Source organism: Pongo pygmaeus, chromosome 5, assembly GCF_028885625.2.
Source record: "Pongo pygmaeus isolate AG05252 chromosome 5, NHGRI_mPonPyg2-v2.0_pri, whole genome shotgun sequence".
NCBI lineage: Eukaryota > Metazoa > Chordata > Mammalia > Primates > Hominidae > Pongo > Pongo pygmaeus.
Genome location: NC_072378.2, coordinates 152,177,251 through 153,139,909, shown reverse-complemented (window position 1 = coordinate 153,139,909; position 962,659 = coordinate 152,177,251). Strand labels below are relative to the sequence as shown.

General features: G+C 38.9%; 2 protein-coding genes, 1 long non-coding RNA gene and 1 pseudogene across 9 annotated transcripts; 2 read left to right on the top strand and 2 right to left on the bottom strand.

Moving 5' to 3' along the window:
- Positions 1 to 2,380: 2,380 nt before the first annotated feature.
- On the top strand, positions 2,381 to 527,397 carry SYNE1 (spectrin repeat containing nuclear envelope protein 1). 3 transcript variants are annotated; one of them, XM_054490748.2, is made up of 147 exons: positions 2,870 to 3,105; positions 10,869 to 11,158; positions 98,736 to 98,797; positions 113,908 to 114,003; positions 123,186 to 123,269; positions 136,334 to 136,354; positions 136,821 to 136,913; positions 137,552 to 137,730; positions 142,517 to 142,713; positions 145,185 to 145,294; positions 149,126 to 149,176; positions 159,374 to 159,481; positions 162,905 to 163,042; positions 164,608 to 164,772; positions 175,434 to 175,546; positions 176,083 to 176,251; positions 181,850 to 181,946; positions 182,486 to 182,688; positions 184,425 to 184,589; positions 185,052 to 185,204; positions 186,191 to 186,334; positions 189,020 to 189,193; positions 191,938 to 192,096; positions 192,392 to 192,556; positions 194,219 to 194,353; positions 196,745 to 196,903; positions 197,117 to 197,325; positions 198,310 to 198,418; positions 200,316 to 200,480; positions 203,381 to 203,548; positions 205,716 to 205,886; positions 206,692 to 206,832; positions 211,824 to 211,984; positions 213,985 to 214,135; positions 217,240 to 217,467; positions 217,737 to 217,835; positions 219,542 to 219,729; positions 220,118 to 220,241; positions 222,403 to 222,569; positions 228,235 to 228,388; positions 230,930 to 231,558; positions 234,385 to 234,564; positions 238,195 to 238,345; positions 238,672 to 238,830; positions 240,675 to 240,857; positions 243,557 to 243,658; positions 246,487 to 246,690; positions 248,009 to 248,216; positions 249,113 to 249,225; positions 250,856 to 251,061; positions 252,165 to 252,320; positions 256,287 to 256,578; positions 257,402 to 257,574; positions 260,505 to 260,814; positions 262,047 to 262,211; positions 266,548 to 266,904; positions 271,013 to 271,149; positions 271,367 to 271,544; positions 274,636 to 274,818; positions 278,915 to 279,058; positions 279,403 to 279,558; positions 281,121 to 281,285; positions 283,490 to 283,662; positions 286,146 to 286,299; positions 289,015 to 289,158; positions 289,939 to 290,103; positions 293,491 to 293,808; positions 294,720 to 294,875; positions 295,031 to 295,201; positions 296,106 to 296,432; positions 297,689 to 297,841; positions 298,134 to 298,301; positions 301,260 to 301,436; positions 304,294 to 304,440; positions 309,143 to 309,268; positions 311,490 to 311,666; positions 314,233 to 314,498; positions 316,634 to 318,794; positions 321,864 to 322,201; positions 322,398 to 322,542; positions 323,219 to 323,437; positions 324,779 to 325,038; positions 326,674 to 326,839; positions 327,175 to 327,327; positions 329,551 to 329,703; positions 330,303 to 330,485; positions 331,564 to 331,701; positions 337,707 to 337,892; positions 338,061 to 338,183; positions 338,565 to 338,747; positions 339,946 to 340,089; positions 346,505 to 346,699; positions 347,786 to 347,926; positions 354,382 to 354,549; positions 354,760 to 354,921; positions 364,347 to 364,541; positions 366,522 to 366,695; positions 370,230 to 370,421; positions 379,202 to 379,333; positions 380,348 to 380,457; positions 386,370 to 386,526; positions 391,809 to 391,940; positions 392,807 to 392,962; positions 393,459 to 393,668; positions 398,962 to 399,063; positions 403,545 to 403,664; positions 405,768 to 405,968; positions 408,512 to 408,685; positions 411,265 to 411,396; positions 411,913 to 412,109; positions 413,417 to 413,549; positions 414,256 to 414,438; positions 415,950 to 416,099; positions 416,664 to 416,840; positions 417,546 to 417,701; positions 422,369 to 422,524; positions 423,522 to 423,692; positions 426,687 to 426,820; positions 427,198 to 427,402; positions 429,052 to 429,234; positions 429,840 to 429,986; positions 433,251 to 433,405; positions 434,530 to 434,677; positions 436,687 to 436,781; positions 440,076 to 440,310; positions 441,921 to 442,115; positions 446,322 to 446,447; positions 458,934 to 459,089; positions 467,934 to 468,092; positions 471,687 to 471,853; positions 484,783 to 484,945; positions 493,041 to 493,228; positions 494,096 to 494,246; positions 497,001 to 497,183; positions 497,446 to 497,583; positions 499,471 to 499,662; positions 500,755 to 501,088; positions 503,580 to 503,648; positions 505,366 to 505,508; positions 507,786 to 507,912; positions 508,958 to 509,169; positions 512,307 to 512,507; positions 513,889 to 514,017; positions 515,616 to 515,828; positions 516,891 to 516,983; positions 518,323 to 518,381; positions 526,418 to 527,397. In XM_054490748.2, the coding sequence occupies exons 2-147, from the start codon at positions 11,092 to 11,094 to the stop codon at positions 526,656 to 526,658; spliced, it is 26,484 nt and encodes an 8,827-aa protein (XP_054346723.2). In that variant the 5' UTR covers positions 2,870 to 3,105; positions 10,869 to 11,091; the 3' UTR covers positions 526,659 to 527,397. The 3 variants fall into 3 exon arrangements, with proteins under 3 accessions (XP_054346724.2, XP_054346723.2, XP_054346725.2); XM_054490749.2 differs by lacking the exons at positions 136,334 to 136,354; positions 503,580 to 503,648 and adding an exon at positions 2,381 to 2,554 and having other exon boundaries at positions 2,938 to 3,105; XM_054490750.2 differs by lacking the exons at positions 2,870 to 3,105; positions 10,869 to 11,158; positions 98,736 to 98,797; ... (125 more) ...; positions 467,934 to 468,092; positions 471,687 to 471,853 and adding an exon at positions 480,796 to 480,994.
- On the bottom strand, positions 237,541 to 237,660 carry LOC129039820 (5S ribosomal RNA; annotated as a pseudogene).
- Positions 527,398 to 545,172: 17,775 nt separating the features above from the next.
- ESR1 (estrogen receptor 1) lies at positions 545,173 to 961,606 on the bottom strand. Of its 5 annotated transcripts, XM_063667120.1 has the most exons (11): positions 961,438 to 961,604; positions 950,116 to 950,246; positions 894,363 to 894,490; positions 843,900 to 844,421; positions 809,285 to 809,475; positions 772,767 to 772,883; positions 704,390 to 704,725; positions 636,903 to 637,041; positions 587,655 to 587,788; positions 553,831 to 554,014; positions 545,173 to 549,714 (listed from the first exon to the last, which is right to left on the bottom strand). In XM_063667120.1, exons 4-11 carry the CDS (start codon positions 844,349 to 844,351, stop codon positions 549,480 to 549,482), a joined length of 1,788 nt encoding a protein of 595 aa, XP_063523190.1. In that variant the 5' UTR covers positions 844,352 to 844,421; positions 894,363 to 894,490; positions 950,116 to 950,246; positions 961,438 to 961,604; the 3' UTR covers positions 545,173 to 549,479. The 5 variants fall into 5 exon arrangements, with proteins under 5 accessions (XP_063523190.1, XP_054346726.1, XP_054346729.1 ...); XM_054490751.2 differs by lacking the exon at positions 894,363 to 894,490 and having other exon boundaries at positions 961,438 to 961,606; XM_054490754.2 differs by lacking the exons at positions 553,831 to 554,014; positions 894,363 to 894,490 and having other exon boundaries at positions 961,438 to 961,584.
- On the top strand, positions 887,930 to 902,704 carry LOC129038138 (uncharacterized). Its single transcript, XR_008503087.2, has 3 exons — positions 887,930 to 888,220; positions 897,968 to 898,099; positions 900,255 to 902,704. It is a non-coding gene; the product is annotated as an uncharacterized LOC129038138 (long non-coding RNA).
- Positions 961,607 to 962,659: the final 1,053 nt, after the last annotated feature.

Sequence of the window (962,659 nt, the reverse complement as noted above, 5' to 3'; positions counted from 1 at the left end):
CAACCTCCGCCTCCCAGCTTCAAGTGTTTCTCCTGCCTCAGCCTCCTGAGTAGCTGGGACTACAGGTGTGTGCCAACCACGCCCAACTAATTTTTTGTATTTTTAGTAGAGACGGGGGTTTCACCATGTTGGCAAGGCTGGTCTCGATCTCTTGACCTTGTGATCCGCCTGCCTCGGCCTCCCAAAGTGCTGGGATTACATGCACGAGCCACCGTGCCTGGACAATTTTTTTTTTTTAGTAGAGATGGGGTTTCACCATGTTGGCCAGGCGGGTCTCAAACTCCTGTCCTCAAGTGATCTGCCTGCCTTGGCCTCCCAAAATGCTGGAATTACAGGTGTGAGCCACCGTGTAATGAAAGCTCTCATAGCAATATTTGCCTTTGCTTGGAGAATGGGTTTTATAAGTATTTGTGTGGTTCTCTGATGAATGTCTGCTCTCCCCCATCATACTGTAAGCTCCATGAAGGTAAGAACCTGGTCAGAGTTTGCTTACCACGGTAGCCCCAGCGCTTAGGACAATATTTGTTATATGGTAAGCGTTCAAGCAATAGCTATTGAATAAATGGAGCTACAATACCCTTCCCTGGGGTGTATGAAACTGACAAGCCCTTTGCAAAAGTCTAAAATGTGCTTAGTCCTTCTACAGAGGATAAAGTTTAGCTGAGAACGGGAGTTCAGCTGTATAGGGAATCAATGCCAGCAAGACAGCTCTATGCTTCTGTCTGTCTCAGCCTGCGAAAACACAGATTAGGCCTAGTAGAGGAGTTTTAGTTGGTGGAAGCAATGTTTCAGGCTTGTGTTTTAAGTGGCTCACTTCTCAAGTAAGTAAAACCAAGAAAGTAGTTGCTTAACGTGTAGAATAGCAAGCTGGTGGCCAGGCACAGTGGCTCACACCTGTAATCCCAGCACTTTGGGAAGCCGAGCTGGACGGGTCACCTGAGGTCGGAAGTTCGAGACCAGCCTGACCAACATGAAGGAACCCTGTCTCTACTAAAAATAAAAATTAGCCAGGTGTGGTGAGGCATCCCTGTAATCTCAGCTACTCAGGAGGCTAAGGCAGGATAATTGCTTGAACCGAGGAGGCGGAGGTTGCAGTGAGCTGAGATCGCACCATTGCACCCCAGCCTGGGGAACAAGAGTGAAACTCCATCTCAAACAAACAAACAAGCAAACAAAAAGAATAGCAAAGTTGGCACAATAACTTTCTACCCATCTTCAAAAGCCAGCAGGGTGGATTGGTTCTATGAAGGTAGGGATTGAGAGGGTGAGCTGAGCCATTCTGATCTGTTTTTTCTGAGTGGCAAGCCTGGAAGTCTGAACCCCATTTTGTGGCCACTGGGCACAGAGTGCTGACCTGGAATAATTATGCTCTGGCGGTTGTCTCCACAAGCAGCTCTGGGGGTGGCCCAGGATTGCTGCCCTCAGGCAGAGGCAGGGCATGCATTGAGAGTGATCCCAAACACTCCTCCTCCAGGCCCAACTTCTGGATGTAGCAAGTTCTGCAATTAGAGATCCATTGTTTGGTTTCTCTCTCTAAAAAAAAAAAAGTCAGCACAAAGAAGAGGAAAACATCAGATTGGTTTACCAGATTTGTTTCAGATATTATTATTTTGACACGATCCAGAAGAAGGAGAATTTGAAGAAAATAGAAAGCTAGGCAGTGGGAATGTTGGCAGCAGGTAAGGGAAAGGCAGGCAGCAAAGAAAAACTTCATCTGCTTTATAAACTGTTCCTTCCATTCAGCAAATTTAGAGGATAAAACACTGTTTTGTTCAGATTGGAGATTCAAGGGGGGAATTATTACTTTTAAGATTATTGCAACATGGCTTCGATTATTTTAGCTGCAATCATCCTGTTGGACTTGGACTTCACTGTTGGTGAAGAGAGAATGTGTTTGACTTTGCTTGGATACCGTAAAACCACAACAAAATAAATTCTCCTGAATGCTACCAGGCAACACCAAGATCTCTTACACCACGAGAAGGACTTGTGGCCAAAGATGCAAATGGCTCTGCAATGTACAGGGTGCATATAGTGCACCTGAAGCACCTAAAAGTGGTTTTTAGAATTATCTTAATAAACAGTCAAGAATTAAAGATGTCAAGCGCTTTCTCAAGAAGTCTAAACTTTATAAATAACATTTTAAAAAATCTATAAAGCCTGACCAGTCTCCCTCAAATTAAGTTATTTGCTACCGACTTGGCAGCCAAAACGGTTTAGGATCTTTTGGAAGTTGATGAAAAAGGAGCCGGCGGATTTTGCTCTTTGCTCTTCATCACGCCCTTCCTGGGACCATCAGGGAACCTCCCAGCCTTTCAGGATAGGTTCCGCTCAGAAAGGTCACCCGGGCAGTGGAAACCGTGGGCAAAAGTTAGCTGGCAGGACAGCGCAGCTCCTCCAGGCAGCGGAGGCAGCGCGTCCCGGCTTTCAGGGACATTTCCTTCCCACCTCGACCCCCGGGAGGTGGTCCCGGTATAAAGGCTCGCTGAGCGGGTGGGTCACAGCACAGCTTTGCAGCTGCGGAGAAACGCCCAAGGCCGTGCATCTCTAGGAGGTAGGGAAGCCTGCGAGCCTCCGGGTCCCCGCCCCCAGCTCTTCCAGGCACCGGCGCATCCCGGAGCCGGGCGCGGGGCGCGGGGCACGGAGACGGGGAGGGGGTGTGGCGGGCCAGGGCGGTGCAGGGACCCTGCCCAGAGGCTGAACCGGCCTGGGCGACCTTCCTTCCCGACAGGAGCAGTAGATGCGGGGGGGGGGGCGAACGGGGAGGCCTCACCCCCCAGCGTGCAGCCGGGAGGAGGAACCGGTCGCGGAGGGCGGGGAGCGCGGCTGAGCAGCCCGGCGCGGGAGTGAGTGTGGGCGAGCCAGCCAGGGTGAGCGCGGGCGCCGGGCCGCGGCCGCCGGCCGCAGCGGGCTGAGATTGTTGTCCTCTGTCACCAGGGCGGCTGGGCTCCCGCAGTCCTGCAGACCGCGCCCGATCCCGGCGACAGGGCAGGCGGACAGCCGCGCATCCCCGGGGTCCCGCCGAGCCTGGGCTCAGCGAGCCGGGAGGAGACGTTCGCTCGCTTCGCCTTGCTGCTGGGAAACTGAACGAGGCCGAGAGAGAAGGTAAAAGGAAAGACAGAGACTGGGAGACAGGGAGAGACAGATAGGGAGAGGAGAGAGAGGTGCAAGACGAACACATTGCAGACAAATTGTCAGCAAGTTTGTGCCTGCACGCTGGGGCTCTGCGTGCTTGATGGGAGGGGGTGGTGGCAGTGATGTGTGTACGTGTGCGATACTCATACATAAGCAGACTAGGAGGTTAGGGAGCCTCTTTGCATCTCGTACGTAGATGTCCCTATTAATATCCCCCTCTCTGAGTTGTCATTTCCGCTTGTGGCACATCCCCTGGGCTCCAATGGTGCAGAAGAAAAAGGCAGCCAGCCTCTTATTGTGATGGTCGGTACTGTTGCTACTATCAGATGGGAGAGGTAGGGCGTTGAACAGATTCTAGGAGCCTCCCTTCCTCCACCCCCTGACTATTTTAGGAAGGGCTGGGGGAGGGAAATGGCTTGAAGGCTGCGCGGAGGCCCTGGCGCGTCAGACTCCAGTGGCGCTGTCATGGTGCAGTTGCTTCCCGGCAGAGCCTGCACTAGAGGGCAAGAGAACTTTCGTCTCCTTTTTGGAAAGATACGTTTCACATAGAGAGATCTTGCATTGCTGGCGGAGGAGTTCTGGGAAATGGTGGTGCACAGGCGGCCAGGTGCGTCCCAGTGGGCAGGCATCCGTGCAAAACGAAGCAGCCATCAGCCGTACAGGAAGGAAAGCCCCTTGGGAAGGCAGGCTGGGTGTGCTGACTGGGATCCCAGACTTTGGATGCTGGAAGTTCTGCCGCCTTCCGTAAATAGAGTCAGGTCCAGCCCAGAGGGAAATATCAGCAGTGAAGCCTTAGCATCCCAGAATGTTCATTTCTGAGCTTTTCGTTTTGGGGTGGAAAACTTGTATCTGAAATGTTCCTGTGAATGTTAAGAAAGTTAAAAATTAATTATTTTTCTCTTCTTTAATGCCCATCCATTTTTTGTCTTGATCTGAGAATGACTTTCCTAAAGACAACATTTGTATACAGAAGCCAGACCTATGCAAGAGAAAGTATAATAATTTTCAATGAGGCAAAGGTCATTAATATGACCTACATCTTCATAAAATGCGAATTTAATCACGAGTCATGACGATTGTTCTTTGAGAGGCTTTTTATTCCCCATGGTGAAAAAAGATTTGTAGTATGGATAAAAAGTTCCTGACATCACCGGAACAGTGTGACAAAATACATATCTATTTTTTCTTTTCTGTTCATTACTTTGTGGCAGATTTAGAACAAAATGTGAGAGATCTATACTAACTTAATATGTTTCATGTTGAAGATTAAGAAACAGCTTCAGACTGACCCAGATAATAATGTTTGCTAGGCTTTGGAAATATTTGCCTAGCTCTTATTTTATAGTCTCACTTTCATCTTTCTGAACTAATGATTTTCACAAACTGGTTTTCTTCTGTCCTCATTGACCTCATTTAAGAACTCTTTTTTACTTGAGTCCTTCCTGCCAGGGAGTGGGGATTGGAAAAAGCTAGTTTGCCATTTAAAAATGTTCAAGAATTGTTTGGTGCTGCACTGGGCCTACTTTCTGATAACTATGCTGCACACACAGCATCTTGGAAATGAAAGGAGGTGTGACTGTCACAGGATGCAGGAAGCCCATAACTGGGCAAGGTTGGTGGCATTTTCACAACTCCAGCTCTAGCTACTGCAGCCACACCCTGTGGTCTGAATGTGACAGGCATGCAGGGCCCAAACGCCTCTGTGGGGTCCTCTGTGTGTGTCCTCTTAAATGTATACTTCCTTGTGGTCTAATCTAAGGAGAACTAATGTTTGGCAAGGCATGCAACATATACTCTAGCAAGGGATAAAAAGAAGGTTGCAGATGTCTTTGGTCGTAATTTATACTTTAGGCTTACAATAAACAAAATTTAATTATGACACTGAATATCTTTCATGCTGATCTGCTATACACTTTGTCTTTTGCTTACTTGTTCATGTTCTTCTAGGGAAAATATCATTTCTTATTGTTACTCTGTATAATTCATACTAGTGAATAAGAAACAGCATTGTTCCCTGATAACCTGCACACATATATTAGTAATATACTTATATTAATTCAAAGATATCCCTGTTCTTCTCTACCTCTTAGCCATCTTAGTGTTCATTAATTAGTACCATTATTAATGGGTGAATAGAGAAAAAAATAATTAAATTTAAAACTAAACAGTATGTGAACTCTCTTCAGCAAAAGACTTGAATAGAAGGGAAACTGAAATTTATTCATGACTTTAAAAATTTTGTTCAATAGTGGGTTTCAATATTGGTGCTATTCTTATACATGTTTAGACATTTAATTAAGTAATATCTGTACTTCCTGCTGTTGTGAATCTGTTTATGTATTTATGTTCTCAGTTCATTTTCTTTTTGGTTAGAAATGAGCCACGTTGTCTCTGGTCATTGCAGGGTTTGAAATTTTCTGCAATAGTTTCCTAATACCTAGAAATTCAGTTGCATTGCTTATATATATTCTTGTGGCTCAGTAGTATTTCCTCAGTGCTTTTCTTAGTGTATTCCTTTTTAGTCACACAAACAAGAAACTGCTTTAAGAGCCAATGTCCATTCTGCCAAGAGACAGAAAAAATTGAGTTGTGCTATTTCACAACTGTGCTTTTTCACAGGGAGTGATGTTAAGAAGAGTATGTCTTTCAACTGGGAGCATCCCAAATAGCAGATAGTCCAAATTTCCTCTGTGTCCTGAACAAAAAAAAAAAATGCAGCAGATGGTTATTGATTGGGTGGGTGTTTTGTTTGCTTCCATAGTAGCCTGGACTTTTCCATTACACTACTTGCCCTCCTTTGTTATAACATTGTTTATATCATCTTCCTTTACTGGCACATAAGCTGTAAGAGGGGCTTGTCTCTCTTGTTGACTGCTGTTTACTCAGTACCATGGTCCCTTACAAATAGCTACTCAATACATATTTATTGTGAAATAATAAATACAGGAATCTTACCTTTCTGCTAATTATGAGGTGGATGTATTTAGCTGCATCATAATCTTAGTTCCTTCCCCTGGAAAAATTTGGAGATGGTGCAGGGACTATTTATTGGTATACAGCCTATCAATGTCCACCAAATTCTCCCATTCCATCCCAGTGCCTAGCTTCACTCTTCATTCCCTCTCCTTCGTGCTCCCGCAGTATCCTGCACCTATTAAAAACTGTTTTAATAATCTTGGGAATAGTGAGTTTATTGATGTTCTCGATCTGCCTCTGGTGTTCTGGTTCTGTCATGTCCGTAGCAAGAACACTGCTAGGTAAACAGTCTGTTGGAGGATCTCATGACCTTGCACCAGTCGTTGTTTTAGTTGTGCCTTGTGCTGCCATTGGTTTTGGAACTGAAGAGCACACTTGGGAGTACCTCTGCATTTTAGGGCCATCTCTCATATTGCAGCTGGAGAAACTGAGAACAGGGAAAGGAAAATGGAAACTAGTATTTGCTGAAACTCTGCTACATGCCAATCAATCTGCTGGAAACATGACATATTTATCTTTTAAAAAAATTAATTCAAGCAGGATAAAATTAAACCTAATTTGGCATAAGTATACCTCATTTTACAGATGAAGAAAGAAGGGCTCAGAAAAGTTCACTTTTCTGAAGCCTGCGTGCACAGTAAGAGATAGAATGAGGATTCAGCTCCAGGTCTTTCTTAGTCCAAAGTCTGTGCATTTCCTGGTACCAGACTCTCCTCCAATAGGTAGTTGTTGAGGACCTTCATACACAGAACCAGCTCAAAATCACCCAACTAGCTGTGATAATGTTTAGCCTAGAACTGATATTTCCTAATTCCCAGTCTCCTTTTATTACCTTCTTTTTATTAACATCATTTAAATTTCTTATTAAATCATGTAATTAAATAAAGTATCAGTAAAAAGCAAGAAAATCATGATTTCACAAAATAGGAAATATGTGTACATGTGAATGATGAAAGCAAAATGTTTAATGTCTGAAAAAGGAAGGATATTGCATCCACTTTTTTTTGCATTGAAGAGGAAGAGGTTTTCTGGGGATTTTCTCATAAATGTAAAGTATTATGAACTTGATTCAATGAAACAAAAAATATATATCAGGGGCCTAGGATGTGGTCAGGGATATACTTGGTGTCAATGAATGAGATTTTGCAATGTTATAGCCTCTATACCAGTGAAATGTTCACCGTTTCTTTAGAGTGAGGTAAGACTAGCAGTAGTGAAGGATAGAAGCCAAATTGTACCTATGATAGTATGGATCATTGATGTTAGAGGCCTCAGTGGAAAATAATGGTGAATGTTGGTTGGTGTGTTTAGGAAAAGCTTCAAGTGGTATGTGGATCCTGGGTTAGGTATTTCGATTTGTTCAGCTGAAAGTGTTCTTCAGAGGGGTGATGTGAAGGGGTTATGAAATTGCTCCTGAGTTGTTCCAAAGATATGAAGCATGAAGGGGAGAGTATTTGGATGTTAAACCTATACAGCCCCTCTTCTGCTGAGCTCAGTTAATGGCACCCCAAATCCTGAGAGTCATCTGAGACTCCTCAGATATACACTCTGGAAACCCCACCTCCTTCTACCTATACCCACCTCCACCCCTGGGTGACCAGTCACCAAGTCTTACAAATTTTGCTCCCTAAAGCTGTGTTATATTTGATTCTCCACCCACTCTGCTCCCTCTGTCTGATTTCCATCTTTCATTATCTTCCACCTGGGTTCCTGAGATACCTTCCTAACTGATCTTTCTGGATCTTCCAGTTTTGTCCTTCTCAAATACATCCTTTAAAACCATAGCTAGAATAATCCCAATCATACCTTCTCACTTCCAGCTTAAGATCTCTCAGTGGCTTCCTGTTGCCTGCTAGAGAACCAGAACCAAACTTCTGAGCATAGCACTCAGGGCCCTCCGCCATCTGGACACCATCTCACTCTCTGCCCTCTTTTCCACAATGTCACCTTGTAGAGTTTCTCAGTGTCTGAATGGTGATAGTTCCATGTCCCAGTCATGCTGTTTCTCATGCCGAGGCCTTTGCTCAAGCTCTTCGCCCTGCCCAGGATACGTCTTTCATATGTTTCACCTGAGTGACTAACCCATTTACCAAGACTCAGCTCGGGTGTCTGCTCCTTGCCAAGAAGGACACCTTTCCAGAACACCCACACTGGCGTAGCCACCATCCTCTGTATCCTCGCATCTTTGTATTTGCACTTAGCCCTGGTATTTTTATATTATCTTTTCTATGTTTTATCTCCCACTGTGTCCTAAGCTCCTCAAAAATAGTCTCTGTGTCATATCCACCTTAGTAATCCCAGCATTGAGCTCTGGCACTCTGAATGTGTTAGTTATGCTGTGAAAGTAAGACTGGATGAATACTGGGCACATGCAGGGAAATTCTGAGTTTAATGTAACGAGACAGACAGAGAGAGAGAGGGCGTGCACAGTGTTTCAGATTAATCCACCAAGCTATGTGAATGTGAATTAGAAGAGGATAGAGGCAGAGTGATTTCTGTTGCAATGATTTACTGAAATCCCTTTTAATTCCATAATTCGTGATTGAAGGTGGGGACTGTGTGTTAATCATCTGTGAGCTCCAGTGCTGCGCCCAGCTTGGAGTGGGGTATCTGAAATGAAGTGAATGTCTTTAATATACATGCAGATAAATGATATAGATAATAGGTAGATTGGTTGATTGATTGATTTCAGAAAGTTGTATTTTTGCATTTGAAAACCTAACTTCCTAATAGCTTAGGGGATCCACTTATAAGGTCCTTCAGGCACTTTTCACTATCTATTATTCTCCCAAATTAAGATAGCTTTTGTATGTGGGCAGGTGGAGTATTTTTCCCCAGGAGATACAGGCTGCTAATGGGCACACAATTCCAGCAGGGCTATAGGTATGTATGTGACAGCCCAGCCACAAGTAATTATTTCTCCATGAAGAATCCCTTGGAGAGTCACCCACTGAGAAGTACCTCTCTAGTCTATAAGACACCATGTATTGGGTCCTACTTCTAATAAATACTCCTTTCAAGTAGCCAAGAGAAGTTTGCCTCTATCTTCCTACCAATGACTGCTGTTCACTGCATCGCTGCCCCGTGTCTTGCTAAGTTAGTAATGCTTTCTTGCTCCAGTACATCCTTCTGATGCATTGCACATGGGGAAGCAGCAGTGTGCAAAGGTTTGCATCCTTTTTTTTCTTTTTTAGATAATAGGCTAAAAAGCATGTTACTAGCTTTGCATTCATACATTCTGACTAGATACCAATATATAATAGTATTAGTAATGCCATTTTAAAATAAATTGTAATTCATAATTGCACTCTATTACTTAACCAATCCTTCATGAGCAATGTTCTTTTATGGACTATAATCCAAGTTATAATATAATTTTTACAGCATTCACAGACTCCTCTCATTTTCTTTTTTCCTTCAGGAAGGTGCACCATCTCACATGTATGAGCTTTCTTTAGGAGTTTTGCTTTTGCCATTCTCCCCTTCTTCCTCTCTTCCCCCATTCCTTTTTTTAACCTTCATCATCATAACCTAGAAATGCAATGGGAACTGTAATCAAAGAGGCCCTCCTGTGGGCCTCTTCGGAGGCTGTTTCTTTCTCTTGGTGCATTATTCACCCCCCTCTTCTTTCTGTTTAATTATTTCGTTTATGGCAATACCTTCTCTTCAGCTAACCCTAGGGTTAGGAAATTCTTATTTTAAGTACATTTTGCAATATCAAGATTTCAGCAACTACTCTCCTACCTCTTCCCAAAGCCCCCCGCACCCCCGCCCTCACCCCCCTGCTACCGTCAACGAAACTTAACCAGCCAGGCGCGGTGGCTCACACCTGTAATCCCAAGTTTGGGAGGCCGAGGCGGGCAGATCACTTGAGGTCAGGAGTTTGAGACGAGTCTGGCTAACATGGTGAAACCACATCTCTACTAAAAAACACAAAAATTAGCCAGGTGTGGTGGTATACACCTGTAATCCCAGCTACTTAGGAGGCTGAGGCATGAGAATTGCTTGAACCCGGGAAGTGGAGGTTGCTGAGATCACACCACTGTACCCCAGCCTGGATGACAGAGTGAGACTCTCCCAAAACAAAAACAAAAACATAAAAACTTAACCAATGCAAAGAATTTAGAAGGAAAATGTCCACTCTGCTTAGCCCACCCCACCCTAGCCTTAAAACTTTCAAGTCTTTATACATAGGGAGGAAAAAAACTAAATCATACCCATTTGGTTTCTAAAATTGGAGTACTTGAAACTCAAATTTTTAGAATGAAATGGTTTTTACATTTATACTGCTTTAATTCATCAAATTGGTATGAGAAACAAGGATTTGGTCCCATTCCTGGAAAGAGTACAACACAACAGAGCAAAACGTGTGCAAAGCAGGCTAAATTAGCAGATAAGAGAACCCGTGCCTACTGAAAACTAGAATTGAGTGTTTTTAGTATAAGGGAAACCACTTGCATAGATCAATGGAAAAAGTTTATAGTTTAAAAAGAAAACATGGAATGAAAGTGAACATTTCTTCTTTTAGCAACCCAATTTTATTTTATATGTCTCATTTATGTATTTATTTTATTAAATATCATGGGAATTCCTAACATTTGCATGGTACTTTGTAGTTTATAAGTGCTTTTCACTAAGTTGTTTCACTTGATAATGGACCAGGCATTCAAATTAAATAGAAATATTTCTCCTTTTAGCACTGTGGTGACCTTCACAGATTTTTTTTTATGTTGTACCTTTTCTTTTCTGTTTTTCAGGTTCTTGAGTTCATGTAAGAGGACAGTCTTAAAACGGAAGAAGAAAAAGAAGCAGTACAGTCTTTGGGAGAGCTGCCTCCTTGTTGAGTGCTGCAAAGGCCTGGAATTCATTTATGACAGGATAGATCTAGAAAAGTCCAAGCATGTTTTCTAGAGTGGTGTAGCCCTGTGCTGCCTCCAGTGAAGAGTCTCTTGGTGTTGGCTTCGTGCTTCCGGAGGGACCATGGCAACCTCCAGAGGGGCCTCCCGGTGTCCTCGGGATATCGCCAATGTGATGCAGAGGCTGCAAGGTAAGGGGAAGAAATTTCAGGTTTTAAAAAAATTCAAATACCATCTTAACCCACAATCAGTTAAATTTGTTTGGGGTTTTACTCAATTTCATGGAATTATAGCCCAGAATGGGATGGATGTCTTTTATTCCAGTGTTTTCAAGCAGGGCCATGCTGTCTTCAGATGCTGTCTTCATTACATAGAAGGAAAAGATAAAAATACAGCTTTTTTTTTTTTTTGGTAATTTTTTGTCTACATTAGCATGTCTTATATGGTTCTTCATTGTCCAGTTGGGAATTAAGAGTTATTGCCAAATGTACTGCTGCTGTCGTTCAATAATACCAGTGACAATAGATCCTCAGTTGTTTTGATAGATTATGGACAAGTTGTGGACATATAACTATATGCTGTTGTCAAACAGGTGAACCAGTGGCATTTTCCAACTAGAAGACCCTTAGATATTTAGAATCTTTTTAAGAAAAGTGAGGCAAAAGAGGCCCAAAGAGATGAAACGATGTGATGAGATGAATTGTTCGTGGCAGGGTACAGACTAGTCCTGCATCCCTCAGTGATGCTCTTCTCCAACAACAAACAACAGTGGTTCTCTTCTCTGCTTTCGATTTTTTTTAAGATGGAATCTTGCTCTGTCTTCCAGGCTGGAGGGCAGTGGCGCTATCTCGGCTCATTCCAACCTCCACCTCCCTGTTCAAGCGATTCTCCTGCCTCAGCCTCATGAGTAGCTGGGATTACAGGCATGCGCCACCATGCCCAGCTAATTTTTTTTTTTTTTTTTTTTTTTTTTTTAGTAGAGATAGGGTTTCACCATGTTGGCCAGGCTGGCCTCAAACTCCTGACCTCAGGTGATCCGCCTGCCTCGGCCTCCCAAAGTCCTGGGATTACAGGCATGAGCCACCATGCCCGGCTGCTCTTCTCTGCTTTCTAGAAGAGAACTAACAGGGAAATACTATAGAAATTCATAGATGAACAGATTCTAATTGTCAATTTTCTTTACATTTATGTTTCAATATTCCTTGAAACGAATATAATTATCATCTGTAGTTATCTAAAAATATGGCTTCTTTGTCATAATCCCAATGATATATTCATTGCTTCATTGTCAGAATCCTAATGGTGTATTCAATGTCATAAGCCCAGCCTTCAAATGCATGGTTTTAAGGTATAAAAATACCCCAGTTTAGAAGAGTTTTGCACTAGTCTTTGCTAAGAGAGCTTAAAAATAATGTTATAGCTTGACTTTTAGGTTTTCTAGTATCTCCAACAAATGATCATTGTGGTTTTGCACAGTATCAATGATATTAATTTGTCACAGACCCACTTTCTTTGCTTATAATGTATTTGCTGTGTATAGCAGTAATTTCCAGTTAAGCATTCTTGACCTTCAAATACATACCAAGCTCTTAAATCTGGATATTCATGACCCAGAACACGGTCACAGCTATAGAAAATCAGGATATTGGTGGAACTAGGAGTTTCTCCACATCTGTCCAGAGATCACCAACTTGATTGAGAGCTTCTGTGTTCAAGTGACCCCCCACTCATGTTTATCTGCCTGGACTGGTTTGTGATGCCTCAGTGTGAGTGGTGTGTGTTTCTTATTTCTTGTTGACCAATCCCACATGTCATGCCAGAAAGAGCCTTGTTAGATAAAAGATCCTTGCTGAATATATAGATGGGTCTAGACCTTTTTCATGGGCTAAAAATTTCTCTGCTTGGGTCTGCCCAGCACCAAGGATCTCAGATTTAAGTTGTACATCTTCACCTGGGTAGATGCAATGCTGAATTTGAGTTCCATTCCACTGTCTATGTTTGTCTTGGCTGTTTGTCTGAGGGTAAATTGTTGAACCATTTTGTGCCTCAATGACATCATCTATGAAGTGATGGAAAGGAAGCCTGTGAGTCCCTTACAAAAGTGTGGGGAAGATAATAAGGTAATAAAGCAGATTTTCCTTTGAGTATATTAGATGTGAATACTTTCTGGATGACGTATGTGTTGACCATAAGTGAAAGCTGCAAACGGCAAATTTGAATAAACTCAATCAGAATCAGACTGTGTTCCTACAAATACTCTACTCTTCATTCTGATATTAGTTTGAGTGGAAGTCCTTTTATTAAGATAATTGGGTTAGCGGTGAGAGGAAAGTGAAGAGTATGGATGATTTAATGTTGTGTTTTATTATGTTTTTATAGTAGATTTAGTTTTGCTTGAGAAATCTGTGGCATGGAGGAAAGAGCTGGGACCTCTCACCCTATCACACACTAGGCCTGTGACAGTGGATGCCCTATTTAACATCTACGTGTCTAGGTGCCCCATTTGCAAAATGTGGATTGCGCCCATCTGCTTAGCCCCTCTCAGAACTGTTGTGAAGCTCAATGAGATAATTTACTAAAGGAGCTTTAAAAATTATAAATGCTGTGATATGGTGAGCCATTCAAACAGTCATGGAAGAAAACTGGATGAGAAGGCACGGCCTGATAATTTGTTGCAATTTTTTCCTGCAAATTTTTCTAACTATCCAGATTTTTGGAGGAATGTTAATAGTTTTGTACACTCTGTGCTGTATAAAACTCATAATTTTATTACATGATAAAGTAACTATACTTATTGCATTAATTAGCTTTTCTTTCTATAAAAGAGAGAGTTATAAAGTGGCATAAGAGTACCTGACAAAGTTAGAAGAGTAAGCCTTAAAATTCAGAAGACAAAACTCCTGAGCACTAGATACTTATCACTAGCCTTTGATATCAATTACTTCGTGTCTATAGGTTATGTTGGCTACAAAATGTAAAGTCTATACTGCTACAAAATGTAAAACATCTAGCCTGCATCCAAGGAAACTGGGTGAAATGGCAGGAAGTGAAAGTGATCTGGCAAGTGTGTCTTAACAAATTGATCAGCTGGATTAATTCTGCTGATTCAGTTGGTGACTTGCAGGTCTCTTGCTCTCAGTTGTCACTGTGCATATTTACTAATGCTTTAAGTCCAAAGAGGGGCCAATCTCCACAGAAAGAGGAGATCTGTCCCCAGTCAAGGGTATTTAGTAACCCTGCTTACCTGCTGGAACCTCCAAACAAGCGCCCAAGATCCTAATAAATGGAGGGCTGGTGTTATTGCCCAGATAATTAAGACAAATTTGAGGAAAAGTAAATTTCCATTAATGTAAACAGAATCAGAGTTGCTAATTTTCAAAGTTCAAATTCATAAGAACATTCTCCTAGGATCCTTTTTCTTTGTCTAGATATATATAATGAGTAACTAATGTGTTTGGGGTTTTTTATCCCATTTTTGGGTTTCATTGTCATTTCAGACCTGTGCATAACTAATAAAGAGCATGCAGCTTTGAATAGTTGCAACTTGGCACTACTCCCTTGCTTATTTAGCTTACACCCATAATTGCTGACTATTTTTCCTGCTTTTAATTTTTATTTCTAGGGCTAGGAAATTAAAGCACACACAGAGACTGCTACCTAATTTAGCTGCAACAGTAGCCGTTCAATATTTCACCTTTGCCAATATTTGTGCTTGTTTGAGCATAATGTTTTAGGCTGGGATACTGAATTATGGATGAGCAGTCAGACTGCAATGCAGAGTTTCGTTTGCTTTTAAGAATAATGAATGTTTCTGGAACTTTAATCAATTTAAATATAACCTTAAAAGCAAATACAGGACAATAGTATAATAAAGGAGTATTAAAACTTTAAATGCACATAATTAGTACATACATTTTCTGCTATTCAAGACTAACTAAAGGGGATCCATTTAACAGGTGGCTTATGGAGTCACTTAGTTTAGTCACAACTAAGAAAATAAATGGCTGAACTCTTCAGATTATAAACTTCTTTTAGATAGTGACAACATTTTAAGGCTTTTTTGTAATTTTTCGTAGTTACTTAAAAAGAACTTGTTGACTGACTTTTATTAACTACATTTTAAATGTGAACATACTATATTAAGCTTTACGTTTCTAAAATGAACATATCAGTGTTGGTTATTGTAGGATGGGGTGACATCAATGCAATCTTACAGAACAATTGGTAAATGCCAGAAAACATTAAAATGTACATGCTTAGGTGTTGTATATACAAAAAAATTAATAGGAGAGTAGGATTATTCACTGCAAGGACAAATTTTGATTTTTAAACCTTGTGAATAGATTGAAAGAGAAACAAACAAACAAGGATAAGCATTTACCCTTGGAGATATAGCTATGAAATTTGCTAATTGTTCAGTATAAAGTAATCACAATCTCCCCTTGAAAATTTTTTATGAGTAATAAAAACCTTAAACCTTTTTTGTTTTAAGTATAATATTTCCTATAAGTTCATTACACAAAAGAAAACTTCAGACTAACAGAAGTATACTGAAAAGTTGAATGAAATAATAATAAATAATTGATGAAAATGTAACTTTCTTTTAATTTAGCATCATTGGCTATGATCATAGCTTGGGAAAGAAAAAGCTTGGCATCTTGTGAAGATTGAAATGTTTTTATAATGCCTTGATTAATTTTTATACTAATGATTGTTGGCCGCATGTATATCTTCTTCTTTTGCAAAGTGTCTGTTCATGTTTTTTGCCCACTTTTTAAGGCATTGTGATTTTTTCTTGTAAATTTAAGTTCCTTATAGATGCTGGATATTAGACCTTTGTCAGTTGCATAGTTTGCAAAAATTTTCTCCCATTCTGTAGGTTGTCTGTTCACTGTGATGAGTTTCTTTTGCTGTGTAGAAGCTCTTTAGTTTAATTATATCCCATTTGTCAATTTTTGCTTTTGTTGCAGTTGCTTTTGGCGTCTTCATCATGTAATCTTTGTCTGTGCCTGTGTCCTGAATGGTATTGCCCAGGTTGTCTTCTGGGGTTTTTATAGTTTTGTGTTTTACATTTCAGTCTTTAATACATCTTGAGTTAATTTTTGTATATGGTGTAAGGAAGAGGTCCAGTTTCAGTCTTCTGCATGTGGCTAGCCAGTTATTCCAGCACCATTTATTGAATAGTAAAGCCTTTCCCCATTGCTTGTTTTTGTCAGGTTTGTCAAAGATCAGATGTTTGTGGCTATGTGGCTTTATTTCTGGGTTCTCTGTTCTGTTCTATTGATTTATGTGTCTGTTTTTGTACCAGTACTATGCTGTTTTGGTTACTGTAGCCCTGTAGTATAGTTTGAAGTCGGGTAGCATGATGCCTCCAGCTTTGTTATTTTTGCTTAGGACGCCTTGGCTTTCATATGAAGAAAATCTCAACATCACTGATTGATTAGAGACATGCCATTCAAAGCCAAAACCATCTCACAACAGTCAGAATGGCTCTTACTAGAAAGTAAAAAAAGTAACTGACATTGGCGAGCTTGTGGAGAAAAAGGAATGCTTACATGCTGTTGCTGGGAGTGTAAACTAGTTCAACTTTTGTGGAAGACAGTGAGGTGATTCCCCAAAGACCTAAAGACAAAAATACCATTCAACCCAGCAATCCCATTACTGGGTATGTACCCAAAGGAATATAAATCATTCTATTATAAAGAAACATGCACTCATATGTTCATTGCAGCACTACTCACAATAGTAAAGACATTGCATCAATCTAAATGCCCATCAATGGTAGACTGCACAAAAAAAATGTGGTACATGTATGCCATGGAATACTATGCAGCCATAAAAAAGATCATGTTTTTTGCAGGGACATGGATGGAGCTAGAGGTCGTTATCCTTAGCGAACTGATAGAGGAACAGAAAACCAAATACTGTATGTTCTCACTTATAAGTGGGAGCTACATGATGAGAACACATGGACACATAGAGGGGAACAACAGACACTGTGGCCCATTGGAGGGTGGAGGCTAGGAGGAGGGAGAGGATCAGAAAAATAACTAATAAGTACTATGCCTGATATCTGGATGATGAAATAATCTGTACAACAAACCTCCATGACACAAACTTACCTATGTAACATACCTGCACATGTACCCCTAAACTTAAAATAAAAGTTAAAAAAACTTTATACTTTATTACTCTAACTTAATGACTCTTCTTATTAAAACACAAAACAGTGTCAAAAACTCATTTATTATATTTAGGCTGAAATCCCTTTGGGTTTAATCTCTCTTTTCCCACATAAATGTTGTGTAAAATTATCTCAAATTTAAGTATGATACAAAGCAGTGATCATTTCTTTACATTTTGGAACATCATAGTTAAATACATTTTTGATAAATAAATGAATACATCATCATGCCTAACTTAATGAATTGAAGATAAAATTGGTCAAGGCAATTAACCAATTAAACCAATTAAATTGGGTCCTACTTTACCTGCCATCATTTTGAAGAATGTATATCTGAATTTTGGTTTTAATCAAGAGTGGTTTTTTACTATAAAATCAGTTTAAAGATACACATCTTGCCTGAATGAGTTATGTGTTTGTTGTTTTTGTAGATACAGTGTTTTAAGCACATTTTCCTTTTAAATGGTATATTACTTGTTCACATTACTTTTATTAATAAATTTATGAAAGTGTTTACATTTGTGTAGTGCTTGGTCCTCTAAGCCTCTCTGTTTGCCAACCTATTTCATCCATTGCACTTCATGGAGAAAGTGCTTCAGGCCTTCAGGGTCTTCAGTGACCTATAAAATATCAGCTCTCAAATAGAAAAAGAAAACAGTTAAATAAAAAAAAAAAGCAAAGGTTTACAAATACTAAATTATGGCAAGCAGTCAAATGTAAATCAAATCAATTCAAAAATTATATATGTGTCAATATATTTTATATGGCATGTAAGTACACTTTATTGCACCTTTGATATAGTGTGTGGCAGGCTTCTAAAAGTAAGAGTGTCTAAGGTCTACAAATAAAACATAAAGTATCCCTCTATTTCATATTACCTCCACATGAATTTTTTTAAACATATTATCTTAATTTTGTTACTCTTATGATGTAACATTAAACACAAGTAACAAAATTACTTCTTTGACCTCCCTGTTAAAGTCCCGACTTCTTTGGCTGGGATTCCGTATTCTAAGCCCATTTTAACTGTAACAGCTCTTTTTCCTCTAGCTCCCCTGTATACCCACCTACGTCAGCCAAATGTCACTACTTTCCATGCTCAGATGTCCTGACTCTTTCGTCTCCTTCTGGGGCACCTTCTGGAATGAGCTCAAGTCACTGTTCCTAACACCTGACTTATCTTCAAGGCCTAAATTCAATGCAACCTTCTCAGCAAAGGCTTTATTGCCAATACGATCAGTAATTTCCTCTCCTTCCTCTAAACCCCTCTAGCTCTTTATAGCACAATATGACAATTACCTCGTGTTGCTTTGTATTGGGTTGCATGTATGTGTCTAACCTATTCACCCAGAATATAAAAACCTTGAGGACAGGAATTGGGTCAAACTCACATCAGTGCCCTACACATTATCTAGCATAGTGCATTTCATAATATGGACACTTCATAAGTATTTGTTAAGTGCATATAAATTGTTAATATTATATTGATTTTCAATGGGGGAAGCTGGGAGGTCAGAATACAGGTTATTTTTGACAAGTCAAGAGACAGATGATGGGTTGAAGGGTGGATGGGGAGAGAGGTGGTAACATTCTAGATATATTTTGAAGGTAAGACTAAAACAATGTATTGATGAATTAGGTTTGGTGTATAAGAGAAAAAATTAAAGTTGGTCCTCTCACTTTTAGTTTTGAAATAAAGAAAAACCATTATGGGGAACAGCATTGAGGAGGAAAACTGAGACCTTATTTTGGACATGTTACATTTTAGATGCCTGGTAGATTTCCAGGAAAGGAGTTGAGTATATGTATGTAACTGTAGAGATCAATGGAGGAGACACAGCAGGAGAAAACATTTGGACGTTACCAGCACAGAGATTGTGTTTAAAGCTGTGAGGTTGGTTGGCACCACCCAGGGAGCCAGGACAGATAAGAAGAAAAGAGGTTTGTGAAATGGGGCACTCAACACTGAGAGAAGTGGGGAATGAGGAGAGTCCCACATATGAGACTAAGAAGCTTCAGCCTGTGTGGTAGGAAGAAAAAAGACAAAAGGAAGGTCTGAAAGCCAAACAAAGAATGAGTTCAAGGAGGGAGTGATCAACTGTGTTAATGTTGTTAATTTTATTTACATGTACATGTTTCTACATGTTCATAATATATGAAAAGATTATGTGTATTTTATATATAAATATCAGGTCTGAGCAGGTGCACGTGTGCCTGCCTATCATTTAAAATCATTTCTGGAAAAATAAAGAATGGCTTTGTGCGTTGCCCATAAGGAGGTTCAAGATGCTCAGAAATTCACTGGTTAAGAGCAATTCTTTAAGAACACGTTAAATATAATTCTATACCTTATGTAGAGCCCATTTAGAAATCAGTCCTAAGAGTAAGACGTCTCTTCTTTCAGGCCCTCCCTCTCTTGTGGAGTTGGGGACCGTGCTATGAGCTGACAATGACCCTGTGAAATTCTCCTGTCGGTACCATCTTGGACACTCGTGTGTGACTGCCCCACCTCTCAGTGCCTTCTTTCCTTGGGCACCCCTCCCCTTAGACGTCTCCACTTGCACCCCTTGACATTATTTCTCTAGATCTTTGCTATGTAACTAAACTAGTATTATTCCTGCTTGTGTTTTGGGGAAGACCTTTATGGAGTCAGAAATGTCTATTTTCCTTGCTTTGGTCATTGTTTAATTAGCTCTGCCAGGGCTCAGATTCACGAAAAGAAAAGAGAAAGTATGGCACTACAGGTGACTGGATTGTCTGGAACATTGTAAAGTCTGGGATTTCCTCTCCATCAAAACCTGGATGGAACCGTCCCCAAAAGTAAGGCAATTGAATTGGGGAAATTGCATCTGCATCTGGAAAAACTCTATTAACCACTGTGCTGGTGGCTATGTGACCCTGTCTATGTTGGATCAGACCTGAGGCCTCGGCGTGGCCTCTGTAAGAGGAGTCAAGACCATGCCAGTGCCCATGAAGTTTAGAGTTCCATGAATGTATAATTTAAGCTAATATGTACTTACAAAGGGGGGAACCAGACTTTCAGTTTCATGTGACAAATCCCTCATGTACCTTAAGAAACTTAGAAAAACAGTTCACGTCCCAGGTTATTATTATTCTCTTTTATATTCTTTCAGATTGGGGCTAATGAGGATATTACACTTTGTATGTGTGTGTGTGTGTGTGTGTGATTCTCACACCTAAATACCTAGTTTCTGATCTTTGTATGACAGTCTGTAGTTTAATTAAGCAATTGTTAATCATAAGTATTCAGTGTTAATCATAAGTATTCAGTTAATCATAAGTAGTAATTTATTTTAAATAGTTGACAATTTACTGTATAAGAATATATGCAGCCTTCCCATAATGCTGAGGATAGACAGTGATAATTTTCTATTTGTTTCTTCTCAAATAAATACATGGAAATATCTCAAAGAAGTTGGTGACTGCCCCAGACAGATACAGTTTCAAATTATCCATGTACAATTTTGAATTATTTTGATGTCGTGAAGTTTGTTAAGTATTCAACAAATGGTTTCTGTGGTAACTTATGTTCTTTTTTGTTTTTTACCGTTCACAATGACCTCTTGGATTAAAAACAAACAATTCCTTCCTCTGCTGATATTAATCTTTCATATTTAGTAAACAGTGGTCTCCACCCACATTAAAAAAGTTATTTACCTAGAATTATGCAACTGCCTTCCATTCATTTGCTTCCTTTCTCCTCACATGTGTCACTGGCACTTTGAATTCCTTTCATCTGCCTATTCTTTATTCTACTGTTGACTTGTTTACTGACTTGGGAAGAATTTTAAGATTCTCAGGACCTATCTTGGTGTTCTTTGTTGTTGTCGTTGTTATTTGTTGATGTTGTATTTGTTATATGTTGTTGTTGTTATAAGTTATGAGCCACTGCGTTCATCTTGCCAAGAATTACACTGATTCTGTATTCATGGCCTGCTTTTTCAGCTCCTTTACTTTTCGGGGGCTTCTCACAGATTATTTTCATTTTATCCAATTTTGGCTGATATGAGCATTCCTTGCTTTACTATTCAACAGAAAAAAGTGGAATTCTTACAATACATCCAAAAACCTAGCAATTCAACTAGACCACATCCCAATATTGTAATAAGACAGATCTTTCAAAACGCAACTCCAGTGACATCCATTGTCTTCTTCCCTGTTTAGAAGCTTGCAAGGACTCACTATAACCTTCCAGATAAACTCATTATGGTTGGAAGGGTGTTCATTGCCTGACTTCGATTAACCTTCCTTTCTTCATTTCTACTCAGCCTCTATAAACTATGGTGTTGCAATCCCCTGAACAATTTCTAGATTCCTTCAAGCCAATCTCAATCTCATTTCCCTGCCTTACATGTTCTTTTTACCTTTTGCCTTTCTCAAGCTTCAAGACTCAGCTCAAATCCTGCCTCCTCTGTGAAGCCTTTCCTAATACCACCAGCCAGAGTGAGAGGATTCCTCGTTTGTACTCTACTTTGAACATGTTTCTATTAAGGTGTTGATTGCATTAGTCTGTAAGGGTTTATGTAAGTAGCTCTGTGCCCCATTAGAGTATTAGAACCTTGAAAGTAAGCATCTTGTCTTATTCAACTTTGGATATCCACTACTAAGCACAAGTAGGTACTCATATTTTTTTCAGCTGACATTTAGTAGGTACTTAGTTTATTCAATCATACATTCATGCATTTAACAAATATTTGTTGGGCATCTACTGTGCTCAAGTCTTCTGAAAACAAATGTAAACGTAACTTACAGACTTTGTTTCCTCATGGAGCTGTGGTCTATGAGAGTGACATAATAATTGCAGAAATTGAAAAACTGAGTGGTAGGTACTATGGGTAAGTATTTATTTAATGAATAGTTGAAAAACTAACACTTCTACAAAAACAAATACATATAATTAAGGAAATTAACCAGGGTAGCACACTACTGGATGGTCTAAATTATTTTCGTGTCATCTTTTACTCTGCAAAAACACCTTCCCTTTAAAAAGCACAAGTCCCTATAGGCTGGTGTGGTTGTTTAGATGGGAAGGAACTTATAGTTCATAATTTGCTGTTCTTATTTTGCAGATGAAATAACAGAGTTCTAGAGTGGTTAAGTGGCAAACTGAGTTCCCAAGTAGATATTTGAGGGACTTTAGTCTCTGAGAGAATTGAGGGGTAACTCAGTATTCACATATTCATGCATGTTCTTTCAAGATTGTTCTTTTGCATAGCTGTTAATGACCACATGATCATTATGGATAGGCGGCAAGACTGGCTACCTTATTTTCAGGATCCAGCACAAAATAAACAGTTATTAGGAGTAATTAATACACAACAGGGCATAAAACTGTGTGTAGGGCCCATCAGAGTGCAGGACCCTGTGCAACCACTGAGGTCACAGACCATGAAGCTAGTCCTGGGAGGAGGTCAGAATTTGGAGGACTTGGGACCCTCAAGACTTTAGGGTCATTGCAGAAGAGGAATTAAGAGGTGGAAAAGTATGAAGAAGAACAGAAGTAAAACATCAAAGAGAGCCATTAGCTGTTTCAAATTGTATCTGGAATCAATCTTGTAAAAGGGAGACTCTCTCATCCTCATCTCAATGCTCTCTTGACCAGAATCAATACTAGCTTTGTTGTTGTTGTTGTTGTTGTTGTTGTTTTGATTTGAGACAGAGTCTCACTCTGTCATCCAGGCTGGAGTGCAGTGGTGCAATCACAGCTCACTGCAGCCTCAACCTCCTGGGCTCAAGCAATCCTCCCACCTCAGCCTCCCAAGTAGCTGGGATGACAGGCATATGCCACCATGCCTGGCTAATTTTTAAAAAAATTTTTGTAGAGTGGAGGTCTCACTATGTTGTGTAGGGTGGTCTTGAACTCCTGGCATCAAGCGATGCTCCTGCCCCATCTCCCAGAGTGTTGGGATTACAGGCATGAGTGACCGTGCCCGGCCCAACACTAGCTCCTGAGCACTGTCAGGCAACCTGTCTACGGCTTACTTATACAGAGGACCTGGGAGCCCACCCATCACTTACAACTTTATCTGTCCGGGTTCAAAATAACTTATTATAAAGGTGATTTCATGGTTATTTAATGAAGTGAAGCTTGCATATACATTTCTTTACAAGGAAAGATCATTTTGAATATTAATTATTTCAATATCAAGTTTCCCATGAAAAACATTTAGGTCATACTGAATAATCATGATGACAAACTAGTAATTACTTTGCTTATTTCTGGATATATTCATGGTAATTATATGTCTTTAATTTCTCTGTTCCAACAATTAGTAGGAAATGTGATCCATGGCATACAAAAACACTGGTGAAAATTTCTGTCTCTGGACTTTGTCTTATTCAGTGAAGATGTAAAAAATTCCTAAAGAGTGCTTTGCTCTTGTGTCTGTAAAAGTCAAAAGGTGTGAAAACACTTTGTTGAGAAAGAATTGCCAAACTCTTGAGTAAGAGTCAGATATTCTGAGATCATTCCGTGTTCTAATGGTATGATACATCTTTGAGTATATAATTATTGTAGGTAAACACCTATGAATAATTAATGAATTTAATAACAAATTAATATAAAAGATGTTTTAATCAGACTGGAAATGCATGTGTACAAATAATACTCTAACAACTTTTATTTGATTTTATGTTTTTGTTTCTTATGAAATATGTCTCCACTGTGTGATAAAATGGCTCCTTTTCAAAATAATAATTCTTAGTACCATAATAATAATCAAAGAAGGAATGTTATTTCTGATATATTTGAAAGTTTTGTATATTTTGTTCTCATGTTACTTTGTGCTTTTAAAAAAAATAGTTTCAAGACAACATTCAGTCTTGGAGTCATCTTTATGCATTTAATATGATGATAACAATAGTTGTACAAACCCCATTAAATATTTATAAATATTTGGAAGATGGCTAATAATATTAAACATCCTACTTTGGCTAGTTAACATTACCTATACAATGATCTGCATTTTTTAAAAAGCAAACTTCACTAGCAGGAATAGATATGCATTTTAAAATAGCTTCCTAGGTCACACTTAATGGTTGAAATGTTGTGATCTTGAAAGAGTTATAAAATTGCATAATTTTTGATGGAAAAAATCTTTCTTTTTTTATTATACTTTAATAAAGGGTACATGTGCAGGTTTATACGTAGGTATACATGTGCCATGTTGGTTTGCTGCACCCATCAACTTGTCATTTACGTTAGGTATTTCTCCTAATGCTATCCCTCCTCCAGCCCCCACAGACAGGCCTCAGTATGTGATGTTCCCCCCTGCCCCCCATCTCCAAGTGTTCTCATTGTTCAGTTCCCACCTATGAGTGAGAACATTCGGTATTTGGTTTTCTGTCTTTGTGATAGTTTGCTGAGAATGATGGTTTCCAGCTTCATCCATGCCCCTGCAAAGGACATGAACTCATCTTTTTTTATGACTACATAGTATTCCATGGTGTATATGTGCCACATTTTCTTAATTCAGTCTAACATTGATGGACATCTGGGTTTGTTCCAAGTCTTTGCTATTGTGAATAGTGCCGCAATAAACATACGTGTGCATGTGCTCTTATAGTAGCATGATTTATAACCCTTTGGGTATATACCCAGTAATGGGATTGCTAGGTCAAATGGTATTTCTAGTTCTAGATCCTTGAGGAATCGCCACATTGTCTTCCACAATGGTTGAATTAATTTACACTCCCACCAACAGTGTAAAAGCGTTCCTGTTTCTCCATATCCTCTCCAGCATCTGTTGTTTTCTGACTTTTTAATAATCGCCATTCTAACTGGTGTGAGATGGTATCTCCTTGTGGTTTTTATTTGCATTTTTCTGATGACAAGTGATGATAAGCATTTTTTCATGTGTCTGTTGGCTGCATAAATGTCTTCTTTTGAAAAGTGTCTGTTTATATCCTTTGCCCACTTTTTGATGGGGTTGTTTGTTTTTTTCTTGTAAATTTGTTTGAGTTCATTGTAGATTCTGGATGTTAGCCCTTTGTCAGATGGGTAGATTGCAAAAATTTTCTCCCATTCTGTAGGTTGCCTGTTCACTCTGCTGGTAGTTTCTTTTGCCTGCAGAAGCTCTTTAGTTTAATTAGATCCCATTTGTCAATTTTGGCTTTTGTTGCCATTGCTTTTGGTGTTTTAGTCATGAAGTCCTTGCCCATGCCTATGTCCTGAATGGTATTGCCTAGGCTTTCTTCTAGGGTTTCTGTGGTTTTAAGTCTAACATTTAAGTCTATAATCCATCTTGAATTAATTTTTGTATAAGGTGTAAGGAAGGGATCCAGTTTCAGCTTTATACATATGGCTAGCCAGTTTTCCCAGCACCACTTGTTAAATAGGAAATCCTTTCCCCATTTCTTGTTTCTGTCAGGTTTGTCAAAGATCAGATGGTTGTAGATGTTTGGTGTTATTTCTGAGGCCTCTATTCTGTTCCATTGCTCTATATATCTGTTTTGGTACCAGTACTATGCTGTTTTGGTTACTGTAGCCTTGTAATATAGTTTGAAGTCAGGTAGCATGATGCCTCCAGCTTTGTTCTTTTGGCTTAGGATTGACTTGGCAATGCGGGCTCTTTTTTGGTTCCATATGAACTTTAAAGTAGTTTTTTTCAATTCTGTGGAGAAAGTCATTGGTAGCATTGAATCTATTAATTACCTTGGGCAGTATGGCCATTTTCACAATATTGATTCTACCTATCCATGAGCATGAAATGTTCTTCCATTTGTTTGTGTCCTCTTTTATATTGTTGAGCAGTGGTTTGTAGTTCTCCATGAAGATGTCCTTCACATCCCTTGTAAGTTGGATTCCTAGGTATTTTATTCTCTTTGTAGCAATTGGGAATGGGAGTTCACTTATGATTTGAGCTCTCTGTTTGTCTGTTGTTGGTTTATAGGAATGCTTGTGACTTTTGCACATTGATTTTGTATCCTGAGATTCTGCTGAAGTTGATTATCAGCTTAAGGAGATTTGGGGCTGAGACGATGGGGTTTTCTAAATATACAATAACGTCATCTGCAAACAGGGACAATTTGACTTCCTCTTTTCCTAATTGAATATCCTTTATTTCTTTCTCTTCAGTGAGTGCCCTGGCCAGAACTTCCAACACTATGTTGAATAGGAGTGGTGAGAGAGGGCATCCTTGTCTTGTGCCGGTTTTCAAAGGGAATGCTTCCAGTTTTTGCCCATTCAGTATGATATTGGCTGTGGGTTTGTCATACATAGCTCTTATTATTTTGAGATATGTTCCCTCAATACCTAGTTTATTGAGAGTTTTTAGCATGAAGGGCTGTTGAATTTTGTCGAAGGCCTTTTCTGCATCTATTGAGATAATCATGTGGTTTTTGTCGTTGGTTCTGTTTACGTAATGGATTATGTTTACTGATTTGCATATGTTCAATCAGCCTTGCATCCCGGGGTGAAGCCAACTTGATCATGGTGGATAAGCTTTTTGATGGGATGCTGGATTCTGTTTGCCAGTATTTTACTGAGGATTTTCACATCGATGTTCATCAGGGATATTGGTCTAAAATTCTTTTTTCTGTGTGTCTCTGCCAGGCTTTAGTATCAGGATGATCCCAGACTCATAAAATGAGTTAGGGAGGATTCACCCTTTTTCTATTGATTGGAATAGTTTCAAAAGGAATGGTACCAGCTCCTCTTTGTACTTCTGGAAGAATTCCACTGCGAATCCATTTCTGTTCCTGGACATTTTTGGTTGGTAGGCCGCTAATTATTGCCTCAATTTCAGAGCCTGTTATTGGTCTATTCAGGGATTCAACTTCTTCCTGATTTAGTCTTGGGAGGATGTATGTATCCAGGAATTTATCCATTTCTTCTAGATTTTCTAGTTTATTTGCATAGAGGTGTTTATAGTATTCTCTGATTATAGTTTGTATTTCTGTGGGATCTGTGGTGATATCCCCTTTATCATTTTTTATTGCATCTACTTGATTCTTATCTCTTTTCTTCTTTATTAGTCTTGCTAGCAGTCTTTCAATTTTGTTGATCCTTTCAAACAACCAGCTGTTAGATTCATTGATTTTTTAAAAGGCTTTTTGTTTCCCTACCTCTTTCAGTTCTGCTCTGATCTTAGTTATTTCTTGCCTTCTGCTTGCTTTTGAATTTATTTGCTCTTGTTTCTCTAGTTTCTCTATTTCTTTTAATTGTGATGTTAGGGTGTCCATTTTAGATCTTTCCTGCTTTCTCTTGTGGGCATTTAGTGCTAAAAATTTCCCTCTACACACTGCTTTAAATGTGTCCCAGAGATTCTGGTATGCTGTGTCTTTGTTCTCATTGGTTTCAAAGAACATCTTTATTTCTGCCGTCATTTTGTTATTTACCCAGCAGTCATTCAGGAGCAGGTTGTTCAGTTTCCATGTAGTTGTGCGGTTTTGAGTGAGTTTCTTAATCCTGAGTTCTAATTTGATTGCACTGTGATCTGAGAGACAGTTTGTTGTGATTTCTGTTCTTTTACATTTGCCAAGGAGTGCTTTACTTCCAATTATGTGGTTAATTTTAGAATAAGTGCTATGTAGTGCTGAGAAGAATGTATACTCTGTTGATTTGGGGTGGAGAGTTCTGTAGGTGTCTATTAGGTTTCCTTGGTGCAGAGCTGAGTTCAATTCCTGGATATCCTTGTTAACCTTCTGTCTCATTGATCTGTCTAATGTTGACAGTGGGGTGTTAAAATCTCCCATTATTATTCTGTGGGAGTCTAAGTCTCTTTGTAGGTCTCTAAGGACTTGCTTTATGAATCTGGGTGCTCCTGTATTGGGTGCATATATATTTAGGATAGTTAGCTCTTCTTGTTGAATTGATCCCTTTACCATTATGTAGTGGCCTTCTTTGTCTCCTTTGATCTTTGTTGGTTTAAAATCTGTTTTATCAGGAACTAGGATTGCAACTCCTGCTTTTTTTTGCTTTCCATTTGCTTGGTAGATCTTCCTCCATCCCTTTATTTTGAGCCTATGTTTGTCTCTGCATGTGAGATGGGTCTCCTGAATACAGCACACTGATGGGTCTTGACTCTTTATCCAATTTGTGAGTCTGTGTCTTTTAATTGAGGCATTTAGCCCATTTACATTTAAGGTTAATATTGTTATGTGTGAATTTGATCATGTCATTATGATGTTAGTTGGTTATTTTGCCTGCTAACTGATGCAGTTTCTTCATAGTATCGATGGTCTTTACAATTTGGCATGTTTTTACAGTGGCTGGTAGTGATTGTTTCTTTCCATGTTTAGTGCATCCTTCATGAGCTCTTGTAAGGCAGGCCTGATGGTGACAAAAATCTCTCAGCATTTGCTTGTCTGTGAAGGATTTTATTTCTCCTTCACTTATGAAGATTAGTTTGGCTGGATATGAAATTCTGGGTTGAAAATTCTTTTCTTTAAGAATGTTGAATATTGGCCCCCACTCTCGTCTGGCTGGTAGGGTTTCTGCTGAGAGATCCACTGTTAGTCTGATGGGCTTCCCTTTATGGGTAACCCGACCTTTCTCTCTGGCTGCCTTTACCATTTTTACTTCATTTCAACCTTGCTGAATCTGACAATTATGTGTCTTGGGGTTGCTCTTCTCGAGGAGTATCTTTGTGGTGTTCTATGAACTTCCTGTATTTGAATGTTGGCCTGCCTTGCTAGGTTGGGGAAGTTCTCCTGGATAATATCCTGAAGAGTGTTTTCCAACTTGGTTCCATTCTCCTCATCACTTTCAGGTATACCAATCAAACGTAGATTTGGTCTTATCACATAGTCCCCTATTTTTGTAGGCTTTGCTCATTTATTTTTACTCTTTTTTCTCTAACCTTGTCTTCTCACTTAATTTCATTAATTTGATCTTCAATCACTGATACCCTTTCTTCCACTTGATCAAATCGGCTATTGAAGCTTGTGCATGCATCTTGAAGTTCTCATGCCATGGTTTTCAGCTCCTTCAGGTCATTTAAGGTTGTCTCTACAGTGTTTATTCTAGTTAGCCATTTATCTAACCTTTTTTCAAGGTTTTTAGCTTCCTTGCAATGGGTTTGAACATGCTCCTTTAGCTTGGAGAAGTTTGTTATTACCAACCTTCTGAAGCCTACTCTGTCAACTTGCCAAAGTCATTCTCTGTCCAGCTTTGTTCCATTGCTGACAAGGAGCTGTGATCCTTTGGAGAAGAGGCGCTCTGGTGTTTAGAATTTTCAGCTTTTCTGCTCTGGTTTCTCCCCATCTTTGTGGTTTTATCTACCTTTGTCTTTGATGTTGGTGACCTACAGATGGGATTTTGGTGTAGATGTCCTTTTTGTTAATGCTGGTGCTGTTCCTTTCTGTTTGTTAGTTTTCCTTCCAACAATCAGGTTCCTCAGCTGCAGGTCTGTTGGAGTTTGCTGGAGGTCCACTCCAGACCCTGTTTGCTTGGGTTTTACCAGCAGAGGCTGGAGAACAGCAAATATTGCAGAAGAGCAAATATTGCTGCCTGATCGTTCCCCTGAAAGCTTCATCCCCATATAGACCCGCCTATATGAGGTGTCTGTTGGCCCCTACTGGGAGGTGTCTCCCAGTTAGGCTACGTGGGGGTCAGGGACCCACTTGAGGAGACAGTCTGTCCTTTCTCAGAGCTCAAATGCCGTGCTGGGAGAACCACTGCTGTCTTCAGTGCTGTCAGACAGGGACATTTAAGTCTGCAGAAGCTGTCTGCTGCCTTTTGTTCAGCTATGCCCTGCCCACAGAGGTGGAGTCTACAGAGGCAGTAGGTCTTGCTGACCTGTGTGGGCTCCACCCAGTTTGAACTTCCCAGTCACTTTGTTTACCTACTCAAGCCTCAGCAATGGTGGATGCTCCTCCTCCAGCCAGGCTGCTGCCTCACAGTTCAATCTCAGACTGTTGCAGTAGCAGTGAGCAAGGCTTTGTGAGTGTGGGACCTACTGAGCCAGCCTCAGGAGAGAATCTCCTTGTCTTCTGGTTGCTAAGACCTTGGGAAAAGTGCAGTATTTGGGCGAGAGGGTCCTGTTTTTCCAGGTACAGTCTATCATGGCTTCCCTTGGCTAAGAAAGGGAAATCCCCCAACCTCTTGCACTTCCAAGGTGAGGCGGTGCCCCGCCCTGCTTTGTCAGCTCGCCCTCCGTGGGCTGCACCTGCTGTCCAACCAGTCCCAATGAGATGAACCAGGTACCTCAGTTGGAAATGCAGAAATCACCCATCTTCTGTGTCGATCACTCTGGGAGCTGCAGACTTGAGCTCTTCCTATTCGGCCATCTTGGAATGGGTCTGGAAAAATCTTTCAAAATCAGCTTGTCTAACTCTGATTTTTTAAATTTTTTTATTTTTTGTGACAGAGTCTTGCTCTTTCACCATGCTGGAGTGCAGTGGCGTGATCTTGGCTCACTGCAATCTCTGCCTTCTGGGTTCAAGTGATTCTCCTGCCTCAGCTTCTGAGAAACTGGGACTACAGGTGTGTGCCACCACAGACAGCTAATTTTTGTATTTTTAGTAGAGATGAGGTTTGACCGTGTTGGCCAGGATGGTCTCCATCTCCTGACCTCATGATCTGCCAGCCTTGGCTTCCCAAAGTGGTGGCATTATAGGCGTGAGCCATTGTGCCCTGCCCTAATTCCAATTTTTAAAGACAAGTAACTGAGGTTCCTAAAGATTGACAGGTACAAAGTCAAGCATTTAGTTAAGGCAAAATAGGACTGGATTCTAGAGTGTCTGACCCTCTCCAGAGTTATGAAATTGTAAGCATTTTCCCTTGTGATAAAATTATATACTTCATTAAGAAACATGGCCTTTTTAGCTCTCTTCTGAGTTGAAAAGCATAACTAATATTTAGTGTGTGCTTAATTTATATAAAATTATGAACACTACATTTACCTGTAATTAGAGCACTTATTATAAATAGTTAGAGCTATTGAGGCCATAGCCAGTATCTTTTTCAACTTTGCAAAATGAGGTGAATAGTCACTAAATATTTACTGAATGGATATTAGTGAATTCACCTTGTCCATTGTGTGCCTTTGAAGAGAGAGAGCGAGCAAGCAAGAGAGTGCACATGCTTTAGTTCATCACTTCACTGTTTTTTATTATTTATTTTTATTTTTTATTTATTTTAAGTTCCAGTATACATGTGCCAAATGTGCAGGTTTTTTACGTAGGTATACATGTGCCATGGTGGTCTTCTGTACCTATTAACCCATCATCTAGGTTCCCTCCCCTTGCCCCTCACCCCTCAACAGGCCCCAGTGTGTGTTGTTCCTCTCCCTGTGTCCGTGTGTTTTCATTGTTCAGCTCCCACTTATGAGTGACAACAGGCAGTGTTTGGTTTTCTGTTCCTGAGTTAGTTTGCTGAGGATGATGGCTTCCAGCTTCATTCATATCCCTGCAAAGGACATGATCTCATTCCTTTTTATGGCTATATAGCATTCCATGGTGTATATGTACCACATATTCTTTATCCAGTCTATCACTGGTGGGCATCTGGGTTGGTTCTATGTCTTTGCTATTGTAAATAGTGCTGCAATAAATATATGTGTGCATGTATCTTGATAATGGAACGATTTAGTTTCCTTTGGGTATATACCCAGTAATGGGATTGTTGGGTCAAATGGTATTTCTGGTTCTACATCCTTGAGGAATCACCACACTGTCTTCCACGTACTGAACTAATTTACACTCCCACCAACAATGTGAAAGCATTCCTATTTCTCCACAGCCTTGCCAGCATCTGTTGTTTCTTGACTTTTTAATAATCACCATTCTGACTGGCATGAGATGGTATCTCATTGTGGTTTTGATTTGCATTTCTCTAATGATCCGTGATGTTGGCCAACAAACACATGAAAAAAAAAAATCTCGACATCAGTTTTTTTCTGCTGCTTCAGAAGGGCTGTTGCAAACACTTTTCTATAGGACTTCCTTACTGTAGTCACGTGAACTAGTAAATTTTAACTATCAGGCTATAGGTTAAAAAAATAAGGACATTCGGCTGGGCGTGGTGGCTCACGCCTGTAATCCCAGCACTTTGGGAGGCTGAGGCAGGCAGATCAAAAAGTCAGGAGATTGAAACCATCCTGGCTAATATGGTGAAACCCTGTCTCTAGTAAAAATACAAAAAATTAGCCAGGCATGGTGGCGGGCGCCTGTAGTCCCAGCTACTTGGGAGGCTGAGGCAGGAGAATGGCGTGAACCCGGGAGGCGGAGCTTGCAGTGAGCCGAGATTATGCCACTGCACTCCAGCCTGGGCGACAGAACCAGGCTCCGTCTCAAAAAACAAACAAACAAACAAAAAAACAGAAAAACCAGGACACTCTCTTTTGAAAACTTTGCCATATGATTGATTCACTTCTTTGCATTTATGTGCTCTTTTATTGGTAAAATGCAGTCAGAGTGGCAATTTAGCAGATACTTTATTCCTACGACACATATAAACTGAGCATCTCCTGTGATCCAGATACTGTTAAAGGTAAGATTCTAACTCTGCAACTGACAGCCATGTCCTGGGCCTTCAGGAACTGTAAAGTTATGACCAGGTTGTAACCACAATTTTGCCCTTGAAGAATTTTGCAGCGAGTTGCTCTGGACAGGGGGCAGTGGACTCTTTGGAAGCTGGTTTAGGTCCTTCCTGAGCTAATGCCGCGTAGCCCCCAGAGTCTCCCTGTGTACTGCTACGCTTCGTCTCCGGCTTGGACCCTGGCCCTTCATCACTTTAATCCTCATGCCAGGTTTTAGGAACTAGGCCACATTATGACAGAAATGCCAATGAGATCCCCTTCTTGCCACACTACAGATGGCCACTGGGTCACAGACAACAAACTGTGGCTTTTTCTCTCCAAGCACTGCCAAGCCACAGACTGTGAACATGGAGGGTATTTAAACCACAGATTTGTGATGTTAACATACTCTACATTATCCTAGGAGAAATTGGCTCTGGTTTCATGTCCAAGACATTTAGGAAGAATAGTTATTAATTATTACTTTCCTAACTTAATATTTTAACTTTGGCTTTGGGAAGGTATGAACTACTTGAATAACATACTCCGCCTATTTTATTTAAAACCAAGCAATACTCTAATGAACACATACACATCCAAGAAAAAGAAAAAAAATACCTTTTTAAATTAGCAAAAACACCAAGCCTTAATCACAACTAAATGTGCATTTAGAAAAGTAAAATTGTTTCTATAAAAAGAGCCTTTCTGCCCAGAAAGCTATGTGTGGAGTTTTAACCCGGAATTGGTTTTAATTGGCTCAGTTATTGAAGCCTCAAAGATGAAGTTGTATCATGGAAGTGTTGACTCAGCCTTAAGTACAGGCCACCAGACTGAAATGCTCTGATGCATTTCTTCTTGGCAGGGTCGCTTTACAATCAGCCACATATTAATGTGAACTTTTATATGTTTGATAAAGATAACTATTTCCTGTTATCCAAAATAGCTTCTGATGTGGGTCAGATTATTGATGTGGAACATTAGACACTCCCTTTACATCTCAAGGACAATCAGTACTTTGAAGTACCAAGTAGCTTTTGTTTCTGATTTAAGAGAGGAAACATGATTCCATTTTTTATTTCTTCATTCCTAGTTAGCTATTTAATAATTTAACATAGAAAATGTGATGCCTAGAAGATACAAGATTTCATCATTGCTTCTTTAGATGAGAAATAAGTTCAAGTGGAAAACTAGTAAGGTTTCCATATTTTAAGCAGAGATATTCTTTATAAAATATAGTTGTTATTTTTTAGAATTCTATTAATGACATTAACCAAAAAATTTTTTCCTTTCTTCTTTCTTTCTTTCTTTCTTTCTTTCTTTCTTTCTTTCCTTCCTTCCTTCCTTCCTTCCTTCCTTCCTTCCTTCCTTCCTTCCTTCCTTCTTTCTTTCTTTCCTTCCTTCCTTCTTTCTTTCTTTGTGAGATAGGGTCTCACTGTTTGAGTGCAGTGGCATGATCTCCAGTCGCTGCAGACTTGACCTCCTGGGCTCAAGTTATCCTCCTACTTCAGCCTCCCGAGTAGCTGGGACTACAGGCACACACCACCACACCCAGCTATATTTTTAAAAATTTTTTGTAGGGACAGTGGGAAGGGGGCCTCACTATGTTTCCAAGGCTGGTCTCAAACTTCTGGGCTCAAGTGATCCGCCTGCCTTGACTTCCCAAAGTACTGGGACTATAGGCATGAGCCACTGTGCCCTGCCCCCAAAAATTATTAGATTGGTTTCTATAACTTTTTTCCAAAATTAAAATAGCTGGGATAGGCACAGTGGCTCATGCCTGTAATTGTAGCACTTTGGGAGGCCAGAGTGGGTGGACTGTTTGAGTCTAGAAATTCAAGACCAGCCTGGGCAACATGGCAAAACCTTATCGCTACAAAAAATAGAAAAATTAGCCAGGTGAGGTGGTCCACATCCTGTAATCCCAGCTACCTGGGAGGCTGAGGTGGGAGGATGACCTGAGCCCAGGAGGTCAAGGCTGCGGTGAGCTGTGATCACACTACTGCACTCCAGCCTGGGTGAGAGTGAGACCCTGTCTCAAAAATAAATAAATAAATAAAGCTTAATTTCCTCAGATTATATGGTAATGCAAATTCCTTAAAATTCAACCAACATAGAACAGTATAAAGAATAAAGTGATAATCCCTTCCCAATATCACTACATACACACACACACACACACACACACAAATATATATATAAAAGGTTGGAGACTTTATCTGAAAATATTCCATAGTAATGGAAAATTTATGCAAACTCATCACTCTTTTATATCTAGAACATATATACATATATGAACATACATACATATATGTCCTAGATATAGATATACATATCTATATATACAGATATAGATACAGATATAGAGATATACATATTTATATATACATATAAGTATATATAGATAGTATATCTATATATATACTCTCTCTATATATGTATATAAAATAAATAGAGAGATGAGTTTATATAACCCTTGAATTCCTGGGCTTAAATAATCCACATATATATGTATGTATAGATATACGTATCTATATATTCTAGAACATATATACATATGTATTCTAGATATAGAATAGATAGATGAATTTGCATAACTTTTCCATTACTACGGAATATTTTCAGATAAAGTCTCCAACCGTTTTCTTCAAATACAGCCAAACTACCTAACCCAGAAACAGAATAACTCCTGTCATATCCACATCCGCCAACTTGCATGGGAAGTTCTGAAAGGAAACTTATGTCAGGAGATGTGGCTTCATTTCCTTTGATCAGACTTACTATCCTGGGACTAAGGACAGAACAGTCCGTAGAATTTTCATTTAAAATCGTGTAAACTCATTTTTGCAAAGTAACAACCACCTGTGATATGTTAAAGCCAAATTTAGTCATTATGTTGAAGAATATGGCATGGAAATCAGGGAGGCAGGCCAAAAAAGTCTCCCTCAACTCCGATGTAATATATAGGCATACATGAGTTAATTTTCCTGTGCCTTGAATCACCCAGGCAACTGCCTCTGTGCTCAGCCTCATCAACTTGTGCTGTGAGTGAGAGTGAGAAGTTGGGAGAAATCTTCAAAGAAATGGGCCCCAAGAAGCTAAAGTCCTGTCTCATGTTCCTGGCAATGATTATTTCACCTGTAGGCTAGTGATCTGAGTCTGAAATTCACAGATCCTCTGCCCTGGTTGACCCCTGGTGCTGCTTCTCCACCCTGGCCTGGCTCATATTTGCTCTTCCTGTTCTTTTCTTCATTTTATGGGTATGGGCTGTTTGTCTTTCCTTGAAATGCCACAAAAGGGGCACCTCTCCATTTAAGCCAGCTCTTACAGGAGAACTTCTCTTTCCTGCTGCCTCAGAAGGGCACACACACACCTTCATCAGTTTTTGTTACATCTCTCCCTCCTTTTCCTCTCCCTCTCCCTTTTTTCTTTCTTTTTTCCTTCTTTCTATGAATAGTAGCTACTTAAAACTCAACAGGAATGAATAAAAAGAGGAAGCAACTGTGGGTCTAGTTTCAGATCACAAGAAATCTGTATTTATACCCTACTTGCTCCAGAAAGGATTGAAAATAACAAAAACACATACAATCAGAGGCATTTTGTTTAAATGAGGAATTGAGTAACATGGGCCTGTGGAAAGTACTAATTAACCTCACCTTCATTCTTCACTTTGTGCAAATGTACCTGTATTACCTTGCTAGGATGGTCATATTAAAGTACCATAACTGGGTGACTTGAACAATGGAAATGCATTGTCTCTTGGTTCTGGAAGCTAGAAGTCCAAAATCAAGATTTCAGTAGGGTGACTTCTTCTGAGGGTTGGGAGGGAAGGATCTGTTCCAAGCCTCTCTCCTTGGTTTGTAGATGGCTGTCTTCCCCCTATGTCTTCTTCATATTGTCTTCCTATGGGTATTTCTGTGTCCAAATTTCCCCTTTTTCTAAGGACACCAGTTATCGTAGATTAGGGCCCACCCTAATGAGCTTACTTTAACTTGAAGGAATTTTATCTCCAAATAAGGTCACATTCTGAAGTTCTGGAGGTTAGAACTTCAACAGATGAATTTGGTGGTGGCAGTGGGTGGAGGTGGCACAACTTAACCCATATCAATATCCAAGTCTTTCTCAAGCTGAGGGTTGAGGAAATTGGGATGGAGGCAGAGAGGAGAGTACAGAAGATGCATTAGGTAACTTATCTCCAAGCTCCTGACTTTGGCATCAAAGGAGCACAGGCACTGGATCAAAATGAGTGGAGACCCAGGGGCAAGACCATCCAGGACAAGGAGTATGTGGGTAGGCAAGATGAGAATGGCCAGGTGAACCCCGGGGATGAATTTCAAAGGCAGGTGTCACTTTTTACACACAGCCTACTTCTGAGTATAAGGGGGTCAGTATGGAATCAGTAATGAGTGGACATTCCCCTCACTCCTGTTTAGATATTCTCATTTCATCTACTGCTGGGATCTCATCATAGGAACCAGTCCTCTCAATGACACTTAACTTCCATTCAAACTGCAACTCCGGTTAGATTCCCGGAACTATTGCTAAGTCTAGTGATTCCACAAGCGTTTCAATGATGGTTTGTCATGTTTTCTGTGAGTATTTAAGGGCTCCTCCTGCCTATGGCCTGAACTTCATTTTTACCCATACCTGTTCAGCAGGATAGCAGCCTGCCTGGATTCTTTGTATATTGGGAAAGTTAGGCATCCACATTCTAATCGTGCTGCAAAGTTTCCTCACCTTGTGTAGGCGACACTGGGCTGTCTTGTATTTGCCTTTTTTGCCCTACCAGATATCTCAATGGCATTGCCAATTAAATGTCAACCTCAACCTATTGTTCCTTCTTCTTTGGTTTTCCTAAAATATATTTATTAACCCATGGATTAGGTGAACCTCAATTTCTTCAATTAAATTAACCCTGTGCCGAGCCAGGTCTACTATTGATCATGGCCTTGACAATGATCACATCATACATAAATCTTGTCTCCCAATAATTATCAAATGCTTTGCTTCCTATTTTTAGGCATTTGACTTGACTCACTGTTGAACTCTACCAATGTTTCTGCTTTTGATTTGAATGGCTGCTCCCTAGCTTGGTGTAAACCATTTCACATATATCCCATATCCATTTGAATGAGCAAAGCTTCCTCACTTCTCAGAGGGAGAAGTTTCTTTTGCTGTTTTGTTAGATTTGGAAAGTGATCTTCCCAAATTGTCTGATTTTAAGCTTGCAACTTTAAGACATTGTAGATACATGGGAAGAATCACAGCATGTTTCCCATCTAGAAAAGATGAAACTGTTTGTTCAGACCTTCACTGGACATTTAGTTCTTTATTAAAATATCATTTTTACTGTAGCTTCATTTAAGTAAGAGTTTTTAATTTCACAGTGCATACATTCATATTCTGAATTGCTGAAAACTTATATCTGACTATATCTCTTTTTTTCTTTATAAAATAAAGAGCCATCTAGAGGAAAACTTTCCTCCTGTGACCCCAATTCCTTCCCATCTCTTTGTTTCTCTGAACATCAAGGAACATTTAGACCTGAAGCAAAGCCAAGAAGAAAGGGAAATGTGAACATGAAGATTGGAGCTAAATGATTGTCATCAGTTAAGAGAGAAATACAGAAGTAGATTTTCAGCAGATTCATTTGTTTCTTTTTTGCATTATTTGCCAGCAAACAGATACTTCAACCCCAAGGGAAAAAAGTTGCCATAGCTTCTACTCATCCATAATCAGTCTTAAAATTCTGCACTTAAGTTTCTATGTAAGACAAAGGAGAAGATGCCAAAAAGACAGGTTTCTGTTTGCTTTTTAAAAAAATAGGAACAATTTTAAAATTGTGAGTTTTTTTTTTTAAATTATCACCCTTTACCAGCCATTTGAATAAAAAGTATTGTTTGGATTATACATTTTATACCCCAGTGTCTAAAAGAAAGCCTTGCATAGGTGAGATCTGTTTGAACTCTCCGTTCCTTCTCACCTGGGTCATGGCAACTGTTCCTTAGCCTCTCGCCATCTGTTGTTTTGTTTTGTCACCTTTTCTGAGGTTTGTGCCACATCAGAGCTATCCTCTTGTTAAACTGTTCGCTTTTGTTACTTACTATATGTGAAGTCATAGGGCTTGTCAACTGCTACTGCATTTAATGGAGTCGTCAGTCCTGATGAGTATTACTGGACTTTGCTGGCTCTTGTTGGCTCTAAAGGGGAGACATTTTATAGAATTTACTGAATCTCTTCAGGTCTCACATTATATTTTGGTTCAACCCAAGTTGTACCTTTTATCTTCCAGGTAATTCTTGTGTCTCCAGTTGTCTCATCTTCTACGTTTCACCTACCAGATATCATTTCATGTATTTCATCTTCATCTGTTGACTTGTAGCACCTTGTTAGAGTGTTTGTGTCTGACTTTCTATGCTATAGGATACATATATGATTTCATAATGCCATTGCTTTTGTAGGATAAGTAAACAATAGAAGACGTAGCAATGTAAATAAAATAATATCCTTGAATACACTTGACTCAAATGAATCTGGCAGCAGAATTTTAGTTACATAATAAGCAGTTTTATAATCAGCAGTTTGGGATTCTTACCAAAGGAATTGACCAAGCCTCTTTCAACTTTTCACAATTTATTCATGTTTATCTAAAAATTAGGCAAAAAACCCTGATGTATCTGGCTCTGGTAGACAGAGTGTCCAGAGCACTAATTCCAAGCATTTATTATTCTTTTGTCGTTACTCCTTTGGGAACCAAAGACATTTTTAGTTCTTTGATCTGATAGTGTCACCAATGTAGGATTGCTCAGCATGTCAAGGGTGGGAAGTGGGAGGAGTTCTGGAAAGCCCTGTGGGTGTGTGATAACCTAATGCCATCAGATAAGTAGATCCAAATAGTACTGCACAAAGAGCATTCTTCCTCTCTATTCCAAGCACTTACTAGAGCAGCCTACAGTGATGTTTTCCTTGGCAGGCTTGTGTAGTCATTATTAGCCAGTGGCTTGTCCATTTTAAAACTGGTGATAATTTGAGGACTCAAGGGGCTGGATTTAGTGTTTTTAATACATTCAGAATGAGAATTTTTCTCTCCTATGAATTTGTAGTATTGAAATTATTAAAGAAGCAGTAAATTTCCTTGGACTGTGCTGTGTATTATCTTACGAGAAGGGTGAAAATTAAATCCAGATGTTTGTTCTCTGTTTGATTATGGTGTAAGACTCAGAAGAGGCCTCTGATCTATTAAGAAAGACAATAACATCACTTGAATTTGTTATTATTAGGCTTCTCTCTGTGACAAAGATGAACAGCAGCAAAACATCTGGATTAACATGGAAGCACAGCTAGATGAAAAATAACACTGTTAATTATATCATAAAATACTCTTGTTGGCTATTGTATTATCTGTCAGATAGATCACATATTGAATATATATTTGTATGTTACCTGCTTCTGTTTCGGCATACAAAAACCAGACTTACCCAGATTCAAGAATTTTGAATTCTTCAGATTCATCAACTGTGATGACTAATTGCCACATTGTCCCTTCTTCTTGCACTCTACAAATGGTAGACTTTCTTTTAACTTTGCAAATGAAGAGGATACCACATTCCCATGATGCTATTTTGAAACTCTTGAAGCTGATTCATTATGGGAAGTATTGCTAAGAGACCATCGAGTTTATGAAAAACTGGCAAATGTGACTAAATTAAATTACTTAAAGAAGAATTGTTTTAATATTTTAATGTGTATATTCAGTTTCTGTATTAGTCAGTTTTCACACTGCTGATAAAGACATACCCTAGACAGGGCAATTTACAAAAGAAAGAGGTTTAATGGACTCACAGTTCCATGTGGCTGGGGAGGCCTCACAATAATGGTGAAAGGTGGAAGACATGTCTCACATGGCAGCAGGCAAGATAAGAGAGCTTGTGCAGGGAAACTCCCCTTTATAAAACCATCAGATCTTGTGAGACTTATTCACTATCATGAGAATAGCACAGGAAAGGCCCGCCCCCATGATTCAATTACCTCCCACCAGGTCCCTCATACAACACATGGGAATCATGGGAGCTATAATTCAAGATGAGATTTGGGTGGGGACACAGCCAAACCATATCAGTTTCTGAATCTGAATATCTGAGCCTGAGCTTTTTTCTCCCTAAGGCCCAGGAAATATTTCCTTTTTCTTACCTTGTTTAAATGTAATAAAGGAATGGTGCTTTTGTTAGCACTTCATCAAAGCAGTGATACTGCTATTAAATTAGATGGAGCTTGTGGATCAATTCCTAGTCTTAGAAAAATGAAAATATGTATGTATTTATAAAAATCATCATGATATAAAAAGTAAATAATACTCACTACCATAATTGCTATAGCAAAAGAAAAAGGGAGATTTTCTAGAGGAGAAAAACTTCACTTGACTATAATATATACTACATATTTAAGCATGTATTTTAGGGATTTTTCCTTATAAATATATTCATAATAGCTACAACAAAAGAAGGAATTCATTACAAGTAGCTGTTTCTTCAGTGGACATGCAGTCTATAATTGTATAATAGTCACATGGTCTCTGGAGTTTGTGCTCACTCATTCTGAACACAGCAGATATCTGGCTGCTGAATTAAATCCAATTCAACAGCCATTTATCTTGTACTTGCCAAACTATAGGAGGCCAAGGCAGGAGGATCACTTGAGGCCAATAGTTTGAGACCAGCCTGGGGAACATAGCAAGATGCCGTTTCCACAAAAAATAAAAATTAAAAAATTAATCAGACATGGTGGTGCACATCTGTAGTCCCAGCTACTCAGGAGGCTGAGGTGGTAGAAGGATCACTTGAGCCCACAAGGTCGAGGCTGCAGTGAGCCCTGATCATGTCACTGCCCTCCAGCCTCGGAAACCAGAGCGAGACACTGTCTCTAAGAAAAAAGAAAGTTTGAGGCAAACAGGAAAGTGCTTTAGGTAGTTTTAGTTACTGTAAGATGCACGTCTATTTAATGTTTAAAAATAAATTTCTCTCCATATGCTCAATGGGAAAACATGTTGCTCAAAAATCAAATGTCTGCTGGTTTACTAAAATATCTAGAGCCTCCCAGAGCAAGTGCATGTAAATGAAATCTACCACTTCATATCAATTTAACAAAAATTTTTTATGCTATTAGAGAAATACCTATGATTGGAGAAGAGGGTAAGAGTGATCTTATTGAATTTAATTTTGTCTACCAATTTGGTGCCCACATTTTCCCCAGACATATGGAGGCCCTCATGTTCCTGGCACAGAGGATGAGCAGTTTTTGCTTGTGCCTTTGTCTGTGCCTTTAGAGAGAATAAGTCCTTTGTGAAATAAACCAACTGCTCTGGTAAGTTGGAAAGTCTGTAATGCCAAATGTATTTGACTGTCAAATTCAACAGGAAGGGAAGATGATAAGAAGAAAGATCTCTTTTCAATTAATTTTTAAACATGTTGTTTTGTGAATACCATAGTTAACAAGATGTAAATCCTTTACATATCATGCTTCCCATACCTTTTCCTTTCATTCTGCTTACGTACAATACTTACCTTGAAAGTAACTAAGCAGTGAACACTCTCAGTCACCATGCATAGTGGAAAGCTTCAAGAAATAATAATAATAAAAAAGTTAAAACTATAATGATAACTTGGCCGGGCGCACTGGCTCACTCCTGTAATCCCAGCACTTTGGGAGGCCAAGGCGGGTGGATCACTCGAGGTCAAGAGTTCAAGACCAGCATGGCCAACACGGTGAAACCCTGTCTGTACTAAAACTACAAAAATTAGCTGGGCGTGGCGGCACACCCCTGTAATCCCAGCTACTCAGGATGCTCAGGCATGAGCATCTCTTGAACCCCCTTGGGAGGTGAAAGTTGCAGTGAGCTGAGATCTCCTGGGCAACACAGTGAGATGCCATCTCAAAAAAAAAAACAAACAAAAGACTGTAATCATAACTTTTTAAAACAAGAAAATAGTCAAAAAATACCTCGTAATGTAAAATTGGCCTTAAAGTAAATACTGACAATTGTTCTTCTCTAAGTTCCACCCAGGGACACAGATCACAGGAGGCTTTTTTTTTTTTTTTTTTTAGATTGCCATTTTTGCCAGGCACACTCTTTTGGGACAGAAGTGCAGGGAATCAGAAAGAAATCTGTAGAATCAACCCCTCGGTTGGAGCCCTCAGTTCTCCACTGTGATGGCCTGATCAGGGCAGCTAGCTCCATCTCTTTTCTCATTCTATGTACAAGCAGATGTAAGGACAAGGTCCCCATTTAGCTATTCAGGATATAGAATATTTGAAACATAATAGCATAGAATTTCAGAGTGGGACTAGACCTTAGAGAATATGGACCCAACAGCCACATCGTACAGGTGAGGCAGCTGTGACCTTGAAGTTTACTGCTTTGTCAGAGCGTAAACTCTAGGTTGGCTGCTGCTGTAAAGTTTCCAGAGTTCCCACTAGGGGCAGATGTAAAGCCAATTGCATTTTCCCACAACAGCTCTGTTAACAGATTTCTGTTTCAGTGTTTCCAAATTCGGGAAAGAATATATAGTTTCTGGCAAGGCAGTTTGGAATAGCTAGTGGCAACATTTTTAAGTATTACGATTAAAAAAACAGATTGCTCATTTATTCATTCGCCTACTATTTAATAAACTTCTACAATCCTACTTGAGATAGGGGTGTCAGCAAAAGCATGCTAAAGAGTTGATGTTGCATCTGAGACCTGCATGAGAAGGACAGAGACTTGAAAGAGGGGAAGGCATTCCAGGCTGAGTAAATAACAAACATAAAGGTTCTTGCAATAAATTTAACCAATGTATCTGGAGCTTAGATGATGATGCATGAAATCAAGCAGTTGTGCTTTAAAAAGTTTGCATCCAGTGGAGATGTTGAGAAATCAGTTTTATTGAACAGGCTGGGGCTCAGAAGAGAGTCCAAGGGTGAGGATATGTGTTTATGATTCGGGAGCATAAAGATGACATTTATCCAGATGAGATTTACTGAAAGAAGAATGTAGAAGTGATCATTGTTCACTTGGTCCTCCCCAGTATTTTTAGTTCAGAACAAAAGACAGGAGACCGCAAAGGAACCTGAAAAGGAGCAGCAGTACGGTAAATAACAATCCAAAAACAGGAGAAGAGGATGGCTGGGCATCCAGGTTATCGGAGTTTTAAGAATGAGGGTGTAAACTAGCAGTGGTAATGTGCTGAAAGGTCATGTCATATGAGAACCGAAAATTAAGCTTGGAATGTGGTACGGTGAAGGTGTGGCATTGATAAGAATGTTTTCATTAAAATAGTGAAGATGAAAGCCTGATTGGCCTAGGCTAAGGAGAGACTGGGAATTGATAAGAATGTTTTCATTAAAATAGTGAAGATGAAAGTCTGATTGGCTTAGGCTCAGGAGAGACTGAGAGTTGAGGAGCTGGAGACTGATTCAGTAGAAATTCCTCAGAAGAGTTTTTTAGTACAAGAGAGTTGGGAAATTGATGGTAGCTGGAGGGAGATGTGACATCAAGGGAGGTATTTATTTTAATGAATTGTTTTTAGATAGTTTACAATAAATATGTGACACAATTCTGTAATTTAAAATAATTCACCCTGTTTCCTATAAGCTGGGTCTTGTGTAGCATCAAAACAAAGTTTGCTGAAGATTTCATAGATTCTTTGGATATTAAGTTTAGAATAACTGCTAAAGGTAATATAATCTGACCTTTTAGAACCACTTCCATGTCCATCTTTGGATAGAGCAAACATCCAAAACCCAGTTCTTTATGTATACTGAACAGAAATATATCTCTTTGTAACTTCATTCATGTGTCCTAGTTTTATCCCATTGGGTCTCAGGGGACCTTGTCTGGCTGTTCCTGCACACGAGGTGACGCTGGTCTCCTCAGCATTCCTCTCTTACAGGTCAACACTCTCATGTCCCCTGTCCATTCTTCGTATGATTTGGTTTCAAACTAAAAAATCAGTCTTATGACTATTCCTTACAGTGATCCCTGTCCCACACAGAATGGCAAGACCAGTAGACTTTATGGGACTTCACCTCTTCCCTTGACTTTGTGCACCTGACAATGACTCCTCCCTCCAGCTACTGAAGCCTCTGCAGAAACAAAGAAAATGAAAATTGAGCAGAATGGGACGGGGCGGGGTCAGGGGGCAGGGGAATAATGTTGTCCTCATCTAAAACATTGGTAAAAAGAAGTTAATGAGAAGGTGGGTGGGTTCTGCTCACTATGGTTTTTTCCAGACCTTAGGGATTAAAGAGCTCTTGTTTGTGGAGCCCCAATGTTACTCACGTGCTGCGAACATATCTAGGTGCTCTACTTAATGATCTCATATGATTTTCACAACCCTGTAAGTAGGCATTTCTATCTCTGTTTAATAAATGAGAAAATAAAGGCCCCAAATTCTAAATATAATAAATTGGTCAAGGCCACATGGTTTACAAATGGCACCATCAACATTAAAAATCACAGTCTGTCTGACCTGAAAGTCTCTCTTAGACTCAACCTGGCATTTCTCAATGTGCTGAGATCACAACTATAGAGTCCTTGAATGTTTTCTGCCCTCTATGTCTTCAAGCTAGCTATGCCATTTCTTTTTCTTTTCTTTTCTTTTTTTTTTTTTTTGAGACAGAGTCTCGCTCTGTCACCCAGGCTGGAGTGCAGTAGTGTGATCTCGGCTCACTGTAAGCTCTGCCTCCCGGGTTCACCCCATTCTCCTGCCTCAGCCTTCCTGAGTAGCTGGGACTGCAGGTGCCCGTCACCACGCCCAGGCTAATTTTTTTGTAGTTTTAGTTGAGACGGGGTTTCAGCATGTTAGTCAGGATGGTCTCGATCTCCTGACCTTGTGATCCGCCCACCTTGGCCTCCCAAAGTGCTGGGATTACAGGCGTGAGCCACCATGCCCGGCCCAAGCTATGTCATTTCTTAACACATTTCATTATAGTATAATTTTCTTTATGGTACATTAAGTCCTCATTGAATGCTATCAATAGGTTCTTGGAAACTGCAAACTGTGACTTCAAGTGAGATGACTTATAAGGAAACCCATTTGACCACAAGTTAATTGATATAAACAGGAGTCAAGCTCCTGTGGCATATTTCTGGTTGCAAAAGTTTCACCAAACTTCTAAATAAAGACCAAAACACTTCTCATATGAAACATTGAAATAAATGAGTTGTACATACATTTAAGAAAGATAAATACCTACATATTCTAGTTCAGGGTTGCGGGTGGCCAGAGCCCACCCCAGGAGCTCAGGTGGGAACTGCCCCAGCCAGGCTGCTGTTGCATTGCAGGGCACACTCACACCCACACCCACACCCACACTCGCTCACACTGGGGCCGTGAAGACATGCCAGTTCACTTAATAAATACATAGATTATTATATAAGGTGTGATATGATGGATAATCCAGAAGAGAGGCACTAATCTCTGCCCTCTCATCTGTGAGTGAAGGTGGAGAGGATATTATCAAGTGAAGGACTCTGATTTTCTTTTCTACTTTTATTTTAGATACAGAGGGTACCGTGCAGATTTGTTACATGGCAATATTGCGTGATGCTGAGGTTTGGAGTACAGATCCCATCACCCTGGCAGTGAACATAGTACCCCATGGACAGTTTTTTAACTCACTTCCTCCCTCCACCTTCTAGTAGTCTATAGTGTCTATTGTTCCCAAATTTATGTCCATATGTTTTCAATGCTTAGTTCCTACTTATAAATGAAAACATGCAGTATTTGGTTTTCTATTCCTGTGTTAATTTGCTTAGGGATTATGTCCTCCAGCACTATCCATGTTCTTGCAAAGGACATGATTTCATTGTTTTTATGGCTGCATAGAATTCCATGGTGTATATGTACTACATTTTCCTTATCCAGTCTACCACTGATGGACACCAGAGTTGATTCCATGTCTCTGTTATTGTGAATGGCACAGCAATGAACCTATGAGGGCATGTGTCTTTTTGGTAGAGTGATATATTTATTTATTTTTTGCAGGAGGGTAGTATATACCCAGTAATAAGATTGCTGGGTTGAATGGTAGATTTGTTTTAAGTTCTTTGAGAAATCTCCAAACTGCTTTCCAAAGTGGCTGGACTAATTTACATTCCTACCAGCAGTGTATAAGCATTCCCTTTTCTCTGGAGCCCAGCCGACATCTGTTGTTTTTGAGTTTTTAATAAGAGCCATTCTGACTAGTGTGAGATAGTATCTCATTATGCTTTTGATTTACATTTTTCTGATGATTAATGATGTTGAGCATTTCTCATATACTTGTTGGCTACATGTGCATCTTCTTTACAGAAGTGTCTGTTCATGATTTTTGCCCATTTTTTAATGCTGTTTTTTGTTTATTTTATTTTATTTTTTTGCTGTTGATTTAAGTTCCCTGTAGATTCTGGATATTAGGCATTTCTCAGATGCACAGTTTGTGAATGTCTGCTCTTATTCTGTAGATTGCCTGTTTGCTCTGTTGATAGATTCTTTTGCTGTGCAGAAACTCTTTAGTTTAATTAGTTCCCACCTGTCAATTTTTGGTTTTGTTGCAATTGCTTTTGGGAACTGAGCCAAAAATTCTTTTCCAACACCAATGTTGAAAAGAGTATTTCCTAGGTTGTCTTCCAGGACTTTTACATTTTGAGGTCTTACATTTAAATCTTTAATATATTTTGAGTTAATTCTTGTATATGGTGAAAGGTAGGGGTCCTGTTTCAATCTTCAGCCTAGGGCTAGCCAGTTATCCCAGCACCATTTATTGAATAGGAAGTCCTTTTCCCATTGCTTGTTTTTGTTATCCTCATTGAAGATCAGATGGTTGTAGGTGTGTGGCTTTATTTCTAAATTTTCTATTCTGTTCCATTGATCTATGTGTCTGTTTTTGTACCAATACCACGCTGTTTTGGTTACTGTGGCTTTATAGTATAGTTTAAAGATGGGTAGCGTGATAACTCCAGCTTTGTTCTTCAGTAGCACTTCTGTACACCAACAACATCCGGGCTGAGAGTGAAATAAACAACACAATCCCACCACAATAGCCACAAAGAAAATGAAATACCTAGGAATGTACCTACCCAAAGAGGTTAAAGATCTCTAAAAGGAAAATTACAAAATACTGCTGAAAGAAATCAGAGACAACATAAATAAATGGAAAAACATTCCATACTCATAGATTGAAAGAATCAACATCGTAAAAATGGCCATATTGCCCAAAGCAATTGAGAGATTCATTGCTATTCTTACCAGACTACCAATGACATTTTTCACAGAATTAGAAAAAAACTATTCTAAAATTCCCGTGGAACCAAAAAAGAGCCCAAATAGCCAAAGCAATCTTAAGCAAAAAGAACAAAGCCAGAACTTGATATTTTTAATGAATTAGTATGTGAGATGAGTTTCAAAGGATAAGTGAATTAGATTGTCCATTGGCAGGCAGAGAACTAGCATAAGCAATGGAGTGGAGGTGGGAAACCTTAAGGTAGATTGGGACACGTACTATAATTCAGTTTAGATGGGACAAAGGATGTTTATTAGTGATCAGTGACAGACAAGTTAGGAAAGCCAGAACCACACCCACAAAGATAAGACTATTATTTTGCACTTGGCAACAAGAAACCATACAGGACTTTTTTTTAAAGTAATAATTGTAGAAACTATGGGAAGCTTGTAGTTTTTTGGTAAATATAAATTAAATTTGTAATTATTATAAGAATAATATAATAATAATAGTTTTTGTCTTTTTGACATGGTAAAATAAAACATTTGACATAAAAAATTAGTTAATATGCTATGACCTATGTGGAATGTTCCAGAAAAAATAAATGGATTTTCTCTTATACATGTCTTAATTTAAATGTGTTGCTATAATCTAAGATTGTATTTTGTTATGCCTCAGGTGACTATTTCATTCAGATGAACACAGTTTACAAAGTTATAGTAATAAGACATAATTTTTTTTAGCTGGGCACAGTGGCTCACACCTGTGATCCCAGCCCTTTTGGAAGGCCAAGGTGGGAGTATTGCTTGAGGCCTGGCAACAGAGTGAGATCCCATCTCTACAAAATAATAATAATAATAATAATAATTAGCCGGGTGTGGTGGCATGCACCTGTAGTCCCAGCTACTCCTGAGACTGAGGCAAGAGGGTTGCTTGAGCCTAGGGTTCAAGGTTACAGTGAGCTATGGTGGCACCAGTAGGTGCCCTAGCCTGGGTGATAGAATGAGACCCTGTCTTTAAACAAAAAAAAAAAGAAATCTTTAGGGGCAAATTGGTTCTGGTTCCTCCGTTGAGTGAAGTATGCTTTTATATATTGAGACAGTAGGTTCAAACAGCAAACTGGTGGAATATGAAAGAATGTGTATTGAAAAAATGGATCCAGCTAAGGTTTGCTAAAGTGGTAGTTTCATTCTGCATTAATGTTTCAAGTGGGTAACTGCAATTCATATTAATTAAGAGAGCCATGCTAGATGGTTATGCCAGGCCTTTGCTGCCTCTCTAAAGGGGAGTCCCTTACGGCTGGTCACATGCACATGTGATTCTTGCTTGACTCAAAGCTTCCAAATATTAGTGGTGATATGAATTGATGGATGAAATGTTGACTGCAGACTTTTTAGAAAAAAGTTCCCATATGGTTCTATTTTTGTACCTTTAACATTGTAACTTCTGACCTGCACTTCTACCGGTTTAGATCCATGTATTACCAAAACTCATTTTTATGATCCATTTTCTGATGAGAAGATGAAGAGTTTTCACACTAACAGGTTTTTACTTAAAGCCACTATAAAAAATAAGACTTTAAAATAAACAATATTTACGTTAAATTTCATAGTAGAAAATTGTTTTCTGAGATTACTAGTAGCCGTTCTCAGATAATCAAAACTAGTAATAATATATTTCGTGATTACATATTTCTTCCATAATCCCATGAAATGGCTAACAAATACCCATGATCTGTACTAAAAGAAGGGATTAGAATACAGCATTTGGCCAGGCATGGTGGCTCACTCCTGTAATCCCAGCACTTTGGGAGCCCGAAATGAGTGGATCCCCTGAGGTCAGGAGTTTGACACCAGCCTGGCCAACGTGGTAAAATCCCGTCTCTACTAAAAATACAAAAATGATCCGGGCGTGGTGGGGTTGCTTGAACCAGGGAGGTAGAGGTTGCAGTGAGCCAAGATCATGCCTCTGCACTCCAGCCTAGACAACAGAACAAGTCTCTGTTGAAAAAAAAAGAGAAAAAGAATACAAGCATTTAAAACTCTTGGCTTTCCTGATTTCTTGCTTGCTATGTGGCTGTAGAGGGTTAAGCCTGGCTTATTTTTCAAAAGGTGCCCTTAGTGCTGGGTGCCCTCCCAGGGACCCACCTGGATGGACCTTTGCAGGGTGTCCCTACCAGCCTCTTTTGGATGCTGGGTGAAGAGGAAAGAAAGTTAATTACCTAGAAGACTTCAAAATGTGCCTGCCTTTCCTTCTCCCTTCTAATATTCACCAGAACTGCAAAGCGAGGAAGCCTGGACATATGAGTTTCAAAAGAGCTCCTCTGGCAAGTCTGACATCCCACACATCCCTCCTCTCCAACCCTTCCTATCCATAATGTAGGGGCAGCTTGACCTGCTGAGAGGATTCTTTTTTCTTCTGCAAGTCTAATCTTGACGTTGCTTGTCCTAGAACCTAGTTAGCTACTGATCAGGACTCTCATTGGCTGTCCATCTACTCAGGGAGTAAAAGCACACACACAAAAAATCCAGACCAAAGAACTTTTAATAGAATAGTTCTTGCCTTTCTGTGTGACATTGTGTCACTGATCATTTCAATCTTGAAAATTGTCATCTCTATTTAGCCCAGCACGGTGTAAGCTTCTTCAAGGCACAGATTATATAAGATACTTTTTTATCCTTAGTGCCCAGTACAGACCCTCAACAAGACAGTTATTTTAAATTTTCTTGTGGGTTTTGTTGTTGACATTTATGTTTTATTCACTGCTGCCCACCTTAGTGCTAAGTCTGATTTGAGACATCTGTATCTGATGAAGCAGCTGGAGGTGAGAAGTTAAAGAACTTGAATGTCAGCTAGGCTGTGTAAATCTCTAGGTTCTTCAGACAGACAAGTGATAAAGGTGAAGCAGTCTTAAAATTTTACTGCATCTATGTCTAAGATAAGTGTCCAGTTAAATCCTGCTATTATTATTCTTAAACAGAAAAACATTTACAAGCCCAATGTAAGAGTTGGTTCTTTGATTCAGGGTGACTGTCCCTCTTACTTAAATCAATGTACTATTCCCAAAATCATAACTTATAGCAGTTGAGTTCCACGTGGCAGAAAAGGAATTTCTTCCAGACAATGGTTTTAAAACCATTTCTGTGATTACTGATGGCTATCCTAGATTTTCCAGTAAGTGAGAACTCAAGAGAATGGAAACACATAAGGCTGCCTGCCACCATGCCCTAGCTTGCACCTTACACATCAGAGAGAGGTGTCCTAATCTCACACAGCAATATTGCCACAGCAGACCCTCTACGAGAGAGGACGTGGGAAGGGGAAAGAGAAGAGATTAAATAAGAGGAACTTGCTAAAGAGATTTAGTTCCCTTTCTGTTCCTTTCTGCCTGAGCAACTCACCCCACAAAAGCAGCTCCTTTTCATTAGTTTTTTCATTATTCTACAGGCATCCTTTGCTTTTCTACTAGTCACTATTTTGTGTGAATTTGATTTTCTCTAATATTGGTCTTTTAAAATGTTCTTTCTTTTCAGTGATATGAATCACAGTGAAAATTTGGCATAACCTAAATATCTAAAAATGGGATATTGGTTAGATAATTTAAGTACAGTCATTCAAAGGAGCAGCAGCTAGCCCTTGGAGTAATGGTGTAGGAGTTCCGGTAAAAGATGATAAGGAAGGATATTTTTATTTTTCCCTGAGACTTATCAAAAGCAACAAAAAGGTATGCAAAAATTGTGGAAAAAAATCAACATTGGTAAACTTGAAAATAATCATACTCCTACCCAAATCTTCAGGATAGGAGTATCACTATCTGCCAAATAATAATGATAATTGGATCAGATCAAGTGAAAGACATCAAAGACTGACACATACCACTCTGAAGCTCAGTTAGGGTATGGACTTCTCTAAAGATAAGCGAAATGGTCCCAAAATAACCCTTTACAAAGATACGACTTGGCCCATGGGAAGCCATTGTAGATGTGGAGAACGTTCTAATACAGACCCATTTTCTTTCTGAAGAACATCAGAGAATCAGGGCTGAAGAAGATAACATAGAGCTGCAGTTATTTTCTGTGACCTAGAATAGACTTAGCAGTTTGTTAATACAGTAATGTGCTACCAAATGGGGGAGTCTTCTAGGAATGTAGGGATAATTCAATATTATGAATTATATTAATATAATTTATCTTAGTAATAACCCAAAGAAGAAACTCTATACCCATCCAAATGCAAAATAAGTTCTATGAAATTTGCACTTAATTCTGATTTGTATAAAATCTTCATAGTGTGGTGTGTGTGTGTGTGTGTGTGTGTGTGTGTGTATGAGAGTATGTTTGTATATAGCCAGCATCAGTGCTAAGTTTTAAGAACATTCCCACCAAAGTCAGTAGTCACATACCAGCCAATATAATTGGGTACAAATAAATAACAAAAATAATTGGAAGTGGTATGGCAAACCTATCATTAGTTACATATATTATCAATGTATGACTGGAAAACATAAAGGAATTAACTGAAAAGCTGTTAATAAAAAACAGCAAGAGAATTTAAGAAGGTGGAAGATGTCAAATGTGGAGAAATTATATGAAGAAAAATCTGACACAGTCTTTTGAAGAATATATAGAAGAGGACTTGGACGAAATTGGAAGACATAACTTGTTCCTGGACAAGAAAAGTCACAATAAAGATGTCAGATAACAAATTAAGCTAAAATTGCACTCTTGAGCAAGACTTTTAAAAAATTTGAATTGTTAGAAATAATTATATTAATTCGAAAAAATAAACATTATATGGTATACAGAAAAAAGTCTACAAAAGAAGAGTTATGAGGGCAACCTAATTCTATTAGATATTGGAATATACTTGCCAGCCATAGTAATTTAGACATATATATACTCAGGGTGGAATATGTAGTTCAAAATAGGCCCAAATATGTAAGAGATGAGAATATTCATGACATCATTTGGAGACACTTGGATAGGGAAGCAGAGGAAAGGAGCTGACTTATTACCTCATGTCTTTATATTTCACACAGCACACACATACACCCCAAACACACACACATACACACACAAACACATGCAATTTCAAGCAGACCAAAGGTTTAAATACATTTGTCTGCAACTGACATTTTGTAGGCTAAAATCACTTATTTTTACTGATTTCATATGGCTTAACCTAAATTTTAAAAGATGAAACCATAGAACTATTTTAAAAATCATGGCGGTGTTTTTCTTTTTCTTCTATAATCTAGTAATGGGGAAATCCTTTCTTAGCTTGTCAGAAACCCAGAACCAAAAAGAAACTGATTTGTACATTTCAGTGCCTAAAAATATCTGCACAACAAAATGTATAAATAAAAAGCAAATGAGAAAGTTGGAGAAAAATGTGTCACAAATATGACAGAAGTTATATAATTTTGTAATAGACAAAGGTCTTTATAAATCAATACAAAAAGGAAAACCAGTCAGTAGAAAATAGGCAAAAGACAAAAACATCTGGACTTAGGCAATATTCCTCCAATTAGAGATGTGCATAAACATTGAGTCAGTAATTTTGTTTCTATGATTTTATCCCATGGATCTATTTGCATTTGCGTGCAAAACTAGACCACAAAGTTGTTAATTGCAACATTTTTGATAATGCTAGTGTATTAGTCTGTTCTCACGCTGCTAATAAAGACATACCCTACCCGAGACTGGGTAATTTATAAAGGAAAGAAGTTTAATTGACTCACAGTTCGGCATGGTTGGGGAGGCCTCAGGAAACTCACAGTCATGGCAGAAAGAGAAGCAAACACGTTCTTCTTCACGTGGCGGCAGCAAGGAAAGAAGTGCCGAGCAATAGGGGGAAAAACCCCTTATAAAACCCTCAACTCTCATGAGAACTCACTCACTCTTAGTAGAATAGCATGAGGATAACCACCCCATGATTAAATTACCTCCCACCAGGTCCCTCTCATGACACGTAGGGATTACGGGAACTACAATTCAAGGTAAGATTTGGATGGAGAGATAGCCAAGCCATATCAGCTAAAAACATCTTAAGTTTCCCTATAAGGAACTCTTTACAAATAGAAAAATGCATTCATACCATGCAACATTATGCAGCTATTAAAATATGATGAAGATTTAAATGTAATGTAATGTGAAGATGCAGAAGCATGTGTACATTTTTATTCCAGAAATATTTTCTGCATATTTTCTACACAAGAGTGTAGGGGTACATATAAATATTGTGTTAAATTGATGTATTAAATACTATATGAAAAATATAAGGCCGGGTGCAGTGGCTCATGCCTGTAACCCCAGCACTTTGAGAGGGCGAGGAGGGAGGATCACTTGAGACCAGAAGTGTAGAGCAGCCTGGGCAACGTAGTGAGACCTCGTCTCTACTAAATATCAAAAAAATTAGTTGGGCATGGCGGTGCACACCTGTGGTCCCAGCTACTGTGGTCCCAATGAGGTTTGACAGCGCCATTGCACTCCGGCCTGGGTGACAGAGCAAGGCCCTGTCTCAAAAAATAAAATAAATAAATAAAATAAGTAGGGATACAGAGAAGCAGATGTTATTTTGCACCAAGGGGAATACATTAAATATGTATTTTGGGTTATCTCTACTTAGATTATAAATTATAAATCACAATAAATTAAGTATAAAAAGTTAAAGTATAGTATGATCCGATTTTGTGATCTTTCTTTCTCTCTATCTCTCTCTTTCTCCATATTTGTTGAAACTTTGTGGCCAGGCACTACTGCAAGTGTATATGACATGTGTCATCTTATTTAAATCTCACCAGAACCCTAAGGAAAACTTTTAATTATTGTGCTCCCCAATTTAGCAGATGAGGATATTGAGGCACAAGTGTCGTAATTGGCCAAAGATCACAGAGCTAGTGAGTGCCAGTGCCAGGATTTGAAAGCAGGCAGTCTGGTACCAGAGTTTCTGTTCATAACCCTCAGGCAATAAGGCCTTCCTATACATTGCCTCTAAATCCGTCACAAAGATGCACACAGAAGAGATATTTTTCTCCTTCCTTGTGTGGCTATATCTAGTTTTTAGGCAATGTTGAGTAGGATAAACATGTTTGTTAGGACTCCCCACCTCCAGTCTATCCCTGCCTTTTTACTCTCTGCCACAGGCCCATCCGGGTGTAATTCACCCACGTTTGCTCTCAGGAAAAGAGCTGATAAATTCAGTCAAATGACCAACGGGCATAGTGCTCTCTTCCAATGTCCCTTTTACAACAGAAATGAACCATTGATTCCAGACTGACAGGCTCATCTGAGTCACTGCCAGCTTTCAGGGGATTGGAGGCTGATAGGGGGATTTGAGGTAGGAGAATTTCTGGAACCTGTAAAAACAGACACAGCCTATTTACCAGTCTCTGGAAGTAAGGCGTCTTCTGTTTCTCTAAGTTTTCTGATAAAGGTCCCATACATTGGAATTGTTGTAATGAAACAGGCAACATTTATAGATTTCCTGTTATTCTGCACAATCCTCGCAGTAACCTTAGAAAGCTGGTGACACTATTTTTATCCTCATAATAAGGGAATGGGGCTCAGGACAGTGAGGTAATGATGCCCAACTAGTAATGATAGAGATGTCACTGCAAAGCCTGTCCTTCCAGGGAGACAGATATGGGTTGGGGGTGTGAGAAAGGGAAAGTTGTGATGGTCCTAAAGGCCCCTCCACCCTGAGTGATCTTCATTTTAGGATGTGATGCATGAAGCCGGGGCACACTAGAAGTCCCAACACACAGTGGTTCCTTAATGAGGGTCACTGATTTAGGATCTGAGTAAAGGTAACTCAAAATATATATTTAATGTATTCCCTTTGGTGCAAAGTAACTTTTATATTACTAAGTAGCAGCTTATTTATTGGTCTTTGTCAATAAAATAATTATAAAATGTATAAGATTTCTAACACTTCAGAATCTCTCCACTCTAACTAAAGTGCCAACTTGATTCTAATAGCACTTCATGATTTTGTCTGTATTCATAGCAAAACAATTACTAAATATAATACTCTGATGAAAAATTTGAAATATGATTGCAACCTTCTACAAAGTATTTAGAAATTATGAAATAAATTTATATTGTAGAATTATAGATTTCAGCAAATTTTGAAAAGGCCATAATATATATAAGTGGTCAGTATTCTCTTTGACAAAGATGAAGTAATTTTAAAAAAAAGATGGAAGTAATAGACACTGAAAACTCCAAAAAAGGGAAGGATGGAAGGGGGCTGATGATTGAAAAATAACCTATCAGATAGTTTTCACTGTTTGGGTAATGGGTACACTAGAAGCCCAGTCTCCACCAGTACCCGATATTCTCTTGTGACAAACATGCACATGTACCCATGGATCTAAAATAAAATAAAGTTACATATATATATATATATATATATATAAAGTTTCGAGCACTGGTAACCCATTTTAAGCTGGCAATATGTGTATGTAATATGTAATATATGTGTGTGTGTGTGTATATATATATATAAATTTGACTTAAAATTTAACTCAGTGTGTGTACACACTCATGCGCACACATGTATATATACACATATTTGAATACTTTTAGGGGGTCAGTGGGACTAGGTAAGTATTGATATTGTTATTACAAGGAGAGATGTGAGAGATACTATGAGAATGTTTAAGACAAGGTGCTACAGAGAAGGGAAAGAGAACTTCCAGATATTATGATATTATGGAAGATCTTACCTTTGAACTAGGTACTAAGGAGAATTTTTACCAGCTGCCACAGAAGAGCTGAAGGTATTCAGAGTGGCAGGCTAACTTGCAAAACTTCCCTTCAGGCAGGCAGCTGGTGGGAAGTCCTGGCTATGTTTGGGAAGTAGGGGGTGGGGGGGTACGATTTGGCAGAAGCAAGCTGTATGTCATACAACTAGCTCTATGTGGGTTATGGGTGACATGACTAGGAAGTAGGTTGAGGCCAGATTGGAAAAAGTTTTGAATACTGGGATATAGAGCAAAAAGCCTGCTAGGCACTGGTAACCCATTTTAAGGTGGCAAGGGAGTGATATTATCAGAGTCAAGCTCTGAAAAATTAATCTAGTGTTCACAAGAAGAGTGAATCGGATAGCAGAGACTAGAGTGGGGAAGACAAGAATAGATGCATAAGAATCAGCAGGGGACATTTACAAAAATTCAAACCCTGGATCCCACCACTGGTGATTTTGACTCAGTGAGTCTGGAGTGAGCCAGGGGTCTGCAATATTAACAAAACCCCCAAGGGATTCTTGGGCTGGTGGACCACTAGGTTCCCTTTAAGAAACATCAAGGGAAAGTGATGAGGCGTTTGCACTAAAACTGGAAAGGGAGGTCTGAGGACAGGACAAGGAATGAAAGCAAAGGTGACGGATGAGACATTGGTGTAGTGAGAGGGGCCATGAGCAGTGGGAAGTTGGTATGCTTATGTCTGCTATAGTACTCACCACACAGTAACTGCATGTTTACATGGTTATTTTCCTACTCTGAGTCCCTACATCATCCTTTTAGGATGCAGTGGCTACTCAGTAAATATTTGTGGAATGACATTATTCTTTGCACCCTCAGAGACTCCTGTGTACTTACTGGTGAGACTTCTGGTCTCTCTCCAGGTAACTGGGAGGTCATTTGATTTGAGGTACAGGCCACAGGTTGTGGCTGATGGAGAAGCCTTCTCACAATATTCCAGTCCCTGGCTCACCAGGGCATCCCCTCTTACCTGTGCACATAAAAGTCCTAGTTGATTCAGGCCCATACATGGTTTAGCCTGCTGCACTTGGCCGGGAATTCAGAGAGCTGTCAGTGCTATGTGGAGGGCATTCTCAGGGAAGCAGGTCTTTGCACACATCAGTGGTTCCTGAGGCCTCCCTGGAAGATGTATTGTTCATTTTAACTAGGTAGGTTTTGCTAAAGTTTACAAAGTAGAGACTAACTGATCAATGAAGAATGGAACACATTGTATAAGAAGCCAAGAGAAGAGCAACATTACAGGAATTAACAGATGTAGCCCAATGAGTGCCAAATACTCTTCCTGCAAATGTTTATATCTAAGTGTACATGTGTTCTGGTCATCTGTGGCTCTGTAACAAATTAGAAAACTCAGTAGCAAAAAACAATCACTTTTATTCTCACACATTTTGAGGATCAGGAATTTTGGATAGGGCTCAGTGGGAATGGCTTATCTCTGCTCCACAATGCCTGGATCCTCAGCTAGAAGACTTAAATACTGGTGGCTAATATGCAGAAGAGTGAAACTAGACCCCTTCCTTTCACCATATACAAAAATCAACTCAAGGTGGACCAAAGATGTAAAGGTAAAATCTAAAACTATTAAACTGTAGAAGAAAACCTAAGAAATACTATTCTAGACATAGGCCCTGGCAAAATTTCATGATGAAGACTCCAAAAGCAATTGCAACAAAAAAAACATTGACAAGCAGGGCCTAATTAAACTAAAGAGCTTCTGCATAGCAAAAGACACCATCAACTGAGTAAACAGACAACCTACAGAATGGGAGAATATATTTGCAAACTATGCATCCGACAAAGATCTAATATCCAGAATCCATAAGGAACTTAAACAAATCAACAAGCAAAAACTGAACAACCCCACTGAAAAATGGGCAAAGGACATGAACAGACGTTTCTGTAAGAAGACACACATGTGGACAAGTATATGAAAAAATGTTCGACGTCACTCATCGTCAGAAAAATGCAAATCAAAACCATGATGAGATGCCATCTCACACCAGTTATAAGGGCTATTACTAAAAAGTCAAGAAATGACAGATGCTGGTAAGGTTGTGGAGAAAAAGGGAACACCTATACATTGCTGGTGGGAATGTAAATCAGTTCAGCCACTGTGGAAAGCAGTTTGGCGATTTCTCCAAGAACTTAAAACAGAATTACCATTTGACACAGCAATCCCATTACTGGGTATATACCCAAATGAATATAAATTGTTCTACCATAAAGACACATTCATGCAGATGTTCATTGCAGCACTCTTCACAATAGCAAAGACATGGAATCAGCCCATTGATGATGGACTGGGCAAAGAAAATGTGGTACATACACACCATGGAATAATACACAGCCATAACAAGAATGAAATCATGTTCTTTACAGCAACATGGATGGAGCTGGAGGCCATTACCCTAAGCAAATTAACACAGGAAAAGAAAACCAAATACCACATGTTCTTACCTGTAAGTGGGAGCTAAACATCAAGTGCATATGGACACAAAGAAGGGAATAATTTAGACACCGGGGTCTACTTGAGGGTAGAGGATGGGAGGAGGGTGAGGATTGAAAAACTACCTATTGAGTACTACGCTCATAACCTGGGTGACAAAATAATCTGTATACTAAACCCCCAACACATGCAATTTACCCATGTAACAAACCTGTACATGGACCCCCTGAACCTAAAATGAAGGTTGGAAAGAAAAAAAAAAGTGACACAGTAAGAAAGGAAAAGAAAATGCTGGTGGCTGGAATCTTCTGAAAGCTCTTACTACATCTGGCAGTTGATTCTGGCCTGTGGCTGAGACTTTAGCTGGAACATCTGCCACGGGGCCTCTGCCTGTGGCCTGGGTATCCTCACAACATAGTAGCTGAGCTCCAAAGGCAGGTGACTCAAGAGAAAGAGCTAGACAGAACTTTTTGCCTTAAAGACTTAGTCTCAGAAGTCACACAGCCTCACTTCTTACATATCCTACTTGTCACAGCAGTCCCAATAGCTCACCCAACTTCAAGGGGAAGGAAAAAAGTTTCTACCTCTTAATGGGGTAGTAACAAGGTTCTGGAAGAGCATGTAAGACCAGAAATATTATTGTTGTCATCTTTGGAAAATGCAATCTTCTACAATATGACTCAAAAAAAGAAATACTCTTAGTTACTAAATTTAAACCAACGGAGACTATTTTGTGAGAAGTAGCAAGTAAAATATCATTATCTTTACTATAGATTTGCATTTCTTGGTTATAGGCATATGAAGTCAAATCTCTTCTGAAATAAATTAGAATATTAAATTAATATCTGTTTCCAAAGACTTGATGGATTTTTAAATAAATAACCTGGAAACAAAAGATGGCTCTTACCGTTAAAAAAATAAAAAGTTAATGAAATAAACAGAGAAGTGACAGTCATATAAAATGTTATTAGATAAATTCATAAAAGAGATGTATGCATAGTAATTAGAGGTCAAATTCTTAATTATGAAAGTTAACAGGAAAACAGGGTTATAGACTTCATAGGGTTAATAAGCCTTAAAAATTTCAAAGAGAATCTTGAAATCAAAGTTAGATACTGGAATTAAAGAATATGAAGGGTTTTGTTTTTGTTTTTGTTTTTTTATTTTGTTTTTTGAGATGGAGTCTCACTCTGCTGCCCAGGCCATAGTGCAGTGGCACAATCTCTGCTCACTGCAACCTCCGCCTCCCATGTTCGAGTGATTCTCCTGCCTCAGCCTCCAAGTAGCTGGGATTACAGGCACATGCCACCACACCCAGCCAGTTTTTGTATTTTTTGTGGAAACGGCGTTTCACCATGTTGGCCAGGCTGGTCTTGAATTCCTGACCTCATGTGATCTGCCCACCTCAGCTTCCCAAAATGTTAGGATTGCAGGCGTGAGCTACCACGCCAGGCCGAGGATATGAAGTTTTGATGTTATGTTGTGGTAATGAAAGATGTTAACATTGGGGGAGACCGGGTGAAGGTGTACATGGGATCTTCCTGTGTATTTCCATGTAACTTCCTGTGAATCTGTAAATATTTCATAATTTAAAAACTTTTTAAAAAGTGAAAAAAATATGACGTTTCAGATTTCAAGAATTTAACAAAAGAAAAATAGTTTGCAATTGTTTCACTGCCTATTGTAGCAAAAAAACTATTTTTGCTATCTAGATTTATATATTTAGCAAAAAGAAAGACACTTTACACATATACTCCCACACTCACAAAAACACTGCATCAAATCACAGAATATACAGGGAAAAATGCAGGATGTAGAGAAGATGTGGAGTTTGTTATTCCAAGAAACATTTGCTTCCGGTTGTTACTTTCTAAGTAAGGCCTGTTGGATACTATAAGCACTTTGCAAGTAGGCAAGGCACAGTATAACAAATAAGTAAATTATTTTATTGGCATATTGCTTACAAATCTAAATAAAAAAAACCCAGAAATCTCAAGCTTGTAATAATGGGGAGTTGTGATACAGTCTAAGTGAATGTAGACCTTCACTCCAACTCCCGTCTGGAAAATCACCAGAGTTTAGAAGCATTTTCATAGTTAGAGAATTTTTCTTTTTCTTTTTTTTGTTGTTGAGATGGACTCTCCCTCTGTCGCCCAGGCTGGAGTGCAGTGGCATGATCTTGGCTCACTGCAAGCTCCGCCTCCAGGGTTCTAGCCATTCTCCTGCCTCAGCCTCCCGAGTAGCTGGGACTACAGGTGCCCAACACCATGCCCGGCTAATTTTTTTGTGTTTTTAGTAGAGACGGGGTTTCACTGTGTTAGCCAGAACGGCGTCGATCTCCTGACCTTGTGATCCGCCTGCCTCGGCCTCCCAAAGTGCTGGAATTACAGGCGTGAGCCACCGCGCCGAGCCGAGAATATTTTTATGATTTAAAATGCAGTAACGATGTCATTTTTTAGACTCAATTGTTTTCATGGATCTTGGTGAGTTCTTGCAAAGTGGCAATTGTGTTCATATTTCTGCCTAAAACCATGCACCCTAGGTTAGCAATGTGACTTCTTTAAAGCCCTGCATTAATTATACTTCTAATAAGATTCTTTCTATCGTTGAGCCACTTGCAACAGCAAGTTTTATTCTTTGTCAAGAACAAAAACACTTTATTAGCTCCAGTGATTATAGCCTTCCTATCTGAAGCTCAAATTAATTTAAAGAAATGACAAAAAAAAATGCCCTCTTAACATATGAACAATTTTGATTGTCTGACAATAAAAGCTGGCATTTTATATGTGTATGTGTCCCTCAAGTTATTTTTAAATTACTAAAAATGCTATTTGCTTTAGACCCCAATCTATTTTCCATATATCTTTTGTTAGTGCTCAATCATGAAGCCAAATTGTGTCTCCCTTTCCTATTTGCTTTGAGGGTGATCTACTCTTCTTTAATCTAATCGGACTAAATGTGATTACACTCAGGGAAGCACAAATTCAAAGTTGGATTTTTCCACTAATTCTTGACAGCCAGATTTAGAGGAGTGTAAAATAATTTTCCCACTTCCTGTAGCTAATTTTAATAGGAAGGTCAAGAATCTGGCTATCTGTCCTTATACCTGCTGTGACTCAAAATATGACAAGGTTTTGAAAGCCTTTGTTCTGTGTGCCCCTGTGTCACTTGGAAAATACCTGTGTCTTTTTGGGGTAGCCTGCATCCCATAGTAGTTAATTCTTTAGTTACTTACCTCTGACAGATCTAACAAGGTAGGCCTTAGAAGTTAATCTGGTGGCAAAAGGAGTAGGTTTAGAGAGGAACACACACCAAATTGCATAGGATTTGTCATCAAGAAATTTGAGTATGATGTACTCTTGGAAACTGAGTGACTGGAAGAAAAACCTAACATTGTCTAAATACATGGGAGTGTTGTAAACTGCATAGCAGGACTCGAAAACCAAGACTGTGCTATGTGCTAGTATTTCTGCTGTAAATGCCTACTAATTCCTTATTCCCAATCTTAGTTGGACCTTGAACACTGGCTCACGCAAAGCAAGTTCTATTGATTTTATTTATATCCTATAGATACAGAATGTGAATGCATACCAGTAGCTGCAAAAGCAAGCAGCTAATGTGGATTAGATTTAACATTAGCAAAGAAAGATGGGTTGGTACTTATTTTTTTGAAAAACCACAGCAGGAACAACTTAATAGCTGACTGAATTGCCACCAGAAAGACATGCACGGGCATGTTTGCTGATTAGCCGAGGTCCACTTTGTTCTTATTTGGCAGATTATGCAATAGCCGTTTCCCAGAACATTACTAATAATGCTGCAAGAATTATAAGAGAAAGTTTGTTTACACTGAATATTTTAAAAGAGATTACAGTCACCTCAAGTTGCTAAGATAGAAAGTAATAATAATAATAACATGTAGCATGCATTAAACGCCTATTACATTCCAGGCACTGTGCTATGTGTTTTGCATATACATTGTTCATTTAGCTTTCAAGCAACGCTGTGAGGTAGCTGTTAATAGTTTCCTCATTACAGAGATGATGAAACCGATGTTCTGACAGGCTGAGAAACTTGTTCAAGGTTGCACAGCTAGTAAGTTGTGGCAAATCTAGGCTGTTCTGACTCCAAAGATCATGTTTATTTATGTTGACACCACAATCTTAAAATGGAACAACATCCTATTGGATTACTGAACTGTAGTGAAATGCAATATAACTTCTCTTTTTCATGTTATCAGTAGTTTGCATAATTAAATTATCGAACAAATATTTTAAGATTCTAAAGCTGTGGTTTTTGAACTCCAGTTCGGATAAGAATGACATGAGGAGTGTGTTCCAATGCAGACCTCTAAGCCTCGTCTCAGAGAGTCTCGGGCATCTGATGCAGAACCCAGGAAGCTCCATCTCTAGTGAGCATTGCATTTTGATGTTATTCGTCCATGAAACACATTTTGACAGATACAAATCTAGAGGCATGTAATTCAGCCCAGACCACTAAATAAAAGCTTCATTCAGAATTGTTCTGTTCAATGCAGTATGACATTAGGAAAAACTTTATCAGGTGTTGCTCCTTGAAATAGTCCTTTAGGACATTTATTACATTCCCAGATTGAAGACCACCATCCTATACCACAGGAGTTAGAGAAAACCTCATCAACTGTACACACCACCATCATGTGTCATTCAGGGATGGGATTATAGCTTAGATGGAAGAGTTCTTACATTTCATGTTTTGATACATTCATTCACATTTATTTTTCTTAAGAAAGCATAATTCCAATGGTTATTCTCTTAAAATAAGTACTTCCATGGTGACTTAAAGAACCTAAAGCCACAGAAATGAAAAGCAAAACAAAATTAAAACAAACAAACAAACAGAACAAAAAACAAACCAAAAACAGCTAAGAGTGAACTGACGTTTCAAGAGTCCTGTTCTATAAGGATTTGACTGAATGGTGCCAAGGATCTGAAAGTGTTAGTGTGCCTGAAAAAAACAGAAGTTAGGTTATACTTTAGGGCAAATTACTTTGATTACCTTAGTTACTTCAAATACCTTAATACTTTCACACTAACATATAAAGTGTATATCCTTCAAGTGGGGTTTTCCATGGTTGAGAAACAACTACGGTATTTACTTAGCACCTATTATGCTCATCTCCTTTCCTTCCCTCAAAGATTCATTTAGTCCAATTAATGAGATAAGATTTGGATTGATTACCAGACTGCTTAAGCTTAATCAAGCAACAAAGACTGAAGAGAGTCATGAAAGAAGTGAGAGCAAGAGGAGGAAGGGCAACCCAGTCCTTGTTCAATTACAGCAATTAACTGTCAGGTGCAGAAAGGAAAGGCAAGAACAAGAGCAAAGAGGAGGTAACTATGCAGGGTTGAGCTTGGGGATGCCTTTGTAGAGGTGCAGACACGTTTCTGAGGCAACTCTCCAGATCTCATCTATGAAAACAACAAATATATATAAATATATATATATTTATATATATTGTATATATTTCCTCTCTAAACCTACTCCTTTTGCCACCAAACTAACTTCTAAGGCCTACCTTGTTATATCTGTCATATATATATACATATATGACATATATACATATATGTCATATATACGTATATACATATATATACGTATATATACGTATACGTATATATATCCCATTATATATTCCATGACTGTAGATTTGGCCCATTTTCTCCATTCTCACCCCGTTATGAGGCTCAAATCATAGTTACAGCTGGGGACTTCATGTAATTTGTTTTTGAGAATCTGTAACTCATAAAGAGATGACTCAGAGCTTGGTTGAACATCTCTAATGTTTTTGCTTCCCCCAGCTCCCACAGCCCGTAAAGTTAAAGTATATTCTGTGGTTCCAACAGGTGAAACAGAGCTTTGATGCTATTATGCTGTATCTAACAATGAACCTGTTTTGTTTCTTAGTCATAGAAGTTTGCTATATATGATACATACTCTTTTAGGATAGGTAGATGCTATTGTTACTGTTAGTCTGATCATTTTCTTCAAAGTTTTAAAAAATAATTAACCTAATTCTTGAGCATATGAATTAGAGTGTCAAGGTAACAGACTTTTATAGGGAAATCTTCAGAAAACGTAGGCAGAAAAGTTATGATTTATGAGAGTCCCCATATTACATTCTTGACATTTCTTGAAGATAGGCTCTAAATCTTCTTGAACATTTTTTCCTGTTTTCAAAATCAGAGAATGGTAAGTTGGGGTCATCTGAGGGAAGAAGAGTTGTGAGCAATGGAATCCAACCTGCTTTTTCATCACTTCTCTTCAGTTTCAGTTAAAAATATCAGCCTTGGAAACCATCATTCTCAGCAAACTACCGCAAGGACAAAAAACCAAACACCTCATGTTCTCACTCATAGGTGGGAATTAAACAATGAGAACACATGGACACAGGAAGGGGACCATCACACACCAGGGCCTGTTGTGGGGTGGGGGGAGTGGGGAGGGATAGCATTAGGAGATAGACCTAATGCTAAATGACGAGTTAATGGGTGCAGCACATCAACGTGGCACATGTATACATATGTAACAAACCTGCACGTTGTGCACATGTACCCTAAAACTTAAAGTATAATAATAGTAAAATTAAAAAAAAAGTCAGCCTCCTCTATAGAGACCTCAAGTAGGTACTGCCCAGAGGGGAGTCTCCACCTCTAAGTGCCTCGCCCTTAGAAAAGTTTTCCTTTCTCTTTCCTTACCCTTAATTTTTCATTGCCTGAGGATATTCAACAAGGTGTTATCTAATTCGAGCAGTTGACAATGAGGTGTGAATGTCAAGTATCCTTCCCAGAAGGTGTTTACATTCCTAAAATGTTTATTAGACCAAAGGCAACTCCCTCTTTCAGAATTTGTGGTTGATTTGTTTTTGTATGCTCTGTGGGCTTTTCTTGCCTTCCCTCATAAACTAAATGACCCGGAAAACACCAACACACATCATTCACACACAACACCCATGAACAAATACCATGGAATAACTTTTATTCCATAGCTTTTGGCATTACACCAATTCATTCCCCTTACCTCCGCTCTCTCTCCTTTTTAAGTTACTCTTCATCCCTAGCGAAAGTGAGTTGCCCTTCAGGAAAAACTTTTTCTGTAACTAATCTTTCCAACTGCAGAGGAAGGAGCTTTTGAGTATCTGGCAATGATGAGTAGTATTACTGACATTCTGGTTTTGTGACATTGGGCGGGTCATAGACTCTGGAGCTGTTTCCTAATCCATAAAAAGTGCTCTTATTCTAGAAATCTATTATTCTGGGAGTCCCCTTATTCTGTTTATTGGCTTTGAAGCTCTTCCAATCCAAACAATTTCTCCCATAAGGCATAGGAAATGAGCACTTTTACAAAAAGCAAGACATTTAGGACTGAAGTGTTATTCTAACAGCTAATTAGATTGTTGTGCATTTTGGATACATGTAATTAATGAACCCCTCCTTTAAGAATAGTGAGAAGAAATGAATTGGCAAAATGGACAAAAATAGAACATACTTTGGTTTGTAAAAGTTTGAATTTATGCAAGATGGTAGTAACATTACCTCAATTGATATACTTCATTACAGTAAAATGCTAAGTATTATATTATGCAATGACAATAGAAATATCACTCAGACACCTCAGAAGTGTCATTAAAGATGTAGGCATTACACAAAAATATATTTGATTTCTACTTGCCTTTTCAAATGCTTCAGGCAAAAGGCCAGTCCAAGATTGCGGTGATGAAGCTGACCCCACCCCAACCCCTTCCTTAATTCAGGAAGTGACTAGAGTTTTGTTATTGTAATTACAAATGTGATAATTTCCTGGCAAGGAAATTTTTAAAAACTGTGATAATGCGCAAACTAGCATTGAAAAATTAAAAAAAAAATGCATTGAAAATAACAAGTTAGTTGCATATAGCAAGTAAGTAGAAAATGATTAAAAACTAAATTTAGTTACATGTTACTCTTTCCTTTTTAAATTATTTAAGAAAATACACTAACTTGTTAATCTTTTCTCTGCCAGGGAAAATGCCTCTTTTGCCACAGTAATTGACCCAATACAAATACAGCCATAATAAACGATTTTGTTTCCTGAGACCCATTTTCTTTCTCTCTTTGTGGGTACTTTACAGTCACGGATTTTGGGTTAAATCACACCGTTTTATTAGTGACAAGAAGATAATTTGCATGCTTTCTTCCTTCCTTTTTTTTAGGGTAAAAAGTATACACATATAGAAATTAAATATAAATCCTCCCCCTTCATCATGCAGCTGTCATGAAATGCCTCTGAAGGATTGTAGGTGTGTAGCTCTAAATTTCATGGTGCTATAGGATTCATATACACATGTATTCTCCATTCCTTCAGAAATTGCTGGTATTTTTTGTTTATTTCTGCACATTGAATTTTTCTTTCTTCCCTCGATTTTCCTTTTCTGGAGACCTAGATTCAACACAAGTGCCAGTTCTCAGCTAGAGGTCATTGCCAAGGCTGTTATTTAAAAAGCAAGCCTAGTAATCAGTACTTTGTTTCCTGGTCTTAAGCAATCTCAGAAGACAAACCCAGTAGGGGTCATTTCTATTCCATTGGGTTAAAAGACACCTCAGAATGGAACACATTGTAAGGTAATGTTTACTGGTTAAATTTATTGAAACTAAGTAACTCAGAAAGTTGTCAATTGAAAAATATCTCTATATTACTGTGTAGGTCAAAAAAGACCAGAGTAAACATCAAATTAAATAAGCAACTTGATTTCTGAGCAAAGTCCCTTCCCTTCTTGCTTTCTGAGTAATGGGATGAATCTCCCTTTGTGCATCCCTTTCTGAGACTGGGCAGAGCGGTCTCATGTGAATTCCTCCGCATCTGTGTGCCTTTAGGAGAGAGCTCCTAGATAGATGCTTACCTTACTTATTGCTGTGAGTAGGAGTTTTTTTGTTTGCTTGTTTGTCTTTCTCTTTAGTGAGGTACACTACAAAAGAAAGACTTCTTACCGTGATAGTAAGGACTGAACCTTCCTAGATAGCTCCCTTTATTAATTTGTAGAAGGAAGGGGATACCATTGTTTCGATTGCCCCTGATTAAGGGAACAGCTGTTAGTAATCTGCAAGACCCGCTTCCTGGTGGGAATAGGTGCAGCACACCACCCATCCCGAAGTTTGTTGGGATGAAGGACTAAAATAACCCAGCGCTGAGAGACTGGAGATCCAAGGTGGCCTCAGCAAGTCCGGCCTCTAGTGCTGGCAAGGCTGCACCTCCCCAAAAGGGTCAAGTTGACCACGTTGGCCTTTAACTAGCAACCTTTTTGTTTTTTGGAGATCTCGCTGACTACCCCATCTACCTGACCCAAAAGGTATGTTAATTCCCTGGCTATCCTGTTCACAAGAGAGAAGCTAAATATTATACACAGAGAAGGAAGAGTATGAGTTTTATATATGATATAGTAATGGTTTTATAGGCAGAGACTCAAAATATTTTTCTGAAAGCATAATATTTTGATGTGTTCGGGACAATCAAATACCTACATAATATAGAGGAAATACACTATTTTAACTTTTATATAGCTTGGTGCTGAGAAAGAAAATAGGAGCAACAGAAAATGGAAGATTGTGTTTTTTATTTTGCCGTGACTTCATAATGATCTATTTAGTTATTATTAACATGGAAATAATTGAAGAATTCAGCAGAGTTGTCACACAGGGTCTAGACAACACGAAATAATTGCTAGACTTATGCTTTTTGTTTTTAAATTATTTCAGAAACTAAATTGTAAACTAAATTGCAGGTCAGTCTATTCAGTAGACTGAAATAACTAAGAACACATCTTAATGACAGGCTAAGATCATATTCATATCACCTGTAATTTAATAAAGGTGTATTTATTTTATGAAAGTATGGCCTCAAGACTTGTTTCTACAAGTATTTTAGTAGCATCAAAAATCAAACAAACATATCTTTACCATCAAAGAGAGATGGTTTATATACCCATATTGTTTTAGGCAGAGTGCAAGAATTCACACTTCTAGGGCCATCTCCAAGAAGATCTCTGAATTAATTATATGTGTGGCTCTCCACTGGCAGAGTATTTGAGAGTATTTTGGATGCAGCTTGTGTATATTCTTTTTTCTTCCTCCATTTCTTCTCATCATTCCTAAAGCTGCTTATGATCCACTTTTTCTATTCTACTACAGATATGCAAATCTAGTTCTCATTTCTCACAGTGTAATTATTGATTATCTTTACTTTTAAATCTTTAAAATATGGTCTTTTCCCTTCTTTATTAAACTTACTCAAAAAAATTTAAATTTAACAATGGGTTAAGCTATAGAAGCACTGATATATGTGCTTTTCAAACATAAACTTCTGTTATCCTACCAACAACCTTATGAGGCAAGTGCCATCATTACCTCCATTTCACAGATGAGGGAACTGAAAGAAGGAGAATCTAGATAACTTGCCCACAAGGGGACGATGAAACTAAACCCAGGAAATTGGATGCATGCTGTGAACCACTGCACCACAAAATTTTCTACAGCTTATGATTCATACAGTGATCCCCAAATTTGATTGTGCATAAGAATCACCTGGGTATCTTGTTAAAGCCGATTGCTGATCTGCTTCTGTAGGTCAGGATTGGAGCCAGGAATTTACATTTATAACAAGTTCCCAGGTGGTGCTGATGCTGCTGCTCCGGGCACTTTAGGGACCACTGGTGTATGATAACACTGAGACCAGGAGCCATAAAGAACTAATTCATTAATGTTACTTAATCTTCATTATAAGAGTTAAAAATGCTGGCTTTCAAAAATGGCAACTTATTACAGCTCAAAATCTCTTTCTTTTTGTTTAAAAGTTACCCCTGGATATTATGCTTATCTCATTGTTTTTTAAATGGAATAATGTAAAACTTTATTTCACATGTTTTAAAGACCATTTTGTGAATTGCTGGTCCATATCTTTGCTTACAAATGTAATGGAACTGAAAGTTTTTCTCATTGATTTTATTTAAAATTCTAAGCCAGGTGCAGTGGCAAGAGCCTGTAGTTCTAGCTAGTCAGGAGTCTGAGACAGGAGGATCCCTGAGACGAGGACTTGGAGGCTGCAGTGTGCTGATTGCACCCGTGAATAGCCACTGCACTCTGTCTTGGGTACGTAGAGAGACCCTGTCTCTAAATGTAAATAAATAGGCCAGGTTCAGTGGCTCAGGCCTGTAATCCCAGCACTTTGGGAGGACAAGGCAGGTGGATCAACTGAGGTCAGGAGTGCAAGACCACTCTAACTAAGATGGTGAAACCCCATCTCTACTAAAAATACAAAAATTAGCTGAGTGTGGTGGTACACATTTGTAGTCCCAGCTACTTGGGAGGCTGAGGCACAAGAATTACTTGGACCCAGGAGGTAGAGGTTGCAGTGAGCCGAGATCTCGCCACTGCACTTCAGCCAGCTTGAGCAAAAGAGCGAGAGATGCTATCTCAAAAAAAAAAAAAAAAAAAAAGAATAAAATAAAGTAAAAATTTAACTCATATTTTTAGCACATATTTTCCCACTATACTCTTTGCCTTTATGTTTATAATATGTTGGATATGTATTTTTAATTTTTATGCAATGAAACCTATTCTCTTTAGTTATTTTTAGGCCTAAAATGTCTGTCTTCATTATTAAGCATATTTACTATATTTTCAGGTAGTTGTTATAGTTTATTTTAATTCCCTAAGCCATTTGGAATTTATTTTGGTGTAAAGAGAGGTTCTCAATGATTTTTTTTTTCTACTTTCGTTTGCCCTCTAGTTTTCCCTAAACTATTTATCAAATGGTCTTTCTCATTTTGTCTAGATAGACACAAGTCTCTTTCTGGACTGTATATTTCATTGCATTCTATGGTGTGTTCTTTCTCTGTTACCACATTGCTTTAATTAATGTACCTTTTACATTTTATTTTTAATATTTGATAGGACAAGCAATGTGTTCCCTTCCCTTGTTACTTTTCTTTTTCATATCTGAGATTTTCTACATGAGGAAGTCAGACCGCCCACCTTTTCTCCAGGAAGCTATTTTTTGACAATAAAGATCATTTTTTTTCTTGGATTTTGCACAGAAATCTGTAAGTGCAAAGTTACTGCTGTAATAACTAGTTAGCATTGGAATAGCAGGAGAGTTTCAGGCTGCGGACATCATGGCAGATGAAAAAATACTCTGTTCTTCTTTTATTCTCTGTTGCCTTTGCTTCAGCAGATGGTAGAAGGACTCAGTGGTAGTAATGGAGACAAAAAAATCAATAGAAGCATCCAAATTATCTGTTATATATACTTCAATATAGGCTAATTACGATCTTTACTATTAAAGAAAAATGTAAGCACTGTGTAGGTTAGGAAAACAAAATAATGTACAGTTTTATATTATAACGGGAAAAGAAAATCTTTTTCATTGGCTGAGTTATTAATAGAATGATTAAAATAGTTATGCTTAGCATTCATCCATCTACAAATGAATGGATAAAGAAATTGTGGCATATATATAATGGAATATTATTCAGCTTTTAAAAAGAAGGAGGTCCTGTGACTTTTGACAACATAGATGAACCTAGAAGACTTGCGCTAAGTGAAAAATACTGCATGACACTTACACAATAAATCTAAAAAAAGTCAAATGCATAGAAACAGACAGTGGAACAGCAGTTAACCGTGCAGAGGGATGGGGCAGGTTAGGGAGTTGCGGGTCAAAGGGTACACAGTTGCCACACACACACACACACACGTATGTGCAGAGATGGATATGTTAGTTTTCTTGATTGTAGTAATTATTTCACTATGTGTATCAAAACATCATATAATACACCTTAAATATATACAATAACAAGTTAATGTTTAAAATAATATGTAGAAAAACAAAAGATGCTTGGCAGTACCACAGAAAAAGTGTTTGTGGATTGTTATTCTACCAGAGATTAGGCCCTTAAATAATGGAAGTCACTCTTACAACTGCAGTTGTTTGTGAAATTAATATTTGAGTCAGGCCAAGCTCTGGGTGGAGTAATCCTATAAAGACACCTTGCTGAAAATGCATCTGTGATTTCTCTTCCTGCCTGATGTCCATTTGGCATCCACACTCTGTTGGTAATCCCACTAAGCCTTATCCTACAGCACCGTGAATTTAAGATTTCGTGCCAAAAATGCTCTTTTAACCATGCTTTTAATTTAATTTGAAAGGTGGTGGATTGGACTCAAATTGTCTCTGAACCTGTATTTTGCTGCTCTTGAATCTTCCTGTGTCCCCTCTGCACCTCCTTCCTCTCACACTTCTTAATTGCTGCTATTTTTTTTAATGTGGATATTTTTTTCTCAAAGCTGGTATTGTTTCTTCCTGAAAAGAAACAACATTGCCCTTGACAGTGCAAAACGAAAATACAAAGAAAGGTCATGCTAGTTGCTCGCTTCAGCTTGAGAAGCGAGAACATGTTTTTCTCAAACCTGCCAGCATCTCTGTGTTACCTTGCGTCATCCCTTGTTCCTTCACTCTTATCTCAGTGGGCTGGGATGCTTGGTTTTCACACACACCCCAGGTCCAACACTGGAGGGGTAAGGAGCTAGAAGCTGCTACATTTGCTTGGTGCTTCTTCCCCTATTTTTCCCTATACACAGCTGTAGTGCTGTGGAAGAAAAAAAATAATTTTTCAAAGATGTAAAGGAACTAAGTTTACAAGGACATTAGGTTTAGGTTTTGTATCTTCTTTTTCTCCTTGCGCCTGTGCCCTCTGCTCCCATCACCCATGTATGTAGTCAGTGCTTTGCACATAATTTGTGTGCAGTAAATGTTTCTTGAGTCATTTAAGAAGACTGGTCCTCATGTAAGGCTACAAACCATGTTTATTCTAACTTTTAAACCCCACAGTTCCTCCCCCTTAGTCGGCACTGAGTAGCTGGATTTCCAAATGGAAATAAGGCTTAAGTGAGAAATTGAAAAGGACAAGAAATCCTATTTGTAAAACAACTGAAAACCATCTCCCTCTTATTTTTTCAGTTTTTTAGAAATATGCCCTTCCTTAGAGCCTCTTTTTTTTTTTTTTTTAATTTCAGCATAGAACTTGTCTCAATAAGGGAAGATTTTAAAGCGAAGTAAAGTTTAGCAACCTTTGACCCTTTTCTGAGTCTTGAGTGAATACCAAATGAGAATTTCAAGAATTATAAGGTTGAAGATTTAATGTTGAATATATGGGTATTGGGTGGGCAGACACTTAGCACATAATAGAGGGTAAATAGCAGTGCCAGTAAATGCCAAAGAGTATTAATAAGTCCGTACTTTTCCCTGACTTTAAATTGCTGTGTATGCCATACTGGAGGACAAATCTGCTAACCCTTAGGAATGAATACTAGGTGGTGGGCCCAGCTTTTAAGGATTCAGGATTACTTTATGCCCAGTAATTAATTAACTTAATTGGCCTGAACATGTCAAGATAAATTAAAACCAATGATTTGGATTTGCTCAGTAAATATACCCTTGAATGTCTAAATTCCACAAGAGGCCCTCTTTCTTAGTTTTGAAGCTGGTGGAGGCAAAAGGAACCATATAAATTAACAATCAGCTTTCTCCTGGCTTCTAGAAACTTCTTCACTTCCCTGTCTTTATTAAATACATATTCTAATAATAAAAGAAAGCAATGGTCTGTTCTATTCCCTTAAGAGACATTAATTGCTGCTATCATGTTTAAATCAATAAGAGTAAAAACAAGTATAACAAGTAACTAACATTTATTGATGAATGAATACTATGTGATAAGTTTTGGACACAGCATTTATGTAAAATATCTAATTTAATATTTACAGTGATTCTAGGAGGTTTTCATTATTATTTTTGTCTCTAGTTTACATATGGCTAAATGAAGCTATAAAGTGGCTAAGTCACCTTTTGAAATTCTCGCAGTAAATGATGATGCTGGGATCCCAAGTTGGATCTGTTGCACTCCTAGACCCCAAAATCTGTTGAGGAAATTCATATATCTTTTGGCCTCTACTGAAGAGTGAGTTTGATTTTTTCCCTAGAAATCATGAGAATAGTTAACATTTTTTATAAGCAAACTTTTGGGGGTTAACAAATTTGATGTTATAATAAACATTCCTGTCCAGGAACCGTGGCTCACACCTGTAATCCTAGCATTTTTGGAGGCCAAGGTGGGCAGATCACTTAGTTCAGGAGCTCAAGACCAGTCTAGGCAACATGGCAAAACCCCATCTTTACAAAAAATACAAAAACTAGCCAGGCTTGGTGGCATGCCCCTGTAGTCCCAGCTACTTGGGAGGCTGAGGCAGAAGGATTGCTGGAGCCCAGGAGGTTGAGACTATAGTGAGTCGAGATTGTGCCACTGCACTCTTGTCTGGGTGACAGAGTGAGACCCTGTCTCAAACCAAAACCAAACCAAAACAAACAAACAAAAAAACATTTCTAAATGACTCTAAATGAGTCAGAAAAATGAAAACATTTTCACCAGTGATTTTGTTTGTGGTGTTGTTTTAATAGGCATAAGTAGGCTACAACTGATACGTGTTTTTCCTTGAAATCCCAGGCCAAGAAATTATTTGATTCTAGACCTGGAGAGTCTCACACATCTGTAAACATTTCTTGCTTACAAATCTAGTCTTTGATTGTCTTAGGCAGTATAAAATGGAATTCAAAAAATATTCTTTGTACATTCTTGCACCTATATTTGTTTGTCTTTTGTAAGGCTCTTTCTTTAACTGATATTTTATGTGCTTAAGTAATGTCAAACCTCTCCAATATTGTTTGCAAGTTTCAAAACAATGGTGTGATTCTCTTGGCAACTTGCTATGTGTATTTCTAGTATGGCAATTATAATTTGTAATGAGTGTTTTGCAATATTAGATATTTGGGAAAAATTCCAGAAAGTTCAAAGAAAAATCAGAAATAAACAAGATTATATCTTGTGTAAATATAAATACTAGAAATTAAATGCCCATGTCATAGTGATCTAAAAAATGCCCATTTAATTTCTTCTCCCAAATTCTAGAATTAAATTTCTAAAGTAAAAATTCTGGAAGTTTTTATAAGTTGGATTATTTTTTTTCCAACAAAAATCCCTTAAAAGTTATTAAGATTTTTAAAATTTTTTCCAGCTTTATTGAGATGACATAAAAATTGTGTCAGTATATCTTTTCAAGGTGTGCAATGTGATGATTTGATATATTTCTCATTGTGAAACGATTACCACAATCAACACTAGGATTTTAATAAGATAAAATGCCTAATTTTCTAAATATCAAATGAAAAAATGTCTCTTTTTTTTCACCAAAAGTGCATCTGAAGCACTTTTTATAAATCGATATGAACACTGTCTTTGTAGACATGCTGGCACTGGGGAGTGGTGCATTTGGCTAGTAAGCAGGGGGTAAGGACGAAGAATGAGGGAAGAATAGTATGCTTTTATAGAGATGTTGCTATAGTGATAATATCAGGAGAATGCTGCTAGGAGAGTTGGAAGTTCCCTTGGTGAAGGCTGTGTTTGATTTAGATACGACTGAATTAGGATAATTTCCCGAAGTCAGTAAAATAGGTGAGATATGATAAAAACAATCTACAAGACTCCGGGTATGATAAAAGGTACTATTTTGTTATTGTTGTCTCTATGCGTGTTTCTCCGTCTCTTTCTCTTTCTCTGTGTGTGTGTGTGTGTTTCTGTGTGTGTGTGTGTGTGTGTGTGTGTATGTACTCTTTTTCCTCTATTATAATTTCAGTTGAAATACTTGGTACCAAAAGATGAATGTGTGGAGTAGACTTTAAAAGAACTCTAAAAGTTTAAAATCTTTTCTTCTTATTGTATTGGAACCTAAAACTAGTGGAAGTGAAATGAATAATACTGATTTACATTCATCATTTTGGAAAACCTAAAACCAGTATTTATAGTGAAAGCCTGAATAGTGAAAATTTAGATGATTGATATTTAGAGTTTTTTTTTTTAAATATATACTTTAAGTTCTGGGATACAAGTGCAGAACATGCAGGTTTGTTACATAGGTATACATGTACCATGGTGGTTTGCTGCACCCATCAACCCATCATCTACATTAGGTATTTCTCCTAATGCTATCCCTCTTATCCATTTGTCTGTCAATAGACAGGTTGATTCCACATCTTAGCTGTTGTGAATAGTGTGCAGTGCATATGGTGGTGCAGATGTCTCTGTGATATACTGATTTCATTTCCTTTGGATATATATTCAGTAGTGGGACTACTGGATCATATGGTGCTTCTATTTTTAATTTTTTTGAGAAAACTTCATACTGTTTTCCATAATGTCTGTAATAATTTACATTCTTACCAACAATGTCCAAGGGTTCCCTTTTCTTCACATCCTCACCAACACTTGTTATCTTTTGCTATTTTGATAATATACACCTAATGCATGAGGTGATGTCTCATGGTGGTTTTAACTTGCTTTCCCTGATGTTTTGTGATGTTGAGCATTTTTTCTTGTAATTGGCCATTCGTATGTATTCTTTTGAGAAACGTCTAGTCAGGTCCTTTGCCCATTTTTTTTGTCGTTGTTTTTCTGCTATTAAGTTTTTGAGTTTCTAACATATTTTGCATATTAATCCCTTATCAATTGTGTGGTTTGCAAATATTTTCTCCACTCCCTAGGTTGTCTCTTCCCTCTGTTGATGTTCCCTTTGCTGTGCAGAAGCTTTTTAGTTTGGTGCAATTCTATTTGCCTATTTTTGCCTTGTTGGCTGTGCTTGTAAGGTCATATCCAGAAAATCATTGTCTAGTCCAATATCGAGAAGCTATTTTGCCCATGTTTTCTTCTAGTACATTTATGATTTCAGGACTTACATTTAAATTTTTAATCCATCTTGAGTTGATTTTTGTGTATGTTGTAAAATAAGGATCCAGTTTCACTTATTTGCATGTGGATAGCCAGTTTTCCTAACACCATTTCCTGAAGGGACAGTCTTTCTCCGTTGTGTATTCTTGATGCCTTTTTCAAAGATTAATTGACTGAATATTATATATGGGTTTATTTCTGTGCTTTCTGTTCCAATCCATGTATTGTTTTTTTATGCCAGTACCATGCAGTTTTGATCACTATAGCTATATAATATAATTTAAAATCAGGAAGTATGCCTCCAGCTTTGTTCTTTTTCCTTAAAATTGCTTCATGGTCTTTGATGGTTCCATACAATTTTTAAGACTTTTTTTTTCTATTTCTATTAAAAATGCCATTGGAATTTTGATAGGAATTACATTGAATATGTAGATCATTTAAGGTAATATGAACATTTTGACAATATTGATTCTTCTGATCCATAAAAGGAAATATCTTTCCATGTATTTGCGTTGTCAGTTTTTTGCATCAATGCTTTATTGTTTCATTATACAGATCTTTTATCTCCTTGGTTAAATTTACTCCTAAGTATTTTATTCTTTTTTATGCTATTGTGAATAGAATATTTTTAAAATTTATTTTTTGAAAAAAGTGTCTTTTTGGATAGTTCATTGTTTATGTATAGACATGCAACTGAATTTTCTATGTTAATTTTGTACCTTATAACTTAACTAAATTTATCAGTTATAACAATTTTTTTGGTGGAGTCTAGGGTTTACTCTATTTGAGATAATGTCATCTGCAAACAAAAGTTTACTTACTCCTTTCTGATTTTGATGCCTTTAATTGCTTTTGCTTGCTTAATTGATTTGGGTGGGAATTTCAGTGTTATGTTGAATAGAACATAGCACTCTGCGAGAGTGGGCAGCCTTGTCTTTTTCCTGATCTTGGAGGAAAAATTTTCAACATCCTACCATTCACTGTACTGTTAGTTGTAGGCTTATGTGGTCTTTATTGTGTTGAGATACATTCCTCCTTTACCAATTTTTTGAGTTTTTAATCATAAAAGTATGTTGAGTTTTGTTAGATGCTTTTCATGCATCTTTTGAGATGATCATACGACTTTTATCTTTCATTCTGTTATTATGGTATATCACATTGATTAATTTGCATATATTGAACCATTCTGGAATCCCAGGTATAAATCCCATTGACCATGGTCATGTTGAATTTGGTTTGCTAGTGTTTCATTGAGAATTTTCATGTCTATGTTTATCAGGGATATTGGCTCGTAATTATCTTTTCTTGTATTCTTATCTGGCTTTAGTATCAGAGTAATGCTGGCCTTATAAAATGAGTGTGGAAGTGGTTCATTCTCATTAATTTTTTAAACAGTTTGAGAAAGATTGGTATTAGTTTTTCTTTAAATGTTTGGTGGAATTCATCCATAAAACCATCAGGTCCTGGGATTTTCTTTGTTGAAAGATTTTTTCTTACTACTTCAATCTCCTTCCTCATTATTGGTCTGTTCAGATTTTCTATTTCTTCTTCTTCTTCTTTTATTTTTCTTTTTGAGATAGAGTCTCGCTCTGTCACCCAGGCGGGAGTGCAATGGCACCATCTCAGCTCACTGCAACTTCTGCCTCCCAGGTTTAAGCAATTCTCCCACCTCAGCCTCCCAAGTAGCTGGGACTATAGGTGCATGCCACCACACCCAGCTAATTTATTTATTTATTTTTTGTATTTTTGATAGAGATGGGGTTTCACCATGTTGTTCAGGCTGGTCTTGAACTCCTGACCTCAAGTGATCTGCCCACCTCGGCCTCCCACAGTGCTGGGATTTCGAGTGTGAGCCACCACGCCCAGCCTTCTATTTCTTCTTGATTCAGTTTTGGTAGGTTGTACGTGTCTGGAATTTATCCATTTCTTCTAGATTATCCAATTTGTTGATAGATAATTGTCCATATATTCTCTTATGATCCCTTATATTTCTGTAGTATCAGTTGTAATATCTCTTATTTTATTTATTTGAACCGCCTCTCTTTTCTTTAGTCTAGCTAAAAGTTTGTAATTGTGTTTATCTTTTCGAAAACCAACTCTTAGTTTATTGATTGTTTTCTCTTGTTTTCTAGTCTCAATTCCATTTATTTCTGCTCTGATCTTTGTTATTTCCTTCCTTCTCCTAAGTTTGGGCTTAGTCTTTCTCCTTTTGCTAGCTCCTTGAGGTATCAAATTAGGTTGCTTAAAATCTTTCTTTTTTAAAAAAGTAGGCATTTATTACTATAAACTGTCCTCTTAGAACTTATTTTGTTGCATCTCCTAAGTTTTTGTAGGTAGTATTTCCATTTTCATTCATCTCAAGATATTTTTTGGTTTCCCTTTTAATTTCCACATATTTGAGAATTTTCAAATTTTCTTCATATTACTGATCTCTTGTTTTATGTTTTTTTGTGGTCAGAAAAGAGAAGACATGATTTTAACTTTCTTAAATATGATGAGGCCAGACAGCAATAGCTCATGCCTATAATCACAGCATTTTAGGAGGCCGAGGTGGGAGGATTGCTTGAGGTAAGGAGTTCTAGACCAGCCTGGGCAACACAGTGAGACCCTGTCTCTACAAAAAATTTTTAAAACATTAGCTAGGCATTGTGGCACTCAGCTGTAATCCCAGCAGCTACTCAGGAGGCTGAGGTGGGAGGATTGCTTGAGCCCAGGAGTTCTAGGCTACAGTGAGTGCCACCGCACTCTAGCCTAGGCAACAGTGAGTGCCACCGCACTCTAGCCTAGGCAACAGTGAGTGCCACTGCACTCTAGCCCAGGCAACAGATGCGACCCTCTCTCTAAAAATAAATAAATAAATAAATAAATAAGTAAAAATTAAATATGTTAAGACTTGTTTTGTGGTCTAATATACTAATATATTATCTATCCTGGAGAATTGTCTGTGTGCACTTGAAAATAGTGTGTATTCTGCTGTTGCTGGATGGAATGTTCTATACACATCTGTTACATTGTTTAGGTTTGTAGTGTTCTTCAGATCTATTGTTTCCTTATTGAGTTTCTGTCAGGATGATCTATCCATTGTCAAACTTGAAGGACTAAAATCTGCTACTATTAATCATATTGCTGTTTATTTCTTTCAATTCTGTTAGCATTCATTTTATATATTTAGGTGCTCCAATGTTGGGTAAATGTATACTTACATTGTTATGTACTCGATGAACTGATCCTTTTGTCATTATATAATGATCTTGTCTCTTTTGATAGTGTTTGACTTAAAATCTACATTGTGTGGTATAAGGATAGCCATCCTTGTTCTCCTTTGGTTACCATTTACATGGAATTTCTTAATCCATCACTTTACTTTCAGACTGTGTGCTTCCTTAAAGCTAAAGTGAATCTCTTGTAGGCAGCATATAGTTAGATCTTATACTTTTTAATCCATTTGGCCACTCTTTGTCTTTTGATTAAATAATTTAGTCTATTTACTTTTAAGATAATTATTGGTAGGTAAGGACCCAGTACTGACATACTGTTGTTTTCTATTTTGCAGTTATTTTATTCCATTCTTCCTCTCTTGCCATCCTCTTGTGATTTGATGATTTTTTTGTGGTGGTATGTTTTAATTCCTTTATCTTTATGTATCTACTTACAGATTTTTTCTTTGTGGTAACATGAGGCTTACATGAAACTTCTTATAGTTATAATAGTTTGCTTTAAGCTGGTAACAATTTAACTTTGACTGCAAACAAAAACTACACTTTAACTTCTCCTCTCCCCATGTTTTATGTTATTAATGTCACAATTTACATCTTTTTATATTGTGTATCCATTAACAAATTATTGTAGCTTTAGTTGTCTTTAATACTTTTGTCTTTTAACTTTTATGTTAAAGTGACTTGTATGGCACCATTACAGTATTAGGATATTGTGAATTTGACTATACTGTTAGCTTTACAATGAGATTTTACTTTCATATATTTTCATTTTGTTAGTTAGCTTTATTTTATTTTAACTCAAAGAACTCTAATGTTAATTTTTTGTAAGGTAGTTCTAGTAGGGACTAACATCCACAGTTTTTGTTTATTTAGGAAGGTCTTTATCACTCCTTCATTTCTTAAAGACAGCTTTTCTGGATATACTATTATTGGTTGACCATACTTTTCCCCCACCAGCACTTTGACTATATTATCCCACTTTCTCCTGGCCTGCAAGTCTGTACTGAGACAACTGCTTGTAATCTTACGGAGTTTCCCTTATACGTAACAAATCACTTTTCTCTAGTTGCTTTCAAAATTTTTTGTCTTTGACTTTTGAAAATTTGATTATAATGTATCTTGGTGAAGATCTCTTTATGTTTAATCTTTTTAGGGCTCTTGGTATTCATGGATATTAATGTTTATTTCCCTCTCTAGATTTGGGAAGTTTTCTGACATTATTCTTTTTAAACAAGCTTTCTTCTTCTTTCTCCGTCTCTGCTTCCTCTGAAACTCCCATAATATGTATATTGATTAGCTTCATGGTGTTTCATATGTTCCATAGGCTTTCTTCTCCCCTTTTCATCCTTTTTTTCCCTTCTTGATCCTCTGACTGAGTAATGTCAAGCCTGTCTTCAAGCTTGCTGATTCTTTCTTCTATTTGATTGAGCCTACTGTTGAAGCTGTCTATGCAATTTTTTCAGTTCAGTTATTGTGTTCATCAGCTCCAGAATTTTTGTTTGGTTCTTTTGTATGGTTTCTGTCTCTCTGTTGAACTTCTGATTTTTTTCAGGTGTTGTTTCCTGATCTGGGTTAGTTGCCTTTCTGTGTTCTCCTTTAGCTCACTTAGCTTCTTTGTTAGAAGATTATGTTAAATTATTTCTCAAGCAGTTCATAGATATCCATTTCTTTAAAGTCAGTTACTAGTACTTTATTTGCTCCTTTGGTAGTGTCATATTTCTCTGATATTTGGTTTGTTGTGGCCTTGAGCTGGTGCCTATGCATTTGAAGACATAGGCACATTTGCCAGTCTTCAGACTGGCCTTAGCAGGGAAAGCCCTTCATCAGCCAGCCTGACCAAGGATTCTGAAAAGGTCAGCTGGAAGGGTTCATGGATAGGCATGCTGCTGAAATCCTTGGGAGGGCTGGCCTGATGTTTTCATCAGGGGACAGATGGTCCTCTCATCATCTTAGCTTATAGGGGCTGACTTGATATTTTGGACCATGGGAGTAAAGCTGGAACTATGGTCCATTGGAGTGGGCCTCGTGACTGGGTCTGTGGAGGATGGCCTAAAACCAGAGTCCACAGAAAACAGTCAGGCACTGGGGTGGGCTTTTGGCCTGAGTTCATGGGGGTCATCCTGTACTGGAGTTGGTCTGGCACTTGGGTCTGTGAGGGCAGTCCTGAAATACAGATCTGCATGGGCAGGCCCAAATCCTCGGTCTGAAGGGCCCAACTTGACACTAGAGTTCACTGGGGCAAGTGCTGGAGTCTACTTTGAAGTCAGGTGCTCACTTCACTATGTGAAACTCCCTCATGTGGAAGTTCTCTCTCCATGGTATGCAGTACAGGCTTGGGAAGGGGGTAATATGGGTGGGTAATATAAAACTGTTCTTCATACCCTCTTCAATGTATGTGTTTATTTCTGTGCTCTACTCAGGCACTATATTCCTTAGCTCTTAGGAAGATATTTTTGTTGCATGTGAATGGGTTGTTCAAATTGATGTCTCTGTGAAGAAATGGGCACTGGAAACTGCTATTACGCCATCTTGCTGATATCACTTTGTTTTCAGATCTCTTTTAAAATGTGAGGGTGCCTCAGAATTTTACCTCTTTTTCACTATGTTTACATATAAGATGATAATCAGATGCACTCAAGTTTGCCTCTGGCATCACAGCAGTTTCTCTTCAGTGACAACCTTTAGGACATAGGTAGCTGAACCATTTTCCTTACTAGGAAACAAATGTAGATACAGTAGTAAGTTTTATTCTGGTTTGGCTACATGGAATTTACTGATAACAAGCTTACTGTGGATGTAGATTCTCATATTTTCTAAAGTTTTATATAAAATATATCATGCATTCTTTTATTGAAATTTAGTTATGATGTTTGTTTATATATAAAAATACCAACATGTTATATTGTTATTTATCAAATTACATGAATTCATTCATGTCTTTACATCATTGCAAGTAACTTTTCTTGGGTTCCGATTGTTCTGGGTTTCAGCGAAATAATATACTTGCTTAAATGTATACCAATTTAAAACAATCAGGTATTGCTTAACAATGAAGATACATTCTGAGAAATGGATTATTAGGCAGTTTTGTCATTGTGCGTACATCATGGAGGGTACTTACACAAGCCTAGATGGCATAGCCTACTACACACCTTGGCTATGTGTTAATAGCCTTTTGCTCCTAAGCTATCAACCTGAATAGCATGTTACTGTACTGAACACTGTAGGCAATTGTACTACAATGTTAAATATTTGTGTGTCTAAACATATCTAAACATAAAAAGTACAGTAAAAATACAGTATTATAACTTCATGGGACCACAATTGTATATGTGGTCCATCGTTGGCTGAAATGTTATGTGATGTATGCTTATACTAGGGGAAGGGATTGAGAATGTAAACAGAATATCTTTTCCAATTTCCCCAAAGACACAACGTATCTATGACAAAGATATAATAATTGTAACAAAAAATATGAGTTTATTTTAAAATCAAGAGTCTCTATTTTACTTCTTTGCTCTTCCTAAGATTTCTTATCATGTTGCTTTTTCAAAATCTCACCTCCCATATATGAGTATTTGAAGTATAAGCCTTCCTCTTTTAAGATGTCTTAAACCCCATTACCTCCTGGTGATTTGAGAAGTAACTGGTTAAAGACAAAAGAAAGTTTTGGGTCTGTGTAAAAATTAGAACTTAAGTTGTACCTACAAACATTTAAATTAAAATGTTTTCTTGGAAGGTTGCGGGATGAAGGAAAATACATTTGGGGCCCAGATTCTGCCTACATGCCACTACTTGGCAATCCATGTTTTTTATTTGTGTAGGCTCTTGGGTGATGATGTTTAAGAGCTAGAAAAATGGCATCATATTCAGGAGAAATAGTTATGCAAAGGGTGGATGATGGTATGGAGGTCAGATGGGAGAACTAGATAGTGGCTGCCAAAGTTGTCTGGTTAGAGAAGTAAAATGGTACCTTAAATAGACAGGCTCAGAGGGTAGAAATATACAACCAAGTTTGGTTGGTTAAACTGAGGAAGCATATGAATTAGTAAGAAACTGATAAAAAAAACTAAGGTGTCTAAGATGGTTTCGAGAACTCCATGATTGGCTGCCTCAAGAAAGCTATGGCCCCTTCCCTATCCTTGCACTATCGATCTTTTGATCCAGAAGTCCTCAGACTTTTGATCCAGTCCTCAGAAAAGTGCAAAAGTGGGCCTTGAACACTTTGTTCATTTTGAAATAAATGGAGGAGGCAGCATCTCTTGGTGGTCAAGTGTTTGGCTGTAGTCCCAAATAGAAATAGGAGCAAATCTTGACCTCCTTTGAATGCAGTATATCGAACATAGCATGCAACTAATGAGAACTACTGATCTCATTATTACTGGGACCGTGCTGCTATTCTCATTGTTACTGGGACTGTTTAAATTTTCAGAGCTTAGTAGTTAACATTGTAGCTGGTGCAGCAGATGACTTGGGCACAGTGCAGACCATGCCCCTCAGCTCTGAGGCCCTCATTCCCAGATCTCCAAGTGTTGCCTGCTGAAGACTCACAGCTGAGCCTCTCCCCAGGACTGGTCCTCAGCCCCGGGGATCTGCCTTTCTCAAGTTATACCTCCTCCCAGGGCCACCCCATATCCAGCAACTGGCCAATACCTGGATGCAAAGTCCCAGCCCCTTGCCTTCATTTTGGACATCTCTGAAAGACTCTCCTAGCTTCAGCTACATAATTGCATGAGTCCAGCATCTCCCTGTGTCGTAATTCTGCTTCTCCACACTTGAAGTTTTTAGTTCTTGAGAGCACATGCTAAAAAACCTCCTGCTGATAAAATTCCTTCTAGAATTTGTTTCCCTGTTATCCTGACCTGTGGCACATGATATAATAATAATACCAAGGCAGATGCAAATATAGACATGTGAAAGGAAAATTATTCTGTGGATTCATAGGTGAGCCAATTCCCATAAACATTTCCTGCTCTGTTGAGGAGGCTCGAGCAGTAGTAAGATGGGCTGAGAATGAGGATAGACAAGGTTGAAGAACTGGAGATAGGCGGTCAAGATGTCCCTGGGTAGGAGAACTCTTTATAGTTTGTAGCTCAGGAAGATAACTGAGCATCATGGCCTAGCTTGGAGGTGCTCTATTGACCAGCTGGATTCTCACCATATCGTTTTTAATATAGTACAGGGGGAAAGGGAGTAAGGAGGGTTTCATCTGACTCTGGCACTTGCTTGCTGAGATACCCGTTTCTGACACGGTTTCCTCAACTGTGAGTTGGGAATTGAGTCTACATTGCCTATCTCCAGATAGGTTGTGATATGTAAAGTTATTCTGGAAACCCCAATGGGCAATTTGTACATGAGAATAGAATGAAGTGATTGAAGGTATGGGCTCTTGAGGAAGACAAATATCCATGCTCCGCGTTTAGTGTCTGTGTCACCTCAAGCGAGTTTATGAACCTCGTTTGCTCCAGTCTCTTTAAGTGTAAAATTGGTGAGGGTGGAGGATATTTCCTCATATGGTTATTGCAAAGTTTTAATTAGATAATATTTGTAGTAAATATATGCAACATATGCCTGCCACATACATTCTAAATAGAAGATAGATTTCTATTATTATTAAAAGTAACCTTTAAAATTATTCATTACTATACAAATAAACTTGAGCATGTGAGGTTGGATTGACACTCAGGAAATTTATTTGTGACACCCACCAGCTGCTGTCTCATGTGGAAGCCCCTGCAGCTGCCGCGGTGGCCACAGGTTCTGGAGTCCAGTGGATCTTCTATTATGAGGAAGGTCACTAATACCGCGCTAGATCTGAAGCAGCCGAAAGCAACAGCACCACCTGGTGCTCTGTGCAGGATTAACCACTGAGTGCAGGTCTTCCAAGTGGCTAATTGAATTACATGGTGGGGGTTAAATTTGAGATTGCAATTTCTAACATTGGCTCTTTAAACTCTATGATTTGACCTTATTTCTCAGATTCACTCTTTTAGGTGCTTGCTGTTTTTCATTTCATCTCCATCTAAGATTTATGAGTTTTGTTGTTAAAATTGTAGTTCTCTTTACATCTTCTCAAGGGGACAGGCAGTATAAAATATAGGTGAAATTGTGTCAAATTATTGTATCTGTGCTTGGACATTGACAAAATAATATATAAATATATAATATAAATATGTAAATATATAAATATAAATATTTATATATTATGAGAGAGAGAGAGAGAAGGAACATTTAGATCACAGGGTGAGACTAAGAAATAATATTAGCAGTAATTTGAAATGCAAAATGTGAAAATGTAAAATTGTAAAATCCTGAACCTACTTAAGATAAAGAGCAGTAATTTGATGAAAAGCAACGACCAAACTTTGAAAGCACTCTCTGAGAACAGTCACGTTTGTGTGAGAGAACTGTGGGTTTTTAAAAAGTCTACATTAAATATTGGACATAAAATATACAAACACTGTGACCAGCTTTTCTCCCCACTTTTCCCCATTCCACACAAAACAATGTATTTTGAATTGTTGAAACTCTTAGTATTGGAATACAGTTTCAGGTTAAAATAAAGTGGTTCTATGAAGGTAGTATTTCAGGATATTTTTCAAGACTCCCTTTCTTTCTGTTGCCCTGGTATTGCTAAGAGCTCATAACAGGAAAATATTTCATAGTTTCGGTGGCTTTCTTGCAAAAGCAGGAGACGCCACATTTTACAGGAGGGAGCTGGCCACATGTGGCAAGTTTGTCCAGCCTCAGCTTGAAGTCCTTCTCAAGGCTTCTGTGTGTGCTCTCTGATTGGAAATAACCTTTCATCCAAGAGATCAGTTGTCTTCGTGTTTTCATTAACATGTACCTTTATATGTAATTCAGTAGGAAAACTCTTGGATGTGAAGGCAGCATTTTCTCCTTGGCTTCCATTGTAGCAAACAGTAGGAGGGTAGGCTTTCGTGTTCTCAACAAGAATAATCTTTAATCATGTAGCAATGATATTTTTTAAATCTACCAATATATTTCATGTCGCTGTTCTGGACTTTTCTTTGCATTTACAAAACTTGGACTGTGATGTAATTCTTTTTGATTCCTGTTCTCCCTGCTGCACTCTTAGGGACCAAACCCATCCTCTCAGACTGCATCCACAGCTGGTCAGCAGAATGGCTGGTACACGTGAGGGGCACAGTGGAATTTATTAAATAAGTGAATCAAATAATCAGCAAATCGACCTGGTCAAAATTAGATTAGGGTACGAGTCTGACTACTAAATACTGGTCATTATTCTGTAACTCTTCAGCCTTCATTCCAGTTTCTAGATTTCTGGCATATTTCCTCACCCCCACTATTCTTTAGCTTCCTTGTTCACATCTGAGTTGATGATCTTCTCTGTGTACGTGGCAGGTTATTTGTGAGAACCCAAATGAGAAATGTATACAAAACATGAATAAGTTCAAATGCTGTACAGATACAAGGTAAAAGGTATTTTCATTACTTTACTATCCAATTATTGTCTTCTGCAACATTATATCCACAAATAGAGGAAGAAAAAAGGGTCAGGAAAAAATCCACAAAAGTTCTGCTTGAAACTATTCAAATGTAGTCTTGATTTGGAGCTAAAAGGTTTGAAGTGCCACAGTAAGCTGTGCTGTTTTTCCTCCCATTGTATTGATTGCTTCGTTCTCTCTATTGTGATTATTACTCTCTGAGTGCATGTCTCCATCCGTGCACTTCTGTGTGATTCACACAACCCTTTATCCGAAAGTCTAAGGGCCCCAGCTTTGTTTTCAAACTCAGAATCTTTTGGGTTTTAGAAATATCATACGGTGCACATACTATTTATTATGGTTCACTCTCAATCAGAGTCTGTGGCAGCACCTTGCAATCAAAGACGTTGATATTTCTGCAGAGAAAAGTATGAATTTTCACATTAAGTGGAATAATGAAAGACTATAAATAGCCTTTTCTCAATTCAGGTCAATTTTTTACTACCAAATTATTTACTACAAAGTTACAAAACTGAGGCCCATCCAAGGCTTCAAGGCTGATGCATCAGTCTCCTCCTCTCTCCCACACCCCTGTACATATGATTTGACAAATTCTTCGTGAGATGAAAGCATTTCCACATTGTCGTCGCCCTAGCAGCCAACCCAGTGCCTAGCACATTTTCTAATATATGTGTCCTTATATAACTGCCACCACTGTGACAAATACATTAAAATTTGGTAAATTTTAAGATTTTTAAAATATTTGTTTTTTAAAAAATAGATTTTGCTTTATATAGTTCTAAAATATTTTTTAGAGGTTTAGAATTGTAAGATAAATCGAACACACTATCAGGATCTATACACCCTCTCCCACTTATACCTTCCCACCACATAAGACCAAACTTTCCAGATTTGAATGACATAATTTCAGACATCATAAGATATTTTAATTCATGTTGGAAAAACTGTGTAATTTCTATATAACCTTTCAGCAAAAGTCTTAGATTTACTATATTTTGTCACTTTTCAAATAGATACATCACTAGAGTATAGGGTACTACCAGTATCTAATGTGTAAAGGCCAATGACGTTGCTAGACATCCTATAAGCATAAGACCACCTCCCACGACAAAGAATCATCTTGCCTAAATGTCAATATTGCTGAGGTTAAGCAACTCTAACTTAGGAACTGAGATAATTATATTCCTTTCATCCCATCTGCCTTAGATTTAAAGTGAAATGGTACTACATTTTGCAAATGTAACTTTAACGAAATTGGGCTCTTTCAATCTAGCCACTGGTTTTAAATACAAAAGAAATGCAACTCCAATTCTGAAAGTCTTAAGAGCAATGTAAGTCTTTACTGACATTCACTTGAAAAAAATTTGAAGCAGTTATTAGAGGACTCAACACAGGCAAGACTCCCTACAAATTCTCTTAACTCATCTTTTCCCTCAAGCCCGCAACTGTAGATAGCTATTAATTTTCTCTCCTCTTCTCTTCTGTCCCTTCCCATCAATCCATGTCAGAACTCATGCAGAGTAACTTTGGTTGCCCTTGTTCTTTGCAATTTTTAATCCATTACTTGTCTCCTAGGAAAAGCCTAGGAGACAGGCCCAAACAAGTAAGCCTAGAATCTTTTCATTATGGAAAACAGAGTGAGGGAGGAGAAGGACCCCTCCACCCCCACCGCCCCCACACACATGTAAATGCCTTTATTTCAGTTAGCCTTTGCTGTGTAACAAACTACTCCAAAATTCTGTGGCTTACGCCAATCAGAATTTATCCTTTCTCACAGTATGTGGATTTGCTGGTTAGTGTAGTTAAATATGGATGGTTTCATAAGGACATATACATAAGACAATATACCAGGCAGGAGGCTGATCTTTAGGAATACGATATTGAGAAAAATGCTTTCTTCCCACAAGGAATTTGTATCAAGTATGTATGGATGTGGGAGAGAGGAGGTATCAGACACATCAGCCTTGACGTCTTAGGCATCAGTTTGTTGACTTCACTTGGGTTCACCTGTGGCTGAGTTCATCTGCAGGAGTGACTGAGCTTGAAGATCCAAGGTGACCTCATTCACGTGCCTGGTGGTTAGTTCTAGCTAACAAATGAGACACCTGAATTCTTCCACAGATGGAAACATCTTCTAATATAAACTGCTTTCTTTGCACAGTGGTTTTAGGATGGAGATCCAAGACAGCTGAAACAGAAACTTCACGACCTCTTAAGGCCTAGAATCAGATGACATAAAGTAATTTCTGCTGCATTATTAATTAAAGCAAGTACCATATGAGTTCACATTCAAGGGGAAGGGAAATTGATTCTACTCCTGGATGGGAAGAAGAACAAAGTCACCATACAAAAGAGGTTGCATAGTTGGACCACAGGATTTTGCGGCCATAATTTAAAATCTGTCCTCTGGTCGCTACTGTTTGTTTTCTTCCTGCATGGAAAATATATTCATCCATTCTCAAGGTATCAAAAGTCTCCTCCAGCCTTTGGTTTGGCATCAAGCTCTAAGTCCTGGGTTGCATTGTTTGCATCTTGTCCAGATAGAGATGAGGTTCCTCAGGTGAAATTTCTCTCAATCCATAGACCCGTAAACTAAAAAGAGAAGTTACCTGCTCCCCACTTCTTCAACATGCAGTGATGAGGCAGGATTGGGGTCGCTGCAATAGATGTTTCTGTCCAAGGAGCAAGAGAATTGAACAGAGGGAGCAATTATGGTCCTGCCATTCTGAAATCCAGTGAGCCACACGTGGCCAGTTCCTTTCGTCCAGGGGCAAGGCATGTTCCTTGTTATCTTGGTAACAGATGGCTCAAGATTGCAACTGATAGTTTTCTTAGCCTTCTTCCTAGCCACACAGGAGACTGTGGTTCCAGTCTCCTGTTCATTTGGAATGGTGCTGTCCCTTCAGTGAAAGCTGGCTTCCTAAAAACTTGTCTGTAGTGCATTCTGTGCCCCCAAAATCTCAACTTTGAAACAAACATTGGACACATATGAGGCTGCTGTGGGCAGTACCCTTAAGATGCTTAGAAGTTGGTTTGTCTAGTTGAGAAGGTCAACTAGGCACTACCTTAAATCTTTCCAAATGTTCTCTTTTTTCCCTAGCCTTATTGAGGTATAATTGATGAATACAACTTACATATATTTAAGTTGTACAGTGTGATGATATGATATACATATAAATTGTGAAATGATTACCACAGTCAATTAACACATCCATTATGACAGATAAAGAAAATGTGACACACACATACAATTGAATATTATTCCTCCATAAAAAAATAAGGAAATCCTACCATTTGCAATGACATGGATGAACCTGAAGGACATTATGCTAAATTAAATAAGTGAGATACAGAATGAAAGGTACTGTGTGATATCATTTATATGTGGAGTTTAAACAAGTCAAACTCTTTCTGAGTTTTCAACAATACTCATAGCTTTGATTTGCTGTTACCCTGCCTGAAGCATTTTCTTACTTTGCAAATCTTTTTTTTGGAAAGACTAGGAATAACAAAATATCTTATTTTTCAGTCTATCATATCCTAGGCCTCTGTGTTTCCTCTGCCTTGTGCCTGCAAATGAAACAGTTCATTTCTCTCTCTTCCAGCACCTTATAATGTTCAGCTAAAAGAAGCCAATTGACACTTTCAGCATTCTGCAAGGAAATCTCCCTAGCCAGAATCATGAGTTCAAGTTACTGCAGGTGACAGAATATATAATATACAAAATATGTACGGCTCTTTCTCCAGTTTACAATGGCGGTTCCCTCACTGCCCAACCAGCCTCTGCTAATAGGCTCTTTGTGTCCTTCCAATCTCCTTCCCCTATCTGGTCCCAGGGACAACACCATATGTCTTAGATTTTTGTTAGAGCAACACCACACTCCTGGTAGCAATTTCTGTTTTGGTTAGCTTTTCCTGTGCAACAAACCACCACCAAATCTTAGTGGCGTGGAGCAACAACAGTTTAGGATTTCTCATGTTTCTGTGAGTGGGCTGGGTGTTTCTTCTGCCAGCTGTGCCTGGGCCCATTCACATGGATACATGCAGCTGGGGGATCAGTTGGACTGGCAGGTCCATGGCGGCTCACTCATGTGTCAAGCAGCTGTTGCTGGCTGCCATCTGAGGTGCCTCAGTTCTCCTCCAAGTGGCTTCTTTTTTTTTTTTTTTTTTTAATTTTAAGCTGTATTTTTACTCATTGAAACACTAGGTGAAATCAGGGTAAAGTCAACTAAAGGAAAAATGGTCATTTCATTCATATGTACTTAAACCAGCCAAAATAGTACAAATGTCATTATGATGCAGCAAATACAAGACCTCTTTCTACAAACATTAGCGCAACCAACAAATTAGGTGATATAGTAAAACAGAGCCAAAAAGGGTGAGGAAATCAATGAAGTATGTTACAGCTTAACTCTTTACCTCAATAGAGTTTTTAAAAAAATAAATAAAGCCTCCCAATCCCAAAAAATAGGAATATACCTTCATCACACCAATTTGTACTTTTATTTCTTATTCTTGAGGTTTAGAATCTATCCTCCAAGTGACTTCTTATTCACGAGGATCTCAGACCAGCTTCCTTGTGTAGAGGTCTCAGAGCAGAGTTGAATTCCACTATAGCCAAAGTGGAATCTCAAGTCCCCTTAAGGTCCAGCCTCAGACGTCACTTAAAATCACTTCTGCCATATTATTGATCAGTGCAGATCTCAATGCCAGCCCAGACTCAAGGTCTGGGGAAATAAGACCACCTCCTAAGAGAAGGGGCAATAAAATCACATTGCAAAGGATGTGCTGATCAAGATGGGAAGGATTTATGGTCATATTTGGAAATCTGCCACAGCCTGGTCCTGTAAATGTTTTTCATTTATATATTCAATTTTAAAATCTTAACATTGAGTAGTTATAAGCACCTGTAAATGGTTCATTTTCTTGTGTTGGACTATTCAATATACTTTATTCCCTACCCATATATAATAAAGTTAGTGGTAATTTTAGTAATTGTAGATATGCAATCCGGATAATATAATTCTGTTCCCAAATCAAGTCATTTGATTGTGTTTGGTAATTAATAATCATTACATTGTCACCGTATGCCTTTGCTGTTGTTTTCCCCTTTGTAGTCACATCATGTGGTTGTGGGAAGAAATTCAATCTGCATTTGTCTATTTTTTCAATTTCATTCCAATACTTTATTGAGGTATATTTGCCTGCAACGAAAATGATGAAAAATCTTTATTAGATACTACCAGGAATGATGTGATTTTAAATGTGTGATTTGTTTTAAATGAACATTTACATTTATATTTTTAGATAATTCAAATCCTTAAGACATTTATTTAAGCTATCATCATCATTAAAGAAACCTATCAGGCATAATAATAATCTGCAAAAAAAACCCCAAAAAAGTTTATCATGACCTATTCCAAGTTCCTATAAATGTATCAATGCATGGTACTATTTATTTATTTATTTATTTTTGCCAGAGATTGCAATTTCATGCTTACCTATATATAATTATGTAAACAGCATTTCTTTCTTCTTAGTATTAATTAATTAATTTATTTTTGAGATACAGTTTTACTCTGTCGCCCAGGCTGGAGTGCAGTGGCGTGATCTCTGCTCACTGCAACCTCTGCCTCCCAGGTTCAAGTGATTCTCCTTTCTTAGCCTCCCGAGTAGCTGGGATTACAGGTGCCCACTACCACGTCTGGCTAATTTTTATATTATTCACAGAGATAGGGTTTCACCATGTTGGCCAGGCTAGTCTCAAACTCTTGACCTCAAGTGATCCTCCTGCCTGGGCCTCGCAAAGTGCTGGGATTCCAGGCATGAGCCACAGCACCCGGACTCTTCCTGGTAATATATATATTAAATGTGATATTAATTACAGATGGATACTTCTAGACATTTACTATTTTGCTCTTTATGATATTTTATGATTCTGATGAAAATGCATTATGCATTATTATGTACATACTGATACATGAAATGCTATATCTCTCAGAATTAAATTATTATGGAAGAATGTATTCAATATATTAAAATATACTAATTTCATTTACTGTCTGAATTTTAAACATACCATCTCTTAAGTGGATATTGTCATGTATTTTAATATTTTTGTAATTTAGTAAATCTATTTAAAAGTCAGTGGTCATAGGACCCTGTGACACAGTTTTACATCACATATTAGTTGCTACATTTGTTGTGTATGGTAAAATTAAAAGTATATTTAACATGTTTCTAGACAATATATTATTTGTGATTGATTGCAATGGCTGCACAATAACCCAAGCCACCTTTTATTATGATCTTTGTGCTTACAGGTGCATGTTTAAGTCACCTAGAGTAAATCACAATTGTGCAGCACCCGCGGGTGACTATTAGTATAACTCATCAGGAAGAAAACCATGAACTATCGTCAGTTGTGATAGTTTCCTAATAGTCAAATGGAATCACAGTTGCTAAATTGGGCCTCATTTTTGCATTTGTCGTGTGTCATGATCTTGTCCTGAAATGGCAAAACTCTGAGAAATTATCTAAAAATGGGCAAAGAAATACAGTAATTGAATATCTGAGCCAGAACCCTTTTTTTTTTTTTTTACTAATTTCTACAGAGGGATATTATCTTATAATATTACCCAGAGCTATGTGTTCATGTAGCCTCAGCCGACTCCAATTCCTGAGGTGTGTAGGACCAACTGCTTTTGAAATAGAACAAGCAATGCAAGCCTCAAGGATGGAGGACCCAGAGAGTTTTTGGAACTCATTTGTGGTTGTTACTTTTAATGTTACACAATCTGGCCTTTAGGAACCAATTACGATTTAGGTTATAAGAGAGAAGGAGAGTTTGAACCAATTCTACCCAGTAATAATCACCCACACCAAAAACTGGTCTTAAATCAGGGCTTATCACAGCTGTGCAGCACCCAAATTGTAGTGTGGCTTCCCCAGCCACACCTCTCCTCTACCCTGACGCTGCTGTCATCTCATCCATTTTACGATGCCTTTGCAGTTGATCTGAATTCTCATAACTCTTCTCAAGCAGAAAAGCTGAAGACAGAAACATTGTTAATAAAGTTTTTACTTGTTAAATATATTTAAACTGTTTTCTTAAATATAATGACATATAAAGTCATGTGTAGCTTAATGATGGAGTTATATTCTGAGAAATTTGTCTTCTAGGTGAATTCATTGTTGTGGGAACACTGTAGAGTGTACTTGTGCAAACCTAGAGGGTATAGACTATTACACATCTAGGCTACATGATATAGCCTATTACTCCTAGGTTACAAACTTGTACAGCATGTGAACTGTACTGAATATTGTAAGCAATTGTAGCACACGGTAAGTATTTTGTGTATCTGAACATGTCTAAATATAGAAAAGGCAATGGGTTGCCCTACAATGGCAGGACATCACTAGACAAATGGAATTTTTCCGTTGCGTTTATAATCTTATGGCACTACTGTCATATATGAGGTTCGTCATTGGCCGAAAAATCATTATGCAGTGCATGACTGTACTTAAGAACTTTATAGACCTAGTCATGAAGGTTCATTTTGTTCCGTCAACAGCATTAAAAAGAAATGTTATTGTTCGTTAAACTTTTAACACAAGTTGATAGACATTCATTGCATATTTCTGTTACTTCCACAAATTGAACATTTTGTTGTTGGTATCAGGTTTAACTACCAAATCTTGGGAGTAAGATTTTCAAGTTTTACATAAAAAATGAGGGTTTGCTGAATAATTAGATTAAAAAATTTTTTTTCTTTTAGGAAAATAATAAGTAAAATCAGAAAAATATTTACTTAGAATTCAGCTGACTACGTTTGATAATACAAAAAGTGAATTGTAGGACCTAGTAAAATCTGTTTTTGCAACCATATTAAAAAAGGAAACACGTAAAGAATTTAACATTTAAATATATGCTGTGCTGCAAAAAAAGTTAATTTGAGGATTCTAAAAAAGGCCATTTAGCTGAAGTCTAACTATAAACTCAGAGATTTACCATCAGATGAAATTGTTACAATACTATTATTATTTCATTAAAGGTTATAATAGTGAAAATATAACAATTTATATTAAGAAGTAATATGTCATCAGATTATATATTTAATTTTATGACAGTATACATTAACATATTATGCCAAATTATATTAACATTTTTAAACAGTGGTATTTTGTGATGTTTATAAAAGAATGTATAATCTCAAACTGAGTGTAAATAATTTACATATAATCTAACCGTGTCTATTTTAGGTTTTCAATTGGATTTTATGCATTATAAAGTTCCAAATTCCATCAAACCTACCTTGATTAGTTAAGATCATTTTGCTGCTACCTAACTTTATTTATACAACCTAAAGAATCTCAGGTCAAAAAATTTGAACTATAAATTTATAATTTTCATGAGATTAGTATTTGATAGATGAATGTGGTAATTTTTATGCTACCCTTGAGTGACATAAAATGGCATAGTATACTACTAGATTTCTGAAGTCTACAACAGGGCTCTGCCGCTGGATGACCTTGGTAGTTCAGTGTCTTGACAGTTTTGTATGTAAAAGGGCATTATAATAGTTTGTGCTCATAGATCTTGACAAGAATTAATGGATTAATACATATATAATATATAATGCTAAATAAATGATAATTAAAATATAAAGTAATTGATTTATCTAAATCTCAGTGCCTGGTATATAGGAAGTTCTACTTATTTACTTATTTTTATACCGATTTGTTTTTTGTATACACTTGAAAATTAAAGAGCATGTTAAAATATATTAGAGGTCATGGATTCTGTCAATTTTATAGATAGATACAAAATTTCTCCAAACGGAAAGGTTTTGTATTTATTTTCTTCACTCATTCATTCTTATTGGTCATACTAGTAGGCATTGGGAACCAAATTGCTGTCCTCCTGGACTTTACATTCTAGTAGACAAGCGAATGGTCTGGGCTGAAGCACAGACAAGGTCAGAGACAAAGACAGAGATTTGAGTATCATCCCTCAAAGGGCAAGGGATTGAAATTATTTCTTGTTTATGTCCCCCGCAACATAGTGTTTACTAGTTTGTGAACAGCTGATACTCAGTACATGCTGGTGGGGTGGGTAAAATTCACTTCTTCTTTTGAAGGTGTTAAACTACTTCTCTGTGGCTTTTCTCTTTTTTTTAAACTTTTATTTTAGGTGCATGGGTTACATGTGTAGCTTTATTACATGAGTAAATTGTGTGTCGCTGAGTTTTGTGTATGAATGATCTTGTCACCTGGTTAGTGAGCGTATTACCCAATAGGTAGTTTTTCAACCCACACCCCCCTCCTAGGATAAAAAATCAATGTACAAAATTCTGTGGCATTTCTTTTTCTTTTTTTTTTTTTTTTGAGAAGGAGTCTCACTCTGACGCCCAGGCTGGAGTGCAGTGGCATAATCTCGGCTCACTGCAAGCTCCACCTCCCGGGTTCACACCATTCTCCTGCCTCAGCCTCCTGAGTAGCTGGGACTACAGGCACCCGCCACCACGCCCGGCTAATTTTTTGTATTTTTAGTAGAGACGGGGTTTCACCGTGTTAGCCAGGATCGTCTTGACCTCCTGACCTCGTGAGCTGCCTGCCTTGGCCTCCCAAAATGCTGGGATTACAGGCGTGAGCCACCATGCCCGGCCAATTCGGTGGCATTTCTATACACCAACAACTTGTAACCTGAGAGCGAAATCAAGGATGCAACCCCATTTACAATAGTCACACACACACAATAAAATACCTTGGAATACATCTAACTAAAGAGGTGAAAGATCTTTACCAGAAGAACCATAAAACACTGCTGAAAGAAATCATAGATGATACAAACAAATGGAAAAGCATCCCATGCTTATGGATGAGAAGAATCAATATTGTTAAAATAGCCATACTGCCCAAAGCAATCTACAGATTCAACGCTGTTCCTGTCAAACTACCAACATCATTTTTATCTCTTTATACCTCTAATTAAAGCCTACCCAAACCCTACCTCTTTTCCTTTCTATATTAGTTCCTCTTGTTACATAACAAAGTGCCACAAACTTTGAAGTTTAAAGCAACAATTGTTTATTATCTCCAAATGTTTGCATGTCAGGAGTCCACGCAAAGCTTAGCTGCATTATTTGTTCAGGGTCTTACAAGGCTATAACTAAGGCATCAGCTGGATTTCATTCTTATCTGGAGGCTCAACTATGGAAGAATCCACTTTTGGGGCTCTGTCACAATGTTAGCAGAATTCATTCCCTGTGACTGTTTGACAAGGGCCTGGTGTCTTACTGGCTGTTCACTGAGATTGCACTTCACTCCTGAAGGGAGCCTCTAGTTCCTTGCCATTGACCCTCTCCAAAGGAACTTCACAGCCTGGCTAGTTGCTTCTTCTAGGCCAGCAGGAGAATCTCTCACTTCAGTCAGCTAAGCTGGAGTATCATAAAGTAACATGATCACAAGTGTGGCGTCTCATCACCTTTGTCATATCCTGTTGGCTAGACACAAGTCACAGGTTCTACCCACATTCTGCCAACACAAAAATGGGGAATCCATGTGGTGGGAATTTTTGGTGGTCACTCCAGGGTGTAGTCACCATATTCCCATCTGGGTGAAGTTCCTTTAGTGCTTCATGTATACGGCTCTATCTTATTGCATTACTGTGTAACCCTCTACTATTCATAGCCCTTGCTTGTCCATTTCCACCTCTAGATATTTTATAGCAGGGACCTTGCCCTATTCAGCCCTCTGTATTCCTTTGCACTTAGCATAAAATTCAGCACTTAGTGGTCTTGGTGAATTTTTATTTTTAACAGCGTTGTTGAAGTATAAGTCATCTGTGAATTTTAAGTAAGTGGATGAAGGTAAACATAGGGCTAACATACGGCAAATTTTAAAGCATTTGCAGATAATTTTTTAAAGGAATAGTCTATATGATTATATAGATTGACTTTTGTTGACTTTTCCCTTCAAGACAATAATTGGTAAAATGAATGAGAAAATGATTTCACGATTCCTTCCAGATTTGTGTAACTAGGACTTTTTCTCGTAGAACTTCATGAAATATTACATTATTTAACGAGATTTATTTTTCCTTCTAGATGAGCAAGAGATAGTACAAAAACGAACTTTCACAAAATGGATCAACTCTCATCTGGCCAAGGTAAAGGAAACTACCCAGCCTTACAGGTTTACTTAGGTTGAGCCAGTAAATCGTTAAATGTCCAGTATAACAAAATGCTTCTGTCCCTGTTGTCACTATTGCGAATCAATGATACTGTAATCTTATTGGTTGGTCTAGCTGTTGCCTAAGAGTGGAACTTGCTAACATTGCTTCTGGGAAGAAATGAACATATAGCTAGAGTCAAGAGCTGTTACTTCATGTCAATTCTGTGAATCTTGAGAAACTATTTCATCCAATTATTTTTTCTAATACTAATGTGTGTGTCATATCAAAAGGAGAATTTGTGCTGGATTTCCGTTTGTGTGTATTTGTTCCTGTTTGGAACACAAAGAAGCTATAAGTGATCTATGCTAAGCAAAAGATTTTATCTAAAGAGATTATGATAGTATCTGTGCTCTCATCTCTGGTGCTTTGATTTAAAAAAGTAACCATGGTAATAGGACATGAAAAGACTAAAATCATTCTAGTATTATCCACTCTGTCATTCAGTGATATTAGGTGACTATATGTCTATATATTATAATGTCTTTGAACATAAATACTAACATAAAATAAATCAATCTTGATACAGTATAATGAAATTAATCTCTTGTACTGCTGATGAAAAGATAAGCAAGCCAAGAGACATCATATTTGTAAAAATAAATTCAGATGATGGGACAATTGTGTCTGAATTCAGTTAGAGGATTTGCTGATAATTTTTAAAGGAGTAGTCTATATGATTATATAGTTGAAGTTAAGTTGACTCTCCCTTCAAGACAATAATTGGTTAAATGAATTAGATGATAAAACAATTTTATCTTCAAATTTTTTATTCTCACTTTTGCTGAGAGTGGTGCCTGTAGTAAGTAAAGCACAACCCTATAGGCAGGTTTTGATCAGGTGCTTCCCCAAAGCCATTTTGATAGCGCAGAAGCAAACAAAGCATGACAGTTGATTTTAGTCCCATTCTACAGATTCATTGCTTACTTTGTGTCTGTGCTAGCCTTTGAAGACAGGAAAAAATTAGTAAAACACTTTCCCAGGCCCCGAGAAGCTCACAATCCAGCCATGAAAGAAGCCTAGAGCGACCTGTCTAGATATAGGATAAACCAGGGTCGTCTTTCCTATGCTCTCTTCCCCACAGCCACTTGATGAGAAGGGAATTTGGCCCAGTAGTTGCCCCACAATCTGCTCTGTAAAAAGGCAGTGGATACATCGGATTGATGACTTTGGAGCTTGTTTTTTAAAGCCTCAGTTGGTCCCATCTGGCCGCTATTTGTACTATGGAATTGTCATCGATTGGGGAAAAGGTTTTTTTTTTTTTTTCAAAATGAAGAGTTATTATTTTTTCATAGTGTACAGAGGTTACGTAATTGAAAATAATATTAATAATGAAACTTTTAGAAAGTGTAAAGAAAGTAAAAGTAATCTTAAATCACATAATCCAGATACAGTCATCATTAAGATATTGGACAACACTTTTCTACACACAGTTTCATAGAAGTGGTTTTATAGGATATTGTTCTGGAGCCTCTATTTCACCCAACACATCAATCCATGACAATAGATAGAACTATGTAATTATTGTAATGACTAAATAAACTTTGTCATGTTTATCTGTGATGAGTTAGCCAGTTGCCTGTAGAGGGTTAATTAGGTGGTTTTCAGTTGTTTCATATTATATAAAATACTACAGTGAAAGTCCTGGGTATATGTTGTTTGAACACTTGTATGATATTTTCTTCTTAGGATAAATTTCTAGAAGTAGGTAGTCAACAGCTATGCACAATTATGATTTTAATATATTCTAAGATCTTCTAAGAATCCCCATTTCCTTGCGCTATTAAAACACCCTTCAAAGTTTTTAACAGTTAGAGGTTGGAACTCAACCCTGGAATAATGGCAGTGATGAGCCTGTCTCCCCTTTCATATTTGATGTTTCCTTGCATGGTAATCCAGGTATACATAGCTCTGTGCTTTGGAATGTTTTCAGATAAACTGACAACCAAACCATTTATGAGTTAAATTTACCATTTCCAAATATAGCTTTAATAATAGGTAGTGGCAGGTTTAAGAGCTGGGATGTTTAGTTGAGAAGAAAGGAAGTTGATCCTTCTCTCCTAAAGTTCTTCAATCTTGGGAGCATTGGGAGCTGTTCAGAAGATGCTTAGGCAATCAGGCAGGAGAAAGAAATAAAGGGTATTCAATTAGGAAAAGACGAAGTCAAATTGTTCCTGTTTGCAGATGACATGATTGTATATCTAGGGGCACTTTTTAATAGGAATTTTTATTTTTGTGCTTGACTGCTTTGCTCAGTTGCAAATTAATATACTTTTGACTTTTAATTAAATAAAAAGTCTTTTACTGATGGCATATTATTCTAGTGTAACATTTCTTTATAAATATTATGACAGCAATAAGAAGAGATAGTATGCAAATAAGATTGCAATCTGTTTTTTAAAATATGCTTTTATTATTTTTTCTTTTTTACATTTGTTAATTATTATAAGTAAAAATATGCTTTCCTTAAAACAAAAATCTTATTATAAGTAAGAAAAAAACCTAAGAATTTTCTGTGTTTGTGTTTTTATTCTATTTTTACTACACAAATGTTAGATCATTAAAACTTGTGGGTATAATTATCTGTTCTTTTTTGAAGTTTGTTATCAAATTGAAGTCTTAATGCTTCTCCAATTATGTAAAACATTGCAGATCACAAATTGTTGATATAACATTAACAATTGGCGGATTGTTGTTATTTCATATACCTGATAATTTCTTTCAGGGATGGGGCTCTATTGTTAGACATTGAACCTATAATTTTCTCACTTTTCAAGAAGAAACCAGTATCTTTCTATTCTGTTAGCTCTGTTAATGAAAGAAGGTGGAGTATTTTATTAAATTAGCCCAATATTGATTTTTAGTGATGGTTTTTCAAAGTCAGGTTTCTGATTCGCATCTAGATTATCAGCACTTATTGAGAAAACATGTTCCTAAATTCTTACCACGTGCCAATTACAGTGCCTTAGCAACTTTATCTCTTATTTATTTAACCCTCACACAAGAAAATGCATTATTTTTATTATTTTGTAGATTATGAACCAGAAGCTTAGAGTTAATTAATAAGCTCATAGTCACATAGCAAGTAAAGGACAAAAACAGATTTCAATCCTATGACTCCTAAGCATGGACACTGTCAGTCACCCCGGGATGCTTTAATGAAATACGATAGACCAGATGGCTTAAACAGCAAACATTTGTTTCTCACACTTCTGGAGGCTGGAAGTCCAGGATCAAGGTGCCAGCAGATTCAGTTCTTCGTGAGGGCTGTCTTCCTCGGTTGCAGATGGATGGCTGCCTTCTCTCTGTGTCTTCTTCTTCTTCCTATAAGGACACCGACAAATCTTATTGTGGGGAGCCCAACCTCATGACCTCATCTAAACCTAATTACCTCCCAAAGATCCCACCTCCAAAGACCATTGCACTGAGGGTTAAAGTTTCAACGTATAAATTTTGTGGGGAAAACAAATGTTCAGTCCTTAGCAGGGACTAATCATTGTGTTATCCTCCCATGCTTCATTTGTTTATTTAGTAATTCATTCAGTAAGTATTTATTAAACACCTGTTATGTGCTAGGGATTGTGGATACAGTGATGAACAAAGGCAGACACAGACTGTGCCATCATGGTACTGATCATTTAGCAGAGGAGACAATCACAATGAAGTGTTTGTGATGAGTTTATGACAGGACATGCAGGGTGACAAGTGAACACATGACAAGCACAGCAGCCACACAGGTAATCCGAAGAAGGGCATCAAGAGAGTTTCAGAGGAGGAAACATTTAAGCTGGGCCTGAGAAAGGTCCTGGGGTTGGGTAGGTAAAGGAACGAATGCTTTCAAAAGTGGAGGGTTAGAAAGCATGGTACGGGAAAGGGAAGGAAAGCAGTTCAGAATACCTGAAAGTGTAGATTCCAGGTGTAATAGTCCATCCTCATGCTGCTATAGGAACATACCTGAGACTGGGTGATTTATAAAGGAAAAAGGTTGAATTGACTCACAGTTCCACAGGGCCGAGGAGGCCTCAGGAAACTTACAATCATGGCAGAAGCAGAAGCAAACATGTCCTTCTTCACATGGTGGCAGGAAGGAGAAGTGCCAAGCCAAAGGGGAAAAGCCCCTTATAAAACCATCAGATCTCGTGAGAACTCACTCACTATCGCAAGAACAGCATGAGGGTAACCTCCCTCATGATTCAGTTACCTTCCACCAGGTCCCTCCTGTGAGGATTATGGGAACTACAATTCAAGACGAGATTTGGGTGGGGACACAGCCAAACCGTATCACCAAGAATGGGGTGGCAACAGAGAAAACTGAGAATTGGTCAAAGGCCAGTCATTAAATAGTTTAGACATTTTGTTATGGGCAGTGGAGGACATGAAAGAATCTTAGGCAGGAGAATAAAATGATCATTCTGACCCTGAACATCTCTCTCTCTCTCCTGAATTAGAGCAGGAACAAGAAAGATTGAAGATGGAGTGAACTTGCAGTAAGTCAGATGAGAGGTGAGGGCAGCTTGGACTAAAGTAGTGGTGGAGAAATGGAGAAAAGTGGTAGACTGAAAAGATGTTTAGGAGTGGACTTGATACAACTGAGTAATTAATTGGAATCTTGGAGGGCAAGGAATAAAGAATGACTTCTAGATTTCTGGCTTGAGCAAATGATTAAGATTGTTCACAGATGTAGGGAATACAAGAGGCTTGGGGGGGAAAGCTAGGAAATTCAGTTTAGAAGGAGAAATTAGTTGGTAAAGGTGAACCCATTCGATTTGGCAGTTTGGAAGTCATTGGCCACCATTGGGAGTGGCCATGTTATAGTAGAAACTAGACTCTAGCTAGCTGATGAGTAAATGAGAGGTAAGGATGTTAGTACACTTAATATATATTACCTGTTCATGAGATAGAGTATTAGCTGGTGCAGAACATTGGATTTGGTAAAAGCTGTTTTAATAAACGGTGGTTGTGAGCCTGTATCTGTATAGAAGGGAATGATCAAGAGCTTGTAGAGAGGGAGAGGCTAAAAAAGAAGGCAATGAATGGGATTCTGAAGGAACAAGGCTCCCGAGGAGGCAGAATGAGAGAAGAAATCAAGAGCAGAGGTGGAGGGTGTAGGTTTGTTCCAGAGCAGAGATATCTCCCCTTCTCTGAGACTGGCACTGGGAATAGGAAAGTGGGTATGGCTGTGCCTAACTTTGGGATAGGCAGAGAGATGAAGACAGAGGTGACATGGACTTGAATTTGAAGGAATTCTCACCTAATGACCACAGATGTCTTAGGCCTAACAGCGTAGGCCTTGCATTTTAGGCAAAGAAATTATGTTACAATGAATATATTTAAAATTCGACAGTTAAAAATGGTTCTTTCACATTTTAAAATTTATCTTAAAAAATTCCTACATTTTATATAAAATTCATAGACTGTTGTAGTTATTTAGTACTTCAGCCACCCAAAGGGAACAATCTTTAAAAACCCTTTGTAAAAAGTTAGATGTTTAAAATTAGGCGTGTATAAGCAATCTTAATATTTATATTGATTATTTTCTATTATCAAATGCTTGCAGTTTCATATTTTCTCTCATTTTATCAAATAGAATGGAATATTGTGTTTTTATTTAAACACCCTTGATTCAATCTTATGACATTTGACTGTGAAATAAATAGATTGCTTCTCACTAAGCCCTTTGAGGAAAAATAGGTCTCAAATAGCCATGTTTTAGTGTTTCTATAAATGGAGCTTCTTTTCAATATAGAATGAGCAGTCCTTTATCCTTCTGTCAGCCTTAAATTTATGGAGCCATCAACAAAAGGCACTGAACATTTTAAATACTGTCTTTGGGATGAAGTCAGGCATGATATGAGCATCTTCTCACTTTTCAGAAAAACTGCAGAAAAAAAAACTTATAAAACATTATTTAGGTTCCCTATTATTTGCTGAGATTGCCATAACAAAGTACCACATACTGGGTGGCTTAAAATGAGAAATTTGTTATCTCAGAGTTCTGGAGGCTCGAAGGCCAGGCTCCTTCTAGCCTGCATTATTTCAATGCAGGGTAGCTGCATTATTTCAATCTCTGCCTCTGTGCATGTCTGTGTCCAAATGTCCCCACTGTATGAGGACACTAGTCATATTGGATTAGGACCCATGCTAATGACCTCATTTTAACTTGATTACCTCTCTAAAGACTCTATTTCCAAATAAGGCCACATTCTGCAGCATTTTGGGGGGTTAAGATTTCAGCATATCTCTGATGAGTAGGCACAATTCAGCCTATAACAGATTCCATTAAGAGCACATTTTGTTTTAATACCAAGTTAGATGCATACAGTCTTTTAAAAGGAACATTTTGGATTTTCTATGTTTTTTCTAAAAAAAAAAAAATCCATGCTAATCATGAATTTAAATGACATCTTTATAGTCATAAAATATCACTTCAGTCGTGGCTTTCATCTTCTTTAGTTGTCTTTCCACCAGCAGTGCTGAAAGATAACATGGTAACATGTTCCGAATAGAATTTTACTCCCATCTGTTTCCTTGTACACATTTTGGTGAGACTATTAATGAGTTCAGACAGGAAGACAAAGAGGCAAAGAGGAAAAGGTAAATGCAATAATTTACCCCCCCAAATAATTTTTTAGTTGTTTTTCTCAAGCTACGATAAGTAGGTGAGATGACGGATATGATCATTAGCTTGATTTAATCATTTCACAATGTATGCACATACCAAGAGATCATCTTATATAACAAATATATACAATTTTTATTTGTCAATTATATCTTAATAAAGCCAGGGAAAAAATAAACCCACTTTAATTTGTTAACCCTAAACATTCTAATGAATTAGTTATTTCCAAATATGTAATTAAAACATTACAAAGGAAAATCCCCATTTCAAAATGAATAGTATTTGTTAATTTATTTATAGAATATATTAGTTTATGAATAACAAAGATCTAGATCTCACAAAGTTTATGCAGATTAATAAACATTTTGCTAATATTAATATTTGTCAAAGTTCCTTCTTTAGAAATATATTATTTTATTTATTTATTTATTTATTCATTCATTCATTCATTTATTTATTTTTTTGAGATGGAGTCTTGCTCTGTCGCCCAGGCTGGAGTGCAATGGCATGGCTTGGACCGCTGCAACCTCCTCCTCCCGAGTTCAAGTGATTCTCCTGCCTCAGCCTCCTCAGTAGCTGGGATTATAGGTGCCCACCACCATGCCCAGCTAGTTTTTGTATTTTTAGTTGAGATGAGATTTTACCATGTTGGCCAGGCTGGTCCTGAACTCCTGACCTCAAATAATTCACCCACCTCAGCCTCCCAAAATGCTGGGATTACAGGCGTAAGCAGAAATATATTTTATTTATCATACATTTAGTCAATAAATATTTTAAAATGCTGTTTAATAAGCTAGGGAATATTCTAGGTGCTGAAAATGTAGCAGTGACCAAAACAGAAAAAAAAAACCCATCTCATTATGAAGCTTATATCCTAATGGGAGAGATGGACAGTGAAGAAGATCAAGAAGCTCTTCTGCTGAACGTAGACTGAAGAGAAGCAAGGGCAGAAGGAGGGAGATAAGTTAGAGGTTACTGAAGCTATCTGGTCAAGGTACTGGTGACTTGGACCAAGATAGTAGCAGTGGAGTGATGAGAGGTGGTTGGATACCGGAAGAATTTTGAAAGTGAAGCCAACAAGATTTGTTGATGAATCAGATATTGAGTGTGAGCAAAAGAGACGAGTCGAGGGTAACCCCAACTTGTACCAAATAAATAACTTGGAGAATATGCTTCTTTTATACTATATAGTAAAACAAACTTCATTACATCTGAAAATTGTTAAGAGCTGAGTTTTCCAAGCAGATTTAAAGCTGAGCTGGAGGGCAGTTATTGCCTTTGGAATATTTATTCAGAATTGAATTAAATAATCGAGGAAGTGGAAAGGATTATGCTATCTGTCACAGGAAACAAAAAAGAATGGGAACGACCTTCCCACCTTTGCCAAGCAGAAGTGGAAAATGATCACAATAGTGCTGTTGTAAAGGCAGTGAAAGAGAAGCAGATTACACATACAATTTTTAAATTACTACACCTTGTTTCTGAAGATATTGGAAACATTCAATTAGATTTTCTGAATAAAATGACAAAACCTGTTGGACATTAATTTTATTTGACTACTGTCAGTGGTTATAATCATGATTTACCTGATCTGGTCCAAGGATGCGTTGGCATTTTGATACATATACTGTGGAGGGTTCTTTGACAACCTTTGGGGAGGTCACTTGCTCCATATCTGCTGGTTAACCTCTCTTCCTTCCCACTTCTCTATATTACTGTTGTTTAACTTGCTGCTCCCACCCAGAAGATAATCATCAGAGCATACAAAAACTCCAGACTGGTCCTGGGATGGGAATTTTTCTACATATACAATTTCTTAGCTTGTGAAATAATTCCTACCTGAAACTTATATAAACCAGAAGTAGTGGTTTATCTGGTTCTAGAAATTATGCGTCGTTCTGTGCACAGAGGTTTCAAGGTGCACAGAATGCACATGGAGAGTCAACCCTTGCCTTGAGACCTCCCTACATGCTCCGCAGAAGAAAATTTTGTGACTATCTCAGGTCATGACTCTTCATCCTGTTCAGCAACCCTGACTGTGCTCAATAGTGTGTGTGCCTCAACTGAAGTAAATACTTAACTGTGGCATGCGCTATTCTTCTAAGCATTTTCTGGTTCAGTTTTATTTGTATCACTAGGTACCTAGCAATCACAAATATTAAGCCATAGGATACGTGTTTAGTATTTTAAAGTAAAATATTGTAGCTTTTTTTGATGATAAAATGTTTTGAGAGCTCTTTTCTCAAAAGGAAAAACCATTTACTAGAAGACTAAAAGTGATTATGGATGATGGCAAATGAGGACCTAGATGGTCCTGGTGTGAGACAGGTGATTTTATCATTTTCTTTGTTAAATACTTAATTATTAATAGTGAAAATCTACTTTATAGCTGCATGATATTGGTCAATAGGGATTCTAAGATTGTAGAAGATTTGTAGAAATTTGTACCTCATACAGTGATGATATGCTAGTAATGTTTCAAAGTAGGTTTCTATTCTTCCACAAAGCAGCCACTATGGAAAACAATATGTCAGTTTTTCAAAAAATAAGATAAAAATAGAATTCCACTTCTGGGTATATATCTACAAAAATTGAAAGCAGGGTCTTCAGGAGATATTAATACACTCATGCTCATAGTAGCATTAATCACAATAGCCAGAAAATGGAAACAATGCAGATGCCCATTGATGGATGAATGGATGCAAAATACGTGGTATATTCATACAATGGAATACAATTCAGCCTTTAAAGAGGATGGAATTCTGGCACCTGCTACAATATGGATAAACCTTGAGGACATTATAATAAGTGAAATAGGCCAGTCACAAAATGACAGATACTGTGTGATTCTACTTATAAGAGGTATCCAGAGTAGTCAAAATCATTCAAAAGAAAATAGAATGGTAGAATGGTAGGGGCTGAAGGGCAGAGGGAATGGCTAGTTGTTGTTTAATGGGTACAGAGTTTCAATTTCACAAAATGAAAATGGTGGAGATCAGTTGCACAACAATGTGGAAATATTTAACACTACTGAACTGTATACTTAAGATGATTAATGTGGCAAATTTTATATTATGTGTATTTTAGCACATTTAAAAATTAAAAAGTTAAACTACATTCAAAAGGGACGTGTCTCAATCCCCAGTAGATGCCTGAAGCCACAGATGGTACTGAACCTGATCACTGTCCACTAGAACACATTTCTGTTCATGTCCTCTACCCACCAATGTAACACCTTTTCCATCTTAACTCAGCACTTATCATTTACTCTGGCCGTAACTTTTGTTGAGGTGTGACAGCCAATTTTCCTTTTTCACAGTTTCACAAATAAAAGATTTATTCTTACCATGGATCTTAGCAATCTCAGATTTTTTTTTTCATTTTCTTATTGAGAACTTTCCTCTTTTCACTTAAAGGAAGCACTTTACAGCATCTGGTCGGCATATCCAAATTGACAGCATCACTACACTTGCACTTTGTGGTCATTATTAAGTAAAATAAGGATGACTTGAACACAGGCACTGTGATACCGCAGCAGTTGATCTGATAACCTAGACAACTATGAAGTGACAAGCAGGTGGGTCAGGTTGAGTAGACAGCATGAATACCCTGGGCAAAGGGATGATTCATGTCCCAGGCAGGGACAGCTTAAGATTTCATCACACGGCGGGGCGCGGTGGCTCACGCCTGTAATCCCAGCACTTTGGGAGGCTGAAGCGGGTGGATCACGAGGTCAGGAGATCGAGACCATCCTGGCTAACACGGTGAAACCCCGTGTCTACTAAAAATACAAAAAAAATTAGCCGGGTGTGGTGGTGGGCGCCTGTAGTCCCAGCTACTTGGGAGGCTGAGGCAGGACAATGGCGTGAACCAAGGAGGCAGAGGTTGCAGTGAGCTGAGATTGCACCACTGCACTACAGACTGGGCCACAGAGTGAGACTCCATCTCAAAAAAAAAAAAAAAAAAAAAAAAAAGGAAGATTTCATCACACTATGTAGAACAGTGTGCAATTTAAAACTTATGAATTGTTTCTTTCTGGAATTTTTTGTTTAACATTTTCAGACTACAGTTGACCCTAGGTAATTGAAACTACACATCAAGGGGGACAGTTTTAGTAAAAAAAAAAACATACAATTAGGTTCTTCTGAAGATATGCACTTCTGTTTTATAGAACAAATTTACTTTTGATCACTTATGTGAGTGGGAGTGGGGAGACACTGATATTTAAATTGTTACACTCAGAATAGTGTTTACACACTAAGAAATTAGACACATGTCAGTTGTGCCTCATTTTGTTGCAAGTAAATAAAATTAATTTTAGATGATTTAACCAAGAAGAAAGAGCTGTTGAAAGGCTACTAGTTGTCTCAAAGTATGAGAAGGAAAAGCCAACTGGGCAAGACAGACTTAACTCAGCAGGCCTGCGGTGCTCCGATGCTGTGTTCCAAAGACGGGCCTGTCTTTAAGAATAGACCTTGGCTGGCTTCTGGGAGATAATCTGAGCCCTTGGAATATTCTGCCCCAATAGTGTGGTTTTCTGTGCCTGAGAGCTTGAGCCACACTATATTTATAGTGAACATCAGTTTTGTTTGTCCTCGGGCCTTGGCCATGCTGTACCACCTTGATAGATATTTTTATGTTAACAATGTGATTTGGGGTAACTTTTTTTTGCTGGGGTTGAGGGTGTGGGAGAGAGCTGGAGCTGAGTAGCTGAGGTCAGTCTCATGGATATTGCTTGTCTATGTCATAGACCCCCCAATAAAACCCTGGACACTAAGACTTGGGGGAACTTCCCTGGTTGGAAACACTTCACATGGGTTGTCACATGTCATTGCTGGGAAAAATAAGTACATCCTCATGTGACTCCACTGGGAAGGGAGAGGTCATTCACCTCTGAAAGCCTGTGCATAGTTTCCCCTGGACTTCACTGCATGTATCTTTTTGCTTTGCTGATTATAATCTGTATCTTTTTGCTGTCATAAGCTGTAACCATGAGTTCAGCAGCACTTCTGAGTTCTGAGTCCTAGTGAATCATCAAGCCTCAAAGTGTTCTTGGGAACCCCCAACACACTGACTAACCCAGTTGTGAGAAAGACAGTCAGAATGGCTCTTGGGACCTCAGCAGCATGACCTGATGACACTAGTCCCTAGGTCACTGCCATGGGACAATGTGATCCCAGACATCTTCTGGACCCAAGCAGAGAATATGATGGGCCCAGCTCAGGTCACTCACATACAGTATGAAATGAAAATTTAAGAAGTTCTCACATTTAAGTATTATGTATGAAATAAAAAATGTTCATGCATAAAGGAATTATGACAAAATAGTCCTTCTATAGACTACATACAATATATAAATTCCAATATTTAGTAGGTATATCTATGACTTAGATATTACTCAAATTTAGTGGGTGTTTAATAAGGATGAAAGGAGAAAGATAACAAAATAGGAAGAGAAGAAAAAATGAATAAAATATTGTTAAACATCTAAATGTGCTGAGTGCTATTGGTGGACTCCTACCTGCTATCTTGTTTAATATTCACAGCCACTACCTATGGGAGCACCACCCTGTCTTTAAAAGCAAGGAATCTGAATCTCAGAGACACTAAGTGACTTGGATTAGAGCCCAGGATTTTATACTTTGAGTCACTTTGTTAAACAGGAAGCTTAGTATAAAAATGATGGCATTAACATTAATTTTTCCTGAATAATACACAAATCCATAAATGTAATTCATATTTATTATCAATAGAAAAAGTACTGACTGATCAGCTGAAGTGCCTGCTACTCCACTAGAAACACTAACTTTATTAACTTCTAAATGTGGATTTAAGAAAGACTAAAAACGTAATAATAGAAGCATCATATGTACTAACATATCTAACATATACTGGCATGGACGCAAGCCAGCTCAAGTCACATCTTTATTTTCCATTAAGTCAACATCCGATAAATTATCTGCATCTCTAACTCTCCCTTTTGACCTTCAGCACTTACCAAAGACTTACCAAGTCACCATATTGGTGGTATAAATATTTGTACATGTGACAGGAGAAATATTTTAGCTGAAAGATTTTCTATTAAAATATTGTTCCAAAAATTAAATGTGAGGTAGTCATCATAGTAAAGGTCCCCCTAACTGATTGTTTGGTATATAGAAACAATACCTTATACAAAGTGGATGGCAAAACTTGTCCAGTAATTACTAATTTTTTTTATTCTGGTGTAATAAAGTCTCTTTATTGGTTTCACACAATATTTACATTCATTCATTCAGTCAGTCAGTCAGTCAGTCAGCCAGCAAGCCAGCCAGCAAGCCAGCAATAGATATGAAGTGCCTGCCCCATGTTTGACAAAGTTTAGGGGAGGTCGCTTACCTGGATTTAAGAATCATGTATAAGCAGAAAAAAATTTGTAAAGAACAAAGGACTCAGGATTGAGTGGTGAATGGCCACAGTTAGGAGGAAGAGAGGAGAAAGAAAGAGAAAGGCCTGTGAACTAGGCAGTCTGGTCACAGAGTTTTGGGTAGGAACAGATCAGGGAGAGAATGGTATTGGCAATGTCCCATGCAGAGGGGCCAATAGGCTGCTGAGCTGTTCAGCTGTCGCTGCTGATCGGAAGGCCAATTCCAGGAGCCTTGTGGAGGGAACAGCTGGAGGGAAAAGGAAAGCACCTGCAACATGAATAGCAATAGAGGAGGGAAAGAAGAGAGGCAGAAGTGAGGTGAGAGGACATGTTCCTCAAAGTGGCAGACACCTGTGTATTTTTAAAATCGAAACAGATGAAGACCTGCATTTTATCATTTTTGGGTGTAAAATTTCTTGAAATCTTTATTATTTCATGAGAATTCCCTGCTTTCCTTACTTTTTGCATATTTATAACAATGCATGAAAAATTTTATTTGCATTTGCTCACTGAATGTATCAAACATTTATGAACTTGTTCCTCATTGTTTTGCTTGATTTAAATAATTTGGGTACAAGTGGTTACTTTGAATGATAAATAGACTGCATTTTTAATGACCGTATATGGCTAATACAATAATTTTGATTCTTATTGCACCTAATAGTTTTCTTTGTAATGGCTTCTTTTATTCTGATGAATTCTATTTATATGCTTAGAATATAAAGTCACTATTACATTTTTGCTATGTAAGTAAGAAGCAGCATGAATGGTGGAATTTGAAAGAGAATGATCAAAAATGAAAACTCTGTTATTTTTGAACATGTATTTCACAGCATGAGAACAAAATGTATTCAGCTGTTCATTTTATAATAAATGAGAGAAAAACACATTTTAACTTAGAATTGTACTATTCAGACATTATAATTCATGCAGTTGTAAGAGAAATATAAATGCTCTACATCAGTTGGTAGAGAAAAAAAGTCACATTTCAACCAAACATTTGGTGTTAAATCTCTTACATACAACACATTATTTTTTAAAGAAAGAAAGATCATTGAAAGTCAGGAATTGAGCATTAGGCCTTTAACAAGATTCAGTAAGAATCAGAAAACTATAAAGTTTGAATTCAGATGCTAAATGGAAAACAAATTCTGATTCTGTGATAAATCAGTGAACACCTCCCCTCTATTGACCATCAACATTGGCATAATGTCTTCTTTACTTTCTCCTGAGCCAAGATAGACCCTAATTCAATGTTTGATGAATTCCCGTATATTGAGTATTTTAATAACCTTCATAAAAAAATAAAAGATGATCCATGAATTAAATGTGGTCTTTGGCTTATTTTTCCAGCAGCAGTGATAGATTTGCACTGATTGGTCTGTACTTTTGTGCTTATGATCTTTTGGGTTCAATGCCACACTGAAAGGTTTGCTAGATTCACCAGGCTGTAGAACACAACATAGCAGCTAACTAACCCATAGGAAGATTGAACCTGCAACCTTACCTATGCCAACAGTGCTCCTCTAGCAGGTTACTGAGCTAATGTGGTTGCTGTGGTGAGAATGTCCTATGGAAGGGCTGCACCTTGTTAAGCCCCAGTAATGTGGCTTGCACAGAGTGAAGCTGAGGTTGGTCCATGCAGCTCTTGCTCTGCTTTTACATCCTGCTATAGTCTCTCTCTTATTTTTTAGGTTGATAGTACCCTCTTTTCCTTCCCTTATCCCACACCATCCTGCCCTTGTCAAAAGTCACTTTCTAGAAAGAAGCTGGTACATACATTAAGGCTCAAGCATTAAATCTTCTGAGGTTTTTGAATATCGAGTTTTATCTCCACTGGATTGTTTTTCTTTGCACAGTTATTGAAAGGCAATTGGCAACTCAATCCAAAATAAAGAATTAAAGTATATAGAAGCCTCTCCTACAAATTTCACCACCATAAGTAACAAAGGTGAGAGAGAGAAAGAGAGAAACAGAGAGGGAAGAGATATTTTCTGCACTTACTCCTCTTTGCTTTTACAGCGGAAACCTCCAATGGTGGTGGATGATCTTTTTGAAGACATGAAAGATGGTGTAAAACTGCTTGCCCTTCTGGAGGTCCTGTCTGGGCAGAAACTGGTAAGAATTTTTTCTTGTGATCATACTTGTCAAATTGTTTCCATTTGGAATTTGGGGACTGTGGAGTTGAGAGTGCATATGTGCTGCCCATCTAAAAGAAAGTTATTTGTTGTGGTTGGCAATATACTGGAAACACTGGTCTGCTGGCACTTCTACTTCTAGGTGCAAGAAATGTATTTCCCTTCTTGTTCCTGCAAACCCCTAGTGCATTTAAAACATTATGTTTATAATAACAACCTTACAATTAAGAGTAAAGAACTTCATCGGTAACTTAACATGATTAACCATTGTATCTATATGGTATACAAGAAGATTAGTTGCAAATGACCATCTCCCTCACTTTAAGTGTTTGTCTTCCCTTTAGAAAGAAATGTTGGTCCATATCTGTGTGTTTATGTAGTTGTTTATTGAAAATTAAGCAGGAAACCAGTGTGGCATTTTTCATATTCTTGTTGACATCATCCATCATCCATCATCTGTAGCAAGAACAGCCTGTTCAGAGTTGTTTTTATGTGCTATGGAACCAGCAGAGTGAAAAACAACATTAACAGTGAGCTAGAAAGTACATTTTCTACATTGTCAAATAATAAATTATCTCTTCTTGCTTATCTCTTTTTCATTTCAGAGTAGTAGAGCATTAAGTAGTTTGTAAACATAAATTATTTATAAATAATGTTTGCCATAATTTGGAAAAAGGAATTCAGGAAATAATTTTCAAGATGTTGGATAACACACTAGACACAGAGTCCAAAATTGAAAGTCCCTTTTTTCTTTATCACTTGTATCTTGGCAATAATGACACAATCATTATTACTTGGATAACTGAGTTTTTAAAAGGATTTTTACCTCTTTAAAATTAATTTCTATTCATTTTGTACAGGGAGCCCTCAAACAGCTTTTGTAAGAGTTGTTTGTTGAAAAACATAAACTGGTAATAATATTGCATCAGTCATTTATGTAATTGGATTCCCAGGTAGCAGATGCTTCTGGCACCCAATGTCTCATCTCAGCCACATCAGTGGTAGACATTCCCATGTACTCTGACAGCTTCTTTCTTCAAGCACTCATAGTGTCTGTCTGTCTTTCTGCCTCAGGGCTTTTCTTAAAGGCACAAGTTGCACAGAGCAGCTTTGAAGTGTTGGGGAGTTAGTGGTACCAAGGGACCCTCAACCAATGGATATGGGAGTCTATGAATAAATACTCCACCCTAAAATTCTTAGGGTAATTCTGAGACAGGTGATTCTGAGGCATATTTTACACGTCTTATAGAGTTCCCATAGAGTCACCAGTGGGATTGAGTTCCAGTTGCCAATAGCAGTAACCCTCAATAGCACATCCTTTGTTAGCTTTTCCTCCTTCCCCATCTCGTGCTCCACACATCCTCATTCTTGCCACCTGGTATCACCTCACTAGTAAGCTACATGCACCCAAGTGATTGTCTCAAGCTCTGCTTTGGAAGGAATCAAGTTAGACATATATGAACAGGCAATTTGGAATATATATAGGCATATGCATTAGCTAAAGATACTAGATAAGCATTAGGATATGGGAGTCATTAGATTGAAATACATACTCCCTTGATTACCTGATATAACTGGCCATTTAGATATATCCTCCTGAATTAAGCTATTTTCTTGAAGGTTAAAGGAATCTTTATATGAATATTCATTTGGGTATTCAAGAAGTTTTTGTGTCATTCTAAGTGTCATTATAATTCTGCTGTTATACTTGACAGTACAATACAGTGTACAGAAATCTTGATGGGCATTTAACTGCCAGGCTAAATTATTCTAGAAAAAAGCATATATTTTTGACATGACAATCCTACTACTGGTTTAAGTGCCCTACTCATTCAGATATAGTTAGAATTATGGGATCTTAAAGCTAGCAGGGATTTCAGAAAAAAATCTTAGCTTTCTCATTCAACAGATAGGGAAACTGGTACATAGAACGGCAGTTTCTGATTTAACCTTTATTATTTATTTATATTGAATTATTCAAGAGTCTGAATTAGGTAAAATAAAATCATTCTGAAATCATAAATATGCTGTGACAAAGGTTATTTAAATTTTGTACATGTTTGTATTATTGTTCAGGACCACACTAAGATGAAGCGCATCATTGAAAGGTATGATCATCCTAGGCATTCTTTTAGAGCTTTTCAAAGGGACAATATGGGCAAGAGTGTTTCCCTTAGGAGTGTTAATATTGTTCAGGAATGTAATTATGTGATAGAACCTTACCGAGAACCCTATACTTAATGTCACAGTTCACATAGGTCAGGATTCTGGATCTGATTATGATCATCTGATAAATGTGGACAAATGGCTTAGCATCCTTTCTATTGCCAGCATCTTTGGGTAAGAGTGGAATTTCAATATCCTAGTACCCTATTGTGACTCCCTTGTCTATGATTTTATTTAAGGTATTAGGGAGTTATAAAAAGTTAAAATTCTTATTCTTGGATTTTTCTACATCCCTTGAATATTATTTGTGAAACATTTATTCTTTGAATGGATCAGTAATTACATAGCTGCAATTGCACATAAACATAGGAAAACTAAATTTAACATTGCACTTAAGAGTTTTTTTAAGAATGTGAGGAATTACTACTGAAACATTAGAAACAATAGAAGCAATATGAGTAGAGATTAAGGGCTGCAGAGAAACTTCTTTCTTATCTATGTTGTTAACCTTCTGAAGAATATTTTTGCAAAAGACTCTTGAACACTTTGCCTTTCAAGAGAAGGGTAATAATCCATTTAGAAATAAATGATGGATGCTTAGAAGATCTTGAGTGTCAAACTTCCCTGCATGTTCACCAGGTGACCCTGTTAGTCATTGATCATATATTTAGAGTAGAACTCAATTCTCCATTGGTATTTGTCATTGTTTAATAATCATTCAACTAACATTTCTGGAGTCCCTATTATGGATAAGGCACTATCTTATGCCCTCTAAGAAAAACACAGATGAATGAGATATAGTCAGTGCCCTCAAAGAGATTATAGCCTAATAGGGATAATAATTATATTATAATAGGTTAAGTTGTGTGAAAATAGATGCAAATATATGGTGGAACAATACAATAAATGTTTGTATCTTTCTCACTTAGCCAGGATACATCTGAAGAAGAAAAACAGGGAGAAAGTATTTGCCCTACTAGATATCAGACCTTACAATGAAGCTATATCACTTTGGACAGTGTGGTCTTGGTACAGAGATGAGCATATTGACAAATACCATAGAGTCCAGAAACAAGCCAAGGCGTGAATAGAACTTTAGTATATGTCAAAGGTGGATTTCAGATATGGGTGTGCAGAGTGGGAAACTGTTCAATAAGTGGAACAGCTCAAAAGGAACCTTACAAGCCAGAAGGGATTGGGGTCCTATCTTTAGCCTCCTGAAACAGAATAATTGTCAACCCAGAATTTTGTATCCAGCAAAACTAAATTTCATAAATGAAGGAGAAATTGTCTTCTCAGACAAAGAAATGCTGAGATAATTTGTCACTACCAGACCAGCCTTACAAGAAATGCTAAAAGGAGTTCTAAACCTTGAAACAGAAGGTGGATATGCACATCTTGAAAGCATAAAACTCACAAGGTCTATAAAACAATAACATAAATAATAAAATATCTAGGTTACAATCAACATGATGACTGGACCACAACCTCTTGTCTCAATATTAACATTGAACATAAATGGTCTAAATGCTCCACTTAAAAAATACAGATTGGCAGAATGGATAACAAAATGACAAACCAAAATATTTGGTTTCTTCAAGAGACTCACCTAACACATAAAGAATTTTATAAACTCCAGATAAATGAGTAGAAAAAATATTCCATGCAAATGGAAACCAAAAGTGAACAGGAGTAGCTATTCTTACATCAGATAAAACAGATTTTAAAGAAACAATGTAAAAAATGACAGAGAAGGTCATTAGGTAATGATAAAAGGACAAATTCAACAAGAAGATATTACAATTCTAAATATATATGTGTATAACTCTGGAGCTTCCAGATTCATAAAACAGTTACTATTAGACCTAAGAAATTAGATGGACAGCCACAGAATAATTGTGGGGGACTTCAACACTTCACTGACAGCACTAGACAGATCTTTGAGGTAGAAAGTCAAAAAAGAAACAGTGGTTTTAAACTACACTCAGAACAAATGGACCTAACAGGTATTTATAGAACACTTGAGCAAAGAACTGCAGAATATACATTCTTCTCATTGACACATGGAATATTCTCCAGGATAGACCATATGATAAGTCACAAAGCAAGTCTCAATAAATTTTAAAAAGTCAAAATTATATCAAGTATCATCTCAGACCACAGTGAAATAAAACTAGAAATCAACTTCAAAAGGAACCCCAAAACTATACAAACACATGAAAATTAAGCAGTATGCTCCTGAATGATTTTTGGATTAACAATGAATCCAAGATGGAAATTTAAAAATTATTTGAAATGAATGGTAATAGTGACAGAAGTTATCAAAACCTCTAGGATACAGCAAAAGCAGTACTAAGAGGAAAGTTTATAGTGCTAAATTCCTACATCAAAAAGTCTGAAAAACCACAAATTGACAACCTAACATCATACCTCAAGGAACTAGAGAAACCAAAACAAATCAAATCCAAAGCTAGTAGGAGAAAAGAAATAACAAAGATCAGTGCTGAACTAAGTGAAATGGAAACAAACTAACAGAAAATACAAAAGACCAATAAAACAAAAACTTTGGTCTTTAAAAAGATAATAGACCATTTGCTAGAATGACCAAGAAGAGAGAAGACTCAAATGAGCTCAATTAGAAATGATAATGGAGACATTACAACCAACACCACAGAAATACAAAAGATAACTCAAGACTACTATGAACACCTCTGTGCATACAAGCTAGAAAATCTATAGGAAATGGATAAATTTCTGGAAACACGCAACTCTCCTAGGTTAAATCAGGAAGAAATAGAAACCCTGAACAGGCTAAAAACAACCTGTGAAAATTGAATCAGTAATAGAAAAATTGCCAACAACAACAAAAAAAGCCCAGGGCCAGATGGGTTCACAGCTGAATTCTACCAGACATTCAAAGAAGAATTGGTTTTAATCCTACTGAAATTATTCCAAAAGATTAAGAAAGAGGGAATGCTCCCTAACTCATTCTAAGAAGCCAGTGGCAACCTGATACAAAAACTAGGAAATGATGTAATGAAAAATATCCCTAATGAACATAGATGCAAAGATCCTCAACAAAATACCAGCAAACTGAATCTAACATCATATCAAAAATAATATACCATAATCAAGTGGGTTTCATCCCAGGGATGCAGGGATGGTTTAACATATGCAAGTCAATAAATGTGATACATCATACAAACAGAATTAAAAACAAAATCTATATGGGCATCTCAATAAGTGCAGAAAAAGCATTTGATAAAATCTAGCATTTCTTAATGATAAAAAGCCCAACAAACTAGTCATAGAAGGGACATACCTCAAAATAATAAAAGCCATATATGACAAATCCACAGCTAACATCATACTGAATGGGGAAAAGTTGAAAACATTCCCCTTGAGAACTGGAACAAGACAAGGATGCTCACTTTTGCCACTTCTTTTAAACACATTACTGGAAGTCCTAGCCAGAACAATCAGGCAAGGAAATGAAATAAGGGGCATCCAAATTGGAAAAGAGTAAGTCAAACCATCATTGTTTGCTGATGATGTGATTGGATACCTAGAAAACCCTAAAGACTCCTCTAAATTCTTAGATTTGATAAACAGATTCAATAAAGTCTCAGGTTACAAAATCAATGTGCACAAGTCAGTAGCACTGCCATACAGCAACAGCAACCAAGCCAAGAATAATATCAGTAATTCAATTCCTTTTACAATAGCTGCAAAAAATATCTAGGAACATATTTAATCAAGGAGATGAAAGATCTCTACAAGGAGAACTACAAACCACTGCTGAAAGAAATAATAGATGACACAAACACATGGAAACACATCTCATACTCATAGATTGGAAGAATCAATATTGTGAAAATGACCATACTGCCCAAAGAAATCTACAGATTCAATGCAATTCCTATCAAAATACCAACATCATTTTTCACAGAACTAGAAAAAACAATTCTAAAAATCACATGGAACCAAAAAAGACCCCAAATAGGTAAAGCAATCCTAAGCAGAAAGAACAATTTGAGGCATCACATTATCTGACTTCGAATTATACTACAAGGCTATAGTTACCAACACAGCATGATACTGGTATAAAAGTAGATACCTAGACCAATGGAACAGAATAGAGAACTCAGAAATAAAGCCAAATACTTACAATCAAATGATCTTTGACAAAGCATTCAAAAATGTAGATTGAAGAAATGACATCCTATTTAATAAATGGTGCTGGGAAAACTGGATAGTCACATGTAGAAGAATGAAACTGGACCCCTATCTCTCACCTTATACAAAAATCAACTCAGGATGGTCCAAATACTTAAATCTAAGACCTGAAACCCCATGCAAATTCTAGAAAAAAAAAAAACTAGAAAAAAATCTCTAGACATTGGCCTAGGCAAATAATATTTTACTAAGACCCTAAGAGCAAACGCAACAAAAATAGAAATAGACAAATGGACCTAATTAAACTAAAAAGTTTCTGCAAGCAAAAGAAGTTATCATCATAGTAAACAGACAACCCACAGAATGGGAGAAAATATTTGCAAACTATGCATCTGACAAAGGACTAATATTCAGAATCTACAAGGAACTCAAATAAATCAGCAAGAAAAAAGACAATACCATCAAAAAGTGGGCAAATGACATGAATAGATGTTTCTCAAAACAAGATACAAATAAGTAATGCACATGAAAAATTGTACAACATAACTAGTCATTAGGGAAATGCAAATTAAAACCACAATGAGATATCACCTTACCCCTGCAAGAATTGCCATTATTAAAAAGTCAAAAAACAATAGATTTTGGCATGGAAGTGTTGTAAAGGGAATGCTTATACACTGCTGGTGGGAATGTAAATTAATACAACCTCTATGGAAAAACGGTGTGATTTCTTAAAGAACTAAAAGTAGATCTACCATTTGATACAGCAATCCCACTACTGGGTGTCTACCCAAAGGAAAAGAAGTCATTATTTCAAAGACACCTGCACACGGATATTTATAGCAGCACAGTTCACAATTGCAAAGATATGGACTCAACCTAAGTGGCCACTGACCAATGAGTGGATAAAGAAAACGTGATATACATACAACCATGGAATACTACTCAGTCGTAAAAAAAGAATGAAATAATGTCTTTTGCAGCAATTTGGATGGAGCTGGAGGCCATTATTCTAAGCGAAGTAATTCAGGATTGAAACCTAAATACTATATATTCTAACTTATAAGTGAGAGCTAAGCTATGGGTACACGAAGCCATATAGAATGGTATAATGCACTTTGGAGACTCAGAAGGATGAGGGCAAGAGAGGGGTGAGGGATCAAAAACTAAATGTTGGGTGACAGGTGCACTACAATCTGAGACTTCACCACTATATTATTCCTTCATGTAACCAAAAACCAATTGTACCCTAAAAGTTATTGAAGTTAAAAAAAATGGAACAGGAAATTAAGTTCATTCTAGCAGAAAAAGGTAAAATTGAATTCTTATCTCATGGCCTGTACAAAAGTTATATCTACATGAATTAAGGACCTACTGACAGTAACACTTCAAACTCTTAGTAGAAAACATGGGTGAATATGTTTTAGACACAGGGATAGGAAAACAATTATTCAATAAGACACAAAAATATTGACAATAAAAGATTGCTATATTTAATATATTAAAATAAAGACTATCTTAAAAATTAAAAACCTTTAAAACAACTGGCAGAAGTTACAAACTTGTTGAAGATATTCGCAATTCATTCTGTAAAAGGGTTAAATCAAGAATATATAAAATACATCTTCAAAACAATATGGGTGCAAACAACCCAAAGGAAAGCCTGGGCAACAGATGTGAAAAGGCATTTTACAGAAGAAACACACATCACCAATGAACAGAGGAAGAGAAGTCCACATTGCTGCTGATCATGGAAATGTAAATGGAGACTGCAATGAAAAAGAGTACATAAACATTTTACATATATTCAACTGAAAAAAAGTATGTTTAAGGTATCTGTCAAAATCAAATGTTGGAGAGGATACAGATTAACAGGATTATTTTTGCAATGCTGATCAGAGTAAAAAGTAGTGCAGCCATTTTAGGAGAGTTTGGTATTACTTTACAAACGGAAGTCACATTCCCTTCGACTCAGCAATTCTACTCTTAGGTACATGTCCGAGAGAAACTGTGCTTGTACAAAAGGTGAGAAGTACAAGAATAATCTATCAACGTATCAAAATATCAATAACCTGGAAATAGCACATTCATATCAGAAGGAGAGTATAGAAATAGCACATTATATAGCTTTCGAAATGAATGAAATACAGTGAAAGGCAATGATATGATGAATCTTAGCAATATAATGTGGAAAATTAGGTCTCAAATGATTAATACAGTGATGCTCTTCATATAAAATTAAAAACTAAGCATTCTTTTCAAGAAAGCGTGTGAAAGAAATGAATCTCTATAAAATGGCAAACACTGGACTGGAGTTAGTGTGACGGGTGCCCTCAATGTAGTCAGATAGGAGGATGGGATTAATGGTGGTCATATTTCGGGATATGGCTTTCATACCTAGTTGTGGGTCCTGACTTTGTTTTAGGTTGCAGGTTCTGGGTGTGTTTTACATTTTTAAAAATAATTAACTAATAAACTAAATAAGTGGGCTGTGCACAGACCAATGATGAGACTTTGTCGTGTCTAACAGAGGTCTCAGTAAATAATAATTTCTGCTCTTAGACATACAGAAGACTAAAAGGCAAATGCATTAACAGATAATCTGAGAATGAATGTGCTTATTGAGTGAATTAGTATATCTTCAGAGTGCCTTGGGGAACACCCCTTTATGTATTTGCTAACCTTTATAGAAAGTGAACAATGTTGGTTGCTTTTGAATATTCTTCAAGTATATTTTTTAATCTATTTAAATAGATCTTATAACTAACATTTTAATATGCAGATTTTGTCTTATTCCCTTTTTCCCCTCACTTTTTACAGCCTTGTGAACAAGGACGCCGGATGAAGCGAATCCATGCTGTGGCTAACATTGGCACGGCACTCAAGTTCCTCGAAGGAAGAAAGGTAAGAGAGAAACAAAAACAAAATGCCCAAGGAAGAAGGTATCGGCATACTTATGTTTTCACTATTGGCTGTAGGTCAAAACACTGCATGTAATCTATACAGCATAGACATACAATATTATTGTATGATAAAATATTCTTAGAATTATGGAGAAGTTGCAAAAAAAAATTTTATTTCTACAGTTCATTTCAGCTTCTAGTTTTAAGAGCTTACATAACCATAATACAATTATCAAAGTAAGGACATTAAAATTGGGATGACACTATTAACTAAAACATAGCCATTAGTCCAAGTTCATCAATGTTCCCTCTATTGTCTGTATCTGTTCCAGGATCCACTCTAGTATCACATCTTGCATTTAGTTGTGTCTTCCATTCTATGACAGGTCTTCATTCTTTCCTTGTCTTTCATGACCTTGACACTTTTGATAACTGCTGGTCAGTTATTTTGCATAATGTCTCTCAATTTCAGTTTGTATGATATTTTCTCGTGATTAGGTTGAGTTTATACAATTTTGGAAAAAGTCCCAAGAAAGTGATGTCATATTCTTCCCAGTGCACCATATTAGTAAATATAGGGTGCTGATATGTCTTGTTACTGGTTACATTAACTTTGAATACTTGGTAATGTGGTGTCTGCCATGCTTTCCTATGGTAGAGTCACTGTTTTTCCCTTTATAGTTGGGAAATAACTTAGGAGAGATAATTGAGACTATGCTAAGTTTCTGCTTTTCCTCAAACTTTTGCTCACTGATTTTAGTATCCATTGCCTTCAATAATTATTTCTGTGTTGCTTGCCTAATGATTTTCTATTTTCCTCATTCCCTCTATATTTATTAATTGGAATTGTTCTGCAAGAAAAAGATGTCCTCCCCCACAATTTACTTATTTATTCAATTATTTATTCCAGTAGGGACACATGTATATTCATTTTGTTATGTAGTTAAAATCCATCATTATAATCATTGTTATTATTTTGTCACTCAAATTGTTCTAGCTTTGACCACTAAGAGCTCCTTCAGGCTGGCACCTGTACCTTTTTGATACTGGCTCATAATTTTTCAAGCAGTTTTTTATTTGCTAGAACTACAAAAATATTCCAGGTTTTTCTTATATTTTCCCTGCCCCAGTCCTGGAATCAACCACTTCTCTAAAGAGGCTTCGTTCCTTTTAGTGATGAGTGGCATTTAGAAACCAAGATCTAAATGCTAAGTATTTCATTGCTACTGGGGCATCATTTCTCCTAGGCCCTCTCAGCAAATAGATTAGAAAATGTATATGTTTATTAACTCATATATATACATATATCTGTGCTTCTCTCTCTCTCTTCTCTTTCTCTGTATGTGTGTACATGTATATACACATATACATATGTAGTTTCTTGCACATATGTGTGTGTATGTGTGTAAAACATTAGTTCAGACTAATACCTCTGATTCAAGTTAAACACCGCAAGTTTTACTCTAGCCTTATGTCCTTATTTGTTTCTGCTTTCTCTGATAATGAGAAGGCTTACTCTCATCTACAATATATTTACTTATTTTTTCAACCCTAGTGTGTTAGTCCATTCTCACATTGCTATAAAGAAATACCCAAGACTGAGTAATTTATAAAGAAATGAGGTTTAATTGGCTCATGGTTCTGTAGGCTGCTCAGGAAGCATAGCTCTGGCATCAGTTTCCAGAGAGGCCTCAGGAAGCTTACAATCATGGCGCAAGGTGAAAGGGGAGCAGGGACGTCACACGGCCAGAGCAGGAGCAAGAGAGCAAGGGGAGAGGGGCTGCACACTTTTAAACAACCACGTCTTATGAGAACTCACTCACTATTGTGTGGAGAGTACCCAAGAGGGATAGTGCTAAACTATTCATAAGAACTCGCCCTCATGTTCCAATCGCTTCCCACCAGGGTTCACTTTCAACATTGGGGGTCACATTTCAATATGAAATTTGAGTGGGGACATGTATACAAACTATATCACCTAGTATACACATCTAGTATGTCACTAACCCATGCCCCTGTGAGAAACAGATTTATAAACTAGAGAACAGGATTTGTGTGTAGTTCTTTTTGTCTTTAGCATTACGGTATCCAGTCAAAAAACTATTTTTGAAATGTTCTTAGGTTAGTTCTATTCTTCCCCATCCCCGTCAGTGGGATTATGTCATTATTTGTTATAGAGATAGGTTTATTTGTTGTTGTTTGTGTTCTATTTTGTGCCTCACCCCCATATTGGTCGATTTTATTATTTGTTTTAAAGAGTGGGACATTATTATGGTTCTAAAATAATAAATGTTATTTTTTTTTTTTTTTTAAGTTTATGAAGTATTTATTGATCATTCTTGGGTGTTTCTCGGAGAGGGGGATATGGGAGGGTCATAGGATAATAGTGGAGAGAAGGTCAGGAGATAAACACATGAACAAAGGTCTCTGGTTTTCCTAGGCAGAGGACCCTGCGGCCTTCTGCAGTGTTTCTGCCCCTGGGTACTTGAGATTAGGGAGTGGTGATGACTCTTAAAGAGCATGCTGCCTTCAAGCATCTGTTTAACAAAGCACATCTTGCACCGCCCTTAATCCATTTAACCCTGAGTTGACACAGCATATGTTTCAGAGAGCATGGGGCTGGGGGAAAGGCCATAGATCAACAGCATCCCAAGGCAGAAGAATTTCTCCTAGTCAGAACAAAATGGAGTCTCCTATGCCCACCTCTTTCTACACAGACACAGCAACAATCTGATCTCTCCTTCCTTTCCCCACACTTCCCCCCCTTCTCTTCAACAAAACCGCCATCGTCCTCATGGCCCGCTCCCAATGGTCGCTGTCTCTTCGGAGCTGTTGGGTACACCTCCCAGACAGGGCGGCCGGGCAGAGGTGCTCCTCACCTCCCAGACAGGGCGGCCGGGCAGAGGCGCTCCTCGCTTCCCAGACGGGGCCGCCCGGGCAGAGGCGCTCCTCGCTTCCCAGACGGGGCCGCCCAGGTAGAGGCGCTCCTCACTTCCTCCCAGACCGGGTGGCAGCCAGGCAGAGGCGCTCCTCACCTCCCAGACGGGGCGGCCGGGCAGAGGCGCTCCTCACTTCCCAGACGGGGCGGCCGAGCAGAGGCGCTCCTCACCTCCCAGACGGGGTGGCGGCCAGGCAGAGGCGCTCCTCACCTCCCAGACAGGGCGGCCGGGCAGAGGCGCTCCTCACTTCCCAGACTGGGCGGCCGGGCAGAGGCGCTCCTCACTTCCCAGACTGGGCGGCCGGGCAGAGGCGCTCCTCACCTCCTAGACGGGGTGGCCGGGCAGAGGCGCTCCTCACTTCCCAGACGGTGTGGCGGCTGGGCAGAGGCGCTCCTCCCTTCCCAGATGGGGCAGCCAGGCAGAGGCGCTCCTCACTTCCTCCCAGACGGGGTGGCGGCCAGGCAGAGGCGCTCCTCACTTCCCAGAGGGGGCGGCCGGGCAGAGGTGCTCCTCACTTCCTCCCAGACGGGGTGGCGGCCGGGCAGAGGCACTCCTCACCTCCCAGACGGGGCGGCCGGGCAGAGGCGCTCCTCACCTCCCAGACGGAGTGGCCAGGCAGAGGCGCTCCTCACTTCCCATATGGGGTGGCGGCCGGGCAGAGGCGCTTCTCACTTCCCAGATGGGGCAGCCGGGCAGAGGCCCTCCTCACTTCCTCCCAGACGGGGTGGCGGCCAGGCAGAGGCGCTCCTCACCTCCCAGACGGGGCGGCCGGGCAGAGGTGCTCCTCATCTCCCAGATGGGGCAGCCGGGCAGAGGCGCTCCTCACTTCCTCCCAGACGGGGTGGCGGCCAGGCAGAGGCACTCCTCACCTCCCAGACGGGGCGGCCGGGCAGAGGTGCTCCTCATCTCCCAGATGGGGCAGCCGGGCATAGGTGCTCCTCACTTCCTCCCAGACAGGGTGGCAGCCGGGCAGAGGCGCTCCTCACTTCCCAGACGGGGCGGCCGGGCAGAGGCGCTCCTCACTTCCCATACGGGGTGGCGGCCGGGCAGAGGCGCTCCTCACTTCCTCCCAGACGGGGTGGCGGCCAGGCAGAGGCGCTCCTCACTTCCCAGACGGGGTGGCCGGGCAGAGGCGCTCCTCACTTCCCAGACGGGGTGGCCAGGCAGAGGCACTCCTCACCTCCCAGACGGGGTGGCCGGGCAGAGGCGCTCCTCCCTTCCCAGACGGAGTGGCCAGGCAGAGGCGCTCCTCACCTCCCAGAGTGGGCGGCCAGGCAGAAGCGCTCCTCACTTCCCAGAGTGGGCGGCCGGGCAGAGGCGCTCCTCACTTCCCATAGGGGGTGGCAGCCGGGTAGAGGCGCTCCTCACTTCCCAGATGGGGCAGCTGGGCAGAGGTGCTCCTCACTTCCTCCCAGACGGGGTGGCGGCCAGGCAGAGGCACTCCTCACCTCCCAGACGGGGCGGCCAGGCAGAGGCACTCCTCACCTCCCAGACGAGGCGGCTGGGCAGAGGCGCTCCTCACCTCCCAGAAGGGGCGGCTGGGCAGAGGCGCTCCTCACTTCCCATATGGGGTGGCAGCCGGGCAGAGGCGCTCCTCACTTCCCAGACGGGGTGGCGGCCAGGCAGAGGCGCTCCTCACTTCCCAGATGGGGCAACCGGGCAGAGGTGCTCCTCACTTCCTCCCAGACGGGGTGGCGGCCAGGCAGAGGCGCTCCTCACCTCCCAGACGGGGCGGCCGGGCAGAGGTGCTCCTCATCTCCCAGACGGGGCAGCCGGGCAGAGGCGCTCCTCACTTCCTCCCAGACGGGGTGGCAGCCGGGCGGAGGCGCTCCTCACATCCCAGACGATGGGCGGCCGGGCAGAGGCCCTCCTCACTTCCCAGATAGGGCGGCCGGGCAGAGGGGCTCCTCACATCCCAGACGACGGGCAGCCAGGCAGAGATGCTCCTCACTTCCTAGACGGGGTGGCGGCGGGGCAGAGGCTGTAATCTTAGCACTTTAAGAGGCCAAGGCAGGAGGCTGGTAGGTGGAGTTTGCAGCGAGCCGAGATCACACCACTGCACTCCAGCCTGAGCACCATTGAGCATTGAGTTAGCGAGACTCCATCTGCAATCCCAGCACCTCGGGAGGCCGAGGCAGGCAGATCACTCGAGGCCAGGAGCTGGAGACCAGCCCGGTCAACACGGTGAAACCCCGTCTCCACCAAAAATACAAAAACCATTCAGGCGTGGCGGCGCGCGCCTGCAATCCCAGGCACTCGGCAGGCCGAGGCAGGAGAGTCACAGGAGCCCGAGGCAGGGAGGTTGCAGCGAGCCGAGATCATGGCAGTACAGTCCAGCTTCGATAACAGCGGGAGACCGAAAAAAGAAGGAGAGGGAGACCGAAGAAAGGGGAGGGAGAGGGAGAGGGAGGAGAGGGAGAGGGAGAGGGAGAGGGAGAGGGAGAGGGAGAGGGAGAGGGAGAAGGAGAGATAAATGTTATATTTAAAGAAGTCAAACCCCTTCCTCATCCCTACTACTCCATTCTCATTCCCTGCCTCTAACTGCATTTCCTACCTTTAGTTAACCAGTCTCTCTAGTTTCTGACATACATTTTGCATTTTTTCCACAAATAAGATGTGTTTTCATATATCCCCTTCTTTCTTACATGAAGGATAGCATACCATAGATGCATTTTGCTTTTTTCACTTATCAATAGATCCTGGAAATCACCCCACATCAGTTCATAGTGATTTCTCTACTCATTTTTACAGTTACACAGTGTCCCATTGCCTAGATAGGCCATAGTTTATTCAACCACTCTCTTATGAATGTGAATTGGGTTGTTTCTAGTGTTTTTAAAACACAAACAATGATGTAGTTAATAACTATGTGCATAAGTGCTTCCATATAATTGGAGGTGTATCTTCTAGGTAAATTTCTAGAAGTGTGCTTGCTAAGTCAAAAGGTAAATGCACATGTAATTTTGGTAGATATTACCATATTTCCCTCCAAAAGGGTTGCACCAATCCTCTTACATTTAGCCTTTTCTAATTTGTGGGAATTTAGGAAGCCTGTGCTTGGTAATACCAAAACTAGTTTTATAAATGGAGATCCAGATACTTCTGGAAAATAGACCCATTCAGTTATTTCCTTCTCAGTTTATATGCACTGAATTAATTCGATTACTTTACAAATATATAATTGATGACTTTCTATAAGACAGGAACTCTAGAAAATACAAATTTACAGAAAACTTACATTCTAACCCTCAAATAATTTACATTGTTGATAAGTTGGTAATGCAATGAATCAGTATACATTTTAGTCAACTGTGCAAACTTCATGCCCAAGAGATATTCCAGGCATTAGGATAGTGTGAAAAACAATTTTAGCTTCTTATGCAATATCAGGCAGTGTTTCCAGATCACACTAATCTCATTCTTATTGAAGGGTTTCTCTTCTTTCTGCTCACCCTTCATTAATTTTTCATTGAAAGCTGAATGAAGCCTTGTTAAACAGGATATTTAGAGTTTTTCAGGACCAGGCGCAGTGGCTCACTCCTCTAATCCCAGCACTTTGGGAGGGCAGGGTGGGTGAATGGCTTGAGCCCTGGAGTTTGAGACCAGCCTGGGCAACATGGTGAGAACTTGTCTCTAAACAAACAAACAAACAAATTAGCCAGGTGTGGTGGCATGTGCCTATGGTCCCAGCTACTCGAGAGGCTGAGGTGGGAGGATCTCTTGAGCCTGGGAGTTCGAGGCTACAGTGAGCTGTGATTGCACTCCAGCCTGAGTGACAGAGCGAGACTCTTTCTCTTAAAAAAATTAAAAAAAAAATAAAGATAGAGATTTTCAGGTCATTCATTCTCCCATTTCAGCTGTATGACAATAGTGTCCTACTTCATTCTGAGTTATATTGATTGGCTGAAATACAAAAACAGAATTCCTCTTATTAACTTGGAAGCCTTGGCAAAAACTTTAACAACTTCACCTATGAAAGGCATTGTTTATAAAGAAGACTTGTTTTCACAATATCCATTTTCACGGAACAACCCAAAGTAATAAAAAATAAAGTTTAAATATATTTGCTAAGCACCGAAAGTAATGTCTTGAGAATCAGAACAAATGAATTTCTCTTTTTTCCCCACGAGTCTCTTAATCTTTCTAAAGTCACCCCCTCCCCACATCTCCCTGAAACATTCTTGTTGGCCACTCTCTCTTGCACTTCTGTATCCTACGGCCTCACAAAATGTTTGGCTGTGGGAAGTAATGAGTTTTGGAAGGTTCTTTAGTGCCCTCCCACTTATTATCTTAGCATTGATCTTTACAAGTTAAAACTTATGTCTCAATCTTATTTTTTAGAAATTTGTCTTTGATCTTTGTACCGACTTTGTCTTCCATTTGGAATTTTTTTCTTTTGATAACAGGACATTTGTTTAGTCCTTTTATTCTTATTTAGTTTGACTTAGGGAATAATGAAGGTATTCCTCATTTTACCGGGGAAACCCTAACAGTGTCCTTAGCTTTTCTCTTATTTGTAGGGCTATTGAAAAAACATATGTAAGAATCTGATGGGAAATGTGTAAATGTGACTGGTGAACAGATTCATCACCACTTGCCACAAGTTTCTTTCTCCAACGAGGTGTCAGGTAGATCATTCAAGTAATACAGGGAGCCAACCACTGACCATCATAGTGCAGACAGGACACGTAAATTCAGATTCCTGTGAGGTCCAGAAAGGTGATGTAAAGGAATGAGGTGAGTTCCAGGCTAACTATGGTAACAGGAGAACTGAGTGGTCCTGTGTCCTGTCTGGAAGAGGGGAGCAAATAGTTCCAACTAAAGTAACCTCAGTGAACTGCAAGAACTGTGATCCCTGGTTTTCCAATTTACAAAGAAGAGCCAGTCGTCTGGACTTTTATTAAAATGTAATTAATGTTTAAAATTCCTTTAAATTATGTATTAAATAAGGCAGGCAGTTGACTACTTGCATTATTGTTGAGAATGAGGTACCTGATACCTCATTGTAGAAAGCAACTAGTGGAAAGCAGTAATGGATTTATTCATTAAGGTTTCAAATTTATCAAGAAAAGCTAGTAATATGGATGTTTACTGAGAGTTTTTTGAAATTTATTTCCAAATAATTCAATTTTTTTTCTTTTCTTTTTTTTTTTTTTTTTTTTTTTGAGACAGAGTCTTGCTTTGTCACCCAGACTGGAGTGCAGAGGCACGAACTAGGCTCACTGCAATCTCCACCTCTCAGGTTCAAGCGATTCTCCTGCCTCAGCCTCCCGAGTAGCTGGGACTACAGGCATGCGCCCCCAAGCCTAGCTAATTTTTGTATTTTTAGTAGTGTTGGAGTTTCACCACATTGGCCAGGCGGGTCTCGAACTCCCAACCTCAAGCTATCTGCCTGCCTTGGCTTCCCAAAATGCTGGGATTACAGGCGTGAGCCACCACGCCTGGTCTCAAATATTTTTTTAAACATCTGTGAGCTGTGTGTTAGTCCGCTTTGGCTACCATAACAGAATATCACAGACTGGGTGGCTTAAACTACAGAAATTTATTTTGTCAGAGTTTTGGAGGCAAGAAGTCCAGGATCAAGGTGCCTCAAGGTTGTTTTCTGGGGAAGCTTCTCTTCCTGGCTTGTAGACAGTTCCCTTCTCTTTGCGTCCTTGCATGACATTTTCTTTGCGTGAGTGTGGAGAGGAAGATCAATCTTTGGCGTCTCTTCATCTTTTTTTTTTTGTATTCATTGTTTGTTTTTAATTATTTTTTTAAATTATACTTCAAGTTCTGGGATACATGTGCAGAATGTGCAGGTTTGTTACATAGGTGTACACATGCCATGGTGGTTTGCTGCACCCACCAACCCATCATCTACATTAGGTATTTCCTAATGCTATCCCTCCCCTAGCCCCCTACCCCCTGACAGGCACTGGTGTGTGATGTTCCCCTCCCTGTGCCCATGTGTTCTCATTGTTCAACTCCCATTTATGAGTGAGAACATGCAGAGTTTGGTTTTCTGTTCTTGTGTTAGTTTGCTGAGAATGATGATTTCCAGCTTCATCCATGTCCCTGCAAAGAATATGAACTCATCCTTTTTTATGGCTGCATAGTATTCCATGGTGTATTTGTGCCACATTTTCTTTATCCAGTCTATCACTGTTGGGCATTTGGATCAGTTCCAAGTCTTTGCTATTGTGAATAGTGCCGCAATAAACATACACGTGCATGTGCCCTTATAGAAGAATTATTTATAATCCTTTGGGTATATACCCAGTAATGGGATTGCTGAGTCAAATGGTATTTCTGGTTCTAGATCCTTGAGGAATCACCACACTATCTTCCACAATGGTTGAACTAATTTACACTCCCACCAACAGTGTAAATGTGTTCCTACTTCTCCACATCCTCTCCAGCATCAGTTGTTTCCTGACTTTTTAATAATCGCCATTCTAACTGGTGTGAGATGGTATCTCATTGTGGTTTTTATTTGCATTTCTCTAATGACCAGTGATGATGAGCTTTTTTTCATATGTTTGTTGGCCTCATGAATGTCTTCTTTTGAGAAGTGTCTGTTCATATCCTTTGCCCACTTTTTGATGGGGTTGTTTGTTTTTTTCTTGTAAATTTGTTTAAGTTCCTTGTAGATTCTGGATATTAGCCCTCTGTCAGATGGATATATTGCAAAAATTTTCTCCCATTCTGTAGGTTGCCTGTTCACTCTGATGATAGTTTTTCTTCATCTTTTTTTTTCTTTTTTTTTTTTTTATTAAGTATTTATTGATCATTCTTGGGTGTTTCTCGGAGAGGGGGATATGGGAGGGTCATAGGATAATAGTGGAGAGAAGGTCAGGAGATAAACACATGAACAAAGGTCTCTGGTTTTCCTAGGCAGAGGTCCCTGCGGCCTTCTGCAGTGTTTGTGTCCCTGGGTACTTGAGATTAGGGAGTGGTGATGACTCTTAACGAGCATGCTGCCTTCAAGCATCTGTTTAACAAAGCACATCTTGCACCGCCCTTAATCCATTTAACCCTGAGTTGACACAGCACATGTTTCAGAGAGCAGGGGGCTGGGGGAAAGGCCATAGATCGACAGCATCCCAAGGCAGAAGAATTTCTCCTAGTCAGAACAAAATGGAGTCTCCTATGCCCACCTCTTTCTACACAGACACAGCAACAATCTGATCTCTCCTTCCTTTCCCCACACTTCGCCCCCTTCTTTTCAACAAAACCGCCATCATCCTCATGGCCCGCTCCCGATGGTCGCTGTCTCTTTAGAGCTGTTGGGTACACCTCCCAGACAGGGCGGCTGGGCAGTGGCGCTCCTCACCTCCCAGACAGGGCGGCCGGGCAGAGGCGCTCCTCACATCCCAGACGGGGTGGCCGGGCAAAGGCGCTCCTCACATCCCAGACGATGGGTGGCTGAGTAGAGGCGCTCCTCACCTCCTAGACGGGGCGGCCGGGCAGAGGTGCTCCTCACTTCCCAGACGGGGCGGCCGGGCAGAGACGCTCCTCACTTCCCAGACGGGGCGGCTGGGCAGAGGCGCTCCTCACTTCCTCCCAGACGGGGTGGCAGCCAGGCAGAGGTGCTCCTCACTTCCCAGACGGGGCGGCCAGGCAGGGGTGCTCCTCACCTCCCAGACGGGGCGGCCGGACAGAGGCGCTCCTCACCTCCCAGACGGGGCTGCCGGGCAGAGGTGCTCCTCACCTCCCAGAGGATGGGCGGCCAGGCAGAGACGCTCCTCACTTCCCAGACAGGGCGGCCGGGCAGAGGCGCTCCTCACTTCCTCCCAGACGGGGTGGCAGCCAGGCAGAGGTGCTCCTCACTTCCCAGATGGGGCGGCCAGGCAGGGGTGCTCCTCACCTCCCAGACGGGGCGGCCAGGCAGAGGCGCTCCTCACCTCCCAGACGGGGTGGCTGGGCAGAGGTGCTCCTCACCTCCCAGACGGGGCGGCCGGGCAGAGACGCTCCTCACCTCCCAGACAGGGCAGCCGAGCAGAGGCGCTCCTCTCTTCCCAGACGGGGCGGCCGGGCAGAGACGCTCCTCACTTCCCAGACGGGGCGGCCGGGCAGAGGCCCTCCTCTTTTTTAAGAACACTAATCTCACTGGGCCCGGCATGGTGGCTCACTCCTGTAATACCAGCACTTTGGGAGGCCAAGGTGGCCAGATCGCTTGATGTCAGGAGTTCAAGACCAGCCTGGCCAACAGGGCGAAACCTCATCTCTACTAAAAATGCAAAAATTAGCCGGGCGTGGTGGCGCATGCCTGTAATCCCAGTTGAGGCAGGAGAATCGCTTGAACCTGGGAGGTGGAGGTTGTAGTGAGCCAAGATCATGCCACTACACTCCCTCCTAGGCAACAGAGTGAGACCAGTCTAAAAAAAAAATCTTATTAGATTAGGGCCCCACACTTATGAACTCATTTAACTTCAATTATCTCTTTAAAGACACATTCTCCAAATACAGTCACATTGGGAGTTACATTCAAAACATGAATTTTGGAGGGACACAAATAATAATTCATTCCACTCAAGCCTCTGTCTTATAACTCAGACTTCTCCAGATTACATGGGCCAGGTACAATGGTCTAGTCCAGCATTCTCAAGCATTAATGTGCATCAGAATCACCTGAAGGTTTTAACACACTTTCCAGAGCCTCACTTCGTTAGTTTCTGGTTTAATGGGTCCAAGGTGAAGTCTCAGATTCTACGTCTCTAATAAGTTTCCAGGTGATGTGCTTGCTGCGTCTCTGGGAATCACCCTTTGAGAACGTCTGGCTCAACATCCTTCTGCTCTGGTTTTATCTGTCAATATGGTCCCATCTTCTTTCTGGCTTCTGGAATTTCTTCAATCTCTTTGGATGTGTCTCTATTGCTCATCCTACCCTCCTAGGCTACTAAGAATGTATTGTAAGTTCAGTAGGATTTTGCAAGAGATGGGAGGTTAAATAAACAGACAAACCAACCTGTACTCCCTAAACTCATCCTGAAACACATTTTGGGGCAGATAATCATGAAAAACATTTTTCTTCACAAGTTAGGCAAAAGATCCTTTAGCTTCTGTAATAATTGAATATGTAAACAATGTACAATTTCAAGTACAATTGGAACTGGGTTGAGGTAGGATATTCAAATTATATTCAATAGCACTTTTTAAAAAATGATGCACAAGGAAAAGGAAGAAATTTTCCCCTGTGAAATACATTAATCTTATGGATATTAGCATATATTATAAGTTTTTTGTGTATGTATGCTAAAATGGATGTGGAGAAAATTCTGGAGAAGTTGTAAAATGAAGCTATCAAAATGATCCTAGAGATCGTAGTAGATTCTTTCATAAAAAGTTAATAAAATTGATGTTCTTTATTTTCCATAAAGATCTTAAATGTCTTATACTGATTGATTCAAAGGAAGTAGATATACAAGTTTGTAATCTATACCAGTTCTCAATTTTTATTTTCTGTCATTGAACCTGATGAATGAACTTCACCAGTGAGACAAAAATCCCATAGGTATATCTCAAATCATTTACAATGATTTTTGTGCTAGCTTTTACTCCACCTCTGTGACGTAAAACTAGTAAATTTAAACTTTCAAGAGTAAAGTATTTGTGAAATGATTTTGCATCTGATACAAATTTTTTAAGTAAAAAATGTACAAACATCTGAGCTTTTTATTAACAACACACTTCATGAAATCTTGGCTGAGAATTATTGAGCTAGAGGTCTGAGGGGTACTTTATTATTATTTGTTCTCATTTGTTTAGGAATTATTAAAAGGATGTTTTTGATGGTAGGCTATAGAAATTGAATGAGATAGACTTAACTGTATAAGTCCATTTTGTTGGGACTTAGCAAACAACTTTGTAGTGGATGGAAAACATTAGCATGAATAATTGGGGACAATTGTACACAAATTGACGTCTCTCCTTGATGCTTTATATGTCATCACCCAAAAGTAGGGAACTGAATGCTAATGGGCTCTGTTTTGCTATTTCTTGCCTTTCCTTTGTTTTTCTTTAAAATGTATTACCACAGTCAGGTTCTAAACTGACTACCTACCTCTTTATTCCCTTTGAACAAATAAGGCTGATTTTGAAAGATGATTTATCTATTATCTTCTCCCTTTGTTTTTCATGTCAGTCCATGCACAGAGGATCACCGGTTAGTACAAATTTTAGAATTCTTAACTCCTGATTTTTATAGGTAAAAGGGAACATAAGTTACCTGCTATTTGGTAACAAACTTCAAAGTAAGTGCATCTTCTTAAACTTCTCATTGCAGTTTCTTTTAAGCTCCAGTCAACCTCTAAATATAAATAATAACATTTTTTTTCTGTTTGACATTTTTGTTGGTAATTCCTGCATGTTATATTTTTTCAACTTTAAACAAAAGAAGTTTCTGAAATCCATTTTATAGTTTTTACTTTGTACACCTAACAAATCCCCCTGAAATTTTCACTGAAATCTTGTGCTTGTTTGTTTCGGTGCCTCACTCTACTTACTCCCATGTACTATTACATAGGCATGATCAAATCTTATTTATGTCTGCTAAAGGCCTAACTGTTACATAATTAAATGAGTTATAATATTCTAGTACATTAATAGTACAGTTTCTCTTTTTTAAACAGATTAAATTAGTCAACATTAACTCCACCGATATAGCTGATGGCCGACCCTCAATAGTTCTTGGATTGATGTGGACCATTATTCTATATTTCCAGGTATTGTGCTACAGTTCCTCTTTTAGTTGATGCAATGTCTCAGAGGGAGATCATGGTGGCCATTTTAATAATGCTCTCATTTGCCATATCTTTGGGGTTGATCCTTAACTTAGCAGAAATGTACCTTTCACACATACGTTGTTTCTTGGGTAGCAGAATTTCCTCTTCTCCCTTGCAAAGCTGTTGCACATGGAACCTCACACTCCGAAGAACTCCAGCAGAGGTGCCCAATCTGAAAAGCGAGCACCTCAAGATGGAGATGAAATATTGTTGCAGAAGGAGCTCAGGAAAATTTTCTTTTTTCTTTGGAAGGGAGCACTTCTAAACTCCTTTTAGACATGAAGGGGAGGAATGAACTTGCCATTCTATTCAGAATAATTGTTCTAACCATTAGATTTAGTTGATTAATTCATTCATGTATTCTACAAATATGGATTATTGTGTGTAAGATGCACTAGGGGTACAATGGGAAGTGCAAAGAGGAGTAAGATATCAGTCATGCCCTTTAAGAGCTTGCATTTTGTCAGGAATGTCAAGAGTGTTAACATAACTCATTTGTAGCTGGAAAAGTAAAACATCTGAGGAAATAATGACAAAGATAATGCTTATATTTTTGCTGGCTGTTAACTCACAAACAGATTGAAGAGTTGACCAGCAACCTGCCCCAGCTCCAGTCTTTGTCCAGCAGCGCATCCTCCGTGGACAGCTTAGTTAGCTCTGAGACTCCCAGCCCACCAAGTAAACGGAAGGTGACCACCAAGATCCAAGGAAATGCCAAGAAGGCTTTATTAAAGTGGGTTCAGTACACGGCTGGCAAGTAAGTATCAAGAGTTTGTCTAAATTCGAAACCCTTAAATAATTTGAGTTATGAATGTATTACTAATTGCACCTTCTAATGACTGCAAAACGTGAAGAGACATTTGAATGAATGGCTTTGCTTTAGCACTTGTTTCACTCTTGCCTTGAATTGAGATATAAACACAAATCACCACTAATACTCTAGGAAAATGCTCTTATAAAATTAATGTTTTCTTTATTCATGTGATTGGGCCTAATTAATTAAACTGATTAATCCTAAACTTTGAGTAGCATGAGGGATAATTCTATTTAGGTCATTGTTTAGAGTTTCTGCTCCTATTAAATAATCTTTACATAAATAAATTTGAAGTTTAAACTAGGTTATCTCTTCATGAGACTATTATGTTCTATTTAAGAACAGTGTGAACTAAGGTACACATTCCAAAAACATTTTTTTTTTTATGTTCTGAAACTTTCTAGAAATTTTAGTTTTTAAATTTTTTCCCTTTGGTCTCATTTTTTATCTAGAGTGTAAATTTTTTTGTCAACTCTAGCTTTGTGAGCTGAGAATTTGCATCTAGTTTTCACTTTTCCTCTAGGCATAATAAATTTACATGTGTATACATTTATATGATAATAGTGGATAGAAAATGACTGCTCTCAGCCAGGCACAGTGACTCATGCCTGTAATCCCAGCACTTCGGTACGCTGAGGTGGGCAGATTGCCTGAGGTCAGGAGATCGAGACCAGCCTGGCCAAAATGGTGAAACCCCATCTCTACTAAAAATACAAAAATTAGCTGGGCGTGGTGGCACGTACCTGTAATCCCAGCTACTTGGGAGGCTGAGGCACCAGAATCGCTTGAACCTGGGAGGTGGAGATTGCAGTGAGCTGAGATCAAGATTGCACCATTGCACTCCAGTCTAAGCAACAGAGCTAGACTCCATCTCAGAAAAAAAAAAAAAAAGAAAAGAAAAGAAGAAAGAAAAGAAAAGAAAAAGAGTGCTCTCAATAAGTATTTTCTCATAGCAATTTCAATGGAGTTTTCAGTTGATCATATAAGTATTTGTAGTCTGATGTGGTCAGGGGTAAGTCCTTTCATGTAGAGTATGCTTTTGTTTGATTTTCCTAAACAACATGTAAAATTACTCATTTTTTATCTTGTTTTGCATGCTTTAATCTGAATTTGATTCTCTACTTCTGGAAAATAGTTGTAAACAAGTACTTATTATAAAATATTGAGGTACTAAACATAGGGAGTTCTATTTTTAAGGTGTTTGAAGAGCAAAAATAAAAAAATAAAAAGAGAAACAGAAAGGATGTAATTAGTGTTACTAATTTATGTTGTTTTGTTTAACTTTTAAAGTGTGTTGCTGGTTTTCTAATTTGGGGTATGTTTTCATGATTCAAGTTGTAGTCAAATATATTTCTGAAAACAAAGCTTTGTGGCTCTTTAGAATCTAAAGTAGAAATGAAATAAAAAACCCTTCCCACATTGCTGGAACACTGTTTAATTGCATCCACAGTGGCATTACTAATCTCTCTTACAACTTAACTGGGTAGGGAGAAGACTGGTGACTGCACGCTGATGTGTCACGATGCTATTGCAATTAAACTTTGTAATAATGTCAAAGTGATATTCTGTGGTCCATTGCTTCACACAGCATTAAATTAACCAAAAACAAATTGATTTTCTTTTAATAAAACAGTAGCTTGAAGTAAACTCAAATTTAATGCTGTTGGAGTTATCCAGCATTTAATTTAGTTTCATGCATGCTATGTTGGGTTTCAAAGATGTGCAAGAATATGGTGACAGCTCAAAGTCATTGCTACAACTTACATATTGGTAACATCAGTGGAAGTTTTACTTTCCTTATCTGGGCCAATGTCCAGAATCCTGGACCTAAGGGTTCTCCACCCATGAGCAATCAATAAGATCCATTTCTTTTGTAGCTACATAAATTGTAGAGGTTTGGGGCGATGACTTTTCTCTGCCATAAAAATTCTGTAATGAACACATGATTCCATGATGCTACCAAACTGTTGATAATTTTTTCTAAAAACTGCTTTTTACACTATCCCAGTATGTACTTTTCAAGCAACTTATTATCTAACGTGTGTAAAAGACTTTAGAATCTGTATCCATTTTGAGGTATGAGTGATGTTATTCCTAAAATCGTAATATTCCGTGGGAGTCTAGTTTGGAAGTTCATCACACTCATAAGATTGAAGATGGTGGGAAATGATGAAACATCCAGTAAACACTAGACTAGTTATCAGGATGTAGCCACTGTTTTTGTATAAAGCTTAAAAATATTTGAGAAATAAATTTAAAAATCGTTTCAGTAACATAAGATAGTTAAGCCCTCTAATTTTTAAAACTAATTTCATCCACTATCAATACATATTATTAGAAATAAAAGCTTTAAGTTATAGCATATCTTACATTTGTGTACCTATTGTCACATTTATAAGAAGAACAATTATATTTTCTGACAAAAATTAGTAAGGTAACAAAATAAATAAACATATGCATATCCATAGTTATTCAAAGTAGCTTGAAGTAAATACATATTAGAGGTCAGAAATGCTTATAAATTGGGCACCGTTCATCATTTCTTTAAATGGTGTGTCTTTCTTTTGGTTCATATCTAAAATTCTCAAATAAGAGGTTTGAACTAAAACTAAAACTTTTAAGGAATATTACCTACTACTTTAACTGATACAATAGGAAACAGTGTGTGTGTGTGTGTTTGCACACCTACATATGTTTTTTCAACAAATATAGAAGAAATAAAATGTGCTGAAACATTTTTATTTTATTACAGTAAATATTTAGAAAAGCATATTATGTATTTCTCTTTGAAAATGTCTAAAACAATACATAAGTTCAGGAAAATTAGAAATAGCTAATTACATGGTGAATATTTATTAGCTAATTATTTATTTACACCGCACTTAATTTTGTTAAAAACTAATTTGAGGTGGCTTAACAAGATAAAAAACATTTTTAAATGAGGAAATGTGGACAAAGGAAAATAAAATGAAGTCAGAGATGGATTACAAATGAGTAGATAAAAAGGACATACTGTTTAACCTCTGCGTGATTGTCAGCTGTCTGCTGAAAAAAGTATATCCGTACTACCAGAGACAAGCTTGAAAATAACTAAGAGAAGATTCAAGATTACTTTACAATTTCTGGAGTCTCATAAAATTGTTTTTAGGATATTTATTGATGAAGCCAATCATCAGGCTCAATGATGCATAATATATTTTATGCAAACAGTGTACATTGGTAAAACATGTTTTAAAGTGAATGATAAGTTGTCTCCAATAAAATTTAAGGATAGGCTGTGCACAATGGCTCACACCTGTAATCCCAGCACTTTGGGGGGCCGAGGTGGGTGGATCACTTAAGGCCAGGAATTTGAGACCAGCCTGGCCAACATGATGAAACCCCATCTCTACTGAAAATACAAAAATTAGCCAGCGTTGTGGCACATGCCTGAAATCCCAGCTACTTGGGAGGCTGAGGTGCAAGAATCCCTTGAGCCTGCGGGGTGGAGGTTGCAGTGAGCCAAGATTGTGCCACTGCACTCCAGCCTGGGCAACAGAATAAGTGAGATCCTGTCTCAATAATAATAATAATAATAATAATAATAATAATAATAATAATAATGGACACTTACAAACTGATATTAATCAGCATACCATTGAGGTTGTATTTTCTCATGAAAATTTTGAGATTCTAGTAAAAATTAATTGAGCAATATTTTTGCTTTAGTTAGAGACAACTATAAGGTTAATGAGACTTAACTTTTTGAAAAGAAGCTACTAGATGACTTTATCCATTGAATGTTCGCTAATTAAGTGATCATATTTGCAGGCCCTCCACTTATTCAAGGGGTGCAGCCAATGCTCAAAATCATCTTTACAACTCTGTTTTCAGAACTGCCTTTATAATTGATAAGTTACATGTAGAAAAAAAAAAATCATTCATTGTGAGCTTGCCTCGCTTCTGTTTTCCAAGGGCAAAATATGACTACCAACTTGAATCAGTTTCTTAATAACTGGCTTTGAGTTCATCAAATCCACCACCAAAGAAAAAAGATTTACCACCAGGGCTTTGCCCTCAAGACAATTACAAAAAAGGAGCTTAAAAACAATTTTATTGGTAGAGTAATTGAAATTATTGTTTGCATTTAGGTGGAATACAGGGTCTTTTGTGAACACTTTGAGATATAATTGCAGCGTTTGCATTTGTCTCTTCTATTACATTTGAAAGTATTCAGCCACATTATCTTAGTCTGTGATAACCTGTGTACAACACAGTGCTGCTTCCCATTAGAAACGTGTTAGCTCTTTCTACAAAAAATATACAGTGGTTAATTACTATCACTTTTGGCATCTTTATAATTTGTTTTCTTAAAATTTTTTCAGACATTTTTCTCTAAATTGATTTTTCTTTGTGAAATAAATGTAAACATCCTTCAATAGCTCAGCTGGTAGAGTGGAGGACTGTAGGGGTTTGAGTATAAAATAAACGTAAAAATATGCTTTAAATTAACTATCTTAATTGCTGAAAAATCCAACATAGAAATCTCTAAATACAGAACTGGAATTTCAACATCTTATCTTGTTGCCCCCTAAAAGTTTTGTTTCCCTTAATTTTTCTCAAACACAATGAACTCATACAGCTCTCTGCATACTGTTGGTGAAAAGCACTGGATTTTGCATGAGGCCTTGAAGAAAGTGCTTGTATCTATTCAGAATGTGACATCATTTTATGTTTTTATAACACAAAGGCAGACTGGAATAGAAGTAAAAGATTTTGGGAAGAGTTGGAGAAGCGGAGTTGCCTTTCATTCAGTTATTCATGCCATTCGACCCGAACTGGTGGACTTGGAGAAAGTGAAAGGCAGACCCAACCGAGAAAATCTGGAGGATGCTTTCACTATCGCCGAAACGGAACTGGGGATCCCAAGACTGCTAGATCCTGAAGGTAGGCTGAATATTCATTGACCGTTGTATGCCTTAACACGGAGGGTTTGTATATCTTAAACCCAGAAATACACATGACTTCCAAGATTCTATTGGAGGCCAGAAAGCTGGAGAAAAGTGGGAAGTAATGGTATTTTCCTGCATCAGTTTTCTTCCGGATAAATATCTACCACCATGGTTGGAGTAAAATATGATTCAATTGCTCCAAACAGCACTTTGGCATTGGTATATCAGTCGGGTGTACTGGACTTAATATACTTAAGGGTGGAATGAAAGTTTTAGAAGTGTGTGTATGAGGGGTAGGTGACACGATAATATAATTATTCTATGTAATCTCAGAGGTCTGGAAGATGTAGATTATTCATACTTAGAAATGTTGTTAACCATGCAGTGTTTTGGTGTCAATCAGCAAACTTCACAAATATTTGACTAATATTTGTCATTTCAATTGTTTGGCACATTTTTTGGTAAGGCGGTGAGTGCTAAGACTTTTTGGAAATAGAGTGAACTCTTTCAAGCCTTCAAAAGACAATTTAGATGCCTTTGATAAACTTTTATAAACTAATAAGTTGTTAGTTATGTTGAAACAAAAGTATCAAAGTGAAGTTTCCAAATGTCACAGATAATTTCTTATTTGGGTTGGCAATTATGGACATTTCTACCAGTGAATGCAGAAAAGTAAATATACAGTGAAAGCAAATTATTTTTCCCCTCTCCTCCCTACCCTTCCTGGCCTCTGGTAACCACCAATCTACTCTCTGTCTTCATGGGATCCACCGAAAATTATTTTTAATGATGGAATTTCAGACCGAACTTCCCTAGCTCTAAAACAAAGAGGATAGACTTGTGTTTCCAAGAGTAAGTTACAGAGACCCAGTTAGGTTTCCTCTGAGATGAGGGGCCCCATGGAGATTCCTTGCCATTTTAGGATTCTGTTTTGAGTCCCACTCTGCTTCCACCCCCACTTTCACTAGGATATCAAAGGGCTTTCTGCCTTCTTTCTGCACAAAAATAAATCAAGGGAAAAACACATATTCCAGCCATCGACTTCAGAGGATGTATCAGAGCTGACATTATTCCTACAGTGGGATGAAAGGAGAATATACATGATTCTTTCATACCCACCAGACCAGAAGATCTTAATGTTTTCTTTGATGATAAGAAACTGAGGTTGCCTAAATACAAGGCTATCCTAGATATAAGACATTCCTCTAATTTCTTAAAGAGAACTTCCCCTTCAAAAAGTTATTTAGCCAACTTGGATGTTTAAGCTTTTAGGGATACAGATTAAATAGACCAAAAGCTATTATAATAATTATTTTATGATTTACATATATAGTTAACAGCATATACTATGTTAAATCATGTAGTAAATATTGCTTTTCTTTCTACTTTCATATTTCCTGAAAAAAAAGTTTTACTCAACGCTTTGACTCATCACCTTTGAGTCATTTAACAAATTTCAGAATACATTATCTTTGCTTCCTTTTAAATGGTGTGAGTTGCAGCACTGTTTAAACCCTACATTGCAAGTCTCTAGAAATTATACCTCTAATCAAAAATAACTTTTATGAAAGATTGGATTAGTTTTATACTTTATTGTGGCAATTTGGTTTGCTTTCTGCTCTATAAATTGCTCTGTAAGATATAATCATTTCTATTGCCTTTAAAATTGATATTTTAAAGACTTGTTTACAACATGTTTTACTTATGCATTCTTACCTCCATGTATAATTACTAAATCTGTATAAATTTATTTGCCTGATTTTTACCATTTGTATTAGATAAATATCTATAAGCTTCAAAATCACAGTGATTGAGGGCTTCTCAGGCAGTTTCCCTCGAAGAGTGCTTGATTGCTCAAAGCACTGTAATTTGGAGAGAATGCTCCACAAAGAAGAGGCTGCCCAGGAAACTGAATATAAGGCATCTGCCTTTCTTCTAAAGTGAAATTTGAGGGGGCTTGTCTAAATTTGGCCATATAGTGTGTGTGTGTATATATATATATATATACACACACACATATATATATGTCATTCAGTGTCACACTTGTAAGCATTTTTGTACTTCCTATTTATGCCAGTTCTAAAATTTACATACTATTTGTGTTCTATTCACTAGTATGAATAGAACTAGTATGAGATACTGTATGAGTAATCATACAGTATCTCACCCATTTGTGAGATACTGTCTCATAAGATACTGTATATCTTATTTAAATGACATATATGCTACTTTCTTAAATGCTGTTTGTTAAAATGTGTCATCTTTCTGAGTAATATAATTTCATCATGTAATATCCAGGCTAAATTTGGTTTACCCTCCTCCCCCTCCAAAATTCTAAATAGTACTTCTGTTTTCCTTCTGCGTTTAGTGTTTTTGGTATGGTAGCTAGATACCAAAGCTTGTATTATTAAAATCCAATGAATGCTAATTAATTTATTCACATTTCTTTTTTGTTTTTTTTTTCAGATGTTGATGTGGATAAACCAGATGAGAAGTCTATTATGACCTATGTAGCCCAGTTTCTGAAACATTATCCTGACATCCACAATGCAGGCACTGATGGGCAAGAGGATGATGTAGGTATTTGCTTTCTTCAAGTATCGCTAGTATATGCAATAACAGTGACTCAGCTTTTTGAGTATACAAAAAATTAAATTCGAATGCATTTTAATATGAGACCAACTGATTTTAAAAAGATATCACCAAATGGGGCGATGATTAGAGGAAAGGGTTTTTCTGGTTTGTATGTTGGATATATTAGAGAAAGCATTGCTAATAATAAATGTAAGATATGTGATGCTGATACACTAAGACTGAGAAAAGATAGCAGTGTTGAGAATTCCATCTTAGTGATCTGAGAATTGAAGTAATGGTATTTCTGTCATAGCATTTGCACATCTAGATCTTGAATCCCCTTGCTCTGGTTGATCTGATAAAATCTAATTTTGACTTTTGGATTTTATTATATCTATTGACAACAAACATATGGAAGTAAGGCACAATTTGTAAAAGTTCTAATTATTCACCATCATTAGATTTTTCAGCCTTTAAATAATTTAAATAGTATTAACATTTTTCATGCTGCTCAAATTACATATGTTAATTGTCATAAATTTTTTAAATCAGGAAAAAAAGGAAAAGGAAAAACTTTTCTGTATTTGACCTTCTAGAGAGAACCTATACTAGAGAAAAATTAATATGTTGATTTTAATTCCCAACATTTGCATATGTATATGGCAGATACATACAATATTTTAATAAAAATAGAATTATGATATCCATATAATTTTATAATTTTCTTCGTCCATGAACATTATAAAGAATTCTGCAGGTCATCATATGTATGTACATTAATTTATTACTCAATATTAATTGTTTTAATTTATAATTTTTGTTGTTATAAGCAATGCTTTTATGAACAATCTTGTAATGAAACATTGTTCTAAGATTCTGTCTTTTTTTTTTTTTTTTTTTTTTTTTGTGAGATGGAGTCTTGCTGTTTCCCCCAGGCTGGAGTGCAGTAGCGCAATCTTGGCTCACTGCAACCTCTGCCAGCCGAGTTCAAACAATTCTCCTGCCTCAGCCTCCTGAGTAGCTGTGATTTCAGTTGCACATCACCATGCCCAGCTAATTTTTTCTGTTGCTAGTAGAGATTGGGTTTCACATGTTGGCCAGGCCAGTCTCAGACTCCTGACCTCAAGTGATCTGCCTGCCTCTGCCTCCCAAAGGGCTGGGATCACAGGCATGAGCCACCACGCCTGGCCAAGATTCTTCTTTAGAAGTGGAATTCCTAGGCTAAAGGGCATGCAAAATTTTAATGCTTTTAAAAATGTTTCTCGTGTTGCCTTGTAGAAAGTTTGTCCTATTTCACACTCCAACTAAGACACCAGACTGCCTGTTTTCCTGTTGTTGTTTTTTTTTAACAATGGATATGACCATTCTTTTAATATTTTTGAAGTTGTGTTGTATTCTATTTTTAATTATATACAGAGGTGGATTCACTGCGGAATTTTAAATTAATTAGAAGGTGCTCCTCCTCTTCCTTTCTCCTTTCTTCGTGAAAAAAATAATTATAAGGCAGATGACATCAGGAAAAATAAGAAATGGAATTTTCAAGATGTGTGAAAAACTGTCTGTCTTCACTGTTCAGGTCTCAACTGGAGTTTTCAGAGCAGTTTGAGATGACAATGAAGAGTAATAAGAAAAGTAAAAAACGTAAAATATGTTTTCTTTTCTTTCTTTTTTTTTTTTTTGAGACGGAGTCTCTCTCTGTCGCCCAGGCTTGAGTGCAGTGGCGCGATCTCCGCTCACTGCAAGCTCCACCTCCCGGGTTCACGCCGTTCACCTGCCTCAGCCTCCCGAGTAGCTGGGACTATAGGCGCCCGCCACCACACCTGGCTAATTTTTTTCTATTTTTTAGTGGAGATGGGGTTTCACTGTGTTAGCCAGGATGGTCTCGATCTCCTGACCTCATGATCCTCCCACCTCGGCCTCCCAAAGTGCTGGGATTACAGGTGTGAGCCACCACACCTGGCCAATATGTTTTCTAAATAGACTTAGAAACATATATAAAGAAGAAAAAGGCTAAGGAGCATAACCAAAAGCTTACAAGTAGATGTCACGCCAATAGTTACAAATCAGTGACTTCATAAAAGAATAAGCAAAATAGAAGTAACTGCTGTTTCCTAGGTCTCTTAGATGAAATTAATTTGGCATTTGATATAAATATGTTAGCTTCTTAAAAACAAAAAGTTCAGGGTACCTCTTTTGTTCCTTGCCAGGATTGGGGCACAAACATTGGCCACCAGAGTGACTTATCTATAGTTATTACTAGTAAAGTAATTGTTTCTAAAAAGCACCACAAACGCTAAAGCAAAGACTCCATGTGCAAATGCTGGCAGGGATTGATGCAAATATTTTGGAGTCATCTGGGGCTTGCTGGGTTTTGACAATATTGCTGTGTGAATAAGAAACTCTATAAGAAAACACATTAGACTTACCTCATATAGCACAGAGAAAATCCATCCAAACTTCCATCTGGTTTTTGTATGTGAAGTCCTTATATTACCCAGATAGATTTATATCTAATTTGGTGTCTGAGGTTTTACTGTTTTAGAGTCTCTGACATTAATCATCTCTCCAGATTAGTAAACTTTGTGGCTGGAAGCATCTAAAAAAACAAAAGGAGATGCTTTAGTTAATGCTCATGAGCAGGAGTTTAATGCAAAAATCCTTAGAGATTTGAAACACACAATCTATTGATATAAGCTTTTTAATATACTTTACTAAAGAGGCTTTATTATTTTCAGTGGTTACTTTAATCATCTAGAAAATAAATTCTGGTCGTTAAAAAAATTCCCTCTATCCCTTTCCTAAAAAGAGGATGCATATGATTTATTCAGGCTTATCTCAAAAATTATTTTTGAGGAAAATGTATTGGAAGCTTTGCCCTTTTTTAGTGGCATTTGTCATGTAGTGCATAAGCATCTAAAACTGAATATTTTGAATAATGTATTTTTTGTTACGATGTAGGGCTTATATTTAACACAGTTAATGGTCACCTAATTCTGTCTAGTGAACCTTTAATATTTTGTAAACTATGCATATTAGTTTTAAGCCCTCACCTCAAAGTACTCAGTATTTGTCACTCAGCTCTTACTCTCTTAATTTATTTTTTTAAAAATTCTTGGCATGAACATATCTACCAGGCTTTCATTTTTGTGTGTATTTGATTTATATATCCCCTTTGTGATTTTATTTGAATTAAATATTTTATCGATACCATTTTAAATATGATTTTCTTACTGAAAATCGACATCACCATGGTTTTTTAAATCTCATCCAATAAAACTGATAAACTTTTCCCCTTAAGATATTTCTTGAATAATTAGCACTCAGTCATAAATAAATAAAATAGGTCTATTGGCTTATCTCATTCACCTTCTAAACTTTCATTTATTTTTTCACTCATCCATTCTTCCATTGCAACAAACATTCCTGACTGCCCTAAGAAGCACAATGCAGGCTTAATTCTTATGAGGACAAAGAAACATGTGTGCTGTGTATATTTATAGGGAAAGTAATATGAGTCCATATACCTCTTCTTTACATAGTTCACCTTCTAAAATATTTAATGTTATTTTGAGACATGTTTACAAATATGTAGCTACATATGATTATTTCAAGTTAAAAATGTCATTTTCTAGAAAACGATGTTGCCTTATTGGAGTTAAATATTTTTGTATTTTCAAAAGCTATGAAAATGTCTTAAAGTAATTATACCCTTGAAATGATCACCTGTTTCTCTAAAGGCAGATGCCTTTCCATTGATTTTCTTCTTGTTTTCTAAATACTTTTTGACCCTGATTTATATTGTATTTCTATATATTATCTTTTCATATTGTTAGGAAATACTTCCAGGTTTCCCATCTTTTGCAAATTCTATACAAAATTTTAAGGTAAGATTTAAGTAATCTTGCATTGATGACCCCTTTCAAACATCCTGCATTCTGTAGCGTTTTAGTCATTCCCTTGCATGTTTTTGTCTTTATGTATACGTTTCTCTTAATACTTTAATCACATCATTTGTGTTTCCTTTCTAACAGAACAAATAACATACATATGTGTTATCAAATGTTAGTGATAGTCTAAGCTACTCCCATGGACTTGCCCATTAATCTTTCATTATAAAATGGTATCTATCAATTAATTTCTTCTTTATAATACTTAATAACACTAATAAAAAGAAGGACTTACAGTAACTACGTATGGTGTCTTTAAATGTGACACAGAAAATAAAAACAAAATAAAGGTTTAGTTTTGTATCTTAAAATGTTAGCAGAGAATCAACGAACAAGGTAAGTATTCGATCATCTTGTCGGTCTGAGTTTCCTCACTCTCTTCTGCTCAATATTGGGTCTCATGGTTTAGCAAAGTTCATGACATGTAGTAGGTGCTCAAAAGATATTAGCAGAATGAATGGTTATGAATTCCTGTCCATATCCAAGTTATTGAATGCATGTCCCATGTTTCAGCTTTTCCATTTTTCTTTATGTGCCATCTAGGCCACAGGTTAAGGATATTTGTATTTATATCAACATTGGAATAGAAAAATCAGAAGGAACTAATTTCATATCAAATAGTAAATTTTTTAAATATCATGCTCCATAAAGTATGAGTTTATGTATATGTGAACATGGTACACAAATGTAAATGTGACTGATGTGTGTGTGTGTGTGTGTGTGTATGAGTGACTGAGAGAGAAAGAAAAACAATAAAGTGAAAGAAAAAGTAGAGAGAATGCTGCCAGTAAAGCTGCTTGGAATTTAGATATAAGCAATGGGTTGCCATGTGTGTGAAAGTTATCAGTTGAAGAATGTGTGTGAAAGTTATCAGTTGAAGAAAAGCCCTAGACTAATGGACTATAAATATTGTTTTGTACTTCATTTTTCTCCTAGAAAGGAGAATGCTGAGTATATAAATAGCGACATCCTTCTCACCTTATTGCAATCTGCTAGACACTTTCCAACCATTAGAAAGTCATTTACTAAATAGGCTCTAATAAAGTTATTTTAAGAACATAACCCTTTTCTCTCAGATGACTTTGTGTAACAAATAGCTCCTCTTCAGGGCAGTCAAGTGCTTTTTAAATGCAGAAGTTGATGAGCAGCCTGTCTTCAGGCTCACAATGAAGTCTTGTGCTCACTGTTAGATGGGTCACTTCTGGTGGCCACACTGACCTCTGGTACCTTGGAGACACACCAAGAACAAGTTTTCTCTCTGGGCTCATAAGAATGTGGTATCAATGCTTTTCTGGGCATGACAATCAACTGATAATAAAACACGTACCTTAATTATATTCACCTGTTCATTCAGAAAAGACATCCTGGGAAGAACTGAAACTTTGTAGTCTTGGGCTCCAGTTCCATTTCTTTCTACTTTTAACTATGTTTCTAACTTATCTCTTATTCTGCAATCATATATTGAGTGATTCTGAGTGCCAGACACTGTTAGATGATGGAGATTTAAAAGATACATAAGGAGTGTCAAACGTGTCCATGTGAAGAGCCCACCAAACAGGCTTTGTGTGAGCAATAAAGCTTTTTAATCACCTGTGTACAGGCAGACTGAGTCCGAGAAAAGGAATCAGCAAAGGCAAATAGAGGTGGGGCAGTTTTATAGGATTTGGGTGGGTAGTGGAAAATTACAGTCAAAGGGGGTTTTTCTCTTGTGGACAGGGGCAGGGGTTACAAGGTGCTCAGTGGGGAGCTTCTGAGATTCATCGTCCAGAGAAAGAATTTCACAAGATCAATTGATCAGATAGGGTGGGGCAGGAACAAATCACAATGGTGGAAAGTCATCGGTTAAGGCAGGAACCAGCCATTTTCACTTCTTTTGTGGTTCTTCAGTTGCCTCAGCCATCTGGATGTATACATGCAGGCTTGGGCTCAGAGACCTGACATTCCTGTCTTCTTATATTAATAAGAAAAACAAAACAAAATAGTGGTGAAGTGTTGGAGCAGAAAAATTTTGAAAGGATGTTTCTCAGGGCTGCTTCGAGCAGGATTAGGGGTGGTGTGGGAACCTAGAGTTATAAAATAGAGTTATAAAAGAAATAGCACTCGAATATAACTCGAATAAAACTGAAGAAAGATTTTGGGGTAAGGGGTGATTTTGTGGGGTTGTTAGAAGGAGCATTTGTCATATAGAATGATTGGTGATGGCCTGGATGTGGTTTTATATGAGTTGAGAAACTAAACAGAAGACACAAGGTCTGAATAAGAGAAGGGGAAAAAGAGGTATTAAAGGACTAAGAATTGGGAGGAACCAGGACATCCAGTTAGAGAGTTCCCAAGGCGGTTCAGCATAATTATTTGCTTGGTTGGCAAGTTTTTGGACTCTATCCTTGAGTTTTTTTATGTTGTCATACACCAGGCCAGATTGATTTGGGTAAAAACAACACTCTTCATTTAAAAATATACAGAGTTCTCCTTTTTCAGCAGTAAGTCGAGGCCTATTCCTGTCTTCTTATATTAATACGAAAAATAAAACAAAATAGTCGTGAAGTGTTGGTGTCATGAGGGGAAGAGGAAGCTGTTCTGTCCTATTTGCAAATTGAATTTTGGGAGTAAGGAAAACTAGTGTGCATGTGCCTGTCCAATTAGCAGGTAGACACATGTAGGTAGAGGAGCCACAGTGGAAGATGCAAGGCAAAACTGGAAATGCAAAGTGAAAAAATGAGAAGGAGTACTAAAAGAGGTGTCTTGTACCCAGACTCCTAGTATTATATATAAATTTTCTGTGCCACAAAAGAAATAGCACTCGAATATAAAATTTTCTTTTTAATTCTCAGCAAGGCAAGTTACTTCTATAGAAGGTTGCACCCTTACAGATTGAGCAATGGTGAGCGTACACTCGGACAACGGACTGGAAGGGGTTCTTATCCCTGATGCATGTGGCCCCTGCTGCTGTGTCCTTCCCCTGTTGGCTAGGGTTAGACCGCACAGGCTAAACTAATTTCAATTGGCTAATTTAAAGAGAGTGACAGGGTGAGTGGTTTGGCGGGAAAAATGGTTATGACAGCAGGTAATCGGAACAAGTCAGGGTAGAACAGGTAATCAGAATGAGTCAGGGTGGAGCAGGTAATCGGAATAAGGCAGGGTGGAGCGGGTGATTGAAATGAGTCAGCATGGAGCAGGTAATCGAAAAAGGTCGCCTTATGAGGAAGTTAAGTTTAAAAGTAGAAGGCAAAGAATTGAATCTACTGACATATTGATTCTTTGAAAAGAAATTTAGAACTCATATCTAACACTAGGGATCCAGCTAGGGCAGCAGCCATTAGAGGTTGTAATGGGGATTGATGGGGCAGCTGGGTAGAGGGGGAGGCTAAATCGAGGAATTATGTCGACAGAAGGGAGGAGATGATCGCGGTGGCCTTCTCAGACCCTGAGGGAAAGGCCTGTACCCATCCAGTGAAAGTGTCTACCCAGACCAAGAGGTATTTTAGTTTCCTGACTCGGGGCATGTGGGTAAAGTCAATCTGCCAGTCCTGGGCAGGGGCGAACCCCTGAGCTTGATGTGTAGGGAAGGGAGGGGGCCTGAGAAATCCCTGAGGAGTGGGAGAATAGCAAATGGAACACTGAGAAGTGATTTCCTTGAGGACAGATTTCCATGATGGAAAGGAAATGAGAGGTTCTAAGAGGCAGGCTAGTGGCTTTTAACCTACATGCAAGAGGTTATGAAAAACGATAGAATGGAATGAGCCTGTAAGGCTGGAAGGAGGAATTTTCCTTGGTCCAAGAACTATTTGCCTTGAGTGGGGAGGAATTGATAGGTGGAAACTTCAGTGGGAGAGTAAGTAGGAGTGACTGATGAGAAGGAGAAAAACTGGCCATGAGGGACATAAGTAGGAATACTGGCTGCTTCTTTAGCTGTCTTATCAGCATAATTGTTGCCTTGAGCAATGGGGTCTGAGGCCTTTTGATGGCCTTTGCAGTGAAGGACTCCAGCTTCCTTTGGAAGTAAAGCAGCCTTGAGAAGAGTTTTTATTAAAGAGGCATTAATGATGGAGGACCCTTGTGTAGTGAGGAAACCTCTTTCAGCCCATATAACAGCATGCTGGTGTAGGATATGGAAGGCATATTTAGAATCAGTATAAATATTGACGTGTAGTCCCTTTGCAAGAGTGAGGGCCTGAGTTAAGGCAATGAGTTTGGCTTGCTGAGAGGACGTGGAGGGGGGCAGAGCAGTAGCCTCAATGATAGATGTGGAAGATACTATAGCATAGCCTGCCTTTGCTGGTGAGTCACAATTAGGCCTGGTGGAACTGCCATCAATAAACCAAGTGTGATCAGGGTGAGGAACAGGAAAGAAGGAAATATGGGGAAATGGAGTGAATGCCAGGTGGATCAGAGAGATACAATCAGGGGGGTCAGGTGTGGTGTCAGGAATAATGTGGGAGGCCAGATTGAAGTCCAGGCCAGGAACAATGGTAATTGTGGGAGATTCAACAAATAGTGAGTACAGTTGAAGGAGCTGGGGGGCAGAAAGTATACATGTCAAGTGTGAGGAGGAAAATAGATTTTGAAAGTTATGGGAACTGTAGAGAGTAAATGGAGCATAGCTTGTGATTTTGATGGCATCTAAAAGTATTAAAGCAGTGGCTGTCACTGTATACAGACATGAAGGCCAGCTCAGAACTGTGAGGTCAAGTTGTTCGGACAGAAAGGCTACAGAGTGCAGTCCCGGCTCTTGTGTAAGAATTCCAACTACACAGTCCTGTACTTTGGCTGCGTGAAATGAAAAGGGTTGGGATGAGTTAGGGAGAGCTAGTGTGGGAGCAGCTTTTAGGACAGTTTTTAAGGAGTGGAAAGAGGAGTGGGGAAAGGATTTAGGATCTATGGGGTCAGCTAGATTTCCTTTTGTATAATGGTTTAGTCAGGATGGCAAAAACAGATATCCAAAGGCGAAAGTACCTAACTATGCCTAGGAAGGAAAGGAGTTGTTGCTTTATAGAAGGGGTTGGGGTTTGGGAGGTTAGCCAGACACGATCAGCAGGAAGAGTGTGTATGTTTTTATGAAGAATTATGCTGAGATAGGTAATGGATGAGGAAGAAATTTGGGCTTTGACGGGGGAGTTGCAATATCCTTTTGAGAATAGATGTTGGAGAAGCAGGAGGGTGTCCTGCTGGGAAGATTTGTAGGAGGGGCTATAAAGTAGAAGGTTGTCAAAATACTGAATAAGGTGAGAAGCAGATGGGCAGAAAGAAAGTAAAATATGAGAAAGGGCTTGACTGAAGTAATGGGCGCTGTCCCTGAAGCCTTGCAGCAGTACAGCCCAGGTAAGTTGCTGAGACTGATGGGTGTCAGGGTCAGTCCAAATGAAAGCGAAGAGAGGCTGGGTTGAAGGGTGTAAAGGAATAGTAAAGAAAGCATCTTTGAAATCCAGGACAGAATAAGGGGTTGTGGAGGGAGGTATTGAGGATAGGAGAGTATATGCGTTGGGCACCACGGGGTGGATAGGCAAGACAATTCTGTTGATAAGGTGAAGATCCTGGACAGGCTTTAGACCTCTCAAAGCCTGTTGTGGGATGGGATACTGGTGTTGAGCGGGGTAAGGGTGATTAGATGTTAATGCGATAGTAATGGGCATGTGGTCAGTTGCTAGGGAGGGAGTAGAGTTGTCTCATACTTGTGGGTTAAGGTGCAGGGGATACAAGAGGAAGACACAAAGGAGGTTTTGAATGGGGGAAAGGGTAGCAATGAGATGTGGCTATAGCCCAGGAATAGTCAGAGAAGCAGATAATTTACTTAAAATGTCTTGACCTAATAAGGGAACTGGGCAGATGGGGATAACTAAAAAAGAGGCATTAAAGAATGTTTTCCAAGTTGACACCAGACTGGGAGAGTTTTAAAGGGTCTAGCAGCCTGGCCGCCAATACCCACAACAGTTATGGGGGCAAGGTAAACAGGCCCTTGAAAAAAAGGTAATGTGGAGTGGGTAGCCTCCGTATTGATTAAGAAGGGTATAGACTTACAGTCCACTGTAAGAGTTACCTAAAGCATCTGTGATGGTCCAGGAGGCTACCTAGGTGATTGGGCTGTGTCAGTCTTCAGCTGCTAAGCCGAGAAGATCGGGAAGAAGTCAGTCAGAGAGCCTTGGGCCAGAGTTCCAGGGGCTCTGGGAGTGGCTGCCAGGCAAGTTGAACAGTCCGATTTCCAGTGGGGTCCTGCACAAGTGGGACACGGCTTAGGAGGAATCCCAGGCTGTAGGCATTCCTTGGCCCAGTGGCCAGATTTCCAGCACTTGAAGCAAGATCCTGGGGGAGGAGGTCCTGGAGGAATGCCTGGCCACTGTGGTTTAGGTATTTTGAAGTTCTTGTGTGCTGGAGATGTGGCTGGTGTTTCTCTTACAGTGCGGGCAATTAATTGCAACTCAGAAATACGTTGCCACTTGGCTGCCTCTTCTCTATTATTGTACACCTTGAAGGCGAGGTTGATTAAGTCCTGTTGTGGAGTTTGAGGGCCGGAATCTAATTTTTGGAGCTTTTTCTAATGTCAGGAGTGGGTTGGGTAATAAAATGCATATTGAGCATAGGACGGCCTTCTGGCCCCTCTGGGTCTAGGGCAGTAAAGCATCTAAGGGTTGTTGCCAAACAGGCCATGAACTGGGCTGGGCTTTTATATTTGATGAAAAAGAGCCTAAACACTAACTGGTTTGGGAGAGGTCAGATAAAGAAAAAGGAGGGTTAACCTTGAGTATATCTTGAGCTCCAGCCACCTCTGTAAGAGGAAATTGTTGGGCAGGTGGGGGAGGGCTAGTCGTGGAAAGAAACTGTAAGCCAGACACGGTGTGAGGAGGGGAGGTAATAGAAGGATTATAGGGCTGGGGAACGGAGGCTGAGGAAGAATTGGGACCTGGCTCAGCCTGGTGAGGAGCAGCCTGGGGAAAAGGGGAGAGGTCAGATGGGTCCATAGAAAAGGAGGATTCAAAGGACTCAGAGCTTGGGGTGAAGACTGAAGGAACAGATAGGAGAGAAAGAAGAAAGATTTGGGATGAGTCGCACTGGGAGCAGAGACTAGGGAGGGACTGACATGTAAAAGAATGCCTGGACGTCACGCACCTCAGATCATTTGCCCATTTTTCGACAAAAATCATCCAGGTCTTGTAAGATGGAGAAATCAAAAGCGCTGTTTTCTGGCCATTTAGAACCATTGTTGAGTTTGTACTGGGGCCAAGCGGTGTTGCAGAAGGAAATAAGGCATTTAGGTTTTAGGTCAGGTGTGAAATGAAGAGGTTTTAAGTTCTTGAGAACACAGGCTAAGGGAGAGGAGGGGGGAATGGAGGGTGGAAGCTTGCCCATAGTGAAGGAGGTAAGTTTAAAGAGAAAGGTAGAGACACAGAGAAGGGGGTGGTGAGCAGCCCTGGGTTGTAATGTGGGTGAGCAGCCAAAGCAGGTGTCCCCACAATTGACTTGCCACCAAGGGAATGTGGGTGAATGACCAAGGCAGCCATACCCACAGTGATCAGACACCAGTGGAATGTGGGTGAATGATCAGGGCAGGCGTCCGCGCGGTGATTAAACACCAAGGGAAGACTGTCTTCCCAAGTCCGTGACCCACGCCGGAGTTTTGCATCCACAGATAAAATGTGTCTCCTTTGTCTCTACTAGAGAGGAAAAAGAACTGGAATTGGAAGGACAGGGAGATTGAAAGGTAGCAAGAGAAGCTGGAGAAGAGAGTGAAAAGACGGCTTACCCGATTTGAAATTGGTAAGATGTTCCTTGGGCCGGCCTGAGGACCCAAGGTCATAGGTGGATCTTCTCATGGAGTGAGGGTGAGGACAGGGGACAGGTCTCTCGAAGGAGTCCCCGTCCCAGGTCTTCAGCACCAAATGTCACGTGCGTCCGTGTGAAGAGCCCACCAAACAGGCTTTGTGTGAGCAATAAAGCTTTTTAATCACCCGAGGCAGGCAGACTGAGTCCGAAAAAGCAGTCAGCAAAGGGAGATAGGGGTGGGGCAGTTTTATAGGATTTGGGTGGGTAGTGGAAAATTACAGTCAAAGGGGGTTTTTCTCTTGCAGATAGAGGCGGGGGTTACAAGGTGCTCAGTGGGGAGCTTCCAAGGTTCATTGTCCAGAGAAAGAATTTCACAAGATCAATTGATCAGTTAGGGTGTGGCAGAAACAAATCACAATGGTGGAAAGTCATCAGTTAAGGCAGGAACCAGCCATTTTCACTTCTTTTGTGGTTCTTCAATTGTCTCAGCCATCTGGATGTATATGTGCAGAGCTGGGCTCAGAGGCCTGACAAGGATTTTGTATAGTTGTCCCTAGATATTCACAAGTGATTGGTTCCAGGACCCCCACTAGATAGCAAAATTTATGATGCTCGGGTTCCTGATATAAAATAGCGTAGTATTTGCATATAACCTACACATATCCTCCCATATACTTTAATCTCTAGATTATGTATAATACCTAACACAATGTAAATGCTATTTAAATAGCTGTTATACTGTGTTGTATTTTGTTTGTATTATCTTTATTGCTGTATTGTTATTTTTATTGTTTATTTTCTGAATATTTTCCATCTGCTATTGATTGAATCTAAGAAAACAGAGGGCTGACTTTATATAATGCATTTGGGTGAATATTAGCGCTGAGGTTGTCACAGGATCATAGAGAAGTGTTCTCAATATATGGTTCCTTCACCAGCAGCATCAGATTCACCTGGGAACTTAGACATACGGATTTTTGGCTCTACCCCACATCTACTCAGCCAGGAACTCTGGGGGTGGTGCCCAGCAATTTGTGTTTTAATAAGCCCCTCAGATGATTCTAGTGTGTCCTAAGTGTGAGAACCACTGGCATAGGAGACAGATGCCTTCACTCAGACTTCTGGGTTAGAAGAAGCTTCCTAGAGTAGGTTGTGCCTGAGCCGAGTTCTGAAAAAGGCATTATTCAAGGGAAAATGTGGTAAGTGTTTAGACAGAAGACAACTGCTTTTGCGAGACAAGAAAGTGAGAGAAGGCATGGATCATGAGAATGTGACAACCTCTGTACTAGACATGCTACATAGATTACCTCTAATTCTCACCAAAACCATTGATAGGGTCCCTGATGATTTAACACACCCTTTAGTACATCCTGTAGTACAACAGTAGAGAGGTTAACGAAAAAAAAAAAAGACACACCAAGCTCACAGAGCTAATGCATGGCAAAGCCAGAATTTGAAACCAGTTTAGCCTGCCTCCATAAATGGCATTCTTTCCACTCTGAAACATCACCTGCCAAGGGGGACAGTCATTTTACCTGTGTCACAGCACTGTCAGCAGCAAGTGAGATGCTGGAGTTGAAAGCAGTTTTGTAAATGCCGAAAAATCATGTTCAGTATGATTACGAATACTTGGCATTCTTATGAGACACTACATCTTCATGAAAAGTTAGGATATTTTCACTAAATGAGTGCTATTATAGAATGGCCCTGTCATTGTTTGTGAAAATAAGTATGAAAATCCCAATTTTATTTTTCATTTTTGAGATGAATGGTGACCTGGATACATTTATTCACCGAATAACTTGATAAATCTCTAATAGGTATTATGTTCCCAGGGTCTAGGAATACTGTGTTGAACAAGATAAATGTGTTTTCTGTCTACATGGAGATTGTAATACCTAATATCAGTTTAAATAGTAATATAGACAAGTCACCCAGTGGTATTCTGGGTGTAACTCCTCAAATTCAGTCAAAATGAATCCCATCTAGAACTGTCTTCTGGGTTACCAATGACCTTGGGTAAGAAGCAACCCACAGGACTGTGTTTCTACTCCAGCTATTACTCTTATTATTTGTGTACTTAGGAAATTCCCTCCTGGGCACATTTTCTTTATTGGCGTTACTTGGCAAAAAAAAAAAAAAAAAAAAAAAAATGGAGTTGGTTAATTTCATTATTCAATAAGATAACTAAGATATTTTTCTAGAGTTAACTTTTGCTTCTTACTGTCCTAAAGGGGTGGGGGTGAGGAGAAAGGAAATTTTTCAGAGACAGTTGGGACTTACTAAATATTAAGTCTCTTCTAGAATCAGTCAAGTATTAATCAGCAATTAAATAAATGCACAGATACTAATAAAATTGTAATGTCTCTTCATTTCCAGAGAGAAGACAGGCTAATTTTTAAGGAAATGAAAGTTTGGATAGAACAATTTGAGAGAGATTTGACAAGAGCACAGATGGTGGAATCAAATTTACAGGATAAATATCAGGTAATGTATGGAAAAGCTTTTTGAATTTCCCAAAAGCTATTTTTGACCAATATTTATATATGTCATTTGATCTTTGTTTAATGCTTCAAATTACATTAATGAGAAAAGTCTTTAAAGACATAACATTCACTACCCGAAGTTTGCATATAATTTAATAATTGTATTTCTAACTTATGTAGATAGTCTTAAGTTGCATTGTGTCCACACTCTATATGGAGCACTGAGGCTTCCTCACTTTTCCATAACTCAGTCTTATAGATGACTCGGAAAACAAATGCACAGTCATTGTGTTTATAGAATTCATGATTTTTTTTTTTTTTTTTGAGACGGAGTCTCACTCTGTCGCCCAGGCTGGAGTGCAGTGGCGTGATCTTGGCTCACTGCAAGCTCCGCCTCCTGGTTTCACACCATTCTCCTGCCTCAGCCTCCGAAGTAGCTGGGACTACAGGCGCCCACCACCACACCTGGCTAATTTTTTGTATTTTTAGTAGAGATGGGGTTTCACCATGTTAGCCAGGATGGTCTCGATCTCCTGACCTTGGGATCCACCTGCCTCGGCCTCCCAAAGTGCTGGGATTACAGGTGTGAGCCACCGTGCCCGGCCAGAACTCATGATCTTATAGATGTCACCTAACCCAAAAATCTACCAAGAACAAAGAGTTGAGTCAAATTGAAAATTAGTATAAAATAAGCTGAATTTAACAAAGGATTGCAACATGAGTATTGGAGGGTCCATTAAAGGGATCAGTTTCGACTGCGACCTGCCTAGTCCAACACCATTGCATTCGAGTTGAGCTCAGAGTTAATGTTTTTCCCCAGTCTGACTACAATGTCATTAATTGGACTTCTGCTTCTGATTTTCACTTCCAAGACACAAAACAGAGTTTATTCCCATTTAAAAAGTGTGATTTCAATAGCAAAGACACAGAATCAACCCAAATGTCCATCAATGTAGACTGGAGAAATAATGTGGTACATATACACCATGGAATACTAGGCTGCCATATAAAGGAACAAGATCATGCCCTTTGCAGGGACATGGATGGAACTGGAAGTCATTATCCTCAGCAAACTAATACAGGAACAGAAAACCAAATCCTGCGTGTTCTCACTTATAAGTGGGAGCTGAACAGTGAGAACACATGGACACATGGAGGAACAACACACACTGGGGTCTGTGGGGGAGTGGGAGAAGGAGAGCATCAGGAGGAATAGCTAATGGATGCTGGGCTTAGTACCTAGGTGATGGGTTGATCTGTGCAGCAAACCACCATGGCACATGATTACCTATGTAACAAATCTTCCTGTACATGTACCCTAGAACTTAAAATAAAAGTTGAAGAAAAAATAAAAATTAATAAAAATTGTGATTTATTTGATGCAGGATTATCATTTTTCCCAATGTAAAACATCAGTCCATTTTAGTGGCAAAATTAAATATAGTATATTCTGAATTATATTCTGTAATATATTCTACTCAACATCATATTTCAGTCATTTCTGCTACAGAAAAAGGTCAAATGAAGTGAGAACTTCAACATGGTAGACAAAAGATTTATCTATAGCATTAGTGATTTATATAATCGTATCTTTAAAATATGTGTGAATTTAGGTGGATGATAGCATCAATATTATATTTGTCAAACTTAGCAAAGCAATAAATATGTGGTTAATATGCATGTACTCTTTTGCTTTGAAATTCAATGTAAGCCTTTTTCCCCAAAATAACATTTTCTGGGCTGAGATCCATTAAAAAATGATTAAGCCAGTAAATGGAGAAAAGAATTGCAAGAACAGAGTGAATATACTTATTTAGTCCACTGATGAGGTTTAGGTTTGGCACCAATTATCAAAAAATAAATTCCAAGTTATAAAGCTATCTGTTATACAGATGCTAGTTCATGAGGGAAACAAAGGCTTAGAAAAACAGAAAACAGAAACCCTCCTTTCAGCCCGAAGGTGATCACTAGTCTCTTAAAAATGGGTTGAGTCTATCTGAAATCTGAATTTAGGGAAAATTTCATTTCATCTTTACATTATGTAATCAGCATTTTAAATCTCTTTCAATCTATAGCAAATGCTGCATTTTCCAGTTTTTTCACTCAGAATCCTGTGGAATAAAATTTAAAAGTTGATTTTATGTTTTGTTTTTTTTTAATTTATTTTTATTTTTTATTTTTTTATATATATATTTTTTAGACGGAGTCTTACTCTGTCGCCAAGCTGGAGTGTAGTGGCATGATCGTGATCTCAGCTCACTGCAACCTCCGCCTCCCAGGTTCAAGCGATTCTCCTGCCTCAGCCTCCTGAGTAGCTGGGACTACAGGCGTGCACCACTACGCTCAGCTTATTTTTGTATTTTTAATGGAGACGGGGTTTCACCATGTTGGCCTGGATGGTCTCAATCTCTTGACCTCATGATCCGCCCGCCTCGATCTCCGAAAGTGCTGGGGTTACAGGCGTAAGCCACTGTGCCCAGCCTATGTTTTGGTATTTTTAAAATTCCATTCAGTTAGAGAAAATGGAAGAAAACCTTGTAGGTAAAATTCTAGTTCACTATCTCCCCCCAGTGTTCTTCATGTGAATTTACATGTTTGTTTATAATTTTGAAATTCCTTTATTTGTGTTATCTGCTAACCTTTGTGGGGCCATTCTCCTATAACGTAATTGCACATTTTAATTATATTTTGATTTTATGTTTAGATTTGGAGTCACATTTTAGGATGGGTTAATTTAATTAATGTAAAATATAAAACTTTAAAAATTGTTTTAATGTTAGCATTAAGCTTATAGTTAAGTCTACATATAATACATTGATGTCAACTGTACTGTGATATACTTAATATTTTAATACCATGAAATTAAAGCAAAGGATTATCATGTAAACATAGTCCCCTAAAGTAAACCTCTTTATGCAGGCTTACTTAAACACAAATCTAGACAGCTTTAATTCTGCATTATTTTGATATATGCAATTTCTATTTGTAAATTGTTTGGTACTTGAAATAAAGCAACTACCTTGATTATTAGCTAAGATTTATACTCCTTTTTACTATGATTTCCTGACAAACATATACTGGTACACAAATTACTTTACTAGAAATGAGAAATCCTAGGCTTTAGTCCTACCTCTACTACTTGTCCTTGATAAGTCATTTCTGGGCTTCAGAATAATAATGCATGTGTAGGGTGATGGAGAGAACCAGAGAGGATAATATGCAGAAAGCACTTAGCACAGGGTCAAGCTATGTCAGGGCTTGATGAATGACAACTGCTATTAGTATCATAACTACCATTATTATTATCAACAACATATATTGAGTGTTATCCAAATAGAAAAGATTGTTATTTAGGAAATGTGCTTTCCTTTGCTTTTGCTTTTTTTGACTCATTGCCATACTGTTGCTGTTTTTCCTCTTTTAGTCATTTAAGCACTTCAGAGTTCAATACGAAATGAAGAGGAAACAGATTGAGCATTTAATACAACCATTACATAGAGACGGTAAATTGTCACTTGACCAAGCATTGGTAAAACAATCTTGGGATAGAGTGACCTCCAGGGTAAGTTCTCCCACAATTAGTTGTACTGAGCTTAATAAATTTAGAAAAGAATATTTTTCATCATCTATTTCTACACAGTGATATGGCAACAGGTTCTACTGCCTCTGTCTGAGACTAGAAAGACTTAACTATGGGAGAATCTTTGCCTCCTTGTCTAGTTTTCCTGTAAGTTAATGAAAGTCTTTGGTTTAACAGCTATTTTCTTGCCTTAGTTTCCCTGTTTGTGATATCAGCCATCAACTAGATGATAGATTAAAATCCTGAGACCATCTGGAGCACTTCACACTTTACACAACTTCCTTCTGGGTGGTTTAGAAGAGGTGACTCTCTGGTCTTGTAGCAGATTCTCCAGAACGGAGCCACAGCAACTTCTTGTATTCCAAAATCATGTTTCATCAACAGTTAATGACCTTCCTGTGTTGACATACAGTTTTGCATTCTTTAATTCAAGCATCTTTTTTTAATCTGGTCATGAATCTGAAGGAAATTTGCTCAGTATCTTTCATATTCATATTCTTCATGCTTAAAGACCAAGATTTCAAACCCCTGGAACACTTCTATCACTAATAAGAATATTTGCCTTGAACTTACCATATATTCTTTATTTTATTTTGTTTTTGAGATAGTGTCTTGCTCTGTCACCCAGGCTAAAGTGCAGTGGCACAATCACAGCTCACTGCAGCTTCAACCTCCTTGGCTCAAGCAATCATCCTACCTCAGCCTCCCAAGTAGCTGGGACCACAGGCATGTACCACCATGCTTGGCTAATTTTTTTTTTTGTAGAGATGAGATCTCACTATATTGCCCAGGGTGGTTTTAAACCCCTGGGCTCAAGCATCTCACCCATCTTGGCTTCCCAAATTTCTGGGATTACCGGAGTGAGCCACTGCACCCAGCCTAATTTTCTTTTGATAGTCTCATTTTTTCTAGTGACTCCATGAAATAATAGGCTAGTTCCTAAGCACCTCAACTCATCCCACCTGGCTTTCCAGTAAGCTAGGAAATGTGTCTGAAAATTGGTAAAATGAAAGAGATGGAGAGAAGGGTAGACAATCATAGGATTATAGAAAGAATCCTTTAAACTCATCTTTGTCCAGAGCTGCTTAGATACTCCTCATTTTTCTGAACTTGTTCTGATCATGTGGGAGGTTTTAATGGGATTCTCATTCCGATGACCAAGATGCACATGTGCCAGGTGTATAACTGCTGCATCCTCCAAGCATGTCACCAAACCTGATCCCTTCCCTTTCAGCAAAAGCCACACTGAAAATCAGTGGGTGCTTCATACTACTCCTGTAAGGGAAAATTGCTTACACTTATAATAATATTCTTCCATGTTTAAGATGTATTTTCAGTTTCCTCAAAATTTGCTTTTAACTGTAATTTTCTCCCCATCCCTAAAGTATCAAACTCAGAACACAGACATTTGCTTATTTGATATTTGTTAACTTAGCCTGAAATCATTAACTTAAAGCTTTATGTATTCTTTACTATTACTTGGGTGTAATTTTATAAATTGCCATCTGTATTAAAGATATTTTACTTTTATGCTTTTTAAATTTTAGCTCTTTGACTGGCATATACAGCTTGATAAATCTCTTCCTGCACCTCTGGGCACCATAGGTGCCTGGCTGTACAGAGCAGAGGTGGCCCTGAGAGAGGAAATAACCATTCAACAGGTCCACGAGGAAACAGCAAACACGATACAACGGAAACTTGAGCAACATAAGGTAAAAATTCTGGTTGGAAAACCTTGCAGCATAACAGCCCTAGTGTGGTCTGGAGAGGTAGCCTAGTTACAACCTGCCCTGGCGGGGACGCCCCAAATATTCATTCTACATGATCAGAGATGTCACACCTTCTTAGAGTTCTCTAATTTGATTGTTTCTTTCTTACACTGGTTGATGACGGTTCCAATAGATTGATTTCCATACCTGTGTGGTATTTTTTTCATCTGCAGCTATCTTTGTTATTTCTGTTGTTATATGTTATTTTTCAAAAGATAAGCATAGATGGTATGCATTTACATAATAATGTGGCTGGCCATTGGCTCCAGACCTCATTTCTGCCTCCATTCTCAAAGGAAGGCAGGCAAAAGTTCTTATGTCCTGGTGCTGTGGGGTGGGGGTAGAAGGAATGGAGGATGTAGGAAGTGGTGGGGTTAGGCTTTGATGGTCTCTTAGTCATTTGGGATGTTTTAAACTTAATATATCGTCAGTTGTATACGGTATAATTTCCAATATACTTCCTCTTTGTGTTTTGTGATATTACAGGCCTAACTAAAAATGCTGTTTTTCATTAACATCACATTAATGCAATCTTGCATTTTATGCAATTGAATTTGTATACTTCATTTGCTGTAATGTGGTGGGGTATTCCTGCATATGTGAAAAATAGAGATTTCTACTGCTGACTACACATGGGCAATGTGTAGCCCATGTATATTTTCTGCCAAATTATTGATATTTTTAAAAAATTACCCCAAGGAAATACACTGTCCTGTATTCTAGACAAGATCATAAAGCAAATTTACAACAGATTTTATTGCCTTTTATTATTTTATGCCTCTCTGGGGCTTTACTTTTGGAGCTAGATATACAGAGACACAGAGATGTGATGCCATTGCCGATCTTGGCCATTTCAACTCAACAGACTCAACCTCAGATAAACTCATCAAACCAGATGGCCACGGCAAGATTTGATGGTCTGCAGAGGCTGTCACTCAGGGTCCTGCCTCCATTTCCTCTTGGCCTTTTCTGATACTCAGTGCCTTCAGACACTTTTAAAGTTGCTGATTATCTCTTAGCTCCTCTCCTCCCCCAACCACCAACGCAGACAAACACACGCACTGAACTCTCTGTCATTTGGCTTCTCAGATGCAAGCATGACTTTGGGGTCTTCTTCATCTGTGTAGATACTCACATATAAAAGCCGGGCCTGTTTATCTGTACCTTAGTGCCCTAAAGTGGGGGCAGCTATGCCATAAGGGACCCAGAGTTCAGGCCTCATACGAGATCAAGTCACAAGAATTTTCCTGGGATTGAATCACTTTCCTGGGCCATGTCAATCTTGAGACCACCCCAGTATATTATAAACAGAGGAAAGTGTGAAAACAGTATTACACAAACAGTAACATCTTTAACAAATTAGCAATTAAGCATATATAACACACAATAATTTTTTTCATGTAAAACTTAATTTAAACTTTTTTTTACCTTAACTGGCATTTATTTATTTATTTATTTTTAACTTTTAAATTCAGGGGGTACATGTGCATGTTTGTTACATGAGTATATTACATAATGGTGGGGATTAGGATTCTAGTGTACCTGTTACCTACATATGAAACTGTTTTAATTGATGTAAATATTTGATACTAAAGAAGTCAATTTAGAATTTTAAATGAAATGTAGAATGTATATTTATTGAGAATTAAATACGTTAATTCAGCAAATAGGCATGGTAGCAAATATTCCTACTATGTGCAGGTTTTCAGCTCCAGGGCAACAGGTGAGGGGCACAGACGAGGTCCAGGCGTTTGTGGTGCCTCCAATCTAGAGGTCTGAGAAGCATCTACACAATTGTTCTTTATATAATACCTTTAACTTTGACTTAAATGTCCCACCACAGAGAAAATGCCTGACAATGTAACTGCCATTTACTAGTTAATTATAACAGTTTGTAGAAATATTAATTCAAGGCACACTGTAGACAGTAGTATCTCCTACGGGGGAGTGAGTCCTAAGTGGGCCAATGCACATGCTGTCTGTATGTTTCAATGGCGATATGATTTCAGGCCCTTCATGAGCCCTTCTAGCTCCCTTGAGAGACAGAGAGAGAGAGAGAGACCCTGTGCCAGCCCCCAAGAATACAGCTAGAACAATTTCTCTGCCAAAGTCTGGTGAACAAGGCATAAAAACCAGAAATGAAGTGAATCAGGGAGAGAGAGAGGGGCAGGAGTTGGAGAAAATGGTTATCTGAGGCAAACAAACAAACAAAACCCAGAAAGGACTAGACTAAAGAGAAAGCCAAGGAATGTAATAAAGAGATAAAGGTAAAAAGCAGAGATAGGGGCTCAGGCCAGGTTCAAGGTGAATATTAGAATGTTCTTTTCATTGAGGTAGGAACTTTTACTAGGCCTGGGCATGGGTACTTAAAGTAGCTCATAAAACAATTAAATTGTCAATTTTAAAATCAATTCTCATTGATTGAAAAATATATATTAGGAGCCTATAATAAGCTAAGCTTTGAGGGTGAAAAGTTCGAATTATTATTATTATTGAAATGGAGGCTCGCTTTGTCACTCTCAGGCTGGAATGCAATGGCGCGATCTCGGCTCATTGCAACCTCTACTTCCCAGGTTCAAGCGATTCTCTTGCCTCAGCCTCCCATGTAGCTGGGATTTCAGGCATCTGCCACCATGCCTGGCTAATATTTGTATTTTTAGTAGAGATGTGGTTTCACCATGTTGGCCAGGCTGACCTTGAACTCCTGACCTCAAGTGATCCGCCTGCCTCAGCCTCCCAAAGCGCTGGGATTACAGGCATGAGCCACCACGCCTGGCCAAGTTTCACTTATTAAAACAACTAAAAATTATAAGTTTCCTCAATGGCACTAGCTCAGTCTCTCGATTTGATGTAACACCTGTATGCTGGTATATTGGGCTCACTTGGAGATGCAATAAATTGGGAAAATCACAATTTAGGAATCATTGATGTATAATCAAGAATGTTTGGGAATATTGTCTTCCCATCTTCATCTAAAAAGTAATTCTGATTTTTGTCAAGAAAACTTGAACAGGCTGTCAAAGTTACAATGCTTGTTTTTTTTCATTCTTCACACCTTTTTAAAAAATAACACAATTTCAACACTTAATGCATAGGCAATGTTTGCAAGTTGGATTCAGATCATTTTTTAAATGTGTGTTTCCAAGAGTTCACTTTGTGAATGGTTCTGCCAATGGTTTTGTTTTACTATTTTTTAAAAATTAACATATATATGTATATATGTAAGAACATATTTATTCTGCAAAACATACTATACCTGTATTATCTTTTCTATTTTCCAGTTACCCTAATGTTCAGTTATCTAGAAAAATAACAATAACCACAGCCAACTATTATGGAGGACTTAACCATGTTTCAGTCCTAAGTATTTGATTTTTACCAAACACTTAATATGACGGATGTGAGATAGGTATTATTATCCTCTTTAGCTGATGAGGAAAGTGTAGGCAGAGAGAGGTTAAGTGACTTGCCCAAGGTCACATAGCTGATGAGCCAGGTTGTCTTCAGCACTAGGCTTAAAACGTGACCACAAAGCTATTGCTTATCGTACTTGTAGATTATACTGACTAATTTATTATTCTTAGTATTGATTTGGCAAAGTAAGGCTTTCAGTCATAAGGAATCATGAAAGTAGCCATTAGGCTCTGACACCTGCTACACATCCTTACTGCAGTTACCAACCCTACCTAGGTCACTTGCCCTCCTTTCTTGAAGATTTTATTTCCTGGATGACAATGCATGTCATAATTGTTAATAACTTCAGTAACCTAGAGATGATCCTCCCAATATCGTGACCTCTCAAGTTCTTGACCTCCTCTTCCCCAGGATCCTGTCCTACACCCAACCCTAGCCACTCACTCCACAGTCATAGCCTAGAATGCTCATCACCAGTAAATTAGACCCCTCCACAAGCTCTTTTTCAAGTACCTTCCTCTCCAGTCAGACAAGGCTTCATCTCCTCTGTGCCCTATAATCTGTTACCCTACCACCTTTTCACTGTATCCTGTTCTCTTTACCACCTCCCTTTGTGCTCTGCTTAAATGCAATGTAAAGCCTCACTTTTCCACATCCTTGCTTGCCTTGTCCATATTTCACTTTGTTTTACTGTCCTGGTAAAAATACAATGCCGGTGAAAGCCAGCTCTTTGCCTAGTTCATGCCCACACACATGTAGCTGACTGTGGCTGGAGAAAAACACACCCCCAGGCATGATGACTAACCCAAGTAGGCCCTTAATGGTGCCTGGCAATCAGAAGGCATTTCCCGACTCCATTCCCTCTTCATTTCTGGGACAACTATTTCATATCTTGTCTCTTCAAACCTTCTACACCTCCTCCCCATCCTCACTCTTAGCTGATGACATTACTTCCTTTTTCTTTGAGAAAATAGAAGCAATCAGAAAAGAATTTCCACCAGCTCCCACGGCCACATCAACCCACCTACTTGCATCTGTGCCCGAATACGCGCTCTTCACTTCTGTTACTATGGGTGAACCATCTGTGCTCTGGGCCGAGGCCAACCTCTCCATGTGTATATTAGATCCCACCCTCTCTCCAAAAGGTAATTCCTGTCCTTCCTCCCTTCTCTATTTTTTTCTCTTTCTTTCTTTGTTGGAGTTTACTCATCCACATACAAATATGCTGCCATTAACTCATCTTAAAAAGTTTTTTTCTTAGCCCCACTTCCCCTCCCAGCTACTGTCCAATTTTCTTCCTTCCTTTTAAAGCAAAGCTCTTTGAGAGAATTGGCTCTTTCTTCTTTCTAAATTCTCTTCTCTCATTCTTTCTAAAATCCATTCCAATCAAGCTTTTATCTTGCCATCTACCATGCGAAGTTTACCAGGCTTTGCCTCATTCCTCACCCAACGGCCAGTTCTCAGTCTTCTTATATCACCTGTCACAAACATTTCACATAGTTGTCCCTTTACCCTTGAAAGACTTTCTTTAGGGCATGGTGGCTCATACTTATAATCCCAGCATGTTGAGAAGCCAAGGCAGGAGGAGCACATGAGTCCAGAAGTTTGAGAACAACCTGGCCAACAAAGCGAGACTCTGTCTCTACAAAAAATAAAAATAAAAAATTAGGCATAGTGGTACACGCCTGTAGTCCTAGCTGCTCGGGAGGCTGAGGCAGGAGGATCGCTTGAGCCCAGGAGTTAAAGGCTGCAGTGGGTAAGCTATGATTGTGCCACTTGTAGTTTCCTTCCTAATCCCCTGGCTGTACCTTTCTGGTCTTCCCTATTCTTTCAACCAATATCTGTTGAGCTTTCTCAGTTGCAAAGCAGTGTTTTAGGCATTTGTGATACATCTGCAAGCAAAACAGACAGAAATCCCTCCCCTTAGATAATTTACCTTCTAGTGAGAGGAGGCAGATAAAAGTAATAAATATAAAAAATAAGTAAATTTAGGTTAGAAAGTAAAAGAACATGGGATATTAGGTGTTGTTGCAATTTTAAATAGGGTTGTCAGTGAAGCCTCATTGAAAAGATGACATCAAACAGGCAAGCATATTCCCTACCTTGAGGTCTTTACCCTTGCCATCCTTCTGGAATGTTCTCATCCCTCAGTCTGAAACGTCCTCTTACTGATATTCCCATTATGTTCTTCTTCATCTCTTTAAGGCCTTTACTAAAAGGTCCCCTCTTCGTCCACCCTTTTCTGGCCACCTCTTTTGAAATTACAACTTCCCCCAAACTCCCTTTCCCCTTTCCCATTTGATGTTTCTCTTTAACATTTATCATCATCTCAACTGTTACCTGTTTTAATCATTTATCTTATCTTTTGCTTGATTTTCTGCACTATAATGTCAACTCCATAAAAGTGGGAATTATTGATTTTTTTCACTGTTGTCTCCCCATATTCAGGCTCTCAAAATTGCAATTGGGTCAATATTGATAATGCATACTTTCTAAAAATGTGTGCATTTGACTAAGTCTTCAGAATTATTGGCATAAAATTGTTCAAAATATTGTTTTATATATTTTGTGGTATTTTCTGTGCCTATATATGTTTCCCCAATATTGTTTCTTTGAACCGCCTCACTTTCCTTAATCACACTTTGGCATTCTTGATTTGCTCTACAATGTTCTAACCTTCTTTTTTCATCCATTTTCTTTCTTTCCTTTTTTTTTTTTTTTTTTTAGATAGAGTCTGGCTCTGTTGCCCAGGTGGGAGTGTAGTGGTGTGGTCATGGCTCACTGCAGCCTCCGCCTCCCAGGATCCAGTGATCCTTCCACCTTAGCCTCTCAAGTAGGTAGGACTACAGGCATGGGCCACCACACCTGACTAATTTTTGTATTTTTTGGAGAGATAGGGTTTCACCGTATTGCCCAGGCTGCTCTCAAACTCCTGGGCTCAAGCGATCTGCCCACCCTCTTAAAGTGCTGGAATTATACACATGAGCCACAGCACCCAGCCCCCCTTTTTTTTCCCAAAGGAATGACAGTATTTTCATGATATGGCTGCAGGGTGAGAATAGACTGGGTTAGGAATGGAGACCAGAAGCCAGGGTACCATTTCAATCATCCAGTTTGAGTGCCTTGAACAAGGGAAGTAGCTGTAGAGACGGTGAGAAGTGGACAAATTCTGAATATGTTTTGAGGGCAGAACAATTTTCAGAATTAGATACATACTGTGAAAGAAGAAGAGTCATAAATAACACTATGATTTGGGGGCTGTGCAACTGAAAAAACAGAGTTTCTATCAATTAAGAATAGGTGACAATGAAGTGGCTCTGGGAGGAAAGATCAGGAATTCAGTTTGGGGCATGTTGAGTCTTTTTCTCATCGAACAGGACATGTGGAGTAGGCAATAGATAAGAGAGCTCAGGGAAGAAGTACAGCCTGGAGATAAAAATTCGGAGTCATTGGCATCTAGAGGGATGTTTAAAGCTCTGAGACTGGAGAAATTAAATAAAGAAGTATATACAGAGAAGAGAAAGGGACCAAGGTCTGATCCTGGAGGGAATCCAGTATTAAAAGGTTGAAGAGTAGAAGAACCAATAAAAGTCTGAGAAGGAGCAACCAGTGAAGTTGGAGGAAATCCAGCTACAGTGTTGTCTTAGAAGCCATGGGAAGCAAACGTATGGAGGATAGGGTATTTTCAGAAGAATTGCCACAGTGATCCTTAAAATGCAGCTGAGATAATTTCACCAATCTGCTCAAAATTCCTAGCTGGCTTCCATTATCAAAACACCACAAGTTCTTATAAAGACCATTCCTGCAGCCCTTTCCCTTCTTCACCCAACAAGCTGCTATAACACTTGCTTCCTTTGCTCTATGTCATTTAGAGAGGCAGGTTGATAAACCCCACAGTGATGTTGATAGTTCAGGTTCTCCTTACAGTTCTATCAGTTTTTCCTTTATATATTTTGAAGTTTAATGGGCATGCTCAAGTTCAGGAATAATGTACCTTCTAGTAAGTTGAAAGTTTAATCTTCATGCAATTAATTATAGATGGTGATTAATTATAGCTTATAGTGATTCAACTTACAATTTTTGACTTTACAATAGTGCAAAAGCAATATACATTCAGCAATGACATGTGATATGATATTCTTATATGAGGTATTCAACATTTTATTATAAAATTTGGCTTTATGTTAGATAATTTTGCCAAATTGTAGGCTAATGTGAGTGTTCTGAGCACATTTAATATAGGTGAAGCTAAGCTATAATGTTTGGTTGGTTTAGGTGTATTAAATACATTTTTGACTTACAATATTTTCAACTTACAATGAGTTTTATTGGGACATAACCCCATCATGAGTCAAGGAGTGTCTGTACTTATAATGCTTCTGTTCTGAAATCCATTTTGTCTGATATTAATACATTTATATCAGATTTCTCTTAGTATTTGCCTGACATGTGTTTCATTTTATTAATTTTAACCCATGTTCTTAATGATTAGGTGTGTCTTTTGTAAAAAGAAGATAGTTCTATTTTGTTTGTCCAATCTGATAATCTCTGTCTTTTAACTAGTAAATTTCTACTTTATTCACATTTATTAATTATTATTGATATACTTGAATTTGTTTCTAGCATCTGAGTCTTTGCTTCCTAATTGCTCTACTTTTTCTTCTTTTCTACTTTCTTGCTATTTATAAGTTGATTAAGGAGGTTTTGCTTTTTGTCTCTTTGCTCATTTTTCTTATTCCGTGGTTTTATTTCTACTAGCATGAAAGTTATAAACTCTAGTTGTACTGTATGATTGCCCTCGAAATTTGACCATAGATACTTAACAAAATTGAAAGTTAATCAATATCTTAACCTCCTCTTAATCAATATAAGGAATTACGAATACTTTAACCAAACCACTCTCCTTTTTGTCTTACACATTGTTGTCAAGTATTAAATTATTGACATTTTTCTAGCATGATAAGTTTGTTGTTTCTGCTGGTTCTCACTCATGGTGGCTTGTTTTCTGTGGTTCGTGATCTCTGCTTTCCTCCTATTGTATTTGCATTTGCTAATAACCTGGCCATGTTAGCCCTCGTTGAGGGTTCTGACTAAATGGAGGAGATCTCATTTCAGTGTCCTCATCCTGTTCGCATTCTAAGACTCAATCTCTCTCAGCAGTAGTGTAGATATTTGCCCAGGACAGTCTGGATTTTTCTATTTGTTTTTTGCCTACAGGTCTGTGATCTAGTTTTTGGGTCATGTTTTACTAAGAATGGGGGACCTAAAATATTTAATTTACTTCCTATGAACCCAGCAAGGTGAATTAAAATCATATATTTTGCCCAGCATCTAGCTGCTTTATAGTGAGAAAGCCTTTCAGAGGAATCAGTGACATCATGCCAACTGATGAAGTTCTTTTTTTTTTTTTTTTGAGACAGAGTCTTACCCTGTTGCCCAGGCTGGAGTGCAATGGCGTGATCTTGCCTCACTGCAACCTCCACCTCCTGGGTTCAAGCGATTCTCCTGCCTCAGCCTTCCAAGTAGCTGGGACTACAGGTGCACACCACCGTGCCTGGCTGATTTTTTGTATCTTTAGTAGAGACGGGGTTTCATCATGTTGGCCAGGCTGATCTCGAACTCCTGACCTCGTGATCTACCAGCATCAGCCATCCAAAGTGCTGGGATTACAGACGTGAGCCACCACGCCCGGCCTAAGAAGTTCTTTTATCATATGTGTGAAAATATTTTTGTTTGGGTAGCTTGTAAAGACTTTTTCAATATAGTAGATATTTAAAAACTGTCACAAATCAGAGCTAGCTGGGGTGATAACTCCAAGTGTGCTCTGCAGTCACTTGGGAAAGTTTCAACCCAACCGTGAGCTACAGCAATGTGTCTGTGTGTGATAAAGGAGGTAGAGAGTGGCTAGAATACTCTTCATCAATAGCCGCTCTAAGAACACCTGTTTGTTCTCTGCCCTCCTGTGATGAATTCTTGGCTTCACATAGTACCCTCCCTTGAGGCACACATGACTTGTGAGTGTCTCTGCACTTACCTTCAGAGTCAAAGCAGGTCAAAATGTGATCATAGCAAAATATATCAGGATAGAAATAGTTTGGCCCTAAGGTTTTTCTACCATGTTAAAATGTCATATGTGGACAAGCATACACAAACCTTAACATTTTAATTTATAATAGAAAAGTCTTCACTCGTCCCACCATCAAGTGTGTCTCTTGATTTTAGGCTGGTTTTGCTACTAGTTTCTCTAATTCACTAAATTTTAATATGAGATAAAAATATTAATTTTAATGTATTATTTTGGTGGTCTAATATGTCTTACTTTTTCAATGAGTGACACATTTTTAAGTACTGTATTTATTCTGCAATCAAGACACAAACTAAGCTCTAGAAATTAAGGCATGAATCTCCTTTCACCTAACTTCTTCCTTGCTTCTATGTGAGAAATTGGTGAGGGAGTGTAAAATACATGTACGTCTTTTTAGAAATTAGTTTGTAAATGATGAAAAACACAGCAAACAAATCAAAGATACAAATTAACCTAAATAAATGAATCAAACCTGTGGAGTTCTATACAGTCTATAATTAATATTTATTAACATCACATTTAATCTTCTCACTGTGTTACCTATGGGGTATTCCCTGCCCTTGTTTGGAATTTTCTAATCAAAAGGGTATTTCAAAATATATTGTAATATGATTGACTTACTTTAGATGGCAAGCAAACATCACTTTATAATAGTCTGCATGAATTCAAAATAAAATAACAGTAGAAAGCCTAATCTCTTTTGCCATTAAAGGTTTCAATTTGTCATGCTTAGTTTTAAGCTTTTAAAAACCAACATATCCAAAATCAAGAAAGGCAAAAAATACTAAAATCATTTCATAGCAGTAATTACATTTTCCTTTGGATCATGTGCCTTTAAAACGTCTGAATGCATTGCTGTGCAAGTGTCATGTGTGTTTAAAAGATGCATAATTATTAGATGCAGTTCCAGCATAGTGTTTTAAGTACAAACACCCAGTTCCTGTTCAAGGTAAGAGCCTTTGACAGGCACCAAGCTGTCTCTGAATGTGGCAGCGGAATCAAATTGTTGAATACATTGACTCATCGGAGCAGGCTGGAAATTATGCTTCTTAGCCCTCTGTGAAACATGTTTTTCATTTTTTATTTTTTTTAAACTGTATCTTAGGATCTGCTTCAAAACACAGATGCCCACAAAAGAGCATTCCATGAAATCTACCGGACCAGGTCTGTTAACGGGATTCCAGTGCCACCTGATCAATTAGAGGACATGGCCGAGAGGTAAGAGAATATCTGCATTTAAATGAAGTCTCTTTTTAAAACGCTAGGTGGATGCTTTTTATATTTCTTTTATTTTTTCATGATTTTTTTTTTAACAGAGGCGCCTACCTTTGGTAAATAGAAAGTGGGCTCCCATAAGACATGCTAAGAATGCCACCATTCTAATGTATTATTAACTGAAAAGAGTGAACCTGAATTTATCCACAGCCTGGAAATCACAGAAATGGTTTCTTCAGAGGCTGTATTTTTGTTCAGTACTGTAAGGAACATTATGTAATATTGCAAAAACAGCTTATAAAAGAAACAGACGAGAGATGTGTTGGCAGGGGAAAGAACTAAATCGAAGACTTCAATCATTCATGTTTTGCTTTTAAATCCAGAGCTAGAAAAGGAATCAGATCTCCAGAAAATGATCAGCCAGAGTTAGAAGAGCTTGTGGCTGCATTCTATTTAAGGCTGACATGTAACAGGTTAAGTAAGCATCGGTTCTGTTACTATTAGTTACATTCTATAAATTCTCCCTGTTTTATTTCTAGGTTTCATTTTGTTTCCTCCACATCAGAGCTACACCTAATGAAAATGGAATTTTTAGAATTAAAGTACCGTCTGCTCTCACTGCTGGTTCTTGCAGAGTCAAAGCTGAAGTCTTGGATCATTAAGTACGGGAGGAGAGAGTCAGTGGAGCAGCTTCTACAAAACTACGTGGTGAGTCCCCGGTGCTTTGACAGAGAATTCCGATGAGCCGTGGATTCAGCAACACAGTTCAGTTTCTTTGATGTTGTTATTTTAATTCTTGAATTTAAACATAAAGATAGCGTGTGTTAAATGGGTTAGATATAAGTTTATGAGCTTTTCAGAATTATCTGAAATCTAAACCTGTTTCTTTGGAATTTGATCATTTAAAATCCCCTAGTTCAGTTTAGTTTAATGCTTTGCTGCGTTAATCATATGGGACCATCCTGACTGGCTTTATTGATTTTTTAAAAAAGTTTTTGTGTTGCATACCCACATTTTTTATTGGAGGTCACCATTTCAACTACGTTAAAATACTTAAAGATTACCTTCATGTCTTTTAAAATTCAACTATGACTAGTTTAGAACCATTCTCAAGTGTCCAAATGGGAACTACCTATTTTTTTTAGATTGTGTCCACTGTGTCTTTTTTTTACCGTAATTCCCTGGGCTTCATTGCCCCTTGTGTGCACCCTGGAAGAGTAACATTTTGTCTATGAATCTCTGTACCAACTTAATTTTTAAAGATTATCTCATATTTTGGGCTATCAAATATAGATAATTCTATGTTTACTAGAATCATAGACCTGCATTGATGAAAGAATTTGTTTGCTCTGTAACTAGCAGTTTTCACTTACGTGTAATTAGTGTATTATGGTTAATAAAGACAGGTTATTTCTTAGTTAATTAAACATGCCCGTCCTACAAATTAATTTTTAATGCAAATTTGCTCATAAAATTAATGTTAATAGAGTATCTTAGTCTTGTACTGTTTCATTTATGTTTAAACACAAATACTATGATAAATCAATGAACTTTTAAAATATAAACCCATTTATAACTTGATTAGTCACAGTGACTCTATAACATGTTCTGCTTGAAATATTTATTGAAACCATATTTTCACTGAAGCATCTTAGAACCATAATCTATTTTGCTACATTTTAATTTCATTTTCTGTGATGAGTGAACAACACACAGTTGAGAAAAAATTGATTTAACTGCTTTACAGTAAAATCTTTCCCTAGATTTACTAAAATTGTCTAGGAAACATTTGTTCCAAAATGCAAAATCTGTTATGTTCCTTTATTCATTTTTAGTTATTTTGGAAAGTTATGAAAAACTTGATTTTAAGCTTCAAGCAATTACATTAGTTCTTCAAATATGAAATACAAATATGCATATATATTTTCAGATTTAGTCATGCCAGATGATACCCTCTCAGCCCAGTAGTTATTTATACCAGACACAGTCTTTGTTCTGGATATTTCAGAACAGCCAATCAGATTTAAACAGCTAATAAGACTATTCCACCAGGTTAATGTTCTAACACAATGATGTTAATAATTCTCTTTTTCTCAAATGATATGTGAATAAAGAATTATTAATTATAAAAATGTTAGTACTCCCTGCCTACTTCGTCAAGTTCACTCAACTACTAATTCCAAACTGCCTTGTAACTTTCACAACTATTCATAAAATTGCTGATTATCCTACATACGTAGCATGCTTTAATGAACGTTTCCTAGTACTCTCATCTGCTACTGAAGAATACCTACTTATCACTTGTGTTTCTTTTCCTTGAAGGGTTTTAAGGTAATTTTGTTTAATAGTTTTGATAACCGTGGAGTATGGAGCGTTTCCCACATGCCAAGTGTTTTACATGCATCATTTTTCATCTCAAGATGGCCCTACAGGCTGGGGGTTTCACATTGTTTTAGATACCAAGGAGCCAGTGCAGAAGCACTGAGGCTCCATAGGCTCAAGTCACTTGCTCCTGGCGGCACGTGCTCCAGCTGGTAAGTTGTGGAATCAGAAATTGAATCCATATCTTTCCAAATCAAAAGCCCTTGAGCTTAAGTGCCGAATATCACAATCGAAAAAAAATTGTAAAAAAAAATTTTTAACTTTAAAGACCAAATCATTGATATGATATCTTACATCTTAGTGATCTAAAGAATGTAATTCACATAAATATCAGTTCGATTTAATATTGGTCCATACCTGACAATATTTTACACTTACATACCTGTAAGTGTACCGTCAAAGCCTGATAGTTGCTGTTATTTGTGTATGAGGCAGCGTGGTTGTAGTGGTGGGGAACTGATGAAGTGCGGATACCAGCCACTAGGAATGTGTTTGGTCATGGTTTAGCTACCGAGCACCCATGTGTCTGTGAATAACTTAATTTCTAGAAGGCTTAGTCTTTCCCAAATGTTTAATAATGACAATGATGATGATAATACTACTAATAATAAAATGGTAGGAATTTTTATAGGGAACAAACACTGACATACACTGTTTTTATTCTATGTTAACACCTCATAGAGCCTCTCTTATCCTTTTAGAGTGTTATAAAAAATCATTCATTTTAGAACAGGCTATTTCAAAGAGCCTGAAGACTGTCAAATAAAATCACAAATCACCAAAGTCAGTTTTATAAGTGCAATTCTTTCCTTGGTTTACTCCCCCCACATTTCCCCCCAAAAAGGGCTGGGGGCAGCAGCTCACACACACCTGTAATCCTAGCACTTTGGGAGGCTTAGGTTGAAGAGTCACTTGAGGCCAGGAGTTTGAGACCAGCCCGGGAAACATAGTGAGACTCTGTCTCTACAAAATATTTTAAAAATTTAGCCTGGTGTCATGGTGTGCACCTGTAGTTTCAACCACTCAGGAGGCTGAGGCAGGAGGATGGCTTGAGCCCCGGAGTTCATGGATGCAGTGAGCTATGATCTTGCTGCTGCACTTCAGCCTGAGCTACAGAGTGAGACCCTATTTCAAAAAAATAAAAATAAAAATAAAAAATAAAAATAAATAAAGTATTATAATAAGCCACATGCTTCTACATCATCTAATAACCAAAGTAATATTCAGGCCATAAAGTTTCCATAATTATATTTTCCTTAGTCCTAATTCTCAATTCAGACTTATCCATCCTGCAAAAAGGAAAGAATACTTTTTTTAAGTGTTAGAGAAAGAGAACGTACATCCTAGCTCAGATATGCAGCCTCTGAGTGCTTAAAGAATTCTTGGAAAATACTTCACAAATTCTTTCTGTCATTAATTTAGGCCACATGCCGTTGGTAAGTGATTGCATGCTGTAATGCAAACCAAAAGGTAATTGGTTTAGTCGTTGCTGTCGGAACTGTTGACAATGACCAAAACATGTGCTTCCATTTCACCATGGAAAAAAGAGGCTAATATTTCAATCTTTCACATGAAACAAAAAAAAAAGAGCTCTTGAAATTGTGGACTGTGTGAATGCAACATAATGTGAATATTCATTTTATTATTCGTAATTAATGTAAATAGTCTTGATGTTTTTATATTTTAGTTTTAATGTAAATAGTCTTGATAAACCTCTCCTCAATGTTAATTTTAAATATCTCGAATAATCTGGCATAGTTTCATTCAAGTGAAATTGACGAGCTTCATATTTATTATATTTACACTCATCTTGTGAAAGTAGAAATGCAGTCACTAACACTAAAGTTAAATACCAAAAATAAGTATGCCACTGACTTTTCTTGAAGCACCATCAACTTTAAACGTCCCCTGACTAAAATGGCTTATTTGTTGAACTTGGGATCCAAGTTTCAACCTTATTTTGAAAGAAATAAATGAATCTTTTTATTATTATTTTAAACATGCATTTGTATTTACTTTTGCATTTTTCTGACAGGTGTGTCTAAATAGCTTACAGTAAAATGGAGATTTAGCAGTTCTGTTAAAGTGATTCGATAGATAAAATAATTCATATTGCTAAATGCATTTACTCCATATTCAGAAAAAAAGGACCAAATTAAATGGACCAATACAAATTTAAAATAAAAAATAAGTATCTTTCTTTAAAAATTAATCATCCAGTCTTCCTAATAGCCAAATTCAAAAATACATTAATGAGTGTCTACAGCATTTATAAAACATTCTTTCTGAAAACATTCTCCCCTCTTTCCTGCCTCGTGGACCAGAAATTACATTGGAAATAAGCTTTTCTCACTTGTTCATTTTTAATTATTTTGTAAACTTCTCTAGCAAAAGCACATTTAAGTCTTCCTGTGCACCACATGCACTATTTCCCATTTCTTTGACACTTAGAAAAATTGTTTCGCTATTAGCTTCTTGAAATTTGTACCAATACTAACTGCAGACTCTTTTCTAAACTTTGCCAAATATAATTATTTCTTCAATATCTTATGCAGTATCTTGAACATTAGGTATAATTTTCCATTTTTGATCAAATAATGAATTGCTTGTTTAGTTAAATTATTCAAAATTTAAATTCTAGTAAATTATCCATTTCTCAACTGGGTTGTAATAAGAAGATATAAAGCTAAATAGTGAATTAATCAGAATACAATTGTCTGACTTTATTCTCAAACAAATAGAATAAAGCCAATTAAAGTTATTGAATGTAGTATTCATCATGGAACCTCTCATTCCAGCTCACAGCTTTCTCTATTCATTTTATCCCTGAAGAATAGTTAATTTATAAGTAAATGCTTCGTAAACATAAAATGATATGAAATATGTTATAGATACAATTTTTAAAATGTTATCTCAAAACATGATAAAGTTATCAATAAAAATCCAGAGATTTCTATGAAATTGCTGTATGAATAATGTTTCCTCTGCACACAAGTGTCTTACATCTCTATATTAAGCATTCGTCAGCATGCTATACAAGAATTCAGCTGGTTTTTGAAGGCTAATTTTGTATTTATGACAGTGACATTTATCAAGTATTTTAATAGATTCAAATCATAGGAACTCATTATACTATTGCAAGAAATTAAAGAGCCTTTGGTGATATGTTCTTAACTGTAATTGCATTAATTTTCTACTTTCAAGAAGTAATAATAATCTTTGAAATGCACATTACTTTATATTCCTAAAAGTGAACAATAATAAAATTTACCTAAGGACTTCTTTGTATATTCTCAATTTTATAGTATTCACTTGCCAGTAGTGATTCTATTATATATATATATTACAAATAGATATATAAACATGTCTTACTGCAATTTTTCTATAATAGGTCATTGAAATGTAAGACCATTGATAACATGGATAGAATATGTAATTATTTCCAATTTTTCTACTTACTTTTTATTTTAAGGGAAGCATTTGTTCACTGTGTCATTTATTTATAATCTGGAGTTCCTCAGAGCAGTCATTCACCAGGATTAATATTCAAAGAGCAACAGAATTCCACAGCTGAAACACAGTGGGACACTTTAAAATGTTCTTCTAAATTTAGTGCTTTCTAAATGTTAGACCTAAGTTCTCTGGAGAAATTTCTGTCTCTTCAAAAAGCAAACCCTTGGTTGGTGAAGAAATAGGATATTTTCTCAGTCCCATACGGAGTTAGAATCAAAAACATGGAGTCAATTTATGTGTTCAGAATGATCTTAGGTAATTTGTAGCAGTGGAATTAATTTTATATTTTCAAGAAGAGCAAGATTAACAAATTTGGGTAAACTATGCTTATAGCTATACTGAAGAAAATTGACTTTGGCATCCTACATGAGCCTAATGTTTGCTATCTTCTAACCATTCCTCCTTTTCTAGTCTTTTATAGAAAATAGCAAGTTCTTTGAACAATATGAAGTGACATACCAGATCTTGAAACAGACAGCTGAGATGTATGTCAAAGCAGATGGTTCAGGTAAAACATACTACAGAATTTGTTGCAACGTAGGCTGCAGTAGAATTTAGAGCCTGCAGGTTTCTGTCTGATCAGATCATTCTTTCTGTCCGTGGAATTTTTGTGTGACCTTGCCATTGGCCAGGAGAACACATATTGGATTCAGTTCCTTTGGCTTTGTACAATGCCTAACCTGCATAATCATTCTCTCTCTCTCTCTCTCTCTCTCTCTCTCTCTCTGTGTGTGTGCGTGTGTGTGTTCTTCTAAGAGAGAACAAAATAAACATTCATTTTCTAAATTGCATCTAAGGATTAAAGGCAAAAGCATAGAATAAGTTGAGTATTAACAATAAAGTAAATGAGAAATTAATTAGTGTAAAGACACAATTTGTAAAATACATTTGTTTTCCATTTGTAATTATGTCTGTCATATTTGTTGGAAATGAACTCTGGCATTTGTGACGGATACTATTGCACACCAATGTATAAGACCATAGAAAAAAAGGTGTGGAGGATTTAAAATATAAGATAAGGGTTATAATTGGTTTTATCTGTTTCAGTGGAAGAAGCTGAGAATGTGATGAAATTCATGAATGAAACCACCGCTCAGTGGAGGAATCTCTCAGTAGAAGTTAGGAGTGTGAGGAGCATGCTGGAAGAAGTGATCTCTAACTGGGATCGCTATGGCAATACAGTGGCTAGTCTGCAAGCCTGGCTAGAGGATGCTGAAAAAATGCTCAATCAATCAGAAAATGCCAAAAAGGTAAGATTGGTTCATGCAAAAAGAAAAGACATTTGATGTATGTAAAAATGAGAGACTTTTACAGCGTAGCTCACTAGGGTGTCTCATATATTTACAAGTGTCACTCGAGAATCTTGACTTTGCCTGAAAAGTTGCACTTTCAGGTTAGCAATAGACCAATAAATACACTGCTTAATAGAAGCTGATAGAGGGTTGAGTAAATCCAATGGGCAGCAAAGGGGAGGGCACTATATTACCCTGAAGTCTGTCTATGAAGGGGAGTGTCTAAGGCCCCAGCCTTCATGGATTTCCTGATTTAAGAGAGGATGAAAACAACTTTCGTTTGTTTTCATGTAGTGCTGAAACACATACTACTGAATCTATGTGGTAGCATACACCAGTTGAACAACTGGACCATGACATTTGTATCTCGTTAGATATTCTGTTTTGGATTTTATCAACCCTCAAGCAAGGGTCTCATTCTGGGTAGGAGTGATTTCTTTTTTGGCCAGTTATAAGTGTGTATGTGTGTGTGCCTATGAGAGTTACTGTTCCATGTTATGTCACTTATATGTAAATATCACATGAAATGGACTGATTTCTGCTTATATACTTCCTAATGGGAGCCTGGCATTTTTACATGGAAAATCAATTTATATGTAAGTGATACTAAAAATGCATGCATTAGAATTACCACATGCCATCCAAGATTGGTTCATCTATTATTGTTTGGACAAGTAGATGTATCACTTTTAAATGTTTTACCATTCTATATTTCATGTAGATCAACTATTCTTGCGTAGCTGAGGGAGGCAATAACTATGTACCCATATAGATTTTGGCTTTTCTGATTAGACTGGCAGTGCCCTAGTAGATGTCATATGTGTTAATTTGATCCAAAGAAATATAACCACCAGAAACAGAAGTGTTCTAATCTATTTATATATGTAGGAAGTCCTCCCACACAAAGCTTATGAAATGGATTTTGAATTATCTTTGGTATCCTTGTTTTTCACTGTGATATGTGTTGTGTGTGTGCATGTGCACACATACGCTTTATTTAAAATGAGTTGGAAACTGTTTCATTGCCAAGAGGGAACCCTTAAATAAATAAGAAAGTATGTTATTGTACTAAGTGCTCTTGACTCAGATATTTAATTTAAAATTTTTTTCTTTGATGGTTTATCTCCATGATTGCTAATTATATTAATATACTACACTGAAATTTAAAAATCAAAAGTAACAGGTCAAAAAGAAATTATTAAAGAAAGCTATTCTTTCTTTAAAAAGGAATAAGTCCCCAACTTTACCACCACACGATCTATGCATGTAACAAAATTGTACTCACACCCCATCAATTTATACAAATAAAAAAGGAAGCTATATATTTCCCTAATGTATTATGCCTTTTATATGACTCTGGCACTGGTATTTACTAGCCTGAAGGTTATGCACAGGTCTCTTACACTTACAGAAATTCAGCTTTTTAATCTGTAAAACAGAAGTAACAGAAAGTGGTCATCATGTTTTGTTTTGTCTTCAGCAAATGATATGGCACAATTGTTCTTATAAAAAAGACACTCAGTATCTCTAGCTTACATTTTGAAACTTTTTATCAAAAATGTGCATTTTTAAAGAGATTTATGATTTATTTTAAAATTCACATAAAAAAATATTTTTCCTACTTCAGTCACTTTCATATCAGTCACTGATATTTGGTTTACGGTTTACGATATCGTGCATTATTTATTGTTTAGGATTTTTTTCGAAATTTACCTCATTGGATTCAGCAGCATACTGCCATGAACGATGCTGGCAATTTTCTAATTGAAACCTGTGATGAGATGGTTTCCCGTGACCTGAAGCAGCAATTACTGTTGCTAAATGGGCGGTGGAGGGAGTTGTTTATGGAAGTCAAGCAAGTATGTCTTTCAAATCTATATACACCTCAACGTGTATGTGTTACAAATGTGATAAGTAGTCTGTTTAGAGAGAATTCTATTTTTAGAGCACAGGTTTATTAAGGCAAAAAATAGATATGTTTAAAACCGGTGTGTTTTATGGTTGATTATTCATTCTTTTCCATGTATAATGAAGGACCATTACAGAAATGCATTAGTTTGATTAAGGATTGTGTTGACATATGGAGCCTACTTATATGGAATGATTCTCATTTCAAATCATATTTCTTCATTTTTATGCTAGTTTCTTTTTCTCTTTCAAACTAATTGGACTTACTTCAAATTTATCTAAAAAGAGAATCAAAGATTAGAATCTTTCTTACCGGATAACAATTCCAGAGAATATGTGAAAGTGAAAGTTGTGGTTCCAGTGGTCGCAGCTAAATGGCTTTCACGATGTTCCCTCCTCCGTTTCCTTAACAGTATGCTCAAGCTGATGAGATGGACAGAATGAAGAAGGAATACACAGACTGTGTTGTTACCCTGTCTGCTTTTGCAACGGAAGCCCATAAGAAAATTTCTGAACCCTTAGAAGTCTCTTTTATGAATGTCAAGTTATTAATTCAAGACTTGGAGGTGAGGAGTTTCTGAATCAAAATGAAAAGCCTACTCTGTTGTGAGAGGAAAGATCAGCAAGTTTATTCAGATCATTGCAAAAGCTGTTTCTGTGTCTCCTGGGCATCATTTTGACATGTCTGTATGTCCCAATTTGCACCTGTCAGAAAAAATGTATTGAACGTAAAAAAGACATGTCTTGATCATATAAAGTAACTTCAAATTGTTTTTCAGTTTGGAGATTTTTTTTCTACAACCAAGTTATAAAGTATTAGGAAAAAACAGGAGACATCTATAGATAGCACCTGCACCTAAATACTTTCAATAATAAAGGATTTCTTGCATGAACTGTGGTATTTGCATATTTTGAATAGCCTGCAGCTCTCAGAAATGAAGGAGTGGAAGAATTTTTAATGACGTGGTAAGATTTTGCAGTATATTGTTACATGAGAAAAGCAAACAACAGTATCACTCTTTTGTCTTTTTAAAAATTTTAAAATGGGTGTAAACACAGGATAAAAAAACGATGTATAGATAAGATGTTGCCTTTGGTTTTTACTGTGGGAGAAGACTGTAAGTCATTTAAATTGTCATTATCCTAATATTTCTAATTTATAAGTTTTTATAATGGCAATGAGTTACTTTTTTTTTTAAAGAAAACCAGTCTAATTTTTAAAGTCAGAATTGCCCCACATTTTCAATATACATTTACATTTTATTTTATGTTTCCATACTACATTAACATGGGATTTGTTTTGGAAAGTACAAAGATTATTTCAGCTAATCTTGATGTTTTGGTCACTTTTAAAGGAAAATTTTATTAACTATATAATATTACCAATATTTATTAGTAATGAAGGGAAGCAAAAACTGGAATCGTCGAAAGTTTAGTGTAAGTATTGGATTTTATACAGTGCATATTGATTTTTGTTCTGCCTTCTGTGGAATCCTGAAGTTAAGAGGAAATGTGTCATGTGTGAATCTGGCTGTTTCAATGATTCATGCAGGATATTGAGCAGAGGGTGCCTGTGATGGATGCCCAATACAAGATAATTACCAAGACAGCACACCTCATTACCAAAGAAAGCCCCCAAGAAGAAGGAAAAGAAATGTTTGCAACCATGTCAAAGCTCAAAGAGCAGCTAACCAAGGTGAGAAAATAATTTAATGCACAATAGGCTGTGTGACACCAACAGTGCCTTCAGCTTGCTTGCTACCTCCTTCTCCCCATGGGCAAAGTGTTTACTTGTTAACAATGCTTTTGTTTCTAATTGGGATTCTCAATTTAGTAACCTTGTCATGAATTAAAAAAAAAAAACTATGATACTGATACCATGTATTACCTCTGTTAATTTAGAAGTATTATAGCTATATTTTAATAGAAAGTTAGATACTTTTGGGGAACAGTTACATGTGATAAAACCAAGAGAGGGAAAGAGAGATAAAGAGAAAAAGGAGATGAGGAGGAGGAAGAAGAGGGGATCATAAATTTAAATGAGAATTGATTAAGATTTGTTTGATATATCTCTACTCCAAACTTATTTGTGCAATTTTCTGCAAGCATAGACACAAAGCCGTGGAAATTCTGCCTTCCTCATCTCATGGAGCTCACTTAGGCTTAGAATATATACATTTAGGCCAGGTGCAGTGGCTCACACCTGTAATCCCAGCACTTTGGGAGGCCGAGGCGAGCAGATCACGAGGTCAGGAGTTCAAGACCAGCCTGACCAACATGATGAAACATCATCTGTCTTTAAGAATACAAAAATTAGCCAGGCATGGTGTCATGCACCTATAATCCTAGCTACTCAGGAGCCTGAGGCAGGAGAATCACTTGAACCTGGGAGGCAGAGGTTGCAGTGAGCCCAGATCGTGCCATTTCACTCCAGCCTAGGTGACAGAGCGAGACTCTGTCTCAAAAAAAAAAACAAAACAAAAACAAAACAAAACAAACAAACAAACAAAATATATATATATACACACATATACATTTATACCTTTTCTGTACAGGGAACTAGATGGATGTAAGTGCTAGTCATAAGCATTTTCTATTCTATTCAGTGATTTTTCCTTAAGAGCTTTGGAAGTTCCATTGGGATTTGTTATCTATCCAAATTTGAATTTTAGGAAGATGGTATTGTTTGCAAAATCCACCTAGATTGGGTAATTAATTTCTGGTAAAAGAGAGAAGTGATTATAATAAACGAATGGAAACATTTTAAAATGAAAAATGGGAAAACAAAGTAGAAGACCCTGTTAAATAGGAAAGAAAGGTAGAAAGGAAGAGAATAGCCTTTGTGACATCAGTGGTAGGGAATTAATGAAAAAGAATGCATTCAAAAAGCTAAAATAGGAAAAGTCATGACCATAAAAAAGAGAAAATTTTATCTATCGATCTGGTATGTATGAGAATGTTTATGTTCAGTTCATTTTATTTTAATGTTCAAGTTAGAATTATTTATAATTTAAGGGTCGTGGGCAATAATGATAATATTGGCTACTAGTAAAAGCTGCTAAACAATGAGTACAATTTGAAGTCAACATTTCCAATTTGATAACTTCCCAGCAGCTGTCAGGGCCATAGCTGGGCTTGCACATCTTAGCCTGAGCCATGCTTAGGTGTTCAGGACAACCCCTGAGAAAGCAAATTGTCATTTGCCTTTTTACTGTTTCAGATGCAGCATCTTGATAGGTTTTCTCTTGTACCCAGGAGAGATCAATAAAACACACTGATTTGTATACACATTAGTAGACTCTCTTGGTTTTGTTCAAGGTAATTATATCAGAGTCTTGTTGCAGTAGCAGGATGGTAACTTTCTTTTGATGAGTGTATACTTCAGGCAGTATATCCTAGAACATAAAAACATTTCTTCATAGTAATTCTGTGTTTAACAGTAGAGCAAAATGTTACCCTCTCCCACTTTCTTCAAGGATTATTTTTTGAATATGCCTCATCTGGTTAGAACATTATTGTCTTTATACTATATGAAAAACAAAGAATGGCTTACTAACAAATACTGATTAATTTCCTTTCCCTGGTTATCTGAAAGTATGAGAAGAGGTGGGAAGTTCTTGGAGGATGAAGAGTAGACACCTCCTGGAGCTCTTGATTTCCAGGAGCTAGTGGCCTCATCTTTAAGACAATGCAGGTCTATAAACTAAAACATATTTTACAAGACAAGTGACAGGTAAGGGCTGCATCAGTTCAGACTACAGAGCCCTCCCCTAGCATGGGAAGCTTCATGAGTAAATTGGTGTGACTTTAGTGCTTCGGATGAGTAGGATGTTGATAAGCAGGAAGCAGCAAAGCATGGAGCTGGTGGGAGGCAGGAAAGCACAGGCCTGTCTGGGAAGAGTGAGTCAACAGGTTTCTAAGTTTATCAGCAGTCAAGGGTTCAAGTAGGCAACCTCTTGAAAACAAAGCTGGAAGACACAGGTTGGTCTAGGTAATATAATAATAATTCGTGACTGTCTTAGGTCAGATTTCAAGGCCAAAGTGAAAATGAGTTGCATGGTTTATGAAGTATAATTTGATGCCATCTGGCTCACTAAAAACAATCATTTAGATGAGAAAATGCTATCCAGATGGACGATTTAGATGAATTTTCATGAGAAAACTCAGTAGCCACTTATTTGTCTCAGTGGTACAGCACTATTATTTTTCAAAGCAAAATTTGACAATATAGAGGAAATATCATTAAAGAAATGTCTTTGGATATTTGTAAGCACCAAATGATCATGTCACTAAAGAAAATGTTCCTCAGAGCTATGAACGTTCCCTGAGCTAGTGGCACTTAATGGTCTTTCGTGGAATTTTTGTCTTTATGTTTTTAAAGGTCAAAGAATGTTACTCCCCACTCCTTTATGAGTCTCAGCAGCTGTTGATTCCGTTGGAGGAATTAGAAAAGCAGATGACGTCCTTTTATGACTCACTTGGGAAAATCGATGAAATTATCACAGTTCTTGAGCGTGAGGCACAATCGAGTGCTCTTTTTAAACAAAAACATCAGGTGAGAATAATCCCTTTCAGGAGACAATTATTCTAAAGCATGTGTGACAAGACTAGGGTGTTGCTTATAGGAGTAGAAATTCAGTGAGGACAAGAAACATTTTTCTAGAATGGTACTACTAACTCAAAACAAAAATACATGTCATGTCCAAAGATGAAAATCCATTCACTGTCAGTGGAGGTGGGCTATGTGAGCTGTTTGTTTCCAGGGAACGGTCTAGCTGGACTCAGGTGCAAACCAGGCTCTATTCATCTGAATCAGTAAGTTCACTGAGTTGAGCAAAATTAGAAAAAATGGTTTGTTTTGAGCACCCAGCTCCCCTTTCTATCAATGGAGCAACATTGTGAGCTGGCAATACTCAGCAAGCATTTATAAACATCTGCTGTGTGCACGCGTAAGCCACGCATCCTGAGCCCCAACTACAGAAAGTGCAAAGTTCACAATATCTCTATGAAATAAGGTATGTGTTATAGAGATGGCGCCAAATCCGCTACTCTAACTTCAAACATTAAGGGTACCCATAATCAAAGGACTTTCTGTTATTTATCTGCTTTGTATTTATTTACTTTTCTTATAGTGCCTGTCTACTAGCAATAGGCTACATATAGTCTATCCTTTTAAAAATACAAATGAGAATTTATTTACATTAAACTTTTTATGGGCTTTGTTCATGAAACATGATCCCTAGCTTCGCTAGTAGAAAGACACTATAAGAAAATTAAATAAATATCCTATCTCTACATTAAATAACTAAAAGATAAATATATATAAATTTTATACATATAAAACTTATACAGAGAGGATATTTATATAAAATATATAAATATTTGTATTATATATACAGATATAATATTTTCATTCTTATATTGACTTTCTTTTGGAGAATCATTTACTGTTGCTTCCCACACATAGCTTTAGGCATTACCTGTTGCCTCGCTGATTGACGAAATGGTTCATTTCACTTAAAAAGGCATACGTGCCTTCATTTCTTGATACTTTGAAAACAGATAGATAGATAGATAGATAGATAATTTAGATATATATTTACACATATATAATAAAAACAATTGCTTTCCATTTTCATCCAGTATCTGTAACCTCTGACTTATGAGATCTTTATTTTTCTTCTTGGAATACGACAGTTTAAACAACCTTGAAACTCTGGAAATGTGTTTGATGTGATCATCGTTTTTCTTTCTCTCATTTTTAGTAAACAGATTGTATGCATAGCAGTCTCCTACTGAGTGTTGTAGTTAATTGAGTTATTTAGTTTATTATAAATGAACCTATCCATCAGAGGAGAGAGAAACTAATGTACAAAAGGTTTGCCACTGCATTAATTGAAATAGATTCATGGGAGGAAGGTAGCATCATTAGTAGAAAGAGCCAAGAGTGTCTGAAATGAGTCTGACAGATATTCAGATCTTAGATCTAATATTGCAAATTAGAAAGCTTTGGTTAGCTTTAACTTCCTCACTTTAAGATGAAGGTGACAATACCTGAGTTAAAAGCTTATTGCAGATATTACATTAGATACACCATAATGTCAGTAGCATATAATAAGTGGCACTATATGACTGATAGCATTATTATTATTATTATTATTATCCATAGTGAAGCCACAATGATTATACCACCAAACTGCATTCTCATTGTATTGGATAGAGATTATCTTTCATTTTCAGACATGGTGACATCTCCTACATTTCTAAATTTGTACAAGTTGTTATTATACAATCTTTCCATAATTAAAATAATGTTCATAGCATTGTTAATAATAAAATCTAATAATACATTTTGAACTTATATTACCCTTTTATCTCCTAAGTTTTCAAAAGGAAAAAGTATGTGTTTATTCTGTTTTTCCCAAAACAAACAAACAAAAAAACCCTGCTCTTGATATTTGCATCTGGATATCCAAAAATGGCATCCAAATGAGCAGTTCGAAGTATTTTTTTAATGCAGTTGAGGATACTGAAATGCAAATGGTGTAATTCAAGTCAAAAAATGACTCTCTGCCTTGTGCTGGGCTCAATGATTTCCATGCTGTCTACTGCCAAAATCACAATTGCAGGCTACAAGTCAGAGGTGGAGGTGTCTGTAAGTCACCATTGCATCTTGTCCTGCAGATGTGTGACAGTTGCAAGTCTTCCCCAAGTGCATCGGTCTGCTGCCTTTTTTTATTAGGATCTGAACCCTACCATTTCATTAATAAGGCTGATAGGTTGTACACCTTCAAATATTATAAATTTAGGATATACTATATATATATATATATATATATATATATATATAGTGCATCTCTTTCAGCGAAGTGAATGTGCATTGATGCTTAATTTGTTTAGTCACATTAAAACCTGATATGTATTCATTGATTTCATGATTGTTCTCTCAATAAACCACAGGTCTGTCATCTTACTAGAGGAATGCAGACCTAGACAAATAACTTTTGATGCTCTGTCATTTTCTTAATGACAATAAAATGTACATGAGGTATTTAAAAATCTCAAAAAAAAACCTCTTTGTAACATTTAAATGCCTTATATAAGAAAGCACTGACTTCAGTGATTGTTTAAAACTGAGATCTTTTGAAATATTCCACAGTACTTTTGGTTTTACTTATTGGTGTTAGAAGCCTAAAAGCTATATAATGTTGTTCTTATTATCTGTAATGGTCACTCTCTTTCTTTCTCTCTCACTCTGTCTTGTAAATAACATTGTTGTGGGGTTTCATTTCCTTATAGGAACTGTTAGCTTGTCAAGAAAACTGTAAGAAAACCTTGACACTTATTGAGAAAGGCAGTCAAAGTGTTCAAAAGTTTGTGACCTTGAGCAACGTGTTAAAGCATTTTGATCAGACGAGGCTACAAAGACAGATTGCAGATGTTCATGTTGCTTTTCAGGTAATTTGCTCTCCCTGCTTTAGAGCTGTGAGCCAGGGAAAATGCAGAGTGAGGACAAGAAACCATCACTCATGCTTTTGGTCTTGCTAAAACGCCTTACCTGCTGGTGTTTGGAAGCCAATCATTGTCCTACTTTTTTACCTAATATTAATTAATATTGAAAAGAGTTAATTATTCCCATGATGATGAAATGTCTTTTTTCCAAGTGCTTTTTAAATCAATAATACCCTCTAACAAAATGATCCTTTCAGTAATGAGAAAGCAGCATCACATTATGATTGTTTTTCACATCAAGAGTATGGTAAAGAAAACTGGAGATTGGAAGAAGCATGTGGAAACCAACAGTCGCTTGATGAAGAAGTTTGAGGAGTCTCGAGCAGAGTTGGAGAAGGTACTGCGGATTGCTCAGGAGGGCCTGGAGGAAAAGGGGGATCCGGAGGAGCTCCTGCGGAGACACACTGTGAGTCCACCCTTTAGGGGACACTTGACCTGAATACATGGACAAACAACCTTGGAGGAAAACTTAAAAAAGTCATGCTGATCTGGTACAGAAGGGGAGTGGGCAGTTGAGTCAGGGAAGCAGAGACTTTTTAGGTATGAGACCCAAAGATATGGTAAGTGAAAAGAACTTCAAGAGAGTTGGTGAGCTGACTTGTCATTGGCCATTCCTAAGTCCCAGAATAGTAGAGAGTCATAGAATAATTCAAGTTCTCCAAATTACTAATTCATTATTTAGCTTACAGATTCTTCTATAACTAAAGATTCTTTTAAACAGATAACTCGAGGTGACTAGCTAAGTCCTTTGTGCTCATTTTATATATTCACCATATCATGGTATAGAGACTGTGTCACTTGAAGTCTGGTGGCTGATACACAACTTGTCCTAGTATCTTCATGTTTATCATCTTCATGTTTATCATGAAAAGCCATCTTCATGTTTATCATCTCAGTATCAATATTGAGAACATCAGTCATAATGTTCATGAATGGTATATGGAAATAACCAGCACTCTGAGAACGTGTATTTGGGTTATCTTTTCTGACATTTCAGCGGCTATTTGTATAAACCACACTCTCAAATGATATATGCAATGTATTTGTGATTCTGCAGACTAGATTTAGGGTTAATGTCTGTGACCACAAAACACAAAACATCTCATTCAGTTTATTCACCTCTACAGTATGGTACTTTTTGTTTTGAATCACCGTTTTTACAAAATAATTCTGCGTGTCTACTCCTGAGACTGTGTGAGACTTAGTCATATGTAATATGTACATGTGTATTGTCTTTATCTGTTTGACTGCCATAGCAAAATACCACAGACAGGTGGCTAAAGCAACAGAAACTTATGTTCTCATAGTTCTGGAGAAGGGAAATCTGTGATCAGGTGCTAGTATAGTAGGGTTCTGGGGAGGGCCCTCTTCCTGGCTTGCAGATGGCTACCTTTTCCCTGTGCCCTCACATGGCAGAGTGAGCTAGCAAGCTTTCTGGTGTCCCTCCTCATAAGGGCACTAATCCTATCATGAGGACCCCATCCCCATGACCTCATCTGAACCTAACTACCTTCCAAAGTTCCCATCTCCAAATACCATATGAGTTTGAAGAAGAACACAATTTGGTGCATAGCATGTGTGCCTATGTGTGCACATGTGTGCTTCTCTGTGCACATGTGTGAATGTGACAATGGCTCATGATGAAGCATCAGGCCCTGAAGCACTGTGGTTGGGGAATGTGGAATTATGAGGCTTAGTCCTGGCTTCTGTTCTGTTCTTCTGACTTCACCAAAGGGGAACAAAAGCTCTATCGCTACAGAATCAAGGTTTTGGCATCTCCCCTTGGAAGATGAGCTATTCCTTTTGGAATATTCTACCAAATTTGAAAACCACAAAGAATTTTTCTAAAAAATAAAAAGTACTAGTAGAATTTCAGATATGATGGCTTCTGATTCATAACTATAGGTGTACATAGTTCATCCTTAAAAAACAATAGTGGGTGCCTGGAAATCTCGAAGAGGGCAGCACTGGCTGAGAGGCTTGTTTAGAGGCTGTTTAGAGGCTGATCCTGCCTGATGCTGCCTTTTTGTCTGTCCAACACTCTTACCCACTTTCCCCTCCATGTCAGGAGTTTTTCAGTCAGCTGGATCAGAGGGTGCTCAATGCTTTCCTGAAAGCTTGTGATGAACTCACCGACATCCTTCCAGAGCAGGAGCAGCAGGGGCTGCAGGAAGCTGTTCGAAAGCTCCACAAACAGTGGAAGGTGAGTCAGGACAGGACGGAGACACCATGCAAGCTCAATGAAGGGAGAAGCTTGAGCGTGTTAAGGTCCAAATGTAAGAGAAATTTAGAAATTCCTGGAAAGTCACTGTAACGATTTCCCTCATTTAAAAAATTGAAAAACTGGACTTAAATAAAACCTGATAATACATGATAGAATTGTGTTATTCCTATTTGTTATCAGCATCAATTTTATCCTATTACTCGGGCATTCTTTTTGGTTTCCTGATTTTTTTTTTTAATCCAGGGTGCAAGAACATTTAACTTATTCTAGCAACATTTCGTAAGCTTCTCTCTGCTGAATAAATCTTGTTAGGTATACCTACTGAAATCATAAAACATATATTTATAGTTTCTGCCCCCCCCCAAAGATTTTATCATCTAGTTGAGATAGCTATGATCAAAAAATATAAATGAAAACATTTGTAGTCAAGAATTCAATGATGAACAAAGCATACCCCTCTTCCCCCAAAGAGCTTAAGAGTTCAGTAAAGGAGATAATTAGTTGCAAATAATGCAAGTATAATATATGATAAATCCAAATGTGCATATATTTATGAAAGCTTTGAAAGAGGGAGGTGGACCCACTTGGAAATTGGAAAACAGCGAATCAGGTAACTAGTTTTGAGCCAGAACTTTAAAGAAGAAGCAGAAATGGGAGTAAGCAGGGGGTGACACAGCAGCACAGAAGAGAGAAAGCAGGAGAGCGTGCAGGGGGACGCGGGGGCCCGCGGGCATCCGTCTGACTTGTGTGTCATGGGCTGTGGAAGAACCATGGGAGATGAGCTGGGTCTGTCCCATGGAGGCTGACTTCAGACTGCGTGTCAGATTATGGAAGTAGCTGCAACACAGTGGAGACCCATGGAAGGCTGTCTTCCTTGAGGTAGACAGGAGGAAGACAGCTCTAGCTTTAGGTGAGTGTGTGCTAACTTGAGGTGATATTTCACATGCGCTACATGGAGGAGTTTTGGAGTTCAGAAGATTGGCAGCTGAAACTCTCTCCATCAGGTTGTCTCACTTTGTGTATTTTTAAGATCTCAGTAACATAAACTAAATAATTATCCCTGTGCACAAGAAAAACACAGTTAAAGAAATATCCTTTTTACTTGCTATATTACTAAATTTGAAAATTCAAGTTTTTCATTGAAAAAAGGATTCTTAAAGAAATCCAAGCTTTGTTAGATGTCTTTGAAGCATATCATATTGTAAATGTATTATGGAATAAAGACTATAACTGAAGGTTGTATTTTATTACACACACACACACACGCGCACACACACACACACCTCTAGGATTTAATCTAGGTGGGACTTTCCATAGGCCCACCTCATTTTTCTCATCAGTCATCTTAGTATTCTCTTTCAAAGGTAATCCTTTAAAATGCCATAGGATAGAAGTTAGTTAAAATTAAGGGACTTAAGTTAATGATGAAGCTTATGTTTATCATTTAAAAGAACATGAAATGTTATGTATTGTTTGAGTGCTTGCTTGCTTGTTTCTCAGTGTATGATCTAAGGAAAAGAGGATATGGCAGGTGGTCGGCAGCCTGGGCTACATTTTCTTTTCTTTTTTTCTTTTCTTTTTAAAACTTTTTTTCACTAATAAGCTTTCCTCATGTTCTTCCTTTTTGAAGTGGGTATACTATCTGCCCCTCCTACCTCACAAGGTCATTGACAAAATCAAAAGGGACACATATAGGGGAGAGGGTATGATTTAAATCTGTGGTAAAATCCTAGCTTTTGTACTTACCCCTGAGACTTAATGATGTAATCTGTAAAATAAGAACATTAATACTGTGCAGCACTGGCCAGACTTAGTGGCTCACGCCTATAATCCCAGCACTTTGGGAAGCTGAGGTGGGTGGATCACCTAGGTCGGGAATTCAAGACCAGCCTGACCAACATGGTGAAACCCTGTCTCAATTAAATGTACAAAAAGTGGCTGGGCGTGGTGGTGCTGCCTCTAGTCCCAGCTACTCAGGAGGCTGAGACAGGAGAATCGCTTGAACCCAGGATGCAGAGGTTGCAGTGAGCCAAGATTGCACCACTGTACTCCACCCTGGGCGACAGAGTGAGACTCCATCTCACCAAAAAATAATAATAATAATAAAAAATACCGTGCAGGGCTACTGTGAACATTAAATCAAGTAATCACTGAGGAAACACCTAACCCACAGCAGACTGAAAGGATTTGCTGTGGTCCTGGTACTTGGAAAAATACAAAGTAGAGAGACCAGGTGTGGAAAGTAGTGACCCATTCACACTGGCCCTAAAAGGAATATGTTATGGATTTTTTTTTTTTTGCCACTTCAATTGGGAATGTACATAATCAGGAACATCATCCTAATTTTCTGAATCTTCCTGTGGAATGTAGGATCTTCAAGGAGAAGCCCCTTATCATTTGCTTCATCTGAAGATTGATGTGGAGAAGAATAGGTTCTTAGCCTCTGTAGAAGAATGCAGAACTGAGCTGGATCGAGAGACCAAGCTGATGCCCCAGGAAGGCAGTGAAAAGATAATTAAAGAGCACAGGGTATGTCTCCCACACCACAATGTGGATAGCCATGTCAAGTCACATCGTTCCATAAAGGATATTACTAATATTTTGGTTTGAGTCTGAAAAAAAATAGCTTAATTACCCTACCTTGGTAGTCTGCGTGGGAATCTTCCTTTGGTTTTTCTGTGAAAATGTAAAAGTACTGTGTGGCTTCTCACAGGGATTATAAAAACATTTATTACACATTAGGTTTTCTTCAGTGACAAAGGTCCTCATCATCTCTGTGAGAAAAGGTTACAGCTCATCGAGGAACTCTGCGTGAAACTCCCAGTCCGGGACCCAGTAAGGGACACACCTGGAACCTGTCACACGACACTCAAAGAGCTCAAAGCTGCCATTGACAGCACCTACAGGAAGCTCATGGAAGACCCAGACAAGTGGAAGGACTACACTAGCAGGTAGCCTCAGAATGGCCTCCAGAGAGGGGGGTAATCAAACTCAATTCTGTTAGTTCAGAGATCATGACAAAACAAGAAATAACATATTTCATATTTGTTGCTCATATTCTTGTACAAAAATCCTTCATTTAATAAAAGGAATGGATTTTAGTCAGAATCAGGGTGAGGCACTTTGTTTCCAAGTGACCCAGATGTTATCTCTTTGAGGCAAAGTTGGCCAATCCCTTTCTCCCCAATATCCTTGTGTATTACTCCTTTCTCACACTGCTAATAAAGACATACCTGAGACTGGGTAATTTATACAGAAAAGAGGTTTCATTGACTCTCAGATCAGCATGGCTGGGGAGGCCTCAGGAAACTTACAATCATGCCAGAAGGGGAAGCAAACATGTCCTTCTTCACATGATGGCAGGAAGGGGAATTGCAGAGCAAAAGAGGGAAAAGCCCCTTATGAAACCATCAGATCTTGTGAGCACTCACTCACTATCACCAGAACAGCAGCAGGGGGGTAACTGCCCCCATGATTCAATTACCTCCCCCCAGGTCCCTCTCATGACATGTGGGGATCATGGGGACCACAGTTCAAGATGAGATTTTGGTGGCAACACAGCCAAACTGTATGACCTCATATCCCTAAAGGGTGGCTTCTTCCTCTATAGGTTTGTGTCTCACCCTGGTGGGGACACACGAGGCCAGACCTCAAGTGGTCCCTTCCTTCTTTTCAGGTGCTCATTCCCTAGAATACGTCTTTTTCCTTAGCTGAGCTCCCCCATCTCCCCGCCCCTAGTAACTGAGCATAGAGGGTGGCCACCCCTGCCCTTTAACATGAGCTTCATGTTAAAAGAATAGTTTCCAGAAAAGTTGTTAATCAATTTGGTAATCACTTAATTGTTAAATTTCCGTGAGTGAGTTCAAAATAGAAAACATATTCTAATCATTCTGGTATGTTCTCCCTTTAATAAGAAAGTGCTTATGTTATTTCAGATTCTCTGAGTTCTCATCTTGGATATCTACAAATGAGACACAATTAAAGGGGATCAAGGGTGAGGCCATCGATACTGCCAGCCATGGAGAGGTTAAACGTGCCGTTGAAGTAAGTTCAGGGTCATTATTTGCTAGAGGAAAATTTCTCATAGTGGAAAAATAATGTTAGAGAATCTAACGGTTGTCTCCTTTTTTCTTTCTGGAAAAAAAAATAAGTTCCTGAAAATTGTCTTTAAAATAAGTCTCCTTATATTACTTTGGAGCATTGTAGGGTTTTTTCCTATTGAATCCTTTGTAGCTTTGAGGGTTAGTCATGCTCCGTGGTGCCACAAATGCATCTTTAGCTAATGAGGAGTCCCGAGTGGAAAATTGCATGCATGGGCGTATAACCCAGTAGAAATTTAAGAATCATCATGGAAAACAAGAACACTGTATGCTTTTATACAATACATTTTCAGCCATGCAAAAGGCAGGTCACAGAAAAATCAGGCAGTTGGGCAAGGTCTCTAGGCATCCTTTCTATGTGACATTAAGCTGGTTCATTTCAGCCTCTATGAGTGTGGGTACAGCCTGAGAAACCCCTCCAGGGCCACAGAGCCTCAGGCTCAAACACAGTTTGCATTCTGTAAATGGCACTCTCTCACTCTTAGACACATAATGTTGTAAAAAGTCTTCATCTTTGAACATTTTTAACCCTTGCAAGTCACATAGTTGCCACATAGTTGCTGTTGAGGAGAATATATTTCCTTTCTGTTCCTGTCCTTTGAGCGTTTGTTTTTTGAGACAAGGTCTCTGTCACCCAGGTTTGGAGTGCAGTGGTACCTTCATAGCTCACTTCAGCCTCGACCTCCTGGGCTTAAGCAATCCTCCCACCTCAGCCTCTTGAGTAGCTGGGACTATAGTCACATGCCACTATGCCTGGCTAATGTTTGTATTTTTTGTAGAGGTAGGGTTTTGCCATGTTGCTCAGGCTAGTCTCAAATTCCTGTGCTCAAGTGATCCGCCCCACTCGGCCTCCCAAAGTGCTGGGATTACAGGTGTGAGCCATCGCCCCTGGCCCATTTCTTTTTCAATTAAATTATACAATCCCCTCAAATGCTAGTGGTGCTCAATATCATGGTATGCATATGGAAGGATATCTACATTTGCTACTGGTTGCTTTCATCACACACACACAAAATTCACATCCTAGAATGAGGAGATCACTGGGGTCTGGAACCAACAGTTTCCTGGCTGGTGTGCATTTGCCCTGGCAAAGCCCTGGAGTGGCCCTGGTGGGAGACCCCTGCTCTTGAGCCACCCCAGAACTGCTGTAGGGAGGACAGGCTGCTCCAGTCACCACTCTCTCAGTCAGCAGCCCTTCAAGGTCTGAAGCCCTGGAGTCTTTCTAGCATTTTCTTATCAATAAAGCCTCGCTTCCTAAATTAGAGCTGTGCTCCCACTGATACTTCTTGCTATATGGGATATTGGCTTCTAAAAGCTAATAAAAATTCAGCAGAAAATGTAAGTTAATGAAGTTAAAATAAATCTTTAGAGCATCCATAACAATAGTCAACAAGTAGACTCTTCAATAAAAGAAATCAGCTGACTGAAAAAAAGAACTTTCATTATTTTTTCACAAAATACCATCTTCTTTCCAGCTCACAGGAAGTGCGATAACAAAGTGTATGTATGTTATAGTTGACAATTGTGGCGTCTCATATTTTTCTACAGTATTTTTAGAATTTTTAGAATTCTAAAAATTCTTTTTTACCATCAAGGACATAAGTATCTAACCAATCTAATTATGAAGCTGATTCAAGAATAGACAACAGTATTCTTTCAAGCACTTGTGGACTTTTGTTAAAAGTACGTACAAAAGTAAACTAAGCAGGCACTGTATTGCTGAATGATGTCTGGTTCTATTCTGCTCCACCTGCAAACCTTCTTAGGCTGAGTCCTTTATTGCTGGAAAGTTATGGTTTCACAGTTGCACCGTGTTCATCAAAAGTGTTCTCTCATTTCAGGAGATCAGAAATGGCGTTACCAAAAGGGGCGAGACCCTCAGCTGGCTGAAATCCAGGCTGAAAGTTTTGACAGAAGTTTCTTCTGAAAATGAAGCCCAAAAGCAAGGAGATGAGCTGGCAAAATTATCCAGCTCTTTCAAGGCTCTTGTGACGCTGCTGTCAGAGGTATAGCGTTTACTCACACTCTAAACAGACAGTTCTCGGTGAGGCATCTGGAAGGTTCTTTTTCTTCTGGTTGTAGTTTAGCAAGTAATTTTATAAAGAAACCGTAGTTGAAACAGAATAGTTGTTATGCTTTCTTATATGAAGCTTGTTGGGAAAGATGAAGAGGATGTTTGATGCATGGTCTGTGAAATTATTGGAAATGTTAGTTCAGGTTCATGACCTATATCTGAAATATTAAACTTATCAAATCCACACTTTTTACTTTTATAAAAAGCATTGTTATTTTATGGTCAGCTTAAGATATATCATGGAGGCTAAGAACAAGGCTTAGGGTCAAAGAAATCCAGGATTAGAGTTTAAATGTGATACCCCACCTCCTAGGTAACCTTCAACTTACTTAACATCTAGGTCTTGATTTCCTTATTTATAAAACAGGGTTAAAAATACTCACTCTAAAAAGCAGTGTCATGAATTAAATGCAGTAATGTATGTTAAGCACATAGTGTAGTTCCTGAAACAGAGTAAATGCTCAATAACTGGTTCTTAGTAATAATAAAATATTCAGTGTTAAATCAGCAGGCCAGTAAAATTATCTTCCTAGTGCTTTGATATGCATTTTAATGTTTTTCTATATTCCTTTATAGATTAAAATATACAAACCCATCTACTTCATTTCCAGTAGGGCCACTTCCACCATCAGCAAAAATATTTTTACTGACCAGGTTTTTATATAAATCTAAGTTTGTGCTTTGGAAGATAATGTAAGAACGTAAAGTATATTTACCAGTATTTCTTGAAATCATTTAAGTATAAACTTGCATGGAAAAATGGCCTAATGGATTACAAGAAAATGACCACAAAGCTCAGTTTCTGAAAATCTGAAATTCTCCATAGAGATTTCTCATCTAACAGTTCATCTGTTAACCTTCATGTTTTTAATCCATTTAAATCTGCTTGAGACTCTAATGCTGAATTTACATAAGCCAAGAATACTCTGAACTGCTTATGATTTTAGTTTTATGTGAGAATTTTTATATATAAATTAGAGTTTCCCTATGAGTTTTTGACAAATTGAAAATAGTTCTATGACTAATCAAATTTTGGAACATAATCTATTTCAATCCTTTGATTATCCATCTTTCAAAGCAACAGTCAAATTTAGCCAGTTGCCACAACCATACCTTTAGTGAAAATATGGCAGTTGCTTCTTTTGCTCTTTCCTTCCCTCTTTTGGTGACAGGAAAAGTAAAAACAACATTCTAAAAAGTTAGTGTATATGAAGGTGATCTTTGAGGCAAGATCAAACAAATATTTGTCGTTATTCACAGACAAGCTTGTAATATATTTTGTCCCACCAAAAAAAAAAAAAAAAAATCACTGCCTTTAAAGTTAGAAATTAGTAGTTTCCCTAACATTTACCGAGGCCATTTGCTTTATCTTCCAAGTACTCTCATGATTTTGCCCCAGGACTTGTAGTAAGAATCTCTCTCTAATGAATGTTCACACAGACATTAAGTTTTTACACACTCATCTACCTTAAACTTCTGTATAATTTATATTAATACCCTTTTCCACTACTTGATCACTTACTTAGTGAAAGCAGAAAGAGAGGAATGGAGAAAAACACATTTTGTTTACAGATGGATTTGTATGAAGAGATGGATTTGGCACATTCAGCCCCTTTCTTTGATAATAATTCATTTAGTATTTAAATTAATGTTGAACACAATGTGTTTGCAATTGTCCAGTAGAAGAAAAAAAAAGACTGTGGGTGGATGCACAAGATACAGTGAAGAGTCATTATTTCAACAGATTTGCTCTGATTTATATTGAAATTGGGAGTTTGTGGTTTTCATGAGGTCTCATTGCTGCTTGTTTGGAGAACAGACTGCTCTCCTTGGAAAAACTTAGATTAGAAGAGAGTCAAAGAAAAAAGGATAAAAGAAGAAGAAACTGGAAGGCTTCTGTGGAGAACAAATGACAACATGTAAAAATGAGGATCTTAGCGAAGATAAAGGATAGGCTTTGAAAACAAAGGATTTTGGTAAAACTGAAATAGAGGAAGCAGAAATTAGACAAGAAAATTCAAAATTTAGGGAAATGATAAGGAAGAGAATCCATTAGATGACTACAAAATTGTAAATTATATTTATTTTTATGTAGGATTATTGGAAGTACATTTATAACAAATACTCTTTTATTCTCTTTTTCAACTCTACAAATGTTTTCCTATTTGCTTTAAATAATATGGACTCACTTTCTTGTAAGGCACTTTTATAATTAAGTTTTAGTCATGCAATTATAATTAAAGAGACCTAGAAGGCAATATATGTATGTAATATATGCAGTTTTGTTATCCTTCCTTGATTACCAGGTTGAATGGGTTTTTAATATGCCACAGAGCAACATATCGAATAAAGCCTGCAAGCCCCATAAATGATTATGAAATTTAATAATAATGGAATAAGCCTGAGTAATATGAGAAGGAATAAAAGTTAAAGATCTGTGTTTATATGTCAAGTGGTTGAAGTAGACTTTGTGCACAGTCCTAAAATATGTAAGATTACATGATCTTCAACAGGGGGGTTTTGATCGAAGAGCACAAACATTAAGTTCTAAGATGAAAAAGTTCTGGTGGTGACTGCAGTTAATATTACCTATTGTATACTTGAAACTTGCTAAGAGAGTGGACCTTAAGTGTTCTCACAAAAAAACAAAAGGAGAAATATGTGAGATGATAGGCTAATTAGCCTGATTTGGACAATCATTTCACAGTCATGTAGTACACCTTAAATACATACAATGTTTATTTTTCAATAATACCTTACCAAAAAAATTATATCAACTTCAACAAGTAGCATATGATTTACGTTGTTTTTTTTTTTTTCATGAAAATATAGGTTGAAAAGATGCTAAGCAATTTTGGGGACTGTGTCCAGTACAAAGAAATAGTCAAAAATTCTCTTGAAGAATTAATTTCTGGCTCTAAAGAAGTCCAGGAACAAGCTGAGAAGATCTTGGATACTGAAAATCTGTTTGAAGCACAGCAGTTACTTCTTCATCACCAGGTAAAAATGCCTCTTTCTTCCAACAAGATTATGTAAAGTTGATTTGCTACTGTGAAAGAACTAGGGAGATAAAGAATACAACCACTGGCTTGAGGGAGTGGGTGAGGGGACGTGGGAAGGAAGAGTTGAATGGTTAAAAGAATTTGGCGCTTCTGGGTTTTGCTTTCTCTGTTAGATATTAAACATTTCAGGATATTCTGCAACATAAATTTCCAGACCGAGTGACTTGATGACATCAAAAAGTTCAAGGAGTACTGTGGAGAGAAAATTGGTTTAGCTATGAAAAACTGCACAAAACTTGCTAGATTCTCCTTTTCAAAACAGTTGGAAAGGCATAGATGGACCAATTGCTTCATATTTGAGATCACTGTTCTTTTGTCTTTATATTAAAATCTTTCTCTTCAACTTACAACGTTGAACACACTTTAGTTTGAGAAATGATGACTTACTTAAAGTACTAGACCTTCCTGGAGTGTACACTCTTATAAAGGATTAGAACTAGAAATGAAGAAATTCTGGTATATATATTGATAAGAAACTATTTTAATCAACTTAATTTCTGATAGTCTGGTAGTGCACATTACCAATGTTTGCATAGAAGGAATATATACCTTGTTAAACTCAATATAAATGGAAATTTGATTCAAATAAAATATTTTAATGAAAAAATTCTAGCTAACCTGATACACAGTAGCAAAAGGGTAGCTAATTTATATAATATTTCGTGTGTGTATTATATATGTATATATTCTGTAATATATAAAAATGGAAGTCGCATTAAAAGTATGTTTAAAATCCCAGCCTTCAGGATTTCTAGATTTACTTAATAATTATAAAAAGGCTGAGTATAGGCCGGGCGCGGTGGCTCACGCCTATAATCCCAGCACTTTGGGAGGCCGAGGTGGGCGGATCACGAGGTCAGCAGATCGAGACCATCCTGGCTAACATGGTGAAACCCTGTCTCTACTAAATACACAAAAAATTAGCCGAGCGTGGTGGCGGGTGCCTGTGGTCCCAGCTACTCAGGAGGCTGAGGCAGGAGAATGGCATGAACCCGGGAGGCGGAGCTTGCAATGAGCCGAGATTGCGCCACTGCACTCCAGCCTGGGCACAGAGCGAGACTCCGTCTAAAAAAAAAAAAGGCTGAGTATAAAAAATTAATATTTGGTGTTACATTGTTCTCAATCATTGTGAAATGGTTTTTTGGGTTTCCATTTACTTAGGTCCAATAAATTTAAGATTATAGATATTTATGTTAATATTTTAAAACTCTTAGGCCAGGTACTTTTTATATGGGTGCATTTACTTTGTGAAAATTTATAAGCTGCATATCTGAGATTTATGTACTATTCTATTTGAAGATTATACTTCAATAAAAAGTTTACTTTAAGACAACTTCCCCCCACAAAATCTCAGCAAATTAACCATTCCGAATATACTCAGGAAATAAATATTCATTTATTTTTGGAGACAGTGTCTCACTCTGCCACACAGGCTGGAGTGTAGTGGCACAATCATAGTTCACTGCAGCCTCGAACTCCTGGGTTCAAGTGACCCTCCCACCTCAGCCTTCCGAGTAACTGGGACCACAGACATGTACCACCACACTTGGCTAATTTTTTAATTTTTTTGTAGAAACAGGGTCTTGCTATGTTGCCCAGACTGTTTCAAACTTTTGGCCCCAAACAGTCCTCCAGCTTCGGCCTCCCAAAATGCTAGGATTACAAGTGTGAGCCACTGCACCGCCCCTGGACATAAATCTCTTAATATTTGCATTTTAATAAAATAAATGATTTTTAAAAATTGGAGTTGGGACTTTGTGTTTTTAAGCAGAAAATAATTATTTAAGAAGAATCATGTCAGATGAATTGTTTTGCCAGACTCTTCCTAGAGTATTGCACAAAATGCTAAATGTTCTCCAAATTTGCACACAAAACACGAAAGCCAAATTATTTGTGTTGTTTACCATTAAAAACATACAATATTTACAAATAATGTTCATCTTTGACTAATATAGCATCCGACTACCATTTCAACTGTTAATCTTAGCTTTAAAATACATTTCGGGCCCACCTTTCTGTACTTCTGTTAAGCGTGGGTGTTGATGTCCCTACTTAGCTGTTTAGAGAGCACAATTTATATCCATCTGTTGAATAAATGCTTCCAGCAAAAGACAAAGCGGATCTCAGCAAAGAAGAGAGATGTGCAGCAGCAGATCGCGCAGGCGCAGCAGGGAGAAGGGGGGCTGCCTGACCGAGGCCGTGAGGAGCTGCGGAAGCTGGAGAGCACGCTGGATGGCCTGGAGCGCAGCCGGGAGAGGCAGGAGCGCCGCATCCAGGTAGGAGCCGGAAGTTAGGGGCCATTTAAACAGAGGCTGGGCCAGGGTTCACTTCCGGTTGTGCCTCATAACACCAAGGCAAACCTTTGTTACCGCCTCTGATGTTTCAGCCCTGTGTTAAATTCTGTACATGAACCATCTTTTAATCATCACATCAGCCTTAGAGATGGATATTGGAATTAGCACATTTTGCAAGTGTGGATGCTTAAGAAGAAAGAGTTTGAGGACTTGGTGCTGTATCACACAGCACTGATCAATAATAAAGCCAGGATTTCATCCACACTTTTCTGAATCCAGAAATTTGATCATACCATTTCACTTTTCCAGGAAGCCATGCAGCCACACGTTTATGCCACCTTTATGCTTTATTGGGATGTTGACACATTACCTTTAAAAATGTTTTTGAGTTTTTGCCAACTACTTAATGCTCTTTCTTCATCTCCTCGTCCCTCTTCCTACCTTCTCCTGTGCTTCCTTTCTTGTTTGAGACAGATTGGGAGGCCTTTTTAATTTTTTTGTCACTTATCTACATTTTAAGTAATATCTTTACATTTCTAAGACTTTACAAATTATAAAAAACTCAGAAATCATCTGAGTCCATGTGTCCTCTCTTTTTCTAGATGAAAACATTGACATAGAGAAAAGAAATTCTTACAGAAGATACTAGAATCGTCTCTATTCATTGTGACTGTGTGAAATTTGAAATGAGAATTGGCTGAAAGTTGACAGTTTTGCAAACGAATGAAAATGTGATAGTATTGTGTGACATTTGTAACCCAATTGTTGTTTATTTTTTCAAATTTAGGTCACATTAAGAAAATGGGAGCGATTTGAAACAAACAAAGAAACAGTAGTAAGATACCTTTTTCAAACAGGTTCCAGTCATGAACGCTTCTTGAGTTTTAGCAGTTTGGAAAGTTTATCTTCAGAACTGGAACAAACAAAGGTATATTATGGCTCCTTGGTACCCAATATTCAGAAAAAACAAAGCAAAACAAAACAAAATGATTTCTCCTCCATTATTACTATAAATTGTTATTGTTAATTTAATCGATACTTACTATTTATTGATTCCACATATTGATTCCACATATTGATTCCACATATTGATTCCACATATTGGAGAATGAAAACATAAGTAGGATTAAACATCAAGAAGTAAAACAAAGATTTTTATCAAACTGGAAAATGGTTAGTTCCCTAATAGATGTGTATAGTGTTTTTAAAATCTGGAGGCAGGCCGGGCGCTGTGGCTCAACTCCTGTAATCCCAGCATTTTGGGAGACTGAGGAGGGCAGATCATGAGGTCAAGAGATTGAGACCATCCTGGCCAACATAGTGAAACCCCATCTCTACTAAAAATACAAAAATTAGCTGGCCATGGTGACACACACCTGTAGTCCCAGCTACTTGGGAGGCCGAGGCAGGAGAATCACTTGAACCCGGGAGGCAGAGGTTGCAGTGAGCCGAGATGGCACCACTGCACTCCAGCCTGGCAACAGAGTGAGACTCCATCTCAAAAAAAAAAAAAATCTGGAGGCAATAATATTTTTTAACTGAACCTTAAAGGGCAGTAAAACTTACTAGAGTTTGGAGCGGAATACAGACATTCTTTGGAAGGTGGAATGTCATAGAGCATACAAGTGTTCTGAATAGGAATTCTGTGTTGTAAAATAGAACAATGGGAAATGAATTTGCAAAGGAAATTTGGCCCATATTTCAGAGTCTTGAAGACCTAAAGCATTACTTTCTAGGCAACATGGAGCCAGACTTGTTGAAGGCTTAAAAGGAAAAGCCACACGATCAGAGCTGGGCTTTGGATGAAGTTTTAGGCAGGTGTAGAAAAGTGACTGAAAGTGTGAAAGACTGGGGTCATGGGATCCATTTAAGTTATTGCATATGGGCATATGGGAGTTAATATGGGCATACATAAGGGTGGTGGGGTGGCAGGTGATACACAGAAACAGATACAAAAGATGTGGGGTTCACAGGAAGATAGGGAAACTAACCAGACAGAGTGAGTGACGAAAATGTTGATACCCGAGGTTTTGAGTCTGACGGAGACAATGGAAGTGAGATGGGGAATGTGAACGAGAAACTGTTCATGGGAAAAGATGACCAATTATTTCATTTTGGAGGTAGCGATTTTGAGACTCCAATGGGGCATCAAACAGACCGTATTTAGTAGGTGTACTTGGTGAACCCAACCCTACAAGCTCAAACACCTTGGACACTCTAAGCAGACCAACCAATTTGTACCATGCATTGAAGTTCCTATGGTGCCTCTTTGGGGTTTATAGAAAGACTGAATTAGTAGAGAAATGAGTTAACCGGTGTCTTAGAAAGAAGAGCCTTGTGTCCACCCTTCCCTAGCCTTTAGCAAGAAAACCTTTGTGTTTCTGTTTTCTTACCTGCAAAAGGCTTCACTCTCTCCCATACTGCTAATTTTTTGTTTCTCCTAAAAACTTACTGAGGATTTTGAAGTTTTCTAAGACCACAGACTCTTTCAAGTCTATGCAATATTCATTAGCCATTTAAATAGAACATTATTTTAATTTTTAATTTAAATTATTTGGCCGGGTACGATGGCTCATGCCTGTATTCCTAAAACTTTGGGAGGCTGAGATGGGAGGATTGCTTGAGGCCAGGAGTTGAGATCAGCCTGGTCAGTATAGCAATACCCCATCTCTATTTTAAAAAATAAATAAATTATTTCATGTATTAAAAACATATCAGGTGCCTTTTATAAATACAAAGATATTTATTGGGTTAATTTCCTAAATGTTTCTGACCACGTTCCATCCAGAGTTTCTGACCCCCTGTGATTCCATTTGCACTAATCCCTTTGGATCAGTTTAAGTACCTGTAGATTGAAACAAATGGAATCTTTTGAGTCTTGTTATTCAAATTCTCCTTTGTCCATGATCTTCTATACTTTGGGATTGATGTAATAATATGAGGTAGCATTTATCAAACACATATAATATGTTGATTTAAATATTTGATGTTTATCATTGCCTTTAATCCTCAAAACAGTCCTAAGAAATAGGTATCATTATCAATCATGTTATATGAAGAAGGACACATAAGGCACAAAGTTGGTGATGAACTCACTCAAGATCTGCAGATCACTAAATGGTGAGGTTGGGATTTCAATCCAAAAGGTCCTTTTCCAGAGCCCACATCTTTAGTCACTACGTTATTTTTTCATTCAAAAAACAGAGCCATTTTACTAATTGCCTATGCTCACTGCCAATCTAGAATCATTGCTCTCCTGTAGTTCTTTGCTCACTTTGCTTTGTTATTACAAACCTTTATTCAAGTTGATAGCCCTTGAGTAGTTGTGCTAAGGAATGGTTATGCCAAGGGACTTGAGTGTCCTCTGTGTACTGGTGTGTGTGATAGAGGGTTCATAGCAATATCATGTTTAATCTTGAAAATAAGGTATGGCTTTACTGATGAAGAAAGGAAAATTCAGAGAGATGTGGCCAAAGGTCACTCAGGTAGTGAAGGTCGGAGCCTAGGTTTCATCCCAGATCAATCTAATGTGAGTCAATTTTTACCTGATGCATCCTGCTGCCACTCATATGTTTTCTAAGAAGTTAGAGATAAGGCCTTACAATGTTATTCTGTTTTTGTTTAATTTTGTTTATCACCATCATTCTGCTCTTTCGATTTCTCTGCATTATGCTTTTTCCATACATAGCTCACATAAAAAGCTCTAAAATTGATTGTATATAAGCATTTTCAAACATTACTTTTTCCATGTTTTTCCTGGGTTCTGAGAAACACTAGCAGAAAAAATAAAACACTTTATTTTTCACTTCTGATTATATTCATGGGATTCTAAGAGATCATGTGATGATTTGTAATCTTCACAATTGAATCTACAATGACTGTCACATATAGTAACAGTGGGTGCTTTTATCCAAAGAATTTAATGTTGTGACATTAGCAACTACCATATTTTAGTGTACTATAAATCTCTATGCCATAAGGAAGCTGTACTTATTCATTTTTATTCTCTTAAATTGCAACGTAGTTCTCTGAAGTAACATTGATTTTTTCTTCTTCTTTTTTGAGACAGAGTCTCACTCTGTCACCTAGGCTGGAGTGCAGTGGCACAATCTCGGCCAACACTGAGATTTGTTGGCCGAACTCGTGATATTTCTGTGAGAACATTAAGTCTTTTAAACATGAAGATATAATAGTATTATTTAGTAACTCTATCTTATATGGTACTATGTTCTAGGAGATGCTCTTACTGAAAAGCTGACTTTGGAAAAATACTTATATTTCTACATTATTCATTTAGGAGAAGGGAGTTGATCAAAATTTAAAACTCCTGTGAGATTCTCTTACATGAGAAGAAGTGAGATACCAAGTACATTTTCTTCACTTAGGTTATTACTGGGTTTACCTTTTCTAATTCAGCATTCAATATATTTACTTGACAAAATTCAGGTAACATCTAATATTTACCAGCCACATACATACTAAATTAACTTTTCAATTAAAATAGTTCAGTGCTGTTGAAAATAAGTATATTGGCTTAATAAATCATTTTGTCCTCAAGTTTGTATGAGAGACATAAAAAACGATAATCAGTATCTCCCAGAGTGTTAGGCACTTTAAAAGTAAGATTGCTAATAGAATGCTAACAGTAACCTTCTAAGAAAAGGATTATCATCTGCATTTTACATGAAAGAGCCTGAAAATAATTCACCAAAGTCAAACAACTAGTGATCCTGGATTCTAGCCCAGGCTTGACCGGTTCAAAACTTAAATTCTCTTTCCATCATGTGATACATGTGTATGTAATAAATAAGATTTAACAGCACTAAGATTAGATTATAGCTCTTTTCAGAGAACTAGTTAACAAAATGGCTTGATTACTTCTCTCTCTCTCTCTTTTTGAGACAAAGTCTTGCTCTGTTGCCTGGGCTGGAATGTAGTGGCGCCATTATGCCTCCATCTCCTCTCACCTCAGCCTGCTGAGTAGCCAGGACTACAGGCATGCGCCATCATGCCTGGTCACTTTTTTTTTTTTCCCTAGAGATGGAGGTCTTGCCATTTTGCCAAAGCTAGTCTCAAACTCCTGGCCTCAAGTGATCCTCCTGCCTCAGCCTCCCAAAATGCTGGAGTTAAAGGCATGAGCCATCATGCCTGGCCAAAGATCATTGATAGTCTCTTTTGACTAAGATATTACATTAAATAAATAAACGTTTCTATTCATTGGCCTAGAAATCTATTATGTCTATGATCAATCACTGTTGATTTTGTGAACTGGCCTGTAATAAGTAAACATATTTGTGAATAAATTAATTATTATAATGGATCTAAGAATTCTAAACAATAAGGCAAAACCAGGAAACAAAGGAGAAACAATTTTTGTGAGTATTATTAGAAAACTATGAAGGTAAATAGCTGGTTGTGTATAGAAAGTTAAAAAGTTAGCTGGGCATGGTGGCGCCTGCCTGTGATCCCAGCATTTTGGGAGGTCAAGACTGGAGGATCACTTGAGCCCAGGAGTTCAAGATCAGCCTGGGCAACATAGTGAGACCTCATCTCTACAAAAATCAGAAAATTAGCCAGGTGCAGTAGTGCCTGCCTGTGGTCCCAGCTACTCAGGAGGTTGAGGTAGGAAAATCATATGAGCCCAGGAGTTGGAAGCTGCAGTGAGCCATGATTGCACCACTGCATTCCAGCATGGGCAAAAGAGCAAGACCCTATCTCAAAAAAAATGAAATAAAATAAAAAAGCTGTTAGCGAAGTGTCTATTTTGGCCATATGGAAATAAGTCAGATTTATTGTTAAGACCAATATAAGATCCATACATGTATGACCATCTGTTCTGTATGCAATATGTGCACTTTATTTGAGGGCAGAGATAAATAATGTAAAGTGCCTACCTAATGATCATAATATTTTTTCTAGGAGTTTTCTAAACGGACAGAAAGTATTGCAGTCCAGGCTGAGAACCTTGTAAAGGAAGCTTCAGAGATACCGCTTGGGCCCCAAAATAAGCAGCTGCTTCAACAGCAGGCCAAGTCAATCAAAGAACAAGTCAAAAAATTAGAAGACACGCTTGAAGAAGAGTATGTGATTGACAAGTCCTAAACTTTCTTCTCTGAGATAAAGTTTCATACAATCTTTCCTGTACCTTGTATTCAAAACATTCTTTTAAAATCTCAAAGTGTCTGTGTATTTCAGCATGTTTTGAGGAAACAACTCACAGTTCAAAAGAAAGTATCGCTAATACAGAAATCAATATCTATAACAGAGCCCCAAAAATATAAAGGGTGTGGGTTTTGGATCTTAAACTGATCATGTTCATGAGAAAGCCATATCTATTTTATTCTGTGGCCTTGGTACATTGTAGAGGGAATCTTGAAAAAGAACTAATATTTAAAATAATTTTTTTGCTATATTATTCTGCTGTCACCATTTAGAGCGAAAAGGAGATATTTTGTTAGTGTAGATTGCAGGCCTCAGTACACATCACATAGACCATATAGCTCCAACCTGAAGAAGCTCCTGGAGCTTGTTTACGGTGCCTCGGTATTCAAGTTATCCTGACTAATATGCTCTTTCCAGAAATTAACTTTAAAAATCTATTTTATTTTTAAACTTTTAATGTTTGTTTACCTGAAAAAAAAAATAACTGCTTGGCCTATTGATATCCTGTTATATACCCAATATATACAAAAAAGTTTGGAGGGGAAAAACATATGAGGATACAGCCAATATTATTCAAAACAATATGGCTAAACGTTTCTATTTGTAACGTAATTTAGTGGCAAATCAATGATACATAATAGCATATTATTATTAAGAGACAGGCCATCATTTCTAAGGTGGATTTTAAAATGTAAAATGTGTTTTTAATACTATTAACAGCTTAAAATTAACATTTTACATTTGCCTAAACTTTAAAATTTGATACGTATTTTATTTAAAACAAATTATGACTTGAAATTTTGAGGACTTTATATTACATTAAATATTCTACATCAAGTTATGGAAATAGTAAAACTTAGAGTTTATTAGAGAGGAAGTTACTTCTATTAAGAATAGCCATTTTAACCTTTATTTAATTTAAAAAGTTGCAATATAACACAGCTTGCATTACCTGTACTGCTGACAGCATTAGGCACATCCAGGGTATAAATTTGAGACTGCAATATTATTTAATTTGACAATCAATGATGCCACTATATTTTTCTTGATGTCTTCAAGTGCCTTTTGGTAAACAGGGACATTCTTTCACTTTTTTTTTTTTTTAAGCCAAGGACTTACCAGTTCAATTACATACTTTTAGTTTCTTAGCCTTTTTCTAAACTGAAAGCCATGGTCACCTGGTTGTACATGCATAGCTAATACAAATTAGACGTCTATAGTTGAAATTCTGTTCACTAGATTTGTTATAAATAAAACCTAAGTTGTCTAAAAGTAGTTAGGGTGCTCATGTACAATAATTTATAAATGTCTTTTGGAATCAGGACCATAAGACATTTATGAAAATGGCTGAAGTCACAAAGATTATACATCGCAGGATTAGCTCTAATAATAGAAACAGTTCTTGCCCGGCAGCATGGGATTGAGATCACGAGCTCTGTCTTGATTGATAAGATGCAGTTTATAAAGGTCTTTCCATAGAAAGCATCACTGCAGTGTCTCTCCTTTAAGTGTAAGAAGAACATGTCTTTGGAAATAGGACTATTGAAAAGCTGTGTACACTGAAATCTCTTCTGGCATAGTCTATAAAAACAAGTCCCGGCAACAACTGGTCACATGCAGAGTTTAGATTCTACCTGGATTCAAACCCCTTTGGACCCAGCAATATTTTGTTGAAAGTGCACTTTCACTCAAAGTATAGATACTGCCTCATTAAATGTTCATTCTCAGAGAAGTTAGGAAAACCTGATAAACTACTCAGAACAACTGTGCAATTTTTTTTTTTTTAGCGTGAATAGTTTCAACTTTGAAATGGTCACAAATGTCTTCATTATCTCTTCACCTGGTGATTTCAAGGAAAATGTGTTGTTGTTCTCTATTAAAATACTGAGTTTTATTTACTTAATTTGGTTAATTTTAGTATTAAAACCATGGAAATGGTGAAAACCAAGTGGGATCATTTTGGCAGTAATTTTGAGACTCTGTCCGTCTGGATAACTGAGAAAGAAAAAGAACTCAATGCCTTGGAAACTTCGTCATCTGCCATGGACATGCAAATCAGCCAAATTAAGGTGACCTGCTCACACGTTATATTTATAATCCATGTCTAGCTTTTAAGAACTACTTTCTTACATTTCATCAAATGCTGTTTGGTCCCAGGACAAGACTTTCATTGCAATGTGACTATTAAAATTAAATTCACACAGATTACCAAGCTAAGAGGTCTGGATTAATACTGGGCAACACTTTATAGTTGGAATTATGTATTCACATTGTCTGACTTGTGCATTCAAAGTTAATATTGTGTGAAATATCATTAAAATATTTTTATGGTTACATTAATTCTTTTCCTTGATTTTGAATTAACCTCAATAGAATGCTCTGCCGGTTCATTATACAACATGAAATGTATTCATTCTGTACAACTCTAAAATCCCATTCCCAATGTCTAACTCAAGTATTAGTGGTACTTACCCGCACCAATCACAAGGAGGAGTTTGAAAAGCATCTTTCTTAAATGAAGCAGTTCTACTCCATGGTTATAATGTTTTCATTTACGACCTTGGAGCATGGACAGAGGTCCTCTGATTCCTTAGCTCTCCCAGCTCTAAAATGACCAGGTGGATAGACTATCATTGGCCACTTCATTCAGACAGTTCAAGAAGAAAAATGGGCTTAAGGGGGCTTGGAGTGTTTATTTCTCTTTCTTTTGTACAATTTTATACCATACATTTTCAAAATTCAGCCACTTTTTCTACCTCAGCTTTTTTTTTTTTTTTTTTTTGGAATGGGAAAACCCTCTGCTATTTCATTAAATTAAATATAGTAAAATAAATACCAAGGTGAGGGAACATTTCACACTATGGCTCAGAACAAGTCATTACCATGTGGAGGGTGGGAGGGTGCAATGTTGCTCAGATAAGATTACCCGCTGTGCAGATCATCCTTGCTTCTCACACATCTTTTGCAATTAAGCATACATGGAGTGTCACATACACAGTCTGCTATGTCTTCTTTGGTATACCATGAAAAATAGATGTGAGGCCACGGAATAATATTCATTAAATATTTTTAATTGTTAAAATTGTTTTTAAAAGTTGTCATTTAATCATTTTCACTAAATTCTAAGAAAAAAGAATAACACATTTAAATAGTTTTGTCTCAAAAATGTCCCCTTTTGAAAATTAACACACATTTTTCAACGTATTTATTTTTTCTATAATTCATTTACTATTATTTCCACCCTTATTCCAGAGCTTCTGGAATATATCAACTATCTAATGTCATCTCATTGTTATTCTCCAGAAAAAAAGATTACATGTTTTCTTAAAATATATATTCAATTGTCTTTTTTTATTTTATCAGCCTAGAAATACATTTCAATACATCCAATAAGGCATTTTTAAAACTATCTAAAATATGTAAGTGAATATGAATACCAGGAAAAAGATATTTGCTGGAAATAAGCAAAGTTACAGTGGAATACACTGTCCTGTGGAAATTGGTCTATTAGGTTCACGTTTTATTTCCAAACAGAAGACTACATTATAGGAAATGTTTAAAATATAGTAACACTTGCAATAGTGTTTTTCCTTTAAAACGATCTTAGGATTAAAAGAAGTAATGAAGCATTTGCCTTGCTGGAAGATAAATACACTAAGCCCACTTTTGTTCATTATTACATGCTATTTCAAATGACTGATTTCTTATTCCTAACTTATAATTGATAAATGATAAGAACATATGCTGGGTTCATCTTCCATCTTCTTCTCTTGGATGGATTTATTTTTACCACAATCCAACAATATGATTGAGTGATCTGTATATATGAATTTGTTGATGGCAAGTATTACTCTAATAACTAAGAGCTCTGTTCTTAACTAAGTTTGTTTCACTGATGTGTTACAAGCAACTAGAACAATTATTAGTGCTTTGTAGACAACCTATATTTTTTGAATTTATGATTAATTTTTCTAAAAAATGTAATCTTAAAGAAAGCAAAACAAAGAAAGCCTGTATTAATGCTCAAATAACAAATATTGATGAGATATACCACTTCATTCATTCATATGAAAAATAAAAATAAGTGATGCATATCCGACATTTAATCTTAGGTAAATTATTTCTGATTGTCTCAACTAGGCAGAAATTATTTCTGACTATGGTGTCTCATCTAGACAGAAGTCAAAACTTTAGTTTTTTCCTAGGGTAATAGTATTTTCCATTTAAATAAATGGAGACTTGGCTGAATTTTTGATGTGTTTTGGTTGAATAATTTGGCCCTTTTTCTCAGAGAAATAATTTTCATCTTCTTGTATACAAATAAGCTTCTATGTTTGTGAGAGACACTCCACAGACACACATAAGCACATGTGCACATGCACACACTTCCTTAATAGTTATCAGTATTTTTCAGGTGTTGGCTAACAGGTAAAATGTCCTTTCTTCCCCCAATTGAAATAAATTGAAATGACAGTATGTGGGCTTTTCTCTGTCAAGTACATAGCAATGAGGTCCCTGGATCAGCAGCCTCAGCATCACCTGGAGGTTTGTTAGAAATGAAAATTCTTGAGCCCCATCTTAGACTTAGTAAGTCTGAATCCCAGAGAATAGGGACCAGATGGTCCTAGTGCATTCTAGCTTTGGAAACCACTGGCATCAAGAATAGATGATAAGTTTGAAAAAGGAAAACTGCTTTTAGGTAGGTGTGCAGTTATTATACCTTTTAGTAACATATAAAATACCCAACTGAGTTTTAGAAAAACAAGTGAATGTCAATATTTGGCATTCTAATGAGTTACTGAAACACAATGCTTCCCCAGCTCAGTTAATTAAAATGCCTAATTCATAATGTAAACAGATAATTCTGTGTACCTTCAGAGATACTGTAAGTGTCCTAGGGACATCTCCTTGCTTACTTCACTGCAAGCAAGAATAGCTATTTCTCCATATGCTCTATCTAGCAAGCACCCCCCAACCCATCATTGTATTTTGCAGACATTTTCGGCATATCTCATCTCCCCAAACACATGGTGTTTGCTCACAGCTGCGCTCTAACCATCCAAGTCTTCAAATATCAGTTAAGGAAATATTCCCTCTTTGCAGATAATTGTATCATTTCAGGAAGACAAGCTTGCTCAGCCTACATTGTCATTTTTCTTGTTTTAACTATTAGGTCACAATTCAGGAAATAGAAAGTAAGCTCAGCAGCATTGTAGGATTAGAAGAAGAAGCCCAGTCTTTTGCTCAATTTGTTACCACTGGAGAATCTGCTCGAATTAAAGCCAAGTTGACACAAATAAGAAGATACTGGGAAGAGCTTCAAGAGCATGCACAGTGTCTGGAAGGAACAATCCTGGGACATTTATCTCAGCAGCAAAAGTTTGAGGAGAACCTTAGGAAGGTAAGAATTGGTCCACCTATACTTAAGTTTACATATTTCACATTGTGTTTGTGGGTAAATGCAATAAATACTTTACAAATAGTGGAATAAGAGAGAGACATAATTTGTCAAATAATGGGACACATTGATTTTAGATGTTTAAAGAATGATTTTATAATTACATTAAAAGTTATCCATAAAAGGTAGGTATGCCATTTTCTCAGTAACTTTTTTTTTGTCTTGCTATGTATTTTTCCCACTGTTATTTTTATATTGCACCAATGTTTTAGATCCAGCAATCTGTGTCTGAATTTGAGGATAAACTTGCTGTTCCAATTAAAATATGTTCTTCAGCTACAGAAACATACAAAGTTCTTCAAGAGCATATGGTAAGAGTATGCTTCAACATTTCTACTATTTACCAACTTAAAATTTGATAATTCCCACTTGAAAAGAAAATACAGTAAACCTTTTAAGAGAATTGAAATTGGAAAAATGTTTATAGTAGTTGAGTAATTATATAGATCTAACATATTCACTTTATATAATCCAAGACATGTAAGGATGTGAATAAATTTTCATTAAAGATGTATATTAAAGGAGTATTCATTTCAAATATATTTCTCTCTTTTAATTAGAATGAGTAACATTTTTAGAGCTTAGCTTTAATAAGCCCTGTTACCTCTTGCCAGCATTATAAAAAAGTATATGTGCAAGGAAAAATATATGTGTATAGCTGTCTTCATGTTTTAACCCACTGTACTCAGATGTTTAAGGAATATATCCTCACTGATCTGTTTCCAATGATTGGCTTTTCTCATCATTGCGAATCTTCTGCAAGGCTACAAACAGATGGCTCTGGCGCAATATAGGGGGAGGAAAAAAGGGGGAGCATTATGCACAAAGAAATACTACCATATGTTAATTAACAAACAAAAATACAAATATGATTCCTATTGCACGTTCATGTGTGCACGAATATTTATAAGGTGTATGTAATAGAAAACAAGCCATTGACAAAGGCACATCTGGAAGGAGGAGTGAGATTTCTATTGTTTAAATATTGATAATGAGAATACACTTTTGTGTTACTTATACTTAATTTCTTAATACAAAAAATGAGGAAAAGTAGGAGAATTCAGTGTGATGAAATTATTTTTATAGACAACTAAGTTAATAATGGAGGACCAAAGAGGCTAATATTCTACTTTTCCGATATTTAGATTTCCTAAAGCAAGTCATTTTTCTGTGTCTTGATTTTCTAATCTGTAAAATGAAGGTAATGAAAGAACATACCTCTTAGGGTTCTCAGGAAGATGGAAAGAGTCAATACATGGGAAGCAGGTAATGCAGGGCGTGCCACATTCTGAGGCACTGTGTCATTATTATTATTATTATTATTACTATTGAGATAGACAGCAGCTTCTTCAGCCATAACTCTTTTTATATGTATTTTTTGTTGTGATTATAGCATGTTACATGTGGGTTTTGTAAGTTAAGAATAGGGTTTTTAAATACATATTTAGCATAAAATGACTAATAATCTTCACAAGTTACCTAAATTGTTAAGAGAAAGTTGAAAGTTTTCAGATAAATAGCAGCGCATTCTTATTTGGAGGGGGGTCTCCATTTTCATTTTTGATTTCTGTATTTACGAAGTCACTTTCTTCTCATTTTCACTATGTCTTGCTTCAAATCATGGGCACAGACCTTTTAAAATAGATATAACTCTTATTTGTTTTTGGGGGTGCACATGTGATAATTTAATACGCTCATATAATTTGTAAAAGTAAAATCAGTGGAATTGGGACCTTCATCACCTAAAATATTTGTGTTTTATTTATGCAAGAAACATTCAAACTATTTTCTAGCTATTTTGAAATATGGGATAGATTATCGTAAACTATAGTCCCCCTACTAATCTATTGAACACTGTCTCATTTCTTCTATCAAACTGTATATTTGTACCCATTCTTAGTACTATTCCTGTTTATTATGACTGAGGGAAAATGTTTTGCGATGATGGATGTCAAAGAAAAATGCAGGCCTCGTTGGCTCCTGTGCTTTCATTGCATTCTTCTCACACTCTTCTTAGGATCTCTGCCAGACCCTGGAGTCACTGAGCAGTGCCATCACTGCCTTCTCAGCCAGTGCCAGGAAGGTTGTGAACAGAGACTCCTGTGTTCAGGAGGCTGCGGCTCTACAGCAGCAATATGAGGACATCCTAAGGAGGGTGAAGGAGAGACAGACTGTGCTGGAGAATCTGCTGGCCCACTGGCAGAGGTGAGCAGCACTTTTCCTTGAGTTGCTGCACTACTAAATAGGAAATTCTGGATTAGCAGTTCTTTAAGTGATGGGGAATAATTATCCCAGATGCAAAAGACGTGAACTTGTGAGTCTACTGTAGGAAACTCTTGATCTTTGTTATAAGGCAAAGGTTCCCAAGAGTGGAAAGGATGTATATGGATCTTTACGTATTATTCAATATAAACATGAGTGCAGGGACAGAAATGAAAATAAAAGGAGTGATTTTCGAGCTGGCACATCTAAGACTGAGATAACTGAGATTGTATTTACTATGGTTTGTGTTGGACCCTCCAACTTCAGAAAGGTTTAATCTGCTAACATGATAATTTCCAATAAATTTGTTTCTGCTCTCTGCTTCCTTTAGGCTAGAGAAAGAACTATCATCCTTTTTGACCTGGTTAGAGCGGGGTGAAGCTATAGCCAGTTCCCCAGAAATGGGTATTTCTGCAGACAGAGTCAAAGTGGAAGGTGAACTTCAGTTAATACAGGCAAGTTCAAGGAAGTGTGAGGAATGAAAAATAAAATGCTTTTTGTTACAGTTACATTATTTTAAAAAATAAAATAATAAAATAAATAAACTTGTATCTCCCTTCTTGCTTTGGTTTTGTGATTCCTGAGGCATCATTTGACATCAGGGTGTTCTGAAAAGAAGAAAGCAACCATGACCTGAAAGGGAGAGAAACTAATAATGAGAACTTTGTGATGATCAATTTCCATGATGTGTTAGAAAATCCTGTAATGTAATGTCTGGCATCTGAATAACATGATTTGGCAAAGGAGTTGAGGAAAGGATGGGTAGGAATATAGATGAAAGAGGTTGGCTGTCAGTTCATAATTTCTGAGGCTGGAAATAGGTATAATCTCTCCACTTTTGTAATTATAATTATATGACGTTTGGGCAATAAAGAGTGTTCTTTTAAAGAAATAAGTAATAGGATGTAGAAAGAAGTCACAGTAATGATTATTCTCATGGAAGACAAAAAAAATGAATGAGCACAAACCTAGGTAATAGGTAGAAACGCAAAGTTTATTTCATACTTGAAGAAGCCAATTTTTTAAACTTAAAGAAAGAAAATCTTTGAGTATAATTGAAGCTAAAGGCAATGTTACTGATTTCTAGAGGTTAATAACTTGCCTTAAATGATGCTGTCTATGCTGGAAAATTCAACAGTCAAAATTGCTTCTCAAAAGAGATTTATTGTATTACAGATTTATACTCCAACTTTCTCCCATCAACTTTTATAAGACGTTTAAGAGGAAGCTACGTTCTTTTGCCTTTTGTAATCACGTCTCTGAAAACTGTGTCACCAGTGTCTGTAGCATTGGAATCTGTGGCCCTACCTTTAAATGTTCTCCTTCCTTGACTTGGGGGGTACTCCATTCTTCTGGTTCTCCTGCCTTTCTGGTTTATTAAACACTGGTGTCTGTACTCATCTTCCACAAAGTCCCTTCTCAGAAACCTGTAGTGACTGTTTCCTGCCCTGAGCATAAAGGGCAATCCTGATCTACAATCTGGTTCCTGTCTTCTTGAAAATACACGTGGGGTGTTCCCAGAAGGGAGGGACTTCACAGCTCTTTTCCTTATAAGTGAGGACACTAACTCAAGGCTACATGGGCATGTAAAACTGCTGCTACCCATCTCCACGTGGAAACTAAGTGCCATATGACTGAGAGGACTGCAGACTCTGTTACTCCTGCATCCTGACATTGCATCAGTAAGGCGGCCTTACCTCGTGGGCTGGACCTGACTTGTGCATTCCCACCTCCTCGCTCTGCACCCTGCATTGTTTCTTTCCTTTGTACCCAGCATAAGTCGCAGTTCTGCTTTATGATCTCACCTGTCATCCACAGGCTGTGTACTCCTTCCTCTAATCCCTTTAGCAATCTTGCTTGTATCACATATGTGGCCTCACTAGGAAGGGAAGGAGAGCATTTTGACAAGCATCTACTTACTATCTGCTGTGCCATACCTATCATTTCACTTAACATTTTTTTTATTATTATTACCTATCTATTGGAGTGTTTATATTTTATCTCTTGTTAGGTAGGAGCCACAACTTTTATGCACCTCACAGCACTTAAGAGATTCGTTGCCTGATTACATTTTTTAAATGAAGGAGTTCTGTTGCTTAAAAGTAAAATGAAGAGCCCTTAAGTTCTCCAGTTTGGCCTAATCTAGACTCTAAGTAGAGAGGCAGAACATGTCCCAGGCTAGAATTGCATCTCTCTTATTGTTAGCTGTGCACTGAGTCTCTCCGGCAATAGTTTTTCTTTGATTCTCTTTGCCTACTCAGTCTCTTCATCGTGAAAGAAATTCTACAGCTTCTCGATTTGCCTAACTTAGAACTCAGACTCCAGAAAACTTATTCAGGTTTTAGTCACATTTTATTACTTGATTTAGAAATGGATCCACTTAACCTTTAATGGAATGGAACCAAAGTCCACTAAAGGTTAAGTGGATGAACCAAATTCCATTAAAGGTTAAGTGGGTCCATTTCTAAATCAAGTAATAAAAACTCTCTTCAGCCTGGCCCGAATGACTTGCATTTTGCAAGAATGCAAATCCTTTGGACAACAGCTTCCTGTGTTGCATGGTCCTTATTCTTCAGTCCTGTTAGGATGAGATTAGTAATGTCTTGTATTTTTCAGGCACTGCAAAATGAAGTTGTATCCCAGGCCTCATTCTATAGCAAACTTTTGCAATTGAAGGAATCATTGTTCTCAGTAGCCTCCAAAGATGATGTGAAAATGATGAAACTACATTTGGAGCAGTTGGATGAGAGATGGAGAGATTTACCACAGATCATTAACAAAAGGTTGGTTCTAAAAGATAAATCTTCTAATATTGTTCATTTGTTTTTAAATGATGAGCATATAAATTAAGAAAGCATAGTTTTGTTTACTTTTATTTAACTCAACTACTCAGCTGATAACTACAAAAGGGAAGAAAACTTTTATTTTGAAAATCAAGGTCCACAAAACTGAGCATTTCTGATGAATCCCAATTCACAATTTAGTCTTAAAATAAGGGCAAGTTATTAAACCAGTTGAAATAGATTAAAGAGAGTAGGATTGCTAATGTATGTATTATTTATTGCTTAAGCTGTTTTTGTATAGGAAGAAAATGGTACCTAAAATTTTATCTCACATGACATTTCTCAACCAGAGGCATTCTATACACATATGCTAGTCCATTTCATTTTAATATAGATCTTTTGGAGAGAGCAAGGGAAATTATTGATAAATGGAGGCAAAAATGGATTAAATCTTAATTAACTAGGTGATTAACAATTGGCATCTATACCTTTCCAATATACCAGAAAACAAATTTTCTCTTTAAATTGGTACTGATCACCCATGTGATCTTAGGCATTTAACCTTTCTGACCATTTAAAAAATTCATTCATTTAGCAAATATTTATTGAGTTTCCACAATGAGTAGCATACTCTTCTATGTGCTGGAAATAGCAGCAATAAAGAGTTTCATCCTTTGCTTTCATGGAGCTTATATTTATTCTATTATTTATTTATTACTGTATTCAATCAATCAACAAATATATATCAGGTGCCTGCTGAGTACAAGGTACCATATCAGACACCAAAAGCCATAAAAATAAACAAAACCTAACCCAAATAATTTACAGATTAGTGTGGGAATAATGAGGGGTGAACACGAAGTATTATAGGATCAAAAAAAGGGAAATTTGAATGGGTTCAGAAATTTACAGAAAGATTTGATGCTACCTCTTGAAAGGTGAGAAATTTTCTGTAAAATAAAGCAGTATCTGCCCTCTGCCTATCCCTTAGAGGGAAAGTAAAGGACTTTTGAAGTGATACCAATGTGTGAAGGCATTGAAAATATAATGTATGCATATAAGGATAATGTGTAGAAGATTTTGTAAATATTAAAATGTGAAAGCTGATTTAAAAGTTGAACTTTGGATACAAACCATTTTAATAAATACTAGTTTTGATTAAGGTATTATTTTTAATACGTTTGGATTCTGATCTCCAATCACCTATTATTTATTAACTAATTCATTTATGACACATGCATTGATTGGTCCCTGATGATATCCCAGGCACCTTTTTAGGTGCTGAGGATACAGCAGTAAGCAAGGCAGGTACAGTCCATGGTGTGGGGAGAGGGGAGGAAGGAGCTGGGCGGAAAATAAATATATAACTAAACAAGTGAACAAACAAGACGATTTCAGGCAGTGTTTAGTATTATGAAGACAACAAAACAGGGTAGCATGGCAGGGACTGCAGGATGGCATATCTTTAGAATGGGGGTCAAGCAAGACCTCTCTGGGGAGATGACATCAGATTAAGATCTGTGGGCTGTGCAGGAAGCAGACCCACACAAGCAATGGGAGCAAAAATGGCAAAAGCTCTAAGGCGGTAATGAGTTGGTTTTATTGGGAGACAGAGAGGAGGTCAGTGGGAATATGGGGCACAGCTGTGTCAGATGAGACCAGAGAAGTAGATGATGTGAGGTTTCTTATAGACCACAGTAAGGAGTTTGGGGTTTTGCCTTCTTAAGTGCAATGGGAAACCACCTAGTGTTTAAGCAGGACAGGGAATGCCCTGTTCACTTGAAATCATGTTTACTTATTATCTAGAGAGTATATTGTAAGGAGGCAAAGGTGGGAGGGAAGAAGCCAGTTAGGAGGCTGTTGAAGGTCAGGCAAGCACTGAAGAGGTTTAGACCAGGATGAGAGCAGTGGAAATGGAGAGAAGAGCGCAGAGTCAATGTATACTGTGTGTTGGCAGGGAGGGGGAAGTGGGGGGATTGTAGGGCCGAGGCCCTTGTCCCCCTAGAGGTTAGAAAATCACTGACATGAGGCAGATTAATAGAAAAGGAATATAAATTTATTCAATGTATATACACAGGAGCCTTCAGGATGCAGACCCGAACTCCATTGACATACAGAATATATACCATATTGAGGTTACAGAAAGATTGTGAGTTCAGAAAATGGCCCAAAACAGGTTTTCATGTTAAGACAGGTTATTGGAGGGAGAAAGGAAGAGGCTTGGCTAGCAAAGCTGGTCTTGTTATGTAGATGAAACCTCACAGGTATAACCCTCAAAGAGAATAGATGGTAAAGGTCTTTTTCAGGTCTTTATGATGTTTGACTCTCAGTTCATCTTTCCTAGATCTGGACAAAAGCAAGGCTAGCTGCATTAGTGCAGATTCTCTACAGATCTACAGAAGCAAGTTTATTCCCCAAAAGACAGCTTTGTAGGGCCATTTCAGAATTTGTCAAAGAAATATATTTTGGAGTAAAATATTTTGATTTCCTTCAGTTCCCATTTTGAAACTTAAAAAATGTTTCACGTATTAGAAGCTAAATGGAAAGTTTTGAAGAGATTTGTGTTAAAGTTTGTTTGATAGAGATTAGGTGTGATGACTCATGCCCATAATCCCAGAGTTTGGGGAAGCCAAGGTGAGGGGATTGCTCAAGGCTGGGAGTTCAAGACCAGCCTGGGCAACATAGCAAAACCCCATCTTTACAAGAAATTTTTTTCAAAAAAGTATCCAGGCATGGTGGCATGTACCTGTAGTCTCAGCTGCCCAGAAAGCTGAGGCAGGAGGATTGCTTGAGCCCAGGAGTTTGAAGTTACAAGGAGCTGTGATCACAGCACTGCATTGAAGCCTGGGTAACAGAGTGATACTTTGTCTCAATAAAATAAAAAGAAAAAAAGTTTATTTGATAGAGATAGACAAAGGAGTGGAAAAGCAAATTAAGATAAACAGAAAAAAAGCAAACTAAAATATATTGTTCCATGTCTTCTTTAGTCAGTCTCTCAGTCCTGAGAATAGATCAGTTCAGTTAAATAGCTGTGTCCCATCCCAGAAGGTGGCATTGCAAATGGGCTGGGCCTCTATATATGATGCAGGCAAACAGATCTTTAATAAGAGGCATTTCTAAAGAAACAGAAGAAAAACAAAGTTTAATATCTAGAGTAGTCTATAGACTTGTTTTTCTAGAGTTTGTGAAGCATCTTCAGGTTGCAGTAGCAATCTGAACAGATTTTTCTGGATTGTAGTTCAGTTCAGATGAATGGTCAAGTGAATTTTCTGAGAAGTCAATACATCAGCAGGCACATAGGTTGTTTACTTACAAGTTTCTGTTATTTCTCCCAAAGTTTAGTTGCCTAGCTTCAGTTTGTGGGGCATTAAGAAAAGCAGTTTTGGCTGAGCATGGTGGCTCACACCTGTAATCCCAGCACTTCGGGAGGCTGAGGTGGGCAGATCACCTGAGGTCAGGAGTTTGAGACCAGCCTGGCCAATGTGGTGAAACTCCATCTCTACTAATAATACAAAAATTAGCCAGGTGTGGTGGCAGGTGCCTGTAATCCCAGCTACACAGGAGGCTGAGGCAGGAGAATCTCTTGAATCTGGGAGGCAGAGATTGCAGTGAGCCAAGATCATGCCATTGCACTCCAGCCTGGGCAATAAGAGTGAAACTCCATCTCCAGAAATAAATAAATAATAAATAAATAAAATAAGGAAAATGGAAGGAAGATTTGGAAAACCTTAGTTTGGAAACTTGTAGCCAGGAAAGAATTCAGGATTCAGTCCAAATTGTGGGAAAATAATAAAAACTCAAAAACAATGGACAAAATTAGAATCTAGTAACATGCATACTACAGTTTTTTTTTAAAAACATAATTTTTCTCTCTCCAGCCCCCAATTTCTACCAAAGACAAATCATAGTAGGACCAACTTATTTGCAAGATAAATTTTAGTCTTATTATACTTGGTCTAATTATCCATATAACGTGCAGCAAGATTAGTGATTGGCCATACAGGCTTTTTAAAAATTGGCTTTGCTGGTACGTTTTTCATAAGAAATCTCAGATTAGACTTTCAAAAGTCTCTCAAGGTTAACCAAACCAAAGGTTTATCTGTGCCTGCAGATAATCCGTATGAATTGGGTGAATTCCTTTCTTCTCAAGGTCCCAATATAACTTGAGATTCCTGACCCTGTTAGAAAGTGACATTCTTTACTTATCACAGGTCAGGAACTTTATAAAGGCATCACATAGAAAAGTATGAGGCCAGTCTTCCCAAGGGGCTTTTCATTGGTTCTATAAAGTTGGTCTCAATTCCTCAAAGCAGTCTGATGAGATCTGAAAATACGCCATTCCAGTCAAAGCCTTGGTAAAATAACCAATGTTTCCAATTGTGTCCTGTGACAAAACATATTCTTATTAAACTTATACAAATAACTATATTACCATACATTAAGAATACTCACAAATAGTTTCCAGTTTCTGGAAAAATCAAGTAGAGAGGAAAAATATGCTACAAATTTTGTTTACACAAGTGTAGTTTGCCCAATTTGTTATAAGCTATAGACAATTCAAAGAAAAAAAAAGTTATCTTGACTTTGGAAGGGAAAACATAAAAAGAATCAGCAATGTTTCAAACAAAACACCACTAAAAAAAGTATTTCAGGCCTCTATTAGTTCAGTCCCATGTAATTAAATCTTGTTCTGCTTAATGTTGGGTTAGCAAATCTCACGAATGTATCAGCTTTGTAATTAGAGTCCTGGAAGTTTTTTCTTTTGAGACAGAGTGTCACTCTGTCACCCAGGCTGGAGTGCAGTGGCGTGATCTCAGCTCACTGGAATCTCTTCCTCCTGGGTTCAAGCAATTCTCATGCCTCAGCCTCCTAAGTAGCTGAGATTACAGGTGTGCACCAGCACACCTGGCTAACTTTTGTATTTTTAGTAGAAATGGAGTTTTGCTGTGTTGGCCAGGTTGGTCTCAAACTCCTGACTTCAATTGATCCACCTGCCTTGGCCTCCCAAATTGTTGGGATTACAGGCATGAGCCACTGCACCCAGCCATGGAAGTTTTTTCTTAGTCCAATAGTATAGTCTCCAAAGTTATCAGAAATCTGTATTTTAGAATACTTGTAAGAGTCCTTTCCATGAATTTCCTTAAAGAAAAAGTAAATTTTGGACTGCAGCTGACTATAAACCACTTTTTGAGAAGAATAAAAGTAAAACAATAATTGTCTATGGATGACAAAAGTCTTAGGCTAGCCATGGTTAAAGACACAATTGATTAAAAAATTTGGTTACTTCTGTGGCACGCAACAATTGAACATAACGATAATTATTACTGATAACATATACTAAGGCATCAGAATTACAGGAATTTCATTCAGTTTTGGAACATATGTTATGCTGAGAGGGTATCCATAGATTAGATGTGCTCATAAAGAAAGGAAAAGATAAAGAGTGCCTCATAGGACCATCAGGGTAAATGGTGGCAATGTTCACTGAGACAGGGAAGATTGTGAGTAAAGCAGGGTTTGGGAAGTAAAAAATATCAAGAGGTATAGAGTGTTTGTGTGTGACAACATTGCTTTTGCCCTTGGGTAAGCTTAATTCCCAAAATATATCATTCATCCTTTCTGTTTACTTATGGGACATTTTAACTTTAATACTTTGTCTACATAGGATTAATTTTCTTCAGTCTGTGGTTGCTGAACACCAGCAATTTGATGAGCTGCTGCTTTCCTTTTCTGTCTGGATTAAGCTGTTTCTCAGTGAATTACAAACTACTTCTGAGATTAGCGTAATGGACCATCAAGTAGCTCTTACTCGGCATAAGGTAAAGTGTTGTTTTTTTTTAAGATTGAAGAATTTTTTCATAAAAAAGTTCTTGAATTGAAAAGAGATGCAACATTTTAAAAAAGTTTAAATGGTGGGAATTTAACTTTTTATTTATATGAAAATGTTTTAATAATTAAGCATATGAGTTAAGACAATGAATTATGCAGACAAATTAAGCAGATAAAGCCACTTCAGATAAAATTGGCAACCATCTTAAGAAACTTTCTCTTCATAGTGGAGCAAATGATTTCTAGGATTAAGTGGTAAGAATGTCCATTTTTAAGCTTCCCAGTTTGTTTTATTTCAATACTGAAAACTAATACTGAATTCAAATACATTAAGGATATAGTTTTTCTGAATTACTATTCAGCTTTAAAGTGATTTACAGCTTATTTCCCTTATTTATAAATTGTGCATATGGAGGGGTGAAAAGATCTTTTCTCTGCTCTCTGAATGTTCAATTAATTTGAGTCTATGAAACGAATTGACAATAGACCAATTAACAGGAGAAATGGCAAACACATTTATTATATGCATATTGTATGGGAGTCCCACAAAATATGAGACTCTAAGAATAACCAGATGACTAAAGTTTTTATGTTATACAGAAAGCAATAGAGGCTGGGGCTTCAGGAGGGTAGTAGGGACAAGCCATGGGAGGGTGAGGGGAGGAAATGCACTGTGAACAAAGGCTGTCTTATTATGCAGAAAAAGTTTCTCAGGTAGCACACCTCAGAATTACAGATGGCAGCCTGTGCTAAAAGTCTTTCCGAGTGAGATGTCAGACCTTAAGGGACTTTCCTGTGAGTTATTCCTCCCTGGTTGATGATTATATTTCTTCTGGAGGAACTTTCCTTCGTCAGATAAGGGAGCATCAGGGAAAGCTCTTCTCTGAATTTGCTGCTCCTCAGGTTTTCTCTGTTTAAAGTCCGAAGTGACATACTTTAGGGTATCATTTTCTGAGTCCCCAACACATTATATCTTTCCTGGCACCAGAAAACATTCAAAAATTCCGATATTGATCATAAAGCATTGAAATAATGGAGATGAGCTACATAGTACGCATATAGCAACATTTAACAATAGAACATTTCATATTTATTGAGTGTTCACTCCTTGCTGGGTTCACTAATTGGTTTTGTGGCAGGGAAAAGTAACTTTCTCCTACCTTCAGGACAGGAGATAGTTTTACATCTTGGGGGAAGGTGCCCAGTGAATTTAGTCTCTACCATCCAAAGAGACTGAGAGAGAGCAGCTATCTTCACTGATGATTACATTTCAAAGGGATGGCTCCCAGGTCCTTCAGAAAAATATTCCGGAGGTAGAAAAAACTGGCCAGAGCTTTAAGAAGAGTTACATCTCAAACAGCCAGAGAATGAATTTACAATTACAAGTTTTCTAAAGTAAATGCTCTAAGAAAAAAAAAGGTCAGGGTCTGCAGTCAAGAGGAGGCTATCTAAAGTTTAGCAGTCAAACAGGGGAATCTTAAAGTCATTGTTGTCAAGATTAAGATAGATGATAATTTCTATTTAATGGAAACCCCTGAGAATGTTGCCAGTTTTCTGCTAGATTTTAAACATGATTTATTGTGAGCTAGTCAAATTTCCTATACAGAAGTCTTGCATAAAATACAACTCTGATTTGGAACTAATTTAATGGAAAAAGATTTCTTCATGGATTTTGTGGATAGAAATTGTTAGTTAAAAAACAAATTAAACATTTAGATTTTTAAAGATGTATATGTATACACATATACATCTTTTAAATTTTTAAATTTAAAATTTTTTCACATACATACATCTTTTAAAATTTAAAATTTTTAAAGTTGAAATATTAAAAATATGAGATATCTAAATACAAATATTTGTGTATAAATATATACATATATGCATCTTTAAAATGTAAAATATATATTGGCATCTTTAAGAATCTTCCAATGTTTTTATTTCTTTTAACTAACAATTTCTATCCACAAAGAATTTTTTTTCACAGAATTAATTACATAGTTCCAAAACAGAGTTGTATTTTTTTTTGTTGTTTTTGTTTTTGTTTTTTTGAGACGGAGTCTTGCACTCTTTCCCAGGCTGGAATGCAGTGGTGCAATCTTGGCCCACTGCAAGCTCTGCCTCCTGGGTTCATGCCATTCTCCTGCCTCAGCCTCCCGATTAGCTGGGACTACAGGCACCCTCCACCACGCTCGGCTAATTTTTTGTATTTTTAGTAGAGACGGGGTTGCACCGTGTTAGCCAGGATGTTTTCGATCTCCTGACCTCGTGATCCGCCCGCCTCAGCCTCCCAAAGTGCTGGGATTACAGACGTGAGCTACCGCGCCCGGCCCAGAGTTGTGTTTTATGTGAAAAATGTGGATCAGCAAAACAGAAAATTCTGTGAATTTTTCTAAGATTCACTGTAGATGACCTTTAAGTACTACACTATCCATGGCACTTAAAATAGATCTTCACATCACAAATCCTGTAGAATACCTCTGTCATAAACTGGAGTATATCTGAGGAATCAATAACTCTCTCTTCCCTTCCAGGACCACGCAGCAGCAGTAGAGAGCAAAAAGGGCGAATTGCAGAGTCTGCAGGGTCACTTAGCAAAGTTGGGTTCTCTGGGCCGTGCTGAGGACCTCCACCTCCTGCAGGGCAAGGCTGAGGACTGCTTCCAGCTGTTTGAGGAGGCCAGCCAGGTTGTGGAGAGGCGGCAGCTTGCCCTGTCTCATTTGGCAGAATTCCTCCAGAGCCATGCCTCTCTGTCTGGCATTCTCCACCAGCTGAGGCAAACAGTGGAAGCAACCAACAGTATGAATAAGAATGAGTCTGATTTGATAGAAAAGGACCTCAATGATGCTCTTCAAGATGCTAAAGCATTAGAATCTGCCGCCGTCAGTCTCGATGGCATTCTTTCCAAAGCCCAATACCATCTGAAAATCGGGAGCTCTGAGCAAAGGACTTCCTGCAGAGCCACGGCTGATCAGCTCTGTGGAGAGGTAGAGAGGATCCAGAACCTTCTGGGAACCAAGCAGAGTGAGGCAGATGCCCTGGCAGTGCTGAAAAAAGCATTCCAAGACCAGAAAGAGGAGCTTCTGAAAAGCATTGAGGACATTGAAGAAAGGACTGACAAAGAGCGATTGAAAGAACCTACCCGCCAAGCTCTTCAGCAGAGGTAAACAGGAAACTGTCACAGCCACCTGTCTCTTTTCTTTTGTATTTGTTCTGGAATTAACTTTTATGCAAAACTTTATTAGTACTGTCCAAAGAAAATAAAAACTCAGGACCCCAATTCACTCTGCCAAAAGAAAGAAATTAAGCTGAGAGCTGAGTCATGCAAGCAGCTGCCTTTCCTTTTGTTCCTAAACAGATAGATACAGAGAAAAGGTTAAATATCTCCATAGGTAGCTACTCTATGTTCACCTTATCTTAGGTAAAGTGCTGATTTACTGAGCACGAGATGAATTCGTAATTGACTATTCCCTGCCTGCTTCTTTTCTCTTGCAACACATGAATTAACCTTATCCTCTCTCTTTCCCCTCCAGCCCATTTTTCCCCTTTAAGTGTTGAAGCCCTCAAAATCATCTTTGGAGAAAGGTATAAACCGCAGACTGTTTCTGTGATTTCATATTTATTTCTTCCGGGCATGTCCTTAACCTTGGCAAAATCAACTTCTAAATTGATTGAGACCTGTCTCAGATACTTTTTGGTTTATAGTACCATATTTAGCAATTTCTTCTCCTTTTTTTTTTTTTTTACCACGTTGAAGATAAGATTAATGACTAATTTGACACTTGAGAAGTACTAAAATTTCTTTGGATTTCCCTAAAGTCAGTTTATGAGCAAAGAATATGTAGATCTTATTATCTATTTTTAAACAATTTTTTACTGATGGGAGAAAGCACTCATCTTCTATAACAAGAATGAAGGCAGAAGAGAAAGGGAGTGATCCTAGTAGTTTTGGTGGTAAAAAGTATGAGGGAATTCCTCCCTTGTGGCTGAGAGCCTCTTGGTAGAGACTGGTGCAAGCTCATTAGTTCAGAGGAGAGGGCAGATGTTGGAGGAGAGAAAATGGTGTGAAACAGTTCTCTTCTAGAGGGGAGCTTAGGAAGGTGATGAACTGTCATTTGAGCTCTGTGTTCATTTAAAGTGAAACCAATCAGCTTGGCAGAGTCATTCTCTACAACTACTTTTAACTGTTTGCTTAGTGGTATGGAGAGGCAGAGGAGTGGGTTTAAGTAAGCGAAGCTGAGCTTTTGTCAGTTGAGTTCATTTGAGAAGCAAATGGGTCAAAAATAAGTTCCCTTAGTAAATTTGAAAAGTAACTGTTTTCTTAAAACTGTAGCCTTCTTTTCAATTTTTTTTCTTCTTAATAGAACCTTCTGACTCCTGTTTTCAGGGCCACTTTCTCTTCCATTTTTTTCAGTGGGCAAAGAAAACAGCTGAAATGCATGCATGCCAAGGTATTCATAATTGGTAAAGATTATGTTGTTCCTGACAAGACCATTGCTGGTTGTTTCCTTTTAACCACAATCAAACATTATGTCAAGGATTTAGTCAGATGATAGTGGAGTCAATATTAGGACTGGGCTCCTGAGGTTACACCCTTTATAGGCAATAAATTATCTGATTAGTTTAACAATAAATTTACAAAAGGGAATGATACTTGGGAAGAAAAAATAGCCTCCAGAATAAAGAGAGAACAAGGTGCCTAGTGTCACTCACCCTGGATGCCAGCAGTATCATTGGTGCTGCAGGGTGGCATGGCCTTCTTAGACCAAGCAGACAGGAGATCCTAAAATTGCCAGAGTAGAAAGCCCAGGTTGAGCTCAAGAGACACATCAGTACCCACAACACCGCACTCACCAAAGTCACACATCGGGTGCAGAAAATGTTATATTGAATTAATGGACTTATTTAAATTCCAGCCATACTAATGCTTCACTGTGCCACCTTGGGAAAACCTCTTCTCTTCTTGTAAGGTGGGGATAATAAGAACACCTGCCCCCAGCCACCATCTTTTAGGAATTAAATGGGATAAAGCATGTAGACTCATTGTGTGAACTCTACAGTCCTATACCAAACTGTAGAATGAAGAGTAAATGGCTGCCTCTATGTGGCCACTTTTTTTTTTCTTTGAGACAGGGTCGTACTCTGTCACCCAGGCTAGAGTGCGGTGTTGCAATCATGGCTCACTGCGGCCTCAAACTTTTGGGCTCACATGATCCTCCAGCCTCAGCCTCCCACATAGCTGTGACTATACACATGTACCACCACAGCCAGCTAAATTTTTTTTTAATTTTTTGTATAAATAGGGTCTAGCTCTGTTGCCCAGGTTGGTCTTGAATTCTTGGTCTCAAGCAATTCTCCTACCTTGGCCTCCCAAAATGCTGAGATTATGGGCATGAGCCACTGCGGCTGGTGATATGGCCACTTTTTATAAATGCTCAGATACTAATAGATTAGGGACAAAAATGATCATTTCCTTATGGTAATCTTTTCAACAAGGTAGGTAATTTAAGTTTAAAATATATATATATATATTTTTTGCAGAGCTCAGTAAAGCTAATTTGATATTGATTGAAACAACTGTAATCCTCAAACACTATTATTTACGTAGATTGAACCTCATGGCCCAGAAACATTTCTTACAAATGATTTTACAATAAGTATTTACCTAGTTAGCCTATGAGATCAGCCTTAGTTTTGAAAATCTTATACCATCAAAGCAAAGTAGAAAGAAAATACAAACTTAGTAGAAGATTGATGGTGAGTAGTAAGAACGACTTTCAGTGTTTTCTGAGGTACAGTCTGAGTTATTTTGCAAAATTAACTTTAAAAGTAAATTTATTCATTGATAAACATTAATTTAATTTCTGTGTTAAAAGTTTTTCTAGCTGTCTGAATGAGTGCTTTATGGACTCATCATATACTTATGGAGAAGAAATATTCATTTACTACCTTTAGTAAATTAATAGGAAAATAACATTTTAATTCACAGGTTAAGAGTGTTTAATCAGCTAGAAGATGAATTGAATTCTCATGAGCATGAACTATGTTGGTTGAAAGACAAAGCCAAGCAAATTGCCCAGAAAGACGTAGCTTTTGCACCTGAAGTTGACAGGGAGATAAACCGCTTAGAGGTCACCTGGGATGATACCAAAAGACTAATTCATGAAAAGTAAGTCAAAACCCACCCAGTTCTTGTTTTTAGCTTCCCACTTATTTTGTGACATTGGGACATTGCCTGTTTTGTGCTGATGTGATCAGTAGTTAAATATCTTTTACCATTTTAGGTATTCTGTGTCACTTTCATAACATCGAAAATTTACTAATTTCTACAGAACTTTATTGAGAATGTTGCTCTGAGATAACAATTATAGGCCAGGCACAGTGGCTCAAGCCTGTAATCCCAGCACTTTGGGAGGCCAAGGCGGGTGAATCACCTGAGGTCAGGAGTTCAAGACCGTCCTGGCCAACATAGTGAAATCCCATCTCTACTAAAAATACAAAAATTTGCCGAGTGTGGTAGAGGGTGCCTGTAACGCCAGCTACTTGGGAGCCCGAGGCAGGAGAATCACTTGAACCCTGGAGGTATAGGTTGCAGTGAGCCGAGATCACGCCACGGCATTCCAGGCTAGAAGACAGAGCAAGATTCCTTCTCAAAAAAAAAAAAAAAAAAAAAAAAAAAAATTACGTGTGAAATTCAATGCGTAATGCAGGAGTTGTCAACAGTTATGAAGTGCTACCATGACAGCTTAACTTTTAATTTTCTATTTTTTGGTTTTGTTGTACTTGTTTGTAATTGAGGCATAATTTAAACACACTAAAATTTACTTTTTTTCATATGCAATGCTATCAGTTTTGACAAATTTTTACAGTTGTGTAACTGTTAAATTTCACAATGAAAGTTTTACCACCTAAAAATGGCCTTATCTCTTCCCTTTGCCCTTAGCCCCCTGGCAACCAGGAATCAGTTTTCCACATCTATAGTTTTATCTTTTCTTAGAATCATTTATAAACAAAATCACATAGAATGTGACCTGGCTTCTTTTATTTAGCACAACATATGTCATTGTGTGTGTCAATAGTTCATTCATTTTTTTTTTTTTTTTTTTTTTTGAGATGGAGTCTCACTCTGTCACCCAGGCTGGAGTACAGTAGCGCTATCTCTGGTCACTGCAAGCTCCACCTCCCAGGTTCACGCCATTCTCCTGCCTCAGCCTCCCAAGCAGCTGGGATAACAGGCGCCCGCCACCACACCCGGCTAATTTTTTTGTATTTTTAGTAGAAATGGGGGTTTCACCGTGTTAGCCAGGATGGTCTCGATCTCCTGACCTCGTGATCCACCCGCCTCGGCCTCCCAAAGTGCTGGGATTACAGGCATGAGCCACCGCGCCCGGCCAGTTCATTCATTTTTTATAGCTGAATATTCCACTGAATGGGTGTACTACAGTTTATTCATTTACTAGTTGATGGACAATTGGGTTCTTTCCAGTTTGGACAATTATAAATAAAGTATTTATAAACATTCACATTCAAGTTTTTGCATGTACATTAGTTTTTATTTCATTTGAGTAAATAATCTAAAAGTGAGACTCTGGATTGTATAGCAAAATATATGTTTAACTTTATAAGACCTGCCAGACTATTTTTCAAAGTAGTTGTACCATTTTGCACTCACACCAGTCATGTGTAAGATTTCCAGTTGCTCCACATAATTTCTAACACTTGGTATTGTGACGCTTTTGTTTATTTGCTTGTTTGACATTCTACTAGATGTGTAGAGCCATCTCTGTGTGTGTGTGTGTGTGTATGTGTGTCTTTAACTGCTCTTCGTGGAGCAGGACTAACTAACTCATAGGCATTGTGCTCAGAATTGGCACATTTTGTTTTTAATTTGTATATCCCTGATGACTGACGTTGAGCATATTTTGATAAGTTATTTGCAATCTGTATATCTTTTTAAATATTCAAGTTGGCCAATTTGCGTGTTTTTTTTTGTTATTCAGATCTTTTTTATATCAATACAATCCCAATCAAAATGCCCACAGAATTTTTGTAGAAATTGACAAGATGATTTAAAAATGTATACATAAAAGCACAAGACCTACTAGAATAGCCAGTACAGTTTTCAAAAAGAATTGGAGGACTTTGCTGGCAGCTCTGGTACCTAAAATAAATAAGTAAGTAAGTAAATAAATAAATAACAAATGAAAAAGGATTGGAGGACTTATACTAGCTAGTTTCAGTGTGGTACAGGCTGAAGGATAAACACATAAACGAGTGGAACACAGTCCAGAAATAGACCCAGACATATACAGTCAATTGTTTTGACAAAGATTTAAAGGAAGTTTGGTGGAGAAAGAATAATGTTTTCAATAAATGGTACTAGAACAATTGGACATTCATATGCATTTAAAAAAGTGACCCTCAACATATACTTTACATCAGGTACAAAGGCCTATTAAACAAAATTTGGAGCACATTATATAATGTAGACTATTACTGTAGGCATTTTAAATTGAATCATGTTGTGCAAACTTTATTCCATATTATTAAACATTATCCTACATTGTGATTTCTTAGAGATTGCGCAGTGTCCTATCATAAGAATGTATCCGGATTTATTTAATTATTGACCTGTTTTTAACATTTTGGTTATTTCTATATTTTCTCCTATTACAAATAATGGTGTGAAGAATATCACTTTACCTAAATCTTAGTGCACGTAATTTTATTTCTTTGGAAAATCTCTAGATGTAAACTTGCTTGCTCAAAGGCATTTTATTCTTTTGTTGTTGTTTCTTTTATGAGACAGTCTCCCTCTATCGCCCAGGCTGGAGCACAGTGGTGTAATCTTGGCTCACTGCAACCTCTACCACCTAAGTTCAAGCCTTTCCCATACCTCAGCCTCCTAAGTAGCTGGGATTACAGGCATGCACCACCAAGCCAGGCTGATTTTTGCATTTTTAGTAGAGATGATGTTTTGCCCTGTTGACCAGGCTGGTTTCGAACTCCTGGCCTCCAGTGATCAGCCTGCCTTGGCCTCGCAAAGTGCTAGGATTACAGGTGTGATCCATGGCGCCCAGCCGTTTGTTTGTTTGTGTGTGTGTGTGTGTGTGTGTGTCTGTGTGTGTTAAAAAAAAAAAAAAAAAGCCTACAGCTTCCAATATTCCCAGAGGGTCTCCCATCCAAGTACTAACCAGGCTGGACCCTGCTTACCTTCACAAGATCAAATGAGATCAGGTGCATTCAGGGTGATATGATTGTAGACCACCTTATTTTTATAAACAACAGCTATCTTCTCCTTTTGACAGTCTTCAGGGTAGTCATATCCAATGAGAATTTATTACATTGAGATGGAAGAGATAATCTGATATATACTTTAATTACTGAGTAATCTTTTTATTTGTTAGTTTTGGGCTATGTTTTGTTTTATTGTTGTTCTCTTTCCCACAACATATGCCATTATGAAATAATTAAAACAACATGGAAAAAGACAATTAAAAAATATATATTTGGGTGACTCATCTATGTAAGTTTGAGTTGGCAAGAACATATATTGCTTCTTTGTCATTGAGTTCATAGATTTTGTTTCAATGGTTGTGTGCATACCTCATTCATGGAGAATATTTTGGACATTGGAATAAGTAGGATTAACCAGCAGCACTAGTTTGAGGACAGTATGTAGGAATCTGTCTTTGAGTATTAATACCTTTACGTAGTGAAGCATCAAGTCCAATTGTAGGGAACTCTCCCTTTTCCTGATACATGACACCAAATAATATATTTTCTTTAATCATTACAGTCAGGGTCAGTGCTGTGGACTTATTGACTTAATGAGAGAATATCAGAACCTGAAATCAGCTGTATCTAAAGTCTTAGAAAATGCCAGCAGTGTGATTGTAACCAGAACTACCATAAAAGATCAGGAGGATCTTAAATGGGCTTTTTCCAAGGTAAAATTCAAAATGTGTTTATGTTGGTATTCTGCTTTAGTAGATCTGGTTTTTACTCATAAAGCAGTTATCTGCACAATTCTTATCAGTATACTTAGATGTGGATAATTCATGCTAACGAGCTCAACTTTTTTTCCCCTAGGAATGCTGACATTCTAGGATTCTAGCAATTCAAGAAAATTATGTTATATATATTCATATAGTTAATTAATATCACTAATTTCTGCATAAGGTCAATTATGAATTAAATTTCTTAGAGGCAAATGGTTTTAAACTTATGACTTATCACTGACTATTTTATTAATTAAGAAATCATTTATCCACAGCATGAAACTGCCAAGAACAAAATGAATTACAAACAGAAAGATTTGGATAACTTTACTAGCAAAGGAAAACACTTGTTATCTGAGCTGAAAAAAATTCACAGTAGTGATTTCAGCTTGGTGAAAACAGACATGGAGAGCACCGTGGACAAGTGGCTGGATGTAAGATAATCACCTGGGATTCTGTGAACCATTTAAATATTCACATTCCCCAATCAAATTTTTGGGCAAAGCATTATTCCAGAATGTGAATTTCACTTTTTTTTGTTTGTTTGTTTTTGGAGACGGAGTTTCACTCTTGTTGCCCAGGCTGGAGTGCAATGGCGCAATCTCAACTCACAGCAACCTCTGCCTCAGCCCCCGAGAGTAGCTGGGATTACAGGCATGTGTCACCATGCCCAGCTAATTTTGTATTTTTAGTAGAGATGGGGTTTCTCCATGTTGGTCAGGCTGGTCTCAAACTCCTGACCTCAGGAGATCTGCCTGCCTTGGCCTCCCAAAGTGCTGGGATTACATGTATGAGCCACCGCACCCAACCCAATTTTACTTTTAACATTTAGTACTAAATGCGAAATGAGAGTCTGAGGAAAAACCGTGCTCACATAAAGTTTAGAAATAATAAAATACGTATCTGCTTTGTAAAAACTTATTCTCAGACTTTTGGAAATTTCACTTGATAGCCTTAGTCATAACAAATTATAACTCTGAATGTTTTTCTTTCCCAAACTATGAAATTATAGATAAAAAAGAAGAATTTATAAACATTCTATAAAATATTAAACCATAACACATAATAATTTTAAGTAATAAGGCTGTAATTTTGCATTGGAAAACATTGCACTTGTAATTTACATCTTTGGGTTTTAGTTCTTGTTCTGTCACTTACTAGCTACATGACCACAGAATAAGTCACTTGATTTTTCTGGAACTCTACATATCAAGCCATAAATATTTTACATTACCTTCCAGCTAAAAAATTCAATGATTCTGTTGCCCTCCTTCTATCAAAATCTAGTTTCAGAAGTACAGTGGTTCCCCTACTTAAGCTAAATTTACCAGTTAGACTTTGGTATTTGTGTAATATAATAAAATAATTTGGGGACTGCAGAAAACCCTACATGCTTCCACTTTTAAAAGAACATTCTTTGGCTGGGTGTGGTGGCTCACACCTGTAATCCCAGCACTTTGGGAGACCGAGGTGGGCAGATCACTTCAGGTCAGGAGCTCGAGACCAGCCTGGCTAACATGGTGAAACCCCATCTCTACTAAAAATACAAAAAATTAGCCAGGCGTGGTGGTGAGCGCCTGTAATCCTAGCTACTGTGGAGGCTGAGGTGGGAGAATTGCTGGAACCCGGGAGGCAGAGGTTGCAGTGAGCTGAGATCACACCACTGCACTCCAGCCTAGGAAACAGAGTGAGACTCTGTCTCAAAAAAAAAGAACATTCTTTTATTTTTTTTTAGCATGCTATTTCTTTTTATTTATAGCTTTTGGGATTTTAGTGCATATCATTATAGGAAGAGTGATAAACAATACTATTTTATTTTAATGTGCAAAATTGATTGCTTTCATATGCATTATGTTATAAATATGTTTGAATCTAATTAATGCTAATTATACCTCAGCATTACAAATAAAAATGCTTACTGTTAATACTTCAAAAATAAATACAACACTGTTCTTGATGGACCTTTGTCCTGTAGAATTCAACCTTATAGTGAGTTACAGTAGATTCCAATGGACCTGTTGTTGTTAGTATCCCAATTTACAAATGAAAATGCAATGTCTCAGAAATTCAAACAACTCTCCCAGTGACAGAAGCAATCTATGTATTGGTTAGCATTTACATGAGTTGGGTGCACTTATTAGATTACAGTAATTTTTGTGAAACTCTGTTTGTCAGTCAGAATATACTTTTCTGATAAAAGAAGCATTGGTACTCTGGTTGGGGTATGATCATCTTATGCCTCTGGCAATGAGTGCCACAGCTTCTGTTTCTCTCCTAGGTATCAGAGAAACTTGAAGAAAACATGGATAGGCTGAGAGTAAGCCTGTCCATTTGGGATGATGTACTCTCAAGTAGAGATGAGATTGAGGGATGGTCAAACAACTCTGTTCCACAGATGGCAGAAAACATCAGCAACCTGGATAACCGCCTCAGAGCTGAAGAACTGCTTAAAGAATTTGAGGTAAATTGACTGTGTTGACATATGGGAGCTGGTGGCATATTGTTGACCAGAATATGAAAAAAAAAGAAAAAAAAAGTCTTTCTTAAAAGTTTATTCTTCTTTTAACTTTTATTTTTTATTTTATTATTATATTATTATTATTTGAGGCAAAGTTTTGCTCTGTCGCCCAGATTGGAGTGCAGTGGTGCTCCAGATCTCGGCTCACTGCAACGTCCACCTCCTGGGTTCAAGCGATTCTCCTGCCTCAGCCTCCCGAGTAGCTGGGATTACAGGCATGCGCCACCAGGCCTGGCTCATTTTTACATTTTTAGTAGAGATGGGATTTCACCATGTTGGTCAGGCTGGTCTTGAACTCTTGACCTCAGGTGATCTGCCCACCCCAGCCTCCTGAAGTGCTGAGATTACAGGTGTGAGCCACCGTTCCAGACCTTATTCTTCTTTTTAGAGACATAGAAGAGTGTTAGAGAACTCTTAACTATCTTTTGCTATTTAATTTGAACAGATTATGAATAAAAGGGTTTTTTTTTTTTTGCATTTTTATCTATGTTTATTTAGGGCTCTTTAAAGCATTAGTAGAAAAGTAAAAGTTAATTGTTCCCATTCTTCGGAGGATATGGCATCCTTCTACTTAAAAATCAAATTGGAAGTGTTTGTAATTTAGTAATATTTAGTACCTATTTTTCCTTATTCAAAAAAATCCCAAACTGCTCACTGAGTCCTTACCATGTTTTCTTATTATGCCAGGTAGTGGGTTCTTCCACTTCCTTTTCAAAAATGGAAGAAAATTGAAGATTGGAGGGTCACAGGCTTCCACAAAGAGTCCCTGACCTTTTAAAGTTCTAGTCACCCATTCACTTTAAACTTTTTATTCCTATTTCTTGCAATCATTTGTTAATCATTCTTCAAATTTTTAATAAGCACCTAAGACATGTCAGGCATTGTTTTAGACATTGAAAGTATAATAGAAAAACAGAAAGTCCTACCCTCGTGGAATTTACATTATTTATGTTACAATATATATTATATATAAAATATCAAGTAGTTACTGGGCTATGATAAAAGTGGAGTAGGGTAAAGAGAAATAGAGTAAGGAGATAGTGACTTGGTCCAGAAACATATACATGAATGGATTGTATTACCTAACTTATTTGTCTTTGATCCAAAAAACATTCTAAATGTTTTATTATCTAATTCCAATCTCTGAGGGCAATTAGAAGGAGAAAAAAATTATCCAGACTAAAAGTACAGGCAGGGGTGATGGATACCGCAGTGTCCTCAGCTGTTATCTCTGGTGCTAAACTAACATTACAGCTCCAAAGTGACCTGCGCTGGATCCAGCTTATACCAGCTTGCAAAAGTCAGTTGTCAAATGTTCAGGAATTTTGCGAGCCAGTGTTAAAAACAACCATTATTAAACCTTAAATTGTAAACAAATTTACAAAATAAGTTCCATTGAATACAAAGGTAATGACAACTAAAAACATATCACTTTCCATTACTCTTCTACATATCACTATTGTTACCTAGGCCTTTGAGTTATTGACATCTATTGTATCATGGTTGAAATAATTTAGAACAATGTACTGCTGTGTATGTCTTCAACTCCATGTGCTGTGACGTCATGTTGTAGCTTACCATGGTGGTAAATGCTACAAATCAGGGCTCTTTGTGGGAGGTTGAGAAGGAGTTGTTAAAGTAATCAACTACTATTGACCTCAGAAATCCAATGATTCAATATGCTTCTGAGACACATTAGATATGACCAGGTTCAGTCACTCACAAAGATGGGTTCTTTATGTTACCCACTGTCCGTGTGACACAGTAGCTAATAAAATCAGGGAAGCAGATTCAGCCCAGTGCCCACAGGGCCATTCCCGCTGCAGTATAGCGAGTGTAGATAAGTAGGGAGATTCCTCAGTTGCCTGGCCAGCTTCTGGAGAAAGCCAGGGGGCCTGACAGCTCATCATGTCTTCTAGTAAGGAAATTCCCTTCTGAATTGAAGGCATCAGGAGGTTTGCTAGTGTCCACAAAGCACCAAAATACCATTTTTGAGAGGAATGGTTTATTAAATGCCCCTTTGTGGCTTCAGATAACTAATGAAGTTTACAAGCATCTCATTTGTTTGATAATTCTTTGATCATTCTTTCCTCTTCTTTATGTTACTGTTGGTGCAAAAAAAAGGCAAAATATTATGTATCAATTTCTTAATGAATCTGTTTCTGCTTTAATATCCTTTAAATTTTTATTTGAAATGATTTGTTCATATTACACATAGTCTGTAATAACTAGACACTCCTGGTGTGTACTTGCTTTGAAATGCTTCTTCAAGAGTTTCATGCTGCCATAGTAACCAGTAATATTAAAGTTAATGAATAAATGACAGTTAGCCTATTGAAAATCCCCGCTGACTCAAGACTTTGGGTCAGTGTTTAATTTTTTTCCAGGAGGTTTTTTTTCCTAATATAAAGGAGTGGAGAAAAACAAAGTTCTGCACACTCCTTCACATTCCCAGTGAACATTAATTGTAACATTTTCCACGTTTGTACATCATAACAGCCCTCAGAAAAATGAAACAGATTTTTTTTTACACTGGCTTAAAGTTGGGATATTTTGACAAAGTTAGCTCTCCTTGAAATTATTAAATGCCAAATATAGCATGTCAGTGTTTTTGATTAGCTATGCTTCTTCCCTTTTGGCAGTCTGAAGTTAAAAACAAAGCATTGAGATTGGAAGAACTGCATTCCAAAGTTAATGATCTGAAAGAATTAACTAAAAATCTAGAAACACCACCAGACCTTCAGGTAAGCATTTTGTAATAACTACTAGACTTCCATCCATTTTGTAATAACTACCATATACTAGACTTTCTGTCTCTCTCTGTGTGTGTGTGTGTGTGTGTGTGTATACATCCTTTATATGTGGAGAGATATATATATTCTTTATATGTGGATATATATATATATCTCCTTTATATGTCCTCAATGTTATCATCATCACCATAATTCCAAGCAAACATGTGGATCGTATCAGACATGGGTCAAACTATTAATATATTTTCGCATTCCTTGGGCCAGTATTAATAGCATATTTCCAACTCGAATATTATAATAGGGGTAGTTCTTTTTTTGCCTACTGAATTTTGGAAGCATTATCAGCCAAGTTGCCTTATGGACCATTTCACGTCTAGACAGGAACAGAACCCCCTCTTTTTTTGGTGTTTTTGATGTTGGTTGTTTGTTTATTGAGACAGGGTTTCACTCTGTCACCCAGGCTGGAGTGCAGTGGTGCAATCTCGGCTCACTGCAACCTCTGCCTCCCAAGCTCAAGCAGTCCTCCCACCTCAGCCTCCCTGGTAACTGAGACTACAGGCATGTGCCACCACGGCAAGCTAATTTTTAAATTTTTTTGTAGACAGGAGGTTTTGCCATGTTGCCAAGGCTGGTCTTGTACTCCTGAGCTCATGCAATCTGCCTGCCTTGGCCTCCCAAAGTGCTGGGATTACAGGTGTGAACCACTGCGCCCAGCCTAGAAACCCTTCTTATGAATGTTGATGTTCTTATTGATATTTTCCTAATGCTGTTACTCAATAACTGGGTTTAGAGGGATCACCACTATAAACCTCCCTTCACGGCCCTTCAGATGGCACAGATCCATGGGAACCATGAAGCAGGCCAGGGTAGATCAGCACTGGTCAGGACACCTGGGCTACTTCAGTGCCCAAGCCCTGGAAGCATCCAGCATGGTGGGTCTCTTTTGGCTGCCAGCCCCACCACTGGCTTCAGGCTCAGGATTCTGCTGCATCCCTTTAGCTTCCGTATGTGTTGCTGCTTCTGTTGATTTTCTCTACATTTCCTTTCTTCTTCTTGTGCCTTCTCTTTGATTTGCTGCTTTGGGCCAGGCAATCAATCTAGTTGATCAGTTGTGCTTTTGCTCTGACCTGAGACTGCTTGTTTAGCAGTACCATTGGGGATGATATACATGCACAGGAATGCTAGAAGTTTCATGTGAAATAAGAAGACACAAAGGAGGTGCTATCCATATACAAAAAAGATAAAACAGTCCTTATGCGTGCCACCTGTGTTGGGGATATCAATGGTTAACAGTTGGACTTTTGCAGAGTTGAGGCAGGATCTTCAGAGAGTTATTGGTGTACTCTAGTCTTCTCTTTCTTCCTTTCTCTCTCTCTCTCCTTTTCTCTCTCTCTCTCTGTTTCTCTTTCTCTCTCTCTCACACACACACACGTGTGCACATACATGCACCCCTATGTATACTCAAGGAAGAGATGAGGGGGTGGCTTACCTTACCTCAAGGCAGAAGGGTTCCAGCAGTGTCACCTGGAGACAGGATATTTGTCCCCTGCATTTGGCAGGCATGGGAGTCTCATCTCTATCCCCCCAAGAATCCTAAAAGTGACAGACAGGCTAGCTAACTGCTGCTATATTTGCCAAAGGATAAATGATGGCTTGTGGGCTCCTGCACCTCAAAGTTAGTTGGAGGTAAATGCCAGAGGTCACTCTGGCCCAAATATGAACCAGGAGAGGAAAAGAAAGGAAGAGACCACCATATGAGGATATTATAGGTGGCCTAAGAAGGCTATCTGGAGGATAAACAGACCTTAGCAATGAGAAGTTAAAGAAAGGCCTCCAGGCTGAGGAATGAGAAAGTAAAGAGCCAAAGAACAGTGCACTGTCGTGTCTAGGGAACTCCACTGGGAAGTCCAAGCATGAAAAAAGTCAGAAAAACACAAGACCAAGGCCTATGGGAGGAGGAATGAATGCTAAACCTTGCCTGGCCTAGAGGGCACAGATGCCCATCCAGTGAGTCAGAACGCCTCACCCGCCTCCTGCCAGTCCAAGCCTATAGGAGAAAGAAGCCTTACACAGGGTGGCAGAATAGAAATAAAATGAAGAAAGAGAAAGAAAGACATTTATTCCCTTCCACACTGTGGGTCTCCTGCTCCCAGCAGATCTGAGGTGGGGGTAAGAATAAAAGCCTTCAATTTAAGTTAAGTTCAAAGTTTTCATTACCAAATAGGCCAGGATGTTTGACTTGTGGAATTGAGACTGTTTTTCAATGTATAGTGACTATATGTCCTTTGACTAACTAGGGGGCCATAGTAGTCAACCCTCCTGAGCTATATCATCCGGGGAAAAGAGAATAACTAGCCCCACTCAATATTTTAAAGCAACAGTGGGGACAAAAATAAAATTGGTTTATGATAAAATCCTACAGTGATGTTTGTCCCAGATAGTGTTACATCTGAGCAGACAATGGGTGTTTCCAGGGAGAATCAAGAGCAGATTTTTGGTCACCACCTGGGAATTCTGCGTAGGTCTAGCTCTGCTTTCAGAATGCCCTCTCACATCTTCCCTGGAACCTCAGTTAGAGCTGCCACTCTCCCACCCAGTGTTAACACAATCCTTCCTCTTTCTATTTGCCCATCACTTCATACATTTGGCAACTGTGTCCACTGATTTTCCTTCTTGGAAAGGCGTGTTAACATTGGAGCTGGCTTGCATGATGAGACTTGTGTGGCTTTGACAATTAAGCTGCACATGAACAGAATTTCTACTGAATGAGTATTCTTCTTGTCTTCAGAAATATTGATGAAATCTTGCTTGATATTTAGTTTATAGAAGCAGACTTAAGGCAGAAACTGGAGCATGCCAAAGAAATAACTGAAGTAGCAAAAGGAACCCTGAAGGATTTCACTGCTCAAAGTACGCAAGTGGAGAAGTTTATTAATGACATAACAACATGGCTCACAAAAGTGGAAGAATCGTTGATGAACTGTGCCCAAACTGAGACTTGTGAAGGATTGAAAAAAGTCAAGGTAGGTAATAAACTATCATGAAGTGCTTCCATTCAAATGGTGATAGTAGTTCTGTTTTGTGGTGACTATAATAAAAAATATAACCTCTGCTCTCAGTTACCCATATGAACACCAGACCAACTTATTTATGACATTGAACACAGCAAAGTAAGCAACACGTGAAGAACTGAATGCAGGTGTTCAGAAATAAAAAATGAGTACCTTGAAAATAGAAAGCATGTGTTGCTATAGCGCCTGCTCATAGTCTATGCTTGTTCAAAGATTTTTTTCTTTTTTATAAAAGGGTGGAGCCTGTGGAAGAACTATTTGACTTCCACAAATTTTCCAACTTGAGTATCCAATAGTTTTTCATCACTTAATTATATTTATTGGTCACTGTGACTGCTTTCATCCAGAGAATGTATATTTTTTGAAAAAGAAGAAGTTGAGAAAACATTCTATTTCCATGTTTTCTATTTTTTTATTTTTATTTTTTGAGATGGAGTCTTGCTCTGTCACCCAGGCTGGAATGCAGTGGCACAATCTGGGCTCACTGCAACCTCCCCTCCCAGGTTCAAGTGATTCTCCTACCACAGCCTCCCCAGTAGTTGGGACTACAGGCACCCACCACCATGCCCAGCTAAGTTTTGTATTTTTAGTAGAGATGGGGTTTCATCATGTTGGCCAGGCTGGTCTCGAACTCCTGACCTCAAGTGATCCACCAGCCTCAGCCTCCCAAAGTGTTTGGATTACAGGTGTGAGCAACCACACCTGGCCCATTTTCATGTTTTCTATCCATATTAATAGACAACATTCCTAATTAGCTATCTGTAAAGGACAAGCATTGAGCTGACTTTTCAACAGATGCAATTTGTTCTCTCTTAGCATATTTCCTTACTGCACTAGAAACTGAGGTCTTTTTTTCTTTTTTTTTTTTTTAAATTAACTACTGGTGCCTTTGGTGAGCACGTGACTCTGAAACAAAGTTCAAGTGTCTCATTGAAGCATGTGAACTGTGTTGGTCTCTAATCAACTGACTAAACCCAAGATCATGGACTGGAATCTATAAGGACCTATTCAGTTTGCTTGAAATGCTAGATTATACCTCACCTCCTAACTACTTCCCAACAGCTATTTGTTCCCAAGGAGAACTGGGCAAAATTCTGAAAGAATCAGTACAGATCTAGTACAAGTACTCAAAAACTTGCACCAAAATGTATACACCATGGAGTGGATTCAACAATATCAATTTCAGATTGTAAAAAAGTACCATAGTGAAGTAAATGGAGTATTTCTCTCAAGTTATGAATATCCTTCATAATATACTTTTATTCTGTAGGATATACAAAAAGAACTTCAAAGTCAACAAAGCAACATCAGCTCCACCCAAGAAAATCTCAACAGCTTGTGCCGCAAGTATCACTCAGCTGAGTTGGAGAGCCTGGGCCGTGCAATGACTGGTCTGATAAAGAAACATGAAGCCATGAGCCAGTTGTGCTCCAAAACCCAGGCCAGCCTGCAGGAATCTCTGGAAAAACACTTCAGTGGTGAGTTCTGGGGGGCCTTAGCGTGAGTAGTTTGTTTCCGAGAAAGAATCCAAACCAAATGCTGCCTGGAAACTGCCAGCAAAAGTTTGAGGAAACTTTCCAGAAGGGTGTCATTTCAAATTCATTTGTGCTTTGCGATTTGAGCAATAGAAGTGCTGTGCTGGAGGCTCTCACCCTATGCGGAATTTTTTCTTTCTTTTTCCTCATTTTCCCAGGAAAGCAAGAGTTCACCATCTTGATGATTCTGAATTTCGTCTGCATTTTCTATATATAGCTCATGTGTGTGGAAAATTACTTCCACTGCTCAAGTGGGCAGCAGCCACTGTCCAAACAACTGCTGAAAGTTTTTATGCTGTGATGAAGTGACACAATAAACTTAGATGTTGGTAGAAGCCATGAAACAGGGCCAGCCACAGGGTCCAGGAAATTGGCCATCCTGTGGCCCTGCCTCTGCTTTCCACACAGCTGTACCTGACGTGGATCCATCATGACTCCCCAAAAGAGGAGGTGGTTCCTCCCTGTGCCATCAAAATGGCTTTAATGTCCCTGGAGCATTTCTCTCCTTGCACTTTTACATATTCAGACAATTAATTATCTTTCTTGACCCAAAGAAAAAACACAACAGGATATTAGACATTCCAGGAACATACCTTTCTTTTTAGTCTTTCCTCTGAGATAACTTCTCAGTTCTACCATGAACATGCATGGCTGTAGATCACACTGTATTACTTTATATATGAGTATTTTCTTTCTTGAATATTTTGTAAGGCAAGAGGAGATGAGCTAAAGGCCAGAAATAATTCACTGTGGTAATCCTGGGAGCCCATTCAATGTTTTGGATTTGCTCCTGATTTTTTATTTTTATTTATTTATTTATTTTTTTTTTCTTTCAAAAGAGTCTATGCAGGAATTCCAAGAATGGTTTTTGGGAGCAAAGGCAGCAGCAAAAGAATCATCAGATCGCACTGGTGACAGCAAAGTTCTAGAAGCAAAGCTCCATGATCTTCAGGTACAGAAGCTGACATCCTTTTTCTTCTTCTCCAAAATGTACTCAAGTGCCTGCAGGCAGACCTAAGTTATCTCATTCCCAAATCTTATATGAGCCAATCTTTTCCTGGTTCCTAACAGAATTAGGCTGATTGAGTCAGAAGGAAATAGATAACTTGATAAGTATGTTGAGAAATAAGTCGGAGCTACAGAATTTCCAGATCCCTTTCCTCTCTCTTTTTAGCCTATTGACAATTCTTTGGAATTCATTCTAAACCAAACCTAGTTTTAATTTTTATAACAATAAGAGTATAATAATTGTATCTGTATTATATGACTATTGTGGAGGAGTTTGAAAAAGAAGAAGACATGGTTTGTGTTTTTTAGTAACTTATGGTCTATAGTTAGAAATAGGATATATTCAAACTAAAATAATAGATATTGCAGGTTTTATAGGTTTTACTGACTGAAAATGTATGAGCTCAGGAAGGAGAAGGCCATGTGAAGTAGAGTTAAGAAATGATTTACGGAAGAATAGGCTCAAGTTAGGTTTTGGCAAAGCTTGTCAAGCAGCTAATCCGAGTAAAGCACTATGTTAAGTATTATAAAAAGAAATCTTTTTTTTTTTTTTGAGATGGAGTCTTGCTCTGTCACCCAGGCTGGAATGCAGTGGCGCAATTTCAGCTTACTGCAACCTCCACCTCCTGGGTTCAAGTGATTCTCCTGTCTCAGCCTCCCAAGTAGCTGGGATTACAGGTGTGTGCCACCACGCCCAGCTAATTTTTGTATTTTTAGTAGAGACGAGGTTTCACCATGTAGTCCAGGCTGGTCTCAAACTCCTGAACTCAGGTGACCCACCCGCCTCGGCCTCTCAAAATGCTAGTTACAGGCATGAGCCACCATGCCCGGCCAAAATAAATCATTTTTAAAAGCTAATGAGAACCATGAGGATTTTGTGGCCTAATGGGGGATAAAAATGATGTTGATAATTCATTAGATTAGAAGTTAACGATAGAAAGGTTGTTATAGTAAAGGATGCTGGTTTTGCAGGAGATGTGGAGAATTCAGATGTAGAATTGTCTCCTTTTAAGCTTGAGGTGTAGCAAACTCCACAAGGAAATGCCTGAGTAACAGTTGAGATGCCACTCTAGAGCTTTGGAGAGAGGAAGGGCTAGCCCTGGACTCTGGAATTCTTTTGCTTTGTCAAAGCCCTGCCCAAGCATAGATTTTCCAAGAAAGAGATGCAGACCAGGAAAAGAAAAGGTCTGAGGATTTTGCATACAGGGTGGATCAGGGGAGGGGCTGGAGGCAGCTAACCAGGTAGAGGATCTCACATGAACCCTGAGAGATGGTGGAATCCGGACCATGTTGGGACAGTGAGAATGGGGAGAGACTGAGAACAAGACCTTGGTGAGAACGTCCTCGGTTCCAGCTCGACCTTGTTTACACTTTGTCTTCAGTGGTTCCAGTGGCTGGCTGACACCATTCTCAATGAGGAGCCTTGGTTGTGTCCAATTGTATGCCTCATTTTTACTCCGGCCTTGTTAAGCCTTTTTCCTTTGGACTCTGTTTTTCTTCTCCTGCTTTACTATTTCAGCTCACAATTGTAATGCATAGTCCCATGCACCTATTACCTTTATTTCCTGAAACAGAACATTTTGGACTCAGTCAGTGATGGGCAGAGCAAACTTGATGCGGTGACTCAAGAAGGACAAATTTTGTATGCACATTTGTCTAAACAAATTGTCAGTAGCATTCAGGAACAAATCACAAAGGCCAACGAAGAGTTTCAAGCATTTCTGAAACAATGCCTTAAAGATAAGCAGGCTCTTCAAGACTGTGCTTCAGAACTTGGAAGGTAGGTTATTTTAACAAACATAGATTTCATCATACACCAAGTGTGTTTTTAAAGGCTTAGAGAAAAGAGTCATGTGAATAAACAAATAACGTTTGACACTGTGAGTTTAAATGATAATAAGCTTTGATCATAAATACAGGTTGATACTAGGGCAATAATCAATTTTTCGGACTCTGAAGTTATCACTTGGCTTTTTTTAATATAGAGAAAACAAACTATATTTACTAGTAACTGAAAATTATATAAATGCATATAATTTTTATTTGGTTCACCAATATATAAAGCTTGGACACCTCAATTTTTAGATTATACAAGGTTTTTCCTTGTATCCACTTCATTTGGGATATAGTCATAGCAGAAAACAACGATTGAATTCTGTGGATCTAGATTCCAATAAGTAATATATGGTGAATATACGATTAGAAGGGGAGAAAAAGCCACTTATGACTAGGGTGAGAAAAGATGTCAGTAGAATCAAATTATCTTTCTGATGGCAGAATAATTTGCCAGACTCTTGTCCAGCTTTCTTGGAGCGCTTACATTGTTTCCAAAACTTGGAGCTCTTGAGCTATGTTTGAAAATCCCTTAAGAAACAAAGACACAGAAGCCACTTTCCCTTCTCTTCCCAGGGCTTCCACTGCCCTACTTATTCACTGGCCCCAACTCAAGCGTCTTTGTAGTAAGACACAAAATTAAGTGCTCATTGACATGGGAATGTAATCTTGTTGGCAATTACCAGCTATGAAATCAATTCATATCCATTGGCCCCAATTCAGGGGTCTTCGTAGTAAGACACAAAATTAAGTGCTCATTGACATGGGAATGTGATCTTGTTGGCAATTACCAGCTGTGAAATCAGTTCAGCTAGGTGACATGATTCTTTTCCTGCTTGGATCTCAAAAGAAATCGTCATGATTGTCACTTTGTTATTAAAATAAGTGATAATTTAGATGGGTTAGTTGTTAAGTTTTGTTTTGTTTTTGTAACTTGAACATTCATGCGGTCTTAATTGCCATTTAAAAGACATTGTGACCTCAACTATTAAAACTAATTTATCATAACAAGCATTCAAGAATTTCTCTAAGGCATTTTCTTTTCCTTAGCTTTGAAGATCAGCACAGAAAACTGAACTTATGGATCCATGAAATGGAAGAAAGGTTCAATACAGAAAACTTGGGAGAGAGTAAACAGCACATTCCTGAGAAGAAAAATGAAGTTCATAAAGTTGAAATGTTTTTGGAAGAACTGCTGGCTGCAAGGTATGGTCCAGAAATGGAACAGGTCCTTTACCTCTTACCGTGTTTTAGACTGGTTGGTTGGTTGTTTGGTTTGGTTTTGATTGGTTGGTTAGTTGGTTTGTGGAGAGTGGTTTGTGCTGTCCTTGAACGACTGGAATACAGAGGACTATGCTGCACTCTTTGCAGCAGTGCAGTATTCTGGTAAGAGTGCAGGATGGAAGTAAGAAGCTCATCTGCATTCCAGATCCACCTCCTGTTTGTTCAAGAAATTGGGCAGGTCACTCATCTCCTGTTGCTCTTGATTTTAGCCTTTAAACATTGTGTTAATAATACTGTACTTCCCTCTCTGAGGTTATTTTGAGGATCAATTAACATAATGTGAAGCTGATGTGAAGAAAAGAAAACCACAAATTCACAGTGACTGTAAAGATTAAAAAAAAAAAGAGTGCTAACCAGGTGCGGTGGCTCAGACCTATAATCCCAGCACTTTGGGAGGCCGAGGCGGGAGGATCACCTGAGGTCAGAAGTTCGAGACCAGCCTGGCCAACATGGTGAAACCTTGTCTCTACTAAAAATACAAAAATTAGCTGGGTGTGGTGGAGGGCACCTGTAATTCCAGCTACCCGGGAGGTTGAGGCAGGAGAATTGCTTGAATCTGGGAGGCAAAGGTTGCAGTGAGCCAAGATCATGCCACTGTACTCCAGCCTCCTGGGTGACAGAGTGAGATTCCATCTCAAAAAAAAAAAAAAAAAAGGAAAAAGAAAAAAAAAAGAGTACTGTATATGTCAATTTCCATATGTTATTCACACATTTCAGCTTCCAGTTCCATTTCCCACCCACCCATCCTTGTAGTCTTAATAAAGTAAAAGGTATGGTCAAGTCTGACTTTCTTTGTGGTCCCTGTTCCCAACTACATATTTATCTCTTCATTGCTTCCCACTGAAAGAACATTTCTGGCTCCTTTCCCAGGCAAAGTTCCCTGATCTGTGCTTTTGACCTTACCACATTGAGGGCTTTTCTCCCAAACTTGTGCTCTACTCTACCCCTGGCATTTTCGGTTGCTTGCTCTCCTTTGGAAGATAGGACACTTTCCACAGGGAAGTGCAGCTTGGATTTGGCTCCTTGGGCTCATTACCTGTCCTCTTAAAGAGCCAGTGCATCTACATAAGAAGCAGAAGAGGATAGCACCCACTCTACTTTATCAAATAAGTCAGAAACAATCATATTAGAAATCATTCTACTATAAAGACACACGCACACGTATGTTTACTGCAGCACTGTTCACAATAGCAAAGACTTGGAACCAACCCAAATGCCCATCAATGATAGACTGGATAAAGAAAATATGGCACAAATACACTATGGAATACTATGCAACCACAAAAAGGATGAGTTTCATGCCCTTTGCAGGGACATGGATGAAGCTGGAAACCATCATTCTCAGCAAACTAACACAGGAACAGAAAACCAAACACCGCATGTTCTCACTCATAAGTGGGAGTTAAACAATGAGAACACATGGACACAGGGAGGGGAACATCACACAACGGGACCTGTCAGGGGATGGGGGGTTAGGGGAAGGATAGCATTAAGAGAAATACCTAATGTAGATGACAGGTTGATGGGTGCAGCAAACCACCATGGCACTTGTATACCTATGTAACAAACCTGCACATTCTGCACATGTATCCCAGAACTTAAAGTAAAATAAAAATGAAAAAGAAATTCCAGAATTCAGATCATAGTCATTCTCTGTTTGCACTGAGTCCTCTTTTTAGTCAAACATGCCCAGTATTCCTTGTCTTGAAAAACAAACATACAAACAAATGCACAAAAGAACCCATGCTGATGACTACTTGTTGGTATGCTAGTTTGATGACTGCTATAAATTGTCCCTGAAATACATTGGAACATCTCTATGAGCCCTTACTATAGTGTAAGCTCTTCATTTACTCTATGAACCCCAATTTCCAGCTATGAGTTTCTCAAGATCAGTGACTTAAGATCTATATCATTTCTATTCATTATCTAGTATAGTGCCAGAAAATAGAAAATGTTTGCTGAATTAACAGAATAATAACATCATTGCAACCATATAACTTTCTGAAAACTACATTGCACTTGAATTTTGCTTTTTAAATGTTGACTCGTGTCTAGATACAATACAACACACCCAGACCTACTTCCCTTCTTCCAGATGTTTTAAATGGCTTTCCATAGTCTCAGCTTTTATTTCTTCTCTACAGGCTGCTCATTACCTTCCTCTGTATCTGCTTCTCCTGCCATCATTACACCAAAACTGCATTAGAGAAAGTGGCCCAAATATACTTCAACACCAAATTCAAGGTCTTTTATGTTCCTCATTGTTTTTCTAATAATTGCAACTTTTTCGCATTGATAAGCACGCAATCCTTCTTGCAGTTTCACTCTCTGATATTCCAGGACCAGATGCTAAGAGATTAGGTGTGCTTGTTTCTGAATTCTTTCCCTCCAGCCTGGCCACTTCTGCAGACAATCCTAACACACTGTTCTGCTCACTCAGGTTCTCCACTGGGTCACCTGACTTCTCTCACTGGCTTGCTGCTTGCTCCTCCCAGTCTTCTAGATTTCTTTTCACTGTAATATTTCACTACTTGAAATATTTTAAGGAAATGCCCTGTATAAAAGTACCTCAGCTTAAGACTCATTGACTTTTTATCATGCATTAAGCAATTTATCTCATAGTAAGAATGGAAATCTCTTTTCTTGAATTATTATTTAACTCACATCATTGCTTAAGCCACCTTCTTGTCTCACCAAACAGATAACAAGTATAATAAATGTGTTTTAGAGTAGGAGTTTTTATTTTATTATATTTTATAAGTTCCAGGGTACATGTGCAGGATGTGCAAGTTTGTTATAGAGTAGGTGTCTTGTTGTATAACTCTTAGCAGATCTCAGGGTGGCCCATAGGATATATTTGCATAATAGCCACTCCAAAAATATTTGAAACATTCAGTTTCCACGAGAGATTTGCTTTGTGTTCTTTTTCTAGTAGTCACAACAGTTTATGTTAAGACATCCCATGCTACCCTCTGATATCCTGGGCTTTTTCCTGGTAAATGTGCAGATAAGAATTCAGAACTCTTTAAAATGGGAATAAAACCAACCAAGCCACATAGTGCTTACGTTTTCCCCTTGATCTAATCAACATGGCTCCAAACTAAGATGAGCTCAATACCCAAGATATAACAAGAAAACTCGTAAGTGCTCCTACAACAGCTTTTCGAAAGAACATTTTTTTTTTCCACTTAGTGTCTGCACAATATTGTGTTGGGTCTTGGGAACATAAGATGAATACAATGGCCCTAGCTTTTAGAAAGTGAAAGGCTTTTGGATTGAGATAGTTGGTATACATGGCGATAGAGCAAGAAAAGGAGCAGAGGGCACAAAGAGGTCCCAAACTCCCCACCCACCCTGAGTTGGTGTGGATGCTCCTGGGAATGTGATGCCTGCGCTGAGCTTTCAACAGGCAACTAGGAATGCAACAGTGCTGAGCAGAAGGGTTTTCATAAAGGAGGATTCTCCGTGTAGATACAAGACAGCAGGGGTTTTGAGAATTTCAGGGAGCTTTTCATCATCTGACCGTTAAATAGGAATGCAGAGATGCTACAGAGAAGCCTGGAGAGGCAGCTGAGCCCATTTTCTGAATTAAATTTCTGGAAATAACGGTAAGTAATACAGTAGGCTCCACCACTGCTATTTGGATGCAGACACAGCACAGACTGAATGGTATCCCCCGATAGGTACTGACAACATTAAGAAAGATCGTAAGAGAATGAAAGAGCCAGGTCAGTTCCCAGCGTCTTTATTTAAAAGGCATGTCAGCTATGAGCCTGTGTCTGGTTACTGCTCCAATATCAACAGTCATTTGTCGCTCCCCTGCACTCCAGAATGTCAGAATTAATTTTCTTTTCTTTTTTTTTTTTTTTTTTTCCTTTTTTTCAGAGAGTCTCTTGATAAGCTTTCCCAGAGAGGGCAGCTTCTGAGTGAAGAAGGCCATGGTGCTGGGCAGGAGGGCCGCCTGTGTTCCCAGCTCCTCACAAGCCACCAGAACCTACTTAGAATGACCAAAGAGAAACTCCGGAGCTGCCAGGTGGCCCTTCAGGAGCACGAAGCCCTGGAGGAAGCACTGCAGAGCATGTGGTCCTGGGTGAAGGCCATTCAGGACAGACTGGCCTGTGCAGAGAGCACTCTTGGGAGCAAAGACACCCTGGAGAAACGGCTGTCACAAATACAGGTACATGCGACACCAGCCAGACACTGACAACTGCTGAATGCTAATTTGATTAGATTCACAAGTGCTTGTGTTGTGTCCTAATTGTTCTGTAAGCCTCTAAATGAGGATTGTGTGGGCAAAATGGAGAAATTGGGCAAAAAGGATACAGAGGCATCATTTTTCCCCTTTGTAAGGAAAGCTTATTGTTTTAATAGCTTTAAATAATTTTAAATTTGATTTAGTAAATATTCAGCAAGCATTACTGAATATCTACTCTGCTCCAAGCACTCTGCAAGTTGCTGGGAATATAGAGATAAAAGTTAGGCCCCATTTTCTAGGAGTTCACTGTCTAGGGGAAGACACCAATCTGTAAATTGTTACTTTTAATACAGTGCATATGTAGGGGCCATGATTAAAGCCATCAAGGATATATTGAAAGCTCAGAGGAGATCACCAACCCAGACTATAGCCAATGAAGGTGACCTTGAAAGAGAGAAATTAGCCAGCCAATTAATGTAGGGGACTGCTGGGTTTTAGACAGATATGTCTTCATTTTCAAAAGAACGTATTTTCACTCTTTGAAACTGAAGTCAATAAAATTATACTTTCTAAGCTAGTGGTCCAAGTTTTCTAAGAATTTATATTGGAATTAATCTTTGACTCCTAGACTCCCAGATACCTAATTTTAAGTCAATATTATATCGCAATAGGGCCCAGAGTTTGTTGTTTTCATCTTAAGATAAGTAAAGTATTCCTACCTCAATTCTTATGGAAAACTACCATTTTTTAAAATAGAAGAAGGTTTTTACCTGCCTACTGATGAGTATTCTTTCTTCCTTCCCAGGATATTCTCCTGATGAAAGGTGAAGGGGAAGTTAAGTTGAATATGGCCATCGGCAAGGGGGAACAGGCCTTGAGAAGTAGCAACAAAGAAGGTCAGAGGGTGATTCAGACTCAGTTAGAGACCCTTAAAGAAGTGTGGGCTGACATCATGAGCTCCTCCGTCCACGCTCAAAGGTACAGAATCTATTTTTAGTGTTTGACGAAGTGCAATGCAGTGACTTAGTAAAATGATGGAGCAGTACTGAGGTCTCCTGGGGTGGAATTCCCAAGCATGTTACTGTAGCTTGTTGTAGGCATGCCTGTCTTTGTCTAAGTTGTGTTTTCCATAGGGTGATGACTGGTTTTTGCTTGTTATTGCTTTGTTTCTATGTTCTTGCTTGCATTTTTTAAATATTTAAATCTACCTGTTATCTCTCCTGGAATCTTACGTGACATGGGCTCAGCGAAACATCTCCTTTCAAGCCATCCAAGCAAGAATATATGGTTCTTTAATAACTTGAATACATTTTAGCTTAAGGAGCATATGGAAAATTAAGCTATTGGCAGCTGTTGAGCTTAGTCGTACATCTATTCCTCAACTAGAAGTCATACTACCCCCATTTGCATTATAGGAAATGTGTAGGCTGGTTTTGACTGTCACAGTGACGAGGGAATATCCCTGGCATTTAGTGACTGAGGCACAGAGAGCTCATATCCTACAAAGTGTGGAACATTCTCACACAACCAACAGTCAGCCCATCCAGAATAGAGCCCAGCCGTAGAGCCTCTGTTGAAAGTCACCTGTACCAGATGTTGATGAGGAAGTAGGGAAGCCCTTGATTGTTATGCCAGGTAGTTTTTGTTGTTGTTGTAATTATAAGTGAGAGATTTCTCCCTACCTCCCTCTTCTCAGAGTATCCATAAATAATCTGGCTCATTTGTTGGACAAATGACCATCAGTCTGAATTACAGTAAAAAAGAGCCATATTCTGATGGTTATATATTCTGTTAGATCATTGACACACTGAGTGCCCAATGTGATCATAACAAAATAGATGAATAGAAGATTAAAGTTCATACAAAGAAGGGAAATACAGACACTGGTGCCTCCTTGAGGGTGGAAGGTGGCAGGAGGGAGAGGAGCAGCAAAAATAACTGTCATGTACTAGGCTTGGTACATGGGCAATGAAATAATCTGAGCAGCAAACCCCCATGACACGAGTTTACCTATACAGCAGCTCTGCACACGTACCTTTGAACTTACAATAAAATTTAAAAAATATTTAAAGAAAATTCAAGTTCATTACAAAGCAAAACAAAAATAACACTACAGTTATCCACAGCAATGTGAACAAAAATCCCTGGTTACAACTAACAATTTGGAGGGTTTTTTTGTTGTTGTTATTGTTGTTTTTTCATTTAATATGGAGCATAGGCAGTGACTCTCAAAGTCAGCAGGACTTTGCATCTTAGTAATAACTCACAATGGTCAGCAAAGAAAAAAAATCAGATGCTGTCATTGTCTTACTCTATATCATAGACTGCCGGAGCATGAACTAAGCTTCCAGAGGCTTGGCTTAGGCCAGTTTCCTAAAAGTTCATAGGAATATGGGTAGATATTTTTCAGATGTTAGAATAAGATGTTACATGCAGGAAGCAGACTCTGGTCCTTGACTCCACTATTTCAGCAAGAAATTAAATTTGACAGTGACATATTGAGTGATAGCAATGTTCAAATTATTGCATTAAAATAATGAAATAAAACAGAAAGGTTTTTGCCCTCTAAAAGCTCAGACACCAGCACAGGATGTATTTTGGAATACTCTGACTCAGACTATGTTACTAACCATTTTCAAAATGCATTGTGGAGTTGTAGAAGAATGCAGAGTCTTGGCTCATGCCTGTAATCCCAGCACTTTGGGAGGCCAAGGTAGGCAGATTGCTTAAGCCTAGGAGTTTGAAACTAGTCTGGGCAACAGGGCGAAACTATGCCTCTACAAAATATGCAAAAATTATCTGAAGTCACAGTCAAAATTCAAAGAAAGAGAAAAAAAATACAAAAATTAGCCAGGCGTGGTGGCACACACTTGCAGTCCCAGCTACTCGGGAGGCTGAGGTGGGAGGATCACCTGATCGGAGGAGACGGAGATTGCAATGAGCTATATGATTGCACCACAGCACTACAGGCTTGGTGACAGAGTAAGACCCTGTCAAAAAAAAAAAAAAAAAGGCGGGGGGGCGGGGTGCTTTTTAGAAAATTATTTGAGGAACAGGTAGGACTTTAAAGCCTGCATGATGAGGTTCCAATGGATCAATGGATGCAAAGATGCAAAAGCAACAGTTTGAGCAAATGCTGGAAGTTCATTTACCACAGGATTTTAATTTCGGACTTATAGGCTTGTATGCAAGGGGGGCTGGGGAAATCACTGCAGATGAGTTTAGAATAGTTTGTAATGCTTAATAATGGAGGGATTTTTCCTAAATGCCAGTCTGGAGAGCGTTTTGTTTGACTATGTAGAAAACTATTATATTTGTGACTATTTTTCTTATAAATACTTGAGCATTCATTCACACATTTGACACAAAAGCACTGTATATTGTGTGTGTGTGTGTGTGTGTGTGTGTGTGTGTGTCCCTAAATGAAAATCAACCTAATGATATATCATTTACTCAGGAAGGATACCTTGAATTTTGAATTCCAGTCAACAAATAATCACCATCTGATTTTAATAAGATAAACCATTAATAATTCCAAGAAAATTAAGAACTGATCTATGTGAAATAAAATTTCATTGATGTTCCCATGCTGATTTTTAACAACATAACATATAAATGTGTCTTGTTCATTTAGGATAGTTAGCATTGGGAAGACAAATTCCAGATGCATGTATGACCACAACTTCTTACTTCATGTTTTAATGTAGATTGACTTTGTTCCAAGGACCTGTGGTAAGGATCTTATGGATCAGAGAAGTGGTGTTTCTCCCTGCACTCAAAAGCAACATTTTCATCACTTCCAGTAGCATTCAATAAGACAATTGGCATGGATGTCATGACCTTGCGATTGGTTTTCAGTAGAGATGTCAAGATAATTCATTTTTGTTAATATGTGACATTAATTCTAGCACTTTAGAGTCTGTGATTAGCCAATGGAATGACTATCTAGAGAGGAAGAACCAGTTGGAGCAGTGGATGGAATCAGTGGATCAAAAAGTAGAACATCCCTTACAACCGCAGCCAGGTCTGAAAGAGAAGTTCACCCTGCTTGACCACCTCCAGTCCATCCTGTCTGAGGCAGAAGATCACACAAGAGCCCTTCACCGTCTAATTGCAAAGTCCAGGGAGCTCTACGAAAAGACAGAGGATGAGTCTTTCAAGGACACAGCTCAAGAGGAGCTGAAAACACAGTTTAATGATATAATGACTGTTGCCAAGGTTAGTGCTTTATATTGAAAGTAGATGCTTTATAATACATTAATATAATATATTGATTTATATTAATAATATAATGACTGTTGCCAGGGTCAGGTAAAGAAGAAACTGTGGATTAAATTGTTGGAGAATTGTCTGCTCTAAAACTATTTATACATTCAGTAAATGGGTATGACATAAAGATCATTTCTTACTATGAATGCCTTTTCATTTTTCTCTTTCTACAATCTTGGGATTATTCTCTATTGCTTATTTTTTTTCTTTCTCCACTTTATTAGTTAATATATCTACTTTGCCCATCAAATGTCACTGTTAAAGTTGTTTTTCTTTTGCTACACTTATATTTGTTATATTAAATGCAAGTCTATTTACCGTCAAGATTCAATTGTGTACGAAATATGGTGTTCATCTCTCATCTTAGTAAAAACTTTTCTATTTTCCAAAGTATAAACTCCTTTACATAATATCAAAAATATATTCCCAATTCTCTATATGAATCTTTCATTTCCTTCATGATTATTCTTTGGCATATTTGTAAATATTATAGAAATTAAGGGAGAGAAGTGTTGTTGTTTGCTGCTTTTTCTTTTCCTTGGTTTGCCTTGTTGGGAACTAACTCTTGTCTTCTTGACACTACGATTATTAATAGATGTGCTTGTTTATCTTCATTTTCATCTTGTTAATGATTAAGAGCTATGACTCAAGTCAAAAAGACATAAGTTTGAATTCTGGCTTTGACACTTTTGAATGTGTGACTGGCCACAATTACCCATTACCTAACCTCTCTAAGCTTGAGTGTCTTTTCCTATAAAATGATAATAATAATAGTATCTTCCTCACAGGACTGTTATGAAGATTGAATGAGCAAATGCATTTAAAGTGCTGAACAGAATGCTGTACACCAAGCTAACAAATAATTGCTTTAATAGGAATGGTTATGATAATAATTATTCAGAGGATTGTTAGTGAGGGATGTTAGCCAACATGAATTCAGCATGATTTCCATACTAAGGTAGAAAATAGTAAACTTAGAGGAAAATAGTTGCTTTTCCAAAGCCTTGACATTTAGTTAAATGTGATAGTTTCTTTTTAAGATATTAAACTCAGAGAAAATTCAAGAACAAGAATGAAATTTTCTGAGATGTATTCAGAGACCTCTATCAGGCCTGTTGTCTTATCTGAGTTCATATTCTCAAAAGGACCACTGTTAAGGTAATCTTTCCTTTGTTTACTAGGAAAAAATGAGGAAAGTGGAAGAGATTGTGAAAGATCATCTAATGTATTTAGATGCAGTCCATGAGTTCACAGATTGGCTCCATTCAGCAAAGGAAGAACTTCACCGGTGGTCAGATATGTCTGGAGATTCATCAGCCACCCAGAAAAAGTTATCAAAAATTAAGGTCAGGAAATGAACAGATGCTCTATCTACATTGCTTCATTCCTTCTTGAGTAGAACATACTTTTGATAAAGATTGTGTGGATAAGATTCTGTTATTTAAAATGTTTCCTTCCTGTTTTCTATTTGATGCCTCACTGATTCTAAACATAAACAAGAGTCATGAGAAGAATTCAAAAGACTTTACACTTGTGAACACAATGTAACATTGTCTTTACATTTCTGTATGCAAATGTGCTTATTGCCGTAATATGACAGGCTAGGAAATGGCTAACTTGGTGGGCTGACAAAACCAGATACTACTGTTTAGCACCATGGAAGAAAAGTTTATATAGTAACTTAGTTAAATATATTCTAACAATAACCTGAAAATGTCATTCTGGATGTTTCGTTCTGCTTTCCTAGACGACATCCAACAACATAATAGAAGGGAGTACTTCAAAGGACCTTGAAATTATCATCTCGTTTACTCCGCACAAGGACAATTTCTAAAACAGAAATTTACCTTTCTGGGGAGTTGCAGACTCTAGTATCTTTTAGTAAATTTCTAGTTGCTTAAATATTAAATTGTAATCATTTTCCCCCATGGAAAATAATGGATTTTAACATTAAAATAAAGCAGCAATGAAATTCTCAGTGGTTTAGTTTTAGAGGAGAAAATGTTGGGAATAAATGGTGTAATTGTGGTCAGGAATTTAAAACTCAGATTGTGTTTTGATTCCAAGATCAGAACATAAAAGTCATAAAAATTATAGCTTATGGTTGCAGTTGTAACTACATTTTGCAGATCTACTTGTTTGTTTTCGTTGTTGTTGTTTTTTGAAACAGAGTCTTGCTCTGTCGCCCAGGCTGGAGTGCAGTGGTGCGATCTCGGCTCACTGCAACCTCTGCCTCCTAGGTTCAAGCAATTCTCCTGCCTCAGTCTCCTGAGTAGCTGTGATTACAGGTGCCCACCACCACGTCTGGCAAACTTTTGTATTTTGTTTTAGTAGAGACGAGGTTTCGCCATGTTGGCCAGGCTGGTCTCAAACTCCTGACCGCAGGTGATCCGCCTGCCTTGGCCTCCCAAAGTGCTGGAATTACAGGCATAAGCCACGGTGCCTGGTCCCTGAAGATCTACTTTTAAGTGCTTTAAAAGTATTATGTTATTTAGATCTTATGACTATGTATGTTTTAACTGAGCTAATAACATAAAAACCACTTTTTAAGTCCTTTTTTTCTGTGTGATTCTTTAAAATTTTTCTTTGATACATTTCTTAGTACTATTATAATTTATTCATCCATCCTTCCATCTATCCATCTACCCATCTGTCCATTTACTCAGCCAGGATCGTGCATTCCCTAAGGAACTTGCAGTCTAGTGAGGAACAGTGATCCACAAACTGGTCTTTATAAAATAATACAAAAAATGTAATGAGAGCTTACTGTACTATTAGAGTTCAGGCTCTGGAATCATAGAAACTCAATGCTGCATCTTTCTTCTATTGGCTTTCTGGCTGTGTCTGTCAGCAAGTTACCTGATGTCCTCAAGCCTCCACCTCTCAATTGGTTAAAAAATGCATACATGAAAATAGTACCTGTCTGATAAAGTTGTTTTGACAACCAAATTAGATCACACACATAAAACCTGTAGCATCATGCCTGGCACATAGAACATACCCAATAAGAAAATCCAGTGGATTCGGTAAATGAAAGATTAATTGGCTATAGCATGACAAGGTGGGAAGAGTCAAGGATGATGGTCAAGTCTTTGCCTAGAATCCACAGGACTATTACCAACTGAGGAAAATTATTGCATGCAGAGGAGCCTGGTGATAGAGGCGAAGACATGAGTTGTTCATTGATGATCAGATCCAATTTGAACTGCCAGATAGTAGTAATGTCTTGGGGGCAGTTGCATATTCAAGCCTGAATTTCAGGTTAAGAAGATGGATTGAAGACATGGAGTTGAAAGTGATTAGTGTCTAATTTGTTGTTAAAGCCACTAAAACGGATAAAACCAAGACCTATGTATAGAGCAAATAGAGCAATGGGCACAGGACCAAAAGCTGGGTACTACCAATATTTAATGAGCCATAGGAGAAAATGATTTGAAAGGTATAGAGAAAAAGGAGGGGAGAAACAAGAAGAGGAAGAGTAGCAGGGTGTGATGCCACTGAGGCTCTAAGTAGAGAAGGTGATCACCATCACAGGTACAGCAGGAGGCTGCCATTAGGAGGAATGCTGAAGAATCCCAACTAGGTTTGACAGTGAGGCTGTTGGGCAACCAGTCTGAGAAACATTTGCGCAGCAAGGGAAGGTGAGAAACCAGGTTACATGAATTTAGGAGTAAATGGCAGATGAGGAAGAGGAGATAGCAGACATATACTAATGTTTCCAAAAGTTAATAAATAAGAGAAAGTAAGATAATTCTTTCACAAAGGCTGCTTCCTGGGTTGACAAACACTCTTTTTTATTGGGAAAACCTTTATAAAGTGCTTCCATAAAGACAAGGAATATAGGAGAAGGAACTGGCAGAAAGAAATTGGGATGGAGAAAGTGAAGACTATCAGGAACTGCCTCTCAGAAGTTCAGGTCCAGCCTGAATGTAGGTTAGTGTGTGGGTGGTTTTAAAAACCTTGGAGGAAATACATAAAGCACCTCCTCTGTCCTTCAACACCATACCTATCACATCCACAGGAATAATCACTGAGAAAAGGCAACTCTAAAGCAAAATGTATATGGGTATGAGGGCGTGAATGTACATATGTGTGTATGTGTATATCATATGTTTAAAAATGTAAATACAAGATAAGAAAATATATGCAAAAGCCATTTCAAAACTCTTGACAATGATGATGTCCTTATTCAAATTCTGAATGACTAGATTTCTGATTGCAAATATTGAAGTGTTCCATTTTCATGCTAAGGAAAATTGGGATAAAGCATAAGAGAGTATTTTGGGAAACTTCAAATTTGAAATTGCTCACAAAGGCAAAATAATTACAAATATTAAGGTCTATTAGTTAGACATAGCACTGGTTAAAAGGTTACATTTTTTTTCTTCATCAAATAACTACTATACACACTAATAAACAGTGATGGTTTTTAGAATCCTGCTGCTGAGAAGGTTGAATATGCATATCATGCTGTGTGTAAGGATTTTCATGTCTTTGTAATTTAGACTACTGCACAACTGAATACTAAATACTTTTAAATAATCTATATTAAAATATGGCTCTATTGTATATAATTATGAACATATATTTATTTCAAATTTAATGAGATGCAAACTATATTATATAGACTAGTTAAGACATACTTCGTGCTTAACATAATTTATTAAGCATGCTTCATACTTAACATTCCAATGTTTCTTTACTTGCTAATTGGTCATTGATTTTCTTCTTGAACTTTTTTGTGCCTGATTATCTTTTATTTCTATTTAATCCGGTAGTAAAGTCATAATTTTGTAATAATATTAACCAAATCCTGCCTTTAGCAATAGATATGTAAATATATAAACATCGGATGATTATTTCACCAAGAAAAATTGTAGTAAGAGAATCTATTCTCAGAGAGAAATGCCGCAATTATATCAATTTAACAATGCAATTTAATTTTATCTTGTTGTCCTTTAGAGTATTTGTGTGCTTTAAGACCAAGCTAAATTGTTAACTTGGCTATAGCTAAACTGTTAAATTTCTAGTAACTTTTTTAAGGTAAAAAAAATACTAATAAATGTACTCAGTCTAGAGGTTACTTTAAACTTTTGAGTAAGTCGGTGTATGAATGAATTATTCATTTTATATGCTAAAAAATGTTTACTTAGTATTGAAGTATTTGGAACCGAGTAGGGCTCATTCTTTTGCTGTGATGAGTCTGCTTGATTCCTAGTAGAATGGAAGTGTGATTTAAGCCACCACCCTGTTGAAGAAGATGAATTGAAGATAGAGACCATGAGCAGAACGCAGTTCTGCCACAATCTTTATTTACTTGAGCATCCACTTTGAGGGAAATATGGGTTTAATCATTTACAGGAGCAATCCACCACAGGCAAACACTTGAGTCACTAAACATTTTCACGTGTGCAAATAATGCCTGATTTCAGGGTCTCTGTTTAGTCTGTTTCAGGATATTGAGGATTCTCGGGATTTTTTTTTGCCGTAAGCCTTAAGTGCTCGTGATGACAACTCCCGCTATTATAATTTAAGAGTGGACAGATGAATTGATTCTGGGTCCTTGTGGCACACTTGTTAAAACTTCCTAGCAGGACAGGGTCCCCCTGTGTACACAGTTGAAAACTTGCAGTCCAAGTGACTCACAGGCTCTTTGGTTACCATGGTGATATTCCATTACAGGAGCTGATAGATTCCAGAGAGATTGGTGCAAGCCGTCTCAGCAGAGTGGAGTCGCTGGCTCCCGAAGTGAAACAGAACACAACTGCCAGTGGGTGTGAGCTCATGCACACGGAGATGCAGGCCCTGCGTGCTGACTGGAAGCAGTGGGAAGACAGTGTATTCCAAACGCAGAGCTGTTTGGAGAACCTGGTCAGCCAGATGGCCCTTTCGGAGCAGGAATTCTCAGGCCAAGTGGTTCAACTGGAGCAGGCCTTGGAAGAGTTCAGTGCCCTTCTGAAAACCTGGGCTCAGCAGTTAACCCTCCTGGAAGGCAAGAACACGGATGAGGAGATAGTGGAATGCTGGCACAAAGGACAAGTAAGTTGGCTTCCTGTTTTCTATTGGTGGTTATGCTTTAAAAAATGTTTTGACTGTCATCATTCCTTAAAAAAAAAAAAAAAAATCTTGCTAACTAAAAACACGCAACATGCACACTTGGAAGAAGTATTTATCTCGTTAAATAAGCAAAGTCTGATTTGTTTCCTTTTCTCATATATCAAACTTTTGTAAAAATAAAGATTTGGGTTATTATTTGTGGTAAGAAACATTTGTTGTTAGTGGAGACATTTTACTTTCATTCCTATGGTGTAAGAGTTTGTAATACTGTATTCAGCCATTCAGTCTGAAAAATGGCCTGTGGGCAAGGGCATAAATAGACAGAGAGTCATAGCTGTTTTCTTGCCAGTTAACTATTTCATACAACTAAATGATTGAATTTATAGCCTTCAAAGACTCACTTGGTAATCTCCTACAGCACAGCGAATAGTTATCGCCCCGATTAGCTCTCCTCTGTGTGGTTTTGACAGCTGTTCTTGAATTAGCCTGTTAACAGAAGAACTGTACGTCACACTCCCTGGTTACCTTCCTGAGACTTTTTTTTTTTTTTTTTTTTTTTTTTTTTGAAGCTAATGGCAGCTTCTTTAGAATGTGAGAAAGGGAAGCCTACGAGAGAGACCGAAGAATGAGCAAAAGCTTAACCTCTTCTTCGTTTCTTTCGCTGTTAAACAGTATCTTTGAAAGCCTTTTCAATATTTCCAGTTTTATAATGCCGTGATTCATAGATGTCCTTAAAAGGAAGTTTAGTAAACTTCTCTGCTCCTATTTATATTACAATCATTTCAAAATAGCTCCTGCCAGTAAGAAAGTCATGTAGTATTTCCAGCAGTGTCTGGTTTTAAATCGAGTATTTGAAACAAATGCAGCTTGCCATAAAATAAAGCTTTCTACCTCTTTATGCTACTTTATTTATAATGTTTCTAGGTTTGGGGGTTTGTTTTTGTTATTCTGTTGCATTTCCTGTCCTTTAGATTTATGTACCAGAATAAAGCATAGAAATCAGTTTTGTCACACAGGGACAAAGAAGTTGATAATTGCTCTACATGGTATAATATGAAAAAATCAGTTACACTGTTTTGGTTCCTTTTCTTTCCCTTTCTTTCTATTCCAGTAATATGAGTGAAATTTTTAAAAAGGAAAGATTTGGTTGTGCCTAGATTACATTACTATTCTGTTATCGTTATTTTTTATGTTGATATTATTAGTAAAAATAATAGTTGAGGCCTATAAAAATACACATGAGAATGCAGTAGTAAATATGGGTTTTCAGTTGTATTAAATAGTTCAAATATGACAGCCCTCTGTGTATGTCTGCTTCCAGATTTGACTCCAGGGTCAGTGCTTTCGATGACAATGCTACATTGCTTCTCAATATTCATATTTTCTTTTATTTCTGATAATGGCGTTTTATCTAAAAGTGGAGATATTTCTACCACAATGAATATGTAAGAAAATATTAACAAAATAGTAGATATGCTAGAGTTCTTAGGGCATTGTTTTGCTTTTAGGGAGGACTTGTCATTGTTGATGATCACAATAAGAATTAAAGTATTTATTTTATGCAATTAGATGACAATACTCAAGAAATTCTTTAAAACATAAAAACAGATGATCTATAAACTATATAATATTGCAAAAAGAATTCTATTTACTATGTTTGCAAAACTCATTTATCTTAATATCCATTGGGATATTAACATTGAAAATTTCTTAAGCTGTATAAGGTGAAAAAATGCATTCTAGAACTTAACAGAATCAGAAATATATAAGCTGACATTTATATAATGACTCTACTGACATATTTTAATTTAGGATGAAGTTATAGAAATGTTTTAAATGTAAGGTTTTGGTCAAAAACTTTTCACTTTTAATGTCATCCCATTCATAAGTAACTGACTTGAATCTCCAGTATTTTTATGTTTTTGTTGAATGCTAAGTTTCTTTAGTTCTTACAATGTTCTGTCTTAAGTAAAAGGTTCCATATGGTGTAAAATAGTTGGTCCTAGTTTAGTGTTTGGAATTTCAGAGAGAAATTGTTTAGTTGTTGACGAATTTTTGTAAATAAGAATGTCTTAGACTCCTCCAGCCCAGACACCAAGTTAAATAAAGAATTGACAAACCAAGAGAACCTCATTCCTGCTCTCATAATCACAGCCTAGGTGGGGAGATACACAAGTATGAAGCCAATGTGGATACTCCTTGTGATGAATATCTGCTAGGTCCTGTGTATCCTCAGATGAGAAACCCGAAGAGGTGGGAAGGAGGGCAGGGGGTACTTAAAGGAGTTGTTATTTGAACTGAGTCTTGAGGTATGATTAAAATGTGACCTGGAAGGTGAGGTAGAGGAACAGCATCAAGATGCAGGATCATTGAGGAATCAGAAAACACAAGAGAGGAAGCTAGAGAGGAGGAATCAGATTAGGAGGATGTAGTGCCACCCCCAAAAGAAATAATGAATATGTAAGTGGGTCTGTGAAAGTCAACGTGCAGAGGCAAAGAGGGGAATGATGAAAGGAGCTAAAACACAGAATAAGCTAGCCTGGATATCTCTTGCATAGAGTGAGAAAGGAAACAAAGGGAGAGGCCCGGACGATGCTTAATCTTCTGATTGACATCAGCAGGGGACAGTGGTGCCATTTACCAGGACGAGGAATGAAGCACAGGGATGGTTTGTTGAGGGATGTGGTTTCTCTACAAATCTGGGCCATCTCTTGACAAATATCGGACAATAATGGTCACAGCAACAGCTATTTGAGTAGTTACTCATCTTTTTGCCCCTCCTCTTCAATTTATTTTGTTTTTTTGCTTCAGTGCTATTGTTATCCACACAGTGTTTACATATTTGGGAGTCATTCTCCTTCTGATTTTATGAATTAGACACTTAGTGTGCTAGGAACTGTGCTAAGTATTTGACATTCATGATTTCATTTGCTCCTTGTGACAATCCTATGAGAGGAACACTCTGATTGCAAAACACCTTGTGTAACTCAGTTGACCATGGCCTCGATTTCAGAGGTGTACTTTTCAAGTCCTAAGGCTTTATTTTGGATTGGGTGTACACAGTAATGTAGCTATTCGTGTGTCTCCCTCATCTATTAAATTGTGAGCTCTTCAAGAACAAGAATCTTACCTTTATTCATGGGGGGACTTGGGTCCCAGAATCCAGCAAAATGCTTGGCACACAGTAGACATTTAGCAAATATTTGATGACTTTATGAATGAAACTATGAAATAAATGAATTACTATTTAAACCAGACTCATGGATTATAAGAAATTTTTAATGTAAAAGTTAACTGTGTATACTACATAAAATCAATTGAAACAGGACTCAATTTTGGAGAGAGATATATATATATATATATATATATTTTTTTTTTTTTTTTTTTTTAAGACGGAGTTTTGTTCTGTCCCCCAGGCTGGAGTGCAATGGCACGATCTCGGCTCACTGCAACCTCCACCTCCCGGGTTCTAGGAATTCTCCTGCCTCAGCCTCCCAAGTAGCTGGGATTACAGGCGCCCACCACCACATCTAGCTAATTTTTGTATTTTCAGTAGAGACGGGGTTCACCATGTTGGTCAGGCTGGTCTCGAACTCCTGATGTCAGGTGATCCACCCTCCTCAGCCTCCAAAGTGCTGGAATTACAGGCATGAGCCACCACGCCCGGCCCTTAACGTATATATTTAATCCAAAATAAGTGTTGCTTTTCTTTAAAATGATTTCTTTTCACCTTTAAACAATATACATATCTCCTGATGGCCTAGTGTCTACTATTTGTAGACAATGTAGGCTATTTTCTCTTTTCTTTTTCTTGTTTTATTTTTAAGTCGTTTCATCACTTAATCACTTAACTACTTTGCAATATTCGATGCTAGAGTGTCTATCCATGGCAAGAAAAAAGGGACAAATGAGCCAGGTGCTATTATTTGTCAGAGGAATCCTGAAAATAGGCTTCATTTCTTCATTGAATCTACCGTGTTGGTTCTTCTTTCACTAATAATTTATAATATGATTGATGCGTGTATAGTGTGAAGATATGGAGATCACCCAATGTAAGTGCTCGCTTCTTTGTCTCATTATTTCTGAACAGGAGATACTGGATGCTTTGCAAAAAGCAGAGCCTAGAACAGAGGATCTCAAGTCTCAGCTGAATGAACTTTGTCGATTTTCCAGAGACCTGAGTACCTACAGTGGAAAAGTTTCTGGCTTGATTAAAGAGTATAATTGGTGAGCATGAACCTTATTGGTGTTCAAGATAGTTTTATACAAATTAGAAGCTAGAAGTTTATTTTAAGGTGTAATTTCAAAATAATATTAGTTCAGCATTAAATATATTACCAAGTGAGGTAAGTGCACATTCTAAGAACTGGTGATTCTATCAAACATGATTTTCATCAACTTTATCGCTTTTTCCTGCCATTAAATTTTTGCATCACCTTTTCAGTCTTTGTTTGCAAGCATCCAAGGGCTGCCAGAATAAAGAACAGATTTTACAGCAAAGATTTCGAAAGGCCTTCAGGGATTTCCAGCAGTGGTTGGTTAATGCAAAAATCACTACCGCCAAGTGTTTTGATATACCTCAAAATATAAGTGAAGTTTCAACTAGTCTTCAGAAAATACAGGTAAGGGTGTTATCAATTAATTCTAGTAGCGGTGCTGATGTGAACTAAAGTTACCTCTAAATCAAGGGTCCCCAACTCCTGGGCCAAGGACTGGTACAGGTCCCTGGCCTGTTAGGAACCAGGCCACACAGCAGGAGGTGAGCAGCAGGCCAATGAGCATTACTGCCTGAGCTCCGCCTCCTGTCAGATCAGCGGTAGCATTAGATTCTCATAGGAGCCTGAACCCCATTGTGAACTGTGCACACAGAGGAACTAGGCTGTGTGCTCCTTCTAAGAATCTAACTAATGCCTGATGATCTGAGGTAGAACAATTTCATCCCCAAACCATCCCCCCGCCCCACCCCATCTGTGGAAAAATTCTCTTCCCTGAAACCACTCCCTGGTGCCAAAAAGGTTGGGGACCGCTTCTCTAGATCTTTTCAGAAGGGCATCACATATAAAAGTTTTGTGTAAGAAATTCAAATTTCAAATAAATCCCCACTTAAAACAATTGAATCTGTATATGAAGAGGAACCAGTTCATTTATATAAATGCACACTATTTTTATATATTAATAGTGATCCAGGAAATAATAAAACGTTTTTTCTATGTGACAAGCATTGTTCCTGAGCACTCTAAATGGATTTTTTTATTTAATTTTCACAACAACGACTTCAGGTATGTAAATTTATTACTGTCAGTGTACATTAGGGTAAAAGTGTCAATGAAGTCACAGAGCTGGTGTGTTAAGATAGCCAGAGCTTCGGTTATATTTTATGTTTGCTCATTTGGGTTTATTTTTCTAGTCTTTTTTTTTTTAACCTAATTGTAACTTCATGGTGCCAATTCACATACCACCTTCATTCAATAGCAGCATTTTTTAGGCACAGTTATTGAAATTGCCTTTCGTTCCTGTATGTCCGCTCATTTCACATAGCAGCAGTTCTGAGTGATTGGTTATGAAATCTGAGTTTCTTTCAGAGGGCACAGGTATGTAGAACACTGTGTGTAAGCACTCATGCTTGAAGTGTCTCTAGTAGGAGCAGGCTCTGAAACAGTATTGTTCAAATCTAGTTCACCTTTTTAAATTCTTGGTTAATAACTTAATATAACAGGATAACTCTGCCTGTGAAAATTTGCTCCATTTAAAATTCTTACACACCTGTAATCCCAGCACTTTGGGAGGCCGCGGTGGGCGAATCACTTGAGATCAGGAGTTCGAGACCAGCCTGGCCAACATGGAGAAACCCTGTCTCTACTAATAAAATACAAAAATTAGCCAAGTGTGGTGGCGGCTGCCCGTAATCCTATCCACTTGGGAGGCTGAGACAGGAGAATCACCGAAATCCAGGAGGCAGAGATTGCAGTGAGCCAAGATCGTGCCACAGCACTCCAGCCTGGGCTATAGAGTGAGACTCTGTCTCAAAAAATAAAATAAAATAAAATAGTAAAATTCTTCCCGTTTTGCTTCAGGCTGGTGGGTAGAACGGCAGAAACTCAATCACCTATTTTTCTATATTGGAGAAACACAGTGCTATTTTTCTTTTCTTTTCTTTTCTTTTCTTTCTTTTTTTTTTTTTTTGAGAAAAGTTTTTACTCTGTCACCCAGGCTGGAGTCCAGTAGCCCTATCTTGGTTCACTGCAACCTCTGCCTCCCGTGTTCAAGCAATCCTCCTGCCTCAGCCTCCTGAGTATCTGGGATTACAGACACGCGTCAACATGCCCAGCTAACTTTTGTATTTTTGGTAGAGACAGGGTTTCACCATGTTGCTCAGGCTGGTCTCGAAGTCCTGGGCTCAACTGATCTGCCCACCTCAGCCTCCCAAAGTACTGGGATTACAGGCGTGAGCCACTGCGCATGGCTAGTACTATTTTAGAGGAGAGCCTTTGGCCTTTTCTCTGACCCTCCCACCACAGCATGCCTCCATAGACAGGGATGGCCATCCATTAAGACAAATATCCTGGCAAAGTTTCTTTAATCAAAATCTACAACAGAATATCTGTGCTTCTGTTTCTTGTCAGAATAAATCACTTTGAGCTTGTGCTTTCAATTTCTTCTTTAGCACTTGAAAATATTGAGAATTGACTGTAGAATACAGAACGTACCCATTTTTCTAGAGGAAGACTGTTCTTTGAGATCTAGCCACATGAAGGGAAAAGTATATACTGTAGCTACACTTTATTAAACTACACTTTGGCACGATGTCATTGACTTGTCCTCATAAGGACAACCCTATGAAACACTCTGTTGTTATTTTTTTATATAAGCTGCTACTAATAATGTAATCTGCTCCATTTAATAGCATTTATTTGAATAAGATTCCCCATGAAAATTCATCTCCTATCTTTTCCTAGGGAGAATTGTGCTTCTGCTGAGCAGATGGTGTGTTTTCATCCAGTGGGCTCGGCGAGTCTTGACCCTGGTTGTGTTTACTGTTTTACATTGGCAGCTAGGATCCTCAGAGCCAAAATCATAATCCAGCTCCACCGACTATATGGAACTACAAGGCATTTGTTTTGTAAATGAGTCTTAGTGAGAGTTTATTTTATTTTACAACTCTTATACATTTCTTCTCCTGATTATTTTTATCAAATTTTTAATATTTTATGAGATATCTCACCACCTTTTTGAGACAAGTCAGAATTTAGATTAGTAAATAAAGTAGTTTGCAACTTGACTATTAAAGGATGACCTGGGTCATTTAACGTATACAATAAAAAGAGCATATTTCCTTTTGTTTGAATTTATTAAGAAATAATAGAAGGTGGGTGCGGTGGCTCACGCCTGTAATCCCAGCTCTTTGGGACACCAAGGTAGGCAGATCACGAGGTCAGGAGATCAAGACCATCCTGGCCAACATGGTGAAACCCTGTCTCTACTAAAAATACAAAAAAATTATCTGGGTGTGGCAGCACGCACCTGTAGTCCCAGCAACTCGGGAGGCTGAGGCAGGAGAATTGCTTGAACCCAGATGATGGAGGCTGCAGTGAGCCGAGATCACGCTACTGCACTCCAGCCTGAGTGACAGAGTGAGACTCCATCTCAAAAAAGAAAAAATAGAAACAACACACAATATTTTTATTATGGCTAATTCTATATTTTATTTTATAGGAGTTTTTGTCAGAAAGTGAAAATGGACAGCACAAGCTAAACATGATGCTGTCTAAAGGGGAACTTCTGAGTACCCTGCCGACCAAAGAGAAAGCAAAAGGGATCCAGGCCAAAGTTGCAGCTGCAAAAGAAGATTGGAAACATTTTCATTCAAATCTCCACCAAAAAGAATCTGCTCTAGAGGTATATATAGCCAACCACATGGAAATATTCTGTGTTATTTGTTATTGTTGTTGTTGTTAGTGAAACCACAGTTTCTGTATATCAAAGCCCCTTTGTCAATGATTTTGGTCACCCCTATCTGAACGTAAGTGGGCAATGGGCTAACAGTAAGGAATAGCCCAATGCTAGAAGTGGGAGCCTCCCTGAAGAATTAAGTAGCTTCCTGCCTGTTAGGGTCTATTGTCACTGACTTGGCCTTGCACTCTCCCAGCAGGAACAGTCAGTTTTACATTTCAGCAGAACACTTAGCCTTTCATGTGAACTGCCTCAATTCTAGAAGGTGGTCTAGGAGAATGAACAGGAATATCTATATAAGCCACAAAATGTTGCAGATGAGAGTGTATATTATAACTAATGCAAATACCAGGTAGTAGGTTTTTAGGCATTAAGTATGCAGAAACAATGTTTATATAATTTTATTTTCTCCACACACAATCGAAGATGAATCTATTATAACCATAAAATAATTACTGCCACAATATAATTATTTTTTTCTTCTGAGATTATCTATTTTATGTATTGACTCCTTCAGAGGAAAATTTAGAGGCATAGAGGGTATCTTTTCCTTTTAAAACACTTTTTGGCAGAATAGATTCTTCATTTGCTTGTGATCATTATTAATGAAGGTCGGAAAAAGATAATGATAGAGAAATAATATTCAGTAAGAGAAAATGTGTATTTCGTCAATTCTTTCCTGATCCAAGACCATTGATCTCTCTTTTGTAATGGTGACAGTTTTTTCTTGGCTGGCATCCTCCATTTAACAGAGTGATAACCATTGTGCCGAGAAATGTTTCCTTAATCCTTCAGGGATCGTTAATGCTATGTGGTCTGAGCTCTGAAGTATCAGCTGTTGAGTGTAGCATATTTAGCGTTGATTACAAGGTTATTTAGTTCAAGAAATGCCCAAGAGTAGGTGAGTAGGTCATGAATTGCCTGTTTTCTTAATCTGCTGTTCCCCTCAGAATAGGTATCTATCTGTTTTATTTGATTCTTTCCTTTCCTTTTTCCCTTCCTTTCTCTTCCTTTCCTTTCCTTTCCTTTCCTGTCCTGTCCTGTCCTGTCCTTTCCTGTCCTTTCTTATCCTTTCCTTTCCCTTCCCTGCCTTCCCCTCCCCTCTCCTCTCCTCCCCCTTCCCTTCCCCTCCTTTCCTCTCCCTCTCTCCCTACCCCTCCCTCCCCAACCCCTTCCCCTCTCCTCCCCCTCCCCCTTCCCCTCCCCTCTCTCTCCCCCTTTCTCTCCCCCTTGCCCTCCCCTCCTCTCTCCTCCCCTCCCCTTCCCCTCTCCTCTCCTCCCCTCCCCTCTCCTCCCCTCCCCTCTCCTCTCCTCTCCTCCCCTCCCCTCTCATCTCCTCCCCTCCCCTCCCCTCTCCTCTCCTCCCCTCCCCTCCCCTCCCCTCTCCTCCCCTCCCCTCTCCTCTCCTCTCCTCTCCTCTCCTCCCCTCTCCTCTCCTCCCCTCTCCTCTCCTCCCCTCTCCTCTCCTCCCCTCCCCTCCCCTTCCCCTCTCCTCTCCTCCCCTCCCCTCTCCTCCCCTCCCCTCTCCTCTCCTCCCCTCCCCTCCCCTCTCCTCTCCTCCCCTCCCCTCTCCTCTCCTCCCCTCCCCTCTCCTCTCCTCCCCTCCCCTCTCCTCTCCTCCCCTCCCCTCTCCTCCCCTCCCCTCCCCTCCCCTCCCCTCCCCTCCCCTCCCCTCCCCTCTCCTCTCCTCCCCTCCCCTCTCCTCTCCTCCCCTCCCCTCTCCTCTCCTCCCCTCCCCTCCCCTCTCCTCTCCTCCCCTCCCCTCTCCTCTCCTCCCCTTCCCTCTCCTCCCCTCTCCTCTCCTCCCCTTCCCTCTCCTCTCCTCCCCTCTCCTCCCCTCTCCTCCCCTCCCCTCCCCTCCCCTTCCCCTCTCCTCCCCTCCCCTCCCCTCTCCTCCCCTCCCCTCTCCTCCCCTCCCCTCTCCTCCCCTCCCCTCTCCTCCCCTCCCCTCTCCTCTCCTCCCCTCCCCTCTCCTCTCCTCCCCTCCCCTCTCCTCTCCTCCCCTCCCCTCTCCTCTCCTCTCCTCCCCTCTCCTCTCCTCCCCTCCCCTCTCCTCTCCTCCCCTCCCCTCTCATCTCCTTTCTTTTTAGAACCTAAATTCCTGATCGTGGTCCCCCATTTGCCCTGTTTTGTGGTGTATTAGTTCATCCTCACGATGCTATAAGGACATACCCAAGGCTGGGTAATTTATAAAGGAGAGAGGTTGAATTGACTCACAATTCTGCAGGGCTGGGGGGGCCTCAGGAAATTTACAATCATGGCAGAAGGGGAAGCAAATACATCCTTCTTCATATGGTGGCAGGAGGGAGAAGTATGAGGAAAAGCGGGAAAAGCCCATTATAAAACCATCAGATCTCATGAGAACTCACTATCATGAGAACAGCAGCATGAGGGTAACCACCCCCATGATTCAATTACCTCCCATCTGGTCCCTCCCAAGGCACATGGGGATTATGGGAACTACAATTCAAGATAAGATTGGTGGCGGGGGGGGACACAGCCAAACCATATCAAGTGGCCCCATGAGACTCCAGTAACAGGAAGATGGAAACACCTTGAGTTTATGAATTTAATTATTCAGCAAATATTTGTTGAGCATCTTCTATTTTTGAAGGACTAGTCTAGGCTCTGGGGCTATAGCAGAGAATAAAACAGAACCAAGTCCCTGCCTTCGTGCAACCTAAATTTTGGTAGAATACTCCAGAAGTTATTTTGGTATTTTACATTTGTGAGATACTAACTTTTCAAAGGAGCCTTACAGCTAACCCATGTCCCTCAGAGGTGAGTAAGGCAGATGTGATTTTCCCCATATTGTAGACATCCCAGACCAGATACAGGTGGAACCTTGAGCTATTCTCTCATAAGTTTCATTAGCTCTTGCCACTTAGATTTTTCAGCTAACCTTTATGTACTCCCTCTTGGACAATACTACCTAAAGTACTGGTTGTTTTTACAGCCTTTAGTTGACTCACAGGGTAACATAAATAACAAATTCACATTCACATCCACCTACCACTTTATAAGTAAGAGACAGTAGATGCAGACACCTTTGCTAAAGTTAAACAGTACCATATAAAACTTTATCAAACACATTTTACACCTAGGGTACTACATAGTAACTGTGAAAGTATTATGACATTCTTATGTGATAAGCACATAACATTATTTAGTATTTCTTATCACTTTATAAATCAGAATAAATTATTTATTAACAACATAAGCACATAAACTACATGGATATGCTTCTTCTTGTACCCTCATTAATGAAAATCAACCAAATGTTGACTGACATTTCTTTACATTCCTGTAAGGTACTATGGTGTGTCTTAGGAAGTGTCAGACCCAGGCCCTCCCCCCATGGAGCTTGCAGTCTAGTTTTGGAGACAAGGCACACCTGTGTCAGATGAAAATTCACAATCCAACCTAATCTATGATGAAGTATATAGGCATGGTATAGACAACAAATGCTCTAGAAGTTGAGAAATGGGTGTGATCTCAGAAGTGGGCCGGAGAGTTAGGGGGGGAAAATTCTATTTTCAAAAGGAGAACCCTAAAAAGTTCTTAAAGGATATTCAAAAATTGTATTTGTGCCAAGGTGAAAGATGGAGTGTTTCAGACTTTGGAGTGGGCTTGGTTTTTTTTGTGGATTTTTTTTTTTTTTTTTTTTTTTTTTTGAGACAGAGTCACCCTCTGTCACTCAGGCTGGAGTGCAGTGGCATGATCTCAGTTCACTGTAACCTCTGCCTCCTGGGTTCAAGCAATTCTCCTGCCTCAGCCTCCTGAGTAGCTGAGATTACAGGCACATCCCACCATGGCTGGCTAATTTTTTGTATTTTAGTAGAGACGGGGTCTCATCATGTTGCCCAGGCTGGTCTTGAACTCCTGAGCTCAAGCTATCTGCTCACCTCGGCCACCCAAAGTGCTGGGATTACAGGCGTGAGCCACTGCGCCCAGCCTGGGTGGACTTTGAATGCCAAGTGAAGGACCTTGGACTTGCTATTAAAATATTTTATTGTCCTGGACACTATCTAAAACCTTGCAGAATCTAAAGATCCAAATGAAAGACTTTGAAGTAAGTGCTGAGCCTATCCAGGACTGGCTGAGTAAAACTGAGAAGATGGTGCATGAAAGCAGCAATCGCCTCTATGATCTGCCAGCAAAGAGGAGGGAGCAGCAGAAGCTCCAGGTGATGAGCCCGCCTCCCTGTAGCCCCATCTGACCTAGTCTTTGTCTGTCCTCTGTCCACCTTACAGATGCATGCTCAGCACCCTTGAGTTAGACTGTGCTGCCGTGAGACGTAGTGTGTTCATTCCCCACTTCTGGTGGATTTTATGTTTTCTGACTTTCCTTGGAAGTATGATTTGTTTCCTTCCATGATTTGTGCTCCACGGTGTGTAGACTGGAGATAATAAAGCCTCCAGGGTACACGGACTGCCTTCCAGTGTTGATTTCCATGTTCTCTGGGCCAAAGCTTCGTCCGCGATGTGCTTTTCCCCAGCCTCTGAATAGTAACTTGCTTGTGCTTTTCAGTCTGTCCTTGAGGAAATACACTGCTACGAGCCTCAGCTCAACAGGCTGAAAGAGAAAGCTCAGCAGCTGTGGGAAGGACAAGCTGCCAGCAAGAGCTTTAGGCACAGAGTGTCGCAGCTATCTTCTCAGTATCTAGCGCTAAGCAATTTAACAAAGGTAACGCCTGGCACGTGCTGTGTGTGAGTGTGATACTGATGTCACAAAATTGGAGTTGCAGCAGGTTCTGCAGGGTGTGCATTGCATCCTGACCCGCCCACGATGTGGGTCTCCAGGTCAGCAGTAAGGGGCGTATGTGCTGTTTCCTCAGCCTTGCAATCTGAGTTCATCACTGTTGTTGCATCAGCTTGATGTGGCTCTCTGAAAAGGCCGAAGGAGGTTTCAAAGATTGAAGAGACTTCCAGTCTTCATTATTGCACAAGATATTCCTTTTAATACTGAAATGATATGTTTCCCAGGGCTTTGATTTGGAAGACTCAAATCATAAACATAAAGCAAAGCTCAGAGTTTTTGTTCTAAAGAATCCCAGATTAAATTACTTTAGAAAAACATGGATTCTAAACAGTTTAAATTTTATTAGATTAAATATAACGATATTTTAAAAAAATTCATCTGAATCTTTGCATTCATTATATAGTATTCAAGGATGTGTTGACTAAAAGTTTCAGTTCAGATTCTAGAGCAGAGCTCAAAATTGGCAATGGTTCAGACAACTGATTAAATCTCTTTTCAAATAGCTTAGAGGAAAATAAATGGAATCCTACTACAACCTCATTTACAGCATTCAGCCAGTATAACGTAGACCCATTTTGAACTGTGTGTTGCAGGCCTATCTTGAGCTTTATGTGGCTTATAACCTTTGTTTCCTATATTTTTAACTTTCAGATGTTAGAATATAGGGACCCTGGTATAATTTAGTCTTTAATTTGGCCGCATCTGTTCTGTAAGTGTGGATTTACAGAGGGTCTGCTCATTTGGGTCTTCAATACACATCACTGAGGCAGTCACACTAGCTTAGGTCTGGGAGTAAATAGTCTATGTTTACACCCATTTTTATTCTGATTGTTATTTTGGGTGTCTTTATAAAAACTGGCACATATCTAAGTTAAGATAAGGAATGAATCATCTTAGAATGAATGAAGAGCATCTTTCCATTCCTTTGTATTTACTTAGATACCAAAAGTAATCGATATATGAATGTTTTGAGAGCTGTAGATTATTCTTGTAAAGTCTTCACTGTGTTAGATATGACCTATAATTGATAAACAAAACCACATGTACAGTCCCACGTTTTAAAATTTAGAGATATTACAAAAATCTCAGATTATTATTTTTTTGGAACTCTGGCTACAATGTAGGTCATGTGGGTTGTTGTGTCAGGTGAGCCCAATGTGATACGTGAAAGCTAGAAACTACTTTGACCAGTCTCCCAGACAAAGCATTAGGGAGAAATTTTACTGATTTAAAATAATCATGATAGTCATAAAGAATTGGAGAGGCATAAAATTGTAACTTTTTTTTTTTGCTTTTGACCCAGTTATTCTAATAGTTTTATGATTTAGAAAGATCTTTGACATATCTCATAGATTTAGGCCAGACTTGCCTTGTATCTGTGCAGTGTATGAAGCCATGACTGATTGCCTTTGTTTCAGACAAACCGTTAGTTTTACCATTTGTCTCTGTGGGATGGACAGCTCGAAAACCATTTCTGTCATTTCCAGGAGAAAGTGTCAAGACTGGATAGAATCGTTGCAGAACACAATCAGTTCGCGCTTGGGATTAAAGAATTACAAGACTGGATGACGGATGCGATTCACATGCTGGATTCATACTGCCACCCGACATCTGACAAAAGTGTGCTGGACAGCAGGACGCTCAAGCTCGAGGTGTGCATCTTTACATAGAAATATCTCCAACCTACAGAATTTGTTTTTCTCAAATTTCCCATCTCCATCCACCTAGGGTGATGATGTCACATTCTCTCCATGAGAAATCTCAGATGCTTTGTGAGTGCAACGCTGTCTGCCTTGGGTGGACATGCCAGAGAATTCCTGAATTATCTGATCCCAGATGTTTTCCAAAAAATAAAATAAAATAAAGCCCAAATGTGATTACTTGTGTGATCACTTAAGAGGCTACTTTTAAATGAGATCACAGACATATTCATTATGGGAAAATATTTTGAGGAAACATTTTATAGGGCAAAACATTTTCCATCTTTTTCAACTCACTTGTCTTCCTGTATTTAGCCAATTCTCCTCCCATCCCAAGATATGAGTTCAGTTTTGCATTTGCGATGAAAACAATGAATCTGCATTCATTTGTATACTGGGTGCCTTCTAGGAGACTGGCACTCCGTCTTGACACCAAGGAATCAAAGGTGAATAACATAGTCTTTTTCCTCAAGGATGTTACTGTCTGAGGTTGGAGGTCAAAATACAGAAGGCAATAACCACAGATGCAGATGTACTTATGGTGTTATAGACATACACAGGAGTGCAACCGTGCAGGAAGGATGGGGTTGAAAGTTGGGACAGGTTTCTTAGGAAGTGTGATAGGTAAACTGAGTTGTGTGGGGTTTAAATTTTTTTTTAATAAAATTAAGATAGAGTCTTGCCTTCTTGCCTAGGCTGGTCTTGAACTCCTGAACTCAAGCAATCTTCTTGCCTTGGCCTCCCAAAGTACTGAGATTACACGTGTGAGCCACTGTGCCCTGCTATAAACCAAGTTTTTGTTTTGTTTTTGGTTTTTGTTTTGTTTTGTTTTGTTTTAGACGGAGTTTTGCTCTTGTTGCCCAGGCTGGAGTGCAATGGTGTGATCTCAGCTCACCGCAACCTCTGCCTCCCGGGTTCAAGCGATTCTCTTGCCTCAGCCTCCCAAGTAGCTGGGATTACAAGCATGCACCACCACACCTGGCTAATTTTGTATTTTTAGTAGAGATGGGATTTCTCCATGTTGGTCAGTCTGGTCTCGAGTTCCCGACCTCAGGTGACCTGCCCACTTCGGCATCCCAAAGTGCTGGGATTACAGGGTGAGCCACCGTGCCTGGACAAAACCAAGTTTTTAAGAATGATAGGGAGAATTATTTTGGCAAAGATAACTGGGTGGAAACTTGGGAATGGTGGCGGAGGGGGGAGGAAAGTGTGAGAACAGCCAGAGGAAAGAACAGCGTAGTGTGTGAGAAATTGCTACCAGTTGCTTACTGACACAGCAGAAACTGGTGGCGATGGGTGGCTGAAGCTGAGGCTTTGGAAGTTGGCAAGAACTACATTATAAAGAGAGATGAAGCTTTGTCTTTTAGGCAACATTATCAGTTTTATAACTTGGAATTAAAACTTCCTTCTGGCTGGGCTCAATGTCTTGCACTTATAATCCCAGCACTTTGGGAGGCTGAAGTGGGAGGATTGCTTGAGCCCAGGAGTTCAACACCAGGCTGGGCATCGACCTCACCTTTACAAAAAAAAAAAAAAAAAAAACATTTAAATTAGCTGGCCATGGCAGCATGTGCCTGTAGTCCCAGCTACCAGGGAGGCTGAGCTGGAAGGCTCACTCGATCCCAGGGGTTCGAGGCTGCAGTGAGCTATGATTACACCACTGCACTGAAGCCTGGGAGAGAAAGATAGACTCTGTCTCTGAAAAAACAAAAGAAGGAACTTCCTTCTCACATAGAAAAAGAATAGTACTTATGAAGAACATGAAATATATCATCTATTTCTATGGGTTTTTTTGGTTGCAGAGACCATAACGTTTATAAGCTCTTCATCCTATAGCCTTTGAGAAATCATGAATTCTACTGTACTATATTTTTCCCTTGTTAAAACCAGTAAAGTAAAACTTCATTAGAAGGAAGGGATTATTCAGAGAAGACTGGAGACCTTCAACACCAAGGCCACTTAGTAAAAACCAGCGGGTAGCTGGTGACTGGCATTCACCAGCAAGCCACTTCCCCACTCTCTGTCTCAGCCGACTGGGAGCTCCAGGGCTGGGCACAATTGCATATTATTCTGTGATCTTTAGGAGCTCTGTCATATTTAAAGCCAGAAATGTTAAACATACAAATGACAAAGGACTTCTGTGTTTGTTTTCACAGGCTCTATTATCAGTCAAACAGGAAAAAGAGATTCAGATGAAAATGATAGTGACCAGGGGAGAATCTGTCCTTCAGAATACCTCTCCAGAAGGCATTCCCACTATTCAGCAGCAGCTGCAGAGTGTGAAGGATATGTGGGCATCCCTTTTGTCTGCAGGGATTCGTTGTAAAAGGTGAGGGAAACTACAGCCAAGCACTGGGGAAGCTATTACTAAAAGATCAATATAATACTACTGAACAGACCATTCCTGTGGCCGGCTTCCCTTCCCTTCCCTTTCCTTCCTTCCTTCCTTCCTTCCTTCCTTCCTTCCTCCCTCCCTCCCTCCTTCCCTCCCTCACTTCCTTTCCTTTCTTTCTTCCTTCCCCCCCTTTTCTCGATTCCTCTTTCTTTTTCTTTCTTTTTTCTTATTAGAACAAAAGAAACTGGCAGATGTAATCTCACATTTAGATTGACCTGAGTACTGTGCCAACATGTTAATATAACTTAAAATGCATGTTTCTTTTTGTTGTTGTTGCTAACATAAAAATACAAAAAAAAAAGATTCATAACGTAAAAATATAGGGATTAAAACCAAGTAGTGGACTTGGGAGGTAAACCCAGGAAATACAAATAGAGGAGTGAGAAAGAAATGGCTGGCAGGGGGAGGGCAGTAAGTAAAGGGTGTTGTATTAGCCCGTTCTCATTCTGCTATGAAGACATTCCTGAGATTGGGTAATTTATAAAGGAAAGAGGTTTAACTGACTCCCAATTCCTCATGGCTGGGGAGGCCTCAGGAAACTACAATCGTGGCGGAAGGGGAAGCAAACACATCCTTCTTTGCATGGTAGCAAGAGAGACAAGTGCTGAGCAAAAGGGGAAAAGCCCCTTATAAAATCATCAGATCTCATGAGAACTTACTCACTATCACGAGAACAGCATGGGGGAAACCACCCCCATGATTCAATTACCTCCCATTGGGTCCCTCCCATGACATGTGGGGATTATGGGAACTGCAATTCAAGATGATATTTGGGTGGGGACACAGAGCTTAACTATATCAGGTATGCTATCAAGCAAGTTGCCCACCATTGTGAGCAACTGCAACTTAATCCAGTCAGGCAATGCTGGGAGCTGGTATACAGTGTGAGCCTCAGTTATCCCATGCAAGGGCAGGGGATCTGGGGTATTTGGAAACAAACTCCTATGAATTAGAAGAGCAGTTGAGGGCTGCCCCTCAGGGTGAGCTTCCCCTGCCCTTCTTGCCTACATTGCCCTCAAACTGAGAGTACATCACGGACTAGAGAATGTCTTCAAGCTAATAGATCTAGGAGCAATTAGAAGTCCAACTGGACTGTGCTGCAGTGGTGTGATCTGGGGGTGTGGATGGTTGGAGCACTTATAGTGTCTGCTGCAAAAGGACCCAAAACCTGGTAGTACAATTAGGCAGAAATGATTAATGGAATTTATTTATTTTTATTTTTATTTATTTATTTTGAGACAGAGTCTCGCTCTGTCACCCAGGCTGGAGTGCAGTGGCCAGATGTCTCGGCTCACTGCAAGCTCTGCCTCCCGGGTTCACGCCATTCTCCTGCCTCAGCCTCCCGAGTAGCTGGGACTACAGGTGCCTGCCACCACACCTGGCTAATTTTTTGTATTTTTAGTAGAGAAGGGGTTTCACCGTGTTAGCCAGGATGGTCTTGATCTTCTGACTTCGTGATCCGCCCGCCTTGGCCTCCCAAAGTGCTGGGATTACAGGTGTAAGCCACCATGCCCGGCCTGATTAATGGAATTTAAAATATAGCATGTGTAGGCAGGGCGCAGTGGCTCACGCCTGTAGTCCCAGCACTTTGGGAGGCCGAGGCGGGTGGATCACAAGGTCAGGAGATCGAGACCATCTTGGCTAACACAGTGAAACCCCGTCTCTACCAAAAGTACAAAATAATTAGCCAAGGGTGGTGGCGGGCACCTGTAGTCCCAGCTACTTGGGAGGCTGAGGCAGGAGAATGGCATGAACACAGGAGGCGGAGCTTGCAGTGAGCCGAGATCGGGCCACTGCACTCCAGCTTGGGTGACAGAGGGAGACTCTGTCTCAAAAAAAAAAAAAAAAAAAAAAAAAAAAATAGCATGTGTATGAGACAAGGGAAGTGCTTAACTTATCGATAAGAGAAATAATTAAGTTTTAATATTTAGACCAAGTCAGGAAATATTGTCCTTTTATTTCATTGTGATTTTCTGATTTTTAATCTCACGGAAGGTGGTTACTGTGCTTATTCTTCTCCCCTGCTCTGAATGTCTTGCTCAGTTTGATAAAGTGTTGCTTCCCTCCCTGCCTAGAGCTTTGGCTCCAGAAAAGACACACTCAGGGGATCTCTCTCAGTTTCACCTTTGAGCCTCCCCCAGTGTCTTGTGTCCCCCCAGCCGCTGACTCTTGAGTTGATAGCTATTTCCATGTTTCTGCATATTGGCCTGGGTTTAACTGTCCCTTTGCTTCCTGAGGCTGCCCTTCAGACCTGGACTCAGTGTCGTTAAGCCCTGGGCAGCTTGCTCACTCCCAAGCAAGCTTCTTCCTGATCTCTTGACCCCTTGCTTATTGGAGTGGATGGAGCAGACACAATGACATTTTAGACTCCTAAGGATTCTCAATGTGGATTTATTGTCCTTTCAAATCCCTTTCAGCCAACTCGAAGGAGCTCTCTCCAAATGGACAAGTTATCAGGATGACGTTCGACAGTTCTCCGGTTGGATGGACAGTATGGAAGCCAACCTAAATGAATCGGAAAGGCAGCATGCGGAGCTGCGGGATAAAATAACTATGCTCGGAAAAGCCAAGGTGAGAGCTGGATTTCAGATTCCATTTGTTTTCTCACAGGCTTCTTTAGAATGCCACAGTCAGACAAAAATGGGATTACGTGTATGCTAGAACAGTGCACATAAGCAAATTATGTTTGGGGCTTGTAGTGTAATTTCTAAAGGCTTCTTAAACTGGACTTTCATTTGTGATTATTTTATTAGTGAGTGAAAATTTTCCCTTCCAGGAAAACCATGTAGATCCATGTTTTATGATACAAACCATTTAAAATGTAGCACCATGAAATATCTTTTAATGTCTTCAGCCTGCTCATCATTAAGAAGTCTTTCTTTTTTTATCACATCCTTTTGTGTTATTTTTTGTGCATTCGTCATAATGCTTATATTAGTACAGTACTACATGGAAAGATTTTTTAAGTAAATAATGGCATGTTCTTAAAACTTATTGACAGTAGTAGTCAAACATGAAGTTTTACAGTCCTTTGGTTTACAGCTGCAGCCTCACTCCAGGGCATGAACATTGGGCAGCCTGTTCCATCACCCCCTTCCCATTGTCCTAAACAGCACTTATGATCTTCTACACAGAAATCCTTTAACCTCTCACATTCTCTATTTCTGCTCATTTGTATCACCTCACCCTGAATATATTACATTGGAAACCTCATTATTCTCAGTGCCTTCTTCCTCATTGCCACTTTGCATCTGGCACTAGGTCCTACTGATCCATCCTCTTCACCTGAACTGGAACAGACTCTTAATTTTTCACCTTGTTTCTTGCCTCCATCTATTGTTATCTCCTGTAAAGATGAATGTCTCACTTCCTGCCTGAGGTCCTGTGTTGGCTTCCCATTGTCTATAGTATAAGCTCAATCTCCCTCGCCTGGTTTGTGAGAATGGAAATAAGTTCCTCTGCCATGCTCCTTTCCTTCACGCTCCCAGCCTCCTCCCTTGGGCTCTCCAGCCTTGCTGAATCTCACACTATCTCCTGAACATGCCACAATCTTCACAATTCTGTGTCTTTGCATAATCTCTTCCCTTTTTACAGAAGGTCCTTGCTCTGTCTCTGCCCCTGGCAACCTCCTACTTATCTTTCTGAATGAATTTTGAAGTCATTTTAGCTATGCTACACCACCAGTGCTCAGGCTTGATTCATTGTTCTGTTCTCTCATAGCCCTTGGTTCAAAGCTCTTTATCAATTTCATGTATATTTGCATGTCCCTCTCCTTCAGTGAATAGAGATGCTTAATTTTCTTTATATCCTCAACACTTGGCTCTCTGTCTGACACAGAACACACGCTGAATAAAAGTTATTTAAATGACTAAATGATCTTGCGTGACCTATGCCAAGGTACTTAATGTTTCTGGGTCTCATTTATGCATCCATGAAATAATATAATTATCTGCTTCATAAATACCTGCATGTATTATCTGTTATAATAATTAATTGCTTAATTAATTGGATTGTTCATCTATTCAATCAACATTTATTGAGAAATTGCTACATGTAGGCATTGTGCCCGATTCTAGCAGCAAAAACAGTCAAGCATACGTTAGTGGGGATGCATGCACTCAGTAATAAGTGTACAAATAAATAATTATAACTGCTGAGTACTATGAAGAAAAAAAAAAGTAGTGTGGTGTGAGAGAGAATCATTTTGAAAAGGCTTATACAGCTTGTTTGAGGCCAAGGGAAAGGGACAGGAAAGGTCTCTCTGAAACAGCAGACATATAGTCCATGCACTAAAGAATTTAAGCCAGAGAAATCAGCCTGGGGAGGAGTTGAGGAACCAGCATTCTAGATAGAATAAACAGCAGGTCCTGGGGTTCTGTGGAGGGAAAGATCCTAGTGCAATGGGGAGCTGCGAGGAAACAGGCAGGTGTTGTTGCAGCAGAGAGTAGGCAGGGAGGGGCTGCAAGGGGAGTTTGATGGAGAGACAGAGCCTGATCCTCCATCGCCATGTCAGCTGCTCTGAGGATTTTTCACTTGATCCCAGCAGCATTGGGAAGATAATCCAGGTTTTAAGCTGAGAAGCGACATGATTCAACTTTTAATTACAAGACATTATATCACTTAGACTGCTGTGTGGAACATGAAATAAGGGACAGGGAAAGAACTGGTGGCCAGGAATCTGCCTGGGATACTACTGCAAAGCCCAAGTGAAAGAGGAGGGCAGCCTGGGCTGGGGAGTTTGCAGGAGATGTGGGGACAGATGTCGAAGTATCATAGGAGGTAGAGCTAACTGGATTTCCTAATGGTTAAGAGGACGGAGAGCTAGAGAGGATGCTGGAACAATTCCCATGTTCTGGGTTGACCGTCTGGGTGGGAGGTCATGGCATTTGCTGTTTGAAAAGAGATAGAAAGAGAAGGGGGCTTCATGGGGGGCTGGGGTAGAATAGGGATGGAGTGAACATCAGGGGTCCATTTCTGGACATAATCAGTTTGAAATGTTAAGAGTAGAAATATAAAGTAGTTAATTGGTGATTCATATCTTAGAGAAAGTTCTGGCCCAGACATAAAATACACACACACACACACACACACACACACACACACACACACACACATCCATACATTCACACACATATCTGTGTCAAATAGATAAAATGATGGAGGGATGGACGAATAGATAACTTGAGGTCACTTGTCAACTGTACAATTAAAATATCTTGATTTTAGCAGTATCATTGATGTGATGGTGCATGAGTAACCACTTTATTTTTCTTAAATGCTCTCTAGTTATTAAATGAAGAAGTGCTGAGTTACAGCAGCTTGCTGGAGACCATTGAAGTCAAAGGGGCTGGCATGACAGAACACTATGTCACCCAGCTAGAACTCCAGGATCTACAGGAACGATACAGAGCCATCCAAGAGAGGGCCAAGGTATGGCAATTACTTTCCTTGTAGACTCACCAAAAGGGGAGTGTTTGGAGTTGTGCTCCTTTAAAGACTCATTTATGTTCAAGAATGACAGGCTTGGGAAAACAGAACAAAAGCAAAATGAAATTTTAATATTTTAAAGGAATTACTGGCAAAACCAAAAACCTTCAAATATTGTTAGTATTATGAAAACTATGAAAGTAAGATAATTTTCAACTAAAAATTCCTAGAAATGTACCAACTTAAAAAAAATTCTGGACAGCTTCAATTGAAGACTCATAAATGCCTTATTATGTCTGATGATGAGAGTTTTCTAAGGTGGGAAATAATCACTGATAGTATTAATGATTCTTCATTTAGTCCTCACAAAGAAAATAAATATGCCTTTTCAGAGCGCATTCTACTGTGGAAAATTTAATCCACAGTAAATCCAAATCCTCATTTAAGGCACAATATAAGAATTTCAATTTTCTTCATTAACAAAAGTGAATTTTTATGAAATTAGTAAAGTGAATTCATTTCTTAGCCTGTCTGTTACATTTTATAAGGTGTTCAGAGATCATGTAGTTAATTCAACAAAATAATTAATAACCCTTTTATTCCTGAAATATTAGGTTTTTATATTTTTACATAAATCTTGAAGATTCATGATTCTAGGAAATAACTCATATTCCAATGTCTCAATAATTGTACTTTTCTAAAATTACAAAAGTGAATTACAGCACATTGATGCTTTATAAAGTAATGTGTTCTTGTCTTCATTATTTTAAATGCTAATTATAGGAAGCTGTAACCAAGTCTGAAAAACTTGTCCGCCTGCACCAAGAGTATCAGAGAGACCTAAAGGCATTTGAAGTTTGGTTGGGGCAAGAACAAGAAAAACTCGACCAGTATTCAGTTCTTGAAGGTGATGCCCACACTCATGAGACAACATTGCGTGATCTTCAGGTAAAGCCTCCTTTACCCTAAAACAAAGGAATCTTCATTCTGAATATGGAATTATTATTTTAAGCAATACGAAGTTAATAGAAACCTTGAGTCCAGTGGCTAGCTGACACACATTAAGTGCAATCCCCATAAGGTTTGATCAAGAACATTCTGAGACCTCAGTAGCATGTGCTAGTTGACATCATTTTGTAGGCAATTTAGATAGGACAGGACTAGCACTTGGGGAACTCATAGACCTTCTAGGGTGGCCCTGACAAGAATGGCTGAAGATCTAATTGATGGGATTGTCTGGCTTACCTGCCTGTTTCTCCCTAAGGGATCAAATCAGATGTGGGGGACAGCAGCAGGTGTCATTAGAAGGTGACACAAAGTCAAACTAGTGGCAATATCTTGAGCCATGTAATTTTAAGCAAAACCTGCCACATTGCTGATGGTACAGGTTTGGGCTCAGAGTTCTAGAAGAAGGAATTAGAGAAGTAAAAAAAAGTAAGTGTTGGTGCCCAGGCCAGCAGGCCATAATTCACGGTGAGATGCCAGACATGGTGGAGAAAGTGGTCACAACCTGTATACTTATTTACTCATTCAGTATTTACTGGATACTTAATACAATACAGATACTTTGCTAGCTACTTCAGGTAAAGATGATTAAGATATGATTTCTATCTTCAAGGAACTTGAAATCTGATGAGGAACACAAACCCATAGAAAGATGATTACAAATAATATGGGGAGGACATTAATAGACTAATATAAGGGGTCTTATGGTAGCATCAAAGAAGGGCCCATAATCTTACCTGAAGGAATAGGTAGGAATCAAGGAAGTTCACCAAGAAGGGGCCACCATGTACAAAACAAACAGCAGAAGATGGAGAAAGGCCAATGAGACCACTTTATGTCCCACCAGCGATGTGTTGGAACTTACAAATGAGCCATCAGCCCTGATCAGAATTGGTTCAGGATTGGGTAAGTTTTACCTACAGCTTGGACAAGGTGGAAAAATCAGGGACCATCATGATTATCAGTCACATATAATATTTCTGGCTTTTTCTACTAGGTCTTGGAAATTGTATAATGGCAAGAGAATGGGGTTGGGATTAGGAAGTTGGGATTCTAATCCTTGGTGGGACCCAACACTAGGTGACTTCAGGCAAGAGACAACTTCTCTGACCCAGTTTCATCCACAGAGTTGTAAGGATTAACCGAAATGGAAGAAAATCTTATTTAAATATATGTTCTACTCATGAAATAAGTAAATACTAAAAGTTAGAAGGGTCACAATTTCCTTAGCTTACTTAAGGGTCTCATCCATCCTGCCTCCAAAGAGTAGGATCCACAGGTTTAGCTGTTGTAATTTATTTGACTAGAATTGACTATTTTCTTTAAATAACCCTTCTTAGTTCTACACTACCAACATCACTGGTAAGCAAATGCTGAGCTCCCTGTGCTTTTGTGTAGAACTAAGTCAATAGTTACCCGTCACCAGCAGATGTTGCTGTTGCTCTGGTCAAAAGAAAATATTTCACTTAAGCTGGTATTCATGTGGTACAAACCTAACCTCCCCCTGATTTCACCATGCATTAATTCTTACATTTTCTATCGTGAGCTACCACAAAGGTTAAAAAAGAAGGAAGATGCTAGTGGCAGAAAGCAGTGGTGGAGAATTGTGATGCTGCAACCACAAAGCAGAATTTCTTCAGGATCCTGATGTTCTGTAGCATGTACATGGTATAGGGATTGGCCAGTAGTGTGGAACATATCCAGAAATTATTTTGTATAACCTGACGGCCTAGTTTGGGTCATAGAACATGTATATAGTTTATATATTTTTAATATAATATCTTTAAAATATTAATATATTTTAATATATACACACATTTATATTACTTATAGATTTTATAAATTTAACAATTATATATATATTTATTTAAATATTGAACCATGTTTTTCCTTCAGAATACAGACTTGAAATTTGGGATATATGAGAATTTATTTAATAGAATATTAACTTGGATAATAGATAAAGTGGTTATTTATGAACTATGGAAAAGATGTTGAGAAGATTAATAAATTAGTCAACTACTGTCCAGGGCCACAGTGTCTGTATTTTTAAATAAAATATTATTGGAATGCAGACACACCCATTTATTTATGTATCGTCTGTGTTTTTTTTCATACTACAATGGCAGAGTTAAGTCATTGCAACAGAGACCTATGGCCCACAAGGTCCAAATTATTTACTATCAGGCCTTTCATAGAAAAAGTTTGCCAACCTTGAATTAGGAAAATGATTATAAAAAATTATCTTGAAAAAAAGTCTAAGAATTTTAGAATAAAGTTTATGTATTTGTTGCCAATTTGATTAATATTTTACCATGTATATCTATAGTTCTTCTCTTTCCATGTGCATATGTCTTTACATTATACCATGCTTGAAGTGACATCATATTTGAAGAAAAATTTTCTATTAGTTGAAACCATATGAGAATGTTATTTTTGTAAGAAAAATATTTTAGCAATCTTAAATGGTTTTTAAAATATAGTATTGAGAAATACTATGTTTTAACTACATATACTGATATTTTTAACATTGTTGATGGGATTTGACTTGATTTATTTTACTTTAGGTGATCAGATCAAGTGACAGTATAGATTTATGTTTATCACCAGAAATATAAGTGTGCCATGTTGTTTTACCAACATCTTTAAGGATATAAGATTCTTTTTAACCTATAAAAAATATCATATGCTCTTCAAAACTTGATTTATACTAAATTTGTAGGGTAAATCTTTGGGGCTTAGGCTTTGGTGGAGGAAATTTATTTGCAACTCAGAGCTCCTGGCGGGCAGGTGTGATGAACCAATTTCCCAAGTTTGTGTGCCCTGCACTCTCCAGGTTCAAATTTTCTTGGCCACCACAATGCCTAGAGTACAGCTTTGGCAAAAGATTCCTCCTTAGCAAGCAGAGGTTTCATTGTTTCTTTCTCAGTCACAAATGTAGCACTGAGCTATTCAATGTCAAAGCAAGAAGCTTAAGGCACTTTAAGCAGATTATGAGCTATGATAAGCCTAGGTCATTCTTTTAAACAATAGCCCTTTTTTCACAAGTGTTTTTGCCTGTAAACTAAAAAGTCAAATTTCGGAAACTGTTGATTGAGAAAAATATTGGGGTGGGTGTGTGTGTGTGTTGATTATTTTAATTGAAAAAATTTTAGGAATCCTTCTGACTTTGGAGAAAATATGGTTAGGGACATATTTTTGTATAGGGCATAATAAAATCATTTTTTTCTAATGAGAAGTTCAAGCGGGCACAGTTGGCTTGGGCGAGACGCTAACCCATGCAAGTGTGAAATATGATTGAGAGTGACAGCCATACTTTTTTCTCTGCAGGAGCTACAGGTACACTGTGCAGAGGGGCAGGCCCTGTTGAACTCAGTGCTGCACACCAGAGAGGATGTGATCCCATCAGGTATCCCACAGGCAGAGGACCGGGCTTTAGAGTCTCTCCGGCAAGACTGGCAGGCTTACCAGCACAGGCTGTCCGAGACCCGAACTCAGTTCAATAACGTGGTGAACAAATTGAGGCTAATGGAGCAAAAGTTTCAGCAAGTAGACGAATGGCTCAAAACAGCAGAGGAGAAAGTTAGTCCCAGGACCAGACGTCAGTCTAACAGGGCAACCAAGGAGATACAATTACATCAGATGAAGGTACATCTCATGTAGATTCCTGATCTTTGTCAAAGCTACAGTTACCTTGCATAGTTTGTTTCATTAAAATATTTAGTAACTTTTGTCCAAAGCTTAGGCTTTGCAAAATCTTTTTGATTACCTAGAAAGTTAAAATAAATTACAATGGAGCGTTCCTCTTACAGCAATTATATCATAAATTAGTCTTTGATACAAGGTAGTTTAATGTAACTATTTTATATTTTCTTTCCACCCTATTACCTTGTTTTGTGAAGGTACATGAATGCTTGTATTACAATAATTTAAGTTTATGGTTCTGATATGAAATTGCTCCAATATAGTTTATTGAAATAGTACTTAAGAATTAGTTTTATTCTAAGTTTTATGCAATTTTAGTGCACACATCTAAAATAATGCTCGAGCCTTAGGAATTTATTTTCATTATCCACCCATTTTAAAATTGATCTAAGTACAATAGGAGGTCTAAAAAATCATGCCACTTTGTTTTCATGTTTATTTATTTTATTTAATTTTTTTGGAGACAGAGTCTCGCTCTGTTGCCCAGGCTGGAGTGCAGTGGCGCGGTCTCAGCTCACTGTAACCTCTGTCGCCTGGGTTCAAGCGATTCTCCTGCCTCAGCCTCCCAGGCAGCTGGGACTACAGGCATGAGCCACCGCACCTGGCCTGTTTTCATTTTTAATTTTTGAATTGAAGTGTAATAGATACAGAAAACTATCCAACTCAGTGTACAGTTGACATCACATTGTTGTAATATAATATTTATGAAGATAACATATGGCATTTTCAAAATTATATCTCAAAATAAACATCTTCTAAACATACACTGAAACCATTTCCTATAAGAAGATATACATTTGTCTTATTCGAATGGCTAAGATTGAATCTTTCCCTTCGATACTTTGTCATTTCAGAAGTGGCACGAAGAAGTAACTGCGTACAGAGATGAAGTTGAGGAAGTGGGAGCTAGAGCTCAGGAGATACTGGACGAGAGCCACGTGAACAGCGGAATGGGTTGCCAGGCCACCCAGCTGACTTCCAGATACCAGGCCCTGCTTCTCCAAGTGCTAGTGAGTGGGTCACCAGGCGCTCAGCATAGACCAGCAAACTTCGCCGGCTAAAATAGCCTTCCTTTCACTAACATCCAGTGATGATACATATTCATCAACAAAGGCCCTGGCACAGACCTTTACTTCACCATTCAATTTTCTCTTTTCTTTCACAGGAACAAATAAAATTCCTGGAGGAAGAGATTCAGAGTTTGGAGGAATCAGAATCATCCCTCAGTTCCTATTCTGATTGGTATGGCTCTACGCATAAAAACTTCAAGAACGTGGCTACCAAGATTGACAAAGTAGATACAGCAATGATGGGAAAGAAATTGAAGACGTTGGAGGTAGGCACGCATACTTCAGATTTGTATCCAACCTTTCCGTTCACCGAGCTGCCCCATTCTCCTGCATAGATACTGGAAACACAGGTGATCATCCCAACCATTATGATTGGTGATCCTGAGCTCATCATTTTACTTGAAATACTAAGTTGGCTGTTTAAGGCCAAAAGCTGGCTTTCACTTATTTATGATGTGTTGTTATCAGAATGACTTACACATGGACACCCATGAAAGTCTTCACTGAATTCCAGTGTGACACTTCAACATTAAGAGAAAACTCTCTCTCTCAAATTAACGGCCCAGTGCTTGTACAGAGTTTAAACTCAGGTCTTTAGAAGGAGATTGCTAAGGATGAGAGAAACATCAAGTTCTTTTTCAAGTCTCTGATTTGGAAATGATATATTGATCAAGACTTTTAGAACCTATATTGAAGTAAAGAAGCCAGAGTTCCTGATTCCTGGCAGGTCAAATCTGGTTATGAACGTCAACAACTTATTTTAAAGGGAAATAGGTGGACTTAAAAACAGGCCTTGAGAAACCTTTCTTTAAAAGGAAAAGAAATGGCCAGGCACAGTGGCTCACACCTGTAATCCCAGCACTTTGGGAGGTTGAGGTGGGTGGATTGCTTGAGGTCAGAAGTTCAAGACCAGCCTGACCAACATGGTGAAACCCTGTCTCTACTAAAAAATACAAAAATTAGCTGGGCATGGTGGCACACACCTGTAGTCCCAGCTACTTTGGAGGCTGAGGCAGGAGAATCGCTGGAACCCAGGAGGCGGAAGTTGCAGTGAGCCAAGATCGTGCCACTGCACTCTAGCCTGGGTGACAAAGTGAAACTCCATCTCAAAAAAAAAAAAAAAAAATAGAAATAAGACTACCTTTGCTTCCTACTCACTCTCTTTTTCAGGTTTTGCTCAAAGACATGGAGAAAGGTCACAGTTTGCTGAAATCAGCCCGGGAGAAAGGAGAGAGGGCTGTTAAATACTTGGAGGAAGGCGAGGCAGAGAGGTTAAGAAAGGAGATTCATGATCACATGGAGCAGTTGAAGGAACTGACCAGCACTGTCCGGAAAGAACACATGACGCTGGAAAAAGGTCTTCATTTAGCAAAGGAATTCTCAGATAAATGCAAAGCACTGACACAGTGGATAGCAGAATACCAGGAAGTCCTACATGTTCCTGAAGAACCTAAAATGGAATTATATGAGAAAAAAGCTCAGTTATCTAAATACAAGGTAGTGTGTTTACTCACTGACAGATGCATGCGGAGGTTACGCAGAGACCAAATGGGAGGGAGGGGATTCTTGCGGGGTATCACCCGTAACAGCTGCTGGAATGCATCCCACACATGTCTGTTCTGCAGCTGACCAGTGATGCCATGACCTATGGAGATTTATGGGGTTAAATCCACTACCTCAGAGTTATTTTTCCATTCAGAGATCTGATACTCAAAGATTGTATCAATATATTTATTGATTGTATGTATCTGTCAATCAATGAAGATCTTTTCTGATGTGTGAGCCAGGTATTTGGATGCTCCAGGTAAAATCTTGCTGGCATTAGGATCCCATATCTTTCCCATATTGAGGCTTCCCTTCGTCTTCTGGTACCTAAGGCTAGAAACTGACCTATGGTAAATTGAAAATGACATATCATATTTATAAGAAAATAAGTTCTAGTTAACAAACTCGAGCTAAGTACCTTAGAAACTGATTTTTGAAAGAATAAATAGTGATGTGGCTATAGCTGTACATGACGTAGACACAGGTACTTCACCCACTCAAATTTTTGAAGCAATTATGCAAGCTTATATGTGGAATAATTTGTGTTATAAATTTGATCTGGATGATTGAGTGATACCTTTTAAGAATTACAGTGTGCTGGCTTACCCCAAAGCTTTCCCTGTTGGAAGCTTTTGTGATGGCCTCTTCCAGCCAATGTCTATTTCTATCCTTGGCTTCTCTGCCATGCCCGACAACTTATCTTTGAAGAGGCCACATAAGAATCACAACCTCTTCCTCCTGGCCACTGAGTTCTTGATAGATTTAAATAGTGCTTTTAGCCTGTCTCAGCAAGGTCACAACTGGAATTGTTCTTGCTAACTCCATAAGTAGCTCAAACTGGAACTAACTTCATGAACTCAAAATCAAAAGATAGTGGCCTTTTTATGTTGAGATTTTTTTTCTCTGATGAAAGGAATAAGGTAGAAGCCAGAAATATGAGCTATATTAAATTTAGCCAAATATAACTATTTCCCATCCTTTTATCTCCACATAGGAGGGGCCATTTGATGTGTGACTCTGCTGTTGTATTTAGAAACTGTGTTCCTCTTAATAAATCACTCTCTCTTTAATGTTTTGCACCTATTGATTCATAAATATGAACAATCTTTCTTTGAGGTGGATCATCTCTTGCATGCCACAGGAATATGTGTGTATTCATCTTGTCCACAGAGATGAGCAGGCTCATTTTTTTTTCTTTGTAATTCAAGTCACTTCAACAAACGGTGCTGTCCCATGAACCATCAGTAAAGTCAGTCAGAGAGAAGGGTGAAGCTCTTTTGGAACTGGTGCAGGATGTCACTTTAAAGGACAAAATAGATCAACTTCAAAGTGATTACCAGGACCTGTGCAGCATAGGAAAGGTAAGGAGAGATGAAAGACTCCATAAAAGGGTTTATTTTCCAAAATGTGGGCCCTGACTCCTTTCTCTCTGTCACGTAATTTTAAGGCCTGGTACGGGTTAGTATTTTTTTTTTATTCAGATGGATATTTAATTGGCATAATGACTATGTTTTTTTCCATTCCTGGTAGTTTTCTGATATAAGTGGCTCTAATTACCCTGTGAGTTGCACTGGGTACAAAAAAGTAATACAAAACAGTTTTGAGTAGGTTTTTCACTTGGAAGCCACCTCTGATGGGCACCTGGTTTTGCAGGAGCATGTCTTCAGTCTGGAGGCGAAAGTCAAAGACCATGAAGACTACAACAGTGAGCTCCAAGAGGTCGAAAAGTGGCTGCTGCAGATGTCCGGCAGACTGGTGGCACCTGACCTCCTGGAGACGAGCAGCCTGGAGACAATCACCCAGCAACTGGCCCACCACAAGGTACCCCTGACCTTTAAAGGGCTGCCTTTGGGATGGCTTCACCAGTGTGTGTACACGTGTGTCTGTGCATGTGTGTGCACGTGTGGGGGGGCACACACAGGTGTATCTCTGGTTTATAATGATTGTACTGAGAGAATCAGGTCTGTATTAGTCCGTTTTCACATGGCTGACAAAGACATACCTGAGACTGGGCAATTTACAAAAGAAAGACGTTTGTTGGACTTACAGTTCCTTGTGGCTGGGGAGGCCTCACAATTGTGGTGGAAGGTAAAGGCACGTCTCACATGGCGGCAGACAAGAGAAGAGAGCATTTGCAGGGAAACTCCCCTTTTTAAAAACATCAGATCTCATGAGACTTATTTGCTATCATGAGAACAGCACAGGAAACAGCTGTCCCCATGATTCAGTTATCTCCTATCAGGTCCCTTCTACAACACGTGGGAATTCAAGATGAGATTTGGGTGGGGAGACAGCCAAACCGTATGAAGGTCTGAGTCTCAAGCACTTCTGACAATTGACAACAATTGAACTTGATATTCAAGTGAATCAAGAAGAGTTGAATCCTCGCACCGAGCTTCTGAACACATTGCTGCATTTTCCCCAGCTAATAATTTTTATCTAAGGATTTAGTCTTTATGGAGTCTATTTTAGAAAATGCAACCAAAGGCATCAGAAAGTCTGGATTCTAGGCTGGACTCTTCCCCTTCCTGGAGAGACAACTTAGCCTGTCTGAGTCTGTCCTTTTCTCCTTTAGGATGATAACAATGCCAGCCCATCTCATAATTGTTGTGCTAATCACAGGAGATAATATTTGTGAAGACATTTTGTAAATCACAAAGTACAAAACTGATATGAGGAGTTCTTATCTTTGACATAGGTGATAGGCTAAAAGCACTATTTAAATCTATCAAGATAAGAACTTAATAATATGTATTTTTAGTAATCATGTTTACCAGATGATAGATGTTATGGTCACAATTTTATGGAGCAACTTATTGGTTAATGGAATACAAGTTTACTTAATGGAAAACAAGTTTACTCATGATGTGGTCAGTGTCTGATAGTGTGTCTTAGGAAAGCCAATTAGCCCCTCTGGGCTGCAACATTTCTGTCTATAAGAAAGGATTTTATTTAACAAATATGAATAAAAAAGTAGCTACATAATACCTTCTGGTAGGCACTGAGGAGATGACAATCCAGAAGGTAGTCTACCCCATGAATGGCCTCATGATGGAGTGGTTCTGTTCCAACTCAGAGACAAAGTGGTTCTTTTCAATTGAGCGTATATAATAACTGCTAGCCCAGCACTGTTTGTAGACCCTGGACTGCTGAAGGGCCACCCAGGTTTCCTATAGATATAATGATGGGTTACCCAGGCAACCCTATGTTGGATTGTGTCACTTGTCATTAGCATCATGTAACAGAAAAAAAAAAAACAACAAAACACTAGAACTTGATTTTATTTATTTATTCATTTATTTTTATTTTATTTTATTTTTTTGAGATGGAGTTTTGCTCTTGTTGCCCAGGCTGGAGTGCAATGGTGCAACCTCAGCTCACTGTAACCTCTGCCTCCTGGGTTCAAGCGATTCTTCTGCCTCAGCCTCCCAAGTAGCTGAGATTATAGGTGCCCTCCACCATGCCCGACTAACTTTTGTATTTTTAGTAGAGACAGGGTTACACCATGTTGGCCAGGCTGGTCTGTAACTCCTGACCTCAGGCGATCCACCAGTCTCAGCCTCCCAAAGTGCTGGGATTACAGGCGTGAGCCACCGCGTCTGGCCAGAACGTGATTTTTAAAAAATAAGTTATTCTTCCCTGAGTCATCTATAAGAATGCTCACTAAAGAATGCAAATGGGCATGGTGGTGTGAGGTGAAATCAGGCTGAGCTATGTCTAAAGCCTGGGGGCTGTGCCATACCTTGACTGTGTTGTACAACCTCACTGTGATTCAGTTTCCTCATCTATAAAACAATGATAATACACATCCGTCAGGATTATATGTAATTCCTGGACTATAGCAGGTACTTAATAAATGATAAGTTTAAATGCTATTTTCATTATTATAAACAGTGGTAGATGTAAGTTAGATATTACATGAATTAAAAATTAGATATTAGATTATTACAGAAACTAGAATTAGATTATTATATTTGTACAAAAGTAATTGCAGTTTTTGCCATTAAAAGTAATAACAGGCTGGGCGCGGTGGTTCACACTTGTAATCTAAGCACTTTGGGAGGCCGAGGCCAGCAGATCACTTGAGGTCAGGAGTTCAAGACCAGCTGGCCAACATGGTAAAACCCCATCTCTACTAAAAATACAAAAAAAAAAAATTAGCCAGGTGTGGTGGTGGGCACCTGTAATCCCACCTACTCGGGAGGCTGAGGCAGGAGAATTGCTTGAACCTGGGAGGTGGAGGTTGCAGTAAGCTGAAATTGCGCCACTGCACTCCAGCCTGGGCAGCAGAGTGACACTCTGTCTTAAAAAAAAAAAAAAAAAAAAGAATGACAAAAACTGCAACTACTTTTGCACCAACCTTATAGAAATGAGATATTATATAAAGTTGATGAAATAGTAATTAGATTGTTTTAGATAAAAATTATGCCAGAATTATAACTTATTAACCTGAAAAATATAGGGACATCTTTTTGTCTGGTAATAATACCATGGAGTATTATCTCTCTGAGACCAGCCACGAACACATTCTAGTCTTAAAGGTTACTTCATCATTCCTTATGTAACTAATCTCTTAAACTCATTGACTCTTCCTCTTGGAGTATCCCTGAAAACATACATGTGATTTTGTTTTCATTTAATATATAACTAAGATAAATTGCAAGATTCTTTCAAAAACAATATTAAACAGTGAAATTATCTATCTTAAACTTTGACGGATAAGTTACTTAAAGGTAAAAGTAGAATTCTGAAAACTCTGTATTGGTTTCATTTTTGCAGGCAATGATGGAAGAAATTGCTGGTTTTGAAGACCGTTTGAACAATCTTCAAATGAAAGGTGATACTTTGATTGGCCAATGTGCAGACCACCTGCAAGCGAAACTTAAACAAAATGTGCATGCTCATCTGCAGGGCACAAAGGACAGCTACTCAGCGATCTGCAGCACAGCTCAGAGGGTGAGTGCCCCCAGAACATTCCACAATGACAAGGAATTATGGGGAGAGGCTGTGCAGTGTAGAGACTTTTTACAAATAGAATCGATGCTCAAATCTTTGGATTCGTTTTGGTGTGTTGCCAGACAGGAAATACGAGGATAAATTTCACAGTCGCTATGTGAACACAAAACTAACATATTTTGTAGTTGATTGATGTGACTAAGCAGTGAATTTCAGGTATTTTTTGTTTTGTTTTGTTTTGTTTTGTTTTGAGACGGAGTCTCACTCTGTCGCCCAGGCTGGAGTGCAGTGGCGCGATCTCGGCTCACTGCAAGTTCCGCCTCCCCAGTTCACACCATTCTCCTGCCTCAGCCTTCCGAGTAAGCTGGGACTACAGGCGCCCGCCACCACGCCCAGCTAATTTTTTGTATTTTTAGTAGAGACGGGGTTTCACTGTGTTAGCCAGGATGGTCTCGATCTCCTGACCTCGTGATCCATCCACCTCGGCCTCCCAAAGTGCTGGGATTACAGGCGTGAGCAAATTTCAGATATTGTTTTATCCAATTTGTTTATTCCATGAATTGATTGTGAAAAAGTTTGTTAAAAGTTGATTTGTGCTGGGCATGGTGGCTCAAGCCTGTAATCCCAGCACTTTGGGAGGCCGAAGCAGGTGGGTCACTTGAGGTCAGGAGCTCGAGACCAGCCTGGCCAACATGGTGAAACCCCGTCTCCACTAAAAATACAAAAATTACCCCGGGCATGGTGGCAAGCACCTGTAATCCCTGCTACTCTGGAGGCTGAGGCAGCAGAATCACTTGAACCTGGGAGGTGGAGATTGCAGTGAGCCGAGATCGCGTCACTGCTCTCCAGCCTGGGAGACAAAGTGAGACTCCATATAAAAAAAAAAAAAAAAAAAAAAATTTAAAAAAAAAAAAGTTGATTTGTTTGTCAGTAAAAGGAATTTGAGGAAATTTTAAAAAGAAAAAAATAGTTGATGTGTTTGAATAGAGGATGTGTTTGTTTTTCTTTGCACACGATCAATACTTTCTAATTTCCCATTTATTTTGTAACACAAAAGTAAATTTATTTCATATTTTTCACAATAATTATTTTCTTTTTAACTGTATGCAGCCTGGGTTCTAATCTAAATCAATATCTGTTTGCATTCATATAGAATTTGAGAAACGAGTAACTGACAAATATGACTTACACTTAAGTGGGTGTACTTCCACTAAAACAGAATTCTTAATGTTTTAGAAATAAGTGTAAGAGGGGTAAGAATGGCTATTTTAATGAAAACTTACTAAAATAGGTAAATTGTTTTCTATTATTCTAGAATTTTTAAATGACACTACAACGAGTTTTTATAAGCCTTTAAACTTACTATTCTGTGTATTTTTGTTTACTGGACTAGCCAGTAAGAACTGGTGATACACCAGTGACGTGGTTAGAATGGTCCATGTTCACCATAATAATAAAAAAAATTCCAAGTGACATTAGTAACTTCCTAGAATTAAAAAAAAAAAAAAGTCATCTTCAAAGGTTAACAAAAAGAACTGGTGATACACCAGTGATGTGGTTAGAATGGTCTGTGTTCACCATAATAATAAAAAAAATTCTGGGTGACATTAGTCAACTTCCTAGACTTAAAAAACATCACCTTCAAAGGTTAACAAAAGACGACTACAAGAATCTAATAAATAATTGAAAATGATGACAAGGGGAGAAAAGGGGGAGTGAAGAGAGAAACTGAGGCTACACATAGAACTTTCTGGTGAGTTCATTCATTCACTCATTCAACAGAGATTTCTTGCACACTGTCTTCCTTCACAGTGGACATTTTCTTTGCATTAGGGATACAGTTTAATTTGTTTTAATTGGTGGATGTTGGAAAAGTCAACATAATTTTTAAAATTTAAAAAGCGGATGAAATTCTAAGAACATAATCAGAACTTCATAATTAAAGTTTGCAAAAGTGATAAAGAGAACAAAACACCATTCTTTTAAAAATTCTGCTTGGAATAAGAATAAATAAGGGATAAACCTAATGTCAGACGAAAGTGATGAATTTAAAAGATGACAGAGAAAAGCAGAATTCAATGATTGCTTCTATTGTCTCAATAATGAAAGAAATGCCAGGTTAAACTAATTTCCTTCTTTTTTCCTTTTTCCTATATGGAAACATCACAGATATATTTCCTCTTGATCTCAAATAGACACATAATTTTTCTTAATATGTCTTATGGATAAAATGAAAATTGGTTGGCTTGTTAAAGATTAATTAATTAAACAGACATATCAGAAAATGTATGAATTATTCTGGATTATTTTTTCCCTGGAACATAACTACTGAGATGAAGTGAGGACATCCACCTCTCCACTCCTCATGTTATAATTTAGTTCAAATTTTACCCTACCTCTATTGCAGAAGCATCACAGTTAGGGAAACATTGGTTATCTTTTTTTGAGATCATTTTTGATTTTTACTTTTAGTTGCTAGCTTAAACAAAAAGTGCAATATTTATACCATAGGAAGAGAAGCTGCAAAAACCTCTGACTTATGTTTATGACAATTAACTTCAATGATTTTATGTATTCTAGCGTGCCTCTATGGTTATATTTACCCTGCTCATGTTCTCTTCCCCTAATCCGGATATTACATTGTGATGTGTGGTCCGATAAGTTATCAACTGGGGTATGGGCATTGCATTTTGCAATATCTGGGGAGACATACAACTGCCTTAGATACTAGATGAAATTGCGGAATCTTGGGGGAAAAATCCATTTAGATGTACTGGTCGTGTTTCATTGAATTTCAATGATCTTTATAGAGGTAGAAAGCAGTTCTCATAATCTCAGCATGATTGTGTTGTCTCAGGTGTACCAGAGTTTGGAACATGAACTTCAGAAGCACGTCAGCCGACAAGACACCCTGCAGCAGTGCCAGGCCTGGCTTTCTGCAGTCCAGCCGGATTTAGAGCCAAGTCCTCAGCCACCTCTTAGCAGGGCAGAAGCCGTTAAGCAGGTAGTAAACTCCTGAAATTTTGTGTTATTCTTGTGAATCATTCAGAGAGTCAATGAAAATGTGTGAAGTACCTATGATGTGCCAAACTGTATTGACTCCTGGGAATCTAAAAGTAGGAAGAAGGTCTGAGGTTGGCTCTAGTGGCGTTCATGTGCCAGCCAGAAGATGGACATAATACTAAGGGGCCAACTTGGTAGACTAGAAAGAGAATGCCGCCAGGTGTAGTGGCTCATGCCTGCAATCCCAGCACTTTGAGAGGCCGAAACGGGCAAATCACTTGAGGCCAGGAGTTCGATACCAGCCTGGCCAACATGGTGAAACCCCATCTCTACTAAAAATATAAAAATTAGCTGGGCATGGTGGCGTGCGCCTGTAATCCCAGCTACCCTGGGATTGAGGTAGGAGGGTACCTACCCTCCTGAGGCTGAGGAGGCTGAGGCAGGAGAATCGCTTGAACCTGGGAGGCGGAGGTTGCAGTGAGCCAAGATCATGCCACTGCACTCCAGCCTGGGTGACAGAGCAAGACTCTGTCTCAAAAAATTAAAAAATAAAAATAAAAAATAAAATAAAATAATAAAAAAAATAAACTATTAAAAATAAAAAGAAAGAGAATGGGGCCGGGCACAGTGGCTCATGCCTGTAATCCCAACACTCTGAGAGGCCGAGGCGGGCAGACCACACAGGTTCAAGAGTGCAAGACCATCCTGGCCAACATGGTGAAACCTCATCTCTACTAAAAATACAAAAATTAGCTGGGCATGGTGGCAGGCGCCTGTAATCCTAGCTATTCAGGAAGCTGAAGCACGAGAATTGCTTGAACCTGGGAGGTGGAGGCGGAGGTTGCAGTGAGCCAAGATTGCGCCACTGCATTCCAGCCTGGGCAACAGAGTGAGACTCTGTCTCAAAAAAAAAAAGAAAAGAAAAGAAAAGAAAGAGAATGGGCACTGTAACCAAAGATTAAAATTCTGATATTTATTCTGTTGGGGGACCATGGGTAAGTCACTTAATTTCTCCGAGCCTCCAAGATAGTTTCCTACTATCAAAAGTGACATTTGTAAGTATACTTACTTCTAAAAGTTATAACGAAATGCAAATATCACACTACAGATAAACATGATTTATAAACAGAAAAGTAATACTAGCTTCTTGCATAGTTTTGTGGCATAAACAAGGTGCTTCATAAATAATTATTGAATGGATGATGAATGAAATGTTAGTGTTTATCATGTGAAAGGAATTCTATTCCATATTAATTTGACATCCACATGCTTAAAATGTTATTGCTGAGACTTAATCAGAATATGTGGGAAATATTTTTTTAAACTTTTGTACTAAGCAGCTTTTGTATGCAGTGTTAACTCCGTGGGAAAATATTTTAGAGGAATTTAGTTATAAAAGTTATTGCTGCCAGATATGAATTAACGTATTTAATAATTTAATTTTTTACCACAAATTAGAATAACATAATGTATTTGATCACTGAGTCCACATAAAGAATGTGTCTAGTTAATTTGTCTCCCAGAGTATACTTTCTAAAGGCTAAAATGATTTACATTGTCATTAAATGGTTCACAATAGTGTTCATATTTTACTTTATAAGAATAGGATCAGGACAAATGAAACATAGTTGTCCTTGAATCAAGAAAAATGAATTAAAGACTGCCTATATTCTGCTTTTTTATTAGACTGTGAGTTTTCTTGAATCACAAGCCACCTTGTCTTGTGGCTGTTTCCAATGCACTTTGTTCAGAACGATTCAGATCGACACTTAATTTTTCTCCTTTGTTACCAAAAAAGAAATCAAAGAGATGAAGGGAGAAGAAAGTATTAATGCCAGTGATCTTTTGCTAGAGCAGGAAGAGATTTCCTACACATACCAGAGTAAGCCGTGGTCATAGGAGGATACTGATCCTTCTTCCAGATTATGTGACTGTATGGTTCCCTGTTTCTGCCTCTTTCACATGTCTCTCAAAATGGTCTTTGAAAGTAGCCAGAGAAGGGAGTTCGAGGTGGTGGAGACACTTGGACCTCAGTCACTCTGAGGAGGAAAGGTTTTTTATTTTGTTTCCTTTTTTTAGTTTTTATTTTTGTTTTTCTTTTGTTTTAGTTTTTCCCTTGGCAAGTGCAATAAGTCCTCACTTAATTCCATCAGTAGGTCTTAGAAACCGAAACTGTAAGCAAAACCATGTACAGCAGGTCCTCAGATAATGTCACGTCCTTCAATATGCAGGTTTGTTATAGCGTTGATGAAAACAAAAGTTGTTTAATTATACAACTTCCTGCTTAAAGAAGTCATGGTTTCCAAGAATCTGCTGACGACATTAAATGAGGACTTACTGTGTTCATGTAAAACTGACCAGGCCCTTAGTGGCTGGTGAGCTTGGATATGTGACTGGAGAATCCATTTACAATGGGCATGGTACCAAGATGCAGTGTGTATCCCCAGCACCACCCGTCTAGTAAACCCAATAAACCCTCAATACATATAAGAAGATAAATACACTCCCCGCTACCACAAGGAAATGGCACATGGATTCGATTCCATTCAGAGTGCTATATGTTTTTAGAAGGCGTAAAATGTGAACTTTAGGGAATGGGAAAAAGTACTATAAGATTTTTCTGTAAAGTCGATTTTAGCAAACATCTTTTGCAGCTGTTTGGTCACTGACACTTTATATGCTGCTTCCAGTGCTTTCGGAATCAGACCAACTATATAAATCTCAAAATATACCATCATTCCTTCCAATTAAATATGTTCATAAAATAGAAATTCTGACAATTTATTCTCTTCTCATATCCAAAAGTTGTTTGAGACAAATAACTTTCTCTGGGTCATAGGTGCATGATGTGGTACTTGTGCACAATGGCTGATGACTCACAATACCATAGTTAGCTTGTACATTCAATTGAAAAGGTGCTACTTCTGACTTACTGGGAAATTGATCTGTATTTATTATATCCATAAGAACATAGCGTGTCTAGGTAATCCACACAGTGCAGAGGAAAAATACTCAGACTGGAGTCACAAAATCAGGCGCCATGATTGACTCTATGATTTGGGAAAATCCTGGAAGTCAACTTTATCCCTACAACTTGTAGTCAATACTGCCTTCCTTATTTATCCCTATTTATGTCATAATCAAGAACCACTTCTCACAACCTCAGCCACCACCCCCGGTCAGGCCATCTTCATGGTTCATGTGATCCCTGCAGTAGCCTAACACCTGGGCACCGCTGCTGCCTGCCGCCCCTGTGGCAACCCATTCTCCAGGTGATGTTCGGAGGGAGTCTTTGAAAGCCTGTCTCAGATCATGATGCTCCCAATATTTTCCCATCACACTTGAATTCCAACTTTCTTACCACGGCTTATGAATAGGCTGATTATATAGTTTGTTTTCCCAAATGGAACCTTCTTGATAAGACAGAGTCTGCTTTACATAATCCAATGGGACTAGAGCAGTGGTTCACAACTGGGGCAGAGGAGATGGCGACTTTGCTCCTACAAGGGACATTTGGCACTGTCTGAACACGTTGTTGGTTGTCACAACTGGGAGGGGTGGGGACGCTGCTGGCATTAAGTGGGTAGACGCGAAGGATGCTGCTGATGTTCTGCAAGGTATAAGTCAGCCCCACAACAAAGAATTATTTGGAGTCAACTGTCAATAGTTCTGAGCTGAGAAACTCTAGACTAGAGACAAAACCCAGCAAATTGGGATGTATGGTCAGCTCTCCTTATAAGGGGCTCCATGACTTGCTCCCGCCTGCCCTCAGACCTCTGCTCCCACCCGGTTCACTCTGCTCCAGCCTCAGGGCTTTGCATTTGCTGTCTCTCTATCCACCACATCCACCTGCCTGGAATGTTCTTACCTTATGCCATGCCATGCATTCAGGTCTTTTCCTCAGAGGGGCCTGGGAGATACACTGTCCCTGAAGTGGCAATGCTTCTTCCTCGTACCCTGTCTGCTTAGCACCTTGATTTTTCCACATGATATTTCACACTACTAAACATCCCAGTGCAAGTTTGTTCGTTTATATATTATTTATCTCCTTCCTAAGAATGTAAACTCCATGGGAGCAAGGGTTTTGCTTTATGGGCTGCTCTATGCCCAGTATCTAAAATGGAGCCTGAGTAGAATCTGAGCATCTGCAAAGAAACACATTCCTTTGTTTCTATAAATAGATTAAAGATCCACCTGGAGAAGCCTTTCTTGAGCTTGTGGAAAGAGAATAACACAAGATGAATCTCCTGGAAAGTAAATAAGCCCAGACATCTGTGTTTTAACCTCACTCCAATGAAACCTACCAACTCGCGGACCTTTGCCTTCTGTCTCTAAGATATGCAAAAGCATGTTAAGGAGCAGGCCAGAGTAGGCTACAAATTCTTTCTCTGAAATGGAAAATAAGCTGGCATGTGAGCAAATGATCTGGAAAGATTATAGAAGTTTCTTGTGTTTTCCCCTTTCCCAGACCATACAGAATACTTTACTTACAAGGAGAAGCAAATGGTGGACAAATAAATCCCCATTGGTGATTTGAATTTTTTCCTGTGAGTCACTAATATATGTCACTTGAACACAATGGTGAAAACACTGAGCATAGCAAGACTATTTTTGAAATGTCAACAGAATATTACAAATGATACAAGTATTTGCTATCTAAATAGCTGATGCATCTCTTTCACTCTGATAATTGCCTTTTCCAGGTCAAACACTTCAGAGCTTTGCAAGAGCAGGCAAGGACCTACCTAGATCTCCTTTGTTCCATGTGTGACCTGTCAAATGCTTCGGTCAAAACCACAGCAAAAGACATTCAACAAACAGAGCAAACGGTAATAAAATGAAAAGTCACATTGAATTTGTTCGTTTTATTATATTCTCTTGCTTGAATGTTTCATATGAGATTGAAAGAAAATAGCTCTTGGCTTGTTCTTGCTGTATATAATGGTTCTACAGCCATTATAATAAATAGATATTTGAATTTCTGCTAACTCATAGAAAATTAAGCACATCCTGACATTGATGACATCAGATTGGGACTGAATCACTTAGTCCCATTCATTCGCTGCCCATTAGAACCTTTCTTTTTTCTCCTCCTTTAATGACCATTCTCTCAATTTTCCTATTTTGCCACACCTTTTTTTGTTCTTTTCTCCTTTTCTATCTTTTTCTTTAGGCAATACTTAATATGAAAGGGGCTCTTGACCCTTTCTTTATTATATCAAGGATGTCAAAGAACATGCCATCTGTCACAATCCTCCTAGTTCATTGGTAAAGTGTGGTGTTCAGAAGGATTTTGAAACTGTCTGGGCTGTGATGAGCTAGCAGTACCGGCCCACACAGACAGATGGCAGCACTGGAGGCGTATTTTCCCGGCTGCTGCCACTGCAGCCTTAAACTCTTCCATGAAACACATTTGGGTTTGTTTGTTTGCTCGTTTGTTTGTTTGTTTCTTTATTTTGAGACACTCTGCCAACCAGTCTGGAGTGCAGTGGCGCTATTATCACTGACTGAAGCCTCAACCTCCTGGGCTCAGGTGATCCTCCCACCTCTGCCTCCCAAGTAGCTGGGACTATAGGCACACACCACCACACCCAGCTAATTTTTATACTTTTTGTAGAGACAGGGCTTCGCTGTGTTGCCCAGGCTGGTCTTGAACTCCTGGGCTCAAACAATCCTCCCTCCTTGGCCTACCAAAGTGCTGGGATTACAGGCATGAGCCACCACGCCTGGCCCACATTTGAGTTTAAAAGAAAAATAAGACTTAGTTTTGGTATTTAATTTATTAAATATTCACAGAACAGTAAAATGATTCACAGGAAAAAAAAGTCAAAATAATAAGGTTTTTCTCTTTAATATTATCAAAACAAATCTGTTTTTAAATCCTTACAAAAGATAATGTAACCCATTTATTTTATTTTATTTTATTTTGGAGAAAGAGTCTCACTCTGTTTCCCAGGCTAGAGCACAGTGGCGCAATTTTGGCTCACTGCAACCTCCACCTCCCACATTCAAGCAATTCTTGTGCCTCAGCCTCCTGAGTAGCTGGGACTACAGGCACACACAACCACGCCTGGCTACTTTTTGGTATTTTAGTAGAGAAAGGGTTTCACTATGTTGCCCAGGTGGGTCTCGAATTCCTGAGCTCAGGCAATCCACCTGCCTTGGCCTCCCGAAGTGCTAGGATTACAGACATGAGCCACCGTTCCCAGCCAATATAACCCATTTATCTTTTACAGAAATGATTTATTGAAACAAATTACACAGCTTCAAAAACCAGTGAAGCAGATCCAAAGACATATCCAAAACATTAATAATTCAGCATGTTGTAAGACGGATGAACAAATGTGCAATAGAGAACAGAAGTCTTTTCTAGTTAACCTTAACACCAAATTCATGAGTCATACAGATGAATCTACTGAAATGCCCAATGCGAAGAACCATTAGAGCAGCTTTAGACCTAATACTTTGATAAAACTGAGTTTCGCTGGGCGCAGTGGCTCACTCCTGTAATCCCAGCACTTTGGGAGGCCAAGGCGGGCGTATTACCTGAGGTTGGGAGTTCAAGACCAGCCTGATCGACGTAGAGAAACCCTGTCTCTACTAAAAATACAAAATTAGTTGGGTGTGACGGCGCAAGCCTGTAATCCCAGCTACTCAGGAGGCTGAGGCAGGAGAATCACTTGAACCTGGGAGGCAGAGATTGCAGTGAGCCGAGATCGTGCCATTGCACTCCAGCCTGGGCGACAAGAGCGAAACTCCGTCTCAAAAAAAAAAACTTATTAGAGTTTCACAACACTGATTAAAACCATATAGCATAACTTGTAGACATTTAAAGTCTTTAGGAACCCTAAATTTAAAAAAAATAAATCTGCTTTTCCTGAAGCAAATAAAGAAGTACTTTTTAAGTTTATGTATTTGTGTGTGTGAGTTTGTGTGTGTATGTGTGTGTCAAATGAGTGCACAGGCCAGCTGGAAAGTTCCATCTCTGATTCATTAACTATACATGTTTCCGTGTATGGTTGCTAACTTTTATCTCTGTGTTTTCTCAAGATTGAACAAAGGCTTGTCCAGGCCCAGAACTTAACTCAGGGTTGGGAAGAGATCAAGCACCTGAAGGCTGAGCTCTGGATTTACCTGCAAGATGCTGATCAGCAACTGCAGAACATGAAGAGGAGGCACTCTGAGCTGGAGCTGAATATTGCACAGAACATGGTTTCACAAGTTAAGGTGGGAATTAATTTGCCCCCAAGGGAGAGAAAAGAGGCCAATAGAGTAGAAAACTTGAAATGTGTTCAGTGTATTCACTTCAATATGCCTGAGTGTCTGTCAATCCTTAGACATTAATACAACTCTTTAAGGCAGAGGTCCCCAACCCCCAGGTTATGGACAAGCACCAGTCCATGTCCTGTTAGGAACCTGGCTGCACAGTGGGAGGTGAGCAAGCATTAATGCTTGAACTCCACCTCCTGTCAGATCAGAGGCCGCATCGGATTCTCATAGGAGCACAAACCCTACTGTGAACTACACATGCAGGGATTTAGGTTGCATGCTCCTTATGATAATCTAACGTCTGATGATTCGAGGTGGAACAGCTTCATCCTGAAACCATCCCCCTCCAGCCCCATTCATGGAAAAATTGTCTTCCACAAAACCCATCCCAGGTACCAAAAAGTTTGGGGACCGCTGCTTCAAGGAATAGCAAATCAGAACAAACTTCATTTGGTGCCAGGGAAAACAGATTATAAAGTAAACATTCAAATATATTACTGAAGCTTCAGATGGCCACTTGCATCAGAAGACATTCATTCTCTACATTATTCCTGAAAAAAGCAGGTGTGATTTAGTCTACAGAGTAGACTGCTTAGTCAGAAGACTCTGTGACTAAGCAAACATGGAACATTATTCTTTTTTTAGTTTCTCATCTCCATATTATGCTAAAGCTGTAGGACTATAAGCTTCTCAATTCATTAGTTATATATTTAAGCGGTATGTAATTAATTTAAAGTATAATATAAATGCAGTTTGTATTACATATTTATATATAATTTAAATAATTTAAAATATATAGAAAATTGTGGCCAGGTGTGGTGGCTCATGCCTGTAATCCCAGCACTTTGGGAAGCTGAGGTGGGCAGATCACTTGAGGCCAGGAGTTTGAGACCAGGCTGGCCAACGTGGTGAGACCACATCTCTACTAAAAGTACAAAAATTAGCCTTGCGTGGCACATGCCTACAATCCCAGCTACTTGGGAGGCTGAGGCATGAGAGTCATTTGAACTTGGGAGGCGGAGGTTGCAGTGAGCCATGATCACGCCACTGCACTCCAGCCTGGGCCACAGAGTGAGACTCCGTCTCAAAAAAAAGAGAAAAAAGAAAATTATAAGTATATTAACTGGATTGGAAGTTGGGTCAGATTTTAAATAAACTTTAAGATGTTTTTTCTCTATGATTATGAGTCAATAATAATATATTGTCTACTGGAGTGCTGTTTGCAAGTACAGAAAAAAAAAGAGAATAGGCATCAGGATAATATGATTTATTTTTTCTCAAAAGCATGAACTCTTTTTAAAAAAAATTTGTGAACCATCCTAGAAATTTAATTTTTTAAAATGTATTTTATAAGAACAGTTTTGTTTATTATAAAAGGCTTAGAAAATACAGAAATGTCTTAAGAAGCAAATTTAAATCACAATCACTTATGATACTACCATTCAGGGATAATAAACAATGCTAATATTTTGCTGTATTTGTTTTAGATATACACATACTTAAAACATTCAAGATGATACTGTTGTTTTATTAACATTTTAATTGTGATTGAACCTAGCTTTAAGGACAAAATTTCACATATCAGTCAGGGGATTTAAGAGATTTTTTTTGGGTAGTGGAAGTAAATGGAAATGGGAGTGAGCAGTGGGAAAGTATGGAAGCCCATGAACCAACCCCTTGGAGGAAACACTATCCAAAGAAATAATCTTCTGGCCACATGTTGGGCTGGCAGAGATGGTATCTTAGAGGTTTCTTTTTGCTGTGTATGCAGGGAGTAGATGAATCTAAACCATTGCCTTTCCACTTTGCAAATGTACTCCAGCCTTCCCCAACTTTGTACATAGCACCACTGCCCACCTGGTGACCCAAGCTACTTTGCCTTGTCTCTGACATTTGGAAGGTTTCCGTCAGAGGCGTTCAAACCAGAGTGACTCCATCTTGAATAGGGGCTGGGTAAAATGAGGCTGAGACTTGCTGGGCTGCATTCCCAGAAAGTTAGGCATTCTTAGTCACAGGATATTTAGTTAAGGGAACAGGTTAATAATGTTTACTGAACAGATCCAGAACTTGACAGACCCAGGAATTAGCAGACCTAGGAAATGTCCTAATGTCCCAATGTCTTGAGAATAAAAGCACTCTGTTTAAGAATAAGTTTTGAAAAACATGAACTCCTTAAAAATTCTTAGAAAACTAAGGGTGCACTTCAAGGTAAGATAATGACTTTTTTCATTAATGACTGTAATGTTTCACATGTATTAGTTTTTCTTTATGCCTCTTGGAATAGTACAATAAAAGAATATACCACAGCTACCCTGAATCTTGCACACGTGGGAATTAACGTTCATAAAGAGGTATGGTGATTTTTAGATTTTCTCTTTGTTTCCCATGACTTATTATACATTCTTCAGTTTCTTTCATATTAAGGAACTTAGAGTGTTTAAAGGTCTTATGTCTGTGTCGCTCTCTATATTTATTTGGGGATTTCTTAACACATTACATATTTTTTGTTGCTGTTATCCTTTAGGATTTTATGAAGAAACTACAGAGCAAACAGGCATCCGTGAACACCATAATAGAAAAGGTGAATAAGTTAACAAAGAAGGAGGAATCGCCTGAACACAAGGAAATAAATCATTTAAATGATCAGTGGCTCGATTTGTGCCGTCAGTCTAACAACCTGTGCTTGCAAAGGGAAGAGGATCTTCAGAGAACAAGAGATTACCATGACTGTATGAATGTTGTTGAAGTGTTCCTAGAAAAATTTACTACAGAATGGGATAACTTGGCCAGGTAACAGAAATTCTCCCATGGGTCACCAAAATGCTAAGCCAGACATTTCTTAAAATCTATGAAAATTTAAAATGTGCCCAGGTGCAGTGGCTCATGCTTGTAATCCCAGCATTTTAGGAGGCCGAGGCAGGTGGATTAGTTGAGGTTAGGAGTTCAAGACCAGCCTGGACAACATGATGAAACCTCATCTCTACTAAAAATACAAAAATTAGCTGGGTGTGGTGGTGCATGCCTGTAATCCCAGCTACTTCGGAGGCTGAGGCAGGAGAATCAATTGAACCTGAGAGGAGGAGGCTGCGGTGAGCCAAGATTGCACCACTGTACTCCAGCCTGGGTGACAGAGCAAGACTCTGTCTCAAAAAAATAAATAAAATGTCTTAGGTATAACATCTATTGTTTATTATTGTTAATATTGGTAAGTAGAACATCATTATGAACCTAATGTTTTCACATGGATAGACAGTCATGGTTTTCCTAGCTCAATATTGATTTAACCAGTGGGTAAAAGAGAAATGTTTGAAAATGGTACCATTTTCTCTGTGACCTCAAAGAATATTCTAAAAATATTTCTAATTTTGTTTAATTACAAGTTATGGGATATCATCCATGAATTCATGAAATGAATCCTTCTTGAACCTATATGCTCCCTAGTTTCTTATCAAGTCTATAAGGTAATGAATGCATTCTGTGTAATTCAGTCAGGTTTTTTTCTTATAAGAGTCTAGAAATCAGTGAATAATCCAAATTCAGTTAATTTGTGTCTTTTGTGATTTTGTAGTGATTGAACCCCTCTTAGCTTTCTTCTTTGAAAAATAAGAATACATACACACATACTGGATCATTATATGAATCCATTCCATACTTTTGATCACTGTAATTGTTAAAATCTACACTTCTTCTGCACCGACTTACTAGTTTACAGCAAAGAAAACCGCAAATATTGTTCTAGATATCATGAAATCATAGTGGGGATTTGGGGTTTTTTTGGTATACCATTTTCTGGTTTGTTTTCTTTTCTTTGATACTTAACATTTTACTGGTCTTTGGGATTAGTCCAGTAAATAGTAACAACTCATATTTCTGGCTCACAGTAGGCCCCACAGACACCTGAGACTTAACATGTCCGAAACAGAACTCCTCATACTGCCTCCCAACCCTGCTTTTCATACTTCAGAGCTGATCATTTAGTAAAAAAGACTACAAGATTCCATTTTTTATGTGTGCTTCATAGTCAAAGGGATGAGAATTCTTTACATTTCACACTTATTACTAAAGATTACTAATGATAAGCAAAAAATATCCAAGTACACAATTAAGTAGCCATTAGATCTGTTGGTTATACCTTACAGATTGTACTACCTAGAACTATATTGTTTGTTGGACCCTCTTCACAAAAGAAAGCACATAAATCATGCATCACTTATTAATTTCTTTCAGTATCACTTTCTAGAGTACACTAGATCAGTACTTCTCACTGTTTAACATTACACAAACCATCCAAGGATCCTGTTACCGTATAGATTCTGCTCAGTTGATAAGAGCCAGAGGAAGATAAAAGCATATTCTGATTTGAATGGAAGGCATTATCAGCCAGAAAGAAGTAGGCAACTTGATTTGATTCAACTTCTAGTATTGACTTCTGATGAGACTTGTATTCCATAATTATAGCACTTCTCTTAACAAACCATGAATTGAACTACTCTCAATTATTCTAAGCTCAGAAGATCCACTTAAAGAAAATGGTGAAGTGTCAGCCAGGAGTAGTGGCTCATGCCTGTAATCCTAGCACTTTGGGAGGCTGAGGCAGGTGGGTCACCTGAGGTCAGGAGTTAGAGACCAGTCTGACCAACGTGGTGAAACCCTGTCTCTACTAAAAATACAAAATTAGCTGAGCATGGTGGCACATGCCTGTAATCTCAGCTACTTGGGAGGCTGAGGCAGGAGAATCGCTTGAACCTGGGAGGCGGAGGTTGCCATGAGCCGAGATCACAGCATTCATTGCACTCCAGCCTGGGAAACAAGAGCAAAACTCAGTCTCCAAAAAGAAAATGGTGAAGTGTAATTTAGCATAGTATGAACAAACATTGATATTGACTACAGCTAATTTGCTCTTATACCTTTCCATGTATTTTCAGATCTGATGCAGAGAGTACAGCTGTCCACCTGGAAGCTCTGAAAAAGTTAGCATTGGCATTGCAGGAGAGAAAGTATGCTATTGAAGATCTGAAAGATCAAAAGCAGAAAATGATAGAGCATCTGAATTTAGATGACAAGGAGTTAGTCAAAGAACAGACGAGTCATTTAGAGCAACGTTGGTTTCAGCTTGAGGACCTCATTAAAAGGAAAATCCAAGTGTCAGTCACCAACTTGGAGGAGTTAAATGTGGTGCAGTCCAGATTTCAGGAGCTAATGGAGTGGGCAGAAGAGCAACAACCCAACATCGCCGAGGCCCTTAAGCAGAGCCCTCCTCCAGATATGGCTCAGAACCTTCTCATGGATCACCTGGCCATCTGCAGTGAACTGGAGGCCAAGCAGATGCTCCTAAAATCGCTCATAAAGGACGCAGACAGGGTCATGGCAGATCTTGGTCTCAATGAGCGACAGGTCATCCAGAAGGCTCTCTCTGATGCACAAAGCCACGTGAATTGTCTCAGTGACTTAGTGGGCCAGCGAAGAAAGTACTTAAACAAAGCCTTGTCCGAGAAAACGCAGTTTCTCATGGCAGTGTTCCAGGCCACCAGCCAAATTCAGCAACATGAGCGAAAGATAATGTTCCGTGAACACATCTGTCTGTTACCAGATGATGTGAGCAAACAAGTCAAAACATGTAAGAGTGCACAAGCCAGCCTCAAGACTTACCAAAATGAAGTCACTGGACTTTGGGCCCAGGGTCGCGAACTAATGAAAGAAGTCACAGAGCAGGAAAAGAGTGAAGTGCTGGGGAAGCTTCAGGAATTGCAGAGTGTCTATGACAGTGTTTTACAAAAGTGCAGTCACCGGTTACAAGAACTAGAGAAGAATTTGGTTTCTAGGAAGCATTTTAAGGAAGACTTTGATAAAGCTTGCCACTGGCTAAAACAAGCAGATATTGTTACATTTCCTGAAATCAACCTAATGAATGAGAGTACTGAGCTTCATACACAACTGGCTAAATACCAACACATTCTTGAACAATCTCCAGAATATGAAAATCTTCTACTTACGCTGCAGAGAACTGGGCAGACCATATTACCATCACTGAATGAAGTCGATCATTCCTACCTCAGTGAAAAGCTAAATGCTTTGCCCCAACAATTTAATGTAATTGTTGCCTTGGCTAAAGACAAGTTCTATAAAGTCCAGGAAGCAATTCTTGCTCGGAAGGAATATGCTTCCTTGATTGAGTTGACAACCCAGTCTCTGAGTGAACTTGAAGCCCAATTCTTGAGGATGAGCAAAGTTCCCACCGACCTGGCCGTTGAGGAGGCTCTTTCTCTGCAAGATGGTTGCAGAGCCATTCTGGACGAGGTGGCGGGCCTTGGGGAGGCGGTGGATGAACTGAACCAGAAAAAAGAAGGTTTTCGCAGCACAGGTCAACCTTGGCAGCCAGACAAGATGCTGCACCTTGTCACCTTATATCACAGGATGAAGCGACAAACAGAACAGAGGGTTAGCTTATTAGAAGACACCACCAGTGCTTACCAAGAACACAAGCAGATGTGCCAACAGCTGGAGAGACAACTGAAGTCTGTAAAAGAGGAGCAGTCCAAAGTGAATGAGGAAACGCTGCCTGCAGAGGAGAAGCTCAAAATGTATCACTCCCTGGCAGGAAGTCTCCAGGACTCAGGGATTCTCCTGAAACGAGTAACCATACATCTTGAAGATCTCGCCCCACACCTTGACCCCTTGGCTTACGAGAAAGCCAGGCATCAGATCCAGTCCTGGCAAGAGGAGTTAAAACTGTTGACTTCTGCCATTGGTGAGACGGTGACAGAATGTGAGAGCCGAATGGTGCAGAGTATAGACTTCCAGACTGAGATGAGTCGCTCCCTGGACTGGCTGAGGAGAGTGAAGGCAGAACTCAGTGGGCCGGTGTACCTAGACCTCAACCTGCAGGACATCCAAGAGGAAATCAGAAAAATCCAAATTCATCAGGAAGAGGTCCAGTCCAGCTTGAGAATCATGAATGCGCTGAGTCACAAGGAAAAGGAGAAGTTCACAAAGGCCAAGGAGCTGATTTCTGCAGATTTAGAACACAGCCTCGCTGAGCTCTCAGAGCTGGATGGAGACATTCAGGAAGCCTTACGCACCAGACAGGTGGGTATAATAGGACTTCACTTCTCTTTTTTTCCACTCTGCTTATGTGTAAACAGGTACAAGAAATTCGTTTGCTTCGTTGTAATTGCTCCTTTAAATATTTCTTTCTAAATACTACACAGAAGCATCTTCAGCAGTGACTTAAATGGTTATTTTAATTGTGTTTTTTGTTTTGTTTTTTTTGGTTTTTTTGAGATGAAGTCTCGCTCTGTTGCCCAGGCTGGAGTGCAGTGGTGCAATCTCGGCTCACTGCAACCTCCGCTTCCTGGGTTCAAGTGATTCTTGTGCCTCGACCTCCCGAGTAGCTGGGATTACAGGCACCAGCCACCACGCCCAGCTAATTTTTGTATTTTTAGTAGAGACGGGGTTTCATTATGTTGGCCAAGCTGGTCTCAAACTCCTGACGTCAAGTGATCTGCCCGCCTTGGCCTCCCAAAGTGCTGGGATTATAGGCGGGAGCCACCGTGCCTGGCCAGGTGATTTTAATTGTTTATGTGCATGATATTCATTTTGGGTGGTTTCCATCTTGACTTCACTTTGCTTATAACAGTGATGCCTCAGTGATCTCTCACCTTAAAAGAGATGATAAATGGTATTAGTAACATAATTAATATTATATATTAGTACATGGATGGTACAACTGATTAACAATGAGTAATTAGTGATGCCCTTTGTAAACAATGTGAAGGCTGGTATTTCTAAAATCAGTGCTAGATGAAAAGTCTCAATGGAGAGAGGCAGACAGTGCAGCTCTGACCTTGCTAATAAGCCACATTTTTGTGGGGTATCCCATTAGTTGCCCCATCTCTTCACCCCTTCTGTGGGGATGAGTGCTGTCCTTCTCCTGCTTCCCTGTAGCACAGCAGAAGAAAGCCTAGAATACTCATAATTACTTGACTTGGGGATAACAAAAAGAAATGGGAGCATGTACAAAACTTCCCAGATTGGCCTAATTGTGGCTTGCTCTGGGGCTCGCAAGTTCTGTGCATTCAAAAATAAGAAGAGGGCCGGGCGCGGTGGCTCACGCCTTTAATCCCAGCACTTTGGGAGGCTGAGGCGGGTGGATCACCTGAGGTCAGGAGTTTAAGACCAGCCTGACCAACATGGTGAAACCCTGTCTCTACTAAATACAAAAAAAAAAAAAAATTAGCTGGGTTTGGTGGTGCATGCCTGTAATCCTAACTACTTGGGAGGCTGAGGCAGTAAAATCGCTTAAACCCAGGAGGCAGAGGTTGCAGTGAGCTGAGATCATGCCATTGCACTCCAGCCTAGGCAACAAGAGTGAAACTCTGTCTAAATAAATAAATAAATAAATAAATAAAGTAAAATAAGAAGAGAAAAATAGTGCTTAGAGGATTACTTCCTTCAATTTCTTGGCCCATTTTCTCCATGTCTCTCTTTAGTCCCTGTGATTCTAGGAGATGTCAGCCAACCCTTTAGGTAAAGGATAGCTTTCGTCAGGATAATACAGCAGCTACAGCCTGGGAGGAGGGCACATCTGAGTTTTAATAGCAGCTATTTGATCTCAGGCAAATGACATCCTATAAGGCTCTGTCCCTCTTTGTAGAAGAGAGATATTAATGATTCTTTTATTAGGTTTATCTTCTTAGCATTGGGTCTGACACGAAGTAACCTCAGATGAATCTTAGCTCTCATTTATTTTCTGCAGAGGTTAAGGTTAACACTTTAAATAGTAAAAATTTTAATATTGGATAAAATCATAATAAACTTCTTAAAATTCTGACTTTTTAAACTAAAAACTATTTAGTACACTTTAACCTTTTCATGTTGATTCAAGGCTATTGCTTATAAAAATTTTAAACTATTTTTCTACAGCTATTAGTATAAATAGAGATATAGAATCTAGAATGTAGAGTAAGAACAGAAGTTACCAGAAATTTTCATTCTTGAAAAACATTTGTCAGGTAAGCTTGCTTCTTTTGGTGAGTTTTGAACCAAAATCTTAAATCTACCAAGATGTCTCTGCTTGTGCCATCTTGTCTTATTGATTATCTTGGTCCAAATAACTAAAGGTCATGGTTCCTGGGGCATTTCTTATTTCCTCCGCTGATTCTATGCTTTGCTGTCCTTGTTCTTTCCTTAATTGGTGCTCATCTTATGGGTACTTTCTCTACCTTTTCTATGCATCTTCACTTGCACAGTCGCGGCTTATCTTGTCTAGTCATTGATGGCTGGTTAGAGTGTTTCTTCTGCTTCTGGAATTGAATGGACCAGCCTTCCAGACTTAAACTTTTCAACTTTTCTATTTTAGTCTGTATACAAGACTCACAGGTTACTATTTCGCTTCCAGAAATTACTCTGTGGCTCTGTGGTCTGGTAAATGCCAGTTTGGAAGTTTGATGTTGCTATATTTCTTTTTTTTTTTTTCTTTTCTTTTCCTTTCCATGTTTGTTTGTTTGTTTTTTGAGAGACAGAGTCTGGAGTGCAGTGAAACGATCTCAGCTCACTGCAACCTCTGCCTCTCAGGTTCAAGCAATTCTTGTGCCTCAACCTCCCAAGTAGCTGGGATTACAGGCATGTGCCACCACACTCAGCTAATTTTCGTATTTTTAGTAGAGACAGGGTTTCACCATGTTAGCCAGGCTGGTCTCGAACTCCTGGCCTCAAGTGATCTGCCTCTCTCAGCCTCCCAAAGTGCTGAGATTACAGTCATGAGCCAGCACGCTTGGCCGTGTTGCTATACTTCTAACCAACGGAGACATTACTGCAGTTTGGTAAACATTCAGTCTGCCACATATTACTAAGCATCATATTATTTCTTAGAGAGGGAAGTTTCAGAACTAGTCAAGATACTGACATAAATTTCTCTCCCATTTCTGTCCTTATTATTTAATTTAATGGCAGTAATAAAATTATAACAAGAATAGCAGAAGGAAAAATCAAGGATAATGATGATGGCACCACAAAAATATTCTGCTAACTTATCAATGCACTTACACACATACACCCATGAGACTGAGGACTGGAAAACAAATGAATGAATAAAACTCTTTCCTGCAAACACGTTCCAAAGGAGAGTTGATTATGTTTGCAATTGCTGTTTTTCAGGCTACCTTGACTGAAATATATAGCCAGTGTCAAAGGTATTATCAGGTATTTCAAGCAGCCAATGACTGGCTTGAGGATGCCCAAGAAATGTTACAGCTGGCAGGCAATGGCCTAGATGTGGAGAGCGCAGAGGAAAATCTCAAAAGCCACATGGAATTTTTCAGTACAGAGGATCAGTTCCATAGTAACCTGGAGGAGCTCCACAGCCTGGTAGCCACCCTGGACCCACTCATCAAGCCAACCGGCAAAGAAGACCTAGAACAGAAAATGGCTTCTCTGGAACTCAGGAGCCAGAGGATGAGCCGGGACTCTGCTGCCCAAGTGGATCTCTTGCAGAGGTATTTCAGGATGTTTTGTGTTTTATATTTCAGTGAAATGAATTTCCATACTGAAAGTAGTAATACACGAATGATATACATTAGCACGTAAATTCGTTTTTCTCTCTTAAGTATCATTAGACATACTGACACCAGAGCTTTGTGTAGAAATACGTGATTTTGTGCTGTTTATCAATTTCTGTTGGACTCTTTCAAGATGCACAGCTCAATGGCACGATTACCAGAAAGCAAGGGAAGAGGTTATTGAATTGATGAATGATACAGAAAAGAAATTGTCTGAGTTTTCTTTGTTGAAGACTTCTTCTAGTCATGAAGCGGAAGAAAAGTTGTCAGAACACAAGGTCAGAGTTTTGGGCTATTTAAAAACAAATCCTTTTTCTATAATTGTAATGGGTCTTTGCAACATGATCAATAAATCTTCATTTCTACCTGGACTTTTTCAATATGATAAGGATGCATTTAACAACATTTTATAGAAGTTTTAAGTTTATTAAATGCTGTTACCTTTTAGGATTCCCATTGGAAATGCATAGCTAAGATTTTAAATGCATAGTTAAGATGTTCAGAGCAATTTGCTTCCGATAAGATGTGGCACTTAATAAATGTCAGTAAATACTTTTTGTTGACAACAGATTAAATAAAACTAAAAAATTAATAACTGAGTCTCCCTTTATCAGAGCAATATAAGGAAAAAATGTAACATACTAAAATATTGCATTTGGTTCACTTACATTTGTGCTGCTTTTTAAAAATGAAAAAAAAGTCATCTCAAGTAGCAAAATACACTTTTGTTTTTAATAAATAAATAATATTCACCTTACCCCTTTAAAAAGCTTTAAGACTAACTCTGGTTAAAAAAGAAACATAAAAGTAAGAGTACCTAGAGGAGAATAAATGTATGTAGAAACATTTCCTTTTGCAGGTAATTTTGGGCTTTACCAAGATCCGTAGAACTTTATAAAATTAAATTAATCTCTCTCTTGTCTCCTCTCTTCCGTCCTCCACCCCCAACCCTAGGCTTTAGTGTCAGTGGTTAACTCTTTCCACGAGAAAATTGTGGCCCTTGAGGAAAAAGCTTCACAACTGGAGAAAACCGGAAATGACGCCAGCAAAGCCACCCTGAGCAGGTCAATGACCACCGTCTGGCAGCGCTGGACACGCCTTCGAGCTGTGGCCCAGGACCAGGAGAAGATCCTGGAAGATGCAGTGGATGAGTGGACGGGCTTTAACAACAAGGTAGTTTCCACTGTCCATGGGCTCACCTTTCTTTCCTCACGAATTATAATGTATTTTGAAACACAGTAGTTTGCCCCTTTTTGAAGTCAGCCTTATGAAAGTAATAAAGGCTTTTTAAAATCGCTGTTTCAATGACATAAAAATTAAGTTATGAAACAAAGTACAAAATGCAATGTGCAGTTTAATCCCAAGTCACGGTCAAATTATTTCAATGAGAAAAACCAAGCAATTAAATTTTGAAAGAAGAGCAAGCCCATGTTGCCCCATTTGCTTTCTTTTTTTTTTGACGGAGTCTCGCTGTGTCGCCCAGGCTGGAGTGCAGTGGCGCCATCTCGGCTCACTGCAAGCTCCGCCTCCCGGGTTCACGCCATTCTCCTGCCTCAGCCTCCCGAGTAGCTGGGACTACAGACGCCCGCGACCACGCCCGGCTAATTTTTTGTATTTTTACTAGAGACGAGGTTTCACCATGTTAGCCAGGCTGGTCTCAATCTCCTGACCTCGTGATCCACCTGCCTCGGCCTCCCAAAGTGCTGGGACTACAGGCGTGAGCCACCACGCCTGGCCCGTTTGCCTTCTTAACTGGCCTTGAAAAAGAACGAGATACTTTTTCTTTACCATGAAACCTGAAAATGAGCAGAAATTTAACTCATTACCCAAATTGTACATTCAAAGTTTTCCTTTTTGGAGTCTTGCTCTGTCATCCAGGCTGGAGTGCAGTGGTGTGATCTCAGCTCACTGCAACCTCCGCCGCCTGGGTTCAAGCAATTCTCCTGCCTCACCGTCATGAGTAGCTGGGATTACAGGCACCCGCCACCACACCTGGTTAATTTTTGTATTTTTAGTAGAGACGGGGTTGCTCCATGTTTGTCAGGTTTGTCTCAAACTCCTGACCTCAGGTGATCTGCCTGTCTCGGCCTCCGAAAGTGCTGGGATTACAGGCACGAGCCACCACATGCCTGGCCGCTTTTTCCATCTTTAAAGGTTTAATGTTTTAAGCCATTATCTTCCTTTATGATTTAAAGGCACTCATTTATGTTAACTTAAATATTGGAAAGAGTATTTTGTTCGCTTAGTTTTTTTAAAAAAGCTTTTTCTATATTAAGTATAGTCTCTGATTGTCCTAATATTATTTTGAGATTAAAGCTTTAAACCCAGAGGTATAGAGGTGATATCTCCTTTCATGTTAAGAAGGTTGCTCAGGTTCCAGTTTCCTAACATGTGGAATTTATACCATCATCTTTAATTGGCTTCATACACTAGTGTGTGGCTTTTAATGGGAGTTACCCTATTTTCTTCAGTTTATTTATTATTGAACTTCATAGTATGTACATTTGTCATCAGGTTAAAAAGGCCACTGAAATGATTGATCAGCTGCAAGATAAGTTACCTGGAAGTTCAGCAGAGAAAGCGTCGAAAGCAGAACTCTTAACTCTTCTTGAATACCACGACACGTTCGTTCTGGAGCTGGAGCAGCAACAGTCGGCCTTGGGCATGCTGCAGCAGCAAGCCCTGAGCATGCTCCAGGATGGAGCCACCTCGACCCCTGGGGGAGAGCCTCCGCTCATGCAGGAAATCACCGCCATGCAAGATCGGTGCCTGAAGTAATTAAGCACCTATTTTCATTCTTTTGTTTGTTTGTTTGTTTGTTTTTGAGACGGAGTCTCGCTCTGTCGCCCAGGCTGGAGTGCAATGGCACGATCTCGGCTCACTGCAAGCTCACCTCCCGGGTTCACGCCATTCTCCTGCCTCAGCCTCTCTGAGCAGCTAGGACCACAGGCGCCCACCACCACGTCAGGCTAATTTTTTGTATTTTTAGTATTTTTGTATTTTTAGTAGAGACGGGGTTTCACCGTGGTCTCGATCACCTCGTGATCCGCCCGCCTCGGCCTCCCGAAGTGCTGGGATTACAAGCGTGAGCCACCGTGCCCAGCCCCTACTTCCGTTCTGTTACTAAATTTGGCCTTGACCCAAAGGGATAAGTAGGTTATGAAGTATGAAGGTGCTCCTTCACACCACCTTGAAAATGTGGGGATCCGTTCCCATCACCCTTGCTTTGCGGTTTCCTTAACTCTTCAATCATTTGTCTGACAAAAACGTATCTGATAGTACTTAGAAATACGACGATGAACCATACAGACTCAGTGTCTACGTTCATGCCCTTTACAGTCAAGCAGCAGAGAGATAGGCAACTAAGGCAGCCTTTTTAGTCAAGTGTGAAAAGGGAGCTGAGGGAATCCGAAGCAGAGACAAGCAGCCGAGGAGAGGAGTTGAAGAAGGCATCCCTTCAGAAGGGGATTTGAAGCAGAAGCCTGAGCAGGCTGGAGCTAGGCATTGAGTTTTGCAAACAGGGAAATGACATGTAAGAAAGGAATAAACATGTTACTTTCAAGGAGCTCCTTGGGTGATGCGGGGAGAGGAAGGGTGATTCAAGAGAAATGAAGCATGAGAGGGAAACAACTGAGAGCTATTAAGAACTTAGATTTGATAAAGCTTGAGAGCTCATTGGCTATCTGGGGTGACAGGGATATAGGAGCAAAGATGACACCACAGTCCAGGTAAATAATAGCCATTGACTAGCAGTGAATTTAGTAGAAAAAGCAAGTTAATCTTGATATATAACCAGCCCTGATTCACTTCTTGGGCCAGAGAAACAATATTCATTGATAATTTAATTTCTACATTTACAAATATTACCTCATTCATGTCCTTGCATTTCATCTCTTTCCCTTATAGGTGATGTCAGGGTAACCTAACACTTTTTAAAGTCTTCTTACCAAATTTACATTAATTCAAATAAAGACTTGAAATTTGCACATTATTAACATGATTGATTATGAAATTTCCAAAGCTTGATTTTTTCTTTAAAGACTACTTTCTAATACATAGCCATATATATTCCATTATACATTACTTTTAAATGTACCATTTTAGTAGATTTCCAAAGAGGAAGTAAATAATGAAATAATCTCCAGGCTACTTTAAATAGGAAATTAATTGCAATTTAGTGGCATGTGAGACAGTCAACTCTCCATTTTTCAAGGATAAATTATTCACTTTATAAGACATTTATACATGAACTGAAGTGTTATTTGACAGTGTTGAGGAAGTGTCTTTACTTTCAAAAAAGATACTAGGTTTCCCATTTCTATGTATGTATTGGATAAAATGTTGTCAAGTATTAGGGGGTTCCTTTCACTTCACATAACTTCTGTTTTATCCCTGTAATGTTTCTGAAGTATGCAGGAGAAAGTGAAGACTAATGGAAAGTTGGTGAAGCAAGAGCTGAAGGACCGAGAAATGGTGGAGACTCAGATCAATTCTGTGAAATGTTGGGTTCAGGAAACGAAAGAATACTTAGGGAATCCAACAATAGAAATAGACGCTCAACTTGAAGAACTTCAGGTACAAAAAAATCTCCTCATTCCCTTTACTCATCATTTAAAAAACAATTGCCCTGATTTTAATTGGACATACTTGTTTATATTTATTGAATATTGAATTAAAAAATTTCAGAAGCGTGTTATATAAAAGATATTTAGTATTACTTCATGGGATTGTCCTTTGTTTCTTAAAGTGAACATACTTTATATTCAGAGACAAAAGAAGAGTGTTGTATTATTTTAAGATATTTCTCTAATTCCACACTTAATTATATGTTGATGAAAAATATACAGCCTTGTCTATAACAGTCCCCTTAGAAGGTTCCCAGAAATTTCTTATTTTGATCTTTTCTTCAGATTCTCCTAACAGAAGCCACAAATCACCGACAGAACATTGAAAAAATGGCGGAAGAACAGAAGGATAAGTACTTGGGTCTTTATACCATATTACCTTCTGAACTCTCCCTTCAGTTGGCTGAAGTGGCATTGGACCTAAAGATCCGCGATCAGGTAAACCTATGATTAAGAAAGAGTGTCTTTCCATTTTGTTTATAGGGTCAGTCCTCTTGTGTGAGAGTTCTTGATTTTCACAATCATGTCTTCTTGGAGACAGAGTTAAAAAAAATAGAGTTAAAAAAATATTATAAAACAATAATATTAAATTAGAGGTCTTTTTCATAGGCAAGATGATCATAGATATGACCAATAATGTCATCCAATTAAAGATAATTTTTGTGCTTCCCCTCACCTTTAAAAAAAATGACTTAAAGAAACAAAAAGTAAGATATATTTCATGTGTTCAACAAATATTTAGTGAATGCCCAGAGTGTGCCAGGGGCTTTTCCAGCTGTTATTTTATTTCAGCAGTGCAACAAAATTTCAGTTAAGTAGGTGAAGATGTTGGAGGAAAGGGAAAAATCAAAGTAAGAAAAATAAGATCAATGCAGGGAGGAAGTTATTTCCTAAAATGCATGCAGGTGGGTCCCCTAATGTTGCTAGAGAAGAGCCATCATTTTAACCCTAGCTTCTAAACACCCAAGGAAAGGAGTAAAAAGAAACAATCCTGTCTATAACTCTAAAAAACAAACATTTTTGTTTCTTTAAGAAGAAATGCATGGTCCTTTTTGGTGTTGAGACCAGAGTGAGATTTCTGTCTCTGGTCTCATGAAGAGCACAATTTCATGTAGTGAAAATAGGCTCAAATAACATCGGTATGGAAATATAATAGATTTTTCGGACTCTCTTGGTGGCTTAATGCTAAAGCTATTAAAATTTAATGAAAACCATTCTGTATGAGACAAAGAGAAGACATACTACAATTCTAAACTGCTACATGAAATAGAAAGTAATATCCCATTGTACAAACTGTAAAACTCATACAGTTGTGCTCTACTTTTGGAATCTTCAATGTATGATGCAAAGTGTTTTAAAAATCTCATCAAAATCTGATCCTACTGCATCGTGACTTTGACCTAAACTACTAATATATGCTATTTACTATTTTAAGTATGTAATTGATATATTTGGCTTTTCTTCTTAGACATTGGAAGATCTATTGGGAAGGATGACTTGGCGAGTTCATGGTCTTTTTATGTTTTTGAGACAGAGTCTCGCTCTGTCCCCCAGGCTGGAGTGCAGTGAAACAATCAGCTTACTGCAACCTCCACCTCCTGGGTTCAAGCAGTTCTCGTGCCTCAGCCTCCCAAGTAGCTGGGATTCCAGGCATGCACCACCATACCCAGCTAATTTTTTGTATTTTTAGTAAAAAGATACAAGGTTTTGCCATGTTGGCCAGCCTGGTGTCAAACTCCTGGCCTCAAGTGAGCTGCCTGTCTCAGCCTCCCAAAGTGCTGGAATTACAGGTGTGTGCCTCTGTGCACAGCCATAGTTTTTTGTGTTTTTTTTTGTAAGTTAAAATTTAAGCTTTTCTCTGGATTAATTTTCCTATCATAGACTTATTCATATGTATTTCATTTACTTTGACGCTCAAAATAATGAAGGCCAAAACACACCATTAACACTCTTTTAATGGTGTGTTTTCTCCCTACTAAAGAGGTTTTTTTAAAGACCTTTAACTATATAAAGAAACGTTTCTTCTCTTTAACGTCTTTTCTTCAGCATTTTATTCTAAGCAACAGTGTGAATATTTGTTATCAAATCAAAGCAAAGTCATTGGAACTTTGTAAATGCGAACTGTCTTTTTTCACCTTCCTTTCCATTGGATGTGCTTAATGCTTTGTTGGCATACTATAGAGTTGTAGTTGGAAAGTTACAAAAAGAGTTAACAGATCATTAACAGTAATTTATTAAAAGGTGCTTGGAAACAAATCAGTGTGCCTCCAACTGTTTGGGAGGATTTTCCATCTTATGAAGAAAAAGGCTTAGAGGAGTTTGTGTGCTCAAGGTCGTTATGTTAGTTAATGGAGAAGATAGGATTCAAACTCAGCTGTCTACACAACCATCTATAATGAGTATTCTGTAAATATTTAATAAGTGAATTTCTGTACACACATTGCTTGTATCTTTGTGGAACACAAGGAGTGCAGTAAATACATAAAGATAGTGAAGCCAGGGAAAGCCAGGAGAGCTTGTAACTAACTACACATCGCTGGTGTGACCAAGTGTATCAATGCCAAAGCAGTTAAAATGTGTCTTGTCAACATCTTTTGAGATTTTTAGTATCTATTATCCACTTAACCATGGCTTGTTTTGTTGTTCTCACTGATTTTTTAGATCCAAGACAAAATAAAAGAAGTTGAGCAGAGCAAGGCCACGAGCCAGGAACTCAGCCGGCAAATTCAGAAGATAGCTAAAGACCTCACAACTATTCTAACTAAGCTGAAAGCGAAGACAGATAATTTAGTTCAAGCTAAAACTGACCAAAAGGTAAGAAGCAGAATTTTAAAGGGTGCTACTGAATGAATTAAATAGTTTTTGGAGTCAGTTTTACTTGGGGATATAGGATAAAAACCTTTTAGGAACCTTTTTTAAAACCAAATAGTAACAGCAGGCGGTAAAGAAATTTTATAACTGAAGCAACACAGATCCTCTTCCATAATTGATCATTATAACTGAACAGTATTAATAAATATACATGCATGAGTGTGTAAGAAAGAAGAGTGTCAAAGGACTAAGTGATGATTTAGGAATACAAATATATAAATTCCAAACGGAATTGTGTCTTTGGTAGCTAAATCTGTGTTCTTCCTCTGTTGATGAGTTCAGGGACTCTAATCCTTTTTGGGTGGGGCAGAAGGAAAATGTTAGCCTTCTCACTCAGCCTCATAGGAAATAAACACCAGGATTACAACATATCCTGCTCTGCCTTTCCAACCAAAGAAACAAAAATGACCTGATCATAGTAGAATTATAGTAGAATTATTCATTATAATATTTGGCTTTGACAAAAATCAGTCTGATCTCGGAAAACCTGGAGAAATGTATTTTCTGTACTTGAATATTCTTTCATTTTGATGAACATCAAGGTGCTGGGAGAGGAATTAGATGGCTGTAATTCAAAGTTAATGGAATTAGATGCAGCAGTACAGAAATTCTCGGAACAGAATGGCCAACTGGGTAAGCCACTGGCCAAGAAGATAGGAAAACTGACTGAACTTCACCAGCAGACCATTAGACAAGCTGAGAATCGGCTCTCCAAGCTCAATCAGGTACGTGTTCCGGGCCAGAAATCCAAATCGTCTAAGGCAGAAACTTCCATGTTCTGCTTTTCTCTTTTGAAAATAAACATAAATAAAAAGATAAAATGGACAATGAGAGAGTAGTTTAAGTGTAGCTTATTTCGTGCTACACCTGTGTTCCTAAGACTTAGGTGTAAACCAGCACTTATTTTATATCCAGCCATGTGATAGAGTCACCAACAAAGGTGGTCCTACAAATGGACTTTGGAGTGAATATTTTGTAAAATGGAGAAGTATTTTGTAAAATGAATATTCACCCATTAACATGTTTTATGAAATCAGTTTGGGGTGAATTCAAGTACCTTTAAGTAAGCTACATATATATCAGCTTACATTGACTTAATAGGTTCAGACTGCACGTCTGTAATAATTGTTGCATATAGACTAGACTTTTGAAATTGATTAATATAATCAGGGACCAGTTAAAACCAGGAGTTGGTAACCCATTAATTATAGTTTGAAACTTTGCCTGCTATAGTCCCCACTTGCCACCTCCTTACCCAGGGGAGGGTGAAGGAAGGGATAGAGGAAGGCCTGGCATGGTGGCTCATACCTATAATCCCAGTACTTCGGGAGGCTGAGGCAGAAGGATCACTTGAGCCTAGGAGTTTGAGACCAGCCTGGGCAACATGGTGAAACCTACAAAAGATTCAAAAATTTAGCAGGGCATGGTGGTATGTGCCTGTGGTCCCAGCTACGTGGGAGGCTGAGGTGGGAGGCTGAGCCCATAAGATTGAGGCTGTAATTAACCATGATCCTGCTGCTGCACTCCAGCCTGGGTGACAGTAAGACCTTGGCAAAAAAAAAAAAGAAAAAGAAAGAAAAAGAGGAATAATTCAATCATATTAAGAACTTGAGCTTTATCCTAAGGTCACTGAGAAAGCTTTGACAGATTTTCAATAGGGAAACGATTTTTTGATACCATTGAATATCATAGATATTATAACGATCAGCCCCTAAGACTGTTGTGTCCAAAGAGAGAGAAGACTGATTTATAGCTCAAGAAACTGAGTTTACATTTGTTACCTTAATGTTACTGGTTTTTCAGGCAGCATCACATTTAGAAGAATACAATGAAATGCTTGAATTAATTTTGAAGTGGATTGAAAAAGCTAAAGTCTTGGCTCATGGAACTATTGCATGGAATTCTGCAAGCCAGCTTCGGGAACAATATATTTTGCATCAGGTAACCTTAGGAAAAATAATCTTTAAAAAGTAACCAAGGGCAATTTGATTTAACTGGGTAGACTGACACAACACTTAGAGGACTGCGATGTAAAATTTTTGGAGCTACCAGATAAAAAGAATGCTAAGGTACCCCTAAGTTGTTCAGTAGTTGGACAGAAAGGAGCTTCTCATGAAATTTCATGAAATTGAATAAATAAATATCCTTGATCTTCCCTAAACCTACCTTACACCAAGACCCAAACCAATCAGCCTTGTAGAACTCATTTTCTGTAGCTTCTTTGAAATAATTATCTGCAGGGATCTGGTGGGAAATTCTTTCCCGTGAAGAGATGCAATGAAGTGTGGAAAGATTCTAGACTCCACACTCAGACTGGTGGGAAAACCAAGCTCCGCCATGCAGGGTTGTGTGATTTGGAGCAGAATGCTTTGCCTCTCTGAATTCTGTCTTCTCATGATTTGTATGAAGATGTAAATAATATTCGTATTTCAGACTTATCATGAGATCAAATGGTTTAAGGTACATACGTGCAAACGTCTACCTGGCATAGGCAGGTGCTCAGTGGGAGATCTCCTGCCACCTCCCTCAGCCCTCACCCAGGCCTGTCATCTGGCCTTCCCCAGGAGATTGGGCAGCCCAGAGCAAGCCACGAGTCCACATCACATGCTGGCTATGTTACTTCATTTCCTCTGAAGTTACATGAGAAAAATGTTCCTTTTCTCTCAGTCACGTCATCCAGGAAATTATTTCATCCTTTTGTAACTTAAGCTTAAATTAGACACAGGTAGTTAATAGGCTAGTTATCTTATAATAAAATATAGGGTGACTTTTATAGAAGTTACATGGGTATCCTTGAGTATTCTAGATTTTTGTCTCTTTTATTATTTATGTATCCTTGTGGCCTTAAATGAATCCCCGTTCCATTCTTGTTTACAGGGTTCTAGATCAAAGCCTCATTTTTCCCTTTTTGGAATGCTTTAACAGCTTCTAATTTTTCCCTATATTCACAGTCTTTCTTCTCTGATCAATCTTGTGTATTCTTCCCACAATGTCTTTCTTAAGCTACTCCAATCTTTTGCTTTAAGATATGCTTAGATATGAACAGACAGGACTTAAGTTACTACTGATTTGAAAACAATGAAAAAAAGCCAACATCCTTAGAAGTCTAGAAATGCAAATTTCAGCAAAAAAAGAGAGGAAGAAAGACAAACTTAACTGTCACATTCATACTGTTTCTTTCAAGTTCATATTTAAGGAAGTGAGAGCTCTCAAACATTGCTGGTATCCTGGCAAAATCTCTTTGAAAAATAATTGGCAAAACGTATGGTGATTGTCAAAAATGTTACTACTCTGGGCCAGGTGCGGTGGCTCACACCTGTAATCCCAGCACTTTGGGAGGCCGAGGTGGGTGGATCACAAGGTCAGGAGTTCAAGACCAGCCTGGCCAATATAGTGAAACCCCATCTCTATTAAAAATACAAAAGTTAGCTGGGCGTGATGGTGGGCACCTGTAGTCCCAGCTACTCGGGAACCTGAGGCAGGAGAATCACTTGAACTCGGGAGGTGGAGGTTGCAGTGAGCCAAGATCACGCCACTGCACTCCAGCCTGGGTGACAGAGCGAGACTCCATCTCAAAAAAAAAAAAAAAAGTTACTACTCTGGCCTGTTGGCTCCTTTTAGACACCTTTTTATGGCTATAATCCAAAATATAGAAAATATTTTCCACAGTATTAATAACTGTAGTGAAATTTTAAAGAAAACTTAAATGTGAAATAATTTTTTTCTGAGTAAATATTTGCATATAATAAAATATAATGAAGTCCTTAGGGTGCTCAAGACTTTTTTTTTTTTTTTGAGACAGCATTTCGCTCTATTGCCCAGGCTGTAGCTCAGTGGCCTGATCTCAGCTCACTGCAACCTCGTCATCGTTGCAGTGAGCCGAGATCACGCCACTGAGCTACAGCCTGGGTGGGTTCAAGCGAATCTTGTCCCTCAGCCTCCTGAGCAGCTGGAACTACAGGCACGTGCCATCACACCTGGCTAATGGTTGCATTTTTAGTAGAGATGGGGTTTCACCATGCTGGCCAGACTGGTCTCAAACTCCTGGCCTCAAGCTATCTACTTGCCTTGGCATCACCAAATTCTGGGAATACAAGCGTTTGTTTATTTATTCAACAAACATACAGTCCTTTCCCAAACTAGGACTTTGGTAAGGCATTTAGGGTACAAAGAATATTCCCTGTCCCCACCCCAGGGAGTTGATTATTTAGGGGAGGGGACAGATAGAAGGAGACAGTACAATATAGTGTGATTTGTGCAGAGACAGAGGGCCCAGGTGCTGAAGGAGCCCACAGGAGGGTGCTCAACCCAACCGCCCACCAGGGGTTTAAGAGGAAAGTGCAGAAAGGCTTCTCAGGAAAAGGTGATGCTGGGCTGAGTCCTGAAAAACATGACAGCCTACTTGTGGAATGTGTTTAGATAAAAATGCATGCTGAAATCCTAGCAGTAAATGTGAGGAGTGTTTTCTGGTGCTGGTACAAGGGATAAGAGATAAGAATAGAGAGATAAGAAAACGATCCTAAAAGTCTGTTGGGAATTTGGACTTTATCCTGAAGTCACTCTGAAGCCTCTGAAACTGATATTCTGCCTGCAAAGGACAAGTTCAGACTTGTGTTTTCAGAAAGCAAATTTAGCAGCCTTTGGAAAACACATTGAGGACGGTAAGACAATATAAAAGATGGTTTCAGTATTTCAGTAGAAGATGACAAGGCCTCTCTTTGGAGATTAGGAGGAGAAGACAAAGTCAAGAGATACTAAGCAGCTGGAATTCTCCAATTTGGAGACTTGAATTGGGTGAAAGAGAGGGAGGAGTCAACGATGAAAGAGGGAGGAGTCAAGGATGATTCCCAGGTTTCTGTGACTTGAGCAGTAGGGCGGGGTGACTGCATCATGGGGCACAGTGAAAAAGACACCAGGTCCTGAGATGATCTGGCTCAGAAGCTGAAGAGAGAACACAGACTGTAGACTCTTTGGTGAGTTCTCACATGCCCCCTTTAGGAAGTAAAGCAGACTGTGTTTATTTAAAAAGAGTACACGGTGAGAAAAGCCATTGTGTTCTTTGGGAGGCCGAGCGGGGTGGATCACTTGACGTCACGAGTTCGAGACCAGCCTGGCCAACATTGTGAAACCCCATTCTCTACTAAAAATACAAAAATTAGCTGGACGTGGTTGGGAGTGCCTGTAATTCCAGCTGCTCGGATGGCTGAGGCAGGAGAATCGCTTGAACCTGGGAGGCAGGGGTTGCAGTGAGCTTAGATCGCACCATTGCACTCCAGCCTGGCTACAGAGCAAGACTCCATTTCAAAAAAAAAAAAAAGAAAAGAAAATCCATTGTGTTTTTTCTAATGTCAGAGATGTGAGAACCAGAGTGACTTCATAGGGTCCTGAATAGGGGCTGGGTAAATGAGGATGAGACCTATTGGGTAGCATTCCCAGGTCAGGCATTCTTAGTCACAGAATAATTATGGTTAAAGAGACAGGTTGATAATGTTTACCGAAGATACCCAGGCCTTAATAGATCTGGGAAATAACAGACTCAGGAAATGTCCTGATATCCTGGTATCTTAAGAACAAAAGCATTCTTGGATCTATATTTAAAAAATAATTTTAACATAGATTCTTATAGAAGACAGCAGTTACACAAAGATTAACAATCTTTTGTCACAGGGCCTTGTAGAGCACATCTCCGCCGTGATTTTTTGCTTTGTTGTCTTATATAAGCAGACATTGTACCTAAGGTGGATGCATTTCTCTTCCTGCTTTTGGGAACACCCTGCTTTGTCAATGGAGTAGCCATTCTTTCATCCCTTTACTTTCTTAATAAACTTGCTTTCATTTTACTCTGGATTTGCCCCAAATTCTTTCATGCACAAGATTCAAGAACCCTCTTTTGGGGCCTGGATTGGGACCCTTTTCCGGTAACGCTAAGGTCAGGTGAAAAAGAAAGATGGAAAACTATAGTCATGTTATGACCTCAATTATTAATACCTAAAAATGTGCCCAAATGTATCAGCAGTTAACTCTTAAAGTTATTTCTGGGTTATAAAATGATGAGATATTTTGTTTTCTTCTTTATATTTTCAATATTTTCCAAGTCATATATTTTCTATTTAATATATTTATATACTAAATATATATTTAAATCATTTAAAATAATTAAATTATTTATTAATAAATATACTTAAATTGTACACTTACATTAAATATATATTTAACAGATTATATATATATTCCCTTACTATATATATTTATGTGTTAAAAATAAATATATCTTGTATAGGGGCTGGGCGCGGTGAGTCACATCTGTAATCCCAGCACTTTGGGAGACCGAGGCTGGCAGATCACAAGGTCAGGAATCTGAGATCAGCCTGACCAACATGGAGAAACCCTGTCTCTCCTAAAAATACAAAATTAGCTGGGCGTGGCGGCGCATGCCTGTAATCTCAGCTACTCGGAAAGCTGAGGCAGGAAAATCGCTTGAACCCAGGAGGTGCAGGTTGCAGTGAGCCGAGATGGCGCCATTGCACTCCAGCCTGGGCAACAAGAGCAAAACTCCGTCTCAAAAAAAAAAAAAGATAAATATATCTTGTATAAATACATATCATATATCATATACAGATAAATATTTATCTGTTAAATATATCTTATTATATATCTTGGATATATATTTATCTGTTAAATATATATTTATAAACATTTATTGTGAGAAAAGAAAGTACTTCATTAAAAAAATAGTCTATCGCCAGCCGGGAGCAGTGGCTCACGCCTGTAATCCCAGCACTTTGGGAGGCCGAGGCGGGCGGATCACGAGGTCAGGAGATGGAGACCATCCTGGCTAACACGATGAAACCCCGTCTCTACTAAAAAATACAAAAAATTAGTCGGGCGTGGTGGCGGGCGCCTGGGTGCCTGTAGTCCCAGCTACTCGGGGGGCTGAGGCAGGAGAACGGCGTGAACCCGGGAGGCGGAGCTTGCAGTGAGCTGAGATTGCGCCACTGCTCTCCAGCCTGGGCGACAGAGCGAGACTCCGTCACAAAAAAAAAAGAGTCTATTGCCTAAGAGTAATATCCTATTCCTCATTTCTCCTCTTTACACATTACACACCCCACTAACTGCGTGTTCTAGATTCACCCACCTCTGTACCTATGCATATGCTGTTCTCTCTGTGTGAAATGTCTTTCCTCTTCCCCCTCATCTGTCAGATTCCAAAAGTCCTTCTGACTGGGCTCAGATGTGACTCTTCCCGGAGACCTTCTCCCAGTCTTCCCCAAGTCGCAGTCATCTCTTCACACTGGCTTCTCTTTCGTTCTACTTTTCATAGAATGTACATTGTATGGTTACTTATCCATTGTATTTCTGATAGACCCAATAGATTATACCATTTTGAATGATCAGGGCTGTTTTTGCTTCTCTTGATAGTTATTGCACGTATCCTCTACCCCTTTGTCTCACTTAAAGCAAGTGAGCCAAGCTTTTTGCTTGTAATGCTCTTGTTCTTATTTTCATTTCTTAGACAAATATGAACTTCAGTCTTATAGAATATGAGAGCTGAAAAGTGATTCTTTAGTTTAAATGTGAGAAAATGGAGACCCAGAGATACAAATAAGACACGTAGTATGTTTGAGTTTTTCACTGCTAGAATTCCTATGTCCTGTTCTCACGAGGGGGCAGCTTGGGCTTGACTGAGCAGGAGCTTCATGGTCCCACATGTAGTGTGACATGTGACCTCTGCACATTGTTTACAGTTCCTGAACTGTGATTTCTTTTTCTGTGAAACAGTTGTAATAGTAGGTGGCTACCAAGTAGAAAGTGCTCATGGGGGCCGAAGGTTAAACACAATAACGGACACACAGAACTTACACAGGGCCCTTTATGCCATGCTATATTGAATATCTGTGCCCCTCTACCTACCCGTAAATGTCATGAATATTGACAATTCACTCTAGACCCTGCTAGAAGAATCCAAAGAAATTGACAGTGATCTGGAAGCAATGACTGAGAAATTACAGTACCTCACTAGTGTGTACTGTACAGAAAAAATGTCTCAGCAAGTGGCAGAACTGGGACGGGAGACTGAGGAGTTGCGACAGATGATCAAAATTCGTTTGCAGAACCTCCAAGATGCAGCTAAGGTAAAAAAAAGAAAAAAAAAAAAAAGAAACAGAAAAAAATGTCTATCATTAAAAGAAAATGGCAATGCCACTATGGAAATAGTGCTCACCTGTGATGTGGTTTCTTGACTGTGATGTTCACCTATGACTTTGAAGTTCAAGTACAATATATTGATATTGACTCTCTAGGATATGAAAAAATTTGAAGCAGAGTTGAAAAAGTTACAAGCTGCCTTGGAGCAAGCCCAGGCAACCCTGACTTCTCCCGAAGTTGGACGCCTCAGTCTCAAGGAGCAGCTCTCTCATCGGCAGGTAAGCCAAACTAACTTGGAGTAAATAGGGACAGGGACCTATATTTTTAAAAGAGGATAGCAAGGAAAAATGCCTCCTAAACTCAACACTGTTTTATTTTTTTTTAATTTATTTTTAAATAGAGACAGGGTATCCCTATGTTGGCCAGGCTGGTCTCGAACTCCTGAGCTCATGTGATCCACCCGCCTCAGCCTCTCTCAAAGTGCTGGGGTTACAGACGTGAATCACTGTGTCCAGCCCCTAAACTCAACACTGTTTTAAACATTTTTTTTTGCAAAATGTTTATAACTTGCAACGTAACTATAATTTAGTAAGTGCCTTTTGCTTATGAAATAAATGATTTAAATATTAAATTTTTGAACTATGAAATTGCATTTTCAGCATCTGTTGTCTGAGATGGAGTCACTGAAGCCGAAGGTGCAAGCAGTGCAGCTCTGCCAGAGTGCCCTCCGGATCCCCGAGGATGTGGTTGCCAGCTTACCTCTCTGTCATGCTGCTCTGCGGCTGCAGGAAGAGGCCAGCCGGCTGCAGCACACCGCCATCCAGCAGTGCAACATCATGCAGGCAGGTGCAGGGTACCCACACCAGCAGAGCAATTGCTGATGAATCATGGGCTTCTTTTCTTAGCATTGTGTGGGCTCAGCCATCAAAACACATCCAGGGTGTTGAATCTGACAGGCTGTTGTGGTTTTATAAAATAAGGAGATTAAAATGCTGTCATTTGGATCACCCACAAAAGCCTGGGGAATGCTATATAAAAAATATCCTTGGTGAAAATTATCTTTTAGTGATATTTTTAAATAAATAACTTGTAAAGATTAATTTTCTATGCAGTTAAATGTTTTTATCTCTTATTATTCACCTGAGAATCATCTACAAACTGATAATACAGGTTTACTGTTATCTTCTGTTAGAGTTTTTCTTCATATTTCAGTTTATTAAAGAATTAAATCCATTTTCTTTTGAGTGCATAAAAAATGCACTCAAGTATAATTCTTAGTCTCTTTGCCTAGTAAGAGAAAATCATTTACCAGGAAGAAATGACAGTGTTTACCTTATGTCTCCCTTCAACTAATAATTCTTGCTTTATCCAAAAATTGTATCAATAGCATCTCATTAAAATCACTAGTGGCTCATTTGGTCAACTATCCTTTCCTCCCTGTTATCTTGTAATTTGTTGGACGGAAAATTCCTGAGGCTAAAAGTCATTCATACTTCATATGTATATATACTTTTGGTTGGTAGAGACGGGGGTGTCACCATGTTGCCCAGGCTGTATTGAACTCCTGGGCTCACGTGATCCACCCACCTTGGCCTCCGAAAGTGCTGAGATTACAGGCTTGAGCCACTGCGCCCAGCCCATAATTCGTATTTTTATTCCCTACCGTAGCACTTAGCTAAGTGTCTTACCTATATATTCAGTATTTGTTAGATGGAACAATGAAATAATGTTTCCCACACTGCTTCACCCTTTCTGACCATCATGTTCCATCTTCAGGATGACATCAGTAAGAAAAAGAGAGAGAAAGAATCCTAACTACTTAACTATTTTGATTCCATCAATAATTTTGCTACAATATTTTAGAGAGAAAGCTCTGAAATATCTAAGTAAAGTGAAGAATTCAAACCATCTAGGAATTTTACCCATCATTTCTTTATTCCTTACCTGTACAGGTAAATAGGAGTTAAACTACAGAATCACTTACCTAGTTATTGATAGAGAAAAAAACTGTCTATCTTTCTGTTTTTTTTTTTTTCAAAGGAGGCTGTGGTGCAGTATGAACAATATGAGCAAGAAATGAAACATCTCCAGCAACTGATAGAAGGAGCTCACAGAGAGATTGAGGATAAACCTGTTGCCACCAGTAACATACAGGAGCTGCAGGCTCAGATTTCTCGGCATGAGGTAAGAGGAATGTAGGCAAAATACCGAGGGCAGGAAACTGGTGTGATTAGAGTATATGTTTGGTCTCTAGAGAATGGAAGAGAACAGTTTCCCCTGTCCTGCACTTAATGTGTTCAGCTCTTGAGAGGCCTCTTTGGCTGTCTAAGCATTGTGAGTGCCGTTTTTGCTGATTCAGTAACACGTGCGTTCCCCTTGATTCCACAACCTCTCTACACGTTGTTCGCATTATATCCTTTGGGACCCACTGATTGTCATCTCCTGCACCCAGAGTTTTCACAGTTAATACACTAAAACACAGTTCATACCCTGTTTTTAATGCTTGCTTGCTGCATTGATCGCTGTCTTGGTGGCTCACTCCTGGAATCCCAGCACTTTGGGAGGCCAAGATTGGTGGATCATGAGGTCAGGAGATGGAGACCATCCTGGACAACATGGTGAAACCCCGTCTTTACTAAAAATACAAAAATCAGCTGGGTGTGGTGGCATGTGCCTGTAATCCCAGCTACTTCGGAGGTTGAGGCAGGAGAAGCACTTGAACCCAGGATGCAGAGGTTGCAGTGAGCCGAGATCACGCCACTGCACTCCAACCTGGCGACAGAGTGAGACTCAGTCTCACACAAACAAACAAACAAGACTTAGTATGTTAAACATTTTCTTCTTTGAAATATTAGTCATTTCAGTTCCTCTCCCCAAAATCAGAGGATGGTCCAGGTTGTTTACTTTGCTAATTTTCGGATTGGGCCAGCTAACATGTGCCTCGTTTTCAAATGTTCTTCTTTCCTTGTTCCTTTGGCATCATTATGACCTTAGGACTTGACCACTCCTTGTGCAGTCCCTGTCCCAGACATCATAGTCCTTGAGTGATCGAGCTTAGCAGGGAATTTCCTTTCCTGACCTGTCAATTCCATATAGGTCAAATTCACTCTTTCCCTTGGGGGCTGGTTCATAGCACTGTGAATTTTGGTAAATAACTGGGAGGAGGGTGTCTTATTTTTTATGTACTAAGGATAGAGTATATGGAGTATATCCTTCCATATGCTCTGTTTTAACTTTGTCATGAGAAAAACTAACAATTTTTCCAAACCACTCACACTGAGATTCTCAAAAGATTCAAAGTATTGCTTTGTAAGGACGAAAAATCTCACCCCCTTCTCCAAATGCAATTAATTCTTTAATTTCTTGACATATACAAACATTAATAATTTTCATTTATATATGATTTACAAAATCATTTAAATATCCCATCTACATTTACTCCTACAACTGTAGACATCATCTATGTTAATGATTTTTCTTACGCAATGGTTAAATGAAAATGTTACGTAGATTTTTGAAACCACTGTTTATGTAGGTCTATAGATTAGACTATATATTACATATTTATTTTGAAACTATTTTTAATCCCATCTAGGAAGATTCAAAATTTTATTGTAACAACTCTTCTATCATGGTACAGATATTTTTAAAATCTTTTCTGGGGTAATAATTACTATTACTACTAAACTTTTTGTTGTACGGTTTTTCTTCCCCAAGAAACTTGTGCTTTTTTTTTTTGAGAGTCTTGCTGTATCACCCAAGCTAGAGTGCAGTGGCGAGATCATGGCTCACAGTGGGATCATGGCTCATTGAAGTCTCTACCTCCTGGGCTCAGGCAGTCCTCCCACCTCAGCCTCCAAGTATTTGGGACTATGAGCACATACCACTACCTCAGGCTAGTTTTTGCATTTTTTTTTTTTTTGTAGAGTAGAGACAGGGTTTCGCCATGTTACCCAGGCTGGTCTCAAACTCCTGGGCTCAAGTGATATGCCTGCCTCGGCCTCCCAAAGTGCTAGAATAAAAGATGTGAGTCACCATGCCCAGCCAGCTTTATGTTTTTTAAAGTAACTTACAAAATTTTACATCACTTTTTTATACCAACTCTATGAGGTAAGAATTTATTTATTTATGTATTTATTTTTATTTATTTATTTTTTAGATGGAGTCTCGCTCTGTTGCCCAGGCTGGAGTGCAGTGGTGCAATCTTGGCTCACTGCAACTTCCACCTCCTGGGTTCAGGTGATTCTCCTGCCTCAGCCTCCTGAGTAGCTGGGATTACAGGCGCACACCACCATGCCCTGATAATTTTTGTATTTTTAGTAGAGACGGGGTTTCACCATGTTGGCCAGGCTGGTATTGAACTCCTGACCTCAAGTGATCCGTCTACCTTGGCCTCCCAAACTGTTGGGATTACAGGCGTGAGCCACCACAACTGGCCGGGGTAAGGATTTTTTTTAAATCATCTTTATTTTACTGACAAAAAAACTGAACTTAGAAAAAAGTGACTTTCTGAGCTCCCAAATCTAGTAACTGATTGAAATTGGACTCAATCTCAGTATCTTTGTCTCCAAATTCTGTGATTTTTCTTCCACTGTAACAGAAACTATCTGGGCTACTTAATTAAACAAAAGAGAATAATGAAGTCCCAGGAAAATAAACGAGTCCCCCAAGGTCACAGAGTGACCTCAGCTCAGTCAGCAGTGGACTGTGTCTTCCTGACTCTTGGTCCAGTGAGCTGTTTATTTTGTCACATTTTCGTCCACAATTCTGAACATCCATGTTACGTTTGTTAGTTTTAAACCAACTGTGACTTAGAACACATTTTCATGTAAAAAATGATGCAGTCCTGTGTGAGCTTCATTGTATGTATAAAACAAACACAGGAAGGAAAGTGCTGAGTGGAGAAAGCTTAACTGATGATAACATACAAACTGGGAAGAGGGTTTCTTCCTGTATTTTCTGTCTTGTTTTAATTGAATTTCAATCTTATGGTGAATCTAGTTTTCTTACAAATAACTTTAAAAATAACTGATCAGTTATTTATGCCTAAGGAATTCAAACTTTTAAAAATAATTTTTCAGCCAGGTGTGGTGGCTCACACTTGTAATCCCAGTACTTGTAATCCTGCCGCCAAGGCGAGCGGATCACAAGGTCAGGAGTTTGAGACCAGCCTGGCCAATGTGGTGAAACCCCGTCTCTACTAAAAATACAAAAATTAGCCTGGGTGGTGACGGGTGTCTGTAGTCTCAGCTACTCGGGAGGCTGAGGCAGGAGAATCGCTTGAACCTGGGAGGTGGAGGTTGCAGTGAGCCAAGATTGTGCCACTGCACTCCAGCCTGGGCAACAGAGCGAGACTCTGTCTCAAAAAATAATAATAATAATATTTTTTCAAAAGTTGCATTTAATTTGAAAAAAATCACCCTGCCACTTTTAAATCATAGGAGAGGATACTCACACCTCTTTTTTATTTCCACCTGATGTGGAAAGCCTGCTCATGAATACCAGAGACTGGCCACAGAGGGCTGCTTGTCTTCTAGTGGCCACTCTACCTGAAATTCCTACCTTTATAAACATTTTCAGAAATTTTATAAAGAGAATGGGTAACATTAAACCAAGTGTTCCATTTTATTTTAGTGGATTTGACCACAGCTTGAATAACCAGCCCTCGAAGGTAACGAGATTACAAGAGGTTTACACTTACAGAAGTAAGTCGTAGAGTACTATTTCTCAGTGGAAGTCATGTGCATTGGAGTCACATGGGCTAATTATGAAATGCAGACTCTCATACACCTAGTAAATCAAAACCTTTGGAAGTGGTGACCAGAGTTGCATTTTTTAAAGAAACAATCCAAATGAGTTTTGTACACAATAAGGTTGAGAATTGCAGCTTAAGAAATGGTCGCTTGCTGTCAGTGTGGGCACATCTTTGCAGGATACTGCATCAGGGAGCTGTGCCCAGCCATGTGATTACAAAGGGTGGAAGGCCTAATACTAACTCTGTCTATTTCATAAAGATTCCTCAAATTGCCGGGCACGGTGGCTCACACCTGTAATCCCAGCACTTTGGGAGGCCAAGACAGGCAAATCACTTGAGATCAGGAGTTCGAGACCAGCTTGGCCAACATGGCTCTACTAAAAATACAAAAATTAGCTGGGCATGGTGGCACGTGCCTATAATTCCAGCTACTTGGGAGGCTGAGGCAAGAGAATGGCTTGAACCCAGGATATGGAGGCTGCAGTGAGCCGAGATTGTGCCACTGCCCTCCAGCCTGGGTGACAGAGCGAGACTCTATCTCAAAAATAAAATAAAATAAAATAATAAAAAAGATTGATTAAATTTTTGTATAATGGCAAACCATTGTGTGAAAGCTTGGTGACTTGAAATTCAAGGAGTCCAGTAATCTGCTAGAGCTCTTTTCTAGTATTAACTAGTTACAGTAAATGTCATTTTGAGTACCCACGTGCTAGCCACTAGATGAGATATAGTAAACAGCTATTCAATCACTGTTTTTAAAAATCCCATTAGGTTTAATTAACTGCATCCCCAGAGGTAAAGAAGCAATGATTTCTACTTTTTAAATCCTTGTTTTAAAAATTCCTATACCATTAGGAGTCAAGAAGACTGCCTGATGGCTGAGTTCTGCTGGACGGTTTTTCCTTCCACTCAGCTTCAGTTGGGCAGGAAGAAACAAACAAAACAACAATAATAACAAAATGTGTGTGTGTGTGTGCGCGCATGTGCATGCGTGTGTTTTGCATACAGTCAGCCCTCCATATCCATAGGTTCTGCATCCATGAATTCAACCAAGCATGGATGGAAAATATTTGAGGAGCAAAAAGGATGGTTGCATCTCTGCATGTTGATCTTCTTTTCTTGTCATTATTCCCTAAATTGTACAGTATGACAACTATTTATAATGCATAGCATCTACATTGTATTAGGTATTATTAGTAATCTAGAGATGATTTAAAGTATTTGGGAAGATGTGCATAGGTTATATGCAAATACTATGCCATTTTACATCAGAAACTGGAATATCTGTGAATTTTGTATCTAAGAGGGTTCCTAGAACCAATGCCCCTCAGTTACTGAGGGATGACTATGAGTACATATGTGTTGTGTGTATGTGTATATGTGTGTGTATATATATGAATGTATGGGTATGTATGTACACAATTATTTTAAAGACATTACAATTTAATATTTTTGTCACAAAATATGTCTGTTTTTTTTTTTTTTTTTTTTTTTTTGAGACAGAATCTCACTCTGTTGCCCAGGCTGGAGTACAGTGGCACAATCTTGGCTCACTGCAACCTCCATCTCCCGGGTTCAAGCAATTTCTGGCTAATTTTTGTATTTTTAGTACAGACAGGGTTTCACCATGTTGGCCAGGCTGGTCTTGAACTCCTGACCTCAAGTGATCCCCTCGCCTCAGCCTCACAGAGTGCTAGGATTACAAGCATGAGCCACTGCACCTGGCCCACAAAATGTGTTCTATGCGTACAATAAATGACAGCCTCTGAAACAAAGAAGCCAAATAAAAAAAATAAAAAAGAATAATAGTTTTGCACTTTTAGGAATCATGTTTTGAAATATGTATCGTCATTTTTTTAAAGATGCAATAAAGTATAATTTTAATATTTGATACTTAAAATATTTAAGCAAGAAAGTAAAACTTTAATATTTTAGAATTATCATACTCCTAAAATGAATCTATAGTTATCTTTTTAAGGGCTATGGGCTACCCAGAATATATTTCCAATAAGCTCTTAATAAAACATGTAAAACCTCTATCGCTCATAATATATTTTTTTCATTCTTGTCTGCTCAGAAACAAAAACAAAAAAAATTATTTTTTCAAAAGCAAATGAAATTAAAAGCCATTAAATCCGAATTGCACTTCAAGTTTAAAGTTCTAGTTAAAGCCTCAGCAACATATGAGACATGATGAAGTGTGCAAGAGAAAATTTGATGAATATACAAAATTTTATTTGGGGGTCAATCTGCATTAAAAATTAGGATTTCCATATGCAATATCTAGCCTATCTAAAAAAAAAAAAAATTCTTAGGGACATAGGAACAGACAGGCTATTGACTATGTGACCCTATGTAAAATAAATGACTGTCATCTCTGTTGAATGTACTCAGTAGGGTTAAGAGCTGAGCCTTGCATTTTTTTGGTGTGCTTTTAGCCATCACATGACCTAATTTCCATGGCATGAACCATCTGGTAAATTTCAGATGATTTCTGCTTTTTAAGAAAGTTGTCAGTTCCTAATGTTGCGGAAGTTCATGGTTCCATATGGGGCCTCTCGCGATTAGAAACCACTCATTCGGTCTCATCCCCTCATTTCTCCTTTTGTACCGACGCGGGGACGCGGGCTCGGGCACTTTGGCTGTGCCTGCGCCGCGCCGCGCAGCCTGCGGTCTGGCTCGGTAGCGAGATGCAGGAGGAGGACTCGCCGCCTCCACATCCTGCCTCCCGGGCCCGCGCGGCTCTGCGCGCTCATTGGCCCGCCCTGCAGGAAGATGAACGCTACTACTTCTGTTTCCTTTTGATGCTGCTCTGACACCCCGGTGGGGGAAATGTTTCCTCAGGAGCTGGCGCAGAAAATTAAGGGCTACCAGGAGCAGATCGCTTCTTTGAATTCCAAGTGCAAGATGCTGACGATGAAAGCCAAGCACGCCACCATGCTGCTGACGGTGACCGAGGTCGAGGGGCTGGCGGAAGGGACAGAGGACCTGGATGGGGAGCTCCTCCCCACGCCTTCGGCCCACCCCTCTGTGGTCATGGTAAGGATCCAGTGGGTCCCCGCGGCTTTGCTCTTTGACTGGAGCCTGGGGAGTGGCTCCATGTTCCCTCTCCGTGGCTGATTTCAGGGACCAGCCTTCGATCTTGCAGATTCAGAGGGAGGAACAGTTTCCTTAACTCTCTTTGACTACCGTTGGGCCGGGCCAATCTTTGACACTGTAAACAATGACAGTTAAAATGAAACTATGTGCTCGAGACAGCTGAATTACTTAACACGTCAGAGGTCTGCCCTGTATTTGTTTATAATTTTGCAATAATACTGAGAGGCTCTGAGCTTTAAACAATAATTTACTTGCACAGTGTTTTAGTTGTCTGGGGGATGGGAAATTCATGGCATATATATTTAGTTGTGTTTTCCAGGCTAACTAGCTAACTACATATGTGCATGTACTCTACTGTATAAATGTGTAATACAATTTAGAAGAACAGCTATTGTTAGAAAAATATGAAAACAGACCATCTAAAGCTTGGCTTTGGATTAAAATAAATCAACTTTGTTATTTTCTATTCTGCACCACTATTTTCCTATACACTTGACATCTAAAATGCATTGAGTATTTTGATGACTATAATATTTCCCAATGCTGTGTATTTTCCCTCATATGTGCTGTGCCTCAGGTAATGAGTAACCATACCTGAGCCCATTTAGCAATACAGTACTTTGGGTGCATTTATCTCCCTACCGTATTTGTAACTTGAGATGTCCACGAAAGACCAAGCTTTATTTCACAGACCTTTCCTCATTTGTATGATTTGTGATTTTTGCAGTTATTTATAAAGCCACAAACTCTCCAAAGAAAGGAAAATAATGAAGTATTTAATCAACAACAAAACTTCAATGTCATATGCACCCCCATTCCTGATTGTTTTACAAATGATTACTAACATCATATTCTCTTGAAGACAGAACTTTTAAATACTAACACAGGATTAATATGTGAATTTGGGTCCCAGTAATTTTAACCTTCGTTTTATAATTAACTCTATTTTGGCCTGTGCCTGAACAGGACTTATGTTAACATAGCTAATTGATTTTCATGTCCTTTGGGCTACATTTTACGTGGCAGATGACTGCAGGTCGCTGTCACACTTTGCTGTCACCGGTCACTGAGGAGTCTGGGGAGGAGGGAACCAACAGTGAGATTTCCTCTCCACCTGCCCGTCGCTCCCCTTCACCTGTGGCTAATACAGATGCTTCTGTTAACCAGGTACCTCCCACTTGGCATTCCTCTAGCAATAATCTCTGGGCAGATGCAGGACTCCATTCTCTGTTTCCATTAGATCGTGGGTATGAATCTCAGACTTTGTTGCATTCGGTTCCAGGGACACACTATTAGGTGTTATAGTTGCACAAACTATGATTGTCATGTGTCTGAGTATGTCGTCTCCTCTCCTGGGCTACAGAAAATGGGATGAACAAAAATTAGGTCATGGGAACGATAGCCCAGAAGGCCCTGTTTTAAGACATTGTGGCCTTAGTTTCCAGCAATCATCTGGAATGGGGTTCTGCATCCAACAGAAAATGAAAGATGTGTGTCACCATTGTAAAATAACATGATTCGATGGCTTTATAACATGCATTGAAAATAGTGTTGGCATTTACCAGCTCAGATTTTGAAGACAGGAAACTTCTATTTATTATGTCAGACTTCTTTATTTACAACTTGTGTACCAATGTAAGGAATGTCTGCCATATTTATACTAGAATGCCTAGTAGATTTGAGTGTTTATCTTTCAATAATCTTAAATTTTATTTTATATAAAATGGGGAAAATAAAATAATCATTTTGTTATAAGAAGCCTTTTACCATGTATTAAATGTAGATAATACTAAATTAAATGTCAAAAAGGTTTTATGTCAAATGTTAGATAGAAATCAAAAAGATGCCTTTATAGTAACCAAAAACTTTTAATGCATGTTAAGTAATACTTTATTTTTTAGTGAAGACAACTAAAAAATGTAAACTATTCTATGAAATTATGTTTTTTCAAAGAAGTTGATATGTATTATTAAGGGAGAAACATTAAACAGAGCAAATGTTTTATAACCTGTATTATAATTCAATTATATTACTTTTATTTTAAAGCAGAAGCATTCAGACTGTCATAGGATTTCTGTGATAAAGAGAATCACCCCTCATTTAAAAAAAAAGGAACATCAAGGTGATGAAACCTTTAGTTAATACACTTACACTGTTCTCTTGGTAAAAATCAGGATAGCTCTAGGGAAATTATCAACTCATCCATTTGTCAAATACATTCTGACACCTGCTCAGCATGAAACCTTGTGTTGGTTCCTGAGGATGCAGCTGAGAAGGAGTCAGCATGGCCCTACCTGCAAGAGAATGGCCCTACCTGCAAGGCCCTGACAGTCTAGAGAGAAAGGAAGACATGGGACAGATAATAACAATGTGATCAGAGGAAACTAAAAACAGCAACATAAAAGGAGAAGTTCAGGGAGCCGTGGGGGATTTGGGAAAGTGTTCTTCCAATTCTGATTTTAAAATATGTATTACTCATTCTTTGATGATTTGTCCTTCCCTGTGGTTACAGATGTTATTAGAGAAATTGAGCTATAGTCGGCTGATTATTATATAGAAAAAATTATTCTATTTAATATGGTTTAGGTTCTCAAAATTTTCAAGCTGAATAATAAATACTTATTTGAGACTTTGTGGGAAGAATATACCTTTTCTAAAACTGTAAATCTCCATGCTACTTCTTGCAAAGTGTCAAAGTATATATGAAAGTGCCCTAAAAATGATGAAACATGCAAATATTTCTATTATTATTTCTTGACATTAACCACAAAGCTTCATCAGATCCTAAAACTCAGTGAGATTAGGCTTTGTTTTAATTCTTCCCCTCTCCCCTAGTCACAGGAAAACATCAATTAAGTTGCACTGTTAATCTAAAATACTTACATGTGATGCTGCAAAGTAGGGGAAAATGCCTTTACTTAGATTAAGACAGACAGCTTTATTCTGAGGGAGCTGTTAAAAAGCAAATGTATTATGCTTGGTGTTCATCAAACAAATCAACCCCATCATTATGGCCACATGTTATTTTTGTATAGTAATGTCAGAAGACAATGAAAAAATATGACACCATGACCGGTGATGCACTGGATTTATAAAATTGTCTCTTGAAACTGAGGAGGACATGTAGGATCCCCTTAAGTTTCAGTTTTCAGATTAAAAACCCTGAGTTTTGTGCACAGAATGTGTACAGCTGTTTCAGGGAGCAGCCAAATAGAACTGCTTTATAAAATCACAGTTGTTAAAAAAAAAAAAAAAAAAGGTTTTGTGCCTGCTGTTCCTGCAAGTAGATCTCCGTTATGTAACTACCTGGTCCCACTCACAGTCAGTGTATTCTGTCTCTGACAGTAGCTATTATCTAAAATGTAATAACAGTTTAGCTTACTTGAAGGTAGAAATACCGAGGCATTCCTAGATTTTGCTGCAGGCTTCTTGATTCCCCTTAGAAGCAAGCCAAGGCTTAGACTCTGCAGAAGAGTTGAGAGAGGAATAGATTTGAAAAGAGCGAGCAAGAGTGTAATGGGAAAATCGTTGGCCTTCAAGTTAAAAGCTCACACTGAGTTGCAGCTCTTCCTCCTCTAAGCTGAGTGCACCTGGGAAGTCCCTTGATACCCTCATTTGTAAGTGGGAAGCAATACTACTTAATCCACAACATTGTGAAAATGAAATGTGACATTAATCGTGAAAGTGCTTTTTAAACTACAAAATGCTGATCAAATAGTAGCTACAGTTGTCCAGATTTATTTCCTTAGGAATCTACTCATAACTCATAACTTAGGCACATAAGCAATGAGAAACGTATTTTTAACTGACTCCTCACTGCATCAAGTATTGACTTTAGTAGTTATTGATAGTACTGAGTGATTTATTTTAGTTGAATTTATGCGTGTACCTCAAATAAATAGAAATTATTCATCTATAAAAGGTGACGTATTTTCAAATCCTTTTAAGAAACCAGGAGTTGTCATTCGTATCTGTAGGCATAGCCATGCACACACACACACACACACACACACACACACACACACACACACACACAGAGAGAGAGAGAGAGAGAGAGAGAGTGAGACTGCCAGAAAAAAATTATTTGTATAAATTTATTTTATTCTAGCTCTTTAGGGAGCCTTCTGTATTTATAATAGAGTATCTAATGTAAAACATTTACATCATTTAAAGCCATTCCTGCTTTTCCTTGTGGACAGTAATAGTATTACTTTACATGTATATAAAATAATAGAATTTATAAAAGTGCATTTACAAGCATGATTTATTATGAACATATAGGCCTGCCTGTTATTTGCCAAACACTCCACAATGTGCTCAGGATGAAGACGAAAAGCACTGACCCAGACAGCCCCTAGGGAGCTTACAGTGTGTGTGAGGACAGGCAAATGCTTACAAGAGAAGGTGGCAGGTGGTGTGGCCGAGGGTAGCACAGTGTTGTGGGAGGGCCTAGAGAAAGCACCTAAACTGGCTGGGGTCAGGCAGAGGTCAAAGATGGCCCCCTTTAGTTTTAAGGGAGGAGCGCAGTTAGGCAGTTGAAGTGCAGTTGGGTCGTGTGAGATGAAGATTTTCAGGCAGAAGAAACCACCTGTGGGAAGCTGTGGAGGCGGGAAGCAATATGGCCCATCAAGGCAACTGCAAATAGTTTCAGTGTAATTGGAGAAACATTGGAGGAGGAGGAGAGGGGGAAATGAGACTGACAGGGATATGGGAACCACATCATGGAGGCCCTGAATGCCACAGGAAGGAATTTCAGCTTCCTCCAGAAGCTAATTAACCATTGAGGGAATTTAATGAGAAGCTGTGTACAGAACTGATACTTCTGGATCAATGTGGACAGGAGAATAGAAGTGTGCAAATTCAGAGCCAGGGGAGCTGTTAGAAACAGAAGTTACACAGTCTCATGCTTGGTCCATCCTGGTGATAAAAATGAGAGAAACAGGCCAGGAGGGACTACAGAGGCCTGGACAGCTCCTGCTCCGCATAAATGAGGCAATGTCTCCTCTGTTAGCATTACTTTAACAAAGACACAGGGCCCAGTGTTACCATACCTTGTGGTTTGCAAAACAAGCTGTGAATGTGAATTTTAATGAAATCTCTATCTTCATGAAGAGAGATTTTAAACAATTGAAAACATTGTATAAGCCACACTAAATGTGTGCAGGTCAGAGGCACCCACAGGCTGCCAGTTTGCAGCCTTTGAGTTAGGAAGCTGTTACTGTAATGAGAACTTGAACTAAGGCTGTGGCCAGGACATGCATCGTTAGCACTCCATCCTCCCATAAGCAGTGGATGTTAAGGGGGAGGAGAAATCAGGAATAAATCCCAAGTTTATAGCTTAGGTGAGAAGACATTCCATTTATTGCAAGATGGGTAATACTTCATTGTTTTTTCCTAAATTGGTTCCTTTTGGAAATGTTGACTTTGAAGAGCCTACAGGATATGCACGAACATCTGGATATGTGAGTCTGGAGCTTATCAATTCACCAGTATTGGCGAGTGAGTGGAAAACAAACTATAAAAGAGAAAGAGTGAATGACTAGAAAGCTGGGAGGAGAACAGTGAGATTTTTTAGAAAGTGTTTCCAGAAAGGGTTTGTCAGTGCTATTGAATGCTAGAGGTCTGGCAAGGGAAGGGATGAAAATTCATCATTTTTTGTCAAAGAGAAGAAGCTGGTGAGAGCAAGCTCTGCAGTCATCAGGATCAAAGTCCAAACTGGAATTTAGAAGTGGATCGAGGGTGAGAAAGTCCCATGAAAATCACCCTTTCAGAAGTTGGATTATGAAATGAAAGGGAGAAAACAAAGAAATTAGGATGGAGCCTGTGTGTGCATGTGCATTCACGTGTGATGATCCATCACATTGTGAATTGTGGACTTTTTAGAAAATGTGATATCCTTCAAGAAAACAAATAAAAGAAACAGTATGTGCAGGTGTTTTTGGATGGAAGAGAGAAAGTCAACAAAGCCAGAGAGGATGTTAATAGACCAAGGTCCTTGGAAAAGCAGTTTATGGGATTCTCAGAGTCTGTGGGAGAGTCAGGTTTAAGCAGTGAAGCTGGAAAGCATAAGATAAGGGTGAGTGTGAATATACACAGACTTTTGAAAATTTGAGAAGTTGTAGTATCTCCTTGACAGCTTGGATTGCATGTGTATGTGTGTGTGTGCGTGTTTGTGTGTGTATGTGTGTGTGTGTCAGTAACACACACACATGCATATATGACTCTGGATTGAGTCATGTTTGCAGTTTTTCAAGTGGATGAAGCATGACAAGTTTTCCAAGTGGATGAAGCAATGACAGCATACAAGGGTGTGGAGGACTGAAGTGGGGTGGGAGTGAGTGAGGATCAATGGATCTAAACCTATTAAGGACATGAAGAGTAATCCACTCAAGACAGTGACAGGGTTAGGAATAAAGAGGAAGCAGTCTCCATGTTCCAATATCATCAATAAATGTTGGGGACTCATCTGGAGACCTCAGGAACAACAACAAAATGGGTAGAAGCTGTCATAGTCACTCAAATATTATTTCATATAATCCTCAATCCCACCCAAGGTTGGACCAATGAGTGAACCAGTGTGCAAGATATAAGTTATTTGCTCCAATTATATAGCTACACAAGAGGAGAATTTCGCTAGAGTCTCAGCTGTCCCAGACTGAATTCATTCTACCGCATGACACTGCTACATTTGTTTCTCAGACGGCTGGAGCCTTCTTCAATACTTTTTACCAATACATGATTCTCAATAAGACTCAGGTATTTTAAGCTGACATAATTCCCTTCAACAGTCCAACTGCAAAAACAATGAACTTTATAATAGCAATTACTCCCCCAGTTAAATTTCTACTGAAATACAGATAAATAACCATAGAAACAATTGAAAACCATCTTTACTATATCTCTTGATATATCTTTACTATATCTCTTGATATAGTAAATTTTATCAGTACAAATAAAATATGCAATGTTACTTATAACACAATAGATTTTAAAAATTTGAAAGCATGATATTTCATCATTCACTTTGATTTTTTGTGTGTGTATACTTTGAGGAAATGAATAGAAGAAAACCTTTATATTATTTGTTTCTTAGAGTAGTTGTAACTTCCCCATTACATTTTTCTTATTTAATATCAGAATATTTAAATTAATTCTGCAAATAATGAACCCACAAATAGTGAAGATCTGGCTGCATCTGTAGATTTATTTAAGTCAAGTAGTTTTTTAAGTTATTTAAAACTTTAATGAATACATTTGACAACATTTTAGGAACTAGATCATTAAGATTCTCTTTTTTTGCGATTCTAATCAACCTTTAAATACATGTGTACTGCTTAAATCCTTTGTATTTCCATTTAACAAACATAGAATAAGATTGAGTTTTGGCAACTTGAAATATTGGTAAAGTTGTTTTTTGATATATATAAACCAAAATTCTGAAACAATTATAGTGTGCTTTGATACAGTCTTTAAATTTTTCTTGTCACAAGAGTTTACTAATTTAGTGCCCCATGAAAGGTGTAGATCTGAAACCTTTCCTTGACATGACCAACAGTACCCAGAGCATATTAATCGAGACTTTGTCTTTTTGTTTAATTCAATACTGTGCTTTGCACTCACAGGACATTGCATATTACCAAGCCTTGTCTGCTGAGAGGTTGCAGACAGATGCTGCAAAAATTCACCCCAGCACATCCACATCCCAGGAGTTCTATGAACCGGGATTGGAGCCATCCGCTACTGCCAAACTGGGTGATTTGCAGCGTTCTTGGGAAACCTTAAAGAATGTGGTAAGTCTTCAAGGTGGACTAGTTTATGCCCACCAGACACCAGTAACCTTAGCGATTGTCTTATGAAATACATGCGGAGAGTTTACACATCCAGTCCACAGTTGAGTACCCTATGTTGGGCCACAGAGGTAAAGCACTGAAGAAAGAAATGTTGTAATCTGAAAGATAAGGGGCTGGGAAGCATTTGGTAATATCCCTTTTCTGCTGTAGATCAGTGAGAAGCAGCGCACACTCTATGAAGCTTTGGAACGCCAGCAGAAGTACCAGGACTCCCTCCAGTCCATCTCTACGAAGATGGAGGCCATTGAGCTGAAACTCAGTGAGAGCCCAGAGCCTGGCAGGAGTCCAGAAAGCCAGATGGCTGAACATCAGGTACAAATAGCCATGACTTCAGTTTCCTGCTTGATTAAGTAAGTGCACTCTTGTGACTGGTTGGCCTGTCAGGCATGTGTTTGAGACAGCCAGGTGACTTTTTAAAAAATTTTTTAACCTTATCAGTTCTTCTAGAGTAAACAAGAGTCCTAATGGTGGTCATTTCTACTACTGATTCAGGGAGGGATCTGAGAAAAAGAGAGAGAGATTCAGACCTTGAATCTAATTAAAGAAAGCTACATGCATTGATGTTGCTTTTTAACTTTGATTACACAAAATGTGTTTCCTTAGAGTTGCCAGTTTATTTTGATTTTGTTGTGAGCCATTGTCATAAGAATAAAATATACTCCAAATCTACCTTTTCTGGATATTGTTGTTTTAAGAAACTTAACCAGGGGGTGCCCCTCCATTATCACTTCAGAAAATACATCTGAGACTTCATAAGTTCTAAGTCTCATCTTGTGATTGGCCCTGACTTAAATCATTTTTTTAAAAGGTTAAACTAGGCAAAATATTAGCTTTACATGAGAAACAGAGAACATTACATTAATCTAACGCAGAAAGATAATGTTAAAAATGTGTCCATTTAAAATGCATGCTAAGAAATGTTCAGAAATTAAAATCTGGTTAATACTTCAGCAGTCTAACGAGGTATGCTGTTAAAATTATATTTATTTGGTATAACTGGGGTCTAAGGATACTGAGGCACACATTCTCCTACATATTCATCACCGTGATGTAGGAAAATGCTGCCTGGCTGGGACAAGAACCCAGGAGCGTGTGACAATCCTTCAGAAGGCAGGAGGAAAGAAAGATATTTTTAGACGTTAATTAAGAGCTATGAAAGCATGGCATGGTAAGCATGTTTATCAAAACAGGGTAACTTAACAGCTTTAAGAGTGAAACGTTGTACTTTGTCTTTCTTCTACTTTACATCTTTCTAGTTTTGGAAGCAGGATAACCTTGGAATAGACTGCTTGTTCATATGTGTAGTGTCAGATAAAGTTGCATTCTTTTGCAATATATATCTTTCAGTATAACATAAAAATGAGAACATTTCATCTAGAGACAGCATATTGAGAAATAGTGGTTTCAGGTTTTTTACACTCTTGTGACTTCTGAAGATAGAGATCAAAGTGCATAGCGTCCATTTTTAGGCCTTATTTTGGTAAAAAATTACCTTCTGTAGGTCTTTCTGCTATCCCACAGTCACCCACCCTTAGCCACATTTGCAGAGGGTGCTATGAAAGCACGAAATGAGAATTAACCCTTGTTATCCAAGACCAGACCAATCAGGAGGACAGTCAGGGGCTTGGGGGACTATTCCAATGCCATTTACTTCCGAGCTTCCCCCATTTTGTCACTAGACTGCTAGTCTCCCAAACCCCTCTCCTTTCTAAAGGGGCCTCAGTGTCTCCCAGTTCTCTTTAGCTGCTACTTCAGTTTTCTGTTGCCAGCAGCCACTTCTTTCTCATCTGAAGGGGTGTCCCTGTTGCTCCAGTGTGCTCCCTGGGGCTCCTAGGTCTTCCTTGCTCCTGCGATTCTGTCTGTCCAGCTGTTCCCTGAACCTCTGCTTCACTGTACTGGAAGGAGCCAGAGAGCTTCCTTTAGGTTGAGTACATGCTCCTCAGGCCAACCTCGATGGCTATTCTGTAGGAGGCCCTGTTCTTTAAACATTCAAAAGGAATATAGTGTAAATTATGCAAGGGCTGGATTAGAGTACATTTGAGGGTCACTCACGCAGATTATCAGATGCCGATGTTGCAGAAAGTTTAAGTAGTTTGACCCTCTCTCCAGCTTCATGACATCTCCACCTTTGTTCAAGCCCCCTATTCTTGTGGCCCAGGAGGCTCCCCACAATTGCCAGAGACCCATCACTGGCTCACACAGTATTTAGGAGCTGCATGAAAACAGGTTCCTGGTGGCCTGCTCTGCCCTTCCAGAGTTCCTAAGTGAGAATGCAAGTTAGCTTCCAATCAGCACCACCACCCTGTTTCTCAGGCATTAGGATGGAAACACACATAAACTGAATGTGGAGCAAAATGATGATTCTGTTCAAGGGATTTAATGGAGACAACTCAAAATTGCACATTAATTCTGAGAATTATAAATTAGAAGTGAATCTGTGACTTTTCTTGTCATTAAGGCCAACCACATGACTTTTTTTCCCTTTCTAAGTTGGTAGTAGTCGTACTAGCCATCACGGCAGTAAGGAGGTACAGCTAATTTAATGAAGATTACCAGTCATTGGGGCTTAATGTTTTATTAAGAGAGAAAATATATTAATGTTATATTAATCTATTATATTAATATAATTGTATATATTAATCTATTATATTAATATAATTGTATATATTAATCTGTTATATTAATATAATTGTATATATTAATCTATTATATTAATATAATTGTATATATTAATATATATTAATCTATTATGTTAATATAATTGTATATATTAATATAACTGTATATATTGATATATTATATTAATATAACTGTATATATTGATATATTATATTAATATAATTGTATATATTGATATATTATATTAATATAATTAGAACATATTAATGTTCTAATGGGAGGGAAAGAAAATAGCAATAATGTAGAATTTAGTATAATCTCGTGTATCATCACATATTTCATCTGAGCTATTTTTGCTACCTTTTGCTGTCTGTGCCTAAGTTCTACAAGTTCTGGAACACAGCTGCCTACATGAAAAGCTGGTGGTATCACAGTATCTAAATTTGTTCTTAGCTTCAGGAATGGTACTTTAAAAATTTCAAGCACTGTTATAGAATTACTATTTCTAAATTTCAACTGAATGGGTATGAGAAAGTCCAGTATGGTTTTTTATATTTCCTAAAAATTAATAGAAATACTTTAGTTTTTTTTCTTTCCCAACACTCTCTTGGAAGTATTTATATTTTTTTAAGGAGGTAACCTAATTCCTACATTTTTCCTTTAAACACTTGTCTAAACTACTGAATTTGTGTGGAATGCTGTGCCTTTCTGGTTATCCTCTCTAAATTGTCTTATAGATTTCTTTTTTTGAGACAGTCTCACTCTGTTGCCCAGGCTGGAATGCAGTGGCGCGATCTTGGCTCACTGCAACCTCCGCCTCCCAGGTTGAAGTGATTCTCCTGCCTCAGCCTCCCAAGTAGCTGGAATTACAGGTGCTTGCCACCACGCTGGACTAATTTTTGTATTTTTAGTAGAGATGAGGTTTCACCATGTTGGCCAGGCTGGTTTCGAACTCCTGACCTCAGGTGATCCACTTACCTTGGCCTCCCAAAGTGCTGGGATTTACAGGTGTGAGCCACCATGCCTGGCCTGGCTGTCTTACAGATTTTATTTTAAGGCTTGAATGCAGTTCATGAGCTGACTTGTGGCTGTTGTTCTGACTGCTAAGCCCTCTGTCATTGAGACCTTATTATCATGGGTATCTGATGCTTTGGGGACATGTGTTGCCACACTAAGCTCAGTGATACATAGGACACAGAGCTCTGTGGTTATTTTGTTTTGTTTTGTTTTTTTCATATATGTAACAACTAAAATAGAATGTGAGAAGAACTGTGGTCTCTCATCTGATCTTGGAAGTGAAGCAGAGTTGGGCCCAGTTAGTACTTAGATGGGAGACTGCCCAGGAATACCAGGTACTATAGGCTTAAAAAAAAAAAAAAAAAAAGCCTGGCGCGGTAGCTCATGCCTGTAATCCCAGCACTCTGGGAGGCCAAGGTGGGCAGATCACAAGGTCAGGAGACTGTGACCATCCTGGCTAACATGGTGAAACCCCATCTCTACTAAAAATACAAAAAATTAGCCAGGCGTGGTGGCGGGTGCCTGTAGTCCCAGCTACTTGGGAGGCTGAGGCAGGAGAATGACGTGAACCTGGGAGGTGGAACTTTCAGTGAGCTGAGATCGCGCCACCGCACTCCAGCCTGAGCTACAGTGTGAGACTCTGTCTCAAAAAAAAAAAAAAAAAAGACAGGAAACATTTCAGCCTGGCCAACATGCTGAAACCCCATCTCTAGTAAAACTACAAAAATTAGCCGGGCATGGTGGCGCACACCTGTAGTCCCAGCTACTCAGGAGGCTGAGACAGGAGAATTGCTTGAACCTGGAAGGTGGAGGTTACGGTGAGCAGAGATGGCAGCTGGGTGACAGAGTGAGCTTCCATCCCCCCAAAGCAAACAAACAAAAAAAAATTGTGTTCATGTAGATAGTTCTGAAGGTCACATAACATAAGGTCCGTGTTTCTTTTCATCCTTACTATTAAAGAGTTTTTATGTTAGAGAAGCTCATGGAACTTCTCTAAGCTATGTAAGTGTCATACACATGCCAAGTTTGCAATTACAAATCAGAAACCCAAAAACATGCATTTCATCTCTTTCTCCTTATCTTGAATCATATATTGTCGGGTAGCTGCTGGCCACCAGCTCTTATACTCAGAGTTATGGGACTGAAGACATATTTGACAGCTGAATTTTTTTTTAATTGAGGTGAAATTCACATAGCATAAAATTAACCATTTTAAATTGTACAATTTAGTGGTATTAGTACATTCACAATGTTGTGCAACCACTGTCTCTCTCTGGTTCCAAAACATTTTTATGACCCCAAAAGAAAATCTCATGCCTCCTGAGCCTGGCTGCTAGATCTTGAAGTTAAAAACTCTAGCTACCTTCCAAAAATGTCCACTCATGTTTAAGAGTAAACTCAAGCATGAGTGGAGAGGACTGCTTCTAACAAGATTTAAGTGAGGCTGGGCACAGTGGCTCACACCTGTAATCCCAGCACTTTGGGAGGCCAAGGCGGGTGGATCACTTGAGGTCAGGAGTTCAAGACCAGCCTGGCCAACATGGTGAAACCTTGTCTCTACTGAAAATACAAAAATTAGCTGGGCGTGGTGGTGCAGCCTGTAGTCCTAGCTGCTTGAGAGGCTAAGGCAGAAGAATTGCTTGAACTCAGGGGGCGGAGGTTGCAGTGAGCTGAGATCGTGCCGCTGCACTCCAGCCTGGGCGACAGAGCGAGACTGTCTCTCAAAAAAATTAAAAAAAGATTTAAGTGAACAGTTCCAGATTTTCCTAATTCCTTTATTACTGACTGCAGAAGATTCAGAGAGCTATTTTAGAACATTGTGAATTTTAAATGGAAGCTGATACCTTCAGTGCGCACCTGGTTGGTCAAATCCACTGAGATTTAATGAGGTAGTGCTGGTGAGAGTTACCAACACATCAAACAGAAAACAGAAATCTGCTTGTGGGCTACAGTTAGTGGAAAGTAGGTTAAATGAGATCTAACAAGGACTTTGAGGAGACAGAGTTTGAAAATTTGGAATGGCAACAGGAGTGGGTAGGAGGTACTATAAATGTAAATGTGTGTGGAAAGGCACAGAAGAGAGGATGAGAATGAACACAGTGTGAAATTGTTAGGAGGCTCTTCTTGCTTGTACAGAAGGATCAGTGTAAAAAAAAAAAAAACAAAGACATAATAAGATCCATCTAATTATGGAGGAGCATTTAAAATCAGACCAATTATAGATTTTATACTTTTAGCATTCAGGCACAAAACGTTATTATGAAATAATAGAAAATAATTTACTGAATGGAAGTTTTTGAATGTATAATACTTTGAACGTATAAAAAATACTTTGAATATATAATAAACAACATCAGTCTGTAAATTCATTGCAATCACATTTTAAAAATTGCAGCAAGTTTTTTGGTGGAGGTTGACAAGCTAATTCTAAAGTATACTGCAGGCTAGGTGTGGTGGCTCATGCCTGTAATCCCAGCACTTTGGGAGGCTGAAGCGGGCAGATCACTTGAGCTTAGGAATTCAAGACCAGCCTGGCCAACATGGTGAAACCACGTCTCTACTAAAAATACAAAAATTACCTGGGTGTGGTGGTGCATGCCTATAATCCCAGCTACTCTGGAGGCTGAGGCAGGAGAATCACTTGAACCTAGGAGGCAGAGGTTGCAGTGAGCCGAGATCTTGCCACTGACTCCAGCATGAGCAACAGGGTGAGACTCTGTCTCAAAAATAGTAATAATAATAATAAAGTATACTGCAAATGTGTGGGAAAATATATATTAAAAATGCCAGAAGTAAAGAATAACCACGACAGTCTTGAAAAAGATTAATAAAGTTGAAAGATATATCCTACCAGATAGGGAGATTTATTAATTAAGATTGTGTGGTATTTGCACAAACAGCCAAATGGGTTGATGGAACAGAATTTGAGCCCAGAGCAGAATCACATTTATACAGACACTTGACTTGTGGCAAAGATTACACTGCAAAACAATGGGTGAAAAAAAAGAAGAATTTTCACCTCTTTCTACACTGGACATGAAAATTAAGTTTATGTGGTTTGTAGATCTAAATGTGAAGTTATTACCAAAAAAAAAAGTTTGAAAATAATACTTTAAAATATCTGTGGTGAATGATCTTTTTAAAAAACATTCTAATCCATCACAGACGGATACTTTAGTAAAATTAAATCAAATGCTGCTTGGATGTCATAACTGTCAAATTACTATAAAAGTTTCTTAGCACTTGCTCTCAATATGTTTATCTCATCATAAGCCAGTAACAAACATTGTGCAGACTGTTATTATTCCGTGGACCACACTTTGAGTAGCATTCTTACAGAAGATAACCTATGAGAATGTATTCTATTTATGACCTTTGGTTAGGCAAAAGATTTCCTATATAGTACACCAAAAGCCCTAACAATAAAGGAAAATATTGATTCTATTAGACCATGATAAAATTAAGAACTTCTTTCCGTCAACAGATATTATTAAGGAAGTCTTTTCCCATTAAGGGAAAACCGTGCCTCAAAGTGCAGATTATTTGCCATATGCAGAACCAAAAGAAACACAGGCACTCCTATCCAGAATATACAAACAACTCCGTACATCAATAAGAAAAGGAACAACTCTAGTGGGAAATGGGCAAAAGATTTTTAGCAGGCAGTCACAAAAGACACTCAATCTCATTAGTCATCGGGGAAATGGAAATTAAAATTACAATGAGATTCCACTATTAAACCCACTAGAAAAACTTAAAGTGAAAACAATTCACAGCCAGGTGACAGTGGAATATGATATAATGATAAAAATGGGTTAACTCTTTCTATGTGCAACAAAATCAACGACTCTCACAATCATGAAAGAAGCCAGACACAGAGCAGTGCATCGTGTAGGATTCCATTTCTATGAAGCTCAAATAAGGGCCAAAGTCCTCTGATATTTGCAAGTTAACACAGTGGTGATTTTTGAGGACAGCAGTAGCAAGAAGAAGGAGGTCAAAAGAGCTTGTAGAATCCTGGAAATGTTCCATTTCTTGATCTGGGCAGCAGCATGGATGTATATAGTTGGTGTGCTTATAGTCTGTTCACTTTTCTAGACGTATATAATATTAATTGTTTATTTAAAAATTAATTGTCATGATGATATTTAATATTAGGAAAAGATAAGGGGTTTTTGCTGTTAAATATTGTGAGAGCCCACTCTGAGGAGGCACTGTGCTTACAGTGAAGCCTCCAGTCCTGTGGAAAAGATAGGAATTATGCAAATAAGGGTACATTGGAAACTATGAAATGTTGGCAAATATAAAGCCTATGTTACTTTACTTGAAATCATAGTTGCCGCTCTGGTGATAGAGCCTGTTTTTCCAACTTCATTGAAATCCTAAATAAAAATTTCTCCTGTGAAGATTCCACCTAAAGAGCAAGTCGTAAAATACCCCAAAAAAGAGAAATAAAATCAAGTATAATTATGATAGACAGGAAAACAGGGCGCTATTGAGAGAGAATGATGGAGACTTTCTTAGGATTGGGTGGTCATGAAAGGCCTCTCTGAAGATATGACAATTGACCTAAGAGCAAAGGATGGATAAAGCCATCTCACACAGAGCGGGAAGAGTTTTCCGCGTTGAGGGAACAGCATGTTCAAAGGCCCTGAGGCCAGGAAGTGACTGAAGTGGGGCCCTGGAGTGGCTGAAGAAGGCAGGAGTGTGGTGAGCAAGAAGGGAGTGTGGCACACGAGGCAGGAAGAGTGAGACTACACGAGTGTAGTAACAAGTTTGATTTATTTCACAGCAAGAATCCAGTACATATTTTAAAGCAGGGGAGTGAGAGGACCTAATTGATATTTTCAAAAGGTTGCTGTAATTGCTTCATATAGACTGGACTGGAGCAACAAGAGTGTAAGCAGATAGACTCATCAGTAGACCATCATATAGCAAGTCAGTCAAGAGAGGAAGTTGACTTTGGCTTCAGGTGGGGGCAGTGGGGATATTCAGATATACAAGATATATTTTTGAGATAAAAGCCATTGGACTGGGTGATGGATTGGATCTGGTGAGTGAAGGAGAGGAAGGTGTGAAGAGTGAATCCCAAGTCTCCAGCTTCAGCCATAATGAGAGGTGGTGGAAGACAGGCAGGGAAGCAGGTTTAGACTTAACACTATGCAGACACCCGTGAACTAGGTAAGTTGAACACACAGCCTGAAACTTAGGGCAGGTGTCTGGATTAGGGATGTACCTTTGGAAGTGCTCAGGATTAGAAAGCATTTGAAGTCTTGGGAATGGAAGACATCACCTGGGAGAGACCCTTATTTTTTAGAGTTTGGTAAATGAGAAAAATGAGTAGTGTGATGACATAGAAATAGGTTACAGGTTTCTCCCATCCTGTGAGAAACGACGTGAGTTTTGGACTAGAGTTCAATGCTGTTTCAGATTTGGGGAAAGCAATAGGTTAATGTGTGAAAATCATGTTGAGGAAGAAAGTAATACATTTTATTTTCAACGTTGTATTGGAGACTCTTAGAAATGATTGAGAAATGTGGTGGCTCGTGCCTATGATCCAGGCTGGAGGATTCCCTGAGGCCAGGAGTTTGAGACCAGCTTGGGCAACATAGCAAGATCCTGTCCTTACAAAAAGTAAAAAAAAAAAAAAAAAAAAAAAAATTAGCCAGGTGTGGTAGCACACACGTGTAGTCCCAGCTTCAAGCAGGAGGGTCGCTTGAGCCCAGGAGTTCAAGATTACAGTGAGCTGTGATCATACCACTGCACTCCAGCCTGAGTGACAGAGTGAGACTGTCTCTAAAAAATAAAAAATAAGGTGGTGTTACAGATGATCCTTGTATTACAGATGATCCTATTGAAAGTAGAAAGATTAATTAAGTTGTTCAAACTCACTTTGGTTAGTGATACATACATAAAATCAGAAAAGTCCTGGCCTTTCATTTAGAAACGTAGGTGAGTAGGCCCCAATTTGTTGATTGATTAATGATTCCCAGGTGAAATATCTCCCGCTAATCCCAATGGATGTGAGACTCGGCTAGTGCTAATGATCCCTCAGTGAAGAAAATGAATACATGAGTGTGATTCCACAGTCTTTCCTCCAGGCATTGATGGATGAGATTCTCATGCTCCAGGATGAAATCAATGAGCTCCAGTCCTCTCTGGCAGAGGAGCTGGTATCCGAGTCTTGTGAGGCCGACCCCGCGGAGCAGCTGGCCTTGCAGTCCACGCTCACTGTCTTAGCCGAGCGAATGTCCACCATCAGGATGAAAGCCTCAGGGAAACGGCAGCTTTTGGAGGTAACCAATAACTCTAAAGTGGCCTCCTCACTTCTGAGTTAACTTTTAATGTTGTGTTACCAAGTATGTGGGTTACTTACGTATTTACATTTTCATTGCTTCCCTCTCCTAAGCTGGGATTGTGTTTCAAGAATGGTCTCCATGGCCGGGAGGGGTGGCTCACACCTGTAATCCCAGCACTTTGGGAGGCTGAGGCAGGTGGATCACGAGGTCAGGAGTTTGAGACCAGCCTGGCTAACATAGTGAAACCCTGTCTCTACTAAAAATACAAAAATGAGCCAGACATGGTGGCGTGTGCCTGTAGTTCTAGCTACTTGGGAGGCTGAGGCAGGAGAATCACTTGAGCCTGGGAGGCAGAGGTTGTGGTGAGCTGAGATTGCGCCATTACACTCCAGCCTGGGCAACAGAGCGAGACTCTGTCTCAAAAAAACAAACAAACAAACAAAACAAAACAGTCTCTCGAATAGAGTACAGTCACTGTGTAGCCCTGAATATGTCCTTCTGACTCATTTCAGGAGTGAAATATTGAGAATGTGGAAAGCAAATTCTTGGTAGACATGAGCCTTGTGAAGAATAATTGTAGAGGATTTGCATAATGGTTTGCTATGTTTACATGACAGCATTTGATGGATGATATTACTAATACTATAAAGAATAAATCCTACTTAGTCACTGTTAGCCAATTCAGACGTAGTAATTCACGAAAATACTCTTGCAATTCTGGTTCCCACGATACTTAATTTAAATATTATTTAATATAGAGACAAATTTGGGCAGCAGTAATATCTGTGTTAAAAATCAGCTATCTTCCTTTTTTATTTGTTCTCTCGTAAATTCTTGGCCCTAAGCTTCTAGGCTACTCATATTGTTGCTCCTATAGTCTGGTTAGACTGGAGGCTCCCTAAAGACCTTTATAGTATCTATCATCTTGTATCTCTTAGCAGCTTCTCTGGCACATAATGGGTTCTCAATACATTTCTTATTATATGAACCGAATATTATTTTATTTAGCTGCTAACTACACCATAATGCAATTAACCATGACCCTGTTGTTGGGTGTGTAGTCTCTCTCTAGTTTTACCTATTATATGATTAGTCAAATAATATATTCATGTATTAGATTTGTGCAAAAGTAACGGCAAAAATCACAATTACTTTTGCACCAACCTAATACTTCTTGTATTAGAGAAATTTAAAGCCGATGTGTCTGCCCTACTTCTTAATTTCCATTTTAAATGGTTTAATAAAATTAATTTTAAAATAATGAATTATTCATAAAATAATTTTTAAAATAAAGTATTTAGAGTATTTTAAAAGTTAACTTTTAATTCATTTATACTGTCCCCAGTAACTCTATGAAAAACTTGTGGGGGTTTCAAAATGAAGCAATTGACCTGGATTTTTTTTTTAACATGAATTATTTGCAATCATTGAAAAACTCAGAGAGCTAACCTAGAAATTTGGATTTCTGCCTTTACTGGACATGAACGTTAACACTGGGCCACCCCTTCCCACAGGGATCCATTGCCTGAAACTGTATGTGGCTGCTGTTTTAGGCAGGCCACATGTTTTTCAGTTTGCCACAGTCTCCATCCCTCCCTACTATTCCCAGAGATAGAGGTCCGGCGTCTACTCCCATTTACCAACTGCTTTATGCCATTGTTTTGTTCTAATCCTTGGCTGATTTCCATCATTTATATTACTGCCTGGTCCTATAGGTGTGTTATTTGAGAATACCTTGTTCAGCTCTAGGTACACATTAGAATCACTAGGGAGTCTTTTTAAAAATACCAATTTTGAGAACTCACCCCTAGAAATTCTGATTGTTGTTCTGGGATGTGGCCTAAGCAAAGGAAATTTTTAAAAGTTTTACCAGTGATTCTTATGTACAGCCAGGGCCTGGAACCATTGCTTTACTGTGTTAAATTCTCAAGATTTTACCTTAGCGTGATCTATGTTACCTTTTACTGAATTCAATAGGAGAAGTTGAATGATCAGCTGGAGGAACAAAGGCAGGAACAGGCCTTGCAGAGGTATCGCTGTGAAGCCGAAGAGCTGGACAGCTGGCTCTTGAGTACCAAGGCCACTCTGGACACTGCGCTGAGTCCACCCAAGGAGCCCATGGACATGGAGGCCCAGCTTGTGGACTGCCAGGTACCAAAATGGTCTCAAAGGAATATGTCAACATCATGAAGCACATTTTTTTAAAACTACAGAAAACATACTATTAAAAGGCTTGGTGTGGATATATGATTTTTCCCAACCCATAGACTTTATATATTTAAAGAATAGAAAAGTAATACATTATAAAAGCTTAAATGAAGTCCAAATTTGGACTCACTTTTTGAAAAACATTGACCACAGTATCTCCGGCTTCCTAAAGGTCATGTTTAAAAACTGTAGATACCAAAATACCATAGTATCTATATTTAGTACTTATTAAGGAATACAAAGCCAATGGGAAGAATCAGTAGCAGTGAGTCAGACTGGAAATAAACACAACAGGAAGTATCTCTAGGTGCTCTGTTGCAATTCTGGTTCTAATCCTGATATATTATTCGGAAAACTTTTCCAAGTGTCAGTTTTAGGCAAACAGAGAGACTGAAGATGGGAAGGCTGTCTTTTGGAGCAGAGAATGTGTTTTCCACCCATGTTAGGACTCTAGGAATTACTGTGAGGAGTAACTGCATTAAAGTATTTATTCTAATGCTATTTTCTTACCTCTTTATTATGGAATTTTTCAAAAATGCATATAAGTATAAAGAATAGATAATGAAGTCCCATATGCTTGTCATCAAACTTCAATGATGATCTTCATATTTGACTTCGCACATGAGTGAAGTATACCTTAAAAGCTTTTTCATTTTATTAACTAGGAAATATCTAGAAAACCCTATCTAGTCTTCAGGGTTAAGTATGAATTTATACAACTTTATATTCCTTTTATTTGGACTCAGAGGAAATATGTGAAAATCATTACTTAGTGCACACTAACTTTTTTCTTAATTTACGGTACACCATTTTGGCTATTCTTATTTGTGATTTGAGATTCATAATATTGATCATTATCATTCGGATTTTTTAATGCTTTAGGAAACTTATCTATGTGTATTCAAAGCACTGTTATTCTCTGCCATGATGATAGAGGTTAATTAGCCATATGCAAGTTTTTCTGCTCTTTATATCTTCTTTCTAATGTTTATTTTTTGAGAAGAAACATCTATTAGCCCATTGCCTTTTGGCACTTGAAGTTACCACCCAAACTAACATTTCGAAGTTATGTTTTATCGTACTGCCACCTCTCTCTTGTGAAGATATCTATTTTTATAGTAATGCATAAAGTCCATAAACCAGATAATGTATTTCAGTACTTTCCCAAAGTATTAAAATAGTGTTTTGACCATACTTTAAGACAGGGGTGTTCAATCTTTTGGCTTCCCTGGGCCACATTGGAAGAAGAAGAATTGTCTTGGTCCACGCATAAAATACACTAGCAATAGATGATGAGCTTAAAAAAAAATTACAAAAAAAAATAACATTTTAAGAAAGTTTCTGAATTTGTGTTGGCTACATTCAGAGCTGTCCTGGGCCACATGCGGCCCATGGGCTGTGGGTTGGACAAGCTTACTTTAAGAAACTAGAAACATATTAAATCACACCAGAAAATAGTTTTTAAAAATCTAATATTAAATTACTACATTAAATTAATTCAAATTTTAATTAGAATCAATTAAAATCTTATATTTAAGCCAGCTAAAATCTTGTCAGTTAAAATCTGATATGAATCCAGTTGCACGATAATTATAACAGTGACTATTACACAGAATTGGAACCACGTGATGACCTTTGTGGGTCTGGGCACTTCATTTTTGTAGGCTGTTTCCCCCATGGAAGTGCTAAAAATTATATTTTCAGTTTTACAATTGCTGTGGTACAAAGACTTACATGATTCAGAATAGATTTGTTGTGATATATTCCATATTATTATATTCAGTTTTTTTCTTTTGATTTTAAAAGAAATTAAAATCAAACATTTTCTTGGGGCTCTAAAAGCATCACAGACCCTCAGCACTGTACTTGCTGTGCCTAATGGTAAAATCAACCCTGCACAGAATTATGTTAATTTCTTAACAATAATCCTCAGGAAACCATCTTTTAATTCCTATTTTAATAAAAGTATTACTCTTCCACTTAGTTCTAGTATTTTGGTTTGATGTTATATTCTTTTTTTTTTTTTTTTTTTTTGAGACAAGGTCTCACTTTGTCACCCAGGCTGGAGAGCAGTGGTGCAACCTCAGCCCACTGCAGCCTTGACTTCCTGGGTTCAAGCAATTCTTCCACCTCAGCCCCCCAAGTGCGGGGAGTACAGGCACGTGCCACCATGCCTGGCTTATTTTTTTGTATTTTTTGGAGAGATGGGGTTTCACTATGTTGCCCAGGCTGGTCTCAAACTCCTGAGCTCAAGCGATCTGCCTGCCTCGGCCTCCCAAAGTGCTGGGATTACAGGTGAGAGCCACCACACCCAGCCTGACTTTATATTCTTAATTTTGACTTTGTATAGGGAAATGAAGTATCTTTTCTCATTAACAAATTACTTTATTTAATATAAAGAAGAAAGTACATTTCAAAGGGTGCAGAATTAAAGAATATAAAAACAATGATTTACGAGGAAAGTAAAACATGTTTTCTTTTTGTTTTTTTTTTTAGTCTTTTTTGTTTTCTGTTTTAAGTCTTATCTAGGAAGAAGAAAGGCTATTTTTCTTTTTCTCTAATTTAGTCTCCATTTTAGAGGAGACCCTGTCTCAAAAAAAAAAAAAAGAAGAGAAAAGAAAAATTGGGAGGCTCAGGCAAATTTTGTATGGACCCCTCTAATACCATAACAGACAATTAAAAATAAAAGTCACCAGTCATAGTGGCTCACACCCGTAATCCCAACACTTTTGGAAGGCTGAGGTGGGAGCATTGTTTGAGCCCAGGAGTTTGAGACCAGCCCAGGCAACAAAGTGAGACCTTGTTTCTGCTGAAAAAATAAAAAATTTTTCCAGGTGTGGTGTAACATGTCTGTGGTCCCAGCTACATGGGAGGCTCAGGGAGGGGGTTCCCTTGAGCCCAGTAGATGGAGGCTGCAGTGAGCCATGTTCATGCCAATGCACTCCAGCCTGGGCGACAGAACAAGACCCTCCCTCAAAAAATAAATAAATAAATAAAGGGCCGGGTGCAGTGGCTCACTCCTGTAATCCCAGCACTTTGGGAGGCCGAGGTGGGCGGATCATGAGGTCAGGAGATCGAGACCATCCTGGCTAACACGGTGAAACCCCGTCTCTACTAAAAAACAAAACAGTAGCCGGGCATAGTGGTGGGTGCCTGTAGTCCCAGCTACTCGGGAGGCTGAGGCAGGAGAATGGTGTGAACCCGGGAGGCAGAGCTTGCAGTGAGTCAAGATCACTCCACTAAACTCCAGCCTGGGCGACAGAGCGAGATTCCATCTAAAAAAATAAAGATAAATTTAAAAAAATTAAAAAAAGCCTATAGACTACTCACTCGTCAAGGCCGTGGGAAAACTACAAAAAATCATGAAAGCCTGTCCGTTTGGTAAAAGACTCCAGAGGGCTGTGTTTCACTGTGGGAAACAGTCTTTGCAGAGGCTGGGGAGATGTGTGAGTTTCATTCTTATTTCTGTTGCTGCAGAATATGCTGGTGGAAATAGAGCAGAAGGTGGTGGCTTTATCAGAACTGTCAGTCCACAATGAGAACCTGCTGCTGGAGGGCAAAGCTCACACCAAGGACGAGGCCGAGCAGCTGGCTGGAAAGCTGAGAAGGCTCAAGGGGAGCCTGCTGGAGCTGCAGAGAGCGCTGCACGATAAGCAGCTCAACATGCAGGTGAGGGTTCCAGCTGCTGGCCCACAGCCGAAAGTTGGCACACTGTTCACGTGCTCCTTCTAAGGTTTGCCAGGTAAAGGAACAGGTTGGCGGTGATGCATACTTGTGTATGTACCTGCTTTACACTGACATTTTAGCATGCAGTTTTAAGTTTACACTCTTGGACTTTGGCAAACATTTGCAAATAGATTTTGTTAGGACTACTAACAACAGCAGTTCAGCGGAGTGGTGGAGGCAAAAAGCACTCTGACATGAAAGTAACAATGAGAGGAGACGAACTGGAGAGGGAAAGTAAAGGCTACTCCAGGAGTGTTGTTATAAAGTGGTATGTAGAGGAATGAGATAAGCTATAAGGAGAAGTGGGTCAAAGAAAATTTTATCTCTTTTTTTTGTTTTACATTCATCACAATTTGAGTATTTCATTTTAAGATCAGAAAAATAATAAGTTTACACGTTGATGGAAATAACTCAGTAGAGGAAAAATTGGTGAAAAAGGAATGTGGGCAGGGCACCATGGCTCACACCTATAATCCCAGCACTTTGGGAGGTCGAGACAGGCAGATCACTTGAGGTCAGGAGTTCGAGACCAGACTGGCTAACATGGTGAAACCCCATCTCTGCTAAAAATACAAAAAAAAAATTAGCTGGGCCTCATGGTAGACACCTGTAATCTCAGTTACTCGGGAGGCTGAGGCAGGAGAATTGCTTGAACCTGGGAGGTGGAGGTTGCAGTGAGCCGAGATTATATCACTGTACTCCAGTCTAGGTGACAGAGCAAGACTCTGTCTCATAACAAACAAAACAAACAAAAAAAAAAAAAAGAAAAAGAAAAAAGAGTGTGATTGCAAGAACAATCTTCTTGTTGGGGAGGAAACAGATAGGAAAAAAAGTGCACAGGCCGGGTGCGGTGGCTCACACCTGTAATCCCAGCACTTTGGGAAGCCGAGGCTGGCAGATCATGAAGTCAAGAGATGGAGACCGTCCTGGCTAACACGGTGAAACCCCGTCTCTAATAAAAATACAAAAAATTAGCCGGGCATGGTGGCGGGCGCCTGTAGTCCCAGCTGCTTGGGAAGCTGAGGCAGGAGAATCTCCTGAACCTGAACCTGAACCTGGGAGGCAGAGGTTGCAGTGAGCTGAGATTGCGCCACTGCACTCCAGCCTGGGAGACAGAGCGAGACTCCATCTCAAAAAAAAAAAAGAGTGCAGAGTTTGGTCTTCCCTACCCTTCTTGCTAAGTAAGCCAGAGACCAAATAGTTTAGAAGTCCATTAGCTGCCCCAACCCTACAAGCATCTGATGTTATCATCTGCTCCTTCTTGTGACCTAATCCAAACTGTGCCTTCCTTTACCATTTACACCTTTCTCCTGCAATAATGGTTGAGACCAGGCCAATCTGTTCTCCAAGTAAAATGAGGAGGGAGGGAAAGCATCTGTGTTGGATTACAAATACTGGTAGGAAGTAGGACATACATACTGTCATGGAAACTTCATGGAAGTTCACTGTGATTGCTTCTGTTTTCTCAGTGTGAGGATGATTGTTAGGACTAACCTATGTATTTTTTTTTCAGCTTTTTGCTGATCATATGATTATATGATATGGGAAACCAAATTTAGTTAACTAAAAACTATTTAGAAGCAATGGAGAAATTAAGGAAGATGACTGGCTTATTTACAAAATGTGAAGTTAGGTCATTGAAAAGCATAAAAGAATCCAGCAAAAAATAAAAATTAAAAAATGAAGTCGGCCGAGCACAGTGGCTCACGCCTGTATCCCCAGCACTTTGGGAGGCCAAGGTGGGTGGATCACTTGAGGTTGGGAGTTTGAGACCAGCCTGGCCAACATGGTGAAACCCCATCTCTACTAAAAATACAAAAATTAGCCAGGTGTGGTGGGGCATGACTGTAGTCCCAGCTGCTTGGGAGGCTGAGGCATGAGAACTGCTTGAACCTGGGAGGCAGAGGTTGCAGTGAGCCGAGATTGTGCCACTGTGCTCTAGCTTGGGCAACAGAGTGAAATTCTGTCTCAAAAAAAAAAAAAAAAAGTCGAGAATTTATAGTTTTTATATAGACAAAAAACAAGTTAGAGGAATAATGTAATATTCCATATAAAATTATGAAAATGAAGAGTTTTGAGGGGTTATTAGTCTTATCATATATGTGTGTGGTTTTTTTTGTTTGTTTTTTTTTGAGACAGTGTCTCGCTCTGTCACCCAGGTTGGAGTGCAGGGATGCAATCTCAGCTCATTGCAACCTCTGTCTCCTAGTCTCGAGTAATGCTCCCACCTCAGCCTCCCAAGTAGCTGGGACTATACACGCGCACCACCATGTCCAGCTAATTTTTTTATTTTTTGTAGAGATGGAGGTCTCTCAATGTTGCCCAGGCTGATCTTGAACTCCTGAGCACAAGCAATCCACCCACCTCAGCCTCCCAAAGTGCTGAGATTATAGGCATGAGCTACCATGCCCGGCCAGTCTAATCATATATTAAAATACAATACTACAATAATTAAAATAGTTTGGTGTTGGTGCAATAAATACGTGAACAGAAAATTAAACAATAACTATTCCAGAAAGAGATTTGGTATATAAAGGAATTTGATAAATATTTTAGGTGGCATTACAAATCAGTGGACGAAACATGACTCCCTCTGTAAATAATTACTTGAAACATGATAAACTGTATTTTCTACCCCATGTTGTACAGAAAAATGTATCACAGGTGGATCAAAGATTTAAATATAAATATTAAGTCTGCAAGGTACTCAATGTATGATTTTTTTTTTAATCTTAGGATAGGAAAAACCTTTGCCAGTATACCCCAAACCCAGAATTTTATAGCTTCTTTTAAACTAATACATGGGCAGGGCGTGATGGCTTATGCCTGTAATCTCAGCAGTTTGGGAGGCTAAGAACGGAGAATTGCTTGAGCCCAGAAATTCAAGACCAGCCTGAGTATCATAGCAAAACCCCATCTCTACAAATAATAAAAACGTTAGCCGGGCATGGTGGCACACGCCTGTGGTCCTAGCTACTAAGGAAGCTGGAGTGGGAGAAGCTGGGAGGAGGTGGGAGAATCCCTTAAGCCCAGGTGGTTGAGGCTGCAGCGAGCTATGATTGTGCCACTGCACTGCAGCCTGGGTGACAGAGTGAGACGCCAACTAAAAAAATAAACAAATGGGCCATGGCTCCCACCTGTAATCCCAGCACTTTGGGAGGCCGAGGCGGGTGGATCACCTGAGGTCAGGAGTTCGAGACCAGCCTGGCCAACGTAGTGAAACTCTGTCTCTACTAAAAATACAAAATTACCCAGGTGTGGTGGTGGGAACCTGTAATCCCAGCTACTCGGGAGGCTGAGGCAAGAGAATCGCTTGAACCCAGGAGGCAGAGGTTGCAGTGAGCCGAGATCACGCCATTGCACTCCAGCCTGGGCAACAGGAGCAAAACTCCATCTCAAAAATGAATAAGTAAATAAATAAACAAATAAAAATGAAACTACTACACAAAAATAAAAAAGTTCTGTATGACCCCCTCCCCCACCCCCAAAAAAGTAACCAAGTTCAAAGACATAGACAGGGAGGAATGAGTAACACAAAATAAAACAAAAGACATAGACAAACAGGGAAGAAACTATACAATTCACAAATCTTTTGTAAAACAATAAGGAAAGATCAAATAATAGAATATGGACAAAAGATATGAACAGATAATTCACAGGAAAGGAAATACAGATGGACAATGAACATATGAAAAGACGTTTGAACTCTGTGTTGGGTAAATAGATGCAAATAAAAAATACAACTTTTCGCTTGGATTTACACACTTGAAAATGCACATGCAATGTGACTTTGTAATTAAAGTCAAAAGAAAGGTTACACATACTAAAACTGAACAAAAGTAGAATGATTTTTCTAGCTGTAAAAGTAGACAGCAATTCACCTAATTTTCTAAACAGCTATTATAGGTCTAATACATAATGCTTTCTTGTATTTTCAGTGGTGATCTCTGAATGAACTTAATTTCTAAAGAAGCTAAAATAAAGGGAAAGCCTTGAAAGTTTCCTAGGTAGGATAGCAATCATTTATAAAGCTCTTATTACTGCTTTGCCCCACCCTACCCCTAGAGGCAGGTAGTAAGGGAAGGGGCGGCCTGATACTCGAAAGCACAAGAGGGATTAAACAAGGCAGGAACCACAAATTCCAAGGTCTCGTGGCCTGGGAAGAGCAAAACCAATAAGGGGAGCAGGCCCAGCCTGGCCCTTGGCAAGCTGATCTCCTGTCTAAGAAGCAGCTGTTACTAAGCTCTAGCTATTATCACACAAGAATTTACAAGTGGCATTGCTGGATCTTCTAGTTTTTCAAGAGATAGGGAATGTGGATTTATTTCTAAAGCCTCCCAACTTTTAAACGCTGACATTTAAATCTAAAATTTTAAAATAATTTGTGTGCCAAAGAAAGCATATTCACAAGCCAGGACTGAAATCTGTTTATCTTTTTCCCATTCATTATTAACGAGGTGACCTGGGGCAAGATCCTTAAATTTCCCACAACTTTCTTACGGATCAGTTTTCTCATCTGTAAAATATGGATAATACTATTTAACTTAAAAAAATTCTTTAGAACATGTAGAAAAAATAATCAAAAAGGAAAAAAAACAGTGAGGATTTAAATTCAAGTAATACAATAAATGCTCAAATTGCAGCAGTTAAAATAATTAATAACAATAACCAACTGTTTCCAAATCACATTCTTTGAGACGAAGAAGCTTCTCCTATGCTGAAAGGCCAGGCTTGAGACTTAGCAGGCTGGACCGAGTATGCACACACCACTGTGGCGTCCACACCTAGCAGATCCTGCCCAGGTCCGCGGGAATTGTTTAAATTGAGTCAAGTCCTGACCCTGCCCACACTGAGTGAAGTGTAAATACAGAAAAATGTGGTAGTGTTTTACTACATGGAAATTGGTTACTGTTTATTTTAAAACTATCTATAAATTCCATCATCTTTCATCTAATGAAGTTCCCAGCATATAAAATATTAATAGATCTTTTAAAATAATTAAAGCTTCCTGGAAGACTGTTTTTCCATCTGTGGGAAGAAAAGGAGTCCTGTTTACATTATTATTGCCATGAAAAGGATCATGTCCCTTTATGTAGAAAACTAAAAATAATTTGGAGTTAATCTGAAATTAACTAAAGTTAATTGCAGAAAACAAATCATCCATTAAATGCAGCCGTCAGCAATGTTAATGCCCTTTAATTGGGGCTTGGATGATTCAGGAGGGTTGGAATACCTTCCTAAGTCTGTAAGCACACCATTACTTAGTGCTACTGAAGCTGGGAGGTGGTAATACCTCTTACCTCCATTCTTTTTAACTAATTTGACTTGCATGGGTATCAGCGAATGACTATGCTTTTTTGTTTCCTATCAAATAGACTGCTTCTCTATATGAAGAACAACAGATCTTAAGGGCATGTAGTAAGATCTCCTGAATTACGTGGTATCTTCATGAAGCTAGGTCTTTTTCACACATTATCATTCATTAAAGGAACAGAGAGATTGCCCCATAAAATAATAAAAAGCTTTATAAAGAAATGTTTTATTTAATGTTTAGCATTGCCCAGTCCTCATTCATCTTCCAAGGAATGTTCCTGGCAAAAGTGGTTACTGTTCTAGTATTTCCAAAATAAAGTTTATGTAGCCCCACCCAGTGAGGACTGGTGACAGAAGCTGCCTAACCTCCCCATTCCCTAGGTATGGCAGAAAACTGTTATCACACCTCAGAGAAAGTAATTACCATAATTGCATTCCTTCTGGCTGGCTGCACCTTCTTATCCCCAGGGGAAAGAGAATGAAATTTGAACTGTATTCTTAATCATGGTTTGCTTCCTGTGGTCGAAGTCTTACGTTTCACAATGACTAAATCATTCAGAGAAAAATTCACTCACTGAAAAACTGAGTCTAACCACATAGAGTCTGAATATATATCTGTGCATATAAAAGTGAGGAAGTTGTTAAGACCTAACATTTCAATTGTCACTGTTCCAAATCCAAATTTGGTGTAAGGAACTTGAGCCAACCTCTCTCAATCAGACCATAGTAACTAGCGTAGAAGAGCGTGTTGGGCTCAGGGCTGGGAGAAGTTTCCAAGGGAGTCTTCAGGCCGGGCTCTGAAAAACAAATTTTTGCTGTAGAGAAAAGCAGAGAGGAAGTGGCCTGGATCCCACAAAAGCAAGTCAGCAGGTCATGGCCAGGGCCACTACGTTGGCACCTGGAGCAGCTCTGATGGGGACAACTTTCAGTCTCGTCCACTGATTTCTTGAGGCCATTTTCTACAGGTTCCTTTTGAACTGCTGTTTCAACTTTGCTTGGAAGAACCAGGATCTTTTAGAGCTTATTCTTAGAAGGTGGTGGATTCTTAGATGAGAGAGAATCTGTTTTCATGCAGAAAATCATGGGTTCCAGTTCTGGGAGAATGCCCATCCACCCAAACTTCCCATCTTTAGGAAAATCACTGCTTATCTTTGAGAAATTCCGTGGAAGGTGGAGAATTTAGTGTCACTAGTCACTCATTCTGAAGGTCTTGCAAAATGCAACTAGCATATATTAGACCATTGCACCCCTGTTGTTCTACCTAAACTGCAATCTCTGGCTGGATCATCTGAAAGGAAAGGAAGTACCTCTGAGCTTGGGTGGGCTCAGGATCTGGGAGAAAGTTTTATATACTGTTACCTACAGGTTTTACTGTTCATTTAGCTTCAAGCACCGACACCGCCTTGCAAAGATAAAGATAAAGTCTATTAGACAATTTAATCATGAGATTCTAATGAAAAAAAGAAGAAACAGAAAGGTAAACAGATCCCATCTATTTCCCTAAAATGGTGAGTATAAAACTCTGAAAATAAGAGAGCGAGAGAAGGGTCTCTGTGGGCAGTTAGGTTGGATGAGCTGGAATGGCTGGGTCTCATGTTGTGCTCAGACATTGCAAAGAAGAACCAGGGGCAGGGGAGCAGCAGCTCCAGAAATAGATGGCAGGATGCTCCTCTGTGGAAGCAACCTGTAAAATATCCTTCCTCTGCCCCATGGTACGCCAGCCCCGCTGTCCTCTTCACTGCTCTGTTCTCTCTGAAATGGCAAATTTCTTTCACCTTAGGGTCTTTGTGCCAACTGTTCCCTGGGTCTGAATGCCCTCACTCTAGATCTTTGCAAGGCTGGTGGTCTCTCGTCATACAGAGTGCAATTGTCTCTTCTAAAGATGCTTCCTTAGGCCTCCCTAAAACTTTCTATCCCATTATCTGTCTCTGTAGGCCTTATCATCAGCTCAGTTATCTTGTTTGTTTATAGTCTAACTCCCCACCAGGGCCCTCATCTGGCTTCCAAAACACTCCCAGCTTCTAGAACAGTGTCTAGTGAGTGCTTAATAAGTAGTGAATGAGTTATATTGAAATTATAATTTATCCTTTGAGAGATGAATCTATATGAGTAGAAAAGCTCTCATTCAGAACTAATCCCATTTGATATGCAACATTTTAGGGTCTTTCAGATTCCATTAGAATAATCAGGCAGGAAGGATCAACTCTTGCCTAGGTGCTGAGTCATTACTTTGGTCTTTCTCCTTTAGTCAGACTTTCTCCAAGCCAGCTTAGCAATGGGCCAGTTTCTGGTGATGGTGATGGAGGGAGTAAAGGGTACTTTTTCAGAGATCTCACCTTTAATTATCACACCACTGACCTCTCAAGGCTCAATTAAGCTTTGAATTTGTAAAATGGTAACCACATGTGCCCACAGTAAATAACTTTTTTTAATGTGCTAATTGATGGTTCTGAAAGAAAGGCTCTTAAAGAGTTTTCATCTTTGAGTACAGTCTATTAATTATGTAGATCAGTCTATAAATATTATCATATAAACAGCAGACTCTCAAAGATAGAGAATTCTAGGAATAATTGAAATCTATCGCCCCAGTAGGGTAGACACTGAAGGTTTACACAGACCAGTATCAGGGATGAGGCTTCCTGCCTAGTTCAGTGTCTTGGGACTTGAGTTACCTGTGGTGGAGGTGAGGCTCTGTGACACAGAGGTCAAGACCTGGTCTGTGAAAGGTGGAACAGAGGATGTCCAGCCGGCCCGGGAAACCCTTGTTTAGACTCCTTGCCTCTATGCTGCAGTACATTTTCTCCCATATGAACTGAGAATCAAGTTTAAGTTCTTACTGAATTCCAGAGAGTATGATGCCTTACAGAAGAGTGAACTTTTTGCTTCTCAAAGACATTTCAGAAAGATTAATAATCTTTTAGAAACATTTTTAGGAAGATTATTCTAAAATCTTTCATTGTCTGGACCTGGATTAGAGAAAGTGACATAGGGCAGGGTAATGCTTTCACGGGAGAGACACAGTTATTATGGGTAATGATCATCTGAGAAACAGTTTACCTTTGTGTGGCTTAAGAAACAAACTCATCAAGGGATCTCGAGTTATGTTTTTGTGGAAAAAAATTCTGGAATATCTGATGACCACATTGGTCAGCTAAAAGACTAACCTCTAAATACATGGGTTTCCCCTCAAACAGTTCCATGTGTGATTATCTGTTTGTTGTTCTTGCTCCTGCAAATGCCATAACTTAGCTGGGTTTTGTGTTACTGTTTTTTTTAAAAAATGTGATTTCACATCCCAATGGAGCCACTTTGGTATCATTCCATAGATCACACCAAAGTAGCCTTCTCTCCCCTTTGGTTAAGGTTTTCCGGTGTGTAGCATGACTTGATTTCTGCCTCGTTAAAAGCAGGGAACAGCACAGGAGAAGGAGCAGAGCGATGTTGACCTAACAGCCACGCAGAGCCCCGGCGTCCAGGAATGGCTGGCCCAAGCTCGCACCACGTGGACCCAGCAGCGGCAGAGCAGTCTCCAGCAACAAAAAGTAAAGTGTTTCCTACCTCTCTCTAGCTTGCAGATCTGCCCAGGGAAGAACCTGAGAGGCATATTTCAGAAGGACAGACAAGTTGCTTCTGTACTAAAGACAGAGTGTCTCTTTATCTTCTCTTTGAATGAAGCAAGATGTGGGTGTTTCAATGTATTGACTCATGACCACTGGGATGATTGGTCATTTGAAAATCCAGTCTTTAAGAAAAGCTTGTGTTTAGGTTTCCAAATAGTGTAACACGGCTCTCATCTTCTTTACCAGAGATACCTATTCTGTTTTCAGATTTGCCCTCTGAATCTATTTAATTTTAATATAAATCTCAGGAAAGCCTTTTGAGGTTTGGTGAAAGTATAAGTTGCATGTTTGTTATTTTTTTTTTAATGAATGCAGTTTGTATTTTTACTTTCAAGTAGATGCTGTTACAAAATAGGATTGCTAATTGTTGCCTGGTGAAACAAATGAACTTTGATAAATAAGAATGATTTCTCACTGGTACCTTAACTATATGTAAAAAGCATATTCGAATATTTTATTTTCTCAAATAACAAGAGCATTTATGATAAATAATGAAGAATTAAAGCCAAATCTATCGATAACCTAATTTTTCAAGTAAGTAGAGAACTTAAAAAGCCACTTTTCCCAAGGATCTATCCTTTTAGCATGACAATATTGATTTTGAAAAATGAGAGTACATTTTGTACCACTTGAGGGCACTATTGCCCGGCAAAATTTTCTTTTCCCATTGGTTTTTTTGTTTGTTTGTTTTTGTTTTTTTTGTTTTTTTTTTTACCCCCCAGATTTTTCAGAGGTATCCTGTATCACAGCAAAAGAACACTACAGAGTACTTTGGAGACACATTTGAATATTTACATAAACCACACGCTTTATGCAATGTGCAGACTTAAAAGCTCACTACCAAAGTTCTCTGAGAATTTTATAGCTAGAACTATGATTGTAGGCAATAATCATAAAGTAACAAATGTGTTTGCATTTGTCCTTTCCCTTGAGCAGGAGTTAGAACAGGAATTAGCTGAGCAGAAGAGTCTCCTTCGCTCAGTAGCCAGTCGTGGAGAGGAGATTCTAATTCAACATTCGGCGGCAGAGACTTCTGGTGACGCTGGGTATGTTTCAAAATGCTTCAATTTTCTCTTCATTGTGTTTCGCTGACATTTGAAGAAAAGTAAACATCTCACTCAAAATTTTATTTTAAACATTTTCTGCAAAATTTAGTCATCTCATTTTTGGTTTAGGGTAGTAAATGTACCTGCGTTTTGAACATTTTGTTGCATTGCCTGAGCAGAGTGCCTGTAGTAATCTTACTTGTTTGCCCTCCTTTCAGTGTACGCAGCCTATCAGTCCAAAGATGCTCGTGAGTTCATCTTTTTAATCAAATAAGAAATGCATTATAAAATGAGATACATGATGTTTCTAATTGAATGATTATATCTAACTGGAGAGCATTCGCTCTATAAGAGCTTATCTTGCCCTAACAACATTCTAAAAAATAAATGCATGGGCCCATTAAATATTTTGAAATCTTGGTCTGGAGTGAGGACTTTCAAAGTCTTCTACACAGAAGAGTCAAGAAAAATTAAGGGAGTTGGAGAATTTTCAAGTTGAAAACTTTTATTTAAAAGGTCACAGAGGAATTGCAGCAGTTTGGAAGCACCACTATATTTTGAGGCAGGTCTGAGTTTTATTCTAGTTCCACAAATGTCACTTTGGAAGAGTCACTCAACTGTGAGCCTCCTCTGTAGAATTTAGAATAATAATCTACTAATGTCATCACAAAAGTTCTGTGATAATTATAAATGTCAACTGAGAAGATATACGGGAAAACCTTCTTTGAAATCTAAAACATAAAAAAAAAAGTTTTTATGCAACCTCTGTGTTTATGTATTACTAAAAGTTGTAATTTGGTAGTATCCTTTGGCAAATAACTTTGACTCCATTTCCCATTTCTGAATATTCATTTTTTAGGGGAAGTAACATAAAGGAGGAAATATGTATTATGAAGATGGTTTTGGAAATATTATTTGTAATACCAAATAATTAAAAAGGCATAAGTGCTCACTAGTATAAAAAAGTTGAAGAAAATTTTATACATATATAATCTTAACCAAAAGTGATGTAACCGTATCAAAAAATATATGTATGATGCTAAGTAAAAGTGTGATATAAAGTTGAAAGTAGAGTATGTGTGTAGATAAGAACTAGGATAGACCGTCGATAATAAAAAAAACATTTTAGAGATGGATGACATAGGAATTAAAAATTTTTTTGCAGTTTAATCAATGCTGACATATGACATCAATGCTGACTATGTACAGTCTGTTACATATACACACACATATATACATATATATGAATTCTGAGGGCAAATGACAGGAGAATAAACAAACTAAAATGCAATTGCAGCAGATATATTGTGACAAAATATGTAGGAAATAGGAAGGCATTCAAGAAAAGGAAAACAAAACAAAAATCTGTGAAAGTTTTGACATGGCTAATAAATATCAATATAAAAAAATAGGAATGAATAGTATTATGGCATCTATAGACAGGGATTGACTTTAAATAACCCTAAAACTGTAAAAATTGCCTTAAAAATATAAAGGAGTTTAAAAACTGTCTGTTGTGTATCATGCTTAAAGATGCTGATAAGACCATGAATATGTGTCTGTGATAAACCCAAAATGAGACTGTTTCTTTCATGTTGATTGAGCCGAGACTTGCCTTCACGTTACATTCCTACCTGTTTCCAGCTCCTCTAAAATGTTTACTTATCTTGCATAGTTTTCTGAATATTTTTGCCAAACAAATATTTTGACAAAGAACCCATCCAGCATTGCTTCCTCTCCGTATGTATCATCACTAAAGGAGTGGAAGGGATCTTCTGCAACTTTGTTACCATATATATTTTTTTATTTCCTTGGCCTTTAGCTTTGGAAAGGACCTAAATGAAATACAAACAATTGTAAGTTGCTCTTTCAAATATAAAAAATATTTTAAAAAAAACTTGCAGTGCAGTACTGGCTTTCTAATATAAGATTCACTTTAAAGACTACTTATAAATTCTTTAACTTTTATACAAATTTTTAAGAAACTTCACCTTTATATGCAGTTGATAACAGCTCAGCCTGTTTTCGAGCCTTTGGGTACCAGGCAAACAATTAACCATAAATTAATGATATCTACATTCCAAAGTAAATATGTATGTATATGTATATAAACCTTGCTAGGAAAAAGCCTGATATTCAGCCCTTAACTTGCTAGCTGCTTTTCTAAGACTATAAATGTGACTTGGTTTGTGTAAGGAAACCTCTGTGGGAAGGGCATGACCTACTTTATAGAGTCACACATTTGCCGTATAAGGAATAAGTACTATGTTACTTGTAGAGGATTGATGGAGGATGCCTTCCAAGATTACTAAGGAAAAACAACTGGAAATTTGTTGATGTAAATATAAAAGGAAAGAAGAATAATTTTCATGGGGAACAAAAGGCTATGTTTTAAAAGGTTTGCTACTGGTGTTGTACATGTGTCAATGATTAAATGTAAGACTGTAAATATTAAATATTCCTCTGGTTTTATTACAAATTTTTATGTAAATACAAATGAATTAAAAGTGCTATACTGTAGGCTATTACCACAAAAGAAAAAAGCAATAAAGAAATTTAACCTCATAGGAACTTCAAAGCTTTTAAAAAATAATTTTTAGAAAATAGAAAAATTCAGATACTAATATTATAGACACTCAACTAAAGGTATCAATTATGTTTTGGCATTTTTTTCACTTGCCATTATTTTTTGAGATATATTCATGTTGAGATATAGATCTAGTTCTTCATTTTAACTGTTTAATAGTATTTTATTTTGTGAACATAATTTATTCACCCATTTTCTTATTGCTGGATATTTGCACTATTGCCATTGCCATTATTATTATTGTTACTATTGCTTTTTTTTTTTTTTCTGAGACAGAGTCTTGCTCCATTGCCCAGGCTGGAGTGCAGTGATACGAACTCGGCTCACTGCAACCTCTGCCTCCCGGGTACAAGTGATTCTCCTGCCTTAGCCTCTCAAGTAGCTGGGATTACAGATGCCCATCACTATGCTTGGCTAATTGTGTTTTCAGTAGAGATGGGGTTTCACCATGTTGGCCAGGCTGGTCTTGAACTCCTGACCTAAGTGATTCACCCACCTTGGCTTCCCAGAGTGCTGTGTTTACAGGTGTGAGCCACCACGCCCAGCCCTAAGATTGCTGCTTTTAGCATTGTTTAAATTAACTTCCTACATGTCTCTCAGATGGGAAAGATTCTCTGCATTATATCCTAGGAGTGGAATCCCTGCATCACAGATTTTAAGAGTTTTATTTTTCTTGAGACAGGGTCTCACTCCGTCACCCAGGCTGGAGTGCAGTGGTGTGATTATAGCTTACTGCAGCTTTGAACTCCCAGGCTCAAATGATTTTCTTGCCTTAGCCTCCAAAGTAGCTGGGACTACCGGCATGTACCACCATGCCTGGCTAATTTTTAAATTTTTTTTTTGTAGAGACAGGGTCTGGCTATGTGGCCCAGGCTGGGCTCAAACTCCTGGGCTCAAGTGATCCTCTTGCCTCAGATTCCCAAAGTGCTGGGATTACAGGTGTGAGCCACTGTGCCTGGCCAGTTTACAGAAATTTTAAGTCTTATTTCTAGAGACTTATCTAAAGATGCTGTTGTGTTTACATTTATTCTAAGAATAATTGGCTTTGGGGTACCATAGAGTATTATCCTGCCAACACACTTGTTATTCTTTTTTTTTACTTGAGCAAAAGGCCCTGCATCAAAATATTAATTAATATCTAGTATTCCTTTTAGATGACACGGTTTTAGTTAGGACTTCAAAGGTCCTGAAAAATGAAGATCCGTGGAAATTCAGCCACCCTAGGTTGTTCCTGTTTTCATCTTTTTTTTTTTTTTTTTTTTTTGTGTTGGAGTCTTGCTCTGTCACCAAGAAGAGTACAGTGGTGCAATCTCAGCTCACCACAACATCTGCTTCCTGGGTTCAAGTGATTCTCCTGCCTCAGCCCCCCGAGTAGCTGGGACAACAGGTGTGCGCCACCACGCCCGGCTAATTTTTGTATTTTTAGTAGAGATGAGGTTTCACCATGTTGCCCAGGCTGGTCTTGAACTCCTGATCTCAGGTGATCTACCTGCCTCGGCCTCCCAAAGTGCTGGGCATGAGCCACCACACCTGGCCCATTTTCATCATTATTAACCCCCATTTATTGAGTGGCCATTATTTCCCAGATAGGGTTATAGGCCTTATGCAGTGTATTCTCTTTCATTCTCATAATTGTGCAAGGTAGATACTATCTTCATTTTAAAGATGAGAAGATTGAGGCACAGAGAAGTGAAACAAATTACCCCAGTGTCACAAATAATGTGCTAGAGGGAGGGTCATAATCCAGGTCTGTCTCACTCTAAAAGTCAAACTCGGCTAGCCATGGTGGCTCACGCCTGAGATCCACAAATTTGGGAGGCTGAGGCAGGAGGATCACCTGAGTTTAGGAGTTCCATACCAGCCTGGGAAACATAGTGAGACCCTGTCTCTACAAAGAATTAAAAAAAAAATATTAGCCAGGTCTGGTGGTGCATACCAGACTTGGGAGGCTACTTGGGAGGCTGAGGTGGGAGGATTGCATGAGCCCAGCAGTTTGAGTGTACAGTGAGCTGTGATCACATGAGTCCACACCAGCTTGGGTGACAGAGTGAAACCCTGTCTCAAAAATAAATAAATAAATAAATAAATAAGAGCCATACCAATCTCAGATGTCACATTGCTGCCTACCTTTAAGGATGACGCTGCAGGGTCTTCCTCCCATATCTCTCTGCACTATCCCTCCGTGTCCTGTACTACCTTCTCAGGTCCTGTACTGTCTCTCTGTGTCCTGTACTACCTTCCCAGGCCCTATACGATCCTTCCTATGTCCTGCACTACCTTCCCACGCCCTGTACTATTTCTCCATGCCCTATACTACCTTCCCAGGTCCTGTATGATCATTCCTGTGTCCTATACTACCTTCCCAGGCCCTGTACTATCTTTCCGTGTCCTATACTACCTTCCCAGGCCCTGTACTATCTTTCCGTGTCCTGTAGTACCTTCCCAGGCCCTGTACTATCTTTCCGTGTCCTATACTACCTTCCCAGGCCCTGTACTATCTTTCCGTGTCCTATACTACCTTCCCAGGCCCTGTACTATCTTTCCGTATCCTGTACTACCTTCCCAGGTCCTGTACTATCTTTCCGTGTCCTATACTACCTTCCCAGGCCCTGTACTATCTTTCCGTGTCCTATACTACCTTCCCAGGCCCTGTACTATCTTTCCGTGTCCTGTACTACCTTCCCAGGCCCTGTACTATCCCTCCGTGCCCTGTACTACGTTCCCAGGTCCTGTATTATCCCTCAGGGTCCTGTACTACCTTCTCAGGTCCTGTCCTATCTCTCCATGTCCTATACTTCCTTCCCAGGCCCTGTACTATCCCTCCATGCCCTGTGCTACCTTCCCAGATCCTGTACGGTCCTTCCTGTGTCCTGTACAACCTTTCCAGGCCCTGTACTATTTCTCTGTGTCCTGTTGTACCCTCCTGTGTCCTGCACTGCCCTCCTGTGTCCTGTATTTTCTCTGGACTCATAATCGTAACTCTCCCTAGACTAACACATTTTTAAGGTTTTGAACTAACTTTTCTGCTATTTGTCAAAGGATACTAGTCTGTCATCATGCTATAATTTTTTATTCCAAATGTTACAATTATTTTTATTCAATGCATTTTTAAGTATCCCTTCTGCACATGGTTCAGTTTATCAATGAGTAGGAATATAGTTGCTTTATGATTGGCCTAAACATTTTTGTTATTTTTAAAGCGTAAGCTAATAACTAAGGTAATCTTATTTCATTTGAGAAGCCAGGTCTGGTACACACAATAAGTTACCTGTCTTATCACTTTTTCGAGCACATTGTAAACTTAGATTATTTATTCTTCTAATAGCGAAAAACCTGATGTGTTATCCCAGGAGTTGGGGATGGAAGGGGAGAAATCATCCGCTGAAGACCAGATGAGAATGAAATGGGAAAGCCTACATCAAGAATTTAGTACCAAACAGAAACTACTACAGAATGTTCTGGAACAGGAACAAGAGCAAGTGGTATCAAATATTTTACATTATATATTAATTAATATAAAAGATGTAGAGTTTATGCTGAGGGATTATAAATGTGCAATCAACTTAATTTTCATGATCAATTTCAAACTAAGACATGACACCAATTTTTCACTCTACATTTTTCTTAACAAGTCTATTTCACATTTCCCTTCATAATTATATATTTATATGTGAAAATTTATTTGATTTATAGACTGTTTTCCCTCATAGATGATTAATATCTGATTCCTTATTAGCCTAAACCATTACATTTTAAGTGCCCTCTTTTTGTGTGTGTTTTGCAAACTTGAAAAAGTAAGGATGGAAATCAAGGATATGCACATCTAGGACAGAAGGATTTCCACAAATCTGGAACTCAATTGTGAGGCCATCTTATTTTCCATTGCCACTTCCAGTATTTAATAATTTCAGGAGATCTTAATGAGAAACATATTGGGACGTTGGTGGGTCTAGGGCAGAGAAGTGAAGCCAGTGGTCAGCTGGAATAGTTACGGACCCATCTGCGAGGCTGGTTCCTGGGAGGGATACTGTGTGCTGTCAGGCTTGGTTCCACTGGGCATGCCAAATCCAAGGGAATTGAAGACAGCAACAGATGGTTCCAGGTAATGGCTATTACTTCACTCTAAGCAGAAGCCAGAGAACAACTGGAAGTCAGAGGACTTAGAAAGTTAGAGGGCAAATGAAGGAGTCAGGAACACAAGCCAGCCTGGGATGCCTACCATAGCTGTGGCCCAGAGGAATTCTTCAGATACAAGACTAGTCCCTTGTCCTTGGCCAGCAGCGTCCATCTAGGCTCATTCCAAGTCAGCAGTATTATCGGAGTGAATTCTAAAACCTTTCCTGTTGGTCTGCGGAAGCTGCTGTTCTCTCTGCTCTGGCCAGAACTAGCTTAGGGGCTGGGAGAGGCTAAACCGGAAGCAAAGGGTGTCAATAACTGCAGTGAACTGGAGGAGGGAAAGGCTGGAGCTGAGAAAGTAGGCACTAGAAAGCAGGCGCAACCTGCCAGAGTTAAATGGAAGGAGATGGTCTAAAGCAGGGCTCCCCAACTCCCGGGCTGCAGACAGGTATGGGTCCGTGGCCTGTTAGGAACTGGACCCCACAGCAAGAGGTGAGAGGCAGGCAGGTGAGCATTACTGCCTGAGCTCTGCCTCTTGGTTAGAACAGTGGCAGTGCTAGATGCTCGTAGAAATGTGAACCCTATTGTGAAATGTGAATGTGAGTGATCTAGGTTGCATACTTCTAATACGAATTTAGTGCCTGATGATCTGAGGTGGAACAGTTTCATCCTGAAACCATCTCTCCCACCCCCGAGAAACCAACCCCTGGTGCCAAAAAGGTTGGGGATCGCTGGTCTGAAGGTCATGAGGTGTCCTGTCATCTGTGGATAGCCACGCATACGTCTCTCCAGAGCCATGCTTTCTGTTCTGTTTTTATAAAAGCACATGCTTTTGTGAATTTTCTGCCCCCTCACTTTCCCTCTCTGGCCAGGAGGCTTCTTTACCTCTGTCTGCAGAAATAGCCACCAGCTCTGCCCTGGGAAACTTAAAGCACTGTATTCCTGGAAGCAGTTGTCCCAGAATCATATCCACCCTGGCAAATGGTGCCCTATACTTTTTGCGTGGACCTCCTCCCTGTGTTTTAATTCATCCTTCCTCAAATCCCTGATAAAATGTCCTCCAGACTCATAGCTCAAATTCCTTGTTCCTGATACAGATCTTCTGGACTTGACTGCTAGCTCTCTCTTCATGTTCTAGTATCCCTCCAATCCTTTGAATAGGAGAGGTATGTACAGTTCTGAATCAGGGACTGCAGTCTTTTTTGACTATCTTAAGTTAGAGAAATCTACGATATTTCTAGATTCTGTGCTTGCTTATTATTCTCCATTCATAAAGCACCTGTGTGATTCATCCGGCATCTGCAGACCTCCTGGAGGTCTCATCCATTACCCGCTTTGATCTTCAAGAGCTGCTTTTGCTCTCAGTTGGAGCTGACACTCCAGTGTCCTCCATGCTGTGCTTACTGAACAAACCTTGCCCTGCTACCACTGACATTCCACAATACCTGGACTGTTCAAGTTTAGGTTCATGTTGTGCCTCCCTTGCCTTTGGATTAGAAATAAAAGCATTGAATGTTCTTTTTTAATGACATTTTTGCATTTGAGTGCTTTGTTTCAGCGATCACTGATCATTTGTACAAAGTGCCTCATAGGTTGTTTTCCTCTCTGTGGTGTGAAAAGGTGAAGGAATAGGGAGGGAAGAAGCAATTTAGCTGTCAGTTTCCAGGCAGAAAGGGAGTGATCATATAATGAGTACATTTTAAGTTCTAGGTGTTAACATCGCTAATAACGTCGTGGTGAGGCCAATATTATCTCTACTTTGTAGACCCGGAAACTGAGGCTTAGAGAGGCTGGATAATTTCTGAGGGTCTTGGGACTAAGAAGAGGTGAATCTGGAATCAGGAAGCCGATCTCTCTGTTACCTAAGTCCCTCCTCTTTCTTACTACCTTAATGGCAATTTTGTGTCCTAGAAATACTTACTACTTTCATATGTAAAAACAGGCACATTTTGGCCTAAAGTTCACTAGGTCAAAGGGCACTAACCTCTTAGAGCAATTTTTCTTAATCTGTTTACTTCCAATGTATTTAGTGCTTCCATGCACAACAACCTACTTGGCTTCAGGGTGAAATACAGCTCCTGCTTCTGGGAACCTATAATCCAAATAAGGAAATAGCGCATACATTTCTAAAAAAAATTAGGCAACTATGACAGGATCCCTAAGCAGGAATTCAAAGGAAACAAAGGTTAAGAAAAAATAGTCAAAAGTTGCTATGATCGGCATGGAAATTAAAGTAGTAGATTTTAAGGGGATGCTGGGTGGAGGATATCCCAGCTGCAATGGGGAATGGGCTTGGCATATTTACAGGATCATGAGTAGTCAGCCTGAAAGGTGAGGAGGTATTTTGAAAAGTCAAAAGAGACTGATGGCCGGGCCCAGTGGCTCACACCTGTAATACCAACACTTTGGGAGGCTGAGGTTGGTGGATCACATGAGGTCAGGAGTTCAAGACCAGCCTGGCCAACATGGGGAAACCCTGTCTCTACTGAAAATACAAAAATTAGCTTCACATAGTGGTGCACACCTGTAATCCCAGCTATTCGGGAGGCTGAGACAGGAGAATCACTTGAACCCAGGAGACAGAGGTTGCAGTGTGCCAAGATCGCACCACTACACCCCAGCCTGGGCAACAGAGCAAGACTCCATCTCAAAAAAAAAAAAGAAGTAAAAAAAAGAAAAAAAGAAAAAAAAAGGAGACTGAGTTGGATTGAAAACATGGTCAAAAGTTTGAATGCTATACCGTATCATTGCCCTTATTGGGGAGCCATATGTATACCTAAAAGAGTTTAGGGGAAATAGGGTTAATAATGAAAGCAAAGAGATCAGTCTAGGTCTTGCATTTAGGATGGATTATTTCACTATAGTTACTGCTAAAACCAAGAAGAAAAATTGAGAGGAAAGCTGTGATAAGATTTTTTTATGATTGCTAATAACTTTATTTAGTCAATTTTAAGAAAAATTATTATTTTGAAAAACTACATATATGCATTATAATAATTCGCATAATGCAGCCAAGTACAAAGATGAAAATGAAAAAGAACAATTGTAACAATTCCCATATTCTGTAAATCAATTTAATCTTTAAATTCCTCAGTGCTCATAACCAATCCTTTTAGCATATCTTTTTAATTCCTAAATTTTTAATTTTGATCCAGCTCTCAGGTATTAATTCCATTGTCAAGTAATTTTTTTCAAGAAAACTCAGGTTCTATCATGTTTGGGAACATCAGCTAGTTGCCTCTATATTTGATGGACATTTTTCTGTCATACTTTTATCCCTTCAGAATTTGTATTTATATCTGTTTTTCTCTTCTGGCATTGAACGAAGCTTTAGAAAAATCTAACATCAGTCTACTATTTTTCCCCTTATTTATTTTTTGTTGTTATTCTCTGTATGGATGCCAGAAGAATTATTTAGTTTTCTTTAAGTTTCAACAGCTTATCTAGGCTATGTCTGATGTTGAGTGTTCTGCTATCATATTTTTCCTATAACACAATGTACTTTTTTTATATTTAAGAATCAAGGTTTGCTTTTTTATTAATTTTAGGGAATTTTTTGGTATGATTTAGATGTATTTTATGCTATATTTATTATATCTCTGCTTCAGGGACATCAATTATCCTTGTGTTAGATCATCTTTTTTCTATACCTATTGACTTATTTTTAGTTGTACCAATCTTTGCTTTTTTTAAATTTGGATTCACTTTTCATCTGATTATTGCAAGATTTTTCTCTATGCCAGTGATTCCATTTTCAGCAATGTCTGTTCTCATCCTTTCTGTTTCTAATTTATTTATGTCTTAATGTCATTTATTTCATAAAATTTGCAAGCCACCTTTTAATTTAATTTTCTTTTTTTATAATGTCATCTTTTGTGTGTTTTGAAACAGGGTCTCCCTCTGTTGCCCGTGCTGGAGTGCAGTGGTGTGATCTCAGCTCACTGCAATTTCTGCCTCTGGTTCAAGTGATTCTCGTGCCTCAGTCACCTGAATTGCTGGGATTATAGGCGTATGCCACCACACCTGGCTAATTTTTGTATTTTTAGTAGAGACAGGGTTTCACCATGTTGGCCAGGCCGGTCTTGAACTCCTGGCCTCAAATGATCTGCCCACCTGAGCCTCCCAGAGTGCTATGATTACAGGCATGAGCCATCGTGGGTGGCCTGCTTTATTTTATTTGTATATAATATTTGTACATATTTCTGGTGTACAGTGTGATGTTTGGATACATGTATACAGTGTGTAATGATCAAGTCGGGGTAATTAGCAGACTCATCATCTCAAACATTTATCACTTCTTTTTGGTAGAGACATTCAAAATCCTCTCTTCTAGCTATTGAGATATACAATATGTTATAGTTAATTATATTTGACCTCCTGTGTAATAGAACACCAGAACTTATTCCTTCTATCTGTCAGACATTTTTTTCCACTGCTTAAAAAAAAAAATCCATCCATGGAAACATTGCCATTGATGCATCTGGCCACTGTGTTCAGTGGACATGGCATGTTGTAGAAGTTATATTTCTCTAGAAGAAATTTTCATATGGACAGTTTTTTCAGCATCTATTTCAGTGTGCATTTCCAAATGAGAATACTGGGACATAATGCATATGCTCTTCAACAAGCTGCCTTTGTTTGCCTACAGCTTTATAGCAGACCAAATCGACTGTTGTCTGGTGTGCCACTGTACAAAGGGGATGTGCCGACCCAAGATAAATCTGCAGTTACATCTTTGCTGGATGGACTGAACCAAGCCTTTGAGGAGGTTTCATCCCAGGTAAGGCTGTGTTATCAGTGTGTTTGGCTTGGTTTATAAGAGTCTTGTTTTGCTTGTATTGATTTGCCTGGCATCTGTGAGACTGTTCCATCTACCCCTGAGCATGAGACCCAACGCTAGTGATAAGTGCCGAAACAGAGATCACTGGACCCTGGAGTCCCATCCTATTTATTTATTTATTTTTGAGACCGAGTCTCACTCTGTCACCCAGGCTGGAGTGCAGTGGTGTAATCTTGGCTCACTGCAACCTCCGCCTCCTGGGTTCAAGTGATTCTCCTGTCTCACCCTCCCGAATAGCTGGGACTACAGGTGTGTGCCACCACACCTGGCTGATTTTTTTAATTTTTTTTATTTTTAGTGAGGACGGGGTTTTACCATGTTAGCCAGGATGGTCTCGATCTCCTGACCTCGTGATCCGCCCGCCTCAGCCTCCCAAAGTGCTGGGATTACAGGCGCGAGCCACCGCTCCTGGCCCCATCCTGTTTCTTGTTTTTTATTTTATTCTATTTTATTTTTTTCAGAGTCTTGCACTGTCACCCAGGCTAGAGTGCAGTAGCATGATCTCAGCTCACTGCAACCTCCACCTCCTGGGTTCAAGTGATTCTCATGCTTCAGCTTCCTAAGAAGCTGGGACTACAGGCACATGCCACCATGCCTGGCAAATTTTTGTATTTTTTAGTACAGATGGGGTTTTGCCCTATTGGCCAGGCCAGTTTTGAACTCCTGACCTCAAGTGATCCGTCTGCCTTGGGCTACCAAAGTGCTCAGATTACAGGTGTGAACACTGTGCCGGCACCATCCTGATATTTTTCCTGGATTTTCAAAACACTGAAATTGATTATTTGACCCTGTTTTGTGTTTCCCAGAGTGGAGGGGCAAAGAGGCAGAGTATACACTTGGAGCAGAAGTTGTATGATGGGGTCTCAGCCACCTCTACTTGGTTGGATGACGTTGAAGAACGTTTATTTGTTGCCACAGCACTTTTACCAGAAGAAACAGAGACTTGTCTCTTCAACCAAGAGGTAAGTTTAGCAGTTCATGCCTGTGTGTGTATAACATTACAAAGCACTTGTCATTTTGATGGGATAATTAATTTTATGCATAAAGTCAAACATAAAACAATTCTAATAATGCAGAACATAATTGCTTAAATGCAGAATATTTATAGTTTGCATTTTCATTCTTTGTCTTGTGTAAGTAAGAGGGAAAAATGGGAAACTCTTTGTAGAAACACTGTTATGTATCACAAATCTTCCAAATGTGAAACACATGCTTAAAAAAGTACCAAATTCCTAAATAGCACTTTACATTGCTCATTATTACTAGTGAATGAGGTAAAGTCTCTAAGAGCAACTTCCTGAAATGTATAGAAGTATTTGAAAGAGGTTCCAGTTGTCTTAGGTCTGATTATTACTAAGCAGCCAGAGAGATTTAGTTGACTTTCTATGAGAAAATAACATGATTTGCATATCAATTCATGTATCTAAACACTGAAAAATGCCCTTTTATCACCTCTAGAATCTTGCCAAAGACATTAAGGAAATGTCTGAAGAAATGGATAAGAACAAAAACTTGTTTTCCCAAGCTTTTCCAGAGAATGGTGATAATCGAGATGTTATTGAAGATACTTTGGGTTGTCTTTTGGGCAGGTTATCCTTGCTAGACTCAGTAGTGAATCAACGATGTCATCAGATGAAAGAAAGGCTTCAGCAAATACTAAATTTCCAGGTAAGTAAGACATTATCAAAGGATACTTGACCGTTCTCTAGGTATTCAATAATAGTCAGTCACGAGTCTGTGTTACAAACCTGGTTGTTGTTTTTTTAAATGCATAATGAAGAACAAGAGCATTGTAGAAAATGAAGGGGGTTGAATTAAAGGATTAGAAGCTAAAGATTTTTTGCTCCTAGAAATGGAAGGTTGAGAAAACCACCCACTTCAAACTAGGACTAAATAGAATTATAAATTCAATCAATAAAAGTCAAATTTATGGATCATTATAATTATAATTTTTAGTTGCTAATACCGGCGTTTAAACACATTGTGAAAGAATATGCAGAAAATGGCCAGGCACAGTGGCTCATGCCTATGATCCCAGCACTTTGGGAGGCCAAGGCAGGTAAATCATTTGAGGTCAGGAGTTTGAGACCAGCTTGGCCAACATAATGCAAACCATCTCTACTAAAAATACAAAAATTAGCAGGGTGTGGTGGTGCAGGCCTGTAATCCCAGCTACTTGGAGGCTGAGGCAGGAGGATCGCTTGAACCCGGGAGGCAGAGGTAGCAGTGAACCGAGATTGCACCACTGCACTCCAGCCTAGGCGACAGAGCAAGACTCTGTCTCAAAAAAAAAAAAAAAAAAAAAAGAGTACGCAGAAAGTGTTGGAATATAGAAAGGGCCATAGACTGTAGTACCTAAGAGTCTTTGAAAGTGGCTGTGGTCTAATTACTTCTACCTGTGTTAAAATGTAGTACCTTACTTTCCAATCCTAACTCCTCAGACCTACTGCCTTTTAGCCCCATATTATAATTCTTATTGTGTGCTTAGGAAACCTTTCCTATGATTATATACTGGAACAAATGCAAAAGCTGCTGATAAACTTTTAGTGCTGATTTTTCATTCCTAATAAAAAGCACTCTTTGAGAATACGTAAGTTTTAATTGAATGTTATTTTTAACCAACATGAAAGATTTTATAAAATAGAGACATGTCATTAGGGCCAAGAGTTTGATGTAGAGTTTTGATTTGCAAAAAAAAAAAAAAAAAAAAAAAAATACTATAAATAAATGTAGCATTAGCCGAGAAACATGGAATTTTCATGACATTCATTTAGAGGCACAAATTACCACTGCCTTCTGGTAGTCTACATTCTTAAAACCACAGAGTAAAACTATCACAAACATTTGAGTTTCCCATTTTTTTATTCACAAAATATTTTCTCATATTCATTGTCTTTAATGTTTGCAACATCCTGCAAACATTGTTCTGATAATAATTTTGCAAAGTCAGAACAGTAAAAATTAAACATGTAGTCTCCAAAGCTAACAGTCTGGGTTCAAATTCTGGCTTTGTCACTTACTGCTGTATAACTTTGCAGCTTGACTTCCCTGAACCTTGGTATCCTCAACTATCAAATCATACTCATACTCATATTAATTGCCTCATAGACTGTGGTGAGGATGAAATGAGTTGAGATGTGTTTAAAATACTCTGAACAGTGCCTGATACATAGTAAGCACTCAGCAAGTGTTGTTATTGTTATTAGTGGTAGTATTATAAGAGATATAGGATCTAAAACCAAGAGAAAGATTAAATTACTTCAATGTTACTCAACCATTAAGAACTAGAGCCAGGATTTTACTCAAAGAATATATATATTTTTGTATTTTGTCATATTAGGGTGATCTCAGGGAAGATGGAGAATGTGGGCCTTCATTAGAGTCTCTTAAATTTTATCCAATATCCTTTACCAGTTGATGGTACCACCAGCAACTCAGTCTTGTCCCTGAATCAGTGGTACTGCTATCTAGCAGTCTTCCCTGATAGTTACTGCCCCCAAGATGATCAAGTCAGAATCCCCAAGTGCCTCAGCAGTCCCTTTTGCTCTCATTCCCCATGTCTTTTGTGAATTGCATTTAGTATCTTTAGTACTTTCATACTTTTAAATTTTATTGGTAATTATCACCAGTCACAGTAAAATATGAATTAGGCATGAATGCTCTGGAACTTATTTTGTTTTACGGATCTAAGAGAATCATGGAATTCTCTTTAAATCACGTTCTCTATTTTTCTTCTGCCAACAAGTTTCTATTTGTTGGTGGCCAGCTCACGAACAAAAAGACATTTCAAAATATTTGTGTTCCAATTTAGTTGAGAGAAAGTTTCCAATGTTAACATAATTAAAGGTCAAGTCACAAACCATTTTCTTTTTTGTTTTAACTTTGCACCGAACACCTTGGTATGCTGTCAGTACTCAGCAGTTACTGGAAGGGTATGCCTTCATTCTGCATTTAATCTTTGAGGATTAGCTTTTGCCAGACTGCTAACATTATTCTATACCAAAAAGGCTATTTGAAAGGATGCATAGATGTTATATAGATGTACATTACATATATAGAATCACAATAAAGTCAATTATAAACTATTTTGTATTTTTAAAAATTTTACCCATGGACGTAACCTCAAATAAATTCACCAAACATGTAATTGTGTATTGTAAATTATTTTAAAAATTGGAAAATGAACGAAAGAATTCTTTAATGAATGAGTGAGGTGGCACAACTGATTTTATTTTATTATTTATTTATTCATTTATTTTGAGACAGAGTTTTGCTCTTGTTGCCCAGGCTGGAGTGCAATGGGGAGATCTCAGCTCACTGCAACCTCCGCTTCCCGGGTTCAAACAATTCTTCTCCCTCAGCTTCCCAAGTAGCTAGAACTACAGGCATGCGTGCCATGCCCAGCTAATTTTTGTATTTTTTAGTAGAGATGGGCTTTCACTGTATGTGGGCCAAGCTGGTCTCGAACTCCCAACCTCAGGTCGTCTGCCTGCCTCCACCTCCCAAAGTCCTGGGAATACAGGTGTGAACCACTGTGCCCAGACACAATTGGTTTTAAAGCTTGAAACTTTCTACAAATCTGTTTCTCAATGGCTAGAATCCTGCTCCTTTTTGCCCTGCCAATAATTCCAGTGACTATAAGAAAAAAAAAGTGACGTATTTTAAGTTTGTAATATATGGATACCTTAATCATCCTGTTGTATCACAAGTGTAATAATACAAAAATAGTTCAATGCTTTGCATTTTTATTTTTAAAAAAAAGTCAATATCCATGTGATTTACTAGCACCTCTTAAAGTTTTTATTTAGTAATTTTAAAATCAATCATATTCTTTGCTTTACTATCTTCTTGACTAGTCCCTCCCAATAATTAGTCTGACTTCCAGAAATATGAACTCTGTGTTTCCTATCACCTTGAGTAGAACATAGTTAAGAGAGAAAATATGCTATTAAAAGCATAAAAATGGGCCGGGTACGGTGGCTTACGCCTGTAATCCCAGCACTTTGGGAGGCTGAGGCAGGTGGATCCCCTGAGCTCAGGAGTTCACGACCAGCCTGGGCAAGACGGTGAAACCCCGTCTCTACTAAAAATACCAAAAATTAGCCAGATGTGGTGGCGCATGCCTATAGTCCCAGCTACTTGGGAGGCTGAGGCAGGAGAATTGCTTGAACCTGGGAGGCTGAGGTTCCAGTGAGCCGAGATCGTGCCACTGCACTCCAGCCTGGGTGACAGAGCAAGACTCTGTCTCAAAACAGAACAAAACAAAACAAAACAAAGCATAAAACTGGCATACAGGAAATCTATATATGCACTCTTCATTTCTAATCCGTGTTATGTTATATATACTTAGCTACTCATTTAGATGAACTGGACGAATGTCAGTATACATACATATGTAGATAATGTAGGCTTCTGTTCAGGTGAATGCAGGACATCTTTTACTAGGCTTAAAAACAGATAAATGTGTGATGGTTTTAATGGCCCACGTGACCTTACTCTGAACACAGTTGAATGATACAGACCTAGTAACTCATATGTAAAACTATTGTTTCTAGGATTTTTCCAGGGCTGTTATTATAATTTCCTATTTAGTTAGCCACTAGACTTGCAGATTGCTTTGAGTTTTCATTAGTGGCAACTATTCTAGTTCTCGTGTTCAGCACTACATTTTCAATTTTATATTTTTTACTGCATAATGCACCCATTATTTTGCTTTTTAGACCTGGATTTGCATTATAAAACCTTCACATGTTCTTATAGATGTTTTTCTTCCTTGGTACGATTATCCTTCTACTCATTAGATAGTCAGAATGTTTGCATGTTGGTGATATGTGTGATCAGGCCCTGGTGAAGAGGTCCTTAGTTGAGCTTTAACCTCTGACGAATATACGTTTGCTATTATGAAATAGAACTTATTTGTTGATATTTTAGAGAAAAAATAAATTTTTTGGTAATTTTTTTTTTTTTTTGAGATAAGGTCACCCAGGCTGGCATGTAGTGGTGTGATCATAGTTCACTGCAACCTCAAACTCCTGAACTCAAGGGATCCTTCCACTTCAGCCTCCCAAGTAAATAGGACTACAGGCATGCCACTGTGTCCACTTATTTTTTTTTTTAAATCTTTTTGTAGAGACCGGGTGCACTTTGTTGCCCAGGCTGGTCTTGAACTCCTGGCCTCAAGTGATCTGCCTCAGGCACCCAAAATTCTGGTATTACAGAGATGAACCACTGCACCTGGCCAAAATTTTTTATAATTTAAATATTCTTCTAATTTATTATTCCCTGTGGAATTAAGTACCAAAGTTCTAATAGTTGTCTCCTTTTTGTACAAATCTAACTCAATATAAATATATTTGGACATTTAAATGAGTAATATTTTTGAACAAAATACCTAACAAGATCTTTTTGTGTTGTCTCTTCACATGTTTTTGGTCACCATGGATAATATTTATTTTCTAAACTTCTGGATGGCTTTTTTAAAGCTTGGGCAAATTTTCCAAAAATAGAAGAAGAAACTGATGGAGGGAGGGAAGGAGAGGAGAGAGCAAAATGGAAATCATATGATTCTTAAGTACCATATTATTTCCCAAATCAGGATAACACCTATAGGTTATTTCCCTAGATAAGAGCCACTAACATAATATTTCTGTGCAATGTTTCACTGTGCTCATTTATTTTGGATGTAATGAGATTAGGGTGACAAGCGTTGCTTTTTACATGTATGGTTCAACTTCATTTGTATTATGTAGAAAATACTTTGGGTAACAGATTCTTAGGAGTCAGTTTTAGCACATAAGTAAATTGTTACCAGGTCCTTTTACCTTCCCATGGCACAGTATTGTTTCTCCTGGAAATTAAATTTCTATGCCTCTATATTATTTCTTAGAATCTGTGTTATATTTACAAGTATTTTGAATTCCCTGTTACACATTTTGAGTTTTCCTGTTGCTTTCCTCCTTAGAATGATCTGAAAGTGCTGTTTACATCACTGGCTGACAACAAATACATCATTCTGCAGAAACTGGCAAATGTGTTTGAACAGCCCGTAGCAGAACAAATAGAGGTATTTATAGCTGCCTTTTCCTAGAAGAGAAAATGCATAGAGGAGATATGACTTACTATGAAATTTTAAATATTCTATGAAAGATTAATGGCTCACAGTAGCACTTTTGTTTGTAGTATTTTTGTTTTTGAGTACTGGGTTTGAATAACATACCAGGTGACATTGACTCTGTTACTTACATCTACACAGAACTAGGAAATGTGAGCTGGGAAAAGGTATCCATGGCAGATGCTGACCTGAAGGAGTTTTCTGCCCAATGATGAGATTAGATATGAACCTCAATGACATAGGGCAGAAAGTCAAACTGTCCTGGGAGAGGTACTGACAAAGCATTATGGATACTCAGACCCTTCTGGCCTCCAGCAGGGGTAGGATTAGGGAAGCTTTGTAGAGGGAAATTTGAACTGAACTTAAGAGTTTGGACACACAACAACAGGAAAGAAAGATATCACGGTAAAGAGGACAGCAAGAATAAAGGCACAAATTGTTAGAGAATTCTGAGCACTTAGGGAAAAACACAGGTAATCCTATTTTAGCTGAATTTAAGATAAATGAAAGTGACTGAGGACAAACAAGATTGGATATGTAAATTTAAGGCAGTTTGTAGGGCCTGTTGAATGTGAGACTTTGGACTTTATTCTATAAACTAGTTACCTGTACACTTTATTTGTTGTATGCCTCATTAGCTAAAAAAAAAAAAAAAGGAAATAAATATGCAGCATAAATGTATGTATTTTTATTTATTTATAAATTATAAGCAATTTATGTTATAAATCACAATTAAATTCAGCCACATTTATTTTCAATTTTTGTTTGTGTACATGCTACAACCAAAATTGAAAATTAATGTGGTTGAATATAAATGAAAGATGTAGTGTTTCATCCTGGTAAATCATCTTGCACACTTTTGGGTGTTTAGACTCAGCTGGGAGATCCCTGGCCATGGAAAGTTGTAGGGGATGTTTGCAGGTAAAAATGAACGGCAGTTCTAGATCTTGCTTCTGGATAGTTTACATGACAGCACCAGGGTCAGGAAACAGGAGATCCATCATGAAGCTTCGTGTAGCTGTACTGGAGAGAAAGAATGAGAACCCAAACTGGCATGATGGCATGAAAATGCAGAAGATAGAAGAAATGGGAGGGATGTTAGAATATCTCCTGTTTCATAAGCTAAGTAATTATGAGAAGTATGTGTTTTAATAGAATTCTCTGATTTAATTTCAGTGAACTTCCCGGGAATCTATGGATAGACTATAGAGAATAATCTGACATATAATGTGTATGTGTGTGTGTGTGTGTGTGTGTGTGTGTTAAAGAACACCTCTCAAAATAGTTTGCAAAACTGTGAGTGTGCATTTTTCTTTTTATTTATTTTTAAAAATATATGTGTGTGTGTGTGTGTGTGTGTATATGTATATACGTAAAATAAAATGTATCTATTTTAATATGGAGATAGGGTGTCACTTTGTTTCCCAGGCTGGTCTGGTCTTGAACTCCTGGGCTCAAGCAGTTCTCCCATCTCAGCATCCCAAAGTGTTGGGATTACAGGTGTGAGCCACCGCATCCGGCTGTGCATTTTTCTTGACCATAATTTCATCTGCTTTTTAAAGAGATTTCTTATTTCCCCCCATTAAAAATCTTTTTGTTTTTTTTTCTTGGCTTATAATGTATATGTGATTCCAAAAAAGACTGGAGCAACTGTAGTGATGTCTTGCTTTGGATTTCTAATATGAATTATAAGATATGTATGATCACAAGTAATAATTTTTACTAACTTTTGACCAATATAACTGAATGTCACAGATGAAGAAATAACCAATTAGATGTTATTCTTTGAATAAAAGGAATGCAACTAATGAACGTGCTAATTCCATGCCTACCCAACTTGGATTAAAAAGGCAATAACAGCAGAGGGCATGGAGAAGACACACCTCACTTGATATAGTCATCTCTTGAGTCATGCTGTTCCAATCCAGAGCAGTTCTCTTGCCTCATAAACCTGGTGCACAGTTGTCTTCTTGGATCTCCCTTCACCACCATCCTGAGAATCCCTTCATTTCTTCCTATGTTGGATCTTCTCTCTTCTGAATCCCAAGTCTTTCTCTTTACTGCATTGCTTCCTTGTTTGGTTAGTGCATGTCCTTTCTTAGAAAGGGTACGTGATAAGTCTATTTTTCCAGATGTACGTCTGAAAATGTTCTTATACCATGTTCACACTTTATTGATCGCTTTTCTGTTTTTATGTGATCCTTTAGGGTCGTTTGTTGAATATGAATTCTTTTGGAGTTTCAAGGCTTTTTCTCCATTGTTTTCTAGCTCTCAGTGTTGTCTTAAGGAATCTAAAAACATTCTAATTCCTAAAGGTTTCCAGTGTCCTGAAATTTCACAATCACATGCCTTGGGGAGGATCTATTTTTATCCACTAGGCTGGGAGCTCAAGGGGCTCTTCTGATTTGGCAGCTCTCATCTTTCTGTTCTGGAAAATTTTCTAATGATTTATTTAATACGTTTCTTTCCTGCATTTTACCTGTTTTCTTTTCTGGAGAACTCCTTTTTGTCAGATACTCTGGTTCAACCCTTGAATTGTCTTACCAAGAGACCTTTCTCTGTCTTTTTGCTCTGCTTTTTGAGAAACTTCCTCAATTTCAACTCCAGACTCTTATACTGAGTTTGGCATTTCTGCTGTCATGTATTTAATTTTCCCAGAGCTCACTTTGGTTCTCTGAATGATCCTTTTTGTAGTATTTTTTATTTTTTTAATGAATACATTATCGTTTATATCTTTCTGGGTATATTAATTTTTTTTTGTTTGAAGGTCTACTTTTCCTGTGTTTTCCTCCAGCTTGCTTTTATTTGTTTGCTTCTGTTAGTCCCCATCTTTCATGTCATCGAAAGGCATATTGCAATCTTTTGTTGCTTATTCAGGTTTAGGATGGAGGACTAAACAGCTGAAAGGGAACTCTGTGTGGATGGAACATGACAATTTTAAGAGTTCCTGCAGGATGGTCTCTATGGACCATTTATTTGTTAGAGAGTCCTTCTGTCAAATTGTCAGTCCTGTCTTATTGGTGTTTTCAGATATTTTTCCCTCTCCTGTCTGGAGACTAGAGCCCTGACTGCAGCACTTCTTGCCCCAGGGAGAGAAGACTCAGGGGCCCCACATTCAGCATGCAAGGAGCATCCAGTTATTTCATCCCTTGCTTTCAGTCAAGCACTCAAGCTCACAGCTGTGTCCAGTGCCCCTCAGTCTGTTTTACCTTCTCCAGAGAACACACTTTCAGTCTTTTACCCGGGAAGAAAAAGGGACAGTGTGGAATAAGGAGGGGCATCTGTGGGTTAACTGTCCTTTAAGCAGCTCTTCATTAACCCTCCTTACTTAGCACCCCAGCTTACTTCACCCAGAGTTCCAGAGATTTCTGTTGCTCTGAAGTGGTGGCGGAGATCCTCCACTGGTTTAGAATTCAGCTTCCCCATATTTCCTAAGTCAATTATCATGTATTCTTTTGACTTCTAGCTCCCAACATATTGTTGGCATTGTTTTCTTTTCTGTTCCTTTGTCTAGATTTATGGGGAAAAATATGCCAAAAAACAAGCAAACAAAATACTCACTCTGACTGTAGGGGGTTTTCAGGAAAGAGAACATTGGACACATGTGTTTCATCTGCCATCTGGAGTCTTGCTTTTGTCCTCCTTCAGGGGCAACCTCTGTTGCCCTCTTTCCAAATGCCTGCTTAGGCTGCTCCAGGATTTATGGTCTGGTATCTCCCTTCTCTGGTCTCCGCTAATGGGGATGAGTTGCATTATCGAGTTTAGTATTTACTTATATTCAGCCTTGCTTTATTTTTCTCTGTTTACTCTGGCTTCCTAACCAGACCATCAACTCCTTGAAGGACAGGATGAGATCTTGTTCTGCTTCTACAGACCTCACACTGGGAAGACAAGGCTTAGCAATAGCAGCCACTTGAATACTTGTTGACTGATTGATTTTCCACTTCACAACAAGGAGCACAGATTCCTTGACCATGCTGTAATATATGTTTTGTCGCCTCACTGAATCTCTCTCCAAAGATGCTCACAACTATGTTTCAAGGACAGCAGAACATGGTCCCTTAGAAAATCTCAGGCAAATACCTTTTTTTAACTATGTCCTAAATGATGCTCCTTTTTTTAACTGTTGCTTTTCAAAAACTCCCTTTTTTGTTTAAGCAAGACATCCTTCTCCCAGCCCTCTACCCTGACTTTCTCCTGCCTCATTATCTGTAAGATAACTGCTCTGTACTAATAAGGGGCCTTCTTCTGTTTTCTATATACCCTCTGAACATGGCTTTCGGTTTGTTTTATTGAAATGATTCCTTTTGTATATATTGAGAATGTTTTACGTGGAGAAGAGAAACACAGAAAGAGATACAATAATCACATCTTCCGTGGGGAAATTGTTCATGGGAGTTTTAATAAAATGTCATGTCATGGATCTTACCTAGGCAATACAACAGGCTGAAGATGGACTCAAAGAATTGGATGCAGGAATCATTGAATTAAAGAGGCGTGGTGACAAGTTACAGGTCGAGCAGCCGTCCATGCAAGAACTCTCCAAGCTCCAGGTGCAGCCTTCAGCCAGTAGTATTCAGCTGCAGGGGTACATCAAACTTGAAGTCGAGAAAAAAATCACTTTATTTTTCTTGGCTTTCTTTATAAAATTCATGCCACTTAGGTCCTAATCTTTCTGCCAAGTGACTCCTAGAAAATTTTCTGAAGCTTAACATGTTTAGTACAAGGAAATGAGTTGTTTTCATGCTTCTAAGATTCATATGTTTTTCTGACAGTTACTTTATTATTATTCTCATGGTTAAGCATTACAGTATAGTTTAGTTGTAGCATATTATTTTCTACTGTAGAAAATAGAATAATTTTTAGTCCTACCTAGAAAAATTTAAAAAAGGGATATCTACCCTCATATTGCACTATGTCTTCAAATACTATTTTGAAAAGCAAATAATCAAAGTAATACTTTTTAGAATGTGTTTTTTTCTAAGGCAAGAACTATAGTTTATCCTCCATATATGTTTGAATGGAATAGAGACATTGTTTCAATTCTAGAACAACAACAACAACAAAAATTAAACTAGAAGGTAGTTGAAATCTAAACAGACTTCCTGTCATCCTTCAGGAATAGAGAATAACGCTTTAGGTTAATTTCCTTTCCTAGATATGACATGCAGGCAAGAATCTGATATTGGGATAGGAAGAAGATCCTTGGATATTAGACCAACAAATTTAGCATCAGCTAGGCAATACAGTTATGTTTGATCAAGAAGAAATTGTGTACAATTGTGTACAGTCACACAGACACACACGTTAGATTTTCTCTGTGTGCAAAACTATTGAGAATTAGTAACCTCAGTCCAGTACAGGGTTGTGAGTTCTTTCTTTGAGAAAATAAAATAGACCTTATAAACAAAAGAACATTTTTATTTTAACTGTATCTATCCTTTATCTAACATTTCATAATGTCATAAGCCCACCTCCCCCACTTTGTACTTTTTTAGACAGTTTTCTGACAATGCTTAAGCATCAGGTATAAAAGTCAAATGTCATTGCCGTAAATAGGCATTAAAATTGAACTCTTCCAGATTGAACCATTTTGGCCTGCTAAACCTTAATATGATATGTTAATCAGATCCATATGCCTCAAATAAATTTTGTGTTTGGTGTGTCATCATCTCCTAAAATGCCTTTCCAGTTTAAATAGTTATTTACTCCACCATATTTGGCAAAAATATTGCCTTCTTAAGTTTGAAACTCTTTTCTGCTCACATTAAACTCCCCTGTTTCTCTAGCTCTTTGTTTGAGGGATAGTCCCTAATATGATTATTATTTAGCAGGAAAATGTTAAGAATATTATATTCAATTGCTCTGAAATTATATGAATGTTGAGAACACTGTAAAAATGGGAATTACATTTTCTATGACATGTCCCTCAGCCACATGGACAGTTTTTCAACAGTTTTACCCCACATCTCATCATAAGCTATTGATATCCTGAGAAAACAGTTGTCAAATCTACCTCATATATCATTTCTAGGAAACACTTTTACATGTCCTTTAAAATCTTAAAATATTAAGCTTATTTTTTATAGACACATCTTTATTTCCTTTCATATTTTAACTTATTAAATTTTTATTTTGTAATCAATCTAAGTTGCATTTTGGTATGTGGCATGAGATAAGACTTTATTTTTCTTCAAAGAGTTGAATTGTTTCCACATTATTTATTGAATATTTATTTTATCCTTTCACTCAGTGACTTCATACTTACATTTTTATGAATTCAGTTTTTTTCAGTTTCTCCATTATGCTTTATTGTCAGTTAGAAATAAAATAAAATTTAAAACAACAAGATAAGAATACCAAATAAGATTAATGAGAGAACTTGAACCACCAGGTATCAAGACACTGTAAAGTCACAACCAATATCATAGGCATGAGAATAAAAGTCCAAAGGTCATTTCTTTTTGAAGCATGTTTTCAAAGTAAGGCTCATAGGAAAGACAAGCAGACAGCTTACAGGCAGAGCATTTCCACAGGGCACATCCCTGAAGTTATTTTCTTGGTTGGGTCTTGGGCTTAGTGCGTTCATAGTTCATATGCTTTTAGAGTTGCCAGAATATGAATTGAGAGTGAGTCTTGTGGTCTCTGCTTCTTAGGACATGTATGATGAACTGATGATGACCATTGGCTCCCGGAGGAGTGGTCTGAACCAGAACCTTACACTCAAGAGCCAGTATGAGAGGGCCCTACAAGATCTGGCTGACCTGCTAGAAACTGGTCAGGAGAAGATGGCAGGAGACCAGAAAATCATCGTGTCTTCCAAAGAGGAAATTCAGCAACTACTTGACAAACATAAGGTACATAACAAAAAAGAGCGAGAGAGAGAGAGAAAATGTAATTGGAAAGCATGCTCTCAAACCCTGATATATATTTAGTAAAACCTAATATTCTCAGTCTTTTATGAGTTCTTACTTGTATAAGTTATTCTTTAAAATGGTCAGAAAATGTATGTTCAAACCCACTGGCTTTCAGTAGCACAGAGAAATTATAGGGGGTATGTTTCTATAATGTTGGAAATTAAAAAAGAAAATCAACTTACCTGTAATTTTACTGATCAGTTCCTCACTAGTATTAGCCAGGCTTTCTCCCTAGATGAGCTAATATCAAAGGAAAACTCAGAGCCTCTCTTCAAAGCAGCCCACCTTCATTCTTAACTCCACCTTTCCCTGTGTTTCCTTTTTGCCCATTTGTCCACCTGGTCCCAGTTGCTCTCTCTGCCCTCCCTTGTCCTGGTCAAGGACTCCTCGCTCACTCCTTGCTCTCCTCTACAAATGCAGACTACTCAGCTCCAGGGTTGGGTTGGTGTCTTTTACGTGCATTGTTTAGATCCTCTGACCCTTATACATATGCTCCTCTAGTTGCTGTAGACCTCAGACTTTCTTCCTGGGAACAGCAAGGCCATTTACTATGTAATCAAACTTGGGAGGCCCAAAATCACTCCATCGTTGTATGCCACGGCCAAGCTCAGGTTGGACACTACTCCATGGTAGAAGAATGCCTATTTCACACACACACACACACACACACGCACGCACGCACACAGAGCTCTTGCATTATTGGCAATGATTACGGAAAGCAATTTTGCCAGTCCAGAAACCCAGCCTTCTAGACTATGGGAATTTCCTGTAGGGAAACGAAAAAAATCCCATTGGGTTATAGAAGTTTAAATCTTCTACCATTGTGTAGCTCTCTGGTGGCTTGTAAAGGTGGATTTTTTTTTGTCTTTTTCAAATTGTTCTTCCTATTTTTTCCCAGACGTTTTTGTCCAAAGCTTCATGATTTATTAAAGCCTTATCATTTGGCTTTGAAAACATTGCTTTAAAGTTCACAGCTGGTGTTTCTCAAATTGTTGACCATAGCAATAAAAGATCATTCTGAGTTATTCCAGAGGGGAAACTAGGATCAATGAGTATAAATAACAGGGAAATAAACCTCAATAGAAAAAGAACTATAAAAGGAGTAAGCTGCCATTGAGCAGACAGTCCTTCTGGCTATGAGTAGTCCAGCCAAGGCTTTTAGGGGAGATGGGCTTGTAAAAGGAATCTCAGCTTTCATTGCATGTTGGGCTAGATGAACTTCAAAGTCTCCTCCAACTTTAGGATTCTGTGATTTGGTAATTGTTGGTTAAAAATAATGATTCTAGCTTCTACTGACCAGCCCATTTTCTGAGGGAGAGTTCTGCAGTGCTGGTGAGAAGCACAGATAAAGCCACACTGTCCTTGGGTTTGAACCCCAAGCTCTGCCGTGACTAGCTATGTGACCTCGGGCAAGCTACATAGACTGGGGGTGCTCAGTGTTCTCATCTGTAAAACTGGAAACAAAACTGCCTATCTCATAGAGATATAGAGTTGTTAGGAGGATGAGATTAGTCAGATAAAGTATTTATGGAGTGCCTAGCAAACAGTAAGCACATAATTAATGTTAACTGTCATTATCAGTTGCCAGTTCTTCCATTTTATCATGGTACTGGGAATAGGAAACGGGATAAGCTCGATCTCCTTCCTCCAGGGTCTATTATACACAAACAGTAACATTTCAAAAACATTTGTAGGATGGCGCAAGGCCTACAGTTCTGTTATGTGTAGGTATAATACAAGGAAAGCAAATCTATAATATCAATCAGTGCATATAAAGCTGTGCTTGACAACATGGAATGAGCACACAAACATCCTAGAAGTTCAGAAAGTAGAGCCCAAGCCCAGCCATGGAGGAAGGAAAGCAATGTTTTTATTTGTTTGTTTGTTTGTTTGTTTTGAGACGGAGTCTCCAACCAGAGCTCCAACCGTCTTGGCAAAGGAAAATTCAGAGCCTCTCTTCAAAGGAGCCCACCTCGTTCTTACCTCTACCTTTCCCTGTGTTTCCTTTTTGCCCATTTGTGCACCTGGTCCTAGTTGCTCCCTCTGCCCTCCCTTGTCCTGGTCAAGGACTCCTCGCTCACTCTTCACTCTCCTCTAGAAATGCAGAGCTGTCTACTCAGCTCCAGGCCTGGGTTGGTGTGAACTCCTCTCCACCCAGGCTGGAGTGCAGTGGCGTGATCTTGGCTCACTGCAACCTCAGCCTCCCAGGTTCAAGCGATTCTTGTGCCTCAGCCTCCTGAGTAGCTGGGATTACAGGCACACGCCAGCACGCCCGGCTCATTTTTGTATTTTTAGTAGAAACGGATTCCACCATGTTGGCCAGGCTGGTCTTGAGCTCTTGACCTCAGGTAAATCCACCCACTTCAGCCTCCCCAACTGTTGGGATTACAGGCGTGAGCCACCGCACCCGGCCCTAAACCAATTTTGATTCTAACGTAGTATATGAATGAGTTGCTGACTTCTTTCTCCCTGAAAAATTGCAGGAATACTTTCAGGGCCTGGAATCTCATATGATCTTGACTGAAACACTCTTCAGAAAGATAATCAGCTTTGCAGTCCAAAAGGAAACCCAGTTCCATACAGAGCTGATGGCTCAGGCTTCTGCTGTACTGAAACGGGCTCACAAGAGGGGTGTGGAGCTGGAGTACATTCTAGAGGTGAGACCATTGATGTCATGTCTTCCGTGCTGCAAACTTCCTGCTGCAAAATAGACCTTTAATGCAAGACGTATCTATCCATGCAGTTTGCCTCACGTAACCTCAGAACTAGCTGTGCTCTTGGGCTCAGGACTGCACTTTTCCTATGGTTCTGTGTTGCTTGTTCCCCCTGTGTTTTCTGTGTACATTTGGCTAACTGCTGTGCCATGTTGAAAGTAAGATAGATACACACTGACTTCAGACTACGCGTGAAGATATTTGGGGTTTTGATATTCAGACTGATAGCTTACTAAAGAGTATGAAAAATGTAGAAATAGGCCAGGTGCAGTGGCTCACACCTGTAATCCCAGCACTTTGGGAGGCTGAGGCGGGTGGATCACTTGAGGTCAGGAGTTCGAGACCAGCCTGGCCAACATGGTGAAACAAACCAACGTGTTGAAACCCCGTCTCTACTAAAAATACAAAAAATTAGCCAGACGTCATCGTGGGTGCCTGTAATCTCAGCTACTTGGGAGGCTGAGGCAGGAGAATCGCTTGAACTGGGAGGCAGTGGTTGCAGTGAGCCAAGGTCACACCATTGCACTCCAGCCTGGGCAACAGGAGTGAAACTCTGCCTCAAAAAAAAAAAAATGAAAGAAAAATGTAGAAATATTTTTTTCTGTCCCAAATGCGGTTGCTCTTGGAACAGAATAGTGCTCAGTGGTGGCTACTGGCAAGCTATAGAACCCCGTGGAAATGTAGGACATTATTGATGGAACAGTCCCCTCCTTTCTTTCTTCAGTAACTATATCAGTTGCCTAAACTGTTCCTTCTTTCTCATTCTTCCTCTTTCCCTTAGAAGTTTTAGAGATTATAATCTCTTTCCCCTTTGTTGACTTCCCCATCCACTCCCACAATATTACTGATCTTAACTGGGTTGCCTGCAGGTCATATTTGCATTTTTTCTAAATGGGATTTTCCCTGGGCCAACATTTTCATAGCTAGCTAACCCCCAAATCCCAGATGTGGAATTCCCTGATGTGGAATTCCCTATATTTTGGAGAGACATCTACCTTTAACGTTCAAAATCTCTGTAATAATAGTTACGCTTTATTGACATGTCAGGTCCCTGGCAAGACTTCTTACATTTACATGAATCCATCTCATCTTTATCGTAACCCTTTGAGATAGAATTTTGAATCCCTGTTTCAGCAATGAGTCTGGGAGCAACTGCTTGCCAAGACACGTGGTTAGTTGGTGGCAAAGTCAGAGATCACACCTTCATCTCTCTGACCTCACAACCTGAAATGTGTGTTTCTCCATGAAACTTACCTGACGACACCATTTGAATTGTAGCCCCACCAGGCACACACCTGGGCACTCCCTCCCACGCCTACCCAGTTCTGTTTTATTCTTCCACAGCACAAGAACTCTATTATACCATACAACTTATTGTTTGTTTTTGGTTTATTGTTTATTATTGATTGCCTGTCTCTCCTCACTAGAAGGCCTGGGTTTGTGTCTGTTTTATTTACTCCCAGATCCCTAGGCATTGAAAGTACCAGGCAATAGATATTTGGTAAGTGTATTTAAAAAGCACGGGTTTCTGCTACTGTGCCCTGTTGCCACTCCAACTGCACAGTGAAGTGAGCATACTCACACTGAGAAACTGCTGACCCATGGTGTAAATTACTGGAAAAGACTTCCACTGATCTTTTAAAAAGTGTTTTCCAGTTTTAAATAAAATAAAAGTCTGAACTTAGGAATAAGTGATTTGATATTTTTCTTTAATAGAATATATAGACTATATATTCATATTTATAGATATCTGTTTCATATGCAAATGTAATTGTTTTGTTTACTCGTTACATGAAAGGCAAACATCCCCATCCTTTTGACTGAAATCCTTACTGTGGTAAAGAATAAAACCATGCATGCCTGGTCTAGATGTGGTGGCTCATGCCTGCAATCCCAGCACTTTGGGAGGCTGAAGCAGGAGGATATCTTGATGCCAGGAGTTTGAGGCCAGCCTGGACAACATAGTGAGACCCCCATCTCTACAAAAAAAATTGTTTTTAATTAGCCTGGTGTGGTGGAATGCGCCTGTGGTCCCAGCTACTTGGGAGGATGAAGCAGGAGGATCCCTTGAGCCCAGGAGTTCGAGTCTGCAGTGATCCATGATTGTGCCACTGTACTCCAGCCTGGGCAACAGAGTGAGAGCCTATCTTAAAAAAAAAAAAAAGTGCATACCCAATAGAAGGTACAAGGCCTACATTATTCCATTTAATCCTCATGATGGAGAAGATAGCTATTATTATCCCCATTGTAATATATGGAAAAGAGGTACAGAGTTTAGTAGCTTACGCACAGTCATAAAGGGGCTTAGTGGCAGATTCCAGAGCCCATTCACAATGCTTTCAAAGGTCACCATTTGATTACTTGCTTTAAAGCCATCTTTTGCTTCCCAAAGCAAGCCCCAACGCAAACATCTCTGATATAACTTTAAGGAGAAACTGTCAAGCACGTATTTTGCTCCCAAGGAAGAATGTCTTTCCCTAATAAGGGTTTTTTTAGCTCACAGACTCATTTTGTGTTTCTAGACGTGGTCCCATCTGGATGAGGACCAGCAGGAGCTCGGCAGACAGCTGGAGGTGGTGGAAAGCAGCATCCCAAGCGTGGGTCTGGTGGAGGAGAACGAGGACAGGCTTATTGACCGCATAACACTCTACCAGGTTGGTGTTACAAGCCGCCTCATTGCCATTAGAAACTTACCAAAACTTTTAACAGAATGTAAACAAACTTGTGATCAATTATTTTATTAATACTTTTACTTTTCTTTCAAGTTATTGACATTGAAAGGAGATAATGTTTCTGTCATTTATAGTTGGACATTATTAAAAGTCTTTCTTTTTTCTTTTTTTTAATGAGAGCTCTTTTTGAAAATTCAGCCTCCACCAGGCATTTTCTGTAGTTTATGCTGATGCCACACAATTCTTGAAATAATAATTTGACAGTTTTAAATCCACCTAAAGTCACTACCAAAAATTAATAATAATAAACAACAAAAGGAGACTGTCTATACTTAAATATAGATGAAACGTCTTAAAGTTTTCAATGTTGCTTGAGTGAGTATAGTTTAAGTTTGAATAACAGGTAATGGGAACACTGTAGGTACCAGAGAAATTATAATTCTTAAAGACAAAAATTGCATATCCAAACTTTTAACTCAATAATTTCAATGATTTTAGCATTTAAAATCTAGCCTTAATGAATACCAGCCCAAATTATATCAAGTATTAGATGATGGGAAACGACTTCTGATATCCATCAGCTGCTCAGATCTAGAAAGCCAACTAAATCAACTTGGAGAGCGCTGGCTAAGTAACACCAATAAAGTGTCTAAGGAACTTCACAGATTGGAAACAATATTGAAACACTGGACCAGGTAATACAATGACTGTTTTGTATATTTTTAGATAAGTGCTGCATTGTATTAATAAGGCTAGTGGGGGTGGGGGATGATGGCACAAACCTGTAATCTCATTACTTGGGGAGGCCAATATGGGATGATTGCTTGAGGACAGGAGTTCAAGACCAGCCTGGGCAACATAGTAAGACCCCAATCTCTACAAAAAAATTTAAAAAGGACTAGGTATGGTGGCACATGACTGTGGTCCCTGCTACTGGAGAGGCTGAAGTGGGAGGATTGCTTCAGCCTGGGAGATTGATGCTGCAGTGAGCCATGATCATGCTACTGTACTCCAGCCTGGGCAATAGAGCGAGACTGTCTCAAAAATAAATAGAAATAAATAAGGCAAGTAGATATTCACTTGAAAGTGACATGGCTCTTCTAGGAACTTATTGTATAGTTTGGAAAATAAAGATAAGCAGAGGCTAGGCGCAGTGGCTCACGCCTGTAATCCCAACACTTTGGGAGGCTGAGGCGGGCAGATCACCTGAGGTCAGGAGTTCGAGACCAGCCTGACCAACATGGAGAAACCCCATCTCTACTAAAAATACAAAATTAGCCAGGCGTGGTGGCGCATGCCTATAATCCCAGCTACTCAGGAGGCTGAGGCAGGAGAATCACTTGAACCCGGGAAGGGGAGGTTGCAGTGAGCCAAGATCGCGCCATTGCACTCCAGCCTGGGCAACAAGAGCGAAACTCTGTCTCAAGAAAAAAAAAGATAAGTAGAAAGTCCCCACTTGGATTCTTGTATACTCATATAAACATATAATTAAAAGTGAGCAGGGGGCAGGTGCATAAGGCACCTTACCTTTGAGTTTCACCCTCCCTTGCCTAATCACTGTGTCTGAGATATCACAGTAAAGCCTAAGAGGGAGAGAAAGAGAAAATGTGGATTGAGAAGTGGAAGCTTCTCAAGGGCAATGGGAAGCATTCAGCGAGGTGGAGGGTTGATTTTTACATAATGACATAGTCTGTGTCTAAGCCGCCTTTATTTCAAAGGACTTTTTGTAACCATCATCTAATATTTTCTAAGTAGCAACAATGTGAAAGAATAGGGGAAATATATTTTTATACCCAGCTTAAAGACAGGCCAGCGGAAACCCAGAGAGACAGGCTTGATAAAGGTATCAATATTAAGAAAATTTCAGAGTGCCAACCTCATGCATTTTTCTTCTAAATCTTCAGACCTCTTGTTTTAAAACTGTTGGCATTGGTGAGTAACGTAGGTGAGTAGAAGATAGGGATGAAATGTTTACTTAATAGACTCCATAATATACTTACAGATATCAAAGTGAATCTGCAGATCTAATTCAGTGGTTACAATCTGCAAAAGACAGGCTAGAATTTTGGACTCAGCAATCTGTGACAGTTCCACAAGAGCTGGAAATGGTCCGTGATCATCTAAATGCTTTCCTGGTAAGTCTAAGAATCTGAAGCATTTGATTCAGGCCTATAAGTTAGGCCTGACCCATACACCAGTAGAAAAGAAGTCAGGCCAGGTGCGGTGGCTCACGCCTGTAATCCCAGCACTTTGGGAGGCCAAGGCAGTCAGATCACGAGGTCAGGAGATTAGGACCAGCCTGACCAACATGGTGAAACCCTGTCTCTACTAAAAATACAAATATTAGCCGGGCATCGTGGTACGTGCCTATAATCCCAGCTACTCAGGAGGCTGAGGCAGGAGAATCGCTTGAACCCAGAAGGCGGAGATTGCAACGAGCTGAGATTGCGCCACTGCGCTCCAGCCGGGGCAACAGAGCGAGCGACTCCATCTAAAAAGAAAAAAAAGAAAAGAAAAGAAAGGAAGTCAACCATCAGTGGATATACTTAATAAACGAAGCTATAGAGAATATATTAATGTTGACTATGTGTGCTCCATAATTATGCAGAGTAATAGGGCTCAATGACTCAACATTGCCTCTTCCAAGTAGTTCTCAAGTAGGGGCTTCGTAGTTTGCTTTCATTCGAGGGCAAGGGTGTACTGCTTTCATTTTCTTTGAGTGTTCAGCATAACCCCCTCCAGGATGTAAAGGAAATTGTTTCATGCACTAAATTGGTCGCTTTCCTTTTAATGAATGGTCTGGCTATTTAACCCTAATTTGAACATTGCTACTTGTTTCAGGAGTTTTCTAAAGAAGTGGATGCCCAGTCTTCCCTGAAATCATCTGTTCTGAGTACTGGAAATCAGCTCCTTCGACTAAAAAAGGTGGACACAGCCACGCTGCGCTCTGAGCTTTCGCACATTGATAGCCAGTGGACTGACCTGCTAACCAATATCCCAGCCATCCAGGAGAAGCTCCACCAGGTACAACAAGAAGGATTGCTTTCGTTGGAAATAGCTGACTTAAGCTATTTGACATGGAGAAATACATTAATTTGCTTTTGCTCACAAATTTAAATCAGCTTTGTCCCAGACACCTGGCCTCTTCTCTCTCCCATTGTATTAAGAGTGAACTCGGGCCGGGCGCAGTGGCTCACACCTGTAATCCTAGCACTTAGGGAGGCTGAGGAGGGTGGATTGCCTGAGCTCAGGAGTTCGAGACCAGCCTGGGCAACACGGTGAAACCCCTCTACTAAAATACAAAAAATTAGCCTGGTGTGGCGATGTGCGCCTGTAGTCCCAGCTACTCGGGAGGCTGAGGCAGCAGAATTGTTTGAACTGGGGAGGCAGATGTTGGAGTGAGCCGAGATCGCGCCACTGCACTCCAGCTGAGGTGACAGCGAGACTCTGTCTCCAAAAAAAAAAAGAGTGAACTACGCTACAAAGCCCTGCCCCAAAGGCATTTCCTCTGAGGATTTCTTTAATGTGTGTATGTGGGTGTGGGTATGTGTATTGGAATGTTTGTCTGGGTTTGTTTAAACTCTGTTTTCTCCCGGATAAAATGTGGACAGTTACATACACTTTTCTCATAAAGTGAGTGGTTATGAAGATTTAGAACATAATATATGTAAAAAAAATCTTATGTATAGGAGAGCAACTGGCATTCAGTAGATGTACATAATCCTCTTATCTGAAAATACACCCACCTCTCCTGAAATCCCAGAACATTTTATCTTTATCTCTCTTTGACACTCATCACTGTGTTTCAGGCAGGATAGCTGTGTTTTGTGTACATGCCTAATCTCTCCTAAGCAACAGCTGTGCGCCCCCAGAGGGCAGGAACCAACCCACGTTCATTGCTATATCTTTCAGCACCACACAAAAGTTGACATACAAAGATTTTAAATGATTGCTTTTGTTCCTGCAAATAATCATAATACACATATGCATAAATGTGTGATATGTTAAGTAAGATTTCGAATTGTAAGTACTGTATATCAGCTAAGGACTGAGGAAATTGGCTATGCTCTTAGGAATAAATATTAGAGTGCCAAATACTCTAGAAAATGATAGCTTGTAGTGTGGTGTTTTTCTTTCTTCTTTTAACATTCCTGAGTCATAATATGCAGAGATTTTACAAGATAATTGATGAAATACATCTGTTGAATGTTTTGTGGTTAAGTTTTTTTAAACTCATAAAACTAGTTATAAAATAAGAATAATATTCTCTTCTTTCTAGTGTTTTGATTAATTAGTTAATGTTTATACAGTGTTTACAGTATTGGATATCAAGTGAACATAAAATGACTATTATTGTTCAGCATTTGCCTGATGTTTAACTTCAAGCTTTCAAAAAGGGTAAGATCTCCAAATGTCATTAAGGAGTGTTATCTCTCTTGGTACATTTTTAAGAATTATTGTAGGGTTTTTAAGTTAGCAGAAGTTGGGGTTTCCATTTTAACACTTAGGACTGGTTCTCTCCCTGACTTGGACAGCTCCAGATGGATAAACTGCCTTCCCGCCATGCCATTTCTGAAGTCATGAGTTGGATTTCTCTAATGGAAAATGTTATTCAGAAGGATGAAGATAATATTAAAAATTCCATAGGTTACAAGGCAATTCATGAATACCTTCAGAAATATAAGGTAATTAAAATTTTTTGTTTTTAACTTTTCATATTTTCAGACCATTTTATTTGAAAGAACTAAAAAACTCAAATTATGGTAATCAAGTCTTGGAATGTATGTTTCCTACACAGTGACCAGATAGGAATTCAAGAGCAAGAAAAATGGATTATCAGTTATAGAAATAAGAAGAAATATCTAGTACTAGGAATGATTTTGAATAATTTTGTGTTATTCTTAAAGAATTACAGAAATTATAAAAATAAATTTATAAATATTTTATAGTGAGGTTATATAATTTATCTAGTTCTAAATCTTCTACCTAAATATATATATACACACACACACACACACACACATACACACACATACACACGTATATCTGTGTTTATATTCATATAAACGTATACAAATATATATTCGGCTTCTAAAAATAATAGGTTGTGTGAATACAGACAAATTGTGCCATTTCAGCTGAGTTATGGAAGTGATAATATTAATATTAAGGTTACTTAAGGCTTTCCAACTCCTGGAAAAATAATGAGACATTTATTGTATAATCTTATTTTCTCCTCTTTTTTTTAGGGTTTTAAGATAGACATTAACTGTAAACAGCTGACGGTGGATTTTGTGAACCAGTCCGTGCTACAAATCAGCAGTCAGGATGTGGAAAGTAAACGTAGTGATAAGACTGATTTTGCTGAGCAGCTTGGAGCAATGAATAAAAGTTGGCAAATTCTGCAAGGTCTAGTAACTGAGAAGGTAAGCCAGTGGCTTGCCGCTGTCCAGATTTACCTGAAAACCCCAAGAACAGGCACACTCTGTAACGAAGACTGGGTTCACAAGTAGTGTGGCTATACTGGGCAAAGAACGCTTCCAATAATACTGCTGAAGGTTAATCACCCTAAACTTTCTTTAACCTGTTGATGATTTTCTCTTATACATTCTCTGCTCTTTGTATGTTTCATGGTGTTTCAGATTTCTAAAGATGTCTCTTGATTTATTTTGCCTTTGCTTCAAGTTGACTTTATTTTGCCTTTGCTTCAAGTCCTTTCTTGCTTCCCAATAATAGTCATTGATTCATACTTTATGAAATTCATTTATTAAATCAAGCTTGTCCAGCCCGTGGGCTGCATGTGGCCCAGGACGGCTTTGAATGCAGCCCAACACAAATTCGTAAACTTTCTTAAAACATTATGAGATTCTTTTGCAATTTTTTTTTTTTTTAGATCATCGGCTATTGTTAGTGTTCGTTTATTTTATGTGTGGCTCAAGACAATTCTTCTTCTTCCAGTGTGGCCCAGGGAAGCCAAAAGATTAGACACCCCTGTTTTAAATCATATATACAATGAACTGTATTTTAAGAATTCTTAATTTGGAGAAAATACTGGCTAGAATAATTAGTCTGCCAATGATTTGATTTTATTAAAATAAAGTTGCAAATTTCATTTTATTGTGCTTGCTCAGATCCAGCTGTTGGAAGGCTTATTGGAATCTTGGTCAGAATATGAAAATAATGTACAATGTCTGAAAACATGGTTTGAAACCCAGGAAAAGAGACTAAAACAACAGCATCGAATTGGAGATCAGGCTTCTGTTCAAAATGCACTGAAAGACTGTCAGGTAACTTGTCCAGGTGGCTAACATGCACCGTCTCACGATTTCTTGGCGTATGCTAATATGTTTATAGGCCTTGAGAGTTGCAAGTTAAATATTTTTTTAAATATTTAAAAGTTGCATTTAGTAACAAATTTTGCTGATTTTGTGAGTTTATAGGTTTTTTAAAAAAAAATACATTAGGTTTTTTCACTTGTTTTTAAAAATTTGAAATTATGAAAATTTTCAAACATACTCATAAGTAGAGTGAAATGCTATGACCCCTATATACCATGCATCAGATTTAATAATTATCAAGATTTGCAGCCTGGGCAACATGGTGAAACCCTCTCTCTATAAAAAGCTACAAAAGTCAGCCAGACGTGGTGGTGCTTGCACCTGTAGTCCCAGCTACTCAGGAGGCTGACGTGGGAGGATTACTTGAATTCAGGAGATCGAGGCTGCAGTAAGCCATGTTTACACCATTGCATTTCAGCCTGGGTGACAAAGTGAGACCCTGTTTCCAAAAAAAAAAAAATTGCCTAAATTATTTCCTTTTCTAAAATAGATATCATAGTAAATACCAGACATCTTGTCACTTTATTCTTACATACTACAATATATATCTTTGAAAAATAGACATTTTCTTAATGCATCCATATTATTATCACCACCAAAAGTTTAATAATTTCTAATATTATTTTATGTTCAACCCATAATCCTATTTCCTCGGTTGTCTTTAAAATGTCTTTTATACATTAACTTATTCAAAATAAGGATGCAAACAATATCCATATGCTACATTTGCTTGTTAGATCTCTTAAATCTTTTGAATATTTTTTTAAGACCATAACCTATTGCAGAAACTGTTGATGGGTGCCATGTTCAGGATTGGCCTACGAATGTCCTTAAGATGTTGTTTAATTTGTTCTTCTCTCCTCTGTATGTCCTATAAATGGAAGTTAGCACTAGAGGCTTGGTTGGATTCCCGTTCACCTCCTCTGAGCAAGCACTTCACAGTGGACTTCCTATTAATTAATTATTAATAATATCCTATTATTAATTAATAGGAAGTATCCATGTTACTTCCTTTTTTGTCACATGGAGAAGTACACAGAGTATGCTTGTTCTACTTTGAGGGATGAGGATTGAAAGTTCAGGTGAAGCAGTAACATTCCAAATGTTTTCCAGTGACTCAGGGACACACAGTCTTTCCACAAGTCTTCTTATGTACCCAAAAGAAAAGTGAGCTATTGCAGTTAATGCAGTAAGAAGATTTTTGAAAATAATTCGTGAATTCATATAATGTTACAGATTATGACTGTACCCTTATAGTGTTTCCTAAAAACAATTGAAAACTCAACAGTGAAGTAATTCTACAGAAAAGCTTCTCTCTGCAAATCTTGTTTTTCTATTTTGGGTTTCAAAAAGAAAGAACTTTGGTAATGATCTCTCTTCCAATGATCATGTTTTCTGTTTGGGAGACATATAAAGAGAGGTATATTTAAGCACTTAATCAAAGCTTTTTGGTTCTGAAAAGGAAGCGAAGTGCTGGCTCCCCAGCTAATGGATTACAATTTTGAGACTGCATAAAATTGATAAAGAAAAACATCGTATAGAGAATACCTTGAAGTAATAATAGTTTTTTTATTTAATTAAAAAAAAGCCTCACATCAGAAAATGGGTGCTTAAAGACTGAAGATGAAGAACATGCATCAACTAGTCTCATTGCATTTCTGATTTTCTAGAGGCCAGTGGTAGTTCTGATTTAGGCCATAAATTCTAAAATCTACAAGTAATCCAGAATTTCAGCTCTTTACTTTTGAGGACAAAATGTCGTAACTTTCGTTGAGTTCCTAAGTTAAAATATATCCATTGATTTTAAAAGGTAATTCTCCGTATTAGAATTAGCAAAGTGAGTGCCTTCTGGTTGCACGGTTGTGATAAACTTTACTGTTGAAAGACTGAAATACCACATTAATATCATTTGCATTTTCTTTTATTTTTTCCACTTCTTTTCTTCCATACTTTACTTTTTCTCTCTCTTAGTATTTTTTCTTCTGTTTAACATAGCTTTTTCTGCCATTTTCCATTTTGTTTCTTTTCCTGTTCATGTATTCTATTTAACAGGGAGACACCTTACCATCTGGAAAATATAGCAGCAGCTTGACCATGTTTTACCAAGTGTAGGCTCTAAGTTTTAGTCTTTCAGAGAGTCAGGTCAGACAGTGTCAGGAGGGAAAGCTTAAAGTGTGGTTTAAAGAACTTTGTACTGATGCCGGTTCATGATTTCAAATGAAAAGTCATTTCTTTGAAACAAAAGACAGAATGAAAGTAGCCCATATAATTATTTTGGGACATCGCATATAAATAAATCACAATGGCCTAACTGGAAGGTTCTATTTGGCTACACTACAAGTCTTGATACAATTGACATTTTTGAGAAATTGTTTTTTGGACCAAAGTGTGAAATTCAAGCCAGTATACTTAAATTGGTGACTGGATTCCAGCTTTATTTTGTTTTAAAAATTTTGAGTATTTTCCCAGTTTTTTATAGGTGATTTATTAATTTAAACCAACATAAAACTGATATTTATGAATTAATCGAAGTTAAGAATGTTTCACTGTTTTTAAAAATGGTAGGTTTGGCCTTTCCCCTTTTTGATCAGAAACAGAATCATCTTTTAATTATTATTAAAAGCAAAGGAAACACACCTTTATTTTTTATAAAATATATATTTCAGCCTTGTTTCCCTCATGGGTTTTGCTCTTCTACCAACATACATGTGCAGGGCATTTTAGAAATAGTTTCTAAGAAATGGAACATTCATTTAATATTCCTCACTGAGAAAAAGTTAACATCGTAGAAAAATGAGGATAAACTCAATTTCTAATGGTTGAATTTTAGAATCACATTAAAGACATATTGGAAGGACTGTTTCTGGTCTTTTAATCTCTTTACAGAAATAGAAAAGTTCTAAATAGTAAATTAATTATATTTTCTATACTACACAAAGGACCTGTAACCCCAGTAATCACTATATTTATTCTCTGGTAATTATCAAAGCTGTCAAAATAGTGACAAAATCATACAGTAGAAATAAGAGAACAATATGAAAAACAAAAATGATCACTTTAAGCTGCCAAATGCGTGTCTAACTAATTAACCAAAACAAAAATAGCTTCATGATGATTCAATAGAGAAAAATAAATAAATTTGCACTGAAACATGGCACATTGTCAAATGGCTAAACATAACAATATCTTACATTTAGCTACTTTTTGACAGCTTAAAATATATTTTATATATATTCACCTAATTTTATCCCCTTGGAGTAAGCGGAAAATGTCTTCTTATTACTATTTTAAAAATGAGGTAGAGAGAGATTAACAAGTTGAACCATAATAGAAACAGAAATAAAAGAGGCAAAAATTATTTTTAAAGAGGCATGACATTTGAAATTAATATAACAGAGACTGGACTCCTCATTAACACCTTATCAGCAGCACTATCCAATTTCAATCTTATTACCCACGTATGGATCATGAGGAGGGTGAAAACATTTTTTATACAATTGAGGTGTTATCCAAAGTTAAAGTATTTGGGAATTTTCTCCATTCGAATCTCCAAGAACTGCAAATCTGTTTTCAGTTCTGAGGGTATACTTCTGAATATGGGACTGTAACCATGCCTTAATGCCTGGCTTTTCGTGTCACCCCAACATGGGATTTATATTCCCTCCACAGTTTGAGGTTCAGCCGACTCGCTTCTGGCATCAGGCTGGGAGTCCATAGGCTCCAAAGACTGGGTTCTAATCCCCACTCCATCCCTCACCAGCTCTTTTACCCAAGACAGGTCGGATGACTTGATCTTCAATTTATTTATTTATAAAATGTTGATAGCAGTCTCAGTCTGCTTCACTGAGCTTCTCAAATGTTCAGATGGCATTAAAATAGAAATTAGGGTTATGATACAGGTTCAGTATGAGCTCCAGATCTTTTCTTCATTTTGCTTTTCATTCTTGAACATTTTATACTGACAATTATGAATGCATATCCCAAAGAAAATGAGGATTCGAGTCATCAAAGAAGCCTGAAGCCTTTCAGAATCACATAGAATTCAGAGTATTTTAGATAGGGAGGATCACACAGATGGTCTTTTCCCATCTAAAGTCAGTCTTCTGATGTCCTATCTGAAGAAACTGAGACCCAGTAGAAATTTCTCACCTACCCAAAGTGACTCAGCTTTATAGTAGTAGACATGTGACTAAATCTCAGATACTAGGGCCCAGAATACCACAATCGATCACATTTCTTCCTGTGAGGTAGGCAGCGTAACTTTTTGAATACCAACATACGTGAACTTAATAATATAAATAATATTACAGTTTCTGACATGTATTTCTTTCCTCACAGCCTCTTGAGAAAATTACATAGTACCATTTCCTTATCTGGTAGAATATGGAATTTTACTTTTTTAAAGTTATGCTAATTTGCCATGTGTAAAAAGAGGACTTTTTTTTTGCATTTGAGTATAGGAAGAAGTACTTCTGCGGAGTGCCTCTTCTGAAAGAGATAAGCTTTTTGGATTAGTAAGAGGTTTTTAGGACATGAAACTATAATGGCCCAATTTCAGTGCACCCCAGAGTTCCGTAATAGAACAATTTAAAGTGACTATTTTTTAAATCTTTCAGGATCTGGAAGATTTGATTAAAGCAAAAGAAAAAGAAGTAGAGAAAATTGAGCAGAATGGACTTGCTTTGATTCAGAACAAGAAAGAAGACGTCTCTGGCATTGTCATGAGCACACTGCGAGAGCTCGGCCAAACCTGGGCGAATTTAGATCACATGGTAATATTGCTCACAGAAAGCCAGCTCCAGGACCGTGTTTGCCAGCTCTGTCCAAACTCTGGGTTTTGGTTTTCCTAAAGTAATGGAGGAAATAATCAAATCTATACATTATCTCTTTGGACTTTTAGGTCCACTTCGTTATCCTCTTTTTTTTTTTTTTAAGTTTAGTTTCTGGTGTTTTCTAGAATAAGCCTTTATTTTAAACATTACTCTCTTAATGATCTCATCCATTCCCATGGTGATAGATCATTCTCAAACATCTGTCTCCAGCCTGGGAAAGGATATACAAAGTGGATATCTGTATCTAAGTGATGCAGACCAAACTAAACACTTTTCTGATAGAGATAAATAATTATGAGGAAGGAATATCTTAGACGTTTTGTCTTAAGATATTTATCTGAGTGTGTGTGTGTGTGTGTGTGTGTGTGTGTGTTTACACACATGTGAGATAGATATGGATATTGTTATAGCTATAGATAGATTTCACTTTCTGGGACCTGACTACCTGGATTCAAATTGAAATCTCTCACATTCTAACAGTATAATCTTGGGTAATTTTCATTACTTCTTAGTGTCTCAGTTTCCTCATCTATAAAATGGGGATAATGATTATACCTATCTCATAAGGTGTTGTGAGGATTAAATGAGTTAATGCATTTAAAACACTCATTTAATACAATTCTTAAACTGTTTTATTAAAAGTATCAACCTCTTATAACTTAAAAATATATATATACATATGTATGTATGTGTATATATATATCAGTTACCCTTTTAAGCATTTCCACTTAGAACTGAGTGTTTAAAGTGTGGAAGGCATAAATTTCAAACTTGATACATTTTACCTTTTAAATCTTTTTCTTTTTAGTTTTGTTCGTTTATGATACCTGAAACCCTGATGAAGTTCTTAGATGTTAATATTTTCCCATCAATTGAATATATATTCCATCATTCTAGATATTATGAAATTATAAGCAATGTTTGTCTTTTTCAAAAGGTTGGACAATTAAAGATACTGCTAAAATCAGTGCTTGACCAATGGAGTAATCACAAAGCGGCCTTTGACAAGATAAACAGTTACCTCATGGAGGCCAGATACTCTCTTTCCCGATTCCGTCTGCTGACTGGCTCTTTAGAAGCTGTGCAAGTTCAGGTGGACAATCTTCAGGTAAGGAATTAATTTAACACATCCTTAATGTTCATTTTAATTTTAGAAAACTGAAAAATCATCAAATGGAGACATCATCCTGAAATATTGCCATATGTTGTTTACATTTAATTATTTTTTAAGATCTTTAAAATTAATTTTACCTGTGTTATTAATTTTACCTGTGTTATTAATTTTACCTGTGTTATTGTTACTTAAGCAAACTTGCCTGTGCATGCCAAATTCTGGATTAGCTGGTATATAAGTAAATGGTTTCCAAGATCCTGTTGTAAAAAACATTCACATTGATACAGCAATCCCAAAAAAAAAAAAAAAAAAAACATTCACATTGTCTTTTATACAATGATTTTATGCCCAACTGAACCTCCTTGATTCATTGTCACTGCCTTTTGTCTTCCTTTTCTCTTCTTATCCTGCATCTCCAAGCATATTGTAAGGAATGTTCAAAAGAAAACAAAGAGAAAAATGGCAAAAGTGGTAAATGTTTAAACCACTCAGTTGCTTCCATTCAGTAAAATATCAGTGGCCTATCCAGCGTGTCCACAGAATCTTCCTTTCTAGCACTTACTGCTTGGTTTCCTGTGGGTCCTTTGTCATTGTGTCCATCTGAAATGATATCCCTGATGTTTGTCTTCAACATAGCACTCTCTCCTGTCTCAGGTCACGGCCCTCAAATTGCTGCTGCCCCCACTCTCCTGTGCACCGGGCCACTCTCACCTGTCACTGCTCTTTCTTCTTGACTAAAGAACACAAACTATGGGATGGGCAGGGCAGGCCCCTAAGGGATGGGAGGCCAACAAGAGACCAGCATGTGCCCTGCTAATATCTAGTCCACCTCCCTGGCCAGCCAATCAAAGCTTCTATGTTACTGACCTCAGATGCAGCTGCCTTCCTCTCCTCCGCTCTTCTCCCCTCCCCTCGCCTTCTTCTTTTTTGAGACAGAGTCTTGCTCTATCGCCCAGACTGGAGTGCAGTGGTGCTATCTTGGCTCACTGCAACCTCTGCCTCCCAGATTTAAGCAATTCTCTGCCTCAGCCTCCTGAGTAGCTGGGATTACGGCATGTGCCTCATGCCTGGCTAATTTTTGTATTTTTGGTAGAGACAGAGTTTCACTATCTTGGCCAGGCTGATCTTGAACTCCTGACCTCAGTTGATCCACCTGCCTCAGCCTCCCAAAGTGCTGGGATTACAGGCATGAGTCACCGTGCCCAGCCGACTTTCTTAAGGAAATATTTTTTTAGGGTAGGGTGGAAGAGAGGAAGGACAAATTTGTCTACATAATTTCTTAACCCTTAAATTGTTGTTACTAAGGATCACTAAAACTTCTTTTGAGGATGGTAAATTTAAAAGCACATCTTATAACTTTGAGGAGGTTAGAAATGCTTTTTAATTTAATATATGTTATGTTTAATACTAGGAAGAGCTGTCTTAAGACATGAAAGGATTAAGGGTCTTTTCCTTGACTGTTTTCATTTGAGGGTGAGCAGATATTGGTGTTAAATAGTACTCTATTTTTGTAGCCTACTTCACCTGTGGAGTTTTATGAAGAACTGAGTCTGTCACCTCAGCACTGTTTCCAGAGAAACAACTTTCTTTCAGTTCCCTTACTGGTCCTTGGTAGAAGACTATTTAGATAGGCTTGGTAGAAGATGCCAAAGCTGTCTGATAACTATTCTTTGCTTTAAGCAATCTTGACATATACAGTGCATTATTATTAATTATAGTCTCCATTCTGCACAGTAGATCACTAGACTTTATCCCTCCTGTCTAGCTGAAACTATGTTCCTTTTGATCAACATCTTTCTTTTCTCCATCTAATCCCTTATCCCATGCCCTGGTAACTACCATTCTACTCTCTACTTCTATGAGTTCAACTTTGCTAGACAAAAAAGGATAAGTATGTGAGGTAATGATATGTTAATTAGCTTAATTTATTCATTCCACAACGTAAACATATATCAAAACATCATATAGTACCCTACAAATACATACAATTATTATTTGTCAATCGAAAATCATTTTTTTAAATTAAAAATAATTCTTGGCAAGGAAGAACACCCAGAGATAAAACTTGGCAAAGCTGTGGCTTGTTAGTCTTCATCTTCAGGAGTTTGTGGTAGAAGCACTCTAGGTATGTAATAAAATAGAGACCTGGCTTTGGCTTTGAGTGTCAAAGAGATCCACAGTTTGGCAGATAGCACATTACATAACACCATTGCCATGGCTTTGTTAGAAACAAGAGCTTGGGGTAGCAAGGAAAATGAGCACTTAAAGGATTTCCTCAGCAAGGCAAATTTACTTCTGCAGGAGGGTGCCACTCACACTTCTGGCCGCTGCAAGAGCACACTGAACAAAGGAGAGAAGGAGTTTTTATCTCTAACACAGTCCCTATCCCTGCATCCTTCCCCTGTTGGCTAGGGTTGGACCGCACAATCTAAACTGACCCCGGTTGGCTAAGACTTAAACTTTTCCAATTAGGGTAAATATGCGATTCTCAAGGGAGGGAGGGGGTAGGAGTGGTCCCTGTGTTACAGCACAAGGCATGTTTGGACATGTCTGGGCAAGTCAGGACACAACAAGAGCAGGAGGGCTGCTCACAGGCCAGAAACAAGAAAGTACAAGGAGGTGAGGCCTCTGAACCGAGGACAAGGACATTACACAATTAAACCCTTTGAAGAGGAATTTACCATCTCTGGCAGCTTCCTACCAGACAATGGACAAGGGCACCATGTGTGAGCTTTTTCAGCAGAATGCAAATGCTAATAGAAGAAGCCTTCATTGCTAAGAACCTCTTCTCATAGCCAAAATAACAAAATCCTAAAAAAGAGAATAAATGATTGTCTAAAGAAAGCTGATAAAGCACTGGTGCTAAGTCACGCCTGGTTTATACATGTATATGTACATATTTATGAAAACATATACAAATTCCTTTTAAACTTGCTTATTAGAATTTAGATCCTGTTATGTCATCTGTGGGTCTTTTTCTTTGGGCAGAATCTCCAAGATGATCTGGAAAAACATGAAAGGAGCTTACAGAAATTTGGCTCTATCACCAACCAATTATTAAAAGAGTGTCACCCACCTGTGACAGAAACTCTTACCAATACTCTGAAAGAAGTCAACATGAGGTATGGAGTATGTTAACTTTACACACTATTTATATCACAGCCTTATTATAAATAATGATATAATTAAAACTTAATGACGTTTTGAATTTGAGCTACATGGATTCTATTCCTTTAAACTTCTCTTTCACAACGTGAATTTAAGGATAAATGTAGTGAAGAGATTTAGAAAGAATTAGAAGTACTGTACACCCAAAGATTGCCATCATCCTCATTACCTATCCTGAAACTATGAATATGAAACATTAATTTTTATTATGTTAACTAGAAATGAGTATGTCTATATTCACGTGAACCAGGATCACGAAAAATAAAATAGCACATATCAACATTTGGTGAGAGGTGGTAATCTGCTCATGAGTGTTGGTTATTATTTCCAGATGGAATAACTTGCTGGAAGAGATTGCTGAGCAGCTACACTCCAGCAAGGCCCTACTTCAGCTTTGGCAAAGATACAAGGACTACTCCAAACAGTGTGCTTCAACAGTTCAGCAGCAGGAAGATCGAACCAATGAGCTGTTGAAGGCAGCTACAAACAAGGACATCGCCGATGATGAGGTTGCTACATGGATTCAAGATTGCAATGTATGTTCAGGAGCTATCTTGTTTTCCCCACATGCCATTCTTAGACTGCCCAAGTTTAGCTTTTGGTCTGCGTAAGCTTTGGTATGTCTCTCTATGTGAGACAGTTACCCAAAAATAATTGTCTTAGGATCAAAGAGCCTGCCTGATTTTCAGAACACAGGTGCACATGCATCAGACTAACAGGTCTCCTCCCATTGTTTTATTTTTTAAAATGAGTTGTTTTCCCATTTTTCCTACTGGAATTTAGTCAATGTGAAAGACTGAGGCTCTTTGTGTTTTCTGGGATGGTCAATATAAGACATGACCATATGGGGAATAGTGTTCTATCTTTAAAAAATCTTCTGTTCCAGATGTTGTCCATTTACATTCATTAACTCCTATGTAAGCATCTACACAATAGTTTCATCTAAGATATTAATGGTAGAAAGAAGTCTTTCTCTCCTAATTTACTGGTATACTTATTTTAATGGCTTTTTAATAATTCTCTTTTTCACTATAGCTGCCAATAACCTACTTAAGGGTTTAAGGAGCAGCTCTTCTCTTGTTTCAAGCATTATATGGCTCTTACTATTTGTCCTTATTTGTCTTTATTTTTAAGAGCTTGTTACAAGGATCTTTTTATAAACTTTTCCAAATCAGTTTGTTAGAATTAGGCAAGCTATAAAAACTACGTAAATAAAAGTTTAACCTATTCTAATATCTTCAACCTGAATATCACTTTAAAGCTAAAGATAGATATTTTAAAATAAAGATAATACAGTGCTTTTTTCATCCACATAATTTATGTATACAAGAACTGTCATTTTCAATACTCCTGAATTGAAATACACCTTGTCTGTTATCTGTGTCAAGCATAAAGAGCCCTTTGTTCTTCTTTCTCTCACAGAAGTCACTGCCTAGGCATAGCATGACTGGGTGGGACACCAGCAACAGGTAGAAGAAGCAGTCACTTATTATCTCTCAATGATAGGATAGAAAGCAGAAACAGGGAGTTTCCATTGGCTTATATTTTTTAACGTGTAAGAGGGTCCCACAGAAAGTGGAGGCAAAGAGACCCCATGGAAAAGAATGGGAATACAGGCTACTCTTACCCCTTGCTCACCAAAATCATCACTGTGTTCTGTACCCTACTGAGATAGGAGGTTGTTGTACTTGCAATAACATGACCACACATATAGAAGATACCACTGACAAATTCCTGGTGTGTATAATAATAATAGAAAAAGGAAAAATATAACATTTTGTTTTCAATTTGATACGAATTACATAAAGAGGCAGGAAAAAAACTGCCAAAATATTTCAGTTATTGGCTCTACTCTTGGATCATGTTTTTTTTTTTTTCTTGTTTATGTATGTTTTTCTGCATTTCCCCAAGATCCTGTAATGAACCTACATAGCTTTTACTAACAAAAGAGTAATTATATATATCCATAGGTTATATTTATATAATGTATGTTTAAAATATTAACATAGCATTTTAAAAAACTGGGTTCGGTGCTTGATCATTTTTCCACAGGTGAAGTTTATTTAGCATAATAATATGATCAATAGGAATTGTGTGTTTCTAGATATGTAGCCCTTTGCCGATTGCTGTTTATGATAAGGAGTATAAACATGCTTCAGAGTGGGCATATTTTCACCTTTTATAGGACCTCCTCAAAGGACTGGGCACAGTTAAAGATTCCCTCTTTGTTCTCCATGAGCTGGGAGAGCAACTGAAGCAACAAGTGGATGCTTCAGCAGCATCAGCTATTCAATCGGATCAACTCTCTTTGAGTCAACACTTGTGTGCCCTGGAGCAGGCTCTCTGCAAACAGCAGACTTCGTTACAGGTACAGAGCTCCTATTTAGTATCTTCTATAAATTGGGTGTTCCCTAATATCTGGGCACAAACACAGAAAAAGAATTCTTTGTCATTGCAACAATGCCTCCTTCAAGACTAAAGAAAATAACAAGTAAACAAACTTGGAAGTTCTGGTGGGGACGATGAAGGTGGACATTTTGCGCTGTTCTCTGCCAAGTAATTTTAAAATCGGTTTAAGATGCAAGCCCCTAAACCAATGCCTGCCACCATGGTCTGTTCAATTAATAAACACTAAGCGGCCTTAATATGAATATTCATGTTTATTTAACTTAGACTTTTACAAGAATCAGAAGATTTTTCAGACGTGTTGTTTGATCGTGTATTTAAAGAATAATTTTAATTGTTATTGACTTATGGTACATAGAAATAATTCTAGTTTTTAGAAAAATTACATAAAGAAGATTTAAATTCTCATAGCTTCTTTTTTACAGGAACAATGTCTTGAGGATGGCAATTTGATACAAGAATATGAAAAATAATTTTAATATCCACTCACCCTTTTACCAGACTTTATTAAAATACCAATGTATTTTTTTTTTTACTAAAATACCAATTTCATTTGTGGAAAAAAAGGCTGGAGTTCTTGATTATGAAACCTTTGCCAAGAGTTTAGAAGCTTTGGAGGCCTGGATAGTGGAAGCTGAAGAAATACTACAAGGGCAGGACCCTAGCCACTCATCTGACCTCTCCACAATCCAGGAAAGGATGGAAGAACTTAAGGTAAGTGTGTTCAGATCTGAGTCCCAGATCTTTTACTGTCTGTCTTCAAAATCTTTTTTTTTTTTTTTTTTTTTTTGTGATGGAGTCTCACTCTGTCGCCCAGGCTGGAGTGCCGTGGCGTGATCTCGGCTCACTGCAACCTCCGCTTTCCGGGTTCAAGCGATTCTGCCTCATCCTCCCGAGTAGCTGGGATTGTAGGGGCACGCCACCACTCCTGGCTAATTTTTGTATTTTTGGTACAGATGAGGTTTCACTGGTCTTGAACTGATCACCTGAGGGTCAGGTCTCCCAAAATGCTGGAATTACAGGCACGAGCAACCACACCCAGCCCTGTTTTCAAAATCTTAAGGGAAACTCAAAGCTGATGTAGACCCACTCTTCCTTTCGCGTGAGCCCCCAGTGAGCCTTTCTCTGGCGAACAGTGGACTGTGTGCTGGCAGCGGGCACAGGCTGATTTCCCAGCTCACTCCTGGAAGCCACCTCACTCCTCCCTCTTTCCACCGCTGGAAACCACCTCACTCCTCCTTTCCACTGCTGGTCCCTCTCCATGTTCCTGTACCCAGTCCATCACCTCTCTATTAACTTTTGAACCTCTCATCTCTGTTTCTAACATCATCTACTCCTAGCTCAAGCTACTCCTATCTCTCTGAGACCCTACAGCTGCCTCCTACAGATCTGCATCCACTCACCCAACCTCCCCTCCTCCTGGCTGTCAGAATGACCTTTTTTTTTCTTTTTAAGGGTTTTACTTAATTAGCTTGATTTAATCATTCCACATTGTGTGAAAACATCATATCATACTCCATAAATATATACGATTATAATTTGTCCATCAAAAATAAAAATAAATTAATAATTTTTTTTTTTTTTTTTTTTTTTTTTGGTGACGGAGTCTTGCTCTGTCACCCAGGCTGGAGTGCAGTGGCGCGATCTGGCTCACTGCAAGCTCTCCCTCCCAGGTTCACGCCATTCTCTTGCCTCAGCCTCCCGAGTAGCTAGGACTACAGGTGCTGTCCACCACGCCTGGCTAATTTTTTTGTGTGTTTTTAGTAGAGACGGGGTTTCATTGTGTTAGCCAGGATGGTCTCAATCTCCTGACCTTGTGATCCGCCTGCCTCAGCCTCCCAAAGTGCTGGGATTACAGGCGTGAGCCACCGCACCTGGCCTAATTTAATACTTTTTAAAAAGAAAAACAAAAGGTTTTACTTAATTGTGAATGTTTTTTGTTTGTTTGTTTTTGTTTTTGTTTTTGTTTTTGAGACGGAGTCTTGCTCTGTTGCCCAGGCTGGAGTGCAGTGGCGCGATCTCGGCTCACTGCAACCCCCGCCTCCCAGTTTCAAGCAATTCTCCTGCCTCAGCCTCCCAAATAGCTGGGACTACAGGCATGTGCCACCATGCCCTGCTGATTTTTGTATTTTTAGTAGAGATGGGGGGGTTCACTGTGTTGGCCAGGCTGGCCTCGAACTCCTGACCTTGTGATCCGCCTGCCTCAGCCTCCCAAAGTGCTGGGATTACAGGCATGAGCCACTGTGCCCTGCCAATTGTGAATGATTTTAAACATTCAATCAAGTAAGCAAAATAATTCAACAGACATGAAAATTTTATGGTATTATTCCCTTGGTTAAAGCCCTCAAGGTTTCCCACTGCTCTTAGGGAAAAGACCATGTAGCTTCTCAAGGCAGCATCCTGGTTCCACCTTTCCTGAGGATCTTATTCTGTTGCACCATAGCCCATCTTCCTCCAGCCACTCCAGCACCACTGTGCTTCCCAACATCTGTGCACGTGACATTTCCTCTCTCTGGATTTGTTTTCTTGTCCTCATCAGCTCACTCCTCACTAAAAAGAGTAAAGTCCTGGTCATTTTGTTCAATGTCACTCTCTTAGGAAAGTCTCCACTGTCTGTCCAGGGCCAGGCCTCCCAGTGACACATTTTCATGAACACTATTGTTTTTCTTCCATGCTCTATCACGTCATTTAATTACACTCCTGTGAGTAGGGGACTACTGTTGCACTTTTGACTACTAGAATAGTATCTTACTCCCTGTAAGTGCCACGAGGGGAAGGACTGTGTCATGGCTATTTTGTTCATTGCTGATGTCTACCCATGGACATTATGCCATTTAACAGTTATATTTTGGTTTCAATACTTGAGATTTATTATTTCTTCAAAAAGCATGAGTCTTTTGCAGAACATGCAAAGAGAAGACACACACATAGCCAAAGGTGACCTGACATTTTTTCTTTCCTGTAACCAGTTTCCTAGATGGAGATAAGAACACCCATGGGAAAACCAGAACCAACAACATTGTCCTGTGTTTGAAGGGAGGGAAAAGGTCCGAAAGAATAGATTGCTCTTTTGGTTGAGTCTCACCAGCTGTGGGGTCGGGGGTCAGAGACCTAAAACTGGAGCTCTTAAGGCAATGTGTGGTCACTTCATAGCTCAAGTGAAATCTTATTGTCTCTAGCAAGAACCCAAGGAGTTTCATTTACCCTCTTCCATTTACTAGCTGGGTAGCCTGGAGCAATTTACTTAGTTTCTGTGCCTCCCTTTCCTCCCTCGTAAAGAGGGAATAGCAGCATGACTTACCTCATGTGATCATTTTGAGGATAAAATGAGTTATTACTTGTAAAGTTCTTGTCAATGCTTGATTCATAGTAAGTGCTCAATAAACATTAGCTATCACTGTTATAACTTTTATTAGTTGTGAATAATAAAGGAGGAAATTAGCATGAACAAATTAAACATAAATGGTAAGAAGAAAGGTCTTTTACTTATCTGCATAATTTTCATCTTTAATCAGTTCTATCAAGAATTGCCTGAGTAAATAAATCAAGTAAATAATATAATACATGTAATGTGATTATATATGAGTAAATAAATCAAGTAAATAGTATATGTAATATAATACACGTAATAAAAATCAAGTAAATAATATAATACGTGTAAATAAATAATATACTTGTATGTATAATCCATACAAGTAAATAATATATCAAGTAAATAACAGAATACATGTAAGTAGTCAATAAAGGATAATGAGTAGCTTGAGTAGTAATAGCAGCAGCAGCAGCAGTTTAGACTGAATAGGAGATTTGGCTTTTCGCTCTTTGTACCTAGAGATTGTAACTAAGTGGCCTAGAAATGCAGAGGCCACTAGACCGAAGACCAGCTACTTCCTGAAATCAGAACTTCACTGCACACTTTGAAAAAGCTTTGACTTTTTTGACCATGGTGCTAAACCTACTTTTAAATCTTGCTTCTAGGGACAGATGTTAAAATTCAGCAGCATGGCTCCAGATTTAGACCGTCTAAATGAGCTTGGATATAGGTTACCCTTGAATGATAAGGAAATCAAAAGGATGCAGAATCTGAACCGCCATTGGTCTCTGATCTCCTCTCAGACTACAGAAAGATTCAGGTAGAGTAAACAAGAGACGTCTTGGTTGCTCCAGTTGTGTTGGTCTGGTTTGTGCCTCTGTGTCAAAATACCACAGAATACGTAATTTGTAAAGAACAGAAATGTTTAACAGTCTCACCGTTCTGGAGACTGGGAAGTCTGCAGTCAAGGTGCTAGCAGATTCAGTTGTCTGGTGAGGGCTGCTCTCTGCTTTCAAGAGGGCAGGTTTTGCCGCATCCTCAGGAGGGGAGAGTTACTGTGTCCTCACATAGTGGAAGGCAGAAGGACAACAGTGCTGAACGCTGTGTGAATCTGCTTTTATAAGACCCTTAATCCCATTCACAAAGGAGGAGTCCTCATGGCCTAATCACCGTGTAAAGGCTCCGCTTCAGAATACTACCAACATTCACCATTAAGTTTCATCACCTGAATTATGGAAGGGACACATTCACACCATAGCACCAATGTATCCATAGAATATAAGCTCATGACTTGTGTATGTTTATAAATTCTGGTCTTTCCCATAACACTGACAGAATTTGAACTGAAAGTGGGAAATTCAAATCGTAAAGTCGTTTCTCATGTTTAATGTACTAAATAGCACTTTAATCAAAAAACTCTTTTGAGTAAGAATATATTAAAAGTATATACATAACTTTTATCATTTTTAAAAAGGTGCATTTTAAACTTCTACATTTTTTCAACTTTCTTCTTTTTTTTTTTTTTTTGAGACAGAGTTTTACTCGTCACTGGAGTGCTCACTGCAACGTCCACCTCCCGGGTTCAAGCAATTCTCTTGTCTCAGCTTCCCAAGTAGCTGGGATTACAGGCACGCACCACCACACCCGACTAATTTTTGTATTTTTAGTAGAGATGGGGTTTCACCATGTTGACCAGGCTGGTCTTGAACTCCTGACCTCAGGTGATCTTCTCACCTCGACCTCCCAAAGTGCTGGGATTACAGGCATGAGCCACCATAACCGGGCTCTTTCTTCATGTTTTAAAACATTTTGCCACCTAACATGAAAGCTTTGTGGTGGTCCAATTAGAATTGAACACAGAGTTTATTTAATCTAGTTTTATATGCCAGAGATATAAGAATAAGCAGCAAAATAACCATTGTTCCTTGCCCTTTGTTCTTTCAGCAAGTTGCAGTCATTTTTGCTACAACATCAGACTTTCTTGGAAAAATGTGAAACATGGATGGAATTCCTAGTTCAGACAGAACAAAAGTTAGCAGTAGAGATTTCAGGAAATTATCAGCACCTTTTGGAACAGCAGAGAGCGCACGAGGTAAGTTGTATCAGTAGATTTGGGGGTAATAAGAAATTTTTAGGCCCTTGGAAGATGCTACAAAATGCTGTGTGGGAGAATTAAAATCATGCCCTTGGCACTGAGTGTCTAAATGCATGCATCATTTTGCCTTCTTCCTTAAGCTTGAGGTTTTGATAACTTAATTATAAAAATGTAGTCCTGTTCGCTGCTCTGTGATTGGTTATAAGCACATGTCAGCCTTCAGTTCATTGTAAAGTATAATGTCAGAATTGTGATTAAAGGCTATTTACTCGAGACAGGCAAAGTTGGTGGAATGTGTATAGATAGTTAGAAAATTTTCAAATTGGGTTAGAGACTACTTTAATATTGCTAAGGTCAATTGCTTAAGAGACTATGCTTTGATCAAAAGTCTTTAAAAATTTTGTGATCTTCAAAGAGCATATATGAATTTTATACCAAGAAATCAATCTATCAAATGTCTCCAGGTGTACCTCTTGATTAAATTGCATTATAATTATTTCTTAAGAAACAAAGAGGGAGAAGAACTATATACACAAAGTAAATTAATAAATTTGCCCACTGTTAGTCCTTACGTTGCTATTTACTGGTGTAACTAAGTCGGTTTGTGTATTTATGAATTATATGCACATGGAGAGATAGGTCTTACCTAAGAGAAAAGAAAAACTTAATTCAGAATTTTTTAAATAGAGAATTTAAAGATATCTAAGGTATTTTTAAATCCAGTTTTATTGAATTGACAGGTGATGAAATAATAGAAAAAAAACTACAATGAGATTGCATCTCATACCCACAAGGATGACTATAATGAAAAAATAGCAAATGTTGGTGAGGGTGTAAAGAAATTGGAACCCTAATACATTGCTGATGGGAATGTAAAACGGTGAAGCTGCTTTGGAAAACAGTTAACATAGAGTTACCATATAGAGTTACACAGAGTAATCATATAACCCAGCAATTCCACTCCTTGGTATATACTCAAGATAAATGAAAATATGTGTCCACACAAAAACTTGTGTAAGTACATTGTTTATAGGAGCATTAGTCATAATAGCCAAAAGGTGGAGGCAACCCAAATGTCCATCAGCTGATAAATGGATAAATAAAATGTGAAATGTCTATATAATAGAATACTATTCGCAATAAAAAGGAATAAGGTACTGATATATGTTGCAACATGTATGAACCTTGGAAACATTATGCCAAGGGAAAGAAACCAGTCACAAAAGACTACATATTGCAAGATTCCATTTATAAGAAATGTCCAGAGTAAGTAATCCATAGAGACATAAAATAGATTAGTGGTTGCTGAAGGCTGGAGGATTGGAAAGAAATGGGGAATGATTGCTAATGAGGATGGACTTTCTTTTTGGGGCAATGAAAATTCTAAAATTGATTGTGGTAATGATTGTAAAGTCTGTAAATACAATAAACACCACTAAATTGAACATTTTAAATGAGTGAATTGTATGGTATGTGAATTGTTACTCAATAAAGTTGTTTAAAAAAACAGTAGAAATAATTCAAAGGACCTTCTGTTGAGTTTTTTTAAATAGTGAGATAAATTTATTAACCTGATTAAAACTTAAAAACAGTGAGTTTTAAAAGACAGAAAAAGACTAGGCTATTTTTTTTCTTTGACTTCTTTAACGGTCCTAAGCTCTTCTCTATGTTTTGAATATGGACCATATTTTATACACAAAATAAACCAGAAAACAAATTGTGCGTTAACTTACTTTGTTAGGTGTTTTTGAAAGAAAGAAGAGAAATATAATTCTACTTTTAGTCGTCTAGTTTTAGTAAACCAAACACTAAACTTTATCTTTGAGTGTATCTTAATTGATGATTTAAAAATAAATGATTCCTAAACTGCAGGATTTCACACATTTTCTGATTCAGCTGGTGATAGCTTTCATAGTCTTGTGAAAACTAGAATATTTGGGAAGTTATCAGAGAACTGATCACTAAAATTAGGAACTCTAAAGTATGTTCTTTTTTTTAAATTATAGTTGTTTCAAGCCGAGATGTTCAGTCGTCAGCAGATTTTGCACTCAATCATTATTGATGGGCAACGTCTTCTAGAACAAGGTCAAGTTGATGACAGGTAGGATCTTTGATAAATTATTACAAAGAAAGGTTCCAGTAAATTAGTCATTTTCTTTTTAATGAGCAGATTAGAGGGCATATATCCAATCTTCCTGAGGCAATTGAACTGTAGTGGAGCCTCAGTAATTGGAGGAGAAGCTTGTCTCAATCTCTGAAATAACTGAGTATTGAATCTTTTTAGAGAACTGCTATTATATTATATGAAGGGCATAGAGTAATTGGAAATCACCTAGCCAACCTTCACTAGTCATCTGTAGGAAATGGAATTAATGAATAGATCAGCATGAACCATATCAATGACCTATCAATGGTTTGTAAACAGATGCTTCTAATATTCTCATATAATTACAGAAATTTTTTTTGTAAAAGGAGCATAGAGATCACTAGCCCATCTCTCTTACTTATAGATGAAAAACCCAAAATCCACAAATGTGAACTGATTTGACCAAGGTCATAGAACTAAGTAGCAGCAGAATCAGGCCTAGAGCTCGTGTCTGGTTTTCAGTCAGTACTGGATCATACCAGCCAGCTTTCTCGTGCCATGAGAATTCTTCTGTGTTTGAAAATGGTTTGCTACCTTAAGTCAGATTACATGCCGCCTGAAATCTTTTCTTCCTTTTCATTTACAATAGCAAATTATCTCTTTATTAAAAATGGAGGGGTAAAAATTTAGCTTCTCCCCAGATTTATGGCATGAGAAATGACAATTTCATACTATATTTACATTTCCTAGGAACAATATTTACTTTATCTAATCGACTTTCCGTGGTGATATTTGGAGTATTAGCCTCATGTATTCTATTACATATGTATACCTTTCTCATATTTAGGAACCAGTAGTTGTGACTAAAATTAACTTGATATTTTTTCAAAAAATAAAAAATAAATTATTTTTATTGAGAGTTTTGTCTTTAATGTTGTAGAAGCAATTTCAGTTTTAAGTGGATATTTCTTTGGAAGTACATAAAAGATCTTCATGGTTAAGCTGGAACAACAGAATGTGATATTATATTTATTCAATTCTAAGTAAGCCAAACTTAAATGTGAGCTTTCCTGAGAATTTAAGGCCTTGAAAATAAAACAAATTCAAATACAATTAACTTTTATCTTTTGCTTTATCATTTCTTAGCCAATTCTATAACAATATTATAAATGTTTGAGTCATTAAGTAAAATAAAAATTAAATACTCACATGCAAACCAGCATCTATTAAATTTTCAATACTAACATTTAGGGAAAATACACCAAAGAGATGAAAATGGGAGGTTAGACTTGAGGATAAAGAATTTTGAAAGTTGAAGGGAAAAAAAATCAGATTAGAACCTACTAACAATAAGAAGACCCCAGATTGCAAGTGTATTGTGTTCTGAAAGTTAATTTATGAGTTATGTTTTTTAGAGCTTCAAGTTCAGCACAGGGAACAGTGTCATGTTTTAAGTAATTCCTCATGCTGGCAGGTAGTTTGGGACAGCTTGGTTGTATCAAGAGAGGGTAGGGAATCGTAAGAGGCCTTGGATGGTTACCTGGTAGGGAAAGCAAGATTATACGGTATTCTCAAGTCCTGGAGTTGTACATTTTCTGCGATGACAGATGCTTGTAACTTTTAGGGAAGTATCATGAACCTAATTCATCACATTTGAATGCTACTGCATTGATTATATACAGCAGAATTTCCTTTCAAAAACAGAAGTAATCATCAAAATCTAAGTAGCTATCGCATGGATTTTTTTTTTTTTTTTTTTTTTTTTTGGAGACAGTGTCTTGCTCTTTCACTCAGGCTGGAGTGAAGTGGCGCTATCTCAGCTCACTGCAACCTCCGCCTTCTGGGTTCAAGTGATTCTCCTGTCTCAGCCTCCCAAGTAGGTGGGAATACAGGCACGCACTACCACACCCGGCTAATTTTTGTATTTTTAATAGAGACGGGATTTCGCCATGTTGGCCAGGCTGGTCTCAAACTCCTGACCTCAGGTGATCCACCCACCTCAGCCTCCCAAGGTGCTAGGATTAAAGACGTGAGCCACTGGGCCCGGCTCATTATGGATCTGTTTTTAAAATGAAAGGGCATACAAAATTTTTTGCAGGGGCTTTACTTAGTATATTTTATTTTTAATACTTGCTTTGTTGATGTTGTCTGTGTATTATTCACCTTTTGTTTAAGTTGAGGCATTAAATAAGTTTCTAGGACTGACAGCATATTTGGTTACAAAACCAAAGTTTATAGTGGTTCTGGATAATAGGAAGTTTTGAGAAGATACAAGTTCAGAATAGTAAGTCCAATTCAAAGTTGATGCTACCCTCAAGAGAAGAGGACAGTATATCTGAGGAAGAAAAGCAAAACTATTATAATAGAGAAGTGCAAGTATTTAGTATTAAAGTGCAACATTACTTGCACTTTATGTGTGAATAACACTATAATCTACATAGAAACTCATTCTATTTGATGCGGGACAGACCCTTACTAGCCAGTTCTAGAGCCATAAGTTAAATATTAAATAAAACTTAATAAAGAACTACCTATATATTTTTAAAGCTAGGAAACAGAGAGGTAAGAACACGTTAGAAGATCTGATATACTTTAGCCTGAACTTGAGAAATCTTAAGTAAAATTTATTATTTCTAAATATATTAATGATGTTTATACAGACTATGATAACAAGTTTTCATCTTTCTAAGAATAAAGTGAAGTCAGCCTACAATGTAGAAGAGATAATTCAGATGAATGTCTGGAATGATTTGCTAAAGGTTGGGGCTGTTTATTGTGAGGGAATACTGACAGAGTTTATGGAGTACAGTTTTTAAAAAATCTTTTTAAATTACATAATTTGATTCAAGTGGCTTATGATTCGAACTGAAGACAGAGGTTCTACGTAAGCCTTGTTCCACACGTTTTCCTGCAGTGTGGCCCACAAGACGACATCACCATCACGAGCTGCACACGTTGCTATGGAGCTGCTTAGGATTTGCAGCTATTCCCAGTGCACCTGCAGCTGTCCACTCCTCCCCTCTCATGCTCTCAGGGAGACAGTGAAGGACAATGACCTTATTGTATATTTGCCTTCAACCTATGCTGAGACATGAAAACACTCACCATTTTCAAACACTGGTAGTTTAATTTTAAAAATTAATTGCAATAGACCCAAAACCCGGTAAGAGATCATGGCATGATATTCAAAAACCACCGCCCTAGATCACTTCTCAGGGCTTAGGGTTGTTGACAATGTATACACTGGCTGATTGCGTAACTGCATCCAAGATAACAGTGTTTTTTACCATGTAATTATTTCTTCACTAGGGATGAATTCAACCTGAAATTGACACTCCTCAGTAATCAATGGCAGGGAGTGATTCGCAGGGCCCAGCAGAGGCGGGGGATCATTGACAGCCAGATTCGCCAGTGGCAGCGCTATAGGGAGATGGCAGAAAAGCTTCGTAAATGGTTGGTTGAAGTGTCCTACCTCCCCGTGAGTGGTCTCGGAAGTGTTCCTATACCACTGCAACAAGCAAGGACCCTCTTCGATGAAGTGCAGGTAAGATGCAAAACACAGTGTTCTCACACCTCTTAGGCATTTCCACCACACACTTTACCTTCGCCTCGGTTTTTCAAAAGGACTCTAGAGTGACATTGCAACTGGGACAAACATTGTTCTCAAATGTCAACAGAAATATACAAAATGATTGCAATACAAAGCCCAAATCTAATGGTGAAATGATAGTAAGCCCCAGCCTTTCACAAAGGCTCCTTATACTTCACACACTATGGCCTGCTGCAGCTCACTAAATCCCAGCAGGGATGAAAAGGTAATGGCAAGGGAAGAAAAACTTCATGTTGCTTGCATACATTTTATTCTTGAGCAATTTAAACATGTAACTTAAGTACTCCAAAGAAGACAGGAAGCCCTGTCCTGTTTGAGTTCTTTGTTCATTTCCAGGTTGCTCCTTACCTTCGGGCGTCTAGCATCTTAGACAGATATCTCCTATCACTCTAGTGAGTTCTTCCCAGTGTATCCAATGGGTTCCTCTTCCCTTAAAGTCACTGTTTTGGTTTCTCTCTCCTCCAAATTTCTCTGAGAGCCCTCATTTGCAGACATGACTTCAACTGCCCCCTGCCAGCAGAGAAGGGGCATATTGGTATCTTCTGGTCATATTTACCTGCTGTACTTTTGACTCGTAAAGTTTCCAACCACCTTTTGGGTTTATGTCTATGTGCATCACAGATGCCTTGTACCCTGTGGGTCCCAGCAGAACCTGTGATCTCTGGACCAACTTTTCTCCCTTTCCTATCACACTTCCAGGAAGTGCCATTAGTCTAGGAATCCTAGAATAATTTGAGAGCTATACTTCTCCTTGTCTATCACCCCCAACTCTAATCTCCCCAACTTTACATCCCTGCTGCCACTGCCTTGGTCAGGTGCTCGTGATTTCTTGCCCAGAGAGACAATAGCTTCCTAATCTTAGTATATCCAACACATACCCTTCTTCCATTCTACTTTTACTTGATTCCTGAGTGCTTTTATTAAAACTTTGATCCAAACATCAATATTCTTCTGTGTACCCCAGTCCCTTTTAGTATAAAAAACAAATTTCTGCAAGATGTGGTCTGGTCTTATCTCCTACCACTCTCTCACATGCCATCCACACTCCAGCCACTGAAAACCGTACTTAGTTTGCTGAATTTATCATATTTTTCTCATATAGTGAATGTGCGCATCCTCATTTCTCTGTGAGAAAGTGTCCTCTCCTCCACTCCTGATCACATTCATCTCACCGCACCAGGTCCTTCTTAATCTGGTGAAGTTCATGTCTCGCAAGACTCACTCAGCCTTTACTGCTTTGAGGAAGCCTCTCTGCCTCTTGATGCGCCCCCTGCTGGGTCAGATGTCCCTCTGTATTCCCACGCATCAATCTTAGAGAGTGGTTATCTTATTGCATCAATTGTACTCACCTTGGAGACAGAAACTAAGCCTGTCTCCATTGTATTCTCACTCATTTATTCACTGGTGCATGCATGTGCAAAGCACCACTACAGTAAATGCTTGCTGGATGAAAGAGGGCAAAAGTTAGGGCCATTTAAAAATCCTTATAGGAAGGAAACGCTGAAAGAAAGAATGAGAAAGTAAAAAGCTATGGTTCCTTTCAGTTCAAAGAAAAGGTGTTCCTGCGGCAACAAGGCAGCTACATCCTGACTGTGGAGGCTGGCAAGCAACTCCTTCTCTCGGCGGACAGTGGCGCTGAGGCTGCCTTGCAGGCAGAACTCACTGAAATCCAAGACAAATGGAAATCAGCCAGCATGCGGCTGGAAGAACAGAAGAAAAAACTAGCCTTCTTGTTGAAAGTAAGTTCAGTTAGAAAAAAACGAACCAAAAAACCCTTTTAGTCGTTGTACTACTTCCTCCCATTGTTATTCTACAAATCAAATAATGCAAAGATCATGAAATAATACCCTGCAGTATTTTGATTCTCTGTGTTTTATTTAAGACTTTGTCTTATCTTGCACAAACTGGAAAAGTTTCCCAATTTTCAGCATTTAATTTTTCAGGACAACCTCCCAACAAAGTAAAGTCTAATAAGACTGTCTAAGCTATGAATTCTGATTAATGACCAGTATGAAACCTTAGCCATGTGATGACTTTTTAAATCCATACAGAAATTCAAAGGGTAGGTTCCACTCCCTAATCTGAGACTCTAAAGTGGTTTTCAAGATTGGTATCTCTTCTTTTATGGAAGGGAAAAACCAATCCAGAAAGATACTCTTGATTTATCTTAGCTGATCCAAGCAAGTTGCCATGAGATAAAATCTGCAGGAGGTATATTAAGCCCTTAGTTGGACACAGATCACATACTGATCACACAGTAAGTTTTGGAAAATGTAGATTTATCCGGACCTCCCACAATATACTTTTCTCTCTCACTCTCCAATTGCATGTATAATGCATAATTAAATGAGCAGTTTAAAAAGGACAGGGCCTCTAAAATAAGATAACCTCAAGTTAAAATCATGGTAAACCAAGTGACCTGGTTAACTTATCCTATCTAAGCCTCAGTTTCCTCATCTGTAGAGTGGGTATATAATTTCACCACCTCCATGTGGCCATTGTGAGGACTTAATGAAATAATGATAGTGAATCATGTGGTACCTTACCTGGCTCATACTGAGCACTAAATGAATGATAGTGATTATCATAGTTGATGTTATTACGATCTTTAAAAGTAAAGACACCTAAATGTTATGGTCCTGTATATGTTGATAATCACCAGCACTTCAATGAGGGTATCTATTAAATTTGGCCTGTCACATGTTTGGATCAAAGGTAATGACTAAGTTAATAGAAAAGATTTTGCTTTTTTTAAATGCTTAAAGTGTGCATACATACCCATTGGATTTATTCTATTGAATTTTATTTAATAATATATTGCCTTCTGTGTAGTAAGCAATCCATCAAAAATGCCACTGAACATCTATGAAGAACTATTATTTGCACATAGCACAATTTCATCAGTAGTGTAATATGCCGGGTTCATTTTCTTCCTTTTGCTTTTAGGAAAAGATTTAAAACATTGTAACTCATCCTGTAGAGAACATGTTAATTATATATATATTTTAATTTGTGATGTGATTTTTGGAGATGTTTCCAAGACTTAATAAGGCATGATGTCTGAGTCACTACATTTGCTTTTCTTGTCTGTCTGTTTGTTGGTGTAGAAAACATCCACTTTAATAGATATTTGCAGGCTCATGACATCAAGTTATTTCCTTATAATTCATGTCATAAAAGGACTTGGTTATAGATTTAGAATCTAAGTCATCCTTGGAAAGAGGAATCCCTTTTCTCTTCTTGTTAAAGTTTATTTTATTTTGACTTTTAACACTACATCCTGTTTGCCTAAGAAGGAATTTATGAATCTGAATTTTGATGTTTATATAGCCTCATTTTAGTCTATCTTTTACCCCAGCTATAATACTTATCTATATTTAGCTTTTAATACTGTTAGTAAGTATGCCAAATATAGGCATTATAATTCCATGCTCTGTATGTTCACCTTCTTCACTATCATCTCTTAATTTTGTTCTGAAAAGTAAGAAGCTGATCTTTTTTATCTTTCTTTTTTCTTTTTTTTTTTTGTTTGACAGAGAGTCTTACTCTGTCATTCAGGCTGGAGTGCTGTGGTGCAATCTTGGCTAATTGCAACCTCCACTCTTCTGGGTTCAAGTGATTTTCGTGCATCAGCCTCTCAAGTAGCTGGGATTACAGGTGCATGCCACCACGCCTGGCTAATTTTTGTATTTTTAATAGAGATGGGTTTTCATCATGTTGGCCAGGCTGGTCTTGAACTCCTGGCCTCAAGTGATCTCCCCGCCTTGGCCTCCCAAAGTGCTAGGATTATAGGTGTGGGTCACAGCACCCGTGATGATCTTATCTCTTTTAGATCAATAAATTTTTATCAACTGTATGTTGATCAATTTCAGGGTGTTTGATAGTTTTATTGAGAATGTTGTTTAATTTAAGCAGAAAGAGAATCTTTTTGTCTACCCTCACTATGGTTAGCATTGATAAGCTAATTGTAGCCTGGGAACACAAAGATATTTTAAAACAAAGGAGAATTTGAACAACTCTGGCCCTGATAGACAATTTTTTTTGTTTTTTAAGGATTTTTTTTTCTGGTAATTGGGAAGAGGGAATGTGGTTATGCACTCTAAGAAGTTCTATGAAGGAATTTTAAAGAGAAATGAGACTTGTGCCAAATTCTCAGTTCAGTTTTTGAATAAAGACATTTTGAGTAAGGGGGCACTTTAGTTAACACTGCTTCCAGAACATCGTTGTGGTAATAACACCTCTGGGTTGTTATGCTCAAACTAAGGTGTCAGGAGAGAAGTAGAAAGAATCCAGATAAGAAAAGACTGATGATAATGAAAGAGATATTGTGAGGGAAGATGGAACGTGATTTGAGACCATATTGACGACTAAAAATGATTCTCGCCATGATTCTAGTTGTCTTGCTTTGGAATTCTGTAATTCACAGTGTATGAAGTGGCCACTGGGGAGATGAGTGGGGAGCGGGAAGGCCTGGATTGGAGAGTTTGACAAACGGGCAGTGTTGGACAACATGAAGGAGACTTGTTTAGTTCAATTTAATTTTCACTGGCACTAAGACACCGGATATGAGTTAATGTGTAGATAAGGTGCTATAAAAAAGATCAAGCTCTCTTGTGGTTCCTGTCATTTTTTAAAATTCTACTTTTTTATTACAAAAAAATTCCATGTGTCTGATTTTTAAAAATTAGGTAATAATTGAACTATGCAGAGTAAAAAATGAAATTTCCCTTATCGTACCATCCAAATTATCCTATATTCTCAAAAGGTAACTAACCATTGTTACCAGTTTGCTGTGTAACCTTTCAAAACATAACCACACAATAGATGTTTTATTTTGTCAGTACATAGAGATCTACCTCATTCTATACTGCCAATCTCTACAACCCGCCCTGGCCTATTCCTCTCCAGAGCACTTACCACTACTTTGCATATTAGATACAGATTTCTTAAATTGTGCATTATCTCTCTTCTTCTACATCTTAATTTACGTGGGTTTTTATGTATTATACATTTAATCCTTTGCTATGTATGTTTCAGCATGAACAAGATAAAGCCAGTCAAAAATGCCATGCTTTTGTAGTGTGTGTTTCTCTTTCTGTAAGACATTCCATATCCTCTTTTTTTTTAATCCTTTATAGTACATTTGGGAAAGGGTAGACATTGGATGCAGTTATGGATGGGGTTAAGAAAGAGACAAGGTACTGAGATTATTGTCCTACCTCTGCAGATAGATGTGGATTCAGATAACATTTTTGGGTACCCATAATATTCCGGTCATTGTGCTTGATGCCTTGACACTCATTGCTTCCTTTGGGCTCCAATAAATATGAAGAGTTAGTATTTTTTCCATTTCCATAGGGAAAATTGAAACATAGAGCATTATCTGCTTAAAGCCACACAGATAATCAGTAACAGAGTCAGTTTTGAACTCAGCTCTTCTGATGACAATAGCATATTGCCTCCCCTGGCAATGAGTGTGGGCACACTTTCATATTGTTCATCAGCACAACTTTCTTCTTTTTTTTTCTTTTCTCTTTTTTTTTTTTTTTGAGGCAGAGTCTCACTCTGTCACCTAGGCTGGAGTGCAGTGGCGTGATCTCAGCTCACTGCAACTTCTGCCTCCTGGGTTCAAGCAATTCTCCTGCCTCAGCCTTCCGAGTAGCTGGGATTATAGGAGCCTGCCACCATGCCTGGCTAATTTTTGTGTTTTTAGTAGAGACAAGGTTTCACCATGTTGGCCAGGCTGGTTACAAACTCCTGACCTCGAGTGATCCACCCACCGCGGCCTCCCAAAGTGCTGGGATTACAGGCGTGAGCCACCACACTCGGCCATCAGTGTAACTTTTATTCTTTCTCTAGGAATGAAGAAGAGTGTTTCTTTTCTTTTCTCCCCCAATTTCCTACATCAAAAACATCTATGCTATTTGTTTTTATTTCCATGATAGGACTGGGAAAAATGTGAGAAAGGAATAGCAGATTCCCTGGAGAAACTACGAACTTTCAAAAAGAAGCTTTCCCAGTCTCTCCCGGATCACCATGAAGAGCTCCATGCAGAACAAATGCGTTGCAAGGTAAATTACTGAACTGAGATTTTCACGGTCACCTATCTGTATGCCTCTGCTGGAATAATGTCTTTGGGGCCATAATCCAGTCAGACTGTTAGGTTATCTACATGCAGATACAAGATCCTAGTGTATGATATAAGGGCAGGCAACTCAGGTGAACCTTGTATTGCTGATTTATTGCAGTTGATGAAATTATAGACTAGTTTATGGATTACTCCAAGGAAGCAAATGAAAATTTAAAACACATTAAAAGATATTTAAAAGCTGAGTCAACAGCAATAAAGTCATCTTTTTAAAGCATCCACACTGGGGAGTCATTCTACCAGAAGAATCTACTCTACAAGAAGGAAAAAAAAAAGGATCAACAGCCTGGAAAATCTGCAGACAGTGGCCCTCTAAAGAACACACCCTGCCCTTTAGACCATTATGCAAGGAAAGAGGGAAAAATAGCTTATCTCAGTGACTGCGTAGAGACACACAATCCCTAAATTGCTCAGGGCTCTAAGTACTTAAAGATTATGATCAACACTTCAAATGGTACTTGGAAGCAAGTCAGTAGCTAATACAGACCACTCCCTGGATTATGAGCTCACAGAGACCAACACAATTCAGTGGCTATAAGATTCATGCCTTTCACATCTTTGTAGCCAAGTGAAATGTCCAAACAGCAGTTCTTTGCTGAGCAATAGGCTGATCATATCAAAAGTACTTTTAAAAATGTTTTTCTTTCAAATTAAACATGCCCTTATGTTCCCCAGTCATTTGCAAATTATTGCTCTAGGGTAATTCTGTTAAAAATTCACATATACTTAAATGACTTGGGTTTTAATTAGAAATTCTCTGCCTCACTTTGGCAAAGAAATCCTAAGCGTTTAAGAGATGATAATTGTTAAAGAGGTCTAGAAATCATGAAAAGTGTGGCTATAAGAATTTTTTCTTCAGTTGTAAAATCTAAGGATATTATTTGAAACTTGAAAAAGGCAGATATAGGAAAATTAAAAGGTAGTATATTTTACATCATGGATGGAAAGTGAAAGAAGTACTATCTTGAGCTATTACATTCAGAAGTATGCAATGGTTACAAAGATTAAAAAGCGCATTTTAAACCTGTGATGATAAATTTATTAAAAATAATTAAAGAAGCCAGGTGTGGTGGATCACGCCTGTAATCCCAGCACTTTGGGAGGCCAAGGCAAACAGATCATTTGAGACCAGAAGTTCAAGATCAGCCTGAGCAATATGGCAAGACCCCATATCTAAAGAAATTTAAAAATTAACCAGAGTGGTGGTGCTTGCCTGTAGTCCTAGCTACTGGGGAGGCTGACGCAGGAGGATCACTTAGGAATCTGAGGCTGCAGTGAGCTATGATCACACCACTGCATCCAGCCTGGCTGACAGAGTGAGACCCTGTCTCTAAAAAAATAAATAAAATAAAAATTATTAAAGAAAACTTCTGCAAAGCAGGAATGGGCATTTATTAGGGGCTGTGACTATATTGGTGTTATCTCATTTGGCATTAACACAAGCTCATGAAAACATTTATTATTGCCCCTTTTCAGATGGGAAAACTGAGACTTCTGAAAATTTAATAACTTTTCAAAGTCAGTAAATATCTGGGTTGCCTGTATCTACAGGCTATATTTTTGCCACACTGACTCGTTTAATGGGTTGGTATACTGTGTTTCTGAAACAGTTGGTTTTTGGTGGTGGTGTTATTATGTATTTTTTTTTTAAATCCATATACAAATCTGATGCTCGAGTTGGGGGTAGAAATTGGTGTGAAAAGTGGAAAATCTTTCCAGTGGTATAACAATTGAATATGTTTAGGAGTATTAGCAGAAATGTTGCATATTTAATTAACCTAGATGGTTTTGTCTTTCAGCCAAATACTGTTGCCATGGGGCGTCATTTTTTATCTCCCAAAAAACATGACAGTTACAAACACATGCTGCTATTGAGTGTGTAGATTTAAAAAAATGTATTTTAGTCTAGTCCTGCTACTCTTCCCCAAACTGCCCTTAGCAGCAAAACAAGGCAATTACCTGGAAAATTCAGGCTAAAATCTTGTTTGCCTAAATTGCCTGGGAAGTTAGCCTCAGACAGCACCGCTAATTGCCATTGCCTTTGGAAACCTTTCTACCGTGTAAAGACACATAAAGGGAGGAGAAAAGGCACATGAACTACTCTATTTATACACAAAACTAGCTGGAATCTAAAAACAACAGCTGGTTGTACAAATTGCAAAACTGGTAATTGGTCAAAATATTGTAAAAACTAATGTCAACTCATTCAAATATTGCTATATGAATTTTTTTTCTTAAATCATTCCCCTAAAAGACAAGGTACATAATCTTTTTTTAGTAACTTAAATGTCTGATCCTGCAGAAAATGTATTGGGTGCATTGTTTTAAATTGAGTAGTAACAGCAACAGATCTTCTCAGCTATTACATTATAAGCATAGATCACAGAATGTAGCAACTCTATAGTGTTTGAAAATGAAAGTTAAATTTAGGTGTCTATTTCTAAAAATATTTCATCAGTGTGATCAGCAATTCAGGACAAAAAGAAAGGATAAGTTAGAGGTTTATGAAGTCAGTCTAAAGTAAAGAAGATCAATACAGTGACTAAATTTCAATTTAGGAAAAAAAAATTTTTTAATCAATAAAATGATAAGTAGATGGCAGAAAGATTCTGCAAGCAATCATACTTTATCAGAAGGACTTAGCAATTTATCAAATTATGTGGAAACAAATGAAATACGGGCAAACCTCATTTTATTGCACTTTGTTTTAGTGTGTTTCACAGATACTGTGTTTTGTTTTTTGTTTTTTGGGGGTTTTTTTTGTTTGTTTTGTTTTGTTTCTTTTTTTAACAAATTGAAGGTTGTGGCATTGCTGCATACAACAAGTCTACCAGCACCATTTTTCCAACAGCATGTGCTCACTTTATATGTCTGCATAATTTTGGTAATTCTCACAATATTCCAAACTTTTTCTTTACTGTTATATTTGTTACAGTGATCTACAGGCAGTGTGATCTTTGATGGTACTATTGTAATTAGTGGAACCACACACTGTGCCCATAGAAGTCAGCAAACTTAATTCATAAATGTAGCATGTGTTCTGATTGCTCCACCAACAATGTTCCCAATCTCTCTCCTCCTCTGGCCTCCTTATTTGCTGAGACACAACAATATTGAAATTAGGCCAATTAATACAGTGGCCTCTAAGTGTTCAATTGAAAAAAACTCATGTCTCTCACTTTAAATCAAAAGCTAGAAATGATTAAGCTTAGTGAGAAAGACATGTCAAAAGCTGGAATAGGCCAAAAGCTAGGCATCTTGTGCCACAAACAGCCAGGTTGTGAATGCAAAGGAAAAGTTCTGAAAGGAAATTAAAAGTAATACTCCAGTAAATGCATGGATGAGAAGAAAGCAAAACATCCTTATTGCTGATACAGAGAAACTTTGAGTGGTCTGAATAAAAGATCCAACCAGCCACAACATTCCTTTAAGCCAAAGCCTAATCTGGAGCAAGGTCGTAACTCCCTTTAATTCTGTGAAGGCTGAGAGAGGAGAAGTAACTGCAGAAGAAAAGTTGGAAGCAGGCAGAGGTTGGTTCATAAGTTTTAAGGAAAGAAACCATCTCCATAACATAAAAGTGCAAGGTGAAGCAGCAAGTGCTGAAGTAGAAGCTGCAGTAAGTTATGCAGAAGATCTAGCTAAGATCATTGATGGAAGTGGCTACCCTCCCTCCCTCCCTCTCTTCCTTCCTCTTTCCTTCCTTCCCTGTTTCTTTCCATCTTTCCTTTTATCCTTCCTTCCTTCTCCCCTTCCCTCCCCTCCTCTCCCCTTCCTGACAGAGTTTTGCTCTTGTTGCCCAGGCTGGAAGTAGATCAAACAGCCCTATGTTGGAAGAAGATGCCATTGAGAAATTTATAGCTTAAAATAAGTCAATGCCTGGCTCGAAAGCTTCAGAGAAAAGGCTAACTCTCTTGTTAGGGGCAAATGGAGCTGGTGACTTAAAGTCAGTGCTCATTTAACATTCTGGAAATCCTAAGGCCTTTAAGAATTATGCTAAATCTACTTGTGCTCTATAAATAGAACAACAAAACCCAGATGGCACCATATCTGTTTACAGTACAGTTTTACTGATATTTTAAGTCCACTTTTGAGACCCACTGCTCAGAAAAAAAAGGCTTTCTTTCAAAGTATTACCGCTTCTTGATAATGCACATAGTCACCCTAGATACCTGATGGAGATGGAGATGTACAAGACTAATGTTGTCTTCATGCCTGCTAGCACAATATCTATCCTGTAGCCCATGGATCAAGGAATAATTTCAACTTCCAAGTCTTATTATTTAAGAAATACACTTTGTGAGGCTATAGCTGCCATAGATAGTGATTCCTATGATGGATCTGGGCAAAGTAAATGGAATATCCTGTGGAAAGGATTCATCATTGCAGATGGCAATAAGAACATTTATGATTTTACCTGAGGAAGCAGAGCAAGATGGCTGAATAGAATTCTCCACTGACTGTTCTCCCTGCAGGAACACCAAATGTAACAACTATCTACATAAGAAAGCATCTTCATAAGAATAAAAAATCAGGTGAGCAATCACATTACCTGGTTTCAACTTCATACTACAGAAAGAGGCAATGAAGAGGGTAGGAAAGATAGCCTTGAATTGCCCACACCACTTCTTTTCTGTGCCCCAGTGGCAGCCACATGGCATGGAGAGAGAATCTGTGCATATCGAGGAAGGAGAGCCCAGCAATTGCTCTGCGTTGCATTGGAGCTCAGTGCTGCCAATACCAGGCAGAACTCAGCTGATGCCCACGGAGGGAGCATTTACACAAGACCTAGCCAAAGGGGAAGCTCCCATCCCAGCCAACAGAATCAATCTGAGTTTTGACAAGCCCTTGCCACCATGGGCTAAAATGCTCCAGGGTCCTACATAAATTTGAAAGGTTGTCTAGGCCACAAGTACTACACTCCTAGGTGGGTCCTAGTGCTGTACTGGGCTTGGAGCCAATGGACTTGGGGGTACATGACCCAGTGACACACCAGCAAGACAGCTAAAGGAGTTGTTCTGCCAATCCTCCCCCAGCCCCAGGCAACACAGCTTGCAGCTCCAAAAGACACCCCTTCCTTCTGCTTGAAAAAAGAGGAAAGAGTAAAGAGGACTTTGTTTTGCAACTTGTATACCAACTCAATTACAGTAACATAGGGCACTGGGCACAGTCATGAAGCCTTCATTCCATGCCCTAGTTTCCAGACATTTCTAGACACACCCTTGGCCAGAAGAGAACCTGCCGCATTGAAGGGAAGGACCTAGTCCTGGCAAGACCTATCACCGGCTGACTAAAGAGCCCATGGGCTCTGGATAATCAGCAGTGTAACCAGGTAGTACATACTGTGGGCCTTGGGTCAGATTCGGAGACATGCTGGCTTCAAGTGTGACCTAGCACATTCACAGCTGTGGTGGCTATGACGAGAGTCCTCTTCTGCTTGTGAAAAAGAGAGGCAAGAACAAAGGGGACTTTGTCTTGTAACTTAGGTACCAGCATAGCAACAACAGGGAAGAGCACCAAAGAGGCTCCAGGGGTACTCAATTCCAGGACTTGGCTCTTGGGTGGCATTTCTGGATCTACCTTGGGCCAGAGGGGAGCCCACTCCCCTGAAGGGTAACTTCCAGGTCCGGCAGCATTTACCACAAGCTGAGTTGAAGAGCCCTTCGGCCTAATGTAAACATCAGCAATGGCCTGGCAGTATTCCCCATGGTTCTGTTGTGGCAGTGGACATGGGGAGGGACTTCTCAGCCTGGGACAGGGAAGGGAAGAGTGGAAAGGACTTTTTCTTATGGTTTCGGTACCAGCTTATCCACAGTAGAACAGAGCACCAGGTAAATTTCTAAGGTTTCCAACTCCAAGCCCTGGCATCTCTGGACCACCTGGGGCCAGGGGGAACTCACTGCCCTGAAGAGAAGAACACAAGCCTGTATGGCTCCTTCACCTGCTGATTGTAGACTCCTAGGGCCTTGACCAAGCATAGGCAGTAGCCAAATAGTGGTTACAGTGGGCCTTGGGAGAGAGCCAGTGCTGTGCTGGCTTCAGGCCTAACCCTAACCCAGTACTATTCCAGTAGTGGTGGGGGATCCACAGGGGTACTTGTAACTCTCCTCCCCTGCAGTACCAGGCAACTCAGCACAGAGAAAGAGACTCTGTTTGTTTGGGAGAAAATAAGGAAAGAGAACAAGAATCTCTGCCTGGTAATCCAGATAATTCTTCCAGGTCTTATCCAAGACCACCAAGGTGGTTCCTCTACCAGTCTGCAAGAACCACAGTGTTAGTGGGCTTGGGGTGCCCCCAATGCAGATTTGACTGCAGTGACTAAAAACTTAGGTCACAACACCCAAGTCCCTTCAAATACCTGGAAAACCTTCCCAAGAAGGGTAAATACAAACAAGTCCCAACTACAACTACAATAAATACCGAATTCTTCAATAGCAAGACACCAGCAAACATCTGTAAGCATCAAAACCATTCAGGAAAACATGACCTAACCCAACCAACACCAATAAATAAGACACCAGGGACCAATCCTGGAGAGACAGATATATGCAACCTTTCAGACAGATAATTCAAAATAGCTCTTTTGGGCTGGGTGCAGTGGCTTACACCTGTAATCCCAGAATTTTGGGAGGCCGAGGTGGGTGGATCACCTGAGGTCAGGAGTTCGAGATCAGCCTGGCCAACATGGAGAAACCCTGTCTCTACTAAAAATACAAAAATTAGCTAGGCGTGGTGGCACATGCGTGTAATCCAAGCTGCTCAGGAGGCTGAGGCATGAGAATCGCTTGAACCCAAGAGGTGGAGGTTGTATTGAGCTGAGACTGTATCACTGCAATCCAGCCTGGGTGACAAAGCAAGACTGTGTCTCAAAAAAAAAAAAAAAAAAAGAAATTTAAGATAACACAGAGAATGAATTCAGAATCATATCAGATAAATTTAACAAAGAAATTGAAATAATTAAAAGGAATCAAGCAGACATTCTGAAGTTGAAAAATGTAATTGACATATGGAAGAATGCATCAGAGTCTCTTAATAGCAGAATTGATCAAGCAGAGGAAAGAATTCATGAGCTTGAAGTAAGCTACACACTCAGAGGAGACAAATGAAGAAGAATAAAAAACAATGAAACATGCCTACAGGATCTAGAAAATAGCTTCAAAAGGGCAAATCTGAGACTTATTGGCCTTCAAAAGGAGGTAGAAAGAGAGATGGGGGTAGAAAGTTTATTCAAAGGGATAACAGAGAACTTGCCAAACCTAGAGAAAGATATCAATATCCAAGTACAAGAAGGTTATAGAACACCAAGTAGATTTAACCCAAAGAAGATTACCTCAAGGCATTTAATAATTAAACTTCCAAAAGTCAAAAATAAAGAAAGGATCCTAAAAGCAACAAGAGAAAAGAAACAAATAACATAAAATGGAGCTTCAGGACATCTGGCAGCAGACTCTTCAGTGGAAACCTTACCAAACAGGAGAAAGTGAAGTGACATTTTTAAGGTGCTGAAGAAAAAACCTGTTACCCTAGAATAGTATACCCAGTGAAAACATCTTTCAATCATGAAGGAAAAATAGACTTTTTCAAACAAACAAAAGCTAAGGGATTTCATTAACATCACACCTGACCTACAAGAAATACTAAAGGGAGTTCTTCAGTCTGAAAGAAAAGAATGTTAATGAGTGATAAGAAAGCATGTGAAAGTGCAGAACTCACTGGTAATAGTAAATACACAGAAAAACACAGACTATTATAACATTGCAATTGTGTTGTATAAGCTATATCTTTTTTTTTTGTTTTTCAAGACGGAGTCTCACTCTGCCACCCAGGTTGGAGTGCAGTGGTGGGATCTTGGCTCACTGCAGGCTCTGCCTCCCGTGTTCGTGCCATTCCCCTGCCTCAGCCTCCCAAGCAGCTGGGACTACAGGCACCCACCACCACGCCCGGCTAATTTTTTGTATTTTTTTTAGTAGAGACAGGGTTTCACCATGTTAGTCAGGATGGTTTCGATCTCCTGACCTCATGATCCACCCATCTTAGCCCCGCAGAGTGCTGGGATTACAGGCATGAGCCACCGCGCCCGGCCTGTATAAACTATATCTTAAGTAGACAGATGAATAGATGAGCTGATCAAAAATAATAACTACAACAACTTTTCAATATATAGACAAGTATGATAAGATATAAATAAGAAACAACATGGCTGGGCATGGTGGCTTGCACCTGTAATCCCAGCACTTTAGGAGGCCAAGGTGGATCACTTGAGGCCAGGACTTTGAGACCAGCTTGGTCAACATGGCAAAACCCTGTCTCTAACAAAATTATAAAAATTAACCAAGTGGTTAACAGTATGCCCATGTAGTCCCAGCTACTCGGGAGGCTGAAGCACAAGAATTGCTTGAGTCTAGGAGGCAAAGGTTGCAGTGAGCTGACAAAGTTAAAGTGTAGAGTTTTTACTAGTTTTCTTTTTGCTTGTTTGTTAGTTTGCTCATTTATGCAATCAGTATTAAGTTATCTTCAGTTTAAAATAATGTATATTAAGATATTATTTGAAAACATCATGGTAACCTCAAGTCTGAAAACATTCAGTGGATACACAAAAAATAAAAACCAACAAATTAAAACATACCAACAGCAAAATCACCTTCACTGAAAGGAAGACAGGAAGGAAGGAAGGGGGAGAAGACCATATAAACAACCAGAAAAAAACAAATAATAAAATGGCAGTAGTAAGTCCTTACTTATCAATAACAACATTTAATATAAATGAACTGAACTCAAAAGACATTGAGTGACTGAATGGATTAAAAAACATAAGACCCAATGATCTGCTGCCTGCAAGAAACACACTTCATCTGTAAAGACACGCATAGACTGAAAATAAAGGGATGGAAACGATATTCTATGCAAATGGAAGGCAAAAAGGGCAGGAATAGCTATACTTATATCAGACAAAATAGGTTTCAAGACAAAAACTGTGAAAAGACACAACGAAGGTCATTATATGATGAAAAAGGGGTTAATTCAGCCAGAGGATATAACAGAAGTTATAACATTTGTAAATATATATACACCCAACACTGGACCACCCAGATAAATATATAATATATATTTATATGTTTGAGAACAGCCTGGTGAACATGGCGAAACCCCGTCCCTACTAAAAATACAAAAAAATTAGTCGGACATGGTGGTGTGCTCCTGTAGTCATAGCTACTTGGGAGGCTGAGGTGGGAGAATCACTTGAACCCAGGAGGTGGATGTTACAGCGAGCCAAGATCACACCACTGCACTCCAGCCTGGGTGACAGACTGAGACTCTGTCTCAAATAATAATAATAATAATATACATTTAGTTTTTTTCCTTGGTTTTCTGTCACTATATATGCTCATGTATCAAGGTATATAAAGCAAATATTATTGGAGCTAAAGAGAGACGTTAGACTCAAATACAATAATAGCTGCAGTCTTCAACAGCCCACTTTTAGCATTGGACAGATCATCCAGACAGAAAATAAACAAAAAAACACTGGAGTTAATCTGCACTGCAGACCAAATGGACCTAATAGATATTTACAGAACATTCATCCAACAGCTACAAAATACACATTCTTCTCCCCAGCACATGGATCATTCTCAAGGATAGACTATATGTTAGGCCACAAAACAAGTCTTAAAACATTCAAACAAAAGTGAAATTATATCAGGTATCTTCTCTGATCATAATGGAATAAAACTAGAAATCAATAGCAAAAGGAATTTTGGAAAATATACAAACACACAGAAATTAAACTATATGTTTCTGAATGACCAGTGAGTCAATGAAGAGGTTAAAAAGGAAATAGAAAAATTTCTTGAAACAAATGATAATGGAAACACAACATACCAAAACCTACATAATACAGTGAAAGCAGTACTAAGATGGAAGTTTATAGATACAAGCACCTACATCAAAAAAGAAGAAAAACTTCAAATAAATAACCTAACAATGCATCTTAAAGAATTAGAAAAGCAAGAGCAAACCAAACTCAAAGTTAGTAGAAGAAATAATAGCGCTTAAAGCAGAAATAAATGAAATGGAAGTGAAGAAAACAATACAAAATATCAACAAAATGAAAAGTTTATTTTTTGAAAAGATAAACAAATTGACAAACCATTAGCCAGACTCAGAAAAAAAGAGAAGATCTAAATGAAAAAGGAGACATTACAACCAATACCACAGAAATTTAAAGGATCTTTAGTGGCTGTTATGAGCAACTGTATGCCAATAAATTGGGAAACCTAGAAGAAATGGATGATTTCCTAGAGACATACAATCTGCCAAGATTGAACCATGAAGAAATCCAAAAGCAGACCAATAGCAAGTAACAAGATTGAAACCATAATAAAAAGTCTCCCAGCAAAGAAGCCCAGGACCTGATGGCTTCACTACTGAATTTTGCCAAACATTTAAAGAAGAACTAATACCAATCCTACTCAATCTATTCTGAAAAATAGAGGAGGGAATACTTCCAAATTCATTCTACAAGGCTACTATTACCCTGATAACAAAACCAGACAAAGACACATCAAAAAAAAAAAAAAGGAAAATTATAGAACAATATCTCTGATGAACATTTATATAAAAATATTCATTAAAATACTAGCAAACTGAATTTAACTGTGCATTAAAAAGATCATTCATCATGACCAAGTGGAATTTATCCCAGGGATGCAATGATGGTTGAACATTCTCAAATCAATCAATGTGTACCTCAGATCAACAGAATGAAAGACAAAAGTTATCTGATCATTTCTATTGATGCTGAAAAGCATTTGATAAAATTCAACCTTTCCTGATAAAAATCCTCAGAAAACTGAGCATAGGAGAAACATAGCTCAACATAATAAAAGCCATATATGGCAGATCCACAGCTAGCATCATACTGAATAAGGAAAAACTGAAAGCCTTTCCTCTAAGATCTGGAACACAACAAGGATGTCCACTTTCACCACTGTCTTCAACATGTTTTCACTTATGTGTGGGAGTTAAAAATTAAAACAGCTGAACTCATGGAGATAGAGAGTAGAAAGATGGTTACCAGAGCTTGGGAGGGTACCTGGGGGCTGCAGGGGTGATGAGGATGGTTAATGGTTACAAAAAATAGAAAGAATAAGATCTAGTATTTGATAGAACAACAAGGTGAATATAGTCAGTAAGAGTTTAATCATACATTTTTAAATAAATAAAAGGGTATAATTAGATTGTTTGTAAGACAAAGGATAAATGCTTCAGGTGATGAAAACCGTATTTACCTTGCTATCATCTATTAAAATATATACCCCATATATATGTACACCTACTATGTACCCACAAAAATTAAAAATAAATTTTATTTTCACAAAAGCAACATTCATGATTCATGAGAGGAGGTCATAATGTCAACATTAACAGGAGTTTGGAAGAAGTTGATTCCAGCTGTCGTGGATGACTTTGAGGGGGTTCAAGACTTCAGTGGTGGAGGGAGTAACTCCAGATGAGGTGGAAACAGCAAGAGAAGTAGAATTGGAAATGGAGCCTGAAGATGTGATTGAGTTTCTGCGATCTCATGATAAAACTTGAATGGATAAGGAGTTGCTTCTTATGGATCAATAAAAAAAGTGGTTTCTTCTGAGATCAGACGAGATGGGGCACGTTTAGGGTGGTATGGCCATCAACAAGAAAGTGGCTTTTTGAAATGTAATCTACTTCTGGTAAAAATTCTGTGGATATTGTTGAAATGACAACAAAGGACTTCAAGTATTACATAAACTTAGTTGATAAAGTAGCAGTAGGGTTTGAGAGGATGACTCAAATTTTGAAAAAAGTTCTGTGAGTACAATGCTCTCAAACAGCATCACATGCTACAAGGAAACCTTTTGTAAAAGGAAGAGTCATCAATGCTGCTTAAACTTCATTGTCTTATTTTAAGAAATTGCCAGAGCCACCCTAGCCTTCATCAATCACCACTGGATCAGTCAACGGCCTTTCACATTGAGCCAAGACCTTCCACCAGCAAGAAGATTATGACTTGCTGAGGCCTCAGATGATCATTAGCATATTTAAGCAATAAAATATTTTTAAATTAAGGTATGTACATTGGTTTTTTTAGACATACGCTATTGCACATTTTATACACAATAGTATAGTGTAAACATAACTTTTATATGCACTGGGAAACCAAAAATTTTGTGACTCACTTTATTGTGATATATACTTTATTTCAGCGGTCTGGAACCAAATCTGTAATATTGCCATGATATGCCTCTAGATCCCAAGTTAGATATTTAAATTGAGGGCTATACAAAGGAAATTCTATCAAGAAGGGATTCAAAAACACTTCAGAAATCATTGGCAGGAGATGTCCATGGGTATTCAAGTTTGTTTTTTTATTTAGGAATTAGAAAATGCAGTTGGGAGCTGGACAGATGACTTGACCCAGTTGAGCCTGCTGAAGGACACCCTCTCTGCCTATATCAGTGCTGATGATATCTCCATTCTTAATGAACGCATAGAGCTTCTGCAAAGGCAGTGGGAAGAACTATGCCACCAGGTAAGATAAGTTCTAAAAATGGAATTATCTTGATGATGGAAAATTGGGAGATGAATTTGAATGTCAGATGGGTTAACCCACATGTGGACCCGGCCCATAATTCTTAGTACGGACAAAAGAAGAACACTGTGGTTACTACCAGAACATGTCAGAACAATACATTTATATTTTACCACATTTTATAAAAACCTAAACTAGATTCTTTTTCTTTCACTTTTGCTGGCTGGCATTATATATATATATATATATATATATATTTTTTTTAAGATGGAGTCTCGCTCTGTTGCCCAGGCTGGAGTGCAGTGGCACAATCTCCGCTCACTGCAAGCTCTGCCTCCCAGGTTCACACCATTCTCCTGCCTCAGCCTCCCGAGTAGCTGGGACTACAGGCACCCGCCACTACACCCAGCTAATTTTTTGTATTTTTAGTAGGGACGGGGTTTCACTGTGTTAGCCAGCATGGTCTCCATCTCCTGACCTCGTGATTTGCCCGCCTCGCACTCCCAAAGTGCTGGGATTACAGGCGTGAGCCACTGCACCTGGCCGCTGGTGTGATATTTTTAATAGAAAGCACAATGTTATGGTTCACAGGTGTGATTTTGCTGGGTAGATATACTTGAAACGTGAAAAACTACTGTTGTATTTGCAATATTAGCTAATACTGTGGAGCTGGTTTTGTACAGGGAATATTTATTATCACTTTTAATTTACTGTAGTTGTTTCCTGGTAATTTATATTCATTTATTTTTAGTCATACTTTATTCATTTATTAAATACCTTCTATGTGCACAACATTTTAAAAAAGATCCCAGATTGACTTTGAGTTGGAAATGAAAGGGAAAGATTGGTGGAAAGGCAGCGAGAAGACATCCTAGGCAAAGAGGAAAAACAGATTCAAAGGCTCATAATGAAGAACAGACCCAAATGCCTTGAGGTTATGTTCTCCAGGAAGCAGGGCCCTGTCTTTGTTACTTCTATACCCCGAGTGCCCTGCCTGGCACATAATAGGCTGTGATACATCTCTGTTAAATGGATCAGTCATCTTAATTATTGTGATGTTAACAAACTGTAATAAATGTCCCTATCATCAAGTTTAAACTTGATCTGAGACTAAAATCAGTCTAGGAGAATGTGTACAGTTAAGAAGAAAACCAGGCATAAACAGGTAAAAACAATGTATAAAACTGTATAAAGGACCCAGGTGTGGTGGCTCATGACTGTCCCAGCACTTTGGGAGGCTGAGGTGGGTGGATCACCTGAGGTCAGGAGTTCAAGACCAGCCTGGCCAACATGGTGAAACCCCATCTGTACTAAAAATACAAAAATTAGCCGCGCATGGTGGCGGGTGCCTGTAATCCCAGCTACTTGGGAGGCTGAGACAGGAAAATCACTTGAACCCAGGAGCCGGAGGTTGCAGTGAGCCGAGATGACACCATTGCACTCCAGCCTGGGCAACAAGAGCGAAACTCCATCTCTCTCTCTTTCTCTCTCTCACACACACACACACACACACACACACACACACACAAACTGTATAAAGATGTAAGCAAGCTAAGGCTAGTGTGGATGGCAAGGAATAAAGGAAATGTTTCTTGAGATGGATACATTTTGAATTGAGTTTCGAGAAGGGGAGTGGAGGAGACTGATTGATGGGAGGAAGCAAATGAACACGCTGACAAGGTGGCAGCTAGAGCAGAGGACCTGGCTGGAAAAAGCTGGTGTGGGAAGACTGAGGAAGGGGCTGCTAAGAGGGGCTCTTATGTCCTTACTCTTATGTCCCCGCCAATTGTGCTGCCCTGGGATCTCTTTTGTCTCCCATCCTCCACATTTTCTCTGACTTTAGAGATGCTTATCCTCATACTTCAGGAACCATTAAACAGAGTTTAAGAGGCTCAGAACCTCTTGATTTATGTGATATCAACAAGAAGTGTGTTTTCAGGAAAATTTCTCTCTGTATATTTAGGTGAAAACCCATGTTTTTCTCAATCCGTGGGCCAACAGAAAACTCTGGAGCACACATGGTAGATGTGTGAACAGTTTTCTATGAATATATACTTTTTAAAAAGGGGAACACATGTAAGAGATGGCTTTCACCAACATGTTGATGATTTGAGTTCAAAATGAATTTAGCTACTTTCACAAAGCTTCATTTTCTCAGTGAACACAATGAGGAATTTCCATGGAGTTACTCATAGAGGGTAGTAATGCTAATCATAACGCTTGATTCATTTCTGAATTCTTCAAACCGAAAGCAATACCTTATTATACAGTAAATCATCCTACAATTTTGCAATGTAAAGACTTTATCATGATGTATCAAAATGAAAGATATTTGGTGGGTACAAATTGTGGGAAATTATCACAGCAACCTTCAGTTACCTTTGTGAGCCCATTCATCTGTTTTTCTTAATTTTAAGAAAAGTCTAGCACTACCTGCTCTCTTAATATTTTTTAGCATGTTGGATGAATTGGATTAGACCAGATCGATTGCTTTAGCTAAATGATACCTGTGAAGCCTTCAGAGAGATAATATTTTAGAGATTGGATCCTGTTTGCTTCAAACCTGCCATGAACTTCCCTCCCCAAAGACCTGGATTATGCCACTCTTCCTGCCGACACTGTTTCTTCCCTTCTCATTTTCTTCTTCTTCTTCTTCTTTTTTTTTTGTTTTTGTTTTTGTTTTTGTTTTGAGACAGAGCTTGGCTCTTGTTGCCCAGGCTGGAGTGCAATGGTGTGATCTTGGCTCACCGCAAACTCCACCTCCCGGGTTCAAGTGATTCTTCTGCCTCAGCCTCCCGAGTAACTGAGATTACAGGCATGTGCCACCACGCCCTGCAAATTTTGTATTTTTAGTAGAGACAGGGTTTCTCCATGTTGGTCAGGCTGGTCTCGAACTCCCGACCCCATGTGATCTGCCCACCTCAGCCTCCCAAAGTGCTGAGATGACAGGCGTGAGCCACCGTGCCCGGCCTTCCCTTCTAATTTTCTAACCTGTTTTCTTTCACATCCCACAACCCCTGCGATGTCATTTATGAAATTCTCAGCCCTCAGTATGTTCTTGGTCCTCTGAACTCTCATTTCTCTTTTGGTTGTGCCATCATGTGGTGTTGTATTATTATTCTTTTTAATGTTTGTGACCTCATTCCAAGAATATGAGGACTTTGATATGCAAAGACCATTTGTTTGCATCTTCAGTGTCTAGAGTAGCTAAGTGTTCATGATATATTGTTTATAATTAAGACGTTAGGGCATTGATTCTATTTCTTCATACTTATGTTTCTCTTAGTGTAAAATAATGACAAGATTTTGAATATTTTGAAGATTAAGAAGATTATGGTTATGCAATACTTTTTGATTTAGGAAAACTGTTGTATAAAAATGCCATGGAATTATTGTTATTATTAATTGCTAAATTAGTCATTCATATGTTGTAAAATTGTTCTCCAGACTTAGATATATCTAGACAGCCATCTGAAAATATATTTTGAAAGCTGATGTTGATCGTGCGATATGCTGTAAATAGATTAATAACTTGCACCTGTGAGTAGACTAAGACGTTAAAAAGAAACGGCAAATGGAATACAGTGTTTTTAGAAACTTTCTGTGTTGAAGTGTCTTAATGCTTGAAGCTAAAGCGTACTTATATTATTAATACTTCAGTCTGAAAAATAATATTTAAATCAATGAGAGTTTAGTCATGGGTTTGATCAAGGTGCCAGGATGTAACTCTAAGGGGGATATAGATTAGTTTCTCGTTCTTGAGTTAGTTGTTTCTGGTGAATTTCTGTCAAGTATGAAACCACAAAAGGAAATGAGCTTGCGCCTATGTCTCATTGTAAAAGTCAAAACTTGAGTTCAACATAACATTATCCCTACTAAGGAGCAAGTAGTCTGTTCCTATTCTGACCGAAGCAGTTGATGAGGAGTCTAGAGTACCTGGGACTGGCGATGAGAATGAGGAAGAGAGGCCGTGAGTAAACATTGCAGGGCAGAGTTAATATATTAAAGTATCTGTTTTCAAGTAGACACCCCAAATGTTTTGTTGTGCCTGTGTACAGCCAGAGCTTATACTTGTTTTTATTCCTGTTTTGGTTTGTAGATTTGTGCGTAATTCTAGCTGAAATATAAGTATATGTCATCATCGTAATTGCTCGTTGTTTTGTCAAAACATCATGGTAAAAATATTTCAACCAGAAAAGGATGTATTTCCTGTTGAGCTGCTGCACACTCTGAAGGTTTTAGCTGGTGCTTCTCAGCTGTTGGCAATGCAATGTATTTGTGCCCTTGCAAAATCATAAATAGGTGCTAAGCTGATAAATAATTTGAGGGTTCATCTGAATCCAAAGAAAGAGATGGTAATGTTTACTTAGTATATAGACTAAATACTAGATGTACAAACCAGAAGGAAGATGCATCGCCCTTCTTTTGAAAAGCATTTGGCCTGGGTTTGCACCCAGTGCTTGTAGCCTCACTGTGTCTTTTTTAAGGTATAGCTCCGTGGTAAGAAAATGAAAGCAACATTTTCATGGTGTGTGATAAACAGTAAGGATATAATATATATTTTATATATCTATCTATATATCTATCTATATATATATGTATAATCCAGCTGCTTAGTGGAGATATTGAATACATGAGTGTCAAGAGAGGAAAAAAATTTAAAACTTAAGTGATGCCCTGTAGTCATGTATAATAGTAATAGTAGCGACAGCATAGTAATGGCCAGCTGTTATCAGGTCTTTAGTATATATCAGTCAATTTTTTTTTTTTTTTTTTTGAGACGGAGTTTCACCCTTGTTGCCCAGGCTGGAGTGTAGTGGTGCAATCTTGGCTCACTGCAACTTGCGCCTCCTGGGTTCAAGCAGTTCTCCTGCCTTGGCCTCCCGAGTAGCTGGGATTACAGGCACCTGCCATCATGCCCTGCTAATTTTGTATTTTTTAATAGTGATGTGATTTCACCATGTTGGCCAGGCTGGTCTCAAACTCCTGATGTCAGGTGATCCACCCACTTTAGTCTCCCAAAGTGCTGGGATAACAGGCGTGAGCCAGTGCGCCTGGCCATATCAGTCAATTTCTTAAATTACTCTCTTGTTTGTATAATATTACCATATTGATAGGACAGTGCTGGGCACATAGAGACACTTGTTTACTACAGACAATAAACATTTGTTTAATGAATTTTTGGAGCAAACATAAGAATAATTTCCAAATGAAAGGAGTAAGTCATAGAGAAAATGAGGGACCTTGTCCTGGTCATGCAGTTAGTCAGTGATGGATGAACTATTTTTGAATCTTAGCTGCCTCTGGATATTTAGTCATATTTGCACCCCATGTCAAAGACTCAAACTTTGCTGGTCTTATCTTGTACTGATTCTAAACAAGTGCCCCAAATTTGTCCAGCTTTCACATTCCTTGTCTCTGGAATGGGGATAATAATACCTACCTGTGAAAGTAATAGGTAATATTTTTCTATTATGTGGCCATCCTCCCTGCAGATATTGGTGAGTAAAGGCCTAGAGTTCAGTGTTGGCTTATGGCCAAGATTTGGGGGAAGTGTAAGGAGTTACTTGTTCATCTTCAGTCTGAAGGGCAGGGGTTTCAATTCTTTTTTTTTTTTCTTCTCACTCTGTTGCCCAAGCTGTAGTGCAGTGGTGTGATCTCGGCTCACTGCAACCTCCACCTCCCGGGCTCAAGTGATTCTCCTGCCTCAGCCTCCCGAGTAGATGAGATTACAGATGCCTGCCACCACGCCTGGCTAATTTTTGTTTTTTTAGTAGAGATGGGGTTTCACTATGTTGGCCAGGCTGGTCTTGAACTCTGCCCACCTCGGCCTCCCAAAATGCTGGGATTACAGGCATGTGCCACCATGCCCAGCTTCGATTCTTAGACAATGATTACTTTGGGCAGTCTAAATAATAAGAGTATAGTTTCAGTTTGGCCATCAGTTGAACTGGGATTTTAACTACCAGCCAGACACCTGACTCTTGCTGCTCTGTGAATGAAAGGGAAAAGGCCGTATTCACCAGAGAGTTCGCAATCTGAGAGATCAGCAGAAGATCAGAGTGCACGCGGCTCTCAGAGCTAGAGGGGTAAGGGGTCCTAGAAGGATTGTGTTCTTCAGTGCTATTTGGGGTACGGTGTAAAGTGACAAAATCTGTCCCCAGAACTTTTAAATCTGTGTTTCCTTAGCTTTTTCCGTTTCTAGTAGGACCTACCCCAAGTGAGTTCACTGTCCTTTGACTGTTCCGTATTATTCTGCCTCCAAAAACCTCAATAAGAAACTAAATTATACTAATGGGGAAATACTTAGTAGATTCACCAGTGTCACCCAACCCAGAAAAACTTTTGTTTTAAAAGATCATAATTGATCAAAAAAGAATAAATTTCTCATGGTGGCCTTTCAAAATTTATGGTAGGTTATGGGGCTCACTCTCTAGGCAACTCACTATGCCTAAGGCTGGCTTTGGGATACGTATCCTGGGCTCCTGGACTAGTTTACAAGGATGTAGAATCACAGATATTTAGGTTTGTGTTATCTGTCTAATCATTAACAGAGCCAATCCAAGGCAGAATTGATAACTAGAAAGTGTATAATACCTTAGAAATATTTTCATTTTCATTTTAAAAAGGAAATTTGTTTGAAATACATAAAAAGTAAATGTATTAAGGAAGGAAAATGTCTTAAAACAAAATATAGCAAAATTGAGTGCTTACCATACAATTCTTTCAGCTTTTCTGTGTTGGGAAATGTTTTGTAATAAAATGTTGGCAGTAAAATAAAATCAATAGGGACATGTTTTAATGCAGTGGAATGAATAGTGGAATAGCTAGCATTATGAACAAGACTGTGGAAGAACGTCTTCAGACCTTCTTACCAAATCATATTATGTTTTTCCAACGTGTAGTTTAGCTCAACTAGAAACATTCCTTAGTATTTCAACCAGTACTGTGAACACAAGAGTATTATATTTTGAAATCAGAAAATTTTAGAATTCTGGAAAGGATAATTTTAGACCTAGAGATAGGAAAACAAGCCCATTGTATATATAATGTATAAGAAACTCTCAGAACTCAGTAATAAAAAGGCAATCTAATTAAAAAGCAGGCAACGGATTTCAGTAGATAATTCTCCAAAGGAGATATACAAATGGCTAAGAAACATGAAGAGTCTCAGTATTGTTAGCCTTTAGGGAAATGCAAATCAAAACCATCATCAGATACCACTTCACATCCATTAAGATGGCTGTAATCAAAAGTGTTGGTGAAGATGTAGAGAAATTGGAATCCTACTGCTGGTGGGAATGTGAAATGGGCAGCCACTTTGGAAAACAATGTACCGTATGACTGAGAGATTCTACTCCTAGATAAACACCTAGGAGAAATGAAAACATGTGTTCGTGCAAACACTTGTGCACAAATGTTTATAACAGCATTATTCAGAATAGGTAAAAAATGGAAACAACCCGAATAAGATGAGTTGATAAATACAATGTGGTATATTCATACAATGGAGTATAGTCAGCAGTAAAAGGAATGAAGTATTGATACATGCTACAATATAGATGAATCTTTAAAATATGCTAAGTGAAAGAAACCAGTCATGGAAGACTACATATTGTATGATTCCATGTATATGAAATGTCCAGATTAGGCAAATCCATAGGGACAGAAGGGAGATTAGAACTGGGAGGTAAGTGAGGAGGAGCAGTAGACTAACTGCTGATGGCTACAAGGTTTTCATTGTTGTGGTGGTGGTGGTTGTTGTTCAAAGTGGAGTCTTGCTCTGTCACCCAGGCTGGAACACAGTGGCACAATCTCGGCTCACTGCAACCTCCGCCTCCTGGGGTCAAGCGACTCTCCTGTCTCACCTTCCCAAGTAGCTGGGATTATAGGTGTGCGCCACCATACCTGGCTAATTTTTGTATTTTTAATAGAGACGGGGTTTCACCATGTTGGCCATGCAGGTTTCGAACTTCTGACCTCTAGTGATCTGCCCGCCTTGGCCTCCCAAAGTGTTAGGATTACAGGCATGAGCCACCGCACCTGGCTTTTTCTTTTTTGGAATGATAAAAATATTCTAAAATTGATTATGGTGATGATTGCACAAATGCTGTGAATATACTAAAAAGCACTGAATTGTACATTTTTAAACAGGTGATTGTATGATATGTGAAATATATCTTAATAAAGCTATCGTGCAAAAAATAAAAGAAGGAAAAGAAACCAAAATAAATAAATAAAAATGAAAACTGCAGAGAAGTAGAGGAACTTGCCTGGAGTCCACGTGTCAGTATGGAGCTGAGCCTCGGGACACCTGCCTCCACTTCAGGCGGCTTCGCTTGGATGCTGACCACTTCCTCACTCTCTAGATACCTGAGGCTTGTTCTTCCATCCCTTCTTTTCTTCCTTTTCTTCTTCCTTCCCTATTTTTACTCTTTTCTTTCATCTTTCTATTCTTTTTTCTTTCTTTCCTTTTTTTCCTCCCTTCTTTACCATCTCTCTTTCCTTTTACTTCCCTTCTTTCTTCTTTCCCTACTCTTTTCCATTTCTTCTTTCTTTTTTACATTCACTGGTCATGTATCCTATCTATCCTGAATCAATTGTGTGAAGTTGCATTATCCAGAACCTTTAATAAACTAATGTGTATGTGAATCTTCAGGAAAGAACTAGAGGATTCAGTGTCTCCCACTTGTATAATAGCAAATCCTGGACTTCAGGAAACAGTGGGCTAAAAAGATGTACGACTATCATTCATTTTCATCCTAGTTTATTTGCTCTTTTCCTTGGAGTGTGGGCTTCTCTCTGATAATCATTTTGCCTATTCTCCCATTTTAAACTTTTCAGCTCTCCTTAAGGCGGCAGCAAATAGGTGAAAGATTGAATGAATGGGCAGTCTTCAGTGAAAAGAACAAGGAACTCTGTGAATGGTTGACTCAAATGGAAAGCAAGGTTTCTCAGAATGGAGACATTCTCATTGAAGAAATGATAGAGAAGCTCAAGAAGGTATGGAATGCATGGCTACTTAGATTTTCATTCTTCATAAGGCTTATGTATACTTTTCACAGGTACAGAAGGTGGCTTTACTCACAATTACTTACTTATCAAAGAAGCAGTATATTTTAAACATTTTATCTTTTTAATATAAAATAAACTTGCGGCCGGGCGCAGTGGCTCACGCCTGTAATCCCAGCACTTTGGGAGGCTGAGGTGGGCAGATCATGAGGTCAGGAGATCAAGACCATCCTGGCCAACATGGTGAAACCCTGTCTCTACTAAAAATAACAAAACATTAGCCGGGCATGATGGTGCGCGCCGTAGTCCCAGTTACTCTAGAGGCTGAGGCAGGGGAATCACTTGAACCCGGAAGGTGGAGATCGCAGTGAGCCGAGATCATGCCACTGCACTCCAGCCTGGTGATAGAGACTCTGTCTCAAAAAAAAAAAAAAAAAAAAAAAAAGATATCCAGCATAAAATAAACTTGCATAAAAAGGTCTGCTTTACACATAAAATATATAGAATACTTGCAATTTCTGTTGAAATAGAGCATCTACTATTCAGTTCAGTATTTGGGGGTCCTAACTACCTGTTCAGTAGGAACCCTTTGTATGTATTATTTTTCTTTCCTTTTTTTTTTTGTTGTATTTTGTGTATTTTTTTTGTTTGTTTTAAAAAGGTAAAGTCCCTAGAAACTGAAAGAAAACATTCTTAAGATAAATTGAATTGACATTTTCTCTCTAAAATATGGTTTATAGACCATAGATAGGAATTAAGAGTTTCCTGATAATTTTGGCTTCATATTATTTTAAAGGTATGTATATATATTATCAAATTATTTTACATATTCATTTGGATCCAAAACATTTCTGATGTCTATATAAAGCTGATCAAATTTACTAGCACTTTAAAATTTTTGATGATTTCGGCCAGGTGCGGTGGCTCACGCCTGTAATCCCAGCGCTTTGGGAAGTGAGACAGGCAGATCACCAGAGGCCAGGAGTTTGAGACCAGCCTAGCCAACACAGTGAAACCCCATCTCTACTAAAAATACAAAATATTAGCCAGGCATGGTGGCACATGCCTGTAGTCCTGGCTACTCAGGAGGCCGAGGCAAGAGAATTGCTTGAACCCAGGAGGTGGAGGTTGCAGTGAGCTGAGATTGTGCCACTGCACTCCAGCCTGGGTGACAGAGTGACACTCTGTCTCAAAAAAAAAAAAAAAAGAATTTGGTGATTTCAGTGTTGTTTCCACAGTGCTTGTGAACAATCAGTGATTTTAATGTTATTTTAATTTGTGCTTCTCATTAGTACATATCACCATCTAATGTACAATGTATTTTTAGTATTTACTTATTCATTGTCCAAATGGAGACCCCACTGATCTGTCAGCTTTCCAGGAGCATGGGCTTTGTCTAATTTTGTTCATTGCTATATCCCCTGCACCTGAAGCAGTGCCTAACTTCTCATAAGCACTCAGCCAGTATTTACTGCATCAACAAATTGTAACTTCATTTATTCTGAAAAGAAATATAAATGGTTATTAAGAAAAATTATTTCTATCCATATGCACACATAGAGAGAAAAGTAAAACATCCAAAGCCAACATGTACTATTAATGATGTTACAAATCTAATGGATTTGCCATTAGATAAGCCTTTATGTATCCAATTAGCTTATCCATTGGATAAATCCAAATGGATAAGCATTTGTTTACTTGATATTGTAAAACTTCAAACTCTTGGCTGAGATGATACAGATTTCATTTTAGCATCTGCTCACGGTTGCCCTTTGCTAAGTTGCTGGGTGTCAGAGAATGCTATCAGTGCATGATTAATGCACTATAGGTAGTAGAGTAAAGTTTGCTATAGAATAAATTTTGATTAAGTTTGTCTCTATTCTCATTGCTTTTTTTTACTAAATTTAGGATGTATATTGTGAGAGTGTGGGGAAAAAAACCATCTCTTGAACAATCTATAACCATAACTTAAAATTTAGAAAAATTTCAGCTTTTCATATAGATAATTTTATTACATTGTTTGGCACAATGTTAGGAATATTATTTAAAATGTTAACTATACTACCTTGTATATTAATAACTCATGGGTTTTTTTTAAAGGGCTTATGAGTTTTCCTCTTTGTGGCATCTCTTTTGTAAAGGAAAATAACATCAAGGTTTGGTAATTTTGGCAACATAGAAAAAGGCAGTTGTCAACTGGAAAGTGCTAATAAGATGAAGGAAAAAGAGAAAAAGAAAAAGGCAATTCATAAAAAAAATTGAAGCCAAGATACTAGTGTCTGTTGGTATTAACAGTCAAAAATAGTTTGATTTTAAAGACAATCCAAGAGGATTATTTTGCTATAAATACTTTTTAAGTCTTAAAGTAATTCCCTAGAAAGAAACACTTCGCAATAAAATCATCTCAAATGTTTGCTGAAATATTATAACGTTAATAAATGCATTCAACATATTGGTCGTTGAATCCCATAGTGTTGAAATAACATAAAAAGGAGGGTGGGTGGGGCTGCAGGCATGAGGACAGCAGTCAGCCCTGGAATGGAATAAAATTTTGTTGGTCCCTACCATTCCTTTTGGGCCCTTTGGCTTAGGTAAATGACTTGGGAGGATAGCTCTGTTACCACACTAACTTTAGACCAAGAGAAGATTAAAATGTTCACACTCATATAACACCCATCTTCATATATTATTTTGCTGAGAAACTATTTATTACGTAACAGGAGCTTAAGCCAAAAATAAAAAAGTTGATCCTAAAGACTGGATCCTGTCACTGTGGCAAGAGAGTAAGAGGGTCTTTGGGGATAGCGGTGGCAGCCGGGGGGAGGGGATTGTCCTTTCATCGTCACTTAAATCACACCATTTCGTGCTTATCTCTTGCAAATAGTCCATATGGAGTCTGTCTTCTTTAACTCAAACAATCTAAGAGAATCCAGCACAGAAAGTGAGTAAATCAAGAAGGTTTGAGGCCCGTCGATTCTCTATAGTTAATAGTTATTATTATTGAAAGTTAATTTATCATTGATTTATTTACTGTAAAATACTGACACTGTATAGAGGATTATCTCTTTAAAATGAAGGAACTCTTTTAAAATATTCCTCACAAATAACATAATTGACACACACATTCACATTTACATATATACATATATATCAATTGCATATGTATGTATGTGTGTGCATTTTATAAGTCTCTCGGCAACTATTTGTATGAGAATTTGTTCTAAGTATAATATCAGGTTAGTGATGAGAGAAATAAGGTATAATTTTCCAATATTAAAATCTTTTATGTTTTATCTTTTATATCTATCTTTTATTGTTTTTAATATGTATTTCAAGTAAATAGGAAGCAGCACCCTATTTGTTTCGAGAACCTCTATATAAAAATTTAATCCCAACTCTGCATATATACCAAAAATAATAGGCACTACTAATACTTGTGCACATGGGCTGATGTCTACATGGTATTCCTATGCTCAAACTATTTCCAAGCAGTAGAAAACAGTAATCTTCATGTTTCTGGTAGAGCCGGGCTGGATGTATTAAGAATATGCTTTCTGACCTCTGTGATTGCTATTTATTACACAGGATTATCAAGAGGAAATTGCTATTGCTCAAGAGAACAAGATACAGCTCCAACAAATGGGAGAACGACTTGCTAAAGCCAGCCATGAAAGCAAAGCATCTGAGATTGAATACAAGCTGGGAAAGGTCAACGACCGGTGGCAGCATCTCCTGGACCTCATTGCAGCCAGGTAAAGAGGACCTGAGTCAATAGGACATGTGTGGGCAGTATTTTAAAGCCTTTCAGTCTGCCTTTCATCAGCCAAAGATAATCCAATAAATCAGTCTCTCTTCCTGGGTTATCTCACCATTTTCAAAACTGTTCATACTCCTCTCATAATTGGCACTTTGGTTAACCTGAAAATTCTCCTCTTATTTTATAAATCTCGTGTCGTTTGTATGTAGCTGCGAGAAAGAGAGAGAGAGTCATATCCAAACAAAACTAATTCCCAAGAGAAAATTCTTTATTTTAGGGCTTCATGGGTATTCAAACTCCTATCAGGAAGAAACTGTACTGACCAGTATTTGTGGAGAGTGTTTTTGTCTGCAGTAGCAAAAAAAAAAAAAAAAAAATTACTAAATCCCTGCCATATTTTTAGTTAGCAAGGTATAGAAATAAATGTGATTATTGCCACTCTGCTCAGTTGCAAAAATCAGCTGCTGCATTATAGTAATTTTGTGTTGAGCTTTAGTGCTAACTATAAGCATTTGCCTCATACCTAAGAAGAATATTATATTCACTTTGTGTTGCAGAAGGGTAGGGTTGGGTAAGACAGATGGAAGTCAAAAAGAAAAATATATGAGGGTATTTACTAGCAATATAAAATCGAATATGAATGATGCACTATGTTATAAAAATGTTCTATGCTATTAATATAAAAAGGAGATGTCTTATTTTAGGTGAATTTGGCTTCATGTTGGAACTTAGGCACCCTGAGGTCAGGAAACTTTCTCCATTGTATTCACTACATATCACAAGCACTAAGAACAACGCCTAAATATGGACTCAATGAATACTTCAGTGCATAAATGAATATTTGAATATTTGAGTAAATGGTCTTCATGGCAATTAGGAGAGTTGGAATGTTACAAATGGTGCCATTTGGGGTCCATTCCACAATACGCTTTTAAAATCTGGGTTTCTTTCCTTAGCCATGCTGCATAAAAGTGGACATGAAATAATGTCCTTTGTGTACTGTGTGCTCACCAAAACCGCATGTGGCCACCACAATTCTGTATGCTGATTTTGAAAACATTGCATATATTTCTTTTCTATAAGAGAGTTATCAAAAAGTATCTAACTCAAGAAAGTGAGATTATCTTTTAGTGACAATGAAACAAAATGGAATAAATGTATATCAACTTTTTATTTATTTATATTTATTTATTTATATTTGAGATGGAGTCTTGCTCTGTTGCCCAGGCTGGAGTGCAGTGGCACAATCTCAGCTCTGCAACATCTGCCTCCCAGGTTCAAGCAATTCTTCTGCCTCAGCCTCCCAATTGCCGGAACTACAGGCATACACTACCACACCTGGCTAATTTTTGTATTTTTAGTAGAGATGGGGTTTCACTGTGTTTGCCAGGCTAGTCTCAAACTCCTGACCTCAGGTGAGCCACCCGCCTCGGCCTCCCGAAGTGCTGGGATTACAGGTGTGAGCCACCGCGCCCAGCCTCAGCTTTTTAAATGTTTAACCATAGCACTGATATAGCTAACATTTATTGAACACTTTGCTGATTCCAATGACTATGCTATGGGTTTCATAGGCATCTTTTCGTGTATTGTTCATAATGTCCTTTGAGGTGGCCTTATCATTATGCCCATTTTACAGATGCAGGGGCTAAGGTTGAGGCTTGTCCATCATCACGCACACGTTGCGTGGCACAGCCTGTGCTCAGACTCCAAAGCCCATGTCCTGGAGTGCTGTGCCCTCCTGCCTCTCAAGTTCGTGATTTCCTTTTCCCTGTTAGAGGGAAGACAGTTAAATGGAAGATAAGTTCTGTTTTTGATCTTGACAATCTAATTTCTCAGTTCTTTGTAAAGTACTTACAATGTGACAGTGACTGTGACAGTCAAGATAAAATGACAGAACTGAAGGAGACTTCTCCTTTGAGAAGTTCAGGATGGGAATGGAGTAAAACAATGAGATAAGTAGGAGCTCTGGAAAAGGCACTATAAAGTGCCTTAAAGGAAATAAGATTTTAGCTTAAATTGGTCTTGGAGTTTCGACAAATGTATATTTTAAAATCTCAATGCTGTGTTCAGTCCCACTTCTCCCTCACTAAAATGATAACAAAATCTTGTTTCAGAAGGAGGAATTGAAGTCCTTCAAGCTATAAATATCCTTCTTAGGGAAAATGCCTGTTTGGTAAACATCCCCCGGGGAGTTTTTTGGTCAAATTTGACTCATAGATTGATTGACATTTCCACGTAATCCATTTAAACTAGTTAATATTATTTTCCTACTTTTAGTGGCTCAATGATGTGGAGAGTAAGGATGCACTATGTCAAAGATATTTTAAATCAGATTTAATGTAATCTAGTCATAAGCAGCTAACTTAGTGTATGCCCAACTATGAGCCAATATTACAGCAAATGAGTTTGCTGCTGTCTCCTTGAATTCACATTTATTTATAACATATTTTGTCTGGCCGTTCAGTGGAGAATTTTCTAGATATTAATTGTTTACTTTGCCAAAAGACATATTAATAAACTTGAATCAATTACATGTTTATAAGGTACACATGCTTCTCACTATAGTCACTTATATAATATTAATTTTTGTTTCCTCTTACATAAAGCCTCAGAATACCCAGATAAAATTCCACAGGAGATTTTTGTATATATGTTGCCTGTTTCTAACTAACTCCTTCCAGATTAGACTAGATTAGGCACTGATCATTGAGCCATCCTGGAGTTTAACACCATGTTAGAGTCACAGTCGCCCTTGCAGCTTCTCCTGAAAGACACCTGGCCATCACATCTGCATTCCATTTCCTTGTTTATTGGTGCTTCGTTAGTACACAGATTGGATGCATGTCTCCCACACCCATCCTCAACTGTGAACTGCCAGCTGAGGTATTAGGTTTCTATGATTCAGTCTTGCCTCTTCCACTCTTGCCTCTTCCAGCGCTGATGCACTAAAGCAAAATATAACCCAGTGTATGACTTTCGACATTTCTGTCCTGTGTTGGTGCTCTTGTGGGAATGGAGAGGTTATTTTTGAAGATGATAATATTTTTAGGTGAACGTCTCAGCTAATAGAAACATGAACTGTGTCTTTAATATTCAATCACAGAAGCAAAAAAAAAAAAAAGAAAAAGATTTACTGATAACAAACCTATTACATACATAAAAATAGAACGCATAATTTAGAGTCAACTTGACATCACCATCAGATTAGCTTAGATTACCCTGAGTACAAAATAGATGTGCTTTGCATTGAGTTTTTAAATTGTGTTGTCAAGCATTGTCAATTTTTTAGGGCAACAAAAGTTGCTCGGTTACTTTTAGGACTCAGTGGATAATGTTCTAGTATCCTTTCCATACTTTCTAGATCTACTCTGTGTGATACAGCAGTCACTAGCTACGGATGGCTATTTAAATTACAGAATATTTAAATTAACTGAAATGGAATAAAATTAAATTACTCCTTAATTTTAATTATGGTCAGTTGCACTGGCCACATTTTAAGTGGTCAATAACCCCATGAGGCTAGTGGCTACTTTAATGGACGCTGTACATTGCAGAACATTTTTATCATCTCAGAAAGTTCTGTTGTTCAGCAGTGGCCTAGATAATTAAAGTACCTCTGAGCCCTTGGCTTTTATTAAAAGTCAACATAAGAAACTGTCATTGGTGACACATCACTCTAATTTCTGTAAAATTGCCTTTAAAAATACTGGCTCTCATTTTGTCAATGAATCCTGTGCAGAAAATCCACATAGCAATTTCTCTAGAGCTCAGGACTAAAAGGAAATCTGTCTTTTTAGTATTAATTCTTCAATGCTTCTTATCACAGACAACGAATTAAGTAACATTTCTCATCTTAGCATCTAGGAAGGTCAAATTCAACCTGTGCACTCTGTTGTGATGATTTGGGGGCAGGGAAGTAGGTAACTGGACCTTCTAATAGAGAAAATTCTTTTTCTCTCTGCTAAACCTAAATCCCCATCACCAAGGCAAAAGCATACTTTAGTTATTTGGCTCTTATCTTTTTGTTTTCTTCAATAGCAGCTTTTTTGGGGATATAATCCACATGCCATATAACTCATCTATCTACAGCATGTAATTCAGTGATTTTAGTATATTTATAAAGCTATGCATCTATTACTCCAATCAATTTTAAAACACTTTCATCAGTCCCAAATAAAAACAGTTACCCATTAGCCGTCACTCTTTTCTTCCCTCCTCTTCCTTCCCCACTTCTCCCAGCCCTAGGAAACCACTAATTTACTTTCTGTTTCTACATGTTTACCTGTTCTGAATAGTTCATATACATAGGTCATATAATATGTGGCCTTTTGTGACTGGTTGTTTTTAATCTCTATATTTATTATAATTGCCTCAACATTTTGTAGAAGTAGTGTAAAAACAAATAATTTTTTTAAATGATTGAACGCCTAGTATATATGAAGTACTATGCTTCTTGCTATAGGGCAGAGGTTGGCAAATGTTTTCTGTAGAGGACCAGATAGTAAATATTTTTAGTTTTGTGGGCCAAATAGTCTCTGTTGCTATAAGCGTGTTATTATAGAGTGAAAGCAGCCATAGAAAAATCTGTAAATAGAAAATCATGGAGTGCTCCAACAAAATTTTATTTACCAAAACAGGTGGCCTGCTCTAGGGATATAAAGATGAGAAAGAAAATGGTCCCTAACCAAATAAGTGTCATAATGCAAGTACACAAGCGTTCCTCACCACGGGGCCTCTTCCTTTCTATTCTCTCTTCCTGGGCATTCTCCTGCCCGCCCCTGGCCTGGCCAGCTCCTGATTGGTTTTTCCTGTTTTTCCTTCTCTCCAGATTAGATCAGATTCTTCTTACGGGCTCTACTGAGTTTCTCCTTCATAGCATTTCCCTGAACTATGTGAAATCTTGTGTGATCAGTCATTTTAAGCCTGTTTTCTCTACTAAAATGTAACTATCTAACTTTGATTACCATCGTAGTCCCAGCCCCTGGCCTTGTTCTTTGCACATAGCCGTCACTCCCGTATTTGCTGAGTTTCTCAAATCTAAGCCATAGGGTGGAAAATGTACGCACACAAATGAAAGCATACACAAAGCAAAGCATTGGCTTCAGGCTTCAGCTGCCTGAGTCATAGCATGATTCTGCTTCACCAACTTGCTTATCTTCTCAGCACCTCGGTTACCACATGTATAAAATGAGAATCATAATAGTAGCTAGCTCAGAAGAATGATTAGTGGTTTACCACTGTATTAGTCCATTTTCATGCTGCTGATAAAGACAACTTGAGACTGGGTGATTTATAAAGAAAAACAGGTTTAATGGACTCACAGTTCCACATGGCTGGGGAGGCCTCACAATGATGGTGGAAGGTAAAAGGCCCATCTTACATGGTGACAGACAAGAGAGAATGAAAGCCAGGCAAAAGGGGAAACCCATTATAAAATCATCAGGTCTCATGAGATTTATTCACTACCTCAAGAACAGGCTGGGGGAAACCACCCCCATGATTCAGTTATCTCCCATTGGGTCCCTTCCACAACGCATGGGAATTATGGGAGCTACAATTCAAGATGAGATTTGGGTAGTGACACAGTTAAACCATATCAACCGCCAAGCATAGAACATGTGCAATAGGGGTCAGCTCTCATCCCAGAGGGAGCCCAAAGGCTGTGGAGGTAAAACACATATGCAGTGCAAGCAAGGCTTTGTGAAGTTCCTAGCAGCTGCCCTCAGGAGGACTTTCAGTTTAAAGGGTGTTCTACCCACGTTGGAGGTCAAAGGAAATGAAATTCTTGGAATTCATAGCTGGTATTACCTAAGGGTGTTCGAGTTGGAAGGTGCCTGGTAAGGTTCAGGAATGCATTGATGCGATGAGCACAGAAACAGCACAGAACTAATCAAGAGGCCTGAGTTTAGTCCACCTGGTTCTTGCTGTGTGGCCCAGGTCTCACTGAATAACTTCTCTGAGCCTCAAGTTGCTCATTTTCAAAGTGTTAATGAAACTAACTGCCACATCTCCAATGAGAAAAAGCAAGGAAAAAGACCGTGTATACTATAAAACACTATCTATGCCAGTCTCATTCTTTTAGAAACCTGCAGAGTATTCCATAGTATAAATATACCACAACTTATCTAGGATTTTCTGTATCAATGAACATTGCCATTTTTGCTATTTCAATAATTGTATCTTTAGAGCTTTGCCTTGTCTCATATTTAGTTCATTGGAATAAATATGTTATGCTAACAATAATAAGCATGAAAAAAATTTCAAATTTTTTAACTCCATGAGGAAAACTAAACAAGGTAAAAGAAATTAAACTAAGGAAATTATGACAATAAAATGTTTTGAAGATTTCAGGTTTTTTAAAATGTTAGTCATAAGAAAAAAACAAAGTTGCCTATAGTGATGGATTCATAACCAATATATTTCTTTAATCAAAGTTTAAACATTTTCATTTCTGATTACTAAAAATAATATATTAATATAAGAAGAATGATTGCTTTATAAAAGAATTCGCAGTACAATATCTTTAAGTACTATGTTTTCTAGAATTTATTTCTTATATAAACTGCAGTTTTCTTTAAATTTTTTTTTTTTTTTTTTTTTTTTTTGAGATGGGGTTTGCTTTGTCACCCAGGCTGTAGTGCACTGGTGTAGTAATGGCTCACTGCAGCCTCAGCCTCCTGGGCTCAAGCAGTCTTCCTCCCACTTCAGTACCTGGGACTACAGATGCATGCTACTGTGCCTGGGTAATGTTTCGATTTTTTTTTTTTTTTTTGAGATGAGGTGTCACTTTGTCACCCAGGCTAGCAGGTGTATTTCCTTTTTTTTTTTTTTTTTTTGAGACAGAGTCTCGCTCTGTTGCCCAGGCTGGAGTGCAGTGGCACAACCTCGGCTCACTGCAAGCTCCGCCTCCTGGATTGACGCCATTCTCCTGCCTCAGCCTCCCGAGTAGCTGGGACTACAGACGCTCGCCACCACGCCCTGCTAATTTTTTTGTATTTTTAGTAGAGGCGGGGTTTCACCATGTCAGCCAGGATGGTCTCGATCTCCTGACCTTGTGATTCACCCACCTCAGCCTCTCAAAGTTCTGGGATTACCAGCACTTTGGTAATCCCAGTGATTACATTGGTGAGCCACCAATGTATTTCTTTTATAAAGAAAATGTGTTTTCTCTAGTGTTCTGTTTTTTTTTTAATTTAATTTAATTTAATTTAATTTTTTTTCTTTTTATTATTATTATTATTATTATTATTATACTTTAGGCTCTATGGTACATGTGCGCAACGTGCAGGTAAGTTACATATGTATACATGTGCCATGCTGGTGCGCTGCACCCACCAACTCGTCATCTAGCATTAGGTATATCTCCCAATGCTATCCCTCCCCCCTCCCCCCACCCCACAACAGTCCCCGAAGTGTGATGTTCCCCTTCCTGTGTCCATGTGTTCTCATTGTTCAATTCCCACCTATGAGAGAGAATATGCGGTGTTTGGTTTTTTGTTCTTGCGATAGTTTACTGAGAATGATGATTTCCAATTTCATCCATGTCCCTACAAAGGACATGAACTCATCATTTTTTATGGCTGCATAGTATTCCATGGTGTATATGTGCCACATTTTCTTAATCCAGTCTATCATTGTTGGACATTTGGGTTGGTTCCAAGTCTTTGCTATTGTGAATAATGCTGCAATAAACATACGTGTGCATGTGTCTTTATAGCAGCATGATTTATAGTCCTCTGGGTATATACCCAGTAATGGGATGGCTGGGTCAAATGGAATTTCTAGTTCTCATTTATGCAGCCAGAAAACACATGAAAAAATGCTCACCATCACTGGCCATCAGAGAAATGCAAATCAAAACCACAATGAGATACCATCTCACACCAGTTAGAATGGCAGTCATTAAAAAGTCAGGAAACAACAGGTGCTGGAGAGGATGTGGAGAAATAGGAACACTTTTACACTGTTGGTGGGACTGTAAACTAGTTCAACCCTTGTAGTGTTCTGTTTTAAAAACAATCAACTCACATGACCAGAACCAAATGGTTTGTTTTATTTTAGTTACAAATCATCATGTAGTCCTTTTTGTAAAGAACTTAGCAAATTTTCATTATTTATTTAATATTTATTATTTATTTGTGTGTAGTTTTTAATCCCCAAAAGGATGTAAAGCATCCAGCATTAGTCATATTTTATTAAATTATAGGAATTAATAATTTGGGGACTTATTTTCTTTAAAAGTATAAATTATTAAATTATCATATGCTTAGTGCAGAAAGTTTGGAAACCCTTGAAATTCACAAAAGAAAAAGAGTTACCTGAAGTCCCCCCAAGCAAATGAATAGTTATTTTTTAATTGTCTTAAAATGAAGATGTTATTTTTGTCATCTTACATCATTATTTTTAAAGGACAAAAGTTTTGCATATGTAAGGGAGAATAATATTTCTTCATTATTTTTCCTGCCCAAATAGTCTACTCAAAGATAAAGAGCATGTACTTTCCCACCTTCTCAAACAACCCCTAAAACTCTTGCGTACACTACCGAGTTGGCATACTGAACCCAAAAAAGAAGGAAGTTACTCCTTTTGCTACTACCATTTGCTGTGCTTGTGGACATTTTGTTTGTTTGCAATGGGATGATTTGTTTTCTTTAAATAGCCTTCCCAGCATAACAAACTGTCTGCAAGAAAAGTTGACTGTCCTCACAGAACAGTAGAGTTTCTGCAGCCGACGTTGTTTTTGCTGTCCTTTCTTTAGACCTGTAGCTTCCTCCTCCTTACAGATTACACTGAGCTTTTTCCCCTTCTTACACTCGTGGCCTACATTCCAGGAGATCAAGCCTGGCACATGTTAATGAATGTAGGTTTTATTTAGAAACATGACCACTTGTCACTGCCCAGTGTCATGTTATCGGGCAGAGACTACCAACATTTGTCTACAGTGAGCATTTTCATACTTCTATACACAGACAAGGGGAAACTTTCATCCCCACGCAGGATATAGCCTTTTGCTCTGCAGTCTAACTTTTGCAAGTGGAAGCTTCATGGTGGTGGCAGAGGACCTGAGTGCCCTGAGGATGGCAGAGGACGGCTGTGTGGACGCAGATCTCCCAGATTGTAACTGCGATGTCACAAGGCAGGCATCTTCTTGAGTTTCTTCCATTGTACATAGCTTTCATGTTACGTGGGGTTTGTAGGATAGATGCTGGAAGCCTTAATCCAGAACTGTTTTTGCCAATGTTACATGAAGAGGATTGGTGTTGGGAGATAGCTGGCCATGTGGACTTCCAAGAGTTGTTCGTTGGTTTACTTTCTAGTACCTCTACTGGGCATGCAGAGCTGGATGAAAAGGTTAATGGACTTTATTATGACTCGGTATTCCAGTTGTCTCTGGACCGTATGCGTCATACAAGGAGTACGGCTAGAGTAGAGAGGCTGAGACACAGGAAAACGATCCAGAAAAAGACTCAGTTAGTCCGTCATCTGCTATTTAAAGGATGGGCTTCTGATGAAACTGAAATTTAGCCTTAGCTGGTTCACAGCTTTGTAGTTGAAAGCTTTCCTTTCATTAAATAAAAATATTTCAGGGCTCTAGAAAATATTGTGTGTTTGAGAAAGTTGCTTTTGTTTGTGCTTGTCAGTAAGTTTTAGTCCCTAATATAAAGCTTATAAAATATATGTGCAAAGTATACAAATCAATGTCTAAAATAGTAATTTAGTGCATTATGCAAATGTTTAGTTCATGATTTTTTTTAGTTATAATAAAAATATGACAGGAATTTTTTTAAAATGTTTTTCTTCACTGTATCATCCGTCAGATAAATTTCTACAAATGAGTAGGATTTACCCAATGGTAATTTTTGTTCTATTATATTTAGAATTTGGACTTTTTGTTTTGTTTTGGGTTATGGATATACTAAATTACTTTGAAGGAAAGTTGTGAAATATAGATACAATATATATAGATATGTAAGCATATATGTGTAAGTACATATATACATATATGTGTGTTTGTATATACATGTTTCAGTGTTAAGAAGCTGGACATTTGGATTTCATAGTAGAATCCTTTTCAAGAAAGGTCAAGTGCCTGTGATGCACACTGGACTGTGAAAGAACCATAAGCTGCAGGGACTTACAGATTTATCAAGCTGCTAAACTTACCCAGACATGTGACGTCTGCAAGTATCTAATTTGAATAATAATCCTGGATGCTTACCAAAAGGAATGTTGCTCAGACTCCTCACGATGATAGATAAATAAAAATATTGTGACACTTTACCCAAAAATTATCTTTAAAGAAATAATGGAAAGAAATGTGGGACATTTCTCCTAAAAAAGAGTGATCCCTGTCCTGCAAATAAATGTCAAGTTTAATAAGCCAAAGCTTATTAATCCTACTACCCATGCCCTACAGGCTCACCTCTGCTCCCCCAGCACACACGCACACTGTATTTTGCTATTTGTAGTAAAAACACACTTTTTTAAAAAATGGAAAAGAACTGCTTAAATGTTCACCCCCATTGACTTTACTAAATTTACACATTTGTTTGAAAGAGGAACTTGTCCCTAATGGACTATATGAACACACATTTCCATGTCATGATGCCCTTGACATATTGCGTACTAACGGCTCTGACTTGGAACTCATTCAATATTACAAAAGCTATCCTGTAATTTATTTTTCTAATGTAGATGGTCCTATGGAACAGTGTTTACTTGCATCCTTTTGTGCTTTGGATCTTTTGATCATATTTGTAAGTGAGTTTTGAACCAAGAAAACGAATGAATTTTAGTACTTGACAAATAGAGCACTGGCAAATGTTGAACCTAGAAGTAAAACTTAATACACACTTAATATCAAATAAAAATTTTAAAATGAAAACATGTTAATTAAATAAACACAATTCACTTAGAATATTCATTATTAATGTTTAACAACCATTTAAACAGTACCCAATTTAGTGCAAAGCACTGAGTTTAGCATGGCCGGGGCAGGGAAATAGCCAAATATGGAAATTCACATTTCCGGCTTTCCAAGGAGCTTACCATGGAGGAGACCAATTAATGCATAAATAATACCAGGGAACTAAAATAAGGAAGGGAGAAAACAAGCACTCCAACCTCTAGTAAAACCCTAATGACATTACCATCCCCAAGCTTAGTAAGTGTTCACATCCTACGAAATCTGAAGTCATGTAGGAGAGGCTGCTGAGAAGACATTCCTACAGAGGTAAAAGCAGGACGGACCTCTCTGTGCTGCATGCCATTCTTCAGGCCTCTTCCAGTGGGTTTATTGATGGTAAACTCTTCTTTCAGTCTGGGGCACTATGGCCAGAGCCATGTAAAATTCCATGTCCATGCTGTGGTTGGTCAAATGTACTCCACGAGCTTTGTACCCAGTAGCCATAATAAAACTGTCATTCACTGACTGATGCCCAGATGAATTTTTTCTTAGCCATGAGAGAAATGTGAGTGAGTTTTATGTAAAAGTTCTTGGCAATAGTGTTCAAGGCCAATGTCTTGAAGTGTCTGGGGGACAGGGTACAATTTGTATTTATAAAGCTAATTGGAGAAATCTTATCCCAAGTGGAATTGTAAGTCATAATAAACATTGCAGCATATTTTCATTTTCTATCAATAGAATATATTGTGAAATATGAACATAATTTTTTAAATACACATTTTTTAAAACAATAAAAGGTAACGCTCCTAAGAGGGTTTTTACAAACTGAAAGTGTTATTCAAATAGAAGTATTATTAATTACAATTATTAAAATATAGATATTATTAACAGCTGACCATAGTGAAAATCCTTTAAGAGCATTTATAGGACAGTGCTTTGAGGAAAAATGACAAAAAGGAAAAGCGATCATGTTGTCAAGTGACTACATTTTCACTTGAGAGAGACACATTGATTTATTGAAACTGGAACAGAAGTGATGATATCAATTTTAAACAACTAAAAATAAATCAAAATGTTCAAAATACTTTGATTATGAGACATTTTCTTCAGAACAGTGTGTCTTGATCAGAGAAACGTATCAGAACCATCTAGAGGTGGTGGCTGGTAGTTGGCACCCATGGTTTGAAAGCACGCTCCACTGACTGTGTGACAATCCCAGCTTGAGAATCACTTCTTTAAATGCCTAGAAGTAATGTGGAGGTGGGGGAGGGGGGCGTGAATATCTAATGACTCTAAGTGTATAAGTTGTCAGTCTTTGAGAACACTCTATTGCAAATCCCTGCCTTTAAATGTATCACAAACCTAGAGTCTTACAAGTCATGTTGCTCTTGACATATTTTCAAGAAGATAGATACCTCTTCAGTTGAGCCAAGATGACACCCTAGCAGCTTGAAGTATTTTGCTCATCTGCTATTTACCTCTGTTATGAGCAGTGCCAATTAGGTGGCCATATTTCCTGAACCAAAAGGCAAGACTCATAGTCTAAAGGTAGCAGCAATTTTTAAATAAGGGCACTAATAGATCATTGATCATATGCTTATTATCACCATGACCTTTCTCTTTAGAGCAATCTGTGTACACTCAGCCATGTCAGGCTCTTAACAAGGACTCAATAATTGATTTTTGCTCTAAGTAGGTAGTAATGGAGTTGAGAAATACTACCTGTGTTCTTCCCAAACTTCTGATCACACCCTGCTCACACTGGGAAAACTGTGTTCAAAACTAATTTATCTCTGCTCCTGTGCCCTGGACCCCTGCCCCCTCTGCATCCTTGCTCCATTGTCTGTGTTCATCTCTAATTTCTATCCTCCTTTTTCTTCTGTCTTTGGCTTCTTCCACATGAGTTGCTAACTCTCTGCCTAAAAAGATTGTTAAAGCCCAGTGTTCTCCTCTGCACACGAGGGAAACATGAGTGGGCCTCTCGCTGAAGCAGGACATTCCCCCTTCTCTGCCCACAGGGTGAAGAAGCTGAAGGAGACCCTGGTAGCCGTGCAGCAGCTTGATAAGAACATGAGCAGCCTGAGGACCTGGCTCGCTCACATCGAGTCAGAGCTGGCCAAGCCAATAGTCTACGATTCCTGTAACTCGGAAGAAATACAGAGAAAGCTTAATGAGCAGCAGGTAAGACTTAAAATGGAAATGGAATTAATAAGCCATGGAATATCTGCCCTCCTGGCCAGGATGATGGGGTGGGCATGAGATGGTGCCTGGGGATGGAAGGTCAGGAGGGAGCTAGGCAGGACTGGTGAGGAAGGGGGCTTTGCCTAGGCAGGCGATTTAGGCCAGCAGGTTCCATGTCACTGCAGAGTTCAGCCTTACAAAGATGCCTTGTGCCATTGTACAGTTCATGTCATCCATCCACCAAGAAGCCTTCTAAGATGGTAGGTAAGGTGGAGTTGCAATTACATATCTAAAACAGTGCTAACAGATTGATTTATTTATTTGAGAGTCACTAGCCCTAGCCCACTACCATACACTTAGATAGGATTGAAAGGAGCCCCCTCCCCATGACTTTTTTTCCTGTGTATAGTGTTTGGGGAAAGATTACAAGGCATACTTAGAATTTTTCAAGTTGAAAAAATTTTGTTTTGCAAAAAGGATTGCATGACCTGCAGATCGCACACAGTAATTCCACCTTCATGTGTGTAGCAAAGATAGAATACCTCACTGGCAGCGTACAACCCAACAAAGCAAAAAGGGATGATCTTGGAAAATGTATACAGAAGAAATTTTCACCTCCCATTCCCTCCCTCATTTATTCTTTCTTTTTTCTCTCTCTTTTTTTTTTTTTTTTGAAACAGAGTCTCGCTCTGTTGCCCAGGCTGAAGTGTAGTAGTGCGATCTCAGCTCACTGCAACCTCCACTTCCCAGGTTCAAGCAATTCTTCTGCCTCAGCCTCCCAAGTGGCTGAGATTACAGGCATGCACTACCATACCTGGCTAATTTTTGTATTGTTAATAGAGACGGGGTTTCGCCATGATGGCCAAGCTGGTCTCAAACTCCTGACCTCAAGTGATCTGCCCACCCTCAGCCTCCCAAAGTGCTGGGATTACAGGCGTAAGCCACTGTGCCAGGCCCCCTCATTTATCCTTACTAACTATATCAGACTCCAGTTGCCAATAGCAAACACTGTAAATCCCCCACTAGAGGTATTGTTACTCCATGCATTTAGGTTGCTTTGAATATTCTATCCACACTCTAGTTCTCTCCATTACATTTAGGCCATTACAGCAAAGTTGCTTAATTTTAAAATGCTATAAAATGTAAATACCTCCTATTTTTAAAATCTTATAGTTTATGTACTTACTTCATTTTACAGACTATTTAAGCCAATGAAATAGGTGTCAAAATACAGTTTTGGGTGTTGAGGGTTTTTTTAATATTAAAATTATCATTAAAATTTTTTTCTTTCTAATGAATACATAATAATTGTACATATGTGTGGGGTACAACGTGATGCTTCAATGCATATTTTCATACTGTAATAATCAAACAAACAGGTAATTTGATTACCATATCCATTACTTTAAACATTTATCATTTCTTACAATACTCAAAATCTTCTCTTCTAGCTATCTTGAAATATACACTATATTCCATTGCTTTAAAAAAAGTTGTTAGCAAGACATTTTTCAACTTTTATGAAATTAAAGTTTTCTGATGGTAGTGATGTTTGAGATTCTGATGATTGAATTGTAGGGATCCTGGTTGGCATCGGCTTCCCAGATTCTTCCAGAGAACATGGTGATGATGTGTACAGTGATGAGTTGAAATGCAAATGGCCGGTATCGTAATTTCACAAGTGTATGAAAATCAACAAAATATCTAGTTAAATATGGAAAATTGCTCATATATATTTATAGCCGCACCTACTACTAAAACCCCAATAAAATGATAGCAGAGAGGGAAAAGGGTTAAAACCACAATGGCAAAGAGAACAGGAGAGAAAATGGTAGAGATGACAGGCATCCAACATAATTTTGCAAGATAGAAAGTGGATAGATCAGTGATAGTGTTAACAGAATTGAGGGTGGAGAAAGTTGATTCATGCCACAGAGTTCCAAGAAGGCTCAGAAAGTGGAGATCAGGTGAGGCTGAAAGTTGAGTTGCCTGTTGAGCTGTAAAATGGAAGATTACTTGAAAATCTGAATAAGGTGTGCTGAGACTGGCAGATTCCTCCTAAGCCCAGCAAGCCAGGGAACTCTCTTCCTTTACTCAGGCAGAAGACCAGATGATTACTCTCTGGAGAAGGCAAACCAGAGGGACTCTGGGTTTGGGGATCAGGACACCATGGAGGCTACAGTCACTATGTTAAAAATGGGGAGATTATGTGAATGGCTCAATACCAAATGGTAGGGCTCCCACCCCGCTTCTCCAGCTTGACCCCCACTATGTCAGCTCCCAGGCTTACACCCTAGCCAGGAGATTGGAGCATCCTTTCTGGAGAACTGATCAGACAAGAGAAAAGTACCTTCAATTAGTGATACTTAAGGTAACCCCGCAAAAGGCCAGACCCCTGCCTAACTCTCCACGGGGAAGCCTCCCAATTGACATACTTTAGGTGCATACACAGCTTCTATAGCTGACTCATTCTTGAACATGTGTGGGTAGGCAAGAATCCTCACCACTCAAGAAAGCTTCTGCCATTAAGAAAAGACCAAAATAAATAGAGGGAAATAAAGAAAGGAACAATCAGAGGAAACACATTGTAGAGAGAGGAAGAAAATGTAAACAAAACAAAACAAACAAACTCACAGAAATGAGAGGTTTTGCATTCATAAAATGATAGGATGCCATTTTTCTTTAAAAAAAGCTTTCAGAAGGAAGACTATCTTCCACAGAGTAAAACAAAAAGATAAATATATGAAAAATAGGAGAGAAATATAGACATAAACATAATAAAATTAACAATAATGCCAGAGTTTCAAAATCCAATTCAGTTATTTTGTAAAAGTCTCCCCTAAAAAAAATAAAGAAAATGGAGAGGAGAAAATTACCATAGTAGTAATGTAATATGTATATATTTATTATTAAATAATATGTTTATTATTAAATAATGTAGTAATGTAAAAGTATATTTTATATATTTATTATTAAATATATATTTATATTTTTTATTATATTACTACTATGTTAATTTTCTCCTCTCCATTTTCTTTATTCTTTTTTGGGGGGACTTATATAAAATAACTGAATTGGATTTTGAAACTCTGGCATTATTGTTAATTTTATTATGTTTATGTCCATATTTTTCTCCTATTTTTCATATATTTATCTTTTTGCTTACTTTGTGGAAGATTACACATATATGTTTACACACATTACACATATGTGAGTGTGTGTGTATATATATATTCATATATATATCTAAAATGAAAAACATGCATTTGCAGATTATAAAGGCCGTATGAGTGCCCAGGAAAATGTAAAACAAAGCAAAGCCACACTGTAAAATTGCAGAACACAAGGGTAAAGGTTTCCAGGATGAAATAAAATCTGGCTTCTCCAAAACAATACTGGGAGCTAGAAGACAATGGCTCTGCCTTCAGAAAGCTGAGAAAAATTCTTTATAATTTAGAATTTTATACCCTGCCACTTAATATCTAAAAATTTTACCTCCTATGTACCCATTTTCAGGAAGCTAATGAAAGGTATGCTACATACATGAAAATGAGAGGAAAATACATTTCATACTTGCTACACATGCTACATACTACTATGCTATATATGCTGCATATGCTACATGCACTAAAGCAAGAGGGGAAATGCTATTCAACTCAGGAGAAAGAAAAAGGGAATTCCCAGAGTGAGGGTGCAGGAAAGTCCCCGATGACAGCTGTACTGCTGCCAAGCCAGCACCTGTCCAGATGGGAGCAGGGGCTCTGGGTGCTCTAGGAGGGATGTTTCCGGAGGAGTCAGGAAGGGCTAGATTATCTGGTGGGCTTAACCACTCTGGAAGGAGTTTTATTAGTTCTATAAGAGAGATAATAGAAGTAAGCATTATAAATTTGAGAGAGAGAGGATTGTAAAATCCAGGAAAATTAGTTATCAGGAGACTGAGACATCCTGGCCAACATGGTGAAACCCCGTCTCTACTAAAAATTCAATAATTAGCTGGGCATGGTAGTGCATGCCTGTAATCCCAGCTACTTGGGAGGCTGAGGCAGGAGGATTACTTGAACCAGGAAGTCGGAGGTTGCAGTGAGCTGAGATCGCGCCACTGCACTCCAGCCTGGCAAGAGACTGAGACTCTGTCTAAAAAAAAAAAAGAAAAAAGAAAAGAAACATAACCATAGCATATTTTGTTCCTCAAATGCGAAAAATATTAAATAACCACAATCATGAGAACAGTGATTATTACCCTAGCTCTAAGTTGTACTTTAACAATCATTAGAGTTTAGTCAGCCATGTAGAAGTTTATTTCTTCTCTACTGTAGAAGAATTCATAAAGTAATTACTAAAATGGACAAATCAAGCAGTAGCTATGTTACTTAGAAATAGAGAAGTTATATATTACTGAGAAATATAGAAATAGGTTGATGTGGTGGCTCACCCCTGTAATCCTAATACTTTGAGAGGCCAAGGCAGAAGGATCACTTAAGGCCAGGAAGTCGAGGCTGCAGTGAGCCATAATCACACCCCTGCACTCCAGCCTGGGTGACACAGCAAGACCCTGTCTCAAAAAATGAAAAAGGGTAGAAGTAATACCAGAAGAAAGAGCTGCAAGAGATGGAAATGGTTGCTGCTGAGCAGGTGAACTCCGGGGTGGAAAGCATGCTGCTTTCTTCAGAACCTGCTAGTAGTTTTTTACTTTTTACTACATTAAATATGCACATATAGCTTTTTAATTAAATTTTAAATTAAAACTTTAAAAAATCCTGTAAACCAGTGGTTAAAAGTAAACTTTCTGGGTTCAGATCGTGGCCTCACTACATTCCCATATGATCTGGGACAAAGCCATAACTATTTGAACCCTTAGAGCTCTGATTTATAGAATGCCAATCATCAGAGTCCACACTACACAGTGTGATTATACAAATTACTGAGAAGAAGCACTGAGCACAGTGCCTACCTAACACAAAGTCAGGGCTTGATAAATTTTATGTTAATCATGTCACAGTTACCACTGTTTCCCTTGTGGAAAATTTTTAAGAATGATTCTGTCTCTACTAAAAATACGAAAATTAGCTGGGCATGGTGGTGCGTGCCTGTAGTCCCAGCTACTCAGGAGGCTGAGGGAGGAGAATTGCTTGAACCCGGGAGGCGGAGGTTGCAGTGAGCCGAGATGGTGCCACTGCACTCCAGTCTGCAGACAGAGCAAGACTCCGTCTCAAAAAAAAAAAAAAAAAAGTTAAAGCTGAGCCTAAAACTTTGTCTTAGGGCACTTATGTATGATTATAAATCCCCTCAAATCTTAGGGTTGCTATTTCATATATTGATTTTAACAAAAACTTTTGAGTATTTAGGGAAAATGAAATAAAAATGCTAACTTTCTTAAATGCATGGTTTATGTCCAGGGGTCTAACACTTCTTCCAAATATATATCCTTGCACAAAATGTAATTTAAGACCTCAAATGTACTTGGTAATCTCATTTACAGAATTATTTGTCTTCATATTTATCTTTAAGCAAATACTAAGTTTAATTTTTGTATTACTTCATTTTATATTTTTTGAACAGCAATTCCTGTGACATATTCTTTCATGTAAGTGAAGGAGGTTATGTTAGAGATTTGAAAGGACTGTTTATAAAAATATAAATATTTTAGTAAAATTTATCATCTACTGTCTAGTTTATAAAATCTACAAAATTAATTAAAGGCACAGTTATGACATTTGACAATAGCTAGTGTTTTCGTAGATTTTGGAGCATGGTGCCAAGGAAAAAAATAAGAGGAAGAGCAAAGCAAGAATATAAATCCCAGGTGTCTGCGTAAATTGAGGAATTTTTAGAGCAAGAGAAAAGCTAAGCAAATTCAAGAACTTCCTAATGAAAGAAAAGGAAAACACATTAAGGACATTGATGAATACAGTAAACAAAAAATGATACTGGTAGAGCTCACTTTTAATAATGGAATACTTACTTGGAGTAAATGGAGTTAAAAGTTCAATAGAGAAAACAACATACAATTTGGATTTACATTTTATACAGTTAAAATGAAGATTTCACATTGTGGGACTCCAGGGAAATCCAATGCTTTGTTTTTATCAGAAAACATTTTACTTCTGTCCTACATTAAAAGTTGCTCTATGCCAGGCACAGTGGCTCACACCTGTAATTCCAGCACTTTGGGAGGCCGAGGTGGGCAGATCACAAGGTCAGGAGTTCCAGACCAGCCTGTCCAACATGGGGAAACCCCGTCTCTACTAAAAACACAAAAACTAGCCAGGCATGGTGGTGGGCGCCTGTAATCCCAGCTACTCAGGAGGCTGAGGCAGGAGAATCAAGAGGAGAATCAGGCAGGAGGTTGCAGTGAGCTGAGATCATGCCACCGCACTCCAGCCTGGGTGACAGAGTGAGACTCCATCCAAAAAAAAAAAAAAAAAGAAGTTGTTCTCTGAGGAAACTGCTGATGTCATGCATGATAGAGAACCTAGGTCTCTTAAATAGTGTTTCTACATATTTGTGGGGCACATATGGTATTTTGTTACATGCATAGACTGTGTAATGATCAAGCCAGGGTATTTGGGGTGTTCATCACCTCTGGTATTTATTATTTCTATGTGTTGGGAATATTTCAATTTCTCTCTTCTAGCTATTTTGAAATATGCAGTACATTGTTGTTAACTATAGTCATTCTACTCTATCGAACATTAAAACTTATTCCCTCTAACTGTATGTTTGTATCTATTGACACCTCGCTTCATTGCCCCCAAACACTCCTCCCAGCCTCTGCTATCTGGCGTTCTACCCTCTACCTCCATGAGATCAACTTTTTAAGCTCCCACACACAAGTGAGAACGTGTGATATTTGTGTTTTCGTACCTGGCTTATTTCACTTAGCATAATGACCTCCAGTTCCATCCATGTTGCTGCAAACAACATAATTTCGTTTTTTTATGACCGAATGATATTCCATTGTGTATATATATGCCACTTTTTCTTTATTTGTTCGTCCATTGATAACCATGTTACCTTTTAATGGTGGTGGAATTAACTATTTAAAAAAGAATGCAAATCAGCTGGGCATGGTGGCTCACACCTGTAATCCAAGCACTTTGGAAGGCCTAGGTGGGTGGATCACCTGAGGTCAGGAGTTCAAGACCAGCCTGGCTAACGTGGTAAAACCCTGTCTCTACAAAAATACAAAAACCAGCCAGGCATGATGGTGGGTACCTGAAATCCCAGCTACTTGGGAGGCTGAGGCAGGAAAATCGCTTGAACTCGGGAGGCAGAAGTTGCCATAAGCTGAGATTGTGCCATTGCTCTCTAGCCTGGGTGACAGAGTGAGACTCCATCTCAAAAAAAAAAAAAAAAAAAGTAAATCTTTGCATCTTAAAGCCCAGTTCTTGAGTGTCAGCTCTAGCACGTGCATATATACAGGTCCTCGGTATCTACGGTTCTACATTGATGGATTCCACCAAATGTAGATCAAAAGTATTTGGAAAAAAATTTGCATCTGTATTGAATATGTACAGACTTTTTATTCTTGTCATGATTCCCTAAACAATACAGTATAAGAACTATTTCTATAGCATTTACATTGTATTAGGTATTATAAGTAATCTCAAGATGATTTAAAGTGTATGGAAGGATGTGCGTAGGAGGTATGCAAATACTACAGCATTCAATATCAAAGACTTAAGCATCCATGGGTTTTGGTGTCCGAGGGAAGGTCTGGAACCAATCCCCTGACAGATACTAAGAGATGATGATTGATCGATTGGAATGAAAGTGATGTATTTGTAAAGTAGAGTCTGGGGCAAGATTCATTTTTTATTGATTAAATAAGTTAGTTTTACTCTTAGTGTAGACTATTTCATTTGTTCAGTTAATATTTTGGCATTGCTCACATAGCCAAAATATTTCTACATCCATTTTCTAGTACTTTTGAGCTTGCTGGATTTCATAAATGAGGCTCAATAAATGTCATACATTCAAGGAAATTAAATATTTGTCATGGTATAGCCTAGCCATTTACCAACAAATGTTGCTTCAGTTTCTCTCATCTGTGTACATGTAACTGTTGAATAAAGCTTGTTGTGTTCCCCTGCAGGAGCTTCAGAGAGACATAGAGAAGCATAGTACAGGTGTTGCATCTGTCCTCAACCTGTGTGAAGTCCTGCTGCACGACTGTGATGCCTGTGCCACTGATGCCGAGTGTGACTCTATACAGCAGGCTACGAGAAACCTGGACCGGCGGTGGAGAAACATTTGTGCTATGTCCATGGAAAGGAGGCTCAAGTGAGCTGGGATGCTGAAACCGATAGGGAAGAGGAAAGACCAAAAAGAAAATAAAAATCACCCAGAGTATCCACTATTCACTCTTTCCTGTTGGTTACAATGTCCAAAAATAGCTGTGGCTTCCCAAACTTACTATTGTCTACATTTAGTTGGGAAAATAAGTAGGTATAAAGGTAATACATAAATATAACAAGGCAAGTTATGTCTGACCTAACAGTTTAAATATAATACGGAAACATAAAAATACACCCTTGTCAAACAAGCATAACATTACAGAATGTGTGGCTGTGAAAACAGTAACATTCTTTTATTAAAAATTAAATAATAAAAGCACATTTATCTTTAAGCCCTTTGAAATTCAAGGTGGCAGAAAATCGTGCTGTGTTACAAAATGATCATCATGGCTGTGCTCTCTGGTAAACTGTTGAAAGCTTAATATTTGTCCTGCTGTCATAGATTGACTTTTGTCAGTGTGAGTTGAATGTTGGACTTAAATGGATTTTCAGACCTCGTCTTGATTTCCGTAAGACACTGGCCTGAGTGCACACTGTAAACCTGTTGTTGCTTTTCTAAACTTGTTGCGCACATCCAAGGCAGCTCATGTGATGTGCTTGTAATTTTCAATTTGACAAATTCAAAATCCAGAGCTGCAGGACATGTTTTTAAAAAAATAAAACAGCTGTTTTATCTTAGCTCAAACAGTTGTCTCTCTTGCTCTCTGGTCAAATTTGGCTTGAGGAATGGTTATTGTTTGGCACAACAGTTGCCTCTGTGGGCACCCTTAATCCAGTCACAGGCATCAGACCGGGTTCTGGAGCAAAAACAGTCTCCAATAATCAGAATCTGTTCTTTCATTTTCTGCCCCAGAATCGAAGAGACGTGGAGATTGTGGCAGAAATTTCTGGATGACTATTCACGTTTTGAAGATTGGCTGAAGTCTTCAGAAAGGACAGCTGCTTTTCCCAGCTCTTCTGGGGTGATCTATACAGTTGCCAAGGAAGAACTAAAGAAATTTGAGGTGATCTATAATTCCAAATTTTTAATCCTTATTTTGCTATTAAAGTAGCCAGCTGCTAGTTGGAGTTCCAAGACCTAAACTAGCTGTTCACCACATGTTATCTGTTCAAATTGCTGGGTGAGGACTTTGCAGCCATCTTTATTATGACCTCATACATAGGCAAAGAAGGGGGAAAAAGAGGTTTTTATTTTAAGATTATCAAGAAGCATAAATACTGTAGTAATGAAGAGAGATTCTATTAGAAAAGAAGAATCGTGATTCCTCCCAAAAGATCTTGGCATGATTTTTATTTCAGAATTATTCCACAGTCAACCATCTTTTCTAAGATTAAAATATGATTTTTTATACTATAAAAATCTACCTTCCACATACATTTTTGTATTTTCTTTACCTAATCGCAGTGTGTGTGTGTGTGTGTGTGTGTGTGTGTATGTGTATTTGATAAAAGAGTTGGCTCTAGAATGGAATAAAACATTTGCATTATAATTCATTTCTAATTACACAGTGAAGAGTAGTACTGGTCTTGAGTCACCAAAACTTTTCAATTACACTGAGATGAAAATACCTGTAGTGTAATCATATTCATAAACAAAGAAGTTATCCAATAATTGATTCCAATACCTTGCCTGCTTGCACAGTCTCAAGTCCACTCTATCACTGTTGTACAATGAAGCTCTGACTTCTCAGCTGCCTTTCATTTTCATGGAAGACCTGACCTAGCCCAAAATTGACCATTTTTAAATTTGAAGGTGTTTTTCCCTTCAGTTCCCACTAATAGGCAGTTGTGTACTCAGATATATTGACAGCAAAGAGTTCAGAAGCATTCTGACCATTCTCGGTTGCTAATTATGCCCCAAATTCCTCGAGATGTTTAGAAATAAGACTGAAAATGTAATGAAATGTAGCTGCATTCATTTTTACCTTGCAACATCAGGTAACCAGGCATTTACTGAGGCCTATGATGGGAAATAGGAAGTTCTCTTTTTATTCTTATGGAGTTTAAAATCTCAGGGTTGTACATGGACAGCTATATGAATCTAGAAAAATGTTCAAATACTTTGTGAAATTGATGAATTACTCTGATGTCTGAATGGTGAATGAATTCATATGTAACTATACCACTAAATTAAAATAAACAACACTTTTATTCCTACATAAAAGATACTCCCTTAGAAAACTACTAGTAAAAAGCACAGTAAACTCTGCAGTAGATTCCAGGTCATCTCGATGTGAATGAATGCTAGTGGAAGAGCTGCTCAACTGCATTTTACACACTCGCTTCATAATGGTTAAAACATTTTATAATTGGCTTATACTGCAAAGCAGATTATATAAGATTCTTTTTGATGCTATTTTAGACTCTCAGATTTTAAAGCAAAATTTAGCCTTATAGTTAGCTTCTATAATGATTGATTTTATTATTTATCATGAATTTTGTAGTTAATTTTCTTAAGAGACAGAAATGAATTGCAGAAATGAAGTTGTGCTTGGGGACAGTCTTTAGCTGGTCCAATCGCATGAACGTTTGGGATGGACGTGGGTGTGCTGGGGTATCTGCCTGGGGGTACTCCAACCTTACCCCAATGGTCAAACACGCACTGGGACTTCCAGTCATCGCCAGAGCTGAACTTCCCTTACCACTCCCTTTGCTGGAGAAATAACTTAAGGTTTTTAGACTGGAAGCTAGGATTTCCTAGGATGAAGGCTCTGAAAGCAGCTCTCAGAAGGAAAGCAATTTAAGAGGCAGAAATGTGGTCACATGTAAACAGTGTGATGAGCCAAGGAAAACAGAATTTGGGGATTTGATGAGTACAGTTCAATTTATTAATTATAGTTTTCATTTTGGTCTAATGCCAAGATAAGAATCAGTCATAAATCATACAAATGATTTTTGTTAACGCTTCATTTTATTTTGGCCAAATGACTCTTATGCTATAGGGCTCTTCTATATTGCAGGGAAAAGGCAGAAAAGAATATTTTACCTTCAGAATCTCTAAACTGACCCTGGGATAGCCTTAAAAGTAAATTGATGCTACTGTGTAGGGTGGTACACTAGCTCTAACATGTTTTATAAAAACTAATTAAATCACAGGAACAACAAAAAAGAAACAGAGCATGTTCCAAATTTTTTGAAATATAAAGTTACTTGTATTTTACTAAATTACTTTTCTTAAAAGCTTATAGTAGCTTGATTTTTTGGAAGACCTTTTGCAAAAGGTAGTTTTAAGTTTTTTCCTAATAGACAGCAGAATTGAGGTAATTTCTAGATTTTTAGAAAAGTACATATTTTACAAATAAACAGTTCCATTATAGATATCTTTTTCTCCGTATTGATAGCAGAAATCGTCAACATTTCAAACTCACATTTCCACACACACGTGTATATTTTTTTATAGTGGTTTGCTTTGTGGGAATATTTGTTTCCAGGACATTAATTATTTTTAAAGCTACATGTATATGTATGTGTATGTATGTGTGTGTGTCTATATATGTGTGTTGGGTGCATGTGTGTTTATTCATTACTACTCCCCATTTTCATATTTTTTGATAGATTCTCCCTTTCCTTTAAGTTACGCTGACTAGATGACTTTGCATTAACAAGGGGAAGTATACCGACCTTTATTAGACATCATTCTTTCCCTCTGTGGTAGTGTAAGTTCCCATTCTCACAGACGCTACAATAAGAAAACCAGGAGCCACTACTGAGAGTCCTTCGCTGATTTCCCACGCTGATGTGCTTCTCTGTGGCCTTAGGCTTTCCAGCGACAGGTCCACGAGTGCCTGACGCAGCTGGAACTGATCAACAAGCAGTACCGCCGCCTGGCCAGGGAGAACCGCACTGATTCAGCGTGTAGCCTCAAACAGATGGTTCACGAAGGCAATCAGAGATGGGACAACCTGCAAAAGCGCGTCACCTCCATCTTGCGCAGACTCAAGGTTTTTGCTATGCCTCGTCTGTAATTTAGAGGCCAGAGGATGGGATTGGGCCATTTGAATGCAGTCTTGAGACACAATGATTTTGTAAGAATGGGATGGCAGGAGGAGTAAACGAGGGAGTGATATAGCAAAGGATTGCAGGCTTCTTATTGCTTGCTGAGAAAATGACTTTACAGAATACTGGAATTCGCTGTGCCATCTCCATATGTTTAGAAGGACTTTTAATAAGAATAATTGTTACTACTTTCCTCTTGCCTTCCAGCATTTTATTGGCCAGCGTGAGGAGTTTGAGACTGCGCGGGACAGCATTCTGGTCTGGCTCACAGAGATGGATCTGCAGCTCACTAATATTGAACATTTTTCTGAGTGTGATGTTCAAGCTAAAATTAAGCAACTCAAGGTAATAGATTATTTTTCAAGTTATCAATGTGAAGAAAGCCTGAAAAGGGAAGGATTTGTGGCTGTTTTGTGATGAACATAGCGAATAACTTTTCTTTTGAAAAATGAGTTCTGGACTGCAAAAAAATTCAGAAAATATAAAATACATTAAAAAATAAGATAAAGAGCACTACCCAGAGATAACCACTATTGCTTATCTTGGGGTAGTGCTCTTATCTTATTTGATATTGATATTGTTGTTGATATTTTTCAACAGCTTGATTGATTTTCAATCAGCTTGATTGCCAGGGTGTTAGGGATGTTCTGTTGTTGTTGTTTTGTTTTGTTTTTTTTTAGAGAGAGTCTTGCTCTGTCACCCAGGCTGAAATGCAGTGGCACAATCTTGGTTCACTGCAACCTCCGCCTCCCTGGTTCAAGCAATTCTCCTGCCTCAGCCTGCCAAGTAGCTGAGATTACAGGCACATACCACCACGTCCGGCAAACTTTTGTATTTTTGTATTTTTTTAGTAAAGATGGGGTTTCACTATGTTGGCCAGGCTGGTCTCGAACTCCTAACCTCAAGTGATATGGCTGCCTTGGCCTCCCAAAGTGCTGGGATTACAGGTGTGAGCCACCCTTCCTGGCCTTGTTGTTGTTGTTTTCGTTTATTTTTTCTAATTTGTTTGTAGCACCTTCACACGGTTCCTTTAACCTCCATGTCGCAAAGCAATACAACTTTCCTATGTCGGGATTTCATTCCTCATAGTCTACATTCTTAGATGCCAAGTTAATTTTAAATACATTTTGTATTTTTCACTATATAATTCAAACACAGTGGCTAGCTAGAAATTTGAATAGGAGGAATATACATTAGATGTAAGGATTTCCTAAAAGGGGGAGTATTTAACAAATTGAATATTTTCCAAGGCAGCTTATGAAATTTTCTTCCCAAGATAGATGGATTTTTTTAAAGAATGGTCATGACGCCCATAACCTTTGGGTTGTTATAGTAAAACAAGGAACTTGCCCTTAGACATGGATTCTCAGGATGGAAGAAACAGTGAGCCCTGCTATTCTGCCTCACCCTCTCCCCTGATTCCTCTCTCCTGTCATCTCACAGGCAAATCAACATTTACATCCTTCCACGGAAAGTTTCTGCCAAGTGGTAATTGGATCTTGTCCCTCGGGACCCTGGCAGGATGATGGAACTTATTACTACCCTCCCTTCTCTCCTGGGAGTCTTTTTCACCATTGGACAATTCAGCTATTCCACAATTTAGTATTGTATTGAATTAAAAGTGAACACTGAAACATACCCCAGTGATTTAAATCTTTTGCAACACATAGAATGAGTCTAAATAATCCTCCTGGAATTCCTTGTTTTTCAAATCATCATAACTTTACCTGCCTATGTTCTGGAATAATAAAAGAATCACCTGAGAAGAAGGCGTGGCATTGGATGGCTTCTCTTAGTTATGTTTGACATAGGATGAGGACATCTGAAATTAAAATGTTTGGGATATTTCTTTAAAATGCCACATTTGTTTCAGTGACAGTATATTGACTGCCATTGCTTTCATTAGGGCTAACCAGTGCTGTCAACTTACAGTGGGTTTGAATATTTTCCCCTGTTATTCTCTACCCACACTACCTGTGATGGTAAATTTTATTAGCCAAAAGCGCTTTTCTGATCATGGAATTTGAATGTTTCTATTTATGACTCCTGTTCTGGCTGAAAATGCATATGTTTTACTTTAGAAGGTAATAGCCTCTTGTCTTGTGATTGGATATGGTCAATTAAATAGCCCCTACATGTCTTTTTTAATGTAATGAGAAATACATCTGTTATGATTCTTTCATAGCAATGTAAGCAACAACAGCAAAATCACATGAGATTTGTACTTCCTAGGCCTTCCAGCAGGAAATTTCACTGAACCACAATAAGATTGAGCAGATAATTGCCCAAGGAGAACAGCTGATAGAAAAGAGTGAGCCCTTGGATGCGGCGATCATCGAGGAGGAACTAGATGAGCTCCGACGGTACTGCCAGGAGGTCTTCGGGCGTGTGGAAAGATACCATAAGAAACTGATCCGCCTGCCTGTATGTAACATTGATTTTCTTAGTTGTCGTTAAATCTAAAGAGAATAAATCATGTGGGATTGAGTTGTACTGATAGTGGGTGAGAGCTCAGACTCTGGAGCCGGAGCACCTGAGTTCAATCCTAGCTTTGTCCTGCATTGTCGCTGTCACCTTCAGCAAGCTACTCACTTCACCCTTCTTGCCTCAGCTTCCTCAAATGTGAAAGTGGTTTAGTAGCAGTAACTACCCTGTACAAAGGATTGTCTTGAGCATTAGAGGAGTTAATGTATACCAAGAGTTTAGAAGAACATTTGGCTCATATCTTCTATGGAAGATAAATAAGAATCTTCTGATCACAGAAACGTATGGGACAGCGCTGCTCTAGAGAAGCCTCTAGAAGAAATAAGAGAAGCCTCTAGAAGAAATACAATAAAAGGAAGCAATGTGAACAGCTTCTTAATTGATGAGGTTAGGTTTAGGTGAATTTTCATTCTTCCGTTTTCCTAATTGCTACCATAATCACCTTACCTATAGCGATGTTATTAGAGTATTTGGAATCTTCTACGATCAAACCTGTCTTATATCTGGGCTATAAGGACAAGCTAAGGTCTTAGTAATTTGCTCTTATTTCAGATCTATGCCAGTGTGTAGGTGTTGTGTGGTGGGCGTGGTAACAGATTGCCCTTCTTTATAATATTTATTTAATCTCATATTAATTATTTGAAGTAGGTTTTAATGTTATTCCCATTTTACCAACAATGAAACTGAGGCTTATGTAGGATAATTTATAAGACTTTAATTTTTTCCCACTCAAAAAAAAACCCCGTGGGATGCCTGGGACCGTTATTCCCATTTTATAGATGAGAAAACTGAGGCCCAGAGGAATTAAGTTCCTTATCCAAGTTTCAACAGGAAGCACACAGCATAACTGAGATTTCAACCCGGACAGTCAAACTCTAGAGCAGCACTGTCCCCTGTGTTTCTGTGATCAGAAGATTCTTATTTATTAGCTCATAAGAAGTTAAAAATTGTCCCCACATGGTAGGCAGGTGGCCCAGATAAGAAGCTAATCTGACCACTACAGTGACGGGGTTGCCTTGACTTCCCTTCTAGCTCCCAGACGATGAGCACGACCTCTCAGATAGGGAGCTGGAGCTGGAAGACTCTGCAGCTCTGTCGGACCTGCACTGGCATGACCGCTCTGCAGACAGCCTGCTTTCTCCACAGCCTTCCTCCAACCCCTCCCTCTCGCTTGCTCAGCCCCTCCGGAGCGAGCGGTCAGGACGAGACACCCCGGCTAGTGTGGACTCCATCCCCCTGGAGTGGGATCACGACTATGATCTCAGTCGGGACCTGGAGTCTGCAATGTCCAGAGCTCTGCCCTCTGAGGATGAAGAGGGTCAGGACGATAAAGATTTCTACCTCCGGGGAGCTGTTGGTTTATCAGGTAGGAAAGAGCCTCTCCAGTTTGCCAGCTTAAAGGAAAGTCAGAGGGAATTAATATTGCCCTGGAAACATGACAGCTATCCAGAATCATTTGCTTCCTTCTTTCATGCAGGGAAATTGTACCTAGGTGAACACTTAGATATGAATGTGATTATAAAATGCAAAATTTGGTGTGGCCATTGATTTATTCCACGTAGATTTGTGTTCGTAGGTGACAAGCGCTTTGCCAGGTCCTAGGGATACACAGTTCCTCTTCTTCTCCCAGAACTTCCACTCTAGTGTGGGACACAGTGAGAAACCACTGTGTGAAGTGTTTGGGGCTAAGATGGCAGTGTGGTGGCAGGACACACAAGCAGGGGCAACAAAGCCGGAGTCCTGGGAGAGGCTTCGGGAAAGAAACCATGGAGCAGAGTCCAGACGGTGAATCGCAGTTGGTCAGGTGGGCTCTGAAGTGCTTAGAGGAAGAAAGGAGGGGAAGCCTCCCTGCTTTGTGATTGGCCTGGTGCTTTTGATCATCGGCAGTTTGTCTGGAATGACAGGCATGGAATGGACAAAGTGGAGAAGAGCCTGGCTGTGAAGCAGCCTGTTCACCATGGGAAAGAGCTTTGGGTCCCATCCTGAAGGTCATGGAGCCACAGCAGGATCTGCAGAGGGAGGTGCTGGGATCCTCCCTCCTCAGGGATGTGCAGATTTTCATATTGTATCTTTCTGGATACCACAGGGAAAAGGGCATATTTAGGGGAGAGAGTCCAAATGAAACCTTTTACAACCTCAGACAGAAGTAGGGTGGTGGCCTGAACTAGGAGAAGCAGCACTGGGAATGGAGAGAATGGGAGAGATGTGAGAAATCACACAGAGAAGACTCCTGCAGAACTCTCAGTCCATTGAACTAGGATGGAGGCGATTTTCTGGGCTGGGCATCTTGGTGAAAGATGCAGGTGGTCCTAGGCCCTGAGGACCACAAGAGGGAAGGAGCACTGTGGGTGCAGCCGGGCAAGGGAGGTGGGGCTGTGAGAGCAGGGAGGGGATGAGTTTGCTTGTGTGCATCCTGATCTTGAGATACCTGCAGAATATCCAAATGCAAAAGTCCAGCCGTAGATGCACAGGCGTGAAGTGCAGAAGCCAGAAATGCTGATTGGGTAGTTATTCACATGTAAATGGCAATGGTCCTGGAGTGAACGGAGGAGCTCACACAGGAAGAGTGTGTGAAGGAAAACAAGAAAGACCACCACCCAAGCCACACATGCAGTGAAGGGATGGACAGAGAAACAGGAACTCTGTAAGGAAGGTGAATAAAAATAGAATAAAGAGTTGGAGGCTGATTTGTGGCACTTGGAAATGTATCTCATATGTTCTCTCAAAGGACATCTGGGGAATTTCTGTTTGGTTCTGGTGGTTCACATCAGATTCCCAAGGGATGACACTGTTCTAAAAAGAAAATGATTTCTCTCATTTCTATTTTGTCTTTACAGTAAGGCCTATTAGTCAGGCATATGGCATCTGAAGCAGAGCTGTCCAAAACCAGCCACTGGCCAATTGGGACTGTTGAGCTCTGAGATGGGACTATGCAAATTGAGATGGGTTGTGCGTGGAAAACACGCTTACATGAATTTCAAAGACTTAGTACAAAGAAAGAAAATAAAATATTAATAATTATATTGATTACATGTTATAATCTCTATCTAATATAGTGTTAAAATTAATTTTATATGTTTCTTTTTACATTTCTAATGTGGCTATGAAACCTTTAAGATTACATATATAGTTCACATAGAAATATATGGGACAGCGCCGCTCTGGAGTCTGACTGGGCTGAAATCTCAGTTCTGCCATGTACTTTCTGTTTAAACTTGGATAAGGAACCTAATTTCTCTGTGCCTCAGTTTTCTCATCTATAAAATGGGAATAACATTCCCAGGTACCCTATAGGGTTTCTGTGTGGTAAATTTGTGCTCAGACCAGAGCCTGGCTCATAAAAACATCTCAGTCACTGTGAGTTCTTTTTTTTTTTTTTTTTTTTTTTGAGACGAAGTCTAGCTCTGTTGCCCAGGCTGGAGTGCAGTGGCACAATCTCGGCTCACTGCAACCTCCGCCTCCCGGGTTCAAGCAATCCTCCTGCCTCAGCCTCCCATGTAGCTGGCATTGCAGGCACCTGCCACCACACCTGGCTAATTTTTGTATTTTTAGTAGAGATGGGGTTCCACCATATTGGCCAGGCTGGTCTCAAACTCCTGACCTCAGGTGATCCACCCACCTTGGCCTCCCAAAGTGCTGGGATTACAGGCATGAGCCGCCGCGCCCCGCCCACTCTGAGTTCTTATGATTCATTTCCGGAAAACTTTGGTGAGCCTGTACGCTCCTCTGTGCGCTCAGGAGCTATGAGTCTAGAATAACTGCCTTCCTTTTTTTCCCTTAGGAAAGTTATTTTCCTGCACAAGGGATTCAAGTTTTCCAGAACTTAGCTGTCAACTTAGACTGTGCTTTTTTTGCAGATGTAATGATCCCTGAAAGCCCTGAGGCCTATGTAAAACTCACAGAAAATGCAATCAAAAATACCTCCGGTAGGCACGACAAGCCGGAGCCAGCCTCCCTCCCTCCTCTGTATAGCAATCCTCCTCTTTTGGCACATCTGCTGTATCTCTCCCAGCTTTGTGGCTCTAGCATGTTAAGGCACAGCCTTCCTCTCTTACTGCTGTACTAGAAAAAACAGCTGGTTAAATCCACACCAAGAATAAGATTTCACTAGTGGAGTGAAACAAAATAACTTCTCAACTTGTTAAATGGTAATTGGTCTCATTAAGTATAGACCTCTCATGCCCATTAACTGCAGAAAACATGAGAAGGAAAACCCAGTCATCAGCCTCTGTGCCCTAGTGTTCTACGTGGTGTGGTAATTTCGGCTTCACTGCGCACAGAGCTACCTGTGGCTGGAGAGTCAGGGCGCAGGCTCTGGTCCCAAGTCCGCCAACCTGCATGAGTGACCTTTGGCACATCCACCACTTTATCCTCCTCATCTCAGGAATCCCATATGAGACAAGGGGTGAGATCAGATTTCAGCTCTAAAAAATGTGTGTAATTTTAATTTAAGAGGTCGTATAAGACAATTTGAAATGAAAAATGTATTCCACGGTATGTTGAGCCATAGATAAAGACAGAACTATTCCTGAAACAAGAAGAATTAAAGAAAGAAAAACGGAACTAGTTTTGCTTAGTGTTGTATTAGACAAACTGTAGTTCAGGAGTTCAGGATCAGTGATGTGGGATGTGGGGGGGAATAGAGTTTGAACGCAGTGATTTGATATTGAATCATGGAGTTACTAGTTTGTGCTTCAGTTTTTGAAGAAAATCAAAAGGACAGAAAGCAAAGTAACATTACTGAGAGGGTGATTCCCAGGGAGAGACCTCTCCTAGGTGTATTTAGAAGGCCTTTTTTAGAAACAAATAAAAACATTTAATAAAGCTTACTAATATTTGTTCTGCTTTCACCCCATGCTAGCTTCACTCTGATGATCAAATGTTCTTGTGTAGTTCAAAGACTTTGACACACACACACACACACACACACTCAGTAATTTTACAAAGAAATGTTACAACTTTGAGAGGAGAATGAGCCAGAATTCTAGGCTATGAGTAAGAACCTGCCTAGATGGAAATGTTAAAATCATAGCTTTCTCCTGGTTTTGTTTTAGATCTTAGATAAAAGCAAGTCATTGCTAGTTTGATATCTCTGTATATATCTATTCTGAGGCACTCTTTTCTTGATTAATGAATTTATGCCTTCAGTAAATGATGCAGTAACCTGAGCCTTCCGTGACACTATATTCCCCTGAGGTGCATGAAGAAAAATCAGAGGGAGGATCTTCCCCTGCTCACTAAGTGACAGCAGAAAGAACATGAGAAAAAAAACAGCCTTCTGCTTACTGAGATGCAGTAGACACCATTGCAGATTTTTAGAAAGGCCTTCCACACTGACAACATTCAGATGATCAGGGGTTCAGCTGGAAGAGGGTCAGGTGCACGAAGCTGTTCAAAATGGACTGGAGAGCCGTTTTGCGACGTCCAATCTGCTAGGGCTCTCAGTCAAGCACCTTCATTGGTTTGGCCATTTTAATGTCTAACCCACCGGCACGATGGTACTAAATTTGCTTTGTAATTACCCACACCTGCCATTTCTATGCTGCTGTAACTGAAATCATTTCTGAAACTTCTCCTTGAATATCAAGCTTTAAATAAGTCAAATAGTTTGTCCAGTAAAGATTCTTATGGTTGCCACCGCAGGGGACCACAGTGCCCTAGAGTCACAGATCCGACAACTGGGCAAAGCCCTGGATGATAGCCGCTTTCAGATACAGCAAACTGAAAATATCATTCGCAGCAAAACTCCCACGGGGCCGGAGCTAGACACCAGCTACAAAGGCTACGTAAGTATCCTGGTCATCCTGATTCCGACCTGTACGAAACCACAGTTCTGTGTCAAAGAACAGTTCGTCTGCAGCATAAGGGCTTTATGTGGTCTCTGAATACCATGCTTCCCTTGAACTCGTAAACCTGGATGTACAAAGCCAAGCCCTGTTATTAAGTTACCATTTGAGTAGAACTTGTCTGTTTTTAGGCCCACAAAACTATTGTAATGACAAACTTGTTCCTTTACACTGAGCACTTAGGGAGATCCTTTTCATTGAGAGCAACAAAATACTTTGGCTCCCAAAAGTCATTAGGCATTTTTCCAAATTCAACTAATAATTTTTGGACCAAGGTTATCCTTAGAGCAGCAGATTTTAGCTAATAGATTACTAGCATGCAGGTTTTTTTGTAGTTCTTTTCCTGGGTTCACCGAATGACCTTGGGAATGTTTTTCTCTTCTGTTTTTAGTGTGCTCATTCTGAAGAAAACAGTTCTAACAAGAGGGATTTGGGGAAAAGATAGCAAGGCATCAGATATACTACCAGTTCTATGTATGCAGCTATTGGCTATGTATGTAGGGTTATTTGCCCTACTCGAGTTACTGACCAGTTAATTTTCCCTAGAGAACTACCTGCTTTCCTACGCGTACTTGAGGAAGAGAATTTTAAAGCCAGTCTCTTCTCTGCCTCACGGTCTTCTTTCATATCCAAAAGACTGCTTAGTACAAGGAAAGAGAAATGAATTTCCCCAAGTCTGGTCACAACTCACACGTTCTACTTTTTGAAATTAGGGAAGAAAACTGTTCTAGCTATATATGTTGATTTTATTATCCTTACAGTTACAGAAGAGCGGTCAATTATGAGTTTGTTTCCTGTTCAGTTTGGCCTATTATACCAACTTCTATTATAGTGAAACCACTTTTAAAAAATACCTATGATATAGTTTTATGGTAATCGTACTGACATCACTGGGATTACACTTAACCTCAATCAAAAGTAATCAAAGTAACAGTCCCACTGGCATTGTGATTTGTTAAAGGCTTTATGGTAAGCACAGCAGGAGTATCTTGAAATGATTTGTTCTTTTAATCTTTGAATACTGTGTGTGATATTAAAAATGAATTTGGAAGCTTTTCTTTGACTTTAGAATTTAGTCCCTTGATACCTATTAAACATTGCTTACATTTTTTGATAAAACAGCTGGCTTTAATATTGCTCTATAATTTTAAGTATTTTAATTATTTAATGCAAGAAAGTTCCCATGAGATTTGTGGTAACATTAACATTCCCACATTTCAATTTAAGAAAGAGAAAGAGGGAGCAACTTGCCAAAAATTATATACTGAATTGCCAGCTGAGGGCTCTGAGTTTTAAATTGCAGATTGGTTTAATCTATTTTGATTCATGAATCTTAAAGAAACTTCGAGGACTTCTCATGCAAAATCAAGTATGCAAAGTATATCTTTAAGGCATTGTTTTTTGTATATGTGAATGTATCACCTGTTTAAAAGGCACGTTTTTGAACTTTGCTTATTTAATTTTTTTTTTTAAGGGACAGGGTCTCACACTCTGTCACCCAGGCCTGAATGCAGTGTCATGGTCTTAGCTCACTGCATGCAGCTGAATTCCTGGGCTCAAGCAACCTTCTCACCTTAGCGCCCTGAATAGCTGGGACTACAGGTGCTCACCACCATGCCTGCCTAATTTTTAAAATATTTTATAGAGACAGGGTCTCGCTATGTTGCCCAGGCTGGTCTCAAACTCCTAGGCTCAACTGATCCTCCCACCTCGGCCCCCAAAGTGCTGGGATTAGAGGCGGAAGCCACCGTGCCCAGTCTACCTCTGCTTATTTTTTCTTTTTTATTTTTTTTGAGACTGGGTCTCACTCTGTTGCATAGGCTGGAGTGCAGTAGCACAATCATGGCCCACTGTAGCCTTGACCCCCCGAGCTCAGGTGATCCACCTCAGCCTCCCAGGGAGCTGAGACTACAGATGCGTGCCACCATGCCCAGCTAAATTTTTTGTATATTTTGTAGAGACAAGTTTTGCCATGTTCCCCAGGCTGGTCTCAAACTCCTGAGTTCAAACAATCCATCTTCCTCGGCCTCCCAAAGTGCTGGGATCACAGGCCTGAGACACCGCACTCGGCCATCTTGGCTTATTTTTAGCTGGGTGGCACAGAGGAGCCAAACACAGATGCTTCTCTTGCTGAGAAATTACAAAGATATTTTCCCCAGAAGCTTTTGCACTCATGAAGATTTGGGTGACAGGGGCCGGTTGTTTATGTCTAAACAGATGAAACTGCTGGGCGAATGCAGTGGCAGTATAGACTCCGTGAAGAGACTGGAGCACAAACTGAAGGAGGAAGAGGAGAGCCTTCCCGGCTTTGTTAACCTGCATAGTACTGAAACCCAAACGGCTGGTGAGTGCGTAAAATCCAGTTCAAGACTGAATGAAATAGAAGATCCAGAAGCACTTTGTTAACAGCCAAGTTCCACTTAGGCTGCTTGGCCTTCTTCTACACCATTCTATCCCGAGAACTTCCTTCCAAGTTATAACAGTCTCCTTTTTTTTTTTGTTTTTTTTTTTTTTTTTTTGAGGCAGAATGGCGCTCTGTTGCCCAGGCTGGAGTGCAGTGGCGCTATCTCGGCTCACTGCAAGCTCCGCCTCCCGGGTTCACGCCAGTCTCCTGCCTCAGCCTCCCGAGTAGCTGGGACTACAGGCGCCCGCCACCGCGCCCGGCTAATTTTTTTTGTATTTTTAGTAGAGACGGGATTTCACCGTGTTAGCCAGGATGGTCTCCATCTCCTGACTTCATGATCCACCCGCCTTGGCCTCCCAAAGTGCTGGGATTACAAGCGTGAGCCACCACGCCCGGCCAACAGTCTCCTTTGACAGTGAGGAGATGATGCATGCTATCGTGGTAGTGTTTGCCCATGTTTCATTTATTATTATTATTTTAAATATTAAGATGAAGTCTCGCTATGTTGCCCAGGCTACATTCCAACTCCTGGGCTCAAGTAATCCTCCTGCCTCCCCTCGAGTAGCTGGGATTACAGGTGCGCACTACCACCCAGCTCTCATGTTCCAATTATTTTAACGCACTGTTTCTCACATATCTAATCAGGCATTTTATATGTGTGTGCTCAGAGCCCATTGTAGACAGGATCCAAGAATTGAACGATAGTTCGTGCTCATGGCTGCTTATTACTTCGTAAAGCTCTTTACAGTGTTAATGCTCATGTAACTAACTTTTTTGCTTCATTGTTATTAGAATACAAATAGAAAAAAAACACAGCCATTGTACCCATGTGACGTTATTTCCAGATGACAACAACGAAATGCCCAGTGGAATTACTTTTCTTTCTGTTGCTATTTAAAGTTAGCTGCCAACCTATGTTTAAAGCATTTCATAAACATTACATGTAGAGGAAAATAACCTCATTGTTCTATGCATGTCTTTCCAGGTGTGATTGACCGATGGGAGCTTCTCCAGGCCCAGGCATTGAGCAAGGAGTTGAGGATGAAGCAGAACCTCCAGAAGTGGCAGCAGTTTAACTCAGACTTGAACAGCATCTGGGCCTGGCTGGGGGACACGGAGGAGGAGCTGGAACAGCTCCAGCGTCTGGAACTCAGCACTGACATCCAGACCATCGAGCTCCAGATCAAAAAGCTCAAGGTAGCTGCCCCTTGCCTTTCCCACGGTGGACAAACAGAGAGCTACCACGTGAACGACTGTGCAGATGGCACCTCTAGTTCAAGCTGCTCTTACACAGCAGCAGAAAAGGGATCTAACAAGAATGAGTGAGAATGCTCTCCTCACCTCCAGCCATCCCAAATTCCTGTGTTCCGCAAAGATGGTTTTTTTTTCTTTTCTTTCTTTCTTTCTTTCTTTCTTTCTTTCTTTCTTTCTTTCTTTCTTTCTTTCTCTTTCTTTCTCTTTCTTTCTTTCTTTCTCTCCTTCCTTCCTTCCTCCTTTTTTTTCTCTTTCTTTCTCCTTCCTTCCTTCCTTCCTCCCTCCCCCCTCCCTCCCTCCCTTCCTTCCTTCCTTTCTTTTTTTTTTTTTTTTTTTTTGATGGAGTCTCACTCTGTTGTCCAGGCTGGAGTGCCGTGGCATGATCTCGGCTCAGTGCAACCTCTGCCTCCCAGGTTCAAGCGATCCTCCTGCCTCAGCCCCACTTGTAACTGGGATTACAGGCACGCGCCACCATGCCTAATTTTTGTATTTTTAGTAGAGACAGGGTTTTGCCATATTGGCCAGGCTGGTCTCGAACTCCTAACCCCAGGTGATCCACCCACCTCAGCCTCCCAAAGTGTTGGGATTACAGGCGTGAGCCACTGTGCCTGGCCACAAAGATGGTTTTCAAGGGCAGAAAAGGGGACCATGTTGTAGAACTATCCACCATGTAAATAAGCACGCACGATTTAATGAATTGATATTTTAAGAAATGTCCAATTAAAATTTCATGAAGCATCCAGGTACTTCTGGGACCTATGAGAACTCTTTGTAAGGGAAATACAGACTGACCAGGCTCCTACAGGTCTATATCTAGAGCTGGAGAGAAATCCTCTCCAAAATTGTATCTGCATGAATTTGTGGGGGACATAACGAAATTATTTGACCTCAAGTAAGTGAAACTTCTGAAATTGATTACAGTAGTGGTAGAAGCAATTTTTGCTGTAATAAATAAAACTATAGAGTAATTGTGGTGAAACACCTGGCATTTGCGTTTGATTTTGGCTTGGCCCGCATGGATGTAGCACACAAGATAACTTCCCTTACGTAACTCCAGCTCTAGATCTTAAAATCCTCCTTAACCCAGATACTAAAATGCTTTAATATATGGAGACTGTTGTGAGCATCTCATGAACTGAGAGCTCAGTTTCTTTTTAAAACCCCTCAGTGCTTCTTTTTTCCTGTTTGGACAGTATTAAGATGTGTTCCTCCTCAAAATGTGGCTACCCAGGCTCTCCGGGGTCAGGATAAGGAATGAAGTGTGTGCTGCTTTTGTGTTTCTGTGGTTTTAGTATATGCTTTTTATTTGGGGTTGATGTTTTTTGGCTTGCTTTTAGTGATTGTGTGATTTGGTTTTATTTTATTTATTTATTTATTTATTTTTGAGACAGAGTCTCACTCTGTCACCCAGGCTAGAGTGCAGTGGTGCGATCTTGGCTCACTGTGACCTCCGTCTCCTGGGTTCAAGCGATTCTCCTGCCTCGGCCTCCTGAGTAGCTGGGACTACAGGCATGCATCACCATGCCCGGCTATTTATTGTATTTTTAGTAGAGACAGGGTTTCGTCATGTTGGCCAGGCTGGGCTCGAATTCCTGACCTCAAGTGATCTGCCCGCCTCGGCCTCCCAAATTGCTGGGATTATAAGCGTGAGCCACTGTGCCTGGCCTGTTTTAAATTTTCAAACAGAAAACTTCAAACAAGAGAAATGAATCTCCCCTCCAGGTGATCCAAAAGGTGCATCCTTATAGAAAGGCCTCTACACTACCCCATGAATTTCAGGACAAACTACCACGTGAGAGAGCTTTACAATGGCTGAATTATGAAATGCATTTTTATATAGAGTCCCTAAATTACTCTAGTAAGGCCACGTTGCATTATAATCAGATTCCTTAAAAAGTTGATGAAGCAAATGCTGGCCAGGGTCTGAGACCTCAGAGAGATTAGGGTAGGGAAATAAGACCTTGAAAGTCATCCTGCGTGACAAGAAAAAAGACACCCTCCTTTGTACTTTCTCCTGATCCTTCCTGTCTGTATTTTCTCTGAATAAATCTGTGGAATAATCAAGTATTTTCCACTGTGTCTCTTAAACCCATGTTGTCTGTGTGGTTGAATCTATTCTACAGTATGTTAAGAACCTATTGAAAATTCAAAAATCAAGACAGATTGGGAATATAGCAGGACTAGTGAGAAATGATTTCAAACTGCAGCCTAGGTCAATGTGACTTCCAGGATCTCTCACCCTAACTGGATTGGGGGATTTTAAACAGTACCCAGATACTCAATTACTAATACAGACTCCTGTGCTCAAGTTCTTGGAATTGAGCACTCGGTGTTTTGGAAATGCACAAAGCCAAACATCAGTCGCCTGGTTTTTGTGAAATCAAACCTAACTGGTTAGCTCATGAAATACCCAATTCATTCTCTCTACCTTCACATCAGTGTGGCACAGGCAGTATTCTCAGCCTGTGGGCCACTGAGCCTGCAGATTCAGCACATCTGGAGCCCAGGGCCCTGGCATCTGTTTTCTTTGCTTCATTCTTAGGCCCACAAATTTGAATTTTGTTGTGGTTGAACCTCTGTACAGAGTGTGGACTCAATCATACTCCTTAATGAGGTCATTGCCTAGCGTTATTGTTGCTTCCTACAAGACTCTTTTTCTCTTTATTCCTCCTCCACTGCACCCCCTACCCTGGCTGAACTCTAAGTTCCCATTTGATTTTCAAAATGGTAGCTATTCTGAAATATTTAGCAGACCTTCTTTGTTCAGATATATTCTTTAAAAATGTGGATTTGTGTGTGTGAATGTATTGAGGCTGTTGTGTTCCACGTAACATTGTTTCTGAATTTTTCACTCTACACCCTGTTTTCTTAAGATTCATCCATGTTGTTAAGTATTCATCTAATTCATTTCTTCCAACTGCCATACAATTCTCAGTGGTGTGCACCCTCTGTCTTTTACCTAGCCATCCTGTTAAGGCCAGTTTAAATTAATGGATCTTTTCATTCAGGTGAAACCTTTTCAAGGGAAAATATCTTTGTCATTATTGTCCTTGTTTGATTGTCTTTTTTGTTCTTTTCAGGAGCTCCAGAAAGCTGTGGACCACCGCAAAGCCATCATCCTCTCCATCAATCTCTGCAGCCCCGAGTTCACCCAGGCTGACAGCAAGGAGAGCCGGGACCTGCAGGATCGCTTGTCGCAGATGAATGGGCGCTGGGACCGAGTGTGCTCTCTGCTGGAGGAGTGGCGGGGCCTGCTGCAGGATGCCCTGATGCAGTGCCAGGTCTGTAGAGCTTTGGGCAGGAGGTGACTCAGAGCGAGACATTAGCAGTTTAGCTGATTGTGTGACTTGATGTATCATGGTTTCTAGAGGGATGCAGTTGCTTCCCAAAGTCAGTATTTCAGTGAGATAACCTTGTGCCCAAACTTTTCATTTTACTGGAGCATTTCTACATGTTCACGACCATGTTCAAAATCTCTAGATCCTATCTTCTGTCCAGATAAGAAGAGACTATTCCTCATGTTTATCTCCATCCCAACGCTCCTTCTATGACTCATTCATTTATTTCCTTTATTTATTCAACAGATATTTACTGGGCAAGTAGGCAGACTTTTCTTGAACATCAAAGTGAGCATTACAAATATTTATTTATCCATTCATACTGTAATTATTTGCTGGGCATCCACTGTGTGGCAGATGTGGTGCTAAAACATTGAATACAGCATGGCCTCTGCTTTTGTTGGGGAAGACAAGATCAATAAAATGCAAGTAAATAGTTAAACCAGACACTTACAGACGTGGATGATAAAAGTAACTGAGAAAAGCCACTTTGAGAGGGTAGTCAGGGAATTTATTTGGCTCTTTGAGCTAACATTGGAAGGATATTGTTATGAAGGTGATAGAATAAATGGAAAGTCCCAGAAGCAGGAAAGGACTTAGTGTCTTTAGGAACAGAAAAGAGGCCATTGTGACCAGAGTGTAGTCGGTGAGCCCAGCCAGGGAGTGATAAGAAAGACTGAGGAGGTGGTCAGGAGCCAGATGGCTTTGTAGGTCCAGGCCGGGAGATTGGATCATATTCTGAGCACAATGGAAAACCCTGGAAGGATTTGAAGCCTGCTCTCCAGGTTTATATGTGCCCCAAGAGTAATAGTTCCTTGAAAGCAGGTACCTAAACTGCTGTTTCACCTCTGCACCCACTCCTAGTACAGTGCCTTATCTGTACGAGATCTTTAGTAACTGTATGTTGAATAAATAAATGGATGAATGAATGAGTGAATAAATGAATGAATGAAGGGGATATGAGATTCAGCCTAGGTAGGCCTTAAAAGATGGAAAGATTTGAATTCATAGAGAAGAGAGGGCAGCAGAGTTGCTTCCTTCTAAACTGAATAATAGCACTACCCTTTTTTCAGAAATAACGTATTTTGATGCCAATTTTCCTTTTGTCTAAATTTTCCTCCAAGTAATAAATTAGATGCTTTTGGTAAGAACGTGAACTCACGATCAGGTCATTACAACAGCACCAGTGCCTTCCTCAGAAAGGAGTTGCATGTACGTTCTTAAAACCAATGTATGTTTGCTAATGGTGGCGGTTGAAAGACATTTAAGTTGTGAGAGAAATAAAAATATTTTATCTACAGTTACTTTAAACTGTTTTCTATAGGATTTCCATGAAATGAGCCATGGTTTGCTTCTTATGCTGGAGAACATTGACAGAAGGAAAAATGAAATTGTCCCTATTGATTCTAACCTTGATGCAGAGATACTTCAGGACCATCACAAACAGCTTATGGTAAGATGTGTGAACTCTGGCAGCCTCCAGTTATTTTTAGCAGGGTTGCATTTCATTTACAGAAAATGAATGTAAGTGGTAAGTGTTGTTTTTCTTTTTTAACTTTTTGTGTTATAGTCTCTATTTTACACTTTTTTAACTCCCTGTGGTTTCCAATCTTTGTAAAGCAAACACGTGCATAGAAGATATCTGCCAGCTTTAGAATCTGATTCTGAAGTTGTTGCTCAATTGTAAAAATCTTAGTGTTCTCAATCAGTCTTAATTAGCTTGTGTTGTTTATTAAGGCAGCTTAATTTAAACTTTATGTTACATCTATGACCCAAAAGCATATTTGGTGGCTTGTAATAAAAGGTCATTAAAATATTAGAATAGAACGAGACAACTAACTCTTTTGTTTGTTTGTTTTTGTTGTCGTTGCTTTTTGAGATGGTCTTGCTCTGTTGCCCAGGGTGGAGTGCAGTGGTGCGATCTCGGCTCACTGCAATCTCTGCCTCTGGGATTGGAGCAATTCTCCTGCCGATTCTCCTGCCTCACCCTCCTGAGTAGGTGGGACTACAGGTGTGTAGTATTGCTAATGTTTGTATTTTTAGTAGAGACAGGGTTTCACCATGTTGGCCAGGCTGGTCTCAAACTCCTGGCCGCAGGTGATCCACCTGCCTCAGCCTCCCAAAGTGCTGGGATTACAGGCATGAGCCACAGCACCCAGCCAAGTCTTTTAAAGAGGAATTAAATACATCAGATTAAACATGAACGTTAGCATCAAGTTTTCTGAAAGCTAAGACAAAATGGGAAACAAGGGAACTTACTTTCATTATCTGGCAAAAACAAAACATACCACTTCTCAAGGAAGGAGAAACTTTTTCTAGCACTAAATTCAAGAGGAAATTAACTGGTAGACTCTTATACAAGGATCTTTGGACAATATAATGTACAGTGCATTTAAGTGACTATAGAAGATAAGGAAGCATATTTGAGTTCCATTAGAAGAAAATATTATGCACTTTGTAGCTCTCTGTATTTTTAAAATGTTATGTCTTAACATTTAACACTCACCTAAACTACAGAATTGGTACCTTTTAATTCAGTACCATAATAGTCTTAGAAACCTAGAGGAAATAGCTGTGGAACTGCATTTTTACTTCACTTTGACCTCTGGCATCAAGCTGTGAATGAAGAATCACCCCTTTTTTTTAAATCTTGACTAGATATCAGAGGATACCTAGACATACTTCTGCTTTGCTATATTCAATGTTGTGCTTTTCTGTTTAAAAGACTGTCTTACATCTCACTTGCATACTAATCTATATTTTAAGTACTGTCATATATACATTAACTAATTTGAACCTTCCAGTAATACTGTGGACCAAGCATCAAATCAAACTGAGATCAGAGAGGGTCAGGGGTCTTATAGAATATTTTTGGCAGAGACAGGATTAGAACTCAGGCTGTGAGCTGCTGCCTCCTTTAGTGTGTGAGCTCTACGTTTGATGCTCAGGTATAATTTCCCACCAAGTTAAGTTGATTTCATTCTGCACTTTTGGAGCTTTTGCCAATTATCAAAAATGCTTAGAAAAATTAATTTATTTTTGTATGCATAGCAAATAAGGCATGAGCTGTTGGAATCCCAACTCAGAGTAGCCTCTTTGCAAGACATGTCTTGCCAACTACTGGTGAATGCTGAAGGAACAGACTGTTTAGAAGCCAAAGAAAAAGTCCATGTTATTGGAAATCGGCTCAGACTTCTCTTGAAGGAGGTCAGTCGTCATATCAAGGAACTGGAGAAGTTATTAGACGTGTCAAGTAGTCAGCAGGTAAGCTCTAAACAGACATCATCGTGTAGCATTTCTTACTGGAGACCAAAGAAGCATCATCTTCATGCATTTTAGAAAAACTTTAAATATAGTACTTGTCAGAATGGAGTGTCTCCTTTCAGCCACTGCTGTTACAAGTCCTATCTCAAAATAAAAAAGCAGCCACATAAACTTTTACAACAGGATACTGCTTTTGATTCTGTTAAATCCAAAAGCTCTCTCGTCGTTGTTACTAATGCTATTACCACAACTGCTGTGGCGTTTTATTTCCCCCTGTTTAAGAATTTACACACTTTAATTACACAGCCATGGTAGAGCAAACCAATTGTTGTATCTGAGTTTTGTATTTAACCACTCTCAGGCATGAATTCTCCATTATGTATACAGTAAAAAAAAAAAAATTAAAAAACAGTCCTCTGCTCATTTAATTTTTTATATTTTTTTCTACAATCAACTCCATTGTGGTATTACTGGTTTTGAGAAATGCATTTGCAGGTGAGGTGTGGTGATGCCTGGTAAGATTTCAACCATTCTGCTGTGAAATCCTGCCATGAACACATGCTTTGCCCTGCTGTAAGCATGCAAAAGAACAATCTACTCTGAATAGTAGCAGTGTACGAAATAATAAAGTCTCTCTAATGTGAAAAGGCAGACTCCTGGATGACTATCTTTTGTTTCCAACTGGAATGTATTGACTTCTGTTCAGCCTGAGTGACCAGCAGGCTCTACGGCAGGTTTCTTCCCCTCCCAAGCCAGTATCAGTTCATTCACACCCATGTCTCCAAGAAATAATAAAGCTATAAGTGAAACATAGCAATAACAAAATCATAGCTATATTTTCCAGAACGGCCAAACAGACAACTAGGAAATCCCAACACACTAGAAGAATTTGGCCCTATTCTTCTTGTACCTGTCTGGTTCCATTTTTCCCAAGGAATGGTTTGATTTTTATGGTGGAGACATGGGAGTGGATGGAGATGGAGTGGGAGATAACGTGGTGCAACAGAGGGCCCCCATGGGTCTGGGACGTGGAGTTGTTAAAAGAATCTTTCTCCCACATAGGATTTGTCTTCCTGGTCTTCTGCTGATGAACTGGACACCTCAGGGTCTGTGAGTCCCACATCAGGAAGGAGCACCCCAAACAGACAGAAAACGGTAACTTTCCACTGGTCGTTTTCAGTTGGCCCGTGGGCGTGAACACTGGGAAATGACGGTATTTGCACTCACCACAGGGTTCACAGGCAGGCGTCCCCTCCAGAGGAGGGCTGTCACACAGGGTAGCTCGCTTCCTCAGCCCTGCCACATCCCCTCCCAGCATGCGCTCAGGAATGGAAAAGAGCGATTCTGGTTTTCAAAAGAATCAGGACTCAACGTGTGGCTGGTATGCAGGGAGAACATTTATTTTTCTTGCTCAAATAAGAAAATTTCTAGAATGGTGCCCATTTGTCCCTTTGGTGGCTCCTCTCTTCAAGCCACGGCTGCCACGACTATCTTAAAAGGTAGGCCGCCACTTGCGGGGCGCCTCGGCTGGAGGTGCACAGAACCGTGAACGCCTGTGAGCCATTGACTCGTTAAGGCAAGTGGAGGTTCTGTTGACTCTCAAGCTAAGCCGCTTCTGGGTGGTGGTCCTGAAGGTTTGCGGCAATTGTGCCGCCCCTAAAATGGCAACAACTCACCCACAGGCCTTGGTGGGGGCTGCCTCACTGAACACAAAGAGTATGAAAGGACAAATTTGGCCCCTGCTACCCTCTATGCCTTGATTTCTCTGTGTAATTAGAAGCTTGTTTTTTGTTTTGTTACATATTTTTTGTCCAGCTTTATGATTATATTCATTCCATTTTTCCTTAGTTTTTAAAAGTTTTGATTTCATTTGACTTTTTTGTTATAAACATTTATGTTCTATGCTGATAAATGTATCATCTTTTTTAGGATTTTTTTTTTTTTTTTACTACATTCACTAGTTTCCTATAGATCCTAGTTTAAGAATGTGAAGGAATACTGGCTTTTCAAGTCAAATTTTAACCTTTCTTTAAGTTGAATATTTAAGTTGGGCTTCATCACTACAAAGACCAATCTCATATTGCCATTGTTATTTCTTATGGGCCAAGAATTTTAACACTGTTTTAGTATTCTAAAAGATGAAAAAAATATGTTAAGTGTCTTTGAAATACATGATATAGCATAGTGCATTTTACATTTATTGTATGTAAATATACACGTGTTTCTACCATGAAAAGTCACGAGAATTATGCCCACCATAGTATCGACTCCAGAATCCCAACTTATGTTTTATCAGTGGCTAATCACATAGATATCAATTTATTTTACTTCTTCAACAAAAGAAAAGCCAGTTTCCTTAATTCATGGGTACTGATCATTTCATTTGATTTATTTTTCCTTTGCTGCACTTTTAGTTTAATTTTCATTAGTAGCTTGTCTTTATTTGCCTGGACTGAACATTCTTCTTTCTTTACCCCCTGTTCATTGCAAACAGCCACGAGGCAAGTGTAGTCTCTCACAGCCTGGACCCTCTGTCAGCAGTCCACATAGCAGGTACCTCCTTCTCCTGGTTTCCACACTGTTCTAGAACCCCAAGAGGATGATGAAAATTGTCCGTGACTTAGGTTGGCCTATATCTGGTCTGCCTCAGGGTAGTTGGGAAATTACTCATTTCAGTCAACACCCTTTCCTCATAAATTGGAAGAGATGTTTCTAAATGAAATGTTCAAGTAAATTTTGGAGCGTAAAATATTTGGACTCCGTGAAAATTCTGTTTGTCTCAACATAGCCCATCTGGTACTTTTCATCAAATTGTCAATAAGGATTTGATTACAATTGGTGGCACCACTGCCATTTGATTCATGGCAGACTTTTATCATCCTCTTTATTTCTAGAGTTTACAATAAGACAGGTAATCGATCAGTGAATTCTTTTACCATTCACAAAACCCGCATATCTGAATAAAATATACTAACATCCCCAACTTTTTATTTTATTTTCATGTTTTATCCAGATTGTGGGTTTTGGAGTCTCAAAATGGCAAGTCCTAATTTGGTGTTCATTGAAAATTTATAAGTACCTTCTCTCTTCTGCTTATCCTAAAACTTCCCTTCATCCAGCACACCCAGCCACTCACTTTCCGGGCACTTGGCAAGCTCACTCTGGAACCCGCAGCAGCCAGTGCCCCTGCCCAGTCACCTCCCGAGAGCCGACTCACAGCTGCCACTCCGTGCTTCCCGCCTGGCCTCCAGCAGCCCCTCACTCCCACAGTTAGCAGTGCTTTGCCTTCTTTGTTGTCGGTGTGGTGTCTGTGCTCCTCTGCTCCTCCACTGATCAGTTCAAGTTTCCCCAGACAGCTTTCTAAAAAATGAAAACACTGTCCTTGGAGCCTGTTTTCATTCCAGTCCCTAGCAATTCACTGTTAAAGTAGCTTGTCCCTCTGGAAACTTATCACCACTGAGCAGGAATCTGAATTCCTGGAAGGAGGGTGGGGATGAGGAAATGTAGAACTGTAAACAACCCCTGAGTAATAATTTTAATTTTCCAGCTGTACATAAGGGACTGGCTATTTCATTTGGTCCTTCCCACTCGGCTGAAGTCAGGCAGAACGTATTTTCACATGTTCTCTGGTTTTAGACCTCCCTTTACTGTTTTGTTTTTTTTCTTTTCATTTCCTTTGGTTTGGTTTGAAGACAATTTTATGAGTTTTTTTTTTTTTCTAGCCTAAACAAAATGCAATAATATAGAGAAAAACTCTTGGGGACTTTTGAAGATAATGATGAGCATCTGCAGATGCTCTAAGGTTTGCTCAGCCCCCTATAAGTAGAGACAATTTCTTTTAGGCAGATCATTGTGTTATGTAGTCCATCTTTTCCCCACAAATTGCTGATGTACCATGAACAGAGATGGAGAATATCCTCATAGCATTCCTTCGAGGATACCAAAGATCAGTTCTTTGGTCGATACAAATGATAGTGACGAGAAGGGGAAAGCGCTTATGTTATGATGCAACGCCAATAGCAATCACTTTGGTTCCCAAATATTGCGTCTATCTGCTCTCCCCATTGTTTCAGACAGCCACATAGATCTTTTGAAAATGTCAAAGGCATCGTTTCTTAGGGCAGCAAGTGCTTCCTCATGCCTCCTAACAGGGCTTTGCAGCTGGGACAGCCACATTCTCACTACGACACTCGCAAGGCGCCTTTCAGCTCTGCTCTGTCCAGCACGGTTGATTAACATCTTTCCGAGCGTTCAGCACAGTGTTCACTTTGCTACTCAGGTGGGACTGGAACATAAATAATCTTCACCTGAATGGCAAATGTCATCCAACACCTTCACAGACAGGTTGTGGTTGAACATTCTTGGGCTTCGTTACCGTCAGCGCCTCTGTTTGGGGCATACCCAACCCCGAGAATGAAAGGCAGAGTCTGCTGGGGAAGAATGAACTTCACCCACAGTCCAGGCTGTCGTGGTGTTCCTTTACATTGAGACTTGAGATATCTTGTGTTTAATCTTGCACTGGTCCAGCAAATTGGAAAGGTTATTGCAGAAGCATAAATAGTTTAGAATGTTGTTTCCAGCGGTCTGCAATGGGAAATTTTTAGATATGCATTCTTCCTGAGAGGAGAAAGAGACTGAGTTGGAAGAAACTGACTATTGGTTTGAAGGGAGGAGTTACTCATTTGGTTTCTTCGTTGTTGTTTAAAGTCAGATGTTAATATTATACTAGCCTGTTACATATTTCAATTTGACTTGATGGTGGTGATTCTATGTCTTCATACAGTATTTTAAACCTACATATGAATTGATGCCAATAGATAGTGAACACCTACTAAATTTAGGCCCTGGGCCTACAAAATTAATTCAATGTGATTCCTACCATTAAAAGACTTGCAGTATATCAGAATCTAGAGATTCCCTAAATCATTACAGGGAGCTCCCTAGAACTTCTTAAAATTAGAGACATAAAAATCTGTGCATACATTCATAATAACCATATTTGTGATTGTTATTTGAGGTTAAACACACTTTAGAAGCATGCTTTCAAAGCAAATGCTTGTGATGGTCTAGCTGGTACTTTTTCCCTATATTTGACTTAAAATTTTCTAACCTTATCGCCATTAATTCTTCAAAACACTACTACAACTGAGTTGAAATTGACAACTAGAAAGATTTCACTCCAATTTCCAGCAAGGCAAAGGAATAATTGCACTGTAGTCTGGATGTAGCAAATTGATGACTTCATTCTAAAGCTTAGAATTGTAAAATGCAAAATTGCCTTGGGCACCTTAGGTCTCTGGCACCTTCCTTACAGAGAACTAAGATGGAATGAGAAGTGGCAAATGACTGGCCGAAACACTGAAAGAGGGAAAAAAGGCCTCATTTAAAAATGTATTCAAGTTAATCAGATACACTTAAGCAAGGGCAGTGGGGTTTTTTTGCATGTACACTAGGGCCTCACTATAAACACTACTCAGTTTCTTGTAGAATTTGTTTTCAAGTCTTTTCATTATCTGGGGATCTATTTATTCAAAGCATTCAAAGAGCCTCAGCACAGAGCCTCTCCCCTCTAAGGCAGGTTACTCACCCGTGCCCCAAGAACAGCTGTAGGGTAAGGCTCCAGTAGGTTTCTCTGTTGCTATTTGAGGTAGACCTTCCTGGTGTTTCTAGGGAACAAGACAGGCAGTTTGAGAAATTTATCACATCCTTGAAAGCACTATTAATAAATCAGGTATGTTTTCCTGAGAGAAAAGGCCGAATCCAGCCAACCCCTAAGGGTATGAGTCAGCACACCCTTGGTATCATTATACAGATAATAGTGATAAGTTGCTGACATTTATTTAGTACTTAATGTGTTTCAATTATTTAGTGCTTAATTGTATACATGCTAAGCATTGTATGTATTTTACCTCATTTAACCCTCAGAAGAATCCCACGACATGGCTATATTCCCAATTTATAGACAAGGACACTGGGGATTAGAGGTGTAAAGATGTAGGATTTGAACCCAGGTCTCCCCTGACTCCAGACCCTACCCTGTTAACCATACCACTCTGCTGAAGGGCCGTTGATGGGTAGAAGCCTTTAAACAATGGTTTTAGAGCTGAGGCCACCACAGGCTGCCTCAGGTAGTTCAGGATTAGCGAGAATGTGTGGTTTGGAAAAAAAGAAGACCTGGGTCCTAACTTGATTCTGGAAACTTGTCTCCTGAACCATATATCCAGGAAACACTGGGTTTCAACGACAAGACATGTAAGGGCAGGATCAAGATCATGGACAATCTAGATATTTCTGCACAGTAAATTCCTGTTACATACTGCCAGTGTTAGGTGAAAAGTAACAAAATAAATCAGAAGTTTCTTCTCATTTGGCTTTAAATGATGTATGCACAAAATTAACTCATTTTCATTTCCTTGATTATGTACAATTTTCAAAGTGAGTCATACCCTATGTGCATGGCATTCAGACTTCTCACAATTGTGTGTCCTATATACTTTCTTTTGAAGGGTGTGATTTTAGTCACTACTCCCTCCCTGCCATTCTCCTTATCCCGCAATTGTCTAGGTATTTTGGGACAGAGATGAAACAACTCCTAGGCAACTATTTACCTGGAAATTTGAAGGAGTGAGGGAAGCGAGAAAAATAAATAAAAATTTACTTGTAGCAAATAAGCACATTTTTTTCTGGACAGAACTATCTGATATATCTGTATTGATGATGTTCCTTAAGGAGGCTCACACATTTAATTTTTCCTATATAAACACAATCTCAACTGGCATCCATGTATGTAATAAGACCAGAGGAGAATGACCAGTGAGTAGTCAACAAGTTGCCTTTGTTCTTTCCCTTATCAGATTTCCCAAGACTCTAGAAACTTAGGTGATTTTTAGCACAGTAGATAAATATTAAAAATAACCCTTTCCCTGGGACGATTAGCTTCTTGATACTAAAATCACTAGAACAAGTTCCCCGTGAAGATGAGGCAGCTTTGGGCATGTTGAAACTCTGGTAATTACCCCAAGGGGACAGGCATTTTCCCAGTGGATAGTTCGGATATTTTCAAGGACAGCCAGCTGCATGGACAGTCACTGAATATTGTGTGTTCTCTCTGTCCCCATCTCAGCCCATGACTTCTTCCTAGCTTGGCATTCTTCAACATTAGAAGTCATGCACAAATTAAATTTTAATAAAAAATGCTCTGATGCTGTTAAATGCGCCATGTCCTTCAACAGACTCCGACATAGGAGCTCATATTCTGTAAATGGTGACATTTTTATCAAAAATGGGCAAGTAAATTAGTCTCTCTGGCCTTCAGTCTTCTCATTTGCAACGATGAGGGGTGCATTAATATCCTAAAATTGTTTTGGCTGTCATGATTTATGATTCAATGGTTTGCCATTTTTCTCAGGAGTGAACTGGTCAATGGGAAGCCCTTGTTTTGATCTTAATCTTTGACCTGATTGCACAAAGAATTTAACGGTTGACAAAGAGGAGCTATTCAGCTCTGTCAGATTGTATTATCAATTATATATGTAAATCTTCCCATCACTAAAGTTCTTAAATGTCTCCTAATGAAAATTAGTCAGCTATTTAATAACTAGAAATTGTGGGAGCTCTCTTCAGTCACTCTGTTATAACTCATCTAGCTACAGGTGTTGAGTGTTGGTTGCCAGGGCATATTTTAAAGTCAAGGGAAGGATATTTTGAAGAAAATTTGATCCAAAGTTTGTGGGTAGCTATCCTATCCTTCTTAAGACACTTTAAGGCAAACCATTGAATCATTGCAAATGAGAAAACTGAAGGCCAGAGAGACTAATTTACTTGCCCATGGTTATGTAACTGCCTCAAAACAAAATGTCCCCACGTCCACACACAGATTTGATGATCTGTGGGATACTGTGAGGCCTTACGACTAGAGGCATTTATTTTAGACACGAGGAAACTACTTGTTTCCAAATATTTTAGGATGCAAGTTCAGGATTCTCTTCTTTGCTTCTACATGTGAGATACCTGTGACATGAATACGACCTGAATTACCATTATTCCTATCACCAACCAGCAAAACATTTCACAGCAGAGAGTGCAGTGGGCAGGGATTTTGGAACCCTGAGTTCCTGCTAGGCCTCTTCCTTTAATTGTAGAATCTGAAGCAAGTCAATCACCCTGTCTAGAGTCTCCAGGTTCTGGTAGTTAAAATCACAGGGTTGAAATCTTCTGCCACTGGCTGTGTGAGCTTGAGCTAGTTATTTCACTTCCCTGAGCTTTCTTTCACATCATCTATAAAATGAAGTTAATAAGTACACAATGCAGAGGACTGCTGTGGGGATTAAATGACAGAACCCAACATAAATGCTCAGAGTGCTGCCTAGCAATTAGAAGAGTAAACATGAACTGTCCTTAGCTACTCCCCTACAAAATTAGGAGATGAATTGGATGCTCTCTAAGGCCCTGTCTCAACATGAATATTTTATGCTCAGGTAACTCAAGAAGTTTCTATTTTCCTTTTCCATTAATAAGGTATATGACATATTTCTTTTATGTTCTACTATATTTTCACAAAATATACTTTTTTTTCCTCAGCTTATTAGGAATAACTCGTTGGTCTTAGCACAAGGGCAGTTAATCAGTTTGACCACTAGATGGTGATTGAGCTCTTGTGGCTTCTTGGGAGATTATTTATACTGACAAATCAGTAGAAGACAAAACATCGAACAGGGAACTTAAAAGTTAGAAGACCATCTATGCTAATTTGAAGAGGTTAATGAAGAGGTTGACACCTAGAGATGAAGTGAGTTGTTCAGGGTTACATTATACTGCCATTAGTTTTGTGGACTTCAGAAAAGAACATGCTTCCAATTTAAACCAGTGATTTGATTTTTCCTTACACCGCAAGAAGTGTACTAGAAACACTGCATGCTGCCTGCTTCTTGGGGTTTCTGCAGAACCAATCTGTTTCTGAGATAGAGTCTCGCTCTGTTGCCCAGGATGGAGTGCAGTGGTGTTCCGATCATGGCAAACTGCAGCCTCCGCCTCCCGGGTTCAAGCGATTCTCCTGACTCAGCCTCCCAAGTAACTGGGACTACAGGCACACGCCACCATGCCTGACTAATTTTTGTATTTTTACCATGTTGGCTAGGCTGGCTTGAACTCCTGGCCTCAAGTGATCCGCCAACCTCAGCCTCACAAAGCGCTGGGATTACAGGCGGGAGCCACTGTGCCCAGCCCTCTCCCATTTTTCTTTGATGGTTTAATAAAAGAGTTTTGAATACTCCCTCTGTTCCCTTCTGAGGGGATTCTATCTGTTTTTAACATTTATTTTCTCAGATGTCACTCCGCATCCCCCACTGATATTAGGGTAATCCGTCTTCGGAAATTAATAGGTAATAGGTGAGCTACAAACATAGTGCTTTCTTCTGGACCAAACCTACAGTTACCAATACAGCTTTCACATGCTCATATTATTTCAGTAGCCTCACATTCAATGTCCTTATCCTTGGTGATATTAAAACTCTTACAGAATTTATACTAGTTGTGAGGGAATGTTTCTTTTGGCTATATCTTTTATTTTTGTTCATTCAATCATGTATGGGTCTGAGTGTACACCAAATGCCTGTTGTAAACAACATTTCTTTCTTCATCTTTTCTGCTAGTAACCAAAGAAAGGTAATGGCTGTTCACAAAAAGAAAACAGTAGCACCTAACTCAGAATCTACTTCCAGATTCTGTATTTTCCAGGCAGTCCTTCTTAAGAGTTCTGAAACCTGTACTCAATCTCTAATGCACTGTTTAAAAGGAAGATAAAAGTGAAATAGGAAAACTTGTCACTTTGAGTGTAGAAGGGGCTGCAGGATGACAGTCCATCCTCCTCAGAAAATGGTGTCCATTTTCCAAAGTAACAACATCAGTGATAGGATCAGCCTAGCATCTACATCATACAACACCAGTGTTCTGTAGACAAACTCTATTGCTATTCCTTGTTCGTACAGCTTTGGAACCCGCTAATGTCAGGGCCTGATGCTGATTCAGTGCAAGATGAAACCAGGGTATGCTCTATAATTAATGAAGCTTTTGTGGGTCTGTGCAAAATGACTAAGACTGTTTTTATTTTTGCTGCATGAATTTTGGCATATCCAGGATGGCTAGATGGGATACTTGGTATGATTGTGACAGCAACTAATTTTGCTTAACAATGTTCGTGATATTCTTAAAACAAAAATATACTGCATCAAATATCTACATTTTAATTATTCTGGATCTACTTAATTCATGCTAGTAGAATGTGTATAGAGCAATTATTTTTGTTGATAGAAAATGTTTCACCAAATTAAGGGATAAAAGGAGTAGAATTTGAACCCAATTAGTTACATTTAGTCGACTGACTGAACGTTTATTTCTTGTCAGTGCAGTTTCCAACAATGTCATTTGGTGGTGGGGGGTGACCTGGGCACACTGTGGAAGGCTGGAAGCTGATCGCCAGGCTGGGGTGTGCTTGGCATGGCCCTTTAGCTTCCAGGAAGGTGCAGAGGCAAAAAGCAGCGTCCATCCGACACTGGAGTTATCTGAGTAATTTATGTCCATTCTTCTCTCAGGTCCACAAAAGGTGGCTCCGATTCCTCCCTTTCTGAGCCTGGGCCAGGTCGGTCCGGCCGCGCCTTCCTGTTCAGAGTCCTCCGAACAGCTCTTCCCCTTCAGCTTCTCCTGCTCCTCCTCATTGGGCTCGCCTGCCTTGTACCAATGTCAGAGGAAGACTACAGCTGTGCCCTCTCCAACAACTTTGCCCGGTCATTCCACCCCATGCTCAGATACACGAATGGCCCTCCTCCACTCTGAACTAAGCAGATGCCATCTGCAGAAGTGCTGGTAGCATAAGGAGGATCGGGTCATAAGCAATCCCAAACTACCAACAAGAGGACCTTGATCTTGGTGAAAGCCCTCCGTGTGGCAGCTTGAGCCCTCCTCCAGATGTGTGCAAATCATGGCTTCAGAGGTGGAAGATAAACAGTGACAGGGGAACAAAGAGACAACAAGAAGGTTTGGAAGAAATCTGGTTTGAGACTCTGAACCTTAGCACTAAGGAGATGAGTAAGGACCTCCAAAGTTCCCTGAGCTCATGAATTCTGGGCCCTTGGCCCATTCTATGCATAGCCAAGGACTTCAGTAGACCATCTGGGCAGCGTTCCCATGGTGCTGCTCCAACCATCAGATAAATGTCCCTCCCAAGCACCATGTCAGTGTCGTACAATCTACCAACCAACTAGTGCTGAAGAGATTTTAGAACCTTGTAACATACAATTTTTAAGAGCTTATATGGCAGCTTCCTTTTTACCTTGTTTTCCTTTGGGGCATGATGTTTTAACCTTTGCTTTAGAAGCACAAGCTGTAAATCTAAAAGGCACTTTTTTTAGAGGTATAAAGAAAAACTAGATGTAATAAATAAGATCATGGAAGGCTTTATGTGAAAAAAGTTCAATGTTATAGTAAAAAAAAGATATTTATGTATGTACAGTTTGCTAAAGCCAAGTTTTGTTTGTATTGATTTCTTTGCATTTATTATAGATATTATAAAATATTTGGTCTGTGCTTTTTTTCCCTAAACAAATAACTCTAAGTTTCATTATTAAGCAGGCACTGATCAGAATGCAACCTAAATGATCATTTTTTTGTGCAGTGAATGAAGCTGGACCATTAGTATATATTAAAGGAAAAGGATGGCAAGAGGCAGCGTGGACTTAGACATAGAAGACCCCAGGTGATTCCTTTTCTTCTCTTCCTTCCATAGTCAATCAAATCTCCTGAATTCTTGCTTTCAGAAACCTTTCATCCTCTATTCTCCATTCCTTTTGCACATGGGAGAGGCTTCCTAGGAGCTGATATCTGAGGTCCCTTCTCCATTCCATTGCGAGCAGACAACAGCCACAGAAATCTTCTTAAAGCACACTTCTGTTCAGATCCCTTCTTTGCTGCAAAGCCTTCTATTGTTCATTGTCTACCGGATAAAATACAGTTTTCTTCTATCATTTAAGTCCATATGCAATGAGATTTTATTTTGCTCCTCTGAACTTGCCTACTATAGTGGCCCTCATGGAATTATGTGATGCTCATGGCATTTTAATGTTCATTTAATAATTCTGGGGCATATAAAACTCAGGTCTCTGGCTTCTCTTCTGGTAGACAACTCTGGTGCCCTAGTCCAGAGCACATATTCCTGCATGGCAGTAATTGCTGGAGCTTGTTGGCTGCTGTCCCTTCCAGAATTGGGAGAGAGAGAAAGTATCTCCTATTTGTACTTGTAAACCTTCAACTTCTCTCAAGGTCTGTGTCACCCTAGCCCCAGAGGTATTTAAGTTTACAAATCCTGCTCTAAATTGAGTATTTAAACCAAACTGAGGCCCTTCACCTTGCCTGAAACTGCCTTCTGTGGTTTCCATAATGCAGGTAGTCTGAGTCCATCTCAACTAGGGTTCCTGGGGCTTGCTAAATTTTCCAAGTCCTGGGCTTGCTTCAGACCTTCTACTTCAATCTCTGGGATGGGGCCTGGGAGCCGGCATCTTAAAGAGATGCCTGAGGTGACTTTATTCCTCCTAACTGCTGAAAAGCACTGCCCTATACTTCCTTAACTTCATTCCTCCTTGCCTGCCTCACAGGACTCAGCTCACAAGCCACCTCCTTCTTGAAAAATTTCCTGATCACTTTCACACTGTATTTAAGACTTCTCTCTACTACTCTGCTTCTTGCCGTCAGGTTGTCTGTATCTTATGGACCATGAACCCACCGTGTTCCACAGGGAACACGATGGATCTCCCCCCACCCATTGTTATTTTATAGAGAAGACCACCTTGTGGTTAAAGTGTCCCATCTTCCTGCTTCTGGAGAGGCTGTGAACAGCGGTGGCCATTGGCATTGAAGGGTGCCCTGCACCCTCATCTGAGATGGAGCACTCTTCAGGCCTCGCTCTTCCCTCACTTTGCTGTCACTCCTCCCAATATCTGGAAGGAGAAGCCCTCCCTCCAGAGCAGTTTTGCCCTTCAGGGCTATGGAAATCCCACACAATGAAGAGTGTCGTCGTGGAAAAGGCAAGCGCAAAGAGACTTCAGAAGCATTTCTTCTCCACATCACCATCAACTGACTTCCTCCTAGGCATCTCCCATCACTGAAGAATCAAACGGCAAATGTTGCTGAGAAAAACATTTGGTTTCAATTAAGAAAAATCTTAGCATACATTCCATTTGTGCCCTTCTCAAAACCCCGTGAAACCCCCAAAGGGGTGTAGAACGTCCATTTCCATTACATTTTTTGAAGATTTAAACAACAGAACCTTCGAAGAAGCAGGGAACCCTGGTGAGTGCAAACGTTGAATCCGTGAGGTCGTGGCTCTTCCCCAGATGATCGACTGGCCAGTTTAGCAAGGGCCATGCTAGAAACAGATGATGGGGAGACGGGTATGGGGCCATGAGCATCCTCACCCACACCCAGCGGTAGCTCTGGCAACAGAGAGAAAAAGCTTCATGGAAGGGACGTGGGATGGTTTAAAGAATAGTAAGGAGATAAAAGGACACTGATGGCTGTTGAAGAAGCTTCCATTTCTGCAGTGAGGACTGTCAGGAGCCCTGCTGTGGCCTGGAGAGAGGGAATTGTGTCCCCAGTGAGTGCTGGGTGAGGAAGGGCATAAAGAGAACATCCACTGACCAGGAAGGATGGGAAGGGAAGGGTTAATAACATGGTGGTAAGGAGATTTGCACAAGCAAATGGGAAATATTAGAAAAGTGAACAAAGAATCCAATATAGTTAACATGGAAAAATAAGGCATTCGAATCTAAAAGTAGTAACTTAATAAGAAATCCCGGGAGAAATGAAAGGGTTTTTGGGAAATGATGGCTGAGGAGCAGGAATGTCCCTCCTGGAAAATGGACCCACAGTAGTTTCTCTTGTTTTTGTAAGAAGTGAGAAGAGAAGACTTCTGAAGGCGCAGATGGGAAATTCAGCATGCCGAGGCCTGAGATTTACTATAAAAATGCGGGTTGGAGTAGATTGATTGATAGCCTACACCCCAGGGCCAAATATTAAGACATTATAGCTACAAAACTTAATTGACAAACCGCATAAAAGATCGTAAAGCAAAGAATAGTGGAGAGAGATGATTTATGAAAGCTAATCGTGGCCAGAAAAGCCGGGCCTCCAAGGGCTGGTCTGGGCTGCCTGAAAGCAGCCCAGTGGACAGGTTCCTTGTTCGGTGCAACCAATTCACCAGCACCATCGCCAAACCTTCACAGGGGATTGTGGAGAAATTGAAATATCCTGAGTGTGTACCAAGTAGGTCCAGAAGTGCCTGGAGAGAGCAACAGCCATTAATCTCTCAAGTAGTTCACTGAATGCCCACTATGTGGCAGGAACTGCTCCAAGCTCCCTTGGGGAGTCCTCTCGGGGAGGACCTCAGAAGTTCTTGTGTTTCTTTGTTTGTTTTATTTTTATTTTTTATTTTACTTTAGGTTCTGGGATACATGTACTGAATGTGCAGGTTTGCTACACAGGTATACATGTGCCATGGTGGTTTGCTGCACCCATCAACTCACCTAATGCAAGCCCTGCATGCATTAGGTATTCGTCCTAATGCTCTCCCTCCCTTCCCTTGCCTCCCACCCCTTACCCCCCACCCCCCTGACAGGCCCCAATGTGTGGTGCTCCCTTCCCTGTGTCTATGTGTTCTCATTGTTCAACTCCCACTTGTGAGAGAAAATGTGTGGTGTTTGGTTTTCTGTTCCTGTGTTAGTTTGCTGAGGATGACAGTCTTCATCCATGTCCCTGCAAAGGACAAGAACTCATTCTTTTTTATGGCTACATAGTATTCCATGGTGTATACATGCCACATTTTCTTTATCCAGTCTATCATTGATGGGCATTTGGGTTGGTTCTTGTTTAATGACTCATTAAAAGCAGTCACCACTGGGCCTTTGACACAGAGAAGAGTCCATATTTCCCAGCACCGGTTATGTCCTGAAATGGGATGAAGGCAAATGAGGAAACTAGAAGGGAATTTAATAGAAACAATATCTAATTTAGGGGAAGAAAGGGAGATTAAAGCTGTTAGCTCTCTATTTTCTATGAGCAAATGCCCTCTGCTTTTAGCTTCTTGGTCACCCAGTTTATATTACAGTGGGATGTGTTTTTGAAGAGTATGAATGTCCATCTGCAGACGTGGAGGCAGTTGGAGTGGTTTATAAGCATGGAGGCAAGTTTTCACTTAGATATAACACTGAGAAGTTAATTCGGGAAATGAGAGGTGTTTTTCTGAGTGTGGTCATCTCAATTTTAGATTTAGTAGTACCCTGGGGTAACTCTGGCTGATTGTCATACCTAAAGTAACCCAAAGATAATGAAACTGAAAGCGAAGGACTTTTATTCTTTAATTCCCAGCTTCTCACTAACCTCTCCCTTGAAGTTTTAAAATATGCACCAAGAATCCACTTGAGGCTACCACAGAGAGGCCTAAATTTGGGAGAGAACCCTCACTCAGATGAATAAGTGCATGAACAAGGTGCAGCCTTTGGCAGCTGAAGGAAGCTAAGGGGGCTGGACAGTTGGGAATGATTAATGAGAAGCAGGGTGATGTGCTGTAACACAAGCTGAACAATGAGAACATTTAATCTAGGGAGCTGAGGAAGCTGGTTGGGACTTGGATATAATCTTTCTAAATATGAAGGTCACAGAAAAATAAATCAGGCTCATGAATTTGCTTAACCTGTTACCTAATACAAGAGTGGGAACATAACTGAATTTGAAAACCGCAATTATGTCAGGAGAAGAAAGTCCTGGGTAAGCCGCGTCACAGATTTGATGCCACAGGCAATCGAAAAGAAATCCAGATCTCCCTGCTGAATATTCACATCAGAGCCTCACAGATGTGCGTTCCCAGCTCAGGCTTAAATCCTGCCGGACACATTCTTGAAGCTGTTGTTGGGCTCAGAAAGCAAAGCTGCCAAGCAGCTGCCAACTTCGACAGCAATTCCAGGCAGCCAACCCCAAACCCCATTTATTGGCAGGAACCCAGTGGAGGACATGTCCACCCCTTGCCCCACACCTCCTTGTGGGATTTACAGGTTGACTGGACACTGTAGGGATGTAAGTAGCCATGGCTTTCAGAGTGGGTTTGGCTCACCTGTGGCTCAAAGAATCAATATTACCTGGAAACCTGTTAAGAATGCACCACATTCAGCCCTAGGGCTGGGCTTCCAGGCTACCACCTGCACTGGATTTCTCCATCTTTGGGCCCTTTAACTCTCTCCAGTTGGCCATGATAGCAAGCAGTAACAGCAAGCTTCCCCATCCTCCTCCACTAACTCCTAATATATCGGCTTCACCAAACAATTGGTTTCCATATAAATCTGGATTTTTATTCTGAACTCTAGTCAATGGTTAGATCTACCTGGCCATTGCTGTTTTGATTATAGCAGTATGTAGTTAATTTATTATAATGATGTATATATTTGTATAATATAAAAACAAAATAAAATAGATATAAATAATACAAATATATAAGTATGTACTATAACTAATAATATAGTAGTATAGTATATTTGTTACTTCATTATAAGTTTTAATACATCTTAGGAAAAACCTCATTTCTTTCTCGCTGTGTATGTGTCTATTTTAAAGGCTAATTGTTAAAAAAAAAGGTCAATTATTTTGATTACAAAAGATCCTCTTGTGTTTCACAGAAAACTTAAGTTTCATATCTACTCTCTCTACATCATCTCCCGCTTTTATGTTACCTTTCTATGCCTTTTGATTTTCTTATGCAAACAACATATACATTTTTAAGAATTGGATCTATTCTTATTATTCTGTAACTTGCATTTTTCACTTAACGACGTCCCACAGACACATTGATACTTATGCCATCGTCCTCACTGAGTTGGAGATCTCAGTATCTCTTTTTCAACCGCTGGTTTCTTCCAGGGTTTGTTATGAATCACGGCTGCAGTAGACACTCTTACGTGTATATGCATGTGTATCTTTTGATAGTGCTGCTTTTATTTCTCCAAGATGTATTGTTCAAAGTGGAATTACTGAATCAAAAGGTATGTACATTCTAACTTTTAGTAAATTTTAATAAATTCTGCCAGTTTGCTTTCTAAAAAAGTCATGATGATTTACACTCCCACCCACACCAGAGATGAAAACCTCCTTTGCCTCATACCCTCCTTTAATGTACACTAGTGGTTTCCAAATTATGGGACTTATTTCCAAATTATTAATGTTCAAATTCTGTACAGTAGACTCTCTCAGGAAACTTTTAAAAATGTAGAACCCCAGGCTATACCCCAAACCAATTAAATTGGTAGCTGGGGATTAGTAGTTACTTTAAGGTCCCCAGGCGATTCCCAGGTGCAGACGGTTGGGAAGGGCTGGCCTAGATGCTATCAGTTTTCTAAAAATATTGCCCAATTGAGAGCAACAGTAGCTCATTGTTTTTAAAATTTGCATGTCCATGGCTAGTTTGTATAATAATTGTTCCATTTGTATTGCCTTTTCTGTGAAGTCTGTTTTATGCTCTATTTTTCTTTTATATTTTAATATTATTTTCAATGACCTCTTTGCACATTAGAAAAATTAAATCTAGATATGAAGTGTCCTGACTTCATATAGTTCCTTCAGTCACACAGAAAGTTTCATTTTTATGTCATCAAACCTGGCAGGTTCTTTTTCCTTGGTAGGTTCTAGTTAGTCTACATTAAGAAGGCCTTTTTTTATTTTAAGATTATGCAAAAGTTTCTTTGCATTTTCTTCTAGTAGGTCTATAATCTATCTGGAATTATTTTTGTCATTAGTATGAAGTAAGGAACTAGTTTGTCATTCTCCAAATGAATAGGTAATTGTCCCAAAACCAATCAGGGACAAGACAGAGAGGCCCCCTGTTGTTATAATCTTCTAGCAACTTAGATGTTCATCAGCAGGAGGATTGTTGAATTAATTATAGTGCATACCTAGTATTCAGTATGATGTAACTATTTTTATAAAATGAAATCAATCTATATGTATTGATTAGGGAAAATGCCCACTATATATTCTTACATTTTATAAAAACAAGATATAGAATAATACGATTCCATTTTGTAGGGAAAAACTCATGTGTATATAGTAATGGCATGAAGCAAGGTAAAAGTTTGGAGAGACTGTGAAATATAAGGCTTGACATTTTAACTGCAGTCAGAGTGGGGAAAGCACTTTAAACATTTGTATTTAAATTACATCAAGGAGCATGACTTGTTTTTTAGATCCAAGTTGCTATAAGAATAATGATAATTTTAAAAGACAAAAGAAAAATACTTCAGTTCTTAAATGAGGAAACAACATTTGTCTTGCTTTTTGATTAAAAAAATTTTCTTGGTATGCCCGAAATAAATATTAACAAGTCATTTATTAAAAGTGGCCAAATTCTAATGGATGACTTTGCTCTAGGTGTTCATCTTAAATGCATGGTTGGTTTCATGGCATAAGAGCAAAGGCCTGATTTGAGGTAAGGAGGCTCCCTGACTGGGGGATTTATGAATCCTAGGAGATGAGCTTTCCTAGGAGAGATATCCAAATGAGACCTATTTGTTCAACCCCCAACTTCCTAAACTACCACCTGCCTCCAGAAGTCACCCTGCTCACAGGTGAAATCAGTTCTTGAGTTGCAGACTGGTCCCCAGAAATGATGGGGCGGGGAGGGACAGTGACTCGAAAGTCAAAGGCAGCTTCTCTACTTGTACCTTTCTTTCCTGATGCAGGTGCCAGAGGGTCAACCTGCTTTCCTTCTGCCTTGAAATCTGTTCCTGTTCAACAGCTTCACACAGGATTCTGCCCACCCAAGCCTGGCTTGGGCGCGGGGCTCAGTTCCTCCCTCCCACACCTTCCCTATGGTGTTTGCTAATCACGGTGGGAAAACTGATAGAGTAGCTAATGATCTGGACATTTATAAAATCCCTTTTGTCCAAATCTTAGAGAGGCTCTTTCCATAACAGACTCTGGAGCCAAAAATACCTTGGCTCAGTCCCCAGCTCAGCCACTTCCTAGCTGTATAACCTGAGCAAGTTACTTAAACTTTCTATTCCTCAGTTTCTTCCTCTGTAAAATGGGATAATAATGGTGCCTCCTGCGTGGGTTGTTATGACGTTAATACATTAATGTATAGGATGTGTTGACGTAGTGCAAGGCAAGGACTGAGGGACAGTTAACACTATTTTAGTCGTTCCTCTAGTTTGGTTTTGGAAATCGTTATTGGGAATTGCCAGATCTTCCCACACTTGTTTTTAATCTTTTTTAGGAGGAGAAAGTCTCTTACAATTGTTGTTTTTTTCTTTTTTAAGATTGTGGTCAAACACACACACACACACACACACACACACACACAACATGAGATCTTCCCTCTTCACAAATATGTCAGTGTACAGCTCAGTTCGTTACTTCTCAGCACAGTGTTGTAGGGCAGACCTCTGTCTCGGACTCTCAACAGCCCTGCGGTAACTGAGGACTCAGCCAGTGGGAATGGAAAGACTCCCTCCCAGGTGAGTGCATTTCCCAGGCCCTCCCTTTCCAGGTGCCCCCCGCCCCGTGCAGAGGATCACCTGGCGGGGACTCTTACTCCTTTCATCAGGAGGGTGCCTGTGGCTTGATGGTGCCTGACAAAGGTCAGGGAATTACAGTCCCTGCCTGTTTTTATAGGCCCTTGAGCTAAGAATGGGTTTTATATTTTCAAAGAATTGTAAAGCAAAGAGAGACAAACAAACAAACAGAAATGCCTAAACTACTTACTCTTTGGCCCCATACAGAAAAAGTTTGCTGACCTGTGATAGAGCCGCCCAAGACACACAGCACTGGCGGCAGGGTGGGACAGGCAGCGGCCCCAGCCTTTTGCGCTTCTTTCTCCTGAAACAGCTCTCAGAATGGGCATCCTCTCTGGGTGAGCTCAGCACTCGCCCCACCTCCATCTGACTGCCATTTGGGGTTCTTCCCTGAAAACACGTTCGTGACATCCATCCATGAAGAATTCTGTCTTTCATTTTGATGTTCCCTTTTTGTTTTTTTCTTGGATTCTGTAGGGGGTCTTGGGAACAAGGCCTTCATGTTTTTGTCTTCAGAATGGAAATGGCATGGTCTTTTGCAGTGGGCTCAGAAGGTTCTGCAAATCCCTTGGCCGCTTCCAGGTTCCCTTGTTCGTTTCCTGATTGGGGCGCCTGCCAGGTCAGCTGCTGGTGCTGACATCAGGAATGCCAGTAGCTGGCCCCTCTGCAAAGTTGCTTTCTGGGGCTGGGTATGTCCCTCCGGCAAGGAGAGCACACACGTGTTTTCCCAGAGCTTGGTGGGAATGGGAAATGTGGCACCAGGATGGTGACATAGTTTGGCTGGTGATAAACCTTGCTTATTCGGGGTTTTCAATCCTTTTGATTGGCTTGATGGGATCCTGGGGGCATTGTTAAGCCTTTTCTTCCTTTGGTGGCCTTTGTGTACTCCAGAGGCCTAAATAGCCCTGGTAGCTGCTAAGGTCTTGAAATCTCCAGTGTCACAGAGTTGCTGGGGAAAGGAGGAACTCACTAGTCGGGGACACTTGACTGGAAATGAGACACAGGAAATTTGAAAGGGCGTCTATTTTATCTTTCTGCTTCTAAGCAATCACAGAAAATAGATGAAAAAATCTCCATATTATTTCAAGTTCTCTGACATTGCCTTTCCATTGTTTTTTAAACCTAGATCAAAGTTTAGCTGCTTTTTCCATAGACAGAAGCCTGGAGCCGCCTCGAGTTCTGTCCTTTTTGGGTTCAGGTCTTTCTGCTGCCTGGACCCAGGTTCTTGTGATGCTGGGCTAAAACCAGTGGGTACCAACATTGCCAAGTAATTCAAATAAGCTTTTCCATCCAAACCTCCAGTCTTTTGACAAACCCACTTAATGTTTTTCTTTATACACATTTCTTTAGCATTTGAGAATGGATTAGATTGTAGGGATTGTTAAAGGGTGTTTAAAAATATTTAGTAATAAATTCAAAGATGAATTGATGGAGTGTTTACTCTAGTTTGTAATCTGTTCTTAGGGAACCATCTGGCAGCTCCAATTTTGGCACCATCAGCCCTTCCCTCCAATTGGAAGGAAACGCTTCCCTTGCTGGGGTTGAGCCCCAAAACTGGTCTGCGCCTGGCATCCTCAAGGCACTGAGACCACAGTAAAGCAGCTACCAGAGACAGCGACACAGCTCCTGCGGCTGCCTGCACCCTCTCTCTGCCCTTCTCCCCTCCCTTCCAGCCTGTGGTCTGGGGCCCTGGGTATTGAAACATGTTCTTTCTGGTTGGAAATGTGGAAATACTCAGGAATCTTTACAGCTTAAACTCCATTGAGTCCGGGGTGAACTTGAGAATTTAATCAGCTTGTAAAAATGTTAACCGGCTCACAAACCTTTCACTGGCCTTTCCCACAATTACTGATTTCTCAATGAAAAGGCAGCTGATGGCAGGTTGCAGGTCTGCAGAAAGGCCTAGCAGCGCGCTGAGTCTGGGAAGTCGCTCTGAGGGCTGTCTGTCCTGCAACCCTTGGGGCGACTGGCTCTTGGCAAAGGGCCTAGCGTCTGCCACTTTGGAGTACGTCCCGGGCACCCAGCCTGGCCTGGCCACTGAGGTCAGCCCACCCACTTTCGAAATCACTTTTTTAAATGTTTGCCCAAAGGCTTCCTTGCTCCAGTTTTATCTTCTTTCACGTTCATTTAGTGAGGTGACAGTTCCTAGTTTGTCAGTTCTACAGAGATGCCAAGTGCTTTCACTGTGGGCTGTGGTCCCTTCCTGGGCCATGAGATGGTCTTGTGGCAACGGGGGGAGGGTGAGCCTGCCCCAGAAACTGTCAGAGGCTGAGACAAGCCCTGCTGCTAGTGAGGGTGCCACCGCTGCAGGCTTCAAGGTCTCAGGTCATCGGCTAGAAATAGAGCTCCTCCTGGTGCCAAGGTACAGAGGAAAATCACTCCTCAGCAGGAAGCAAAGGCAGGAAAGGGGCCTCAGAAACCAAGAGCACTGGCACCCCCAGGTGCCAGGAAGATGGCGGAAGTGCTCCTCAAGCTTCCCTACCCAACGGCTGCCCACCAGAAAGACAACCGGGACACATTTCTCCAGGACGTGAGTGGCATAGCTTTCGGCATCCTGTCCAAGGTGTCATACTTCTTTGATGAAATACTCCTTTTGGGTTAAAAGTTCTTATGAGTTTTTCTTTCTCCTCAGAAAATGTGAAAGCTTGTTTGAGATGAAAAAAACTTTTATTTTGGGTTCAGGAGTACATGTGCAGGTTTGTTATATAGGTAAACATGTGTCATGGGGGTTTGGCATACCGACTATTTTGTCACGCAGGTATTAAGTCTAGTACCCATTCATTATTTTTCCTGTTTGTCTCCCTCCTTCCACCCTCCACCCCCCGATAGGCCCCAGTATGTGTTGTTCCCCTCTATGTATCCCTGTGTTCTCATCATTTAGCTCCCACTTATAAGTGAGAACATGCAGTATTTGGTTTTCTGTTCCTGCATTAGTTTGCTAAGGATAATGGCCTCCAGCTCCATCCGTGTTCCTGCAGAGAACACGGTCTCATTCTTTTTATGGCTGCATAGTATTCCATGATGTACATATACCACATTTTCCTTATCCAATCTACCATTGATAGGCATTACAGGCAAAACTAACATTCACTCTAGTCCTTGAGTAAAATTCCATATGTACTCAGCAACTCTCAGTAATTCCTAGGAAGCTCAACCCTGGTCTAAGAAGTACCACTCATGTTTAAAGTCAGGAAGACAAATTTCATGACTGCCATTTACAAGATTTCTGACCTTTGAAACTTGCTTAACTGTCTTAGGCCTCAGTTTCTTCATCTGTAAAATATAATAATTTATCCTTATATGGTAGCTGTGAGGATTACCTGAAAAAGTGGTATAAAACTGGTACGTAGCTTTTGTGTGTATGAATGTGGGCGTGTATGCTGTCTCAGGGTAAAAAGAAAAATCAAAGAACATTCCATCTGCTGAGGGAATCTTTTCAACAACATTGTAGCTTCATGGTTATGGATCCATGCAGAGGTGTCTCCCGTTGCAGGAAATTCTCCCCACCCTTCCCTTCAACCAGCGCCCCGGGTTATCTATAGGCAGCTCTGTTAGAAAATGTATCTCTGTCTTGAATGAACATCTTTTCTCTGGTCTCAGCTCTGCTCTTTTGGTGGTATTCACAAATATTTCAATTGTTTTTGTTGTTGTTGTTGTTGTTGTTATCGTTTGAGACAGAGTTTTGCTCTTGCTGCCCAGGCTGGAGTGCAATGGCACAATCTCGGCTCACCGCAACCTCCACCTCCACCTCGTGGATTCAAGTGATTCTCCTTACTCAGCCTCCTGAGAAGCTGGGATTACAGGCATGCACCACCACGCCCAGCTAATTTTGTATTTTCTTTCTTTTTTTTTTTAAGTAGAGATGGAGTTTCTCCATGTTGCCCAGACTGGTCTCGAACTCCTGACCTCAGGTGATCTGCCCACCTTGGCCTCTCAAAGTGCTGGGATTACAAGTGTGAGCCACTGCACCCAGCCCCAAATATTTTAATTGTAAGCCACCATGAATGTGAACTTAAAACTAGCTTCTTAATGCACATAGTCCAAATAATGAAAACTATGAAAATTTACTTATTTAAGGTGTATGATGTAGTTTGGATCTGTGTCCTCGTCAAATCTCATGTCAAATTGTAATCCCTAGTGTTGGAGGTGGGGCCTGGTGGGACGTGATTGGATCATGGGATGGAGTTCTCCTGAATGGGTTAGCACCATCCCCTCTGGTGCTATCCTTGTGATAGTGAGTGAGTTATTGTGAGATCTGGTTGTTGAAAAGCGTGTAGCTCCTCCCCACCTCTCTCTGCCTTCTCCTCCTGGCAAAGTAAGAAGTATTTGCTTCCCCTTCACCTTCTGCCATGATTGAAAGTTTCCTGAGGCCTCCCCAGAAGCTGAGCAGATGCTGCCATGCTTCCTGTACAGCCTGCAGAACCGTAAGCCAATTAAACCTCTTTTCTTTATAAATTACCCAGGCTCAGGTATTTCTTTGTAGCAGTGTGAGAATGGGCTAATACGACATACATTCTGTATTTTTGGAGAAGCAAATCTAAACATGGTAATTCTGAGTTTAAATGTCCCCAAAGGCTTAAGAATATCTAACACTGGAGAATGTGCTCTTTACCTAGTATGTAATCCAGCCCCAGTCAGACATTCCTACATTGACACACTCCAATGGGTACATTTAAAAGCTCCATAGATTGCTCAGTATTCTCTCAAAACCTTGCTGATCCCCAGAAATAACACATGGCTTATGTAGACAGGTCTGCTCCTTGGTGTTCTGACAAGAGAAATAAAGGATGGACAGGGTATGTGGAGAGGTGAGATCCCCAGCTATGGCTGAGAGAGAGTATTGGTAAATCCTCACTCCAAAAAGAAACTATAAGGTTGAACAAAATTGACGAAAACAACTACTTCAACACTCTGCAAGTTGACCAAAGATGTATAACAATCTGAGAAATGTTTATATTGAAAAATTGCTGAAATTTGCATAAGTACAGTGCAGATTTGTGGCATTCTTGCCTGGGGCTGCTCCCACCTTTACTTCCCCCAGTTTGGTCAGCACCAGAACAAGGCAGGTAGAAGGACGGACAGCTTTGTTGCTGCAGTCACAGGGGAGCTCACTTGATTTGGTGGATGAGTGTGCAGGGCCAATGTCTTCACCAGCTTGAGGTTGTGGCTGTGGCAAGCATATTCCTGGCTTAGGCTGCAAACATGCCTAGGGGAGATCAGAGTGTGCCCGGGCTAGCTAGCTCCCGACTCCTGTCTGACCATGAGGGCTGTGTGCATGTGCAGAGGAGATGCAAAGGGGCCCAGCAAAAAATTGAGTCAGACTTGAAAACAGCCTGAAAATTGAATGCGTTCTCCAGCCACATACAGATCCATCTGTGGAGGACAGAAGCCTTTCTGGGTTAGGGTGTTTGAGCCTAGTCATTGGATACACACTCAGCTGTGGAGATAGGGGCAACTCTGAGAAAGTCAGGCTTAAAAATAAAAACAGGAATAATAATTTAAGAACCTAGCAGAAACATCAGAGTCCAAACACTAACAGAGGCGAGTCTTACATATTTAACTCAGGTGAGTTATTTAAAAAATGAATAAAAACAACAAAATCAAGCAGCAGCAACAAGCAGGGAAGAATACGAATCCAGAGTTGCTACAATAGAGTATCTAAAATGTTCAGTTTTCAATAAAAATTAGTACATATGTAAAGAAACAGGGAAATGTGGCCTATACTCAGGAATAGCAGAGGTCAAAAGAAACTATGTGTTTCCCAGATGCTGGATTTAGCAAAGACTTTATGTAGCTATTATAAATATGCTTAAATATCTGAAGGAAACCATGTTCAAAGAATTAAAGTATGACAACAATGAATCAACAAATGGGAATTCTCAAGAGACAGAAATAAGTTTTAAAAAATCAATTTTTATTCTGTAGTTGAAATATACAATAATGGAAATGAAAATTCACTAGAAGAGCTCAACCTCAGATTCAAGAAGGCAGAAGAAAAAAAACAGTCCCCTGGAAGATAAATGAATGGAAATGATGTAATTTGAAGAACAGAGAGGAAAAAAGGCAAAAGAAAATAAATAAATGCTCAGAAATTTGTGGGATTGACATCAGGCACACCAACATATATGTAAAGAGAGTCTCAGCAAGGGAGGGGAGAGATAAAGGGGGAGAGACATTATTTGAAGAAACAATGGCTGAAAACTTCCCAAGTTTGACGAAAAACATCACTTTACACATTCAAGAGGTTCAGTGACTCCCAAGTAAAATATATACAAAAAGATCTACACCTAAACACATTATAGTCATACTGTTCAAAGTAAAATCTTAAAAGCAATAAAGAAAAAGTAACTTGTCAGATACAGGTGAGCATCAAAACATGGGTGGCTCTGATTTTGTATTGGAAGCAATGGAGGCCTGAAGGCAATGGGATGACATATACAAAGTGCTGGGCAGGGCATGGTGGCCCACACTTGTAATCTCAGCACCTTGGGAGGCCAAGGCAGGAGCACTGCTGGAGCCCAGGAGTTCAAGACCAGCCTGGGCAACATAATGAGACCTCATCTCTACAATAAATAAATAAACAAACAAAATTAGCTGGGTTTGGTGGTACATGCCTGTAGTTCCAGCTACTCGGGAGGCTGAGGTGGAAGGCTCACTTGAGCCTGGAACATGGAGGCTGCAGTGAGCTGAGATTGCGCCACTGCACTCCAGCCTGGGCGAGAGAGCAACATTCTGTCTCAAAAAACAAAACAAAACAAAACAAAAAGTGCTGAAACAAAAACATCAATGACCATCAACCAGGAATTCCACATTCAGAAAAACTACAAACCGCTCTTCAAAAATGAAGGTGGAATTAATATATTACCAGATAAACAAAGATCAAGATAATTCATTGCTAGTAGACCCACCTTACAAAAAATACTAAATGAATTGCCTCAGGCTAAAAGAAAATGACACCAGACAGTAACTCAAATCCACAGGAAGAAATGAGGCACACTGGAATTGGCAAATACGCAGATTACTATTTCTAAAGTCCATAAATTTTTTCTCATTTCTTGTCAATTTTTTAAAAAAGCTAGAGAGTAGTTTAAGGCAATAAATATAACATGGTTGAGTTTATAGCATATATAGATATAATATATGTGGTAATAAGAGAATGGAGCTGCATTGGAGCAAATATTTTCATTTTATGTCATCAGATTTAAGTTACTACTAATTTGAAATATACTGTGATAGATTAAGATGCATACTGAGCAATCACTAAGAAAATAATTCAAAAAATAATGAAATTGGCTGAGCGCAGTGGCTCACACCTGTAATCTGAGCACTTTGGGAGGCTGAGGCAGGCGGATCACTTGAGGTCAGGAGTTCAAGACCAGCCTTTCCAACATGGTGAAACACTGTCTCTACTAAAAATATAAAAATTAGCCAGGTGCAGTGGCACTCACCTGTAATCCCAGCTACTCAGGAGGCTGAGGCAGGAGAATCGCTTGAACCCAGGAGGCAGAGGTTTCAGTGAGCCAAGATTGTGCCACTGTACTCCAGCCTGGGTGACAGAACAAAACTCCATCTCAAAAAAAAAAAAAAAAAATTAAATCAACAGAGGAATTAAAATGACACCCTAAAAATATTTATTTAACAATTTGGGGGGAAAAGGTTAAAGGTTTTCTCTTAGATCCCACAGGTTAAGGGCTCAGTCCCACAAGACTGCCCCCCATCTCAGACACCAATTGCAAAGTACTAAGTTGTCACCTATACCTCTGACCAACTGGTTATAAATTGGAGTTTCCACAAACCCCTCCTTGGGCTTGATTCATTTGCTATGGTGGCTCATAGAACTTAGGGAAACACTTATATTTACCAGTTTATTATCAAGGATAATATAATGAAAAATATACAGATGGACAAATGAAGAGATGGAGAGAGCCAGGTATGGGGGAAGGTGCGAAGAGCCTCCGTGTCCTCTCCAGGTGCGCCGTCTTCCAGACACCCCCCAAGTGTCCACCAACCTAGAAGCTCTCTCAACACTGTCCTCCTGGGTTTTTTATGGAGGCTTCATTACATAGACATGATTAATTACATCAGTCACCACTGATGATCTATTCAACCATCAGCCCCTCTCCAGAGCCTCTCAAGAGCCTCTCCAGAGGTCAAAGGGTAGAGCTGAAAGTTCCAACCCTTTAATCCCATGGCTGATTCCCCATCCTGAGGTTATCCAGGAGCCCACCAGGAGCTGCCTCATTAGAACAAAAGTTTCTATTGCCCAGGAAATTCCAAGGGATTTGGGAGCTCTGTGTTAGAAACCAGGGTCAAAGACCAAGTATTAGAACAAAAGAGCCTCCTAGCACTGCTGTCTACAAGAGTTTTAGAAATTGTCTCAGAAACTGGGGCCAGAGACCAAATATATATTTCTTATTGTACCATAATATCACTAAAACAACGAAAGGCAGTAAGAACAGAGGAACAAAGACAGGAGGCATGTACAAAATGATAATAACATGGAAAATGTAAATCTAAACATATCCATCATTCTATTAAATGTAGATGCTCAGACAGGGCAACAATAATTGTGATAAAAATAGCTAATGTGGATTGAGTGCTGACTATGTGCGGTACTATCCTGGGCACTTCACATGTCCACTCTTGTAATCTTCACAGTACTGCCATAGGGTAAGTGCTATTCTTGTTTCTATTTTAGAAATGAGGAAACCATTGAAAACGGGGATTGAAGAACTTGCCAAGGGAATGCTTGGACAAGAAAATGAATTAGCTTCCTGAAATCCATGTGACTCAAACAATGAGAAGACCCTCAACCCATCCTAATAAAGAAATGAGTCCAACGTGCAGTTTCAGAAGACTCTGGGAAGGGAGAAGCAGTGTCAGCCACGGTCCTTCCATACTCTCCATGAGAGAACCGTGTGGTCTTCATAAGAACCCTTCCAGGCAGATGCACTGTCATCTGTCTTTACAAGTCAAGAAACTGAGGCCCAGGGAACTTAACTTGCCCAAGGTAATGCCAAAAAAAAAAAAAAAAAAGGTAGAATGAAGATTCAAACAGTAATCTAGCTGCAGAGCCTGTGTGAATATCATGTTGCATCTCAGTAAGTCCTATACCCACCCCCTCCCAATTCATCAGTTAAATCTGAGAAAATGGGTAAAGGAAGCACGCAGGTAGCTCTAAAAAGGGAAGAGAGTCCCAAAATGGAAACCTGGGGTGGAGGGGTGGACCAATTGTTCCTGCTTTACCTTCAGAATGAGGGAGAGGTTTTTAAGCTAATTATATCGTTTCAGATCACTCATTCTTCCATTCACTCATTCATTCATAAATAACCACTCTCCAGCATCCTTCTTCTCCCTCACAGGGAAAGATTTGGGCCAGGCATTAAAAAACAGCAACTATGTTTAATGAGCACCTCAGTTAGTCCTCACCACCATCCTGTGAATTAGGTGTTATTACTTATCATCATATTGTTGATAAGGAAGCCGAAACTCTGAAAAATCAATTGCCAATGATCATAAAATTTGTAAGTGGTGAAGCCAAGAACTGAGGCCAGTTCTGCGTGACCACAGTGTCCACACACTTCCTGATACACCTGGGGGTGTTGGGCAGAGGGAGGGAGGCGAGAAGAGGCCTTAGCATTCAGACTCACTGTGTGTTACAGATCGTTTAACCACCTTGATTTTAGATGATCAGTGGTGAACTGCTAGCAAGAAATGGAGCTTACAAAAAACAAACTTGTTGTCTTTAGTTTAATTCTTTATTTGAACATCAAATAGGTTGAGAAAATTGTTTACAGGTGCTCGAGCATCCCGCTGGATTCTTTTTCAAAGTGCAAAAGAGGTTTACAAGTGTGTTTCATTAAACAAAGCAAAGCTGCGACAAAACCGAGTCACATCAGTAATAGTATGCATCAGCAAAAGGGCATATTAATCCATCAAACACAATTTGGCATTTGAGCCTTTTCCCATAAAACAAGAGCTCTACACTGAAGAGTATGTAGTGCACAAAAAGCATTGTTTATCACCTGTGAGAGAACAGAAACTGGCATAATGTCACTTATTAATTCAAGTCTCTATAACCAATGACCTCTCTGTGAATGCAAAGGGGTCTGTGTCTCAGGCACCTGCTCATGGGACAATATGTTGTTTCTAGGGTGCACAGCTCTAAACACACACACTGACAATGGGTTTGGAACATGGCAGCATTTACATATTTTAAAAGTTCAGGCACAATTGGATGCAAAAAAAAGAATAGAAATTTTTCTTGAATCTCAAAAGACAGTGCAAAATTGAAGTGCCATAATAGAGGCAGCAATTACTTAGAAAACAATTTTAAATGACTAAAAACGAGGCCACACTTTAATTCAATTGGAAAGGAAATGCAGTTGGAAACAGAGCATAATTAACGCTACTGAAAAGATGGATATTTGGGACCAAAGTTCATTTGCTCCAGTTGAGAGTAAGTTTTCAGGGGATTAACCTGGGAATGGTGCAGAGTAATCTAGATCACGCTCCCAAGACCTGCACCAAAGAGAATTATGGTTGCCTTTTGAGCTACTGTATGACTCTATTTGCCTTTCACATAACTAGCTTCCCCAAGCAGATCTGCCTGTGAATATTAGACATTACTATGGTGTTAGTGATCATTCCCAGTACCCACAGTCCATCTCATAATTGGAAAGTATGAATAGGAAAGGATTTGTAATCAGCGTCATGCAGGGGAAGGAGTACTCTAAGCCAATGGCCTAAATCAATGGCCATTTCAGTGTATAAGATTTCAAGGTGAGGACACCTTCATGTGATCAAAAGTAAATGATCAGTAAGTCCGTTATTTGTTCAGCCCCCAAAAGGCATGGGCTATGGCGTGTGGTTAAACATATCTGCAAGGTTACTAGGGAAATCAAATCAAAGACTGCACTTCCTTAGGGGTTAGATTTTGCAACCTACATTGATAGGGTCTTCTCTTTGGATGACCTAGCCTCTCATAATTGCTGCATGATGGCATTACAGAATCATTACGGCAAGCTAGGCAATGGCGAAAAGAAACACAGACCACTAGCTAATCCATGGACTTTACTGCTGATGTTGTTCTTTCTTCTCTAGAACTGAAGCTGCCATTTTAGAAATGGCTGTAAATGGAGCTAGTTGATTTGTGGTCTCCAGGGCAGAAGTGGACTCTACTGAACCCTGGTGCACACCCCAGGTGCCAGAATTAACCATTTTCCTCCAAATACTTTCAATACTCTTCTTAATATATTTGCCATTCCCCAGATTCCTGAATCCACTTCCCCACCATACCTGAGCCCCCAGATGAATCACATCTTTTAAATTTTAACTTGCCTCAGAGTGGGGGAAAGCAGAGGCAAGAGTTTTTTTTTTATCATGTTCCTACACCCAATACCAACACCAGCCAGAAAATATCTGCTGTCCATTAGTGGCACTTCAAGTAAAAATACAAAGAGATTTCCAAAGTTGCTGGAGACCCCTGGGCGAACATTTCAATCATCTGATGTTCTCTGCCCACTTCAAATGTAGTAGTATCTTAACATGAATACAAACACATTGGATGAATAATGTAAAACCTTCCACTGTATAATTGTTTGGCTTTAGCTGGTATTACATCATCTAGTCCTAGAAATTTTTTTTTGTTTTATTTTGATTTTTTTAAAAGAAAATCTAAGTATAAACATTAAAAAGAACCCACTGACCCATTAGCTACTGTCCAAAAATATTACTACTGATATTTTGGTAAAAGCAAAATTAGCTGCCCTGAATAATTTTCCTTTTCAGGCATAATCTTTGCTACATAAGATTGTCTGTCATTCAATATCCAACAATAGGCATCTGGATTAGTGCTATTTTGTCTACTGTGGATACAAAAGTTGATATGAAATGTGATCTTCATTTAAATGAATAATCACCAGGCTTTAGGCATAAATGACTGTATACATGACAAGGTAGCTTGAAAAGTATACAAAAAAAAAACCTAAATATTTTTCCTTGGTTTTTGCATGTTAACCCAGTCAAATTAAATCCAGAACAGAATTACTACATTCAATTGTCTGATAAACAAGCAATGTAATTTCAAAAAAATATATATTATACTATATAAGGTGCTTCTTAAACAAACTAAGGTGCTTCTTAAACAAACAGCAACAAAAGAATTATGTTCTTAAACATATCCTTAACACAGATACATAAAATTGTCCCCAAATTTAAGTGCACATAAAAACTTTTTTTTTTTTTTGCCCTCCCAGATTCTCAGTCCTTTGGTGATCACTTAACTGGACAATCAAAAATTAATGAAATCCACTTTTCCAAACAAGACATACCAAGAGAAGCCCGAGCAGCTCACCTGGGTCATTGGCTAACACAGACATCACCTCTCAATACAGTTTCAATTATAGACAATAAGGTCACCCAAAGAAAATCAAACATTCTTTTTTGTTAAGAAAAAGGAAGTAACCCATAATTGTGCTAGAGAAGCAAAGGCCCAGGGAAGGCTGCCCTGTGGCTGGAATGAGCCTTTCTTTTTTAGCCTATAGGTCAAAGGAAATTGAAGGAAATGAGCTGGCAGGAGTGGAGGCGGTAGGGAATGGGGTGGGGGAGGAAGGGGGAGGATTTTCTTCCCCAAACCAAACCCTGATTTTGGATTAGTTCTAAACAACCAAGGGCATATGTAATCTGACCAGGCCCCAGTCAGCCTGAGTAGTGACAGCAAAGGTCCCCACCCTCCTCCCGTGCCCCAGGGTGCTGGGCCAATTGTAAGAACACAGCTGTCTACAGCAGCTGTGACAGCTGCTTCTTCCAACCAGGGCCACGCTGGGAAATGAAGAAGAGCTGGACTACCCCAGGGATCCCAGGGTACCCCCAAAGGGCAATGCGGGGTCTGCAAGGAATGTTCCTAGGTAGCTGTAGCCTGTGGCAGGGCCACCCTGAGCAAGTCTGGCTGTCCCTCAGAACTATATCCAGTTTCTGCCCTACATTCCCTCTTGTTCTCTAGTAGCCACAACAATCCTGCACAAGTTGTTCAGCTCCATGCCCCAGGGCTAAATGCATCACCAGGGCCCCTGCTCCTTTCAACTACCCTTTACCCTCATCATGCATCACCACAGTGAACAGTTCACCCCTGTGTAAGGCACACACACGCCGGGAAGATCCAAGTACAGTGCCCACTGGAACAGGTCCTGAAGCTGACCTTACTGCAAGTTCAGGGAGGAGGGCTTTCTTTTGTAACACAAAAATAAAAACAAAAATCAGGAACTTATCCCTCATATAGGGAGACTTAACTAAGATCAACTTGCTGCTCTCCATAGGTCCATGGGAGGCATGAATTAACTAGAACCCATGACCGGAAAGCCAGAGGCAGAGCTTTTAGCACATCTGAAGCTGCAGTGTATCAAGTTAAAATAGTCTTGCCAACTAGGGGATCTGCCTTCCCTGTGTGCCCCTTGTATTCCTATAGGGGGAATGAATGACAATCACCAGATATTCTGCTACAGTCATATAAAAGCTTTAAGGTGTACCACTTTCATAAAAGGATGCATTGCCATAGGAATACAAGAGGGTGCTATAATAAACCCTTGACCTAGCTTTCTCCAAGTCACCACTTAAAGGAGCCACTTTAAATTCTTTGCTGTGGCTTATTCTTAGAGCCATTTAAAAAGTGCTTATCAGAGGCGAAATGTCTACTCTTCAGGCCTGGGTCTCTACAAGTAGCTTAAATGCACAGAGTCATCTGAGCCCCAACCCATAGACTGAGTTCAGCTGTGAAGAGCTACAGGAATCCTCACGCTTAGTAACATAGCAAAGGGGGAAAGAGAGCTGTTACAAAGATTTAGCCCTGGAATCCCTTTGGCTGTTCCCAACAGAAGACAGAAGATGTGCCACTAAGAACTGAGCAAGCAAATGAATGGCCACTCATCTAGAAAGCCATTGGTGTTGGATGCATGCCGGAGTGTATGCAGGAGAAAGAATTTGGCTAAAGTGGTGCATGATGAGGGTAAAATGCAGCAGGGATTATCTGAACTGTGTGGGAGCCGGGGGGCTCTCAGACTGTGGCAGGGAAACCCTCTGCCTCCCCCGTGATGTAATACTTTTGCAAGGAATGCGATGAAGTAGAGCCCGCGGTGGCCAAGTGGCTTTGGTCCGTCTCCTCCACGGGCGCCCCTCCACGGCTAGTGGGCGCATGCAGGCGGTGGGCGTCCAGCATCTCTAGCAGCAGGTCATAGAGAGGCACCACGTTCTTGCACTTCATGCTGTACAGATGCTCCATGCCTTTGTTACTGTAGGTGGGAAGACACAGAGAGGACCACTTTAGAGCCAACCCGAGCCCCAGGAGTGCTGAAATCCTTAGAAGGGGAAGGAAGAGGAGCTCCGAAGACACTTAGCAGCCAATCTTTCTTCCTGTTTAAAGACCCACTTTAGGATGGGAGCTGGGAAAGCTGAGGGCTTTCAGAAGCCCTAATCTGGAACTCATGGCCGTGTGGTTTTCATTTTCCACCTCCTACGAGGGCGGTCCCACCCTCACACTCTCCCTGCAGCCACTTTCAGGGTATTTGCTATGCAGGTGACTTGCATGGCCCTCCGCGGCCTCAAATGAGATCCTATTCCCCTCCAATAGGATCGCCAATGCATCTAAAAAGAGAACATGAGATATTCAGCCAAGCAGGAGTGGGTATTTTAAATGCGTAAAGCAGTTCAAGATGATCCATTGTTAAATCTCTCACGTTACTTCCCATTTAACTCAGAATAGAATCTAAATGTCTTTCCGTGTTCTACAAGGCCCAACTGGTCCAGCTTCCATCCATGTCTCCAAGCTCTTCCTGCCTGTCTCCCCTAACCCACTCTCCGGAGCCACACTGATTTTTGTGCTGCCCTTAAAGGAACTAAGCTCCCCCAAGACTTAGGGGACCTACACTTGCTGTTCCTACTTCCTGGGATGAACCTTCCTCCGGTCTTCAAATGCCGCCTCCTCGGAAAGGCCTACCACTACCCAGTGGCAGCAGCCTCAAGCCTCTGCAGTCTCAGCCTTCCTCTTTCACGCTGTTCTGTTTTCCTTAGCACACTTATCACTACCTGAAATTCTCCTTTTTATTTATTTGTGTTTATTCTCCCCGCCTCCAAACACACACGTGCACACACTCACACCCTCAGTCGAATTCCTAGAGAAGCAGGCTTTATCCTGTCCCCTGCTAGGCCTAAAACAGTGCCCAGAGCTCAGTTCATGTTCAGGAAAACAAGGGGGGAAATGGGCAGGGGGAAATGGGCAGAGGGAAATGTAGGCAAATGGCATTCTCCTTTCCCTACTCTCCTCCTCTGCTCTCCTCCACTAGCCACAACTCTGCTGCCCCACCACACTACTGGTGGCGGGGGTGGGGAGGAGAACAACTATTATCTAGTTTGAAATTTCTTTTAAAAGAAATATGTATCATGAGTAGCAGGGCCAAGAGAATGTCTTAGAAAAATTTGCATTTTTAGTAGGGGAAAATTCAGCTCAAGTTGGAGACCTGCCATGAAAACACAACATCAAAGCTATTCAGGGCCTACAGCGTGTTCTAAATTACTTGTTTAAGTGTTACTTTTTTTTTTTTTCATTTAAAATGCTATAAAAGTTAAATGTCCCCTGGATCTGCCACTGTGTTCCTCGTGCAACCTGATGATTCACGTTTACAGTCAGATGAAATCTGATATTAAATTCTCTGAGTAGCAACATATGGCTGGGGCCAAGCTTACTTAACAAAATAGACTTCTGTGATTTAGATCGGCTGTAGTGAGGAACCAAAATATTATTATTATTACAATTGTGTGTGTGTGTGTATGTGTGTGTGTGTCAGAGAGAGAGAGAAAGAGAAGCAACCTCTCTCCAGCTTTTCACACGATTCCAACAGAAACTCTACAGAGCTTTCTCCCTGCTGCTGCCCTCTGCCAGACGTGGCCAGTAAAATCAGCCAGGGTTGTATATTTAGTGCAAATTTACTTAGTATTAACTAATTAGGCTTGCTGATGCTGACAGGCAGTTAATGGATTTGAAAATTCAGCAATTCCTTTCAACAAATAAAAACACCCAACTGCAATGCATTGAATCTACAACATCACTGAAATTCCCAGCTCAGAGTCAAAGCTAATATGTTTTCCTCCAGGGTAAGGTTATTCTCTCAGCCAGGGATTTTGGCATCTAATCCACTCACGGCTTCCCTCTCTATAATACTCATCAAAAGAAAAAGACAGGGGAGACTGGAAATGTATACTCTGAATGCAGTCACCTACTCCACCTGACAGACGTGATTCTTTCGTCTGTTACACAGGGATCCTTGGGGAACCCTGAGAACAGAGATTGCAATCACCTTCTTACCAAGTAGAAGCCAAATTCACAAGGCAGGGAAAAGCCTGCCATGAGCCATTTGTTCATCCATTCATTCCCCCATTTCTTTGTTCACTCACTCGGTAGTAATGTCGCGGGCATATACCATATGTAAGTCTTCACATATGGCACTGTGAGGGATACAAAGAAAATAAGATACATCTATTTTCCCAGGAGCTAATAATTTTTTAAGGTTGTCTCTGGAAAGGGTGGTGCCTAGGACTTTAATGGAGCAAACTTCTTGCCATTTGAATCACGGTCTAAGGATTTGAAGGTTCCTTAAAAACGATCGAATCCAACCTCCTTAAGACATCATAGGCCTTCCCTCATAGCCACTAACAGAAGGAATCTCTTTCATTCCTAGGGTCCTGGTGTAAGCCCAAGGTCATGTAGGCTTCATCACCCATGAGTGCCTGTCCTTTTAGTGATACCACTTGACATTGTCATCGTGGCTTCATCACCCATTGGCACCTGTCCTTCTAGTGTCATCACTTTGAATCATTGTTGTGGTCCTGCTGGAGTCTGCAATAAATAACCCAGCAGTCTCCCCATCTCTTCCCTGCAGATGAGGTCTACTTATGGGAATGGTATCCACTAAGCTTTTGGCTAGCCAAATTACAGGACAATGGAATGGAAATGAGGCCACTTTCACCTTTTGGCATAGAAAGACTCTATTTTCTCTGCTGATGTCCTTCCTTAGCTCTTACAGAAAACATTTGTTGAGTATTTTCTATGTGCTCTACATCGTGCTAGGTGATATTGGGTAAGCAAGCTGTATTGCAATGATGGCTCACAGAGTTGTCAGTCTAAACGGGCAGAGAAATAATAAAATGGGCAGTAACCATAGGGAAGAACAGAGTATAAGTTCCAACTAGGTCTTAAGGATTAGGAGATGCTTCCTGCAAGGAGTGAGATCTGAGCTATGATAGGTTAGAATATTGCTCAGAAATAGTCATGCCCCCGGCAACATGTCCGTCTTTGACTCTGGACACCCCACATGCTTGCTTGGCCAATGAAATGTCAGTGGGCATGAGTGAAAGAAAAGAGTAAAATGCACTTGCCCAAACAGGATCACTTTCTCATGCCTCTGCCGTTGCGTCGAGAACATGTCCCAGCTAACATGTGGGTACAAGGAGGATAGGAGACGTGAGGCATAGAGCAGAGTCACCCTGGCCTCAGGCAGCTGCCTCCCAGATGTGTGAGTGAGCCCAGCTGAGGTCAGGAGGGCTGCCCGCCAATCTGCAGCCTGAAGAAGAACCTCCCCCAGATGACTCATCCAACAGTCAGCTATTACGGCTAGAGCTCAGACATGAGGAAGTCCTCGTAAGCTAAGTAAGGGCTGAATCATAAGGAGTAATAAAAACAAAGTGAAAGGGTTTATACTTTATCTAAAAGCAATGAGAACTTAAGGGTTTTAAGCAGGAGGATGACATCAGATTTGGTTCTAGAATGATCACTCTGGACACATCATGGAGAATGATCTAGAAAGGATCTAGATTACAGGCAGGGATACATGTCTGGTAGCTGGCACAGAAAATGATGGTGACTTAGACTAGGGTAATGGCAATGGGGGTGACAAGAAGGGGTTCAACAGGTATGAAGGAGTCAACATTGACTCTCCGTGAGGCATCTGGCCCCAGGGTCTCTCATTTAGGATATCCAAGTGTACACAGGGACCATAACAGATGTACCCAGTGTCTTCAGGGGATGTGTATGCTCACAGACTTCTCTTGATTGGCCCCCTCCTCCTATTTGCACACTGCACCCAATCTCTAAACCCCTGTCCCAAAGCACATGCTTTAAACCAAGCGTAAGTATCGCTTCCTCTATGCATTCTCTGACATTTGCCCTGTGACCCTCGCAGATTTAAAACCTCTCTCTTCTGTCCTCCTGTAGCATTTATGCTTATTCTGTGCCAGGAACTGTCACAAGTGCACTCTCCATATGCAGGCACCAGTCCTTCCCGGCCAGCTGTCACATAGGTTTGGGGGCATGTTTTCTTTATGTCTCTCCTGTAGGAAGCCCACAGTTGCCTCACCTCATGTGCCTGATGTGGGAGAGGATGAGGAGGAGCTGGGCCAGCCGCCGGTGCTGCTGCTGCAGGGTCAGGCCTGCCTTGGCCATCAGGTGGATCAAAGTGTCTGTGATCTTGTCCAGGACTCGGTGGATATGGTCCTTCTCTTCCAGAGACTTCAGGGTGCTGGACAGAAATGTGTACACTCCTGAATGCGCAGAGAGAGAGTGAGAGAGAGAAGCTCAAAGAGGATGAGGTCTAGGAGACCCAGAGTGTTCATGGGATGTAATAATGAGCCAGTGCCCTTCCTCAGCATAGTAGTCTAGCAATGGGGATGCTCTGAACCCATTTGAAACCGAGTTACAATGTAAAATTCCTAATGCATATGCAAGTCTCAGAGCACCAGCAAACCAAGGGGGGCTCCTTTGTGGGAGCCATGACCCAGAAATGGGCTGTTAGCCTTGGAGCCTGTCATGGTAACATGGGCCACCTTTTCTCAGACAGGTCTGACACCATCATGAATTGTCCATGTAATGTAATTGACCATGTAATTGACAACCCTGTGAGCAGCCACTGTTGTTCCTTTTCACATCAAGAAACAAAAAAGGGCAGAGAAAGTCACCAACCTGCTAGGGAACTCGGAGAGTAGGTAGGCAGAGCTTAGATGAAACCCAATCTGCTGACTCTACATGTGGTAATGATAAAGGAGACGCTCTCTCGAGAGATGTGTGAAACTCGTGGTGAGATTCAGAGACAGACAGTGATGAGCGATTGGCTGAGTGATTAGAAGGTGATTTTTCCAGGTAGGATTTCTGTTTTAGATCCAGTTTGAAGTCTAAGCACTTTTAAGCCTCAGCAGAAAAGTTTATGATGTGGATGGGGATAGGCCACCTTGAAAACTGCTGTTTTTTATGGCCACATAAGTTTTTCCTCTCTTGCCTATTTTCTGAAATAGATCCTGCTCTCTGGGCCCCACAGATAGATCCAGGACAGAAAGTGAGACCATCACAGCGCCTGGTGCTTCTGGACAGCCTCAAGCCAGAAAATAAGAGCCTATTTCCGAGATCGTATATGAGGTTGTGAGACAAAAGTTCTTTCTTCTAGCATTGCTAAACTGGGAGGATGAGAATACGGGGCTCTGAATGGCCCTCTTCCCAGCACATGGAACTCCTGTCTGCAGAAAGGAAACTACTGACAACAAGCAGAGGTGATAGTGTGGCGGATGAGAGAGAGAGAGAGAAGAGATCCAGGTACTAGGTAGTAGTCACAAGGTCTTAGTTTATTTTATTTTATTTTTTTTTGAGACTGAGTCTCACTCTGCTGCCCAGGCTGGAGTGCAGTGGCGCAAATCTCAATTCACTGCAACCTCTGCCTCCCAGGTTTAAACAGTTCTCTGCCTCAGCCTCCCAAGTAGCTGGGATTACAGGAGCCCACCACCACACCCGGCTAATTTTTGTGTTTTTAGTAGAGATGGGGTTTCACCATCTTGGGCAGGCTGGTCTTGAACTCCTGACCTTGTGATCCACTTGCCTTGGCCTCCCAAAGTGCTGGGATTATAGGCGTGAGCCACCACGCCTGGCCAAGGTCTTAGTTCTTACATTTTTTTCACTTGACCTTTGAGCTTTCATATATCCTTCATAACACATGTATCAGTGAATCCCCTTTTTGCTTAAGATAGTGTGAGTTGGATTTCTGTCGCTTGTAACTGAAAAAATTCTATTACAAGAAGTTGAGACCTCAACCCAAGGACAGGAAGAAAGTGAGTGACAGTGAAGTAAGAAGTATTGACAACAAGAGATGGGCAGGATGGAACCAGCTTTTTTGGGACTACAAGGATGCATTTTCTAACATTGCAGCAATAAGCTCCATCCTGCCTAATCACACCGCCTTGCAGGGAGGAGATGACAGTATTTTTTTTTTTTTCCAGATTATGTGTATTTATAGTAACACTTCTTGGTCATACCACTATTCAGCCCACTGACCATCTCACAAACAAATTCCTTCTCCTCCCCTCTCCCCTTCCTCATCAGCACCTTCAAGAGCTAAAAGCTCCCAAGTTTATCAATCCCTGACTTTATGCGGATAACATGGTGACAAGTTACTGCTCACGTAGCAGTTTGTAGGTTGGGAATGGGAGAAACATCTACACAGAGGAACTCAGAGTAAACAGAGTTGTAACTGCCCAGAATGGAAGATGGCTAAAGTTTAAAATTAATGTAACAATAACAACAAACCAGAATGGTCGGGATCTTGGTTTCCATGCAGTTGAATAGGATAATGTAGCTTTTGGTACCCTGGGGCACCTTGATCTAAAGCAAACAGCACAGAATGAGTAAGCAGCAGAAAGAGAGCAGATTAAGAAGGAAATTGCTGAATTACTTCACTTATGTTCCATGTGGGCTGTTGGTAGAGAAAGAACGTGTCTATCAGAAAAATGGGCAAACCTCCCATGGCCGTGGTGTTGGCCTGGAGGTGGCAGATAGCAGAGGGTGCGAGCTGGGAGGTTAGGGCTAGGAGGGCCTCAGCTTACCTCCCCTTGTCTCTGCCTCTCACAGTGCTCTGTGTCATCATACCCAGTGCAGCCTCACATCCCCTAGAGCCCCTGCCTCCGGCTGGAAATCCTAGGAACCCGCCCAAGCCACAGGGCTGAGTTAGACCAACTTGGATGATGTACTTTCTACCAATTTCCTTTTATGTTCCCACCCAGGATGCCCACCTCATTCACCAGTAATCCCTTTCTTGTTCAAGGAAACCACAGAATGGAGACTCAAACAGCTTGGATGTCCCTGCCTAGAAAGGTGACATGTGTGCATCTCTTCTCTTCTTATTGTTTTCACGGTGTGAAGGCACACTGTGCTGGGACCTCAGCGACCCCGAGAGTCAGCATTTCACCATGACCTTGCCAATGGAGGTCAAAGACATGGCACTCGGCCTCTGGGGAGCGACCTTTTTCTTGGGCTGCCAATGTTCCATCCTCCTAAAGGTGCGTGTGGGTTCCTTCATCCAGCATGCACTTACTGAGAACCTAGTGTGTGCATGACTGTGCTAAGGATTCCAAGCCTTACTTCCTTTCAAGTGTTCATGTTTTAAGAGCAGATACTGCCTGCAGAGAGAGAATGTTCTTAACACGGACTCTCAGGATGCAGGCCATTTGCAGAACAAGCCTGTTTTTCTAGTCCTGTTTTGGCATCAATACAGCTTATCATCTCATCCTTGTCAGCAGATGCTTCCTAGTTGTGCAAATATACTGAGAAATAAAAATAGGTCCTGTTGAAATGCCAATAGTTGACAACAGCAACCATCTTCTTTCTGGACTTTTCTGGCAAAATGTGGTCCATGTTTGCTGCCTGTTGCCCTTCAGGGGCCATTTGGGAGAAACAACAGAAATTCAGATTCCCAGAATGCTTCGTGTGCTTTGGCAACCACTGCAAGAGCAAAACAGGGCTGCTGGTAATTTCCATATCCCAGGTGGTCTCTCCCACCCTGGATGGCCACACCACTGTGCCCAGCAGCATAGAGCAAGTGAGCAGACAGTGTGGACCCTCAAAAATATTATTGCAACAAGGTAGGCTTTTGCAACTCTGGAGATTGCTCCAAATCCCAAAGATGGAAAGAAAAAAATATCTCTATGTCATTATCCGGTCTTGAGGTGCTGTCAGCAAATCTGAGCTTCTAGGCATTTGGGATCTTGTAGCCAATAAGGGGATATTTAGGAAGAGCCTGGGGAAACCGAGTGGTACAAACGAAAGGGGAGTGAAGCCACGAGGACACCCCCATGTACAAGACATCTCAACCCAGTCTCTTGCTCTCTCCCTCTCCCTCACTCTCAATTCTGCTGTCCCTCACCTTCTCTCATTTTGCTAGGACATTCTCCCTTCCTTTTCCTCTTTCCATCTCCACCCCAGAGGAACCTCCTTCTCCATTTCTCAGTGCTTTTCTAGATAACGGAGTCTTCTGGAAGCTGGAGGAGGTGTGCTGTACACTGCAGTGCCTGTGCGGTGTGGCTGTGCCCAGAAGGAAGCTCTAGTACAACTAGGGGTCCCCTTGCCATGGGCCTCCATGGAGATGGGGGACACATCTAAATGTCCCTGGAGAAGTGAGAGATGCTGATGCCTATGGCATACCAGATGCTTGAGGACAAACTCTTCAAGCCAGGCCAGATTTTCTTTCTGTTCCCAAAGGAAGGATGTGACAGCAGACCCTGAGAGAGTCCTTCATTCTATCGCATCTTGATCAAAAACAGAATGACTCAAAGGAAAAACTGAAGAAAATTCCTCAAGTCACAATTTAAGTAGTCTGGACCAGAAAGCTGCCACTCAGCTTAGAGAAGGAGGAGCTTTCAGCACTCTCAGAGGTCCTAGGGATGAGTCACACATCAGCCTTTTGGGTGTCCTGCCAGGGACTCATTCTACAACCAAATAGCATGCTTGCTCTAAAGTGCCACTGAAGCTGATCGTCCAATGAACACCATGTTTGTTGTATGCTTCTCCTATGATTGTGATTCTTTTGTGGTTCCGGGAGTGGCACTGTCCCTAACAGGGTGTTTGGACAGCCCGAGGCTGCTGCTGCCACTTCGTGGAAGGGACTGTACTGGATGTCCTACAATGTGCAAGACAGTCCCAAACAATGAATGATTTGTTCCAGTTCCTATGCCTCTCAAATGCCCTACTGAACTAAATCTACTACAAATAAAAATCTATAGTGGCTGGGTGCAATGGCTCATGCCTGTAACCCAGCACTTTGGGAGGCCGAGGCAGGCAGATCACTTGAGGTGAGGAGTTCAAGACCATCCTGGCCAGCATGGTGAAATCCTGTCTCTACTAAAAATACAAAACTTAGTCAGGCGTGGTGTCAGGTGCCTGTAATCCCAGCTACTCAGGAGGCTGAGGCAGGAGAATCACTTGGACCTGGGAGGTGGAGGTTGCAGTGAGCCGAGATCGCACCACTGCACTCTAGCCTGGGTGACAGAGTGAGACTCCATCTCAAAAAAAAAAAAAAAAAAGTAGTGAAAAGTGTTGAAAAGCTTTCACATGGCCGTGCCCAAAAGGTCCAGTCTATGAACTGGTTATAGAGAAGGAAGTTTAAATGGAATATATTTTCTCCAAATTATTAAATAGCTTATTCACTTTATGCAATTTGGCAATTGAATGTATTACGTCAGCTTTTCAACCATGCATTTAATTGAAATGATTTCAGTGCAGTTGAACAGGTACTACAAAAACAATACAACTGGATATAAATATGTAGAGAGGAGAGGTAAGACTCTACTAAATAAAATTAGAGCCAACAATTATAAAATAGTACACATCAATGAAATATTGTCGTTGCCTCCTGTATGTTTTAAAATACATTTGTAACATGATAAGAAATCCATTTTTGTGCAATGTACATATTAAAATTATTTTGAGGTTTGTATCTGTTTTACATTGACATTGTCTCCAGAGTTTTCCTACACGCTTCCTGATAGCCTCTTACATGTTTTTTTGTTTGTTTCTTTTTCCAATCCATTTTGTCTTCTCCATTGCTCATCCAAAGGATATAATCTCCAAGGCCTTGTTAAATTCTAGAGACTGACTGAATATTTGCCTTGAATGTAGTGGGCTATTAAGATAGGATAAATGTTTCTATCCATTTTGGCTCTTTTTCATCTTATAACAAAGGGAATCACTTTGACAGTACACTTATAATAAAGCCAGACTCATTTGCAAAATTACTTCATTTTTTATTCTTCTTTCACTTCCACAGTCTTTCAATTTTCCTGGCATGTGTTTTAGCCCATTTTTTGTTGTTTATAACAGAATACCTGAAACTGGATAATTTACAAAGAAAAGGAATTCATTTCCTACAGTTACGGAGGTTGAGAAATCCTAGGTCAAGGGAACACATTGGGTGAGGGCCTTCTTTCTGGTGGGGACTCTGCGGGGTCCCGAGATGGCTCACATGGCAAGGAGGCTGAGTGTGCTAGTGCAGGTCTCTCTTCCTTCTCTTATAAAGCTACCAGTCCCGCTCCTGGGATAATTCATTGATCCATTAACCCGTTATTCCGTGAATGGTTTCAACCACTCATGAGCGCAGAACCTTCTTGAACCAATAACCTCTTAAAGGTCCCACTTCTCAATACTGCCACATTGGGGATTAAATTTCAACATGAGTTTTGGAAGGGACAAACATTCAGACCACACAGTAGCATATTTTTACTAATCGATTTATTTTTTTCTCTCCTTTTATCACACACAAATAGGTTGGTTAGTTTTTAGTTTTCTCAGTCTGGTGTCCATCTCTTGCTCTACTTTTTCATATGCCTGTACTTCTTGGACAAAAAGCCTCTGATCATCTTCTCATATCCAAACATTCATTATAAGTACATATAAGCATTTTATTACTTTATTATGTTTCCTACTTTAGTCAAGCTTGGGCATCTGCATTGAAATATATATCATTTTATTTTAGTATAGTTTAATATAATTTCTCCTTTATATGATGGTTATAAAATACATTAAATTTTTAATTATATGTACAGGTAAATTATTACCTATTTGTTTCATTTAAAAGTAGTCAAAGGAATATGTATGTTTTATTAGACTGGTAGTTTGTTACTGGCAATTCAAGGAGATTTTTTCTCTTAAGGTTTGTGAATCTCAAACTTGGCTGTCTCTCAGAATCTCCTGTGGAGTTTTACAAGATGCAGCTGTCAGGTTCCATCCAAACCTGATGATTGGAAGCTGAGGGTGGAGCCCTGATATCAGTGCTTTTAAAAAACTCTCCATTAACAGCCAGGATGACGAATCATGAGACTATCTTAGCTTCTTTGTATTGTGGCTACTAAAATGTAAAATCTTGAAAACATGGACTGTATCCTTGTTTTGTGAAAAGAGCCCTATCACGATGCTACAATGACTTTAAGAGGATGACCTATCCATGGATATCCTTGCTCCTCCATGCCTGTTCTGCCTTTCTGGCTGAACTGGTTAGAATGGAGATAACTCTTAGGATGACTTTGGAAGCCACCCATTCATGATGGCAGAGCCCTCAACAGCCTGAGTCCCTGAGTGACCACATAAAACAGGGTTATGATATTAACCTGTTCATGGACCCAGCATTGTTAAGTAAATAAGAAATAAACTGCTAGGTGTTTGAGCCATTATACATTTTGTAGCCTATTTGTTATAGTAGGTGTCCTACTCTAATGCAAGATGAGAACTATTTTATGACTTACTGATGGGAAAGTGAATACGTTTGTATAAAGAGGAATAAAGACAGGAATGTTTTGTATACCTCCTTTTGTGGCCATTTCCTACATTCTTAAGGCTTTAGTAAACTTTGCAAAGTTACTTAGAAATCATTTCTCTTCCCTAATGCCAATACTGCCACACTTTGTTATGGAAACCACAATCTAAATTCTAGAACCACCTAGACATCCCCCCATGATGCTATCCATTCATTCTGAATACTAACATACTTCATAGCAACCAATTTGTTCAAAGAACTAAGGAGAAAGCTTAAGACACTTGAATGTTTAGTTTGATAAAGCCCTCAACATTACTGAAGACTTCAAAGAGATTGCTCTATGGCATAGAGGAACTAACTTCTCATTATGTGAGTTGAATAAAGAGATTATTGCTTTGGGAAATATTTGTTCATAGATAGGAAACTTCCATCCTTCTACTGATGTGTATTTGTTTACCTGAAAGGTGAAGAGCCTGGCTCATAACCCAATCCTTGAGCAAATGTGTATTGTTAGACTAGTGTGTATAAGACCATACACTCATCAAAGTCCTAAGAGTTCTCAAAGAGAGACGACGGTGAAGATGAGTGTTTTTGCTGGAACCCAGCAAGGGAACATGGCAGTCCTATTCATTTGGTATTGCTATATACCCACTTGGCACAGATGACTACATCACCAACCATATGCCTCTGATTCAGTGACATTTTTCAACTTGGTATAATTTTTTAGTGATATCTACTAGATGTTCTAGAAAGTCAATACTTGGTGCATCAACACATTCATAGTGAAACTGATGAACTGGTTCAGTTGACTTGAGAAAAAAATCTTAAATGTGCACTTTTTTAAAAGAATTTAATGTCTCACCTTTAAATATAAAGTCCCAGTTTTTAATTTTTATAAGAAATATATTTATTTAAATATTAATTATTAATAATAAAATAAATATTTATTTAAATAAATATTAAGTATTTATTTAAATACATTTTGTAATAAATATAGCCTTTTTAATAAAATATTATAGCCTAATACCTTTTGGGACAAAGCCATTACGGATCTATATTTTCCTTAGGAGCCTTCTTTTCATTAGTTGTATCTGTAATATATTTTAAAACAGTCAGGGTTCTGGATTTCCTACTCCACAGTCAGTTACTATCTTCCCAAGGTCAGAAAGGAGATGATGTAAAGACACATTTGGAAAATTCACAGTCCATCTATTGCAGAGGAGTTTGCAGAAGGTTCCATGTGGAACTTCTAGTCCCACTGGGGTGACCTAGTCTCAGAGGTTTTGAGGGTTTCCTTTTTTCCTAGAAAAGGCAGACCAAAACATCCTGGATACATTTGTTTCCCTGGATCCTACCTTTTCTTGCCTGGTATTTCAACAATAATTAAGCCACAATGCAGAGCAGGAAGCCTCTCTTGCACACTGGGGAAGATTATGTTTTCCAAGGATGACCACACCGATATCTCCTATCCACAAGCTTTTCTACAAGGTGTTCTTGGCACTCTTCCCATGGAGATATGGGATCTGGGCCCTCTCCCTTGAAACTGAGTGGACTCATGACTCACTTGTAATCAACACAATGGGCTGGAAGTGACACATTACCACTTCTAAGTGCACGTCATAGAAGGCTACGAAACTTTTTTTTTTGTCAGCTGGGACACTTGCTTTTGGAGCCCTCGCCACTTTGTGAGAGGTCTAGTGTCCTATGCTGGATATCAGACAGGTCTCCCAGTTGACAGCTCCAGCTGATGTCCCAGCCAACAGCCAACATCAATTGCTAGCCTATGAATAAAGATGCCTCAAGGTGGCTCCAGCCCATAACTCTCAAATTACCCCTGGTTGACGACTCTCCCCATCTAAGACTTCAGACATTGTGAACATGAGACAAGCCATTCCCTCTGTGTCTTATCCAAATTTATGATCCATAGAGTCCAAACTTTTTTTTCTAGCTGTTAAATTTAGCAGTCAGCAGCAGTAACCAGAACACACTTGGACACCTTTTTTCTTTTTCCTTTTTTTTTTGAAAGAGAGATAGGGTCTTGCTCTGTCACCCAGGCTGGAGTGCAGTGGTGTGATCATGACTCACTGCAGCCTCAAACTCCTGCACTCAAGCAATCCTCCCACCTCAGCCTCTCAAGTAGCTGGGTCTATAGACACACACCACCATGCCCAGCTATACCTAGACATCTATGCCAGACACTTCAGGAGGAAAGTGATCCAGAAGAGGAAGATAGGAGATTTGACTCCTGACCTCATACACCAAGAGGTGGAATAGAATTTCGATGCTTCCTGCCCCATGTTATAAACTCTGCCTGCCAATGCTCTGGCCTAGCTCTCATCCACGCAGTCAGTGGTAAGGGCTTCAGTGCATCCTATCAGCTATGGTGTAAAGTTAATGGTTTTCATAGGAGACCTTTAGTCTGATCACCACCAAGGTGATTATCAAAACACGTGGATCATCCCCTAATTGGTAAAGATCTGTACTCCGGTTTCTCATCACGGAATAAATGACTTTGAATTGTCAGTTGCACAATCCTTGCCAAAGTCCTACTTGTGAGAAATAGACTTTGTAGAACTTTGTCTGAAAAAGAGTTTTCATGTTGAATAACTGGTCTATTTTTTTTTTCAATTAAAAGCCTGTGAACCTTATAATAAAATGTGTTCTTTTTGTTTTGGCCAAGCAAAGGAAATTTAAAGCCAAACTTGCAGTCCATCCTGGGAACTGTAAAGATACACTTCTATGTGTGTGTATTAGTTCATTTTCACACTGCTGATAAAGACATACCTGAGACTGGGAAGAAAAAGAGGTTTAATTGGCCTTATAGCTCCACATGCCTGAGAGGCCTTAGAATCGTGGTGGGAGGTGAATGGCACTTCTTTTTTTTTTTTTTTTTATTATACTTTAAGTTCTAGGGTACATGTGCACAACGTGCAGGTTTGTTACATAGGTATACATGTGCCATGTTGGTTTGCTGTACCCATCAACTCATCATTTACATTAGGTATTTCTCCTAATGCTATCCCTCCCCCAGCCCCCCAACCCCTGACAGGCCCCGGTGTGTGATGTTCCTTGCACTGTGTCCCTGTGTTTTCATTGTTCAACTCCCACCTATGAGTGAGAATATGCAGTGTTTGGTTTTATGTCCTCATGATAGTTTGCTTAGAATGATGGTTTCCAGCTTCATCCACATCCTTGCAAAGGACATGAACTCGTCCTTTTTTATGGCTGCATAGTATTCCATGGTGTATATGTGCCACATTTCCTTTATCCAGTCTGTCATTGATGGACATTTGGGTTGGTTCCAAGTCTTTGGTATTGTGAATAATGCTGCAATAAACATATGTGTGCATATGTCTTTATAGTAGCATGATTTATAATCCTTTCGGTATATACCCACTAATGAGATCACTGGGTCAAATGGTATTTCTAGTTCTACATCCTTGAGGAATCACCACACTGTCTTTCACAATGGTTGAATTAATTTACACTCCCACCAACAGTGTAAAGGTATTCCTATTTCTCCACATCCTCTCCAGCATCTGTTGTTTGCTGACTTTTTAATGATCACCATTCTAACTGGCGTGAGATGGTATCTCATTGTGGTTTTGATTTGCATTTCTCTGATGACCAGTGATGATGAGCATTTTTTCATATGTCTGTTGGCTGCATAAATGTCTTGAGAGGTGTCTGTTCATATCCTTTGCCCACTTTTTTGATGGGTTTGTTTTTTCCTTGTAAATTTGTTTAAGTTCTTTGTAGATTCTAAGATATTAGCACTTTGTCAGATGGGTGGATTGCAAAAATTTTCCCCCACTCTGTAGGTTGCCTGTTCACTCTGATGATAGTTTCCTTTGCTGTGCAGAAGCTCTTTAGTTTAATTAGATCCAATTTGTCTATTTTGGCTTTTGTTGCCATTGCTTTTGGTGTTTTAGTCATAAAGTCTTTGCCCATGCCTATGTCCTGAATGGTATTGTGTAGGTTTTCTTCTACGTGTTAGGTCTTACATTTAAGTCTTTAATCCTTCTTGAGCGAATTTTTGTACACAGTGTAAGGAAGGGATCCAGTTTCAGCTTTCTGCATATGGCTAGCCAGTTTTCCCAGCACCATTTATCAAATAGGGAATCCTTTCCCCATTGCTTGTTTTGGTCAGGTTTGTCAAAGATCAGATGGCTGCAGACGTGTGGTGTTATTTCTGAAGCCGTTCTGTTCCATTGGTCTATATATCTGTTTTGTACCAGTACCATGCTGTTTTAGTTACTGTAGCCTTGTAGTATGGTTTGAAGTCAGGTAGTGTGATGCCTCCAGCTCTGTTCTTTTTGCTTAGGATTGTCTTGGCTATGCAAACTCTTTTTTGGTTCCATGTGAGCTTTAAAGTAGTTTTTTCCAAGTCTGTGAAGAAAGTCAATGGTAGCTTGATGGGGATAGCATTGAATCTATAAATTACCTTGGGCAGTATGACCATTTTCATGATATTGATTCTTCCTATCCATGAGCATGGAATGTTCTTCCATTTGTTTGTGTCCTCTTTTATTTCATTGAGCAGTGGTTTGTAGTTCTCCTTGAAGAGGTCTTTCACATCCCTTGTAAGTTGGATTCCTAGGTATTTTATTCTCTTTGTAGTAATTGTGAAGGGGAGTTCACTCATGATTTGGCTCTCTGTTTGTCTATTATTGGTGTACAGGAATGCCTGTGATTTTTGCACACTGATTTTGTATCCCGAGACTTTGCTGAAGTTGCTTATCAGCTTAAGGAGATTTTGGGCTGAGATGATGGGGTTTTCTCAATATACAATTGTGTCATCTGCAGACAGAGACAATTTGACTTCCTCTTTTCCTAATTGAATACCCTTTATTTCTTTCTCTTGCCTGATTGCCCTAGGCAGAACTTCCAACACTATGTTGAATAGGAGTGGTGAAAGAGGGTGTTCTTATCTTGTGCTGGTTTTCAAAAGGAATGCTTCCAGGTTTTGCCCATTCAGTAGGATATTGGCTGTGGGTTTGTCATAAATAGCTCTTATTATTTTGAAGTACGTTCCATCAATACCTAATTTATTTAGAGTTTTTAGCATGAAAGGCTGTTGAATTTTGTCAAAGGCCTTTTCTGCATCTATTGAGATAATCATGTGGTTTTTGTCATTGGTTCTGTTTATGTGATGGATTACATTTATTTATTTGCATATGTTGAACCCAGGGATGAAGCTGACTTGGTTTTGGTGGATAAGCTTTTTGATGTGCTGCTGGATTTGGTTTGCCAGTATTTTATTGAGGATTTTCACACCGATGTTCATCAGGTATATTAGCCTAAAATTCTCTTTTTTTGTTGTGTCTCTGCCAGGTTTTGGTATCAGGATGATACTGGCCTCATAAAATGAGTTAGAGAGGAGTCCCTCTTTTTCTATTGATTGAAATAGTTTCAGAAGGAATGGTACCAGCTCCTCTTTGTACCTCTGGTAGAATTCGACTGTGAATCCATCTGGTCCTGGACATTTTTGGTTGGTAGGCTATTAATTATTGCTTCAATTTCAAAACCTGTTATTGGTCTCTTCAGAGATTCAACTTCTTCCTGGTTGAGTCTTGGGAGGGTGTATGTGTCCAGGAATTTATCTATTTCGTCTAGATTTTCTAGTTTATTTGCATAGAGGAGTTTATAGTATTCTCTGAAGGTAGTTTGTATTTCTGTGGGATTGGTGGTGATATCCCCTTATCATTTTTTATTGCGTCTATTTGATTCTTCTCTCTTTGCTTCTTTATTAGTCTTGATAGTGGTCTATCAATTTTGTTGATCTTTTCAAAAAAACCAGCTCCTGGATTCATTGATTTTTTGAAGGATTTTTTGTGTCTCTGTCTCCTTCAATTCTGCTCTGATCTCAGTTATTTCTTGCCTTCTGCTTGTTTTTGAATTGATTTGCTCTTGCTTCTCTAGTTCTTTAAATTGTGATGTTAGGGTGTCGATTTTAGATCTTTCCTGCTTTCTCTTGTGGGCATTTAGTGCTATAAATTTCCCTCTACACACTGCTTTAAATGTGTCCCAGAAATTCTGGTACATTGTGTCTTTGTTCTCATTGGTTTCAAAGAACATCTTTATTTCTGCCTTCATTTTGTTATTTACCCAGTAGTCATTCAGGAGCAGGTTGTTCAGTTTCCATGTAGTTCTGTGGATTTGAGTGAGTTTCTTAATCCTGAGTTCTAATTTGATTGCACTGTGGTCTGAGAGACAGTTTGTTGCGACTTCTGTTCTTTTACATTTGCTGAGGAGTGTTTTACTTCCAATTGTGTGGTCTATTTTAAAATAAGTGCAATGTGGTGCTGAGAAGAATGTATATTCTGTTGATTAGGGGTGGAGAGTTCTGTAGATGTCTATTGGGTCCGCTTGGTCTAGAGGTGAGTTCAAGTCCTGGATATCCTTGTTAACCTTCTGTCTCGTTGATCTGTTTAATATTGACAGTGGGGTGTCTCCCAGTCTCCCATTATTATTGTGTGGGAGTCTAAGTCTCTTCGTAGGTCTCTAAGGACTTGCTTTATGAATCTGGGTGCTCCTGTACTGGGTAGGTATATATTTAGGGTAGTTAGCTCTTCTTGTTGTGGCCATCTTTGTCTCTTTTGATCTTTGTTGGTTTAAATTCTGTTTTATCGGAGACTGGGATTGCAACCCCTGCTTTTTTTTTTTTTCTTTCCATTTGCTCAGTAGATCTTCCTTCATCCCTTTATTTTGAGCCTATGTGCGTCTTTGCACGTGAGATGGGTCTCCCGAATACAGCACAGTCTTGACTCTTTATCCAATTTGCCAGTCTGAGTCTTTTAATTGGAGCATTTAGCCCATTTACATTTAAGGTTAATATTGTTATGTTTGAATTTGATCCTGTCATTATGATGTTAGGTGGTTATTTTGCCCGTTAATTGATGCAGTTTCTTCATAGCGTCGATGGTCTTTACAATTTGGAATATTTTTGCAGTGGCTGGTACTGGTTGTTCCTTTCCATGTTTAGTGCTTCCTTCAGGAGCTCTTGTAAGGCAAGCCTGGTGGTGACAAAATCTCAGCATTTGCTTGTCTGTAAAGGATTTTATTTCTCCTTCACTTATGAAGCTTAGTTTGGCTGGATATGAGATTCTGGGTTGAAAATTCTTTTTTTAAGAATTTTTTAGAATGTTGAATATTGGCCCCCACTCTCTTCTGGCTCATAGGGTTTCTGCTGAGAGATCCCGTTAGTCTGATGGGCTTCCCTTTGTGGGTAACCCGACTTTTCTCTCTGGCTGCCCTTAACATTTTTTCCTTCATTTCATACTTGTTTAATCTGAAAATTATGTGTCTTGGGGTTGCTCTTCTTGAAGAGTATCTTTGTGGTGTTCTCTGTATTTCCTGAATTTGAATGTTGACCTGCCTTGCTAGGTTGGGGAAGTTGTCCTGGATAATATCCTGAAGAGTGTTTTCTAACTTGATTCCATTCTCCCCGTCACTTTCCAGTACACCAATCAAACATATATTTGTTTTTTTCACATAGTCCCATATTTCACACATTCCCATATTTCTTGGAGGCTTTGTTCATTTCTTTTCACTCTTTTTTTCTCTCGTCTTGTCTTCTCACTGTATTTCATTAATTTGATCTTCAATCACTGATATCCTTTCTTCCACTTGATCAAATCAGCTATTGAAGCTTGTGCATACATCACGAAGTTCTCATGCTGTGGTTTTCAGCTCCATCAGGTCATTTAAGGTCTTCTCTACACTGTTGATTCTAGTTAGCCATTCATCTAACCTTTTTTCAAGGTTTTTAGCCTCCTTGCGATGGGTTAGAACATGCTCCTTTAGCTTGGAGAAGTTTGTTATTACTGACCTTCTGAAGCCTACTTCTGTCAACTCATCAAACTCATTCTCCATCCAATTTTGTTCCTTTGCTGGTGAGGAGCTGCGATCCTTTGGAGGAGAAGAGGCACTGTGGTTTTTGGAATTTTCCACTTTTCTGCTCTGATTTCTCCCCATCTTTGTGGTTTTATCTACCTTTGGTCTTTGATGTTGGTGACCTACAGATGGGGATTTGGTGTGGACGTCCTTTTTGTTGATGTTGATGCTATTCCTTTCTGTTTGTTAGTTTTCCTTCTAACCGTCAGGCCCCTCAGCTGCAGGTCTGTTGGAGTTTGCTGGAGGTCCACCCCAGACCCTGTTTGCCTGGGTATCACCAGCGGAGGCTGCAGAACAACAAATATTGCTGCCTGATCCCTCCTCTGGAAGCTTCGTCCCAGAGGGCACCTGCCTGTTTGAAGTGTCTGTCGGCCCCTACTGGTAGGTGTCTCCCAGTCAGGCTACATGGGGGTCAGGGATCTGCTTGAGGTGGCGGTCTCTTGGTTTACTTGGAGCTCGAACACTGTGCTGAGAGAACCACTGCTCTCTTCAGAGCTGTCAGACAGGGATGTTTAAGTCTGCAGAAGCTGTCTGCTGCCTTTTGTTCTGCTATGTGCTGCCCCCAGAGGTGGAATCTAGAGAGGCAGTAGGCCTTGATGAGCTGAGGTGGGCTCTGCCCAGTTCAAGCTTCCCAGTTGCTTTGTTTACACTGTGAGCTACTCAAGCTTCATCAATGGCAGACGACCCTCCCCCCCGTCAAGCAGCAGCATTGCAGGTTGATCTCAGACTGCTGTGCTAGCAGTCAGCAAGGCTCCACGGGTGTGGGACCCACTGAGCCAGGCAAGGGAGGGTATCTCCTGGTCTTCCAGTTATCAAGACTGTGGGGGAAAAGTGCAGTATTTTGTCAGGAGTGTACCGTTTCTCCAGGTACAGTCTGTCATGGCTTCCCTTGGCTAGGAAAGGGAAATCCCCTGACCCCTTGCACTTTGTGGGTGAGGCGACACCCCGCCCTGCTTTGGCTCACCCTCCGTGGGCTGCACCCACTGTCCAACCAGTCCCAGTGAGATGAACCAGGTGCCTCAGTTGGAAATGCAGAAATCACCTGCCTTCTGCTTCGATCTCGCTGGGAGCTACAGACCAGAGCTGTTCCTATTCAGCCATCTTGGAAGCAACGAAAAGATTGATTTTTAAATGGAAAAAAATATGTTTTCCTGACAGAGTATAAAAATATAAAAGAGTATCTAACCCACTGCAAAGAGAGGTCTTATGAAATTCAAGGGGTGAACCCTGGCTTTCCGTGAAAAGAAAGGCCGTCTTGGTCAAAGTAAACATAGGCATTTGCAGTCCATATCGTCAGAAGAAGGACAGCCTGCTGGTCCAGCAAGCATACTTCTTCCTTATGCTCGTGAAAGGCACTTCTTACATGGCAGCAGCAAGAGAAAATGAGGAAGATGCAAAAGCGGAAACCCTGATAAAACCATGAGATCTCGTGAGACTTACTCACTACCACAAGAACAGTATGGGGAAACCGGCCTCATGATTCAAATTGTTTCCCACCAGGTCCCTCTCACAACACTTTGGAATTATGGGAGTATAATTCAAGATGAGATTTGGGTGGGGACACAGAGCCAAACCATGACATTCCACCCCTGGCACCTCCAAATCTCATGTCCTCACATTTCAAAAGCAATCATGCCTTCCCAACAGTCTCCCAAAGTCTTAACTCACTTCAGAATTAACCAAAAGTCCACAGTCCAAAGTCTCATCTGAGACAAGGCAAGTCCCTTTTGCCTATGAGCCTGTAAAATCAAAATCAAGCTAGTTACTTCTTAGATACAATAGGGGTTTAGGCATTGGGTAAATACAGCAGTTCCAAATGGGAGAAATTGGCCAAAACAAAGGGGTTACAGGGCCCACGCAAGTCTAAAATCCACCAGGGCAGTCAAATTCTAAAGCTTCAAAATATCTCCTTTGACTAAATGTCTCACATCCAGGTCATGCTGATGCAAGATGTAGGTTCCCATAGTCTTGGGCAGCTCTGCCCCTGTAGCTTTATATATAAAAAGTATATATATATATAGTATATATATACACTATATATATACTATATATATATAGTGTATATATAGTATATATACACTATATATATACTATATATACACACTATATATATAGTGTTATATACACTATATATATAGTGTGTATATATAGTATATATATACACTATATATATAGTGTATATATATACTATATATACATATAAAGTATATATAAAAAGTATATATATATATATATATACACACACACACTGGTATAGCCACCACCACCTCCAACTGTGACTGCTTTCACAGGCTGGCGTTGAGTGTCTGTGGCTTTTCCAGGCACATGGTGCAAGCTGTCAGTGGATCTACCATTCTGAGGTCTGGAGGACAGTGGTCCTCCTCTCACAGCTCCACTAGGCAGTACCCCAGTGGGGACTCTGTGTGGGGGTTCCAATCCCACATTTCCCTTCCTCATCGCCCTAGCAGAGGTTCTCCATGAGGGCCCCACCCCTGCAGCAAATGTTTGCCTGGGCATCCAGGCATTTCCATGTATCTTCTGAAATATAAGTGGAGGTTCCCAAACCTCAATTCTTGACTTCCGTGTACACACAGGCTCAACACCACATGAAAGCTGCCAAGGTTTTGGGCTTGCACCCTCTGAAACCATGGGCTGAGCTGTACCTTAGCCCCTTTTAGCAATAGCTGGAGCGGCTGAGATGCAGGGCACCAAGTTCCTAGGCTGCACACAGCATGGGGACCCTGGGACTGGCCCACAAAACTGTTTATTTTCCTCCTAGGCTTCTGGGTCTGTGATGGGAGGGGCTGCCATGAAGACCTATGACATGCTCTGGAGATGTTTTCCCCATTGTCTTGGGGATTAACATTTGGCTCCTTGTTACTTATGCAAATTTCTGTAGCCAGCTTGAATTTCTCCTCAAAAAAATGGGTTTTTCTTTTCTACTGTATCATCAGGCTGCAAATTTTCTGAACTTTTGTGCTGTTTCTCTTTTAAAACAGAATGCTTTTAACAACACCCAAGTCACCTTTTGAATGTTTTGCTGCTTATAAATTTCTTTTACCAGATATCCCAAATCATTTCTCTCAAGTTCAAAGTTCCACAAATCTCTACAGCAGGGGCAAAATGCCACCAGTCTCCTTGCTAAGACATAACAAGAGTCACCTTTGCTCCACTTCCCAACAGTTTCTTCATCCCCATCTGAGACCACCTCAGCCTGGACCTTTTTGTTCATATCACTATCAGCATTCTTGTCAAGGTCATTTAACAAGTCTCTAGGAAGTTTCAAACTTTCCCACATTTTCCTGTCTTCTTTTGAGCCCTCCAAACTGCTCCAACCTCTCCCTGATATCCAGTTCCAAGATTGCTTCCACATTTTCGGCTATCTTTTCAGCAACACCCTACTCCTCATACCAATTTACTGTATTAGTCCATTTTCGTGCTGCTGATAAAGATATACCCGAGACTGGGAAGAAAAAGAGGTTTCATTGGACTTACAGTTCCACATGGCTGGGGAGGGCTCAGAATCATGGTGGGAGGTGAAAGGCACTTCTTACATGGTGGTGGCAAGAGGAAAAATGAGGAAGATGTAAAAGTGGAAACCCCGGATAAAACCATCAGATCTCTTGAGACTTATTCACTACAATGAGAACAGTATGGAGGAAACCACTCCCATGATTCAAATGATCTCTCACTGGGTCCCTCCCACAACACATGGAAATTACGGGAGTAAAATTCAAGATGAAATTTGAGTGGGGACACAGAGCCAAACCATATCAGTGTGCCGATCTGTCTCCTGGATTTATTATTTTCTTCAGATTATCCTCAATTTATAATGATTGTGTCAAATATTGGTTTACCCCTTTACACTGCATAAAATTTGGTAAGGCATTTCAAATCCTCTGTGGAATATGTAATATACAAATAAAATTATGAAAATCACACCCCTTCATTCCTTGCCAAATCAATGAACAATGTTAATGTGAACAGAAGTGTTTATAAAACATCATGAAACACCTATCTGACACTTAGACTAAAATGCAGAAAAAAAATGACATACAATCTGAGCATATATAATTGGCCAATATGCGCATGTCCGTATCACCCTGAATTGAACAGCCTGCTTAATAGCCTGCAAAGCTTTGCAATAGTCACTAATAAATGAGAGTCATATCATCTTGGTTCTGGTTTGCAAATGTATCACATGAGCCAGAAACCTTCAAATGTATTTTCCCTCTTTTTCCTGGGCTATAATTGAAATGGCTGAGAGTTCTCTCTGATTATTTTTAAAAAGATAACTAGTGTTGAAAGTTCCTCTTTTTGAGAGATGAGTGGGCAAGTGAATGGTGCATATTCTTTAGGTGTATTGTTTCCATCATTCTAAGTGAGCACTACATGGATGAAAACTGTATTGAAAAAGTGTCACATGAGTGCTCATAACAGGTTTATCTCATTTTTCCTTAATGAGAGGAAGGTTATATTACATTGCAAAAATAGAGCCACAGAATTCCAGAATCGTAAATCTTAAAAGGGCCTTAAGATGATCATCTAGTTCAGTGGTCTTTAAAACATTTTGAGAGTAAAAACCCCTTTTAAAACAAACACAAAGATGAACCTCATGTAAAGTCCTCATATGCAATCTGGATGAAGTCAAACTTCTCTGATTAAAGCAAGAGAAATGTCGCAGGGTGGGGGCACCAGAGCCCATTCACTCCAACTTTCCCTCACTACCCTGTGCACCTATCCTCTGGTGACCCCATGGCTTCTTCCATAATACTTGGCTTCAGCAGAAGAAAGTGTAAAAACCACTGATCTCCAGAGAATGAGAAGACAAGCCACAGACTGGGAGAAAATATTTGCAAAAGACATACCTGCTAAATGACTGTTATCCAAAATATACAAAGAGCTTTTAAAACTCAACGATAAGAACACAAACAACCTGATTAAAAAAATGGACCAAAGACTTTAACAGATACCTCACCACAGAAAACATGCAGATGGCAAATAAGCTTATTAAAAGATGCTCCATGTGATATTATCTGAGAAATGCAAATTAAAACAAAATGAGATACCACAATACACCTGTTAGAATGGCCGAAATCCAGAACATTGACAACACCAAATGCTGATGAGGATGTGGAGCAACAGGAACTCTCAGTCATTGTTGGTGGAAATGGAAAATGGTACAGCCACTTGGGAAGATGGTTTGGCAGTTTCCTTCAAAACTAAACATACTATACAATCCAGCAATTGTGCTCTTGAGTGTTTATCCAAAAGCATTAAAAATGTATATCAACACAATTACCTGCACATGGGTGTTTATAGCAACTTCATTCATAATTGCCAAAACTTGGATGCAACCAACACATCCTTCAGTAGGTGAATGTATAAATAAAGTGTGTATAATCCAGACAACGGAGTAGTAGTATTCAGTGATAAAAAGAAATGAGTTATCAAGCCATAAAAAGACATGGAGGAACCTTAAATGCATATCACTGAGTGAAAGAAGCCAATCCGAAAAGGCTACAAACCTTATGATTCCAAGTATATGACATTCCGGAGAAGGCAAAACTATGGAGACAGTAAAAAGATCAGTAGTTGCCAGGAATGGGGTGGAGGGAGGAATGAATAGGAGGAGCACAGAGGATTTTTAGGGCAATGAAATTATTCTGTATGATATTACAGTGGCGCATACATGTGTCAAAAGCCCTAAAATGCCCAACACCAATGCAAACTATGCACTTTAGGCGATAATGATGTGTCGATATAGGTTCATCAGCTGTAACCAATGTACCTCTCTGGTTGGGGATGCTGATAGGGAGGGAGACTGTGTATGTGCGGGGGCAGGGAATATATGGGAACTTTCTGTACTTGCCACTCAGTTTTGCTGCAAATCTAAATCTGTTCTAAGAAATAAAGTCTTTAAAAATAAAATAAAATAAATAAATTTTAATGTAAAAAATGAAAAACACTGATTCACTACAATTACTAGGAAATTGTTGGGAAACTGAGGCGAAAGGAAGTGAAGGAAGTGGGGTTGCAGATGCTGCATCTGGAGGGGTTTGAGGCAGGGCCGCTAGCCTGGACTTGCCTGAGGTCGGCCAGTTGGTAAATAAGTGGTAGAGCTGGAACTAGAACCCAAACATCCCTCACTTCTGGCCCAGTGCTCAAAAGCTACACAAATAATTTCCTAACTTCAAGGTTTGTGAGAAACTGGAAATGACTGCCAATAGACTCGCCTCCAGAGATATTTGAGAAAACTAATAATTTTCCTGGAATGATTTAGAAACAATTCTGCATTTCAAAACAGGGTGCAGAATGGTGTGGAGAAAGGAAGAAGTGGCAGTGAACTGGCATCTTCTAAGAGTCTCTTTAATTAAGGATTTTCACCAAAATGTTGACAATGGTTACTTTTGTGTGGTGAAATTATGATTTCTTGGGAGATTATTTTGCTTGGTGGCTTTTCTGTATTTTCCAAGTTCTCTGCCTTGGTCATGCATTACTTTCGTAATTTGGTGGAGGAAAATGCTATTAAAAATACAAAATCAAAGTCCCTTTCATTCCTATTATTTCATGATCTTTGTCAACACCTGGACTGTTGAGAGGGAAATCTGGCTGACGAACGGATACTCCAAAGAAAAAGGAGTTTGCTGTATGGACATTACTTATTACTATTTTCATAATATTTCTATCATCCTTAAGGCTGCTCACATTTCTGAAACTCTTCAAGGCTGGCTGTTTTAGCAGGAAGTGGGGCTAACAAATTTGTAATTAAAGCTTCTGTGAATAATGTTCTTAGTTGGAAATGCCTCTGGCATGTTATCACTAGCCTGAGCTACATAAGCAAGTACAAAAGATCAGCTTCAAAGCTGAACAACACATCGTCCTCAGAGGACTTGCAATATGCTAAAAAAGCATGGCACTAAGATTTTTCGAGAAGGTGCTGAGTGTTTGGCTTTCACTGAATGTGAAGGTTACATTGTCTAACTCAATGATTAATACTTGCTATTCCAGGAGAAAGGACAGATGTGTTGCCTGTCAAGATGAAAGTGAATTTTGCATTCTGGGTTTCATCCATAACCGTTGATTCCAATTTTAAAGAATAAATAAATGTTCCCCTGCCAGTCCCCTCCTGACATTCATGCATAGCTGTCCTCAGAGCTAACTACCTGTTCCAACCTGGACCATGAAGCCCAAGCATCTGCTTTCTGTTGCAGAGAATCTGGAGAGTAGACAGCACTTGGTCCTTTGGGCCTTAGTGGGATTAGACAGGGCACCTTCTGAACCAACATCTCCTTGATCACTAGAGAAAGGCACAGCTAGAGTGATAGCACAACCCCATGTTCAGTCCCGTGTCCAGCAGCTTCCTTCAAGCTCATTACTGACCAGGGAAGGACATGCCAACCACACAAAGCAAACAAAGTCTTTGGAAGAGGTTGTCCTTCCCTAGAAAAGTTTTTAAAGAGAGATACACTCACAACAAATCAACTCTCCTCTTTCTTAAAATATCACTTGAAAAAAAAATCAGTGGCAAAGAGCCCAAAACAGAGGATAAGACATAAAATGCAAATGCTTTGAGAACTCAGATTGCCTGGAATAAGCAGTTCATCAGCATTGTGTCTGTGCAGGTCACAAAACTTAAAATGAACATAACAAGCACCTATATAGATGCTAAAATGAAGAAAATTCTCTGAGACAAGATAATTTGTTTCAAAAGGAGATGTTTATAATCGGATCTATGTAGAAATTCCTGGCTGTGGCTCTTTTAGAGCAGAGGGCAGTGGCTGAGCAGCGGGGAAGCTGTCTACCCTCCATAACTCTCCTCTGTCTCATGGCTGGCATTGCATGATAAGGTTACATTCATGTGAATGCTTTCATACACTCTTGGTAAAAGTGTAATTGATAGTTTCCTGGGGCAGTAGGCAATATGTATCAAGAGCAGGCAATATGCAGCAAGAGCCTTAAAAATGTGTATACCCTTTTCACCAGCAAATCAATTTCTAGCAACATATACAAAGTAACAATGAAAAGTGAGCAAAACATGTATGAAAAAAATGCAAAACAAACGTTATTTATAATCCTGAAAGAGAAATCACTTATGTGTTTAACAGCATCAGATTTGTTGAATAAATCATGTTGTATCATCATGACTGATTATATAGTTATTTAAAATCTTATTTTTAAAGAAAGTACATGTATATAATCCTAATTAGAATATGTAAATATAAATATGAATACATGCATACTCAGTATGGATGGAGAATAAAACAGTACCTAATACAAATTGTTAGTTTAAGTAGGTATTGTTCTAAGAGCTAACTTGTATTAAAAATAGCCCTATGAGGTAGGCACTATTATAATCTCCATCTCATGGGCAAGCAAACAGAAGCACAAAGGGTTTAAGCAGCTTGTCTAAAGTCAGACAGCTAAGAAATAGCAGAAAGGGATTTGATCTTGGAATCAAAGTCCCTTGTTCTTGACCCTACACTCTTTTGCAGTAAGATAATCAGAACATCAACATGGTTGGCTAACGTCAGGTGGTTTTATACTTCCTTAATTTATTATTTTGTTTCTGTAAACTTCGTAAAAATCCAATTTAGTGAAAATTATTTTTATATCACAATTTTATATTTAAAAAGAATAATTTTCCGGTTATATCTGTCTTTATCATCAGATCATGAGGTCTTTGAGGTAGGAGCTGCCTTCCTAATTGTTACCACCATTGATATGAGCACTGGGTCACTGCTACGGAGTTGTCCCTAGGTTTCAGGGAGCAGTCGCTATGCCTCACATAAACCACACTGTAGGAACTACTACTCTCTCTATTTTACAGATGAAGCAAGTAAAGGCAACTTTGTATTTCTACCACTTAGCACAATGCCTGGAAAGTAGTAAACACTCAATAAATGGTGATCAAGCTAACAAGCAACAGTTGACAGAGCCACAGACATCACTCTGTTCCATGGAATATTGCTGTCTTTCTTATATGCCAGAAGAAAAATGCAACCTAAAAAGCACATCTAATGTAAAAACTCAGAGGAAATGGAGCTAAATCAACCTCAATCAATTTCAGTCTGCAAAAGCAGCCACGGGCCCCCTGAGGGGAAGTGCTGGAAGAGGTGGAAGCTGGTGGAGAGCTCAATGACCCCATGGGGGAGGCCATGCAGGGCAAGATGGAACTCAACGCAGGGAGTTTGCTTTTCCATCCTTCAGCCCAAGAGAAGCAATTGGAGGGAGCAATGGGCCATGAGTGGCAGATGCAGATGTACATACTCTGGCTAAGTGCTGTGATTCTGGTCTAGACTCAAAACTTTACAGAACAGTTTGATGTTCCATTCCAATTTTTCAGGAAAGCATACATATTCTATTACGTATGCTTTGAATACCCATTGAACAATTCATAGTATCTTGCAGGGAAAGAAAAATTCATTAAAAAACAGTTATTTTACTTTTGGGCTCAGGAAATAAATGGAATTTTGTTGTTGCTGCCTTAAGGTTTTCTTCAGTTCAAGTTTTAAAGTCTTTCAGACTATAGTTAAGTATGCTGGGAACAAGGACAGAGGGAGGGCACCTACTGCCTTTCCAAATATATGGCCTGATTGCACCTCTAGTTCTTTGATTAATGTAGGGAGGCCTTGACTTCAAAATTTTGGTAGGATATTAGATTGCTGAAGATTTTTTCCTTTGAAATAGAGAGTACGCAGAAATGGTGATATTAACTTAGGTTTTTGCACTATCTTATACATCACAACACTGTCTTATACATCGTAACCTATAAGGTTGACAGTACTGCTTAGAATTAGTTAGAGGTCCAGTGGCTTGATGAGACATTCACTGGTAGTTTAATGTTGTTGCCAGAAATTCCCTTGTGTCCTTCTGACTCCAGCTAATCCTACTCATCCTTGAAATCATCTTCATAAAATTAATAAAACCAAATTACTAGGTTTTAAACAAAAGCATAAGCTTTGAATAGAAACACAGCTAAGCATTAACCAGCCTGCCCTATAGCCCAGAGGTCCCCAACTGCCTGGGTTGCAGACTAGTACCAGTCCGTGATCTGTGAGGAACTGAGCCGCACAGCAAGAGGTGAGTGGTGGACAAGGGAGCAATACTGCCTGAACTCCGCCATCTGTCAGATCAGCAGTGGCATTAGATCCTCATAGGAGTGTGAACCCTATTGTGAACTGCCCATGTGAGGGATCTGGGCTGTGTGCCCCTCATGAGAATCTAACTAATGCCTGATGATCTGAGGTGGATCAGTTTCATCCCAAAGCTATCTCCTACCCCACCCCACTCCACCCCATCTATGGAAAAATTTTCTTCCATGAAGCTGGTCCCTGGTACCAAAAAGGTTGGGGACCGCTGCAGTAGCTCACTTTCTGACAGCCACTTACCACTTCAAAGTCATGTAGCCCCTGTCACAAAGTCCTAACTTCTACAGATAACATCTTTGATGCTAAAAAAAAAACCCCTGAAGTTTGCCATTTTGAGATATTTTTCAGATCCTGCATTCCAATGAGTTCACTGCTGCCAGCCAGAGTGAGGACCCCCTCCAAGGAACTGACCCAGTGCAAGAATGGAGTTTCTATATCCTTATTATCTCCTCCCCTATATCCTAACCAATCAGTTACCCCCAGCTCCTCAGCCTCCTTCTTGCCAGAATTCCCTTAAAAAGCCGAGTCCCAGACTTTTTCGAGAGGTGGATTTGAGGTTTCCTTCTGTCTCCTTATTTGGCTGCCACACAATTATTAAACTCTTTCTCTGCTGCAGCTCCTGCTGTTTGGTGTACTGGTCTGTTACCATGCAACATGCCATCAAGCCTGGCGGTTCAATAATGTCCTCGTCACTCAGCAAAGGATCAGTCCTCAGCTAAGGACTCCTTTTTTGGGTCTCTGCAGCACTCAATACTTACTGTCATTACAACCCTGAACTCATAATATTAAAATAATTGGTTAATTATCTTTGCCTCCTACCCAACCTAGTCCATGGAGGAAGTGGACCTTACTCATTTTTACGCAGGCAGTGCCTGGCACAGTTCCAAGCATGATCAGTAGCTCCCCTGCAGTTTGCAGAATGGGTAGTTTTGTAATATACTAGAGAGCTATTTTATTTTAGTGGAAATTCGATTGCCTATGCCAGTAGTTTTCAAACTAGGTTCCACACGCTCCTGAGAATTAAAGATGGATTCTCATAGGTCTTTAAATTGTCTTTAAGAATTTTAAAATTTTATGCTTTTGTCTTAATGATATTCCAAAAGACATGAAGACATTAATATCAGAGTGTTCTGCATCAATTAAGTCAATGGTTCTAAATCCTGGTCACAAATTTTAGTCTTGGGGGATGGTTTTAAACAAATGTTGATATTAAGGCACCACTCTGGGATAATTACATAGGAATCTCTGGGTGTGGGTGCTCATACAGAGATTTTTCTCAAAGCTCCCCTCCTCCACACCCCCAGATGAATTGTGTGGTCAGTCTTAAGACACACCAATCTAGATAATCCATAGAACCCTGAACTGTTTCCCAAGTAACACATTTTTCACAGATGCTTATGAATGCCTTAGAATCTAGCAGTTATATTTTAAGTATCTCAACGAAATACAGAAGCAAACAAAATGCATAAATGATGTGTTCCTGCCAAATCCAAATGACGGACGTTGCAGAATACTGGGCGAGCAAAGGTTTTGGCACAGTTCTGAGCTCAAGCAAGTGCTGGAAGAGCCCAGTTGTGGCCGCATGCTCAGTAGCCTCTCATGTCAGATGCAAAGAGGCCAGGAGTCTGCCCCAGGCATGTTGCAAACAGCAACTTAATTACACTAAACATTGTTATTATCAGTTTCCCTTTTAGTTTGTATTTAATTTATGAATTTGTTTTGCTTTTATACTTACATAAGAGCTATAAACATTTGCAGTTTATATTTGGTGCGGTTGCCAATTTAAGTAGAAGCTACAGTCATTCATATTTAAGCAACATTGGCATACTAAGAACATTTTGTCAGCACTGGGGGAATCAGGGGAGCATTTTTTCCTTTTGTTTTAAAAATTTTTTGAGACGGAGTTTTGCTCTCGTCACCCAGGCTGGAGTGCAATGGCACGATCTTGGCTCACTGCAACCTCTGCCTCCCAGGTTCAAGTGATTCTCCTGCCTTAGCCTCCTGAGTAGCTGGGATTACAGGTGCCCGCCACTATGCCCAGCTAACTTTTTGTATTTTTAGTAGAAATGGGGTTTCACTATGTTGGCCAGGCTGGTCTGGAACTCCTGACTTCAGGCGATGCATCTGCCTCAGCCTCCCAAAGCATTTTTTCCTTTTAAACTGGGTCCATACATTATTCAAATTTAATGCCAATTTACATAATGTCTGGACCCTAGAGAAGGTAGGATAAAATGGTAATCAAATCGAGTCTCTGGGAGATGGCATTCTCCTTTGTTGGTTCTCTTGAGGACACAAAATGATAGGCAGCTTCTCCTCCTGAGGTTCTGAATGTGAATGGAAAATGGCTCCTAACATCCAGAACAGTGCAAGGATTTCCCGTCTTTCAACACCTGCTGCCTTTTTTCACCTCCCATAAATTCATGCTAAAACTGCCTACATTTTCCCCAGGCTACAGGCATTTGGTTGGTTTCCCCAGTTCTCAGAAGCTCCAAGAGAGCTCTGCAACATGATGCAGGAGCAAACTCACACCATTAGGGACCTGAGATGATTCTATTCACAGAACATCTTCATCATGAGAATGCAATCTTTTAACCCGAAAGGGCAGGGGTGAAATTCTCCCACAGAATTTCCACGCAGGAATTTATTTATTACCTGCTAAGAAGAACAGAGTAATTTCTTTCATAGTGACAAAACTAAGGCTTTGTATTTGGAGGGCATAACTAAAGCTCAGTAACACTCATGTGCATCTACTGTGTGCTAGTCATGGTGCAAGATGCTTTACTAACTGGTCATTCTTTCAATTGTCACAACAATTCTGTGAGTTAAGTATCACTATTTCTATTTTTTTATTAGGCTCAGGGAAGCAGCTCATCAAAGGACATCAGTCATCCCCTTTCTGCCAAGGAAGTGGCAGAGTTGCTTCTCCTGAATTCAGTCCTCTCTGATGACAAAGTCTGTGCTATACCATGTTATCAGGAAACTAACAGGAGCCATGAGGCTTGCTTAAGGCAACACCAAAAGTTGGTAGCAGAGAAAGGCTCCAAAGTTGAGTGGCTGCCTACAGAATACAGTCAGCCAGAGAAGAGACAACGAACCACTTAATACTATGAAGTGCCATTTATCTCAAAATAATGGCAATAAGCAAGCTCCCTGGAGAGGAAGCTTGGCATTACAAAGGACTCCAGAGAGAATAGAATCCAATCTTCTCCAATGTGACAACAATGGGCATACCTGACAATGTGCCCATTTACAATTTCCAAGGGCTGCTCCTGTCAGAAACCTTCAACTGTTGAGAATTAATGATTTTCAGTGTTTACAGTCAATATATTTAAAAAATGTTCTTTCATCTAAATACAGGAACTTTCTGAATCATTGTCTTATTTCTAAACATAAAAACATAAACAATCCGAGTAATTGTCTAATAATATAAAGTGAGTGCAAACAATCCAGATCTGGAGAAAGAAAATAATCTTTGTGATGAGAACTTGTTATAATTAAGTATGAAACAAATACTTCCTTGACCAGAGAGTGGCGTCTGATCAAAGCAAACAGAATGGCATCAGCTTCAGCATCCTTCATTTCATGAGGGCACCATCATGGCAAGATGTGCCACATTAACAAAGCATGACTAGATGGCAGACAGCAGCTGGCACTGCTTCATGTTTATGTTTAACATATACGTTCCTGTCTGACATTCCATAGTCCCTTTTTTGCTAAACACTAAAGTACACATTTTAGAGATGTTGCCATAATTCTTTCTCCTGTCTTGTTTTCCCTTAACTTTTCACCTTGGGTATTTAAATGTCTATGAATTTTGACCCGTATTCCTCTTTATTATTCCATCAATTGAAAGAGAAATGTTGTCTGAGGATCAGTTTTGGATGAGCAGGTGAGCAAGGCTATAGCATTTCAAGAGCATAAGACATTTCCAGGGGAAAAAGTGGCCCTGCGAACAGTGATGCCGAAGCCAGCAGCACACAGAAGGCATCTGGGTAACTGGAGAAGGTTTGTGGAGTCAGGAGAGAAAAAGAGGACCTACGGTTGAAGAGAGGACAGAGGGCTGGAATCATGGTCTGGCTGGTTCTCCAGGGAGAGAAGTAGATAAAGTTACCAGGGAGAGAGGTGCACGAGGCTCTTCAGAATTAAATATATAGAACTGTGGTTAAGAGGGGTTTGGAAAAGAGGTAGAAATAATTATTAAATTGAATGTGAAGGCCAAACCAAACATTTACTAGAGAGTATAGATTTTTACATATAAAGCTTTGACATATGAATTTTTCTGAGCCTTGAGGAACATTCACTGAAAGGGTGGTTTTCTGATAGAAGTGGATTCTCAGGGGTTATGAGGCTAAAACCAGGGCCCACTGATGAATGGTGCATGACCCCATGTGACTCCACAGCAATTCACCATAGAGTTTTCATCAAGGTCTCTCAACGGTAAGTCCCAATCACAATCAATTATTATCCACAAGATAAATGTTGCTCTAAATTTTCTCTAAATCTAATTATGTGGCATAATTAACAGTCTCGGGATAACAGCCATGGTGGTCTCTATTGTTGGTGTTACCCTGGAGTCCCCACATTTTTTTTATTGTAAGCCTTGCTAAAGGTCTTTAAACTAAAACACTTCATTACACTGAAAAAAGACATGAACCTACTCCGTTTAAGCCAGAGATTCTCATCAGTGACGATGATAGCTGTTGTTGACTAAGGGCCTACTATGGTCCGTGAACTGCAATAGACGCTTCACACACAATTTCCCCCTTATCCACGATAACCCAAGGAGATGGGTCTTGCTTTTTCCATTTAATAATTTGATATCATCTAGATCTGTGGAGCACTGAAGAGCATGATACATTTCAGAATGGTAAGAACAGATGGGAAAAATGAGGACTTTCCAGGTCCTCCTGGCCATGTCTAGCAAGTAAGCATCTATTAAATGACTGAATGATGTAACATCTGTTGACAGTCCACAGGCTAAATAGACTGTGAGGAATCCAAAAAAATACAAATAGTTTATAAGGAGATTAGGAAATATATGCATAAAGAGTGAGAGAAAAATCCAGGTTAATGTAAAAAATGCAAAGAAAAAAACCCCACACAACGGTAACATTCATTTTTGTATATCTGGCACAAAGTCCATAGTAGGAACTCAATAAACATTGAATTATTGAATAAATGAATGAAATCAACCAACTAACCAAATCCTAGATTGTGTGGTAGTGACTCTAAGAATTGAAATAGTCTAGAGAGGAAATTCATTATGGACTGGGGTAGTAGCAAAACTTCCTGAATAAGGTGAGCTGGGCCTAGAAAAATGAGAAATATTTGAATGATATGCAGGAAAACTGAATTCCCATTGGGCAGAAGGGATACCGTGGGCAGGCCCAGAGCCTCTACCATGGTCCCCTTTGCAGCTCCAGCTCCCATCCTTCCTCCACAGCTGCTGCTTCATGGGCTTTTGCCCTGAGCCCATCACTTCTGTTCTGATTTGCCCTACACTTCAGCTCTGTCCAGCTAGTTCTCAGGATGTCTTGAAGTTGGCATCTTGGATTAACGAGGAATGCCTCTGTCCTTTGGTGTGGAGTGGAAAAACAAACAATGTGTGTCCTATGGATGATTCTGGGTTTTTGCAAGCAAAGTAATAAATTATTCTAAATGGGGCAGAAATGATGACGAATATCTCCCACTCCCAAGCAGCTGTGAAGATGAGTTCCCATGGAAATTTTGGCATTTGAGGGACCCTCTCCAAACTTCCAGAAAGACGTTCCGAGCAGGTCCTCACAACAACCTTTCAATTCCCCTTGTGCCTCGGCCACAAAATCGGGGCCAATATAAACCCAGCCTCCTCAGACCTTGGCGACTGGGGCTCAACACAAAACCTTGGGTTCCTCTGTACACTGAGGTTTTGTTTCCCAGGCGTCAGAAAGGCATCTTCTAGCTCAGGTTTCCTGAACCGTTTCCAGCTTGGCTTCTGTCAGAGATTCCTGGAGTCAGAGTCACTTGGTCATTGGTCTCATGATAGGTAGAGCTGCCCCATATCAGAGCCATGAATCAGTTGGACTTTTAGAAAAATCCATATCTCCAGTTGTGGGGAAAAATTGTTGATTGTGGTATGACCACATGCTTCATATGACTGATTGCTTTTTTATTCTGAAAAAGGCTCCTAATGCTACAGCATTGTGTGTCAGAATCTTGCCCTCTTTGATGCTGTTTTTCAGGAATAGGAGACATGAGGAGCCCTGCTCAGCAGCAGATCCGCTTTTCTGGGGCACAGCTCACTTTTGTAGGGAAAAGAGTGGTTTCGCTTTGTGCGGGGTTGAGAGACAGCTTCTGTTTGCTTACTGCTCTCCTGAGCCAGCAATACCGTCCTTGATAGAAAAGAGGAGCTGCCAGCCGCTGTGTTATCTCATGAAAAAGACAACTATAAACTATGTCAGCATACAGTGCCTTGAATTTCTACAATAGCGTTTCTGCCCTTCAAGAGCAAAGAAGTGCACAGAAGATCCTAAGAAAGAAGTGAAGGAACAAGGACAGAGTATGAAAGTTTAACTAGTCTGAGAAGGAGGCAGACGGGGGCCAAATCCTGCAGTGAGAAATACAGTCTTGAGGTTTGGGTGCCAGTCTTTAATAAAATACTTTCTTGTGAGGGCTGAAAGTTTTTTCCCCCTGGGTTGTAAAAACCCTGGGTCTATGAATCCAACGTTTTGGTGGCAAAAATCCTGATATTTCTTGCATAATAGTTTTAAAAACTCACTCTGTCATAGGAACAGAAACAAAACAATAATGCAGGAAAAGTCCATATGGATCTGGAGGAAATATTTTTTATTACTGAGATCAGAGCATCCACTGTGTGGATCATACAACTCTGGCTAATTTTACTTCCTGTCTTGGGTACTTTTTCTCAGTAAAAGTGCGGGGTGGGGAGTCTTAACACTTAATAGGCCTGCCTTCCCTGAAGTTCCCAGATTGCCCACACGAAAGCTGTCAGCACGTGCCAGCCCTCCACCGAAGAAGGCACAGGTTCAGGACCTGGCACCATGTAGCCAAGTGGCACTGCTCCCAGAACTCTCATCCAATAAAGAGCCATTGTGGGATCTGGACCCTACAACGTACAGGACAAACGATTGAAATGAAAAGCACAATGCACGTGAGTGGAAACAGAAACTTGAATGGAGTGGTAATCACTTCCTTAGTGTGGATCACATCATTTATCATGGGACTTCATTCTGTAATTCAGTCCTTGCCTAGTGTAATAGTACAGATTTCCATTTATCAGTTGATAAGTGAGAATGATTACTGTGATAACCATTAAGCAACACAGGTTACTAGTGGTGGTGGGGAAAAGAAGTGGAAAATTGTCACGGGAGGTGGGAAGGGATTGGCACTCATCAGAAAGAGACAAAAACACAAGAAAAGAGAAGGAACGGCTGATTCCGTTAAGCAACACAGGTTCCTAGCGGTGGTGGGGAAGAAAAGTGAAAAATTGTTAAGGGAAGCAGGAAGGGATTGGCACTCATCAGAAAGAGACAAAAACACGTGGAAAGAGAAGGAAGTGCGGATTCTCTATGTATGTGATCAATACAAGCTGCAGTTCAGCTATTGAGGAATTTGAGACTATGTCTAATGGTATAAGAAACTAAGTCAGGCCCAGAGCTTCAAAATAGCTATGATTTCTATGTGAGAATGAGGGATGAGGCACAAAGTGGGGTTAGAGCCAGGGGGAAAGGTGGAGCTTAAGGGGAGCTGCTGTACAGCTGATAACCAATGTGAGCTTTAGGTCCCAGAGGCTGTAGAGCTAGAGCTTAGATCCAAATACCAAGAGGCTAGGAGGAGTCAGGGCACTAATTCAGGCTGAACCATAGTTTCCATCTGGGTGACATAGAGTAACTCTTTATACAACAGCCAACCTCACTACATTTAAAACAAAAACAAAACAAAAACAAAAACAAAAAACAGATGTTGCTCTTAGCTAAGCTTTCTCAAACAAATAAATACGAAGTAGCAGTAGAATCAGACTTCATAGAGCAAATGGAAAATGCTCTTTCAGCTGGACAATTTATTGCATTCCACATTCTTCTGTTTTAGAAACAGGTTTTTCTATCTCTAAGCCAACTATATTTTTAGCTAATCAGTTCTGACCAGAAACATGGTCTGTCTCAAATAACCCTCTTTCTTTACTATCTGGAGCCTGGAATTGGTCACAATTTCTTAACAGAATTACTTGGTCTACTTATTTTCAGACATAATATAACTATCAACTAACATATGTCTATATACATGTACCATTTGAATAAAAACATCCTCCTATCTGTGAAAGCATACAAAAATTTTAGCTCAAAGGTCATTTGATTCAATGCCAAATTACAATTTTTCATGTGTCTATTTGGCTAGCATGGTTCTACCTCTATATGGAATCTGCAATGTTGGTAGGTTATTTTAAAATGTGTGTCAGTAGTTTCTTTCTATTTATGACATTGACATTATGCCTTTGGAGTGGGTAGCTTGTATCTGGTTGAAAAATACACATAAATATTTCATCCAGCATTGAGTTCTCTTGTGTTATCAACTCACCAGAATTAAGCAAAATAATAGATTTGAGGCACACAAACTCCTCTCCCTGCAGATTCATCATGCGGAACCGAGATGATGTAGCCAGCAGCATGTCGAAGATCTCCACCATGCCCTCTACACATTTTCCCTGGTTCCTATGAAAACATAGCAAAAATAAATAAATAAATAAAAAGATTAAAAAACAGAAAATCTTCCCCAAGACATGAAAGGGTTCACATTCATAAAAATCCACTGGTTCTAAATCTTTAACAAAAAACTATCAGCCATTGTCTTCATGGAGTATGAACATTCATTTGAATTCTAGAAGGCAAAACAAAAAAATAATTTCTCAACAATAAAACATTCTCATTTCGACTTCTTAGAAGAGGTGGGTAGTTCAGTCCTCAAGTCTGCCATGTTAAATATGGAATTCTTCAACCTATGGGTAATTGAAAATGATCAAGATTTGGGTAAATGATTTATCTAATACATGTATATTGATCTGCTACTATATTCTCAACAATGTGGTAGTTCTGGGAATAAAAACAGGGCCCCGGCTGAAGATGCTCATAGCCTTCAACTAATGTAACAAGTCCTGATGGATGTGTTTTGTAGTGCTTTTGAAGTACAAGAACAACTACAAAAACTGTGGGCTATGGTTGGGCTGAGCCCATTGGTATTACAGGAGATCGTATGTAAGTAGGTTGCATTCGAGTGGATGCTTTAAGATAATGTAGGGTTTCATCAAGCAGAGATGTGAATGCCTCCTTGGAAGAGGGTCCTAAATATGGGAGGAGGAGCAGCATGAAAGAACATAGAGCAGTGTGTTGGAGGTCAGGAGATGGCACATTAATCTGTGAAAACAGAAAAATGTCAGATCATGATATTTTTAGAAGTTCAGGCTTTTAACCTTGGCATCAAGAATTTAACATTAGTAGTTGCAACTATTAAATAAGCAAACCAAAGGTTCACGACATGTAGTACTTAAAAACATGTGTCTGTATCTTTTTCATAGGGTTGTTGAAGAATTTAAATGAGATACTACACACGAAAGGAATTCATTTATTTTTTTATCACAAGTTGAATTTTGGCATGATGTGTTTGAGGGGGCTAGAAAGAAGTTAAAATATTTTATGCATGCACAAATATATATTTGTGAAATATATAAACAATTAAAATATGAACACTAAACACATTGTTTAGCACCTTGTTTTGTTTTTAGTTAATAGATCTTGGAGTCCTCCATCAACTTTTTTTGACAGCTCAATATGTTTTCACTGAACAGAGTGCTAAACTTTCTTTAATCTCTTCTTTCTTGGGTGACATTTCTTTGCTTTCAAGTATTTTGTTGTTAAAAACGTTTCATTCAATGACTATCCTTATGTTTATGTCTTTGGATACGTGTACAGATAGCTATAGAATAAATTCTTAGAAGTAGAATTGCTAGATAAAAGGGCTTATGTATTTCAAATTTTGATAGTTCAAACATTGCTTTCAAATAGCTTGTACAATAGACTGTTGATAAGAGAATATATTGGTATAGGCTTTCTCTAAACTGCCTGCTCTTGTCCTTTGCACATATTTTTCTGTTATTTGTCATTTTCACATAGATTTTTAAGAGTTCTTTAAATATTATAGTAATAAGCCGTTTGTCATATGTATTTTTAATTGTTTTTCTTATGGTTTTTTGTTTTTTCTTCTGATGTTGTTTCTGGTATTTTCTTCTGCAAAACATTTAATAGAGAATTAAATTTATTGAACATTTCATTTATGGCTCTAGAACATTATGTCTTGCTTTTAAAAGCAAAGACAAATAAATAAAAGAATTTTTACATATAAATATATATAACATAATAACATATAAAATTATCTTATATTTCCTTCCAGTATACTTCCATGTTTTCATGTTTAAATTTTTGATCTTCTGGGGTTTATTCATTTTTATAACAACTTTTTGAAAGATAATCACATAACATATCATTTGCCCATTTAAAGAGTGTGATTCAATGGATTTCAGTATATTCATAAGGTTGTGCAACCATTTTTGGGGATTTATTTTGGCGTAAGGTATGAGAAAAAGATCCAATTAATATTTTTTCAAGTAGCTCATGAGTTTTCTATCTTTTTCACAGATGTTCTTTTCTTTGACTTAAAAAATGTTGATTACTTCTGATATATTCATATACTTCCTACAAGTGACCTCTAAGATTAGCATTATTATTTCCATTTTCCAAATGAGGGGATTAGGATTCAAGATTGTTATGTCAAATCACATTGCTTTTCAACCAAAAGAAAGAATTCCAACAAGAAGATCTTCTCTGTCTTTAATTCTTGTTCTACTTTAATTCATTCAACAAGATTTACTGAGAGCCTGTTACATACTAGTTCTTACGCTCAACATTAGAGTACCAAGAAGAAAGCCATGGGCACTGTCAGTAAAGAGGTCTAGAATGGGAACAAGACAGACAAGGAGAAAGCCAGGTGCAAGACACAGGAAAGGTTCTAGAAAGAAAGCTTTTTGCATCTAACATCAGTCTCCCCAGATTCAACCCATCTCAATATTGAAGCAATTGTCATCCTATTCCCAAATAAAGTGAAATGAGGTATTTCATGTAAAGTACTTAGAATGGAGTGTGGCACACAGTAAAGATCACCTTTAAGTATTACCTATAGATATACTGATAAATACATGGATATGTCAAGGGAGAGGTTGGCCTTGTAACTTGAAGGAGTCAGAAAAAAACTGCCATGTGCATTTTGCTTTGACTATGAAAATCTGGATGCATGGAAGCTCCATAGAAGCACAGCAGGAACTTCAAGAGGTATGCTGCCCAATGTGGGGCTGACAGAGTGCTCACACCAAAGGGTCCATTGGCATTGAGTGGGGAGAACATACTAGAAGTGGGTTTTTCTTGTCATGGAGTTGAATTTTTTTTTAAGTAGTTCATCTTCTTTCTAGTGAAAAAATAAACAAGGATGGGGAAAATGTTTGGAGGATGAAGCTTTAAAAATAACAACTCATAGCCAAAATAGAGAAATGTTCCTTTCTCAGTATAATGTCTCTGTTTACTTAACAGACTGCACACCGGCAGGCGAGGAAGTCTCAGTGTGGGAGGCAGCCTGTGTTCACCTGCTGTGAGCAAAAGTTCAGTTCAGAAACTGAGAAAGTGGAGACTTAACAGTTCTCCTTTCTTCTTGTCCTTTTTCAATCGTCTCCCATAGTTTCCCACGAAGAGCTCGTTCTTGACTCTTCCAGCAAGAGTGTATTTTTCTCAGCCTCTTCTCACTGGATATCCTGTTATTCCTAATCAGCCATTATTACCTGTCAACAATATAATGCTTGCTCTAAAGTACACATTAGGAGCTGTAGATTGTGCCCTCAGGGATGGTGTATACCCCAAACTCTCAATTCAGTTCTCACGTGTGTGTGTGTGTGTGTGTGTGTGTGTGTGTGTCTGTGTGTGTGTGTATGCATGTGTATGTTCCTTGTTCCTTTAGGGAATGTGGAGGGGGCATATGTTGACTATTAATCATAGACATATTATGATAGGAAGACCCCAGAGCCCACCTTCCATGCAAACACATGTGCTTCATGTTTTGGTGGTGTACATCTGAACTTTGAGGACTTCTGGGGGGATATTCAATGCAGTGAAGCTGCACTTTTCTAAGCAGTGCTGTTTAGAGGCTACAAGAATAAAATCACCCTGTTTTTCAATGGGAGCAACTTAGTTGGTCTAAGCACTTTAGTGAATCCAGTATTTGTATAATAAATAAAAATTATGTACCTTGATGATTCTGATGATAGTTTTGCTAAATTATCCAAACGTTGCCTGAATCTCAATGACTGGCCAATTATGTGGTACCTATGGGTCTCTCACTAGCATTATTACAAGGCGAAAAGGCTTGCCACATGAGCCACTGAAAAAGCGATTTGTCAACCTACAATCTGGCACAAATCTATGTGGACTTTGAAGATGAGATAGATACTTGTCACCTGCCTGATGCAAAGAAACTTTTCAGTGTCTACTGAGGTCATTATGCATTGTGGTCAGGGCTTCATTTTCAAAGTCTAGCCAAAATATTCTATAATAACTTCAAGGGGCAAATCAGACTAGAGCATTTAGCTCAATTTCAGTGGGTATGGATGGATCAATGGCATCAGAAATGGGGTGATTCCTAAGAATCTGGAGGTAACATGACTGTAAAAGACAAGATTAGTCTAAATCCACGAGGTGCTCCTGAGGCTGAGAAGCACGTGGGGCATGGAAAAACAAGATTTATTTTTAAAGGAAGCACACAGCTCCAGTCATAGATCAGGAGTAGTTTATCAAGCAGACCAGCCTATGACTCCCACTGTGAGACGTGACAGCCTGCAGTGATGAACTCCTCCATGGATTATGTCAGTCTGGTTTTCAGAGCACCTCAAAATCCCCTTGTGGGGAGCCTTGTTCTGCTACTTATCCTCTTCAAATGTGGTCCATTTGCACTTAAGTAATGGGGGAAAGAACCAGCCTTGACAGAGCATTTGCTCATGGCATGTTCTGGAAGTTTCTCCTCAATAAAAATAAAAGCCTATTTTTCAGAAGCCCTAAGGCATCTCTTCCTCCACATGGAAAATAAAGAGCTCTAATGAGGGTGTGCAGACCAAACCTTCACTTGTATATCTTCAAAAATATGCCTTACAAAATGTAAGGTTACCCATTAGCATCTCTTTATATAAAAGGAAACTGATAAATGGAAACTGAGAAAACCCAGGGGATCAACATAAGACATTTGATTTAGCTGTCCTGAAGAAAAGCACAATATGGTTTTAAAAAGGTAACAAATTAAGATGCTGTTCAAAATCAATAGTGGCAAGATTAGATGTATTTAAAGAGCTTCTTTATCTTCAATGCTACAAAATCTCTCAGCATGTGCTCAAAATGCTGAGACTCCATAAATATTTATATGATCAAGAGGTTTACATATGCAGCTCTGAAGTATGGAAGAAAGTGATGAAGATGGAAATTGTAAGTGATATATCTTGAAAGATGCAAATTTTAAAATGAATGTTGTTTAGACTCTTGAGTCCAGCTGCCTGGGTTCAAATCTTGATGCCACTATTTACTAACTTTGTGATCTTGAACAAATTACTTAAACTCTGTGTGTCTGAATGAGTATACAGACAGAAACATCACATTGTACTGTAAGTTGCAATTAAGCCATTGGGATTTGATTCCTGTTTGATACAGCAGTTAGCCCATGTAGATTAAAAAAGAAATTGGTACTGGAAGTGAATACTGCCATGAAAAATGTTTACTTCCTAACACCAGGTAGTAAGAAAACATAGCAAGCTAGGGAGCCCTGTTACAACACCGCAAAATATCTGCTCTGAAAGAACTTGGCAGGTAGGCTACATGCCCGGGGAAGTGGTCAAATGAGACCAATAGTGTGTAGTGGACACTCTGGCAGTCATTAGTAAGGTGTTGTGAGAAAGATGTGAGATCGGGCAAGAACTGAATGGTTCTCAAGCAAAAATGGAAGGGAATGGAGCAAGATCAAAGATAAATGGCCTTACAAGATTAGAAGAACCAACAGTTTTTGGCCATGAAATATTAAGAGATGAAAAGTAAAAGGGTCTTGAGCGTGGAAGACCAAGTAAAACTTCTTCGTTTACAAAGTTACTCAGTCTTATGACAAAGGGTGACAGCAGAAGGGTATTTCCTCACCATCCAAACTTATTATTTCAAGTAGTCTCAAGGGAGTCACCGTTAAGTCATGAGGGAAAGGCCGAAGCACTAAGAGGCAAATAAGAATATCAGGTTTGTTGGCGAGGACATGAAGAAAAGTGAACCCTGGCATGCTTGGTTGGATATGTAAATTACTACAACCATTATGGAGATACTACAGACGACCCTGCCCAAAATTAGAAATATAATTACCATTTGATCCAATAATCCCACTACTGGGTATATATCCAAAGGAGATGAAATGAATATATTGAAGAGATATCTGCACTCCCAAGTTCACTGTAGCATTATTCATAATAGCCAAGACATGGAATCAACCTGGGTGACCATCAACAGATGAGTAGAAAAAACAAAATGTGGAATATATGTACAATGGAATGCCATTCATCCTTTAACAAGAAGGAAATCCTGTCACTTGCAACAACATGGATGGACCTGGAGGATATTATGTTAGATATTGCTCCCAAATGACCAAAGGGCTATAAGAAATGTCATTCCATAGCACCCTGCTTTACAGATTCGAATCATTTCCAACTGGCATGATTAGTAAAGGAACAAATAGTATGGAGCATTTGATGTGGGTCTCAAAACGCTGACTGAGTGAGGAGGAAAGAAATTTCAGGAATTTCCAGGAAGATTAAATGGTATCAGAAAGGCCAAGAGGTGGGAGAAGAGAAGGCCTATTCAGGGAATATTGAGTAATCTAGCTGGTAGATTTTGCTATTTGTAAAGAGAGAAACTGGCAAAGAGGGCTGAGTCAGACTGTGAAGAGTGGTTAATAAAAGGCTCCTGAGATGAAATGGGAGATAATGTGTAAGGGAAGACCATTAAGAGCTTACCAGTGGGTGACACGATCACATAAACACTTTTGTTGTGACTAATTTGGCATCAGTGCGCAAAGGAGAGTGGGGGAGAGAGAAGAGTCTGGAAGAGACGGCAGGTAGGAGGAAGGGGAGAGAAGACATGAGACAGCACCGTGGTGACAAAGAGAAATCAGGGCTATTCTGAAAATCCTTTGTTGATCTGAGGGAAAAATCAACAGATTTCGGCAAATGATCCTCAGTGTTAGGCAATGAGGAAGGATTTAAAGACTCCTCTGGAACTGTATGTTAGGATGGATAGAAAGATGATAAAAGAAAGCAAGAAATTAGCAGAAAGAGGGAAATTCAGAGATTTGTCATTTGCTAATAGAAGAAAACATCTTCCCTTAAAAATGATTAGTTTAAAATTTCACAAGACTAAGTCAAGATGACAACAGAAAATTGAAAATGTGGTTCTGAAACTTGAGAGAGGGATAGTGCTAAATATATCAATTTGATGAATTTTTTTTCAGTTACTAAGATTGGGTATCTTTTCAAATAAGCTTGTTAAAATATACCTCATCTTTTAAATGGGTGCCTGGTATTTCACTCTGTTCATATGTATTTAACTGCTCTGATTATAGGCATTTATATTATTTCTAATTTTCAGCTACAACAAACAATGTGCAATTATTCCTATACATATATTTTGTACACTTACAAAAGTATGCCGGAAAAAATCCTTACACATACAATAGCAGAATCAAGGGGTGTAAACATTTAACCTTTTACTAAGTATTGCCAAAACGCCTTCCAAAAAGGTTATACCAATTTACATGGCCTCCATGAAAGCATAAAATATCTGGAAATACAGATTTTGGAGATACCTGAATAGAAATCATTAAAACTGGGAAAGCGAGTGAGCTCACTAGGGAAGAGAGAGAGAGAGAGAGACAGAGACAGAGACAGAGACAGAAAGAAGGAGAGAGAAAGAGAGATTAACAGAGAAACAGATTGAGAGAGAGAAAGAGGGAGAGAGAGAGATTGAGAGAAAAGAGGATAAGAGAGAGAGGAAGAGAGAGATTGAGAGAAAGAGAAAGAGAACGGGAGAGAGACTGAGAACGAGAAAGATTGAGAGAGAGGGAAAGAGAAAGAGAGACTGAGGGAGAGAAAGATTGAAAGAGAGAGGGAGAGAGAGAAGGAGGAAGGGGCGAGAAACTGGCAGAGGGAGGCAATTTGGGAGCAACAGCATATCCAGCATGACAGGACAAGGTGGAACCAATCAAGAGGACAAATGGTTGAATGGTCAGAGGTGTGGCTGGATAGGAGCAACCAAGATGCTGAATGTCAGAAGGTCCAAAGGAAAAGATGGTAGAGTGAGATAGACTAAGGGAAGGACTGAGGGAGGGAGGGAAGGAGAGAGTAATGAAAATAGATGAGTGCAGAATCAATATCATCACAGGAGAGAAATACCTTTTTCTAACTCAAGGATATGAGAAGAAATAAATGTGAAGGCAGAAATTCTGAGAGGTTAATTTTTTAGTAAACAATTTTTTTACTAAACAAATGTGGTATTATTTGCAGAGAATATGGGAAGGTAGCCTGAGGCTGGAGCCTCCAGGACCTCAGAAGCATCAGTCAAGGCTGCTAGGGCCCTGGATGGGCTAAGGCACAAACTCCTTAGCAATGCCCTTGGGTTTCTGGCCCTTCTCCAATCTCTTCAAGTCCATTTCTTACTGTCCACCTTGCAATTTATACTGCAGGATACTTGTGAACAAAGGCAAGTTTTCCAGAACACTTGCCCGTGCTGTCTGCTTGGATCACCACCGCCCACCCCACCTCACCCCCATCCTGCCCTTGGATGTGTCCTTCTCATCTTTCAAGGCACAGATTGGGTCCAGGGAAACTTCTCTGCAGTCCGCTATGCTCTACTCTTTCCTCCTTTGGGTTATATGCTTTTCCTCTGTGCTGTGAGACTGTCCTTTATATCAGACTTTTTCTGTAAAATACCACGGGGTAACTATTTTAGGCTTTGTGGGGCCATTACTGTCTCTGTAATCTACTCAACTCTGATGTTTTAATGCAAAAGCAGCTGTGAACAAAATGTAACCAATGATTATGACTGTATTTATTTATTTATTTTGTAAATAAATAAAACTTTATTTACAAAAGCAGTAGCAGGCCAAATTTGTCCTGTCGCCTACACTTGGCCCACCCCTGCCTTATATCGCTGTTCTACATTCAGCGAGTTTATTGAGCACTGATAAAGTGTAGATGTGTGTTCCCTCCAAATCTCACATTGAAATTTGATCCCAGTGTTGGAGGTGCGGCATGGTGGGAGGTGTTCGGGGTGGATCCCTCACAACTGGTTTGGTGCCATCCTACCATAATGAGTGAGTTCTTGCTCTTTCAGTTTATGGGAGAGCAGGTTGTTTAAGGAGCCTGGCATCTCTCTTGTTCTCTCCTTTGCCATGTGAAACGCCTGCTCTCTCTTTGTCTTCCACCATGAGTAAAACCTTCCTCAGGCCTCACCAGAAGTAGATGCTGGCACCACGCTTCTTGTACAGTTTGCAAAACCCTGAGCCAAATAAAACCTCTTTTCTTTATAAATTACCTGGCATCAGGTATTCCTTTACAGCAGCACAAAATGGACTAACACAAGCCCTGACCACGGCCCCTGCTAGTTGATAAGAATATAGTAATGACCAGGACAGCAATGTGTCTTTCTCAAAAGGAGCTTATAATATATGTGGGCAGAAGATAATTTTTAAAACATAAAATTTAAAAAAAAGAAACAAAGTTGTAATTAGCGGTATGAAGGGAAATGCATGGTATTTTAATATGCTATGGTAGTGAAAACCAGGGACTCCCTGTGGAAGAGAAGTTTGAAATGGTGAGGGACATCCACATGAACCTTAGAGAATTGTGGACCTGGAGCTCAGAGAAACACTGGGGTCTGGAGAAGCAGTTTTGGGGGTTGACAAGGGAGACTGCCTGAGTGCACAGAGGGAGAGGAGAGATGGCATCTTGGGGCAAGACAGCCTAAGAGAAAGATGAGCCTGCAAAAGACATACAGAGAAGCAGGGGGAGGTGGAAGAAAGCACCGAGGAGGAGGGGTGTCCCAGGTCAAGAGGAGGTGTCAATTCTGTTGATGTCTAAAGATGTCAATGAAGAGAAGCATGGATTTGCAGACCATATTGAGATCCTATTCAGTTTTTTGTTTTTGTTTTTGTTTGCTTGTTTGTTTTTGTTTTGTTTTCATCAGTGCTGGGCAGCCTGGGGATGGAAGTGAAGAAAGTAGACAGTGGATGTGGCTCAAGGCAGATGACTGACTGTCTAGGTATGGAGAAAACTTGACAGCACAGAAATTCTAGAAGGTAATCTTGCAGTGAATGATTATGGGGCTTAGTATGAAACCAGAGGAAAATGAAATCAGAAAACTGTTTGTGATAAAAGAAGAGAAAGTATTATAGTAAGTATCAAAGTCCAAGTAGGCTCAGAAGGAATAAGGGGTGGGAGAAGTGGAGGCTACAGAGATTATAGTCCTAGAGAGGGAGCTTCTAGTCTAAGATGCTGCTGGTGGTAGAGTTCCTAGAGGTGGCATCTACTCTACATCTACTCTACTAATGCAGAGGTAAAACCAAATAACGGAAATGTAAAAGCTTAAGAACGCTGAGAGCACAGTGCCTAACCTTATAACAAAGCACAATATTAAACAGCTGACTGACAATTGACAATATTAAACAGCTGACTGACAATCGACAAAAAGCCTATTTTGAAAAATTACCCAGGACTCATTTGTTTCTGAGTCTTCAACGACCTCCCAACTTTGAGATGTTTTCCTCTGCAGACGATTCTGAACAAATGCAGTGATCTGAAGGTTACAAGAATGGGATTGATGATCTCACCAGAAGGACAGCATGTCTCTCTCGTGCCCAGCCTTCCTTCTGCCCACCTGTCAACATGCAAAGCTAATGGCCTCGGGCAAAACTCTATGTTTATATGTTAGTGTTCTTTAACTGTTGTAAGCTATGGGTCAAGGCAAATGGGCTAAAAATATATCATGATAACCCGCAAAAATGTCATTCCTCTTAGAGAAAGCAGTGTTTAGATACAAAATTAAAGAAAAAATGGAAGAAAATTAAAACAAATAAGAGAAACTTTTAAAATATGGCCAGAGGATCATCATCTTAGAGTTATTCTGAAAAAATGGAGATAAAAACTATGTTGCATGATTCATTTAGAAGGATTATATTTCAAGTGGAAATGACTTTTGGTCCATTACCTTGAGAACGGTTGGTATGAGACTGAAAGCCAGTGCTATCTTCCCTGAGAGTTTGAGGAATAAATGCACGGAGCAATTTAGCAGCAGTTTAGAAATGTAAAGTTCTCAGAAGGCATGTTCCCAGTCAAGCAGACCTTGTTGAAGAAGCTGGGAAGTATGATTACAGGAAAAAATTTTCAGTTCTCTGCTTGTCCTAGCTTAAATCCATATTTCACTTTGTTGTTATTATTGTCTTTTTAAAATTTGAAACATAAAGGAATCTATGAAAGGTAGCCGACCAACAGTGGTGCCCAGTGGATAGATTTCCAGTGAAATGGGGGGACAAAAGCAAAAAAGATTCTTTTTGTGTAAGGAAGTCCATACTTGTTGAAAACAAAGAAGGAAGTGAGTATTTCTCTCAGGCAGTATCATCAGGGTATTTTCAGATTGAGAGAGAAAAGTCAATCTCCTTCAGAGACCTGCCTTGTTGAGGCATTAAATCCCTGACTACTATGGGGTGGAAGTGGCTGTGACACGTTACCAGGTCATCCACACACATCTATTTCTACTTCCAACCCCTCGTAGGATGAAGGCCCTCCCAGGGTCCTCTAGTCACATACCTGGCACAAAGCCAAGAGGAAACTCACTCTCTCTTCCTCCCTCTTTTTTGCAGCCTCCACAGGTGAACCTCAGCTTTACAAGAGTCACTATGAGCCTGCCTCTAAATCCTGGTGACAGAGGACAGATAATTGATACACCATTTACTCACCCAGAAGAATTCAGACCCTCTCCATTCATGCTGGTGCAAATGGTTATTGTGGAAACTACAGAGAAAATGTTAGATTGGCCTATGGAAAAGATGTGTCTGGACTTTAGCTTGAATCATGTAGTCATATTATATCCAATTGTCTTTCTTAAGCTGTCTGTCACACGGGAGTAAGACTCCATGCTACCCCTTGCTATTTACTTTTTTCACATCAGGGAGCTGATAGCCAGAAGAGTTCTTAAGCCAAGAACTCTTTATATATTTTCTAATAAATAGAACAAGCCTTAACATGTCCTCTTTTCTTATACTTTTGGGTGCTAAAGTGGTAAGAAAAGAGGTTAGAGTTGGTTATTACACATGCTTCTGTCAGAATGTGTAAAACACACTTCTGGGTTTGAATGGTTTGCCAAAGGGAGATGGAATTCTACACTTCTATAGATAATGATCCACTTGGGTTTGCTTGTTCAGTTTATATAGTTTAAGAGCTAAAGTAAGTCCCTAAAGGAAAATATTGTAACGGTTGTGCCTACTCAAATATCCAGCTGAAAGTAGATTCGATCAATCTTTTAAAATGCCCACATCAAGTATGTACCATAGGGAAGAATACCTCAGTTATTCACCTTTTGTTTAAATGTTTTGGAATTACACAGACACAGCAATTATGAAGTTTTTCTCCACTCTACTTAGATGAACAGATTCTGTTAACTAAAATGAAGGCAAATGAATGAAGAGAGTTCTTTATTATATATATGAGAGCAGGGTCTCTATTTTTGATACACTGACCATTGTTTCTCTGTAAAAAATACAATTAATACTTCATCTGCTCATTAACTCAGTTTTAGTTGAATACTATCTTTTAGTCCATTGTATATGGCAGACTTTATGTTAGGCACAAAGGACATAAAGATTCATTCACTCCTTCATGCAGTAAATATTGAGTTGGAATCTCCTATGTTCGAGGCACTGAGTTAAGTGCTGAAGGTTTAACAATGATCAACACAGACACAGTTTTGCCTCCCTGCAGGGTACAGTTTAGTCAGGAAGCAGACATTAAACGCACATATACACTCACAATGATAAAATAAAATAAAGCTGTTAATTTGATCAATGCCAAGAAGAAAAAGAATGGGGCTTAGAAGAGAATACAACAAGGGGTGCAACTTAAATGAGGGGGCAGGGGGGTATCTGAGAAGCCCTCTGTGAGTGAGTGACTTTTTTTTTTTTCTTTTTTTTTTGAGATGGAGCCTCACTTTGTCTCCAGGCTGGAGTGCAGAGGTGCGATCCAGCTCACTGCAATATCCGCCTCAAGTGATTCCTCTGCCTCAGCCTCCCGAGTAACTGGGACTTCAGGCACACACCACTATGCCTGGCTAAATTTTTTTGTATTTTTAATAGAGACGGGGTTTCACCATGTTGGCCAGGATGGTCTCGATCTCTTGACCTCGTGATCCACCCACCTCGGCCTCCCAAAGTGCTGGGATTACAGGCACGAGCCACCATGCCAGGCCGAGGGAGTGACATTTAATCTCAAACTAAATAACTAGGAATTAACCAGGAAAAAAGTTGGGAAGAGTGTGCCAAGAAGAGAGACATGCGTGTGGGTCTTGGAAGCCAAAAAAAAAGAAAAAAAAAATGCTTGGAGTCAGAGAAGCTGAAAGAAGGTTGACATCCTGGAACCCTGTGACCCCAGGCACAGTGGCCCTGGATGAGGCTGGAGAGCTGGGAGCACACAGTGGCCACAGGAAGAGGTCTTAATTCCCCCGGCCAAGCGACATCAGAGCAGTTTTCAGAGAGGAGTGACCAAAATTCGTGTTTCTCTTATTCTTTTCTTAAAATGTTTATAAATGTATAGGGTACAAATGCAACGTTGTTACATGCATAGATTGCTTAGGGGCCAAATCAGGGCTTTCAGCTATTCACAGATTTGTATTTTTCTCTGCCCTCGAGGAACTCACAGGGGGAAATTCCTTAAGTCTCTATAGCAGGACGAAAAGAAAACTCACATTTCCTAACCTGGCCATTTCACTGGCAAAGCTCTAGAGCACACAAAACCAAAACAAAATGCAACATACAATGTTTAGGCTCCATCATGGCCATTGAAATGCCTGAAGTAAAGACAATGCCTTTCTTTCCCTCTTCCTCTTATAAAAAACCTTAATCCACTCACTATCCTTTCAATGACACTTTTCCAACACAGTGTTGGAATTCCAATAACTAAACTAATGACCTAGGAATTTTCATGTTGACTTCTCACAGGAATTCAGTCATTCACTCAGTTAGAATTCACCAGGTTCTTACTAGGTCCTAAGCACTTTGCTAGTTGGTGAAGGTCCCTTACTTTCCATGAGCTTACAGTCAAGCAGAGGCAAATAACAGACAAGGACAAGAGACATGGACAAGATAATCTCCAACTGTAGTATGTTCTACTAGAAAATAAAACAGGGAGTAGCAAGTAGGGGGCAAATTTAGTTTCCTTGTGGTTGAGAGGGTGACATTTAAATGAAGGCGTGAGTGACAAGATGCTTGGAGATATTCCAGACTTCATTTTTAAAAGAGAAAAATTTAAAGTGTTCTTCATGAGGGTAAGAGGTGGTTATTTTCATGGTTGGTTCCAAGGCTAGGAAAAAGTGTTCTAGTTTTGAAATCCAGTAAGGAAGACCAACAAATGCCAAACAATACAAGAAACTTGCAATGAAAAAGTAGAATTAAAAGTGGCCTAAACACTCCCTTCCTCTTAGAATCGCCAGCCTTTTCATGCTGAATTTGGAGCTGCAGCTGTCAGGAGAGTAATGCTATCCATGGAAGCCAGTTTACAAACGAGGCCTGTGAGCAGAGTCAATGGAAGATGGCAGGACTTCTCAGCCCACATTCAAAACAATCAATCCTGTTTTATTAAATACATCTTTCGTTTAAGATTACAACTCACTGGCAGTTCTTTTGTCTCTTTCTTTCATATTTTGTCTTCTTTTACTACGGACAATCTTTGCCTTGAGTTCACCATATAATTTCTACTTTGTAACTTCATTTCATGCTTCTCAATCTCTTCTAACCTCACTCAATGAAAATACAGTGAATATGTAACCACCAAGTTAAATACTAGTTTGTTTCTTGAAGCTCTTGCATATAAGTACTGATTTGGAAGTGCACTTTAATTTTTTTCTTTTGATTATGCTAAAATCTGAAAAGTGCAATGATTTGGACTTGCAGCAATAGGTAGCATTCATTATGTAACTAGTAGCAGGCGCTGGACCAGCAAGGAGCAGGCTTTTGTTCCTGACCCCACTCTGTTAATAAATAGTCTACTCTGCAACCTTGGACAAATCGCCTAGCCTTTCCGGAATTCCATTTCCTCATATGCAAACAGAGAGGCTGGATTAAATCACTGGTTTTCAACCTATTTTTAGAAGTGGGATCCTCTTAATAAATGAAATTATATGTGATGCTGCAACTATAAAACAGAATCAATGTCCTGTTTTATAACTGGAAGGGTGTCCCAAGACCCACTCCCTCTGCCTTCCTTCAAGGCAACTCCTCAGCCGCTTCCATGAAAAGTCCCACAGAGCACAACTTGCAAAGTGCTGGCCTAGATCTCAGGTGTTATTCCAGTTCTAAAATAATGATTCAGTGACTTTTTAAGTGCAAATAGGACAATAAGAGTCTCCCAAATGATCATTCAAATGCAGAATTAACATTTTGTAGACTTACTAACTTCCACAAGAAGGTAAAAGTGTTCACTCTTTTTCTTTAATTACTAAGCTCCACTTCTAGTGACGAAACTTCTTAAAACACTGTTATTCTTTTCTTCATCTCAGCACCAACCTCATAGGTTAGGCGATTCAGCTCCACCACCAACACTAACAATAGTAATATAGTACCAATGAAAGCTAACCTTCATTGAGTTCTTACTCAGTGCTAACAAGTATAGTCTTGGTACTAGATATCTAATCACTACAACTCCATGAGAAAGGTACTGTTGTAATAGAAAAAAAAAAAACTGAGGCCCACAGAGATTATGTGACTACGCAAAATCACACTGTAGTTGGTAGCAGACCTGCAGTCTGGCTGCAGAGCCTCATGTCCCTAGTCTCTGCTATGCCTGATCCCATCCTCCTCAACCCTCTAAGAGGCCTCTCTGGGACTCCCCTAACACCAGTGGATCTGAACATAGTGTGGAGTACCATGCCCTGGTTGATTCTCATATTGTTCCTACACTGAGGCTTTGAAAATTCCTACAACTCTTTATTCCACAGATTCCAAAGTCTTTTCAGTGGCCAAATGCATGGTGCCGGTCCTGAGACTAAGACTTGGCAGCTTGGTACCAGGTTCATGAGTCAAAGATTCCACTGCTCTAGCATCTTCTTCCCATGCCCCTGTAGTGAGCCATTCATCTGCTCACAGTAATTATCCCTTCTGCTTCTCCATGTACCATTCCACACTGCCACTTCTTCCAAGATTAAGACTGAGTTAACATGCACCCACAGACAGCACTTATTATCTCTACCTCTCTCACTTGGCAGTTATCTAATTTATACTGATATAAGCCTTACATGTTTATGTAACTGTTTTCCTTTCTTCCAACAGATTATGTACTCTCAGATAACAGCAATGAGTCATGTTTTTCCCTATATCCCTAAAGCCTAGGGTGATGGTTAATACTGAGTGTCAACTTGATTGAATTGAAGGATACAAAGTATTGTTCCTGAGTGAGTCTGTGAGGGTGTTGTCAAAGGAGATTAACATTTGAGTCAGTGGACTGGAAGATGGAGACCCATCCTCAATCCGGGTGGGCACCGTCTAATCAGCTGCCAGCATGACTAGGATAAAAACAGGCAGGGGAACATGGAAGGACTAGACTGGCTAAGTCTTCCGGCCTCCATCTTGCTCCTGTGCTGGATGCTTCCTGCCCTCGAACATTGGACTATAAGTTCTTCAGCTTTTGGACTCTTAGACCTACACCAGTGGTTTGCCAGGGGCCCTCAGGCCGTCAGCCAGAGACTGAAGGCCGCACTGTCAGCTTCCCTAGTTTTGAGGTTTTGGGACTTGGACTGGCTTCCTTGCTCCTCAGCTTGCAGACTATTGTGGGACTTCACCTTGTGATCGTGTGAGTCAATTCTCCTTAATAAACTGCTTTTTATATATACATCTCACCTGTTAGTCCCGTCCCTCTAGAGAATCCTGACTAATACAGATTTTGGTACCAGGAGGGGTTCTAGAGGAACAGAATTTTAAGGATGGATTTCTTTAGATGGTTTTGGGGTTTCTGGAGTTGGCTGCTTAATATGATTAGACTCCAAAATGCTACGGACTCTACTTCTAATAGTGTGGAGAACATTGATAGTCCTTGCTGTGAACTGTGTAGAGAGTTATGCAAAATAAATGCATCTGATACTCCTGATTCACTGCTCATGAGAGGCAAGGAGTTTAGTGACTTTATACCTAATACCTTTGACCATATGTGGAGAACCAAGGAATATAATGAAGCTAGTTGGTTGCTCCTAAGTTCACTAATCAAAGTGATGAAAACAAAAAAATGATGAACTCAGGGATTCTATCTCCCAGCTCCAGAAGCACAGTCTGAGCCTCAAATCTTCTAAGATTGCCCTGAGTTCAAGTCTCATCTCCTGTAGAGAAAGAGCTGAAATTGTGGAAAATCAGACACAAGCTCTTATCATGTGAATGGCTGACCTGCAATGAAAGGCATGTGCACAGCCTCACCAGGTGTTTACCATTAAAGTGACAGCATTGATTGAAAAAGAATGGTACCCCGCAACTTGGAATGGGGCCGTGTGGGAGGACCCTGATGAGGCTGGGGGCACTGAGCTTCTAAATTCTGATGAATCTTTTTTGCCAGAGGAAACAGGCAACAGAGGGGAGGCAACATCCCCTCCTTCACCTGCGCTGCCATCAGGCTTTTCACCTTTGTCTGAGGAGTTTAACCCTGCACTGCCTAAGGCATCAATGATGACCTCCCTTGAGGCAGTTGCCAGGCAAGACAATGTTGATTCTCCTAAGGACCCATCCCCAACACCCCGTTTGCTTCTAGTTATAGAAATAGACTCAAGTCCCGGCAGGCCCCTAGAGATGAGGTTCAGAGTGTGACCCACAAGGAGGTGCACTACACTCCAAAAGAATTGCTTGAGTTTTCTAATTTATATAAGCAGAAATCTGGAGAACAGGCATGGGAATGGATATTAAGGGTGTGGGATAATAGTAGAAGGAACATAAAGTTGGATCAGGCTGAATTTATTGATTTGGGCCCACTAAGCAGGAATTCTGCATTTAATGTTGCAGCTTGGAGAGTTAAAAAAGGTTCTAATCGTTTATTTGCTTGGTTAGCTGAAACACAGATCAAAAGGTGGCCCACTGTGAGTGAGCTGGAAATACCTGATCTCCGTTGGTTTAATGTAGAGGAAGGGATCCAAAGGCTTATGGAGATTGGGATGGTGGAGTGAATTCGTCACTTTAGTCCTACTCATCCCAGCTGGGAGAGTCCAGAAGATATACCTTTGACCAACACATTGTGAAATAGATTTGTGAGGGCAACACCTGCATCCTTGAAGAGCTCTGTGATTGCTCTTCTCTGTATGCTAGGTATTACAGTGGGAACCACAGTCATTCAACTACAAAATTTAAATGCAATGGGAATAATTGGATCCTGAGGTGGCATGGGCCAAGTGGTGGCACTCAACCATCAAAGGCAAGGTGGATGCAATTACCGTAATGGACGGCAGAGGCAAGACAACAATCAGAATAGTCTGACTTGTGTAGAGCTCTGGCATTGGCTAATTAATCCCAGTGTTCCTAAAAAGTGAAATTGACAAGAAGCCTACTGCATTCTTGCTTAATTTATATAAGCAGAAAACTTCCAGGTCAAGTAGACAAAAGACTAATTTAAATTAAAAATTATAAAAACAAAGAATCACGGCCCCTCAATCAATTTGCAGACTTGAACCAGTTTATAGACCCAGAACCCCTTGAATGAAGGAGAGGCTGGGTCCCCTTGAGGAAGGACCCCACTACATTACTGACAATTTATCCAGTGACTCTCCCATCCTTCCCCAAGGAGACCTCTGGCCTTTTACCAGGGTAACTGTGCACTGGAGAAAGGGAAATAATCAGACATTGCAGGGACAGCCGGACACTGGCTCTGAGCTGACGTTGATTCCAGTGGACCCAAAACATCATGTGGTCCTCCAGTTAAAGTAGGGGCTTTTGGAGGTCAGTTAATTAATGGAATTTTAGCTCAGGTCCAACTTACAGTGGGTCTGGTGGGTCCCAGACTCATCCTGTGGTCATTTCCCTAGTGCCAGAATGCATAACTGGCATAGACATATTTAGCAGCTGGCAGAAGCCCCACATTGGCTCCCTGACTGGTAGGGTGAGGGCTATTATGGTGGGAAAGGCCAAATGGAAGCCATTATAGCTGCCTCTACCTAGAAAAATAGTAAATCAAACACAACATTGTATCCCTGGCGGAAGTTAGTGCCACCATCAAGGACTTGAAAGATGCAGGGGTGGTGATTCCCACCACATCCCCGTTCAACTTTCCCATTTGGCCTGTGCAGAAGACAGATGGGTCTTGTAAAATGACAGTGGATTATCGTAAGCTTAACTAAGTGGCGACTCCAATTGCAGCTGCTGTACTAGATGTGGGTTCATTGCTTGAGCAAATTTACACATCTCCTGGTACCTGGTATGCAACCATTGATTTGGCAAATGCCTTTTTCTCCATTCCTGTCCATAAGGCCCAGCAGAAGCAATTTGCCTTCAGCTGGCAAGGCCAGCAATATACCTTTACTGTCCTACCTCAGGGGTATATCAATTCTCCAGCTTTGTGTCATAATCTTGTTGGAGAGAACTTGATAGTTTTTCCTTTCCACAAGATATCACACTGGTCCATTATATTCATGACATTATGCTGATTGGATCCAATGGGCAAGAAGTAGCAAATATACTGGATTTATTGGCGAGACATTTGTGTGCCAGAGGATGGGAAATAAAATTGACTAAAATTTAGGGAACTTCTACCTCAGTAAAACTTCTAGGGGTCCAGCGGTGTGGGGCCTGTCAAGATATTCCTTCTAAGATGAAGGATAAGTTGCTGCCTTTGGTCCCTCCTACAACTAAGAAAGAGGCACAACGCCTAGTGGGCCTATTTGGATTTTGGAGGCAACACATGCCTCATTTGGGTGTGTTACTCCAGCCCATTTATCAAGTGACCTGAAAGGCTGCCAGTTTTGAGTGGGGTCCATAACAGGAGAAGGCTCTGCAACAGGTCCAGGCTGCTTTGCAAGCTGCTCTGTCACTTGGGCCATATGACCTGGCAGATCCAATGGTGCTTGAAGTGTCAATGGCAGATAGGGATGTTGTTTGGAGCCTTTGGCAGGCCCCTATAGGTCAATCACAGGGGAGGCCTCTAGGAATTTGGAGCAAGGCCCTGCATCTCCTCAAGATAACTACTCTCCTTTTGAAAGACAACTCTTGGCCTGTTACTGTGCTTTGGTAGAAACTGAATGTTTGACTACAGGTCATCAAATCACCAAGCAACCTAAATTGCCTATCATGAACTAGATGCTTTCTGACCCATCTAGCCATAAAGTGGGTTGTGCACAGCAGCATTCCATCATCAAATGGAAGTGGTGTATACATAATCAGGCTCAAGCAGGTCCTGAGGGAACAAGTATGTTACATGAGGAAGTAGCTCAAATGCCCATGGTCCCCACTCCTGCCACCCTGCCTTCTCTCCTCCAGCCTGCACTGATGGCCTCATGGGGAGTTCACTATGATCAGCTGACAGAGGAAGAGAAGACAAGGGCCTGGTTTACAGATGGCTCTGCATGATGCAGTCACCACCCAAAAGTGGACAGCTGCAGCACTACAGCCTCTTTCTAGTACATCCCTGAAGGGCAGCAGTGAAGGGAAATCTTCCCAATGTGCAGAACTTTGAGCAGTGCCCCTGGCTGTGCACTTTGCTTAGAAGGAGAAATGGCCAGATGTGTGATTATATACTGATTCATGGGAGGTAGCCAATGGTTTGGCTGGATGGTCAGGGACTTGAAAGAAGCATGATTGGAAAACTGATGACAATGAAATTTGGGGAAGAGGTATGTGGATGGATGGACCTCTCTGAGTGGTCACAAACTGTGAAGATATTTGTATCTCATGTGAGTGCTCATCAAAGGATGACCTCAGTAGAGGAGGATTTTAATAATCAAGTGGATAGGCTGACTCATTCTGTGGATACCACTCAGCCTCTTTCCCCAGCCACTACTGTCATCGCCCAATAGGCCCATGAACAAAGTGGCTGTGGTGGCAGGGATGGAGGTTACGCATGGGCTGAGCAACATGGACTTCCACATACCAAGGCTGACCGGGCTACAGCCACAACTGAGTGCCCAATTTGCCAGCAGCAGAGACAAACACTGAGGCCGCGATATGGCACCATTCCTCGGGGTGATCAGCCAGCTACCTGGTGACAGGTTGATTATATTGAACCTCTTCCATCATGGAAAGAACAGCAGTTTGTCCTCACTGGAATGGACGCTTACTCTAGATATGGGTTTGCCTATCCTGCAGACAATGCTTCTGCCAAGACTACCATCCATGGACTTATGGAATGCTTTATTTACCCACTGTCATGGTATTCCACACAGCATTGCCTCTGAACAAGGCACTCACTTCATGGCTAAAGAAGTGCAGCAGTGGGCTCACGCTCATGGAATTCACTGGTCTTACCCTGTTCCCCATCATCCTGAAGCAGCCGGATTGATAGAACGGTGGAATGGCCTTTTGAAGTCACAATTACAATGCCAACTAGGTGACAATACTTTGCAAGGCTGGGGCAAAGTTTTCCAGAAGGCTGTGTATGCTCCGGATCAGTGTCCAGTATATGGTACTGTTTCTCCCATAGCCAGGATTCATGGGTCCAGGAATCAAGGGGTGGAAATGGAAGTGGCACCACTCACCATCACCCCTAGAGACCCGCTAGTAAAATTTTTGCTTCTTGTTCCACAGCATTACGTTCTGCTGGCCTAGAAGTCTCAGTTCCAGGGGGATGAATGTTGCCACCAGGAGACACAACAATGATTTCATTAAACTGGAAATTAAGATTGCCATCTCGGGCTCCTCCTACCTCTAAGTCAACAGGCTAAGAAAGGAGTTAGTGTTGGCTGGGGTGACTGACTTAGCCTATCAAGATGAACTCAGTCTACTACTCCATAATGAAGGTAAGGAAGAATATGTGTGGAATACAGGAAATTCCTTAGGGTGTCTCTTAGTATTACCATGCCCTGTGATTAAGGTCAATAAAAAATGACAACAACCCGATCCAGGCAGGACTACAAATGGCCCAGACCCTTCAGGAATGAAGGTTTGGGACACTCCACCAGGTAAAAAACCATGACCTGCTGAGGCACTTGCTAGAGGCAAAAGGAAAACAGAATGGGTTGTAGAAGAAGGTAGTCATCAATACCAGCTACGACCATGTGATGAGTTGCAGAAACCAGGTTACTGTAATTGTCATGAGTATTTCCTCCTTATTTTGTTAAGAACATCTTTCTGCATGTACACACTTGTACTAAGAAAATATCTTCATTTTACTTCCTTTCTTTTTCCTGTATCATGTGGCATAAGATTTAGTGGCTTACAACCTGGGAGGTCAAGGTGGGTGGATCACTTTGGGATCCACCACTTTGGGAGGCCGAGGTGGGTGGATCACGAGGTCAGGAGTTCAAGACCAGCCTGGCCAAGATGGCAAAACCCCATCTTTACTAAAAATACAAAAATTAGCCAGGTGTGGCGGTGGGCACCTGTAATCCCAGCTACTCGGGAGGCTGAGGCAGAGAATTGCTTGAACCCAGGAGGCAGAGGTTGCAGTGAGCCAATATCGCACCACTGCATTCCAGCCTGGGCGACAGAGCAAGACTCCATCTTTAAAAAAAAAAAAAGTATTTATTGACTTCATATCAGCATTTAAGTGTTGTTAACTTTATGTAATAACATTTGGTTTGGGAATTGGTGCATTTCCGGTTGTATGAATGATAGTTGTATTATGTTCGGTGTAATTATGACATTACTGTCTGTATTTGGAGATTATGTACGATTTAAGGAGATGTATATGGGTTCCAGTTGACAAGGTGTGGACTTGTGATGGTTATTATTCAGTGCCAACTTGATTGTATTGAAGGATGCAAAGTGCTGTCCTTGGGTGTGTCTGTGAGGGTATTGCCAAAGAAGATTAACATTTGTGTCAGTGAACTGGAAGATGGAGACCCATCCTCAATCTGGGCGTGCACCATGTAATCATCATGCCAGCATGGCTACAATAAAAGCAGGCAGAGGAACGTGGAAGGACTAGACTGGCTGTCTTCTGGCTTCCATCTTTCTCCCATGATGGATGCTTCCTGCCCTCAAACATTGGACTCCAATCCTTTAGCTTTTGGACTCTTGAACCTACACTAGTGGTTTGCCAGGGGCTCTTGGGCCTTTGGCCACAGACTGAAGGCTGCACTGTCAGCTTCCCTATTTTTGAGGTTTTGGGACTCGGACTGGCTTCCTTGCTCCTCAGCTTGCAGATGGCCTATTGTGGAACTTCACCTTGTGGTGGTGTGAGTCAGTACTCCTTAATAAACTCCTTTTCATATATACATCTATCCTATTAATCCTGTCCCTCTAGATGACCCTAATACACCTAGGAAAGTGTTGATATTATTTATCAACAATAAATATTAATGGTGGAGTGAAAAAGCACTGAAATCAGGGTGAAGAGTCTTGATTCCTGCCACTCTCTAGCCTTGTGATCATAAGCAACTAAACTTAACCACTATAAACCTCATTTTTCCAGCAGAAAGACGTGCTTTGTAAGGTCTAACTTCATGTCCTCAAAAAGCTGTTCTAGGGATAATTGAGAAAATGCGTAGGGTAACACATTATGAACCACAAGCATGACACATATTACCAAATTATCACCACTTAACACTAACCTTTATTTTCTAGAAGGAATGCCTCTAAGGCTTTTTAAAAAAACAACGCAGTATAGGGAAGGGAAGGGTAATAGCTCATAAATGCTTAGTAGAAACTGAAATGAAAAATGCACCGAGCTTCATTAACAGCAAAGCACAACATCATTCACGTGATTTCAGAGGCCTGGTGAAACTTTCTACTCCATCCAGAGGAAATTTTATCTTTGCAGGCATTTGTACTTGCATTTTCAAGAAAGAAATAAGAGATTATCTTGATATCTTGTATGGCTAAATATGTTTTCCTCATCATTCTTACTATAAAGGGAAATGTCTTGGTTTTTGTTTTATTTGTTTTTATCTCTCTCTTTTGCATGCTCACTCTCTGCCCCTCTCTCCCTCATTAAATATTTCCCAGGCTTTAGGCCCGCCCATACAGATAGAACTGATATCCTTAGTCCAACAGAACAATGCTAAACTAAGCCAATGCTATTGCTCTAATTTACCAGAAGCTTCTTTAAGAAATAAATGTAAAGCAGGGACTGAAGTATAATCCTACCATCTCATCAGCAATTGGCGCTGCAATACATTATCCTGGAAACAACTGGTAAACACAGTAAGCCCATTTCTGGGCTTTTAGAAAAACATTGCTCTCTTTTCTTTCCCCACCCAGTGTATTCCCAAGGACTTAATGCTGCACTCTGACCTAGCCCTCAATGATGGTTAAAATTGATTCCGAACCAAAGGTAAACAGGGTTCCTCCCCACGCCTTGGAGAGCTCCAGTCTGCAGAAAGCTAATGAAGCCCTTGAAGCAGTATCTTGTCTTCCACCCACACTTTATTGAAATGCTTTTGAGTCTTATTGTGTTGTAATTACATACTATAGAAAACTCCACCAACCTCTATTTCAAGGAGTGGGCCCATGACTCTCACTAAAACATTTCAGTTCCGTTTTCCAGAACATACCATTTCTAGATGCATCTGTGAGGGCCCTCCACAAGTATTTTCAGTCCACATTTCAGAAAACTTGAAAGTGACGCAGGTTCCTGACTTAGTTGATGGTGGGTAAAGGGAATGCCATTATGAGTGGTGGAGGTTGTTTTCTTTTTTCTTGCCATATTCTCAGCATAATATTTGATTCTTACAAAAGAAGTTTGATAATATAACTGTATATTTTATAAAGTGCAATAAAAATAAGTAACTATTTTTCCAGCAACCTGTGTTTTGTTTTTTGTTTTGTTTTTGTTTTTGTTTTTTAAGATGGAGTCTCGCTCTGTTGCCCAGGCTGGAGTGCAGTGGCACGATCTCAGCTCACTGCAAGCTCCGCCTCCCAGGTTCACACCATTCTCCTGCCTCAGCCTCCCAAGTAGCTGGGACTACAGGTGCATGCCACCACGCCCAGCTAATTTTTATATTTTTAGTAGAGACGGGGTTTTGCCATGTTGGCCAGGCTGGTCTCGATCTCCTGACCTCGTGATCTGCCTGCCTCGGCCTCCTGGGATTACAGGCGTGAGCCACCATACCTGGCCCTGGTTTTTTAATTGAAGTTGTTGATTTTAAAAAGGTTGACTTTATTAATATTTCTTTTATGGTTAGTACTCTTGGTGCCATGTTGAAGACCTAATTCCCGACCCTGAGATAGGTATTTTTCTATATTTTCCTATAAAAGTTTTAGTTTTGGCTCTCAATTAAGTCCTACATTCATCTGGAATTATTGTTTTTACATAGAGTAAAGAAGGATTAAGTTTTTTTTTCTATGTAGATATCAATTGTGTCAGGACCATTAACTTACTAGTTCCTCTGTTCTCTTGTAGTCTCAATGCTCGTTCTGACATAGGTCAGTTTTTCATAAATGTAGAGGTTGGTTTCTGAACCGTATTTTCTATTTATTTAGTCAATGTGCTTATTTCTATGCCAATGCCATACTGTATTAATTATTATAGCTTTGTGACTTTAGAACTGAATTACAGTTTTTTATCCCATCTCTCAACTTTAATTTTCATCTTCAAAGACCATTTGATTATCTTTGGTACTTAGCCTTTTCCATATACATTTTAAATGAGCTAAATATATTGATTGGACATGCACTGAATTTATAGACCAATTTGTCAAGAATTGATGTATTTTCAATAGTGAATCTTCCTAACCATAAACATGGTATAGCTTTCTTTTTAATGTTTTATGATATTACTGTCTTCCAATAGAGGTTCATACTTGTTTCTATAGAGCTCCTGCTATTTCTTTATTAAATTCATCCCAAAATACATGATAGTTTTGATTGCTACTATAAAATGTACATAATTATAAATTAAATTATATAAAATTATATATGTATAAGTATGTTTTGTATTTGTTGTTCATATAAATAGATTTGGTCTTTGGTATATTGATTAACTAGCCCTTCTTATAGACATTTGGTGAGATTGCACATTAGCAAAATGACAAAGGAAGTTCTTATCTAAGAATGTTTTAAATAGGATATATTAAGTCTGACTAAATTGTTCATGGTTTTAAAAAAACTGGAATTTTTAATTTTATGGGATGCAGCTGCTAAAGAAGGGCACATAATCTCACAGGTTTTCTATCTCATGACTAACAAAATACAAAATTGAGTACCATCAAAACTAACATGGCTTCCTCTAAGCAAATTTTTGTCACATGCGTAGTTAGCAAACATCTATCACTCCAAAAAACAAAATACATTGCAGCAAAGAAGGAGAATCCTTTTGAAGTTCCATGTGATAGTTCAGAGTCTTTCCAGTGATGAATGATGCTGTGTTTGCTTGTACCCATTTTTAGCTTGTATCCTTTGCTAGTCATTAGTAAAAACTTCATTAAGATCTATGATTCATGTGGGTCTGCATTGACAATTCGGCTCTTCGTGGCACTTCTGTCCACAAAGCAGATGAAACTGTAGCCCAATTATTTCAGAATGAATTAAAAAGACTGAAGAATATGGTCAATGCTTTCAAAGAGTTAGTTGCACATTTCAGAAACAGAAAACTCAGAAATGATAGGGTCAGGCAACAGAAAAAAAAATACAAGAAATGAAACACTTTAGAACTGAATTTCTAAAAAAGGAAAAACATTCAGAACATAGACTTACTTATAAGGACACACAGCAGACAGACTCTATGGACAGCACAGTGACAGAAATAAAGGATGCGAAGATAAAAATTAAAACAAAAGGATGAAAGGATTTAAGAGAAAGTCATATAGAAGACAGGTAAATGGTATCCTTTGTATGTATGAACAGGCCCCTAAAGAAGAAAATCAAAGCAATGCAGCCAAACAAGTATTTATTTATTTATTTATTATACTTTTAGGGTACATGTGCACAACGGGCAGGTTTGTTACATATGTATACATGTGCCATGTTGGTGTGCTGCACCCATTAACTCATCATTTACATTTGGTATATCTCCTAATGCTATCCCTCCCCCCTCCCCCCACTCCACAACAGGCCCCGGTGTGTGATGTTCCCCTTCCTGTGTCCATGTGTTCTCACTGTTCAATTCCCACCTATGAGTGAGAACATGTGGTGTTTGGTTTTTTGTCCTTGGGATAGTTTGCTGAGAATGATGGTTTCCAGCTTCATCCATGTCCCTACAAAGGACATGAACTCATCCTTTTTTATGGCTGCATAGTATTCCATGGTATATATGTGCCACATTTTCTTAATCCAGATCACTGTTGGACATTTGGGTTGGTTCCAAGTCTTTGCTATTGTGAATAGTGCTGCAATAAACATACGTGTGCATGTGTCTTTATAGCAGCATGATTTATAATCCTTTGGGTATATATCCAGTAATGGGATGGCTGGGTCAAATGGTATTTCTAGTTCTAGATCCCTGAGGAATCGCCACACTGACTTCCACAATGGTTGAACTAGTTTACAGTCCCACCAACAGTGTAAAAGTGTTCCTATTTCTCCACATCATCTCCAGCACCTGTTGTTCCCTGACTTTTTAATGATCGCCATTCTAACTGGTGTGAGACGGTATCTCATTGTGGTTTTGATTTGCATTTCTGTGATGGCCAGTGATGATGAGCATTTTTTCATGTGTCTGTTGGCTGCATAAATGTCTTCTTTTGAGAAGTGTCTGTTTATATTCTTTGCCCACTTGTTGATGGTGTTGTTTGTTTTTTTCTTGTAAATTTGTTTGAGTTCTTTGTAGATTCTGGATATTAGCCCTTTGTCAGATGAGTAGATTGCAAAGATTTTCTCCCATTCTGTAGGTTGCTTGTTCACTCTGATGGTAGTTTCTCTTTTGCTGTGCAGAAGCTCTTTAGTTTAATTAGATCCCATTTGTCAATTTTGGCTTTTGTTGCCATTGCTTTTGGTGTTTTAGACATGAAGTCCTTGCCCATGCCTATGTCCTGAATGGTAATGCCTAGGTTTTCTTCTAGGGTTTTTATGGTTTTAGATCTAACATTTAAGTCTTTAATCCATCTTGAATTAATTTTTGTATAAGGTGTAAGGAAGGGATCCAGTTTCAGCTTTCTACATATGGCTAGCCAGTTTTCCCAGCACCATTTATTAAATAGGGAATCCTTTCCCCATTGCTTGTTTTTCTCAGGTTTGTCAAAGATCAGATAGTTGTAGATATGTGGCATTATTTCTGAGGGCTCTGTTCTGTTCCATTGGTCTATATCTCTGTTTTGGTACCAGTATCATGCTGTTTTCGTTACTGTAGCCTTGTAGTATATAGTTTGAAGTCAGGTAGCGTGATGCCTCCAGCTTTGTCCTTTTGGCTTAGGATTGACTTGGCAATGCGGGCTCTTTTTTGGTTCCATATGAACTTTAAAGTAGTTTTTTCCAATTCTGTGAAGAAAGTCATTGGTAGCTTGATGGGGATGGCATTGAATCTACAAGTTACCTTGGGCAGTATGGCCATTTTCATGATATTGATTCTTCCTACCCATAAGCATGGAATGTTCTTCCATTTGTTTGTATCCTCTTTTATTTCGTTGAGCAGTGGTTTGTAGTTCTCCTTGAAGAGGTCCTTCACATCCCTTGTAAGTTGGATTCCTAGGTATTTTATTCTCTTTGAAGCAATTGTGAATGGGAGTTCACAATTGGCTCTCCGTTTGTCTGTTATTGGTGTATAAGAATGCTTGTGATTTTTGTACATTGATTTTGTACCCTGAGAATTTGCAGAAGTTGCTTATCAGCTTAAGGAGATTTTGCGCTGAGACGATGCAGTTTTCTAGATATACAATCATGTCATCTGCAAACAGGGACAATTTGACTTCCTCTTTTCCTAATTGAATATCCTTTATTTCTTTCTCTTCAGTGAGTGCCCTGGCCAGAACTTCCAACACTATGTTGAATAGGAGTGGTGAGAGAGGGCATCCCTGTCTTGTGCCAGTTTTCAAAGGGGATGCTTCCAGGTTTTGTCCATTCAGTATGATATTGGCTGTGGGTTTGTCATAGATAGCTCTTATTATTTTGAGATAGGTCCCATCAATACCTAATTTATTGAGAGTTTTTAGCATGAAGGGTTGTTGAATTTTGTCAAAGGCCTTTTCTGCATCTATTGAGATAATCATGTGGTTTTTGTCTTTGGTTCTGTTTATATGCTGGATTACGTTTATTGACTTGCATATGTTGAACCAGCCTTGCATCCCAGGGATGAAGCCCACTTGATCATGGTGGATAAGCTTTTTGATGTGCTGCTGGATTCGGTTTGCCAATATTTTACTCAGGATTTTTGCATCGATGTTCATCAGGGATATTGGTCTAAAATTCTCTTTTTTTGTTGTGTCTCTGCCAGGCTTTGGTATCAGGATGATGCTGGCCTCATAAAATGAGTTAGGGAGGATTCCCTCTTTTTCTATTGATTGGAATAGTTTCAGAAGGAATCGTACCAGCTCCTCCTTGTACTTCTGGTAGAATTCAGCTGTGAATCTGTCTGGTCCTGGACTTTTTTTTGATTGGTAAGCTATTAATTATTGCCTCAACTTCAGATCCTGTTATTGGTCTATTCAGAGATTCAACTTCTTCCTGGTTTAGTCTTGGGAGGGTGTGTGTGTCGAGGAATTTATCCATTTCTTCTAGATTTTCTAGTGTATTTGCATAGAGGTGTTTATAGTCTTCTCTGATGGTAGTTTGTATTTCTGTGTGATCAGTGGTGATATCCCCTTTATCATTTTTTATTGTGTCTATTTGATTCTTCTCTCTTTTCTTCTTTATTAGTCATGCTAATGGTCTATCAGTTTTATTGATCTTTTCAAAAAACCAGCTCCTAGATTCATTGATTTTTTGAAGGGTTTTTTGTGTCTCTATCTCCTTCAGTTCTGCTCTGATCTTAGTTATTTCTTGCCTTCTTCTAGCTTTTGAATGTGTTTGCTCTTGCTTCTCTAGTTCTTTTAATTGTGATGTTAGGGTGTCAATTTTAGATCTTTCCTGCTTTCTCTTGTGGGCATTGAGTGCTATAAATTTCCCTCTACACACTGCTTTGAATGTGTCCCAGAGATTCTGGTATGTTGTGTCTTTGTTCTCATTGGTTTCAAAGAACATCTTTATTTCTGCCTTCATTTCATTATGTACCCAGTAGTCATTCAGGAGCAGGTTGTTCAGTTTCCATGTAGTTGAGTGGTTTTGAGTGAGTTTCTTAATCCTGAGTTCTAGTTTGATTGCACTGTGGTCTGAGAGACAGTTTGTTACAATTTCTGTTCTTTTACATTTGCTGAGGAGTGCTTTACTTCCAACTATGTGGTCAATTTTGGAATAGGTGTGGTGTAGTGCTGAAAAAAATGTATATTCTGTTGATTAGGGGTGGAGAGTTCTGTAGATGTCTATTAGGTCTGCTTGGTGCAGAGCTGAGTTCAATTCCTGGATATCCTTGTTAACTTTCTGTCCCGTTGATCTGTCTAATGTTGACAGATGTTAAAGTTTCCCATTATTATTGTGTGGGAGTCTAAGTCCCTTTGTAGGTCACTAAGGACTTGCTTTATGAATCTGGGTGCTCCTGTATTGGGTGCATATATATTTAGGATAGTTAGCTCTTCTTGTTGAATTGATCCCTTTACCATTATGTAATGGCCTTCTTTGTCTCTTTTGATCTTTGTTGGTTTAAAGTCTGTTTTATCAGAGGCTAGGATTGCAACCCCTGCCTTTTTTTGTTTTCCATTTGCTTGGTAGATCTTCCTCCATCCCTTTATTTTGAGCCTATGTGTGTCTCTGCACATGAGATGGGTTTCCTGAATACAGCACACTAATGGGTCTTGACTCTTTATCCAATTTGCCAGTCTGTGTCTTTTAATTGAAGCATTTAGCCCATTTACATTTAAGGTTAATATTGTTATGTGTGAATTTGATCCTGTCATCATGATGTTAGCTGCTTATTTTGCTTGTTAGTTGATGCAGTTTCTTCCTAGCCTTGTTGGTCTTTACAATTTGGCATGTTTTTGCAGTGGCTGGTACCAGTTTTTCCTTTCCATGTTTAGTGCTTCCTTCAGGAGCTCTTGTAGGGCAGGCCTGGTTGTGACAAAAATCTCTCAGCATTTGCTTGTCTGTAAAGTATTTTATTTCTCCTTCACTTATGAAGCTTAGTTTGGCCGGATATGAAATTCTGGGTTGAAAATTATTTTCTTTAAGAATGTTGAATATTGGCCCCCACTCTCTTCTGGCTTGTAGAGTTTCTGCCGAGAGATCAGCTGTTAGTCTGACGGGCTTCCCTTTGTGGGTAATCCAACCTTTCTCTCTGGCTGCCCTTAACATTTTTTCCTTCATTTCAACTTTGGTGAATCTGTCAATTATGTGTCTTGGAGTTGCTCTTCTCAAGGAGTATCTTTATGGCGTTCTCTGTATTTCCTGAATCTGAATGTTGGCCTGCCTTGCTAGATTGGGGAAATTCTCCTGGATAATATCCTGCAGAGTGTTTTCCAACTTGGTTCCATTCTCCCTGTCACTTTCAGGTACACCAATCAGACGTAGATTTGGTCTTTTCACGTAGTCCCATATTTCTTGGAGGCTTTGTTCATTTCTTTTTATTCTTTTTTCTCTAAACTTCTCTTCTCACTTCATTTCATTCATTTCATCTTCCATCACTGATAACCTTTCTTCCAGATGATCAAATCCGCTACTGAAGCTTGTGCATTGGTCTCATAGTTATCGTGCCGTGGTTTTCAGCTCCATCAGGTCCTTTAAGGACATCTCTGCATTGATTATTCTAGTTAGCCATTCGTCTAATCTTTTTTCAAGGTTTTTAACTTCTTTGCCATGGGTTCGAACTTCCTCCTTTAGCTCAGAGAATTTTGATCGTCTGAAGCCTTCTTTTCTCAGTTCGTCAAAGTCATTCTCCATCCAGCTTTGTTCCGTTGCTGGTGAGGAGCTCCGTTCCTTTGGAGGAGGAGAGGTGCTCTGATTTTTAGAACTTTCTGTTTTTCTACTCTGTTTTTTCCCCATCTTTGTGGATTTATCTACCTTTGGTCTTTGATGATGGTGACGTACAGATGGGATTTTGGTGTGGATGTCCTTTCTGTTTGTTAGTTTTCCTTCTAACAGTCGGACCCTCAGCTGCAGGTCTGTCGGAGTTTGCTGGAGGTCCACTCCAGACCCTGTTTGCCTGGGTATCAGCAGCGGAGGCTGCAGAACAGCGGATATTGGTGAACAGCAAATGTTGCTGCCTGATCGTTCCTCTGGAGGTTTTGTCTCAGAGGAGTACCCAGCTGTGTGAGGTGTCAGTCTGCCCCTACTGGGGTGTGCCCAGTTAGGCTACTCGGGGGTTAGGGACCCACTTGAGGAGGCAGTCTGTCCGTTCTCAGATCTCAAGCTGCATGCTGGGAGAACCACTACTGTCTTCAAAGCTGTCAGACAGAGACATTTAAGTCTGCAGAGGTTTCTGCTGCCTTTTGTTTGGCTATGCCCTGCCCCCAGAGGTGGAGTCTACAGAGGCAGGCAGGCCTCCTTGAGCTGCAGTGGGCTCCACCCAGTTCGAGCTTCCCGGCCACTTTGTTTACCTACTCAAGCCTCAGCAATGGCGGGCACCCCTCCCCCAGCCTCGCTTCCGCCTTGCAGTTTTATCTCAGACTGCTGTGCTAGCAATTAGTGATGCTCTGTGGGTGTAGGACCCTCTGAGCCAGGCGCGGGATGTAATCTCCTTGTGTGCCATTTCCTAAGACTGTCAGAAAAGCCCAGTATTAGGGTGGGAGTGACCCGATTTTCCAGGTGCCATCTGTCACCCCTTTCCTTGGCTAGGAAAGGGAATTCCCTGACCCCTTGCGCTTCCCGGGTGAGGTGATGCCTCGCCCTGCTTCGGCTCATGCTCGGTGTGCTGCACCCACTCTCCTGCACCCACTGTCTGACAGTCCCCAGTGAGATGAACCCGGTACCTCATTTGGAAATGCAGAAATCATTTGTCTTCTGCATCACTCATGCTGGGAGCTGCAGACTGGAGCTGTTCCTATTCGGCCATCTTGGAACTGCCCCCTATTTAATTTTTTTTGAGACGGAGTCTCACTCTGGTGCCCAGGCTGGAGTGCAATGGTGTGATCTTGGCTCACTGCAAGCTCCGCCTCCCGGGTTCAGGCCATTCTCCTGCCTCAGCCTCCTGAGTAGCTGGGACTACAGGCGCCTGCCACCACGCCCGGCTAATTTTTTGTATTTTTAGTAGAGACGGGGTTTCACCATGTTTTCCAGGATGGTCTCAATCTGGTAACCTTGTGATCCACCCGCTTCGGCCTCCCAAAGTGCTGGGATTACAGGCATGAGCCACCGCACCCAGCCCCAAACAAGTATTTAAAACTATAAATCAAGAGAATCAAGAAGTCTGATTTGAGTCTACATATTCAAAAGACATTCTATGTACCTAAGAAAATGGACCTAAAATGTTCAATGCAGAGACATATCTTAATAAAAGTATTGCAATTTATGTTTATATTTAAAAATTCGACATTCAGACAAAAAGTCCAAATCACTAATGAGGGAAAGAAAATCAGACTGGCATCCAGCTTCTTGTGAGTAATATTTTATACTACAAAACAATGAAGCAATCACTTAAAAATACTTGAGAAAAAATGTAAGCCAGAGATTTTGTATGCAGCCACATTTCTCAGCATAAAGGCCAGAGAAAAATAATTATAAACATTTTTAAACCAAAGAAAAAAGAGTTATCATGAGCTTTTCCTGAAAATAAACAGAAAAAAAAAGCTCCAGACAACCAAAAATGATTAGAGAATCATCAGCATATAATCTGAAGGTGGACATTAAATATCTTTAATAACAGAGCTAATATCAAAAAATAGGGTTGGGGCTAAAGAAATGTGCATATAAGTATTATAAGTTCTAACAATGTAGAAAAATATAAGTAATAACAATACGACGAGAGGCTGGGTGCGGTGGCTTACACCTGTAATCCCAGCACTTTGGGAGGCTGATGGGGTGGATCACTTGACGTCAGGAATTCGTGACCAGCCTGGCCAACATGGGGAAACCCTGTCTCTACTAAAAATACAAAATTAGCCAGGTGTGGTGGCTGATGCCTGTAATCCCAGCTACTTGGGTGGCTGAGGCAGGAGAATCGCTGGAAGCCAGGAGGCAGAGGTTGCAGTGAGCCGAGATCATGCCATTGCACTCCAGTCTGGGCAACAAGAGCAAAACTCCATCTCAAAGAAAAAAAGAGAAAAGAATAGTCATGGAAGTTATTATTAGCTTACTATTACCTCATAGGTATGTGCTGGAAGTAAATTGATATCATTTGATTTTGACAAACCAAGTAATAGAGGCTTAAGTATAATTAATATTACAAAGTTTAACACTGCATAATTATTAGTGACTAGGACTGGAGAGTGCTCAGGAATTGTTAAGTTACTAGCTAATTTTACTACTGCTCATAGTAGAAAATGAATGCTTTATAAAGGAAGAGTTGACTAAGTATGCATAAATCTAACAACCAGAACAAAAATACAAAATACCTGAAAGCAAAAGAAATTCAATAAATCAATAAATAGTAAATAAAGAAGACAATTTAATATATAATAAATATAAAATAATAGAACAGATCTTGAATTAAACACAGTGTTGGTATCAATAAATATGTATTTGCATAACTCATCTATTAAAAGCATTCTCAGACTGACTAATAAGTAAAATCTGATTGTAGACTATGTGAAATAGAAACTGAAAGCAAAGCTCTTCTTGTGTTTAAAATAAAGATAGAAGAAAGATATATTAAACAAGTGAAAATAAAAAGGAATCAAGAGTCATGATCTTGATATTAGATAGGGTAAAATTCAGTCCTCCAAAAATATTAAATAAGTCAATAGCTTTTTAACACAAAAGCCATAAGGCATAAAAAGGCAAAGCAAACATAAATACTTATGCAGCAGATAATGGATCATTAGTTTTCATTAAGCAAAAATTATAAGAAGATAAATAGACATGGGCATAGCTAATATTTTACCTTCTATCTTTATAAGGGTAAATAAACCTTCATTTCAAGTATACATGGAACATTTTTGAAAGCTGAAATTATATTAGACTACAAAAATATTCAGTAATAATTGTAATACAAGCAGTATTCTCTGATCCCAAGGCCAAAGGTATTTATAAACAGTAAAACAAAAAACAAAAAAAAATGCCCATCCAACCTGGAAATTAAACTGTCTATTAAACAACTCTTGAATGAGAGACAAAATAAAACATGAAATTGCTGAATTTTTAGGAAATAATGATAATGAAAGTAAGATATATTAGAATCTATGGGGCCCAGTGAAAACTGATGCTTTGAGAAAATTCTAAGCATCAGTTACCTATATCATGAAATGAAAACAAATTATCAACTCAAAAAGCTAGAAAAGGAACTAAAACATTAACCAATAGCAGAATGAAGGATTTAATAAAGCTAAAGGCATAACTTCATGAGTTAGAAAGCAGAAAACTAATAGAACTAATAAAATAAACTTAAGCTAGTTCTTTGAGGAAAAAAATCAACAAAATAGAGGAATCACTAGCTGACCTAAGTTTCTAAAAGAAGCATAAATACACAAAATAAATTATAAGGTCAAAGTAACCATCAAACCAGAGAAAATTTTTTAAACTTCATCAGAAATCATTTGTCCAACTCAATGTGAAAAATTGGAATACCAAGAAGAAATGGATAACTTTAACAGAAGATTTGATATACAATATCTGACTCCAGAAGGAATAGAAAGTCTAAGGAGACCAATTACTACAGAAGAAATAAAGTTTTCAGAGAGCTCACCTATAAGAACTCACCATGTCCAGGTGCTTTCAAAGGCAGAATTCTACCAATATTTTACATCTTAAAGATCAAATAATCCCAATTCTACTTACACCTTCCAGGACATAGAAAAAAAAAAAGAAAAACTTCCAAACTATTTTTGTAATGAATGTTTAACACTGGTTAAAAAAAAAAAAAGCGTGATGAAGACTACACACAAAGCACAAATTTGACACCAAACTTTCTCATGAATTTTGATGCAATAATGACAATAACCTTCATTCCTATTAAAAGTACTTAATAATTCAGAAATTCCTATAAACTTTGTAACATGAATGAATATTCAAGAATAAGGAAATGGTGCCTATGACTGCTACTATTTTTAGAAGACATTATAGGTGTCATCCAATGCCACTAGCTAAGAAAAAATCTTTTAGACACTTTGGAATAGAAAGGAAAAGGTATAACAATCTCTATTTGCAGACAATATGATTGTATACTAGGAAACCCCATGGACTTCCTAGTATATTTATATATGTATTTATATGTGTATAAACATACATCTAATGTGTATATATGTGTATATGTACACATATATGTATATTTATAGATACACATATATGTATATTTATAGATACACATATAAATACATATATAAATACATGTATATATTATATAATATATTAAAATATATTTATGTATTATAGCTATATATTTATATCATATATATTTTTATATACATATAATCTATATAAAATAGGTATAATATTTTTAAACCCTGCACGTGGCATCCAATGGGCACAAATATAAAAATTTGTGCAAAATACACATAAGGATACTTGAAAACACTTCTGAAAGACATAAAGAATATTTAACAAATGAAAAGGCACACCTTGGTCTTAGATATGAAGACTTAACATAATGAAGATGTCAGTACTTCCTAAGCCAATTTATATTTTACATAATTTCAATAAAATTATCAATAAATTTACTTATGGAATTAAACAAGTTAAGTCTAAAGATCACATAGAAAAAGAAACAAGGAAGAATCCAGGGTAAAACTCTGAAAAATCAAAGGGCAATATTTGGTGGGATAGCATGGCCAGAATTAAAACAATGTGCACCTTCTATAAACAAAGCTACGTGATATTGATCCATTAACAGATAAACAAATCTTAGTACAGAATTAACATATTAGAAAAAGACAAGACTACAGAGAAATTTACTGTGTAATTAAGGATAGATCTCAAATCACTTGAGAAATACTGACTTTTTAATAAATGGTGTTGAGACAACTGAATATACATTTGGAAAAATATAAAAGCCATTCTTTATTGCATACTGTATATGAAGAGAAATTCCAAATTGACCCCTAATATGTAAGAGTAAAAATTACTAGAAGAAAATATAAGTGAATGTAATTATAACTTGGGGACACAGAAACTCTTTCTATGACCCCAACATATGTGACAGTGTTCCAGTAACATTTTATTTACAAAAATGTAAGGGAGTCCTATTTGGTAAGTAGGCTAAAGTACGCCAACCCCTGCTATGAGGCTAACTTCCACTTGCAGAAACACTGAGGATAGAGGAACAAGTTAAATGACACTACAAGGAAGCAATCAGATATATCCAGACAGCTACAAAACAACTGACCTAGTCTCCACAGAAGCTGGAGAAAATAAATAAGTGGAAATTGTTATAAATTCAAATAGACAGACATTAATGACCTAATGTCTAATATATGGAACTTGTTTGGACTCTAAATTGAATAAATCAACTATAAACAGACATTTTTGATGTAGAAAAGAACTGGTTTGTAGATGATATCACGGAATTATTATAAGTTTATTTGGTATGAGAATGGCACTGTGATTATCAAGAAATTTTTTTTGTAAATGCCTACTGATGTATGATATTTAGGATTTGTCTTTAAAATGTTTCAGCCAAAAATAAACAAAAAAAAGGACAAAATGAAATGAGATTAATGGATTAAGCAATGGGGCAAAATTTTAATAACTACTGAATTTGGATTATGGGCAGATGAGGTTTCTTTGTATTATTCTCTCATTATTTCAGTTTGAAAAATTCATAGTATTTTGGTTTAAAAAGTTCCCTTTGATGCTGTTGCTATCAAGAACTAGAGCCCCACTGTTTTCCTCACTGACAAATACCTCAAAGAGCTGGTTTATAGTTCCTTTTTTCTAATATTCCATCCCCATTTTCTCTTTTATAAATTATACTTACATTTAACATATTATACTGCATTTTATTCCTCCTTCCTCTTTACTAAAAATGCTCCCTTTAGAAACAATGAGCTCCTGATGAACAAATCTTTAGTCTTTTTCTTCTTACTCCTGTCCATCTCTCTGGTATTTGGCCGAATTCACCATCCTTTTTCTTTTCCTCTTTTTTTTTTTTTGAGACAGAGTTTCACTCTTGTTGCCCAGGCTGGAGTGCAATGGTGAGAACTTGGCTCACTGCAACCTCTGCCTCCCAGGTTCAAGCGATTCTCCTGCCTCAGCCTCCTGAGTAGCTGGGATTACAGGCATGTACCACCAAGCCCGGCTAATTTTTAATTTTTGTAATTTTAGTAGAGACAGGGTTTCTCCATGTTGGTCAGGCTGGTCTCGAACTCCAGATCTCAGGTGATCCGCCAGCCTCGGCCTCCCAAAGTGCTGAGATTACATGCTTAAGCCACTGCACCCGGCCCATCCTTTTTCTTTTGAAAGACACCCTTCCTTTGGAAAAAGGAACTGTGTACCTCTACTTCTCAAAAAACTGCCTTAACCCCAGGCTGGGACTCTTTTTCTACCTAAAACCCTGAAAAGTCAGCCTTTTAAGAGGTCTTTCCTCAGGCCTTTGGATACCTTTTCTCTATTATCTCGTCTAGTCATCACATTTGTTCCACACTTTTAACTATGGAGATGGCTCTCAAATTTTTTATCTTCAGCTCTGATGTCTCTTCTGAACTCCAAATTTCTGCCTGGAATAACCTTCAGGATATCTTCCCTGCACTTTAAACCCAACATGTATGAGGAAAAACTCCTCGGAGTTGTTCAACATCTACCTCTCTCCTGTCTTCCTAATCTCCATCAATAGCATTGCCATCCTTTCAGTCACCAATACCGCAAATCTGGAAATCTTCCTTTCCACACTCCAAGTCACACACACTCTGAATTAAGCATGCTCTCAGGTTCTGCTTTCCTCAGAGGCTAAGGTGGCTCAATCCACAGGCCCTATTGCACACAGTAGTGATGCCCGTCATGACCACACTTGGAGATACATAACCCTTTTCTCTCAGGGGTCCGAAGAAGAAACCTAGTTTCCAGAGTGCCAGAGTATACTGAGCATGCAGTGTATTAGTCCGTTTTCATGCTGCTGATAAAGACATACATGAGACTGAGTAATTTATAAAGAAAAGAGGTTTAATGGACTTACAGTTCCACATGGCTGGGGAGGCCTCACAATCATGGCAGAAGATGAAGGAGGAGCAAAGGGATGTCTTGCATGGCAGCAGGCAAGAGAGAATGAGAGCCAAGAGAAAGGGAAAACCCCTTATAAAACCATCAGATCTTGTGAGACTTATTCACTACCAGGAGAACAGTATGGGAGAAATCACCCCCATGATTCAATTACCTCCCACCAGGTCCCTCCCACAACACGTGGGAAGTATGGGAGCTACAATTCAGGATGAGATTTGGGTGAGAACACAGCCAAACCATATCATGCAGTAAGCAGCATTCCCGTAACATCTCATCATGTTTGTTGCATCCCCTTTTCTAATGATAAAGTCATGACGGATCTCAGAATTGGCACCATTGGAGAATGGTAAATAAGTAAGCAGGTTAAGACATTGATTCTCTGCTGTGGTGTAACAATCAAAGACATGGACAGTGTGTTTTCTGTATCTCCTTTCTATTTGATAAAAGAACACACTGGGTATATTAGTCAGGGTTCTCTAGAGGGACAGAACTAATAGGGTATATATAAAGGGGAGTTTATTAAGCATTAACTTACATGATCAGAAGGTCCCACAATAGACTGTCTGCAAACTGAGCAGCAAGGAGAGCCAGTCCGAGTCCCAAAACTGAATATTTTGGAGTCCTATGTTCAAGGGCAGGAAGCATTCAGCATGGGAGAAAGATGTAGGCTGGGAGGCTAGGCCAGTTTCCCCTTTCACATTTTTCTGCCTGCCTTATATTCGCTGGCAGCTGACTAGGATCGTGCCCACCAGATTAAGGGTGGGTGTGCCTTCCATAGCCCACTGACTCAAATATTCATCTCCTTTGGCAACACCCTCACAGACACACCCAGGATTAATACTTTGTATCCTTCAGTCTAATCAGGTTGACACTCAGTCTTAACCATCACACTGGGAAATAGCAAATAAGAATATTAAATGACTTAATGAAAATCTCTAAAAGCATTAAAAGAAAAACTTCATCTTTCTTCTTATATTAGGAGTCCACAGGGAGAAATCAATTACACCAGGGTAGAGATTAGAACTGAATTCCAGATCATTAAGGGCACATAGCATGACACTAAAAATAAAAACAATTGCAAATTTTAAAAGAAACAGATATTGACAGACTAACTCCATTTATTTGAAGCCAAACCTCTATCCATTCATCAAATTAAGAACTGATGGGCTAGATGCGGTGGCTCACACCTGTAATCCCAGCAATTTGGGAGGCCAAGGTGGGTAGATCACTTGAGGCCAGGAGTTCCAGACCAGCCTGGCCAACGTGGCAAAACCCCATCTCTACTAAAAATGCAAAAATTGGCCAGGCATGATGGCGCATGCCTGTAATCCCAACTACCCTGTTGGCTGAGGCACAAGAATTGCTTGAACCCAGGAGGCGGAAATTGAAGTGAGCCGAGATTACACCACTGCACTCCTGTCTAGATGACAGAGCAAGATCCTGTCTCAAAAAACAAACAAAAAAAAAAAGGAAAAAGGAAAAAATAAGAATTGTTGTCATAGGAAGAGATCCAAGCAGTGCTAACACATTGGCATTGCTAACATTTCAAAGATGTACAAACTGGGCTCATCTACCTTGATAGACCCCTGCCAACATACTCGGCTTTCCCCCTGCCAGCTCAAAAGAACCAACATAAGGAATGATCTTGCTTTTAGAATTGTATATATTACAGTATGCTTCTAGGCAGGATAAATGGATAATAAGTCTAGTCATACTAAATACTCTGTATGGCAATGTCAAGAATGAATTCATAATGCATACATGCATAAACCAGCGATTGGTTTTCACTCAGAATCCATAGCCTTTAGAAAGTGACGGAGGAAGATACACTAGATGTGAATGATGAGAGGCTGGTGAGGGCCTGCTTAGAATGCCCTGCTTTTGAGTACATTCATTTGTTTATTCATATTACACTACCACTCAATAGTAAACTCCTTGAGGGCAGGAGTGCCTCTTACACATCTCTTTTCTGTGTGTCCTCCAGTATCATACAGCACCCTATGGATATGCTGGTACTTAGTAAACACCTGTTGAGCTGGGTTAAACTGAATCCTAACTAACACAAACTTGAAAGTGGCCAACCCCCTCTTAAAGGTGGATTTTAGGGGCATCCATTAAAACAAATGAGGATCTTTCTAATACCATCATGGACAGGTGGCAGTAATAAATACAGATGTCAGAGTGGAATTACTTGACTGTCCCTGCATAGTATATGTAACTTAAATATTATAAGAATATTTTTAAACTGTCAAAAATATTATTTTGATTATACTTTAATAAATTCAGTTAATAATAAATGGTGAATTAAACATAATGTGGTGTGTAAAAATGTTAAGAAGAGTCAAATTAACCTCCTACACAGGATTAACACTTTGGTTGGGCTCATGCCTTTCCCTCTGGAGTAACTTTCCATTGAGTGGATCCTTACTGCTTACAGGCTTAAGTCTCTTAAGAATTTTGACTTGCAGCTTAGCACATTTTATAATATAGGGCTGCTTAATTGATTTTGTTTTTAAGGAGAAACTTTACTTAGATTTTTTTTTTAGCTTTATTCCAATAGAACCCTTCCAAGCACTTTGACGACTGATAATCTTGTTGATCAAAGTGACTTTTCCTGGAATTCCAATATGTGTGTGTATGTGTGTGCCTGTGTTTAACACCTTTTTTGAGATATAGTTCAGGTATCATTGAATCTGCCCATTTAAAGTGCATAATTCAATTGATTTCTAGTCAAATGGATATTTTGATTTATCTTCAATAAGAAGTGGCAATCATAATGGCAGCTTGGCTCATTTCTCCTTTCTTTTGGTCTCAGTTTTTCTCCTTTACAGCTTACAGTCTCATATTCCCAGAATTGGGCAATAAACCAAAGACTTTTAAGAGTCAGTCAAGTGGCATCTGCAGCTGAGCAATTAAGGGCTCAGAACCAGAAAGAATCAATGGATCCATGGTCAAAATAGAAACTAGCAAAACTCTTTCCTATCTGTATTCTCACACATTGAATGAAATGTACTTTAGAAGACAACCCAGAACAGAGTCCTATACATTAAAACAGTTAAGTAAGTGTTGGCTTCCTTTTTTTGTCTTTTTTTACTCAATTCCATATGATAGAGCAAAAAAAAATTAACATGAACAAAGTTCTTGAGGTATGAATGGAGACAAGAGGCACACAAACCCTTCAAGGGCCCAGGGCCTGAACAGTCCTGGAAAGTGATGGTGGAATCCAGTAAAGCTGACAGTATTCCTGAAGCTGTCTCCTGCCCAGGACTGACTTTGCTGAAAGGATCACTTACCGCTCCTCCCACCCCCAAAACCTGCTCCTCCCACCCCCAAAATGCCAGCTACTACAATGTGTGCGGTCCTCCTTTGAGTGTACCACCCATTTTTCAGAGGAGAGAATTTGAAGAGGGAATATAAAAGGAGGTCCTACTCTTCATGTGGACCAAAAACACATGTGGATGAATTCATTTCAGAACTTCTTTTTTTAATCATTCTTCCAAGTAAAAAATCTACAAAGAATTTACCTGAAGTTTTACATGGGGAAAAAGATAGCTAATAAATATGTTACTGGAAGCATTGATTTTGGGGCATATTTTTATTTGCATATTTTTTTCTGAAATATTTACAATAAACAACCTAAAATGAAAATGTTCTTGTTTGTAGAGAATGACTTTTTTTTTTCTATTTAAAATGAGTTTATCATTGGAAAACAGTCTGCTATTTAGTAGAAGAGGCAAATGTTCCTTCTGGTGTAGCAACCTGTTTTTCTCTTAAGGAGGAGAATTTATTCCTATTTTATGCCTACAAGTAAAAGAAGTTTCTGTTGTCCAATACTATTTCCTGCAGGCAGAGCCTCCTGATGCAGGAGTGATGGAAAGAACTAGAGCAACAACTCTCTGGCCAAAGGCTTAGTAGAGGGAATATTCTGCTTGTTGAATTGGTCCCTGCTTTTCAAATGGATGAATAGTTTTTTTTCTCTGAGAGTAAATAGGAGTCAAAAGAGAGTGCTTTGGCTTCACTGAGAAATCCGCAAATATTTCTCAGAATTTGTTAGCATGGATGGCGCCAGTAAAACAGTTCCTTAGAAACTGGATCGTCTTACTAAACAGGCAATTTACATTGTTTCTTCTAACACCATTTACTAACCTCTCTAACATCTCTTTGAAAGCAAAGAGACCCCACAAGGAATGAGTAGGATGAACACTTTTGCTCCTGTTTTCAGTCTATATTTTTCCATCATGAGCACTCAAGCAGGACTAAATGAAGAGAGGCATTCCTAGTAGACACAGAGGACATATTTTGTGTTTTCTAGTGCCAAAACACACCAAAGGATTAGGTGCTAGAATGGAAAACAAGTTTTCTCCGTTTCCTGATTACTTTCACAGGCATTCTTAGTATCTTTAACTTTCCTCTTGTAAAATATACACACACAGGGACACACACACCCCAAGAGAAATCACTGGGTTCTTTATTTATACCTTATAATAACCTTTATTTCTTGGTTTTCACAGGAAGAGATGACAGCATTAAGTGTTTGGAACTCACTGCTGCAGGATACAGAGAAGAACTGGAAATTGTGACTAGGCTAAGCATGGCAAGGATAAAATTGGCCTATAAGCATATGACTACTAGGAAAGTTATAAACTAACAGAATCAATATATCATGGGTTGTCATCAGGAAGCCAATCAAGCAATCATTCTTTTTAAACGGACACAAGACAGGAAATATATCCTCAGCTCACAAACGTGGGATGGCAGCAGGTTTTTTTACTCTTATAATCACTAAACTTCATTTGCCAATACTAACATTTAAGCAATTACAAGAAAAGACTAGGGTAAGTTCTAGCATCCTCATGGTCTTGTAAGGGACTTACAGGATAGTCTTATAAATGCCTAGATTTGAAAAGATTTGAGAGAACAAGACATCATTACAATCAATTGAAGATGAAATCCAGGCTCCAGTTAGCAACATTGGTAATCCATGGGTTGCAGGGCTCCTGCTGACTTCAAGCTATCTTTCCCCCCTATTTCTATGCAAATGAAAACAGCCTATGGAGGCAGTTGACCTTGCAGAGGTAGCGTCACAATGCCTGAGATATGAGAAAAATGATGAAATTACCATCATCTGCCTCTCAGCTGTCAACCACTTAGCTTTTAAAGTCATAAGTATCTACTATTCGTTGCTAAAAATATTTACTATGTACAATGTGATGGGACAAGAGCAAAAGGAAGACCCATGTGTCATGTGCATCAGAGAGCTCTATTTTATTAAAGGGGTTAGGAACCTGTAGGGCAAAGACATAAACAGTGTTCTCAGCTGTCACTCAGAAGCCATCTTCTACATGTATAAAATCTCAGATAGGCTGTTGGTCACAATGTTTCACTGTTAATGCATCTATCAATGCCATCAAAAGCAGTTATCCTCAAACACCAAGATGGTAATTAAATAATATTGAAATTTAATAATATTTAGTGCATGTTAATGATTAGAAAAGTAGATAATTTAAAAAATTATAGATCATATTTTTAATATCATGTTACTTGTAAATATTAATTATATTTAAATAAAAATGTATATGTATTTATACACATTCCTCATAATTAACATATACCTAATGTATTAGTTTGTTCTCATGCTGCTAATAAAGACATACTTGAGACTGGGTAATATATAAAAGAAAGAGGTTTAATTGACTCAGAGTTCCACATGGCTGAGGAGGCCTCATAATCATGGTGGAAGGCAAGGAGGAGCAAAGTCACATCTTATATGGCAGCAGGCAAGAGAGCTTGTGCAGGGGGACTCCCATTTATAGAATCATCAGATCTCATGAAACTTATTCACTACCACACTAACAGTATGGGGAAAACAACCCACATGATTCAATTATCTCCACCTGGCCCCACCCTTGACACCTGGGGATTATTACAATTCAAGGTGAAATTTGGGTGGGAACACAGCCAAATCATATCACCTAATTATTCTTACCTGTAGAGAGACCTTAAGGATTTTACTTCATAAGGGGTTTGGTTACGGGAAAGATAAGAGTCTTTGCTTTTCCCCATTTGAAATTCCAAATGGCGAAATTTGGAATTTCAAATTTGGCATATAAGCAGACATATAAGCACACGCCAAATGCACTTATAGATTAAGAAAATCTTTCCAAAACACATAGATATGTATTTCTGCAATGTTTTTAAAGGAATAAGTCAGGAATTGATGAGTAGCAATGCACAGGAAGTGAGTTGGATGGGAATAACAGCTGCCATGACTATCAGAAGATGTAGATTCTTCTGATTTGGCCACAAGCTACCTGGGTGACCTTGGCCAGTGCAATTAACAAATATTTGTTGGGTATCATGGAAGACTTCATAAACTGGAGATCACACAAGATGAACAAGATCTGGTTTTTGACCACAAGAAGTTTATGAGCTAGTAGGGAAAGTAAGACATCCAATCATAACTAATATGGTGGAATGAGAATAATAAAGAGAAAAGCAAACCAACTACAATGGGAACTTAGAAAAGGAAAAGAAAGAAAAGCCTTTTATATATATAAAGGCTGAAGAGGAGAAAGTTTGAAGGAAGATTTTATAAAAAGACGGCACCTGAAATGAGCCTTATAGGCATATATGACTCGGATAAGGAACCATAATGGTGGAGGGTCTCTCAGAAGCAATGGAAGAGAAATTCAAATGTGTGAAGTTCAGAATTCAGCCACCAGGTGTTTTTAACCTGGACAAGGGCTCACTGGATCACCTATGACTCTTCAGAAATTTGTGTTTGAGACACTTGTAATAGAGATTCATGATTATTAAGATAAGAAGTCTACACAGTATTTTCTTTTCTTTTTTGAGACGGAATTTCGTCCAGGCTGGAGTGCAATGGCACAATTTCGGCTCACTGCAACCTCTGCCTCCTGTGTTCAAGCGATTCTCCTGCCTCAGCCCCTCGGGTAGCTGGGATTACAGGCATGAGCCACCATGCCCGGCTAATTTTGTATTTTTAGTAGAGATGGGGTTTCTCCATGTTAAGAATTGAGAGAGCCACTGAAAGGTGAGTCAGGAAGCATCATGATCACAGCTGTGCCTTAGAAAGCCTTCTCCAGCAGCAGTATGGGAGACGGACTGAAAGAAAGAGTAGCAGGACCAAGAAAGTGAGTCAGTGGTGCAGAAGCAAGGAATCTGCAGCAGAGACAACCAGGACCTGTGCCATGCAGAGGAATGGCGATAGAGGGGAGGTCTGGATTCAGAAGCAGTTCATAGATGACTTGATAGTTAACTGGATAATTTGGTGAGGGAGAAGGTAGAATCCCTGAGTAACTTAAAGCTTCTAGCTTTAGTGTCTAGGTGAGTGTTGATGTCACCAAGACAGAAAAGAAAAGGAATAGACTTGTTGTGGAAGATAAAGTGTTCAGTTTAGAGTACAGTGTGTCTGAGGAGCTTATAGAACATTGAGTTGGGAAAGCATGGAGTGGTGATTCTCAACCACAGAAAATTTTACCTCCCCCACCCCCTGACACAAAAGAAGATAGTTAGAAATGTCCGGAGACATTGTTAGTTATCATAACTGGAGGAAGTGGAGGTTGCTACTGAGCTAGCTGGTGGAATCCAGGAATGCTGCTAAGCATCTTAAAATGCACAAGACAGCCCCTTGTATTAGTCTGTTCTCAAGCTGCTAATAAAGACATACTTGAGACTGGGTAATTTACAAAGAAAAAGGTTTAATGGACTCACTGTTCCTTGTGGCTGGGGAAGCCTCACAATCATGGTGGAAGGAGGAGCAAAGTCACATCTTTCACGGCAACAGGCAAGAGAGAGAACATGTGCAGGGGCACTCCCCTTTATAAAACCATCAGATATCATGAGAAATTCACTATCTTGAGAAGAGCAAGGGAAAGACCTTTGCTTGTGTTTCAGTTACCTCCCACCGGGTCCCTCCCATGACACATGGGAACTACGAGAGCTACAATTTGAGATTTGGTTGAGGACACAGCCAAACAATATCAACCCCTCAACCAAGAAAGAATGAAAGAATGATCTGACCCAAAATGTCAATAGTAAAGAGATTGACAAATCCTGGTCTAGAGAGAATTAAAATTTCCAATCTGAAGTTTTAGAAAGTAGGAATGAATAGAGATGAGAACTTTTAGTCATTCATACTTCTGTGAGAGAGGAAAGAAAATTAGCCACCACCGGAGTGTACAGAAAGGAAAGAGAAGGCTGTAGCTGATAAAATCCTAGGCCATATCACCTCATTGGCAATATGAGTTTTTTGGGTGCAGTAATGTCAAAAACCTTCACATATTCAAAATGCAATTATTTGATGACTGTCCTCAAGCAAGTGTGTAATCAAGAAGATAGATATGATCACCACACATTATATGCATCAAAACATCAGTGTGTACCCTATGAATCTGCACAATTGTGTCAGTTATAAAAATTGAATTAAATTTTTAAAAAGAAGATTGATACAGATGAGGAAATCAAGGAGCAAATGAGTTATGAATGTCCAAAAACCTAAACATGGTAGACACTCCAGGCAGTAGGCAGGGAAATATTACGTGTGGTCTAAGATTTTCATTTGCAAACTTGATATCACTTGGTTACAAAACCACACTGCTATAAGACAAAAAATTAAGAGGACAGGAGAAAGAAAGAAAGAGGAAAGCAAAGGAAAAGAGAGGAGAAACGAGATAGGAAAAAATGGAAAGGAAACAAGGAATGGAAAGGAAAGAACACAGTAAAGACATCCTCTAGAAGGCTGACAGAATACATTGTGAGTACAGTTCTAAGGAACAAGACTAGTGGCCATTCTTGATAATTTTGTGAAACTGTGATATCAAAATATATTCCACAGACAGCAAAATATGCTTCTTGAACTGTATCACCACTGTTTTTCAAAAGCTGTGTTAACACAAAATGACAAAACAATAACCAACACCTTGTACAATTCTCCAGTACTTAAATAAATTTTGCTGCAACTCTGCTCCAGGCACTTGGCAGGTGTAGAAAGATAGTGAAATGCTCTGAAGTAAAGTACCACGCAGAGATGCACTGTGGGCAGCCTGGCAGCCTTAGACTGCTTGGCACAGAGGCAAAATAGGATTGCAAGAAACAACAAAATGGTTCTTTCTCATCCAAAATGTTATGTAGCCCACAAAGACAAGATTTACCTGGAAAACAGAATGCTATGGCAGCAGACCAAAGGAGGCATCACTGAACATGAGAGTGGGAAGACCATGTACCCAGCACAGGAGGTAATAGAGCATACCAGAGCCAGAAAGATCTTGAATTTGAACTCTGGCTCCACCATTTAGTGAGCTTTCTGCTTTTTGCAAGTAGCAGGATGTCTCTGAGATTTAGTTTCCTTTCTGGTAAAACATGGATGATGACATTCCTGTTTCCTAGGAGTCCGGTGATGATTAAATGAGATAATATATGTAAAGTGTTTAGCATCACAGCTGGTGCAGGGTGGAGACTCTATCAGTGGCAGCTGCTATTGAGTAATATCTAAATTCTATGTCTCTAAGCAATGACTGGAAAAAAAAACCAATGGGACCCACATTCCAAGGCAACCCCAGGATGGTATGTTAAAGAAGGTAACATATTTGAACATGAAAATGAATTTGTCGACCTGGATGTGACCTTCAGAACTCTGGTCAAATTTCTTCATTTTACTGATGGGAAAATTGGAGAAGAAAATGAACAGGCTATTGTGGTATGGATGTACAAGAAGCAACAACAGATTTTAGTTAAAGAGAGGTTATTATAATTTTTATATGATACAAGTTGAAGATGGAGTTAGAAAATTACCATTCATAATGAGAGAGAGAGAGAGTCTGTGTGTGTGTGTGTGTATTAGAAATAATAGAATTCTTCTGAGGTGATGTCTAGCAGAAAGTTATCCTTAGCTTTCTGTGAAGTTGACCAGGCTTCATCACCCCCAATGCACCCATTTGTTAAGTAAACATACCTAATAAAGTTCTCTGAAGCTTCACCGAGAGATGAATAAAATAGTTTCATGAATGAACTGTGATCGTAAAGAACATGCTACTCCTAAGCTACAGCCAGGTCACTTACCTGTCCAAGAGCAAGTTAGGAGCAAACAGGAGCTTCCCTGGGTGCTCCATGGAGCGCCAGACGAGACCAATCATCAGGATCTCTAGCCAGGCACATTCTAGAAGGTGGACCTGATCATGGAGGGTCAAATCCACAAAGCCTGAAAACAAGCAAGAAAAACCCTGCTGACTCAAATGAAAAAGACTCATTACTGGTGAAATTAATGCAACAGGGATTTGAACTGACAAGGTCTATTTTCTACTAGATGGAGTAAATGCAATACGAACCTACTTTATAGTGAAGTCAAGTAATTATTTTTGAAGTCTAGCTATCTCAATGAATTTCAGTGTGGCATTAAGTTTCCTAGTGCCATAGTGTCACATCTACAGAAATGTACCAACTTGAGCAACACACTTAGCTTTCTATAAAGTGTTATACTCAGTGTGAAAACTTGTGTGCCTTCTACTTAGACAGTTATAATAGTACCCTGTGACTGTTCCTCATTTCTGTTTGAGTAGAAGATGCTAAGGTGCAAGAAATTTAAATTACTTGCCTTAGGCCAAATAGGAATTGGGGCACAGGCAGAATGAAAGTCACTAAATTTTTATTTCTTTGCTTCGTCCCTAAATCACACTCGTTTTTTGTAACATGTAAAAGACAGACTCAGAAAACTCCATATATAAGTAAATCACTTGGGATAATGAGTCAGATGGAAAAAAAGGTGACATTATGATTACTTCGGGTAATAACCACCAAAATGTGTTCTTGTTTTCTAACGGTGAACTAGGAGATTAAAGCTTTTTCCAATCATTACTGATAGTATTGTGGTTACCTAATAACAATAATGAGAAGGAGGAAGGAAGAAAGGAAAGAAGAAGGAAGGAGAAAAGGAAAAGGAAGAGGAGGAGGAGGAAGAGGAAGAAGAAGAAGGAGAAGGAGGAGGAGGAGGAGGAGAAGGTTTGTTGAGCCCTTACTATGGGTTAGAAGCAATCCTAATGTTTCTTGTACACAATTTATTTATGAATACAACAACCTGGAGAGGTAGGAACTGATATTCCCATTGTACAGATGAGAAGACAGATGCTCAGAGAGCTTATTTGTCTGTTGAAGCCAAAACCTGTGCCCTTGACCACAATGGATACTATATCTTCTGAGCTCCACTTAATTAGAGCATTTGGATCAAGTGACTAAATAAATCACACACCACACACATTGAGATATGCCAGAGTGACAGGGACATTAAATAAATCAAGTATCCGTGAAGTTTGCTGCCTTCCAAATCAGCCCCCTATTCTTTTGCCCTAAGATATCCCATCATAGTCTATTTCCTTCCCTTCTCTCTTTGCCCTCAACCCTTCCTTCCCTCTTATCCATGGGAATGACTCTAGGAATCCTGTTGAGTGTATGTGTATGTGTGTGTGTGTTCTTTTCTTTTTCTCTCATGAATATTACACTTTTATTAGCCAGCTATACTTGTATTGATAAAAAAGACAAAATGGAATTTTGTTTTCCTTTAACAATCAAGTATGAATGGTCTGCTTACAGGATGTTTCTTCTTGGGCTTCTTGGAGGTAACAAAAGCTCAGCATTAAACAGGTAGCTTATCATTTCTTACATGCTTAAGTATCATCTTTCAGATAATTGTTATATCCAAATAGATAATGATCCACATAGGGAAACCAAAGCTAGAGACAGACCTCAGAGTCTATGGCCCCCTCTCTTACCATCATTTCATAATCAAAGCTCATCAATTCTATCTTGAGGTAGCTATAATTTTCTCCTTTTTCATTGCCACTGTTAACACTCTAATTCAGCTCCTAACAGTCTCTTACCTTTTTGTCTGACTTCTTAACTCAGCATAATTATTTTAAGACTTAGCCATGTGGTTGTATGTATGATGAACAGTTGGTTCTTTCTATTCCTAAGTGGTATTCCATTGCATGGATATATCCCATAAATAAACACGATGTATCCTTTCATTGGACATTTGGGTTGTTTCTAGTTTTTGGCTATTACAAATAAAGCTGCTAGGAGCAATTTATATACAAGTTTTTGTATGGATATATGCTTTTATTTCTCTTGGTTAAATACGTAAGAGTAGGATATCAGTATATAGTATGCCAGGTGGATGTTTTAGCTTTTTAAGAAACTCTCAAACTGTTTTCAAAGTAGTTGTACTGTTTACATTCTCACCAGCAAAACATGAAAGCACCAGTTGGTCTACATCCTCACCAGTGCTTGGTATGGTCAGTCTTTTTAAATTTTATACATTCTAATAGATGTACAGAGGTATCACACAGGAACTGTGGTTTTATGTGCATTTTCCTAATGACTAATAATGTTGCACATCTTTTCATGTGTTTTTTAACAGATCATTTTGCTATACTGTATTCAAATTAATCATGCATGTATCTGTAAATCCTGCTAGACCATACACTCACTGTAGGCACAAGATGCATGATTCCATCAAATTTTGCATTTTTAAAGTTTAAATTTATTGCACCTTCCACTACATCACTCAGCCATGCCAAGGCTCATGACAGTGTAGCCTGTCTCAGAACAGGTGTCTTTCCATTGAAAAGAGTGGATTCCACTCATGTAAAGAAGGACTTGGCATCAGGAAAAATGAGAAAGTGGGTGGCTTTGTTTATAAGGATAAGTAAAAGATGAAAAAGCAATGATTTGGTTTCAGATCACCAGGGGGTGGGAGAAGGGAGGGAACAGGTATCTCTACAGTGTGCAGTGATTTACCTATGGGATGTACTGGGTCAAAAGGAACTAGCCTTGCTCTCAAGGAAACATCTCCTGATGCAGCAGTAAATGTTCCTCTTTCTCAATACCCACGATCTCATAGGATAAGCCAAACCGGTTTTGGTTTAAGTGATCAGTACTTAAAACGAAAGCCCTCTGGTTTCATTTCTTAATTTCATAATTCTTTAAGATCGCACCCCAATCTTTTAGGTGAAGTCTCATAATAGTAATGTAAACTTACAAGGTAAATTAAACTTACTTGCAGAAATGTTAACATTCAAAAGGGAGGCTTTTTCTCTCTTCTCATGACATTTGCTATATGTAATATTGCCACCCATGATGAAACCTACCCCAGATTATCTAACACTCTAAATAAACCTCAAAAAGAATCGCGCAGGATGATATCTGGGCGTGTCTCATGAGTTAGAACTGCAGTTGACCATGTAACCGATCAATATGGAAAACAAAGGCCCCTTTCTGATGGGAACTTTACATGTTAAATGGAATTATAATTTTTAATTCCCACTTTACAGTTCCAGTATTATTTAGGTCTGACAGTTTTAGTGGCCTTTTGGAAGCCAAAGAAGCTCCCATAAGCACTTGTGCCACATAAGTATGGTGATCATGGAATCTGTCTGAAGTATGTCTGTTGGTAATAGTTTTCAGTCAGAGGCCAGCAGGATTGCTCGATCCTTCTGTTGAAATGTTGTAGACCTCTCAAAAAGAGTCTATTTAATTATATTTCCCAGCTGTGCATATTGCCTGCAGACAAGGGTTATTACATCTGTTGCACAGTGTGCTCTGCAAGTTCCTGGGTCAGGGTTGGGAAAGAGTGTGCAGGAAAGTTATCAATTAACCTTCTCAATGAATGTGAAGACTATGAAAGATTATTAGATGGAGTGTCTCTTCTCTTCCAATATACTGGTCTTGACTTTACCACACAGCATCTAACTACCTTTTCAGCATGGAATAAATATCCATGAGATGCCTTCAGTTCATAGCCAATGGAGAAAAATAATGTAATAAACCACATGCAAAATTATATTGGGCCAACTATGGATAGACATCAAGTTTCAAGACCTTGGTTTATTTTCCTGATAAACAGGAAGAATGTTCTGATATGCAATTCCAAATGAACCTGCTATAATAACTTACAGGCATTCAAAAAGTAAATCCTGTTCTCTCCTGAACACTAGAAAGTGTCACCAATAATAACGTGGAAGCTTAGCAGCTGCTATGGGACATAAGGAGAGGTATCAGTGATAGATATTCTCGCAGGTGGCAAGTGAGAGGTGATTCATCCCGCCATCACTTGAAGACCTCCATTTCAATGACATGGGGGCCATGGGCCTGTGGCCTTCACACAGGAGGGACAGAATGCATATCGAAAAAGTAGTAACAATAGTTTGATAAGACTAGGTGAAATCAGTTGCTCAGAAATCTCATTTAATAAAATAAAGTTTTTTAAAAGCAAACTCAGGTTTTAATCCCTAGTCTATATTCACAAGCCCCAGTAATAGTGAATCCAGAGATGATATATTGAAAACAGAGAGAAATGCCTTAAAATCCTCACTCCTCACCCCCCGTATGGGCAGTAATCTGGCTAATAAAATTGAGGGGAGTCTCTTTCATGGCACAATTCACCCCTCCATCATAAACCAGCTCACTACTTCCAGCTTCATCACCAAGCACAGACATCCCTGCCTTCTGCCTTCCATTATACAGTAATGGTTTTTCCTCCAAGATGTGTTAACTTTGTGTTGACTGTGAAAGGAGCTCATGGCATGTCCACCTCCCTGCCCCAGGCCTCACGAGATCCCGAGCCCTCTCTCCACTCTGCTCTGCTAGGGACTTCTTACAAATTGCCTAATTTGCGTTGGTACACAAAGAGATTCTTGAAGCCTCACCGTCTTTTACTGGGTGTGGCAAGGCTCTTAGAAGTGATGTCGAAAAGTGTGCAGAGATCTCCAAGCAAAATGACTAACATAATCTAAATCCTTGTAAAGTTCCACACTACTTTGGAGTAAAAGATAAATCAGGGTGGCTCTTCAGTAGAGACATGAAAAAAAGTAAGCACTACAGTAATTATATTCCTGCTTCCATGGGATACAGTCTATGAAGATTCAAAGCAGAAACACTGCAAAAGAAAAAAGCAACATTTCCCTGAGGAGTGCTATTTACAAAAAGCTAGGTGGTTGGTTCCCTCAGTAGATTCACTGGAAAAAAAAATATTGGTTTCCTGACCTTCAAAAGAGATAATCATTTTCTCAGTCATATCATGACCCCAATGTTCTCCAAAATGTCAGTCATGAAATTGCCTGTTGCATTTTTTTCTGTATTGGCTCTTTACTCAATAGAAGAAGAGTTGAATAATTCATCTCTTTCCCCTTCAATGCCAAAGACTCAGTGCAAGAGTACAGTATGGGAAAAAAATAAATCATGGAAGGAAGATTGTGGCACAATGATGGCTACAAGCTAAATAAAACTTTGGATTTCTGGGAGAAAGCTTATAGAATATATAGTATCAGAAGAACTAGACTCCTGTGTAAATACCAAGCAGTCTTCATGTCCTATATTTTGCAATTTATTCTCCAAAAAATAGTAACTTATTGCCATACCATGGATCATGGGCCCTATCGTTCCTATAGTACAGTTGAAATGACCTTCCTTCTCTCCAAAAAAAAAAGTTTGGACTCTCTTATATGCAGACTCATTAAAGCTATGATTCCCATTCTGTAACACTTTAAGATATCTTCGATAACAGGACAAACATTTTAAAAAATTAAGAAAATGAGTTTAATCAATTTAAATAAAGAATGTCACAAACAAATCTTACCAAATATGTACTACTGTTAGAAAATAAAATAAATGCAACATCCATCACCAAAATAAATTGTAATGGAATAAATAATCACTTGTTTTGAAATATTGTGAGTCTCAATGCTAGAAGAACATGAGCTTTCTCTTGAACCTACCCTACATCACCATCACTGTGACTATTCTGGTTTTGCTCTGCTATAATAAGGGGGTTTGAGCAGCTCCCGCCCTGACCCCCATCCCATATCATACCACCTATCCAATGCTCTTGTGCAGCTGCCATACTAAATAACCACACCTTGCCAATATCAAGCTGACTCTTTCTTTCTTGAGGCTACAATAGCCTTCGTCCACAGGCCTGAGGACTAGCTATTTCCAAATCACATCCCAACATGGGACTTTTTGATTATCTGGAGGGCACACTCCCACCCATCTTCCAACAGAATGAGGAGGGCAGAAGTAATGAAGTCATGAGCTGAAAAGTCAAGAAGACCTGACTTTCAATTCTTCTGTAGTCTACAGCCAACTAATTAATATCTCTGAAAGCATTTCCTGTCTGTAAAATGCAGATGGACTGGCCTACCACTTAGGGTCACTGTAAAAATTAAGGGGTTAGCAGATGTCCCAGAAAGCCATGGTAGCTACTCAATAAATATTAGTTCTATTCTCTCCTTCACCCCAATAGGCTGCAATGTCTGCCCAATAGAAGAAAGCACTGCTTTTGCAAAACACCAAGAGAAATGTTTTGTTTTAAAATATTTTAGGTTTATAACTTCAAACTTAAATTGGGCAGTTTGTGCTTGCCCTTATTCATGATGTCATGTTGTATTTTCTGTTTATGTTTTTCTTTTCTTTTATATATAAAAATAACCTAATAAAAAGGATAAAAAGGCTTCCTGGACCTCAAATAGCCCTAAAAAACAACATTTTTCATGATTTAAAAGGAGCGGGAACAACAGCATGTGGATTATATTTTGCCTAAAATACACGTGCAAAGAAATGAGAAAAGAAAGCACGTTTGGGGTTTTATTACACTCCAAGCATTTCAAGATGTTTAGCATGTCCAGAATGCAGCTGTCTTCATACACCCCCAATTAGAAATAGTTGATGGTTTTCTACTGAACCCAGCAGCCCTCCACACTATGTTTGCTGCTGTCTATTTGCCTTGGGATAGACAGAACAAAACTTGCCTTGTAGTGACTACTTGCCTTGGGAAACAAAGTGGTGTTCTTCGGGCAAACGCTACACAGTAAAAACCAGTGGTAAGAAAAAAAAAAAAAAAAAAACGAATTCATTTGAGAAAAAATTGAAGAATTTAGTCCAGAAGTTTTACAATAAACAAAGGTACTGCTTCTTAAAATAAATGGTGTATGCCTCAAATAAATACCCCATATTAAGATGACCATTTCTTGAAAGAAGTATGAATGATGAAAGTCATGGTATCTATGTAAATCTGCAAACTTGCCAACTTTGACTATGCAATCTGATAACAGCACCGTGTATTACTATATATAATGTAATGAAGACATTTCTGACATTACCCATTCCTTCAGAACAATGCAACAGAACTTATATCTTACTCTGAGATTTTTTTTTTTTTACATATACAGATTCAAAGGTGATGTTTCTGTAGTATATCTCAACTAAAAGCCAACAGGATTGTTTGTGATAATTCTACTTCTTCCTCATTTTTATGTAAATGGAGGATAAAAACCAATAGAAGGCCTGCAGTATTTTCTGGACCTCTCTACTGTAATGCATACATGAGGTATAAACTACACGGCAAAGAAAGTCTCTCCTTTACCAAGACCTTAAGTACAATGAGTGGCTAACTCATTGTAGACCAATCATTAAGAAAAGAAACCTAAAGACAAAACTGGTTTCAACTCTGCTCAACTGTTGCTTGGTTTTGAACTCCAACCCAAGTAACCACACTCCTTATAATGCTCCTTTGAAAAATTATTGGTCTTAACCACAAAACTGCATTCTAACTCTGCTTCAAACATTCTTTAGCAGCTTTTCCCTGCTCTGGACATCAGCTCATGTGCACAGTTTAGTCAACCTGTGTGTCTGTGTGTGTAATATATTGTAGTTACATTCTACTCACTCACTAGTATTTGATTATTTTTACACATCAACATATAGGACATAAAAGCAGTGTATGAACTTCTTCTCTATTTAGAAAGAAAAATGAGGCTTATAAAGCCCTTCAAGAAATTAAGGTTTAGAATTATAGATTGTAGCTTATGTAAAATAACTATAATACAAAGAGAGAAATTATTCTTTACTTTAAATATAAATTTTATGAAATATTTCCCATAACCTTTATTCATCAGTTTAGTTTACCACATACCTTTTAATGGCTAAATATATATATTTTTTCAAAAGCTGGATATATCTTAATTCTGATCACGATATATACAAACTTAAAATACCGGGTATATTCCTTTAAAAATATATGGCCTCACTTTTTGTAGGAAGTTGATATGAGAAAATGTCATTTGTATCTTTGACAAAGGGGAGTATGAAGATATTAAGCTGTATCCCTCCTGTAAGCATTCATTTCTTTGGCAAACTTCTCTCCAAATTTGGTAACAAGAAAAGGTTTTCCTCTCCTAAATAATTTATGCTCCTATTTGTTACCTAATAAGAATGATGAAACTACTCACAAACTTCATGCAGCCCCACCATCAGGAAGCACAGGTGTTAATAAAATGTTCAAAAGCAGTAATAATTTTACTTGTTTCATGGGAAAATGATTGCCTCACTCCTACTTGTTTCTGGATCTCACACTTGACTGTATTATTGAATTACTAGGTACCTCATAGGAGACTTTGCAAAGTAGACAGATAAATAAATCATTAAAATATGTATATTTGTTTTCACACACACACACATAATTACCCTTTTTTTCTCTCCATTTAACAATAAGTAAGTTGTTTGATGACAGGTGAGGAAGTAGTTTGTCAGGAGAAAAGAATTAATCTCACAGCTCTATCTGACTCCAGAAAGAAAAATAAGTCAAGACTTTCAGATTTGAGGATGAGACTTGGGGATCACAAAAAAAAAATGTCCCTTAGAGAAAACAAAGCAGATGGCAATCCTACCTTGTTACCAGCCCCATCTGTATTACACTCAGAGCCTTGGTTTATGAAGAGATGGTTGTCATGACAATAAGCATTTGAGAAGAGTTCTGGAGAAGCTGATGGATTTAAGAGTATCTTCTAGCTTCCCAATTTTCCAAACACACAAAAAAAAACCCATCCCCACCCTCATCCCCAAATAAACAATTCTATTACTTCTTATATTTGCTACAATTATGCTATGTAGATATTATGAAATTTTGTACTCTCTCTTATCAAAATCTCCTGGGAGTGACAGAACAGATCCTTACTCTGATACAGCACAGCTTGAAGGTAAACTAGTCTTTTATTTTTGTTCAGCAAAGGCAATTGTATTAACCACGGCTTCTTTTTTTTTTTCCTTACACGCTCAGAAAGAAATCAATTTCAGCTTAAATGAGAAAGGGGAAAAAGGTAAAAGAAATTATTTTTCAGTTTCTGAGAGTAGACTGCAAACTAAAGAAGGGAAAAAATTAATAAACTATGCAGTAAAGTACTTAAGACTGCCCTTTTAAGTGCTTGTCAAATGGACAGGAAGGACAGCCACTGTGGAGTGATTCCGAGTTACCTGACAAAGAGCACAGACTGGCTGCATCCGAAAAGTCAACAAGCACTTGTACCTTGGAACATACATTCTTTCCATCAACCTAGAAGCAGACCTATGAGCATTTCAAATACTATTGTCATCAGTCTGCATTTTCCAGATAACTGTATGCTCCTGGTAAACACTACAAATGTCATCAAAACAAAGACTAAGAGGGAAGTAGACAGTCTCTTTTTTAGAGCAAGTCTCCAAACCACATGGACAAAGATAGCTTCCTCCCATCTCCACCCAGCTCAAGACCCTCCATGAAGCCAAAATTGATGACAACACTGTCGTTTTAGTGAGATATTCCTCTCACACACACACACACACACACACACACACTTGATTTAAAATCTAGCGGAACACCTGTTGTTGCCAAGAACCCAGGGACTTATAGTTCTGGAATGGATTAAGAGCAAAAAAAAGAGGCTTATATTCCCATTTTCTACTTAAGTTCAGAATGTCGAAATGGGAGTTTTACAAGGTAAAATTGCCAGAAATGCTGAGCATCAAAGCATATGACAATGCTTCAACTGGGAAGCCAGAGAAAAGCCCCATGGCTCCACATACAGAAGGAGTGGGCCCAGCCAGTCAGGAGCCCTTTGGGGTCCAAGGGTCTCACAAGCACATGGGGCGCTAATTTAGAAAAGACTTCTCCGTTCCTTCCAGTCTTTCTATAGTTCCCTATCTCCCACATGCATTCCATTATCCTACACAAATTTCAACAGCAAAGAGAGAGAGCAACCAACCAAAGAAAGGAGAAAAATTTATTTCAGCCTCTTCCACCCCACCTTTGAAGTCAGTAATCACTGAACTTGTATATGCCATTCTAGAGAGAGGCCAAAAGGAGACTGGAAGCCAGAAACTATTTTTCTTTAACCCATGGTGGATTCTTTTACAAGCACAGTAGATCTTGCCAGGTCATTAAATAGCCACTCTAAAAATAAAGTGGGTAGCTAGGTACTACAGTTGGGATGTGGTTTGTCCCCACCAAAACTCATGCTGAAATTTAATTGCCTGTTACAACATAACAGTGTACAGAGTTGAGGCCTTTAAGAAGTGATTAGGATGTTAAGATGTATTCATGTCTTTCTCATGAGAATAAATTAGTTCTCCAGGGAATGGATTAGTCTCATAGTTACACAGTGAGTTATCCCCTTTTGTCCCCTCTCTTTCTCTTTGCATGTGCCCATTTCTCCTTCCAATTCTCTGCTGTGTTATGACACAGCATGAGGCCCTCATTAAAAGATGGCCAGATGTGGCTGTCTGATCTTGAACTTCCCAGCCTCTAGGATTGTGAGTCAAAGAAATCTTTATAATTTATACGTTACCCAGTCTCAGGTATTCTATTATAGGAACAGAAAATAGACTAAGACACCAGGCCACCCTATAAGAGAAACTCTCTAGATGCTAATTACTTTGAAAGTAAAAACTATCCCATTTCTTGCCAGTTCAACATGGCCTCTGGCTTGGTACTGGGTCTCATCAACAATATTGGCTCCCTAAGGATTACAACAGGAACTATAGCACTATTTCCTAATAAAGATAAAGAGTAACCGTATTAGTTTCCTCAGGTTGCCATAATCTAGCACTACAAAATGGGTGGCTCAAATCTGCCTTACATTTAGTAGTAAAAATGTATTCGGTCTTCAAGATTGCAAAGCCTCTTGTTCTAACTATTTTAGGTCACAAATGAGAATAGTTTGGATTGGGGTTACTAAAAAAGACCAGAAAACAAAATAAAACCATAAACCCCTCCCACATACAAAACAATGGCACATATACCAAATGAAAGCAAAGTTTACAAATCTTTAGCAAGGTAGAGAAGGAGGTATCTTTTCTTAGATACAAGGACATGCAGGTGCCGTCACTGAAATGACATAGACTGTTGTTATTCCATCTCATGATGACAAGACTAGAGATTGTCCTAGAAGAGAATTGACTTATCTCAGGAAATCATTACCTGGGCTCTAATTTGCTCAGGGAATGCTACAGTTAAAAAAAGGCAGAATCACTCCTTTCCAGGAAAACCTAATTAGATATCATATTTATATAAAGAGAAAAGTATCTGTTGACTACCTTCTTAGAGTTCCAAGTGTCTCAAAAGGACTGTTGAGTTTTTCTATGTAGAATATGATATTATGAGGATGCAATGTGTGATAGAAGGGATAATGGGCTTTGTTAGGTCCAGCTTTGCCACTTATGAGTTAGGTGATTTGGGGTGAATTATTTAATTTCTGGTGCCTAGCAGAGTGCCTTCTCTTAGTGTATGCTCTATGGAAATTTTTTGAATGAGTGAATGAATTGTTCTGGGTTTCAATTTCTTCATCTGCAAAATGAGAATGGTAACACTATCCCTGCAGCATGTTATAGTGAAAACTAGAAAGAATATATAAAAAGTATGTATCACATTCCCTGGAAAATATGGGTGGTCAACAAATAAATGGTACCTATCATTGTATTACTTCCTTTTTCATTATAAAAAGTACCAAATATTATGCAGACAGCAAATTCTCTATTTACCACCTAACCATGAGCTTCACATATAAAATTTATAGGTTGAAACACACACATAAGAGAGTTCTTCAATATTTTTATTCCATTTGGAAGTCTGGTATAGTCTACAGACGACTTCTCAGATTAAGGTTTTAAGTGCATAAAACAAAATATTTTTAAAAATCACAAAATGAAACAAGTTATACTGAAATCCAGTTCTTAAAAATGCCTGGGTATTTATGGACCCCAGTGTAAGAGCCCCTGATAGGATAAGGACCAAAGTCAATGACTTCCCAGGTGATCAAAGGCTGCTGGAAGACTGTCTCATTACATCTTTTCAGAGGACTGTAGGAAACATTTTGATTCATTACATATTTTCTCTCGAATCCAAAACACAACAGACTAAATAAGAATTTCATGCATCCTACATGGCAAACAAAAAATCTCTTTCCCCATCTCCTGCTTTTCTTGTAATGCTCTCATAAAATGATTGAAGAGCTAAGAAAGTATTATTAACTATTAGAAATGCTTGTTATATATAAGACAAACAGATTTTTAAAAAGGTTTCAGTACAAATCTAGTAAAACAACTGCTATTTAAGAGCAGGTACAAGAGTTGGCCTTAATGACTCACTTTTGATGATGACTCACTTCATAAACTATTAAAGGAAGTCATTAATATCCTTAACTAACTAAAGAAAGTCTGTGAAAATGCATCAAGATTTGAAGATTAAATGTAAATGCAAGCCTTAAAATAGATTAATAAAGTATAAAATGATTTTGAGAAATCAAAATCATTTTATTTACTTTTAAGTGATAGCAGAATCTGTTAATATGAAGCTATACATGAAATAAACAGGTAAAACCTCCAAAACACATGTTTCTTGCCTTTCAAATCTCTTGTAAAGATTTGCCTGAGGTATGAAGCTTTCTCTGGTGCCTGAACAGACATGGCCAGCTGAGGACTAGCCAGGAGAACCAGGACAGCCACTCAGACATTGACGCTGATACAACCATTACGAGGGTGTTTGGAACAGATGATGTAACTCTGTTGGACTGTCCACTCAGCCCATTTTGTACAACATCTGTGGGTTCTGTCCATGACATCTTAGATACCAATAAAAGTCCAAATTTAGGACTAGGAATCCATGGCAAAAACCAAATCATTCCAATGGCATGTAGCTACATGAAAGGATGCTGTTTTGGACAGCAAATGGAGGGGAAGGATACCTAAACTTTGGAATGTAAGTTAAGAGGAAGAAAACAGATCCTAAACATAAATACTTGAAGGGTCACCAAACATATGAGAATTAACTCCAGTTGTTTAAGAAAACAATTGATATAGTGATATAGTCTCTATCTGGGGTCTGCAAGATCATGTACAATTAATAACATGCTTTCAGGAAAATGTAATTGGTTGGGTTAAAAAGGTTTCTGATCCCTTCCTTAACCTTTCCCCAGTTCTAGAAGATACTCCTCCTCCAGTGCATGACTTCCTGAGTCATCTGTCTGCTGGACTCACTAGAAAGGAGGATGCATTTGCCCTTGTCTTTGCTTTTCCCAAAGAACCCAACACGGTGCTTTTCACAAAACTGATATTCAAAAAGGATTCTGAGTGAATGTTTGCAAGAAGCTAAAAAAGAACAGAAAAAAAAAAAAGAAATAATACTGATTTTATTGGCAACTATAATATCCTCTTGGTATGGGCAGCTAGACTAGGCCTCATTATATTTGAGGCTATGTGTAAATTGCACAATTACATGTAAATTTTACATAACCATTTAATACCCACCCCCCACTCCCACCCCAATGGGGATGCTTCAGAGAAATAACAAAGGTAAAGATAAAAATTTAAGAACAGTCCTAGCTACACAGAAAATCTAAAGCCATAACATACGAGAGCAAATAATTTTCTTAATAAGCCCAAGGAAAATACTTAATTTGTTAAGTGGGATATGAAACCAATGAGTTAATGTGAAATTTTAAAACAGAGATAATCAGTAACATGAAAGATTAACCAAAAGATAATGTACAGAGGAACAAAATGCCAAGAAGTAACAAGAAGAGCTGGGGTTTCCCTCATCACTTCTGAAAGCTTTGGGGACACCTCTAAGCGCTCTTTCCCTCCCCGTGGCTTTCCTGGGCTTGCTTTCGAATCTTTTCAGGATGGTAGCATCTTTAAAGATTTTCCATTCTCCATTACTGCTTTTCTTTTATTTCTGTGTTTTTTCTCTTCTGCCACTCCATCCAGTGGAGTTTTAGCAAAGTGAACATGATTTAAAGTTTGAACTCTATCAAAAATTTCTGATAACTTTTTCCCTGTTAAAAACACAGTCAATGTCAAGAAAGAGGCGAAAGTGCAACCATCGTTTGCTGAAAAATTACCTGGGTTCTTGGATCTATCTGTCTCCAGCAATCATAGCTTTTCTGCACATTGCTTCTCAGGGCTTATTTTTCTCCCAGTGGATCCATATTAGCAGTCATAATGTGTTATACTTGTCCATTTGAAGTACCTACAGCTATAATATTATCCTATGAGATACTTTGTATCTTCTGATTCATTTTGCAACACTGGGGCTATGATAACAATTAAACGTTTATCAGAGTGTAAAAAGCATTCCAAGTTTCCTAAGGTTGCCACAAAAAGATTACAAGGGTTGGGGTTTATAGTGACCTAATGTCTCAATTTCCATTTCTTGAAGGATCTACCATAGGCTCTTTCACTTATTTAGTAGTTTATTAGTAAATTTGGTGTTGATTGAATGGATTTAAAAATAAATAATTATATTTTTAGAAAATTCAGAAGCCAGACATATGCCAATACTGACTTCCTACAAAGACTGATCAGATCCACCCCCATTAACTAGATTCGCACAAATCATCCAAGGCAACGAACGGTAAGATTCTCTTCACACATTGTTTTTGTTTTGTGTTGCTTTGCTTTTTTTTGTTTTTGTTTTGGCCAGGACTAGGAAGTCTACTTACATAGGGACAGTACCTGCTTTTCGGTTCTTATTGCCCCATTTTACTAGCTGGGATGAAGTAGTAGAATAACACCATTGGATGGTCTGGAACATGTTTGTCACTCAAATCTCCTTTGTCCTTAATAGATAGTGGATGGTCTCCTACTTGTTTGAAATTACCCAAAAAATGGGATTCCCTGTACTTCATACTCCAAGCATGGCACTTATGGATTTGCTCAGTTAAATCAATATATCAATAACAATTTCATTCCTCAAATAGTTACTGAAGACCTATTACACTCAATTTACTGTGTGAAGGATTGAAATTCGCATACTTTTACTTTTATTTTGTCTATTGAGATGGATGAACCTCAAAGTTCTACGTTTACCCTCTATACACATGCTTATCACTGCCTATTGCTAGAAAGGGAATGATATCTCAAGAGGCATATAACATGGTCTCATATTAGTGGTATCAAAATAAGGCACTGCAAGTCTTGGTACCCAATCCAGAGGCACCATTTGCAATCTAAAAAGAGCCCAGAGGAGAGGAAAATTGGTAATGAATCAGTGGGGAGTCCACTAAGGCAGAGGGGCTTTGGCACAGCCCAACAGACAGACAGAAATGAAGCTCTCAGGGCTCAAGAGGAGCCGCATTCCAGGCAGAAGAAGGATCATGGAAACCACACAAGCAGGGACTAACAGTCAGGAACAAATAGAACACATAGAGAGGACAGTGGGAGGTCCCCCTGGCTAAAGCAGAGGGTGTATTGAGAGAAGGAAACCTTTGTCTCGATGGATCATAGGCAAACTGAGAAGGACTGTAACACTTTGCAAGAAGTTTGAATGTGATTCCTCGGTGACCACAGCAGGAGGTCCTGAAGTCCCTGTCTTTCAGATGCAAAGAAGGAGGCTGTTCCATACAGACTATCAGGGAAAAAATGCACTGTTTATCAAAAGATATGAATGCTCTTGACAGGCAAAGCCTTCCTCAAATGAAATGGCAGTGCAGGGAGATGATATTCAGTGTGATGTAGCTGTGAGTACTTAAGAGTGTGACCTGAACCCAGGGCCTTGGGTGAGATCCCAACTCTGCTACTTCATAGTGGAGACACCTTGAGAAAGCTATGTAACTTCTCCAGGCCTTAGTTTCTTCAGCTGAAAATGGAGCTTAACAAAAAAAGAGAGCACTTTCTTCATAGGGTTATCATGAAGAGTAAAGAAATCAGTAAGCATGAAGTGCTAGAACAGTGTCTGGTGCCTGGTCATTACTCATTAAGTGTTAGCTCATTAGCAGTTGTTGTACTCATTGTGATTCAAGGTGATTCAATACAGTTGGTATAAATGCATTTTTAGGGCACCCACCTTCCTTTAAAATTTTTACCATTCATGTGGAATAAATAAAATCAAGTAACAATAATAATGATAATTCAAATGATTTGTATCTTCAAAAAAGTCTAACTAGAAAATAGAAATTAAGGACACGATGTAGTTAGAATTTCAATGTTGAACTTAAAAATACCTTTTTCAAATATCTGATGTATATCTTAAGTCATAATTTTACTTGAAGCAGGACTTCCCATATATTTTTGCTAACCATTAGTTCATGTCCCTAGGAGAATTGTGTAGAATTTTCTTTTGTGTCTTATACTTCCTGTCATATAAGTGCTCAATAAATCTTGGAAGGATGGATGGAAGGACAGATGGATGAATAGACGAATGGATGGAAGGATGGATGGATGAGTGGATGGACAGATAGACTGATGGACAGATGGATGGAAAGATGGATAGGAGAAGGAAGAAAGGCAAACAGGCAGGCAAGCATGTCAGATGTCACTTGTTGTCCTGGAACAAGAAGTCAAAAGCCCTTTTATGGATTCAGGAGTTTTGGATCCAGGGCCACTACCCATGTTCCCAGGGGCTGCTTTTCATGCAGATTGTCAGCTTCCAAAGGTAGCAAGGGGACCCATGACTTCACAGTGGCTGCTGAGTGTGTGTTCCACATGGTCTCACCCTCCTTGTATCTTCCCTAAAAAGACCCCACAGCTGGGTTTGAGAAACACTGAAGATATGAGAAGGCATATGAAAGGCATTATGGTTTCCCCTTTGCATCTGGGAAAATGACATTATTTAATTATTATTGATAAAGATTGGTTTATTAAGTCAAGGCAAAATACCTGCCTTGGAAATTGATCTTTCCAATGATAATTTCTCAAATGAAAATACCCTAAAAACAAATGTACAGGCTTGACTCTCTCCCTTGCTCATTCTTACCCTCTTTATCAATGAGCATCTATTTCCTGATATTTTTAAAATGAGATTTATAGGCATGCTGGTAGTTTGCTAGAATGCACTGTATTGTATTTTAGAGAAAAAGAAGCAAGGAAGACCCCTTACTTACTTTGATCCAGTTTCCTGGACTCACTTTTGATGAAGAGACTCATTTTGGACACTGCCCACTGTCACAGATGGAGCAACAAGTAGGACAGGGTTTGTCACCCACGGGTCCTAAGTCAGCAGCTAAGGAGCACATTAGGGCATCAGCTCACCCTTATGGTGTATCCGGAGGAATGTTTTACAATTTAATTCAGCAAGTTTTTAATGAGTATATATGTGTCTAGCATTGTATCATGCTCTGCGAGAGATACAAATCAGAGACCAGAGATCGTATTTGGACAGTTTACTGCAAATTTAGTAGAGCTTATTTTTTTAAATGACAAGGTTCCGGTCTTAAAGAGCCAGCATTAATGTTTTCCATATCATGTGGGCATAAAAGACTCTAATCTTCAGGCTAGAAGGGACCTCAGAGTTGTATAGTGCAGTCCACTTGTTTTATACATGAGGAAAATGAGGTCTAGAAAGGAGAAGGTATTTGGCATAAACCATATCCACAGAACATCTAAAATTCAAACTGAGTACTCTCAAACTCTTGTCACTAATCTGGCTGCCTCTGTGACCTTGGGCAACTTATTTACCATCTCTGTAACTCAGTTTCCCCATTTAAAAATAGTGATAATATTAGTAACTACCTTCTAGGGTTGTTAGGAGAATTAAGCAAGTTAGTACATATAAAGCATATAGTGCCTGGCATAGAGACTGTATTCTAGAAGTATTCATTATTATCATTATCATTATTTTGTAGTTTAAAAAAATAAAGAGAGATATCCATGGTAGAATTCCTCGTACTGCTTCATCTAGAAAGAAAGACTAAGTACCATATTAAGTGGTAGTGTGTCTAATGGAAGACGTTGGTGCAGATCCTGGCTTCTCCACTAAGTAGCTGTGTGGCCTTGGGCAAGACACTCAACCTTTCTGAACCTCAATTTCATTATCTGTGCAATGAGGACAGTAACACCCACTCTGCTTCCTCCCAGGTTGTTTAAAAGTTCTGTTGAGATATTGGTTAATAAGCAAGTTATGAATTGCTAAGTGCTGTACATATCAGGAATAGTAGGGCAGAAAACTAGGATCAAAGCCAGAGAACTTGAGAAGAGCGGGATCTGCAAGGAGCCAGAGCTGGAGCTGTTCCCAGGGTCTGGGAACAAGGCATGTGCTCTCACGCTTCTCTGGTCCTTTCCTTGACTTGTTTCCTTTGTGGTTTGAGTTGTACAATTTGGTAAGAAAGCTGTGACTTTTGAGAAGGAGATAGATAGGTCCTGTTCACTTGCTCTGGGCCAAGTCTGACCCAGAGAAGAGAAGCTAATATTATTAAATAGATCAATACATCTAGCTCCACACCTTGCTGGCTGTAATGCAAAGGCATTGAGTGTCTCATTGGACAGTATGTCAGCAGCACTTTGGCAGCTGAATGTGGTTTTATTATCTCCACAGAGTTCAAGGTGTTTTCTCCTTTATAGATTGGCAGTTGCCCAGGACAACTTTGTATTTTACGTATATATAAAAATCTTTAGATTACAGAAGAACCAGATGGCCTAATTTATAAATTAACCACTAAAACCACAACTCGTTTATTGTCATGAAGTACAATTTACCACAGAAAAAGATCCTTTTGCTCTTCATAATTTTATTTTTCAAACCTGTGAGTGGGGGAAGGATGTCAGAGACTCCCCATCTCACCCATCAACATTTTGCAATTCAAGCCAAAATTACTGAAATTAGCGAGCTAGGTAGGCTTAACTAAACCAAAAAGCATGCTTCGGCACAGGCATCATAAGTACTAGATAATATATGTTATAATAGACATATTTACAAAAAACTTGGCAGTCTCCATTTCCTCAGGTTCAGATCTCTTTTAAATCTGCTTCTCTTATCTACCACTGGGGTAGGTAACTAAGACAGTGTTCTACACGAGTCATTAAAAAAAACATTCTATTAATAGATAAGGGTGCCCAGTGGTCCACCACTGCTTACGGAAGCAAATCCACACACTTCAAGAAACGTATCACTTTTCCATCCTTTCCTCACCTACCTTGCCAACCTCATCTTCCAAATTCCAAGCTACAGTGTTTCTGTCCTCAAGAAAGTGTCTTGAGTGTCCCTAGAATATGACATCCTATTTCTTTCTGGTCTTATGTTTTCACTCACAAAAACATTCATTGTCTTCTATGTATTGGGTGCTATCAAAGATAGAGAGATATAAAAACGCATAAGAAAACACAAAAGAACCTTGAAAACATTATGTCAAGTGAAATAAGCCAGGCACAAAAGGAAAAATGTTGGATGATTCCATCTATATGAGTAGTTAAACGCGTAGAAAGAGAAAGTAGATGAGAGGTTTCCTGAGGCTGAGGGCAGGAGGAAACGGAGAGCTATTGTGTAATGGGTACAGAGTTTGCCTCGGATGATGAGAAAGTTCTGGAGATGGATGGTGATAATGGTTGCACAACAGTGTGAATGCACTTAATGCCACTGAGCTATACACTTCAAGAGGTTAAAATGGTAAATTGTATGTTACTTATATATTACCACAATACATTTTTAGGGCATAACAAGAAAAATGAATAAGACACAATATCTGCCCTCAAAGAGCTCACTGTTGAGCTGGAATGAGCAGAAAACCTTAAATCAAAATGGCAGATGCAGTAACACTTCTAGAAGCCTTCCCCGACACCAAAGAGACTCAGCCTGGTGTCGGGGAAGTTTCCTGGAAGAGGTGATGCCCGCTCATGTCAGTTAAAAAGAGGGAAGAGCAAGTCAACCAGGAGTATGGGAATGTCTGGGATGAGATGAGTGGCCAGATAAGATGAGGAAGAGGTTCCCCTGAGAAGGCACTCCTGTCTGACTGATGGAGCAGCCTGGAGGGGAAGAAAGCTCAGGGTCTGTGTGGGGAACTACACTCAACTTAGCACTGCAGAAACAAGGGGAGAGGCAGAGTCGCAGACATGAAGCAGAAGTACTTCTAAGCTTTTGCTCATCGTATCATTTCCACCACGATGTCCTTTCCCACTGGCCCCTGGTCCTCATGCCATTGAGACAAGTCTGAATCACCTTCCCCAAATCAGTGTGGGGGCTGTTTTCTCTGTGAAATTTTCTCTTCCCAAGGTAACTCATGATTATCTCTCCTTTCTCTAAACTCTCATTTCTCTGCCATCGTTTTGCTCCTAATCATATATTATTTCTGGGTCTAATTTTCCCTCAACCGTATTTGGAGCCCCTTGAGGGCTCAAAATGTATTGTTCTTTTTCCTTGCAGCACTTAGCAGGTGAGATTAGAAACTCGTTTTAATAAATGTTTTTTGTAGTCAAATTCTTCCTGAATTTCCAACTACCAGTGACTAAGAAAATAAAAATGAAATGCGAAACCAAATTCTACAGAAGAAATGTTTCTTCCTAAGAAGGAATTCATGTATGGTAAAGAAGTTCAGGAACATGAGGCTATTCAAGATCTCCAAACCTCAGAGTCACCCAAGTCAGGTCAGTATTTTCTCTGTCATCACAGAAAATCAGGAGTTATACATCCTGGAAATTAACTTACTATCTGTACAGAGCCAAGTGAAATGGGCTTTTGGCTTAACATTCTCCTGTTAAACACCAGTCTCCTCAGAGCTATATTAGGCAAAACTTTAGTGCACTAAAGAAGTGTAGGCCTGGATTTAGAAGGTATGGTTCCTAGACTTTCTCCTGGTGGTACTGTGTGGATTTGGGCAACTAACTTAATTCTTCTTTGTCATTTTTCTTTTTAGTGTATGAAACAAATTTATACATATGTTTATAGATAATCTTATCTATTCCCATATATATAATATGTAGCAGATAAGCAAATTAAACTACAGAATTAAAACTGGAAGGGAAAGGCAACCTAATTTTTCACTGACCTGTACTGATAATTATTCACGTACTTAAGTCACAGGATGCTACACTGCCAAGGTTGAGAAGATGTCATTTCATTATTGTGTGGAGGATGGTTCTCACTGTCCACCAGAATTCAAGCTTCCCTCCCACAATGCACAGTAACCACTGGGAGTGGGCTTCTTATCCAGAGGCTGCATTTCTCAGCCTCCCCTCTGCAGCTATGGGCCACCATGTCACTAGTTCTTCCCCATGGAATGGGAGCAAAAGAGATGTGCCAGGTCCAGGTCAAGGCGGTCAAGAGGGCTATATCCTCCACCTTCACTTTCCTCATCCTAAAGTTAGATGCAGAGGACTTCAAGGTTGCAAGGGATTACACAGCCACAGAACGAAGGAGATTGGTTCCCTGCATCACCATGTGGAATAGAGTCACCCATCAACAAGGAACACCAGCAATGGACTAAAAAAATAATTTTTTACATACTGTGTTCAGCCAGTATGTAAATTTGCTAGGGTAGCTAACACTACTCTTTCTGACATAACATGCAGATATGTTTCTCTCCTTTCTCTCTGTACTACACACACACACACACACACACACACACACTCACTCATTCCACAAATAGAATATCACCAAAAAAATTAAACAAGCAAAAAATACTGTACTAGTTATGGCTAATCATAATTTCTACTACATTTCAGAAGATGTTTAAATTATTTAAGTTCAATAAACATATTTATTAACATTATAAATGTTATTTATTGTAATCTACATTTATTAACATTACTAATCAACCACTCATCTAACACTCTACTGAGGACTCATGAAATGTATTTATATCAAAACATTGGAAGCCTACATGTTTTGTAGATGTAGATGGTAGATGATGCATTTTTGTACATGGAAAGAAACACAAATTGGAGGACAGAAAGCATGTAGTGTCACAGAAACAGATATGCTAACACAGAAAAAAATGTACATCTACCCTACCCTTAAGACACGTATACAAAGTATGAGTGAAAAACAAATTCTGATAGAAAGTTAATCCAATTACTAAGTGTCAGTGTCATACATTAACATAAAGGTATATTAAAACTAATATAGATACTGGGAAAATGCACAGAATAATCCCTTTACTTACTTGCCATGAGATCTCAATGATCCGAGGACAACAATGTCATAATACATTAATTGATTGTAGATGGAAGGTAACAGGATTCAATGCTATTTAGACCCTAAGCCAGTCTACATATATTTCAACTGCAGAAAAATATTAGTGACCAAATCTGATTCTGTGTTTATTACTACATTTCCTTTCATTGCCCTGTACGAACCATTTAAACATGAAATGGTTTTAAATACAATGATTTTTTAATACTTTTGAAGTTAATTTTTTAGGTTCAGAGGTAACTATAAATGCCATAATGTAAACACTACAATTTTGGGGGGAATTATTGAGAAAGCATAAGAAAACTGTAGTAATGAGACATGAATGTGCCATATTCACAAACCATTTATTAAACCTGTGCTGGATCATCTTGTTTTTGATTAAGACATGTTTTTGAAATTTTTTATCAACTAGACAATACTTACGAGAGAGAGAATATGCTGTTGATGTTGGGTCTGCTTAACAGGCCTTAAATTTCATTTTTGAAGGCCTTAAGCGGGCAAGATCCAGATAAAACAGTAATCAAATAAAAATATTCCCACTTAATTTACATGGACTAAATAACTGTCTCTACATAGACTTAATACATTAAGGCATGCATTCTAATTCAAGAATCTCATCTTATGAATTTTTCTGGAGCGGAAGATCCAGCTAGGAGATGCATCGGGATATTCAGGAACACATAGATCATCTTTATAAAGGTATTATTCCCCATGCCAGTGTGTAATCTTTTAAAAAGTGCCTTTATCATCCAAGTCCTCAGTTTTGTAAAAAGTACTGGTGAAATTCCTAACCAATGTGCCTGACTTTAAAGTTTGGAAAATAAAATGAAAAAAAAAAGATTTTTTTTCATATACAAATATATTTATATATACAAATATACACTCATATACAAATATAACTCCGACGCAAATATATCGTTTTTGGAGGGAATTTTTTAACATTTATTTTAAGTTCTGGAGTACACGTGCAGGTTTCTCACATAGGTAAACTTGTGTCATGGGGGTTTGTTGTATAGATTATTCCAACACCCAGATATTAAGCCTAGTACATGTTAGTTATTAATATTTTTTCTGATCATCTACCTCCTCTCACCCTCCACCCTCCGAAAGGCCCCAGTGTGTGTTGTTTCCCTCTATGAATCCACAAACATATTCTTTAAAGCAGGGGTCCCCAACCCCGGTTAGGAACTGGGCCGCCCAACAGGAGGTGAGCAGTGAACGTGCACGTGAAGCTTCGTCTGTATTTACAGCCACTCCCATTGCTCGCATTACTGCCTGAGCTCCGCCTCCTGTCAGATCAGTGGCCGCATTAGATTCTCATAGGAGCACGAATCCTACTGTGAACTGTGCACACAAGGGATCTAGGTTGCGCACGCCTTATGATAATCTAATGCCTGATAATCTGTCACTGTCTCCCATCACCCCCAGATGGGACTGTCTAGTTGCAGGAAAAGCAGCTCAGGGCTCCCATTGATTCTACATTATGGTAAGTTGTATAATTACTTCCTTACGTATTGCAATGTAATAATAATAGAAATAAAGTGCATAATTAATGTAATGTACCTGAATCATCCTGGAATCACCTTCCAGCCCCCACACAGGTCCATGGAAAAATTGTCTTCCACAAAGCCAGTCCCTGGTGCCAAAAGGGTTGGGGACTGCTGCTTTAAAACTATCCTGAGTTGAGGCTTTTAATTCCACTGACTCCTGAATTAAACCCAAACAACCGGCAAGAGAGGTATTATTTGCACTCTTTGTCTTATTGGGGGAAGGATATACATATATATAAAGTACAAGTAACAAAGCAATAGATGCTTAAAAGTTAAAAGATAGACATGGCATACTCTTTAGCAATAATAATCCAAAGGCCTTCTAAAAATAATAACAGCATACAAAAAGGAAAAATTCTTAAAAGTGCTATCAAGTGGAGGGATATGACATCAACCACCCAAAGACTTTGGTGAGTCAGATGTGGTGGCTTACGCTTATAATCCCAGCACTTTGGACCCAGGCTGCAGGATGAGAAATAATCTGTGAGGAAAGGTAAGTGATCTGCCTGGAAAAGACCAAGGTCTCAGAGTAGGAATCCTTCCCTTCAGGGGAGATGGGTGGAGCAACTGTTGTAACCTATCTTTCTAAAATAAAGTCTGCCACGCAAAATGGACCCCGGCAGATCACCTGAGGTCAGGAGTTCGAGACCAGCCTGGTCAACATGGTGAAATGCCATCTCTACTAAAAATACAAAAATTAGCTGGGTGTGGTGACACATGCCTGTAGTCCCTGCTACTCAGGAGGCTGAGGCAGGAGAATCACTTGAACCCGGGAGGCAGAGGTTGCAGTGAGCGGAAATTGCGCCACTGCATTCCAGCCTGGGCAACAGAGCGATACTCTGTCTCAAAACAAAAGAATAATTTAAAAAAAGACTTTGGTGAATTCCTGAAAGACAGATGATTGCTGGCTGGGTACAGTAGGAGTAGATGGAGCATCTCAATGACACTCAAGCACAGCAGAGACCACAAGCCTGAGAGTCACTGTTCACAGCAAAGCCCATTTGGACCCAGGCTGCGGGATGAGAAATAATCTGTGAGGAAATGTAAGTGATCTGCCTGGAAAAGATGAAGGTTTCAGAGTAGGAATCCTTCCCTGTAGAGGAGATTGGTGGGGCAGCTGTTGTAACCAATCTTTCTAAAATAAAGCCTGTCATGCAAAAATGGACCCATGCGCGCACACACACACACACACATGCCCACACACATACTCTGTGGGCACACAACAAAAACTGAGAGGCAGAGAAAGAGGAAAGGAGAAGGGAGAGAGCAAAAGATTCATATTCTTTAACTTTCATACCAAGATGTCAAGACATTCTGCTTGAAGTTGATAAACGAAGAATTAGAGCCATCGGCAAATCATTAGAATTATAAGAACTGGTCAAAAATGGTTTCCACTAATGAAGACACAGAAGAGAATATGGCAGAAAAGGGGACCTGACGCTTTTTCATTTAATATCCAACTGCACTTGAATTATTTTGCCTCATGCACATACCTAATGAGTTTTCAAAAATAGATCTAAAACAACGAGTTGGTCCATAAAATGTGCATTTTGCTCATTACATTCACATTTTATTGCCACTTTTATCATCTTACTAAGACAAATAAACTGCTTTCTCCACACCAAGGGACCTGGGGGATGCTCACAGGTATAGGAGAACTAGAAGTTTAATTCAACATAAATGGTTGTATCCGGGGAGGAGGAAAGTGAGAGCTGTTTCTCCACTAAGTGATGGTGTGTTACAATACACAGAAAAAGAAAAGCAACAATGCCTTTATCTAACATTTTGCTCATCACAAATTTCTCCACTAAATTTGATTTTTTACAAATATCATATTAAAATATTACCTCTTGAATTTGATTTTTCTTAAATTTTGTATCAAAACCAGTGCCTCATTCATCTCACACACCTCACCCCAGTCCTGGCCCCATTATGAAGATGAAGAAGGACAGTCACATCCCTTCCATATCACGCCTTCTCCACAGCAGCAGCACTGAGCTGCTCACCCAGACCACACACATCAAAACACAACTGAAAATTAAGAAATGAAGAACCTTATCAACAGATTAACTTATTATGTCTAATGCCTGAAGCAGGCATATAATCCACTTAAAAAGCTGTAACAATTGGGCCAGGCACGGTGGCTCACACCTGTAATCCCAGCACTTTGGGAGGCTGAGGTGGGTGGATCACCTGAGGTCAGGAGTTCGAGACCAGCCTGGGCCAACATGGTGAAACTCTGTCTATACTACAAATACAAAAATTAGCCAGGGATGGTGGCATACACCTGTAATCCAGTTACCTGGGAGGCCGAGGCATGAGAATCACTTGAACACAGGAGGCGGAGGTTGCAGTGAGCTGAAAATACGCCACTGCACTCCAGCCTGGGGGACAGCGTGAGACACTGTCTCAAAATAAATAAATAATTTTTTTAAAAAGTTATGACGATTGCCCCGTCTGACATAGTATAAGACTCATACCTGATCTTTCAACCCTTCACAAGATCCACTGGCCTCATCTATAGATCAGGTTTATTTTCTTTTTCTTTTCTTTTTTTTTTTTTTTTGAGACAGAGTCTCACACTGTTCCCCAGGCTAGAGTGCTGTGGCGCAATCTTGGCTCACTACAATCTTCACCTCCTGGGTTCAAGTGATCCTCCTGCTTCAGCCTCCCAAGTAGCTGGGATTACAGGCAGATGCCACCATGCCCAGCTAATTTTTTTGTATTTTTAGTAGAGACAGGGTTTCACCATGTTGGCCAGGCTGGTTTCAAACTCCTGACTTCAGGTGATCCGCCCGTCTCAGCCTCCCAAAGTGCTGGGATTACAGGCATAAACCACCATGCCCAGCCAGATCAGGCTTATTTTCAAAGATTGGTGTCCCATGAAGTCCAGCAGCACAGCCATCTCACCAGCATGAAATCCCACTGGAGTGCAATCCAGTTGCAGGAAGCAGCACATAACGTTATGCTGAGTGACACGTTTCGTTTGTTTAGTACTCTATGCGGGGGAACATTCATACATACATTGATATGCTATTTCATTGCATATCAACTCCATGAAACAGGAATTATTCTCTCCTATTTTAGTGATGATGAAATTAAGGATGAATGTGATTAAATTACTTGTGCAAAATTAGAGAAGGGACTAGATCTTGAAATCAGGTTTCATGGCCCCACGATCAGTGCTGTTTCCTCCACAGATGTCTCAAAATATCCAACTATGGTGAATTAAAGAAGGATAATGTTTAGAATTCAAAGAAAAATTAAGTACTCTAAATATTTGTTAAAATTGTCTGAGATTTCAGCATGAGTAGAGATTACTTTGTAGAAACAAAGGTCATAAAAGCAGAATCTGTCTATAAGAAATTGAAGCAGATTATTTAAGAAAGAAAGACATTTCTAACACTGAGACGAAAAAACAGAATCATAGAAGTAATACGTACAAGTAACAGCCCATCAGTGCTCAGATTACACAGCCCAGGGTGGACTGCATGTAGTGGAGCTGGATTGTCTACCCAGACACAACTAGTGTATAATCATACAGGGAAAAATCATTGTGTGTAAAAAGTTCTGCATTTGTACATACAAGTGCCATTACTATTGATTTTAGCCTAACTTCAAGTCCCAACATTGATTACCAAGTTAGTTGTTGCTAGTGTTTTGTTCTCCAGTGGAATCTTCCTTACATTATTTCCTCATAGTTGCGTTTAAATGGCCATCTTACCATTTTATGAAAGTCTCTGATTTCAACTTAACCTATACAACTCAGAAGATTAAAAAAAAATTAAGATTGATGGGAAAGTAGCCTTAATAGAAACACCTGATGAGACAACAGATGTATGGGTTAGATGTTAGGAAAAGCCTCCTACAACTAGAAGGATGATGAGATACTAAAAACACAACCAAGGATAACAGCAAAAATTTCCTTTACTGAATATTTTTTAAAGTAGACAATTATCTTGTGGAGAACAGTCTTGAGAATCTTTCAAGATGGACCAGGCTGTTCTTGCCTGTGAGTTGTTTGTTTGTCTGTGTGCCTCATCTTCAGGGAGAGTTGGTGGAAACAAAGCAACAGGCAAAATCCATAGTCAACTGGATAGAAATCTGCAAACTGGGGAGTTTACTTGATCCTTACCAGGGACTTGAAATTTAAAAATAAGCGACATGCTGAGGACCCTCTAAGGGTCTTAACTGGCAGAAGAATCAAGTCATCTGACTTTAAATTTTCTATTTGTCTCAAGGACACGACTAACATCCTGGAAAGGTGACAAATAGCAACCACTTCTGCCACTGCCCCAGGTATTCAAGTAAAAGAGCTAAAGGCAGGAATGGAATTTGACAGAACCCTGGCTGACAGCTGAAATGCCAATAAGCAAATGACAACAGACCTCAGAAGCCATCAAAAACCTTCTGTATGGGCCATGTTGTCTTGGCCAATCATAGGCAATAAGATGAGATTTATTTTTTAAAAAAGCTTTTTTTCCACTGGAAATAAATAGGCAAAGTAAATTTACTTACAGCTCAAAAAAGTCCTATTCACAAGGTAACCTTGAAGGTGACAAGCTGGAAATCTAAGCTTCAGGAAGCCACAGCATTTGGCACACCCAGGATCACACACATATCCATCCTTTCTGAAAAATGGGCCCATGAATATTTAGACACCAAGCTACTTGAGCTCAGGAACTATGTCTAACCAGCACCCAGACCATGCACCTCCCATAATTCATGTTCAATACAATACTATTAAATAATTAAATAAGTCTACTGTTGCTCCTTCACATGTTTTCAAAAGATTGAATTGGAGTAGTCGCCCTCCTCCTCTCTACCTGGTGAATTTTTATTGGTTTTTCAAGACCCACTTCATTGATCCCATTCTTAACTTCCCGGAGCTCCCAGTTCATGAGTCTATTATAGCACTTGTTGCACCGAATTGTCATTCTAAAGCTGTACTATCCAATATGATAGCCACTGGCCACCTGCGACTATTGAACACTTAAAATGTGGTCAGTGCAGCTAAGGAACAGAATTTTTCTTTCATTTATTGTCATTAACTTACATTTTTAAGTTGATAATTCAGTTATCAGAAACACTTTCAAGTATATTCGGAAGAACTTGGATATGTGAATTTACTTTTTCAACCCAAAAATATATTAAAGCTAAATAGAGATCGAATATCTCTGATGACAATTTAGCATTAAAATTGAGATGCACTGTAAGTATAAAATACAAATTGAAATTCAAAGATGGTACAAAACAAAGAATGCAAAATAGTTGACTAATAATATATTCTATTGACTACATGTTGAAATGCTAATTTTTTATAGAGTACTAAATGAATATATTATTAAAATTAACGACCATCCTGGATAACACGGTGAAACCCTGTCTCTACTAAAAATACAAAAAATTAGCCGGGCGTGGTGGCGGGCGCCTATAGTCCCAGCTACTCAGGAGGCTGAGGCATGAGACTGGCTTGAACCCGGGAGGCGGAGCTTGCAGTGAGCCGAGATCACGCCACTGCATTCCAGCCTGGGTGACAAAGCAAGACTCCATCTCAGAGAAAAAAAAAAAAATTAACTTCGCCTGTTGTTTCTTACTTTTGAATGTGGCTACTAGAAAATTTAACATTACCTACATGACCTGAATTATACTTCTATTAGACAAGCACTGTTCTAGACATTCCATGAACACTTTTGAAAAGCTACTCACTGAAATAAGCATTTTGCATGTTAAACATGCTTTACCAGTAAGGAAACATAAGCACCTTTAAAAAGTCATGGAATACACCCAGAAGCACATTAAAGTGAGCTTCGAGCCAGGTGGCCAGGGCTTCAGAGGCCCAGGTCTCATCTCTCTTTTTCCGTGGTATTGAGGTGTGTCAGCCTGCCCATTAGGCGTGTCAGCACAGACCCTTGCCTTAATCATCTTTATATCTTCACCAACTGGCACACAGTAGGCAGCCAATGTATATGTTTTTATTGAATGAATTAAACAGAGTGAATGAATAAAGTGAGATTGTCTATATAATTACATTGGTAACATGTAAAGGAATCTGTGTGATCTTAAATTCAAGTTTAATACTATGTAGAGGATGAAAATGAACCTTATTTGTCTAGATGCACAGCAGAACTCCTTAGCTTGATGTTTACATCTGACCCAAGAAATATGTCCCCTTTTGAAGAAAACATGTTTATGAACGTGAAGAGTTTAGCCTAATGACAGACAGACAAACTGCTGGAAGCCAGGTGGGACAAAGAACTATGTCTACCAATGGAGTAAGTTATATTACAAGATTGCATACATTTGAATTTCTAAAGTTCAATATAGTTCAGATTTGCTCAAATTACAGCAGCATAATTTATGTAAACAGACAATCTTATAGTCTTAGGTTTAATTTCAAAACAGAGTTTTTAATAGGCATCCTACACGTATTTCTCAAATCCATTCTACTGAATGTGATAGGCCATCAAACAATGTCTTATGTTTAAATGTGGATTTGTTTTTTAAGGAGAAAAACTCAGCATCCATCAGAAGAAAAAGAATATAGCAACTTTAGCCTTGATATTTCCCTTGGGTTGAAAGTTTCCATAATACTATTTTCTTTATTGTCATTTACTCTAAGAACAAATTCAATTCAATTCCACAAAAATTTCCAAATATCTGCTGGGGCACCACTCACTGTTCTAGATGCTCTTATTAAAAAGTGAATAAGACCATGAACGAGAAACTCCTCCAGATCTCTGGTTCGATTATTTATTTCCTTTCAGACCCACCCTTGAAAATGAGTCATTACTTTAGAAATGGCAATATGGGGGAAATTAAAGCAAGGTGGTAAAGAAGCAAGGCAAGATAAAATACCTCCAAACCTTAAAATGCAAGATGAACAAGACCAGAACCACTCCACAGATACAAATAGAAACTTCTCAGAACATCCTGCACAGGATATGAGATGAAACGTAACCCTAGAGTTCTTGGTCTGGCCATTTTTTCTCATAATTGGAAAATAAAATTAGTCTCCTACTAAGATACCTGCAGCCATTTTAAAACTTTGGATGGACCGGGCACGGTGGCTCACCCCTATAATCCCAGCACTTTGAGAGGCCAAAACGGGTGGATCACAAGGTCAGGAGTTTGAGACCAGCCTGGCCAATATGCTGAAACCCTGTCTCTATTAAAAATACAAAAATTAGCTGGGCGTGGTGGCACGTGCCTGTAGTCCCAGCTGCTTGGGAGATTGAGGCAGGAGAATCGCTTGAACCCAGGAGGTGGAGGTTGCAGTGAGCCGAGATTGCATCACAGCACTCCAGCCTAGGCAACAGAATGAGACTTTGTCTCAAAAAGAAAAAACAAACTTCAAATGGCTCTGGTTTGCAAAGTTCATCTATCTGAACTTCTTTTGGGAAAGGTAACCTAGACATGCTACATGATGCAGATGGCTGGTCTAATCTGGTCCTTAAGGGCTACTCCAAAGAGAAAAGAATGCAATGGTAGTTAACAACCAATGAGTCGTGTATCTTTTTGTCACCTATATAGAAAAGAAAGTTTTCGATTTTTGTTTAAACAAACAAACAAAAAATGCCTCCTATTTAGGAAAAAACGTATGTTGTTTCCTTTATTGCTTCTCCCCCTCCTAAAATCCAGAAATTGTCCTTGAACAGATGCCAGACACCGAAAATTACTCAAAGCATTATAGTGACACATCAAAGAGAGAAGAGACTGGGAAATTAATTGCAACAATTTTTTGGACACTCTAACAAGTGCTTTAACTGGTGTGTAGGAGTGTCAAAATCCAAGAATGCAAACAGGGAGGACTTTAGAAGAAGAATACAAATTGGAATGTAGCTTACCATTTGAATTTATTTTCTTCTCTGGTAAAATTAGCAAGCAACATGTTCCAAGAAAACCCATCACTTACCAACCAACAAAACGGCTAATTTTTCCCTAAGAACCTTTTTGAAAAAGTGACTACTAGAAATACATTGTTTGTCTAAATCTTTCAACATCAGGCAAGTAAATATTTAATGAAATGTCTTGTCATTTAAAAAAATACATGCAAATAGCTAGGCAATAGCATTATGCAATTTGGAAAATCTGTCCTGATTATTTTTAAAGTTCTTAATGACCACTCTATAACAAAATAAAGTATTTCTTATTGAAAAACCAACAGCAAAGACTCTGCTTGTTGAGATTACAGCAGTAAAAGCTCATTAAATTTTAATCTGCATGCAATTTGGTATTTACAAAGCAAATGTGTCTAAGATTTATGTTCCACTATCTAAGAAAAAGAGATTAATTTAAAAAAAAAGCAACATTGCAAACATTTCTGAAAAAGAGGAATATTTACCCAGGTTAGAAGAGATTATTTTCAAGAACTTCAGAAGAATTATAGATAATTAATTTTTAATTGCTAGTCATTCTTATCTATTCATTAAAGCAGGTTCCACACTCTGCCTTCCTGAGTTACTGTATATTCTCAAAAGTAAATTAAAATATGATTTTATATGATTATATTTCTTCAGAAGTCACAGTTTTACAGCATTAAAATAAGGGCATAACTCTTATGATTATAAGACTAATCATTTATTTTACTGAGTTTTAAAAAACGTATCAAGTCATCAATAAAATAAAGGAGGGAATGTATATTTAATGTCCATTTTCTCCTAAAATCATCTTAGGATAATTTAAACCAATTTTGTTCTTAAAAAAAAATAAGTAACCTTGTTCTCTACCTGTTCTAGAAGATGGGCTTTTACTACAAAAGTTGTATTTATAATTGCTATCAGCTGGAATGTGTCCCCCCAAAATTTATATGTTGAAAAACCCTAACCCCTAGTGCTTCAAAATGGGACCATATTTGGAGATAGAACCTTTAAAGAGGCAAATAAGTTAAAATGAGGTCATTAGGTGGACCCTAATCTAGTCTAACTGGTGTCCTCGAAAGAAGAAAAAATTTGGACACAAAAAAGACACCAGAGATGCAAGATGCATAGAGCACTTCAAGCTTCATCCTCCTCCTCCCAACTTACATACTATTATTGTTTCATATTTTAGTTCTACCTAATCATTTAACCTTCAAATTAGACAGTATCATTGATTCATTAGTTATTCTTGTTTCTATTTCCTCATGTATTTCTCAATATTTCACTTAACATTCTTTCTTGCATATCAGACATTCTTTCTAGAAACCTAAACTACATCCTCCAAAAGTTTCTTTAGTGATATTTGTTATGAGACGGTTTTTATTTGATAATGTCATTATACCACCCTCTTTTTTGAAATGTAATTTTACAATGTACACTATTTTAAGTTGAAAATTATATTCTCCCAACATATTGAAGGTGTGCCACTGGCTTCTCATTTTCAGTTGGCATTGAGAACTCAGTCGTCTGCTTGAATCTTCCTTTGACTGCGATAGACCTTTTCTCTGAGGCTGCATTTTCAAGATAAGCTCTTCATCTCTTATGCTCTGCCAGTGCATGAAGATGGATCTTGGTGTGAATTTCTTTTTACTTTTTCTTTCAAATCGTAGGTTTCTGAATCTGAGGATTGGTGTCTTTCAATACTTCTGGAAGATTCTCAGCCACTACATTTTTTGAGTTTTGTGTTTTTTCTTCCTCTTTACTATCTCCTCTTTAACTCCAGTTAGAATTTATTACACCTTCGTACACTGTTCTCCATGTCTCCTAATGTTTGTATTGACCATCTCTTTATCTCCCTAAGCTTAATTCTGGACCTATTCTTTGGATATATTTTTCAGTTGACTAAATCTTTCTTCTGCTATATCCATTCTACTAATTAACCCATCTAATAATTTTTTTCACTATAATTCTTATACTTTTTTATTTCCAAAAGCCCTCTATTGGATTTTATTTTCAAATCTGCTTGGTCATTTTTTCAGCTGTTGACTGTACATTTCAAGCACCCTTCTACATCTTGAACATATTTCACATAGAACTTTGGATAATGTATTTAAATCAAACTCTGAAGCCTCTGAGTCTGATTCATTTTATTTAATTTTTAAGTTTTGTAGGTATGAGTCTGATTCTATTGTCCCTCTCTTTCCTTGTTTTTTTTTTTCTTTTTCTTTTTCCTGCTGTCTCACTCATGGTGGTTATTTTCCAAAGGGTCAGATGTTTTGTGATTTCTAAGGGTTGGTGCATATACTTGAAATTCCATTCCCCAGTAAAGATTTGTGTTTCCTCTTCCCAGTCCCCTGCAGTCACTTTTTTTTATTATTATTATTTTTGAGATGGTGTCTCACTCTGTTGCCCAGGCTAGAATGCAGTGGCGCGATTTTGGCTCACTGCAACCTCCGCCTCCTGGGTTCAAGCAATTCTTGTGCCTCAGCCTCCCAAGTAGCTGGGAATACAGGCACCCACCACCACTCTAGGCTCATTTTTGTATTTTTAGTAGATATAGGGTTTCACCATGTTGGCCAGGCTGGTCTCGAACTCCTGACCTCAAGTGATCCACCTCCTTTGGCTTCCCAAAGTGCTGGGATTACAGGGGTGAGCCACTGCTTCTGACTTTGCAGTCACTATTGACCTAGGTCCACATTAAAGCACAAAATCTGGCTATGGATTTTTTTTTTTTTTCACTGCACAGATAGCGTCCATCCTAGCTGAAATCTCTCATGAGGGCTAGCTTGTGGTTAACATTTCTCTAGGAAGCTGTTTTCCTTTTCTCTACCCAGAGCCAAAGTTGTACGAGACAAGTGTTGTTACCATTCCTTTCTGCACAGAGTTCATTTCTCGGTCACCCCAATGTCACCATGGGTTTACCATTTGGAACCTCGGATTTCTGTGGGAATCTCTGGCTGGATTACGTACCAGTCAAAATGGAAACTTAAGGCCATCCAGTGTCATAAATACCTTCAGGCTCGCTTACCTCCCAGGATTCTGCCTTCACTTATTTTCATTCTCTACAATGGCATACTTTCTTGCCAGCTCAGTAATACATTTCAAAAGATATGTTTCAACATATTACTTAGCACTTACACTTGTTTTCAGTGGGTTTTCCATGGCATCTAGCCACCATACTTCCAACAAAAGAAGTCTCTAAATAAATTCTTAAACACTTCAAAAACCTCAGTTTAAAACTCCCTTACTATATTTAGTGGTAGATTTATTTTTTTAACTATGTATTTTTATATTTACTATATTTTATACACACATATGTATAGCAATTCTGTGAGTGCTAAAAGGGAGAGCATTATCAAAACTTTTTACTGTTAAGGGCATACCCAAGTAGAGAGGCAAACACTGCATAAAAGGTTAAATATTTAAGATATTAGGTGATGATGACTAATATAAACATCATTTAACCTCTATCAGTGATTAAAGTTTTTTGAATTCTTATTAATTCTATGTTCTGTTTGTCTAAATAGGACAAATAATAACAGCAAGAGAATTACTACTCTTATGATATTTCTCCATTAACCCATATCAGGACATATGAAATGTTATAAGAAATACTAATACTATTCTGATGAGATACTTCACTGTACTTTCCAGACACATAGAACCTCTAAAATCAAAAAGGTTTTATAGGCATGGTGTGAAAGCAAGCAGTTAAGTCAATTTGCTGCAAAAAAAAAAACAGTGAAATATCTGGCTCAGTGTTGTGTTAAACGCTCCCTCCCCACCAAAATGTAACTAGATGATGGATTCATTGTTTTATGATTCAGTTAATATGGATAGTAGTTGAACTCAGCCCAAATCTCACATGAACAGAATAGAATCTCAGAGTCTTAGGTGAAAACAAGCTAAGTCACGATGGTATCAAATAACAATCACACTTTCGTAGGCTACCCTCTTCTTCCCTGTTCTTCCAAGATTTGTTTTTTAATGAAAGAATAAAGCTTATTTTATTGAGCATTAAAAAAAAAATCTTAAACAAAAGAGATGAGAACCTCTTACAGTTCTGGGGCTGGTAAAAGTAATATACACCATCACCATCTCTATCCTTGGAAAACAATGCTCTTTGAAGTTAGTCAATGTAATATTATATATCTGAAGCCAAGCTGTAGGAACAGCTGCCAGTGGGTGGACAGTAAGGTCAAGCACACTGCAGCTATTTCACACTGCCTACCGAGTTAAGGGGAGGCTCCTTGATCTCTGCATTCACAGGGAATTGTTCAGAATGACCAGCATTTCTCTAAACCTTAGGTTTATAGATAATACTATAATGATAGATTATGAATACCAAGTTTGCTGGCTAATTCTATATGCCAACTTGGCTAGACCATGGTGCCCAGTTGTTGGTCAAACACTAGTCTAAATGTTGCTGCAAAAGTACTTTTTAAATATAATTAATGTTTACAATCAGTAGACTTTAAGTAAAACAGATTATTCTCCATGATGTGTGTAGGCCTCATCCAATCAATTGAAAGCTTTAAGAGCAAAGACTGAGGTTTCCCTAAGAGGACGGAATTCTGCCTTGAGACTGCAGCACAGAAATCCCGCCTGAGCTTCCAGTCAGCCAGCCTGCCATACAGATTTCAGACTAGCCAATGACCACAATGGCATGAATCAACTTCTTCCAAATAAATCTTTTTGTCTCGATAGATTGATCGATTGATTGATCAATCAATTGATCCTACTGGTGCTGTTTCTCCAAAGAACCCTAATACATCAAGTTGATATAGACTTTTATTAGAAAAAAAATAAGCTAAGGGAAAAAAAGAGTGGGGGGAGTTTACTAAGCACAATATTGTAAAGGGATTGCCTGAGTGAAAATAGCAGCATTCAAAGTTGCCTCCATTCTTTTATTTTGTATGAAGCATGGAGACAACCTTGTAGGAGATGTATGGCATTCCATCCTCAGAAGTAAGCTACTAACATGTGGCCAGTGGCCAGGCCAAGGGGACAGAAGGGACTGAGAGATAGGTGCCTCACAACTGTGCCAGCCAGGTCAATCTTTAGCAAGATCTAGTTAAGTTCAGATCATAAATTTGAATTGTACAGTAACATCCCAGCCTCACAGCTACCCCATTTCCACCCAGCCTGAGTAATCTAGGAAAAGTCCAGGTGAAAAGAGTTTAATGTTGCTCAGCAGAGCAAAGGAAAGAGAAAAAATAGCTGACTTACGCTGTGTAGTAGGGATGGGCCTAAATGCAGGAACAACAGATCAAACACGTAGAAAAGACTAGCGCTGCTAGACAGAGACACAGCGAGTCAGAGAGGGAGCAAAATAATGAAGATGGCTTTGGGGATCAACACCCTTAAAAACCTGTTATAGTTTCAAGAATTTTACTGCTTGTCTTAAAATGCTTTATTTCACATAGGAAAAAAAGACTAAGATGTATCCAAATGGCAGACTTATAACAAACATTTGTACGGTGTTTATAGTTTATAAAGCACATTCATATAGGCTTTTATCCTCACAGCAATCTCTAAGGTTGGGAGGGCAAGTCCTAGTATTATTCCTCTTTCACAGGTAGGAAAGCTGAAGCCCAGTTTTAATGTAATTTGGCATGGAATGGAGTTGAAATGTGAACCCAGATTTCTGATTGTAAGTCCTAGGCTCTTTCCTCTCAGGTCAATATCACTATGATCTATACAGGAGATCACGGATCCTGTAATCAGACCACGTGTTTCAATATATTGGTGATGTGTGACCTCCAGCAGCCTCTGTAAGCTGGCTGTGACTTTGGTCTTTCCCTCAGCAATAAATGAAGAAAATAACAATATTTGCTTTATAATCATAGAAAACATGTAAAGTGCTTAGCCAAGTGCCTGACACACAACAAATACTCGATAAGAGTTAGCGCCACTCTTATCTCAATGATTAAATTAGATCATTGTGTCATCAGTTTGCTCATTTCCTGTTCAGTACATTTTAGAAAAATATGGAAAACACAGAATCAAATGTAGTAGCATCTAACAGGCATAGCACATTTTGTTTTTGTTTTAAATCAGGGTTGAAAAACTACAGCCCAGGCTGACCCCTTATTTTTAAATAAAGTTTTATCAGAACACAGCCATGCCCATTCATTTACATATCATCTATGGCTGCTTTTGTGAAACCAAATACTCACAAAGGCTAAAATACTAACTACCTGGCCTTTACAGAAAAAGTTTACTAACTTCTGCTTTAAATCAAAGATGAAAACTGAAAAACAACCCTTTTAGGTACCTGACATGAAGTAACAGGAGTAACAGGAGCAGGAAGGGCCTCTGAGTCTGAATTATGAAAGCCGGGGAGCTATGTTTTGCCAATCCTGTATCTATTCAGGAAGCATTTACTGAATGTTCACAGGACACAAAACTTCCTTTATACCAAGGTGGCATTCATACTCATTGGCCCTCCTGTGAAATTGTGTTCTGCTTCTGGAAGCATTTGGAAAGTCACGGTAACTTCTACAATGACTTTCTCAGTGCCTGCTGGAACACATCAGGACAGAAAAGGGGTAGACAGATGGGCTGCGGAGGCTGGTGCTGGGAGCATAGTAGACTCTCAGGAAAAAAACATCACTTAACAGCCGTGACAGCTTTGTGTTTCCAAAACACTCAGCCTAAGGAATTACATGGGGGATTCCCTGGTATCTCCCAGAGTAAAATTGGTCACCTCTGCAGACTCCGCAGTACAGTTAGCCAAGTTATCAAAATAGGAGTAGATTGAACATCCAGTTGTATTCTTTAGCTTGTGTGCAATTCAGGAACAAATAAAGCAGCACACGCTTTTGAATGCAGACAGAACACGACGGCTCTACTATCTTCTACTATCTAGGTATTCTGGGCAAATTACTCAACCCCTCTAAGCCTACTTCCTCTTCACCAAAAGGAAAATATATACCCACTACACAGAGCTGTTGTAAGGATTAAATGAGATAATCTTTTGGTTGCTGTGATGATTAATATGGAATGTCAACTTGATTGGATTGAAGGATGCAAAGTATTGCTCCTGGGTGTATCTGTGAGGATGTTGCCAAAGGAGATTAACATTTGAGTCAGTGAGCTGGGAAAGGCAGACCCACCCTCAATCTGGGTGGGCACCATCTAATCAGCTGCCAGCATGGCCAGAATAAAAGCAGGCAGAAGAACACGGAAAGACTAGACTGGTTTAGTCTTCTGGCCTACATCTTTCTCCCATGCTGGATGCTTCCTGCCCTTGAATTTCTGACTTGAAGTTCTTCGGCTTTGGGACTCTTATACCTTCGACCACAGACTGAAGGCTGCACTGTCAGCTTCCCTGCTTTTGAGGTTTTGGGACTTGGATTGGCTTCCTTGCTCTTCAGCTTGCAGACGGCCTATTGTGGGACCTAACCTTGTGATCATGTGAGTCAATACTTCTTAATAAACTCCCCTTTATATATACATCTATCAGTTCTGTCCCTCTAGAGAACCCTAATACAGGTGCCATTAACATCTACTTTTCCATGAAGACCATTCCCTATATTTAAAAATTGTCATAATGGGACGCTGGATTTTGTCAAATGCTTTTTCTGTATCTATTGAGATGCTCATGTGATTTTTGTTTTTAATTCTATTTATGTGGTGTATCACATTTATCGACTTGTGAACGCTAAACCATCCCTGCATCCCTAGTATGAAACCCACCTGATCATGGTTGATTATCTTTTTGATATGCTGTTGGATTCAGTTAGCTAGTATTTTGTTAAGGATTTTTGCATCTATATTTATCAGGGATATTGGGCTGTAGTTTTCTTTTTTGTTATGCCCTTTCCTGGTTTTGGTATTAGGGTGATACTGGCTTCATAAAATGATTTAGGGAGGATTCCCTCTTTCTCTGTCTTGTGGAATAGTTTCAACAGGATTGGTTTCCACTTTTCTTTGAATGTCTGATACAATTTAGCTGTGAATCTGTGTGGTCCTGGACTTTTTTGGTTGGCAATTTTTTTTATTACCATTTCAGTCTCGCTGCTTGCTATTGGTCTGTTCACAGTTTCTAATTCTTCCTGGCTTAACCTAGGAGGGTTGTATATTTCCAGGAATTTATCCATCTCCTCTAAGTTTTCTAGTTTATGCGTGTAAAGATGTTCATAGTAGCTTCCAATGATCTTTTGTATTTCTGTAGTATTGATTATAATAGCTCCTGTTTCGTTTCTAATTGAGCTTATTTGGATCTTCTCTCTTCCTGGTTAATCTTACTGTGTTCTATCGATTTTATTTATCTTTTCAAAAAACCAGCTTTTTGTTTCACCTATCTTTTGTATTTTTTTGTTATTTGTTGCAATTTCATTTAGTTCTGCTCTGATCTTGGTTATTTCTTTCCTTCTGCTGGGTTTGGGTTTGATTTGCTCTTGTTTCCCTAGTTCTCTGAGGTGTGACCTTAGATTGTCTATTTGTGCTCTTTCAGACTTTTCAATGTAGGTATTTAATGCTATGAACTTTCCTCTTAGCACTGCTTTTGCTGTATCCCAGAGGTTTTGGTAAGTTGTATCACTATTATCATTCAGTTCAAAGAATTTTAAAATTTCCGTCTTGATTTCATTGTTGACTTAATGATCATTCAGGAGCAGGCTGTTTCATTTCCATGGTTTTGCATGGTTTTGAGGGTTCTGGATGGAATTGGAGACCACTATTCTTAAGTGAAGTAACTCGGGAATGAAAAACCATACATCATATGTTCTCACTCATAAGTGGGAGCTAAGCTATGAGTATGTAAAAACGTAAGAATGACACAATGGACTTTGGAGACTCGGGAGAAAGGGAGGGAAAGGAGTGGGGGATAGAAAACTACAAACTGGATACAGTGTACACTGTTCGTGTGATGAATGCACCAAAATCTCAGAAATCACCACTAAAGGACTTATTCATGTAACCAAACACCACCTGTTCCTCAAAAACCTATGGGAATAAAAAATAAATAAATAAGTAAAAATCAGTTATCATTATTTCCCCCCAACTCTCTACTAGCTAGGACAAGTACCTGGTAAAAATTTAATGCAAATGCAGCCAACAAGCATCTATTAACTATCTGTGGTGTATGAGATGCTATATTAGGCACTCATGGAGTACAAAAATGAATCAAATATGCCTACAGCCTGAAGGAAATCAGGCATGTCCACAAACAACTCTGGTATGGGTGAAATATAACAGAGTAAAGATACTAACAGCAAGATGAAATCAAAGGTTTTTATTGGGATAGAGGTGGAGAATGTCACAGACAAAATAGCATTTAAGCTTGGCCTTGTGGGATTTGAAACACAGAAATGGGCACTCTGAAGGGGAGAGAATGAGGTGGGGAAAGGCACAGAAGAGGTAAATGAGTGAATTCAACAGAATCAGAAGCTGTCTTGAACAGGAGTTTAGAGACAGCAAGGAGAATAAAAGCGCTGTGCTAAACTGAGAAGAGGCTGGCTGCCCTGCTGAAGAGCAGAGGCTTTCAAGCACAGCAGTCCTGGTCAGCTGTCTGGTGTTCCCCCCATGTAATCTGTTATTAACAATAAAGTGTGAATAATTCCCTGTACAGCATAAATTAGAGGAGATTCAAGGTACTCTGTGCCATAGCATTTCTTTAGTTAACTGAGATCTGTCCTCAAAGAGCCAAGTTCCATAAGCACTAGGGCTGTGACTGCCCCATCACCAAGCTTACCTTCTAGAAGGCCAGAAAGACTCAACCTTGAAGGGATTTGCTTCCCTACAAATTTTTGTCTGTTTCCATAAAATTTGTATATGCTTGTGGGAGGGCTTCTCACCTGGAAGTTGCAATAGAAAGACAGAGATGCTGTCCTGTATGCTACGACAGAAAGACAGAGATGCTGAAGTCCTGGAGGAGAGGATCCTGTGACAGAAAGCAAGCCTTCATTAACTGCTGTTTTCTACTAGCTGTATATCACTGGCCTTCCTTAACCTTATTTACTGAATGCCAAGCACTGTGCTAAACATGTACAAGATCAGGGAATCAAACAGGGATTCTACCTTGGAAAAGGGTCAGCTGTCATCATCATCAGAGCCACGGTAAGGGCCTTTCCGGGGGCAGAGGGAAGAAATAACGGGAAGGGTGAAGCGTCTAGAAGGCAGAAGGCCAGCAAAGAGTCTTGTACAAGAATCAAGGACAGCTGGGAATGAACAACGGCAATATCACTAGAAAGGAGGGGACACATAGGGAGGCAATGAATAAGTTCATTTAAAATTAAACAAAAGAACTTGTTGTGTTTTAAAAGGAAAGCCAAGTGGAGAGAGAAACACACCACTAACAACAACAACAACAAAAGCATAGAATAGGATTAGGAGATTTGGGTGAGACAATGAGTACAGTTTCATCAAGCTCCAGTGTCCTGAAATGAAAAAACGTCTAAGGTGTTTATGCTCATAATGGAAACAGGCTAAGCAAGTCAGCCAAAGCTGCCCGCACTGCTGTCTGCTACAAGAAGATAGGTAAGTGGGAGTGAAAAGCGCTTCCTGCTGACTCCACGTTCTATTCCTACTGTTGCCAAGGTTGCCTCCTGTTCAGATCCCACCACAGCCACAGCACTGCAAATGGAGAAGTTACCCCACCACCTGCCACTGGCCCATTGTCTACTGGAATAATTAAAGGACGGGAGACAGGGGAAAATGCCCTTGCACGTGTGCACACACACACACATTCCCTCAAAAGGGAACTTGCTTGCTCTACATCTCAATGGCTCATTTAGAAAAACGGAATATAGAACTCCATTTTGGTCTGCTACTTCCTTCCACATGAAAATAAAGGCCAATTTTTGATTACAGGTTTATAAAAGTTTGACTCTGGACCCAAACACTAATGATGGTATAATAATCAAGTTCATGAATCTATATAAATATAAAATCTTTTTGAAAAATAAACCAACGGTTGGAAACAGATGGGATGGATTGGCACAGAATTTAGAGCAGAGGGAACCACAACCCAACACATCAGAGATAACCAGGTTCTTCCTAGAAGCCAGAAGTTCACGAATGCAAAGCACCCTGGAGCAACTGTGAAGAGAGTTTATTAATGCACTGCATTCAGAACAGCGTAGAGAACTGTGTCCTTCCCTACCGCCCAATACTCCTGCCCTCCACTCAAAACTGAAGCTCTGCTTGCTAAAAATGTGGGTGATCTGAGTGAGGAAATTTCCTGCTGTGGGTTTTGAGGCCAGAGAGAGCTTAAGAACCTCCAGATCTTTACCATAGACAGAAAGAGGGATACAAATAAATCAAGACGGCAGCTCTGACCAGGACCTGGCACAGAGGAAGTCTTCTCCATTGACATGGTTCCAGTCCATGGCCCAAGTTTCTCCCACCAACCTGAAGGTGTGCCTGCAAGAGGAAATGCCCCATCCACTGACCTGGAACCAGATCGGCTCGCCCAGTGTAGGGAGAGGCATGGCAGGGAAACTTATTCACATAACTGTAGTGGAGTCATCTTGACTCCCATTTGTAAATATGAACCCTACAAATAGACCACCATGGACCACTGGAAAATCGAGAGAAAGAAAGAGAGGACACAAGAGAACAAACATGATTAATATGTCATAAAAAATAAAATATAGATCATTCTGGATATTAGCCATTTGTCAGACGGACAGATTGCAAAAATTTTCTCCCATTCTGTAGGTTGCCTGTTCACCCTGATGATAGTTTCTTTTGCTGTGCAAAAGCTCTTTAGTTTAATTAGATCCCATTTGTCAATTTTGACTTTTGTTGCCATTGCTTTTTGGTGTTTTAGTCACGAAGTATTTGCCCATGCCTATGTCCTGAACTGTATTACCTAGGTTTTCTTCTAGGGTTTTTATGGTTTTAGGTCTTATATTTAAGTCTTTAATCCATCTTGAGTTAATTTTTGTATAAGGTGTAAGGAAGGGGTCCAGTTTCAGTTTTCTGCATATGGCTAGTCAGTTTTCCAAACACCATTTATTAAATAGGGAATCCTTTCCCCATTTCTTGTTTTTGTCAGATTTGTCAAAGATCAGATGGTTGTAGATGTGTGGCGTTATTTCTGAGGCCTCTGTTCTGTTCCATCAGTCTATGTATCTGTTTTGGTACTTAAACAAATTTACAAGAAAAGAAAACCAAACAACCCCATCAAAAAGTGGGCGAAGGATATGAACAGACACTTCTCAAAAGAAGACAATTATGAGGCCAACAAACATATGAAAAAAAGGTGATCATCCCTGGTCGTTAGAGAAATGCAAATCAAAACCAGAATGACATACCATCTTATGCCAGTTAGAATGGCAATCATTAAAAAGTCAGGAAATAACAGATGCTGGAGAGGATGTGGAGAAATAGGAATGCTTTTACACTGCTGATGGGAGTGTAAATTAGTTCAAACATTGTGGAAGACAGCGTGGTGATTCCTCAAGGATCTAGAACCAGAAATACCATTTGACCCAGCAATCCCATTACTGGGTATACACCCAAAGGATTATAAATCATTCTACTATAAAGACACATGCACACGTATGTTTATTGTGGCACTATTCACAATAGCAAAGACTTGGAACCAACCCAAATGCCCATCAATGATACACTGGATAAAGAAAATGTGGCACATATACATAATGGAATACTATGCAGCTATAAAAAAGGATGAGTTCATGTCTTTTGCAGGGACATGGATGAAGTTGGAAACCATCATTCTCAGCAAACTAACTCAGGAACAGAAAACCAAACACCACATGTTCTCACTCATAAGGGGGAGCTGAATAATGAGAACACATAGACACAGGGAGAGAAACATCACACACCGGGACCCGTCAAGGGGTGAGGGGCTAGGCGAGGGATAGCATTTAGGAGAAATACCTAATGTAAATGATGGGTTGGTGGGTGCAACAAACCACCATGGCACGTATATACCTATGTAACAAACCTGCATGTTCTGCACATGTACCCCAGAACTTAAAGTATAATTTAAAAAAAGAGATCATTCTGGCAGTACAGTAGTTTTAAAATGTTCTTTTCCATCCTGAGAGATTGTAACAGCTTATTTCAGCCATAAAACAGGAGAAAACTGCAATGAAAAAGGAGAATGGTGGGATTAGATTCTTCCCCCTTCATAGCCTTTATTTTCCATCCCACTCTAAATAAGGGAATGCAAAGCAGGATTGTTAATAGAGGTTTGAGCAATGATCACATGAAATAGGGATTTGCTTGTCTCACTACAGTGACAGCAAAAATGAAGCTGGAACTTCATTTGGAAGTGAGGAATAGAACAAAAGAAGGGTTTCTGATGGAGGCAATAACTTCTGGGCATTGAGGCTTGAGGAGGCCAGTAACAAAATGTTTGCCCATCGTGCCCTGCATTCAGAGTGTACTCCTAATCAGCTGTGGATAAGGGTGTGCTCTTTCTAAATATTGCAGGATATAAAAAGGTTTCAGGACAAAAGTACTATTAGCAAAATAGATTCTTAGAAATTAAAAATATGGTTGCCAAAATTGAAAATTAAAAATGCACAGACTGAATAATAAAAAGGATATGACTGAAGATCTAGTAAGTGATGTCTTAAGCGTAAGAGAATTCTAAACATGGTAGAAAAAGAAAACAAAGAGAAAAATGTAGGATAATCTGAAAGACATGATAGATAATGGGAATGCTATATCTATCAGAAAGACATTCAAGGAGAAAATAGAGACAACAAAAGAGAAAAAGAAGCCAAAACATAACAAAAAACTTCACAGAGCCCGAATAAAATGAGACTTTAATTAAAAAGCCTATTGAGGACCTACAGGATTAAATGAAAGAAGCCCTAACACCTAGAGACATGATAGAGAAGGTTCATCATTCTGAAGATAAGTAATATTTTCCCAGAAGAAAATGCCAAGTGATAGGAAAGAAATAAGAGTCAGACTGACACCAGAATTTCTCATTAGCAGCAATGGATTTTAGAAAATATAGTAGGGTAGTATCTTCAAAGCCATAAGGGGGAAAGAATTTGAAAGTAGAATTTGATACTCTGTCAAACTATTAGCAAACGTGAAAGCAAACTTTTTGGGTATAAGAGAGTTCAGACAGTACATATCCATTCTGAAAAATTACTCAAGGATATATTGCAATCAAAAGAAAATGAATCCAAGAAAGATGAGGTAAGGCATAGCAAAGGATGCTGAGTTTGATCCAGAAGGAATGATCTGTATGCTTAGTAAATTCCTCCTTGTGCTTCACTGTGTGATTACAGTAACTAATACTTACATAATAATGTTGTGAATTCTAGTTGTGTAATCAAATGTTACATAAAATATGAAACAAATTTTATAACCACAGAAGAGTAGCTATTATAAACCTTATCAACCTAAAAGCAATCATTTAGCCAAAAAGGGGAGAATGGGTAGGGGAAAAGAATGGAAAAGAAGGTAAATGTACAAATTATTTCATCTCTCATCACAAGTCACCAATAGATATGTCTAAAGTTGATAAGTCAAAAATATAGGTATATTATATAGGTATATTATAAATATAGGTATATTATTTAACAGTGGGTGAACTGAAAAACTATCATCAAACTCATTAAGTAGGTAGAGGGTGGGAAAGTGAAAGGAAAGGTATATGTACTAAATTCCTTACTCAATAATTGGAAAGCAATAAAATGATCTAAACTTCAGAGATGTATTATATAAAGCTCTAAGGATAACCTTTTAGGTAATGAGATAGAGTGGATGAGAAGAGAGACTTGTACTTTTTCTATATATCCTTCCACATTAAATTTGTTTACCATTTGTACTCATTATTTATGTGATTCCAAAGCTAGACAAACATATTCAAAGAAATAAGCAAATAAGTAACTTATACACATATGTATGTAACAATAAATACGTTTAAAAACTATAGCAGATTTGAAAAATTCTTAGAGATATATACTATGGTTTGCAAAGACAGTCACTGCATATTAACTGAAAAATAGCAAGTTTTGGATCAGATGATACATGATCCCAACTGGGTAAAGATAAATTATGTGTGTATATGTGTATGAACATGCCTAGAAAAAATCTGGAAGCAGATTCACAAAACTGTTTAACAATGTTCACCTACTAAGAAGTGGTTTTAGAGGAGTTGAACACCACAGCTTTTGCCTCTTACTACATAAACTTCTTTACCATTTCCATGTTTTTCAACAAGTCTGTATATATCGCGTGATTAAGAAAATAGGGGCCGGGCGCGGTGGCTCACGCCTGTAATCCCAGCACTTTGGAAGGCTGAGGCGGGTGGATCACGAGGTCAGGAGATCGAGACCATCCTGGCTAACACAGTGAAACCCCATCCGTACTAAAAATACAAAAAAATTAGCTGGGCGTGGTGGTGGGCACCTGTAGTCCCAGCTACATGGGAGGCTGAGGCAGGCGAATGGCGTGAACCCAGGAGGCAGAGCTTGCAGTGAGCGGAGATGGCACCACTGCACTCCAACCTGGGCAACAGAGTGAGACTCCGTCTCAAAAAAAAAAGAAAGAAAATAGGGAAGTGAAATTGTCTCTGTTTGCTGATGACATCATCATATATACAAAAAACATCAAAACTTTTATCAAAAACTGTTAAAAACTGATAAACAAATGCAGTAAAGTTGAAGCAAACAAAGTAAACATGCAAAAATCAGTAGCTTTTCTATATAATAATAAAGAATTATCCAAAAAGGAAATTAAGAAAACAATTCCATTTACAATAGCAACAACAGCAAAATACTTGGGGTAAATTCAACCAAGGAGGTGAAACACCTGAATACTAAAAACTACAGAACACAGATAAACGAAATAGAAGAAAACACAAATAAATGAAAAAAGTGTACCTCTTCATGGAGTGGAAAAATTATTATTGTTAAAAAAATCTACGCTATCCAAAGTGATCTGCAGATTCAATGCACTTCCTATCAAATTTCCAATGCCATTTTTCACAGAAATAGAAAAAATAATCTGTAAATCTATATGGAACCACAAAAGACCCCAATTAACCAAAACAATCTGGAGCAAAAAGAACAAAGCTAGAGGCATCAGACTCTCTGATTTCAAGATATAGTATAAAGCTATTGTAATCAAAGCATGTGATACTGGCATAAAAACAGACACACGAATTAATGGAACAGATTAGAAGGCCCAGAAATAAACCCGCACAAGTAAGATCAATTTATTTACAACAAAAGTGCCAAGAATACACAATAGGGAAAGGACAGCCTCTTTAATAAATGGTGTTGGGAAAACTGGATATCCACATATAAAAAAATGGAAGTGACACTTATGCCCTATTAAAACTCCATTCAAAGTGGATTAAAATTTAAACAAAAGCACTGAAACTATATACATACCAGAAGAAAACATAGGAGAAATGCTCCATGACATTGGTCTGGGCAATGAGTTCTTTGGATACAACCTTGAATTCACAGGCAACAAAAGCAAAATTAGTTTGATAGCATGAAACTAAAAAGCTTTCTGCACAGCAAAGTAAACAATTGACAAAGTGAGAAGATAACCCACAGAGTGGGCAAAAATATTTGCAAACCATAAATCTAATAAGGGCTTAATATTCAAAATACATAAGGAATTCAAACAATTCAAAAGGAAGAAAACAAATAAGCTAATCAAAAATTGCCAAAGGACATGACTATCTGGAGTTTCATTTTCTTGAGAAAGATGATCTAAGGAGTTTCACACTTTGGGATACCAACTGTGGTGAGGGTGGGTGAAGTCCCAGGACTGAAAACAAGCAACTACTAAGTCTGCATTCTGAATGCTGGGATCACTCTTACCCACATTTTTACTTTCATGAAAGAGACAACCAGGCTTTTACCCCCTGGAAAGAGATTGAAAAATTATAGATCTGGAGAAATTAATCCATTCCAGAGAAAACATTGCACGGAAGCTCATTAATCCAAACACTCTGCTCAAGGAGCACACAGGGCTCCAATTAACATTTTTAGTTCGTTATGTTTAAAAAATGAATGGATGGTCAAATATTTATGACAAGCCTCCAAAATCAAGAGCAAGAGCAAAGGAAGGGAGGGAGGGGGGAAGGAAGGCATGAATGGAGGAAGTCTAGAGAGAAGAGATAATTCAGGGACCAGAAAAAGTGTTTTTTAAAAAATCTATAATGAATATCCTCAGAGAAATAAAAGGATACTGTAACAGCAAACCCAAATCTATGCAAAAATATATGTTTATATTATTTGTTTTATATATATTTATATTATTTGTTTTATATATATTTATAAGAAACATTTAGAGGACAAAGAATATCTCTTGGAATTTAAAAACAGGATAGGCACAATTTAAAAAAATTCATTAGAACAATTGGAAGACAAAGTTGAAGAAATCTTAAAAAATAGTCCTGCCTACCCTTACCCCATAAAAGAAAACCAACTTGAAAGGGTCCATTAAGTGTGTGCCCAGCACAATGAATGAAAAAGAGCACATGATTATGCAATTTCAGAACACCAGAGATCAAAGAGCCACAAGGCTTGGGTGAGATAGGGGGCTGTGGTAAGAAGCCACATACTTTTGTTTTGTTTGTTTGGTTGGTTTGGTTTGGTTTTTCCCTTGGTTGTGGTTGTGGTTTGTAAGGGAAAGAAAACTCTATCGCTATTTAATTTGTTGCTGGATTGCTGTAGTAAAAGATCCCATTTGAAAAGGAATGACATCAACCAGGGGCCCAACACTACATCCGGGATATGTGTAGATGGCTGAGGTCAACACCTAAACAGGCAAGTGGGGGATAGCAGAGTGGAAAACCCATTTCAGGGTGCTCCCGTAGTCCTCTCAGGGAACAGGGGGCAGAACTAGGATGGCTTAGGTAACCCACTTGGGTTTTAAGAAACCACAGAAATTCTTCCATCTGAGCCTCCTAAAGGGCCTCAGGATAAGAATAAAGAGAAAGCAGGTCTCTGGCAGGACTCCAAACACACCTAGGTGCATGTTTCAATACATCCATGCAGAACCCAATCTCAGAGACTCCCTTGAAGCAGCAGAATGCCTAGCAGATGCCAGAAGCTCTTGATCCTAATTATAAGAGACAAGCAGCATGCTAGTGGATCCTACTCCCTTTTCACTGTCCCCTAGCCACTCAACATCCACTCCCTCCTCACCTCCATTGTTTTCCACAGTCATTCATCAGCATCACTGCCTCACACACAGTTTCCACTTCCTGGTCCCTTTCTTGACCCATCATACTCATTTTCCAGAACTGTTGCCCTGTCAGATTGAATTCTCTGCCAGCCACCCATGCTGACAATCCAACTGAAGAAGAGCCCACAACTACACCTCACAACCCAACACCGGGTGGGCTTGTAACGCAGCTCAGCAGCCATGCTATTTACTTTCCTTCCCCATTCCATTTACTTTCCCTCTCTCCTAAAAGGCTGTGGCACAACTACTCTTGCCACTTTGACCTCTCACATTGTCTGCCCCACGTTCACTCTCAGCTGATGAACTTGCTCCCAATTCCCTGAAGAATTGAAGCTGTCAAAAGAGAACATCCACAGAACCACATGTGCCCAGAGCAGCCCTCTCTACCTTCCTGCCTGTCCTCCTCTGTGAGGACACTCCCTCCTCCAGTGCACAGGGTTCTACCTTCCTATCTGTGTGATGGCATCCCAGTAGCCAGTAGCCATTTCCTACCTCCCTCCTTTGAAAGAGCTGCTTATACTCGCTGTTTCCAACCTCTTACCTCCCATTTTCTCATGAACTCGTTCCAAGTGTATCTCCACCCCCTCCCTCTCTCACGGCTGCTCTTGACAAGATGGAAAATTATCAATTCTCACCCTACTTGATCCAATAGCAGCATTTGATACAGCTGATCACTTTTTCATCTTACACCATCTTCATTTGTCTTTCACAATGGCACAATGAGATGGACTCCATTTCAATCTCCTTTGCGGGTTCCCTCTCTTCTTTCTGACTGTCCCAAGGCTCAATCTTTGGTCTCCTTCCCTTTCCTTTTTACACTCACTACTTTGCTAATCTCATTCATCATCTCTATGCTGAGGACCCATAACATCATGTCAAGTCCAGACTCTCTCCTAAACTCCAGACTTCTCCACTCAGATGGTCTAAAAACATCTCAAATTCAACATAGTCAATACTGAACTGATTTCCTCCTCAAAAACTTGTTCCACCTGTAGACTTCCCCATATCAGTTGTTGACTCAACTTTATCACTGTTCAGGACAAAATAATCATCCATAACTGAATTCTTTCTCTCACATACTATGCCCAGCCCATCGGGAAAATCCTGTCAGCTCTACCTCAAGATATATTCAAAATGTGGTCACTCCTCACCATGTCTTCATTACCACCCTTATCAGAGCCACCATCGGTCCTCATTTCTCACCTAGATTGCTACAGCCTGTCCTAGCTGCTCTCCTTGCCTCAATCTTTGGCCCCCTTTGGATGTCTTCTCAACCCAGCAGACAAAGAGAACACTTGTAACAAGTCAGATCGTGCTCTCAAAGTCCTGCAATGAGTCCTCATTTCCTTCAGAATAAAAGCCAAAATCTTAGTTGCCACAGGGACCCCCTTACTTTCCTGATCACATTTTCTCCCACTCCTGCCTCACTCTGCTCTAGTCACATTGGTCTTCTTCCTGTTTCTAGAATATTCCAAAACTGCTCTTGCTGTCAGGACTCTGCACTTGCTGGGCCATTTGCCTGGAATGCTGTTCCCTCCACATGGCTAACTTTCTCACCTCCTCCTTCAGGTGTTGCTCAAAGGATCTCTCAATGAGGCTTACTCTAAATTGACCCTCACCCTGCCCTGGCACTGCTATCTCCAGCTCTTGTTTTCTTCTGTCCACAGTTCCTGTCAACTTTCAAAAATAGATAATTAAGTTGTCCACCATGTTTGCTTTCTTTCTGTCTCCCCCACTAGAATGTTAAGCACCGGGGAGGCAGGGCTTGGTGTATCCCAAAAACCCAGAACACTGCTGGGCTCATAGCATGTCCAGTGAAAAGTGCTGAATGAACAAAGCAATCAATGAACCTGGAGCTGCCATTTCCAACCAGACTATGGGCACATTAAGGCAGTTTTTCTCTAAGCTTTTTTAAGTGTGGAGATTCCATTTGATCAATAAAATCTGAAGACCTACCCCTAACACCAGTATGTTTCAGGAACTGTTCTAGGAACAAAATGGATTAAAATTTCTGCCCTCACAGAACTTACATTCTATTGGCTCCATGGATTTATAAACACTTGAACACACAGTACATACATGTGTAAAACATATTATTTAATGTTTGGTGATCATATGGAGTAGTGAACATCTTACTTTAATGCATGTATTCTCAACAGGAGTAATTATTTTCTCTGACAGGACAAATGTTAGTTCTGGAGGTCAAGAAATCTTAAATATTACAGTGGCTTGTAGTCTTCCAAAGCCCAACCAACCTCAGTTTATTTTTGCTCTCACCAAATGCAATTTGATACAATTTTTCTAATTAAAAAAAAAAGAATTGAGACACCACAATAATGTGTCAGGCTTCCTGGGTGCATAGATCTCAAATTCACCACCCATGCTCCAGAAAGACCCCCAGCTTGGCTGTGGAACCTCTAAGGTTGCGGGACTACAACCTCCTCAAAAGCTGGTGGAGGTAGGAGCCTCCCACTGCACAGCTTTGGCACGGGGACTCTTCAGTGACATATAGGAATATAAAGATTGAGAAAAAGATGAGCCTGGGGGCAAGGGAGAGACAAGGGAAAAGGCTGTATTTATCCTAAGAAAATTTTTTTAAAAAGAAAAAATAAAAGCTCATGAGAAAATAAGCATTTGACTTTGTTCATGGATAGAAAAAGATGTGTGCCGCACCAGTGATTCCTAACAATTAAGAACTTATGCTGTCACAAATGACTAAGTGATCTTTCACTAAGGTTGATTAATGACATAATTCAAACAAAGATGGAAGAGACAACCCAACCTCTACACCTGAGAAGGCAAAGGTTGAATAGGGGGCATTTCCTGCTAAATACTTAGTTTTGAGATGGCCAGTTCACATAACGGGGAGTGTTTACACTTGCACACTTAGGTGGAGAGCTCTGGAGCTCGTCAGAGATGCCCATCCTGGCTTCCCAAACCCTTCATCCCACTCTGTCCTCCTTGTTGATGGCAGCACCCCCTGCAGATGCATAGAACACCTCTCCGTAAACACACACACACACACAAACACACACAGAAACTTTTTCTCTTCCAATGGAAGTGGTAGAACTCAACTTCAAATTTATCATCTTTGAATCCCAAAGAGGGGCAAAAGAGAAGTGATGGAAAAACTTCAGGTCATCAAAGCTGTTGGCTCGCAACCGGCACTGAGGCTGGGTTCTGAGGTACAGGGGAGTGATGCTTTCTGAAAACAACTATTTAATGTCTGTTCACCATTTGTACTCAAAACCATGTTGTTCTCTCACGTACAGATAATTTCCCTTCAATATAAGAACTGCTCTTAGAGGTAAATGAGTGTGTGCATTTTGATCTATAACATACATTTTTAGAAACATGCACATAGTACAATCTCATGTGTACAGAATCTCAACAATCAAATCATTTGAATGGCCAGAATTTTTCACAAAGCCACAAGATAACAATGAAAATTCATGATGACCAACTGCCATATCCTGGAATACTTTCTGAATTACAAGATGAAGCAGCACTGTGCAATGGCCTTATGGGCACACAAGAACCACACTGCCCAGAGCTCCGCCACTCCTTAGTCAAGCTACTTATCATCTCGATGCCTCTGTTTCTTTATCTGTAAAATGTCCACAAAAATAGTCCCTAACTCATAGGGATGTTGTGAAGATAATAAACACTCAATAAATGGCAGAGATTTTTTTCCCCAAAAGAGCCTTAGTGTGAATTTTTTATTATTGTGTTCTAATTCCTTTTCAAAGTTATAATCTATGGTATAAGTTGACACTCACCACGTCAGAATATTCATTAAACAAGATATCTAATTCTAAAATTATGAAGTTTATTATTGTAGCAGAGACTGCTATTTGCCCACCAAATATCCATTCAACTCTTTTTATTAAAAGAATTCATTTATTCCAGGTACAATTGCCCAGCTTAAAGACTGTATTTTCAGCGTTCCTTTTAGACAGATGTATCTGAAGTTCTGACCAGTAGATATAACAGGAAGCACAGAACGTGATGGCTGAAGCTCCAGTAGCCCCATTAGGCCAGGAGTCGACCTTGAGAATGGAAGCCTGTCCCAGGATAAGGGAATCGAAGGTCAGATGATCTTGGGTCCCTTTGACTGTGGAGTTGCCATACCACTGGTAAAATAAGTCTGGACTAATTTTATGTGAGAGAAAAAAATAAACTTTGTCTTGGTTATGCCAAGGCTTTATCTTGGGGTTTTCTGTAATATGTGGTTGATTCAAATCCTAAAACAGTCACATTTGAAATAGGATTTATTCTACAATAGATTCTATTTCTTACCTCTGTATTCTTGTACCTAATTCATTTAAGTATTTGCATGTATAACTACTTTAAGCTTGTAGGATAGCTTAAAGCATTTAAATGTAGCCCCAAATCACTAGTTAATATTAACTCCAAAAACTGGCAGGGGTCAATACCTAGAATTTTTTTTCTTAATTTTAACAACATATAAAAACAAAACAAAACAATCAAATTTTAATTATTTTTGGCTAGTGGTAATAAGATTGTTTGAAGAGAAAGGCATGAAAGCATGAAGGCAGATCACAAAACACAAGTGAAAAGAAATACACAAGCTGAATATTTAAAATGCTTTTTAGAAACTGGTTTCTATCCTAGTTTTGCAAAATTCCAGGTTCTCTCATGATTTTTTTGTATAGTTATGCAATAGTCTTAAAAAATTAGGCTCAAATTAATTATATCCAAATCCTCAAAATCACCAACAATGATAATAGTGAATATTTTTGAACACTTACTAGGGGACTGGGTTGCCCAATGGCAAAAGTTGTGTCCTTCAACGGCTGTAATATACAGACATGTGGGCTGCACGTGGTGGTTCATGCCTGTAATCCCAGCACTTTGGGAGGCCGAGGTGGGCAGATCACGAGGTCAGGAGATCAAGACCATCCTGGCTAACACAGTGAAAGCCCGTCTCTACTAAGAAATACAAAAAATTAGCCAGGTGTGGTGGTGGGCACCTGTAGTCCCAGCTACTCGGGAGGCTGAGGCAGAAGAATGGCATGAACCCAGGAGGTGGAGCTTACAGTGAGCCAAGATCGTGCTACTGCACTCCAGCCTGGGCAACAGAGCGAGACTCCATCTCAAAAAAAAAAATTATATATATATTATATATATATATACAGACATGTATTTGTCACATGGAAGAGAGAGAAAGGAGAAGGGTCTTTTTTTTGGAAAAGAGAGTCAAATAATGATAAAATGATACAACTCTTCAAACATGCACAATCACTTCTTTAGCCTATACTAAGTTTCAGTAAAAGTGTCCTAGAATTCAAATTGTTTCCCTAATACTAAACAATTCTATGTTATTAACCTTTCTCTACCTCAGTGCTGTCATCCATAAGTTGGGCATACAATGGGGAAAATAAAAGCACTCAGCTGAGTTAACAGGGGTAAAATGCTTGGAACAGCACCTGGCACACAATTAGCTACTGTCTGCAACAGATAAATTAGTAAACTCTGCTCCATTTCTGCTCCTTCATGTGTGAAATGGGCAGAGAGTAATAACAGTACTCATATTCCTCATGAAATAACTGGTACAGCAGAATGAAAGTTCTGTGAAGGCAGAGATCTGGTCAATTTTGTTCTCTGGTGTATTTTCACACACAGAACTCAAAGAACTAAAAACAGAACTACCATTCAACCAAGGAATCCCACTACTGGGTATATACTCAAAGGATTATATATCATTCTACCATAAAGACACATGAACGTGTATGTTCATTACAGCACTATTCACAATAGTAAAGACATGAAATCAACCTAAATGTCCACCAATGGTAGACTGGATGAAGAAAATGTGGTACATATACACCATGGAATACACTGCAGCCATAAAAAACAAAGAAAGAGATCATGTCCTTTTCAGGAACATGGATGGAATTGGAGACCATTATCCTTAGCAAACTGACACAGAAGCAGAAAACCTGATAATGCATATTCTCACTTATAAGTGGGAGCTAAATAATGAGAACACACGAACAAAAAGAGGGGAGCAACAGACACTGGGGCCTACGTGAGGGAGGGTGAGAGGAGGAGAGGTTCGGAAAAAAAAAATACTGTTGGGTGCTATGCTTAGTATCTGGGTGACAAAATAATCTGTACACCAAGCCCCGAGTCACGAGTTTACTTATATAACAAACTTGCACATGTACCCCTGAACCTAAAACAAAAGTTTTTTTTTTTTTAAATAACAGTTCCTAGCACACAGGAGTTCATCAAATAACTGTTAAATGAAATGAAACTGTTTGTACTATTATTATCAGATGATGTCAGAGCCACAAGTATCACCTATTTCTATTTATTTATTCCACCTTACTTCATTGGCTTATTGATTTATCTTCTTGCAATGTCTTTATATTCTTATCTAAGAATCAAATCTAAAGTTTTAGATAAGAGAAATCCCCTATGAATTTAATATCATTTTAATCCTATTTTTGCTATGAAATGTCTGTTTCTTTTTTATATATGCCACGGAAAGTATTATAACTTTTCTTTATTTTGGTAAAATGTATATAACAAACAATTTACCATTTCAACCGTTTTTATGTATGCAGTTTAACGGTAGTAAGTACATTCACATTGTTGCACAACCATCACCACTATCTAGCTCTAGAATATAACCTCTTTTTAAAAAATATTGCTTTTATGATATGTTAAGTTTACTTTATTAAAAGTAATCAAGGCAAAGCAAATCAGAAATTACTTAACTGGGCAATAATAACCATTTACCCATTTTGACAATCACTGTCATGCTAAAGATTCTGTCAAAGTGGTCTTGCTATTTGTTAGGCAAACAAATCCATTTAGGTAGATCTCTCTGATTTTATGAGATTGGGGCTATGTGTTTTGACATGTATATGTTAGATACTAATTGACTATTTGATTTTATTTGATTATACATTTATATACTTGTAAATCTTTTCAATTTGAAACCTCTCGTAACCAGGTTCAGTGGACCCTCCCACTTCCACAGACCCAATGTAAAAGCGGCATTGGTCTGGATCACAGTTCAGAGAATTACAAGATCTACTTGGGAAGAGACAACATATTTTTCAGGTTATATCTCTGAATTGTAGACAGCAATAAAGAAAAAACAAATCTGATTGTATTCCATTGCTGCCTTATTGATGCAAAAAGAAAAACACTGACAGATAGAACTTGAATGCATGTTTTGGAAGATACTCTTCTATAGCTCAGGGCCTTGAATGAATTTTTATATTTAAACCATTCATCTACCTAGTTTTAAAATATGCATGTCAAATGCCATAAGCAAACATCTTGACCAGGTAAAAAGAATCAAATGTTATGATGTGCCATGTTATTCTATGAAGAGACACTTTTAACATCTCCAGAGAGGGAACTGCCCACCGTTTTATTGGGGTTTGTATTTATGAAAGTCACATAATGAATACATGTAACACTACAAAGAGAAACTTCAATTCCCCCTAAAAAAGGGCACTTCCATCATTTTATTACATTTCCCCTTCATTTAGCAATCACACTTCTGCTTTTTCCTACTATTGTGTGAGGGGCTTTGCTAGATACAGCTAAGTGATAAATCCTAGACTAAAAGGACAAGGCCACTTGTTTTTAAAACCAAATCATGGTGAATTTGTCTCAAGAATTTTAAAACAGAACTTAGATTTTAACACATCAAGCCATTTACTTACAAGGGAGAATGTTCCTAAGAGAAGTATCCATTCAAAGTTGAGCAAACTGCATGGAACAGTTCAGTAACCAAGGCAACAGAATCGAAACCCTAAGATTCCCTGGAACTAGGGGTTCCCAATCAGGAACAGTTAATTTCGTCAATGAATTAATATTCTATTTCAATGTACAACCATGTGCTTGAGACAGGGGATTTAGTTCATGCTAGCAAGAAAAATGCCTAATGGGGGTAATTAAGAAAGGGCTAGAGGCGGGGTGAGAGGAGAGAAGCAATAATTGTGCCAAAAATAAACAGTCAGTTTAGACTGTAGTCTAAAGTAAAGACAACAAAGCAAATCTACAGGTTAGAGATCTCTGGTTCCTGTGAAAGAAGGCAATAACATGAAAATGGTATGAAACAAATTTCAAATATATTCAGTGAGCTTTCTCTAGAAAGTTATCGGTTACAGAGGGAGTTATATAGGAAACAGGTGAATTCTTCTCTTTTAATTCTGCTCCACTCTAAGATTCCCTCCAAGGTCCTCACTGTATTCCTTTTTTTAGATGGAGTCTCACTCTGTCGCCAGGCTGGAGTGCAGTGGTGCAAACTTGCCTCACTGCAACCTCCGCCTCCTGGGTTCAAGTGATTCTCCTGCCTCAGCCTCCCGAGTAGCTGGGACTACAGGCGCCTGCCAGCACACCCAGCTAATTTTTGTATTTTTATTAGAGACAGGGTTTCACCATGTTGGCCAGGATGATCTTGATCTCTTGACCTCATGATCCGCCCACCTCAGCCTTCCAAAGTATTGGAATTACAGGCATTAGCCACCGCGCTGGCCGGTCCTCACTGTTTTCTTTTTTTTTTTTTTTAGGGTTCAGTTCCAGCTGATTTTATTTCCTTCTCAAAAAAAGTTATTTACAGAAGGCATATATCAACAATCTGACAGGCAGTGAACTTGACATGATTAGCTGGCATGATTTTTCTTTTTTTTTCCCCCCCAAACATTGTTTTTGTGGCCTTGAATTTTAAGACAAATATTCTACACGGCATATTGCACAGGATGGATGGCAAAAAAAAGTTTAAAAACAAAAACCCTTAACGGAACTGCCTTAAAAAGGCAGACGTCCTAGTGCCTGTCATGTTATATTAAACATCGGCATTTAGATAGGTCCTCACTGTTTTCTATTGCCTCACTCACTTAGCTCTCATTAGAGGCCACACTGATTTTCTCCCCTTTTTGCAGTTCTGTGGTCTTCAGCTCCTAAAGAAAATTAACCTCTTTCATCACTAAGACGCAGCCTCCATTGTAAGGCAGTAAAGTTCGAACTTTGGCTTGGCTATGTTGGTACTTAGGGCACAGAGAGATTAGCACACAATGGGTCTAAATATACTGCTGTTTGGGGATAAATAGCTTCCAGGGATCTGGATGCAGAATAAGCTAAGCCAGAAAGATTCAATGCAGTCACCTCAGAAAGTCAGCCGCATGCATCCTGGAGAAGCCATGTGGTTTCAGGGCCATTCTAAGAACGCAGCTATACTATAGTCAGTCCAAGTGGTCATCACATTAAGGAATCTCAATTTGTGAAAAATAGTATTTCAATAAAAAAGGAGAACACTTGTTTTGTTAAAGGAGTGGTAACTTCACGTGGATATTTGTCATAGGTTTTATTTAAATGAAAGCTGCCCTGACTACATTAAAATATGATTTATTTAATTTAAATTTTTTTGCACATATAGAACTTTTAAAGAACAAGTTCATGGCTTAAGCAAATTAAACTCAGACTGTAGAAATACTTCTCATTTGCAAAGTCTTCTGGATAAAAATAGATACCCAGCCAATAAAGACTATTCGTCTTTTCATTTCAAAAAGGAAATTCAACCATAATATAAACTCATCATCCAGCAACAAATATACCATGAAGGAAACAAGAAAATAATTAAGAGTTATTATTGTGTCTTAGACCACAGTTGATTCAGTCCTGCAAGATACTCTGGACCAAGGACTAGTTGTTCCGTGACAGCAAACTCAATTCAAAATTGTATTTGCTAAGCAGTTTGAAGTTTCAGAAAGGAGGTAGGAAGTCAGGTGTCTCATTAGGGGAAAAAATGAGCAGGGAATCTGAATAGAGAGAAGGGAGTTCAGGGAACAAAACAAGGGAAAAATAAAATTAAGACATTATATGAAGGAGAGAATGGCAGGGGAAAGGGTGGGCCAAGGAGATTGTCTGACTTAAGCAGATAATATTGGAAAGTAGAAATCAAATAGAATGGTCACCAGCCTTTTTACAAAGGTCTTTCCCAAGAGTCTGTCGAAGAAAGACTCTTCCTCTCAGGTTAGGCACCCTGAGGCATAATCTGGTTCTGCATTTTAAACTTTAGGGGATACTATTATTTATCTGTTAAAACAATTACTAAGCTAGATAATAAAGTCCTAATGCCAAACTGTTAACTGAAGTGCTGTCTCTCCTAATATTCATGTCCACCGGAACCTTTACTTGTGGTTGTATTTGGAAATCAGGTCTTTGCAGATGCAATCAAGTTAAGATGAAGTCATACTCGATTAGGGTGGGACCTAAATCCAAATGATCAAAGTAGGATGTAGACCAAGCTGGTGACAGTGGAACAGGGAAGAAGCATAAATTTAGAGATGGTAAAGAGGAGGACCCAGTGGTACACAGTAAAGAGGAGTCAGGCACACAGATGATTCCACTGTTGAATGAGGAACAAGGGTGGAGTCCCCGGCAGAAGGGAGAGGAGTAGGAGAAGCAACTGAGTTTAATGGTAAAGAGACAAAGAGGAAAACGGCTAGTTTGTTTGCAGAGGCTAAAAGTTAACAGGTGAGGCTCTAAGTGGACTAACTTTTCAAGTTGGTTCAAAGCAGCAGGAAGAGTGAAAGAATTTGGGAGGACAGATGGGAAAAGTGAGAACGGACCATCCCTCACTCTTGGGGAACAATTTTGGTGTCCTATTACAACCAAATGGCACTTCACCTGATTACCTCTAATCAGTACTGGTCTTATTTAAATGTCTCAAGTCTCATAGATTTTTATCTTTTATCTCTAAGATTAATTAAAAGTTACTAAATATGTCCAAGCAGGACAGATGAATCACACTGTCTATGCAGTTAATATAAATTAAGTGAAACTATAACTTTGAATAAATTTTTTAATTTTTGATTTCAGAATTGGAAAAAGTAATTAAACAAGTAGGCCAATGGGTCATATCTTTCCCCCTACTTTAAAAGCTCTTAACCAATAGTAAACTTGGAAGTCAAGTATAAAAGAAGTCTGAAAAATACTTCTGTAGGAGGCCATTCAACAAATGAAACTGAAACAACTGTGGAGCCATCTGTAGGAAAACCACATTGGAGCCCCACCTCACACAGCATACCAGGATGAAATCAAATGCATCAAAGATGCAAAAAAAGGATAAACTACTAGAGTACCAGAGGAAAACATTATTCTGGAGGTTAAAATCTTTTACAAGGTATTTATGAGGTAGATGCATGAAACTGTTACAATTATAAATCAACTTCTGTTGCGTAAAACTCTTACAATTATAAATCAACTTCTAAGCTAGTTCAGTGAACTACTTGGGCAGGCAGAAAAGAAATATACAAGAGTAAATCATTAGCCAAGTCTATACTAGATGAGCCAAACCTTCCTCCTTAAATCAATAGCTCCTTATTTCTTTTGCTTCAAAAATACAACAGAAGAAAATTCTATTTTTAATACACTTTGTATTAATTTCCTAGGGCTCCCATACAAAGTATCAAAAACTAGGTGGCTCAAAAACAACAGAAATGTATGCCTCACAGTTTTGGAGGCTAGAAGTCTGAAGTCAAGGCCATACTCTCTCTGATGGGGAGAGTCCACTCTTGCCCCTTCTAGTTTCCGATTTGGCCAGTAAACCTTGACATTCCTCAGCTTGCAAACCCAGCACTCCAGTCACATGACCATCCTCTCCCTGTGTCTCTTCATATCATCTTCCTCTGTGCATGTCTGTTTCTGTGTCTAAATTTCCCCTTTCATTAGAATGCCAGTCCTTATTGGATTAGGGCTTGTGCTAATGACCTCACTTGAACTTGATTACCTATATAACGGCACTATTTCCAAAGAAGGTCAGATTCTGAGATACTGGGGGTTAGGACTTTAACATGTCTTTTTGAGGAGAGACAATTCAGCCCATAACACACTTCAATCATAATATATCTATTACTTAAAACACACATTCTCCATGCCAAATCCCCCTGGAAGTAGCAAAGCCACGGGCCAACATTCCCCACAGGGTGCCCGGGGGACACCACAAGTCCACCGTGTTCAACATAAACACACCCTGACCCAGACTCACTGTATTAGTCTGTTTTCACACTGCTCATGAAGACACACCCCAGAGTAGGCAATTTACAAAAGAAAGAGGTTTAACGGACTTACAGTTCCATGTGGTTGGGGAGGCCTCCCAATCATGGCAGAAGGTGGAAGGCACATCTCACATGGTGGCAGACAAGGGAAGAAGAGCTTGTGCAGAAAAACTCCCCTTTTTAAAAACCATCAGATCTCTTGAGACTTACTCACTATCACAGGAACACGGGAAAGACCTGCCCCCATGATTCAATTACCTACCATAGGTCCCTCCCACAACAGATGGGAATTCAAGATGACATTTGGGTGGGGACACAGGAAAACCATATCACTCACTGACATAGAACCTGGAGGAGGGTGGGCAAAATGCCCCAGACATGTTTCTCAAATACTCTCAAGATGAGAAAAGGATTTTTAAAGGTTTAATAGCATCCAAGCCAATAAGCATCTATGAGGCTTCAAAGTTTCAAGTGAAAGAAAAATCCAGTCAACAGCAGCTGCTTTCCTTGTGTTTCACCAGAGCTTCCACAGGAGCAATAGAAAGCTGGGTGGGGTGACTTGGACATGGAACACTTGCAAAAAAGCTGCATATTGCCAGTCCAGAGGGGCTGCCATCATGCCTGCTAGGGCGATTCCAGCCCAATCCTAAGGCTCTTATACAGTAGGCGCAAAATCTAAATGGCAAATATTGTCCTTAAACAGAGGCTTCTGTCATCTCTCCAGGATGTCACCCATACATCCATGTTATGTTATCTTTCATTACCTTGCCAAAGCATGCTGGACACCACAACAGCCTGAGAGCAGAGTTTACTGGTACAATGACAGGTTGGGAAGCAGAGTGCTGGGAAGCCCTGCTGAATCTCTGGAATCTACAGGAACCTCCCAGAATTGAGTGTGTTCCTTGAAGATGCTCCCAATGCCCAGATTGAGGTATTACACCTTCTCCCAGAACCCTCATCCCTACCGACTTTGAGTTTCCAATTTCATTCACTAAGTGAAACTCACTTGCAGATAGACAGTTGAAGCCTGCTAAAGTCCTCAGAGCACATGGCTCCGTATTCCTCTAGCTATTTCTCTGTTCCTTACAAAAGAGAGGTTGGAAATGGAAATAGAGTCTCACTAAGGTGGCTGTCAGGGAGATATCAGAACAGCAGGTAGATTTTGAGGACAGGAAAAAGGAGAAATGTCACAGCCTTAGAGAGCAGTTCTAGTTTATGGGAAAATTGAGCTGTAACAGGGCTCAGAGACTTCTTAAAATTAAGGCTTTCATAAATCAACTTTCATTTGTTCATTTATTCATTTATTCAAGCACTTCCTGAGTTCAAATCTGCTAATTTTAATGACGAGGATGAGGATGAGAGGCAGAGAAGCGAATTCCTGGATTCCTGGGGAATACAGACACAGAAGAGGCCTTGAGCCCTGGAATAACTCACACAACCATGCATCCTTGAGACAACACAGAAACTTCCAAGAAACCTGAACTTGGGGCTGGTGGGAGGCATGTCCAGAAAGAGGAGATTGCCTACCCCTGGGGCCAAAACTGAGCAAGGAGGCAACCTGAAGTAAATGACAGGGAGTCAGGACTGAGGAGGAAGAGGGGCCTTCTAGAGTGTTGATTAGAGGGGGACTCGGCAGGAAAGGGGAAAGAGAAGCTCACCTAGTTTGCCACTAAAAGAATGAGGAAGTGGTTAAGGCAACATGTTTCACAGGAAGCCAAGCTGCCGCTGAACTGCCCCTTTTCCTCTCTTCCTCTTCCTGGGCCAACACTCTGAGTGCACTCTCCCAGATCTGTGCCCAGCAGCAGTTCATGAGGCTGTTACACTTTTGGTTATAAGTATTTAACAGGCAATAAAAAACTCAGGGTTAGATATCTATCCAAATCTTCATAAAATATATAGAACTATAGCACAGACTTGAAGTATAAAATTGCTTTTGAGACATGTAAAATTATGGTGAATTTTGGAAAAGGCTTCACTTTTAATAAATCAAAATGACACTTTGGTGACACAGTTCACGCTTCTGGGGAAAAAAACTCAGATGTATTTCATTAACACTGAAACTAAGAATGAACCACTCAATGATGCAATTGAGTGTGATGCTGAAATCAAAAATACAACCACTCTTGCAGTCATATTTTTTCCTTTTTAACCTTCAGCTCAATGATATTACATTTATTGACTAGTTTCACCATGTGTAGAATAATAGTAAATTAAGATTTAATTATGTACTTTTTAAAAAACTGAATTTCTACCCAGGGATAAGGCTATAAAATTCCTATTAAAGATAAACCAATTTCAGAGCAAACAATAAGGAGAAAAGTCTTCTCTATAGATAAATATCAAAAAGTAGATACATAGTATGTGTTATAAAAAAAATCTTTTGTCAGAGCTGGCTTCATAGGTTTTATCATTCTTGTTGCTACTGTTGTTTTTAAACTGCAAAGAGAAAAAAAAATCATTTCTTAAAGCCATCTTTATCCAGGTCTACCAGAAGTACTTTATGGATTGGAACTTGACTCTCACACTTGTATGATGCATTTTATCCCAAAGCTCTTCACATCTTAATTCTGAGTAGAGAAACATATCAAGTCAAAAAATAAGCCCCAGGGGTTAATGAAAAGGAAAATTCAACTTATAATCATCAACATTTGAAAATTCTGACAATATTCTGTTAATTAAAAGAAAGAAGAAAGAAGCACTTCTAGAACTACTAACATAGCCCAAAGTATTGACTATTTTTGTTAAAAATTCATCATTCAAAATGAGTCAATTCATAGTTTTTGTTATATTGATAAGTATTCTGAGGATTATCCAAATGTTCCAAGAGGGTTTTTGTATCACATAGCTAATTCTGGGTATTTCTAGAACTGAACTTTTTGCTATTCTTCTTACTAATGACGTTTACTATTTCCTTCCTTATTTATTTATTTAGAAACAGAGTCTCGTTGTTGCCCAGGCTGGAGTGCAGTTGTGGAATCTTGGCTCACTGCAGTCTCTGCCTCCCAGGTTCAAGCAATTCTCCCACCTCAACATCCCAAGTACCTGGGACTATGGATGTGTGCCACCAAGCCTGGCTAATTTTTGTATTTTTTTGTAGAGATGGGGTTTTGCCATGTTGGCCAGGCTGGTCTTGAACTCCTGACCTCAGGTGATCCACCCATCTCGGCCTCCCAAAGTGCTGGGATTACAGGCGTGAGCCACTGTGCCCAGGCTATTTCCTCTTTTTAAAAATTACTATTATTATTGTCATTCTCAAACTATTATCTCATAAACGTTATATTGTCTATATCAGATTTTCAGTGTGGGCTATCTATGTTTTTTAAATAACAGATGGTATTTGAATATATAAAAGATATAAATCCTTTTCAAAACGTTGCTTTGTCTATTTTTCTGAAAAGCTTGACAACCATCTGTAGAGCTTTTACAGAAGACTTTTTTCTTCCCTCATTTTTAGTCTCTTTAAAATCAATGACTATTTTTATTCTGCTTGGTCAGACAAGTAGGCCTTTGATTTACAACAGCTGTATTCCCATGGAACACACACAAACACACATATATATAATTTCATTTTGCCTTTATAATTATTTTTTTAATTATCAAGTAAGAAAACATAGTTTATTGGTCTAAGGATTTTGGAATCATTCAAGTCTTTTAAACTAACATGAAGTTATAGAGTGGTTTTGTTACACATCTTATTGCCATAATTTTGTCTAGCTCTGGCTTTAATAATTGTATTTTAACAATTGCTAGCCTGTGTATAATATTTTCCTCTCCTTGACTTCTCCATTTTATTCCTAAATTCAGAAGATTATTGATGTGAATTCTTCAACCACTGGTAATGTATTTGAGCTTAATTCCAGTTGTTTAAAATGCTCCTCAACATTTTATTATTATAAAAATGTCATGATGGGAATCTACTGATACATATGAAAATGTCTATACTTGAGTTCAGCAGTGCTCCAGAGCTAATATTCCCAAGATTTCATGATGGAAAATATATGTTTACAGGAAAATAAAACTGAACAGCAACCAAGAGTTGGCTCTCAAATATATGACCATTAGCTTCTTTGTTTGTTTGTTTGTTTCTCTTTCCCTAAAATATAAGAACAAGGCAATAACAAATATAAAGAAGAAACTTACAGCCATATTACATTTAGATTCCAACAATTAACTTATAATGTATCTGCTTCATATGAAAATGCTAAAATATGTAGGTACTCAAGAAAACTTTTCATTCTGAAGATGACCAGAAATTTTTGTTTGCAGTTCGACTGACACTGAAAACCTACATTTGCCTATTATTCTCCATGCTTCCGTGTAACCTAATAACCGCCCAACCACCAAAATGGTGGCCTCTAACAAGGCTGGGTTCTGGTACTGCTGGCTCCTTATTCTACGGCCCACATGTTTATATGCTGATAGATGCAAATACATGTAAGATTCTCTAAGGCTAGACATAAGTTCACTTGGTCTGTAACATAGCAGTGACCCTTGAAATGCAAGTACAAACTCCACATTTTTTTAGTTTCATATAAAACATTTCACGCTTCATAGGAAACAATTAATTTCATCTATTAAAAGAAACCAAATGAGAAAACCTCCAACTAAATCTATCACCCATTTAATCTATAAGCCCAGAAAAAACATTTAGCTTCTTCTTGCCTCGGTTTATCTACATTAGCTCCTGAACGGATACACTGGGGCAGGGAGAAAGTCATTTTCTAGTCTTGTTTCCATACAAACTTGAGTTCTTCTCCCTGAATAACAGGAGTAACAGTCCAATTCTACCAGAACACCAGTTCTGAGAGAATCAACTGAAAGAACAAGGTATCACTTCAGCCACTGTGTCTTTCTAAAAGTTTCTTTCAGGGATGATACCTTAATTTATTTTTCCATTGCCTTTCTCTTTCTCCTAAAATACTAAGCATACACCAGGTTGGATAAATAATTGGCATTCAGTAAATAAACTTATTATTATCTCTTTAATCCATAAAGATCTTTCTTAATTTTTTTGTTGTTGTTTATTTTTTAAGACATGGTCTTGCTCTGTCACCTGGGCTGGAGTGCAGTGGCACTCCACACAAACACGGTTCACTGTAGCTTTGACTTCCTGGACTCAAGCCATCCTCTCACCTCAGCCTCCACCGTAGCTGGGACCACAGGTGTGTGCCACTGCACCCAGCTAATTTTTAAAAATTTTTTATAGAGACAGGGTTTCGCCACGTTGCCCTGGATGGCCTCAAGCTCCTGGGCTCAAGCAATCCTCCCACCTCAAACGCAAAAAGTGCTAGGATTACCGGCATGAGCCACCACACTGAATCTTAAAAATCTTTTTAAGATAAAATTGTTTTATTAATAATTGAGATGTTTTGAACAAAGGTCATTAATATTAAAAACTTTTGTAGGTCATTTAGCGTTAAAAGTTTCTGCTACTGTGAACGTATACTATTAAATAGTTTTATCATGTAGTGTCCACCCTAAATCTTTTTGGTAAATAAGATGGGTTAAAAATAAATTATGTCAATTTAAGAATTTCAGTCTTCTAGATTTTGATTTAAAAATATTATTTCCTAATCTCCTGGAAAATTACAGTGCATTGATACTGAAAATGAACACATCTCCTGTAACCTTGAAACCAATTACATAACATGTTATTGCTTCTTTTTCCCCCACTATTTCTCCCATGACATCACAACAAGTTCTTGAAAAGCTATTGACTCTTAAAAGCTGAGCTTCGCATTCTTACCTGGCACCCTCTTTGCCCAGTTGATCATGTGAACCAGCTCCCTGTCTGCCAGGTTGGTCAGTAAGCCCATCATCGAAGCCTCACTGAAGGGTCTGGTAGGATCATACTCGGAATAGAGTATGGGGGGCTCAGCATCCAACAAGGCACTGACCATCTGGTCGGCCGTCAGGGACAAGGCCGGGCTGTTCTTCTTAGAGTGTTTGATCATGAGCGGGCTTGGCCAAAGGTTGGCAGCTCTCATGTCTCCAGCAGACCCCACTTCACCCCTGCCCTCCCCATCATCTCTCTGGCGCTTGTGTTTCAACATTCTCCCTCCTCTTCGGTCTTTTCGTATCCCTGAAAACACAGGGGGAAAAAAAATTAGTTTATTTTTTTCCCGTGTAAAATTTTATACAAAAAATTTTCAAAGCTAACCATCTTTCATTTTATTTGAAGAAATACTTTCAAGCACAGGTGAGCTGGTAAGTGTTTAACAAGTGGCTCTCCAAGAGAAGAAGAAAAAGATTTCTATTTGTAGCAGTTGCCAATTTTCATGGTGTAAATACTACCTCCATAACAAACTTCAGGCCACTTGTCTGACATCAAATGGCTTACAAAACTCCTGAAAATTGAACAGTAAGCTTTGGTGAGCCCATACAAACTGATTCCGACCAGGTAGGGGCGTGTGTGTAACAGATGTTATAAAAAGAACAGAATTCTAATTTTAGTTATTCTTAAAATATAATTTAGCATCAAAGAGAACTTCTGCTAGGAATATTCTTTTAATAGTAAATTAAAAGGGCATTTTTAAAAGCATTTAGTCCAAGTAGACATCTTAATGGGCAAGACTAAATAAGAATGACTTGCTCATAAGGTATATTACAGCCTCTGGCCCCCTGGGGTGCTAAGTCCTTCACTGTTACTAACCTGCTTCTTAGCACCCTAGGATTGCCCCAAGTCCCTCAAGTCGTTTACTGGATTTTAAGCTTTTCACAAATGTATTTGTTTTTTTCTAACATAAAAGTTGTAAAATTCTAAAAAGAGTCTAATTGATAATTTCCCCCCAAAGGTTTTTTGTTTTTTTTTTTTTTTGAGATGGAGTCTCACTGTGTCACCCAGGCTGGAGTGCATTGGCGTGATCTCGGCTCACTGTAAGCTCCGCCTCCCAGGTTCACACCATTCTCCTGCCTCAGCCTCCCGAGTAGCTGGGACTACAGGCACCTGCCACCACGCCCAGCTAATTTTTTGTATTTTTACGAGAGACGGGGTTTCACCGTGTTAGCCAGGATGGTCTCGACCTCCTGACCTTGTGATCCGCCCGCCTCAGCCTCCCAAAGTGCTGGGATTATAGGCGTGAGCCACCGCGCCTGGCCCTCCACAAAGGTTTAGCCAGTTGTGGTTCTCACTAACTAAATTACGAAATGGGGTGAAGAGGGGGGATCCAATCTTTTTGCAGTGATTCTTTGAGGTTTGGGCTCAGCACCTTAACCTGAAAAAGGCCGTACTGTACTGCCAAAATGTATTAACATCTGCAAAAAACAACTATTTTAAAAAGACAAAAAGCTTCTATATTTTCAAAGAGTTATCTCTCCAATATTTATCAGACAGCATAATTCTTAGATTTATATGAAGGAAGCAATCATTTTGATAAAAAGTTAATACAACTATTTTTAATATCAAAGACATGAGAAATAAATGCTCTTTATAACATATCACTTCTTCTATTACTTTACAACAAATAACTAGAGTGAGAACTTTGTCTTATTTTGTTTTAATTTGTCAAGGTATTTGGACAAATGTGTGACCGAAATATATATACCTTTTATATATATAAGTATATATATAATATATTAAATGACACTTCAAAAACATAGAGAAGCCATGAACTCTTCCTATTTGCTCAGTATTAAAATAAGCATTTCTCATGAAATAGTAAAAATTATAATAAAGATTATTTCTAATATGCATTCAGCACTTACTACATATTTTAAGCATTTACATACACTTTACATGGAAGCATTTTAGAACAAATTTAGTTCTCACAATAATCTTGTAAGTTTGAGAAACCGTTACTTAAAGAGATGAACCAACTTGTACAAGATCATTCTCTGTTACGTATGATTCCAGATTCTGGCTCTGAAAAGAAGTTTGCTTTTGTTTTCAGTTAAGCAGAGATTTTGAATTTAATCCATTATGTAGGTACAAACTTAACAAGTTTCAGGACATTATGTAGGTACTAACTTAACAAATTGAGGGACACCTAAAAGTAAAAGATGAGAACAGTGGCACCTGAGCAGCCATTGTCCTGGGTCAGGCATTTCAACTTTTATTGCCAGATTTGCCAATGAGATCACAATATCTGAATTAAGGGAGATGCTATGTCTACTCTACTCTCAACTCATCAGAGCATACCTGATGTATCACACTCATTGCTGGATCCTGAAACAAGCCTACTCAAGTTAGAGTAACTAGAAGGGTAAGGAGACATGAAATCAGCTCATATAGTGAGCAAGTGAGGAACAATGAAGGGTTAGCCTAGAGAAAGGAAAACATGGAGGAAACCTGAGCATCTCCCGTAGATGGGTTGTTCTGCATAAGACAGGTTCAACTTGTTCTTTATGAGCCCAAAGGCTAAAATAGAAGCAGCTTGAGGAAACTTTTTAGTTAGTTACAGCTCAATGTAAGGAAGCAGTTTGTAATAGTCAGAGCTGACGACAAAGATAGAAGCTGCCATCATAGGAAATGATGAGGGGGGTCACTGAGGGTTTCCAAGAATAGGCTAGACGAAGACTTTCAAGGGGGTGTTCCCAAAGGATTCCATTATCCAGAAAGCATTTGCACTAGTTGACCTCCAGTAGCCCCTCCAATGCTGAGATTGTACTATACGACTCTACCATCTTCTATTTGAAACATTAGAAAAAAAATAAATGTAAGAGCAAGAGCCTTGCGGTGGACACCAGGGAAAAAATGTCAAAAGCAAAGAATCTTTTTAGGTTCAGATTTCTCAGGAAATTCTGAAGTCAGAGTTTTGAGAAGATAAGTTCTGACTTCTATTTCCCTACTTCGTGTGAGGACTGGGGTAAGAAAATGCCTGGTTCTTCAGTATTAGTCAGTGTATTACCCAAATATGATTTATACACCTACTCTACAAGTTTAGAAAGAAATTAACAATGTGATCAAGTCTTACAGGAAAGATGCAGCAGTGATTACAGTCTTTAATAGCAGATCTACAGAAGGAAATAAAAGCAAGTGATCTGACTAAAAAAGAAATGGTTAGAAGGTGATATTGTTTTTCCTCAGGTGAAATCAAGAGTAACCAAATTATAACTACACAAGCATTTTACCTTTTAAAAATAAAGTACTTTAAAAATAATATGATTCTTTCCTAAATGTAATTTATCTTCCTTTAAAAAGATTCCAAAGAACAGCACTTAGGTTAATGAAACAAAACAAAATGTAGTATTACCACCCACTTTAAAAGGCTTCAGCAGTCATACTAAAGCTAATCTACTTTCCAGCAGAAGAATTTTAGAATCAATTCAGAAACTGATATTGGCAGTAATCAAAAATATTTTATCAAAGTATTTGTTCATTTAGTAAAACTCCGTTCAATACTTACAATGTATATTCACGGAAGATGCAGTGGTAAACAAAGACAGATCATGTTACCCTCCATCAAGTTTTCAGCTTGGAGGGAGGAAGACATTGATCAAAAGTTATTCAATATTCGTTGAATGAATTAATGAACGAATGAACTGCCGAAAGCACAGTGGATGGGAGGAAGTGACTGGGGAAGAAGGAGACAAAGAAAACTTCTCTAAGAAAGGATGTCACATTTAAATCAAATCATGATATTTCCCTTCTTGGAGGAATTTAGGAGCAGACTACTTAGATGGCTTAGTTGTAGTACTATGTAAAGAAGTAAGTGGAACCACCACACCCATTTACGTCTCACAACTTTATGATTCAGGTTGTTGAACAGAAGACACACAGGTTTGGGCTTTGGAACAACAAAATACAACTGGAAAGATGAGGAAAGAGATGACTATTTATAAAATCATCAAATAATCAAGTAGGTGAAAGTAGATTCACTTAGCACTAACAAATATTTTCTTTAATATACTGATATGGTTTGGCTGTGTCCCCATCCAAATCTCATCTTGAATTGTAGTTCCCATAATCCCCACATGTGGGAGGGACTCAGTGGGAGGTAACTGAATCATGGGGCAGGTTTTTCCTGTGCTGTTCTCATGACAGTAAATAAGTCTCACGAGATCTGATGGTTTCATAAAGGGCAGTTCCCTTGCACATACTCTCTTGCCTGCTGCCATATAAGACGTGCTTTTGCTTCCCCTTCACCTTCTGCCATGACTGTGAGGCCTCTCCAGCCATGTGGAACTGTGAGTTCATTAAGCCTATTTTTCTTTATAAATTACCCAGTGTCAAGTATTTCTTTATAGCAGTATGAAAATGGACTAATACATATACCCTAAATGAACTATATTTTCCAAATTCCAAAGTCCCTACAAAGTGTACAAACAAAACAAAAATATTATTGTTTTTTGTTTTGTACAAATAAAAAACAGAGATTTTGTTTTTTTGTTTCAGTTAAACAGATTTTGTTTCAGTTAAACAGAGATTTTGAATTTAATCCATTATGCAGGTACAAACTTAACAAACAAAACAAAAAACAATAACATAAAATATTATATGGCCAACTGCATGTGATAGGATCCCAAGGGTATGGTTCAATGAAGAATGGATCCTCTTCTACATGGGAGTAGTAATTTTACACATTATTGGTGATAATATTGCATCGACGTTTTATAGAAGTTCAAAAATATCTAACTAGAATTGAGTGGAAGAAGGTAAAGAAAAAAAAAGGATGCAACTTCTATTTCAATTTTACCCTAGGTTAAGTGAAAACTGCAAGTCAGAAACAACAGGCTGTGTCACTATGGAACATACAGCTTATTCTTAATTACATAGAATGGTGGACCACAGGAATGGCATGGATAATTGAAATTCAAAGATAAAATTTAAAACTCATTCCTTGCTTCCTATCAAGACATTTTCTTGAATTGTTAGTAGAGCAGCAACATAGAGTGATATGGATTTTACTTAAGTTCACCCCCCGACTGTCTAACTTTTGTTAAATCTCAGGGGAAAAGCCAAAAGGTCAAACTACCAGTTCATAAAGCAGAGGGAAAAACAAAAGAAACAATTAGTTTAGATCATGCAAATATTAAACAGGCAGCCTCTTGACAGTCAAGAAGTTTATTTGCAGGGACCAACATGTTGGCTTGGAATGCCATACACACAAGACACATTGTCATTCATACACGAACATGCCATTTTCCAGAATGGTTGAGCAGTATATTCAACAGCACAATAGAGATGTTGTGCCCTGGATAGCTAGTGTACACTGTCATTATAGCTCAAGTTATGTAACTGACTAGACAATATTTGCATCAAAGCAAATTTCTTTGTACCACTTTTCAAAATTTTAACCTTAACAATTATTGAAGGATTTTTCTAACAAGACCCACCTGTTTTATATAAGGTATCGAGATACCAAGCTCTCTTTCATTCTGCTAGCCCACTGTAAGTGTGCAATGCTACCAGTTTGAATTTCATCTCCTTGGGTTAAAGCAACTATAATATCCTCGTCACGTTGTCGTAAGGATTTAGAAAGGCTGAGTATAAAATTTCCACTTAGTAACAATCAATGTGGATTTGAACGATTCTAATCCACTCTAGGAGGTGTTAACTTATGGGAATTTATTAAAACAATAAACTCAGGCAATAGGAATGAGGAGGAAAGGGAGAGAGATGGTACGGAGGGCACTCTCTAGGGGAGATGAGCCCTAAGGAATCTCTTCAAAGTCAGCCTGAACTTGGAAGCTAGGTGGAAAGGCAGTACAGGGGACAACTGGTGGCAAGGTGAAAGGAGCTGAAGACACATCAACTGCTTAAATAATTATGTCCTGACCCTAAAATAAAAAGATCTGTCCTAATGAGTCAAATGCCTAATGAGGCATTTTCAAAGACTACCTCTAATTACTTCACAGTTTGTTTAATCATCTGTTTTTTTCATTCTTTAAATTCTTTTGCTTGGCTATTTTATCTCAGAAAAAGTTAACATGCTGCCTGAGTATTCATTAAGAATAGAATTCATTGGATTATGCTTCTAATGCACTCTAATTTTTAAATTTTCTTTCATTGAAATGAGCTTTATTCTTAATATGCTATGCTTCCAGAAGAAAAACTAGTATAATATCAGTAAAGTTATCTCTCCAGTTTCCCATGACTCTTTTCATGTGTTATTAGATATTTCAAACATTTGCATAATCACTTTCATTTCTCAATAATTCATGGGGTATTAAAAGGCAAGACAAAGAAATACACTAAGTGCTTTTAAATTCAACATGTTAAAGAAAACAGGAGTGCTGATTAATTAAGAATGAAATAAAGACAATAACTAATACAATTTTCTCTGGAGAGGCTCCCCAGTATCAATTCTAACACTCTCCCTTCAAATACTATAAGGTAAGTATTGTCATTGTCCCGCATTTAACAGAAAAGAAAGAAGTTCAGATTAACTACCATGCTCAAGGTCATACCACGGGCAGCACAGAGGTTACAATCGAGGTCTGTCTGCCTCCAAAGCCTCTGTACCACAATGTCATTGACTGTAAAGCATTGGTAAGATGATTATATCATAATATATCATTACACTATGTAATGTATGTAATTATAGATTATTATTATTAGTGTTATCACAGCCCCTAAATGTTTCAGGTCAAGGAGCTATAAATTATCTGGTTCACTTAAAGCTACTTAATGTTCTTTCCTTCTCTCCTTTCATATCTACAAACTCACCTTAACCTACTAAGCATTTCCTCACATGTCCCTGCCTATAGTTCCCTCCTTGCTGTCTTTAAGCCTCCCTCCTAGTTCATAGGTTCCTTCTTGCCTAGATCATTGCAACAGTTCCTAATTTGTCACCTTGCCTATCTTCAGTTTTCCCTCCGACCCAATTAACTGATCTTGTCTATCTTCAGTCTTCTTTCCAATCCCTCAATGACTGCCTTAGCCATCAGCAGGAATTAACTATACTCTGAAAATTCTTGGCAGTTCTATGGGGCTACCAGAGGTAGTGCTGTTGAGGTTTCTGGTCATCTCATACCCTCCATTTTGTCTAAAGCAGCTATGCTTTTATATGTATTTTTTATATTGGGATTAGGGGAAGAATTTATTTTAGACAGAGTTTACTGGTTTTATTTTACATTTTAAAAGCTACTGATCTCCTGAATAAAATCAAACTCTAAGATTCATGAATTTCCACAAATAGTCTCAAAGTACTTTTCAAACTTATCTCTACAAATCCCTTCCAAAAACCTTTGTTTTTTATAAAACAAGGATAAGCCTGTGCCTCTTTTTATACTACTTCCCAACACCACCTTGTTCTTTTTCTATGCCTCCTCTTGTATTGGCCTTGAAAACCAAATTAACACCCCACTTTATTCATAGTGAATCTTGGACCCCACTCTAGTTTTGTGGCTCTACCTCTTCTGTTGTAATTTTTCTTTCCTGTGCCATTCATTTGGCCATTATGATGTGCTACCTTACACATATACTTACACCTAGGTTCCTCCCCACTTGCTGTGGCCTGAAACTTCCCTCCAGTCTGGAAACAATCAGAAGGCTCACCCCAATTTTTTTCCCTTTCTTACAAAATACCATCCTGCACTAATTGATGTCCAAGGTTTAAAGACAACAGTGTCATGTCCAGTGTTTTGTCCAGTTTTTGTCTGTTATTATATTTTCTGGTGGGAAGGTAAATGTAGCCCTTGTTATTCCACCTTGGCCAGAAGCAGAAGTTTCCAGTCATTATTTTGGTCATCTGTTTAACAAAATCCTTTAACCTTGTCTTTTCTCATTAACAAACTGTCAATTTGAAATTCTTAGTTTCTTCTTCTAGAGTTTTGCTGGCATGGACCTTATTAGGATTTCCCTTTCTTTTCCCATAAAGTGTAACAAGCAAAAACAATTTCAAGCCCAAATGAGAAAAATTAGAGGGTGGGGAAGTAAAAATTACATTTAGTGGATAAAGGGTGCCCAATTTACCACCCCCCAACCTCTCCCACATGGCAAGTTTAGGGGCCTCATTTCCTCAAACCTGCTCTCCCCAAGACTTAGAATGAACTATGGTTCATTGCTTCCAAGCAGCAAGTCTTGCCTTCCCCACCCTGCCGACCATGAGAACATTTCCATCTTCATTCATCTAATGGTGCTCTCTGATACAGATTACAATGACTGGGAGACAAGGTTGTTGCTATCCCTTTACAGTGGAGCTTGGGAGTACAGCACAGTCCCGATGACCTCAGATGAGGGGTCACAATGCAAATATTACTCTTTCTTTATTAAATGTGATAATATACCCTGTTGCAGAAGCAGGTTCCCAAGGCAAGTTGGAAAGGTCCTCCTGTTTCATGTTACATAATGAAAAAGGGCACAGATTGATGTGACTGATCTCTAGGATTTGAATATATCCCAAAGTAAGACTGTTCTGTTTCAGAATGTTCTAGAAGTTCAGAATCACTAAGAAATTCAGAATCACCTAAAGTTATAGAAATTTAGAAAAGCTGATAACCAAGGAGAGATTTCGTCATTTGTTGGAGTATATTAAAGTGAGCTGTTCTTTGTAGGATGTTTTTTGAAAAATATTGAAATCTGTAATGAATTAACTAATTGGTATAATACTCATTTGTTAATTCTTGGTTTCCCAGCATCTTAGCTGCTGGCCTACTTGTGGTGAATTCCCTAGTATGTGAATTGGTGGGTGTCAGGACTTGCTTTCCATCACAAAAGCTACAAGGACAATTACTGTTTTCTGTGGCTCCAGACTCTAGGGTGAACGTGGGTGACCTGGGCCCCACCTGCATGCAGCCTGCTCCCTGTGACTGTGAAGTCTGGACACAGGACAATTCAGTCTGCTGTCCTGTGGTGGATCTGCAGTCCAGGAGTGAAGGCAGTGGCTCCTGCCAGGCTGCCCCCAAGGCATCACACTGGGGAAGTGCTGGCTGCTATGCCATGCTGACTGCCTCTTGGTTTCCACCTGTTCTCCAAGCCTGGTTATTCATTCTTCTCATTAAATCTGTGATCTAACCAAAATTACTTCAATAATTTCTTTTTCTGCTGAAGTGAGAACCAGTTTGTCTTGCTTGCAATCAGTAATAATAATAATGATGATGATGATGATAAACTAACATTTATTGAGCACTCGCTATATCCCAAGTGCTCATCTAAGCTCTTGACTAAGTTACATCATGTAATTTTCAAAGCCACAATGTAAGGTAGGTGCTATTAGTATTCCTTGCTACAGCCAAGGAAGCTGACACATGAAGCTGGGGTTTGAACCCAGGCAGGCTGATTTCAGAGCCCATAATTTTAATTACCATGGCATAACTGCCTTAGAAAACACTGACTGGCACAATCTGTAGAAACCTACATGCACTGTCAATCAATATAAATGTGTTCTGTGTTTACATATGGGGCTCCAGAATCCTGAGAGGGCAAGCTATTATATAAGCCAGGGCCTCTATTGATCCACTATGGATATGATCATGATTCTATAATTGCTGGAATTATCAGCTATAACATTTCTTATTAGAGATTCCAAGTTGTACATATCCTGGTCTAGAAATTCTTTTCTAAAAATAATTTCCCTGTTTTCCCATTGATGCTTTTATTTTTGGAAATTATTTACCTATTAATAGATTCTAGTGCTGGAATATCAGACGTAGTAAAATAGGCTATTATTCTGCACATGGAGCAGATAGGGTAAAACTGCTATCTCCTACCAAAATTAGCTCTCAAAATCATCATCATCATGATTTTTTAAAGGTACTGCAACTGGTTGAGAATGGTTAAAATAGCCCCCAAGGAATGGAAGAATGTCATGTACCACTTATGTAAAATGTACACATGCTCATACACTTCGAATCAGTTTTACTTTTATTCATTCACTTAACACAACAAAGTTATTGAGAGTCAGGCACTGCTCTGGGGCAAAAAGACAAATCCCTACCCTCACAACGTCGTATTTTTGTGAGGAAATTAGACAATAAACAAATAAATATATGACATCTGATAATGGTAAGTGCTAGGGGAAAAAACAAAGTGGAAAGCAGGCGGAGAGGGTGCTTAAATCAGGGACTACTATTTCTCTGTGCTGTAGAAACCAGAATGAAGTGAGGAGAGTGAACGAACAACACACAAATGCTGACACTGGGAAGGAAATGGGCTCAAAGGTTTCTAGTAAGAGCCAAAGACCAGGGAGGTCACAGCAGCCTGAACAAGGAAAAAGTAAGACAAGGGAGGCCAATCCCACAGGGCCATGCCAGCGAAGGTGAGAGCTTTTTGCACTGTACTCTGAAAGAGATGAGAAGCCACTGCTTTCCACAGAGCAGAAGAGTGCCAATGATAGGGTTTATAGTTTTGGAAGAACTCTTGGCTCTTGGAAGAACTCAAAGAGCAAAAGTTACAAAATAAGTTAGGAAGCCATTGCAGTTGATGAGGTAACAGGGGGTTTGTATTAGGGTGATTTAAAAAATGCTGAGAAGTGGCTGAGTTTAGTTTATTTTGAAAGTAAAGCCAATAAGACATACTGATGGATTGGATGTGGAATGTCGGGAAAGAGATAAACAATTGTGATTAAGAGTCTGAGGGCTCTAATGGAAAAAGAAGACAACATACAATAAAAGATGGGTAATATAGCAGAAAGATAGAAATTTTAAGAAAGAATCAAAAGCAAATGCTAGAAATGTAAAAATGGTGTAACAGAAATGAAGAATGTCTTTGAGGACTAATCAATAGATTCAATATGGCCAAGGAAATAATCAGTGAGCTGAAAGATAAGTCAACAGAAACATCCCAAACTGAAATGTAAAGAATCAAAAAAATGAAAAAGCAAAAGGTATAACAAACATATGCATAATTGGAATACCAGAAAGAAAAAAAGAAAGGAGAAGAAGAAATATTTGAGGTAATAATGGCTGAGAACTTTTCAAAATTAATGACAGACACCAAACCACAGATCCAGGAAGCTCAGGGAATATCAAGAAGATAAATACATGCCACTCCTTACAAAAAAACAAAACAAACAACACCTAGACATATTGTATTCAAACTGTAGAAAAACCAAAGACAGGGAGAAAATCTTGAAAAAGCCAGAGCCAGGGCAGAGAAGCACCTAACTATAGAGAACAGGATGAAATACAGCAGATTTCTCTTCAGAAACCGTACATTAATAAAGAAAGTGAAGAAAAATATATAAAATGTTGAAAAAAGTGACCAATCTAGAATTCTAGATGCAGGGAAATTATCCTTCAAAAGTGAAGGAAATATTTAAAAAAAAATCAGACAAAAATTCAGAGAATTCATCACCAGCAGATTTGCCCTGCAGAATATGTTAAAAGATGTTCTTCAAGCAAGAGGAAGGTGATATAAGTCAGAAACTTGAATCTACATAAAGCATGGAAGATAATCAGAGAATGCATGAATTAAGGTAAAATAAGAGGAAATTTATTTTAGAAAGGCTTCTAAATTCTAAATTCTTAATTTATGTAAACAATAACTGCCTGTTTAAAATCATAATAGCAACAATGTGTAGGTGATTATAGTATATAGGTAAGTGAAATGAATGACAGCTATGTCACAAGGGACAGTAGGGAGGAATTGAGAATACTATAATATCCCTACATTTCATGTAAAGAGGAATAGTGTTATTTGAAGGTATATTTAGAATACTTAAAAATGTATACTGAGAACTTTAGGGGCACCACTCCAAAAATTCTTTAAAGAAGTATAGTTAGACCGGGTGCGGTGGCTCACTCCTGTAATCCCAGCACTTTGGGAGGCCGAGGCCAGTGGATCACCTGAGGTCAGGAGTTTGAGACTAGCCTGACCAACATGGAGAAACTCCGTCTCTACTAAAAATACAAAATTAGCCAGGCATGGTGGCGCATGCTTATAATTCCAGCTACTCGGGAGGCTGAGGCAGGAGAATCGCTTGAACCTAGGAGGCAGAGGTTGCGGTGAGCCAAGATTGCACCATTGCACACCTGCCTGGGCAACAAGAGCAAAACTCTGTCTCAAAAAAAAAAAAGAAGTGTAGTTAATACTCTAAGAGAAAAGACAAAATGGTATTACATACATTGCTCAAATAAAACTATGAAAGACCAAAAAGAAGCATTTGGCAACAAATATGAAACAGTTAACAAACACAAGTTTATTTTTACTCAAATATATCAATACTTGCTTCAAATATAAATTGTTTAAATACACCAATTAAAAGATGGAAACTGTCAGACTGAATTTTAAGAAAGACCAAACTATATGTTGTCTACAAAAAGCCCCACTTATTTATTTATTTATTTATTTTGATTCTCTTGCCTCAGCCTCTTGAGTAGCTGGGACTACAGGTGGCTGCCTCCACACCCAACTAATTTATTTTTACTTTTTTATTTTTATTTATTTTTTTTTTTATTTTACTTTAAGTTCCGGGATACATGTGCAGAATGTGCAGTTTTGTTACATAGGTATACATGTGCCATGGTGTTTTGCTGCACCTATTAACCTGTCATCTAGGTTTTAAGCCCAGCATGCAAAATACTTTATTTGGTATTTATTCTAATAACAATGCCCACTTGGAATATAATAATTCTGATATGTTAAAAGTAAAGGAATGGAGAAAGATATACCATGCTAACATTCATAAAAATAAAGCTGGAGTGGGTATATTAATTTCATGCAAAGCAGACCACCAAAGAAGGAAAAGTACCAAGGATAAAGATGATGATAAAGGGGTCAATTGTTGAAGATGATACAACAATAGTAAATATGTGTATATATGTGTATACCTAACAAAAGTGAATCAAAACACATGAAGCAAAATGGTTGAAACTAAAAGGGGCAATAGACAAGCCCAAACCATTATTATACTTAGAAACCTCACCATTCCGCTGTCAGTAATTGCTAGTGCAAGCACGCAGAAAATTAATACAGATATAGTTGACCTAAACAGTATGATTAATCAACATGATCTAATTAATATTTGTAGAATACTCCATCAAACCACAACCTAATACACATTCTTCTCAAGCTCTGATGGAATACGCACCAAGATAGACCACATTCTGGGTCACAAAACACCCTTAACAAATTTAAAAGAATAGAAATTGTACGAAGTAGGCTCTCATACCAAATTGGAAATAAATTAGAAATCAACAGAAAAATAGCTGGAAAAATTCGAAATATTTAGAGATTAAACAACACTTTTAAAGAATGTATGAGTCAAAGAAAAAGCCTCAAAATAAATGGTAAACTATTTTGAACTAAATGAAGATAAAAATAGAACATCAAAATTTGTGAGATGCAGGAAAAGCAGTGCTTAGAGAAAAATTCATAGCATTAAGTAAATATGTTAGATAAGAAAAATATATAATATCAATAACCAACCTAAGCCACAACCTTAGGAAACTAGAGAAGAAAAAAACTAGATAAGCCTAAAGCAAGCAGAAGAGAAAGAATAATACAGACAGTTCCCAACTTAAGATGGTTTGATTTATGATTTTTTTGATTTCACAATGGTGCAAAAGTAACATGCAAGCATTCAGTAGAAACTACATTTTGAATTTTCAATTTAGATCTTCTGTGCTAGCAATATGTGGGACAATACTCTCACTTAATGCTGGGCAGCAGCAGCAAGCCACAGCTGTCAGTCAGCTATGTGATCATCGGGGTAAACCATCAATACTCTATAGTATCTTTTGTTGCCAGATCATTTTGCTCAACTGCAGGCTAATGTATGTGTTCTGAGCACATTTATGGGAGGCTAGGCTAAGCAATAATGTTTGGTAGGTTAGATGCATTACATGTATTTTTGAATTACAGTGGATTTACTGTAATTACAAATTACAGTGGATTTACTGGGACACAACCCCATCATAAGTCAAGGAGAATCTGAAATTAGAGGAGAAGCCGATAAAATTGAAAACAGAAACATAATAAAGAAACTCAGTGAAACAAAAACTGGTTCTTTTAAAAGAGCAATAAAATTGATAAACTTCTTTTCAGGCTAATTAAGAAAAAGAAGCCGGGCACAGTGGTTCACGCCTGTAATCCTAGCACTTTGTGAGGCCGAGGCAGGCGGAGCACTTGAGGCCAGGAGTTCAAGACCAACCTGGCCAACGTGGCGAAAGTTCATCTCTACTAAAAATACACACAAAAAAATTAGCCAAGTGTATTGGAGCATGCCTGTAATACCAGCTAATTGGGAGGCTGAGACATGAGAATCACTTGAACCCAAGAGGCAGAGGTTGCAGTGAGCAGAGATCACACCATTGCACTCCAGCCTGAGTGGCAGAGTTAGACTCCGGCGAAAAAAAAAAAAAAAGAGAGACAGAAAACATAAATTACCAATATCATAAATGAAAGAGAAGTCACCACGACTGGCCTCTTGGAGATTAAAAGGATAATAAAGGAATATTATGAACAACTCTATGCTCACAAATTTGATAATTTGGATAAAATGGACCAATTCCTTGAAATACACAAACTACCAAAACACATGGAGAAATAAATAACCTAAGTATCTCTATATGTATTAAATATATTGAGTCAATAACTAATTACCTTCCACTAAAGAAATCATCTGGCTCAGGTGGTGGCAAGATTATTTCTAACAAATTCAAGAAAGAAATTGTGCCAATTTTCTACAATCTCTTTTAGTAAACAGGCAGAGGAAACACATCCTAACTCATTCTGAGTCTAGAATTATCCTAATACCAAAATCAGATAAAGATATTATAAGAAAGTAAAACTAGAGACCAATATCTCTCCTGAGCACTGGCACAAAATCTCAACAAAATGTTAGCAAGACAGAATAAACAATGCATAAAATAAATTATACATCATGAACAAATGGGATTTATTCCATGTCTGAAGGCAAATTCAACATTTGAAAATAAATCAATATAATCTGTCACATTAACAGTGAAAATGGGAAAAGTCATATGATTATACTAATTGACACAGGAAAAGTATTTGACAAAATTCAACAGCTATTTATGATAAAAACTCAGCAAATTCAGAATAGACAGAAATTTCCTCAATTTCATATAGGAAATTTAAAAAACCAATAGCTAACATTATCCTTAATGGTGAAAAACTAAACACTTTCCCCTGAATTGAGGATAAGTCTAAGATATCTTATCTCATTCCTCCTATTATATATTATACTAGAAATACTAGCAAGTGCAATAAGGCAAAAAAAGAAATAAAAGATATATAGATTGGGAAGGAAGAAATAAAACATCTTTATTCACAGATGGCATGATTCTATGAAGAAAATTCCAATGAATCAACAACAACAATAAAAAACTCCCCTGGAACTACTAAGTAATGATGCCAAGGTCAAAGGATCTAATGTCAATATACAAAAGTCAATTTCTTTCCTACATATCATGAATAATAGGAATTCAAAGTTTAGAAAATACCATTTACAATAGTACATTCAATACTAAGATATAAATTCACAAAGTATGTACAAGGCCTATATGTAAAAAACTATAAAACAATGAAAAATCAAAGAAGATCTTAAAATGATGAAGAGATAATTAATAGATTGAAAGTTCAATATTGTTATGTGTTCATATTATTCAATATTGACAAAATGTCAATTCTTCCCAACTTAATTAACAGATTCAGAGTAATCTAAATCCAGATCCCAATAATCTGTTTTGTAGATATTGACAATTGATTCCAACACGTTTAAAGAAAGGCAAAAGACCTAGAATAGCCTTTAATACTGAAAAAGAACTAAAATTCTGAAGAAGGTGGAGCACTTGCACTTTTTCATTTCAAGACTTACCATAAAGGCTACAGTGATAAAGGCAGTATGGTACTGATTAAAGTATAGACAGATGGACTAGTGAAACAGAGTAACAAGTCCAGAAATAGATCCACACAAATAAGGTCAACTGATCTTTGACAAAGAAGAAGAGCCAGTTAAGTGGGAAAAAGGTCATCTTTTCAGAAACTATTGTGTTGATTATCCTTAAGATATATATAAAAAGAAAATGTTGCTGAAGCAACTGGACATCGATGTGGAAAAAGAAAAACTTATACACAAACCTTACACCTTAAACAAAACTTAGAGTGAATCATTGATCTAAACATAATGCAAAATTATAAAACTATTTCTTGAAGAAAACAGAAAAAATTCTATATGATACTGAATTCGGTGGTAAGTTTTTATATACAACACCAATAGCACAATCTATGGAAGAAAAAAATTAATAAGTTGGGCTTCATTAAAATTTAAATTTCTACTCTGAAAAAAACAATTAAGGGAGTGAAAAGATAAGCCACAAACTGGGAGAAATTATTTGTGAAACACATGGCTGATAAAAGACTTGTAATCAAAATATACAAAAAAACTCCTCAAACTCAACAAAAAAGAAAACAAAAACCCAATTTTATGTATGTATGTATGTATGCTGAGACAGAGTTTCATTCTTGTTGCCCAGGCTGGAGTGCAATGGTTCAGTCTCAGCTGACTGCAACCTCTGCCTCCCGGGTTCCAGTGATTCTCCTGCCTCAGCCTCCCAAGTAGATGGGATTACAAGTGCCCGACACCATGTCCGACTATTTTTGTATTTTTAGTAGAAACAGGGTTTCACCATGTTGGCCAGAATGGTCTCGAACTCCTGACCTCAGGTGATCTGCCCGCCTCAGCTTCCCAAAGTGCTGGGATTACAGGCGTGAGCCACTGCACCCAGCCCAAAACCCCACTTTTAAAATGGGCAAAAGATCTAATGTACACCTCATTGAAGAATATATACAGTCGGCAACAAATGAAAAAATGCTACATATCACTAATCATTAGAGAAATGTAAATTAAAGCCATAATGAGATACCATCTCACACCAGTCAGAATAGCTACTACTAAAAACTCAAAAAAAAAAAACAAAAAAAAAACAGATGCTGGGGAGGTTATGGAGAAAAGGGAACACTTATACACTGCTGGTGGGAGTGTAAATTAGTTCACCCATTGTGGAAAGCAGTGTGGAAATCCCTCAAAGACCTAAAAGGAGAACTATCATTCAACCCAGCAATCCCATTCTTGGGTATATGCCCAATGGAATATAAATTGTTCTCCCATAAAGACACATGCACATGTATGTTCATTGCAACACCATTCACAATAGCAAAAACATGGAATCAACCTAAATGCCCATCAATGGTAGGCAGGGTTTAAAAAAAAACAATGTAGTACATAGACAGCATGGAATACTATGCAGCCATTAAAAAAAAGAAAAAGAAAAAAACATGAGAGCATGTCCTGTACAGGAACAAGGATGGAGCTGGAGGACATTATCCTTAGCAAACTAATGCAGCAATGGAAAACCAAATACTGCATGTTGTCACTTTTAAGTAAGAGATAAATAATGAGAACCAATGGGCATAAAGAGGGGAACAAGAGACATTGGGGCCTGTGTGAGGGAACAGAGTGGGAGGAGGGAGAGGATCAGGAAAAAGAACTATCAAGAACTATGCTTAATACCTGGGTGACGAAATGATCTGTACACCAAACCCCTGTGACACAAATTTGCCTGTATTAACAAATGTACATATGTACCCCAAACCTAAAATAAAAGTTACAAAATCAAATAAAAATAAAAATTAATTAAAAAAATACAGTTGGCAAAAAAAGTATGTGAAAATATCCTCAATATTTTTTGTCATTAAGAAATTGCAGGCCGGATGCAGTGGCTCATGTCTGTAATCCCAGCACTTTGGGAGGCCAGGGCGGATGGATCACGAGGTCAGGAATTCAAGACCAGACTGGCCAATATGGTGAAACCCCATCTCTACTAAAAATATAACAATTAGCCGGGTGTGGTGGCAGGCGCCTGCAATCCCAGGTACTTGGGAGGCTGAGGCAGAGAATTCCTTGAACCCAGGAGGCGGAGGTTGCAGTGAGCGAAGATCATGCCACTGCACTCCAGCCTGGGTGACAGAGCGAGACTCCATCTCAAAAAAGAAAAAAAAAAAGAAAAAGAAATTGCAAATTAAAACAATCAAACACTACCACACATCTATTACAATAGTTAAAATCCAAAACACTGACAAAAATTAAATGCTGACAAGGATGTGGAGCATCAAGAACTCTCATTCATTGCTGGTGGGAATGCAAAATGGTACAGCTATTTTGGAAGATAGGTTGGCAATTTCTTATGAAGCTAAACACATTATTACCACAATGATGCAGAAATTGAATTCCTAGATATTTACCCAACCAATTTGAAAATACACACGCACACAAAAACCTGCACAAAAATGTTTAGAGCGGTTTCATTCATAATTGCCATGAATTTAGAAGCAATGAAGAGGTCCTTCATCAGTGAGTGGATAAATAAAAGTATTATTCAGTGATTAAAAAGAAATGAGCTATCAGGCCATGAAAATATATGGATGAAACTTACATGAATATTGCTAAGTGAAAGTAGCCAGTCTGAAAAAGCTACATATTGTATGATTTCAGTTATATGATATTCTAGAAGAGACAAAAGAAAGATATTAAACAGACCAGGGGTTGTCAGGAGTTCAAGGTGGGAAGGAGGGGTTGAATTAGTGAAACACAGGATATTTTATAGAGTAAAGGAATTATTCTATGCTACAGCAATAGAAACTATTCTATTCCATAGGAACTATATTACTATAATGGTGATATAACACATTAAATACTTGTCAAAATCCATAAAGCTTTACAGAACAAAGAATAGACCACGATGTATCCAAACTTTAAAAGTTAATTTAGGAGGTCAGGGGAAACTGGGATGGAATGCACAATATTACAAAAGAATTTAAAAGAGGATACAAACAAATGGAAGAACATTCCATGCTCATGGGTAGGAAGAATCAATATCGTGAAAATGGCCATACTGCCCAAGGTAATTTACAGATTCAATGCCATCCCCATCAAGCTACCAATGACTTTCTTCACAGAATTGGAAAAAACTACTTTAAAGTTCATATGGAACCAAAAAAGAGCCCGCATCGCCAAGTCAATCTTAAGCCAAAAGAACAAAGCTGGAGGCATCACACTACCTGACTTCAAACTATACTACAAGGCTACAGTTACAAAAACAGCATGGTACTGGTACCAAAAAAGAGATATAGATCAATGGAACAGAACAGAGCCCTCAGAAATAACACAGCATATCTACAACTATCTGATCTTTGACAAACCTGAGAAAAACAAGCAATGGGGAAAGGATTCCCTATTTAATAAAAGGTGCTGGGAAAACTGGCTAGCCATATGCAGAAAGCTGAAACTGGATCCCTTCCTTACACCTTATACAAAAATCAATTCAGGATGGATTAAAGACTTAAACATTAGACCTAAAACCATAAAAACCCTAGAAGAAAACCTAGGCAATACCATTCAGGACATAGGCATGGGCAAGGACTTCATGTCTAAAACACCAAAAGCAATGGCAACAAAAGCCAAAATTGACAAATGGGATCTAATTAAACTCAAGAGCTTCTGCACAGCAAAAGAAACTACCATCAGAGTGAACAGGCAACCTACAAAATGGGAGAAAATTTTCACAACCTACTCATCTGACAAAGGGCTAATATCCAGAATCTACAATGAACTCAAACAAATTTACAAGAAAAAAACAAACAACCCCATCAAAAAGTGGGTGAAGGACATGAACAGACACTTCTCAAAAGAAGACATTTATGCAGCCAAAAAACACATGAAAAAATGCTCACCATCACTGGCCATCAGAGAAATGCAAATCAAAACCACAATGAGATACCATCTCACACCAGTTAGAATGGCAATCATTAAAAAATCAGGAAACAACAGGTGCTGGAGAGGATGTGGAGAAATAGGAACACTTTTACACTGTTGGTGAGACTGTAAACTAGTTCAACCATTGTGGAAGTCAGTGTGGCGATTCCTCAGGGATCTAGAACTAGAAATTCCATTTGACCCAGCCATCCCATTACTGGGTATATACCCAAAGGACTGTAAATCATGCTGCTATAAAGACACAGGCACACGTATGTTTATTGCGGCATTACTCACAATAGCAAAGACTTGGAACCAACCCAAATGTCCAACAATGATAGACTGGATTAAGAAAATGTGGCATATATACACCATGGAATACTATGCAGCCATAAAAAATGATGAGTTCATGTCCTTTGTAGGGACATGGATGAAATTGGAAATCATCATTCTCAGTAAACTATCACAAGAACAAAAAACCAAACACCGCATATTCTCACTCATAGGTGGGAAGTGAACAATGAGAACACATGGACACAGGAAGGGGAACATCACACTCTGGGGACTGTTGTGGGGTGGGGGGAGGGGGGAGGGATAGCATTGGGAGATATACCTAAAGTATAATAATAATAAATAAATAAATAAAAATGTATGACAAATACATGAAACAAACTCACTAAAGGACTTAGGAAAACAAGACGCTAACCTAAGTGACTTGGAAAATGAGTAAGTGGAATCTGTTAGAATAAAGGCAAAGGAAATGTATATAAACACTATACTCTAGTTGATAAAGTTGTTTCTTACACAAGTACAGATTAACAACTCTGAAACTTCCATACAAGTATACTGGAATTAAATAATTAAGTAAACAAATAGCAGATGGTAGGAGCCAGGTTTCTCACTATTGGTGTAGGAAGTGACGGATAAGTATGAGGAGAAGGCTAGAATGTTCCATGCTATTGCAGGTTAGAATTGGAGACATCAGTAGGTACTCAGGTTTAGCCTAAGATAGATACAGATGGCTACATATAGAAATATTTTTATATGTGTGTAGATATATAGGTTGGTACACACATATATCTCTTTGCACTATCAGCTTAGAGGATCTAGAAGTAACAACACCCAATAACAACAAGTACACCAACTGCTCATATCTTGGTTTTCATTGAAGGAAATTATTGCTCCTTGGAGAAGTGGCTGATCATAGAACTGGGGCAAAAAATACAGAAGATAAGTCTGAACTATCTTGTAGTGACAGAAAGTAAGAAAAGGCTTTTAAAAAAACCTACAATGATATGTAAGAAGCCAAAGAGATATAGGAGCCAACTGAAAAATCTCCAAATGGCCAAAGCTGGAACAAGATGAGCTACAAAATAAAATAGTATTGGACTGTACCCAAAGCATAAATATTCATGGGTTCTAGATGCCTGATACTAACTGTTGACTAAATTAATGGAGGAGAATAGACACTTCCAAATAATTTATAGAGCTACTCCACCCTTAAAGAGGTAGAGCATATCTTCTCACTCCTTAAATATGAGCTCTATTTAAGTCTTTAATCCATCTTGAATTAATTTTTGTATAAGGTGTAAGAAAGGGATCCAGTTTCAATTTCTGTATATGGCTAGCCAGTTCTCCCAGCACCATTTATTAAATAGGCAATCCTTTCCCCATTGCTTGTTTTGGTCAGGTTTCTCGAAGGTCAAATCGTTGTAGATGTGTGGTCTTATTTCTGAGTTCTCTATTCTGTTCCATTGGTCTATGTATCTGTATTTGTACCAGTACCATGCTGTTTTGGTTATTGAAGCTTTGTAGTATAGTTTGAAGTCCCCTAGAAGAAAATCTACACAATAAATACCATTCAGGATATAGGCACAGGCAAAGATTTCATGACAAAACTGCCAAAAGCAATTGCAAAAAAGAGCCAAAATTGACAAATGGGATCTAATTAAACTAAAGATCTTCTGTACAGCAAAAGAAAAAATCATCAGAGAAAACAGGCAACCTACAGACTGGGGGAAATTTTTTGCAATCTATCCATCTGACAAAGGTTTAATATCCAGAATCTACAAGGAACTTAGACAAATTTGCAAGAAAAGACAAACAACCCTATTAAAAAGCGGGCAGAGGACATGAACAGACACTTCTCAAAAGAAGACATTCATGAGGCCAAAGAACATATGAAAAAAGCTCAACATCATTGATCATTAGAGAAATGCAAATCAAAACCACAATAAGATACCATTTCACACCAGTCAGAATGGTGATCATTAAAAAGCCAAGAAACAACAGATGCTGGCGAGGCTGCAAATAGGAACACTTTTACACTGTTGGTCGGAATGTAAATTAATTAGTTCAACCACTGAGGAAGATGGTGTAGTGACTGCTCAAAGATCTAGAACTAGAAATACCATTCAACCTGGCAATCCCATTACTGGGTATATACCCGGTGAAGTATAAATCACTCTATTACAAAGATACATGTATGCGTATGTTCACTGCAGCACTATTCACAATAGCAAAGGCATGGAATCAAACCAAATGCCTATCAGTGATAGACTGGATAAAGAAAGTGTGGTACATATACCCCATGGAATACTACACAGCCATAAAAAGGAAGGATATCATGTTCTTTGCAGGGATATGGATGGAGCCAGAAGCCATCATCCTCAGCAAACTAATGCAGGAACAGAGAACCAAACACCACATGTTCTCACTTATAAGTGGGAGCTGAACAATGAGAACACATGGACACAGGGAGGGGAACAACACACACTGGGATCTGTCAGGTTGGGGTTGAGGAAGGGAGTGCATTAGGAAAAACAACTAATGCATGTTGGCTTTAATACCTAGGTGATGAGCTGATGGGTGCAGCAAACCACCATGGCACACGTTTAACTATGTAACAAACATACACATGCTGCACATGTACCCCAGAACTTAAAATTAAAATAAAAAAAAATAGGCTGCACAAAATGGCTTCTTCCAAAAAGTACTGTAAGGACAGGGAGAAGAAAAGAGTAAATGTGTAATACAGAAACCTGACAAATACTATCTCAAGCCAGATGATCAAGGTTAACATCAACAGTGATAAGTCATATTGATGGTATGTACCCTTGATACGATGTGATGACAATCACACTTAACCTCTGTGGTCTTTCTCCCCAAAACACATTAAACCCAGTCAAAGCATGAGGAAAACGTCAGACAAATTCAGACTAGGAGGCATTCTACAAAATGCCTAAACTACCTGCGTCATCAAAAACAATGAAAGTCTCAGAAACTGTCACAACCATAGAGAGCTTGGGAAGACATGACAACTGCACATACCATATCCTGATGGGGTCCTGGGACAGAAAAAGAGCATTACAGGAAAACTTAGAAGATCTGAATAAAGTATAGATTTAGTTACTAATAATGAAACAATATTGGTTCATTAGTTATGATAGATGTGCCGTATAATGTCAGATGTCGATAATAGAGGAAACTCAGTAAGGCATATATGAGAACTCTCTTACTATCCTTGCAATAATTCTGTAAATCTAAAACAAATTTTTAAAGTTTGCCTTCTTTAAAAACAAAGCAGTCAAGGCCAAGAAGTACTTAATTTTATATAACTAATATATAAAATCAGTTTTACGTTGCCCCTTCACTGTTTGGAATGACTAGTCTCTACCATTCATGTTGCTATGTTGATGGTGCACAGCTGAATCATCCTACCTTAGAGTTTGAGTCAAAATATAATTTTATAATAATGATTGCATTGTATGTGCTGAAGACCATGAAGGTGGTAAAGACGAAAAATTAAAGTTGTCAGAAGAACCAGCCTATAAATAAAAACTACGAAGATTCTATCCTTGCTGCTTAAAAAGCCTTTATCTCCATCTACATGGTGCAAAATAAACTTTGGTAATTGGGTAAATAAGTTCAGTCATGTTGCAGCTGTTTATATGTTTCTAAGGAAGACATATGCATATACATATACATGTACATATACATATACCTGTGTGTGTTTCTAGAACATTCTTCCTCCTTCATGTGTCCTCTTTTCTTCCTTGCTTACTTAACTCCTACTCATCTCTTTGAGTCCAACCAAATGTTCCATCCTCAAGTAAGTTTCCTCAGATCCTCTATAATAATCAATCAACCAAATACTGCTTTTCACAACACCCACTGTTTTCTCCTTCAGAGCACTTATCAAAATTACAACAAAAATATCCACTGAAACTTTAATGTTTAAATGACTGTGTAATATCAAACTGATTACATTGATGGGGTCAACATGTTCAACATGGGGTCAACAATTTGTAACCTCAGAATCTAACACAATGCTGTAGTGGGCCTCAATTAACATTTATGGGATGATAGATGTATGTGTGACTATATTACAGTGTTATTTTCAGAGCTACCACCTCTGAAAAGTTCTAAGACCACTAAAAACACTATTGTAATAAAATTGGCTCCCAGGTCATCAATTACTTGATTCCAAAAATTCTAGCCTATCTTGGGCACTAAATTTTTCTTTAAATGAAAAAGGAAAAACCAGAAGTGTTACTGAGTCTCAGAAATGCACATTACATTTTTGTTCCTTAACACTGAACACAACACAAATTTAAATTAAAAACTTCTCCAATTAAATAACTAAAACAATCACAATAAAATGTCAAAGACCATTCAATTGCAAATTGCATGAATGCAGGGACTGCATCTGTCTTGTTTACCATTGCTTGTGTCCAGAATATCTGTTACACTTCAACAGATATGTGTCTGTTGAATACATAAATAAGCCTGGGCAGGACTTCATATTAAGGGACACATTAATATTAATGACACAACTTTGATATATTTAAAATATCTTGGCTACTATCAGTTACTGACATTTTATTATAGTTGTCTTCAAAATAGTCCTTTCTAAAAATGCAACTCATTTTAAATAATCAATGTAAGTAACAAATCTTATTGCTAAATAAAAGAAATAAGTTAGGATCAGTCCTTCTGCATTAAATCCCTTGATCCGGTGGTATATCTTAATTTGCCTGTGACGTGATTTACGGCTTTATCCCTCCATCCCTTCCCCATATTGCCAAGCTTTATTTTCATTGTCTTATATAAGTTTGGAACAAATCTGTTAATAGTGAGAAGGAGGTTATACACATAGCACAAGCAGGATTGGTTCATTAGTTCAGTTTTCTTAGAAGTATTAATTGCCAACTTTTCCACCATGCTACTGTTACAACCACCGGTTAACTGAATTGTTGCAGATGCTGTTTACTAACTGCTTCTGTCCTTCCCTCTCATCCACTAGCATGTCTACCACCTTCTCAATAAACTAGCATATTTATGGGTAACCATAATACCCCATGACGTCATTTGCCAGCACCCAAATTCAAATACACTGGCAAGTTCTCATAACACTATAGTCCTTTGGGGTGATACACCATTGTGAACCAACTGCCCTTGATAAGTCTACTTAGGCACAGATGAACAATGATTTCTCCTGGGGTTGCAAAGGGCACATTATCCCCTTTCCTCCTAAATTAGAACTCCCCCATACCCTCTCTCATTGCTACACTTGCATGAGATTTAACCAGGGCCTACCAGGGTGGCAGATCATGTTCCTCAAGCCCAATCTGGGTTCTCCTTCATCCCAGGCTCCAGAGTTAGGTTCCTACTTGCTGTGGCAAACTCAGCAATGAGGGAAGGGAGCAGCTGCAACAGCATGATTGAAGAAAACTCAATTCACATGCTGTCAGCCCTGCCTGCTCATGTCTGCCCCATCACTGGGCATCTGCCCATAAGTTTACAACAGCCCAAGCCTCTGCCCTGCTGAGCTGGAATGGACGGACTGAAAAGCACTCGACAAACACAAACTGCAGAATAATCACAGGGATTCCCCTCTGCAATTAGCATGTGTTTATATTTACAATTCATTTTAAAATATGTTGTTATTTTTAAAATTAATTCTTCTGCAAAGCAAATACATAGGGAGTGTGCATCTTCATCTTTTTGCTCAATCATATTGGCAAATTATCATTTACTTTGATGACATTTGTTTCTAACTTAATTTTTAAAAGTTACTGCAACGTTCCTTTTCCAACTTGTTGCTCAACACTGTTTAACTGAAGCAACCAAGGAGGTAGCCCTCATAGAAGAATGAATTGTTTTGGAATTTTCCGAGAAGTCCAGGCAGGGAGCATCGAGAATGGGAAATCAATCACAGGTTACCACACCTTTAACTGCATGTCAAATCATGCTACCTTATCCCAGCAACAAAAAACCAAGAGTCAAGGCCTAGATCAAGTAACTGTCAAGCAGCATCCACATGTGTTCTCCATGACACCCCTTATGACCTAAAACTATAATGTTCACTCTTAAAACTACTGTGTATTTTATTTTAATAAAAATTCTGCTAATAAAAACATTTCTAGAGACAGCTGTGGCAGGCTGTTCTATAAGAATCTGATTTATTAATAACAAAATTTATGGGCTGAGAAGAAAGGGAATACATATTTTTCTTGCCTGGCTTCATTTCCTTGTAATATCTCAGTGATGAATCTCCTGCTGGCTGGCATTCTGTAGCCAAGAGGAATAACTAAGACACCAAGGTTCAGCCTGTGAAGTTCTCTATTCTCCCATTTCTTAGCAGTTTTGCAGCTCAGGAACTGCAGTTTTCTTTCTCTAGCTTGTAAGAGAAACAGTAGTCTCCCCACTTTGCCATGGATCTCTTCTTTGTCTCATGCTGATTGGTGCAGAGCTGAGTACAAACCAAGCCCCTGTTGTCTTTAATTTGGTCATGGAGGAGTCTTCCCAGGATTGCTTGAGTCACCAACATCCAATTACATTCTCTTGGACAAGAAGTGCCTGCCAGTGGGATAGTCATCATACAACAATTCTACAATTGGGTCACAAACAAGTTCATGCTCGCTGGAGATTTAATAAAGCCTCAAGCGGGTGCACATCATATTTCTCGAGACTTAAAAAGGGATATTCATTTTCATAAAGTCTCATTTGTGAACTCTGTCACCTTAAATATATTAGACATCTCTGACACACCCTAGAGTATCAAGGCCCAGAGTACCAAAGCCCAGTGCTGGGCAAATTATGGACTCAATAAATACTTGTTACATGACAAACTTATGTCTTATCTAGTGGTTAATAGAAATCCCTGGGTTTAGCAAGCATGACTGTTTCCTAAAATATTGATCTGGGCAAGTCCTGGTATTAGAGGATGATGAAATTAAGAATTATGAAGAGCCTGAATCATCACAAAGTTTTACCACTCAAATTTTAATAGAGAGGTCATCAAAAGAAAATATCTCACTCTTCTCACTAATCTGCCAGAAGCAATTGTTTCTCACCATGCTTATTCCAAAGGAGGTACCTATTGCCCCAAGCAGAGAATTTATCTCTGAAATATGCCACCTAAATTAAAAAATTTCTTAACAATAAGAACTGTGTCTAGCTCTCTGTATTTTCAGTACTTAACTCCGTGTCTTGTCAATAGATTAGCTTTTCTAAATAATAAGCGATGAATGTTTCATGTATTGAATTGAACCAGTGTCTTCAGAAAAGACAACATTCCACCAAAGACAGTAGTATTACCCCAGGGCCAGACTCTCCTCTATAGAAATTCCACGTTCCTTTTCTCTGACTATATTTCAGCATTAGCAACTCCCCATTAAAACCAAACAAAGTAGCAGATCTATTATACTGTGATTTGTTCCTGAATATCAAATATCTCACCCCATCTGATTTGAATTCCATTATTCATTCTCACAAGATCTTATCCACTTTTCAGAAAAATTAATGCATCTCGATGCAGGCAGCATGTCCACATCTGTTCATTTCACCAATTACCAACTGGATCCTTTGCTTACAATTGCCAAAGCTGAAATTGTATTGAAAATATCTCAAACAAGCTTGTTTATTAAATGTCAAATGCTAAATATATACTGCTCCAGAATACTTGTCCTTCAGCGGGAAAATACTTAGCAACCTGACATAACTACTGGTTCCCTATAAACAGAGAGAGAGAGAAAGAGAGAGAGAAAGGAGACTCCAGTCAAAATGCAAAGGCTGATGTCAGTGATATCTATAACAGGGTAGCAGAAAAAAATCTGAAATCAGCTGTCCAGTCTTAAACCCAGATAAGATACATTTATAATATTTTCTTTAAATCTATAAAAACAGTTGAAGTCTTAGGTAACTCATCAGACAGACATGATTAATAGTCCAATGATAAGTAGAACACACTAAAGCTAGCTCCATTTCATCATGTGATTTTTCTGAAGTCCTAGTACTTTGTAAAGATAATTAAGTGGTTCCCTGGTCCTATATGTATTGCACCTGTATCCATTTCTAGAAGCCATTCTGTTCATGTTTAGTAGAAATCAGAAGACATGATAAAGTCAGAAGTCAGAAGTTATGGTAAGAATCAGAATGAAAAGATTGCGGCCCAAATAAGGGGGAAATGCTCCTATTGCTATAATTTCAGAGAAAACATAGACCTTATTCATAGCTTACAAAATTGTAAATAATTAGTATTTTTCACAGAGACACATAGATGGAGAAATTAATAAGCAGATTCCATGCATTCTTGGTAATGAAAGGGCTTTCCCAACAGCATAAAGGGAGAATGCAGAGGAATTTCACCCTTTTTTGTTTTGTTTTGTTTTTTGTTTTTCATTTCACCATTTTTTTTTTTTTTTTTTTTTTTTTGAGACGGAATCTCACTCTGTCACCAGGCTGGAGTGCAATGGCGTGATCTCGGCTCACTGCAACCTCTGACTCCCTGGTTCAAGCAATTTTCCTGCCTCAGCCTCCTGAGTAGCTGGGATTACAGGCACACGCCACCACACCCAACTAATTTTTGTATTTTTAGTAGAGACAGGGTTTCACCATGTTGGCCAGGATGGTCTTGAACTCCTGACCTTGTGATCCGCCTGCCTCAGCCTCCCAAAGTGCTGGGATTACAGGCATCAGCCACCACACCCGACCTCATTTCACTTTTAATTAACAAACAGTAACTATATATATTATATATTTATGGGGTACAACAGGATTAAACATTGTGGAATGATTAAATCAAGCTAATTAATAAATCCATCATCTCACATACTTATCATTTTTTGTGGTAAAAACATTTAAAATCTACTGACTTAGCAATTTGGAAATATACAACGCATTATTACGTGTTGTAGTCACCATTCTATGCAATACAATACTTAAGCTTATTCTTCCTATCTAACTAAAATTTTGTACTCTTTGATCAACATTTTCCTTTTCCCTACATACTTCCCTCCTTCAGCCTCTGGTAACCACCATTCTACCTCTCTACTTCCGTGAGTTCAACTGTTTCAGATTATACATATAAGTAAGATCATGCAGCATTTGTCTTTCTGTGCCTGCAATTTCTCCCTTTTTTCATGAGGGCTAGTGTCACATAGGCAGCTTCATCAAATTTTTTGGTACTTGACAATTGGTAAGTGTATACCTTTTGCAAGATGATTATATTTTTGGAAGTAGTTATGGTATATAACTATAAAAATATATTGTGATTTTATATATATATTTATATATATATTTTATATATATTTTATATATATATATATAAAAAATATATTGTGACTCTAGGTCTCCCATAAGCAATCTGAAAATATGCTATTTAAATTGACAGAACTTTGATTCAATAAGAAAGACACTGTTACAGTTGAACCCATGGACTTTTAGGTGTATTCACGGGACACCTCAGTGTCTGAGGCCTTGAGCCTTTCAGAAAAGCCCATGTAATTGCATGACGCTAATGAAACAGCCTGAATGCTTCAATTCAATAAAAGGAGGTAGAAGAGACCATTTCAAGCCAGGTAATAGACCTGTTTTATAACAATTAGAAGTATTTTAAAAGCCAGAAACAATATTTAGTTGACATTTAATCAGACGGGATATTCAATCTAATGCTTTCTTTAGATTTGTTACCAAAATTTCAGTTGGTATAGGAAGTGAAAGGCAAATTAACTACTCATGTGGTACATTTATCAAAAATGATTAAAACCTTCTCTTATTAAAATGGTTACAACTAGGTTACAGTTTACCTGTCCTGAACTCAAAAGTGTACACTTTTTAAAAGGACAAGAATTACCTTATGGAGTGCTTACGGTATTATGTACTATGGAGGATGCTTTATATGTCACAACACTGAAACATCTGAGATATTTACCCCCATTTTATAAACAAACAGCTCAGGGAGGTAACAATGACTCAAAAGGGAGGTAACAATGACCCAAAAGCATGTCATTAGGGACTGACAAAAGATTAGCAAGGCAGCTAATCCCAATGTCCACGCCCCTTTTTTCTGCTATACTTCCTCCAGTACTAGTATGATTTGTTAAATATCTAATAAAATGGTGATTTGCCTTGTGAACTTGTTAACCCAGTAAATGATATATGCAGATTCTCATTCTTATTAGTTCTTGGTATTATGTCCACTATAAGCTATTTTTCTTCAACTTCATTGCTTACAGTGCAGTCACCTGAATATGATAGAAAATTCTCTCATATTATGTGATGATTTTTAAGCCATTCAGAAATTATACATTCAGTATGATGAAGTAAGATGAAAAGTTTGGTTCAATCAATAAGCAGATGGGTTTTAAATATGGCAATATAAAGATGATAAAGTCAAAATAAGACCGAAGTCTTTTTTTTTTAATGAAAAAGTAGACACAAGTACAAAGGATAATCTGAGAAGCTCAAAGAAATTGTGAGCCCTGAATTGCAGAGAATAGAGCGGAGTAAAAAGTTCCTTACAGCAGACAGAAGAAAAAGAAGAAAATTGGCTCACAGAAAATGATGGGGGAATTGGAGACAGAGATAAGGAAATGATAGTTATTTTTCCTATGATTTTAAATTGAAGGAATAGAACACAGAGATCCTGAAACTATTTTGCAAGGAGAAAGCACATCAAGACCACATACTGTTAGAGGGAAGAAAAAATCTAAGTTCTGATGAAATGGACTGAATGAAAACAAGAATAATTTTTTAAAATTTCTAAAATGATACTTTGAAAATTATAAGATTGTCACAAAAAGGAATCATTTTTTAACTAAGAAGCAGAGTGTTAAAAGAATTTTCTAGTAAATTTGATGGTGCTTATAATTTTTAGCCCAGTACATAAAAGAAAGATCTGATGCATGTTATTCTTCTTCATTATATTTTCGCAAAATCTGAAGTATCACACTGGGCAAGACTCAGAGTTCTTTGGAAGAAGGAAATTAAAACTGAAGATGTATGGACTAAAATGGGAAAAAAGATCATTTTGATAACCAAGTCCTATAGAATAAGTTGTCCTAATTAATCTTCATAGGTATTCTAATAATCACAATTATGGAATTCAATAACTGGCTTACCTGTCAAGGATATCAGTTAAATTGTCATTTTAATAATTCTTCCTTGCACCAGTGAATGTCACTATTCAAAATGAGGTGACACTAAACAGGATGAACTTGTTAAAAATAAAGTGTACGCATGTACAAAATCTTAATTATAATTACATAGTCATTTGTGATCATTTTCAATAGTTCTTGGCAAAGACAAATGAGCATAATGAAGTCCATTCACAGACCTGTGTGTTCTGTTTACGTGTGGGGGAGGAACTTAATACAAGTGTCCTAAAGAGCAGAAGCGCATGTGACGTGACAAAGTAGGTGGAGGTGAAAATCCACACGTGGTGGGAGTAGAGGCCGAGGGTCGTAAGGTTTCTAGTAATCTTGGAAAGTGATTTTCACCAAAAGTCAGTAAATACTCAACTGGTAAAATGGCTACTTTTAGTTTTTTATTTTATTATTTTTTATTTCTTTTTTATTTATTTTACTTTTAGTTCTGGGATACATGTGCAGAACGTGCAGGTTTGTTACATAGGTATACATGTGCCGTGGTGGTTTGCTACACCTATCAACCCGTCATTTAGGTTTTAAGCCCCACATGCATTAGGTATTTGTCCTAATGCTCTCCCTCCCCTAGTCCCCCAACTCCTGACAGGCCCCGTTGTGTGATGTTCCCCTCCCTGTGTCCATGTGTTCTCATTGTTCAACTCCCACTTATGAGTGCGAACATGAGGTGTTTGGTTTTCTGTTCCTGTGTTAGTTTGCTGAGAATGATGGCTTCTGGCTTCATCCGTGTCCCTGCAAAGGACATGAACTCATTCTGCTTTATGGCTGCCTTTTCACTTTTTAATAAGTGTAAAGAATATTAAGGTCGATATTCTCCCACTCTTATTGTTCCTGATATCCTAAGACTCTTCCATGGTGCCCTACTGAGATGTTTATACGGATGTATTATTAGAGCCTGAGATCTAGCCCTCTCTTGTATTTCACAAATATCATAGTACAAGGTAATTACTGACACAATATTTTCCTTTGCTGGGATTAGAAACCTTGAGGCTATTGTCACCAGCTGTTCACCTGTTCCATAAAACAATATGGATTGCAAAGGAGATAACCTCTATGATCAAATTGTTTTTAAATGGTCCATGCACCAAAAAGAAGTTAGGGATTGAGTTAGATGCTGCTACAAACACTGTAACAAGGAAGACACATTAAACAAAGGTAAGCTAAGCAAATTAAAGCAGGCATAGTCCTTCACTTCAATTGACCAAAATCTGTTTCAACCGAATTTGAAAATTCAGAAATTCAAAAACTATGCTCCAAACATAATATAAGATACAGTACCTATCAGACACGCTGAATGCTTTGAAGTTTCTCTTACATTCTGCCTTCTCTCCTTCCCCTCTCCATTTCAATGTTTCCAGTTGTTAGTACTATTATTCATCGGCACTCTCTGTGGTGATAGAAATGTTGTGTAGTAGCACTGTCCAAAATGGTAGCCACCAACCACTTGTGGCTACTGAGCACTTGAATACAGAGAGTGCAACTGCGGTGTTGAACTTATAATACTATTTAATTTAAATTCATTTACATCTAAATGGCCACATGTGGCTAGTGGCTACCTACCGGACCGTGCAGTAGACTAATGTGCAATGATCAAGCAATATCCGATGCTGCTTTGCGGAGCTTGAGGATAACGAACAGCAGCCATGTCTGTGGTGCTCAATGCCAGGTGCATGTCAGAATCACCTGGGAGCTATGGGAACAGTTCTGATCACTGGGAACTTCCTGCATAGAGTCTCAGCTAATTGGTTTGGGGAAGGGCACTGGAAGTAGAATGGCCATTTCTAAAATCAGAACTATAAAGAAACTAAGTAAGGAAGAGGTTCCAAGGATCAGTCTTTCTGGCACTGTATTCATTTTACATCATGCAGGAAGGCAGCTGTGAGTGGGGAGGGAGGCCTCCCAGAGGCGAGTCAGAGCAGGTTACAAAGTGAGACTGCCCAGTTTTGAAGCCTCTGACTGATTTGAGAGAATGTTCCAGGGAGCTGTAAAGATGCAGGGAAATGAACCATAGGAAAGACGTGGGGAGAAACAGGAAGACCATTGAGAATAAAACAGAATTATAAAACTAGTAACAACTGAACCCATTAATATAGTTATTGAAAATACAGTAAAGAAAAACCATCCAATAACCATAACTTCCCTATTATTATGTTATCAAAATATCTGAGACTAAAATGAACATTTAATCACATTGGTTAGCATGATGGATAGCCTTTTTGATAAAATATGCTACTAACCAGAGAGTTCCATACTTTCTAAGTTATACATCTCTATTAGGAAAAAATATTTGGACAAACACTCTCAAGAAATGTACATATTTAATTACATTAATGCAGGACTCCCCAACCCCCAGGCCACAGACTGGTACCAGTTCATGGCCTGTTAGGAACCGGGCCACACAGCAGGAGGTGAGCAGTGAGTGAGCATTACTGCCTGAGCCCCATCTCCTGTCAGATCAGCGGTGGCATTGGATTCTCACAGGTGCGCAAACCCTATATGTGAACTGCACATGCTCGGGGGTGTGTGCTCCTTATGAGAACCTAATAATGCCTGATGATCTGAGGTGGGTCAGTTTCATCCTGAAACCATCCCCACTGCAATCCATGGAAATACTGTCATCCAGGAAACCAGTCCCTGGTGACAAAAAGTTTGGGGACCGCTGCATTAATGTATTCGTGTATTAACATATTATGTGCATCTAAGACATACAAACTGAAATACAATTTTCATAATGAGACTTTAAAAAGTAAGAGATTCTATTACTTTCTTCCTGCACTTTAATAGATTGTGTTACCAATGGCCTACTTTCAAAACTACTTTGAAAACAATGGCTATACAATTTGACAGGAATATTTAGAAATTGGCCCATTAACTACAGCTTGAGACAGATACTGATAAAATTTTCATCATCATTTTATAGAGGGACAAACTGTGGCACAATCCAAGTTTCAAAAATGGGTTCCTGGCTGTCTCTGTGTTGAAACTCAACAATTACCTGAGCATTCATCATCACAAGCAAATGAGTTTGCATTTTATACATTTAAAAAATGAGTGCAGTTATGGTTGAATATATAGCAAAACTAAGAGTACAGGCCCATTTGGGCTTTGTCCTGCTCATATATTTATAATTAATTTACATTGTTCCAATATAGGATTTGCTGCTACCGCTTACTCTAGTATCTAGATCTATTCGATACAATCCAGTAACAACTACCACATGTTGCTACTTAAATTTAAATTAAATTTAATTTAAATTGAATTAAAAATTTAGTTCCTCAGTCACACCAACAACATATCAAGTGCTCAATAGCCACTTGTGGCTAGTGGCTATCAAAATGGGTAGCCACAGAACACTTCCATCATTTCAGACAGTTCTATCAGACAGTGTCACACTAGATACATAGTATATCCTTCTGGAACTATGTCAGAGATAAAAAGGGTGGTACTGCCAATTGAATGTAATCTCTGCCTAGTTTTTCAATAATGATAATCGGTTACAGCATCCCTTCTTTGGTCCTTCTGTCTCCACGCTCATAGATTCTTATGATTAGATTTGTTGGGGGCCCCCACCTACAGTTCAGTCCCTCCCTGACCCCAAGCCAGGTATGTCAACATTCCTAGCTTGGCGCTCTGGTGAAGCTTATAATTCAGTCTGCGCAAAGACACAGAAGACTCTACTTCCACACCCAAGGCCTGGGCAGACAGCTGAGTGGTTCACTACACATCTACCACTCCTCACCTACACCACTCCCTGACGACTCAGTTGGCCAAGTTCCAGGGGTCATGCTTCTGCCCAAGCTTTCCTAGGTGCACTCAGCCCTGAACCCAGTGGTGGCTGAGGGAACCTTTGATGACTTTTACCCATGCTTCTTCCAGGAACAGACTCCACCTCCAGAGCTCTCACCTGATGGAAGGTGTCCCATCCTTTATAGTCAGACATCCTGACACTGGTTTATGCAGTCACTGCCATCTGAAGACTTTTCTGGTGTCAGAAGCTCATTCTTCGCGACATGTATTGAATACAGTACCTTAGACTGACACCTACTTTCTGAAGCCAGTTCTGTTATTCTCATCCTCTGCTGTGCTGTGGCCTAAGGTGCTCTAGAGTCTCTCTACCCAGCCTCAGCAGATTCTCTTCCTTGGTCCCACAACCAGATTCAAGGTGGAGACTCCCTAAGTCATGGCCTAGTTCACTAAAACATCTCTACTCTTTTACCCTGCTGTAAACGGCTAGCAGGCCATGGAAGCTGTGCCAAAGAACAGGGTTTTTCCCTTGAGCTTGACTGCCCTGTAATGGGATAGAAACCATGACCTTGGTGTTATTAGCAGCATGCTCTCACCAGCTAAGCTAACCGTCTCTAAATTTCAGAGGAAGTTTAAGGTCACAGAGATTGGGTTGCCCTTTTCCATTTTATTCTCCAAAGATAGGGTGAATTACCTTGATTGCAGAAGTTGCCCAAATAAAAATATTTCAACTTTGAGATTTTTCAGAACAGTATGTACTCGTAGTGAATGCGGAGCAAGCCGTCAGAGTAAGTTACCCTATGTCAGTTACAGAATCTCTCCAAAAACAAACCCTGATGGCAGTGGGACTCCTTGCTATGAAAAAAAAAAAAATTCTTTAAACATAAAATCATCAAATCTTTGCCAGTTGTGGCCTTAAGAAAACACATTCAAATAAAAGGATAGGGCACAAGTTTTTGTTTCAGAACAATTTTCTTTTCTCAATTGTTTAGAAAGATTTCACGATTCATAGAAACTCTGCTCCTTATTTAGTGCTGTCTCAGTTACCTTCAAAAGAAACTTTGATACAGGGATAGGAAAGTTAACTTATTTCTCTACTGCATCATGAAGTAACTTTTTAGGGAATGCACACCAATTATCCATGCTTCAGTTTTAAGCAAGGAGTGAGAAGAGTATGCAGTTAGAGGCTTAGCTGTATTCTTGCTGTTTGCCTCAGTGGCTGCCTTCCGTCATCAAAAAACACAAATGCAACCAACAGGCATATTAACACCCCAGAAACAAGTCATCTGCTATTGACGTTTCAATATCATGATGATAACATTGAATGAACTCATTCAATGATATTTGTGAACTTGCCTAAAATAGAATTAAGTATGAAATGGGGAATAAAATAATTAACAGTTGTGAAATTTATCAGCAAGATACAATAGTGATAATGCACGCAGGTATTAAAAGATAGCCAGTCAATCTCACTCCTCAAAGACAGAAATAAACATTTAAAAAAAAAGAATTTCCATGAAGAAAGATTTCTAAAAATGAAAGAAATGAAGGAGAAATGTTATCCTACTAAACCTATATAAGAATATCAAAGTTTTTTATTTTATTCATAAACGATTCATGTACATTGTTAAAAACATAAGAGGAAGGGAAGAAAAAAAGAAGAAAATAAAAGTCATACATAATTCCCTTACCCAGGGCTAACCGTTGTTAATCTTTTGTTACGTACCCTTCCAGAATCACATATTCATTCATTTATTCACCCTCTTTGTTATTGCTCAGTATAAGCCTATATAACTTAAAATGCTTAAATACCATTTGTAATCACTTTCTTCATGATATATTTCATGTCAATAAACACATTTCTATGTATCATAATTTGTGATGCTTGCAGAGTAATCTTTTTATATGATGTACCATGATTTCTGAACAAATCACCATTGGATCCATTTTGACAATATATGGCGAAAGTTGTGAAAATGTACATACCTTTTGACCCAGTGAAATAATTACTGTGGCGTGCAAGGATTTAGCAAGAAAAGCTGTTCCCAGTCATGTTTAAAACTGTGAAGTTAGAAACAAAAATATACAATTCGAGAAATAATTAAATAAATTATAGTATGTCCATGCTGGAATATTAATGCAGCTCCTCTAATAATTTTGGCTTGAAGGATCCCCAACAGCATGGGAAAATGTTGAATGAAGAGGCAATGTAATCCCAAATTTGTAAAACTTCAAAAAAAAGACATACCTGAAACAATTTAATACTATAATTTGTAAAAAGATATGTCTTTAAAATACCAGTAAGATGAAATAGCTATGAGTAAATTTTAATATGTAAGATATTTTGGAGAAAATTGAAAAACTTTATTAAAAGTCACTCAAAAAGACCTAAAATAAATGGAGAGTTATATAATGTTAATGGGTAGGAAGACTAAATATCATGAAGATGTCAATCCTCCTCAAATTAATTTATAAGTTTAATGCAATCTCATTAAAGTTTGATTTAAAAACTCATTTGAAAGCAAAAGTAGCCATAAATAGCCAAAACAATTTTGAAGAAGAACAAAGTCCCTTTCAAGAAGGATTATAAAGTCAAAGTAATTATAAAGACACAGAAATTAAAATTGGTTTCAGTGTAGACATAGACAAATAAAGAAATAGTGAGAAGAGCTCAGAATCAGATTCTCTTCTACAGGAGAACTTCATGCCTAATGGAGGTAGCTTCACAGATCAACAGGGAAAGAATGTATTGCTTAATTGCTCTGGGACAATTTGGTTATTCAATGGAAAAAAACTAAGTTATATTCCTACCTCACATAATAAACAAAATTCTCTTTCAGGTGAAATAAGTAACAAAATGTGAAAAAAGGCAAAGTTTTATTCCTTTTAACAGAATATAGACAAATAACTTTACAGCATCCAGGCAAGGAAAGATTTATCAGACAGGTCTTAAAGCACAAACTATAAAGAAAAAATACGATAAATTCCACAACTTAAAATTTTCTGTGAAACAGATGATACCATAAAGCAAAGTCAAGCTGCATACTACATTACTACATTTATAATACATAAAATAAATTAAAAGTTTGAATTCAGAATATATATCTCTAAAAAATTAGTAAGAAGAGACTATCCAACGTTTCTGTGCATTTTTCTTGCCAGTATTTTGTTGCTATAGTATTTGGAAATAAAAATTCAGGCTGTTATATATGTCTTATTAAGGGATCATTTTTCTAAACCCAGGCAACCATTTTTTAATAATTGTGTAGTTCATTTTCATTAAATATTAAAAATGTTTTAAGAATCCTAGATACAAATTCACTATCAACTTATTTTTAATGGTAATTATGTATTTTTCATTTCCATTTCAAGACTCTAAAATGTTTCTTTCTTAACTAGGTCAAAATTAACCTTAACTAATACACTTTTTTTAAAAAAGTCTTCTGTTCTAACGAAAAATGTATATTTTTAATTTCCTGAATTGACTAAGTAAACCAATTGTCATTTACAAGGTGGGGAGGAGATACAGTTGATTGTTAGAATTTATCCTTCTCTACCTGTCCTACTACTTCTGTGGGTGGCTTTTTAAATATCTCATAGTTCTTAATCTCTTATAATTTAAGAAATATGGTGTGTCTAATTTAGTAGTTTATTTTACTTTCCAGCATTAACTTTTTGTTAACCAATTTACGCCAAGGTTGCAATTTTTTGAATTTTTGCATGAGTGAAAACTCAGACCTTGGAGATGACCTTGAGCAGTAGGATATAAATAACTCCCACATGCTTAGCGTTCCAATAATGGAACACTAGGCATAAGTGGGTTTAATGTATTAATCTATTGCCCTTGAAATGTCTTACATCTGTCTTCAACCATTATTTCAGGCATGATTGCGGGACATGCCAGTGAAAACTGACTTAGGTTTTTACATGTTGAAATGGTATTTTTCTGCTTTCAAACAGAAAAGGCTGTCTTGCCTATAAACTATGCTTGTGATTCTCATGAAATCTTTCGTATATTTCTATATTTTTCCTTAAATTCTTATACGCCCAAATATGGAGAAATAAACTCTAAGAGCAGCTGAACATCTTACTTTTAACCAAAAGTTCCTTTTTTTAATCAAAAAATAGATTATATTAGCCTGTCTTTGAGGATTATGCCCCAAATCTCAAACTTTAGTTAGAGGAATATTTCCTTTTATTAAGTGGCTTCATTATACTTTCTTAGATGACCTCTTCTCTGAATTAAATCGATTTTTTTCTATTGTTAGGTCTATCAGTTCTGCCTCAATTATCATCAGCTCTTCATGTAATTTAGAATCAACCAAGTTTTAACCTAAATATTTATTTGCAGTTGCACATGGTCCTGATATCGTATCCTCTTCTGGTGTGTTTACTGCCTCTGGCATTCTGAGACATTCTAAGCATAATGCAATACATCAGTAATCTACCACTTTCCTTTTGTCAGCCCATACCTCTTTTTGTCCTTTCTGTTTTTAAAAGGAGTTTCAGGTCACTCGCACCTCCTTCCTAGGTTGTTTCATTTCTGAGCAGTTGCTGAGTTTCCTTCACTAGCTCTGCCTTCTGCTGTTCGAGTTCTCTACTCTTCAATAAAACTTGGGTGGTTCATTGGAGTGTTTTTATTTTTTAAATATTCTCAATGTTTTAAAAATTTATCTCACTGGAGTTTGTGCTGCTGTTCGTTGTTTTGCTTTTGTTTCTGTTCTTAGTTCTTTGGCCTTGTATCAGATAACTCTCTAATTCTTTTAATTGGGTTTAAATCAAAGAAATCACCTAGTATTGTTGCTACTTTCCCATCATCTTAGTGGGTGCAAGTGCAAGACGCAATCAGCGGACAACAACAAATATAGATGAGCACTTTCCTGGCCCATTACCAGTACTAAATGCCAAAAACCAACATCTTGGAAGTAAATGATACATCCACATGAAACGAATCAATTCCACGTGTTCAATATTGAATTTGGGGAAGGACTTAACTGAATAAATGGTGAACTACAGCCCTAGAGTAAACATAACAAGTTATTCCAAAATCCATTATTATTAAAATGCTTAGCACATTTTAAAATCTTTCATTTAATGAATTAAAACCATATTTATTGAGAGAGAAAGAATGTGCATGAATGTGTTAAAAACCAAAATGAGCTATTATCTGCTTGCATAAAAGAATACCTGGAAAATTCATGATGGAACTGTCATATTACAACTAATAGTTTATAGGGAATCCCCAAGTATGGCATAAAATGTGTATTTTTGAATCCCTCATGAAACGAAATAATAAACATAATAGTATAATCTAAAGAGAAAGACACAGTAAAGATGTTACACCGAGAACTTCCCAAGATAAATATCTATATAGCAGTGTCAGCTGCTAACAAAATTATTCATCTTACTTGTGATAGTGCATATCACTAAAATATCTCAACAATAAGGGAATCTTACTTTGACTTAATTTTAGAAATGGCTTTACTACTCCCTAAAGGAGTGTACAGTTTTATTTATTTGTTATGATAGTTGTAATGTTTGGTTTTATGCTTCAGATTACATAATAAATTTTCCACAGGTCTATGCACTATGTACAAACAAAAGCGAGAAAGTGACAGAGACAGCAAAAGAGATAATTATCATATTATGGTTGTGATATTACTTCAGTCATGCTTATGTGACCTGAATAATAGACTTATATCAAGGGAATAGTGTGGCCAAGCGCTGACATAAATCATCACTTCTCTTTTTTCCTTTATAATTTAAACTCACCACTAATAACAAATATTGACAAAAATATTGCTGAGCTAGGAATTAAATAACAATGTGACTGTCTCTACCTCTAGAAATTAAAAATTTAATTGGACAGATAGGAGATAAATTTTTTTTAATATTAAGTTGTCAGCTTGGCTCAACTTGATCTGAAACATGGAATATAATCCTATATCCCATTCAATTAAGTGATCAATAAACAAAGATACATCACATGCAGTACCAAGCAGTCAGCTGGGCGCTGGTGGGACAGCATTATCCAAGGGCCAGGGGCTCACTGGCAGGGGTGCTCTGCCCTGTAAGAGGCCAGGTTGGCATGAGCCTCAAGGAAGTACTGGGGTCAGAGCTGAGTGGCTGTCATATGCATGGATGATTAAGTCTAGAAATGAAAGAAAATAAGCGGTCAAGTAAATGACTTAGAAGTCCAAAATCAAAGCCTAGTGTAAATGGGGTTCTGTGGCATGCCGGAGATCAGGACTGGAGGTGAGGTAGAGGGCAGAGGTTAAAGTATATGTTAAAACCAGAACGAGGTCAAGCAGGTGTTTAGAACCAAAAGCTGTCACTTGTTGATGGAAACTGCTCTTTCACAGTTGCAAATCACTACACACCAACGCATCCAAGTTGTTCTCAAGCTGGCAGGATACAAAGAGCTCAGTACCTACATTAACACAGGAGCTGTGACAGCAGCTCACCTAACTTTCTCATTAGACACACAGACAGAATATTATAGCAATTCAGAAGGAAAACATGATGACTTCCAGGGAATTCTACACGAGCTAAAGAGAAAGGCATTAGTAAATGGGGAAAGTCACTACTAATAAAAAAAAGTTATTAAAAATGAACTTCAGATTGAAGGGAGGCATATGGGACAAAATACATCCTGTAGTCAATGAACAGAGCTGTTTCCTGGAGTCAAAGGCTTGCTAGGAAAGTGGGAGACAAAGCCTGAAAAAACAGGTGTAATTCAGAAGGTGGAGAACTTTGAATGCCAGGATTAGAGGGAGGCTAACTAGTAGGTTCCTCAGGGCAAGGTACTACATTTTATATATCACTAATTATCCAAAGGGAACCAAAGTAATTAGTTACTTAAGAATTATTGTTTCATTGTAATGATGACAGTATACTGAAACTGCATTTTATTTGGAGATTAGATTAAATCCTTGTGGGAAAAATTGAACGTACTTTTCATTACCCATTGTAACCAATTTATATGAAGGGCTCACTATAAGCCAAATACAATAGAAGCTTTACATGCCTCCTTATACATACTTATAAAGTTCGTACTATTATTGTCGTTATTTGACAAATAAAGAGACAAAGGTCTGAAGAGGTTACGCATCTTGTTCAAGGTTACACACCTATCAACAGAGCTAAAATTTGAATCCAAGTAGTCTGATTCCAACAGCTAAGACTTAAACCACAATGCTACATAATATATGAATGATATCTGACATCTATACATCAATTTGTAATTATCAAAATAGAGTTCATGTCTTTGAGTCTCAGAATAGCTTTATGGGGTAGTTGGTGTTTTCACATAGTTATGTTTTCTATGAGACTGGAATCCACAAAGAGAGAGAAATAGATCTAGGATGGGTACGACTTTAACTTGACAATAGAATATACCTCCAAGAACATGAGCCAAAAGGGCCAGAAACCTTGAGCTTCCTTGATCCCTGGGAGCAAGATCAAAACTGGTGGGTGAGGTGATACAGCAGGAATTTCTAGGCCAACTCCAATCCTAGGTCCCTTGAGGAATGGAGGAAGTTTGGTCCTATTTTTTGTGAATGACCTCTTTTCACTTTTAGGTTGCCTGGATGTTGTGGTCAGTGATCACATCTTAAATCCCCTGTGTCAACAACACCTTCATGTAGTAAATGCTCAGTAAAGGTTATCTGTAAATGATTTAGGCCAAGAAGTTTGGATTTGGCTTGGCATTTGTTATGTAAAATTTTCAAAATAAAACTGCCAAAACTTCAAACATAAAATAAATGTAATACGTCAAGGCCAAAAAATGGTGGAAAGGAGGCAGGACTAGATTGCAGCTCTGACTCGGATGGACAGAGCAGTGTGTGGAAACTCACACCATAAACTTCTGCTCCAGAACTACCGCAGGAATATACCAGGAAAGCCAAGAGAATCCACAGACCCTGTGAAGGAAGCAGTTTGCTCCTACAGGACCCAGGAGACACCCCAAATACTGTGAGTGCCCAAGCTGTGAAAGTAGGAAAGGGGGATGGTCCACCCCTGAACACACAGCCTCACCGGGGAATCTGAAGCTCTAGATCATGGGAGAAGGATATGAACTTACCTGGAGCTGATTTAATTAGACAGCTGAGTGAAATAAAGGGTAGAGAAAGCAAGGGGAAAAGCCCTGTGGGCTCTCTGGGTCCCCTAATAAGCCATTTCTACCTTGTTTCACAGGGGTCCTTGGGGAGGGTGGCCAGAGGAACTGGGAAAAGACCACAGGGAGAAGGAAACCTCCAGCTGAACTTTGTAACAATTCCAGCTGAACATGAAGTCACCTGGCCAGAACTCGGGGGAGGGAGTGAATTTGGTGTAGAGATTCAACAGACAGGGAGGCATGAAAGCCCTACTTACATTCTTTGCTGGGAGGCTGGTAGCCTGCGGCAAGTTCTTAGCCTTGGCGCCCACTGCCTGGAAACAAACTTGATGCTGTTGGTGGGGCACAATAGTGAGACCGGTTTTGGGGGTTGCAAGGAAGCTGGGTGAGGCCTGTAACTGCCGGCTTTCCCCCACATTCCTGACAGCCTGCATGACACAGCAGAGGCAGCCATAATCCTCTGGGAACATAACTCCATTGACCTGGGAACCTCACCCCCCTGCCCCACAGCACAGCCTCAGCAAGACTCACCCAAGGAGAGTCTGAGCTCAGACAGTCCTAGCTTTGCCCCACCTGATGATCATTCCCTATCCATCCTGGTAGCTGAAGGCAAAGGTCATATACTCTTGGGAGTTCTAAGGCCCTGCCCACTGCCTGATCGTCCCTATACTACCACAGCTGACGCTCTCTTGAAAGTGCCCCCTCCTGGCAGGAGGCCAACCAGCACAAAAATAGTGCATTAAACAACAAAAGCTAAGGACCCCTGCAGAGTCCATTTCACTCCCCTGCCACCTCTGTCAGAGCAGGTGCTGGAATCCCAGGCTGTGAGACCTGAAGACACTCCACAGCACAGGATTCTGAGCAGACAACCCCCAATACCAGCCTGGAACCTGGTAGCCGTGCTGAATGGCTAGATCCAGAAGATAAATAACAGTCACTACAGCTCAGCTCCCAGGAAGCCACATCTCTAAGAAAAGGGGGAGAGTACTACATCAAGAAAACTATGAGCTGGAGGAGCCAAGATGGCCGAATAGGAACAGCTCCGGTCTACAGCTCCCAGCGTGAGCGACGCAGAAGACGGGTGATTTCTGCGTTTCCATCTGAGGTACCGTGTTCATCTCACTAGGGAGTGCCAGACAGTGGGCGCAGGTCAGTGGGTGAGTGCACCGTGCGCCAGCCGAAGCAGGGGCGAGGCATTGCCTCACTCGGGAAGCGCAAGGGGTCAGGGAGTTCCCTTTCCAGGGGTGACAGACGGCACCTGGAAAATCAGGCCACTCCCACCCGAATACTGTGCTTTTCCAATGGGCTTAGAAACGGTGCCCCAGAAGAGTATATCCCGCACCTGGCTCAGAGGGTCCTACGCCCATGGAGTCTCGCTGATTGCTAGCACAGCAGTCTGAGATCAAACTGCAAGGCGGCAGCGAGGCTGGGGGAGGGGCGCCCGCCATTGCCCAGGCTCGCTTAGGTAAACAAAGCAGCCTGGAAGCTTGAACTGGGTGGAGCCCACCACAGCTCAAGGAGGCCTGCCTGCCTCTGTAGGCTCCACCTCTGGGGGCAGGGCACAGACAAACAAAAAGACAGCAGTAACCTCTGCAGACTTAAATGTCCCTGTCTGACAGCTTTGAGGAGAGCAATGGTTCTCCCAGCACGCAGCTGGAGATCTGAGAACGGGCAGACTGCCTCCTCAATTGAGTCCCTGACCCCTGACCCCCGAGCAGCCTAACTGGGAGGCACCCCCCAGCAGGGGCAGACTGACACCTCAACAGACCTGCAGCTGTACTCCAACAGGTCTCCAACAGCTCTACTCCAACAGACCTGCAGCTGAGGGTCCTGTCTGTTAGAAGAAAAATTAACAAACAGAAAGGACATCCACAGCAAAAACCCATCTGTACATCACCATCATCAAAGACCAAAAGTAGATAAAACCACAAAGATGGGGAAAAAACAGAGCAGAAAACCTGGAAACTCTAAAAAGCAGAGTGCCTCTCCTCCTCCAAAGGAACGCAGTTCCTCACCAGCAACGGAACAAAGCTGGATGGAGAATGACTTTGACGAGCTGAGAGAAGAAGGCTTCAGACGATCAAATTACTCCGAGCTACGGGAGGATATTCAAACCAAAGGCAAAGAAGTTGAAAACTTTGAAAAAAATTTAGAAGAATGTATAACTAGAATAACCAATACAGAGAAGTGCTTAAAGGAGCTGATGGAGCTGAAAACCAATGCTCGAGAACTACGTGAAGAATGCAGAAGCCTCAGGAGCCGATGCGATCAAATGGAAGAAAGGGTGTCAGCCCTGGAAGATGAAATGAATGAAATGAAGCGAGAAGGGAAGTTTAGAGAAAAAAGAATAAAAAGAAACGAGCAAAGCCTCCAAGAAATGTGGGACTATGTGAAAAGACCAAATCTACGTCTGATTGGTGTACCTGAAAGTGACGGGGAGAATGGAACCAAGTTGGAAAACACACTGCAGGATATTATCCAGGAGAACTTCCCCAATCTAGCAAGGCAGGCCAATATTCAGATTCAGGAAATACAGAGAATGCCACAAAGATACTCCTCGAGAAGAGCAACTCCAAGACACATAATTGTCAGATTCACCAAAGTTGAAATGAAGGAAAAAATGTTAAGGGTAGCCAGAGAGAAAGGTTGGGTTACCCTCAAAGGGAAGCCCATCAGACTAACAGCGGATCTCTCGGCAGAAACCCTACAAGCCAGAAGAGAGTGGGGGCCAATATTCAACATTCTTAAAGAAAAGAATTTTCAACCCAGAATTTCATATCCAGCCAAACTAAGCTTCATAAGTGAAGGAGAAATAAAATCCTTTACAGACAAGCAAATGCTGAGAGATTTTGTCACCACCAGGCCTGCCCTAAAAGAGCTCCTGAAGGAAGTGCTAAACATGGAAAGGCACAACTGGTACCAGCCGCTGCAAAATCATGCCAAAATGTAAAGACCATCGAGACTAGGAAGAGACTGCATCAACTAACGAGCAAAATAACCAGCTAATATCATAATGACAGGATCAAATTCACACATAACAATATTAACTTTAAATGTAAATGGACTAAATGCTCCAATTAAAAGACACAGACTGGCAAATTGGATAAAGACTCAAGACCCATCAGTGTGCTGTATTCAGGAAACCCATCTCATGTGCAGAGACACACATAGGCTCAAAATAAAAGGATGGAGGAAGATCTACCAAGCAAACGGAAAACAAAAAAAGGCAGGGGTTGCAATCCTAGTCTCTGATAAAACAGACTTTAAACCAACAAAGATCAAAAGAGACAAAGAAGGCCATTACATAATGGTAAAGGGATCAATTCAACAAGAAGAGCTAACTATCCTAAATATATATGCACCCAATACAGGAGCACCCAGATTCATAAAGCAAGTCCTGAGTGACCTACAAAGAGACTTAGACTCCCACACATTAATAATGGGAGACCTTAACACCCCACTGTCAACATTAGACAGATCAACGAGACAAGAAGTCAATAAGGATACCCAGGAATTGAACTCAGCCCTGCACCAAGCGGACCTAATAGACATCCACAGAACTCTCCACCCCAAATCAACAGAATATACATTTTTTTCAGCACCAACCCACCCATATTCCAAAATTGACCACATACTTGGAAGTAAAGCTCTCCTCAGTAAATGTAAAAGAACAGAAATTATAACAAACTATCTCTCAGATCACAGTGCAATCAAGCTAGAACTCAGGATTAAGAATCTCACTCAAAACCGCTCAACTACATGGAAACTGAACAACCTGCTCCTGAATGACTACTGGGTACATAACAAAATGAAGGCAGAAATAAAGATGTTCTTTGAAACCAATGAGAACCAAGACACAACATACCAGAATCTCTGGGATGCATTCAAAGCAGTGTGTAGAGGGAAATTTATAGCACTAAATGCCCATAAGAGAAAGCAGGAAAGATCCAAAATTGACACCCTAACATCACAATTAAAAGAACTAGAAAAGCAAGAGCAAACACATTCAAAAGCTAGCAGAAGGCAAGAAATAACTAAAATCAGAGCAGAACTGAAGGAAATAGAGACACAAAAAACCCTTCAAAAAATTAATGAATCCAGGAGCTGGGTTTTTGAAAGGATCAACAAAATTGATAGACCGCTAGCAAGACTAATAAAGAAAAAAAGAGAGAAGAATCAAATAGATGCAATAAAAAATGATAAAGGGGATATCACCCTGATCCCACAGAAATACAAACTACCATCAGAGAATACTACAAACACCTCTACACAAATAAACTAGAAAATCTAGAAGAAATGGATAAATTCCTCAACACATACACCCTCCCAAGACTAAACCAGGAAGAAGTTGAATCTCTGAAGAGACCAATAACAAGAGCTGAAATTGTGGCAATAATCAATAGCTTACCAACCAAAAAAAGTCCAGGACCAGATGGATTCACAGCCGAATTCTACCAGAGGTACAAGGAGGAACTGGTACCATTCCTTCTGAAACTATTCCAATCAATAGAAAAAGAGGGAATCCTCCCTAACTCATTTTATGAGGCCAGCATCATCCTGATACCAGAGCCGGGCAGAGACGCAACCAAAAAAGAGAATTTTAGACCAATATCCTTGACGAACATTGATGCAAAAATCCTCAATAAAATACTGGCGAACCGAATCCAGCAGCACATCAAAAAGCTTATCCACCATGATCAAGTGGGCTTCATCCCTGGGATGCAAGGCTGGTTCAATATACGCAAATCAATAAATGTAATCCAGCATATAAACAGAAGCAAAGACAAAAACCACATGATTATCTCAATAGATGCAGAAAAGGCCTTTGACAAAATTCAACAACCCTTCATGCTAAAAACTCTCAATAAATTAGGTATTGATGGGACATATCTCAAAATAATAAGAGCTATCTATGACAAACCCACAGCCAATATCATACTGAATGGGCAAAAACTGGAAGCATTCCCTTTGAAAACTGGCACAAGACAGGGATGCCCTCTCTCACCACTTCTATTCAACATAGTGTTGGAAGTTCTGGCCAGGGCAATTAGGCAGGAGAAGGAAATAAAGGGTATTCAATTAGGAAAAGAGGAAGTCAAATTGTCACTGTTTGCAGACGACATGACGTTATATCTAGAAAACCCCGTTGTCTCAGCCCAAAATCTCCTTAAGTTGATAAGCAACTTCAGCAAAGTCTCAGGATACAAAATCAATGTACAAAAATCACAAGCATTCTTATACACCAATAACAGACAAACAGAGAGCCAAATCGAGTGAACTCCCATTCACAATTGCTACAGAGAATAAAATACTTAGGAATCCAACTTACAAGGGATGTGAAGGACCTCTTCAAGGAGAACTACAAACCACTGCTCAAGGAAATAAAACAGGATACAAACAAATGGAAGAACATTCCATGCTCATGGGTAGGAAGAATCAATATCGTGAAAATGGCCACACTGCCCAAGGTAATTTACAGATTCAATGCCATCCCCATCAAGCTACCAATGACTTTCTTCACAGAATTGGAAAAAACTACTTTAAAGTTCATATGGAACCAAAAAAGAGCCCGCATCGCCAAGTCAATCCTAAGCCAAAAGAATAAAGCTGGAGGCATCACACTACCTGACTTCAAACTATACTACAAGGCTACAGTTACAAAAACAGCATGGTACTGGTACCAAAACAGAGATATAGATCAATGGAACAGAACAGAGCCCTCAGAAATAACTCAGCATATCTACAACTATCTGATCTTTGACAAACCTGAGAAAAACAAGCAATGGGGAAAGGATTCGCTATTCAATAAATGGTGCTGGGAAAACTGGCTAGCCATATGTAGAAAGCTGAAACTGGATCCCTTCCTTACACCTTATACAAAAATCAATTCAAGATGGATTAAAGACTTAAATGTTAGACCTAAAACCATAAAAACCCTAGAAGAAAACCTAGGCATTACCATTCAGGACATAGGCATGGGCAAGGACTTCATGTCTAAAACACCAAAAGCAATGGCAACAAAAGCCAAAATTGACAAATGGGATCTAATTAAACTAAAGAGTTTCTGCACAGCAAAAGAAACTACCATCAGAGTGAACAGGCAACCTACAAAATGGGAGAAAATTTTCGCAACCTACTCATCTGACAAAGGGCTAATATCCAGAATCTACAATGAACTCCAACAAATTTACAAGAAAAAAACAAACAACCCCATCAAAAAGTGGGTGAAGGACATGAACAGACACTTCTCAAAAGAAGACATTTATGCAGCCAAAAAACACATGAAAAAATGCTCACCATCACTGGCCATCAGAGAAATGCAAATCAAAACCACAATGAGATACCATCTCACACCAGTTAGAATGGCAATTATTAAAAAGTCAGGAAACAACAGGTGCTGGAGAGGATGTGGAGAAATAGGAACACTTTTACACTGTTGGTGGGACTGTAAACTAGTTCAACCCTTGTGGAAGTCAGTGTGGCGATTCCTCAGGGATCTAGAACTAGAAATTCCATTTGACCCAGCCATCCCATTACTGGGTATATACCCAAAGGACTATAAATCATGCTGCTATAAAGACACATGCACACGTATGTTTATTGCGGCATTATTCACAATAGCAAAGACTTGGAACCAACCCAAATGTCCATCAATGATAGACTGGATTAAGAAAATGTGGCATATATACACCATGGAATACTATGCAGCCATAAAAAATGATGAGTTCATGTCCTTTGTAGGGACGTGGATGAAATTGGAAATCATCATTCTCAGTAAACTATCGCAAGAACAAAAAACCAAACACCGTATATTCTCACTTATAGGTGGGAATTGAACAATAAGAACACATGGACACAGGAAGGGGAACATCACACTTTGGGGACTGTTGTGGGCTGAGGGGAGAGGGGAGGGATCGCATTGGGAGATATACCTAATGCTAGATGACGAGTTAGTGGGTGCAGCGCACCAGCATGGCACATGTATACATATGTAACTAACCTGCACATTGCGCACATGTACCATAAAACCTAAAGTATAATAATAAAAATAAATAAATAAATAAAAAAGAAAAGAAAACTACCTGTGGGACAAAAGAGTCTGAACAGCAGCCTTGAGCCCTAGCACTTCCCTCTGACATAGCCTACCCAAATGAGAAGGAACCAGAAAAACAATCCCGGTAATATGACAAAACAAGGTTCTTTAATACCCCCCAAAAAATCACACTAGCTCACCAGCAATGGATCCAAGCCAAGAAGAAATCCCTGATTCACCTGAAAAAGAATTCAGAAGGTCGATTGTTAAGCTAATCAAGGAGGCACCAGAGAAAGGTGAAGTCCAATTTAAGGAAGTCAAAAAAATGATACAAGAAATGAGGGGAGAAATCTTCAGTGAAATAGTGTAAATAAAAAACAATCACAACTTCAGGAAATGACGGACACACTTAGAGAAATGCAAAATGTTCTTGAAAGTCTCAGCAATAGAATAAAACAAGCATAAGAAAGAACTTCAGAGCTTGAAGACAAGGTTTTCAAATTAACTCAATCCAACAAAGACAAAGAAAAAAGAATTTAAAAAATGAACAAAACCTCCAAGAAGTTTGGGACTGAATTAAACAACCAAACCTAAGAATAATTGGTGTTCCTGAGAAAGAAGAGAAATCTAAAAGTCTGGAAAACATATTTGTGGGGATAATTGAGGAAAACTTCCTTTGCCTTGTTAGAGACCTTGACATCCAAATACAAGAAGCTCAAATAACACCTGAAAAATTCATCACCAAAAGATCATTGCCTAGGCACATTGTCATAAGGTTATCTAAAGTTAAGATAAGAAAAAGAATCTTAAGAGCTGTGAGGCAAAAGCACCAGGTAACCTATTGAGAAAACCCATCAGGTTAACAGATTTCTCAGCAGAAACCCTATAAGCTAGAAGGGATTGGGGCCCTATCTTCAGCCTCTTTAAAGAAAACAATTATCAGCCAAGAATTTTGTATCCAGCAAAACTAAGCTTCTTAAATGAAGGACAGATACAGTCTTTTTCAGATAAAAACAATGCTAAGAAAATTCGCCACTACCAAGCCAGCACTATGACTACAGGGAGTCCAAATCTTGAAACAAATCTTGAAAGGAGCTCCAAATCTTGAAACAAATGCTGGAAACACATCAAAACAGAACCTCCTTAATGTGTAAATCTCATTGGAGGTATAAAACAAAAATACTACTAAAAAAAAAATCCAAGGTATACAGGCAACAAATGGCATGATGAATAGAATAGTACCTCACATCTCAATACTAATATTGAATTTAAATAGCCTAAATGCTCCACTTAAAAGATACAGAATTGCAGAATGGATAAGCAATCACCAACCAAGTATCTGCTGCCTTCAAGAGACTCACGTAACACATAAGGACTCACATAAACTTAAGGTAAGGGTGTGGAAAAAGACATTCCATGCAAATGGACACCAAAAACAAGTAGGAGTAGCTATTCTTACATCAGACAAAACAAACTTTAAAACAACAGCAATTAAAAAAGACAAAGAAGAGCATTATATAATGATAAAAGGCCTTGTCCAAAAGGAAAATACCATAATCCTAAATATATATGCACCTAACACTGGAACTCCCAAATGTATAGAACAATTACTACTACACCTAAGTAATGAGACAGACAGCAATACAATAATAGTGGGGGACTTCAATACTCCACTGACAATACTAGACAGGTCATCAAGACAGAAAGTCAACAAAGAAACAATGGATTTAAATTATACCCTGGAACAAATGGACTTAACAGATCTTTACATAACATTCTACCCAACAACCACAGAATATACATTCTATTCATCAGTGTATGCAACTTTCTCTAGGATAGACCATATGATATGCCACAAACAAGTGTCAAAAAAACTAAGAAAATTAAAACTATGTCAACTACTCTCTCAGTCCACAGTGGAATGAAACTGGAAATCGACTCCAAAAGGAACCTTCAAAAACATGCAAATACATGGAAGTTAAATAACCTGCTCCTGAATGATCATTGGGTCAACAATGAAATCAAGATGAAAATTTTAAAATTCTTCGAATTGAACAATAATAGTGACACAAACATCCAAACCTCTGGGATACAGCAATGGCAATGCGAAGAGGAAAGTTCATAGCCTTAAATGCCTACTCAAAAACTCTGAAAGAGCACAAATAGACAATCTAAGGTCACACCTCAAGGAACTACAGAAATAAAAACAAACGAAACCCAAACCCAGCAGAAGAAAGAAAATGCCAAGATCAGAGCAGAGCTAAATGAAATTGAAAAAAAAAATACAAAAGATAAATGAAACAAAAAACTGGTTATTTGAAAAGATAAATGAAATCGATAGACCATTAGCAAGATTAACCAAGAAAAGAAGAGAGAAGGTCCAAATAAGCTCAATTAGAAACAAACAGGAGATATTACAACCAACCCCACAGAAATACGAAAGATCATTCAAGGCTACTATGAACGCCTTTACACACATAAACTAGAAAACCTAGAAGAGATAGGTAAATTCCTGGAAAGATACAACCCTCCTAGCTTAAATCAGGAAGAATTAGAAATCCTGAACAGGCCAATAACAAGCAGCAAGATTGAAATGGTAATTTAAAAATTACCAACAACAAAAAAAGTCCAGGACCAGATGAATTCACAGCTGAATTCTACCAGACACTCAAAGAAGAATTGGTACCAATCCTATTGACACTATTCCACAAGATGAAGAAAGAGGGAATCCTCCCTAAATCATTCAATGAAGCCAGTATCACCCTTATACCAAAACCAAGAAAGAACATAACAGAAAAAGAAAACTACAGGCCAATATTCCTAATGAACATAGATGCAAAAATCTGGCCAGGCGCTGTGGCTCACACCTGTAATCCTAACACTTTGAGAGTCTTTGAGAGGCCAAGGTGGGTGGATCACGAAGTCAGGAGTTCAAGACCAGCCTGGCCAACATAGTGAAACCCTATCTCTACTAAAAATACAAAAATTATCTGGGTGTGGTGGCAGGTGCCTGTAATCCTAGCGACTCAGGGAGCTGAGGCAGGAGAATCGCTGGAAACCAGAAAGTGGAGGTTGCAGTGCCACTGCACTCCAGCCTGGGCAACAAGAGCAAAACTCCATCTCAAAAAAATATCCTTAACAAAATACTAGCTAACCAAATCCAACAGCATATCAAAAAGATAATCCACAATGATCAAGTGGGTTTCATACCAGGGATGCAGGGATGGTTTAACATATGCAAGTCAATAAATGTGACACACCACCTGAACAAAATTAAAAACAAAAATCGCATGACCATCACAATAATTGCAATAGATACAGAAAAAGCATTTGACAAAATCCAGCATCCCTTTATGATTAAATCCCTTTATGATTAAAACCCTCAGCAAAATCGGTATACAAGGTACCTCATTGTAATAAAAGGCATCTATGATAAACCCACAGCCAACATAATACTGAATGGGGAAAAGTTGAAAGCATTTTCTGTGAGAACTGGAACAAAACAAAGATGCCCACTCTCACTATTCAACATAATACCAGAAGTCCTAGCCGGAGCAGACAAGAGAAAGAAATAAAGGGCATCCAAATCGACAAAGAGGAAGTCAAACTGTTGCTGTTTGCTGATGATATGATTTTATAACTAGAAAACCCTAAAGGCTCCCCCAAAAAGCTCCTAGAACTGATAAATGAATTCAGCAGAGTTTCAGGATACAAAATTAATGTACACAAATCAGTAGCTCTGCTATACACCAACAGCAACCAAGGTGAGAATCAAATCAAGAACTCACCCCCTTTTACAATAGCTGCAAAAAAAAAAAAAAAAAAAAAAAACCAAAAACGAACCAAGAAGGTGAAGGACCTCTACAAAGAAAACTACAAAACACCTCTCAAAGAAAGAAATCATAGATGACACAAACAAATGGAAACACATCTCATGCTCATGGATCAGTAGAATCAATATTGTGAAAATGACCATACTGCCAAAAGCAATCTACAAATTCAATGCAATCCCCATCAAAATACCACCATCATTCTTCACAGAACTAGAAAAAACAATCCTAAAATTCATACGGAACCAAAAAAGAGCGCGCGTAGCCAAAGTAAGACTAAGCAAAAAGAACAAATCTGGAGGCATCACATTACCTGATTTCAAACTATACTATAAGGCCATAGTCACCAAAACAGCATGGTACTGGTATAAAAACAGGCACATAGACCAAAGGAACAGAGTAGAGAACCAAGAAATAAACCCAAATACTTATAGCCAACTGCTCTTTGTCAAAGCCAACAAAAACATAAAGTGGGGAAAGGACACCCTATTCAACAAATGGTACTGGGATAATTGCCAAACCACATGTAGGAGAATGCAATTGGATCTTCATCTCTCACTTTACACAAAAATCAACTCAAGATGGATCAAGGACTTAAATCTAAGACCTGAAACTATAAAATTCTAGAAGTTAACATCAAAAAACCCTTCTCGACATGGGCTTAGGCAAAGATTTTATGATCAAAAACCCAAAAACAAATGCAACAAAAACAAAGATAAATAAGTGGGACTTAGTTAAACTAAAGAGCTTTTGCATAAAAGGAACAGCAGCACAGTAAACAAACAACCCACAGAGAAGGAGACATAATCTATACATCTAACAAAGGATTAATACCCAGAATTTACAAGGAACTCAAACAAATTAGCAAGAAAAAAACAAACAATCCCATCAAAAAATGGGCTAAGGACATGAATAGACAGTTCTCAAAAGAAGATATAAAGTGGCCAACAAACATATGAAAAAATGCTCAACATCACTAATGATCAGGGAAATGCAACTCAAAACCACAATGCAATACCACCTTACTCCCACAAGAATGGCCATTTTCAAAAAATCAAAAAATAATAGACATTAGTGTGGATGTAGTGAAAAGTGAACATTTCTATACTGCTGGTGGGAATGTAAACTAGTACAACTACTATGGAAAACAATGTGGAGCCAACTTCTTGCTTGATCCCTCACTCCTAAATCTCTCTCCTCTAATCTATGAGAACACCAGGATAGGTTCAAAATTAAGAAAGTCACTTCTCTGCTAAAGATCCTTTATGGCTCCCATATCCCTCAGGGATCTCAAACTCCTGGTTTGACAGATAAAGACTTCTATGTTGGTACTGCAGCCCAGCCTCAGCTCCAGCTGCCTCCTTAAGCACAGATCACATGGCCAAATGAGCACTAAAATATGGCTGCTCCAAAATGAGATGTAAGTGGGAAACACTCGGAGGATTTGGAAGTCTTAGTGAAGGAAAAAAACATACATAATGTATCAATAATTTTTAAATGTTGATTCCATATTGAAATACTATTTGGGGTATATTAGTTAAATAAAATATATCACAAAACTTAAAAAAAGTAATAATGATTAGTCTTGTAAAGCAAGCATTTAAAAATATAATCACCTAAAATATAAAAAATATAAATTTTATATATAAAATATCAAAAATATAATCACCTAAATATAATTCTGTATGTTCCTCACCAATTTTTATTTGCTGAATCAAGCATAAACTAAACCATGTATTATCTCTAGGCATGACCAGAACATTTCTTTTCTTTTTTTGAGATGGTGTCTCACTCTGTTACCTAGGCTGGAGTGCAATGGTGCCATCTTAACTCACTGTAACCTCCACCTCCTGGGTTCAAGCGATTCCCCTGCCTCAGCCTCCCGAGTAGCTGGGATTACAGGTGCCCCCCGCCATGCCTGGCTAATTTTTTTTTGAGACAGAGTCTTGCTCTGTCGCCCAGTCTGGAGTGCAGTGGCGTGATCTTGGCTCACTGCAAGCTCCGCCTCCCAGGTTCATGCCATTTTCCTGCCTCAGCATCCCGAGTAGCTGGGACTACAGGTGCCCACCACCATGCCCGGCTAATTTTTTTATATTTTTAGTAGAGACGGGGTTTCACCGTGTTAGCCAGGCTGCTCTGGAACTTCTGACCTCAAGTGATCCACCCAGCTTGGCCTCCCAAAGTGCTGGGATTACAGGCATGAGCCATCATGCCCAGCCAACGAGAACATTTCTTTATAAAGGACTCCCTCTGCTCTTCATCTTAGGATGCCTCTTAAGGCTGACATATAATTCTGTAATTTCCAAAAAGACTGGCCTCAAGTGTGTTGGTTTATACCTACTGGATAAGTTTTCAAGCAGACATAACCAGACTAGCCTGTGCGATATTTAATCAGGAACTTTCCAAAATTCACTATCTTTTTTGGCCTCTTCCTTTCTCTTTCCACAAGGCAGAAACTAGAAAGTCTCACCAGCTCTTGGGATTACAGTCTTAGTCATGATTATTACATCTCTAACAGAAAAACAACAACAACAACAACAACAACAACAAAAAAAAAAAAAAAAAAAAAAAAAAGCTTAGTTATCTTTTCAGAGTCCTGCCTCAACAAACTTGATTCTTGAATTTTTTCTTTTATGTTGCTGGTGATTTATAGCAATATATGGCCATCTTCTCATTTCCCTATCATGAAAGCATCAAACTCATTTTTGTGACTCTCTCCATTCAGAAGAGATTCACTTTCCACAATGACTAGTGAAGACAATAACTCTGTCCATTCCTACCGGTTTTTACAGTTGCTAGCAGTTGTTCTAAATTGAGCTTGAAATGTAAATATGATAGCTGCGGCAGTTGCTCCCAACCCCCAATATACACTTGTATATACTACCTTTGGCTTTGGAGTCTAACCATTCCATTATTAATCTGAACTTAGATCAGAAAACATAAAATTTAAGATATGAAAGATACTTTAGCTGGCACTTTTCAGAAGGAAAAACTGAGTGAAGAAAAAGTATGTGATCTGCCCAAGGTTCCTAGGTAATAGGTAAAGAGTCAAGTTTAATTGCACGCTTGACCCTTAGCTGGGACTCCTATTTGACAAAATGATGTTTTTATATACCAGAATGGTCATTTTAAAACAAAATAAGACTTTCAAAAATAGAATTATCTAAAAACAATTAAAACCTTGGCTGAAAGATAAAAATGCCCCTTTTAAATTATATTAAATATTAAATAATATTAGGTAATTCAATCTTAAGTAGGTCTTTTTAAAGTGTCTGTGACACTATATAAATTTATTTTGGTACTTCTGCTGTGCAACTAAGCCAACATATGATTGATGTTTTTGTTGAAGAGGAGTAATATCCTGTGCCCACCGTAATATTTCCTAAGTCACAGTTTTGGTTTATGGGATATTAATATCTTACTTATGCATATGTCTATCTCTCATGACACTTTATGTTACTAACAGGTCAGCCAGCCAGATGCATAACAATGAAAGGAGCATTAAACCACGGGTCAGGAGACTTGGTTTCCTGTCTGAGCAGTTAACTTAGTGATTTGGACAAGAAAAATTCAACTGAAAAACAAAAAGGTGCACTAGATGATCTTTAAGTTCTTTTCAGCTCTAAAAACTACTCATTAGCCTGATCACAACCACTGAAACAAACAAAAAAAAAGCATATGGAAATTCCTGGGGACTTACAGAATTTTAAAGTAGCAATTCATTCATATAATTACTGCCCCAAAGTTCTGCATTTTATAGGTTCTATCTATGGAAAGAGTCCTTACATCATATCAAGAATCACTTATTTTTGCAAAAGAAAATTATACGAACAAGATAAACCCTTTCTGAAATTTTTGCCTGGCCTTGAGTCACTGCCAGCATTTCTTCTAACATTCAAGGTGACGTGAGACATGGTCATTCCTGAAAAGGTACATAAAGATTCCTCATTTCTCTTCCAACAGGAATCAAAATTATCTCTTAATAAGCAATCAAATAAATTGACTATTAAAAAATTAATCAAAGTTATGTTGTAAACAGTTGAACATAGCCTGGTATAACCATAAGATCTTTTATGTAAGCCTTATGGCAATCACGAAGCAAAATTCTGTAGCAAATATACAAAAGGCAAAAAGTAAGAATTCAAAGGATACCACTATAGAAAATCGCCTAATCACAAAGGAAGACAGCAAGATAGGAAGAAAGAGATACAGTGAGTAAATGGATTTAAAAAAACAAGACCCTGTTAAATGATGTCTAGAAGAGATTCAATGCATGGTTAAGAAAACACAGAGAATGAAGGTGAAGGGACCAAAAAAGACATTCTATGCAAATAGAAGCCAAAAGAAAGCAGAGGCAGCTATATTTATATCAAATAAAATAGGCTTTAAGTCACGAACTACAAAATAAGACAAAGAAGGCCATTAAATAATGACAACAGGGTCAATTCATTAAGAGGATATAACAGTTGAACATATATATGCACCCAACATTGGAGCACCTAAATGAATGAAGCAAATATTAATTGATATGAAAGGGAAGATAGACTGTAATACAATAATATTGGGGAAACTTAGTACCCCACTTTCAGCAATGGACAGATTATTCGGACAGAAAATCAATAATGAAAGTTCAAACTTAAACTATACTTTAGCACAGATGGACTTAACAGATATATACAGAATATTTCATCCAACAGCAACAGAACACACATTCTTCTCAAATACACATGGAACATTATCCACTGAATGTTAGATAAAACAGTATAGATCATGGCTGGGCATGGTGGCTCACGCCTGTAATCCCAGCACTTTGGGAGGCTAAGGTGGGCGGATCATTTGAGGTCAGGAGTTCGAGACCAGCCTGACCAAAATGGTGAAGCCCCATCTCTACTAAAAAATACAAAAAGTTAGCCAGGCATGGCGGTGTGCTCCTGTATTCCCAGCTACTCAGGAGGCTGAGGTATGAGAATAGCTTGAACCCAGGAGGCGGAGGTTGCAGTCAACCAAGATTGAGCCAGTGCACTCCAGCCTGGGCAACACAGCGAGACTCTGTCTCAAGAAAAAAAACAGTAAAGCTCATATGTTAGGACACAAAATAAGTCTTAATAAATTTAAGAACACTGAAATCATATCAATGTTTTCCAACCATAAATAATGTGAAACTATAAATCAACAAGAATAATTTTGGAAAATTCACAAATACTTGAAAATAAAACAACATACCGAGAACCAACCAGTGGGTCAAAGAAGAAATAAAAAGTAAAGTTGAAAAATATCTTGAAACAAATGAAAATGGACACACAACATACCAAAATTTGTGGGATGCAGCAAGAGTATTTTCAAGAGGGAAGTTTATAGCAAGAAATGTCTTCATCAAAGAAGAAGATCCCAAACAATCTAATGTTATACCACAAATAACTAGAAAAATAAAAATAAACTAAGCCCCAAGTTAGTAGAAGGAAGAAAATAATAAAGATCAGAGGAAAAAGAAATGAAATTGAGACTAAAAACACAAAGCAAAAGATCAATGAAACTGTGAATTGATTTTTTAAAAAGATAAACAAAATTGATTAACCTTTAACTAGACTAAGAAAAAAAGTGAGAAGACACAAATAAACTGAATCAGAAATAAAAGAGGAGACATTACAACTGATAGCACAGAAATGCAAAAAATTATAAGAGTACTATGATGAATTACACACCAACAACTTGGATAACTTGGAATAAATGGATAAAGTCTTAGACACATAAACCTAGCAAGTCTGAATCATGAAGAAATAGAAAGTCTGACCAGACCAATAACTAGAAAGAAGACTGAATCAGCAATAAAAAGTACTCCATGGAAGAAAAGCCCAGGACCTAATGGGCTTTATTGCTGAACTGTACCAAACATTTAAAGAACTAATACCAGTCCTCAAACTCTTCCCAAAAATTGAAGAGGAGGGAATACTTGCAAACTCATTTTACAAGGCCAGCATTACTGTGATACTAAAGCCAGACAAGGGTATTACAAGAAAATTAAATGTCATGCCAATATCCCTGATGAATATAGATGCAAAAATCCGCAACAAAATACTAGGAAAATTGATTGTCACAACACATAAAAGAATCATTCACCATGATCAAGTGGGATTTACCCAGGGATGCAACGATGGTTCAACATATGCAAATCTATAAATATGGTACACACATTAACAGAATGAAGGACAAAAACCATGTAATCATCTCAATAGAGGAAAAAATGCATTTGACAAAATTCAAAATCCTTTCATATCAAAAACTCTCAACAAATATAGAAGGAGTGTACCTCAACACAATAAAGGCCATATATGACAAGCCTACAGCTAACATCATACTCAATGGTGAAAATTTGAAGTCTTCCCCTAAGATCAATAACAAGACAAGGATGCCCACACTCACCACTTCTATTCAACATAGTACTGAGAGTTCCTGCCAGAGCAATTATGCAACAAAAAAAACAAAGGCATGCAAATTGAAAAAGAAGAAGTTAAATTGCCCTTGTTTGCTGATGACATGGTCTTACATATAGAAAACTCCAAAGACTTCACACAAAAAACTATTAGAACTAATAAAAAAATTCAGTAAAGTTTCAGAAGAGAAAATCAACATACAGAAATCAGTAGTGTTTCTATACACTAACAGCAAACTACCCAAAAAAAAGAAATCAAGAAGAAATTTCATTTATAATAGCTATAAAAATAAAACAAAATATTTGGGAATAAATTTAACCAAGGAAGTGAAAGAATTGTATGCTGAAAGCTATAGACATCAATAAAAGAAACTGAAGAAGACACAAATAAATGGAAAGATATACCATACATAGACTGGAATAATTAATATTGTTAAAAATGTCCATATGACACAAATCAATCTACAGATTCAATACAATGCCTATCAAAATTGCAATGACATTTTTTACAGAAGTGGAAAAACAATCCAAAAATTTGTATGGAACCACAAAAAAACCCTGAATAGCCAAAGCAATCTGGAGCAAGAAGAACAAAGCTAGAGGCATAATACTACCTGACTCAAAATATACTACAAAGCTATAGTAATTAAAACAGCATGTATTGACCAATGGAACAGAATAGAGAACCCAGAAATACATTCATTCGTTTAGAGTCAATTAATTTTTGACAAAGCTGCTAAAAGCACACAATGGAGAAAGGACAGTTTCTTTGATAAATGTTTCTAGAGAAACTGGATATCTACACACCGAACAATGAAATTAGACACTTACCTCATGCCATATAAAAAATCAACTCAACCTGGATTAAAGACTTAAATGTTAGACCTGAAACTGTAAAAACTACTAGGAAAAAAATAAAACAGCTTAAGAAGAACATGGTCCTTATAGGGATTGTTGTGCTGCCTACACTCATGCTTCCTCCAGCTGAACTGACAGTCACAGAGGCTGACCTGCCTTCATCCCTAATAGGTAATGGAGGGCCTTGATTTTCTTATCTAGAGGATGAAGGAGTTAGATTAGATCAGTGGCTTGCAAACTGTGTTCCTTGGAGCCCTAGCGTTCCAAGAATGTTTCTCATGAACATCATACTGAATAAAGAGAGGGTATGCCAAATCAACTTTTATCTGTTTCATAGATGACTATCTGCTTCTGCTTGTGGAAACAAGAGCTTGATTGCTTTAAAATACTGTCAAACATTGGATTGATTCGTCTTTAAGGCCCACATGTGATTCACTTACTTGATTCAGTATACTTGTTTGTTTGCAAATAAAAAATTATAATATGGGGAGTTTTTAATAAATATCTATTATATGAATTAATAAAATAATAGTTTCAATATCATAAATATATAGATTAGATTATTGCTTAAAACAACCAGTCTCTCTTTGGTAAAGAGCAGCTAGCTTTTCTTTAACATTTTTCTTAAATTCAATTCTAAATAGGAGCACCTCAACCTACATTTTGAGGAAACTTGGATTCACATGCAGCAACAAATCTTCCACAATTATTCGGCAATCCAAAATAAGTAATTCACATCTACATTTTTAATTTATTAATTTGATTCTACCATCATGAACATTAATAATTGGTTGTATACTTTTTTTTTTTTTTTTGAGATGGAGTCTCGCTCCATCACCCAGGCTGGAGTGCAGTGGTGTGATTTTGGCCTACTGCAACCTCCGTCTCCTGGGTTCAAGCAATTCTCCTGCCTCAGGCTCCCAAATAGCTGAGATTACAGGTGGGCACAACTACGCCCAGCTAATTTTTGTATTCTTAGTCGAGACGAGGTTATGCCACGTTGGTCAGGCTGGTCTCAAACTCCTGATCTCAGGTGATCCACCAGCCTCGGCCTCCCAAAATGCTGGGACTACAGGTGTGAGCCACCGCGGCCAGCCAGTTGTTTACTTTTGATAAAGGATAGCCAATGTAGGATTAAAGAGGATTCCAATCGCAGTCACCAGGTTGGGAGTTTATCCATCAATAAAGCAAATTATGATAACTCACAGTGATAAATATTAAACCCAAGCAATAGGAAAATATTTTATTTTCCAGTGTTTCATTGGGCTTCTGAATCATTCTGGACACATGTATATTTCCCTGTCTATATTAGTAGTATGTTATTTTCTCACTTTAAAATTATCCTGTTAGTTTTTGGATTTATTTGTTATTTTGGAATATTTCTAAAAATTATACTGCAACATTTGTTATTAAAATAAATAAAGACTAGTTGACAATTACTACTTTATCTCCAATTTCTTCTTAATGTGTTATAAGGAAACATAACCAGAATGGTCAGTCCAAGAGTCCTGCACATCAGTTAATTTCTATGTGCCAATTTCCTCACTGCACAATGAAAACCTTGCCTCAAACACACCTCTGAATCTATAGTAAGAAAAAACCTTTCACAAATCTGTGTAAATCTCTGGCATCATAAAATGATAAATAACACATCTCAGTTGTCATTCAGCTATATTCAGCATATGAGATCAGAAAAGAAAAAAAAGCTTAGGTGTTTAAGCCAAGTTTTTATTCTCCACAAAGAAATTAGAAATTTATATCTTGTAGAAGTGATCAAATTGCCATTCTCTTTCTTTCAGCTGAAAAAAAAAACCCAGCAGTGCTCGTATATGATGAAATTTTTCACCAAGATAGTAATTATTTTTAAGACAAAAAAGATATGTAATAGCTAACACTTGTGTGGCACTTTAGATTTATATTTTCCCATGTTAGGATTTGTCATCTTCATGACAAACTCATTAAGTAAAATTTATTTATTTGTTTATTTATATATTTATTTTTGAGACAGAGTCTCACTCTGTTGCCCAGGCTGGAACGCAGTAGTGCAATCTCAGCTCACTGCAACCTGTGCCTACTGGGTTCAAGTGATTCTCCTGCCTCCTCCTCCTGAGTAGCTGGGATTACAGGCTTCTGCCATCACACCTGGCTAATTTTGTAGAGACGAGGTTTCACCTTGTTGGCCAGGCTGGTCTTGAACTCCTGACCTCAGGTAATCCGCCCACCTCAGCCTCCCAAAGTGCTGGGATTACAGGCATAAGCCACCGTGCTTGGACAGTAAAATTTATTTATCTCCATTTCATATTTGAAATTAATGAAGCTCATAAAAGTGACTTTAACAAGGTTGCTCAGCAAGTTTGAGGAGGAGCCAGCATTTGAACACATTTACCTTTGGAAGAGTTCCTCTTTCTACCCAACTCAGCAAGAAGGCCAAATTCTTGAGTAATAATATATGTCTTGGATGTCAGGTGCCTGAGTAATACTCTGAGTTGGACTAAACCTGGGAGTGGTTGGTTAAAGCTCTAGACTCCCATTCTGATCATTCAATATTTGAGCCATCTTGCAACCCAGTCTCCACTAGCCGTTGAGATTTTTATTTGCTGCTTCCCATGCAAATGTTCTCTTTATACTGTGAGGACATTGAGAGAAGGGACTAGAATCTTATTCATATTTGCTTTATTCCCAAGGGTTTGCATATAAGAAGCCCTACACAAATAACTATTTAAATGAATTGAATCAATTCATTAATTAGTGCAAAAAAATACTTCTTGAACACCTACCTTGTGACTTGTTTAATGTGAGATCGGTAAACAAGACACAGAGAACCCCCCACCGCCGCCATCATGGAGTTTATGGACCATATACAAAGACAGACATTGAATGACTAATAATAATGGTGATAAGAGCTAAGAGAAGAGCTGTTTGCCATTAAAGCTAGAACATGAATTTTCCAGCACCTTGATTTTGAACTTCGAGCCTCAGTAACTGTCAGGGAACTGTGTAGGCCTTCCTGAAGAAGAGACATGTAATCTACAACCTAAAATTCAAGGGGAAGGAGACAAATGAAGAGGAAAAAGCAATGCAGAGAAACCAGCACACGTACTAGCATAGAAAAGCACATTCCCGAAAGTGCAATTCAAATCCTGCATCTTATAGAACTACCATGATTCAGAACCAAATCTAATAATGATGCTGGGATTTTCAGAGGCAGTAAGTATTATAACAGATTAAAATTTTTAGTTCATGGAGACAAATCATGCACTCTTTTGGATCTTTATAATAGATCTTCAGTGAATTTTTTCAGCCTTGCTATAAAAGTAGGGAGTAGGTCTGTGGTTCTCTTTTAACAGAAACTAAACTTTTTATTTCATAGGTAGAGTTTCAATATCCTAGTTGGTAACCAGCCTGGTTAAGAAAGTGGATTGTTATGAACCCTAATGGTTGAAAACATGTTGTAAAGATGTATTCAGTCACAGCTGGCCTTTGCCATGTGACTGCACATTTTATAGTTAGTTATCATTGTACTTCCAGTTGTAAATTAAGTCTTTATTCAATGGGATTTTTCAAGGAGTTGTTATAGAGGGTATCCTGTGGCCATGTGTGGTATTCCATGTCATAGAAAATACAATAAATTATATTGCTTTATGGCAAGCACTTTATACATATCATTAAAATAAGATGTTCTCACAGGCTATAATTTTATGAATTTAAAGCTTCATTTAAAACTTATGTATATATAAAAACTGCCAGAAAGATACATGTTTTCATTACATGTAAAGAAATGCTGAACAATCACTGAGTAATCCCTATGGGATATTGCCACATACTGAATTGTGTACCCTTAAAACTCATATGTTGAAACTTTACCCCCTGGGCCTCAGAATGTGACTGTATTCGGAAATTGTACCTTAAGTGAGGTGATTAAGATTCAATGAGGTCCTGTGTGTGGGGCCCTAATCCGATATGACTGGTGTCTTCTTAAGAAGAGGAAGAAGCTGTGGATGCACGGAGAAAAGGCCGTGTGGGGACACAGAGAGAAGGCAGCCATCCGCAAGCCAAGGAGAGAGGCCTTGGGAAAAATCAAACCTGCCAACACCTTAGTCTCAGACTTCAGCCTCCAGAGCTATGAGGCAATTGACTTCCGTTACTTAAGGCACCCAGTCTATGGTATTTTGGGAGGGCAGCCTGTTATGAACTGTGTCCCCACAAAACTTGTATGTTGAAGCCCTAGCCCCTGGTATGACTATATTTGGAAATAGGGCCTTTTTGGAGGTAACTAAGGTTAAATGAGGTCATAAGGGTGGACCCCTAATCCAACAGGGCTTGTGAGAAGAGGAAGAGATACCAAGAGTGCTTGGACGCAGAGGAAAGGCCACGTGAGGACACAGGGAGAAGGCGGCTAGCCATAAGCCTAGAAGAGAGGCCTCACAGGCCGGGCACGGTGGCTCACGCCTGTAATCCCAGCACTTTAGGAAGCCGAGGCGGGCGGATCACCCGAGATCAAGAGTTCGAGACCAGCCTGGCCAACATATAGTGAAACTCCATCTCTACAAAAAAATACAAAAATTAGCTGGGTATGGTGGCACACACCTGTAGTCCAAGCTACTTGGGAAGCTGAAGCAGGAGAATCGCCTGAACCTGGGAGGTGAAGGTTTCGGTGAGCTGAGATTGCGCCACCGCACTCCATCCTGGCCAACAGAGCAAGACTCCGTCTCTCAAAAAAAAAAAAAGGGAGGGCTCACTAGAAACCAAATATTCCAGCACTTTGATTAGGTATGTCCAGCTTCCAGAATTGGGAGAAAATTAATTTCCGTTGTTTAAGTCACCCAGCCTGTGGTATTTCATTATGGCAGCCCTAGAAAACTAATACAGATATATATTTTACAGTCATCACTATACATGTGCAAGTGTGTATGGAGCCATCCACAGTCTGTCATGTGCAGTCAAATTATCTAGATTCCCAGGTGAAAACAGTGGGGAGACTTTTATTATGTCTTTGCATATTCGAATTTTTGTTAGATTAAAAACGAGAATGCAGAATTTATATTCATGCAGCCAAACCGTATCTGGATATTAATTCCAAAAAAAAACAGAATCAGTTTTATGAAATGGGGTCAATGCATGGGTACCCTCACATTTTAAAAATTGTTTTGGACATATTCACAACTTGATTATTTCAGCTTTCAAGGAGAATGTATGTGAGAGCCTGTGCTTAACCTACCTATAATCGCCAAAGAAGAATATTAAACCTTGACTCCACTGTTTCAAATTAAGCTTTTCTAATGCAGCTGTTATATTCCCATCACTTATCAAGTTACCTTAAGAAGCATTTTGTGAGTTTAATTAAGCCTGACTAATTCTCCAACAGTACAAAGAAAGATGAATTCCTTAAATATTTAATCCATTTATGACTCAAGTGTCATTTTCTGAATGTAGCTGTTAAATTCTTGGAATTAATTACCCTTTGAATTAAAGCTGCTTTTTCAGATGTTCAAGATGTATAGTCATAGTCACAGCTCACAGAATGCGTAAATTCAACATTGCATCTCTTCACCAGGAGAATTTATTCCAAATGCTGCATTCCAAACCTCAACCTGTCCGGCATATTTATGACCCCGGGACTAAGAAACCTGTCACTGTAAGCTTGTTAACAATCAAGCTTGTCTTCATCATAATCTCCACTCTTGGTCTTTCCTCTCCTTCCTCCTGTGTCCAAGTAAGAATGATTAAAAGTTAGCTGCCCACTATTTGCAAAATCACTATTCCTTTTCATTGAAATTTTGTTCTCCTTAAATCACCCCAAGCTTCACCTCCTTCAGAAAAGAAATGGGCTTTTCTCTATTACAATCAGCAGGTAGCACCATCATCAGCCCTTCCCTCCCCTCAGTATCCTTCTGAAACACTAAATGAATCTGTGACTTTATTTATTTATTTATTTATTTATTTATTTATTTATTTATTGAGACAGAGTCTCACTCTATCACCCAGGCTGGAGTGCAGTGGCGCCATCTCAGTTCACTGCAACCTCCACCTCCCAGGTTCAAGTGATTCTCCTGCCTCTGCCTCCCGAGTAGCTGGGCCTACTGGCGCTCACCACCATACCCAGCTAATTTTTGTATTTTCAGTAGAGACAGGGTTTCACCATGTTGGACAGGCTGGTCTCGAACTCCTGACCTCAGATGATCTGCCCACCTCAGCCTCGTGACTTTATTTTAATTACACATTTTCTACTTGTTCTCTTCCACTACACTGAAGGCTATCCAAGACTAGAAGCAATGTTCCTCAAGATGAGACTCCGAAGAATACAATGAGGTCAATCAGGCAACCACATTTATGGGGCTCCTAATATTCCCAGAACTGGGATTCAGTTTCCAGATTCCTGTATAACAAAACTGGAAGATCGGATACAAGAGAAGACAGAAAACCACACACGCACAGCCACAAAGACCACAAAAACACAAGCCCACAGTCACAAACCCTGCATGCTTTGACACTTGTTAGTGTAGTGCTCAGTAATCAACTATGCCAGCACCATGCTAGACACTGAGGTTAAGAAAGTGGCTGGTTGACTCAGGTTCTAAAGGAGAAAACGGCCTTTTGATCGAAATTCACATTCATTAAGGGATGATAAGAGACTGGAAGGCTATAAATTAGCTACTTAGCTTTCACATTTACAAGTCTCAATTTAGGGAAAGTTTATCCTCAGATATCATTTTCTAGCATTTGCAATATAAACAGTAACTGAAAAATATTTCTAGAATAATTTACTAAGCACTCTTCATTTCCTTCCATCACCACCTCCCACACACCTTTGATTTAAAATATAATTATTTACATTGAAAATCCAAAACACAAAATGCCATGTTAGAATTTCCAGTTCCAGACACTTCCACCTTTTTAAAATAAAATGGATTATGAAAATACTTTTGTTGCAAAGAAAAATAAGAATAGCAAAAAAAACAATTAAAAGAAAAAAACACCAAATTCCCATGGTATTATTTGAATGGGTAGAGCCAGCACTGGGCGTGGCCAGGGCCGTCCCCAAGGGCCCCTGGGAGAGATGTACCTACCACCTTTCATCATTCCCACTTCGTAGCATTTGCGGAGCCGGCAGGCCTGGCAGCTCTTCCTCCTGTTTTTATCAATGGTGCATTGGTTGGTGGCTGGACACATATAGTCGTTATGTCCTATTAAAAGCAAGAGGACAGAATTAATATTATTTCAGGAAACTTAGCCAGTCAGAATCTACAGGGAAACCTTTTGGAAGCTGTTTTCCTATCACTTCCTCAGCCTTACTATGTTGCTCCCCAGCCTGCCTGCCTGCTTTTTTCTGTCCTTCTTGAAGTGCAAATGAAACCTCTCATGGGCCAGGCACGGTGGCTCACGCCTGTAATCCCAGCACTTTGGGAGGCCGAGGCAGGTGGATCACGACGTCAGGAGTTCGAGACCAGCCTGACCAACATGGTGAAACCCCGTCTCTACCAAAAATACAAGAATTACCCAGGTATGGTGGTGTGCACCTCTAATCCCAGCTACTCAGGAAGCTGAGGCAGGAGAATCGCTTGAACCCGGGAGGCGGAGGTTGTAGTGAGCCAAGATTGCACCACTGCACTCCAGCCTAGGCGACAGAGTGAGAATCCGTCTCAAAAAAAAAAAAAACCTCTCGTGGACTTAATTTCTACAGCAGCCAATTGCTTCAGGAGTCCTTTGGGCAAGTCACCTTCAGTTCACACAGTCTATATTTTGTAGCACCATATTTTATGTGGTTATATTTTCTCAGCAGATAAGGTTTTTTGGTTTTGGTTTGGTTTGGTTTGGTTTTACCAAGGCTGCTTGCCAAAATCGTTGTGAGGGTAGAGCTGTTAGAAAAGAGTTTTCAGAGACAGAGTTTCAAAGTAGCCCTTCTTAAAATATAATTTAAGTCGGTACTCACAGGCAGCACTGAATACCTAAAGTCGAGCCGGCTTGGTGGGCTGGATGGTGACAAAGTTCAGTCCTTCAGTTCATAAATTAGTCCGTGACTGACTACCTGGAGAACTCTGAGCAAGCTACCTGACATTTCTAGATCTCTCTTTCCTCCTCACTAACCTAGAGAAAATCATGGAACCCACCATATCCAATGATTCTAAGAATTGAATGTGAGAATGCAGGTCAGGAGTTTACCGTCGTTCCCTGGATATGGAAAACACTCAAAAGATGTTCATTGTTGTTACTGTTATTTTATGACGAACCCTCTTTCTTTTCTCTCTTATTGATTGACTCTCTCTCCCTCAAATGCTCCTTACTCATTGGCTTTGATCACATGCAAGACTGTCCCATAAAATAGTCTCCTTTGCCCCACACACTGTCTAACTTCCATCTTCTATCTTGCCCCTCGTTCCCAGCTGAACTCAGAAACGTCTGCACGTGAAATCTCCTTGTCTTCGCCTCCCTTGCATGGCTCAACCAATCTGCTTTCCATCTTAGTTGCCCCAAAAAAGCAACTTCCCTAGGATTACCAATGAATCCTGTTACCAAATTTTACAGATATTTTTCAGTCCACATCCTACATAACCTATCTGAAGCAGCTTACAATGTTGATACCTCCCTTCCTCCCGTGAGACAGGCTTTTTCCTTTGGCTTCCATAATCCCAAACACCCCAGTTCCTTCTGCCTCTCAGGCTGCAGCCTCCCGGTATTGTTTACAGATTCAATTTCCTCCATCCAACATTAAGCCAGAGGTGCTCAGGGCTCAATCTTAGGTCTTCTTCTTCTCTTACTACTCCATATTCTCCCACAAGACAATCTAGTGCACGTCCATGGCTTCCATCATTACCAAATGCAGATCACTCAGAATGTATGCTTCCAACACAACCCTCTTCTCTCAGCTCCTGGTACATATGTCCAGCTGCCCACAGGAAGTTTCTGCTCTAAGATTTAGAAGTCACCTCCATCCCTTTATCCCTCAAAATAAATCTGGTTTATAGGGAGAAAAATATTAAAATTCACAAACTAATAAATATTAGCATGTTTTATAAAGTCTGTTTGTATAATTCTAAATTCTTACATATCTTGGGGAAATGTCCTGAATTTAGACTAAGGAAGTTATGTATACTATTGTAAAACATGGTTCTCATTCTCCCACCCCAAAATTGAATATATATTTCACACCCTAGTTCAGATTCTCTGCTTAAGTCTCTATTTTTTCCATTTACTAAGGGCAAGATGCAACATGCGGTGAAATGTTTTAACTACAGAGCTCTTTGTTCTTTATTCAACTTAAGGGTCAGGCCCAATTAGAAGAGGGTGGAGTGAGGACTTGACAAGAAATGCTGGCCTCATAAAACTTGGCTTTCCATCTTTAAATATACATTATAAAAGTCACTGTATAAACAGGCTTCAGATCAAATTAACATTTGCTCTCTTCTATCGCATAACAGAAACCAGCAAACTAGTCAGCAGAGTTACAAACCTGTAACTTCAGTAAAAGACCACACACTGACTCAGATATCCAGACACAGTTATTATTTTTAGAATTGTCCTTATTAATAGGGTCAAACTGAAGAAGTAATAGAACCAGAAACAAAACTTATCTGTGCAGATGCTAACTGCAAGCAAAAAGTGTATTCTTCTGATACCCTAAAGAAACTTTCAGTGTTTAGTCTTCTGGGGTATTTATGCAGTATATGCTGATATATTTCAGCTTTTTTTAAAAAAATGAGTATATGGCCAGGTGTGGCCTATAATTCCAGTACTTCAGGAAGCTGAGGTGGGAGGATAGCTTGAGACCAGGAGTTTTAGACCAGCCTGGGCAACATAACAATATCTTGTCTCTACAAAAAAAAATTAAATATTAGCCTGGCACAATGGCACATGCCTGTAGTCCAGCTACTCGGGAGGCTGAGACAGGAGAATCGCTTGAGCCCAGGAGGTCAAGGCTGCAGTGAGCTGTGATAGCACCACTGCACTCCAGCACGGACAACAGAGTGAGACCCTATCTCTAAAAAACATTAGAATAAAATAAAAAATAAATTAGTATACATTAAGTTTCAGAAGAAAATAGTCAATAACCATTCAAATCAAATATTACGTTGACTCACTTTCTCCCCAGAGCCAGTTACTTTGTAAGCCAGAAGAAGATAGGAGAACTGAATTGGGTCAGAGGCCAGTTGGCTGAGTTTCATGTTTGCACTGGCCATCCATTGTAGATATGTATCTTTGTAGAACCAAGTGAAATTCCTGAACTAACATGTTTAATGCATAAAAGGTACTAGATTTTTACAATTGAATTCGTCTCTTAACAAAAATGGAAATAGACGTACAACAGAATCATGTTCATACTGCAAACCTTTTGTGACAAAGCTAGAATTGATAAACTGGCAAAAAGAAAAATTTAATAAATATATATTTGATATATGCAATTAAAACAAATTCTTCTTAACCAAACACCATTAACAACTATTTCTAAGTCTTCAGCTCACGTCAGAAGAAGAAAAACAACAAAGTAGTTTTTTTTTTTTAACGAGTGTAACTTGGTTAATATGTGTTATTAAAGCAATTGATTTAAGTTGCATTAAGAAGAAATTCTTTTTAAATTTTATTATCTGGTCTTCTCAAGATAATGCATGAGAAAATCTTACTGAAGTAGAGTTGATTTCCTAAAAAACAACTCACACCAATTGTCTTAGTGAAACATAGCAGTGTGGTTGTTTTTTGTTTTTTTTTTTTTTAACTGAAAAGACAGGACTCGATGTACATGACCAGATTGGCCCCAAAAGTCCTTCTGTGCAGGCCCGGATGAACCAAGCCCAAAAGGTCAAGTTTGGAAAAATAATCAGCACTGTTTTCTTGCCTGCCAAAAGATAAAAATACAAAGCCTCTGGAGGAATCTAAGGTTTGACTGGTAGGAAGTGGAGGGGACAGGAGGTGAATGAGATGCAACCAGAAAGACAGGAAGCGGGGAGAGAAAACGCCTCTCAGTAGGAATCACCAGGCCCACCCCAGCCCCTGCAGCAACAGAAGGACCCACATTCAGCTTTTCCCCAAGCTTCCCTTTTTCTTTTTCCTTCTCTTCTTATTTTCCCTCCTTTGGTAGCAGCTGGTTTGGCTTTGTCATTACACAGAAAGTCTGCATTTGTTAGTTATGAAAATAAATAATGGCCCATACATATGCAGAGATTCAAAACGAATATAAAGACAGGCCAAGCAGTTGCCTGAGAGAAAGCCAATATAATATTGCAGGTCTCTCCTTTTGTCACCTCTTTTCCCTCAGTATTTTCTGGTGATCACTTCAGATCAAATCTCTTTCCTGAGCTTCCTGAATGTCCACCTGCCCTCGTCCATCAAGACTTGATTCTCTCACACTCGTCAAGATGGATGTGCCCCAGACAGAACCGACGACTGTCTTCTTTCCTCGCCAGTCTGTTCCTATTCACTTCCCAGCTGAACCAAGAAATGTCTGCACATGAAGCCTGAAACATAGGCATTATTCTAGATTCGACCTTCTCCCTCACTTGCACACACCACTGGCACACAGACCAAAACAAATATTTTCTAATTATTTTTCAAAGCAAAACCAATTCTGCATTGGGCACCACCATAGTCCCTACCTTCTCCAGCCCAGATCATTACCACAGCCCACCGTGGGATCCTTTGCCTCCAGCCTTCCCTCGCCAATCCTTCCCCACAGGGTGGCCACAGTGATTTTTCCTAAAATCATATGCCATCAGGCCACTATCCTGCCTCAGTGTCCTGAGGCTCCTCCAAGCTCTAAACATGACATCTAAATGCAATGCTTTCACACAGTTTGCAAAGCTGTTAATGTTTTTCCTTGCCTTCTCTCCCCACTCTAACTCCCATCCAAGTTCCACCCATGTCTTTCTGTTGACACATGCCATGCTTCTCATCCCCAGGACTTTGCACATGCTCTTCTTCTTCATGGAAACACACTTTTCCTCCTCTTGGCCCAACTGTCTCCTACTCATCTTCTAAGTGTGCCAGTCAAGATATCAATTCCTCTGTGAAATCTTATCTGCCCTTCCAGCCATGCTTAGTTTGTGTCTCATCATAGGACTTACTATGTAGGGTTTTAACTGCTTGTCTCAATGCCCAGATCAGTTTAGGCATGGAAAGGGATGGGCCATATCCATCTCGTTTATTGCTATTGATCCTGAGCCCAGCGCATTCTCACACACATAGTGGAGCTCAACAAGTATCCAATATCTGAACAATACTGAGATGCTAAAGCTCCCCTCACCCCCAACTTCATCTGTGGAGCACAGGCCTCTTGAGGGGGACGATTGGGTTCTATAAAGGAAGTAATGAGTGGGAAGGTGAGGACCCTGAACAATATGATGGCCATTCTACCTCAGGACCCCAAAACTCAAATCTGCAAGAACAAGGCTTGGTTCTAAGCAGGGGCAGTCTGCTCTTCAGCACTGGGTGGGGCCAGACATGAACATAAAGCAGATGTTCATAGATGAAGAGGGCCAGGAAGAGATCCATGAAGCCATGCATTGCCCCTGAATTATCCTCACTACTCTTTCCATCTTGAGGCTTTGCCTTTTTCCTAATATGAGTGTATTTTGTGATTGCCCCAAAGAAAAATCAACATATTCTAATTATTTCAAAGCTTGTTCTATATAGAAATGTTTTCCTGAATTAAAATGCCATTTTCCCCCGCTATAATATGTTGGTTATATAGACATTTTAATATGGTTCATTTTACTAATAATGATTTGTTTTCATAGTGTGTTTTAACTTTTTAAAATTTCTATTCCAAGATTTTACTAAACTCTACAAGATTAGCAGTTTCCTTGAATCATCTCCCCATTCACCACCATCACCAGGAAACACTTCAGCTTTAAACAAAATAGGTCTATGGTATTATTTTCCTAGAAATAAAAATCCTTATAAATGAATTAGTAACAAGGCTGAAGAAAAGGCATATCTTGATCAAAGGGTTTCTTACATATAAACTACATAAACTGTCGTGTAACTGACTGATTTTATGAGAAGCTGAAGTTCAGTGTACTCCTCTCCTGGCTTAACAGTTGAATATTAAGATACTAAAAATATTTGCTTCCATCATAGCCTACAAATTTGAAGATCAAGTTGTCCCAATAATGCAATTCTATGCCATAAGTATGTGGTGTAGTTATTTTTCCTTTATCATACTTCCTAACTTTATGGAGTCAGAAATCATACTTGAATGGTTCTTTCCTGCTATTTCCATCTTGAATTGATGCACTTCAAAGTGCTCCACAAACTACAACACATCTAGGGATTTAATTTGTGACTAGAAAACTTCAAAATATATCACATCTATTCTTGCTTTATAATTTTTTAAATAAATGCATTCCCTAAAGGGATATACAGTACTCAAAAAAAATTAAAGTCAAGGAGACTTTCATAAGGTTAGATTAAAAGGCAAGTTATGTAAACTGGGAAAAGGTGTTGTCCCATTAAGGAATAAACACTTAGCATTCCTTATCAACATATACGAACAATTAGCTAACTGTTCATATTTTAAGGCTCAGAAATGAAAATGAATTCTAAAAGAAAAATGAACTCTCCAGTGTTTAAGCACTCACACATCAAATAAGAGCCAATTTTAGCTAATCCTGTCAAAAAGCCTCATTGGAGGAGTCCGACAAAATAATATTTTTATTTTTGAAGTCCTATTTTTTATACCCGATTGACCCATAAATGTAGCTAACATATATAAAGCTTGGCTACCTTTACAGTCTCCTTATTAAAGGCACTCATCGAATATTTACATAAAATTAACTATGGTTTATCACATTTTGAAGCATCCAGGAACTATAAATAGTTTAAGCTGACAAATAAGATGTCAAAATCTGATTTCCTTTCTACTTCTAAGCATCAATATGTTTTCATAGAGTGTTAAATACAGCTTTAAATCTGATGTGAAATCACAAGTTTCTATACATATTTGGCCAAAGGAAAACCTATGACATTTTAGTTTTATCAGTGAAAGACTATATTATCCTTTAGGTGTTAAGGTACAGACAACATAGTTTTGAGCTGTAACATTTGGGAAAATAGTAAGAATCTGCACGTGAATTTTCAAAGCACTGTTATATAAACCAGCAACTGCCCAGGCCTGAGTAGTTGCTTCCAAGAGCCGTTCCTGCTCCAGCTTGTTCATTTCACACTTGTGCTCACTTCGTATCTGGGGGTAATTCCATAAGCTTGTCTAGCCAAACATTCTCTCTACCAAGGAAACCGAGTCTTCTAGGTACTGAACATCACATGCCAGGAAGTGTGTTATACATTGATTGTTTCATTTAACCCCCTAGCAACTTTATGAGGAAGGAATTATACTAATCCTATTATACAGATGCAAAATTATAATTGAAGTAAAAGCCTGATCTAAGCCACACAGCAAGCAAGTGGCAGATGGGTTTTGAACCAAGGTCTCCTTTCATTCCAGAAGCTGAACTCTTATGCATTCTAACAACCTTCAAATATGGAAAGCCCAGCTTCTCCAAAGGGCAAGCTCTTCATTCAAGAATGGTATCTACTTTCCAGATTGCAATCATGCAAGGCATCTCTGCAACTGTCTGACCACCAAGTGTTCTGCTTCCTAGAAAGCTCACGTATAGGAAAGAAAAAGTGAGGAATTAACACAGCCAACCCAATGTTACTGTCTTCTATTTAACATATCTACGAGACAAATACTTACTAAGACCACACCAATATTAAGTTATTTGGGCAATACTTTGACTTATACGACAAGGATGAAATGCACAGTCCAACTCCCCAGCCACAACGGTACAAGGGAACAGAAGTCTTGTCCTGCCTTATACTCTGAGAAAGATATTGACTTTCTGCAGTACCTAGTATCTGTATCTACCCCAGCCCTTGACTCCTGAGTGATACTTTGTCTTGGTAGGACCACCCACATTATCTACTGTAACCAAAGCAAAGAGGGATTATGGGAATCGCAGCATAGAATTAGAAAACAGGTTCAAACAATATCGTTGGAACTCATAAAAGCAAAAAGGAAAGAAAGACTGGCAAAGAATTTGTTATAGAAAGAAGAATTCAAAATGTTTTTACACAAAAGTGGGAATGTATGATTGTCATAAAACATGAAGGACTAAAAGTATTCACAGTTATGCCAAGGAAAAAAAATCATACCAAAACACCTACTAATCATCTTTGAGTAGCAAAGTAGATGAGACAGAGAGAAGACGTAAAGAAGTTTTCAACAGCTTTGACGAATAGTTAGGGCTAAAAGGAGGAGGAGAAAGTCAAATATTCTAATAGATTGTGCCAGGATGTTTTGAAAATTGTTCATACCATTAATCAAAAAAAAGATCTGAATTGGGACAGGGGTGGCAAGAAGTCGTATGGAACAATTTAAAACCTGTTGATAGGAGATTTCCGTCATAAACTCAAAGCGACCTCCCAGCACGCTGTTGTAAATATAGTTCTGAAGCTTGGAAGTTGTGTCAAAATGAAGTGGGAGACCACATTCCACTTCCAACCAGTGAAAGCAATTCCACTTCCAACAATTCGCTTTGAGGTGTAGACCCAAAATAATTGAAAGCAGAAACTCAAATAGGTATTTTTACACCCATGTTCATAGCAACATTACTCAGTATACCCACAAGGTGGAAATCATCCAAATGTCCATCAACAGACAAATGGATAAACAAAGTGTGATCTATCCATACAGTGGAGTATTATTCAGCCTTAAAAAGGAAGGAAACTCTGACACATGCTACAACATGAATGAATCATGAAGACACTATGCTAAGTGAAATAAGCCAGATACAAAAGGACAAATATCACATAGATGCACTTACATGACGTATCTAGAATAGTTAAACTCACAGAGACAGAAAGTAGAAGAGCGGTTAGCAGGAGATGTGGGGAAGGGGAACCTGGAGTCATTGTTTAATGAGCACAGAGCTGGCCGGGCACAGTGGCTCACGCCTGTAATCCCAGCATTTTGGGAGGCTGAGGCGGGCAGATGACCTGGGGTCAGGAGTTAGAGACCAGCCTGCCCAACATAGCAAAACCCCATCTCTACTAAAAATACAAAAACTTGGCTGGGTGTGGTGGTGGACGCCTGTTATCCCAGCTACTCGGGAGGCTGAGGCAGGAGAATCTCTTGAACCCAGGAAGCAGAGGTTGCAGTGAGCTGAGATTGCACCACTGCACTCCAACCTGGGTGACAAGAGTGAAAATCCATCTCAAAAAATAAAATAAAATAAAAAATAAGTACAGAGCTTCACTTTGGGAGGATGAAAAGTTCTGGTTGCACAAAAGTGTGAGTGTACTCAATGCCACTGAACCATACACTTAAAAAATGATTAAAAGAGTAAATTTCATATTATGTGTATCTTATCGCAATTTTATTTTTATTTTTAATATATATATTTTTAAATTTCAATAGCTTTTGGGGTACAAGTGGTTTTTGGTTTCATGGATGAATTGTATACTTTACCACAATTTTTAAAAATGAAGTTGAAGGCTGGGTGTGGAGGCCTGTTTTCCCAGCACTTTGGGAGGCTGAGGCAAAGGGATCACTTGAATCTAGGAGTTTGAGACCAGCCTGGGCAACATAGCAAGACCCCAGATCTACAAAAGTTTTTAAATTAGCCAAGTGTGGTAGTATGGGCCTGTCATCCCAGTTACTCAGGAGGCTGAGGTGGGAAGATCACTTGATCCTAGGAGGTCGAGGTTGCCCTGAGCTGTGGTTGTGCCACTGCACTTCAGCTTGGGAGACAGAGTGAGACCCTGCCTTAAAAAAAAAAAAAAAGAAGAAGAAGAAGCTGAAGGTGTAGGAAGCATCTACATGGGGTGGGTCAAGAATAGGAATAAAGTTGGCCTGTTGAGATTCCTTTCTGTGCACCTTGCACTGGGCCAACGACTGGGTAGCAGCAGAACCCACATGCTTCCCATGGATCAGGTGCTGGGCTAGGTGAAGTCAGCATTTTGCCTTATCTAATCATCACAAGCAATGAGTTAGATTACCCTAGTTCCCATGTTACAGAAGCAGAAACTGAGACTCCAAGAAGCTGACTCACTGGTTCAAGTTCTCTTGGCTAGCAGATGGCAAAGCCATGATTAAATCCAGGTCTGTCTCATTCACAAGTCTTTCAGGAGTACCATGGTAGGGTTGGTGAAATAAAAAGAACTTGATGATCACTGAACAAGAACACCTAAATATTAAGTTATATTTTAAACTATAATAAAAATATTATTCCCTGATGGAATTACTATATGGAAGGTATCATTGGGAGGGCATTTCAGAAGCAGTAATAAAACTATTTCCAGAACCCATGATACCTAACACTTCCATAGTTATATCTCCCAAAATATGAAAGAGTAACCCCATAAAAAATATTCTTCAGTAGATTATGGCATATGCAAGTCTTTCTGGAAAACCTTTCCACATTCCCAGAATAAAATAAAGAAAAAAAGAAAAAGTAGAAAGCAACGTATTAAGGAAATAAATAAGAAATTTATATTCTGTGACAGAACAACTGCAGTATTATGTTTGGAAATAAATTTTGACTCACATATTAAAGCAAATATCTCCAATTTACAGCCAATGCAATGAGCCAAAGAAAATGAAATAGGATTTGGCTGTCTCAGTGAACACATTCCTAAAAATCCAGTGAGGACATTCAATGTGCCATGATTTGAACTATTTCACAACCACATCTGTACACAATGGCATGCAAATAAAAATGGCATGCCTTAATAATGCATCCCAAATTATATTTTTACAGCTAGTCAGTTCTAGTTAATCTTGTCAGTGACAACCACCACCTCCAAGAGACATCTTACTTTTATTATTTAAGAGGAACAAAAATATATCATTTGCATCTAAGTAAATTTTCAAAGAAAAAAAATGTTTTTAAAGGAATTCTAGGAAAGAAATTTGTCCTGGAAAGTTTCTTTTTCTAAATAACACTAAGTGAAGAGGAAAACCTCTATCTATTTGCCCTCACTAGACCCCAGTCTGTTGAAATTTTGGCCAGGGCAGTGACATGATCCCTTTTTTTGTCCAGCCTCTAACTTACCATCTGCAAAACCACAATTGTTTTAAGCACCTGGCAAAGGATCAAACCAACAGCTGCAATAAAGGAAAACATAATGAAATCAGTGACCACCATCTCATTGTAATACCTCAGGGACAATGAACCGCTTTCAGTAATGCTTCTCAGGGCTCAACAAATAAGCAAGTGCTATTCTACAGCCCAGAAAAGGACTTTCTGAAATTGTTCCTTCTGGGACAACAGATAACCATCAAAGAGGAGAGAATAGTGACGATTGGTGTGATTACTTCAATGCCATGCAGCATTCAGCTCACCTGTAGACCCCTCTCCTTCACTCTGTTCAATTATTTCCAGAGAATTATCCAAGTTTTCCTCCCACTTGCACTCATTGGAAATCTAAACTCTGGTGTCCAAAGTAGTAGAAACAATTTCAAAATTGTTCTTGTCCTAAGCTGAAGAAGCAAGGAAGAGGAAAATGATCTCGCAATCAGAGCAAGAGGGTAAAATTCAGAAACCCTGAACAGGACTGTGCTTACTGCCCTGCCTTCCCAGACTCGTAAATAAGTCCATTTTCCACCTTCCAATTTCTGGGCCATTTTGGTGCTTTGGGAGAAAATAGAAAAGATGGTTCACTAAGCTCTGGTGTGGGGGTGGAATATGCATGTCTCTCAAGCTGTCACACCTGTACACTTTTGACCCTCTAAGTGCTTAATAACAGGTTTCACTCATCTTCAGGAGTCCCCCCATATTAACTTCCTAGGAGAAGTTCCTCCCAGGTATCCTGATAAGAGTAATGAAAATAAATTGTTCTATTGAAAAGACACACGCACCCATATGGTCATCAGAACACTACTCAAAATAGCAAAGACATGGAATCAACCCAATTGCCCATCAGTTGTCCTAGATGAAGAATATATGGTATATTTACACCATGGAATACTACACCACCATAAAAAAGAATGAAATCATGTCATTTGCAGCAACATGGATGCAGCTGGAGGTCTATCTAAGAAAACTAACGTAGAAACAGAAAACCAAATACCATGTGTTCTCACTTATAAGTGGGAGCTAAATATTTGGTACACATGAACATAAAGACAGAAACAACAGACACTGGTGATGACTAGAGGTGGGAGGGAGGAAGGGGGGCAAGGACTGAAAAACTATCTATTGGGGCCAGGCACAGTGGCTGAGACCTGTAATCCCACCACTTTGGGAGGCCGAGGTGGGCAGATCACCTGAGGTCAGGAGTTCAAAACCAGCCTGGCCAATATGGTGAAACCCCATCTCTACCAAAAACACAAAAATAGCTGGGCATGGTGGTGTGCGCCTGTAGTCCCAGCTACTTGGGAGGCTGAGGCAGGAGAATCGCTGGAATCTGGGAGGCGGAGGTTGCATTGAGCCAAGATCAAGCCACTGCACTCTAGCCTGGGTGACAGAGCGAGACTCCATCTCAAAACAAACAAACAAACAAACAAACAAACAAAAACTATCTATTGGGTACTATGCTCATTACCTGAGTGACAGATTCATCCATATTCCAAACCTCAGCCTCACTCAATATACCTTTGTAACAAACCTGCATATGTACCCCTGATTATTAAAATAAAAGTTGAAAAATAAATAAAAGGCAAAAATAAAAAAGGAGTAATGAATAAGCACTTGGGTGCTTCTGAATCAATGTCAAAGGGTTCCTGTAGCACAAGATTAACACACGAGTTCAGTCATCCCTGTTTTTAAAATTGGTTTAAGTCCACTTCAGAAATAAGAAAACAAACTAAAAGATAGCCTGTCAGACCTAGAAATAACTACTAGTTGTAGGTCCTTGAGGAATCGCCACACTGTCTTCCACAATGGTTGAACTAATTTACACTCCCACCAACAGTGTAAAAGTGTTCCTATTTCTCCACATCATCTCTAGCATCTGTTGTTTCCTGACTTTTTAATGATTGCCATTCTAACTGGTGTGAAATAGTACGTCATTGTGGTTTTGATTTGCATTTCTCTTGACCAGTGGTGATGAGCTTTTTTTCATATGCTTGTTGGCAGTATATTTATGTTGTTGGCAGTATAAATGTCTTCTTTTGAGAACTGTCTGTTCATATCCTTCACCCACTTTTTGATGGGGTTGTTTCTTTGTTTTGTGTGTGTGTGTGTGTGTGTGTAAATTTGTTTAAGTTCCTTCTACATTCTGGATATTAGCCCTTTGTTAGATGGATAGATTGCAAAAATTTTCTCCCATTCAGTAGGTTGCCTGTTCACTCTGATGATAGCTTCTTTTGTTGTGCAGAAGCTCTTTAGTTTAATTAGATCCCATTTGTCAATTATAGCTTTTGTTGCCATTGCTTTTGGTGTTTTAGTCATGAAGTCTTTGCCCATGCCTATGTCCTGAATTGTATTGCCTAGGTTTTCTTCTAGGGTTTTTATGGGTTTAGGTCTTACATTTAAGTCTTTAATCCATCTCGAGTTAATTTTCTTATAAGGTGTAAGGAAGGGGTCCAGTTTCAGTTTTCTGCATATGGCTAGTCAGTTTTCCCAACACCATTTATTAAATAGGGAATCCTTTCCCCATTGTTTGTTTTGTCAGGTTTATCAAAGATCAGAGGGTTGTAGATGTGTGGCATTATTTCTGAGGCCTCTGTTCTGTTCCAGTGATCTAGATATCTGTTTTGGTACCAGTACCATGCTGTTTTGGTTTCTGCAGCCTTGTGGTATTTGACCCAGCCATCCCATTACTGGGTATATACCCAAAGGATTATAAATCATTCTACTCTAAAATCACATGCACATGTATGTTTATTGCAGCACTATTCACAATAGCAAAGACTTGGAACCAACCCAAATGCCCATCAATGATAGACTGGATAGAGAAAATGTGGCACATATACACCATGGAATACTATGCAGCCATAAAAAAGGATGCAATCATGTCCCTTATAGGGACATGGATAAAGCTGGAGACCATCATTCTCAGCAAACTAACACAGGAACAGAAAACCAAACACCGCACGTTCTCACTCAAAAGTGGGAGTTGAACAATGAGAACACATGGGCACAGGGAGGGGAACATCACACACCGGGGTCTGTCAGGGGGCGGGGGACTAGGGGAGGAATAGCATTAGAAGAAATACCTAACTTAGATGACAGGTTGATGGGTGCAGCAAACCACCATGGCACGTGTATACCTATGTAACAAACCTGCACATTCTGCACATGTATCCCAGAACTTAAAGTATAATAAGCAAAAAAAAGAAATAACTACCAGTCTACTTTCTTAGCTTAAATAACAATTTCTCCTAACAAACAAAAATCAATGAATGAAAAAAACCTTTACAGGATGGTTGTTTAATAGAACAAATACAATCCATGCATAAGAAGAAATGTTCTATATTTATTTGCATGGTAAATTTAACTCAAACTAGCATAGATAATCTGGTGCATTTAATAGTTCTTATGGTTGGGCACAGCTTCTTCGTTATCTGCTGCTTTGGCCCTGCACTCAGACAAAGAACTGTGTGAATATTAGACATTCAGTAAACAAAAACAGGAGTGGTTTTAAGGTCTACACCACCTGGGCACCCACATAGCTCGAGTCACAGTGGCCACACTGCGCTGGCAGGAGAGTTATCTCAGATAGGATGCGTCCCACATCAGAAAGCAGAGTTCTCATTTCTCAAGGGTGTTTGGCTTCTCAAGCTGCATTCCATCCACATCCCATTCCAGCTGATGAGAAAAGAGAGCCCGGAAAAATCTAGCATCTCCGTTTCCTCCCCTCTCCAGAGCTAGCCTCAGGAAAGAAAACGATCCAGCTGTGCGGCCTAAACATGCTACTTAACGTCCACAGGCCACACCCAGGTCCTCATCGGTGAAAGGAAAGAGATATATCTGTTGTTCGTTAGTGCCCATTCAGTTCTAAACTTCAATTATTCTCTTTTCTCACTCACCTGAGGTCTATGTCTCCTTGTCGTCTGGCTTCTTGATGTCCCAGATTGGTGATCTTTTTACTGCTTTCAAAGAGTTTACCTAAATGTTGTAGCTGCTGCACTAAGTTGCAGGAATATGGGCCTGTTTAGGGAATGTTCGCTGTTTGAGTCCCAAGCTCCATGCGATCCTGGGTGAAGCCCAGGTTACCCTTCTGGGATTCTTGATACATCCATTGATGACTGCTATACAACCCAATGAAACAATATATGCAAACCCTTTGTCAACTGCAAAACTTTGCCCCAATAAAAGGTATTATTACTCCATACTATGGACTAATATACAGCCATTAAAAATGAATGAGTGAGACCAATATGTACTTATACGGAAAGATCTCCAATACACATTATTCGATGAGAAAAGCTAGGCATAGAATAATGTGTAGAGCATAAGGCAATGTATGTTAACAAAATATCTATGTGTGGGATGTGTGTGTGTGTACGTATGTAATTTTCAGAAGAAATTGTTAATAGTGTTTACCTATTGAGAAAGGGACTGTAGATTTTTTTAATTTTTTTTATTATACTTTAAGTTCTAGGGTACATGTGCACAATGTGCAGGTTTGTTACATATGTATACATGTGCCATGTTGGTGTGCTGCACCCATTAACTCGTCATTTACATTAGGTATATCTCCTAAGGCTATCCCTCCCCCCTCCCCCCACCCCACAACAGGCCCCAGTGTGTAATGTTCCCCACCCTGTGTCCAAGTGTTCTTATTGTTCAATTCCCACCTATGAGTGAGAACATGCGGTGTTTGGTTTTTTGTCCTCACGATAGTTTGCTGAGAATGATGGTTTTCAGTTTCATCCATGTCCCTACAAAGGATGTAAACTCATCCTTTTTTATGGCTGCGTAGTATTCCACGGTGTATATGTGCCACATTTTCTTAATCCACTCTATTGTTGTTGGTTATTTGGGTTGGTTCCAAGTCTTTGCTACTGTGAATAGTGCCACAATAAACATACGTGTGCATGTGTCTTTATAGCAGCATAATTTATAATCCTTTGGGTATATACCCAGTAATGGGATGGCTGGGTCAAATGGTATTTCTAGTTCTAGATCCCTGAGGAATCGCCACACTGTCTTCCACAATGGTTGAACTAGTTTACAGTCCCACCAACAGTGTAAAAGTGTTCCTATTTCTCCACATCCTCTCCAGCACCTGTTGTTTCCTGACTTTTTAATGATTGCCATTCTAACTGGTGTGAGATGATATCTCATTGTGGTTTTGATTTGCATTTCTCTGATGGCCAATGATGATGAGCATTTTTTCATGTGTCTGTTGGCTGCATAAATGTCTTCTTTTGAGAAGTGTCTGTTCATATCCTTCACCCACTTGTTGATGGGGTTCCTTTTTTCTTGTAAATTTGTTTGAGTTCTTTGTAGATTCTGGATATTAGCCCTTTGTCAGATGAGTCGATTGCAAAAATTTTCTCCCATTCTGTAGGTTGCCTGTTCACTCTGATGGTAGTTTCTTTTGCTGTGTTTTCAGTCTTCAGATACCCCAGCAAAGAACAAAAGCTCTTTAGTTTAATTAGATCCCATTTGTCAATTTCGGCTTTTGTTGCCATTGCTTTTGGTGTTTTAGACATGAAGTCCTTGCCCATGCCTATGTCCTCAATGGTATTGCCTAGGTTTTCTTCTAGGGTTTTTATGGTTTTACTTCTAACATTTAAGTCTTTAATCCATCTTGAATTAATTTTTGTATAAGGTGTAAGGAAGGGATCCAGTTTCAGCTTTCTACATATGGCTAGCCAGTTTTCCCAGCACTATTTATTAAATAGGGAATCCTTTCCCCATCTCTTGTTTTTGTCATGTTTGTCAAAGATCAGATGGTTGTAGATGTGTGGTATTATTTCTGAGGGCTCTGTTCTGTTCCATTGGTCTATATCTCTGTTTTGGTACCAGTAACATCCTATTCAACATAGTGTTGGAAGTTCTGGCCAGGGCAATCAGGCAGGAGAAAGAAATAAAGAGTATTCAATTAGGAAAAGAGGAAGTCAAATTGTCCCTGTTTGAGATGACATGATCGCATATCTAGAAAACCCCATCGTCTCAGCCCAAAGTCTCCTTAAGCTGATAAGCAACTTCAGCAAAGTCTCAGGATACAAAATCAATGTGCAAAAATCATAAGCATTCTATACACCAATAACAGATAAACAGAGAGCCAAATCATAAGTGAACTCCCACTCACAGTTGCTTCAAAGAGAATAAAATACCTAGGAATCCACCTTACAAGGGATGGATGTAGTTCTCTTCAAGGAGAACTACAAAACCACTGCTCAATAAAATAAAAGAGGACACAGACAAATGGAAGAACATTCCACGCTCATGGATAGGAAGAATCAATATCGTGAAAATGGCAATACTGCCCAAGGTAATTTATAGATTCAATGCCACCCCCATCAGGCTACCAATGACTTTCTTCACAGAATTTTAAAGTTCATATGGAACCAAAAAAGAGCCCGCATTGCCAAGTCAATCCTAAGCCAAAAGAACAAAGCTGGTGGCATCATGCTACCTGACTTCAAACTATACTACAAGAGACTGTAGATTTTTGAATGAGACCAAAGAAAGACTTTAACCTTTCATCATGTACAATGTTGTACTGCTTAACATTTAACCTTCTGTGTATTCATTTGCTGTTTTTTTTTAATAATCCATAAAGAAGAACTGTATACTTTAAAAATTTCAAGCCAACACCAGCCCGGCATCTACAACCTTCTTTTCTTTTCTCGTTCTGCTACCATATCATCCTATGGTTATTTCCCTACAACTCACAGACTAAGCAATGAACTTCACCACTAGAACCTTGTTAAGCAAGAGAAAACTACCACAGTTCTTTCACACAGAATAGGAAAAAGGCTAAGTGTGAGCTGTGTTTTAAGTCTTCAGATACTCCAGCAAAGAACAAGCAGCAGGTACCCAAACCGCAGGTGAACACTGCAGTCTGTTTCTGGTCTGATAGTCACAAATGTATTTGTGACTCTCCTCCCCAAGCTGGGCCAATTGCCCTTGGCTTTCAGCTCACCCAAACCTTTAGTCCTACAGGGCCTTGGTCTCCTCTCCAAATAAGAGGACGGAATTGTCCTTAACCTTCATCCTACACCTGGTAGGATACAAGGAGACAAACAGGAGCATCCTAGTATCTACCCATTGCATGGTAACAGCCCCATTTACCCTTGGCAATCAGGACTAACCCCAGACAACTCTGTGGCCCCCATCTGTTGCCTGTTAACCTAGTGGGATAAGGAGCTAGCTATGATCAGGTGACACTCCTCACTTCCAATGGCCTTTTTGGAAGCACTCCTTTCCCTTGGAGAAGGCAACAGAACACAATGGTTAAGAGTCAGGCTTTGCAGTGCTACTAGTCAGATTCAACACTGGTTTTGTTTCTTACATACCTTGGTTTCCTCATCTGAAAAGTGAGATTAATTACAATGCTGACTGCTTCAAATTTTATGGAGGATTAAATGAGATGATGCATCCAGGACACGTAACATAGAGCCTGGAGCAGGGCAAGTATTCATTATGCATTAACCATTATTATTAGATACTAAATCTCCAAACCAACAGAGCTCAAATTTGTAAGGACAGCATCTAAACCACAATACCCTCAAACCAGTTTATAATAACATCATTTTCTCAGTAAACAATCCATTTTTACCCTTAAGTAATTTTCTTCACATCATATAACTTGTTAGGCTACATTTATGCAGTCCATTGTAAATCATGCAAAACACTTGGTCCTATGCAAAAAATCCACTCCAGTCAGCATAAGGCTAATTGTCAGGGCTGAAAACTATTCTAATGCTGGAAAAAGCAGGCAAAAAAAAAATGTAAGAATAAGAGCCATTTACTCAAGCCTCTGAACAAAATACATTCAAACACCTTTTTAAACAACCAAGAATTACAGTCTCAACTGTCCAGGAATGTGGGGAAGTCATAACATGCCTCTTCCTGAGACTCTAACCCAGATGAACAACTCACTTCTGGGCTTTACAGTGAACGTGGTCACCTCTGCTGCCCAGGAAGTTAAACGACAATGCTCATCTACAGTTTGAAGTGAGCCCAAAATGATTAAGCCAATCTGTGGAACAGAAAAGTACTCTGATTCCTGATTCATGCTATCTGAATTGTCCTCATTGCTTACAAATGAGAACAGGGAAGAGGAACTATATTTTATTTAACAGAATATATTTCAAGAAGCGTTCAATTTGATATAATTACCTTTTTGCAATCTATTCTCCTTCTACTGATTAATAATTTGGTGCCATTCCAAACTCCATTTTCAAGTAGCAATTATAAAGGTTATTATGAAATTTAGCTTTTTAAAATTTACTACAAAATGCTCGGCTTGTTTGGAAGCAGGGCCCCATTCTTCGGGAGTGTTCTCATGGAAAGAGACATAGCAGGCTGAATGGACGATGCAGACTTACCCAGCCATAAGAGAAAGGATATTTTAATAATTTATACATCCAACCAAATTTAATTTAAAGTTTTTACCTTTAATTCCATATTGTGCACATTAAATACCACCTTTGTTATTTTTTAAAGTATATTTTAAGTCAGGGAAGGCCAGTTAAAACCACAAAAAAGGGCAATGTAGCAATCAAAGATAATATAGAAAATTCATTCAAGGAATTTTCTAAGTCTCCCTACAAGCTAAGAAACTGTATATTTGAGCCCAAGGATACATGACCTCTGCTATCTAAAGCTTGGTGTTCATAAGGTTTAAAGAACAAAGCTTAGGTAAGAGGTAGAAATCCACAGGGAAGTTTTTAAATGTTCTGATCTCTTCTTTTGATTTTATAGCAGAAATGGTAACACATCATATAACCGGCTATGCTACATTTATACAGTCAATTATAAATCATGCAAAACACTTGGCCCTATTTTCAGGTGCTGGCTATGAGAAAGAAATTTGTGTCTAAGAAGTAAGGCATGTTTCTTTTTGTGTCCAGCTTGTTTCACTTAACATAATGTCATCCAGGTTCATCCATGTTGTTGCAAATGGCAGGATCTCCTTTTTGAAAGACGAATAATATCCCACTGTGTATGTGTGCATGTATATACATATGTACATGTTTGTATGTGTGTGTGTTTGTATATACACAAATATATATCACACAATTATACATACATATATCACTCTCTCTATATATATCACACACACTATGTATCTATATCACACAATTTCAGGCATGGAATAGTGGAGAAAATGGAGAGATATTGGTCAAAGGGTACAAAATTGCAGTCATGTAGCATGAACAAGTCTAGAAATCTAATATACAACATGATGACTATGTTTAACAATACTGTATTATACACTGGAAATTTGCTGAGAGAGATTTCAGGTGCTCTCACTCCATGCCCCCCCGCAAAATGATAACTACTTGAGGAGACTGATGTTAATTAGCTTGACTGCAGTAATCATTTCATTATGTATATGTATATCAAAACATCTTGTACACCTTAAATATATACAATTTTATTTTTTAAATAATTAAAAATAATAAATAAAGAGAAAAGTAAAGAAAGAAGAGGTAAAAGTGGATTTAGAAGCACAATAATTAAATGTTAAATTATTTTCTCTGCTTAGTCTCAGAGCAGAAAGGTATCTATAGGGAATGGGATACAGCCAACAGGAGGTAATGATGCCAATGATTCTTTACAGAGCACCTACTGTAGGTTAAGCATGAACTCTAATCACTACATCTGTCCAGCAAGGTAGGAACCAGGGTGCCATTCACAGTTGAGGAAATGGAAGTTCAGACACATCAAACATAGTAGACATCAACGTCGGGGAGCGAGGTAGTGATTGGCTCACAGTGATTTCACAGGGCGAGCCCCAGTGCTCACCTCTGTACATGTTACTGCCTCCTGAGAACAGTTAGTTGGTCCAGAGGTGTGTCCCAAAGCTGGGCCAAGCAGGGTGCTTCTCTAATATTTGCTAACTGGAAGAATGCCACAGGAAGTCAACCCTGGCAGCTGTTGCCCACTCTGCTTCCCACCTTAGGGAAAATGCATACTTGCAGACAGAGAACGCGAAGCTGACACATAGAGAAGAGTGGCGGTAAGGCTAAGGTCCTCACAGGGTCTGAGTCCCTGGGTCTGTGATCACTGAGGTCTGGTTGCACCCCGCCATGTTTGCAGATAGCCAAGACACGCGAGTAAACCTTCCACTGAAATCCATTCCTTTTCTTTTACCCCCACCTCTACCCAAAGCTAGTTTGAACTGGATTTTGCTCACTCAAAACTAAAAGCCTTAACTAATACGTGAAATAATTTTTCTAAGACTAAACAGATAAATCATAACTATTTTTCTATGGTGATATAATAATTTGTATAAAAATTTGATCTATAATTTGTAAAGCAAGTTCTCATGTAATAACCATTTTTATCAGCTACATGTTACAAATTGTGACAAAATATGATCTGGATTAAAAATCCAAAAATACATTGAAGGTAAAGAATAGGCACGCTGTCTTGCATATAAGACATGAAAGTTGAAAAATATAGGTGAAAGAAAGGAAAAAGGAAAAGTTAATGAACATGAAGTCCTATTTTTCTGACCCTTCCATATCTACTGCCATATTGGCAGGTCCAAAGCAGATAGCTGCACAGTGATGACTCCTGTAGTTTTTCTTAGAAGAATGCTACTGTAACCTTACCCATAGCCTTTTAATAACAGTTCACCCCACTTAACTGGTAACTGAAACAAAGCCAATTATAAAGAAGGGAACAGCCTCTACTAAATCTTACAGAAGTAAATCGGTCTCCTCTGTTATTTCTTGGTAAATGATTCAGTCTTTAATTTCTACTCTTTTCATTTCAAATATACTATTAAGTATTTAAATAACTTCATACTGCAAACTAAATCACAGTGATCCCTAATCCAGGTATAGTTCTAAGCAAAAGAGGAGTCCTAAACAAGATTGCACCAGACCAGTAACGACTGTTGTCTTGTTTCTAATTAAACAAAGGTAAACTCCTTAGGGAAAAAAAAATGAAGCAATGGAAAGTACTATTTTAATTCACAGATAAAATGCTTAAAAAAAAACAAAACAAAACAGGAAAGGATCCAAAGGCAGGGTAATGGGTCAGGATACATTCAAACAATCAAAGTGAGGGTCAGACACTGTTTCCAGGCTGATGAGTCAGCGTATCTAGTCTATGTGTGTAGCATGCTCTTCACATGTCAGTAGACCTCATGGCCACTATATGTGCAACTGCAGTCAGTGACCGATCACAACCCAAAAAGGCTAGCTCTTCCTCTCTGGAATATATAGCTAGGGTTAATAATCACTGGCTGCATGACTGAAATATTTTACCCTTGCTGGTCAGGCCAGCAGCTGTAAAGACCTAGATTCCTGGTGGTACTCTATTATCAACACAGGCTTTCCTCTGCTATGATTTCTCAACAACCCAAAGGAATAATATTGTATTCGCCTCAGCTACCTGATGTCCACCTGACACAATTTCTCTTGGGCTCATGGGTAATGAACGAAAGCTGAACTTCAGTGCAAATTTGACCTCTTGCAAACAGACAGTCAAAATGATTTGCAAATAAAGTGTAAAGATTTGGTAAATACAGAATAATCCTTCTGTACTGAGGGAAGAGTAAAAAAAAAGTTAGTATATAATTAATCAATTGCAGCATGGATTTTTTAATGAAGTTTTTATTACATCAGTAAAAGAAGTTTACTATGGAAAAATAAAAATACAGATATGCAAAAAGAACAAAATTTATCCATAATCCTATCATTCAGAGATAGTCACTGTTAATATTTTGTAGTACATATTTCAAAAGTCTATACCCATTGCAACTGGGTGTGGTGACTCACATCTGTAATCCCAGCCCTTTGGGAGACCGAGGCAGGCAGATCACTTGAGGTCAGGAGTTCAAGACTAGCCTGGCCAACATGGTCAAACCCTGCCTCTACTAAAACTACAAAAATTAGCCAGGCATGGTGGCAGGTGCCTGTAATCCCAGCTACCAGGGAGGCTGAAGCAGGAGAATCGCTTGAACCTGGGAGGCAGAGGTTGCGATGAGCCAAGTTTGCGCCACTGCACTCCAGCCTGGGTGACAGAGCGAGACTTGGTCTCAAATTTAAAAAAAGAAAAAAAGTACATACACATTGGTGTGTACGTGTGTGTGTTTGTGTGTATGTGTTTATGAATATATATACAGTGGCACTTCAGGATCTGTGGGGGATTTGCTCCAAGACACCCCAGATACCAAAATCCATAGATGTTCAAGTCCCTTATATAAAATGGCATATTATTTGCATATAACCTACCCAATCCTCCCATATAGTTTAAAACATCTCTAGATTACTTATAATACCTAATACAATGTGCATTCTCTGTAAATAGTTGTTATATTGCTTCGGGAATAATGACAAGGAAAAACTCTGTATATGTTCAGTACAGACACTACCATCCATTTTTTTTCAAATATTTTTGATTTGCAGTTGGTTGAATCCCTGGATGTCGAACCCACAAACATGGAGGGTGGACTGTACTTGTGTATGGACTTATGTACGTGTGCAGCCATATATGAATACACACACACATACACAAAGTGTTTACAAGAAACTCTTGAATCAAACTTTTTATCTTGCCTTATATTCAGAAACAAAGTAGCCACCAAAAAAGCATTTTATAAGCAATAAATGTTACCCAGAGCCCTTCATTGTAGGGCAAAAATGTATCTTCAATCAGGAAGTTTGACACTGATGCCCTTACTTGGTTCAGTAAGGAGATGTGGGATCAAAATCAGAAAAAAAGAAGGGTACTTCATCCCCAAAGTTATGCTAGGACACACCTTGCTCTTCCAGCTCCTCCCCGGGATTTACAGAAAGTCAGGAGAAATGCAGTCAGAACAGGTGGCAGAGTGAAAGAAGCCTATTTCTGGGACCTAGATTCATATTTTGCTATTATCTCATGTGTTTACACCAAGTGCATCAATAGTACCAACCTTAAGAAAAAGTATTATATAGGGAGAAAGAAGGCGAGAGGAACTGAAATCTTTCAAACACGTTGTATATAATTGATAAAAGCTGGCCAAAGCATTTTCTTCCTTCCCTGAGATCAGTTTTACTGCACAATTTTAAAAATTCAAGAGTGTATCTAAGTTCATCATCTACTAATTGTTCATGTTGTGGAAAAGTTTATGTCAACTCTTAGCAGCAAAACTCTCTAGCCATTTTTAAAAACATCCTTTCATAAATATCTCATAGAAGTAAAGCCAGAGGAAGAAAATCAAGAAAGTTGCAAACATAAAAATTATGACATATAAGCTAAGCCTACCTTAATAAATTGTAGCTTGGAACTAGTTGTTTCCCTTCATATCATAATAAAAAATGTCAAATACACTTACCTCCATAATAGCTACATTATCTATACCTACATTATCTATTGCTCCTCTTTAGGAGCATCTTTAGATTTTATTAATATCACTCCCATGTCAAACTTCAAAAGTAAGTTAAAATAATACATCACTCACATCCTAGAAACAAAATATTATTCAATCTCTGGATACAAAATAGATTTACTGCTAATGATGGTGAAACAGATATATATAAGAAATATGTTCGAATATATCACAAATAATTTTTTTAAACTCACACTATTCTATTAGGTTGGTGCAAAAGTAATTGCGATTTTGCCATAAAAATACAGTTATCACACATGCAGAATTGAGCATGCAATGACTAACGACAAATCACAGGCCACTTACAATTAAGTAGAACTCTCTTCATGGTTCTGTGGAAAAGTATCTATTTAAACACCACCTCCTCCATAAAGTCTTCAAGTTTAATCTAGAGCATTCTGTTTTCTCTTGCCTCTGAACTCATACCATTTTTTTTCTGAAATACCCCTTTTTCCCATTATGCTGCTTTAAGGCATCACTTATAGTGCTGAATTTAACTCTTCTATTGTTTAATGTGCATTATCACAACCTTTCACCTCGTATATGAGCAGAACCCTTAGTTGGATTTCAGGGTCTATGGATGATATATCTTTGCATTTCTCCTAGAGCTAAAATAAAATAGCATTCAATACATATCTGTTACATTTTATTTTAAATTTAAGTCTCTGAGCTCAACGAGTTAACCCTCTCTAGGGAAGAGAATGTGAAGAACTTCAACAGGGAGGTCTCTAGGTGTGTACAGAGTACAAATGTGCTATGAAGAGTGAAACAGGGAGAAATGAAAAATGAAGTGAAGAGGGAAAAATGGGGCTGGCCTGCAGGCACTTGTAGAATAGGAAGAGTAATCAGCATGCTAGCAATCAGAAAACAAAATAAAATAAAGAGAAAAACCATCTCTATGGTGATTATAATATACCATCATGGCTTAACTGGTTAATGGTGGTGGCAAAATATACTTTTAAATTATTTTAAAACGAGCCAGGCACAGTGGCTCATGCCTGTAATCCCCGCACTTTGGGAGGCCAAGGCAGGAGGACCACTTGAGGTCAGGAGTTCGAGACTAGTGTGGCCAACACAGTGAAACCCCATCTCCACCAAAAATACAAAAATTAGTTGGGTGTGGTGACCCATGCCTGTGGTCCCAGCTACTCTGGAGGCTGAGGTAGGAGAATCGCTTGAACCTGGGAGGCAGAGGTTGCAATGAGCCAAAATCGCACCACTGCACTCCAACCTGGGCAACAGAGAAAGACTGCATCTCTAAATAAATAAATAAATATCATTTTAAAACAAAATCCCTTATTAGTAACTCTGAGGTGTCAAAAGCACAAAGTAATTAGGAATTTATACTATTTTATGAACTATAATTTATCTTTTATGATGTATAAGGAAAAATATTGTGCACAGCACTTAATGAAATTCCCTAAAGTGATGCAGCCATTCTTTTAAATCATTGCACTTAATACAAAAGTTCATATTTATAAACATAATCTAGCCACCCACCCTTGGGTGCTAATTTAGAAATTCTCTACTCGTTCACTCTGTACTTCCTAATACATGATTTTGAAACTGCTACACTAATCAGAGAAAGATGATGCTTATTTGGATGAAATTGAAAATCCACATACTCTTTCCCAAGGAAAACAGAGAGAACGAGTGCTTATTACAGAAATAAATTGTAATTTAATAATTAAGTCGTTTTGTCTTTGGTTCCTTCATTTCTTAGCAACTGAAAAACTGAAATGTCTTTTTATTTCCGCTAAAGGAAAATGGAAATACAAGGAAAATAATAGGAGTGCTTTTCCCACTATATTCTTTTCTCAGGTAAGGCATATCTTTCGCTTAAAAAAAAAATCAAATCTGCTCTCTAACCCACACGTAAGTGGAAAATTAACAGAGTAGCCAGAACAAGTTTTACAAAGTAAATGGTAGACTTATGAAATAGATTTTCCTTACATGTTGTTATTTTTCAGCCAAATAGCCAGGCAAGCAGGTTACAAGATAACCTATACAGTGCTGAAATAGTGTAGTATATAGCTTAAAATTAGCAACCTACGTCTAAAATACTCATTTCTCTGAATGAGTATCAGAGATACAGGCAATTCTCTTTAAAAGGATCTAAAGCTACTGACAACAGTTCTCTATGAAGACGAGAGAAATTTGGTGGAATTAGGCCACGAACCACCGTTGTAAGAACAGTGTCAGCACATAATTTTGAGGACTAGTTGATGCCTTTTGAAAATGTGCCCATTAAAACCTATCTATAATTTTTATGGGAAATTATTGCCACTGATAAACAAAGCTTTCTAATGGAATTGTTGATGAGCTTAACAACCATATGTGGACACAAACTCTACTACTTTAATGGAAATAGTCAATGGCATGACCAGGACAGAACCACTTAGTAGGGAAATTGGAAATTTAATTTTGATCAGATGAACAAAAAATGAAGAAGAATGCTTGAAGTGGTAGCAGAAAAAACACCAGCGATTAAAAACATTTGGAACCTTTGCTTACCCTTCAAAGGCATTTGTTGCCATGGTTTTTCAAGACCTCTGAAAGCTTCAGCTGTGTCCACAAAAGCTGCCAAGAAATAGGGGTTCTATACTGATTTTATTTGTCAGAGGCATTTTTGACTTAATTATCTCCAAGATAAAGACGACTTGGCCAAAGCGAGAGGAAAAAAAGAAGAACTACTGTCATTTCACAGGTTGAAAGGCTGTGATTTAACTCTTCTGAGTTCTTCTTCAAATGCATGCGTGCATGTGTGCACAAACACATCTAAGTTTCACAGCATCGCATTAACCACTAACAAGCACTTAACACTGGGGATGTCATTCTTACACGGAATGAGGTTTTCAGGCCTTGACTTTCATGGTGTGTCTTTCTATTTCTCTGATGAGAAACAGGAGCCAAACACCTAGCAAATTTACCAATACCTGAAGTTAATGCCCGCCTTTCTTTCTTTTCTTTTCTTTTCTTTTCTTTTCTCTCTCTCTCTCTCTCTCTCCCTCCCTCCCTCTCTTTCTCTCTCTCTTTTTTTTTGAGACTAGTCTCACTCTGTCGCCAGGCTAGAGTGCAGTGGTGCAATCTCGGCTCACTACAACCTCCACCTCTCGAGTTCAAGCGATTCTCCTGCCTCCACCTCCCGAGTAGCTGGGACTACAGGTGCACACCACCAAGCCTAGCTAATTTTTGTATTTTTAGTAGAGATGGGGTTTCATCATGTTGGCCAGGATGGTCTCAATCTCTTGACCTCCTGATCTGCCTGCCTCAGCCTCCCAAAGTGCTGGATTATAGGCATGAGCCACCGCACCCGGCCATGCCTTTCTTTTAAAAAGTTTCATTGCAAAGGCTTTCACTTGAAAATTACATGATAGCTCATATGTGTACACACTAAAACTCTGCTGCCCTCAGCCCCCATAGTCATTTCTGTTGCACAATATGTATGTTAACACATGATGGAGAGTAAAAAATATAAGTAGAAATAAGGGAAGGATTAAGTAAGCTCTGGGTCAGAAAAGGAGGCTATGAACTGCCACAGTATAAGTAATCTGAAAAAAAAAAACCAAACAAACACCTGCTTGGGTTCTTGTTTGGACATCATAAAAATGCTTATATTTGTTTCTGCAGTTTACTATTTGTACAGCTTAATGTGCTGGTAGCAGGATGTTCTTTCTGAATTATAAGCTCCCAGAGAGCTGCTTTTGGCCCCGTAGGACTAATTTATGATTTTCCTGTTAGAAGGGCTTTGCACATACACTTTTTATAATAAGAGTGTTTCTTACAAGGTTTGGTAAGATTCAGGGAATGCTTATATTATTATGAAAATCAAGAGGAAGGTTTTAGAGTTACTTCTCCATTATTAATAATGTGCAACCTTCAAGAAGTATTCAGACCATTCTTTTCATCAAGTTTCTTTGAAATTAATTGAGGAAATTAATTCAAATCCCCACCCCTGGAATATCTGCAGAGAGCTGATTCCATTTCTGTGGCTGCTGGATAATTCCATCTGGACATTCAGCTATCATCTCAAATGCAGCATGTCTAGAATTGAACTTATCCTACCCCCGATGACTGGCCTTCCTCTTGGTGTCCAAGTCATTCATTTCTCAGTTCATTCAGCCTATGTCTGAACCTCTTTAACTCTTTTACCTCCTGGATAACCCATATTTAATTACCTTCAAGCAATGTATATCCTCTCATTATAATATCCTTTATTCTATTCCCCTTCTTTCCATTTCACAAATACCAAAAAGTCCAGATTTTTAGTACACCTAAGCTAGTTGAATATCAGCCAAATTGGTCTTCACGCTTTGATTCTTTCCCTTCTCTGGTCCCTCCTATATGCCTCTGCCAGATTAATTGCATTAAAGACTCTTTCATCAACTGGGTGCAGTGGCTCACGCCTGTAATCCCAGCACTTTGGGAGGCCAAGGCAGGCGGATCACCTGAGGTCAGGAGTTCAAGACCAGCCTGGCCAACATGGTGAAACCCCGTCTCTACTAAAAATATAAAAACTAGCCGGGCATGGTGGTGGACACCTGCAATCCTAGCTACTCAGGAGGCTGAGGCAGGAGAATTGCTTGAACGCAGGAGACAGAGGTTGCAGTGAGCTGACACAGTGCCACTGCACTGCAGCCTCAGTGACAGAGTGAGACTCTGTCTCAAAAAAAAAAAACTCCTTCATCATACCTCTCCCAAGTTGAAAAAGTATAATGTTTTTGTGTTGCTAAAGCCCATAAACTGATCCTAATTTCCATTTATTCTTTTATTTATTTATTGAGTGACTCTGAGAATATTGGGCCCTCACCTTTAAGGACTTTACAGTCAGTATGGGACAGAACATGGACAATCAAATATATGCAATACAATGGAATAAACTAATATTGAGGTCCCAGGAAAGAGAGAACTTCTGCATTATCTTCAGAGGCTTAACAACAGTCACTTTTGATTAGGATTAGAAGAATTTTTACAGGTAAATCTGGAAAGAAATTCCCAGTAAAGAAATGGAATCATCATATTTGTAGAAGAACAAGGAATTCAGTGTGTCTGGAGTGCCTATTTCACAAGTAGAAATGGTGACTTTAAAATGACTAGAAAGATAGGCTAGAGGAAGATTGTGGCAGTCCTTGAACTCTTGTTTAAGGATCATTCCATGGGCTACGGAGGTCATTAAAGGATCTTGTACTGAGTATTGACATGATCAGTGATTTGCTTTATGACCACTAATAGAGTGGCAATGTGCAGAATGTCTCGCAACAAGACAAAAGACATAAGGAAACGGCTTAGATGAAGGAGAAGGCAAATGGAAACAATAAATTATTGCAAGCATCCTGGTGAAAGGTAACGCAGCTAACTCAGCAATGGTAAGTGGATGAAAATGCATTTAAGGAGATAGACTCAATAGAGCTATGCAAGAGCTCTGGAAATGTCAGAGGCAGAGGCTGCAATAAGAAACAATGGAAATAACTAACTCCCCGGTTTGAAGTATGGATGCTGGAGGGAGTGGCAAGGGAACTGCCACACACAACAGGCAGAAGGAGGGGCTGGTGGCAGAGGGAAACACAGGGGAGTCACTGAGAAATCAGGCTGGGGCAGGAGCCAGGAGCAAGATTTGGGAGATACTGGTGCAGCTGTAACACTTTAGGCCCCAAATATTATGTTATCATATTAGTTTCCTAAGCACCAGCAATCTTTGGTGTTCCTTGCTTTGTAGATGTTTCTCTTCTGTCTCCTCTCTCTCTCTCTCTCCTCCCTCTCTCTCTCCTCTCTCTCTCTCTCTGTTATCGTATGACATTCTCTTCTCTGTGTCTGTGCCCAAATTTTCTTCTTATTCTAAGGATATCAGTCACATTAGATTAAGGGCCCATATACTGAAGTATATACTGGAAGTATACTGTGGGTTATACCACAGTATAACTTCATCTTCTAATTACACCTGGAATGACGTTATTTCCAAATAAGGTCACATTCTGAGGCACTGAGGGTTAGGATTCCAACATATCTTTCTGGGAGACACAATTCAGCCTGTACCAGACATATATATATATGTATATATATATAATTTATATATATATATATAATTCCCTAGGAAACTAGGTGGAAGAAGAAGGATGAAGAAGAAAAAGAAGCTGAGATTGAGGACAGGACCCTGGAGAATGCCCACTTTAGAGAGCTGAAGAGAAAAACAGAAGGAGAGGACAGTAAGCTGTGTGTTCTCTCAAGGCTGGCTTACTCAATTTCTCAATACTATTTCACATTTCTGGAATTCTCCTCCAAACTACCATTTATTTCATGCTTATATCAAATGTACCACTTGCATTAATTAACACTTCTCTTACCAGCCTAACCCAGTCACATTTTTTCCTTCTCAGAGAGCCTCTAGCAGTTTTTATCTAACATCATTATTTTTTTTTGAGATGAAGTCTCACTCTGTCACCCAGGCTGGAGTGCAGTGTCACGATCTCAGCTCACTGCAACCTCCACCTCCCGGGTTCAAGCAATTCTCCTGCCTCAGCCTCCTGAGTAGCTGGGATTACAGGCACATGCCATCACAACTGGCTAATTTTTGTATTTTTAGTAGAGACAGGGTTTTACCATGTTGGTCAGGCTGGTCTTGAACTCCTGACCTCGTGATCCGCCCATCTCAGCCTCCCAAAGTGCTGGGATTATAGGCATGAGCCACCACGCCCAGCTATCTATCATGATTTTGACCCTTCGCCATATTCTACTATTTAGCAGGGATGTGCCCAACATGACTAAAAGCACTGGAGCTATAGCAACAAACAATGCTGAACAGAAATCAGCTAGCACTGAGTTTACACCCAAGTTTGCGTGGTACCTGATGCAGACAGACAATAATCAAACAAATGAATAAATAGGAAAACTTCATAAGAATTTGAGAGCTGTAAAGAGAAGTAAGAGTAGTATTACTCGTGGAAGGGTAATACTACCTCTGAGAAAGTGACTTTAGGCAGAGTCTGAATGACAAGAAACCAGCCAAGTAAAGATCTGGGTATTCCAAGCGAAGGGAAAAAGGGAACCACATGTGCTGAGATCCTGAGGAAGGAACATGTTGGTGTGTTGGGGGAATAGCAAAAAATAAATAAAAATAAAAGCTGGTGTGTCTGGAGTACAGTGAATGGGGGAGAAGGAACAGGAGAGAATATGTCAAATGTTTTCAGCTGCAGAAGGAAAATTTTTCTCTTGAGAGTAAGATTTACACTGAGAGCTGTAAACTCAAGACCATAGGATCTGATTAACATATCTAAAATCTCTCTCCTGCTGTTGTATGGAAACTGAATTGTAGAAGAGCAAGTGTGGAAATATGGAGACCAAAGGGTTAGGATCCCAATTGTATCTCTGAAAAGATAAAACAGTTATGTGATGGGAGAGCAGCCTCCACTTCTACCCCATTCTCTAACCTTTTCCAGACATAGGGGCATACATCAAGCCAGAAGGTGACCAGACACAACTATGAAAATAAATGTAAGAACCAATCCACTTTAAGTGAACAAGAGTGAGTCCCCAAGCCCAAAAGAACTAAGATCTCTTTTAACAGAGCTCTACAAAGCAGATGAAGCCAGCTAAATGGGTGTGAGTTCTTTAGCAAATAAGTGCCTGCTTACCGGCTGCAGCTGTTAAAGGAGCTATCCAGGGTGCTGGACTGTCTCACCCTGAAGCTTTCTAAGACCTGGTGGATCAGGCTCTCAGTTATACTTGTAGGACCTAAAGTCCCCACTGCATTGACCCATAACCAGACTCTACCCTGAGACCATGTCTTCCTGGCCAAAGATCATCTGTAAGTCAATACTTGCCTGGGCCATGTCTGTCTGATCTGATGAGCAGCTTCTGTTGGCCCCTTATAGAAATAATATAAAATGGTAACATAGCTAGTGGTGTATAGGTAGGCCTGAGCCCCCTCTATGCCACACAACCTTCTGAAATAATAATGAAAGAGAAGCAGTGAGCTCAGTGGAGTCCTTTTTCCTTTAAATAATACTCAAAGGTAGTATCTGGCTGCTGAAGCTACAACCAGATCTGCTTATATAACTCATCCCAGAGACTCTGTCTAAAACACATCTTAAGGAACACTACTTCTATGCCTGCAATGATTAATAAACTCATAAAATACCAATTTTGCCCCTTCTGACTTAAATAGCATCCTTCACTTTGCTTTTTAAAAAGAATGCATTTCACTGGAGGCCATTACTCAATCTCTTAAGTAATCAAGTTTGTACACTAAGTAGTGGATGAAAATTTGTATGCTTTCAAGCCAAACACTTTACCTCTTCAACCAAAACACTTAGAACACGAGAATAATCTGATGTACACTCATTTCTAGCTCTCTTCTTAAGTAACAAGGAAAACAGGGAGAGCTGCGGCATCTTCAGAACTTCCCACCTACGTGTCAGACCCTTCACCATCCTTAAATGTGTTTGAGGGGCAGTGTGATTTATAAAGAGTCACAGACAATTTCAGCAAAAACTTTTTAGTTCCAAGTTATCAAGACTATGATGAGAAAGCAGAACTAGAAACCCTTAAACTCGTTCTGGTATTTCCCTTTTATACACACAAACAAATCAAATACATGGAAATGCTTTTAAAATACAAAGGAAATCAATTACTTGGTTTTTACACAGTCTAGGATTAAATCCATGGCCCAGAAATGTCTTTGTTTAACAGTACATTAATTTTGTTAAATATTACGCACAGAATTCCCCGCGCTCTGCCTTTCCTCCTGGTCTTCACTCGTGGACTTATTCACATGGCTAAACATGCATTCCCTCCTTCTTCACCATGCTCCTTTGACTCACCCTCCAGATTTGATCAGGAAATCTCTGATGGCCAGACTCAACCACCACCAGCACTGAGTGGAGTCTGGATCCTATAAGACGCTGCCTTCACCTCTATCTTGGCACCATCATCTAATTGCTGGTTTATCAGTCTGTATCCCCCTTTACCTCACAAGTTTTGTGAGGGTAGGGACCAGGTTTTTCTATCATTGCATTTCCAGGGTCTTGCATAGGGCTTTGTTAGTAAAGCTAGTCAATGAATAAGTGAATGAATGAAGAACTGAATAATTTTAACGTTCCTCCCTATATCTAAAAGTTAATAACTCTGCCTTCTTTCTAGGCTTCTTCCAGAACTTTGGACTCAATATTCATCCCATTTTAAAAACCTAAGATAAGTGACTTCACACTATGATATACAAGAAGTTTCTGAAACCAAGTGGAATTGCATTTTTATATGCTACAGTTTCAGTAAAATTCTACTAGCTGGTCTGCGTATACAAGACGGCGATAAGAGGTTTTTGGTGGTGGTGGTGGTGGTGGTGTTTTGTTTGTTTTTTGAGACGGAGTCTCACTCTGTCACCAGGCTGGACTGCAGTGGCACGATCTCAGCTCACTGCAACCTCTGCCTCCCAGGTTCAAGCAATTATCCTGCCTCAGCCTCCCAAGTAGCTGGGACTACAGGTGTGCACCACCACGCTCAGCTAATTTTCATATTTTTAGTAGAGATGGGCTTTCACCATGTTGGCCAGGATGGTCTCGATCTCCTGACCTTGTGATCCACTCGCCTCAGCCTCCCAAAGTGCTTAGGTTACAGGCCTGAGCCACCACGCCAGCTGAGATACTTGTTTTTAACTATCAAAGAGTAAGCAGAAATTTTTCAAAATATTTGAACTTGAGATAATGCCATACCAATGAAATATCTCACACTGTATTTGTTGATTTTTATAAATATATTTTCCTTCTGTTTTTTCCGTTCTTAATGCTTAGAAACAATACTAAATGTTATGGGAATTTATATAATTTTATCTTAAATGCTGAACAAAAATGATGCAAAAAATTTGTGAGAATATGGCCATTGTTTCTCGGAGGAAGATCATTTCCACTTTCAATCTTAATAATTTTAATTTCTAACTGATATTTTCATTTCTTACATCTCCCTATTGTTTTCCTTATCTTTCTCACACAGGTAGCACTTTATCGATACTGACTTACCTTCTGATTGTATCATGAGAACAAGTACATTTACTTCCCCAAATAAATTTCCTAAATAAATTTTAAACTTTGTGGTATTATGGATTATGTCTTACACTTTTTTTATTTCTCTCAGAACATCTAATCAGGTATAGAGTAAGTTCTCAGTAAAATGTGAATAATCAAAACTTTAGATTTAAAAATCCCCTATTCCCTTCCATAAATAAAGGTATTTAGATCAGATAAATAAACATTAAATCAGGGATCAGCCACGGGCCAGGGCTGATCTGTTACCTATTCTAATGAATAAAGTTTTATTAGCACATAATCACTTCCATGTGTTTACAGGTCACCTCACAGGCTATAATCCAGTTAAGTAACTGCAACAGAGACTGTATGACCCTTGTAAAGCCTAAAATATTATTATTTGGCCCTTTAAAGAAAAACTTTGCCAACCACTGCTCCAAATCATTTTTACTGATGAGGAAACAGTCTCAGATCAATCCATCCAGTTGTGCAGTTAGACCTATCTACTAACCATACCTCTGTCAGATGCTCTTTCACTGCCAAATTAAATGCTCGGTAAAAACAATGGTATTTTAGATTATATAAAATCAAATAAACAGTAAAACCACAAATTAAGAGAGTTGTCAAAACACCTCTAAGGGCTTATACTAACCTAAATCAAAATATAAATGTCATTTTTTCTGAATTAAAATAGCATCATCTAATAAAATTAAATAGCCTGTGAGCATATATATATTTATATATGTTTAGAAAAATAATAATAAATATATTAACTTACATTTAGAATTTATATCTATATATATACACACACAAAGGTTACTATTGAGAATATCATTAATTGTATAAAAATACCAACAAAAAAGTCCTTGTGTCTCACAGCAGAGTTCTAAAAGATGTTAAAAGCAATGTGTCGAAGAAAATGCTTTTAAAATGGACCATGCTGACCTCGCATGCTACTCAATTAAGATATGAACAGCTTTCTTAAAAAAAAAAAAAAAAGTCCCACTGGCAACGGAAGGAAAAATAAATACTATATACCATCCCCCAGCTTTCATCTCATATCAGGGCAGGAAAGAGCTATCACCGGAAGTCCATGAGAATCACTTCTTCAATCAGTGTTTATCAACTTAGCGGACTCTGGTTTTCAACAAGTTACTTAAAGCTGGGTTTTTGTAGAAGGAATCACATGAAAACTCCATTCTTAGTGTTTATACTAACCTTCGCTTAAGCTGAAAAGGTAAAGAATAAGAAGAGAGAAAAGAATAAGAAGAGAGAAAAATGCCCCACACTTAAGATAAAAAATGAATTCGGTTAGCCTAAGCTGCTGTCAGATCTCTGTTCCTGTCAGATAAAGGATATTTAGCACAGGTATTTTAGGTAGTAAAAATGATTAGTGTTTCCCCAGGGTATCCTATTATAATGCAATAATAGAGACACTTCTGGAGTAGAAATAAAGTATAGCTCACTGTATGTTAGCTACAATTGGTAAACTATAGACAAGAAAAGGATGGAGGCAGGCAGGAAAATGAAATGCTACAGGTAGATACTTAATAACTGTTTGATAAAGATGATATCTCCCCCTTTACAAGACACCAGCCACTGAGTCAGCTCATAGCAAAACATCCTGTCATCCATTGAGACAAGAAAGAGATGGAAGAGAGAAAGGGGAGAACAAGCTAAACTAGAACAAAACAGAATATTTGCCTGGACAAGGCCTGAGTAGAGAGATAATTATGCATGGACAATTAACAGCATATACCAGATCATATAGGCAAAGTTGCCTACCAAACATGAATGTCCATCTGGCATTCCCCAATCAGGGCACAGACAACATTTCTTTTTTCCTCAGAGATCCAGCTAGTGGAATTCCTCTGTAGAGTTGCTCAAGACTGTTTGAGTCTCGCCAAAGGAAGGAAGCGGAATTACTCAGCCTCAGCTGCCCTAGTATGTGTCAACTCCTTCTCCTGAGATCCTGTCTCTTCTCCACGTGTCCATCAGAGATACTAGTGGACCTACTAGGGATTCGTGTTTTGTACAAATGGCTGATTCTATGTCTTCCTTCCTCAGTCGCTTTGGCTCTTAGGATCTGCTCATAGGATCAAAAATAGAAGTGGTTTTCAACACACTATTACCTTGAATACTTCTCTTGAAGAAGGCCTTGCAGCCCTCACAGGACCAGACTCCATAATGGTAGCCTGAAGCATAGTCATTGCACACTGCACAGTAGCGAGTCTCCTTGGCAGATTCCATAGCCATACTTCCCTTGTCATTGGTACTGGCCAATCTTTCTCTGCCACCCTGGCGTCGATTATCTGAATTTGGCCTGGGGGGGAAAAAAACAGTAAATCCATTAACATTAGAAAAGCAAAACATGCACTCTCTGGGAGATGCAGCAGATCCACTTTATCCTGACATTTTGAAATAATGAATCATAATGTAAGCTAATCTTTCATTACCTCTTGCCGTCTGTTGCAGCAAAAGGTGTTGCCTATTATATTAACCTTGAGGGGAAATTGTTTATTGCAAACTTGCTTAAAAACATACTACCTGCACCAGAATATGTTACCTAGAAAAATGACAAAATGAAATTAGCTGGTTTCTAACAGATTTAATATTTTTGCAGGAATTTACAATTATTTCAGAACCATTAGGGACCAATGCTCATTCCAACTCTAGACCACGCTCAGGGTCTCTAGGAAACAGAGACAAAGCATAAAATGGCTGGGACATTTGGAACTCAGATGAACTGATGGACAACACAGAACATGTGTCAAAAAAATAACAATTCAGATTTTTATGTCATTGCCACATAACCCTGGATATCAGTTTTTATAGCTTGAATCTGTAATCTGAAAATACTGTTCTTCAATATTCAAAACTCCTCTGTAGGAACATGTAGAGACTGAGCATGGTTGTTCATGCCTGGAATCCCAGCACTTTGGGAGGCCAAAGCAGGAGAATTGTTTAAGGCCTGGAGTTTGAGCCCAGCCTGCACAATATAGCAAGACTCCATCTCTATAAAAATGCTTTTTGAAAAAATTAGCTGAGAATGTTGATGTGCGACTGTAGTCCTAGCTACTTGGAAGGCTGAGGTGGGAGGATCACTTGAGCCTAGCATGTCGAGGCTGCAGTAGGCTATGATCGATCATGATCCAGCCTGCGTGACAATCAGAGGAACACAGAAAAAAAAAATATAGGAAGAGAGACAATCAGAGGAACACAGAAAGGAAACTGAAAATGAATAGTAAGAAAAGAAAGTTCTAGGAAAACCAAGAAAATAAGGAAGTAAAATGCTTTAAGAAAGTAGAAAGCTAAAAAAAAAATGTAGAAAGAGAGACAATCGGAAGAACACAGAAAGGAAACTGAAAATGAACAGTAAGGAGATTCTAGGAAAACCAAGAAAATAAGGAAGTAAAATGCTTTAAGTAGAAAGGTTTAGGGAGAGGATGATCAAGAATGGCAAATGGGGCAGAGAAGTCCAACAAAGCAAAGACTGGTTAAGTGAATTCAGACCTGACAAAGCAGACTCTTAGCAAGGAGTTTCCTTAGACAGGTACAGGCACAAGCCAAAATCCAACAGATGGAATGTAAGGAGATGAAAATGAGGGAAGGCATTCCTTTGAGAACTTGGAGGAGAATAGGAAAATATACAGATAGGGTGGTAGCTAAAGAATATAAGACCCAAGAAAATGAATTTTTTAGAATGAAGAGACTTGAGAAGGCCTCGTGTAGACTGAAGGGCATGGCCAGGAAAAAGGGAAAGGTTGAAAGCACAAAGAGGAAGATAAAAGAATAAAGCCAAGAAGGAAACTAGAGCAGTTGGGATTAAAAACATCGGTAAAAGAAACTGCCTCAATGAAGACAACTTGAAGAAGACTGGAAGGAAGGAGGTAAGGAAAGTAGAGGAAGATGAGTTTGCATCTCTCGCCGGACCAGGCATAGGAGTAGATGTTATATTGGCCCAGGACTTGGCAGGCATGTGCAATCAAATAAAGGTGGGATAAGAGCCCAGCACAGTGCCTGGTATGTAGTTGGCACTCTATAATATATTTAAATGAATGGACAGAGTGTTCAAAGTTGTATAAGAAAGAAAGGTAGGCAGACATTGAAAGTATAGATGGAGTGAAGGTTCCTGTGAACATTTTTTAAAAAATGAAAATCCTAAGATGAGCTAAAGTCAATTGATGATAGCCCTTCCAGCAGGGTCTCTTGGCAAAGGAAGCTCAAGCTTCCTGCTTCCATTCCCCACCCAAATACCCAGACCACACTGACTTTCACTGGTCCTCCCCTTCACAAGCCCTGTCTTTCCTTTTAGCCCAAATTGTATAACCTCTCCCTGCCTTCTCACTCATTATTATGGTTCACAATTTTGTGGTAGTGGTTCTCAAACTACATTTGCCATAATATTCACAAAATATTGGCTCCTTGGGTTGAATACATCTGACTTTGCCAATTCTGTCCATTCTAAAAAACTTAGTTCTGAGGTTGGCAGCCTCAAATAGGAATTCTTCATTTTTAAATGTTCTTTAGAGAACACTGGCTCACAGTTTTCAATTCTAGTTCATAGTCTGTTACCCATCTCTCTCCATTTCACTACCATGCTGTCGAACCCACCCCCATTAACCTCAAATCTTTTTATTGCTTATGTACTAATATCTCATGCATGATTCAAGTCAGTAGGAAGCATCTATGAATATCTAACTGTAGAAGCTTAGTGCCTTTGGAGGTGGGAGTAGATATTTAGCAAGTATGAAATTGACAGATTCAATGTCTTATAAGCCTTATTAATTGTTGTATCTAGCTCAGTGCCCAGCACATAGCAAGCATTCAATACATGTTTGTTGAATGAATGAAGGAATAAGTGAGTGAACAGTATACGCATGGCCAGAAGTTCCAATGTGTCAAGTATCTTCCCACCCACGCCTACATAATAAAATGCTATATTTTTTAAATTGTGGTAAGATATACATAACACAAAATTTACCATCATAACCACGTTTAAGTGTTCATCAATTCAATCGTGTTAGATATACTCACATCTTCGTGCAACCAGTCTGCAGAACATTTTCATTTCACAAAACTGAAACTCCATACCCATCAAACAATAATTCCCCATTTTCTCCTTCCCCTATCCCCTAGCAGCCACCAAACTACTTTTGTTCTCTGTGAATGTGGCAATTCTAGATACCTCATTAAGTGGAACCCTACTTTTGCTTTTTGTGTCTGGCATATTTCACTTAGGATAATGTCCTGAAGGTCCATGATGTGACAAATATGCCATTGTCTGTATATACTACACAGACTTTGTTTACCCATTCATCCATCTATAGACATCAGGATTGCTTCTACTTTTTGGCTATTATGAATAATGTTGCTATAACTATGGGTATACAAATATTCCTTCAAGACCCAGATTTTTAATTCTTTTAGATATATACCCAGAAGTAGAATTACTGGATCATATGATAATTCTATTTTGATTTTTTGAGGAATCACCAGTGTTTTCCACAGTGGCTGCACCATTTTACATTCTCATGAACAAGGCACAAGGTTTCTATTTGCTCTATAACCTCTCCAACACTTACTCTCTTCTTTTTCTAATATAGTAGCCATCCTAATGAGTGTGAGGGGAATACTGCATTTTTATGTCACCTTTTGCCTGAATGCATCTCTTACCAGCCACTCCTAATCCCCATAAACTTGAATTAACATACCTGTTCTGAACTCTCTAGAAGATTTTTTTACTTCTCTTCTGCTACTTAGTATATTAATCTTCAATTGATTAATTCTCATTTCCATTACTATCTGCAAAGTTCCTTGTGTCTTATTCATCTTTAAAATGCCATGTGCTTAGAGCATAGTGCCTCACTTGGAATAGGGACTCAACAATATTGATATCAAATGACTGAATCAATAAATTTATAGTTTCCACAATATACATAGAATATGTAAATGTTATTTTTATAAATATTGACAAAAGATTTAATAGCGAGAGCCCATTTTCCTCAGAAATAGCAAAGATGTACGCTGTCAGCAAAATGCCATTCATCTACATTTTATCTCTAAGATGACCCCCAGCTTACTGAAAATCAACGGCAGACTTTGGGCATACAAATAGAAGGTATCTAAAGAAGATGGGGAAACTACATGGGCTATATTCACTACTCATAAAGGAACTTTTTTAGCCAACTTAGAAATCCATGTAAATAACATTGTCAATTATCATTTTGGCCCAGACTTACTCCATAAAGACTCTCAAAACGTTATTTAAAAAAAAAAAAAAAAGAATATAAACTAGATCAAGCTAAAAGGCAAGAGCGATCTTCCTCTGGGCTCCAAGACCCTGTGGCACGTTGAAATAATGTTCACATTGAGTATCCATCAGACCAAGATAACACAACTTCCTCTAGACAGAGAGCTGTGTCCTCAGAATATAGACTAACACAGCCCAACCATGGGCAGCAGGAAGGAACAGACTGGGAGGTGTCCATGTCTAGGCCATAAGCGTGGGTCAGGCACCAACCTGGGCTTCTCTGAGTACCTATGGCTAGATCAGTCCCAGCAGATGGGCCTAGGTACAGGTCCCCACCTCATGTCTTCCTGCTGCTCTCTACCTGGCCTTGGTCCACTGCACCTGTCATAGACCTGGCATTTTTAGCCTCACAGCTCTTTAGTAGAAAGTGCCTATACCATGTCTACGTCCATCCTTCTGCTCCCTCAGCCTCAAAGCCCTTTGTTTTTCTGTATTATCATAGTACCAAAATGAATGTCTCTTGCTGGGCACATTGGCTCATGCCTGCAGTCCCAGCTACTCCAGAGGCTGGGAAAGAAGGACCGCTTGAGCCCAGGCATTCAAGGCTGCAGTGAACTACGATTGCACCACTGCATTCCAGCCTGGGAGACAGAGTGAGAGCCTGTCTCTAAAAAATACGTAAAATAAATTTTAAAAATTTCTTTAAAAGACTCTTATTTTCCTTCTTTAAAAGACTCAAAATGTTTCAGGGTTTGCCTTCCTAAGGGGAGACTTCACAAACCCTAACCAAGCCCTATCCCTTTATTATAAGTGAAGGTTTATCTACTTCTTTAGCAAAATTACTAAGATACCTCCTTCCTTGTAAAATTCTTATCTTTTTCTCATTGAATTGTCACCAAACCTGTACCATTTCTCATCTTGGGCACTTTCTCTTAAGACTCAAATAGAAAGTTGACTGGCTTACCAAGCTACACATTAAGACATCAGATGTCCTTCAACCTAACAGATGCCTGTAGAGATTCTCTGGAAAGAAGTAGAGCTGAAGATCGAATGAGAAATGAATGCGCCTATGACAATGCATTACAATCACGAAGCACCAAGTGTAGCTAAGGAACGATGAATAGCAGAAAAAAGGATGTCCAGAAGCATGAGAGATCATAGAAAAAAGACACAATACCACTGCATCTATGGAAATAGGAAGCTTAACTGCCTTGATCTAGTTCGACTACTAAATATTTTCAAATGAAATCACCACGGATATTACATATTCAACATAATTAAGAGGGATGTCTGGGCTGGGTGCGGTGGCTCACACCTGTAATCCCAGCACTTTAGGAGACCAAGGTGGGTGAATCATGAGGTCAGGAGTTCAAGACCAGCCTGGCCGAGATGGTGAAACCCCATCTCTGGTAAAAATACAAAAATAAGCCAGGTGTGGTGGCAGGTGCCTGTAATCCCAGCTACTCGGGAGGCGGAGGCAGAGAATTGCTTGAACCCAGGAGGCGGAGGTTGCAGTGAGCCTAGATCGTGCCACTGCACTCCAGCCTGGGCGGAAAAAAGAAAAGAGGGATATCTGAAGGTATTCATATTGGGTCCAGAGAATAGAATCTCTTGGACCAAGTAAAAACAGAGCATAATAAAAATTATTGGCCAATAAAATGTTCATTAATCAAAGGAAAAGTTTAAAGCTCAATGTAATCAAATACTGTTGTTTTTCCAACCATAAATATGATACCAGCTATCCAAAAGCATTATTCCCCTCATTAGCCAAGCAGTTTTAAAAATTTAAGAAGCCTTGGTTTTTAAAGGAAATATTTTTGTAAAGCTAAATTTAAAGAACCAACAGATAAATGTCCACTCCCTAGAAATGTGGTTTAATTCAGTTCTAGTGCAGCAACTTCATAAGGCTCCCTCACCAAATCAAGTCCCCAAAGCTATGTGCACTCAAAATTCCCTATACTTGTTTTTCATGGCACTTCCAACAATTTCCAATCTTATATTTGGGTGATTATTGACAAGTGTATGTTCCCCTAGTAAACAGCAAACTCCAAGAAGGCAAGAATCATGTCTCATTTGCTCCCAATTTTAACCATATACAGCAGGTCCTTGATATGGTTTGGCTGTATCCCCACCTAAATCTTATCTTGAATTGTAGCTTCCATAATTCCCACATGTCCTAGGGGGACCCAGTGGGAGGTAATTAAATCACGGTGGCAGGTTTTTTTCTGTGCTATTCTCATAATAGTGAATAACTCTCATGAAATCTGATGGTTTTATAAAGGGCAGTTCCCTTGCACACACTCTTTTGCCTGCCACCATGTAAGACGTGACTTTGTTCCTCCTTTGCTTTATGCCATGATTGTGAGGCCTCCCCAGCCATGTGGCACTGTGAGTCCATTAAATCTCTTTTTCTTTATCATTTACCCAGTCTTGGTATGTCTTTATTAGCAGCATGATAACAGATTAATACAGTCCTTAATAAATATTTGCTAAATATATCTCCTACATCTAACTCACTACCAAATTTCATCAACTATTTCTTGAAAACACTCTGCCTATCCTTCTTTGAATTCCTTGTTTTTGCATTTGTGTCTGAGAGATCAATAATACTCCACATTTGAATTACTAGAATTACTCTCCTGCCTCCAATCATTCTTCAAACTCATCCTGCAAGCCACTGCCCAAAGAACTGTCATAAAGTACAATGTTCTCCTTTGAATACCTTGTTATTTCAGGTATCTGTGACCACTGCCTTTTCTTTGGATCATAAATCTGTTTGAGAATGTAAAAAACACTGAAACTATCTTTTCCAGAAAATACACATAAAATTCTCAAACTTCTGCCTATATTCTGGGAGTGATAAACCGGAAAACTCAAGTTAAAAAAAATCATCATTATATAGACTTAAGTCCAAATTCTTCAATTCCTTGCACCAACTAGTATTGGTCTCTTTGTAGCTTCCTAAGCAAAATGCTGTCAAATTCACCTCTGAGAAATTGCTCACACTACACTCGCCCACATATTCATTGCTTCCTGTCACCTACACACATTTCACCTCTCCTGGAAAACCAAGCTCTAGTTCCACACAATTTATACGACTTATCTTAAGTATTACAGTTCTCAGGGGTTCAACTTTGCATTCTTAGATACGTAACACCTTCCCCACATCTCATGACATCTAGTTAGACACTAGCTTCTACGTCTGGCAACCACTCCACTTCCGTTCCCTTTGCAATATTTTCTTTCCCCAGCAGGCTCCTAAACACCAGTGTTCCTCAGGGCTCTGCCCTCAGCCCTCTGCCATTCTCAGATGATATTTGCTCTTTGTGGAATCTCTGCCACACCCAACTGCTGTCCCACACCCCTCCCCTGGACTTCAGACCTATGTGCTAAATACCCACTGTGCACCTCCACATGAACAAACCAAAGAAACCTCAAAAGCTCAATGCATGCAAAATTAAAATAAATATCTTTCCCAGAAAGCCCTCTCCTACTCCTGCACTCCCATTTTGCCCCTATGATCTAGCAGAACCATTCCAGCATGCTGTTCTCTGTGCCTAGAGCACCCTTCCTCTTCTCTGAAAAACACCTGTTTATCCTCCCATTCTCAGCTTAAACTGCATTTCCTCCAGGGAGCTTTGCTGGCTCCTGGGGTTAAGTTACAGATCCCGAACTCTCCCTATTATAGTAGAGATCTTTTCACTCCCCTAACTCCAAGCCCTCAGCAGCTTCTCACCACAAGAGTAAAGCTCAAGTCCTCCCGTGACCTGGAAGGCCCAGCATGACCCCCTGCACCTTCACCCTTGCCTGCGCACACTCCTTCCCTTGCTCCCCAAGTTCCAGGTGCTGCCACAGCTGTTCCACAAACACATCCAGGACCTTCCTGTCTCAGCGCCTTCTCCCTGCCTGGCTTTCTCACACCATTCTAAACGAGCCTATTACTTTCCAACCTCTTACACTGGTTTGTTTTCTTTTCTTTTCTTTTTTTTTAAATTATACTTTAAGTTCTGAGATACATGTGCAGAACATGCAGGTTTGTTACATAGGTATACACGTGCCATGGTGGTTTGCTGCACCCACCAACCCATCACCTACATTAGGTATTTCTCCTAATGCTATCACTCCCTTAGCCCCCAACCCCCTGACAGGCCCCAGGTGTGTGATGTTCCCCTCCCTGTGTCCATGTGTTCTCATTGTTCAATTCCCACTTACCAGTGAGAACATGCAGGGTGTGGTTTTCTGTTCCTGTGTTAGTTTGCTGAGAATGATGGTTTCCAGCTTCATCTATGTCCCTGCAAAGGACATTAACTCATCCTTTTTTATGGCTGCATAGTATTCCATGGTGTATATGTGCCACATTTTCTTTATCCAGTCTACCATTGATGGGCATTTGGGTTGGTTCCAAGTCTTTGCTATTGTGAACAATGCTGCAATAAACACACGTGTGCGTGTGTCTTTATAGTAGAATGATTTATAATCCTTTAGGTATATAGCCAGTAATGGAATTGCTGGGTCAAATGGTATTTCTGGTTCTAGATCCTTGAGGGATCACCACACTGTCTTCCACAATGGCTGAACTAATTTACACTCCCACCAACAGTGTAAAAGTGTTTCTATTTCTCCACATCCTCTCCAGCATCTGTTGTTTCCTGACTTTTTAACGATCACCATTCTAACTGGCGTGAGATGGTATCTCATTGTGGTTTTGATTTGCATTTTTCTAATGACCAGTGATGATGAGATTTTTTTCATATGTTTGTTGGCTGCATAAATGGTTTGTTTTCTCTACGGCACTCACCACTCCCCAACGTCAAGCCAAGCCATATTTTAATGTGTTTACTTATTGTCTGTCTTCCCCAGTGAAATGTACGCTTCATTTCCTCCAGCACCTTGAAGACAGCTTGGCATAGAAATAATTGTTGAATCAACATGTGCATAAATAAATGACTGATGCAATGGGCAAACCCTCTGCAGTGCTCTTCCCTGCCTTACCTATATACCATAACCTCCACTGTGGCAGGGACTGTGGTGACCTCACTTGCCATGGCCTCCCAGCTTATTCTTAGTGTCTGATACACAGTTGGATGATTAACAAATATTTGCCATCTGAGTGAGTGTATGGACATGGTGAGTCCTCTGCCAATCCTCCCAACTGCGTGCCTGCCACACCTCCACATTGCAAACCTGTCCTCCCACACCGCAGCAAGAGCCAGGCAGGGTTCTACCATGTCTCCTCCACGGCTACCCTAAGGCTTCAGAATCTTCTTTAGATGGTGGGCCCCACAAAAATAGCTTTAGCTTTAGTTACAGACTCACAGATTTTACTTATAATCTTAGGGTATTCACAGGTCTCTTGAAGTCCATGAATGTCCCACCCAAAAGACTTCAGAGTAAGACCCACTGGCCTACAGGATAAACACAGTCTCCTTAGCCTCAGCCCATTGTAACCTGGCCACAGTCTGCCTCTCCAGCCCTACCCTTCCCTGTGATGGTTAATTTTATGTGTCACCCTGCCCTGACCAAGCTAGTACACCTCTAGCCTTCACTCACACTCCTTTCTATGTTGGTCAAAAGGCAAAAACCTCCTGAGTGACAATTACCCCTTCTCAGGTAGCAGCCAAAAAGAATTAATTGTTTCTCATCAGAATCTGCATGTGGCCCCAGAGCATCATGTATAGAGCTATTCTGGAGTCCTTATCATCATCATATAACTATGTGTCCACTGTGCATCTCCAGAAAAGAGATCCTATTATAGTCATCTTTGCTTCTCAGTTTCTACCACGATACTAACAATAGCAGCCGTTCAACAGATGGTTGCGGAACGACGAAAATTCTGTGTTCCGTATTGTATGCCTTGCTTTCCCAACTAAGCTCCTCAAGAGTATGGATACGGTATTATAAGTATTTATATAACACCCACATACAGAGACACATACAGCACCTGGAATCACACTTTTCAGACAGAAAATACCCAATAAATACTTACCGAATAAATTAATCAATAGAGAATTAAGAACAATTTTGCCAGAAGCATAGCTGAGTCTGTTGCTCTGACAGAAGAATGTATTCAGGTAATGAGAAGCCAGTTATCAATGCTTGTATGTGTGCCAACATCCGAGTCCATCTAAATGTGGTTTCCTGTGTACCTCTCTCTGCTTTAAATATCACTATAGATGGACAGAAGTTGGAGGCAGTTTGTGTCTGTGACCAGAACATACTTCCTGGGTATTTCTAATTGCTATGCAATTTTGTATGTATTTATTTTGTATCTATTTATTTTCCACAAAAGTAAATGTATATTCTTAAAAAAGAATTGACAAGAAAGACTCTACCTAAAACGATAGAGTCTGGAGAGGAAAATCCTGATCCTCCTTTTTAGAAAAGCTCAAGGTAAATGAGTCCTGGGCCAGGTTTGGGCAAACCCTAACCATGTGGTAGCTATGTTCTGGGGTAGGCAAGTTAAAAATTGTTTCCTGCATGACAAAATAGGTCCTCCCAACTTTTTACAGATTACTCTAGCTCTTTTATACTGTTTATCTGAAAACTTAATATATCTATCTCATATTATCTATTTAGTGATACAATATTTATTTAATTTTATTTGTAATCACGGTGTCTTTTAGTTAATAAGCCAAGGCAGGTAATTCTCATCCCTAAAAAATACAGAAGAAAATTTCTTCCAAAAAAAATGATTGGAGATATATACAGTTCAAAGAAGCTCCATGAAATCATCTAGGGAGAACGTTATGGCTGCTATTTCAGCTTCTGCACAAAGATTAGACCGCAACTTAGACTTCTGGAAAACTTGGCATGACCCTTGGTCTAATAAAGTAAAAGGGGCTGGCCAAACAGGTGAGCAGATTTTCACACTAAATTGATGGTTGTGGCAGGCACTATTTTAAGCGTTTTACATGGATTAATTCATTTAACCCTTGAAAGTACTCTAAGCAGTACTATTACAACACCAGTTGTTTTAGAAATAGTAACCAAGGTAGCCAAGGCACAGAGGAATTAGGCCACTTACCAAAGTTATACAATCAGAAAACAGGGAGTCAAGGACCCAGGCAGTCTGACCTCAGAGTCCGGGCTCCCGGAAGAGAGCAGGAACCTTGGGAGCCCACCCAAAGGGCTCACAACCCAAGGGCAAGTTATTTCACATCTGGAAACAAAGTCATTACCTCAGCTCTCATCCTTAAACCCAGAAATACTAAATCCCATTAGAAATCACCTGCAATTAGCTGGGCGTGGTAGCTCACACCTGTAATCTCACTGCTCTGGAAGGCTGAGGTGGGAAGAATGCTTCAGCCCAAGAGTTAGAGACCAGCCTGGGCAACATAGCAAGACCCCAACTCTACAAAAAATTTAAACATTAGCCAGGTCTGGTGTGCACCTATAATTCTAGCTACTCAGGAGGTTGAGGTGGGAAGATTGCTTGAGCCCAGGAGGTTGAGGCTGCAGTGAGCTGTGACTGTGCCACTGCACTCCAGCACGGGTGACAGAGAGAGAACCTGTCTCAAAAAAAAAAAAAGAAAGAAATTGTCTACAATTATTTATTGTAAGGACAGCAATACTTCTTTGAGGGAAAATGCTAATTTAATTTCTAATGCAAAGGTTAAGAACTCTGTTGAGTTCCATGAAAACAGAGTTAATGGAGCTGACAGTCATACAAGAGAATGGCTTGATAAAAGTTTGAATGTTTCCTAAAAATATGATTACAGATAATACCTAGTTTAACTCACAAATAGAAAATGATGCATCATTAATGCTCATATATACAAGTTCTGAAATTCTTTATGCACAAAGAACATTAGCATTCACCATTCAAAATTTAAGGCTCTCTGTAAAATGTCAAGAGGCTTTCCCACTCACTTAAGAAAAATGTCTTCACCCCAAAATACAAGCAAGTGTTGATTTTTCACGCTAATGGGAAACAAGAATAGGCTGGAAAAAGTTCCCTAAAAACCCATTTAGTCTTTATCTTTTTATCTTTTGTCAGTTACTAATGTGTAACCAGATGACCCAAGCTGAGTTTCGCCATCTCTCCTTTCTTTATTCTTACCAATCTGCTCCAAGTGCTAATGAATGGTGAGGTCTGGGAACCCAAAGATACAAGAAAGAAGGTATATGGATGATAGAAAAAAGCTAAGTCGAGAGAGAGAGAGAGAGCTGCAGTTTGACACCACATCTTCTTTTTTAAAAAGCCTGACTTCCAGTCCAATTTCCACAGAAAGCATAGCACTGTATTGGGAGACAACAACTTGATTTACCTGCAGAATTACTAAGAAATTCATTCATTTATTCAACAGCATTGAGTGAGCATCTAGCTGAGAACAGCCAGGGAAAGTACCGGGAAAAAGGACAGATACAAATGGAGGAGAAAAGAAGGGGGAAGCCTAAGAGGAAGGAGACCAGAAGGAAGAGAAAGCATTCAGCCTCTGCCTTGGAAAGCTGACAGCTCAAGGCAGAAGACTTTGGCCCTTGGGAAATGCACTACAAGAGTGCTAGACCCACTGACTAACACAAAAGTACAGAACTCCAAATATGAAAACACACCTGCTTACGCACTGGCCCCTGGCCTGCTTTTGAATGTGATCTATAAGTCATTTCATTTATGATCCTATCCAAAAGATAGGACCAATATGTCATCACATAAAATTCCACACACGCATGTCCAGAATTGCAAATGGAAATTTTTACTACAAAAATTGTTTGGGAATCTGTGTGTCATTAGGGATCACATTGCTGTCAATGTGATAAATTTCAGGAAAAAGTAAGAGGAGCAGAGTATTGTGATGAAAAGATCTAGACTGAGTCATACTCTTAAGTACTGAACAGAAAGCTGCCAATAACAATTACATGCCTTAGACAAGTCACCAAACCTCTCTGCACCTCAGTTTCTTCATCAGTAAAATGAGAAATTACAACTATGTTTGCTACATTCCCCATCTGGCTCTACAATTGTGTGACCATGATTCTATCCCTTGCCTCCAACCAACAATAACATCTGCAGCCAGCTAGAATTTCTTCACTGCATCCAAGAGGGCAAAGCCCATTTTGCAAACTCTTTCCTTAGAGAAATAAAATGGATAAAAGGTGAGTTGGGAAGGGGTGGTAGCCCTGCATTTAAGTCTTCTTAGCACTCCCATGACTGAGTAATGATGACAAATGGCCATTTCATCAGAGGAAGCTGTCAGTGATAGCCATTGTGTTCCTAATGCTAAAATGATTTTCCCACAAAAAAAAAAAATCACTTTTCTAAAATGAGGCATCAGAAAACAGACAGAGAAAGGAAACTAAAGGAAAGGAAGGAACAGAGAGACAAAGAAAAGGGGGGAAACACTTCTGTATATCTGACATATTCTTTGTTCAACAAACTCAATCAGTAATGATGGGGGTGGGAACTTGAATAGAAGAAAAAAGAGCTGAGATATCAAAGACAAAGTAAACATAATTCATCTATTATGACATTGCCCAGGTTAGCACACATGGTTGGAAAGAGTCCAACAGCATATGAATGATTCTGGAATAAAAGAGAAGTTGGATATGATGTAAAATTAAGAGAGGTTCTTCTTCCACAGAACAACTTCAACAGTGGCAAGGCCGAATTCTTAAACATAATCACACACCAGAAATTGTGACACCTCTGAGTAGATGCTAAGGGACTTCTTTGATGCGAAAGTTAAAACTAAATCTTCTGGGTTACTCTTCCTTGACTTTCCTATCCACCCCACAGTAAGTGAGGTCAAAGAGCACCCTATCCCATTGCTGCTCATGTAACAAAGGAAAACAGTCTTGCTTACTTTTAAGAAGACATAGCAGAGCCTTCTGCAGTGCAGTTTGCAGACAATGTCATCTGGAGACTCTGGGAACATAAGCTGGGAAATGTATAGAGTTGCAGTTATATGGATGTCATGGTGACAGAAGATTGGGTTGATATGTGTGATATGCCCTACCAAGGCAGCAATTCTATGACTTGTTTAGAGTTTTGGAGTTTGGACATGTTATTACGACCTCTTTGACTTAGAGTAACACCTACCTATTGCTCTCTGGAACACTTTAACCTCTCCCTCCAGATTCATCTCCTTCTGCTCCTTCACTCCCCTTCCATGTACTTTGCAGTCCAGCAACAAATTACATGACATTCCCAAATCTGCCATGCCTGTGCTTATCCTTATGCCTTGGCTCATGTTTCTTTCCTGCCAAGAATAACCTTTTCTAGCCCTTTCAAGTCTAGAGAAATCTTCATCACATTGACTCAACTTCACTCTGCTACTTCTCTTCTTTGTACCACTATCTTCTCAGCCCTAATCACACTGCATTGAAACCTACAGTTATACAGGTTTTATACTTGTTATACTATGCTGTTATACCTGTGAGCAGCATCTAATAAATAGGAGGCAGCCAATACATCATTTGAATTTACTTAAGTTGAATTCGATTCAAATGAATTGTGTAGAACTCATTGCATGATATCCCCCAAAATAATTAAAAATACCTTAAGAGGTCAGTAAATCAGTCCTGATGTGTGCCTAGTTACCTGCACAAAGTTCCTATAGGCAACAAAAGACAATAGAGCAAAATAAATTTCAATTTTGGATAAGTCACTTCCAGTTTACTAGGATTTTCTAAACCAGTATCTAAGGGACTTGGGACCAAGTTACATAATATGTAAATAATTCTGTGTCATTTTCCTCATTTGAAAATAAGAATAATAGTATTTTCTCTATCTGGAGAGAGGAGGACATCGTATAACATTTATGAAAAGAAGTTAAAACTCATGAAGCCAGATGCTCGATGTTAATCTTTAAAACCTGCTTTGAAGTGCATACATAGTAGTCTTTCGGTAAATGGACTATGATGCAAAGGTTTTTAATTACCATCCAATATTTGACTCCTCTCTCATGTCACATCCAACCCATCAGGAAATCTCATCAGCTCGACCTTCAAAGTGCGAATCAATACAAACTCTTGATATTTAAAGACATAGTGTTAACTTTTAAAATATAATGGTATTATAGTTGGACTTTTAAAAATAGTCCTCATCCTTTGGAAGTGTATACGGAAATATTTACAAATGAAACATCAAGTTGAAGCTGGGCAATGTGTACATGAAGGATCATTATGCTCTTCCACTTCTGTAAAGGTTTGAAAACGTTCACAATAAAATGCCAGATCAGGTCATTCCTCTCTTTTAAACCTTTAATTGGATTTTCGACTCACTCAAAGTAAAAGCCAGAGTCTTGAGGACTCTGTCCCCCACGTTCCTCTCCTTACCCACCTCCAACTTCTTTTTTTTTCTTTTCTTTTCTTTTTTTTTTTTTTTTTTTTTTTTGAGACAGGGTCTCACTCTGTCACCCTGACATGATCTCAGCTCACTGCAACCTCCACCTCCTGGACTCAAGTGATCCTCCCATCTCAGCCTCGCAAGTAATTTGATCCTCCCATCTCAGCCTCCCAAGTAATTGGGACTACAGATGCACGCTACCACATCTGGCTAATTTTCTTTGTATTTTTTTGTAGAGATGGGGTCTCACCATGTTGCCCAGGCTGGTCTCAAGCTCCTGGGCTCAGGTGACCCATCTGCCTCAGCCACCCAAAGTGCTGGGATTACAGGTGTGAGTCACCATGCCCGGCACCTCCAACTTCTTACTCCGTGCCAGCCACGCTGGCCTCTGTACCTCAAGACACCAGGGATGTTCCCACATCAGGGCCTTTTCCCCGCTGTGCCCTCAGCCTAAAATGCTTTTCACCAGGATATCCTCATGGTACTATTCCCTCCCTTATTCCAGACTTTGCTTAAATGTCACCTGTGTAATGGAACCTTTCCCAATTTGTCAATTTGTCCCATCAGACAAATAGATCAATAGTTCACCGATCTATTCCCAGTGCTGATAACAGTACCTGGCATAGAGGAGATGGTCAATGAATATGTATTGAATGAATAAATGAGCAACGTGGGTCAGCCACCCCATGAAGCTAGCTGGAGGTTTTACAACATCAACAGAGTGAGGTAAGAGCACGGGAGACAAGCCACCACGGTCACTGTAAACCAGGCTGCCAAATTGATTTCAATTACTGCTTCCAAGGAGGAAGAACAAGGATCCCATGTGGTGCCTAGGAAGTCAACAAAGTTAATAAAGCAGAGTTTTCTAGAGCCTGAGGATCAAGTATCTGCCCTTTCACTCTTCAGAAACATCTATCCCAGGCCTCACAGCACAGGCTGACACATTCTAGCCTCTGCATTGGAAGAGTTTCCTCTCATTTCTAGACACTATCCTCTCATGGTTTTGTCTAGACAGCGGAATCAGAAGCAACCTAAAATCTCTGAATATAAGGCTCAAATGCCCAGCCTGTACCTCATTCACTCTTATCTTCCTACAAGATTTGGCCTTGCAAAGAAGAAAATCAACTATATATCTTTATTACCCTTATAGGTGGTATTTATAACTTTTTGTATTGAGCTCAGAAATCCACTTCCTGATGCTCCTGCTGTAGTCTAAGCATGCTATGCGAAGGAAGGTGTGAGCATGCCATGAAGCCAAAGCCAAACCACACAACCAACTTTCAATTTCTTCCCCCCCGCCCCCATCCCCAGGGCTTTCTGCTCAACCTGGCTCATGTCCAACTGGGGCAAAATCACTCAGCTGTTACCTAGTCACCTTGACTCCCACCTGCAAAAGCAACCAATTTCCTAAGTACCCCAGAACCCTGGAAAACACATTTCTTTCTTTTTTCTTTCTTTTTTTTTTTTTTTTTTTTTTTTTTGAGATGAAGTCTTGCTCTGTCACCCAGGCTGGAATGCAGTGGCATGATCTTGGCTCACTGCAACCTCCACCTCCTGGGTCCAAGTGATTCTCCTGTCTCGGCCTCCCGAAGAGCTGGGATTACAGGCAAGTGTCACCACACTTTGCTAATTTTTGTATTTTTGGTAGAGACGAGGTTTCTCCATTTTGGCCAGGCTGGTCTCAACCTCCTGACCTCAGGTGGTTCACCTGCTTTGGCCTCCCAAAGTGCTGGGATTACAGGCATGAGCCACGATACCTGGCCAACAACATATTTCTAACCCTCACTCCGGTTCATACTCCCAAACATGCCTTCCATCATGACTCTGGGAATTCTTTAATGGCCTCAGGTTAGGACTAAGTAAAAGGAAATATTTTGAGGACCTGAGAATTCTCACTTCCATTTCTTTCCCAAAAAGACTTCAGAGAATTTTCCCCCAGAAAATGGCACAAGTACAGTTAGTTATCTGACCTATATTCCAATAATTTCTGGAGCATTTCCTTGTCTCACTGTCTCCCATGCATATCCTTTTGTTCACACCATAGCCCTGATTCCTTTACAAACCCAACCACGTATTGGAGAGCCCCTGTCCCACAAGCCCGCTGTAGCCATGAATCCCTTGTGCAGCATGCCATCTCCCAAGCCACCATAGTCACGATCAAGCTCTACCAAGGCAGCCACCCCCAAAGTGTTGCAACCTGAATAGGTAGAGGAGGGGAGTGCTGATCTCTTTAATGTTTATCTAGATAGGAGGTTTGCTTTTGTCTTCTAAATCTTTCACACTTCAAAAAGCATTTCAGAGATTTATTTCTCTGAAATACTCCTTTCTGAAATCCAATTAAAAAAATAAGATGATTTCCCCAAGACAACAAAGAAAGGTGTTATTTTTATAACACTCATGATCTTACTCATTCACGAAAGTTACCTAATCCATAATTTTGAAAGCAAGAACTCTTTTTTTTCTTTTTTTTTTTGAGATGGAGTCTCGCTCTGTTGCCCAGGCTGGAGTGCAGTGGCGCAAGCTCGGCTCACTGCAACCTACACCTCCTGGGTTTAAGCGGTTCTCCTGCCTCAGCCTCCCAAGCAGCTGGGACTGCAGGCGTGCGCCACCACGCCTGGCTAATTTTTTGTATTTTTAGTAGAGATGAGGTTTCATCATGTTAGCCAGGATTGTCTCAATCTCCTGACCTCGTGATCCATCGGTCTTGGCCTCCCAAAAGCAAGAATTGTTTTTACCAGATTCTATTTCTTGATGTTCCCTTCATACATTGTAACATTTTCCCTTATACTTTAAGTATCCTTCTTCTTAAATGTTAGACCTAAAACCATAAAAACCCTAGAAGAAAACCTAGGCAGTACCATTCAGGACATAGGCATGGGCAAAGACTTCATGTCCAAAGTACCAAAAGCAATGGCAACAAAAGCCAAAATTGACAAATGGGATCTAATTAAACTAAAGAGCTTCTGCACAGCAAAAGAAACTACCATCAGAGTGAACAAGCAACCTACAGAATGGGAGAAAATTTTTGCAGTCTACGCATCTGACAAAGGGCTAATATCCAGAATCTACAAAGAACTCAAACAAATTTACAAGAAAAAAAACAAACAAGCCCATCAACAAGTGGGCGAAGGATATGAACAGATACTTCTCAAAAGAAAACATTTATGCAGCCAACAGACACATGAAAAAATGCTCATCATCACTGGCCATCAGAGAAATGCAAATCAAAACCACAATGAGATATCAGCTCATGCCAGTTAGAATGGCAATCATTAAAAAGTCAGGAAGAAACAGGTGCTGGAGAGGATGTGGAGAAATAGGAACACTTTTACACTGTTGGTGGGACTGTAAACTAGTTCAACCATTGTGGAAGACAGTGTGGCGATTCCTCAAGGATCTAGAACTAGAAATACCATTTGACCCAGCCATCCCATTACTGGGTATATACCCAAAGGATTATAAATCATGCTGCTATAAAGACACATGCACATGTATGTTTATTGCAGCACTATACACAACAGCAAAGACTTGGAACCAACCCAAACATCCATCACTGATAGACTGGATTAAGAAAATGTGGCACATATACACCATGGAATGCTATGCAGCCATAAAAAAGGATGAGTTCATGTTCTTTGTAGGGACATGGATGAAGCTGGAAACCATCATTCTCAGCAAACTGTCACAAAGACAAAAAAACCAAACACCACATGTTCTCACTCATAGGTGGGAATTGAACAATGAGAACAGTTGGACACAGGGTGGGGAACATCACACACCGGGGCCTGTCGTGGGGTGGGGGGAGGGGGGAGGGATAGCATTAAGAGATATACCTAATGTAAAGGATGAGTTAATGGGTGCAGCACACCAACATGGCACATGTATACATGTGTAACAAACCTGCACATTGTGCACATGTACCCTAGAATTTAAAGTATAATAATAAAAAAAGAAAAACAAAACCAAAACCAAAAAACAAATAATAGTCATTTCAAAAAAAATTATCCTTCTTTACAATTAGCAACAATTACAATTATCTGAATGACAGCAATGTCATTGTATGTTTAATCTAAACCTATGTCATCTATTATAATCAATAATAATAACAAAAATAAGGATGCAAATTCTACATCAGCATGCCTCCTTTCCTGGTAGAAAAGCAGGTGGAAATGGGCACCATAACAGAAAACCTCCAGCCTTCAAAACATTAAGCCCATTAAGCAGAAGGGCGGCATGGCTAGGGCTGCCAGATGTAACCAACAAAAATACAGGACATTCAATTAAATTTGAATTTCAGAAAACAACAAACAATATTTTAGTCTAATATTGCATGGGACATGCTAAAATGTTATTTGTTATTTAACTGAAATTCCAGTTTACCTGGGCATCCTGTGTTTTATCTGACAAGCCTACACATGATTCTTCTAAAAGAAGGCAGCAGAGACGCACGAATCTGGCCACAATTACAGATCTGAGCTCAGGACAATAGGAAATCATCACACGTTTAACCATGCTTTTCTCATCAAGAGACAAAAGTCTGTTTCGGACATAATTAAGCAACTTTGAAGATGCACTAAGTCTAGGGCCAGTGGGATATCACATTAGGTTACTGTTCCTGTTTACTAAAATTATGTAGGAGTTTACAAAAAAGAAAAAGGAAAAAGCTAATGAACCTTCTGATTCACGTAGCTTAGGTTACCAAAAAGAAACTCCCTCACCTTTAAGAACTCCCTGGCACAGCATCATGAGGCGTGCAGCTTTCATTTCTCTTTCTCACTTCCTCTCCACCTGCCGGAGCTCTCCTTCATGGAGATTCAATTAGAAAGGTTTAGCCTGGACTTCGGGAAGATTTAAAATGATCATCTTCCAAGGAGAAGAAATATTGACTTAGAAAAAGTTACCATTGACCTAATCTTCCTGTGTTTAGCATCATCTGTCTCCAAGGAATCACCAGAATGCAGGATGCTGAGCAAAGCCTCTCAGAGTATCACGAGGGGAGTGAGCTTTGTTTTCAGCTCCTTAGAGGAACTCATTTTGCTGCAAGGATCTTGATAGTATTTTCAAAACCAGAAGAAAATACATTTTGGCCTTCAATTTTTCACCAAAAGGAAAAGAAATGTGAAGGACAATCTCAAGAAGTCCATACTAACTTCACCCACCTCAAATTGTTTTGCTTCTACATGTATAAAAGTCATAAAATATTGACATCAAGAACATATTAATTCCTACATTATCTCTTTACAGCATTGTGAATTGTAAGATTTTTTCATATCTCCTTTTAAAATTTTTTAACTGACAATTCTAGCAGTTCTTTGACTCATTTAAAAAAAATCAAAGTGAAAAAAATGCTACAGTTTTGTTTAGTTATAAATTGTATCCTGATAAATATATATCTCTACAGAATAAGTTGTGTCAAATCACCTTGGTGTAGTACAGTTACAACCCACCAGCCATGCCCTTCTTTAACATATGTAATGGGGACATTAGTTATACTTCCGACATATGGGTCCATCAATTGCCATTCTTATTAAACTTTCATTTCATTTCCTGGAACAATATTAAACTACAAGGGGAAAATTAAATAGTAAACAGTATATAACCAACATCGGGCTTAGTCATTAGTCTCAGAGAAGACACGTTTTTCAACATGTGGACCAGGTAACTAAAAATGTCTATCGTAACCCGGCTGCTAGATCAAGCACAGATCAAATTATTTTTTTAATTCTGTCAATACTAAAGTGAAATATCTATAATGAAATAATGCAAGTTCCATTTTCACATTGGTGATAGTGGACTAAAAATAGCACCCAACTGCTTCAGAAATCTGAAAGGAGACAGTGTAAGTCTCCAGGGAAGTCTGGCAAGGTCACTCCTAACCTTTAAGCCCTGGAAACAGAAAAAAAGAAGAAAAACAAGGGAATCTTCAGTACCAAAGTAAACAAGGTATGGTTATTAAGTTGAGAGTAAATAATCTAAATGGAAGTATAGGAAATAAGTCATCACTAGAGAACTAACACGGACTCGACAAACAGAGGTTAAAAATTCTCACATGAACCATATACCAATTAAACAGATGGCCTGTCTGGACAGGCATGGCTGGGGCATTCACTTTAGCCATCATTATAATGTTGTAGTGACCAGAATTAGGTATTCTGTCATCCTGCTTCCTTGAGCTTCTACTATAAATGCTAGAACAGTAGCAATGAGTATGGCATGGTCTGATGCCCTCGGTGAACAGGAACTGGCCATGCCTCCATCTGTTAGGTGTGAGGTAGTGGTCAGGAGTCAGAATAGAGGACCTAGCCCTGGTTCTGTCTCTACCAGCTGGGAAACCTTGGGGAAAGTTCCTTCACCTTTCTGGGCTTTGATTTCTTCACCTGGAAAATATAAAAGGTAGGATTCCATCATGTCTAAGGCCCCTCCTAGATGACAATACTGTGATTTTATGATGTTATTTGTGCAAAGAGATGATTGCACCAAATTACACTATAATTTTATCCAGATTTTAAGTTCTCAGATAGGTTTCACATGCAAAGAAATTCCTAAGGTTGCTATCAGCAAGTCTTTGTAGAATTTCATTTATTGGCTTCTGATATTAGAAGGAAAAACATCCCCCTACTTAATGGAAAATTGTGTAAACATGCTTTTAGCAAGGATCATAAAAATAGCCATTTCCCATAAAAATAAAAGCAGCAGCCTCGGGACACAGTCTAAGATGAAAGCATTGTCACAACTAAAATAAAGACAAGGAATTAACAAACTAACTGCCAAGTAAATTGATCAGCAACAGAAAAATCCTGTCAATTTCTCTGCATAATGTCATGGGTTAAAACCTTAAGTTCCAGAGTCCAAATTCTAGATTGAGAATCCCTAATTCTCCAGTACTGGTTGTATGACCTTGGGCAAGTCACTTCCCCTCTCCAAGTCTTAGTTTCTACGTCCCATAAAATGAGAATAATAATAGGACCAGCCTCTTATGAGAAATGTAAGGTTTAAACAAGATGATCATTAAGGTTTTCAGCAAGGCACCTGGTACATTGTGTTCAAAAAACACTAGCTATCAGTGTTCTTCAAGTTATTTCTCTGATTCTTAACAATTTACCCTTATTTTATTAATTCAATATTCAGCTCTATAAGTTAGTAAGCATTTATCCTGTCCAAGGAACCGGGCTGGAGCTCTGAAGAGTACCACTCAGTTCCTCTTCACAACCTCACCTGCCCTTCTTTGTCTGGCTAAATCCTCATTCTTAAAAAATTCAGTTGAAAGGGTCACTTGCTCTATTAAACCATTTTGACCTCCATATCAATGGACCAAGATCTTCCATCTGGTTAAGTGCCTCTCCTCAATGCTCCTGGCTGTCTCTTTTCTATCACAATTCTTATTCTACTGTTTTTTCATTGTCTATCCACTTGTCATCTCCCTCACTCAACCATAAACTCCTTGACGACAATGTTCCCAATCTCTGTACCTACCACCAAAGCCAGAACATGATCAACATCCAGTAATGCTTGCTGAGTGAATGAATATGAAAATGAATTAGTAAATCTATGAAATTACTCTAATATGCTTTATAAGAGTGGTCCCCAACCTTTTTGGCACCAGTTCCATGACCGGTTTCATGGAAGACAATTTTTCCACAGATGGAACCGGGGATGGTTTTGGGATGATTCAAGTGCATCACATTTATTGTGCACTTTATTTCTATTAGTATTACACTGTAATATATAATGAAATAATTATGCAACTCACCGTAATGTAGAATCAGTGAGAGCCCTGAACTCTAGTTGTTTTCCTGCAACTAGACAGTCCTATCTGGGGGTGATGGGACACAATGACAGATCATCAGGAATTAGATTCTCATAAGAAGAACCCAGATCCTTCACATGCGCAGTTCACAATAGGATTCGTATTCCTATGAAAATCTAATGCTACCGCTGATCTGACAGGAGGCGGAGCTCAGGCAATAATGCAAGCGATGGGGAGCAGCTGTAAATACAGACGAAGCCTCACTTGCGTGCCCACTGCTCACCTCCTGCTGTGCGGCCCAGTTCCTAACAGGCCCCAAACCAGTATGAGTCCATGGTCCAGAGGCTGGTCTATACAGTAATAAAATCTATTCCGTAGAGGGGGGGAGACAACTCTATTTACAACTAAAATGAAAGGAATTCTCTGGTGATTACAGTAAAAGTATTGGGAAAAGGTGCTGTATGCACACAATGCACACTGAACAAATGCCAGGTGGAAAATTCACCTGATAGGGATAGCATTTGAGCTGAACCTTGACTTCTGGGTAGAATCAGCCTAACAGAGATGGAACAAGAAGAAAGAAGGGTACATGGTACAGATGAAGATCACTATGAAGAACAGAAGTAGGAACATGCCATTCAAACACGGCTCTTTCAACAAGAGCTTCTTGGAGTAATAGTAGGAGATTGATTGGAATCAAAGTACAAGGGCTTGATTGCCACACCATGGAATATACATGTTTTCTCTGACTGGCCTGAGGTCTTCTATGCAGAGGAAGAACCAGATCAGGTTGGGGAGTATATATGATATATGTGTGTATATATATATAATATATATATACGTATATATTATATATACGTATATATATATTATATCTGTATATATATATTATATATGTATATATATAATATATGTGTGTATATATTATATATATGTGTATATATATTATATATATACGTATATATATTATATATGTATATCAGGTATATATATGTGTGTGTGTGTATATATATATGTATATATACACTTTAGGTAGTACACTCTAGTAGCTTATGATTAATTAGAGTTTGAAAGCTCAAAAGCTGAAAAACCAGTGAGGAACTCCTAACAGCAGTAAGAGAAAACTGACCCTGTGTAGAGAAAGGCAAGAATGACATGACAGACATCTGAGAGGAAACTTCTCGTCAGTGTTTTTAAGATGTCCTAGAAAATGACCAGTACTGCACTGTTGTCAACTACAGTCATTCAGTATAAGAACTCTAGCAAAAGAATGTTTCTACAAGTTACTTGATAACTTTGCTAGCTATTCCCTAATATCAAACACAGGCTTCTTAGAAAGGGGTTGGACTCTTGATAGAAAAGCAACATTGGTTTCATTGATCACAATTGCTGAGCATCAAAAACAAAGAACCAAGACCCAGAGAGCCTTGGGACAGGGGCTGATAATCCCTCATTGTGTGGAGCCCAAAACCTGTTAGTCAAGTAGTGTTGGCACTAGAGGAGACCCATGTTCACTTCTCACCCAAACACTTGCATTTATATATGTCTCTGAGATTTTGAAGACTTGCTTTCAGCTGCTTATTCTGAGTTCACATGAGGAAATAAGCAGGCTTGAGGACTGAGGACCAGACACCAGGGGCTTCTATACCAAGCTGGAGTGCCTGAATGCCACTTCCCTCATCCATAAATTCATCTTCTACAATGCAAAATTGGACTGGGGAAGCATTAAAAACAGTATTCTATTTGTGGAAGGGATTTTGCAAATACGTCAGAGGGAGGACACTTGGAGAGCTTTAATTGAGTCCTCCTCCACATTTAAGACTGGTTCAAGGATTCAAACTTATAGAACTTTCCAACCATGCAACTGGAAATTTTATGCAATCAACGATTGTACTGATATTTGGGATTTTACAGTTGTATCAACAATGCTAGAGGTTATGTGTACCACTAACAGCCTGAATTGGTGGCAACTCTCTGATGAACCAGAAGGAAAAAGAATCCTATGGAGGAAAGATATGAGAGCTTAAATTACCTTCAGTTATCTAAACTCTTAACAAAAATTGAATTATACAGGCTAACTGGCACAGGTGTGTGTTTGTGTCCATGTTTTAGATTGCTTCCTAATGTTATCTTCATATCTGGTATCAAAAATCTGCATCTTCATACTCTTCAATCTACCTTCTTTGTATTTATTCCATATCAAATGCAACGGCCAGTCTTGAAACTTATTTTGGAAAGCTGAGGACTAGAATTGAAAGCTACTGTGATCTTTCTCCCCAGCACTCCTTTTACCCTCTGCTTCTGAAATCCAAAAGGTCCAAGGAAATGAAGACTTGGAAATCTAGCAGACCTGGGTTTGAATAGTGCTCCTCATGGTTAGAACACAGCAAAACCTTGAGGCACATCACTAGTCCCACTTGCCTCCATGTCTCCATCCTGAAGACTTGGAAATATACTCCATCTAAAGTCATAGGAAGAGTAAATGAGCTTTAACTGCAAATCAGTGAGAAAAGCCCCAAAAGTTGTTTTGTTTGTTGTTTTTCTTAACTACTGACTCAAGCTTCGACCCAGAGCAATTGTCAGAACTGCCGAAATACGGCCTGGGTCTCAGTAGTTTTTTAATCATCTGGGTGATTCTGAAATAATCCTTGATTTGGATATTCCAACCAAGGTGAAAAAGACGTCCTTGTAGATGCGCCCTAAGTACGAGCTTCCAACTCCTTCTTTCTCCCAGTTCCCGTTTTTCCAAATCACAGAAACATTCCTTCCTTGCCCTCTGTGCATCATAGCTTCTCCATAAGCTGCTTACCTTAGCTTCAGTTAATTCCCTCTCTGGGAGTGCTTCAGTCCACAATACTTAATGCCCCTCACTCTTTTTATTGATTGATTAATTTTTACTGATTTGGAGTGTCTTTGTTTTGTTTTTGTTTTTTTTGTAGAAACAGGGTCTCACTGTGTTGCCCAGGCTGGTCTGGAACTCCTGGGCTCAAGCAATCCTCCCTTCAGTTCCTCAAAGTGCTGGGATTACAGGCATAAGCAGCTGCACGCAGCCAAATTTGAAGGTTTTTTTACAGTTGTTTTGTTTTGTTTTTGTAGCACAGTACCTGGCATGTAATAAGCACTTCAAGAAATACTAGCTTCCTGCTTCCTTTTGGTTGCAGAAGTTTAACTTCTAATCACAATAGGGTATTAAAGTTAGTCACTTGAAGGCAAAATAAACAAATATAGGGACATTCCAGACTCGTAGAGAATTCCCATAGTCACCTTCTTCAGGGTATAATACTCAATTCCCTTCCGAAGCCGTAATAAAAAATAATGGCTTGCTATGTGCCAGGAATGTTATAAGCCCTAGACATCTATGAATTTGTTTAATCCTCACATCATCCAAACGATGTAGCTTTTACAGACGAGGAAACTGAGGCACACAGTTAAGCAATTTGCCAGTGATGACAACTACACAGGAGTCATGCCAGAATATAAATATAGCTGCTGGCTCCCAGACCTTTGCTTTCATCACTCTATTATATAGAATCGATTCTCATTATTCATGGTACTCATGTTCTATAAAGTCGCCTCGAACACTGAATTAGCAAATACCTAACCATTGCATTGAGGGGAAAACAGGGTAGGTTCCTGGGAGCCTTTGGTCACAGCATTTTTGCCAAATCATTAATACATAACCTTGTTTTATATGTTTTTCTGTTCAAAAACACAGTATTTAATATATCCTGTTGATTCACCATCATTGAACTCATGGCCAACAGCATTGTAACTCATGCCTGAACAAAGCTTATCAAACACGTATTTTCTCTTAAGACACGTCAGAGCCTTGTTGCACTTAGAATCCCTAGACAGTACTTCAGGACTATGCTTAGGGGCCATTTTAAACAGCAAAATCATCAACAGGGATTATGAAAATACAAAAATCATAACACGAAGTAGATCGCAAGAGGGACACTTGTTTATAGTCTGAGTGCTGCAAGGAGAAGTGAGCCTTGCTCAGCCTCAGCTGGGAACATATACGTCAGATAACTCAAATTTTTTTGCCATTCCACACATGTCTGCAAAGGACTGAGAAAGCACCGTGAGTATTGACTCGAAGGTTACAAATAAACGTCAGTAATTCGGCAAATCTGCAAATACAGAATCCATGAATAATGAGGGCCGACTGTACTTGGAATGCTGTGTGGAGTCCTTTTTCTACTTTTGTTCCTGAGAAAGAGAGATTCACAGACTTCCCACATTCTTCCAGTGGCATCTAAGGATCCCTTCCTAAATGGCCTTTCTCCCAGCCAATAGACTGAAGCAAACCACGTCCCTGATGCTTCCTGTCCACCACCATCCATTCTTTCAACTAACAGCTTCTCCAGGCTTTCACGTGCCATACACTTTGCTAAGAGCTTGAGGGAAATACAGCAATGAAGAAGACATGGTTTCTGTTTGGATCAGTGCTCAGGGATTCCTCCTATTAGAAATCAAAGAGGCTTCCGAAAGCCCTACAATTTTTCCCTATAACTAAAGAAAATAGTTTCTCAATGTAACTAAATTATATCTTACACGCAAATTGGAATGTATACCCTTTCACTCTGAATTGCTTGAAATATTCCAGGAGAAATAAATACAACTCTGTGTAAGGTCTCCTAAAAAAGCAGAAGTCAAAGTCACCAGAAAGAACCTTTAAAATCAACTATGTTTCCGACAATGTTGCTTTCGAAACTGTTACCCCACCCCTGAAAAATCACCATTGAAAAATACCTTTGTGGTGTAAGTAAGATTAATCATGAATGCACTGAATGTTCAGAAATGAGTGTTTTTGTTTTTGTTGATTAAGTGGGAAGTTACAGTTAGCAAAAATGCCTTGTACACGTTCACATGGATCTAAAACTCCTGAAACCAAGTTTACTGGGAGACAACAGTCAAGACTACACTGTTAGTTTACACATGCAGGAGATTCTGGTATTAGAATCTCACCTATACATGCTATAAGACTTCCCAGCTGCTAGGTGCAATGCTGTTGCATGAACTGCTGGGAAAACAAAACCACACTTTATATAGTCTAAGCCCTTAATGAATGACTCAATTTGGAATAAGGTAGCCAAATGAATGAATGAACAAACTTTCAAAGAAATTCTACTAATTGAAAATTTCTTCTTTATTTTGTTGAAGTTTCTATCCTCAGAGACAAGAAAAACATCACTTTTTGAAACTTTTAATCTAGTTAATACCACTCTGAGTTATTACAGCATATTCTTAGACTGGCTGAGGTAGGAACTCTGTTTAGCCCTGTTCGAAATTTCATTAAAATAACAGATGAGACAGGTCAATAAAGAAATAAACCAGAAAAGGTGAAAGAAAAATATCTGAGAATACACAGATGGAACAACTAAAACAGAAAAGAAAAAAGAAAGCTTAATAGGGTAAAAGAGGCCAAAAACTCTTTAAAGGGAGTTTAATCTTCTATGTATTAGAAAATAAAGCAAATGAAACAAGAAAATATGAGAATGGACTCAAAATTCTAAAAGACCTGCAGAAGAAAGAGGAAGTACGCCAATGCAAAGATGACTATTTCTAACATCATTTAATTGTAGGAAACTAAAAGAGAACATTGTCTTTTGCTTTCAGGGCCATAAAAGAAATCCCAAGCCACCCAACAAGTCAAGGAGCCAAGAAAACTGCCCAGGAAGTAGTGCCAGGTATGCACAAGTTGGCTGCTGGGGCCCCTAACTTGTCACTGTTTAGGAACAGGCAGAATGAGCCCTGGGACCAAAGGATGGAAGACGGAACTGGAACCAAGGAGCGTGCACCTTAGGGCCCGGCCAGTTCTACGGCTTCTGAGCTGGAGATGAGAATCTGAATAACAAAACTGCAGAGGTCTTCCATTCCTCCTGGGGTTAACAACATTTGGGGAACTCTCAAAAAGAACCCACCTGAGTTTTTCAAGGGCTCATTTGGAAATGTCTAGTTCTGAACATTACTTAATGGATTTTATTAACTTTAAGTGAACTTTTATAATTTTCCCAAGTGTAATTCATAGGATCTCCAAAAAATAGAACATCACCAAACAAAGAAGTCTACTATCTTATTAAAGATGACACATTTATTTAAAGTAGATGTTATAAGAACAAACTAACTTGTCCCTCTAAATAGTTCAGAGGAGAGACAAAAAATTTTCAGTCTTGCTTGGAATTTTGGGTTCTTTTAAATTTTTTGTGTAGCAATTATAGGTACTTAATAAGTTTCCAATATTATTGGTAATATCATTATTAAAATTTTCAGACTATTAAATTAGAATTCTACAACAATGAGCCAAGTAGATTTAAAGGATTGGATTTCCGTATAGGATGAACATCTCCAGGGTCCATAGGAGGCATCCAGAAATACCACCTACCCAAACTGAGACAAAAACTTCATTTCCATCATCATCGTCATCATCAAAATCATGGATCATTACCACCACCATATCACTTACAAGTGGGTTGTAAGAAAGTCGTACTCTTTCTTATTTGCCCACGTTTCTTGAAATTATTACTTTATTAAACTACATAAAATTTTGTCAGTTGAGACCAGAATAGTTGTCATTCTATGCTTCCCATATTTTTTTGAGGTGATCTAAAAATATGCACTCAATTTAAAACATTGTTGATTAATGCAAAACTTTCTTCAGAGTCCCTCTTGATATTATCCAAGGCAGAGAATTCAGCAATTATGGTTTCTTCCCTCATAAGATTAAGGATATTATAAAGGTCCTTCCCGTAACCTCCAGCCCACTTAAATCCTGGGATTTCAGAGATCAGTATGTGTATATTTTAGAGACGAAGTAGCGAACAGCTCAGACATACTTTTTTTTTTTTTTTTGTAAGCAACATTACACGTCAATTCATTGGCGGAGTTTAAAATATAAAACTCCTCAATAACTTTGGTGACCTGCCTCCTTTCCATGAAGTCCCTTACACTTTCGCTTTGGCTAGTTTCAAGTGGCTGTATTTTTTGGATTAATAGAGCATCTTTCTCTGGAGTATGCATTCGGTTCTAAACAAGTGTAGCCACTCTGTTTTCCTTTTTTTAGATAAGCAAACTGAGACAGAATTAAACCAAAAGACTAATTTGCTCCTCTCCATTCAAAGTTGTCTGGAAAAGAAAGAAACGCACTTAGCACGCTGCTCTCTCTACTGGGTTCTTCTAAAGTTACATTAAAAATAATAATGAAGTCACAGGGAGGGGTTAAGATGTATTAATTTCATGCTGAGTATGGATTTTAGAAAAATATAATTAAAATTCATATATTTCCTTATGTAAAATTGTTTACACATAATCAGGGTTTTGACATTTTTTAAATGTGTCTGTAAAATAAATGTTCTTTATGATAACCTGGTAAGCCAGGCTGCAGACAAATGTTGCAGATGGTGATAAAGATTTTACTTAAATTTGACTTTCACAAGAAAAGATTTCATATAATCATCATTCTATATTTATAACAAAATTCCTGACCACTTAAATCTGTTATTTCCCTGCTTTTTAGCCCAGGAAAGCACCAAAACAAATATTAACATGTGAGTAAAATAATAAAAACACCTAATGTTTGTTTAGTTTCTATACCACTTTCACATATACAATCTCACTTAACAAAGTTACTATTGTCTCATCATTCATTAATGGTAAATCTGGCATCTTTTCTAGTTTTTCCTGATATCTATGGTTCCTCCCCTCGGCAGTTTCTTACACCTGTCTTACATACCCTTAAAACTATAAGGAACCAAAATTCTCAAACCTTAGAATTTTCCCAAATTATGAATGTCATAGCCTAAGTATAATCACAAAAGTAAATAACAACTATAGCCAGGGATCCAAATTAAATGAGTGTGAGAAAGATTAGAATAAGTGGCAATTATCCTTCAAGAGCTTTCTTCCAAACAGGTACAAGCCACATGGAGGAGGTGAAAATGAAATGGGATTGAAGATGTGATTCCGTTTTCATCCAAAAATATGCTCATTCACCAGGGAATATGTGACTCTTTGGACTATTCTTAGACCAGCACAAAGTGTCAGGTAATCAGTAACAATTTAAATTAATAAAAAAGTAAGATCAGAAAGGAAGAGGGCTGAAATGTTATCTAAGTAAAAGGAAAAATGTATTGGAAACTTGAAACTTAGTCACTTAAATCTCACTTGGGAGATCAGTCTCTACTCAAAGTTGAGAAAGTTTTAAATGATCACCAGTGGAAAAATTAGTTGTCCAAAATATGCAGACGGCCAGGATACAAATTAGCAGGGCACTGATTTTGATGCAAAAGGTTTATACATTTGCCAAGTTTTTTGGAGAAGTGAGAGATGTCTAACTTTCAAGAACACTGAGTAATAAAACTGAAATAAGCATGCAGCATTAAATTCCTAATTTGAACTTTAAAAAGGATAGTTGATATAGTTAAGCTTCATCTTTGGTTTTATTCAAAGTTCCTAAGTTGTTTGAAATCTAAAAAAGGAACCCAGGATAAGATGACTCCCTGTTTCCTTCATCGTGAAATTTTGAGTAACATCTTGCAAAATCTCAGCTTGCCAAGTAACAAATTTATATTAATAACAATTTGCTGGGACATGTGACAATCTTTCTCACATTATTATGTGCCCAGAGAAATTTTATCGATTACATTTCTTCACACATAGATGTGGCTGCATATTATGGAAGAAATGGAAGAAGGTAACCACAGCATCTCAATGCTAAATGATGTGACCTTCACATAAATTCTCTGAACATCCAGTGGGACACTTGGGAGGACAGTCCACATGACAGCACCATTCTACAATAGAAAAGTTGAGAATCAGATAGTAAAACTTAGCCTAACTGACTAAAGACACCAACCTAATTTATAAGGGGAAAATGAAGACAATCAAAATAGCCTTTTGATTTGTATAGGTAAAAACAATCAGCCACTTGCCTGAATTTTTTGTTTTCTACTGAACATATAATATTTTAGGCCATTAGCTTTCTAATTTTTTCTTTGAATTCAATCCACAGTGAGAAATACATTTTACATCACAATCAGCACACAGAAGCACATATAATTAAAACAGATTTTCAGGAAACAAAACTTATCCTTACAAAATACCATGCACTCTGATATTTTCTATTATATTCCTTTCCATTTTATTCCTTTTAAAAAAATATTCTAGACTCACTAAACTGATTTCATGACCCTCTGGGTCATGACAAGCAGTTTGAAAACACTGCTTTCAGCCCCAAAACTTTTGAGAACTACTTAAGAAACTTAAAGTTTCCTAACAGAGCCCAATCAATCCTTTCCTTTATACCCAGAGTCATTTAAGCAGAAAAACTGAGAGGGAAAAATACTAAATAACATCTGTCCATATGAAGAACTTGCATAGATGCTTCTTTTCCTTGCTGGACAATAAGAAGCAGAATTCTAACAAAAAAGGAAAGATAATCCGGGAAATAAAACACAGGAAAAATCATTCTAAAACTGAATTTCCACACAGAGTCCCATTTGTGCAAGTTTTTTTTTTAATTTTTAAGTTCCTTGTCTCTTTTTTTATTATTATTATTCTAAGAGTGTTTGAATATCATGTAATGCAAAAACTGTAAGATAGGGCATATTACACTAATACTACTTATCACTGGGATGATGAACAATTTTGAATAAGATGCGATCCCCCTCTGTATTTGACCAGGTTCACTTTGTAATTATTAGCAAGGCAGTAAATAATCTACCAAGGAGCAGTCTCATTAGTGCCCATTGAAATTCAGAGGCATTAATTTGCAATAAAAGAACTGAAAATTAAATAGGGAAGAAAATGGTTTCTGGAGTCCATCATAAGGTTATGGAATTCACATCATACCAGTGCCTTCCTTCACATCAAGGAGTTTTAAATGTTGTGTGGAATTAGACTTAATCGCTGTATTTTGTTCTTCCATTTAAAAAAAAAAAAAAAAAAAAGGTGGGCAGAAGAAATCCTTTTTCTCTGTTTTAACCCTAAATTAAAACAAGTAAAATTAATTTGAAATATGCCAACTTTTAAAAGTTTTGTTCATTGTTTGTCTTTTAAGTAAAGACAGCTTGGATCTGCGTGGCTGTGGGAAGCTCTAAATTTCTCTAAGGCGGCAAAGATGCACGCTGAACACTCCCAGAATCTGCCCTTCAGTATCCTCTGGGGCCAAACTGCACCTTAGTCCCCTTCCTTCTGCTATAAATATCCCTGGAAACAGAATACTGAACAAAAACTGGTCCACGGCTTACAAGGCAGAAAGATATGGGGACACCAGTCCGGATACCAGTGTACAGTTGGGAAATGCCTAATTCAGCACCCAGCCATGTGGCGCCCTGAAGCTTCCAAACCCAGTCCAGGGTACACCTGTCCTGTGGCCACCTAGGCAGGTGTTCACCAGAAGCGCCCACCTAATCCCTCTGCAGGCTCATCAGGAAAAACAAACAAACAAACAAACAAAAGGAGAAACTGGGCAAGGGAAAATGGGAGGGAGAGGAGAGGGAGAAAGAACAAATCTTGTCGGGAAAAAAATTAAAATGAGGACACACAACCTTCGCCACTGAAGTCACAAAGTGGTCTCCTGTGTCCTGGACCCGCCGCCCTCCTTCCACAGCGGCTGCGAGGCGCAGAACCCGGCTGACCCGCACGCCACTCCGGGGCATTCTCCCCGGGTGGGACAGGCTCGTCCCTGGGCTGGCAGGAGATTATTTTTAAGCACTTGTGCTTCCATATGGCTTGTTTTAAACTCGCGGGACACCTACAAATTTCCGGCTGTCAGAAGTCACATGCCAGCAATCCGCTCCAGCGCGGACTCAGCCAGCTAACTCCGAAATCAGACCCATTCAACTCCCAATCGCTCTCTAAAGCCCCAGGACGTGGGGTGGGGAGGAGGGGAAAGCGGGTGACAGGAATCGCTTCCCAGAAAGTCATCATCATAGCTGACATATTTCCAATCAAATAGTCTAGATGAAATGAAATTTGGGGAGTACATTAAACAAAAACATTAAAAGGATGAATAAAACTCTGCTGAGCTCTGCTAACTCCAAACACCCCCAACTTTAAATGCCAAGAGCGGGACCTTCCCAAGTGACTCAAAGCGCCCCGTGTTTATTTGCCTGGAGGTGTTTTCCCCCACAAATAACTGCTGCTTTGTCTGGTTTTCCAACGTGTGTTTTGTTAGGAAGCCCCGGGCTTTCGGGTCTGCCTCTCGCACGGACGGTAAGTGGGTGGAGAGCACGTTTTTTTTCAGCTACCCGGCGAGAGAACTTGACTCTGAACGCAACGCGGGCTGCAGCACGCAAAACCCCCGGGCTGGGCCGCGCGTCCCGGGCTCCCTGCGCGCACCCTCGGGTCGCGCGTCCCGCAGCTCCCGCGGCTCCCTCGGCTCCCCCTTCTCCCTCCCTCCCTCCCCTCCCTCCCGCCGGGCGCGGCGGCCACCCCGACGGGCGGCGCGGGCGCGGGTACCTGTAGAATGCCGGCGGGCCGGCCTCGCGCACCGTGTAGCCGCTGGGCTCGTTCTCCAGGTAGTAGGGCACCTGCTGGCCGTGGGGCTGCAGGAAAGGCGACAGCTGCGGCGGCGGGTGCAGAAGCATCAGCGGGCTCGGAGACACGCTGTTGAGTGGGGGGAAACCCCCCAGGCCATTGGAGCCGAACGCCGCAGCCTCAGACCCGGGGCCGTAGGGGAGGCCGGTCTGACCGTAGACCTGCGCGTTGGCGGCGGCCGCGGCGTTGAACTCGTAGGCGGCGCCCTCGGGGTAGTTGTACACGGCGGGCTTGCTGCTGTCCACGTACACCTCGCCCAGGGGCCGCTCCAGGGGGATCTTGAGCTGCGGACGGTTCAGGGGCTCCAGCTCGTTCCCTTGGATCTGATGCAGTAGGGCCATCCCGGATGCTTTGGTGTGGAGGGTCATGATCATGGTCCGTGGCCGCGGGCAGGGTGCAGACCGTGTCCCCGCAGGGCAGAAGGCTCAGAAGCCGGCGGGCCACCTGGAAAAAGAGCACAGCCCGAGGTTAGAGGCGACGCAGCGCATGTCCCGCCGAGACGCGAGCTCTGGCCCCGGCCCTGCCCCGGGAGCCTGCGGGTCCGGTGGAGCCGGGCGACCCGACGGGAGCAAGTGCAGTCCCAGGACGAACGCCCTCCTCCAGTTCCCGGGCTCCCGGGCCTCCAACTTTAAGTACTGGTCTCCCGAGCTCATATGCATTACAAAGGTGCTGGAGGACGGCCAGGGACTGTTGCCTTGCCCTGACATTGGCTTAAACATCACTCCAGGCACAACTCGATTTGGAGCGATCCCAAAGAGCAGCTTCCCTGAACTTTACTTTACTTGTCGTCGCTGCTGGATAGAGGCTGAGTTTCACGGCCAGGGGGCGGGGGCGCACGAGAATCTGCTAAAGGTGGCCCAGGGAAGACTGGGCTTAAAATAAACGCGAAAGACGAATCCAGGGGCCGGCTTTCTCTAGTGTGCTGCCTTATGTGCCCCGTGCCAGACTCCGATATATCTCTGTTTGTCTCTCTTTCTGTTTGATTCCCCCTCCTCGTTGGCTAGAAATACGTAGTGTGTACATAGGATGACCCTGGGGAGGACTACACTGTAACCGAGATAGGGCAGATAGAATGGGGTGTGCGGTTGCATACGCAGCCAGCCACAGACAGCTATATTTAGCAGCTGGGGGAACTGACAGGGGGCATCTGAGGGGAAGGGGGCGGAGATTCAGGGTATACATATAGGAAGAGCTGCATTTTGCCATCAGGAGAATGCAACCTGCCAGGACCTCAGTTTCTTCCTCTGCAAAGTGGACCCTTCCTCCCAAAGTGGACCCTGCCACAACCTTCTGAGATTCTCTCAGCCTGACTTGTGTGTTTATGTTGGACCACAGTACTGTACTTGGTCCCATTAGGAATTCTCATGTGAAGGATGATTCAGAAAAACCTTTGGTTAGGGCGCACATGGGTGTTCATGCCTTCCACAGGTTGGTTATGCAACCAAAACTTCAGAAAACTGAATATAAAATGTGACCTTTTCATACCAAACATAACCTCAGGTCATGAACCAAAGCTTTGGCAATTATGTTACATTGTCGGTCTGGTCCAGCTAACAGATTTTTAAAATGCATTTCTGCATGTCTATCCTTTGGTCCTACAACTCGATCTTCTCGGTTCACTTGGGCTAGGATATGCAGAATCAAATATCCAGATGAAAAACAAATAGAAAAAAGTTTTTAACTGAATTAAAAGTTAAGCCTGCACACGCACATATACACACATATATGTATATATATATATACATATTAAGGAGACAAAAAATAGGTGAAGTACATCATGCGTCTATAATCTTGGATAGTTTATACTTTTTAATGAACTTCCTTTGCTGAAGCCTAATAGACTCTGATACAACTATCAATACTTTGTTTTAATTGCTATCCCAAACACCCAACAGAGTATCTGACAAAGTGTTCATGGTCTATCTAAATGCCAAGCTTACTGTTACTAAGAGTTACATTTTTGAATATTTTATATCAAGTATACATTTTATCTAATTCTTACAAAAACAGACCATTGTTGGACAATATGCAAATGAAGCTGAAGCCAAAATCGAGTTTAGCATTAATGACTATAGACTGTCAGCAAATAAAGGGTTAAAAACACATTAGGTGCATCGCAGATATTTCCCTTTATGGCCAGCAATCATTACTTTCCAAAGCAATTTTTTACAGATGATTTAATTTCCATAAATCACACTTTCAATTTTCAAATGCCTTTTTAAAACACATGCAAAAAGCACTTCATAGGGCTCTTAAAAAACCTGAACCTGCCAAATTATATGCAAATGGCACAAAGAATCCTACAAGTCCTGAAAGAAAAAGGAGACACACACATACCCCCATGGAGAACAGCAATCCTCATCTCCCTGCTAGGATACAGACACTAGCCAGAAAGGTAAGTTGCTTTCTCAAAATGCTAAAGCTACAGAGAGAGAAATCAAAACAAGCCTACCCTGCTGGATCAAGAACGTCTTTCCAGAAATGTTCCATGGGCTTGTAGAAGTCAAGGGCCGAGAGAGTGAGAAGGAAGGAAGGAATGTGCTCGCATGTGCGAGTGGCTCAGTGTGTGAACTAGGCAGAGAGCGTGTGTGGATGTGTTTGTGCGTGGAATGGCAGGGATTCGGGAAGCAGCCAGTAGGCAGGGCACTTGGCAGCCCCTCCCGGCAGACACGCAGCTGGGCTACTGCACAGCGCTGGATGAATGGCAGTGGGGAGTGAGGGGAGACTTGCTGTCTGCTCACAGGGAGCAGCGTGGCACAGCCAGAAAAAGCTGTCCTGGGGAGGAGAAACCCCAGCCCCTTTGCCCCTACCCTTGGGGGCTGGAAAGTACCCTATGCTTTCTGCTGCCACCCCAAGCAAGAGGAAAAACAGGCTTGCTGTGAATCATAGTCTTACGGCTAAAATAGAATGCCAGTCAAAAGTGTATGGATATCAAGTTTACAAAATAGGACATGGGTGGTTTTTCCGAAAGAATATAATTTAACAATAAAAGCCTTCTGGGATACATGTGGATCAAATGCCTTACTGGCCCTAGCCCCCAGTCTCTGAACAGAGGCATTGCCATGCCTCCGATTGCACCAGGAAACCAGACTTTGGAATAAATGTTTTGGCATTCTAGGGATGAGTTTCCAGCTGAAATGTAATACTCCTCCACTTCGTTAACCAAACCCACAAACCTTTCCACGAATAGCTCAGTTGACTGCTTTCTGTAAACATGCGAAAAATACGTATTATTAAAAGCCTAGGATATGAACATAAGATAAAGGTAGATACCTTTGTTTTAAACTGAATTTAGGCTTTCGAGTTGCACTGACTGTGATCAGGAAGGAGGTCTCTCATTTCCCAGTGGCGTTCACATGGATCCACCTCTTGACCACTTTCTCAACTATTCTCTCGGCCATCGTACTAACATGCAATACTGAGGTGCTCCTAGAGTGCCCATGCTCAGGGTCCCAGGACACATGACACCCAATAGAGCCTTTGTTGCCAGACATTAGTCACCACCTTGGATATTAAATGACTCTACTCACAATGCCAGGAGTGGCCGGTCTCTGGCCCTGGGACACTATGCAGTTACTGAGAGATTTATGAGTGGCTCTTGAGACCAGTACAAAAAAGAAATAGAAAGCCATAAAAATGTTAATGATGCCATCATGCAAATATATGTTTTTGTGCTTTGAAAGACCCCCAATATTGCAGTGTTTGAGCACAGGAGAGCTCTCTCCATAGTCAGTATTGAAAATAAATATTGGATATAAATAAATATTGAAAAGAAAGACTGTTACCCTTTGTTGGTGACAGTGGTCCCTCCTGTAGGTCAACAATGGCCACCCATGCTCTAGACCAGTCCCAAAAAAAAGCAAGAGTATTCAGGGAGGGAGGAGAGAGGAACAGGGGAAAGAAGAAGGAAAGGAAAGGGGATCTGCAATTGTTCACTATTAACATAGCAAGAATAAGAAGGTTGGCTGTCTCCTCATAGGCTTTGATTGTTCAGAGACTTACAATCAAAGTTAGCCCAAGAAGTTCAATAAAGGCAGTTTTCTTAACCACTTTCTCTCCAGCATTCTCTTCCAAACTCGTCTTGGTGAGCCTTGTCCCTGGGCTTGGTGAGCATGGGTGGGAAAGTATACCGTGCTACGCCAACTTTCCTCTCGTGCCTTTGGCAAAAACTTCACTCCTGGGCTCCCAGCTCTCTTTGCTTCCCTCCCTACCCTCTCATACTGGACACACAAACTCCAGCCATGGCTTACTGGCTCTCTCAGGTGAAGAAGGGTAAAGATTGATCTGGCTCCATCATTGAATGTATCTCCAGCCCCACTTTTCCAGCAGTCTGTTGGGCATTGCTGGCTTGTTCAAATATGAGTCACCATTCCCAAACATGGTGTTCCTCTCAACTTCCCCCCTGTCTGTGCCCAGCATTACTGTCTCTCCAGTCACCCAGATTGAAATCTCATTGTCTTCTTCGAGGGCTGATTTTCCCTTGCCTTCCACACCTAATCACGAGGCAAATCCTGAGCCTTCTAGCTTTACAATCTTTCTTTTCCCATTGCATTTCTGCCACTCCCTTTGAGACCTATTACCTTACCTGTCCTAACGGCCTCCTAAGGACCACTCTGCCCTTTCCTCCCGGACTTCATCCTAAACCCTGCAACCTGTTTACTTTCTTGGATTTTTTTTACTGCTTCAGGATCCATCTTGACATGACCCAGCTCTGTCTTTAACCCAAATCATAGCTTCCCCCATGAGTTCAGGGCTTCCTCTGTGCCCATAATGATCCTTCCTAGTCCATCTCCTCCGACTGTAACCTATGCTTCAGCCAAGCAAAATTTTAATACTCCAAGAACTCAAGGCTTTTCTTTTCTTCTACCTTAAATCCCCACTTTCTTGGCTTGTCAGGGGAAAGCATGCCTCTTGTAATAGGTCCAGCCCAAATGCTACCACATTCATTATTCCTTCCTTTAGTCTCTATTCAAAGAAAATTTCCTCTCCTCTGAATTCTAGTAGTAATTATCATGCATTTATCAAATTCTTCCAGAATTAGAGTTATTTATCTGTTTTTTATCTCCTCACGCTGCTCATAAGCTCCTTGAGGACAAGGTCTGGCTAGAATTACTTGGGAATTATGAGCACCCAGCACTGTCCCTGGCCATGTTAAGTCAACAAATGTTGGTTAATTTATTGATATAGATACTTAAAAGGACAATGTAATATTATAGGTGTCTGGATTACTATCTCTAAAAGTTAACTTTCCATGTGACATTCTACCTTTTTTTTTTTTTTTTTTTTGAGACAGTTTCACTTTTTTCACCCAGGCTGGAGTACACTGGTGCAATCTCGGCTCACTGCAACCTCTGCCTCCCGGGTTCAAGCAATTCTCCTGCCTCAGCCTCCCGAAGTAGCTGGGATTACAGGTGTCCACCACCACACCCAGCTAATTTTTTTGTATGTTTAGTTGAGACAGGATTTCACCATGTTGGCCAGGCTGGTCCTGAACTCCTGACCACAGGTGATCCACCCGCCTCAGCCTCCCAAAGTGCTCGGATTATAGGCGTGAGCCATCGCGCCCAGTCCATCCTACCATTTTCAAAACTGTTTTTTGCCAGAAGATTATCTTTGTATCTTCATGCCAACTGAGGCCATAAAGTCAAAATTTAAATTCGTACAATCTCAAGGCTTAAGTCTGCAATTCTTGGCAGCATGATTCACAAGAGAGCTCTGAATTTTTAGTTCGTAAGCAGATAATACTATGACCAAACATAGCTTCTTCTCTAGCTCCATTAAAAGCGTTTTACATTTACAAAAACATTATTCCTCCAAAAGAAACATGAAAGAAAATAAATGTGGAACTATCTCCATAATAGCTTATACTACTAGAAATGGTTTCTTCACTCTGAGACATGAAGGTTTGTCTGTGTTCAAACTTATTATTGTACTGATTATAAATGCTGTTTGGAAGCTTATTTTTGAGCATTTATCTGATACCATCAATTTTCCTCTAATGTGGAAAAATAATGAAGAATTTCCCTTTAAGTTTCTGCTCATTTTCACAAATAGTTTGGTCACTTATTTAAAGGGTTTTTGATTAGCTCCTGGACTTTTTTCACCTGACCTTGAGTTTTTGTTTTTTGAGGCAAAATTTATATACAATGAAATACATGTATCTAAAGCATACCATTTGATGAATTTGACAGATGGATATGTCCATGTAACAATCATCCCAATGAAAGTATAGAGTATTTCCATCACCCCAGAAATTTCCCATTGTGTCCCATTCTAATAAACTCCCAACCCCTCCAGGCAACCATTGTCCTGATTTCTATCACCCTCTGGGCCAGGTGGCAAAATAAATCTATGATCTCTTTGGACCATGATCTCTTACAGATTGAAGTGCATGTACTGCATTTCCTACCAATGGCCCAGCCAGCAAAGTGCTGGGCATGCAGGCTACTGGGCATCAAAGGACGGAGCTATCCTCTTCTCAGTCAGACTCCTCTTGCTGCAATGGGACCCTCAAGGCCACAGAATTGTCCTAACACTCTAGTCATGAATCTTTTTAAGTACAATGGCTTTTAACATGATCAAGTTTTACCCAAGTCTGCAAGGGTACACGTTAACAAGAAGCCAAATGGAATCAGTACTCTTTAACATGTTTTTAAACAGCCTTTTCTTTCCCACTATCTCTCCAAGGAAAAAAATGCATGATTTGTGACCAAGAATCAAGCCAAAGACCCTGACTCTCACAAAGCCTGTGATCTCAGATCCCATTCCCTGGCTTCCCACCCAGGACTTGATGAAGACAGTTTGAATTTTTTGGTTGTCAGGCAGCATGACTGTTCTTGATTATGAGTCAATGAATGATTTGGATTTAACTTGCAAGCTTAATAGAATTTAGTAACTTTTATCTTACATTTTCTGGGAAAATTTCTTTTTAACAATATTTTAGGATCTTTTTATATAATGTACCTATGTTGCATGCAGTAGAAGACAATTTAGAAAGTACTTTCACTGTAAGTGCCATGAGTGATACAAGAATTCCAATTATTCCAATTATTGTTACATTGTGTCCCTCTCCTTCCCTTTATCTGTTGTTTACTTGAGGAATTTCATTGCCAGCTTAGAGTATTATTTCTCTATGAAGAGCAATATCTAGATTGTGCCTAAATTCACTTCGATTCAGATAGTCCTATCTAATGTTAAGAAGGGCCTTTACACACACACACACACACACACACACACACACACAGAGCACATAATCAACCAAGAACCATCCCCAATTTCAGAGCCAGACTAGCCAAATGATTTTTTTAAAAAAAGACAGAGGAGATTTGAGCAGTTTAGCATTTTCAGCCTTTCAGCCTTTTCAGCTTTCTTCCGATTTTGTGACCACGGCACCCTCCCATTCTCCCTAAGCACCCAGGACTTCTGTGCTTGCAAGAGCTCCTCCCTTCTCCCAACCTGCTCAATGACAATCACACTGTGGAGGGAGTAATGCATTCATAAGCATGCCAGTGAATGACTCATTCATTCAATTCACTCAAAAACATATTGATTAGCTGTATTTACCAGGACCATTTCTAAGTGTCGAGAACTGTTTTGGTCAGCTCAGGCTACTATAACAAAATACCATAGACTGGGTGATTTAAACAACAGCAATTTATTTTCTCAGTGTGGGGTGGGGGTGGATCCTGGAGCAGATAGAAGGGGGAGGACAGAAAAAGAGAGAGCTCTTCTTATAAGGCCACAGTCCTATCAGTGTAGGGTCCCACCCTTATAACATCATTTAACCGTAATTACCTCCCAAAGACCCTATCACCAGATATAGTCACATTGGGTGTTACGGCTTCAATATGTGAATTTGGTTGGGTAGGGGGGCATAATCTGGTCAACAGTAGGCATCCCAAAATAAACAAAACAAAAACCTCTGCCCCCAGAGAGCTGACTTCAGGGGCTTAGTGTTTAGTCCTATTACAATGGCCCTTCCTGCTCAGGCTCTTCTGAGAGCCCCTCTTCCTCTCCCTCCTCTCAGGTGTGGGTACCCCAGCATTCAGCCCCTAGACCCTCTTCCCTCCACTGCATACCTTCTCCTGGATGATCACAACCACTCCTTGTGTTTTTACTTTCATATATACATTGAAAACTTCAAAATAGAAACCTCCAACCAACCTCTCTTTCCTGACTAGGAAGTCCACATTGCCAGGTACCTATTAGACATTTTTACTTACATGTTCATTCAATAAATATTTATTAAGCTCCTCCTATGTACTAGCTACTTGAAGCTCAACTTGTCCAAAAGTAACTCAAGAGCCAAAGAACTTGAATTACTATCCTCATTTATCAGGAGTCCCCACTCTCCCGAACAGGTACTATGCTCCTCCCATACTGGATTTCTTTTAAGTTCCTCAGTCCCTCTGGACTCTCTCTGGGTCTAAATATTCACGTATGCAAATTACTCTACCTGAAATCTCCCTCCCATCCCTTTTCATCTGACGTAATCCTACTCATGCTTCAAGTCTCCCTTGAGACATCATAGCCACCAGGAAGCCTTCCTTGATTTCCCATTGAGTGCTGCTCCTATAAATGCTCATATCTCCCTAAACATTCTCATTATACAACTAATCATGCTGTTGGATTTCCTATTTGTCTCTCTGCTTCCCCAAGTTGGCCCGTAAATTCAAAAAGGGCACACAAGGACTGTTTTCTCCAAAGACACTAGTCCAATGTGAGCACAATCCCTGATGTGTAGTTGTAGTTGGCCCCAAACAAATACTATTTGAACAATGAACTTGTAAACTCCTTCCAGACATCATCTCTGCATTAACTGACTTCCTCAATGATTTACCTCAAAAGAAGTAACTATAATAACTGAAATTTAGAACCAGAGCTTGGAGGACAATTGGGGAGCAGATTCATATTTTCTAGAACAACTCGCATTCTTTTCACATAATAGGCAATTAGAATGAATGTTTCTTTATAAGTTGTTGAGTCCAAACTCTTCATTGCACTTATAAAGAGACTGGGGCCCTGAACAACACAGGAGACTTGCTGAAGGTCATGCAGCTTGAGGAACTGGACTAGAATCTGTGTCTCCAAACTTGGGAGTGCCGACTTCTTTCTATCCCACCCTCAGCCTCTCTGGGTAGATGCCGCATTCTTCTGACTTTTAGTGTGGGCCTTGCTCAGCTTAAATAAAATTAAGGGACTAATTGGTGGCTCAATGAACTATTCTTAGAGTCTCAAAAACTCCTAAATCTTTGGAAACTACGACAAGACTGCCTTCATGTTCCCAAATCACTGATAAAGAAATGGGAAGAGCTTGAGAACGTAAGTTAAAAACATTGAAACAACTGTGTTCAGAGACATAATTTGCTTTTTGAACATGAAGAAATGAGTAATCTACCTTCCATTCATTACTCATCAGAAGAGAGTTCATTTACATCTCATGCTTATATCTGTATAATTTGAACTGAACATTCTAGCTAAAGAAAAAAATTAAACCCTTCCTATATCTGCTAAATTGTACAAACTTGCAAATATAATACCTTTAACAATAACAGCAAAAAACCCTACTTGTTTCATGTGATTTGATACAGTTCAATTTCCAAAAGAATCTAATTTGAAACATATTGAAGCTATCATACTCATTGGGGAAACTATTCTGTGATCAAAAAGTGCTAGCCTTCCTAAAAATCAGCCTTTTAAAAGAACTGGAAAGATTATTGGAAATAACATAAACATTCAAAGACTCAAAAGAATTTAGTGTAAAACTTTTGGTTGATAATTGAATAAAGACATCACTTTTAGTGACACTTGCCAGTAGGTTTTTGTACCATAAATCCAGAAGGAAACAATAATTCCACAAATTCTTATACCAAATTCTAATAAACGGCTAATGGCACAAATTGTAAATTTGTTCCCTTTTCTCACTCTGCCCTTCTCCATTTCCTGTCCTGAATTTGCATCTACTTCCTTATGCTGTCGAGCTCATCTCTTCACTGAGGGCTTTCCAAGCCAGCCCTATCCAATCTCTATTCAACATGGGTCACTTAATGAGACCCAGAATTCTAATCAAAACTCACAGCAGAAAAAAAACACCTGGCCAGCCAATGTGTTCTCCCTTATGTATGTGTCCTCATCTCTCTCGGCCTCCCTTTCCAACAGGCTCAGTCACTGACACTCCTTCCTCAACACAGCCTTCTCAGGACTCGCTTTCAGCAGTGTACCCAGAGTTCAAGATGTACAACTGTCCCACCTGCTGAATCCTCAAGTCATCAAAATGCCAGTTTGCTCAAGGTCTTAATTTCAGTCTGCAGTTTATAGGAATGCATCTGATTAATTTCCATTCCCACCTTATATGTAGGTATTTGAATTTTAAAAATGGAAATTATATTAAACTAAGAAAATCCTTACTTAGAGAACTGACAAAATACGAAAAAGAGAACATAAGACCTGGGAGGACATAGCGCCATGCAAAGCATATTCTGCTCCTTTCTTTCTCAGGAGGCATGAAGATTCAAAACAATAATGAGCTGTATCAAACCATCCCTTGTTAGCCCCTGGAATGCCTAAGTAAGTTGTTCTTCACATCCCTCCCTCCCCTGCAGGGATCATCATTGTTCTTATGTAAGCAATTAATCATATGTAATAAACAAGCACAAGCAATGCCTGAAGGTAGACTTATGGATGTCATGGAACATATTCAACAGCAGTCAAATCAGATAGGCTAATGATTTTCCCAAAGGAAAAATGAGGAGAGACTATTCCAAATACCAAAAATTCACTCTCTTCCTACTTGCAATGCTAGAGACAGAAAATATAAAAAGGAATAAAGTCCTTTCTAAGTCCTAGAGTAAAATACCCAAAAGTTTAAGTCTAACGTCCCATTTCCATTGGCTTTTCTTTCATGCAAAATGTGATCTTTGACCCCTTCTGGCATGCTGGTTTAGCTATCTCAAAATGGACATCAGAACGCCTGAACTAAATATAACTCTTGCTCAATCAGTCTGGACATGCTTATTCTTGGAAATAAATGCTACATTCATTCAAACAAATGTTTTCCAATCAGCCCAGATGCATCCTTCACTATGTGCTTAACAGACTTTCCCACCTCTGCTCATGAGACCTGGCTACTTTTTTGGGTAATCTAGCACTAGCTAAGTAGCCAATAACACTTGTAACCCCAGTGATGTGCTCTTCACTTTGTTGAAAGGAATTACAGTAGAAACTCTGAACTATAACCTCATGAGTCCTAGCCACGCTCCCTTCAGATCTCACTCACAATGACTGTAGTAGCATTGTGTATATTCTTGAGAGCTTTGTAGTGGATCACCCCAACGTATAGGTTGGGAGGAAGGTGGTTGGCCAAGGGAACTAGATTGGCTCGGCCTCTTTTGGAGCTAGGTTGATGGTGAAGATGATTTCTGTTGACTCCAAACTACTGTTATATGAACATGATCACCAGTTCTGGAGACTTTTCATTCAGACTGGTTTGACAACCACCAGTTTTAAAAAGGGAAATAATATTAAACATCCTTTCTAGTGTTCTTTACTCATTATCTCTCTTCTGAGCCCTCACCAGAAGCATAAGGTATTTGGTTGGTGCAAAAGTAATTGTGGTTTTTGTCATTAAAACTAATGGCAAAACCACTACTTTTAAAATTACTTTTAATGGCAAAAACCACAATTACTAATAAATCCTGATGGCTGTTAACTGAACATCTATGAAGTGTTTTACAGATGCCATTTCATTTTAAAATTGTATTTTATTTCCTCTTGATATATAATGCAGTTGGTGCTTTAAACTTGAAAAGATATTTTCAAAGCCATAGTGGGAAAATCTTTCACCTCTGCCTGCAACCCACCTATTTTCCCTCTCTGGAGACAGCTGAGGTCACCAGTTTTTAAATTTCCTTCCAGAGATATTCTACGCATATTGAAGAAAACACACACACACAGTCTTCCACACCCCTTTTTAAAAAACCCAGATAGTAACATGCACCTTATTTGTGCCATGTTTTTTCTTTTGTTTTTATTAGCAATATATCTTGGATATCTTTCTATTTCACTACATAAACATTTTCCTCATTTTTTGTTTTGTTTTGTTTTGTTTTGTTTGAGACGGAGTCTCACTCTGTCGCCCAGGCTGGAGTGCAGTGGCCCAATCTCGGCTCACTGCAAGCTCCGCCTCCCGGGTTCACGCCATTCTCCTGCCTCAGCCTCCTGAGTAGCTGGGACTACAGGCACCCGCCACCATGCCTGGCTAATTGTATTTTTTTTTTTTTTTTTGTATTTTTAGTAGAGATGGGGTTTCACTGTGTTAGCCAGGATGGTTTTGATCTCCTGACCTCATGATCCTCCCACCTCGGCCTCCCAAAGTGCTGGGATTACAGGTGTGAGCCACCGCATCTGGCCACATCTTCCTCATTTTTGATGACTGCATAGTATTCCATGCACAGAGGAATTCTAGTTTATTTTACCAGTTCCCCATTAATGGCAACTAGGTGTGTTCCTAATCTTTTACAATTATCAACAATGCTACAATTAGTAAATTTGTACATAAGTCAATTTGCACATGAGTAAATATGTGCAATGTTAATTTTGGTAGATGTAACCAAATGCCTTCATAACGCCTGTACAATTTAAACTCCCATATCCTTACAAATATGATGGATCTTCGAACTTTTTGATGCTTTTCAAAGTAGTATCTCTCCATGCAGTTTTAACTGACAATTTTTTACTATGAGTGAGGCCAAGTAATCTATCTTTCCAGATTTTTTTTTTTTTTTTTTTTGAGATGGAGTCTCACTCTGCTGCCCGGGCTGGAGTGCAGTGGCGCAATCTCAGCTCACTGCAACCTCTGCCTCACAGGGTTCATTCGATTCTCGTGCCTCAGTCTCCCAAGTAGCTGGGATTACATGTATGCACCACCACACCCAGCTAATTTTTGTATTTTTAGTAGAGGCGGGGTTTCGCCATGTTGCCCAGGCTGGTTTCAAACTCCTGACCTCAGGTGATCCGCCCACCTCAGTCTCCCAACGTGCTGGGATTACAGGCGTGATCCACCACACCCAGCCCTTTTCAGACATTTTTGTTTGAACACTATACCTCCTAGTGGTTGTGTGATCTTGGACAAATCAAGGTCTTTAAGCTGAATCTGTAAAATTGGGGCAACTTCCACCTCGAAGTTGTTGCAAAGATTAAATGCAATGATGTAGGAAATGCAAGTTCTTCGTGCTATTTTGCTCCATTATTTTGGCCGTAGTTGACAACTCCCGGGGCCCCAGAAGCACAAGCTAATAATGAATGAAAGGTACTGAGAGTGTGATAAAGGTCAGAATTGTGTGGCCCAAAGGTTTTGGACGAAATAAAGAGCTGCTGTTGAAGGCGTGCTTACTATCATTCCAAAATGACAGTTTGCTTGACACATCACTGAAATTTGGTACAAATCAGCAATGTTTCTCTGGAGACAAAGAGTAGCCATGCATGTTGGTACCTTAGGTGTGGAGAACGTTAACACTAGAAGCAAGCTATATAAACTTAAAAACCAAAAACTCAGGAGTCTAGTGTGTTTTTGGAAATGAATTGTTGCAATGCCAGTTTTGACTATTTTGCAACATTTTCAGACCCATTGTAAACCATCTATTCCTCCCACTGAGACATTACATAGTCCAAGTAAATATCTATTATCAGATTTTAAACCTTTGTAAATAAGTGGTAGATTGTTGACAAAACTGTGACTGTCATGTGGAGAAAAGGACTTTGGCTTTCACAAAAATAAAAAAAATTCGGAAGTAATCTTTCAGCTATCAGGCATTAAGATCTTTTGATCTATTGCTAAAATGCTTGGAACTCAAATGGCAAATGTGTGTACAGTCTCATTTAGGATCCCTTTATATACAAAATTATCAGTAGAGTTGAAGCCATAAACCACTGAATTTTTCTTAACTTTATCTTTTAGTCTTTCCATTTATGTCATCGATAAATACAACTACTAGATCTGAAGATTATGGAAACCCATTTGGACTCCAATAAGAGGAAAACAATGATTGTGCCCTAGTTTTAGTGGAAAGAAAAGGTCTTATATTTATGGTTAACTTTTCACATTTGCAAAAGAAGCCAAATAGTTGTTTTCATATTAGGAGAAAATCCAGTTGTTGACATATTCATGAGTTTTCTGATTCACAGCATAGACATCAAAGGAGAGTTTACGCTAACCCTCCCTTCCCCACTTTGTTACACTCTATCACGATTTTTTAGAACTCAGTGAAGAGAACATTAAATAGCCTATCACTACAGATGACATCCTCTTCTTCTAATATGTTTTAAAATATGTTTTTATATTGCAAGTACATGAATATAAAATTAATAAGTTAAGCAAGCAGGTTTAATTTCTCTCTGGGGGGCAGGTAGGCAACCAGCTATTGCAGGATATGTCACTTTGAATTACACATATTGTTTTAGTGTTGCGGTTTTTTTACTAGACTTTGAGGTCACTTCCAGCCCCTAGCACACTGCCTGGGCACATATTTGGTGCTCAGTAAATACAGTCACGCACCACATGATGATGTTTCGCACTGCATATATGACGGTGGTCTTGTAAGGTTATAATGGAGCTGAAAAATTTCTATTGCCTACTGACATTGTAGCTGTCCTAATGTCACAGCACAATACATTACTCACGTGTGTGGTGATGCTGGTGTAAGAAAACCTATTGTGCCACCAGTTGCATAAAAGTCTAGCAATACAATTATGTACAGTACATAATAATTGATAATGATAATAAATGACTATATGACTAATTTATATATTTACTACAGTTTTTATCATTATTTTAGTGTACTCCTTCTACTATAAAAAAATATTAGCTGTAAAACAGCATTAGGCAGGAGGCAGGTCCTTCTGGAGATCTTCCAGAAGCCCATATTGTTATCAGAGGGGATGACAGCTCCAGGGGTGTTACTGCCCCTGAGGACTTTCCAGTGGGACAAGATGTGGAAGGGGAAGACAGTGACGATGATCCTGACCCTGGGTAGGCCTAGGCTAATGCATGTGTCTGTGACTTTGATTTTTAAAAAAAGTTTAAAACTTTTTTTTTTTTTGAGACAGGGTGTCGTTCTGTCGCCCAGGCTGGAGTGCAGTGGCACAAACTCAGCTCACTGCAAGCTCCGCCTCCCGGGTTCACGCCATTCTCCTGCCTCAGCCGCCCGAGTAGCTGGGACTACAGGTGCACACCACCATGCCCGGCTAATTTTTTTTTTGTATTTTTAGTAGAGACAGGGTTTCACCGTGTTAGCCGGGATGGTCTCGATCTCCTGACCTTGTGATCCGCCCACCTCGGCCTCCCAAAGTGCTAGGATTACAGGCGTGAGCCCCCGCACTCAGACTAAAACATTTTTAAAAACTTACACGAAAAAAGCTTACAGAATAAGGAGGTAAAGAAAGAAAACATTTTTGTACAGCTGTACAATGTGTTTGTGTTTCAAACTAAGTGTTATTATAAAACAGTCAAAAAGATTTTAAAAATTAAAGTTTAGGCCAAGTGCAGTAGCTCACACCTATAATCCCGGCACGCTGGGAGGCCAAGGCAGGAGGATTGCTTGAGTCAGGAGTTCAAGACCAGCCTGGTCAACATAGCAGAATCCAGTCGCTACAAAAAATTTAAAAATTAGCCGGGTGCAGTAGTGTATGTCTGCAGTACCAGCTACTCAGGAGGCTGAGGTGTGAGGATTGCTTAAGCCTAGGAGTTCAATGTTGTAGTGAACTATGATTGTGCCACTGCACTCCAGCCTGACCAACAGAGCAAGACCCTACCTCTAAAATAAAATTAAAGTTTATAAAGTAAAAAAAAAAAAAAAAAAAATACAGTAAGCTAATGTTAATTTATTAATGATTGAAGAAAGAAAAATTTTTAATAAATTTGGTGTATCCTAAGTGCACAGTGTTTATAAAGTTTACAGTAGCGTACAATAATGCCCTAGGCCTTCACATTCACTCATCACCCATTCGCTGACTCTCCCAGAGCAACTTCCAGTCCTGCAAGCTCCATTCTGGCAAGTGCCTTGTGCAGGTGGACTATTTTTTATCTCTTGTACCATATTTTCACTGTGCCTTTTCTATGTTGAAGAGTGTTTAGGTATACAAATACTTACCATTATTTTATAGTTGCCGCAGTATTCAGGACAGTAACATGCTGTACAGGTTTATAGCCTAGGAGCAACAGGCTGTACTATACAAGCCTGTATGTGTAGTAGGCTGTACCACTGAGGCTGGCATAAGTATACTTGATGATGTTTGCACCATGACAAAATCTCCTAACGACACCTTCCTTCAAACTCATCCCCATCATTAAGTGATACATGATTGTATTGGAAGAGAATGAATAAATGGATAAGATTATTTGAACTTGTTGTCTAACTTTGTGTAGATAAAAGGTTTTTTTGACATTTTACCTGTTGTTTGGGGTCATACAGTATTTTCCAGGTGTTTATTATTATACTATCTGAAATATAGAACAATATCCATTCCTCAAGAATTATAGGAAGAAAACACAGGTGCTCACTGGATTACCTGAAAGCCACATGTCTCCATAAGACCCAGCCCTGCCCTGCCTTAGGAGTTCAAGATGGGCCCTTCGTGATGATTGCACTGAGTCTCCTTTGAGATTCTTGAGCCCCAGCTCAGCCCACAGCATGGACTTCTCCTCTTAATGACCTTCAGAAACTCTGTAACAATGTGGCTCACGTATTAGTCCATTTTCACACTGCTAATAAAGACATATCCAAGACTGGGTAATTTATAAAGGAAAGCAGTTTAATGGACTCACAGTTCCACATGGCTGGGAAGGCCTCACAATCATGGCAGAAGACAAAAGAAGAGCAAAGGGGCTTCTTACATGGCGGCAGGCAAGAGAGCTCGTGAAGGAGAACTCCCATTTATAAAACCATCAGATCTCGTGAGACTTATTCATTACCACGAGAACAGCACGGGAAGGACCCGCCCCCCTGATTCAATTACCTCCCACTGGGTCCCTCCCATGACACGTGGGAATTACGGGAGCTACAATTCAAGATGAGATTTGAGCGAGGTCACAGCCAAACCACATCAGCCTGTAACCACAGATCCACCACACAGCTGATAAAGTCAAGAGATGTGAATAGAATGGGTGTGGGGACCCCTAAAACTGCACACCTGGCAGCAGACCAGCTGTCTGGGAGGTGCTCTTTCTATTCATGACCAGGTGCAATGATTCTACTCAATCACTGTAAACAATTCATGATCAGTTATAGCATTTATTGCTTACACTGGTACTTTTGGGAAAACTCATGCTATCCAACATTAGTTAGGTTTTTTCCATGTCCAGAAATTTCATTATAACACCAATTTGCCAAATAAAACTATAAACTGCTTAAAGGTGGAGATTAACTCAGGGATCAATTTAGGAATACCCAATGGATGTTCGTGGCCAATAAGGTTGGCCTCATTATTTTAGTCTTTTTATTAACTGAATTAAGTGATTTGCTGGGCAAGGGTTAAAAAAGCTGGACCATGTTCATTTGGTCAAATGAATGTGTGTATATAAACAAAATGTTAAAACAGAGCTATTTAGTCCCTGTGTTGGGCTGAGGTCCCCAGATATTAAATGGCACATTCCAAAGTAAAGTCTAAGTTCACCATGTAGGATTTAAAAAAAAAAAAAAAAAAAAAAAGCAGCAAGAAGCGTTTTTCACTCTTCTCTCTCACACATCAAGCATGCAAAAGGACCAAGAATTGGGAAATTAGAGGATGTTCAGAGATGTTTGCCATGAACCCCTTCCACAAGAGGTGGAAGAGACAGGGCATGGCTGCCCTCATCTGCAGCCCAGGGAAAAGGGCTTCACCAAAACCCATGGAAGTATTGATTCATGTCTGCTAAGAATTGGTGGACATGGTGACACCTGAAAATCTTAAGGATAAGAGAACCACTTTGGTGGCATGCAAGAAAAGGTGTCTGTGTCGTCGTGGGGCTGTGCGTCCAAAGTTTGCGGAGGAAGATGGAGCTCATGTGGGCCACAAGCAAGAGAGAATCAGTGCAGGTTCAGTTTGCATCCAGCCCAAGAGGGCTGCCCACAGGGACAAATGACTTCAACAGGAAGTGTGTTGCTAATTCTCAAAGCTGAGAAGGCCCATCACAACCAGCCAGAGAGTGTGGTGCCACCTGCATGGAGGGATCCACAGGGCAAGATCCCAGTGCTAGAGCATGGGGGTTATCCGAAGAGCCCATAAATGAGGCCCTGAGTGAGGGGGTGCAGCTCCCAACACCTTCCAGACTCATAAACACAACAACAACTCATACCAACATTCCTTAGCTCTCTCCCCACCTCCTGACCCACCCACTTCAACCTTGTAGGGAGTAGAAATTCAGGCTGGCTTTAAGATGCACAAAGACAAATAAATGGGAGGGAAGGAAAAAGGAATCATCTTCCTCCATCCCACTGCAGGCAGCGGGCTTGTATGGGGCCAGAACTGGCAAAGGGGAGGAGTTGTGAGATGAAATGAAACTCACACGTTTGATATTTACATTGGGCTGGTTATATAAATTAGTGACTAGTAGCCGTTTATGACTTGGAAATGACCAGAAAGTCTTGAGATTTGTTTTACGCTTCCTCCAGGGAAACAAATGTAAAAGCACAGTGAATACTCTATTTATACGACATGGGTCCTGCTTTTTAGCATAGTGGTCACATTTCTATTCCTTCAAGGAATTTAAGTCTATCATTCACCCTCCCCACCCCCCTCCCCAACAATGCTTTCAATATTTAGAACAAATGGATCCCATAACTGATAGTTTAGACTAACTGGGGTCAACCAGAAAAGTGAACATATCTTATTTTTCCCATATTTGTTCATTTATAAAATTCATACTGTGCTACTGTATTGATACATGTTCATTATGAAACTCAAAATCAGAAAGTAAAAAGATGAGGTTTGAAAATGTAAGGAGAAGTTCTACTATTCAGGACACCCCCTTTGGAAGCTATTGCTATAAGGTAACATCATCTGACTCAATAAAAAATTTTCCTTGGCTATTTTCCAAAATGGCTGTACTAATTTACATTCCCACAAATTGTGTAATAAGGGTTCCCTTTTCTCCACATCCTCACCAACACTTCACCTTTTGGGGTTTTTTTTAACTTTTATTTTAAGTTCAGGGGTACTGTGCTAGTTTGTTTCATAGGTAAACTTGTGTCATAGGGGTTTGTTGTACAGATTATTTCATCACCCAGGTATTAAGCCTAGTACCCATTAGTTCTTTTTCCTGATCCTCTCTCTCCTGCCACCCTCCACCCTCTGATAGGCCCCAGTGTCTGTTATTCCTATCTGTGTGTCCATGAATTCTAATCATGTAGCTCCCACTTATAAGTAAGAACATGCAGTATTAGGTTTTCTGTTCCTGCATTAGTTTGCTAAGGATAATGGCCTCCAGCTCCATCCATGTTCCTGAAAAGGACATGATCTCATTCTTTTTGGTGGCTGCATAGTGTTCTATCATGTATATGTATCACATTTTCTTTATCCAGTCTACCATCAATGGGCATTTAGATTGATTCACTTTGCTATTGTGAATAGTGCTGCAAAGAACATATGCATGTATGCGTCCTTATGATAGAACAATTTATATCCATTTGGGTATATACCTAGTCATGGAATTGCTAGGTTGAATGGTAGTTGTATTTTTAGGTCTTTGAGGAATCATCATACTGTTTTCCACAATGATTGAACTAATTTACACTCCCACCAACATTATATAAGTGTTCTTTTTCTCTGCAACTTCACCAGTATCTATTATATTTTAACTTTTTAATAACAACCATTCTGATTAGTGTGAGATGGTATCTCATTGTGGTTTTGATTTGCATTTCTCTAATGATCAGTGATGCTGAGCTTTTTTCATATGCTTGTTGGCCACATGTATGTCTTCTGCTGAAAATTGTCTGTTCATGCCCTTTGCCTGCTTTTTAATGAGGTTGTTTTTTTCTTGTAAATTTAAGTTCCTTATAGATGCTGAATAGTAGACCTTGGTTAGATGCACAGTTTGCAAAAATTTTCTCCCATTCTGTAGCTTGTCTGTTTACTCTGTTGATAGTTTTATTTGTTATACAGAAGCTCTTTAGTATAATTAGATCTCATTTCTCAATTTTTGCTTTTGTTGCCATTGCTTTTGGCATCTTCATCATGAAATTTTTGCCCATTCCTATGTCTAAGATGGTATTGCCTCGGTAGTCTTCCAGAGTTCTTAGAGTTTTGGGCTTTTCATTTAAGTCTTTAATCCATCTTGAGTTAATTTTTATATATGGTGTAAGAAAGAGGTCCAGTTACAAGAAAAAGATGCCCTCTCTCACCACTCCTATTCAACATAGTATTAGAAGCCCTGGCCAGAGCAATCAGGCAAGAGAAAGAAATAAAGTGCATCCAACTAGAAACAGAGGTAGTCAAACTATCCCTGTTTGCAGATGACATGTCCCTATATTTAGAAAACCCCATAGTGTTGGCCCAAAAGCTCCTTCAGCTGATAAACAACTTCAGCAAACTCTCAGGACACAAAATCAACATACATAAATCACTTAGCCTTTCTATACACCAAAAATAGTCAAGCAAAGAGCCAAATCAGGAACACAATCCCATTGACAATTGCCACAAAAGGAATAAAATACCTAGGAATACAGCTAACCAGGGAGGTGAAAGTTCTCTACAAGAAGAACTACAAAACACTGCTCAAATAAATCAGAGATGACACAAACAAATAGGAAAAACATTCTATGCTCATAAACAGGAAGAATCAATATCATTAAAAGGGCCATACTTCTCAAAGCAACTTATAAATTCAGTGCTATTCCTATCAAACTACCAATGACATACTTCACAGAACTAGAAAAAAACTATTTTAAAATTCATATGGAACCAAAAAAAGGATCCCAAATAGCCCAGACAATCTAAGCAAAAAGAACAAAGCTGGAAGCATCATGTTATCCAACTTCAAACCATACTACAGGGCTACAATAACCAAAACAACATGGCACTGATACACAAACAGACACATAGACCAATGGAACAGAATAGAGAGCCCAGAAATAAGACCACACACCTACAACTATCTGATCTTTGACAAAGCTGACAAAAATAAGCAATGCATCCAGGCACAGTGGCTCATGCCTGTAATCCCGGTACTCTGGGAGGTCGAGTGGGGTGGATCAACTGAGGTCAGGAGTTCACGACCAGCCTGGCCAACATGGTGAAACCCTGTCTCTATCAAAATACAAAAATTAGCCAGGTGTGGTGGTGCACATGTGTAATCCAAACTACTTGGGAGACTGAGGCAGGGGAATCGCTTGAACTTGGGAGGCGGAGGTTGCAGTGAGCCAAAATTGTGCCACTGCACTCCAGCCTGGGTGACATAGCGAGACCCCATCTCAAAAAGTAAAATAAAATAAGCAATGGGGAAAGGACTCCTTATTCAATAACTAGGGCTGGGATAATTAGCTACCCATAGACAGAAGATTGAAACTGAACATATTTTTTTTCTTTTCAAGGACACATTCAATGCCTACCAGAAAAAAAAAGTCTCAATAATTCTTTATATGTCAAATTACAGATTTTTTAAAAAATCAACCAAAGTCACACTAAGAGGTTCAGTTTTTACCCTTCTCTAAAGCCAAAAGTCTCCTTCAGCAACATTTGTGTTATAAATGTTTGTTTGTTGTTGACATTTAAAAGTGCGAAATTGGGAGAAAATGGCATGTTTGTTTCATCAATGACTCTCTAGATTAAGTCCAGGGAGGATGAAATTAAAAAGGGTCAGTTAAAAAAGCTTTAGGCTGTGCCAGGTCTCCAGCTCACCTTTGCCAGCACAGTGAGTTCCTGCCCTGCAGCACGCTTGAAACCAGGGTGGGGCAGGAGAGGCAGCCTCTCGCTAGAGGGTAGAGGTGCCAGGAGGCTCGCAGCAGTTGCAAACACCTCTTATTTTGGAGGTTGGTCCTGGCCCCACTAGAATCAGAAAAAGTCTCCTGGGAAACAAACCCCACTACCATCTCTTCTCCAGCAGTTGTGATCCAGGGCATCCTTGTGACTTTAATGTTAAAATTATGTCAAAGTCAGGAGTACTGTGAGCACCCTGTGCAGACAAGCCAGGCAGCCCTCAGATGTTGGGGCGGGCAGGGCCTTGGAGGTCATCTGGTTTAATGGGGTTCAGTCTCTTTCCCATTCACCTGAATGGTGACGCTTACCAAGATTGACACAGTCCTCTGTCTGACCCCAGGGTGGCTGTGATCTTTACCGCACCAAGATTAAGATTTTCCTCCCATGTAAGAAATTTTGAGAATAGAAAGGACATGAATAGAGGAATAATTAACCCCTCCTTCGCACTCAACACACAGGCATCAGATAACGAAATGCCTGTACTTGAATCACACCTCCTTCCTAACAAATCTCATTGCTTGATGGCACTACTACAATGAAGTCCAGGATTGCTTATCCATTATCACCTCTTTTTGTACAGATGGGAAAACTGAGGTTCTAATGGGTTCAATGGCTTGCCCAGAGTGACGACCCAGAGTCATGGCCTCATGTGTCATTAAAATTGATGGGATTTGTGTTTTGAGCCACCTCCAAGTAAACCTAGACTTTACTTGTGGTAGTATGTTATCTTCACTTTGTCCTGGAATCATTCAAAGCCTCCCTGTTGAGATTTTACCTTCCCAGAAAAGCTGCCAGCCCCTCAGAGCATGTGAGGTAGGAATTTTGAGAAAAAATGGTCACACTGAGATATGAATGGGCTTTCTCAGGATTCACTGGATAATAACAGAGGTGCGCCCTTACTCTGTGGTTCTCAGAGTATGGGCTCCAGGGCAACAGCATCAATATCATCTGGGAAATTGTAGAAGTGTAAATTCTTGGCAGAACTTGTTCCTCCCCTTCTTTTACATCTTTTCATATCTCCGCTCAGATGCCATCTCTCTTGACCATTCAATCAAAGCACTCCTCCCACTCCCCGTCTCCAGGCTTATCTCTCACTGTCCTGTCACTGGGGTGCTTTCCTGCTCGTTACACTTTCTGTCTTGGTCACTGTGATGGTGAATTTCAGGTGTCAACTTGGCAAGGTTATGGCACCGAGTTATTTAATCAAACATGAGTCTAGATGTTGTTGTGAAGGTATTCTGAAGATATGGTTGACACCAACCATCAGTTGACTGATTGGCTTAAACGACAACTGATTGTACAGTTTCCCTTCATAAGATGGGTGGGCCTTGCCCAATCAGTTGAAAAGCTTGTCAGCAAAAACTGAAGTTTCCAGAGAAGAAAAAAATGTCCCCAGAATGTAGCATTAACTCCTGCCTGAGTTTCCAGCCTGCTGGCCTGCTCTACAAATTTCAGACTTGCCAACCTCTGCAATTGCACTAGCCAACCAATAAATATTATAAAGACATGAATAAAAGGCACAAGTTGGGGTGGGGGAGAGCACTCATGGGAAAACTGTTCAAAAAATTTATCTTTGGTGGGAAGGATATGTTAAAAGAACTAAAGTAAGTCCTAGCAGCTGGAACCCAGGAGGGGAAGTTACACTGGTCACTTCTGTAACTGTAACGCTGGTTACAATGCAGGAATGGGAAAGGTATTCCTTATAACTCTGAGTCACGTGTTGCCTAACTCAATCTGGGAAACTTGTGACTTTTTCTCTGATCTTAGCACTTAAAATACAAACACTAATTTTTAGATTTCAAACAATCAGAATGTTATTTGATGGAAACATGGTACGAAGAACACCCATTAAGGAAAATTTAAAAATATTTTATCTTGTTGACTTCGTTTTTTTAAAGTGTTTTTATATTTAAAAACATATCTTCTCTATAAAAATATAACTTCTAGAAGCTGGAACAATTTGAACAATAAAATAAAGTAGTATTGTTTTTTAGCCCAAAGTCTAAAATAAATATCCATGAAGCTATAGTGATATAAATAATTCAATAAATAAATAAATGAGGGAGAATAGACAAATCTCCCATGCAGAAGAATTCCAAATAATTTGTGTCCATACACAATCCTCAAAGAGGGGAAGCATAGCTCCCCACTCCTTCATTGTGAGCTGTGCAGAGTGACTTCCTTCAAAGAGTACAGTGTGGAAAGGGGGTAAGGAAGGACTTTACAGAGGAGAAACTGGACAAATACTACCCCAGCCAGTTGGCCAAGGTCAACGTTAGTTGTCATAAATCATATTGTCAGAATATATGCTTGATATGATGTAATAAGAATGGCATTTCATTTCTGTGGTCTTCCTCTCAAAACACCTGTAATACCAAGCGAATCATGAGAAAAACATGAGACAAATCTCATTTGAGGTACATTCTACAAACCGCTTGACCAGTATTCCTCAAAACTGTCAAGGTCATCAAAAACATGGAAAATCTGAGAAACTCATGACAACAAAATGTAATGTGGCATTCTGGATGGGGTACTTGAATAGAAAATGGACATTGGGTAGAAACTAAGGGAACTGGAATAAAGCATGAATTTGGTTAATAATAAAATAACAGTATTGGTTCATTAATTGTAATATACCATACTAATGCAAGATGTTACTAATATGGGAGCTGGGTGTGGGTTAGACAGGAAATCTCTACTGTCTTCCCAATTTAAATCTAAAATCTAGAACTGTTCTAAAATAAAAGGTGTATTTCATACACATATCTTTTAGGTAAAGTGAAGAATTAAATATGAAGTTATTTTCTAAATAGGCACATACAGAGATTGCAGCACCACTCTGTATTAGACAACTAAGAAATCAATCCATTTCAATTATCGTCTACACCACGGCTTATGAAGTGCCTGTAGCAGTGAGAGATTCCCTCTGCCTGTCTTGCCCTGCATGTACCAATGGCACTTAAGAACCTATCTCCTGACAACAAATTGTGTGCCCTTCTCCAGCTAGCAAAATAGCCAACATCTCCCCGGGAGAAGAGATAGACACAGGGCTGGTGCTGATCCCTTATGGGGATCAATCTCCCCAAAGCAAACCACCTTTATACATAGACACCGTGTAACGGTGGTTTGGTTTGGGGAGCCGACTGGGGCTGGATTTCAGCCACCACTTGCCCCTCAACCCAGCACAAGTCACTGTGAAAGTCATTGCAGTGTCCTTAGGGGACACAGGATGACACGTGGTTGCTAGAAGTATGGAAGTATGTATCAATAATATTACATATACCATACCTTTAAATATTTATCTTGAGGAATTAATCTAAGATGCATACATTAAGGTGATGGTGTTAGAGTGGTGGGGTCAATCAGTGTTTCAATAAAACTCACCTAAACACACCAGTACATCAGACATTTCTGGTTCGTTACAGTTTATTTCCAATTTTAGTGAGCAGATGTGGAGTATGGGAAAGAGCATGGATGTGGCGGAGGAACGGAAGGTGTATTTAACGTTTCAGTTGCCTTTGACTTACACTTAACATTTTTCCACATTTGGCCAGCACTTAATTGTCCATTCACACACTCACTTCCTGTGTTTAAATGATTAGATTTCTGGAGGAGAGCCATAATACCAGGGTAGCTTGATTTATAGAAGGCAGCCAGAATAATGAGGAGTGTTAAAATGTGCACCTCCACACACATTTAAATAGGTGCACACATTTCTGGAGGGAAATATGGAAGTATGTATCAAGAATATTACATATACCATAACTTTAAATATTTATCTTGAGGAATTAATCTAAGATACATACTAAAATAACAAATAGAGATATCCATTGAAGCATCATTTACCGAAAACTTGGAAGCAAACTTAAAAAACCCAAACACTTGTTAAAGGGGAAAGGGTTAAATAAATCTTTACCTAATATTGAATTATAATACTATTCTTAAAAACAATTAATTCCAAAATAGACTTACCATCTTATGTAAAGTAAGAAAATGAGATTATAAAAACACATACAATTCTTGTTTCTTTATAATTTTTAACACTTTCTATTTCATATTTTTACATAATGATACATTAGTTTCATAAATAAAAAAATACTCATAAATGTCTTCCTTTTTTTCATATCCCAAACAAGGATGGAGAATCAGATTCAAGTTTCCAGCTCCAACAGGTTGTTGATTGATCTGTAGTCAATCAAAATTTGAAGTCTTCAATTTTAAAACTAAGGGTTTGAACTCAACAATCCAAGATCCCAACTTTTTCTAATTCCATGATTGTCCTGTCTAGAACATATATTTCTCTACAACATTACAGTTAATGAAGAACTTTGCCCATGTGCATCTCGTCCTTAGTATTTTAGTTATTATTTCCTCAGTACTACTTACCTCTGCTTCACACACTTCTTTTTCAAAAAAGCAGAGTCACAATAAAATCATTTATACCAGACACTCTAAATAGCTCTGTGGTTCCCACTGTAAATTTGTTTTGTAAAATATAGCCTATGCTGAAAGTAGTGTTTTTTTTTTTTTTTTTTTGCACAATACTTTTTTTTTAAAACAAACACTTGTCACTGTTTAGTAGAAAGATATTTTATTCTGCTCCATTAAATAAAATGTTAGAGTCATTCTGACCTGCCTGGTATACAATTTGGGTGTGTAGCAGTTAGCAAATATCTTGCCCTCTTGGTGAAAATAGATGAAAACAGGAGAAAGGAATGGAGACAGCGAAGCGGCGGGATGTAGGGGATCAAACATTCTGGATTGGGAGTCAAAACATCAGGGTTTCAGTCTCAGGTTCTCTCTTCTTAACTAGTTGTATAACTTCAGTGCTATGGTTTGAATTTTTGTCTCCTCCAAAGCTCATGTTGAAATGTAATTGCCATTGTAACAGTATTGAAAGGTGGTGCCTGTGAGAAATGATTAGGCCATGAGGCCTCCACCTTCATGGATGGGATTCATGCCATAATAGAAGCACAAATTCAGCCACATTTTACCTCTTGGCCCTTCCGCCTTCCACCACGTAGACACATCCAGAAGGCCCTTGCCAGATGCCAGCACCTTGATATCAGACTTTCCAACCTCCAGAATCGTGAGCCAATAAATTTCTGTTCAATATCAACTACCCAGTCTCAAGTATGCTCTCTTATAGCCGCACAAAATGGACTAAGACACTTAGATCAATTAATTAATATCTTTGAGTCTCAGTTTCGTCATCTGTAAAATTAAGGAATTCTATTAAAATAATCTTCAAGGATTCTTCCACTTATAAAATTCTACTTTGAAAGAAGTTTTAGAAGAAATGTATAGTTTGAAAGCAAAAGAAAAATTTAGTTTCATTAGTATTTGCATTCTACAAAAAAGATGACCAAAATCTCAATATTTTAAAGCCCATTATATTTAATAATTTTGTACTACATTTTGATTTAAAACTAGTTATAAAAAGTTTGAGACAATGTTTAGCTACATATAATCTACAATACTATGATTATATGGACATATAATCTACATTATATGTCCATATAATCTACAACACTGTGATTATATGGACAGAGTGACAAAAACAGTTTCAGGACTGAAGAAAATTAGATGCTGAACTGGGGTAACAGTATGGGGCTGTGATTTTGACACCAAATGCTCTCCTGAGAATGAGGAGAATCAATGGACTGAACTTTAGGAATCAGTGACATCAAACATAAGCCTAACTCTCATTTGAATTCTTCCCAAGTCAGGGCTTCACCTTTTTGGAAGAAAAGAAAGAAAACAAAAACTTGAAAGTCCAGCATTTTTCAACCCTGGCTACCACCTTAGAATCATGAGAGGAGTTTTTAAATAATATTCATGCCCAGGCCCTACCCCATACCAAGGAAATCAAAATCTTGGAGGAGTCAGCCGTAGGTGTTTTTTGAACTCTCCTGAGTAATTCTCTTGTGCTGTCAATTGAGAACTACTGAGTTAAATAAGAAAACATGAGAAGATGGAAGGAATGATGACTGCCAAAGCAAAAGGCAGGGGTTTTTTTCTTTTTTTTTTTTATTATACCTTAAGTTCTGGGATACATGTGCAGAATGTGCAGGTTTGTTACATAAGTATACATGTGTCATGGTGGTTTGCTGCACCCATCAACTCATCATCTACATTATATTTCTCCTAATGCTATCCTTCCCCTTGACCCCCAACCCCCCGACAGGCCCTGGTGTGTGATGTTCCCCTCCCTGTGCAAATATGTTCTCATTATGGAACTCTCACTTGTGAGTGAGAACATGCAGTGTTTGGTTTTCTGTTCCTGTGTTAGTTTGCTGAGAATGATGGTTTCTAGCTTCATCCATGTCCCTGCAAAGGACATAAATTCATTCTTTTTTATCGCTGCATAGTATTCCATGGTGTATATGTGCCGCATTTTCTTTATTTAGTCTAACATTGATGGACATTTGGGTTGGTTCCAAGTCTTTTCTATTGTGAATGGTGCTGCAGTAAACATATGTGTGCATGTATCTTTATAGTAGAATGATTTATAATCCTTTGGGTATATACCCAGTAATGGTATTGCTGGGTCAAACAGTATTTCTAGTTCTAGATCTTTGAGGAATCGCCACACTGTCTTCCACCATGGTTGAACTCCCACCAACAGTATATGTGTTCCTATTTCTCTGCAACTTCACCAGTACCTGTTATATTTTTACTTTTTAATAACAACCATTCTGACAAGTGTAAGATGGTATCTCATTGTGGTTTTGATTTGCATTTCTCTAATGACCAGTGATGATGAGCTTTTTTTCATATGTTTGTTGGCTGCATAAATGTCTTCTTTTGAAAAGTGTCTGTTCGTATCCTTATGGGGAAAGGATTCCCTATTTAATAAATGGTGCTGGGAAAACTAGCTAGCCATATGCAGAAAACTGAAACTGGACCCCTTCCTTACACCTTATATAAAAATTAACTCAAGACAGATTAAAGATTTAAACGTAAGACCTAAAACCATAAAAACCGTAGAAGAAAACCTAGGCAATACCATTGAGGACATAGGCATAGGCAAAGACTTCATGACTAAAACACCAAAAGCAATGGCAACAAAAGCCAAAATTGACAAATGGGATCTAATTAAACTAAAGAGCTTCTGCACAGCAAAAGAAACTATCATCAGAGTGAACAGGCAACCTACAGAATGGGAGAAAAATTTTGTAATCCATCCATCTGACAAAGGGCTAATATCCAGAATCTACAAAGTACTTAAAGAAATTTACAAGAAAAAAAAACAGGCTTTCTTTAGCAATATACAATTGCTGCTCTATACACTGTGCACAAAAAAAGACCAAAGTTGCTTACCCAAGAGAACTTGCATGACAGCAAAAACAAATTTTTTGGCAAAGAAAGTATCTTTTTTAATCACATAAAGAAATTTCCACAAACCATAATCTCACAGCTGAGATTCAAAATCTCACAGTTGTCAAAGCATCAGTGGTTTCTTTCCTATGATTTAAAAGTTGTAAATATGGCGGGTATGGTGGCTTACACCTGTAATCCCAGCACTTTGGGAGGCTGAGGTGAGCAGATCACTCGAGGTTAGGAGTTCCAGACCAGCCTGGCCAACATGGTGAAACCCCATCTCTATTCAAAATAGCCAGGCATGGTGGCGCACACCTCTAATCCCAGCTACTGGGGAAGCTGAGGCAGGAGCATCACTAGAACCTGGGAGGCAGAAGTTGCAATGAACCGAGATCATGCCACCGCACTCCAGCCTGGGTGACAGAGCAAGACTCTGTCTCAAAAAAAAAAAGTTGTAAATATACATAACATAAAATACATGATTTTTAGCCATTTTTAAGTAATGGCATTAAGTATATTCCCAGTGTTGTGCAGCCATCACCATTGTCCATTTCCAGAACTTCGTCATGCCAAACAGAAATGTCGTACCTGTTGAACAATCCTTCTTCTTTTCCACCTTTGGTCACCTCCGTTCCACCTTTCTATCCCTGTGAATTTGCCTATTCTAGGTAGTTTATATAAGTGAAATCATACAACATTTCTCTTGTTAAAAACAAAGAAATTGAGAACAAGGACTGTCATGATTTTCCGAAGAAAGTGGAAACTTCTTTTAAAAATCAGATGAGGAACCAATTGCGTCTTGGGTAGTTAAGTGTCAATATGTAGATTTCCTGGTTTTACACACTCTGTTGTACATTTTAATTTTTTATTTTTATTTATTTATTTATTTTTGAGGCAGAGTTTTGCTCTTGTTCCCCAGGCTGAAGTGCAGTGGTGCAATCTCGGCTCACTGCCACCTCTGCCTCCTGGGTTCAAGCGATTCTCCTGCCTCAGCCTCCCACATAGCTGGGGTTACAGGCATGCACCACCATGCCTGGCTAATTTTTGTGTTTTTAGTAGAGACAGGATTTCCCCATGTTGGCCAGGCTGGTCTCGAACTCCTGACCTCAGGTGATCCAGCTGCCTCAGTCCCCCAAAGTGCTAGGATTACAGGCATGAGCCACCATACCTGGCCCTATTGTACATTTTAATCACCCATGGTCACCCACTTCCTATGCGTTCAGCATTCTGGCCTTTGTTTCCCTATCGTGATTTCCAGTCCCCACATGACCCTTCTTACATTAACCTTTTTAACCACAACTCCCTCTGCATTAAATCACCAACATTCTCCACTTGTCCAGTGAAATACCTAACTCACCCTTTCTTTCAGATTTCCATTGCCTCAACCCTACCAATACCCTTACTTGGGACTGGTTAAAAAATAGAAAATAGGCCAGGCACAGTGGCTCACAACTGTAATCTCAGCACTTTGGGAGGCTGAGGTGGGCAGATCACTTGAGGTCAGGAGTTCAAGACCAGCCCAGGCAACATGGTGAAATCCTGTCTCTACTAAAAATACAAAAAATTAGCCGGGCGTGGTGGCGGGTGCCTGTAATCCCAGTTAATCAGGAGGGTGAGGCAGGAGAATCGCTTGAACCAGGGAGGCAGAGGTTGCAGTGAGCCGAGATCACACTACTACACTCTAGCCTGGGCGACAAGAGCAAGACTGTCTCAGGGAAAAAAAAAAAAAGAAAGAAAGAAAGAAAGAAAAAAGAAGAAAGAAGAAAAAGAAAAGACCTCAGAGTTGTACAAGCCTTTCTCTGGCATTTTATGCTCAGAGCCACCTTCCACACAAGCCTGGATCAACCTTTCTCAGATGCCATTCACATCCCCCGAAATACCATTTGTACCTTTTTGCCTATCCCATAAAACCTGAATGTCCACCTGCTAGCCCATCCCGTCAAACCCATGTATATCTCCCTATAAAAAATGCCTTCTCCAACCAAGCCAATCTGTGGCCAGTCTTCTTTTTCTTTTCTTTTCTTTTCTTTTTTTTTTTTTTTTTTTTTTTTTTTTTTTTTTTTTTGAGACGGAGTTTCACTCTTTGTTGCCCAGGCTGGAGTGCAGTGGCATGATCTCAGCTCTCTGCAACTTCTGCCTCCCGGGTTCAAGCGATTCTCCTGTCTCATCCTCTCGAGTAGCTGGGATTACAGGCATCCGCCACCAAGCCTGGCTAATTTTTGTATTTTTAGTAGAGGCATGGTTTCACCAGGTTGACCAGGCTGATCTCGAACTCCTGACCTCAGATGATCCTCCTGCCTTGGTCTCCCAAAGTGCTGGGATTACAGGCGTGAGCCACCCCACCCGGCCTCTGCGGCCAGTCTTCTGAATGCAACATTCTATCCTTGCCTCTGCATGAGGACTCATTCAGCAGTGCTAATTCCCTGGTAGTTAATAGCCACTAGCACCCACAGCTCCATAACTGGCTTGAGCTGCCAAGCTCTCCTGTCAGCCCTTTTCTTCTCACACCAAGGGCAGAGAACAGACAGCCTCTGCTTTCATATCTCTGACAAAATGTCTGGAAGAACCACTGGTCTTGCCCCACAAATCCCTCCTATTCTGAACTGAATTCCTGGGTCTCTTTTTCCTAATATTTCAGCCTGTGGTTTCGGACTCGAGCCAGCTTCTTTCCACCCAGGCACTATTTCCCCAGTCTATTCACCGCCCATTTATGTTCTCCAGGCCTCCAATGGATGTTTCTGACTCCTGCTTTCAGATCCCCTCTGACCCAGCCTCTTTCCTCGAACTTGCTTTACCTGCTCTTCCTGCCTCCAAAGTCCTGAACATTTTTACTCGCAACAAAAATTATCCACCCATTTCCTGTATTCTTCTCTCTGCCTCCTTTCAGGGATTTAAGATCCTCTCACCTTCATTCTTATATGAAACTGACTTCCTGACCACAGCCCTTGCTATTCAGATCCTAAAATTCAGCACATCTTCTGGTTAAAACAGACCCCTGGTCCTGATGTTTCTTGCCCTGCCCAGTTCTGGTGCTATCTGAGACCTAGCATAGCAGGCCTTGAACAACATCTTCTGTAGATTTTGCTTCTCTTTGCCCACTGCTCTAGGCTGTAGTCTCTAGGACTGTTTTGGGTTTTTTTGTTTCTTTGTTTGTTTTGTTTGTTTGTTTTGTTTTTGAGGTGGAGTCTCGCTTTGTCACCCAGGCTGGAGTGCAGTAGTGCGATCTCGGCTCACTGCAAGCTCCGCCTCCCGGGTTCACGCCATTCTCCTGCCTTAGCCTCCCGAGTAGCTGGGACTACAGGCGCCCGCCACCACGCCCGGCTAATTTTTTGTATTTTTAGTAGAGACAGGGTTTCACCTTGTTAGCCAGGATGGTCTCGATCTCCCGACCTCGTGATCCACCCGCCTCGGCTTCCCAAAGTGCTGGGATTACAAAGCGTGAGCCACTGCCCCCAGCCAGGACTGTTTTAACATGCTAGTACAGGTTGAGCATCCCTAATCCAAAAATCCAAAGTTCAAAATGCTCCAAAATCCAAAACTTTTTGAGAGGCCATGATGACACTGAAAGGAAATGCTCATTGAAGCATTTCAGATTTTGGATTTTCAGATTAGGCATACTGAGCGGGTATAATGAAAATATTCCAAAATCTGAAATAATCCCAAAGCCAAAACAATCTGGTCACAAGCATTTTGGAAAACGGATACTCAACTTGTGTTACTCTCCATCATGGAGCTCTTCTGTTTCTTTGAGTACAGCCTTAGCATCTACTTTTTGTCCTGATTCCTTCTTTCACCTCTCCTGCCACTTCAGTCCTTGCCCAGAGAGGAGTCATGCAGATAAATTTTGAAGTTTGATCTTTCCCCAAGTCAAAGGGCTATATTGGACTAGACATTGGCTCAAGATCCGCCTCAACTCATTATCTTCTTAAGGTAAGATGAGGGATAACTCAACTAAAATTATATTAAAAGTGAAATCCGACAAATGCAGTGAAAAGCAGTTTGAATGTATGGTTCTTTATTTATAGTTAGTTATTTACATAATGGTGTTATAGTTATTTAATGTATGGTTATGTACAGTTATTTATTTAATGATGACTTCAAGTCCCAAGTTTTTTCTGCATACCTAATCAGCTAATTCTGTTGATGTACCAATAAAGATCTAGAAGGGTTTTGGCTTCTTTCATTTTAATCCTACGAATGTTCAACACCATGGATGAAGGATACTTTCCCTTAATATAGACTATCTAAATTGATCATCTCTAACTATTGTGATCATCCTAGACTTCTACAGCAGGAAGTTGGTGGACAAAAGCAATAATAACCCAGCCCTACCAATACTGTGCAAGCGCCAAGGTAAGAATTTGTCGCAAGCTGCTTACAGCTTTCAATATTGAAGGAAGACCACAATGTAGTACCACTAACCATCCATGACTAATGAGTCCCCAGTGATCCAGAAACTGTTACCTGTTCTTGGCATATGATGCCTTGTCCAGGGACAGAAAAGTTCAAACAACATAACTTAACTTCAAACAAAATGTCAAAGTTATTCATTATCACAAAACAACCATTTGTTCCCCAACTCCCAAACTTCATTGTTTTCTGTGATATGCTATACTTCACCAAATGGAACCTTTCAATGTGACCAAAGCAAGCTTTTGAAAGTAGAACAAGTGAGACTGAGTGGCATTCCCCATCTTTGGTTGCTAGTACCGTTTACAAACTAGTGAAATGGTTATTATAGTCCAAATTTATTGCAAGGTAAGTCAAAACCAACCAAACCCTTCCAGAAGCCCTCTCTAACTCCCTAATGACAATGTTCCATACAATAGCCCTGTTTAATCTAACTTCTTCCAACTCTACAAATACTTACTGAACACCTATTTCATGCAAAGCACCATGTCCCAGTCTGTCCCTCACTCTTATTTCAGAAAGCTTTCTCTTTACTAAGGATGTTAGGTGTGTTTATTTCATTGAAAGCCACCGAACACCACAACATTACTGATAACAATTCAAAGAGAAATTCACCGATAGACATTGACCTAGGGATCAGTTTTCCAACTATAACCTCCACATCCCAATCCTTTGCCACCAGAGGAGATGAGAGATTATTCTTTTAAAGTAATTAGATTCCATTCTTAAGTTCTGCTCTTTACTCTACAACAATCAGGGTCTCATAAACAAGTGAAAAAGAGAAGATGCCAAGATTCCTACTTGCACAGAGATCCTTGGAGCAAGAAAACAACCTGAGTCACTGGGTTGCCAGCCAGGAAGGCTCCCTGCCTCCTCCTATAGACTTCCTCTCCACTAGGACCAGGGTAAAGTCTCCAGTTGCCTGCTAGCAGCTGCCTTCAAACATATGCGTTAGCCAAGGCAATTATCCTTGTCCATAGGCTTTCAGCTTCCTATAGAAGGAATGAGTGAAGATTGTGGCAAAGCCTCACTGTGATCACAGATGAGAAAGTGTAATCATTTCCGAAGGTTGCCGGAACAAAGCACCACAAAGTGGGTGGCTTAAACATCAAAAATGTATTGTCTCACAGTTCCACGGGCTAAAAGTCTAAAATCAAAGCATTGGCAGGGTTGGTTCTGTTTGAGGGCTGTGATAGAAAACCTGTTGCATGCTTCTCTGTAGCTTCTGGGGGTTTGCTGGCAATCTTTGGGGTTCGTTGGCTTATAGAAGCATCATCCCCATTCTGCTTTCATCATCACATATCTTTCTCCCTATGTGTGTGTCTCTGTCCAAATTTTCCCTTTTTATAAGGACACCAGTCATATTGGAGTCCTTATAAAAAGGACTGGCCAACCCTAGTGGCCTTGTCTTAACTCCATTACCCCTGTAAAGACCCCACCTCCAAATAAGACCACATTCTAGGATACTGGGGTTTAAGACCTCAACATATCATTTTTGAGGGGGACACAATTCAACTTATAACAGAGAGATTTTAAGATCCTGGAGGGAAAGAGTGTTTAATAATCCAAGAAGCAGTAGATTTGAGGCATAGTCAAATGAAGAGGAGTACTTTTTTATGAGCTGAGGGGAACAGTAAGCCTACTAGTAAGGCTTTACAATTTGTCCATTTTACAACCACCCGGAGCTTTTCTCTTTGCAACCTCCCTGTGGAGCAGTCCTTTAGCATTTACGAATATGTTATAAAGGCTGCACATCTGATAAGAATATGAAGTCTGTGATAGTTGATTTGCTAACCGGGATCTTCCAGTCAGCACAATCCAACTTTGAATTGCTCGCTAGCATGCAGCTGCCTCCTTCTTGGCCCTTCTATCTGGCCTCACTGCACTCAAAGCTCCCCTCAAAAGGGGCCTCAATCATAAATCCCCAGAAAAGTAGACAATGTCTGTTTGACAAATAGTTGAAGAATCTGCCATAGAGTTTGCTAAATTTTGCCTTAAAATCTAAAGGAGAACTGAGTCTAGCCACCACCCCCTTCTTTTGGACACACCCATGACCACACAAAGTGCCACCCACCACCCTTTGTAATATGATGCAAAAGTTATTACTAAAGTTATTGGCAATGCTGTTCTCTTCATTGTTTTATGGTGGAATCAAGAAAGTTTGGAGAGATTCAGATTGGTGCATATGTTGGAAGGGCCACTCTTGCATGACATTTGGGTGCCATGTCACAGTGCCCAGGACAATTGAGACCCCTACAGGTACCTCACTTCCTGTTGTTCCAAATCTCCATTCCTGCTCCAATTCGATAAATCCACCATTACTAAAGCGGTTTCCCAGCAACTACGGGTGTGTACTGCCCTGTTAGAAACCCACATTGCTTGCTTTACCATAAAGCCTTGCATGTTGCATTTGTTAGTAACAAAACCAAAATGAGGCATTTAGGCAGGAGGTGGGAAGGTTGAGCTGTTCATTTCATTAGAAACATTTACCCTTCTTTTCAAAACAACCTCCTGAGAAAAGCAGGGGAGTTTTGATTTAGCAAAAGAAAATAATAGTCAAGCAGTGTATCAACAAATTAATTATTTAAACATATTCCATTCCAAGTAATTTCTTACTCCCCATAGTTATTTGTCAGTCGTTTTTTCAATTACAAAATAACACTTGCTCATTTTAAAGATTCAAACAATACAGAAGTTGGTAAAGTAAAAAGTATAATGTAAAAAGTGAAAATCTCACTTTACTTTTCCTAACCTCACTCCCCAGGGGTAACTGCGGTTCATAATTTAGCAAATATCTAAACATATATATTTAAATGATACATATGCAGTTGCTTATTTAAAAATATAGGATCTATTTGACATTTGCATGGTAACTTGCTTTTTTTCACTCCATGATATATTAAGGACTTTCTTCACGTCATTCCATGTTTCTTTTGAAAAAATACAATTTTATTTTTTGATCAGTGGTGAAATAGCAACAAAAGGTGTAACTACATGAACACCGGCGGCCAGCCTGCCACAAGAAATTCCAGCTGTATTTCTCGTGCAGGACTAAATTTTCAACAGGTTACACTGGAAAAAGTAGAAACTTTAGAACAAAGCAGACTGAAGAGTATTTCCTGTGCGGTGGACAAAGGTGGGGGATTTTCATTGCCTCCAAGTGCCCAATTTTTCTACTAAGAGAGGATAAACGCTTTCAATTACATGAATTCCCATCAGGCGGACAACAATAGGCATGGATACAATTCTATAGCTCTTGAGCAATAAAAAGTATATCACAGGCTGGAGAACGGGACAAAGAGAAACAGCTCTGCCTCCATAATAAGGGGAGAGTGAGAGTCGTTGTCTACGGAATGCTGCTGGAGCACATTAACTGAAAATTTTAAGCAAATAAGTTGGACACTATTTTCCAGTGATTTACAATAGTTCTGTAGAAAACTCTACTGTAATCCACCACGCTGCTGGTGCATAGCTGGGGCATCTCACTGGTTTAGGTGCTTTCTTCATATTTCTACTGTTTCCTTTTTCTTTTTGTTCTTCTTTCTCTCCTCTTTAAACTTTTTTCTCTCTCATCTGAACACTTTTAGTTTCTTATTTTTTTGCTCAGAAACAACTGAAATTGTCAAACTAATTATCTCCAGGTCTAATGTGATAGATTAGACAGATTTCTAGAAAGAGTCTTCATCTGTCTAAACTTCTCGTGCCTCCCATTGTGACAAAATCTTTGAAAAAAAAATAGACTCAGTCATATTTATAACAGTAAAATTACATATGTAACCACTTAATGATACTATAAACACTTTTTGCCCAAAATTCTAAATCTTGGCTTAATTCTCCTTTGCTCTATATGTATAGACAAAATCACATATCACCTTTACCACTTGGAAAGAAGTGGTCAATTTTAAGATTCTTCTTCATAGTTTAACCAGCTTCAGTTGGTTAAACATTGAATTAGGGTTATATTAAATTACGTATTAGTTACAGTTATATATCAATTAGATTTAATAACTGATGTGTTATGAAATAGTTGGAATTATGCCTGCCTTTATTAGTGATGGCTATATTTTAAATTCTATATAATATATATTTCTAGAGCCTCTTCATTTAAGAAATGTTTATAACAAAGTATCTTCTAAGCAAAATAGCTTTTCCATTTTAATTTCATTAACATTCTGAGTTCAGCTTTTAGAAAAGTATGGCAAGTATTGCATAATATTTTCTTATTTATAAATGAAAAATTAAGAGTACATAATGTTGAAGTGAATTATCCCAGGTCTAGGTCTACTAGAATGGCAACACATAATTTAGATTCACAAAGCATCTGAGTTGGTTGCTGAGGCAAAGAATTTCCTTCTTAACTCACCTATCACGCCTAACTCTCCACTCCTCTATTCCATTCAAGCTAATATAATTTGAGTTCTCCTCATCCCTCTTCGTTCCTTTTTTTTTTTTTTTTTTTGAGATGGAGTCTCACTCTGTCCCCCAGGCTGGAATGCAGTGGTGCGATCTTGGCTCACTGCAACCTCCACCTCCCGGGTTCAAGCGATTCTCCTGCCTCAGTTTCCCAAGTAGCCAGGACTGCAGACGCGTGCCACCATGCCTGGCTAACTTTTATTTAAAACTCTTCCATATACCATTATGCCATCATATCTTACTACAATCCTCCTTTCCTGTTGTTCAAAAAAACTTACACTCTTATTTCCTCTGAAGCTTATTGATTGATGGAAATGGAAACATAAATAAATATCCAACTCCCAACTGGACATCTTCACACGGACATTTTACAGAAACCTCAAACTTAGCATATGCCAGACTGAACACATGATCTAGCCCCTGCATAGCCCAGTCTATCTTCCTGCTAGTGTTCTCCATCTCACTACATCATCCACATTCAATTACTTTTAGCCTAGATATTCAGTGTCCATTCAGCCAATCACCAACTCTGTCAATTACAAATGCTAAATGCTCTCTGTCATTCCACGACTCATCATTCACTCCACTTTAACTTTCCCCCCTTGCCATAATCATACTTACGAGGTTGGGGGAGGGTGTGCGTGCATGTGGTCAGAATCGAGATCACGGCTATTGAGAATTAGAGTAAGTTTAATACCAAGTCATCACTTCTAACTGGTATAAAAAGACTATAATAGTTCCTCCTTAGTCAGAAATAAAAGTGAACATTTTCTTAGATTCCTGGAAGCTGCTATTCAATATTATAAGCCTTTGTTAATAAATGAGTTTGATTAGATCTTTTCTTCTGTGGCCCAGAAGCCAGCGTGGAGAGATGCCTGGCAGAAGTAGACTTCCAAGTCCAGATTTCCCGATAAGGTCTCAGTGAAACCACTGACAATCCTGCTATTCAGATCTACCTAAATATGTAAGTCAATATCAAGATAACAAAATGTTCCAGGATCCGCAGGACTGGTATGCACATTACTAGGCAGTATCCATACATAAAAGCACAGAAATGTGCTGTCAGGAAAATGAATTAAAATATGAAGAGCTATATTTTTCCACATAGCCCAGGAAGTTATCTTCTGAATTTACTAGAACATCAGTGACCAACTCACTTTGTCACTACCAAAGGTTCTTTGACCAACAGGAAAACACAAGGCACAGGAAAGGATGGACCATTTTCCTTAGTTTTGTAAGAGCCAGGGTTATTGTTTTTCTTTTAAGTAATTTACGAGTGAAAGGAAAGGTTGAGAAAATGGTACAAAATATTCCCATACACTTTTACCTATATTCCCCAAATGCTAACATTTTATCACACTTGCTTTATTATCCTGTCATCTGTCTGTCTATCTATGAACCTATCTATTTTTTTTCTGAGATGTTTGAGAATATGTTGCATATATCAGCATGTATTTCCAAAAACAAGGTCTTATGTTTTAACTTAACCCCAGTACTTTGATCAAAATCAGGAAATTCACATAGGTACAGTATTATTTTCAAATCTATTGACCTTATTCAAATTTTGCCAATTGTCTTACTAATGCCCATTTTCTGACCCAAGATCCGATTCAGGATTATACTTGCATTGAGGCATCATGTCTCTTTTAGCCTCCTTTGGTCTGGAACAGTTCATGACCTTGACAATTTTGAAGGGTTCTAGCCAGCTATTTTGTGGAATGTCCCTCAATTGGGGATTTTGTGATGTCTCTTTCAGGTTATGGATTTTTGGCAGGAACATCACAAGAATGAAGTTGTTTCTCCTTTGTGTATGATATCAGAAGCACATGATGTTAATGTGTCCCACTACTGATGTCACCTTTGATCACTTGGATATGGTAGTGTCTGCCAGATTTCTTCCTCTCTGTAAAGTTACTATTTTCCCTTTGCAATTAATAAGTTTCCTATGTGGAGGTACTTGGAGACTTTAAAAATATCCTGTTTCTGGTCCTGTTTTCCCTCACGATTTTTAGCATCCACTGGTGATTCTTGCTTCAAATAATTATTGCTCCACATTCCCCATACCTTACCTTTTTCCTGGACACACAGCTGAAGTACAGTGCCTAGCCCCCTCATATCTAGGAGGGATGATATAACTAATTCTAGCGCATAGAGCTATAATTGTAAGGGGTATATGTCCCTTCTAGGTTTGCTCTCCCCACCCAACAAATGTCTCCTATTATTCTACAGGTTATTTGCTTGTCAGTCAATTGGACACATAAGATCCAGCAGAGAACACTAAGAAGGCTTTGGTAGTTGTGGAGCCACTAGACCTTAGTGTCTGTACCATTCAGGAAGTCCTATGAACTTGGATGAAGAAAATCTTTCTTTTAACTGGAATTTGACATCTCCCTTTGTGAGTACAGAAGGCAGCTATAATAGTGTTAGCAATACCAATGTCTTTGTCACCAAGATAAATCATATATATTACATATCACATTGTATTCAGTGCAGACATCTTGAAATATATTTACCTATCACTAATTTGAAATTAACTTTGAATTTTAATTATTAGATCTGTCACTATATCTTTTTTTTTTCTTTTATCACATTTAGAAACTGTCCTGAGAGGAGATTTATTGGCTTCACCAGACTGCTAAAGGGGTCTAAGACCTAAAATAGGTTAAGATGGAAAGAGGAGTTCCCTGAGTCACTGCACTTTGAGGACCACCTAGGGAAGGAGGTGGGGAATATCTGCAATAGAATTTGCATGAGAGAAAAATAAACTTTTACTCTCTTAAGCTGAGATATAGCTGTTATCCTGAGTAATCAAGAGAATAAAGTTGTAAATGTGGAAATTATATGCACGGGAAGATGGCTGAGGCCATGGGATTGGATGTGATTGTTAAGAAGGGAGACAAGTACTGAATTTGGGGCAATTGCTACATTTTGGAAAAGAAGACAAAAGAAGCAGATGAAAGAATGGTCTGAATAGAAGAAAGAGAACCAGAAATATGTGGTGTAAAAGATTCTATGAACCTGAAACCATATTTTCATTTCTCAGATGTCTTCATATAGAATAAGTCCTTATATGTTGTCTGGAAAGATAAGAAGCTAAACCATTTCAGTAGATTTTCTCAACTATATCTGTCATTTACAAGATGACAGGTATTGTACTTCTCTAAGTCTAAGTTTCCTTGTCTATGAAAAAATTGCAGTGCAGATTACAGAAGGTAATGTAAGTAAACACATGCAAAAGAACCTACTACAGCTTCTGACATGTATCTATCGCTAGATAAGTTAGCTCTCTTTCTCCCCAGTCTTTCCCCCTTCCTACCCTCATTAGCAATCCATTTCATGTATTAGAGTTTAAAAGAACTAAAGAGTATATTAAGAAAACTGTAAACTTTTTCTTAAGTCAAAATCACAGCATTTTAGACATTATACTTGCTATAGTATTCAAGCTGTAAAACTAAGCAAAATCATTATTAAAATTCAAATAGAATCTAGATATTTTATTTGGAAAACAGATTGAGTGAAAAAGAGAGGCATGTGATTTTTATTTGGTCTTTTTTATTTTTTATTTTTTTGTTTGTTTTGAAAGGGGGTCTCACTCTATCTCCCAGCTTGGAGTGCAGTGGTGCAATCTTGGCTCACTGCAACCTCCGCCTCCCAGGCTCAAGCAATCCTCCCACCTCAGTCTCCTGTAATTTTTAAATGTCAATCAAAAGCAATCAAAACACCAAACCACCATTTATTGGAGTTTAGTATCAGAGAGTCCTCACGAGCTATGCAAAAATGTATGTTGGTCCTCAGGAAATCCACCTCTGAATCGCTCCTTCTTTGTCCTTAGTACCTCGTTCCTTGTCTCACGTTCTCCTACCACAAATGCAATGCGAAGGGGAAGAGAGGGGTGCTTCAAAAATCACAAATTTTATACAGGTACATATTTTATTGTTAATTTCTTTCAACACTAGATATGGATACTTTATATATAAATATGAAGCCCTGTATGCATTCCTTAAATTCAATTACAAAGTCCAGTGGAACATGAAAACATAGATTAATATTGCCACAGCATGTGAGGGAAAAACTGTCTCTCATCTACTTTGAAAAGTTTTATTAAGAGTCTCTTGGAATCACCATTTCCAAAACATGGATATGCATAAACCAACACAGTTTGATAACAGTTCTGTAATTGAACCCCTTTCTCCTCTCACCCTAGAGTTTCTTGAACTGAGGAATGAGTAATATCCTGGACTAGAGGCTGAGAGATTGTTTTCATAATCAACAGCCATCTGTGCAGAATAACAATAGAGCTGAAAAGATTCTGACCTATGATACCAAAGAATTTTCCAGATAATTCAGACTCTTTCTATGAAAAGTGCCAGAATCTGAGTGACAAGCCCAGGCAACGCCTCCTCCTTGTAGTTTTAGGAAGAAAGTGCTGCCATCTACAGGGTTGACGTGGAACTAATGCTTTAAAAAAAGGTGGAGAACCTACTGGATCGTAAGGTTGTAATTAGCTATAGAAAAAAAATAGCAATAGCATGGCTAACGAGAGTAACACAATGTGTCCACTTTAAAATTTTTATTCAAAATATATTCTACTTCTTTGCTGTCCAATACAGCTGCCACCAGCCACAAGTGGCTATGAAGCACTTGAAATGTAGCCAGCGTGACTGAGGAATAGTTTCTAAATTTTCATTTCATTTTAATTAATTTCATTGATTTAAATTTTAAAACTGATACTCAATTCGGTCATTGAAAACTTTTAAGTATGCTTGTAACAACTTAGGTGTCTGAATCTATTTTTTCAAATGTAAATTTTAAGATATCTATCTACAGATTAAATATTCCTAATAAAAATGTAGCATCTGAATTGCATATGCTATAAGTGAAAAATGTACACCACATTTCAAATGTTTAGTACAAAGCCAAAAGAATGTAATATGTTTCATTAATAATTGTTATATTTAGAACATGTTGAAATTGATATTTAGCTATGTCAAACAAAATATATTATTAAAATTACTTTTATTGGCTTCTTTTTACAATTTTAATGTGATTACTAGAAAAGTTTAAATGACACGTGTGGCTGACAGATTTCTATTGTACAGCACTGTTTCTATTGTACAGCACTGTTCTAATTGATTCAAAAGAAAAGAGGTAAATATGTTTAGCTGTTTAGTGCTTACAGAATCACATGAAGTGCTAGATTTACAAATGTCATATTTGACCTCAAAATTAAAGCAAACGTGTAACAGACACTGATGCCATTATGGGTTAATATAACATAATTTTTAGAGGAAATTATCTCGTTCAGTCTTCAGTGATCATCATTGTGAGTGATAGACATCTTAAAATGGTAGAAAATTTGGATCTTGATGAATGTAACAACATAACCGTTTTTATCATGGTTAATGAACTGGTGACAAGGAGCACACATTGTAAAGAAATTCCACTAAATTTGTGTCCTGTTTCACTTCTTCGATCGATTTCCAGCATTATCTCCCCGAGACTATATCTTCATTGCGAGGACTGACTCCCTGCGCTCAGCAGCGCCCCACTGGCCGTCCTCACAAGCGCAGTGCAGACTTCTCCCTGTGGTGCCACCCCTTGGTCTTTCGCAGCTGAGGCAGTCCTTCTCCAAAGTAAAAACACGTCCTTCATCAAGGGTGTCTTCTTCCAATCTATAACATAAAAATCCTATCTCCCCTCTCCTTTTTTCATACTCCATATGTTTAACACATTCTTCTGTTACTCAGGCAGAAAAAAAATAAATAAACCAGACAGGCCCATGACTCAGTTGGCAGATGCCCACACAAAGATAGGGTGGCCAACCGTCCTGATTTGTTTGCCCAGGACCGTCCCAGTTTTAGTATTGAAAGTCCCACCTTCCAGGAAACCCCAGTCCCGAGCAAACCAGGCCGGTTGGTCGCCCTACTTGCCAATCTCGCCTGTTGACGGCAAAGCCAGAGACAGGAGAGCCACACCCCTGCGCTTTGCTCCAGCAACAGGGAACTGCCTGTTTCCCTGCTGAGTTTAATCTCCTTCCCTTTACCCACATGGCCGCCCTTCCCCTTCCCGGCCCCCTAACTTACCTGTCACCCTGTCATCCTCCAGGCATCACTCCCCGTCCAAGGCCTTCCATCACACCTCTGGCGCAGGTAAGTTGTACCTAACCACGTTGTATTTTAATTCTCTGTCCAGTCCCCAAGTTTCCCATCAGCTGTAAGCTCAAGTCAGGAGTCTTGTTCATTCTTGTATTTCTGTCATATATTAGCTGAACTTGTGAGTGAAAGTTGATTCGTCTTAGAAAGGCACCTGGGCTCTGGGTATATTTTGTGGGCCTTCTTCCAGGAATACATTCCTCTTCTGACATAACGACCAACGACAAACTGTTTTCCAAGACTGGACGTCTGCATTTCCCAGCCTTGGAGAATCTTTCCCCAGTCTTAGTCTCTCCAACACAGTAGGGAACACCGTCCTGTCAGTAATCCCTGACTAACACCACCCCATTCCACCCCTAGGGGAAAAAAAAAAAGATGCACGTATGTACGCACATCAAAAAGTTACAGCAACAATAACCAAAAAATTCCTTGCTTTCACTTTCTACATTGGCTAGTGATTTTTGCCTTTGGGGGTTGGAATGGCTCAATATGCATATTTCTTTCCAATGTGGGAGAAAAGAATGCACACAAGAATGCAGTAAAGTGGAGAGGATGCGTAGAAATAATGAAAGAAGTGTACCTAGAGGTGATTACATATGGAAAGACAACAAGTGATCTCAGAGTGGCAGGTAGTGACGAGGATGCAAAAAAATATCAGACACAGTCCTACTTGTCCAGGAGCCACGGTGGTTATAATTTGGAAATTACATAGGTATGTTTTCTAGATATTACATAACATATAAGGCAATAAATTGCTCTTAGCAATACAGAGAAAAATGTAAACATTCAGTAAACATTTAACATATTAATTTTATATATTTACTTTATGTATTTTAAACTTATCTATTTTAATATATTTAAAATAAAAATTACATCTTTATATATTGAGATATATTCAAAGTATTTAAACTATTAATTTTTGTTTGTTTGTTTGTTTTTGAGATGGAGTCCCACTCTGTCACCCAGGCTAGAGTGCAGTGGCATGATCTTGGCTCACTGCGATTTTCCTGCCTCAGCCTCCTGAATAGCTGGGACTACAGACACACGCCACTATGCCCGGCTAATTTTTGCAGTTTTAGTAGAGACAGAGTTTCGCCATGTTGGCCAGGCTGGCTTTGAACCCCTGACCTCAAGTGATCCACTCACTTCAGTCTCCCAAAGTGCTGGGATTACAGGTGTGAGCCACTGCATCTGGCCTATTAATATATTTTAAAACGTTAGATTATTAATGGTCACTGTTGAGTGCTAATTACGTAAAATAACTTTACCTGTATGATTCTCAAAGCTCTATGAAGTAAGTTCTATAATTATCTCCATTTTACTGAGAACTTGTGGCACAGAAAAGTGAAGAAACTCATCCAAGGTCATAGAATTTGTAAATGAAAGAGCTGAGATTAAAAAGGCCCCTTAAAGGTGACAGCAACCCCCTGGGATGCATAGAAACATGTTCACACCACTCTCCAATAATCAAACAGCACACCAGCAAAACTAATTTATAAAAAGTAACCTGCAAAGTCTATAACAGTTTCAGCATGCGCCATGCTGTTTTACTACAAGCTGTACAACATGCTTCCCAATGGATGTTCTAAAAACATGCATACTCCTTAGTAAATGTTTATTTCTCATAGGATAAGCCCATGCATGAAAGAATAGATAATGGTGATAGAATAACAAATTCATTTTCTCCTTCATTTAAGTTAGAATGATAGTTCTTTTTTACCTGAAAGCGGTCTTGGAAGTGTTGTCAACCTTAGTTGCTCAATGGAAGCACCTGGAGAACTTTAAAAGCCACTAAGATCTGGTTACCATCTGCAGAGGTTGTGATTTCATTGAGACTTTTAACCTCCCCAGAGGGTTCTGATGTGCACTCAAGATAAAGAAGCACTGTTTTGTTTAGAGTAAGCAGAAGAATTTCAAGATGTATCTCCAGATCAGCCATCAACTTCACTTGGGAGCTTTTTAGAAATACAAATTATTGCACTCCCTCCTGGATCTACTGAATAAGAAATTCTGAGGGTGGGGCCCAGCCTTCAGTGTCATAACACACCCTGCCCGTGATTCTGATACTCACTTGAGTTTGAGAACCACTGATGGAGCCTAATTCCTTCAATGAGAGATAACTGAAATCCAGAGAATTTAAATTTGCTTCAGGTCACATGACCCATCCATGGTGGGGCTGGCTATGAAATGATAATGATAGCTAGCATTTATTGAGGGCTTACTCTTCTAGACGTACTGTTTTGCATCGACTCATTCGTGTGATCACTGCAACGTTAAAGGGATATGTTCTATTATTATCCTATTTTACAGAAGAGGAAACCGAGCCACAGAAATTGCTCAGGGTCACAGGGCTGAGGAGTAGAAAAGCAGGGATTTGAACACCTCCTCAGTCAGGAATGCAATGGGAATATGCCCAAAAACCTGTGAATCTTATTCTAAGAAAGAGAAGTGGGTGAATCTAAATTTCCTATGCAAATGGTTAGGAATAAGAATGACGGAGCCTAGGGTAATATAAGCCTAAATCTTCATTTCTATTCACGATTGTTTCTACTATTTTAAAGTATTCCATGAGAATGATTATTATTGTCTTTAGTTAAATATTTAATATATATGAAAAAGAAGTATTAAAAAATAAGGCTAAAACATAAATATTTTAAATAAACACCTGAAAACCACCAAGGTATTGCTGTTCTAGTTTTTTTTTTTTTTAATGCTTTGACCTACATTTCCACACGTTAAATAATTAGTAGTGGGAAAATGGTATTGGATGAGATATTAAGAAATGTTCTCATACCCTTTGCCCAGCCACTATTTCTCAGGAAGAAAACAGCATGCTAGTAGAGAGTGATGTATAGTTACCTTCTTGAAAGTAACATCCTTAACCATAAATCCATGAAATGTGTACTGAAACATATCAGTATGCTAATAAGCATACATAAATATTTTCCAATATTCCATAAAGGTCTCAATCATAGAGTTTTATATCTTTTAATAGATAAGTGAAACTTTAATCGATCCATTATTTTCTGAACATCTTATCATAGTAACAGTGTCTACCAATTTCTCTAGCACTTTACCAAGAGCTTGCAGCTTCACACGTAGCCTCCGTCTAGTTCTCACAGCAGTCTGTGGGATAAGTATGTGCAGTGCGTTTACTGTCATGGGTTGCGATGGGGAAGAGCAGGTGCTGGGGGGCAGCAACTTGCCTCGGAGGACTCAAAGAAGCGTCTCACCAGAGAGCATTAAGGGAGCAGGCTGGGGAGTGCAAAGAAGCCTATCTGCAAATTCCACATTTAGCATAATAGGTCCAGGAAGGAGACAACAAAACAAAGGATAAGCCAAAATATTCTTCATAAGACAACAAAGAAAGGACACAGATAATAGGATGGCTCTCAAGATGGAAATACAGAGAAAAGAAGACAGGAGAGTACATTATGCTGAAATCTGAATTGGACAATGGATTTTTAAGAGGAGGGATATTTAATATTCTATTTCTAGATGCTTGTTTGTTACAATATAGACCCTTTCTTCAATGGAGTTTTCCACCAACTACAATGCCTTGTTGGGTGGTCTTGTGTGGGATTCAAAGAAAGGCAATGAGTTCTACCTCTGGACCCACCCAGTGTGGAACACGATTGTGACCCAAGGGAGGTTAAAGTGACCCACCAGTTACTAATTCAGAAAGGAAGAGCTGAGAGCCAAAGAGAGCCCTGAAGAAACAAGTCTCCTGGGAATATGTATATACGGACACGGTAGGGGAATTGGTCTTCACAAATTGAAGATTGAGCCAACCTTCCCTAGATTTTCCATGATAAGGTGATCCCTGATGTCAGCTTACTCACACATATGCATGTGTGTTTCAGTTAAGGTGTTTAATAAACTATGCATAGACTATCTGTAGGATAGATTTAGACAAATTTGATTGAGCTTTTACTGATTTTATAATATTCTGAATTTTACCAACACTTTCAGGTGCCATTACTTTGAATGGCAAAAACTGCAGTTACTTTTGTGCCAATCTAATACCTGAAGGATCCAATTCTGATGATCAGAGAAGCAAAGCTGTACTTTCCTAAGAAGGACCCCTGAGGAAGGTCCGTTCCTTCTTGGGTATGCCACCTGATATACATCCGCAAAAATATTTGTAAAATGTAACCATAGTGCCATGTCATTTTATCAAAAATGAAAATGTGTCCAAGATTTCCATTACCTAAATATCAGCCACCAACTGGTGTTCTGCAGCTTCAAAGCTGCAGGGCATGCTGGGGAAGGCTAAGGAGATATTAACCTACCTTCAATTATTTGAACACCTTAAATACAGTAAAGAGCCTCTAATTTATAAGCATAATTTTAATAGACCAGCAGGACCATATTGTCCTATGTAATGGAACTCACAAGAATATTCTGGTTTTATGTTTGATTTTCTTTTTTTTTTCTTTTTTTTTTTTTTTTTTTTTTTTTTTTTTTTTTTTTTGAGATGGAGTCCAGTCGCCATGCTGGAGTGCAGTGGCATGATCTCGGCTCACTGCAACCTCTGCCTCCTGTGTTCAAGCAATTCTCCTGCCTCAGCCTCTTGAGTAGCTGGGACTACAAGCACGTACCACCACACCCAGCTAATTTTTGTGTTTTTAGTAGAGATGGAGTTTCACCACGTTGGCCAGGATGATCTTGATCTCTTGACCTCCTGATCCGCCTGCCTTGGCCTCCCAAAGTGCTAGGATTACAGGCGTGAGCCACTGCGTCCGGCCTTATGTTTGGTTTTCTAGACCATGTAGTAGATTTTGAGAAGTTTATTGTTATTACTCCCAAGTTGCTAGTAATTTTTATTTTAACTCATTGTGATGACAAGAACACTGGAAAGAGACTAGGAGAGGCACCTTTTCATGCTTAACTCTGCCAGCAAATCAGTGTGAGACCCTGGGTGAGTCACTGCCCGTCTTCGCCCCCAGCTTCCTCTCCTTTTTTTTTTTAATTTGAGACAGAGTCTCACTCTGTTGCCCAGGCTGGAGTGCAGTGGCATGATCTTGGCTCACTGCAACCTCTGCCTGGTTCAAGCAATTCTCCTGCCTCAGCCTCCTGAGTAGTTTGGATTACAGGCACCCACCACCAGGCCTGGCTAATTTTTGTAGTTTTAGCAGAGATGCAGTTTCACCATGTTGGCTGGGCTGGTCGCGAACTCCTGACCTCAGGTGATCCGCCCGCTTTGGCCTCCCAAAGTGCTGGGATTACAGGCATGAGCCACCATCCCTGGCCTTCCTCTTCTATAAAATGAAAGACTGGGCTAGATATTCTCTAAAGTCCCCAGGAACTCACACATGCTGTATTTTTCTGATCCTAAATGCATCATTATCATGACTTCTCTTAAAGTATTGTAGAACAGCTAATGAAGAACAAATTGGTTGAAGACTGTTAAATAAATATATAAAAAGGAACTGAGGAGACAAGTATATTTTAAGTTGCATTATGACAGGATGTCCCTAGAGGCATCTAAAATAGTAAAAAGTAATTTGCTTCTTAGCATCCATTTTGCTACCTCTATTTGGGAAAACAAACAAACCAGCCCATAACTACCCAAATTCCTACTAAATTTCTACCACGCAGGTTACTCTAAAGAATGCTGAACAGCAAGACCATGAAACTACAAAGAATTCATATGGCCTGCACATTCAAAACTCCCAGGGATTTTGGAGACTTTGCAAAACTTTACATTCCTAAAATTGTATAAGCCACTTTACAGTTTATAAAATACCTTGCTTCAGAAAACAGTCAAAGGTAAATACTCCCATACATTCAGCCTCGAAATGGCCTCTGTTTAGAAGCACACTCTAATAGGTTCCTCAAGGTCAGACCATTGCCTTATTACAGGAAATGGATGAAGTCATTCCTGGCTCTCAGTTTTTCTGAAAAACTACCTGCTTTCTCAGTTTCACACACCACACCCCTCTATAGCTCTTGTTTTGTCTCCTCGGTCGTGGCACCTGTTCTGAGAACTGAAGCTTTCATCTTGGTTCTAGTAGCACATGAGAAAACACATTTGCAAAAGCACAAACAGGCAAAGGGGTCCAAGTGAGAACTTCAATGTTTGGGTGAAACAACAGCTAAATTTGTTCACAGTAATAATAAACATGCATGAGCTCACTCTTTCAGAGAGCAGTAATTTGAGCAGCAATTCTGAGGTCAGGATCCAAGGTTCTAGGCCAGCTCCAGCTCAGTCTGCTCTGACCAGAATATATTTCTTCCAGACTCTCAGGGTCTTGCTTTCAGCCACTTGGGGTACAAGAAAGGAAGATGAGAAGAAAGGCAAGAGACAAGAGAGATGGAAACTTTTTAATATGTCCTTAAAAGCCTCTTTATAGAGATGAGTAATAAAAAGATTGGGGCCAGCAAACATTTCCACATTTTCTCTAAACAGTTATAAAACTGAGAGTCTTCTAAGGTCAGAGTTAAAGTAGTACAGCCTTGTTTTTGTGTTTTAAATGTTTTCTTTTTTTTTTTAATGGAACGTTAAAATAACCTCAGTACCAGTAAAAGGTGTGCACCAGAGTATTATTGGATTCAGGAGAGAGGTAACAGGACCCACCGAGTAGGGAGGTTAGACAGTTCTGATGTGAACCCTCACTAATGCAAAGGAAGTCCCTCTGTACCCTTACACATACACATTTTTCTCTCCTCCTCCAATCAAGAAATGATATCCTGTGAGATCATTTATTTTCTTTTTTATTTTTATTTTATTTATTTATTTTGAGACAGAGTCTCGCTCTGTCGCCCAGGCTGGAGTGCAGTGGCACAATGCCGGCTCACTGCAATCTTTGCCTCCAGGGTTCAAGCGATTCTTGTGCCTTAGCCTCCCGAGTAGCTGGGATTACAGGCATGCGCCACCACACCCAGCTAATTTTTGTATTTTAAATGGAGACGGGGTTTCGCCATGTTGGCCAGGCAGGTCTCGAACTCCTGACCTCAAGTGATCTGCCCACCTTGGCCTCCCAAAGTGCTGGGATTACAGGTGTGAGCCACCACACCCAGCCCATTTAATTTATTTTCACCAGTTATAATTTGTTACTGTCAATTTATTCAAAAACCATTAATTGACAGTACCTACGGGCCAGTACTGTTATAAATATTGGAAATACAGCATTGGACAAAACAAAGAAGTCTACCCTCATAGAGCTTATATTCTAGTGTAGAGAGACAGACAAATAAATAGGTAGCACACACAGGAGGTTAGAAAGTAATACCAGCACTTTGGGAAGCCGAGGTCAGGAGCTGGAGACCAGCTCGACCAACATGGTGAAACCCCGTCACTACTAAAAATACAAAAATTAGCCAGGCATGGTGGTGTGTGCCTGTAATCCCAGCTACTCAGGAGGCCGAGGCAGGATAATTGCTTGAACCCGGGAGGCGGAGGTTGCAGTGAGCCAAGATTGTGCCACTGCACTCCAGCCTAAGTGACAGAGTGAGACTCTCAAAACAAAAAGAAAGTGAGATAGGAAAAAAAATTTAGTAAGGGAGTAAAATGTACACGGGGAGGAGGGAAAGAAGATGGAGGAAGATGCAGTTTTAAATATGGGGGCCAGGGAAGGACTCACAGAAGTGAAACTTTAATAATCACCTGAAGAAAATGAAGGAACAAGATATGCACTTGCGGAAATAGCAAACAGAAAAGTTCTGGGTCAGAGGCATGTTCAATGCACTCAAGGGGTAGCAAAGAACATGACATCAGAAGGTCAGCAGGGGGCCATGCAGATCTGGCTGTTACTGAAAGGAAGTGGAGAAGACGGGGAGTTTTTGAAAAGAGTCATGGCTGGGCGTGGTGGCTCACGCCTGTAATCCCAGCACTTTGGGAGGCTGAAGCGGGCAGATCACCTGAGGTCAGGAGTTCAAGACCAGCCTGGCCAACATGGCGAAACCCCTTTGCTACTAAAAATACAAAAATTAGCTGGGCATGGTGGCTGGCACCTATAATCCCAGCTACTCAAGAGACTGAGACAGGAGAATCACTTGAACCCAGGAGGCGGAAGTTGCAGTGAACAGAGATCATGCCACTGTTCTCTAGGCTGGATGACAGAGCAAGACTCTGTTAAAAAAAAAAAAAAAGAAAGAAAGAAAAGAAAAGAAAGAAAAGAGTCATGAGGTAACCTGATTTCCATTTTTAAAGGACACAGCTGACTGGGCATGGGCAGGAAAGGCAGGAGCAGGGAAACCAGCTCTGCGGCGGCTCCAACACTCCAGGGAACTCTGGTGATAACTAAGAGCAGGTGGGTAGTGATGGCAGTGATAGGAAGTGGTTAAATTCCAGGTAGCCAACAGGATACTCTGATGTTTAGATGAGCCCATGGAAGAGAGGAGTCAAGAATGACCCCATGGTGTTTGGCTTGAGAACTGGAAGGAAGGATCTGCCATAAATCAAGATAGGACTCATTGTAAGAAGAGGAGGTTTAAAGGGGAGATTTGGAATCTGTTTTTTGTGTTTTGCATTTTTTTTTTTTTTTTGGTTTTGGTTTTTTTTTTTTTTTTTTTTTTTTTGAGACAGGGTCTCACTCTGTTGTCCAGGCTGGAACATAGTGGTGTAATCATAGCTCACTGCAGAATCAACTTCTCAAGCTCAAGCAATCCTGCCACCTCAGCCTCCCCAGTAACTGGGACTACAGGCGTGCACCATCACGTCCAGCTAAGTTTTGTATTTTTTGTAGAGACAGGGTTTCTATACTGGCCAGACTGGTCTTGAACTCCTGGGCTCAAGTAGTCTGCCCGCCTCAGCCTCCTAAAGTGCTGGGATTACAGGCATGAGCCACCACCCCCAGCCCAGAATTTGGTTTTAGACATGTTAAGTTTGGCAAAGTTCTTAGAAATCCCAGTGGAGATGTCAAGTAGCAGTTGGATGGACACGTCTAGAGTTCAAGGAGAAAGGGAGTGATAGGTGGTGTTTGAAGCTATGACTCCAGATGTCAATCTGAGAAAAGAGAGAAGTCCAAGGACTGAATCTGAGGAGCTCCAGTTTTAAGAGATTGTGGAAAAATGGAGCAACCAGCAGAGGAGACTGAGAAAGTGAGCCAACAAAGAAAGAAAAACCAGGAGGGCAAAGTACATTGGAAGCCGGGTCGAGGGAGGTCTCAACATGGAGGGAATGATCAACTAGGTGAAATGCGGCTAAATGGTCACATAATATAAAAACTGAAAAGTGACATCGGATTTAGCAATGGTCCCAGGTAAGATAAATGAAGGCTGACTGCTACTGTAATATGGGCACTAGCCTGAGAGAAATCAATCAAGGTTTAGCTAAATAATTAGAAATTAAGAAAAAAACCTTATCATTTCTGGTTGTCCTTTGTTTCATAAGTCTTACTTTACAGGCCAAAGGCTAAATAAAATAAACACTCTTTTATCTATCCCTTATGCAAAAAAAAAAAAAAAAAAAGCAATAGACAGAGATTTTTATGTTCTCTCCAGCGACAAACTTATAATAACAGACACTTCTTAGCTAACAACAGGAGGTTTAACTATTTTTCACTTTTCTAGACTTCAGGAAATTATAAGTGACTCTTTTCTTAATTTAAAATAAACTTTTGTTTCTTTTCCAAATTATAACTGGAATTCAAAAGTGTTGATTTCCATTGACTATTTTAACTTGAGTTTTTGTTCTCCATTTACTCTCTCCTTCCTGCCGCTTCTGAAGGTTTTCTCTGTTTGTGGGAGCATCTCTGATTTCTCTCTTTTTATCCCCTGCAATCTCTGACTCCTCTCCAGGTCCTCATTCTGCATCATCATAGTCAATTTTATCTTGGGCACCATAAAATTCTACTTCTTCTCGCAGTAGCAGGTGATGTCACCCACAGAACATAATGGATTCTAGGAACAGGCCCACAAGAGGAAAAGTGGGTAAGTACAAAGATAGGTAAGAGGAAGAGAGAAGCTGGAGGCTGGGGGATTTAACCATGTGTTTCCATTCATTTCCACATAAACCAGTTAAACCAGAAACTGGAGGATATAGAAATTCCATGTCAACAAAGTTGAGCCGAAATTTTACCTAAATAATTTGACACGTTGAATAGAAACACTACGGCAATATCTGTGCACCCAAACTGTTGCTACTGGTTGGGAGCCAATACATTAAAACACAATCAGGCTGGGCACGGTGGCTCATGCCTGTAATCCCAGCACTTTGGGAGGCCAAGGTGGGCGGATCACTTGAGGCCAGGAGTTTGAGACCACCCTGGTCAACACGGTGAAACCTTGCCTCTACTAAAAATACAAAAATTAGCCGGCAGTGGTGGCATGCACCTGTACTCCCAGCTACTCAGGAGATTGAGGCAGGAGAATTGCTTGAACCAGGGAGGTGGAGGTTGCAGTGAGCCAAGATCACACCACTGCACTCCAGCTTGGGCAAGAGTGAGACCTTGTCTCAAAAAAAAAAAAAAAAAAAAAAATGCAACCAAATAACCCATTTTTAGAATAACTTCCTATTTGCATAAATTTTCCAAACTGGTTTGTGTATATAGAAATTGTCTACTTCTCAATGGCTGGCAGGACAAACCAAAATAGTGACAGTTTGTAGGATCTTTTTGGCAGGATACCATAATCCTAGCTTTAAATCATATCAACAGTTGAAGAAGTTGTGTAGTTGGTGACTGTGTTACTATGCTAGCAGTGTAGTGGGTATGTTAAAAAGCTGAAATTTTAATACTTATGATTTATTCGTTATGGTGAATCTCAGAGTATGATCAGCAAATAAAAGTTACTACATGTTCAACATTACAATTGATGATTTGGTGTTCTTGGCTCTTTTTAAAAATTATGACTGAGAATAAAGGAAAAGTACACACTCCAGTTGCAGTGAAATGAATTATTAGTCTATTGGTCTTATTAGAACCTAGTAGTTCCGGAAATTGCTTAACAAATGTTTTTCTCCTACAATATCCTCTAAAAGAGAAAAAGCAGTAAATCAGAGAAAGAAACATCATACTGCTCAGAACCCTCATAAATAGTTTCTGAATGTAAGCATTTTTAGAAAAGAATATTAAATATTTTTAAATGCTGAACACATGTTAAAATAAGTACTATCTGTTGAAAATAAAGTTTTAATTCTACAGTGTAGCCCTTTCCATTGTGGTGAATTTGACACATTGAAAAGAAGTCAAAGAGCATATTTTTTCTACAGTTTTGCAATTTTGAACTATAATTTTTTTTTATTCTGGTGAAAACATTTTGCAGAAAATTATGGAAACATACATAGGGAGCCTGCAGCAATATTATAGATTTCTTAAAAAAAAAAAAAGCAGTTGCAATATAGATATGAAAATTGGATTCAAAACTAGGAAGTAAACTGATAAAACAGTATTTAAAAATAATGCAGTTTAAATGTGTCATTGACTCTACATTTCCCCCATATTCTAAATCATTATTAATAATACATTTCAGAGTGCGTCCATTTTGCCATTGCTAATTTTTCTTTATTATCTCAGAGTATGAGTAAGATTTTTGCTGTTTTTTTAAAAGGCTACATTAAGATTCAGCCTCAAAAGAGGTTCAATGCCTAGTAACTGCAGGTGCGTGGCACTTACTGCTAATTGGACATGGCTGCTTTTAGCAAATCTGGTAGCTGCTAAAAGCCACTGTTGCTGTGGGGCTGCCTCACCAGCACACAGGGCATGGTACTATTACCTCTCCACTACCAAAGCTACATGTCTGCAAAATTTGCCAACTAAAATACCCAACCAACTCCTTCACTTAAATGCATAGAGACAGAAATCTCAAAGAGCTACCTACAAGGTCTCTGCAAGAAAATGCAGACCTCTCAATGCATATTAAATATTCTCATTAAAATATTTCGGTAATGTATCTTCCTGTTAGAATATGTTGTTTTGAGCCCTGTAACCATGCAGAGTGGGTTTCAAAATAAAATGCTGCTATTAGCACATTAATAATGATCTTCTCTCCTGGTGTGCAGTACCAACTGGCTGGTACATTATAGTTTTGGAAAATATTGTGAACCAAGTTATATCTATGTCTCATATCATTTTTTGTGTTTATGTAGGATGTTTGTTCTGAGAAAACTAAAAATACTTTGTTTAAATTGGATCACATTTTACCAGTTAAGTGAACCTTACCAGGTAAGTCTCCAGGTTTGGATATTAACTCTTTCTATTTGGGTTTTTCCCCTCTAAATTTCTCCCTTCAGTAGAAGGTGTTCACTTTTATCAACAGTGATTTCATAAACCACTCAAAGTCGGAAAAAACTGCTATCGGAGCACCATTGCTGTCATTCATTTTCCAAGACCCTGTGTCTTATTCTCAGCATTACATGCATTCTATGATGATAAGCTGGGTTATCAGAAAGGAGTCACTGGGAACATGCGAGAAGAGAAAAAAACAGAACTAGTAACATTAAAATAATCAAACTTTTACCCTCAAACAGATAATGAATGAATTGCCTAGCTGTACAATTATGGACCAAATATATGTAAAAATTATACAAATGAGCATGTGTTTCCTCCTGTTTTATAGCTTGACCCCATAAATCATAGGCCTCAAAAAAATCCCAATACGGAGCCTTTCCCTAAAGAAGTTAATATCACCCATTTTAGGCAAATTTGTCAAGGATCATATGGCAAAGTCAGGCTCAGCCAAAAATTGAAGCCACTAATGCTGATGCCAAGCTGATTAAATGTTTCCTTAAATATCTAAATTGTCTATCAAATGCTGTTTTAAGTATCTGAAGACTAGTACTCAGACTCTTACACTATTTAAGCTTCAGTTCTCCAAGGCTGTCTGCTTTTGCTGCATTTTGCATAAAAGCCATTTTTTTCCTCTATTTGAGTTAATTTTCCAGGTTCTCCTCAAATAATCCTTGGGCTTCTGGAACAAAAGCTTACAGAAACAGGATAAACAGTTTGAACTCTGACTTTTGTTTTCCATTTGTAAGAACGTGATTTTTTTTTCAACTTTCTAATCACAGTCATAAAATTAAGCCTGGTTTTCAGAACGAAGTTTACCTGATTCTCAAGTCCCCTATCTTCAAAAATTGCACATTTGATGGCAAAATACAAAATCTGTCTGAAAAGGTCTTGTTTTACTGTTAGCTCGAGAAGAGACTTCTACTTCAAGAAAATCAAAGGATTGTTTCTCACCCTAAAGGAAAGCTGTGTTGGAAAGCTTGGCAAAATTATACCTGGTCATTTATAATTTTTCATTAGACACCTGGGAAATGTTCTTCACTAAAAGAAACCTTTTAAAATTCCTGAAGAATTAGCCTCCTTGCTCACCAGCATTATGAGAACATTGACCCAAATCTGGGACTGAGGAACCAAATACCACTTCTCCCCGTTGCCTGCCGTCCCACTAAACATACTCTACAAATTACCAGTCACCAACTGTCCATCAGTGTCCAAACTGCCACTGCTGAGAATGATTTATTACACAGCATCGATTATCAGGGACAGTAACACAGATAACTTTTCCTTTCTGGAAAACTTTTGCCATAAGAAAAAATATATTCACAAGTGTACCAAAAAAAAATTCAATTCCTATCATTGTGGATATACATAACCAGAGCTGAATTTTTTTCATGAAGAGTTTGAATATATAAAACTCTTGAATCTACATTAAAAACTAAACCATGAAGAAATGTCCCAAAAAGTAGGTATTAGCGTACATGACACAATATGAAATGTATCTAAGTATCGTTCTCTGATAACACCCATCTATATTCATGTCTCCCTCCCTTGTTCCTTTTGTATTTAAAACCTGACATGTCAATCAGCATCTTACATAAATTGTATTTCGTAGCATTTATTAGCTGAGTGTTGAAATCATATTGATTATGTCACCATAAGATGTTCTATAGAATAATCTTGTTTATTAATCACTTGGGGTCTCTGTAACTTGTTTCTGAATGAGATTGTCAGATCTGTGTTGACAGAGCTCTGTCTAGCAGTTCTTTTTCCCTCATGGAGCTAAAAATATCAGAGTAGCACAGCGAGCTGCCTCTCCACCTGCCTCCCAGAGTGGGGACCCTAGCTCCATGGTCCCCTTCCTCCAGAATAATGTGGAGGCACAGGGTCACCCAGCTAGACTTCATTTTCCAAGTCTACCCTGCAACTAGAAGTGGCTTGCCAATGTATTTTGAGAAGTAATGTGTATAATTTCCATGTTTCTTGCGTAAGAGGAAATGGCTATGGGGAGAGGTTGATCAACAGGCACAAAGTCGCAGTTAGATGGGAGGAGTCAGTTCTGGTGTTCCATCGCACAGCAGGGCGACTGTGGCTAACAATAATGCATTGTATATTTCAAACTAACTAGAAGACAGGATTTTGAATGCTTTACCGCAAAGAAATGATAAATGTTTGAAATGAAGGATTTGCTAATTACTCTGATTTCATCATTATACAATGCACACATGTGTCAAAACCTTTCATTTTTATCCCATGAATATGTACACTTACTATATGACAATTGAAGTTAAAATAAAAATTTATTTTAAAAATGGCTTACTCTCCTTACTCTCACGTCCACTTTTCACCCTTTTCCACAAGCCTTTTTTTTTTTTTTTGTCTTTTCCCAAAAGCAATTTCCCAAGTATTTGAGGGTCCTTTTTTTTTCACAGTAGCTTAGCCTATGGCCTAATATACACAGCTTATTGTATAATACTTGCCTCTATTTCATGTCCATTATGCTATTGATTTATATATATGTCCCCCTTATTAGACTATATATTACTTGTAAGTAATGTGTGTTTCTTATTCATCCTTCTTCTCTCTAGTACTTAAAGTTCACCTAGCATATGATAAATGCTGAATAAATGCCAGTTGAATAAATAAATGAACCAATCACCTTCTTCAATTAGCAAATGGATATACTATGTATTGCGGCAAATTTAGACACAATCTCTGTGCCTGCATATTTCTCAGAAATTTGAAAGCTTTAACCATATTGTCTGGAGTTCAACTTCCATGTTGAACTTCAAGCTTTATAACATAAATTTAATTTGCCCCTTATAGGTCAAATCGACTTTTACGGAACTATTTTTTACCTAGCACATTGGCCAAGATGGGAAAGGCTGGTAACACACAGTGTTAAGTTGGAAAGATTGTGGGCTAATAGGCACTCTCGTCCCCTGTTGATGGTGGTATATAGCAGTATAACTTATCTTTTCCTGTGAATATCTTCACAAATGTACTCAAGAACAATTGTATGTGGATGTGTATGGCATTACTTATAAGAGCAAAACCAACCAAAATGCCCTTCATTAGAAAAGCTGTTAATACGAATGATGGTACATCCTCACAAAAAATACTCTGCTAAGAGTAAAAAGAATGAGGCAGGTCAACCTGTTCTATAGCAATTGCTCTTAGGTGTATTATTAAGTGAGAAAGAATGATACAAAATAGTATACTCCTACATGTGTTTTTACAAATACTAGGGATTTGTAAAATCTAGGGATACATCATATGTGCATAGACAATTTTCAAGGACTCTAGAAAAAAATTGTAATTCTAGGGGGCTGTCTGGGCCTGGAGAATACTTTCTGCATGTTTCAATTTTACTTTTACTCCATGAATATGTTACTTTTTTCAGTAGTTTTACCACTTCATACCCATTATGACAAAACAGATAATAACAAGTGTACATGACAATGTAGGGAAATTGGAGCCCTCACACATTGCTGGTTGGAATGTAAAATCGTACAGCCATTTGGCAGTTCCTGGAAGTGCTAAATATAGGGTTACCATATGACTCAGAAATTTCTCTAGTAGGCATATACTCAAGAGAATCAAAGATGTGTGTCCACACAAAAACTCGCACACAAACGTTCATAGCAATTTTATTTGTAATAGCCAAAAGTGGAAACCCAAATGTTCATCAACTCATGAATGAGAAAATAAAATGTAGTACATATCCATACAATGAAGCCTTATTTGGCAATAAAAAGAATGAAGTGCTGACACATGCTGCAACATAAATCACCTTTGAAAACACTATACTAAATGAAATAAGCCAGACACAAAAGACCGCATATTGTATTGTTCTATTTATATAAAATGTTCAAAATTAGATTCCATGGAGACAGAAAGGAATAAATTGTGGCAATGATTGCACAACTCTGTGAATGTACTGAAAACCACTGAGCTTTGTACTTTAAATGGGTGGATTTTATATTTTTATGCAAAATATATCTCAATAAAACTGGAAAAAAAATAGTTTTAGAAGCATTATCACATACATGGTTGCACCTGATCTTCATACCCATTCTGAGAGGTAACGGTTGCAAAGAGCAGATGAGATTGTGTAGACAACAAAACCCAGAAAGAAAAATAGCATGAGTTTAAAGAAAGTCTATCATCATAAACCTGGGTATTTACCTTTCAGAAATATTTCTGTAGTAAAAGAAAAAATTTACTCATGGTTTGCCTTCCACAACCCATCTGCCTATTCAGTGATTCATTCATTAGAAGCTCTTCCAGTCACCTAGATTGTATTTGTGCTGCACTCACTGAATCTCCCAGTGTTCCCTCAGCATTCACAATCTAAGAGCTTTCTGGGTACAAAATGTTCTATCCATCACACTTTCAATTTATGAACTACTAATTGACTAAAAGGAAAGCGGGTTTTAGATCGTCGATTAGTCCACATTTTAAAACCATTCAGTTAAAACAGACATACATGTGTATTTTTTGCAGATGACAATATTGATGTGTGGGACAACACAAGGAAAATACAACAACCTAAGAATGGATAGCTTACGCTAGAAAATCAATTACAAAATCTTATATGGCTTTTCCTCCCTGCCAGACGTCATTCCAGCATGTTGCGTATATTCATTCATTTAATGCCACCACAGTCCATTATTAACCGTATTTTACAGATGAAAAATCTGGTGCTGTGAGGAGCGTGCCCAGTGACACGCATGCAGCTAGCAATGGCCAGAGCCAGGATTGGTGCCAAACCCTTGACTCCAGAATCCCTGCTCTTGACCACTATTCTACCCACTCCACACCTAAATCCCAGTTCGTTATGTAAAAGAGTTGTGACATAGTATGTTTTCTCTCATAATACTTTAAAGTTAAATCAAATTCATATTGTCACCCTAATTAGTACCTTTTTTTCACCTCAATCAGATTCAGTTAAGATAATCTTCATATTACAAATAGCATTTCAGTCTCAACTACCATATCACATGTAATCACTATCGTATTAGCTGTTAAGCAGCTTTGATTGATGCCTTTTCTCTGTATTTTGATGTAAAATACACCTGAGGTATTAAAAAGTTTGCCTTTTGTGTTCAGATACATAGGGTTGGTTATAAAACACAAAAATAATGATGACTCATTTAAGACAATCACTGAAGCCCATCATCATTGTTGCAGGGACAATTTAAAGTTACCATCTTCTTCATGAGCTATGTCTAAAATGACACAAACCCCACAAATTTAATTTAGTGTTCTCATTCGAAAAGATAAGTTGAAAAATTAAAACAATAATTATCGTCTGATCCTGCAATCCTAATCCCACTTCTGTGTATATATCCCAAAGGACTGAAAGCAGAGTCCTCAAAGAGATTTGCACACCTGTGTTCACAGCAGCATTATTTACAATAGCCAAGAAGGGGAAGCAACACAAATGTCTACCAACAGATCAGTAGATAAACAAAAAAATGTGATATAGACAAAAAGTGGAGTATTATTCAGCCCTGAAAAGGAAGAAAACCCTGTCATGTGCTGCAACATGGATGAACCTTGAGGACATCGTGTTAAATACCATATGATTCCATTTATACGAGGTATCTAAAGTAGTAAAATTCACAGAAACAGAAAGAATAATGGTGGTTGCCAGGCCTTGGGAGGAGAAGGAAATGGGGAAGGAGTTGTTGGTAAGTGGGTTACAGTTTCAGTTTTACAAGATGAAAAAGCGCTGGAGAGCTGTTGAATATACTTAACACTAGTAAACTGCTTCAAAAAATCAAGATGGTAAAATTTATGTTATATGTTTTTACCACAATTAAAAATAATATAATTTTTTTAATTAATGACTCCTAGTTTTACCTCAATGATAAAAAGTCTCGGTAAAGTTTGAGGCCTTGAATGTAGGTGTCAGAATGTGAAAAATACAAACCTGTGACATACAAAACTTACCAACAAAGTCTTAGAGTTTGGGATGGTGGATGGTTGATTATTTAAAACATAACTTAATGATTATGATTATATGATATATGTCATAATTTGTGACTGTTAGTCTACCCATAAAATGAAAGTTTGTTTTCTTCCAAATGATGCTAAAGTAGATTACTAGTCCTGAAAATGTGGTTTCTTATGGGTTCCTCTAGTCATTTCAGTAGGATAAATGTGCTGATAACACCTCATTAATTAAAGTCAATGGCTATCCCATAAGCACCAATGCCACAGTAAGCAACCAAAGCCATACCATGCATATATATCCAGGCCAAATGTCTCACTCGGGCCAGAAAGAGACCAGCTGAGAAGCCAGGGATAGCTGGGATGGGGTAGCAAGTGGGGAGAAGGAATATAATAAAATTAGAAGGTGGATTGAGGTCAGGCTAGATAGGACCTGGAATTTTATGTTGAATATTTGAACTATTTTATAGAAACTAAGGAAATAATAAAGTTTTTTTAATTAAGGAAAGGACATAATCATATCTGTGTATAAGATGAATAACTGGTAGTATGGTGGGAGATGAACTCTGGTGGAGAAGAGCTACGAGCAGGGAGAGCTGTGAGGAGGCTACTTCAACATCCTGGACAAGACAAAATGGAAGGATGAAAATGGACTAAACATTTAGTGCTCGGACAACTGGATAGCCACATGCAGAAGAATAGATTTGAATCTCTACCTCACACCATATACAAATCATTAATTCTAAATGAATCAGACCTAAATATAAGAGCTGAAACTATAAAACTCTTAGAGGAAAACATAGGTGTAAGTCTCCTGACCCAGGATTAGAAACAGTTTCTTAGATATGCACATAAAGCACAAGTAACCAAAGGAAAAGATATACAAACTGTTTTTCAACACAACTAAAAACTTTTGTGCATCCAAGGACACTATCAAGAAAGTGAAAAGATTCACAAAATGGGAGAAAATATTTACAAATCATATATTTGAAAAGGATCTACTATCCAGAATATATAAAGAATCCTTACAACTCAACAATAAAATTTAAAATCATCAAATTTTTAAATGGAAAAAAGTTGAACATACATTTTCTCAAGGAAGATATGCAAATATCCAATATGCCTGAAAAGATGTTTAACGTCATTCATCATTAGGGAAATGCAAATAAAACCATAACAAGATACTACTTCACACACACTGGGATGGCTATAATCAAAGGCAATAACAAACGTCAGTGAGGGTGTGGAGAAATTGAACCCTCATGCGTTGTTGGTAGGCATATAAAATAGTGCAGCCACTTTGGGAACAATTTTGAAGGTTTCTCAAAAAGTTAGATAAATACAGTTACCACATGTCCCAGGAATTCCATTCCTAAGTGGGTACCCAAGACAAATGAGAACATGCATGCATACAGAAACTTTGTACATAGCCAAAAAGTGGAAATCCAGTTGTGTACAAGCTAATGAGTGGATAAAGAAAATGAAATATATTTATACAGTAGAATAGTGTTCAGCCACAAACGCAATGAGGTGCTGACACATTCTGCAATATAGATGAACCTCAAAAACAGTATGCTAAGTAAAAGAAGTCAGTCACAAAAGGCCATATGTTGTATTGTTCCATTTATATGAAATTTCTAGAATAGTACTCCATAGAGACAGAAAGCAGATGAGTGATTATCAGGGCCGGGGAAATGGGAAGCGACTAAAGGTAGGGAGGGGTGGCTCTGGGGTGATGAAAATACTCTACGATTAATTCATGGTGAAAGCTGCAGAATTCTGAATATGTTAAAAACTACCAGACTGTACATTTTAGATGGGTGATTTTGTGGTATATTAATTGTATATCTAATCTGTTTGTTTGTTTTAATAAATGATACATTGGGAGAGTCTTTGTGTGGAACTATTTGGTGACTACCTGTTCTAATGAGAGATGCCACCATTGAGAAGTTAGGAATTCTGGAGATAAGGTAAACTGTTACTGTGATCTCTGTAACATCAGAGACCAAGTTCTATGAAGTATGTAAAACCTGAAAATAAAATGTGATGCTTGAACTCAGTTTTAGGATACTAATTACTGAGTCAGAGGGCCAAGTTCAGGATGCCATGAGTGGTATTTCTGCTCCATATCCACACACTTGTTTATTTGCTTGAAAATTTGTTTCGGATTTATAAGTGCAAGTAAAGCACTCAGTAAATAGAGTAATTTAGGTACTTTCCAACAAATGGCTCTTGTGTACTTCGCACATGAATTTGCTGGGGCACATCAGGAGACGGAAGGAGCTCATGGGCGGGCAAATGTGACCAGAATGTCTCTACTGCAGTCTAATCCCCCACGATCAAGTCCACCCCATGCCCAAGCCCTACATGCCCTTGCAGGTATCTCCTCTCCCACCAGGACTTCCCAACAGTGTCAGCCCCCAGAGCTCTCCCTCCTCTCATCTCCTGTATCATTTACTGCCTGGCCTGCGATCCCAGTCCTGGCTGTTCTTGGGAATTCATTGGAAGCCCCTAGGGAGCTTTTTGGCAATGTAGAGTTTTGGACCCACGTCCAGATCTACAGAACTGAGATCGATGAGAGTTTGGCTAGCAAATCTGTAATTTTAATAAGCCTCCTAAATGATTCTGAAAGAGGCAGCTTTGAAGGGCTTCATATTAAGCATCATTCAATTTTCGTCTTATCTCCATCTTGTATTCTCAACCACCTGTGACACCTGAAGGAAAGAAATTAGACATATTTCTTTGTATATATAACATCTGGCCCATTCATTAATTCATTCCCTCAAAAATATTGATTGAATGCCTGCTATATCCCCGACCCTATTCTAAGTGTAATGATGATCAATGAATAAAACACACACTGTCACTCAATAAACTGCTGGTGATCCTGATGATGATTCTATTAAACTGAATTCAACACATAATAGCAAACACTTAATAGCACTTTTTATATGGCAGTAACTGTTCTAAGCATTATTTTTATCAGCTCCAAGTAACAAAGGAAGGCACAGAGAGGTTAAGCAACTTGCCCAAGGTTCCACAGTTAGGAACTGGCAGGTACAAGAGATGAGCATGAGCAAGCCAGTTCCAGAGTTAGCGCTGGTAACTGCTCTGCTGTGTTTGTTCAGCACATGTAAGGGAAACAATATTAACGATGCCCTGCCCTTCTATTACCAAAAAGACAAGAAATAGCAAGTGTTGGTGAGTGTGTGGAGAAAAGGGAACCCTGTACACTGTTGGTGGCAGTGTAGATTGCTGCAGCCATTACGGAAAACAGTATGAAATTTTCTCAAAAAATTAAAAATAGAATTACCCTGTGATCCAGAAAACCCTCTTCTGAATATATATCCAAAGGAATGAAATCACCACCTCGTAAAGATATCTGCACCCCCGTGTTCATTGCAGCACTATTCACAGCAGCCAAGATATGGGAACAACCTAAGTGACAATTCATGGACAAATGGACAAATGGAATATTATTCAGCCTTGAAAACGAATGAGATCTTGCTATTTGCCACGACATGGATAAGCATGGTGGAGGTTATTGTGCTAAGTGAAATAAACAAAGACTCAGAAAAAAATTGCATCATCTCATTTATATATGGAATCTTTTATTAAGTCAAACATACGGAAATAGAACATAACACAGTGGTTATGGGGAGGGTTGGGGGGAAGGGAAGAAAACGAGAAGATGTAGATCAAAGACTATAAAGTAGCAGTTATAGGATGAACAAGTCTAGAGATTTAATCTATAACATGAGAACTATAGTTAATCATATTGTACTGTATTCCGCATTTTTGCTCCATGCGTAGATTTTAGTGTTGGATAACGACGTGAGATGATGGATACATTAGTTTGCCTCACTGTAGTAATCATTTTATTATCTATATGTATCTCATCACATCATGTTGTACACCTTAAGTACACACAATAAAATTTACTTCAAAAAATAATTAATTTTGAAAAAATCAAGTTGTACATCTTAAACATATACAATGTTATTTGTAAGTTATACCTCAATAAAGCTGGAAAAAATACACAAAACACAGGGAGCATATTGATAACCCAATCATCTCTAACTACTGGGCAATTTTTCTGCACTTGAAATTTCCTAAAATATAAATCGTGGAAATAAACTATGCTTGAAGCTATACCAATAAAAATGACTATTATTTTTCGGGCTCAAAAAAATAGTAATACTCTGCCCTTATCCTGTATGAGCTCTTCAGTAGAGAGTGCCATATACTATGAAATGAAAAGTGCCATAACAAAGAAATAAGCTTAGGCATAGAGGAGGACTAAATGAATTATATTTTTAAAATATGAAGCCTTTATAGTGCAAAGCATTTAAGCTAAGCCTTGATACAGGAGTGAGGAGGAGAAGGAGGAAGAAGAAAAGAAGCAGGAAGAGGAGACAGGGAAGGGGAGGAGAAGACAGTTATGATACCAGAAAGATTATCATCAGGGAACAAAGGATAGAAAATGGACATTGCTATGAGTGCTAGGGAGCAGCAGTGACTGACGGGCCTGCCTCTCACACCCCAGTAAGAAGTGGAAGCATTTCTTCCCTATAAAGGAAGCTGGCTGGCCAGGAGGCAGACACAGCCACCATCAGGAGCCACATCTCTGCTGATGGCGGCCACAGTGGGATATCACAGGTGCCCACAGCAAGCGGAATATAGAAAAGCTGCTGCTGCTTAAACACTAGTGGTCTTTGAGCCATGTTCGCCAATCTGAAGAACAGAACATCAGTCCCAACACTTTCTAAAGAAAATCCTAGGGTTTAAGGAGAAGAGGTAGAAATGCTAAACCAATGACTAAAAAGAAATTTTCAGAATCAACAGAATCAAACAGAATATTGGGCATCAGATTCAAAGAACGGTTAACACAGACACAGGCAGATAGACGAGACAGACACACGCATGCCAGAAACAAGTTCTGAAAATATTTTGCTCAGTTACAAAAAACTATGTAAAAAATATTGATCAAAAAATAACTAAAGAAGCTCCAAGAAAGTAAGAGGACTATTCCTAGAGAACAAAAGAAAAGCTCAAGACAGAGGAAAAAATGCTGAGGTAAGAGTTTCCTGGAGGTGAGAGCCATTTTGTCAGCTGTGGGATGGCACAGTTGCCCAGGACAGAGCTCAGATACACAGCCCAATCAGAAGAGGCAGAAAATGGCCAGGTGTGGTGGCTCATGCCTGTAATCCCAGCACTTTGGGAGGCCGAGGCAGGTGGATCACTTGAGGTCAGGAGTTTGAGACCAGCCTGGCCAACATGGGAAAAACCTGTATATACTAAAAATACAAAAAAAAAAAAAAAAAAAATTTAGCCAGGCTTGGTGGTGCGCTCCCGTAATCCCAGCTACTCAGGAGGCTGAGGCAGGAGAATCACTTGAACCCAGGAAGCATAGGTTGCAGTGAGCAGAGGTCGCACCACTGCACTCCAGGCTCAGTGACAGAGCTAGTAAGACTCCGTCTCAAAAAAAAAAAAAAGAAAAGAAAGAAAAAATCAGTGGCAGAAAATGGAAAGATCCCCAGAGAATATTTGTTTCAATATACATGGAGTACCTATGTATATTACGTATACCTATGTATCCAGGGTACCTATGTATCCAGGGGAACCCTGGCAATAATACAGGCATAAGTCTAAAGTGATCCATTAAACCTGCAGTGACAGGGGAAGCCAAGACAATGTCCAGTGTGCTGCACCTCACATGGTAGGTTCTCAATAAATATTGCTGGATGAATAATGGAAAAAGGGATGGAGAGAGGAAGAAAGGGAAGAGAAGACAAATAAGGACCATGTAGCAGAAGATTGTGGCCAGAATTCTAAGAAATGCAACTAAAAGGTATGAAAGAAGGGGCTTCTGTCAGAAAGAAATAGAAATTGCTATCAGTAAAGACAGAAGTCCAAAATGAACTTAGAGCATACACAATGGGGCCAACAAGATGAAATAAAACAATCTGCCTTCATCTATGGCATGGCCATATTTTGGAAATGGGATCAAAGGGGTTCGGGGTTATGATCTGCATACCCTTGCTTGTCATTTGACAGTCAAGGAGAATGGCTTAGTGAAAAATCAATCCTTGAGGTTTGTTGCACACAGGACTTTGAAAATGGTTATAGTCATGGCTCTGCTGGCCACAGCTGTTTTTCACTTTGTCAATACACAATCAGAACTGGACTTGGAATCCCTTGGTGTCGATGAGAAGAAATAAGGAAAAGCCATCCACACAGAAGATAAACAGAAAATACCTGGTGCTAGAAAAATTCCCCAGAAAAGAACCTGTACCCTGATATAAATCTGATTGACTGAGATTATTACAATAGTTACACGACATAACATCAAGAAACACCATGTTTATTTAGCACCTACTTGCCAGGGACCTTGCTAAATGCTTTTCATGCCTTAGCTCATTTGGTCCTTGCAACTCTATGACATAGGTACTCCATGACATTATCCCTATTTTAAAGACTAGAAATCTGACAATTAGCAAGACTAAGAAACTTAACCTTGATCCCCTAGTGGTCAAGACAAGACAGTCCTACTTAGTGAAGCCCCTTCTTATGAATAAGATAAAGCATGAAATATTAGAAGGGACTCAAGATAGAGAAGTCTCTACCAATCGTCCATATTCCATGGTTTGAAAATGGCTGCAAGTATCCTGCTGCCTTCAGATACTAGAAATTCTTGCTGGGTGCTGAATGCAATACTAATATTTTAAGCTAACAGAGGTAGGAATAGAGGTAAACAAAGTCTCAACATTGTCCCAATGCCTTCCTTAGGGGACAACTCCCAAGTCAATATAAAGCTAATTAGTCATTTCGTTTTAATCAACTCCAATTCAAAATTAAGCCTACTTTGACCACAGGCATTGGATTCCAGCTCATGCACATTAGAAATTATTTTACAAATGAGGCATATGTGAAATGTAACTAACCCACAGAAAACAAACGTCTTCCAACTACAAGTTTTCATAGACAGCTTCTAATTTATGATATTGCTCTTATAGAATATGTGGAGCTGGAGGGATGTCATTTTGGAAACTTTTTAAAAACCCTGACAGAAATGTTATATTCAGAACAATTGATCCTCACGCCTATTAGGATGGGCTACTGTCAAAAATAACACCCAAAAAATAGTGAGCATTGGTGAGGTTGTGGAGAAATTGGAATCCTTGTGCACTGTTGGTAGGATTGTGAAATGGTGCAGCTGTTACAAGAAAGAGTATGGCAGTTTCCGAGAAATTTAAAAATAGAACTACCATATGATCCAACAATTCCACTTCTGGATATATACCCAAAATGATTGAAAGCAGGGTCTCGAAGAGATATTTGCACATCGATGTTCATAGTAGCACTATTCACAATAGCCAAAGCACTTGTCAAAAGAATCTAAGTAAACAAAGAAACAACAGTAACCTCTGATCATCCAGGAAAATCCAGGAGAATCATTCACAAATCAAATCAAAATGATTGATAGATTTGATTGCCCAAAAAGACTTTTCCATATCCACACCAAAACAAAACAAACAACAATAACAAAATAAGCCTACCACAAGATAACAAAATTGAACAGTCAACAATAAATGTGAAATAAAATTTACATCATTTAATACCAACGGTCGGTCATCTTATTTCACAGCAAAGACTTACAAATCATCATCAATAACAAAACATTAAAACCACAATTTTAAGACTGCTCAAAGAACACTGGCAAGCATTTGCAAAAGAAGAAATATCCAAAGCTAATTAACAGATGTTAATATTTGCAACCCTTCCCTTATAATTCCCTTATAATGCAATAGTAGGTAGGCATCAAAAATAATAATATCATTATTTGATTATTGATATGGAATAATTTCCAAAATATATTGTTAGGTGAAAAAAGCAAGGGCCAAAACAATATATGTAGTATGCTTCTTTTTGTGTGTGCCCTTATACCCTTCTTTGCTTGTATATGCGTAATTATTTTAGGAAGGCTAGTCAAGGAAATGGTAACAGTGGTCGCCTCCTGAGAGGGTTACTGATGGATGTCTGGGAGGCAGGTGCTGAAGGTGTGTTCATTTTCCACTGCACTTTGTTTCTTTGACATCTTGAACCACACACATTTACTCAAGGAATAGATAAATTTTGTTAATTTTTGAACTTTTTGCAAATCACAAAAAATACACATTGAAATGAGAAATTTTTTCTTTTGTTTTGTCTATTAAAGAAACAGAATAGAAAGAAAAATAAGCCAGAGGCATCCAGTATCCAGAAAAATAAAAACTTTTGTTCATTGCTTGCATTAATGGAACTTGAAACAATCTTTCTTGAGGACAATTGGCAAGATGAATAAAGAGACTTCAAATGTGCATCTCCTTTGCCTCAGCCAGTGATCCTAGGAATCTATCGTAAAGAAAACCAAACATACATCTACAAATAACATGCACATTTGTTGCAGATTTGCAAACAATATGTCTTTAGTTGCAAATAATAATTTTTTGGAAAAAAAATTTCCAAAAAAATTTTATGGAAATGATGTACTTCCATAAAATAGAACATTATGTAGCTGAAAAAAATCATGGGGAAGAATAATAATTTTTGGCCTGGGAACGTACCAAAGGGAGGCTACCAAACAGTACGTGTGAAAACAATTAGCATTTTTATTTTTTATAAGTTTATATGTACATACAAATTCAGAAAGTATATATAGCTAAGTTTTAAATGTTTCCTTTTAACAGATATCTTTGGACGATGGGAAAATTGATGCTATTCTTCTCTTATTTTTTATCTCATGTTTTTGAAATTCTCTGCATTAAATACAGCACAATTTTTAGGAGAATGGACTCAGGAGCCAGGGTGCGGAAATTCAAATGCCTACGTTGCTGCTTGCACAAAGTCACAGAGCCTGTCTCTGCCCCAGTCACTGTGCCTCTTTCCTATCTGTAAAGTGGGGATAATAATAGTTACTACAACAAAGGGTTATTGTGAATTCCATGAATTAATGGAAGCAGGCCCCTTAGAACACTACCTGGGCCAGGCGCGGTGGCTCACGCCTGTAATATCAGCACTTTAGGAGGCCAAGGTGGGTGGATGGCCTGAGCTCAGGAGTTCGAGACCACCCTAGGCAACATGGGGAAACCCTGTCTCTACTAAAGTACAAAACAATTAGCCAGGCTTGGTGGCATGTGCCTGTAGTCCCAGCTACCACGGAGGCTGAGGCAGGAGAATCGCTTAAGCCCGGGAAGTGGAGGTTGCAGTGAGCCAAGATCACGCCACCACACTACAGCTTGGGCTACAGAGTGAAACTCCATCTCAAAAAAAAAAAAAAAAAAAAAAAAAAGAACAAAAGAACACTACCTGGAATACAGTAAGTATTTATTGTTTTTATTACTTTTAAAATTAGGAGAAAAATCTTTTTAAAACTCAAGTTTATGATCCATAATACAATTTCAATGTTTACTTTATTACATGTAACTAAGAGTAAAAAAGCAAATGTATACGATCTGGGGGACAATGAATGAAAAAATATTTAATCTGAAGATTCTTATAATGGAAAGGACAGTATTAATTTGGCCTTCCAAATTTAAAAAGGTAAAGAGCCTTGTATTATATGCTAGTCTGTTTTCACACTGCTATAAAGAAATACCCGAGACTGGGTAATTTATAAAGGAAAGAGGTTTAATTCACTCAACAGTTCCACATGGCTGGGGTGGCCTCAGGAAACTTATAATCATGGCAGAAGGGGAAGAGGCATGTCTTACATGGCAGCAGGTGAGAGTGACAGCGTGTGAAGGTGGAATGGTCAAACACTTATAAAAACATCAGATGTCATGACAACTCACTCACTATTATGACAACAGCATGGGGAAATTGCCCCCCATGATCCAATCACCTCCCTCCAGGTCCCTCCCTTGACGTGTGGAGATTATGGGGATTACAATTCGAGATAAGATTTGGGTGGGGACACAAAGCCAAACCATATCATATTATTCATATCTTAACATAAAAGCAAACAAAAACAAGCCCATAAAATCCAAGGACCCTAGGTACAGAGTACACTACTCAAGTGATGGGTACACTAAAATCCCAGACTTCAACACTATACAATTCATCCATGTAACCAAAAGCCACTTGTACCCCTAAAGCTTTTGAAATGAAAAAAATAAACAAACAAACAACCAAGTACCTCCCACTGAGGCAAGACTTCCAAAATATTATCTTCTAGGAGGGGACCATCTCATTTGGACACCTGATTGTGTATTCACAAGCAAGGTGCATTTTTCTACTAAACTTATGGTTTTTGAGCAGGCACAACAAAAAATGTTTCAGGGAAGTTCTGTGGGTGATAAGAAGAACAAAACTTTTTACCAACTCTCTGTGGGAGACTGGTGATCAGGACCATCCTACTTAAATGAGAAATCTGTTGCTAGGATTCCAACACTTCAAAAATCTGCAGGACAACAGGGGACTGATGAAACAAGGTTGGCAAGAGAGAATCACAGACCACGAGGACCACAACAACGCATTATGCTAAGAAACCTAGTCCAGAACTATGAAAAAAATCTGTGGAAGTTAGATTGGTTCTATGAGCTATCAGCCATCCCCACAATAACACAGCCATGAAAGATAGCATCCTTGTCTAATGAAGAAATGGCCAAAGAATATAATTTATTTACTCACAGTCTGCTTTATTAATGTTTGATTTTAATAAAATCAAAATGACTTAACAAAGTCATAATGAGTCCAATGACTCATTAGTATCTAGTCTTCATGTCAGTTTACACATTTTTTTTATCTTTTGAAGGTTGGAGGTGGGGTGGTGTTTCATGCCAGTAATCCCAGCACTTTGGAAGGCCAAGGCAGGCAGATTCCTTGAGGTCAGGAGTTCTAGACTAGCCTGGCCAACATGATGAAACCCCATCTCTACTAAAATACAAAAATTGGCCTGGCGTGGTGGTTCATGCCTATAATCCCAGCTACTTGGGAGGCTGAGGCAGGAGAATCACTTGAACCCAGGAGGCAGAGGCTGCAGTGAGCCTAGATCGCACCACTGCACTCCAGCCTGGGTGACAGAGTGAGACTGTCTCAATTAAAAAAAAAAAAAAAAAAAAAAGGTTAGCTTTGCCTTTATACAGGGAGCAGCAAGATGCCAAAAAGTGCAGCAAGAAGCCCTAACCTTGTCATCCAGGTGGTGAGTCCCTCTCCCCACAGAGGGCAGGAGCAATGAAGTGGGGCTGAGCAAGGCACAGGTGGGGCTTTGTCAGCTAGATGCTGGGAAGCAGCTCTGAAGCACTCGTAACCATATTTTATAGCAACTGAGGTGGCCAAGACCCGGCATTTGAAGCCAGTGGCACAGGCTCCAAAAACAGCTCAGGGAAAAATACCCTTCGGTGACCTTCAGAATCATGGCTGCCACAAAGAAGATGGAAATTGACGCGGATTGTGTCCACTTCTTTGACTGCATCTTCTTGTACTTGATCACACTACTCATTTTCTCACAAGCAGCCAGGCCTCTTGCATGGCCTAGTAGCTAACTCAAAAAACCCAGGGAGAGTATTCCTCATTTAAATAAAACTTTGCCTTCCTTAAAATACCACCATGCACCAAACCAACCCTTCAATCCTATAGCCAATTAAAACTTCCATTTCTGCACTGGTGTGAGCTGAGGTGTCACAAGCAAAACAATCTGACTCAAGAGCTTCATATGCAGTTGGAAATTGAGTGAACACTCTCACAGTTTCAAAGTAGGAGGGACAACCCAATTATCCCAAGTGAATATGTAATCAACCAAATTTGTAAAGGAAAATAATTGTGTAAGATAGAGGCATTCGGTGGAGGGCAGAAGTGTATCTGTGACTCCAGAAAAATCAGGGTAAACAGCCTGACCCTTCCCTTCGGAGAGACAGCTCCACAGGATCTGGGCCCTCTAGAGTCTAGCAAGAAGAAGAAAAAAATCCTAATACCGGGGGCAGCAAAATTCATCACATCATTTTTTTTTTCACCTATTTGTTTCTTTTTTTCTTAATTAATTAAGCATATGGTGTATAGTGGTTAGGAGGAAGGATTCTGGAACCAAATGGCAGGGTCGCAAATTCCCATTTTACCACTTCCTAAATGCAAGGTCTTTTCAACTATAAACTGGGGACAACACAAATTTCATAAGATTGTTGTGAGAATTAAATCTAATTTATGTGAAGTGTGCCTGACAAATTTGCCTTATATGTAGTAGATTAAGATGAGGAGGAAGAGGAAGATAAGAATGACGATGACAATGATGATAGTTATAGGGCATCTGCTATGTGTGGCCCCAGGCATTGGAGATGGCTTATGTTCCTCATCACAAGAAACATACAATTAAGCAGAGGGAATGGACATGACACTGATTAATTTTACTATGTGATGGTGCTGTGTATATTTAATCTGGGTTTGAGGTGCTATAGAGTATGGTGGCCAATAACATGGGCTCTTGAGTTAGACAGTCTGGGTCCAAATACTAGCTTGACTACGTACTGTGTGGTCCCAAACAAGTCATTTCACTCCTTAGTGCCTCAGTTTCCTCAACTGTAAAATGGGAGTATGAGAATCACCTATTTCATTGTGTGATTGCAAAGATTAAAGGAATCAATATGGTTAAAGTACTTAGAATATGACACTGTCTATAGTAAATGTTCCATAAATAAATATAATCTGTTACTGTTATCTGGGCTTTTCACAGGTTCATAGGTTGAGAACTTCAGGATAAAGGAACAAGAGAAACAAAGAGTGGTGGCAGTGAGAGAAATCATGAGAGGGAGTGGAGCACAGGGTATGTGGACAGCAGCCCTGGGGCATACAGCTGGAGAGGTTAGATTCACAAAGTCAAAAACTTCTAGTTCTCTTCCTGTCCAAAAGGCAGCTGTCTCTCTCAATTTCAATAGCATGATTTGTACTACCTTTCATGATGTATGGTTACAGTAGTCACAGTCTGCAAGATGAGATCTGATGGCTGGTAAAAAGACTCCCTGCCCATATATCCCCTATTAGCCTCTCTGACAATCCAAAAAGTCTTTTTATCATAGAAGTTAATTCTGGGTTAAGGGATTATGTCCAAAAATGCTCTTAAAAAGCAATAGGTCAACTGAAAAGGCAATCCAACTAATCAACACTCACTAGCATAGAAGAATGAGACAAACCTCATAAAATCACACACACACACACACACACACACAAACACACACACATACACACACATAAAGGAACCCTATTTACCGATACTTAAGTCCTTTCTGGTTTTAATCAAAGAAATAGTGTTGCTTGCTCATAAACAGAATAACTTCAATTAGCAACGATCACTAAGTCCTCAGTTCTTTGGAATTATATTGGCAAGGTTATGAAACCACTTTTTACCTTGCAAGTAAAAGGGATCACATACAGTATGTGACCACAAGATACTGGTTGCTTTTTTAGTTTAGTTAAATAACTCATACTTTTTTTTATATAATGTAAATTAATCGCCTGATGAGACTCATCCCCTATGAACTTGACTGGCTATTTATAGTGGCAATTTTATAATTGAAATAAAAATGTTCTCCTAGAAGAGAAAAGAAGCATGGCTTTCTTAAACTCTATTATAAAAATTATCATTTCTAACTTGAATAAACTGCATTTTCAGATTTTATCTCTCAAAAATGACAAAGATTTTCAGAGTAAACAGCAGGCAGTTAATAAGGGTGATCTAAGGTGCAGGGTGCCAAGGGCAATTCTAGGCACCTTCTCTCATTGCTCCCAATTCCACATCCTGCTCTGTTTCTTGTCTTCTACTTCACAGTGGACCCATATCATTATGGCTAGCACTTTCTTTTTCTGATTAGTGGGAAAACAGCACTTTCTACTGATGCAGAAATCTGCTGCAGTCTATCAAGACATAACCGTAGATTTAACCTCGATCTTATGCTTGCAAAATGAAAGTAGTAATGTAAACACCTTATTCTGTCTCCCTGATGAGGGAGAAAATTATGAAGGTTATTAGAAACCAAAGGCCCTGCAACTCAAATCTCATAGTGATTACGTGTCTATTATTCCATGCGGCCAGAATAAAATATGATCAGTATTCCATCATGAGTAAGCCATGGCCAAGACACGGGGTTAGCATAAACTCTCTGAGGGTTTATATGTGTCTCGTACAAAGGCTTTGTTGGGAGCTGACCTGGCACGAGGCAGCAAGAACCTGGCACCATTTCTAACCGTCTCTCTTGTGACTCTGTCCCTGGCATCCATGGGACAAGCAGCTGCCCACGTCCACATTGCTCTAGGTGCCCAGCCAGCCAAGCTCAGTCCTTCCAAAGAATTAAAAGCAAACCCCCCAAAAAACTTATCTGCCCCTGCATTTATTATTTTTTTTTTTCTTGAGAGACAGAGTCTCACTGTGTCACCTAGGCTGGTGTACAGTGGTGCGATCTCAGCTCACTGCAACCTCCACCCCCCGAGTTCAAGCGATTCTCCTGCCTCAGCTTCCCAAGTAGCTGGGATACAGGCATGCACCACCACGCTCAGCTAATTTTATATTTTTAGTAGACATGGGGGTTTCACTATATGTTGGACAAGCTGGTCTCAAACTCCTGACCTCAAGTAATCCACCCATCTCGGCCTCTCAAAGTGCTGGATTACAGACATGAGCCACTGTGCCCAGCCTGCACCCACATTCTATCTGCTAATCAATAATCCCCTGAGCAGATGAACAAGGCACAAAAGAATGAGTGTGCTCCTCACTCTTGGATGACACAGGTTCCTTTCCAAAGAGGCAAGAAGACTGTCTTTTTTATGATTAGTTTTATGCAAAGATTCTTCTAACGGCAGTTTGGCTAGACAGAGAAAATTATATCTATTTAATTTAATGACATATTAAAAATCATGCAAAAGTGGTCTCAGAGCTAAAAGGAAAAATTAGGATGAATGTTTCACCAGGGAAGACTGGTAAGAATGTCTTCAGGGATACTCTTTATTCTTGAGACCTCAGCATGCCCGGGAAGCACAAGCAGTCTAGTTCCTAGTGATGTCAAGACATTCAGTACAAGATGTTGCTCCCTCTCCATCCTCCTTGACTAGAGCAAACACCAAATGGAAACAATTAATTGTGAAGACACATATTTATGTGTTAATGATTCATGCAGCAAGGCCAAAGCTAGACCCCAAAAAAGAAAGAACTGTCAAAAAGGAGCTAGTGAGGAACTCGAATGGGAGAGGTGAGACAGGTGTTGGCCATGGCACCAGCCAGACCTGGAAAAGCTGGAACTCAAGACCCTCTGAGAAGCAGGACACACATGGAGACAGATCAGCTCTGGAAAATGGGAGGCCAGATCCGGGTAGAATATGGTCAGAAAGGGCAGGACCAGTGAAGGGACCAGACCAGTCCAATAGGTGGAAGCAGGGAGTTCCCCTCAAGAGTAAAGGGCAAGCAGAGCTCGAGACAGGGGATGTGAAAGCTGGCAGGATGCAGGGATAGAGCAGCAGATGGTCAGCCCCGGGGGGTCGAAGGCAGCAGGGAGAGAAGCCCCAGTGCCAGGGCTAAGGACCAGGATGCCTGGCCCTGGGAAGACAAACAGGGACTAAGCAGAAGCCCACCCTCTGGGACCTCAGAAATCTAGGGATTGATGTGCATAACTGGAACAGGAACCCCAGAAATGGGCCAGTGAGAGAGGCAGAGACTTGTAGCAGAAACCAAGAAGGAAGCAATGACTAGGTTTAGGGCACAATTCAGAGTGGAGGCAGACCAAGACTAAGGTGATGCTGAGTCACAGGAGGAACGATCCCAAGCTCTTTTTTTCTTTTTTTTTTTTTTCTTTCTTTCTGTAGAGACAAGGTCTCACTATTTGCCCAGGCTGATCTCAAACTCCTGGGCTCAACTGATCCTCCCACCTTGGCCTCCCAAAATGCTAGGATTACAGATGTGAGCCACTGCACCCAAGCTCTCTTAATTCCTCCTGACTAGAAAGAGCCCTTTGCCACTTTCAACTTTGTTGCTGATAATTCTATAACCTTAGGCGAGTTACTTCACCTCTCTGAGCTTCAGTTTCCCCATCTGTAAATAGGTGAATAGGACCCACCGCACAGGCTTGCCGTGAGGTTCAAATAAGATAATGCAGGTAAATCACTTTAGCACAGTCTCTAGCACATGGCAGGGCTCGACAAAAGTCACCTACTTTCCTTTATCCTACTACTTCCAGTTGATTCCTACTAAACTCTAGGTGTTTTAAAGATAGGTCCAAGCATTATTAATTCCCCTGAGTACTCTGCTCAGTTCCTGCCACAGTGCCAGGGACACATAGGCCACATATGCTCCATGGTGAATAGAACTCACAATAAATAATGCCTTAGTCCATTCAGGCTGCCAAAACAAAACACACTATAGACTAGGTGGCTTATAAACAACAGAAATCTACTTCTCATGGTTCTGGAGGCTGGGAAGGCCAAGGCCAAGGCATTGGCAAATTTGGTATCTGGTGAGAGCCTGCTTTCTAGTTCACAGACGGCACCCTCTTGCTGTGTCCCTACATGCTGGGAAGAGCAAGCTAGCTCTCCTAGGCCTCTTTGCTGAGGGCACTAATCCTTTTCTTGAGGGTTCCATCCTCATGGCCTAATCACCCCTCAACAGCCTCTCCTCCTAATACCATCATCTTGAGAGTTAGCATTTCAACATACAAATTTGGAAGGGACATAAACATTCCATCCATTGCAAATGAACACCAAAAGGAGAGCACAGTGGTTGTGGAATATAAAAGTGTTCATGTGTCATGGCATACTAATAATTTTTCATTTTGGCGTCTGAAAAACAAATAAGTTTTTATTTACATGCATTTTTAGCATCACCTTTTCTAGATCAAATCCTGTATTTTAGTACTGGTTTATGTGGTTCACACTAATCTATGTCCATGAAAATCAAGTAGAACTCCAGAGTGAGAAAGCACTTTTGCTGTCTTTTTCTATGGTGTTTTCTAGGCAGAGTGGGACTGCCCAGGGCACCATCAGACATTCTTTTTGGTAAACAGTGAGGGGTAGAGGGTAGGAAAGAGAATTTTAAAAGGAGGTGCATCGTGTGGATGCATAAGGAACATATGTTCCTTATGTTATTGTGGTAGTGGTTTAATGGTTGTATACATATATCAAAACTTATAAAACTGTACATTTTGAATATCTGCAGTTTCTTATATGTCAGCTATACCTCAATAAAGCTGCTAAAAAATTCAAAGGTATAAGTCATTGAACATTTCAGATATCGTAAATGAGTTTGAAAATTATTCAAGGTTTTGGATCAAGCTAAAACACTAGACTACTCAGTGTTTTCTTTTGATGAAAAACTTTCTGATAGACAGATTTAAACATTTTTCAATGTTCAGTTGAATTTTCCATTTACAGGATGACAGAGTGAACTTTCTTCTTTCTCATATTCACAAATAACAATAATAATAGCTGGAATTATAATTACTTCTATGGGCTGAGAGTGATCTGACCTGTGCACTTTAATGTATTGTATCATTTAATCCTTAGAATCTTATTGGGTAAATAGAACATCATCCTCCTTTATAGAGAAGGATACTCAGAGCTAAGGTCCCATGCCACATAAGAGGGATGACTGGCACTTCAAACCAGGCAGCCTGAGTCCAGAGCTCAAGCTTTTAAACACAAAGCTGTAAGAGTGTCCTGATTTGGCTGTGAGAAAAAAATCTCCTCTCCCATTGGATATACTCAGTCAAGGTGTTCGGCCTTCCCCTGCCATGGTTGCTGTATTAGTTAGTTTTCACGCTGCTATAAAGAACTGCCCAAGACTGGGTAATTTATAAAGAGGAGAGGTTTAATTGACTCACAGTTCCAAATGGCTGGGGAGGTCTCCGATAATTATGGCGGATGGCAAAGGAGTAGCCAAGGCATGTCTTACATGGTGCGGGGTGAGAGACAGAGTGAGTAGCAAAGGGGGAAGAGCCCCTTATAAAACTATCAGATCTCATGAGAATTCACTCACTATCACGAGAACAGCAAGGGGGAAACTGCCACCGTGATCACATCACCTCCCGCCAGATCTCTCCCTAGACAAGTGGGGGTTATGGAGATTACAATTCAAGATGAGATTTGGGTGGGGAAATAGACAAACCATATCAGTTGCTATTCTGGCTCCTATATTTCCTGAGTCTGATTCATCTACTTTTCCCTTAAAAAAAGATAGTATATTATAAACAAGTTGGATTTAGTTCAGAAATTTTAAAACGCATTTGAAAATTAATTAATCCAGCTGGCATAGTGGCTCACACCTGTAAACCCAGCACTTTGGGAGGCCCAGACAGGCAGATCACCTGAAGTCAGGAGTTCGAGACCAGCCTGGCCAACGTGGGGAAACCCCATCTCCACTAAAAATATAAAAATTAGCTGGGCGTGATGGTGCCCACCTGTAATCCCAGCTACTCGGGAGACTGAGGCAGGAGAATCACTTGGACCCAGGAGGTGAAGGTTACAGTGAACTGATACTGCACCACTGCACTCCAGCCTGGGTGACAGAGCAAGACTCCGTCTCAAAAAAAAAAAAAAAGAAAATTAATGAATGCAATTCACCATATTAAATAAAGGACAATATTCATATGATCATCTCAATAGATACAGAAAAATTGATAAATTTATGTTACTTGACAACATATCATTAGCAGCATATTAATTTCTTAATTTTTATATTACTTCATTTTTTTAATTGCTGTTAGCCAAGTTAGGATTAACTACCTGAATCTGATAAATGGTTCTACAGAAATCTGTAGAGCAAACATCATTTATAGTGGTGAAAAGTTAAATGCTGCCCTGCGACCAGGAGCGAGAAAAGAATGCCCACCATCACTTTCTCTTCCCATTGTAGTAAAGGATCCTAGTCAATGCAACAGGTGAAGAAAATAGAATAAAGTTCATGGAGCTAGGAAGAAGAAATAAAAATGTCACTACTCATACATGGCATGTTGTATATTTGGAAAATCCAAAAGAATCCATAGATAAAATTATTATAATTAATAAGTTAAATTAGCAAGTTTGGCAGATACATGGACAATATGCAAAAATCTATTGTATTTCTATGTAGCGTCAACAGTTAGAAACTGAAATTTTTTTTAAACTCTTGGCCGGGTGCGGTGGCTCGTGCCTGTAATCCCAGCACTTTGGGAGGCCAAGGAGGTCGGATCACGAGATCAGGAGATCAAGACCATCCTGGTTAACACGGTGAAACCCCGTCTCTACTAAAAACACACATAAAAATTAGCCGGGCATGGTGGCGGGCACCTGTAGTCCCAGCTACTCGGGAGGCTGAGGCAGGAGAATGGCGTGAACCTGGGAGGCGGCGCTTGCAGTGAGCCGAGATTGCGCCACTGCACTCCAGCCTGGGCGACAGAGCGAGACTCCATCTCAAAAAAAAAAAAAAAAATCTTTAATAATAACATAAAAGTATCAAATACTTAAGAACAAATGTAACCAAAGATGTGCAAGTCTTCTGCATAGAAAACTACACAAACTATAAAAAATAAAGAAAAGAAAAGTTAAACGGGGATTAAATAGATGGAGGGATATATCCTAGTCATGGATTGTAAATTCTTTCTCTGCCTAAATGAGCCAGAATTCATCTCGGCTTCTTACAATTCAAGCACCCTAACTAGTACAGAGGTTTTAAGTTGAAGGTACCTCCCACCATACAACTGATTTCCATGCCCTGCATACATCAAACACCCCTGTGGTTTTCCACCTCTTTATTTTTGCTCCTGTCTTTCTTTATCTGCCCAAATCCACTCATCCAACACAAGCTCACCTTTTTATGAATTCTTCCTGTGCAACTCAGTTTAAGTTCACTTCTTTTGCCTTGAATTCAATAACAATTTTCCACATGTAATTAATCTTAATAATATTTGCAAGTTCCTATATTGACCGTCTGTAAATATTTGTTATTTAACTTTTCACAACTCATCTCTCCCACTAGAATGTTCTCTCCCAGAGGACAAAATTCAGACCTTATATTTCTTTCACTCCCTGGTAATACCCTTCATGTAGAAAATGCTCAATATGCATTTACAAATGTGATTTGTTTTGGAAGCAATATGTTGCCACAATTACTGGATAAAAATTAGATGACACTTTGGCTCAAGCCAAGTAGATGCAATAGTCCCAGATCTAAGACATCTAAGATTTATATGCTTTTTCTCTATTAATTAGAACAGGATGACAAACAATAATCCTGGGAGCCTCACCAATTCTCAAGAATTTACTCAGAAAACCAATAATTGGAGACTTTACCAAGAAACTCTATAGTCTCAAATCAAAGAACATAGACTTAAGATTTCCTAGAAAAACAAAAAGATTTAAGACTTTAAAAAATAAATTCTATGTCCTTGAAGTATTACAATACTAGAGGGATACTATCACATTTACAACCACCCCCCCGCCCCCCAAAACCACATGACCTCAAAACACATCAATGATGTTTGGCAAACACAAAAGCTATGCTCCAATCAACAAATATCACTAAAAGTAGACCAACCGCCCTGGGGGGAATAATGGGTTTAATGAGTTGTCATAGAGAATACTCTGCAATTCCTTAATCAGAGGCCAGAGGTGGGAGAATTTTAGTAAATCTACAGTAGAAAGTATTCCGTGGGCTCACACACGAATTAAAGATCTTATCTTTTTAAATACTTGACTCTGACTTTGAAATACAAAGGAAAATACATAGAATGTCAATGAATGTGTTCCCTAGTTTAATGTGCTGACAATACAGGATAAAATACCTGAAATTCAGAAACGTAACTCTTAAAATGACCAAATAAAAGCATATTTTATAGGTTACCTGAGATTCCTAGCAGGTGAATTATGAAAAAGATCCATAAATTGGCATCAGATGTTACCATCTGTAATAACTCTGGATTTAAATCTGAAAATGAAAAAGCAGGAATACAGACCAGGATGGACCCAGGACAACCACTAACACTACTAACGCTGGGCAGATTTTCCCCACCTCACAAAAATTTGTCTTCAGGATGGAGCTGGCTTAGCCAAGAGCACATGCAACCATTCCTTTCACAAACAGTAGCCCAAAAGAGATACAAGACGTTCTTCATCTTGTAAATTCCTCCAGCAGAAGTGAAGTAAGTGTGTGTGTGTGTGTGTGTGTGTGAGATTGTTTGGGTGTGTGACTGGGTGTCTATTGTTCAGGTTACAAGCATCATATGGTGATCCTTGACTGTCCAATCACATTTCTGTATGTGTATCTCTAGGGTAATCGGATGGGGACCTAATCATTTAAATGTCAGTTTCTGAAGGTTCTTTCTCTTGGACTTATTAGTTTCCTCAGACAACACCCCTCCAAACTCCTTCATGGGTTGTAGGAGCTTTCCTGTCAGTCTTGAGGAAGGAGGAGCTAGATGTTGTCCCCATTTAACATGATAGCCTTCACTTCATTTCTCTGTTTTCAGGGAGTCATTTACCCCTCTCTCCTAAGCGGTAGAATAATTAGAAACTAGGAAGGTATGTGTGGATCTAATTGCCCCTTTTAAAGACTTTACACCAATTCTGCTTTCAGTCCCAGCCTACCCCCAGCCTTTAGAGGCATCTGTCGCTTCTACATCCCAAGCCTATCTGGGGTCCCTTAGTTAGATGGGCTCGCTGCTCATGCCCCTGCTCCCACAGGCGTGGGTTCCACCTGAACTGCTCTGCCAAGCCTTCTACCTTCTAGAATTCCAGTATTACTCCAGCTTGCTTTTGTGTCCTACCCCATCTTCTTGTGCCTATGCCTTTTTCATTCCTTTATTGTCATTTTATTTTTTAGAAAATTTTATAGATTTAGGGGGTACCCGTGCTGTTTTCTTGTTTTTTTGTTTTTTTGTTTTCCCAAGATGGAGTCTTGCTCTGTCACCCAGGCTGGAGTGCAGTGGCACGATCTCGGCTCACTGCAACCTCCACCTCCCGGGTTCAAGCGATTCTCCTGCCTCAGCCTCCCGAGTAGCTAAGGATTACAGGAAGGCACCACCACGACCAGCTAATTTTTGTATTTTTAGTACAGACAGGGTTTCACCATATTGGCCAGACTGGTCTCGAACTCCTGACCTCAGGTGATCCGACCACCTCGGCCTCCCAAAGTGCTGGGATTACAGGTGTGAGCCACTGTACCTGGCCACAAGCACTGTTTTGTTACATGGATATATAGCAGAGTGGTGAAGGAGCAATCAGATGCATAGATACCCTCCTAGTTTACAAACCTTCTACCATTTAGTAAAGAGGGGTAAATGTCTCCCTGAGAAGACAGAAATGAAATGAAGGCTATCAGTTTCAATGGGGAAATCCCCTAACCCCTTCTGCCTCAAGATGACAGCAAGGCTTGTATCACCCATGCAGGAGTTTGGAGGAGGGGTGACTGAGGAAACTAAATTTCCTCTCAGTTTCCGAAGAGGAAACAGAGAGAAATCAATCACCGGAATAGTGTACATTGTACCCATCAAGTAATTTCTCATCCTTCACCTCCCTCTTCCCCTCCCACCCCTCGGAGTCTCCAGTGTTTATTATTCTGCTCTCTATGTCCAGGTGTACACACTATTGATTAATAGCTCCCACTTGTGAGGACAGGTCTTTGTGGTCATTTTAGCAGTGTTTTCAAAGAAGTAGATTTTAGAAGTCTAAACAGGAGATTCTGGTTATATTTTATAGTAATCTAAAGGGCATCTCTCTAATTAAATAATTCTACGTGCTCAATGGCCACCACACCATTATCCCCTTCCAAATCCATAGATCAAAAAGTATCATATGTTGCTTTTATGTACATTGAAAAACGAAATTGGGGGATACCAAACAATATCTTTCAAATGAATAATGAAGTGCTTTATAAGCCAAGACCCTGAACTTCTCCAACCTTTCAGGTATTATACATTGTTTCTACTTCAGTGTGATGACCTGTAGCCTACAGTACAGACACATTTATAGGCATTTTCTGGAAATAGAGACAGGCTTCTAATTAATGTTATGAAATTTAGTTAGCTTAAAAGTTCTGATCATCTGCCTCCCAACACTCCTTTACATCGCATTATCATGCACTGGCTCAGATAATGAATTAGCTTTTAATAGGATTTTGCCCCGGTGGCTATATGCAAAGTTGTAAGCTACTTGTGATCATTACTGTTTTAAGGAAAGACAATGGTTTTGGAGACTCTCAGCCATGTCGGTGCACATGTTCTTCCTTTCTCTTTCACACCAACAGCACCAGCTTTCCCACACAAGGACAAAGCTTTGGACAGTTTTTCCTCTTCTTCCACTATCTTTGCCCCTATCTGCCTTTTTCTCTGATTGTCACTGCTCCCTCCCTAAGCCAGGCTCTTTCCAATGTAATCTTCTTCTTCCATGAGGGACTTCTCAATGAAATCCTTGCTTTCACCATGTTTCTTCCCTGTTCAAGGACTTCTAATGGCTGTCTCTCACCTACAGAGACAAGCCAAAGCTTCTGAGCAGGCAGGTATGTTCCACCATCGGTGCACACAGTCAGTGCTGAAGCACAAGCCTTCACTCCTCCCAGGCACCTGAATATTCCGTGCTCACTCCAAAAGGACTGATCCCTCGCTCAGGGGCTGTCCCCATCCACCTAGGTATACCCTTCCTGACCTCAATTATTCCCAACAATTTTCCAAGGTACTGACTATAATCTACCTCCCTAACAAGACTTTCCCAGTACCTCTGGGGCAGATCAATCTCTTAGGAAATTAATCTGTCACCATCTGTTGGAAAGCAAATCACTTTGCCTGGTATCACTTGACTAGTTTACTTATTGTGGACTTGCTTCAAATAAAATGAAACATATTTGGCATGTACATCCAGCTCCCTGAGGACCCACTACAATGCAGGGTACATTTGTTTAACAAATATTTGGTAGATGAATGAATTGCTTTTGAAAAAGAATGAAATCTTGTTGAACAGCTATGCCAAAAGCCCATGGTCACAACTGTAAACCAATTAGTCTGATATACTGAATTTCTGGAAAGGAGAGGTGGGGATCTTTCTAGCATCTCATACAGCATCTTATTCTCCCAGCTTTGGGCACACTGCCTAGGCCCAAGAGGACACTCAACATAGATGATAAACAAATGAATGAAAATCTTTAGCATCTTCCTTTCCAAACATTCTAGTCCCATGATTTGCAAAGAGTTGGTGGGTCTGTTCTGATTTTGCTACCAAAAATTTCTTTTTCTAATTTTAAAATACCAGCAGATGTACTTACATGGCCCTATCCTCTTCTATCATCTCCCCAGGAATCTCGCTCCATCAATTATCCATCATGTTCTGTATTACAGCCAAAATGCTCTTTCTAAACCCACATCTGATTTTTGTTATTTCTGTCTTAGTAGCCTGACAGGTCATACCAAACCCTTGAGTGATCTGTGTACTCCCAATCTCTCCAGAGAGCCCTGGATTCTAGCCGTAATGAACCACTTACAACTCCCCAAACTTGCCAAGTCCTATCTTGTTACCCAAATGGTTCTTGTTGCCTCTTTCCTGAAGACTCACCTCCAACATGTTGCATTAGTCCTTCAGATAAACATCTATGAATCCTTTAAAATTCAGCTCCAATATCATCTCCTCCTGAAAGACTTCACTGGACAGAGTTAAGTTCTTGTGCCTTTGTTTCCATAGTACTTTATTGATGTGGCAAATGTAAGACTTATTTCAATCCTATAAATTATTTGTTTGTGTCTCTCACTGTACTGTAAGCCCATACTAGGAGATATGTTGCATTGATGTTTACATATTCTCTTTATATTACCAGCACCTACCATAGTGTCTGACACTTAACAAATGGTTTGATTAATTAAATAATTACCTTTATAAAGTAACATGAAATTCAAAAGAAAATAAACAATGCAAACTACTAAAAGTGCATTATGTCCTTACAAGGACAAAAGTAAATTGTGTCCTCACGTCCTTCATGTCTTGGCTCAAACGTATGTTAGACAACCTAAAAACAAAATTGGTGTTTTATTCCAAAAAATTATTAAAGAATTCTTCCTATATTTAAATTTATCCAATCATATCTTTTCATATAACACTTCTCCAAGTGTATCCCAAAGAATACTATAAAAGCAAGTATGCTTGTTGTTTTTTAAAGAGTTTCATGATCAAAAAGCTTGGGAAAAAATGGGGTAAATAAGTTAATAAAGGTTTTTCTAATACAAACTTCCCAAAGGCTTTAATGTGCTAATCTGCACTGTAAATCTCTTAAGAAGCACAAAGTTTGCAACATTTTTCTAAACTTATTTGAACTTTTGCAATGGAGCATCTTGTGGAATTCATTTAGAAAATACTACTTGCTATGTATCTGTTTAAAGATAAGTCTCTTTGCTCATTTAAACATAGAGTGAGAGCAAAGCATGAAGGCAAAGGGATATTAAAGTATAGTACTTATCAGCTATGCATATGATCCTAAACTTATTTAACCTCTCTGGGCCTCAATTTTCTTACCTTAGGAAATGAAGTTAATGATACTTGTTTCAGCAGGCAGATTGCACAGTTTGAATAAAATGCTAGAGGTAGAACACTCAGCATATTGCCAGACACATGATAAAGGAAAAGTAAATGGTAGATATACAATATTAGCAACTTAATTTATCATCTTGTAAACTTAGGCTGACAAAAAAAAGTGAGCCAATGGATTACCCAGATCATAATATTTCATAACACTCTGCCCTTTCTTTATTATTATCAACCACTAAGTTTTGACCTTGCATTCTCTCTGAAAGCTGCTAGTTTAGTCATGTAGCTAGTTGAATCATGTTTCTAAACAAACTAGTATCCTAAGTCAAATATTCCTGCCCTTTCAAACATTAAAGGGAAATACATAAATATACTCAGTTGCTAACGTGAGCATCTTCCTATCTCAGTAGCTCAGTAGTAGGGAGAAACCTACTATAATTTTCTGTGGCTCATTTACAATTCTTTTCTCTACTGGTGAATGAAAAGGGAAGAAAAATTCATAAAACAAAATTTTCCTAGTGATCTAAGGGAAGATCACCATATTAATCTGCTCACCAATTAATTAAGTTTTCACATAAAAGTGAGTTGTAGAGATAGTACGAAAACGCTTCTGAGAAAGTTTTCAGTTACATTTATCCAAAGCATTACCCTTTGAACTCCCCAATCAAAAAGCATTTCACCTGCCCCAGCACCTCCTGAGTCCTCCAATCTTTTCTCCTTTGCTGGACTCCAAGCACAATGGACTCCAGTGATTCTCCAGTCTCACAGAAATGCTCCCACCTTAAGGCTTAGCACTGGCTCTTTCTTCTGCCTGGAAATTCCTTCCCTGGATAGTGACTGTCTCACTTCCTCATGTTCTTCACGTCCTGGCTCAAATGTTCTCAGGAAGGCTTATCTTGGCAGTACTCTTGCACTCTTCCTCCAAACCCACACAGCCAATCTGCCTTACGTGGCTTGACCTTTGCTCTTTCCTGTAGCATTTACCACCTTTTGACATCTAGACCTACTTAAGTTTATTGTTAATCATCTGCCTGCCTCCACCACAAGATGTAAATTCTAGACTACAAGGTATAAACTCTACACCACGAGATGTAAACAATGGGAAGATGTTGGTCTAGGTTGTTTACTGATGGAGCCAAGCATCCAGAACACCACTTTGACATAGCAAGAGCTCAATATTTTTTGGTTGAATGGATACTATAAATTGGATTGTATCCAGATTGCAGATGAAGGCAGAGTCTGATGAAAGGGACATGACAAAGGGAAGAATGAGGAACTACCAAGATTGGTGTGCTTTTCTTCTTTCCTCACCTCCAACTGATTTAGGGTGTTTCTCCCACTGCCTAATATGCAGAAGAAGAAAAGAACAGCTAAGATAAGAGAGAAGAGGGGAGTGTAATGGTAAGAGAAGAAAGAGAAAAGGTAGAGCCACAAGTAGGCACCCACCTGAAAACAGGGAGAACAAAGTTGAAGGCCTCCAACCAGACTCTGAGCAGCATTCCACTCTACCCTGCTCTCCTTTTCCCTTGCTGAAATTGAAACTAACTAAAAGATATTTTTAAGGCCTAATAAAACTGCATGATTTAAACAGACATCACTAATTGTCAGCAAACAACAAGGATTTGCTGGGGCACCATAACCTATTTTTCAGTCATTTAGATAGTAAAACCACTCCTTCACCTCTACATTCAGCCCATTGTCAAGGACAGATGTGATTTCTTTTTCTCCCAGTCCTGGTATAATCTTTCACACTAATACAATATTTTAGTAATGGGTAGAAAGGGAAAAACCTCATGCATGGTTTCAAAATGAGAAGCCCAACTCCTTGGTCACCAAAAATAATTCATTATTTAATTAACTTGCCAAGACTTCTTGTTTGCTTAGTAAATGTTAGTCTCTGTGCCTGTGCTGAAGCATTAAAATGGTAAGTTGTGACTCTTGGTTATAATTTAGTGCACTGTTTTTCACTTATGCTCCTTCTCCAGAGAGAACCTTCCAGATAGTTGACTTCCTCAAGACAATTTCTTATTACTAATTCATAGACAAGAAAGTATATCTTTTGTGTATTCTCACCAACCAAGATATTTTTATTGAATTTTATTTTCCCATTTTATATTTTGAAAAGAATAGACCTTCATATATTTTTCAAATACAAAATGTTATACCATTTTGTCCCAATGTTCTCGTTCATTTATTCATTCATTCATCAGATGTCTATTGAGTGCTACTAGAGGCTGGCTAGGTGATATGGTTAAAATGGTGAGGAATAAGGAAAATGTTGCCTTAAATTGTATGTGCAACACCAACAAAGAGCTCCTCCCCACTCCCCAGTACCTTTGCTCCTTGAGAATTACTAATTTAGTATAGCATATAAATTTAGTATTGAATTCCATCTCAAACTCTTGTATATATGACTTTTCAAAGCACAATTATTCCTATTCTCATTCTTAAATTTTATTAATTCAATTATCCAATTCAATCAATTATCTCATTCCTAAATTTCATTAATTTATTATTATAAAAATCATACATGATTAATATGGAAAATTTGGAAAATATAAAAAAGTGGAAGAAGCAAAAATGTTTCATTCATAACCCTACCACCAGGGTCAGCCAATATTAATGGTTTAAGACATTTTTACCTTCCAGTTTCATTCCTTTTGCTGGATTAGCTTTACACTAAAAAGAAACATAGCAAGAAAGCCAATATGAAGAAAATTAATCCTATGGAAAAACCTAACACAAGATCTAAATAATGTAGAAATATATCATGTACTTGGATTACAAGATACTATAACAAAGCTGTCAAATCATTAGGACATACATATAAGTTTATTACAACCATAAACCAACTATGCTTTGCTCTTACTTGTTTCTATTCTTTTTTAATAAAGCTGCAGAAAATTCATTTAAAATAAATATGGAAGACTGAAGGTTGAAAACCAGACCAACGGACAAGATGGCCAAATAGGAACAGCTCCAGTCTGCAGCTCCCAGTGAGATTAACGCAGAAGACAGGTGATTTCTGCATTTCCAACTGAGGTACTCAGCTCATCTCATTGGGACTGGTTAGACAGTGGGTGCAGCCCACAGAGGGCAAGCCAAAGCAGGGTGGGGCATCGCCTCACCTGGGAATCCCAAGGGGTCAGGGAACTCCCTCCCCTAGCCAAGGGAAGCCGTGAGGGACTGTGCCTTAAGGAATGGTGCACTCCAGCCCAGATACTACACTTTTCCCATGGTCTTTGCAACCCACAGACCAGGAGATACCCCTGGGTGCAGACCAGGAGATTCCCTTGGGTGCCTATGCCTCCAGGGCCCTGGGTTTCAAGCAAAAACTGGGCAGCCATTTGGTCAGACACTGAACTAGCTACAGGAGTTTTTGTTTTTCATACCCCAGTGGATCCTGGAATGCCAGCGAGACAGAACCATTCACTCCCCAGGAAACGGGGCTGAAGCCAGGGAGCCAATGTTCTAGCTCAGTGGATCCCACCCGCACAGAGCCCAGCAAGCTAAGATCCATGAGCTCGAAATTCTCGCTGCCAGCACAGCAGTCTGAACTTGACCTGGGATGCTCGAGCTTGGTGAGGGGAGGGGCATCCGCCATTACTGAAGCTTCAGTAGTCAGTTTTCCCGTCACAGTGTTAACAACGCCGCCAGGAAGTTCAAACTGGGTGAAGCGCATCACAGCTCAGCAAAGCTGCTGTAGCCAGACTGTCTCTCTAGATTCCTGCTGTCTGGGAAGGGCATCTCTGAAAGAAAGGCAGCAGTCCCAGCCAGGGGCTTATAGACAAAACTCCCATCTCCCTGGGAGAGAGCACCTGGGGGAAGCGGCAGCTGTGAGCACAACATCAGCAGATTTAAACGTTCCTGCCTGCTAGCTCTGAAGAGAGCAACGGATCCCCCAGCACAACATTCAAGCTCTGCTAAGGGACAGACTACCTGCTCAAGTGGGTCCCAGACTCCTGTGCCTCCTGACTGGGAGACACCTCCCAGCAGGGGTAGACAGACACCTCATACAGGAGAGCTCTGGCTGGCATCTGGTGGGTGCCCCTCTGGGACAAAGCTTCCAGAGGAAGGAACAGGCAGCAATCTTTGCTGTTTTGCGGCCTCCATTAGTGATATCCAGACAAACAGGGTTTGGAGTAGACCTCCAGCAAACTCCAGCAGACCTGCAGCAGAGGGGCCTGACTGTTAGAAGGAAAACTAACAAACAGAAAGGAATAGCATTAACATCAACAAAAAGGATATCCACACAGAAACCCCATCCGAAGGTCACCAACATCAAAGACCAAAGGTAGATAAATCCATGAAGATGAGGATAAACCAGTACAAAAAGGCTGACAATTCCAAAAACCAGAACACCTCTTCTCCTCCAAAGGATCACAACTCCTTTCCAGCAAGGGAACAAAATTGGATGGAGAATGAGTTTGATGAATTGACAGAAGCAGGCTTCAGAAGGTGGGTAATAACAAACTCCTCTGAGCTGAAGAAGCATGTTCTAACCCAAGGCAAGGAAGCTAAGAACCTTGAAAAAAGGATAGAGGAATTGCTAACTACAATAACCAGTTTAGAGCAGAACATAAATGACCTGATGGAGCTGGGAAACATAGCACAAGAACTTTATGAAGCATACACAAGTATCAATAGCTGAATCAATCAAGCGAAAGAAAGGATATCAGAGATTGAAGATCAACTTAAAGAAATAAAGCACGAAGACAAGATTAGAGAAGAAAGGGTGAAAAGGAATGAACAAAGCCTCCAAGGAATATGGGACTATGTGAAAAGACCAAACCTATATTTGATTGATGTACCTGGAAGTGACAGAGAGAATGGAACCAAGTTGGAAAATGCTTTTCAGGATATTATCCAGGAGAACTTCTCCAACCTAGCAAGACAGGCCAACATTCAAATTCAGGAAATACAGAGAACATCACAAAGATACTCTCGAGAAGAGCAACCCCAAGACACATAATCGTCAGATTCACCAAGGTTGAAATGAAGGAAAAAATGTTAAGTGCAGCCAGAGAGAAAGGTCGGGTTACCCACAAAGGGAAGCCCATCAGACTAACAGTGGATCTCTCTGCAGAAACCTTGCAAGCCAGAAGAGAGTGGGGGCCAATATTCAACATTCTTAAAAAAAAGAATTTTTAACCTAGAATTTCATATCCAGCCAAACTAAGCTTCATAAGTGAAAGAGAAATAAGATCCTTTACAGACAAGCAAATGCTGAGAGATTTTGTCACCACCAGGCCTGCCTTACAAGAGCTCCTAAAAGAAGCACTAAATATGGACAGGAAAAACTGGTACCAGCCACTGCAAAAACATACCAAATTGTAAAGACCATCAACACTACGAAGAAACTGCATCAACTAATGGGCAAAATAACCAGCTAGCATCATAATGACAGGATCAAATTCACACATAAAAATATTAATCTTAAATGCAAATGGGTTAAATGCCCCAGTTAAAAGACACAGACTGGCAAATTGGATAAAAGACACAGACTGGCAAACATTGGTGTGCTGTATTCAGCAGACCCATATCACATGCAAAGACACACATAGGCTCAAAATAAAGGAATGGAGGAAGATTTACCAAGCAAATGGAAAGCAAAAAAAAAGCAGGGGTTGCAATCCCAGTCTCTGATAAAAGAGACTTTAAACCAACAAAGATCAAAAAAGACAAAGAAGGGCATTACATAATGGTAAAGGGATCAATGCAACGAGAAGAGCTAACTATCCTAAATATATATGCAACCAATACAGCAGCACCCAGATTCATAAAGCAAGTTCTTAGAGACCTACAAAGAGACTTAGACTCTCACACAATAATAGCAGGAGACTTTAACACCCCACTGTCAATATTAGACAGATCAATGAGACAGAAAATTAACAAGGATATTCAGGACTTGAACTCACCTCTGGACCAAGCAGACCTAATAGACATCTACAGAACTCTTCACCCCAAACCAAGAGAATATACACTCTTCTTAGCACCACATCACACTTATTCTAAAATTGACCACATAATTAGAAGTAAAACACTCCTCAGCAAATGCAAAAGAATGGAAATCCTAACAAACAGTCTCTCAGACCACACTGCAATCAAATTAGAACTCAGGAGTAAGAAACTCACTCAAAACCACACAACTACATGGAAAGTGAACAACCTGCTCCTGAATGACTACTGGGTAAATGACAAAATTAAGGCAGAAATAAATAAGTTCTTTGAAACCAATGAGAACAAAGACAGAACATACCAGAATCTCTGGGACGCAGCTAAAGCAGTGTTTAGAGGGAAATTTATAGCACTAAATTCCCACAAGAGAAAGCAGGAAAGATCTCAAATTGAGACCCTAACATCACAATTAGAAGAACTAGAGAAGCAAGAGGAAACCAATTAAAAAGTTAGCAGAAGACAAGAAATAACTAAGATCAGAGCAGAATTGAAGGAGATAGAGACACAAAATAAACTTCAAAAAAAAATCAATGAACACAGGAGCTGGTTTTTTGAAAAGATTAACAAAATAGATAGACTGCTAGCCAGACTAATAAAGAAGAAAAGAGAGAAAAATCAAATAGACACAATAAAATATGATAAAGGGGATATCACCAGCAATCCCACAGAAATACAAACTACCATCAGAGAATACTATAAACACCTCTGTGCAAATAAACTAGAAAATCCAGAAGAAATGGATAAATTCCTGGACACATACGCCCTCCCAAGACTAAACCAGGAAGAAGTCAAATCCCTGAACAGACCAATAACAAGTTCTGAAATTGAGGCAGGAATTAATAGCCTACCAACCAAAAAAAGCCCAGGACCAGATGGATTCACAGCTGAATTCTACCGGAGGTACAAAGAGGAGCTGGTACCATTCCTTCTGAAATTATTCCAAACAATAGAAAAAGAGGGACTCCTCCCTAACTCATTTTATGAGGCCAGCATCATCCTGATACCAAAACTTGGCAGAGACACAACAAAAAAAGAAAATTTCAGGCCAATATCTCTGATGAACATTGATGCAAAAATCCTCAATAAAATACTAGCAAACTGAATCCAGCATCACATCAAAAAGCTTATCCACCACAATCAAGTCAGCTTCATCCCTGGGATGCAAGGCTGGTTCAACATACACAAATCAGTAAACGTAATCCATCACATAAACAGAACCAATGACAAAAACCACATGATTATCTCAATAGATGATAAAAAGGCCTTCAATAAAATTCAACACCACTTCATGCTAAAAACTCTCAACAAAGTAGGTATTGATGGAACATACCTCAAAATAATAAGAGATATTCATGACAAGCCCACAGCCAATACCATACTGAATGGGCAAAAGCTGGAAGCATTCCCTTTGAAAACCAGCACCAGACAAGTATATCCTCTCTCACCACTCCTATTCAAGATAGTATTGGAAGTTCTGGCCAGGGCAATCAGGCAAGAGAAAGAAATTAAGAGTATTCAAATAGGAAGAGAGGAAGTTAAATTGTCTCTGTTTGCAGATGACATGATTGTATGTTTAGAAAACCCCATCATCTCAACCCAAAATCTCCTTAATCTGAAAAGCAACTTCAGCAAAGTCTCAGGATACAAAATCAATGTGCAAAAATCACAAGCATTCCTATACAGTAATAACAGACAAACAGAGAGCCAAATCATGAGTGCACTTCCATTCACAATTGCTACAAAGAGAATAAAATATGTAAGAAGACAACTTACAAGGGAAGTGAAGGACCTCTTCAAGAAGAACTACAAACCACTGCTCAAGGAAATAAGAGAGGATACAAAGAAATGGAAAAACATTCCATGCTCTTGGATAGGAAGAATCAATATCATGAAAATGGCCATACTGCCAAAAGTAATTAACAGATTCAATGCTATCCCCATCAGGCTACCATTGACTTTCTTCCCAGAATTAGAAAAAACTACTTTAAATTTCATATGGAACCAAAAAAGAGCCCGTATAGCCAAGAAAATCCTATGCTAAAAGAAAGCTGGAGGGATCATGCTACGTAACTTCAAACTATACGACAAGGCTACGGTAACCAAAACAGCATGGTACTGGTACCAAAACAGATGTATAGACCAATGGAACAGAAAAGAGGCCTCAGAAATAACGCCGCACATCTACAACCATCTGATCTTTGGCAAACCTGACAAAAACAAGCAATGGGGAAAGGATTCCCTATTTAATAAATAGTGATGGGAAAACTGGCTAGCCATATGCAGAAAACTGAAACTGGATCCCTTCCTTACACCTTATACAAAAATTAACTTAAAGTTAAAAACTTAAATGTAAGACACAAAACCATAAAAACCCTAGAAGAAAACCAATGCAATACCATTTAGGACACAGGCATGGACAAAGACTTCATGACTAAAACACCAAAAGCAATGGCAACAAAAGGCAAAATTGACAAATGGGATCTAATTAAACTAAACAGCTTCTTCACTGCAAAAAAACTATCATCAGCATGAACAGGCAACCTACAGAATGGGAGAAAAATTTTGTAATCTCTCCATCTGACAAAGGGCTAATATCTACAGGGAATTTAAACAAATATACAAGAAAACAAACAACCCCATCAAAAAGTGGGTGAAGGATATGAACAGACATTTCTCAAAGGAAGACATTTATGCGGCCAACAAACATATGAAAAAAAGCTCATCATCACTGGTCATTAGAGAAATGCAAATCAAAACCACAATGAGATACCATCTCACACCAGTTAGAATGGCGATCATTAAAAAGTCTGGAAACAGGCCAGGTGTGGTGGCTCACACCTGTAATCCTAGCACTTTGGGAGCCCAAGGTGGGTGGGTCACGAGGTCAGAAGATTGAGACCATCCCGGCTAACACAGTGAAACCCCATCTCTACTAAAAATACAAAAAATTAGCCGGGCGTGATGGCGGGTGCCTGTAGTCCCAGCTACTTGGGAGGCTGAGGCAGGAGAATGGCGTGAACCCGGGAGGCGGAGCTTGCAGTGAGCTGAGATTGCGCCACTGCACTCCAGCCTGGGCGACAGAGTGAGACTCCGTCTCAAAAAAAAAAAAAAAAAGTCACAAAACAACAGATGCTAGGGAGGATGTGGAGAAATAAGAATGCTTTTACACTGTTGGTGGGAGTGTAAATTAGTTCAACCATTGTGGAAGACAGTGTGGCAATTCCTCAAGGATCTAGAACTAGAAATACCATTTGACCCAGCAATCCCATTACTGGCTATATACCCAAAGGATTATAAGTCATTCTACTATAAAGACACATGCACATGTATGTTTATTGCAGCACTATTCACAATAGCAAAGACTTGGAACCAACCCAAATGCCCATCAATGATAGACTGGATAAAGAAAATCTGGCACATATACACCATGGAATACTACGCAGCCATTAAAAAGGATGAGTTCCTGTCCTTTGCAGGGACATGGATGAAGCTGGAAACCATCATTCTCAGCAAACTAACACAGGAACATCAAACCAAACGCCACACTCATAAGTGGGAATTGAACAATGAGAACCTAAGGACACAGGGAGGGGAACATCACACACTGGGGCCTGTCAGGGGGTGGGGAGCTAGGGGAGGGATAACATTAGGAGAAATACTTAATGTAGATGACAGGTTGATAGGTGCAGCAAACCACCATGGCATGTGTATACCTATGTAACAAACCTGCACGTTCTGCACATGTATCACAGAACTTAAAGTGTAATAAAAAAAAAATTCAATTTACCATAATTTTATTGACCTTTTCTTTGTATAAATTGTTGCTTTTGTAGGTCAAAAAGTGGTCAACTATTGGCAATTTCATATAGTTTGAGCTAATATTTTGGAGCTATGTTGCTGATGTTTGTTGGTTCAGGTTTGTTATAGTTTTCTGATATATTATATGATAAACATTTTTTACTTTAAAGTCTATTTCATCTGCCATTTATACGGTTAGAGCATCTTTATTTTGATCAGTATTTTAAAAATGTAATCCACATATCTTTTTTCTGACTAAATCCTATTTGGACTGAAAAAAAAAAAGGAAAACCAGGCCAACATTATAAATAATATTAATGAGTAGGGAGCATCAAACTTGCCAAATGTTAAAATAGACTATACAGCTATTATAATCAAAGCAATACGTCTCAGGCCTGGCAACAAATAAATAGATTACTGATTTAGAGAAAAGAATTTTTAAAATTGATGCTAATATAATTTAATTTATTGGAGAAAAGATTATTTAACATGTGATGTTTAAACAGTTTGTTCTTTACATAAAAAGAGATGTAGTTGAGCCTTCCACTTTTATATAAAAAAATTCCAGATGTAAAAAATAATAAATGTTAAAAATAATAAAATAAAACATAGAAATTTTTAGAAGAAAATTTTAGAAAATAGGAGGTGGGAAGAGTCTTTGAAGTAAGATAGGAAATTCAGAATATGTATAGGAAGAAAAATTTTATTTCATACAATTGTTTTTTAATTTTGTAGCAGAAAATTACAAAAGTAAAATCAAAGGAGAAATTATTGATGGGGTAAGATTTAGCAATCCACTGACCAAAAAAAAAAATCTATAGAAAAAATGCTCAGCATCACTATAATCATCAGAAAATGGAAATTAAAACCACAATGAGATATCATCTCACACCTGTTAGAATGGCTATTATGAAAAGGATAAAAGATTAAAAGTGTTGGCAAGGTTGGGGAGTAAAGAGAACCCTTGCACACTGTTGGTGGGAAGGTATGTTAGTACAGCCGCTATGGAAAACAGTAATCATACAATTACCGAATGACTCAGCAGTCCCACTACTGGGTATATGCCCAAAGGGAATGTATTCAGTATGTCAAAGCCATATCTGCACTCCCATGTTTATTACAGCATTATTCATAATAGCCAAGATGTAGAATCAATCTAAGTATCCACCAACAGATGAATGGATAAAGAAAATATGGTATATGTTCACAGTGGAATACCATTCAGCCTTAAAAAAAGAGAAAAATATTGTCATTTGCAACAACATGGATGAACCTGGAGCACATTATATTAAGTGAAATAAGCCAGGCACAGAAAGACAAATACCAAATGATCTCACTCATACGTAGAATCTAAAAAGGTTGATCTCATAGACATAGAGAGTAGAATGGTGGTTACCGGGGCTGGGGCAGTGGGGGGCAGGGGGTGGGAGGTGAGGGTTGGAAAGACGTTGGTCAAAGGATGCAAAACTTCAGTTAAATCAGAAAAGTAAGTGCAAGAGATCCATTGTACAACATGGTGACTATAGTTAATAACAATATATTATATTCTTGAAAAATGCTGAGAGGTTTTAAGTGTTCTCACCACAAAAATGTTAACTTCATGAGGTAACGTACATGTTAATTAGCTATATTTAACCATTCCACAACGCGTGTATATATATATCTCGATATTGATATATCAAGATATATGTATATCTCAAAATATCATATTATACACAATAAATACATACAACTTTATCTGCCAATTTTTAAAATCTATAATCGTCAAAGAACTTTTACAAATTTTTAATAAGAGAAAAGCAACCATATAAGGGAGAAACAGGTCAAGGATATCCATTGGTAATTGACAGATAAGAAAATCCAAAGGAACAACAATAATGTGAAAAGATGCTTAAGCTCATTAGAAGTCAAGAAAATGAAAAGAAAATTAACAATGCTTACTCATTAGATCAGCAAAGATTAGAAAGCAGGGAAATAGGAGTACTAGTGAGGAAAATGATACTCTCCAACATCACTAGTGGGACTGTGATTTGCTATAATATTTTTAGAAGATAATATGAAAAAACCGATAAAAATGTAAAGATACACATACATTTTAAACCAGCAATTCTACTCCTGGGACTTACACCATAAAAATAAAACCCCCAAATACTAAGAATATGTATCTAAGAATATTTGTAATGACAGCACTTTTTTATATGTTGAAAACTTTTCACAACAGAGTATCAGCTGAAAGCAGATTACTTGAATAAGTTATAGTAAATTCATACTGCATGCAACTACTGAAAAGAATGAGATAGATCTATAAGATTTATCAGAATCTTTAAGATATATTACAAAGTGACAAAACCAAGATTCAGAGTAATACACACACACATATATTATGTATATAACCTTATCCCACAATTTATGATAAAGAGGGACCATTGCCCTGAAAAATCAGTGCATATGCAAATATTGGGTTGTGTGAGCATGGAGAAAAGAGTAGAGGACACACATCAACCTGTATTTATTGGTTTCTGTGAAGGGGTACAGAAAAAGAAAAGAGAAAGGAAAAAGGGAGGAAAAAAGACCCCCAAGATTTCTGTAACATAATAGAAATATGCATGGCACAATAACAAGAGAAAATGTAAAAAATAAAATTCTATCTGTTAAATTAGTGGAAATTACCTATTATATTTAATAATAGAATAAGTTCATAGACAAGGACTACAAGAGGCATAGCCAAATAAAATCATGACTTGATTTCTAGATGGGATTTTGAAAAATTTTTGCTTGGAATTTTTAAAGAGAACTTCTACAATACAATCATGTTTTAAAAGGAAGTAAAAAAAAAATCTGGCAATACTTCTTAAGGATTTTATAAAGAACTTTGCCCCTTGACATTCTGTTTCCACTTTTTGGAATTACTCTTAAGGAAATAAACAGATGTGGACCACAATCCTTGTTAAAACACCTAAGTAGTGTAAATAAATTCTAATGTTAAATAAAATCTACAAGATACAACATCATTTCAATTTGCAAAATACGTACCTGTGTGTGTATCTATTTTATGCATATATTTTATATATACATATAATGTGTATACATACATATATACACTATATATTAGAAATGGAAATTGTGTTTTATCTTGGATTTTATTAATTATATTGTGAGAATATTTTATATTTTTTATTTACATATATACACACTTAAATATGTATACCTACACACATATATATTGCTAAGAAAAAGATGAAAAGAAAATGTACTAAAATATTGTTAGTGATTATAGCTGATGAGAATAAGTGATTTTCATGTATGTCTTTATGCTTATCTCTTTTCTAAACTTGCTAAAATTAATATGCATTCAACTATATGCAAAAATGCAATAATCATTTTTAAATGGAAGCATAAGAAAGATAATGATTTCATTTTGAAATGAACATTGGCATTTCTAGTCAATTCTACATGTTCAGAGGCATAGCCCGCCTGCAATGCTCCTTCAACATTAGAGCTTTGTGCTAGACGCTCAGTAACCTAAACACACGGCTTACATCCCTTGGATAAAGGTCGAAGCACAGCCCTCTAGATTAGCAAACTATCCTGCCAGTATCATATAACCCCTGGAACACCACAAATCCTCACGTTTTGAGGACAAATCATTCCGGTAGGCAGCTCTCAGAGAGGCTACACAGAAAGCCTTCCTATGATTCCAAACCAGTAAAGTTGTTTTTTAATTTTACCTCTACTGAACGGCAGTCATGATTTATTTCTTCAGGTTTCCAGGTAGAACAGATTTCTATAGTTTGGTCTAAAGTCTTAACATTGGAAACATTTCCTCCATGTTTTCTCTGGTTTCTCCTCCTGAGTAGAAAGGACATCAGCGGAAACCCTAGGCAATGGCAGGCTGTGGGAAGGCAAGCAAGGCTGCAGGGGTGACCTGGTGTGCTCTTGTGGCACAGCAAGGAAAACCAATAAGCTTTGCTCTGATATCCCAGGAAACCTACCCTGAGAGGACCTGATCGGCCAAAAAAGGTAAACAATGGCCCTGCAGAGCATGCTTCTTCCCACCCACCTCCCTCCTGCTCCGCCCTGGGATGGCCTTGTGCTTCCTGGTTGAGGCAAACAAGGATGCCCACTACCTCTTCTTCCCATGGCCCAGTAGGATTGAAGAAAGATAAACAGAAACAGCAGTGGATCACTTTCAAGCACACTAGTCAATCTCTCCTGTTGCCAAAGTCAGTTGAAGGAATGGGTCCTGCATGTCAGAGCCGAGTCAAAATCACAAAACTATGAAGAGCTTTTCAATACTCAGCTAGTAACAAAACATTATTTCCACTTTGATGAGCAGTAATATATTATTGAAATAGGTGCCAAAGCAATGGCTGAATGTTGCAATAGGAAGAAAATGTAAACATCTATATGTGCATGCAGGGTCTTAGGTCTTAGCTGATTCCAGCTGCTGGCGTCTGGCTTTCTCTGGCATCATGGAACCCAAAAGTCCAAATAACTAAGATTTTTCACTGGTTGTTGGACACACACAGCTTCAGACTGTACAGAAAATTCTGGTACCTCTTATTTGATATTATGTGTCAGGCCAACAATATGACACATAGAAAACTAGTATAATCAACTGTGTGACCTTGTTATGTAGACGGACCAAAATAAATGGAATAAACCAGCTGAATCTTTTAGACTCAATCTACCATAATCAAAGCATGTACTAAGGCTCCTCTTAGCACACACCCAGACTGATAAATTAATAAAACCAATCCCTTCCTCTTGCCACTGACATAAAGGCAGGAATTACAATAAACAATACTGGAATATATTTACTGGGTTGCAATTTACATAGAGACAAGATTAAAGCAACAAGATAAAGTCAAAACTGGGAAAAATCACAGCAGATGGGTACCTGTAAGAATGGAAATACAGCAGAGAAGTAATTTGTCCCAAAAAGAGAATGAAGAGACATAATGGCAGCTTATTCATTAGTGGAAATGAACACATATTATTATATTGTAATCAGTTCTTGATTATTCGTGTGTGATTTGCCAATTTTTTGGCTTATCCTTCTCTCTGCAAGCCTTTGTACATCTGAGTCATCTTCTTTCCATCTTTTCCATCATATTTTCCGTCTTTAGTTCATATGTGTTTAGAAACCCCCAAAATAATGACATAGATCATTAATCCATATAAAACTTAATTAGGAAAGCAAAACTGATGGCATGGCTATTATACTGGTCAAAGGATCCTTTCACCTCTCCAGTTTGGGACCAAATCTGATGACACATTTTCACTAGAGGAAGAGAAGTCAGCATGGGAATTGAGCTTGATAAATAAAATTACTAGTCAGCTAATCCTAGCCTGTTGTCTTTCTGCTAAGTAAAAGTGTTCCAGATATATATATAATCTGTCAGCTCTATTAAGTATCATTTATAGGCAGGAAAAATGTGCTCTTATGATGATCAGAGTCCCCATATCTCGCACACAATGGGGATACAAATATCTTTTCACAGTGGAAGTCTGAGCCTCATTCAATGGATGACAAGCTCCCTATGGGAAGAGCTCCTTCCTTTTTATACAGCTTCTATATTTCCTTCAGGATCTAAGCCCTCTGCCTGCATACATAACCTGGAAACCCATATTTACAGGGACCAAGATCTTGAGTTATTGTCCTAAGTTCAAGTCCTGTCATATCATTACCAGCTGGGTAGTCTTTAGCAAATTACTTGATTTTTCTAAGCCTTAGTTCACTTTCCTAGAAAGTGGGTTTAATGAAACCCACTCCTAGAGCTGTTGTAATGACTGAATAAACTGTTTTCTATAAAGTGCCATGGAGAGCAGAAAATAATCTGGTGGGTAAATGAATAGGTATCACAACTGTCATTCTACAAACTACTTGACTGAGCTCACTGACTCCAGACATGACTAAGTAGACCATAAAAGAAATGGAACTTGTATGTTTTAAGTTAAGAATTGACTTTTGTGGCTGGGGGCATTGTCTCACGCCTGTAATCCCAACACTTTGGGAGGCCAAGGCGGGTGGATCACCTGAGGTCAGGAGTTCAAGACCAGCCTGGTCAACATGGTGAAACATAGTGAATCCCTGTCTCTATCTCTACTAAAAATACAAAAATTAGCCGGGTGTGGTGGCAGGCACCTGTAATCCCAGCTACTTGGGAGGCTGAGGCAGGAGAAATCGCTTGAACCCGGGAGGCCGAGGTTGCAGTGAGCCGAGATCACACCACTGCACTCCAGCCTGGGTGGTGACAGAGTGAGACTCAGTCTCAAAAAAAAAAAAGAGTCGACTTTTGTAACTTGAGTGTTGGATCTTAAAAAAAATATGAAAGAGTGGGAGTGGGGGCAACCCTATGTGTGGCTTCTACACTAACCTGTCAACATACATTTCACATCTTTTATTTTTTAGCCCTTAAAATCTTTCTACTCAAAACCAAATTTTAATATTAATAGAGCCAAATATATTTGATTATGGGAGAACCACTGATGTTCTGTGTTGTTTATAAATTGGAAAGGCAGCAAAAATGGAGGAGAATTATTCTGGTGACCCAACCTAAGTGACACAGTTACACAGGCAGATGCACAGTAGCATCTAGAATCCCAACAGTTTGTTTCAGGTCTCTTCCAAAATCTCAGCAACAGCACCTTAGACCTTTCTGGAATCATCAGTTTTGGATCTAAGACTTCAAAGTGGGGAAAGCAATGCAAGACTACTCAGGGACTGACGTGTAGAATCAAAAAGAGAGAAAGGGAGGTGTATGCTGAAAATGGTATGAGATCCATACCCCCAGTGACTTGCACTGGTTCTCCTACTTTGTTCAGCCTCAGCTAGATGGAAGACTCGTTTATATATTAAAACCTTTTTTCCCCCTCCTCATTATCTCTCCCTGCTGCCCAAAAGACGAATCAAACTCACTGCATCAAGCTGGCAAAGAGCTACAGGCACCTTCCACTTGGAAGGAAGAAGCTAGAGCAGCTCACCCATTAACATTTCTGTGATTCACAGGAGAGCTCATTCACAGCTGCTCAGACTCTGAGCGGAGAGATTAGAACTAGAACTGTTTAAAATTCCTAAGCCGGAGGAGTTTCACGGGGCGGGGTTCTTCTAAACAGCCTGCAGTCAGCCATGCCCTTGCAGACAAGACTCTGGGGGTTCCACATGCACCTCCAGCCTCAGAAGACTGGCCTGACCACTCCTGCAGCACTTTTGAGGACAGTAGCTAAGCCTGGAACTGGTGACTTTATTTACCATTTTTGGTTAGTCACTAAGTAAAGTCTTTGCCTAGAAACCTTCATTTCCTATGCAGTAGGGTAGAAAAGGTCCAGCTAAAAATTTTCCTGAAATACTTCACCAAACAGGCCAGTTCTACAATTAGGAAATTACCACGCTGAGTAATATTTGCCAGTCTGGTTTTTAGTGAAGTCAGGTTTAGTCCACTGGCATCTCAAGCTGATTGGCAGACAGACCTAGGTCCTACACCCAACCCCTCCCTTGCAATTTGGGCAGGTTATATTTTTAAAAGTCCAGACTTCCTGTGCTTTTGAACATTTTGAAGGCTAGGAGAGTATTCACAAATCAGGGGTGCATTTAATCTTTTATATCACATGCCTGCTACTGGATTTGCAAAATGCTACATAGATACACAGCCTCTCAAGTTGGCTTCTAGGCAATGGTGACAATTTGCACTTTCATTGTAATAGAGGCATGACTTTTCAAGAGTTTTGTGAACTAGTTTTAAAATGTTCTATGGAGGAAATGAGAAATGGACTTGACAGTACGTTATTTTATCTTAATTTTAAATAAAAAATAATGTAATTACTTGGTGACCACAAACACAAGTGGCATGGCTTGTCTTTTCCCTTGTGAAACTGCTACCTGTTGTTTTGAATAATTAAATTAAATAGAAATGCTTCTTAATGATTGAGAAGGTTAGAATTATGTCTCTATTTTTAGGCAGGTCACTGAATATGTTAAGTCTATATTCTGAAGATGTTCTCCTATTTTAGGGTTAAATTAAATGCACACTCACATTTTGCTTCCTATTAGCACCACACAACTGGCAAGAGGAGAAGGAGGTTGTGAAATTCAAATCAAGAAATGTTTTCACTTGCTGGAAACTATGGTAAAGCTCTGAGGGAAAAAAGAATGAAATGAAAGCTCTTTCTTAAGAAAAAAAAAACGCTTGGGTTTTCCGTACTTAGAGTGGACTATTGAGTACATAAATAAATTGGTTAACCTCTCTGATACTATGCAAAGAAACCTCACCCACACAGTAGACTTGGGGATTTTTTTAAATGGTGGTAGTGCACAGATTGTATCCTTAATTTCAACCTAAGCAACACATGTAGAGTGCCCATCAGATAGTAGGTGTAGTGCTAAGCCCCTGACAATACACACCTGATAATGAAAGAAATTAAATGAAAAATCATTCTCCAAACTGATGACCAAATTAGATCTTATGAATTCATGGACAAAGTCAGGAGAGAGAAAGAGGAAACTAGTATGTTCACACATACCTCAGTGATGGTTCAAAGTTCAGATTAAAATCTACATCCTTTTTCAAGAAGCGCTGTGCTGATATTTGGTACTGCAGTCCCGGAGAATGTGAAGAGATCTTTGTGCTTACTTCTTCCTAGTTTTCTTCTTCCTTTTGTTTTTTTAACAGAGAAGGAAAGGGAGATGTGGGTGATTTCTACAGATTTCCTTAATTAAAGCTAGTTTGATTCCCCACTTAAGTGAAATAAGGCTGTTAAAAAGAAAAGTAGTCTTACTTATTAATAGGCACTGAAGAATCAATGTTTGGCTTACCTGTTCAGATCAAATTCCTTGATTACATTATTTTACAAAGCTGAGTAGGGCTTAAGCTAGTTACCACTGATGCCATTGGCAAGCATTTCTTCATTCACGTACAGGCCATAATCCACTACACCAACTCAGGCCCACAGGATGACTTCCATTTCTTCTTCTTTTTTCTTTTGTTTTTTTTGAGACATAGTTTCACTCTTGCCACCCAGATTGGAGTGCAATGGTGTGGTCTCGGCTCACTGCAACCTCCGCCTCCTGGGTTCAAGCAATTCTTCTGCCTCAGCCTCCCAAGTAGCTGGGACTACAGGTGCACACCACCATGCCCGCCAGCTAATTTTTTATCTTTTTAGTAGAGATGGGCTTCACCACATTGGCCGGGCTGGTCTCGAACTCCTGACCTCCGGTGATCCACCCACCTCAGCCTCTCAAAGTACTGGGATTACAGATGACTTCCATTTCTATAGATCCATTTTGCCATTAGAAATTTAAAAAAAAAAAAACAAACAGAACTCCCAGCCCACAGTATCTCAAATCACGTGTGCAGCAGCAGAACAAAACCTGCTGTGGCTGTGGTAGGTATGATTTTACCACGAAGATTCAGACGTTGTTACATGGTTGAAAAAGTAGTCGCTGCACAGAGCAAGTGAGAAATTGAGCAATGCAACTTAATACAGGCTTTCCCTATTGCTTATAAAACAATGTTCTTAATTTTTAATTATATGTAAAATTCTTCTGAATTTTTACTTTATTATAAGTTATTTCAATAGACTCCCTTGGGGTGCTTTAAGAATATCCCATGGGGCACTTTTTTACTGTGGGTCATCAGCCTAAGCTATTGGAAAAAGGCCCTGGGTTTTTTGGTTTGTTTTTAAAATGTTGTATAACAGCTTTAAATGTGCAAGACATGATAGAGTGGGGGGAAAAAAACTTAAATTCTTAACTTTGTTTTTCCATCTGAAATATTAGTATGCCTGTGGTTTTATTTTTTCCTAATTCCAAGCAACAGTTAACCTAATACAATTTTTTTTCTCAAAAAAAAAAAAGGAAAGTTTAACATTGTATTAGGGAGGCTTCAGAATTAGCAGGTGCACTCCGACAGATTTATAGGGGCCAGTGGACTGATAGCTGTATTTTAGGACTGGGAAACATCTGTTCAAAGTAAGTAGTTTATGGTTTCCATATCAAATAGAAGAAAAAAATACCACACTGGTCCTGAGACTTCGGTAGTTGTGTTTTTAGAAAACCAAAATTCACACAAATTCTATTCTAGGGGACTTGTATATTTCATTGCTATGTTCTACTAAAGTTAAGGAGATACAGAAATTGCTCCATGAGGAAATGATAAAGGTCAGAGTCTCAGAATTTTAAGTGGAAAATTCATAAGCATGCGTTATGGAGGGAAAAAAAAGGCTAATTAAATTTAACACTCAACTAAACTATAAAAAAAGACTTGTTTTCTCCATGTAAGTCAGATTATATGGGCTTCCTCCACCACTTCAACCCACTAATCTAAAGTAATGAAATGCAATCTCTGGAAGTACTCAGAATTAGACATGTAACAGATAATAACAGAGATTTGAAGAAATTTTGCACAAACATGTAGCAACCTTAGGAATGAACTCTTTTTTTTTTTCACTCTTGTCCTCTAGTCTCGCTCTAAATAACCACATGAAGTAAGGAATTGGCTGTTATTCAGTAAATTTGGACTGTGGACACTGACCAAATGGCTTGACATTCTACCTCCACCCCTTATCCTATTTTCAGTCCACATTTTCCCTCCACGGTGACTTTCTGGTTATATATTATCTGGTTTGGCCGTCTCCACTGCCCACTTCAGATAATTGCTCAATTCTCAACTTGGCTTCTTGCTGCATAGGCTTGACCTAAGAGAATGGATGAAGAAAGAGCCAGCATTTTCCTTTGATCTCTCAGAACTCAGGATTCCATTATATAATCTACCATAAATCCTGGCAGTCGAGATTGACACCAACGTTGAAACTTGCCATAATATGACACTCCTCATTGATTCATTATGTATTCTGACATTTCTTCGTTAACACGAACTCAATACTGCAGTCTGTCAGTGATAAGAAATTTTTCATAGTTGCCTTCTCAATATTTTTGAGGGTTGCCTTGGTTAATTTTTCTCTTCTGCTATCTAAGCTTCATATGCCAAATGTTCTAACTGGCTATCTGCCTCTAAGGTTTAAGCTCACAGATGTTTCCTTGTGACCACAGAAAATACTACTCCGCTGAGAATAGGTTTGATAAATAAAATTGGCAATAAATTTAGAACCAAAGAGCTGGATAAAGAAATCAAGTGCAACCCATGTTATCCACACTTTTGTAAATCTACAAACTTGTCTAGTGTACCCAGTGATAGTAGATTCTAGGAATCCCATCAACAAAGTAAGTCTTAAATAATCCCAAAACCTCCTTCTATGTAGCAGTACAAATCTTTTCCCCTACTAAACATTACCATGGCTTCTAACAAGCAGAGAATTGGCACAACAAATTTCACTTCTATTCCAAGTGCAGAGGGAGGAGTAAAATGGACAGAATCCAAATGTCGAGAAAGAAGTGAAGAAAGGACCCTGCAGAGCCCGGATAGGAATAATACGTGAACTGTTCTAAGTGATTAAAACTCCACTACATTAATACTGCTTATGCAACACGAATGCTGTAGTAAGCAGGAGACCTTTGCTTTCTGCTTTTTTCCCTTTCCTAGAAAACATTTTCCTAGGAGTCTTTCCCTTCACAAATAACATGTGAAGGAGCTATGTGCTTGATTTGTGAAGACTGAGTGATCTGGAGGAATAGGACCGTCAAACGGACAAGAGCAGTGTTCTTCCTGTTGAATGTTATCATGTCACCCTCTCCTGGTACTTCCCTGCTCAAAATTCAAATCCCAGGCATTTCCACCATGAAACGTTCTCAGGAGTGTAGCATTGTCATTTGAGATTTACTGTAACTGAAGTGAAATTGTTTAGTGGGTTTGGCCTTTTTCCCTCCCAACTCTACCCCCAGTAGCTCCTTGCCTTTTCTTTTTAAATTGTTGCTCTAGCCTTTTATTTCCCCTTGGAAGAGAAGGAAAAAGAGGAAATCAGAAAGGACACTCGTCCTCCTTCCCTCTACCCACAAATCACAGAATTTAGCTTTTCCATTCCCATAACTGTAAAGCATTTTAGGCAACTGCAGGAGAGATCACGGTTTTCCTTTCCAACCAGAATCCTACATCAGTACAATGAAAACACGTCTGTCTTTTATTCCCAGCACAGATGCCCATGGATTTTGTTGTGTTTATACTGTCAGTATCTTAAGTCACTTTTTTTTTTAGACAAGGTCTTGCTCTGTTGCCCAGGCTGAAATGCAGTGTGCAGTGGCGCTATGTCAGCTCACTGCAGCCTGGATCTCCTGGGCTCAAGTCATCCTCTCACCTCAGCCTCTCAAGTAGCTGGGACTACAGGCATGCACCACCACACCTGGCTAATTTTTGTATTTTTTATAGAGATGGGGTTTCGCCATGTTGCCCAGACTGCTCTCAAACTCCTGAGCAAAATCAATTCACCCACCTCGGCCTCCCAAAGTGCTAGGATTACAGGTGTGAGCCACCGGCATTAAATGTTCTGTCGCCCAGGCTGGAGTGCAGTGGCACAGTCTCGGCTCACTGCAACCTCCACCTCCTGGGTTCAAGTGGTTCTCTTGCCCCAGCCTCCCTAGTAGCTGGAACTACAGGCTCATGCCACCACATCCGGCTAATTTTTTATTTTTAGTAGAGATGGGGTCTCACCATGTTGGCCAGGCTGGTCTCAAACGCCTGACCTCAGTTGATCCGCCCGCCTTGGCCTCCCAAAGTGCTGGGATTACAGATGTGAGCCACCACACCCAGCCCTTAAATCACTATTCTAAGAAAAGGTTGCTAAAGGCAAAAGCTATAGAATCATAAAATACTACAGCTGCAGGGACCACACATTTCCCCTAGTCCAAAGATTCCATCCATTTTGTGAGGGAAATGAGGTGTTAAAAATAAAAGACTTATTCAATACCCAACATAAAGTACCTATTTAATAAATATAAAAAATTCAAATGGTCTGAATCCTAATCTCATAGAAATATGATCATTTTCTTCTGCATCTATATCTTGTCCAAAGAAACTAATTTTTACTATAAAAATATTCCAAGTAAATAGCATTTTACACATATAAGGCACGCTACCTTTCAAAGTTATATCACTTAGTCTTCATTGTATCACTAGTGTAATGTTTCGATGGCTGTCTGGTAGTTGTTATGCCCATTTTACAGTTAGGAAGACGGGGCACCAAGCTTGCAGCTTCTCACTGCACACATCAGTGGCATAGTCCCATCTTTTGACTCTCAATACACTTCTTTCTCCACCAATCATTTCTGAAACAAAATCTTTACAACCATAAACAATCATGATTTCAAAAAACAAGTCCTAAAAGATGTTTTTAAATGGTGTGACACCTCCCTTGAATATTTCCATCACCTCCGAATTGATGTACCCACTCTTCATCTGAAAACTTCAATCCACACAGTATTTTTCTAAGGTTAAGTCTTTATTTCATTCCAATCCTACACCAACATCTTTAATGCCTACAAGATAAAGTCCAAGCTCCATCTGACTCTCCACTTCTAAATTACCTCCTACCACTGTCTTGCACTTTTCTTAACTATGTTTCTGTCAGACTGATGGTTTCCCAAAACCACCTTTCATTCTGCACCTCCTTTTCCTTGTATTTTCCCATGTAAACATTACCTGTCCTTTAAGGTCACGGTCAAGAGTCGCTTCCTACCCAAAGCTATCCCTAACCATCCTGCACCAACCCAGAAATACCTTCTCTTTATGCTTCCTCACCTCGGTGCTCATCACTCTGCAAGCACTCTTCACATTCTACTCTGCTGAATTGTATAAGTTGATGTTATGGCTTTAGGTGTGCTACTCTGTAATATTATATTACATATTATAGTGTGCTACTCTGTAATAGTCACATATCACATTATGTGCCTTACTGATCATACCTGATAGAGATTGTCTAGGGATCAAGGAACTTGCCAGGCTTAATCTCGCTCTACAATTATGTACCAAACACCAATGTGTACCAGGCACTTCCCAAGGCACAGGGTGCAAACCTGAACAACCCCATCTATGCACCTGAGGCACTTTTATTGATTGATTGATTGATTGATTGATTGATTGTTTGATTGATTTGAGATGGAGTCTCTCTGTGTCACCCAGGCTGGAGTGCAGTGGTGTTATCTCAGCTTACTGCAACCTCTGCCTCCCAGGTTCAAGCGAATCTCCTGCCTCAGCCTCCCAAGTAGCTGGGATTACAGGCATGCACCACCACGTCCGGCTAATTTTTTGTATTTTTAGTAGAGACAGGGTTTCACTGTGTTGGCCAGGCTGGTCTCAAACTCCTGGCCTCAAATGATCCACTGGCCTCAGCCTCCCAAAATGTTGGGATTACAGACATGAGCCACCATGCCCAGCCCTGAGGCACTTTTAATCTAGCTGGGAATAGAGACTCTAGGACAAGCCATAATAAACCACAGCAAGGCCCTTGTCCATATTACTCCTTTCTTAAATAAAATTAGAAAGAGAATTTTAACAATATGAGTTAAATTAAACTATTCATATATTGGATTCTAAGTAACCTTAATCCTTAAATATTCTTTCAGAAAACGACGCAGGTAGGATTTTCAAAATCTTAAATTTTGTAGATTTTCTAAAATTTGGAATTTCCCAATAAGGAATTCCAAAATTGCTTATTAGAAAGAAAGAGCAATTTGTGTCTTTATTTGTCACATAGTTTTAAGGTGAAAGATACTAAAACGGATTACTATATGTGATGCGATTATCTTTATTAAGCACCTTTCTTTACATGGTTTTAAGCAAATAAATTCTGACCAGTTATTGCTTCTAATAAACAATTATTAGAGTACAAAAGCCAAATTTCTTCTGTCAGATACACTCAAATTTTCTTGTTGATTTCTTGGTATCCTTAGTAACATTCCAAAAGGAATTATTCCAATGAGACCATTTCTATGAACAGCAGAGGAAAGAAGGATCTCAAAAATGCGATCATCCATTTGCAAAAGGACCTTGATGGCTTCCTCTGAACCAATCTAGGGTAGGAGGTATGTTTAGGGGAGCTGAGCTGCTGGTCATTTTGAGAAGGAAACAGTTGGGAAAAGAAATGTCAAAAGGCCAGTGGCACTCTCCTATTCCAGCAAAAGTCAGGAATCTCAGCAAGTCTACTCACACTATGCTCTCTAGGATTGTCAGCTTGTTGGGGCCTGTCTCTTCCTCCTTGTGATTGGCCTGTGTGTTGTCTTCAAGGCAGCAAGAAAGAACTGGAAGACTGCCCATGTTATATCCATTCTTAGCAGGAAAATCCAAAAAATTGAGAGTGGGTGGCAGCTTTAAATAGGAGACTAAAACCAGATGAAGTTATTAAAGTCTGTGCTTAGGGAAACCAAGCTCCAGGTATGCATTCAACAAGGATCTTGATGGTTTTTACAACAGAAAGGCTAGGGAAGCTCCTAGCCACTTGTCTTCTCAAAAGAAATCAGAGAGCATCCCAGAATACTGGAGGGGTGCCCCCAGAAGAGGATTACCACCATCCCCCCAAAACCCCATCCATCCTGCTGCCGTACTCACATTCCAGCTTTGCCACATGCCAGGGAGGCAGAGACTCCCCACCCACACTTCCACCCTGGCACACTTTCTGTTTTTGAGAAGCATAAACCAATCTGCCCCTCATATCTATCTCATAGCACTACAGCCAGGTGAACCCTCGTTCACTTGGTGGGAAGATTTTACATGGAACTAAGTAATAATTTATGCATTGCATATAACAACTTACTTTTTTTTTTCTTTTTTTAGATGCAGTTTCACTCTTGTTGCCCAGGTGGGAGTGCAATGGCACGATCTCGGCTCACTGCAACCTCCGCTTCACGGGTTCAAGTGATTCTCCTGTCTCAGCCTCCCAAGTAGCTGAGATTACAGGCCCATGCCACCATGCCCGACTAATTTTTGTATTTTTAGTAGAGACAGGTTTCACCGTGTTGGCCAGGCTGGTCACGAACTCTTGACCTCAGGTGATCCACCCACCTCAGCCCCCCAAAGTGCTGGGATTATAGGCGTGAACCACCAATCCCAGCCACAACTTGCGTTTTATAAAAGTGAACTTTGTACAAAACTCTCTTACATGCATTACTTTATTTAATCCTCATGAAAAGCCACAACACTTCTGTGACTCAGATGTAATTATTCCCATTTTACAGATGAAGATGCTGAGGCTAAGACAGAATGTAATGCTATCTCCCATCAGCCCCAGATGCTTAACTTGCTTTCCCAAGGCCAAATTCATATTGATTACAAACTTTAAAAGTTAATACTGTCTCAAGTAATGGCTAAAAGCATGAGCTTTGGAATTAGATGAGTTTATCTTCAAGTCCTAGGGCTGTCATTTTTGAAGCTGTGTAATATTGGGCATGTTACCTAGCTTTGCAAAGCCTTAGTTTCCTCATTTGTACAAGGGGAATCATAACATTGTTCACCACCTGGGGTTGCTGTGAGAATCGCACATAACACTATAAAAAGCATCGCACGAAATAAGAGCTCCCCCAAACTTAGGTGCTACTATAGTTGTTATTATTACCACCTCATGGACATATGTTACGGGGCCAGAGTGGGAGAGACTATATCAGGTCTTTGGTATCACATTGAATTAGAACATCAGCTTATAACCGGGTATGCTGGCTGACGTCTGTAATCCCAGCATTTTGGGAGGCCATGGCGAGTGGATCACTTGAGGTCAGGAGTTTGAGACCAGCCTGGCCAACATGGTAAAACCCCATCTCTACTAAAAATATGAAAATTAGCTGGCCATGATGGCACATGCCTGTAATCCCAGCCACTCTGGAGGCTGAGGCAGGAGAATTGCTTGAACCTGGGAGGCAGAGGTTGCAGTGAGCTGAGAATGAACCACTGCACTCCAGCCTGGGTGAAAGAGCGAGACTCCATCTCAAAAAAAAAAATCAGCATAGAGCTCTATATGTGCATGGACTAAGGCATTGCCCAACAATGAAACAACATGCTTCTGTTGATGTGAAAGGGAATGTGAAGCATTTGCAACATGTTTTTGACACGCTCATCTCAGCAAGATTTTTTTGTTACTCTTCTCATCACAAAGATAGTCACAAAGGAGAGGAATGATGGAAGGAAGAATGATGGAGGTTCCTGGACTTTCTCTTCCAACGCTTTATACTCATTACAGAAGCAGCAGCATTTCAACAGATGGTGTATGCTCAGTTGATTGGATTGACTGCCCTTTGTTTTTTAGATCAAGTTTCCAGTTATGATCAGATGTTCATAAATTCCTAGCAGCTTTGGTGCTGACCTTGAATTATTTCACTGATTCAACCAACATGTATTGAGTACCAGGCACTGTGCTAGGCTTAGAATAGAAATAACTTCCTCATACTGAGTTTCTAATGCTTGGAAACTGCAAGGAGTTTAATGAGTGGCTTAATGTCATTTATTCCATATAATTATATCTGGTAGCTACTCTTAGTACTCCCACTTTGCAGATGAGAAATTCAAGGCAGGAGGTGAAATAACCTGCCTCTAATTGCACAGCTAGAGAGTGGTGGGAGCTATGGCTGGTACTCAGTCATTTTCCATGGATCTGAATTAAACTACTTAATATCAGAATTCTTACTGAAGAGTGATCTGCTGTGGAAAACCTGAGCAGAGGTATCAGCTTTCCAGCAGAATATTTTTAGGGGCAGAGGGATAGGGTAAGACCCTTCATTCTCTGAAAGAATCACAGACTTTCAGAGAGAAAAATGTTATACGCCTTAGATAGAACCATAAAACTCAATGATGTGTACGTTTTTGTTGCTGGGTCCAGTGGGAATGATTCAGAGGAAGTCTACTGAGATGTTGCCCAGAAGGCAGGCACACCATCATCACTCTTACCTGTACAGTGCATGCCTTTGAAAATAGCACTTCATTAGACAATATGCAGGAGGTTTAACAGATGGCGCCTCTTTCTCAGAGATTAACAATGGAGACCGTCTCCTGATAGAGGTGGATGGACAGGACCATATCTCCACTGCCATAGATGAAGACTATGCTATGAGTTTTTTTTACAGTGTGGATGGTGTACCCAGAGCTGGGTCACTCTCTTCCTTGCCCTTTTTTCCAAATAGCCAATCTGCAGTCATGGAGCACAGCTGTTCCCTATTCAAAGCAAAGTAAACTCAACCACCAGGCCGTCAGCCCAAGCGATTGTTCTGAGCAACTAGGATAAATGAACGCAGATAGACTCGAAGAAGACCTGCAGATAACCATGTGAAAATGTTTAGCAGATGCCTGATGTAAATACTTATACTGTGTGGAGGTTTAGAGTGAGTGTTTGAAGGGAAGGTAGATGGTAGCTAGCTGTAAACCCAATATTGAACAAAAAGACACAGAGTTATCAGAAACGAAAGATAGTTGGATTTTGTTCTTGCTGCAAGTTTAAGACACAAGAGCTTTATTCCTTTCCTTGACTGTCACAAGCAATAAAACGAAACAAGTATCTCCAAGTGTCCAAGAAATATCTTCTACTCGTAAATACAACCCTTGTATTCTTAAGGAAAATTTTGCTTTTTTGCTACATGTCATATCTTTTACCCACATTGTTTTTATTTCTAATTTCCTTGAAAATCTGACATTCTAGAGTATTTTATCCAACTGCCACAGCATTATCTGCATGCATTCCAAGGCCTAGTGGGCAGTCATCACAGGATATTAAAAAAATCAAAGAAAACATTTGCTTTTGAGAAATAGGAAGGGATTTTATGGTATACAAATGGACCCTGAACCATCCATGGTTCTCAAACATTCTCATCCAATTTAAGTTCTCTGTACATTTCAGAATTCAGTTCAAATACTTCTACCTGGTCTTCCTAAGTTTACTCTCAATATTAAAATATGTATATACCACATTCAAAACCAGATGAGCTTCCCAGCAACCTCATATACATGGAGTTGCTCTGTAAGCCTATTAGATCTGGCACATAAAGGCATTAAAAATCTGGCACCTTTAAGTAGGAAGCATTGCCATGATCACAAGTCCTGATTAAGCCCAACCCTTCTATCGAGTAAATTGCTTTAAAATCTTTTAATCATGTTGGCTCCTACGGACTTGTTTGAGAGAATACTGGTTATCTTCTTGACAAAGTATGAAACTTACAGTTCAACGAGCATTTCCTAAGACATGTGGCATTCCTCTAACCAAAATGAAAGTATTCTGCCCTGTCTTGTGACTGCCACATCATTACCCGAGTAGCCCACTGCTATATGTGGTGGAGTCATTATGTATGTGCCATCGTGAGGCAAAAAGGAACTGAGAAAATGGGACACCAGGACTCAAAAGAGCTTGCTTAAAATCGGAGGCCAATTTCAAGACAGAGGGGCTCGTTCTTGTGCTGCTAAATGTGTAGCTTTTCAGAAAACTTGACTGCCTTTAGGAAACAAATAATGGCTTATTCACATCGCTTAGTTCAAACTCACGTAAGTTATGGCTCCAAAGATTAAGAAAACAGGTAGTGTGTTCATGCTACTCTCAGATTTGTCCAATTAAGAACTTATAAAATTCTAACACAGTTCAACAATACAGTGTCTCCTAGCTAGTGCTAGATCCAATAAATTTATGTTATCTGGAACAGACAGGCAGCCTGTGTGTGCTGTACTAAGAAAAGGGTAGTCGGATTGCCCTCTGCCTCAGCTAAATATTATTCTAGAAGTGAATTTCCACTGTACCAAGTTTAGATTTCACATTTTATCATCCCAGGAATACTTGCCAGTAACTTTGCAAAATATCCTTGGAGCAGAAAGACAAAAAAATGAACATTTTTTAAAGATGAGAGGTAAGCTCTGAAGTTACAATATGCTTGTAAACAGTAGCACATTATATCAAAAAGGAAAAAATAAATTGAGAAGAAATTGGAGTACCTACTTGAAGAGAAGATTATCACTCAGAGACTGTCTTCTTATGCTATAGAATGGGCAGGAGAAAGGAGCATGGACCTTTCGAGCCTGTTAAAGAGCTTCTGAGCATGGAGCCTGCATTTTCAGTTTTGGTAAAATCCGTTCTGAGTCGGTAGACAGGAGGCTGTTATGACCATGAAATTAGGAAATGCAGTAACTCAAAAATAAAGAACTAGCACCACCATTTGACTAGGATTGGAAAATCTCATTGAAAAAATAGAGGAGGGGGTGGCCTTGCTTTTGCCAAGCCAGGCCCGAATCTAACTTTCTTAGCACTTCCATTAAGATGGATGTTCAAGAAGAGGTAAATCATGTGTTAATCTGCCTGAAATATTTTTTATGCCATCCATCCGATTTTCTCTTTATTCATAATAAAGCTTGAAGTCTAGACAGGCATGTGGAGTTGGAAAAAAAAATAAAACATCATTCAGCACATAAATTTTGTTAATCCAAAGTTAGCTACAGCTAAACTAAAAGCAGGGACAGGGAAATATCTTCTGTGGGTGTTTTTTGGGACTTTCTTACTCAGGCATGGACTCAAAAGCCCGCTCTGCACTTCTTGTTACTGATTAATGAGGTTCTTGACTTCGGTAACCTGCAGAGGTCTAGCTTCTCACACTCTTCAGCCCTTCCTTCTGTCATATGATCCTTCCATAAACTGTCCGGTATTTCCTGCAGCAATTTTTAAGTTTATGAGGTTATTGATTGTTTGTCTAACACTAAGATAAACATTTTAAAGTAGCAAAGGGGCTGTAAAATCATATTAAAAATTTTTAATAATATTGACATTTTAATATCTCATCATGTCTGGTGTGGTTTATGCAGTAGGTACTTTAAATGAGTTTTTTAAAATATTTTCGCTTTTTCTTCTCTACAAGCCTTGAAAAAGGCTGGCTTCCTGGCAGTGAGAATGCTAGAATGGGGCGGAGTCAGGATCTCTCTCTTGCTACTGTATTTCTCTCTGTCCCAGTACCCAGTACAGAGGAACACCTGCCAAGTAAGAGGTGCATCTCAAAACTGGCATGGGAAAGAAAGAAAACCAAAATAAATAATTAATACTTTAAAACATTTTGAAATAAATGATCTTAACTGTCTTCAATCTTCTCTATACTTGTCAGTTAGCCCATAAAATAATTTAAATATGTAAATTTGTCTGAGAGTAACTTCTCCAGAATACATAGAGCAGGACA

Bases quoted from the DNA above. Each gene is read 5' to 3' on its own strand.
- ESR1 (XM_054490751.2), bottom strand. From the start codon at position 844,351: ATGATCATGACCCTCCACACCAAAGCATCCGGGATGGCCCTACTGCAT. The intron at 637,042-704,389 runs GTAAGAATGCGA...GCTTGTTTTCAG, and splicing joins CTGGGCAAAGAGGGTGCCAG to GCTTTGTGGATTTGACCCTC. The intron at 587,789-636,902 runs GTAAGTGACCTG...ATGTTTTCATAG, and splicing joins CCTAACTTGCTCTTGGACAG to GAACCAGGGAAAATGTGTAG.
- SYNE1 (XM_054490748.2), top strand. From the start codon at position 11,092: ATGGCAACCTCCAGAGGGGCCTCCCGGTGTCCTCGGGATATCGCCAAT. The intron at 290,104-293,490 runs GTAAAGCCTCCT...TTTTCTCTGCAG, and splicing joins CAACATTGCGTGATCTTCAG to GAGCTACAGGTACACTGTGC. The intron at 497,584-499,470 runs GTAATAGATTAT...TGTACTTCCTAG, and splicing joins CTAAAATTAAGCAACTCAAG to GCCTTCCAGCAGGAAATTTC.